Source organism: Ceratotherium simum, chromosome 36, assembly GCF_057802395.1.
Source record: "Ceratotherium simum simum isolate JZ-2026a chromosome 36, ASM5780239v1, whole genome shotgun sequence".
Lineage (NCBI taxonomy): Eukaryota > Metazoa > Chordata > Mammalia > Perissodactyla > Rhinocerotidae > Ceratotherium > Ceratotherium simum.
This window is the reverse complement of record NC_141935.1, coordinates 27,424,342-28,577,774: the sequence shown is the minus strand read 5'-3', so window position 1 is coordinate 28,577,774 and position 1,153,433 is coordinate 27,424,342. Positions and strand designations below refer to the sequence as shown.

At 39.2% G+C, this 1,153,433-nt stretch overlaps 8 protein-coding genes and 1 pseudogene across 15 annotated transcripts; 5 read left to right on the top strand and 4 right to left on the bottom strand.

Moving 5' to 3' along the window:
- Nucleotides 1-29,036: 29,036 nt before the first annotated feature.
- Nucleotides 29,037-32,812, bottom strand: LOC101401441 (microtubule-associated protein 1 light chain 3 gamma-like). The gene is made up of 4 exons (XM_004439606.1): nucleotides 32,756-32,812; nucleotides 32,590-32,646; nucleotides 32,313-32,419; nucleotides 29,037-29,265 (listed from the first exon to the last, which is right to left on the bottom strand). The coding sequence occupies exons 1-4, from the start codon at nucleotides 32,810-32,812 to the stop codon at nucleotides 29,037-29,039; spliced, it is 450 nt and encodes a 149-aa protein (XP_004439663.1).
- A 20,734-nt stretch (nucleotides 32,813-53,546) lies between these two features.
- Nucleotides 53,547-95,629, bottom strand: EXO1 (exonuclease 1). 2 transcript variants are annotated; one of them, XM_004439583.3, is made up of 15 exons: nucleotides 95,530-95,629; nucleotides 94,653-95,156; nucleotides 93,642-93,822; nucleotides 91,196-91,315; nucleotides 88,358-88,481; nucleotides 87,183-87,320; nucleotides 85,719-85,931; nucleotides 77,576-77,763; nucleotides 76,780-76,876; nucleotides 71,484-71,709; nucleotides 67,967-68,213; nucleotides 62,413-62,974; nucleotides 59,438-59,539; nucleotides 56,650-56,843; nucleotides 53,547-53,970 (listed from the first exon to the last, which is right to left on the bottom strand). In XM_004439583.3, exons 3-15 carry the CDS (start codon nucleotides 93,800-93,802, stop codon nucleotides 53,829-53,831), a joined length of 2,514 nt encoding a protein of 837 aa, XP_004439640.2. In that variant the 5' UTR covers nucleotides 93,803-93,822; nucleotides 94,653-95,156; nucleotides 95,530-95,629; the 3' UTR covers nucleotides 53,547-53,828. The 2 variants fall into 2 exon arrangements, with proteins under 2 accessions (XP_004439640.2, XP_087280596.1); XM_087424470.1 differs by having other exon boundaries at nucleotides 67,967-68,210.
- A 51,463-nt stretch (nucleotides 95,630-147,092) lies between these two features.
- On the bottom strand, nucleotides 147,093-280,037 carry WDR64 (WD repeat domain 64). Its single transcript, XM_087424246.1, has 28 exons — nucleotides 279,893-280,037; nucleotides 276,832-276,962; nucleotides 261,802-261,904; nucleotides 259,252-259,355; nucleotides 256,115-256,144; nucleotides 254,763-254,873; nucleotides 251,721-251,935; nucleotides 241,388-241,522; nucleotides 226,580-226,659; nucleotides 216,246-216,385; nucleotides 200,877-201,003; nucleotides 197,704-197,852; nucleotides 195,198-195,321; nucleotides 192,608-192,783; nucleotides 183,741-183,917; nucleotides 177,750-177,880; nucleotides 175,040-175,141; nucleotides 173,882-173,951; nucleotides 172,901-172,937; nucleotides 172,195-172,334; nucleotides 170,632-170,737; nucleotides 165,826-165,884; nucleotides 162,149-162,258; nucleotides 158,850-159,038; nucleotides 156,184-156,289; nucleotides 153,257-153,337; nucleotides 152,314-152,427; nucleotides 147,093-147,176 (listed from the first exon to the last, which is right to left on the bottom strand). The coding sequence occupies exons 1-28, from the start codon at nucleotides 280,035-280,037 to the stop codon at nucleotides 147,093-147,095; spliced, it is 3,276 nt and encodes a 1,091-aa protein (XP_087280372.1).
- Nucleotides 280,038-293,592: 13,555 nt separating this feature from the next.
- OPN3 (opsin 3) lies at nucleotides 293,593-340,705 on the top strand. 2 transcript variants are annotated; one of them, XM_004439605.3, is made up of 4 exons: nucleotides 293,593-294,015; nucleotides 329,249-329,568; nucleotides 335,880-336,131; nucleotides 339,071-340,705. In XM_004439605.3, exons 1-4 carry the CDS (start codon nucleotides 293,643-293,645, stop codon nucleotides 339,332-339,334), a joined length of 1,209 nt encoding a protein of 402 aa, XP_004439662.2. In that variant the 5' UTR covers nucleotides 293,593-293,642; the 3' UTR covers nucleotides 339,335-340,705. The 2 variants fall into 2 exon arrangements, with proteins under 2 accessions (XP_004439662.2, XP_087280595.1); XM_087424469.1 differs by lacking the exons at nucleotides 329,249-329,568; nucleotides 335,880-336,131; nucleotides 339,071-340,705 and adding an exon at nucleotides 297,949-298,086.
- CHML (CHM like Rab escort protein) lies at nucleotides 297,997-305,814 on the top strand. The gene has a single exon (XM_087424468.1). The coding sequence runs from the start codon at nucleotides 298,285-298,287 to the stop codon at nucleotides 300,241-300,243; it is 1,959 nt and encodes a 652-aa protein (XP_087280594.1). The 5' UTR covers nucleotides 297,997-298,284; the 3' UTR covers nucleotides 300,244-305,814.
- Nucleotides 340,706-341,506: 801 nt separating the features above from the next.
- Nucleotides 341,507-387,347, bottom strand: KMO (kynurenine 3-monooxygenase). Its single transcript, XM_004439604.3, has 15 exons — nucleotides 387,137-387,347; nucleotides 369,876-369,945; nucleotides 369,490-369,587; nucleotides 368,182-368,271; nucleotides 361,649-361,697; nucleotides 357,740-357,827; nucleotides 356,150-356,315; nucleotides 351,613-351,684; nucleotides 350,671-350,792; nucleotides 348,943-349,090; nucleotides 346,968-347,025; nucleotides 344,941-345,023; nucleotides 343,333-343,434; nucleotides 343,193-343,252; nucleotides 341,507-341,712 (listed from the first exon to the last, which is right to left on the bottom strand). Exons 1-15 carry the CDS (start codon nucleotides 387,188-387,190, stop codon nucleotides 341,554-341,556), a joined length of 1,419 nt encoding a protein of 472 aa, XP_004439661.1. The 5' UTR covers nucleotides 387,191-387,347; the 3' UTR covers nucleotides 341,507-341,553.
- Nucleotides 387,348-404,849: 17,502 nt separating this feature from the next.
- On the top strand, nucleotides 404,850-430,905 carry FH (fumarate hydratase). Its single transcript, XM_004439580.3, has 10 exons — nucleotides 404,850-405,000; nucleotides 410,637-410,771; nucleotides 414,991-415,101; nucleotides 416,680-416,856; nucleotides 419,767-419,949; nucleotides 422,353-422,518; nucleotides 423,639-423,842; nucleotides 425,360-425,487; nucleotides 427,410-427,563; nucleotides 430,723-430,905. The coding sequence occupies exons 1-10, from the start codon at nucleotides 404,875-404,877 to the stop codon at nucleotides 430,863-430,865; spliced, it is 1,527 nt and encodes a 508-aa protein (XP_004439637.1). The 5' UTR covers nucleotides 404,850-404,874; the 3' UTR covers nucleotides 430,866-430,905.
- Nucleotides 430,906-446,626: 15,721 nt separating this feature from the next.
- On the top strand, nucleotides 446,627-1,054,487 carry RGS7 (regulator of G protein signaling 7). 6 transcript variants are annotated; one of them, XM_087424467.1, is made up of 17 exons: nucleotides 446,627-446,783; nucleotides 539,675-539,801; nucleotides 767,179-767,275; nucleotides 883,535-883,585; nucleotides 923,247-923,353; nucleotides 928,187-928,238; nucleotides 968,344-968,408; nucleotides 969,306-969,382; nucleotides 969,507-969,588; nucleotides 1,014,118-1,014,192; nucleotides 1,021,544-1,021,642; nucleotides 1,023,995-1,024,056; nucleotides 1,025,035-1,025,145; nucleotides 1,026,406-1,026,531; nucleotides 1,031,119-1,031,305; nucleotides 1,034,293-1,034,382; nucleotides 1,036,569-1,038,018. In XM_087424467.1, exons 2-17 carry the CDS (start codon nucleotides 539,724-539,726, stop codon nucleotides 1,036,641-1,036,643), a joined length of 1,434 nt encoding a protein of 477 aa, XP_087280593.1. In that variant the 5' UTR covers nucleotides 446,627-446,783; nucleotides 539,675-539,723; the 3' UTR covers nucleotides 1,036,644-1,038,018. The 6 variants fall into 6 exon arrangements, with proteins under 6 accessions (XP_087280593.1, XP_087280589.1, XP_087280590.1 ...); XM_087424463.1 differs by lacking the exon at nucleotides 1,036,569-1,038,018 and adding an exon at nucleotides 1,053,793-1,054,487 and having other exon boundaries at nucleotides 446,629-446,783; XM_087424464.1 differs by lacking the exons at nucleotides 446,627-446,783; nucleotides 1,036,569-1,038,018 and adding exons at nucleotides 538,603-538,719; nucleotides 1,053,793-1,054,487.
- A 9,076-nt stretch (nucleotides 1,054,488-1,063,563) lies between these two features.
- On the top strand, nucleotides 1,063,564-1,064,076 carry LOC101400647 (translationally-controlled tumor protein-like; annotated as a pseudogene).
- Nucleotides 1,064,077-1,153,433: the final 89,357 nt, after the last annotated feature.

Here is a 1,153,433-nt window from a genome sequence, read left to right as displayed (position 1 = left end):
AAGACAGATTAACAGGAGAAAAACAAATTTAATTTTGTACATATGGGAGCTCCATAAAAATATGAGACCCAAGGGCAAGTCGGGCAATTGAGGCTTGTATGCCATCCTGAACTAAGGAAGGGATAGAGACCTGGGGCTTCAATGGGGAGGAGGGCAATTCACAGGAAGATGAGAAGAACACATTTGGTAATTACCTGTTTCCCCTGTCGTGGAGGTAAGTCTTGCAGATAAAAAGTTATCTCTGGTAATGGCTCTCTTTCATGGCCAGGCCCCCTATCTAATTTCTTTTAGGCAGTTAAGAGAGAGGTAAAAGTGTGTCCTGAGTCTGCTGGGTCCTGATTGCCTTCAACTTAAAATAATCCACACACCAAAGTGGCACATTTTGGAGAGACATCTTCTGCTCCCCTTCACATTCTCTTTTCCTCTTTTGGACCGGTATTCAGCTCTCCAGCCCCATTGCTACAACCACACATAATGTTTGGTTGTGTGTCTCCAGATCTTTCCAAATATTCACACAAAAAGACTTACATACATTTCTATATCTGTCTACTACAAAAATAGGAGGATTAGTAGATTCCCTTACGTAATTTTATTTCCACTTGATATATCATGAACACATTTCCAGATATGCACATGTAGATCCCCTCACATTTTGGGGCTCTGTAATATTCCAGTGTACAGATGACAACAAGAAAGGACTCTTCACTCCTTTATTGAAGGTTATTTGTTTGTTACACTGTCTTCCTGCTGAAGGGCCTCTGAAGAGCCACAGCTTTCCCTCTCTGGGCCCCTTTGTGCCCTTGCTGCCTGCGCCCCGAGGACCTTCCCATAGATGGAGCCAGCACTTCCTTCCTTCAGGTCTCTGGTTCAGCCTCACCTCTTTAGCAACACATTCCTCCTTCATGTGTAGACTATCCCTCTCCATACCTCATCACACCTTACCTCAAAAGCTGGCTTTCTTTGTCTTAATAATATTTATAATTACCTAAAATCAGATTGATTGATGGATTATTTTCTTTTTGGTGAGGAAGATCAGCCCTGAGCTAACATCTGCCAATCCTCCTCTTTTTGCTGAGGAAGACTGGCCCTGGGCTAACATCTGTGCCCATCTTCCTCCACTTTATATGGGACGCCGCCACAGCGTGACTTGCCAAGCAGTGTGTTGGTGTGCGCCCGGGATTCGAACAGGCAAACCCCGGGCCACTGCAGCGGAGCACGCGCACTTAACCGCTTGCACCACCAGGCCGTCCCCCAGTGGATTATTTTCTCTAAGGTCCATGAATCAGTGACTTCAGCTGACACCAAATAGATAGTCAACACATATATGATGAATAAATGAATGAATGAATGAATGAATATATTCTTACAACCTCTGCAAGTATTGCATCTCATTGGATTGGGATTGTTGGCATTAAATTTAGATAATCATTGCCATATTTTCTCCTAAAATGGTGAACAGATTTGTACTCTTCATCAACAATATTTGAGAGTGCCTGGTTCCCCACATTCTGGCTAACATGGAATATTGTCCTTTTAAAATTTTTTCCCCAGTGAGATGAGTGAAAAATAATCATCTCATAGTTATTTTAATTTGTATTCCTTTAGTTACGTGACATGTGAAACATACTTTCTTATCTTTTTTTGTGTGTGTGAGGAAGACAACCCCTGAGCTAATGTCTACCAATCCTCCTCTTTTTGCTGAGGAAGATTGGCCCTGGGCTAACATCTTCCTCTACTTTATATGGGACGTGGCCACAGAATGGCCTGACAAGCAGTGAGTCGGTGCGCGCCAAGGATCCGAACCTGCAAACCCTGCGCTGCCACAGTGGAGTGCGCGCACTTAACTGCTACGCCACTGGGCCGGCCCCTCAAATCTTTACTGGCCATTTGAATTTCTTTTTCAGTTAATTGTCTGTTCCTATGCTGTCATATTCTGCAACTTTCTTAACCTAAAAGATTTACAACCACTACTCTGTATTAACAGAATAATGTTTAAACTAAAACACAGCTTCAGACAAAATAGTTTTAAATATATAATAATAAGGATATGAATAGCTTGCTGTGTGCTAAGCACTTTTCTAAGAACAGTCAATATATTACCTCATTTAATTCTCTCCCAAACCCCATAAGGTAAAACCTTTATTGTCTACATCTTACAAATGATGAACCTGAGGCACCAGAAACACTGAGATTGCCCAAGGTCACACAGATGGAAAGGGCAGTCTGATCCTTCCCCTGTGGCCCGCTAATAGAAGTTACCCTCTGTCTGCGAAGTGGGATGAGATCGTGGATCTTCTCCTCGACAGATCCCAGTAAGTACTCTTTGACAACTGACCAGTCTCACTCACTTGCGTGTGGCTCTTTTCACAATAACCTGACTCTTAGACAGACGCGGCGGCATAATTTGTGGGCCCCAGTGCAAAATGAAAATATGTGGCCCCTTGTTAAAAAATTCTTAAGAGTTTCAAGATGGCAACCGCAGAGCATTAAACCAAGGGCCCTTCTAAGCACAGGGCCCTGTGTGACAGGTCACACGCCCACGAAACTGGCCCTGGACATGGTCCACAGTCCTGACAGACGAAGACAGTGATACACAGAGAGGAAGTAGGTGTGCCAAGAGTGCAGAGGCAGGCCTGGTCTTTGAACCCAGGTTTGTCTGACCACAAAACCCGTGTGGGTTCTTTGCAAGACACCACACCGTCTCCTGGTACGGCGCCTGTTCACGTCATACCTGTGGAATCGATCTTACTTGAGCTGGAAGCAGGATGGACAGAGATAAAGTATCAATAGGGCACTTTAACTAGGGATGGGAAGAAAAGCAGAGTGGTCTTACTGCCCAGGACTCTGGACGCGAGACCTCATGTGACTGGACCCATCTGCTATCAGAGACACTCAGGCCGTGTAAGCCTGGGATTTTGGGGGAAAATGGCTGAGAAGCAGGCTCCTCTTTGCTGAAAAGCATGGTCGACACACTTAGACACCTACCACACCTAACTTAGAGACCTGAATGTGGAGGGGTACCCTGACTTGGAAACCCTATGACCCCTGAAGGACCAGGTGAACGTACCAGGAAACTCTTCCAGTCAGACATGAGGCAACAGGAGATCAATGCGAGAGACTGAGGCTGTGAACACCTTTCTTTTCAGCTCTTACAGAGCGTAAACCAAATCTTTTTTTTTGCAGGGAAAGATTCTCCCTGAGCTAACATCTATTGCCAATCTTTCTCTTTTCTTTTTTCCTCCCCGAAGCCCCAGTACGTGGTTGTATATGCTAGTTGTCAGTCGTTCTAGACTTTCTATATGAGCTGCTGCCACAGCATAGCTACTGACAGATGGGTGGTGTGGTTCCACAACTGGGAAGGGAACCCAGGCCGCCGAAGCGGTGAGTGCCAGACTTTAAGCACTAGGCCACCAGGGCTGGCTCATAAACCAAATCTTTATGTTCGTGATTCCCAAGCTCCCCATAACCACCCCATTTCCCAAAGAATATCTTTTTTTGTGAGGAAGATCAGCCCTGAGCTAACATCCATGCCAATCCTCCTCTTTTTTGCTGAGGAAGACTGGCCCTGAGCTAATATCTGTGCCCATCTTCCTCCACTTTATGTGGGACACAGCCTCAGCATGGCCTGACAAGCTGTGTGTTAGTGCACACCCAGGATCTGAACCTGGGCCACCAGCAGTGGAGCACATGCACTTTTAACCGCTACGCCACGGGGCTGGCCCCCCCAGAGAAAATCTTGATGGCAGGACTGTTGTAAGCCTAGAGGCTGAGATCAGTTGAGTACCCAGGTTAATAGTGACAAAAGTGGCTGTGTTTTCGGTTCCCCACTGTGTAATTTGCTGGAATGGGGACTGAGGATGGAGAAGGGTGAGTAATGCAAGGAAGCAGGCACGGGAGAAAGCTGGTTTCCCTCCACGGTACAGTCAGTGCTAGAACATGCATCCAGACCTCAACCCAGCACAGCCATGTTCACTGGCTGAGGATTCCAGGCAAGCTCTCCAGTTTGCCATGTTGGCCTGGGAGCAGCTGTTGTGTGCTCAGCACTCCGCTAGGTGCCCTGGGGGTCAGAGAGAGTTAAACCCGCAGCTCTTGCCCTTGAAGAGTTCATTGTTGCTGTGGAGCCAGCTGCACACGGCAACCACAGCGGATCCAAGCCAGGGTCCAGGGGCCAAAGGATGACTTCTTCAATAGACTGGGATTGGAATGGTTGGTTAAGCATTTGGGAAATAGGGAAGCTGAATCCTTCCCTCTCTTATTACATTAAAATAAATTGCAGATGGATCAAAGATTTAAATGTAAAATAAATAAATAAAATCTTAACAGTATTGGAAAAAACCAAAACACTAGTGTCATATTTTATGATCATTGAGTGGAACAGTTATTCTAAGCAGGACATGAATCCTAGAAGCCACAAAGGAAAAGAGTGAAAAATTGGATCTCATAAATGTTTTAAAACTTCTATAAAAAAAGAAACGCCAACCATCAACAAAATGAAAAGAAAAGGCAACATTTTGCAGTGCTCATGGCAGACAAATTTCTCTAATACACAAAGACTCTTACAAACAATAGAAAAATGATGAATGCCCTCCCACACCTAAATATGCAGAATTCACTAAAGAGAAAGTGCAAAATTGTCGATGAACACTTGACATGGTGCTGAGAAACAAAAGAGACAGAATAAAACATTATTGGGCAATTTTCCACCTCATAGACTGGTAAATATTTTTAAAGATTTCTATTTCCATGTAATGATGATGTGGCAGGCAGACACTTCTAATGGGAGTGTAAACTAGGACAATTTTGTAGAAAGAAAGACATGAATATTTATCAAACTTTGAAATGTCCATACTCTTCACCCAAAAATTCCACTTCCAGAAACTCATTGTATAGCTATAGCAGGACAAACACAGAAAGACAGGCTCCCAAAGGTGGCATTCATATTGGACATTGTCATTATAAGAGGCAGGCCTCCTGCATGCCAGGTTCTGTGTACTGTACTTTATCATCATTCAATTCAGAACTGCTAGATCAATGAATTATTATTACAAATGATAAAACTGAGGCTTAGAAAAGAAAAACATGCCCAAGGTCATTCCACTTGTGATAAGCAAATCCTGGTCAGTGTTTGCTCCAAAACATGTACTTGTGGCCCTGTTCCACACGTCACTATTTGCAATAGCAAAAACCGTAGACAAGTCCAAGTTCATTAACAACAGGATGATGGAATAAACTATGGTTCATCCAGACAAAAAAATGCAATAGTGCCCAGCTGTTGAACAGAATGAGGTAGATTTGTACACGCTGGAAAGATCAACAAGAAACATAAAGCAAAAAAAGCAAGATTTTCAAAATGGTTGTTATAATTCTATTTGTGTTTAAAAATAAAAACCTATGGAGGGTTGTAATTAGTATTTTGGTGGTGAACATGATGTAGTCCATGCAGAAATAGAAGTACAATGATGTACACCTGAAATTTTTGCAATGTTATAAACCAATGTTACTGCAATAAAAAAAAAAAAAAAACCTATGGAATGTGATTAACTCTGAATGCCTCATCATTTTTAAAACTTTTTTTAAATTTTTTCTCCCCAAAGCCCACAGTGCATAGTTGTATATCTTAGTTGTAGGTCCTTCTATGTGGGACGCTGCCTCAGCATGGCTTGATAAGCAGTGAGTAGGTCTGCGCCCAGGATCCGAACCAGCAAACCCTGGGCTGCTGAAGCGGAACGTGTGAACTTAACCACCACACCACCGGGCCAGCCCTAAAACTTTTTATTTGGAGAAAATGTTACACTTTCAGGCAAGTGGCAAGAATGATAACAAGTCACTCCATCTCCGGCCTCAATGCTCCAACCCAGTGCCTTCCTCTACCTTCTGAGGAGGTATCTTTCCTCCTGCTCAAGATTAATCCCTTACCTTTCCGCTTAATGAGATTCCACCCTTCTCTGGTGCTGTCAGTTCATCCCCCAACCCCTGCTGTCATTTAACCTTAGCCCTCCTGTAGCAACTCTTTTCTCTGAGTCAACAACCTGCAGGTCTCTCACAGCCTTAAAGACTTATCCTGTAGCCACCTCCTTCCAGCAAGAGCCAGACCCTGAAGGCCAACCTCCACCCTCACTAGCTCCACCACCTCAACTCAACCTGCTCTCTTGCTTCCTGCTGCCACTGGGCTCCTACCCCAGCATTCCAGTGAATATTCTTTGACAAAATCACCCATGATCTCCCACTTGCCAAATTCTTCATCCCTGCTCATTCCCTTGACCTTTAGCTTTACCCTCAGTGTTAGCATGGTGATGTCCATGGCCTCTCTCCTCTGAACGCTCTTCCCTGAGTCCCCAGACACCTTGGTCCCCTCTTGCTCCCTCCAGACTCTTCGGCCAACTCACTGAGCATAACACTCATTTGCCTCCCCAGGCCCTTCTTGGCCTAGGCTGCAAGCACTGGGGCTCTGCAGTCCATATCCTCCGCTGCTTTCACTGTGATTTTGTAAAAATCTAAGTCAGAGGTTTTTCCATGGCTCTATCTACTGCCTTGTTTTGATTTATAATCAAAAACTTGCTTCCATAAATGGAAAACTTTGCAAAAATTGGTGTTTTGCAGTTTATCTAGGAATAATACAGTAAGTATTGCTATTATTTTTGATGTGGCACAATAATTTTGTATCATATATTTCAATCTAAATAGAAGGTGGGTTTTTTTTACAATCTCTTCAATAAACGATGCTGGGGAAACTGGACAGCCACATGCAAAAGGATGAGACTGGACCATTATCTTACACCATACAAAAAAATTAACTCAAAACAGATTAAAGACTTGAATTTAAGACTCAAAACCATAAAACTCCTAAAAGAAAACATGGGCAGTAAGCTCCTTGACATTGGTGTTGGAGATGATTTTTTTAATCTGACACTGAAAGCAAAGGCAACAAAAGCAAACATAAATAAGTGGGACTAGATCAAACTAACAAGCTTCTGCACAGCACAGAAAACCATCAACAAAACGAAAAGGCAACCTACTGAGTGGGAGAAAATAATTGCAAATTATATAAGGGGCTAATAGCCAAAATACACAAAGAACTGGGGCTGGCCCAGTGGCACAGCAGTTAAGTTCGCATGCTCCGCTTTGGTGGCCCAGGGTTTGTAGATTCGGATCCTGGGCGCGGACCTACTCAGCACTCATCAGGCCATGCTGAGGCAGCATCCCATATAGAAGAGCTACAATTCTACATCTATGATACACAACTATGTACTGGGGCTTGAGGTAAAAAAAGAAAAAAGAGGAAGTTGGGCAACAGACGTCAGCGCAGGGCCAATCTTCCTCAAAAAACAAAACAAAGAAAACAAAAAATCTGAGTAGTGAATGATAATTCTGCTTGGATATTAAAAAAAATACACAAACAACTTAGACAACTCAATAGCAGAAAAACAAACAATTCAATTTAAAAAAAGGGCAGAAGATCTGAATAGACAGTTCTCCACATAAAACATACAGATGGTCAAGAGGTACCAGAAAAGATGTTCAACATCACTAATCATCAGGGAAAGGCAAATCAAAAGCACAGTGAGATATCACCTCCTACCTGTTACAATGGCTATTATCAAAAAGACAAGAAATAACAAGTGTTGGCGAGGATGTGGAGTAAAGAGAACCCTTGTGCACTGTTGGTGGGAATGTAAATTGGTGCAGCCACTATGGAAAACAGTATGAAGTTTCCTCAAAAAATTAAAAATAGATCTATCATATGACCCAGTAATTCCATTTCTGGGTATTTATCTGAAGAAAATGAAAACCTTAATTTGAAAAGATATATGCACCCCCATGTTCATTGCAGCATTATTTACAATAGCCAAGATATGGAAACAACCTCAGTGTCCACCAATGGATGAATGGCTAAAGAAGATGTTGTATACACACACACACACACACACACACACAATAGAATATTATTCAGCCATAAAAAAGAATGAAATCTTGCCATTTTTGACAACTCGAGGAACTCGAGGGCATTATGCTAAGTGAAATAAGTCAGACAGAGAAGGATAAATGCTGTATGATTTCTCTTGTATGTGGAGTCTAAAAAAAACCAAGCTCATAAATACAGAGAACAGACCAGAGGTGGGGAAGTGGGGAATGGGAGAAATGGGTGAACCGTTTTTTTTTTTTTTTAGTTTAAATAAATTGAATAAAAGTTTTCAAAAAGGAAAGAAAAATATGAAACACTCTTGAAAGTAACAAAAAATTAATTAAAAAGGAATATGGATTTTTTTTAATATTCAAAATGAAAATAAAATAAAATGCAAAGCCCTGATTTGTGGTCCCTCCCCATCAATACCCACGAGTTAAGTCTAAACCCAAAGCCCCCTCCCTCCTCTCCATCTTTAGCTGTCTCTCTGCTCTCCCATTTCCACCCCAACACACAGGCCGAATCCCACGCTCGTGAAACCACCCTTTCCCTGCCGTGTCGTCCTGTTCCTTTATGCCTCTCCTTTGTCTCATTTGCTCCCTCTGTTGAGACTTCTTCTCCAGACCCTCATCATCTGCAGTCACCTCCTTGCCTTTGAAGACTCAGCTCAAGCTTCACGTTCTGCATGAAAACCCACCTGCCTCTCTACCTCAACTCCAAGGCCCAAGTAGAATGGGCTGCTCTCTCCCGTGGGTCCCCACTGGTCCATGTCAGAACCAGTCTATCATCAGACCTGGAATACTCTATTGCAGTCATCTGTTTAGAAGTATGTCTTCCCCACATGGGTGTAGGACCTAGCACAGATACCTGGTCTAGGTTTTCTGCTATCATGGCCCATAGTAGGTGCTTAAAAATATATCCTTTAATAAATGGAGGACTGGGCATCATCAGCAAGTGATCTACTACCCGCACTTTTTGGGTGCTTCCTTATATTTGCTAGCCTGCCTCCCCGTTTGTTGGTCCACCTCGCCCCACCTTCAGCCCCCACTTTGTTGCTGAGGACTGCAAGTTCAGTCACAAGCATCGGTGGATGATCAGAGACTGCCTGCCTGGCTGGCATCCCTCCCCCCACCCCTACTCATGAACTATTGGATTTTCGCATTTCACCCACCCCCGCCCCCAGGGCATTTATGACTCTCCTCCAAAATAAATTCAGGACACCGCATCTGGTTCTGTGAGCTCTTGCTCAGTTTGGTGGAAAGGGTCAGAGGCCAGGAGCTGACCAAGGTTCACAGATTCCGTGGATTAACCGGGACCAAGAGGATTGATGGTGTGGGGTTAGTGGTGAGCAGTGGTGGGGACACAGGAGTCAAAGATCCTCACACCCATCACATAGAGCTCTGTAAGAGGTGTTTGTGTCCGTGGTACCCAGCTGGATCCAAGCACCAGTGACAAAAGAATGTCTTCCTTGTTGCCCTTCCCACTCCGCATGTGCCAGCATGCACGTTTCCTCACCTGCGACATACAGTGTGCACACATGAAAATGAAAAACAGACTCCACTGGATTTCTGAGCACAACAGGGCCTCGGCCTCACATAAGTCATGAGCCACAGGTTCCCTTCCTTTGTGGTCCACGGAACATCAGAGAAGTTGCTGGTGTGCCTTAGCAAGGGTCTCGCCACTGCTTCCGTCTGATGTAGAAAGTCTGGAGCTTCCTGGAGGGACAAGAAAGGACTAATCTGAGCAGGAAGGGACCATGGGACTTTTTAGTTAGAGACACAGCATTTTCTTTGGATTGTATAGAATTGCCTGACTCAGCAGAGAGATGCATGCTGGATGTGAAGAGCAGAAATGTGAGAGGATTTCAGTCTCTGATTTTAGGAGAAAGAAGTTGACTTTATCTCCCTAAGGCTGGTTCTTCTCGAGCTAATCTCTCTCTGACCCTCTGCTTTCTCTAAAGCTCAAATAATTTCTTTGGAAAATGTGTGATGGAGTGTGATGGGAGGAGATGAGTGTATAAGAACAGTGAACTGTGTAATGTAAGGGCAGTGCTGAACTGTGTATGAAACGTAGCACAATGTGGCAGAGAGACAAAGCTGTGTATGAGGGGACTTGACCTCTGAACTGTTGCCAAGAATGGACAAGGGGATTGAAGTTTATGTATTTATAAATTTTTACAAAATCGCTGTAAAACTATTGACTTCAGCTGTGAAAAAAGCCCACTGTTTAACTTATTGGGCTCCTCTGACTGTGGATTTTGTAGGTACGGGCTCTGATCACAATGGCTTAGGTCTTTTCTCCCACCTACCCACATTATTCTATTCTGTTGTGTTTCTCTTCTTCCATTCTGGAATAAAATATTTGCTTTGATCTGTCAGAATATTAGAATGTTGCTCTCACTGAAATCTTTCAAATAACACAAAGGATTACATCAGAGCAGGGCCACCCTTGAAGTGTGTGAGCCCCAGTAACTAATTTTTGTGGAGTCCTGTCTATGTAAACAATTTGGTGAAAAAATATCACAGTATGGATGGGTAAGACCAGTTCATGGGCTGCATGGGAATTCAAGCTCAAGGCTCAGAGGAGCATGCTCAGCAGTCAAGCCCTGGACTTACCCACTACTCTGTGTCTGAATTGAGTGAGAGCCACTCAGAATCAAGGTGCCAGCACCAACTGGTGGCCCATTTCATGCAATTCCACAGAAGAAATCCCACACCAGCTAGTGGACGCTATCTGTTCTCTGGTCATGCTCCTGGAACAAGGGCACAGCCACGAGCCAGGCAGGGATCACTCACACACAAGTCCTGGAGGTCCTCGGAGCATCTGGTCAACCCTGAGAGGGGGACAGTGGCTGAGGATTGAAGAGGACCTTGGGATCTGGTCTGCCCCCGTGGCACCCTCCTGCAGTGGCACTGCCAGCTCCAGCTGGTCCCAGCCAAGAAGGGGTCTTAGAAAATTTTGAGAAAGACACTCCAAAGTACAGGGTTTCCTGAGGCACATAGCTGACCCAGGGCAGGGGCCCCACTTGCCTGGGTCTAAGAGTCGAGCTGTATCTGAGTCTTTTCTTTCCCCTTAAAAATTCTATTTCTGATTATAAAAATCAACACCTGTATATTATAGGATATTTACAAATTACAAAATATCTCCTGGAATCCCAATACTAAATAGTAGCCATTAATTTATTCATAAGCTATTAATTAAGCAGCTCCTCTATGCCAGGCATGTGCTGGGGGCTGTGAATAGAACTGCATGCAAGGTCCATCCAGTCCCGGACCTCACTCTACAGTCCCTTTCATTCCATCAGGTTGCTAATATTTTTAACTGTTAGTTAAAAATTTTTCAACTAGGTAATTCATTTACGTGGTTCAAATCCAAAAACTACAAAAGAGTATACAGTGAAAAAATTCCTTTTTGGGGCAATGAAAATACTTTGTATGAGATTATAATGATGGATACATGTCATTATACATTTTTCCAAATCCATAGGATGTACAACACCTTGGGTGAGTGATATTGATAATGGAGGAGGCTACGCTTGTGTGGGGGCAATGAACCTATGGGAAATCTTTGTACCTTCCTCTCAATTTTGTTGTAAACCTAAAACTGCTCTAAAAAAATTAAATCTTTAATGAAAATTTCCCTGTCTCCATGCATTTTTCTCTCTCTGAAGGAAACCAAAATTATATATGAGACATTAAAAAGTATGCATATTCCTTCTCCCATCTTTTATTTAAAGCAAATAGTAGCATAGAAAATACAAACAATTTAATACATATGTATCTAAGTTTTTTCCCTTAAAATATATGTTGGAGAATAGCCAGATGAGTTCATAAAGAGTTTTATCTTTCTATCTCAGAGTTGCATAATATTCAGTCAACTATCATAATTATTTAACAAGTTCTCCCTGACGGATGTTTTATTTTCAAGCTTTTACACACTATACTGCATTAGTAAGCTTGCACATATATTATCTTGCAAATATGCGAGCATATCATAAAATATCCTTAGAAATGGGATTGCTGCATCAAAAGGTATGTGAATTTGTAATTTTATAGGTATTGCCAAATTGTTTTCGATGGAGTTTGCACCAAATAAAGCTCCAGCCAGCAATGGATAAGAGCCCTGACGGCTGGTGACACTTGGACGTATTCTTTTCCAGGATTATTTTTCTTTCACAATCTTGGGATCATATGGCACACAGTTTTATTTTTTTCCTTTGTAAAACTATTTTATTCTCCAAGTAGAAAAAAGGGATCTCCTCTTTCCATCGTACTCTTTTCCGTGTTACACACATAGCTGACACCACCCAGCATTATAAAAAGCTGAGCTGTGTTATAGTTTCCTTTTATATTTTAGTTTCATGTTTTTAGAACTTGGTGAGTCCAGACATTTAATAACCATGTTTTAGCCAGGTAACCAATCACATTCACACTCAAAACCCTCAGGCCATGTCCACAGCCCGGCCTCTTATCTTTGAGTCAGACTGAGAGAAATAGCACGTGTCAGCCGCTGGGCAACACAGCAGAAGAGGGAGCAACAGCATCTATGCTTGTGCTGGATACATTGTTTCCTGTGATTATGATGACCTAGGATGGAAACTGTAAGAAAAGGGAGACGTTATTTAAAATGCAGTGATGAGCACCTTTCACTTAACTTTGCTCAAATCTATACACACACACACATTCCAGGAAAATTTATTTTATTTTTTAAATACAAAATGTTCAAGAATACCAGTTGTCCATAAATACTTCCCTGAATTTTAAAAATTGCATACTATCATTTAATGTATCAAAATCATTTCACCATGCCATTAAATAGTTTTCTCCAATGACATTTTTAATAGCTACAATATATTCCATCATAGGTTAACACATAATTTATTTAACCAATCCTCTATGTTTTGGAGGTTTCTGTTTTATCATTTTAAAAGCTGTCATCGGTGAATTACCTAGAACACAGGAGTCATTTTCCTGCTCACATTTCCTGTAACAATCACATGTGAAAATGTTTTTAGGTTTCTTATTATTTGCAAGGGACAGCTCTACATGAAATATGGGAAGCAGAGCTAAATTATCCATAAAAGAATTTGTATTCTGTTTAGAAAGACAGGGTATTTGCAAATTTAACAAGATAGTTAACACACAAGGCACTGTGGGCTCTGTCTCAATGAATGATACAGTCAATAAGAGGGAGGATTCAGAAGGAGAGAGAGCTGTGCCTCAGTGTGTCAGGAAAGGCTTAGGTAGAACGTGGTGCTCAACCTTGGCTGTACAGCAGACTCTTCTGAGCCTCATCTCCAGAGATTCTGGTTAAATTGGTCTGGGTGGGGCTCACACATCTGCAATTTTGCAGCATCATGAGGACCACTGATGTAGAAGATGTACTTGCATGAGTCTTGAAGGATAGGTAGCTTCGCATAGGAAAAAAATGATGCTGGGTATTACAAATGAGTATTAAGATTATTAACTAATAAATTGGTAATAAATGAGTATTATAAATAAATAGAGGAGGATGTGAAGATTTATGTAAACCATGGGCAGAGATGAGAAATATTCGTGCAGAAATATAGACTTTTGGAATTTTAGAACTGGGAGAAACATAAGGACAGTCAAATCACTCTGCTCACATCCCTGATAGCCTACAGGAAATTTTACCTACAGTGTCTTATTTGACTTTCATGCTGACTCTGTAGAGGAGGTAGAAATGGTTAACCTCATGTTAGAGTTGAGAAAACCCAGACAATCTCTTGGCCTATGACTAATATTGGACTGTGCAGAGACCGAAAGGAATGAGAACAAAAGTAGAGATGTAGGGGGATTTCCATTTTTGATGACAGTGGGCTGTGTTAGTTATTTGGACCACATTCCTACTGAAGACAACTTAAAATGATAAAATATGGAAAAACTTCTTTAAAGCATATTGAAAAGATAGTTCAAAATTTGGAAGTTAAGAAACAAGAGGGAGCTAGCAGGCCACAGTTCACTCTTGCAAAGGGGGCATTTGCAGATCTGGCTGGAAACGGCTGAGAAACTGAGCTGAGACTCAGAAGACTGAAACAGAGTACACCTGGCCCCCTTTTCCTCCTCTTGAGTGGGAAGAGTTTGGGGTTGGGTATGGCAAGAGGCCTGTCCTTAAGTTTGAAAAACAAATGCTGACCCTATGAGTACTTACAGTCCAAATTAACCATATCAGGCACAAGAGACAATTTACTTTTAGATGATTATGGATTCCTAGCACCCAGGCTCTTGACAGGTGCAAATGCAAAATTTCTCTGGATGAAGGCATCTTCATCCTAGGTCTCTGGAAAATCTCACAAAAAAATTCTCAAGGCAAAAAAAGTAGCACAAAATCAAAGACAAATTGGTACCCCAAGGAAATAAGAAGCAATGAACAAGAACTAACAGAAAAATCAGTGTAAACTAGCCCCCAAAGTCTTCAAATGCTAGAATTATTAGAAAGACTATTTTTATGATAATTATGTCTAAAAAATATGACAATCTTAGAAATATCTTCAGGGGACAGACAGGAAACTATAACAAGTGAAATAACAGATTTGTCAAAGAACAAAAGAAAACTTCTATACATGAAAAAATTAAATAACCCAAATTAATATCTCAGTAAAATGGGTTTTAACGCAGATTGAACACAGAAGAGAAAATGACAGACCTGAAAGATAGGTCAGAAGGTGTTATATAGAATGAGAGTGAGAGAGAAAGATGGAAAATAGGGAAGAGAGGATAAGAGAACTTCAAGGCAGAGTAAGAAGCTTCCAGAAGGGGAGGAGGGAGCATTGCAGAGGCTGTATTTGAAGGGATTATGCTTGAGAGTTCTCCAGAAAAGTGAACCATACCCATCCACAGATTCAAGAAGCCTAAGGAACTCCAAGGAAGATAAACAAAAAGAAAACCATACCTAGACATATCAAAGCAAAACTGTAGATAATGAAAGACAAACAGAATATTTTAAAAACATCGAGGGAAAGAGAGAGAGAGAAAGATAGAGAGATTACTTTAAAGTAGTTACCCTGATAGCTAACTTCTCCTTGGCAAAAATAGAAACCAAAAGAATACAGGACTTCATTAACTCATTAAAAGAAAATAATTGTAGAGGAGTGACATCAGCATCATGGCGGAGTGAGCTTCTCCCATTGAACTCTTACCCTCTAAGACACAACAAAAAGCACATTCATATTCCAATAGAAGCTATTCTGTTGGACAGACAACACAGGGGACGTCTGAGGCACCCAGGCAGCTGTACACCCGAGGACTGAGCTGCTGGAATCCTCAGAGTAAGTGGAAGGAGTTAAGAGGAGCTCCCTTCCTTCCCCAAGGACTGCAAGTCAGACACCAAGACCATGCAGCTCTGGGGGGGAGGGGCAGCTTGCTGCATGAAAACCTGTGCCCTCCAAGATGCCTCACAGCCCATGAGGATCCTCCTATGGAGGGAGGGGAACTGTTGCGAGGGTACTTTTGACAAGCTAGCCCCTCAGGAGAGCAGAGAGCCACAGTGTGGTGAGAAACTTCTGAGATCGGGGAGGCGAAAGTAAGCACCCCTCCCCCACCCAGCTTGCCTGCTTGGCGCTTCAGCACAGTGGTGCTTCAGTTCATCCCCGTCCCCAGAGGCAGGGGCCCCCAGGTGCCCAGGCCTGACCAGCAGCAAGGTGAGCCTGTGCCCCCGCACCAGAGGCAGTGGCAGCTCAGGCCCCACCACACCACAGCCCCAGCTGCTCCAGCTGAACTAAGCCACAGTCCTAGGTTCCCCAGCTCCACCACGCCATGGCCCCAGCTGCCCCAGCTCCACCATGCCACAGCCCCAGCTGCTCCAGCTGGACCAAGCCACAGCCCTAGATTCCCCAGCTCCACCACGCCACAGCCCCAGCTCCTTTGGCTTGACTGCATGCCCCCCACCCCGGCTCCAGCTGCTTCAGCTTGGCCTGTGCTCAGGCTCTATCTGACTTGGCGCCAGCAACTTTGGCCCACCGCATTCTAGTTCCAGCTTCTTCAGCCCAGCAGCACTCCAGCTCCAGGTTCCTTGGCCCAGCAGCACTCCAGCTCCTTCTTCTTCAGCCCAGCACACTCCAGTTCCAGTTTCTTTGGCCCAGCAGCACTCCAGTTCCAGGTTCTTTGGCCCAGCGGTGCTCCAGCTCCTGCTTCTTCGGCCCAGCAGCACTTCAGCTGAAGCTGCTTCAACCCATCCACACCCGAGCCCCAGCTGTCTCAACCTAGCTGCACTCCAGTCTCAGCTGTTCCCATGCTCCAACTCCAGCTGTTCCCATGCTTCACCCCCAGCAGCCTCCACTCAGCCACGCCTCAGATCAGCCAGTGGCTGACAAGAGCACCCGCGGATTGAAGCAGGCCAGAATACACAGCACTTGATCCCCACCCAGCAGCACCAAGAGGAAACTGTGACCATATATTTTCACTATGAGGAAAAGTAAGCCAACACCAACAGGGACTATGCAAAAATATATTAAATGCCCAGACCAAAAGGAAAATGACCAGCACCCAGAAGTCACCCCAGAAAACACAGAAATGTATAACTTCAATGACAGAGAATTCAAAATAGCCATCATAAAAAAGCTTAATGAAATACAAGAAAACACAGAGAGACAATTTGATGAAATCAGGAGTTTCTTCACAAAAGAGATTGAAACTATAAAAAAAAAAACAGTCAGAAATCTTAGAGATGGAAAACACAATAGAGGAGATAAAGACAAATCTGGAAAGTTTAAGCATCAGAGCTGACAATATGGAGGAAAGAATTAGCAATATTGAGGACAGCAATGCAGAAATGCTTCAGATAGAGGAGGAAAGAGAACCAAGACTAAGAAGAAATGAATAAACTCTCCAAGAAATATCTGACTCAATTAGGAAATCCAACATAAGGATTACAGGTATTCCAGAGGGAGAAGAGAGGGAAAAAGGAGCAGATAACTTCTTCAAAGAAATAATAGCTGAGAACTTCCCAAACCTGGGGAAGGAGCTGGAAATACCAGTGAATGAAAGCAATAGATCTCCTAAATATATCAACATGAAAAGACCCTCTCCAAGGCATATAGTAGTAAAGCTGGCAAAAGTCAATGACAAAGAAAAAATATTAAGGGCAGCTAGACAAAAAAAATAACATACAAAGGATTTCCTATCAGGCTGTCAGCTGATTTCTCAACAGAAACTTTACAGGGTAGGAGAGAGTGGAAGAACATATTCAAAATTCTGAAGGACAAAAACTTTCAGCCAAGCATACTCCATCCAGCAAAAATGTCCTTCAGATATGATGGAGAAATAATAACTATCCCAGATAAACAAAAGCTAAGGGAGTTAATTGCCACAAGACCCCCACTACAAGAAGTGCTCAAGAAGGCCACCATCCCTGAGAAAAAAAAGAGAAAAGGGATTCAAAATTTTGAACAAGGAGGAAAATAGTTCGACAAAACCAGAAAAATTGCAGTCTTCTATAAAAATAGATCACCAAACAATTATAAAACCGAAGATCAAGGGAAGGTAAGCACCAAGAATAAATATAACCTCATCATGTTAAACACGAACTCACAACACAAGAAGGAATAAGATGTGATAACAATAACTTAGAAGGGGAAGAGGAAAGGGATCAAATTGACTTAGTCTAAGGGAATAAGAGGCCATCAAAAAATGGACTATCACATCCACGAGATTTTTTTATTCAAACCTCATGGTAACCACTAACCAAATAATCAGAAGAGAATCACATGTGATAAAGAAAAAGAAAACTAAGAGAACCCACATACAGAACTACCAAACTGCATTGGTAGTCAGAAAGAGAGCCATAAAATAACAACAACAAGCCCCCATATATCAATAATTACCCTAAATGTAAATGGACTGAACTCTCCAATCAAACGACACAGAGTGGTGGGATGGATTAAAAAACAAGACACAACAATATGCTGCCTCCAGGAAACACATCTCAGCACTAAAGACAAACACAGGCTCAGAGTTAAAGGATGGAAGACACTACTCCAAGCTAATGGCAAACAAAAGAAAGCAGGTGTTGCCACATTTATATCAGACAAAGCTGACTTTGAGATAAAACAAGTAATGAGAGACAAAGAGGGGCAATATATAATGATAAAAGGGACACTCCACCAAGAAACCATATCACTTTTAAATATATATGCACCAAATACAGGAGCACCAAAGGACATAAAGCAACTATTAACAAACCTAAAAGGAGCTAGTAATGACAACACAATAATAGTAGGGGATCTTAACACCCCACTCTCATCAATGGACAGATCATCTAGACAGAAAATCAATAAGTAAATAATGGACTTAAACAAAAAACTTGATGATATGGACTTAATAGATATATATAGAGTACTCCATCAAAACACAGCAGACTGCACATTCTTCTCAAGCATGCATGGAACATTCTCAAGAATAGACCATATGTTGGGAAGCAAGGCATGTCTATATAAATTTAAGAAGATTGAAATCATAACAAGCATCTTTTCTGACCATAATGCCATGAAGCTAGAAATCAACTACGAGAAAAACACTGGGAAAGTGACAAAGCTGTGGAGACTCAACAACATGCTACTAAACAACCAATGGATCATTGATGAAATTAAAGGAGAAATCAAATCATATCTGGAGACAAATGAAAATGAAAATACACCGTACCAACTCATATGGGATGCAGCAGAAGCGGTCCTGAGAGGGAAACTCATAGCAATACAGGCCCACCTTAACAAACGAGAAAAAGCCCAAATAAGCAACCTCAAACTACACCTGACAGAATTAGAAAAAGAACAAACAAAGCCTAAAGTCAGCAGCAGGAGGGAAATAATAAAAATCAGAGCAGAAATAAATGAAATTGAAATAAAAAAAAAAAACAGTAGAAAGGATCAATGAAAAAAGAGCTGGTTCTTTGAAAAAATAAACAAAATTGACAAACCCTTAGCCAGACTCACCAAGAAAAAAAGAAAGAAGGCTCAAATAAACAAAATTAGAAATGAAAAAGGAGAAATTACAACAGATATCACAGAAATACAAAAGATTATAACAAAATACTATGAAAAACTATATGCCAACAAATTGGACAATCTAGAAAAAATGGATAAATTCCTAGACTCATACAACCTCCCAAAACTGAATCAAGAAGAAACAGAGAACCTGAATAGACCAATCACAAGTACAGAGATTGAAATAGTAATCAAAAACCTCCCAAAAAATAAAAGTCCAGGACCAGATGGCTTCTCTGGAGAATTTTACCAAACATTCAAAGAAGACTTAATACCCATCCTTCTCAAACTACTCCAAAAAATTGAGGAAGATGGAACACTTCCCAACACATTCTACAAGGCCAACATCACCCTGATACCAAAGCCAGACAAAGACATTACTAAGAAGGAAAACTACAGACCAATATCCCTGATGAACATAGATGCAAAAATCCTCAACAAAATATTGGCAAACCAAATACAGCAATACGTTAAAAAGATTATACTCCATGATCAAGTGGGATTTATACCAGGGACACAGGGATGGTTCAACATCTGCAAATCAATCAATGTGATACATCACATTAACAAAACGAGGAATAAAAACCATACGATCATCTCAATAGATGCAGAGAAGGCTTTTGACAAGATCCAACATCCATTTATGATAAAAACTCTCAACAAAATGAGTATAGAAGGAAAGTACCTCAACATAATAAAGGCCATATATGACAAACCCACAGCCAATGTCATACTCAACGGGGAAAAACTGAAAGACATTCCTCTGAAAACAGGAACAAGATAAGGGTGCCCACTCTCGCCACTCTTATTCAACACAGTACTGGAGGTTCTGGCCAGAGCAATTAGGCAAGAAAAAGGAATAAAAGGAATTCAAATAAGCACTGAAGAAGTGAAACTCTCGCTGTTTGCAGATGACATGATGTTATATATAGAAACCCTAAAGAATCCATTGGAAAACTATTAGAAATAATCAACAACTACACCCAAGTTGTAGGGTACAAAATCAACTTACAGAAATCAGTTGCATTTCTATATACCAACAAAGAACTAACAGAACAAGAACTCAAGAAGACAATCCCATTTACAATTGCAACAAAAAGAATAAAATATCTAGGAATGAATTTAACCAAGGAAGTGAAAGACCTATACAATGAAAACTATAAGACATTATTGAGTGAAATCAATGATGACATAAAGAAATGGAAAAATATTCCATGCACGTGGAGTGGAAGAATAAACATAGTTAAAATTTCCATACTACCTAAAGCAATCTACAGATTCAATGCAATCAGAATCAGAATCCCAAGGACATTCTTCACAGAAATACAACAAAGAATACTAACATTCATGCGGGGCAACAAAAGACCCTGAATAGCTAAAGCAATCCTGAGAAAGAAGAGCAAAGCTGGAGGCATCACAATCCCTGACTTCAAAACATACTACAAAGCTATAGTAATTAAAACAGCGTGGTACTGGTACAAAAACAGACACACAAATCAATGGAACAGAATTGAAAGTCCAGAAATAAAACCTCACATCTACAGGCAGCTAATCTTTGACAAAGGAGCTAAGGACATACAGTGGAGAAAGGAAAGTCTCTTCAATAAATGGTGCTGGGAAAACTGGACAGCCACTTGCAAAAGAACAAAAGTAGACTACCTTCTTTTGCCATATACAAAAATTAACTCAACATGGATCAAAGACCTGAAGGTGAGACCTGCAACTATAAAACTCCTGGAGGAAAATATAAGTATTACATTACTCATCATCAGCCATAAAGGGATCTTTTCTAATTCCACGTCTATCCAGACAAGGGAAACAAAAGAAAAAATAAACAAGTGGGACTTCATCGGATTAAAGAGCTTCTACAAGGCAAATGAAATGAGGATCAAAATGAATAGGGAACCCAGCAGCTGGGAAAAAATATTTGCAAACCATATATCTGCCAAGGGATTAATCTCCATAATATATAAAGAACTCACACAACTGAACAACAAAACAACAAATAACCCAATCAAAGAATGGGCAGAGGAAATGAACAGACACTTCTCCAAAGAAGATATACAGATGGCCAATTAGGCACATGGAAAGATGTTCAACATCACTAATCACCAGGGAAATGCAAATCAAACCACACTAAGATATCATCTTACACTCCTTAGAATGGCTATAATCACCAAGACAAGAAACAAATGCTGGAGAGGCTGTGGAGAAATGGGAACCCTAATCCACTGCTGATGGGAGTGCAAACTGGTGCAGCCTCTATGGAAAACAGTATGGAGATTCCTCAAAAAATTAAAAATAGAAATACCTTCTGATCCAGCTATCCCACTATGGGGTGTCTACCCAAGGAAGCTGAAATCAATAATCCAAAGGTTGCTTATGCACCCCTATGTTCATCGCAGCATTATTCACTATAGCCAAGACATGGAAGCAACCCAAGTGTCCCTCAACTGATGATTGGATAAAGAGGATGTGGCATATATACCATGGAATACTACTCACCCATAAAAAAAGGCAAAATCATCCCATTTGCAACAACATGGATGGACCTGGAGGGTATTATGTTAAATGAAACAAGCCGGAAAGAGAAAGACAAACAGTGCATAATTTCACTCATATGTGGAAGGTAAACCAACATACAGACAGATAGAAATGTTTGGTGGTTACCAGGGGCTAGGAGGTGGGGGGTGGGCACAAGGGGTAGAGGGATGCACTTATACAGTGACTCACAAACAATAATGTACAACAAAAATTTCACAGGAAAAAAAAGGAATTGTAAACCTAAAATTCTATACTGAATGAAAACATGTATAAGAATGAAGATAAAATAAAGACATTTTCAGACCAAGAAAAAGAGAGTTCACCCCAGCAAACCTCTGTAAAGGAAACGATAAAAGAAGCGGTGCACATATGGATGACTCTGAATGAACTCTGACTGCATCAGGCAGTAACATTAATGTATTTTAAGCATTTTTCTTAAAAAATACTTAAAGGGGGGCCGGCCTGGTGGCGCAAGCGGTTAAGTGTGCGCGCTCTGCTGCTGGCAGCCTGGGTTCAAATCCCAGGCGCGCACCAATGCACTGCTTGGCAAGCCATGCTGTGGCAGTGTCCCATATAAAGTGGAGGAAGATGGGCATGGATGTTAGCCCAGGGCCAGTTTCCTCTGCAAAAAAAGAAGAGGATTGGCAGATGTTAGCTCAGGGCCGCTCTTCCTCACAAAAAAAAAAAAAATACTCAAAGGGGGTTGGCCTGATGATGTAGTGGTTAAGTTCACATGCTCCAATTCGGTGGCCCAGGGTTCACGAGTTTGGATCCTGGGTGTGGATCCGCACCACTTATCAAGCCATGCTGTGGCAGCATCCCATATAAAGTAAAGGAAGATGGGCACGGATGTTAGCCCAGGGCCAATCCTCCTCAGCAAAAAGAGGAGGATTGGCAACAGATGCTGGCTCAGGGCTAATCTTCCTCACCCTAAAAAAAGATAAAATACTTAAAGAAAGTAGAATGGGGGTGGGCAGGGGCTTGGGGAGGGGAGAATGGGGAGTTGTTATTTAATGGAGACAGAGTTTCAGTCTGGGACGATGCAAAAGTTCTGGAGATGGATGGTGGTAATTGTTTCACAACACGTGAATGTACTTAATGCCACTGAACTATACATTTAAAAATGTTACACCTAAAAAGTACTTAAATACTGTACAACAACAAAAATACCAGTCAGAGGCAGCAGGCAGGTACAAGTCACTTATCTGGCTTTTTCCTCTGTGCCCTGCTCCGTACTGAAGGAGTTGGCACTGCCCTCCTCATCTCTTAGATTTCTTTGTCACCTGGCATCAATCTCCTCGGTCTCCTCTCAGCCACAGAGGGACAACGATGGGAGGTTGAGAGGCCAAGAGGAGAGAAATCCTCTCTCCTTCCTCTCGGCGTCCACGCGTCTCCAGATCTCTAAGCCCAGTGGCACGTGCTGCCTTGAGAGCTCCAGCCCTCTCTTCCACATCCTCAAGCTTTGTCTCCTCTCTTTCTCGTCTCTCGGTCCCTCTTTACCCCTTTTGTCCTCTAGAGACCTCCCTTCTCTGTTTTTCTCTTCCTGCTTTTCAACATTTACCACAAATTTCTTGCGTTAGATACCTCTCCTTGCAATGCCTGGAGTGGTTCCTGTTTTCCCCGCTGCTTCATGACCTTCTGCTGCTCCTTCACAGTGCTCCATGCGCCCACTTCCCATGCCTGCCTCGCCTCCTCCAGCTCCGGGCCCTTCAGCTCCACCCGCGGCGTGTTCCTCGCCTTCTCTCTCCTCCGCTGCCTGGTCTGCAGGACTTGCAGTTCTAGCTCTCATCTTCTGTGACAGAGAGGAGTGTCCAGTCACTCCAAACGGTCACCAGTGTGCTCCCCGCGCGGTGGGAGAGCCAGGTCCTTTTAGACTGAGAGTGTGTGAAAAATGTCCCCTGCGATCTTTAGTTTTCCCTGAAACAAGCCGCATTTGGAATAGAGCTGTTGGGACTTTGTGTGCGTATTATCCCAAATTTGGGGGAGGGGTCTGTAAGAGAGCCCATCCGGTGGCCAGACAGCACCTTGCTCCCTCTCAGGCCTCACTAAGGGTGTGATTTAAAAACATGGGAATAGGTTACTGAAAGATTTTTTAAAAAAGAGTGACAAAATTAGACATGTAATCTAGAGGTATGATGTCCCTGCAGTGGGCAGAGGAACCACCGTGTCCTGGGTGGTGCCAGAGCCCCGCATCTCCATGAGCTTGTCAATTTTAGGGTCTGGCCACCGCGCTGCCTCTCAATGAAGCACACCGGCTCCTGGTGTCCGCATCTCATCTCCATTCCAAACCTTCTCCATCTCCTCGGTTCCTCGTCTCTTTATGCCCTCTTAGAAGCTCCTTCTAGAACATCATATCTCTAGATTACATGTCTAATTTTGTCACTCTCTTTCTTCAAATCTTTTAGTGACCTATTTCCATATTTTTAAATCACTTCCTTAGTAACTTCTAGGCAGTCACCTATCTAAAAAGGAAACTGAACACTTCCAATGGCTTTCTCTCTTAGGCAGAGTGATCTTTCTAACACGGAAACTGGACCATGGCCCTCCAGACACGAGAAGCATTTACCATCCCTTCCAGGCTTCTCAGGATAAAGTTCACTCTTCCTGACTATCTGAGGCCCGTACCCGTTCTCCAGCCTTGTATCACACTGCTCCTTATTCGCTCCACTCATTTCTCAACGTTTCAGCCACACCGAAATGATTTTAGTTCTTCAAATAATCCATCCTTCTTTCTGTGGCTACAGTATTTTTCCTTCTCTTCTTGGTCTGGCTAATTCTTTCTCACCATACATTTGCTGTGCCATCACTTCCTCCAGAAATTTTTCCCACACTCCAAATTTAAGCTAGACGCCTTCGGTGACTATCTAGAACACTGTATGTCTTTTTCACACTGCTCCATAATGTGCTGACCCATTGTGAGCACACAGCAGAAATCTATTGAATGAATGAAATAAAGTTTGATACATGTAGTTACTGTGAGCCTATGGCATGACACTTTCTAAATAACATTGACATGACAGCATCAAGACTTTTTACAAGGCTAATATATTACATGTATATATATGTGTATATACATATATGTAATACATCAGCTTGGTTAAGCACTATATAGGACAGACGCTTACTCTAAAGCAGAGGCCTTCTGAGTTACGGTATTTGAGGATGCTGGGGTGGATCACAAGCAAGCAAGGACCAAATGTCTGTGAACCTCATAAGGAAGAACACAATTATGTCTGCCCAAATGCCTATACTGATTAAGTGACCACAGGAAGGGTGGAGAGTCACAGGGCCATTCTCCCTGGAATCCAGCAGAGTGAGGCTGGGAGGCTGGAGGCAGAGATGGGGAAAGGCAGGGAAGAAAGGATGAACAGTGAGGAAATATGGATTTATGAGTAGAAATAAATCACAGAAAGAATAGGATGTGGCTGGTGGAGGAATAGGCTGGGTATGTTTATTAGAAGTAGGTGGTAGATGATATATGGCCACAAATTCTTTGAAGCTTCTTCCACCAAGAGGTGCTGTGGGGGGCTGGCCCCGTGGCTTAGTGGTTAAGTGCTCGCGATCCGCTACTGGCAGCCCGAGTTCGGATCCCGGGCGCGCACCGACGTACCACTTCTCCCGCCATGCTGAGGCAGCGTCCCACATACAGCAACTAGAAGGATGTGTAACTATGACATACAACTATCTGCTGGGGCTTTGGGGAGAAAAAGGAGGAGGATTGGCAATAGATGTTAGCTCAGGGCCGGTCTTCCTTAGCAAAAAGAGGAGGATTAGCATGGATGTTAGCTCAGGGCTGATCTTCCTCACAAAAAAAAAAAAAAAAAAGAGGCGTTGTGTATGTCCCCACCCCTGAATCTGAGCTTGACTAAAGAATGTGGGAGATATGACCCTGGGCAAGTTCCAGAGCCAAGGCCACAAGAGGACTTGCATCTTCCACTTTTGCCCTCTGGGAATGCAGCCCTGAAATCACCATCCAAAGAGCTAGCCTAGAGAAGCCGGCCCGGTGGTGTGGTGGTTAAGTTCGTGCACTCTCCTTCGGCGGCCCAGGGTTCGCAGGTTCTAATCCCTGGTGCTGACCCACACACTGCTCATCAAGCCATGCTGCAGCGGCGGCCCACATACAAAAAAAACAGAGGAAGATGGGCACAGATGCTAGCTCTCGGCCAATCTTCCTCACCAAAAAATAAAATAGAGAACTGGCCTAGCTTCCTGGAGGACGAAAGGCAATGTGGGTGGTCAAACCATCCAGCCAATAGCCAGAACCCACTGCCAGCTGTGGAGAGTGGCTCTCTCAGTCCAGCTGCCCAAGTGAGCCCAGGTGAAACCAGCACAGGAACATCCAGCCATCTCACAGCATCACGAGAATGTCCATGATTTCTCCATAGGAAATAACAAAACCTTGGTTTATGTCACTAAATTTTAAGGTGGTTTGTTATGCAGCAAAAGTTAACAAAAACAGGCTTTTGCTTTGCTTTGTTTTGTTTTTTTCCTATTTTCTTCCTGGTGGTATAGGTCTAAGTGAAAAGAAAAAGGCAGAACCGAACAAGAACATCAAAGCAGGCTGAGTACAGGAGAGGAAATAGTTCCCGGGGTATCTCTTCTGGAATCGTCCCACTTCTGTGTCCGTGTTCTCACTCCTCTCTTCTAGTCATTCCTACCTCCACTCCGGCGGCCGATGAATACTTTTCACTGCTATTATTTTTATTTTAAATTGAAGTATAGTTGACATATAACATTATATTAGTTTCAGGTGTACGATGTAATGATTCAATATTTGTATATATTGCAAAATGATCACCAAAATAAGTCTAGTTAACATCTATCACCATAGTTACAGAATAATTTTTTTTTCCTGTGATGAGAATTTTTAAGATCAACTCTCTTAGCAACTTTCAAATTACACTACAGTATTATTAACTATGGTCACCATGCTGTACATTACATCCCCATGTATTTTTTATTTTATAACTGGAAGTTGGTACCTTTTGACGACCTTCACCCATTTTGTCCACCCCCTGATTCTGGCAACCATCAATCTGTTCTCTGTACCTATGAGCTTGGGTTTTGGTGGGGGGATTTTTTTAGATTCCACCTATAAGGGAGATTATGTGGTATTTTTCTCTTTCTCTGTCTGACTCATTTCACTTAGCATAATGCACTCAAGGTCCATCCATGTTGTTGCAAATGGCAAGATTTGTTTCTTTCTTATGACTGAGTAGTATCCTATTGTGTATACACACCACATCTTCTTTAACCATTCATCCTTCAACGGACCCTTAGGTTATTTCCATATCTTGGCTATTGTAAATTATGCTGCAATGATCATGGGAGTGCATATATTTTTTCAAGTTAGTGTTTTCATGTTTTATGGACCAATACTCAGAAGTGGAATTGCTGGATCATATGGTAGTTCTGTTTTTAATTTTTTGAGGAGCCTCCATACTGTTTTCCGTAGTGGCTGCACCAATTTTCATTCCCGTCAACAGTGCACAAGGGTACTCTTTTCCTCACATCCTGGCCAACCTTGTTATCTCTTGTCTTTTTGATGATAGCCATTCTGACAGGTGTGAGATGATATCTCATTGTGGTTTTGGTTTGCCTTTCCCTGATGATTAGCGTTGTTGAGCACCTTTCCATGTACCTTTGGCCATCTGTGTGTCTTCTTTGCAGAAACGTCTATTCAGATCCTCTGCTCATTTTTTAATTCGATTGTTTGTTTTTTTGCTACTCAGTTATATGAGTTCTTTACATATTTTGGATATTAACCCCTTGTCGGATATATGATTTGCAAATACTTTTTCCTATTCAGTAGGTTGTTTTTCCATTTTGTTGATGGTTTTCTTTGCTGTGCATTGTTGATGTTTTTAATGTGTAATAATTTAATTGAATGTAATGCAATCATTTAAAACAATAGTTTAATTTAATTTGGTTTAATGTAGTAGTGTTTATTGTTAAACAGAAATTGGCCCAGATTATTTTTTGGGGGAGTGGCAAGGAAATGGCCAAATAAAATCAAATGAAGAGTGGGTATAAATGGGGGAGGACTCATTAGAGACCCAGGGTCTGGAGAAAAGACTCAATGAGGGAAGACACCAATAAATATCTGCTGAGCTTTTGTCATGTGCCCATTGTAAATAGAGCACTGAAAACACCCCGCTCCAACCGGAAAAGCCAAAACATGTAGGAAAGCAGCATTGATCAAAATACCAGAAACCAAAACATCGCAGCTCACCCTCCTGCAAAATGTACGGGCTCTCCCCCAAACCCACGCAAGCCTGGATCCTTTTCCTGTGGACTCAGTGCAAATGTCACCTCCTCGGAAAGGCCTTCCCTGACCACCAAGGGAAAGTGTCCCCCATTGTCTCTCTCCCGGACCCTCTTCCATTGTCTTCAAACCACTTCTAACGCTTCTCTGTATTTTCTTTCTTCCCTCACTAGGCAGCTGCATGAGGCCGGGCCCTTATCTGTCTTGGTGGCTGCCTGGCACACAGAGATGCTTAATCAATGTTTACACACCGTAAGTGAATAAAAAACAAAATGAGAAATCCTTCCCATGAAAATGCTTCTTCCTTCTCTGAATCCAGCTCCAGCTGCACTCCCCTGCGAAGCCGTCCAGACCAGACCCTCACAGGTGAGCCCCCCTCGCTACGGGCTCTCCCAGCCTCGCCTCTAACTAGTCTTCCATGACCAAGCTCCTCTGCAATTACGTGTCTACATCCCTGGCTCCCACTCAGGCTGGCGAGTGAGTGTAACTCAGCTTCAATTCCAGCACCAGTAGGTTCTCACCAAGTGAAGATACTTCTGTCTTAGATGAGATGACTGGCAGAGGGGTGAGGAGCCTGGGTTCCACAAGGGATTGCCTGATTTCAAAACCTGGTTTTGCTGTTTGCTAGTTGTGGGAATTTAGGTGAGCTTCTGGAACATTCTCTGACTCAATTTCCTTGTCTTTAAAACAGGAATAATAATACTTAACACACGATGATTATGAGGAATTAATAGATGTAGAGTGCTTTGAATAAAGCTTGGTCTGTAATAAGGACTTAAATACAAGCTATTATTTTTAAAATTCTATTCTAAGGAAGACTAACCATTTAAATTACTTGAAACTGAGTAGTTATAACTTGAGCATAAATCTGTGCGGCAGAGACAGACAAAGGAATATAAGAGGAAAGAAGTGGGTGGAGTGACGCTGTGGAAATGCACCAGTAATCTCTCCAAGGACACAGGGGAGCTCTCACGGGCCCCACTCAGTTCCGCAGAGACCGTCCACTGGCTGAGGTTCTCCGTGACCAGTGCACACGGACTCCTGCCCACACGGCATAAAATCAGACTCCCCAGGGGCTGGCCGCCTCCTCCAGGAAGACACTTAAACACGTCTCCAGCCCACCAGACAAAACCATGGCACAACTTCACTGTTTCTTGTTCAGAAAAGACGGACTATTTACAAAATCCCTGAGAGCCACCATATTTTCTCAGTGAGAGGGAGAGAGCGCAAGAGTCTTCCCATGGTGGCTGGTGCCCATCACCGCGGGCGGCCCTGTCCTGACAGTCCACACACCCAGGAGGAGGCCGCCAGCATCAGTGCAGCCATTAGAGGACAAGGTGCTGACATGCACTAGAGAGGACGGCAGAGCCCCAGGATGGGGCTGCGGACCCCAAGCCCCCAAACACCTCCTGGGAGGCATAGGTCACATACAGGAAGCCGTCTTCTTCCCTGTAGTCCCTGTAGATCTTGGCCATGGTCACGCTCATGCTGACCATGTTCCTGTTGTTCACCAGCAGGTAAACGGCTGCAGTGGCCCCGAGGACCATGCGGCTCCTGGGATGGGGAGGAGGGGGTGGGCAGGAAGGGAAAGTTAACCTGGCAGGGAATGGGCTCCTGACCCAAAGCCTGACCTTACCAAAGTTTGGCCAATGTAAACATGGCTACTTAACATACCGCACCTCCCCGCTCTAGTGTGTCCTCCTCAAACTTGAGAATTGCCCAGGAGAGGCCTGTTGAAAATGCAGATTCCCGGGCTCCACCCCACAGATTTTGGTATAGATCTATATTTTGATATAGATCAGGAATCTGCAGGGTTATGAAGCACACCGACTTCACTTTGAGAAACACTCAAAGAAAGCACAAGAGGTCCACCTGCCACCCCTACCGCTGCCCGGGGTCTTTCAAAGCGTCATTTCTATCTATTTGCCTGCATACACCAGTCACTGCTGAAACAGTAATTTATATCTGGTCATTACTTAACTTTTTATACAAAACCTCCGCACCTGTCCCATTGGGTTCCCTAATAACAGATGAAGAAACCAAGGCACCGAAGTTAAAAGATCTGGCGGAAGCAACCCAAGTGCCCATCCACAGATGAATGGATAAACAAAATGTGGCAGATACATACAATGGAGTATATTGCAGCCTTAGAAAAGGAAAGAAATTCTGTCAATGAAATACCACAGCATGGATGAACTTGAAGGACATTATGCTAAGTGAAATAAGCTAGTCACAAAAAGACACTGTATGATCCCACTTTCATGAGGTCCCTAGAGGAGTCAAATCCACAGAGACAGAAGGTAGAACGGTGGCTGCCAGGGGATGGGGAGAGAGGGGAATGGGGAATTAGTGGTTAGTGGGTAGAGAGTTTCAGTTTGGGAAGCTGCAAAAGTCCTGGAGATGGATGGTGGTGAAGGCTGCACAACAATGTGAATGTGCTTAATGCCACTGAACTGAACACTTACAAATGGTTAAGATGGTATTTTACCACAATTAAAAATGAAATAATAAAAGAAATTAAAGGACCTGCCTAGAGCGGCTCTCTCTCTCTCTGCAGCGTCCCCGAGGCAATGAGAGAGCTATTGGGAACTGGCTGGAAGACGGTTCACTTTCCTGGAGATGTAAAATGCCCCAGGCCTCTCGGATGGGCTCGGACTGCAAGGCCATTCTATCTCTAACTAGAAAACATATTCACAGCTCAAAAACGTTCAGCAAATATGCCCCGGTTTGCTATGAACGTAAAGTTAGGAATTTCCTGTGTGGTGCAGAGAATGTGTTGCGCTGTGTGTGCTGACATGTTAATTAAGGAGCTTTGGAGCGACATCTGGAAAGGAGTTACTGTGCGAAAGGCTGAAATTCCTCGTCTCGGGTTAAAGATACAGAGCAGCAGCCGCGTGTGGCTGGACTTCCGGGAGATCTAAACCGTTTTTTGACAGCAAGCTGTCTGCGGGTCATGGCTAACCCCGTCTAACCGCCCCACCCAACATTAGGGGCGCAGCCAGTGCACTCCCAGCCCCATCCAGGAGGGTCTCCCACGTGGTGCGTGGGAGGGGAAGCAGTTTCAGAATCTGGCTAACTCTGGATAATCCAGAGCTAATTAACAAACGCCGACCATTGCACTGCTCTCCTGCAGTGAGCAAATGCCTGTTCTGCACGGGAAAGGCGGAGCCTAAGACGCGGCTGTTGCAGTCGGCTCCTGTGTCCAGACATTGCACCTCCATCCTTTCTTCTGCTACCAGGTTCTCATTTTATTGAGGTGGAGGAGTCTCCAAGAGTGAGAACTCTGTGGTCTGGAAGATGTTTAGGGCAGATATTTCTGTCTGTCTCACGCATTGTTCTATAAGCAGAGCCCAGCACAGTGCCTGACACATGATGAGCGCTTAATATCAATATGTTTAAATGCATTAATGTAGAGATTCAACTACTGCAATGGAGAATGGGGAGCATATGAAAATGAGAGCCACTCTATATGGGAAAAAGGAAGAAATGGTGTCAAAACTCACTTTTTGGTGAAGCCACTGATGCCCCACAACAGCCTGACAGGAATTGGGATCAAAGCCTGACTTGGGTTTTTCTTGAGTTGCCTCCAGTTTCCACTGGATTACCCGGCCCGGAGCAGGTCTGAGGAGAATGCAGAGTGTTCTAACAGAGCTCAAAAACATCATAAAGGTTCTGAAGAAACTGTCTACGTTGCCCAAACCTGGGAGAGGGTGTTTCCAGCACAGGGAGACCCACACACGAGCCATGTTTACGGAGCCCCCGCTCAGCTATTTTCAGTTTCACATCGTTTTTTATTGAGTCCAGCTGGCAAGTGACAACTCCAGTCCCCTAAGCTTCATGGTGAGGAAGATTGGCCCTGAGCTAACATCCATGCCAATGCTCCTCTTTTTTGCTGAGGAAGACTGGCCCTGGGCTAACATCCGTGCCCATCTTCCTCTACTTTATATGGGACACCACCACAGCATGGCTTGACAAGCGGTGCATCGGTGGACACTCGGATCCGAACCTGCGAACCCCAGGCCGCCGCAGTGGAGCGCATGCTCTTAACCGCTGCGCCACCAGGCCGGCCCCAAGCTTCATTTTTAATGTCAGCAATATTTGCTCAATTTCGCTTTCCTTGTTCTGAGCAGGAGAAGGCTGGACGCCGGGAAGGCCTGGTTGCTCTGCTCAGCGATCCCAGCAGGTGGACAGAGCATTTCCGTCCCTGCCACGAGGGGGAAAGATACTCAGAGGCAAAATGCTTTCATCCGGCTTTTGAAATACCTGAAACCATAGGATTCTCTGGACTAGTTTCTAAAGTTTTCTTTGGAAAATTCTTAGAGAAATGTGAAGTCAGACATTAAAACACAGTACCAGTAAAATGTTGAAATAAGAGAAAACAGCTGTGACGTCAATGTTGGGAGCTCTCACTGTCTTTCGAGTTGCTGGCAAAGTACTTACCACCTTTTTAAAATCGGTTATTCATGAGATCATCCTTTTAAAGGCATAATTGAAGGGAAAAGGGGAAGCACAAATTCTTCCCCTTCTCACTCTGCCAGATCCCATCATTCCAAAAATCCCGGGGCACACAGCGCACGCCCCCACGGCACTCTGTCACCTACTGGACGACACCAAGGAACTGGGTCATGGTCAGCTCCTGGGGGACCAGGAACTTGGTCTTGTCCAGCGAGGGTAAGACCTGCTCCCTGGGGTAGCGCTCCACGACCACCTGTCAAGGGAGTCAGTGTGAATCGCTTCTGAAACAGCTGCTCAGAGCGTGCCCCAGGTCTCTGTGTCTTAGGCTCTTGGGACAAAGAGAAGGAGGTCATTGGCCGGGTTTTGTTTTTTCAAAGAACAGGACATTGCAGGCCCCCCTAAGGAAGCACAGTGGAGTCTTACTGGGATCTTGCCGGGGAACTTCACTCGGATTCCAGCAACATCCTCTCTTTGGTTGCTGTGAACAGTTAAGATCAAATGAACACATGAGCATGTGATAGACGTCTGAGTCTTCTTTTCTCCCTGTCTCAAGGGCCGGAACCCAGACAACTGTGCGGAGAACCTTACCTAAGCTCTTGCTCTGCTTGAAGGGGCTGAGGCTTGCGCTTTTCTGCGGAGTCTGCATTTTCTTCAACAGCTGTGTCTGTGTCGGACTTAAAAAAAGAAAAATCCCACAACCAGGATCTAGCTCATTCCTCCAGCTGCTTCCACACCGCCTGCAGGAGCCTAAAGGAGGCTCTCATGTGGGCTGTGTGATATCAGGCCTCTCCCTCCCCATCCCTCCCCAGGCAGGAGGAGGTCGGGTCTGAGAATGGAAATGGGACAGCCACCTGTTTGCTGGTCAGAGAAAGTCACTTTGCTCACTACCAGTTAAATATGTGTGTTTGCTCAAGAAATTAAGATTCACCGTGTGGTGCATTGGTCCTCAGTATAGCATGGTCCTACACCCTACGCTGAGGAGCTCTGGATAGAAACAGCCTCCAGGGAGGACACTTTAATACTGCAGGAATCAAGCAAATTGAAGATTGATTCACCTTACCTGAAATACACTGCTGTTTTTCACAGTGACAAATAGATAATCCAGAAAGGTTGAGTAATTTGCCCACATAAGAAGATGTATAATTGGGGCCGGCCCGGTGGCACAAGTGGTTAAGTGCGTGCGCTCCACTGTGGCGGCCCAGGGTTCACTGGCTCGGATCCCGGGCACGCACCCATGCACCGCTTGTCGAGCTATGCTGTGGTGGCGTCCCATAAAAAGTGGAGGAAGATGGGCACGGATGTTAGCCCAGGGCCAGTCTTCCTCAGCAAAAAGAGGAGGATTGGCATCAGATGTTAGCTCAGGGCTGATCTTCCTCAGAAAAAAAAAAAAAAAAGAAGAAGAGGTGTAATTGGGGTTAAAATCCAGGTGTGTATCAAAGTAGAGTTTTCCTCTGCAGTTTTCCAACATATTTTGTCATATTTCCACAGTTCTAGGAATGTGGGTAGGGTAGTTATTATCATACTGAGGATCTTGCATTTAAAAGGTGATGAAAGTGGGGTCCACAGAAATTAACTCACGGGCCCAGGATCAACTAGACAGACCAGTTCTCCTTGTTCCTTGACCAGGATGCTCCACCCCATCGTGCTGCTTTTATGCATTCTTTACAGTTTTAGTGACTCAGCTTCCCCGGATGGAAAATAATATTGCTACTGATGTTGACACTCCTCACCTCGGTTCCGGGAGCACCCTGGTCCCTCCGTCTTATTCAGACCCATCCCCGTCCTGAGAGTAAATAGGACCATTTGTATCTCATCCATGGTTAGTAGAGGTACGTGACCTTCAGAGGTCGTCTCTGGTACCATTCCACGCAGAGACGTTTTACATCTGAAGAGTCTTCAGTCAATTGATGATGATGTAAAGTGACCAGACATTCTCCAGGTTTGTTGAGGGACAGAACAAAAAGTAGCAGTTAATTCCTGGTTTTTACATAACTATTAAAAAATCTTCATTTTAAGAGAAAGACAAACAGGGCATGATTTCACTCATATGTGGAAGATAAACCAACACACGCACAGATAGAACTGTTTGGTGGTTACCAGGGGCTAGGGGGGTGGGGGGTGGGCGCAGGGATGCACTTATATGGTGACTGATAAATAATAATGTACAACAAAAATTTCACAATAAAAAAAAATCTTCATTTTAAAAAAATTTGCCTTTCCTCCTGCCTAGGAACCTGGGGCAATGGTTGCTGAGTGCACCCAGAATCCTTGACTCCACAGGGAGGAGGGAACACAGCCTTACTGGTTAGAAGGGATTCTTAGTAGGCCTCCAATCCCTAGGGCTGCTCCTCCAGGGATGGTGTCCTTCCCTGACTCTTCTAGGCCCAGTGGAGTAAGTGGAGGCAGTGACCTGAGGTGCTGGAATCCAGTTAGGGCCCGGGCACATCTTCCACAAAGACACAATTGCGTTGGATCTCTTTCCTTTCTTGACCTCTTGTCTCCTCCCACCCCTTCCTCTCCCCATATCGTTTAACCAATCCCTCGAGCTCTGGGCTTTCAAAATGTGTTTCTTATGGCTTGAGAAGAAAGAATTCTACATATTCATATCAACTTTAAGATATTTTCCTTTCATGGTTACCTATATTTGAGAAAAATAATCATTACTACCATTTAATGATTCTGTAGTTAGGATAGGCTATGCTACGCTGCAGGAAGAAACACACCCCAAAATTTAATAGTGAAATATAAAAACAGCTTGATTCTCACCCACATCCAGTCCAGTGCATGCTGGGAGGCTCTATTCAAAAGAAATTCAGGTACACATGCTGCTTTTCACTTGCAAGTGCATCATCTCAAAGTCCTTTGTTTCCACAAGTTCAGATGTAAAAACAGGTGGAAAAGACACACTTACTCGTAACCTTCTCAGACTTAAGAGCTTAAAGTGATACCTGATGAGTCCACTCACCTTCCATTGATGAACAATAATCATATGATCCTACCAATAGAGAGGCCTGTATCAGTAGTGAGCACTAATTTAATCCACCACAATGATTGTTTATTTTCCAAGGAATTACTATGTTCTTTGTCGGTTTACATTTTAATATTCCACACAAAAAAGAATGTAGGCTCTGGGAGCTATACGACTTGGGTTTGAACTCTGGAACTATCTTCTACTAGCTGTGTGACCTTGGGCCAGTGGACACACTCCTCTCTCTGCCTCAGTTTCCTCCCAACATGGCAGCTGACTTCCCCCATGAACAAAATAAAAATAAAAATAATATCTACCTTGTGGGACTGTGAGCATCAAATGAATTAGTTAATACATGCAAAAAGACTTAGAATAGTGGTTGGCACATACCACTCAATAAGGGTGAGTTATTGTTTTCACCATTTTGTTGATGAATAGCCTGAGGATCAGAGAAGTAACACAGAGTCCATGGAAAAGACAAGATTGGGCTGGACAATAGACTTGGCTTATCAATAGACTTATCAACATCACAAACTCCTTCATCATCATTATTATCCTTCCTTGCAATTGGGAGGAAGCACACATTTTTTTTTTTGACAATTATTTTTTATTTATTTATTTTTTCCCCCAAAGCCCCAGTAGACAGTTGTATGTCATAGTTGCACATCCTTCTAGTTGCTGTATGTGGGACGCGGCCTCAGCATGGCTGGAGAAGCGGTGCGTTGGTGCGTGCCCGGGATCCGAACCCGGGCCGCCAGCAGCGGAGCGCACGCACTTAACCGCTAAGCCATGGGGCCGGCCCTGGAAGCACACTTATTAAGTGTGTTTGACACTGTGCTACCTATATCTTCTCAATTATTTCTTCCGAAAAAGAGAACTGAAGTTCAGAGAAACAAAAAGCATGCTCTGGATTGCACAGCTGGCGGCATTTGAACTCATGTTTATACAGCAGAAAACCCACGCTTATTCCATGATAACATAGTGTGCCCCATTCTTGAATTTTAAATACCAAACTTGGGGGTGAAAAATCTTGTGGTCTTAGGGTTCTGCCTCACAGCTCCCACAATCCACTGTTGTAATGCCCAGTCAGTTTCCTTTTCTGAAAGGAAAAAAGAAGAAAAATGAAAAAAGATGTTCTGACATCAAAGCATCCTTCAGACACGGGAAAGTAGGAAGGGAAAAATATGCCTAATATGGGTCTCAAAAAAATTTGGAAACCAGGTGGAAGAAGTTGTCAGGCTTTGATGAGATCAAACACAAAAGCCCATTTTTCTAAGATCCTAAGCAAATTCTTGCTTTCTTGCATCTCTTGCATTTATTGTAATGTACTCATGAAGACACCTGGTCATTGGCCCCCTAAGAAACCTGCATTTTTAGACTCCTTGAAGCTGGGAGGAGGATACAGCACTAGTCAGTCACCAGGACCTGACGGTCTGGCACTTTGGGAATTTTTCCAGCCTGACCCCAGACATGTGACCTTATCCAGAGAAGCTCAGTTATAGGAACTTTGGGAGCTGTGTTAGTTATCTATTGCTGCATAACACATTACCCCAAACCTTAGTGGCTTAAAACAACAACAGGCATTTATTATCTCACACAATTTATGGGGGTCAAGAACTCAGGAGCAGCTTAGCTGGGCGGTTCTGTCTTGGGGTCTCTCGTACAGGTGCAGTCAAGATGTTGGCCAGGGCTGGAGTCCTCTATAGATCTGACTGGGGCTGGAGGATCTTTTTCCAAGATGGCTCACTCACATGGCCAGAAAGTTGATGCCGGCTGTTGGCAGGAGCCTCAGTTCTTTGCCACATGAACCACTTCTTAAACCTGCTTGAATGTCCTCACAACATGGCAGCTGGATTCCCCCATGAGCAACAGATCTAGAAAGAGAACAAGGTGGAAGTCACACTGTCTGTTTTTTTCCCCAGCCTTGTTGGGACATAAACAACATACATTGTGTAAGTTTAAGGTGTACGATGTGATGATTTGATATATGTATATATTGTGAAGTGATTCCCACACTAAGGTTGGTTATCACATCCATCACCTCACATAGTTACCATTCTTGTTTGTGTGTGAGAACTTTTAAGATCTACTCTCCTGGCAACTTTCAAGTATATAATACAGTATTGTTAACTACAGTCACCATGCTGTACATTACATCCCCAGGACTTATTCATCCTACAACTGGAAATTTGTGCCCTTTGATCACCTTCACGCACTTCTCCCACCCACTTCCCCTGGCAACACCAGCCTACTCTCTGTTTCTATGAGTTCAGTTATTTTTAGATTCTACATATAAGTGAGTTCCTACTGTATTTTGTAACCTAGCCTCAGAAGACACACACTGTCGTTTCCACACCCTCCTACTGTTTGTACAAGTGAGCCCTACTCATTGTGGGAAAGAACTATGCAAGGACACAGATACCAGGAGGGAGGGATCACTGGGGGCCATCCTGAAGGCTGGCTGCCACAGCAGTTATTTTCTATGAGCTTCTGTTTCCTCTTGTAAAAATGGAGATAATTATTTTGACTTCGCAGCAATATACTTGCATTCATTCATTCACTCTGTAGGGGAGGAAGACAAGTCCTCTACTCTTTGTTTCCTTCTGGCTGGGATACAAATTAAATTGACATGAGACAGAATAACAGGAGAAAATGAAACAAAGCTTTATAATATGTATACATGGGAGAGACCCAAGAAACACTGGGTAACTTGCCAAAATGGCAGAGGGTCTCATCTTAAATACCATCTTCAGCTAAAGACAAAGGAGGGTGTTGAGGTACTGATTAGGATTTTCAAAGGGGAGGAAGATAATTCACATGGAGATGGAAAAGCAAATGTTTGGTAAACAGAACTTTGATAAGATCGGGCTTAGCAAAGACCCTCCCAGTCTATCAATACTCAGAGTTATCTATGGTGATGGCCTGTCCTAGGGACAGGCCTTCTATCTTAAATTTCTTTTAGGCAGTTAGTTGTGGGGGGAGATCAAAGTTTCTTTCAGAGTCTTTTATTCTTGAAAATAATCAAGGCAAAGAGACATATTTTGAGGTGTCCAATTCTTGTCCCCCACAACTCAAAAAAAGATTTATTAGCTACCTATCCTGTTACAGGCACTGTGGTAGGTGCTGAGGATACAATGAAGAGCAAATACCAGTCTTCATAGTTATCGCCTTTCTGTCTTCATGGAGCTTATAGCTTACTGGGGAGACAGACAATAATAAAATAACCACACAAACAAAAGTAAGATCACAGGTGTGATATGTAATGAAGATAGCGAATTGGGGCTGGGAGTAGGTGTTCTGACTGGAACTATAATTCTTGGCCTGCCCTCTTCTTCCCTTTCCTACCCACTCACACAGAATAACTGGAACTTCAGAGGTAGCAATGGAGACAGGAAGGGAAACTGGCCATTCAGAAAACCTTCACTGACTCTCAACTGCCTAGAAGAACTTTTGCAGTCTGATTTCCTACCTGAATTTCCAACCCCTGTATATCACTCCCCGAAGTGCAAGCCCTTTGATTTGGCTCAGCTGGTCTGACTTTTCTGAAAACATACTCTGTGCACCCCCTTCTCTAAGCTTTGCACACAGAATGCACCCCCCCACTGCCTTTTGTCTTTCTCCTTCTTTTACACCCCATTCAAGCCCAGGCAGGATCCAAATCCTAAAAAGCTCCCAAAGAGGGGCCCATCCTTTTCTCCAGAAATATTTGCTGTAGGTACAATGTATTTTGCATTAATATCATCAGACATGTTTATTTTTTTATTTTACTGGGAAAGATTCACCCTGAGCTAACATCAGTTGCCAATCTTCCTCTTTTCTTTTTTCCCTCTCCAAAGTCCCAGTACGTAGTTGTATATCCTAGTTGTAAGCCCTTCTAGTTCTTCTATGTGAGCCCCTGCCACAGCATGGCAACTGACAGATGGGTGGTGTGGTTCCATGACCAGGAAACGAACCTGGGCCACCAAAGTGGTGAGGGCACCGAACTTTAACCACCAGGCCATCAGGGCTGGTTCTTCAGACGTGTATATATTTAATTTTTCTTGTGTACCTGAAATATGAGTGGCTCGGGCTCATTCCCAGCAAACATACCTTAACATTGCAGAAGACACAGAAGAAACCAAGACACAGCAGCCACCCTCACTGCAGTGGCCACACTTGATCATTCCTTCCATGTTTCCATTCTCTGCATTAACTGGGCCACTTGTGGCTTAGGTCTAATCCAGGCTAAGACAAAAATATGCCCACGAAACTCCCCAACAGGAATGGGGTCCCCAAATGACCTACATCACCGGATGGAGTAAACCTCAACGCTTGCGAGGAAAGCTGTCAAGTGTCTTTCCTCTTTCTGTCCCTTTTCTGTGAGTTTACTTTATATATTTTTGTGGCTAGCAAAAATAATTAAAACATTCCTACTTTGGTTTAATAAATTAGCTTTCACATCTTAATTACCATAAAATCTCATGAGGTTCTTCAATTTTTTCAAAATGCAGTACTGAAATATTCGATGAAACATTGTTTAATACTGAAAAAATAATCTAAAGTCATTAAGAAATAATTAAGTAAATTATGACATGCATTTTATGGAGTTAAGATTAAAGATTAAAGATAAGTTAATCTACATATATTACAAGGAAAAGATGTTCAAATCATATGTGGATTTAAAAAAAGTTAGTTGCAGAAATCATGTTTTAGAAAAGAAACACAGAAAACAAAACTTTATAAAAAACAAAATACCCACCAACCTGATAACAGGGGAGGGGAGTAGGATCGGGAGTATTAATCCAGAGAGACTTGAAGTTGATCTGTAACGTTGGAATTTTTATAAGTGGGAATATATTCATGCCATACTTGCATAATTAAAAGGAATAAAAATAAAATAATATTTATAAGAAGGTGGTTTTTTTAAATAGAATTAAAGGTGCCTGGAATTTCTCTTGACACATTAAGCAATGTGGAGGAGCTGCCCTCTTGTGGAGCTTTTGAAGTAGTCTTTAAGTGGTTACCCATAAATCAAAGAATTTATTGTGTTTGGTTCACAGAATTTTAGAGCCTCAATTTCTGAGTTACAGGTCAACCCCTCGTGTTTGTCCTGCAAGAAAAAGAAGATAACAAAGGCTCAGTGCTTTACCCAAAGTCACTTAGAATTTTAGGCAAATCAGGATTACAGATCAAGTCTTCTGATTCCTAACTGCCTCCCCTAAACCATGAGTCAACAAGTGTTCAAGACCAAAATGTGTTTAGAAAGACTTCAGGTGCCAGATGATCTACGGTGCGGAGTGTCTAGAAGTCACTTAATTAGAAGAATGTGGAACGTTGACCATGTTGCCAGGATGTTGCTGGGTGTTGAGAAACAAAGGCGGATAATGCTTTTATTGTGTAGTGGATAGTAAAATTTAATATAATTGACACACCTAATAACAGCATTACCCTCAAAGCTGCCTCTAGTCATTAAACCAGCACCAAATAATAAGCAACAGCAGGCTACTGCTGGTGAGGGGCAAGGGCATGGAGAGAGACCCCTTCGGAGCCACAGGAGCACAAGGAGGCGAAAACCGAGGATAGACCAGGAACACTGAAGGAAACAACAACAACAAAACCCTGGCACCATGGCCCCCACCCAACCACAAGGTAACTCTAGAGGAATTTGAAGTTGGGGGTGCAGTTCTGATGATCGTAGCAACAGCAAACCCAACCCAGTTAAACTCCTGACTAGACTTTCCCAATGCCCCACTCTAACCACCTAGTAGCAGAAGAGGCACGCCCACTCCCAGGCCTGAATATTTACTTCAGTCACTACTGTCTACATCAACATACATGCACTAAATCAAAAACTAGATGACACACAAAAAAACAAGGAAAAACTCTGTCAAAGAAAAACAAAGAGGGCTGGCCCCGTGGTGTAGTGGTTAAGTGCACGCGCTCCGCTGCTGGTGGCCCGGGTTCGGATCCCAGGCGCGCAAGGACGCATCACTTCTCCGGCCATGCTGAGGCCGCGTCCCACATACAGCAACTAGAAGGATGTGCAACTATGACATACAACTATCTACTGGGGCATTGGAGAAAAAAAAAAAAAGGAGGAAGATTGGCAATAGATGTTAGCTGAGAGCCGGTCTTCCTCAGCAAAAAGAGGATGATTAGCACGAATGTTAGCTCAGGGCTGATCTTCCTCACAAAAAAAATAAATAAATAAAATAAAGAAAGAGAAAACTTTGTCAAAGACACAAGACACAGAACCAGACACAGAGATGACCAGGTATTGAAAATATCAGAGAAGGAATTTAAAATAACTATGGTTAATATGTTCTAGTGGACAAGGTGATTAATATGCATGAGAAAATGGGGGAATGTCAGTAGAGAGATGGGAGCTATAAGAGTAAAATAGAAATGCTAGAAACAAAAACAAAAAACATGGTAACAGAGATGAAGAGCCAAGGAAAGAACTGGTAACTTGAAAACGAGTCCACAGAAATTACCCAAACCAAAAAACAGAGGGAAAACAGAGAAAGTAAATATAACAGCAGTCAGAGCTGTGAGACAATTTTGAAAAGTCTAATGTAGTGTAATTGGAATCCCGAAAGGGGAAGAGAGAATGGGAAACAAACAGGGCAACAAGACTGGGAGGCACATGGTTCAGTTTATCTTCACTTTATCCCTTCTTTTCAGCACCGCGCCTCGCCTTCCCTCAGCTGTGCTTCACGTCTTTTAAGATCAGAGGCTGTCTGGTGCCAATCGTCCAGAGAGTGAACTTCAAGTCTTTGGGAAGTGAGGATAGTTGACTGATTTTATGCATGGAGGACAGGATCTGTGGTGTCTACTGCATTTCATCTATTCTAAGGTACACATTGTAACATTTTTACAATAATGTGCATCTTAAAGTTGGTAGAGTGTTAATGGATTTTTTCTTTCAATGGTATGTAAAACGATGCATCTTACAATCAATTACATCTCCAATTTTATGATATACTAGTACTATTTTTAAAAAAATATTGTAAAACAGAAAGTACAGAAAACCACACAAAACAGCTAAATGGCTTAATAAGTTATTAGAAGGCTAACACATTACTTTATGATATAGATAGCTTAATAAGCTATTAAGTTATTATAAGACAAACCTTGTCATAAAATACACCACCCAGGAAATAAAAAACTGCCAGCCACTTCCAGAATCCCTTCCATGTGCTTTGTCCCAATTCAATGCCTTTCCTATACCCTAGAGTAAGCACTATCCTGAATTTTACGGTTATCTCTTCCTTGTGTATTTCTATTTTTTTATCACCAAAGTGTGCATCCCTAAATTATCTAGTTTAGTTTTGTCCATTTTTTAATACAGCATTTTCCTCTCCATCTCTCTCCTTACAATGTAACTGTTGAAAATCCCAGGGCATTTAACCTGTGGTTTCTCACAGTCTGGATTTTGCTAATTGCAGTAGTGCAGAGGAATTTATGTTCCTCTGATCATCCAGAGGAATGATCAGACTCATCTCCAATCTCTTGGCAAGACTATGGAGGGTGTTGGGTTCTTTCATTAAGAGGCATAAAATGTGTGGTTGTCTTTTTGTGATATTAACAGCAGCTGATGCTCAAGGTCTAAATCCACTGGTCCACTGTGGGTTGCAAAATGGTGATATTATCTTATTTCTTCTTCACTATTAGTTAGATCTCTAAAAAGAGATTTCCCCCCTTCATCTGCTGTTTGGTTATCCAGTAGTACAGTTCAGAGGAAAGACAGGAAAAATGCTTGATATTTCTATTTTCCCATTTTCAAGATAATGAATTGATACTCTTTCACTCTCTGAAGATGACCAATTATCTTTGTTTATGATGGGTTTCAATAAATTGTAATTAGTATCCTTCAAGATCAAATTTTCCCATGTTTAGACAGTGGGTACCTCTTCAAGTTTGATCCTAAATCTTTTTGAAATTATAGAGTAGCCGATGATAGCTTCTGTTTTAACAAGATATTCCAGGCTTATGTATTACATTTCCTGCTGGACTATTTTTCCAAGAAGCTCTGATTTCTTTTAGTGAAAAATAGTATTTTAAGACTACAAGCTGAGTAATGGAGATGCTCACTGGTACTGGATTGGTTACTTTTTTCTAGGTCTCTTCAGTGTGTATATATATGTAGTACATGTTCATGTATGTACAATGTGTGTATATATACACACATAAATATTTTATATATTATTAAGTTTCTATCAGTACTTCCAATTCAAATTCATTACAGGGTTTTTTTTTTTTTTTTTAATTAACCTGTTCTGTATTGTATCTTTATCTCCTTCTCTCCACATCAAGAATCCTGGTTCTCAAGAAAACTGGAGCTGAATTAAAATATCCCATTAATATTCATTTATTTTATCCCACATTATACACTGTATATATACAATCCTAAATTAATAATACTATCAGACTACCACCAGCTAAATCAAATGTTTCTGCACATGCCCTCCCTTTTAGTTGTACTACCTCTGTCCTCTGGACACACAGCTATTGCATACCATACTCTCTCCTTCTTAATTCTAATTTTTAATAGTACAAAATACTATGTGTTTAATGTCCACCACCACTTTTTATAGTGCTATTTCTTTAGCTATTTTGGTTATCTCATGGGGATCATTTTCTGATGGATTCCTCAGGTAGAGCTTAAGGAAATAACATTTCCCAAATTCTTATATGTTAGATGGGTTTGTCTGTGCCCTTTATACTTGAAAGTCAATTTTGTCAGATATAAAATCTTTTGCTTTGATTTTTCCTTGAGTATCTTTAAAATTTTACTGCATTTCAGGGATAAAGTATGATTGTAGAACAGTCTGATGATCATCTAATTCTTTTCTTATATGTCACTTGCTGTGTTTGCCTACCCAAAGGCTTTTTATTTCATTAAAGTACAGTCACTTTATGTTAGTTACATCTTGGTGTTAGCTGTTTTGGGTCAATAATCTTAGGTACAAGTGTATTTTAAAAATATTATTTCTGACCAGTGATGTCGGCATCGTGGCAGAATGAGTTGTTCCCTTTGTCTCTCCCCTCTAAGTTACGACCAGTAGGCCATCCATAGACCAACAAAGGACTCTGCACAGCACATCAGAACACCTGAGACATCCATACATCTGAAGGTGGGTGGATTGGTGCTCCTGGAGGTGGTGGAATCAAGGGATCAGTGGCAGCAGCTCCTGAGACTGGAGGATCCAGGATCTGCAACTGCACCTGTGATCAGTGGCCCCAAGAACTGCAGTAACACCTGTGAAAGGAGGCCCCAGGAGCCCAGCCAGCCCACGCTCCTGGAGGTGTCAGGAACTGCTATAAGGCCCACAAGTGGAGGCTCTGGGAACTGCGACAATACTTGGGATCCAGCCCTTTCCCTGGCCCCTGGTGGAAGGGCCTTCAACACGGGCCCTTCCAGCAGCGGGGGCTACATACAAGACCCCAGGCCCCTAGCAATAGTGGTGGTGTCCACGACTTGAGGTTCCAGGAACCACACTGGCATCTGAGACCAGAGGCTTCGGGAGCTCTGGTGGTGCTTGTGACCTGGGTACCCCACCCCCCATGGCGGTGGTGGTGTTGCTCACAACCTTGGCCCATATGGCAGTGGCAGTGACACCACAAACCCAGCGCCCCTGGCAGCAGTGGTGCCAGCACCCCGTGAAAACCTGGAGACAGCAGTGTAGGTGGTGCACATGGCAGCAGCGCCCGGACCCATGGAGAGCCTATGGAGAGCCAGGTAAGTGACAGCTGAGCCCACGACTCTGGTCCCCCACAGCTGCAGCAGCCCACAACTTCGGCTCTCCCAGCTGCAGCAGTGGCACCTGCAGACCAAACAAACGCACACGTGGCAGAGGTGCCTGTCACCCCCGATCCAGCCCCACTCTCCCCCTTCCCTCACCATAGTGGGGCAACCCATGATGCAGGTAACTCCAGAAGCAGCAGAGGTGCTCACCAGCCCGGTCACCTGAGTGGCAACACCTATGACTATCATAAGCAGCAGATAGTGACATCATAAGCAGCAAAGCACAGCAACCTCAGCGGCACGAGCAGCATAAGGAGGGCACTGACCATGCGTCTGGCAGAGGCAGTGGAGGGTGGAAAGTGCAGGCTCTCAAATACAACAAGCAGCAGCTCAGGATCAAAGTAATCAAAGTCTTACCCAAATAAGAAAAGTGTTTGCTTCTGCAAATGTGCTGGTAAAGGAACAACTCATCAAGCACCATGAAAACTAAAAGAAAATGATGATTCTCTTGAAGCCAAACTTGAAGTCACAGAAGATTGCATCTAACTGACAGAAAATTCAGAATAACTGTCATGAAGAGACTAACTCAGTGAGTTATAAGAAAACTCAGAAAGACAATTCAATGAGCTCAGGAATAAAATTAATGAACAGAAGGAGTACTTCACCAAAGAGATTGAAACTCTAAAAAAGAACCAAACAGAAATTCTGGATTTGAAGAACACACTACATGAGATGAAGAATAAAGTAGAGAGCACTGAAAATAGACCAGTTCATATGAAAGAGAGAATTAGTGATCTTGAAGATAGAAATCTACAAATGATTCAGGTGGAAGAGGAGAAGGAGCTAAGATTTTTTTTTAAAATGGAGAAATTCTATGAGAAATATCTGACTCAGTTAGTAAAAGCAACATAAGGATAATGGGTATCCCAGAAGGAGAAGAGAAGGAGAAGGGAACAGAGACCTTATTTAAAGAAATAATAGCTGAGAACTTCCCAAACCTAGGGAAGAAAGTGGAAATACAAGTACATGAAGCTAATAGAACATCTAATTATCTCAACACAAAAAGACATTCTTCAAGGCACATTATATTAAAACTCTCAAAAGTCAATGACAAAGAAAGAATATTAAGGGTGGTCAGAGAGAAGAAAATAATAATCTATAAAGGAATCTCCATTAGGCTATGAGTGGATTTCTCAGCAGAAACTCTATAGTCCAGGAGAGAGTGGAATGATATATTCAAAATAGTGAAAGATAAAAATTGTCATCCAAGAATACTCTAGCCAGCAAAGTTATTTTTCAAATATGAGGGAAAAATAAAGGCTTTCCCAGAGAAACAAAAGCTGAGAGAGTTCATCGCCACTAGAACTGCCTTCCAAGAAATCTTGAAAAGAGCTTTCCTGCCTGACACAAAAAGGCAAAGGTATTCAAAGCCTTAAGCAAGATGATAAATAGACAGATAGAATCAGAAAACTTCAACTCTATACCAAAATAGATTAGTAAACAGTTAATTATAACAAACAGGCTAAAGGGAAAGAAAGCATTAAAAATAAGTAAAATTACTTCTATTTGGTAACAAACTCACAACACAAAAAGGGATAATTTGTGACAACAAAAAAACAGAAGGGGAAGAGGAAAAGGATATAAATCTACATAGGAAAATAGAGATAAGATGCTATCAGCAAAAAAAGGACTATGTCATCTATGAGGTCTTTTATACAAACCTCACAGTAACCACAAAACAAAAATTCAGAGCCGAGTCATGAGACATAAAAAAATAGGGAACTGAGAAACATATAAAAGAAAATCACCAAACTGAAATGGCAGACAGAAACACAAAGAAAAAGAAACAATGGAAATATAGAACAACCAGAAAACAAAAGATAAAATGGCAGTAGTAAGGTCTTATATATCAATAATTACCCTAAATGTAAATAGATTGAATTCTCCACAGGGTGGCTAGGTGGATTAAAAAACAAGACCCAACAATATGCTGCCTCCAGAGACACATTTCAGCTCTAAAGACAAACAATAGGCTCAGAGTGAAGGGATGGAATATGATACTGCAAGCAAATGGCAACCAAAAGAAAGCAGATGTAGACATACTTACATCAGACAAAAAAGACTTCCAGCTAAAAAAGATAAGATTCAAAGACTGACATTATATAATGATAAAGGGGAGAATCCACCCAAAATACACAACACTTATTAATATATAGTTACCTAACACAGCAGCACCAAAGTATAAAGCAACCATTAACAGACCTAAAAGGAGAAATTGATATAAACATAATAATAGCAGGGGACTTTAATACCCCACTAACATCAATGGATAGGATCATCCAGAGACTCAACAAGGAAACATTGGCCTTAAATGAAACACTAGACCAGATAGAATTAATATATATAATAGAACATGCCATCCAAAAGTAGCAGAATATACATTCTTCTCAAGTGCACATGGAACACTCTTAAAGATAAACCATATGTTGGGAAACAAAACAAGTCTCAATAAATTTAAGATTTAAATTGTATCAAACATCTTTTCTGACCACAATGGTATGAAACTAGAAATCAAATACAAGAAGAAAGTTGGAAAAGTCACAAATATGTGGAGACATATTTGTGTCTCCATATGCTACATAACAATATGCTACATAACAGTAGCATAAACAATATGCTACTGAACAACTACTGGATCAAGGAAGAAATCAAAAAATACCTAGAGACAAATGAAAATGAAAACACAACATAACAAAATCTATGGGATACAGCAAAAGTGGTCCTGAGAGGGAAGTTTACAGCAATCCAGGCCTACCTCAACAAACAAGAAAAATCTCAAATAAACAATCTAACACTACACCTGAAAGAACTAGAAAAAGAAGAACAAAGCCCAAAGTAAGTAAAAAAAAAAAAAAGAAAGAAAGAAAGAATAAAAATTGTAGTAGAAATAAATGAAATAGAGACTAAAAAGTAAACAGAAAAGATGACTAAAACTAAAAGCTGGTTCTTAGAAAAGATAAACAAAATTGACAAACCCTTAGCTAGACTCACTAAGAAAAAAGAGAGAATGCTCAAATAAATAAAGTCAGAAATGAATGATGAGAAATTACAATGGATACCACAGAAACCCACAGAAAAGGATTATAAGAGAATACTATGAAAATCTATATGCCAACAAATTGGATAATCTAGAAGAAATAAATTCTTAGAATCATACAACTTGCCAAAACTGAATCAAGAAACAGAATCTGAATAGACCAATTACAAGTAAAGAGATTGAAATAGTAATCAAAAACCTCACCAAAAACAAAATCCAGGACCACATGGCTTCTCTGGTGAATTCTACCAAACATTCAAAGATTTAATATCTGTCCTTCTTAAAGTCTTCCAAAAAACTGAAGAGGACAGGATGCTTCCTGACTCATTTTACAAGGCCAACATCACCCTGATATCAAAACCAGAGAAGGAAAAAACAAAAAGGAATGTTACAGGCCAATATCACCAATGAATATAGATGCAAAAATTCTCAACAAAATATTAGCAAATTGAACACAATACATTAAAAGGGTCATACACCATGATCATGTGGGATTTATTCCAGGGACACAGGGATGGTTCAACATCCACAAATCAATCAATGTGATACACTACATTAACAAAATGAAGAATAAAAATCACATGATCATCTCAATAGATGCAGAGAAAGCATTTGACAAGATCCAACATCCATTTATGATAAAAAAAAAAACTCAATAAAATGATCATAGAAGGAAAGTACCTCAACATAATAAAGGCAGCAAATGCACAGCCAACATCACACTTAATAGTGAAAAACTGAAAGCTATCCCTCTAAGAACAGGAACAAGAGAAAGATGCCCACTCTCACCACTCTTATTCAACATAGTACTGGAAGTCCTAGCCAGAGCAATTAGGCAAAAAAAAAAAGAAAAGAAAGAAATAAAATGTACCTAAATTGGAAAGGAAGAAGTAAAACTGTCACTATTTGCAGATGACATGATTTTATATATAGAGAACCCTAAAGAATCCACCAAAAAACTATTAGAAATAATTAATGAATATGGTAAAGTTGCAGGGTACAAAATCAACATACAAAAATCAATTGCATTTCTATACACTAACAACAAAGTAACAGGAAGATAAATCAAGAATACAATCGAATTTACAATCACAACAAAAAGAATAAAATACCTAGGAATAAATTTAATCAAGGAGGTGAAAGACCTGTACACTGAAAACTATAAGACATTGTTCAAAGAAATTGAAGACATAAAGAAACAGAAAGCTATTCCATGCTCATGGATTGGAAGAATTAATATAGTTAAAATGTTCATATTACCTAAAATGATCTACAGATTCAATGCAATCCCAATCAGAATCCCAACAACATTTTTCCTGGAAATAGAACAAAGAATCCTAAAATTTACATGGAACAACAAAAGACCCCAAATAGCCAAAGCAATCCTGAGAAAAAAGAACAAAGCTGGAGACATCACACTTCCTGACTTCATAATATACCACAAAACTATAGTAATCAAAGCACCATGGTACTGGCACAAAAACAGACACATAGATCAATGGAACAGAATTGAGAGCCCAGAAATAAAACCACACACCTGCACACAGCTAATCTTCAACAAAGGAGCCAAGAACATACAATGGAGAGAGGAAAGTCTCTTCAATAAATGGTGTCGGGAGAATTGGACAGCTACATGCAAAAGAATGAAAGTGGACCATTACTTTACACCATATCTAGAAATTAACTCAAATGGATTAAAGACTTGAATGTGAGACCTGAAACCATAAAACTCTTAGAAGAAAATACAGCAGTATGCTCTTTGACATCGGTCTTAGCAGTATAGTTTTGAATATGTCTCCTTAGGCAAGGGAAACAAAAGAAAAAATATACAAATGGAACTACATCAAACTAAAAAGCTTCTGCATGGCAAAGGAAACCAAGAACAAAATTAAAAAACCTACCAATTGGGAGAAAATATTTGTGAATCATATATCCAATAAGTGGTTACTACCCAATATATATAAAGAACACATACAACTGAACAACAACAACAAAAAACAACCCGGTAAAAAAATGGGCAGAGGACATAAACAGACATTTTTCCAAGGAAGATATACAGATGGCCAGCAGGCACATGAAAAGATGTCCAACATCACTAATTTTTAGGGAAATGCAAATCAAAACTGCAATGAGATATCACTTCATGCCCATCAGGATGGCTATTATCAAAAAACCAAGAAATAACAGGTGTTACAGAGAATGTGGAGAAAAGGGAACCCTCATACACTGCTGGGGGAATATAAAATTGGTGCAGGCACTATGGAAAACAGCATGGAGATTTCTCAAAAGACTAAAATTAGAAATACCATATAATTCAGCTATTCTACTTCTGGGTATTTATCCAAAGAACATGAAAACACTAATTAAGAAAGATATATGCACCCCTATGTTCATTGCAGCATTATTCACAATAGCAAAGTGTTGAAAGCAACCGAAGCTCCCATCAATGGATGAATGGATAAAGATGTGGCATATACACACAATTGGACACTACTCAGCCATGAAGAAAATGAAATCTTGCCATTTGCAACATGAATGGACCTTGAAGGTACTATGCTAAGTGAAGTCAGACAGAGAAAGACAAATGCTGTATGATTTCACTCATATGTGGAAGACAAACACATAGATATGGAGAACAGATCAGTGGTTACCAGAGGGGAAGGGAGGGTAGGGCATCAAGGGTAAAGGGGCTCATGTCTTTAGTACTATCCATCTAGTAATGGATAGCAACTAGACTTGGTGGTGGACATGATGCAGTCTACACAGAAGCTGAAATATAATGACATACACCTGAAATTTACATAATGTTATAAACCAGTTACCTCAATAAAAATAATTTAAAAAATTATTTCAATTTTTTTTAAATTAGGAGTTTTCTGGAATTATAGTTTTATTTTCCTTCAGAGATTCCTATTATCTGTGTATTGGACATTCTGTTCGTATCTTCAATATTTGTCACTTTTTTTTTTTTAAGTCTTTTTCCCATTTTGTTTTAATTTTACCTTCTATTTTTGTGTATGTGTGTGTGTGGGAGGAAGATTGGCCCTGAGCTAACATCTGTTGCTAATCCTCCTCTTTTTGCTTGAGGAAGACTGTCCCTGAGCTAACATCTGTGCCAATATTCCTCTATTTTGTATGTGGGATGCTGCCACAGCATGGCTTGATGAGGTGTGTGCAGGTCCACACCCAGGATCTGAACCTGAGAACCCTGGGCCACTGAAGCAGAGCGCATGAACTTAACCACTATGCCACCAGGTCAGCCTCTACCTTCTACTTCTTTTAAGGCATTACTTGCAGTTTGCTTCTGTTTTTTTTTTTTTTTTTTTTTAAAGATTTTATTTATTCAGTTTTTTCCCCCCAAAGCCCCAGTAGATAGTTGTATGTCATAGGTTCACATCCTTCTAGTTGCTGTACGTGGGACTCGGCCTCGCGTTGGACGGAGAAGTGGTGCCTCGGGGCGCTCCCGGGATCCGAACCCGGGTCGCCAGCATCAGAGCGCGCGCACTTAACCGCTAAGCCACAGAGCCGGCCCTGCTTCTGTTCTTTATTCTAAATTTCCTTTATATCTTGTATCATTTTCTTAAAATCTTTTAACACATTTTCAAATTGAGTAGTTTTGATCTGCTCAGGGGCTATTTTGGCAGATTTTCATTGTCTATATAGACTTTATTCTGCTCTTGATTCTTTTTTTCTTATTAAAATAACTTTGTAAACAATGGATCTAAAAACTTCTCTGTGGTTTCTTTTTTAAATAAAATTATTCTTCAACTGTGAGAAGGAAGCCTGGTTCTTGGGGCTTCTTGAACTTCACAGTTTTAAGTGCTCAGAAATAGGATGTTCTGCTGAGATTTCCTCAACTGTTCCTTTTTCCACTTGCATTTTAACTTTCTCTTTGTCTCCCACTCAATTTTGGTTTTACTCCCAAAGTAGAACCTGTCCCGGGAGGGAGGGAGCCTTGGCAAACATGCAGGCCTCTTGCACTCGCTCACCGTTGGAATGTGCAAAGCCCCTCCCAGGTTCCAAAGCTGTGTCCAGCTTGGCTTGCTATGTGTTTCAATGGCTTGAAAGTTCTGTTCTTAGGTCCATTAGATGCCCTACCGCCTTCCTCTACGTCTCCTGAATAGATGCCAATACGATCTTGCAGTCTGGCTGTTGCTGGCTTGTCTTTACCCACTTATAGCTTAGGATTTAAGGACATCATGTCACCTAAATTTGTTGGAATGTTGTTCATAGGTGTTTTGTTTTTTTGCGTGAGGATGATTGGCTCTGAGCTAACATCTGTGCCGATCTTCCTCTACTTTTTGTATATGCGATGCTCCACAGCATGGCTTGATAAGTGGTGTGTAGGCCTGCGCCAGGGATCTGAAGCCGTGAACCCTGGGCTGCCTATGTGGAGTGCGTGGACCCAACCACTACAGCACAGGGCTGGCCCCTGCTCACAGGTTTTTGATTTTGCTATCCAGTTGCTGTTATGTGGGGATTTGGAGATTGAAACACTATGGCACTGTTGCCATCTTCCCTTTCTCTTTCCCCTGCTATTTTTAAAAGTTTTTCAAACAACCCCATTTCCAGCTTCACAGGAACCTGCATGATATCTCCATTTACTGAACCCATCTAAACTCTTCCCTCTGGTTGGATTCCGCCCATGGAGAAATGATCATTTCTTTGCTAAATCACTTACCACCTACCCATCTCTTTCCTTGCCTGATGTCTCTTCTTCTTGTTAACCTTTGGGGTTTATAGTATGTTTTATTCCTTTTCTGTCATTTTAAATGAGTGAAGAGATAAACATTTGTAGACAATGTTTGATTCACATTCTTATTTGTTCTGTAACAGGAAACATTCACAGAGAATTCAAATTTGCTTTTGTTCTTTGGTTTTGGTCTTTTCCAGATTTTTATTTTTGTTTTTGTTTTTTTTACATTTTTATGCTATTTCTTACAACTTTATGTTTCTTGTTCCATTCTGACCTCTTTATGCGAGAATCCTCTACGAAGTCTCATTTAAAAATTAAAATACTCTGGGTCCCTTTCCTTTATCGTCTACATCCCAGATACTTGTATAATTCCTTCATTTCCTGTCAGATCTTCACTTGCACAGCTGGTTCCCTTTCCGGGTTTCTGCCTATTTCTTTGCAGGGTGTACATATCACAGACCCTGCAGCTTTAACATTTTACCCTGCACCTAGGACAACAGTTTTAAATATACGTTAAGGGATTTTTAGCCTACATTTCAAAAAAGACATACTAAGAAAAGCTGAGGCTATTTTGAAGTTTAAGAATATTAACGAAATAAGCAGTTCCCTTCACATGAGGCTGAAAGCAATTTTCCTTCACTGTCAAACCTGTAACCTAAGCAGACTCTTCAGGGCTCACAGAGCACTGTCCATCTGTGCAATGACCTTTAACCCTTCCAAAAACCCCTCCCATCCCAGCAGCTTTATTTTCATTTCAACCCTGAAAGACAGGCAGGAAAGGCAGGGGAAAAATTTAAAGCTTGGAAAAATACAGTGATTTCATCTAGGATAAAATGATTCCATAATTGTGGTTTTTCCTTTACCATCCTTATACTTGACAACATTACAGAAATCCTTAGAGTAGATTTTATAAATTCTAGGGGACTTGCCCAATTAACATTAAAACTTCCAAGAACTGTCAAAGATAAAATTATATCTCTAGTTAGCTTCCTATGAAAATATAAAAAGCTGAACAAAATAAACAATTACATAGTTAATACACAAAATGTACTCTATTTAAAAAATGGCATAGATCTAAGAACAAATCTTTCAGACTGGTAAATGTCTCATTCCTAAACAGGACTTCAAATTGATAGAGGTTCTCCTGAGGGCCACAGCCTCCAGCCGCCCGTGTTTATTGGAATATTGCTCTCTGAAGACGTGTACATTCAGATTTGTTATATATATCGTCTTCTGCTTCTGGTGTCAGCTGGATGTTATCTTTGACTGGAGACAGGGGATCTGGCTTCTTACAAGAAGGAAGCTTTTCAGAATCTCTGCAAAATATAATAGAACAAAACGAATTTAGCGTTTGTAGAGTACTGATTATTAGAGAATAATCTTCCTGGACAAAATAGACGTATATGAAGAGGACAAGAGCCTTTACTGTATAATCTGTCTCAATTCATTATATGACATTCAGGTTCTCCTCTGAGTACGCCCAGTAAAACGTGAGTTTTGCTTCTTAGTTCCCCTTCCTGCTTTCGAAATCACCTTTCAAAGTAGGTGCGAGGCCACTACTAAATATATACTAGCTAAGGCAGAATGATTCCAGTAAAGAAACTTTAGTTCTTTTCTCCTTAGCACCCTTCTCGAGGCTGGCTAAGCACCTGTATAAGTGAAGCATGAACAAATGTTTAAGCCCTATCTTTTACTACACCTTGCTCCCCTGCCTTTTTTTTGCTGGAAGGGAGCTCTAAGTCTATAAAAATTCATCCTATTACGACGCTAACACAGGTAGTTCTATCTCCTGTCAACAAAAATTCAACACCAGTGAAGTTTTACTTTCTAAGAGACACGTAAGAACACTGTTGCACCCTTAATTTCTCTCTAGCAGCAGTTCTCCAGGTATCGTCCCTGGGCTCCTAAAAACTCCCAAGGCCCTTGAAAGGGGTCTGTGCGAGCAAAACTATGTTCATAATAATATTTAGACTTATCTGCCTTTTCCACCGGGCTGACATTTGTACTGATGACACAAAAGAGAATTGAGAAAAGCTGCTGGCAACTTAGCGTGAATCAAGACAGCAGCACCAGACCGTACAGAAACACTAGCAGTACATGTACTCTCCAGCTCCACGTACTTGTGCTTAAAAAAAACAGTCCGTCTCACTTAAGAACGTTCTTGATGAAGTAGTAAAAATCATTAATTTTATTAAATCTTAACGTTCTCAATTTCTTAATATTCTGTGACAAAATGGGAATCACACAGAAGGCACCTTTGCTGCGTCCTCAAGTATGACGGTTATCTCAAGTAAAAGCACCGTGACAGCATGGTTATCAAATTTAGGTGTTTGGCAAAGGGCTTCTCTAAAATGAGCAGAACGTCTGCTTGTTACTTCAAAGAAAACAACTAACGGTATTTGTTGCCAATGATAAAATTCAACCTTTGTAGTGAAAATTAGAATTTTGGAAAACTTCTATCGGCCACTTGACAGCTTCCCCAATACTAATGACTTTGTTGATAAGACTGTGGTTTTTTTATATTGTATAATGAAATGTGTCAACGTGTAAAGACAAGCACAACTCAATAAATCAGTATTTTCTAAAAGACCAATGCATGAGGTTATAAAATCATGCATGAGTAAAGGCACTCACAGTGCAGGATGGACCAATGGACCACCACATAACACAGGGTATGAAAAGCCAGTCAATATGGTTTCATATTCTACATTGCAACTAACCTTTAACAAACTACTGCTTGTTGAATTTTGGTGTAGTATCAAAGAGGAAAATTTATAATTAAATATAAAGGCTATTAAAATATACATTTTCCAACTACATATATGTGTGGGGCCAGATTTTCTTCATACACTTCAATCAAACAACGTATAACAGATCAAACACAGAAGCAGATAGAAGAATCCAGCTTAGTTCTATTAAACCAGACAGTAAAGATTAGCAAATATGTAAAAAAAAGTCTCTCTTTTTATTTTTTTTTGGGGAAACATAGCTAATTTTTCTAAAAGTATAATATCAATTTTAATATGTAATGGGCTTATTATTATTTAAAAATAAATTTTTTTAAATGTCCATTCTAATTTCTAAGATGGTTAAATGTGACAGACATAGGCCACATAAACCAAAGTATTTTGGGGCCCTCAATAATTTTTAAGAGTGTAAAGAGTTCCCGAAGGGAAGAAGTTTGAGAACTGCTGCTATATGGTTTAATCCTAGACTTTACACAATGTAAAATAAAAAACAATTGGCCAGCACAAACTTATTTACAAAGTGTTTCCACTCATACTATCTCATCTGATTGTGACATTTGTGTTAGTAAGGTTTAATCCTATCACCCCACGTAACTGTTCTTTCTTTCTTTTCTTTTATTCTTAGCACATTTACTTTACTGAGAACAAGAAAATAAATTAATTACAAATTGATGCTATTCTGTAGCTCATTTTGTAGTCTAACGGAAGTACTGTGGTTCAAAAATGTAGACATAGAGTCAATTCTTTTAAAACTGTGTTTGCCACCTACATTAGAAATCGGGAAAATTCACCCTACAAACTCAATGATTCTCCTCATTTTAGATGTAATAATTTAGGGAAATAAATTGCTTTAAATCCAGAAGAACGACACAGTATTACCTTTCCACCCTCACATCTAAAACAACTTTATTCTCATTACAATCCTGAGAGATAAGAAGGAAAGACAGCTCAGACACTTATAAGGCCGGCAAAAGTCATTTGCTTAACAACAGAGAGACCCCAAAGCCAGATTACAAACTGAGGTTGTTTAGTTTGCCATCTTTTCACTGAAAGAAGGTATAGAAGTTGAAGTTAAATATACTTACAAAGAGTCAGCTAAAAGGAATAGAGGAGAGGAAAATAATTCTCTTAGGGTAAGAATAAAAGAAATTGATTTATATGAACATACAAAGAGTTGGGGGAAAGGGACTGAAATTAAAGAAAAAAATAATTCATCCTATTTTAAGAATAAGTAAGAAGGTAACTCACTTTTTAAATCCAAAATTTTTCCAGAGCTCATTGATTTTTATCTGCAACCCTGGCTGGTTCTCGGCATCATGATGATTTCTCTTCTGGATGCTTGCTGGCTTCTTGCTCAGCCCACTGACTCTGGCAGGTATAAGAGGTTTGATCTTGGTGGTAGAAAGATTGTCCACAGAACTGGATTTATACAGCCCAGGAACCTGAAGATTAAATGCCCATTTTAATACTATTCCGTTAGAGCAACTACCTTTAGTTAATTTCAAACTATTCTTTATACACTGGAAGAGAAAATAACCTAGAAGCAATGTGTAACAATGTGCTATTTATATATGTCTACTACAAAATTTATCATAATGATTTTAACAGGTGATACCTGCACCTGGCACTAAATTCAAGAGTTATAAAGAATAGAAAAGTGAGTCTCCCCTACTCCCTCACTCCTCTAGGCAGTCGCTGTCACCAGCTTCCTGTGCATCCACTGATTCATTTACACACACACATGCCTTTCTCACTTATATCTTGATTCTACTTAACGCATCTCGGAGATTTTTCCACTTCACATGTAGAACTGAATTTGTTTTTAAGAGGCTGTCTATTCTTCCACTGTATAAACCTGCCATAATTTACTTAACCAGATCCCTACTGACAGTTAGGTTGTTTCACTGATGGGTTGATTTTTATCCTGTGGGAAATATGGAGCCATTAAACTTTTGTTGTTTTTTAGGGTAGTAAGAGGGAAGCATATAAAACAAGGCTTTACAATGGATGAATCTTGCAAAGGGTGCATGAAGAATGGACAGGTTCATACATGAAAGATGAAATCTTGAACTAGGGTGTTGTGACGGGGAAAAGGGAGAGAGCAAAAAACAAGACAAAGGAAGAAACCTTACAATTTGGACAGGTATAGGTGTTTGGTGGTTTTTCTTTACCCCTTGCAGAAGAAGCATCGAGCTGGCAGTTATAAAGGAAAAGGACAACTCCAAGATTTTTAAATTCAATGACAAAGAGAATAACATAATTTTATGTAACAGATAAAAATAAAAATGTTCTGGGAAGAACTGGTTAGAGGTAAACAAGATGAGTCTGATTTTAGATATTAAAGATGGATATTGGGGACCAAGGGGGAAGGTTCATCTGAGGAGTTTTCACCAAAATAGATGCGACAGTTAAAACCCTGAAAATGCAAATCTCTAAGAGCAGGAATAACAATAAAAAGACGACGGTTTAATGTCCAGACAGAACTCCTTTTGGGAAAGTACTTTCTACATCTCTAGTCCTATCCATCACTGCAAATAATTTTGATATCTTTTCTGTCCTTTTATTATGATTATACAACATACACATGTGTGCATGAGTATTTTTATGTATTTAATCAAACAAAAACACCATGTTATACATACTGTTTAATAACATGATTTTCCTTTTCATTCAAAAATAATATGCACATCTTTGCAAGACAGTATATGATTGACAAAGACTTTCTCACTCAAAGATTTTAAAAATAATCTTATATTTACATATTTTATACCTTTAATATATTTGAGATTTATATTTATACAGTATGAGACAGGGATCTTCTTTCAAATGGATATACAGACCATTTATTGAAAAATTTTAAAAGTTTTTATGCTTTTGAAAGTAAAGAAAATAATACATGTTTACTATATAAATATAGTTCACTTATATAAGAAAAATAACATATGTTCGCTATAGAGAAAAAAAGAACAGAAAAAAATTCACCTATATTCCTACTTGCTAAGAGATAACACCAATAACGTATTTAATAATTCACTCCTTTATTTTTAGATATTTAGATTATTTCCAATTTTTCACTACTGTAACCAATGGAGGAGTATGTTTTCTTGTACTTAAACTCTCATTATTTCCTTAGGCTCAAGTTCTAGAATGCACTTAACTGGGTTAAATTACTTGAATTCTTTCAAATTTCTTTCCAGAAATGGCAGAGCGATTCATATTCTCTTAAATATGTGATTATTCACCTTGCTACACCCTCATAAAAATGCATACAATTAAAAAACACTTTTTGGAAATCTGAAGGGTAAGAAATTTTATTATTTTAATTTGCTTTATTTGATTACTAATGAGGTTGAACGTGCTTATATATATTAATTAACCATTTGCACTTTTCTTTTGTGATCTCTGTTCATGTCTCTTGCCCATTTTTAAGTTAGGAATTAGTGCTTTCATACTGATGGGCAAGAACACAATGTAGAGAATATGCTTTAGTTTATGAGCTTTCACTATGCAGTCACATAAATATTTCCATAGTTTGATTAAAAAAAAAACTGGCTTATTGGGTACACAGTCTCTAGAAGGCCTTTTGGCAATAAGCTTTCAATCACACACGTCTTCGCACCAGTAAGACTACTCCATGGAATTCATCCTTATGAAATAACCAAGAATGTGTACTCAAATATTTATCCACAAGATCATAGTGGCAGTACTGATGGCTATAGCAAAACGTTTTTAGGGTAAAGGACAAACAAAAGAGGATTAGCTGAACCCATACAACAGCATATTATACAGTCATTATAAGTAATGTTATATAAGTACACGGAAAAAGATCTTTACACCGCAAGAGAAAATAGCGGATTTCACAACTCAAACACCTACAATCAAGCACAAACATGGTCCTAGAAGGTTTAAAGGAAACATTTTTGTGTAAATAAGAACATAGGAATTTTAATTTTTAATTTTGCTTATATTTCCCATTTTCTGATAATAAGCACGAACTGCTTCTGAAATTAAAAAAGAAATTAAATAAAAGTTTTACCTTATTCCTTGGAACTGTATCTTTTTTCGAAAAACGAAACAAATGTAGCTTGGATTTCTGATTACCTTGATTATCAAGTGACTTAAAATTGCAGTCAGATTCCTAGATTCCCCCAGATCAGAAAATAAAATAGAATTAGATTTTTACTATGGAATTTTTATGACAACTAATACTCGACAAAACATGAAACAAGTAAAGCGAGAAAATCAGTGTAAATAAAATGTAACTTCTGAGAAAAGAAAGTATGAAAACCACGACACAACAAAAGAAAATGCATCAAATGTGGAAAGAATGACGATGGCCAGTTTCACTCCCAGTTTCACTGAAGATACTAGCAAGATGTTTTAGCTGGAGAAGTAAATTGTATAAAATCAAGTACGCATTGCAGGCTTTTCTGAATCGTTTCTGGAGCCTGTCAAATGCTGACTCATACAGACAAGAGTCTCCTACTGTAACATCATTGTAAGCTTGGCTAACAGTTTCCATAAATTACTAGCTACACACAGTTGATCTGGTAGAGTTCTGCATCTCCTTTTAATTGTGCAACATGCTCAACATTAAAGAATGCACAGTTACCTTTAGCAATGACTTTCAGACCTACCCTATAAACCCCAATCCCATAATGGAAGACTTTTCTATAGTCAGAATAATCTGGATTCCCAAGAAAGTCAAATAAAGGACAATGAATGGAAATTCAAAGGACCTTTCATTTCTGTATTTTTCAAGGTTTTTTTTTTTTTTTTTTTTTTTAATATTTATCTTGGAATGCTACACAGTGTTATATACTTAAAAAACAACCAAAAGTGAAAAATACTCCACTGACTTGGATTGTAACTTACAAAAACTCCAATACGCCCTGCTCATAGCTAGCACTAAGGGTGACTCTGGGCTAAATTATTTCTAAAAATGAAACTCATGAGTAAGATCCTAAGATTAATTCACCTCAGGTAGGGTCAATGAACTCAATTCACAGAGAATCTATGGCTGCTGCTTTTCAGTGAAATACCAACGGTAGTCTCCAGCAGAAAAATATTTTTTTCACAACCATACAGTAAAAACTGATATTCAAAATGATGCCCCAATGGCATTGTGACTGCCTGAAACATTTTCTGAATCAAAGAAAGATTATATAGTTTTTATGTTAACTGTTAGCGTCCTAATTCTTGGAGAATTAATAATTCATTTATTCTAATAGGAAGTCACTACATCTGATGGCAAGAGATGATTTAATGAATGATTCCTAGTTTAGTTTAGTTAGTTTGTTTTTTTGATGGGGGAGAGGATTCATGTTTCTATAACTGATTAGTATAGAAAATGGTCAGCCCAGCATGATTAGCCCAAAGCCTGTGAGCTGGTAAGGCTTCTCAGTAAACATGGCTGAAAGCTTACAAAGTCAGTCAAACAGGAAGATGCCTGGTGGAAAAAGGAAAAAGAATGCCCCAGTGGAGCTCAGCAAACTTAAAAGCATCTTCACAAATAGATGGGGATGCTCTCATAAAAGATGATCAAGAGACAGCAACTGAGGTGGTACCCAAATGGTGCCCGGAGAAAATGCAATATGAGGTGAAAAATAAAAAAGATGACATTAAAATTTAGGAGGCTTATATTAAAAGAAAGAGTCTTCTAGACCAGTATAGATGAAGTGAAGGCAAAGCAAGTAAAACGGAAAAAGAAAAACAGAAGTTTGGTGTGGCATACTCTCGAAACGTAACACTGCATGGGACAGATTTTGGATTTGAATATATTGATTGATTTCAGCTTTCTCTAAAGGAAAATAATTTGTTTCTACCTTTTAACTTGGCTTTTTTCTTCAATTTATACAACTCAAGTTTCATTGGGAATTTGAATAAAATACTTTCCTTTTGATAAATATAAGCTATACTGATTTATTAGATGCTGTTCAATATTCGGGATTACCAGACATCAAGATTCTGTCAAATATTACCAAGGCGGAAATTGTTCTTACAACTTGGTACTTATAGTTGGTAAAGATAAAACAAAGTATGTTATATTGCTAAATTTGAGATAACTCAGATTTAGAGAAAGCTATGATGCCATCATGTCATTTAAATGACATGTTATTGGGTCTTATAAGCAGTACTTGTTTGGAGTTTTGGTTTTATTTAAGTCAGAATACAAGATGTTTTATATATAAGAAAAAATGGCTAGGATGCTTTTATTAATTTAAAACAGAATAACATAAAATCACCTGTATTACTATTTTGTTTTGTTATAAAGGGGAACTTTAGCAAGAAAAAGATGAATAAGTGAAAATATATTTCTAAAGTACTGAAACTTAAGACAAACACCGCCACATTAATAGGGCCATTTCCTTATAAGTTTTCAAATGTTATCTGTTTTTTTTGTTGTTGTTTTTTTTATAACTAAAGAACATTTATTTGTTTTTCACTAGGACTTTATCTTGAGGACATAGCTAAACTGTGTCACCACCCCCCACCCCAACCTGAAGAAGAGTTAGTACAGTGAATGTTATAAAGCAGATATGAACAGTTTGAAGGACTGGACCCAACATTAACTGACAAATAACAACTTCCATCTAAATCATCATAAAAATGTTTAAAAAAAAAGGGTGGGGGGATGGGGGTTTCAGATTGAACAAGATACTCGTAAGAGTATATTAAGGATTTAAATATTAAATTTATAGTAACTTTTCATTTCATAGCTTATTCTGCTTAGGTCTTAACTGTTCCACAATTTGAGGCACATATCAATGGAACTCATAGTGATTCAAGAAAACAGTTAGACTAAATGCACAAGAGCTTAAAATATGAAAGATACAGAGACGTCCTTCAGAAGAATAAAATGTCAACTTTCTACACAGTAAGATCTAGAAGGAAAAATTAAGACAACCAATTATTTCCATAGTGTAGGTAAAATTTTCTCATTTATCTGATAAACACCCTATTTTCTCTCACACATGAATTTGAAAACAAAGGCTTCATAACGTGACTTACCTCTGAATCTGAATCCTTACTAGAAGGCTGAGAAAGTCTTGATGCATTTGGATTGTGTGGTGATAATTCCATGCTCTCCTGAGACCGTGAAGACCAATTGGCTTCAGGCAAGGGATGAGATTCATCACCCGACTCCTCACTCTTTAACTGAGATGCATCAGACATCTCATTCTTCGCAGGCAGAGAGGTGAGGGGATCACTCTTTCTGTGGAACTGCTGCAAAGCTGTGCTGGGAGAGGGGCTCGGAGTTCTTGAGAAACCTCCAAGGCTTCCAGACCAGCTAAAGCAGCTTCTTAGTGTCCCCAGAGTGGGTGGGGAAATGGTCCCTGTGAATTTGTTGGTCTCAGAAGATGGAGACTCCTCATCAGCAACCTCGGTGACACGGTCTGGAGTCAGATCACTTGAGTTATGTGCTACACTCGTATCAACCAGCCTCTTGCCATCTAGACAATCTGAGTCATCTAGACTGGTCTCTTTATCTGCAACAGCAGTTTCATCTACAGGCTGGCCACTTGCTTTCTTAGATACACAGTCAGCAGAATCCAGAGAATTGCAAAAAAACCTAACAGAAAAAACAACAGAAAGAATGCATAAGTATTTCAGAGTTTTCTCACACAGGTGACAAGATGCAAAATGGAAAAACGGAACAGTTTATTTTTTAAAAAAAAGTCTCATAATTACATAATTTCATAAATAAAGGCAAAATAGATCTTGAAAGTTTAAATTCTGATTATGCCAACATTCCCACATTTAGAACTTTATTTACACAGTGAATTTATAGTCAGCATTTTCCAAAAGCAGTCATCTATACACATGTGTATTCGGAACTTGAGTATCTTATCTATACCTAATCAACACACAGGTATGCTTCCCTCTAACCTTTTTAACTCCCAAACAAGCTCCTTGAGGAAAGGTACTGTCAGTGCCTTGGTGTCCTCCGCAGAGCCTGAGAGAGTGGCTAACACACGGCTGACAGCCAGAAATCTGAACACATATGGAAATACGCAACAGGACAGACAATTGACAACTCTTGTGTCTTATTTTGTAAAAGCAAAATGAAAGAAATTAGCCATTTACCCCTCATCTTAGCTTAATTCCTAGTAGCAAATCATCCGAGAACTTGCAGTAGCACGCTCATCTACCAGTTCTTTATATACCTTATACACTTCTACACTATCTTAAATGTTGGGGTTAAGCCTTTCAAATCAATCATTCAATTCTATATTACTAAAGAGGTATTACTTATTCTGTGCAGCTTTAAATAAATCACTTAAAAACACTCCCATACAAATGAAAGGTCAGTGTCAGTATCAGGGAAGATGTATTCAAGGAGAGTTTTTAGGTTTAAAAAGAAAACCCTAGAGTACATGATCAGATAAATATGAAACTTAAAGGGAATTTATCTCCTTAATAAGCGTTAGTTCAAATCCAAGATGATACACAGAATATTTACTAAGTGCTGGAGCAAAAATCCTCTCCATTCTTGCACCAAACGCCTAGCTGAGGTGGGTGGGTACAGGGCAGGAAGAAAGCTGAATGTGGGAGGAGAGGTCTTACTAGGTTTTTCATTGAGCAAAAACGTCGGCTCCTAGATCTGATCACATAATTCATTTTTAAGTAAACAATAAGCCCCATGCTATCCAAATATTCTCCCATGTCTTATTTCATGGCTAAGAGAAGTTACAGTGACAGTCCCGAGGCTATAAAATCAATCAGCTGGAGAACAAAATGCAAACCAGACCCCTCCCAGCTCATGCTGCTTCTTGCCAATCAGCCTACAGTGTTACGTAACTGATATGAACATTTCTAGATCTCAAAAAATAAACTGGCATGTGTCTAGGATAAGTATCCATATAATAGAGGACTTAGAGTTCCAAAAAAGCAGACAGACTGGAGACCATCTTTTGCATATTTAATACCTCCTGTTGCTTTATATTAAAAAGAACGGGGTGAGGGGCCGGCCCCGTGGCACCGCGGTTAAGTGCCCGTGCTCCGCTGCTGGCGGCCCAGCTTGGGATCCCGGGCGAGCAATGAGGCACCGCTTGTCAGGACATGCTGTGGTGGCATCCCACGTAAAGTGGAGGAAGGTGGGCACAGATGTTAGCCCAGGGCCAGTCTTCCTCAGCAAAAAGAGGAGGATTGGCATGGATGTTAGCTCAGGGCTGATCTTCCTCACCAAAAAAAAAAGAATGGGGTGGTAATGAATACTTGCATATATATTAATGACTGGGCACTGTGCCAGGTGTTTGATAGGCATAACTTCTACTAGTCTTAAGAAGAGCCTTCTGCATACAATGTTCCATATTTTATAGATAAAGGAACAGGCCCAGGGAAGTTAAGTGGGATGTGAAAGATCACTCAACTAATTAGAAGACAGACTTAGGATTCAAGTCCAGGTCTATCAGACTGTGTGTTCCCTTCAATCCACCAAATCAACTATGATGAGGAATCTTTCTCATCATCAATACTAACCATACAACCCTGGGAGAGTTTCTTAACCTCTCAGAGCCTCAATTTCCTAGCCCCAAATGAGAAAATAACATCAGCCCTGAATATCTCAAAATGTTATGAGGAATACGAGGACATATAAAAGAACTTTGAAAATTAGCTAAGAAAACTAATTTAATAATATCCAGTTATTATTAGATGCTGCTATATAAGCCAGATCAGAAAATTACACATCAAAGACTTCCTCCCAATTATTATTCCACAGGAAGCTGATGGAGAAAAAAATGATTTCTCCAAGCATTTCTTAATGCACTTTCCAAGCAATTTATCAGTGAAACATCTAACGAAACTATAGAAAGCAGCTATGTACAGCTTCAAGCAGAGATCTCATTAAGCTTCTACAGTGACTAAACAGGCAAGACCTGTAGAGACAAACATTATTCTCATTCAGAAGAGTTAAACACCAAGAGAAGAAAGAAACTCTATCTTCACCCAAATGGAAAAATGAAGCACAAGTTCCAAAAATTTCTCCAAGTGAGAGAAGTCAACTCACTAGAACTTATTAATCAGCGTATGTCACCTAGAGCCCTATTTTCCATGTTTTGCAGCAGACTTGTTCATCATTCCACTGTTAACAAGCACCTTTAATGAAGGTGACTGGCAAAGGAAGAATCAAAATGGTCATTTAATTGTACTGTGAATGCTTCTTGGAGAAGACTTGATGGGAGAAGGGTTTGAAACATCACCTAAAGAGAGGTTTAGGGATTACCAGTGATTCACTCCTTCATGCCCATCTCCCACCATCATGATTAGACAAAATTGGCTGCAGCCTGGTTTATTAAACTTGAAAAACAAAAAATATCCATCTTAAGTCTTCCAGAGGAATAGAGGGGTTGATGAATATTCTTTCTTAGAGTTCCTGTATCACGCCTAAATAACTTCCGACACTTACACTCCCTGTTTCTGGTTGTGGTGCCACCATCCAGACAACAAAATAAGAGCCATTCAGTGTGTGTGTGCGCGTGCGCGTGCGTGTGCGTGTGTGTGTGTGTGTGTGTGTGTCATCTATCAGGCACTGTTTTAGGCACTTTACTTACAGTAATAATTTAATCCTCTCAACAACCCTGAGGTTGTTACAGTTGTTAGCCCCATTTTTGTGTGTGTGTGTGAGGAAGATCAGCCCTGAGCTAACATCTGCCAATCCTCCTCTTTTTGCTGAGGAAGACTGGCCCTGGGCTAACATCCCTGCCCATCTTCCTCCACTTTATATGGGACGCTGTCACAGCATGGCTTGACAAGCAGCGCGTTGGTGCGCGCCCAGGATCTGAACCTGCCAACCGCGGGCCGCCACAGCAGAGCATGCGCACTTAACCACTATGCCATGGGGCCAGCCCCGAGTCCCATTCTTTAAAAAGAGGAAACTGAAGCCCCCAGAAGTTAACCTGCCAACTCAAACATTTCACGAGTACACAGGACAGGATTCTGATCCAGGTGGTCTGTCCCCGGGGTCCAAATTCTTATATTTGGAAGTTACACTGACTCTTCCAATTCTCAGCGTCGCTGGCAGGGTCTGGGGCAACAGCCTCGCTGACCCTTGTGCTCCACGTCTGGGATCCATTGTTGACGGTGCGCTCAGAGGGGTCCCTCCAGGCCAGGAGTCGAGTCACACCCTCCCCTGGTTAAACCCTCTCAGCACGGCCCACCACCCCAAGGGCAACAGCTCCTCAGCTTGCTCACCAGCCTTCCACGACCCGGCCTCCTGCCCGTCTGCTCCCTCTCCACCCTCTCCCGCCTCACGTCTTGGCAGTAGTGATCACAGCAGCGATCAGCAGCAGGTAGCTGCCCCGGGCCCTGCTGTTGCTCACCTCCAGGCCTCTGCCCAAGCTGCGGACTCTACCGGGACGGCACTAGGCCCCCCTCTCCGTCTGCTTCACCCCACCAGTCACTTAAACCTGGTAACGCCACCTAATCCTCGAGCCTTCCCTCTCACCCTCTCCAACCAGCGACCCAGCATTAGATGCCCCTTTACCGTCCTCAGAACTCTCAGGCATGCTTTTGTCACTGCATTTACCACTGTACAGAAAGATGTGTTTATGGACCTACTTTTCCAACTAGACTACAAGCTTCTCAAGAACAAAAACTATGGGGCTGGCCTGGTGGCGTAGTGGTTAGGTGGGCACGCTCGGCTTCGGCTGCCTGGGGTTCGGATCCGGGCACGCACCGATGCGCCACTTGTCAAGCCATGCTGTGATGGCCTCTCATATAAAGTGGAGGAAGATGGGCACGGATGTTAGCCCAGGGCCAGTCTTCCTCAGCAAAAAGAGGAGGATTGGCATCGGAGGTTAGCTCAGGGCTGATCTTTCTCTCACACACACACACACACACACACACACAAAAAAAAACCCAAAAACTATGTCTCTCATTTTTGTAACTCAGTATCTAACATGGTATGAAGTTCTCAATTAATATTAAAACTCTATAGTCACCTGTATGTAAATATATTTCTAAAAGTACTTTGCAAAATTGTATTTAGCTCTTAAAGAAACTAAAAACGTAGAAAGAAAGAAGTGAGGGACTCCCCAAATAAAATAATTTTTCTAATGCAAAATGTGATAAGGTCTATAATTCTTACTTCTGTATAGAGAGATTACAAAAGTAACAGAAGTTCAAGGGAACAGCAGAACTAAGGCAATACATGATAAAAATTTTAATTGGGGGCCGGCCTGGTGGCGTAGTGGTTAAGTTCTCACACTCCACTTCAGCGACCCGAGGTTCGCAGGTTTGGATCCTGGGCACAGACCTGCATACCGCTTATCAAGCCACATTGTGGCAGGTGTCTCACATATAAAGTAGAGGAAGATGGGCACAGATGTTAGCCCAGGGCCAATTTTCCTCAGTAAAAAGAGGAGGATTGGCAACAGATATTAGCCCAGGGCTAATCTTCCTCACCAAAAAAAAAAAAAAAAAAAAAAAAAAAAGTAATAGGATTAAGACAGGTCCTACATCTACCCCCGCTAGATTCAATGTTTATTCAAAACAATTAAAATAAATATCAATAGAATATGTAATACAATAGACAAACAACATCCTGTGGGTTTAACAATACCTGCTTCTGGTCCCTGGAACCACAACTGCACCACTTTCTTCATTTTTTCTCTGTAAAAATGTTGCAAATTTATTTCTTCTCGTTGGTGGTGCGCTTACGCTTTTTTTAGTAGGAGTTCCATCCACCAGGTCAGGCAGGAGCTTTTCGGAAGAGTTCAATGATTTATTACCTTCACAGCTATTTTTCTTGATCTTCTTTGTAAATGAAAGAGAATACTGACTCAACAGATCATCTTCTGACAGCTCTTCTAAATAAAAACAAAATCATCTGTAAATCTTTGTTTCACGCGTAGCTCGAGATCTGGACTTAACTTTGCAGTCCATGTCCCATTGTCCTAAAGATGAAGTCTTATGTTTTTTAAACTACGCATCACACTAAAGGAAATAAAAGGATGACTCAAAAAAAAAAAATTCCCTTAGCTGTGTTTTACAATTTCACAAGTTAGCTAAGATTTAATGTCAATTATTTGTACAATTTTAATGTGAAATTACACAAACCAAAATTTCAAGACATAATCAATTTTGTAAGGCTACACGCTTATTATAGTAAGGACCCAATGTTGAATGTAAAGAAAAAATTTAAGGCAATTTACATGTAAATGTATGTTAAATTTAATGCCTGATTTAAAAATATTCCAATAAAACCAGCAGCTGTTTATACACACCATCTACATCTTACAGTTTTTGAGGTATATGTGACTGTCATGTAGTCAAAAGTAGTCTGTGCTCTAGCTCTGATCCTGGTTACTAGCTATGGGCCCTAGAAGATGGCTGTGTGGCAAACGTATTCTATGGTATTAGAATAAATCCTAAGACTAAATAATACAAAGGGTTAAAGCCTGAGCTAGGCAAGGACACAGAGAGTGCACTAAGATGCTTTAAGTTGCTCTAATTCTCAGTCTGAACAGCTTCCACTCACATAGGAGTAAATGCTCACTGGTCCAAGAAGTTGGTAAAACGGCTGTGGGTACTAAAATACTAGAGACAAGACACCTCAAATTTAAAAATCCACAGATTTTTAAAAAGCTACAGATCAGTGAACTTGATTTTGATCCCTGGCAAAAGCTTGAATCTGTTTATCATGCAGGGAATTGTGAGCCCTTACAGATGAGGAAAAAATATTGTAGGATCTCCAGCAAGGCTTCACCAAGAAGCCAAGCCAGGCTAACCTCATTTTCTTTTTGTGATGAGGCTGTTAGATAGATTTAGCATATCTTGAACTGAGCAAGACACTTCGATGTCTCTCATGTTATCCTAGTGGACAACGTAGAGCAAAGCTTATTATATATTAGTCATCTGCATTTGCATCAGGTTGAACAGCCCTAAAAGACTACTAGTCTGAAGGAGGTCTGTCTCTAGTAGAGTGCTCTAGATTTCCAGACTTGCTCTGATTCAGTTAAACATTACATTTTAAGCATTAAAAGCAAACACATTTTAACCCAAACTTTAAGACAGTGGGAGCGATACTTCTCAAATTTCCAGGTGACATAGATAATATCTGTGCATTAGAAGACATTACAAAGATTCGAGAAAGAAAATATTTAATAGGCAGAACAATGGATCATAACGAATTAAGAATGTCTCAATAGGAATAATTTAATCCATATTTAAGTTTAAAAATACAACTGTACCTGGCTTAATGGAAACTGTTGGATTTTGATTATAAATTCAGTAAATGCCAGCAAAATGTCAAGAATGCTAATAAAAGCTAATGCTATCTTAGTTTGCAATAATAAGAGCAGTCTCTGGATGAAGAACTGAAATAGTGCCACGTTTCTAAATATTTACTGTGCTCTATGGTAAGCAGATCATATCTCAACAACCACTCACTGTCACAGTTAGACAATTATTAAAAGACTGTACTGTATCAGTAGCACAACCTGGATAGATAGGGAACTTCTAGCTTGGAAAAGAAGTTTAGGAGGGTCACAGTGGCTGTCACTAAATATATGAAGGGCTGTCACATAAAAGAGGGAAGAAACTTACTGTTTTTTTTTGTGCTTGTGTTTCTGTGTGTGCCCAGGGGACAAAATCCAGATAAGCGGTATTTAAGCAGACTTAGTCTGACATAAGGAACTTACTGATAATGAGCTCTCTACATAAAATGAATAGCCTATCTTGAGGTAGCAGAAGGGAAGGAACTAATATGTATAGTGTACTTGCTATGTACCAAGGGCTATCATGTTACACAACATATACAAAAAATTGTGAAATATGCAACACTGTTCTCACTTCAGAAGAGGAAACGAAGGTTCAGAGATATTACCATGAAAAAGATTTATGTTCATAAGGAATCAGGACATTTTGGCCAAATATGAATAATCTATACCTCAATTTAAAAAATAAAAGCGTGAACTAAAAGTTTGCAAAGGCTTTGTTTTGTTTTGTTGTTAGACTTGCATTCATTCGTGTAGATGTCTGAGAGAAAGAACCAAGAAGGAATAGATCACAATTATTCTTTCCACTTCTACACATGTGCTATGGTGAAAAAACCCTTTTCCCAATACGTAGTATTCCACTCTCAGCACTTATGCTCAGCATTGTAGTGGAGGTTCCAGGAGGCAAGAAAAAGAAATAAAAGGCATCCAGACTGGAAAAGGAGAAGCAAGCCTGTCTTTACTTGCAGGTGATATGATCATCTATCTAGAAAACCCTACAGGGTCTACAAAAGAGATACTAGAACTAATATGTGAATTTAGTAAGGTTGCTGAATATAAGATTAATATACAAAATCACCTATATTTCTATTTACTAGCAATGAACAACCAGAAATAAAAATTAACAATATCATTTACAATAGCATCAAAAATCTGATATATTGGGGTAAATTTGACCGTAGATGTGCAAGATCTGTACAATGAAAACTACAAAGCATTGCTGCAGACTTAAGTTGAATGCTTAAATAAACGCATCAGAAAACTCCATATTGTTGTCAGTTCTCCCCAAACTGATCCATAGATTCAACCAAATCCCAATCAAAATCTCAGCAGGATTTTTTTCTTTTAGAAACTGACAAGTTGATTCTAAAATTTGTATGCAAACGTGAAGAACACAGAATAGCCGAAACAACTTTTCAAAAGAAGAACAAACTTAGGGGACTTATACCACTTGATTTCAAGATTTACTATAAAGCTACAGTCACCAAGACAGTGTGTCTGGCATACAGACAGGAAAAGGAACCAATGGTACAGAATAATAGAGTCCAGAAACAGACCCACACATATATAGTCAACTGATCGTCAACAAATGCGCCAAGGCAATCCAATGAGGAAAGGACAATCTTTTTAACAAATAGTGCCGGAACAACTGGATTGTCACAGACAAAAAAGTGAACCTTGATCCTGACCTCACATTGTATAAAAATTAATTCAAAATGGATCAAAGGCCTAAATGTAAGAGCCAAAACTATAAAACTTCTAGAAGAAAATAAGAGAAAAATCTTAGTGACCTTGGGTTTAGCAAAGACTTCTTAAATGTGACCAATGCTCACTAGTAGTTCACAAAAACAAAATACATACCACTTCTTGGTCTTTTCACAGTGGATGACTTCCTCAGAAGATTTAACCCTTTAGTACTAATCACTTGCTCGACGCCCACAGTACTTGGATTTTCCTTCAATCTTGCAGCGTCTGAAACAACATCCAGCTCACGTCTAGGGCAATAATTCCTATGCCAAATGCTATTAACATTAGATGACTTTGGACACGTTTTATCGTTCCAGCTATGACTTCTTAACTGGGTGGGCTAAAATGGTAAAAGGAAAAAGGTTACTTGAAGAAGAAAAATAGACAAATCATTTCCTTCTGTATCAACATAAACTATTTACACCTTTGAACAGCTTTTGATGAAATATCTGTCCTCTAATAACATTTCCTACTTTGCTGGTCCTACACTTTTCCATTAAATGCTTCTTGTATTCGTAGATCTGTTTCTCTTCTAATGAGGGTCAAGTGACCTCATTAGCTCATTTCTAAGAAATAAAAAAATGAATCTTCCTAAGATGCACAGTGCAAGAAATGAAACTGCACTTGAAGAAATGTGGCCGGAAAAAATGTACTTTTAAAATCTGAGTTTTATTTCAATGCACAATATTAATTAGTTTAGTCACTGCCTGGCAATAAGCCTCTAAATAATCATTTACATACCCTTTACAAAGCACCTGAAAGTTAAAAACATAAAATCATGTATTTAGTGGCCGGTGCAGTGGTATAGTGGTAAGTTCACATGCTCCACTTCGGTGGCCGGGGGTTCGTGGGTTCAGATCCCAGGCATGGACCTACACACACTCATCAAGCCATGCTGTGGCAGCATCCCACATACAAAATGGAGGATGACTGGCACAGATGTTAGCTCAGTGACAATCTTCCTCAAGCAAAAAGAGGAAGACTGGCAACAGATGCTAGCTCAGGGCCAATATTCCTCAACAACAACAACAACAAAAAATCTTGTCTTTAAAGTAATCAACTATTCCACCTCTAGAAACTGGTTGAGTTCAAACCAAAACAATCTAATCTGCAAAACACTATAGACCTGTACTTGGTACTATCTTCAGCGGACAACACAGAGAAACAAAAAGCTACTTTGGTCTACACTGAGTCTTGCATAAAACTTTCTCTGAGAAAGGACTTACAGCCAGTTAAGTATTGGTAAGCAATCTTTTTTAATGCTAATATAAGTTATTCACAATTAATAACTAAATATATTTTATATGACAATGGTCTGCTAAGAGGATGCCAATGATACTTTAATAGAGCAGGAGAGGCAAAGGGAAAAGCTAACAAAGGTACAAAAAATGTTGGTACCTAGGGCATGAATTCCTCCTGACAAAAATCCCACCTGAACTTGGAATCTAATCTAAGTCTTTCACTTAAAGAAAGGATAAAAACAAAAATAAATAAAACAAGGTGACATTATCCAGCATACACTTTGAGAATAATTGAGGGAATGCATATAAAAAAACAGATTAGCAGTATAGTTCATGGCATTAGATTCCACTGATGATTTTAATGAAAAAAGAGAAATAGGAAAGTAGAAAATCATACTGGGAAGAATTGATTTTAGATAAATAAAAAGAACTAATTAGTTTGATGTACAGTTAATGGATCCTAGAGAAATTTCTCTATGAAAAAAAGGAAGATCTGATCAGGATTTAGGTTTATAAAGGAAGGCCATCTTAGAGAGCTATAACATTCTCATTTAGATCTGGACATATTCAATACAACCAACTATTTTTGAGTTTCTGAGACAAAGAAAAAACTTAAGAATCATTCCTGATGAAATCATAATATTAGTAATAATTCAAATGTGGAAAGAGGATAGCCGAGTAAACACTGAAGTCCCCTTCTTTCAGTAATCATCCCCCAAAACAACAAGAGCAAGAAACAAACACCAACTCCATCTGCAATAAAATTAGGATATATCTGTAACTTCTAAACCACAGTGAAGACAAGAGCATAGACAGAAGGATTGAAAGAAGTTGGCAGAAGAGAGATCAAACCCAAGTGTCTGCAGAAAAGAATACCAATGAGGAGTCAATTCCACGTATAGAAACCTGGAGAAAGGCTCAGGAATTTAAGGAACCAGGTACCATGGAGGCCGCAAACATGGGGAGGGAAGAAAAAAGGATTATTTGACCCCTGGGCCCTCATCTTCAACCTGACCATACAGTCAATTCACACCCATCTGCCTTCAGAACAAGAGCAACTAGACATTTGAAATAAACCCAGAAACAGTGACACAGAAACAGTAGGCACTGCAGAAGGTGGGAAGAGCCATCTCCCTCAAGACAGAGACCAAATGAAAGGCTAAATTCAGAATAGCAGGAAACTGCCCTACCCCTTCAGGCCCACCCCAACTCACCTTCCCTATCCTGCTCTCAAAATGCAAACAGCCACGTTATATACACTGAGTAGAAACTGGAGGATCCCTTTATGGAAAAACGGAACCGTACAGAGAAAATACGCTGACATCTGGAATTCACAAAACAAAGCCGGCTTGTTGCCAACCAGATCACCTGGGGGTAAAGCCCAAGACTGTGAGCCCCATTCATTCACACGAAGCTTCCAACGAGCTTCTCAGGGCCTCTCTCGAACAGGAACAAATAGACAAGAAGCTCCAGATGCTTGAAGAAAGACTGCACCACGAAAGAGAAAAGGCCAACACAGAAAAAAATCAATTAATTCAGAGCAAACAGAGATAATGCAGGGGGCAGAAGAAAATGTCCAAGAAATTATAATTAATATTGTGAGAGAGAGAGAGATAAGAGATTACATCTATGAAACAAAATCTTTAAAATAAGTACAATTAAAGAAAGAACCCTTAGGGGCTGGCCCGCTGGCATAGTGGTTAAGTGCACGTGCTTCACTTCAGCGGCCCGGGGTTCGCAGGTTCAGATCCTGGGTGCACACCAACCCACCGCCTGTCAAGCCGTGCTGAAGAGGCATCTCATATAAAGCAGAGGAAGATGGGCACACATGTTAGCCCAGGGCCAATCTTCCTCAGCAAAAAAAGAGGATTGGCAATGGATGTTAGCTCAGGGCTGGTCTTCCTCACAAAAAAAAAAAGAAAGAAAGAACCATTAGATACGAAAACGATAATAAAAAAAAATTCAACGGAATATCTGCAATGCTAGATATGTTCCATGCTGTCCAATATGGTAGCCACAAAGCACTCGAAAGGTGGCCAATGCAACCGAAGAACTAGAAATTACCTTTTATTTAATGTTAATTAATTTAAATAACCACATGTGGCTAGCGGCTACCATACTGGATAGTGCAAAGTTGAAAGACAAAATAAAAAAAAAAAATTTCCCAGAGAGAACAAAAGACAAAGAAAGGACTAAGGTAGAAAAGTTCCAAAATTTGAAGATCAGGAAATGCAACATCAATTAAAAGAAGTTCCAGAAACAGAGAACAGGGAAAACAGACAAGAGGAAATAGCAACCTGAGTGTAAGGTTTACATAATTCGAGTTGATGAACATCAAGTTCTTGTTTAGTGTCATTATAGATGTGGGTTCTTGTGGTAGGCTTGGTTTATTTCAGCCAACAGTACCGATTTCTTTCAGTGCCCAACTGGTCACCAGTTTGTCAGTGGCCACGTTCTCCAGGCTCACCTCTTTTTCCTTCTCAAGGCGCCCTGGTTCCTTTGTCTGGTAAACACTGAGACATTCTTGGTCTAGCCATAATAAACCACAGAGTTCCCTTAACATGTTATCCCCCTACCTATGCCTGCAATCACTCATCTTTGCAAACCTAGATGCATATCAGTTTCTCTCTAAGGAGACAGCAGAAAATCATAGCTTGGAATCATAGCTCCCCTATTTATTAAATGTGTGACCTGGGCAAATTACCTAACCTCCCTCTAATTGTTTCCTCATCTGTAAAATGGGCATAATAGTAGTCACCTCAGAGGCTTGTTGAAGAGTAAATGAGTTACTATGTATAAAGTGCTCAGAATAACACTTAAAACATAGAAAATGCTCAATAAATGTTTGCTATTATTATTACAAAGCATTCTCTCCTTAGGTGGAGTTGGGTGCATGCCCTTTGTTTCCATGGAACCTAAAATACATCTCTATTACAGCACTTACAACATTTCTATGTATATAACTAATCTCCTTCCCCTAGGCAATCAGTAATTTACAAGCAAGGATTATATTTTATTTTTCCTTATATTCCAGAACACTAGCTCATCTAACTATGTTTGTTATATTGCTTAATAAATGCTTAGTCAAGGACTGAATTAGTGAGCAAGAATTAAAGGACCTGGATTAGACTGGAAGCTAATGAGAAAGAAGAAACTATCAGCCAGAAAAACAACTAAAAGAAGCAAAAGGACTTAGCTATGAAAGAGAAGCGAAAGTTTATTTCCAAGTTTTCTAGTCTGAGAGAATGAAAGATATCATGTAACTGACATTTATTCATTCAACAAATAAACATGGTAAACATAATACAGCAGTGAAGATCATAAAAATCCTGCCTCTATGACTACATTCTATTGGGAAGAATCAGAAAATAAACAACAGAGACATAATTTATGCAGTAATAAGTGCTAAAAAGAAAAAAGGGAAATGTTATTAAGAAAAGTCGATAAGGAATGAAGAGTTCGCTCTTGACTGTGGATGGATTTAATGTTATAGGAAATCATTAATGAAGAGATCCGAGAGACATTTAGAATTACGTGGCTGGGGCACAGAACAGAGATTGGGTTAAAGATGTGCGACTTCTCTGCATAAACGAGATAATTAGAGTCATAAGAACTTATTTAAGGAATAAATAAGAACAGAGAAGAGAACAGAGTCTGAATGAAAATATGAACAGAACGGAGAGCACGGTGGGAGAGGGCCATGAGATATACAATTGTAAGAAGCAGAGGAAAACGGGAAATGGCTCCAAGATCCACAGCTCAAGAAATATTTGCTAAATCATGAATGAGTGAAAAGACAGCTTTTACTCCCAAGGGTAGTGTTTCTAGGTTTGGGTCTTCAACAAAGTCAAATGCCAGAGACTGAAAGCAGTGAGATGAGAAAAAAGGCATCAAATGCTTGGTATATTCAAACGAAACATTCAAGTCTAAAGGTTTGATAATATATAATGTGGCCACTTCTTAATTTGAGGAAATAAACCACCATACCTACCTATGTTCTAAGAGAGATAATTTCTCTAGCATCAAGTTGTTTTCAATGGACACTCTTCACAATGCCCGGATACAGAAATGCTTAAAAGACGTTTACTAAATAAAGATTTGCCTTCAGTCACAGTTCCTGAGACATAACTAAAATGTGCGCTTTCAGAAAGAAGTCATTAGAATGTTACCGTAGCAGCGTCTGGATTGTAGTTATCGATCTGTTCAAAGGTATTTATATCTTTATTTCCAAGTGCTATCTGAAGAGCTATAGAATCATCCACATACCTAGGTTGGTGAGATTAAGGAAGAATGCTTTTTTATTAACAACCGAACAAACGATACCGTATTAAGATAGAAAAGTGTTTTCTATCGTCACAGAAAATCTTCAGGTTTATGAGTTCAGTGGATCCCACTTACTCTCTACATTCAGCACTACTGAAACCACAGGCAGAGTTTACTAGTCTCTGCTCGTCACTGCAGGAGTTGGCTGTTTTCTGAAGCAAAGCCCCAAGTCACCGCTTACACCCTTTCAAGGGGGATGGAGAGAAAAGTCCCGGCCATTCCCCCAGGGGGCTCAGGGCTCTGCATCACCTGAGTGTGTGTGGCCAGTGGCGGTGGAAGGGCACTCTCAACCGGCCTACTCACACGCCCAGAATGCTCCTCCTAACAAAACGAGCTTGCCCGCCACAAGCGTTCTCTTAGGCGCTGCCCTTGGAATACGTCCCCTAAGTGACTCTGTACGTGTTTCTCTCCATCAGCCTCAGTGATGAGCAAGTTATAACAGATGAGCCTCAGGATGACAAACAAAAGGCTACTCTAAATTTTCACCAGATTGTCATCAAAATTAACACAAATAAAGATTTCACTATAAAAAAGAAAGCGAAAAAGAATTTGCAAGCTTTTTACTGAATGTCTTGCTAAAAATATCACCATAAGAATATGGAGGAATTGCAAGATTCTAGCATTCTGGTTCAGAAAGGATACCGCCCAGCGTAGCTTAGCGTTTCAGGATCAACGTCATCTTCATAGGCATTCAGAGGGATGAGTTTCCTTTGGATGGGATCAAAAACGAGCTGATAAAGGAAGGTATTGTTGGCTCGAATAAACCCTTCGATGTAATCTTCTGGTACGGTTATATTCATCTTGAGATAATGTCCCATTTTCTTGATAACCTAATAATGGATATAAAAATATTTACAAGTTTATCTGCAAAAGAAGAACAGGGAACGTATTATCCCCAAGACCAGAGGGTTTACGTTAGAGAAGGATGAGGAAGGGAAGAAAAATTAATTGCTTTTATCTACATTAAAAAACTGTACCAGCAAACACAACCATGTCATATCACTTAAAATTCTAAGTCTCCCTAACAGTATTTTCTTTGGTTTTTCTATTATTAATGGAAAGAATGAAAAATTCAGTTACAGATCAAGTTTGTATTCCTAGGCATAACTTTTAAGATACATTCTTCACCCTCAAAGTCCCTTTCATCTAGAAAGCAAAAAAAACACACACAAAACCTGAGAATTAAAAAAACCCAAATATTCTTAGATCATATTTTTAAAACAAAGTCGACATTCTTACTTTTGTTAGAGTCATGGATGATTAAGAAAGGGTTTTAAGGGGCCAGCCTGGTGGCACAGTGGTTAAGTGCCCACGCTCCGCTTTGGCGACCTGAGGGTTTGCAGGTTCAGATCCCAGGCACATACTGACGCACCGCTTGTCAAGCCATGCTGTGGTGGCATCCCATATAAAGTAGAGGAAGATGGGCAGGGATGTTAGCCCACGGCCAATCTTCCTCAGCAAAAAGAGGAGGATTAGCATGGATGTTAGCTCAGGGCTGATCCTCCTCACAAAAAAAAAAAAAAAATAAGAGGTATTAAATATCTTATATCAAACTCATAGACAAAGGAGGGAAGACCCGGAGAACTGAGGGATCCTGAGTCACAGGCTGGTTAAGGCATGTTGCTCTATCCCCAGCTCGGCCACTCTCCACCAGTCCAGAGATTTTTCCATTACACTATACCACCCCTAGTCCTGAGGGAGGGCTCACATGTTGTACTCCTGGAAACAGAAAATGAAAATTCTGTTCTGCAAATTCTAAGGGCTCTGAGAACTATCCAAGGGGGAAAAATGAGCTTCTTTAATGTACACTTGTTTGTTTAAGGTAAAGACATCAATTACAGAGCAGGGAGGTACGGTGTCCTCAGTTTTCTGGAGGATACGAGACACATGATTCTGGATCAGACTGTGTGAGAAGGCAGACACCTCTATGAAGCCACATCAAAGAGATTTCCATAAATGTGCAATTCCTCTCACAATTTTCATTTGTTGTAGAAGACATGGCTATTTTTCACAAAAATATGCTACTTATGTTAACATGCAATGAATTTATTATTGTTATTTTTAAGTGAATTAATAAGCATTTAAATTTTTGTTTAAATTTCTGATTTGGTAAATATCAACAGCTATAACCCATATAAACAAAGTTACTGCCACAAACAGCTCTGAAGAGTGTAAAGGCATCCTGAGACAAAAAAGTCTGACAACCACGACTGTAGAGAAATAAGACAGAAATCAAAAGTTTGTACATTTCAACATTAATTCTACCCTAGAATATTTTGGCCTTAAGTCTCTTTATATTGGTCTTCATTTTAAAAATTACTGCTCCTTTGAGAGAGGGGTTCAAGATGGCAGTGTAGGAAGATCCTGAACCTCCCCCCACAAAAAAACAAATCTGCAACTACGTGTGGAATAATTTCCTCTGAAAGAGACCTGAGAACTGGATGAACAAAGTCTCACAACAGAAGATAAAAGGATAGCATGGAGACAAATATGAGAGGCAGAGATATGGTCCTGCCAAAATAAAAAACAACCCACTCCAGGTGGGTGATCCACAATCAGAAGGGATCTCAAAAATACAGAACTTTTCCCAGAGGAGTCAGGGGTTTCTGCTCCACATCAGGCACGCCAACCCTTACATCATGCACTGAAGAAACGAGCCCCCAAAATGCCTGGCTTTGAAAACCAATGGGGATCACATCCAGTAAACCACAGAACTGTAGAGAATGCAGAACCTCCTCTTAAAGGGCTCGTGTGCAGACTCACTCACCCCAGGACCCAGCACAAAACACCACTTTGAAAAGCGCCTAGACCATGTGTGAAGGATGGACCCACTTACTAATCTCAAAGTGTCTGTTGGAGAGGCAGGAAACTGTTGGGACTCAATCTGGGGATGGAGACACTGGCAGGCATCTGGCTATTACTGGTGCTGGCAGGCACCATTTTGGAACTCTCCTTTTAACCTGCTAAAGCTGGTGGGAGTCACCCTCTGGGAGCCCCACCCACCTCTGCTGCAGCCACAGCCCAGCCACAGCAGGCAGGCGCATGCAACATGCAGGGGACGTTCTTTGAGCTCCTAGATATGATGGCCAGGGGGGATTGTGCTTCTGGGGCCCACATGATGTCTCCTACATAAGGCTGCTCCTTCAGGAACAGGAGAGGTAGCTGATTGGCCTAATTCATAGAAACAAACAGAGAGAGTCAGGTAATATGAGAAGACAAAGGAATATGCTCCAAACAAAAGAACAAGACAAAACCTCAGAAAAAGACATTAATGAAATGAAGATAAGCAATATAGGTGATAAAGAGGACAAAGTAATGGTCATAAAGATGCTCACTGAACATGGGAGAAAATGAATGAGAACAGTGAGATCTTCAAAAAAGAATAGAAAACATAAGAAAGTTCCAAACAGAAATTTCTGAACTAAAGAATACAAGAACTGAACTGAAAAATACACCAGAGGGGTTCAACAGCAGACTGGATGAAGCAGAACGGATCAGCGAGCTGGAAGACAAAGCAATGGAACTCACCCAGTCAGAGCAGCAAAAAGAAAAAATAATTAAAAAAAAGTAAAGATACCTTAAGAGACCTTTGGGACAACATCAAGCAGAATAACATTCACATTATAGGAGATAGTGAAGATGAAGGGAGAAAGAAAGGGTCAGAAAACTCATTGAAGAAATAATGGCTGAAAAATTCCCTAATCTGGAGAAGTAAACAGACGTCCAGATCCAGGAAGCCCAGAGTTCCAAATAAGATGAACCCAAAGAGACCCACACCAAGACACATTATAATTAAAATGATAAAAGTTAAAGGGAGAATAATAATAAAGGGAGAATCTTAAAAGCAGGAAGAGAGAAACAACTTGTTACATACAAGGGAAACTGATAAGGCTATCGGCAGATTTTTCAGCAGAAACTTTGCAGTCCAGAAGAGAGTGGCATGACATATCCAAAGTATTAAAAGGAAGAAACTTCCAGCCAAGAATGCTCTACCAGGCAAGGTTATAATTAAGAACTGAAGGACAGAGATTAAGAGTTTTTCAGATAAGCAGAAGCTAAAGGAGTTCATCACCACTAAACCAGCCCTATAAGAAATGTTAAAAGGACTCTGAATTGAAAAGAAAGGGCACTAAATAGTAAAAACAAAACATATGAAGGTATAAATCTCACTGGAAAAGGTAAATATACAGTAAAGGTAGTGGATCAATCACTTATAAAGCAAGTATGAAGGTTAAAAGATAAAAGGAGTAAAACTAACTAAAACTACAATAATTAGTTAAGGGATGCATAAAATAAGATTTAAAAGATGACACCAAAAATATAAAACGTGGACAGAGGAGTAAAATGTAAAGTTTTGGAATGTGTTCAAATTTAAGTTGGCATCAACTTAAAATAGATCATTATATACATAGATGTTATATGTGAACCTCATGGTAACCCAAAAGCAAAAATTTATAGTAAATACACACACAAAAAATGAGAAAGGAATCTAAACAAGAAAGCCATCAAACCACAAGGAAAGAAAGAACGAGAAGAAGAAAAGAACCGTGAGGAACTATGAAAACAGCCAGAAAACAATTAACAAAATAGCAATAAGTACATATCTATCAATAATTACTTTAAATGTAAATGGACTAAATTCTCCAATCAAAAGACAAAGGGTGGCTGAATGGATAAAAACATAAGACCCACCTATAACTTGCCTACAAAACACTCACTTCAGAAGTAAGGACACACACACATTCTATGCAATGGAAACCAAAAGAAAGCTGGAGTAGCTATACTTATATCAGACAAAACAGACTTTAAAACAAAGACTGTAATCAAAGACAAAGAAGGGCATTAAATAATAATAAAGGGGTCAATCCAGCAAGAAGATATAACATTTAAAAATATATATTCACCCAATATAGAAGTACCAAAATATATAAAGTAAATATTAATGGACCTAAAGGGAGAAATTGGAAGCAATACAATAATAGTAAAGGACTTTAACAGTCAACTTACATCGATTGATCATCCAGAAGGAAAATCAATAAGGAAACATAGATCTTAAACAACACATTAGATCAGATGGAATTAACAGATGTATATATAGAACATTTCAGCCAAAAGCAGCAGAACACACATTCTTCTCAAATGCACATGAAACGCTCTCTAGGATAGATCACATGTTAGGCCACAAAACAAGTCTCAGTAAATTCAGGAAGACTGAAATCATATAAAGTATCTTCTCCAACTACACTGGTATGAAACGAGAACTAAATTACAAAAAGAAAACTAGGAAAACCACAAAAATGTGGAGATTAAACAACATGCTACTGAATAACAAATGGGTCATGGAAGAAATCAAAGAAGAAATCAAAAAAATACCTAGAGCCAAATGAAAACAGAAATGTGACATACCACAATCTACGGGATGCAGCAAAAGCAGCTCCAAGAGAGAAATTCATAGCAATACAGCCCTACCTCAAGAAACAAGAATCTCAAACAATCTAGCTTAACAGCTACGAACTAGAAAAAGAAGAACAAATGAAGACCAAAGCTAGTATAAGAAAGGAAATAATAAAGATCAGAGCAGAAATAAATGAAATAGAGACTAAAAAGACAATAGAAAAGATCAACGAAACTAAGAGCTGTTCTTTGAAAAGATAAGCAAAATTGACAAACCTTTAGCTAGACTAACCAAGAAAAAAAGAGAGGATCAAATAAACAAAATCAGAAATGAAAAAGGAGAAGTTACAACTGATACCACAGAAATACAAAGGATCATAAGAGACTACTACAAACGATTATACACCAACAAATTGTACTACCTAGAAAAAATGGATAAATGCCTTGGAACACATAATCTTCCAGGACTAAATCATGAAGAAATAGAAGATCTGAATATACTAATTACTAAGTAAGGAGCTTAAATCAGTAATCAAAAATCTCCCAACAAACAAAAGCCCAGGACCAGACAGCTTCACTAGTGAATTCCACCGAATATTCAAAGAAGATTTAATACCTATCCTGCTCAAGCTCTTGCAAAAAATTGAAGAGGGAAGGCTTTTCAAAAACTCATTTTATGAGGCCAGCATTACTCTGATACCAAAACCAGACAAGGACACCACAAAAAAAGAAAATTACACACCAACATCCGTCATAAACATAGATGCAAAAATCCTCAACAAATAGTAGTAAACACAATTGAACAATACATTAAAAGGATCACACACCATGATCACGTGGGATTTATTCCAGGGAAGCAGGATGGTTCAACCACCACAAATCAATCAGTGTGATATACCACATCAACAAAATGAAGGATAAAAATCATACGATCATCTCAATACATGCAGGAAAAGGTTTTGACAAAATTCAACTTCTGTTGATCATAAAAACTCTCACCAAAGTGGTCATAGAGGGAACATACCTCAACATAATAAAGGCCATATATGACAAACCTACAGCTAATATCATACTGAACAGTGAAAAGCTGAAAGCTCTTCCTCTGAGATCAGGAGCAAAAACAAGGATGCCCACTCTCGTCAATTTTATTCAACACAGTATTGGAAGTGCTAGACACAGCTATTAGGCAAGACAAAGAAATAAAAGGTATCCATGTTGGAAAGGAAGAAGTAAAACTGTCATTATTTGCAGATGACATACTATATATAGAAAACCCTCAAGACTCCACCAAGAAACTGTTAGAACTAATAAATGAATCCTGTAAAACTGCAGGATACAAAATGAATATATAGAAATCTGTGGCACTTCTATACACTAATAACAAACTATCAGAAAAAGAAATTGATAAAATAATCCCACTTACAATTGCATCAAAAAGAATAAAATACCTATGAATAAACTTAACCAAGGAGGTGAAAGACCTCTGTACTGAAAATTAGAAAACACTGAAGAAAGAAATTGAAGATGCAAATAAATGGACAGATATACTGTCCTCACGGATTGGAAGAATATTGTTAAAATGTCCATACTACCCAAAGAAATCTACAGATTCAATGCCATCCCCATCAAAAGTCCAATGGCATTTGCCATGGAACTAAAACAAATAATTCTAAAATTTATATGGAACCACAAAAGATCCTGAACAGTCAAAGCAATCTTGAGAAAGAAGAACGAAGTTGGAGGTATCACACTCCCTGATTTCAAACTAAACTACAAAGCTACAGTAATCAAGACAGTACAGTATTGGTATAAAAACAGGCACAGAGGTCAATGGAACAGAATTAAGAGCCCAGAAATAAACTCACACATATATAATCAATTAATTTACGACAAAGGAGCCAAGAACATACAATGGAGAAAGGATAGTCTCTTCAATAAATGGTGTCGGGAAAACTGGACAGCCACATGCAAAAGAAGGAAACTAGACTGCTATCTTACACCATACACAAAAATTAACTCAAACTGGATTAAAGACATGTTAAGATCTGAAAACATAAAATTGCTGAAGGAAAACAGGCGGTGAGCTTCCTGACATGGGTCTTAGTGATGTTTTTGTGGATAAGGCTCCCAAGGCAAGGGAAACAAAAGAAAAAATAAACTAATGGGACTATATCAAACTAAAAAGCTTTTGCATAGCAAAGGAAACCATCAACAAAACAAAAAGGCAATCTACCGAATGGGAGAGGATATTTGCAAATCATATCTGACAAGGGGTTAATATCCAAAAACTATAAAGAACTCATACAACTCAACAACAAAAGAACAAACAACCTGATTAAAAAAGGGGCAGAGGATCTGAATACACATTTTCCCAAAGAAAACACACAGATGGCCAACAGACACATGAAAAGCCATGTTCAATATCACTAATTATTAGGAAAATGCAAATCAAAACCACAATGAGATATCATCTCACACCTATTAGAATGGCTATTATCAAAAAGACAAGAAATGAGAAGTGTTGGAGAGGATGTGGAGAAAAGGGAATTCTTATACACAGTTGGTGGGAGTGTGAATTGGTGCAGCCACTATGGAAAACAGTACTGAGATTTCTCAAAAAATTAAGAATAGAACTACCATATGATCCAGCAATTCCACTTCTGGGTATCTATCTGAAGAATACAAAAACAGTAATTCAAAAAGATATATGGACCCCTACGTTCACTTCAGCATTATTTACAATAGCCAAGATATGGAAACAATCAAAGTGTCCGTTGAAGGATGAATAGATAAAGGTGTGGTATAGAATGAAATCTTGCCATTTGTGACAACATATATGGACCTGTATGGAGCACAATGAGGGCATCATGCTAAGTGACACAAGTCAGAGAGAGAAAGACAAATACTGTATGATTTCACTCATGTGGAATCTAAAAGAAAAACAGAACAAATGAACACACAAAACCAAAAAACGACAAACTCATAGATACAGAGGACAGACTGGTGGTTACCAGAGGAAAATGGAGTTGGAGGGTGGGTGAAACGGTGAAGGCCTTCAATCGTCTGGTGAAAGACGGTAACTAGACTTTTGCTGCTGATCACTTTGTACTGTGCACAGATGTTGAATTATAAGGTTGTACACCTGAAACTTACATAAGGTTTTATACCAATTTTACCGGTAAGAAAAGAAAAATTACTATGACTTTTTCATCAATTTCTGAAAACACAGTTCATCAGTTGCCAAAAGCAAAGTTCGAATGTTTTAGTCATTTTTTCCTTTCAATGACACAATATAGGCTATTGACAGAATGTTTAAAATCCATATTCTGAGTGGTTTATATTAAGAAATGCTTTGTCAAACTGCACATGACACTTGGGAAATCACTCTCACCTTTACGATGTCTGGGTTATTGGCCAGTTTCAGTACCTTGCAGGCCTTCGCTAATCCAATTCCACGCAGTGAGGAGAGATAGTCACAGCCTGAAAGAATGCACATGTAACGGAACTTCTCTTCTGTGAACACATCCCCAAGCTGTTTGCACATTCCCAGCCGAGCCTGATCAATTTCTAGTCCATTTCCACAGTGGTCCATTTTTAAAATCACCTTAGAAAGGAAGGAAAATTGTTAATGCCTGTAAGTGCCATTTTTATTTTTCCTTATCTAATCCATTACAATGTTTCTAAGAAATCTTTTTCGCTCTTCATCATAACACTGAGAGAAAAGAGAGATAGGCCGGCCAGCTGATTGTGAAATGTGCAAGTAAATTAAACTGAAGCATAGGCTATGACTGGACAAGGTCATATGCCAGGACTCGATAGTCCTAACTCTGTACCTCTTCACTTTGTACCTATACTACAGGGTTGTCGTGGCAATCAAATAGCAATTCATACAAAAAGCACTTTCAGGGGCTGGCCGCATTGCCGAGTGCTTCAAGTTCCGCATGCTCCCCTTCAGCGGCCAGGATTCACGGGTTTGGATCCCAGTTGCGGACCTACTCCACTCATCAGCCATACTGTGGAGGCATCCCACATGCAAAATAGAGGAAGGCTGCCACGGATGTTAGCTCAGGGCTGCTCTTCCTCACCGAAAAAAAAAACAAGGAGGAAGATCGGCAGCAGACGTTAGCTCAGGGCTGATCTTCCTCATGGGGGTGGGGGGCATTTTCTCCTTACCTTCCACTTTTACATTTTAAAGTAACCTAGTAACACATGTTCTAAGTAGCTCTAAGGACTCTAAGTCCTAAAGTAACACATGTTCATTGCAGAAAATTTGGAAAACATAGAAACTCAGGAAGAAGAAAACAGAAGTTGCCCGAAATCTCCCATCTATCACTGTTACCTAGTATTAACATTTTGACAAAGATTCTTCTAGTCATCTATGAAATAAATAGATAATATAAATAACATAGGTATTAACAAAAATGAGATCATCCTATAGTTTTGTATCTTAATTTCCCTCCTTAATATATCATGATAAAATTTTCCATTAGTTTTATACACAATCCCCTTAGTAGATAAGTTAGTTTATTTACCTAACCTAATTGAAAAATATAAAGCATATAAGTTATCATTGTTAAACAATGAGACTACATTCTCCTAAAGAATTTGGACAAAACAACAAAACTCTCTAACCTTAAGGGCTTACTCTGAAAAAGCGTCCAGATTACACAAATGTCAAGCAGCAAAACCCTTCTTTTTATTTTAAATAAAATAATTACTAACACTGTAAGTAGATATTAATTTCAGGTATTAAATAAAATAAAATTATTATCCCTGGAGAGGAAAAAGCTTTAGCTGCCTGATTTACACTATTTCCATCCACATAGACAAGTAGTATGTAGCCGGTATAAAGTACCTTCTTACAGCCGAAAGCAAGGAGATCCGAGTCCTCGGTGATGATGGCTTGTACGATGCCAGCCTTGTTAAGATAGGCCAACTGTGCATCCGCTTCATACGGGGCCACGAGACAGTCTACGCCCAGAGACCGAGCAGCCTGTGACAGAGGGTCCCAGTCAATCTCCAGAACAGCGTCTCCAAAGCACTAAACGACTTCCTGTCTCAAACCCATTTTATTACCAGCCTCAACACGCACATGCTGATATCATTTTGGGAAATCATTTCCTTTGAAGTAAGTTTTTCTACTTTTAGTCCTAGGATATATTGAACTAATCAAATAGCAACTCAGAAATCTTTTTTAAAAAATCAATTTATAAATTTGGAGAAAAGAAATATTGCTATACATTCAGAAGGGAAAAACAAAAACCTACGATCTACAAAGCTTAATTACTTCAAATTCTAGAAAGCTTCCATCTTAAGAATAGTTACGCTTCGAAACTATACAAAACATTTGTGTGGATATAATATTTGAATATATTTTCCCCATAAAAATAACAGGTTCTCTTATCAGACTAGAAAAGTCTATCTGACACTGCATTGATAAAACTACAGAATCTAATCATTATTATTTATTTTCCCATTTGTTTACCACACAGTTTGAACACAGGCCCAGAAAAGGGGAAGTGAGGGCTGGGACTGTGGGCACGGTGACACTAAGATTTACGATGAGAAGGAAAGAAGCTTGTAAGCAGAAGCAGACTAAGGAGACTAGCAGCGTGCAGAGTTGCTGAGTCAGCGAGGTGGGCTCAACAGTCATTGCAGAGAGAAGGTTACAGTAGGCGTTGAAGACCATATGAGAGTGGGGTGAGACCGAACCTCCAGGAATTTCTCTCTCCCATCTCTAGGGAGCAACACGCTGTATGACATGATGGAGTTTATCTACCTAAGTGTCTTATCTGAAAAGGAGAGCTTCTCTTACTCCTTAGAGTGTCTCCCTTAAAAACTCTTCGCCTCCTCTCCTCTATCTAAAGACACCGCTCCCTTCTTCCTCTGACATCTGTCCCTTCCTGGAGGTTGGGCCTAGAATAATTTTCCCCCCATCATTTTCTTGCTCTCCCGTTAGTAAACAACTTATAACGAGCTTCAGTGAACTTAGCCATTTGCTACCCTGGCTGTATTTCCTATTCGGCTTACTTTAATGACTTTGTGGGCCATAGCATGCGTGATGTTGACAGAACGGGTAAAACATTCTCTGGCTTCTGAGACTTTCCCCTCGCGAAGAAGCTGCTTTCCTTTGAGAAGACTGGCTTGTCGTCTTCTGCAAGGGAAAAAAAACTTAAGAGGCTGACTCAAGAAACTGTAATAAAACTGTAATTCAAGATATTTTCCAAGAATAAAAAAAGCCCAACGCATTTGAAAGCACAGACCAGGTCCTTGAGAATGTTAACCCAGATCTTTTGGGCTCCTAGGCAAAAAGAACAAGTGATTTATAATGCACGCACATGTAAGCTTATCATCAGACTTTCCCACAGCAATGTTGTTATGTCAACAGAAAGTGGAGTAACTAAGACACTTAGGAAAACGTGAGTCAAGGCTTTCACATCATCAAAGCTAAGTATCAAGTGTAAAGGGCGGAACTTGATCAACATACAAGGAGCTTGAGAAATAGTGCTTCTGAGAGCTTTTCTGTGGAATCTACTAGAGAACAGACTTCCAAAAAACCAAAAAGACATGACAGAGACATTGACAAAAGGACTGCTAATAACCATCAAACATACAGTAATTTGTAGAATCAAGGCTAAGGTTCAACAGGGAGAGAGCAACAGCTGTGTGCTCTGAGAATCTCGTACCACTATTTTTAAAACGGGGAGAGTGCATACATGAAAGAAAGAAATTTTTTATTCGGAATCTATTGTTGAGTATAATGTGGGATAAAATAAATGAGTAATTATAAAATACTCTAAATTTTTCATGCCCTGTACCCTTGAACACCAGGATTCTCAGTATGGACGACAGCAGACACGGATGCAATACAGAAGGAGTTAAGTAAAAACCCCATAGTCCTGAATTTGAATTGGAAGTATCAGTCTGAACTCAAGAGTTTAAGTACACACGCATATACGTAGAGCCACAAATTTCCTGGTTCCACTTTTAGATGAAGAGACTCTGTAGAAAAGGATTTTAAGTGCTTTTCACTGCTACAGTGGCACAGAGAGCTGATCCTACAGAGGTAAGCCAGAAAGAGCCTCAGGTCAGAGACAGGCGGCTGAAACACTATTTAGCCGCGCACGAGATCAGCAGGAGAAAATTAATCACTACGTGTGATTAGAATTAAGAACATGGTGGGGGACCCCCAGGTGGGATATGGTTTGGACTAGTCCCTTAGCCACACTGGTTTAGGGTTGTCACCAATCCTTCTAGGACTAACCTGGAATTAACTAACTTTTTATTAAAAGAATGTTGGGTGAACTGTATATTACTCGGATTAGAATGTGGGCCCTAACGGTCTCAGTTAATCCTTTAACAAACTTTATAAAGTTCTGACTTTAAGAATCAGAGCCCTCTAAGCACAGCTAGACTGAAAAACCCGTCCCTGAACGACCCTCTCTAACCTGATTCTAGGCCCAGAGAGAGCAAAACCAGGCAAGCGGCACCCCCCACAAAATGCTCCCTCAGTGAGGTTTCTTCCATTTGGATATAACTTATAACTTACACTCCCCTTGACAACTAAGCCCAGTGGCCTTTCCTACACAACACAATGACTCCTGGACCTAAAAACCAATATAGGGGAAAAATAAGAACAGATAAATGTGGTGGAATAGCTGCTTCAACAAAATAGAGTAATTCTCTCTAAGGTCCATTGTTGTAAAATTACTAGATTCTGTTAAGTTAAATACGAATGAAAAAATTTCTAATATAACTACTAGAAGAACAGAAATAGAGTGCATCACTTTTCAACTAGAAACAATGTCAGAGTGGAAAAAACAATCAATCCAGAAGTCAAGCAGGGTAGGAGTTAACAAAAGAAAGAGCAGGACAAATACAAAATATGAAGTAGGAAATAATGGATCAAAATATATTAGTAATTAATGATCAATGTAAAAGGAATAAAACTCTCCATTTAAAAGAATTTTAAAAATGGCAAGGGCTGATAGAAGAGATAAAAAAATACAGTGATGTGTTCCTTACAAGAGACAAACCGAAAAATCAATGACATAGTAAAGGTGAAGGTAAATAGAAAAAGACATTAAGAACATACAAAAGTTGTTCCGGCTGTACTAATATCAGACAGAACAGACCTCAGAACAGAAAAGCATAACTAGAGACTAAAAGAGTTACTACATATTGTTTCAATTTACCACAAAATACAACAAATTCTAAACTTGAATGGAACCAATAATAATTTCAAAATAAACAAAGCAAAAAAATGGATAGAACCAGGGGCCGGCCCGGTGGCGCAAGCAGTTCAGTGCGCGTGCTCCCCTGCGGCGGCCCGGGGTTTGCTGGTTCGGATCCCGGGCGCGCACCAACGCACCGCTTGGTAAGCCATGCTGTGGCAGCGTCCCATATAAAGTAGAGGAAGATGGGCACGGATGTTGGCCCAGGGCCAGTCTGCCTTAGCAAAAAAGAGGAGGATTGGCATCGCATGTTAGCACAGGGCTGGTCTTCCTCACAAAAAAAAAAAGGATAGAACCACAAGGTAACTGACAAATCCACTATCATAGTGAAATTGTAACACTTTTCTCAATAATTAATGGATTTAGTAGACATACATAAAAAAACAAAAAACCAGTAAGAATATGGAAGATTTGAATACCACAATCAACAAGTTTGATTTACTGGACACACATAAAAATCACTCAAAATACACATTCCTTTCTAGCATACATGGCACATTTAAGGAAATTTATTCATGTGCTAGGCTATAACACAAGTTTTAACAAACTAAATTTTAAACAATTGGTATCACACAGACCATTGTGTCAGACCTTAATGGAATTAAGTTAGAAATTAAATAGAGAATCGACTTACTCTCTTCTGGACTTCTCTACCTCCTTTTTAGAAGGTAACATACATCCATCAAACACGAGAATAGGCTTGATCCCGTGAGTTAGTAACATATTTACAAATTTCATACAAAATCCCACATACCTGTGAAAATAAAGAAAAATGCATTTAAGTGCTCATGAGGTAATATCTTTGCTTTTTTTAAAACCAGATAAGACAAATAATGAAAAGAGAAGATTTTTATTTTGTTTTTTAAGCAAATGTTTTCATAGGAAATGAAAACTCTGATTTAGACTTGGGCTCAAGGCCTGCCTTTGATCCTAATGGGCTATGTGATATCTGATGAGTTATTTGACCCTCCAAAACCCACTTTCCTCATCTGTCGATTAAAAGATCTTGACATCCCTTCCAGTTCAGAAATTCTGGGGTTCCAAATCTTGCCTTTTCCCCCCATTTTTCTTTGCTTTGAAAAATTTCAAATCTACACAAAAGTTGAAAGATAGTACAATAAATACCTGATTCCCCCAACAATATCATTATCACACTCAAGAAATTTAACAGCAATAAAACATCATCTAATATACAGTCTATATTAAATTTTGTCCAATTGCCCCAATGTTTCTTATAACCAGTGGTGTCCTGGTAAACGTTTAACACCCAGTTCTGGGGGAAGGGGTCCCTGCTCTGTACCATTTGTCAATTTCCCTGACGTGTGAATATTCTACAGTGGTGGATACACTACCAACGTGGGGTCACTGGATGCTGAACTGGGAGGAGATGGGGTAGCAAACTCCTATGAGTCGGCTCCCGCACAGCACGGCTACAATTTTTTCCCCAGTCCAGGATCCGAACAAGCATCACAGATTGCATTTCGTCTTTCATTCTGGCAAGGCAATTAACAAAAATAGCTATGTTTACAACTTCCATCATTTCATAAAGAAAAGGTTATCTTAACTCAAAAATAGGAATGGAAAGACACCATCTTAAAAGATAACCTTTTTTTTTTTTTTTTTGCAAGGAAGATCAGCCCTGAGCTAACATCCATGCCAATCCTCTTCTTTTTACTCAGGAAGACTGACCCTGGGCTAACATCTGTGCCCATCTTCCTCTACTTTCTTTTTACATGGGACGCCACCACAGCATGGCCTGACAAGCAGTGCATCGGTACGCGCCTGGGATCCGAACTCGGGCTGCCAGCAGCGGAGCGTGCGCACTTAACCACTACACCACGGGGACAGCCCCTAAAAGATAATCTTTTAAATCAAATATATTCATCTTAAGAAAAGACTCATTACGTTGTCCTTCTTTTCCTTTTTACTGTAAACCAGTGACAATGAACCTGCATTGGTCTACAGAACAATGACTAGGACCTACTGACGAAGCATCAAGTAAAAATAGGAGAAAACAAATATAAAATTATAATAAATTTTAAAGGAAATTTTTTTTTCAACTTGACAGAATACACAGTCAGACACCTGGCGCCCTCATTTTATATACTTCACAGACATTTTTCCAGGTCAGCACATATACATCCAACTCATTCCTTATAATGATCATAAAGGTTTATTATAGGCTTATCCAAACTTTCTGACCTTTTCTGGTTAATATCCCCAACCAAATGTGGACAAGAAAAAGAAAAAAACTCTACCAAATGTGACTTTTTAGTTTCTATGGGGAAAAAAATTAAAATACACAATATTTGTTGAAAGTTTTGAAACTTTTTAGTTCACTTAACATTTGCTGAGAGCCTACTACATGGCAGGTCTTGTGGAGTTCATCTCTGACATCTCTAGCAATAAAGGATAGTCCCTGTGTTTTGCACAACTCTTCAATTAGTCAAAAATCTCAGAATCGTCAAGACTCACAAAACACTAGAGATAAAGTTCTCCCCCCATGAAGAAATATTCAAAGAAACACTGAAAGTAGCAATGAAAAACTTGTGGTCTTCATCTACAATTGTAACTGCACAAATTTAGTGGTGGAAAAGAAATTGCTTTCAATACATGATCTCAGGGGGCCAGCCCAGTGGCACAGTAGTTAAGTTCACATGCTCCACTTCAGAGGCCCGGGGTTCACGGGTTCGGATCCTGGGCGTGGACATACACACCACGCATCAAACCATGCTGTAGCGGCATCCCACATACAAAATAGAGGAAGATGGGCACAGATGTTAGCTCAGGGCTAGTCTTCCTCACAAAAAAAAAAAAAAAAGTTTATCTTAGATAAAGAATAAAGGAGACAGTCTTCGGTCTTTGTCCATCGGTGTCCTGATACCCCGGCTTATTACAAAGAATGAAAACCAGGCCTGTACCACAGACGGAAGTCATCCCTGATTTGGCAATGTTCTAAAACACGCACTCTCGCTTCTTCATAAACCTGGCATTGAATGAAAAAGATCCCCTGTCTGAAAAAAAGGCATTATAAGTCTCATTTTTAATTGGCAAGGAATTAACATAAGGTGCAAACTTACTTATCGGTAGGTTCACCTCTGGCGAGTTTTTCAGCACAAGCGATAGCTCCTTTGTGAAGCCAGCAATACGTATCCACGGCCACCACCTGCCCTTTATACTTCCTCACGTGGATGGGTTCAGAGGCTTCTTTGATAAACTGCAGTAACCCATGTATCCCCATGGTGCCAAGTTCACTACGTGCTGGGAAAGGAGAAAGGGAAAACAGCAATATTTACAGCAAAATCTATTTACCCAAAAGTTTTAGAAAAATAAAGAAAACAGCTTGGAAACTGGGATAACAACTGTTACCGTTTGGCTATTTGAGAATCACTGCTCTTTAAATTTTTACCTGAGCTCCTCCTAACAATTTTCAGTCTAGAATATTTACACTAATCACTACTACTATCTCTAATGCCACTTGATAGTTCGTTAACGCTTATTCTTTCCCAAGTGCTTTCCCACTTGGAATCATCCTGTATGCTCCAAGCCTTAACACAGTACTAGTCACACAGGAGACGCTAAAAAAAGTATGAGTCCATCTTCTCTCCAAAAAGGAATTGTTAAAATCTACCAAATTATGTATCATACTGCGTCTACACAGGCATTATCAGAGCCAACATGAAAATCAGCACAGGAGTGGAAACTGGAACACTCTGTAGGAAGGTAGGCATTTCAATTGAAAAACAATCAAACAGAATTATAGAAGTAGAGCTGTACTTTCTCAGGACTGAAATTCACTGCCATCAGAATGCACTATTCCAAGCAATGAACATTCTGTTAGTAAGCAGTGGTGGTCCCTGGGAACGACTCCATCAGACCCTCTGAAAGCTACACCAAAGAAATGTGAAACTGTGCCTGTGGTGCAAACGGGGCTTCAAGACAAATGCTTTAACCTCCCACCCCCTTCCAACCAGGTTGCAGCTCCTAAGCCCTTTCTATACAGAAATTGCGGGGCTGCCATGGTCCTTTCTGAAGCACCTGCTCCCCTCCCCGCCAAGGGAAGAAAGCAGAGGATCAGAAGTCAGCCTTACCCTGTGGACACCGTATCAACCCTCTGACGCTCTAGTCCAGCAGTTCTCAAATTTCAGCAGTTCGCAGATTCTCAACTCCACTCCTAGGGACTGTGATTCACCACTTCTGGAGGGAGGTGGGGGATTCTGAATTTTAAACACGGCAGGTCATCTGGACGCAGATGGTCCTCAACCCACAGTTTGAGAAAAACAACTACTCTCCTATCTTTCAGATAATGTCCCTAAAAAGAGTTTTCTTTCACTCAGCGGAAAACTGACATAATGTACATTTCATGAAACTTATATAAGTTTCTTCTAAGCCGGATAAACAGCCTTGAATAAATATTTCCTCTCCAGCATAGTAAGAATGACTGAGGACCACAGGGCACAGGTCATCTCAAGGAGACCACCTGGCGCACCCGAGGTCACAGGAACAGCGGCAGCTTCCCCACTTCACGCCTCTGGCCCACGGGGAGGTGCAGGGGCGGCCTGCGACCCCATTCCAGAAGACACGTGTCCTTTGGCCTGCACATTAACAACAACATGTACTTGTCAACATTTAAAAATTGGGAGATTGCACGTAAAAACGGGACTGCTAGCTTCTGCAGAAAACCTGCAGGAGCGCGACCCCCGGGCCCTGCTCCCTCTGGGCACCGTCCGCAGGGAGCCGACCCGCCGTCGGTTCGCCGAACTGCAGCCCCGGCCGGGCCGGGCACGCTCCCTCGGAACCGAGCTCCCCACCACGCCACCAACTCCGCCCCGGCAGCGCCCCGGCCCCGACGCAGGGTCGGGGACCACGGCGGACGCGCCCTTCCCTCCCTGGAAGACCCCGCACCCCGGGACCAGGGCGGGGAGACCAGCAGCACCCCCCAGGCTCCGCGCAGCCCGCTCCGCTCACTTTCCGGCGAGGGCTGTCGCTGTCAGCTCCAGGGCAGCCGGGTGGAGGCTCCCGACACCGCCCCCCGCGCCCCCCGACTCCCTCCGGCCCGACCACGCCGGGCGCCAGCCGCCGACCAAGTGCCAGACCTTTCAATTTGCGCGGGAGAGCCCGCGGCCCGCCCAGCGGAAGTGACGTCAGAGTGCACTTCCGCCACGCGCCACTGCCTCCCGCGGCCTCCCGCTTCCTGGGCCCGATCACCAACCTGGCGGGTCGCGACAGTGGCCCGCGGCCCTGCGACTCCGGCCGCTGCCGGCCGCCGGAACCCCGTACGGCCTCTTGAGGGGGCGCTGCCGGCCCACAGGCAGCGGCGCACGGCACGCTGGCAGCCGCCGCCGGGGCTGCTGGGAGTTGTAGTTCCTCCTGACCGCAGCCGCAGTTCCCGGGCTAAAGTTTAAAGAGCGCCGCCGCGCGTTTGTGTGGAGGGTTTAAAACCTGAGACAGGATGCGGGCTGGAGTTGGTCTCCTCGTGGTTGTGTAGAGCTGCTCACCCCACGGTGCAAAGACAGGGAAACAGGAGGGGCAGCTTGAGTTATAGTCTCCTTGGGGATACTGCAGACTGTAGACTTTGGGAAGGAGAGAGGGGCGCTCAGGGAATAATTAGCTAAGTGATGAAGATGCTCTCCTTGACAGAACTGGAGCCGATCTCCCCCGAGCCCTCCTCTCACCCAGGCTTGGACAGACTTGAACAAAACACTCACGTGGTTCCGAACATCTCAAGGCCGCATCCCCAGGACGACCCTGGCCCCTGACAGCGCCGGCCTGGGAAAGCTCCAGGCTGCTGGAAGAGGCCCCTGTCTGTCCCAGCCAGCACCTGGAGACAAGCTCTCTGTCTCCCCGCCTCTGTAGGGGGGTTAAGCTCGGGTTAGCGATCCCAGGGGGGTCTCGCCAACTCTCCCTTCCCACTTTCTGTAATTTTTCACTTCCCTGGCTCTGCTGAGCCCACATTGACCCCTCCCTGTTCCCTCTTTCTCTCTTTAAGCCGCCCAGTCACGTCTGCACAAGTCGGAGTTGAGTCAGTTCACAGTGGACTCTTTTCCCTATTGCGGTAGTATTACTGATTAAAATCAGTCCTCACCACTTTACCTAGTATCCAGCTTTCTTCATCTTTGACATAAGTCAGGGGAAACTTCACAGCCAATCATGAAAATGGGCCTTCTGGTGCACAGATTTTAAAGACGTTCTGGACTTTGTTGGCCACTTGGGGCTAGGCTTCTAGTCTAGTAACACTCTAGACCTGGGTGCTGTCCTCTTAGGGGTCTTGTGCTGAGAGGTCAGGGAAGAACCTTCCTTAGACCAGACCACAAAGTATGTTCTGGGGGCAGAGATGGGCAGGAATGATAATTCAGACTCAGTTGAAGGAGCTGAAGGGAAAGAAGTGGGCACATTTTAAAAAATGCTCCCTGTTTGACTACCTTCCCTACGTTTCTCTCATGCTTGTTTTAAAGTCTTTTTACAGTCGGTCTAACATCTGTCATGCCAACTTATCACCTTAAAAATTGTTGACAAAGTGCCACTTTGGAGGAATGTGCTCAGTGAGACCAGGGCTGCCTCCTCCCCAGTTCTAGTCATTCTTTATTTTTTTTTAATCACAGCTTTATTGAGGTATAATTTGTATGCAAAGAATTGCATATATTTAATGTGTACAATTTGAGGTGTTTGAACATATCTGAACACCTCTGATAACATGACCACAATCAAGGTAATAGACATATCTGATACCTCCCAGAGTTTCCTTGTATCCCTTTGGTTTTTGTGTGTTTGTTATGGTAAGAACACTTAACATGAGATCTGCCCTCTTAAGTTTTAAAGTGTACAAGACAGTATTATTAACTAGGTATAGTATTGTATAGCAGATCTCTAGAACTTATTCATCTTGCTTAATTGAAACTTTATGCCCGCTGACTAGCAACTTCCTCTTTCTCCCCCTCCCTAGCCCCTGGCAACCATCATTCTACTCTTTGATTCTATGAATTTGACTCTTTTAGGTACCTCGTATAAGAGGAATCACACGGTATTTGTTTTTCTGCGACTGGCTTGTTTAACAGCATAATGTCCTCAAGATTCATCCATGTTGTTACAGATTGCTTGCTAAGAGATACTAGACTCCCATGTTCACTGCAGCACCATTCACAATAGCAAGATGTGGGAACAACCCAGATGTCCATCAACAGATGAATGGATAACAAAAATGTCATATATACATACAATAGAATACTATTCAGCCTTAAAAGGAAGGAACTTCCATGTTCATTAATTTCGTTGTGTAAGAGTTTACCTTTATACTCTTAGGGGAAGTGTGGTGTGGTAGGTCTACCATTCTCTGAGTGACCTGTTGTCAGCTTTATATGACTACAGTAAATAAGTTTTATAATTCTCAACATCATACTTTTTCATGATTCCTGCTTCTGTCTTTACCACTTAGTTAAAACATGCCAGCTGGACACAAGGCCCAATCCCTCCAGGGTTTTCCCTCAAGTCCTTGGATCTGCTCACACCAAACATATCAGGTGTTGAGTCACATGAGGGAAGATTTGATGGGTCACAGGAGAGGCTATGGTGAGCATGGCTTCACTTCCTGCCATCTCACCAGCACCCCCTCTTCACCCTCAGCACCTTCCCCGCAGGCCACCCCCACCTCACCTCCCACCATAGGGAGCCCCTAGAATGAGTGGCCCCGTCCCTACTCAGCAAAACCCTCCTCAGAGATGGCATTCTTATAACAGCTGCAACAGAAATAACATTTCCTCTGTATCGTTATACTCATTCCCCACTTCTGGTCTTCAGAGATGAGGCTAGGAGAGGATATCAGAAAAGTTATCTTCCTTGTTCTTCCAACTCTGTTAGACCTCATTCTGGACCATTTTGGAACTAACTGTAGGGGTAGGTGGGGGACAGTTCCAAATTACAGTAGGTTAAAGAGGAGCTTAAATGTGGGTGGGATGTGTTTGTAGAGAAGTGTTCTTATAGTCATTGGACTACCCAGCTGTAGTAACTGCTTCAATATGTCAGATCCAACCAAGAATATGCCACAGCTGTGGGGGGGGGTGTCTTAGGAAGGAACCCAAACATCAGAAAGGTGCCCATTCCAGCCACACTGAATCCATCGTGAAACTAACATAGGAGGTTGCTGCATTACAAACAGCCCAGATCTTTACTACTAATCTGACTCCCCAGGTTCCAAACTGCCTTCTTAGCTACAGTGTTTGAAGACTGAAACTAAAAAAGAAAACACCAGTTAAGAATTATTTTTACTCGTTGAGAGGATAAACCCATTTGAATTAATTCACACAGTCATTTGCTACTTGCCTTAGGCATGCCTGCCGGTACTAGGTGGTAAGGGAAACACAAAGAAATGGTCCGTGTCTTTGAGCAACTTGAGCCTAGTTCTGCAGAGAAAACATGTATTCATCAAAAGTTAACAGATCAGGGGCCAGCCTGGTGTTGTAGTGGTTAAGTTCGCATGCCCAGGGTTTGCAGGTTCGGATCCCCGGGGGGCAGACCTACGTACCCCTTATCAGGCCATGCTGTGGTGGGTGTCCCACATATAAAGTAGAGGAAGATGGGCAGGGTGTTAGCCCAGGGCCAATCTTCCTCAGCAAAAAGAGGAGGATTGGCAACAGCTGGTAGCTCAGGGCTGCCCTTCCTCAAAAAAAAAAAAAGGTAACAGATCACGATGGTGTGTTATTGAACTCTGAAATAAGTGGCATAGCCCATAAATTTTCAGCTTAAGACTCAGTTGCCATGTTACCATCTCCTTGAAGTCTTCCCCAACATGCACTCAAATACCCTGTGATGACCCCTTTGCCCTGACACTTCTTATACTCTATTTTAACTGACTTTGTCCCTCACATCTAGCAAATAATAATACAGGCCCAGTTCAATTTAAATTTCAGATAAACAACATATAAATTTTTTGTATATTTTTTGTACGTGTGTCTAATGCAATATTTGGGACATAATCCTAAAAAAATTCCATGGTTATCTGAAATTCAAATTTAACTGGACGTTCTGTATTTTTATCTGGAAGCCTTACCTTGAGGGCAGGGATTATGTCTACTAATTTTCATATCCTGGTGCCTAGCACTAGTGTTGATAAAAATGTCTGAATTTGTGGACTAATAAATGAATGTCCTAGGTATGGCAACATGCATTCTGGATTTTCTGGTCAGCTCTGATTTTTGAGTATTCTATCTGGTTGAAAGACCATGCACCCTGATTTTTAATTTGGAAGGTATTGCCTCCATTGTTTTGGAGGAATGTTTTCTAAGATGTGGAACGAGGAGATGATTTGAAGTCCTAGGACTCAGTGATCCTTAGGGGCCCCTCTGGGATGCCCTCCAACCTTTTCCTGGTTTCAGGCAGGGTTACTACAGCCACAGCTGAGCAGCAGCCCCCTGCCCCACACACACTTGTACACACGCTAGCACTTTCCAAGAAGAGATGTGGGAGTGGGGGTTCTTTTCAGTTGGCAGCATGGGAGGGCTTTTTCTCAGAGGCCAGTTTCCCTCCAAGCCAGGGAGACGTGGACCTGGGGACAACCTCGAGTGCTAGGCAAGTCAGCGTCCGTTTGTCATAGAGTTGTGCGGACTGTTGAACTCAATATGAATAAGAGCTACAAATGTGATTCTTCAAGTATAGAGGTGAAGATGGTGATGGAAAAGTGAGTGGTGGTGCTGATTGCTGTATAGACGTGGAACAGAATGCTCTTTTTCTCTGACTGATGGTTAACAGGTCTAGTTTTCTGATTGAGGAACTTATTATTTTTTTTTTTGTGTGAGGAGATCAGCCCTGAGATAACATCTGCCAATCCTCCTCTTTTTTTGCTGAGGAAGACTGGCCCTGGGCTAACATCTGTGCCCATCTTCCTCCACTTTATATGGGACGCCGCCACAGCATGGCTTGCCAAGCGGTGCATCGGTGCGAGCCCGGGATCTGAACTGGCGAACCCCAGGCCGCTGGAGCAGAGTGCGCGGCACTTAACCACTTGCGCCACTGGGCCGGCCCCGAGGATCTTTTTATGTGTTCATTTTTGTAGTTCAGTTAGATTGATTTTTATTTACATTTAATTTTTTTTACATTTTTAAATTGTTTTAATTGAATGACTTGTGTTCATTGTATTTTTAGTTACCTCTATTATGGCAGATGATACAGCGTTAATATGAAATTTTCTTTTTAAATAAGTTTAAAATAAGTCAATTTAAAGAAAACCTATTAAGTAAGTAATAGGACAGATGTTTCTCTTTCATGACAAGTATGAGTAAGTGGAGTTTCCAAAACAGTCATTTCTCCCATCTTTAAAATAACCCTCTGGCTACTGTCCCATTTCTCAGCTCCCCTTATGGTAAAATTTCTTGAAAGAATTCTCTGTCCTTGTCATCTCAAATTCTTCCATTCACTCTTATATATTTTTTCTTTTTAAAAATTGATGTATAACATGTACAGAAAGGCACACAAATGCTAAGCGAATTACACAAAATGCACACAACATACTCCCTCCACTCAGCCCTCCCAGGAAACCCCTTGTAACCCCTTTCCAATGACAAATATCTCTGTCCTCCTCAAAGGTAATGATAGTCTGTCTTCTAACTGCGTGTATTAGTTTTGCCTTGTTTGTAAAGTTCATGTAAATGGACCCTGCGGTTTTTATTCTTTAGCACCCAGCCTCCTTTACCTAACATTGTGTTTGTGAGATTCATCCATATTGTTGAGAGAACCTATGGTCTTATTCTCCATTTTCATGTGCAATTCCATTATATAAATGTATTATAATTTATCCATTCTACTATTGATGGATATCCGAGTTACCACACACAAAGAGGGTTCTCTGCCCGAGGCACATTAAAAAAAGCCAATTATTATGTCACCAGTTTGTGAGAAAAGAAACGGCTTTATTGAGAGGTCAACCAGCAAGGAGATGGGAGGCATGTGCTCTCAAATGTGTCTCCCCAATCCAGGGCTTGGGGCACAATTTATGGGATGAAGGGCAGGGCAGTCTGAAGTGTGGAGATAGATGATTGGAGGTAAGGAGAAGTGAGGTAACTGATGATCTGTGCAAGCATAGCCAAGCTTCATGGCTCTTCATAGAACGCATGTCCACAAAATGGTGGTGTTAGTGTGATCTGAGGGTGGAGTTTTTGGCCCCCTGATGTCAAAGGTCACCTATCGGGCATTCGAGCAGGCCCAGTTGATGGGTTGGTGGCCTCAACCAGCCTGAACTGGATGAAGGTTCGACTCTCAGTTCCTGAAAAAGATCTCTTAATTAATCTGTTGATAAGATGGGGTCAGTTGGAACTGGTCCTAGTGGGCCCATGGTTACAAGTTGTTTCCAGGGGTGAACATTTCTGTGACTTCATGTGCATGTGACCTCAAGCCCTCTACTTTTACTCTATTTTAGCCACTCTAGCTTCCTTCCATTTCCTGAACATTCCAGGAACACGCCCACCTCTAGGCCTTTGCATATGCTGTTCCTTCTTCCTAGAACGCTCTTCCGCCAGATATCCCTCTCTTCACCTCTGTCAGGCCTTTGCTGATAGGTTCCCTCTCAGTGAGTCATTCTCTAACCGTGCGACATGAAATTGCAATTCTTATCCTTCCCCCGGGACACCCAACTTTTCTTCCCCTGATTAACTTTTCTCCATGTTACTTGCCATAATTTGGCATATTATGTATCTTAGTTATCTGTTTGTTTACTAATTGTGTCCCATCCCACTATAATGAAAGCTCTACAAAAGCAGAGATTTTTCTCTATCTTCTATGACATTGCCTGGCACACAGTAGACTCCCAGTAAATACTCATTGAGTAAATGAATGAATGAATATTGAAATTAGCTACTAGCCTGGATCCGAAATAGTCACTGACATTTTTAGAGCTTTGGATAATATAGCTATCTGCAAAGCTGTTTTACAGTCAAATTAAACAATCAAAAAGTTATCAACATGTGTATTATTTGAACAATCTCGAACATAGGACGCAGAAAGAATAAGTGGTTTTCATTCCCTACTATGGAGGGAAAATTATTTTAAACAGTCTCTGTTTTTTCCGTGGCAAAAAAAACTATGTACTGCATTTACACAAAATGACACTTCTAAAAAATACTATAGCTGGTCCCAAAATATACATTTTAGAGAAGCTGGCATAGGTGTTTGGCAAAGCTCTCTTACAGAGGATCGAAATATTAGGATAAACATTATCTCTTTATCTGTCTATCAATCTGTATAAAATATATATCAATCTCTATATAAATAGATTATCTATATAATCCAATCTATATAAATCCAGAGTCCTGGATTATGACTCTTAGGGAGCACTCGCTATATTTCAGGTTTGTTGTATATGTTTTACCTGCTTAACTTTTTAATAGTCATCACAATACTATGAGGTTGGTAAACTTATTATCCCCATTTGACAAATGAGACAACTGAACTACAAAGGGATCTGAAGCCAGTGTAGTTCAGTTCTAGACTCTGTGCTTTTGACTGCCACCTTTGGGTGGCCACTCTATGTATTTATCCACAGAGAGATATGTAGATATCATGTTAACATTTTCAAAGGTATCAATTTACTGGGCCCCTGCAGAATTATTTTAGTTTCCTTTCTGTGTTGATTTGGGAAGAAGAAAGGAAAGGAACACCTTTTATTTAGAATCTACTGTGTTACCTCATTTAATCCTCAAAATAGCTCTGGGAGAGAACTATTATTGCCCCATTTACAGAAGAGAAAACTGAAGCTCAGAGGGGTAGATAAGCTTATCATAGTTCTAAAGATACTACATGACGTGAATCAAATGGGATTCAAACCTAGGTCTGAAGTGGTGTTACCTGGTGAGCAGCCGAGGTCGAGAGAGGAGGAGCGATGCCCGGCCCCAGCTGGGAGCAGGCTGTGACCGGGCTGTGCCATCAGGAGACAGAGACACAACCTCAACTGAGAATCTCTGGGTCCACAAATGCATTTTTCTGACCCTGGCCCTTAAAGCTACATTCGCAGGTGAGCGCTCAGTAAATGGATGGGACAGGGCCCCTGCCGTCACAGCAATGCTGACTCTTCATTCTCCTATAAGATTTTTAATAAGTCACCCATCCTGGGCTGATGGTTCAGACTGAGGAGGCGCCTTTTCCTACTGTTGGAGCAGCAATCGCATCTCTAACCATTTTCAGTGTTAGCACGATTTTTCGTGGCCCAAGGTTAGTCATTCATCTCCATGCTTCAACTTTTTGCTTTTGTTTTGTTTTGAAAAAAGATTAAAAATACAAAACGTTCAGAGAATGGTACCCACTTTCCTAGTGAGCTTGGGATCAGTCATGCCATCAGCACAAAATGGATGTTGCTTCTTTGACTTTACTTGGACGATGTGACCTGCAATAGGATATCAGAATAATAGTTACAAAGTGGTCAGCGGGCGGAGGACACTCATTCACCAGATAGCTAGAAGGGACACTTCTATTGAAAAACTCAGTGAAATACAACCTGGAACAACGAAAAGGAAATCAATACATCAATGGAGTGAGAAAAACAACCAGTAACAGACTGCTTAGTGAGGAGAAATACAGGATGGACAGGCCCAGCTTGAACAATGGAGTCACATTGATTATAAGGCAAAAAGTCGTCCTTGTGCGATGAGAGCCGTCTTCTGCATGAAGCAGCTGCTCTCAGAAAGAAAGAGTAATGAGTTCCTGTCCACTTATTGGTCTTTCAGCCTCCAGGGGGCTTACTCAGCCAGCAGTTCTATTTTCAGAAGCAGAGGATAAGCACACACCTTAATCTCATCATTTAAAATCTAATAAATATTTTCACCAAACATCTGTGGCCAAGTTTCTCATTGTTCTTTCGCCTGTCTATATGCATATCTCTGAAGATGTCTTGTTATCCCGTGTATCCTACGTCAGTTGGTTAAGAGCTAAGCTCTGGACATAATTACTTGGATTCGAATCTGGGCCATATGACTTATTAGCTGTTAATTAGCTGACTTGGAAAAAATTTCTTAGTTTGTTTATTTTTCCGTTTCCTTATATGAAAACTGGGATGAATAATAGATCTAACTGAACTGCTTCATAGGATTGTGAAGATTAAGTGAAACAATGTACGTAAAGTGTACACAGTGTCTCAATATCAGTGAAGTGAAGCCCACAATACTTAATTGTGTATAGAGATCTATGGTGTGTACAGTGATGAAGAGCTTTCACACGGGTTTTTCATTTGGTCTTCACAACCACCTAGTGAGACCGTCCAGGTTTGCCCTTTTTATAAATGAGGAAGGAGGCCTCCAGCTCTGTCGAGGGCCTGACCCGATGTCATAGAGCAAGTGGTAGCGTCACAATCTTTTATCTGAAAAGATATTTTCATCCTTAGATTAATGTCCTTTTCACAACTTCATGCTACTTCCCTTTAAAATGAAACTGCTGTTCTTTTTGTAGTTGATTTGCCACCTCCATTCATAATAGCAGAATCAAAATTAAAGCCCAAGTTGGGGCTGGCCCCGTGGCCTAGTGGTTGCGTTCAGCGCGCTCCGCTTTGGAGGCCCAGGTTCGTGGGTTCAGATCCCAGGTGTGGACCTACCCCACTCATCAGCCGTGCTGTGGAGGCATCCCACATACAAAATAGAGGAAGATGGGCACAGATGTTGGCTCAGGGCCAATCTTCCTCAGCAAAAAAAAAAAAAAAAAAACCTTGATCCTCCAGTTTCTCTCAAGAACTACTAGTAGGAACTGAATTGGTTAAATAAAAATTATGCCTGTGCATATTATCACCCATTTCTGGAAACTTGCTGGGACTTAAAAGAACATTTAGTTACCTAAGAGAAGGAAGTTAAAATTTACTGAGCAGAAGTCTTTTGGTTGTATATGACAGTAACTCAACTCAAATTAGCTCTTTTAAAAAGGGAATTTGTTCTCTCTATTGTGGGTTATATTGTATTCCCTTCATAAAAGATATGTTGAAGCTCTAACCCCTAGTACCTCGGAAAGAGATCTTATTTGGAGACAGGGTTTTAACAGAGGTAATTACATTAAAGTGAGGTCATTAGGGTGGGCCCTAACCCAACGTGACTGGTGTCCTTATAAAAAGGGGAGTTTGGACACAGAGATGTGCATAGAGGGAACATGACGTGAAGAAACACTGGGAGAAGACGGCCATCTACCAGCCAAGGAGAGAGGCCTGGAACAGATCTTTCCTCAGAGCCCTCAGAAGGAACCAACCTGCCGACACCTTGATTTCTGACTTCTGTCCTCCAGAACTGTGACACAATAAATTTCTATTGTTCAAGCCACTCAGTTTGTGGTACTTTATTACAGCATCTCTAGCAAACTAATACACCTTCTAGTACCTGAAAAGTTCAAGAGTAGCTCAAGGATTCAGGCGTGGGTGAATCTAAGTGATCAAACGACATGGTTAAGAGTTGATATAGCTCTTCATCTCTCTTTCCTCTGTGTTGCTTTTACTATATTTCATCAGTTCTAAAGAACACCTTTTTCCTCTCATTTTCACATTTCTGAAATCAACATGCAACTTACAACTTCTTACATTGCTTCATTCTTAGTATGTACATAAAATAATGGTATGTCTTACAATTAACGGCATTTTAGGAAAACTTAGAAATAGAATGTTTGCAGGCAGAGTGTGCCTGTGGGCAATCTTGGCAGCTCAAAGCTTAATATCTAAGTCCCTTAGCAACCCCCATGGAACAAGAGACTCTTTTCCCACCTGTTTCAGCAGAAGGCCCGAGACGACTGTTCATTGGCTCTAATTGAGCTGGCTTTGGTTATGACCAAGCCTCGAAAGCAGGCCTGGGGGAAGGGGCAGGTAGACTCAGTGCCACTGAAACTGCATGATCTTGGACTAGTAAAGGGTGATTTCCCAAAGGTGTTGGTTTTTAAACTTGGGAGTTTCCTGGGTGAAATTCGAAACTGGTCCCTGAACAAAGAGGGCAAGTTGAGACCGAAGAGAGAAACAGGCCAATCCAGGTTGGTAATTGGCGGGTTTAGTAAGCAAGGGAGTTTACAGACGAAGCTTGTCTTGGGTGACCTCAAGAGACTAGATCTCTGTACCCATCCGCCAGAATCTTAAAAGTTGATATCAAGGCCTTAACTGGATTCGGTCATGTATACTGTCCAGATCGTCTCAAGAACACACTGCTCTCTCAAGGCTGCGTCCTTGAAACAATGGCTAGTATGGGAATAGTAGGTGAAACATGCATTCCAAGGGCAGATGAGCAGGTAAGCAGTCTCTGATTGCCCGGGTCCAGCTCAAGGGTCAACCGGTGTTCACATCCTCTGATGACCTCCTCCAAAAACAGGAAATTAAATGTGGTTACCAGGAGGAGGAGGACCCAATGTTCAGAAGGCCTGTGGCAAGCAATGTCATATCACTTTCGCTTAATTGCCCTATTTCTCTAATCAGGAAACTGAGGCTCAAAGAGTCATAGACCTGTCAGCAGAGTTGAATATTACCCGAGTTAGAGTGTTTACAATGTCTAAGACATTCTCCTAAGGGCTACGAGTACCAGGATGTGTATTGTCCTTGTGTCTAAGGTGCTTTGAGACCAAAACACTCAACAGCTTACTGTAAAATAAAAGGGTACCACAACAGAAATAGGACCATAGTACCATGAAGATAATTGTCTGCCTTGGCAGAAAGAGGGGTCCAGTATGGATTGAGAGTTGGAAAAGCTTCCTTTTCACACTCTTTAAAAAAACACCTTTCTGGGGCCGGCCCGGTGGCACAAGCGGTTAAGTGCATGTGCTCCGCTGCGGTGGCCCAGGGTTCGCCGGTTTGGATCCTGGGTGCGCACTGATGCACCGCTTGGCAAGCCATGCTGTGGTGGCATCCCATATAAAGTGGAGGAAGATGGGCACAGATGTTAGCCCAGGGCCAGTTTTCTTCAGCAAAAAAAAAAAAAAGAGGAGGATTGGCAGATGTTAGCACAGGGCTGATCTTCCTCACCAAAAAAAAAAAAAAAACCATTTTTACACTTGTCGCAAATTACAACATCTGAGTACTGAGAAACAATGATATTATTAAATCTTGCAAAGAACCTGGTATATGGAAAGTATTTATTAAATTATTTAAGTATTTAATAAATATGGAAAGTATTTATTAAAGTATTTATTATGGAATGAATGATTGAAAGAATGAGGTGGGCCTTATGTGAAGAAGCTAAATGTCATTATGACCTCATCTTGCTTTACGAGTTCTAGTCTTTAGCTCCGTGTGCATTTCCAGGGTCAGTCGTTACATCCAAGGGTGTCCATCTGATTTGCAAACAGTGGCCTCGAAGCCCTGAAATTTGCACTGTCTTTTCTTCTGAATGTTGAATAACTTTCTTGTGTTCTTTTAAGCTATTTCATTATGAATCATCTTCCATATTAATAGAAACCTCTTTTCCAAACATTTGTTTCGTTTAGCTTTCAAAAAACTCTTACCAGATCATGATATAGCCCTGCTTGATTAGTTTTCAGTGATGACTTTATAAACATGTAGGCTTCCATAAACCTTTGGGTCTCAGTCTGTAATAAGGTGATGCATATTTTTCATTTCTATTCGACGGATTTTTGATGATCACCTTTTCACAAAGGCAGGGTGACTTGTTCCCACATTGGCACCCTCCCAGCTTCTTTGCTCTTCCCTACTTTCTAGAATCACTCTTTCCCCCCTGAGGTGTTCACTACACTTGTATCTTCATAATGTCCAGTGTCCTTTTTGGTAGGACCATGTCCACCACCACTGCTGATAATCTCAGTTATCTTTCCAGAAGTAAAACCCGAGTTCATTGACTCTCAGTATTTAGGAAGTGGATTCCTTTTCTACACGCACCATCTACAGCTGGTCTACAGGCTGAGGTATTTCTGCTCACTGGAGACAAGATCCTGAGCTATCGAGGCTTGGCTGGAGAAGTGTCTCAGTCGTAGTAAACCCACCACATCCTGCCGTGAGTCTGTCTCTGTTAGGCGTGGACTTAGGTTTTCTGCATCAAAATTCCTATAAGGCAAGCGTAGCATTCGTAAATATTTTTGGCAAAAGCATTTCTTGGCTTGTATAACTCAGATATAATTACCCTAATCTCCACACCATTTTATCTTTAGAAACCTATCTTCAACAGCTCTTCAAATGATACGTTACTTTTTCTAAAATTTTGGATTTACAGGTATATCTGTAACAGATACTGGTGAAATGCGGCTATATAGCTTCCTAGAAATTATCAGACCTACCTAGAAATCCTTCTTGGGTGGAAACTGTAGTGATATAAAGCACCCGCATGTTTGGAAAGGGTACCGGCTCTGCTTGTCAAACATTCCCAGGTTGGGTGACCTTTTGATATTGAGCGTGAGTGGACCATCTATTGTTTCTGTTTTACTCCGCACATCCCAGCTCCACTACATGATCTAGATGTAGCAGTGGGAGTCCTAAAGGACCAGAAGCCCTGTCCACCTGTGTTTTCAAGGTGTATTTTGTAAAAGTCTGGCTCCTAAAGCACAGCAACTACAAAAACACTCCTGGCAATTACTTTGTTATCCTAGGTGGTATTTCTGCTTAGACCAAATGTCATGTCCTCTTCCTTGGATTACCTGTCCATCACAAGTCAAGATGTCCCCATGTCTCCTAAATCAATGCTTATTTTCTAACTATAATATAAATACATATTTTTGTAGTGACCTTAGGAAAGTACAGAAATGTATGGAGGGGAAAAGAAAAATCCCCAGTAGTATTGTAATACTACTATTCAGAGATAACTACTGTTAACATTTTATGTATTTTCTGGCACTCTATATATAATCTTGTAGTTTTCTCATATGTCAGTATTTCATGAGCATTTTCCTGTGCAGTAAATATTCTCTGAACACGTCATATTATATATTCCTTCTTTATGAATGTATCATAATAATTTAACTCTTTACCTATTTTTGGACGTTTAGTTTGTTTTTATCTTTTATTGTAAATGCTGGACATATTTACATCTTTATCCTCTTATCCAATAATCTACTTGGGATAAATTCCTTGGAGAAGAATTTCAGAATTAAAGGGTGTGGTTGTCTTCATCTTCATTTTTAATGTTCTTGATATATACTGCCAGACTGCCCTTCAGGAAAGGATTAGAATTTAAACCACCAGCTCTTTTTGAGTGCCTCTGTCAATGTTCCCTCAATAATGTAGGATATTTTCATTAAAATTTTTTTTGACTGTATGATAGGTGAAAGAATCACTCTCCTCTTTTACATTTCATTTCTTTAGAGACTAAGAGGTACAATAATGTTTCTCGTATGTTTTTTCTTATTGGTATTTGTTTTGTAGGTTCACTCTTTATGCCCGTTGCCCATTTTTTCCTACTAGGTTGTTCAAGTTTTGCTTTCTCTTTCTTTTCTTTTCTGATGTGGGACTGTAGAGAGTTGAGTTAGTAGTATTCCTCACTTCACGGACATGATCAGCATTGCTCCCTTTTATCCTGATTTCCGATTCCCATTTTACTGCGTCTCCCCCCACCCCCCCATACACAGACACGCTTCCTAGTGTTGTCAACGAATATCCTTCCATTTATGTGAGTTGTTGTAAAATGTGTATTATCGTAAGCGTACATGTTAAATTTACATACATAAAATGATATCATGTATTACATTTACTTCTGCTTCTTATTTTCCCTTAACACAATTTTAAAGACCCACCTGTTTTGCTCTGTGTATATCTGGTACTTTATTTCTAACTGCTGCAAAGTACTCCGCGGTGGGTGCTTTCACCATATTTTGCCAGGCGCGTCTCCAATGAGAGTCACCCTGATTCCTCCCAGGTTTCCTCTCTCCTTGTGCCACTGTAAACAAGGCTACAATAAACATTCTCCTACATACTCCTTTCAAGCTTGTGTAAGAATTTTTTGGGAATATATACATATATGTATATTACATATATATTCATATACATGCAGGGGTGGAATCACTAGGTCATACTTAATTTGACTGACTGCCAATTCCTTTCAGGTGGCTATTCCAATCTAAATTCCTACCAGCAGTGCATGAGATTTCCTAAATGCCTACATTTTTGTTATACTTTCTGGCCACTCCAACAGGTAAGAGTGAAGTTATTATTGTTTTAATTTGTATCTCTCTGTGGCTAATGAATTTGAGCATTGTGTTTTGGGTTTTCCCTTGTGTATATTGCCTGATCACAGACTTTATCCATTTTTCTGAGTTTCTTGTTTTTTTCCTGCAGATTTCCAAGTCTCTTGTACATTTTACTGTATTTGTATGTCAAGTTTGTTAGAAGTGTTTTCTCTAGCTTATTTTACTTTTAATTTTGTTTATGATGTTTTACATATTTATAAGTTTTAAATTTATTAGGCAGTAGATTCTACTAATATCATTATGTGATTTCATCCAATGCATTTATGATAATTGGCAAAATGAGTGGTGTTTTCCTTTGTTTTCTTCTGCACTAGCAATCCATCTGCTTTACCGCTTTTCCAAAATACGTTTTGTCCAGAATGTCAGCCAGTTGTTCAAAAAGTGTCTTGTCACTTTTGATCCACTAGGGGCCAACACTTGCTTGAAAGAAACGGATGTCCCTTCCTAAAACTCAAGGAGGAAAGGAGCTGAAATAAGCCTTACACAAACTAAATAATTTCCAGTTAAATTTAGTGACTGGAAATTATGTAGAAAAGATGAGGCGGGAAAAAAATGAAAAGGCTCTTTTTAAAGATAACAAATTGTATTAAAAGGATTTGAAGTTGTTTTTTAGTGAAAAACATGAAAGCAAAAAATACAAATAAAGCAGTTTAAAAAAATTTTAAATTAATTTAGAAGAAAGTTTTAGTTTTAAAATAAAAACAAAAATGGCAGCTTCTCCTCAAAATCCACATTAAGTATTAGTAAGTACAAGGTTGGTAACAAGAAACAGCAATAATGGCTTTTTCTCCTTTTTCCCCTTCTTTGCTCTGAAAGGCCAGGAGGTGGGGCTTACCTTGTCCCCATATTCTGTAGGGCTCCTACACAAATAACTGAGTGGAATATAGTTCTCAAACTAAAAAAAATCAGTTGTTATAATTCAAACGAGGCGATCTATACAAAAGGACCTCGCTGACCCAAAAGCAATCATTGGAAGATGCTTCCTGAGTCTCAGTCCCATTAACAATCGTTTTTTTTTTGGTGAGGAAGATTGGCCTCGAGCTAACATCTGTGCCCATCTTTCTCTATTCTGTGGGTCACCACCACAGCATGGCTTGATGAGCGGTGTGTAGGTCTGCGCCTGGGATCTGAACCTGTGAACCCAAGTGGGCCAACTTAACCACTACACCACCTACACCACCGGGCAGGCCCCCCAATAACATTCTTAAAATCGTGTTTAATACACAAAAGCAGACAAATCCACAAAGGGAAGGAAGGAGGAAGAGAAGAAGGGAAAGAGGGAAGGAAGGGCCAACTACCGAGACAGCAATTCTCTTATCCATGAAAATACAAAAGCACAGCTAGAAACAGTTCTTTACTTACAGATAGCTACTTATATTTAGACCTGGAGAAAATGATCAAGATAAAATGATAGCCCACATGCAAGACACTATAAAAAGTAAAGTACTATTGTTATTTCAAAGGTGCATATGCTAGCTTGGGACTTGGCATCTGGGGTGCCTTTCATAAATGCGGCAGCTATATCATACCAAATATGAGAGCCCTTGTTAAAAAGAAGTGATTTGTACATCAGTTGAAATAAATGCATGAAAGATTTATGTTTATATATAAGACAGGGTAAAAATTTAAAAATCAACTAAAACACATCTTAAACATGGCTATTTACATTATAAAGAACTTTCAAAGTAATATATTTGCTGCTTGCTTTCAATTTAGTACCTGTAAAAACTGAGTACGTAAACAATAAGAAAACATTTACAAGTACTGAGAAATACCATAAATTATTTCATAAAGTTTATTCATTTACCTTTTAATTAATTAGGTTCATTTTTATGTGTAAGTAATATGCACAAGGTGGAAAATGTAAATAATGCAAAAGGGGTTTCTTTGAAAAGCATGGTATTCTCTCATACCCATCCCCAACCCCTGGTCTCCCAGTTTCACCATCCAGAGGTAACTGTTATTGCCAGTTTCTTGTCGTCGATATATATGAAGATGTTTTTTGCAGAAATGGTAGTATGCTATATAACTTGTTCCACAACTTGCTTTAAAACACCCCCCCCCCATCACCACCACCACCAACAACAACAATAACCACTTAAAATAATATACTTTGGACTTCATTTCAGGTCAGATCAGAATGAGGTAGGTCTTATTCTTTTTAACAGTTACTAGGTATTCCATTGGATGAATGTACCAGAGTTGATTTGTCTAGTTTCCTACTGAAAGACATTTAGGTTGTATTCAGTCATTGGCTACCAACACAATAATTGGGTGATTTTTTTGTGGACCTGTATTTCTTTTATGGGAGTATAATTTAGGAATAGAAACCTAGAAGTGGAATTGATGGATCGAAAGGTATGAGCATTTTAATGTGTATAGATACTGCTGAAACTGCTCTTCAGAGGGATGATACCGATTTATATTCCCACTAAGCTGGTGCCTTTCCCACCATACTCTCTCCAAGATTGCTTTAAATAATTTTATTTATTTATTTATTTTTCCCCCAAAGCCCCAGTAGATAGTTGTATGTCATAGTTGCACATCCTTCTAGTTGCTGTATGTGGGACGCGGCCTCAGCATGGCCGGAGAAGCAGTGCGTCGCTGCGCGCCCGGGATCTGAACCCTGGCTGCCAGCAGCGGAGCGCGCGCTAACCACTAAGCCACAGGGCCGGCCCCAAGATTGCTTTTTATCAAAATTTTTTTCTTTTTCAATCTGTTGGGTGAAAAAAAGAACCTTATTATGGTTTTAATTTGCATTTTCTTATTATGGATAAAAGTTTAACATCTTTCTATTTTAAAACTATTTGTATTTTCAGTGAATTGATTATAGTTTTTTTGCCCATTTTCCCATTTTCCTATATTGGTTGTAAGATTTGTTTTAATGATTTGTAGATCCTTATGTAATATGGAAGTTAGCTCTTTGTCTGTTTTAGGTGTTAGAAATTATTTTCCTGAGTTTATTAGCAGACATTTAAAATATTTAAGTAGCAAAACTATAAACTTTTTATGACTTTTGAGTTTTATATCAGACTTTAAAAGGTCTTCCCAGTCAGAGACTATTTTGTAAATTCTTCCATATTTTATTCCAATATTTTCATCATTTCATATTTTACTTTTAAATCTTTAATCCAGCTAAAATTCATTTTGAGGTACGAAATGAGGTTGATATCTAGAGTTATTTTTTTCCCAGATGGCTTCCCAAAACTATCTACCTATTTATTGACAATTCATCTTTCCCCATTGATTTGAAGGGTACGTTTCTCAAAACTGGCCTTTCATATGTACTTATATGTTTCTAGAACTTTCTGTTGATTGATCTTTATATCTCTTTATGTGCATCTAGCAGACTATTTTGATTACTATTGCATTGAAATATATTTTAAAATCAAGACAAGGATGCTCACTGTCACTACTTCTATTCAACATAATACTGGACGTCCTAGCCAGAGCAATTAGGCAAGAAAAAGAAAAGACATCCAAATAGGAGAGAAAGAAGTAAAATTGTCTCCACTTGCAGATGACATGATCCTATATATAGAAAATCCTAAAGACTCTACAAAAAAACTTTTAGAACTAATAAACAAATTCAAGAAAGTAACAGAATACAAAATCAACATACAAAAATCAGTTGCATTTATATACACTAAAAACAAACTATCTGAAAAGGAAATTAAGAAGATGATCCCATTTACAATAGTGTCAAAAAGAATAAAATACTTAGGAATAAATTTCACCAAGGAAGTGAAAGATTTGTACACTAAAAACTATAAAACACTGATGAAAGAAATTAACACAGACAAATAAATGGAAAGACTTCCAATGTTTATGAATTGGAAGAATTAATATTGTTAAAATGTCCATACAACCCAAAATGATCAACAGATTCAATGCAATCCCTATCAAAATCCTAATGGCATTTTTCACAGAAATAGAAAAAACAGCTCTAAAATTCATATGGAACAACAAGACCCCAAATAACTAAAATGATTTTGAGAAAGAAGAACAAAGCTGGAGGCCTCACACTTTCTGGTTTGAAAATATATTACAAAGCCACACTAATTAAAACAGTGTGGTACTGCTATAAAGATGGACATATAGACCAGTGGAACAGAATAGAGAGCCCAGAAATAGATCCATCTATATATAGTCAACCGATCTTCGACAAAGGTGTCAAAACACACAATGGAGAAAGGATAGCCTCTCCACAAATGTTGTCAGTTAAACTGGACATTCACATGCAAAAGAATGAAATTGGACCGCTGTCTTACACCATACACAAAATCAACTTAAAAGGGATTAAAGATTTAAATGTAAGACCTGAAACTGTAAAACTCCTCAAAGAAAACATAGAGGGAAAGCTTCTTGACATTGTTCTTGGCAATGATCTGTTGGATGATGTGAAAAGCATAGGCAACAAAACCAAAAATAAACAAGTAGGACTACATAAAACTATAAAGCTTCTGCACAGTGAAAGAAACCATCAACAGAGTGAAAAGAGATCCTACGCAATGAGAGAAAATATTTGTGAATCATATATCTCATAAGGGGTTAATATCCAAAATATATAATAATTTCCTACAACTCAATAGCAAAAAACAAATCACCCAATTAAAATGTGGGCAAAGCACCTGAATAGATATTTCTCCATAAAGACATATAAATGACCACCAGGTATATGACAAGGTGATTAACATCACTAATTGTCAGAGAAATGCAGATCAAAACCACAATGAACTATCACCTCACACCTATTGAGTTATCTATTATCAAAAAAAAAAAAAAGCTAAGTGTTGGCAAGATGTAGAAAATCCTTTATATTATGGCACCTACATTAAACTGGAGGCTGAATTCTCTGTAAAATTGCAACCGATGCGGTCATTATGTGGCACATCCTTGCAGCCACTGCAGCAGCCGCTAATGAAAGGAGACGACCTTTGTCCTCCTTTCTGCCAGCAAAAGCTGCAACTAAGAGACAGTGATCACTCTGACCTGCTTCTCATTTTTCCTCAGCCAGAGAAGAAAGAATTCTCAATAACTCAATAAAAGGAAGGGGAGGAAAAGGGTATGAGAGCATCACTGATTCAACTGAATACGACTTAGTAATGGAGTGTCAGCAAAAGACGACAATCCTTGTGCTGGTATCAGGTTGGGGAATGCTGAGCATCTCTCCACCTGTGGGAAGAGTCACCTGCCTACGGACTGGGCAGTTTGTTTCATTCTTTTAGAGGCACATCCGAGCTTAGCTGGCTTACTTTAAGTTGGCGTTGCTGCATTGGCTGGCAGCCTGCTTCCTCCTGTCAAAAAATTATTTTGGATTCAGTTCACATTTTGCTTCCTAATTTATTTTTACACTTTTAAAAAATTGGATACTAAATCTGTCTATTTTTGTGCTAAGTAAATTTTATGTGCATTTAAGCATTCTTTTAGGCAGTCCAATAAATTCTCCTGACCTCTTTTTATATAGACATAGAAATAACCAATTAGATATGAAGCCGGGTACTGAGGGTTACTGTAGATATTCAACAAGAACACGATTGCCTTTCAACCTTGTTCAATTTGCTGTTTTCTTGTGTAATTTGAGGGGTGACTCGGGGGTCACGAGGATTTGTGAGCTTGTTTTGCAGAAGAAAGAGAATGCCTTTGGTGAGGTTGCCATCACCAGCTGGCTGACCCCCAGCAGCTGTTGCTGTTGCCCAGAAGTCAGATTGCCCACAGGCTTATCAGGAGTGACCCCTTTGTTTCTCTGAAGCTCCTCCTGCCAAGCCCCTTGGCTCTACAAACCCCTCCTGCTTTCTGCTCTTGTTAAGGCAGATTTGAGAGACCCTATCCTCCCACCTTCTCATTTTGGCCAATTTGAATAAACGTTTCTCCATCTCCAAACGCCGATGTCTCAGTGGTTGGCTTACTGTGCATCAGGCACGCGAACTTGAGATTAAGAGGTTCAGTATCAGATAGAGAGATAGAAGAAAGACAGACAGATGCTAGTTATGGAGTTTTAGTTACATGAATGGGCTGGTATGTTCAGACCTGCCCTTTTAACTTTAACAATCCATTTTGACTTTTAATGTCAGTACATGTAAATGTAACTCACTCTTGTAATGACTTACCATTACACTGGGTGGATGTACTATAATTTAATTGACCAATCCCTTATTGATGGAAATTTGGGTTGTTCTGGCAAAATTCATTGCATTGTATTTACCTCCCTTTAACCTATGGTAGCCCAAATGAGAGTGAGGATAGTGACACCAGAATCAGAGTTTCAGCCAGATCAGGAGTATCTTCTAGTGAAGCAGTGTCCACTCTGTGGCAGTTGGAATCAGCAGAGTTTGGATTTGACGGTGTTGGTGAGTGGGCTGGCACAAGGGAAGGCCATGAGAGTAGCCACAGTAGTTGGCTTGGTAAATTCAGGTACTCAGGCTTGGTAACCACAACACTGGAGTGAAATGGCAATATTGAACATATTTATTTTTCATAATCCTAAAATAGTGCTACTAATACTGGTATTAGAAGCAGTATTTTTCAAAAAAGTAGTGTATGGTGCCATCATCTTCTACACTTTGTCTTGAGAAAATAATGATCCTGAGAGAGCAGAGCCAAGTGTAAGTGAACATAAGTGAGGCCATCTTGTTACACTAAATGGCCCCAGCCCCTCCTCCGTGTGACTATTCGCTGCACTGCACGTACTCCAAAAAATCACATGCTCTCCTGATTTATGGCCTCTGCTTACAAATGTACTCTCCAATAACTTGATAAATTAAAAATGTTGTTCTGTGAGTTTCTCTCCAGGAACAGGCTGATCGCAGGTGGGAAACACACCTATAAGGTATCCATCACAGCTGACAGAAGAATGGAACAATGTGATGCCTGGAGCCCGTCACGCCTGGAGACCAACATCCCTGGACCCCCTCATTACTGCCCATTTTCCCTGTATAACTGCCTCAAGATTCTGTAATCTTTGAAGGTGGTTTTTGAGACATTAGTCCACCATCTTCCTGATTATGCCGGCTGATTGAATTAAAACTTCCTTTCTGGATCCCTAACTTGTTGTGATTAATTGGCTCAGATCACAGTGAGCAGAGCGAGCCCATTGCTTGGTAACGTAAGGACCCTAAAAAGGCCTAAAAAGGGTAAGCTGTGGAAGAAGTTAAAACAAATTATCCTATGGGAGAACAGTCTGTTTCTGAGAAAGTAGATATGATCCTCTCAGTAAAAAAGGGAAGAACCACTCACCTAGAAACTTCTTCATCTTTTCTGCCCCTCTTCTCCCTCCTCCTTCTGTCCTACTCCATTTTCCTTATGGTCCCTTCCTAACTCTCCACTCTCGCCCTCACCCACATTCAAATTTCATCAGAGGCTTCTGGAAATCGATTGGGCCCAAACTGGCTCTGGGGGAAATAAAAAGCTATAAGAAAAAAATGTCCAGCCTCACTACTAATTTAGGAACTTGGAATTAATACAATCAAAGGACACTTTGAACAGGTTTTAAAAGGGAAGTGATGTAGCCAGAATGTTTTCTAGTCAAGTCACCTCTATTTAAGATGAAATTTAAATGCAGTATATAAGTCTCAGGATATATCTTACGAAGAACGTAATTCAGAGTTTAGATTTTTGAAATATTGAAATAATGGTACTACGCCAAGAAAAATACCAGAAAATACTTAGTTTTTAAGAAATAGCATGATATTCTGGTATACCAGAATACTGCAAAACTGTATTTCTACCATTTATTAGGTCAGGGCTAGAAAGACTGAACAGAATGTCAACAAATATGAAGCATAAACAGCAAGAGAAGCAGCAAGTTTATTTGGGTTCTCAGGAATTGTAATTTGGGAGACAGATTCAAATAGAAATGCAAGCGTGCTCTGATTACAAGAGAGGGGCTCAGGGTTTTTATGGGAAAAAGGGAGGAAGATGAGGTCATTGCATTAAGGAAGAGTTCATTGGTGCTAGGGGAGGTAAGGCAAGGGTTGGGATCCATAGCTTGGCTTGAGATTCGGTCATCAGGCAAAAGGCTAGACTTGTCCTTCATTCATTGTTTAGCGATTCGGTCATCAGCGAAGTCCAGTTCCATCAGTCCTTACAAACAGGATATTCTTGTCTTTACTGATTTCTTGAAATGTTGGCAGATTGTTCCAGTCCGGAAGATAAAGAAAACAAGACGTGCAAGGCAGTTCCTCTCAAACGGCTGCCCCGGCTCTGTTTTAATATGGGTCCACTCACGTCATCTTTCACAAGGACAAAATACTAGCATGGAACACCAGGCTGACAATGAGAAGTAACCCATGAAATCAGGCTGAGGGACCTGGCATAGTGAAAAGGGCCTGAATTTGGAGTCAGAAGAGCTAGGCTTGGAGTCCTGACTCTTTCTTTTGCTTCTTAAGGCTGTTGGGTTTTGGACAAATTCTTCCACCAGATGGGCCTTCTTTTCTTCGTCAATACAATAAAGCATAACAGCACTGCTCTGCCTCTTCCACAGGGCTGTGTAAGATAATATAAATAAAATATTGGTAACAAAAGCTGTAAAAATAAGATCTTAGGCTCTAAGGATAGGATTGCCCTGGGGCCAGCCCCGTGGCATAGCAGCTAAGTGCACGCGCTCTGCTGCTGGCCACCCGGGTTCGGATCCCAGGCGGGCACCCATGCACTGCTCATCAGGCCTTGCTCTGGTGGCGTCCCATATAAAGTAGACGAAGATGGGCGCAGATGTTAGCCCAGGGCCAGTCTTCCTCAGGAAAAAGAGGAGGATTGGCATTGGATGTTAGCTCGGGGCTGATCTTCCTCACACAAAAAAAAGAATTGTCCTTTATTTAAAAATTTTAATTTTGGGGAGAGAAACAACATCATTTGATTTGGCTCTCAAACTCTGCAAAAAGTGGCTTCTCTACTGCACTCCTTTCTTGAATGCTCCCTTATTCTTATTTAGATGTAAAATGACAGGAAATTTTGAATTACCGGATGAGAAGTTTCCTTCCTCACTAACAATATTAGCTGGTACTTCTGAATATCATGTTTCACTTTTAGCCATGGTCATCTCCATTCAGAATGAAGTATCCTGAATGAAAAAAGAGCTTTTTATACTGTACTGTTTGGAGTTAAAGGGCCAGTTTTGTTTAATCTAGACACCATGGATCCCCCTCCTCTTATTTTGAAGCAAACCCCAGATATCATATTAATGGGCCCTTTGGATTTGATGTTTAATTTGAACTGTCTTTGATTCCTGGGTATCTGTTGGCTTTATACGCTGTGGCTGAACTAGTCTTGAAGTTTCATTGGGCGTGGGAGCCTTCGGTGGCTCATTTACTTAGAAAAGGAACTTGTCTACACCCAGGCAATCATCCTGTGCCCTCCTCGTTTGGTCCTACCTTGTTCCTTCTCTCTCATACCATCTCTGAGCTCTGCCTCCACTTGAGCTATGAGCCCCTTGTTGGTATTTGTCTTCCCAGAGCTGAGTTCTCACTCTCTCTATAATGGACAGTAGCTTGGACTTGCCCGTCTAAGCTTTCCTGCCTTTTGCTTCCTCAGGCAGGTCTCACCCTAGTTCCAGCCCTCAAATCCCATCCCTGGCAGCACTGGTTCACTGCCAGCCCTAGTAAGGAGGAGAAAAGGACACACAAAGATGTGACCACTTTCTCGCATGTTGTGGCATTGCTTCTCCTTCACCTGGTTCCTTAAAGTATCCTCTGATGGCACCCTTCCAGGCAGAATTAACCAGTCCAGATTTTCATGTTGAAGTCATAATAATTGCTGGGAAGAAGATGGTAAGTATCCTTTTTCCATTTGTGTTAAACTCTGCCATTGGGCCATCATCATTTTTTTGACCTTAATGATTCCAGTTTTCTACAGCACTTTTAGGTCAACAGCTCTTTCTCTTGACTTGTATAACTCTGATTCCAGAATTAGACTGAAAGTTCTAACCCTCTGATTATGTGGTTGGTTTTTCTAGTGACCAGCCCCCATACTTAGGTGACTTAGGAGCTTTCCAAAAGTCACCTCATTAACATAAGAAAAGACACCTTTATAGCTCTCGTTACTTAGGAAATTCCAAGGGTTTTAGGAGCTCCGTGCCAGGAATGGGGATGAAGACCAAATATGTATCTTTTATTATATCAGAATACCACAACATGCTTTTTGGGAACGCATGCGGCCTCCTTTACCTATCAACCCTAAGGAGGAACCCAGGGAGCACAACTCACTGGGGTTAGGCTGGAAGACAATTTGAGTAACAGTGGTCATGCACCTTTCACAAGGGTCCCTCACAGACACCCCGGCCTCTCTGTTTTTGGAATGCCCTGGATCCTCTTCCATCTGTGTGAGCAACTTCCTACTGTACACGACTCTGGGCGGGAAGGGAGGGTTCTTATTTCCCTAGTGTCCTAGGGAACTAGGAGGGGCCGTCTTAGCTTTGGAGCCAACAATCAGCCCCAAGACATTCAGTCCTTGTCTCATTCTTGAGGCTAGACCTATAGGCAAACAAAACGGCCAGGAGGCCACCCCCTCCTTAAAACACCGCGTTGTGGGTCCCGTCCTGCTAGGGGTCTTCAACCCCATTGGGATCTTTGGTGGTGCAGGAAATGGCTACAGTGGACGTTAGGTAGACAGAACACAAAATTAGGAGCCTGAGGTTCAGCTCCATTTCTACCTTTCCCTTTCAGCTTAGTGAAGGTTGTTCTCATTTTCTCCTCTCAGACGCAGACGTAGTGATCATTTCCCAGGAGGGTGTTAGAGTACCTGCAAGAATAAACCTTCTGTGTGTGACCTCTCCCGGCCCCTCCCTCCAATGCCAGGTTTAGATACTCTTCTAAGGAACTTTCCGTTGTATTCTATTTTGGGTTAAAGCTAGATTTGCCTTTGAACTGAATCAGTATTCATGGGAGAAAGGATTTTCTCTCCAGGCAGAAAGCTATGTGGGTTTGTTTCTGTTTTCTGAAAACACATCTGAAGCTGCTCCTACCAGATGACCGAGAGTCTCAGAGTTCTAACTGGTGATGGAAAAAGCACATTATCAGTTGCCCAAGCTGTTTTTATTTTTCTTTCTGTTGTTGCAAGCAATGGGGGAAATGACAGAAGAACTTATGTGGATAAAAAATTGACAGTTGCTAGGATGTGAGGTTTGTTTTTTCTCTCCTCCTCTGGTTAGGTTACTTGTGCTCCTTTGGCAAAGGGCAGCATAGAATGGAGAATAGAGAGGGAGGAAATGTCAGAAAATGTTTTATGTATAACATTTGCAAGATAAGAACTGTGGGGGCCTAGGGTAGGCCACCCCAAAGTATCCCACGATGGCATATTGATTATTTTTAATTAAAGTTACTTGAGAAGCAAAAAGTCATTCTGATGCTCCTCTCTCTGTTCCCCCTGAAGGCAGGAAATAAATCTCCCGTGTGGAAGGTGCTCTCCCTGCATCCTTATCACCAGAGCTGGGGAATGCAGGGCCCAGAAGCCTGCATAAACAAAGCTTGCGAATTTACTACCTCAAGCCTAAACTCTCTTTAAATTCCTCACTAATTACACATTTCAAACCTAATTTTCTCTGGCCTATCATTCCTCAGAAATGTATTGTTTCTTTACTAAAAAGATATATATACTACTCCCTGCTTTTTTCACTCTCTGAACATCACTTTCCTGATTCTTTCATGCACAGGTAATTAAACTGGGTTTTTCTCCTGTTAGTCTGGTCTTGTGTCAATTTTTCCAGCCATAAGAACACAAGAAAGGTAGATGGGGGAATTTCCCCCTCCCCAATAGAACAAAGTGGAGTGAATGTCTAGGTGAAAAGAAGCTGAAAAAATATAAATGCACACACAAACATATATATATATTTATATATACACATACATACAAAGTACACAATAAAAAAATAGATATGTATACTACATATTTTGCTAAGTTGTTTTACATGCACTATTTAATCTGCATAGTCACTCTATAAAATAGGCACTACTATAATTTTCATTTTGTAGGTGAGCAGACTTGCACAAGAGAACTTAAAGAACTTGCCCCAAACCATGTTTGTGTGGAGCCGGGATTTGAACCTAGGGAGACTAATTCCAGAACATTTGTTCGTTAGCACAAAGATAAGTCTAATTTATCTCTGTGCATTATGAAGAGTGAGAATTGAGGGAATTTCTTTGAGGATTCAGTGCCACTCAAGATAAGTGTGGGCAGCTAGTGTGATCTTCAGACTAAAGTGGATCTAGATGGTCAGTCCCCTCTAAAGAACCTATGGAAGAACCAGAGACAGTCCTGGAACCCCAGGTCTGGAACATATTCTGAGTCTGGACTGAATTGGCCTGGTGATTCGAAGAGAAGAAGTGGGATTCCATTCGTTAGAATATTTTATGAACATCACATGGTTGTCACACAATGTGGGTGAATTTGAACCATATAGTTTTTTTCTATTGATCTGACTTCTGACTCAGTTTTGAAAATAAATACATGCAATATTTCTTACCATTCTGCTATTATTTTCAGAAGTGCATAAATAGTAAAATTAAGGGAATTCCTTATTTTATTTTATTTTTATTGCAGTAACAGTGGTTTATAACATTAGATAAATTTCAGGTGTAAATCATTATGTTTCAATTTCTGTATAGATTACAACATGTTCACCACCCAAAAACTAATTACAGTCCATCACCACACACGTGTCTAAATCACCCCTTTTGCCCTCCTCCCGCCCTCCTCCCCCCTTCCCCTCTGATAACCACCAATCCAATCTGTATGTGATTGTTTGTTGTTGTTTTTATCTCCTACCTATGAGTCAGATCATACGATATCTGAGCTTCTCCCTCTGACTTATTTCTCTTAGGATAATACCCTCAATGTCCATCCATGTTGTCACAAATGGCTGGATTTCATCATTTCTTATGGCTGAGTAGTATTCCATTGTATATATGTACCACATCTTCTTTATCCATTCGTCCCTTGATGGGCACTTAGGTTGCTTCCAAGTCTTGGCTATTGTGAATAACACTGCTATGAACACAGGGGTGCACGTACCTTTACAAATTGGCGTTTTCACGTTCTTTGGATAAATACCCAGCAGTGGAATAGCTGGATAATATGGTAGTTCTATCCTTAATTTTTTGAGATGGAATCCCTTATTTTAAATACTGTTTCAACATTTAATTTTCCCCATACATTGCCAGCTCTCTGTAAGACCATTCTAATAAAAAATCATTTGTTCTATGTAGCAGAAACCTTTTATTTTTTTTTTGCTCACAATATGTTAGTCTCTTTTTATCCATGAATGATCAAGTCAATATGGCAGAAAAATATTTCCGGGCAGTGAACAGAAATGCAGAAGTTGAATTTACTAGCCAAACACCACATCTGAGTCATTATACCACAAATAAATCATGCATATGCATGAACAATACATTAACTCGTTCCATTTGTTCTGACAGCATAAGACATTTTAAGGAAATGTTAAGGACTTTTAGCTTATTTCTATTCATTGAAAAATTTTTTTTAGCCACCTGTGCTTCCATGCTTTCTCCCAGTCTATGGCCTTTTTCGTAGGAAAAAAATTCTAAAAGTAGATATGACATTTCCTTTAAAATCAAATGTCTTCTTCTAACATGTTGCCATAATAAAAATAGTAGGTAGTACAGATGGTATATAGCTGTAAATTAAAACTTATTTTGACTTAGATGCCACATGCAATCATCTACCATTTAATAATATAAAAAGGGGTATGGGCTGTATAAATATGAATCCTTTTTGTTTGTCCCTTTCATCTCTATCCATCTGTATTTCTAAATCTTGCCTACCTTTGTGTGTATTTTTTTGTCTTTCTGCTTTTAATATGATGGCATTTCCTATAAAAATTGGATAATGGCAGGGGCCAGCACAATGGCACAGTGGTTAAGTTCAGCGCATGCCACTTTGGCAGCCCGGGGTTCACAGGTTCAAATCCCAGGCACGGACCTACACCACTCGTCAAGCCATGCTGTGGCAGCATCCCACATACAAAATGGAGGAAGATGGGCACGGATGTTAGCTCAGAGCTAAGCTTCCTCAGCAAAAAAGAGGAAGATTGGCTGTTAGTGCAGGGTCAATCTTCCACATCAAAAAAAAAAAAAAAAAAAAGGAGAATGGCTTTCATTCAGCTTAAAAATAAATATTTCTTCCTTTCTGGGCCCTACAAGGATAATGCCTGCAACTGTCAAGAAGAGGTGTTCATTTGTCAGAATTGGGAAGTTTTCTATGTCCATGTGGTACCTGCACTGACTTTCATCTTAGCACCTCTAGCACTTTGGTGCTCATATCTGATTCTATCTCTGTTTCTTCTCCTAGGCGATGAGTATCTCAAGGGCAGAGATTATCTCTTATTTTCCTGGGTATCTCTAGTTTTTTACACAATATTTGTTACACAAATTAATGTCTCATTCTGTCCCTTACCTCATTACTTATACATCCATTAAAAAGCTGGTGTCTTTAAGAAAAATGTGACTGCAGGCAACTCATACATAAGTAAATTAACATTTTTGGGCACCTACAGGATAATAATATCTGAACTGGATATTTGAGGGGGGTAGAAAGGAAATACTAGACATAGTTTCTTTCTCTAAAGTACTTCTAGATTAATGGAAGGAGAGAGTACAAAAACACACACACAAAATGTATGAGCATCTATTACCAAAATGAGTATAGGCATCCTGTTCACACACAAATACAAGCCACACAAATGCAGTCCATTTAACTGGCGTTTGAGGATGCAATATTTGTGTCGTGCAGTATCCTTGAGATATTTTGAATCCTAGCTAAAATTTCCACTGCCATCTAGCATACTTCTAGCCATTTTCCCCCAGCTATCCGGCTGTTCTATATTTGGCGGTTGACAAATCTCTTCCCAGTCAGCCTAAAACATAATTCCAAAGGTATATCTGCTACAAAAGTATCATAACATGTATCTCAAAGCCAAGTAAAAATCACGTGTGGATTTTCAGATTCTCTCTACCACTACTTACCATAATAGCTTGGCTAATTGCAATCCCACCTGAGTCTCCTAGACTTGTTCTTCCTTACCCTCACTCCTGAGGGCTTATCATTGTTTTGCGCTGCTTCTCCTGTGCTTTGTTCGGCTCTTTCTTCAACACACACACATACACACACACATCTCCCACCCTCCTCTCTTACCTAACTCCACTGTGCCTTATCCTTTCTTTTCAGCTTTTTGAAGAACCAGGTCATCTGACAAACTAATCTTCATGGATGTATTCACAGGAGAGGGATGAAAGTCCTAGGTAAGGGCGCATGTCAATTTCAACATTGGGCACCCAGAAGCAATGTTTTCATTGGATGATCCAGCGGTGTACCCCTCAAATGCCACTAAATAGAAGATTGTTCTCTCAACGTGTAGGTAGGGTTGGATATCTGGATCCAGGAATGATATGCTCACTTAGATACTAGAAGACTAACAATCTGGAATAATACCGCACAGCTCTGCAAGTAGAGTTGATTTGACTGATGAGAAGTGTGCTCATTGCAGGCACCACTTACATGTAAGCTGACTGAGGCCCTCTCGTCTTGGCCTGAATAATCTGGCAGGGAATCTGAAAAATCATGTCAACAGGTGATTTTGCTGACAAAGAGAACATTCTCAATTGTCCCGAGATACCCGTCAGCATCCTTCCTTTTTTGGGTAGGGAAGACTGTCTGAGGTCCAAATTCAGACCCATAAGTCTGACGTGTCATAGAGCCTTAGGCTTGGCACTCACTTCACAGGTCATGTCATCGAATCCACAGCCCATGCAGGACTACGTCTGCAACACCTCTCCGAGGACACAATCTGCCAAGCAGAGACTGGGATATATCAGCAAAGAATATTTCATTCCAGGCAAAGTAGAGCCTAATGAATAACCTCTTCTCTACTGGGTGGGATTTGTCACTGTCAGTCAGCAGTCTGCCTCCCTGGCCAGGAAAAGCATGAACAAATTGTCTTGCACCGTCTTTGTCTGTGTACTAACATGCCATGCAGAAGTTACGGTTGCATTATTTCACTTGCTAATCAAATTTACAGTTACCTACAATACATTTCTATTGTTTTGTGTAGTTCTTTGAATATAACATTTATGTTTTCCATTATTATATTTTCAAATCTAAAATTATTGGTTTGAGTGAATTTATTGATTTGGCGTAGGCACTTATGTAAATTTCAATTGCCATGTCCATATCTATGTCAAGGTTAGTAAATACATGCTCTTATTAAATCCCTTTTGGTTTTTGCTTAGGCCAAAAGAAAGGGAGGGAAAGATCTGTAACTGGTTGGTACTGTGCTAGGCAGTCTATGTTCTTTAGGTCATTTATTCTCCCACACAAGCTCTGGAGGGAGATTCTGTTCTGAGGATACAGATGAGAAAGCCGAGTCTTGCAGAGGTTGAGTAATTTGCTCAGTCACACAGCTAGTAGAAGAGCCGGTCAGAGTTGGGAACTAGCTTTATCCGACTCTGTGCCCTCTGTACTGTCTGGTACTCCCTCTCACATGGCTTGATCCATATTCGGTCTCCCTACTGTGCCCAGAGTTTCTGGGAATCTCTGTTCAACCATTCATTCAATGAGGTGAATGATGGCTGCCGCCTTGACCCTCATTCCAAAACAAAGCAAGAAAAAAAAAGAACGCGCTCTCTCCGCCTTGTTTGCGCCTCACTCTGCAATCCCATTTCTTTCTTTCTCTTTTTGGTAAAACAGCTTGAAGGAGTTGCCCTTCCTCCATTGTCTCTACTTCCTCACCTCCCTGCTCACTCCTTAACCACTGCATCTTGCTTCTGCCCCCACCACTCCACTTTTTAAGGTCACCAAGTTTTTCTTAGGTCTCAGGACTTACAGTACTCCCTTCTGCTCTTAAATTATTTGACCTTTGAAAATGTACGGTGTTCAGCAGTGCTTCCTTCTTGAAGCCCTCTCCTTCCTCCTCCCTGTGAGCTCTTGCCTCTCCTGGTTCTCTTCCTGCTCGACACTCCCCTCCTGCCCACACTCATCCCCAGGCTGTTTCACTACCTCTTCATGTTTCACCTGCTCCTTCGGTGGGGGAGATTCCTTAGAGTTCTCTGCCATTTTTCTTTCCCCACTTCTCTTTTCTCTTTATATTCAATTTATTTTCCCTGTGAAGTCTAATCCATTGCCTTAGCCTCAATCCCCTAAATATACGTCCCTAGCTCCAGACCTTCATTTAATGTACATACTGGGCATCTCCCAATGTGTGTCTCAAGATACTACAGTCTCAACTCATTAGCTCCTCTGCCCTCTGTCTCCACTGCCTTGCTCAATACTCGCCAGCCCCTGAACAGTTGGTTGTCTGAACTTGGTCATAGGTAATATCTTTAGATTCCTCCTTTATCACTCAATGTATTATAATTCTTTATTTATGCATCTGTTCCTTCTGCGGTTGATTAGCTATTAAAGAGCTTATCTTCAATGTTTATAATAGTTTCGTCCATTTTTGGCATAGTTTCTGGCCAAAAGCAGGGGCTTAGTAAACATTTGTTGAATAAATGACTAACACTGCAGATATGTCTTTACAGACTCAATTGAATTGTTCTGCAACAAATCTGGAAGCACCAAAATGAAACCTCCTTTTATGGCTCAATTTTCTGTGATCCATACGGATAACCTGAATCACTGAGATAAAAATATGGACCACTTTGGTTGAAATAAGCATGTCACTGAAGAACACTCCCCAGTTCTTGGCAAGAGTTGGTTTTAGTATCTCATCCCACTGTAAAGAGTTATATAATCTTAACTTTGACTATGATGACTTCATACCAAAGCCCACCAGAACACAGTAGAACATTGTAACTCAGATCCATCAGTTCAGTCCCAGTGCCCAGGGTACTGACCATAAGGCTATATTGCAGAAACATCTGCTCACCATTTTGCCACCCATGCCACCTTCCTATTCTCTGGTCAACCCCTCAGTTCCTGCTTATGATTATCCCCAGTAGATTTGACTTAGTCTATATGGCATCACTCTGGTAAGTTAGAAAGCTCTTAAGGCTTTAGGGGTATATGTGAAAAGTTATATAGACTGAATATTTCTTCATAGCCTTGTTTCTCAAACAAAAATATAAGACTATTATAGAGATGTTTTTCTCAGTCCCATACAGAATAAAACTGAATTGGACAAGATATGATTGAGCAGGTATTTCTGACTGGAGTCAGTCGATAAGCATTGATTAGCTATTAGAGTGAGCAAGGCATTGTATTAAACACAGTGAGAAATAAAGTGAAAAAATGTGGTTCCTGTTTTTAAAGTCGTCTATGTGCTGACTCATTTAGAAATTGATCACAAGTATTATGTAATAACCTGAGTCAGCCTTAACAACCTAAACCTGTCTGTACATCACAATCACTTTGGTGTCTTTAAAATAGTAAGGATGCCTTGACTCCACACCAGACATGGCTGAGTGAGCATTTTTAGGAGATTGAGCCTGGGAATCTGTATTATATGAAAAACAACTTCTCCGCTGATTCTAATGCAGCCAATGGGCTAGCTTTTGGAAATCGCTGGTCCATATTTCACCAAAGTAAAACCCAAATGAGATATCTGGATATAGAAATAACTAAAAGAGCCATGTTGATTGATCTATCTATTTTTTGTGACACAATTTTTAGAAATTCAGGCAAATTTTTAGTTTTATATTTTTGTAATGTGAAAGTTCAGAGAAAAGAAAAATGTAAGCGCATTTCTTTTATTCTAAATGAAATGTCTGCATTTTTTTCTTATGTGATTTATTTATAATTTACTTGTCATGCTGGAATGGTTCATGATTCAGCTTTGCTAATGAGTGATAATAGGAACAACATCTGGCATATTGGAATAGAATTAGTTATGGCAATCATGGAATTCAAATCAAATAACAAATATTATCAAGTGCTTGCTATGTGGCAGGCATAGCATACAAATCACCAAAAACTATTTTAAAATTTGAGGAAATGAGCTATTAAGTAAAGCCAAACTATGGGAAAATAGTAAGTAACAATAATTTATAAGTAGTAGCATAATATCAGGGGGATTCTCATAATAATCTCACTGAGTCAACCAAGGGCAAATTGAATTAAATTCTGTAGTAGTAGAGTTAATGCCATTGATGTTGGTGTTATTAAGTTCATATTTTTAATATTGATCAAAAGGGACTTCAAAGATCTCATGTTGCGTACATTCAGCAGGGTATCTATTAGTTTCCAATGCTCAGGAAGGTCAATTTACTAATTTTTAAGGCAGCTAAAAGAATACAGAGGGTGGAATAGCCATGGAATTGGAGGAGAGTGTGAGAGGTATCCTGATCCATGACAATCAACCTGGAAGAAAAATTAAATTACTCCTTTGGCAGAGGATAAGGTATGGGGGAGGTGAAGAGAAAGAAAAGTAATAAATGAGGTTGGTTTGGGGAGATGTCTTTAAAGGAAGGTAGAAGAAAATGATATTTGGAATGGCATGGTATACTGATGTTCTAGAATCTAGAAAGATATGGTACTCCTCCAAGTAGATGGGCAGGAGGAGGAGGGAAAGGGAAGGCTTGATGGATGGGAAAGGGCTCAGATGAACATCTGGTGTTGGGGAAGAGGGAGAATCCCCCTCCGCCCTTTCCCTTAGGTTCTTATGGCTGGCCAAATAACTAAAAGTTTACCAGGAGAAAATAATACCAAGTTTAATAACATGTATACACGGGAGAAACCAGGGAAACTGAGTTTCTCGACAAATGGCAAAGGTTTTCACCTTAAATAGCATATTCAAGTAGATCAAGGAGGATGTTGGGAGTGGGGAAGGAGACAGCTAGGGGAGATTACCAGAAAGAACAGCAATCAAGGGTGTGTGGATTAAAGTCCTCTCCTTCCATTCTGATAAGAGTTTCTAGAGATAACGTCATCTCCCCCTCTTCCCAGTACACAGATGGAGAAACCTTTACAAATGTAAATATTTGGTAAACAGAATTTTGAAAAGAATGGGCTTAGTGAGGACCCTGCCAGTCTGTCCATACCCAGAGTTAAATTCCTTTAGGCAGTTAATGGGGGAGGTCAAATATCCATCAGAGAAAATAATCAGGGTAAAGAGATATATTTCAGGGTGGCCAATTTTGATGTCCCACATTGGTATTATAAGTGTTTGAAGGCAGGTTTAACTTCCTCTCACGTCAGTAACAAAAGACAGTTTTGAAATTTCAGTTGAGAACAATTTAGAAGTTAGATAACCCTTCCTACATTTCTAAAGGGTAAATTACCTGTATGGTTAGATTTTCAATATTGTAGCCCAAACTCCTGAAAATTCTTAGGTAATAGCAAATAAATCTAAAGGAACCCTTCACCTATGGATGTAATGAAAATATTTTTTCTAATGGTTGCGTATTTCTTATAGGCCTTCTAAATGGCTTAGTGGTAACATATTCTCCATGTTGATTACATATCCTTTAAAACTAGAGCGATTGTATGAACAAGAGAGAATGTTTCATTCTTTATGACAAATGTCTTTCATGCCCCAAGTTCTGTTTCTGTGGAGTTTTTTTTTTTTTTTGTCTTATCATGATTTTAGTAATAAAAAAAGAAAAGTTTTAAATTCTTCCTCCTTTTCTCTTTACCCTTACCCTAGATGCCTATTTATGTTGAAAGATCTAAGTTTATTCCCTACAATTCTAGAGATTTCATGAGCCCCATTTTGTGAGGGGGCACTCTTCTTATTTGTGCGAACATTTGCTACTGAAATTTGGATTTGCAAGTAGACTGCTTTATTTTGGTTGTGCTTTATGAAAAACGGGTCAGCTTTGAGATAAGGAACTTGTTACTCACCAAGGGAATATCATAGAAACAGACAAGACCAATTCGTGAAAGAGAACTGGGAACTTTGAAGAAAATTTGAAAACAAATTTTGCGCTTTTTTATTCTTTAAAGCCTGAACTACAAGATATGTGCGTATATATGTACGTAATCATCCATCCACACTAGACCTTCTCCCACAAAAGGGCTAGGTTAATTTACAAAAGTATATGCAATACAAAAGGTTAAAATAAATTACCTGGGCAATGTGGGCCAGGGGACTATTTGTGCAAGAATATAAGATGTAGTTGTCTTCTAAAACAGTTGCTAAGGGAAGGATACCAATTTGGCTCTAAACTTTCTAAGCCATCAGAGAAAAGAGGGCACATCCACTTATGGGAATTACGGTGTTCACAAGACCCAACCAGACCAGTTCTCTGGACAAAGCGCAGCCTTTCCTAACCCTGAGACCTGAGAGAGAGTTCTCTCTCGAGTCTTTGTAAAGGACCCTGTGTGATCTAGGCATGATGCTGTCATCTCTGTATCCCTGTAATAAGCACAACAGCGGCTTCTGTCTGGCTGTCTATTACAGTATCCCTCAATTTAGGTCCAACAAAGCCAAAGGACAATTCAGTAAAAGCATTCAATGAGTTACCAAAATAAGGTAGTCCAAGTATACAGCTTTCAAACAGCATTGATATAAGAGGCAAAACACGTATTGAATTGCCTTTCACATATATTGAATTGTTCTGTTAAGGAATGAAATGAAAAAAATCAAATTATAATAGGAAGCTATGCAGAAGAAGAACTGCAGAAATAAAAGAAATAACTTCTTTTATGCTGTACAAAATGGTAGCTTTGTTTTAGTCCTCCTGGTACTGGGATAGGTTATGCCTTTCTGAAAGAAAGCAGAAGTCAATGAGCAGATCATTTGTCAGGATGTTCTTCATAATAGGGAGCTAGCCATTGGCACCAAACTCCAAAGACCCAATATTTTACATTTTTTCTATGTGTTACTAATATTTGCTAATCTATTTGGCTGCTAATAGTATGGATCTTTGAAGAGGTAACTAATAGGCATATTCAGTTTCTGCTTAGCCTAAACAAGAGGAACTGAAGAGACTGGGAGTTCTGGAGACCTCGGTACTGGTGGTGGCTGTGCTGTTGAATTAAAAGATTGTCATTAGTAATTTACATTTTCTCTCTGTTCTTCAATATTCACAGCCTTTACTTACTACCAACACAGTGTGAATGGGCCAGTCAATGAGGGACAAATGATTTCTTTTTGTGTGTGTGTGTAAGGAAGATCAGCCCTGAGCTAACATCCGATGCCAATCCTCCTCTTTTTGATGAGGAAGATGGGCCCTGGACTAACATCCATGCCTATCTTCCTCTACTTTATATGGACGCCGCCACAGCATGGCTTAACAAGTGGTGCGTCGGTGCGTGCCTGGGATCCGAACCTGCGAACCCCGGGCCGCCGAAGTGGAGTGCACGAACTTAACCGCTGTGCCACCGGGCCGGCCCCTGATTTCTTTTTCAGTGTCTTCAACTGGAATGTGATGGTTATAGGAAAAATGTCATGCGAAGGTCAGCTCTTACTGGGCAGCCACACCACACCATGCACAATAAAACAACACATGGTACCTGCACATTGCTCAGTAGTTTTAAAGACACTGCGAGGTAAGGAAGAACAAGTAATACTCCCATTTTCCAGATAAGAAAATCAAGAATCAGGGAGACTAAATAACTTATCTGATGTCACACAGCTTGTGAGTTGGCACAGGCTGGACTCTTAACGGTGAGGTCCTAATTCCAAGCCCAATGCTTTTCCCACTATGTCATGTACATAAAGCTGTCATTCAGCAAATTCTTACAGAGGACCTGCTCTGGGCCTGGCACTGTTCTAGAACTTGGGGACACAGCAAAAAAACTTGTCCACACACTGGACAAGCTACTCTCAGAGAGCTTACCTTCTAGGGAGGAGTAACAGATAATAGAAAACAAGCAAATGAATATTATCAACTGGTGCTGAGTACTATAAAAAACGGGTAAGGAGGATAGAGAGTCCAAGGGTAGAGGTGGGAAGGCAGGTAGGAAGGTGCTATTTCAAATGGAGAAGGTCAGAAAAGAACTCATAAGGTGACATTTGAGCAGAGAACAAAGGAAGTGGAGAAGTATCCTGGGGGAAAATGATTTCATTTTACACCAGATGTGCTGGCTAAGGTATATAACCCTCTCTTTTGATACTTTGCTTACATTGAAAGGATGTGCTTTGGCCTACATATTTTAGACATCTTTTTTTTTTTTTGCCTCATGTGAAAATTGCCATTGGTGATTATCATCACATTGGTAATTATTATGAAGTGTTTCCAGCTTGGTGGGAGTAAAATCTGCTAGACTGGAATAAATGTAATTATGTCATCCTAAAATGTGGTAAGATATTACCCAAAATATCCTGGCCACACACAGAAGGCTGGGTGGGCTTGGCCTCAAAACTAGGCTGAATTAAATAGCAGATGGGGTTTCAGGGTGTTATGGGATAAAGATCGCCAGAATTTTATGCCCAAGATTGTATCTTCCACAATGAGTGAATCCAAGAATTCATTTCACTTAGATTTTGAAAAGTATAAAATTTCTCAACTCTGAAAAAGTTATACTTTAATTTGGCTAAAAACAAGCAAACAAAAGAACAAAGCAAACAAAATACAAGATGTATAAATGAGTTAAATAACAAAAAATGTTATATAGCTGAACTTCACTTCATTGGGAATCAGTAGACTCTTGGACACTCTGCTGCAGCACCCAAGGTCTGGAATGCTCTGGTTAACATTTCTTTCTTATTTTGCCCCAGTATCCAAGTGTTGGATCCCTTATCCTGTAACCTTGCATTTCTCTATTAGATAGAGCCACTCATTGATAACAGGCAGTTCCTTTGGTCTCAAATATTTTACCTTCTCCTCTACCCTCCTAGTTCAGTACTTCTCAACTCTGGCTGCAAGTGAGCAGAGCTCACCTGGGGAGATGAAGACAATAACAACAAAAATGTCACCTGGGCCTCACTCGGGAGGTTGAGATGTAACTGTCACCCATCCCCCCTCATTAGCTTTTTCCTGCTGCTGTAACAAACTACCACAATCTTAATGGTTTAAAACCATACAGATTTATTACCTTACAGTCCTGGAGGCCAAACGTCTGAAATTAATCTTAGAGGGCTAAAATCAAGGTGTCAGCAAGGCTATGTTCCTTCTAGGAGCTCCAGGGAGAATCTGTTTTCTGGCCTTTTCCATCTTCAGAAGCAGCCTGCATTCCTTGGCTTGTGGCCCCTTCTTCCATCTTCGAAGCACATCACTCCAATTCCTGCTTCTGTTGTCAAATCTCTTTTTATTGACTTTGACCCACTTGTCTCCTTTTTTTTTTTCGTGATGAAGATTGACCCTGAGCTAACATCCTAATATCTGTTGCCAATCTTCCTCTCTTTGCTTGAGGAAGATTGTCCCTGAGATAACATCTGTGCCAATCTTCCCCTGTTTTTTGTATGTGGGACGCTGCCACAGCATGGCTTGATGAGTTGTGTGTAGGTCCATGCCTGGGATCCAAACCCACAAACCCCAGGCCACCGAAGTAGAGTGTGCAAACTTAACCACTACACCACCGTTTTGTCTCCTTCCTATAAGGACTTTTGTGATTACTTTTTGCTCACCTAGATAACCCAGGATAAACTCATCTCAAAATCGTTAATTAATCACATCTGCAAAGTCCCTTTGGCCATGTAAGGTAACATATTCACAGATTCTGGGGATTAGGATGTGGACATATTTTGGGGGAGTGATTCTCTCTCCCCCTCCCCCTACAGTGTTATTTTGTGAAAGCTCCCCTAGTGATTTCAACGTACAGCTATTTGAGAACAATTGCCCTAGTTTGTATGTAGGATCCCCAGTTTTTACATTTTTCTGATCTATTGATACAAGATGACACAATAGTAATAATAACAAAAACAATGGTAAGAATAATGATAATAATAGAAAACACTTGAATAGTGCTTTCTATGAATGGGGCACTGAACCTTTTCCATATGTTAATGCATTTAATATTCACACACCCCTATGAACTAGGTACTGCTCAGATCCTAAAATGGATAAAATGTCACATGACTCAGAGTCAACAGGGGGAACACTGGGGGTAACTTTACCCTTAAATCATGGGCAAAGTTTGCCGTGGCAAGATGGGAGAAGGATTTCCCCTCATTCTTAGGTCAGCCTGGTTTAGAATTCTGGGCCTGGTCTGGAGCCCAATACTTTAATTCCCATGGCTGGTCATCACAAATCACTAAAATCTTAGATTGATAGATTAGTTTTTAACTTCCATTGAAAAAGTTATCTTGGGGTCCCTAAAGCCCGTAACTGCTGAAAAGCGACTTTTGGCATTGCTAGTAATCTATCCTTATGCATAGAAATTATAAAAAGCAAAATAGGAGTTCATTGTCCAGTGAAGACAGAAAGACTTCATGGAGCAGCTGGTTGTTGTCTAGGTTTAAAGGATAGCTAGGACTTGGAAAAGTGAAAAGGATAGAGTTTGCTCCAGACCCAAGGAATAGAAGAATAAGGTGAAAAATGGTCCCCGCTATCCTGATTTCTTCTGTCTAAACTTTGCAGAAACCAGAAGGCCAATAAGGGCCAAAATTTTTGCCTTGCCCCAAACTAGTCCAGCTTAGGACACCACCAAGTAACTCTGTGTTAGCTATCACCGAAATGTCCTAATATGAGTATTTCAGCCAGAATCCTGAGACTGGCCAATACATACTTTATCTCTGATTCCTGCTGTCCTTCACCATCACTCAAATCCCAGGCCCTTCTGGTCCTCTGTGCTCGCTTATCCTCCTATCCTGGTTCTGTTCTGGGCTTTCTCTCTCCTGGCTGTCCTCACACTCCTGCTCTCTTGGCTAGTCCTTTCCACATGCCTTCCAGAACCTCCATTCAATTGCAAATGACTCTGTTCTCTTAATACAATCCAAGGTCCGATGATGACAAGGTCGCATTCGAGGCTTGTTCTGCATTGTGATTTCAAAATCATTACTGCTTTACCTCATACAAAATTATCTTCTCTGAAGCTTATATTTTGTTACTGTACCATCTTTTTTCTTCCTAGTAGTGTCATTTACTGACCTTCTGGCACTTCTCCACAATAATTGTGAACTTTTGCCTCAGGGTGTTTTCATTCAGATTCAGTTCCACCATCTTCCTGAGCATCTTTAATGTCTTGTAGGAAATTCATTTAATGCATAACATTTGAGTGTCCTGGTCTCAGTTTTAACGAACTTTACCTCCACTTTCTCCCAGCAATCTTTCCTTATGACCATTAATTATACTTTGTCATCTAGAATTGTTCTACTTCTATAATCTTAAATTTCATTAACCCACTCTGACCAGACCACAACCTAATGCTAATGTGATCACTCTTACTTTTCAATACTTCTTTGACACTATTAAGTGGTCCACGGCCACTCACTTCCTCCCAGGTTATCAGTACTCTCATAAGTTCACCATCTTCTCTCTCAGCCTACATCTCACAGGTCATCATAAAATACGGCCTTGCTGTTTCACTGAATCACTTGCCCCTTGTCCTTCCATCGTGTCCATTCTGTAAAATCCCCAGTCAGACCACAGAGCTTCTCATCTTTGCAAGAACCATAGGGAAGATCCCATAACTCTGTAGATTGGAACCCTTACAAATTCATGTTTTTTAAAACTCATTTGGGACCTTAAATGCTCCCAGGCAGTCTTTGGTATGTCTAGACAGCCTTCTCTTCTATTCTTCAGGAATATCCAAGTTTCCTCATTCCTTTTCAACCATCTACTAAAGCCCCAACCCCAGTTTCACTGAAGGTTCTGAAATAAGTGGTTAATCACATAGACCCGGATTTGATTTTTATCTCCTCCACCTCCTGAAGATGTGACTTTGGGCAAATTACCTGACCTCTCTAAGCCTCTGTGTTCTCAGATGTAAATGTAGATGATAATAGCATCATTGTACTACGAAAGTTCACTGAGAAAGTCCATGTCTAGTGCTTACCATGGTCCTGATAGATGCATGTGGGTTTTTGCTATTATTCATGGAGGAAGCTGAGACAGATTGGCAGGAACTTCCTCAACTGTCTCCCGTGGCAACTACTAATTCAGCTCTGTCTGTACTGTTTCCTTTCCTTACTGTTCCTGTCACAACGGAAGATGAGTACTGCCTCTGGTCTAAGGCAACTCGTACTCCATCACATATCACAGAAAAATCCTCTATCTTCAGTTGCTCTCTTTAATGTCTTGACTCACGTCTCATAGTCTTTAAACATGTTAAAGCCCTTCTCATCTTGAAAATACCCTCCTACAATTCTATATCTAGCTACTCTCCTTTCACAGCCCAAAATTTATTGTTTTTGAAAGAGTAATATAGACTAGACATCTCAAAATTCTCAGAACCACAAGGAAGTTGAGTACAAACATCATGACCTAAAACAAAGAGCTTCCTGTCATTTTGCCTGATCTCATTGCCAAATTTCACATCGTTGATAATTTCTTTCTTGAGAGTCTTGGCTTCTGTAATACCAAACTTGCTTCTATGTTTCTTTTCTAAACAAGTCTTTCTTTCTTTGCCTCTTAATACTGATATTCCTTGCGGTTCTGTCCTTAGTTCTCTTCTTTTTTTATCTTATACACTCTCTCTGGTTGACCTTACCAACACCATTGATGTGCCGAACACTAAAGCTTATGATTCTCTATCTCTGATCCAGAACTCTACCCAATCATGAAAATCTGGAAGGACATATAAGTACCTAAAATAACTGTAATTCAAAGTAGAATGTGTTAAACACCATAAGGGAAGTTCAGGGGGAAAAAGGTGCCATAGAAGCCAAAAAAGACGGATCCCATTTCTGGTGAGATCAAGCACAGGTAAAGATTTTTGTGGAGAAGGTGAATTTACGCAAGCCTTGGAGTATGGTACTGTTTTGATAATTGGAAATATTTGGTGGCCAGGAGTAAGAGAAAAGAAAAATAAGGGAAAGTTTAGAGCCTACTGGAGAGTGGTGAATAGTCTGGTTAGCCTGAAATTTAGCCTGTGCCAGGAAATAAGACTGAATACTTAGATCGGGGCTAGACCTTACAGGACAGTATTTCTCAATTTGTTGTTAATGAATGCCCATGAGTTGTCAAGGTGCCTTGGGGAGTTTCTGTCATTAAAGTAGTAATATTTTATATTTCAACTTCCTATTTTTAAAAAGAAACAATTTAATAGTTTATATATTTCTCTTCTTTAAAATGGGACTCTTTGAGAGCTTCTGAGTATATTCAGTGTAGACACGTGTGGCAATTAGTGGAGGTCACATTAGTTTGGTAATGATCTCACTCAGCTTTTATTTTAATCACTTTCATATTTTGTTGAATTTATACTCATAATGGATTTAGGTTGAAAGCAGGAATGGTAACAAATGTTAATGTTGAAATGCCACAAGGCAATGAGGATGCAAAAATTTAATTTGACAAATGTCCTCAAGATCATAACTAAATTCATATGTCCATTTAATCAAAATTCTTCAATAGCATATCAATATAACTCTAACATTTCAAAATAGAACCAAAGAAGAAAAATATTTAGTGGTGATTATAACTGATTTGGCTTTCTTCTTGTTAGAAATAAGACTATACACACCTACAATGTGTTATTTCCAGAGAAGAACCTGTAATTAGCAGCCCAAACCCTTCTGTCATAGCTCATTATTTAGAAATAAAACACAAAAATTATTAAAAGAAACTATTTTTTTTAAGTGTAAAATGCAATAATTCTAAACATCGGGTCCTGACAGCAGTTTTGGTCTATTTTGGCCATAACAGGGATTTTGATTATTTTTAAACTCTTATTGTGAAATACAGTACACCTACAGAAAATTGGTCAAAACATAGATGGAAAACTCAATTTATCCTCACAAAGTGAACACCCTGGAAAGTACCACCATCTCAAGAAACAGAAAGTTCCCAGCACCCAAGAGGGCTCTCTTATGCCTCCTGTGGATCACTCCCATCAGAGAAAATGATGAGGATTGTTCTAGAACATGAGATCTGTTTCAAGGATTTGACCTTATGCAATTGTGGGAGCTGGTTGATCAGTTTATATATGGCTGTTGATTCTGTGTCTCTTGCTGTTTCTGAAGTCAGTAGAGCAGGCTGTCTGGCCCAGGAGTCAGAGAAGCTGAAGAAGGAGGCCTGGGGTAGTTGTAGGCACAGAGGACTGCCCTGTGTGCATTTTTGTGCACAGGAACAAGGTGAGCCAGAGATCAGTAAGAACTTGCACTAAATGCAACCACACCTGGTGTCCTGCACCGCCTTTTGTGCATAAAAATATATGATTACTTCTTCACTTATACCTTCTGTATTGTGTCCAAGTTCAGACAGCCTATGCTAACCCAGAATTATAGAAAAGAAAATTCTGGAAAAAGTAGAAACAGTTAAGCTAAGTTGACACAGTACAAGTTCACCACATCCCCTCTCCAAAACTATACTTTCTTCCAAAAAGGTAACCACTATCCTAATTCTTATAGCAGCCGCTTCCTTGCATTTCTTTTTTATTATGCAATCCATAATTCATAACTAAAACACTATAGATTAGTTTCTTTGGGATTTTTTGTTTGTTTTTTGAATTTATTTAAGTGGAATCCTATAGCTTTTGTTAATCTCTGTCTGGCTTCTGCTCAACATTATATTTGTGAGGACCATCCATGTTTTGTGTATAGCTGTAGTTTATTCATTTTTATTGTATTCTGCTAAATGATTATACCAAAATTTATTCATCCATTCTGCCATTGAAAAACATTTGTGTTGTTTCCAGTTTGGGGTTATTGTAAATAGTAGGGCTGTGAACATTCTTTTACATGTCTTTCGGTATATATGTGCACACATTTCTGTTAGGGATACAGACCTAGGAGAGGAATTGCTGAGTCATGGAACGTGCATTTGCTCAATTTTAGTAGATAATACCAAATTGTTTTCCAAAGTGATTGAACCAATTTACACTTCCACCAGAAGTATATGAGAGTTCTTGTTGTTCAACGTTTTTGCCCCTTCTGGGGTTTGTATAGAGAGGTCTGATGTGGTTTTGATTAGCATTACCCTGATTATGGGAGATTGAGCACCTTCTCATACATGCATGGGCTATTTGGATATCCTCTTTTATGAAGTGTCAGTTCATGTCTCTTGCCTATTCTACTGGATTGTCTGGATTTTTCTTATTGATTTGTTGGAGTTCTTCATATATTCAGGACATAAGTCCTTTCCTAGTTATATATGGCGCAAATCTCTGCCATTCTGTGGCTTGCTTTTTCACTTTCTTAATAGCATCTTAGGTGAACAGGAATTTTAAATTTTGATGTAATTCAGCTTGGCAATCTTTTCCTTTGTGTTCAGTGCTTTTGGTACACTATTTAAGAATTATTTCCCTGCCCCCAGCTCATGGAGAAATTCTCCTTTGTTTTATTTTAAAATTATATTTTGCCTTGCATGCTTAGAATTACAATCACGTGATACTGATTTCTATGCATAGTGTGAGGTAGAGGTCATTTTTCATATTTTTTTCAATATAGATATGTAATTCTCCCTGGACCACTTATTGAAAAGATAACCCTTTTTATACTGTGCTGACATGCTGTCTACGCCATAAACCAAACGCCTGGATATGTGCTTTCTGTGCTCTTTATTGCATTCCATTGGTCTTTTTGCCTATTCTTGTGCCAATATCACTCAGTCTTAGTTACCGTAGCTTTATAATGTCTTGATATATAGTCAATCAATTCTATCCTTCTTTGCCTTCTTCAAGAGTATCCTAGTTATTCTTGGCCCTTTATATATTCTTAAATAAAGTTTTGAATCAGCTTGTCAATTTAAATTTTTTAAACTGTGGAGATTTTGATTGAGAGGACATTGAATTTCAAGATCAATTTGGGAAGTATGGCAGATCACAAAAAAATAGCTACAGTTTTTCCCCATTTTGTATGCATGCCCCCTTGTAATATAACTATTCCTCCACCCCCTGGAATTGGGGTTTGGCTTGTGACTGAATTTGGCCAATACAACGCAGCAGAAATGACATCGTGGGAATCCTCAACCTAGGCTTCCAGAGGTCTTGTAGTTTTTGTTCTTGCCCTCTTGAAGCCCTAAGACTGTCGTGTGAAGAATTCTGGCCTGGCTTCTCTGGGGATGAGAGACCAAATAGACAGAGAGGTCCAACCAATAGCCAGCACCAAGCACAAGATATGGGAGGAAGGCCATCTTAGCCCACCCAGCCCCTCACAGCATTGACACCAGGTGAGACCAGAAGAAGTGCCCAGCCCAAATTACCCACAGAAACACGAGCCAATAAAATGATTGTTGTTTTAAACCACTCATGTTTTTTTGGTGTTTTTTTAAATGCAGCAATAGATGACTAATCTAGGGAAAATTGACATCTTTGTAAAACTGAGTCTTCAAAACCACGAACATAAATACGCTTTCGCATTTGTATAGGGTTTCTTTAATTTCTCTCTAAAATATTTTATTCATTTCCTCATTAGACTTCTTTTCCCTCCAACATTTCATTTTGGAAAAATTTTGAACATTCAAAGAATTTAAAATAATTCTACAATGAATGCACCTATATCTCTACTACCTAGATTCTACAATTAATATGTTATTTGATCTGCTTCATCACATATCCATCAGTCTATCAATTCATCTTATTTCTTAGATGCATTTCAAAGTAAGTTGAAGACATTGATAATCATATTAGCCGATCATATTAGCATGCATATTATTAATTAGAATATTTCTTTACAGCTCTTAATTTTTTGAAAGAATTTACATAGAGTTAAATGTAGAAATATTATTTAGTAGTATTTTGACAAATACATATAGCTATGTAACCCAAACCCTATCAAGATAAAGAATATTACCAACACCCCAGAAAGTTCTTTATACCCCTTCCCAATCAATCTGTGACAATCGCCACCTTTTCCCCCCAGGGCATCATTGTTTTAAATTTTTTTTTAAGCCAAAGATTAGTTTTGCCTGTTGTAGAATTTCACATAAATGGAATCATAAAGTATGTATCTTTTTCTGTAAAAATTCTAAGTTAACACGTTTTTGAGACTGATCCATGTTAATGCCTGCATTAGTATTTTATTCTTTTTAAAATTGCTGAGAGTATTCCATGGACCACTATACCACAGTTTGTTTGGCCATTCTTTTGTTGACGGATACTGGCTTTTTCCAGTTTTAAGTCATTACGAATAAAACTGTTATGAAGATTCTCGCTTACTTTATTTACTTAAATAAAGGTATTGTCTGATATTAATATAGCTACACCAGCTTTCTTTTAGTTGGTTTCGGCATTATACATCTTTTCCTAGCCTTTTATCTTCATCAACTTGGTGTCCTTACATATCAGCTGTGTTTCTCAGAAACGACATATCGTTGGGTTTCGTTTTATTTTATCCACTCTGACTATTCATCTTTTAATTTGAATACTAAATCTATTAAACGTTTCATAAGTATTGATAAATTTGGGGTTCAATCTACCATATTACTATCCATTTTCTATTATCATTCTCCTTTTTTAGGCCCCCTCCCCTTTTTATCTGCGGAGAAGTTGGCAAAGTCAGCCTAATTGTGCTCCTTTGAAGATAATTTGTCCTTTTGTCCCTTTCTGGTTGCTTCCATAATTTTTTTCTTTCAGTTCAGTTTTCAGCAATTTTACTATGAAATGCGTAGTTTTGTTTTCCTCTTTATTAATAATGATTTGTTTAACCTAACGCTAATGGCCCTTCCTGAATCTGTGGGTTAGTGGCTTTTACGAGGTTTTGAAAACTGCTTGTGGTATTGCTGTTCCCGTTCTTCCCCCTCCCCTGGTACTCCTGTCCTTCCGCAGTCATCTCGCGCTCTGCGTTTACCCTCTCTTTCTCTCATCTTCTCCTCTCTCAATGCTTCAGTATGGATAGTTCCTTCTAACCTATTTTTCAGCTCACTAATTTTCTCTTTCATTGACCTATGTTGTCATATCCTTTGAGTTTTTAATTTTGATCACTGTGTTTTTCAGTTCGAGAATTTCCATTCGGTAATTATCAACAGTTTCTAATTCTCTGCTGAAATTCGACATCTTGTGTTTTGTCTCCTCCAATATAGCGAGCACAGTTATTTTAAAGTCTATATCTGGTAAGTCCAACATCTGGCACCCCCGCGGGTTTGTTTCTCCTGCCTGCTTTTTCTGTCAGTCCTCAGTCTTGTTGTCTTGTCTCCTCATGTACCTGGTTGTTTTTCATAGTGTGTCATACATATATTTGGAACAATAAAGACACAATTTAAGGCCTAGGCTGAGGTCCTCTTCCTCCAAACTATTTGCCCTTGTTTCTGCAGGCTCCTGGGGGCTCTGGCAATTCAGGATTACCTTAGTCCAATTTCAGGCATTGAGATAGTTGGAAGCAGAACTGTAGTCCCCAGTGATCTGTCTACCTTTACGTCACCCATATTTCTAGGATGCAGATCTTTGGAGCCTCACCTCAAAGTGAGAGGGCTTGCCCCTTGATGAGGCCTGGATTTCATTCCCTGTCCCCTTAGCCTTAATTGCCACTTCAGCTTGTTGGCTTCTCAATCTTCCCTTCTGGAACCAGCACATGCTTGCAGGAGAACGTTGGCTTCAAAAGTTGGGCTCAGCCTCGGTCCTCCCCCAGAATCTGGCATGGTTATGTTTTGCCATCTTGTTCGCGCTCAGATGCCATCACAGAGATATTTTCTGTATTCTATCTACATTTCCTAGTTGTCCTCAGTGGGAGTGGTTGGGCCAAATTACGCGGTCTACCATTACGTGAAGTGGAAGTCATTATCCTCTATTTTAGTAAACATTTCAACCCCACACCAAACATGATGTAATAGAATACAGTCATGATTCACTTAACAACTAGGATACATTCTGAGCAACGCATCCTTAGGCAATTTCATCACTGTGCAAATATCATAGAGTGTATTTACACAAACGCAGATTGTATAGCCTACTACACACACAGCCTATATAGTACTAATCTCACGGGACCACCATCATATATGTGGTCCATTGTTGTCTGAAATGTTATGCGGTGCATGACTGTATTCTAAATTTATTTGGCAACAAGTCAAGTTTTTTCTTCTTCTTCTACTTTTTTTTTTTTTTTTGGTGAGGAAGAATGGCCCTGTGCTAACATCTGTGCTCATCTTCCTCTGTCTTGTATGTGGGTTGCTGCTGCAGCATGGCTTGATGAGTGGTGTAGGTTTGTGCCCAGGATTGAACACATGAACCCAGGCCACCAAAGTGGAGCATGTGAACTTAACCACTACCCCACCAAGCTGGCCCCAAGTCAAGCTTTTTCTTAAATGATTAATTTAATCAGCCTGTCTTTGATAAATGAGGGTAAAAATAAAATTTTTCTACATATTATGTATATCATTAAAATTATATTATTATAATTACATATTAGTTATACTGCCATTCTTAACGGTATACTGACTAAAATAAAATCACTTATTACATAATGTGCAAAACTGCTGAAATATTTTTTAAAATCCTAAGAAGGTCAAGAAATTGTATATTTCTGTTAAAAGAAATTTGAGAGAATTCCTCAGTCAAAAAGGGAAAAGAATACTAATTTAGGGCATTGAATGCCATATTAAAGGGATTGAGTGCATGGCAGGGCATTCAATATTGTCTTGTTTTGGGAAATCTATGCCTTGGGATGAAATGACCTACTTTTGCAACTGAGAATAAAAGGCAGGAAGTAGAATCATTTTCATAAAGTCCTTGGAAGTTTTTTTTTTACTTTTAGAATCTTTTTAAAAAGATTCTTCTGGGGCAAAATGGGTAAAGGGTACAGAAGGTCAAAAGGTACAAAATTATAAAATTATAATAGTTATAAAGTAAATGTCATGGGGATATAATGTACAGCATGGCAACTATAGTTAATAATACTGTATTTCTTACTTGAAAGTTGCTAAGAGAGTAAATCTTAAACATTCTCATCACAAGAAAAAAATTCTGTTAACTGTTTATGGGGATGGATGTTAACTAGACTTAGTGTGGGGATCATTTTACAATATATGCTAATATCGAATCATTGTGTTGTATATCTGAAACTAATATAATGTTACATGTCAATTATACCTCGACTGAAAAAAAAAGAATCTTCTGGCTTACTTAGTTATTGATAGGTACTAATTTTCCATAATTATACTATGTTTTTTCTAGAGTCTCTTCTTTGATTTGAGCAAATTATACAAATTATTTAAAAATTTTAAAAACAGGGCTTGTCAGTTCAGATCCTGGGCACGGACCTACATACCACTCATCGAGCCATGCTGAGGTGGCGTCCCACATAGAAGAGCTGCAACTCCACAACTATGATACACAACTATGTACTGGGTCTTGGGGAGAAAAAAGAAAACAGAGGAAGATTGGCAACAGATGTTAGCATAGGGCCGATCTTCCTCAAAAAAAAAAATATGTGAAGAAAAAAATTAAAAGAAAAAGAAAATTAGTAGGAGAAATGATCACATTCCAATGAGAAACAAACATTAGTACATGCCTAGAAATAAACATAAAAAGAAGTCAGTAAGTAAAGTTTATATGAATAAAACATTTCCTTAGGTTTCCAAAGCTGTCGGGATTTTAAGAAGTAAAGAACCCTTCGCAGAGTGGAAAGGCAGAATCAAATGTTAAGGGGCTGCAGTTTTTTCTTACCAAGTGGCCTGTGCTTTGGGGAAGGTAGACTAACACTGACGTGGAACGCTTTTATTACTCAGAGCTCTGAATCATTTCCCAAAGAGGCCTGGGTCAGCCAGTCTTCAGGCATCAATCCTGATACTTTCCTCATGTCTTTGACTTATTTAAAATCTCATTTATTACTGATCAAATTTAGATGCTTTCATTTTTTAAATGAGTATCCACCGGTGAAATTAATCATTTGGTCGAAATACCAAAATCAATTATAAGATGAACCCCAGAAAGTTCAGATAACCATTTAAGTTCCATTTATCTGGAGTGATTTCTAGACTAAATGTAAATCACTTCTGACTTTATCTAAGAAACTAAACATTTTCTTCCACGTGACATTTCCCTAAACATAGCGAGGGGCTTAACTGGCGCATTTTTCTTTTTAATAATTCTGTTAGTATACCACACAGCATGACACTCATGTAATTTGCCTCTCACTGTACACATTCTGACAATAATTCTGGTTATGAATTATGGTGAACAATGAGGGGAAGTGCAAAGCTAATTGATAACCACATTATTTTATATCTACTTATGCTATTGATTTTCTTTGTTTCCTTACGTGTCATCTTGCTGACAGTAAACAAGAAACATTTGCCTGATTCCTTAAGTGGATTTCGATGTATGAAAGAAGTGGGCCAACTGGCTGCTTGCTGCTTGCTTGGTGTTCAGAACTGAGGCCACCTGAGCTCCGTGAGCAATCTTCTCCATCGATAGGATGTCCTGAGGATACAGATATGGTGACAGTGGCTGGTGGACCCTCCCTTTCATCCTGAAATAAAGGCTGGAGTATCATTCAGACCTTCTCATTTTACGTGCAGCTCAGGCCACAGCAGCCACTTCTGACTTTTCTCTCTTCACTTGGGGATGGCTGGGAAGAAGGAAGAAGCCAGATTTATTTGTGGGACCAAATTTCTTTTCAGACTTCTCCTCCGTGGTGCCTGAGAAATAAAGAACATGTCAGTTAGTAACTGGCATTATATGACACATGCAATTTTCTAGACTCAAGTTGCACCACAAATTTTTGTAGAGATTTTAATCCTCCTAGAGAGAAGGTACAGTTATTTACTTAACTATCCTGTGTGCCTCCAGTAAAAACGTGTTAGAAACAGGAGATGGGGCTCCAGAAGAGTTTGGTGGAGGAACAGAAGCTTTAGAACTGCTTGACTGGGTGGTTGTCCATTCTGGGACTCAACCGCCCCATCTATAAAGGGTTGGTTAAAGCAAAACAAAGAGAGGTGCTCGCTAGGTTGTTGTAAGACACAGAGACATTGTATATTAATATCATCAGAGTCTATTGATTCACAGGAAAATAAAATCAAGTCCTGATCCCACAAATAAGAAATGAAAGTTAGTTGTGAACTGGATATTTTTGGAAGATATATATATATATAAAGTTAAATTCACTTGATTTAAAAATTCAGATTAATAAGTGTCTAATTTTGTCAGTAACATTCAGCCAATGTTTACAGTACACATCAATTTGATTTTATGGTCTATTAAGAAGAGAGAAAGAAGAAAAAGGGGAGAGAATCACAGAAAATTATAAGGTAAAGAAAGACAGGGTGACGCCCAACGTCAAAATACAACCACCTAAAGATGCCTTAGGCTTGGACTCTCGTAGGTCACGTGACTGCTCCTCCTTCTCCCTGAGACAAGGTCGGAGACTTAGTTCCCTAGAGCAATATGCTAAACACCTGAGGCAACTTCCCAAGCTGCACTGATCTTGTAACCATGGGCCCATTTAGAGCCAGTTCGAACAGACTCCATCTCTTATCAACTGAGTGATTAAGAAACTGTCTTTCAGATAATTTGCAAAGTCACATAGCCAGAACATGCGCAGAAAAAGTAATTTTGACCTGAAATGACCGAGGAACCAAAGATTCTCTTCCCCGTGGAACCAAAGGACGGGGATATGACCAGAACTTAAAAGTCAGACTCATATCAGAAGCAAAAGATCCATCCTTCAGGAAGATCCAGTGTTAAAATTCCTTCCCTACCTTACCATAAATGTTTAGAACCTCATCATAAATGTTTAGAACCTTACCATAAATGCTTGAAGCCCACCAATCATAACTTGTCCTGCCAGCATTTCCACGTGCCAGCCTGTTCTCCCTAACCTCTTAAATTTCACCCCAAACCCTGAATGAGAGAGACAGATCCAAGGGCACACACCCACTGTCTTCCTGCAGATTGATCTCGCAGAATAAAGCTGATTTCTTTTCCCAAAAGCTGATGCCTTAATAATTGTTGTTGTTTTTTTTTTTAATACGCATCAGGCAAGAGAACCTCAGTTTGTGCAGCAGCAATCTTTCTTTCTTTAATTTTCTTTTATTGTCCTCCACCTCCTCCTCCTCCTCCTACTTCTAACTCATTCATTCTTTTATTCAGCAAATGTGATTTTTTTTTTTTTTTTTTTGTGAGGAAGACCAGCCCTGAGCTAACATCTGCCAATCCCCCTCTTTTTGCTGAGGAAGACTGGCCCGGGGCTAACATCCGTGCCCATCTTCCTCCACTTTATATGGGACACCGCCACAGCATGGCTCGGCCATGTTCTTTTTTTTTTTTGCTGAGGAAGGGGTGCCTCGGTGCGCGCCCCGGATCCGAACCGGCAAACTCCAGGCCGCCGCAGCGGAGTGCACGCACTTAACCGCTTGCGCCACCAGGCCGGCCCCAGCAAATGTGTTTTGAGTGTCACTTGTGTGTCAGTCTGTTCTAAACACTGGAGTTCTGGCAGAGAGTAAGTCAAAGTTCCTGCCTTCAGGACTCTTACATTCTAGTGGGATAGAATCAATAAACATAAGTGAATTCTTATATAATGTAATGTCAGGTAGTGACAGGAGCTGAGAAGAAAAATAAACTAGAGTGAGGGGTAGAGTCACAGGAAGGGAGTTTCTTCCATGTTCTTTTTTTTTTTTGCTGAGGAAGGTTAGCCCTGGGCTAACATCTGAGCCCATCTTCCTCTACTTTATATGGGAAGTCGCCACAGCATGGCTTGACAAGCGGTGTGTAGATCCGCGCCCAGGATCCAGACCTGTGAACCCTGCGCCACCGACGCGGAGCACATGCACTTAACCGCTATACTACCAGGCCACCCCCTTCAGTGTTCCTTCTTTATAAACTCACATATGGTTATTCTGACCAGGAGAGGCCTAGCAGCTCACCTATCTCTGAATTACACTGCCTTGTATTTAAGGGTCCAGGCTCTGAAGTCAATCTCTGGGTTTAACTCTCAGCTCTATTACTTATTTCTTTGGGGATCTTAGATTTCTTTGGGGATTACGTATGTTATGTCTCAGTATTCTCAGTTATAAAATGTGGATGATAATCGTAACTACCTCAAAGTGTTGTTGTGAAGATTAAGTGAAATAGTGCCTATCAGATGTTCAGCATTGTACCTGGTGCACTAATTGTAAAATAAATTTTAACCACTATCATTAGCAATATCACTCAGTTAGAGTTTAAATACTCTTTTCACCCAAAATAAAATTGCAAGTGTTTCTCTGTTATTTAAATATTCTTTGGAAAAACTATAGAGTATGCTATCACATTATCTTTCTCTTAATCATTTCTCTATTGTTGGATATGCTTCCACAATTTTGAAAGTGGATTACACGTCATAAAGTTCACATTCTCTCCCTCTCTTCCCACCTTTAAACTGAAAAGAAACTGTAAACTTATGCTCTGATTTTTGTTTTCTTGTACCATGGTTAATATTTTGTAACTTGTTATTGAATTCTAAAGAGACTTACAAACCATTTAAAGACATTAATACTCAGAACCAGCATTTTTATTATTTAAAAATAATAAATCAGGGGCCAGCCTGGTGGTGCAGTGATTAAATTCTCTTGCTCTGCTTTGGTGGCCCGGGGTCGCAGGTTCGGATCCCGGGCGCGGACATATGCACTGCTTATCAAGCCATGCTGTGGTGGCATCCCATATAAAGTAGAGGAAGATGGGAATCGGTGTTAGCCCAGGGCCAGTCTTCCTCAGCAAAAAGAGGAGGATTGGCAACAGATATTAGCTTAGGGCTAACCCTCCTCACACACACACAAAAAAATCGAAGGGCTTGAGACACCTGTTCTTGGACTCTGCCCAGAGGACTTCCTCCCCTCTGTACTGTGAGCTCCTTGATCTATGCTGGCTTCTTGGAGCCTAGCACAGTGCAGGGCACGTGGTAGATATGTCAAGGTATTCCATAAATATTTGTTTCACAAAATTGGAATTTGAACACCAAACTTTCTGAGGTAATTTTTTGCCCACCTTCCTGGAGGTGCTTTTTTATGAAAATAGGCATTTGATGTGTATTTATTGATTTGATTTCATCTACTATTTTCCCAGTTAGGCTGTTTGGGTTCCTAAAACTGCAGATAATCAGTGTAGTGGTGCTTTAATCTATCCCAGTTTCCAGATTTTATTTACATCTTGCTAAATACATAATTTTCTGAAAAGGGCCTAATTTTATTTTGGAAACTAATTTTAACCCCCTGACCACGTTTAACTCTTTTCTTCATTAAACCAGAAAGAGAATTTTTAATCACGCTTTTGTGGCTCTTTTTCTGTAAGCAAATGGAGACATCTACTCCTTTTGCCTTCCTTGTGAGGGTAATGACCCATCAGAGCAGTTAAGAGAAAATAAAGCATCTATTAAAACAATAGATATATTAAAAATTTCTCTGTGATTGGACAAATAATTTATCATATTTCATGATCTGGAATAAAATTAATCATAGTATAATCAATTCCTGATTACCTGAGTATAGATTATTCATTATATAGATTATCCATGACTAATTTTTAACTCCATTTTTGTCTTCCCCCTGGCATTTAACACATATTTGGCTACCTTCTTTCTGTCACTTAGTTTGTACTTAAAGATTTAAAGTATATTTAATGTCAGATGGGCAAAACAAACAAGAATGCAAATACAGGGCATAAAATATATGAATTATAAAACCCAAAACAAATACTCTTGATTACCTGTTAGTTTTGGATTATTTATACCACTGTGTTTCATCCATCAGTTAAAACAATTAGAACTAAATGATATTATTTTTATAGAAAACTCTTTTGTTGCCAAAAATTCTGACTCAAATAGTTTGTAGAGTTGATGACTAACAAGGATCATTCATATTCTCATTAAGTGCACAAGCTAACAAAATTATCGTCAAATTGTCTATATTAATTACATAAAGCAGCTTTTTGTTGCTGTCGTAGTTGTGTTTGTTATCTGTCGCTCAACAAGACAGATAGACAGACAATAAGAACCATCTCCTTCTTGTTTTTAGACTGACTTCATGGAATGGGGGTTTATAAAACTTGCCATATGTTAGATCTTCCTCTTAATGTTTGATCTATTTTAATGACTAGACAAATGGCCAAAGGCCCATACAAGCTTCCTAGAACTAGTAAACAAGCAATAGGGTTTGAGTTTTTTCAGGCCACGTAGTTTAATAGAAGAGCATGAAATTTGAAGTCAGAAGTAGATCTCAGCTTATCACTTAACTCTTATGTGATCTATGGCAAGTCACTCAACCTCCCTTTAAGCTCCATTTTTTGCCAAATCTAAGATGAGTATAACATTTTCTTTGTAATTATTGTGAAAATCAAAGGAATCATTTATAAAAACACTATGTAAACTGTAAAGCATTATATATTAGTTATTCCTGTTAATATACATGGGAAAAGTTCTCCTTGACTTGGCAGGTAAGCTAGAAACTTACTGATGTCATGGCTCCATCCTGTAGGTACAGTAAGATTAAGAAGCAAGGATGGTTATACAGCCCTCAGATATGTTATGTCATATTGCCTAGCTTTTAAAACTAGTCATTGAACCTAAGTCTTAAATTAGCTCTAGAAAACTTTCATTTGTCAGACTCGGAGGTCCTGCTTGATTTTTCTATCTAGCAAATTTATGATTTCCATTTCACTGAGCTAAAACACATGCATTCTGGAATATTCATAGAAAGAGTATGAACTGGGATAATTTTAGGCCCAGAATGTTTCTGGGCACAGAAGAAGTGATTAACAATCCAAACAGAAATGGGATACACTATGGAATTCGAAGTACTAATTTACTTTTTCATGTTGAACGTGACCTCCCTTCTTTTTTCCGGGAATGCCATCTGTAGAGTCCCTTAGTGCTTCTGAGTCAATGAGTGGAAGGAATTTTAGACTAGTGGGGCTTGGTATCTAGAAACATAAATAAAGAGTTAATAAGACATACGTAGTGATTACCTCTGTAATGTGAATTCAGGGGTGGGGGATGGGGAGTGAGAAGGTCCAACTGCTTTAAAATACACCTGCCCCTTTTCAGTTGCCCACTATTGATTCTTGATGCTTCCCCCTTAGCATCATCTCTAACTTAAGTGTTTGAATCTATTCCAATGAACATGTTCTTGGGAAGGAGAAGTCACATTTTAAGAAATAATAAGATTAAGTTGAAATATTTCATCTTCGGTTTATTATTCTTGATTAATTAATTTGTTCTTTACTTTAACCAAGGTTATCTGGAGTGAAGACTTGCAAGATGAGAGAGGATTTGGAGGGAAACAAGCGTGGATGAATCCTGGGTAGAAGCAGCACCTGCAAAGTTGCAGAAGTAGAAAGAACAGAGATGCTTAAGAAACGGCAAGTAATTTGGCACAGCTGGAGCAGAGGGTACATGGAGAATGTGGTAGAAAAAGAAGTCATGCAATTCAGGCAGAGGCCAGATTGTGAAGGGTTTGTGTGCCAGGCTAAAAGCATTTGTATCTTATCCTGTAGGTGATGAAGAGCCAGGGTAAAGTTTGAAATAGTTTCCTGTAGTGTGGTTCAATGTGGAACGGCAGCGACAAGTGATCAAGGCCATTCACACACACAACCAAAGACTTCTCTGGAATGGGACACAGCGTGTTTATGGAAGCAGTCATCGTGGTTATGGGATTTTCTCCAACCTTGCTTGGTAGCCCAGTGTCAAGAATGAGATGTCAGACTCCCTATTGTTCTGTAACCACTCTAGTCCTAGAAACCTCCAACTCACCCTATATATAGGCAGAGAACCAAATACAATCCCTGCCTCTCTGTTTTCAGTCATGAAACCTTCCAAGGCATGTCTTTGAATCTGCAAAACAGAGGAGTGAATGTTTAGTGAAAAGGGCACATTCCATCCATGGCAAAATTCCTGGGTTCAAATCCCAACTCTGCTACTTACTAGCTGCATGACCTTAGGTAAGTTCTTTCCCTGTTGACTAGTTATGAGGATCAAATGAGATAACGTATATAGTAAGGTGCTACCCAAATGTAAGATTTTGTACCATTGTATTATTATTACTGATAACAATATGTCAAAAATAAATTAACAGAGAAGAAGTGAATAGATAAATATTACACAGCTGAGAATGAAAAGGAATGGGCAAAACAAGATTGCTGGTAAAAATCAGAGATTCCTAAGTGAAAGGTATTTTAACTTCACTTTAGCATTAAATCTTTGTTATTTTACCAAGCAATTGAGAAGCTAAGGTGTGGTAAGAAAAGGGCAAGTATCTGGGGTATTCAATTGTTTCAGGAGCTTTAAAACCTTTCTAAAGATATCCCCAAATTTATTTAATGTTTTGGTTAAATTACTTTTTAAAAAAATTTATTTCTTATCTTCAAACTGGAAGAGAATATTAAAAGTGAGTACCAGTCTTTATTTTTAGGTTGTGCTATTTCGATCCTATTCATCAAAATTGAGTATTTGTCACATGTTATGCATATATCTTTGCCCAAAGAACTTATGATTTAGTAGTGGGGGGGAGTAAAGGTAAATATACAAATAGTTCTCATTCAGTGGAGAACACAGTTAGTCAACATGTTAGGAGACATGAAACAGAGAGATATAGGGGCCTTTGGGGAAAGTGGAATTAACATTTATTGAGTATCTACAATGTACCTAGCAGATCCTTTCTCATTTAATTCTCACAACTCTTTGAAGGCTTTTCAGATGACGAAAGACATAAAATAAGTTATCTAAGATTAAACCTGAGTCTGTCACACCCCACATCCAGTGCCTCTCCTGCCTGTCACCCTGTCTTCTGGGAGAAGCTATCTGAGTTTCATTTTGACAGAAAGGTAGGATTTATGCAAATTGTTTCATTTGGGAAGTTAAATATTTATTAAATATAAAATTGATATTGTAAAGGAATAATGACATATGAACATTCATGGGCCCACTGCTCTGTTTTACAAATTGGAACAGTACCCCCAACTTTGAGGTTCTTGGTGTGCCTCAGTCCTTTCCACTGCCCTCAGACGTAATGACTTTCCTGAATTTTGTGCTTTGAATTCTCTTCCTTTTATTTGTATAGTTTTACCTTATATGCTTTTTGCCAAAATAATATTTAGTTTTGCCTCTTCTTGACTTTTATATAAATGAAATTATAATGTATGTATTCTTAGGCAAAACTTTTCTCCTTCAATAGTATGTTGCAAACATTCATTCTTGTAGGTGAGTGTTATTCTAGTTCATTTATTTTCACTGCTCTGTAGTATTCCAATTTATAAATATGCTGTAATTTATCTACCAATTACACTGTTGATGAGCGTTTAGGCTGCTCTCAGGTTTTTGTTATTACAAACAGTACTGCTCTGAGCATTCTCATACTTGCCTCCTAAGCACGTGTCCAAGAGTTTTCCTAGGGTGTGTATTTAGTAGGGTATGTTTATTTTCAACTTTATTGGATAATGCCACATTGGTTTCCAAAGTGGTTCTACCAATTTACACTACTTCCATCAACGTATTAGCATTCTGATTGTGCCAAACACACACTGACCCTTAATATTGTCAGACTTTTTGATATTTGCCAATCTGGTGGGTGTTAAATGGTATCTCTTAATGCGATTGATGTGAATTTCCATGTTGACTATTGAGGTTGAACATCTTTTCATGTGTTTATTGGTAAATGTTTTTGTGTGTGTGTGTGTGAGATATCTATTCAAGTGTTTGACCATTTTTTTAATTGGACTGTCTTTTCTTCTTATTGATTTATTAGGAGTTCTTTTCCTATTCTGGATACTAATTCTTTGTAAGTTATGAAGGTAGTTGCAGAGATAGGATGGACTTCGACAGATAGAGAGGGGTCATGAATACATCAAGGAGAGCCCCAGTGAACTGTAGGGGCAGAAGACTGAGAGGAATACTCAGGGAAACAACAGCTAGTCTGATTTGTAGAGGGAGGGACAACTGTAGGTTAGTAACAGGAGATAAGTTTAGAGAGGTAAGTTTGGTTTATTTTGTGGAAGATCTGGAAGAAGTCAGTTTTAATTAGTTAATGCCAGACATTAGCCTAAAGACTCACACTATATCCATTCCTTAGAAGTGTTTGAAATAGAAATAGAATGAATAGCAGTACGCTTTTCTCTCCTATTCTGGACTGAAGCAAAGTGTGTCTTCTGTGATAGGCGGAATACTAGCAACCAAAGATGTCCACCTCGTAGCCCCTACCCCCGTCCCCAACTTGTGAATATATTGCTTCACTTGGCAAAGGCGACTTTGCCGATGTGATTAAGGTTAAGAACTTTGAGATGGATTATCCAGGTGGGCCCGATCTAATCATAGAAATCCTTAAAAGCAGAGAACCTTTCCCATTGTCTTAGAGAGGCATATGGCCACAGAAGAATGGTCAGAGAGATGCAACACTCCCGGCTTTGAAGATGAAGGAAGAGGGCCACAATCGCAGGAATACGAAATTCTCCCTTGGAGCCTCCAGAAAAGGAACCCAGCTCTGGCTTTTCAACACCTTAATTTTAACCCAGTGAAAACAGGTCGGACTTTTGACCTACAGAACCGTAAGGTAATTAATTTACATAGTTTAAGCTTCCAAATTTGTAGTAATTTGTAACAGCAGCAATAGAAAACTAATACACCGTACATATCTAAATTCAGGAAAACAAAAGCAAAGTCATTGTGTTTGTTCATTTTAAAGTCACCTTGGGTGAAGAAAGAGACTTGAAAAACTTAAAATCATGTGCCACTTCAAAAGTCTTGGGAGGTGTACGTTTGAAAAGCAAAGACATTGAGCTCATTTTTTTCCATCTGCATAAAAAGATACAAGAAAAACTGTTAAGTACGTACCCACACCCTTTATTCTCTGCCTCCTAAACAAGTATCAATTACACCATTCTTTCTCTGGGTCCCCAAATTCTCTGCCTCCCATGACTTAGTCCTAATGATACTACCTCTGCACTTGACCCTTGCTCCACCTGACTTCCCACATTTCCCTCCAGGGGAACCACAGAGATTTCTACCAAGAAATCCCTAGGTAGTGAACATGCCATGTAGTTAAATCCATTAATAGCCATTGGAAAAAATGTGTCGCACGGATGAGGAAACCTTGGGTACAAAACCACCGCTTGACTTTCATGCGACTCAGGGCAGCTTCCACTGTAGTTAAAACTTGCTTATGCATATATTTAAAAAGTCATAACTGAGCATTAAAATCATTGTTTAAAGATAATAGTATGTCTTAAGATGGAGTACTTCTATAGAGGAAGGCCCATTTTGCTACAGACAAGAGAGAATTATTTACTTATAACGTGAACACATATCCTACATTTAAGCTATCATACTGTTTCATACTTCTGCATCTACCATTTACATTTGTTGCCTCTGCTTGTGATGTTCTCCATTAGTCGTTCTTTATTTGTTCCACAAATAACTTTTGAGTGCCTACTGTATGCTAACTAAGCATTGAGCTAAGATTTGGGGATATAAAGACATATAAAACACAGTCCTAGTCGTCAAGGAACTTACAGAATAGTGAAGGAGATGAACATTAACAAATTAAGATATATTGTTTTAAGTACTAAGATATATGGATGTTCAAGACTCAGCAATTACCCGAAGGAGATTGATTGACTTTTGCTTGGTGAACTTTACCACATCTTTATGAGTCTTGGCTCTACCACACCACCTTTTATATTTTAGCCAGACTTCTTCTCCAGTGCTCTTTACTGTCCAGCCAAGGCAAGCCTTGAACACTTTAATAGGGTTTTGGTAGTCACCTGGAACCCTTGTTGATTGTTTTCAAATGGCTCTTGTTTTGATCCAAATTCTATGTGGCTTCTGACTCTTAGCTTCAATTCCTATTTATAGCCATTCTACCAACCTTTGGACTAGATGATGGCATTGGATCTCCCCAGCTTTGACTCACTTAGGATTTCCCAAAAGACTTTGTCTTAGACAACCCTCTCTGATTCTTCCCACTTTGGACTCATCTAGTCAGCTCCCCCAGTTCTGGTCTGCTCGATGTTACCAGTCTAGGTAAGTTGGGTCCCTTGAGGGTTAAACATTAGGTATCCATCATCTAGAGTTGAGCTTTGCTGATGTTGAAAGCTCAGATGAGCACCAATCTCTTCCACTATGACAAAGATCAGACCACAGGCAAAACCAGGACTGAGTTTCGCAAAAGCACAAAACAGCTTTTCACCAACATTCTATTCTCTGTTGCAAAACGATCCTCCCTTTCCTAAGCCTTTAAGCCTGCTCAAGTCTCCTGCACAAACAAGCAAACCCATGAAACAAACTCTTCTTCAACCCTAGAGCTATTTGACTTTCTTAAAAATAGTGATTTCTACTACCATCACCTCACATATTCTATTTATTTCTCAACCACTGCAATGTTATTTTTACCGATCACTCCATTGAAATTACCCTCTCTAGTGTCATCAATGACTTTTCAGCTGACAAACATGCCAAATCCAATGTTTACTTTTCTGTTGTCTTCTGTGACCTCACTGCCATGTTCTAAAATGTGTCCTTTCCACCACGTTAGTTACAACTCTCTCCTCCCTTGATTTCCATCATACCGCTTATTTGTCATTTTCCTTTCAAAATCCCGGCTATTCCTTCTCAGTGTTTTTCACTTGGCTTGCTCTTTAGACGCTACTGTTTCTTGATTTCTTCTTTAGTTTTCCACTTTTCTCACTCTGTACACAGGACCTAAGTGACTTATCCGTAGTGAAAATACTACTATGTGATGACTCCAAAATCTATATCTATAGCTCTGGCCTCTTTTGGGAACTCTAGACAGGTCCATCTCAGTGCTCATTAAATACCTCCACTTGGCTGTTCCACAAGCATCTCAGAATTAAACCTGTCCAAAAACTCACTGTCCTTTTCTTCAGACTTGTTTTTCCTCTTGTGCATCGTGTCCCAGTGATATCTGTAAAGTTTAAAATCCTTATGTTGGCCCATAAAAAAAGTTCATTGTGCTTTGGCCCCTATAGACTTTTCTTGCTTTATCTCCTACCATGTCCTCCCTACTTGATCACTGGACTCCAAGCCTTGAAAGACTATATCACAGTCTTTCATTATTTAGTGCCATTGCTTAGGCAATTGCCTCCTTGGTCTTCTTTGTTTGGGTAAATCCTATTTACCCCTCTGTGATTATCTTCAGAATCAGATGTTCCTAGCAGTGCTATTATACTGAATTGTAGTTTTTTGTTTAAGTATTTCTCCTTTCCATGCATTGCAAAATTATTTCAAAGTTCTGGACTTTTCATCTTTTAGTTTTCCACATCCAGCACAGTGTCACAATATCATAATAGTCTAATTCTTGTCAGCCCATCTTAAAAAAAAAACTCAGTGTTCTTACCTTTTCTGGTCAAATACCAGAGGATATTCATATTTTTGCTTCTTCTCTATGAATTTGCTTTCTTCTTTTATTTCTATGGGATGTTCACTAACATCACAAGGCAAAATGAAATCACTTGTCTGTGATATTTCAAAGATCCTTTGCTGTCCAAAATATCCACAGTAATGACCATTGTGGGCATGCCAGAGCCTGAGGAAAGTAAAGGCGGGGAGGAGAAAGTAACTGGAATTCAGTGGAAGTTATTCTGTTCATTAGATCATTTATGTAGATTTTCACTGGTCCATCAGGGATTTTAAACTTGAGTCCAAGACTCTTCTTCTTAAATATGTGGAGCTAATCATAAACATTTTTATCAGAATTCTAATCCACAACAATTTTGAGAAATGTCCATTTGAATCTGTACTTATGATACCTATTCATTAGAGCTGGAAAATAAGGAACCAATTTTCCACTGCTCATTCAAGCTAATCAGAACCCACATCGATTGACAGTGTCTTCGTTGAATTGGGCCTTAGAATGAGCTATATCTCAGCTGTCTACTTTCTGTATCAGCATCAGTATAACTAATGGGAGGAGATAGCTAGTGATGCTTTTACTTTTACCAAAATCCTCTCAACCTCCAACCACAAATCCTATTATTGTGGAAATACCATGCTAATATCTACAACTGAATTCTGAAATAGGATGGCAAAAGAAGTGGCTCCTTATCCATATACATTATTTCACCATCAATTCATTCCAAGAGGTCCCTGTAAGTAGCCCACGTAGTTTAAAGAAATACAGAAGGTCATTAGCAGGAGTGTATCCCCAATGTCTTTTGGAAAGATAAAATAGTATTGGGAAGATCTTCCTTTTGTGTCTTGATTTCAACCTCAGAGTAGCAAATGATGGAAACGATCATCATGTGCCTGCTGCAGTGACCCACGAAGTGGACAAGCTAAATGAACTAAGAATAGATTCCACAAAGTCCAAGGAGTGTTCCAGATCAAAGAGGTAGGCACCGAGGCGGAGGCAGAGCAGAGGTGTCCAGAGGGACTCCTCACACCTGACATGTCCTAAGAACAGGAGCAGCCTACATCCCTTACATATTTTAACTCCACAACACTGCATCAATGTCATGGCCTCCTTGCCAGAGCCTTTGCCAAAGTGAAATGACCCAGCCCTTTCAACACAGAAGTCAGAGGGGTGAGAGACTAACTTCAGGACAACTCTAAATTCATTCTATCTTAGGCAAGGACTGAAGTAACATTTGAGCTCCTTGTTTTGTGGTGTTTCCTGCTCCATGTGGAGCTCTCCCAGATGCCTGATCCTACCTCTCAGCCTGCTTTCCTGGGCCTCAGCTATGGATCGTTAGCCCCGTCTATGCTCTGTCCCAGAGCTAAGCCTTTATTATGCTTTTTCCTATTACAAAATCATAATCTTTTACACAAACAATACTTAGAGTGTTAAAATTGCCTACTCCTTTAGAAAATGGCAGCCAGTCTTAGCAAAAGGACGTGGCTCAGTTATGAAGAGAACTGTATTCTGACATAGCTATTAATAGAGCTAGGTTTTTTGAACTGACTGTCTAGGGAGATCTTCACTTGAGGACTCATAAAAGTAATTTCTCCATGCCAAGGGTAACTGGTTTGAGCAGAGAATGCTCAGAACAACAGAGGTGTGTGTACATGGGACACATGGGGGGTGTGTGTGTGCCCGCGTTACAATCCCCAATTAGCACTTCTGCTGGCAGGTAGCTGAAAATAAGCTAGAGCAGAGACCCAAGGAACAAAGTTGTGAAAAACATCTATAATAATGAAATGTCATGTTCTTAATTTTTCCTACAAATAAAACAACAGATCCCCTTTCCGACAGAGGAAGCAGCTCTGTTTGCCCCCAAATAGGATCTTACCCCCACAGATTCGCCTTGAACTCAACGTTTCTAAAAGCTCTCCTTCATCCTCCTACATGCTAAATATTTTCCTCTTCTAGTGCCTCCTCTGTCAATGAATGGCCCCAACGTTCACCTAGTTGTATATGCCAGTGGTCATTCTTGACATCTGTCGCCTACCTCCCCTTTCAGCTAAAGTTCCCGTCTTCCGGAGTTTACATCCTGGATTGTCCTCAAATGCAGAGTATTTGTTTCCAGCACCGCTGCCACTCCCCTAATCCAAGCCACCACCTTCACCACACACTTCTAACTAGTCTCTTTGCTCTGCTATTGATGCTCTGAAGTCCATTTCCCACACATTATTATTATTACTTTTTTAATGTAAATCAAATCATGTTAGTCTCCCTCTTAACATCCTTTGATGGCTATTTCTTTCAAGGTGAAGATCCACGTCAGCCTCAGGCTCACCCAGCTAGCCAGGCTCTGTTGAATTTCAGCCCATGGTCTTTCCTGCAACATACAATATTCCTCCCTTTTTGTCTCCATTATGTTTAAATTATTGGATACACTTTGAAGCCTCTTTGCCTCTCTTGATCTTACCTAACTTTATTCCCTTCAGAGGATAATTCATTACCATGATTTATTTATTTATTTTTCCCCCAAAGCCCCAGTAGATAGGTGTATGTCATAGCTGCACATCCTTCTAGTTGCTGTATGTGGGATGCGGCCTCAGCATGGCCGGAGAAGTGGTGCGTCGGTGCGCGCCCGGGATCTGAACCCGGGCCGCCAGCAGCGGAGCGTGCACACTTAACTGCTAAGCCACGGGGCCGGCCCTCATTACCATGATTTTAAAACATTTTAATATGCAGCAATTTGTCTCAAGAAATGTCACGACATTTCCTTTCTCTTTATGTATATATGTGTTTTTAGTATTTTGTGTGTGTATACTTAGCATTATCTAGGCAATTAAAACAAGTAGGCTTTGCAAAATCAATCACATTGTCCATGAAACAATTAGCTCACTTTTCACTTCTCTCAGTGTTAGTTGTTCTTTTTATGACTTTTTTATGACTTCTGATCCTGTGTCTCCTGTAACCTTCCCGGGGCTTAGGTCTATCTCTCTGAGCTACCCATCTTGTTTAATTCTTTGAAATAAGTCTACAAAAAAAAAAAAAAAAAAAAAAACACCCTTTATTACAGTATTTGTTATACCTTCTAACATAGATGAGCAGGGCATCTCATTTCCTTGGGCATGGAAAAGAATTCCAAATCAGTGGCCATCTTCCCAAAGCGCTTTTGTACCACCTTTTATTTGCTGTTTATTTATTTATCTATTTTAATCATCTAATGAAGATTGCCTGAAACTTTAGCTTAGAATCTTTTACCTCTCATGCTCAAAGTGCTGAATTCACAATGTGAAGGTCCATACCTCACTGAGCCGTCGATGGAGGCAGTAAGCACCACTTGTTTGTCTTCTACGTAGATCACTTGAGTAATTTCTAGAGAATGAGCGCGCCAGGCAAGCAGCTGCTTGAATTTCTAGACAGCAACGATAAGGCATATCCCTTGGAAAAAGTATGTGCTGATGCAAATTCAACCTTGAGCAAACCCATAAATCCTTAAAGAGCCAAGCTTATGAGTGAATGGTGTGGACATCTGTGCGAAAGGGTGAAGCCCTACTCTGATCAGCTCTTCTCGCTCTTGTGGAGGTATCAGAGCTCCATTTTCAGATATTTGTTCATCTATACACATCCCTGGGGGAGGATGTATCGTATGTCTTTAGCAATTCATCCTTTAATAGAGGATTAGCAATTCATTTCGTTGAGGATTAGGAGATGACTAGATGAGAGAGAAACCTTAGGAGAAGGATTGTGGGAGGACTGAGAGTGAATATAAGCAGGAGCAGGAGGAAACAGAATTGAAAGGTGAAGACCAAAGGGGAGATTGGCAAAAAGACTCCCTATTTTCAAATTTCATCTAGAGATAGCCAGGGCTATTTTGTTCTTTTTTTCGGGAGGGGGGGAGAGGTTATATAGGATAACTATTTACCACGAGAAATTAGCCAAAGAAATGGGCCCAGCTCATTCTCTTTCAAAGATGTCATGAGGCTTGATGGGTACGCTTATCCTCAAGTTTAGAGTCCCTACACAAGCCTCAGAAGACATTTCTAGATTGTGTGAACTAGAGTTGTCAACGGGGGAGCTTGCTCTGAAGTAGCACCACCTTAGCGTATCTTCCCCTTCTATCTTTGATGAACTTAGACCTTACTTCTTCCTGGGTCGTCTACCTAGGAGCATATGTGTAGCTAGAATTCTGGCAGCTTGGAGTTCTCCTATGAGTCTCCTATTCATTTAGACTTAAAGGTTAGGCACAGTTCTCCTAAATTTCTTGGCCTTCTGACTCAATTCCCTCGAGTTGTTCTTAGAGAGCCAGGGCGAAATCTTCTGCACTCTCATGCTTCTTATTGTCGCAAAGCTGTTCAAGAACATCTGGTCAACCAACGGCTCTTTCTCTGTCTTGGCATAGGATTCTCTAAGGCAAATGTTTCTCTAATAAGGACCATATCTATAGTAAGAAATACATTTTACTTCATAACCCAGCGAACGCATACAATACCTGTACATGCATCTGAAACAAGTTTTAGTACCTTTCCCAAAAGGATACTTAACCTTCTCATGTGCAGCGCACACTGATATTGTCTATTCTAGTCTATTGCATTTCATTCCACTCCATTCTCTTCTATTTTTATGAAAATACTGGTTGCCACTCATTAAATGGATTTTATGACTCCTTAGTAGATTACAACCTGTGAGTGGAAAAATGCTACTCTTAGACTTCTTTTTTCTTGCTGTAGGCATGTGTATATAATTGTATGTATGATTTCTCTTTCTGTAGACAGGTTTTGAATATCCTATCTCTTAGAATATCTTTATTCCATGGAGTGTCTTTTTTTTTTTTTGAGGAAGATCAGCCCTGAGCTAACATCTGCCAATCCTCCTCTTTTTGCTGAGGAAGACTGGCGCTGGGCTAACATCCATGCCCATCTTTCTCTACTGTATATGGGACGCCGCCACAGCATGGCTTGCCAAGCGGTGCATCAGTAAGCGCCCAGGATCCGAACCGGCAAACCCCGGGCCGCCGCAGCGGAGCGCGCTCACTTAACTGCTTGCGCCACCGGGCCGGCCCCATGGAGTGTCTTTTTAACAGTAATGTTTCAAGAGAATCAGATTAACCTCTGATTTGCAGACTGACATATTAGGTTTTCATTGTAGTTGTAATCTATAACTGAATCTGGTTTAATGCATGGTATATGTTAGTCTATGTACGAGTGAGGCATCTTATAACCAGATTCTGTTGTATATTTATAAGTAGGCAGCCATGTACCAGCTAGAAAATCACATTGTCTAAAGGTTGAAATGAGGTTGAATATGGAAGAATTAAAATAAGTTATTAAAAGATTCTCTTCTTTTAAATTGGTGAAAATGCTTTAAAATCAATTCCATTATTATTCTAATTCAATATTATTATATAACTTTGTTTGTTTTAAAGTTTTTCCCCAAATTTTGAGAGGTCTTGGTTGCCAGTTTGTAGAAAGTCCATTTGCAAAAATGTAGGTTTTGAATCATATTTTTATCTGTTGAAATTAATAATAGAATATTGATAATCATCACAAGTAGAAGAAAACAATGAGATAAGCTTCCACATATACACAGCTCAAGCATATGATTCTTTTGTTCAGCTCACAGCATGCCTTGACAGTAGGCTGTTTATAGTTGTTGATAAATTAAATGTTGTGTTTCATAAGTTGAACCTTATTATTTTCCATTCGATAGCAGTAAGTGTTGAATATGGAAAGAGCATTGGAGTAGAGGGAAAGAACCCTGGTTCTGGCCCTGACTTCATCATTAACTGTCTACGTGATCCTGGGCAAGCCACTCTCTGAGTTCCCCTCTGCAAAGTGAAGATAATCATACTAAAGCTAAATATTTGAACTTTATAAAAACTATAATGGGTTCTTTGAAACAAAAAGAAAACTTTTTTAAAAAAAAAGAAAAAAAAAACAAGGATCAAATGAAATAATATTTGAAACAACAACCATTTTAAAACACTCTACAAGGAATACAATCCTAATCTATGCATCCATATGTTAATACCTATAATCCAAAAATAAAACATTACTATTTGAGCCAATATTTAGCTTTTGGATTTGAAATATTAACTTAAAGAGAAATAAGCCTATGCTAAAATAGCACGTCCTTGTTGTGCTCTTTAATTAGTGTTGAGTCTTTATAATATATTTAGATATATCTGTATATCCACATGCAAATAAGAAGTTATAAAATAAGGATGGTGACATTTACATTGCATTAACACTAAAAATAGAATAATATATGTGTGGATTATATGGAGGATTTAGACTAGATGCGAGGAAGAGTTTCTTGAAAATAACAATCGCTTGGGGCCGGTCCGGTGGCACAAGCAGTTAAGTGTGCGCGCTCTGCTGCGGCGGCCAGGGGTTCGCCGGTGCGGATCCTAGGCGCGCATTGATGCATCGCTTGTCAAGCCATGCTGTGGCGGCGTCCCATATAAAGTCGAGGAAGATGGGCATGGATGTTAGCCCAGGGCTAGTCTTCCTCAGCGAAAAGAGGATTGGCAGATGTTAGCTCAGGGCCAATCTTCCTCAAAAAAAAAAAAAAAGAAAGAAAGAAAGAAAATAACAATGGCTGGGCACTAGATTTGGCTTTCAAGGAAAGGTTATGGAATCTCCTTCTATGAAGATGTATAAGATATAGAAGCTGACCGTGGAGGACTAGATGATGTATGAGCTCTTTTAAGCTCCAGGATCCTATGACAATTTTCACAAATAGTCAAAACATGAAGAAGATGCAAAGTGACCAGTGGCTGGCTCACTCACTCTCATTCATCCCCTCATTTCACAGTAGACTATTGTTTTTTGTCATATAGCTTAAGTTTCAATGGTATTATGTATGACTTGAGGGTAGCGAGTCTTGTCTTGTATTTATATCTTTTGTGATGTCCAGCACAGAGAAATGCTCAATCAATTATGTGCTGATTCATGAATTAAACTAAAACTAAAGTTCTTACCTTTTCATCATGAGGTGGGTCCAGGAAGGAACTGATACTGCAAAGGATAACATGTCCTTCTGTATAAAATGTAGACATTGTAATCTTTAATTAGATATCCTGTTGTCTAAGTGAATACTATGCAGAATACCACGTTATTTTGATTTAGGCATTTATAATGGTAAATAAAATACAATCTAAGAAACTAGAAATAAAGGAAGAAATTGCATATCAATGTGTATATGTGGCAATTCTTTTTTGTTTCTGGCTTAATAAAGTCATAATAAGGTTGCCTTATACATTCATAGTCAAAGTTCTTCTAGACATCAAAGTAGCTGAAACTGAAGTGAATACACTGCTACTAAATGGAGTCCAAACTGTTATGGAGATAATCATCCTACAATCCAAATGATAGTTACAAAAACTAGATTTAAAAAAGCAACAATGACTACACCTAGGCATATTCAAACTGTGGAAAATCAGAGCTAAAGAAAACGTCTTGAAAGAAACCAGAGGAAAAAAGCTTACCTATAGAGGAGCAAAGATAAGAATGGTATCTGACTTCTCAGAAACCATGCAAGCAAGAAGAGAGTGGAGTCAAATATTTAAATTGTTGAGAGAAAAACCACCAACCTAGAATTCTGTGTCATGAGAAATTATTCTTCAAAAGTGAAGGTGAAATAAAGACTTTCTCAGACAAACAAAAATTGAGAGAATCTGTTGCTAGCACACCTGCCTTGCAAGAAATGTTAAAAGAAGTTCTTAAGAGAGAAGGAAAATGATGTATAAAGAAAGGAAGAGCGTAAGAGAAGGAGTAAGTAAAGATAAAAACTAAAGGATAACAGTTTATTCCAAATAATAATAGAGCTAATGAATTTGATAATTATAACTTATGAATACTCGAAATGAATGACTAGCAGTGACAGAAGGGTTGGGAGAAAAGAATTAGGAATACTTTGTTATTATAAGGTACTTGCACTACCTGTGAGGTGATATAGTATTATTTGAAAGTGGACGACAGATTAATTGTAAAGATATATTGTAAACTCTGGGCTAACCACTAAAAAAAGTAAAAAAAAAAAAAAGATGTACAATTGATATGCTAAGAAAGAAGAGAAAATGGTGTAATATAAAGTACTCGCTTAAAACCATAAAAGGCAAAAAAAGAGTGGAAGACAAATAGGAACAAAAAACAAGGGCAACAAATAGAAAACAGTAAGAAATATGGTAGATATTAGTTCAACTATATCAATAATCACTTTAGATGTCAAAAGTCTAAACAAACCAATTAAAAGACGGAGATTGTCAGAATGGATTAAAAAGAACATCTAACTATATGTTGTCTACAGAAAATCCACTTTGCATATAAAGACACATATAGATGAAAAGTAAAAGGATACAGAAAGATTTACCATGCTAACACTAATGGAAAGAAAGCAGGAGTAACTATGTTATTTCAAACAGAGAAGACTTCAGAGCAAGGAAACTTATCAAGGATAAAGAGGGGCATTACATAATGATAAAGGGGTCAGTTCTCCAAGAAGACATGGCAGTCTTTAACATGTATGTGCCTAACATCAGAGAATCAAAATATATGGGGCAAAAACTAATAGAACTGCAAAGAGAAATAGATGAATCCACTTTTATAGTTGGAGACTTCAACATCACTCTATCAGAAATGGATAGATCCAGTAGGCAGAAAATCAGAAAGAACATAGCTGAACTCAACAACACCATCAATCAACTAGATATAATTGATATCTATAGACTCCTGCAACCAACAACAGCAGAATATACATTCTTCTCAAGCTCTTGGGGAGCATTCATCAAGACAGACCACATTCCAGGCCATAAATCACACCTGAACCAATTTAAAAGAATATAGATCAACAATGAAATTAAATTAGAAATCAGTAACAAAAAGATAGGTGGAAAACTCCAAAATAATTGGAGACTAAACAAAGTACTTCTAAATAATAGGTCAAAGAATAAATAAGAGACATTTTAAAATATTTTGAACTAAATGAAAATTAAAATACATCAAAATTTGTAGGAAACAGTGAAAGCAGTGCTCACAGGGAAATTTATATGCATATATTTTAAAAAAAGAAACATTTAAAATCAATACTCTAAGCTTCTACCTTAGAACTAGATAAAGAAGAGCAAGTTAAATCCAAAGTAAAAAGAAGAGAAATAATAAAATTTAGAGGAGAAATCAATGGAACTAAAAATAGGAAATCAATAGAGAAAATCAATGAAACCAAAAGTTGGTTCTTTAAAAAGATCAATAAAATTGATAAACTTCTAGCCAGGCTAACTAAGAAAAAAAGAGCTCATGGGCATTAAAAGGATAATAAAGGAAAACTATGACATCTATGCCCACAAATTTAATAACCTGGATGAAATGGACCAATTCCTTGAAAGATACAACCTGCCAAAACTCACACAAGAAGAAATAGACAATCTGAATAGGTCTATATTATTAAAGAAATTAAATCGGTAATTAATAATCTTCCCAAACAGAGAGTACCAGGTCAAGATGCATTTAATGGTGAATTCTACTACATATTTAGGGAAGAAATTATACCAATTCTCTACAATCTCTTCCAGAAGATAGAAGCAGAAGGACTACTTCATAACTCATTCTATAAGGCCAGCATTGCCCTAATACCAAAACCAGACAAAGACATTACAAGAAAACTACAGACAAATATCTCTTATGAACATAGATGCAAAAATCCTCAACAAAATATTAGCAAATTAAATTCGAGGGTATAAAAAGAGTTATACATCATGACCAAATGGGATCTATCCCAGGTATGCAAGACTGGTTCAACATTTGAAAGTCAATTAATGTAACCCATCATATCAATAGGCTAAGGAAGAAAAATCACAAAGACACATCAATATACACAAAAAAAGCAGTTGACAAAATCCAGCACCCATTTATGATAAAAACTCTCAATCTAGACACAGACCTTATACCTTTCAGAAAACAAAACAACTGTAAGTGTACCACACAAAATCATAAAACTCCTAGAAGAAAATCTAGATGCCCTTGGGTTTGGTGATGACTTTTTTGGATATAACACCAAATGCACAATCCATGAAAGAAATCATTAAAATCTAGGGGAAGTCTCCTTTAATTATAATATAGATGAAGCTGGATTGGATCCCAAACCCATCCCCACTCTGTTTTTCTAGATCGCAGCAAAAAACTACAAATCTCAAGAAGTAAATGGGTTATATGAAAGTGTTCTGCGCAGAGGCAAAGAAAGAAAGAACCCAAACAGAAGTGCATTCTGAGAATTCTGTCGATAGTTTCAAATTTTAGTTTTATGTGTGTTGTTAGAAAAGGCTTACCACATAGTAGGTAAAGTTAGTGCAAAAATATGCAGACTGTTTTCAAAAAGGAACGAAATTTGCCTGATCTTAGATTTCTCTACTATTCCGCTGTAAACAGAAACAATGTTTATAGAAACTATGGAGATTGTCAGATAAATAAAAGTAAGAAGTTAAGAATAAGAATATTAGAGTATAGGGGCCGGCCCGGTGGCCCAAGCAGTTAAGTGCGTGCGCTCCGCTGCGGCGGCCCACGGTTCGCCGGTTAGGATCCCAGGCACGCACCAACAGACCGCTTGGCTTGTTAAGCCATGCTGTGGTGGCGTCCCACATAAAGTAGAGGAAGATGGGCACGGATGTTAGCCCAGGGCCAGTCTTCCTCAGCAAAAAAGAGGAGGATTGGCCTCAGATGTTAGCTCAGGGCTGGTCTTCCTCACAAAAAAAAAAAAAAAAAGAATATTAGAGTACAATAGGACTGAGGGTGAGCAATAAAACCAGATAAAATACAGATAACTTTAAGTAAATGTTAGAAATCTCCTGATAATACTATACTGATTTCAGATATAAAGAATTATTTCCTGTAATCTCCAGAAGACTCAGATAATTGATGATACAAATGGTTTGTTGTGACTTTTGTAAAATAATTTTTGAAATGAGAAAAATGTTCTTAAAAGAGAAGATGTAACATTTAAATATTAATGTAACAGCGGTATCTGTATGAAAATCTGAAGATTTACATTAGCAAATGATAAGTGAAGAGGTGGGTGTGGAAAAAGAGACAGGTAAAGTGGGCTAAGCTTTCCGTTTAACTGAAAAGATGCTGTCTCAGTCTAAATTCTAACCAATCCGTTAAATTTTTTGGAAAAATTTAAAGGTAAACACTAGTAAATTTAAAAACTATGTTTACACATGCATATGCATTTACACATACACATAATATTTGAAAGTATGGGAGAGATGAAAAGAAAGGAAATTTAGGATTAACTCAAAAGACAGAAGAAAGGAAATAGGAAGCATTAAAAAAAGAATAGCATTACATGAAAGAATTAAGAACTATATCAGTTGTAACAACAAATATAAAATAAAGTCCCCTATTGAAAACAAATATCCCTCTCCTCTCTAATTCATGCCTCTACTCCCTTTAATAAGGAAGATTAATGCAACATAACCCTTTCAAGATTAAAAATGAAAACTTTACATTCTTCCCAATGTGTAAGGTAAGGGAATTGGTAGTCATACTCAATTTAAAAAAGAAAAAAATACAATGTTTTGCTCTAAGTACAGAGCTAGGAACAAAATGGGTTCTCCCGACATTCGTTCACACTTCTAGTCATTCAGCAAGCTATCCACAACACTCTGTCTCTCATGCTTGCGCATGCCTCTTCCTTTCGTGTCAATAAATGTCACACATTTTCCTGTATCCATTTCTATATCCTGTAGGTTGTTAAGATGCCTGAGGCCGACTACACAGGAGGAGTGACTTACCCACATTCCCAGTCAGTAGTCTCGTGGTACACGAGTCCGTACACAGCGATGTCAGAGAAATGGCAGAATGCTTTGTGAAAGGTAACATATCTTTCAGCAGTTTTCCCTGAATAAAATATGACCATAACTTCTATAAAATATTAACATTGGAGTTGAGTTTCTCTATAAATAATCCATCTAAAGAATTATCTCTACCACTGAAACATGATTCTTTTCGTAATAACAATAATTGAGACTATCCATAGGGGCTTATTTTCTTGAAATTAAATATTAATAAAAATGTAGACAACTATTAATGACAAGCATCTCGACTCTGATTATTACAGATCATCTCTCTACTTGGCGGGTGTTTCTTGTAATTCTCATGATCCTTTTCATGCAATTCCCCAGACCTCTTTTCCTGGTACATACTCTCCTTTTAAACAAACACTCTTTTCAGGTTTAAGTGTATCTCACTTGTTTTAAACAGGAATATTGTATTTGCCTTTTCAGAAATATCTATTTTTGAATATTGCTGCAAGATAGATTCTAAGAGATTCACATTAGGTGGATTGCTTTTCAGTGCTTGGTATAAGTCAGCCCCGGGAAGGCCTTCCACACACATGGCCTCGCTTAGAGAATAAACATCCAAGCTTGAGAAGAAAGAATTTGAATCTGCTACTCATTTCCTGAGAATTACTTGGCTGTAATCTTTTTCCTCCTATTTCTCTCTCTTTTATTCCTCTATCAGGAAAAAAAAAGATATTGTTCCCACACCAGGATCATCTTAGGGAAAGTTATTGTTGCAATACTTTGTATTTTCAAACCAAGAGTTTCCCACAAATAAGCTAGGATCTACTGATAGACGTGGAGGTTTTATACCGACACAACCATGCTGATCTGTGTGGTTGGATCCTACTATCCGCCTGCCATGTGAAACCAGGGCTGTTTTCTGGGTTTCTCTCCAGAAAAGAGCCTCATAAGTGGGGCCACACCCCTTGGCTCTCTAAGGATTTCATTGTCAACATCACCAGTCTACTCAAAATCTTTTCTTCCATCATCTTCTGTCCTCCCACTTCAACCCTACCCACCCTCCACTCCAAATCATTTAAAACCTTTCAGTAAATGAGAGTTATTTTTTCATTCTAAAATGTTTAAGGACACTCAATACAATAAAACAACTTCTTCCAATAGTTTGGATAACTAAAGATCTATGTATACTCAACTTTTCAGTGTTCTTATACTCTTTCACTATAATGCATCATTAATATTCTCTAATATTATTTAAATATCCAATGAAATATTCAGTGGAGTGTACTCATAGCTCAATTTAAAGAAAAGATTTGAAGTAGTTAACTTAGCAGTTTTGATGATTTGACCTCGAGATACAAAACTGGCCTATTGTGAAGTTTGAGTAGCGGTTTCAGTGAGCAGGCTGCAAAACTAGCAATTTAGCTAGAAGGTTGGAACATACTAGAACTGGTTGATCTATGGGATCAGCCTATAGAAGGCTAAGGTTCATTCAATAATCCTTTTTATCTTTCCCATTCTTTGCTAGTCCAGGTAAATAAGGGGCCCCATCACCTCCATCGTCCACAAGCGGAGGTGTCCATCCTCGTGTGCAGTGACGAGAATAGGTGGTGGAGTGTCTGTTAGATTGGTGGCCCCAGGATGCTTTGTGTCCACTGGCTGTTGCTTTCCTGCTGTGACGTCTATTTGCTCACCTATTGGGAAATTAATGAGCTACCGTAGTACTTGCAATACTTGGAATTCCAATTTTTATAGAACATAAATGGAGGAGGCAGGTAGGAAAATAGCAAAAACAACACATTCTTTTCTCTAGAATATTTTTTTGGCTCTAGAGAACTTCAATCAGGGGAGAGGGCAAAAAAGCATTAGCAAATGGAATCCTGGATCACTGGAAAATCCTAAAGAGCTTATTTTTCGTCCTATTGAAGAAGCTTCTGCACTGTATGTACCAGCTAGAACCAGATATACATCCAGTATAAGTCTTACCCATACAGAACGGCTTATGAATCTAGACTAAGTTTTAGGAAAATGGGCTGGAGACTAAGAAGCTGAGTAATATCTTGGATTTTTAAAATCTAGAATTAGTAGTTAAAAAGGCATCATCGTCATGGAAATTCTGCCTCTCAGACTACCGAGTCCTATAGCACCTCAGCACTGAGTCACAAAAAGAAGATTTATTCCTTATGAGTATTCTATCACCTGAACTCCCTGTTGCAAAGGGATTGTTTGGTTATAAGGAAGAGAGGTGATCCATACTGACCTTTGACCTCACTCTCATGGATGCTCTGTTTGCTTCCCTGAATTAGGGGAGAAAAAGAGAGAGTATTTCTATGACATTTTAAGAAAATGAGATATGCTGGATGAGTAGATTCTTCAGAGAGTCAAATTTACATTTCTAAGCATTAGTTTTAAAGTTATTTTTGAATTAGTTCTTTGAAAAAGTGTATTGCAGAGATTTGCATGTTCATAAATAGAGAATCTGTAACACAATATTTTCCTAATGGCTCAGATATAGCATAATAACGAGAGAAATTAAATGCCAAATGCATGCCATGTTCTTAGTGTATATACCTCTAATTCTATTAACAATCATGCAAGTTAGGCTTTTTTATTCCCTCTTTACTGATGAAGAAACAGAAACTCAGAGATTAAGTGACATCTCTAAAGCTAATTGTCAGATAATAAATGGAGAACTTGGAGTCAAATAGAAGTCTGACTTTTATGTCCTTATAAGTTCATTCTTTCCCCCACGCTAGTGGTTTTAAAACAATTTTAACAGTGAAAACTTCCCTTCAAACGAAATCCTAACTAGAAATGCAATGTGTAAAAAAATATATAAAATTGGAACTGAGAACAGTTTGAAAACCACCGTATTAACTTATGTGTTGTGATGTAATTACATGCTGTCTCTTCCCCCTGTGAAATTGTGTAATATTTTTTAGCAAAAAAATACGGTCTAAAATTACTTTATCTTATGAACGTAAACGTAGCAGATGCAATTTGTTTTATTCATGATTATGTATTGATTATTTGCAGACATGAAAGCTTCGAGAAAATAGGAAGAAACGGTGAAAACAGTTTAGACATCGCTTTTTAGGGAAAACAAAAAAGTTTTTACGTATGGCCAGAGGATCTTTCCACCTTCACCTTCTATCAAAGGAGGGGCTCTAATGGGACATATGGCTATTTGTGAACCAACATTGGGTAACAGGAAGACATCCTTTCCCCGTTCCTTGCTTACCTTGCTGCTCTGTGGACCCCGACTAGAATCACATTGGGATGAAGAGCATATGGAATCCTGACTTGACCTCCTACAAAGAGAGGGAGAAAGCCCAGGGAGGAAAAGTTAAGAAGTTCTATCACACTCAAAGGGTGCTCTTCTCTGCTTTAATTTTAGTTGACTACTTCTTTCCTCGTCGGTGGATCCTGAGCCACTCACAAAACAAATCACACCTTACATCTTGTGTAACATGTGTTCATCTGTCTGGTGTTGGTGGAGACTGTTGGGGAGCCCCAGGAATTAAGATTTATTTCTGCCTGGGTCTGGGAAATAAAAGATCTGCCCTGTTTCACTGCTAGGGCTGGATTTAGTCCCAGAGGCTCTGACACTGAAATGGCGGGGAGTGGGGGTGGCGGTGGGCGCCTGACAAGCCTGGCTAACTTCTGCTTTTCAGTTTCCAGGTCTGGCCTGGTCCTGTCTCTGTGATGCTCTGCTGGAAGGATTGAAAAGTGACGTAGGGTGCTGGTACAGGCGTATACAGAACAAGACCTCAAAATATTCTCAGTTAAGGGAATTTCAAGTCAAGGGGTAGGAAAGGGGTTATACCTCGGCTCACCACTGAGTGACCCAAAACCAGCACAGGAACTTTTGATGTCTCTCCAGGGATGTACTTACCATTGACAATTGCCTGAAAATCGGAGCTCTCAAGCAAATATAAATAGAAAAAATACCTTTTCTTAAATATTTAAAAAACAATCCCCTACTCTCTCAGAAATGGATGAAGAGTGCTCAGTTGTACCGAATATCATTTGAAACCTACTGCCTTGCGATCTTTCATATTTGCCCTGCAAGTCCTTCCTTCTGCTTCACCTCAGTGCTCATAGAGTTAGATGTTGGCTACAAGTGTGGTCAAGCGAGCATCTTCCATCTCTGCTACTGTTGTGAAGGGAGTTGTGAGGCTGACATGGTAAGGGAATTAGATCCCCCAAGAGCAGATTAGATCCCTGGGGACCACCCACCTGCAAAAGACAGTAACAGGGAAGAGAGCTGAGGCCAAGTAATCAGCCCAACTTATGTCTTCTCTCAATTGTACCTTGTTTAATGCTGGGATGAGAACTCTTTATACATCACCCACATAGGTCTCAGACGGTATTTCTCGATCTCTAAGTACTGAGTTACCTTGCACATTCAGGGGTACGAAAGAGAAACAGTATGTCATTAATTCTAAAGCGTTCGGGATCCAAATCAGGACCCACAGCGAGACAATCTTCGGGTCTGTACCTGGAAATAAGCATACATTTACATGATGAACATTTACAAATTAGGTAGCTTACATTACTTATGTCATATATCCCATGCAGAGCTAACCAACTCCTGAAATGTTGATATCGTTGAACACAAAGAGAAAACCCAGAGGCATAGAGTTTGAACATATCTTCCTTAATATGGCTCTATATAACAGCCTGATCATTTAGTGTTAAAAATCTTTTAATTCAATTTGCTGGTCTAGTCTTCCTACCTACAGGTCAGAGAGTGGGCTCGTATAAACTCCTGGAAGTTTCACACAGTTTAAAGAATTCTCCTTGAATAATTGGAGTAACAAATTTGAATAAACTCTAGTTACTGTCCTCAAGGAACTTATACCTGAGTGGAGAAGACAAGCAGGTAATTCAGTGATTACACTACTCTTGCTGCTCAAGTCTCCCGCTGACCTGGATTCCTAAGAACCATACACCTTCCTAGCCAGTTTCCTGGGAGCAGAGCAATAGTCCCCAACTGCCTGCATTGGCACTTGATGCTTGGCTCTTAAAGCCCCACCTAACACTCCTCATAGCAAATAGACCTTGTAGCAAAATTTTCCTTTTCCGTTGGTGGAAATCGCCTCTGCTAATTTGGACTGATGTGTGATGAAGGAACCTCCTGGGACGTGAACCAAGCTCAAAAGAGGAGCCTGTGGGCTTGTGACTTGTTGAGCTCAATCTTTTTAGATATTTCTGCCCTGCAGATAAGCTGAATTGTGAAGTGGGTTATTAATTAGAAAGAACAGTTTCTAGTTTGGGCCCAGAAGAGCATGGGACTTTGAACAGGAAGAGAAGGGCTATTTCTCCTGACTGGTGAAGGGCTCTCAGGCAGAGTCTGAATCAGAGGAAGAGATGGCTTCCACCATGAATATGGAAACCATCTTCACCTTCAGAGCCTTTAAAGCTGAGCCTAAGCTACCTTAGACAGTTCTGTGCTAAATTAGGTTTTGCAAAATAGTCCAGTGATTCTAAATCAATTGTTTTTTATATAATCTTATAGGAAGGGGACACTATGGATGACCCACTATAGTCAGTTATTTTTCTCCCATTGGGTGTTAGATCTGCATGCAATCCTTGGCAGAATGCCTAGCACTTCAACAAGGAGGCTCTCCACCTGTAAGTTGGGAATATTCTCAGAGGAGCTGCCCCCTCTCTAGGCTATAGCACCAGGACTATGGTCTTTGCCTTTTTAGTCCATCTGCTTTCCCTTAGTAGTGAGTCATGCACCAGCTGACACTCACAGTGTGAGAACTGCATTAATAAGAGAGTGAGAAACTGTACAAATTGCAGTGCATATTGATAAAGATATCAAATGACAAGTGTACAGTCTGTGAGAAAAGCCTAAGGGCAAGGGTTGAAGAGAAGGAACAGAGGATGACAGGAGTTCTAGGGGCAGGTCCCAGGAGAAGGTGGGCTGAGGTACTGAGGGAGGAGTTTGCAGAAACAGCTATCTCAACTAAAGGTGCAAAGGAGAATAAATCCAGGGTCCAAAGAAGAAAGGAACATTTCCCCTCAAAAGTTGGTTAAAAGTAAAGACTCAGGGTTAGACTGGAACGGGGCATGGAGTCCAGGTAGACCAATAGTATGTAAGGTACTGTAACTAGACAGGGAGAGTTTTCTTTCACATTTTCCTCTTTTCCATTGTCCTCTTCAACTCTCTCCTCACCTCTCTTGTATCTTTTCCCTTCCCCCAAATGCTTAGATACACTTGATTTTATTTTCATTCATTGTTAAGGTTCTTGGCCATCTTGTACCTCAAAGTAAAATTTCATAAACTCCCTTGACATAGGGTGCTTACACGTGGCCCTTGCTTATAGCCCAATTACACAACTGGGGAGAGTTTATTATTTACAATGCATCTATAGCAAATAATACCAGGTTACATTGTTTCCTTTAGAACTAATGGCAAGAACATTTAAAAATGGATGGCAGGGGGAGGGTAAAGTTTTGGGCCATGGTACAGAGCAAATCTAGTTGGTGGAGATATAGAATTGCATACGCCATGCCTTTGTTGGCACTGACCTATAATGAACTGGATGTGTTGGGGTGGTGAATGAAAAGGAAAACCCATCCGGAATGCCTCTCACCATTTGATTTTGGTGACTGAGTAGATGGTGGTGTCACTGGGCGTATAGGAAGAGGAGATGTTTTGGGGAGGGGTAGGTTGGGAGGAAGTTTGGGGCATGTGGACCTTTAAGGGTCTTGATGGCAATCCAGATGGTAATTGCCAGTAGGCAGTTGGATATGTGTGTTTGAAGGGAGATTAGTGCTTGAAATTATTATGTATTTAAAGTACTTGCTGAGATTACGAATTTGGACAAGATCACATATAGAAAGCGTGTGCTAGAGTGAGAAGAGTAAGCTGAAAGCACTTGGGAATACAAATACTGCAGGTCTACCTTATTCATATCATTCTGGGATTTAGACACTTAGAACACAGTCTCCTCGTGAACATAACCTCCAGGAAAAGTGAAGAGAACTGTCACCATTTTCATTTATTGCTTTTTTTTTTTTTTTTAGCATTGAATGTTGCTTTGGCTCTTCTGCAGTGCAAGTTTTATATTGTTTAAGGAAAAGATGCAACTTACATTTCTTCGACAGTAGATGTTACAAAATTCCATAAGATGATCACACCATTTAAGGTTCCAGCGGCTATCAAATTATATCCTTCTATTTGTAATAAATCAATGCAGTTCACTTGTACACTGATGGCAGGATTCTGAAGAAAGAAGGAAACAGACTCACCAACCATCATGAACATGGTATCTAACCACAGCACAAATGCTGTGTACACTTTGTTATTCTGCCATCACCTTAAAACAAAGCATCTTATTATATATTTTTTAAATCCTAGAGTATGCAATTTAGTAAAATCTATTTCTTCTTTTTGGCATTAAAAAATTTTTACTTTGTAGAATTCATTAAAACAGCAAAAATATACTCTCCCTCTCTACTGACTCTTTCCTCTTAGCCTTGGCTTATTCTTCCCAGAGCTACCAACCATTAGATTACCTTCCCATCTTTCTCTTCCCTTCAAACTTCTTGAATATTCTACATTAGCTGTTTCTCCTTACCGACTTTCCTTTTTCTCATTGTTTGGCTTCTGCTCCATACTGCTCTATGAAAACTTTTCCTGATTATCACTAAGCACTTCTATTGTCAGTACTACTTGATACTTTTCAATTGTCTTGCCTCAAGTATTTGTTGGGCACCTACTATGTTAGGTTCTTGGAATACAAAGTCAAATAGAAAGTCTGTGACCTGGAGAAACTTGTAATATAATTAAAGTATTAAGATAAAGTGTTGACTACTGTACAATTTGAAAGCGATATATTGGAGGCAGGCACAAGACTTTATAGAAACATAGAAGAGTGACATCTAAATAAGATTAGAGGTCTGTTGTCCTTGTCACTCTCAATTGCTCTCCCCTTCCTGAAACTCCTTATTCCCTTGATATCGTGGACAACAGGCTCTCCTGGTTTTGTTTGTGTCTATACGATTCTTCCTTTTCTGTTTCCTACTTGATACCCTCTTACTCTACCAAACTTTTTAATATTAATATCCTTGGGGTTTACTTTTTCTTTTTTCCAACACTTTCTGGGTAATCGCATCCCCTTATGTTTTAATATTCATCCCAGTGTTAATGACCTAATAATCTAGTCCAGTCCCCTCCCAGTAATTATTTAATTACTTCTTAGAAATTTTACAGATATCTCAAAGTTAATATGTCTAACTCAGCACCTCCTTTAAGCACGTTCCTTTATTCTGTATCTCATTGGGTAGCATCACATCCCCATCCATCATTCAATCAGAATTGCAAATGCCATGCCCTTGTTAGGTTAGAAGTCTTGGAGCTGTCCTTGATTCCTTCCCTTCTCTCAGTACCCTCCTGTCCCTCAACTACACGACATCAATCACTAATTAATCAATCACAAGTTCTGCTATTTTCATCAGCTAAATATTTTTGGAAACCTCTCCTTCCTTACCATCCCCACTATCATGGCCTTATCTTTCAACTAAAACAGTAGCCTATTGCCTGAATCTTTTGCCTTTAGTCTTGTCCCATTTGAATCTGTCATCAATACAGCATCAAAGATGCTACCAACAACACACATCTGATCATGTCATTTCTCATTTAAAGCCGTTCAATAGTTTTCCATTTCTTATAGGATATTCAAGCTCCTTAACACTGTGAGCATGATCCAGCCCCTACCTATCTGTCCATCTCCATTTTCTACCACTCTCTGTCTTCCTTCAGCCACCCTGAGATACTTGTATTTATCCCTCGCACACCATGCAATTTCTCACCTCCATGATTTTTTCCCATCTTCTCCTCTTGGGATTCATTTTGTCTTCGCATCTCCTCCTAGAAACTCCTTATCTGGGCCAAGCTGACTCTTGAAAATTCTTTAAGACCTAATTCAGCAATTATCTTCTTCCGGAACCTCCTCTTCTCCACCACCCCACTGCCCCCCAGCCCAACCTGCCAAGTTCTCTGCTGTACTCCTATAGTACAGGAGTGCAGGTACTGTCCCTCATTCATCTTTGCATTCCCAGTGCTAAGAACAGTGTATGATACATAGTAGGTGTTCAATAAAAAGAGCTTCATAAACGAAAGAGTTTTAGGGAAAGAGAATTTCCATGCACAATCCAATTATTTTTCCTAAGCGACTTTTACAAACTTTCTATCTATAAAAATATTTAAAGTATGTTGAAAGAAGGAAGTGCCATAATTGTTAATTAGGATAAATACAAATAATAAGAGTTCAAAGTCAGAAATAATTTACATTTGCATTTAAATCCCAGAAGGCACTTCCATTGTACTTCAATAATTTATTCAATAATTTATTGCAACAGTTTTTCTATTTTTTCACAACAATCACCTTTCGTTACCCATGTGATAACTTGCCAACTGCATCAGTTCTGACTCACTCTGCATTCATCCTCTTTCTGTTTTTATTGGCTCCAAACAAGGAACATAAGATTGAACCTACAACTGTTTCCAATGGCGTGTAGAGTTGGAGGAAGTGGGCTAGAATTACTCTGTGAGGAGATACATTTTATTCTTCTATCTTTTGTGATAGTGTTATCATGACATAGTTACTCTATATCTTGATTTCAAAAATCCTTTTAGGAAACAATAAAACCTACTTATGATTTAAACTAGCAATGAATGAAATCTGAATTGCAGTGCTAAAGTGACATTTATTTCAATTTCAGGAAAAATAATAGAATATGCCTCTGTATTATAAGACAAGCTGTATTATTCTCTCTCAAATTAAATTATGGTTGTTTCATTAATGAGAGGAGTAAACAAATTAGGGCCTTCTTCAATTGCTCCCTCCACAACTTGCAGTTTTCTTGCATTCTTTAGTGTCTGACCACTTATCCCCGTAAGAGCTGAAAAGCATTAATAGTTTGAGCCAGGATTAGAGTAAGCAAATAAGTTTGACGAAGTGTCATTAAAAAAAAACAATTGGTCTAAATTTTTATAAGAGGACATCTTCCTCATTTCTCTGTCCTTCAGTCAGTAGTTATTAACCTTGTCTTGGTCACAAATGCCTTTAAGAATCTTAAAAAAAAAAAAAAAAGCCATAGTAGAGTATTACTCAGGCATAAAGAAATGAGCTACTGATATATGCAGTGACATGGACAAATCTAAAAGCATTATACTAAACTAAAGAAACTTTAAGTATATATATATATAATTCCACTTACATGACATTCTAGAACAGGGAAAAACAAATCTACGGTAAAAAAAAATTAGAACAGTGGTTGCCTTTGGGTAAGCGGCAAGTATTGACTAGGCAGGGGCATGGAGGAACTTTCTGGGGTGATGGTAATGTTCTTAATCTTGTTAGGGGTTTGGATGGTGTATGTTCCTGTCCAAATGTATTGAATAGCACACTTAAATTTTATGCATTTTATTGCATGTAGATTTCACTAAAAAATGACACCAGAAACAAACAGTGAACTCTAGTTAAAGATGCATACACTGAAGTGTTTAGGGGTGATAGGTATTGATATCTTCAATGTACTTTGAAATACATTTAAAAAATAAGACAGATTGAAGGGTGGGTAGAGGATGGATAGATGAATAGGTACATGATAAAGCAAATACTGCAAAATGTTAAGAGTAAAATTTAAGTGGAGGGATATATGGGTGTTCACTGTATAATACTGTCAAGCGCTCTATATGTTTGAAAATTTCCATAATAAAATGTTGGAAAAGAAAAAGCTATGGACCCTGCACTGCTCAAAAAAGAAGTTTTGTATATAATTTCAGAGGCTTTTTAGACCCCAGAAGTCCACCCATGGACAAAGGCCACGGATCCAAGAGAAGGGATTTTATAATTCTTTGAAGATCTGTTGTTAAGTACTCTTCAGGAGGTACTTCTCTTTTTCTGTATCGTGGAAAAAAAAAAATTGGCTCCTTTCAGTGTTATTACAATTTTGGAATTCAGAGAATATCCTGTACAAAATAGTCTAATGATATACTTTCCTTATTTAGATTTTAAAACAACAATAGAAACAGCAACGACAAAATAATTAACCAAATGATATCACCAGAGCAAGATAAGAAACTTAAAAAAAATGAAACCTGTGAAAGGAGAAAGCTGGAATTTTATTAACTGACATTGGAACACCCAGTTAAAATTGTATAATGTAAAAACAGTGAAATAATAATTGGCCAGAAAAGGTGCACAATCATTTTGTGACCTCTTGATATGGCCCCAAACTTACTCTTCTTATCAAAATTTAGGAGAAGTTAAAACATCTGGCTGTTTTTAGGTGGTTGAGAAGACGAAGTAGTAATAGAATCCTTGAGTGAAGCCTGAAGAACACATGTGATTATTTCCAAGCGTAGTCCCTGATAAACTATGGAAACCTCATCTACACCAGCTTCCCGGAAGTTGGCATTGCCACAGCAAAAATGACCACACAAAATGAAAACACAAATAAGAAACTGGGAATAAATATACGGAATTTATATCACAAAGGATTAATATCCCTAATATATATTCCTAACTATTGATACACATATACGTGTGTATATTCCTAATATATTATGAGCTTTCTAAAACATTAGAAAAAAAAGAACTTGGATAGAAAAATGGGTGAAAGATATAACAGACAAATGATCCATGTACATAAAAAGACTCTCCACTCACTCATTAGAAGAGAAATGGAAAATAAAATATACCAAGTTACAATTTTTCTTCTATCATATTTGAACAAATCCAAAATTTTGACAAGATACACTGTTGGCAAAGCTGTGGGGAAGTAGGCAGTCTCATATGTTACTAGTGGGAATGCAAAGTTGTATGACTGCTGCGGAGGAGAATTTGGCAATATCTAGGAAGATTACATTAGCATTTACTTTTTGACTCAGAAATCCCTCTTCTAGGAATCGATTCCAAAGATTGATTCAAAAATTTGAACTGTCATATGCATAAGGCTATTTGTTACAGCACTATTTATAACTGGAAAAGATTGGAAACTACCCAAATGTCCACCCACAGGGGACTAATTGAATAATCTACAATACGTCCATACAAATGAAATACTATAGAGCTTTCAAAAGCTCTGTACAACAGATGAAATGTCTGTACAACCACAATCATAGCTGCAATAGCCAAAAGTTAGAAGCAACCCAAGCGTCCATCAACGGATGAATAGATAAACAACATGTGGTACACACATACAATGGAATGTTATTCAGCCTTAAAAAAGAAGAAAATCCTGACGTATGCTACAACATAAATGAACCTTGAGGACATTACGCTAAGTGTAACAAGCCAGTCCCCAAAGGTCACTCAATGGCTATGATGTCCAAAAAAAGACAACCAGTCATTGTGTGAATCTTGTTGGAAGTACACAACACCATATACTATGGTGACCTCCATGTAGAATGGAATCTTATAAAAAAGAAATCAAAGCTGCATGCAACTAAGCCACCAGATATAACCAGCAGATTAAAGAAAGTAAAGAAGAACCTCTTAAATTACATCACAAGGGTACAGTCAGCAAAATCCAGAAACTGGGAAACTATGGCACCCAACCGTCCACCATCTTCAATAAATAAATTGCGAGGGAAAAAGAGATGGAAAGATATTTATAGATTAAAAGAGATTTAAGAGACTTATCAATCAAATGCAATAAATGGACCTTGCTTGGATCCTGGTTGAAAACTGCAAAAAAAAAAATTCTGAGGAAATCTGGGAACTTTGAACAGAGTGAATATGTAATGATATTAAGGACTTATAAGTGTATTTTAGAAAATATTTGAGAAAATAATGGTATCAGTGTCTTTTTTTTTGAGTCGTTATCATTTAGAGTTACATACTGAAATATTTAGGGATGAAATGACATGATGTCTGGGATGTGCTTCAAAATAATCCATTGTTGGTGGTAGTGGGGAAGTGGAGGAATAAAGGGGAATAAGTTTGATCACACAGGTAATTTTTGAAGCTGAGTGATAGTACATAGTTTATTGTTGAACTTCTTATTTTCTCCACTTTTGTATATGTTTGTAATTTTCCATAATAAAAAGGAAAAAAGTCAAGAAATAAAATCACCTTAACATGTTGAGAAAAGTTTTTCTCCACTATCAACTCGACATCTGGGAAAGGAATAGCCATTCTCCTATCTTTAGTAGACATCCTCAGATGCACAACACGATTCCCATCCTGTAGGACAGGCACAGCATCGGGCAGCTCCCATATCACCGTGAGACAAATATCATCCTCCTTGCCCTTTAACAGAAACCCAGTGAGTACATGGAAAATTCAATTAATTATTTCATTTTGAGCTGTTTTAAATATATAGAGAAAAATAGAACATACCGTGATGTACCCACTACGCAGCTTTATCAAATTTTAAGACCCCTCTATCTGTCCCTAATATAATTCTTCACCCTTCTCTCTCCAGAGGTAACCAGTAACCTGAATATGGTGTTAGTTATGAAAGTTATAATATTTCTACATAAACATATATTCCACATATACATATGTTATATATTATATTTTATATGTTCATACATACATGTGTATATGTACATATATATAATGATTTGCCTTCAGGCTTTTAACCTTTTTATAAATATGATAAAACTGTATGGATTCTTCTTCCAATTGCTTATGTCACTTAATATTATATTTTTGAGATTTATGCAAGTTATTACATGGAGCTCTAGTTCATTTATTTTCAACTGCTTTATAGCATTGTATGAATACACTACAATCTATTTATCCATTCTCCTACTTACGGATGTTCAGGTTGTTGCCAATTTTCCACAGCTTGTTTTTATGGACAGGTGCCATAGTCTCTAGGGCATACGCCTGGGGTTGAATTACCAAGTTGTAAGATAAGCACATTATCAGTTTTACTAGATATTGCCAAATGGACCTTCAGTACAGTGTTACCATTTCCAATCCCACCAGGAGTACAAAAGAGTTCTCTTTTCTTCACATTCTTATCAACATTTGGCTTTACTTGATTAAAAAGTGTTTTTTTTTTTTTTTGCTTATCTGATGGGTTTGAAATGGGACATTTTGAAATTAATTTTAGGATTTACTACTTATATTAATCACATTTTCCTAATTTAGTGAGTTGAGCATTTTTTCATATGTTTGTGAGCCACCTGGCTTTCCTTACCTGTCCTTTCTCCATTTTCCTCTCGGGCTGTTAGTTTTTCTTCTGGATTTGTGGATTTCTTTAGCTATCCTGGTTCCTAATCCTTTCTCAGTTACCAGGGGTACAGTGGTCTTTTCACAGTCTGTGACTTGTCTTTTCACTTTGTTTTTTAAGACAAGTGTTTATTTTTTATTTTAATGTAGTAAAGATATCTTTGTGATATCCCATCTGTGAATATGGTATATTTCTCCATATTTTCAGGTTGTTTTTTTATGCCCTTTAAAATTTTTTTTCACAAAACTCTTCCAATTTTTTGTTGAATTTATTTTAGGTACCATATATTTTTGTTGCTATTGTAATGTAATCATTTATTCTGTTTTCTAATTGGTTATTATTGATGAGCTGCTGTTAATTTTTGAATTTTGAATTCTTATATGAGAATAAAAGCCAAATTCTTAAGGTTGGTTATTTTGCTGGCAGAGCAGGGATCTTTTAGCTTGAAAGTAGCTATGGTAAAGTGGAGAGAATTTTGGTCTGGCATAAAGACAACAGGTTTCCAGTCTTAGTTTAGTGAGAGCCTGGGCAAAGTACAAATCTTCTTTTGGGCCTTATTTTCCTTATTTGTATAACGAGGACTTCAGCTAGTTGATGAATAAAAGTCCTTCCATTTTTTTAAGCTTCTGCTTCTAGGTGACATAAGGTGTCTGTTATCTAATACCTGTGTGAATTTAAAAGTATGGACCAATGGTACTCCTGTCTGCTAGTTGACTGTTTGTTTAGAGTTTGTACCCTTGTGCAAATAAAAGGAATCTCAGCAATGTGCAGTGATCAGATATTGATAGACTGAGAATAGCTTAGTTAGAGTCATATGCCCCCTGATGGTATGAGTTGGCTACAGTGGTTTGAATAGGTTTAGCGGGTTTCAATTGAACCATCTAAGACAGTGGCTCTCAGACTTGTTGAATTCACAGAGTAAAATTTAAAAAACAACTTTAGAATATTGACTTAGAGTTGCTAACATTTAATTTTACCAAGAGAGGACATGGAGGAGAAGGAAACTGGAAAATCTACTATCATTTTGTGAAAAGAAAGGCCATATTTCAATCAAAAAAGTAAGAAGGATACAATATTAAAATTTAAAAAGTAAAATTAGCTTTATGAAAAATTACCCTTATTTTCCTCATTTCACCCCTAATTGGTGTGGGGGATTAGAATTGGCCACCCCAAAATGTATCTCTTTGGCTTGATTATTTTCAAGGACAAAAGACTCTGAAAGAAACATTTGACCTTCCCCCAAACTGTCTAAAAGAATTTGAGATAGAAGGCTTGTTCCAGGAAGGAGCTAAGATAACTACAACATAATATAAAATAGGTGTTATAAACAGAAAGGCACCAGCAAGCCCATTTTTACCAAAGTTCTGTCTCTCAGGTCACATTGTCTATAGATGGCCCAGCAAACACATGTTTAACAAACACTTGCATTTCCATCTCCATGTAAATTGCTTTCCTCCCCTTTGAAGACCCAAACCACTACGGCCAACATCTTCCTTTGTCTTTAGCTAAAGATGGTATTTAAGGTGATGGCTTCTACCATTTTGGTGAGTTACTCAGTTTTCCTGGGTTTCTCCCACGTACACATGTTGTTAAACTTTGTGTGACTTTCTTCTGTTATTCTGTCTCATGTCAATTTAATTCTTAGACCAGCCAGAAGGACCTAGAGGGTAGAGGGATTGTCATCCTCCCCTAGATTCGTGAAACCTTGTATCTCAGAGTGGTATTGGCAGACAGGCCTTTAGGAATTGGTGCTTTAGGAAAACAGCAGTTCTCATAACGCCAAGAGCATGTATTATGTTAATTGCTTCGTAAAGAAAGATCTTGTGCTTTAAGGGACTCACAAACAGGGCTATATGAGTAGACCCATGAAGTAATGTGGGAAGAAGGAAGAGCAAATAAAGAGAAGTGAGTGGGCCTATTAGAATTTGAACTATTTTGGGGTTAATTAATCAAAATCTCTGAACTCCCACAGTGTTTTGTATATAATGTTAGAACAGTGATCTCTTACCAACCTATGGTTTTTACCAACCATTTGGGGGCAAATGTATCTCAAATTTATAAAAAGTTTTATGTAGGCAGAGTACAATTCTATCTCCTTAAAACCGAGATCATGAAAACATTATCATTTCCTTCTCTCACATCTATGAAGTTGTATTCACAGGCCAGTCAGTTTATAATCTGCCCTCCCTTTACATGGCTGGAAGATCATGCCCAGAAAGTCTAGTACAATGATGATTTGCGAAAAGATCAGGCAGTTGCACCAGCATTTTTCTGAGACTTGAGAAAATAAACTGAAGAATATAAGTGCAAGAGAGACATTACTTTTCAAGTTATTAAGGACTGGTTTGAAGACATTAAAAAGAAGTACATAAAACTTATGGGGGGCCGGCCCCTGTGGCTTAGCGGTTAAGTGCGCGCGCTCCGCTACTGGCGGCCCAGGTTCAGATCCCGGGCGCGCACCGATGCACCGCTTGTCCGGCCATGCTGAGGCCGTGTCCCACATACAGCAACTAGAAGGATGTGCAACTATGACATACAACTATCTACTGGGGCTTTGGTGAAAAAAAAGCAGGCGGATTGGCAATAGATGTTAACTCTGGGCTGGTCTTCCTCAGCAAAAAGAGGAGGATTGGCATGGATGTTAGCTCAGGGCTGATCTTCCTCACAAAAAACAAGTAAGTAAGTAAGTAAGTAAGTAAGTAAATAAAAAACTTATGGGGACTCTGCCTCAGCTGTAATGCATTAGCAATGTTCCCTGAATAACTGAATGTGATTACTGAAGCACTTTTTGTTTGTTTGTTTGTTTATTGCACGCAGAGTCCGGGAAGATAGAGGTTTGGTGTATCTTTCCTCCACTCCACTCCAGCTCCAACTCCAGGAAGGAATTACCTTCCTGCCCCCAACAATTTCTGGTGGCAAGTGGAGAAATGGGGTTTGGAGTTTGGGGAAAGAAAGTTATTGTGGGGCTTGTTACCCCCTGGGCTGAACAAAAGCCTGGTGACCAGGGTGGGAGAGAGTCCTAGGTTGAGATTTACACGTGGTGGTTCATCTATAAATATGCTTAAACCCCCAGAGGTGGGTGGGTGGAGGGGGCAGTGTGTGGCTTGACATGTGCCTGGTGCTCCTTGCCTCCGAGAGGAGTAGCTGAACAGGTGGACCAAGCCTTCTGTACTTTTGAAATTGGGAGAGTGGGGAGAGAATGGGCAGCAGGGAGGTTTACTGCTGGTGCCTTCACAGGGGACTGCTAAACCACCAGCCCTCAGGAAAACATGGCTATATGTCCCATCTTTTTAGGATGGCCACCTCTTGCATTTTCCTAGTAGCCAAACCCCAGTGAGCAGAAAAAGAAATATAGCTCAGGGTCCAGCCTAGCATCTAGACAGGAGAACTGACAAAACATGCAGAACTGATCCCAAACTAACTAGAACTGCTGGGAAGTGTAATAACTTGAGCAAAACTGAGCAGTACCTAGGGAAGTTCAAAACAGAGACAAAACAACAACAAGAACAACATTTAAATTTAAGAATTTGGTTCACGAGCTGAAGGAGAATCAGTTCCTGTTTGAGACTTGAACTGATTACCTAGAGGAAGAGAAAATATTTCAAAACAGTGGGCAAAACTAAAAAGAATTAGAAAACAAAGGAAAATGTAAGAGATTTGGAGGATAGATTCGGAGGACCCAATAAGCAAATAGTATGGGTTCCTGAATTAGAAAAAGAAACAGATGCAGAAGAGACACCTGATCAACAAATAATAATACAAAACATGCACTGAGCTGGAAGAAATACCTAGGACTACAGATTGAAAAGTCTCCTGTGGAATTGATGAGAAAAGATATACCCATAGGCATAGCCTTTGAACTTCTCAGACAAAGATAACATCTCATGAGTCTGCAGATAGAAAGAAAAGGTTACTTACACAGGGAAAAGAACCAGACCAGCTTTGAACCGCTCATTGGCAACATTGTCACTTCAAGACAGTAAAGTAACATATAGACTTCTGAATAAGAAGTCCTGTAACTCAAGAATGCCAAAATATTTTCCAAGAGTTGATACCAGTGTGCACCAACGTTAGTAGTGTATGAACATGCCTATTGTTCCACAGCCTTGCTAAAACCTGGTATCATCAGACTTATTTTTTGAAATCAATCTATTTTGTGTATTGTATCTGTTGTAATTCTAATTTGAATTTCTCTGATTACTAGTGAAGTTTAGCAACTCTTCATATGTTTATGGGCCATTTGGGTTTTCTGTTTTATGAAGTGCCTGTCTGTTTTCATTTTTCTATGACTGTTTACCTTATTTATTATCTAAGAACTTTTGATACTAATCCAGTTGGTTATTATGTGTTACAAACATCTTCTTTAACTCTACTCTTGTCTCATTATTAGTTTAGTGTAATCAAATATATCCATCTTTTCCTTCATAATTAGTGATTTTTGAGTCTTATTTAAGATATTTTTTGTCCTGAGTTTGTAAACAATCTCCTATATTAACCACTAAAAACTGTGTTGTTTTGTCTTTCAATTGTCTTGAAGTCATTGATCCATAAGGAATAGACAGTCCTCGATGGGAGACCAAAAGTTAGAGTTTGTTTTTTTTTTTTTCCATATGGATATCTAGTTGCTCCAAACCAATTTATTGGAAAGAATATTCTTGACACACAAATATGCTATGCCACTTCTGTTTGGACCTGTTTTTATTCCATTGCTCTCTACGCCCAAACCTGGTTGTGTTGTTTCCTTATGAGCTTAATTACTCCAAGTCTGGTCTGAGATGAAGGCGCCTTCCTCCGGAATGGATTTGTGTTTGTTTTTGCCAGGTGCCTGGTGGAACTTCCAGTTTTGGACCACCTTAAACCGAGTTCACAGTTGAGATTTCCTTGACAACCTGAGCACTGCCAATCTAGGTTGCAAGTGCATATGAGCTCCTGCCTGTGGTCACAGCTTCTCAGGGGCAGGGTTTGGTCTCATCTTGTTTTGTTTTCCTGTTCTTCTCTCTTCTTTCTTGCTTTGCTCAGTGGGAGGGCAGCCTTTCTTTCATTGCCCCTAGGAGGCTGGCTTCCTTCTTCCTGGTTCACCCTTACCGTGATAGTGGAAACTTTGGGCCCCAGAACATCGTGGACATGGTATTAAACTCCTTGCCTTAGACAGGCCCTGGGCCTTGACTTCTTAGCCTCCTCCCATCTGACAAGTCTCCAAAATTGAACCCATTTTGCTTGGAAAATGCCATCGGGGTGAAAGTAGCAGTGGTGTTTTGGTTCTCAATTTACCTCTTTCATACTTCATTTTCACTAAAATTTGGTCTGCAATTTACTTACTATATTGTCAACTCTTTAAGGCAAATTAGGAGATTAGAATACATACATATATTTATATATTTAGAATATATATATTTTTAATTCATAGAATTTATTTTTAGAATTTATATATATATTATATATATAATATTTACATTTTAGAATATATATATATACACACACACATAGCTTTTTATATGTGTGAGGAAGATTAGCCCTGAGCTAACATCTGTTGCTGGTCCTCCTCTTTTTGCTGAGGAAGATTGGCCCTGGGCTAACATCCATGCCCATCTTCCTCTACTTTATATGTGGGATGCCTGCTACAGCATGGGCTGATAAACGGCGTGTAGATCCGCACCCAAGATCCCGCAAACCCCAGGCTGCCGAAGCAGAGCACATGAACCCAACCACTACACCACTGGGTCAGCCCCTAGAAAACATTTTATCCAGAACTTTTAGTTGTTTTCAGTGAAGGGTTGCTCTGAGTAACCTAGTTCATGAATACCTTATTTTTCATTGAATCCTGAGATTTGGAAAAATACCTAGCACATGTGGAGCACACAAAATGTTCCTTGAACTGTGTTGAAATTAATTGGTCATCAGTGGAAAGAGAAATCTTCCCTGACCCCGATTAGGCTGGTCCCCACCCACCATCATGAGTTTCTGTAGCACCTTATGTAAGCTCTCACAACGCTTGTATCAGTACTGCTTATTAAGTGTGAGTCCCATGGTGAAAGAGAAGGTATCTTTCTGGTCCACGGTAAACATTTGGTAAATGCTCATTAAAAAAATGAGTGAATGAAAGTATTCTAGAAAATAAGTATGTAAGTCAAACTGTATTTTATTTTAACTAGGCAAATAATAACATTAAGTAATAAGTAAATAATAAGATGTTAATAATAATAAATAACAAGTAAGTGTGCTTTCCACATTATCCTTATTGTAAAGCTCACCCCTCTGACATAAATAAAAATTCCCTAAAACACCCCATACATTTACTGTTGTACACCTTACAGGAGGCTCCTTATATTTCCTTATTCTTTCAATGCTCAATGAGCACCTACTCTGGGCAGAGCAAGAATACAGATGCGAATAAGAGAAATTTCAGTCCTCATCAAGTTTAATGGATGGATTCTATAAAAAGAAGAACCAGAATAGTCCAAGTGAAAAATGCCACAGTAGGACTAAAAACAGTTTTGATGTGGGAACAGCACCATGCTGCTTTTTGCAGTCCTTAAAAAGGGAGTGTTTATAACAACAGAGCTGTCTGTTAGGAAGGGCATCTTGATGGTCAATTGCACTAACTTAAAGAAGCGAAATCAACGCCTTGTTGTGTTTCAGAGTATATTACTAAGAAATTCCTTTCTACAGTGCCATTTTGGATTCCTTGGACAACAAGGGAAGAGCATATTGATTCAGGGAAGGTTTTCACTCCTTTTTTCCAACAGTAGGGTCATCAGTCATCTTAATCAATGATGGTACTTTGTGATTGCTACCCTAATTCAAGACCCTTTTTCCTGATCTCAGCTTTCAAAAGAGAATTAGTAGAGGCAATGGGTCCTTGAGTTCTAGGCAGGGAGAGATCCACTCAATAGTCAGGATAAACGATCTAGCCTTCATTTTAAATATGAGGAAGGCATTAGCATTCTTAGGTGGGAATAGACTCACAGGAAAAATAAATTAGCCTACCTCAATCCTCCCAAAACAGCCCTGAGTAGATGCATCATTAACCTTAAGGTAAACAAAGCAATTTTGATGACAAACTGAGAAAGTGACTTGAGTGTCCCTGAATGCATCGTGGGTTATAAGGGACAGAGAGGAATCATTGCTCCCTTTCACAGAGCCTACTGGGGAGCAGCTCTGCCAGTTAATTATCCCCAGATGAGGGTATAAGCTATGTCAGAGGTGGCAGCTGTGCGTATATTTAAACTTTCTAACACCTACTCCAGAAGATCCTGACTAATCCTCCAGCAAACGCTAGATGGGCGGGATGCTGTGGCTGAGCAGCCATTCTTTTCTGCTCTTTGCTTGCACCTGGGCAAGGTTAATTAGGAGCACCCTGGGAAGGTTGGTCGAGAAAGACTATCCTTAGCTGGCTGGCAGGAGAGGAGTTAAATGGGGATTATCCACTGACTCAGTGGATTTTCCCAAGAGGAGCATGTAGAGTACAAATATAAAAATGGGATTGCAGGGCCAGCGTGGTGGCATAGTGGTTAAGTTTGCTGTGCTTCCCTGGCCCGGGGTTCGCAGGTTCGGATCCCGGGCGCGGACCTACGCACCGCTTGTCGGGCCATGCTGCGGCGGCATCCCATATAAAGTGGAGGAAGATGGGCATGGATGTTAGCCCAGGGCCAGTCTTCCTCAGCAAAAAGAGGAGGATTGGCATTGGCTATTAGCTCAGGGCTGATCTTCCTCACAAAAATAAATAAATAAATAAATAAATAATGGGATTGCAAACCTGGAGCATTTTGATCTTCCCATTGCGCTCCAGGGCCAGGACCAAGTGCTGGTGTTTCTCCTGAGTTTTCAGGAAAATCAGGCGTTGCAGCCAATGCTCCTCCTCCTTCCAATCCTTTCCTTCTGGCAACACTTTCATCTCTTGCCCACTGCCGAAGTCCCAGATTTTAACTGTTCCTGAACACACAGAGAAAAGACTGTCATAAAAATAATGGAAATCTTGGCTTTCATCTCAGAGAAAACTGATCTAATTGAAAGTTTGCTGCCAATATTTATCCCATATTTATTTCCTCCTGAGACTGGTGGATGAGTCTCCCTAGGCTTGCTGAGCATGTATATTTCCGTGTGCCTTGATTTGATTTGTCACAAGTGGATTAAAAACCACAAGACCAGACAATGTCTTGAATTCTGTGACAGGTTTCTCTGAAACTCGCAGACTCCTATCTGAGCTTTCGGTATTTAGTGGATCCTTTCTGCCTTTATTCTCCCAACACTTTCCAGTGCTAAATACCCCTCAATCTCTGTCTATCTATCTAATATCGTGCCACAATTATTACTAATAGTAAAAGATCATTCCAATAATGTCACATTTCCTAAGGTGCTGACATGTCTCAGGACTTGAGCCCTCACGGGGTTATAAAAGGTTTAAGAGAATCCTAGTTGGGAGGAAACCATCAAGCTTTGAGTTGTTTTGTTGATTACATGGGTGTGAAATTTCTCCTTACATTTGAAATCATACTTTCTTTACAGGTAATTTTGTTCATGTGATTTACGGGGTCTTGATGAAAGGGCCAGGAGGGATGATAATCAGGGGAGTTGCTGAATGCCTATTTCTACTTGATGTAGAGAATTATCTTTGGACATGGGTTTTTATAACGGTCACCTCAGGTTTAGAATCCAGTGGACTGCCCCTCATTGCACTTTCCTCCTTTCCCTAAACTCAACACCGCCCCCCCAACACCGCCTTCTTGTCCCCAGCTCTAATGCTGCTGGACATTCAGAATGTGTTCGCTGTGCTGTTTCCCTTCCCTTATGCCAGGTTCTCTTCATCAGCAATACTCACAACCCCCATCATTTGTTTGTTCGTTCACTAGCAACATCATTTAAAATTGATTAAGCCCTCCCTATATACCCAGCACTGTGATAGGAGCTGGGGACGGAAAGTGAACAGGGATAACTCCTGCCCTCAAGGACTTTATCATCTTGTAGGAAAATAGTCATACAAACAATTAAAAGAAACGATCATGCTCCCATTCATTCCTGGGTATGGGGACCACAGTCTCATGGCCCAGATTTCCTGCTCCCTCAGGACTTTGGCAGTCAGATATAGCGGGGCAGAGAGCAGGGAGAGGTACTGCTTGGCTCTTCCTAGGTGGTGGGTGGTTGAGAGTGAGACGGATGGCTGGCTTGTGGGTAGAGCTGCTCTAGGAGTCCTAAACTAGGACCCCTACTTTCTATGAGGTCCTAGACCCAGGATCTTTGTCAATTAACATGTATCTCTAAGGAGGACAAACTGTCAATATTTAAAAGAATTCTAGACTTTAGCACTAACAAAATAAAATATGACTTGCATGAAAATAATACTCTCTCAATTGTATATATGAATTGCTTAATGCTTATGCCTGATCATCGTTGTGTATGTTGCTCAGAATCTCGATGATAACTGATTTTCACATGTATGCAGGGTGTGCTGATAGAGCAGTCAGACTGCTTTCTCAAGAACTGTCCCACATGAAGAGCAGTTGCATTATTCACACCCCATCAACTCGGCCTTCATGGTTTTATTTCACATGTATTGTTATCTGCTCACACTTTAGAAAAATCAGACTTTCACATCAGGATGTTCACTTAATCCATCAATTGGCTTATAAGCCAGAATCTATTGGGTAAATACATCCCTGGAATAAATATATTCTGAGCAGTGCATGCAGCTGGTCGTGGTGTCTAGATAAAGCGGTTCTTACGCGGAAGGTCAAGGTGAAGTGAAAATGAGGCAGTGTGCAGCTATGTAGTTCCAGTAAGTTCTATACAGTGTCCACAGCGTGAGGAGCATCAAAGGACATAGCACAGCCTGAGCCTCTTGAGTGTGACATGGCACATGCCCTCAAGGAGCTTAGACTTATAAACAAGTCTAGCATAGAATTCTAGGTGTTATGTAACAAAGTTGGCTGGATGTTTTGTCTAGTTCCCAAATCTACTGTCAGTAAAAACATTATCAGCAAGCATTGAATCTAACGTCTATCCCTTAGCTGATGGTACCCAAAAGTAGAAGGACAGACCGAATCAGTGCAACGCAGATGAGATCCACCGAAGACGGAATGAAACGGGATGTGTGAAAGACTTTTGCAACCTGCAGAACAACTATATAAGTGTAATGTAAGGTACTGATTGTTTTGAACATCAGTATCAGGACACTAATGCCCATTAGAGAAGGGTCCATCACTGTTCGTCAGGCACTGCAATTTGACCGGCATGCTCACATACTCCAGCCTGATCCACACTCTCCCTCTAACCCAAACAACTAATGGGTTCCCAGCACAAATTCTCAGGACACTAAAGCAGGGAGGCCGTATTCTGGATATTAGTCTGACCATTATATGCTCCTGTGGCAAAAAGAAATCCACTTTCATCAATAGCCGCGGAAGTCAGTTCAACATTGAAACCATGAGGGTCTAAAATCTGGTATATTTGGAGGCCAGTCTCGAGTTCCCATACCTGTAGGAAAGAACAAAACAATCAAATAATCCATGTGCCCTTGTTTTAATAAAAATTTTACAATATTCCAAACAGCTTCAAAATTGGTACCATGCACATCCAACACCTTTCCCAACGTTCTGCGGTGAATATTGGTTTGAGCAAAGAAAGTTCTAAAAGATGCAGCACTGTCTCGTGGTTACTATTCTATCCTGGAGTGTATCTGTCGCATGAGTAGGTGGCTGAGACAAGGAGTAACTCTATTCCAGGTGACCCCTGGCTGTGAAGGAAGTTGTCAATTGCTGCTGTGAGCTTGAAGCAGGATTGGCAGCACGACAGAAATGTAACAGTTATAAGTCCAGTAGACAAAAAGTCAAGCTGGATTTATTCTCTGGGGACACTTATCCAAATTAGCCGGGGGTCATGGGACAGAATCTGTGGTTAACAGCATGGAGTGTGAGAGAACCCTGAGGAAGGAGCTCATTGAGCTTTCCGAAGAGTGTTCTGATCTGGACATAGGCCCAGCTCTTGAGAGAGAGTGAGGCTTAGACTTCAGAGAAGGCTCTGTGTGATTAGGCTGGGTGTAATCAGAAAATCCAGAAACATGTCAAGACTCGTCATCGTCTCTCTTTGGAAAACACAGGAGAGGCTTTAGACCTGGAGTCCTTGGGTCTGAATCTCTCCCCGTTCGTGGATCCACTGTGTTCACATGTGAATTAGACTGCCAGTGAGTAATAAAACTGGGCTGGCGACACCTAACGGTTGCACTCAAGGCATGCAGGGATGGGGCAGCATAAGCATAGGGCCAGAGAGGGGAAGGCGCCTTGTTCCTCCAGGGAGCTGAAAGAAAGCTATTGCAGCTGGACTGAAAGAGGGAGGGGCGAGGAGATGGAGCTGATGAAACAGTCCAGAGATCAGATAACAAAGGGCCACCGACAGGGAGGTGGGACAGCAGAGATCTGAACGAAGTCAGTCTGGCCTAGAGCCCATGCTGCTCACCTCTGTGTGCCCCTGGGTATAGATGCATCCTCAAGGGAGAAGGAGGAATGAGTGTTACTGAATGAACCGGTCTCAGAGGGCACCCATTTCCCCGCCTGAAATACCATCCCTCTCCAACCCATCAGGTATGGCAACTCACCTCTTCTCCCCACCCAGGGGAGACATTTCCCCTTAAGACGTCAGTATTGCATGAAAGCAGGACAGATTTTAGTTTTAGTTTCCCTCACTTATTCTGTAGGCATTATCAGAAATAAGAGATAATGAACTGAACTCAGGAGATTCTGGCCTGAAAAAATCTCCAGCAGATGAACACAGAAGGTCAAAGATTGAGAGGGGATTTGAAGGGTCTCCAGAGGAATGCTCTCCACTGCTCCATATGTCTCCTTTGGGAGAGCATGCATGAAATTAAAGATAAACACTTGAAGCAAACACCTCCAGCCATCGCTGCTAGATGGCTTCAGTGGTCCTAATTACAGATGCAGTTAGGATGGCCAAGTACCCTGGCCTCTAGGGACACAGCAATGACAGGGCCCAAGGAATGCAGAGGAAAGGACATGGGTAGTCACGTCAGGCAAACCTGGCTTCACATCCCAGCCCTGATGTTTAATAGTTATAAGACCTGGGGAGAGTTGCTTGACGTCTCTGAGCCCTACTTTTCTCATCTTTAAAATGGAACTCTGTCCACAGAGAACTATTGTGAGGATTAAATAAGATCATGGATTTAAGGCACTTGGCACATATCCCACACCTATAGGGGTTATAGTAAACATCTATCAGTTTTTTTCCCTTCTTTCTTAACATACCCTCTTCCTATAACTCGGTTAAAAAATATATATATATATATATACACACACATATATACACAGTCATGCACAGCACAACAATGTTTCAGTCAATGACGGACTGCATAAACAACGGTGGTCCCATAAGATTAGTACCATATAGCCCAAGAGTGTAGTAGGGTATACTGTCTAGGTTTGTGTAAATACACTCTATAATGTTCGCACAACAACGAAATCACCTAACGATACATTTCTCAGAATGTATCCCCATCATTGAGCAATGCATGACTATACATATATTTTTAAATACTGTATGTATTTTATATATATACTAGTGTTTACATATATATATACTAGTTCTCTCTTTGATATATTTCCTTTAAAATTCCTATTTTGATAGTACAAACCTGCTTTATTTAATTGCACATACGGCTCAATAGCAGGCAGTCTGAGCTGGCTTAAAATATGTTTCATGCGTTCATGAAAGCTTAAAAACAGCTCTAATGTAGGAGCTCATCATATGTGCCACTACGTTTACTTAATCACTCAAAGACTTACCTGTAAATAGAGAAAATTCTACCTGCTTTGCCTTTTTCTTTCTGAAGAACCCATATGTACTCACCTTAATTATGGATTCAGAGCAGATGGTAAGCACCTGGTGAAAATACTTGTTGTAAAGCATGACATTGATTTCTCGTTCGTGAGTGTGAGGAACCTGTTTTGTATCTTGGATCATCCTGGTCAAAGGATACATGTCTATAACACTAGAGCCTGAAACAGAAATAAGAACCTCGTAGATAATATTAGAAGTTTTGAACCACAAAGGATTTTATCCAACTAGCTGTGTTTGGAAATAACCAATCAGTGGGGTTACTAATATCAATGCCTAAGCAATCTAATGAGGTGAAAATACATTCATTTACTCTAGAGCATTTTTGATAAATAAAGCAAATGTGATTCAACCAGAAAAATGCCTTCATTTTTGGCTTCATTAATTTTCAAGCTCAGGCCATTTGGACTTCATTGATATCCTCTTTTTCAGTAACCCCTACTTTCCTGTCATTTATACTGTACTTTTTTCCTTCCTGCCTACTGCACCTCTCTCCATCTGGCACACAGTAGTAATGGTGATGGTCAGCCTTCTGCTGAAGGTAAGCTTCCATTTAGTGACTGGAATTTATTGTTAGAGAGCCCTTTTCAACCCACGGATGATAAAGCGCTCTGTAAACAGGGTCTTATTAAATGTAATAAATGAGAATAAGTGCAAGCCAGTGCTTGCAACATTGACATCAAATGAGATTAATTTCCAAGTCACCATAGTGAAGCAGACCAAGAGCAAGTATTCCTTACTTGCATTTTTCTAGGGGTTTTTGGTTTGGTTTTATAGCAATACTATAATCTCCAAGTGTGACTTAACTCTCAAAATCAACCATGTGTTGTTTTAGTGTAATGTCTAGAAATACAAATAAGAATCTCAAAGCATTCCACGGCTCAAGCAAAAAGAAACTTCTCTATTTTATTGATGTGGAGATTAAGTTACCCAAGGCTGACACTTTGCATTGAGTTTCTCAAGTCTCTTCAAGGAAATCTGAACTTTAGGAGAAGTTTCAGCAGGAGTTACTAAACACTGTCCTAAGGTGTTTAAATTTTAAGACCAAATCTACTCATGTGTAAAGAAAGACTTAAAAGGCTCTTCTGGTAATATTTCTCAATTTAAATACCTCAGTATGGAAATATGAGAGGAATATGGTAACTGGATAATCAAACGACACTTGGAGCTTCTTGGTAGATTCTTTAACATTACACTGACTGTGACTGACTTTATCCAGAACTGACATCAGCAAAGCTAGACATGCTTATGAACAAGTGGTAACCTTCTACATTTTTGCTAGTTATACTACTACTATGGAAACAATGTAGTACAGAGAAAGAATGTGGATTCAGGAGTCAGAAGCTTTGGGATGGAATCTCAGCTCTATGTTTCAACCTTGTGTCCTTCTACTAGTCAGTTGAACTGTTTAATATTCAGTTTTGTCATTTATAAAATAGGATAAATAGGGGCCGGCCCTGCGGCATATCTGTTAGGTCCTCACGCTCTGCTTGTGGGGCCCAGGGTTCGCCAGTACGGATCCTAGGCATGGACCTACGCACAGCTTATCAAGCCGTGCTGTGGTGGCGTCCCATATAAAGTAGAGGAAGAGGGGCACGGATGTTAGCCCAGGGCCAATCTTCCTCAGCAAAAAAGAGGAGGATTGACATCAGATGTTAGCTCAGGGCTAGTCTTCCTCACAAAAAAATAAATAGGGTAAATAATAATTCCTACCTCACATGGTGGTTGTGCAGATCAAATGAAATTAAATACCTGAAAGCAATTTGTAAAAGCACTATACAAATGGTAGTTGTCTTAATTGAGTGATAATAATAACTACAACAGTGGCAATGACAACAGCATATTCTACAAAGCATTTCCAGAATGTGGTTCTGCTGTCACTGGAGTTTAGATTACTATGTGTGACTGATTCATTTGAATCAAAGCATGAACTAAAATCTGAGAGATAAGTTTTATGTAATTCTAATGTCAGGATGATGGTTGCAGTCAACATATTTAATTTTAGTTTTTAGTGATTAAGCAATACGCAGAGCTCTATGTTTTTGTAAGCAAAGCACTAGCAGAGTTACATAAAATTGGGAAGAAATTTTGATTTTCTGTTCTTCTTCATCTTTTTTTTTTTTTGTCTTGACACTTGAGTCCTTAGTTATTCTGATGATAAATGGGATGGAAATGCTGAGCCCAGTAATCAAACATGCAAATTGGGGCACTAAGAGAGAACATTTGCGCGCAGTCATTGGTGTGTTATTTTTAGAGGATGTGATGTAGAGGAGGGGTGCTTACAACTAAACTAGGTTCTGTTTCACAAGGTGGAAAATTACCTATCAAGAATGAAGTGCTAGTTCACTCCTAATCCAGAAAAAAAACCCAGGAGTTAAAAAGAATTATATTCTCCCAGCAGAGATAGTACCAACCTCTTCTCTGCCCTAATTAATCCCACAGGAACTCAGAGCAGGTGGTCAATGGGAAAATGCTTAGGAAATCCTTTTTGGGTTGGTATTCCAGAAGGTGTTAATATGGTTCATTTTTCTTCTAAAGCTTGAGGGTATGCATATGAACCGTGTTCAACCTAAATGCCTAGAAGGGTCTTATGTCTTGTTAGTAAGCGTGTGTTTCTAAGAGGCATTGAGCAAAGAAGGCAACAAATCCTCTGGGATCAGCACTGGGGATCTGTCTGTCATCCAGGACTCTATCTTCTCTCTCCACTGTTCCTTGTCTAGAAGCAAAGGCAGGTGGGAGGGTCAGCACCCTTCTTACTGAGTCACCGACTCAGTACCAGAATGCATGGGGCCAAAGTGCCTCCCTGAAGAGGATGGGCATTGACTCAGCGTGCTGATGCAGCCGCTCTTAGATAGAGCGTATTCCTGCTCCGGAGAGTCAAAACAGAGCTGGATTGGCCCTCCACGTAGCAGCAGATTACATCCCACTTCTCTGCTTAACCCATGCCATGTCTTCCTAGGTTCCAGAACGTAGAGCACTGACCTGTCTTTTCAGAGAAGGGCAGTGACACCCAGCCACAGAAAGAGAGGAAGGAGGGAATTGAAGGAAATGTATATGGTGATGAATTACGGTTTATAAATTTCCCTTCTAGTTTGTTTTTCTTCTAGTTAGTGCTCAAGTGCTAGTTAAAAAAAGGTTAAAAATCAAGATATGAGTTTCGTTTGCCATTAATTGGGTACACTTACCAGTAATGAGCATGCCGTGATTGGAATCATAAATCATAGAATAAATCTGCATGTCTCCTGGTCCTCCCTGGCTGTCATGGAAGACTTGTAATAGTGAAAGAGTCTGTATATCCCACACTCTGAAAACCTGGGGAAATAAAAACACAGTTCCCACTTTTACATTTTACATTCCCTGTTCAAAGCTATTTATGGGAAGCATTTTCAGAGTCTGTAATACACTCTTAAAAACTTGCAGCGAAGTACGATTTATATGATGAGCACACATTTGCTAAACTCCAGTTTGGTTCTTGGTTCAATTATTGTTCATTAATATCAAAGGAAAATAGCAACAGTGATTAAAAATTTGCTTAAAGGGGGCTGGCCCCGTGGCTTAGCAGTTGAGTGCGTGTGCTCCACTACTGGCAGCCCAGGTTTGGATCTGGGCACACACCGATGCACCCCTTCTCTGGCCATGCTGAGGCCGGGTCCCACATACGGCAACTAGAGGGATGTGCAACTATGACATGCAACTGTCTACTGGGGCTTTGGGGGGAAAAATTTTGCTTAAAGGAACTAGATTTTTCTATCAGTACAGAAGGGAGGGGAAAGACAATATTTATTATTCTTTAAGAGTTTGGAGGAATAATAAAGACTGATCATGACTTACAGTGCAGTTGAAGCCACATTTCTCTTTACACTATGGGCTAGAAAATAGAGAGAAGACTATATTATAGGGGAAGAGTTTCAAATTGTTGTCACGGCTTATGAAGGTGAGAACATCTTACTGAATGAGGTTTCTAAGAACTTCTCCTCTTCCTGCCCAGGGACATAAGAATTACAGAAAGCAGTTTTTATGGCATAGATATGACAAGATGTGTAGATATGTAGATGATGTAGATATAGAAAGAGTACAGACAAATAGGGTATGAGAGCTCTCCTTTGAGGGGAAAAAGGGAAACTGTGTAATAATTCAAATAGAACTTAGGTTGATAGACTAGAATAGAAAAGAACAATGAAGTTCAAATTCAGCAAAACTAAGTCAAGTTTACCCTTTGTCACTTGAAATAACTAGTCTTAGTCTTCTTCATTATTCTCTTCTTTTAGTAAGTTACAGTGTGGTCCAATTTCAGAAATAAGTGTGATTTGATCAAGGATTACATTTCCTAGAATGCATCAACCTTAAATAATATTTTCATGTTATAGTAGTTATTATTATCCTATTAAATTGGAGTATTTGTTGAAAAAATGAGTGATCATTGTATGGAACTACATATATAACTCTAATAAGTAGTTTTGTTAACAGAGATACTGATTTCTAACTGGAGACACTTATAACTGAGTTAACTGAGTTCAAAACTTCACTATTGCTAAGGCAGGTTGGTCCTGCTGTGTAGGAGATCCAGATGTATAGAAGTCATGTGGTTCAGGGAACTGTAAGGAGCCTTTGCTCGGATGTATACCCTCTGTAGCCAGTATTACTCAGAACTTGTACAATTGGAAGTTACTCCCTTTGTTCTAGTAAAAATGCAAATTTGGGGGGAGTAGCTAGAACGTTGAACCTCATCAGTCTTTTGTATCATAAACACGTATAACAGATGATGAATTTAGATTCAGAGCCTAGAATGCGAGAGAAGAAGGTGAAGAACTCGAAGATGGAATCAAGGAGTGCCAAGGAAACTTGTCTCTACTCGAATTGTCTCTGATTTTATTGCCTTGATGAGATATGTTCATGGTTGGCAGTCTTTACGCATGTGTAAACACTCTGGATTGTGGTTAGTGGAAAGAACAAGGGACGAGGCAAAAGAGGATTTGAGTTTCAGCTCTAGTCCGTCCTTTAAACTCCTTGAGCTCAGTTTTCTTGTTTCTAGAACAGACCCCAGCACCCTTCACGTCATTGAATTGATGCGAATATGTTTTCAAATCTGTGATGTTCTCTATAGAGTAATTCTATTTCTTTTTCATCTCTTTTCAGTGTTCAGTTCTTTGGGTCTTTTGTGTGTTTTTAAGGAAGCGATGATTGCTGGGCCAGAAGGCATGAAGACCTTCCTTATCATACTGCCTCTCTCGTCTAGGTTTTCCCGCTGCCTTCTCCCCATGTGCCCTCTTTGTTACTGTCATACCAAACTGCTTCCCGTTTCCGAAAGCCTCTTTCTCTTTCTAGTCTCCGTGTGGTACACATCCTCTTCCCATCATCTACAATTTCCTCTCAACACCCTTCTCTGTCTAGCTAACTCCTACTCTTTCTTCAAATCTGTCATAAAGAGAATGAGAGTTAGACTTCATGTCAGAATAGTGCAACAAATTTATGCCTTGATGTGTGTTTCTTCTCCAAGCACAGAGAAATAGTAGAGAAAATATAAAAAAGAGAAAGAAAAAAGAAATAGCAAGCCTTCACAATAAGATACATATATGTCTATAGATCCAAATAAGAGACAAACAAAGCCACAGATGGGCTGCAGCAGAGGCCTGGGCACTGGATCTGGACAGGCAGTGGCAGGAGAACAGCTCCTGCAGGGAAGACAGGACCAAAAGCACACTCACTGCTCCATGGCAGAGCCCAGAGTAGGTCTCCCGATTCAGAAGAAGGAGGCTGCAAAGCAATAGGCTGTGTTTTATGTTCATCTGGGGATGTGGTTCTTTTTCATCTGTGGGACCAGTGAGAGGTGAGGACACGGCCTTCTGACCAGGAACTAAACCAAGGCAACCTCTGGCCCAGGGACTAGGCCCATCTCTAGACTGGGGCCCAAGGGGCCAGGTGGAGGAAAGTCGTCGATATGGAGAAGTGAGAACACACACACACACACACACACACACACACACAAAGTGAGAGAGAGAGGGAGACATAAATATTAAAAGGAAACTATAATTTTTAGAAAAACATGGAGAAGGATAGCTCTATAAACTTGAGTTGAAAAGGATTTCTTAAGCACAAAAGGCATGAGCCATAAAAGATGGATAAATTTAACTAAATCACAATTAAAAACCCCTGTTCAACCAAAGCAACAATCACAAAGCCACAAAGGGTAAAAACAACCCAAACGTTCACTGGGCAAGTTGGACAGATCATATGTGGTGCACATGCAACAGAATACCATGCAGCAGTTAGAATCAATGAACTAGAGCTATATGTAATAACACAGATAAATCTCAAAATATAGCACTGAGGGGAAAAAAAGGAAATTTTAGTAGCATTCATTCACTATATTCATAGAGAACATTGAAACATGCAAAATAAAACTATAATGTTTAGGGACACTTACATATCTACTAATTGTATAAAAACATGGTACTTGTTCAAAATTAACAAAAACTCAACAGAAACTAATCTCCCTTGGACAGCTTCCATTGGTCACTCCTCCAATTCAGACGTGCTTCCTCTAGCTGCCCATAATACCCGTCTGTATTAGTAGCAATTAGCAATTGTAATATGGTGGCCTACTCAGTGGCCGTCTCTACTACACTGTAGCTTGCTTGAGGGAGGAACCACGTCCTGTTTGATTCTGTTTTCCCAGTGTCTTCTGTATTCTTTAGTTTGCTGGTTAGTTGTTTTTCAGTCTGTTTGCTTACTTATTCCGTGTCTTGGTCCAATAGGAATTTACAGTGGCACAGCACTGCATAGATACCCAATACTTTTTTTTTTTTAATTTTTTGTTTATTGCAGTAACATTGGTTTATAACATTGTAAAAATTTCAGGTGTACATCATTATACTTCTATTTCTGCATAGATTACATCATGTTCACCACCCAAGTACTAACTACAACCCATCACCACACACATGTGCCGAATTATCCCTTTCGCCCTCCTCCCTCCCTCCCCCCTTCTCCTCTGGTAACCACCAATCCAATCTCTGTCCCTATGTGTTTGTTTATTGTTGTTATTATCTACTACTTAATGAAGGAAATCATACGGTATTTGACCTTCTCCCTCTGACTTATTTCACTTTGCATTATACCCTCAATGTCCATCCACGTTGTCACAAATGGCTGGATTTCATCGTTTCTTATGGCTGAGTAGTATTCCATTGTGTATATATACCACATCTTCTTTATCCATTCGTCCCTTGATGGGCACTTAGGTTGCTTCCAAGTCTTGGCTATTGTGAATAACGCTACAATGAACACAGGGGTGCATGTACCTTTACAAATTGGTGTTTTCAAGTTCTTTGGATAAATACCCAGCAGTGGAATAGCTGGATCATATGGTAGTTCTATCCTTGATTTTTTGAGGAATCTCCATACTGTTTTCCATAGTGGCTGCACCAGTTTGCACTCCCACCAGCAGTGTATGAGAGTTCCCTCCTCTCCACATCCTCTCCAACACATGTTGTTTCCTGTCTTGTTAATTATAGCCATTCTGACGGGCGTGAGGTGATATCTCATTGCCAATACTTTTTTTAATTGAATAAATCAATTAATAAATGGGACAGCTTCAGAAAATATAATTCATTTACTTTATATCTTGTTGTTAGAGCCATTGAGTCGATTCTGACTCCTAGCGCCCCTGTGGACAGCAGAGCAGGACCCTGCCCCATCTTTTTGCGCCATCCTCTCCCCTTCCGTCTGTCTTAGTCTGGAAGCTCCGCTGAACCCTGTCCACCATGGGTGACCCTGCTGGTATTTGAAATACCAGTGGCATAGCTTTCAGCGTCACAGCAACGCACAGCTGCCACAGACAACCACAGATGGGTGGTGTGGTCCCCCTGACCGGGAAACGAACCCAGGCCTCAGCAGTGAAAGCACCGAATCTTACCACTAGACCACCAGGGCTGGCTACTTTATCCTTAGGTGGTCATAATATGTTAGTTACTTTGGAAGAGAAGAGAGCAGTGATACTAATCAGGCTCTCCTGATCCTAGTCTTCCTCTCTCACTCACTCCCCCCAGGGGTTGACAGTATGCCTAGGGTCAGTATTAGTGCTTCAAAGCTGGAGAGAAGAGAAGTGGAGCCAGGTCAGCCCTGAAATGGTTTAGAAAGGGCAGAACATTTCAGAAAGAGACTGAGTTGATGTAGAGAGAAAATCTGAGAGGACAGGTGGCTTACACTCAAGAAGCCCTAGGGTGGCAGAAGGCACTATTTATAAATTATAAATTAGACGTTAAATATGTGTATATAAAACTGAAATTACAAGAAATAATCAAGTTCTAGTAGCAGTAAAAATAATAATGATTTTCAAACAAATTGGGAATGGAGTTGGATGGAAGGGTTTTTTTTTTACATTGGGAAAAATTCAACTACAGGCTGATGAGGCTTTGAGGATAAAATGGAAACTAAAGTTACTAATCCCAAAATATCAAAGAAAAAGACAATAGAAAGGCGTCTCTTGAAGCCTTTTGTGAGGAATAATTAATAAATGATGACGAAGCAGAAATATTTGAAAAAATCTGCATGTGTGCATGCCAGGAGTGAGGATTGTTCTGATTCAACCACATTTCCTGGCTTTTCTTCTCGCAAACTTGATGCCAAATGCTATTATCCAAATGTATTCATGAAGTGCCCTTTTTTTTTTCTTGATGGGTGTTTATTACAGAGTAACTACAGCAGAATATCTACTGTTTAGGAGTTGTTCTCAGATACATAAAAAAGGAGTTATAAGAAGATGCAAAACTAACATGACATACAAAATTCATTATACATCAAATAATTATGAGACTCTGGGCGAGGTGCTACAGCATCAAAAGATCACTAGAGGCACTATTACTATTCTTGAGCAGATCTTAGTCTGAGCAGGGGACTAGCTAGAAGACAAATAATGATAAGGCATTGTAAGAAATACTCAAAGGGAAGTGTGGCATTGTGCCATGATAAAAATTGCACTGGCAGAAATCTTTAGAATTGCAGTGTCAATTAGGTAGAGGGAGAGTCATGAGGAATTCACTATTTTCTGATTTATCAAGGAAAACTGGGATTTTTGCCTGTCTTCCTAATTTTACCCAGTAGCTACAGGAGGTTAATAAGATTTTAGTCCCCAAATGAATCAAATCAGGATTACATGACTTTACAATGGAAGAGCCTGAAAATATCTGAGATTATGAAATTCTTTTGAAGGGTAACATAGTGTACAGACAAATGGAATATTTGCACACCAGGGTATGGATAACACTACAGTGCAAACAGTAGACATTCAGCATTATTTGTGTAGGGAATTCAATGCAAAAATATATTTATTAAGTTCTTACAAGTAACTTAGGAAGAAGAAAGAAATTTTTTTTCTCTATATGCAACTAAAACTGTTAATTTTGTTATCTTGTTCTCACTTTTTTCCTGTGTGATAACCGACAAATGGAAAATGAAGACACCCAGCATGTCTTTTAAAGATTTTATTTATTTATTTTTCCCCCAAAGCCCCAGTACATAGTTGTCTGTCATAGCTGCACATCCTTCTAGTTGCTGTATGTGGGACGCGGCCTCAGCATGGCTGGAGGAGTGGTGCCTCGGTGCGCACCCGGGATCCGAACCCGGGCCGCCGGCAGCGAAGCGCACGCACTTAACCGCTAAGCCACGGGGCCGGCCCCAGCATATCTTTTAAAACTTAACTTTTTAATTACCGCATTATTACATGTGTCTCGTAGAAATTTCACACAGTAAAGAAACCGAAGACCCCTTCCCACCTGCCACTCCCTCTGGGTTCCCAGGTTCCACTCCTTGGGTTAATCATTGTTGGAAGATACTTCTTTAGGAGGCGGACTAGTCAGTTGAATCCTGCTTTACGACTTACTAGCTGTGTGACCTTGGGAAAATCACTTAACTTCTCTGAGCCTTAGTTTTCACACTTGTGAGGGAGACTATACCAGCACCTATCCCACAGAGTTGTCATGAATGTTAAATGAGGTGACATATAGGAAGAGCTTATATCTATATTAGGGCATATTAACTACTTAGATTTACCTCGTTCTTTCTAATGGCTGCATAGTATTCCATTGTATGAATGCCCCACATTTTATTTAATTAGTCCCCTATTGTTGGACATTAGACTTATTTCTTTTCTTTTCTTTTTTTTTTGAGGAAGATCAGCCCTGAGCTAACATCCATGCTAACCCTCCTCTTTTTTGCTGAGGAAGACCGGCTCTGAGCTAACATCTGTTGCCAATCCTCCTCCTTTTTTTTTTCTCCCCCAAAGCCCCAGTAGATAGCTGTATGCCATAGTTGCACATCCTTCTGGTTGCTGTATGTGGGACATGGCCTCAGCATGGCAGGAGAAGCCGTGCGTTGGTGCGTGCCTGGGATCCACCAACAGCGGAGCACGCGCACTTAACCGCTAAGCCACGGGGCCTGCCCACTTCTATTTTCTTTTAGTAAAACAATAGTGACGCTCTTCGTACAAGTAAGTTTGTAGAGCAGTGTGATCTTAACTGTTTGATAAATTCCTAGAAGTAGAATTTTTGTGTCAAAGGGTGTGAACATTTTAAGTTTTGTTAGATATTGCTGAATCAGCCTTGCCTTTTGAGATGATTACAGGCAGTTGATGACTTTCTGATTTCAAGTTGCAAAATGAGCTTTCATGATTAGCTCCAATTATCTAAGACAATTGAACTTAATGTTTTTGTCATTCCTAGGTTTTGTCAATGATTTTTGGCAGTTTTGCTTTATTTAGTCAACTAGATTTTTAGCTCCTTTTGGGCAGAGATTATATCGAAAGACGTATAGACACAGGGCCTGACTCAATATTAGGCACTTAGGCTCATATGTTGGTTGACTCATATTAACACAGTAGGAAGTCAGGATTCCTAGCAGTATAGCCTGGAGACACAACCAGTTTACCAGCCAAGGAACAGTGTCAGGCTTTTCTGGGAACCATATCTGCTAGGAGATGAAGGTTAACGTCAACAGAATACCCAGATAGCTACTTTAGGTAGGCTGTAGCGAGTGTGTGTGTCTCTGTGTGTGTGTGTGCAGGCGTACGAATGTGGGTTGTGGGTGTGCAAGGGGTCTGAGGGTTCTGAAAGCTGGTAGGAATGGGGGGGTGAGGAGAAAGTCTAGAGGATAAAATAGTATTATAAAGACCCTCTGAAACACAATATGAACCACAAAGGAAATAGTCCCAAAGGGCAAAAATCAGAAACAGCATCGCTCATCTTAAGCAATTGTGCACTAACAGCAAAGTGGCCCAGGTTATGTCAATAGACAGTCATGGCCACAGACAAAAGGAAGCTTCATGTAGGGACTGGTTCCCCATTGTCTTTGTAGGCACTTTAGCTCCCATGGCTCAGAACCATCAATAGGGTCTTCTTTTGAAGACAGTCAATGAGCTGTCCTGTGGGGACAGACGGAAGGAAAACAGCAAGCCCTGTACATAAGCAAAAAGCATTGCAAGTTGAGTACAGAATCCTAGAGCAAGTGCCCTCACTCCCTTTCCTTAGCCTGTATTTTTTCTTTCCAGAGGGCCACGCAGATTTTATTAGCTAAAGGTTCCCAACTTGTATGGGTCTTCCCCAGGTAATGTTCCTACAACCACTCTGAAGAACGTTTTGAGACAAGTAACTCTTACTCTTGAGAAGGTTGCAAATCAATTTACCCGAAAAGGAATGTCCCAAGCAGCAGAGAAAGGGCAGAAGATGGCACAGTGCTGGAAGGAGGGAAGCTAGGCTCTCAGTCACGGATGCTTCCAGTTTTCCAAAAAGTAGAACAAACCCACAAACTTGAAATTACATCATTGACAATAACTCCACGCGAAAAGAAAGCACAAGGAGCTAAAGCCAGGAAAGACTTCTGATTTTTACAACTAAAGATAACATATTTTAAAGGGTCAGCTTTTCTTCCCATCCCCGGGTCTATTTCAACTGCACACATTTCTTACCTGTCAAAGAGAGACAAACTCCATTTTTGTCTTAGTGAAGGCTTCGTGGAGAATGTGACATTTCACTTAGATTTAAAGGATGAATAGAATAGTTGGGTATGGGAGGAGAGTTGTTTCAGACAAAGATGGGAAAGCACACAGCCTCTGGGGGAAGAGTTTGGTAAAGCTTAGAGTGTCTGAAGGTGAATAAGTAGAAACAAAGCTGGAAAGGTGTTCTAGTTCCAGACCATAGAGAACCTTAAAAACTAAAAAAAAAGTAGATTTTACTTGTAAGGCATGAAGTGCCTTTGGAGAAATGTAAGAAGACGCTGACAAGGTTATAAGTGGGTTAGAGGATGATTAATATGACAGTATAATACTTGGATGGATTAGAGATGGAAAAGACTGGGAAGTGGGAGTACTACAGTGCCTTTTAATATGCCTCCTTCAACTGGGAGACCCTCAGTGTGTCTGCACTAAGATCATGACTGTGGGAAGAAAAATGAAGTGATTGATATGAGAAACATTTCAGAGACCTGAAGACTGGCCAGTGAGAGGGGTTAGGGAGTCAGAAGTTTCAAAATTGACATTGAAGTTGGTTAGGGTTCACCAGGAAACAAATGATACCATTAACAGCTAGAGGAAAATCAGAAGTCAGGAAAAGAAGATTTGAAGTGGAAAACAAATTCAGTGTTAGATATGCAGGAATTTTTTAAAGGATAAATAAGAACTGAATGGTTTGTAGTTGAGGAAAAGGAAGCTTGAAGATAGGGAAATTGGGTATAAGAAGAAGAGAAATCATGGTTGATGAAACAAGGTTCTTGATGGGGCAGTTTTAGATTTATTTTTTAACAATTTTTTTTGTTTTTTTGTGAGGAAGACCAGCCCTGAGCTAACATCCAATGCCAATCCTCCTCTTTTTGCTGAGGAAGACTGGCCCTGGGCTAACATCCACGCCCATCTTCCTCTACTTTATATGGGACGCCGCCACAGCATGGCTTGACAAGCAGTGCATCGGGGTGCACCCGGGATCTGAACCTGTGAACCCTGGGCCATCACAGCAGAGCTCAAGCACTTAACCACTGCGCCACCAGACCAGCCCCAGGGCAGTTTTAGATTAAGAACATAAAAGGAGGGATGTGATTTAGGTAGGAAGAGAAATGCTTGATCTTGGGCAGGAGGGAAAGAAGAAAAAGTAGGTAATAGTACAGAAACATTTTGAGGTAGAAATGAGGGAAATTAATAAAGTGACCTCAAAATTCTCAGTTTATTAGATGGTGATGTAGCTTGTGGAGAGTGAGAGCAGCCTCGTGGGCAATAGGAGAGTAGAGAAGATTTGTTTAACCATCATGGAGACTTGATGGTACTCAGAGGAGAATATAAATGACAGAGTAGCATCTAAAGTGTGGGTGTTTCAGAAAGCCTTACCCTATTCTATGCCATATACCATACCCATAATCTGCACCTGTGTGGTCACAAAAGAGGTTCAGGACAAATGTGGATGGATCAACACAAGTCCCATCCCCACTGCGGAGGGAAGCACAGGCCTTTCTGAAAATTGCTGATGTCTGTTGAGGACTGGTTACATACCAGCACTGTGTCACATGCTTGCTTGCATTGTCGTATTTAATCCCCACATCAGTCCTAGAGGGAAGTACTCTGTTATCGTCCTCAGCTATCTCAAGTGAGTCGCCCGAGATCACAACCTGTAATTGTCAGAGCCAGGACTTAAATTTAGGTTTACCCCATTTTAGAGGCCATTCTCTTAGCCTCTGTGGGAGATCAGGATTGGCCACCCCAAGATGTGTCTCTTTGCCTTGATTATTTTTAAGAACAAAAGACTCAGAAAGAAACTTTGACCTTCCCCCTCACTGCCTAAAAGAATTTAAGAAAAAAGACCTGTCCCCAGGACAGGTCATCACCATAGATAACTCTTGGTATGGATAGACTGGGAGGGTCCTTGCTAAGTCCATTCCTATCAAAGCTCTGAAAACCAAGCAAGAGTAGAAGCTACCCTTCGTAAGAGACATTTATATTTGTAAGGGAAATCTCCATTTGTAAACTGTCTCCTTCTCTGTACCAGGAAGAAGTGGGGATGACCTTATCTCTAGAAACTTGTCAATGCAGAAGGCAAGGCCTTAAATCTGCATGATAACTTTACTCTTGTTTACTGTGCTTTCTGGTCATCTCCCATAGCTGACTCCCCCCACCTCCAACATCCTCCTTCGTCTTTAGCTGAAGATAGTATTTAACATGAGATCCTCCAGCATTTGGGGAGTTACCCAGATTTTCCTGGGTCTCTCCCCTGTATCCATGTTACCAAGCTCTGTTTGATTTTCTCCTGTTATTCTGTCTCATGTCAATTTAGTTCGTACCCCTGCCAGAAGGACCCAGAGGGTAGAGGATTTCTCTTCCTTACCTACGCCATGCTGCTTGGAAGTGAGACAGTAGTGTAATCTTCACCTAGGACAATATCTTAGACAAGATCATGGGTAAGATGAAGTCCTGCCCACCCTCAGGCCAGGCTGGCAACCTGTCTGGCTTGCTCTGACCTTATCCACCTGGCGCCTAATTTCAAGACATTGCTTCTTGCTGTAAGATACACCCACAGACCAAACTTTGCCTTTTCTCGGGTTCCTTCACATCACTTCCAAAGTGAAAATTTAAGAGAAATAGCAACTCTTAAACACCCATTTGCAATCTGTCATAAATCATCAAAGCATGTATATTTCTCCTGCTCATCATAGGAAAAAAAAAAAGAAAGAACTCTAACTCTTGTCAGCTAGAGTTGTGCTTGAGATGGTTGTCAACCATTGTTCCCACTGGTTTTGTTAATGAAATGAAAGGAAGTGAAGTTTAAATTTCTCTCTGCATTTTTCAATCTTTGTCAATTCTTCAGGGGCAGTAGACATGGCATAGCTGTTCAACACTTGAGCTCTACGACTAGAAATACAATTTTTGGCAGTTGGAGGAGAAATATAATTTTAACAGTTGCAGGAGAAAATAATATCCTGGTGGGAAGGCTGCAAAACTAGGAGGAAGGATGAAAATCTGTTTTAAGAGCTTAGGAAAAGGCAAGGAGTAGGAACATGACTAGCTCGTGATTTATTAAAGCTTGATGTGATGAAAGATAATTTATATGAAGTCATTTGAAGGAATGTTAGGTATGTAAAACCTGTTACTTTTGCTGTAATTAATAATAATATTGATAATAATAGTAATAATAACAGCTTCAGCAAAGACATGTATGTGCCTAGTTTGCTATTCTTTCTGCCTAAACTGCTCTTTTCCCAGATCTTCATGGGGCAGCTCCTTCTCCCCTCATTCAGGCTTCAGGGTTTATGTCACCTCCTCAGAGGTGATTTTCAGTTACACCACGTTATTGTGTTTTCCATTCATTACAATACTTATCATACTGTTTTCTTATGTATTTGTTACTTTGCTTGTCTGTCTCTTCCCCTAGAATGTAAACTTCTTGTGAAAATACTTTATCTCCCTTGTTCAATGTTCTCTCTCTAGAACCCAGAACAGTACCTGACACATCATAGACACTCACGAAATAAATGCTTGCTGAATAAGTGAATAAATGATCTCATTTCATCTTTATAACAACTCTCTGGACTAAACACTACTACATTTTACACAGAAGAGACTGTGTGGAAAGATATTAAGTAATTTGCCCAAGTGGACCTAATGGAATGCTTGAATGAGCATCATCTTAATACACCCATTTCATTTAAAACAAATTGTAAAGGTTATCTCTTCTGTCTCTTCACCTCTGGGCATGAATGGCCTAAACTCTTGCCAGAAAGATATATGTCTATATTTTTTTAATTCTATAGAGGAGAATTCATAACATGTTTTAGTTTTAGTGTCTCCAAATCTTCTCTTTCTAGTATCATTTTTAAAATATTTTAATTAAATTTAATTAAAATAAAACATAGTTTCCTTATTATAAAAGCAATGCTTATTTACTGTAAAAAAGTGGATAAGCAAAGAAAGAAAGAAAAAGAAAATTAAAAAATACAGAAAAGAAAAAAATCTAAAAATCCATCCACAATCTTGCCACCCAGGTAATCACTAACATCTTGGTTTTAATCATCCTGATAATATATGATAGACAGAGAAATACTTTTAAATGGGTTAATCTCTTACATATTGTTTCACTATGTTTCATATAATGTATTGTTTAGATATTTTCTTATCGATATTCATCTATATAGTGTTGAAGGTCTATATGATAATCTTACTATATAAAAGGATATATCATAAGTTACTGAATCAGGGGGTGGGGGAGTTGGAGGTAGGTGGTCAAAAGATACAAACGTTCAGTTAGAAGATAAATAAGCACTCAGATGTCATGTACAACATGATGACTGTAGTTAACACTGTTACATGATATATAGGAAAGTTGTTAAGAGAGAGTAGATCCTAAGAGTTCTCATCACGAGGAGAAAAAATAGTTTTTTTCCTTTTTCTTTTTTTTTTTTGGTGTCTATATGAGGTGATAGATGTTAATTAAACTTACTTTGGTAATCATTTCACAATATATGTAATTCAAGTCATTACACTATATACCTTAAACTTACACAGTTTGCGGTATGTCAATTATATCTCAGTAAAACTGGAAAATAAATAAATAAAAAATTACTGAGTCAAAGCCTTATTTTTAGACATGGATTTTCTCACTTCCGTTCCCTTCTTCTTTCTTTCTATTTCTTTTCCTTTCTTCTTTCCTTTCTTTTTTCTTTTTTCTTTCTTAAAACAGTATAAGCAATAGTGCAAGGAACGTCCTTTTACATAGATCTTTGGGCACTTATCTGATTACTTTATTAGAATAAATGCCCAAAATGTTCTTGCCAGCTCTACCTGCAACAGCACTGCGTAAACGTGTCTGTTTTTCTGCCCGCCCCTTCTCTTCTCCCCTCCTCGTTTTGTTCACATACTGATCTGCTAAAATTGTTGGTTTAAGGATATTATTCCAGTTTCTGGCATTTTTGTTGCATTCTTGACCCCGCTGCTATCTGTCTATACTTTTTTATGTGTGTAGGGAGGCTGTCTGGGGTCGGGATATGGGAGTGGCTACACTTAGCCACTAGGTAGCTATATGACCTTGTGCAAGTTATTTAGGTCTCATTTTCCTTTATATGTGCAAAATTGGGATAATTACTTTACAGGGTTGTTATTAGCATCATATGAGTTGTGTATGTAAAATACATACCACAGTGCCTGGCACTTTGTTAGCATTTGATAAATGACAGCTATTATTATAGCTTACAGAAAGTTGGAATGTTTATGTAGTCATATTTAATTTTCCTTTAGCCATAGGTATTATACTTAGGAATTACCCTGAAGTTATATGAATATTCACCTGTATTTTCTTCTGGAAAATTCTCACACTTCTATGGTTTTTCATTTTACATTTAAAATCTTTAATACATATGGAAAGTATTTTGCTGTTTATTATTAAGTGATGATCTTATTATATAGTTTTTCCTTAGGTGGTTAATCAGTTTTCCCAACATTTAATGAACAAATCATCCTTTGCTCACTGATTTGAAATGCTACTTTTATCATATACAGAATTCCTGTACATACATGAAGTAATTCTTACATTTTCTCCTTTGTTTCTTAGATGTGTCTAACTGTTCCTGTATTGATTACTGCTTTGTTTTATTTATTGTGGCTTTATAATATGTTTTAATATCTGACAGGGAAAGTGCCATCTTATAATTATATTTTCCAAAGTTTCTAGGGTATTCTTATATATCAATATTTTTACATTAACTTTAAACTTGGCAAACTGTTATTTAAATAATCCTGAATAACATTAAACATATAGCGTAATTTGATGGAGAATATCTTTTACAGTATAATATTCCCATGCAGGAATGTAGGGTGTGCCTCTATTTATGGTCTTAAATAAAAGTACCTCAGAAAAACTTCATAGTTATCTCAATAGTATTAATAGTGAATATTGCTTGTTAAGGTTATTTCTAGGTATTTCGTAATTTTTTCGTCTTGTGAATGCTATCCCTTTGACTAATTTTTTCCTAACTGGATACTGCTCTTGCATAGAAATTTATTCTTATAAATTATTACAACGAGCCACTTTATTGAACTTATCTGTTCTAAAAATTTTAAGCTGATTTTATTGATTTTTCAAGCAATCACATTATTTGCAAATATAGTAATTCAGTCTTCTCATTTTTAATATTTATAACTCATTTTTTCTTGCTTTATTACGTTGGTTAGAACATTTAAAACACTGTTTAATAACAGCAACAATAACAGAGATCCTTGTTTTTCTGTTTTTAATGGTGATGTTCCCATCTGTCATGGGCAAGCCTCTTGTGTTTTACCATTGAGGATAATATTGGCTCTCCTCCCAACACTGTATCTGTTATTCTTGTCTTTAAACATGTTCTTTCATATGCTGTTATCAGTGGAAACAGAGAAGAATGGCTCATCATTTTCCTCTCCACATTGACAATATTCTTCTCAGTGACTACTAGCTTTTTCAGTCAAAAATTGCATGTGTTCTAAATTTTACAATAGTTAATTTTAAGGGAAAACAGTTTGTTTTGTTTCATTTTTGTTGTTTTCTTTTTGTTACCTTTGCAGAGGAAAGGCTAATGACGTGCTGCTCTTTCTCGTTCGTCACGATCTCGGTGATACTGAACATGTGGCCCACAAGTTTCCCCACGGGCTTGGTGCTGATGTTGGGATGCCACAAACGGAGCACTTTATCATCTCCTGAAAGGAAGGACAAGGAGAGATTATTTTCTCAGGGAGACAGGTGGGCAAAGGTTAGATTCTCTCTCACTCAATCGTATCCTTATCTTGCTTCTAATATCAAATCACAGTCTGTTTCTTCCAGGATGCATTCTATGATTGACTTGCTAAGAGGCTAGCCTTGTTTTGGGTCTGCTGCTTCTTGTCAAAGCTGTTTTGTAATAATTTTATTTACACATACAAATGTGAACTCTTATAAATATTTTATGAGTCCTTTCCTTGATTCAATACTTTCCCACTCATTCATGCATTGATGTGTTATTTATACTTTATTTACTTCCCCAAAGTATTTAAGGCAGCTGCTCTTTTGTTTTCACATTCTTAAATTATGCAAACATTATAATAATAAAAGAAATCAAAGGAAGAGGAAAATTGCACATAATCTCTACCATTATAACAAATCAACTGTTTTCATTTTTCCGTCTTCCCTTCTAGCACATCTCCATAAGCATGGATAATTCATATGTAGTCACTGTCATAGCACAGACACTATCTTTTTAATTGTTAAAATCAAATTAGTACATGGTAAAAGATTTAAACAATATATGGAAGAGTATAATTTTGGTAAAAAATGTCTTTTTTCCCCTCATAATCCCTACTTCCACTGCCTATAGATAATCACTGTTAACATTTTCTTCTCTTTCTTTCAAATAGACTTTTTATTTTCAGAGTTAAGAATAATGCTTTTCCATTCATATTTAAATATTTCATATTATTTTCAGGAAGTACTTAAGAAGATTTCTCAACAACAAAAAAATAACTATCACTAATTTTTATCTTTGATATACACATAAAAATATATTATAAATGTTGCCAAAATACAAAAATCACTGTTTTGGAATGTATTTCTATCAAGAAATAACAGAATGGGCTATACTGAATGCATAGAGAGACAGACCAAATTAAAATTTTGTAGAATAGATTTGTCATTTTATTATTATATGTAGATTTAAGGGAAAGTTGCTTCCTTTTTTTTCTAGCTTTATTGAGATATAATTGACACATAACATTGTGTAAGTTTAAGGTGTACATATGATGATTTGATATATGTATGTATTGCAAAATGGTTACTACAATAAGGTTAGTTAACACATCCGTCACCTCACTAGTTACCTTTTTTGTTGTGTCATGAGAACTTTTAAGATCTACTCTCTTTGCAACTTTCAAGAATACAATACAGTATTGTTAACTATAGTCACCACACTTTGTATTAGATCCCCAGAACTTATTCATCTTATAGATGGAAATTTGTACCCTTTTTATAAATAAAATATGATTAAAATGATAAAAATAAATATATTTAATGTAACTTTTAAAAAATATAAGTTAGATATATTTCCAGATACATTTTTATATCCATTTTATACTTGTTTGCTATTTTAATAGGTCTAAAATGATACTTTGTTTTAATTTAATTTATATGATGGCTAAAACTGTTGAGTATTATTTCCCATGTATATCTGCTAATTATATCTCCTTCCTCTGTGAATTGTTTGACCATATCCTTTACCTATGATCTATTAGAATTTGGATTATATTAAAAATTAAAATGTAATTAAAAATTTCATCATATGTGTATATGTATACACACATCCAGTTTTATGATAAAGACTGGCTAGCCGTTCACCAAATCTGTATTGTCTCTTACTGGGTACATAGCTAGACTACATTTCCCAGACTCCCTTGTATTTACGTGTGGTCAGGTTACTGACTTTTACCCAGTGAACTACGAGGGTTGATTTTACATGACTGAGAAGAAATACATTTCCATTGTGTTTTAGTCATTATACATTTTGGGATTTATTTGTTATAGCAGCTAGCATTACCTGAACTAATGCATAGTTATAATCTAATTGTATTTTTTTTTTTAAAAAAGTAATCTAAACCATGTATAATAGTTTACAAAATACAGAATATTTTTAAGATATTGGATTCTCTATTTCACAAATCATTAAATGTCATCCTGGAAGTTGAGTCATACAAATATCAAAGAATTTCAAGTTGGGACCCTAGCAGTTATACCCTTCAACTCTCCTATATCATAGAAGAAAGAAACTAACTCCTAAAGATTAAATGATTTTAATTAAATGGTTTAATTTAATTTAACTTAATTTAGTTTCATGATTTAAATGTGACCTGTCCAGAATCACATATCAGAAAGTGACATCACATTTAGGAATACTATGACGCGTTCTTAAGCACCTTACTTATTACCAAGGACATTTAGGGCACTAGGAAAAAAAAGATTGTATCATTGCATTATTACCTAAGTTATAATTTATATATAACCTAAGTTATAATTCACAATTTATATATAAAATATCTAAAATTCAAAATGGTCATTTTAATCCATCAGGTAGCATGTCTGTAGCCACTCGCAGGATGAATTAGCTGATATATATTGGAATTTTTTTTTTAATATATATATATTTTTTATAATTTTATTTATTTATTTATTTTTTCCCCCAAATCCCCAGTAGATGGTTGTATGTTGTTAGTTGCACATCCTTCTAGTTGCTGTATGTGGGACGCGGCCTCAGCGTGGCCGGAGAAGCGGTGCATCGGTGCGCGCCCGGAATCCGAATCTGGGCCGCCAGTAGCGGAGCGCACGCACTTAACCGCTAAGCCACGGGTCGGCCCTATATTGGATTTTTTATGTAACTACGCTTATCTATGCCGAAAGAACCAGTCAGGTAGGGAGGAGAATTAAGTGACTTGCTTGTGGGATATTTGTAAGCCAGGTAAATGTGATAGACACAGAGGCGTCCATAATCCTATGATTATTTTGCTGGGCCCCATGAAAAACGAACATAGTATTTTCTCTACCTTTTTCTTCCTCTCCTTTGAGTATCTCAATCCATCCTTCAAGTCTTAGCATAGCTCTCCCACATATTCCAGGATGTCTTCATATTCTTCAAAACTCAGTGCCCCTGCCCATGTGCCCTCTTCCCTTATCATCTTTTATAATTGATTACTCGTCTGAACCATCCAGTAGGCTCCAAGTACCCTGAGGGCAGAATTTTTCTTGTTTATTATGGCATCTCTAGTGTGATACCATAATAAAGGTATAGATTTATAGTATTTACTGAACAGCTTCAATGACTTCAGTGTTGAGATGATGACTCCTAGCTGAGAAGTTTAACTACCAAGGTGGCAAGAGCGGGAAAATATGAATCTTTGTTGAATGTTCATCTGACTCCTTTGATAAGGTCAGCTGCTCCATTCCAGAGGTTCTCACATCTTGGAGTGTTATTAGAGGCGGTACAAAAAAAACTCAGGGCACAGCTAACTCTCAGTTTCCATTTTTCAGGCAACTGCTATGGGTTGAGTTGCGTCCCCCAAAATTCATGCTGAAGCTCTAACCTCTAATGTGATGGTACTTGGAGATTGGGCCCTTGGGAGGTGATTAGATTTAGATGAGGTTGTGAGAGCAGGACCCTAATGATGAGATTAGTGCTCTTATGAAGAGAGACATCAAAGAACTTGTTCTCTCTCTCTTTTTACCTGTCATGTGAGGATATAGTGAGAAGATGGCTGTCTACAAGCTGGGAAGATTGTCCTCTCTGGAAATCGACCATGCTGGTACCTTGATCTTGGACTTCTAACCTGTAGAACTGTGAGGAAATTAATTTCTGTTGTTTAAGCCACCCAGTCTATAATATTTTGTTATGGCAATCTGAGTCTACCATGACATCAATCAAGATATTTTGAGGACTATTGTCAACGAGTAAGTGGGATATTTTCTTAAATTTAAAACTTCCATGTTACCCTAATTAACAACAAGAAGAAAAATTTCTTGAGAAAGTACTGTACACTTGGCATTTTACTAGATGTTGAGGATACAAAGAAATTCTAGATATTGACCCTGCCAAGAGTTTACTTTTTCAGAAGACCAAACCTTATCCTTTTTTAGACTTAATTCCAACGTTTCCTCCCTAATGCCTTCCCTGATCACGTTCTCCAGCCTCAGGAATTAAGACTTATTCCGTGTTCTTGGGGTGTTTTCTTCAGATTTCTTTTATAGCATGAATCTTACTCAATTATAATTTTCTGTTTTTCTATTTATACATCTGTTTACCCGTTATCTGGTGAGCCTTACATTTCTCATTTAGAGCAGTGTTTGACAACTAGAAAGTGCTTAATACACATTTGCTAAGTAAATGAGTTGGCTAGTGGAGTCACCCATGAAGTGGTTAAGAATACATATTTTGAGAAAGTCTGCCTTGATTTGAAGCCTGGCTCTATCACTCACCAGCTTTATGACTTTGAGTAAGTCATCTCACCTCTGTGTGTCTGCATTTCCTTTTCTATATAATGGGGATAAGTGGAACTTATGTCACAGTTTTATAGTGAAGATTAAATGGGATCATACATGTATAATCTGAACAATTACTGGACAGTGAGCTGACTGTTATTACTACTACTATTATTCTTCTTCTAAGTCCCCACCATGGATGATGCATTTTACAAAATGTTTCGGGGAGAGAGAGAGGAACTGATACACAGATATATGAAACATGGTTCCTGATATTGAGAGTTTATAATATGAGTGGCAATAAGGCAAGCAAGAAAGATAGAGAGGGAAAGTAAGTTTTCATGGAAAGAGTATCAAATCTGAAGATAGGACTTGATACTATAAATAATATATTATGGTTCATAAGGGGTTAATTCCTTGTTTGTTATTTTTCATTTCTTTTCTTTTTTTTTTGTCAAACCGCGATTTACAGTAAGCCCACACATAAAAGAGGGGATGTTTCTTTCCTTTAGCAAGCTCTTAACTCAGTTGGTGAGTCACCAGATCAAGTGCATCCCTCTTGATGAGATGAGCTGGCTCGGTTCATGGAGGAAAGCAAGGGAGGGTGCACCTGTAGTGAACCAGATACTGGGGTCCAGGAAGGACGGGGCTGGGAGCAAAGGGAACTGACTCAAGCTCTGTTCCCCTGGCTAACTTGTTGCTTGAGTTGTGGCAAATCATTCTCTTTTCTGGGGCCTCAGTTTCCTTATCTGTACAATTTTGATCTCCAAGATTCCTTCCAACTCTAAAGTTTTATGATTGTGTGCTCTGGAAGGAGAGATGACTACAGTGAGAGTAGAGAGGAATCTGGAATTTTTAAAAGGTAATGAGAAAAATTCCACATGATCAGTTACATGAATCAAACTGAGTAATTTCAATAATGCAGTATCTTGCCTGCATTTGCTTTTTGCTGGCAGTGGCCAAGAAGTATCATACTGCTCAGGTATGTCAGAACCTGAGCCTCAGGCCCCCAGAGAGTCGTAGATAATGTTGGCTGGTATATCCCCTGAAATGGGCATTATCACTCCCGGAGGATGAGGCCAGGCTATCCCCAGAAGAAAATGGATGACTTGTATATCACATGAAGAAGGATGCAATGGAAGACTGCCCCCTGAGAAATGCCCAGGCCCCTTAAACTAGGGATTTTGTCCATTGTGCGTTGTGAAGGAAACCTAATCTTCCAGAGGTTCTCTGTTGTCTACCACTGGGGGTCCTCTGGCTCCGCTTGCTTTTTGTTGATAGTAATGGAATCCTTCTATATCTGCGTGGTGGCTTTTTGGAGCCAGAATAAGCAAAAAGGGACATGATTCTAAGCTCTAAATGCCTACAGTATTTCATCTGTATTATTATTATTATTTATCTGTTGCTTCTTTGTATTATAGCTATTTATAAACAACATGTCTTATTTGTACTGTTAGATTTTGAGTTCTTGAAGCTTAGAACGCAACCTGATCTTTATGAGGTTCATAATGCTCAGTCCATAGCAGCTGTGCAATAAGTGTCTGTTGAACAAAATATTAACAAATGCATATAGAGCCCCCAAGATAACTTGGATGGCAGGTAATTGTTTTTATACACTAGACCTTCCAACCTAGGAGTTTAATTCTTAAAATGGCCAATAGAGACAGCTATTGGGTAAAAAAATTCTTGTTGGTCACCAAAATAATGCTCAGGAAATTTGCAATTTTTTTTGTAAATACCTTGTCCTGGTTTGGCTTTTTTTGGTTTCCCCTACAAGATCTCCTGATTTTTCAAGCTCATCAAATGTCCCCGCACATTTAACACATTCAACTATGCCTAGCAAAGCCGATGGTGTATTTTGAGTCATCAGCTGCTACATACAGTACGTTTAGCAATGTGCTTGGCTGAGTCACTAATCAACAACAGTATTCTCCTGAGAAAAACGTGTTTGCACTTATTGAGGAATTGCATTTTCTACTAATAGAGGCTCTGTAACTGTGACAATTTGGTGAGTTACACATGGTGAAAAGTGTTAGTTGCTTGTCAGTCATACTGCTAATAAACACTGAGGTTAATTCGAGTCAAATGCCTTAATCCATAAACACTAAGTGTTTAGAAGTCAAAATCTCACTTTAGCTACATCTTTAAGTATTGCTTTTTCAGAGGATGTCGTGTGCAGGACTTGAGTTGAAGTAGGCTAGAAGGCTGTTCTTTTTACCTAACTGAAGACACGCAGTGGCGGGCGCAGCATCCATTGCAATTGGACTCCTAGGCAATTTTTCAGCTTCCTCTTGCCCCACCACTACTCTCTCCTTCCCTTCCTCTTGGCGTGCCCACCACCACCCTTTGATACGTGGTCCAGGCCGGGAAACGTGCCCATTTCCATTACAACTAATACTCCAAGACAGTCATCAACTCAAGATGGGGCAAAAGGATCAAGAAATTGTGATACAAGCATTCCACTTCTTTTTTTGAAAACATCTAACTTTAGTATTTGTTCCGTTATGTGCTCTAGCCCTCAGTATGGATCACTTGGAATGATGACCTTAATTAGTACAGCTTACAGACTTGGATTCCTGTTTGTTCTTAGAATCAGCACTACCAAGCTTCAGGAAACTTCTCCTCAGTTTCCTGAAGTCCAAACCATGACTCCCACATACTACTCTGCAGACTTCTTATCCATATGCCTTTCTTTCTTTTCTTGATGTCGTTAGTTGAAATTTTAGAAGTCTGTGGCCGATTAACGCTTTTTTTTCTAAGTACACAAAGCTGTGACTATATATTGAATAACATCTAATTGGTAAACTGGGTTCTAAATTTTCCAAAGGACATTTTAGTTTATCTCCCTCGGAACAGGAATTTCTGTAATCAATGGAATCAGAGTATTTTAAGCTCAGAGGGATGTTGGAATTTACATGGTCCAAATTCCTCATTTTATCAGATAATGAAAATGAGCAACAGGGAGAGATTAAATGATTGTTGAAAATCACGTAGTTGATTAGCGGCCAGGCTATGACTAAACTCAACTCTCCTAACTTCTAGTGCATTGTTCTTGTTTTGCTTTCCGGGAGACTACTACATAATTTTTTAAGTAATATTTGAATCATAAGCTAATTTTAAGTAAGTGTTATGGATGGCCCAGAGCTGAGCACAGATTTAAATATAAACTTCAAATGCACAGTGTACTTGAAAAAAAAATTAATTTTATGCCCCCAGGGGAGATGACCCAGTCATGAAGCAAGATGCGGCTATTCTTGTACTTAATATCAGTGCGTTGTAAAGGGATTGAACTAATATTTACTGAGCACTTAGCGTGTGCCAGGCATACATTATCTCAATTAATCTTAAATATCAGCATATGATGAAGGTGTTTTTTTCTTATTGTTAGTATTATTATCAGCAAATTTGTATTGAGCACTTTATTAAGTGCAAGATACTGTGCTCAGTATGTTTTTTTTTTTTGAGGAACATTGGCCCTGAGCTAACACCTGTTGCCAATCTTCCTTCTTTTTTACCTTTTTTCTCCCCAAAGCCCCAGTGGATAGTTGTATGTCATAGTTGTACATCCTTCTAGCTGCTGTATGTGGGACGCCGCCTCAGCATAGCTTGATGAGCGGTGCATAGGTCCTGCGCTCAGCGATCTGAACCTGCGAACCAGGGGCCTCCTAGGGGGAACTTAACTGCTAGGTCACCGGGCTGGAGGACCCTCACACAGCCTGCTGAGGCAGGATACTCTTGGCAGGAAAACAAACATTGCCAGCTCTGTGTGTTCTGGAGGAAGGAATTGGAAGAACTCTTACATGGAAGGGGCTGATAGCACTTACTCATTTATTTTTTATTTTTATTTTTTGGTGAGGAAGATCGGCCCTGAACTAACATCTGCCAATCCTCCTCTTTTTGCTGAGGAAGACTGGCCCTGGGCTAACATCCGTGCCCATCTTCCTCCACTTTATATGGGACGCCACCACAGCATGGCTTGCCAAGCGGTGCGTCGGTGGGCGCCCAGGATCCGAACTGGCAAACCCCGGGCCCCCGTAGCGGAGCGCGCGCACTTAACCGCTAGCACAGCACTTACTCATTTAACATCTTGGCTCTTAAGGAATATTTTTGCTCTAAGCATTTAACAAATGGTATATTTTCAGATTTTTTTTGATGTCAGAGCTTTCTTCTTCTTTTTTAAAATCTTTTTTACTCCTCTTTTTCAAGTTCAGGTCACCAGTATAGGCCATTTTCCTGACATTTGTTTGTTTGGGTTTCTGTTTTGCTCATTTAAATTTTTCAAGTCTACATGCTCCTTATTTTCTTTAAGGTGACCCTGCTCTCCTTGAGGAACCTCTGGGAGTTCCTCTTCTCCCCCATGCAGGCAGCCTCGGGAGGCCCAACATCCCCTATCTCCAACCAGATCTCCTCCCGTCAAAGGAATATCCTCTTGGCAGACTAATCAACACTTGACATTTAATTTCAAAACAAGCTTGTGTTTTCTCTCCTTCCCATGTGAGCACCCTCTTCCTGATTTCTGCGTAACCATCAATACAACTGCTTTCTTCCATTTCTCCACCTTACAAACCTGGTGTGGTCGAGTCCTCTTATTAATGCCCAATATCATTCCGTCTCCAGGTCTTATGAATAATTTATTTTCCGTGTCTTTGAGATTGGCTCTTTCTTCTCGTTTTCCATAGCACCAACAATAATTCAGACCCTCACCATCTCACTCATGACTTCTATAACAGCCTCCTAACTGGTATCTCAGATTTCATTTTATTCTAACAAAACCTCCACACACCTGCCTGTCAAAGTGATTTTGCCTATGTGTTGCAAATAGATTGAATTTATTGTGTGCCAGGCATACATTATCTCAATTAATCTTAAACACCAGCATATGAAGTAGGTGTTTTTTTATTGTTAGTATTATTATTAGCAAATTTATATTGAGTACTTTATTAAGTGCAAGACACTGTGATCAGCACTTTTTTTGAATCTGTTTAATTTTTATAACAACCTGAGTAGGTACTATTATGAGCTCCACTTTACAGAGGAGATTGAAGCTTGGAGTGAGTCGAACTCCATGGGGTAAAAACTGGGAATGGCATTATTTTCTTCCACCTTTGTCTTGAAACACAGCCTCTTACTGTGTCACCTTGACCCAAGTCCACAAAGCCCACTAGTAAGAGAGCCAGGATTTGCATCCAGATGGTCTGACTCCAGAGCCTGGGCTCAAAGCCATCACACCAGATAAGAAGGCCAGTGTTGTAGACGAGGAGTCTGAGGCTCAGAGATTATTCCCGTCTTCCACCTTCCCTGCAAGCTTCTGAGATGGTCGTCTTTCCCCTCACTCTAGGCAGATGGCCTTGTTATCTTCGACCCTGCTTAGCTCTTAAATGTTGGCATGTTTCAAGGTTCTACCCTTGGCCCTCTTCTCTGTCAACTCTAAACCATTGGCTCTTGATCCTTTTGGTCACGGACCCCTTTGAGTATTTGATAAAATTTTGGACTTTCTTTCCAGAAAAATGCACATAGACACACATGTCATTCAGCTTCAGGGGCCTCCGGGGCTCCTTAAGGCCTACACCTGGGCCCCCGGCTAGGAACTCATGTTGTCGCACACTGAAATAAGTTCTAGATAGGTTAGAGATCTAAAATTAAAATATAAAACAAAACAATGAGAAAATATTATATAAAATACAGGAGAATTCTCACATATTTTCAGACTAGGTGCCATCAAATCCAAAGCCACAAAGAAAGAGACTGAGATTTGACTTTACGCAACTTTTTAAATTCTCTAAAAGGTTTTTCCAGCAGGAAAATTCTATAACTCTAGGAAAATGCAATAACCGTGTTAATTAAGGAGAGCACTGTTTGCAAAGTAGAAAATCTCTGTGCAACACAAACTGTCCTCTTACCTCCAGTGACAATCACATTTGCTTTTATACAGTAACAAAAGGTGTTTGCTCCTCTTGGCATGGAAAACTCTCTGACAGGCCTGGGAAACACAAATTAGATGTCAACCTTGTGTATTTTTCTTTATAAAGCTAATTCCAACTTATAAATAGATTATACTCAATAGGCTCGTTTCTAAGTTGGTGGTAAATCCATTTACCCACAGAAAATATTAAAAGTAATTTTTACTGACCCATAGAATCTACTTGCTCCTTAATGTGGTGATATTAGCCCAGCACTTCCTATTATTTCTGTTTAAGAAGAAATCCAGTCTTCCACCCTGGGGTTGTGGCTGTGCTGGTGGTAAGGATGGGCAGAGATATGGCAGGTCTTAATCCAGAAAGGATAATCAGCAGCTGACTGAGTCCATTTGGTAGCACATAATGCCAGGAACGCATTTGGACACTTCCTCGTGTCTCACCACCCACATCAACCTGCCGTCGAGTCCCGTTGATTTTTACCTCTGAAGTATACCTGGAATCTGACCACTTCTTCCCATTCCCACTGCAACATCTCGGCTCACTCCCCATCCCCTCTCACCAGAACTCCTGCAATAAACTGCAAATTTCCCAGCGTCTGCTATGGCCCATTCCTCTTTCCCCAGCCCCACCCCAAATCCTGTTGTCATGTTGCAGCCAGAGCGATCTTTGTAAAACATGAACTAGCTCACATCGCTTCTCTCCAGTGGCTCGCCAGTGCTCTAAGAGGAGCCACGTTCTTTCACCCAGCCCTGGGTGGTCCCTGTCACCTTTCCAGGCTCACCCCATGCCCTCCTCTTCCTCATGCACTATGATCCAGCCACGCTGCTCTCATGAGCCTCCTTTCTGGGCACACTGAGCTCTTGCCATCCTCAAGGGCTTCTGCACAGGCTGAAGATATTCTTCCCCATATCCTAGCCACACTAACAACCCCCCTTCTGTAGGTGTCCGCTTAAAACTTACTTTCTCAGAAAGGCCTTTCCTGGACTCCACCCTTCTGCCCCCACCAACTAAATAATGACTTTTGTGTTATTCTCTCCTGGTACCATGTTATTTTCCCTTAAGGCATATAGCATCTATCACATAATTTTAGTATTTATCTTTTGGGTGTCATTTAATGTCTCTGAGTAGTTTTGTGCTGAGCTTAAGTGAGAATGCATGAGCTCAAATCCTGGCTTCATCGCTGTGCCTCAGTTTCCTTATTGATTAGATGGGATGATAATAATAGTGACCATAGTGATAATAATAGTGATAATAACAGAGACTAGCAATAGTTGAAAGCTGTTACCGCCTCTGACCAGATGGGACAACAGGAGGAAACAGGGTTATTGTGAAGAGGGGCCGCCCGGAAGGCGCCCTAGGCAGGAGGTCAGCAGGCACTGAAGACGGGGGTGGGGGGATGTAGAAAGCACTGGACCTTTGTCTTAAATGTACACTTTCCTTTTTCTTTTCTTTTTTTTCCTGAATACATATTAGCATATACTATTCTGTTCCCTGTTTTTTCACTTAATAATATGTCTGAAGATCTTTCCAAATCAGGACATAAGAAACTTTCTTATTCCTTTTTTTATTGCCACAGAGTACTCCTTTATGTGATTAAACTATCATTTATGTAATTTCTGAGGGATACAAGCTTGTCTCAAATCTCTTGTGATTACAAATAGCACTGCAATGAACGGTCTTTCTTGTGAAAGCGCCAGTTCGTACGTATGTATTTCCGTAAGACAAGTTCCTAGAAATGTCATTACAAGTCAAAGGGGATGTATATTTGTAATTTCGAAAGATATTGCAGCTCCTTTCTAATTCTTTTTGCCCACTGGACTACACTTCTTTAAATGCAGCTCTTTAAAAAACTGGCCCTCATAAAGGCTGACTTTTATGTAGCTTATTTTTGGGGTTATCTCTGAGCTATTGAACCTAAGGGCAATACCCAGAAGCATCTTGCATTGCAATTATCATCCTGGTCTTCGAGCAAGAATGGATTTTCATGACAACTGCCTAACTGCTGGATTTGGGGTATAAAAGCAATGGATGTGAATTAAACACAAGCTGTAGAGTCGTCAGAGCACAGTCACAAAACCAACGAGAGAGCGTGGAAATGAAGTCTGGACTGCAGTCTTTGGAAGGATGCACATTTATGATTTGGCTTAAGCATATTCTTTGTTTAATGTCAGAAAAATTGTGAAGAAAAAATTTTCTCGACTAAATTCAGGCATTTGTATAAGAGTCTTTTACTAGAAACCACGGACCATATGTAGCTCTTCCAATTAAGTTACTTTATTCTTTCTTAAGTCTAAGGTAAATAGTATTCCTTAGACCCCTACATCCAACTTCATCAACCTCTTACCTTGGAGGTTAACTTCATGGACCTCTTTACTTAGGTCAGAAATTCTCAAGGCCTTAGAGCAGCGGTTCCTAAACCTGATTGTGGCATCAGAATCACTTTGGTTGTTAAAAAATAAGTTCCTGGTCCTCATCCCTCCCTAGCTTAATAGATCAGAATCTCCAAGGATGGGGCTCAGAAATGTATATTAAATTTTTCTCCCAATTTATTCTCATGTACAGTCCTATAACATTTTATAAATTATTTACATATATTACTCAATTAATATAGTATGTGTATTATAAAGCAAACAATAAAAATGAGATAAAAATTTAAAAGAAAGAGAATTTCTAGAATTTTCTACCCGCATTCTGATGGATCATCTTACATCCCCCCCCCCCCCAGAGTATATACATGCTGCCTTGGAGACCTCACAGGATATGGGCTGGCTACTGATACAGTTTCAAGAAAGAATATGAGAGCTCTTTTTGATCCTTTTTTACAGGAGCCCCAGGAAGAGGAGGAGGTGGGAAGGGCGGACTTCTGTAGGGCCCTGACGTCAGGTGAGGGGAGCTTGACAGGGCAAACTTGTGATGTAGACTTAGAATGCACCCAGTGCTTGTGGTCAGGAGGCCTAGATTCTAGTCCTGTTCTGTTGCTAAATATATGACTTTATGTAATGACTCTCTAATCTTGCTGAGCTACAGTATTCCCACTTATGAAATCAAGAATGGGATATGACCTCAATAGCTTCTTTCACTTTTAAAATCTTAAATTTTGTGCTTCTTGTGTAGTCTGGGTTGGGCCATTGCATAGCCTATATGAATGCATGGGAGAAAGAGGTCTAGATTGGTGGATTCTCTGAAGGTTGTTAGCTACAGAATTTCCATATTGGAAAGGCTTAGGGTGGTATGTTTGGAAAGTTGTTTCCGCCTTATCTAAGATTGCTAAAACATTAGATTTCCATTTTAAGAATGTCTAGTGCTGGTAAAGTTGGGGAGAGGAGTTGGGGAGAGGAGACAATGAGCTAAATGTATACCCTGAAAGGGAAATAATTAAGGGAGGGTAATTCCCCAGTGGCAGCCAGGCCTGTGAAAGAAGTTTTAGGGCACTCTCTAAATGTCTTCAGTCAGTAAAGTCAACAGCATGTGTTGAGTACCAACTGTATGTCCAGTGCTGGTCTAGGGGATACATCAATGACCTATGATAGCAGACATAAGTAAACTCAAATATCTACAGGAGCCAGGCAGGTAAACTCGATGGGTATGGTGGGCTGGGTATAAAACAATAGGGAGTGGGGAGGGCTGTGGGGAACTTGAGTGTGTGTCCTGTGGAAGAGCCAGCTGATGTTTAACAAGAGGGAAGGCAGGCTCATCACAACAAGCAAATGCAAGACCAAACAAATAAATGCCCCCTAAACACTGCCTAACAAAGCACAGTTTGCAGGTTGCATTTAGCCCATGGGCTAACAGTTAGCAACCTCTGAATGAGATTGATCCTATATTTTTAAAAATATACACTATAATAAAATATCAATAGCTTAGACAGAATTTCCAGTTGTAATAAGTGAGAATGATCACTCAGAGGAAAAAAATTAGCTTTTTTGTTTTCAAGTTCAAAAGTAACCCAAAGTAGCCAAATTCATTGCTAAGTGGGAAGTTTTACTAAATAAATAGAGGAATAGATAAGATTACTTCTATGTAAAAGAATACTTCTAAAATATTTTAAAAGTTATTTTTTTAAATAAATCTAGTTTATAGTAGTAACCTTTCTGACTAACTAATGCAAAATAAACTTCAGTCCTAATTTATTCATTTGATAAGTTATTCACAGTTCATGAAAAGAAGCCCCAATTTAGTAACATAAATCTAGAGTCAGAATTTAGAATTTTGAAAATGTTTAAATGTTCCAGATAAGAAGTAGAAAGCTCTAACTGACCACTCATTTACACTTTTGCCAATGATGCACTTTGTATCTGGTTGACTGAATGAGTCGAACTCCATGGGGTAAAAACTGGGAATGGCATTATTTTCTTCCACCTTTGTCTTGAAACACAGCCTCTTACTGTGTCACCTTGACCCAACATCAAGTCCTCTTGGGCCAGTTCCCATTAGGACAGGAAATTCCCACTAATCCACCTACTTTGGCCCATGGGAAATTCACACAGGCTCGCCAAAGGGGACAGTGTTAGTGTGAATGTAGCTCCCCCCGCCGCCCCCATTGTCCTGGGTCCCTCCAGCCAGGGAAGAATGTGTCCCACAGGCACAGCAGGCTCAGTGCCTAGAGCCCACAGTACTTTTAGGAGTCCACAAAAATGTTCTAATTGTTCTTAAAATCAGAAGGAAAAAATTTAAGTTTGGAATCATGAGAAATATTTAAATTTTTTCTCACATCACAAAAAATATGAAATGTTTAGAGCCTAAAACAGACAAAAAAAGCTGAAGTATTTAAAGTTATATCAAAAATAATGTGCAATATTGAAAGTGTTATGGTGGGAGGCACCCACAAAGGCAAAGTGCCCAGGGCCCCGAAAGTCACAATGTGGTCCGCCTGCGGCCTTCAGAACCCTCCAAGGCGAGCAGGTAGTGGTCATCATGTGCATGTGCCTCATGTCAAGCTCCCCAAGGGGAGCCTGTGAGTTTCTGGCCTCAAGTGGCCCCAAGTGGTTCCCCAAGTGGCCATTGGGGAACCTGAAACGTTTCCCCACTTTTGGCTCTCCTGCGGCGGGTTCTCCTAGGGCAGGTCCTCCTGGGACAGGCTCTCCTGGAAGAGGTTCTGGAGCAGGTCCTCCTGGATCAGGTTCTCCTGGTCCAGGCTCTCCTGGAGGAGGTTCTCCTGGAGCAGGTTCTCCTGGGGCTGGTTCTCCTGGAACAGGTTCTCCTGGGGCAGGTTCTCCTGGGGCCAGCTCTCCTCATTTGGTTTGGGGTAGCAGAAGCTCTCTCCCCAACCTTCACTCTCCCCCCAGAGAAGGTAGACAAAGGACCCTAGCATTCCCTATTCGTCCCACTGCTCTGTACTTTGATCCTTCTTTTCAATTATTTTAGAATTTCTAGTTTTCTCCTCTTTGCTGGGGATGAATGATGGAATAAGGGTTATGGACTGTCTGACCACCTTCTAATAATTCTGAGGATGGTTTAGTACATGTCTTTTAGAATGGGGCTTTAGCAAAAATTCTGACAGCAGGAAAAGAACATTTATTACCCTGTTCATAATCATACCCTGATTATGAACAGATTTTTCAATCTTCTTACTTCAAATTTTCAGCCTTTGAAATGGGGCTCATACTTTTCATTAAGAAATTTCTTTTCTCCTGTTAGATAGAAGTACACTCTTTATTTTCCTAGCCCACATAATTAAATGGATTACAAATGAGTGAATTGTGCCTTTAAATAAAACCTGTTTCAGCTAGGAAGGCTCGTATAATTGACGCCAACTTGGGAAAAAATAAGATGAACTGCTTTTCACAGATATTTCATATGCATATTCAGCTGCATATTCTCAAACAGATTGTTTTTTATTGTTACTTTAGGTATATCTTACTCTAACAGAACACACCAGTGTGTTCTAAGAAGTCAAACACTTTGTGAGAAACCTATTATAATAATCTCAACTAGGATTTCTATAGCATTCTGTAGCATACAACTACATCTGAAGAGTGAAGAGTGTTTTCACATATGTCTTACAATGCATTGAGATGTTTAGTTTGGTGCTTAGACTTGAGCCCAGGTCCTCGACACTCTGCTCCCTCCTTAGGGATGGGGTGGAACGGGTAAGGGGGACTCCTTCTTGGCCAGGGGGCCTCAATGAGCACACCCTCCCACCCCCCGGTAAACACCACCCACAGCAGGATGGTGCCAGACACGCTCGGGTACAATGTTGGTCCACATGGTCCATTCTGTAACAAAATTAAATGTCTATACCATGGGACTTTGAACATAGAAGTCTCCCAATAAATATTTGTTTGAATACCCTTAAGGGACAAAAACGTGGTTGACAATACCACTTTCCAGAGTCACACAGAATAGAAATGTATTGGTTCTGGGAAGTTCCCTCTGAATTTTTCCCTGGTACTCTTGAGATAATAGCACTTTTGAAAGAGAAACGTTTTCTAACAATTTCTTCAAAATGGAAAAAAATCCTACTCTGCTACCAAAAGACCCTGCCTGAATTACAGCATACGTCAGCTCAGTTTTCCTGCTGTTGTTATACAAATTTTCAAGCTCTGATCTGAGGAGGGAAGCGGGGTAATCAGATAGAAGGTAAAGGGGTGACTCTACGGGGGCACAGGTTACATGATTGGGTTGTTTACTGAGTGTAAGATGACGCCCAGACATTCTAGGGGGATCCTGTGATTGCTACAGGTCCATTGAGCAAGCAGTGTGACCTTCTCTTTTCTCTCCCTGGTGGTGGGGGTAGTTGGTGGGAGTGAGGGCAGGGGACCGGGAAGAAGGCATTTTAATTTTCTCCTTGATGATGTAAAGGAAGAAATTTCAGAGTGCCTCAGTTAAAAGTATTTTTTTTAATGTGGTCTTCACTCTGGATTATCGCCTGTCTTTGCTCCATATTGTGCCCATTCCCAAGGAGCAAGGGAGGGTGCAATAGAAAACTCTAGATCAAGACTTTGCAAACCTTTCCTTTAAAGAAGCATATGATAAATATTTTAGACTTTGCCCTACAGTCTCTGTTGTCACAACTACTCAACTCCACCATTGTAGCACGAAAACAACCATAAATAATACATACATGAGCAAGCATGACTATGTTCCTGTACAACTTTATGAGCAAGGAAATTTGAATTTCATATAATTTTCATGGGTCCTGAAATATTCTTCTTCTCTTGATTTCTTTCAATCATTTAAAAATGTAAGAACCATTCTTAGTTTGCAGATGTTACAAACACAGGTGGCCCGTGGATTTGGCCCACAGGGTTTTCTCACCCCTGTTCTAGATGCAGGAACATGAAGCCCAAACAGTACAAGTTTATAATAGCTCCACCTGCTCTCCTCAGTATGCAGATTCTTTTTTGATGCTTTTCAGTATCTTGATTAAGGAAACAAAAGTAGGAATAACATTTATTGAGAGCTAACTATGTGCAAGGTATTAAGCCAGGCACTTTGTATGAGTAAAGTTAGGTGATTTTTATGACTATAAGGTAGATATATTCATTCCCATTTAAAAATGGGAAAACTGAGAATAAGAAGAGCTAAAAGTAATGTGTTCCGTGGTCACAAAGCCAGTGAGTGCTAGGAGAGAAACCAGTTCTGTCTGACTCCACTGCAACCCTACCCAGTGGCACGACACACTTTCCAATATGATCATCTGCCTCCAAGTTGGGCAACTAATAAAAAGTAATGCTGAACAGTTAGTTGCTCATCTCTTGGAAACTGTCAAGCTGTTGAAGGGTTAAAGGTTCAGCTTATGTCGTGCAACAGGCCATCCATGCTTTCCACGGCATAATTAATTGCAGATGTTCCTTCTCTTGCCAGTACAAAACTCCACTTGTGAAATTACCGTACAAAATTATAACCTGAATGGTAATCATTTTTGAAATGGAAAATTTTTTGAGAGGAGTTTTTTCCTGCCTTTTTTTGGGAGCTGTGCTGGCTCCCATTTTAACAGCTGGCCAATTATGTATTAGTATAAATGCAGATTTCCTGTGGCTCAGCTTCAGTCTCGTTATAGGAAGTTGCAGAAATAGCAATATGTTGAATCTAGGGATGGAGTGGACCCAACTCTCCTTCTATTGAGATGACTCTCTAATGGCACCGGCAGTTCAGGAAAACACGATTACACTGTATCACTTGAGAAATCTCTTTAGCTTCTAGATTTAGAAGTAGAGTGGCCCAAGGAAGTAGTTGAAATCTCAGCCAGAATCTGACTGAATAGATCGATGATCACTGTCTGCTGATGCTGTATGAGAATTTTTATCTCTCAGTTTCCTGACTCCCTTGGGCTGAATGTATCATCAACCAAATTCCAGGAGACACGGTAAATACTAGAAAGCTCAGAATTGGGCTCAAAGACAAATTCATGACTATTGCAAAATAGATGCTTTTCAGAGCAAAGACCAGAAAGTTCTGGCTAGTATGAAAAAGAAAACTTTCTAGATAATCTAAGTGTTTATAACTACTAAGTACCAAATCTGTGAAACACTATAGAGAGTAGGAACTTAAATTCCCTACAATACCATTAGATAAATAAAATACATACAAACATATGTTTTGAAGGAAACATATGAACAAAAAGATATATTGAGCCCAATAGAATGCTTGCCTCTGTGTGAGTGTGTACGTGCTTGTGCACACGTGAAAATGGAATGGGATATGAGGATAAAAAGGAATAAAATAAGAGAGGGAGAGTGTGAGAGTGTGACTAACTTAATTCTGCTCTTGAGGTTACTCCACACTCAAAAACGAATTAGATTTGCCTAGAATCATGCTAGTTGAAGGGCGTATTTTCCCTGACGAAAAAGAAGGTATCCAATCTGGGTGAGATCAAAAAGACACTATCTCATTAAAACCTAACACTAGAATTTACCACTTGGTTGACAGATCCTAATGCTTGGAGAAAGGGAGTATTGGCCCCATCATAACTTATTCTCAAAGGAAAATATTAGTGCCTTTCCTTTCCTCCAGTGTTGGAGTACTTAATATTATCTTTTTTTTTTTTTTTGGTGAGGAAGATCAGCCCTGAGCTAACATCTGCCAATCCTCCTCTTTTTGCTGAGGAAGACTGGCCCTGGGCTAACATCCATGCCCATCTTCCTCCACGTTATATGGGACACCTACCACAGCATTGCCTGACAAGTGGTGCGTCCGTGTGCGCCCGGGATCCGAACCAGCCAACCCTGGGACGCCGCAGCGGAGCGCGTGCACTTAACCGCTTACGCCACCGTGCCAGCCCCTATTATAGATTTTGACAGCACATGGAAATCAAATCATTCTTTAAAAATCCATTCTTCATGAAAGAGCTTAAACATCTATAAGCAAATAACAATACTTTCAACTCTTATAGCCTTTTACAGTTTGCAAAGCACCTCCATCCATCTCAGCTTATTTGAGCAGTACAAAAATCCCATGAGGTAGAAAGTTAGTATTATTTGCATTCATAAATGAGGTTATTGAGGTTGAAAGAAGTTAGGTAACATGCCCCAGACCACTTGGCCAATAAATAAATGGCAGAAGTGACATTAGGACTCATTAGCTCCCTTGTAAACTTATTCCTCCACTTACAGTCTCCCTATCCTAGTCGATAGAACAGCCGCGCAAACAGTCCTCCAAGCAGAAGCCTGGCGGCCTCTGCTGCTCTAGCACTTTCCCCTGTATCTCGGCCTGATCTGCTCTGCCCTCAACAGATGTCCGGTCAAATGAGTCTCTCCTGACCATCCTATCGAAAATACTGCCCCCCATCACTCTCCCTCCCATAACCGTACGTCACTTCCATCACATGCTCACCTAAATTTGTATTATTTATTTGTTTATTCTATGTTTCTCCCACTAGAATATGAGCTCCAGGAGAGGTGAGAGTTAGTCTTTCTTGTATACCATTATATCACTTCTTGGAACAGTTTTTGGTCTGTAATAAGTATGCAATAAACATTGTTGAGAATGAAAAAAAATGATACTTAGATTCCTTTCTTTCCTTTATTCCTCTCATCCAGTAGGTCACCAATTCTCGTAAATTATACACGAATCTGTTCTCTCTCCATCCTTGCTTCCACTGATTAAGTTCAAGCTCTTGTCATTTCCTTTCTAAACTAATGCTATATGTTCCCAATTGGTCTCCCTCTTTTCAGCTTGCCTTTCCCCAATCCATTTTCCACCTTGCTTCTAGGGTGATCTGTCCAAAACACGTATTTCATCACTCTCCTGTCTAAAGCATTCAGTGGCTTCCTGTAGCTTTCAGGTTAAAATCCCAACTCTTTAGCATGGTATGCAGGTCTTCTCATGTTTGGTCTGTCCAGCCTCAGGCAGAGATTAAGAGTGGGGGGAAGTGAAGTTCAGTTATGAACATATGAGTTTAAGGGGCTATTAGATATCCAAGTAGAGATGGTGAGCAGGTATATGTAAGTCCAAAATTCAAGATAGCTTGCGTTTCATCAGCATATGGGTATTAGTATGTTGGAGAAGAGGAACATCACCTAAGAATTGCATAGAAAGTGAGAATTAAAGTTGACTAAGGACAGGACCCTAGAGAACACCACCATTTAAGAGCAGGCACAAAAAGAAGAATCACAAGGAAAAAGAAAAAACAGTAAAATACCAGGAGAAAACTCTGGCTTCTCAAAAGTTAAGAGAATAGAGTTTCTGGGTGGGTGGGATCAGTAATGCTGAATGCCCAGAGACTATCTGATATGTTAAGTTTCCACTGGTTTGATAATGTAGACATCATTGGCCAACGTGAGAGTCCTTTTTATAGAGTAGAAGGGGGAGAGGCTATAAGAGAGAGGGTTATAGAGGGAATGAGTAATGTCAAGGTAGTGAAGATAGCGAATGCACAGCACTCTTTCCAGAAGAAGTGTAGTATGATAGATCAAAGGAGATTGTAGATCAAGGAAAGTATTACTCAGATCAAAAGAGACTTGAGCATTATAGGTCGAAAGTGACAGAATGGGAGAAACTGAGATAGCAAGATCCTGGAGGAAAAGGAAGTAAGTGGTAGGTCACCAATGGAGGGTTTGATATCTCAATCTCTGAAACAAAAAGAGAAGACTTAAGGATGGGTGTGGATATAAAAAATTCTGAAAGATCTGGGGTGTTGGGGAATTATTCATGAGGCCTCAGGGTTTTTTGGTCTTGTAATAGAACAGGACATCCATGGAGAGTGAAAGGAGTTGAAGTTTGGAATAGTCACTGAGGGGAATGGGAGAGAGAATATATCAAAGGTGTGTAAAAGGATTGGGAGGCTGGGCCAAGGGCTCTACTGAGCAGAACGGTAGGGATTTTGCAGTTGACGCAGTAGACATATAGGGGTGTAAGGCAAAGACAAATGCTGGTGAGATATGAGTTCACATGATTAATCTGGGGTCCAGGTGGGTAGGGAGGGAAGAAAGTCAAAGAGAGGGCTGATAACATTCAACCTAATGGAGAGATGAAGGTATTTTGTAATGTTTGATTGACGGCAGGCAACTAAATATACCAATGTAAAGATACTCTTTAAGAAGGAATAAGTCACTTCATTCATCCAAAAGCTGACTAGGTATGTTTATTGTGGCTGTTGGAAACTCTCTTGTTTGATGAAATCACTACCAAATTTATTTACATAGTCCCCTACATAGGACTTCTTGTTTTTATCTTTATGGGCTTGCTAGAGGACTATCATTTATCACTCCCTTTTCCGAACTCCTATTATGCCTATAATCCTAAATCATTCAGCTGATTTTGACATGCCCTGCTTTGCAATGTAAATTATCCTATGCAGTGGCGTGCTGGTAAATGTTTCATATTCAGCTGGGGGCAGGGAAGTGGAGAGGGGAGAGTGCCATTTGTTTACGACATTTACCATTGGTTTACAATATTTCCTGTTTTCCATGGTATAAATTTTCTTATCATGGCTGATTTCAAACTAGCAATGTTACATCTCTGAATGTGGAGTCGGGAAAAGATATACAATTACACACCATTATATACTACTTCTATGTTCTTGAGGACATAAAATCCTCAAAAGCATAAATAATAGTAAAATGTAGTAAAATAAATAGGAAATGATGAGTTTTGAGTATCTATTGCCTTTATTTTTAATGTAATTGAATTGTGGGCTTATTTTTTAATGATGGCAGTGTTGAACAACAAGTTTGCCAAATTCCTGAAATCTTAGCGGTCAGCTCTCAGAAGCTGATGTGAGCTGGTTCCAGCATACCACTGATTCTATGTCTATATTTCTTGTCTTCCCACTTAGATTTTAAGCATTTAAAGGCAGGGGTCATGACTGAAACATATTTATATTGTCCACAGTGCTTAACACATAGTGACTTAGTAAACATTTGTTGAATAGTTGATGCACTTCTGGATTAAAGGCTGAACTACATGACCTGTAGAGATTTCTGGTTGCCATATTAACTGTTAGAACTACCCTGGTAAGCATATTGGATATATTTGTCCTGTTAAAATCATGGCTGTAGATTTGTGTGTCTAGGAAATGAAAACCCTTTCTCTGGATGTTGAAGTAGAAAATATGCTTTCTATAGGACCACAAGGGCATATTATATTTGCATATATCTTCACAATATTCCTTTAGGGTTATGAATGTATCATGAATTGCCAATGTAGTATGAAATCAAATTGGCATTTATCCTGCTTGGTTTTCTCTGAGCTTCTTACATCTCTGGTTTGGTGTCTGACATTAATTTGGGGAAATTCTCAGCCATTATTGCTTCAAATATTTCTTCTCTTCCTCTCTCTCTCCCCCTCTTCCTGCATTCCAATTACATGTATGTTACACCTTTTGTAGTTGTCCCACAGTTTTTGGATATTCTATTCCATTTTTTTCAATTATTTTTCTCTTTGCTTTTCCATTTTTAGAGTGTCTATTGACATATCCTCAAGCTCAGATATTCTTTCCTCACTCCTGTCAGTCTACTCTTGAGCCAATCAAAGGCATTCTTTATTTATGTTACAGTTTTTCTTTTAATCTCTAGCATTTCTTTTTGATTCTTTATTAAAATGTCCATCTCTCTGTTTACATTACTCATCTGTTTTTGCATGCTGTCTACTTTATCCGTTAGAGCCCTTAGCATATTAGTCATAGTTATTTTACATTCCCGGTCTAATAATTCCAACATCTCTGCTTTAGCTGAGTCTGGTTCTAATGCTTTTTAAACTGCATTTTTGCCATTTAGTATGCTTTGTAATTTTTTCTGGCTAGGGGGACATGATGTACTACATAAAAAGAACTGCTGTAAATAGTCCTTTAATAATGTAGTTGTAAGAGGGGAGCGGTCTATGATTAGGTCTCAGTCTTTTAGTGAACCTGTGCCTCTGCAATGTGAACCTCACAGGTGCTTCTCATTCCTCTCCCTCTTAGGGAGGACAGGAAGGCTAGAGTGGGCTGGAGTTGGGTATTTCCCTTTTCCCAGGTTGATCAGTCTCTGATAAAACCTCAATAGTTTAGGCTCTGGTAACATAGTTTCTCTCGAGGGCAGACCTTGTTAAGAAGAACAAAATGCTCTAGTGTATTTCAAAACGGTTCATTTCCCCTTCCTCTGCTAGAAGCAGAGGATTTTTGTCCAATATTCATTGTGAGAAACTCACAAAAGTGTGGGGACCCCCATGACTGGGTCTCTGGAGCTTTTAACTCTTAGACTCGTCTACCTGAGCCCCCAGCAATTTGTCAATTACAGTTTCAGTCTCCCTACCCTGGTACTGGTTTCCCATGAGGTTTCTGCTTGTGGATTTCTGCTTCTGTAAGTTGTGATTTTCAGTATTTGCCTGTCTGTCTCTACAAATTTGGGGGCCGTGACCTCACTTCTTTGAAGGATCTAAGAAGAGTTATTGATTTTTCAGTTTGTTTAGTATTTTACTTGTTGTAGGACTGAATGACTGAATGATGACTTTTAAACTCCTTACATGCCAGACTGGAAACCGGAAGTCTCCACCCATTTTTTTTTAAGACAGCTTTATTGAGGTATAATTTACACATCATAAAATTCACCCGTTTGTAAGTGTACAATTTCATTATTTTTAGTAAATTTTTAGAGTTGCATAGAATCACCACAAAAAGTTTTAGGACATTTTCATCACTCCAGAAAGTTCTCTTGTGCCCATTTGGGGTCCCTGTTCCCACCACCACGCCTAGGCATCCCATGATATACTTTCTGTCTCTATAAATTTGCCTTTTCTGGACATTTCTTGTAAATACAATCATTCAATATGCAGTCTTTTGTGTCTGGCTTCTGTCACTTAGCATCACGTTTTAAAGGTTTATCCATGTTGTAACATATAACTCAATGCATCTTTTAAAACTGAAACTTAAAATATAATAGTTGTTTTACAGTCACTATATATTAACAAATATATAACCAGATAGAAAATAAGACTACACACTATTCAAATTCACCTGTCTATAAAAAGCCATTTTGTGTATTTATTACAAATGGAACATGATGATTGTGCTACAGATACTCACAGGCTATTGGTCAGCCAGTTGACCTGTAAGAATGACTTTAAAAGTATAAAGTTTTACTAGTAGAACTCTATTTGGAAAACATAGTTATAGATACACCTGTACTGATTTATTTCAAAGATTATAGCAATAAACAACAAATAAGCAAAATTACTGCTAGGAAGACACGTCATGTTCAGATTTGCATGAGTAACTTCAACTTCCTCAATTAATCTTGTCAAAAAAATGGAATAATTAATATCTAATTTTTCTAAAAACCAGGTTGAAAGCTCCACAGCTGCTGTGGGCTTATCAGTTGTGAAAAGTCTGAAAGTCACAGAATGTTTACGTGTATAAACCATTGTACTTACAAATTATCCTCAAGTCTCTTCAAGGATTCCAAAACTAGTGAATGAACACTATCTAAGGAGCAGGATCCAAAGCAATTTAAGGCTGAGATATACCTAATTTTCATAACCCAGTCATTATGTAGCTTCCTCTTAACACTAGAATTACAAGAAAAAAAAGGGAGGTTATGTTAGACACACAAACATATCATGTGGAGTTTCTATTCGGTATTTCATTTTTACTTTAGCCAAATTGCACCTCTGAACTGTAGTAAAGCGGGCACATATAATACCACTCTGTGCATTATACTGCTCTTTTTTTTTTTTTTTTTTTTGGTGAGGGAGATTGGTCCTGAGCTAACATCTGTTGCCAATCTTCCTCTTTTTGCTTGAGGAAGATTGTCCCTGAGCTAACATCTGTGCCAGTCTTCCTCTATTTTGTATGTGGGATGCTGCCACAGCATGGCTCAATGAGTGGTGCATATGTCCATGCCCGGGATCCAAACCTGCAAACCCTGGGCTGCCGAAGCAGAGTGCACGAACTTAATCACTACACCACTGGGCCGGTGCATGCATTATACCACTCCTAACTGTTTAACTAAATTTTGATAATATAGCCTATTTAAAATGGAAAAATAAAATAGTATCATCAAATTTTGAGCTATAGATTCAGAATTAAAGGAATAATCTAGAAGAATCCCAGTCCAGTATTGGCACTATTATCCTTACTTTCCTGAAAAAATTCTGATCATATAAATGGAGGACTGTGTTTCATATTGTTTTATATCTTATATGAGTCAATTCATTTTCAGATATTCCATGAATAGTTTCAAAATGGAAGAATTGGGAAATTTATAATCCCAGATCACTGATGAATCCTTGTCACAGGCTTGCTCATCAGTACACAGGACATTTGAGTGAGAAGCTTAGTGTTAGAGGGCAAAACTTCTGTGGTATAATTCTTGGCTTAACTGGAAGAAGCCATCTTCATGGTGTTATATTTACTCATATGTTACAGTGTGTTTGTTTCCTCATTCACAAACATATATTGAGCACCTACTGTATCCCAGGTACCAAAGACTTAAAGATGATTAAGGTAAAATTCTCGTCCCCAAGATCCTTAGATTCTAGTTGAGGAACAGACATGTTTATAACTCAAGGCAGAGAAGTTCAACAATATAGTATTGAACAGAGTGGAGAGGGAGATTTCTTTTTCTATGCCAGATTGTGCTTCATTCTGAGATCTGGTTTCTGGCTACTTCATTCTTGAATTTGTACAATGTTTTGCATACCAGTGTTTGCTACTCCCACCCCTACCCATTCAATATGAATTAATCGTGTGGATGTCAGCCACAGGAAAACTTTAATGATGGCTGCAGAATTTAATATTCTCTTTGGCCTTAATACTTTTCATTCTGTTGGGTTCTAAGATCTCTTGGTGTAAGGAAATGCCTTAAGACTTAGCCTACATATATATCAGTCTCCAATAATAAATCATGTACATAATGATCATCTATGTGATTAAATCATCTACATGTAAATAGTCACCCAAAAGAACCAATGTAAATTAGCATTCATTTAACCGTACCCAGATTACTCGAATTCCTCAGATCCCACAATCTCATTTCTAACACATCTCTCTAATGGAAAGAGTGAAGGAAAACAGGCCATGGAATTTCCTGACAGGTGACACATCTCAGTAAAGAGAAGATTCATGTCTCAGCATCTATTCTAAGAGCTTATCATAATTGGAATGAAATGCGTGATCGTATGTCGAGCAGCACATCACATATTAGGAAAGTGCCCATCAGGGTCTAGGACTTGGTGGAACTAAGTAATACTGCTCATATATGAAGAATGAAAAATGGAGCCACATAGTTCTTTATTGTGTCATTCATAGGATCCCAGCAGTGGGCTAGTCATAATTCCATTGTAGTAACAGTTGTAATGAGCTTTTAATTGCATATTCTAACTCTGGGATAAAATATTTGTTACGTTAACAACAAAGTGTAATCCTGTATTTTTAAAAGTTTTTTTCTTAATCTAAATGAAAAATTTTCATTGTTCATAATTTAGAAATTAGAAAAACATAAAGAAGAAAGTAAAAATCACCTCTCTGAAGTCCCATAGATAATAATTATTAACATTTTGGGATATTTACACTCAACATTTTTCTAAATAGAAGAGTAGAAATACACAGACACACACACATACATACATACATAGATGTATTTTTTATAAAACTAGATTTATATGTACATACAAAAATAAAAATATTTTTTACTTAATATTATATCATGAATATCTTCCATATTATTATTTTTGAAAATATAATTTAATGAGGGTGCATGGCATTCCTTAATCTGGTTATACTATGATTTATTAAACATCCTTGATACCTTAAATATTTTTGAGAGTCTGACAAAAAATATATTTTACATATAAATATATTAAATATGTATGAACATATTTATAAAATATGTAAATATATTTATAGAATTTACATTATTTCATATTATACATTTATATAATATACAAATTATTTATTTACATGATTAATCATTTAAGTTAATCATTCCCCTATTGTTAGACACTACATATTTTACTGTTAGAAATAATGCTGTGATAACCATACTTATATTCTTAAACACATGGGGATCCCAGGTCCCAATGTATATATGTTTATTAAGACGCTTGATGCATCTGGCCAAATTGCTTTCCAGACAGGGATCCAGCTCATACTTCCACACCAGCAGTCTGTAAGAATGCCCGTCTTACTGCATTGTCTCCATTTTTAATCCCTTCCAATTTTATAAGTGAGAAATTATACCTGATTTTGTTTTACCTTTTTGATTAATAAAGAGGATATATTTAATACCAAATTTATCTTTCTGTTAATAAAAGTAATATATGCCTTACTCTAAAAACTTCAAAGACACTACAATTAAAAAGAAGACAATAAAAATCACCTATAATCTCACTAGTTGGAGATGATTGTCATTAGCATTTTTACCTGATGATCATTTTGAAATGTTTATTGACTATTTGTACTGTGTGTGCATGCGTGTGAATTTTCTGTTCATGGCCTTTGGCCATTCTTCTCTCGAGGAATTATTGTTTTTTAATTGAATTCTAATACCTATTAAAGAGTACACCCACTGTCTGTCATATTTGTTATTAATATTTATTCCATTCGTTACCTACTTTTAAAATATCTTTTGATGTCCAGAAGGTTTTCTTTTGTGTATAGTCAAATCTACCAAACTTTTTCTTTGAATTCTGTATCCCTTGTTTTTATGTGTAGAATCTTCTTCCATACTCAAGTGCTAGTAAATAGTCATATGTGTCTTTTATAGTTGGTTTTCATGATTTAATTTTTTATTTAACTTTTTTTTTTTTAATTTTTTGTTTATTGCAGTAACATTGGTTTACAACATTGTAAAAATTTCAGGTGTACATCACTACACCTCCACTTCTGCACAGATTACATCATGTTCACCACCAAAACACCAACTACAACCCATCACCACACACATGTACCGAACCATCCCCTTCACCCCCCTCCCTCCCCCCCTCCCGCCCGGCAACCACCAATCCAATCTCTGTCCCTATGTGTTTGTTTATTGTTGTTATTATCTACTGCTTAATGAAGGAAATCATACGGTATTTGACCTTCTCCCTCTGACTTATTTCACTTTGCATTATACCCTCAATGTCCATCCATGTTGTCACAAATGCCTGGATTTCATCGTTTCTTATGGCTGAGTAGTATTCCATTGTGTGTATATACCACAGCTTCTTTATCCATTCATCCCTTGATGGGCACTTAGGTTGCTTCCAAGTCTTGGCTATTGTGAATAACGCTGCAATGAACACAGGGGTGCATGTACCTTTGCAAATTGGTGTTTTCAAGTTCTTTGGATAAATACCCAACTGTGGAATAGCTGGATCATATGGTAGTTCTAACCTTGATTTTTTGAGGAATCTCCATACTGTTTTCCATAGTGGCTGCACCAGTTTGCACTCTCACCAGCAGTGTATGAGAGTTCCCTTCTCTCCACATCCTCTCCAACACATGTTGTTTCCTGTCTTGTTAATTATAGCCATTCTGACGGGCATGAGGTGATATGTCATTGTAGTTTTGATTTGCATTTCCCTGATAGTTAGTGATTTTGAACATCTTTTCATGTGTCTGTTGGCCATCTGTATATCTTCTTGGGAGAAATGTCTGTTCAGGTCTTTTGCCCATTTTTTAATTGGGTTGGTAGTTTTTTTGTTGTTGAGATGCATGAGTTTTTTATATATTTTGGAGATTAAGCCCTTATCAGATGTATGGTTTGCAAATATCTTCTCCCAATTATTAGGTTGTCTTTTCGTTTTGTTGATGGTTTCCTTTGCTGTGCAGAAGCTTTTTAGTTTGATGTAGTCCCATTTGTTTATTTTTTCTATTGTTTCTCTTGCCCGGTCAGACATGGTGTTTGAAAAGATGTTGCTAAGACCGATGTCGAGGAGCGTACTGCCTATGTTTTCTTCTAGAAATTTCATAGTTTCAGGTCTTACATTCAAGTCTTTAAACCATTTGGAGTTAGTTTTTGTGTATGGTGTAAGGTAAGGGTCTACGTTCATTTTTTTGCATGTGGCTATCCAGTTTTCCCAACACCATTTGTTGAAGAGACTTTCTTTTCCCCATTGTATGTTCTTGGCTCCTTTGTCAAAGATTAGCTGTCCATAGATGTGTGGGTTTATTTCTGGGCTTTCGATTCTATTCCATTGATCTGTGTGTCTGTTTTTGTGCCAGTACCATGCTGTTTTGGTTACTATAGCTTTGTAGTATATTTTGAAATCAGGGAGTGTGATACCTCCAGCTTTGTTCTCAGGATTCCTTTACCTATTCGGGGTCTTTTGTTGTTCTATTTCTGTGAAAAATGTTGTTGGAACTTTGATAGGGATTGCATTGAATCTATAGATGGCTTTAGGAAGTATGGACATCTTAACTATGTTAATTCTTCCAATCCAAGAGCACGAAATATCTTTCCATTTCTTTGTGTCTTCTTCAATTTCTTTCAGAAATGTTTTATAGATTTTGGTGTACAGATCTTTCACCTCTTTGGTTAAGTTTATTTCTAGGTATTTTATCCTTTTTGTTGCAATTGTAAATGGGATGGTATTCTTAATTTCTTTTTCTGCTACTTCATTGTTAGTGTACAGAAATGCAACTTATTTTTGCATGTTGATTTTGTATCCTGCAACTTTACCATATTCGTTTATTACTTCTAAAAGTTTTCTGGTGGATTCTTTAGGGTTTTCTATATATAAAATCATGTCATCTGCAAATAGTGACAGTTTCACTTCTTCCTTTCCAATTTGGATCCCTTTTATTTCTTTCTCTTGCCTGATTGCTCTGGCTAGGACTTCCAGTACTATGTTAAATAGGAGTGGTGACAGTGGGCATCCTTGTCTGGTTCCTGTTCTTAGAGGGATAGCTTTCAGTGTTTCACCATTGAGGATGATATTAGCTGTGGGTTTCTTATATATGGTCTTTATTATGTTGAGGTACTTTCCTTCTATACCCATTTTATTCAGAGTTTTTATCAAAAATGGATGCTGTATCTTGTCAAATGCTTTCTCTGCATCTATTGAGATGATCATGTGATTTTTATTCTTCATTTTATTAATGTGGTGTATTACGTTGATTGATTTGCGAATGTTAAACCATCCCTGCATCCCTGGAATAAATCCCACTTGATCATGGTGTATAATCTTTTTAACGTATTCTTGTTGGCGATTTGCTAGTATTTTGTTGAGGATTTTTGCATCGATGTTCATCAGTGATATTGGCCTGTAATTTTCTTTTTTTGTGTTGTCCTTGTCTGGTTTTGGTATCAGGGTAATGTCAGCTTCGTAGAATGAGTTAGGGAGCTTCCCCCCCTCTTCAATTTTTTGGAAGAGTTTGAAAAGGATAGGTATTAAGTCTTCTTTGAATGTTTGGTAGAATTCACCAGGGAAGCCGTCTGGTCCTAGACTTTTATTTTTGGGGAGGTTTGTGATTACTCTTTCGATCTCCTTACTGGTGATTGGTCTATTCAAATTCTCTACTTCTTCTTGTTCCAGTTTTGGAAGGTTGTATGATTCTAAGAATTTATCCATTTCTTCCAGATTGTCGAATTGGTTGGCATATAGCTTTTCATAGTATTCTCTTCTAATCTTTTGTATTTCTGAGGTGTCTGTTGTAACCTCTCCTCTTTCATTTCTGATTTTACTTATTTGTGCCTTCTCTCTTTTTCTTGGTGAGTCTAGCTAAAGGTTTGTCAATTTTGTTGATCTTTTCAAAGAACCAGCTCTTGGTTTTATTAATTTTTTCTATTGTTTTTTTGGTCTCTATTTCATTTATTTCTGCTCTGATTTTTATTATTTCCCTTCTTCTACTGATTTTGGGCTTTGTTTGTTCTTCTTTTTGCAGTTCCTTTAGGTGCATTGTGAGATTGTTTATTTGAGATTTTTCTTGTTTGTTGAGATAGGCCTGTATCGCTATAAACTTCCCTCTTAGAACCACTTTTGCTGTATCCCATAAATTCTGGCATGTCGTATTTTCATTTTCATTTGTCTCCAGGTATTTTTTGATTTCTTCTTTGATTTCTTCATTAACCCAGTCGTTGTTCAGTAGCATTTTGTTTAATCTCCATGTATTTGTGGTTTTTCTGATTTTCTTCCTATAGTTGATTTCTAGTTTCATACCGTTGTGGTCAGAAAAGATGCTTGGTATTATTTCAATCTTCTTAAATTTATGGAGACTTGTTTTGTGGCCTAATATGTGATCAATCCTGGAGAATGTTCCATGTGCATTTGAAAAGAACGTGTATTCTTCAGTTTTTGGATGGAATGCTCTGTATATATCTACTAGGTCCATCTGTTCTAGTGTGTCGTTTAAGGCCAATGTTTCCTTATTGATCTTCTGTTTGGATGATCTATCCATTGGTGTAAGTGGAGTGTTAAAGTCCCCTACTATTATTGTGTTACTGTCTATTTCTATGTCTGTTAATAATTGCTTTATATATTTAGGTGCACCTACATTGGGTGCGTAGATATTTACAAGTGTTATATCCTCTGTTGGATTGTTCCCTTGATCATTATGTAATGCCCTTCTTTGTCTCTTTTTACAGTTTTTGTTTTAAAGTCTATTTTGTCTGATATGAGTACTGCTACCCCAGCTTTCTTTTCATTGCCATTTGCGTGGAGTATCTTTTTCCATCCCTTCACTTTCAGTTTGTGAGTGTCTTTAGGTCTGAAGTGTGTCTCTTGTATGCAGCATATATATGGGTCTTGTTTTTTTATCTAGTCAGCCACCCTATGCCTTTTAATTGGAGCATTTAGTCCATTGACGTTCAAAGTAGCTATTGATAAGTATGTACTTACTGCCATTTTTTAACTTTTTTTTTCTCAGTATTTTAGTAGTCCTTCTCTGTTCCTTTCTTCTTCTATACAGAATTGATGGTCACTTTAGTTTGACCTCTGTCTGAAAGCTGTACTCTTTAACTCCCCTCCTCCCTCCATTTATGTTTTTGATATCATATCTAACCTCTTTTTTGTGCTTTTGTTTCCATTACCCTCTTATCATGGAAATAGATAATTTTTCCTATTTGTGGTCTTCTCTTTTCCCCTTAAATCAGTCCCTTTAACATTTCTTGTAGCACTGGTTTCTTGGTGACAAACTCCTTTAATTTTTGCTTATCTGGGAAAATTTTGATCTCTCCTTCCATTTTGAATGATAACCTTGCTGGGTAGAGTATTCTTGGCTGTAAGTTTTTTCCTTTTAGCACTTTAAATATATTGTGCCATTCTCTTCTAGCCTGTAAGGTTTCTGCTGAGAAGTCAGCTGATAGCCTTATGGGGTTTCCTTTGTATGTAACTTGACATTCTCTTGCGGCTTTTAGGATTCTCTCTTTATCTTTAATTCTGGACATTTTGATTATGATGTGTCTTGGTGTGGGCCTCTTTGGGTTTATCTTGTTTGGGGCTCTCTGTGCTTCCTGTACCTGGATGTCTGTTTCCTTCCTTAGGTTAGGGAAGTTTTCATCTATTATTTCTTGAAATAGAGTCTCTGCCCCCTTGTCTCGCTCTACTCCTTCCGGGACACCTATAACACAGATGTTAGTGCACTTGATGTTGTCCCAGAGGTCCCTTAGACTGTCCTCACTCTTTTTAATTCTTTTCTCTTTTACCTGTTCACCTTGGATAATTTCTTCTAGTCTTTTGTCCAGCTCACAGATCCGTTCTTCTGTATCCTCTACTCTGCTTTTGAGTCCCTCTAATGAATTTTTCATTTCTAGTATTGTCTTCTTCATTTCTGATTGGTTCTTTTTTATATCTTCCATTTCTTTGTTGACATTCTCACTGAGTTCATCTATTCTTCTCCAGATCTCTTCTATTCAGATCAGTGAGCATCCTTAACACTCTTTGTTTGAACTCTCTATCGGGTAGGTTGCTCATTTCTGTTTCACTTAGTTCCTTTTCTTGGGTTTTGTCCTGTTCCCTTACTTGGAATGTATTCTTTTGCCTCCTCATTTTGCCTCTTTCCCTGTGCTTGTGTCCACATATTAGGGAAGTCAGCTACGTCTCCTGCTCTTGGATAGGTGACCTTATGTAAGTGATGCCTTAGGAGGCTTCCAGTGTGCTTCCCTCAGTTCTCAATGCTCCAGGGGTGACCCCTATGTGGGCTACGTGTGTCCTTCTGTTGTGGCCTGTTTGCTCTCCCTGTAGGCACCCAGGGAGGCCAAGTTATGTTCCTGGCCAGCTGTTGTAATGCTCAGATGCTTGTAGTTGTTGTGGGCCCTTCAGTCTCTTTATCAGGTGTGGGGAGCCCCAGCACAGTTGGCTGCAAGTTCTAATACCACATTTGTGTTTCAGTATTTCTTTTAAGTTAGTAGGCCCCCAGCGTGGCAGGTTGTTAGGCTCAGGGCATTACAATTGCTGTAAGCCTCTAGCCTATTAGGTCTCTTGTCAGCTCTCTGAGGATTGCAGCTGGGTGGGGCTGGCCTCAGGCACAGGAGCACCCAATTGCTTCAGGCTTTGGAAGGTGGGGCAAACCCCGTATGTGGGTCTTTGAGAAACACAAGTCTTCTGCAGCTGACAAGCCCTGCCGCCCACAGGTCCACACACACAGTCAACACAGTCCTGCCCCGTGTGCGCGCCCTGACCTCCCCAAGCAGATCCAGTCTCTCCACGGCGGGAGCCCCACACACTCCGCCACTGCCCCACACTCTCCACCCGCTCCTTGTGCACACCCTGCCTGGCTAAAGTCGGCTCAGTTGCCAGGCTGCAGAGAATCCAGTCACCAATCTATGCAGGCCCACAAATTGCCTGAGGGCTTGTTGTTGGGTGGGGCCAGTCTCCAGGGTGGGCTGCCTGCCCTGGCTGAGCCGGATTAAATCGGTGCTCTAGCGGGTGGGGCAGACCCTGGGCTAGCAGGCCGCAGGGAGAACTCCAATGGCGTCTGTGTCAGCACGCCCACACCAGGCCACAACAATGGCCGCCGCCAATGTCCCAGTCCCTGGAGAGGTCTCACCCCTCACCGAGATGCACTCAGGGCCTATTAGGTGAGTCTCTTTTCACCCCAGCACTGTGCACCTTTCTTTCTGGTGATTTTAGGTTGCTTTCTGAAATGGGTGAGTTTGCGCATGGGCCCTTTAAGAGCTGGTTTTAGTTTCTTTGTGAACTGGGTTTTCTGGGGGTACTCCTCAATGTTTTAGTAGCAGGCACAGTCAGATATTATGCCACTCATCTGGATTGTGCTGGGTCCACAAAATGCCCACAGTGGGGGCGCTCCCCGTCTCAGGGCCCCGCGCCTCCAGGGAGGCTGCGTACCTGTGAGCTGCTCCCGGCGGCCGTGAAGCTGGCGGCTTGTGAAGGCGGCGTTTTTCCTCTCCAGAAGGGAGTTTCTGCCTCTTCTACCTCAGTTAGGATTGTCCGTTGTTGCAGGAGTTCCTCTTATCCAGTTTTCAGTTCTGTCTCAGGGGTAATTTTTCCACGAGTAGTTGTAAATTGGCTGTGTCCATGGGAGGAGGTGAGTTCAGAGTCTGCCTACGCCGCCATCTTGACTTCTCTCCTATTTAACTCTTTAATTCATTCAAGTACCTATAGATTTTAATCGTCAATTGCAATTCCTTAAACTAGGAATTTCAGTTGTTAATTTCCTGTCTGTCTTCCCTATTATATTGGAAGTTCCTTGAGGTAATAAGCATTTATTTCTCAGCTTTGTATTTTAGATCTCTACCAGGGGCTCTGCACATTGTTTTCACTATATAAATACTTGAACAATGTCTACATTAAAACAATTGGACCACCCATGTATTACCCTTACCTTTTAAAGTTCTTTGAGTCCAAGACCTGAGTTTGTAACTTTTTTTTGGATTTTGCCTGCTTCAGTCCAAAGTCATCACTATTTACTGTGAGTTTGTTCACGAAACCACCATCATCCCCCAAGAGGATGTCGTCCCGGCAGAGCTGGTCTTGCAGAGGCACTACACACACACAGAGGAGGCAGTGATCCATGGGCTTTATGACAAAATAGTTTTCCTAGAAACAGAAGAATGCTTTTATTATTTTTTAAACTTTTTTTTTTTTTTGGTGAGGAAGCTTGGCCATGAGCTAACATCCGTTGCCAATCTTCCTCTTTTTGATGAGGAAGATTGGCCCTGAGCTAACATCTGTGCCCATCTTCCTCTATTTTGTATATGGGATGCCTCCACAGCATGGCTTGATGAGTGGTGCAGCGGTCCATGCCCAGGATCCAAACCTGCGAATCCCGGGCCGCCGAAGCGGAGCATGCACACTTAACCATTATGCCACTGGGCTGGCCCCCCAGAAGAATGTTTTTAATAAGTTATTCCATTGCTCTAAATATCTTAATATTACATTTAAATATTGCCCCTATTATTTGATGAAAGTTTTACTCTCTGATGTTTCTCATTTTAGATACTTCTACAGTGTTAAAGGAACTTGGAAAAAAAAACAAAATTAACCAAGTAAAAGTGAATGAACATTCACTGCGAGCCCACCATTGTGGTTTGGGTGCTTTGTGGGGAAAGGGTGGGGTACCTACCTCTGGCTCAACAAGTAATGAGATTTTCTGGTGTATTCCTGTGAATGTCCCTCGCTTGGATTTGTAAGGCGATATTAACAGGCAGCATAAAAAGGTTCAGGTCTTCCCAGACCAATGACATAAAACTGGATGTTAAACAGGAAAATCAAGTATTAAAGTCCCCATTGTTTCACAAGGAGTTATCAGGAGAAAAATATCCTGACATCCAAGTTTATCCGGAAATACTCAGCAAGCATTTGTCAAGCTGACTCTGCACTACTGAACTGGGTTCACTAAAGCTGTATAGCCGTTCCCCTCCTGGAACCCAGTTTCTATCTAAGATAGAGGAAAAAAATATTTAAAAAACTGTTTATTTGTTTTGTTTCCTTTAAAATGAGTGAGACTTGAACATATTTAGAGGTTCATTCAGTCATTCAGCAGATATTTATTGAGCACCTATGGTGTTACCTATTCTTGGCACGGGCCATGTGGTGATGAACAAGACAAGTGTATGACTTTGTGGAATTATCATTCCAGTGGAGGAAGATGGATGAATAAAACAGATAATTTCAGATAATGAGAAGTGCTCTTAAAGAATTAATCCAGAGTCCTGTGATGAAGAGTGACTGAAGAGACCACTTGAGGTCCCATGGGCAGGGAAGGTGACCTTGGATCTGGGACCGATGGGGTGGAGAGGAAGATTCAGAGGAGGTTGAGAAGAAGGATCCTAGAAGGAGAGATTCATGTCAAAAAGATAGAGAGAGAAGGGGCTGTGGAGCCTTGTCCTGGATGAGGCAGGAGGTGATGGAGGTGCTCAAACACAAGGATATTTTGTCTTCAGAGAGAGGAAGTAAGAAAGGAAGGAAGTAGAAGTATACTCCTAGTTAAAGCTGCAGGTGAGAGGGCTGAGATTGGAAAGAGGACAAGCCTTATCGACTCAGTTTTCTCAAGAAAGTAGGGGCAAGTTCATCTGCTGAGCGGCAGAAGGCCTGAGAAGAAGAAGGGAATTTTGGAATACTTGCCAGGCATGGGAAAGTGAGGCAGCAAGTACAAGAAAGAGACTGATGGAAGCCAGTGAGCGTTCAGGTGAGTCTGCAGACCCTGAATTTGTAGTGATGCTGAATGGCGTGGCTTTGTGTCTTTCTCCAGCAGTGCTTGCCACTGCGCAGGAGCAGAGAAAAGCTATAGCATCTATACAGGCTGGAGTTTTGAAGGACAGCTATCTAAGAGAATGGAGGGTAAGGATGACTTCAGTCGAGATGATCCATCCAGGGGGTACAGGTGGGAAGTGAAAGAGAGAAGAGGGAGGGGACTGGAGAGTGCAAGGAGACACTTTCAAGGAACTGGAGGCTTCTATGGGCCTGAAAAGCAAGAGTGAAAACAGGAGAGAGCTGGAAGGAGAGGTTGCAATCAACCATACGACATGAGACAGTGACCCATTACGTAAAGTACATTTAGCAACCAGCCGCCTTCTTTAAAACCATCCTGGCATCACTAGTTGCTTACAACATTGTGGACAAGCATGAGAAATTTAGTTTTTCACTGACACTGGAGACAAGCAAGGCACAGAGGGAGGTGAATTATTTCTTAATCCTCTGTGTCCTTCAAAGTCAGCCTGCCTCCTGAGGCCATGTTTTTATAATCCCAGTGCTCAGTGATCTCATCTCTCCCTCAGCCCCTAGTGCACATGTTCTTTTTTACTGTATAATTTGCTGGACCATTATATGATATATTATGTTTATTCATGAGATCCTTCGAGACTGAGTTTTGTTTGAATGCAAGGAACATGTTCATTACTTCTGTATGTCTGCAAATAAATACGTTAATAAATAAATAAATGTCTGCAAAATGCTCAATAAATATTGTAAATTGGTTAAGTGGTCACATCTCAGCTACTGAAGAGATTAACGTTAACATCTGCCCCATTAGATTTTTTCCCAGAATTAAGCATTTGTTTTTGGTAATTTTCTTACCAAATGAAGCTGGACCGGAGAAAAAGGCTTTGAACTTGACAACATGAGCATAATCGGAAAGATAATACTTGGATTCAGAGAAGGGTATAAAAGAAGAAAGGAATTAGCCTCTCTCTCTCAAAAACAAAACAAAAAACAAATACCCCCAAATTAAACACAGGCTAAATGGAAAGAACGTCCTCTTTTAATTAGACTCACAGAATATTAATACTGGACTTCATTATTTAGTTAAACTGCCTCATTTTATATATGAGGAAACTGATGTTCAATAGAGAAAGTGGACTGCTCATATCCTACGAGTATGGAACAGACAATCTCATTTCTTTGAGTATTTCTCTTGGCACAGTACCTGGCTGCTCCCTTGAGCTTTATAATCCCAGACAATAATGGTCCTTTCTGTAGTGGCGACAATGCGTTTCAGCTGGGAGAGGTAGTCACATCCTGTAATCCAGGAGGTATCCTGATAGAAAAGCATAGAATGGGGGGCGGGGGGGCAGTAAGATTGTGTTTTGTTCTATCACACGGTGATGGTTACTAAACTGTAGCTTAGTTACGTTAAACCCCCATTTTGCCCCCTTATTTGCAGAGGAACCTTGCAATGTCTCTTCTCTGATGTTTTGAGGGGGGCTCTCATCTTTTTCCCTTTCACCCTTACCCTGAGCGTCTCAGCACCATCAGCTGGAAAACGATGCAGCCAGTGCCTGGGGCAGCTCCCTGGAAGCCCGGGGCAGCTGGCAGAGCCGTCATCTCTGTGCACTATTCACTCATGTGAGAACACTTCTTCACAGGGAAACTAGATTTAGGGCATTGATTAAGCAAGTTCTCTGACCCTATCTCCATGCATAAAATTATTAGCTAAGGAAAGATCTTAGTGATCATCGGATCAGTGATCAAGTTGAGGCCAATGAGTTTGCCTTGTGTCTTGCCTCAAGTCGCCAAGTTGGCGTGGGTAGGATCTTTCATATCAGCCATCACACACTACTGAACAAGAAGAACAGCTCCCACTTTAGCGCCTACTGTGCCAGAAACTGCTGCTTGGGTTCAGACAGCCCTTGAATCTTCTGTAAAATCCACTAGGAATTCTAATAGAGAGAAACCAGACTCATCTGCTGGGTGGCCTGGCGCCCTCCTTTGTAGTTCAGTGCATTCAGTGCGTGCAAGCTGGGTGGAAAGTCAAGCATTTCCCCATCTCTCATAAAGCCACAGTGGGATTCTGAAAGCAAGTCACCGTAGCTTTACAACATCTGTGCGAGATTACTTGTCCAATTAGTGATATGGCTTAAAAAAATTGCAGTTGCTTTTTTTATGCTGTTTTCAAGTTTAAAATAAAATGTTGTCAAGTTATTCCCTTTGGCTATTTTCTTGTTGTTCTCACAACTTGCTTTGTGTCCATGTTTTACATTCCTCAATGAGGGTGCTCGGAAAAATTTAGGTGAAGCTTTTAAATTGAAGCTTCCAAGGAGTAATCCATTTTCTGGCAATTCTCTGCAATCACTTTAACTCTGGAAGGTAACATCTGTCACCTTTGCTGTTGCTCATGTTTGTTTTGATGCTACTCAATAAACATAAGCTTACAATCTAGGAAAACATCTTATTCTCAGAGCTGATTCCAGCACTTTATTGAGATTGTGATTAGTTATGGAGGAACCATCATCATAGCCCTAAATTTGACTTAATTAGGAATTTTAAAAATGTACTTACAGTAACATTGGTGCTGGTCTGAACTCTCATCTGTAAACAAAGGAAGAGAATAACCAAACCTAGTTGGCACGATATTGAAGACGAGAACGCTGACTCTAAAACAACTCAGTATCTCCCCGTTTAATCTCACTTGTCATTTCGGCCTTCCATGCATCTCCTCCCTGGTTCTCCTTTCCCTGGAAAGCCCAGGCCCGTGGAATAATGCACTGTGTGCTGTGGGCAAGGTTTACGCTTCTGATGTTTGTCTTTAAGCCTGGGGACTGTGCTCTTAGCATCTTACACTTTCCTAATTATTATGTTCCTTCTATTTGCAAACTGCCTCACATCCTTTAGTTATTCAGAGCAACATCTGACCTCAAAAATTGGGAATGCAGGGGCCAGCCTGGTGGTATAGTGGTTAAGTTTGGCACACTCCGCTTCAGTGGCCCAGAGTTCACAGGTTCAGATCCCGGGCACAGACTTACACACCGCTCATTAAGCCATGCTGTGGTGGTGTCCCATGTGCAGAATAGAGGAGGATTGGCACAGATGTTAGTTCAGGGCCAGTCTTCCTCAAGCAAAAAGAGGAAGATTGGCAGCAGATGTTAGCTCACCAAAAAAAAAAAAAAATTGGGAATGCAAAATAATACTAACACCAATGGCAAGAGTAGTTAAAAGAATGCTAAATAAGTCCATATGAATTATAGATTGATGTAGGAAAAAAACATTGTTTTATTTGAAAGTTATCGCTCAAGTTATTAAGAGAGCTAAGAACATTCTATCCAGTGGGCTTCCTCTTTTATTCAGTAAGTATCTATTGAATGCATATCATGCCCTGGGTACTATGCAAGTTGAGAATCATAGATTTAGTCCACGCACACCTGGTATGTACATGAGCAGCCTCTTATACATAACCTTAAGACGTGTTAATTGTTCCCAAGGTAAGGGGAGGTAGTCAGGTGTACCAATAACCTGGTTTCTTCGGTATGCTCAGGTGGTCTTGGGAAAAGTCTAGGAAATACCTGCCCAGAAGGAATGCATTATGTGAAAAGGAGGAAAAGTCAATCAGAGAGATCACTCAAACTGTTAGTCGTGGTCATCGCAGACTGTCTTTCATCTGAAGAGCTCAAAAAGGCTTTTCTACCCGAGGACTTTTTTCTAGATGGGAAACAGAAAGTGCTCTGAGGAAACTGGTGAGCAGAGAGCAGAACACCTGTGGTTTCCTCTTCTAGTTCCCTACTTCCATCTTTCATGGAAGTCACATGTTTAAAGTTCTCTTATCATCTTTAAAAGTTTCATAATCCTTATAGGTATCATTTGAATTTTTGAAATCTAGCTTTTTGGGCAGGAATTTTCATTAATAACATTTACAGTCTATATCACCAAGCCCTCCAGAGAGCACCATGAAAATCCTTAACTGTGTTTATTCTACTTCAGATAGAGCCTAAATTATAGATTAACTCATTGTAAGATATGTTGCTTTATTAATGGCTACCTTTTAATAAATTATTCCTGTGACCTACCCTACCAAATTGCTTTTCTCACGGAACGTGTCATCCTATTTGGAAGGCATGCAACATTTAAAATACTGTTTATTCCTGGTGTATCAAATCTTAAAGTAATTAATTTTTAAGCAATCCTTTCTCTACCATTGGATTACCTCATAAGAAGGAGATGTGAGTGTCTGTGTGTTTGTGAGTATACACGTTTGCACCTATAAACATGTGTGAGTGAGCGCGTGTGTGTATGCGTGTGTGACGCTTCTCTGGAAGTACGATAATGCCACCTCAGGATTTTACATAATCCTGAACTATTGTATTATGAGGGTCATTATTTTCCTTCTCACATTTTTCTTTGGATATCATTTTAGTTCTATTTTTGAGGAAATCAAGGCAAAAAATGAGAAGAGAAATAATGCACCGAGAAAAAAAGAGATTGAGGAAGGTTTTCATGTTTAAATGAGGCAAACCCATTTTTGTTTTCACATCATTTGTTCATAATCATAATTGCCAACATCTGCTGAGTGCTTACAATCACACTAAGCACTTTATTTGTATTAATTTATTTAAACAGCACAACTACCTAGGGAGGGAAATTCTTTGGTCCTGGATGAGGAGGGACCAGGGCACGGAGATAAACAAGTAACAGGCACAGCTGGGCGGGGAGGCAAGGCTCTCGCTCGTACCAGGAACCTCCCACTGCACCACCTCACAGCCCACGCGGCCCTCTCCTGTGACAGAGGCTGGCTGCCTGTAATGGAGATGACCAAAGGGCTGAAATTTATTGGCGGAATTTTAATCATGTGATGATTATTTTAAATATATTTTACTTGTACAAAGCTTGCCTCTAGTTGGAAATAAACTAATAATTGGAATTATTTTTTGGTATTTAACACCAAACATTCACCTTTTATTTTCACAGTGAAATATGATGTAGACTGTATCATCATACATTCTGTTAAAATCTCTCATATTTTGGAAACGGAAGTCCAAAACGTACAAATGTAGAAAGAAATGACATTAATAACAGCAATGCCGTCCATGTATACAGGCATTTATTGTTCATAAATGCTTCTACATTCATCATCTCGTTTCACCTTCACTACGGTCTTCTGAGGGAGAGAGCACTGGTCCTGGTGCCCTCATTGTACAGATGTGAAAGAAGAGATAGGAAAAGGTACAAGCTGGCCCATTAATTCCCTATTTATCATAGCTAGTGAAACAGGAGGGCTAGAATTTGAGCCGGTTTTGTACTCTAAGTCTGCAGTTCTTATTGGGACCTTTTATTACTTGGTAGAATTATGACTAAATAACTTGACTTGTGAGTTCTTTTGATTTTATCTGAAAAGTTATCCAGGATCATCCTTTAATCGTGCTGATGCCACATGGTTTCATATGACACCCTGAGGAACGTGGCCAAATGCAGCTACCTAAATCTGAACAATTGCTCTGGGACTCAGAGATCTTCTCATTTTAGTAATATTTGGCTTTATTTGTTGGAATAACTCTGACATGGTTTATGGTTTCTGCAGCACCTGATACGTACACATAATGCATAGATAAAACAAAAGGAAGGAAGGAAGGAAGCAAGGAAGGAAGGAAGCAAGGAAGGAAGGAAGGAAGGGAAGGGAAAGGAAAGAATATAAGCTTTCAAATTACCTGGCTATTAAAGACTGTTATTAATCCTTTCTGAGAAGCTGCTATTAGTAAATCCAACTGAGGGATCTTGACAATGCACTTAATCACATCCCGTCTTCTGCTACCTGTCAACAGCGTAACATTCATTTCAATTTCCAGCAGTGAAGATCCTAAAACTCATTTGTTAGGTTTGTTTTAAAAAGAAAAGAAAAGAAAACAACTTTTTGTTGGAAAGCCCCGAGTTCCTTAAAAAATAGAGTAAAATTGTAAAAAACCAGCAACTGTTGCTTTTTAATTATCTGCAGAGATACTGATCCACACAAATTCCCAGAGAAAATATAAGATACACACCCACTCCCCCTACATATAAATACACACACACAAGCATACACACACGTGTGCACATTTCACAGAGAATGAGTTTTCCAAACATCTTTTGGAATCATTTCTATTTTGAGATTTTCACATCTCTTAGGAATCCTTTCTTTGAACTATCACCATCATGGTTTACACAGAATAAAAAGCTAATACTATCTCAGAATTTCTAGCAGAAAAGAATAAAACTATCTTAATATCTGTTATTAAGGCTTTTTTTTTTTTTAACTTTGTGCATTTTGAAAAAAACACTAGACACATTCATGTTTCCATGCCTACGTACTGAAGGATAGAGCCACATATATGGAACCTCTTCCCAGGGTTATTTAGTTTTTATAATTGTAAACTCTTAGAGAGGAAAAACAGATGTCATACAGTAGTATTATCACCTTCATCCATGCATCCTCAGCAGAGAAAATATTGCTCCCAAGGGGATACAAATTGGTTCTTGGGGGGGTTGTGAATGAGTCTACTCTTTGTGTGTATAAAGCACAGATATACATATAGTGCATAAACAGATACACAGTATATCTGAGGTATTAAAATGTCATGGAGCGAGGGTGGGGGCACAATTAAGAAAAAAATGTCTAAAAGGCTCCTTAGGGACCCCTGTAGTGAAAAAAATATAATGAAAAATAATTTTGAAAAGGTTAAGAACATTATCCTATTCCAAGCCACGCATTCTCTCTGCTTCCACGCCTTCCTCACCATAGACTATTCTCAACACAGAAGCCAGAACAAGCATTTAAAGTGTAACTCAGACCATGCTTGTCCTCTCGTGGCTCTCTGTCTCGCTCAGAAGTCTTCAGTGTGGCCACAAGGCTCCAGCCCTCTGCCCCCATGCCCACCGCTGCCCCTCTGACCTCATCTTCTACCACTCTCCCCCCACCTACTCTACTCCTGCTGGAGGCGTGTCATTTGCTCTCACATTTTCAGGTCTTTTATCACATTTTCAGCCTGGTCTTCCCTGACCAGTCTGTTTAAAATCTCAACACCATGCTCCCATCTCCAAACCAACCTCTTCTTCCCACTCTCCTGCTTTATTTTTCTCCACAGCCTGCTTACTTTATTTTTTTCTATAGCACTTATTGCTGTCTGACATATTATATATTTTACTTGTTTTATTTTTTTACTGTCTGTCTCTGTTTGTTCACCACAGTGTCCCCAGCACTTAGCAAGTTACCTGGCCCACATAGCAGATCTTAACAAATATTTGTTGAGTGAACAAATGAGTTACACAACCCAACCGCCATCTAGAAAGATGCTTTCATATTTCTAACTTAGGTTGCCAGCAACACATTCCAGCTGCTCACCGGCCCCTCCTCAGCTCAGCGATGGTGGCAGCAGGGGCAGCCCCCTTGCTCTGTTCTTTGATGACAGTTCCCATCGCCAGAGGTTGGGCTCTGGTGAGGTTTATGGTTGGGCTAAGGAAGGGTTGAAGGCAAGGGTGGGCTTTGTTCACAAAGGACTGAAGAAAGTTCAGGTTCTAAGGAACACCCGATTTGCCCTAGATTTCACACTACATCTCTGAATTTGGGATGAAATGCTGGAGGACAGGAGCAGATCAAGGTTTGCTTTTCCTCTTCCCCAACTTCTCCCTCCCTGGAGGCAAGAAAGGAAGGAAAACTAGAGGTGGAGAGGAATGGGAGTTTATGGATCCCAGGCTCAAATTTAAAAACAAATGATCTATGTAAACTGGAGACGTCCTAAACTGAGATAACACCTCCCTGAGACTGGCCCAAATTCACAGTTTTAGAGATGGAGGGTTAAACCTCCATAAGATAATTGAGGATTAGAGTGTAGGAAGGAGTTCTAATTAGTGAAAATTCAATTTTAAGAATATTTTGAAAGAAATGTGACTCCATTGGGTACTAGAGGATGCATTATTGAGGTGCCATTGCAGAGAGCTTTAACTTGAGGTCTGAATCTCTTCAGGAAAATGCAAATGTTTTCGCCCTCACGTTCCCTACTTAATGTCCTTCAGAGCAATGATAATATTTCAAACTCAACTATAGGTACAGTTTCTTCTGATATTGCATATGAAACTGTCACTCTCCCTCCCCGACCCCCATTATAAGGTATTGAGCAAGTAAATAAAATGAAAAGTGATTCTATGGAAATTGTATATTCCCAATATTTATTTTTAAGAAAATATTCAAACCCATATTAATCTGGAAGGGAAAGTTAAAATATTACCTGAAATTATAATTCGCTGTTTCCTAGAAACGAGGAAAACCAAATTTTCTTCATCCATCTGGGAAGTAAGAGAATCTTCAGAGGAGGAGAAGTATCCAAAAATCTAAAATCCCAAACGACACATATAAACACGCACAATATCTCAGAACCGGCTGTAAAGTAACAGATCTGATGTTGGTTGAATCTAAAGTCTAATTTGGATTAATGGTAAACACCTTGCTTTATAAATGTCAGAGGGTTCCCCATAGCAGAGCGCAGCTAAATGTATTTAGCACACCATGTGCCGAGGGTACATGGTTCTTGAGAAGTCACTGGTTTTTCTTTCCAGGCTGGTATCCTTGCTCAGACATAGGTCTATTAGGAGGTGGACTTATTTGGAGACCAAATCAACCTTCATTGGACAGGGTCCCAGCTCAGAACCTTCACATCGAACTTGGCCAGTCTCAAATGACTATTTCTACCTATTTTCCATAAATCTTCCTGGGCAAGATTTTTCATCCCTTTGAGGGGGATATTTGGAATTTAAAAGACTCTGTGGGGGCCAGGCCGGTGGCACAAGCAGTTAAGTGTGCGCGCTCCGCTGCGGCAGCCTGGGGTTCGCCGGCTCGGATCCCGGCGCATACCAACCCACCGCTCGTCAAGCCGTGCTGTGGCAGCGTCCCATATAAAGTGGAAGAAGATAGGCACGGATGGTAGCCCAGGGCCAGTCTTCATCAGCAAAAAAGAGGAGGATTGGCAGACGTCAGCACAGGGCTGAGCTCCTCTCACACACACAAAAAAGACTGTGTGGTTTCTCTACTTAACTATTCCAAATCCTACTCTCTAGGCGTTGCATGAAAATAAATTATTACGAAAAGAAGAAAAGTGCTCTTTGTTTGTGACTAAAGTGTCAAATTATGTAATTCCAAGGAATTTGAAAAATAAGATAGTGGCTCTTCCATTGTCTTATGAATGAGCAGAAGTAAAATTCTCATAAATGAATGACACAGTATTTCTCATAAATTTGAGACCTGTTGGAGCTTGTTAAAGAATGAATGGCGGGGTGCTTCTGAAACATTAGTGGACATAGGTCCACTGGGAGTCCTGTTAAAATGCAGATTCTGAATTAGTAGGTCTGGGGTGGGGCCTGGGAGTCCGCAATTCTATCAAGCTCCCCATGAGGAGCTGAGTTTTGAGTATAAAGGACCTAGTGACTAAATGAGCCAAATGAAAATAGTCAAACCCAGCAATGTATCAGTTTGTTTTAATAACATTTGTGTATTTTGAGGCTAGATGGTGGCTTAGCATTATATGCTAACGTATGTTCGTCCATCAGTTGCTTCACAAATGTTAACACCTCTTCCCTTACATTCCTCCACATCCAAACCTCCCAACCTATGACAACTGCCCGATCATTTCCTACAGTTAGATTTCATTCTGTGGGAAGATCAAGATCATCAAAGACATTCTTTCTTGTATTTTGACTTCCTCCCCCCAGCAAAATCAGCACTCAATAAAAGCTTAAGTAATTTTTCATCTTTTTAGAAATCACTGCTCATTTTTCCATGAGTACAAACCCTCTGGATTTAGCCTCGAGTTCCCTCTGAAGGACTGACGAAGGAGAAAGGGGAGTACTTTCAACAGATCTGTGTTGGACGGGACAGGAATCTTCTCTTGCTGCTATCTCCCCACCGTCACTCACGTGCGTTACCCAGTTAGCAGTCACGTGTCGATCTGCACCTTAGCCCTGTGGCATTTCAATCCACAATATGGAATCAGAGAGTCCAGTGTTGGAGTTCAGGCTCTACAACTCATTGGTACTCAGAACTTGGACAAATACCTTTACCTCCTTAAGTCTCAATTTCCTCAACAGTAAAATCAAACAACAAACTTCTGAGTTTTTCAAATGATGTTTAAATGAGATAATGCATATAAGGCATTTTGCACCATGTCTGGCACATAATCATTGTTTAAAACATTAGCTATAATTATCATTAGAAAGTCTAGATTGAGAAGTCCTTAGGAAGAGAGAGAGAAAAATCATAAATTATATCAAGACTCCAACCACTAATAAGAAAATTAGGCTTTCTGGAGAGAGTACTTAAAACCGTCAGTCCATTTGGGGATAGAACTGGTTCTTCTCATAAAAAGACTCATCAGGTGGGCACCGTGATAAGTTGATGGCGTGTAGAGCCTCACTGGAAAGATTTATATGACTTCCCCAGGCAATCAGAACTGAGAGGGGAATTCAGCCCCTTACACCTCCCAATCCCTCAGGTCCCCACAGCCTTCACCTCCTTTCTTACCCAGTTTCGAATCAGTGGTCTGTCATCTCAATCACACGTTTCCATAACCCACCATCCCTTTATATCACTGCAATGGCCTGGCAAGAAACCCCTTGCTGAGTAAATACAACTGCCTGCGTTCCTTGCATCCATGCTACTGTGGCTGATGAGCCACAGAGAAAATCTCCCAGCCCATGGATGCGGCCACCAATCTTCATGAGCTCCAGCCTCCTGGGGCTTCCATGCCACCTGGCCATCATCCCATGTTTCCCTAGATGACCTTGTCCATTGTCCACAGAATCAATGTCAAACTTTCCCCACTCATTTCAAACATGTGTTTCCACCTCCTCATCACTCTCAGCAGCAGACCTCACCTCCTACTTCAGATGATAGTAGAAGCCACCAGACATGAGCTTCCTCAGCTCTTCTTGCTACCCTACTCACAACCAACCACAAGGAAGATGTGTTTCTCCTTTCCAAGACTAGTCCCTCCACCTGTTCTCTGCATCCTGTCTTCTCTTGTCTCTTTCAAGCTGGTCTCCTTTTTTCCCTCATATCTTCTCTCCATTTCTCCTCTTCTACTGACTTTTCCTTTCAGCATATTCAAATCTCTCCCACCTTAGAAACAAAAATATGGGCCGACCCCATGGCCTAGTGTTTAAGTTTGGCATGTTCTGCTTCTGCAGCCCAGGTTCGGTTCCCAGGCACGGACCTACACCACTCATCAGCAGCCATGCTATGGTGGTGACCCACATACAAAATAGAGGAAGACTGGCACAGATGTTAGCTCAGGGACAATCTTCCTCAAGCCAAAAAAAAAAAAAAAAGGAATATTGGCAATAGTTGTTAGCTCAGGGCGAATCTTCCTCAGCAAAAAAAAACAAAACAAAAATACAACAACCCTTCCAATGTCGATTATAGATAATAATTCTTAGTCCTTCCAAAGTTGATTATAGATAACAATCCTTGGTCCTTTTCTTGCCTTTCTCTTCTCCAGCTTCCTCCTCCTTCCATCCCTGTTGAATCTGAACTCCGCTTACAGACTCACTTTGGCTTTTGTTGGTTGTCACAGCAGACACACTTTTTGAGCTTTGACACCTCCCCTCTGTATTAGTTTTCTATTGGTACTGAAACACATTACCAGAAACATAGTGACTTAACGCCCATTTATTAGCTCACAGTTCCATAGGTTAGAAGTCCAAAATGGGTCTCATTGGGCTAAAATCAAGCTGTCAGTAGAGATGTGGTTTTTACTGAAGACTTCAGGTTGTGGGCCTGAGGGTCCCCCTTTCCTTATGACTGTCAGCTGGGGCTTCCCATAGCTCCTAGAGGCCTCTCTGCAGTCCTAGTACGTGGGCCCCTACGTCTCAGCACCAGCAATGGTGCTTCAAACCCTCCTTCACCCTTGGAATCTCTCTTCTGCCTTCCTCTTCTGTTTTTAAGGTCTCCTGTGATACATTGGCCCACCCAGATAATCCAGGATAATCTCCCTATTTTAAGGTCAGCTGATTAGTAACCTTAATTGCATCTGCAAAGTCCCTTCACAGCACTACCTACAGCAGTGCTTGATTGAATAATCAGGGGACAGGAATCTTGGGGGTGGAGACACCTTTAGAATTCTGCCTATCATGTCCTCATTTTATAAATGCAATTCAGTACAATTTAAATTACTCGTGCAAAATACAACAAAAAATTGACAAATGTTAGCAGCCAATTTAACCTCAGATAATGGTGTGAGGTAATTTTCAGATAATAATGTGAAATGATGATGGGAATGATGATTATTTCTGTGCTAATCAATTCCAGTGTTTTTTAGCAGTGGGAGAACTCCACACCATACGTGTTGTCCTATGTGAATTTGAAATAATGTCCTATGTGTCTATGATACCTGTATTCAAAGAGCAGTCTACAGTCATTTAATTTGATTTGTAATTTTGGTGTGATTTTTATGGAGATAATGACAACATATCTGTTGAGTGTTTGAGAAGAGAGGTGGGAAGAAATCCTGGAGTGATGCCCTTTATGAGGCAGTATTGGATGCTTTAGACTCCGGCTTGGCTCCAAATCTTGATTCTACTGCCTAATACTCACATGATCTCAGGCAAGTTCCTTAGGTTCTCTGTGCCTGAGTTTTCCCCATCTGTAAAATAACGATAATCAATAATAACCCCAACCCCGTGTCTTGGTGTGAAGATTAAATGAGGAAGTGCATGGTTAGATTACTTAGTAATTAGGAAGATTGGGACGTACATAGATTGCACCAAGTTCCAGGTATGAATTCAATTAATGTCAACATCAGAGTAAATATAATTCCCAATTTTTCAAGAGCAGTACAGGAAACAGAGCTCAGATATCCTCTTTGCTAGTTCAAAACTGTCTACTAGGCACATTTGCTGCCAGCCCAGACAGCACATCAACCACACACACACATGTATCAGTCAACCGTCACTCATGAGCACATCAGCCATCAGTCATACGTGTATTTCAGAATCACATCTACATGGAAGTAGGTGCCATCACATAGAACATCTCCTCTCACGGAAATGATAAATTTTGCTGCTTTTACCTGTAATAACACAATATTACAGTGCTTACCATAAATAATTTGAAAAAGATACTTAAAATATCAAATTACTAAAATTGCTTGAGGAAAAATTTGATAGTATGCCAGATAAACTCATTCAGAAGAGACAGCTAAAGTTTTACATTTTGAAAGGAAATGTTTCAAATCAAGCAATGTTTTTAAAGAAAATGTCTCCTTTCGCAGGGTAGGCTATAGCCTCAAGGATCTCAAATTTCTTTTCAACAGTTTAAATTTCAGTCTAGTAATTATATGTGTGACATGCTTGGAGTATTTTATGACTATTAATGAAGCTTTAGAGTATTAATTTTCTTTTAACTATGTTATTTAAAGGACTTGCTCCGTACTTGAAGTGATTCATTTTTTTTAACTACATTTTTTTTTTCATGTTTCCATAAGGAACACATATTCAGTGTAGAACATTTGGAAAAAGTGAAAAGCAGGTAGAAGAAAATCGAAATCTGTATGCAACTTATTTTTTAACCCACCCTGGGACATACTTTTAATATTTTTGAAGCTAGAAAATATAGTTTTAGATTTATAATAATTCACTTTAAATTCACTTTTGGGGGAACACTGTTACAGGCATTTCGTATAGAGTTGTATGCCTCTTCTTTCACTTAGACTGTGCTTGTAAAAGAAATGTGTTTGTGAATTGGTCACTGGAAACATAGACTAACAGGCTGCTATAGGAAAGTAGATCATTCTGTACCAGAATCTTCCACTGACTAGCTTTATAAACTTAAGACATTCCCACTTCTTTGGCTCTCTTTACATCTAGTTTTTCTCATTATAAATTAAAGAGTCAGATCTAGATGATGTTTTAGTTGAGTTCTAAGGTCTCATTATTCTATAAATGTCAATTTTTCTGAGTGTATTTGTCACCGACTAATTGCCCCAGGAACTCATGGGAGGTTTCAGAAGCGTGTAACTGTTTCTCTAAATTGTTTGTTCTCTTTTTTGTTATGGTAAGAGATGCAATTACCAATTACCCTAAACTGGTCCAAACCCCACCACAAGAGTGACCTGTGCAGACCAGAATAGCGCCCAAGAGTTGACCTTTGGCTCATTTTTTTAATGCTAAGATCTCTGCCCCAGGAGGAGCTTAGGACCCGTTACCGTAACCTGCAGTGTATGTGGAAGCATGCTTTCCAGCTGAGCCTGCTCAAGGGAATACCCACCTCTCCCTTTTGAGCATTCATTCCCCATCCAAAATAAAAGGCCCCTGCTGTCCTGTGCTCGGGGAGCCACGACTTTGGAAATGATTCTGCGTGGTCTCCTATTTGCTGCAAATAAACTCTATTTTGGGTGACAATTTCTTCTGGTGGAGAGTCTGATTTTAACTCTCCAGGAAGTGAACCCACTTTGGTTTGGTAACCCATTTGCATCTAAAACCTAGCAAAAGAAAATGTGGCATTGCTACAACAAAGAGATTTATATTCAGAATCTGATTTGTATGTTTGTGCCCAAGTTTAAAAGAATAAATCTAGTTATTATCTGATAAGATTAATATTAAATGATTAAAAAACAGGTAATCTGGAGGCTGGCCCCGTGGCTTAGCGGTTAAGTGTGCGCGCTCCGCTACTGGTGGCCTGGGTTCGGATCCCCGGCACACACCAACGCACCGCTTGTCCAGCCATGCTGAGGTGGCATCCCACATACAGCAACTAGAAGGATGTGCAACTATGACATACAACTATCTACTGGGGCTTTGGGGGAAAAAAAAGGAGGAGGATTGGCAATGGATGTTAGCTCAGGGCCAGTCTTCCTTAGCAAAAAGAGGAGGATTGGCATGGATGTTAGCTCAGGGCTGATCTTCTTCACAAAAAAAAAAAAAAAAAAAAACAGGTAATCTATACTGAAATGAATTTAGTCTTCCAGCATTGAATTTCCACTTTACAGATGATGGATCTGAAGCCCAGAAAGGTTAGATCACATGGCTTGAAATAGAAATGCCTCTTAGGAGCATTGGTATAGATGGCTTGTGAGGAAAATGACAGAATAATAAAAGAAGAACCACATAGATAAGGAGAACAGATTGGTGGTTACCAGAGGAAAAGGGGGTGGGAGGGTGGGCAAAAGGGATAAAGGGGCACACGTGTACCGTGATGGATAAAAACTAGACTATTGGTGGTGAACATGAGGCAACCTATACAGAAACTGATATATAATAATGTATACCTGAAATTTACACAATGTTAAAAGCCAATATGACCTCAATAAAATAAAAAAAAATAAAAAGAAGAACCTTCTTGCATTATTTTTTTAAACTTCAAGTTACTCATCATATACGTATAGCAAGCTAGAGGCTGGTCACAAGTTTTTCTGTTAAATTTGCATATGATTTATAGGAACCCAAGAGATGTAATAGGATAATGTCATATGAAATTCTAGATAGAAAGGGAGAAAGACCACAACCAATTTTCTGTATGGCTTTAGATAAGGCAGTTAACCTTTCTGCTTTTCATTTTCCTCATCTTTACTACTGAAATAACATTAGCATCCATTATCTACATCGTGGGCCTGTTGCGAAGAGGAAAGGGAGGTATTTGCAGAAAAGAAGACATTTTACAAATGTAAGATGATTATGACATTCTAACTGGAAAGAGAATGAGAACGAGAAAAAGAAGTAGATCAGGGAGAGAATAAGGCTCGATTTCCTCATTTACACAATAAAAAAACCTGAATTTACTTCAGATTAGTATTCCATCACACTCAGTGGCCAAATGCTCAGTTAACTTAGAAATGCATGTAAATGGATTTACCACAGAGTACCGTGTCTCATTTGTTGGCATTATGCGACATCTTTAGAGCATTGATTTCCTAAATCTAAGTGTATAACATAATATAAACAGACTTCTGTAATTTCCTGAAATGCATACATTATTCGGTATTGACATGAATCATTTGTTATACACTCATTTTCATGTTTTTAGTGGTCCAAAACTATTGCATTAGAAATTCAAGCACATAAACCATTCAATGTGTGGGAAATATTCTTAAGAAAATTGAGAACAGTGAAGACGTGTGATTCTTAAAATCACATCTACTCAAAGTTTAGTGACTCAGTGTGTTAGAGCCCAGATCCCGGAAAAAACACATTCACTTTGTACACTTACGTGATTCAGGATAAAAACAGCCATTTCTGTATTCCTGCCAAATTGCTGACTGCTTCACTATTCATTTGATTTCTTAAATTCTTTTCATCTTTGAGTGGTTAAGAGCTTTTGTTAGCAAATACACGTATATTTGTCTTCTATTTTACTGAGTCAGTAGGTTAAAAAAACAAAAGAGGGACAGCCCAGTGGCACAAGCAATTGGGTGCATGCACTCCGCTTTGGTGGCCCCTGGTTTGCCGGTTCGGATCTCGGTCGTGCACTAATGCACCACTTGTCAGGCCATGCTGTGGCAGCGTCCCATATAAAGTGAAGGAAGATGGGCATGGATGTTAGCCCAGGGCCAGTCTTCCTCAGCAAAAAAGAGGAGGATTGGCAGATGTTGTCTCAGGGCCAATCTTCCTCACCCCTAAAAAAAAAGCCACCGCTCCACTTGAAGTATTGCTTTTAGATCCATGCCCTGGGCCCTATACTTTTAGAGCAGCACTGTCCAGTTGAACTTTCTGTGATGATGTAAATGTTCTGTAACCTGTCCTGTCCAATACAATAGCCAGCAGCCTCACTGAATATTGAACACTTGAAATGTGACTAGAGCCATTGAGGAGCTGAATTTTTAATTTAATTTAAGTGTAAATAACACACATGGTTAGTGGCTACTGTAGGGCAGCTTGATATTGGCTCAAGACAAGGCTGACATAAGGGAAGCCATATTGTAGAAAAGAAACCCTATTGTAACCTTGAATGACCTCTGACTAACTAACCCAGCTGGATACGCACCCTCCAGGAGATCTAACTGCTCTGTAGATTTTACGACCCCTGCTTGTGCATGTACCTCCCAGATGCGATAAGATGATAACTTTGTTCTTTTGAGTTCCTTAGGAAGATGATGACCTGGAACAGAGAGTCTATGCTGACCGCCATCATCAATGACAACTGAAAGATCTGGTGTGGCACTCCCAGTCTGTAACACCAGAGGGTCAACATTCCTAACCCCCTCTCCTATAACCCAACTGCCTATATAACTGGTGTAAGATTTTGTGCCCCCTTAAGATGGTTCTTTTGGACATTAGTCCGCCATCTTCCCTCTTGCTAGCAACCTGTAATAAAATGCCCTTTCTCTGCCACCATCTTGCCTCTTGACAATTGGCTTTCATCTCGTGGCGAGCAGATCGTGCCCTTTGTGCAGTAACAAGCTCAGTTTCAGAGGGTCCCACTCTAGTTCTTTCCATGGCCCCACTCTAGTTCAGGGGCTAAGAGGCTATTGTCCACCAGGAGTTCATGCTCATGCTTTTAAACCTAGATTCCTGAGATCCCAGAATTCCCTTCCCAAATGGCTCCAAGACCACTTCTAGGGCCCATGGTGTCTCCTACCCAGGTCGAACCTCATGAGGGTGGAGGATACACCACTGGCACGTGCACTCCTAGGCCTGCGGGGTGGCCAGGGCATAGTGTCGGTGGAGGTAGAGTATGGAAGAGCTTAGACATGTGGGCTGGGGTGTTCGTATGTGTCCATGCATGGCCATGGCCTCTCATGATGTGGGATGGAGCTGGTAGTGGGAAAAGGAGGGAGATAGGTCAGGTCCAGCTCTCTGCTTGTCTCCATGTTTTAGTGTGAAACTATAAGGGGTATGAGAATTTTAAATTCTCATCTGGACTTCCAGGACATTATTAAGGTATATCTGTCAAAATTTGGAGGATGGAACATATTTTATTTAACAATTAGCTTGATTTATAATTTTAAAATATTTAGATTTATGGTATGTGGGCTTCTATTTATACTCTTGCCCAAATTTAAAGGGCACGCCTGCACATTTGACCTGTCTGTCAAACTAATTGATGATAAAGAGTTTGACATCACATTCTTGAGATGGGCTCTTCCAATCATGGTGGCTCATTGTATCATTTTCTTTGATCTTCTGATATTTAAACACCTTATATTAACTTTTGTTCTCTTATGCTTGTGCTCTTGGAGAACAATGTCAAATGTCTTCTCCTTCCTCTTCCTGGTACTCTCCCCAAAGCATGAAGTTGAATTCTTTCTATTGAATGTGGTCAGACAAGGCCTGTCCCTCTTTCAGATGTTTGACAGCAAAGATCCATCTTTGCTGATAAGGAAGATTTCCTTCTATCTCTATTTTGACGTCTTCTTTGCTAGTCAATAAAAATATAATGTAACATAATATTTATAACTTTAAATTTTCTAGTAGCCACATTAAAAATGTAAAGAGAAACAACTGAAATTAATTTTAATAATATTACTTTATTAACCCAATATATCCAAAATATAATTTCAACATGTAATCAATATAAACATTGCTAGTGAGATATTTTACATTGTTTTTCGCACTCCATCTTTGAAATCTGATATGTATTTTACAATTACAGCACATATCAATTAAAACTAGTTGCATTTCCAGTGCTCAGTAGCCCCACATGGCTAGTGGCAATGGTTTGGAACAGTGCAGATCTAGAGTTTCTAAAGGTTCAACCTCAAGGATTATGGTCTTTTCTATGAAAGATTTTCTGAGATTTTGTGATATAGTAGCTCACTAAGGATAAATCCAAAATTTCTCAGTCATTCTTTGAATGTCTTGTTTATTTGAATGTCTGATTTTACCTGAACTATCTAAGCAGGGGGGCATATCCAAATCCTGGCCCAACCTGTGCTCAGGTTTCCTATCCTTGGTCGTATCCAGCAGTGATGGACTTTGAAGTTTCATTAGTGTTTCATTAGTGTATCCTGAGAAGAACTCATTCTACTTTTAGTAACAAAAAATAATTCCAGAAAAACAGATCACCACTGTATAAAATTCAGGTCACCAAGCTAACAATCTCCTAGACATCTGCAACTAAAAATCCAAAACATCTTGGAAAATTGACCATGAATATAGGACTCATCAAAAAAAAGAGAAGGAAAGAAAGAGAGAGAGAAAGAGAAAGAGAGGGAGGAAGGAAGGAAAGAAGGAAGGAAGGAAGGAAGGAGGGAAGGAAGGAAGGAAGGAAGGAAGGAGGGAAGGAAGGAAGAAAGGAGGGAAGGAAGGAAGGAAAGAAGGAGGGAAGGGAGGGTGGGAGGGAGGGAGGAAGGAAAAGAAAAGAAAAAGTGGTAATCTTGGCATTAGGAATTCATTATCTTTGATAGATGAACCTTGTACTCCAGGAACCCCTTCCCACCTCTGTCTTCATCTAGATTATATATATACTGTGCTTTCATATTTCCACTTTTGATGTCATCATCAAGTAAGGATCTAAGCGAAAATCATACGTTTACTTTTCATTTCTTGCAAACACGAAATGCCTTGGAAATAGGCTCCACAGTAGAATCTTTACACAAACCTGTAGGAGTCCAGGGCTTTGCTAGCACTCACAGAAGTTTGTGAGAATGGTTCCCAATTTCTACAAGCAACCTAAAATATTTACAGGAACCATCGAGAAGACACAGGATGTACTGAAATTCAATTACTGATGAATTGAGGTATCTATTAGTTACAACTGCAGTAATTCAAAAAATCTGTTTTATTGAAATTCTATTAAATTTATAATTTAATTTGAGGACAATTGGGAGCTTTACGAATTGAGTCTCTCAATTATTTTCCATATCTTTTCTCACTCCTTCAGTCAAGTGTCATAGTCTAGTACATTCCTTAAGATTTATCTCATGACGTGTTCTGCTATTTGTTGCTCTTGTGAATGGAAACTTTTTTTTTTCTGGTTAGTTTTGTGTATGCGTGTAGGGGAGAGTTATTGCTGGTGTTTCCATGTTTATCTTCTTTGAATTCTCTAGAATTCTCTTCTTAGTTCTAATAGTTTGCCATGTGATTCTCTTGTATATTCTTAGTAAACAACTAAATCGTCTACAAATAATGACAATTTTGTATTTTTAATAGAATAATAGATTTAATAATTTTAAAGATTTTAATAATTTCAATAAAACTTTACCACTTAAGAAATCATAATTAATTTAACCAATGATTTACATTATAATTTAATATATAAATTAAATGTATTAAATCTAAACTTATTAAATTTATAATCTAATTCATAATTAAATAATAATTAATGCATTATAAGTAAATTATAGTTAATTAAGTAAAATTAATAAATTTATTAAAATTTAATGATTTTAATCATTTTGAAGATTTTAATAATTTTATAGATTTTTATTGCATATTACTTCTTTTTTTTTTTTGGCATTGCTTACAACTTCCAATAAAATATTGAAGAGTAGTGGTAATAATAGACATCCTTTTCTTGTTCTTGACTTCAATGGGAAAGTTTCTAGTGAATTTTACCATTCAATGTGATCTTTGCTTTAAATGTGTTTCTAGTAAGTCCCTATGGTAGACACATTCCCAAGTAACACCCCCCACACACAAAATGAGTTACATTTTTGTATAACCTACTTCCCTTGAATGTGACTTGCTTCTAACCAATGTAATATAGAAATGTGATGGGCTGTTTCTCCCATGATTGTGTTACATTATACAAAACACTGTCTTAGTGGACTATGGAGAAAGAGATTCTCTTGCCAGCCTGGAAGAAGCAAAGTTGTGAACTGCCTATGTAGAGAGCCACATGTCAGAGAACTGCAGACAGCCTCTGGTACATGAGGGCAGCTTCCATCTCCAGCTTCCAGCCAATAAATGGCTGAGGCCCTCTGTCATACAACAGCAAGGAAATGAATTCTGCCAACAACTTGATTGAGCTTGGAAGCAGATTCTTCACAAGCCAAGCCTCCAAATGAGAACACCTTGATTGCAGCCTTGGGAGACCCTGACCTGAGCGGAGGACCCAGTGAAGCTGTGTCCAGACTCCTGATCCTTGGAAACTATGAGACAATAACGTGTGTTTTCTTCAGTTGCTAAGTTTAGAAAGGAGGAAATCCTGCCGTTTGCAACAACGTGAATGGACCTTTTGGGCGTCATGCTGAGTGAAATAAGGCAGACACAGAAAGACATACTGTCTGATATCACCTATATGTGGAATCTAAAAAAGTCAAACCCATAGAAGTGGAGAGTAGAATGGTGGTAACCAGGGGCTGGGGCGGAGGCGGGGAGGGGAGCTGTTGGTCAAACTTCCAATTATAAGATGAGTACCTTCTGGGGATCTAATGTGCAGCATGGTGATTATAGTTAATAATACTGTACTATATACTTCAAAGTTGCCAAGAGAGTAAATCTTTAATGTTCTCACCACAAAATTAATGGTAATTATGTGACATGATGGAGATGTTAGCTAACCCTATGGTGGCAATCATTTTGACGTATGTAAGTGTAGCAAATCACTGCACTGTACACCTTAAACTTATATAATGTTATATGTCAATTATATCTCAATAAACCTGGGAAGAAAAGTTGCTAAATTTGTGGTCATTTGTTATAGCAGCTGCAGAAAACTAACAGTCCTCTTTATCAAGTTAAGGAAATTTCTATTATTCCTATTCTGCTAAGATTTTTTTTCTTTTTAAAAACAGGAATGACTATTGAATTTTTATCGAATATCTTTTTTATTTGTATTTTATTTTAAGATCAGGAGTCAGCAAACTTTTTCTAAAAAGGGCCAGATAGTAAATCTCTTTGGCTTGCAGGCCATTCAGTCTCTGCTACGACTATTCAATTTACTGTAGTAACTCGGATGCCAACCATAGACAAGACAGAAATGAGTGAGCATTGCGGTGTTCCGATAAACTTTGTTTACAAAACACGTGGCTGCCCACATTTAGCCCATGGCCTCCAGTTTGCTGACCTCTGATTAAGGTTATCATAGTATTTTTTCTCCCTTAACTTGTTAAAGGAAATATGTTACTAGATTTTCTAATATTGAATCATCTTTACTTTTCTTGGGTAAATTCTACTTGGAAATGATTTTTTAAGGTATGGCTGAACTCATGAAAATTTTATTTAGGACTTGAGCATTTCTATTTCTAAATAGTATTGGCCTGTAGTTCCCTGACATTTTATCTTTGCTCAAGTCAGTGTTGTTTTAACCTCGTAAAATGATTTGGATAGCTTTTCAGCTTTTTCTAAGTTGTAGAAAAATTTATATAATGTGTGAATTATGTGTTCTTTAAATGCTTAAAAGAAACTTTTTTGTTTGCAATTTTTTCCCAAAACTAATTGATTAATTTTTTATTTGGTTGATGTTGGGAATTTACGCTTTTAAAATCGGTTTCTAATTTTATTATATTGGAAGTTATTGAAATATTCTTTTTAACCTTACATATGGTCAATTTTGTGATGGCCTTATATATACTTGAAATGTACTTTTCCTATATCTTGGATTCAAAGTTCTATTTATATATATCTACGAGCTTGTTGAACGTGATAGTCAAATCCTTTAAATACTTGCTTTTTCTTTTGTCTGCTGTGTCTACTGATTTTTAAGAGAGAGACAGATAATTTTTTAATCATTTTAATTAGTCTGTATGCAGGGGTGCAAGTTTTTAAATTGTAAGCTACCACAAATCCTTTTAGAATAGGAAGACTACGGTTTACAGATAAATCTACAGAGTGTGGTCTTCTGTGAGATTAAACAAATATCAGAGGCCTCCCTCTCTCCTTTACCATTGTCCATAAATCACTTAACAACCAAACATGCTTCTATGTGTTCTTCCGAGAACACCAGAATGATATCTAAGGAGTCAATACTGTGCCAATCAGAAAATGACTCAGGAAATGTAAGAGGTAGTCAACTGTAGCCTTTTTCTTCTCTTATGGTAAGAATTTGGATCCACCCAAATTCGTATGTATTGACACTATTGAAAAGGAATATATCATTTAGAATGTAATGAAGGCCATTAAAATCTTAGTTGTTGTTAATGGTGTGCATAGTTCTTCCACCTGGTGGCTTGGTCTAAAAGTATTTAAGAGTTACTCATTAATAATACAGTTAAACATCTGTCTGGTTTACCCACTTTCACTTATGGGCAATGGCCATGTCTTCATGGGTGTAGGCATTTAAACATGCCACCATATTGTGGATTTAGCCTCTGTAGGAGTAACACTTTAATTATTTATTCTGAACAAAGAAAAATAATACTTGGATTCATATTATAAACATGAAAAATGACTACCTCACACCAGTCTATAGATGCATCAGGGTTGTTGCAGAGTTTCCTGTAAAAGCATTTCACATCTTGATTCTTCACTTCTGCACCAAAGAGTTCCTGTACTGTCGCATAAAACTTGTCACAATCAATTGTATCTGCGTTGTAACAAAGTACAAGAACATTGTCATAAAATTCCAAGAACTATATTGTCTTTTTCAGCTGCTTTTTCTATTTGCTAATCTACCTTACGGTTCCAACTTATAAAAACTGGATTCTTTTGCATTTTAAAGATCTTTTCATTGGAAAAATAACTAGGTCCTTGGCTAAAATATTACTTAGTCAAAAGAAAATATTTTACTTTGGTGTTTAGTACCTCCTCCGTAGCCTTTGTTTCAGGAGTTATTTTAGGAGTTTTGTTCAGGAATCCAAAGATAAGAAAGTGAATTACTTCTTTCCTATTTGTGAAAAGTTTTATTGATCAGGAATATCTGCTAGAGTTCATCTTGAGTGGAAGTTTAAAAGTCACAAAGAGCAATTCTTGATTGGTTCTTTGACATTATGTAAACACACACCCACACATACACAAACACACCATTGTTTTTAGATTTGAATATTGCTTTTGCCAAATTTGGTGATTCACTGGAGTTATGACGAAGCAAAAGAAGGAGTTAAACACAAACGTATTGAGCATCTGTTATGTGTCAGAATGGAGCTAGACACTGGACTTAGAATGGAAAACTAGATAGACAAGATCTCTCCTTCAGGGAATTTACATTCTAGTGGGAGAAACGGAAAATTAGAACGTGAGCGAACAAATGAAATATTTGCAGATTGTGACAGGCAAGACTAATTACTGGAGATAGGCATTAAGTGAGAAGGGCTTGAGGGGACTTTCTGGGATGCTAGAAATGTTCTCTGTCTTAATCTGGTTGGTAGCTACAAGTATGTTTACCAAGGTCCAAATTTATTAAGGTATATACTTAAGATTAGTGTATTTTGTGGTCTTTACTGTGTGTATATGATACCTTATTACCAAAGAAAAAATCATTAAATCTAGAGTGAGATAAGTGCTAGGAAGAAAACCAACAGGGAGCTGTGATAGAATTATCTTGTGGTGGGGGCGGGGGATGGACCTCAGGGAGGCTCTCTCTAAGGACAAGGATACAAAAATTATGCTGAGATCTGGTAAGCAAAAAGGAGTCAGCTATGTGAAAAGCTAGACAAGAGTGTTTTAGACAGAGGCTGACAAACAAGAAGACGCTGAGGTGGGAAAGAGCTTGGAGTGTTCTGGAAGGTCACTGAGTATGGAATGTAGCAAGGACTGGGGAGAGTCCTGTGAGGTGAGATCAAAGAAGGAGGCAGAGCTGGAGTCAGAAGTTGTATTTTATTCTAAGCATGATGGTAAGCTATCCTGGAGGATTTTATGCGGGGAAATGACATGAGTTGACTTAAAATTTTTTGAAAGCACATTGGCTGCGGTGAGGAGATCTAAGAACAAAAGCTATAAAGTCAGCAAGGGGCTAGTGTGTTAGTCCGGGTTTCAGATGATGGAAGCTTGGGCCAGAGTGATACAGAGGGTGATGGTACATCCTGGGCTGCCGTGGAAAGTCTCATTTATGCCTATTTTCTCAGCTTAATTATTAATAACAACCCATTTCACTCTTGAAAGTGTCCTCAATTGGGTGACAAGTGATATGGCACCTGAGAGAGAGTACTTGAGATGCTGAGATATGGTTGTAAGTAGAATTACAAAGACTTGCTAGTGAATTGGAAGTTGTTGGGGCAGAAGCAGTGAGTGAAGGACAGGCAGGATTCTAGAGCAGTGGTTCTCATCCCTCTCCCACAGGGACATTGGGTAATGTCTGTAGACATTTCCGATGGTTACCACCAGGGATGGGGGTGCTACGGACATCTGGCCGATAGAGGCCAGAAATGCTGTTAAGCATCCTATAGTGCACAGGACAGCCCTACACACACATATACAGAACAAAGAATTATTCAGCCCCAAATGTCAATAGTGCCAAAGTTGAGAAACCTTGTTCTAGAATGACATTCAGGTTTCTGGTCTTAAAACTCAGCAAATGTTGGTACTATTTACCGAAACAAGGGCAAACGAGGAAGAGCCATGTTTCTTGGGGAAAATAAAGTATTTCATCTTAGTCATATTAAGTTTGAAATTTCTGTGACATCTCCGAATAGCTTAGCTGTGTTAAATTCACACCAGCTAGTATAAAATATGTGTCTCATTGTAAGCCACTGGATGAGGATGATGAGACTTTCCTTTCCTGAGAGGATTTTAATTCCATCATTGACAAAAGATGTAAGAGCAATATTGCATGGATGAATCCTGTGGTGTACTTAACATCATTTTTGAGGTAAACAACTGTCTCATTAAAAACATTCTCTCTAGGGCTTAGCTTCTTGCCTATGGTGAGAAGTAGACCCTGTTTTCCAGTATGTATGAATGAATATGAATGTATGCAAGTATTAGCAGTCTGTTGAAAGTTAAGATTACATTTTTCCCTTCTCAGTCTTTCAGGCCAGTCCCTCTGTCATAGAAGGTAATTTATCTAGCAGTACTTAGTTTTTATCAAATATATTATATATATAGAGAGAGAGAGAGTATATATATTTTATAGATATATATTTTATAGTATGTTATACTGTGGTATAGCATATATGTGTGTATACATATATTGCTCTGCTTATGAAAGTCTTCATGGTCTCGTGACACCCTTAAGTAAAGAGATGGCAGGTGGCTCACACGGCTTGCTAATGATCATTGTGCACTACTGAGCATCCCAGGTCAACCAGTGAGCTACCACATGGTACATCCCACAGAAGAACCCTTAGATATCACTTAATCCAACCCCCTAGCTTTACCTTTGAGACAACTATGGTTCAGAGAAGTGAAAAGAGCTTCCCCAATTCCACTTAGCTATTTAGAGACAGAGTCAGAATGAGGACTCAGGCCCCCGTTCAATGTCACTGCTATTAAGTTCTGTTGCTTCTCTCTTACAGCTGAAAACATTTCCCAGTTCTAACCATCAGACCCACTGGACTGCCCTGTCATCACCGATCTTACCTTCCTTTTGGATAAACAAGCCTGCTCTTTCGTCCCTTTTTTGGGCCGCTGTACGTTCAACCAGTTTTTCAAACTCCTTCAACGCTGTCTTGAAATTGCTAACCTGAAGCGCAGCGTTGATATGCTTTTCCTCCTTGATATCCATAGGGACATAGGGAAGCTTCTATTTCCGTATAGAAATAATAGTGCAAATATGCCAACTTCGAAAACCTTCCGGTTGTTACAGTGCCTCCTTACTGTCTCAGTTTTTGCCCTAGGTCTCATTCCTTTCATCTTAAAATCCCATCCTGTGGACAGGAGTAAGAGCGGCCACGAGGAGGGTAGCAGGGAGCAACGCTGACTTAGGTCTGGTGCATTTCATGTGGGCAAACATTTCAGTAAAAATCCTGACCTCATAATGTGACCAGTGTCCTTCATGTGGTCCCCGTCGCATCATAATATCTCTGTAACATCCTCCTTCCTTCATAAGGTGGAGACTGAGATTACCTTCCCTACAAATGTGTGTGTGTGTATATACACTGCCTGAGAAGGAAGAAGAATGGGTAAATACCGAGTAAGAAAACTGGGCAGGGGTTGGCTCCGTGGCTTAGCGGTTAAGTTCACGCGCTCCAGTACTGGAGGCCCGGGTTCGGATCCTGGGTGCGCACCGAGGCACCGCTTGTCCCGCCATGCTGAGGCAGCGTCCCACGTACAGCAACTAGAGGGATGTGCAACTATGACGTACAACTATCTACTGGGGCTTTGGGGAGAAAAGGGGAAAAAAAAAAACGAGGAGGATTGGCAATAGATGTTAGCTCAGGGCGGGTCTTTCTCAGCAAAAAGAGGAGGATTGGCATGGATGTTAGCTCAGGGCTGATTTTGCTCACAAAAAAAAAAAAAAGAAAGAAAGAAAAAAGAAAACTGGGCATTACTTTCTCCCTCCTGTATCTCCTCTCACCTCAAACCTTTCGCCTTCCTCAGGATGCTGGGGAGAGTAAAATTCACGTTCATTCTTGCAGCTCTACTGGGTATGGAAACGTGAACTTCTAAAGATGAAAATGTATTTGAGCATGTCCTTTCTATCACAAATGAAGACGTTTTTAGAGGTCTTAGAGGATAAAAATGCCTCTTCCTTTATGCATTATCGTTCAATTAAAATAATAAAGTGAGCCAGGGATGGGGAGGGGGTAGTTCCTGATTGAGAGGAAAGTTCTCCAAGGTGTTATGAGTTGAATGAGAAGAGGTTTTTCTGCACATCTCCTTTCCTCTCATCACAAACTCCAGTGCTCCAAACCCTTTTAGTCCAATTGCTGTTGAATCACGTTTTCCAATATTCAACTCTTTATGGGAAGGAGAGATAGTCAAATGTTTTATCAACAATTAACTGCCTATGGTTTAGGTGAGTTAGATGGCGTCCATCTTTAAAAACATCTGCAAGCTCTTGCATTCAGAGGTGAAGCAGATGGCACAGCTGGGCACCTCCAGTTCCGGTACTGTCTCCTTGGTGTCCACCTCTGGTGACTATCAGGAGAGCAAAGCACGGTTTTCATATAGAAAAAAAATCTCCTAACTCCTTCTCTTTTCCATTTAAACTTTCAAAGTACTGAGTAGTGACAGTACAACAAAGTACTGAGTAGGAAAGACCACCTTTCCTACTATTCTAATGCATGCATTCTTATATTCATCCATCCATCCATTCAGCAAATGTTTATTGAACGCCTGCTTCATGCTAGGTGCTGTTCCAGGCATTGAGGATACAGCAATGAACAAAATAGCTTCTTGAGCTTAAAATCTGAGGAGGAAGACAAACAAACAAGCAAATAATATGTCAGAAGTTGATAAGTGCAGTGAAGAAAAAGAGAAAAGGTGTGTGCTGGGGATAAATCAAAGTAAAGGGATTAGGGAGCTCAGAGAAGGCCTCATTAATAAAAAGACATTTGGGCACAAACCAGAGGGAAGTGAGGTAGCAAGCCATGTGGATAAATGAGGGAAGGGTGTTCCAGGGACCAGCAGGCGTGAAATCTCGAGATCAAAGTGTGCTTGACATATCTGAGACACAACAGGAGGCCGTGTGCCTGGGGTGATGTGAGACAGGGGAAAGAGGTAGGGAGATAGGGTCAGAGAGTCAGGGAGTGGCACCAGATCCTGTGAGACCTTATAGGCTGTTGTAAGGACTTTAGCTTTTACCCTGAGTGAAGTGGGAAGTTTTTTTTTTTGTTTTGTTTTTTATTGATGTTTTAATGGTTTCTAACATTGTGAAATTTGGGGTTGTACATTTTTGTTTGTCCATCACCACATATATGACTCCCTTCACCCCTTGTGCCCACCCCCCACCCCCACTGCCCTGGTAACCACAGTCCAGTTTTCTCTGTCCATGTGTTGGTTTATATTCCACATATGAGTGAGATCATGCAGTGTTTGTCTTTCTCTTTCTGGCTTATTTCACTTAACATAATACACTCCAGGCCCATCCATGTTGTTGCAAATGGGACGATTTTGTCTTTTTTTATGGCTGAGTAGTATTCCATTGTATATATATACCACATTTTCTTAATCCAATCGTCAGTCGAGGGACACTTAGGTTGCTTCCACTTCTTGGCTATGGTGAATAATGCTGCAATGAACATAGGGGTGCATAAGCCTCTTTGGATTGTTGATTTCAGGTGCGTTGGATAGATTCCCAGTAGTGGGATGGCTGGATCATAGGGCATCTCTATTTTTAATTCTTTGAGGACTCTCCATACCGTTTTCCATAGAGGCTGCACCAATTTGCATTCCCACCAGCTGTGTATGAGGGTTCCTGTTTCTCCACATCCTCTCCAACATTTGCTGTTTTTTGTCTTGGTGATTATAGCCATTCTAACGGGCGTGAGGTGGTATCTTAGTGTTGTTTTGATTTGCATTTCCCTGATGATTAGTGATGTTGAGCATCTTTTCATGTGCCTATTGGCCATCTGTATATCTTCCTTGGAGAAGTGTCTGTTCATTTCCTCTGCCCATTTTTTCATCGGGTTGTTTGTTTTTTTGTTGTTCAATTGTGTGAGTTCTTTATATATTATGGAGATCAACCCCTTGTCAGATGTATGTTTTGCAAATATTCTCTCCCAGCTGGTTGGTTGTTTGTTCATCTTGATTCTGGTTTCATTTGTCTTATAAAAGCTCTTTAATCTGATAAAGTCCCACTTGCTTATTTTTTCTTTAGTTTCCCTAGTCTGGGTAGGCATGTCATCCGAAAAGATTCCTTTAAAACCAATGTCAAATAGTGTGTTGCCTATATTTTCTTCTATGAGTTTTATAGTTTCAGGTCTCACCTTCAGGTCTTTGATCCATTTTGAGTTAATTTTTGTGAATGGCAATAGCACATGGTCCACTTTCATTCTTTTGCATGTGGCTGTCCAGTTTTCCCAACACCATTTATTGAAGAGACTTTCCTTTCTCCATTGCATGTTCTTAGCACCTTTGTCGAAAATTAGCTGTCCGTATATGTGTGGTTTTATTTCTGGGCTTTCAATTCTGTTCCATTGATCTGTGTGTCTGTTTTTGTACCAGTACCATGCTGTTTTGATTACTATTGCTTTGTAGTATGTTTTGAAGTCAGGAATTGTGATGCCTCCTGCTTTGTTCTTCTTCTTTAGGATTTCTTTAGCTATTCGGGTCTTTTGTTGCCCCATATAAATTTTAGTATTCTTTTTCTATTTCTGTGAAGAATGTCATTGGGATTCTGATTGGGATTGCATTGAATCTGTAGATTGCTTTAGGTAATATAGACATTTTAACTATGTTTATTCTTCCAATCCACGTGCATGGGATATCTTTCCATTTCTTTATGTCATCGTGGATTTCTTTCAATAATGTCTTGTAGTTCTCATTGTATAGGTCCTTCACCTCCTTGGTAAGATTTATTCCTAGGTATTTTATTCTTTTGGATGCAATTGTAAATGGTATTATCTTTTTGAGCTCTCTTTCTGTTAGTTCATTATTAGCATATAGAAATGCAACTGATTTTTGTAGATTGATTTTGTACCCTGCAACTTTGCTGTAGTTGTTGATTGTTTCTAACAGTTTTCCAACAGATTCTTTAGGGTTTTCTATATATACAATCATGTCATCTGCAAATAGTGAGAGTTTCACTTCTTCCTTACCTATTTGGATTCCTTTTATTCCTTTTTCTTGCCTAATTGCTCTGGCCAAAACCTCCAGTACTATGTTGAACAGGAGTGGTGAGAGTGGGCAGCCCTGCCTCGTTCCTGTTCTCAGAGGAATGGCTTTCAGTCTTTCCCCATTGAGTATGATGTTAGCTGTGGGTTTGTCATATATGGCCTTTATTATGTTGAGGTACTTTCCTTCTATTCCCATTTTATTGAGAGTTTTTATCATAAATGGATGTTGTATCTTGTCAAATGCCTTCTCTGCGTCTATTGAGACGATCATGTGGTTTTTATTCTTTGTTTTGTTGATGTGATGTATCACGTTGATTGATTTGCGGATGTTGAACCATCCCTGCGTCTCTGGTATAAATCCCACTTGATCATGGTGTATGATCTTTTTAATATATTGTTGTATTCGGTTTGGAAGTGGGAAGTTTTTGAGTAGAACAGTGATACGCTCTGACTTATATTTGAAAGGGATTGCTCCAGCTGCTTTGTGGAGAGAGACTGAGGGAGAGAAAGGGTAGAAACAGGGAGACTAATTGGCTGGCAATCTCAACAATCCATGTAAGAGATGAGAGTGGCTTAGATTAGGGTATCAGTGATGCAGGTAGGGCTAAGTGTTCAGATTGGGGAAGGTAGATGTGACAGGATTTGCTAACAGATTAGATGGAGTAGGAGAGCAAGAGAAGGATTGAGGACAACTCCAGGGATTCTGGCCCCGAGAACCTGAAAGGGTAGAGTTGTTCTTTACTTTTGGGGAGGAAGTCAGTGGGAGGAGCAGATTTTGGAGGGAGAATTAAGAGTTCAATTTGGGGCATGCAGAGATGTCTATCAGGTAAGCAATTGCGGATGTTGAATAAGCAGATGTGCGAGTCCAGGATTCAGGGGTGAGCTTGAGAATCATCCGCATTAGGTGGTGTTTAAAGCCATTGGACTGGACGAGACCATCTGGGATCAACGTAGATGGAGAAGAAAGAAAGCTGAGGCCCGACTCCTGAGCATGCCAGTTTCAGAGGTCAGAGTGATCTGGAAGAATCACTGAGGAGACTAAGAAGGAGTGGCCAGTGATGGAGGAAGAGAGCCAAGAAAAAGAAGTGTCTCAGAAGTCAAGGAAACAAAGTGTTTTGAAAAGGAAGGAGGCCTTGGGGGGGACAATCAGGTTTATTCAATAAAGAAATTTCATAGAAAGAAAAAAGGAGGGGACACCTATAGGTTAAAAGGAACTTTAAAGATGCCTCAACCAATCATAGAGTGTGTACTGTATTTAGATCCTGACTCAACAGCCAAACTGAAAAGTAATTACTACATTTATGAGATAATTGGGAATTGGAACCTAGACATTTGAAGATATTGAGAAATTACTGTTCATTACTTTAGATATGATAATTATATTTTATGTTGTATTGTTATTTATGTGATGCTATATTTTAGAGCTACATACCGAAATATTTATAGATAAGCATTAAAACACAAAGGAGTGGTAAAGTGTGCCAAATACTGCTGATAGGCTACATAAGGTGAGGATGGTGAAGATTAACCATTGGAATGTGGATTATGGTGACTTGGAGAAAAGCTACCTCAGTGGAACGGTGGAAGTGGGAGGAAGGGATGTGGAGACAGTAAGTATAAACACATATTATGGCGGCGGCTTTTGAGAACATCTTAGAAGTGCGTGCCGAAGCAATTCACAGCTATTATGGCCATTTGTAGAGCTACAGGATGCATTTGTACTTGTATTTGCTCAATTGCAAAAATGATATAACCACCAACTTAAAGAACTTTAAAAGAAATCACTCGTGTTTCTGCCACTCTTACAAAACTATTGATTTTAGAATATTGCCTTCTAGGCCCAGGCCATATACTTTGATAATTTTACACAGTTTCAATAGAACATGGCACCTTATTTAAATATTAATGTATTATTTCATAAACCTGTCCCTACGTTTTTAACATCCTTCATAAGTGTAATTTTTCTTTTTTCTTTTCCATCTCTTTTTCTCAACTAAATATTTTATTATTTTAGCAATTACTTTTTGCATATAAACGATTGCAAAAGGCAATTGATAAATAAATTCAGAATCAAACACACTCCTAGCTGTGTGAGGAAAGAAATGATATTACCACTGATAGAGAAAGGCTCTGGGAAAAAAATATGTGAAATGGTTTCCTTGAGCTAGTTTGGCTTCAGCTCCTGTGAGTCTTATGAGAGCCAGTGTGTGGAAGTCATTGGCCAAGGCCATGACACAAGGCCCGTGGTTTGGTCCTTAGCAGGTCCGTGATGTGGCCCAGGCCCTGGCCATCTGGTAGAAAACCTGTCAGGAGCAACAGGTTGCTCTGCATTTTCTGCTTCTGAGTTCACCGTGGCCAGCTCTAGGTCTCAAGATGAGTCAGTGAAGAACTCTTCTGCAGTGAAATGAGAGTTCTCAGCAGATGCATGTGGCAGGGCACAGAGAGAAGGGCAGGAGCTTCAAAGGCATGATGCTGGCCAACCAGCTACTGATAAGAATCTGGGCCCTGCTCACCCAGGCATTTTAAGGGAAAAAGATGATACCAGAGCAGAAGGCATCTTGATAACACTCCTCACGTTGTGTCACATCCCTGCAGCCTGCACTGATGCCTTATGTATATCAGGGCATAGCTGTCATCCTGCTATCTCCCTTTTCCACCATTTTGGGAATTCCCTCATCCTCTCTCCTCTATCCTATGTCTTTCTTTCCTATGGTTTATTCTTTCATTTTGGTGGCTCACATCCAGAAACAGTACCTGGAAGACAAATTTTTGGTACCTTGCCTGTCTGATAAAATTCTTAATCTTCTCTTGCATTTGATTGATATTTAGTTGGGTATAGAATTCTAGGTTGGAAATTGCTTTCTTTCAATATTTTGAAGGTATTATTGCATGGTATTTTTGCCTCTAGTGTTGCTGTTATAAGAAGGCCTATATCTTTGGTTTTCTTTTTTTTGGTGTTGAGGAAGATTGGCCCTTAGCTAAAATCTGTTGCCAAACTTCCTCTTTTTGCTGAGGAAGATTGGCCCTGAGCTAACTAACACCTGTGCCCATCTTCCTCTGTTTTTTATGTGGGATGCTACAACAGCATGGCTCGATGAGCAGTGCATAGGTCCGCACCTGGGATTCAAACCTGCGTACACTGGGCCACTGAAGCAGAGTGTGTGAACTTAACCACTATGCCACTGGGCCAGCCCAGAGAAGTCTATTTTGATCAGCTTCTGCTGCTGATTATAAGCTATTCTGATTCCTGATCCTTGGGACATAACTTGTTTTTATTTTGCCCCCTTCTGGAAGTCTATAAATGCTCTCTTTGTCCTTGGTATACCAAAATTTCAGTATAATGGATATCGATGTGGATATTTTATATATATATACACATACAACAATCATAACTTCACTAACCAGTTCCTTTAAGAAATTGAATGTTTAATCTTCCCTAACTCCTTGGTCACCCAAACTCTTCTTTTAAGAGAAGGTTATAAGTGAGATTTCATTTTTAAATGCAGGGATACATTTGGGGAGAGGAGAATGTGGACAGCTACACAATTTATACGTTAAACTCATTCCTACATCTCCCACATCATCTGAGGACCTGTACGCACAAGGAGAATTGACAACCTGAACCTGAAGGCATTCCAGATTCTCTTTTCTTAAAAGGTTCAATTGTATTCACTAAATTACATTTCCTGAAGCAGGAAAAGATGCAGATATGTTTGGACAGATTTTTTGCAAGGGCTCTTCTGTTTCTCGCCGGGGACCAAGGTTAGAGAGGCTGCGGAAGCATGCACTCCAGCTCTTGGAAGGAGACTGAGTAGGGGTTGAAATTCCCTCTCTGCTGACAATACAAGGTGCAGAAGGCTAGTGGTAAGGCTAGTGGTTATCAGTGATTCCAGGCAAGAATGGCAGGTAAAATCGTTTCCATTCCCCCTCATCATCCCCTTATACTTTACAAAAGATTTTTTTTTTTTTTTTGCAATATAGGGATAGTGATGTTTTAATGCTCCAGTGCAGGAGATATTAAAATGGACTTCTTTCTGTCTTGGGAGAAGCTCCACAATATGAGAGACTTGAAGAATTTCCCCATTTTAAAGGGCAGTACTGCACAGCCAATGCAGGAGGATGTGTGGAGACATGGGGAGACCAGTTTTGCATGCATTAGCCCATTCTCACTTTCAAACTACTTGAGAGAAGGCAGGTTCATTAGGACATTGAGGAGATCCTTAGTAAGCACTTCCTTAAAAAGAATTTTCAGAGTAGTCAAGGGGCCATGACTTTTCCCCACTTCTTTCCACTCAACGGGGACTGAAGGGACGAGACTGACACTGGCCAGTTCTCCACAGCAGACCACGTCTAGAATTTGGCAGGGCAAGGGTGCATACATATTTCCAGAGGGCCAGATGCTGGACTCTGAGTAGAGGAGCCAAACCGGGTCATCTTGGGAGGGACCTACTGGAGAAGACTGCGTGTAGGATCTAGAGGACCCTAACCACGGTCTGAGAGGGACACCAAAGTAGCCACCTGACAAAGGCATTGCCCTGCCAAGGGAGTAGTAAGAGAAAGATTCCCAGTGACCTCAGGTTCTCTACAGAAACCACAAATCACCCTAGAAGAGAAAAACACAACTTTTAAAATCTGCTACAATCAGAGAGCACCAACATCAGATGACAACTTTACCAATCAAGGAAGATTTTTCCTCAAAATCCCAAAGGGGCCCAGAGCAGCATCTAAAGGTAGTGGATCAAGGACATGGGAGAAGCTAAACTTGTCCCCTCCACTCCTACCCCCATGGAAGTTCTGCAGGCCTGAGGCAGCCTCTATTTTAGGGGGTGGACACATGAGTTTTAGCATTTCAATATTACAGTGCTCTGGAGCTTATATTAATTGAAAGTGACCAGAAAGGCTTTGGGACCTGATAAAATGTCATTCAGGGACAGTAAAGAACAGGTGGAAAGAAGACATTTGAAATGAGTAGGGGCAGAGAGAGTAAAGTTACTTTTTGCTCGCACCATGCTGAGTCCAGCTTGCTCAATAAACTGGTAACATCTATTTAATTCTACTCTGAGAGAGAGAGAGACAGGCACAATTTGCATATGCTTTTTTATTGTGGTAAAATATACATAACATAAAATTTACCTTCTTAACCATTTTTAAGGGTACAATTCAGTGGCATTAAGGACATTTACAACGTTGTGCATCCATCACCACTATCCATTTCCAAAACTTTTGCATCATCCTAAACTGAAGCTCTGTACCCATTAACCACAAATTCCCCATTCTTCCCTCCCCTCAGCCCCTGATAACTACTATTCCACTTTCTGTCTCCATGAATTTGCCTATTGTAGGTCCCTCATATAAGTGGAGTCATATAATATTTGTCCTTTTGTGTCTGGCTTATTTCACTCAGCATAATGTTTTCCAGGTTCACCCATGTTGCAGCATGTATCAATACTTCATTCCTTTCCATGACTGAATAATATCCCATTGTATGTATATACCACATTTTGTTTATCCATATATCTGATGATGGACATTTGGGCTATTTCCAGCTTTTGGCTATTATAAATAATGCTGCTACGAACATTGGTGTACAAATCTGTTCAAGTTCCTGTTTTCAGTTACTTTGGGTATATATCTAAGAGCAGAATTGCTGGATCAAACGATAATTCTATGTTTAACTTTTCGAGGAACTGCCAAACTGTTTCCATAGTGGCTGCACAATTGTATATTCCTGCCAGCAGTACACTAGGGTTCTAGTTTCTCCACATTCTTGCCAACATTTGTTATTTTTCATTTTTGTTTTTATTTTTTGATAATCCTAGTAGGTGTGAAGTGGTATCTCACTGTGGTTTGGATTTGCATTTCCCTAATGATTGAACTTGTCGAGCATCTTTTCATGTGCTTATTGGCCATTTGTATATCTTTGTAGAAATGTCTATTCAAGTCCTTTGCTCATTTTTGAATTGGGTTGTTTGTTTTTTTTTGTTATTGTTGAATTGTAGGACTTCTTTATATATTCCAGATATTAGTCCTTTATCAGATATATGATTTGCAAATATTTTCACTTATTCTATGTATTATATTTAACTTTTCACTCTCTTGAGAGTGTCCTTTGATGCATGAAAAATTTTAATTTTGATGAAGTCCAATTTGTCCATTTTTTCTTTTGTTGCCTATGCCTTTGGTGTCATATCCAAGAAATCATTGCCAAATCCAATGTCGTGAAGATTTTCCCCTACGTTTTCTTCTAAGAGTTCTATGGTTTTAGTGCTTAATTTTAGCTCTTTGATCTTTTTTTTTTTTTTTGTGAGGAGGATTGGCCCTGAGCTACCATCTGTGCCCATCTTCCCCCATTTTGTATGTGGGATGCCACCACAGCATGGCTTGATGAGTGGTGTGTTGGTCCGCGTCTGGGGGTTCAAGCCTGCGAACCCTGGGTCACCGAAGTGAAGCACATGAACTTAACCACTATGTCACTGGGCCAGCCCCTCTTTGATCTTTTTTGAGTTAATTTTTCTATATGGTATAAAATAAGAGTCCAATTTCATTCTTTTGCATGTGGAAATCCAGTTTTCCCAGCATCATTTGTTGAAAAGACTGTCCTTTCCCCATTGAATGGTCTTGGCATCCTTGTTAAAAATCAACTGACCATCTATATGAAGGTTTGTATCTTGACTCTATTCTATTCCATTGGTCTGTATGTCTATCCTTATGCCAGTAATGCACTTGCTTTCTAAGCTGTAATATTTTGCCCTCATCCTATCATTACATAATTCTGAAAATGAATAGAAACAGATATCATTATTGACAAAATAAATCATATTTGTGGCATCATTGCCTGTTTCTGTCAAGTATAATAAATATCTTTAACAGTTCACAGTATTGTAAAAATAACTCTATCAAAATTCTTAAAAATTTGCCAGAAGCCTCAGACTCCTTTTTTTCCTTCACTATGATTCCTCTCACATAGGCACTGCCCTGGACTTTACTCTGATAGAGTAAAAGCCAAAGTCCTTTTACTAAAATGACCAAGGCCCTGTATGATCTGGTGGGTCACTGCTCACCCATGTCTCTGCCCTCACTTCTTAATTCTCATTCTGCTCCAGCAACATTGGTATACCCACCCCAGGACATGTGCCCTGTGCCTCAGTACTCAGTCAGGCTCTCCGTGACCACCCTATACAAAATAACCACCTCTTCCCTCCCTCCTCCATACCCTTTCTCTGCCTTATGTCTCTTTATGGCACTTATCAGCATCTGACATCCTACACGTGTACTTATTTGATTATCATCTGCTCTCCCAACACCAACAGAATTTAAGCTTTATGAGGGCAGGGACTCACCACCAAAGAATAAATGAATGAATGAATGCTTTAGAGAAAAATATAGTGATTCCTTCTTTATTCGTTCATTCGACTAATATTTATTGAGAATTTACTGTAGACCAGGCACTAAGCTGAAAACACAGTGGACATTAAACATGCAGAACTTGTTAAATGGATGCATAAATCTAAAATATGAAATTAAATGAGTTTTTTAAAGGGGTGGGTGGGTTAGATAGTCTCATAGACGGCAAGTCCAGACTGGAAGCCTGAAAGACATACCAAGGTTCTGAGGTCAGAGCACACTGCCCTTCAGCTATTGCTCAATGCACCAAGGTGGAGGGCTGGCCCCGCCCTAACTCCTAGATTCTATCTCCAGGGAATCTGGGATGCGGATTCATTGCAGCTAGTCATTCTTTACCGGTCTTGTGAACAGAAGTGGCAGGGGCAAATTGTCCTTCCACAAACACCAGTCACTGGTGCCCAGGACAGCCTGCAGGTCAGGCTCATGTCCTCCTGGGGAGCCTTGTTAGGGACTGTGCAGGGACAGAGGAACAGAGCCCTCGAAGAGTGTGATCATGTTCACAATCTATATTTGACTTGTACTATATTTTCATTGCTGCTGGGGAACAGGCCAAGTGGAAAATGTGTGCTGTTCTAAATAAAGCACCTACCTCTCTATACCTCCTAGATTTAGGTTGAAGCTGAAGGCGTAGCCTGGGCAGCCAGCGAAGGGCTGTGGCAGGCCTCAGTAACAGGATACGTGTACCACTTAGAGCAGGACAGGAAGGGCAATATTGGCAGGCGTTGGGGTCCGGCCTGGGCTTACATTAACTGAGTGGAGAGTGGTGTTGTAGCCTAGCAGGGGGTTATTACAGCTTCCTGGTAAGGGGTGAAGCCTAGGGTGGGCGTTCCTCACCCAACCCTCCTCCTAGCACTTGGCAGGCGCAGGCGCTCATAAGTGATTATAAGTGACTGAAGGCTTAAGTGAGCCCTATCCTCCCGGGTCGTCCAGACGCGCGTCCACGCTTGAGGGTACACGCCGGGTCGGGGGGAGGGGGCCTGGCGAGTGGGGGGGGCAACGAGGACGCGCTGGGAGGGCGGGGCTGCGAGGGGGCGCCTGGGGGCGAGGGAGGGGTGGGGCTGCGAGGGCGCGCCGGGGGCGGGGGAGCGGCGGGAGCGCGCCAGCGGGCAGGGAGGGCTGGGGCAGCGAGGTGGCACCGGGGGCGGGGCTGCGAGGGGGCGCCGGGGGCCGAGGAGCGGCGGGGGAGAGAGGCGGTGCCGGGGGCGGGGCAGAGAGGCGGTGCCGGGGGCGGGGCAGCGAGGTGGCACCGGGGGGCGGAGGGGGGGCTGGGCGGCGGGGCGGGGCCGGGCGCGGGGGAGCGGCGGGCGCGCCCGCGGGGAGGGCGGGCGGGGGCAGCGAGGTGGCACCGGGGCGGGGCAGCGAGGCGGTGCCGGGGCGGGGCAGCGGGGTGGCACCGGGGGGCGGAGGAGGGGCTGGGCAGCGAGGCGGCGCCGGGCGCGGGGGAGCGGCGGGGGCGCGCCCGCGGGGAGGGCGGGGCGGGGCAGCGAGGTGGCACCGGGGGCGGGGCAGCGAGGCGGTGCCGGGGCGGGGCAGCGAGGGGCGCCGGGGCGGGGCAGCGAGGGGGCACCGGGGCGGAGGAGCGGCTGGGCAGCGAGGCGGCGCCGGGCGCGGGGAGCGGCGGGCGCGCCCGCGGGGAGGGCGGGGCGGGGCAGCGAGGCGGTGCCGGGGCGGGGCAGCGAGGCGGTGCCGGGGGCGGGGGCGCGGCGGGGGCTCGGCCGGGGCGGGGCTGCGAGGCGGCGCCGGGGGCGGGGCAGCGAGGCGGTGCCGGGGGCGGGGGCGCGGCGGGGCTCGGCCGGGGCGGGGCTGCGAGGCGGCGCCGGGGCGGGGCAGCGAGGCGGTGCCGGGGGCCGAGGAGCGGCGGGGCAGCGAGGCGGCGCCGGGGGCGGGGTAGCGAGGCGGTGCCGGGGGGCAGCGAGGCGGTGCCGGGGGCGGGGTAGCGAGGCGGTGCCGGGGGGGCCGAGGAGCGGCGGGGCAGCGAGGCGGCGCCGGGGGGCGGGGGCGCGGCGGGGGCTCGGCCGGGGCGGGGCTGCGAGGCGGTGCGGGGGCGGGGCAGCGAGGCGGCGCCGGCGCGGAAGGGGCGGGGAGGCGGCCCGCGCGCACCGTGGCCCGCGCCGTTGGCGGCGCCCGCGCCCCACCCAGTGCGGAGCCCGCCGCGGGCCGCGCGGGAGGCTGAGCGCGGCGCCCGCCGAGCGTGCCGGCGCCGGGCCATGTACGCGGGGAACGGGAGCGGCGGCCAGGGCTCCTGGGAGGGCGGCGCGGCGGCGGGCGCCGAGGGGCCGGGCCCGGCGGGGACGCTGAGCCCCGCGCCGCTCTTCAGCCCGGGCGCCTACGAGCGCCTGGCGCTGCTGCTCGGCGCCCTCGGGCTGCTGGGCGTCGGCAACAACCTGCTGGTGCTCGTCCTCTACGCCAAGTTCCCGCGGCTCCGCACGCCCACCCACCTCCTGCTGGTCAACATCAGCCTCAGCGACCTGCTGCTGTCCCTCTTCGGGGTCGCCTTTCCCTTCGTGTCCTGCCTGAGGAACGGCTGGGTCTGGGACGCCGTGGGCTGCGCGTGGGACGGGTTTAGCAGCAGCCTCTTCGGTGAGTTGGGCTGGGGGGAGAGAGCGTCCTGCTGTCCTCTGCAAACTTCCACTCGCTGCATCGCCCCCGTCTCTGCGTCCTCTGCCACCCGGCCGCCCTCCGCTCCTCCCCGCCCGGCCTCACCGCTCCAGCTCCCCTGCACCAGCCTCGCCTCCCTCCGCTGCTTCCTCCTCCTGCAGCTCTTCCCGCCCCGCGCTCCCTCGTCTCCATCCCTGGGGCCGCTCATCCCCGCCCCCCCGCCGACCCTGAACCCCTCCAGCCTGCAGCCCCAGCTCCCGTTGTAGCTCCAGGTCCTCCATAACTCTGTCCCGCTCATCCATTTCTCTGTTCACCTCCTCATATGATCCAACAGGGCACGAAACAACGGCTTGTACACTTGGAGGAAAGAAACGAGGGACTCTAGAGTCAAGAGATTCAAGACAAAGTGATTAACTCGTGAAAGGTGGAGAGGGTGATGAGAAGAGATTTAATTCATACAGTTTCTTTCCTAAAAATGAGAGGTAGAAACCTAACAGAGTAGCAATGTGTAATTTTTTTTTTTAAACGTTGTTCATTAGCAGTTGTAAACCTTTGAATGCTTCCTAGGAAGTGAGATCTTTTCATTCACGTTCTCAGAATGCAAATTGGCATGTCCCCTATAAGCTATTTTTACTACATTTTCCACCTTGTGGGTTCCAGCACACAAAAATCGAAGGTGAGATTACAAATGGCTCAGAGAATAACAACTCAGATGAACAAATAATTAGTTGTGCAGCCAGTAGATTTCACTAAATTAGAACTTGATTGTTAATTTAAGAGTTATTGAAACAATACTGTTAATCCTTATGGGAAATTTAAGTCTCACAGAAACTTGACATTTTGAAGGATGATCCATCCACCCAGTGAATCATTGCAGATGTGATTTTCTCAGCTTGGAGAAGAAATTATCTTTTTGTGTGTGCTCCAGAAATTTCATTTATACAAATATTTGAAATGGAAATGTGTATTTCTCAGGTTTTAAAATTCTTTTTTTAAAAAAATCATGAAATCCGTTGATAATTTATTACTGGTTTTATCTTGGCAGGCTTCTGAGAACAAAATCTTTGTAGCATTATCAAAAATGTTCTTACCAACTTCCTATGTTGTGACAAACTGAAATATTATATTCATTATGGTTCATTTTTTGATATTTTGAAGGAAACAAAAAAATGTCTTAGCAATCATGATTTTATTTATTGGATTGCCTCAATGATTCTAACATTCTAGTATTACCTCCCCCTCTCCAATAAGCATTAATTTGAGAATTTCATTTGTACAAAGATTTGAAACTGGGGAGGAGGCTGTATGTATATGTGGTGGTAATGTAAGATGGCTCTGTGATTACACTCTTTATATTAATTTAAAATACCTATCAGGCCATTTTTTAGGCAGGGCTAAGCTTTAAAGAGGGTGATTCAAGCTTAAGCCTAAAGTGTCATCAGTAATGCTTCCTAACATGGGCCTTAGGTGTTGTTCACAGACATGAAAGTTCTTATTTCCAAGAAGTGCTTTTTCTGTGCTGGGTAATTCTATTTCTGTCCCAACCCTGTGCCTGGGAGTTTGAAAACAAGGGTATATTGAGTTCTTTAGTAGTGCCAGCGTTCACCCTCTTCCTCATCTCTTCCCTTTGCGACCCCACCCTGCTGTGTCTCCTGTCTCTTCCATCCTTTTTCTCTCCTTCATCATCCCAGCTCGGATCCTGTCCCCATCAGAGGGATTTTCTAAGACTGCTAGAAACGTTCACTGCAGGGTATTTTGCCTGATGACTGCTCTACTTCTCTGGGCGTTTAGTTAGTGCTGTCAACCATGACTTTATCCCTGCTTTTGAAATTAGGGGTGGAAGCTCTGGGGTAAGCGATTAGGAGACTTGTTTAAGCCCTGGGGGCAAGTCAATAGGGGGTTATGATGGAGCTTAAACATTCTTAGCAAAGGTTAAGAATTTCTTTGCTTGGAGTAAATTCCAAGGATTGTGCTTCTAGGTGAGAGTTGGAGATGAAGAAAGGGAGGGTGCTTTCCCCTTTGTTATCCCAGAGCAAGAACTAACCAACCATGGAGTATTGAAGGGGAAGAAATAAACAGATGTCAAAAGTGGCTGCTTGCTCCAGCGGCTTCTGGATAGGCTGCCCCATCAAATGGAAAGACCACTGGCCTGATGGCACGAGGGTGGGTCCCAATCTTGATCCTGTGGCTAACCCATTGTGTGGACTTTCTCAGTCACTTAATCTCTCCAGCCGTCAGTTTTCTTATCTCTATTATGGGGTAGTTGAGCTAAATGTTCTTTCAAGTTGTCTTGTCCTACCTGCTATGTATTTTGAGGACTCTGATATCTGTAGGTTAGAAGGTGCCTGGTTTTAGCACTTACGGCTTGTATCCTTTCCTCTTACTCCCACCCTCATCTCTATTCCCTTCTAAGCCAAGAATAAGCACATACTATGGTTACGCTTCTTCATGTACCCGCATGGGTTCCGTCTTCTGCATCCCTACTGTAAGAAGGCAGAATAAGCAGTTCAAACATACTGACATACATGTATGAGTAGGCTAGGCAACCCCTTCATTCTGTGCTCAATTCTTGATTTCTCAGGGAATGCTGAACAAGTAGAATTCCTCATATTCTTGAGGCAGAGGCTCTGACTAGACAGGACTGTTAAGATTGTCATTTCACTTAAACTGACCAGTCAGTTCAGTGAACTAGTCAATTGAATGGCTTGTTTTACAAATGTCCAAGATGATTAGTCATCTTAGCCTAGGTGGGCCCGATTTATACTGATCTAGATTTCAGTAAGTTTAATGGTAGGGAAAATCAGAGCTCAGAGTGCTCTCGCCCTTCCTGGGCAGTGATGAGTGATAGGAAGGCCCCCCAGCATGTGGTGTGCGGAGTGCGTTAACCTAAAGACTTCCAGGTGAGTATGCCTTTCACCCCCTGGGCCCTTCCCTCTCTGGCTGCACCTAGCACCACACCAATGTTCTGCACATGGAATATAACCAGTGTTAGGCTTGAAGTTAACAGGAGAGACTTTCTTCACTACCACCTCCTACCCCTTCATAAACAGGAACGACAAACAACACGTTAATCTTGGCAGACGATGTTTAGACAGACTTTTATCTTGGGAGACAGAGATTCAGGGACATAGAGCCAGAGTCCGACAAAATGCAAGCCATGTGATTCAAATGTTAGAAGTAGGTATTATTTATATTAAGATATTTTAACGTATGAACCCAGGAATTTTCCTTTTTAACTTACACCTAAAAAACATACATGTGCCTATGAACATTCATGTAAAGATTTGTTATAAATACATTTATTTTCCCTTCAGTAGACCTATTCTTTCATGCACTTAAATATTTTTAAATGCCAGTTGTTTTACAGAATTAATCCTTTTGTAATGATCTGACTAATAAATTCAGTTGAAATGGTCTCAGGTTGCTACCACGAGATCCTAAGGGTAGGTGGGGCATGGAAAAATCAGCTGTCCTGGAATCACCCACAGACTGTAGTGGCCACAGAAATATTCCTAATCATGACAATGTGCACATAGTATGTAATCTGTTTCCATAAACACTGTGGAGCCACACATATAGGATAAGCTCACAGCTCTGTATAGTTTTATTCAAATGTTGGTTTTCTTAAAAACAAAAGTTATAGAATTGTATTATGTTCATTCTTCCTTATTTTTGTGGGACATTGTTATGTCCATTCTTCATTATTGAATTGGCTGATTTGGAGGGGTGTATCTCTATTGTTCATTTTCAAGAAATTAGGAAATAGGTGAGAAAGCGCTGAATGACTTGCTTTGGTAGACGCTTGTGTCCTGCTAACAAGCCAGGCTTCAGTGGATTGTGATTGCTGTTGCATGAAATTACTTTTCTCCTAATATCGTTTACAATTGTATCCTTTCTTGAATTTTCTTCTTTCAGAGAAGAGTTCCAGTCACAAATGCATATGTATTGCATTTTGACATTTACTGCTAAGATGAAATGCAGAAATGAAAACCACACATCCGTTTTAGTGTTCTCAGATGTGATTAGATGTACTTTATCGTGTTTTTATGCTACTGACCTATAAGAAAAAAATATTAACAAAGGGTAACAGTTAAACAGCTAGGACCTGCAATCTCGATGCTTCTGGGATGAACTGGAAAATCACAAGGAGAGCTTTCAGTACAGCTTGTTCACACCTCATCTGAGCCCTCAGCCGAGACTCATACACATATCCTTCATTGGTAGCTGTCACCAGGCGCTGTACCTCCCAGGATGGCGGACAGTCTCCCGACAGAGTTTGATGTGGTCATAATAGGGACGGGTTTGCCTGAATCTATCCTTGCAGCCGCATGTTCAAGAAGTGGTCAGAGGGTTCTGCATCTTGATTCGAGAAGTTATTATGGAGGAAACTGGGCTAGTTTCAGCTTTTCAGGGTTGCTCTCCTGGTTGAAGGAGTGTCAGCAAAACAGTGACTTTGAGGAAGAAAGTGCTGCTGTGTGGCAGGACCTGATCCGTGAAACAGAAGCAGCCATCACTCTTTGCAGGAAGGATGAAACCATTCAACACACGGAAGTGTTTTGTTATGCCAGTCAGGATGTGGATGACAATATGGAAGAGACTGATGCTCTACAGAGAACTCCTTCCTCGGAAGCGTCCAGTACCCTCACTAAACCTCCGGATTCGGCATGCTTGGCTGAAGAAACACACCATGTTACAAGCTATGAAATGCCTGCCAAAGACACTGCAAAAAATGTTGGAAAGATTTCACTAGAAATCACTGATGTAGAGGAAACCCTAGTGAAAGAAAGTAATTGTGGAGATAAAACTTGTATACACACAGTTTCAGATGGAGATAAAGATGAAAACAAACCTGTAGTGAAAGACAACACTGATCAACCAAAGAGAAATAGCATTACTTACTCTCAAATAGTTAAAGAAGGCAGGAGATTTAATATTGATTTGGTGTCAAAGCTGCTATATTCTCAAGGATTGCTAATTGATCTTTTGATTAAATCAAATGTTAGTCGTTATGCAGAATTTAAAAATGTCACTAGGATTCTTACATTTCGAGAAGGAAAAGTAGAACAGGTGCCTTGTTCCAGAGCAGATGTCTTTAATAGCAAAGCACTCACTATGGTTGAAAAGAGGATGCTAATGAAATTTCTTACATTTTGTGTAGACTATGAACAACACCCTGATGAATACCAAGCTTTCATGCAATGCTCATTTTCAGAGTACTTAAAAACTAAAAAATTAACCCCCAGCCTCCAACATTTTGTACTACACTCAATTGCAATGACAGAGTCATCTTGCACTACAATAGATGGCCTTAAAGCAACAAAAAACTTCCTTCAGTGTCTTGGACGATTCGGAAACACCCCTTTCTTATTCCCCTTGTATGGCCAAGGAGAAATTCCCCAGTGTTTCTGCAGGATGTGTGCAGTTTTTGGTGGAATCTATTGTCTTCGCCATAAAGTACAATGCTTTGTAGTTGACAAAGAATCTGGAAGATGTAAAGCAATCATAGATCACTTTGGCCAAAGAATAAATGCTAAATATTTTATTGTGGAGGACAGTTACCTTTCAGAGGACACGTGCTCAAATGTGCGTTATAAGCAGATCTCCAGGGCAGTGCTCATTACAGATCAGTCTATACTAAAGACAGATTCAGATCAACAGATTTCCATTTTGATAGTGCCTCCAGCAGAACCAGGAACTTGTGCTGTTCGGGTCATTGAGTTATGTTCTTCAACCATGACATGCATGAAAGACACTTATCTGGTACACCTGACCTGTTCATCTTCTAAAACAGCAAGAGAGGACTTAGAATCAGTGGTGAAGAAATTATTCATTCCATATGGTGAAACAGAAATAGACAAGGAAGAAGTTACAAAGCCAAGACTCTTGTGGGCTCTGTATTTTAACATGAGAGATTCCTCAGGAATCAGCAGAAGCTCCTATAATGGCTTACCTTCCAACATTTATGTCTGCTCTGGGCCTGACTGTGGACTGGGAAATGAGCATGCAGTCAGGCAAGCTCAGACACTTTTCCAGGAGATCTTTCCAAGTGAAGAATTCTGCCCCCCACCTCCAAATCCAGACGACATTATCTTTGATGGTGATGACAAGCAACCAGAGGCTCCTGAAACCAAAAATATAATAATTGCCAAGCTAGAATCCTCTGAGGAATGCAAAAACCTAGAAAGCCCGGGAAAGCACCTTCAAAATTAGAAAAGAGCAAACTGGAAAGGCTACTTTGGGCCTTCATTTTGACATCAGAATATGAATTATTAGAAGTGGTTATATGATGAATGCTATGCAGACGTTGTCTTTAATTCTCTTTGAGACATTCAGTCATTGGACGCTTTGTAACGCTTTTTGCTATCAGTAACTGATTTATTGGTTATTGGACTTCTGTTTGTTTCAGAATGGGCTCCATGATTCAGCATCTTAAACAGGGTTAGCTTTATTTTAGTATTGGGTATATATGTGAGGGTTCCGTATTAGGAGCTGTGCTTAAAGGAAGGTAATATTGTATCTGCTAATGATCTTCAGATTTTATTGTCTACAATAACAACAATATCTAAGGAATATTTTAATTACTTTGTAGCTATTACAGTTGCTACCACCTCTGAATAGTGAAACACAGTAAATTTTGTGGATCTTTCATGTATAATATAAACATACAGACAAGGTGGTAGCAATAGCAACTAATGCAAGTGCCAGTATGATAAAATACATTTGTCTGTAACTGTTAAAAGATTAGCTTTGCATGATCCTTTATTTGTGAAGGTCTGACGTTTACAGTACATCTTGCAGCTTAATTCACTTACTTGATGCTTGTAACCAATGAGGCAGTGACGCCACCACAGTCTTCTGCATTACGGAGTTGGAGAGTTCAGTTGGTAGTTGAAGAGCTCATTCTTGGGAAGCTCATTCCAAAGAAGATCTAGGGGATAAGATTAGTTCTGGTTTAACACTTCAGAAAATTTCTGCAGAGCCCTGCTTTGGCACCTAAAAGAAAAGAACTTCCAACAGGTAGCTCAGGCTGAAAGAAAAATTAAATTGCCCCAGGAAAAGATGCTTCAGAACAGCTGTTCTGAAATTCCTAAGGAGAAAGTGAGGGAGGCATTTCTGACCTGGGATGGATTTCCCAAGGTTTCTCATGAGGGTGAACAAGTCCACCTTGTTGGCTATACCACTTCAATCAGCAACACTCACTACAGCTGATAGGAGAGAATCAAAGGAGGCTTTACCATGTCCCTTTGGTTGTGTCCCACACATAGTGAGGTAACCGCCTTCATTGCTTCTGCCTCTTGGCTGTAATCTAGAGAATGGAAACATTTTTTTCCCCAGAACCACCAGAAGTCATAAAACTGGTTGTACTGCAGTGGTGAAAGCCTGTGGAGTTGTCGGTTCCCTTTAGACCACTATTTCCATTCTTCAGACAGAGAATGATAATCCTATAGGAAGAGAGCCCTTCAATGACAATTTTTGTTCTGGAATAGAGCATTTACTGTGTAAATAACTCATTACAGTTTTTCTCAACAACCCCGTGAGGCAGATGTTATTGAGTACATTTTCAAAGAGGAGATAATAATGTACTCAGAGTCTGGTATGTGGAATAGCCAAGACTAGAATCCAGGCTTTCATGATTTCAAGCTCTTTCCACTAACGCTGTTAAAAGAGAGCAAGTTCTGTAGGACAGGGAAAGGTGCTCAGGAAAATCAGTCCAGCGTTGCTGGTGAAGCAAAGTGGACAGACGCTGGTGTCTCTGCTTATTGAATCAGAGAAATGTGAAGATTAAGATTACTTAAAAATATAGTTTAGAGCTGTGGATCTCATTGAAGCAGAATTTGGCTAAATTTTAACAAAATAATGCTTTTTAATGTACCTTTTGATCTGAACATCTCATTAAAAAATACAGATGTTACTAGGCCAAAATATACTCTGAATAGTCTTTTGTGCTCTTCTATATGTCAGGAAAATGAAACAAGAAAGACTTAAGTAATTTACAGCTTACTGAAAGTAGAGAAGTCTCGTATTAATTTGTATTAATATTTATATATATATTTTTTGCATATAGCAAAGTGGTATTATTGGGTGGATCCTAAGATTTAACCTATAAAAACAACTGAAATGCCTGAAATAGGCCTAAGAAATGGTCATTAAAATGAAAAAAAAAATTTAAGATGATAAATAAAATGGAGGTTAAGGTAATCCGGACGTATTGAAAAAAATTTCAATTTCAGTATCATGAATATTCTTATTCATAAAAATTAGAGAAAAGAAACAGTGAGAAGTTGCAAAAGATGGTAGAGCCAAACAGGAAAAAGGTGTTAGAGCAGTCCAAAATAAGGATTGTTTTAAAAACTAACAAAATGAATATATTGCTTTCTTTGTGTGTGTGTGTGAGGAAGATCAGCCCTGTGCTAACATCTGCCAATCCTCCTCTTTTTTTGCTGAGAAAGACTGGCCCGGGGCTAACCTCCATGCCCATCTTCCTCCACTTTTTTTACATGGGATGCCGCCACAGCATGGCTTGCCAAGCGGTGCGTTGGTGCGCACCCAGGATCCGAACCAGCAAACCTCGGGCCGCTTCAGCGGAGCGCGTGCACTTAACTGCTTGCGCCACCGGGCTGGCCCCTATATTGCTTTCTTGATTGAATGCAAAACAAATTGGAAATGAGAAAGGTTAGAATCAATAAAAAGCATTTAAAAAATTAAGGAATATTATAACCTAGTATAATTTTCTGACAAGTTGGAATTTTACCCTTATTGGTGAACTTTTTCAGATGTTCAAAGAATAATATCTATTTATATATTATGAAGGATGATGAGCTAATATTTGCATTTTGAGGCAAATAGGGCCTCAGTACTAGAAGTCAAACGTTTTGAAAAGGGTCTCATTCTGAACAGATGCAAAATGCAAAATAAAATATTGACAAATACACAACAAATAAAAATAATTATTTCCTGTGCCAGCCCCATGGCTTAGCGGTTAAGTGCTCACACTCCGCTGCTGCCCGGGTTCGGATCCGAACGCGCACTGACGCACTGCTTCTCCAGCCATGCTGAGGCCGCATCCCACGTACAGCAACTAGAAGGATGTGCAGCTATGACATACAACTATCTACTGGGGCTTTGGGGAAAAAAAGGAGGAGGATTGGCAATGGATGTTAGCTCAGAGCTGGTCTTCCTCAGCAAAAAGAGGAGGATTAGCATGGATGTTAGCTCAGGGCTGATCTTCCTCACAAAAAAAAAAATAAATAAAAATTAAATAAAAATTAAAAATAATATTAATTATTATTTCCTATGACTTTGGATTATAAGGCTGGTGTTCAATATAATAACCATTAAATCAACATCAACAGAACAAAATAGTAAAAATCCAAAGTATTAACTAAAGATAACTTAATCTCAGTAAAATTCATCATACATCTATGATTTAATTATCTCTGTGATGATTTTGTTGGTTTCTCATAGTGTGATAAGTAATTGCTTAAAACCAAGAACTAACATCATTCTTATTGGGAAAACACATAGGACACGTTTCTGAAGCAGAAATTAAACAATCTTGGCACCATTTTTATTTATATATGGTTGAAGAAGTTTGTCATTGTAATAAAACCTTAATGAACATTCACAAAAAGAGAAAGATAAGGAAAGAAAGTAGCACAAATATTTTCCATTAACATGGCTTTGTAACTAGTGAAACCTATGGTATATAAACTTACAATAAAAGACTAATTTAGAAAGTTGCTGGATATAAAATTTTTAAAAATTAATCTCATTTTCAGATTCCAGAAGTGACAAACTGCAATTTAAAAAGCATTTGGGTATTGGGGCTGGCCCGGTGGCGTAGCGGTTAAATTTGCTTGCTCTGCTTCAGTGGCCCAGGGTTCACAGGCTCAGATCCCGGGCGTGACCCGACACACCGCTTCTCAAGCCATGCTGTGGCGGCATCCCATATAAAGTAGAGGAAGATGGGCACGGATGTTAGCCCAGGGCCAGTCTTCCTCAGCAAAAAGAGGGGGATTGGCAACAGATGTTAGCTCAGGGCTGATCTTCCTCAGAAAAAAAAGCATTTGGGTATTAATATATATGAGCCAATTAAAAAAAATTATACAACTATATAGGGATAAGTTAAGAAAGATGCTTATGTAGAAGCATGTTGAAGGAACTACAACCTACTGTAATAGAAAAGAAGTAAATAGAGAGTCTGCAAACCAAAATTATAGTCCTCACTTCATTGCTTACCAGTTTTATAATCTTGGGAAAACCACTCCTGGCTTCCGTTTCCCCATCTATACAATACCAACGGGCCGGCCTGGTGGCATAGCAGTTAAGTTCGAGCGTTCTGCTTCGGCAGCCCGGGGTTCATGGGTTTGGATCCTGTGCGTGGACCTACTCACTGCTCATAAAGCCATGCTGAGGTGGCGTCCCACATAGAAGAACTAGAAGGACCTACAACTAGGATATACAACTATGTACTGGGGCTTTGGGGAGAAAAAAAAATAATACTTTGCAGAATTAATGTATACGATATCGTGTCCAAGGGAATGGCAGTAGATGACATTAGAATGTAGATTTACTGCACTTCGCTTAACATTCCAGCTGATGCTTTATATAATTTGACAGAATTGTGATAAATTTATAAATATAAATAAGCAAGCAAAGGTATGTCTTTTTAACTTAGGGAAAAAATGGGAATCTCACATCTTAAATCCTTAAAACATGCTATTAAGCAACCTTTCTAAATATACTATGGTACTGAGTAGGAAGTTTAAGACTAATAAACCAATTGGAAAGAAAGAAATATGTAATAACTGGTGGAAAGACTGGCCGGATATCAGTATGAAAGAAGGAATTAGATCCACTTTACGTATGCTAAGAAATTCATTCCAGATGAATTAAAATGTTAAGCATAAAGATAAAAAGACTACAGTTCTCATCCCAGTAATGCTACAAAGGAAACTTTATGGCAATGAAAAACATTATTGACAAGGTAGATGAGATCAACTAAAAGAAAAATGTGTACTAAATAGGAAGACAAAAGAAGAAATGGGATATAAAAAAGCTACTTGCAGTACACATGGATAAAGTGCTTAGTGTTTTTTAAAAAGTAAATGCTAATCCATAAGGCTTTCTTCTCTTTACCAGGAAAGTTTATAAAAGGATTGAGTACAAATGAGAAGATACAAATAAAAGTTAATTCTTAGAATGATATTCAGATTTCCTAATATTAAAAATGCAAATTGAACAACTTTGACCTGGTTCATGCTATTATATTAGCAAAAAAGTTTTAAATGACATGTGTCCTCATAGTAACATTGTTATATTAGTAGTTTTGTAAGGAACTATTTAGAAAAATATAATAAGAACTCTCTAACCAATCTATCTTTTAATAGATGTAACTCACTTTGAACACCATATGCCCAGGAAAATATTTAAGAGAAAAAAATAGCTACTTGTACAAAGATATTTCTAGCAATTCCTTTCATTCGAGTTGAAAAAAAGAGCCTGATAATTGGAAAATGGATAAGTACATTTTCGTGTGTTACTATTGCTGTCATAGACTTATATACTCATTAAATAATGATATATGTAAAATTGTATGGAAAAAAATGTTTAAACGAGACTCAGAAGTGTTAGAACATAAATTATTGTATTTACTGATTATATTTGTGTAAAAATTTAGGTCTCTACATTGAAGAGAATCAGAAGAAAACGTAATTAATTGGAATTTAAGGGGTTCTTTAATTTTTTCTGTAAAATACTGATGTGTGCAATAAAAAATAAAAGATTAATTGGTAAAAGTGGTTTACTAAATTGATGAGAAAATTATTGATTTCTTGGAAACTTCTAAAATTCGCCTTTAAATTGAAAAATTTATATATTTTTAAATGTTAAAGTCAAAAGATAATCCCCAGAAACATGGACAGAAAGTTTTATAACTGTTGGTGGGAAAGAGTTCTTGGTCAAGATGGACTTTGTATCTTTTGTATCTTTTCTCAGTTGCCCAGTATTAAGAAATAAGAAGGTAGGTTGTAACAACAGTTTTTTTGTTTTTTTTTAAGGGAAACCTCAGAGCCAGAGGTGGAAATGTTAGAAATAATACTAATGCATTCCATACATCAGCATGAAAACATTACATACTAATTAAAGTATGGCACCAAATCCAAGAACACATTTCATTTGGGAGTCTTGGAGGCCAGGGAAATAAAGGTTGGATTTGGATTTGTAGAAGCGGCCAAACTTGGGTCTGAAGAGTGTTTTAGGTGAGACCTGTGCTAAGCACAGATCTCGGGGGTCTGAGGATGCTGGCAGACTGTTTCTGCTTGTCAGTCTGAGAAATCCAAGTCAAGGTGATTTAATTCAACCAACATCAGTTGAACGTCAACTGTGGGTTATGAATTGGCTTTATTCTAGGGATTAGAAACAGAAGAATAAATAAGACAGGTCCTCTGTACCTGAGAACCATTCTGTTGGAGGACATACCCTTTTCCTTAACGAGAATTGAGGATGTTTTCTATCCAACACACTCCCCCTTAAAACTACCACCAACTCCTCCCCACAAAGAAAAGAAAAACAAAAGAGAAATCTGATATGTGATGCGTGGCATCCCTTTAAAGGGATGACAAAAGCTTTTATCACACAGTGGGAACAAGTAGCTTAGAAGTTAAAAGCTGAGTCAGTTAATCCTTTCTGAAATCTATTTCAGCTGGCATTCAGTTCATCAAGAAGTCTCTGATCTTAACCAGAAGCTCTGTATGTCGCCTGGGGAGGAGTGAAGAGAAGGGACAAGAGATCGGGCCCCAGAAGCCCAGGCGTCCAGAGCCCAGAGAGTAGAAAGTGTAAAGAAATCAGGAGACAAGCAGATCATAAGGTGTCAAGACCAAAACATTCTGACGAGGTTTAGTTTTATTTACCTTCCTCTCGGCAAGACAAAAGGAAGTCATGCTCTTATTGCACAGAGGTAGTTGTTTCCTCTTTGAAGATTTTTAGGTGTTTATTTCAGTATTTTTACCTGCGTTATAAAGCAGCATTGTTTCCAGTAGAGTTCTTATCCTTGTAACCAACAACCACATGTACTCACGTTTCAACAGCAGGGCACAGAGCACCTCCACCTTTCTGTAAGGCATGAACAAGAAGCTGAGTGCTTCCACTGAGAATCTGACTCTAATCTGAATGTTACGACGTTAAGTTCTGTACAGCATTGGTAGGAATACTTGCTTTTTCTCCTGACAACTCCATGTGCTTTTGTGACCTCAGGACAACTGTGTAAGGTAAGAAAGGGCAGGTGTTGATAAGATAAGACTTGGAAGACTTAAGTGACTTGCCTGCACTCTCCTAGTAAGTATTCAGATCCATTAATTAGAATTGAGATGTAACTGTTCTGCTTTGCCTCAATCTCAAGAGAGTTATTCATTGCACATAAGAGCACATAACACGTAAATCACTATTTAACAAGTGGTGGCTTCTAGAATTTTAGAGTACATTTATTTTTCAACAAGTAAACAAATCATCCCATAAATTAAAATTTGCGTAACTAAAGTGGGCCAACGGGTTGGAAGAGGGAGAAGGCAGTTGATTATTTAAGCTCACACCTGAAATCAAAGCAAAATGTCTCTTGATCCTAGTTTTTATGTCAAGAGCTTAATTTATTTATAGATAGTATCTTTATGAGTTCTGCTGATGTCCTATAATTTTGGCATTTGCTTGTTGCTAAAAATATATTTAATCGGTAATACACTCTGTGAACAACTAATATGAATGGAGGGATACATGTTATCAGGGGAAGAGGAGTGACTTGGGATTTAGGGGTGCAAGGTTGACAAAGTACCTGTTTTTAGTTCAGTCAGAAGGAAATACATCTTTAGGCATTTTATACTTTTAAAGAAATAGGAATCCTTGGGGATTGTGCGGTAAAGTTTATGCCAGTTCTTTTTATTACGGGTCATATAATTAGAGCCCCTGGGCACCTGATTTCTGTTTATTTGAGACTTTTATTTGTTCCTTTATTTATTCATCCCTTACATCTAAAAGGAACAGAAACATTACTAATCCAGTATGGGGAAGTATTATTTTTACATCACTATATGTAAATATAATTATATGTCTAAGTTCAATTTATAAAGTTTTTGTGTATTTTTTGTGTTTTCTGGCACAAAAACTGAAAAAAATAAAATAAATACTGAATAAATTACTGAATAAATAAAATATTGAAAAAATTCAGTATTTTTATTGTCCGTTATAAAGAAGAAATTGGGGGGAATGTACTGCTGAGGCAGAGCAGGAAATCTTGGTTTTAGGCAATTAATGTGGTTGTGAATTTCCTAAGATGATTTCAGTGAGGCATTATAGAGAAATGAGCAGCATGTCCTTCTGTTCCTCTAACAGTCCCATTTTATGGCTGCATAACATTATTTGTAATGCCCTCTGTTGTCAAAACATAAATACCAACCAGGTGTTTATTAAAAAGAAAAAGCAAAAGATGAGAACTGCGCTGGAAATAATTTGTCATGAGACTGTAATCTTTAAAACAGTCTCTGCGTGCCGTCCCTTTGCGCTCCCTGCAGGGTCTTGCACTTCACAGGCATCCAAAAAAAGACCTGCTGTTTGAAAGACCAGCCAGCAGTTTCCATGCCTCTCTTCCTCCATGTCCTGCCTCTACCTTCATCACCCCCTTCTAGGTTCCAGCCTGAGGAGCAGAGAACCACTGGAGCCACTCTCTAGGAAATTGTATTGGAACCATAGTCCTGGGTCCTTATATTATTAGTACAGATAATTAGTTTTAGGATAAGCCTATTCGAGTCAATAAAACTACTTAAAAATAGGGAACATCTAAATAATCTATGAGATGTTTCATCTAATAATTTTACTAGTTTTCTCCCATCAAGGCAGTGGTTCTCAAACCACGGTGATTTTGCCCTTCAGGGGACATTTGACTTTGTCTGGAGACATTTTTGGTTGTCAAAACTGGGAAGTGGGTGCTACTGGCATCCAGTGGGTAGAGGGCAGGAGTTCTGCTAAACATCCTACAACGCACAAGACAGCCTCCCCACGAGAAAGAATTATCCAGCCCCAAATGTCAATAGTGCCAAATTTGAGAATGTGCATTAGAGTAATAAAAGTTTTGAATATTTATGATGAATCTGCTTTCCTTTTTTTTTTGTGCTCCCCACTTTCACCTTTTTTCCTCAATATCTTCTGACTCCCTAAGTGCTTCTTCAACAGGGTCATTGTGGTAGAAACTGCCATCTCCTTATAAACCCCCCACTGCCCCATCTCCCTCTCCTCACTAATCAGCAGTGGCTTCCCTCTGAAGGTTTATGATAAGCTCCAAGACAAAATTCAGAGAATTAGGGAATATTTCTCATCCTGCCCCAACTGTCAGATATAGATTAGAGATTTTGTGGTTTTTTTTTAATCCTTCATCTCATCCAGAAGTAGAATAACTCTGCAAAGCAAGCATAGAAATGAAAGGATGATACATTTTGTTTTTTGTAGTATTCCCTTATTATGTTTTTAGACGATATCTTTCTGTATATTGCAAACAACTACCTCAAAATTAATGTAAAAATATTTTAACATACTCTTTTTTTGGAGGGGTGCTATTCACTTGACAGGCTATGGGCAAATTTATCCAATTGCATGTATATAATAATATCTTGTGAGTTTCAGTGAAGCCAATACAAGACTAAATAAACCGCCCATAGTGGAACTGTACCACATGTACACTCACTGATGGGTCACCAAGCGATGAGATGGTGCAGCAGTTTGATGTTTTATAGACAGGGTTAACTATAGACAATACCCAATTGTGATGGAATGAGTCATATTCTTAATGCAGAGAAGAGCCTTAGCTAGGTTACACTGCGATGTGAAATATAGGGTTCAATGCAGGGCAACATTTACTGAGCACTGTGCCCGGTTTCTGTGCTAGAGTCGGGGTATACAGAGAATAGTCGTAACTAACACTAACTGAGAGCTTACTGTATGCCAAGCTCTACTCTAAGTGCTTGTTGTGTTTATCTTATGTAATTCTCACAGCAGCCCAATTGGGTAGATGCGCTTATCATCCCCATTTTGCAGATGGGGAAACAGAGCCTGCAAAGACAAAGAACTTGACCAAGATCACAGAGCTGGTAAGTGGTAGAAGCAGGCTTCAAACCCAGGCAGTCTGACCACATAATTAACCCACATGCTAGAGTTGCAATGTGATGTGGTGTCTTCAGAGAGGTGTCAGATTAAGTCCAGGAACTGTTCTGATTTCTTTATATATATTTTCTCAATTTTTAAAATAACCCTGTGAGGGAGGTATTAATGTTTCCATGTGTAGATGAGAAATATGGCTCAGTAAATTACCAAAGTTATAGAATTGGTAGGTAGTGGAACTCCCAATCCATTGGGGCCGACATTGATGCACAATTTACCACTCTATTGATCAGGCTGTCATCATTTCTATGATCTAGGTATAGAGAAACTTTAATGGATGCAGTGATAAGTTATTTTAAGTCTGACGAGGGAAATCTGGAAGTCTTCACGAAAGAAAAGGCCTGGGTTCTGAAGCTTGAGAAGGATTTCTATAGGCTGATATGAAGAACAACGTTCCACGTAGAGAGGGCAGGAGAAACAAAGGCTTGGGGGCATTGAGGACATCGTCTGCAAAGCTAGAGCATGGAGTGCACTGGACTGGTGTGGAGAGCTGGGGCATGTGTGATTGGTCCATGGCATCGACGGTCTTGAATACTGTGCTGACTCTCAGTGGTCTTGAATACCAGGGGGCTTTTATTCAGTGGATAATGAGGATCTGTTGAAGGTTTGTGTTTAAAAAATTTAGCCCAGTGGCAGTGTGGAGGGAGGCTAGAAAGAAGGTGCGGAGACTGGATGCTGATGACTGGTGAGGAGGAAAAATATGATAAGGCCTGGGTAGGGCAGGGCAATGGGAATGAAACAGGCAGAGACAATTTGGGGGATAGAAACATAGGACCTGGAAATGACTATGTTATGGATAAGGTAGAGAGAGCAAAGAAGTGAAAATGACTAAAATCTCAGCTTTAGTGCTTGAATGAGGGTAATACATTTCACCAAGACTGGGAAGAGGTTTTGAGGAAAAGCAAATGGGTTTGGTTTTGGTCATACAAGGTGATCAGGAGATGGTTCTGGAAGGTCTTGGAGAGCTTTGTATGCCAAGGAGCTTTGATTTTGTCTTAGTGGAGCAACAGGTAATGTTATTAAACAAGGAAATGGGTTGCATTTGGATATATAACTGGTGTCTGTACGGAGGATGAATCCAAGGGAGGCAAGGATGTAGAAAGGAGACCAGACAGAAGGCTATTAAAATAGTTTGGCGAGAGATGATGAGAGTCTGAACTGGGGCATTAGTAGGACAGATTTGAGAACTCCTGAGGAGACTGAATCAGCATGACTCAGTGACTGATTGGGTGTGAGTGCTGCAAGAAAGGAAGAGACATCAGAAGACAGTTGAGAAAGAGCTGGTAGCTGTGGACCTGTTGGGAACGCAGACATGCCCTGCCGGGTTTGACGTAGTAGCTCCTGCCCTTGGATTATTCCTGGACTAGGAAAATTCCTTTTCTAGGATTCCTTGGTATATACTCTTTTTTTCCTCCTGGACTTGTTAAGCCTCAAGGATGTGAATCAGAGGCTGCCAGTACCTTGATTACCAGTCTGTCTGTGGCTTAGGCCAAACAGAGAGCCACCAAGCCAATGATGGGGGGAGGGGGTCAGAACCCTGATGCCACTATTTCAGACCCCTAGCTTATGTGGCTCACATTATTTTTGTATTGGACACTGTGCCTGAAGCCAGTGCTACTTTGGACTTCCCAGTTATATAAAATATCCATTTCCTTTTTCCTTAAGAAAAAGAAAAGCTGACAGAGAAATAGGAGACGAGGTAGGAGAGAGCTTATAGATCCAAGGGGAATTTCAAGAAGAGCCTGGTCTAAAGTGTTGATATTGCAGAGGTTCTGTAAACCTAACGTTTTAGCAATTGATTGATTTATCGATTGATGAAGTTGTAAAGCAATAGTTTTAAACGGAAGAGTACTTATGAATCAAATGGAAATCATCTTTAAAGTATAGATTACAGTTACAATTCCTGCATTCTGGGTCAGTGAGTATACAGAGGGCAACTGTAACTGATTGCTAGGTGGGTAGTGGGTTGTCATGCATTGTGACATAAATAAGAGGGAATAAAAGAAATATCTGATTATATGGGAGTGGGGATTTAATTTATTTTCTGGTGGGTATTTTGGCAAGTTGTATTGAAAGCATTAAAATTTTGTACAACCTTCTTATCTGACAATTATATTGCCAAGAATTTATCCTAAGGAAGTAACCGTGGAGGTATGTGAATACATAGCTAACGGATTATAATATCCATGGCTAACACTTGCCAAGTGTGTACCATATGCCAGGTGCTAAGTGCCTCGTGCATATTAATTAACTCTTCGTCTTCATCCCCACCCTGTGGGGTAGTTAGATACTACTGTTACCCCATTTTACACTTAAAGAAATCAAAGCACCAGGGGATTAAGTTGTTCAAGGTCACGTAAAAAGTGAAGGATATGGAACTGAACCTGGTGCCTTGATGGCTATGTCATACAGTCTCTGCTCACAGCACTGTTAGAATGGTGAGAAATTGACAATAATCCACAGGTCTGCAGTGGGACATGGGAGAGCACATGATCCAGAAATCAGCATTACACCAAGCAAACCCTCAGAACCCACACCCTGGACAAACTCTTTACCTCCTCTGGCCCCCACGAAAGATGACCAGAACAAGTCCCATCACACCTCACATCCCTGCTGGATGGGTCGTTGCCAAGAGGGAAATCCTTGCCGGTCAGCCATGGAGGACCCACATTTCTTTATGATTCAGTGCATTTCTTGATCTGGTCCAATCCTGAGCTCCCCCAGTGTGTGCTCAGAACCTCCCCTCCCCTCTATCTTCAACTTCTTCTCTGAACATTTGCTCTACCTTCTTACTTTTCCTTACCCCTGGCTGCCCCCAAGAACCCTGATTTCCCACCTCCAAGCAGAAGCTGATTTCTCCCTAACACCCTGTTCTGGTTTTGTTAAATTAACATTTGTTACGTGGAGCACAGGGTGCTGGCTGGTGAGTCAAGGTTACTCAACAGATCACAAAAGAAATGGAAATCAAATTTATTACTCAGGTCCTGGAGGAAGTACGTGGCATGCCTAAAGGGGTCACATGGGGAGGTCAAGGCAGAGTGTAGAGAGAGAGGGGGAGGATCTCGGACACATGCCTTTATTAGGTCTGTGTGGAGTGCTTTGGAGTTCCTGGGCTAAGGACGGATTGGTCAATTCAAACCAAAAGAGCGGGATTTTGATAAGCCTTGCAAGGGTCTTATCTAAGGGGCGCACAGGGAGGAGGCCCTGGGAGGCAGGGGAGACAGTTGATCACAAGGGCTGTTGGGGAAGTCAGATCAGGAACTTACATTTGCTGTGACTCTGCGGGCTGCTGTCTAGGACATGTGCTTGCATGGGGGGACTAGTGTCAGTTTAAGGTCCCTGCAGGCCACTTGAGCAAACAAATTGGATGCCAAGGCAGCAATAGCATGGAGTAGCTTAGCCAAACTCTGAACACACCCCATACACCCCGGCCAGGTAGTCGAGTAGGTGACCCATCACTGCTGCTTCCAAAGCGTTCCTCCTTCATTCCACTAGGAAACCCTTGGCTCCGTCAACGCTCGCCTGTAGTGAGGTTGCAAAATTGAACTCGCACTATCACACAGCTGTGCGGGGAATCGAGCGCTTCCTTGGCTGTTGTCTCTCTCATTCAGTCTTCTCTCTCCCTCCTGGATAATTCCTATCAGTTTACAGTCTAGCCACACCCTCCGCTTACCCTTAACTTGTGACCACTCCTTTCTAGTCCTTGTATAAAGAGCCAATCTTCTGTTGTCTGCTACTTGCTACCTCCATAGCCTCAATGGCACTTTTTTCATTTTGTGAATTATTTAAGTTTTTAAATACAGAAAAGTGCAAAGGGTAACACAATAAGTGCTCATGTGTCTACCACCCAAAGCAAACAGAGATTAATATTTCTATAGTTTAATCTGTCTTTAAAGAATTGAATATTACAGAGCCAGCCCTGATGGCCTAGTGGTTAAAGTTCAGCACTCTCACCACTTCAATGGCCCAGGTTCTGTTCCTGGTCCTGGAACCACACCACCTATCTGTCAGGAGCCATGCTGTGGCAGTGGCTCACAAAGAAGAACTAGAAGGACTTACAACTAGGATATACAACCATGCACTGGGGCTTTGGGGAGAAAAAAGAGAGGAAGATTGGCAACAGATGTTAGCTCGGGGTGAATCTTCCTCAGCAAAAAAATTTTACAGGTAAAATTCACATCTACGTATTTCCTCTCTTCAGTCCGTTCCCTTTCCTTCCTCCGGAGGTCACTGCAGACATGAATTTAACATGAATCCAAGCAATGCCTTGATCCTTTTGCTCACACTTTATTTACCCATTTCCCCCTTTTTATGGACATTGAGTTATTTCCTGTTTTTCACTATAATATAATAAACAATGCTTCAGTGGATATCCTTGTATACATGTCTTTCCACCAACATGCAAGAGTGTCTCTAGGGCTGTGCTGTCCGATACAGTAACCACTAGTCATGTGCCTCCTGAGCACTTGAAATGCAGCTAGTCTACATTGAGAAGTGAGTGTGAGATGCACACCGTTTTCTGAAGATTTAGTATGAGAAAAAGAATGTAAAATATCTCATTAGTAATTTTATGTTTATTACAAACTGAAATGATAATATTTTAAATATGTGGGGTTAAAATATATCGTTAAAATTAATTTTATCTGTTTCTTTTTACTTTTTAACGTGTGGCTACTAGAAAAATTGAACTAACACCTATGGGTCACATCATATTTCTTCTGGCCAGCACTGCCCTAGGGTATATAAGTAAATCTGGAATTGATGGGCGTGTGTACGCTGGGTGAATTTTCAGATTGATTTTTTTTTCAGTATCCTCCATCCCTCCCCTTTATAAAAAGCCCTCCCAGTTCCCCAGTCCTTGGTCATCTTTCCTCTCTCGGAGCTGCTATGGCTCTTAGGTCCGTATGTCTCATTTGTCATTTCAAGTATGAATTTTGCATTTTGCTTTGTCTTTCTATGTTGCCTTTTCCCCTTTCCATCAAGGACCATATCTTACAACTTTGCCTCCTCAGCACTAAGCTCAGAGCCCTACGTGTCAGAGCCACTTGAACACGTAGGGAAGATTTAGACACTCCTGGCATGGTGATTGCCTGCTCTTAAGCAGTGATTTGTCCTGGAACAATTTTATCTTATTTACCTGGAATATGCCTTCAGTTTCCTCTGCATCCAGGCTTCACTCTGCTCTCCATAATGCAAAACATTCCCAAGGAAGTATCATTAGTCTTCACTCTGCCTCCCTTTTCATGATGAAACTGCTGAGGTCTCCCCAACAGGCTTCTCACTTACTAATGGGTTCTGGAGTCCAAGGACTGGGCAGACCAGGGAGAGCTTCACACATACAAGGCCATTTCATTAGGTTTATAAAAGCTCCTTTTCAAATGATATCACCTTCAGCCATCTTCTGATATGTTGCATCTGGCATTATGATAGCTTATTGGAATACAAGAAGCAGCAGAATTGCAAAATACAAGGGAATAGGTAGAGAAGAATAAAAGCTAGAGATGAGTAAAATGTTATGAAAGTTAGACCCATCCTTATAAACTAGATGAGGTCCCCCTTCCTCAGAGCTGGAGCTTGGTGCCTGACACAGCCTTAGGTGTCCCTGAGGAATACTGTTTTGTGAAGTGTGAACTCGAATGGTTCTGTCCAGTTCCTCTCATGTGGGGACAATTTACACACCCTAATATGCAGCCCCCGAGCCGCAGCTAGGGAGAAAAGCAAGCAAGTTTAGAGCCCAGAATGATGCTACTGGGAAGTTTTCCTGAATATTTTCAAATGCCAAGGGATGTGGGAGTGTTGATATAGAAAGAAGATCTCTAAAGATCACAAACATACACAAACAGTAGCCCCGACTTGTTGGGTGTGTGCTATTTCCCTGCCTGGGGTGAGCCCCAGTTATATCTGAAAAAACATCCATGAACTGGTCTCTGCTGAGGGCTTGAGGCCTGTCTCTTTCTTCTCTTTCTTAAGGATGTAGAGGAATTCTTGGATAGGATGAAAGGTACCGAATAGTAATAATAAATGAATCAAAAGGCAGGTAAGCAAAATAATATAACATAAGAAAAGAAGAAAACCTTAAACCCTGAAACTCTAAGATATACATGAAAATCTTCTCATGACAGAGAATCCTTCCGTAAAATACAAAGGTCTGTAAGTGTATGTCCGATCCTGTGCTCCTGCCTGGACACAGGGACGCAGAGGGTGATGCTGGTGCTCTGCAGCAAGGGACGGAGGTCGTGATGGAAAGGCTTCAGGGGCTGGAGCAGAAATGGGCAGCCTGCGGGGTCCATGTCAGAGGGATGAGAGGGCCCCCTCTCCACCCTGACTGATGTGGGTGCAGGTGACACAATCAGAAGAGCTCTGCACTGCGTCTCCTGCTGTAGAACTGAACCTGAAGGATTCAGAGACAGCCTAGTGGTTTCTTCTGTTCCTCCACTGGTGACTGAGTCTGTGGAGGGAAACCTGGGAAATACAAACAGTCATAGAGAGATTATATGAAAGGAGATTTGATTTTAATCCAGACAAACCGTTCCGAAAGTCATCAGAGGAATCTCTTAAACATACAGATTCTCAGGTTCCATCCCAGGCCCACTAAAGCAACATCTGCAAGGGCAAAGCCTGGGAATCAGCATTTGAAACCATCCCCCCTGGAGATTCATTTGTGGCTGTTTCAAGAGCTGGCATTTGGTATCACTGTTCCCACCAAGGGAGAGAGACATGCTGCTCAGATCCAGAGGGTTTTAAATTGAACATCAAGGGGGAGAGTTAAATCCACATGAAGCCCAATTTGACAATGTGGGAGAGAAGTTTCAGGCAGTGGAATACGAGCAGGTCTGGGGATCCATCAGCCCTGCTCTAACACCTGCTAGCTTTGCTTTGTGGCCTTGGGCAAAATGCTTGGTATTTGTAAAGCTTTCCTCCCCAACTCCAGTCTTTCTTTAGCTGTCTCCATTTGACGTTCTCAGCTCAGGATGACTAAGACGCTCAAGGAAATGATATTTTCTTGCCTATCCAAACTGTCCCACACTAGTCACCAGGATGGGCTTTACTTTATGTGCCACCACCCCACAAATGTGTGTGTTAAACTTGAAGCATTTTGTCCCAGTATTGCACTGCCCAGGATATAGCAAGTGTGTTTTTCCTTAACACATTCTGACGAGCTTCGTGTCTTCTTTCCTTGTTCTCTTTTTATGGTCCTGAGGTATCTCATTTCACATTTTTTAATTGACTAGTTACTTACACACAGAATTACAGCTGAGTGCGTTGTATTCCTTCTGGAGAGAAAAGTGACGCTGGTCTGCTAGCTGTACGTCAGTGCTCTCCACTGAGTCAGCAGCGTGGTAATAGAAAGTGACTTAAAATGGAACCAGTGTGTTACCAGCTGCCAAAAAACCTAAACTCGAGCTCCTTGGAGAGTTTTGTGAATTATAAATAACTAAATTAAAATTTAATTTGGTACCTCTGAGATTCCCTTGTATTTTTAATTTGCTCATCTGGGCTAGCTGAGATTTTCTTCACTTCCTTCTAGGAAGGAACACTTAGAAACTAGAATTGCCGTTGCAGGCGTGGGCTCACGTGGCTATCCCATAATTTATTCATGTGTTGAATTTTTTCATAGAATTAAAAAGTCCTCAAGCTTCTTCGCTGATCACAACCAACTCGCTTCATCAAATCTTTCCAGGAAGAGTCCAGATGGAGCTCTGGACTAGCAGTCAGAAGATCCCGGTTCCCCGCCAAGCAGAATCCTCTAACCTGTGACCATAGGCTGGTCATGAATCTCAACCCCTTTCCCCACACTCTTATTAAATGGGGACAATGAGCCTCTCCAGCCTCACATGTGTGTGAAGAGATGATGAGAAAAATGTATGGGACAGTACTTTGAAAATTATAAAAAACCACTTGAAATAAGGTATTCTAACTTATTATGGTGACTGGAGAACAAGAGGTGACAAATCTAATAGGAATACCACTTACTTCCTATCATCCATAAAAATGAATGTTTTATAGGGTTTTTTAATAGTCAAAAATTAGCATGTGATGACTGTCTAATAGTGTTTTGAGTTGAAAAAAGGGATCTTAGGAAAAAGTTCAGGAAATTGGCTTCTTTTATGTTCTCCTAGCCTATATATATTGCTACTTTCCATTAGGAACATTTTTCCTTTTCATTAAAATCAGACTGTGACTATTTCTAAGCATCATTTCACCTTAGTGTTTGGTTAGTTACAAGGGTGACCAAGTTTACTCCAGGATTTTTATTCTTTGAGAAGAACTATGGTCAGGTGTGCATAACTTTTATCATCAGTAAATATATAATAATCCCTTGTTAACTATTTCAGGTGCCAAGGAGGATGCCAAGATGCAAAAGACATGGTCCCTATCTCTTAGGTGTTTAATAATTTAATTGGGGACATAAGACATGAGTACATAGAATTGTGCCAAAATATAGGATGTAGTGAACAGTAGCTGTGAAGGTATAGTCTGTGTTGTGTATGCGCAGAGTGTGGCATGCGCTAAGGAAGTTGGAAATGGTGAAAGAGAAGGTCACCTAGATAGTGGAAGCAATATGCAGAGTTCCTTGAAAGCAGACATGTTAAGCAAAGAGAGTGTTGCAGGCCATTATGCTAGAGAGGACCTTGTGAAAGTAATAAGATGATTATCTTAGCACAAGTTCCTGCAAAATAATGCCTAAGGCAAAGTGTATGGACTAAAGGTTTATTGGGAAGTGTATTCCCAGAGAATCAGGAGTGAGCGAGTAGAGGAAGAGGCAGGGAAGAAAGGAAGTCAGATATGAGGATGCACCACCCAGCTGGCCGCAGCTTCACAAAAACAGACGATCGCTCCATCCTGCAGGGCGTCTTCAGAGAGGCTGTGTGAAGCTGTGCATCATGAAACACCCCATGGAGAGGGAGGGGAGTGTAAGCAGTTTAGTCTCTGGCTCCTTCCTGTCTCTTGACTCATATTGAGACAAGTCTGCTCCATGAGATGTTAACATCCCCTTGCTTCTGGGTTGGTCAGCCGGGTCCAGGCAGCAGCTGGGGAAGCCGGAGCCTCCATGGGTCCAGTCCAGTGAGGGCGAAGGTGCAGGTTGGTGCTGTGGGAAGGTCTGTGGTGGTTACAGCGGCAGAAGCTTTGTGACTGCAGTCATGGAACCACCATTGCTGGAAGCAAGGCAAATGGTCAAGGCCCGCGGTTGGGAGGGGAGGCTTGTGAGCTGGGCCGAGGAGATCTAGGAAGGCACATAAACTGAGTCCAGTCTCAGACTGGTATTTGGTGCACAAGAGGATGATAGAGGCGGGACAAAGAAAAAAAAAATCAGTGAGGAGTAGGTCAGAGCAGTCATCTGTGGGATGTGAGACCGCACTAGAATAATGGGAGTGGTGTGAGCCACAGAGATGCATTTAGAAATGTTTCAAAAGAGAAGCCTTCTGTTGGTTTTAGATGAAAATACATAATGGAGAGAGAGGAGAGGGAAAATTAAGCAAGTAAACATGTTCCTAAAGTGGATCAGAGTCAAGAAAAGCATTCTTTTGTGCAGTTTTCTTGAGTATACTGTGGTGGATTATCATAAGATCTAGATTGCTGTGTTCAAGAAATAGTTTTGATTAAGTGGTGAAAACAAAGTATATGCCTCCCATTTTTCCTGGTACAACTGCCATTCTATGAGCACGGCTGAATGAGGATTAGAATTTACAATATCTCGGTTCATGATAAGTGCTTCCATATGACTGTTTTCCAGAATTTGCTCCCACCGTGCTTATGTTTGTCACTCTTCGATCCTTAAGTAATACCACAGAGAAGTTACTTTATATCCATACTGTCCTTTCACACTGGACCTGTAGACTCTGGTCCCAGTGGATATTTCCTGGGTCCCTTAGTGTAAAAATTATCGACTTTTTCCCCATTGTGAGCTAGCTTGTTCAATATCTTTCCCTGACAAGCAGGGACATAAGTATGGAGCGAGTTCTAAAGAGACCCTATCCCAAGATATGGCACTCCTTTCCCTGGGTTATGGTACATGGAGTTACGCAATTAACAGGAGGAAAATAAAAACAAACCCTGAATCAGAGGGAAGGCAACAGTCTAAAATTGGGTTATCTGTCCAAATGGGGCTGTAAGAAAACAAGGAGCCAAGTCTGAAGCCAGAGGAGTCCGAGACGGAGGGACGCTGATATTCAAAGAATCAAAGGTGACAGAAGGCAGATGAGCCTTCCCAGCTACTGCGCAGATGCCCAAGGTCACCTAGGAGGCGGGGCTACGCATGGCAGACTGAGTCCCCTGTGTTTTACCAACAGCATCAACAATGATTTGCCCCTGCCTCCACTATAAAAAAAATCACTGGATTTAATGGGGAAAAAAATACACTCCCCTTTTCAACGTAGAGGAAATATCATGAGTAAAAACAACTGAGACAACGGTGCAGACGTCTTAAACTGTGAGAAGCTAGCCTGCAGACCACATCATGAGGGCTGCCTCCTTGAATGACTCTCCCCTGGGGAGTCATTGGCCCTTTTGTTAAGGGAGCTCCCAGTTCTTAACGTACAACAAGCATCTGACGGCTACATTTCCACGTGGCCGTCAAAAATCAGTCTCTGTGTAAGCTGTTTACCTGAAATCATAATTTTTTAATCCATGGAAAGAGTTTTAACTTTCATGCTGTGCTGGGTTTCCTGTGGAACCGAGTCTTTGTATACTAAACATGATGAATATTGAAGTTGTTTTTGGAACAAAGAATTAAAAAATGATATTTGATAAAGGGAGAGAAGCAGATATGAAAGAAGGGATCATTAGCTAGAACTAATTTTCTGCTTAATAAACATCTGGTAAATGCCTAAAATACAAAAACTAAAAACCAACCATCCTTGTGGTGTTTGAGAGAACTGCTCTTACTGATCAAATGGAAATTGCTCATTCCAACAGCTGGGAATATTATTCAAATGAAGATGGTCATCTCTAATTTCCTTTGAAAGTCTTCAGCTTAAAAAAAAGTTGAGTTTAAAAATGACCTCTTCTGATATGTGGACATGGTTACAGAACATATGCAGGAGGTAACAGATGGATGAAATATGCTTTCCATAGATCCCACTTCACTTATATAAATTTTTTGATAGTTTCTAAAGGAGAATTAGAAAATGAGTATAGCATAGCGTGGACTTTGGAAGCAGACTGTTTGATTTGAATCTTGGCTCTGTTATTTACTAGCCTGTGACCTTGGCAAGCGACTTAACCATTTTTGCCTCAGTTTCTTCATCTGCAAAATGGGGATGATAATAATTACTCTATGTCTCATAGAGTTGTGAGGATTAAATAAGATAGCACGGGTAAACTGTTTGGAAGAGTGCAGTACACAGAGTACTCTCTCTGTGTTAGTGGGCTGAAATTACCATTCTTAATTTAATAAAAGGGATAAGAAAGCTAACTCAACAAATAAGCAGTATAAACAAGATTTCAAATGGGTTACTGGCCTAAAAGAACAAAATTCTTCAAGCATATTAAACATAGTCTTTTCCTTTGATGTTCAAATATAAGTAAAGGCCATTAATTAATAAAGAAGTATCTTTATTAAGCAACTTCAAGTAGTTTTGTTTCCATTGCTATATATGGAACAAAATAATCAAACTGCATCTTTAGAAATTTTCTATAAGTCAACACATGTTTTTGAATGAACAAAACTGGAATTTGCATTGTTTGGAGGAAATGTATACCCACTTAGTTTGGAGATTTTACCATATGATCTGTAAGGTTTTACCTGCCACGGGCAGGTTTGTTCAATCGCCCCATTTTATAGGTAGAGAATTTGAAACACAGACCATTGAGTGATTTGCTCAACATCACCCAGAGAATCCACAATGAAGCGCATTATCCCCTATCATCTTCCCTGTCAAATCTATTTCTCTCCCATTTCTTTTCCAGGTCAATGCAACACCATCCATTCATTCCCCAAGCCAATAGCCCAAGACTTCCTTTGATTCTTCTTCATTCATTCCTGCATCCAACAAAGATTCACGCCCCCGAAATTTACTGGACCCTCCTCGTCTCCCTCTCCTCACTGTCACTGCATTAGTTCTGTTCCCCATCACCCAATTGTATTTCTCCAGCAAGTTTCTCAATTACCAGACTTGTCCCTTCCCACAATCCTTTTTCCATAATGCAGCCAGAGGGAACTTTCCATAAGAAAAATCTGCAAAAGCAAAACCAAAAGAAAATAAAACAAAATTCTCTAGAATCGTACCTCGAAAAAAGAGAACAAAAACATGTTTATGGCTCCTCAGAGCTCTCAGGATACATTCCAAACTCCTCACCTGGCGTTTGAGGGTCTTCCTGGGAGAGTCCCTAGTCTCCTCTCTTATTAGAACTCTGCTTCTACCATATTGAATTATTTGCAAAAACCCAAACAGTGCAAGCTCTGTCGGGTCTCCATGTGTTTACGTAAGCTGTTCCTTCTTCCTGGACTAGCATTGACAGTCTTTTCCCCCCACCCCTCCTTATTGCCTGGTTAAAATGTACTTAATATTCAAGACTCACTCAGGTGGTGCCTGCTTTCTAGAGAAAGTCTCCTGAATTGGATCTTCTTCCTCCTCCTATCAGACTTGGAGTTTCTCCTTACACCCTCTTCTCTGGGGTTGAGCTCCTTGAAGGTGTGGACCATGTCATATTAAGTGTTTTATCAGACACATAGGGATCAACAGATCTGGGGCATGAGCCAAGCAAATACCTGTTGTAAGCACTTATTCTAGGTAGAGTGAACTTGCTTACCCAGAGTCTATACCACTGAATTGTAAACAAGCTATTCAATGTGGACATCTAGTGGCCACGGGGGAAAACGACTTTCTTCTCCAGTATTTGTACATGTTATTAATAGACTCCCATATTTAAGATCCAGAGCTCTACCCATCATGTGCTTTCTGCAAGCTTTCTACCCCTTAAAGCAGTTTTATTTCCAGAAATTCAACTATTCAATAATAACAATGCCTTATATATTACCACTTTACTAAATACATTCATATTCTCATTTAATACCTTCCCCCCCCACACACACACACAAGGAGACAGCATTTTGGTACAATTATTCCTATTTTGTTGGTGAGGAGATGTTAATTTTCCCAGAGTCATGGTAATTATGTACAGAAATTGAAATTGAATCCAGGACTTTGGCCTCAAAAACATTCTTCTATTATAGAATTTATCACATTGTTTCATAATTGTTCATTTTTCTTTTTATTATAGTTCATCTTTGTTTTTCAGTGCCTGATATATTGTGTGTGCATGACATATGCTTGTTGATAAACGTTGTAAATGAATGCATAATCATCAGGTTATATCACAGACAACTTGACTTGACTCAGACTGAGGCGCGGAGTTAACGCTAGAATACCTCTTTTCATTTCCATGCTTTTGTCTACACTGTGTCCTTAGCCTTGAAATACCCTCACCTTTGTCAGCTTGATGACCTCTCTCTCATTCTTCAGTTCAAATATTGCTGTCTCTTAAAAGCGTCCCCAGTATTCCCCTGGGCAGAGATAAGTACTTCCTCTATTGCTTTCTCCAGCTCCCTAGACTCGGCTCTGTTTCAGCAGAACAGAGCCGAGTTCTCTCCTGTAATTATTTGTTTACATGCCCGTCTTCTCCTCCAGACTGTGAGGTCTTAGCCAGCACTTCAGGCAGAGGGAACAGCAGTATGAAAGCAGCCAGCTGTGAATGCGGCTGGCAGTTTGAGGTGTGGTGTACAATCCTGATGTAGGCAGTGCAGCAAGGTTAAGCAGAGTCTCCATAATATGCCCATGAGCTTAGATTCTATAGACTGCTGTCTTCACATTGGAGTATGCAGACTGCTGGGGAACATAGACTCTTTCTACTGGCTATGCGAGGACAGTTTTATGAGAATCAACTTTTAAATGCTCGACTTCCGTTTGTATTCTTTCCTGGAAACCAGCTACCTGCTATCCAGGCAATTCCTTCCTCAATCACCCTTCTCCCACCTTACACAGAAAGGCAAACTCCTCACCTTCCCAAATAAAATCTTACTGTGGAGAATTACCAGTGGGAGGATGTGGGGGGAAATTCCAGGATGGCCAACCAAGGGGCTATTTAAAATATCGATGAAGATCTTGAGGAAGTGAGTGACCACTCAGGTGGTTTCCAATATTTGCTTTTAATGAAATTGAGTTGTTAGTTGGTAGATCATTAAAAATGAATTTTGGCAATAAACACTCCATGAGTTTTGGCATATAAATTCAGAGGAGTTCAAGTAATTGAATATAGAAGGAATTGCTCTTAAAATCAATAACAATTGAATATAACAAAACTCTTTCCACTGCCCTCTGGGTACATATGTGATCAAGAAATCTCGCTTTAACTTTATAAACAGGAGGAGAATTGATCCTACATCATTCTAGCATTGGTAAAAGGATCCTATGGATAGATATGTTCTTTGCAGTGAAGGAAAGCTACAATGATCAATTTAAGAGATTTATTTCTAATTAAATTTTTTACTTTTAATATTTAACAAAATATTTTGATCAATTGTGTACTAATAGAAATTGTATTGATAAGTTAATCCAAAAGTCAATTTTTTAACACTTAGAGCCTTCCTGTCCAGGAAATTTAAAAATTTGAATTTCTAAATACATTTTTATTGCAGAAAATAATAAGGCAAATAATTTAAAATCTTTCAGCCATACCAATATATTATACTGGTATGAAATTTTTAGGAGAAAAGTGGACCGGAAATGTAAGTTTAAGTGACTGGTCATTACTATCTCTCTCTCTATGTATATATATATATCCGTGTTTGTGCATATATACACAAAGATATAGATACAGATATGTATATGGAATCACTAACATATTTATGAATCATTGGATGTATTTAAAAGAGTAAGGTAATAGTTTTATTTTAAAATGTTTATATGTTACGAAACTCTTTAAACTGAAAGTGAAAAAAATTTAGATATAGCTTTAAATACATGAGAGTGTACATAGTTTTTCAAAATTCTAGTAGGGAAAACACTGCAAAGAAAAAATTGAAGATCCCCGCTGTGAACCCTCCATGGCACCAGAAGGTGTGGTCAGATTCGCACCAGACCTGGTGGTGACTGCCCTTTCTACCTCTCTGCACATCTGGAGTCTAAGACACTCTCGCAAGACTTCAAGGAGGATCGCTTTACCTTTGCAGAAGTTCTTCCAGCCAGAAATGCCCGATGCTGATCCTTTCTGTTCTTTGACGCATATTCCATCTTTTAAGACCCAACTTAAGTTTTACCTCTTCACGGAGCCATCCTCCAACACGATCTACTGGGATTTTATTTTTTCTGGTTTTTTATTGCACCATAAACTTAACATATGATTTCGTATCTTCTAACGTTGCCCTTGAATGTTGTGTATAGTTAGTCTTGGCTTTATAAGGATATGCGGTATTGTAGTCCCTCCAGGGTAGGGACCCCGTGTCTCTGGTTTCTCCTATAAGACCTACTCAGCACAGTGAGAGGCACTTAATACACACGTGATCAGCCTGCAGCTTTGCAGGGAGAGTGGGGACATCACACTAGCCCCAGCAGAATTTGTGGGGAAGGAGAAGTCGCCCTTCTGTAGTGGCAACAGGTGGTGTGAGGCAAAATCATGGGTTTTGGAGTCAGACAGTCTTGGGTTCTCAAAACTGTCTCCACTACCTACTGGTTCCTTAACCCTTCCGAGCCACAGACCTCTTTTTCCAAAAAGAGGGACACCATCTGTGGGGTGCTTATCATGGGGCCTGACACATAGTCAGTTAAAATGTACGTGTAGAGTAGTTGTAAGACAGTCCATTCATTCTCATCTTCCTGGGGTTTGTCCTGGGAATCAATCAGAACACAGCAAATAATTTTGACTCAGGATCAAAATTCATTAGTAAATAGTGTTGTTGAGGAAAATAAAAAGGCTCATATATAGTTTGTAAGGCAAGGATGTGGTTTAGATCGGTTCAGATGTGTCACCCTGGAAGACCAAGTCCGTCTGAGTGAGCCTGCTCTTCATGTCCCCATGCGGTCCGAGGGGGCCTGAGAAATGCAGTTTGCTGTCCCTGGGTCTGTTCTAACTGGTCGTGGTACTGAATCTGACAGCTGAATTCAGGTGCCGGGGGCTCCTTGTGCTTGCTAAGACACTGGCATGGTCAAAAACTGTATTAGACTTTCAAAATCTCTTATCTCTTTGACCTAAATAATAAGAAAGAAAAATTCACTGAGCTCCTACCCTCTGACTTATCATGAAGCTGGGGTTTTCATAGTTCGGCTCTGAGTGCGGGGAGGTTTCTCCTGACCCCCTGTCAATCCTGCTGTGTCCCTTCCCGCCCTCCTCACCTGGCCCCCATTCCTCTCCTCTCTGCATGGTCTCTCTCCCTCACAGCACATCCCTAACTTCCTTGCCTGATGCTTTTATTACTGTCTTTCCCATCTGCTGGACCGTGAGTTCCACAAGGGACTTGTTTGCCTCACCCCTTTGTACCAGTTTTCTAGCACACAAATGACATGGGTAGGTAAGCAGTAAATAGTTCACGAAGAATGAATGGGTGAATATATGAATGAAGGTTGAAGTTAACCAGCTTAGTGCTTTAACCATAAGAACTCATTTAGTCATCTGTCAAGTATGCTGAGATTTGCTGATTGACAACATAGTGCAATTATTTGCAGCAAGTTTTCTTGCCTGTGAAGAACTAAATCAGATTCAAGGTAAATTAACTAAAAGTTGAAGGCCAAACTACGTTTTGACATTTAAAGGCAACTGTATAATTAAATACCATTATATTTAGTAAGAAAGTTTGTAAACTAAATATAATGAACAGTATTTTATTAGAGTCAACTTATTATGTCACTATCTTTAGGTTTTTAGATTTCCTTCTAGGAATATAATCAGTTAAAGAAAAGATAATATCACTGTTCAGGTAAAAATTTAATAAAGTGAAAATAGATTCTTAGTTCTGAAGATAGCACGCCTAACTTGATATTTTCCTTGTCTCCAGAATTACCTAGTATAATCTGAATTTAAGTCCATTGTTTGCTATTCTATCACTACTTTCTGAAATAGTTCCTGCTACCATATTCCACAACCCACTCTTCCTCTTCCAGTCGCTTACATATTTACTAAACATTCACTCCTTTATTCAACAAACATTTATCGAATGCCATGTGATCAGACACCAAGTATAGCACCCCCCTAAAAATCCTGCTGTGGTATCAATGAATTTAACTGTGTCCTGCTGCTTGCTTTCTGCACCTAGGACCTCTTCATTTCACACTTTTATAATTACAGTCACAAAATTTTATAGTGTGAAGGGATTTTCAATTTTATGAAAAGAAAACCAAAGCTAAAGTCTAAAGAGATTATATGAATTGCCGAAGTTACGGAGCTATTTAGTGGGGACCTGGGACTCACTCCAGGCCTCTTGAAAATCTACCCTCCACACCCCCACCCTCCTTCTCAGTCTTATTTCCATTCTCCACTGAGCCACTTTCTCTACAATCTCTCCCGAGCCACTCATTCAACAGATATTCATGCCAATGTGTTCTTGAGAGCTCACAATTTCATTGTCTCCCTCATAACTGCTCATACACCTTGTGGGTTTTGCCTTTGTTAATGTGATCACTCTCTACTCATCACTCAGATTGGAAATCTCCGAGTTACTCTTGACTCCTCTCTCTCCCTCCCTCTTCATATTCAATAAGCTGACAAATTCTATATTGATATTAATTGCTAAATGTCTCTGGAATCCAGACTTTGCTGTTGATACCTTTAAAGGTAGCCTAATTCAGGCCCCATCCTATCTTGCCTGGACGATTGCAATAGCCTGCAAGTTGGTTTCACGCACTGGACTGTGTTTCGAGTTCTATACTGCTGCTAGAATGAGTGTCCTTTCAGAGGAAAAGGAGAACTTAACCGTTGTCATTTTAATGCTTAAAAAGCATGACAGTAACAGATTTATAATTTACTATTTTATACAGGAAAAGGTTTTTAAAAAAAAGACACAAACAAAAAAACCTTAGCAAGAAATTAAAAGCCTTTCTCAGGATGGCCTCATCTGCCCTTTCACACCTTGTCTCTCCTTCGTATCCTCTGAGCACTGGCGTCTCTGAATCCTCTCATCATTTTTAGAGCCTTTAATGGCCTCCATGCTCTGGTATATAATTCTTCATGCTTCCTGGAACGTGCTTCTCCTGCCTGTTCACAGAGGCCCCCAATTCTGTGACTTCCACAGCACATTGTAGCAGAACTGTAGCCGTTACACCTTGTACTGTCTTACGGCAGTTTGCATCTGCAGTCCCTCCAGACACCTAGGGCTCTGCGTCCCGGTCATTGAAGCTCCAGTGTTGGCACAGTGCCCACCACACAGTAGGTGCTCACAGGAGCTTGTTGAGTGAATGAATCACCCTCTGGGGAGAGGCAGAGAAATAAACGAGTAGTGTTGTTCAAGTGTATTTGTTGCAACATAGAGGTGTCAGTGAAGACCTCGGGCACACGGAGGACTTCACCCCCTCGTCAGCAGTCCCCGCACGTGAATGGCTCCCAGGCTGCCATCTGCTGGCAGGTAGGGTAGGGCAGGCCCTCCATAACTTGACTAACTTTGGTCAGTTCACACTGGTGGAACCCACTCTGACTTCGTCTCTGGCAGCTGAGTCAGGCACAGCTGGGAGAAGGCAAAACCAAAAGAGACACTGGCATGGCAACTCCCCACCTTGCTCCACAGTGTCTCTTAGCAGAAAATTTAAGACAATAGCTGCATCAGTGGGGCGGGGCTGCTTTTAGGGCTGTTATTTCTGGCCCACTACAGCTCACAGGCTATTTTCTAGTCCACGTTTTCTTGTATGGGTAAATATATTTCCAGTCCATATCCTGGGGAGGTGAGGCGTTATTCCTCTTAGGTGTTTCAGCTCTTAGAGCCCCTCGGTGGTGCAGACGCTGTGTGAGTATCTCCAGTGGAGGATGTGCGGCCTCTGTGGTGTCTGTCTGCCCTGGTCATGCTGTACTGTCTCCTTTCCTCTTCCTGCAGGGATCGTTTCCATCTCCACCCTGACTGTGCTGGCCTATGAACGTTACATTCGCGTGGTCCACGCCAGAGTGATCAATTTCTCCTGGGCCTGGAGGGCCATTACCTACATCTGGCTGTACTCGCTGGCATGGTCAGGAGCGCCTCTCCTGGGCTGGAACAGGTACATCCTGGACATACACGGACTGGGCTGTGCCGTGGACTGGAAATCCAAGGACGCCAACGATGCCTCCTTTGTGCTTTTCCTATTTCTTGGCTGCCTGGTGGTGCCCGTGGGCGTCATAGCCCATTGCTATGGCCATATTCTGTATTCAGTTCGAATGGTGAGTTGAAGACTAAAACACCCCACTCCAAACCATGTCCAGGGTAGAAAATTTTGTGTGGAAGAGAATCAAACCCTTCCTCCGTGATCAGTGGTTCCCCACAGCGGGAGCAGCTCTAGGGACTTCCCATTTGAGAGAATTTTGTACTATCAGTCACTCTCTGAAGTGATCAATGAGGAAACACATTGATTCTCTCTATGCCACTCACCAAACCAGAAAAAGGAAATCAAGGAGTTCTGGACAGACAAAGTCAACAACAACCGAAAAACCCTACTTTCTCCAGCGCTCTTAGAATGAAAGAACTCTAACAAGGGAATTCCACACTTCCTATAATTTTATTCATTCAAAGGTCATGTAAACCACTAGAGAGTAGTACAGATATTTGGTCTGGAAATCACTTTGGAGTCACAAAGGACAAGAGGTGACCACAGGCAGGTTTCCTGTCGGATGCTAGCGAGGACGTCTGTAGTAATGGAGTGTGGGGCACATCCCCATCCCAGTCTCTAACTTCACTCCTTCCTCACTCGCTGCTTCTCCCTCCTCCGTTGTCTTCTTCATCGAAACTCTCCAGTCTCGTGCTCACTCTGCCAAACCCCTCTCTAGCTTTCACCTCTTTTTTTCTTAATCAAACTTAGCCACGTGCATCACTTTAAATCATGACTCATTGCCCTCAACTTCCGTGTTCCAACTTTCTTCATACACAACTATTTTGTAAAAAAAAGAAAAAGAAAAGATTCCCATGTCAGTCCAGCCGTCTGTCTTCTCCATGCCGATAGTCTACCCACAAAGAGGAGCTGGAGAAAAACCACACCGGGTTCCCAGTGTCCATACTCAGATGTCCTCTCAGCCGTGTCTAGCAATCCTTGGATCCCTAGAAGTTCCACTGTTTCTACACCATTGCTGCTACAGATCCCCAACTCTCATTTTAATCTCTTGCCCTACTATCCCTCCCTCCTTCTTATCAAATAATCATGCTTATTTATTGGGCAAAATAAAGCCACTATCAAGCAATTCCTCAACACCTTGCCTCTGTTTGTACAAACCTGTATGTTCACCCTCATTCTTTGACCCCTTTCTTCAGTTACGGGGTAATGGGAAACGTCTCTCAAGACCAAGCTGATCCTAGATTCTGGTTTTCCCCCCAACTCCATTCTCTGCCCCAGCGACCTCTCTCAAATAATAATTTTCTCTTTCACTTATATCTTAAATCCCTCCCTTACTACTCACTCTTTCCTTTTAATATATAACCATGCTAATTTAATTCAAAAGCAAAATCTACTCTCAGCTCCCTCGAGTTATCACTTTATTTCTCTCATCACTGCTAACTCAGAGATTCGTTGGTGGCTTTTGGTGCTGCATCATCACTCATTAAGCATTCATTTCACCAATATTTATTGAGTATCTAGAATGTACCAATTACTTACTGTTAATGGACTGAATGTTTTTGTACTCCCAAAATTCATATGTGGAAGCCTTAACCCCCAGTTGATGGAATTGGAGATAGCCCTTTAGGTGATAATTTGGGTTATATGATGTCGTGAGAGTGGGGCCCTCATGATGGGATTAGTGCCCTTATGGGAAAAGGAAGAGAGACCAGAGTGCACTCTTTCAATTTCTCTCTCTCTCAGTCTACCATATGAGAACACAGAGAGAGGACAGCCATCTCCAAGCCAAGAAAAGATGCCTCAGAATCAAACCTACCTTGCTGGCACCTTGACTTTAGACTTCCCAGCCTCTAGATCTGTGAGAAGTAAATTTCTGTTGTTTAAGCCACTAAGTCTATGGTATTTTATTATGGAAGCCCAAGCTGACTAAGACGTTTACTGGGCTCTGAGGATACAACAATGTATAAAATATAGCCCCTGCCTCAAAGAGTTTGTAGTCTAGTAAATTCACCTAACATTTATTCCTCAACCCATTGCAAATTGGCACCTCCTTCCTCTACCGCACTCTCACAGAAACAGCCCTCATTAGGGTCGTTGATGATCTCCCAAATGTTAGATCCAATGATACATTTCTGTTTCTTTTTTTTTTTATGGCATCTGTGGCATCTGAGACTTGTCGCATTGTTGACACCTTCCACTTAACCGGGGATTTTCTCCTTCCATTGTTTTTAGGACTCCATTCTCTCCTATCTTTATTGCTGACTCTCTGGCCCCATCTTCTTAAGTCTTTCAAGGGCTTTTCCTTGGGCCTCCCCAGCAATCTGTGTTTAGCCTTCATCTCACACTGCACACTAGCCTTGGGCGATCTCACATAACTGCCAGGATTTCCCCTTCTAACAATAGCTTGGTGACTCTGACATCTCAATTTCTCATCAGGTTGTTCTTCTGACCTCTGCCACATCCTCACAGTCAGTTGCCTATTGAACACCTCCACTTAGATGGTCCACAGATTTGTCAAATTCAACATGTGTGAAGATGAATTGGTCATCTTTTCTCCCAAATCTGCTACTCCTCCATTCCTTTCTCAGTGAATGGTCATCATTCCTAGCTACCTAAGCCAGAAACTGGGGAGTAATCTTCCACTATTCCTCATTCATATCTCCCCCCACACCCAACTAATTATCAATTTTTATCTATTCAGCCTCAAATATTTTTCCATATATCCTTTTTCTCCCCCCTCCGTCTTCCAGACTCTATTCAAAAGGATCTTAGTTTTTCTTCCTTTATTCTTGCTTTTCTCTAATCCATTTTTTCCACACTGCCATCAGAATAATTGTTCTCAAATGCAAATTTTCTCATGTCCTTACCCAGCTTAAAATCCTTTAGGAGTTCCACTGCCTTCATGATTAAAAATAAAGCCCCTGAGGCCGGCCCGGTGGCACAAGGAGTTAAGTGAGCACGCTCCACTTTGGCGGCCCGGGGTTCGCAGGTTCGGATCCGCGCGCACACCAACGCACCGCTTGTCAAGCCATGCTGTGGCAGCGTCCCATATAAAGTAAAGGGGCACAGAAGAGGAAGACGGGCACGGATGTTAGCTCAGGGCCAATCTTCTTCAAGAAAAAAGGGGAGGATTGGCATCGGATGTTAGCTCAGGGCTAGTCCTCCTCACAAAATAAAAAATAAAAAAATAAAGCCCTTGAGTGTGACTACCAGGTCCTTCATGGCCATCTCTTGTCTGCCTCTCCACCCTCATTTCTTGACATGCCCTCCCTCTTGCTACCTGAGGCTCCAGCCAACTGCAATATTTCTTGTTCCCAGAACTTGACATGTGTTCCTTACCTCTTTGCCTTAGCACACTTCCTTTGGAACATTCTGTCTCTCATCCTTACTTGGCTACTTCTACTCACCCCAGAAGGCTGAGATCAGGATATTCCTGCTCTTACCCACCTCTGAATCAGTTACCCATCCTGTGTATTCCCATGGCCCTCCCTAGTCACCTCACTCACTGCATGTATCACCTATGGAAGCAGAATGTTTGTGTGCCTGTCACCCTCACCAAATAGTGAATTCCACAGGAGCTGAGACCCAGTCTTATTTATTTCTTCACTTATAGCTGGAATGGTACCTGCATGCTATGGGTGATCAGAGACTGTTTTTGGTGAGTTACAGGCAGAGGGCATGAGAAGGGGAAGTGGAGGAAGTACAAAGAGATTTGACTTTAGACGGTGCGGAAACCTCAACACAGAACTTGGTGCAAGGCTTTGCCTCTGTTTTCTTCTCCGGTGGGGTGACTCAGAGCAGCAATGGACACGTAGCTACTCACTCGAGAATGAGAACTGACAGTGAAGTCTTTGAAAATCTGCAGGTGTCTGGATCAATAAGCACTAGGCATCTACCATTTACATGGGCAGAGGACACTTAGAGAAAATTCCAGGGAATTTGTCTTAGGTGGTTTAAGACCTTTAAGACGAACTCAACTGTGATGAGCTTTTGCTTCATCCACAGCAATTTTGAAAAATATCTTCAATTATTGAACAAAGAGGGCGAAACATGAAGTAGAGCTCTTTATTTGGAAAACATTGAATGAGCTAAGTGAAGGACTAGAGAATGATAAAACAGAGAGGCCAAAGAGAGATAAACGAAAACTAACCATGGAAACTTCACATATACAAGCCCCAAAAATCTGAAACATTAGTCAGGATCTTCTCCTTATACTAAAGAGGAGCTGGGAAAACATAGACCAGTATTTTCGTAAATTAACTTGTCTAGCATTCATGTAATCCTAAGATGCTAAATGAGTGCTCTGCTTTGATAAATGGCAAGAGAGGTTGGGAATTGACTGGCCAAGAAAAAGGTACAGATAAAACTAGTGGGGACCTGGGGAACAGATCATTGATATGTGGTTCTATTACTAGTTAATTGAAACTCTGATGAGTCAAAAATCATGATTCCGAATATCTTATAGTTTCATAAAAGTATATATGCATGTAAGTATGTTAGTTTCAAATATAATTCAAATATAAACAAATGTTTAATCTTGAAAACAATTCCACAAAGTCATATGGGTGGAACTGGGACCCAACTCCTGTTAATTATAGGAGGTTATCTGTTTTAACCTCTTTTGCTCTCTACTTTGACAGAAGGTAGCTGAGTTGCTGAACACCACACAGGGAGCAAAAGTGGTGACTCTGGGATATGAACCCAGATCTCCTAATTCTAAATCTGGAACCTTTACTAGAACTCCCCAGCCTCCTGAAAAACTCTAGGGAAAAACTTCCACCCCCTAAAAAATGCTGTTCTGAAAATAGACTGTCACATTAAATAAAATAATTTCTTGTAAAATAGAATTGCACACACAGATAGTAATAGTACCAGATATTTAACACCCACTCCCACACCCACATAGTCTCTCTACTCTAAAAAAAAATCAACCATTTTAAATATCCATGTTTTCTTCTATTCTTTGTTAATACGAATACATGATTCTAAAAAGAATATAGTTTCTTAAATATAATTTTAGATGATATCAATAATTCAGATGTACCAATTCAAATATATTTTTAAAAACTATAAGCCCATGTTCTAACTGATTTATTTGGAAATTTTTTTCCTTAATTTTTATGCTAATGCTAGAAATAAAAGGAACACTTAGAGTTTGTTGAAATGCAATAAATTTCCCAGTTTAAAATTATATACTAAGTATAAACAGTATTCCAGATACTTTTTTTAATCAATATATAAAACATTCGTGTTTTTGTGGCAAAATTAGCTTCTTAGGATGGTCAGAAATAACCATTTTATTTTATTTATTATTTTATTTTTATTTTTTTGTGTGAGGAAGATCAGCCCTGAGCTAACATCCGTGCTAATCCTCCTCTTTTTGCTGAGGAAGACCGGCTCTGCGGTAACATCTATTGCCAATCCTCCTCCTTTTTCCCCCCAAAGCCCCAGTAGATAGTTGTATGTCATAGTTGCACATCCTTCTAGTTGCTGTATGTGGGACGTGGAGTGCGCGCACTTAACTGCTAAGCCCCGGGGCCAGCCCCAATCATTTTATTTAAGAAATATTTATTTATTTATTTGTTTGTTTATTTATTTATTCCTGTATTCCTTTGGTATACAGGAATATGCTCTCCCTAACCTTAATATCACGTTTATAATAATAATAGGAGGAGCTTCTAAAGAACCTTTTATCTGAGAAACTCAAAGAACTTTTAGACTGTGGGCCATTACTCCTCAATACCTTTACTGGGAACAAACTAGGAGTAGATAGATTGATTTTAGAGGAATGGGGCTACCCGGATTTTACCAAGAGCTCTCTTCTGCAACTGAGCCCCTGAGGAAACCAACCACGAACAAATCCCTCATCAAATCCCACTGGATAGTTATTAGCTGTGAATTGGAAGTCATAGTCGTTTCCAGGAAGAATTCCTTTGGGAATTAAGTTCTCATCAAGACCAGCTGTAGGCAGAACCATGCAGAACTCCTGACATCATGTGTTTACTGGCTGGTTTGAGAAGGTGAGGATGATGCTCTACATAAAAGGGTTTCCAGGATCATGGAGAAATTGTTTCCAATTTATCATGATGATTTCAGGCAGTCTTTTAGCAGCTTGAAGATCGAGGCAAAATAAGTCATTGTATTCTTCTTTAAGTCAATTAGAAAACATTAAAAACTATTAGAGGATCTAAGAGGCTGTGTGGTTCCATGTACTATGTGAGAGGTGAGGAGACTGAGGCCCAGAGGGATTGAGGTCTGGACTCAGCTGCAGGTCCCGGATCAGAAGTCAGCCCCCCAAGGTCCCTTTCAGTTCTCCTTCTGTTAAGGCGGGGCCAAGAGTGTGTTGTCTGAATATCTGTCAGAAAAACATCAAAAGACAGTGAGGCTTTCATTTTCAACCCTTTCCTTTCCTTCTCCTTTCTGTAGCTTCGTTGTGTTGAAGATCTTCAGACAATTCAAGTGATGAAGATTTTAAGATATGAAAAGAAAGTGGCCAAAATGTGCTTTTTAATGATATTCACCTTCCTGATCCTTTGGATGCCTTACATCGTGATCTGTTTCTTGGTGGTTAATGGCTATGGACACCTGGTCACTCCAACAGTATCTATTGTCTCATACCTCTTTGCTAAATCAAGCACTGTATATAATCCGATTATTTATGTCTTCATGATCAGAAAGGTAAGCTTTGTAATTAACTGATTGTTTTCACCACATGTGTGGGATTGTTGGAAAATATAATACTTTTATAGAGATTATTCAGAGCAGCTTCAATGATAAAAACCTAAATCAAGAATTTTATAGGAAAGTAAATGCATCGGGAAGAAATGTAGCATATTCCAAAAGAAAATAATAACAATTCTAAGCTTTAGATGGAGGAGGTTCACACTTGTTAGGTATAATTCTGTTAAAATTAATATTTAATTCATCAGAAAACATTTTATGTCTAGTAATACTAACAGCCAAAATCAAAGTTAATAATTCATTTAAAATTCTGACTATAACATGAAGATTACATCATTTATCTTTACAAAACACGGTGAAATAGGCACAAATATTATTCCTTATTTTATTTACAGATTATGAAACAGGTTCAGAGAAGTTAAATAACTTGCCTGATCCAGGAATTGTTCGTCCTGGATTTGAAACTGGTTTGCTTAAATCTCAAGACTCCATGCTCGTACATCCTCACTTGGGTTATAGGTACCGTTAGCAGTTGGTTGGGGTATTTTTCGCGTGCCATGACCAGTGTGTAGGTAAAATTAATGTGGCTCAAGAACTTCCCCTAGATCTGCTGGGAAGCTTATTATCTGTTTCTGTAGTAGAAAGGTTTTGACTTGATGGTTGTCAGCCATGACTATAAGAGCGCTCATTATGACTGATATGAAGCCGAGCTTCTGAGATACAAAGTTTAAAGATCAGAGAATTTAAAAGTTATGAATAATGGTTAATTACAGTATTGGAATTTTAAAATAACAGGTCATATTAATAACAGGCAAAATAACTACTCTGCTCAAGATTTTGGAAAAAGAGGGCACTTTTTAACCCTATAACGTTCAGTGCTAAATTTCTTCTTTCTTCTTATGCTCTTCATCTATCTTGAATGTTGTTGGTTTACCTTCTCCGTGAGCTTACTCTCACATGGCTTCAATCTCCTTTCACGGATGGCCTTTCTCTCTCTTTCATGTTTCCTTGCATTTGTCTATTTCCTTGAAGACAGAGATTTTTAACTTGGAGTCCTTAGAATCTGAGAATTACTTGAATTGTCCTCAGGAGAGCCATTGGAACCCCTGAAATTGTTTATAAAACTTTCTGAGAATACGCACGTGTGAATTTTTCTAGTGAGATGGATTATAACTTTAATTTTCTGAAGGAGAATAAGACCTGCATATTTTAAGGATTGCCACCTCAACAGGCAAAGTACATTTTAAATACAATAACTAACAATTATTTTTTTGTCCTTTCTCTGGGCCAATGGGCTGTAAACCAGTGCTTTTAAAATTTTAATGTGTATACATCACACCTGGAGATCTTGTAAAATAATTGTGCATATTCTGATTCAGTTTGGTCTGGGTGCCCAAGATTCTGCATTTCTGACAAGCTCCCACATGGTCCTGATGTTTCTGTTTCCCAGGAGCGCACTTTAAACAGAAAATCTAAAAGACACAATAAACAAATAAAATGATGGTCCTTATCCTCAAGGAGCTTACCATTTATATGAGAAAACATTTTTTGACATACATACAATATTTAATCCTTATGATAATTTATCTTTGGCGCTCAAGCTGATATACCAAACGATAGTTTGGTGACTAAATAAAGTCTCAAACAAATATTTTTTGTGTGTGTGTGTGTGTGAGGAGGACCAGCCCTGAGCTAACATCCAATGCCAATCCTCCTCTTTTTTGCTGAGGAAGACTGGCCCTGGGCTAACATCCATGCCCATCTTCCTCTACTTTATATGGGACGCCGCCACAGCATGGCCTAACAAGCGGTGCGTCGGTGCTCACCCGGGATCCGAACCGGCGAACCCCGGGCCGCCACAGCGGAACGTGCGCACTTAACCGCTTGCGCCACCGGGCTGGCCCCTCAAACAAATATTTTTAAATGTGAGTATAAATTAAGTGCTGACCTATATAAATGGGTTCAAAGAAGACAGAAATCAATGTAGCTATTTATTATACTTTTCATTGACATTTCCTGATCTGGAAAAGCCCACGTATTACATTTTATTTTGCTCTAATCAAAGGGGATAAAAATTAAATTAAGTAACCTTGTATTTATATGTTTTCTTGGTCATGGTAGACTGACTATTGTAACAAACAACCCAGCATTTCAGAGGACCAACAGGAGAGAGTTTATTCCTCATTCAGATCAGAGTCCACAGCCCAGTGGAGGAGATGGGATCTGCTCCATATGGTCATTTAGGAATCTAGGTTCCTTCCATGTTGTGATGTTACCATCTTCAGACCTTGACCTCCAAGGTTCTTGTAGAAGGAAAGAGCAGGAAGGAGCCTCTGAAAGGAGGCAGAGAAATATGGTTCAGAGTTGTACCCAGGACAGAGAGAAGAATCATGTGTGCTGGTGAACACTGACAGTCTCTGCTGTAGTATTTTTTCTCCAACTGATTCGTAATCTTGACAGAAAAAAAAAATTCTTCACCTAATTAAAGGAACATCAGTGAGTACACCAGGCTGTAAACTCTACCAGGGAGGGCCTTGTCTGTCTTTGCTGCCCACAGTACCCCAGATTGTAGCACAGTGGCTGTCACCCATAGGTGCTCACTGAGTGTTTGTGGACTGAATTAATGTTCAAAATCCCCTAGAGAAATAGATCTAGCTGCCCTTGTAAAAGGTGTACACAACTTGAATCTGTGGAGATTATAAAGTACTGAAATAGTCCTACATGGTCTGGTTAAGAAGAATTATAATAAATAAAAGGCATGAAAGAACCAGGGTTACTTAGCTAGATCTGAGCATTACCACCTAACCCCACACCCACATCAGCTAACACATAAAAAAGAACAACCCAAATGAAACTTAACTAATTTTCTTCAATGTTAATCCAAATTAAGGGCTGAACTTTTACTTAATATTCAACTTTATTCTCTCTCTGCCCAGTTCCGAAGATCCCTTTTACAGCTCGTCTGTTTCCGACTGCTGAGATGCCAGCGGCCTGCGAAAGACCAACCGGCGGTTGGAGGTGAGATGCAGATCAGACCCATTGTGATGTCACAGAAAGACGGGGACAGGCCAAAGAAAAAAGTGACTTTCAACTCTTCTTCCATCATTTTTATCATCACCAGTGATGAATCACTATCAGTCCACGACAGTGACAAAGTCAATGGGTCAAAGGTTGATGTGATCCAAGTTCGTCCTTTATAGGAGTGAATAATGATAATAAAAGATGGGACCTTACGTCTGACACCACTTTTAGATTTCCATTATAAGGACTATTTGGGAGCCAATCCCCATTCTGTGTAATATCAACAGAACTTTGGTGGCCCAGCAGGAGATCTGAACCTCCCATATGCTCTCTGGTCTCCAGAAGCAATCAAGCAAGACAAATTCTTTTAATTTAATGGGTGCTTTACATAATGAAAAACCAATTGTGGCACAAGATGGGTGTCTGGCACCATCAACTTCCAACACGTTGGAAATTTTCATTTCAAATATATTTTTAAATGACTATATTTTCCAAGGCACATAATACATTTTTCTCAAATACGTAGCTGTGAGAATAACTTTGTCTCACACACAGGTGTGAAATAGCTAGAAAATCTTGAATGTTCTGTAGTGTTGGGTCCTATTCAGTCTCACGTCAAATGTTTGACCAAATTTATGAAAGAGACGATTCTAGGATGAAAAAGAAAATCAATCCCCTAACGTTATCTGAAACAAAAGACTGTTGCTGTATGTGTAGTGTGATAAAGTGGAGCTTCAGATGAATGTGCTGCTGAGCAAGCTTTAGAAGACACTACTAAAAAGCATCACAGCAAAGAAAATAGGATGATGAATTTCAAGGTATCCTGCTATATAGGTAATCATACATCAGTAGAGGATGTGCATGGAGAAGATGGTGTTGATGGCAGATGGGTGTCTCCATCTATTTCGTTTCAAACCCGACCATGGCAGTATTACTCTGTCCTTTTAATAATTGCCCACAATTTTGCCAAGAGTTCTGCATTTAGAAAAGAAGTTCCAAGCAAAAAAACCAAACAAACCTACATTTGAAAGGAGAAGAAAGTAAGTGTAGAATGTAGTCATAAAATGTATCATTTAATCTGTATTGCTCTTCAGTCAGTTCACTGGATAATTAGTGGTCGGTGTTAGTGAAGAGGCCATTTTTCCATGTCATTGTTTAGACTACACATAGATTATTAGAATTCAAGGATTTCTTTGACAATATAGAAAATAAACACTGAATCATTTTATTTTATTGCCTAATTTTTATTCTTAGATGACTATCCTACTGGTGTTGAATCTTCATAGTTAATTGTGTTTGAAGGCCTTCTAAATGATTTAGTCAGCCCATTGAGGAAGGAAGAACCAAAGAAAACGTTTTTCCTACGTGAACTTTTGAAAATCAAGCTTATTGCTGGTTCTGCCACAGCCTGTAGCTCAAGAATAAGTCAGTAAATTGCTTCTGAGAGTCTGAAATGGAATAAAATATGGCATCATAGCTCTACAAAGACTGTCTCCCCTGTTTCCTCTCCGCTCTCTTGTATATGTAGATATTTAATTTATAAATAAAACCCTTCCTATCTTTCACTTAGTATGGCATCAGTAGCCTGTTTTGTTTTTTTTTTTAAAGATTTTATTTATTTATTTTTACCCCCCAAAGCCCCAGTAGATTGTTGTACGTCATAGCTGCACATCCTTGTAGTTGCTGTATGTGGGACGTGGCCTCAGCATGGCCGGAGAAGCGGTACGTCGGTGTGTGCCCGGGGATCTGAACCCAGGCCACCAACAGCGGAGCGTACGCACTTAACCACTAAGCCACGGGGCCGGCCGGAGTAGCCTGTTTTTAATATTCAGAAGATAATACTGGCATTTGAAGACGGGGAAATAAAATCAATTCATTTTGTAACTCTCTAGAGCGCCCCGAATTCCTCATTTACATTTCTAGTTTTATCAGGTGAATCTGACCCCTGTGCTTAGGTCAGTTCCATCCAGGTGATGAAAGTGTGGTTTACATATTAGGCAAATTGTAATTTTTAGTCCAGGGTGTTGAGTCAATCCTTTTGTGACCTCTATTGTGTCCTTTAAAGAAAACGTGTGATCAGTGTCTTCCTCGAGGCCTCTGAGGCCTTACTTTTTGAGAAGTGAAAGAAACCTTAGTCATTGCACTGTTATTATTTTTAGAATGACCCAGCCTCAGCGTAGTGATGTGGGGAAGTTGTGTGCTGCACCTTGAAACGGTGGGTGTTTTTTTTTTCAATAATTGCAATGAACACACAGAGAAATTCTACATTGAATTTAATTATGTTAACAAATATCTTCCATTAGTGAATTAAATATGATGATGGAAACGTGATTTTGATCCTTAGTTTTGATTACAGATAAATCAAGTATTTGCTACTTCAAGACTTTTATATCATCTGCTAGTGACTCTGTAGGGTTTGCAGTCCTTCATTTTGGAAGTAAGTGACCCAGTCCCATGGTCTTCTCAAGTAGCCCAGGCGTGACACGGAGTGCATAAGTAGGTAGGTACTGCCGATGGCTATCAGTGTTCCAAAGAAAAAGAGTCCTTTGTTTACAACCTGCAAAAACAGCAAGAACTCTCATTTTATTTGTCCAGAGATTAAAATCTTGAAATAGACTTCATTCTTCAAAGACGTTGTATACAATTTCCTCTTTGTTCTCTAACCTGAGACAGCATGACCACTAGGTCAAGTCCTGCAATGCTAGTAAGGTCGAGAACTCAGAGCTTCGCTCGTCCCTCTCCCCTTCTCTCTCTCTTCCCAGAAGCACCTCATTCTGTGTACTGTATAAGGAATTCTTCGCAGTCAGCCTTTGTACAGTTAACAAAAAACTCCCCACAGTTTAGAAAAAAGAGCTGTGAACTCTTAGAAGAGTCCTGTGATGAAGCCACAAACGATTCAGTCACTGCTCAGACCCTGCAGAAAGTCCCCATGAGAAGAGAGATGGGCCTGGTGGCCTCTGTGACTCAGAAGAGTCTTTACCACCTGCAGTATATCAACAACACAAGGCGAGGCTCATTCTAGCCTGGGTCAGGCGCCCTGCTGTACCATCCTGACCTTTCTCTCACTGCACTTACTGTCCTGCATTCCAACTGCCTGTCACTGTCTCTTTCCCCTACTAGGTTGCAGCTCCTTGAGGGCCAGGATCCTATTTTATTCATCTTTGTATGAATAAGTCTAGATTCCTTCCAATCCATTGTCTGCACAGCAAAGTAGTCTTTCTAAAACCCACACCTGAGTCCGATAGCCTCCTTCGGTCTCCCTGATTCCCTCAAAATAATATTCTTGATGTTTAAGGCCCTGCTCACCATTCCAGCTCCACCTCTGGCCCTCGTCACATGGACGTGCTGCCTTCCAGCGCCGCCGAAATACTTGCCATTCCCTCTCCGGACATGGGAGAGGTTGCTTCAGTCTCCCCGGACCTGGCCCACCCCCGTTCCCTCCAGGGGCAGTGTGTGCCTCTCCCCTGCAACTGTCCGTCTCCCTCCCTAAGTTGTGTGAAGGGCAGGGACTGCTTCTTATTTATCTCCGTGCCCAGCTCAGTGTCTACACACTAAATAAAACTCTGTTGAATGAACCAAGTTGTACAATTTCCAAAGTGGAAAATCAGGAATCTGAGTGTCCACTTGGTGTCATCAACGGGTCAGCAGCCTAAAATGACTGTGGCATAGCATTACATTGGAATTAGATTGTGTTTTGTAAGTGTCCAAATTAAACCCATAAGAGTATTGCATGAAGTAAAAGTCAATGGCTAAATAAAAGTAAAAAGTCACATTGCTAAAATAAAGTAAAAAGTTTAGAAATATTAGCATCAATTTCTTTTTTTGAATTTCTTCCCTTCAAAAGCTCTCTCTCTGCCTCTTCTTTGTAATTTTGTTCATCAGGCACTCTGCCCTCTATCCACCCAAGACATTTTTTATTTTCAGGCAAACCTTTGGTGTCTGTCACATCATGTCTGTATTTGCCTGAGGGAAACATGACCATAATACTATAAACTTCAACATATCAGATTAAAAATAAAAGTGTAATCTGTTCCAACCTTTCTTTGCCAATGCCAGCGCAGCACTGCCTCATGGTATCTTATTCTGGAAAAGGTGACCTGTAAGGAAGTTTACAAAGTATTCTTTAATGGCTAACCAGATGATTAAAATGAGGAAAAGTCTTAAATCCAGGTCTTACCATGGTATAGAGAGGGATAAAGGTGGATGGCATAATGGTGTGAAGAAGTCTCTCGATGTTCTTTCGGAAGATGAACCACCTTGAGTTGACATGTGCTCGCATCTGGAAAAATGTAAGAGTCTTATAGAATACCATGAACTAAGTACCGTTATTTCTTGACTACACTTATTATTGCTTTTCATTCCCATTCATCACAAAGCCAGACACAAAGTGGTTAAATAAACTCATCCCCAGTCCTTTTTAGTAAATGTCGATGGTATAGGACATTGCCCTGAGAAGGAGGAGCACTTGAACAAAACCTGTTAGGGAACTCTGTCTTGCTAAGGTGTCGATATGAGAACTCTATTTCAGCAAAGGGTTTGTTTAACCGGATCTGTGGATAGTCCGTAAGCCCAAAGTTTTGACTAATTTGCGTTGCTTCCTGGTTGGTTTCGAATATTATTTACGGCAAGAATGGTCTGTTTAAAGCTATATTTGTCTTTTTTTTTTTTTTTGTGAGGAAGATCAGGCCTGAGCTAACATCCATGCCAATCCTCCTCTTTTTGCTGAGGAAGACCGGCTCTGAGCTAACATCTATTGCCAATCCTCCTCCTTTTTTTCCCCCAAAGCCCCAGTAGATGGTTGTATGTCATAGTTGCACATCCTTCTAGTTGCTGTATGTGGGATGCGGCCTCAGCATGGCTGGAGAAGCGGTGCGTCGGTGCGCGCCCGGGGTCTGAACCCAGGCCGCCAGCATCGGAGCGTGCACACTTAACCGCTAAGACACGGGGCCGGCCCCGCTATGTTTGTCTTGACCTAGTCCATATTCAGGGCAAATATTGTGTTGTAGCTGTCTTGTTTTTTAGGACACAGGCAAGATACATCAGTGAAGACTTGAAGTATCTTATAGAACTTCGTTCACCACCTATGAAACAATTCTGCTCAAGTTGAAGTCCACTTTCTTTCTTTCTGTCTTTGGGAGATGTAGAAAACAGCTACACTCTTTTCTTTAAATTTATCTTGTAAATTTTTTCGTTTGATTATTTAAAAACTATAACCATAACCATTTATCATGAGCTTTTCATCTGACTGGCTCAAAATGGAATTGTGTTCTTCTTCTGAGCATTAATCTTCTGACCATGAATTTCTTTGGTATTACGTATTTTTTTCAGTGCTTAAGGCCACGAAGATAGCTGACAGTACTCTAAGTTTGTAGCTTATAATGTTAAGAGTGGAAAGGTCATTTAACATTTCTTAGATTTTCTAAATATGTTAACAAATATCAAAGTTATATTTTCATTAAAATAGCATATTACCAACTCTACTAAATATCCAAGGTTTGAACCTGTGAATTATAGGAGACCAAAACCACATATTTTGTCATCTTTCTTCCCGCCTAATTGTCCCTGAAATGTAGAGAGATATGATGTATGTGGGTCATTGTCACCGTCTCCGTAGTCACAATCCACCCACGTGTAAGGAATGTTGTCTGTGTGTGTGTGTTCTTTTCATACCTATTCTTATGCGGCGTGCATGAGATGGGGCTGGAGCAAAGAAAAATTAAAGAAAAGAACGTTTGTTAGAATATTAGTGATTGATCTCGTGGAATAAGCCAAACTCCTCACTCACCTCTATGTAATTGTACATGGATAGGTCTGAAATTGCATGGTCATCTGGAATTCTAATTCTTGAGAATTCAGGAAGACACATACCTAGAAACCAAGTTAAATAATACATCATTTCCAGAACAGTTTACAAAAATGTGCTGGACTCTACAGGGGCCAAATTAAATGGTATATTCTCTACTAATGTTCTCTACCTTTTAAAACTATGGGTAACCAGGCTGGATGACTAGCAGTCTACAAACACTGAGCAATAACACACAGGCGTTTCCTATGGTGATTAAATAAAAATTATGATAAAGTTAATATTATACACACTTGTTGACTAGTAAATCATTATTTTCCTTATTTCACAAATGGAAAGCAGTTCCTATAAATGACTATAAATGACCCCCAGTCCTGCTTAGAATTTGCTACTCTCCTTTTATTCCCCTTCCCACCCCATGCACATTTGTTTCATTGTACCTAAGACATCTTATTAGCTTAAACATCAGCTCCCCCGTTATTCTGTGAGCTCCCACAGGCAGGGACCATGTTTTAGTCATGTTTGAAATCCTAACCTGGTATATATAAATACAGAAGAAATATTTGATAGATTAATGACTAACTAACGTCACTTTCACATGGCCAAACAACTCTAGTCACTAAGGATGCCATTTCTAAAGTCAGAGGATCTGGCTGCAAGTCCCAGCATCAACACTTCCTTGCTACATGACTCAGGGCAAGTTATTTAACCATCCTAAGCTTAAATTTCCTCTGCTGTAAAACAGGGACCAAAAATATTAGGTATGCCCCATGTTTTTTGATGAGGACCAAATGAAAAAGTGCATTAAAAAATAGCAAGATACCCAACACATGAAATGATCAATGGTGTTAGTTATTTATGTCTTAATTATTATTGTTTTAGCTTTGTTCTCTAGTAACCAAAACTAATGTTGACAGTATGTTCTGATATATGAACCCTCCATCCACCTCCATCATCCTTATCACATGCAAACCACTCACACGAAGGCGAAGAAAGGAGGAGACAAAACGCCTCTGGATCTAAGCATCTGAGCGAGATGACTGAGAAGGAAAGGAAGAAAACCAGAATAAACTGGCCCTGGAACCTAGAATCTCATCAGATGCAGACACCACAGTGTCCAATGACTCCCGTACACCACAGCAAACAGTCCCTGTGAACTTCGCACCAGGCTTTTTTTAAAAAAGCTTTCCACAAATCACTTTATTTAATCTTCACCACAACTCTCTGAAGTTCGTACTCTTTATCCCCACTTTATAGATGGGGAAAAAAAGAAAACCTGAGACTTTAAAAACAGGAAGTGACCTGCTCAAGGTCACAGAGCTAATCAGTTGGCCGGTCAGGACTAGAATCTGTGGGTTGAAAGCCAGTTCACTGAGTCTATCCTTCCCCTGAAATGGGTTTAAATTCAGGGGTAGGCTTTGAGAGCAGGTGGTGCTGAGAAGCGGTAAAAGTGATCCAGTTCTCAGGCTACGTTTGCAATTGATTTTACAGATGAAAATTGTGGACGTTTAATTTAATTTCAGAATTACATCGAAAAATTTAAAACTTCAGTATTTGTAAAATTAAAATATTGGTGGAATCAATTTTAATCAAAAGGCAAAAAATGGAAGTATCAGAGGCAACTTTTGACAAGGCAAAAAGCAAAAAAGCACTGGGGTTTCTAGAAGTGTTTCTGAGGACACGCTGGAGGGGATGCAGGCAGGGGTGCTACCTGGGTTGAAAGGGAGAGAAAGGAGCACATCTTGGCTAAACTTTGGTCCTCGGGACTTTTATCTTTGTGTGGATCATTGCGTAGACCTTCGCATACAAAACTTGAAAGAAAGTATGTTTCCCTGTCTGGGAGTAACTTGTCTGATACGGGCAACAACAGAGACATAGGCTGTTAACAGAAAAATTTATAATCCCAAACAGGAACTACATGTCATGGGTTTGCAATCATCCAGGATCAGACATAGGCCCACAATTAATCAGCAGGGCTAGTTCACATTCATTTGAGAAGTTTTACTTACTAAGGTCATTATTGAATTTATCCATTAACTCATCAAATATCAAGCAGTCTTCAAAGCCCTGAAATTTAAAAGAAATGGGAAAAAATAAACTGCAAATAATAAAATCTTCCTAGCAATTTTGAACAGATCTTCCACTGGTGAGTATAATTTATAAGATAGTTACCTCAACCAGCACACACCAGTCCAGTAGTCACACTTGGTGTTGAATTATGATTATAAAGGACCATCAACTGTGTGCTTGGTGATTTTATCTTTGCCCAATTCATATATATATATATATTGATTATAATGATTTAGAATTTGATCAAAATTTTAAATTATGGTTGTAATTTTGAGGGATTCCATTGCTTCTTCAAGAAGCCAGGATAATTATATTGTTCCACCAGGAGTTTTAGAATCATATTTAAACTATTCAGGTCTTTAAGATTCACATTTAGAGCAATCTAATGACAAGATTGGATTCTCATATTGATTTAGTTCCCATAAGCCAAGATTAAAGCAAATTCCAGTATCAAGAAGTCTACACAATGAGTAAGGTACTACGCAGTGGGGGAGAAGAAAATCAAAGCTGGGCTTTCCTGCTTTCTAGGAATTCAAACTATAGTTTTAGAGACAGTATAAAAATATGCAAAAGTGGGGCCGGCCCCATGGCACAAGTGGTTAAGTGCACGCACTCTGCTTCGGTGGCCCGGGGTTCGCTGGTTCGGATCCCGGGTGCACACTGATGCACCGCTTGTTAAGCCGTGCTGTGGCGGTGTCCCATATAAAGTAGAGGAAGATGGGCACGGATGTTAGCCCAGGGCCAGTTTTCCTCACCAAAAAGAGGAGGATTGGCATTAGACGTTAGCTCAGGGCTGGTCTTCCTCACAAAAAAAAAAATATGTAAAAGTTGAAAGATTAGATATTTTTCACATCAATTATAGAGATTACATCTGAAGCAAATAAATTTACTTGTCAATTATACAAACTGCTAATGCTGTAGGAATTTAGAGATGAGAAATACTATATAGGGCTGAGATAATAACACTTTTAAATTCTTTATTTAAAGAATTCATTTACTCCCTGAGAATCTCTATGAAGTAGGAACTATTAGAATCCCAATTTTAAAGATAAGGAAGTAAAAACAAGTTAGTTGTGCAAGAACATATTTTGATAAATCCTGTACCCAGGGTTTAAACCTAGGCCTTCTAATGCCATAGCTTGGGCACTTATCCACTACGCTAAAATTGATGTGTTCTTATGTTTTTATAAAACAAAATGTTTACCACTACTTTGTAGAAAAGATAATTGATTAGATTCACAGGCCATTTATACTTGGAATATATCCCAGTCACCAAAACAACATATGACTAATGACTATAAGTTAGTCATCATTAAGCTGTTAGTTATCAAACATATACATATGAAATAATTGTCTGCCTAGACAACTATTTTAGGATTCCTTGAAATTAATGTTTAATATTTGAACACTATTTCTTTTCTGAAATATTTTTTCTAGCTAGAATGGTAAAACTTCCATGAAAACAGTAGGATTCAATGTCTAATCTGTTTTATAGTTTTAGTTAACCCTGTCATTTGTGTTTTCCTTCCTTTTGGAAAAGAAAAGTGTAGAAAAAAACATAATTTGGGATCTTTTTCTTCCTTTGAGCCTAATATATATACTCACGCATAATCTCTAGAAAAAAATCTATTTTAAAAATTAAGTCTGGAATTGCTGATAGCCAAGTTTCCGAATTTCAAGCTATCACTACATTTTCCAACCGAACAGAATGCTATCTTATACTTTCTGCTTTTTTCTATGTTACATTACTGGATCAAGTAATCTAAGACTTGACTAGTTAGCTGGTATGATCGTTAAATACATTGTTTTCTCAGAGATTATATGGGGATAGCCTCAGACATGTTTTCTATTTAAGACTTTTTATTTGAGACTGATCCAGAAAACTTTCAGGCACTTACCTGATAAAGAACTTACCGCATTCATTCCCTGCCCAAAAAAGGGCACTATGGCGTGAGCCGCATCTCCCATCAGCACACAGTGAGATTTCAAGTGAAAAGAAGAGCATTTTACAGATATCATGGGCTGGGCGGGCAACAGAAAGAAATCTTGTGCCAGGGCTTGCCTTCAGAGGAAAATAACCAGAATGTAAAGATGTTAAATTGGATATTAACTACTGTACAATTATTTTGGATTTACTGACTTTATGACCGTAGGATTTTATTGAAAAATATATAAGAACACCAGGAAGAAAACCGGAAAGGGAGAAACTGAAGTTTCTTCTAGTCCCCAAACTCCGTTGTTCTAATTACCTTCTTGGTTTGCAACAATGCTAATTACATCTGAAAAAGAACAAGTTTGGCTACCTTTGAATAACTTGCACTATGTCTGTGTTGTATGTCATAAAAATTCCATTATCATGGACGTGGGTGGTGCAATTTTCAAATACATTGGTGTGTTTTGGGTTTTCATGGAAAAATTGAGATGCTGTTGTACATTTGATTATACTGCAACAAACCAAAATTAAAATTAACGTGAATGTATATGTTTTTGGAAATGGACAATTGTATTCAAGCTAGCATTTGTCAAGCATCTACAGAGGTTTTAAGGAAGCTATAAGTAGAGAAACAGTACCTACATTCAAGGATATTAAATCTTCTTGGAGAGGCAAGAAATAGCCACAGAACAAGTTTAAAAAGTAAATAAAGGCTAAATTTTGGTATGCAGAGATTTCCCTTCCGGGTTGGAAAAGGAGAGATCAGTACAGACGATTGAATTAGTCTGCAGGAAAGGACGAGAATTGATAATTTTCCGAGAAATGCTACGGGCTGGCAGTGGGCCATACCTTTTACATAATTAGCTCATTTAATTTTCACAACAGCCCTAAAATGTAAGCATCCTGATGCCCATCTTAAAGATGAAAAATCTGAGACTCAAGGAAACAAGGGGCAGAAGCAGTATTAAAATTTTCCTCCTTCTGCAGCATTGTGCTACCTCCATGAAGACATCATTGGAGGTAGGAAAGGAGCTGGATTCCAGGAGGGAGGGACAGGGTGAGCAGAGGCACTGAATGAGACCAAGTGACAGGGCCCATATGGAGGGCGATGTTGGCCAGATGGGCCAGAGGAGCCATGGGTCGTAAACCAGACAACTAATACAATTAGCTATCAGTTTGGGGGAAACTTACATGTGCCACGCCCTGTGCTGAATGATTTATAGGCATGATCCCCCTTAGTCCTCACAACAACCCTTTGGGGCAGGTACTATTATCTATTGCCATTTTACTACGAGGTGTCTGAGACGTAGGAAAGCTTACACAGCTAGGAAGTGGTGGACCTGAGCCTTGAGGCTGCCGCTGTACGTGCTGTGCCAAGGATTTGTGTGTCCAGCAGCGGAAGGAAGCTTAGCCACGTTCTGTGGCACACGCAGCCCCCAGCGGCCTGAGAGCCTGCACAGAACACATAAAGGCCTGGAGACGGTGGTGACCTGTCTTTCTCAGGGCAACTGGCCACGGCCTGGGGATTTCCTGGTTCCTGGTTGCAGCATAACATCCACTTAGACTTGACTAATATGGGCTTCCCATCCCCATCACTGCAGGACCCGCCATTTTCCCCAAGACTGAAGTAAGGTGCATAATCTTGATCTGAATTTTGAATAATTCAAACCAATGGAGCAAAAGGTCCGACTGCACATCTTGAAACTTACTCTCCAATCAGAGGGATGGAATCCGGAAAGTACTTCTGGAAGAAAGCCAGCACGTCACTGCTAGTTAGAAGCTTTTCAAACTCTTCAAAGGGCATGAACAAAGTGCACGTGAAAGATTTGTTCTGTGGGAAGAAGAGGGACGGCGTGAGAGAACAGGCGATGGCAGCGCCAAAGTGGATCCCCAAATCGCGGGGTTCTTGCTGTGGCCGAGGTGCCCCCAGGAGGAAGGTCCAAGCAGACGGGAAAGGCACTCTCGCTTTCTTCCCTCAACTCCCAAAGAGAAGTTCTGCCAAGTCCCACGGATACTCTCCAGCTTCTCGGTGATTAAGAGAATTTCTACACCGTAAACTTCAGCCATTTTCACCCACCAAACGCTACGCTCCTTAGATTACTAATAGGTTGGTTGGATTGAATTTCTTCTCCCTTTCTTTCTCTAATGTTCATTTTAAGATAGTATTAGGAGGCATTGGACCCCAGGACTGCTGGCAGGAGAAAGAAAAAGACCAACTAGCGAAATAGATAGCTATGTGTCTATAGCACAAAGGTCGCTGGGTCTCCTGCAAGCACGGCCATGCTCTCTTTGGATGATATGGATCTCAATGTCCCACAGACCTCAAGGACTGGATGCGCTGCCTAGTATAGAGCCTAAATCTCGTTGGCTTTATTTGGAGGCCAGTTCCTCCTACACTGCCACAGGAGAGATGATGGTCAGGCACCACCAGCCATAAACTCCTGTTGGTCATTCCAGTATGTTAAGTCTCCACAAGGTAAAGCATCGGCATTCCTTCAGGCTTTGCCTCAGTAATCCCAAAGTTTCAAAGTTACCATTACTAAAAAGACTAAACAATGATGTTAGGTATACACATACTATGTACAAAATTAAGTAAAGAAAAACATTAATTATAGATGCAAAATTACGGTTGATGAGAAATTCTATACTACCGTGTTAGGAAGTGCAATCATCATAAAGGTATTTCTAGGCCAAATATGCAGATAATTAGGTTCCATGGCATACTGCAGAGAAAAAAATGTATATATGTTTGATTAGTGTATTAATACAGCACATGTATAAAACAAACTCTGCTTATGTTATAATTGTTTCCACAGCAATTGAAATCAGTGTCATATGCACAACGACATGCACGTCTATTGCTGCATAAAGTAGAAGACGTCTTAGAAAAGACTGTGCTCTGCCTGTATAAACTCAACCGTAGGTACGTTTTTGATACCAGGTATAATTCAAGATTTGAGAACTTGCTATAAGAAGACGTTCTTTCTCTCTCCTCCCTTTAGTTCCATACACACACACACACACACACACACACATATATGTATGTACATATATAGAATATATACACACACATAAAAACTATGTATGTGTGTGCATGTATATATATGTGTGTATAATATTTTTATACTTTATTTTTCACCTTGTTTGGGGACTTATTTGTGTGAACAGAAAGGTCCTACATTTAAATTTCATGGCAAAGCAAAATTTTACAAACAAGCTTCTTATCATTTGTTTCCTACCACATAAATAGTGGAGAAAATTCTACAATGAAATAGCAGTCTGAGGAAGTATTGATTGCTTGAGCAGATCAATTGACCCAAAGACTCAGTTGACCCAAGCCCTTGAGGTTCCCAAGGGTTTTATATACATAAGAATACGCAGGGGGCCGGCCCTACGGCTTAGCGGTTAAGTGCACATGCTCCGCTACTGGCGGCCCGGGTTCGGATGCCGGGCGCGCACCGACACACCGCTTCTCCGGCCATGCTGAGGCCACGTCCCACATACAGCAACTAGAAGGATGTGCAACTATGACATACAACTATCTACTGGGGCTTTGGGGAGAAAAAGGGGAAAAAAAGGAGGAGGATTGGCAATAGATGTTAGCTCAGAGCCGGTCTTCCTCAGCAAAAAGAGGAGGATTGGCATGGATGTTAGCTCAGGGCTGATCTTCCTCACCAAAAAAAAAAAAAAAAAAGAATATGCAATTGATTTTCCAATTATTCAACTATTAGTTGAAACTAAATAGTTTTCCAACTATTTGTATTACCTTTTACGAATGGTTAGAGAACACTGACCACGTGTATATCTTACATGGTAAGAGGCACACAGAAAGCACAGCACAGTCTCCTCTCTCACATTTTCACCCTGTTATAGTTATTTGTGTCTTAGGAGAAGAGCCTGTTCCTTCCTGGCTTTTCTATCCCCAGACCCTCAATGAAAGCCCAATACAGAGACATAGAAATGAATAAGTGCCTAACTCTCTGACCTCAAAGATCTTACAATGCAGTTGAATAGGCAGGATGTATACCGACGAAAAGCCAATAACTTCTCTTTGGCAACAATTCAAAAGGTAGAGAGACAACAAGTGATTTGGTGCCAAAGGAGAAGTATAGGAAACAAAAGCTGAGCAGGTAAGTAATTTGTGGGGCTGAAGTGGTTAAAACAAGAGACTAGTAGATTAGATGACAAGTGAAGGACATTGGCTTCAGGGTGGGGTGAACTTGCTGACAAAGTGGGGGCGGCATGAATGAGCACCGCGTTTTAGGTGGGTGGTAAGGAGACCAGCCTGGGTGAGGCCAATGTCCTTGCTTTTCCCTCTTGCTGTCTTTTGACCACTTCTATAATCTTTTTGAACTCCAAAAGATAAGGAAAGCAGAGAAGTGACAGCTGACCAATTTATCATTTCCTGTAATGGCAAAGGTTGAAACTGTTGATTAAAAACAGATCAGAAGAGGGGCCGGCCCCGTGGCGTAGCGGTTAAGTGCACACGCTCTGCTGCTGGCCACCCAGGTTTGGATCCCAGGCGCGGACCAACACAACGCTTGTCAAGCCATGCTGTGGCGGCGTCCCACATAAAGTGGAGGAAGATGGGCATGGATGTTAGCTCAGGGCCAATCTTCCCCAGCAAAAAGAGGAGAATCGGTATGGATGTTAGCTCAGAGGTGATCTTCCTCACAAAAAAAATAAATAAATAAATAAAAGAAATTTAAAAAAAAACAGGTTAGAAGATAATATATGCCTCCTATCTTCACCATTGGCATAAGTAATGGTTTACACATTGTCTTGCTATAGCAAGTGTGATACCAAAAACATTTTGATGTTCGTGCATACTCTATGACCCTAAGAAACAACCCTTTTATTTTCAGCTTCTTTATTACCAAGTCGTGCTCTCAATAGATCTCCTTACTCAACAGCTGTCCCTGGTCAGGGTCATTGTAATCCCCATTGGTCCTCTCACTGTAAGTCCCTCCACATGTAAAGTCTAAGCACAAACAGTTTACTTGCTGTGCAAAAGCAGCTTTATGATGAGCCTCCCATGCAATTCCCAAAAGCACTTGTCTAATATCCACCCAATCCTTTCGCTCACCTCATCTCTCACCTGCACTCCAGGCATCAGAGATGGAGTGAAAGCCTCTGTTACATTAAAGAGAAGGAAGGAAGGAAGCAAAGAAGAAAGGAAGGAAGGAAGGAAGGAAAGAAGAAAGGAAGGAAGGGAGGGAGGGAGGAAGGAAGAGAGGGAGGAAGGAAGCAAAGAAGAAAGGAAGGAAGGGAGGGAGGGAGGGAGGGAAGGAGGGAGGGAGGAGGGAGGGAGGAAGGAAGAGAGGGAGGGAGGAAGGAAAGGAGAAAGGAAGGAAGAGAGGGAGGGAGGAAGGAAGGGAGGGAGGAAGGAAGCAAAGAAGAAAGGAAGGAAGGGAGGGAGGGAGGAAGGAAGAGAGGGAGGAAGGAAGCAAAGAAGAAAGGAAGGAAGGGAAGGGAAGGGGAGGGGAGGGAAGGAGGGAGGGAGGGAGGGAGGGAGGGAGGGAGGGAGGAAGGAAGGAAGGAAGGAAGGAAGAGAGGGAGGGAGGAAGGAAGGGAGGGAGGAAGGAAGCAAAGAAGAAAGGAAGGAAGGAGGAGGGAGGGAGGGAGGAAGGGAGGGAGGGAAGGAAGGAAGGAAGGAAAGAAGAAAGGAAGGAAGGGAGGGAGGGAGGAAGGAAGAGAGGGAGGAAGGAAGCAAAGAAGAAAGGAAGGAAGGGAGGGAGGGAGGGAAGGAGGGAGGGAGGGAGGGAGGAAGGAAGAGAGGGAGGGAGGAAGGAAAGGAGAAAGGAAGGAAGAGAGGGAGGGAGGAAGGAAGGGAGGGAGGAAGGAAGCAAAGAAGAAAGGAAGGAAGGGAGGGAGGGAGGGAGGAAGGGAGGGAAATTTTCATAGGATTGTTTTTAGGCCATGTCAAAATATTCCCATGTCTGGGTCACATTGCTTTGTCAAGATAGTGTTTCTTTAAAAAGGTGAAAGGAGTGATTAAGCACATGTGTGTGGTGATGGATTGTAATTAGTCTTTGATAATTACACACAGAATTAGTAATCCACACAGAAATTGAAATATAATGATGTACGCCCGAAATTTATATAATGTTATAAATCAATGTTACCACAATAAAAATTAATAAATAAGAAATAACAAATAAAAGTGAAGACTTTTCATAAACCACTGATCATTACTATTAAATATGAATACCTAGAAAATAACTGGCTATCTTAAATCTGCATTAGAAGGCATGATTCCACTCAAGTCTGGGACAATTTTTCGACAGAATCCTATTATCCTATAATCCAGAATTATCAGAACCTGAGCAAAGAGACTAGAACCCAGCTGAAAACATAAAATCAGCATGGAAGAATTAGTAAATACGTTTCTGACCAGGAAGAAGAAATAGAAAGACAGTGGAGGGTTAAAATATGGATTTAACTGGCTGATACAGTTTGGTATATACCTGGTGTATAGTACCACTATCCCAAATTGACTAGCTATTTTATAGAGATCTGAATTTCAGTTAGATAGATTAAATCAGTATTTTAAAAACGGATATTTGATATCATCAAGTATTTAACTAATGCTGTTTACTTATCCTTACTTATAAGCCAAGATCCTTATTCCTTCTGTTGGTATTTGAATTTTCCTTAATAAGTTCCTGCATTTATTTGCTTAAGACAATATAAAATATATGTACCACGTATTTGCCTCAGGCCTCATTTGGCTTAACATGGGAACCAGGGAATGAGAAAAACTCAATGGAAATTTCTTTGCAACAACTTACTCTTCACTTTATTTAATAATTATTATTTGATTTAATCACAAGAACTCGAGATTGTCAGTCCCAGGACTGATTCTTAATCCATTTTTTACACCCAAGAGAAAATAGAAAAATGACATTATCATGTAAGACAAATCCCCCGGGTGTTTCCAGTAGGGCAGTTGGAATTCCTGTTTTTCTTTCCTACTCAGGAATGCATATCAAAAGGTAAGGGAGTGAGAGCAATATTATTAATGGATACTTGTACCCCAATTTATTACTAATTACCAAGTACTTGTGGCAGACCTCACAACTGACCAAGACATGCTATAGAGAACAAGTGCTCTAGACTACACTTCTGCACTAGAATATTGGGGAGGGGAGGGCTATGGAAAGAAGATGAGAAAGTGGAAGGACTTACATCCCCATCCTTAGGTGGAATGGTCAATTCCATGTACCCATGAGGAATGTATTGCTGGCTGTAATCAAAGCGGGGTTTCTTCATGAGGTGAGTTCTGACAGTTGAATAGGCTCCATCACATCCTACAATGAGGTCACAAGTGACATCTTTGGGAACTTTGTCAGATCTGAAAAATAAAATGAACCATCAAAAAAAAAAGTCTAGTGGTGAAAATAATGATATACCTCCACTTGGGTATAAAAAGTAGAGACTCAATGGGGCCACTACTCACTTTTGCATATGTGACTTAGAGCTTTGAGTCGAAGCTATAAAATGAAGATGGTAACACTCATCCCAATCGTGGGTTTGCTTATGAGAATGAGAGTAACACACAACCACACTGATTAATGAAGACATGCCAGGCCATGGAAGTGTGATTAAGAGTTGACTTCCCTGCCAGAAGGAAGAGAATCTTGAAAAGAAGACAGTGTTCCAAGCAGAGGGAATGTATGATCAAGCGCAGGGATGTGACCAGGATTTTCTAGGAGCAATGTGGTTGGCTTGAGCAGAGGGGATTAGGAGACAAGCTTAAGGAAAGAAAATACAATGTGGGGAGGGAAAGGCAGGAGGAGAAGAAGAGGGTTTTGAATTTTAAGACAAAGGTTTAAATACATTATTCTGGCAAAAGAGAGAAAATCATTTTTTTTTCCACTGGGGAGATGATGTATGAAGAGCGGTAATTTAAGAAAATTCATTTGGCAGTGGACGAACTGAAGAGGAGGCAGAATGCAGAAGGGAGGGGGAACAAGGTGACTGCATAGCTTACATGTGCAGGGGTGAGAGCCCGGGGACTGTGGTGCTCAGGAAGGAGATATGGGCTCTGAGGCCTACAAGGAGTAAGAAGGACTGGGGATGCTCATAGGTTCAATGGGAGAAAATAGGGAAAAGATCTCATCAAGAATGATTCTATTTGGGTAACAGTCCTAGGGAGGTCAGGAGAGGGACATGCTTGGAGAGAAATAGATGATCAAGGTTTTAGATGTGATTGAGATCATGGGAAGACATACTCATGAAAGTGCTTAATGGGAAATGAACATTGATTGGGACTGAAATGAGGGTTGAGAATGAAGATACGTCAAGGCCTGGGCTAACTAAAGAGGTTCATTTTAAAGATGTGAATTTACAAGTGGCGGCTGAATGGAGTGAAAATCCATGACATACCCAGAGACTGGAACATGAGGGTTGGAACTTCAGAGGAAATAGAGTCAGCCACAGAGAGGCAGACAAATAGCATCTAGAAAGAGGAGAAGCAAGGCCGTGGAGGGTCCTCTGTTTCAAGGGAGGAGAGGGTTTGAAACAGACCATGGTGGCTGGTGTCTAATAGTGTAGGAGGGTGAGCGAGCATGAGAATCAAGAAGAATCCCGGGTGTTGGTATTCAGAAGGCATCTAGGGCCTTTTTTCAATCTAAAATTCTTTGAATCTAGAAACTATTTGAATGACCCTTTTAGTAATCATTTAACTCTTTCAAAAGAGCCAAAGAACAAAGTTTACAGATAAAACTCTCCACTCCCACCCTTCACCCTGAAGTCAAAAGGCTGACGGGCAGTTACCCAAGCACTGTGAGCCTTCCTTCCTCGGGATTACATTTCAACAGCCGGTGACCAAAGTGCACCTTTGCATTGGGGTATTTCTCAACAGCTGAGGAAACAAAGGAAGAAAACAAATGGACATGAAATTCCAATCTTTATTTCACTTAATCAAATCGAAGTATTAATCGTTTTCTGAGAACAGTATGATAGAGCAATTTATTCTTAACATTGTAAAAATGAACTAGTGAAAATGGTAATTTGACAACTCTTCAGCAAATGTTCCAAGATAATTTGGTAGTAAAACAGTTGAATGAAAATCAGCTATTCTTATCTAAAAACAAAAAGAAAAAAATCCAACTAATTCCATTATGCAAATTCTTACGTAATTGTTAGCACATGAGAAAGAAGCAGAAATATTTCAATCACATATTTTAAAAGTTGCCTCCAATTTAAAGCTTTATTTGTGATTGGAAATATTTAGCCAAACTTCTTTTCTCATACTATACTTGACTATCTCTTTTTAGCAAGTCTTCTAGACTTCTGACTCAAGTGGTCACAGATATTGATTATTATTAATTCTTTTTATAATCAAACACTGAAACACTTAGGGGAAAAAGTAAGAAGATTTGAAACTTTTCAATAAATAGAATCAGATTATTTTAGTGCTTTTTTGTTCTGCCTGCTAGCAATCTATAGAATTTAGTGAATTGCATTTTCTGAATTATTATTCATGTTCTTGTCAGAAAAGTAAAATATGATTCTTATTCCTATTAATTCTCGTGCATAGGTCTATAATTACTGGCTATTAGTTGTTTTTAAAGTTACAAATCAGAATGTAGGTGTTAGACCTGGAATAGACTGCACAGATTATTTAGTTCAAAACCCCTTCATCTTATGAAGGGAGTAACATGATCCTGGAAGAGAAAGTAAAAATGCCTGGAATCACAAAAAGTGAAAAATTGGGGAAAAATAAGCCAGATATTCTGACTTCCAACTCAATATTTCTGTCTGTACTTCTCTCTCCTTTTCGTCTGGGGTTTCGTCATCTTTTGTTCTGTTTTGCTTGAATTTGACTTGGGGTTTGAAGATTTTAAGATTCTTGGATATGAGATTGGAAATTTTAGAACGTTGAAATCCAAGAGACCCCAAACCTAAGACTTATCTATGTATAGGAAATCTTTTGGCAAATAACTTTGGAGAAATTGGAGTTTACCTGAACAACTAAGGGTATCTTTTACAAACACAAAATGTGTTTGCGGATTCAATTTTATTATTTTATTTTTTATTTTCTTCTTAAATGTATACTAGTGAATCCCCAAGAATTTTCCACAGAGTGCTAGTCCTGGGATATGCTCCCTAAAAAAACTGTTCTGTGGTCAAAGCCATTAAAGAAATGTGAATACTCTGACCCTCCTGGCTGTGCTGTCTTGGTCACCAGGCACAAGAGGCTCTTGCTTGAGTGCTTGAAATGTGACAAGTCTGAATGGAGATGTATTGCATGCATCGGATGTTGACAACTTATTAAGAAAAAAATATATATGTATAAAAGAATGAAAATGTCTCATGAATAACTGTCATATTGATTCCACGTTGAAATGATAATATTTTGGATATATTAGGTTAAAACATACTACTAAAATTAATTTCACCTGTTTCTTTCTAGGTTTTTGAGTGTGGTTGATATAAAATTTAAAATTACACATGTGGGGGCCGGCCCCATGGTGTAGCAGTTAAGTGTGCGCACTCCGCTGCTGGCGGCCCGGGTTTGGATCCCTGGTGCGCACCGATGCACCACTTGTCAAGCCATGCTGTGGCGCGTCCCATATAAAGTGGAGGAAGATGGGCATGGATGTTAGCCCAGGGCCAGTCTTCTTCAGCAAAAAGAGGAGGATTGGCATGGATGTTAGCTCAGGGCTGATCTTCCTCACAAAAGAAAAAAAAAAGTCACATGTGGCTGGCGTTTGTGGCTCCATCGTGGACAGTGCTGCTCTAGATCTGCAATGCAGACTAGTGGAATAAAGGCCCTGAGAAGTACTGTAAGAAAAGACTTTTAGAACTTGTTCGATGCAGGACTTACCGAACTCACTTGACCTCATGTCCTTTTTCTGTTTTGCTTAACAATTATTAACATCCCACAGAATTGTGAACCATGAAACAATACTACATGAAATGCTGATGCAGGGAAGTGATTTAGTTACAATGTTGCAGAGGGGAGGCTTATTCAGTCAGGAGGAATGAGCATGTATAATTGATCAAGTATGTGGAATGGGCAGCTCACACATTTGGCGCTGTGCAAAGGAATAAAGAATGTTACACTGCCAAACAAAGTTTAGGAGTCAAGAGATCTAGCATTCATTTTATTGACCTACTTATAGCATTTATGAAGTTGTATGCTGTGCAGCACATTCCTAATGAAAAATAGTTATGGGAGCTTGTGATCTGTACACCAAGATTGGATCTTCCTCATGTTTTAGCTCCTTTGTATTAGCAGATGTTTCATATATAATACTGGAGGCAGTGACTGTAGTACTTAAAGGCATGGACTTTAGAGTAAACAGACTCAAGTTCCAATCCAGATTCTCCCACTTATTAACAGTGTGACCTATTACACAGTGGAGCTCCCTAAGCCTCCTCCACCATCTGTACAACTGAGATGAAAATAATTCCCACTTCACATAGTTGCTGGGAGGGTTATATAAATTGATGCCTATAAAGGACTTAACATAGTGCCTGGTGCCTCGCTGAATGTTTGCTCCTATTTTTGTCTTGATAAATTCAGAGGATGCTAAAAAGAGATTGTCTTAGGTCAGCTATACTACTTTTTTCAAAAGTTGTTTTGTGGTTTATTTATTTTCTTAAGATCATGAATATATCTAGCAACGTAGCCACACCCCACCCGTCTACCCATCCAAAAGACAGTTTTACAAATATAAGCAAAGAAATGGAACTAAGAAGAATACTAAGCCCTATTTCCTAAGTCTCTGGTGAATCAACTAGAGTGACTTTCCCCAGGAACCCCTTTCCCAGTCAATTCAATTCCATGCAATTCATCACACATATTGCAAACTCCCTCTGGGTAGAGGACAGTGGAGGAACACAGAGAAATCACATGGAACCTCTGCTCTCCAAAGATGAGAGACTGCTGGACGGCATCAAGAGGGATTGAGTCAAATGATAGTAGAAATACTCAAGTGGCATGTTCTGCAGGGAATGAATCTGTTTAGTACAAATGCAGAAGGGGAGAAAAAACTATTGTGATCTAGGCCTACCTGGGATATGATTGGATTTGTTATCCAAGCTACAAGTTTAATTAGCAATCCAGTGGCTTTTCCATTAATGAGTAGGCCCTTTTAGCAACTCAAATTAGAAATATCAGTGTTATATTTTACACCTTCCTCTTTTTCAACGCCCTACACCCTCTGTCTGTTTGGTATCCTACAAACATCATGAATCTACACCCTCTCCTCCAACCACAGCTTGAGTCCAGGGCCTCGTTTTACACCCAGGGCTTATTGCAATACTCTGAAGACTGCAGCCCTCTGTCAGCCTCCACACTACTGCTTTTCATCTTTCTGAAATGCAAATCTAATCGTGCATCACTTTGCACATCATTCGTATATATCTGTTGTTCCACCAGACTTGAGTTCTTCACTGGGAAGTGAGCACTCATTCATTCCAGTGCCTAGAAGACAATAGGAATTCAATACATGTTGAACAAATGATTTTTATTTAGATCATTGATAAGATGAGAGAGAGACACTGGAGGATGTATCACTACTAATTTTCAAGAAGGACTTTGTATTGTATGTTGTCTTACTCTTAATAACCCATAAAAAGGAATAGGAAACAAATCTCAAGAAGTCAGGTGACAAGATTAGTCTCATGTACTTTACTCAAAATGACAACTGGGGAATAAAGCAGTGGACTTACCAGTCAACAGATCCTTGTTTAGATTTTCTCTGCTTATAGAAAGAATATACTGCAAGAAAAATATGGTAGACACTGTTTGTTTCCAGAGAATGGACAAATATGATTCGATGTTATTCACTCAGCAAGAGGAAATACTTATTATTTAGCAGAAGGTGGCAACCTTAGTTTTGTAAGCATTTAGCTAAGTAGCCTTTTTTAAATAAACACTTTAACCAAATACATATAATATAATGCTTAAGTTTAACCTAGGTTTTATCAAAGTTTGATACTATAAAAATCAAACCCTCTTTTGTAGCAAAAATATTATTTTCCCTGAGAGAGTTTTGTTTTAACAAGTCATAGATCTCATATTTTCATCTGAGATCTCCAAATTGAGCTGAAGTTTAAAAAACTTCATAAATGACAGCGTTGCTGGAATAAATGTGCTATTTCCCATAAAGACTACTTGGAAGGCCTTCATCTAAATGTGAAAGGGTGTGTGTGTGTGTGTGTGTGTGTGTGTGTGGTGGTCGTGGTGGGGAGGAGGTTGGTAGGAGTAGGATCAGTCCTTGCTGGGACACGTGTTGGTTGTTTCTGACTTTACAGGACAAGTCAGCAGGACCAACTGTTCCATGAGGCATGGCCGGCACAGTTCCTTTGGCCCACAATACTTTTAGGGGTCAGTGAAAATATTAATTTTAGTTAATTTTAAAACCAGAGGAAAAAGAATGAATACAGCCTGGATTATATTAATCTTTATACCAAGGCACTCATAAAATCTAATGTTTAATATTGTTACATTGTTACATAGAGAGAGGGGCCCACAAAGGCAAAAGTGCCTACCCAGGGCCCATGAAAGTCCTAATGCAGCCTTGCAATTCAAGGTGAGTTCATTGCTTTAAAAATTCAAAGCATATAATTTTCCAAATTATATAACATCACAACATTTAACACAAATATGCTAATTTATGAATCTTCAGCTCATCCAAATGCAGATGTTTAAAATTAATAGCTAAATCCGTACTTGGTGTGAAAATAATTCGGTCATGCTACAGAAGCAACGACTGAGGAGGAGCTTCCTGTGTCTTTTTTATAAATTAAAACGAACAGGGACCTCTTAATTGTCTGCTTCCGAGTTCTGTTTTCCGGTGGTCTTCTATGTCATTAATCACTGCACTTTAAAGGAAACCACGCTTGTCATTCAAAGGACATTAGGAAACATGCAAATTATGAAGGCTCGTTTACTTGGGGAAAGTTTTCTTTCTATATCAGTTATCAGGCTTGGTTGACATCTGTATCACCTGGGAGCTGAGAAATACGTCAGTCCCACGGGAAGTCCAGAGAGCATCCCTGCCTGGTCTACCCCACGTCTTTGGGTGGTATTGTATCACAACCGAAATTTAGAGTCACTCCCATTAAGTCTTACTTCTCCAATACCTATCCTAAGGTTGATCTTATGAAGAACAAATACGAATGAGAATAAATAAGTCAAGAGCTATAAAGTGGCTCTCGTAACCAAAAAAATACTAATAGAACCTCAGAGAAGTTGGATAATCTCCTTTGGAGATTTATAAGACAACAGTTGAAGTGCTGACTTTTTCAAATGTATTAGAAAAAAGTGTTTATATTCTGTATCCCGAATGCCTTCAAATGAGAATGTTTCCCAGTAAGGGGGCGCCATTTCTCTATTTGGGGCATAGGAGGTTAGGAGTAAAAATTGGGGAGCTCTGATCTGCTCTGTATATTAGAGACTATTTTGATAGTTCCCAGGGCAATTTGAGAGGGAGATGGAAGGAACTAGCAAGACAGGAAGCGTCTGGACACTGCAAGGGAGAAAGGGCAGAGAAACAACAACTGGAGGAGAGAGGCTCAGAGAAGGGCTTCAGAAAGGATTTTAGAGGTCAAATCGTGCACGTGAGGGCTTTCTAAGTTGTTTGCTGTGCTGTGCTCAATGTGGGCCCACCATGACCCCCAGGTCTTCAGCATATGTGTCTTGATGTGTCTTTTGAGTGAGTATTGTTTGTGGAAATTGGTGAAAGGGGTGAACTTCATGTCTGGACCATCATGGTAACAGCCAGTAGGAGGTGAGAGGGAGTGGACACCAAGAGGCAGTGGAGGCCAAGAGAGGTAGGCTTCCTGGGGACTGGCAGAAATCCTGGGGTCATGGGGAGGGCTTTGGACTTCCAGAGGCTGTGGAATTGAGCGATTCAAAGCAATTTTATGTGGTTCTTAAAGGACACGGAGGCCCCCATGTTCAACTCAGATATAAAAGTAATCATGCAAACCAAAGAAAGAGAGGTGGATGTAATTTTAGCATTAACTCAGTTCTTAAGAAGTGAGAAATGGCAGGATTGGTAGGGGAGGGATCATTTCCTCCCTCTTCTAACACCCCGAATGGGAACTCCCACCAACACTTTCACCCTCTTGGGGAATCACTGATGAAGAAGCTGCTTCTCTCTCTGGTGGTGAGCTTAAGGAAGACAATTTTAGTCTCATGTCCAAGTCACCCTCCTTCTCTAGCTCTTCTGGTATTTTAAACCATATCTTACTCCTTGGTCTATTTATACTTTATTGGTTCAATCTCTGTGGAGGACATGGGTTTGATGAATTGGCCTTCCTGGGTACATTCCATGTTAACTCAAGAGAAAGATGGAGTGATTATTATGAGTCACTCTCGATTGAGTAAAAGATATAGTGTAACTGAGCAGCACTGCCCAGCGCTCTTGTGAAAGCCTCCTACACCACACTCCACTCGCCGTTGTCTATGAGGAAGCCTGCCTTGTTTCTCCTGTGATGTTGCCCTCATATCATCATGCAACATGTTTCTTCATCTGTAAAGCAAGATGGCTGGATTCAATGAATCTAAGGTTGTTCACGGCTGTGAGATTCTGTTATGTGAATGTGCCTTCACAAGTTGTCTCATCCAATATATACTCGTTCTTTGAAAATTTACATTTTTTTAGAAGTCTGGGCTAACCTAATTTTCCTCCATAGACAGACCCTCGTTTGATTAGGACAGTGCTATTTCACTGCCAGTTTAAGAATTACACAACATGTCCATCTCACATCTCTCTGTCTCTGTGAAGTCTTCTCTGAAAACTAAAGCTTTCCTCTGTCTCTGAACCACACAGCTGAGGGCTCCTGCCACCACTAAGCTGAGTTCTTTCCGCGATGAACTCGATTACCGTCTGCCTTTACTGGATTGCAAGCTCCTCTCCGTACACTCAGCAACTGGCTAGGGCGTGGCACACAGGAGGACAATTATTATTTATAGAAAGGTTACATTTAGTATGCACAGCTTATACTTGACTTGCATGTGTTAATCTCACTTGCCTATTAAGAAGGGGCGATTCTTTTCTTTCCTATAGCACCAAGCTCAGTTTGGGGCTAATTAAACAGGACATATTAATTATCTGAAAATATTTTTCTGACTACACATGGTCAGTGGACTTTCTTCCCCCTCACTCCTCTGCCGGGCTTATGCATTAAGACTCTGTACCTATGTTTTTATAATGCCAAAATAAGCAGGTTATTATTTCTAAAAAGTCATTAAATAGGAAATTTTGATCCTTCCCCACCATCCTCCCCCAAGCACTTCTTTGTTGGAATGGTTTACTTTTCAGGTCCTTTTTACACAAATTTTAATTCTAGTAAAATACACATAATATAAAATTGACCATTTTGACCTTTTTATTTCTTTCCTTCTTTCTTTCTTTGTGAGGAAGATTGGCCCTGGGCTAACATCTATTGCCAATCCTCCTCTTTTTGCTGAGGAAGATTGGCCCTGGACTAACATTCGTGCCCATCTTCCTCTACTTTATATGTGGGACACCACCACAGCATGGCTTGATAAGTGGTGCCTATGTCTGTGCCCGGGACCTGAACCTGCGAACCCCAGGCCTCTGAAGCAGAGAGCACAAACTTAACCACTACACCACCCGGCTGGCCCCGACTGTTTTTAAATATACAGTTTGGTGGCATTGAGTATATTCCCAATGTTGTGCTGCCATCACTACCATCCATCCACAGAACTCTTCATTTTATAAAACTGAAACTCTGTACCCATTAAACAGCAACTCCTCATCCTCCATGTCCTCCATCTCCCGGCAACAACCATTCTACTTTCTGTCTCTATAAGTTTGACTACTCTAGGTACCTCACATAAGTGGAATCATACAGTATTCATCCTTTTGTGACTGTCTTATTTCACTTAGTATGAAGTCCTGAAGGTTCATCCACGTTGCAGCCTGTATCAGAATTCTCTTCCTTCTGAAGGCTGAGTAGTATTCCGTTTTACGTCGTGTAGAAAACCTACACTTCTCCTTCTGTATGTCTCTTTTACTCTCACACTACTACCACACTTACAGTTCTGACACCAAATATGTGGGGGTTTTCCCCCACCAAGCAATTCTCTGCAACATCAGCTGGGTGCCCTACAATTCAACTCAATTCTGACACCATCTATCTGGAGATAGCAACAGATCCCACAGGTTAAGGGCTCAGTCTCACAAGACTGCCCCACCCCACCACTTCAGATGCCAGTTACAAGTCCAGTTTGTCACTGTGCTTCTGACTGATCGGCTATAAACCAGACTCCCTCTTCGGGTTTGATTAGTTTGCTAGAGGGGCCCACAGAACTCAGGAAGACAGTTTACTTTTATCAGTTTATTATAAAAGGGTATGATAAAAGGTACAGACGAACATCCAGATGGAGGAGATGCATAGGGCAGGTACGTGGGAAGGGGCGTAGAGCTCCCATGCTCTCCCCGGGGCGCCACTCTCCCCGCACCTGCACATGATCAGCTACCTGGAAGCTCTCTGAATCCCGTACTTTTGAGATTTTTACGGAGGCTTCCTCACAGAGGAGTGCTTGATCATTAACTCCATTTCCAGCCCCTGTCTCCTCTCTGGGGAATGGGAGGCGGAGCTGAAAATTCCAAGCTTCTAATCATAGCTTGGTCTTTCTGGTCACCAGCCCCCATTCAAGAGACCATCAAGAGTCACCTCATTAGAACAAAAGACACTGCCATCACCCAGGAAATTACAAAGGATTTAGGAGCTCTGTGTCAGAAACCAGGCTCAAAGACCACATTTCAGAACAAAAGATGCTCCTAGTACTCTTATCACTCAGGAAATTACAAGGGTTTTAGCAGCTCGGTGCCAGGAACCGGGAGCAGAGACAAATATATATATTTTCTATTATCTCACATACGTGTACACCACATTTTGTTTATCCATCCATCCATCCATCCATCCATCCACGGACACTTGTGTTGCTTTCATCTTTTAACTATTGAGAATAATGCTGCTACGAACATGGGTGTTCAAATACCTCTTCGAGACCCTGTTTTCAGATCTTTCGGATATATGCCCAGAAGGGGAAATGCTGGATCATAAGGTAATTCTATTTTTAAGTTTTTGAGGAACCGCCACATTCTTTTCTGCAGCGGCTGCGCCATATTCCCACCATATTCCCACCACTGCACAAGTGTTCCAATTTCTCTACATCCTCTCCAACACTTATTATGTTCTGTTTTTGTTGTTGTTTCTGATAGTGGCCATCCTAATGGATGTGAGGTGCTTTATCATCACAAGATCCACAAAGACCTTTTTCCCAGGAGCACATGGGATTTATCTCTTGTTACCCAAAGTGTGGTCCGTGGATCAGCAGCATGGACACCACCCAGGTGTGTTTGATGCAGAACCTCAGCCTCCACCCCAGCCCTTCAGAGTCAGACTGTGCATTTTAATAAGATGCCAGGTGAGTCTGACCAGCACTGTTCTATCTGCAGTGGGAGCCCTGCGGAGGGTCAGCTACTCAGAAGAATGTGAGCCTCACTTGAGCTCTGCACTTAACAAAATGAGGCATTGCTGGGTAAAGCATGCTGGAGTTTTTCTCTCGTTGATGGATGTTTGGCACATTCATTGTCTCCCACAGAAACAAACTTAGCTGGTGTAACCAGATAAAAATGCACAATTTACCCAACTCTGTCCATTACTATGTAAAAGATAAGAAGAAAAACACAAAGCAAAATAGCGGATTTTCTTTTGTAAACTCCACATCACCATCTGACCTCTGTTGTTTTAGAAATTATACCATACTGAAAGCATTTCTGGTTCATTCTATAAATTCCATTACAATTAAATTTGGGGGAAGAGAGTCAGGGGAAGGCAACAACACTGGGAAACCCTCTAGAGTTGTACTTGCATGTTCTGCTTGACAATGAATACATGGTAACCTTCTCTATGTGATTGAAAGGAGATGGTAGAGAAAGGACATCCCAGGTCAGCATGAGCAAGGCGTAGAGGCAAAAACAGCCTAATGGTGATGGCAAAAATGGTGAACTCTTATCAAACGTTTATCAGGGACTGGGCCCTATTTTCAGCATCTCCTATGAATTAACTTGTTGACTAGTATGTGTTCCGAATTCTAGACTGAGGGAGGCAATGTCAAAGACAAGGCTGGAGAGGAAAGGAAGCACCAACAAGCAAGTGGCAAGTTCCAGACATCAGACTTATCTGTAACCAAACCAGAACCTCCAGGGTAAACCCACCTGTGACTTTGTCCCATAGGAGATGGCTGACTTTTTTCCCGAAAGAGAGTGAAGCATTCTTGCTCTCATGGGGATGCCTCGGGACATAATCTGAAATAAAGCAGAAATATCGACTTCAATTTCTATAACACGGCATCGTGCAAATAAGATAGGTATTGATTTTAAAGTGTGATTTTTCAACTATTTTCAAAAAATTGAAAAATAATGTTAAGGACACGGAAGCACAGTATGGCGGAAAGTTTCTTCATGCAAACTGTGTTCTTGCAAATTTTAGTTTTTGCTTTTTTCTTTAGCCTTTAGATTTTGGAATTGACTGTAAGTGTACCTGGTCTAAATCAAATATTACAACTGAGGAAAGTGGGTCACTGTCAGACAGGTGAAGTGATTTTTCTCATGATCACAAAAAAGAGTGATGCATGAAGAGTGAACCACAGGGCTCCTGAAACCCAGTGCAAAGTGTTTTCCTCCACACACACCCGAAGGAGAGCTATGGAAATGCAGTGGCACTTAGATTGACTTATATTCTCATTTCAAAGACACATTGTCAGCAAAAGTGCTATCAAGAAAAATGCATTATTTCTGTTCACATTTCCAAGCTACATGATAGACAGTGATAAGTTCAGCGACATTGACCCCATATGAGGAAAATCTACTCCAGGCCCACAATCCTTACCCAAACCCTTGGGGCCTGTTGGTTTTAGAATTCAGAAGTTTTCAAAATTTAGATGGGTGATGTAGTGTATTTGTGGATATCACATAGCACCCAGTGGAGTCTGGGGCACCACCCCATAGTCAAACACAATATTTCTGTAGCAAAACATATTCATGCCAGAAAAGACTTTTTAAAAAGTTCATAAAAAGTCTCACATCAGGTCAAGTTTGCTGCTGAGTGGGTGATGAAAAATCTTTCTATTTCCAGAGCTTTTTGGAGTACAGTATTGTGGATGAGAGATTATGGACCTGTATAGTCAAAGGAAGGGCGTTTGTCTGCTTCCCCTCATCCTGATGCCATCCCGGATCACACGCCCTATAGGCAGAGATCTACCATCCTGTTGAGAGCCCACTGTCAGAAGCAGTCATCTGGTGGGGTCACAGCATCCCTGCCCTGTGTCATGGGTCATGTTCCCCCAGGGGCCCCAAGTGTCAAGTGTTCACCCTTTTGCCAAATTTAGAAGCTCGGAAACCTTTGTAGAATGAGTTTTCATGCAGAGGTTCTTGGCATTACATAGTGCCAGGGTGAAAGCAAGACCATGCAATTGTTGACAAACAGCAGGCATTATCTTCCATAAGGAAAATGCATTAAGGTACCTGATCTTCTAAGCCGATGGCTTTCAAGGCTTGTCGTCCTCTGTAGGAAAGGGCCAAGTTAATGCTTCTTCCACGTGCAAATTCAGCCAGTCGGATATCTAAGACATTGGAAGGAGACTCCACATCACACACACCTCCTTATATCCTAGGACGGGGTGAGCATGTAGCACCTAACAGCTGGCACAATCAGGCCCAAATTAAAAGGCCTTTTTAACTTTTATAAAGAAAACATTAAGAGTAGTAAATTTGTATTAAATTAAATTTAGATAATTAAATATTTTAGAAAATCTAACAATTCCTCTATTTAAAAAAATTTCTTTTAAAATCTAAAGAGAAAGAGGTCAAAGAATGAGAACCATATCTCACAATTTTCAGTGTTGTCTTACCTTCCCTAGCTTCATATACATCAACTTGGAAATTCCTCTTTGCAAGGAAGCATGCATTTAATGATCCAACCTAAAAATCAAAGCAATTTTTTTCATATTTTTATCTGATTCCACAAGCTAGTGAATTTTTACTGGCGAAATGCTACATCGTGTGTGGCTGTACTATTCCTAGCCTCCGTTATAACGTTGATTGATCCAGTCACTACAGGAAAGCACCATTTGCAAAAATAATGGGATTAATTCAAGATTAAGTGGTATAATTTTAAAGGAAGATTGGGTTTTTTTCTTTTTTTACTTTATAATTTTGTAGTAGGATAAAACTTTCACACAGAAAGATCATAAAACATGTGTGCAGTTTACAGCAAAGTTAGACAGCAAACACTCACATAACCACCACTCGGGTCTAAAAGTAGAATATTGCCAACCCCCCAGAACATTTGACACCCCATCGGGTCAAAAAATAGAGGTCTCCCCACCTCCTCCTCAATTTCAATGCCCAACTATTCACCTAGAGGTAAACATTATTCTAACTTTGGGGATAACTCATCCTTGCTTCCTTACAGTTTTACCACTTAGGTATACATCCCTGGGCAATATCGTTTCATTTTGCCTGCTTTTAAATCATGTAATTAGAATCACACTTGCGTATTTTTCTGCATCTTGCTTCTTTAACTCAATATTATGCTTGTGATATTCATCCATATGGTTGCACAAAAACTCCAGGTCATCCGTTTTCATTACTGCGTCATTCTTCATTCTATGAAATCCCACAGATTATTCAGCCATTCTACTGTTGAAGGACATTTGAGTTGTTTCTTGTCTGAGAACATTATTTTTTTTTCCAGTTTTATTGAGGTATAATTTACATATAACATTGTATAAATTTAAGTTATATAACACAATGATTTTATATATGTACATATTGTGAAATGATGGTCGGGGATATTATTAACAATGCTGCAAAGCACATTTTTGTACATGTATCCCAGTATATATGTATGTGCATGATTGTTCTCTAGGGTTTTATACTTGGAAGTGGAACCCCTGGTCAAAGGTTATGGGTCTTCACCTTTAGTATGCCAAACTGTTTCAAAATTTTGTACTAACGTGTTTTCCCACCAGCAGCTTCTGGGAGGTCACCTTTGTCCACACTTGGTATTCTCAAACTTTTAAACATGGTGGCAGGAGGGTAAGGTGGGAGGAGTGTGGTTTTAATTTGCATATGACTCGTTGCTAAAGAGGTTGAACACTCTCCATGTATTGATTGGCTATTTGAATCTCCTCTTTTGTAAAGTGCCTCTTTAAGTCTCTTGCCCATTTTCCATTGGGTTGTCTGTCTTTTTTTCCACTGGTCATTTGAGTTATTCATAGATCTGGTTACAGAGTCTTTGTCATTTTTAAATGTTGTAAATACCTTCTTCCATTCTGTGGCTTGCTTTTTAAACTCTATAGTATCTTTCAAGGATGAGAAGCTCTTTAATTTAATGTAGTCAAATTTATCAATATTTTACATTGTTGCTAATGCCTTTGGTAGCTTGTTTAAGAAATCTTCCCGTACTCTGAGATTATGAAGAATTTTTTGTTATTGTCTTCTCAAAGCTTTATAGTGCGGCCCTCCTAATAGCTTTATATAGGTTTCAGGGATTTACTTACTGTCTGATCAAAAGCAACTTAAATTTGGTAAGATCATCTATATTCAATTATTACACTTGAATTTTCAGGAGCATTCAATACTGTTCACTAACTTTTCTTCTTGAAACACTAACCTTCCTTCAAATTCTAGTTTTATTCATACATCTCTGGCCATTCTCACTTTCTCTCTTTCATCCTTGCAAAGCAAGACAATCAAATGTTGGAGTTTCTCAAACCTCCATCCTAGTCCATTTTCCACATCTATGGTGATGCGAAAACTTACATTTCCTACCCAGATCTCTTTTTTTGAGCTCATGCATACAAATGTTTAATTGATATAGCTTCTTAAATGTCTCAAAGCACCTCACAATCAACAGATCTAAATTGAAACTTGTTATCCTTGCCGCCCATTGTGTCAATTCTCTTCACATGTTCCCTATGTCAATGGATGATAGCCCACCCATACTGACGCTCAAACTAGAAACCTTGGCACCTCCCTCTCCCTCATTCTCCACATCCAATCCTTTCCAAGTTCCACCCATTCTATCTTATAATGTTTCTCCATCTACTCATCTCTTTTCATTTTCCCCATTCTGCTTCTAGTTCTCATAATCATTATGCTTGACTAAGGTCAAGTTTTCTGTCTCTTCTCCCAACATTCATCTGGCCTCTTGCCAATCCATTCTCCACAAGCAGCCATTTGGTGTAATGGTGAAATAGGTCGTTTAAACTAACTCTTCTGCTAAGAGGAAAAGGAAACACGGAGAGGTGAATCTGGCATTTGGAGCCATGCCTAGGTGTATCTACCGGTTGGAGGACAGGCTAAGAACTTCAGCAGAATTTTTGACAGACTCATGAGGCTAGAAGGACAAAATCTGGAGTTCAGGACACCCATCCCGGTGCCTGCTCAGGAGAGCTTAATAAACCTCCAGGCTTTGGGTCAGGACCCTAAACAGGTGTATAATACATTTAACCACAAAACATTTACATATACTTCAAAAATAATTATATGTTTAAGTCATATAATTTTATTCCATTTACCCAAATTTTTGTGTGCATATAGATTGAGATGCCTTTCCTTGCAAAATAATTCTGGGCCCAGAGGTGGAAATCAAAGTAAAAAAAAAAAAAGAATAAATGAAGTCATAGAGAACATGCAAGAAGGAGATTAATTTTGCCTTGAAGGATGTGACAGACTGTATTTTTCAAAGATAGCCATGACAATCTCTTCCATTCTAGATGCTCTTCTGCGATGTGACCTTGACACTCTTTCATCCAGAGATGGAGTTTATTTCTCCACTTCCTTGAATCAAGGAGGGCCTGTGACAGCCTTCATCAATAAAATGCCATAGAAGTGACACTTGAGCCATTTCCAGCCGTAGTCCTTAGCTAGCTGGCCTGAAACCTTCTGCTTCCTGCCTTTTGGAAGCCAGTAATCTCGTAAGAAGAGTAACTATCTTGAGGCTGCCGTGTGTAAGAAGCCCAAGCCACATGGACAGGCCACATGCAATTATTTCAATCAAGAGCCTCAGCTGAGCTCTTTACTCACCAACAGCCAGCACCAACCACCAGCTGTGGGAGTGTGCCATCTTGGACATCCAGCCTGGTCAAGCCTTCAGATGACTGCAGCCCCAGCCACATGACAGTCTGTCACCCATAGAACTGTGACGCACACTCACGGATTGTTGTTTTAGGCCATTATGTTCTGGGGCAATTTGTTACACAGCAACAGATAACCAGAACAAAGGGATTGATAAAAACTTCCTGGAGAAGATGACTGGTGACTTGAGCTTTGAAGGATGAGACTATTTTGACATGTACAGAAGAAGCAAGTTGATAAAGAGCATGAATCCTTTTGGAAATTTAAAAACAACTTTCAAGAAACACAGAAAAATTATTATTCAAAAAATATTTATTGATTTCTAAGTATTATAAGAGTCCTTGCTAGGCATTAAGGTTGATCCAAAGATAATCAACAATGGCTGCCCTCAGGGAGTTCAAGTCTTGTCTAGGGCTTCATTTTATCAAATATTTTTCATATATTTATTTAACACATATATATCAATTTTTTTCTATGTGCCAGCTCTGTGCTAGGTGCTAGGGATATAAGAGAGAGCAAGATATTCCCAGAGGCCCCACTCCGTGCTAACTGCATGGGCAGCCAGGCCCCAGAACTTTGGGTTTGCCACCTCAGAGCATTTTAGGATGTTTAGGGGCCTTGTGTCCCAGCTTCTCTCTGTGAGGAGCTCAGAGGAATTTGGGGGGCCTTCACCAGCCCCACTGAGGAAACAGTGGCCACCCTGCCCTATCCAGCCCACTCATCTGGGAGCTTGTTGACCCCCTGGGGATGGTAGACTTCCTGCAGACCAAGAGTCAGCCTTCCAGGAGCCCCACAGTGGGAGTGAGGGGTAGATCCCACTCCAAGGAAAAAAGTCCCTCAGGTCCCAGTGCTAGTTTGAATTGTTTTATTATAATGTTACTGAAGAACATACAAACTTACAACTAGGTATAAGCTTCTTATGTCTGTAGTTCTTACACAACCATGATGCTAACACAGATGAACAGGTTAACTATAACCAAAAAAAAAATATGTGTGTGTGTGTATATATATATATTTATATATATACCCAGACCTCTCAAAGGGATTACAGCCCATTCTAACACAGGGTGATAAATAGTATGATGGGGAAGTACAGCTGTGATAGTGTGGGGGAAGAACGCTTAACCCAAATGTTGGGTGTACAGTGGGATAGGGTATGACTTCTTGGAAAAAAACGAAATCTAAGCTGAGACTGAAACAATGAGTGGGAGTCAGCCAAACAACGGTGGGGGGTCAGGAGGAAGAGGGTTCTAAGGAGAAGGAGCACATGATAAAGGTTAAAAATAACTACTAGAAAGAATGAAACAGAGAAATCTGACTAAAGAGACAATAATGACAATGTACAATCCCCGTGAAGTGGTTTCCATGTGCCATTCACTGCTCTAACTCATTTAATCTTCACTGCAGCCCCATGCAGTAGGTACTGTCATTATCCTGTTTTACAGGTATGGAAATTGAGGGAACAGAGAAGTTAAGTGGCTCATCTACGATAACACAGCTCATGAGTGCTGGAGTTGGTGTTGAGATTCAAATGTTTCAATCTGGTTCCTGAAAGTGAGCTCTCAATCATTAAACTAGAAGTGTGGCTGAATAACATTGAAGACAGAGTTGAGGATGGAGACCCTGAATTTACAGAGGTACAAGGATGTGAAGTTTATTGTATTTTTTCTTGCAGCACCGAACAGCCTGGATTTCTATGCAGAGGAATCTGTTGGAATAAAGCAGAGTGGGTTTTGGCCACGTGGATGGGATGGAAAGCAAAGGAGTTGAAGATATTAGTTGAATGAATTGATAGACAGTAACAACTAAGTTGGATAGGATGGAAGGAAGACAGAGGGGGCCTGATGAACAGGGACAAGTAGGAGGTCCCTGAGAAGAACAAATTTTGCAGAAACAACTGAATGAGAGAGCTAGAAGATTAGGAGGTTTGTAATCAGAGTCCTAGGTCTGACACTATTATCTGAGATGGCACAGTCCTCTGGGATGACAAGGTCCAGGTCCAGGATGTGGTCGTGGAACTTGGAGGCTGAAGTACAGTGGAGATGGAAGAGATTGGAAGCATGGAGTTCAAGGAAGTGAGGGGCTAGTGAACTGGTGGGGCCAAGAATGAGAACTTTGATAGTCACACAAGGTGAGGGCAGGGCTGGGGTATAGAAAAAAGTTCATGTGTAAGTGCTAAAATCTTCTATATTGGAGGGAAGTGGCCCAGAGGTTGATTGATAACAATAGTGAGGAGGACAAAAGGTGGTATAAGTAGGTGACACAAGCCTCAGAGGGTTTGCACAGAAAAATGGAGACTTACAGGGCTGGGAGCTGCAGTGTAGAGCAAGAATACCACAGCAGCTCCCAGTCTTGAGATACTTGAGCTGAGGGAGGAGGCTGCAAGGTGGTTATTGTCCTCAGGGTTAAGCGAAGGCCAGGAGTTTGACAGGAGATTCAATGAATAAAGTGAAAACTTTGGAAATTATGCTTACTATAAAACTGGGATCCAAAGGACCCTCTGGAGGGCTTTGGAAGGGAAGGCGGGAATGACAAGTGGAGTTGGGAGAGAGGAATCACAGAGCCGGATGAGGATACATCTGGGAGAGGATGCTTGGCCTCTGAGATGAGGCCCCTGGTGGATGTGGGGGTTAAGGAGAGGGCCTTACATGTGGTCACTGTTTAAGGGCCTGTGAGTCAGGCCAGGTGCAGGCCTGGCGGGGCCCCAGTCCTCTTCTACTATTTACTCCGCATGAGTTTTCACTCTTCTGCCCCAATGCACCTTAGCATCTAGGTACTTAAGTATTCTGTTTTTAAATAATCCGGTAGATCCGGGCTTGCATCTCCTCTCACCATTCACCTAACTTTCCTCATATTACTCAATTTCTGTAGACCAGTGATGGTTATTTTAAAACCTTGGTCCATATTTAAACCATTAAGTGTGTGGGAAGTTTTCAAATTTAATTTTTGCCAAGCAATCCACACATTTAATATTCTGGAAGGCCAACCAAGAAATCCACATTCAATTATTTTGTTAAAATAAATATACCAGGGTTGTGGGGGAGGGATGAATAGGTGGAGCACAGGGTATTTTTAGGGCAGTGAAAATACTCTGTGATGCCATAATGGTGGATACATGTCTTTATACATTTGCCCAAACCCATAGATTGTACAACACCAAGAGTGAACCCTAATATGAGCTATGGACTTTGAGTGATGATGTGTCAATGTAGGTTCATCAATGGTAACAAATGTACCAGCTGGTGGGGGAGGTTGATAACAGGGCAAGGGGTGTATGGGAAATCTCTGTACCTTCCCCTCAATTTTGCTGTGAACCTTAAACTGCCCTAAAAAAAGGAAAGTTATAATAAATAAATAAACAAACAAACCATTTTTTCCTATGGAGCCACTACTGAAATTATGAACACACCACTTGTTTTCATTTGGTGTGTCTGAAGAGATCATTACAAACTGCTTCCCTCCTAATCCCTCAGTCTGAGGGTGCTTCACCTTCTACTACTGTCAGCATTTTCTCAACAGCAACAGTTGTCTCAGCTAACAGTACGACCTGGTGCCTGGCAGAGAAAACCGTGTCTTGGCATCTTTGTCATACTTCCTTCACTCTTTTCCTGCGGGGCCCTGGACTCTTCTATGTTTCACTAGTCACAGCTCCTTTGATTTCACCACAGGTGATTTCCCTCTGTTAAACGCAAACATCCTCTTAGATCTCTTTCTTCCTGCCCTGCTTTCTTCCAACTTATGAAAAGTTGCGTGTCTATCTTCCTTTCACTCGTGTGTTAGAGAATATCTACTAAGGGCAGTGGAAGTGACAAGTTCGTGTCAAGAAAAAGAAAATCCGTAAGCTTCCAGTGAAGTTCATACAATAAAATAAATTTCTTCCAAAGGCTAAATTGATCTATAGGATTTAGAAGAAAAAAAAACTACAAGGGGTTAAAGGTTAAATAGAGTAAGTCGCACTGCAGGGAAAGAGAAAGGTTTGCGACACTCCTCTTTCTTACACAGTGTTACAATACAACACTGTGGTTGTTTGTATCGTGGTGGAAAGCAGGACGGGGAAAGGATCTCGACCAGGGCTCCAACAGGGTTGGGGAAGTTGGAACGAGGCGGGGGCAAGTAATTCAGAAATGAGTCTTTCTTATTGGGAGAATAGGCCAGGCAGAAAGACAAGTAGGACGCACAAGCCGCAATCTAAACCACAAATGATCAGTAAAAACCTGACGGTGGGAAATGACCTAAGACTAGAGAGACTGGGATTCAGAAGCAAGAAACCCATTCACCCATTTCCTGGGAATTCAGCTATAGCGAGTAAAGGAACTGTCACAAACCATGAACAAACAAGGGTCTCAGTGACGGTGTTCAGAGCAGGCTCAGTTCCCAGCCAAGGGTGGGCCAGTGGGCTACTTTCAGGGGTTTGTTATGTTCCTTTTCTTTGACCAAAATCGATTCCAGGCTCTGGGGAGAGGAGGCTGGCTCCAGTGGAGATTCTGCTTCAGGTCTTTCTAAGGTTGGCAGGTGTTGATCCCCACCTCTCCAGCACTTGTGTGTTAGCCAAACAAGTGTGCATAAATGTTCCTCATGGGGGAGGGGGAAAAGAGGGAACCTCAGGTGGACGAACACAACAGGATTAAATGTCATCTTGGTTCATGAAAATATCAAGTGCTAGAGAGGATGAAGGCATTGCTTGCAATTATCTTGTCAAGTTGAATATGCGTTCACATATCTGACCAAACTCTTCAAGGCATATACCCAAGAAATATAGCAGGAAACATGTGCCAGAATGTTCAGAGCAGTACTTTTCATAACTAAAACAGATAAACAAAAATACTGGAAACGGCCCAATTAGCCTTCACAGAGGAATGGACAAATAAATTATGGTATATTCAAACAGTGAAATGCAACAATATGAATATATTAGTAATACTATAAGTGAAAAGAATAAATCTCAGATGATTTCATACTGCATGATACTCATAAAATAAAGACAATTAAAATGAAACCACAGATATATGTACATAATTTTTAGATACATAATTTTTAGAAGTGTATATGTATTATGTATGTATAGATATGATAAATTTATATATATATATATACAAAAGCAAGAGAAGGATAAACACAAGATTCAGGGCAATGCTTGATTGGGTGGGAGAGAAGCACAGAGGTTGATATAAGTCATTGGCAAATTTATATATATATATATACAAAAGCAAGAGAAGGATAAACACAAGATTCAGGGCAATGCTTGATTGGGTGGGAGAGAAGCACAGAGGTTGATATAAGTCATTGGCAATGTATTAATTCTCGTGTTGAGCGGTGAGTTCAACACGATACGGCTGTTGCTTGTTATTATTAATAAACAAACAAGCAAAAAAGTAAATAAAAATGTCTTCTCCAACACCAGTCATAGTGGTGTGTCCTGAAACAAAGATTATGATAATTCCAATTCTGTGTGTTTGAGGTTCAAATAAAACTAAAAGAAAAACACAGATTGGTAGATGTTACAGAAGTTCAGCTAGAAGGACTAGTAATGTGGCTAATAAAGTACGTTTTAGACTCGAATTTTATTTCCCCTTCTCATTTCTGTAAAACGTGCTTAACTGGGAATAACCGTCAGTGCCTTCTTTAGTTGTTACACTGGCAAAAAGGCCACTAAGACATAGAGATATAAACGGAAAGGAAGCCGTATGTACACCATTCTGAGCCCACCACAAAGTCTCTATTGAGGCACAGCTGGTTCCTGAGCATAAAGAAAGAAAGAAGGTGGTGAGAGGAGAGAAGAAGTTGGGCAGGTGAGACACCCGGGAGCAGTCCATAGTTTTCGTGATGCCAACTCTTGGAGTTAAGCCTTGAGGATAGGACAGTTTTATTAAGGACATAAACAATTATGAAAAATCTTTCGGTATATTTGTTTCGAAGCATGGATGGAAAGTCCACAACAGTACTGTTCTGTTCATAGAGTAATTTGTAAATTAAATGTTTTGTTAACAACTGGTCTAGCCTGTTTCTGTGTAAGCAGGGTTCTGAGGAGATGCCTCGATTATGTAATTATGGGTTTACCCGATTTATTGTGCCATTTCCCTCTTTGTTTTTGTCTCCTTTTACTTCCTTCTTTAGAGGTCGTGTGCCTTGACCCCACCCTGGCCCATTATATTGATGCCTAACTTACCAATTAAAAAGATTATTTGAAAATTTCTCTTATGTAAATACCGAGGTATGCTTCTCAGGTGTTCAGTTGGCACGGTGTTATGCAATAGGATTAACTAAGTTTCTGGTAATTCCCATGTGAACTCTTCAGCAATGATTGTTCAAATATCCAACAATTATGAGGCACCATAGCTTTTTATTTATAAACGCTGACCCTAATAGGAAGGGGCATCATGATTATAAAAATTTCATGCATTTTATGCCTCTTTACTGTAATGTGTTTGACATGAATCAGACAATGTAACGTTAAGCATGTGTCAACTACTTTAGACTTAATGAAGCACATAAAACTCTCCCTAAGAATGATAGGTGTTTCTGAGTTTGTCACCAAACACACTTTTAAAAAGCCTGTTTGTACCTCCTGCCCATGGAACTATGGTTTGGTGTCTCAAGACTTTGATCTGTGAATATATCAATGCAATGAGAAGAACCAGATTGTTAACTGCACTTACTATGAAATAAGCACATAAAAATGTCTTTCTACTTTGCAATTATTACATCTGCTAGAATTTTGCATATGTTATGCCAAATATTGTTTTATTATTTAAACCTTAACCCTGACTCTCTGACATATATCATCTGGATTTGGCCTCCAAGGCCAAGCAGTATTCTTGATTTTCCCTCCCATGATGATAAGGTGAATGTCCCACATGCTTTCACTTTCTGTGGGGGCTCTTAGAAAAGTTGGTGCATGACTTTTTCTCCAGCCTAGATCCTTCTCCTGAGCGCCAGCTCTGACTACTGAATCTCTCTACCTGTGCCTTACAGGCATTTCCATCTTAACATGCCTCAGATTCAACTTATTCCCAACCCCCAACCTTCAGAACGTTCTCCTCTTTCTGTATTCCACACCTTAGAGAATCGCAACTCTGCCCCTAGTTCACCCAACCAGGATACTTCAGAGAACGTTTAATGCCCTCTCTACCTACCAATATACATTTAATTAGGCAACAAGTCCTACTGATGACTTCTTTGGAATCTCTCCCAACATAGATCTCCTACTCACACCCCTCTCCTCCCTATATGGGGCCCTCATTACCCTCCACCTGGCCTACTGCAAGTTTTCCAGTAGCCCTCCCCTCCCCCAGTCTCTACTCCTCACACAGCTAGGTATCCTCTAAAATAGAAATTGGATGATGCATTTTCTGTCTGAAAGTCCTTTATTAGCTCCTCATAAGTCTTCAGGAAAAAGTTTCAAATTTTCAACATGACATAAAAGATTATTACAGGTGACCCCAGCCTCTCTCTCTAGCTCATTTTTTGCTATTCCCACACACTAACTGTAAGAGGCATACCAAAGTTTCTGTATATTTCCTGAAAGTACCATGCATTTTTACACTTACATGTCTTTGAACATAATGTTCCTTTTGCCCAAACTATCCTTTCCCGCCTTAAATAGCTGGAAAAAGCTTAGCCTTCCTTTAAGACTCATGTATTCAGTACAATTCTTCCTGGATACCTCTGCTCCTCTGAAAGACTTATTTACCTTTTTTTCTATAATTCCATGGATGTATATATGCATATAAGTATTTTAACTGTCTCTCGCAATAAATTGAATTATTTATTTACATTCCTTTCTCACTTCCCCACCAGGCTGCAAGTGCCCAGAGAGTAATGATATTTATCTGGCTTGTATTTTATAAATCTTTCTATTTCTGATATTTAGCGAGAACTCCATGATTTTAATTAAAAAATTAGAAAATACAGATAAACACGAAGAAAAAAAGTAAACACCCACAATTTTACCAGCAGGGAAAACCAGTGTTAACATTTTCTATGCATATAAAACACACAACATTTCTCTTAAAAATGGTAGCAGGCTATACATTTTATTTTATGATTTCCTTTAAAAAATGAATAGTATATTGTGAATGTATTTCTATGTCAGAAAATATTTTAAATCAAAATATTTAATAATTGCATTACATTTTATTGTCTGCAATGCCCTTATATTTGGATATTCAAATTATTTTAATTTTTTAGGATTATAAACAATCATATCCATACACTCATTTCTTTTGATTAAAGCCCAGTAATGAAATGGTTCACCAAAGGGCAAGTTTTAGTGAAAAGGATGAAACCTGCAGAAACTTCTGAGATCCCCACCCTCTTTCTACCTGCCCCCTTGGCTCTGGGCCTTAGTGTCAGGGACTAATGGGGGTAAAGACGACAGGAGAGTGAGAAAGGAGAGAGAAGACAGAAGGGAGAAAGGAGAGTCTGAAATGACTTGGGGAGGGGATTTTGACAGCACAGAGCGTAGGAAGAGTTTGTTTGATCTTCTTTCGTCTTGTTTTTGGACTAGCTGCAAAGCACATGAAAGAGATTGAGAGTGAGTAGGGCAAGATTATTTTTAGAAGGTTTTGTTGCAGGTTTTGAATATACTCCAGATTGGGTGTTTTTGAGAAACCACATTAAAGATTCTAATTGCTTTTAATTTCTCTTAGGTTGAAGGACAATTGTTTCTCTAAACTCAATGACTTGCTCAGGCTGACTTCAAGAGAGAGAGAGCTGAAGCTGCCTTCTGCAATTCTCCTATATTTTTAAGACTACCAATATATATTTTTTCAAACCATCTTCCAGAAAAAAGTACCAATTCAGATTGTCATCAACAGTGTAGGAGTGCGCTCTTTTCTCTTTGAGTGGACAGATAGATCAATAGGTGGGTGGATGGATGTGTACAGACAGATGGACAAACAGTCTGAGAGTATTTTGGGACAAATGAAAAGGAAAGAAAAACAAATTCTTTGCAGGCAGTTAACAGAGCTTTGAGCTGTTTAAAGTTAATAATAATAAAGGTAAACAATAGTAATTAAGTTCTTTACATGGTTGATCTCATTAATATTCACATAAAATAAAAAGTATGCACTTGAACCAAGCTATATACAGACCTTGACCCAAGACTATTAAACATTTGACGGTTTATATGTGTCTGGGATATTGACTTTGGGGAAAGTGAAAATTCTGGGTAACATTTGGTGTCTACTTTTATAAAGACTAGATTGAGAACAAAGCCATAGATCTGTGAGTAAGGAAGTACTATAAAGAAACAGTAGAATTTTAAGACTATCAATCTAGTTTTAGCCCAAGATGAAGAAACTGAGATGCAGAGAGAGTAAGATTTCCTGGGCTTCTAGCTGACGGCAGACCCTCTGACACTCAGTCTCCTCACTGTCTAATGCTGTTTCCATCCCAATGAGCTGAGTGCAGAGTGAGTGGTAAGGTGGAAAGATCCCAAGGAGACAGGGCAGAAACACCATCCAGGACCAACTTGACATCAAGACCATTTGGGGCTTATAAATCCGAGCTTATAAAACAGAGTCTAAAATGTATAGCTGTGAGACATAAACTCTCATACAGTCAAGGCCAAGCTGCCGCAAAGGTAATTTCATCAGCAGAGCCACCACCTAGACTTGAATATCAGGGAGCAGAGCACGATTATTGACAAGTCAGAAAATGCACAAGTCGCCTCACCCTGATGTTTTCAAAGACTTGACCCTCTAAATACCTATTAATGGAGAATTTTGCTGGGTCAAACATAGGGACAACGGGTCACAAAACACTCTGTAGTGGAGCTGCTTGTCAGCAGGGGAGACAGAAGAAACGCTTCAATGATACCCTAAATACGTCTTGAGAGTGTGTGCTGGAACAGTGGACGTGCACTGCAGCAGCAGGAGATAGCTAGGCCTGGAATGCTGCATACTCCTTTCAGCCAAAGCTCTAGGCTACAACTGAAAAATGAGGGCTCAAGTAGCTATAGCTGTCACCCAAAGAGCGCCCCTTGGCTCTGATCATTTCCATTATACCTATAAACACTGAAAAGAGCCATGAGAAGCAGCATTTCTGAATACCAAGGTCCTGAACACGTAGCTGAAGGATACAGCAACAGGTTAGAGAGCCTTTCTTTTGACTTCTCTGGCCTGTCACTTTGTAAAGAAAAGAAATATGTCACTCTCACACAAAGGTAGGCAGCTTTTGTGGGCGGCAGTTTTTTCCCCTAGGTTAATTTGTTAGAATTGGAAAGCTATACCTGTAGAAATCCTTCCAGCCTGAAAAGTAAAGATTGCTTTTCAAATCCTTTTTCAAGTTAGTCCATCAAAGGATTACGTTCATTATGACACCATTCTAGTGAAAAATATTGTCGTCGTTTTAATTGCCCGTAACTTCTAAGAGCACGATTCCACCCACTTTGTTCTGAAAGCAAACTCACGTACACAAAATATTTTAGTGTGTTTGACAGTAGAAGGCACTGGGATAACCTTTATAAAAGACAAGGGAGCAGGAACCCAAAGGTAAGACAGTCTTTAGATTCATGACGCTAAAAATTTTCTATGGGGAATAAACTATGCATATCAATCACTTTAATAGAATGCAGCCTATCGTAAAGGCAAACAAAACCGTGTGGGCATTTACAGGAGGGAAGAGGTCTTTCCAGGCAGATCCTCCAGCTTCTAGGAGGTAATCCCATTGGCAGAGGAGGGGTCTGAGAATAGTGTTTCACACAAGAAGGAAACAGCAAACTCAATACAGTGATTTTTCTAAATATTCAGATTAATGTTTTTGAAATACTGTTTGAACATCGTTTTCCACTTTTCAATGGTTAAACTTTCGCCAGTTTATGATCATGGTTTAGCATGTCTTTCACCTTTAGTTTCTCGGTAAGAGTTCCTTCACTGATCTCTTGATTCCTTCTAATCCCTTTGACTTGACACATTTTCAAAGAACAGAAACCAATTGGTTTATCACAGGATCACAGCATTAGAGGAAGGACAAACTCTTAGGGTGACTTTTCACTGGGCAAGGCTATTACTGGAAAAAAATAAAGGAAGTTTACTGTATTCTTTGGACTTCCAAGTAAAGGTTCTTAACTGTTGCAATATTTTTTCCTAGGAGAAGAGGCTTTAATGTGTTAGACAGTGTCAGGTATAGGGTATGGCCCACAGGGAGGAAGAGAATGGGAAAGGTGAAAAAAAAAACACAAGAAAGATGAAGGGCATGAAAATAATTTTGTCCTTTATATATTGAATTTATCCTTCCTGAATTTATTTAATCCATACTTTTTTTTAATAACATCCTCAATATTTAAGCTTTCTTCTGTTATGAAACTTCCTTCACCTTCATATGCTTAAGAAGAGTTTTTTCATTCCTCTCATTTACTCATTCATCAAATACTAACTAATAACATCAAGTAATGTCAGGCATAGTTCCAGTCACTGGAATACATTGGTAAATATGAGTTTATATCCTGGTTAGAGTAGACATTTAATGAACATATAAAAAACCAAAACCAAGTAAAGCGTGTAATTTCAGATACTCTTAAATAATACATAAAACATGAAACAGGGAAAAGGTGAGGCCAGATGGGTGGACAGGCTCGGTTCACGTAGAGCCTTTGGTAAAGAGTTTGGATTTTATTTTATTTGCAATGGGAAACCATTGGACGGTTTTAAGCAAAGAGTGACAATTATCAAATGTATGTTTTAAAAGGATGATTCTGGCTGCTGCATAGAGAATGGACCGTCTGTGGACAGGAGTAGAAGCTGGGAGACCACTTGGGAGGTGGATGCAGGAGTATGGATGAGGGATGATGGTGGCCTGGACTAGGATGGTGGCAATGGCCAAAACTGAAACCTATTTTGGATCTAGAGCCACCAAGCCTAACTGGTGGAGTAAAAGAGGAATGGAGGTTTGTATAAAATGAAACAAGGAATCAAACATGATGCCTAGGCATGGACCTGAGCAATAAGGTGGAGAGAATTCCTTTGCAGAGGAATTTTAGTTGCTTCTTGATACATGTGTACTAATTTATGTCTTTTACTTTACAGCATGTGCGTGTGCCCGATAGTGAAATGGTTACATGATGAAGAGTTCAAGTGTTACTTAGGGAGAAATCCATGGACGACATCATATTTTTATGCCTTCCCAAATCATGCATCCAGTCACATATTTGTTATCTCCCCTTGGATTTCTAAGAGGCGTCGCTGCTGCCACCCTCATCCAAGTCTTGGACAAACACAGCAGCCTCCTAAATGGTCTGTCTTGTCTTCTTACAACTTCCCAGTCCCTCCCCACATAATAGCCCGAGGAATCTTTTAAAATCACAACTTAACTTTCCTGCCTAAAACTTTCCTGCCTCCAGTGGTTTTCCATTGCACTTAGAGTAACATCCAATCTTCTTGCCTTGCCCTCTAAGATCCTAGGAGACCTGGCTATCTCAGTCCCTCCAGCCTCATCAGCTATCCTTCTCCAGCCTCATTCTTTCTGCCTCTCTGTCTGCTCCTTGAACGTGTCCAGCTCATCACGGCCTCAGGGTTTCTCTTCATGCCGTTCCCTCTGCCTGAGATGCTCCCTGTAGCTCTTCACACGGTTGCTTCCTACTTATTATTCAGGTCTCTGGTCATAGATCTCCTCCTCTGAGAGGCTTCCCCTGACCTCACTCTAAACAGATACCCCTAAGACACTCTCTACAGCATTCTCTTGTCTGCCTTTCTTTCTACCACTTACGTCTCACTGAAATTATTATTTGTTTTTTCCTCCATTGTCTTTCTCTTCCCTGGCCTGCTCACCACTGTATCCCTAATACCCAAAACAATGTCGACACATAGCAGGCACTCAATAAGATTTTGTTGAATATGTGAATTCCCATTTTATGCAAAATTTTGATAGCAAGGAATGGGACGGAAGCCCAGTATGAAGAAATGACGATATATGTCACATGCATTGACCAACATGGCACGTGATAGGGATCCTCAGCATTTTGAAATTTAGGATCAGAAATGTTAGAGGAACTGTCATAGTACTTTGGGGAAAAGACAATAAGGAAGGCAGAACAAAAGACAAAATTAGCATATACTACATAAGTATATATGTGTGGTGTAAAATGTACTAATCTAGACACAGCTTACAACAGTGGCCCATACTAGGCCCTCAATAAATTTTTGTTGAGTAAATGAATGAATGACTAGGAGCTAAAAGCCTGCAAATGATTAGACCAAAGGTGAAAACAAAATGATTAAACTTTAACTAAGGGGGATTTTTATATTTTAAAATAGGAGTTTTGTGGAGGGGGGAAACAAATAGAGTTGACTCAAGGCAGCCCCACATTAAACAGAACTAGCTTTGGTAGGATAACAATGAAAGCAAGGCGAAGCCCCCTCCTACAACTTGCTAGGTATGCGCCAAGTTCTGGCATCTTCCTCTCACCTGCTCAGGGAGAGGGGAGCAGCTCACTCCACCGCCTTAAGTGCTCCACAGGGTCAGCCAAATAAATCAGGCGATCAACAAGGTGTTATTCCCAATTATTCAAATAACTAGCGAACATCAACACGGTAATTTTGCATTAGCTTCGTGTTTCTTGACCCTTTTATTCTTATTAGACAGTATAAACAGTTATCAACCAATGTGGGGCATATGTTTTGATTAAAATGACTGTTTACACTAATATCTGTTTTTAAAAACGTAGCCAATTCGGGAATAAATCAAATTCAATTTTCTTTATGTTCTGTTTTTAAGAAATGCTAAACCTGAAATTTATACAATGTTATAAACCAATGCTACTGCAATAAACAAAAATTAAAATAAAAAAAAAAAGAAATGCTAAACCAGAATGACAGGGGAAAACAGACACCTTTGTGTTTAATGGAAATAAAATACCTTTCCTAGAAAAGAGGAAATTAAAACTAATATCATACTGAATAGACATATTTATATATCAGAAAAGTTTTCACAAGAAAATGAACAAGCTGTCCAAGTGATTAATAATAATCAAGAGTAATGATAATTAATATAATACAACCAGCAGGAATAATATACCCAAATAGATTCTTACCAAGCCACCACCAATGACAGCTATTTTTTTCCTTTGAATGTCAGATGAATCCATAACTGCCGACTAGATTTTCCCAATGTTGTAGCTTCCGCCACTGGGAGCCCTGTGTTCCACACCCGATCTCCCTCAGTCTTTATATTGCCCAAGGCCCTGCATGGTGAGCCAGCACCTGTGTTTGTCAGGGCTAATTTCCCTTGAACTTAAGGGATAGCATTTAACTCATTCGTAGCCCAAAGTACAATCAGCTCAGCTTTACGAAGAAAGGGAATTTGTTGCAATAACCAAATTTGGAAAGACCCAGCCAAGTGAAGACACTCACCCTCTAATGCGTAAGCCACGAAATTTTTTAAAGCACGGTCTTAGGTCTTTCCTTCTTTTTTTACCGTATGTATTCTTAGTTTCATTTTCATTCATGATTAACCGTGAATGAAATCTCCCTTGTCTGGAGTCCCAAAACATCTCATACTTCTCTTAGAGAGTAAGATGGCGTGATTTCACAGTTGATCCATGGATTTGCTTGTTATTAGGTCCAGTCAGGAATTCCATCTAAAAGGTCCTCATAGATGGTCTTTAACAGACTACCAGGGAAAATTTTTTGCCCAGTCTTCATGTTCTCTTGAATAAGATTTTGAATTGTGTAACCGACGACCTTCCTTTTTGTTTTTGTTTTTTTTTTTGCATTCGCGGCTAGAAACCTTAGAATCTAATTTGTGCATTACCACTACGAAGACTGTGAATACTATGCTTCTTGTAAACTCATTCTTGGATTCATATTCTAATCTCCACTTCGTCTTCTTTCATCTCATTTTAAATGCATATTATTTATATTTTGTGCATATTCGTGAATGGAAAACTTTTTCTGGGACATGATGTGGTGTAAAATTAAGTAAGAAAGTAAATGATGACCTTCTTCACTTCCTAGTGAGAGCAGGAAGAATTCAGAACGGTTTTTCCCTTGTTAGGGGCTAGAGTGAATCATCACTCAGTAGTGACCCCTTGTGGATAAGTGTGGTTAGAGTTGCTAGAAAATTTTTTCGTTGTTATTTTTATTTATTTTGAATAGGTAATACATTCACACGGTATGAAATTCAAAAGACTTAAAAGTGGATGAGTGACTAGCCATTCTTCTTCTAACCCTGTCCCTTGGCCATCTACTTCTCCTGCCCAGAGACAAGAAGTATCTTGGTGTCTGGGTTACCCTATTCTTCAAGCATCTCTCTCTTTCTCTCTTTATCTCTCCCTCCTTCCCTTCCTTTCCATAAATAATAGCAAATTTTACACACTTTTCCGCATACTATTATTTTATTTTACAACATACTGCTCAAGAATTCTTTAATATCAATATATGGAGAACTCTCTTGTTTTTTAAAATTATGGACTATAGCACACAAAAAACCAAAATACATAAGACGCAAGTGTACGACACAATAACTTATTGTAAAGCAAGCACCCATGTAACTACCACTCAGGCCCAGAAAAAGAACATTGCCAGAACCCCAGAAGTCTACATATGTCCCTTGCCAATCACCCCTCCTTTGTAGAGGTAACCGCCATCCTGACTTTATCACTTCCTTGTTTTTATTGGTAATTTTACTGCCATACACGCATCCCTAGAATTGTTTGGTTTTGCCTCTTTTTGAACTTTTACTATAAATGAATTCATATATATTTTTTCTTTACAGCTTGCTTCTTTTTCTCAATATTATGTTTCTTAAGATCCATCTGTGTCATTGCATGTAGTTCCGGTTCATTCATTTCCGTTGTAGTGTATTATTTCTCCATTCTACTGTTGATGGCCATTTGGGTGTTTCCAATTTTTTAACATTGCAAACAATGCTGCTGCCATGAACAATCTTGTGTATACAATGTGCACGTATGTATGAGCATCTCTAGGATTTACATGCTGTTTATGCATATTTTTAACCTTCTTAAATACACCAAAGTTATATTCCAAAGTATTGCACTTTTACTTGACACAGTGTGTAGAAGTTTCTCTTCTGCCACATCCTCGTCAACACGTGCATTGCTGGAATTTCTAGATTTAGCAGGTCTGATGGGTGTGTACTATATCTCATTGTCATTTTAATTTGCATTCTTTGATTATTAATGAAGTTGAGCACCTTTTCACCTGTTCATTTGCAATTTGCTTTTCTTTTGTACGATGCTCATTCTTCTTTTGGATAGTCTTTTTTTTTTTTTTAACTGACATTGGATATGAGTTTTATTCTTTACACATGTTGCAAACAACTTCTTCCACTCTGTGGCTTGCCTTTTTGCTTTTGTTACCACCCAGAAAGGGGGTTCGTCTGCCCGCCGCAAGACATGCCAGTAGTCAAGAGGCAAGGATATAAGAGAGAAAGGGTTTTATTACAGCTTGCTAGCAAGAGTGAAGATGGCTGACTAATGTCCAAAAGACCCATCTTCCAGAACAAAGACTACAGGCCAGTTATATAGGGGCTGGTCTCTGGGTGGAGGAGGCATCTGTTCTCTGGGTGGGGCATCCATCTGACCTCCAGGTGCAGGCAGACATCTGGTCTTAGTTCCTGATAGTCTTTGGTTTTACTGGTTTTTCATCAGAGACAGGAGCAATGCCCTACACCCTGATCTTTCAGTTATCCTTGATGATAGCTATCAGCGTCGACTCTCTGCCCAGGGTCATCATATTCCTAAGGAAGTCGAGAACAAAGTTATCGACTTATAGCAGCTGGGAGGGGCCATAAAATCCACAAAGCATGTCTGGGCTAATTAACTAGGGGTCATTCAAAGTTACAATAGGGTTTGTTTTCTACAATATGGCTTCCCTTATGTCAACCTTGTGTTCAGCTGGTATCACTCTCTTAGTGGTGTCTTTTGATGAAAAGATATTCTTAATTTTAACATATTCGAATTTATCAACATTTTCCTTCATGATCAGCACTTTTCATGTCACGTTTTATAAATTTTTTTCATAATCTTGAAGTCATGAAGATAGGCTCTATGTTGTATTCTAAAAAATTTATAATTCACCTTTCATTTTTTGGTCTATAATCACCATGGAGTTAATTTTTATGCTTGTTGTGGTATAGGAGCCCAAATTTCATTTGCTTTTCCAAATGAATACCCAATTTTCCCCAGTACTACTAAATGAAAAGACTTTCCTTTTCCCACTACTCCCGCCTGTGTCATGGGTCCAGTGTTCATATATGTGTGGGTCTGGTTCTAGGTTTCTATTCTATCTCATTCTGCCTATTCTACACTCGCCTATACCAGTGCCAATTCCACAGCTAAATCCCTATAGCTTTAAAATAAACCTGATATCTTGAGCAATTCCATCTGCCTCATCGTCCTTCTTCAATAATTTTCTTGACTATTCTTAGTGCTTTGCATTTCCATCTAAGTTTTAGAATGAGTATGTTAATTCTTTCAGGAAAAATCCCAAAAACCTTGTTGGGATTTTTTACTGAGATTGTTTTGAAAGCAAAACATATTTAAAATATTGAGTTTTTCCCTTATAAATATGGTTCATCTCTCCATTTGTTTAGGTCTTCTCCAAGGTCTCTCAAAGCTTTATATTTGCCCTCATAGAAGTTTGCCCTTCTTTTGTTAGATTTAGTTCTAGACAAGTAATATTATTTATTTTATTGTAAATGATATCTTTAATTTTATTTTCTGCTCTTGATGATACGTAGAAATATAATTAATTTTTGTCTGTTTAGTTTGTATCCAGCAACATTGCAAAACTCTCATTAATTCTAATAATTTGTCTGTAAATTCTTTTGGCTTTTTCACCACAATCTTAACGATAGTTTGTTTCTTTCTTTCCTATTGATTGATTGAATGATTACCTTACTGCACTGGCTAGTAGTCCAGTACAGTGTGGAAGAGAAATATATTTCTTAAGTTCCAAATAGATGGAATTTCCTATTTTTCTTATTGGTATTGATTTCTAGCAAAATTTCATTGTGGTCAGAGAAAATGCTCTATAGAGCTTCAGACATTTGAAATTGGTTGAGACCTGCTTTATGGCCAGCAAAAGGTAAATTTGCATAAATGCTGTGCGTGTGTCTGAAAAAATGCATATTTGCAGCTATCCTATGCATTTTCCTATACATATCCATTAGGTCACATATATTAATCATGTGTTCCAAACTTTTGTATTCTTACTGATTTTTGGTCTGCTTGTTTGTCAGTTGCTGAAAGAGGAGTGTTTCAAAATTTCCTGCTGTGATTAGTGTTTGTCTATTTCCTCAGAGTTTGTCTCTATATGGAGCAATGCACATTTAAAATTGCTGTAGTTACTGATGAAATAAAGCTCTTGTTATGAAGGCAACCCCTTCATCTCAAGGAATGATTTTTGCCTTACAGTTTAATTGTCTGGTATTAATATTTGCTTTCTGTATATGGTTAGCATTTACGTATTATATCTTTTCCAACCTTTTTTTTTTGGGAGGAAGATCAGCCCTGAGCTAACATCCATGCCAATCCTCCTCTTTTTGCTGAGGAAAACTGGCCCTGGGCTAACATCCATGCCCATCTTCCTCTATTTTATATGGGTCACCGCCACAGCATGGCCTGACAAGCGGTGCATCAGTGCGCGCCCGGGATCTGAACCCAGGCTGCCAGCAGTGGAACACGAGCACTTAACCGCTACGCCACGGGGCCAGCCCCCCAACCTTTTGATTTCAAATGTCTTGTATCTTTATGTTTTAAATGTGCTCTTTGTAAACAGCATTCAGTTGAATATTTTTAAAATTGATTCCACAATCTTTATCTTTTAACTTGAGTCTTTGGTTTTCTGTAGTTTCACTAAGTTACCTAGGTAAAAATTTACATATCCTAGCAGGGAATCACTGAGTTTCTTAAGTATATGGATTGGTTTCTTTCATCAGTTCTAGAATATTCTCAGCCACTACCTCTCCAACTATTGTTTAGTTCTTCCATGTCTCTTATCTTTTCATCTGTATTTTCATCTTTTGCCTTTTTGTGCTTCATTATGGATAATTTCTTTCAATATTACCCAGTTTACCAATTCTCTTTTCTGCTGTGTCTAATTAGGTGATAAATCCATCCATTGATGTCTTAATTTTGACTGTTAGTTCTGGAATTTTTATTTGGATCTCTTTCCTATTTATTACATTATTTTTGGTTTCTAGTGTCCTTGCCAAAATTCTCAAGCTTGTCTTTTAGAACTTAACATAATAAACATGATTGCTTTGTGGTCTGTGTCTGATAATTCCTATTGTGGGTTTGTTTTGATGGTTATTTATTTATTTACTTTTGGGATAGGTACTCATGTTATCTAATTTCCATGTGAGCATTTTAAACTGAGTGCTCAAAATTGTATTGGAAAATAAAAAACTGTAGGAGTACTTTGAAGCTTAAGCTATCAATATACTGCTTTAGAGAGGACTTATTTTTTGCTTCTACCATGTGCCTGTGGGTAATTCAGCATTCACTTGGTGTGCAAAACTAGTGAGGTCTGCCTGTCTCTGGAATAGTTGTTCCTTTGGTGTCTATACAGCCCATATGAGACTAAAGTAGTGATCTTCATGCTATTTGCTCTTTCAGCCTAGGAATTCAAAATTTTTTTTTTCACAACACATGATGTGACCATTTTGAACGTTATTCACGTGAAAGATAAAATCTTATAGAAGCACTCATATTGACAGTTTGGGTGCAGATAAGATAGCCTAAAGTTTACATACAATTCTCTGCTTAATCTTCTACTCAAAGAAGCACATCTGGTAGTATATTATTATTTGAGTAACAATGCATCTTGTTTAATTATTTAAAAACTAATTTTTAAATTTTGATACTTTAACTCCTATGTAGGCCATTGGTGACCCAACTCACAAGTGATGTAGTTAAAATAATGTTTTATGACATTGAAATTGACTATGAGGGTGCTGATAACTGCTAGATCATTTATGAGGTGAGTGAAATAACTTTCCAGTTATAGGCTACAAAAACATGTATCAAGCAAGTAGAAGACATAAAAGAGATTAAAAATGAATCATGTGGTTTTATGCAGCCTGTAAACAACATACTAAAGGACTGATAGGTATTGATTATTATTACTTCGGCAGTAAGTCCCAGCTCTTTTCTCATTTCACTCTTGGTAGAATAGATAAAATTATTTTATACTGTTATCTCCCAGGAATTTCCACAGTCCCTGTAACAGGGAGGGTCAGTATTACATGACTGTTTCTCCAGTTAGGTGACAATTTTCAAGTCTCATCTTGCCTTTTCCTTTGACAATCCAAATCTAAATGAAATTCAAATTTATAAAGCAGCTACATTTTATAACACCACCTGAATGATGTGGATTTGATGTTCTTTGGGTTATAAGAGGAAGAGAGAGATAATTAACTTTTCGTATGAGGTTGGGCAGGACAGAACAGATCCATGTAGAATGACATAGTTGATGGCTTTCAGAAATTGAAAGATCGCACGGGGGCCCTGGGTGCCTGATAAGAGAAAGGGCACCAAAAACTTGAACAAAGTTTAGTGATTATAAAGCTATAATTTTGACCATAGCTTTTATCCCTCTATTCCTAAAAGTCAGATATAAAGAGTCTTCTTGGAGGGGGCCTCAGGAAAGCTCAAGATCACCACATCTTCTTTCCCTGGAGGACTTTCTTGAGGGAGAGAAGAAATTAATAAATCAGTTTTTCCCATCCTCTGAGCTTGAAGAACTTGAAGCTGTGGGACAAGTTCGTGATCCAGGGGGTAACTGTGGTGTCAGGGGCGCAGCAATCCATCCCTACTGGGATGCAGTTACTCGCTAATCCCTAAAACAGGTCCTTTTCCAACAGAATAACTCCAAGAGGAGCACACTACAGGAGACACTGAATATTTCCACTTTTCTCTACATATATTTATAAATTTAACAAGTCAGCCTTATTGGGAATAATAAAAGTTTATAAAAAATTAAAATTTTGAGGAGATTAAAACCATATTTGCTCTGTTGTTTTCATCATTCTCATACTGTTGAAGTTGACAGAATATCGTCTCACTTTCTTTGACGAACTCAGCTTGCTCAATACTTGTTTAATCATTTCACCAGGCTCTTTGAACTTGCAGCTCCATATCTGGAATGCTCTCCTCCTACCTTTGCATGGCTACCTCTCAGTGTTTAGATCTCAGCTCAAATACAATACCCTGAGTTTAATCACTCTATCTCAAAGATGTACCCACTCCATCATTCTCTATCATCTTCCTGTTTATTTCTTTTATTGCATTTACTATTATATGAAATTTGCTATTATATGAACCTTGGTTTCTTTATCTACTTATTTGATTAGGAAACAAATATTAGTGGAAGTGAAGAGGGAGGAAAGTAGATGGATTCAAGATATAATTTTGAGGTAAAATGGCCAGGATCTGTTGGCAAATGAACATAATGTATGCACGTGTTGGAGAACAGGGGTGGAGTTCAGGAATCCAGGAAGACTTTCAGGTTTTCAGCTTGAATAACTGGTGGTACCATTTACTGAGTATGACAGAATGGGGTGGGGGTGGTAATTTCAACTTACCCTATGGGGTATATTAAGTGTGAGATGTGAGTGCTGAGTTAGATAATTAAATAGAGATATTAAGTATACGCTTGGACATATGAATCTGGAACACATAGGAGGAGTAAAGTCTAGAAAAATAAGTTTGGAGTCATCAGTACATGAGCATAAAGATGATATTGAAAGCTATATGCATGGATAACTCACCTAGTGAGAGAGGATTGATCGAGAAGATGGCTATGAAAGAGAAGAGCATGTGTATTTCAATACCATTTACACAAAATTTTAAAAACGCACAAAACAACTCTACATATTTTATAAGAACACATATGGACAACATGATGCAAAATAAAACACATTATAATAGTTTCCTAAGGGTCTGAAAGGAGAAAAAGGGTTTCTTGGAGAATGGAGAGTTGCTTTGCTTTCTTCTTGTTAATTTTAGTGTTTTTCAAAGTTATTGTACATGCACATAGTTTTAAGAATCAAAAAGTTCTATAACACATTCAACATAAACAGTAAGTGTCCTCTCCACCTCTCTGTCATCTGTCCCTGCACTGAACCATCACTTCATATACATCCAGGGTATATATGTCCATAATCTCTAAACAACATGCCAATATTATTACTTGTTTTTTTGTGTGATTTTAAGTCATGACTTCCCACCATTGAAGATGAGGATTAATGTTTTTTCATCTCCCCATTTTTTTAATACCATTACATCATAATTTTAGTTAGATCAAAATTCAATATTTGATTTATTATGACTATGGCCATTCAAATTTACTAATGATTCTTTTTTCTTTCCTGTAAAACACAATTATTTTTATTTCTCAATTTAATAATTATCTTGTTTTTTTCATTGCTGAATTTTCTAAGACTTCAAAAATTCAATTCCCAAACTCTTCTCCAATCATCTAAATCTCTTATGAATACATTCCAGGATTTAGATATTTTATATTGTTGAATAAATATCTCCCAGAACCTCTGATTTCCTTCAATCTGGGATGGTTGCTATCTATGCTAAGTGCAAGCTGTCATATCCTCTCTTGGTGAATTCTCCACGTCTAGCGCCTGTGTTGGAAACCCTATTTTCTGAAGTCCATGTCTTTCTCTGTTTTGGTTTACTCCCTAGTTTTGATACAGCACTTTCTCTAGGGGCTTTTTGAAAAAGAGTAGATGGAAAGTAAATTTTTTGAGACCTTGCTCATGTGAAAATATTTTTATTCTATGCTCGCAATAGATTTGGCTGAGTGTCAGTGAAATCAAGTGTGAGGACAGAATAAATATAGACTATTAAATAATAAATATAGATATATAATAATAAATATAGAATAAGCTGGAAATATCTTCCTTCCACAATTTGAAGACATCAATCAACTGTCCTCTAGCTTCCAATGCTGCTGTTGAGAAGTCATAAAGATTCCCAATCTTTTGTATGCGACTGATTTATTTTTTTATGAGGAAGCTCTTCTCTTTGCTCCCAAAGTTTTAACAATTTTTTTTTATTTTTGCTTGAGGAAGATTAGCCCTGGGCTAACATCCGTGCCAATCTTCCTCTATTTTTCTTTATGTGGGACACTGCCACAGTGCTGCTGGTGAGCGGAGTAGGTCCACCCTGGGATCTGTGAACCCGGGCCATCGAGGCGGAGCACTCGAAACTTGAATCACTCGGCCACAGGGCCAGGCCCTAACATGTCTTGATGATATGAGTTGTTCTGGCCTGTGTGCCCCATTTTCCTGGCACTTTGTGGGCTTTGTTAAATTAATTAAACAGGAAGGCCATTTGACTGTGGGCTCTAATGCTTTCCTGGCCTGGTAAGCAAACCAAAACCTAAGCCTGTCAATGCCTCAAGGTTAAGAAAGTGAAACCTAAGGAGAACCAATAACTATCAGCCAATGAAGCTTTAAGCTACAGTCAATCAAGTAATTTTCTTTCTTAGCTTCTGTGCCTTCTCTATTTAAGTCTTTCTTCTACTCCTGTCTGTGGAGCCCTCTTAACCACTTCTGGTTTGGCATTGCCTGATTCGAACTGATTTTTGCTCAAATAAACTTAAAATTTTTAAGATGTCTTAGTTTATCTAACAGCTTTTACTCTGAAAATTCATATGTGTTAGTTCTAAGATATTTTCTTGAATTTATTTGTTTAGTGGTTTTTTTTCCACTTTGTTTTCCGACATTGTTCAGATATTGGACATAGTGGACTGTTTCTCTAATTTTACTAACTTATCTCTCCTATTTTCCTTCTCTTTGAATATCTTCTCTACTTTCTGAGAGATTTTTTACAGACTTATCTTCCAAACATTCTACTAAGTTTCCTCTAAGAAATCCCCTGGTAATCTCCCAGGCTGGGAGGTATCCTAAATCAGATTCTTCGAAGTCTTTATTTAGAATAATGAGAATATTTTGACTGATAAGAATTGAAACTTGCTATCAATTTTATCCACAAGGCGTTGGGGTTTAGAACAGGGGAAAGAGAAAACCATCGCATTGTTCATTGGGCCCTCATGGCAGGACATCGAGTCCCATAACTTGAACAGAAAGCAAAGGAAAAGGAAAACACGAACAAACCACACAAATATGAACAAGAAGAAAGCAGGTCAATACTGTTATCAGACAAAGTTCAAGGTAAAAAAAACCCACAAACCTCTAAGCAAAATAAAAACATTATTTCACATACATAAAAGGTTTCATCCTAAAATGAAGATGGATAGTGTCAACCATTAATTTAAAAGCATTTACACTGCATTTTCATTATTAAATAATGTTAAAAAATGATTAAAGAAAACAATTCATGTGATACAAACAAACTTTATCTAACACTTCATGAAGTGCATAGTCTGCTTTCAGAGAAATGCAAAATGGGGCAGAAGGCAGGAAGCTTTTATAGGATAGAGAATAAAGAACAAAAAAAGAGAAACATAGAAAATATCTGATTGGCTGGGGCCACAGAGTCACCTTGTTTGGGGTGAGAAGGCCCAGAGTTGGCTTGGTGTTTGGAGTCTGGCTGACTGGGTGGATATACCACTTTTCTGGTCAAGCAGAGCATTTACAGGGACACAAAAGTGATCTAAGTTTCCATTTGCTGATGCAGCAGCCAGGACACGAGCTGCTCCATCTTGGCCCTGCAAATTAATTTCAACAGTAGTTACTTCATTATTAAGGTATTTACATTACATTTTCATTATTAAGTAATGAAACTAAATTAAGCAAATGTTTCCCAAATTTCAATCATTTGTATAGCACCCTCTCAATATACTTAATGTTTTGATTCAAATTGATGTACATTTTATATAAATAAAAATGGAACATTATATTGCTGTTGGAGATGGAAAATTCAGTTTCATTGATAAATAGAAGGGAACCATACAAATAAATACTAAATTGTAGGTGAATTCTACACCTGTAGATGAACTTTAGCCAAAGGCTTTCCCTCTCTTTTTGCAAGAGGAGATTAGCAAGTGTTAGAGAGGTGTAAAATACACACGTGTACCAAAAAAGACTCTCTCTTACTAAATGGGAAGGACTGGAAGAGAGTTGAAAATGGGATAATGGTCAATGTCATTTAATGTTGCATTCCAGGGCCACCTACAATCATCCGGGTGCCAATATTGGTTTACATTGGTTACAATATCCTGATTTCAAGTCATCAGGAATTTGGGAGGGAAAAAAAAAAGAAATACAAAATAAGCCAAAAGAAAATAGGAAGAAATTAATGATCAAAAAAGCACATTCAAAAAAACAGAAAAAAAGAGTTGATCTATGGAGCCATAATTTGGTTTCTACAAAATACAAACTGTCATGGAAAGATGTGAAATGAACTGGGCTCCTCCCCTAAGAAACTCCTGGTAATGGTTGCCTTTTCTCTACTTTGAGAAATAGGCTCACCAAAAGTCAGAGGAAGAATTAAAAAGGTGAGAAAGGTGAGTCCGAGAGGGCTAGAGCAACCAGTTGTAACTTTTTTTTTTTTTATTGATGTTTTAATGGTTTCTAACATTGTGAAATTTTGGGTTGTACATTTTTGTTTGTCCATATATGACTCCCTTCACCCCTTGTGCCCACCCCCCACCCCCGCTGCCCTGGTAACCACAGTCCAGTTTTCTCTGTCCATGTGTTGGTTTATATTCCACATATGAGTGAGATCATGCAGTGTTTGTCTTTCTCTTTCTGGCTTATTTCACTTAACATAATACGCTCCAGGCCCATCCATGTTGTTGCAAATGGGACGATTTTGTCTTTTTTTATGGCTGAGTAGTATTCCATTGTATATATATACCACATTTTCTTAATCCAATCGTCAGTCAAGGGACACTTAGGTTGCTTCCACTTCTTGGCTATGGTGAATAATGCTGCAATGAACATAGGGGTGCATAAGCCTCTTTGGATTGTTGATTTCAGGTGCATTGGATAGATTCCCAGTAGTGGGATGGCTGGATCATAGGGCATCTCTATTTTTAATTCTTTGAGGAATCTCCATACCCTTTTCCATAGAGGCTGCACCAATTTGCATTCCCACCAGCTGTGTATGAGGGTTCCTGTTTCTCCACATCCTCTCCAACATTTGCTGTTTTTTGTCTTGGTGATTATAGCCATTCTAACGGGCGTGAGGTGGTATCTTAGTGTTGTTTTGATTTGCATTTCCCTGATGATTAGTGATGTTGAGCATCTTTTCATGTGCCTATTGGCCATCCGTATATCTTCCTTGGAGAAGTGTCTGTTCATTTCCTCTGCCCATTTTTTCATCGGGTTGTTTGTTTTTTTGTTGTTCAATTGTGTGAGTTTTTTATATATTATGGAGATCAACCCCTTGTCAGATGTATGTTTTGCAAATATTCTCTCCCAGCTGGTTGGTTGTTTGTTCATCTTGATTCTGGTTTCATTTGTCTTATAAAAGCTCTTTAATCTGATAAAGTCCCACTTGCTTATTTTTTCTTTAGTTTCCCTAGTCTGGGTAGGCATGTCATCCGAAAAGATTCCTTTAAAACCAATGTCAAATAGTGTGTTGCCTATATTTTCTTCTATGAGTTTTATAGTTTCAGGTCTCACCTTCAGGTCTTTGATCCATTTTGAGTTAATTTTTGTGAATGGCAATAGCACATGGTCCACTTTCATTCTTTTGCATGTGGCTGTCCAGTTTTCCCAACACCATTTATTGAAGAGACTTTCCTTTCTCCATTGCATGTTCTTAGCACCTTTGTTGAAAATTAGCTGTCCGTATATGTGTGGTTTTATTTCTGGGCTTTCAATTCTGTTCCATTGATCTGTGTGTCTGTTTTTGTACCAGTACCATGCTGTTTTGATTACTATTGCTTTGTAGTATGTTTTGAAGTCAGGAATTGTGATGCCTCCTGCTTTGTTCTTTTTCTTTAGGATTTCTTTAGCTATTCGGGTCTTTTGTTGCCCCATATAAATTTTAGTATTCTTTTTTCTATTTCTGTGAAGAATGTCATTGGGATTCTGATTGGGATTGCATTGAATCTGTAGATTGCTTTAGGTAATATAGACATTTTAACTATGTTTATTCTTCCAATCCACGTGCATGGGATATCTTTCCATTTCTTTATGTCATCGTGGATTTCCCTCAATAATGTCTTGTAGTTCTCATTGTATAGGTCCTTCACCTCCTTGGTAAGATTTATTCCTAGGTATTTTATTCTTTTTGATGCAATTGTAAATGGTATTATCTTTTTGAGCTCTCTTTCTGTTAGTTCATTATTAGCATATAGAAATGCAACTGATTTTTGTAGATTGATTTTGTACCCTGCAACTTTGCTGTAGTTGTTGATTGTTTCTAACAGTTTTCCAACAGATTCTTTAGGGTTTTCTATATATACAATCATGTCATCTGTGAATAGTGAGAGTTTCACTTCTTCGTTACCTATTTGGATTCCTTTTATTCCTTTTTCTTGCCTAATTGCTCTGGCCAAAACCTCCAGTACTATGTTGAACAGGAGTGGGGAGAGTCCGAGAGGGCTAGAGCAACCAGTTGTAACTTTTTAAAAATTAATGTTACAAGTTCTATAAAGCCAGCATGCAACACACCCAGGGGTTAAGAGGAACAGCAAATGAGACAGAGATGGCTCATTGGGTGGAGACACAGAAAGAGGTGAGCTAGATGGGTAGCCAACCACCTAAGCGGCAACCAAATACCCCTGGACAGAACTATCAACGAGGTGCCAGTAAACAGGGATTTACACACACGACTCCTTACATAAAGAGTGGATGTCACTTGCTCTTGATCTTCCTGAAGTAGGCAGAGACTCTGAATGGAAAGGAAAATGAAGAATAAAATGTAGAATGCTCGTCTCTCAGGGACACAGTGCAGCCATAGCCACATCAGCAACCTGGAGTCCAGCCTGACACTAAATCTAAGAAAGTCCTTGAGAGAAGCACCCGAAGTAAGCTGAAATTCTGAAAATGCGGCATAATGTTATGCATGTTGAGGAAAAGATTTAATTTATAAGTTTTACACCATTTACTATTTCTGTTGCAGAAAGCTAAAAAGAATACTGCAGAAAAGAAAAAGAGCTATAAAAATGTGAGAAAGCAAGAACTTTTAAACATATTTTGAATAAGTATTTGTAACTATGTTCATATAAGTTCTCTCTACTCTTTACAAGTTTCAGTGAGCAATGCTGTCCAGTTAGGAGCAAATGAAAACTTTTTATACAAAAGACAATTTTAAAAAAGTTATATTACTATGTTATGTTTAGTACATGAATCTAATTTTTGAAAGTAATTTTTGCATGGAGAAAATATTTTAAAATAATTAATATTTTAAATATAATTAATAGTACATGGCATTTTAATATTTTATCTGGTCAAGCAGAGCATTTAGTCAAGCACCTAGTCCCCTTTGCTAGTGATTGGTTTGGAGGGGTCATATGACCTGATTTGGATCAATGAGATTTGAAGAGAGGTTTGCTAAGGGCTTCTGGGAAAGTTCTTCCTCATTTTTCTGGAAGAGTTTCTGGAAAGAACCCTCTTTCTCTTTCACTGAAAGTTATTACGTGCAGATGTGAGGTCTGGCATTGCTGCAGCCATCTTGTCACACCTGAATATGAACCCTACACACAAAAAAGGCAGAACCAAGAGAACAGAAGAGAAAGAAAACCACAAGAATGAGATTGTCTAGTTTGGAACCTGACCCATCTGTTGGTTTCCAGTTATGTGGGTCTATCCGGGCTAGATATCCAAGACAGCTCACTCCCATGGCTGAGAATTGATGCTGGGTGTTAGCTGGAAGCTCAGGTAGGGCTGTTGACTGGAATGGTTACATGCGGCCTCTCCAGCATGACTGTCTCAGGGTGGTTGAACTTTTTACATGGCTGGCTTATCACAGAGCAGGGGCCCAAGAGAACCATAGGGAAGCAGCATGGCCTTTTCTGACCTAGCTTCAGCAGTCATTTTTCTCAGAGTCTATTGATTATTGGCGAGGCACAAGCTCAGCCCAAATTAAAGGGGAAGACATTTAGATTCACCTGTGGGAAAGTCACACCAGAGAAGAGCATATGGGATGGGAGATATTGCTGTGACCCTATTGGAAAATAAATTTTGCCACAACCCATTTATTTATTTTTTAAAAATTATTTTTTTACTGTATGATCTCACTTATATGTGCAATCTAAAAAAAAAACAAACTCATAGAAAAAGAGATCAGACATGATTACTAGAGGCAGAGGAGGGTGGGGGGAGGGGGAATTGGAGGAAGGCCGTCAAAAGGCACAAATCTCCAGTCATAAGATAAACATGTCCTAGGGATGTAATGGACAACATGATGACTATAGTTAACACTGCTGCATGATAGACAGGAAATTTGTTAAGAGAGTAGATCCTAAGAGTTCTCCTCACAAGGAGAAATTTTTTTTTTCTTTTCTTCATATTATATCTATATGAGATGATGAATGTTAGCGGAACCTATTGTGATAATCATTTCAGATATATGTAAATCAAACCATCATGCTGTATGCCTTAAATTTATACACGGATGTATATCAATTCTTTCTCAATAAAACTGGAAAAAATATTTTTAATCACTCCACAGTGCCAGGCACCATTTCCTGGGAAATATTAATAATGATACAGAAAATGAATCCCACAATTGCCTTCAAAGTAGTTAAGATCCTGGGCTAGCTGGATGCCCTTGGGCATCAATTTATAAACAAGAATAAGAATAAGACCTACTTTCTGGATTGTTGTGAGTATTAAAAGAATTAATACATGTAAAGTGCTTAGAAAAATTTCTGGATCATAACATGTATCGATAGGTGATGTTAAAAGAGATGAACATAGACCATGTATAAAAAATCTATCAATTTGGATTTTAAAAAGCTAAACTGTGTGGTGGAAACAGGAGATATACTCGAAATAAAAATGAAACAAAATTGTCTAAAATAAAATGAGAAACATACATCAGGCAAAACAACCAATATAAATATTGGCATAGAAAAAGAGTTTAAAATAACAAGCAAAAATAGGAGTGAAAAGGGCTGTTACCCAATGAAGAGAGAGAAATAATCTATGAAGAAATCACAAACTTATAAAACATTGTATGTAATAGCAAAAAATACCCTTCATTAAGAAACTGGATAAATAAAATGTTTTATATTCATATGATGGAATACTGTTAAATTAAAAAGATTATGGCTAGACCTCAAAAACATAGTTATGGAAGAGTAAAACTTTAAAATTTTAAAACCATTGTTTGCACATGAATATGCAAAGCAAAAAATACACAGGTGAACTGAAAGGATACATACCAAAATAATGATAGTTGCTGGGAATATGGAAAAGAAAATGCCACTCTATTACTAGTAATTGGTTATTTCTTCTGTTTTATAAAGGGTATGAAGGAAATACATCAAAATGTTAGCATTTCCCAGGAAATGATTGTAATTGTTAGTCAATTGTTGTTTCTGTAGTTTTTCTGTCAAACCAATGACAACACTAACAATACTATCTTCACATTAAACTTTAAATTTTATGTTAGCGTTGTTTGCCTTTTGATGGTGGAAAGAGTAAACATGGGATAGGTGGTTCATTGTTTTCTAAAACCACTGCATTATCTTATTCTGAATTGTTTTCATTTATTCTGACCTAATTTCTAAATAATTCTTGGTTTCACTTGTTCATCAAATATTTTAGTAATTTATGTATCATCAGTTGACAGAGGGAGGAGATATTGAGATATAAAGAATTCGGGTGAGTTTTCTGAAGTGTTTGCATTGTAGTTCCACTACTATGCTCTCATTTAAATTTTCATATTTTAAATATATATGTCACATTCACAAGCCACAAAATAACAGAAACAGTGTTACCAAAAGGTTTGACAGAGACCAACTCTTAAACACTTGGCTTTGCAGGTTATGGACATTTGACTGGACATCATCCAGTGGTTCTCTTTCTTTATTAAGTGTTGTCTGGTTCCAAGCAATAGAAAGGAGAAGAGACGAGAAGCGATAAAATTGTGGTTCAGATGCAATTTTATCAGGTCCTGCTTTTCTGTCATTACATTAAAACAATATACTTTTAATTTGAAAATGTATATGTTATCAATGCAAAAAACTTGGAAAACCTAAATGCAAATAGTAAAACTTCCAAGATCACTTATAATTATGGACATCTTCCACACTACATTTTAAAAGAGAGTTCTGAGAGTACACATTAACAAGAGCAAGGAAATTGTAGAGACCTCAAAATGAAGTTAAAAGAAACGAGTAATTATCTTTAAGTATCGACATTATGGATAATTATTACATTCTCTATACTTTGCTGTGCTTTTCAAAATTTCTATACTGAAGATGGAATGTGGAAGAAATGAAATAAAATCCCAATAGAAAGAACATGCAAGGAGTGATTACATGATAAATAAATGGACAAATAAATATTTCTAGGCTATTCCACCAAGCAAACACTAACGGACATTCATTAGCTCATACTCTCGCTCTCCAGCAGCCACACACAGCAACACAACCCGGTTCACACATTAACCTGAACCTCCTTTCCCATAATTCCCTTCTCACTAGTTTCCCATGAATCCGAGGGCTTCAAACAGCTCCTCTAGAACGAGGCAGTTAAGCCCGCCCCCTCGCTCTTTACTGGCCAGTCACGATTGGTCCCGCCCCGCCCGCTCGGTTTAAGGCCGTTGATTGGATAAGAGCGGAGCCGGTGGGCGGGACGCGTTCTGACAGCGGGCGCGGAGGCGTGGCCACGGCCGCGGGAGACTGCCCAGGCTCTCGCGGCACCATGTACCGCTCACTGCGGCTCTTCGCGCGCCCGCGCCGCCTCGCGCGGGCTCCTGCCTCAGCCTCGGTTCCGGGTTTCGGGGGCGCGGCCGCCGGCCCCCTGCGGCCCCCGAACGCCGCTCGAATGGTGAGCGCGGGCCCCGTCCCCGGCCGCCGCGCCGTGACCTTCAGCCCTCCGGCTGCCGCCGGGCGCCCGGGGCTGGCGGGAGGGGTTCCTCGGGCGCCCGGCCGAGCCCGCGCGGGCTGCACCTCCGGCGCCGCCTCCAGCGCGGGAGGCGCCTGCGCCCCGGGCCGCTCGGCGGGCGGCGGTGGCGGCCGGGGTCCTGCGGCCGCTGCCGGCCCCTCCCGGACGCCCCTGGCCCCGGCCGAGCCTCGTGCCCGTGAGGCCCCGCCGGCGCTGCGGCCCTCGGGACGGTGCGGCTGGGAGGGGAGCGGGGAGACGGGCAGCCCCCGCGCCTGCCCTCGGGGGTCTCGTGGCCCGCACTGGCCGCTGCTGGTCCGGTGAATGCGGCTCCTCGGGGTCCGGGGGGTGGTGATCTGCCCTCTGGTCCAGGTGGGGCCGAAGGTTCTTATGGACGAAAGGGACTTGACTGCTCGTGAAACTGCCTATTTAGTTTGTTAGGGTGAATGTGATTTACCCCACTGAACTTGGCAAAACCCTGAAGTTTGTAAAGGCGGGCACGGTCCTGACGCATGCTGGAGGAGGCTCGGTGGGACGCAGCTGTAGCTGAATGAGCACTTTTTATTCAGCAAGACCGCCAAGGAACTCAAAGGTCCAGGTTCAGGTTCTCACACCCTGGCTTAAATAAGCCCTTTGGCTCCTTAGAATGTCACCGTCGGCAGTTCCGGCTTGAACAAGCATTAAATACCAATGTACACGTGAATATATGTTAGGAAAAGTTTGGGAAGTAAATGACGGTTTCAGAAGAGTGACAGTTCTGCACTGTGCCCTGTGCTGTAGAATGAGCTTTGCAATCAGAGATGTGATTTCAGATCCTCTCCTGGTACTCGAAGTTGAGAGTTGGGCAAGTTGTTTTTGTGTCTCAGTTTCTGCATGTAAAGTGAAAATAATTACAGCTTCTCAGCAAGATTGTCCATGTGAAAGTACTTGGACCGAGTGGGAATGCACTGAGTGCTTGTTAAAGAAAATGCTTCTATCTAGGATGTTTCAAAGGCCCAAGACATTTTCTGGACTAGAAACTTGAAGATAATTTGATGGCATTGCCATACCTGAATCTACAAAATCAGGGGTGCTCTACATTCCTGGAACTCCTTGCTCTAATAATTTTAGTGCATTTTAGAGCCTTTCAAAGTTTTGTTTATTTTTTTTTTTACTTATTTAGTGATTTGTAAAAGGGAATAGGAGACTGGAGAACTGAATGTGTTGGCTGTAGATGTCAAGAAACAGCACTGCCTTTCTTTTTGTATGTGAGCTGCTGCCACAGCATGGCCACTGACAGATGAGTGGTGTAGGTCCTCACCTGGGAAGCAAACCCTGGGTGGTGGAAGCAAAGTGCACTGAACTTAAGCACTAGGCCACCAGGGCTGGCCCCCACTGCCTTGCTTTTAGTGTTGTAATGTTGGCTAACATCCGATGAGGATAGTTTTTTTTTTTTTTCCCCTGTAATTCTAAAAACACCTTTTGCTCTCTAATCTTCTCAACTCTAAAGTCTCTGTTGATTTTATTAAGAGATTTTCTTGTTGCTAGTGTTGAGAAATGCACATAACCCAAATGCCCTGAGTTAACCTTTTTTTCTGAAAGAACACATAAATTTCATCCAGTGGGAAGATAACATTTATTGAATGCATACTGTGTATCGGCCCTATCACTAAGACAGTCGCTGTGGGCGTCGAGTTTAGAGACTCCTGGGGGAGATTAAACGAGCAGAGAAATCATGCACAGTTGATTACAATGGAATAAACACTCCCCAGGAGGAAAAGTACAGTGAGATTGGGACTGTATATGGAGACCAGCTATGATACTGCCTGGGTAGCATGCTGGATAGGGAAGCACTACATTTTTTTAAAGTCTCTTTTATTTCCTTAATGATCTTTAGAATGGCCATAAAGTCTGGAAACATAGATAATATCTTGTTCTGTATTGCAATGTAGTATCAATAATTTGCCAATATTTCAAGACTTGGTGGCCACCTTATATTTTAAGACCAGACAGACTTTTTCAGAAAGAAACTGAAAACACAAACACAATGAAGTCAAATTTTGGATTTTTAGCTCTTGAGGTAGTCTTTTTGTATGAGAAATAATTTGGATTTTCTTGACCACTGAAACATTCTTTTAAACCACCTTCGACTGAGAATCTGAACCTATTTTTTAGGAGATGCCGTGGTTTAGTTAGTGATTATCTTACTCATGCACATGCATGGGGACATCTTAAAGGCCTGAGGCCCATATTTTTTGGCTGACCTTTAGACTGGCATGCAAATTTTGAGACCACCTCATCAATTTCTGATGTTCCTGGGGTTAGTTGTTACTAACAGTACTTGGTATTTCTAGAGCCTCGTAGCAGTCATATGCAGTAAACACTGGACACGTTACCCATTCATCCTTCTCCAGAAGGGGAAGTGATCGTGAATGAACAGGCATCTCCCAGGAACCATTGGGAAATCGCATCTTTGTTCCTGCCCCATGCTGGCTGGTTAAACTCTTCAAACCATGGTGTTAATCCCTGAGGTGACAAACCACCTTCTCCCAGAAATTCTGTTCTCTGAATTATGAGATATGAAGACATGGTTTTCAAAAAAACTTTTTTTGTAACAATGGATATGTTATATGAATTAAAAACTTATTTATATTTAAGAGATACCAGTCATCACTTCATTTTTCATCAAAAGCACTGATAATTTTCTCATTAATTTAAGTGAGCTCCCCTCCTCTTCCTCCTCAAGCCACTGGGAAGAGGTAATGTACATGATAATGTGGGAAGGTTTTGGAAACCACAGAAGTATTTTTCAAATCTCAGGTGGATTCATTCGTGGATGGTGAAATCAATGTAGTGGGTAGTTACCAGCATTATTATCATTATTTTTTGACAGAATAGAATAGCATAGAATAGAAAATATGAGTGGATGATGTATTGTTTCATGAAATTTTTGTTTCAGGCCTGTGTGCATATGCATGTGTGTTACATATGTACCAAATCATGATGTAAAAGTTTTTTCTTCTGTGAGTCATTGTACAGAACGTTTGAAGAGATTTAGCGATGTTACCTGGTTCATTGTTCTGCATCCATATAATATATGTGCTTATCTAACAGATGCCACCCTTCATAGGCATAGCCTCCTCTGACAGATAGTCTTGCTTAAATTCCTGGTGCCTTGCAGAGTGTTTTACAGGATTGCTTCAGTTTCTGTTCTACAGATTTGTACGAGGCATATATTTCTTGGGATTAAATAGAGAGATAAGTTTTTGGCTTTTTGCAATAGTTTGCTATTAGCTAGGTAAGCTGTTGCAAACAATGTTTGCTGTTGGAAATTTGGAACGTTTATTACTATTATAAGGACAAGAAGTATATTTCTTTGAAGCGTTTGCTGAGATTGTGATTTTGGCCACAATTCATTTCTGCACTTTTTTAACGATCCTTGTCAAATCCTAGAATTTGATTGAGGCTGTTGTTTCTTGATTTGGAATTAAAAAGTTTTTAAGTTTTAAGCAGAAGAACATAGCTAAATTTATTCATCTAGATCTTTCCAAGAAACTTTGAATGGATCTGAGTTTTATCTTAGCAACCTATTATTTGGGAGACAAAGTTATTGCTGTTTAATGATGAAAATTTAATAATTTTGAACGCGGAAAGTGAGGATGTAAATTTAAGGAATTGAACGTGATTTCACAAATGACCAGTGGAAACCATTCTCCCTTCTCTGGGGCCAGCATCTTGTTGCTGTCTCATAACAAGGTGATGGAGAGGAAGAAGAACCTAGCTCTGTGTCCAGTGCCACTGCTGTCATTGCTGATGTTATTGGACCAAAATATATTTTAACAAGCAAGGATATTTACTTAGGATATCCAAAACAAAGATCATAATACACAGTATTTTTGTTTGTGCGTTTGAGATATAGAACCCCAGCTACTTTTGATTTACAGAGTAGGAGGCTAGTTGCTATACGGTGGTGTCAGTGTAACCAAGCTCTGTTAGAGAACAATCGGACTATATGTCTTCAGCTCTTTTTATTCTACAGGGTAGGGGTACAGGGCTACCCACTTAAGGGCTTGTAGTAGGCCAGTCTGGAGTCCTTCCCTCCCTTTCTTGGCTTATAGAAGTAAATAAAAAACGGGAATCCAAACAACTTTTGGAATCAGACAGTCTGGGGTTTGAGACTTTTGGGCCCTCCGCTTTGCTGTGTGGGTGATCTGCTGAGATGATTTAATCTCTCCAAGCCTCAATGTCTCCTTCTTTAAGGTGGGGATACTAATAGTAAAATCTCGTGGGGTGGTTGTGAAAATCTAATAAGGTAATACTTGAAAAGTGTTGGCTACACAACACAGTGAACACTAGGGTGTGATTATTTTTATTAGCTTCTTATTGGCTGAGGCCAGTCCTCTGAAGACTTTCAGGCACAGGAAAAAAAAATGGACCTCATTGGTTATACTCCTGTATTTGTACCTAGACACAATGATATTTTTCTTTTCTTGCAGTCTGAAAGGCTTTATAACCTATAAAAAGGTTTTGTAAATCTTTCTAGTCCCAGGGGATGACTATAAATTAAATTTTTCCTTGTCAGGACTATTTACTAAGATGAAATTACTTGGCTAGGGATTTTTAAATTTTTTGAGTGATCTCACCGTGTTTATTTTATCATTAATGCAAGATGAACATTAATTAAAGCTCTGAGTATCTCTCTAAAGTCTCCTTAGTATAAAGTATCATGTAAATTCCATATTCCTAGTGTTTTACTATAAATTTTTTACAGTGTTATAAAATATTTGTTGAGCAGTTATTAATTTTTTTTATTCGTGTAAGTTGATGTACTTGGTAGAATCCTAGGTTCTCCATAAAAGGGACTGTGGGTCACGGGTTCTTATTCTGGGTGGCGGATTGGCTTCAAGATAAAAACTCCCTGAAATCATACATAGGATTTTGCATGTATTTATAGAGAGAGGATCCCTAGCTATCCTTGTATTCTCAAAGGCTCCGTCACCCTGAAAAGGGTAGGAACTGACCAGCCCCTGTCTGCACATTTACTTTACTGGTGTAGGTGAGAAAAGCTGACTTGCAGGGCGTGAGCCAGGTCCTACATGGTGGACTGTTGGACTGCAAAGCCTGGACCATTTGTGTTGCACTCAACTCTCTCTCATACATAGTATTTGTAGACCACGTGAAGCTGTGTTTAAATATATAATATTTACAAATTTTAAAGTATCATTCTTAGACCGTTTTCTGAAGTTCCCGAAAATAAGCGTTAACCTAAGTATATTGAATTGACCAAAGCTTGACCAATATTAGGCATACTCCTGAATTGGAAAGGGTTACTATTTTTACTTCAAAGGCTTTCTTTGTATTTATCGTCTGCCTAGTGTGTGAATTCTACAGTCTCTCTTTAACATCTGTCTTAATATATTTGTGTGACAAAAATTTCTCAAGAAAGGAGCTGGAGTGGGGGAGTAGAATGAGAATCAAAACGGGACTTTTTGTCTTTGTGGTTCTTATTAAGATTTCTTTTTGCTTACAGCTGATAGGATTTTATTGCTTTTGATACTTGGTTTCATTTCAAGCTGTAACAGTGTCTTATCTTTTATCTTCAGGCATCTCAAAATTCTTTTCGGATAGAATATGATACCTTTGGTGAACTAAAGGTCCCGAATGATAAGTATTATGGCGCCCAGACTGTGAGATCGACAATGAACTTTAAGATTGGAGGTGTGACAGAACGCATGCCAGTAAGTGGCTTTTGTGGAAATATTGACTTGCTTTGGGTGAAGTAGGCTTTATTCAAATAAGTCACTTTACTTTATAGATAAATATTTTACAGAGTTAAAATGTAAAGTTATTAGAGAATTGGCTTTGTGAGTAATAAGACGTTTCTCTTTTGTTAAAATGTCAAAGAACTTTTTGAAGCTTAGTATACTGTTATTTTGAGTTGTGGCTTTGAATATTTTGGATTTTTATTTGATAGAACTAAGTGATTTGTCTTTTCATTCTTGCTGGGGTTTTTCAGATTTTTGCTAGGATTTTACAGTTTGTAAACATTTAAAAGTTTCAATACTTAAATTTTTTCATTGATTTTTTTTAAAAAACTAAAAGAAAACAGATTTTTAATATACTTTCTATCTATCTTGGTTTCAGTTTCAGAAAAGTATACACAATTACATAAAAATATTCTTCACCATGTCTGGCATATAATATATAAGTATTTGTTCCATGCCACGTGAATGATTTAATGATTAGAAAACTTTCTACGATATTTCATTAACTCTAAGATGGCATCAATTAGAAGACGCACCAATATGTACCACTAAGAAAGGAAAAGACTACCAATTAAAGTTGTGACATGTCATTGATTGTAAGATGCATCTGATTTCAGAGATGTTAAAGTGTGAAAAGAGTTGATGAGACCCTACAGGAGCCCAACTGGAGTATGAAAAATAGTCAGTGCGGGGGTGCAGGACAGGCTAGTGAGCCTGGAAGTAGCCAGGCTTCATCCGGTGAGATATTAACAGTTACCTTCTTAGTATACTTTGTATCTTACAATAATTTGAGCTCATTCCTAAGCCTTCAAAACTGAATCTTGACAGGTTCATACAGTTTTATAACAGGCAGCTGAATCTTCTTGAAGAAAATCCCTCTGTTATTGCCACCTACAGCCAGCTTGGTGGGGAGGTAAACACACATAGGTCAGACTACATGGTTGGGAGACAAAGGGTAGCGACTGATCCTAAACTGTTCTCATCTCGTTCCACTCTTGGGATTAGAGAGGTCTATCCTGACCAGTATTGACAGGAGTAAGCATGGCTTATGTTTTGATTGTCCTTCAGCAGCAGGGTGTGTGGTCCTGGGGGTGTGTGATTGTGGCCTCTGCTGCTCCAGAGACAGGGCAGCTGTTTGGATCACACGTCTGTGAACAATGGACACGTGGGCTATCAATTTTGTCACATGTGGCTTCATCTGGATCAATTTCCTGAACTTTGTTACATATGAGGCAGATCCTCCTTGCCTTGAACTGAGTAGTGTGATTAACCCCACCCTTTGTACCTGAGGCCCAAAGGAAAACAAGGCCAGAACAGATTATGAATTTGTAAATGGTGTAAATTCAGGGTAATGAGACCCGTCTTTCCTCCCCAGTGACACATTTTACCATTTTATTTTAGTAGTGTTCAGTGAACCTCTGCTGTGACCCTTTTTCATGTGTTTGAGTCTACAAACACTGGGGTCAGTCACTCCTTCCGATGGCCCGTGTTGATGGGCCTTCAGTGTTGACTTGGGCAGTGGTTTAACCCATACCGCAGTGTTCCTGTAGTCATGTAAATTCCCATTTGTTTTCATGTTTAAAGTTTTTAAGAGTCTAATCCTACGTGCCATTTGTCTCCATTTCATTTGGGTAAAACACTTATAAATGTTTTCATTTTAGTTTCTTAAAATTCAAAAAAAAAATGTTCTGTTTTTATTTCCCTTTCTGTGTGCCGGTCAGTTTGTCCTCTTTGGCCCGGGTTTAATGTGTCTGAATCCTTACTGCTCTGTGTTTTTCCACTTCCATTCCCTCTGAGGCCTGTAGCTGCTCTTTTATAGATGCAGCACTCTCTTCCTCAGCCTTCCTTTCCCCCTCCTGCCCTTCCCCATTCAAGCTGGGAATGGGCTCTGTACCACCATCTGTATTATTAATTTTGACAAGAGCACATAATTCACTTATCTCACGAAAACCAGGTATCATTTCATCGAAACCTCATCAAAAATCACTCAATTTATCCCTGTAAATTTGGTGAGGCTATTTGGAGTAGAAAGTGAAAAGATCTGCAAACTAAAAGGGTTTGAAATATTGTTATATATATCAGAAGCAATCATCTTTAAGTCTGTAGAACTCTGGGTTTAAAAAAGAATTCTTCTGAGAGAAATTTCCAGTGACTTATTGAGTGTCAAGGCTTCACTGACTAACTAGAATATCTTGTTTTTTGTCTTTGGGATGAAATATACCTATTCAGTAACTAGTTATTTTATACTAATTGGCAGTTAAATATGTTATTTTTATTTTATTTCTTTATTTATTGAGGTATAATTGACAGATAACATTATCTTAGTTTCAGGTGTACAACATAATAATTCAATATTTGTATATACCGTGGAGTGATCACCACAATAAGTCTGGTTACCATCTGTCACCATACACAGTTACAAAAATTTTTTTCTTATGATGTGGATTTTTATGATCTATTCTCTTAGCAACTTTTAAATATGCAATATAGTGTTATTAACTATAGTCACCATACTGTACATGACATCCCCATGACTTATTTATTTTATAACTGGGATTTTGTACCTTTTGACTCCACACATTTTGCCCACCCCCTGCCCTGGCCAGCACCAGTCTGTTCTCTGTATCTATGAGCTTGATTGTTTGTTTGTTTGGTTTTTTTGTTATTTAGATTCCATATATAAGTGAAATCATATAGTATTTGTCTTTCTCTGTCTCTGACTTATTTCACTGAGCACAGTACCCTTATGTGATCCATCCATATTGTTGCACATGGCAAGATTTCATTCTTTTTTATGGTTGAGTAGTATTCCATTGTATGTGTTTGTGTGTGTATATAAATATACCACATCTTCTTTATCCATTCATCCATCTAGAGACACTTTGGTTATTTCCATATCTTGGCTATTATAAGTAATGCTGCAGTTAATATAGAGGTGCATATATCTATTTGAATTAGTGTTTTCATTTTTTTCGGACAAATACCTAGAAGTGGAATTGCTGGATCCTATAGTAGTTTGATTTTTAATTTTTCGAGGAACTTTCATACTGTTTTCCATAGTGACTGCACCAATTTACTTTCCCACCAGCAGTGCACAAGGGTTCCCTTTTTTCCACATCCTCGTGAACACTTGTATTCTTGTCTTTTTGATAGTAGCCATTCTAACTCTTGTGAGGTGATATCTCATTGTGGTTTTGATTTGCATTTCCCTGATGATTAGTGGTGTTGAGCACCTTTTCATGTGCTTCTGGTCATTTGTATGTCTTCTCTGGAAAAATGTCTATGCATATCCTTTGCCCATTTTTTAATTGGATTGTATTTTTTTTTTATTTTGTTGTTATTGAGTTGTATGAGTTCTGTGTATATTTCAGATATTAACCCCTTATCAGATATATGATTTGCAAATATTTTTCCTATTCTATAGGTTGCCTTCTCATTTTGTTGATGGTTTCCTTTGCTGTGCAGAAGCTTTTTAGTTTGATGTAGTCCCACTTGTTGATTTGTGCTTTTGTTGCCTTTGCTTTTGGAGTCAGAACCAAAAACTCATTGCCAAGACCAATGTCAAGAAGCTTACCACCTATGTTTTCTTTTAGGAGTTTTATGGTTTCAAGTCTTACAGTCAAGTCTTTAATCCATTTTGAATTAATTTTTGTGTAAGATAGTAGTTTAATTTCATTCTTTTGCATGTGGCTGTCCAGTTTTCCCAACAGGATTTTGCTATCTTTGTATTATTTTATTTTTTTTTTTAAAGAGAAGAAAGAAAACTTATAATGTAGCATGGGATCCAGTGAGGGAAAATAATGGTGCTTGCTGGTGAAATGATTGAGTACCATTTGTTTTTACATATATGACATAAACATATACACTATAATGTATTATAAAAAAATAAGATGAATGGTAGATTGTATATTTGTGAATATGGGTGTGTATGTGTGTGTGAGGCATACACACATCTATATAAATAGTCAACGTATTTGCTTTTATTTGGTTCCCTAAACAAATAGATACATGATGATTCTTGGTTTATTATATACCTAACTATAATATTTTTCTATATCCTAAACATTTTAGTCATTGTGTTACTTAAGTTATTGATTTATGTACAGTTTTTGCACCTGCATAAAATAGTAGTCTTAAACTTTCATGCTTAACTAAAATTGCAAGTTTGAGATATTTTTTTGATCAATTTTAGATTCCAGTTATTAAAGCTTTTGGCATCTTGAAGCGAGCGGCTGCTGAAGTAAACCAGGATTATGGTCTTGATCCAAAGATTGCTAATGCAATAATGAAGGCAGCAGATGAGGTAGGAGGTGATAAGTGTGTTTACTTAATGGCGTCAGACCCATATCATCCACTGGATGATGATAAGCTTTGGCAGGAGGAAAAGGGCACTGTGAATTCTTGAGTTAATGAATTTCAAGGTAGTGTGGTAGCATTATTGTCTGGTGAGGATGTTAGTATGGTGCTTAAAATATTATCTTGTGGCAACATTTCTGGATGATCTTATACCTTTTATTTTTAATTCTCTTGACTTTTCCTCTTAATTTATATAGTTAAGAAAACTTTTTGAAGACACACTGTTTAAACATATGTATTTGATTTCTTATTTTATGTATAAATGATTCCTTTTTAAAACTAATTATTTGATAATATGTATGGAGAATGTAATGTCGCTAATCTAATAACATAACCTTAGGGAGGCAGTCAGGGATAACAGTTTAAAAATTCTGTACGTAATGTTGTTCATTGCAGTATTATTTATAATAATAACAAATTAGACAGTATTCAACCATAACAGCTGCTTATATAAGTTATATTGTAAAGTCACAGAAAATCAGTTTCTTAAAGAATGTCACAGAACAAAGCCTACCGTATAAGAAGTAGGGGGGAAAGGTAGCAAAATGTATGTATTTTATGATCCTAATTTTATTTAGAAAAAATGGACAGAAAACTTGTGTTTTTCTGTACATACATATACACTCCCATTGCTTGGAGTCAAGACTGGAGGGAGATGCCAAAATGCTGGTAGTCGTTATTTCTGAGGGATAGAATTATCTATGGATAAAATTATCTAGTAGTAGGGATGACTACTGTACTTTTCTTAGTGCTCAAGATTTTCTACACTGATCACCTGTTATTTTTATGTAACTAGGAAAAAAGTTTTACTTTAAAGTGAACCAGTTGTTTAAGGTATTAAATTTCTAAAGTGCATGCTGATATTTTTAAGCTAAAATCATTCCAGAAGATGAAGTTAAGCACCTACTCTCTTAGAAAGCTTACAATTCGAAAACGAACACATTAACTGAAAGGATAAAAAGATGACAAAAATAGGACCGATCTGGACTGTGTTTGTGTCTACGCTTAGCAGTTGCTACTCATTGACATCTGTGCGGTGGAGGAGCTCTTAGTGAACTCACACTCTCGGGTCACAGGTTCATCATCATGCTGACTTCAGCTGTAACATGTGCTGGATGTTCCTGCTGGGCACCAACAGTAGATGCATCTGAAATCTTAACACATTTGCCAGTCTCAACAGGTGGCCCTATCTGGATATTATTATCGGAGGCAGTTGGAGAAATAGTGGAGAGATGGTTTCAATTCAGGTTTCATTAATCAGTGAAATTGTTATACCATTCACAGTAGATAATCTCTCTTTAAGGTAGCAGTGGTTGGAGCAAGTGATGCTGCATGAGTTTAGGCTTGATAGACAACAGGAACTCAGTGTCACCATTGGTGAATCATTTAGCATATGAAAAGAGTGAACATCTTTAAAATGGTACTGTAAGTGATGCCAACTTAATCATAGTTGATTGAAATAGCTGAGTGAATATTGAATATTTCTTCTTTTCAAAAATTCATTTTTTATCATTTTGTCCTGCAGGTAGCTGAAGGTAAATTAAATGATCATTTCCCCCTTGTGGTATGGCAGACTGGGTCCGGGACCCAGACAAATATGAATGTGAATGAAGTCATTAGCAATAGAGCAATTGAAATCCTAGGGGGTGAACTTGGCAGCAAGAAGCCTGTGCACCCCAATGATCATGTTAATAAAAGCCAGGTCAGTATGTGATCTCTTCTCTGTTATAAATTGAAAAGAATACCTGATATTTTTCTTGTAAAACAAACATTAGCTTTTTGACAAGGAGGGTTCATTCTGCCTATATTCTTTTTTTTTTTTTTTTATTGATGTTTTAATGGTTTCTAACATTGTGAAATTTTGGGTTGTACATTTTTGTTTGTCCATCACCATACATATGACTCCCTTCACCCCTTGTGCCCACCCCCCACCGCCCCTGGTAACCACGGTCCAGTTTTCTCTGTCCATGTGTTGGTTTATATTCCACATATGAGTGAGATCATACAGTGTTTGTCTTTCTCTTTCTGGCTTATTTCACTTAACATAATACGCTCCAGACCCATCCATGTTGTTGCGAATGGGACGATTTTGTCTTTTTTTATTCTGCCTATGTTCTTTAATGAAACGGCTTCTTATATCTTCTTATTTCTTTTAGGAATCTTGGGTCTGTGTCTTAAACTTCATAAAAATCACTTTTAGGGAAAAAATCAATTTTAGGACACCTAAATTTAGTATATATTATAATTTTATTGTTTGGTTTATTTTTTAAAACTATTTTGAAATGATTTTAGATTTATAAAAGAATTGCAAAGATACTTCAAAGAATTCCTGTATACCCTTCACCCAGCTTCCCTTAATGTTAGACATTTTACAGACCCTGGTATGTTCGTCACGCTAAGAAGTTAACATTGGTGCAATACTCTGAACTAAACAGACTTTATTAGGATTTCCCTAGTTTTCTGCCAGTGTCCTTTCCTCTTCGGATCCAGTCCAGGCCACACTTTGCGTTTAGTGATCGTGTCCCCCTAGTCTCCTCCCACCTGTAGCAGTTCGTCTGTTGTCACTGGTGAAAAGTAGTGGTGAGGTATTTTGTGGAACGGCCCTCTGTTTGGGTTTGTCTGGGGTTTTCTCATGATTAGACTGAGACTGGATTTTGGGGAAGGCTGTCACAGAAGTGAAGGGCTCTTCTTGTTGCACCATTTGGGGGTCATGACAGCAGTGTGCCCTGGTGCTGGTAGTGTTAGCCTGAATCGCTCGGTGTAGATGGTGTCTGCCGGCTGTCTCCCCCGTCCGTTCTCTGTTAGAGTGAGTCGCTGAGTCGGGCCTGTGCTCCACGCACTACACTTAGGCTTCACCTCCTAAAGCGGGGAGGAGTGTCAGGAAATTTTGGACGTGTGTTAAAATCACCATGGAATTAATAGAGAACTCGGAGGCTGTGCAAGTATCCTCTTTCTCCTTAAACCCTGGCCCGCTAATTTTAGCGCCCTCAGGGGATCTTGCCTGCAGCTGTTACTGCTGTGGGGGTTTAGTGGTGGTTTTCTATGCCCCGCCTTCCTCTGCGTTCATTAATTGACATTTTTCTGTAAAGATTTGTCTTCTTCTCTCTCCCTCCATATATTTATTTATTTATTCAATCGCTTATGTATATCAGTATGGATTTGTGGACATTTATTTTATTCTTAGGGTTATAATCCAACACTTCTGTTATTTTTATTGTTGCTCAGCTTGTTCTGGCTTTGGGAGCCCTCTCCGTTGGCTCCTGTGTCCTTTGGACCTGCTGCTATCCTTTTTTTTTAAAGCACTTATTTACTTTCTTACACTACGAGATGCTCCAGGCCCATCATCTTCTGTTTTTCCTGCCCTAGCCCCCATAAGCACCCATTTTTCCAAGGAACTTTTGGAGGACCTTCCATTTTATTGGAAAATGACATTTAGAAACCACGATCTGGGTATTGAGTGTAATTTAATATATTTTAAGCATTAAGGGGGAGGTTTTTTTCACATAAATTCATTGTATAAAGGATTTTTTAAACCCAATGCTTGCCTTTAAATATGAATTTATCTTTTGTATATACTGAAGCCTGAACTCTGCTTCAGAATAATCTGGTGTGTATGGTCAGGTAAAGAAGTGAGGTGGAATTATGGATGAGAGAAGATTGACTATATGCTGATAATTATTTGAATTTAGGTGATAGGTACATGAGTGTTCTCACACCATTCATCCTAATTTGGTAAGTAGTTTGATATTTGCCATAAAAAGTTAAAAAAAATAAATAATGAATATATCTTTTTAAATAGTATCATAATTTAAAAGTATAGCATTATAGTTGAGGAAAGAACAGAGTTTAGACTACCTGGTCAGATCCCAGTTCTGCCAGTCCTGAATATTTTGGCAAGTCCCATAATTTCTTTGACAACTTGGCTTTCCCTATGTTTTTTTTGTGAGGAATATCAGCCCTGAGCTAACATCCAATGCCAATCTTCCTCTTTTTTGCTGAGGAAGACTGGCCCTGGGCTAACATCTGTGCCCATCTTGCTCTACTTTCTTTTTATGTGGGACGCTGCCACAGTGTGGCATGACAAGCGGTGCGTCGGTGCGTGCCTGGGATCCGAACCTGCACACCCCAGGCCACCGAAGCGGAGGGCATGCACCTAACTGCTGCGCCACTGGGCAGGCCCTTGGCTTTCCTATTTTTAAAGTGGTAACCTACCTCACAGAATTTTCCTCAAGTGTAATAAATGACGAAATGTTTATGAGAGACAGTATGCACTGTAGAACTATAAGGTATTTTATTATTGCTATCCTTGCATGTACTTGCTAACTGTACTTCTTTATGTCTTGCTGTCATTTGTTAGCAGGCAGATATAATAATAATTTATGATACATTCATTGTAGGTAATACAGTCTGAAGTATATTCCATAAAGGAAACCAGGTTGCTTCTTGTTTGATCCTAAGTGACCTGTGACTTGCCACACGTAAAAGTAATTGAGTACTAAATACACTGAGTTTTGGGTAGTCGTTTAGTGAGATTTTTTAATTGAGACATTGAAGTTTGTTTTTTGTTGCCTCTGATTTAACGTTTTACATTTCTTTGAAAATTTTCCGACAGAGCTCAAACGACACTTTCCCCACAGCAATGCACATTGCTGCTGCGACAGAAGTTCATGAAGTGCTGCTTCCAGGACTGCAGAAGCTGCACGATGCTCTCGATGCAAAATCCAAGGAGTTCGCCCAGATCATCAAAATTGGGCGTACTCACACACAGGATGCCGTTCCGCTTACTCTTGGGCAGGTACAGGAATGTGGCTGGATTTGATCCAATTTAGGGGTTGGTACAAATGGCCAACATATTCCCATCTAAATCACACTGGTTTAAAAGGCCAAGTTTATAACAATTCAGTGCAGTGACAGAGATTGTTGTGCATTAACCAGTCAGTAGTTTTTTGTTTTTTGGTTTTTTTCCTGAGGAAGATTGGCCCTGGGCTAACATCCATGCCCATCTTCCTCTACTTTATATGGGACGCCGCCATAGCATGGTTTGACAAGCAGTGTGTAGGTCCACACCCAGGATCTGGACCCAAGAACCCTGGGCCACTGAAGGGGAGTGCACGAACTTAACCACTACACCACTGGGCCGGTCCCAATCAGTCAGTAGTTTTTACTGACATCCACTTAGGGAAAGAGCAAAACATACTGGCTGTGAGCCAGACTCCAAGTCAGTCTGCTCAGGTTCAAATCTGAGCTTTGCTGTGTACAAGCTGTTGGACCTTAGGCAGATTATTTAGCCTTTCCGTGCCTCAGTTTTCTGAGCTGTAAAATGAGGAAAGTACTATCTCTTTCATAGGATAGTTGTGAGGTTCAAATAAGCTGATTCATGTAGAGTGCTTAGAACCGTGTCTGATGCATAGAGGCACATATTGGTGTTAGCTATTGTCACCAGTATATTATCTTAATCTCTTCCTTCGTCTCACTCTAAATTAATAGGTGTTTTAAAAATTAATTTTGAAGTGATTAAATGAGGCATATTTACTCTTTAAAATTGTGTTGGTCACACGTGAAAGAGATATTACTCTCTTCTCCAAAATACAAGAAGTATTTTTATGTTTCTTTATCAATACCTTAACATCTAATGGTATGCAAAGGAAGTGTAAGGAAATACAAGGAACAGATTTTGTCTTAGGAAGCTCACTCCAGTTTGGAAGGTAGGACATACACAAGTTATATATCAAGAGATGGTTCTATAAACCGGTATCAAATGGTGGTTATCAAATAATAGTTTTGTAGAAGTTGAGGTGAGGGTGAGAGTTTGGCTGCTGCTTACTTGGAAAGAGTCCACTTGTAGTTTTGTTTAGATGATAGCAGACACTGAAAAAAGCTTGTTCATTTAGCTTAATTTCATCACGGAAGGGATGAGGTAAACTCGAAATGATTAATTAAATTACAAATGAGATGACTAAATTGAGCTCACTAAATTCAGTTGCCTCCAAAGTCTATGTCTTGTTTCTCTTTACATCATCAATTCTTAGTACCCTGTGTAAGTACTACGGAGCATATGTCTTTGAAACTTTTGAGTATCCCCCTGGTTTCTAATTTTTTCCTTTTCTGTGTGTGTCACTTGTTGGAAAACCACTATGCTAAAGTCCATTTGGGCCATGACTCAGCCTCCTATGCAAAATCATCATTTTACCTATTATGACAGAAAGTTATGTTTTTCTGTTTGCCTTTATGTTATCAGAAGCATTTATACTTGCTTTTATTGGAATTGTCTTCTGAGTTTGTGCAGTTTTTTTACCCCAATAAAAATGTATTTCTTAAGATAATCCAGCCTGGTGTATATATGAGTGATGGTAGATCAGATGGGTCAGATCTGCTTGAAAGGACTTACATCTTTTAAAATGTTTTCTCTAGAGCAATAGAGAAATCCTAATACTAATCAACAGTATTCATGGTTTTCCAGTGTGTTTAGTGTAACCATATATCCTGGCTTGCTCAGTTGTGTTCCAATTTATGCCTTTTGTCTCTGCATAGTTCTTAATAGGGCCCTTGCTGTGTTCAAAACACGATACATTCTGTGGTTAGCTTATTTAAAGTTTGTCATGTGTTGGGAACCAGTGTGACATTAACAGCAGAATTATAATGTATCTTGAAGCTGTGGTTTTGCTCTTCTCTGTTACCTTTTGTGCTGTCCAGTGAGTCAGTTAGCTTCTTGAGTCCCTGTAAAATGTCCTCAGGTTCCCTATCAAGTTTTTAAACTGAAATTGTATGGAGAATATTTCTATGTTCACATTTTTCTTGAGAAGATTTGTTTTTTTTCCTTTCTCTAAGTTGTATGGAATACACCAAAAAATAAGAAATCACTTGCAAATAAACCAATAATTTAATGTGGTAAAGTCATTCTTTTTTAAAGTCTATTTCCTATGTTGTTTTTCTTGGTTTTCTATTAAAAGACTAGATTATAAACAGGCTGCATGTTATCATCAGTGGCATTGTCCTGACTTATAGGCTTGTAAATCCTCGTTCTTCCCTTTGCTCATTCTACTTTGCTCATCATATGAATTAAAATAGTATCAATACCACTTGAATAGCTTATAATTTAGTACCTGAAACATTTAAAAAAACTCTTTAATGCGTTTAGAGTAACCTGTGAGCCATTAGGAAATTATGTGTTCTCACCTTAATCTCCTTCTCTTTTTAGGAGTTTAGTGGTTATGTTCAGCAAGTGAAATATGCAACGACGAGAATACAAGCTGCCATGCCCAGGATCTATGAGCTTGCGGCTGGGGGCACTGCTGTCGGCACGGGTTTAAATACCAGAATTGGCTTCGCAGAAAAGGTTGCTGCAAAAGTGTCTGCTCTCACAGGTCAGTGATAATATGAATTACTACCCTTTTTTATTACACTAGTCTTTATAGTTTCTGGGTGTTTCTGCTTTGAATTCTCATGACTTTAAAGTTAGAAATAATATTTTTCCCATCAAACGTGTTTTATGTCTATTTCAGAAGTTGTAGTGTTAATCCTTTTGTTTTTTAGAAGTTTTCCATCTATGAGTTCATGCAGTATGCAATTAAAATCTGTCAGTGCTAGTTTTGTTTACTGTCTGGTGGTGTTCAATTATTTTCTCTTTTTCTCTTGAGTACTCATGTTCAAAGCAGGCAGAATCAACTGATGGTTGAGAAAACATTTGAATGATAAATACGTTGTAGATATTGACAGGCTTAATTTCTTTTTCCTGTGGCATGCTGTGATATTTCTTTGAGTTAACGGTCTTTTTGAATCCTGTCTTTCCTTTAGTAGAGTACTGTGCTCTCAATAATGATAACTGTTATCAGAGCCAAGTTATCATCTCCAGAAAAGTCCCATTAAGATTCAGATGTTAGCAGAGGGTGAAGGGAGAGATAATTACACAATGCTCTTTATTGCTTACTAGCAGGGATTTGTTTTTTAATCAAATTTTAATTGAGAATTACTGTATTATGGGGTTAGAATATGTATATCTTTAAAATTTTGAACATGGGAGAGATTGACTGAATGTCTAACTCATTTTGGCTCCCTACTCTCTCAGGGGATCTTGTGAGGCCCTGGCTAGAGGAGAGACTAGAACAGCCTAAGATGGGGGAAATTGTCCTAGGAAAGGAGTGTGGGATAAAGCCGAGTGAATTGTACCTGCTCTTCATCTCTACTGACGAGTAGTCAGACGTCGTACACGTGTTTGCTGTAGGCTAGTGTTTTTTTCTTTCGATATATTTATGGTACCTGTTTTTTGTCCTTTAAATGTGTAGTATCACCAGATTCTGTCTGTTTCTTCAAGACTTCTTAAAGAAATTAGACAAAGCTTGAGTCTTAGCAGTTTTTTTGAAGTAGAATTTTTATTCTGTTCTGGTTTTGCTTTTCATATACTGGAACTTTCTGTTTAACTTGCTGATATTAGAAAAACATTTACTTTTAGTTATTAACTCCTGTAAGTTTTTGTTTTTTTTTCAGGCTTGCCTTTTGTCACAGCTCCAAATAAATTTGAGGCTCTGGCTGCTCACGATGCTTTGGTTGAACTCAGTGGAGCCATGAACACTACGGCGTGCAGTCTGATGAAGATAGCAAATGATATTCGGTTTCTGGGTTCTGGTCCTCGCTCAGGTCTGGGAGAGCTCATCTTGCCTGAAAATGAACCGGGAAGCAGTATTATGCCAGGTAGTCACATGGCTGGTATATGTGAGAGTGGGAACCTGACTAGAACCCAGGCGTACCCATCTACAGAGCTTGTCTCCTTTTGTTTAACATGGTCCCGAAGGTGGAAGGGGACGTGTGCAGCACACTGGTTCTAGAACGTCTCTGTGGGCCACCTTTGATTAGGACTTCTGGATCATCACCCAACAATATAGGAGGAAAGAATTTTAGTTAGCAGCATGTATTTTGATTCCCACGTTAGAAAATGTATAATAGTTCTGTCTTTTCTCACAAAGCCAAGAGAGTTCTAGAATAGGCTGTTAAAGTGATCAGCATGGGTTGAATAAAAATGAGTTATACCAGACGCCTCTTATTTTAGTTTTTGCTTTGGGTTTTGGCCTCTTACGTAAGGAAAGTGACACGGACATTGGATGTCTGGCTTCCAGCAAGTCAAGTGACAGACTCACAAGATGTTCACTGAATCTAGTGGTGGAACATGGGCAGTACTGTCAGATGAATGTAGTCGGGTGAACAGTGACATTCAAGGCGTGACCAGGGAGCTGACTTCAGGCTGGAAGAGTACCTAGTATAAGCTGAAGGGCTCTGCCCCTTCACTCCGTTACTGGTGACTGAGGGTGAAGGCAGAGAACACGTGCCAATCATATTGGCAGATAATGAAGTTGAGATAGCATACATCCGATGACGGAATCGAGACTCAGAGGGGCCTCTCTAGGTTGGACTAAAACCAACAAGGTGACTTTTAATAGTGAAAGAGAAAGATCTGACTGTAGATTCTTTTAAATCTGTGTGTAGAATAAGAAGAGATCTGATTTGAAAGTACTTCATGTTGAAAAATGACATGAATTTAAATTGATTGCAAATTCAAGGTGATTGCCTAAAAAAAGAGAAATGCAGTCATAGATAAGGAAACGGTGTTCCCAATGTGTGTTGCCTTGTACTGGTCAGAGAATCTGGGATGTTTGATTCAAACTTGAGCTTGTCAGAGGAGTGTTCCAGGGTGGTGGGGTTCTGGAGCCTCATATGGTGGATAGGAAAATTCCAGCTTCACGGCAGCTTCTCTGAGAAGCCTCCCAGGTGTGGGTGAGGTCTCTGCAGCAGCCTGCAGCTCTCTGTATTTACCCCTTATCTATCATAATTGCCAGCAGGCTCTCCCTAGCTTCCAGGTTCTGCGAGGGCAGGGGCTGCATCTTTCTCACTGTTGTTTTCGTCAGTGCTTGGCTCCGTAAATATTTCTAGAATGAGTAAAAGCTATGAAGGTGGAGAAAAGTGTATTTAATGTGTTGCTGTACTCATTACTCATTAGCGGTTGAACGATTCACAGTTTGTGGCTCCCCATCCCCCTTTCTTTGGTTGGCTGGTTTCATTAAATCAACACTGATGGTTGGGGCCTTGCTTTATTATATGTCTTACTTCATTTAATGAAGTTAGATTTCCTTCTTTTCTTGATTACTTGACATAAATCCTAATCTTAGCTGATCCTTGAAGCCACGAGTGTGTTTGATGTGGTGGTTTTCTTGCAGGCAAGGTGAACCCCACCCAGTGTGAAGCCATGACCATGGTTGCCGCCCAGGTCATGGGGAATCACGTTGCCGTCACCGTTGGAGGCAGCAATGGACATTTTGAGTTGAATGTTTTCAAGCCAATGATGGTAAGCTTTAAATTTGATTTGGAATGTTTTTGACTGAAGGCTAATTGTCTTGGTTTTTGTCTGTCATTGAGGTTTCTAGAGATTCCACATTAGGTACTTGGGTGATATGAGTAGCAATTGGAAGTCTAGCATATATTAATGTTAGAGGATTATCCTGGTTATTTCCATAGGTGACTTGTAGCTCAAGTAATTTGGTGGTTTGCTTTTTGTATTAGGAAGAAAAATTCTGGAAGTAGAGTATAGGTTCCTTCCTCGTGCCTCACCACTGGGGATGCCAGTGGCTAGAAAGAAGTTCAAGTCTCTTCAGTTTAAAAAAAAATAAGCCCTCCCTCAACCCTGTCTCCTCACACGGCTGCTTTCTTCTTCCCTCCAGTTTCAGTCTTGAAAGAAAGAGCCACACTCACTGTCGTTCACGCAGCAGCACTGCAGACCCGCTTCAGCCCCTCCGCCTGTGCTGAGCTGTTCTCGCAGTCACTGTGACCTCCTCCGTCCAGCAGACCTGCCCGGCTCGTACTAACATCTGACCTTGACTCCCCCTCCAGACACACTCTTCCTCCTTGGTTTCTTCAGCTCTTTCTCTCCAGTTCTCTTCCCTCTCCCTCTCAGGCTTCTTACCTCGACCACGTACCTTGAAAATATTACTGTGTCCACTAACACTGGTCTTTTTCCTTCATCTTTGTGAAGATGGAACGAGATGGCATCATCTTTCTTACAGTTTCCCCAGCTTCAGATGACGGAGCTGTCAGCATTGGGAGTCCTATATTTGTGTAAAGTGTTGTATCTGAAATATGCTGGAGGCTTACTTCCCATTTGTATCTGGTGTAAAGTCTGATTTTAATTCGATAAGAACACCAATGACAAATGTTAAGTATATTCATCCAGTGTATTTGTCAGATATTTATGGAGTACCAGTCTGTATCAGGCATTGTGCTGGGTGCTAGTGAGAGAACAATAAACAAGGCAGACATTTTTTGCCCCCATGGAATGTACATTCTAGTGGAAAACAGAAGACAGACCAGACCAGGGCTCAGACCTATGGGCTTTCGCTTTCAGTCAGATTCCAAACAGTTAACAGCGGCTGCCTGGCAAATAAAGGTGTGTAACAAATGTCTTCTTAATCTTTTTATTTTTAAAAACAAAAATCTATTTTTTTGTCCTTAATAGAAAATGCATCAAGATAATCAACACTTGCCTTATAGTAAAATCATTAGCATCAAATTAAACCTTGAAGTTCTGTGCCGCGTGCTAGAGTCTATTGTTGGGAGTGTAGTTTTCAGACCCTGGAGTTTTAGACCAAAAGGGATTAGGGTGTGGGTGTATCTTTATATGTATTGGAAATGTTACTAAAAAGAAAAAAACACTAGAACAAACTAATTGATTTTATACTTGTTTTAAATATTGTGTGAAAGGTTATTTTAAAGTGACTGTGGAATATTTGTGCTGTTAAGCATGAAAACGTGTTGATCATTAAGAACTGGGGAGCCCTGACTTCACTGATTGCCTCCACACTGCTGGACTTTCTAACCTCGGCTTCTTTGCTTCCCTTCCTTCTGCGTGGAAGACTCTTCTCCCATCTCTGGCTGTCTGAGTCCTCTCCATCAAGTAGGACTTCACCAATTCCTACGAGTGGGATTAATTTCTCTTTCTCTGTGCTCACTAACATTTCAGACCTGAGTTTTATAGCACCACAGGATATCTTGTGTTTTAGTTATTTGTATTTATGGCTTTTCACCTCTTAGATTTCTATGTCCTCAAATATTTATAATTTCTTTCGTATTTATTTTCTTGGTATGGTACCTAACAAATTGTGGGAGCTCTGTATGTTTATTGAATTATACATTCATTATGAACCAGCAAATAATACATGTCATTGGACCAAAAAAAAAAGCTAGGCTTAATAAGTCTCTCTCTCTCTCTCACAGATTAAAAATGTGTTACACTCAGCCAGGCTGCTGGGGGACGCAGCAGTTTCCTTCACAGAGAACTGTGTGGTGGGAATCCAGGCCAACACAGAAAGGATCAACAAGCTCATGAACGAATCTCTCATGTTGGTGACAGCTCTTAACCCTCATATAGGTAAGGGTGTAAGGAATAATAGTGTTATTGGAATACAAAATAAAAAAGCTGAAAAAAATTAAGAGACTACTGGATCATTGTTTGTGAGTAGCAAATTCCTTTTGGACATTGTTTCAGTAAAATCTCTTAAAATATTTGAAATTGTGTTAAAAGATACTATATATGTATTTATAACTTTTATGGTCTCGTAATTCTTTCAAGAAATTGATCGACTATGCTTCATTTTATTTGAAATGTGGTTAATTCAGAAGTCGTAGTTCAAATTTATTTTAATCTTAATGGAATTCAGATGCTTAATATTCTGTGAGACACTTGGGGAAGGTCCTCCAGTTGGTAGTATCACTAGGGGGCACTGGGGGATTAGCAGCGTGGAAGGAATTCATTTTTCTGCCTTCTCTAGAGGCTCTACTGCACTTGGATTTTGCTGTTGCATTCAATTCAGAAATGGAAAGTTACCAATTAAAACAAAAGAAAAAGGGTTAAATAGTCATTGCTTATAGGGAAAACACAAATATTTTATCTAAAACCATGGGTTTGTATTGCAAGCCTTTTCCAGAATTGTAAATATTTTATTATGTAATTTCAAACACATCGACTTGGATTGTGGACTGACCCTAGTGCTCCCCATTAAATACGCTGTTTGGAGGCATCCGCTGCATGTGATGTACTAAAAGCGTTTTCCCACCGTCTCCTTACTGCTGAGCTGAGACTGTGAACACACTCTTTGATTTTCTGTTTTAGAACAAGTTATGACACAGTCATTTGCATGATATGGTTACTGCTTTAAAACATTCTTTCTGCTATAATCCTGGACTTGCAAGGCAGACTTTGTGTTCTTGGCTTCACATCAGGCTGTAATTTCAGTTTTATGAAGTTGAGTTCATTGGACTGCTTCAGGGACCTCTGAGCCCCATGTGGTGTCTATATACTGAGATTGGTCATGAGGTTTTGATCCCTTTAAAGTTATTGTACATCAGCGTTCAGCTGGAGAGACACCCGGGGGACCCCGAAGGCTCGTGTGAGGGGTGTTCCATCATGTCTGTACTTGAGGACTGGTTGCCAAAACGTTTAAATTAGATCCCTCCTGAAGCTGAGCGATCGATAAGTCTTTCCTGGAGTCCATTTAATGTGCAGCAAAGGCCGTATGGGGACAGGTGGGCAAACCGCACCTTCCAGTGACGGAGCAGGAGCCTCGCCACGGCACGTCCGGGTCCTCTGTGTGCTGGTCGTGCAGCAGGCCACGTGGTGACTGAAGAAGAGAATTGAAGGTGGTTAGCAGAGTACTCAGGCTTTCGTGTCATTGTTAACACATAAAGGACAGAATATCTGATACCGACCCCAAAGGTTTAACATGAGCATTCTTTCTCAAAGTTACTTTGATCAGTAAATGCCCTTTTCAGCATGTTTAGAATTCACAAATTCCATTAAGTAATGAAATTGACGTGCCCATAATTCGTTTTAGTGGTGGTTGGTAACGGCACAGTGACACATGGCGTCTTGCTTGGTGACGATCACGTGCCCTCAGCAGGCTCCTTCCCTGTGATCATAGTCCTCTGATCTTAGGGGGGGTTTTGTCTTTTCTCCTTCATTGGTTTCATCTTCATTTTTTCTGTTCTTTCTTGCTTTTGCCTTCTGACATACATTGTTTTGATTGCTGAAGTATAGTTGGCGTACAGTATTGTATGAGTTTCAAGTGTACCACATAGTGATTCAACATTTATATGCGTTACAGGGTGATCACCTTGATAAAACCAGTCACCATCTTTCATCATACAAAGTGATTAAAATATTGTTGACTATATTCCCTATGCTATGCATTATATCCCCGTGACTAACTTATTTGATGGTTGCAAGTTTGTACCTCTTAATCCCCTTCAACTGTTTCACCCTTCCCCACAACCCCCTCCCCTCTGGCAACCACCAATTTATTCTCTGTATCTATGAGCTATTTCTGTTTTGTTTTGTTTATTTATTAGATTTCACATATAAGTGAAATCATACAATATTCTTCTTTCTCTGTCTGACTTATTTCACTTAGCATGATGCCCTCGAGATCCATCCATGTTGCCACAAATGGCAAGATTTCATTCTTTTTTATGGCTGAGCAATATTCCATTGTGTATATATACCACATCTTCTTTATCCATTCGTCTATCGATGGACACTTAGGTTGCAACATCGCTATCATCAAGAAATGCAAATCCAAACCACAATGGGCTATCACCCCGTACCCGTTAGAATGGCTGTTATCAAAAAGACGAGAAATAACAAGTGTTGGCGAGGATGTGGAGAAAAGAATGCAATGTTGTGGGAATGTAAATTGGCACAGCCACTATGGAAAACAGTATGGAGGTTCCTCAAGAAATTAAAACTAGAACTACCGTATGATCCAGTGATTCCACTCTGACTTTTTTTTTTTAGTTACGTTAAGTCAAGACAACTTGCAGAGCTGCCCTGCCCCTACCCTTATTAATTCTAAAAGCAGGTAACTCTGCAGTAAATAGTACAGCTGTGACCTTGTGTACAAGTATGTGTTTATGCTAAACCTTCCCTGCCTGTGTCTCTGTGTGTCTGGGAGAGGCAGGGTGTGGAGGGCTGAGTCGAGAGGAGCAGTGGGAAGCAGCTCTGGAGCCGTCTCTCCGCAGAGCCCTGCCTGCTCCTCCCTCCCTGTGAGGGGCCTCTCTTCCCTCCTCGCTCTGGGCCAGTCTCCGCAGGTCCTCATCAGGAAGTACCGATTTTCTGTAGTCCTGCAGCGTTTAGCTTGTTAATGCTTTGTTAGAAAGAGAATTATTTCTGGTTATACATGTTGTTTGAAATGATGTATTTATACTACTAGATGTACATTTTTATGTCTTGGTGCTATAGTGTTTTCGTTTCTTTCCCCCTGCGAAAATATCTGAGTGAGGGGGAGATTTCAATTTAGGAACAGATCTGTTGTGGAGTATGAGGTATGTTTAAGTCTGTATTACTTAAGAAAAGTAAAGGATTTATCCTGTATAAGAAATGACAACTATCAAGATAATCACTGTTAAATATTTTTAAGATTAAAAAATGTTACTTAAAAGTATCAATATCAAGTAAATAATAATGATTACCTTTTGCTTTAAAAAACCACATTTCACTACTAACTCCTACGTTGCCTCTTTATTTTTTCTTCAGGGTATGACAAGGCAGCAAAGATTGCTAAGACAGCACACAAAAATGGATCGACCTTAAAGGCAACCGCTGTTGAACTCGGCTATCTGACAGCGGAGCAGTTTGATGAGTGGGTAAAACCTAAGGACATGCTGGGTCCAAAGTGATGTAAATGAATTTCTAATAAAAATGATGTGTAAAACAAAACAGACTCCTTATATTTCTTAAACAAAAATGGATTAATTTGAAAGGAAACTGCTGTTGAACCTGACTATCTCTAGCAGAGCAGTTTGGTCAGTGTATAAAACCCCAGGATGGGCTAGGTCCAAAGTGAATTTAAAAAGTGTAAAATAAAATAATTAAATTGTAGAAAATCAAAAAGAAAATAGACTCATTTTTCTTTATGTCAATTGGCTTGTATTATAGTCGACTCTCTGGTTTTTATGTGCGTGTGTTTGTCACTTCCTATGTTTTATTTTAAAAGAGCCAGGTAAATTTTTAAAGAGTTTTAACTGTTTTGGTTGGTAGTGTTTTAAAAAATTGCCCTATGGTGAAAAAGTACTTATCTCATTCCCAAATCTTGTCCTCAGATGTGTTTATTTTCCTGTCATTTGGGAGCCTAAGCTGAGCAAGCCCTCGCCATTCTGAGTGGGGAGGTCAGTGTGTGTGTGTGTGTGTGCGCGTGCATATGTGTACATATACATATAGTAGGAAATAGGATACATTAAAAAAACTAGGACACATATATCCTCTGTGCTAATTACACACCCACCTCCTGACCATATTTGAATTATCGTAGAAAGACTGGAACGACTGTGAGTCGAGAATATTAGGACATGGATTGGAAAGGCCAGGGGGAGCGTGAAGCTTGGAAAAAAAGGAGGGGTGTCCTGAGAGTGAGTCTTGGCCGTCATCTCTCTGTACGCAGTGCCAGAAGTTGTCAGCAGGAGTTCATTCAAAACAACCGCAGGGGATGTTGAATTAGCAGTTCCAGGGGTTTTCTGGGCTAGGTTGACCTAAACAAAGCTAAAGACTTTATTTAAAATAGAACCAACCTCAGTTATGGAGGGAGGTGGGACAATTTGGTTTGTTCTTTTTTCTCGTTCCACATATACAATAACAACATCATGAAGAGAGGGATTCCCACTACTGAACCATCTCCCCTATAAGTTAGTGCTGTCAAGTATGTTTAGATACTTACCCCTGGTATTTATTCATGAAAGAGTCATCACAACACCAACTCCCTGTGGTATCTGAAAGGTAGCATATATAGCATTTAAAAGCATAATTAAACAAAAGTTCTAAAACATTGTGATGCAAGATGAAATTACATTCTTACAACAAATCTCTTAAGCTTAAAAGGGCACTCTTATTTTAAAAAGGATTTCAAATGTTTTTTGTGGGATTGTAGAGCCTGTAGGATCTCATCTGTAGCCCTCAAAATAGTGTTTTTGCCAGTGTTTTTCCCGTGGTGGTGATGTGATGCTTGTGCAATTTGTTTGCAAAGAAAGCATGCTTTCCCTTAGTCTATTTTGTTTAAAAAAAGGTATTTATTGGAAAAAATCATAAAATCAGATTGCTCAGCAGTGCCTAGAACACAACCACCGACCTGGCGTCTGTTCTGTAGTTGTGGAAGTTGATGCTGCTGGACGTTCTGCCTGAGCAGGCCTCCTCGACCCAAACAGGCTGTCACTGAGGGCTCGACTGGAGACACAGCCACTTACGTAGTAAAGGCAGCAGCAGATCAGCTTCCAGCAGTCTCTGCGCAGCTGTCTACCCTGTCCTGGCGTGGTACAAGCTGTCAGTGAGTCCCGGAGCTGACCATCACCGGATGTTGGTGAAGGAAAACTGCTTTATGATGTCATCCTAAATAAGGGTTTGAGAATTTCCTGTTGAAGGTTGTTCTGAAAGTCAACTTCCGTGTTTTCACACTGGGGGCAATTTTGTCTCCCAGGGGACATTCAGCAATATCTAGAGACATTTTTGATTATGGCAACCGGGGAAGGGGTGCTATTGGCATCTAGTGGGTGGAGGCTAGAGATGTTGCTAAGCTTGCACGGGGCATCCCCCACAACAAGAACTTTCCAGCCCAAAGTGTCAATGGTATCGAGATTGAGAAACTTAAACCCCAAAATTATTATCTCTGGAGATGCTTGCCATTTAGTTAGGCTTCACTACCTGCATGTGTGTGTGTGTCCTGGAGTTACAGTGACTTTATTGATCGAAACCATGAGGTTCTCAGATGTGAGCATGGACAGAGAAGGGCTAATGAAATATTAACCGATCACAGTGCTCACGCCTTGGAATGACCTGTTCCCAGCAATGTGTCCAAATATTCGTGCCGGATAAACACGGGGGTTAAGGAATTGCAAAAATGTCAGGTAAATATGTTTAAGATGGACCCAGAAACAGTCCGTTGCTCTCTGTGAGCAAACAGAACAAGAGGCTTTCTTGAGCCAACAAATTTCAGAGGAAGCAAGTCCCAGGACTTATGAACTGATAAGTCTGAAACTACCCTCAACTTGACACACAGAAGCGGCAGGAAATTCGTAGAAAACCACGGGTCAAGTTTACTCATTTAACTGTTTAGTTTGGTTGATGGAAAAAAATACATTTACAAAAATTTATGAGACTATTTCATACTCAAACATTTTAAAGATCGTGCTCTTGAATATGGCTGTTATACCTTTCTCTTCCTTTTCAACTGTACTTGTGGTCTATTCCTGCAGCAGCAAGAAATCTGGAAGAGAAAAATTTAATAGTTTCCAAAAAAAGATACTATAAAGATAAGATTAAAACTGGTAAACTAAAATGAATTACAGCATATGTCACTTAATGATAGGGATATGTTCTGAGAAATTCATTATTAGGCGATTGTGTTGTTTTGCGAACATCATAGAGTGCACTTACACAAACATAGCCTACTACACACCTAGGCTCTATGGTACTAATCTTATGGGACCACTGCCATATATGCCGTTGTTGGGTTTGTTGTTGAAGAAAAGGGTATGCAGTTCATGACTGTGGCTTTTTTTTTTTTAGAGCAAATTCATTTAAATTGGCCGTTCAGCAACTGGCTTTTGAGCTGCTGACCTAGAGCTGCTTCTGCCTGCAATCTGGGTGAGGAGACAGAAGCTGCTGCTTACTGTCCACCATTTGTGATGTCAAGAAGCAGAGCACTGAGATCATAAAACACCTGTGTGAAGCCAGGCAGACGAGGCCATCATGCCGGTATCTTCTGATCATCCTGGAGACACCCGCTGACGCTTCACTCTGCTCTTCAGGGCTTTCCCCAGAAGATTATGGGCACCCAGCTGCAGGCCAGGATGCTGAGATGAACACCAAAAGAGCTCATTTGCTTCACCTGCTGTATTAGCATCAAACATATCCACTCATAAGCCTATGAAACCTGAGAATGAGGAGGCCTCTGTCCCTAGGATTAAGAGGTAGGAGAGAATGAAATAGATTTCTATATCAAACACTACGTTGTCATAGATGACCCTCCTCTTTAAGACCCTGTCTTCAAGGGTGCTTCATTTTGCCTCAATCAGATAAGAAAAGAATTGAGTTCTTGATGAGAGCTACATGTTTTCATCAGTAACTCAGGGCTATTCATCATATCAAGACATTTAAACAGAGGTGAGATTTGAAGCTGTGAAAGAGAATAGCCAAGGAAGAGGCAGGAGGAAAATGTGAGGTGACCACTGAAGGAGACAGATGTGGTCATGGAGGTGACATTGGAGTGGCTCATACCCTAGACACTAAGGGAAGAGAAGGAGAAGCTGGCAGATCCAGTGGAGTTCAATTCTACTGCTGCTGCCTACTGGTTACGTTTCTGGCCACTACTTTACGTCTATAAGCCCAATTCCTTATCCTCAAAATGGAGCTATTGACACATATTTCATACTTATATTCCTAAATTCATGTGTGTGTATAACGTACCCAGTGCAATGCTTGCCTCAGTTTTTTTTTTTGAAATGTTTATTGACCAAGAAATTGATTTTACTATGTTGGTGGACCTACAACTAGTGCTACTCAAAAGCTAATTTCAAAAATAGAATTTTCTCCACAATAATAAAAACGTATAATTATGTGTGTGTATGTTAAAAAGGAAAATTTTTAAAAATTTCTACTTATTGAACATAAAAATTAACAGAAGCAGAATAATTATTCTTGGTACATATTCAGATAATTTGATCAGTTTCTTATTCTTATGTGTCTCTAGTAAAGTGTCACTTGTATTTTTCTAAAGAATGTATTTTTTTCCAATAGGATCTTATTATTTTCGATTTTACTGTAGAATTGCCTGTAATAATCTTTAAAATTGCATTTATGGTTAATAAATGTGAAATTTTGACATTTGCAATTGACTTTTCTTTGTAGACTGCAGTCGTGTGTTGCTTAATGAGGAGGATACGTTCTGAGAAATTCGTGTTTAGGCAATTTCATTGTTGTGCAAACATCATAGAGTGCACTTACACAAACCTAGATGGTATAGCCTACTACACACCTGGGCTATATGGTACTAATCTTATGGGACCACAGTCATATATACCGTCCATAGTTGACTAAAATGTGGTTATGAGGTGCATGACTATATAATAGTTTTAATTGAGCGATTAGTCTCTTGATAGCTGCTGATGTACCTGATAAGCTTAGAGCAAATTCTGCTAAATGGAAGGTACTTGCAATACTATTCTTTTGTATCGGTGTGTAAATATTTTAATCCAATATTCTCTCTCTTTTTACCTCCATTCAGACTAACTTTATTTGACAAATATTTTTAAAAAACAAAACTTGTCAAATAAGTTGTTTTTATTCATGATTTGCTTTCCGTATTTAGATACCGCAAAATAATAGGATTTCTCAATTCATTCTCTTCCAATACAGACTTTAAATTTGCTAAAATTTAAGTAGGAATTTCATCAAAAGATTTTTCTCAAAAGTTGACATGTTCCAAGTTAAATCGTGCATAATTTGAACTGTCATTTAATTTGCTTAGGTCTTCTCTTGTTTTTGTTGGGATAAATTTCAACGTTTCTAAGCTTTGTTTTCAATCCTTGCAATTCTGATGAAAAATCTAAAAATCCTGAAGATATTGGTGCTCCATTCATCAAATACCTTGATCAAAGATTTCCAACTATATTAGTTTCCTGTGGCTACTGTCACAAATTACTGCACATTTGGTGGCTTAAAACACAGACATTTATTCTCTCACAGTTCTAGAGGCCAAAAGTTTGAAATCTGTTTCACTGGGCCAAAAAGTGTCAACACGGCCCTGCCGGCTCTGAAGACTCTAGGGGGCATAGCCCTGCCTCTTTCAGCTTCTGGTGGCTGCCAGCAATCCTCTGCCTATGGCTGCATCACTCCAGTCTCTGATCCCATGGTCACAATGACTGTTCCTCAACTGCCTGTGTCAAATTTCCCTCTGCCTCCCTTGTGAGAGTAAAGATGGCTGTGACAGCATTTAGGAACCACTTAGATAAAGACAAGCTGACCATCTCAAATCCTTAACTTAAGCACATCTGCAAAGTCCTTTTTTGCCATGTAAAGTAACATTCACAGGTTCTGGGATTAGGACCTCGATACCTTTGGCAGCGGTTATTTAGCCCACTACATAAAATAACATTGAACAAAATACAATTAAAATTTAGAAGATGCATTCACAAAAATGTCAATTCCACTATAGGACACGTAGGCTGAGTCATGAAGTCATTCTTTAAAAGCTTGAGGAAATGTGTGTACCAACTTATTTTGTTTTCAACATGATTTTCATCACAAAATTTCTTGATTCTGTTACTCTGATGTTGTATATAAAAATATACATTTTGACAAAAGGACATCTATTTCAATTGGGAAAATATCCCGGGCTTGTTTGAATTGTGTCTAGATGACAACCAGTTCCATAGTACACTTTTCCTTCACAGGCTTCTTAATTTAGTGAAAATATTGTTTTTACCACAACACTGTGCTCCACCAAAATAGGTATCCATATTACTTCAAGATCAAACAATTTTATCTTCAGTGTTGAACCTTTTAATAGCATTTACAATAATATTCATATGCTCTTTTATCTCCAACACCTCAACAAAAAGAACTTCCAATTATTGTTGGAAATAACTGATTTTCTATTTGAAACATCTTGAAGACTGATATAAAGGTGGTGTCATTTAACTCTTCTTCTGTTAACGAATCCAATATTGTGGCTTCACTTTTTTTTGAAGACTTCATTTTTTTAGAGCAGTTTTAGGGTCACAGCAAAACTGAGTGGAAGTTATAGAAATTTCCCGTATAGCCCCTGCACCCCCCTACAGTCTCCCCCATTATCAACATCCCCCACCAAGGTGTTACATTTGTTACAATCGATGAACCTACGTTGACACATCATTATCACACAAAGTCCATAGTTGACATTAGGGTTCACTCTTGGTGGTGTACATTCTATGGGTTTAGAACAATGTATAATGACACCTATTGTCGCTTCACTTTTTGTATGCACTCAAGAAAACTCGCAAGCAGGAACAAATGAAGTTCATTTAGTAGAATAGTCATTGAACCTGAATAAAAAAGTGGTGCTTCACAGAGGGATACGTAAATGCAAAAGCACTTTCCGTAGCTGCACATTTTAAATTGTCGTCTTCAAGCACCGTTTCTTAAAGTAGGTGTTAGCTTTGAAATAGACGCTGAAACTTCTTCAGCAGATTTGTGCCTTCTGGTTTTCACACAGTCAGTGACAGCCCCAGAGTGGATGTTAGATGTGAACAAATATTTTGAGCAAGTTGCATGTTCATCCTTAACTTCCTGGATAAATGAAAGTCAGTGCTTAATTTTTTTACTAAAAATGCACTTTTTTGAGTTTACTACGTCTGAAGAGGCTTATTAAGAACTTTTTTAAAAAAATTTACCAAATAATAAAATAAATAAACAGTTGTAGATGGATGCTATACAATAAACATCAAAACCATTGTGGCAGGAGCACTCAAACCATTCACCACGTGCTCTATGGCAAGACCGCTCAATCTCTGTTTCTTACCCCTTTAATACACACCTGGATTAGTTTCCAATGGCCGCTGCAACAAATTAGCACAAATTTAGTGGCTTAAAACCACACAAAGCTATTCTACTCTAGGTTTGGAGGTCAGAAGTCTAAAACCAGTCTCACCAGTCAGCAGGGCCAGTTCCTTCTGGAGGCTCGAGGAGACAATCCTACAAGGTGAGGACCCTGCAAGACCCTGGACAACATATTTTCATCAACTGACCAGTACGTAACCTTGTTTTTTGTGCACTTCTGTTTAAAGACATCTTATTTAATATATAGTGTTGATTCATTGACTTTGAACTCATGGCCAACAGCACTCTAACTCATACCTGAACAAAGCTTATCTGACACATGTACTTTCTCCATCTAAGCTTTCTCGCGCTCAGGAACAGTAGACAGCACTGCAGCCCTGTATTCAGGGACCATTTTAAACAGCAAAGTCACCAACGACAGGCACAAAAATGAGAAAAATGTGGCACTTACTATACCATGAAAAGGACACTTGTTTTTAGAACGAGAGCAGAAACAAGAAAGCAGAGCTCACCTTCTTTGACCTCAGTTGGGAACGAGCGTCGAATGACCCAAATTTTTCACCACTCTGCACCATGTCCACAAATGGCAGGAAAAGCACTGTGAACATTGATTTTTGGGGATTACAAATACATTTTAGCAAGTAGGTGAATTAGCAAATATGGAATCCGCAAATAATAAAGACTGGCTGTACTACGAAACACTTTTCCAGAAAAGTTGTACAAATTAATGCAGCTAGTAGCAATTGCGTGAGGATACTCTTTCAGCTAACAATGAGCATTATTTCAAAAAATTGTTGCACTAACAGGTTGTTTTTTTGAAAAGTTACCTCATTGTTTTAGTTTGAATTGCTTTGATTACTACTGTAGTCAATTTTTTTGTGCATTCATTACTCATTAGTTTTTCTATACATTTTTTGTTTCTGAATTTTGTTCATTTTTCTATTGGGGTTTTAGTGTTTTCATATCAATTTGAATGAGCTTTGTATATATCAAGTTTATTTACCCTCTGACATATTTTATGTCAAATATTTTTTTCCCCGGATTTTGTTTACGTTGTAGCTGAGTTGTAGCAGAATGTAGGAATTTTGCATTTTTTATGGAGTTCTCAAATCTGGCAACTTTTTCCTTAGGCTCTTTCAAGATATGGAAACAAAGGAAAAAGACAGGGCTATGGTTTCAGAGACAAAGAGAGTCCAGGGAAGTTTTATGCCTGTTTATTTTCACTTCTTCCTTCTCTCCTCTCCTTCTTCCCTCTCTCTCTTTTTCCCTCCCTACCCCTCCTTCCTTCCTCCTTCCTTCCTTCCTTCCTTTCTCTCTTCCTTCCTTCCTCCCTCTCTCCCTCCTTCCTTCCCTTTTTTTCCCAAGATGCTAAAACTTGATCTTTTTATTGACAGAGAGATAGATTTGAAAAGAGACCAAAGATACAAGAGAAAGGGTGTTGGAGGCAGTTACGTCCCAGAAGAGACAAGAATGAATGTCATGGATAGTTTAGATTTGGCAAGAAATAGGACACAGTTTATATTTTAAGCTGGGGGTGCTGAAGTAAGGAGCAATTAGGTGACTTAAGGAGAGAGATCTTATTCTTTTCCGGAGATTCTGTTCCTCAGAGAGCCTGGAGCATGGTTGGTGGGTGCTCAACAAATTCTTCAGGAGTTGGAGTTTGCAGGCATAGCATGTTATCAAGGACTCTCTTATTAGACCACATTTTTTTGTTTTTTAATTTCAGTTTTATTGAGGTATAACACATTTTTTTTGGTGCTACAATGAGCTTTTTTTTCTTTGAGTACCATGCCTTCCCAAGTACATATTTGAACGAGTATTTTGCCGATTGAAACAACACAACGGATACCACATCTTTAGCTCACTGCAGTGAATGAGTCTTGATCTCAATTGTTATCCTCTAAAATTTTCTTTAGAAACCAAGAATGAAAGGAAAGGCTGTTATGTACAAATAGCAGAAAGTTACCTGCCTTTGCAGTCAAAGAGACTTGCTTACAGGACTTTAATTCTGTATTGCAGATTGAATTGCTGAGAAAACCACCACCAGAATTCTGTGGATCAAGCCAGATTCATTTATCACGTCAACCAGGTCCTATACAGTGTAAGGAGAGGATGACAAAGGCTTCTTTAAATAAAATGTGTATGTTCTTGCGATCACCAAACCACCCAGCAAGGGTGATGGAAACAGTCACCTTCTCACAACAGCAGCTAAAGATGTGTTGATTTTAATTACAGCCATTCCAAATACATTTCACAGTTTTTACAAAGTGAGAAGTGCTTTGCCAGCAAGTAACTCAGTAGAGAACCTGTTTCCTTGTTTTTTTAAATCATTGATGCATTAATCTAGAAAATTACCAATATAATTTATGAATTCTTGATTTTGGATTATGTAACTATATATGGTTCTATTTTATATATGGGTAGACACAGAAAACAAAAATATGGGTTTAGATTTACACTCTGTAGTCATCTTTTTTTGGGAGGGAGCATTTAAACTGACCACATTTCTTGTACCAAAATAATCTTAAATGAAGTAGAGTGAAATTTCATTCTCCTGGGATCAGATGGTGATAAACTAAATTCTGATTTTCATCATCTTTTGGTCATGTTTATACTTATAATTATTTAGATTCAATTTATTTAGCATATTTTCTGGCATCCTTTTTTATTTAAGTCCAAGAATACTGCTTCAAGGACTGAATTACAGTACATCTTGCCAAAATGTAATTTTTGATTACATTATTTATCTTGTATATCAAATTACAGATATATTTGGGTTTTTTTGTTTTTTTAATTTTTTGTTTATTGCAGTAACATTGGTTTATAACATTGTAAAAATTTCAGGTGTACATCATTGTACTTCTATTTCTGCATAGATTACATCATGTTCACCACCAAAATACTAATTACAACCCATCACCACACACATTTACCGAATTATCCCTTTCACCCTCCTCCCTCCCCCCTTGCCCTCTGGTAACCACCAATCCAATCTCTGTCCCTATGTGTTTGTTTATTGTTGTTATTATCTACTACTTAATGAAGGAAATCATACGGTATTTGACCTTCTCCCTCTGACTTATTTCACTTTGCATTATACCCTCAATGTCCATCCACGTTGTCACAAATGGCTGGATTTCATCGTTTCTTATGGCTGAGTAGTATTCCATTGTGTATATATACCACAGCTTCTTTATCCATTCGTCCCTTGATGGGCACTTAGGTTGCTTCCAAGTCTTGGCTATTGTGAATAAGGCTGCAATGAACACAGGGGTGCATGTACCTTTGCAAATTGGTGTTTTCAAGTTCTTTGGATAAATACCCAACGGTGGAATAGCTGGATCATATGGTAGTTCTATCCTTGCTTTTTTGAGGAATCTCCATACTGTTTTCCATAATGGCTGCGCCAGTTTGCACTCCCACCAGCAGTGTATGAGAGTTCCCTTCTCTCCACATCCTCTCCAACACATGTTGTTTCCTGTCTTGTTAATTATAGCCATTCTGACGGGCGTGAGGTGATATCTCATTGTAGTTTTGATTTGCATTTCCCTTATAGTTAGTGATTTTGAACATCTTTTCATGTGTCTGTGGGCCATCTGTATATCTTCTTTGGAGAAATGTCGGTTCAGGTCTTTTGCCCATTTTTTAATTGGGTTGGTAGTTTTTTTGTTGTTGAGATGCATGAGTTCTTTATATATTTTGGAGATTAAGCCCTTATCAGATGTATGGTTTGCAAATATCTTCTCCCAGTTGTTAGGTTGTCTTTTCGTTTTGTTGATGGTTTCCTTTGCTGTGCAGAAGCTTTTTAGTTTGATGTAGTCCCATTTGTTTATTTTTTCTATTGTTTCTCTTGCCCGGTCAGATGTGGTGTTTGAAAAGATGTTGCTAAGACCGATGTGGAAGAGCGTACTGCCTATGTTTTCTTCTAGAAGTTTCATAGTTTCAGGTCTTACATTCAAGTCTTTAATCCATTTGGAGTTAATTTTTGTGTATGGTGTAAGGTAAGGGTCTACTTTCATTTTTTTGCATGTGGCTATCCAGTTTTCCCAACACCATTTGTTGAAGAGACTTTCTTTTCCCCATTGTATGTTCTTGGCACTTTTGTCAAAGATTAGCTGTCCATAGATGTGTGGGTTTATTTCTGGGCTTTCGATTCTATTCCATTGATCTGTGTGTCTGTTTTTGTGCCAGTACCATGCTGTTTTGGTTACTATAGCTTTGTAGTATATTTTGAAATCGGGGAGTGTGATACCTCCAGCTTTGTTCTTTTTTCTCAGGATTCCTTTAGCTATTCGGGGTCTTTTGTTGTTCCATATAAATTTTAGGATTCTTTGCTCTATTTCTGTGAAAAATGCTGTTGGAACTTTGATAGGGATTGCATTGAATCTATAGATGGCTTTAGGAAATATGGACGTCTTAACTATGTTAATTCTTCCAATCCAAGAGCATGGAATATCTTTCCATTTCTTTGTGTCTTCTTGAATTTCTTTCAGAAATGTTTTATAGTTTTCGGTGTACAGATCTTTCACCTCTTTGCTTAAGTTTATTCCTAAGTATTTCATTCTTTTTGTTGCAATTGTAAATGGGATGGTATTCTTAATTTCTCTTTCTGCTACTTCGTTGTTAGTGTACAGAAATGCAACTGATTTTTGTATGTTGATTTTGTATCCTGCAACTTTACCATATTCGTTTATTACTTCTAAAAGTTTTCTGGTGGATTCTTTAGGGCTTTCTATATATAAAATCATGTCATCTGCAAATAGTGACATTTTCACTTCTTCCTTTCCAATTTGGATCCCTTTTATTTCTTTCTCTTGCCTGATTGCTCTGGCTAGGACTTCCAATACTATGTTAAATAGGAGTGGTGACAGTGGGCATCCTTGTCTGGTTCCTGTTCTTAGAGGGATAGCTTTCAGTTTTTCACCATTGAGGATGATATTAGCTGTGGGTTTCTCATATATGGTCTTTATTATGTTGAGGTACTTTCCTTCTATACCCATTTTATTCAGAGTTTTTATCATAAATGGATGCTGTATCTTGTCAAATGCTTTCTCTGCATCTATTGAGATGATCATGTGATTTTTCTTCATTTTATTAATGTGGTGTATTACGTTGATTGATTTGCGAATGTTAAACCATCCCTGCATACCTGGAATAAATCCCACTTGATCATGGTGTATAATCTTTTTAATGTATTGTTGTATGCGATTTGCTAGTATTTTGTTGAGGATTTTTGCATCGATGTTCATCAGTGATATTGGCCTGTAATTTTCTTTTTTTGTGTTGTCCTTGTCTGGTTTTGGTATCAGGGTAATGTCACCTTCGTAGAATGAGTTAGGGAGCTTCCCCCCCTCCTCAATTTTTTGGAAGAGTTTGAGAAGGATAGGTATTAAGTCTTCTTTGAATGTTTGGTAGAATTCTCCAGGGAAGCCGTCTGGTCCTGGACTTTTATTTTTGGGGAGGTTATTGATTACTGTTTCAATCTCCTTACTGGTGATTGGTCTATTCAAATTCTCTACTTCTTCTTGATCCAGTTTTGGAAGGTTGTATGTTTCTAAGAATTTATCCATTTCTTCCAGATTGTCGAATTGGTTGGCATATAGCTTTTCATAGTATTGTCTTATAATCTTTTGTATTTCTGAGGTGTCTGTTGTAACCTCTCCTCTTTCATTTCTGATTTTACTTATTTGTGCCTTCTCTCTTTTTTTCTTGGTGAGTCTAGCTAAAGGTTTGTCAATTTTGTTGATCTTTTCAAAGAACCAGCTCTTGGTTTTATTAATTTTTTCTATTGTTTTTTTGGTCTCTATTTCATTTATTTCTGCTCTGATTTTTATTATTTCCCTTCTTCTACTGATTTTGGGCTTTGTTTGTTCTTCTTTTTGCAGTTCCTTTAGGTGCATTGTGAGATTGTTTATTTGAGATTTTTCTTGTTTGTTGAGATAGGCCTGTATCGCTATAAACTTCCCTCTTAGAACCGCTTTTGCTGTATCCCATAGATTCTGGCATGTCGTATTTTTATTTTCATTTGTCTCCAGGTATTTTTTGATTTCTTCTTTGATTTCTTCATTAACCCAGTCGTTGTTCAGTAGCATTTTGTTTAATCTCCATGTTTTTGTGGCTTTTCTGATTTTCTTCCTATAGTTGATTTCTAGTTTCATACCGTTGTGGTCAGAAAAGATGCTTGGTATTATTTCAATCTTCTTAAATTTATGGAGACTTGTTTTGTGGCCTAATATGTGATCAATCCTGGAGAATGTTCCATGTGCATTTGAAAAGAACGTGTATTCTTCGGTTTTTGGATGGAATGCTCTGTATATATCTACTAGGTCCATCTGTTCTAGTGTGTCGTTTAAGGCCAATGTTTCCTTATTGATCTTCTGTTTGGATGATCTATCCGTTGGTGTAAGTGGAGTGTTAAACTCCCCTACTATTATTGTGTTACTGTCTATTTCTGTTTTTATGTCTGTTAATAATTGCTTTATATATTTAGGTGCACCTACATTGGGTGCGTAGATATTTACAAGTGTTATATCCTCTTGTTGGATTGTTCCCTTGATCATTATGTAATGCCCTTCTTTGTCTCTTTCTACAGTTTTTGTTTTAAAGTGTATTTTGTCTGATATGAGTACTGCTACCCCAGCTTTCTTTTCATTGCCATTTGCGTGGAGTATCTTTTTCCATCCCTTCACTTTCAGTTTGTGAGTGTCTTTAGGTCTGAAGTGTGTCTCTTGTATGCAGCATATATATGGGTCTTGTTTTTTTATCCAGTCAGCCACCCTATGCCTTTTAATTGGAGCATTTAGTCCATTGACGTTTAAAGTAGCTATTGATAGGTATGTACTTACTGTCATTTTTTAACTTTTTTTTTTTTGCCTCAGTGTTGTAGTAGTCCTTCTCTGTTCCTTTCTTCTTCTATACAGAATTGATGGTCACTTTAGTTTGACCTCTGTCTGAAAGCTGTACTCTTTAACTCCCCTCCTCCCTCCTTTTATGTTTTTGATATCATATCTAACCTCTTTTTTGTGCATTTGTATTCATTACGTTCTAATCATGGAAATAGATAATTATTCCTATTTGTGGTCTTCTCTTTTCCCCTTAAATCAGTCCCTTTAACATGTCTTGTAGCACTGGTTTCTTGGTGACAAACTCCTTTAATTTTTGCTTATCTGGGAAAATTTTGATCTCTCCTTCCATTTTGAATGATAACCTTGCTGGGTAGAGTATTCTTGGCTGTAAGTTTTTTTCTTTTAGCACTTTAAATATATCGTGCCATTCTCTTCTAGCCTGTAAGGTTTCTGCTGAGAAGTCAGCTGATAGCCTTATGGGGTTTCCTTTGTATGTAACTTGACATTCTCTTGCGGCTTTTAGGATTCTCTCTTTATCTTTAATTCTGGACATTTTGATTATGATGTGTCTTGGTGTGAGCCTCTTTGGGTTTATCTTGTTTGGGGCTCTCTGTGATTCCTGTACCTGGATGTCTGTTTCCTTCCTTAGGTTAGGGAAGTTTTCATCTATTATTTCTTGAAATAGATTCTCTGCCCCCTTGTCTCGCTCTTCTCCTTCCGGGACACCTATAACATGGATGTTAGTGCGCTTGATGTTGTCCCAGAGGTCCCTTAGACTGTCCTCACTCTTTTTAATTCTTTTCTCTTTTACCTGTTCACCTTGGGTAATTTCTTCTAGTCTTTCTTCCAGCTCACAGATCCATTCTTCTGTATCCTCTACTCTGCTTTTGAGTCCCTCTAATGAATTTTTCATTTCCAGTATTGTATTCTTCATTTCTGATTGGTTCTTTTTTATATCTTCCATTTCTTTGTTGACATTCTCACTGAGTTCATCTATTCTTCTCCCCAGATCAGTGAGCATCCTTAACACTCTTAGTTTGAACTCTCTGTTGGGTAGGTTGCTCATTTCTGTTTCACTTAGTTCCTTTTCTGGGGTTTTGTCCTGTTCCCTTACTTGGAATGTATTCTTTTGCCTCCTCATTTTGCCTCTTTCCCTGTGCTTGTGTCTACATATTAGGTAGGTCAGCTACGTCTCCTGCTCTTGGATAGGTGACCTTATGTAAGTGATGGCTTAGGAGGTTTCCAGTGTGCTTCCCTCAGTTCTCAATGTTCCAGGGGTGACCCCTATGTGGGCTATGTGTGTCCTTCTATTGTGGCCTGTTAGCTCTCCCTATAGGCGCCCAGGGAGGCTGAGTTATGCTCCTGGCCAGCTGTTGTAATGCTCAGCTGTTTGTAGTTGTTGTGGGCCCTTCAGTCTCTTTATCAGGTGTGGGGAGCCCCAGCACAGTTGGCTGTAAGTTCTAATACCATATTTGTGTTGCAGTATTTCTTTTAACTGAGTAGTCCCCCAGCGTGGCAGGTTGTTAGGCTCAGGGCCTTACAGTTGCTGTAAGCCTCTAGCCTATTAGGTCTCTTGTCAGCTCTCTGAGGATTGCAGCTGGGTGGGGCTGGCCTCAGGCACAGGAGCACCCAATTGTTTCAGGCTTTGGAAGGTGGGGCAAACCTCCTATGTGGGTCTTTGAGAAGCACAAGTCTTCTGCAGCTAACAAGCCCTGTTGCCCACAGGTCCACACCCACAGTCAACACAGTCCTGCCCCGTGTGAGTGCCCCGACCCCCAAGCGGACCCAGTTTCTCCACGGCGGGAGCCCCACACACTCCGCCACCACCCCACACTCCCACCCGCTCCTTGTGCACACCCTGCCGCACTCAAGTCAGCTCAGTTGCTAGGATGCAGAGAATCCAGTCACCAATCTATGCAGGCCCACACGTTGCCTGAGGGCTTGTTGTTGGGTGGGGCCAGTCTCTAGGGTGGGCTGCCTGCCCTGGCTGAGCTGGATTAAATCAGTGCTCTAGCGGGTGGGGCAGTCCCTGGGCTAGCAGGCCTCAGGGAGAACTCCAATGGCGTCTGTGTCAGCACGCTCACACCAGGCCACAACAATGGCGGCCGCCAATGTCCCAGTCCCTGGAGAGGTCTCACCCCTCACCAAGATGCACTCAGGGCCTATTAGGTGAGTCTCTTTTCACCCCAGCACTGTGCACCTTTCTTTCTGGTGATTTTAGGATGCTTTCTGGAACGGGTGGGTTTGCGCTCGGGCCCTTTAAGAGCCAGTTTTAGTTTCTTTGTGAACCGGGTTTTCTGGGGGTGCTACCCAATGCTTTAGTAGCAGGCACAGTCAGATATTATGCCGCTGGTGTCGATTGTGCTGGGTCCACAATATGCCCACAGCGGGGGCGCTCCCCGGCTCAGGGCCCCGCGCCTCCAGGGAGGCTGCGCACCTGTGCGCTGCTCCCGGTGGCCGTGAAGCTGGCGGCTTGTGAAGGCGGCGTTTCTCCTCTCCGGAAGGGAGTCTCTGCCTCTTCCACCTCAGTGAGGATTGTCCGTTGCTGCAGGAGTTCCTCTTATCCAATTTTCAGTTCTGTCTCAGGGGTAATTTTTCCACTAGTAGTTGTAAATTGGCTGTGTCCACGGGAGGAGGTGAGTTCAGAGTCTGCCTACGCCGCCATCTTGACTCCCTCTCAAATTACAGATATATTTGAACAAAAAGCAACTGTAATAGCGATTCTCACCCCGGCTGGTGGGGGGAGGGGCAGCACGTTAGAGTCTCTTTGGAAACTTTTAAAAAATATCAATATCTTGCTCCATCCCTCATGAATTAAATCAGAATTTCTGAGGAAAGGACCAAGGCATTGGCATTTTTTATAAAAAGCTTCCCAGGTGATTTTTATGTGTACCCAGGACTGGGGACAACCTGTCTATATAGGCAATTTTTCGATACATAACTAAGTAAATCACTACATTCCAGACAAAATGATGATCATTTTTAATATGTCTAAATTTCCAGTACATTGTGTTATTTTGTTAGGAAACTGTTTAGATCATCTGGACAGGATTTCATATTATCAATCACTTCTGTTCTTTTAAATTCTCTAGTTATTTCTTTATTTCCTTGAAGTCTTAAGTGACTTTGATGATTAAGGGAGAAAATTTTGTTGCAGTTTTCTCTTCTTAGTGATCAAACATTTTTCAAAAGCAATTTTTCTCTATTGCTAACAACCTTTGATGAGAATAGTAAGATCATACTTTCTTGGAATTTTGTGATATTTTCCCAAAATAAAAAGCCCACCCCTACATACACTTAGCACATATTGCCTATAGGTATTCTGATTTTTTTTTTTTTTTTTTTGTGAGGAGATCAGCCCTGTGCTAACATCCGCCAATCTTCCTCTTTTTTTGCTGAGGAAGACGGCCCTGGGCTAACATCTGTGCCCATCTTCCTCCACTTTATATGGGACGCCGCCACAGCATGGGTTGCCAAGCAGTGCGTTGGTGCGCGCCCGGGATCCGAACCAGCGAACCCCGGGCCGCCGTAGCGGAGCGCGCGCACTTAACCGCTTGCGCCACCGGGCCAGCCCCTAGATATTCTGATTTTAACTTGAGTAATATTTGGCTCCATACTTTCATAATTGTTAGATGTAATTTTATTGATATTCCTCACTATCCCTTTCAACACTTCCCAATCATAAATGTATTCCATAAAATCATCCTAATTTTATAGGCACAAAAACTAAAACGCAGTAAATACACCACATAATATTTCCTCTTTTTGGCTAACTCTTCTTGTCATAGGATCGTAATGGTCAAAACTGAGCTGAAAACCAGGGCATTTGTGTCTAAGTTGCTTTGGTTAAATCATGGAACTTTTCTATTTCTCAATATTTTGAACTTAAAAATTGGATCAAAATCTTCCTGTCATCTAACTTCAGTCAGTTTTTCCCAGCTGTTTGGCTAGCATCCGAGTGTTTGCGTCACTGACTATCACTATTTTTATTTTCCTTTTTTTATTAAGTTTTTTATTTTGAACTATTTTAGACTTTCAGAAAAGTTGGAAAAATAGTACAAAAGTTTCTTTAAATCTCTCACCCTTCTTCCCCTAATGTTAACATCTTACATAACCACAGTACAATGATCAAGAACAGGAAGGTGACATTGGTTTAATATTATTAAGTAAACTATAGTCTTTTCCTCAAATCTCACCATTTTTTCCACTAGTTCCAGGATCCTATCTGATGTCCCAAATTGCATTTAGTTGTCAATTCTTCTTAGTCTCTTCTAGTCTGTAACAGTTTCTCAGTCCTTCCTTATCTTTTCTGACCTTGATATTTTTAAAGTGTATAGACCAGTTATTTTACAGAATGTTCCTCAGTTTGGATTCTTCAATATTTTTTCACGATTGGAATGAAGTTATGCATTTTGGGCACGAATAGCACAGAGATGATGTGATGTTCTTTTTGGTGTATCATGATAGTTCACGATGTCTTTACCTTATTACCAATGATGTTTACCTTGATCATTTGTTAAGCTGGTGCCTGCGAGTTTTCTCTACTATAAAGTTACTCTCTTTCCCTTTGTAGTTAATAAGTATCTCGGGGAGATATGTTGAAACTATGCAAATCTTATTTCTTCTCAAACTTTCACCCACTAATTTTTGCATCCATGGTGGACCTTCTCTGCAACAGTTATTGTTGTGGTATTTGCTTAACAGTGATTCTCTATTTTTTTCTTTCCTTATACATTAATATACATAGATTTCCTTATACATACATATATTAATTGGAATTCTACTGTAACAAAGAGCTGTTTCTTTTCCCCATTTATTTGCTTATTTTGTTATTTATTTATAACAGTATGGAATTATGAATATTTATTTTATTCTATGTGTTAAAATCTCTACTATCATTATTTATTTTGTGACTCAGTTTGTTCTAAATTTGGCCATTCTGGTTGGCTCTTGCGTTTTTGTGAGAAGCTGTCATTTTTTTTTGAGTATTTCCTTACATTTCTGGCACTGCAAGATGTTCTTTATTTTGTATCTGCATTATCTTCAAAGATTTCTACAATGAACTAAGACTGATCCTGTGAGGGCAAAGTGTTAACCCTGAAGTAGAAAATTAATGACTTAATGTGACTAGAAAATATTTTCTCCGTGAATTAGTTCACTTCTATGTTGTAACCAACACAATTGTAAATGAGAATTGTCTGCACCTCGGTGATGCCAGAGTCACATAATACTGGTGGGCAAACAAATATTGTCAACTGCACCCATACATGAAAAATAATAAACTGAAATCACATCTAAGTTATGGAATTGTGTGTATGGCGTATGTGCTTCCAAATGAACCTAAGAATACTTCAGATTGTTGTAGGGGTTTCAGGGAATTGGTGGGGTTGGTCAAGGAAAGACGTGACCACAGGTGGCAGTAGTACTTTATTGGGTGACGCTGACAGATTTGCAGGAGGGAGAAATCCCTCTCCGTGTGAGACCTTCCAGAGTCCAAGGTTCAGGGGGCCACCATTAAGAAGAGGATGAAGACAAAGGAACTCCCAGGAGAGAGGGGAATCAGAGAGGGAGCTTGTGTGTCTATGTGTCTCAGCAGTGCAGCAGGAGTCTTTGAGTCAGAGGCTCCAAAGGCAGCAGCAGCTTCAGGACTTTATCTTATGTATTGTCAGCAGATGTTGGGCACAGTTTTACAGGAAACACAAAACAGGCAAGCTCTAAATGGCTAAAAATCTGCTGTTTTGGACTATGTTTAAAGCAATTTGATGTGTGAAAATTTGAGTATGGTGCCGGCAGGCTTTTGAACTAATAGGGTCTTTGCCTGCAGTGAAGAAATAAACAACCCAGAGGCCAATACCCAGAAGCCATCTTTGGTTCATTTATATAACGAACGTGAAGTAGTACCATGTTCTTCTCCTGCTACATCAACTCTCAGGGCCACTAATGTAATGAACGATTATTGAGGGTGAGCTGGAGGCCTAAGCAACTTGTCAATAAGCTGACATAGGAGGAGGCTGAGTAATGGATGACAGATATGTGCCTAGAGATAAAGTACCAGACAGAAGAAGACCAACTGGGATCAACCCCCAGTGCCATACTGACACTTTAGGGGAAGACAGAAATAGAGTGAGTTAATACATCTAAAAAATTAATGAGATGACGGATAAAGAGGGTGCCGTGTGGATGACTCTAGCCAGCATATTTTATGCAACAAGAATGATGTGTTATTAGCATGGGGCTATTGCAATAGTCATAGTTTAAACTGGGAGAGAATGGTGTATATCCAATGAGAAGCTGAAGATGGCGTGCAATTTGTGTACATATCCCCGGGAGCCTTGGGGAGAATCTGAAATGAAACTTGTGGTGGAGCGGACAGTGCTGGACTTGGAGTCCAAAGTCTTCTCCAGATCCCAACACTTTTGCTTGCTTGTCCTGTGACCCCAAGTAGAGGACTTAACTTTGTAAAGCCGCTTTCCTTTGCAAGACGGGAGTAGAGCTTTCTAACTCACAAGGTTATTGTTTGTGCTGAACTAAGTCCCAGAATGTAAATACTACCAAGGACGACCTTCTAAAAATTGTCTGTGGTTCATGTGGTGACAGAGTAGGTGGTCACCCTACCTGATGTGATTCAAAATGTATGGAAATAGTCGCTCTACAATGCTGACTTGAAGACCTACTACGTTATAGTGCTCCATGAAGATAGGGACCTCTGAGTATCCAACATCTTACACGGTACCTGGCACATAGTAAGTAATTCATAAATATTTGTTGATCAAATAAAGACCTTATTCGAGCCACTTTTTTGAGAAAATCTTGATTCTAGGCAACAATCCCTGATAAATGCAAACTTCGTCTATTAAATCATTAGTGTGTTGGCTTATAGTAATCAATCAAATTAGCTTCAGTCACATAGCAGTATCCTCTGGGAATTTATGGGACATAGTTTTGATGAGAAGAGGTCAAGAGCATGGGATATTGTTGAGTAGGGGAGGCACGGCTAAGGCGTTGGGGCAGACAGTTGCTGAGCAGCCAGTAGGGAGCTAGAGGAGGTTAAATGCTTTGGAAGAGGAACACTTTGAAGGTTTATGAAAACAGCTGCTTAAAGCAAATATGGACAATTTCCCAGGAATGAGTTCTGTGCCCACACAACTTTTAATGTGTTTGAGTCTCTATCTTACTAGGGACAAGATATTACAGAATTAATCATATCTTGAGCATGGTTAGTATTTCTTAGAGGGGCAATCGGAAAGGAACCGACATCCATTTTTGCAGATCCCATAACCCAGCTTATCTCTGAAGTGTAGACCTGAGAAGGCCAATATGCGCAGAGAGAAGCACAGGAAAAGGAGGACAGAAGAAAGGGAGTAGGGGGAGAGAAGTGACAGACACGTGGATTGAGTGAAGGAAGGGAGAAGCTGGAAAAAACAAGAGAGAGAAAGAAAAAAATGGGATGATCCAATGCTGAGAACTGCGTGCTGTTAGTTACCTGAGCTGCGTTTCAGAGCCCCCGCACCTCTCCATTTCTTGGCACAGACCAGAGTCCTCAGATAGCTTTTTTTTTCCTATCATTCCCAGCCACAATCTCAATTACAATTGCCTTTGAAAGGTACTCATCTGCTTCTCAAATGTTGTTTCTACAGAAAGAAGTATCTAGAATCTGAATCCTATTGTGTGTCTTTGTCACAAAAAAGGACATTTATGAAGAGTAATTGGGCAAATTGAGGGTATGAACCCCAGAAGAAACAATGTATTTTGACAAGAAAATTTAGTTGGCAAATGTTAAAGTTTTTATGAGTCATCATGATGATTCTTTAAGTAATTATAACTTATTCTGTACCCTGTCAACTGTTGTGTGGATTTGTGGCTTTTATCAGTGAATAAAGTTATTTAGTTGTCCTTAGGAAGAGACTCACAGTATTGAAATATTTCCAACGCCAATGATGTTAAATTTCTTGAATATTTTCCCTTTTTTAGTGTCTGATGAGTCATGGGACTATCATTCTGTCCCAAGAACATTACGGTGACATCAGTCTTAGTCACCAAACCATTACTGTGGCAGGGAGTGGGGGTAGGATATGGGAAGAAACCTAGACAATGAGAAGAATCAGGTTGAATCTTAAAGTTGGAATTATTAGCTACATTTTTAGAGCAAATTTATTTTAAAGTAGATTTCCAAATCTACAATTGCTCAGCTGCCCTATTATCATTCTACGCCCAGATGCACGAAGTCTTGGGATTCAGGGATATGCAGTTAGGAGGCTATAGCTTCATAACTCAATTTTCTTTTGAATCACCAGCATGATGAGTGGGGTTTCAGAGGATTATCCTACAGGAAGACTCTGTGCAGTCATTGAATGTGAGCTCCGTATCACCACAGAAACACAAAGCTGGAGCGCATCTAAAGGTGATCTGCTTCAGATTCTTACTGAAATACAAAACTCATAGGAACCAGGCTCTTATAAACTTGCACACGGAGGAGACAGACACCAAATGTTGGTTGATTAGTGAAGCATTTGTGTCAGTAGAACATCACACACTATCGGAAAACCTAAACAGAAGAGCTGTTTTCAAACACGATAAATAGATCAAATAGTTCTTCTGTAAGAATTAAGATAGACAGCTTCCCTAGTTTTGTTATAACACATCAAAATATAACGCAATATTGTGACTTTAGTTTTTCCATGGGGAAATGAATTACAAGTGGAACATCTAGCAGCATTTACTTCGTTTTTCACTACACGTCAGAGCTGGGTGGTCCAGCATTTGGTAAAGCCCCAGGAAGGTGACCTGAATGGTGAATGCTGTAAACTTGTCTCCTCTATTGATAAACAAGTTAGGACTCAAAGAAACTGGTGAGGAATATCTATGCTATTTAACAAACACTCTTTCAACAATAAGTATTTAACACTTACTATATCTTTTGTTCTTCTTTAGGCCTAAGGTTTAAGAGATAAGACGGTCTTAATCTAAAGGGTAGAGGATTGCTCAGGGCATCATGGGAGACAAACAGAGTGATGGGAACACATCCCTAGTGAACAGCCTGGCAGGTGTGGAGCATGAGGGCAGAGGGGAGTAGAGAGACAATGGCCATAGGCTGAGGGCCAGGGCCTTCCATCATCTTTTTGAATTTCACTTAAAAAAAGATCAACGGGGGCGGGCCCGGTGGTGCAGCGGTTAAGTGCGTGCACTCAGCTTCGGCAGCTCGGGGTTCGCAGGTTCGGATCCTGGGCATGCACCGATGCACTACATGTCAGGCCATGCTGTGGTGGCACCCCATATAAAGTAGAGGAGGATGGGCATGGATGTTGGCCCAGGGCCAGTCTTCCTCATCAAAAAAGGAGGAGGATTGGCATCAGATGTTACCTCAGGGCAGATCTTCCTGCCAAAAAAAAAAGAAAAAAAGATGGGTGAACTGTAATGTAAACCATGGACTTTCAGTGATAATTGTGTGTTAATTCACATAATTATATGTGTAGATTCACCATTATAACAAATGTCCCACGCTGGTGGGGGATGTTGATAATGAGGAAGGCTATGCCTGTGTGGAGGCAGGAGATATATGGGAAATCTCTGATTCTCAAAAATCTCAATTTTGCTATGAACCTAAAACTACTCTAAAAAATAAAGTCTATTAAAAAAAAGATTAAATAGTAAAATATCTACTGTAATTTTGGTTCTTTTACTTCCTCTCATATACCTAAATTACATTTAATTAATTAAAAACTATTACTATTATCTCAAACAGAATTACTAACATACACATATATTTGACACACAATATTTTGATTGGACACTTGAAGCAGCCTGAGAAATAAATCCTATGCCTTTAGTTTTATTTTATAACCAAGAAATATTTGTAAAACTAAACCTCATCTCACCCTGACCTCCATCTGCATCCACAGGTGTGGTGGCGGGAAGGAGAAGTTGCATGTCCCTTATGGCTTCACTTTTCTCCGTCACATAGACAGTCCTCCTTCCCATCCCCATTTCTATAGATTGGTTAGGTTAGATGTCTAGGTGAACGTTACTTTTAGCTTTGAAATAATCTTATTTTTGGTATTATTTTGTTGTAACATTTTAGTTTTAAATGGATTAAGAAGTATGGCCTCTGCTGAGGCCGCCTCCCACATACAGCAACTAGAAGGATGTGCAAATATGACATACAACTATCTATGGGGGCTTTGGGGGGAGAAAAAAAAGGAGGAGGATTGGCAATAGATGTTAGCTCAGAGCCGGTCTTCCTCAGCAAAAAGAGGAGGATTAGCATGGATGTTAGCTCAGGGCTGATCTTCCTCACAAAATAAAAAAAAGGAAGTATGGCCTCTGTTCTTCTGGAATTGACTTACTTAGGTTTTCCTATTTCATCATAATGAACTAACACTTTGAATTACTAAAGAGCTTTAGAAACAAAGTAAGTTCTCATAGAAGCTCTATAGAAAATACTGTTAGTCTTATTCTACATAAATTTCATATAGAGAGATTGAAAAATACCCCAAAACGAGGATATCTGCAAGAAACTGGCCATTCAATCCAGTTAAACAATTAGTTCTGGCAATCAGTTTTAACTGTTTTTCAAGAAATCGAGTGCACCTGCCAATTGCTTTGGCCTTTTTATGGCTATAATATGATGATATATAAAGTGAGGTTTTCTACCTGATTATCTGTATGCATTTCTCTAAATTCTTTCCTTCTTTTGTCTGTAAATTGATTATTTAATGAGCAAATATTATTTTACTTGGTTCTGACTATTAATCAATTAATAGTCAATTTTTTACTACTAATCAAAGTTGGAAGGAGGAAAATTATTTACCTGACTGGTTAGTGATTTAACACTGTAAGAAGTTTTTTGGTGCTAGAAAAAATCTTATCTAAACCAACATATTTTACAGTGGAGAAAACTGAAATTCATTTTCTTACTCAGTGGTTACTTTTATTTTTATTGCTGATGAAAATTTCTGATTCTGATGAAAATTATTTACACTTTTTTGTCAATTATTTAAACTATTTTATTTGTGAATTGTTTAAATTTTTATTTTGAAAAATTATAAAAGTAAAATATACAAAGAACTCTTAAAATTTAACCATAAACAAACAACCCAATTAAAAAGTGGGCAAAAGGTATGAGCAGACACCCCAACAAAGAAGATATACAAATGGCAAATAAGTGTATGAGAAGATGCTCAGCATCATACATCATCAACATTAGGGAACTGCAATTAAAACAACAATGGGATTCCATTACCATCTATTAGAATGGAGGAAATCCAAAACAGTGACAACACCTAATGCTGGTGAGGGTGTGGAGCAGCAGGAACTCTCATTCACTGCTCATGGGGATGCAAAATGGTACACCCACTTTGGAAGACAGTTTGGCAGTTTCTTACAAAGCTATACATACTCTTATCATAAGATTCAGCAACTTTACTCTTGGGTATTTACACAAATGAGTTGAAAACTATGTCCACATAAAAACCTACACACAAAGTTTATAGCAGTCTTACTCATAATTTCCAAAAATGAGAAACAATCAAGATGTCCTTCAGTAGGTGACTAGATAAACAAACTGTGGTAAATCCAGACACTGGAACATTACGCAACGATAAATATGAATTCTTAAGCCATGAAAAGACATGGAAGAAACTTAAATGCACATTGAGTGAAAGATGCTATGTGAAAGTGAAAGAAGCTAGTCTGAAAAGGCCACATACTATATGAATTCAACTCTATGACATTCTGGAAAAGACAAAACTATGGAGACAGTAAAAAAATTAGTGGTTACCAGTGATTTGGGGAGAGGGAGGGAGGGGTGAGTAGGTGGAGCACAGAGGCATTGTTAGATCAGTGAAATTCTTCTGTATGATACTGTATTGGTGCATACGTGACATTATGAATTTGTCAAGACCCACAGAGCTGTAGAACACAAAGAATGAGCCCTCATGCAAACTACAGACTTTTGTTAATAATAATGTATCAGTATTGGTTCCTCGGTTATAACAAATGTATTTGTTCATCAATTATTCAACAGTAATAATGTATTGGTTCATCAGTTGTAACAAAAGGACTACACCAATGCACTGTGTTAGTAATAGGGGAAACTGTGGACAGAGGAGAGGGGGTATATGGGAACCTTTTGTACTTTTAGCTCAATCTTTTCTTTTCTTTTTTTGTGAGGAAGATTTGCCTCTGAGTGAACATCTGTTACCAAACTTTCTCTTTTTTTTTACTTGAGGAAGATTAGCCCTGAACTAACATCTGTGCCAATCTCCCTCTATTTTGTATGTGGGTCACAGCCTCAGCATGGCTAACGAGTGCTATAGGTCCACACCCAGGATCTGAACCCGTGAACCCAGACCGCTGAAGCAGAGTGCAGAGCTTAACCACTATGCCACGGGGCTGGCCCCTCAATCTTTTCTGTAAACCTAAAACTGCTCTAAAGAAGTCTATTAATTAAAAAAATTAAAAACATGCAATAGTGGGGGCAGGCCTGGTGACACAGTGGGTAAGTTCACAGGTTCTGCTTCGGCGGCCCAGCGTTTGCAGGTTTGGATGCCAGGCATGGACCTATGCATCACTTATCGAGCCATGCTGTGGTGGTGTCCCACATATAAAGTAGAGGAAGATGGGCACAGATGTTAGCCCAGGGCCAATCTTCCTCAGCAAAAAGAGGAGGATTGGCAACAGATGTTAGCTAAGGGCTAATCTTCCTCACACACACACAAAAAAACATGCAAAAGTGTACAGAATATAAACGGATTATGTGAATGGATTTTCACAAGGCAAATACTATAGAATCGCCAATTATAGAATAAGCTTACCATAAAAAACTTGCTATAGAATAAACAACTAACTAAAGCAGATGGTGGAAGTCATTGGGCGTGGCACTGTGCTTGGTTTTGGCCTGGGAGTAAGAATGGGATACCCTGCCTGGGTGAGCTTCCAATTTATTTGGGAACACTGGGGATTTCCATTATCATATTTTATCAATCCTAAGATGCTTTTCAAAATATGTATTAGCATCTCTAAAATTGGATGCCTCTTACAATTAATGGCATTTTATGATTGGCAACCTTTCTTTTTCTTAGTGGTACATAAAATTTATGCTACCTTGAAATTCAATAAAATATGGTAGCTGCTTCTTTGTAGTCTCTTACAAGAGGACTTTCTCTCCCAACTTAAAGAGAGCTATTCAAGGGTCTAGGAGACCATGGTCCTGGTCTTGGCTCTGTCATTAATTAAGTGTCCATTTTGGCCACATCCATTAATTTTTCTGATCCCTGCTTTCATCATCTGTAAAATGGTAGAAGTTAAAACATCGTTAAGGTTCCAGCTAGCTCAACAGTTGAATCCAGGCCACCTGGTAGAATAGGGCAGTGAAGGTGTCAGGGTAACACAAGTGAAATTGAATTGCTCTCTCTTTTCTCCCTGTGGAGCACCCGGGCTATTTCCAAACAGAAAATGCAGCTCAGAAATTGTAAGCAAGAAGTGTCCTAGCCAAGTTCAGTGAGGAAATAGTAGCAGAACTGCAGGCCTCGGGTCTGCGATCACACATTTTATATATTTGGCACCACCTTGGACTTTCATAGGAATAGAAATGAAAGCCTTTTTACTCTTCAAAAATAAAATGTTTCAGATTTGCCTCTGAATTATACTTAGAGGTAAGGGGAAATTAGCTAAATCTCCAAGACACCCTCCAACACTCCATCTGCCCGCTCAGCCCCGTGCCTTCCCAACGCCTTCTGCACTCCCACCTCAGCACTAGGCCGTGTACTGTTCCCATGGCTCCTTCTCCAGGCATCTCCACAGGCTCTAGTCTCTGCACACAGCCTACAGGCTGCAGACTACCTTCGCCACCTAAAGCCACTTCAGAGTGTGAGCTCCATCCTTCCAACTCTCCCCAGCAAGCCTGTGAATAATACTCCAAATGTTTTAGCTAATACCACAAGCCAGGGAGCCTCAGATTTTATGTCTTCTATCATTGTGATTTGTGAGCAAATTAGCAAACGGGAAAGGCTGCTAATCTTTGCTACCTGCCCATTTGAGCACACTGTTAATAACGTAATTGTTTTATTTGTTAATGGTAATCATGTGTTTTGTTATGGTAATGAACTATTGTTCTTTCAAATTCACCCCACAAGGGCATTAGTCTGGTCTTGAGTCTTGCCTACATCTGCTAATTAAATGACCGGAAATATCTACGTACATCAACCCCTTCAACCACCATTGAAACCTAACAGCTGTCCACACGGCACAGAACTATTGATGACTTCATTGAGAATCTGTCTCCTGGCAGCTCTGGCCAGAAATGAAGACTAGTAATATAATGAACAGGCTTCAGAAGGGGAAATTTAGGGCAATTTAAATTTCTGTTTTGCTGAGTTGTCCATGTATAGTGGATAGAAAAATTAAAACATGCTTTTTTTTTAACTTTATCTTTATTTATTTATTTTTTTTGTGAGGAAGATCAGCCCTGAGCTAACATCCATGCTAATCCTCCTCTTTTTGCTGAGGAAGACTGGCTCTGAGCTAACATCTATTGCCAATCCTCCTCCTTTTTTTTTTTTTTTCCTTCCCCAAAGCCCCAGTAGATAGTTGTATGTCATAGTTGCACACCCTTCTAGTTGCTGTATGTGGGATGCGGCCTCAGCCTGGCCGGAGAAGCGGTGCGTCGGTGCACGCCTAGGATCCGAACCCGGGCCGCCAGCAGCGGACCACGCGCACTTAACTGCTAAGCCACGGAGCCGGCCCTAAAACATGATTTTAAATACTAGGGACATGAAAGATTGCCATTGGTTTTCTTATCAGAACTTGAGAATAGATATAGAGATTTGCCTTCTTCTTCAGCTTATTATTATTTATTATTTTTATGAATTTCATGCTTCTTGGTGTCTTGGTTTTTGAAGGATAATAAATATTGAGGAAAGCCATTATTTCTACATTCGGATCCCCCACACTCCCGGCCCTTCCCAGTTAAAGCTGAATAAAAAAATGATCACTCCCTTCTCCCTAATTTCCCTTCCTTCTTCTCCATCTCCTGGTCCGTATCAATAATTACTCCCTTAGATTTGAATAATTGTAGAGATTGTAATACACATGTCATGATATTTATGAGTTCACAACCAAAATTGATTCAATAACAGCATTCAATAAAAAAGTTGAGCACCAACTAGTAAGCTGGCTGCCAGAACTGTTTCTTCAGATTTTTATCTAATATGCTTGCTATTGAGTAAAATACAAAGAAATTACTTTTGAGCAAGATGGTGGCATGAAGAAAAGGCATTTTTATTCCAGCTCCCAAATTCATATTTAAATGATTAGTAAAAATACAAATATATTTTTTAAATAGCTAAAAACTAGAGATGAATATCACCCACACACTATAAATTTTGGTTTGGAGGAAAGCTATTATGATTGTCTATTTTTGAAATATCAGAGTTCAGGGAAGTGAATACAAAACCCCAGAAGAGTTGCTCTGACAAGCTATAAAGTTCAAGAACTGAAGCAAAAATAGGGTCTGGGACTTTAACTCTTTCTTGCCTTCTCTGATCAGTAAGATTTGGATTCCACTAGTAAACTCATAGGTCCCCACAGTCATTCTTGTTTCAGTCTAGAAAGTAGAGAACTAGATACAGCTAAAGTTTGCTCCTCACACTTGGGAGACTATGAGGAGAAAAATGGCGGGGGGCTTCTGTCTAGTGAGCTGACAATACTGGTGGCATATGCAAATGTTCATTATGTGAAAAAATCTATAATTTGTGTTCCCTTTCCATGCCCCAGGCTGTTAGATCATGAAAATGGTTTGTATCTGCAGACTTTTGTTTAAAAAGTGTGGACTGGGACCGAAAATATTCATCCCAGTTCTTGACTCAAAACTTCACCGTGAGATGAATGCGTTGAAACACTGTAGAATCTATGAAAATATACTGCAGTTCACGTAAAATGGATCACTCAAAAATAGTTGTCTATTGTCTTCTTCCGAAATAGATTTTCTTCCTGATTGATAAGGAAATTCTAACTCCTAAAAAAATCGTGAGTCCATTGCATATGTGATTTTATGATAAGTATTTACGAAGTCAAGACAATTTTAGGACGGGAAGGATTATACAAAGACGAAAAATATAAATATTAAAAACCAAAAGATGTTTAGGTGAAGACATAGAGAAACTAAAAGTTACTAACTAATAATTGTAAATAATGGGGGGAGGAGGAGAAATCAAGGCAGTCTTTCATCCCTGATGTGAGAATTAGAGAAGACTACAGAAGACTGAGGGAAAGTAGCTTTCCAAACACAGTTCACATAGCAGAATAGGAAAATGCAAGAAGAATGTGGATATCTTAAAAAAAAAAGAAAAGAAAAAAAGGTATAATAATTGACATGTTAAATATATCTGTTTGACAATGTAAATGGATTAAATTCATTGGTTAAAGTGAAAAACTTTCAGATGGGTTAAAAAAAAAAAAGACTCCAAATCCCATAATATGTTGTTTACAAGGAATGTACCTAAAATAAGGAAAATGAACTGTTAAAGGTAAGGAAGTGCCAAGATTTATTAGATGCATACAAAATGAAGGAAAGCAGGGGCAACAATACCAATAAGCACGTGTTCGTTCATCGTATTCCTACTCATTCGTTTTCTTTTTTACGCACCTTGTCTGTGCCAGGCAGTTTCCTAGGTACTGGTGATATAACTGAGTAAATCACACCCTGAGCTTGCTTTGTAAGGGGGAGTCAAACTAAACAAATAACTGCATAACATGAAGTCAAATAATGATAAATGCCACACAGGAAACTAAAGCAGTAAAAGGAGAGAGGGATGGAAGCAGCCAAATAGAAGGAACAGCTTCTCTGAGGAAGTGACTTTGTTCAGGGGCCTGAATGAAATGAAGAAGAGCCATGTAGTTATCTGAGGATGCTTCAGTGGCCTAGAACAGTGCTACTCCAAGTGTGGTCCCTGAAATATTTTTTTCCAGTTAGCGATAATGTAAGGAGATGGCCCCAGAATATAAACCAACCCCATCATTGAGCACACTGTTTGGTCCAGCCAACATTTTTCTTTCTTGGTGCAAGACTTTCTTGATGAAGGAAGCAGGGTGTCAATTTACACTCTGGCTCATCATCTCTGGCTTTCTCTCTTATTGCACTTTGACTAACCCTTCTGGACAGATGGAACGAAGGACAAAGGCGTGAGGCAAGACCATAATTAGCACATTAGTAGACAGATTGAGTAGACAAAGCTAAATGAGTATATCTAGCTTAAATACACTAAATAATTAATTAAGTCTTAATTACTTATATATTATCTATAAGTATGTGTATATCAATATATAGCATATATATTATAAATATATATATTGATATATATACACATATGTATACACCGATATATATATATTGATATATACATATTTGTTTAATAGATGAACATAAGGAAAAACACACTTAAGAGAAAAGACTAGGAGTAGAATACAAAGCAGTGTGGCTTTCCCTAGTCAAATAGAAAACAAATCTGGACTTAGGTGAGGAGAAGCTGTATTCATAAGGACCATCGCAATGGGGATCAGGAGCTATTGCGAGGGAGTGAGTGCTCCCACCATCACATCTGCAAGTGTCTCAAAGTTCAGGCAGCAAAGAGCTTTTCTTTTACAGGCAGGAGTAATGAAGTCTAGAGAATGCTGGGTGTGCGGCGGTGGGATGAGCGGAGAGTGTGAATGGGCAGTTGGAACAGGAAGGGCCATTAAGGGGAGGATGCTCTGCATTTCAGTGCTCGCTTAAGCTTGCTTAAGCTTAGGGGTGAGCCAAAGTTCAGCGGCCGGGGGAAAGGAGAGAAGCCTGATACAGTTTAATCAAGTTAAGTTAGCGGGCAATTTTCCAGATTGGTCATGGGCAGCAATGGCTCAGCTAATTGTTCATGAGACAACAATGGGAATTTGGACAGTCTGTGAATGGCCTTGTCATAGGTAGACCAGGAGGTCACCCACGAGTCCTCTCTGGGTCATATGGGGCAGGGGAGTTCTCTGCAGCCAGCCATATCCCAGAACACACTAGGGTGGGGGATTTCTTGCCTGTTACTATTTTCCAGGAGCTCGGGGCTCAGGCAAAGTTCCACATTGTTGGCCCACAGGAGTTTGGTCACAGGGAGGCTGTACACCAACTTCCTGACTGGAACGACAGCTGCAGGTCCATCACTTAGCTGGCTGCGTCTTCCACAATGTGGTTAGCCATTAACGGATTGAAGGAGAGGACATTCCCTAACATCCTGCTCACGTCTCCTCCTCGTCAATGTCAACGTTTAAGTCGCAGAGTGTCTCCCTCTACCCTCCGGCTCACAGACTCTTCAATCTCACTTTGCCGCCTTTCCTCTGAGCCACTGAAAGAGAGATTAAAGGTAATTCAATGGGGGAAATCAGAATATGTATATTTCTTATTTTATTCATTGCTCTGCTCGCCAGTGTGATGAGATATTACTAGGGCTAAAACAAGGAAGATTTCAGTTATAAATCATTTACTACCCCAAAAGAAAGTTGGAATTAAGTTGATTATGTTTTCTTCTGTTTAAATAGCTTGCTGAGGGAGCCAGCCCTGTTTCCTAAACCTAGTTTGGCACCAACTTCCAGGATTCTGTACATCTTATTAAATACATAAATCTTGTGTTTTCTAAAGCACTGCTTTACATGAACAAACCACCTCAAGTTCTTGCCCTAAACTTTAAAGGATAAGAACTTTGGGGAATACTAGGAGTATATTAGTCTTAGGTAGAAACTGCTCATGTTCGAAGCATGGATATAGGGGAATGGCCTTAGAGGAAGCACACCCAGCCATCCAGATAACGTCCAGTTTCTCTGTTTATGGAGAACAATATCAGGGTACTAGCATCTGAGCATCTTCTCCAGGTCTCCCTATGATAACTACAGGATATGAAGGAAAGCCAGGTGGTCTCATCCTCTAGTGATTGAAAAGAACTACGTCGTTCAACAAGCAGTAAAAAATAGAGCTTTACACTTGTCTGAAATTTACACTTTGCAAGGTGCTTTTAAATATACCATGTCATTAAATTTCACAACAATTTAGCAAGAAAGAAATGATCATCTCCCTTTTGTTGATGAGTAAGAAGAGCTATTCTCTATTTCACACTTATTTCTTGCCAGGCACCCTGCTGATCTATCACTTAATCCTCACAACAATCTTATGACGTGTGTGCTATTATTGCCCCACCACATGCATTAAAAAAGTGTATACAAAAATAGAAATTTAAAGAGAATACGCTAAAAATAAATGCAAATGGAAGTTCCAATAGTTTCTCCTCACGTCCTAATAGAAGACCTTGTACACATGAACTTAATCTTGATGAGTCCACTCTTTGAGGTGATTACCCCGTACGGAGTGTGGGGATGGGGAAACCAAGCCCATTGTGTCTTGGTAACTTGCCCACGATCACACAATCAGTACAAGGCTCAGTGGAGTCTCCAGCTCTCGGCTTCCAACACCAGGTCCTTTTCCATTCCATCCCTCTGCCTCTTGGTCTGCCTCTGACCATGGCATTCTCATTGTGCACTTGGCTGGAAGCCTGCAGTCCCCAGCCTGGACACAAAGACCTGCCCATCTCAGAGTAGCATCCTCTTCAGACTCTGTTAAGAGTGAGAGACGTTAGTACTCTAGCTATTGTAACTATTTGAATGAATTAGGCCAACATCCTCTCGAAGCCCAGTTTCTCTTGACAGAGAACATCTCCTGCTTTCACTGGATGATCTTTAACGTCTCTCCACCATTGATGCCACAGAGGGCTGGCTGTTTAGCAAGGTTCTACATAGACTCATTTATTTTGGGAGTAGAGTTTGTATTTGACTGTACTCTTAGTCGGGGGCTGAGCACTGTCAAATTTGGTATTCATCACTTTCTTGAGTTTTTCCAGTGATTCTGTGAGTTTACTTTAATGGGAGCAATACAGACTCTTGCTCTAGGCATTTATAAGTTCAAAACAAGGTAATTGTGCTTAACCCTGCAGGTGTCTTCAGCACTTCAGCCATGGAATTCACGTAGCCGGAGCCCTCAGGGCGAGGTGGCTGGAGTGGAGAAGTCCCCAGGCGTGGGATGAGATGGTGTTGGAAGCTTGGTGCTGTTTCTTTCCCAGAAGGGAGTATGTGCCTGAACAAGCTATGTCTTCTCACCAAGTGTCCTCGACAAGAGTCCACTAGGGGCTGCTGCACTAACACACGAGCAGAAACAGGAATCCTGAAGGTCAGGACTCTGGAAAGCCACCGAGGGGGGTGACCGCTTTATGGAGCTTCTCATTCCGAGGACTCCAGACCTTTACCTTTAAGAGTCATTTAAAAACTTCCCACTCTAGACATTTACTTTTTTAAAACAGTTCACTCTCACCAAATATAACACAAGGCAGATAAAAACAGAAATAATAACAGCATTTCTTACTTTTCATTTGCTTCAAAGAGTAGTTTATCAAGGACGAGGAGGTCGGTGCCGCTGCAAATTAGACGTGATTTGGTCTCACTTATTCAACAGACCTGTGTTAAGTTCCCACCATAGGCCACACACGATGCTGTGTGCTGGAGGGTAAAATAGACAACAGGCAAGGTCCCTGTCTTTCAGAAACTCATAGCCTGGGAAAGGAGAGAGGCAGGCCCACGGTCAGGTCATTACATTGTCATTTGTGCTGTGTCCCAGGAGTGGCTGGGTGATAACTGTGTGGAAGTTCATACAAAGCACAGCATTTGTTCAACTCCTTTATCTCACCCATTTCTACGACACTGAGACTTCAGGGGGCTAGACACTTCATACTAGGGTAAGAATAAAGTCAGTAATCCCCAAAGAATTTTCCATGAAACATTAGTTCCTCAGGATGTTAATAATTTTTCCTTGGGGGAAAAAATTGTGGTCAAATAAGTTTAGGAAATGCTGAGATGAGACTCTAGGATGAGACTGGGGTCTCTGGGTAACTGGGTGGGTGCCCTCTCCACGTGGCAGCACTGCTCTCCTGCAGGGCTCTATGACTGCATCACTGATGAGCGGTGTGTCGGGTTCTTCAGTGATGGGCCCTTTAGTGTAATAGCAATGGCCATGACTGAATCCCTCACGTGGCTCCTTCAAGTGCTCTCTCAGGGGAGCTAGAGAGGAGATCTAAAGAGCTGGCCCACCTCCGTAGCCCAGAGGGGAATTCTCATATTTATTCCTGTAGAGCATCCAACCCCAGTCATCTACAGTGCTTTCTTCCTCATGACCCTTGGGAAATGCGATTTACCACGTTTTAGCCCATCCTGTAGGCCTAACTCTCACCAGAACGGCAGTAAACACAAAAGATGTGTGATCTCCTGACCCTCTATCTAAACCAGCACCCACCCTCCCGTGCTTTGCTTTTCCTTCAACCATGCCCCTGACATATGGTGTCTTTATAGGCTTCTATGTCTGGCTGGCTTGTTGACTCTTGTGTCCCCAGTTCACAGAACCCTTCCTGATCCAATAACTGTTGGCTGGTTGAATGATTGAGCAAAGGAATGAACAAATGATAAATACATTGCACAGAGGCTAATTCTATTAGATTCTCATGAAGGAGGAGCTGTGACATTTAAGGAAGCAAAGACCGCCTTTCACAAACCGGAGCACCTATGTCTGTGATATTTCATTCACTTGAGGACATTAATTTCCATGTCCACAAAACCGTGTAGACCCTTTGCTAGAGTTGTCGGAGTGACTCTGAATTCATAGAATGACCTTTACAAGTCCTAGATGTCGAGGCTTCTCATGGGGAGGCAATCTTATCCGGGTGACAGGGTGTCCCACACACTAGGGTCCCAGGTTTCTCTGACAGCCCCTCAGGAAATTGTCTTTCCATCGCATTTTAAGCAAGCATTTTTTTTAGCCAAGAAGCAAAGACTCTTTCATGCTACTTCAAGTAATGGTGTGTGTATGGAGGAGGAAGTGGTGGTGGTTGTAAAAACATACATACGAGGAATTCAGAAAAATCTGGACAGCCAGTCCTTAGGAAAATGGCGGTTCTGGATGGAAGGCGACTACAACAGCAAACAGTGGTGGATTTGCTCAGGTAGTCTAGCTTCATGCCTCAGTCTGTTTCTTTCTCTTCTCTCTACTAACTCTCAATCAAAGGCACCGATAGAAATACGGATATTGAGATGGATGTCTTCTGTCTACCCCACAGCATCTGCTTACTCATTGTTTCTGGTAGCGCATCACTTCAGCTCACACTGGTCCATCATGGCCCCCCAGCCTCTCTCTACATTAGGATCTTTGTAAGGACGCATACAAATTGAAATAAGAGGCTTAATTCCTCCTGTTGAAAATAAGGAAAGAGATTTCCCTGCCCTCCTTCTTTTTTTTTTTTTTTGGTAAGGAAGATCAGCCCTGAGCTAACATCTGATGCCAATCCTCCTCTTTTTGCTGAGGAAGGTTGGCCCTGGGCTAACATCTGTGCCCATCTTTCTCTATTTTATATGGGATGTTGTCACAGTTACTTAACCATTATGCCACCAGGCCAGAACCCTTCCTTTTTCTTTGAGCGTTTACTTGAGAAAACTTCTAAGTGTAAGTACTTTCTCTTCTCTGGAATGTATATAAATCCTTTGGCTGACTAAATAGGCCTTGTGTCAGCTTTATGACCAGGAGTATCTTTCTCAAGGACCCGAGAAGCATCTCTTTGGCATGTAAATATCAGAGGAGCTAGTCTCTCCCAGTTTCTGCAGGGGAGAAGCTTAACTTCAGTGTGTTCCTTGCTCCAAGTTGCACAACTACCTCCTGGCATAAAGCTATGAGAAGCTTGTTTTTTCTTTGGATTAAGCCAATTAGCTAACACAGATGGTCACCCCAATTGCCAGGTAAAGTTAGGATGAACCATGGGTGGCAAATGGTGCTGTCAATGCTTCACATTGAGGACTAGTTATTGCTTATCTTGAGAACGTATATGTAACAGGTGGTATCTACTTGGCCATATGAAACTGTGAGATTTCTTTCTGTCTTGGCAATCTCTGAGTGGATTGCCTGTGGTGCGTATCACATTCTGGTTTAATGCTTATTCAGTAACAAAAGTGTCTTCTTTCTCTACTACCTTTGTGAAGGGGATTTCTAGGTTGGGAGAAGATTTTGTTTTTACTTATATTTCCCCAACACCTTTCATTTTTATCTCCTATAGCTATCTGCCTGATTTTCCTTTTCCTCATTCAAATTTGTTGGAGAAAGACTATCATTGGTCAGCTCTCCTTTTGGAGCAGGGTGGTCAACCTACAAACTGGCTGCCAGTGGGTGAAGTGCCTGCCCTGGTTCCATCTGTGAACCAGGATGAAGCTGGATCTTCTGTCCTATGCATTGTGCTGAGGTCTGCTCCGTGGTGGGGACTGTGTTTATGGTGGCTTCTCTGAGTGGCTGCAGGCCAGCAAATATTTTTGATATGTACACATGCCTACTGGCTTATCATAAACCTGAGACTCTCAAATTGGCAATAAGAATTTCAACCTCAGACAAGCCACCTAGTTCCTCACAGAGATAGAAATCCAGTTCAGGGGTCTGAAGACAAGTCCATTTGAGAAAATTATTCAGGGAGCACATTGCTCTGGAGGCAACAGTGGCAATTTTACAGGAAAGGGGAACGTTCAATCTAATATTCACAGGGAAAGAAGAGATGTAGATAGAGGTAGAGAAAAGAATGAAAAGTGGGAGGAAGCACCAAGTACAAGATGGAGACAAAACAGGGGGACATGAGACCCAGAAAAGAAATGAGCAAAAGCAGAAGAAAGTGAGGTTCTTAAATTTTAGATGATGCGATGGGAGCAAGGAGCCATTGCCTGCTTCAGTCACCTGCAGGGATCTTAAGGACTATGGGCACTCAGTACGTACATATTTTAAGAGTTTAAAGAGGATCACGTTTCTTAGCAGGAAATCTTGTGATACTTTCCTTTAATGGCACCTATTCGGGGTTGTTCAGCTCCAGTGCACAGCTACGACCATTGGGTTCTGTGAAATCTCCTTCTCTGGAGAAACCTCACACAGTTTCATAAAATTACTTTTGTCTTCAGGAAGGATGTTTATTGGTTCTCTGCACAGCCAGGAAATCATCCCTTTTGGACTATGGAGAGTCTCGATTACCCCTTTCCAAATTAGCTTTTTCTTCCTCTGCTGGAACTTTTAATCAGTCCAGTTTGCCAGGCGTGAGGCAGGAGATCCAGAGAGTGGAATGCCTCCAGGCTTTGCAGACAGCCATTTCCCAGAGGGCACATCATTTCCTACTTCATCCTCATAAAGGAAAACGGTGGAGAAAGGACAGACATATTGAGACTGACTGCTCCTGGCCCCATGTGAGGTGCTTCCTATGAAATACTTCATTGTATACTGACAACGCACTCATGATGTAAATTTCATTTTACAAAGGTTACCTGACCCCCAAAGAGACTGAGTAATTTGCCCAAAGGCTACACTGTGTGACATGCTGAGATGTGGATTTGAATCCAGCTCTGACTCCAAATGTTTGCTCTTTGTATTACAGCTGGTTAGTACTCATTAGCCTCCGATTAGGCCTGGGCTCAAAACAAGGCTGAAATGATGCTAAATTCATGAGATTAAAGAGGTTGAACCACCCTTTGCCAAGTACACAGGGTGATAAAAATCTTACAAAGCCTTATGTAGAGTATGAACCCCTCAGCTCTAACTTTGCTCCTGTATTGGAGACACAAGAAATGAAACTCCTATGGATGTGTTTTCTCCCTCATTAATGCAATATTTGCCCCTTTCTTTCTCTCTCTCTTTTTCCCTCTGTAGCCTTTTCTACCGTTAAAGCACATTAGTGAGATTTATTGCCCTAGTGAAAGGAGTTAAGTGTAGCCCGAGGCCGCAGGGTAGGAGCGAAGAGAGTGACTGGGGATGTTCCTTGTAGAAGGGAGAAGAAGGAGTAGCTCTTCCTTCCTATAGAGCGGGAGAAAAGGAGATTCAGAGGAGATGATCCAAGGGTTAGGATGTTACCTGCATTCCTCAGCAACCCAGAACCGCCAGCCCTCGGGAATTATACCCCAAACTGAGGACAGCAGGAGCCAGAGGGAAGGAACAGAGGCTCCTCTGTCAACGCTGAGGGTTTTTCATCAACGCCCATGTGCTTTCACTCCTAGGGGGAAAGATGGGGGGGAGAAGACATTTTGGAAGAAAGAAACCTCATGGATAGGGAATTGAACTTCAAGTTGTTAGATATGAAATAGTTTTTACCATAAAAATTAAAGTTACCTTATCCTGGCAAGTTCCAGGCTTCCTCACCATCTGCCATCTGTGGGGACAGGGCCACCAGATTAGGATGAGAGGAATTATAGACAGGGAAAAAGTCTGCGTTTGTAGCACATCCCTTGTTTGTATTGTATTCATTTTGGACAATGCTACACTTCCGTAACTCATTCTTTGGGATGTTAGTAATGGCTCCTCTCAAAACACAAAGAGATTATCTGGAAGGCCCTACATGTTGAGCATCAACACCATGGCATGAATTGGGTTATTGTGGCTCCTCCCAAGGACTTGAAGGGACCTACAAAGACCCGGAAGAGACTGATGTGTTGGGACCATGATCTGCGGGGTAGGTCTCTGATGAGAGGGCAGGCCCAGGAAAGACCCTATTGGGCGGAAGCCTAATTCAGAGGCTAAAAAATGAACACCTGGGTGCTTGAGTAAGGCTGGATAGTGGACATGGAAAGTTGGACCAGGGAGTGGAGTTGGGGGCATTGGCAGGACTATCTATCTTCTCCTTGGCTCAGCACGGTATAGTGAAAGAGCGCGAGCCTTGGGCTCAGACAGATCTGAGATTGGATCCTCCTGGCCACTTACTCCCTGGTGCCCTTGGACAAACTCATCTACATAAAGCCAGAGCATCAATTTAGGAGATTTAGGGTGTTGTGAGGATTAAATGAGAGAATGTGTGTCAAATGCCCAACACTGTGCCTGTCACAGTTGGTAGCTGTCAATTTTAAAGTCTGAAAGCAAGGGCCACACTAATTTGTTCTGGAAGTTCCCCAGGAAGATGGCCAATAAGAAGTGACAGGGAATGAATACTGTGCTCTGTGACATGGATGGCCCAGGAGCATGTGGCTCCTTTGGGCAGTTTGTAGATCTCTCTATGAGGGTTCTGAGTACAAAATGACAGCCCTGTGTAAGCAGCTCCAGTCAGCTGACTGAGTGGTCTAGAAAACCGAACAAAAACACCACCACCTGCCCCTGTAAAATAATTCCATAAACCTCATTTTCTTTTCTACCAGTTGGCTTTGTACCTTTCTATGAGGATGGTTTCATTTGTGGCTCTTCTCTCCCAGCTGACTGACCTCTGGCTTTGTGAGTCTATCCTGCCCACTGAGTTACAATGAAAAGCTCTTCAGGTGTCAGCCCAGGAAGTCTGTCCTGGGGTTCAGGAGGTGCAGGCAGCAGTAATTAGGAGTTATTTATGTATTTTGGATATTAGCCACTCATCAGATATATGATATGCAAATATCTTCTCCCAATTGGTAGGTTGTCTTTTCATTTTGTTCATGGTTTCTTTTGCCATGCAGAAGCTTTTTAGTCTGATGTAGTCACATTTGTTTATTTTTTCTTTTGTTTCTCTTCCCTGAGGAGACATATTCAGAAAGAAGCTGGAGGTATCACACTCCTTGAATTAAAAATATACTACAAAGCTGTAGGAATCAAAACAGCATGGTACTGGCACAAAAACAGACACACAGATCGATTGAACAGAATTGAGAGCCCGGAAATAAACTCACATCCAGGGACACCTAATTTTCAACAAAGGAATCAAGAACATACAATGGAGAAAGGAAAGTCTCTTCAATAAATTGTGTTGGGAAAACTGGACAGCCACATGCAAAAGAACGAAAGTAGACCACTATCTTACACCATATGCAAAAATTAACTCAAAATGGAATAAACATGTGAATGTAAGACCTGAAACCATAAAACACCCAGAAGAAAATATAGGCAGTAAACTCTTTGACATCATTCCACACACTTTTTTTCTCTCTTCTACTTTATATTCCCCACCCGACTGGTGTTTCCATATACGAAAGAACACCTCTAGCATGCCTCGGTTTACGCTATCAAGTGTGCTTTCTAATTTGTGTTTATAACATTAATCTAAACTAAACTTTTTTTGTAATAAACCATAATTAAGTTTAAAAGGAGAAAATAGGCAGCTATGAGAAAAATCCAAACCAGTATAAAAGACTGGAAAAGTCTATTGTCCAGATTAGAAAGATACTTGCAAAAATAAAAGCTGTTCTGAGTGGCCAATGCAGTTCTGTAAAGGGACTACTTCTCAGGGAGGGATCAGAGTTGTAGGTTTCTAGGGCTGGGTCTTGGGATGAAAATATCCAAGTGGAGAAGCCAGCCCTTAAGGCCGAGGCATGCACACATTGTAACTTCCAGGAGTGTCTTAGTCAGCTCGGGCTGCTATAACAAAATATCATAAATTGGGTTCCCTATAAACAACAGAAATTTATTTCTCGCACTTCTGGAAGTCTGACAGCAGCATGCCAGCATGGTCAGGTTCTGATGAGAGCCCTCTTCTGGGCTGCAGACTCCTGACTTCTCCTGGTGTTCTCACATGGCAGAGAGTGAAAAGAGGAAGCAAGCTCTCTGGTGATTCTTATAAGGGCAATAATCCCATTCATGAGGGCTCTATCCTCATGACCTCATCTAATCATAATTATCTCCCAAAGGCCCCTTGTCCTAATGCCATCACATGGTGGGGGAGGGTTTCAACATATGAATTTTGGGGTACACAAACATTCAGTCCATAACAAGTAGGAATGAGATGCTAACAGGTCACATTTGCACGTTTTTACAGAGCATCATCTTCAACCTACAAGAGCTGCCAAGCTTGGAGACGGCAGCCTCACCTGGAGATGCCTAAGAGTTTTATCTGCTCCTTGAATCCCAATTGGCCATGGGACTTGTTTTGTTTCATGGAATATTAGCAAACATGACACAAAGCCTTGAAAAGTACATGCACATTGGGCTAGTTTGCTATTCTTGGATCCCAGGGTTTCTATGTGGGTGAGTCCAGGCTAACCCACTGGGTGATGAGAGGCATAGGCCCCAGACTCCCATTGTCCCCAGAAGCAAAGCTGTCTAGCTAATCAGAATGTACCTTAGATACCCGAGTGACCCCAGCCCAGACCAACAGAAGAACCAGGAAGCCCAAATTGCTGACCCACAGAATCATGAGCTGAATAACCATTTATTGTTTCAAACCACTAGATTTTTTTGTTACATGGCAAATGTTAACTGATAGAGCATCATAAATCGTGAGGGCTCATATTCATTCACACATTTTTGCTGTTTTAGCAAGAATAGCTGTTTTAGGCTCAAATTGCTGCCATACAAATGGATACAGCATGATGTATGCATATAAAAATACAAGTTCAGGTGCTGGCCCAGTGGCGCAAGTGGTCAAGTGCGCACGCTCCGCTGCGGTGGCCGGGGGTTCGCCGGTTCGGATCCTGGGCGTGCACCGTGGCACCGCTTGGCAAGCCATGCTGTGGCGGCATCCCATATAAAGTAGAGGAAGGTGGGCATGGATGTTAGCCCAGGGCCAGTCTTCCTCAGCAAAAAGAGGAAGATGGGCAGATGTTAGCTTGGGGCTGATCTTCCTCACACACACAAAAAATATATAAGTACATAAATATACATATATATTACAAAAATGTCGTTTTTAATCAATGTGCTTTCTTGAAATTTAGACAAGTAAATGTTGCAATTATCACTAACTTACATTCTGGGTAAGAAATTTAAACGGTAGAATGAAGGCAATGAATCTTACGTTTATTGAGTGTCGGGAGCTTTCACATATGCCATCTCATTGATCCTCACAATTACATGGTTAGTTGCATCCATTTTTACAAGAGAAAAAACTAATACTTGGAGGGAATGCAACTTCCCCAAGGTGATCTTGTTAGTAGGTGGATTTGAAGATTAGTTTTCCTGATTTCAAAGATAATCAACTGGATAACTCCTGCAAGCTTGGGAATTTCCTGTAAGTGGTTATATGGAAAGGCAGGGCTTCTTGTTGCAATATGTATCTTTCATAACAGTAAAGTACAACTGGATGAATATGGGGCTCTTGTTTGACACCCTTTCAATCTCGGCCTCCAAGGCCTACATGGAGATTCAGATCTGCAAGAAGTTTTCAAGCCATTATTATTTCCATGTTTCAGTTTAGAACAGCATTTCCCAGTTTTCAGGGTAGAAGACACACCTCTAAACTTTTGAATAAACCCCTTCAGTCTCCTGTCATCTAAAATATCTCTTCAAGCATAATATATATTTTATATTCAATGCCAATATTTATTTTGCACCTTTTTTTGTGCCGGTGTTTGACCTAGGTCCTGGAGAGGCAGAGGGTAAAACCTAATCCATTAGGGTAATCCAATTAGGTAAACCTCATCCAAAGGGTAAAACTTAATCCATTCTCTCAAGAAGCTCACATTTCAGTGAAGGAAAAAATATACACAGAATTACAAAACAATTTAGTAAATGAAATACGGGAGTGTTAAATGGAACATTTAAATTATTCTGGTAAGTGGACCAGTGGAGTGGTCAGGAAAGTTTCTTGGAGGAGGTGATACCTAATCTCAGGCTCAGAGGAGCTCACCTGGTGTGTGGGGGTGGGTGGGTGACATCAGTTAAGCGGACAGTAACTGCTGTAATGAGTAAACCCCTAAATTTCAGTGGCCTAACATTAAAAAAGTTTATTTCTTGTTCACATTACAGTCCAATGCAAGTATTCTGATGGGTGGACAGGGGGTGGGGCTCAGTGTCTGAAGTCATTCGGGGATCAAGGCTGACAGAGGCTCTGACATCTTCAACATGCAACCTCTGAGGTCTTGTGGACGTCCAGAAGGGAAGAAAGACAGGGTGAGAACGCACATCTGAGTCTTAACCACCTTAACATGCATCTCTTCTAGAAATACTGCCTGAGACTAGTCACAGCCTGACCACGAGGACAAAGGTTTTCTTTTGTTAACTGCTGTGTTCCCCACACCAGTTGCAGTCTCTAACGCATATAAGTGCACAAATGCTTGTTGGATTTATTTGTGATTGAATGAATCTTTGTATTATTAGCACAGCCACACAGTGCCATTCCATACGTATTTGCAGAAATAAGATGTAGTTTTCCATCATCTCCTTTCCCTACATTAAACAGAGTGAAAATGTAGTGAAAAACACAGGACATCAGCATATATGGACTTAGTTATGAGCCCAAGAGCTATGACAGGTGGGAAACATTCTGTAAAATATTTGTTGGGAACCAAAGAGGAACCATAGTTCTGCCATCAGATGCTCTACCAGCTGGAGATTCCTTTCCTCCATTTCTACAGGCATGAGTGTAATCCATAGTGCTGCTGTCCTATATGTTTGGGAATACAGAGGTTGATTTGACACACTTTTGCTCTGCAAAAGGAGTCCAGACACATCACCAAGAACAAGATACAAGGCAAACAGTGGCAAGCACCACATTAGAGCCAAAGACAGAACCACTCCCTTGCCTGTTCTGTGGAGCTCATGAGGGGCTGGATCTAGAACACTTTCCAAATCAGCTTTACCTGTTCTCCATCTGGAGTCTCTGGTACACCTGACATTCAGGTGCCACCTCCCGCTTGCCAGTTCTAGAGAGAGGAAAGTGGCAGAAAAGACGTCTGGGTGAAAGTCTTCTACTGGTAAAGCCATGATTTTCATGTTAAACAACTCACACCTCCCAAGAGACCTTTCTTGTCATCCATATGTGCCTGAAAGTGGTTCTTCCCATGCAGGTGAATTTGAAGAACACCCTAACCAGCAGGAAGTAGTGATGTTTCTATGCAATCAGGAGAACAGGCTTAAACAAACACTACTTCCCAGTGTGGCATTCTTCCGTCAGTGCATCAAGTCAAAACGCTCCAGGTTCTCAAGAATCTTGTATTAAATGGATCACGAAGTTCTTCAGTAGCTTGAGAAATATGACAAACTTGTAGCCATAGGGAGTCATACTCTATTATAATTGTCACAGGACCCACTGATTGTTCCCAAGGGCAGCAAGGTTAATGTCAAGCTAAGGTCATTAGAGGAAGAACCAAAAGATTCTCGCCACATTTCTTTTTTATGAAGGCAATTCCAGCAATAAGGCAATAAGGACATAAAGCATTGTGTCTTACTGGGATATCAGTTGAATGGTTGTCTGTGTTTTCAATTTTAGAGAAAGTCAGGAAGAATATGGAATGTCCTCAGTTCTGGTCGTATTAACAAGATCCACATTGTGAGCATTTCAACAGAGATTTTCTATTTTCCAACTGATTACCCAACCATCTCTAGCTCCTTTCTATTTTTTCAACTGGGTGTTTGACTTCTGTTTTTATGATTTTGTCTTATTAACTATGTGAGCCAAATTATTGGTGTCAATCATGAAAAGTCATCTAAATGGAATTTATTTTATTTGATGTGTAGAAGGAAGAAAAATAGTACTCTGGGTGGAAAGAAATGTATCTAGTTCCCTGAAAACTGATGCCTAATAACATAAAATGGTCAGTTTGGAGATAATGGGCAAACTGCAATCACTCTGTCAAGGAAACCAACCTGCCATCTACAGGCCTATCAGGCAAAAGCTGTAACGGCTGTTCATGCCTTGAATCTTTGACTCCCATTACTCCTAGATCATTCTTCCTTGAACTTGTTTTTAGGTCATCATCAAACCCAGGATTCTGTTGAGGGACCCTGAAAGGTCCTTAATGAACAGTCTAAAAAGTATATATTCCATTAGGATTAGAAAGTGAACCTATATTTTAGGAACCAACGTGAATAATGGCAAACATCCAAAATCATATTGTTCATTTACTGGAATAACAACTTTCAGAGTTACGTGATGATTCAGAGACCTGAATCTGGATTTCCATCCTGCCGCTTACTAGCTATCTGACCTTGGGCGCTTGGTTAACTGTCCCGAGTTTCATTCAGTTGTTCATCTTTAAAATGAAGATAATAATGCTTTCTCTTCTGACTTCAAAGATTTTTTAATAAGAAATAAAGAAAAGAATGTAAAAATGCCACTTAAGCTATAAAAAGCTATAAACTACTATTAATATAATGCAACAAATAGGCCTCACATATTATTGCTTACATGTGTATCTGTATGGATAAGTCCTATCTGCTCTACATTAAAAAAATACCTAAGGCCAGATAAAATGAACCCAAATACCTTTTTTTCTTATTATTTTTAGCTCTAAAGGTGTGTAGAGTTGGAGGAAAACCACCTTAAAGCTTATTGGATTTCAACAACTGCTTGCTGTGTTAAGGGGGCTTGGGATAAAACTCGAGTTAATAATATTGCTATGTATTGGATTTTTTTTTTCTTTTAGATTCCACATGTAAGTATTCGTCTTTCTCTGCCTGGTTTATTTCATTTAGCATAATGCTTTCCAGATTCATCTATGTTGTTGCAGATTATAGGATTACCTTCTTTTTTATGGCTGAATAATATTCCATTGTATGTATATACACCACATTTTCTTTATCCATTCATCCATGGAAAGACATTTAGGTTGCTTCTATATCTTAGCTATTATGAATAATACTGCATTGAATATGGGTGTGCAGATATCTCTTCCAGACTCTGATTTGGGATTGCTGGATCACATGGTAGTTCAATTTTTAATTTTTGGTGGAATCCCTGTACTGTTTTCCATAACAGTGATGCAGGTCAAAGGGTACACGTTTTCAGTTTTAAGAAGAATAAGCACTGAGGGTCTAATGTAGAGCATGATGACTCTAGTTAATAATATGGTATCGTATACTTGAAAGTTGCTGAGAGTAGATCTTAAACATTCTGACCACAATAAAAATAAAGAGTTAACTATGTGAGGTGATGGATGTATTAATTAACTTGATCTTGGTAAACATTCTACAATGTATATCAAATCATCCTGTTGTACACTTTAAATATATACAATTATGTTTGTCAATTATTCCTCAATACTGTTATTAAAAAAATAGTACTAGACAGAGAAAGTGATAATCCCCCAATACTAGAGATTTGGAGAAAATGTCCTGCCTATTCATTAAAAGCCCAGGCAAAATTTTCATAAACTTTTAGAGTCTATGAAATACAAGAAATACAGATCCTTGGCTCTACCTATCTTTACAGTTACGAGGGCAAATGAATGTCTTTCACTAAAGAGAGTCTTTAGCTTTCCTCAATAAATTGTTGCAGTATTTTAAAGTTAACATCCAGATCTCTACACAAGACCAATACAACTGACTTTGTAAAAGAAGAGTAGACTTTGGTATACAGTATTCTAAATGATGGATTCCACTAACTCTTAGTCACTGTGGTGACTGATTTTTGGGGCATCAGTCAGAATATGAATTTGGTTGATCAAAGACCAGGTTGTTGATAAGATAAGATAAACAAAAGATAAAAGCCCTTTAAAAGAAAGTGTTTAATTCCAGTGCAATTCTACAACTGCACATTTCCTCTGATGTGAGAGGGAGAGGTGAGAGACTATAGAAACAAATGCTAAAATGGGAAGACTCTTTGGTGTATTTTAAGTTCCGAGTAGTGTTGAGTTATATTTTAACACTCTGGGGAGGGTGTGATAGTGAGCCTCTCCAGTGGGTTCTCTCATTTTGGAGCCAAGCACCTCACTGGTTACTGCTAATGTATGAATGACAGTTGATGACTAGTTTTCCATATAGCAGACATGTCTGGATTGATACTGGAAGAAAATATTCTCTAAACATTTTGGGAACTAGCTGATGCATTGTATACAGTTTTAACCTATGTCAAATCATCAATGAGCAACAATGCAATGTCATGAAACAGACATTTGCATGGCAGTTCTTTCTTTTACGCAACAAAAACTTTTATTAGAATGTTGAAAATATTTCATTTAGGCCTTGTAAAAACTCTATGAAGTTGGACTTTTATTAGCTCCCAACTCTCATTGAAAGATGAGAAAACTGAGCCACAGAAATTACAAAGGAAGAGTCAAAGCATTTGTTGTTGTATGTTTGTGAGAGGAAGTTAACACAGGTACTGAAATACATGCAAATAGTGAGCCAGCTCTGTCTGGATTCATGTACAAGTATAAGCTTCAAAAGTCAGCTTGGCAAATGTCGTGGGTTGAACGGTAACCCCCCAAAATTCATGTCCACTCAGAACCCAAGAATATGACCTTATTTGGAAATAAGGTCTTTGAGATGTAGTTAGTGAAGGATCTTGAGATGAAACCATTCTGGATTTAGAGTGTTCCCCAAATCCAATGACTGGTGTTCTTATGAGGAGAGGAGAGGACACGGAGAGAGACACATAGAGAAGAAGGCCGTGTGAAGATAGAGGCAGAGATTGGAGTTATGCTTCTACAAGCCAAGGAAACTTGTAGCCACCAAAAGATGGAAGAAGCAAGAAACAATTCTTCTCTAGAGGCTTTAGAGGGAATGTAGGCCTGCCATCATCTTGATTTCAGATTTCTAGCCTCCAGAAGTATGCAAGAACAAATTTCTGTGATTTTAAGCCACTATGTTTATGCTGATTTGTTATGGCAGACCTAGGAGACTAATCCAGGAACATAGATGCAGGACTTATAGTATAATAGAGTCAAAAATTTGGTAATCTTCTTCTCAAAAAGCAATGACTAAAAAAACCATTTTGTGTCTCTGGAAATTGATAAAATCATAAACTTTGAGAAGCAGTTATTCACAAAAAACTACTCAACTTGGGTAAGAATAATCTAAGCCATTCTTGCCTGGAAGTGCTCCCATCCTCTCTCTAGCTTGAGGCTCGACAGTCAATTTGAGATGATAGAAGAAAGAATCAGTGAATTTGAAAATGGATCAATAGACATCACCAATCTGAAAAATCACAGGAAGAAAGGAATGATGAAAGATTTGAATAGATATTCAGAGGCTTGTGGGACAACATCAGGGGTACCATTATAAACGTAATGGGAGTTTCAGAAGGAAGTGAGAGAGAGGAAGGGGCAGATAAAAAACATTTGAAGGAAGAGTGGCTGAAAAATTCCCACATTTGGTTAAGAAACATTGATCTACAGATCCAAGAAGTTTGACAGACTCCAAATAGGATAAACACAGAGAGCTGCATCAGGAAATTCATACTCAAACTGTTGAAAGACAAAGACAAACAGAGAATCTTGAAACAGCAAGACGAAACTGATGCATCATAGACAGGGGAACAGCAGTGTGGTTAGCAGCTACTTGGCTTGTCATTTCAAAAAGAGGAGGCCAGAAAACAAATGTCAATCAAGAATTCTCCATCTAACAAAACTATCCTTCAAAATAAAGGTGGAATAAGGAAATTTGGAGATAAACAAAGACTAAGAAAATTTGTTGCTTTCAGACAAACCTTACAAGAAATACTAAAGTAAGTCATCTAGGCAAAGAAAAGGAAATGACAACAAATGGTAACTTAAATCACACCAAAAAGGGAAGAGCCCTGGAAAAAGTAAACATGTGGGTAAATATAAAATACTGTATGAATATATGTTTTTTCTTTTTTGCTATTAACTTCTTCAAAAAACATGAGATTGCATAAAGCACTAACAGTGTATTGTTGGATTTGTAATATAGGTAGATATATATGACAATAGTAGTACAGAGAAGAGAAGGAATGGAGCTATACTGGAGAAAAGATTTTAAATTTTGCCAAAATTGTTAGTATTAATCTGAGATAGACTAATAATTTAAGAAGCATATTATAATAGTAAAATAACTAAAAGAGGATTTAAATAGTATACTAAAAATATTTATTTAACAAAAAATGTAGGCAGTAAAAGAGGAATAGAGGAACAAAAAAGACATGGGCCATATAGAAAGCAAGTAGTAAAATGGCAGTGCAAATCCCACTATATTGCATTGTATTAAATGTTATTACATTGAACGTATGGTTACATTAAATGTGAACTAACTAAACACTCCAAGCAAAAGGCATTAAATGCCTTAGATTAAATTACACTAAGCGTGAATGAGCTAAACACTCCACTTAAAAGGCAGATATTGTCAGACTGGATATAAAAAATAAAAAGAACGGGGGCCATCCTGGTGGCATAGTGGTTAAGTTCACACGCTCGGCTTTGGTGGCCTGGGGTTCACAGTTTCAGATCCTGGGTGTGGACCTATGCACTGCTTATCAAGCCATGCTGTGGTGGCGTCCCATATAAAGTAGAGGAAGTTGGGCATGGATGTTAGCCCAGGGGCGATCTTTCTCAGCAAAAAGAGGATTGGCAATGGATGTTAGCTCAGGGCCAATCTTCCTCACAAAAAAATAAAAATAAAAACAAGATCCAACTATATGTTGTCTACATAAATTCAGACACAAATAAGATGAAAGTTAAAGGAAAAAAGATATGCAAATAGTAACCATAACAGAGTTGGAGTGGCTATATTAATATAGACTCGATTAATACAGATATCAATGACTTCAAGAGAAAACATTTTACTAGTGACAAAGAGGGACATCTCATAATGATAAAGGGATCAATTCATCACGAAGATATAAAAACTAAAAATATATATGTCACTAACAAAAGAATTACAAAATCCATGAAGCAAAAATTTACAGAATTAAAAGGGGTAGTAGACAATTGAACAATAATAGTTAGAGACTTCAATATCTCACTCTCAATAATGAATAAAACAGGGGCCGGCCTGGTGGTGTAGGGGTTAAGTTCGTGTGCTCCACTTTGGCAGCCCAGGGTTTGTGGGTTCAGATTCCTGGTGCAGACCTATGCACTGCCTATAAAGCCATGCTGTGGCAGACGTTCCACATATAAAGTAGTGGGGAAGCTGGGTACTAATGTTAGCCCAGGGCCAGTCTTCCTCAGCAAAAAGAGGAGGATTGACAACAGATGTTAGCTCAGGGCTAATCTTCCTCACCAAAAAAAAATAATCGATAGAACAATATAGAAAATTAGCAAGTATTTATAAGACTTGATCAAAACTATCAATCAACTTGTACTAATCAATATTTATAGAATCCTCTACCAATGACAGAAAAATACACAATTGTTTCAGGAGCCCATGCAACATTCTTCAAGTTAGATCATATGCCAGGTCATAAAACAATTTTCAATAGATTTAAAAGGATTGGAATCATAGAAATTCTAAGTAAATTAGAAATTAACAGTGGAATGAAATTTGAGAAATCCTCAAATGTTTGGATATTTTAAAAAACTCTTAAATAACCCATTGGTCAAAGAAGAATTCACAAGGGGAATTAGAAAATATTTAAACTGAAGGTAAACAAAAACACTATGACATTTTATGAGTGGCTGTAAAATGATATAACTACTCTAAAAAACAGTTTGGCCATTTCTTAAAAAGTTGAATGTAATCTTACCATATGACTCAGTAATTCACTTTTAGGTGTCTAGACGAGAAACAAAAGCATATGCCCACAAAAAGACTTGCACATGAATGTTTATAGCAACCACTATTCATAAGAGCCCCAAAGTGGAAACAAATCAAACATACGTTAATGAGTAAATGGATGAACGAAATGTAGTATATCCCTACAATGGAAGACTATTTGCCAATGAAAAGAACAAACTGCAGATACATGCTATAAAATGGATGAACCCCCCAAAATTATTCTAAGTGAAAGAAATCAGATGCAAAATACTACATAGTCTATGATTCCATTTATATAAAATGTCCAGAAAATGCAGATGTATAGAGACTGAAAGCAGATCAATGGTTTCCTAGGTCTGGGGTTGGAAAGGAGATTGACTCCAAATGAACACAAGGAAACTTTTGGGAGGTGATAGAAATGTTCTAAAACTAGATTTGTGTGATGGTACACAACTTTGTAAATTTATTAAAAACCATTGTATTGTGCAGTACGATGGGTGAGTTTTATGCTGTGTAAAGTATACCTGGATAAAGCTGTCAAAAATAATAAGAAGCAAGAGGTGGTGTGCGGGGAGGTATAGATGAAGCAAGATTGTTAATGTATTTATAATTGCTGAAGCTGGCTGATTCATCATGGTGGTTCATTATACTGCTTCTACTTTTATGTATGTTTGAATATTTTCATAATAAAAAAGTATTTTGAAAGTCAATATTAAAACAAAAGTCAATATTCAAGCAAAACTCAATATTAAATCAAAATTCATAAAACGTAAGCTTGGTTTTCTACACTTTTGGTGTCTAAAGTACATCCACCTCTTTTAAACAGGGTGTCAGTCCTCAGGTGTCTCATCAGATAATTCAACCATGAATTAACTCACGTCGATTCGACTTAACAAATTTTGGTTGAACATCAACAATGTGCAGGGTTTGTCTACTACGTTCTTTCTTTCCTTCCTCCAGTTCCTGATTGGTTGAAGCAGGTAGCCATGTCATTGTTTTTAAATGTGGTGTTTTTTTTGTTCCTTTTCATTGAACTTTTATTCTTGTCAAGGGTATAAAATTAAAAACACCCTGTTCTAGGTCTCTCTCTAGATCATCTTCCTTTCCCATGGTTTATCTATAGATAACAGAGATTTCTTATAGATAAAGGAGATTTTACTCCCACAATTCAAAACATCCAATTGCTAAAGTAAACGACTCTGCAGTGTGGGAAGATAATTGAGTTTTGGAAAAAGTAATTAGCCCCTTCTGGTGATGTCCAGCAGAGACAGTAATTCAATGCCACGCTCTGAGTGGCAACAAGGTCTCACTCTGTAAAACTGATTTACTTTATTTAGAGATGACGTGGGAGAATTCCTCCCATCCAAGGGTAACGCACTCAGTTGAAGTAGCCAGTCATAATTCTAGCTTCGCCTATTTGAAAATCTCACAAATATTTTGCATTCCCTGCTTCCCACGAAAATAGAATCACTGATAAGAGGACATTTGAGATACTACATTCACAGACCTTATTAAGATATTTATTTAGGGGCAGTGATTAGAGCCAAAGGAAGATTGATTTCTTCCTCTTGATAGTCCCTAGGGATCAACGGGCCCCAAATAGTCTCAACTTCTAGAATTTGGGTACAATGTCAGGAAAGTCAACATAAATTAAACAGATTAACTCTCTGTAGTGGTAACCAAATACAGAGATAAGATTATGAAAGCTTTCAAAAGTTCATCAGAGGCATGGGAAAATCTCTGAAACATTTACCAAAGGAACCCCAACAGAACTCAGGTGTTTCTGAAATCTCCACTCCTCTTACAGTGCATGACAAAGAGTTCAGTAAAAATGCATTGAACCGAATGTTGAATTTATCAGCGTCTATAATGACTAATGTAAGAAAACTGCTAATCTATTAATAATGTTATGCTTTAAGCAATAGCAATATATAAGTATTGTGGTATGTATAATCAAGAACAAAGAAAATGAAAGAATATATATATACACACATGTACTCTTTATATATGTTTTTAAATTTTCTTTAATTATAATATACATATATTCTGACCAAGGAAAAAAGACATCATCTCTAAGAGATATGAGAATTTATGTCACTAAAAAAGTAGACTACAGGGTAAAATAGGAAAAAAATATCTGGGTTACACCACCACCTAAATGAAACATCTGCTCTGTTTCATCAAACAACCATCTGATTATTTAATCTATATGAAGAATCTTCCAACTTTAAAAGTACCAGGCAACAGATACAAGTAGATGGTGGTTGGAAAGATAGCTTCCATTGAAAATTAAAATAGAAATTCTGTTTTGTAAATCAGTGTTTAGTCTTAAATTAGCTAGTATAAATTGTGTGACCTTGAGAATATCAGTTCACTTTTCTGGGTTTCAATTTCTTGACTTGTACAATTGCAACATGAGATCAGGTCAGCATTTCCCCAGTTGTCTCCCACAGTCCTAGAAAAGCGCTCCATCTGCTAGAACAACTGGACATCCACATGCAAAAAAAATCTAGAAGCCGACCTTACACCTATCACAAAAGCTAGCTCAAAATGGATCATAGACTTAAATATAAAACAACACACATAAAAACAATAAAACATCTAGAAGATAACATAGGAGAAAATCTAGGTGAACTTAGGTTTGGTAATGACTTTTTAGAAAAAACACCAAAAGCACAATCCATTAAAAATGATTTGTAAGTTGGATTTAATTGAAATTAAAAACTTCTGCCCTGCAAAACACTCTGTTCAGAGAATGAAACAAGCCACATATAGGGAGAAAATATTTGCAAAACACTTATCTTATAAAGCATAAGTATTCAAGATATACAAATAATTCTTAAAACTCAACAATAAGGAAACAAACAAACCAACCAACTAAAAAATGAGCAAAAGATCTGGATAGCTCATCAAATAAGATATAGAGATGGCAAATAAGCATATGAAAAGATGCTTATTTGATCTTATTGCTTATTCTACATCATATGTCATTAGGGAATTACAAATTAAAACAACAATGAGACAATACTACACACCTATTAGAATGGCTAAAATCTAAAACTTTGACAACACCAAGTGCCGGCGAGGATGTGGAGCAATGGAAACTATCATTCGTTGCTGGTGGGAATGCAAGATGGTACAGCCACTTTTGGAGAACAATTTGGTAGTGTCTTTAAAAACCAGGACTATTCTTACCATATGATCCAACAGTTGCTCTTCTAGGTATTTATGTAAATGAATTGAAAACTTATGTTCAGGCATATCAATGTTCATGGCAGCTTTATTCATAATTGTCAAAACTTGGAAGCAACCAAGATGTCTTTTAATAGCTGAATGGATAAACAAACTGGCACATCCAGACGATGGAATATTATTCAGCAATGAAAAGAAATGAGCTATTGAGTCATGAAAAGACTTAAAGGAATCTTAAATGCATATTTCTAAGTGTAAGAAGCCAATCTGAAAAGGATACATACTGTATGATTCCAACTATATGACATTCTGGAAAAAGCAAAACTATGGAGACAGTAAAAATATCAGTGGTTGCCAGGGGTTTGGGGAGGAGGGAGGGATGGATGGGTGGAGCACAGGAGAGTTTTAGGGCAATGAAATTATTCTGTATGATACTTCAGTGGTGAATACATGTCATTATACATTTGTCAAAACTCATAGAATGTACAACCCAAAGAGTGAACCCTAGTGTAAACTATGGACTTCTTTAGTTAAAAATAACGTATCAGTTTGACCCATCAAATTTAACAAATATACTACACCAATGTATGATGTTAATAATAGGGGAAACTAGGGTGGGGGGTGTTAAGAGGGTATATGGGAACTTCATACTCTTTGAGATTCTCTTAGTGATTCACACAGAATTTTATGTATGAAAGACTGGGAAGTCCTATGGTAAAGAAGTGTGTTTAACATTACTTATCTCAGCATTTCCTAAACTTATTTGACCACAGTTTTTTCCCCCAAGGAAAAATTATTAACATCCTGAGGAACTAATGTTTCATGGAACATTCTTTGGGGATTACTGACTTTGATGATCATTAAGATTCTTTCTCAATATGAAAATCAGAATTTGCCTGCTTTGTGAATTTCTTTAGCAGAAATCACTCACCCCCAGATGATTCTATAAAGTCAGGTTTCTGACCCTGCTAAGTGAGAGCCAGACTCTAGGGCCCAGTAGCTCCAAGAGAGGATGTTGGTGCCCATGAGTCCACCTTTTCAGCTCTCTGACGGGCACCTGGTTTTACTACCTCTAATAGCAGCAAGTTCATTATTTTGTTAGTGAATTTTGTAGAATTTAATAGGTCAGCTACTTCTTAAATATGAAAGATGTCATTCATATTCGTATCTAAGATCAAGACCGTCAGTAGCAACCCACATATTGCACTGATTTTATTGACAAGATCTCTCCATCAAAACCACTCCTAATGTGGAAGTTGACTGAGAGATAGACGCTGGAAGTGGTGTTTGCATGAGAGGTGCGGAGCATGGCTGTATATCGTGAAGGCATTTACTCAACAGATAGTCATTTATTCGTTGTTGATTGTCCATTGTGTTCATGAGCATTGGTTAAAATTTACCTTATTTTTTTTTAAAACGATTTCACGTTCATTTTCTTTCTGGCTTCAGAGTATCAAGTAATACTCCCTCTGATTTGAGGGAGAGAAGCAACATTCTCCAGTCCTGCCTCTTTTTCCCATTTCCCTAAGTTGAAAGACATCGTTAGAAATGTCAGAACAGTATCAGTGAAGAAAAAGTCCCCAGACTGTCAGAGAAGGGCTTGGCATGGCCCTGGGGCTTGCTGTTCATTATGGGTGGGATTTTCTAATGGACTTGGGCTGCCCCACTTCCAGAAGTACCTTACTCATTCAGTCCTCTCGATCCAGCTGCAGGACACGGCCATTGTACTGACCATCACTGAGTCCATTTTCCTCGTAGCCACTTTCAACCTTCTTATTCTTGACCCCTTTGTCCTTTTAATCATTTGACTTAGCACTTGGCCTCCGACTCTGGGTTCAGGCTGTTTTTGCTTTGGTGATACATTTGGTCAGGTTTCTATGGCTCTGACCAGCCAGCACTTTCCACCACCACCTTCCTTGTCCATGCTCGCCTCTAACTCTTTCCACCACAGTCAGGGGTAAAATGTGCTCTTGTTGTCTACCCTCATCCTCAGTATCCCCAGTGGCCAGGCCCTCCAGTGAAGAAGGGCTGGAAAAGATTCAACCCCTGCCTCTTCAACTTTCCCCCTATCTCCGGCACAATTTCCGGTGTAGAGAGGTTTGGGGACACACTGTGGGTCTCTGCAAGGGCGTTCGACGTTCTTTTTTGCCTCTTACCACGTGGGAACTTCTGAGTGACTAGAGGAAGAGAAAATGGAGAGACTCATATTTATCATGTGTCTATTGCACCAGGAACTGTGCTAGTTGCTCATTGAGTATCTACTTTGTTGCCCTTTTACGAAGGAGATAAACTAAAGCTCACGGAAATTTACTTAACTTTCCCATAGCTAGTAAGGAGCAGAAGTCTGACTTGAACATATAGGTGATTCTTAAGTCTGTTTCTTTCCCTGGTGATTCACTTGAACATCTATTTATGGACATATGGCCCCAAGTCTAGAGAATCAGATATAATTAAATTTGAGTTTTACGTTATTTTTCCTATCCCACTTAATAAATGATAATGAATATTGAACATATTCTTTCGTTCACTCATTCAATAAATATTTATTGAATAACTTCTAACTATATGTCAGGCACTGTTCTAAGCATCTGAGATACATCAATGAAAAAAAAAATGCAAAAATCCCTGCTCTCGTACAGTTTACATTCTAGTGGGTGAGGGATAGAAAATAAACAATAAACACAATAATAAGTAAGTAAATTGTGTAGTATATTCAAAGGTGATAAACTGGAGAAAAGGAACAGAGCAAGATAAGGGGGTGGGCACTGGATCTTGGCTGGGGAGTTGGTTACATTTTAAAATGGAGTGGTGATTAAGATGATGTTTGAGCAAAGACTTGAAGGAGTCAAGAGAACAGCTGGCTGGTGGGAGACCTTCCAAATATACTGGTGTGATTAGAGCAGAGTGAGCAGTGTAGGGGAGAGGGAGGGAGGGAGGGAAAGGGAGAAATACAGAGAGCCAGGCACACGAAGGCATTTTTCTGAAGTAGGGAGCCATTGAGAATGTATGAGCAAGAGTGACTGACTTAAGTTTAAAAGAGTTCTATGTTGAGAATACATTGAGGTAGTTTAAATATCTAATTTGTCATTGTGCATCCACTATATCTCTTGTAGGTTAAGATTAGATCTGATTTAACAAAATCAAAATCATGGCAAAAGTTCGTTATACCAAGATGGGCCACTGAGAAGACCTGACTATAAGTTAAGCATAGAATTGACATAGTAATGGGACGTAGGAGAGATGGAGCAGAGAAGTAATCAGAAAAGGAAAGTGTAGCCTTTGATTTAGGAATCTCAATTTATAACCTCAGCCTTATTCCCAATTTTTTTCCTTTGATATGCATCTTTCTTTTCTCCATTTTGTGGCAAGATTTCTATTTAAGAAATTGAATTTTCCCTAAAAGATTCCATTTTCAGTGACACATAAAACTTTAAATTTCAATGTAAGTGAAAAAAAGGACTTTGGGCCTAATTCAGATCCTTTTCCTATTTTTTGAACATCTGCCAGTAGTTACATGAAATTCTTTTAACACCTGCTGATTGATTCTCTTATATTCACTATTTTCTTTCCGTTTCTGCCTGTCTCGTTTCATTTAATGAGTCCAAGACACAATGTATAGAACGGCTTTCCAAATAAATGCGACAACCTTCTCTCTTGTCCGCTTTCGTTTGTTCCAGTTCTCTCTCCCCCAACTTAGAATTTAGAATGTGAAACCAGAGATGTTCTTAGTCTCAAACAGCCATATGTATTGCTTTGATACTCCTTTCCCTCTCATCTAAAACATGAATCATATTTATATATATTACATATAAGTTAAAAATACACTTACTGAGCACCCTTTAAATTCAAAGCACCAGGCTGGGAATTGAAGTGTGAATATGAGCGGATATACCCTCTGAGCTCAAAAGCTAGCAGCTGTCACTCCAGTGGGAACTTTGGTATGTGACCATTGATTAAAAGCATTCTCTAAAATTTTAGTTCTGCACGGCCACGCAGAATTAATTGATTATGACTCGAGCATTAAATTACTCCCCTACCTGCACTGGTATTATGGAATAGGTCAGGCAAGATATTAGAAAAGCTCACTAGCGACGTTATAGCCCGGCGTCACCTTACGCTCTTGGTGACTTGCTCTGCTCATTCTGACCTTGTAAAATCCCCGTTGGGATTCAGACTTGCAGGAGTGTCATATATATTTGAAAGGTTTATAAATAAACTCAGTACCTACAGATCTAGATTTAAACAATAATAAGTAAATTACTGATTATTCATTTTACCAAAAGATTCATAATTGATTCTTTAAAAGGCAAGATCCTCTTATGCATTTAAAAATATAATCCCATTCCTTAAATATTTATAATCGACATACTACTCTTTAGCGACCGAGTACTATATATAGAGAGAGGTATAGTTGTAGCTGGACTGCAGTAATAACTCCTATTAGTCTGTGAAGTGAAAAGATAACGGTGTTGGAACTGGGGATTCCGCAAAGATAAAATCTGTATCACAGAAACTGAAGGCAGTTCATTACACCAAAGGGAGGGAGGGAGGGAGGGAGGGGACAATTCATTCTGTCATTTCCTCAAGGGCACATCGAGGAGAAGGAAAAGGAGCTGTACTTTTCCACTTCCCTCCTACCAAAGGGACAGCTTTTAAATGATACTGTATTTTTGAAGTGTCTTTTCTATTTTCTATGATTGTGCTCATGTTTGTGTGCGTACGTATGTATATACGTATATGTGTGTATATATGTATATATAACATACTTTTGGTAAATATGACTATCTAATATATATTATCTTCTATCTATCTATCTATCTATCTATCTATCTATCTATCTATCATCTATCTATCTATCATCTATCTATCTATCTATCTATCTATCTATCTATCTATCTACCTACCTATCTATCTATCATCTATCTATCTATCTACCTATCTATGTAGCTATCCACCATAAAAACTCTGTTCAAGATAGCTACATTTACATGAAAATCTCTCCATTTCTAATTCTATCCCGCTCTGGAATCTAGAGTCATGATGCATAAAATCACTTCAAGAGCCAGCCCTGATGGCCTAATGGTTCAAGTTTCGCAGGCTCAGCTTCAGCGGCCCAGGTTCAGTTCCCTGGCGCAGAAGCACACCACCCATATGTCAGCAGTCACTGTGGCGATGGCTCACGTAGAAGAATCAGAAGAACTTACAACTATACACAGTACACAGTTATGTACTGGGGCTTTGGGGTGGGGGGGTGGAGGAAAAAAGGAGGAAGATTGGCAACAGATGTTAGCTTATGGCGAATCTTCCCCTGCAAAAAACAAAAACAAAACAAAACAAAACACATCTGTATAATTAAAAAAAAAATCACTTCAAAAATGAAAGATGGGGGCTGGCCCTGTGGCACAGTGGTTAAGTGCATACACTCTGCTTCAGTGGCCCGGGGTTTGCGGGTTCGGATTCTGGGTGCTGACCATCACACAGCTTATCAAGCCATGCTGTGGCAGGCATCCCATATAAAGTAGAGGAAGATGGGCACCAATGTTAGCCCAGGGCCAGTCTTCCTCTGCAAAAAGAGGAGGATTGGCATCGGATGTTAGCTCAGGGCTAATCTTCCTTTCGAAAAAAAAAGGTGAAAGACGATTATGAGTCTTTTCCTCTTTTCAATATATCACATTCTAGGACACTTCAACATATCAAAGGGCAAAGCAGCCATTGCTGCTTTAGAGGCAGTGGGGAATAACCACCTCCCCACATACACATGCACACACACACGAACACACACACACACCTCCCATGCCCTTGCCTTCTTAGAGTGTATCATCTACTGAAGAGAGAACCCCAGCGTTTGCTCCAATCACATACCACGGCTGGGTCAGGTAAACCAGCTTCTGCCGAGGGCCACAGAGGACCCAGGGCAGGCAGGCGTGTATGTGCCTAGAAGCCTTGGCGACTCCTTTCCACACAAGCTGGGCAGCACGCTCCCAAACTAATTTAACCAGTAGTGTCAAGATATGGACATTTCCCTCTCATTTCGTGGTTTCACTTCATTTTAAGGACAACAACCCAGCTTAGCTCTCCTCTGAAAGGGCTGTGGGCAGGCCCAGGTGTCTCAGGCCAATGACGCTGGGGTCTGGCTCTTCAGCACACTGGGCTCCAGGCCACAGCTGAATGTCCTTCCCCGAGGACCACTAACCCCACTGCCAGGATGCCCAGGTTGTGGGAGGCCATGAAATGCCCACAATATATCAATTTAATTGATCCAGTATGTGCCATGCACCACCTTTGATACAAGAGAGTTGTGAGAGAGAAGCAGTCACAAATATTCAAACCAAGAGAGAGCATCCCATTTCCAAAGGGAGCAGGCACCACTGTGAGAGGAGCCTGTCTCCCAGGCCCCCACAGAGGGCATCGCCAGCAGGGTCCCCAAGGGCATGGAGGGTGAAAAAACCCACAGCATTTATCTGCAAGATTTCTCTCAACAGCATCAGGCAGGCATCTCTTTCAGGGGCTCAGGCACCACTCAAGGCCCTGAAGCCATGGTCTCACAGTGGCGACTTAGTGGCCTGACAGAGCGGTTGGCAGTGATTACCCACTTGGCTCAGGGAGGAAGCATATGGTGGGAGAGCCTGACTCATTCTCTTCTGATAACGTTTACATCCTGAGCTGTCTACTCAGATCAAAAATACCGTGTGTTCTGCGAGGGTGTCTGCAGGTGACGGTGGCGCGGCGCTGGTGTGCTGGCTCCATTCGGGGATGCGATGGACTCACCTGTGTCCCACAATGTAACTGCTACTTCATGGCCCTAATGAGGCTACAGGCACACTGACTTGCATTGTAGTTCTCTTTTTGGTTTCCTGTGGTACGGTTTTACCCTAAACACAGAGTAAAGTATTAAAATGATTAGATAATGATCACCTTACACCCGTTAGAATGGCTATAATCACCAAGACAAAAAATGACAAATGCTGGAGAGGTTGTGGAGAAAAGGGAACCCTCATTCACTGCCGGTGGGAATGCAAACTGGTGCAGCCTTTATGGAAGACAGTATGGAGATTCCTGAAAAAATTAAAAATAGAAATACCTTATGATCCAGCTATCCCAGTGCTGGGTATTTACCCAAAGAACTTGAAATCAATGATGCAAAGAGGCATATGCACCCCTGTGTTCATTGCAGCATTATTCACTATAGCCAAGACATGGAAGCAACCCAAGTGTCCCTCAACTGATGATTGGATAAAGAAGATGTGGTATATATAGTCCATGGAATACTACTCAGTCATAAAAAAAGACAAAATAGTCCCATTTGCAACAACATGGATGGACCTGGAGGGTATTATGTTAAGCAAAATAAGCCAGAGAGAGAAAGACAAACACTGTGTGACTTCACGCGTATGTGAAATATAAACTAACACACGGACAGAGAGAACAGTTTGGTGGTTACCAGGGGCAAGGAGTTTAGGTGGTGGGCACAAGGGATGAAAGGGGCGCATTCATATGGTGACTGACAAACAATAATGTACAACTGAAATTTCACAATGTTATAAACTATTATGACATCAATAAAAAAATGATTAGATGATAAAAAGTGCCAGCTTTTGCATCACTCCATTGGGATTCAAATTTCAGCTTTAGTCCTTAGCAAATGGGTGTACTTAAGCAAGTCATCTAGACTCTGAGCCTCAGTTTACTCATCTGTAAAATGGGGATAATAACATACCCCCTATGCCATAGGGTTATTGTGAGGAATAAATTAGATCATGAACCTAAGCTGCTCTTCAAGGAGATTGGCATGACGAGACTGTAAGAAATACTAATTATTATTATTGGTAAATCTGTCTCTGAAGCTCTTTTCTGTGAGCTGGGTGGGAGGCGACCGTGTTGTTGCTGAGTTATTCAGTAGCTGCAGCTGAATTCATTCCACCTGACGTGGAATTTTCTAACTGGAAAGGATGCTGCAAGTAAGATTCTAAAATGTGGACTTGGCTGAAGGAGGGAGGGGACTCAGACACTCTAGGCTGCAAATCTGGTGACCCTTATCACATGGTGGCAAAACATTTGGTCAGATTGTCACCTGCTGTTCTTTGGGATATAGACCATGTGCCATGGCAGCTTTGATATTAGAATAAGAAGTATGAGAAATTCAGATCCCTGGCGTGTGGGTATAGATTTTTTTTCCCTGAAGGAGAGGTCTGTGCTCAGACTAGAGTTAGCCAATCTGTAAGCAGAAATGGGAGATGTATTCTTTACCTGTTGTGGCCTGCATTCCAAATTGACTGAGAATTCTACATTTTGGATACATGCAGAATTCTAAAAATAAATGTATTCTTACCAAACTGAGACAGGCAAGAAGCATGGCTGCAGATTTAGGAGATCAGTTTGTTAGTGTCGTCCGGTGGATTCTGACTCCTAGCATCCCTGTGTACAGCAGACAGGAACCCTGTCTGGTTTTTTGGCACCATCCTCTCCCCTTCCAGGGCTCTATCAGACAATGCTCCACTGCTGTTCACTGGGTTTTTATGGCCAGTTTTTTCAGAAGTGGGTGGCCAGGTCCTTCTTCCTACTCTGTCTTTGTCTGGAAGCTCCACTGAAACCTGTCCACCATGAGTGACCCTGCTGGTATTTGAAATCCCACTGTCACAGCTCTCAGCATCACAGCAACACTCAGCTGCCGCAGTGTGACAACTGACAGACGGGTGGGGTGGGTCCCTGACTGGGACTCAAACATGAGCGAGGCCATGAGGGCCAAATCTTAACCACAAGACCACCAAGTATATCGGTACCTTAGGACTTTCTCATACACAGGCTCTTGAGAGATCTTCAGACAAAGGCCATCAGCTAAGAGCATATTACACTTGACGTCTCCACATTAATGCCTATTATTTTAAATGACCTTAAGGCATTGGCCATTTAGCTATGGAATAGAGGGCTAGAAAAAGCCCACAAATCAGTAGGTAAAGAAAAGAAATCTTCTGGCTAAACACCATGTCTAGATGAAATATTTACCTGCGGTTATTCACACATGAAATTAACTGACCGAGGGCAAATAGATTGGAAGTCTAAATTTTTGAGGGAACTATATTGCCAAAGGCTAATAAGAGGCTATAATTGTTAAATCTTTGAGTCCATTCCTGTACCCAAAATTCAAACCAATAGAAGTGGGCCAAAAAAAATCTGTGGCTCTAAAGGGATGTCATTCTCCACAACGCCCACTTTACAGGTGGTCTTGGATGACGATGGGCAGGAAAGGGTCTCCCAGGGAGCAGAACTAAGGATGCTGGATTGGATAACCCAGGAAGGAGCAATAATGATAGAATCAGAAGTTCTGGGCTTTCCTGCCTGGCAACGTTTGGTATTTACTCTGGTTCTATCTCTGCTGTGTGTTTTCCATTGTTCTCTTTTCCAAATAGGAGTTAATACTGCCCTTAACTTGCTCCTTTTTTTGCCATTAAATATTGAGTGTGTTGGGGAAAGACACCTCATCTTTCAGTTTACAGGTAACTCGACTATGTGAAGGCCCATCTAGATCTGATGGAAGATCTAGACTGTTGCACCTAGAGACTCTGAAGAGCTGAATTAAGCAAATAAATTAAGCTTTGGGGTTGTGCCTTTGGGGAGCAGAGCTAAGCATGTTCTACCTTGGAAAGAAGGATATGTGAGAATGTTGGGCAGCCAAAGGAGTTGACTGTGACAGAGATAGCTAATTGCCTCCCCAGTAGCCATTCTCCCCTTTTTACTTACTAAAGGAAATCTAATTTTGTTTGAAGTGGCAAATCAACAATCCCACTTACCAATCACCCACTTGCCAACCAACTCCCACTTTGTCCATCACCTCCCCAGACTTCCTTGCAGCTAGGAATGGTCGTGTGACCCACTCTGACCAATGACATACAAGCAGAAATGTATGGGCTAGCCTCCAGAGGTTTTGTTTTCCTGATTAAAAAGGATAGAGCCATTTAGCATTTGCTATTTGCCCCTCATCGTTCCTCTCTTTTTTTAGTTTTGGCTACAATTAAGACTCAACGTGGGGGTCGACCCCGTGGCTTAGCGGTTAGGTGTACGCGCTCTGCTACTGGAATCGCGGGTTCGGATCCAGGGCCCGCACTGACGCTTGTCCGGCCATGTTGAGGCAGCGTCCCACATACAGCAACTAGCAGGATGTGCAACTACGACGTACAACTATCTACTGGGGCTTTGCGGAGAAAAAGGAGGAGGATTGGCAATAGATGTTAGCTCAGAGCCGGTCTTCCTCAGCAAAAAGAGGAGGATTGGTGTGGATGTTAGCTCAGGGCTGATCTTCCTCACAAAAAAAATTAAATTAAATTAAATTAAAAGACTCAACGCCTGGAGGTGGAGTCATCATCTTGAGATTGTTAAGGCAGAAACCAGATGCTAAGGATGGTGGAGAAAGCAGCTAGAAGGAATCTGGTTCCTGATGACTTCCTTGAGCAGTTGCACCAGCTCTGAACTGGCCGTCAACTTCTAGATTCCTTCTTATGTAAAAAAAAAAAAATCCCTTACTTGTTGAATCCCCTGAAGTTGAGTTTTTGAGTAAATACATGTATGACTACATTTTAATAAATTGTGGCGTGGTTGCCAAGAGAAATCAGAGGTCGTGGAAGAGAGAAGAAGGTCAAACGTTCTTGGTTTCGGGAAGTCAGTAGAAGCGGTCAGGGAACTGATGGAAATGGCAGTGGGGTAGTCCGGGAGGCAAGGGTGAGGTTTAGATGGTGGAGGTGACAGTGCCTAAGCAAGTTGGGGAGACAGAAGAACGTGACTGTGCCAGGGACCAAAAGGCCAGAAAAGGCCAAGGAGAGGGCAACAGCACTATATTAGGTGAGAGACCCTCGGGGCAGACGACCTGTGTCAAGCAAGATATTCTCTACCTTGGCTCGGATGCACTCTAGCAAGCTTCGCTTAGTACAGGTTGGAGCTCAGGGGTGGAAGAGTCAGCAGGCTGATGTCCCCATCTTCTTGACATTCTGTGTAGAGGCGTGTTTGGGGTGATGTGCATGGGTCTTCTGCGCTTCTGTTTTTATGGGACCAGCATGAGAAGAGTCATTCAGGGGTTAGGTTTTTTGCAGGCTGTTCAGGGGAGCTGTCTAGGCGTGCCGCTTTCTAGTATCTGGTAAACCTGAGGGAAGCTGGAGGTTGAGAGGCGGGGGGAGCCTCCGTTCAGGCCTCCCAAATTACTCTCAGTTAATCCCACTTGACTCGCACAGTTTGAGAAGACATTTATGTGCCTTTAATACATATTTTTTATCTGTTAATTGCATAAGCTGTGATGTTAGGAATAGAGTTTCCTTGTCTAATGAAGACGTGACTGAATTCTAGTCAGCAATTACATCTGAATTCTAGAGAAGGGATTACATTTTAGTTACCTGTATAAACATCTGAATCATTTCATTGGTCTCTCTGATTTTTCCTGAGTTCTGTTCTTTCATGTTAAGAAATTACAAAGGAAAAAACCCTCTAAGCTACAGCAGTCTTCCAAGCTCCGAGTAGAACCAATTTTGGAAGGCCTGAAACGGAAAGCACTGATAATGGATGTGCTCAAATCTAGCAGAATGAAGTCCTCCCTCTTGGCATGAATAAAAACGATCACAGTCTTTAAGTAGCATGTGCTAGATTTTGTGACTCTCCATCCCCCTTTAATCTACTGATAATGAAATCAAAAAATGGTGTAAAGACAAAAAAAGGGAAAATCTGCCCATTCCTACTACATCTCCCTTTGCCTCCCTTGCTGCTAGCTTTAACAGAGATTATAAGGTGGTGGTTTGCAGGCTAGACCTGGCTCATAGGCCAGCTCTGTTAGCCCAGTGTTTTAAAAGATTTTCTAAATACTTGTTGTTAAGCCAATGGGTCAAAGACTGTTAGGAACACATCTGTAGCTAAAGATATTAGGTTTCTTTATATTTTTGCAGCAAGAATAATCTCACTCTGGGGAAACCTCAGGAGTATCTTGGTGAAGGGTTGCTGAGTGGGTCTTCTTTTAGAGGTTGGGCTTGTGTTAGGTGATTTTGAGGAGGAATCTGGAAGCAGAGACCAGTTCTGGACTTCAGACTACCAAGAAGCTAGGACAATTCAGACACTGGGTATCTTAATAATTTGTATCCAGGAGGTGGGAGCATTATAGAGACTCTGGAGGTCTAATTGTTAAAGAAGCAGTATCCACTCAGAGATGGGTGATGTTAGTCAGAAGAGGGGGCAAGGTTAGTCATTTTTGTGTCGTGGAGTGGCCTTATCTATATCTTGTTTTAAGCATTAAGATTTTTTGGGAACATTGTGGTCTGGTTGTCAACAGGACCATTTTTTACTTTCTCATTATCAACATTTAAAAATCAGGAGATTTTCACCTAAATCTGGGGTTGTCTTCTTTCAAAAATATTTGAAGTATTGGGCAATGCTGGTCTTTTACTGATTGGCTATCTCATCTCCAGTTTGCCACAGGCCCCACCCACTTATTATTATTTTTTTTCCAAAAGTTGTTTTTATTGAGGTAACATTGGTTTGTAACATTACATAAATTTCAGGTGCACATCATTCTATTTTGATTTCTGTGTAGACTGCATCATGTTCACCACCCAAAGACTAATTATTCTTTGATTCCAGTCATACTTTATTCTTTTACGTTATCTTCCTGGACTTTATAGACATATGCTTTTTAAATCTCTGGTCTGGATAATTAGCTAAACAGAGTTTTGCAATGGCCTAGGTCTTTCAAATTACTGAAAATGTTTAGTTCTTAAAATTCCTGCATAGTTATTGAAACAAAAGTATTGACCATCATTTAAATCACCGTGCATTAAATTTTGGTCTATCTTACTTTTAGGAAAACAAAGTAAAAACCTTAAAGCATCATATATCATATTTCAACTGATTGATCAGTCTTTAAATGGCTCAGCTAATTTACATTGAATTTAAAAGATAGTAAACTGGAACACTCCTTGTTTCTTTCTAGCTAAACCGCACAGGATGCCTATAACTTGTCTATTGGTAGGACTCTTGAGTACAAGTGACAGAATAATCTCATTCAAACTGGCTTAAACAAAAAGAATTTATTTACTCACATTGCTAAAAAGCCAGGGGGAAGATTTGTCTGTACAGCTTGATCCAGGAATATAAATTCAGCCATCTCTGGTTACAGTCTTTTCCATTTCTCATCTGGGCTCCTTTATGTTGGTTTCATTCTCAAGCTCTGCATGGAGGTGGCAAATATATATTCAACTATGCAAATACAGTTTAATGTTTGAGCGTCTCTTCTCTTTTTGAAAGCTGCACATTCATTTTTTTAAAGTTCTCAATTCAATTCATCCATTTCACCCCTTCTGTGAATGAATTAATAAACTTAATAAAAAATCAGCAATGTCTGCTATGTGTCAGACACCGCTGAGTGATAGGAAGGCAAAAGCAAACACAACACATTCTCTTCCTTCAAACAGCTCATAGTTCACTAGGGGATTCAGACAAATAAACAAATAATTACAATCTAATGAGATGAATGCTACTATGGCTGTTATGTGCATGGTGCTAAGAGACCATAGCTATTAGAGCTAATTCTGCCTGAACTGGTGGGTGGGTAGGCAGGTAAGGTTGCATCCAACAAATACTCATTGAGCACCGACCATGTTCCAGATGCTATGCTGAGGGATGGGTTACAATGGAAGTAAGAGAGCTCTCTAAGACCTGTCCATCCTTAAAAGATGAAGAGGAGTTTTCCAGATGGAAGGTTGTTAGTGACATTCCTAGCAATAGAATAATAATAATATATGCTAAGATATGGGAGCATAACTTGTTCAGAGAACTCCAAGAAGTTCTGTGTGCCTGGGAGAGGGGCAGAGGTGAAAATAAAGAGATGGGAAGAAATCAAATCACAAAAAGTCCTGAATGAATGAATTGTATAAGAGATGAGGAGCATTTGAAGTGTTTTAATTAGGGGAGTAATGTAACCAAATCCTATCTTTGGAAGATAATTCTAGCATTGGTGTGGAAATGGATTAGAGAAAGCCGAGATAGGAGAAAGGAGACCAATTAGAGACCACTATCTACATTAACTTTTGAGTTGAGAGTTTGGACTAAGGCATGAGCAGTGGAGGGAAATTTCAAGAGATATTCTAGAAGTAGAATTAATGAGATTTTGTGTCCAAATATGGGAGGAGTCCACCAGTGAAGGCTGAAGGTAATTCTTGGGCTTTGGCCTTGGGTGTCTGGGTGATTAGTGGTGCCATTAATCAAGGCAAGGGCAAACAGGAGCAGAAGGAGACTGGTGGATGGTGTGAGGGGAGGAAAGTAATTAATTTCATTTTGGAGATATCAAATTTGAGGTAGTGGCCAGATATTGTACAGGCCAGAAAACAGTTGGATGCATGGGTCTGGAATGCAGGAAACTGGAACTAGGATTTATAGATTTATTTATACTATCAACAAGGGGATTGAAGACAGGAGGAAGTTAGGATTACTCAGGGAGAGTGTTTAGAAATTTTAGAGGGAGACTAGGATGATGCCTGGGGTACACCAACATTTTGAATGTAGTTGGGCAAAGAGAATCCATGGAGGAGTGTGAGAGATAAAAAGAGTGCGCTTTTTTAAAGACAAGAGAAGGAAGGGTTTCAGAAAGAAGAGTGTGGATAATAATGCCAAATGTTGCAGAGAAGTGACGTAAAATCAAAACGAGAAGTAGTTTTTAGATTTGGCACCATGGTGACTGTAATAGTTGTGGGCATAGGTGAGGGGGTAAGTGTAAAAAGCCAGGAGGGTTGAGAAATGAATGAGAGATGAAGAGATAGTGGGTGTAGGTTGCTTTTTCCAGAAGCTTGGCTATTAAGGAAAAAAGACAGGGTAATAGCTAGAAGAACTCTCAGGGCAGAAGGCTAACTATTTGTTTGTTTGTTTATTTGCTTTGTTGTTTATTTTATTCCAGGTGGGGAAGAACTGAGTATGTTTCTGCACAGACAAGGTACAGCCATGGAGAGTAAGTTCCTAACGGGTTGTGAGAGGATTCGTGGAGCAAGAACAGACTGGAGACAGGAGACAACAAAATTTAAAGAACAGTCAGAGAGAATAGCTCACTGGTTCTCAAGCCTATCTGTGCCTTAGGTTCGTCTGGGGAACTTGAACAAAACGCCAGTGCCAGGATTCTGTTCTGACCAATTAAACCAGAATTTAATGGGGCAAACACAGGGGTATTTTTTAAAAGCTTTCCAGATAACTTCAACATACAGTCATCTCTCCCTAAAACAAATAAGATGCATCCAACCTTGTCAGAGATGTTAAAGGGTGAGGAATATTTCTAAGGCTAGAACATCGTGAGGAGAGCTTCAGATGACCCTCCCCCAATCCTGGGCATCCGTCAGAACTTCATTGTTATATTTCTTTCTGTCCTCTGACAAGTTATAGATGTAAGACATGGAGGACACGAAGGGGGTCCAGAGGAGCACAAAAGGATGAGAAAAGTTGACATGTTTGTCCTCTAGTGCCTGGGTTTTCAAGGAATTGCATTAATTTTGCCAGAAGAGAAGGCTGAAGAGGTGCTTAATTACAATCATTGAGGAGACTTTGTTCAAGGAGGTGGGACATCTGCTCATCTTCTTCACTGAGGTCGGGACAAAGGGCAAGTGACTTATAACTCAACAAGATGCCAATTAAATACTAAGAAAAACCCTCTGGTCATATACATGGGTTTTGAGATGATGGAAAACATGTTTGAAGAAGATATTTTCTTTAGAAAATGTAGACAATATAGACACAGATATGGAGTAAATGAATTCTAGGGATCGTTTTGATTCTTGGGAAAACTTTTATATTGAAGATATCTCATGAGTTTCCTATTATTTCTGTGAGGAAAAAATAAGACAGAGCTCTAAGTCTTCAACAACATTCCCACAACACACGCATACACACACACACACGCCCCAACATGGAGAAAGGAAGCTAAACCTAACACCAAAAGACCAATATTTAGGATTTTTATCAGTTATGAATATATTTATCTATAGGCAGCAGAAAATGTGACTTTAATGACTTAACAAATTGGAGTTTTTCACATGATAAGACCATGGAAGTAGCTGTTAGTGTTGGTTCAATGACTTGACAGTGACAAGGTGACGGTGACAAGGACAGAGACCTCATGATTCATTGGACTGTGCCCTTTGTCTTTTCACCCTGCTCATCACCTGTGTCACAAGATGGGCATTCTACTTCTTGGCACCAACAGGCATTTCAGGCTGGGAGAAGAGAGAAGGGCAGGTGCCTATGCAGGCTGCAACTTCTCTATTTTATCAGGAAAGCGAAAACTCTCCTGGAATCTCCCTCAGAGACTTCTGCTAGGGGCTCCCTGGCAGAGATGGCTAGCTGCTCATCCAACATTCGTTCTCCTGTATTCGTCAATGGCAGAACCCAATTTCATTTGGGGTGTCACTGTGCTTAGCTAAAATACCACATCTCCCAGCTTTCCTTACAGCTAGGAGTTGTCAATGAGAGGACAGGGACACTGGGTCCTTAAGAGCTGGTTGGCACATGGCTTTCTTGGGTCCCCTTTTCTCCCCCTCCCCAACCCCCCGAGTCCTGCCTATGATGGGACATCGTGGCTGGGGTCCCAGAGGACTTCCTCACTCAGTCACAGGCAGTGGTGAGCCACTGGAGTGGTCCCCTTCACCTTCTGACAGAGAAGAAGGAATGGTTCTTGCTGGCAGCCACATCCACATTGCTCAAAAATCCACCGTTCTGCTTCATACCTACCAAATTTAGAAACAGATTCCCCAGCTTTGAGAAGAGTTAATCCAGGCAAAGTTATTTTCTGACAACCTCATTCTCAGTTTTGCAAAAGACCAGGGGAAAAAACTCAATGGTTTCTCAGGGAAGGAAGGTACATGGAGGAAATAATTTTGGATTTACCCTTTTTTAGAGATATCAGTTTATTAGAGTCCAAAACTTGTGAGTTTGAACTCAGTAGAGAGAAATTAAGTGGTTAATTTTAGCACAATATAGATACTGTGATTGGGGTTGGGGCATAACCATTCTTTGCTCTCAGACATAATACATTGATGCAAAGTTGAGCAATTTGCCAAGGTGGCCGCCAAGTGACCAGGTCTTATCTGAGGTGCTTTTATTCACTGTGCAGCGTGCTCCATACGTCTTCACTTCAATTTCCTTTTGGAAGCCCCTTCCCCGGACAGAGTGCTCACCTGAGAGTGAGCTCTGCCCGGTGGCCTCCATCATCTCTTTCCAGGGTGTTTTATCACATGTCATGTGACTGCGGCCACTCCTCTTTCTATGGAATTGTTAAACCTGTGAGACCCATCTCCTGTGGAACAGTTTCTCCTCATCCCCACTTTTGTCTCAGCCGGAGAACCGCTCAGCACCTTCTGTGGCTGTTTTGCAGGTTTGGAGCCTAAGGAGGATCAAATTTTCCACTGTGTTGCCTCAATATCCCAGGCTCTAAGCACATTTCCGTCTGCTCCACCCTTCTCTGCGGGACTGGGATACAGCTCTGCTGCCGCTCTTTTTAGAACTGCTCAGCTGTGTTTACGTGGCTGCGTTTACCCATCCCTTTCTTTCTCTAAAACTTGCAGGCCTCTCTTAGCACAGGCAAGACCTGTGTGCCACTGAGATGACTGTGCCTGAGGTTCATTCAGTTATCCTTGAAGTATTTAAAAAACTTTTAGCCTTTGGACAAACTATATACATTCACCATTTGCTCCTTGACCCTGAAAGCAGCATGAAATTTGGGCAGTGGATCTAACACTTTCCACCCAGACTTGGCATTAATAATTTAAAGATAAATCCTCCCTAGCGTCTTTAGAGTACCCCCAGTGATGGATCTCAGAGCAGGCTGCCCCAAAATATGACAAAGTGGCAAATTTATTATTTTGAATTAAAGTTACTTGAGAAATAACCAAGGCAAGAAGGACATTCCGACCTTCCTCTCTGTTCCCCTGAAAGCAAGAAATACATCTCCCCTGTGAAAGGCACCCTCCTGGCATCAGGAAGTAGAGAGACATTGTCACTGGAGATAGAGATAGGGCCCAGAAGGCTGTGTAAACCACCTCTGCTTAATTTGTTCGCCAATCAGGACCCAAGCCTAAGTTTGCCTAGTCAGTTCTTCACAAATTTACTGTTTCTTTGTCTAAAAGGTATAAAAGCTCCCTGCTATGGTCACTTCTTTAGGTCTCATCTCTATGGGACCTTCGTACATATGAAATTAAAATTTGTTTTCCTCCTGTTAATCTGTTTTACGTTAATTTGATTATTAGACCAACCAAAGAACCTGGAAGAGGAGAAGGACAATTTTTCTACTTCAACAGCAGCTGCCTTGAAATTTAAAAGCAAAAATTATTTTTTTTTTTTTTTGCCCAACAATGCTTAAAAGGCGTGCATATGGAGAGATTCACTTTGTCCTAAAGTTGAATCCTTACCTCAGCTACAACTGCTTAGAGCAATTAGATTTCTAGTTCAAGGTCAAGCTGTGGATACTGGCACCCCACCGCACACTGTCTCTTTGCTGAGGCTGTTGCACTGTTTTCCAAAACTCTAGTGCCTGCAGCTTCGTCTCTATAGAAACAGCAGCTCACTGTGGGCAAAGCTGCCGTAAGCTCATGTGAACCACTAAGGTGAAAAATCCCATATGGCTGTGCCTCAAGCCTAAAGCTGCATACCTCAGTAACAACAGCTAAAAGCTAGATAAACGTACGGTTGTAAGAAACAGCTATGTGGCTCAGGATGGCTTCTCTACATCGCCAGGGTCAAAGCTGTGTGCTTACTGAAGTCCACACCTAAATTCCCTTCCCTGGAGTCAGCTAAAGGCTCAACACATGTTATTTTAGTTTGGTTCTTAGATTGCTCCCCCAACACAATAGATGTTATATACAGTGGTTTGTTTCCCCTGTCCAAATATTGAACCAGTTGAGAAAAAAGCAAAAATATAAGGCATGCTATAGACTGAATGTTTTTGTCTCCCCAAAATTCTTATGCAGAAACCTAATCCCCAGTATGAGGGTATTTGAAAACAGGGTCTTGGAAGGTGATTAGGTCATAAGGGTAGAGCCCCCATGAGTGGGATTAGTGTCCTTATAAAGGAGACCCCAGAGAGCTCCCCACCCATTTCGCCATGTGAGGACACACAGAGAAGACAGCTGTCTATGAACAAGGAAGCAGCTATCAGCAGACATTGAATTCTGCCGATATCTTGATCTTGGACTTCCCAGCCTCTAGAACTATGAGAAATAAATTTCTGTTGTTTATAAGCCACCTAGTCTATAGTGTTCTGTTATAGTAACCGAAACTGACTAAAACGGGGCTGTGGGAAACACATAGCTGTTTTGTTATGGATAAATCTATCATTTAGAATATAGCATACATCTGTGGCACGTGTTTTCTAATACATGTAGGCCATGCTAGTTCACTGCCATCCCCACCCTTGAACCTGAAGGGGCAGACCTCCACCACCAGATAACAGAGAAAAGAGCATATTCCTGGGGTCTGCAGGCAGCCAGAACCAAAGAAAAAAGAAAGAATAAGGGGCTGTCACACACAACAGCTTTATGGCCCAAACTCACCAATTAAATTAAGTTACTTCTCCTTTTCTGGGGAGGAATGAATGTTACAGCGAGGGAACCCCTTCCATAGGGAAGGAAACAATAGGCTCAGAGAGGTTAAGTAATGTGTCCAAGATCACAGCATTAAGTGGTATTAATACCGGATCGACCTGGATGCCCAACTCCATAGCGACTGCCTCCTGATGCTCCAGGAAATAGCCAACCACTTCCTTGTTGGTGCACCTCTGCTCCTTGTACGTACCGCTCTTACTACATCTATTATTGCACTTTGCTGTAGTTGTTCACAATCTAGTTGACTCCCCTACTTGGCACAGACTATGACTTTACGATCTTGGAGTCTCCAGTTCCTGATAGAGTGCGCGACACGTAGTGGAAATTCAGTACACGCTTGTTGAGCTGAACTGAATGGATTTGCTCTCTTTAGAAGGAACCCATGATTGTTCCTGTTCTGATTACAATTACTGCAAAACAAATTATCCTTCAAAGTAGGCACTTAACACAACCATTTTATTTTCCTTATGATCTTGTCGGTCAATCATTCTGGAAGAGTTTGACTGGGCTATTCTTGGTTGGGGTCTCTTGTGCAGTTATAGTGAGATGTTGGCCACAGTCATCTAGGGGCTGGGCTGGGCTGGCCATCCAAGATGGCTCTGTCAGGTGACTGGCAGTTGATGCTGGCTGTTAGATGCATGGGAGATCAGCTGGGACTGTCACCTGGACTGCCTCCTCTCCAGCCTGGTGCTCTCAGAGTAGTCAGACTTCATCCATGGTGGCTGACTTCTTCCCAGCAAGCATCCCAGGAGAACCAGGTGGAAACTGTATGGCCTTTTCTGACCTAGCCCTGGAAGTCACACAGCCTGGGAATTCACTTCTGCTGCTTTTAACTGGTACAAGTTAGTTACTAAGGCCAGCCCAGATTCATGGTGAGGAGAGCTAGACCTCACCTCCTGATGGGAGGAATGTCAATGAACTTGTGGACAAGTTTTGAAATTGCTACATAACCTTTTGCATTCAATTTCATGCTCTCCTCTCCCCCTTACCTCCTCATAGGCAATCCATACTTTATCTCCTTTGTGCTCCATTTCTTGTTTAACTCTGGACAGTTCATTGAACTCTGACAAATAAATTTATTGTTTCTCTAGAAAAAATATTTTCATTTTAAAGAAGGCTTTCAGAACTGAGAATAATAGCTTGAATAGAATGATTTTCAATAACCACGCTTTGTGAAGAATATGTTTTTGAGAAGAAAAAGTTTCTCTGCAGGTCTGAAATCACACAGCACCTGTAACTAACCACATATAGGTGGATCAAAATATGGGGATTATGTCTTAAGCAAACAGATTTATATAAAGTCCTAGACTATCAAGTGCGATTCATCCATTGCCAGACTTAACGGAGATAGAATTTATCGGTTATTTTAGTGTAGTGACTGTCAACCTAGGAAGGTGGTAATTATCTGAAAGAGTGTGTGAAATTCTCAAAAACACATTTTAACTTGAAAAATGTGCACTGTGTAGTACTCTTTGGAAGAAAAAACTATAGGGTGGGGCCTCTGTAATCGAATGCCATGATGCTCTAAATCCCTGTATGTAATGGTTCATTTAGGCTGTCTGGTGATCAGGAACAGAGGAGCCTAGGGTTGAGATCATATTCAGCGAAAGAGGCAGATGCTATTTTGGAGAGTGGGAAAAGCAATTTATATTTCAATTTAAAAAAGTGTCTGTAGGTTTTCCATGAGGCAATGTAACAGACTAAATATCTTTTTAGAAAAATCTCCTGATAGAAAACCAATGAAAACATATAAAACTTCTGTTTGGGGGATACATTTTTTATTGAAATATAATATACATACATAAAAGTACACAGATCATAAATCTATAGCACTGAAACTTTTACAATTGGTACATTAAATATAAAATCAATGAGGTCAAGAAATCGCCAGCATCTCAGAAGCCAGTCTTGTGCCTCTTTCAAGCTATTATTCCTTCCAAAGTTCACCGCTATTCTGATTTCTAGAATCATAGGTTTGTCTTATCTGTGTTTGAACTTCATATACAGAGAATGTTATGGTATGAGCCCCATTGTGTCTGGTTTCCTTGGTCCACCATTCTTTGTGCTATTTATCCATGTTGCTAAGTATAACAGTAGTTTATTTTCACTATTGTAATGAATGAATATGCTTCCAATTATTTACTCATACTACTGTTGATGGGTATTTGGATTGTTTTCATTTTAGGACAGTGGCTTTCAACAGGGGGTAATTTTGCTCCCCAGGGGACATTTGACAATGTCTGTAAACATTTTTGGTTGTTATGATGGGGATAGAGGGGTTGCTACTGGGATGTAGTGTATAGGGTCCAGGCATGCTGCTAACCATCCCACAAAGCACAGAAAAGTACCCCACAACAAAGAATTACCCAATCCAATATGTCAATAGCACTGAGGTCGAGAACCCCTGGGTTAGGATGATCACAGCAGAGCAACTATGAGCTCTGTTGCGTGTCTCTTTTGGTGAATTTACATGCACATTTCTCTTGGGTAAATACTTAGAAATGGAATTCCTGGATAATAGAGCAAGCACATGTTCAGCTTTAGAATATGTGGCCAAACACTTTTCCAAAGGATGTTAGCGCGTTCCATTCCTACCACCAGTACAGGAGAGCCCCTGCTGCTCCACGTCCACTCCAAGGTGGTTTTTTCAGTCTTTTCAATTTTGGTCATTCTGAGGGTTGTGTAGTCATCTCTCTTTGTGCTTTGAATTTCCATTTCTATGATGACTAAAGATTATGAGCACTGTCATATGTTTATTGGCCCTTTAAATATCCCCTTTGGTGAAATACTTGTTCAAGCATCTTGCCCAGTGTTCTATAGGGTTGTTTGATGTTTGCTTATTCATTTGTATGAGTTCTTGATACATTCTGTGTGTGCACCCAGACCCAGCACTTCTATCTTGATGCCACAAAGTGTCTGTACATATGCAGCCTGGAAAGGCAGGGGGTTACCACATTTTAGGGTAAAATTTTGGCCCCTGGGGACAGGAGTTGATGGATTAATGTTTTTCCTTTTTATCTCACACTGGACAAACAGCCTGAAAGCATGCTATATGTTTACTCAGCCAGTCCCACGGAATTGAGCAACCAGCTCCCCAGATCAGAGGCCAGCTCGATAATTTATCCTTAAACTCCAAAATCAAAAGCTCTCTTCCCAGACTTCCTTAGAGTTGTTTTCCCCAAGAACTCAGCTTATCCCTTTTTTGAATTGCTCTAAATATCATACAGTATTTTTTTATGACCAGCCCAAATTTATTCACCTCTAACTCCCACGTATCAATAGGTAAATTTGAGTGTGCATTTGCTATATTGACACCACTGCTAAGCCCTTTATATGTATATCAGCAAATCCTCACACATCCACAAAACAATTACCATTATTAGCTCCATTTTACAGATGAAAAGATTGCACACAGCAGTTTAGCAACTTACTCAAGATTATAGTAGTACGTGATGAAACAGAAAATCAAACCCAGATCTTTTTGGTTCAAAAATCCTGTTTGGTGAATTGCAATGTTCCACTGCTTCACACTGATTGTGGTTCTAAATCCAAACGTGATAAATCTGCTGCTGATATCACGTGACATAATTTCAAGTGCACGGAGATGGCCACTGTGTTGTCCCCGAAGGCTTCTTCTCAATGTTCTCATACTGATGATGAGGAGGAGGAGAAAGGGGAGGATAAAGACGAGGATGATGACAATGAATCATCTAATCTGGCTTTGCTTATAAAATAAAAAGTAGGGAAATCTCTGGGGAAAAATGTCATTCACCTCGAGAGGAACAGATGGTTCAAGCTTATAAGGCGCTAGGCAAACACAACTAGGAAACCAGGGCCTGCTCCTAAGCATACAGTGGGCTAATAAATGAAAACAAACATTTAGTAACCAACGTCGAATGAGATAACAAGAAAAAGAACCACAGCCACAGTAATAGGGCTTTGGGCAAGCCAGGGAGAGCATGAAGGGAATCTTACCCACATAACCGTGTGGGTAGCGTCCCATTGGCCCATCCTGAGAAGGTTTAATCTCCATTTTATTACTGGTGACTCACTGAAGGCAGAGATTGGAGTGAAAGGACCATAGGCTTTGGGGCTGCATGTAGTTGGGTTTAATACCAGACTTTGCCACTTACCAGCTGTCTGTCTTTGGAGAAGTTGCTTGATCTCTCAGGCTCAATTTTCTCATCTGTAAAATGAGACTGATACAAGCCTGCCTGTCTGGGATTTGGGGAAGGTAGGTGTCTGGGATTGGTCCTTGGCAAACATGATGAAATGACAATTTGCATGCAAGAGTTTTATTGGGCTCTTCTCAGGGTCACCACCTGAGGGAGAGGGAAGGAAGCAAGTTTGGGCTGAGTGAGAAGTTGACCTGCTGTGCGGGTGCAACAGAAACCACAGCTGATCCTGTAGGGGCTCTGCAGCCAGGATGATCCTCCAGAGTTGTCCTGCCTGAGGCAAACGGCCAGGACTTTATACCCCTTCCCCATGGGTGAGACATTGGATGTGGGTTGTTTCCAGGGATGGTATGTGACCTTGGGCTAGGTGGCTCTCTTTAGCTTAAACAGTTTCCCCTAGAGCTGATACTTTCCAGGGCTGGGAGAATGAGTGCTTCCGTTGTGAAGGGTGTTTGGGGTAGTGCTCCCTAGTATCCACTAGAGTAGGTACAGCCCCAATCTCATGATGAAGTAGATGCCTCCTCACCTTAAGTCACCTTCCCAGAGTCTCACTGTGATTTCCCTTAAGACATTGTAATTGGACACTGAGCTGACATCGTTGAGGTTCACCCCAGGCTTCATCTATCTTCCTGGTGCCCATCCCAGTTTCTTTTCCTGATAGTCATTTCCTGAGGTTATAACATGCTTTTCAGGCAAAACGCAGCCACTCAATTCAGAGAACATCTTTGAGAGTTTCCTGAGAGCTCCAGCTTTTCAAGCCCAGGTCGTGGAACTCTTTACCTTGAAGGTCTTTGCACACGTCTGCTCATCAATGCTTTAGTCCAGACACTAGACCTCAATCTCCAAATGTGAATCTGGCACCAGTGAGACAGCACAAAAAACTGCCAATAATCAGACAGATCAGGTAGGGTCAACAAAATAAGTCCCACTGAAGGTATGTGCCTTTTTCCATAACCGAGTCAGAAGAATGAGTGACCTGGTTGGAAATAACTAGCTAGCTGCCAGATGGCACTCCTCATACAGACTTGGGGATGACTGAGTTTTATTCTGTATATTGTGTGAACCCTCCCAAAGCATCAATGCTGGCTTTGATTAACGGCAGCTAATATTTATTGAGCCCTAGGTATGGGTCACATACTGGGCTAAGTGCTCCATGTAGATTATCTCAGTTTATCCTCGCTGCTACCCTGTGAGGTTCCCACTAAGAGGGGAGAATTATTTTCTCCAGTTACTGAGGAAACTGAGGCTTAGAAAGAATTTACTTGTCTAGGGTTAATGTGATTTGAATCTAGACAGTCTGTCTCTTAATATCTATGTGAGAATTATGGCCTAAGGCACTGGTAGAGGTGCAGGATCCACTATCTGCTCCCTAAGATCCATAAATGACCTCTTTGTGTCAAAGAGGAGATGTGGTATGTAGTGGGCTGAATACTGTCCCCAGCAAAATTCATGTCTGCCCAAAACTGCAGAAGGTGAAATGGAATGATATCCAGGTGATCTGGAAATAGGGTCTTTGTAGATATAATTAGTTAAGGATCTCAAGATAAAATAGTCCTGAATTTAAGGTGGCGCCAACTCCAGTGAGTAGTATCAATAGAAATGAGTAGAGGACACAGAGAGACACACAGAAGGAAAATCCACGTGAAGACAGAGGCAGAGATTGGATTGATGTCCAATCACAAGCCAAGGAATGCCTGGGGCCACCAAAAGCTGTAAGAGGCAAGAAAGGATTCTTACCTAAAGTCTTCAGAGAAAGTGTGGCTCTGCTGACACTTTAATTTCAGATTTCTTTGCTCCAGAACTGTATAAGAATAAATTTCTATGGTCTTAAGCCAGTAAATTTGTCATGGCAGCCCTAGGAAACTGATACACTGTGTAATAGAAACAGAGCAGAACTGGGAACTATTGGCCCCAGGGTCTTGTTCTTCTATAAAATGAGGAGTTTGGTCTAAATGACCTCTAGGATCCCCTCCATCTTTGTCAATGTGTGATCCTAATCATGCCCTTCCCCTACATAATCCCTGTGTCAGTCATTTTATGTCCCATTTGTTAGGTCCAGCACCCAGGCACAGTTACTCACCTCCTTCAATATGCCTTTTAAAACAACTTTTCTCCTACAAATATATTAAATAAAATGCAATCTAAAATGACTTCAATTTGAAAAATAGTCTTCATTTGTTCTTGCCATCTCTTCACCTGCTAAGCCAGGCACTTACAGCACAAAAGTTAGTGCAAGCATTTGGATTTGCCTGAATTTGTCACTTTTCAATGGGCTACGTCAGTAATCTCAAAGCCCGAGACAGAACCTGACTCTCAGAAATAAACAATCACGTCAACAACCTAAAAAAGGCTGAAGGCTATGAAATGCAGCACTTTTTACAGTACAGATGATGCTCACTTGAACGGTCTTCGCTAAGCTTTTGCAAGACAAGACTGTGACCAACAGCTCCTCATTATGGAGGCAGCAAAACTAAAACAATATAAAAGTAGATTTCTAGCCCTAAAACACTTTGCTCCTCAGTGATCCCACAAGTAGATCTAGACATGGATCATACATCATCAGTTTAGAGTTCTGTTTTTATGCCCGTGGCTAAATACAAAAACAAAAGGAAACGGAAGTGAAGGTTAATTAATTTGCCCAAGATCACCCAACCAACAAGTAAAGGAGTTCGATTCAAACTTTCCTCGGTCTGACTCCAGAGTGTGTACTCTTAATCTCCACTCTTCTTCCACCACTTCCCCGTACTACGATTGGGAGAATGGATTAGATGGAAGCAAGAATGAAGACGATGAGACCAGTTAAGAGACTGTTGTAATTTTCCAGGAAAGAAACAATGTACACTTGAATTAGGTAGGAGTTGTAATACCGTAGAGAGATTGGATTGCAATATTAATGAGGTAGAAGATCAATAGATATGGGGGTTGATTTGCAGGAGAGAGAGGGTCGAAGTCTATGAGGTTTGCGTCTTGGTAAGTGAGTAAATGCTGGTGTTATTCACTTGGGTAGGGAGCACAGGAGGAGAAGAGATAAGCTTGAGTACAGATAATGATCTCAGTTTTGGACACTCCAATTGCCTCTCCATTCCTGTGGAGATGTTAAGTAGACAGTTATTCTAGATGGTGTATATATATTAGTTCCAATTTTTACATCTTGCCAGATTTACTTGGCCTCTCCTGCTTCCCAAGCACTTGGCTGCTTGCTTAATGGAAAACCCAGACCGCTGCCACCTTGATTGTCAGCACTGCTGTTAGTCTCAATCACCCTTGAGGACCAGGCTTGGACAGCCTCCATTGTCCCCAGCACGATGGGAGTCACTACCAGTCTGGCCTCCAAACCTGGCCCGCCAGGATCCAGAGGTGCTAGCTTCTCTCACTTCTGGACTCAGATGAAGTGTTACCCTGGGAAGTTGGCTTCCCCAACAGCCTCTCATAACCTGGAAGTACAGGGGAGTAAACGTTCCATATGGCAAAATTTGACTAACAAGAGACAAAAGATGGAGAGAACTAGCAGGTACATTATTTTTCCTTCTTCCACGTGACTGACTGTTCCTCAGCACGACAGTTCCAACATCTTATCTGGAGATATCCCACATGAACAAGCAAAAGAGCAGTGCTTTCACAGAGGCTGCAGCAACTTGGCCATGCACCTCGCTGGATTTCTTTCCCCCTCCTTCTTGATTTCCTGGACTGCGCCTCCTACCTGAATAAAGCATTAGCTTGTAAGCTTTACCTTTGCTTCTGTTTTCCAGGGAGCTTGGATTGTAACCGTTGGTACAAGGAGTGGCTCTGGAAAGCAGACAGTCAGCATGGGGTTTTGACATGGTTTTCCCACCTGTCTGAAGTCAATAAAAAGCCTGTTGTTAGAATAAGTGTGATGGCAAAACTCTTCTGGCAGTTAGAACATAAATACTAAAACTCTTACATGCATCTAATTGGGACCAGGTGCAGGTAGAAGGGAAGGAGACAAGAGATCAAGTAGATGCTGTGCTAGATTGAGATGGGGCAAGAATAATTAGAAGAGTTGTGATATGTGGTATTTTTGAGAGCACTGAAGATCTTGCAAAAAATATAAACAATAAGTCCAGAGGGTTAATTGCCAACTTAAGAAACACTGTGAATATTAGGGATCCTTTCTGGCAGCTTAAAAAGAGAATATTGTTATCTACAGCCTCAGAGCATGCTCTGCTGAAATATCAGATCTAAGATCTGATTATAAGTGTGGCTGAGTTGCAGAGGAGGCTGACTGCACAGCCTTGACAAGTTTCCTACATCAAAGTCAGGACCCTCATAGGGAAACAGTAGACCTCGAGACCTGGATAGAGACACTGGGTGGACCAACCTGAGCATCTTATACCTATAAATTCCCCTTAACCCTTCTGGCAGGCAGAGAAGCCTTCTTTCTCTTGCCAAAGACGAGTCAATTTTCCGTGTTTGGAAACTGTACAAATCTCAACTGAATGAGGTAACTAGCAAGACAAGGTCAGGTCCCAAGTTCCACCCTCTCAACTCCTAATTGGCTTCAGGCCAATAAACAAGATCAGACCTCAGCACAGCCTGAGCAGGGAAGCACAACCTCTGTTTCAAGAAAAACAGCCAAAACATGTCAAAGGAATTGTAGGGCATGACTAGTATGTACCAGTAGAAAATGGGAGAATATTTGTGAAGGGGAATAATAGACTGGGGCGGTGAGCCAGCTGGAGCAGGGTGAATAGGGAAGAATTTGTCAACATGGGGGGAACTCACTCATGACTTGGGATTTAATGTTCTGCCCTGGAAAGACACATGTCTGCCAAGTGTGGGATATACACCCCATGAAAATTCAGGAGGCTGGCATATTAGTAAAATTTTGAAGCAAGAACACCTGCCTGAGCTGGTTCTTATATTTTGTTGGGATGACTCCTTGAAGCCTAGACATGAGAATGGCCTGAGACAAATGAAATAGAGATGCCAGAATCCCCTTGGCCTAAGATTGAGGAAGGTGTGAGAAAGCTCAGGGATGTAGAGTGTGAGGATGAATTTCTTTGTAAAATCTAAAACCCATGACTTAGCAATGTTCCAAGAGGTAGTCAGAGGATGTTCATTTCACTAAGACCATCAAGACTGCGTTTGTGAAGGAGGGGAGGGACCAGAATCTTTGAGAAGCTTGGTGGCATTGTCTTCTGTAGGCCGGGGTTGACAGTGGGAGATGCTGCCGTGGAGCCGGGCTCCCTTTTATCAATGAGTATGAGGGAGCTCTGGAAAGTCAGAGACCAGGTACAGCATTTAACTCTCAGAAGCCAAGCAGACATATGTGTTAGTTATATATTTGTAAGTGCATTTATTAATCCTAACAGTTTGCCTGCAGATTCTTTTGTATTTTTATGTATATAATCACATTGTCTGTGCATAACGAGAGTACTGTTCCTTCCTTTCCAGTTCTTATTATCTTTTATTTCCTTTTGTTGCCTATTGCTTCAGCTTGAATCTTTCTTACAATGCTATCATCTTTGTTTCATTCCCTATCTCAGGGGAAAATATTTCAATGTTTCATAATTAAATATGATGTTTGCTGTTGATTTTTTCGTAGGGATCTTTGTCTGGGTTAAGAAAGTTCCCTTATCTTCCTAGTTTGCTAAGAGTTTTCCTTATTATCATCATTATTAATGGGTGTAAATTTTTAGTCATTTTTCCGAATTTATCAAAATGATTTTTCTTCTTTCTGTTAATGTGGTGAATTCTCTTGATTGTTGTTTAAATGTTAAAACACCCTTACATTCCTGGAATAAACTCAACATTTTTGTGATGTATTTTTGTTGTTTTATCACTGGGCTTTATTTGATTTTTAGTTTAAGATTTGACATCTATCCATGAAAAACATTGATTTTAACTTTCCTTTATAGTAATGTCTTTGTCAGATTTTGGTATTGCATTAATGCTGTCCTCAAAACAAATTGGGCAATGCTTCCTCTTTTTCTAATCTCTGAACGAGTTTGTGTGAGATTGACATAATTTCTTCTCTAAGTATTTGAAACAATTCATCAATGAGATCATTTAGATCTAGATGTTTCTTCATGACAAAAATTTTAACAATGAGTTCAATTTTGGTAATAGTTTTATGGCTAAGTTGTTTTTCCAAGAGATATTTCTAATTCATTTTCAAATGTTTTAGCCTTAAGTTGTTAATAATATATTATTGATTATTTTTTATTGTCTGTGGGGTCTGTAGTGACATCTCCTTTTTTATCCCTGATGTTGGTAATTTATGCTTTCTCTCTTTCTCTTTCTTCATCGTCTTGCTAGAGGCTCTTCAGTTTCATTATTCATTTTGTAGACCCTGATTTTGAATTTTTAACTTTCTATGTTGTAGATTTGATTTCATTTAATTGATTTTGGCTTTTATATTTATTTTCTCTGATTTGTTATTTTTCTATTTATTGTGATAAAATGTTAGGTTATTTATTTTCTGCATTCCTTCTTTACTGATATATGCATTTAAAACTATACATTATTCCTTCCTAGGCACTGTTTCTGCTTTATCTCACATTTTGGCATGATATATTTTCATTGAAATTAAATTAAAAATATTTTATAATATTCATTTAAATTTCTTTTGTGAATTATATGCTATTTAGAAGCTTATTGATTAATATTCTTAATATTTGGAAATTTTCTGTTTTTTTTTATTTTGGTGAGGAAGATTAGCCCTGAACTAACATCTACGTCAATCCTCCTCAACTTTGTATGTGGGTCACTGCCTCAGCAAGCCTGATGAGTAGTGTATGTCTGCACCTGGGATCTGAACCCAGGAACCTGGGCCACCAAAGAGGAGCATGCTGAATTTAACCACTACACCATGGGGCTGGCCCCTCTGGTTATCTTTTTGTTGATGACTTTCAGCATAATTGCACTACACTTAAAGAATGTACTCTCAATTATTTCAATTCTTTGAAATGTATTGAGGCTCGCTTTCTGATGCAGCATATGAAGAGTTTTGGTAAATGCTCATGTGCATTCTGTAATCTTTGAACATAGTATTATCTGTATGTGTACATGTCAGCAACCCACATTTTACTGGGCTGCTGGTATATACTTTTCCACTGCTCTGTTTTCAACCTTTTATGTCTTGACATTTAAAGTACACCTCTTATAAGTAGCATATAGTTAAGCTATTTTCTTTTAAACTCAGTTAGACAGTCATAGTCTTGTATTCAATCTATGTTTTTTTATACTATTTTTTCCTTTTTGTCATACCTTGTCTTTGTTTTTACTCCTTTCTTGTCTCTTTTATTAATTATTAATTAATTAAAACATTAATATCTACATAAAGTATTTTTCTTATTCCATTCGCCCCCCTATTAGCTTGATATAAATCCATTCCTTTGCTATTTTTTTAGTGGTTACCACAGAGATTGCAACAGGCACCTTTGACTTATTATAATTCAATAAAAATGATTATTTTTACCACTTGCCCAACAATGTTAGAACTTTAGAACAATTTAACTCCATTTAATTCCCTCTCAACATTTTATTAATCTTGCCGCATACTTTAATTCTACATTTATTTTAAATCTCACGAAATTTTTTTTTTAAGCCAATACTTATTTATTTTTTACAAACATATTTGCTCTGTCCAGTGCTCCTCATTTCTTCATTTATTTCCATCTTTCCTGGCAATAAAGTTTTTAGTGGGTTTTTGTGTATGAGTGTAAGTGTCTTTTAATGGATGCTTTCACTGGTTATAGAATTCTAAGTTGGCAGTTATTTTCTCTTAGCAACTTAAAAATATCATTCTGTTATCTTCTAGCTTCCGTCTTTTCTGTTGAGAATTCTGCTGTCATTTTAAAGTCATGTGTCATTTTTCTTTTGCTGATTTTAAAGTTTTTCCTTTACCTTTGGCACTCAAAAGCTTTACTATTGTGCACTTACATCTTACTTGATTTATTTAACTTAGTCTATGGTTTGCAGTGCTTCTTTTTTTTTTTTTTGTGAGGAAGATCAGCCCTGAGCTAACATCCATGCTAATCCTCCTCTTTTTGCTGAGGAAGACCGGCTCTGAGCTAACATCTGTTGCCAATCCTCCTCCTTTTTTTTGCCCCCAAAGCCCCAGTAGATAGTTGTATGTCATAGCTGCACATCCTTCTAGTTGCTCTATGTGGGACGCAGCCTCAGCATGGCCGGAGAAGTGGTGCGTCGGTGAGCATCCGAGATCCGAACCCGGGCCCCCAGCAGCAGAGTGCGTGCACTTAATGGCTAAGCCACGGGGCCGGCCCTGCAGTGCTTCTTCTATATCATTTTCCTTCTCTCTGGGTAACTTCTGTTAGCATTTCTTGCAAGGCAGGTCTACTGGTGTGAAATTTCCCCAATTATTGCTTATCTGAGAAAGTTTTTATTTCCCCTTCACTTTTGAAGGATAATTTTGCTGGATCAGAATCCTAGGTTGGTGGTTGACCTGTGGGTTGATGTTTTTGATTAGTTTTGGAAAATTCTCAAGCCTTTATTTCTCCAAATATTGCTTCTACTCCTTCCCTTCTTTTATCCGTACATTACAACTCTGCACTTTACCCCACAACAGTCTACTTTTTCTGTATTTCCTACTCATTTTTAATCTCAATGGTTCTGTTTGATTATTTTCTATTCACATGTCCTCCAGTTCACTAATCCTGTCTAATGCTGTTAAAACTGCTGCTAATACACCAATTTGATTCTTAATTTCACTTGTTATATTTTTCTGTTATAGAATTCCAATTTTTTTTTTTTTTTTTTTTTGCTGAGGAAGATGGTCCCTGAGATAACATCTGTGTCAATATTCCTCTACTTTGTATATGGGGCATTGCCACAGCATGGCTTGATGAGTGGTGTGTAGGCCCACACCCAGGATCCAAACCTCCGAACCTTGGGCTGCCGGCGCGGAGTGCGTGAACTTAACCACTATGCCACCAGGACAGCCCCTACAATTTCAATTTTTAAATAAATTACAACTCTCTGGCAAAGGTCTTCATCTTTTAATCTATTTTCTCCACCTTTGACTCTATACTCTTGAGCATGCTAATCATAGTTACTTTGAAATCCTTAATTGCCAACTTACTATCTTGATCTCTTTTGGGTCTGTTTATTGTCTTTTCCCCCCCTTGCCTTACAATTATATGTTCTTGTGTCTTGGCATGCTTAGTAATTTTTTAATTGAAAAGTAGACATGGTATATAAAAAATTATAGAGGCTCCAGTTCATATTTCTCCAGGAAGGCTTTAACTTTTCTTCTGCTGGGCATGTAGAGAAGGAACAGATAACTTCACTCCAGAGACTGTGCTGAGTCAAGGCTATGTTTTATTTTGGAAAGGCTCTGTCTACCTCCGGTTCATGCCAAACCCTAGGATGTAGATTTTCAATGCTTTCTTCTGATATCCCTATATGTTCACTGGGGGCTTTCTCCCTAGCAAATCCTGAACTCTCATTCTTACATCAGCATCGCAGTGAGGCTGCAAGAAGTGCTGCTCTGAATTTCAGGGGATTTCTGCTCAGGTTTATAGCCTCCCAAGACATTCAGCTTCAGAAATAGGCAAATTCCTGGAGGGGAAAATGGCTCTCCACCAGATTCAGTTTCCACTGCTCCCTACTCACTGAAATCTTGCCTCCTCAAGTTTCCAAAGCCATCTCTCTAGTCCTGTGAGACGTATACAGTCTCTTCTGGTTTTTGTTCTCCAGCTGCGGCCCCCTGCCTGGGAAAAGTTCAAATTATCAGCCCCTTGGCTTATAATAGAATTGACAAATGCCCTCACTTACAAAGTAGCTGCCAAACATCAGATTACCTTTCTGCAGTTTTTCAGTCTCCAGAATCTTGGCTCCTTTAATCTTTTTTCCTATGACAACCGTAAAATGCTGTTAAACAAATATTTTAAAATTTTTATTGGATTTTTCTAGTCATTCTCATAGGTATTACAGTTCTGTTGCAAGCTACTATATCCTACCTGGCAACACAAAACTGAGTTACTCTTACCTCAAGTGGAAAATGTTGATCTGGGATGTCTTCACGAAAGTCTCTGCTTTTCCTAAGGCTCTAGAAAGCAACGAGATATTTCAACTCTGCATGAATGTTGACTTAAAAAGAAAGAAAAGCGATCCCAGATTCTGAGCTCAGGGAAAACTGTCAGGTGTGAAAAGAAAAGAAAATAGGTAGCATGGGGTAGATATTAAAATAATTCAAAATTTTATCACACTAAATGAATGGCATTAGACTGCAGGAGGTATAAGACTTCATTCTTTTTGTTGTTTTATGAACTACCCTTGAAATGTAGAAATAATTGTTGTTTGAATATCTATATAACTGCTTTGGCCTGGATCTAGGATGTGTATCACAAGATAATGTGTAAAGGGTCAAGTAGTATACCCTAATAACCCGACCTTATTGAATTCTTTGGGACTTTGGAGATAGCGGTAGACATTACTTCAGAGAAGTGACAAGAACCAAACTGAAGAACCCTTCTATTGGAGGGCTCACTAGGTTCCCTGTTTCTCCATAGGTACCTCCTCCTAGGGATATTTATATTATAAAGACATTTTATCATGAGCAATGCAAAGAAAATCTCTGTAATGGTGGAATTTCTAGTAGTTTGTAGTTCTTCAAATTTCTCTAAGTATATGTATAGCTGGCTGTGCTCGTTGATCTTGAAAATTTGTGCTTGTGGTTACACATGGTGGGGTATGGGTCTAGTTCATTGCCTGGCATGTCTCCCAATTTCACTTCCCCTGGGTGGAAAGAAGAGAATTTATTGTCCCTTGCTTCTTTTCCATTCCCCTTCCAGCCATTTAGCCAAGGGAAACACTCTTGCTTGGCTTATTTTATAAGGAGAAAGTGTAGTTTGAAGGAGCTGAAACAGCTCTTGGCTTGAGGTTAATGTCTGATTGTGATACTATTGCCTTGAGAAAAAGAATTTGCAGAATTTGAGTTATCGGAGTCTATGAGTAAGTGAGAGAGCCACCGGAGAGCGAAGAAAAACAGCATGATTGAGGGCCGTTTGTGGATTTTAACCTTTTTTGTTGTTGCTGAATGTCTAAAGCTAAAAGTTACTTAGAAACAGTCTGTATGTATAGAATTCACCATCAGATGTTACATAGTGTATCAAGTACATAATTTCCATTGGTTTTGTTGATGATCTTGTGGTAATTAGTTTCTAAGAAATTAGAAGGAAAAAAAATGTGACACAACCCATTCCTACTCTAAGGAAAATACCTGGACATTCTCATCCTGTCAAAGTAGGTTAGTGAAATTATCTTCCTACAACTCGACAACAGGATACATATTTAAAAATTTTTGCAGGTTGGCTTAAGCTCTACATACCTTAGCAAAAGTGGATTTTATGGTAATTTTTTTTTCAGTTATTTAGTCATCAGTAGAATAAAAAAAAACACAAATAACCTGGCTGATTACTGTCTTAGAGGTCCTTTAAAACTCCTTTTCATTTAACGAATGAAGATACTAGTCCCAAAGCACTTAAATGGCTTACCAAAAGATACACAGCTGGCTTGCGATTGGTGGAGAGGTCAGAAATAAAAGGGAGAGCTGTCTCAGGAGATTCCTACCCCATCGCATGGCCTGTGCCACCAGCCTCACAAAGCTGCACAGGTCTCCACCTCTTATTGTAGCCACCTGTTTTTCCTTATCTTATGTCAGCTTCTTAGAATAATTCTGCTGTATACTGTGGGTGACTCAAATTGATAACATCTATTTTATCCAGAAGAATTCCTGAAAATGCTTTTTAATGCAATGTTCTGAATATAAAATTCACTCTCACAGTTGACAATTAAAAATGGGTACACCGCTATACTGCGGAAATCCTCCATGCCAGTCAGCCACCCAATTCACCTCCCCATGGTCAACCTGTGTTATTAGATTCTTGTGTAGATTTGCAAATATATTTTATGTATATGCAAGGAAATACACTTTATATATATATATATAAACTTTTTTGTTAGCAGTTTTTGCTGTGACAATAAATAACTCCAAAATGTCAATGGCTTATAGCAAGGAAGTTTTGCTCATAGGTCTATGGGTCCACTGTGGCTTGTCTGAGTTTGAGCCAGGTCTGCTCCATGTGTACTTCATTCTAGCCCCCAAGCTGAGGGATAGCAGCTATTTGGGCTTGCTCTCCTTCTGACAGATGGCAGGAGCTCCAGAGAGTCTAGCGAACACATGTGATACCTCTAAATCATTTGCTTGCAAATGCCCTCTTTCATTCCTATCCATATGCCATTGGTTAAAGCAAGTCACATGTCCCAGCCCAGAATCAACAGGGTGGGGACGCATAGTCTTCCCACAGGGTGGTAGGCGGAGTGAATATATAACGATTAATAATGCTGATTATTAACCTAGTATGGGCTTACATACATACATATTTTTAGTTAATAGATCTAGGAGAGATTTGCATATCAGTACATAAACAGTTTTTCCCCCATTTTTTTAATACCTATACAGTATTCCATTTTATGGGCATCCATAATTTAATTAAGCAGTTCTCTATTGAGGGACTTTTTGATTATTTCCATCATTTTGCTATTACAAACATTACTGCAATGAGTAATCTCATAGACACATCATTTTGCATATGTGCAAGTTCTGTCGGTAAGATAAATTCCTTGAAGTTGAATTATTGGGTCCAAAGACAGATATTTAATTTGATAAATATTGTAAATTTCCCTCATAGAGATTGTATCCAGATACATCCCCACCAGCAATATGTGGAGAGAAAATCTGTTTCACCACATTTTTACCATCTCACTGTGTTACCAAGCTTTTGAATCTTTTTCAATCTGGTGGAAAATAACAACTCAGTGGTTTTGTTGTTTTTGTGTTTTGTTCTAATAACAGCTATATTGGGATATAATTCACTTACCGTAAAATTCATCCTTTTACGGTATACAATTCAGGGGGTTTCAGTATATTCACAGAGTTGTGCAAACATCTCTACAATGTAATTTTAGACCATTTTCATCATCCCAAAAAGAAACCCTGTACCCATCCATATCAGTCATTCCCTATTCCCCCTACCCCTAGGCCTTGGCAGTCACTAAACTACTTTTTGTCTCTATGGATTTGCCTATTCTGGACATTTCATATAAATGGAATCAGATAATATATGCCCTCTTGTGACTAGGTTTTTGCACTTAGCATACTGCTTTCAAGGTTCATCCAAAAAACCTTGTTGTAGCATATATCAGTACCTCATTCCATTTTATTACTGAATAATTTTCTATTATATGGATATACCACATTTTGCTTATCCATTGATCAGTTGATGGAAATTTGGGTTGTTTTTACTTTGTCACCACTATGAACAATGCTGCTATGTAAATTTGTATACAAGTTTTTTTTTTTTTTTTTGTGAGGAAGATTAGCCCTAAGCTAACATCCAGGCCTATCGTCCTCTTTTTGCTGAGGAAGACTGGCCCTGAGCTAACATCTGTGCCCATCTTCCTGCACTTTATATGGGACACCACTACAGCATGGCTTGACAAGTGGTGCATTGGTGCGCGCCTGGGATCCGAACCTGGGCCGCCAGCAGCAGAGCATGTGCACTTAACCGCTACACCATGGGGCTGGCCCCTGTATACAAGTTTTTTATGGACATATGCTTTCATTTTTCTTGGGTAAATATCTAGGTGTGGAATTTCTGAGTCATACGGTAATTCTATGTTTAAGAATTCAAAGAACTGCCAAACTGTTTTCCAAAATGGAAACACAATTTTACAATCCCTCAACAATATATGAAGGTTCTCATTTCTCCACGTCTTCACCAGCACTTGTTATTATCTGACTTTTTTATTTCAGGCATCCTAGTGGATGTGAAGTTGTATCTCATTGTGGTTTTGATTTGCATTTCCCTAATGCTAATGATGTTGAGCATCTTTCCATGTGCTTATTGGCCACTGGTGTATCTTTTTTGGCAAAAATCTTTTGCCCACTTTTTAATCGGGTTATTTTTTTTATCGTTAAACTGTAAGAATTGTTTATATATCCTGGATCGCAGACACATAATATCAAAATATTTTCTTCCATTCTGTGGATTATCCTGTCACTTTCTTGATGGTGTCCTTTGGAGCACAAAAGTTTTTATATTCATGAAGCCTAATATATCTTTTATTTTTTGTGCTTTTGCAGTCATATCTGAAATTGTTCCCTAACCCAAGGTCATGAAGATTTACTCTTATATTTTTTCTTAGAGTTTTAGAGTTCTTATGTTTAAGTCTATGATCCATTTGAGTTACTTTTTGCAAATGGTGTGAGTAGAGATCCAACTTCATTCTTCTGTGTGTGGGTTCTGGTTGTCCCAGCACCATTTGTTGAAGAAGCTAGTCTTTCCCCACTGAATGGTCTTGGCATCCTTGTTAAAAAGCAATTGGCCATAGATGTACCGGTTTTATTTCGGACTCTCGAAATAAAACTATCTATCCCAATGCTAGTGACACACTGTCTTAATTTCCATAGCTTTGTAGTAATTTTGAGATAGAGAAATGTGAGTCCTACAACTTTGTTATCCTTTTTCAAGATTGTTTTGAATATTCTGGGCCCCTTGAATTTCAATATGAATTTTAGCATCAGCTTATGAATTTCCCCAAAAAGGTGGATGAGATTTTGATAGAGATTGCATTGACTCCATCATCATTGTAGTTTTAGCTTGCATTTATCTCATGAATTAGGAGGGCATATTTTTCACATTCTTCAGTCCATTTGTATTTCTTTTTCTGAACTGAGAGCTCATATCTTTGACTCTTTCCTTGCTGGGTATTAGTTTCAGTTCTGTTCTTTTAACACTCAAATTACGTTTGAAAACAAGACATGGGCATGTTTCATATCTACACTGGAATATAGACTCATATATACTCTTCTCCACGCTCCCCTCAAAGAGATTAGGTGAACTGGTATTGTGGTATAGGATACTTCTGATTAAAACAACTAGACTCATCTTTAAATTAACAAGAAAAAACCTGTTCTTTTTTCCCTGTCCTCAGAAAACAAAATGTTATTTATTATAATATTCATGGATAGAAAAATGTTCCAAAATAACTTTCATCAAAGCAGCCAGACAGGTCATCCTTGGAAGAAAGTCATTCCACAAGGCACATCAATTTATTCTTCACGTGTATTTTTCTATCAGTTTCTTTTTCTTCAGGTGCTTTATTTCCCTGTTCTCCATGCAGATAATTTGTATAATTCTTGCCCTCTCTCTGTTTTGAAGGAATCTTCCCTTAGTTTTGGGTATGTTACTTGTCTCTTTCCCTTTCCTTACCTGGTATGGACTAACAATTATTTATGCCTCTCTTGTGTTTTCCAGTTTTCTAACTACAATTTATAGGTCTTAAAATTAGCCCAGTCATGCTCCCTGGAAGAAAAAGGCTTAGGTATATAACTACATCTTGGTTAGAGAAACAGATAGCTCCCAGATGTGTCAGGATCAGATAATCAAGTGTTACCGTGAGGCACACAATGATGGAGGAGAGAGAACATCACCCTCCACACTGATCCAGGTCAGTGGTCGGCAGTTTTGCTGTTCTCTCCGCTATGCTAGAAACAAGAGTATAAATACAGGTCTTTGAGAGCTTTTGTTTCAAATAGAAAGACCTCTTGTTCTATTCCCCCAGAGTGCTGAAAGGGTGCATTTTCATACACCCCAAACCAGCTCTCAATGCCAATGGGCGTTAATCAATTCTAGATCACTAAAGGGCTCTGTAGATTACTAAACGGCTCTGACCCTCTTTAATAACATATTAGAGAAATGAATAAGGCAGTGGCATTATAATGTAATTAAATTCAGCTCCTGAGCAAGGTAAGAGGACCGTGCATTTTAAGCAAGTTTTCTCTAAGAGCCCGCTGATGTCTCCCTTCAAATCTGTTCCTGGGAGCAGCTCATGGTCTCCATCTGTCCACTCTCTCTCACCTCTCTTTTGCAAATTGTCCTGTATGGTATCCTATCATTCTTTTTGGTGACAGACACAGCTTTTCTAAATACTGACCCAGCGGCCCCTGGAGACGTGGCATAGAAAGAAAAATAAGAGGGGGCCAGCCTGGTGGTAGAGCAGTTAAGTTCTCGGGCTCTGCTTCGGTGAAGGTTCACCAATTTGGATCCTGGGCACTGACCTACACACAGCTCATCAAGCCAGACTGAGGCGGCATCCCACATAGAGCAGCTAGAAGGATGTACAACTATGATATACAACAATCTACTGGGGCTTTGGGGAGAAAAAGGGAAAAAAAGAGGATTGGCAACAGATGTTAGCTCGGGGCCAATCTTCCTAAAAAAAAAAACCAAAAACAAAAAACAAAAAACATACTGATGGCAATCCTTTAAAAAACAAGAAAAGAATATGTTACAGAGTTTGAATGTGATTAAGCTAGTCTTTCCACCGATGAATGATATGAATAGGATTCTGCTTGTATTTATTTAACATCTTTCTCCTAAGAAGGTCAAAGAACTTTGTAAGTGTGGCTGTGAATCATCTTTGCATCACTTGGAAGTGGTACCAGATTCCGAAGACTTTTCACGGCACGAGTATTAGCAGAAAGCATTGATATTTGCCGTGTCTGGTTAACCTTGTTCTGCAGGCCTTTTCAAGTTAGTCATTTCAAAAGACAAGATTTTCTTCAGGTATGGCTGAAGCTATTTTACCAAGAAATTGAGGCAAGAAAGGGACTAACCTCTATCTAGGTCCTCCTCTGTGCCAGACGCCATGCTGAATGACCACAAGGTTGTCACATTTGATCCCATGGCAGTCTTATGACGTAGGTTTTATTTTCTCCACCTATTTTGGGTGAGGAAACTGAGGATTCTAACACACGTGGAAGAGGGTTCTGCATCCTGGTCTAACTCCAAAGCCTGAACTTCTTCTGTCTGACTCACTGCCCCTCCCACGTGGAGGCTGCCTGAGGGACCTGCGCTCAGGGTACAAAGGAAGTGGACTCAGGTTTCCCCGGTCTAAGAGACGCTAGGTCCCTCCTGCTCCACATAATCCCATGTCTGTTATATTCCAAAGTGTGTGCTTCTCTATAAGGTTTTAGAAAATGTTTTTGAATGCCTTTACCTTTTCTAGGACAGGGACTGTTTCTCACCCTCCTAGCCAAGTTCGCTAAAAATGGGCCTTTTGTCATAAGAGGCTAAACATGACAGAAGCCCTCCTCACAACTCAGCTTTTTCAAGGATGGTTTATGGAGAGCATTTCTGGGCCATGTCACTCTTCATAAATAGATTGAAGACGAGACTGTTCTCTTGTGGACAGGCTGTGCTTTCTGCTGCTATGGACGCATGGCCAGAAAATGGGAGGGAGAGGAAGATGGAAGTAGCTTAGACCAAAATAGAAAACATAAAAGAGCTAAGTGTGCCTGGAAATTGATGGCCATATCATGTCAGGTCCATTCACGGTGCTAAGGTTGAACCATCAGAGCTGGCAGAGCTGGAAGGAAGCAAAAAGATCATTCAGTCTAATCCAGCCATTTTTCAGATGGAAAAATGGAACCCTGTGGAGATAAAGCGATTTGCCCAAAGTTATACAATTCAAGTCTCCTAACTCCTAGTCCGACACCCTTTCCATGACACCACAATTAAGTTAAGGCTGTGAAATAATAGGCAGCTTACATTTTTTCTATATTCAATCTGATATATGAGGCATTTTATATACACTACATTTGATTTAATAACTTGAACTTCACTTGAGTAAGAAATAAACCTTTCTTATTTCAAGCCACTGAGATTTTGGGGTTTGTCTGTTATCGCAGTGTAGCCTGTCTGTCCTGAATAATGTATTCCTCTATTGAGATGATCATATATTTTTTTTCTCATTTAATGTATTTATTGGTATGTTACATTAAAAGATTTTCTGATATTGAGTGATCCTTGCATTCTTGAGATAGCCCCTAAATTATGATGTAGATATATAGACATGATGTATTTGATATATACTTCATTTAATAAGCGATTATGTTATCTATTTTTCGACTCTAGAATCACGAGTGAGATTGGTCCATCGTGTGCTTTCCTTGTCTTGTCTGTGTCCAGTTTTGATATTAGGTTACACTAGATTCATACATAAACTGACTTTTCCTCTCTTTCTAGCCCCTGAAACAGCTTTTATAAGATAGAGATGATCATTCTTTATGTTTAGAGCACAGGAGAATGTAGTATAAGATGAACTTGGAGAAGTGATGAGGGGCCAGATGATTCAATGTCTTATAGGCCACAGTAAGAAGTTTGGACTTTATTTTAAGGGAATTGGGAAGTTATTGAAAGATTTAAGCTGCTAAACATCATCATATTAAATAAATTAAATATTATAAATTAAAATATATAACTCTGCCTGTTATCTGGAGAATATATTAAGGTGGTTAAGAATGGAAGCAGAAAGATTAGTTAGTAGGCTACTTAAGTAGTCTGGGCAGGAGATGATGGTGGCTGGCTAGGAGGTGGCAGACGAGGTGAGAGAATTGAATTAGCTTAATATTATATTTATTTTGATATATATTGTTAATAGATTGTATAAAGGAATGAGGAAAAGGGAGGGATTATAGCTTACTCCAATGATTCCTAGATTTTTGCTTGTATAATGGGGAAAAGAATGTCCTACTTACTCATATGGGGAATTCTGGGAAAAGAATAATTTGGGATATAGGTTGGGAAACTAGGAGTTCTGTCTTGGACCTGTTTAAATAGAAATGGCTATTAAGTGTCCCAGTGAAGATGAAAATTAAACATTGGAAATGTGAGTTTGGAACTCTGGGGGACAAATCAGGACTGGCTATATATATTGGGGTGTCATCAACATAGCAATGGTGTTTAAAGCCATTGGACTGGATGAGATCACCAGAGGACAGAGAGAGTATCTGGGGCAGGCCACGAAGAGCTGGGAAGAGGAATCCTGGGGCCTCTCTAGGGTTCTCATTTTGAGTCTGGGTGATTCTCCATCTGCATGGGCTGTGGCACTCACTCAGAAACTTGTCAGACACAGTGTAGGTGCCTAATGAATAAAGGATTGAATGATTCAGAAAAAATACTGTTATTTCTGGCATAGATGCTTGGGAATCCACAGGAGTTCTTGTGGGTGGCTTCTGGGCCTCCCTCTATCTTCAGGGGCTCAGTGGGAAACACTGGGTCCTCTCTCCAGGATCTCCTGGCATATGTGTTCTGCTTTCGGTCAGGGTAGAATTGTGTCAGCCGGGTTTGGAGGTCCATCGTATGCTTCTCTGGAATGGGGAATTGGGTATTTCGATGGTTGAATTGAATCCGGCACATATTGCATATGGGACCCAGGAGGGAGGGAGAGCCTTAAGCCAGGATCAGTCTGAAGGCCTGGAATGTCACTTCCCTCACCCAGGGCAGGGGCTGCTCTTCAGTCACAGAATTCTTTCTGCTGATTCCTCAAGTGTTTTCATCTCTTTCTCAACACAGAGAGCTCAAGGCATCTGAACAGAAACAAAAGTTTATTTGCCAGTCAAGGAATAGATGGATGCTGGATTTAAGAGCTATGGTGTTTGGGCAGCTCATTGACATGTATTTAGCCGCCCAAAAGGACCAAATGAGATGGCCCCAGTGCCCTGCTCTGATGCTCAGGGTGGGGTGTTGGCTCTTAATGGCCATGGGCTATACTGAGAAACTTGAAAAAAACCTTGTTTTCCAAATATCTAGTTAATGGGTTCTATTAGTCAAAGGTAAGTAACATTGATTTCCATACCTTGAAAAATTACATCTGGAATAACCCATGATACGAAAAAAAATAATTATTTCTAAGGCTCTAATATTTAAGGAGAATTATAAAACATCACCCTGTGTCAGGTAGACAGAAAGCATCAGAGAAGGTGGTTAAAGTACCATAAGAGAAAAACCTACACAGCACAGACAGGAATTTCATTCATCTCTTTACTCTAGATTGCTTTACAGTCTTTAAATTTCAGGTTATTCCCTTATAATATTCACAGTTGTGGACATAGCTCACTAATTTGGGGTCAAGTTCCTAAATATTTTCTATAAATTACAGCAGTGTATTAAGTAATTTAAGTAAACCTTTCGGTTTCTTCATCTTTTTTTCCCCTTTTGCTATTTCTTCTTCTTCAAAGCAAGTTAGGTCTGCAGAACTTCAGTAGAGCTAATGCTTGGTTAGTTGGAAGAACTAGGAAATACTTATAAGTAGAGGTGAGGGAGAAACAAAGTAAAGGAGAGTCAGAGAATTACAAGTGAGGTCTTGACATGGGCTGAGCAGGTGCCCTTTTATCCCACACGTGATAAAATTAGCATCTTCTGCGGAACTACAAGCTGCTGATTGGCAGATTCATTTAAGACAACTGTGCGGTAAAGACCAATCCCGTGATATAGATAACAAATTTTTCCGGGGTGCAGCTTCTCTCATAGGCACACTTCACCAACAACCACCTCACCCTCTTTCTATCCACCCAATGTGCAAAGCTGACTACGTCCCCTCTCCTGCATGAGGTCTTCCCAGGCACCACCAAAGCCCAACATGTACTCAATGAGATAGCTAATCATTGGTATCACTCATCTGTCATTTTTAATATTTCACATCAATCTTGTCTTAATTTAGATTAAAATCATTTGATGTCCTCATAGGAAAATGGTAGGCTTCAGTTTTCAAATCACTTCCTCCTATGCCATTTTGTAGTCAGACCATGTGGATTAGAAGTAACTTCTATGGTCACCTGGACCAGCATACTCAATGTAACAACAATCTCTTTAACAACGTTTGAGACTGGGGTCATTCACCATGCCCTCAGACACCTCCAGGGATATGCGACTCACCTCCTCATGAAGCCCTAATTGTTAGAAAGTATCTCCTTGTATTGAAATGAAATCTATCTGCCTAGAACGTCTACCTATTAAATTTAAATTTGTCCTCTGGGGCTTGAAAGATTATGTTTGATTCTTTTTCCACATGAGAATCCTTTAATGTTTTGAGATAACTAGCACAAATCACCCAAGACTTTTTTTTCATGGACAAAATATCTCTATTTCTCCCAGTCATTGGAGTGGCTTTGAGCACCTTCACCATCCTTAACTGCTTTCTTCCGGAATCATTTAGTCCCTCCTTCAGAGAATACCTATTGTCCTCAGGCTAAGTGCCTGGTGCTATCCTAGGCACTGGGTGTACAATAGGGTGCAATGAGTAGTGAAAACAGGACAAAATCTCTGGGCTCATGGATCTTAAATCGCAGAGATGGAGGCAGAGCATAAAAGAAGGATTGACTCTGGAGGTCTATGTCCTTGGTATGTGGCTTCCAGAACATTCTAGATGTTTCTGCACAGAGCAGTGTTGTGATGGACCTGGTTTCTAACACCTCCGTTCATTTGGTCTGTACTTCTCCATCACTATATTTCTATCAATGTGGTTTGAGCTTACATTATCTTTTTTTTTTTTGGCAGAGTTGTGCTCTTTTTGAACAATATTGAGTTTATTTTCAACTACAAACAAAAGAAATCAAGTTTCTTTTTTCATTTGAACTGCTGCTCAGTCATATCTTGTGCATCCTGTACGTAGTGTTAATGCAACTCTCTCCCATCTAGGTATGAGGCTTAACATTTATTCTTGCTGAATTTCATCTTACTTTGTTTAGTCCATCTTTTCAGCCTGTCTTGATCTCCTTGGGTCCCACTGCCACTATTCAGTGCATTGCTATGCCTCATATCTTTGTGCCATTTATAAATTTGATAAGTGGACTATTTACGTCATTACTTGAGTCACTGTGCAAAAGCCCAGTAAGAAGAGGGAAGTTCTAAGGTCAGAACTTTGAGTCTTCCCCGTGAAGTCCTTTTTTCTGGTGCATCCTGGTCAATTAATCGGTGCTCTTTGTGCCAACCTTATTCAGCCTGTTATAAATCCAATGACCTGTTCTTCAAGCTCCCACTTTACCGTCAGGTTTACAAAGCTATCACAAAAGAAACTGTCAAATGCCTTGCTGCAAAATACATTGTCTTTATATAGCCCTCCTTTGCCGGTCTAGAGACATACTTACAGAGGAAATGAGGCTAGTCTGCATGACGTGTGATTGTTGCACCCTCATTGGCTTTTTGTGACCACCTCTTTTCTCTTTAAGTGTTCAAAACTCATCCACTTTCTGATTGCTTAAAGCCCAATCTTCCCAGCATGGGCTGTAGGTTCTTCACAATCTGGCCCCAAGATACACACCAGCTTCATCTCCATCCAAGTCACTCCCTCTCTTAACCAGCCATACTAATTTTTTTGCTGTTCATCAAACATTTGTCTTTACTGATACTTCTGTCATTCAGCACATGTTATTCCACCCACCGGAAATGCTCCTGTGCTATTCCTCTTCTTTGCCCACCTGGAAGATTCCTGATCAATTTTAAAGACCTTGATAAAACGTCCTTGACTCTCTGTGCTCTTCTTACACTACGTATGCACGTGCACTGAACACGACGCACTAGAGTGATTTACCCGTCTGTCTCTTCTTCTGGACTCTGTCTTGGGAAGTTTCTATTTATCATCAGAGACTAGTATGATGCATGGTATGTTGTAAGAACTTAATAAACATTTGCTGAATTCTATCACAGAACTTTCCTATGGATAGGCTCTGGGTACCAATCCAGTTTGTGCATGCATCTTCTCTCTTATTTCACACAAATTGGCTCTATGTTGCTATCTTCTTTTCTCTGCCATGCTTTAAAAGTTCCTGAGAGTTTCATTTCCAAATTCTCTCTGCCAATGGCTGGAACTGCTCTGACTCTGGAGAGAAACTCTGAAACAATCGAGTGCCCTTTTATTATTTCTTCCCTTATCTTGAGTCTCAGTTGCCCCTTACCAACTGGGTTTAAGTCCTGGCTCTAACTCTGCTGAGCTATGTGACCTTGAGAAAGTATGTTCACTTCATTGAAGCCCAGTTTCTTCATTCCTTATTTGGGGGTTATCCCTTCCATTTTTATTATTTTATTATTCTATTCATGTCTTTTATCATTTCCAATTTGAAGAATTTTCCTGGCTAAGAACTTGGAAACCAAATAGCGGATGAGTTGCTCCGTGTTTTCCCGCCTTCTGGAATCAGGACCCATTGATCCGCATCAGCAGCTGGAGCTCTGCTCCCGTGCACCCGGACGCCAGTCCTGCTGAGAGCTCGAGATACGGCCTGTTCTTGCCACGCACAGCCCTCCCGCAAGGGCACTACCTTTTATCTCTCGTCATGCCATTCTGATCCTCTCACCTGGCTTTTGCTACATTTTAGACACGATACACTGCCTGTTGGGTGGACTGTTTTCAATTACGGAAGCTACGGACGCCCCTGGTGTCCACCCAGCAGACGTGACGCTCTATTTCTAGGCCATGGCTTCTCTTGATACTGTGAATATGACTGCTACCAGACTGTCTTTCCAAATACTTCATCTGCCTTGGAATAAAAGGATTTTCACAGCAGAGCAATACAAAGCAGGTAACATGAGTTTTCTTTTATAGTTAAGGAAACTGAGGCTTGGAACCCTCAAGTCACTCGCCCAATGTTACTTAGATTTTAAGCGCTGGAGTCAGGGCTAAAATTCAGATGTTCTGATGCCCTCTCTTGACCTGCAAAATGGCAGGGACACAGTCTCAAGACTTTCTTTATTCCTTCCCAGACATTATGCAGCTTCTCACTCATAATATGTGCTCAACTAATTCGCCAATTAAATGAAAAGTGTATAACATTTAAAAATTGTGTCATTTTGGAAGTAATCAAAAGCAGAATTTAAACATTTCAACAGGAAGGAGAGAGGAAGAAACTCCTGATAAGGACAAATTTTAGTTTTTACTTATTTTTCTTTGCCAGCCCTCTGACATTGGTCTGGGAGTTCTAATTAGGAAAATGGCCATAACATGGACAAAAGGATGGTAAAAGTGGGGAATAATTCATTAACGGGGGTATTGTGCTATAAATAATTTAAGGTTGACTACAAAGAAGAAGGTATTTCTTAAAAACCTGTCATTTGGTGTAAGATTTCTTAAACCACTTTGCCATTTTCACCCTGCTTATATCAATCTCAAATCAATTATCCCATAAAACGCCAATGAAGTATGGTGAACAGTATAATCCCTTTAATGTGTTCTCGCCTTTGTACTTGCCCCTGTGTCACAATTCTTTTGCACAATAAAAGCCTCAAATTAATAAAGTTCTTTCTCCTAGCAATTCAGAATGCTTTCTCCACATTACCATTTAATTAATTCTCAAAGCATGCCTCTGTGAAGTGGGCGTGTGATGGGAAAAGGAATTGTTCTTCCTCTTCATGACACATAGGAAACAGGTTTGAAGAGCAGATCTTTTCCATTCATGGTGGAACTTGATAATAATTCAGTTTCATTCAATTGTTGACTGGGTTTTTCTAGTCCATCCAGTCTTTCACATAGAGTCACATTCATGGATTTATTCATTGAATAAGTCAGCAAATAATTATTGGGTGCCAACTGTGTGTCAGATCCTGTTCTAGACCTTGGGGATAGAGCAGTGAACGGGACAGGGAAAATCACTGACCTTGTAGAACTTCAATTCTTCTTGGGGGAGACAGACAACAAACAGAGTCAATAAGTAATTGTACAGTATGTTAGGAGGTGATAAATGCTCTGAAAAGCCGAATAAGTCAGTGTAAGAAGAAAGGGGAGTGCTGGGGGGGTACATAATTTTAAGTAAGGTAGAGAGAGTAGGCTTCACTGCGAGGGTGCCACTTGAGTGAAAAACTGAAGAAAGAAAGGGAGGAATATCTGAGGGAAGAGGATTCAAAGCAGAACAGCCAGTGCAAATATACTGGGGTGGGCAGCCCACCTGGAGGGTTTAAAGAATCAAAACAGGCAGTGTAGCTAGAACAGAGTGAGAAGGGAGAGTAGCCCAAATTGATTCGAAGAGGTAACATGGTGTCAGATCAAATGGTGCCAGAATGAGGTCATTGGGATAGGCCCAAATGGTGTCCTTACACAAAGGGGAAATTTGGACACAGAGAAACACAGAAGATGATGGGAAGAAACAAAGGAACTATCTACAAGCCAAGGAGAGAGGCCTGGAACAGCTCCTTCCTTCCGAGCCCTCAGAAGGAACCAACCCTGCCTACACCTTGATTTTGGACTCCTAGCCTCCAGAACTGTGAGAAAATAAATTTCTATTGTTTCAGCCACTCAGTTTGTGATACTTTGTTATAAACGTCAGCAAACTAATACAACAACTTCCAATATTTCAAAAGTATAAATCAAAGTCTATTTTTCCAAGATAAGACTGAAGCTAAAAACAAAACAACAGCAAGAAAAACCTTAAATATCATTATTCGAGGTGGAATGATATTTCTTTGGTGAAGTAACAGGGCTTCTACCTGCTACTCAGAATCCTATCTGACATGGAAAATAGCTGCATTATTACATTTTACAATTTAATTTGTTTGACAAAAATATCATAAAATATAGGGTCCATAAGGAAAATGATAAAAAGTGATTTCAAATGATGATAGCTGAGGGTCACATATTTACATGGTCTGGGAAAGAAAGAAACAGAAAAACATCCTACAATATCCATGTTGTTTTGCTGCTTATAACACAAAGGGCCATTATGTAGGTGGAAGGTACAAAAGTGAACATATTAAAATCTTATGTTCTAAGATCCAGATGGATTTTGCAGATGACCTAGTTTAATTGCCTCAGTTTATATATGAAAAGCGTGAGTCCCAGAAATGTTAAGGTGATGCACAGAATTTTGTTTCCAATATACAATAACACAAATTATGAGTTGTCTAATGAGGCTTTAAACAACAACCAGAAATAGTGAAAGATGCTCTTCCTTGAAACTTCCTCCTGGAGATCTGCCTGGCAGCAATAACTATCTATAAGCCATCTTGGGTCATAACTGCCCAGAGAGAAAGGTGTGAGTTAGGTGTGTGGAGGAATGACAGGTGGGATGAGAGAGGATAGAATGGGAGGCATCTTGGTGAGAGACCTCTGGAATTTTTTTAAATTTGTAGTGTTGTTACCAGGCATATTTGCACATTTAAGACTTTGGAGTCACACAGAGGCGTGTTTGAATCCAGGCTCCGAGAGCTAGAATGTATGTGATCGTGGTCAAGTTTCCTAACTTGAACATTGGTTTCGTTACACAACTTGTAAATTTTGTCAGGAATGGTGAGATTATTTTTAATGTGTTTAGAGGTAGCAGGAATCCAATAAATGGTGGTCTTATTACTAGTAATATTTCTAATGGGTTTTGGAATTTCTTGCCTTTGTGCTTGACTAGAAACCTTTTCCTTCATCAACTCTGCAATAGAGATGTACTTGAAGAGTCGTTGAGGAGCCCAGCTTGAGTGTCAACCCCTTCCCTTCAGTCAGCTCACACACTTTCTATCACTCAGTTCTGCATTTTCATGCAGTTTTTGGTTTCAAGCTTTGATCTCCTGAACTTGGATTTTTTGAGGAATAGCGAAAAGCACCAGGAAGACTTGGATTTGATCTCTGCCGGCCACTTTATTACGGAAGTAGAACCACTATGAGCACCACTACAGGAACAAGAGCTCACACAATGGTCCGGGAAGCTGGGGAAGTTATTTTCCAGAAGGGAGAATTGAAAGGTCTGAGAAAAGTCACTACCAGACGCCCTGAGGCCCTTGTGTGGGTGAGCAAGTAGAAGCTTACAAGGGATTCTGGGAAGGCAGGCACAGCTAGGCGCCGGAGGGGACCACGGCGGGGAGCTGGTAGAAAGGCAAGGGTAAGCTGAGGTCTTTGCATGGCCACTGCCTCTTTAGGTCCACATTCAGGCTCTTGTGATGAGTGTGGGGTACTGTTGCTCAGCAGGGCTGGGAATTTGCAAGACGATCTAGACGAGAAGTTGGGGAGAGCAATGATATGCTAGAACCCTCCAGGACTCTGCGTGTGTCACCACATCAAACTACAAAGACCTTCAGAGGGGAGTAGGTGCTGTCCCATTCTGTTTTCCCAATCTTGCTCAAATTCTTCCTTTGGCCAACTCTACTCACACACACACAGGGACGGGGATCCAGGGAAATGTAGTTCCAGCTGATCATGTTGACACAGAACAATGTGCCGCAGCCACTTATTGGTTATGTGGGTTATATCAGGCAGTTTACTTAACCTTTTTGATCCCCTCCTTCCCTATTGATGTATCAACATAAAAGAGATAACAATTATTACTACTTCTGCAGAGTTTTCGTAAGAATTAAATAAGATAATAATGTAAACAATGTATTACTAAATATAAAAATTACTTTGGTGTTATTAGATATATCTGTTCATTTAGTTAATGCATCTACTGTGGGCAGAACAGTACTATGCCTGGGATACACAGCAGCGAGCTAAACAGCCAGTATCCCTGTTCTGGTAAGCTGAATCAGACACCAATGAGATGTTCAAGTAGAGATGTTAAAGAGGCAGTTGACAGACTGGATTTCAGGGGATGGGTCTAGGTTAAAGGTATACATGTGGGAGTTATTAGTATGTAGATAGCCTTTAAAGGTATGAGTCTGAATTAGCTCACGCAGGGAGTGCACATAAACTGAGAGCAGAAGAGGCCCAAAGATTGAGAGCTGAGGAATTCTAAACTTTAGGGGTGAAAAAGAGGAAAAAGCAATGAGGCTGAGAAACAGTAATCAGTAATGTAGAGGAGAAATAATAGTGGGGTCCTGATAGCCAAACGTAGAAAGTTTTTGAGGTGACAGGGATCAACTTTAACTTGTTTAGAAAAGTCAGTTCATATGATAATCGAGAACTGAGCATTGGTTTAGCAACACTGAGGTCATTGCCAGAGTGGAACAGGTGCAAGACAGAATGAGAGGAGAGGAGGTGTTTGATGTAAAAGGAAGCAGAAAAGCAGGACAGTAATAAGTGGAAAGTGTGTCAAGGGAAATTTTATATACATATATATCTATATATAGGTACTATATCTATATGATGGACGGATGGATGGGACCCCATGCAGTTGGGGTATATTTTATACCCCATGCATAAAGTACATAAAATTGACTCTATTCCATCTGTTAGTTTGCTTATTGAGAGGAATGATCCATCAGTGTTGAGTGTGGGTAGGGGCCCCTACAGGGACAGAACCATTATCTAGAGATGCAAAGGAGAAAGCTTGCTCCCTTTAGGCAGTTAAGAAGAAGATGGTCAAACTGAGTGAGCATGCCCAGTTATTCTTTCCAAATTTATTAGTCCAGTGTCAGCTTCCCAGGAGTAGACTGAGCAAACAGGAAGACAGAGGGGCTGAAGGGGAAGAGGTAGGTTTCAGCTAGAGCAAGAATGTTAAGGAAATAAAGAAAAAATTAAAAAACGCCAATTTTGCTGAAAAAGACCATAATTTCTAGAGCGCACAATGGAAAGATTTCGGGAACTGGGGAAGAGTGGGAGACTAGGTGTATGTAAAGTCGTTTGGGATAGTAATCTTTGCCCTGTAGCATTTAGAACTACTTGGTTGGATAAGTTGGATAAATATTTGTTCCTTGATCAAAACCTGACAGTGCCTGGGTGGGGCTGGGGAAATGCATTGGCCCACACCACCTCGTGTTGGCTGGAAGAGCTGTCCTGACCAGGAGAAGGTTCTACTCTGTTTAGACTCAGGGAGGTAAGAAGGGGCTGGCTTGTTTATCTTCTAGCTCTCTCTTCCCCACACCTGGCCCAGATGAGGAAGGAAAACTACTTGAGGTATTGATAGCTTCCCAGCTCTGCTCCCCCAAGCCAGAGACACAAGTTTCTTTACTATAATTGGGGCAAAAGTGATTTATCCCCTTCATGTCGTTCTAATCCTTACAGAAGAATTAGTGACACCAACCTGAAGAATAATTCTGGGGGATCAGCACCCCAGGCCGTCTTTGAAAATTGCTAGAGGATGAGGGTGGTGGGTGAGAGGAAAGTTCCTCTGAGCACCTTCTGTCAAAGGGAGAAACCAGGCATTGGGGACGGTCCTTCAATTTCACAGGTGACAAGATTTTCTCCTCGAGTTGGCGGCCTCCAAATTGTTTCCCATTTCTCCAACTTAGGAGGAAGCTGTGAAAGTCGCAGGCAAATGGGCTGAATGACTCATTTGGTCCCGGCCATTTCCTTCACTCCTAGGATCTCTGGTTGTTCTTCAGGCATAACAATAATCACCTGCTTCCCTGGTACTGTCAGCGGAGTCCTCAGGCACGTGCCAGCTGCACGGGGCTCCATCCATGCACCCACCCACCCACCCACCCCTCCATCCATCCCTCCACTCATCCATCCATCGCCCTTCCTGCCTTCCCGGCTTACACTTGGCATTAAGCTGGGATCTCCAGGCCTTCCCCGGCGCGTACACCCGGGAGGCGGGCGGGCGGGGTGTGCGAGAGCGCGGGCTGGCCGCGCCGGGGCAGGGCTGTCGCCTCCCCAGGGGCGAGAGGGTGGGGAGGCCGGGGAGGCCCGGGCAGTGTGGCCGCGCCGAGCCGAGCCCATCCGAGCCGGCACCTTTGGATGCCCGGGCCCCACGTGACCGTCCTCTCCTCCCTCCTCCCTCCTCCCTGCTCCCAGTCGCGCGCACGGGCCGGGCGCCTGGGCTCCCGCGCGCGCTCGGCCGGTCCCAGCGCCCGGGAGGGGACGCGGGGGAGGGAGCGCGCGCGAGCGGCGGGCCGCCGGAGCCGCCCGTGCACGGCGGCGGCGAGGGTGGCGGTCGCCCGAGCGGCGGGAGCCGGGGCGGCGCGGATTCCGCACCGCCGAGTGTGATGAAGCTGCCCTGCCTCGCTGCTCCGCTTGCCGCCAGCTGACACCGCCTGCACCCAGCCCGCCCGCCCGGGGAGACGCCGGGGGCCGTGACCTTGGCCGAGGAGGTAAGCAGGCGAGGTGGAAGGGCCGGAGGCGGCGCCAGCCCGAGCCCCCGGCCCCCGCCCCGCGCCCGCCCCGGGAGCCCCGCGCGCACGCCGCGGTCCACGGTGCTGAAAGTGCTGCCCGGCCCCGGGCGCAGCTCGCCTGCCATTTGCTGCTGCCGCGAGAGCCAAGCCAGGGGAGCTGGGGCTTGCTTGTTTTCTCCTCTTTGGCTGCTTGCTCCGAGGCTTCTGCAGTTAGGCTGCTACGCGTGGTGACCCAGCTAGTTGCCCGAGGGTTGACCTGGCACCCGTTCTCGTGGCCGGGACCTGTTCTGGTGCCTCCTTGCAAAGACTGGGCAGGATGACATCCTGACTTCCGAAGCGGAGTGGGGTGAGAGGAGAGGAGCCAGTGGCTGGCAGCGCAGGCAGGTGAAAGTAGGCGAAGCTACCCTGGCTGTGTGTGGGAGACCCCGAGGATAGAGAAGAGACACACGTGCTGGAGGAGGCGCCGGAGTGGGCCTCTCTGATGCGCCTGCATCGGGGGCAGCTAGACGGATACCTGGGGGAAAGTGTGCCGCCACAGGGAGCTGTCTTTCTGCCCTTCTGGGAACACATCATCAAGTAGAGATGCAGGTATTGGAGAGAGAACTCTGTAGTGTGGAAATGACAACCGTGCGGTTTTTAGGTGAGCATCAAACTCTTTTAAAAATGAGTGTCCAGAAAATCAAGTCGGTTAAAACCATAGCCAAATGACCATTTTAACTAAATATTGTCATTTCTTACAATTCCCTGGGGGCACAGTAAGTGTAAATTCAGCTGTTTTGTAAAAAAATCGATTCCAGTGCCACTTCAGCCAGCCAGCCCAGCCTGTAAGTGTGCTCCATATGGGGTGGGTGTGTGGATGGTGAAGAGAAATCCAGAGAGTCAACCCCTTCAGCACGACCCTTAGGAGCTCACTGAAGTCTCTAACCCTTTGCAGGGTAGACTGATCATTCCTGCATCTAGGAGCGGACGGAGTGGGGGGTGACATGGCCCAGGGGAATAATTATGGGCAGACCAGCAACGGCGTGGCAGATGAATCACCGAACATGCTGGTGTACAGAAAGGTAAGAATTTCTTCACTTTCTTGGAAAAAGGGCAACTTCTGGCTGCCTTGATGTTTTTTCCCCCAGATCAGAGTATATATCAACTCTGTGGCCTTGTGGATTTCCCGAATCACTGGTGACCGCACACTATACTTGAAGACCACCTGACGTTCTCAAGTGGGGTGTATGTATAGAGACACCACGTAGTCAGTGAGGCTGATCATACTCTGTCCTCACACTTTCTCTGCTGATTTTACGTAGATTAATCTTCAGGCAGCAGTAACAGCAAGTTTGGGCAGCCCACATATTTTGTTTGTGACACACATAATTTTATAGCATCTATAATAATTTTTAGAAGCGTTTTCTTATATTCCCCCTAAGCATTTAGGTTATAATGATTATATAACTATATACCATTTTAGAAATGAAAATAAACCGCTTCGTAGTTCTGCAGCAAGAATGGATGTGTCTGTGAATGTACGGGTGGTTTAATGATTTTACTCCCAACTAAACAATTCTAGTTTTTGTTTTTGTCTAAGCCTCAGTTATTTTTTACTTTTGTTATTTTTATGATTTTGCTCTTGGGTATTTATGTTCTAGTGCCATATGCTCATTAAATAAATGTTTATATTCCAGAGGATTTTTTTTTTTTTTTGCTACAAACCAATCTGACAGCTTTGTGCATTGTATGATAACGCTGTCAGCAACAAACTTCTAGACATTGAACCCTCATAATAAAGATGCATTTGAATGTTATGTGTGCTGCAGAGTGGTAGCTTAGGTGACTACGCTCTGGTTATAATCAATGATCTTACCACATTTAAGGAAGCAGTATTCTTTATTTAACTTCTGTACCAATAGTTTCTACTGCATTTTATGCTAGGATTATTTTTCTTTGGCTTATTATCTGTAGTGCGTATTGAGCAAAATTTCTTTAGTTCTCACTAGAAATAGTAAAAAGGAAATCATACCTTGAACCCAGGAAAATTGTTAAAGGTTTTGATTAGCGTCAGTTCAGTGAAGAGTCCAGGATGAGTTTGCATTTGTTCGTTCAGCTAGAGGACCAGAACCAGTTATGAATAAAGATGAAAAGCTATGTGCTACCTTGACCTGTACTAAATCAAAACTTTCCTTCTCTGTGGCCCAGGATCATTAAAAAGTGATGAATATGTCTATGAGGGAATATGGTTATTGCTTTAATGTGAAGATGCATGGATCTCCTGACTCAATGCCAGCTGTTTTTTTCTGTAGCCTTACAGACAGTGCTATATCATATACCTGTGAATGCAGTTTTACTGTCTGGGACAACACAGTATGATAGGAAGGAAAAATTGAAGAGTAGTTGCCTATTTTAGTCTTAAAGCATCCCAACTGGGTGAATGAGGAAAATAATCCACTTTAACCTAAATTATTACTATTGTATTCCTACATTGATTGAAATAACTGGATATTTGCCCATTCTATATAGAGTTGGTTTTGAGAATAACTATTTTGGGGGCAGTATGTGTTTTTAAATAAGGTATAATATTTTTTATTATTTGATATGACTCTGAATATCGTAATATGCAAGATGTGAGAATTGTAAATTCTATCTTATGGTGTATGCAATGTGGAGAGTTGTACTTTTGGATGTAAAATTACGGTAGTTAGCTATTTTTGTTAGGTCAAACACTGTATTCTCTGTTTCCCTAAAAGATGTTAAGGGCTGAACTGATTGAACACCTAACAATTATCTTGATTAGAAATCAACTTAATATAACATCAATCCGTGAGTCTCGTTTAGTCAATTATTATGAGAATAAATGAAAAATGAGGCGAGGAGTTTTAGAAATAGTTACTGGATAATTTAGTGTACCTGAGCTTCATATTGCTAATTTTGAATTTGCTCTGTAACTTATTGTATAGCATCAAATTACTATTAGTGCTACTTGTAAATTAACAGATTATGATGACTTCAAGAAGAGAATAAAATGCCTCACTCTTCTAAGCATTATTATTTTGTTGCTTAAGCTGAAACTGCTAGTGCCACTTATTCTGCTCTCCTTTTTTAGCTCTTTGTTTAGGGTTAATGACACTTTATTTCTGGAAAAGATTTCCCTGATAAGTTGCTATTGGAAAAAATAACTCAGTTCAGTAAATTTTACTCATAATGCTTAACTGTGGATTGCCTGTCTATCTTTTTATTTTCTAAGCATATATATTTTTGCTTTTGTTTGTGGTATAATTAATAAGGTATAAATAAATACCAGATAATTTATATAAAGAAGCACAGTGTCCTTGGTTATCATTTGCTAGTTACCAAGTCAAATGGTCCATGTCCGTGCAGACAGACAGTGTAACATCATGGATTTCATGTGACTATTTTACTTCTGTTCCTTGTATCTTATATGGGCTTTACATTTCATATCGTCCCAGTAGAGGCCAAATTTTAATGTGCAGAACAGCAAAGTAGTTGGAGAGGAGTATAGGTCAAATAGATGTACATATTAGGATATTTCAACTGCTTCACCTGCATAAAAGAATAAGCACGATGCTACAAATGCTTAGGAATCATGAAGTCAATCAAAGGTTTAGAAAAGAACTTCAGTCCTACAGTGCCTTGCTCAATAATGGCAGAGAGAATGGATAGAGAAATTGCTGTTTTATCAATTCTTGCCAATTTTCCACTTGTCCTTCACTGTTGAAACATCGTTCTTGAGAACGGGTTCTGAACTAGACATGTTGATGGTGTGGTCACCATCTCCCCTCCCCCACCAAGTTGCCTCTCTTTTACTGTGGGAATCTGATGACTTACACACACTGAAGTATGGATGTGCTGGGTCCGTTGTCTCTTGGTAGGCTGTGAATGATACCTGGGAACTTTCCTGTGAGGGATAGGAAGCAGTGAGTGGTTACCAAAGTGGAATACACAGAAGAGAGCTGGGATGTGTGAATTTCTTGTGTTTGTCAGATGTCTCTCTCCATAATGATTGTCCTCATGTGAATTATAGGAGTTCTTCCAAATAATGGGAAAATTTCAGGGTTCTTTTTTCCATGAGAATTCCATAGTGATATTATGGAAAAATGTACAATGAGTGAAACTATGATCCTCCAGGCAGAGTGAGTGCCCCCATAGTGAAGGCTACAGGTGTAGTAACACTGCCTCATCATCAGGGTTGGTACTTGCAAGTCAGGCATGGGTGTTTGTTTGCCAGTAGCTTCTTGGCTTAATATGAAGAATCTCTATAGGTTTAATTTGATGTCAGAGGTATGAACAAAATATTTGCCTTACCAAACTTTTGATTTATAATGCCACTTTTTTCATAAGCAAGTGATTAAGTTAGGGTGATAATGTCATTTTCTGTATTTGAGAACATCTTATTTCAAAGCTCATAAAATGTGAGGTTTGACCACTTTTATTCCTGGGGCCTTCTAGGCTCCCTTCAGACAGGCCATAACTAGAATGGAATTAGAAGTATTCAACTTCCTTCAGAAGAGGCCCACCTGGCTCCAATTTGCCTTGGATTTGGACTAGCTTCTTGAAACATTTGTAGAAGTGACAACTTAGAACTCAGTTTTGTTTCTGGTTGATGGGGCTCAAGCATTACTCCAGTTCTTGGTCTGCTTTGAGCAGAACCCTCATTCCTGTGGGCAGCACTTGCTGTAAAGAACGGCTGAGCTAGAACCCAGGGTACAGGGAGACACATTCCAAATTTGGTGTCTGGCCAGCACACTGCCCACTGGACAGCATACATCACTTTTTGTCCAGTAGCTGACATTTCTGCATTTGAAAAACAAAATATCTGGGGCACCTTGGGGCCAATATTTCAAATTGGCTGGAATGCTGGCTTCTCACTAGCAAAAATGCTCAAAATGACGAATAATTCCTGATATTTTTTTGTGTGTGTATGAGGAAGATCAGCCCTGAGCTAACATCCATGCCAATCCTCCTCTTTTTGCTGAGGAAGACTGGCCCTGAGCTAACATCTATTGACAATCCTCCTCCTTTTTTTTTTTTTCCTCTTTTTTTTGCTTTTTTTTTTTTTCCCCAAAGCCCCAGTAGATAGTTGTATGTCATAGTTGCACATCCTTCTAGTTGCTGTGTGTGGGATGCCGCCTCAGCATGGCCGGACAAGCGGTGCGTCGGTGTGCACCCAGATCCGAACCCGGGCCGCCAGTAGCGGAGCCCGCACACTTAACCGCTAAGCCACGGGGCCAGCCCCTTGATATTTTTGCAGCAACCGTTTATGCTCCAGCTGTCAGAAAAGAAAATGAAAATGTTTTCCTCATTTTCTATGTTGGTGGAATGAACATGTTTTTGGAAATAGCAAACCTGTGAAGTTCACCATGCCTCCCTGCCCCCTTCCCCTCACCCATTCTCTCTTCATCTTCCATCTAGTCACTCTCCTTCCATTTGTTTCTTTCTTTTTATTTTTTCTTTTCAAAACAGACCTAAGGGTAAAGATATAATTTTCCCTAGGATGCTGCTCGTTTTAGTTGTAGAAGAGAAAATGACGTCTTCTGTAGAAGAGAGCAGATGCCAGCCTTGTTTGAGTATCTGTCATGTATGGACATTCGGGTAGGTGCTTTTATTTATTTATTTTTTTTATTTTTATTTTTTTGTGAGGAAGATCAGCCCTGAGCTAACATCCTTGCTAATCGTCCTCATTTGGCTGAGGAAGACTGGCTCTGAGCTAAGATCTATTGCCAATCCTCCTCCTTTTTTTTCCCCCCAAAACCCCAGTACATAGTTGTATGTCATAGTTGCACATCCTTCTAGCTGCTCCATGTGGGATGCGGCCCCAGCATGGCCGGAGAAGCGGTGCATCGGTGCGCGCCCGAATCCGAACCCAGGCCGCCAGTAGCGGAGCACACGCACTTAACCGCTAAGCCGCCAGGCCAGCCCCTTGATATTTTTGCAGCAACCGTTTATGCTCCAGCTGTCAGAAATGAAAATGAAAATGTTTTCCTCATTTTCTGTCTTGGTGGAATGAACATGTTTTTGGAAATAGCAAACTTGTGAAGTTCACCATGCCTCCTCGCCCCCTTCCCCTCACCCATTCTCTCTTCATCTTCCATCTAGTCACTCTCCTTCCATTTGTTTCTTTCTTTTTATTTTTTCTTTTCAAAACAGACCTAAGGGTAAAGATATAATTTTCCCTAAGATGCTGCTCGTTTTAGTTGTAGAAGAGAAAATGATGTCTTCTGTAGAAGAGAGCAGATGCCAGCCTTGTTTGAGTATCTGTCATGTATGGACACTCGGGTAGGTGCCTTTAAACTTGGTACGTATGTGCCGTGGAGTCCAATATGTTGCTATATATGCGGTGGTGGCAAAAAAGTTAGTCTTTAAGGATAAAACTGCTCTGTTCTTGAAGAGCAAGATGGACCACTGGCCTTTCTTTCATGAAGGCACCATGGGAGCTGTCATCCCAGTAGAAAGTCACCTATCTGATTGGCTTGACCTCAGTGTTGCCTTTTAAACCCATTTTTGAAGTCAGTCTGTCCTATGAGGGTTCATAAGCCTGCAAGAAAGGGGAGTGACTTGTTTCTTCTTTGGCAGAAACCAAGCCACAGGCGTTACTAGTCTCTTAGTGGTGAGTGAGCTGACCTTAACTCAGTGCATTTGTGTCTTCAGGATTGTCCAATCGAGTCAAGCTTGAGGGTGCCAATATTCCCCCCTCCTCAAACTTCATTATAAAAAATAACCTTTGACCCTTTTGAACCTTAGTTATCTTGATCTCTCTGGGTTTAGGGTGCTACTATCTGTTAGTAGAGTGGAGATTGAGGTGACAACAAAAGAAGGGCCCAAGAGAAAAGGAAAGAATGTTTGCAAATAGATAACCACAAAAGGCAGAGCCTTTCAGCCCCCAGATTTCTAAATTAGAGGCTCAGATGGGAGGCAGGTATCAGGAGAAATGTCTTACCATTTCTGGAAAATTCCAAAATAGAGTGTCTTCTATAAATTAGATTACTTGAAAGTACTATCTGGACTAAGGGGTGTTGTCTACTATAAATATGAATTTAATCTGTCTGAATCAAATGCAGACCTGTTTGCAGTGACACAAATTCTGACATGTGTCCTGAGATAGGATAGGACCATCATCTATGGTATTTCCACTGAGAAGTAGACAGAGACATTTTATGAGTAATAATTTAATGATGAGTTTTGGATAATAATTAACTTGAGTTCAGAGTAGGAAAGCCTTCCACGGTTGAGCTTTTTCCTCATCACTTGTTGCTTGTCAGTGCTATTTGTAGGATTAAGATAAGGATTGGTGGCCTGACTTCTATTTCCTTCATTTCCCACCTCCAAGCTCCTCGAATCTAATGGATCAGAGGAAAGTGCAGATGTGGAAAAGAGAAGCTATCTAGGGATTTAATGCCTTGTGATAGCCTTTGTGGTTCTCCTGGGTGATGGAAAGCAGGATATTTTTAGGTGGTGTGGGTGATGGAATGTGATCACTGCAGAGAAAATGGAAATATTTTGGATTTGGATGTTTAGTGACTTAAAAAATGTTAAGTCTCCTTGAAAACAGAATCGTGGAAAACAAGCACACAAGTACATGGCCTTTGCTTTCCCTTTCATAGCAGTGGAAAGGGGACATTTGAATGTCAGGGTTACAGAGACTTTTATCTTACAAAATATCAATCTAATTATAAAATAATTGTAAATGATAAAGTGAGTATCCAGTTCCTTAGGAAAAAAATACCCGCTTCTCTCTGCCATTTGCTTAAGGCAATATAAAAATTTAACTTGCCCTCTTTTTAATTCCCTTTGTCTTGTGTCTAATTCAGTTAACACAGGTCTCAAGACATTGGAACTCTAATAGATAATCATGCCTTTGATTCCAGTTCCATTAAAATTGCCACCTGTTCTAGGCTGGGAAATATTTTGGCTGAGGGGCCCATGGACAGAGATAAGCTGTTGTTCTGTCTTCTGGAAAAATATATAGGAAAATGGCAGCTGTGTGACATTAGCTGGGTTCTTAAGAGTAAGTCTTGGAGCCTTCTTATTTTAAGTCCTTTCTGGTGATTAGTAAGTGAGTCAACGTGCTGAAGTGGAAGAGGCATGTGCCCTGCAGTTGGGCAGTCTTGGTTTTAAATCTTGGCCCTGCCACTGTTTAGCTGTGTGGTTGTGGGTTAGTGACTTGACCCCTTTCACTTCAGTTTCCTTATCTATAAAATGATGAAAAATAAAAATGTTTCCTTCACAGAGCTGTTTGATGATAAAATGAGGTAGCCTAGGGAAAGTGTCTTTATAGAACCTAATATATATTAGATCTTCAATAAATGCTATAATAATAATTATTGTTACTATTTTCCTATTACTATTTATTTAATGAAAATTATTAAACACCTCGTATGTGCCATGGAGTCCAATAGATTGCTGTTTTTGATAAAGGGAAAAAAGGTGAACATTTTCACCACCTTCAGTCATATCTTCCTGGGAGTTAAGAAGGCAGAGTCTGCAGGATGCTTTAGTAATATCATCTTTATATCTTGCATTATTTAGTCCTATATAGCTAGCTAACTTCTTCTTTTTAATAAGCTCTTTGAAGTATTATCTTATATATCTTTGAAGTCTGCACAGTTCCTTGGATATTATGTAAACTAAATAAAGCCTTTGAATCCAAGAATTTCAGAGGTAAAAAGGAAGTCAGAATTTATCTACTTTTTCATTTTGCAGATTATGAAACAGGATCTATGAAACTTGGGATCAGAGAAATAACACAATTTGTCTATGGTCACACAGCTTGAATTCAGGTCTTTATTTGTCTTTCTCTGGCATCTCTCTGTTTTAAAATAAATGCAATAAGTCTTTGTGTTTGTAGTTTAGTGTCAGTAAGGAATCGGCTTCCTGGTTACTCCGTGGTATCCATTGATTATCCTAGGATGTCTACTCACCCAGTATAGATTACTAGATTCCGTTTTCCCTTCAACTATAGTTTAGCTTTTGGAGCCCCAGGAATGGTGATTGGGAACTTAGTCTGACCTACTATGATAGTAATTCTGTTCTTGATTTTATCCTGGCTGGAAGTTCTAGGCTGATGAAAATCTAGAATTTGATGCACTGTGACAGCACTGTCCAAAAGAACTTTCAGGATGGAAATATTCTATTGGTGTACTCTCCAATATGGTAGCCACTAGCCACATGGAGCAACTGAACACTTGAAATGTGGCTACTGTTACCAAGGACTTGAATTTTAAATTATATTTGATTTTAATTAATTTAAATCTAAATAGTCCCCTGTGGCTAGTGGCTGTTGTATTTGACAGCACAGTGATTATGGAACAAAGACCTTTGGAAAGAGATAAAAGAGATGAAAGAATGTGCTGTACTTAGCTTGACCCTTGACACAGTGCTCGCAACAAAGTAGGACAACAGATCAACAAAGTTGCGCCATATCAACAAATGATTTTTTAAGAGAATAAAACAGAGTAAGGTTTTGAAGGAAGAACGTGACCTGATGAGGAAATGGTAGATATTGTGATAAATAACGTCAACTGTCTACTCAGTTTATGTTCTTTTTGTTTTTAATTCTGTGGAAACTATCAGTAGTCTGATGAGGGTAGCCCTCCTAAGGCCAGAAGACAGAGGTTGTCTTTCAGGAAGATTAAAGCCTGAATGTACTGTGAATACACCAGGAAGGGCACTTGCAAGGCCTCAGATGATTTGCTGATGTTGAAAGTATTTCAACAAATCTCTATTTTGTGCCATCCCAGAGATGCATCACAGCCATTCCAATTCCTACAAGCCTAAGAAAACCCAGACGCTTCTGAGTAAAAGTGTTTTAAAGTGATTGGAATCCTTGTTGAGAATTAAAGCTGGGATATAAAGGAATCCAATTTTTTTTTATTGATGTTTTAATGGTTTCTAACATTGTGAAATTTTGGGTTGTACATTTTTGTTTGTCCATCACCATATATATGACTCCCTTCACCCCTTGTGCCCACCCTCACGCCCCTCCCCCCACCCTCACTGCCCCTGGTAACCACAGTCCAGTTTTCTCTGTCCATGTGTTGGTTTATATTCCACATATGAGTGAGATCATACAGTGTTTGTCTTTCTCTTTCTGGCTTATTTCACTTAACATAATACGCTCCAGGCCCATCCATGTTGTTGCAAATGGGACAATTTTGTCTTTTTTTATGGCTGAGTAGTATTCCATTGTATATATATACCACATTTTCTTAATCCAATTGTCAGTCGAGGGACACTTAGGTTGCTTCCACTTCTTGGCTATGGTGAATAATGCTGCAATGAACATAGGGGTGCATAAGCCTCTTTGGATTGTTGATTTCAGGTGCGTTGGATAGATTCCCAGTAGTGGGATGGCTGGATCATAGGGCATCTCTATTTTTAATTCTTTGAGGAATCTCCATACCGTTTTCCATAGAGGCTGCACCAGTTTGCATTCCCACCAGCTGTGTATAAGGGTTCCTGTTTCTCCACATCCTCTCCAACATTTGTTGTTTTTTGTCTTGGTGATTATAGCCATTCTAACGGGCGTGAGGTGGTATCTTAGTGTTGTTTTGATTTGCGTTTCCCTGATGATTAGTGATGTTGAGCATCTTTTCATGTGCCTATTGGCCATCTGTATATCTTCCTTGGAGAATTGTCTGTTCAAGGGAATCCAATTTTTTTTAGCTCACTTCTCTCTAATGTCTCAGAATGTTGAAAGGAAGGCAGAAATCTCATGGGGAAGTCATAGTGATGGAGACGCAGTCAGTGTTGGAGTCTCCAAGTCGGAAGGCTGGTGTGGATTCCTTCTCCACCCCTGACTAGCTATGTGAGCTTGGGCAAGTGTCTTAACTTCTCTCAGTTTCATTTTCCTCATAAAATTAACAGAGACTACTTTAAAGAGTTATTGAGAAGATGAAATGAAATATAAGTGAAAATGTCTGACTCAGAGCCATTGGCAAATAATACTATGGACTCTTTTAGGGAATTGTGGAAATTATCGGGACTTCCTCCAAGAACAAACTTTGCAAAGGGCTTCCTGACAAGTCTTCCTCTGCTTGCTGAGTGTCCCCATGACTGTAGGTCATTCAGAATCCCAAGTGACATGATTTTCCCTGTTTGGTCATTGCTGGAAGATGTGAGGAACAATATAAATCTACACGTCCTTCTTTGGCCATGCAAAGCTTTTGAATCAGGCAAACTGGTTCATTAGAAAGTTTTTCTCTAATACCGAAATGCATGGAAATTTTTCACCGTTAATATTTAAGATGATGTATGCCAAAGCATTTTGAAGAAAATTAAGTACCACACAGAGAGAACACATTATTACTAAAATTTTTCTTGCTGAACTTTCCTACTTGCATTTCCTCTGGAAATTAATGCCATTTGTCACTTGCTCTAAGTTTTATACTTGGTATTTTGTGTTTTGACTTTTGGTTTATTGTTAATGAGAATAGTTGCCATTTAATAAGTGCTTATCTTGTGTCATGTCCTTTATGTATGTTACCTGTTTTCCTTAAAATAATGTTGCATGTTGGTTATTAGTATCATATTATCATAATAAGAAAGCTGAAACCCACGACTTGCAGACTGAGTGACTGCCCAAGATCACTCAAGGATTAGTGGCAGAGTTGGTGAGCTCCATGATGGCAGAGACACCTATCTTTCACTGCTGTGTACCCAGCACCTAGGAAAATGGCAAATAATAGGTGTCCCTGAATAGTGATTGCATAAAGGCACAAATAAATGAGTGAACAAATGAATGAATGCTTGGTCTAAAGACCCTACTCTTGCCTCTTCCCTGTGATGCTTCCAGTTAAATTAGTCAATGGTCAGGACATTCAGAATTCAGTTCTGCTCACTGTATATACATTGAGCCTTGGCTACGATCGAGCCCTGTAGTAGGCACTGGGAACAGAGTTGTAGACAAGACAGACAGGATCCGAGCACTCACTGAAATTATTTACAGTGGTGAAGATGGATGTCAGGCAACTTATCATAGAACGATTAATGCCATGAAAAGGGAAGACTTGAGTGATATGAAAATTTATTTATTTTTGTGTCATCTGGTTTCTATAATTATGTTGACTTGTATCTTCGATCTACAGTTCTGAGTGCCTAGCATGGTGCCCAAGGTCTTACTGTCTCTGACACTTAGTAAATGCTCAATAAATGAACAACATTGAGCTAGGCTAATGTTGAAAATCCTCAGGGCTTTGCTGAGACAGATGAGGCAAAGCTGTTGATCTTATCCCTTAGAAAACCAAACGTCTCCTTCCATAGGCTCTCACTCAGGCATCCCCGCTTCTGACAACTCAGGAGGGATGAGGCCATCCTTAGCTAGCAAGAAAGGGGAAAGAGATACTCTTGTAATTAGAGAAATGTACTGGTTAAGCTTAAGGCTTTGCAGTCAGACTCCTGGGTTAAAATTGACCTAGTACTTGTGAACTTGAAACAAATCACTTTGCCTCTTTGAGTCTCAGTTTCCTCTTCTGTAAAATGGGGATGAAAATAATAGTAGGTTATTATGAGGATTACATGGATAGTGCATGTAAAGCCTGGATAAGTAGGAAACATTCAGTATATGTTAACTATTATTTATAAAAGCCCAGAAAAAGGAAGTGAATTTTCCTATAAATGGAAGTAATGACATCTAAGGAGTACTTCCCTTTAAAAATTTTCTTTCTTACACATATTTTAGAATTTGCTGCTTTTCATTGGCTCTTGATAATTTTGTTTAAAACTGTTTAATATAGCAAATGTACAATAAGTAGTATTTAAAAATGTTTAATTATGGCACAGTTCAAATACAAGAGTAGAGAAAATAATATAAAGGACTTTCATGTTCCCATCACGTAGTGTCAACAATTATTAATTTTTTGTTATTTAAATTATGTAAATTATTAATTTACCCATTTTTTGTGCGTAAATCTCGTTTCATTTGTGCTTCCCCTATTCCACGATCCCTCAGTTGATTATTTGGAATATGTCATTTAAGATATAAATTCTTTAGTGTGTATATAGGGTACTTTTAAGGAAGATAAAGGTAAATGAAATGATAATGACTCTAACATTTGTCTTGGGTCCTTAAAATGATGGCATATCCATGAGCTTTTAATTTTTTTCGTATTTGCTCAAATGGGTCTATCATTCTTTCTTTTTCTTTTTTTGTTGTGATAAAATACACATAACATAAAATTTACCTTTTTAACCATACAGTTCAGTGGCATAAAGTACATTTACATTGTTGTAGAACTACCATCCCTATCATTTCCAGAACTTTTTCATCTTCCCAAACTGAAACTTTATCCATTAAACAACAACCCCCTATAGCCCTCAGCAACCACCCTTCTGCTTTCTGTCTCTATGAATGTCACTACTCTTGTTAACTCATATAAGTGGAATCACACAGTATTTGTCTTTTTGTGGCTGGCTTATTTCACTTAGCATGATATCCTTGTGGCTCATTCATCTTATAGCGTGTATCAGAATTTCCTTTCCTTTTAAGGCTGAATAATACTCCATTATGCATATATGCTGCATTTTGTTTATCCATTCATTCATTACTGGGCACTTGGGTTACTTCCACTTTTGGCTATTGTGAATAATGCTGCTATGAACATGGTTGTACAAATATCTGTTTGAGTCCCTGCTTTCAATTTCCAGAATTGGAATTGCTGGATCATATGGTAATTGTATTTTTAATTTTTTGAGGAACCTCCATACCATTTTCCATAGTGGCTGTACCATTTTACATTCCCACTAGCAGTGTACAATGGTAACAATTTCTCCACATCCTCACCAACACTTGTTGTTTTTGATAATAGTCATCCTAATGAAGTAGTATCTCATTGTAGTTTAATTTGCATTTCCCTAATGATTGAGCATCTTTTCATGTGCTTATTTGCATATCTTCTTTGGAGAACCCATGAGCTTTTAAAGACAGATTAGATTGTCCTCAGCTAGGAATGGTTTTGACCTGTGGACCATGTGACAACTTAGATTTCTGTCTAACCAAAATTCTGTTATTTTTGGATTTCTGAGCTAGCTTTTTAATACTGGGAGATCCTTAAAGTCCTTTCTATCCTTAGCATCCAGGTTTTTAGTTAGAATGAAATCTTAATAATTGACTCTTTTGGGTGATGGTAGTGATGAAGCTGAATTAATAAAAAAATATAAGATAGTAGCACATTTAAAAAGAAATTCAGTTTTATTTGTTTTGGGTCTATGAAATAACTGCTTTTGGGGGTGTTCAGATGGGGCAGGTGACCCCTCATCTCTTAAAAATTCTTGTAAGTGATTTAAAGAATATCCTAAACTCTCTCAAAATTAGAACATTCGTTGTCTCTATTTGACTTTTACTTAGTCTCTCTACCTTTTTATTCCCAGTGTGTTTAACTTTGGACAGTATTAGTGAATATAGAGCGTTCACTCTATTCTGAAGGTAAGAAGCGAGATGTATTTGCTTATAACCAGAAAAGCCACTATTCATTTACATTAGTGTTGAAAGATAATTTCAAATGAATCTCTCCTTTCACTTTAAATTTTGGTTTTATGCAGTTATTTATTCTTTTCATACCATTTTTTAAAACTGATTTGAAGATGCCTTAGTATTAAGTCTAAGCACAGGCCGTTTGAGATGGGAGTTTTAATGGCTTCAATCAAAAGCAGTTGATCTATGAGAAATGGGTTCCAACCCCCCGCCCCATGAACTAGATTGTATTACAGCCTTAGAACTCGTGTGATCTTCTTACTCTGAAAGGTTACTAGAAATGAAGTAATTTACTTGTGCCGTATTGATTTGTTTGACTCGGAGCTCACTGTCACTTTATAAAGCCATGGTAAACCTCTCTGTCCTTGGTATTTCTTTTCCTCTTCTTCTGTAGTAATAGCGCTGCACATTTTCATCCAGGCACGTGGCCGCCAGAATAAAGATCACATCCCAGGCTCCCAAGCAGCTAAGCATGGCCACGTGATATATTCTGGCCAATGAGATGTAAACAGAAGAGGTGTGTATAGTATCTGGGAAGTGGTCTTAAAGAAAGGGAATATACTTTTCTTTTTTCCTGTTCTCATTCTTGCTGGCTGGAATGCAGTCATCTTGGCCAGGAGGTGGGAGCTGGGAGGGTTGTGGATGGCAGCAACAAAAGGGAGTGAACCTGGGTCCCTGGTGATTGCAGAGTCAGCATACTGACCCAACGTGCCTACATAAACTTTTATGTTAGAGAAAAATTAACTTATGTCTACTTTCTCTATTTTTTTAAGATTTTATTTTTTTAGAGAAGATTTAGGTTTACGACAAAATTGAGAGGAAGGTACAGAGATTTCCCATGGAGTACCCCCTACTCCTACATAGCTTCTCTCATTATCAACATTATTCACCAGAGAGGTACGTTTTTTATCAAGGATGAACCTACATTGACCCATCATTATTACCCAAAGTTCATAGTTTACCTTAGGGTTCACTGTTGATGTGCATTCTATACATTTGTACAAGTGTATAATTACATGTATCCACCATTATAGGATCATATACAGTATTTTTACTGCCCTACTTATGTCTTCTTTAAAATATTGTAATTTGGGTTTTTTGTCACAACCCAACTGAATTCTAACCAATTCAACAACTATATCCAATGCCTTTTATTTTTCATCTTTGAGAGAGTAAAAGGACTCTTTTATTTGAAATATAAGTTTCTTGTTTTATTTTAAAAACAATCTATTCACTCTCTAGGAATACATCTAGTTTCTTTTGAACAACTTAATTGAGAAATTATGACAGATTAATTATGCTTCTGGTTCCATTTAATTTAGCAAATGTTTATTGAACAATTATTATGTGCAAGGTAATTTACTAGAAGTGTCAGGGGATAAAGAATCAGTGAGGATAACAATATGTTCTTTAACAGAGCACTTTACAATCCCAAGATTGGAGGATCAACAGATTTACACACACAATCTCATAAAACTGATGGTGCACTTATTCAATTTTTAAAAATTCCTGTTTCCCTATAAGGAAAAGTTATTTGCCCGTGTTAAAAAATAAATGCAAATAAAAACCATCTGACTCATTTTAATGCCAATGAAATATGCTAGAGGTAAGAGGAAAAACTTTTAAAAATATTTGAACTTATTTTTTTTCCCCAGAAATTGGTTACTCATGTGATAGGTTCTATAGCTTAGGATGCTTTTCTTGCAGTCTGTTCGCTTGCTAGGAAGTCGAGCTGATTTAAAAATGGAATCATTTTACATAATAAAACAAGAGCTGCTTAAAGCTGTGGAGATAGACCAGTACTGCATAGATTTATTTGAACACTATATTTGAGCCTTATTTTATGTTTAGAAGCATTATGTTGATTGTATTTATGAAAAGTAGTAGAACTGCTCCCGTTGGTAGCATCTTTAGTGGAAATTGTAGATTCTTAACCATGGAGATGAAGTGCTGAGCTGAATTGTAACAAAGGGAGTGAGATAAGTGCCATGAAAACAATTTATTTACACCATTTCTTCCATCAGTCTGTGATGCCTCAGTAGATCAAAAATATCCACACAACAAAGCAAACTATGGGCGTTTCGGCTGTAGCATAATACATTCCTTTAAAAAAATCCCACGTTCCGCAAAATCACACACTAAAAATAACTGGCATTTTGAGGGAAATGGAATTGGAATTCATCACTCAAAACGTTTTAACCACTCAAAACATTTAATGTTATAATTAAGCATTAACCAAAACAATAGCGATCTTATTAAAAATATTAGCACAACTGTAAAAACGTGCTAACATCCCTATAAATAAAGAAATAACACAATAATACAAGACTTTATCTTTAAAAAGTAAAGGAGAAAGCTTGATGGAAGAGTATATATAAGGAAGTATTGGGTCTACCGAATTGTGAAAGAAGAATAGAGGGACGTTAGCCCCAGAATTTCCAGGTAGAGAAACAGTGACAGGCTTAGCGTGAAATGGTTCTGGCTCCTTCTCTAGTGTTTGCTTGTTTGTTTTCTACAAGTATCTGAGAGAAAGGTGCAATAAACCCTTTTGAAGCCTAGGATTTAGCCAGATTCAGCCAAGAGGGAGAACGGGCCTCCTGAACAACGCTACATTCCTCCATGGCTTGCTGCCCCCACTGCGTGTGTCTACTTCCTGTTTGGCTGCTGTATTGTGGTGGCACAAATTATAATGTGCTAAGAAGAGTTGTGCATGAACCAACAGAGCTTCCGTGTTGGACTGGCATAATTCCCTGATCTACCAATGGTATATGGGCTAATTCTTGTTGCAGAGGTACACTCTGTGTAAAACATACTGTACACCAAATGACCGTGAAACTTCTCGCTGTTGAACTGGTTAGCCTGTTGAGTCAGAGTGAGAAGCAAAATGACTATGTTTGAAATATGGATGGTATGAGGAAAATAGGCAGAGAAAATGAACAATGGAGAAGAGGAAGGTAGAAAAGGGCAGGTGGGTGTTTTGAGAACCCAGCATATGCAAAGCTTGATTTTGTTTGATTTTCATAGCAGTCCTATGAGATGAATACAGTTCCTCCATTCTCCAGATGAGGCAGATGAGGCCCAGAGAGGGTGAGGATTTTGCCCAAGATCACACAGGAGGAAAATGGTGGTGTCAGGATTTGAAATCAGGTCTGTGTAACTCCAATCCTCTGTTTTCCAAACCGTACCAGGCGACTTCCCTGCTGGATTGGAATATAGAATCTGAAGCCCATGTGTTGAAGGCAGTGGGCTGCCGTTCTGTGGCTTTGTGAGCTTGAGGGAATCTTTCAACCTCCCTGAGCCTCTTTTTCCTCACATATAGAGGTGCTGGAATAGCCACTTCAGAGGATTATTGTGACAATTATATATGGTAACACATGTGGAAGTGCTTTGCAAATGTGCAAATGTTATACAAGCAATAAGGCGTTTTATTTTCCTTCCACAAAACTTCCAGCTCTTTACATTAAAAACAATTATGAATATGAATGGTTTTTCAGATTACAGGCTTAATAGTTTATATGGTCACAAGTGAAAAAAGAGAAAGAGGAGAGTTTCTGGGAGGAGGCAAAGCTGTTTGGTTCCAAAGCAAAATGCATCGTGTGTTAAGAAAGCTGAAGGAGAAACCATTGATTCCAGCTGCAAACACTGTTGAAAATTATCCAGGAAACCAAACAGGTGGCACGTCATTGAATCCTGTCTAGGGGGTTTGGCAGAAGCAATAATATTCTTGCTTGGATTCCTGTACTTTGGAGATTATCTTTCCTCTTGTTCCCACTTCTCTCCCCGTCCTCCACGTGGAGACATTGTATGATTGAAATGATTGAGAATGTGTAGTGGGAGCATGCTCTGTCATTATATTTCATAGGACATAGAGAGTCATATGGTTCTAAATGTGGGGCTCAGGAAGGCGTAGTGCTCAATGAAGTCTTATGATCCTCTAAGACTCTCTGTAGAGCATTTCCTTTCTTAGTTCTACTAGGACAAGTGTCTCTAAAGCTAATCTGATGGCTTTCAAAATATTTTGGTCTCTCTACTCCTCAGATCATTCTAGTAATGCCAGCACAACCCTAGAGAAAGTGGTCTGAGATAAGGATCTTGGTACTAGTACTGATCTAAAAAATATTCTTCTTAAAAATTTTGGATCTGGGGCTGGCCCCGTGGGATAGTGGTTAAGTGTGCGTGCTCTGCTTTGGCAGCCCAGGGTTTGGATCCTGGGCGCAGACCTACATACTGCTCATCAAGCCGTGCTGTGGCAGTGACCCACATACAAAATAGAGGAGATTGACACAGATGTTAGCTCAGGGACAATCTTCCTCACCAAAAAAAAAAAAAAAAAAAAAAAATTAAAGAAAAAATATTGAGTGCTAAAAAAAGTGTAAAGAAGAAATAAAATCAACCATAATCCCACTGCTCTAAGATAACAACTGTAAAATATTTGAGTAGTTGTTTTATATATATATGTGTGTGTGTGTGTAAATTTATATAAATATGAATGTAGTGGTGGTGCACTGGAGCCAGCTTAGACAGGCTTTCCCATCTCTCCCCAAGTCCATGTTCAGTGAGGACATGCTGGTGGATTGAAATCAGCCAAGATAGGAGTATTTACACCATGGGAATTGGAAAATGTTATAAAACAGGGCTCCTTCACCCTCTTCCACCTCCTTAAATGTTGTTAAACGTTTACCAGCATATCACTCTGTGTGTGTATGTGTGTGTCTGCTTATTTTTTTTTCATCTTTTGGGTTTTTTTTTTCTTTTTCTTTTTTGGTGAGGAAGATTGGCCCTAAGTTAATATCCGTTGCCCATCTTCCTCTTTTTGCTGAGAAAGATTGGCCCTGAGCTTATATCCATGCCCATCTTCCTCTATTTTGTATATGGGATGCTGGCACAGCATGGCTTGATGAGTGATGCGTACGTCCGCACCCGGGATCCGAACCTGCAAACACCAGGCTGCCAAAGCAGAGTGGGGGAACTTAACCACTATGACACTAGGTCGGCACCTTATCTTTTGAGCTTTTCAAGAACAAGATCTGTGTCCAATTTCCCTTTGTGTCTCTACAGAAACTAACACATCACTTGGCAAATTTAGTGGATATTTAGTAAATGTCTGACAGATTAAGGACTGTAGGAAGGAAGGAAGGGTCAGAATTGTGGTTATAATTTTTACAACAGATTCAGTACATTTGTTGACTAATATTTTATTAATAAGTAGTTCTGCAATTCAAGGCAAAAATGGCGGTTTTGCAGTTTGCTGTGTAACTTGTTGCATTCATAGCAATGGCGTTTGCTCTAGTTCCAGGAGTGTTGAATGGCCGTGTAAGCCCCTACAGGGTAGAAAGTACATTGGGCTAATGTGAAGTCCCTGGTCCCCACTTTGCTCGTCATTACTAGCTGGTTGGCTTGGACAATCTGTCTGGGTCTTAATTCCTTTATTTGTGAAATGTGTCTGTGCGTGTGGGAGGGGTACAGTTGACAGTTGACGTAAAGATGAATTCCAAGCAGTGCTAAGTTTTCAAGATATGATTCAGGGTACCAGGATAACTTCCCGCTCACCTCCCAAGGTTACAGACCCCACCCCCAGACCCCCTCCCCACCCCACCTCCACCTTACAAGTGGGCTCAGTGTTTAGTTTCTTGCTGTGCTGTTTAATTTGATTTGGTTAGCCCTACTTATTAGTGTGGAGCTTGGAATAATCCTTGTGCAGGAAATTAATTGCCCCATGGATATTATTTTTGATTGTTTGAAACATTAGACTGGCAGAGCCCAGCGCCCCTGCCTGCTGATTTTTAATAACTCCTAATATGTCATCATTTAATAGTTCTTGTGGAAATAAACGTTTGCTTTCTTTTGTCTTTGCGTATATTAAAGAGTCTTTGCGTAACTCAACTGATGATTCTTGAAGTGATTTTGTAACCAGATCTACTGATAGTGCTTTTTGCCAAGACATATCCTTTTTACTGCAATTTCCTCTTTTATAAAAATACAGAATAGTCGTAGTATTCAAAGGAAACTGAAAAATCTGTGGACTTTCTTATGCTACTTTTTAAAACGTACAGTATGGAAGGAGAATTTTGTCAATTGAGTGAGTCCTGCTGTCTGGGAGGAGTGCTCAGCTTGCCCCTTCCCCACCCTATTGCCCTGCTGCATATAAACGAGCTTTCTAGCTGTAGCAGCCATTCAACTGTAAGAGGAGTCCCTCCAGGATAAGAGGCTTCCTCTGCCGAGAGGTTCACTGGTTCAGTGTGACTGCCCATTTGGGTGGGGTGGGGGCGTTATTGAGATAATTAAAGCATTACGTGGTCTAGAACGATCTTTATGACCCAGCCAACCTCATGACTGAGGATGAATCCTGCTGTTTCAACCACTGCCCTTGTGATTCATGGAAAATTGAACTACTCTTTAAAGGGCAAAGATTTTTAACTCCTCAATTAACCATCATCTTTATCATGTCAGTCTAGAAGCTGAGAATTCTGAAAGGCTTTTACTTTTCTCCTCTATCATCTGCTTATTCTAGATAGAGATTTGATCTCTGGTTTACTTTTTTTTATTTTTGGATGGAAGTAAAACTCTTTCAGGAGTATATATATATATATATACGCACACACATATATGTATGTATTTCACTGACTTATTCCACTGATATCAGATTTCTGAGCAAGTTCCTTTGTGGTTGTGGCTTCTGTTTTGCTTAAAAATTGTAGAACCAAACGATTTTCATAAAAGTATAATATTCTAACTGCTATTTATGTAGAACTTTCACAGAAACGTTAAAACAGAGAGATACCAAGGACTATTTTTCTACTGAAGAGATGAGAAAACTAAGATGCAAAATAAATGGAAAATTTTTTTACTAGTAAAGAAATCTAAAATTCAAAAGGGCCTTTTAATAATCTTGCTAAGAGATCATACTACCTATGCAAATAGTTTTGATATTCTTACAAAAAATAAGAAAATAGAGTGTCTTCCTTTAAATCATTGTTAAATTATTGAGATTTAAGAAGTCAAATCATGACTGTTAGCCATAGTAAAAGATTACCATAGCCTAATGTTTAAGCAGGATTTTGAACTTACAAAGTGCTTTTACAGATATTATCTTTTTAGTCCTCACAGTTATCCTGTGGGAGTTATTTTCCTTATTGTGTATGGTAGATGAGAAACCTTAGTCTCAGAGCTAGCCAAGATGATAGATATGGGAACACGAATCCAGGTTTTCTAACTCACAAAGTACTTCTCATTCTCCCAACCCAAGTCTCTTCTTATCCCTCACGCACCTGGATGTCATTTTGAATACATCTGTTGTCATGGACTCAAAGTAAAGATCAGAATGATCTAGATGAGACACATCCAGTCACTGCTAGATTACCCATGGCATATTTTCACATGTGAAGAAACAGACTCTGTGAGGTTGCTGTCACCTCAATAACTTCATCTCACTGACTGAGTGTTTTTCTATCAAAACCAGTATCCTAGCAGGCCTTGAGAGGTGAGTGGTAGAGAAAGCCAAGGGACACAGATGACAATATTGTCGTGGTCGATGTGCCTGTGTCTGCCTCTCTATTGATCTGCTTTGGAGATTCTTTCTAAACTCTAGCTACTGAATTTCCTCTCTGTGAAAGACTCTTCAAAACAAACTAAAACCTTGTATTTGTTACCCTCTTCTCCCCAGGTGGGGGGTGAATTGAGACAGACTGAAGACATCACTGTTCCCCATTTTGGAATAAAACCCTCCATCCCTTGCAGGAGGCAGTGAAAACATAGGATGGTGGGGAAACAGGGCTGTCGACTGCATTCCTATAATGTCAGACACCCTGCTATATGGATTAGAAGTTGAAATTTTAATTCTTTTCCTTACTCCTGTTATTGTCAGTTTGTGGGGAGATTTCAGAGGCTTTATTGGCATTCCAACCAAACTCTCCAAGGAAGGTCAAGCTGCCAATAAATTTCTGCTTCTGGTTTGCTTACAGATATGCAAATAGGAGATATACACCACAATCAAGTTTTCAAAACAGCTTGCCCCATTAATTAGGTTTTCTTTAAAAGGGAAATGTTTCATTGTTTCAGATATTCCCTAGGCAGAGTGTGAAGGGGCTGTGGAAGTTGTCTAATTCACTGCTGCCTCCCCAGCCAGTGCCAGAATTTTCTCCCCTTGTGTGACCTCTCTTAGTAGAAAGGAGTCCACGTCCTCAGGAGGAGGTTATGGTCAGGCACCTCAAGCCATCAAAATTAGTTCCTTTCATTAACATAAAATCTATGTTTCTGGTATTCTTTTTCATAGTTCTAATTTACATTTCTGGATTTACATAGTTATCTAAACTCTGTTTCACCCAAGAGCACTTCATTTATACAAAAGCATCCATCATGGCGTCCCTAAGCCTTCTGTTTTCCAGAATGAATGTGTCTGTGCATTTAACCAGGTCTCACATGATGTGGTTTGCAGATCCATTCCCTCCTTGTTGGCCTCCTCTGGACAGACTCTAAGTGGCTGACGCCTAGCTTAACTCCAGTCCCGTGCTTACAGTTTCCATTATTATGCCTCGTATGGTTACTCTTTAAAACTACGTGGTGCTCTTTGGAGTAAATATTTAAAAGTCAACTCCATAAAAATGTAAGGACTGGGGCCGGCCCTGTGGCTTAGCGGTTGAGTGTGCGTGCTCCGCTACTGGTGGCCCGGGTTCGGATCCCGGGCGCGCACTGACGCACCGCTTCTCTGGCCATGCTGAGGCCGCGTCCCACATACAGCAACTAGACGGATGTGCAGCTATGACATACAACTCTCCACTGGGGCTTTGGGGGAAAAAACGGAGGAGGATTGGCAATAGATGTTAGCTCAGAGCCGGTCTTCCTCAGTGAAACGAGGAGGATTAGCATGGATGTTAGCTCAGGGCTGATCTTCCTCACACACGCACACAAAAAATGTGTGGACTGGAGTGGAGGCTGAGGGTAGAGTGGGTGGGAGATTCAGCATGAAAGTAACCCAAAAACAATTTTAGAAGCTAGACTGTTCCCTCAGTCCATTACGATTTTAACATTCCTGGGCCAACAAAATTCCTCCTCCATCTGCCGAACTCCCCCAGCATTTTATTGATGTCTCTCTATGACGCTGATCATTTTTCATCTCTGCATTACCATAACTCTTTGTGCTGTGAATGAATGAATAATCACCAGGACTCCCTAACTTGGGTTGTCTGAATATAAGCTATATTGCTCATTTTGCTTCTCTGTAAAATACTGCTGGTCAAGCTTCTAGCTGGCTAATAAAACTGCCCCGAGCCCTACCAGGAGTAGTTGTTTATTTACATCTCTCCTGTTAGGGAGGTTATAGATTAGGTGAAACTAGTAAGTAAATGCAGAAATAAAATAACAAAAACAATTGCTAGATCCCAGTCTAAAACTTAGTCTCATAGTATGTAAAAGTAATAGTAATAATAATGACACTAGTAAGAATATCAGTAACAACATAATAGTTAAAATGTGTTGTTCCTTTACCATATGCAAGGCATTGTGCTAAGCACTTCACATATGCTATGTAACTTAATCCTTAAACTGGTTACAGATTTGAAGTTAAAGAGCATGCCAAAGCTAAGAGGCATACAGCAGAGCCAGATTCAAAGCTGAATTTTTTTTAAGCTTGTTCTTTCACCCATTATATTATAATGCAATAAATTCAATAGATTCTAAATAAAGTTTCAATAGAATTCTTTCTCCCTCTAAATGAAGCGAAGAGGTCTTGCAACCTTAGTGATGACTTTCAGTTCAGTAAACAAAAGCACAATGGATGAGTGAATATTCCACCTAGGATAATACCCTCTTTCTTAAACAATCAGACCCTTTTTCTCATTATTGATAGAGAGGATCTGAAGTTGGCAACAAAATAGTATGCATGTGTGAAATGCATCTTTAGTTGGTTTTTGGCATCTGCTGGAACAAACAGTTTAAAAAAAATAGAAGGAAAAATTCACCAAAGAAGAACACACATTTAATATAGGAATTATGAAAAAGCCAAACTAAATAGTTGGAGATGAACTGATGCACTAATAAAAAAGTCTATTGCATGCAAATAGAAACAGGGTTTTATTTTGCTTTGTCGTGTGGAAGAATCTACCTTTCAATTCTGAAATAGTTTCCATAAGCAAATTCAACCACGAAAGTGGCTTGACTAGTACAGAGCACAGTGGAGTTCTTGCCACCCATTTTCTGGACATTATAATTCGTTATTGCGTGAATGTTTTCAACAGATTTTTGTCTTATCAGTCCCTTACATTGTAGGTCATACTGAGCTTGCAATCAAAGGAAGATGCCAGATATTTTTCAGCGAAGCTACTGTATAGCTGGTCCTTCTTCAAGTTCAACTGTGGTGATTGATTATTTAAACCCAAATGCTGGCTTTATGTTTAAATCTGTTTACTTACATTTTATTAAGTTCAATTCAGCTTTCCGCCACGTTGATTTTTTTCATCTGACATTATATGATATATGTGCTTTCACTCTCAGATGTGTGATATGTGCCACTTAAAGCTGCTCACATCAGAAGACAGAGCCCTGAGCCCTGACTTTGATTAGAAACTTGCCCCAAGTTTTCATTAACTTACTAACCAGCATTTTCTGGTGTGTGGCTGTAAAATCTAATTTTCACATATCATGTATCTTTTTTATCTACATCTCATCCATGAGGAGCACACAAGAAACTTTGTCAAATGTCTTCCAGTTCACTTAAGTTCCTAGAGCTAAAGAACCTCGTCCTTTTATGTAGTACCAAGGACAGCACCACATTGTCCGGCAATTAAGGACCCATGAGACCTACTTCTTAAGTGGTTATTGATGAGTTTTAGCTACCGTATGCTCATTATGGAACACCATTAAACAGAACATATGGTATTCTGACGTCACCAAGGCCTGTGTGGAAGATGAGCTCTTCATTGCATTATCACAGCCATTAAGTCACCCATGAACCAGGCTGTATAGGATGATGCTGGAAGAGGATAGGTCTTTCACCATTAGTGATGGGCATCCCGCCTGTGAAGACCTCCAAGCAGTTGTAACTGTATTCTCAAGCATTTGGATATTTAAAACCCCTTAGGCAACTGAGGGCACTTTGCACACCTTCTGATCTTCATTGACAGAATGCTTTTCTTCTCTCTCAAACATGCTTTTCTCTCTTTTTTTTAATGATATCTTTGCATCCTGTCAAGGTAAATTTGGAAATGATTCTTTAAGTCCCTTGGTATCTATTGATTACATTTGTAACTCACTAGTAGACCTTGGATATGGAAGGTTTGATGTGGATGTGCAGTCAGACCCCTGAGAACATTAGGGGATAAATGACAGCCCCAAAGTTGGCCAAAGAGAAAGGATAGCCTGGTTGCTAGTGGCATTTTACAGACAGGCTTTTTATGAAAGGGAAACCTACCAAATACATAACGAAAATGGTTCCTTTCATCTCTTTATGCTGTCCATGTGGCAAATGAGAGAAAGCATTGAAGGTAAATGGTAATGACTTCCATTTCACATTTGTTGTTGATTTTTAGATGCAAGTCTGCACCTGCATTTTCTGGAAGAAGAAAAGAAAATCTTTATGTCCCTGGTAAACCAGTTGCCTGAGTATCAACTTTGTTTCCAAGGTTTTTCCACAAAGAAATTACTCCACTGTAGATGTATTTTTGGATAGTTAACAAAAGATAAGATAGCCTTTTCTGAAATGTTCATATAGAGACCAAAGATTTAATAAACTGAATGTTACAAGAAGATAGCATAAGATATTAAAGTAAGCATCTCAGGCATTTGCCAAGCCTAGGAGATGAACAAGGTTACTGGAGTGCTTAGCTATCAGAGATCAGAACAGATAGCCATGATACAAGTTGGTTATGGGGCATATGAAAATTAGAGGTGAGAACAGGTGAGAAGTTTAAAATTCAGACAGATTAAATTAATCTGTGTTAAAAATTAAGTTATATTAAACTGCTACCCATCAGTGTATGGTCGTATGAGCTCACACCGGCCCAGGAACTTGATTTAAAACCTGCCAGGACAGATATTAATACCAGGTTAGATGTGGATCTGGGCCTGTAGTTTCTTGTAGTTAAGCAACTTCACCCTGGCTTTGAGTTGCTGAGTGAGTAGTGGCCTTTTCCAAACCCTACAGAGTCAAAAAATGTTGGTGATCAATGGACCAGGTAGTTAAAAACTTTTGCTTTACATATTAGGACATAAAACTTTCTAGAAGCAATATGTCCAAGGTTGCTAGCTTGATGCAAAGCTGACTCTGAATACAGCCACACACCATGTATCAAAATACGTTAACATGAATAGATTGCTGTGAAAAACTAGGGTGGGCTGTTTTTTTTAATAGCTCATAAGTGGATCCACCTTTCGCCAAACGTAAATTTCAGATTTTTCTGTGATAGTCTTGACTTCATAAAAATTTTCAAAAAAGCCTGTAAATGCAATATCAAATTTAATTTAATATGTACACAAATTGTCATCTTTTATACAAATACACTTCCAAATTCAAATATAATTTTTCAAGCCATATGTCCTTATTTCTGCTTTGAAAAATATAATAGCTTTAGTTTTCCAGCACTATAATGTGATAGTTATACCCTAAGAAAACTCTTTATATCAAAAACCTGAGTTATGAAAATAATTATTTCTTTGGGAAAAATGACATTAAAGGGCTTCATTCAGATCCCTAATTACAGAGTCCTTTTTTCTTGAGGAATTTCAATAATAAGAGCTGTAAAAATACCTGTAAATGTATAGCCATAAAAGTGAAGCACATCTAAGCAGATTTATTCTTGATTAGTTCTAACTTTTGCTTAAGAGTAATGGCCTTTCTTTTCTTTCCACCATCAGCACAGCATTCTTTCACATTCTTGTCACATTTACCACTGAAGGACACAGCCTCTCAGACAGACGTAATGTGAGGATCTAGTTCTTGATTCTGCTGATTCCGTCAGTACAATAACGGCTCAAATAATGGAACTCATGTAACAGTTGATGTCCATCTACTGGCTCAATTATGAAAACTTATGCTATAGTGCTTTCTTCTTGCTCATCATGTATTATTTCATAAGGAATCCCATAGAAATATGTTTTTACTAGTCAGGCTGTTTTGTTCATCTCCTCTACCACTGTAATCCCAAAATACCCATACCAAGCAAAGTAAGTCTTATGAAACTTATTTATGATACCTTATGTGCTGTAATCAATTGCCTTTTCCTTCAACACTAGGATGTTCAGAGGTCATATCTGTGCCTTTCCTTGAACAGAATGTAAGGGATGACAAACAGGTATTATAATTACCTAACTGTACCTATGGCTGGACCTACTTTTTCTACTGTTATTTTTGCTTCCCTGGGATTTTTGTGTGTGTGTGTGAGGAAGATTAGCCCTGAGCTAATGTCTGTTGCCAATCCTCCTCTTTTTGCTGAGGAAGATTGGCCCTGGGCTAACAACCATGCCCATCCTCCTCCACTTTTATATGTGGGAGACCTGCCACAGCATGGCTTGATAAGCAGTGCATATGTCCATGCCTGGGATCCGAATCCACGAACCCCGGGCCGCCAAAGCGGAGCGCACGAACTTAACCGCTGTGTTACTGGGCCGGCCCTATTCCCTGGGATTTTGAAATCATCGAAATTTAATGTATCTTTGTTATTGACCTTATATGTATTTTAAAAATAAAACATGATATAATAATAATTTAGATAAACTTCAAATACGCATTTAAAGAACAGAAAAAGTACAAACAATAAATATATGCAAAATTTGGTAGAGCTGTGTGGGCAGACCTATTCATTCTATTGGTTTGCAACCTCAGTAGTTCCCCGGGTGAAATCTGAAACTGGCCCACCATACACAGAGAGCAAACAGAGACTGAAGAAAAAGGCAGACCACTCTAGATTGGTAGGTGGCAATTTTACTAAGCAAGGGAACTTACTTATGAGAGTTGTCTTGGGTGGCTGCAATATGAGATTTCCACGCCTGCCTACCAGAATATTAAAAGTTTATGTAGAGGCTTTAACTGGGTTCAGTCATGTATACTGTCCAGATGGTCTCAATAACGTACAGTCAGCAGCATACAGAACTCTGTATCTGCAGGTTCCACATTCACAGATCCAACCAATTGGGGATTGAAAGGGCTATAATGGTTCCATCTGTACTGAACGTGCACAGACTATTTTTCTTGTCATTATTCCCTAAATGATACAGTATAACAACTATTTACATAACATTTACATTGTATTAGGTATTATAAGTAATCTAGAGATGATTTAAAGTGTATGGGAGGATGTGCCTAGTTTATATGCAAAGAGTATGCCATTTTATATAGAGACTTGAGCATCTGTGGATTTTGGTATCTGCAGGGGGGTCCAGGACCCAATCCTCCTGGAGATACTAAGGGACAACCATATTGCTCTCTCAAGGCTGCTTCCTTGAAAATGGCTCCCACTGTGGGAACAGTGGGCAGAAGTATATTCCAAGGATGCGAGCAAGGATAAGGAGACTCTGATCGCCCGGGTCCAGCTCGAGGGTCACCTGGCAGTCACCTCCTCTCAGTGACTTTCCCCAACAGATACATGAAGAAACACTGTAATAGAGAAATGAAGAAAGGGAGGTGATACCTGGAGGATTCTGATCATTTAGTAAGCTGATGTGCAAATCAGGAAGAGGCCAGATATGCCCAGAAGACAGTCAGTGGCTTACCCAGTACTTTCTGGTGGGTCCTGAGAGGAAGCCAGACTAAGAGTGGTGTTTCTTTGCTCCCCACTCAGGCGTTGATGTAATAACACAACTGGGGTCCCAGGAGGAGGGGGTTGAGGGATTTCTTCTTTCCCTCAGTCTTTTCCAATTAGCAGTGAAACTGGAAAATGAGGCTCCTGGAGACATCTCTGTCTAGGTAGGAATCCTGAGGGAGAAAACTGAAGTGACCAGTGCTTTGAACAGTTTTATGATTTTCCCGAGGAAACTAATAGCCCTTGGGGAGGCTGACTTTTGGTGACAGAGGTGGCTCAGGGATGACTTTGTTTTATCAGTACACCTTTTTACCCTTTACTATAGTTTATTTATCAATGTAGCCTCTAGAGTAGATGGTACTTGGGACATAGTAAAAAAAGAATAAAAAAGTAATGGTTGTTCCAGGTCATCCTGTTTGCCTGGAGAAGTGAGACAAATTACATTTTCCTCTAGTCAGCTTACAGATATTCTGTGTGTGTCTCAATACTTGGTGCTGACTTAAGAAAAAAAACGATAATAGCTTGTCAGCAGAATCTTGTCCTACGACACAGGAGACACACAAAATATCAGATCTAAAATCCGTGCATGATGCCTTGGGGTCTGCCAAATGGTCTCTGCAGAGAGGTTGCCAGTGACCCAAATGGAGTGAGAGCCTCTTGCCAACGAGCATATGTTGTTATTTTCCTATAGTAGTGAAGTGAATGTCAAAAAAGATTGGTTTGGAAGCAAGTTCAAGTGTGTGTACTTGTGTCTAGCAGTGGGCCATGCAAACCTGAAAGATGCCTTGAAACTCTTCAGATCCTCTAATTTTTTCCTGCTTCCAACTCTCATATTAACAATATAAATACCCTTTTTACTATCCTGTGGTTGTTTCATAATTTTGTGTTTACGACTTTGTGTGAGTGACTGTGGAGAATCATACTGTGGACTTTCATCAGCAAAGCAGTACTTATTATATGACCTTTTTTTCCCCTCTTATTTTTTCCCAGTTTTATTGAGATATAATTGACATATAACATTGTATGAGTTTAAGGTGTACAGCATGATGATCTGATATGTATATATTGTGAAATGATTACCACAATAAATTTAATTAATACAATAAATTTAAATTCATCACCTTACAAATTTTTTTCCTGGTGATGAGAACTTTTAAGATCTACTTTGTTAGTAACTTTCAAATCCAGTATTGTTGACTATAATCATCATTTTGTACACTATATCCCCAGAACTTATTTATCTTATAACTAAAAGTTTATACCTTTTGACTACCTTCATCCAATTCTCCTACCCCCTACCCCTGCCCCTGACAACCACAAATCTGTTCTGTTTCTATGAGTTTGCTTTTTAGATTCCACGTATAAGTGAGATCGTGCAGTATTTGTCTTTCTCTGTCTGATTCACTTCACCTAGCGCAGTGCCTTCAAGGTCCATCCACGTCATCACAAATGGCAAGACTTTCCTCCCTGTGTGACTGGACAGTATTCCACCACATCCTCTCCATCCATCCATCTGCCATTGGATGCCCAGGCTGCCTCCATGTCCTGTCCACCCCACAATGAACGTAGGGGTGCAGACATCCCCTCAGGATAGTGACCCTGTTTCTTTCAGACACATATTCAGAAATGGAACCACTGGCCCACATGGCAGCTGCATCCCTAAGTCTCTCAGGAGCCTCCATACTGTTTTCCATAGTGGCTGCACCAACCCACATTCACACCAACAGTGCACAAGAACCCCCTCCATTCCTGCCAGCATCCACTATCTCCCATCCCCCTGATGGCAGCCATTCCAACAGATGTGAAATGGCACCTCTCTGTAGCCCCGATCTGCACCTCACAAATATGCAGCAGAGAACCTTTCTGTGCACCTGCGGGCCACCTGAATATCTTCTCTGGAAAAATGTCCATCCCATATTGTATGACTTCTGTGTAACTAGTAGGTACAAGGATCCCCTGCTAGTTTGGATCACAGTAACCACTCACTGAGAATTAATTGAAAATGGCTACATTGCCCCCTCACATCTGGTTTCAGCTTGTTGTGCTCAAGGGCACCAGGAAGGCCTGGCATTATAGTGAGAAGAAATGACAGACTCGTTAGGAAAGTTTGTTATGTCGAAATAGAGAAAATCTTTCTCGTATAAAGGATATACGTGAAAAAATGATTTTTATTAGTTACTAGAATCCTTTTAATCTCCTTAGAATCAGTTTGTTGATGGGGACATGTGGACGTTAAAATATATGATATAGAATAGTTTCAAATATGTTTACCAATATTTTTTCCATATCAGAGTTACCTTGTTTAGGAATTTTATGATCAGTTTTTCATTCCTCTTCATTTAAAATGTAGCTACAGCTTGTTTATAAAGGATGTAACCGTATCTTTACAGTAGAATGTGATGTGTTATAGTAAAAATACAGATTGCTCCGTTACCACTGAAGATTATTAATTCTGAATATAAGGATAAGATATATTTCATAAAGAAAGAGTAATGAGCTGAGCCTCATTAAATAGGTCAGATTTGACCTAGAAGTATAAGTTAGAGGAGGCTAGGTAGAGAAAAATAGCCAGAGAAAATGAACAGATATGGGAAAGGACCATGGAAAGTTGCTGGGCAACTGTAGGGGAGGATTGTGGAGGGTTGTAATGATCATTATAACAGAATTTAGCGTTTACTCAGCAGACCATGGTGCTCTATAGAAGAGTTTTTAATTGGGGATGACTGAATGAGGAGGGTCTTCTGAAGCAAAGCAAAGGGTGCATATATGAGAAGGCAGGAGCTTCAATGACGAAGCCCTCATAAAATCCCCTGAGGGTAATGAGTGCATGTGTTACACCATTTTCCGAGAAAAATGGAACAAAGGGCATGGGTTATAGATGAGATCTAAAATCAATGGGTGGTCATAGAAAGACAAAGAGTCTAAATTACAAGGAAAAAATGTTCTGGGTTTCTGTTTCTGTGTCTATTCTTTTCCATCCCAAATTGTCTCCAAGACAATATATCCTATGTTTAAGATATTAGCCATAATAGTTGACCTGTTTTAAGTGGACAAGCTAGTGATAAATAGCTAGAGAGTTTACATTTAAAGCTCGTTTATTCCTCTCTGGAGCCATTGTGCCATTGTGGAAAAGAAAATCATCATCATTGTCATCATCATCACAATCATGGTCATCACCACAGCATTGAAGGCTATCTGTGCCAACCATTGTGCATTCATCTTCTCCCTTATTGCTCACAATAACCTCTTGAGGCACGGTTACTATACCCATTTTACACATGAGATCGATGAGGCTTAGAGAGATTGAATAGCTTGCCTAAGGCCACCTAGGTAGTAAACAGCAGAGCTGGGCTTTGGGCTCAAGCAGCCTGGAATTTTGAAAATTACACTGTTTGCCTATGCCTCTTTGGTACAGGGGTCTGTCAAAAGTAGGTTAAATTCTATTGTAGTGAACTTCCGAAATCCACCCAAGTGATTTGGGCATATTATGACTCTGTTGTGTTGGAGTTTGGGTATATCTCAGGACAGCTGCAACCCAACAGGCTGACTGGAATGAGCATCTCCGGGAATTAGGACCTTGGACAGCACTCAGATCTGCTTTGTGTTGGTAACTGCTTCTCCCTGGTGTCTTCATTTGCCTTTTGTCCTGGCAATTGGCTTTCACCCTGTACTTCAGCTTTTGCCCTCCCTCGTAACATTAAATTACACTGGCTCACTCTCCTGATTTTCTAATTCCAGATTTTTGAGATTGGAATCTGGTTGCCTAGTTTATCTTTTAATACTTGGGCATAGGTTTGTCGCCACCTAGTCTGCACTGGAGGTCCTTGAGGGAGGGCCCATTTTTTATTCCTACAACTGGACCTAGAGGGAAGGAGAAGACGGGCATTCAACCTGCTCCCCCAGGTCTGCCCCTTGAGCAAGAGTGGTGGGCGATGCAGGCTCTGACAGGTGCCTCTTTGGTTTAGAGGAGGTAGATGGAATGTCTTGCAAAGGCATAACTATCTAAGTGAAAGAAATTGTCACAACATCTACTAGTGTTTAAAACATTGTGGGGCTGGCCCCGTAGCGGTTAAGTGCTCGCACTCTGCTACTGGCAGCCTGGGTTCGGATCCCGGGCGCTCACCGATGCACCGCTTCTTCGGCCATGCTGAAACTGCGTCCCACATACAGCAACTAGAAGGATGTGTAACTATGACATACAACTATCTACTGGGGCTTTTGGGAAAAAAAGGAGGAGGATTGGCAGTGGATGTTAGCTCAGAGCCGGTCTTCCTCAGCAAAAAGAGGAGGATTAGCATGGATGTTAGCTCAGGGCTGATCTTCCTCACACACACACAAAAAAAGATTTAAAACATTGTGTATTAGCCAGAACTTAATGTATTCATTGGCACTTACTATAGCCACAGCAACATATTATCAAGAAATTTTATATTATCACAGAATCAGATGCTTCACTTTTTGTCTCTTTTTATTTCCAAATGAAGATATCAGAGTAGTTTGGGGAGTTTGTAGTGTCTGAGGGTAAATATAGTATTTAAGTGATTAAATCAAATAATCAACATCCCTTGGTTTTTGTTTTCAACCTTGATAAGATTTACATATCAGTTTCTTGCTGTCAGAAGAATTTAGAAATCATTTTATTTCCCTGCTTACCAAATTGATTTCTGTCCTTCAGAGTATTCTAAGACTGCAGCATAAAAATTCAAGGTTTGAGCAGTATTTGTGATTCTATTTTTATTTGTCCTTCCTGTGGGAATTCATGAATTGGAATACCTTTATTTTACATTTTATATAATATTTTGCTAGGAAAAGGTAAGGCTATTGACAGTATGACCATTTAGCACTGATACCTAACTATTCTACCATCTAATAGCCTAGCATCTTTTATTTATTTATTTTTTGTGAGGAAGATCAGCCCTGAGCTAACATCCATGCCAGTCCTCCTCTTTTTGCTGAGGAAGACCGGCTCTGAGCTAACATCTATTGACAATCCGCCTCCTTTTTTTCCCCCAAAGCCCCAGTAGATAGTTGTATGTCATAGTTGCACATCCTTCTAGTTGCTGTATGTGGAACGTGGCCTCAGCATGGCCGGACAAGCGGTGTGTCGGTGCGCGCCGTGGATCCGAACCCGGGCCGCCAGCAGCGGAGCTCGCGCACTTAACCAGCAAGCCACGGGCCCGGCCCACGCCTAGCATCTTTAATAGTAGTCATGTCGGTATTTATCATTTAATGTCATAAGAGTCTTAAGGTTTTCTGAGGTTGGAACTTAAAGAATGTCTGAGGGGTTGCTTAGCATCGAGGCTCAGCTCACCTATAAAGGGCAATGCATGCAGCTGATAAGTAAATTCAGGATGGCAGATAATAGGAAACTGTTTAACTTAAATTCATACAAGTAGGATATTCAAACATCAGATTTTTTTTTATCTTTCTTTATGTGGGAAATAAACAAGTGGCAGGTAAGCTGCTATCCGTATTCACTAAAACAACTTCTGAGTCAGTTATAGGTGAGTATAGAGCCAATAAAAGTCTTATAATGTCTGAACCTATCAAATAATGGTAGTGGATGTGTGTGATTATGAGGAGAAATGGAATAATCCTGGAATGTCTTCTGAATAATTATTTTAAAAGATCCAGTCACTTACTTGTAGTTCTGTAATTTTACACCTACTATGTGCTAACTGCTGTGTGAGGCTATAAAATCGAGTAAGATATGGTAGAGGTGGCAAGAGCAATATAAACCAGAAGAGTGAGAATGTAGAGGAGAGAGACATTACCCTCAGATGGTGTAATCTGGGCAGGCTCCATAGAGGAGGGTTTTGCATAGGTGAAATGGAAGGAAGGTTAGTCCAGTTGAAGAAACAGTGAGAGAACAGACATGGAGGAGAGTTCTATAAATGCTCAGAGAACTCCATCTTTCAGAGATGGAGTATAGATTTTGCAAGTGACATGTGGCTAATCAGTGAAAGAGGTAGATTGGGGCCAGCGTGTGAAGAGCTTGAATTCCAGACTGAGGCTTGGACTTCATTCCACAAATAATGAGCAAGAATCATACACTTTCAGTCAGGGAAACATTTTTGAGCTATGTTTTAAGAAGTCTAATTTGGCTACTATGTGTGGAATATATTAGAGAAGATTACTTAGGATTATGGTTATTAGTTCTAGATACACTTTATTCTTTAAGGTTGGTAGTAAGTGTGTGATATATGTGGTAATTCATAGACAGAATTGAAGCAACCACAACCTTCTAACTTCATGTTGTACTGTACAAGTGAAATATTCTACGTTTTGAAGTAACAACTTTAGGAAGAAAAGTTAGAAGGAGTCAGAAGTTGCGGTAGTTAAAAATCGAGCTCATGTTCTGATTTAAGATGAAGACTTTTCCTTATGCCTTTGGAAAGTGAATCTGATGTGTTCACCCAACTTCGTATCTGTGGAATGGCATGAGAGCAGGGTAGTTAGCTAAGGTAAAAGGGAGATTGGTTTCAAATCCACCTGGGCACTCTGAATTACTTGGAAGCAGAAAGATATGGAGACAAAATGACTACTCATGCTTACTGGTTTTTAACATAAAGACAACTTCATTTCTTTGGGAGAGAGGAAGGGCAATAATGTTCAAAGTTGAGATGGCAAAAAGTGACTGTATTATTCTGCAACAATTTGATCCAAAAGAATACCTCTCTGTGGTGGTACAATTTAAGGACAAATTTATTATCTACCACCACCCCCCACTGCCCTCCAGTTTTGGACCTATGAATTGGATTTGGGAAATAATAAGTTGACACCAGGTTTAAATGTTTATAAAATATTCATAAAATTCCCTTATCCAGATCTAGACTTTCTGCAGTGAGTAACAGTCAGCATGTCTCCCAATCCTCCACTGCAAGCCAGTGCTAATAACAGTGGGTTTTGCTGTTTCCTCTGTCTATTCAAGTTATATAACATTGGGTGTTTACATTGATTATATTACTCAGGTCATTGTCCGGTCCAATCTCTATTTACTTCGTATTATAGAAACAGCTGCATTTTCATTTTATACGTTGTTGGAACAGAGAAGGCTCATCCCCACACTCCACACCACCCCTTCTTGCTACTGCAACAGGAAGCACGTGCCTCAATACAGCATCGTCACCCTGTACTGTAATGGTAGAGTTACCCTCTACCTCAACTAGTCTCTAAGTTTGTGGGCAGAAGAGGTGCTGTCTCTCCTTTCTATACTCCATTGCCTAACACAGAACCTGGCACGTACAATGCCATCAGTGAATGTTTATTGACTAAATATGATTAATTAAATTAATGGGTTGAGTTTACATAAGTAACTGTAACCCTTTTTAAGGTGTCAAAACACCTGGTTGGTTTCATCATTCTAGTCAAAGAGCCAATCACTTAAGTAAGAGAAAGAACAAAGGTCAACCATTTGTTTGTATTATGAAAATGTCAAAGTTGCTTGTCCATACCTTCATCTCCTTGTAAAGTACATGCTATGCTAAGTCACTGGGGAATAACACACTCTCTGCAGTTATTACAGTGTGATAAGTGCTCACTGTTGATGAATGCAGAGAGGGCTCTGTTCAAAGGATGAACATTTATATTGCACTGGGGAGCCTGGAAGGGCTTCCTGGAGAAAGTGCTGCTGAGTTTTGAAGGAAAGCTAGGAGTTAGTTACTTGAAGAACACGGGGAAGGGTATTTAAGATATCAGGAACAGCATCTACAAGGACACAGAGTTGGAGTCAGCATGATGCTTTGGTGAACTACAAGTAGGTCAACATGGCTGGGAGAAGGCTGGGAGAGTAGTTAGCTTCTTTTGGACATTTAAAAACTTTTTAAAATAGAAGTTAAATTATAACATATTTTCTTAAAGATATTTAATAAGTGAGGTGAGATATTATGTTCTCTCTCTTTCTTTTCATTTATCCTTATTAAAAATAAAACTTTCTTTCTCCAACTCAATAGTAATATATGATCATTATGGAAACTTGGACAACATAGAAAAAATAAAATAAAACACTACCTAAAATCCCTCCAATCAGAGCCACACTACTGCCATAAGTATTTTGGTGTATTTTCTTACAGATTTTTTTACTATCAAGATTTAATGGATACCATTAAGAGTACTATTTTGATGTGTTCTTGTATTTTTTTCTATTATATCAGTATATCTACATCATGGATGTACAACATGGAAAAAATCAAAGTCAAGTCATGTTTTTGTAATAAATCATCATTAAATAGCTATTTTAGAAAGGGAGAAGAAAGTTAACATTTATTGACAACCTGCTAGGTTTTTCATATTAAATATTATCAGCCAACCAAGTTAAAGTTGCCAGAGGGGTCCAGACTACAACCTCTAGAAGATGAGAAGTGTCTGTGGGGCACCATCATGTCTACATGGATTTCCCGTTGCATCTCAGGTCATTCACTTAGTCATTTGAACAATCTGATGAATCATTTGAAAAATTAAAGATGACCCAAATGTCTTACTTGAGTCATTTATGGATCACTGCCCTTCATTTGCTCATCTCTTTCTACCTTCTGTGTTAGAAAAGAAGTTAAATGCCATGCACTTTTAAGGGGTTAAGCCTATGTAGCCTTTTGTAAATGAAGCAGAGAACTGAATAACTGAATACTTGTTAGTTTATAATGATTAAAAAATAGTACAAATGTTGATTATTTCCGTACAAATGAGTTTGTAAAACAAACTCATACATTTAAAGTCCTCATGATAGAAGCACTTAAATGCTGGCAAGTGCATACAGATATCTAGAGTATTTAAAAATGCTGTCAAATATAAGAACTGATTTTTTAAAGTGGAAAGCTCTTTCATGCCATCCACTTGGTACATTTCAACCAAGTCTTATTTTATACTTAATGTGAAATGTTATAGATGCGTACAATTTTACCATTATTTTATTATTAAAACTGAGATCGTTCCATTAGCATTTGATGTTTGGATTCCAATAACCTATTGTCTATATATATGTCTTTATTGTCCCTTTTGTATCAGAATGATTCCTTTTTGATTATAAACTCCTGGGTGGCAGAGGATATGTCTGTAATACATAGACAAATGTATTATATAAGGAATAAGCATTGTGCTCAAATTCTCAATGGAGAAAGTGAAGTGGGTCAGAAACATCAAGATGGCAGGAGATGGTTTTCGTGTGGAATACACAAGACAGTATTTAGTTCACATAGGGAAGCCAAGGCCTTGAAAAGGAATCTCAGGAGAATTGGGGTGGAATATGATTCAGTGTTTACTGCCAAATGTTATCTTCTGCTTTGGCAAAGGAGATGATGATATTATGGTGCTTGTAAGATATATTCAGAACCTAAAATATATTCAGAACCTAAAAGTATAGCCAACAACAGCAACTGACGAGTGGCCAAGAAGCAGAAGTCTGAAACCTTGATAATCCAAGGAGATAAATCTATAATGTCAACAATCGAGATGTTTATTCCATGATGTTTTTAAAGGGTACCTACTCTGGTACGCAGATAGCCACCAATGGTCTCTCCTCAAATCCATCATTAGACTTCTGGGTGGCTGGGCGTGTGGTCCTTAGTGTGCTGGGTGTCTGGGTAAGGTCTTAAGAAGCCTGGCTCAGGGTGCAGAGTTTGATTCGGCCAAAGGATGGATAGCAGCTTCCCTCAGGCACATTGAGACCCAAGAAAAGACAAATGCAGAAAGTGAGAGGCATGGCGTTTCCCCACATTTGGCTCCAGGTCATCCTAACAAATTGCTTACTGGAGACCAAGCTGCAGTGTGTTCTGTAGCTGACCTGGGCTGTTTCACAAGATCGAATTTTTAACTTCTCAGGAAGTCTCTGTGTTGGTTGTTGAACACAACCATTACTAAGTATTAAATAATGTAAACTTACAATTCAATGAATTTTATTAAAAGGAGGTAATAAATACACAAAACTCACCACTTCCTAATTATGTTACTACATTTTACTATTATCTGTGCTCTTAGGGTTACTTACATCTTGTAAACAAACTGCTCATCTCTTCCCAACCCTGGGTTCCATGTCATACATTGGAAGCTCAGAATCAGCCACGCTGGGGGTATTTACATGACAGAAATCAGCAAACAGTACAAATCAGTGCTTGCTTGATTGTTTTATAGACTCTCTAGACTTCAGAAAGAGATGGAGAAAATATTAACAATGCAGATATAAACTTAAAAGCACATTGTGTCTGTAGATGTTACGTTGTGAACAGCGAAAAGAAAAAAAAGGAGGAAATGTTCTCCTGATATTTGAAAATTGTCACCTGAGTCAACAGAAGAGAATTGCTCACATTATCGATAAACAAGTAAAGTTTTGATGTTCATCTTCGTTGTTTTACTTTGTCTTACTTGTTAACGTAAAAATATCAACCAGCATTCATGCCACATATAAAATTATAACAAAAGCATTATTGGGAAAGGAGTGATGGATCGGGATGCAATTGCATTTGTCAGATCGTAGTGGAATTGCAAACATAGTTGGCTATGGATGCAAGAGTTGGGCAGAGGGCCGGCCCCGTGGCTTGGTGGTTAAGTGAGCGCGCTCCACTGCTGGCGACCCGAGTTCGGATCCCGGGCTCCCACCGGCGCGCTGCTTCTCCGGCCATGCTGAGGCCGCGTCCCACATACAGCAACTAGAAGGATGCGCAGCTGTGACACACAACTATCTACTGGGGCTTTGGGGGGGAAAAATAAATAAATAAAATCTCAAAAAAAAAAAAAAGAGTTGGGCAGAAACAGTGTAAGCATTCAGTGAGAGTCAATTGGCTATATGGAATTTACAATAAGAAGTGCTGTATATTTTATTCTTGGTAAATTGCATGCTACACTTTCTTTATATCAGTATAATTTATAATAAACTTATGTTTATTGAACATAATTTTTATGTTTATACACACATACATTTTTTTTAGAGGGCCAGTTAATCTTTTGTAGCATACCACTGCCAAACTGGGAGCTGACAGTAACGTCACCTACCTTTTAAAATGTTTGGGGCTGTTTATGGTACTGTGATTATAAGGCTGTGGAAAAGCCCCCTCTTCTCCTTCCTTTTGATGACTAGAAATTTAGTTCTTGGACTTAAGGTTTCCTGCCTGTCTAAAATGTTAACATTCCCAAGGGAAGTGACACATTATTCCTTATTAGTCATTTTCATCATAATATGCTTAAATTTGTTATATTGCTTCATTGATTAGAGAGCCAGGGACATTATGGATGGTGAAAAAGCTCAGAATGGGGAGTCAGAGATCAAAGATGAATTTTATCCACTTCATTATTTTGTCCAAGGCCTCAAGGAATTCAGAATTAGAATTATTCATGAATACTGGTCATGGGAGAGTTTCATATCCCTTGTGAGATAGTGGTCTTAAACAGCTTGTCTGCTTTTTTTTATCAGGGTCTTTTTTGATCAACTAGTTCTGTGTGATATTCCACAGCTCAGGAGCAGGAAAGTCAAAAAGGCAGAAATTATTGGTATTGTTGGAAATGTATCTTAGCTGAAATTATCAAAAAGAAATCATATAAGAAAATACATTTAAATCTTTGGTACCACAAGAAAGTGACTCATTGTTGGTTATTGATATGTTTTTTTTTAACTATTAAGTTTTTGAAATTTATTTTTCTCCTATTCTGAAATTTCAAGGCAATAAGTCATGGATGTTTTCAGACATCAGGCAGTTAACATGAGAACTTTGTGGAAGAAATACAGGACTCGAGAGGACCACTTTAAGTTAATTATTTTTAAAAAATGTACATCAAGTCAAAACATTAATATTCTTGTGGTAACTATAGAGGTTGACTGTGGGATTGACCACAATTCAATGTAAAATAATTCAATGTGAGGCTTCTCTTTTTATTCTTAGGTTGAACTTTGGCTACTATTAAGTAGATCTTGATTTCTGGCACCCCTCCACTCTTGAGCCCCAAAGTTATTCCTCCTATCATCTGCATCTCAAAAAATGGTACCACCATTCATTCCATTGTTTAAATCAAAAATATCAAAGCTATTCTTCATTCTATCCTTTGTCTCACCCTATATTCAATCCATCGACAAGTTCCCCTGGCTCTACCTTTGAAATATATCATAACTCCATGCACATTAAACCATTCCCATGGCTACCACTATCATCTCTTGCACAGACTGTTGCTACCTACTGTCTATTTGTTTTCCATCGTACAGCCAAACTGAGATGTTAAATGTTTCAATGAGCTTATGCCACAGCGTCCTGAAAACCCTCAGTGTGCTGTAGGTCTTTGCTGGCCTACAAAGCCCTTATGGGTCCTGGGCCTGGACATTGCTCTGACCGCTTCTCTTACCAAACCTCCTATAGGGGTCTCTCTCTGGCCCTTTGCTACAACTGTTCTTGACTCTGAATGGGTTGAGAATGCACCAAGCTCATCCTGTCTCAAATGATTTGCACCTACTGTTCTTCTGTCTGAAAGTGTCTTTCCCCAGATAGTCACACGACTCACGATTCTTCTCAGCTTGAGTATCAACTTTCCTGAGCCTTCTGTTTAAGACAGCCAGCCCCTCCACTCCCTGCGTTACTCTCTCTTATTTCACCCTACTTTCTTCTTCTTAGCATTAATCATTACTTGGTATGATGTTACATAGGATTTTGAGTGTTTATTGTCTGCTTTTCAATGAGGACTTCCCTGACCAACCAATTTAATAATGCTTCACCTTTTCCCTTCCCTGATACTCCTAATTCCCGTTACAGTCTACTCCACTCTTATTCAGAGCATTCATCACCTTCTAACGTTATGTGTAATTTATATGTTATGCTGTTGTTTCTTGTCAGTTTCCCTCACCAGCCTGTAAGCTCCTTGAGGACAGGTACCTTTGCCTGTTTTGTTCACTGGTGCATCCCCATGCCTAGAATAGTGCCTGACACACAGTAGGTGCTCAATAAATTATTATTGCATGAATCAGGATCAGGACTGAAAATTTGTTGCATGATTGGAGAAAGAAAGGAAAAGCTCCCTATGGTAGTAATCCAGTAATCTTAATTCTCCAATCAAACATCCTTTGTGAGGCTCAAAGTTAACAATATGTTAAGAAGTCTTGATTGTGGTGAAGTTTACTCTGGAAATCTTTAGCTTTTCACAGTGTCAGATGTTCATCTGTTTGCTGTTGAGGAGAGAGAGGCTCAGATCACCATCCTGTTGCTGCTGCTGTGTGTGTACTCCTGTTAAGTATTGGGGCACAGAGAATCAGCTTGGTTTCTGCTCATTTTGGGGGTTTTATTTTCCATTTTGGGGACACATTCCATGATGCAGTCCGTTCTGCTATAACGCTCATTTGAAATCACAAATTTGTTCCAACACAATTGGTATATCAGGGAGCCATTTGCAGATAATGCAGATTTCACATTAGTTTATGCTTAATTTCATTTGTGAACGAATGAATAAAACTGCACCCAGCTGAACTGAGCCATATAGAAATCCATAAAATGCACATTTCTCAAGCTTCTGCCAACTTCCTCACAGTTCAGGCCTGTGCTGTGAGCCACACCCACCTCCATCTGGTGTCACGACTTTCCAATTTCAGACGACCCCTTTCCTCCACTTCGCAATAACTCAGAAGTCTTTCCATGCCCACTTCCATTGCCAATGTCAGCTCTTTTTCAAGATGGGGTGTGAAAAACTGTGCCACCATTTTTATTAGGTTCGTATCTTTGTTTTCCATGTGTCACAGATGACGTTTTTGAGCGTTGTGTCCCTAACTACGTTTCCCCCCATAAGCTCTGTGACATTTATTGCACAATTTTGTGTAGTGCATGATTTTTAGGAAGACCTAAGTTGTGTTATAGCAGAAATAGCTGTGTTCTCCAAAGGAGCAGAAATAGCTGTGTTCTCCAAAGGAGCCAGCAACATGTGTATTAATAATAATACCTTATAATTGTGTTATGCTTCACAATCTATAGATTCCATTTTTGTCATCTCATTTTTAACTTTCATGACGATTCTTCGAGGAAGATATTTTATAAGTGAAGAATCAACACCTGAGAGAGGGTGAGAACCTTGTCAAGGGTCAAAAATTAGCCAATGTCAGAACTATAGTCAAACCCAAGCCTCTGTCTCCAGGTGAGTTGTTCTGGTCCCCCCAACTCCAAGGATGGAGAGGAGAAGATGCTGGCTCATTTCTGTGGTTTCTGTCTTGCAGATATACATTCTCAAAAATCTCATATTTCTGAGAGCCAAATGAACACCCTCGAGCAGTGAATTTATAAAAGCAACACAAGAACATTAAACTAAGGATTTTAAAATTGCAGGTAACAACAGATTGAATAGGAAAGAGAGCAATTCTGAACTGGTGAGGGAAGCATTTAAAGATCAGGGGAGGATGATTCACTCATCAGTCACTCCTAGAAGCTCCTTTTCATGGACCGTCATTTTGGCCCCGTGGGAATTTTGTGGTGCCTCGATTTTGTCCTGGATTTTGGTAACCTTCTTGACTGTAGTGGAAGGTATATGGGTAAAAAGGACATATTCTTGTCTTCCTGTGTTGTATGTCTCTTTCTCTCTTTCATCATACACACACACACACACACACACACACACACACGTTGCTTCTGCATCCAGGTCTTAATTTACACTGTTCCCTAAGATAAATACATTTAATGGAAAATGGTTGACTTGATGCAATTTGAAGATGGATTTGCCGCCAGGAGTCAATTTCTCAAGTTCTTGACTTTTTTCATAAAGAGAAGAATGACTGCAGGCATTGATTTCTTATTCTCCTTAAAATGAAAGTTAATCCTTTGACTGAAAAAAAAAATCTACCTTTTCAGACATCAAGAAGAAGCAAACACGTCATCTGCTTTGGAAATATGCCTTATTAACTTGTAATGGAATTACTCACAGGACAGCGTTAATGACATTTTTGGGCTGACACATCTCGTATTTTGCTCTGAATGCTTAACATATTTTTGGAAGTAGCATTGACCATCGTGTTACAACCCCACTCCCTACAGTTATTAAGGACATTTATGCCAGTGTGACAAATGGGTTCTTTTAAATTAAGTTAATAAGAATCTGTGTGGTGAGCTGTTAAACTGAGGCAGTCATGGTGATCGTGATTCTGTGCTATTCCAGTCCCCACGTTAAGTGCAATGTTGTAACTTGAAATTAATTCTAACATTTGCATTTTACTTTGCCTCCTATGCCAGAGAATCAAATGTCACAATCTGTATTCTTTTCCTAAAGTTTCAGTGAACCAAGACTCCTTTATGGAAGAGGCACTGTTGAATATAACATTATAGCACAATGTTCCTCAGATCTTTGGTATTATACTGACTTCACTACCTATAACATTCTAGTAATGCTTTAAAGGATGAGTTTATTGTCTAAATCTTTCATTTCCAGTGGCAAATGACAGATGCCTACAATTTTAATATCAGATGCCATGGCACTTAAATAATTTCTTTTGCTAATGAATGTTTTTTACAGCAGCCTACAACATGACCAAGGTGATCGTTCCTTATTTCTTTTCCTTATGGACTCCTTGGGTTGTTCATTTTTGTCATTTTCTATTGAGTGCTTGCATACTTTGAGTATTACAGGAGAGGTTATTGAAAGATAAGCAAATGAAATAAAATGAGCGGTTTTGGGGCTCCTCGTTTGTCCATGGACTCACTCATTAGTGATGGCTATCCTCAGTTTAGAGAGGATGATGGAGAGTGAAATGAATAAAGGAGACTGGACATAGAAGAACCAGTCCATGCAATTTAAATAACTCTAAATATTTTTTAGCTTAAAAATCTGTGTTAGCTAGCTTTCCCTTAATAAATCCTCCTTTATTTCCCTTGCTGACTATTTTTCTGTGTGCATTAAGCTCAGAGGACCCACCCCCAGTGGAGTCACTGTAAGTATTTGTGGTGTGAACCAATGAACAGGCCTGGAGAGCATGCTGTAAAAGGCAGCCTAGAGTCATGGTCAAATCTACTAGATTAGGAATACTTATATCCAGGCCATGCTAGAAACCTTAAAGAACACTTAGCAACTGTCTAGCCCAAGCCCTCAGAGGTACTTATGCAGCTGAGCCAAAGCCTCTCTGGATCTCTCAGGAAATAGAGCAGCTGAGGAAAGGCAATTTGCTCTGTCCCTCTACCAAGCTTGTTGCTGTCGTCTCGCAGGGCAGATGTCTAAGCGTGATACTTTACTCAAGTGCTTAATCCACATCAGTGTAAAAACATAAAGTTGCTTTGTTTTTGCCGCCATAATAGAATCTAGCTGAGTTTTAAGCTGATGTTTCGGCGGTTCTATTTTAAATAGCCAAATGGGATCACAGCTACTTCCCTCCTCCACGGACTGTAGGGATTTGATTGGGAGGCCGGGCTGGCCTTCCTGCTCCATTCTGGTCACTGTGTCCTGGGCTGCGGGCTAAAGAAAGCACTCAATGCCTCCCCACCCATTCTCCTCATCTCCCTAGCAACTGCAGTGGCACTGTTTCTAAGTGGCACCATTGCCTGAAACAGCCCTTGAAAAAGAAGGAAGATCATTGTGTCTAAAGTTATTCCTATTTTCCCCTAGGTAAGGATGTGGGCATCCATACGCACATTTTAAGCATAAAATCATCAGAGTGAAATCAATTGTTGGAATGATGCAAAAAGCTGAGTATCAACATACAGCTGAGGTACTCATTGGATATATTTTCTTTTTGCCTCCGATATCTGTACCCTGAGGCCAAGGGAAGATATGACTCTCATCAAGGACATCCAGGGAATGCTGTAGAGCGTTAGGTCAGCCACTCCCCTGGGAAGACATCCCATTCATTCAGTCATTTATTCAAGAATATTGACTGAGCACCTGTGTGTGTCAGACACTGCAGGTGCTGGGAGACCCAAAACAAATTGGGCTCCTGCTCTTATGGGATTTCTATTCCTGTGTAGAGACGTTCGTGTCTTGATATAACTCATGAATAGGGCCTCGCAAAAGGCCTGCCATGTAATGGGTGATCAATGACTACCATCCTCTTCTTATCTTCTTCTTACTTAGATTTTAATTTCCTAAAAGACACCTATGTTTTTTAGTTGATTTGAGTGAATAACTAAAGCTCTCTTATCAGTTTGTTGAGATCTGCTAGTGAGTTGATAGAAATACATTTGAAAGGCCTATTCATTGCCTTTGCTCAGTGGGAAGTACCAAGATAATTGAAGCACTCAAAACAGTCTGAAGTTTATTTTTATATAATATGCATTTGTTATTTATCTCCCTTGGCAGTTGGTTACACTGAATTTCCATTAGAATCTTCTTCAGTGTGGCGTTATTAATAGGTCAATGAATTTAGTAAGTTTTCCTCTAACCACTTTTAAATTCATTAGGATGGAGCACTTTCAGGTCCCACTAATAGTATTTTGGGTGTTCTCAGGATCCTCTCCATAAATGACTTATTCAGTAAATTGCAAATAGAGATTGGACAGTAACGAGAGCATTTTCTACTTTCACATTTATAACAAAGCTGAAAAAATAACATCTAAACCACGAGAAACACAATAGAATCTTTCAATAAAAATTTATTCAAGCAAAACACACTCAACAGGTGAACAAATAGTGATTTGCCTGCCAAGAGCTTTGATTTAATTGTTACAGCCTTTGTCCCTTACAAACCATCTCATTACCTTGTTGTTAGTGTGCTGTGAGAGGAAGCACTGGGACAACCAGTCATATAACATCTATTATGCCTGTTAACCTCTTCTGTTCCAAGCTAAGTGTCTAGATGTGTGTGTGTGTGTGTGTGTGTGTGTGTGTGTGTGTGTGAGAAAGAGAGAGAGAGAAAGAGAATAGGATCTCTTTTTGTAGTTAGGACCTCTTCTTGTAGTTACTTGGAGAATATACTAATCTGTCTTTTCTTCATTGTGGTCTGAATTTCATGCTCCACGACCCATCAGCCATTTCCAACCTCATTGCCACTGGTTAGTTACAGTGACCTTAGAGGAAGTCACCTCACCTCTCTACATCTTTCCCCTTCTACAAAAAAGAGGATGGGGAGAGTGAAGTTTGTCAGAAGGCCTTTGAAGCCCATCCAGTCATAAGATTATTTTATTCTTTTTATTAACGTCTCAGGGGAAAATGTCTATCCTAGGTTCTCCGCACACATCCTCTAATATCCCGGCAACTGCATTAACAACAGTGGCCGTGTCTGAGCCTGTGAGAGCATGATGATTGCTGAGGTAGAGCTTGATCTAGAAACTCGAGACTGAAAATGATGTGGGGTGAGCATCAGTATTATGTTAATGCCTGTTTCTCCAGTTACATTTTTTTAGATTAATAAATTAGAGAAAAACTAATCCGTGGGGTTAGAAATGCTGGAAAGAATATATACATTTGTAAATTATTTTATTAAAACTTGGAAAAGGAAATTATCCAGTGAAAATAGTTAAAAACTCCCTGAGGAATCTACCAGAGAAGACATGAAATATCTTCAGAGAAATTAGGCAATTGTAACACTCATAAACAGAAATTCTGAAAAATTTAAATCTTTTAAATAATATACCAGATGAGGTTTATTGTAAAATTTGTTTATTGTAAAATTTGTTATTGGGTAATGAAACAACATTTTTTTGTGACACATCAGGAGCATTACAACAGCCTATAATTACTGCAATTATTCATTGTGTTTTAATTCATGCCATATCTAAATATGGGTAATAATAAAAGAGTGTTGATAATAGTGTGCAGTTAAGTAAGTAAATCTTTGACACCACATTCCCAAGACCTCCTCAAACCTCATATTTGCAAATACATGATTTTCTTAGACTTCACTTTTTCTTTATTTCAAGCTGGCATCATAACTATCTTTAATGTTGGCTACCATCTTTCAAAAGTGAATAACTGCATTTTTAAGCTCACCGCATATTTAGCGGTAAGTATACAATGCCGAGCATTGTTACAATAGGAAACCTGGATGCTCAGTTCTTCTCTGTCTCCACACACTCCTCTCTCGCCCCACCTCACCCTCCTGCTGAGTAATTTGCTTTTATACTCAACTTGAAGCACCCAGAGTTCAATTCCTGACTCAGGCATGTTACAAACTTTTAACCATCAGGCGCCTCCTGGACCACTTTTAAATAGCAAACACCACAACTCCAATCCATGGAGGACTCTTCTTGGATGTGCTTCAAGGATCTGATGTCCCTCACCACTTCCAGGGTTACACCCTTGTCTTCGCCATGGCTGTGGCTCTCCTGGGTGGGCGAAACACCTAGCTCATCTGTTTGCTTTCGCCCTTGCCTCTGCAGTCATTTCTCTCCACAGCAATCAGTGACCCCGTTAAAATGTAAATTTGCCAAATGGTTGACGAATGGAAATTTCTCTTATGGATGTATTCCAAATAATAAATGAAGGATAAGTGATAGAGTGCAAAACGTTATGATTTTGAAATGATCATGGTGGCTTTTACCAACTCAAAATAAAACTTAACCTGCATTACTGTTCCTCCTGATGAAAGTACTCTTCCTCCATCTATGAAGGAGTTTTGTGCAAAAAATGGACCCTGAATCTGAGCAAGCCACTTGATCTAGGAGACAGAGGAACATGTTAAGCGAAACCGCAGGCCTGCAATCAGCAAAATTCAGATTGCGGAGAACTCTACAGGACAAACAACCCAGTTTCTTCGATAAAAACAAAAACAAATGCAAGGGAAAAAAAGAGAGATATTGGAGACCCTATGAATTGAAAGAGATTTAAGAGATATCAACAATCACAGAGTGTAGATCTTATTTTGATACCTATTCAAACATGCAAGCTAAAAAAACTATAAATTTATGAAGGAACTATGACCACTGACTAGACATCTGATATTAATAAAGCATTGTTAATTTCTCAAGTATGAGTCAGAGGTGTGATGCTAAATATTTAACAATTTCTTTTCCAGAAAGAAAAACCCTGCTTTTAGTGTTCGTTGATTTCCATGGCGTATGTAGCCTCCCAACCCATGGCCAATTTCAAGTATTGACTTGACATCAGGGATCTGAGTGGGAAGAGATGCACACACCTGTGCTTGCAGGTCAAGCCAACATGAGCTACTCCAGTCCACCCTGGGTGCTAATTATATTGCAGTGGTGTTAAAAAAAAATGGTGCCTATATTTTGGAGATCCTACTAAAATACTTATGGTTGAAATGACACGATGTCTGAGATTTTCTTCAAAATGATCTGGGGTGAGAGTGGGGCACGGATCATGAATGAAACAGTATTTTAGACTGAATCATAGACATACTGGGGTTTCTTATACATTTTTCTCTACTTCACCTATGTTTTAAATTTCCTAAAATAGAAAAGATTTTAAAAGTAAGTCAATTCTTCTACTGAAAACCCTCCAGGGGCTTCCTATCTGAGTAGCAGCCCAAGTCCTGACTCTGACTTACAAGCCTATACCTGACCCTCTCCCTTTGCTCTGCTCCACTCCACTGGCCCACTTGCTGGTCTTTCGGTGTGCTAGGCCTGCTCCCTCCCTGGGGCCTTTGTACTGGCTGCTGTCTCTGCTTAGAATACTTTCCCCCAGATACCCACAGAGCTCACTCCCTCACTTCCTTCAAGCCTTTGCTTAGATGCCATCTTCCTAATAAGGGACCCCACTTAATGTTCCATTCCACCCACAGCCCCAGCCCAGCACTCCTGATTTCTAGCACTTATCATCTTCTAACATATCATATTATTTACATATTTAAATCAATGTGAACTTTACATATTTAAGTACTTACAACAGTGCCTGGAATGCAGTGGTTACTCAAAACAATTTTTTATTGAATGAATGAGTGGATGGAGGTGACATCTGTGAATGTCACAGAATTTTTCTTCTCCTTGGCTTGACACTTCTGATATATTACTCGCACTGATTACGACATTCAAAGTATATTTTTGGAAGATTGAGCTGGAAACACTTTTTTGATATTGATAAGAATAGTGAAAATTGTGTTAGAATCTCTCCAAAAGGTCAATATAAGCTTGTTTCTACACCAAAAATGCAGTGGTAGAAACCTTATAAGAGACTATAATATAATATCATCAGTATCTTAAAAATTAAATCAATAAGATTCAAGAGGAAAAAGAATGACAGTTTGGTTAGTGTACTTCCAAAGCATCTTGGTTATTATTTTAAGGAGTTCACAGTTTTTAGTTAGGGTGCTGGTTCTTTTGGATTCTAGCATATTTGCTTAAATGAGAAAGGCCCTCTGATTCCCCCATTATCCTGCAGCATATACTTAGATAGCTTAACATGCTTTTTTCTCTATGAGTGCATCTGGGTAGGTTAACCTTCCCACTCCCTAACCATCATCCCTAAATATTCATGGGAACACCTCATGAAAACTTCAAGGAAGAACAAATCTCCTTACTTTTTGGACTTGCAAGCAAACATTGATAATTCTAAATGAACTCCCTAATGCCTATGCAGAGAATTAGAGAACTTGTTTGATGTTTTATTCATATATGTAATTAGGGTGCATGAGCCTAAATCCTGTATTAAATTGTCCAGTCTTTGATTGCTTTTCATTTTGGCACAGCTTTCTCTGCTCCAGCAAACAGACTTAGCTATTTCAGCGACCTAGGATTAGGAGGGCTCCAGTGTAGAGGGTGAGAACGATAGTTGGTTCTTTGCTTAAATCACAGCCAACTGATCACTGAAGGGCTTGTTCTCATTCTGTTGCACAGCATTCTATGGGATACTCAGCCCTGGCATATGAAATGACTAAAAGGAAAGGCGTAGAAAATGAGCATGTGAAAAGATGCTCAACGTCATACGTCATTAGGGAGTTGCAAATTAAAACAACAGTGAGGTACCCCTACATGCCTATTGGAATGACCAAAATCCAAAACACCGACAGCACCAAATGGTGGTGAGGATGTGGAGCAGCAAAGAGTCTCACTCAGTGATGGTGGGAATGCAAAATGGTGCAGCCACTTTGGAAGACAGTTTGGCAGTTTCCTACTAAACTAAACATACTCTTACCATACAATTGAGCAATCACTTTCCTTGTTTTTACCCAAATGAGTTGAAAACTTCTGTCCACACGGAAACTTGTGTACAGATATTTATAGCAGCTTTATTCATAATTGCCAAAACTTGGAGGCAACCATGGTGTCCTTCAGTAGGTGAATGGATAAATAAATCTGTGGTACATCCAGACAATGGAATATTATTCAGCACTAAAAGGAAATGAGCTATCAAGCCATGAAAAGATATGGAAGAACCTTAAATGCATATAGCTAAGTGAAAGAAGCCAATCTGAAAAGGCTACATACTGTGTGATTCCAACTATGTGACATTCCAGAAAAGGAAAAACTGTGGAGACAGTAAAATGATAAGTGGTTGCTGGGGTTTAGCAGGGAGGGAGAGATGAATAGGTGGAATACAGGGAATTCTTAGGGCAGTGGAACTACTCTATGTGAAACTATTATTGTGGGTATATGTCATTATACATTTGTCCAAACCCATAGAACGTACAACACCAAAAGTGAACCCTAATATAAACTATGGACTTTGGGTGATAATGATGTGTCAACATAGCTTCATCAGTTGTAACAAATGTCCCACTCTGGTGGGGGATAGATAATGGGGAAGACTGTGTGTGTGTGTGGGAGGGGGGTCAGAGGGATATGGGAACTCTGTATTTTCAGCTCAATTTTGCTATGAACCTAAAACTGCTGTGAAAAATAAAGTCTGTTAAAAAGAAAAAGAAAGAGAAGCCTAATAAAACTGGGAAGAGAGTACCTAGGTGGTGCCTTAATGTTAAGTTAAGGAATAAAATGAAAGTCTCCATTGTGCTAATATGTCATTGGACCACTTTGATATCTATTGGTTTGCAAATATGAGCATAAATAGATTTCAGGAATGAAAACTGAAGCTGTATTTTAAAATTTAGAGTGGATTAGATCTCATCGTCTTTTCTGTTTCCTGCAAAAGATGCTGGCTGTGTAGTGATACTCGCTTCAAATAATTTCTGAAATATTCCAGTTGCCATAGCAGCCGAAGCTGATGATGGAATTTATATACAAAGCTCTCAGAAAAGAGATTTGCCAAAATAGTCTTTGGTGTTTCTCAAGATAGCTGGCTTTTTCATAGCTCACCTTCAAAACATTTCTTTGCTTATAAGTCCTCTGCATTTATCCCAGCAACTAAGATAGTATTTTTTGAGCTAAAAATATGTACCTATCATCTAAGTGACACACTTGACATGGTCAATGTGGTAACTGGGCAGAATAATTGAAACACTGACTTTCCTGAAAAACATGGAGACTATTAACAAGCCTAGGAGTATCAGCGGTTAGTAAGGGAAGGTCAAGAATCTTCAGAACTGCATTAGCTCAGGTTAGTTAGCCCTTCTGTCTCTTTAACTATATTATTATTTCTTGGGGACTGATCCTATATTTAAGCTTGTACACAATAGAATTAAAGTGAAGTGGGAAGTTCTCTTCATGTCTGCAGAGATCACTGCACCAGCTCTGGGCTCCCCAGAGATGCAATTTTGCAGCCTCTTGTTCTTTATCTGCTGAGTTTTGTGATGGCAAATATGCCCCCCAGACTTGGGCACAGCTCAGTTGACCTTACTACATTTGTTTTTGTATTTCTATCCTAGGAGATGATCCTAAGGTGGCCACTAAACTCTTTCTCCATGACTATGTGACCTCCTTGGAAGATTAGGTGATGAGAGTCCTGGAGACTTTGAACGAGCTTGACCTTTATTCATATAGCTACTGCCAATTAACATGGTTTCCCTGTTGGCTGGTGCTGCCCAAGTGTTTGCTTAATGTTTACCGTACGTAGAAAGGAATAAGCCCTATTTGGGGAGAATTCTTTGTGAGATGCTTCTTCTGGTTTACTCTCTGTAGGCTCCAGAATTCCCTCTAAAGTTGCGTCTTGATTTCCACTTAGGCTAAACATCTCTAACAATACACGAGGGTATAGATGACTGTGTTGAGTGCTATGAAGGAACAGTAGAAGGTGCCATCAAGGAATGTATGGAAAAACCTGATTTAGTTGGAGAGTTGGGATAGAAAAGGTCTCCTTGAAGTGGTGACATTTAAGCTGGAACCAAAAGAATGAGTAAGTGTCAATCAGGCAAACTCTACTTGAATTAACTGACCTTAGTTTAACTTTTCAAACATAGTGCAAGCTCCCTCATCAAGGTCTTCACACAGGCTACTTCACGTTGGCTTGGAGTGCTGGTCCTCTCCTAGTTTGTAATTAATACTTTTTATGTTTATCTATTTAATGTCAGTCTTTCCTAGTAATCCACAATCAGGTGGATAATTTTTTTTTTCTTTATCATTTGGATTTAAGTAATTTTGAATTATTTTGTGATTTGTCTTCTATATTCCGTTGGTCGCTGTCCAACCAACTTCTTTGAGGAGAGGGAATTAATGTACCAGTAGTAGATCCAATGGGAAATGAATGAGTCTTGGCTTGAAAATTTTTTTATGCTGCTTGAATTTCCTTTAATAAATGATTTTGGTGGTTTTCTGATTGACCTTTTTCAAAAAGTATTAGTATATTGCTTTGCCATTTATAGTGATATCACACCTGTGTTTCAATGTTTAGTTCAGGTCTAGTAATTAAAATTTGCAATGTATTAGAGTTTTTCCTTCACCATTTCATTGGACACCTCCAGACTGAAGTAGGTGCCGCTTAGAGGCACTTTGATTTTACTTTCTTTGGCATTGTTCCTTAGGGAAGGATTCCCATTACCTTGTGCACTTACCTCTCAGGAGTAGGACACTTTTAAAATGCCATAACTCTTTAAATCAGCCAGTTATTGAAGCCCAGATTGATGGGGGATTTGAGGATTTATGAAGTCAAAAGGTAGTCTCTGGTTCAGTACTGTAGCTGTTTCCGTATCAAGAATTCAGCCATGCCTTTTATAGACCTCACAGCAGCTCAAGCTTTATCGTAGGTCTTCCTAGTATTGGCCAATTGTACTGCTGGATTTTTACCTGGTGGAGGTGCCTCTGGCAAAAGAGTCACTCTTATTTGTTAATGAATTCCTAAATTCCTGAAATCAGATTTTTAGGAATACAGGGTTTGTTATTGATTTTTCTCCCAGTAGTGCTGAACAATCAAAGCCACATTCAAGCTAGATATGAAGAAAGCTGATTGATTGTATATTCCTATACCTCATTACAACAATTCATGTCTTCTCTCTACATTGGTAGGGTATTCTTGTTGTATCCTCTCTGAATTTAAACTACTCACCTTAATCTAGTTCTGAAATGGTGCTCTATCCTTCTCAGGATTCATTCGCATAATTTATCTGTCCTTTCCATCCCTCCTTCTACAAGTTAATTCCATAAGCATCTGTTGAGCATGTTCTATGTGCCAGACACTGATCTAGGTTCTGGAGATACAGCAGTCAATTAAAGACACAAAAATCACTTTCTTGATGGAGTTCACATTCTAAAGGGATGAGACAATGAATAAGAGAAATAAGACTCCAGCATGTTAGTTGGTGATGAGTGCCACAGAGGAAAATAAAGGGGAGAAATACAGTGTTGGTGAGCAAATTGAAATTTTAAATCAAGTGGCAAGAAGAAGCTGAGAAACTAACCTTTGAGTAAAGATGTAAAGGAAGTGAGAAGGCTCTGTCAGGGGGAAGAGGCCACACAGAAAGAGCAGCAAGAGGCAAAAGCCTAGAGGAGAAAGGATGCTTAGTATGGTCAGGGCACAACAAGGAGGCCAGAGGGGCTGGAGTAGAACAATCAACCGGGAGAGGAAAAAGAGGATAAGGTCAAATATGTAACAGGGGCACAGGCCATGTAGGGCTGTGTGGGCTACCTCAAGGACATTTTGGCTTTCACCGTGAGGGAGATGGAAAGCCCCTGGAGTTTTCAGGAGATCAGTTACGTGATCTGATTGACACACAAACAGATTTAGTCTGGCTGTTGTGTGGAAAATAGACTGAAAGGGATATAGTTGTAAACAGGGAGACCAGTTAGGTGGTTGTTGCAATAATCCATGCAGGAGATGATGGTGGTTTGGTTCAGAGGGGTGGCCATGGAGGTGGTGAGAAGGAGAAGGATACTGGGTATATTTGTAAGGTAGATCTAGTGGAATTTGTTGATAAATTGGATGTGGGATGTGAAAGAAAGCAGCAAGTCAAGGATGACCCACAGTATTTTGGCCCAAGGATCTAGAAGTGTAAAGTTCCTATTAAGAGAGATGGGGAAGACTGGAGGAGTGCAGGCTGGGTAGAAGATTGGAGGGTTGAGACAAGGCTTCCTTCTTCCTCCCTTTGTCAATAGGCAAGGCTATTCTCAGGCGTTCCTCAGTCCTGACACACACACACACACACACACACACACACACACACACACACACACACTCACATTCCCCACTGAAGGAAGCTGGCAGGTTCCCAGTAGCTGGAGTCTCATTCCGTCCTGAACGAAAGGGCTGGAGGAGGGGAGAGGATACGTGTAGAGACAGAGTTGTCTTCTTAACATTTGAATCTTGGACAGAATTCTAGAGGGCTGGGGACTTGAAGAAAAATATAAATTATATCACAATTCACATTTACTTTTAAAATAATATAATCTCATAAGGAATGAAATAAAGAACTTTGGTTGCAGCTGTTCTGATGTGTTGGTATGTATTTTCCTTTTTAACGTCAGTGTTAAGTTCTCGAGCTGGAAGCCATTCCTCTGGGGTTTCATATTTCTTAATTCACTTATGCCATCCCTAACCTCCCGGGCCCCTCCTGCCTGGTTGTATGTCTGGCTCCCAGGCCTGTTGGGTAGGGACCCTATTTCCTAGTTCACTCTTGCACCCCTAGTACCATGGAGAGTTCCTGCTGAATTTGTTGAATGAATGGCGCCCAGATTCTGAAATATGACTTGTGCTTATGGTTGTAACACCTCCCTGGTTATAACAGATCACCTGCCATTTGTAATTGGGTTTCCTTTATATAATGATTTCATATTGAGATTGGGCTTCATTAGGAAGGAGTTCATTGAGATATGGGCTCATAAGCTGTTTAAATGATAGTAGAGAAATAATGTGCTACAAAATTTTCAAACTGTAAATGGAATAAATCTTTAAGACTCAGAACTTTCAATGGTATCAGCATGTTAATGGTTTAGTAAACTCTATTTTATCTAGTGATGTTTACTTGTTTTATACTATAAGGTCAGTTTTGTTATTACTTTGAAAGAGGCTCAGCTAAAAAATGTTGATTTAAGGAAAAACTAAGTAAATTAAATAGCACAAGTGGGTCACAGTTATAGCAAAAATTGTGAAGGTTGGGATGTAAATATAAGTTTGAGAAACACAGTTCTCATCTAAATGTCCAGTTGATACCTGGAAATATTCTTTCGCACTTCTGCTCAATGGTCGCCCAGTCTATCATTGTGTATGTTGAGGACTGGAAATTTTGCATGCTTCAGGGTCATATTCAGAAAATTGGGATTTATGAAAGTTCTCCACTGCAGTAATGGCACATTTCCACTGAATCTGTCTAATAATTGGAAGAAACATAATAACATGGATCTTCAACTCTCAGTTACCCTGGACTGCTTCTCAAGGAGGTTTTTTCTGTAGTTTACTATTATTATTAACATTAATTAGATATGTAGCATAGACTCAATTTTTAAGTATTATCTAGTTAAGCTCATAGAAGTGAATAATTTATGTGAAAGAGACACTAGACCAAACAGCTGATTCTTGTCCTCATCCCAAGCTGGCTCTTGGGGACAAGGCGAGGCAGGAGCAAGACCCAGAGGTTTGCTTCTGCAGGGATATTTTAGGTGTAAAATATTTCTTCTTTAATAGTAACAAAAAGTCAGTTTAATGAAGGAATTGCTAAAACTGTGACTTTAAAAAACAACTAATTAAAACAAATCCAATTGGACTTGATAAATATGTATTTTTAGTTCAGGCAGCTAGGAATTAATTTGTCTCTTGCCTGCTACCTAACCACATGACAGATTTCATCATTCCAGTAATTATAGAAAATACCCTAAATCAGGCAGTGTTCATAGATACCTGCAAGCAGGCTTAGTCCCACACTGCAGTGTCTGAAAGAACAGCTTCATTCCCATGCATGCCACAGACTGGGGTGTAGTTAGTGATGGGCAGAGTTAAAATACAACGGTTGTTCTGTTGGTTGCTGTGGTGATGGCCTCAATCTGGTGGCACTCCAGAGATGAACATCTCCAGCCCATTTGGATGAGGCAGAAACAAAGGGATGCTTAGGGTATGGGACTCCAGGTGTGTTTTTAACCTGGCAGCTCCTGCAGAGAAATGCCTATTCTAATCACCTAAGCTGCTTTTATTTTTTACTTTAAAGAGTATTTATATCACTTGACCTCCTCATCACCATTTTCAGCAGCCATTTCTCAGTGCTCAGCCTCTTTCAGCTTTGCACAGCATTCACCACTGAGGGTGACTCGCTCACTGGCATTCACAACTCCTCTTCTGCGGTGCTGAAATGCATGCTCACCTTTCTGGTTGCTTCTTCTGGCTCCGAGTGCTTGCTTTTCTACTTATCTTCTGAAGTGTGGTCCTCCGATATTGTTGCATATCTTCCCTTTGTGACTCCTCTGCATCTCTTCTTCCTCGCCCTCCTCCCTCTCCACCTACTCTTCATCTCCCTTATCTCCTCTGTTATCTGACCACTCTCATGTCTACACAGATGATTCCTGTGTCCACACCACTAGCCCAGGCTTCTCTCTTAAGTTGCAAATTCACATTTCTGTCTCCCAGTTAGAATCTTCTCAAGATACTCCATGGAAGCTGTAAACGCAACACGTTCAAAATAAACTCATACTTCTCCCTCAGTGTTTGTGAATAATATAGATCTCTGACTAGTCACCCAGAATCGAGTCTTGGAGGCCATCTTCACTCCTCCAACCTCCCTAGCTGTTTGTATCCAACCAGTGGTTGAGTCTTGTACCCGTCACTCGCATCAACCACATCTTCACCTTTGTCACTGAGGCCACTCGGTCCAGCTGTTACTGCCTGACCCTTAGATGATTAGAATAGCCTCTCACCTCTAATTGATTCAAGACACTACTTGCTGTAGTAGTCTTCAAAAACACAGCTCCAACACAGCCCTTCCCGACATTCAAAACATGCACTGGAGACAGAAGCAAATCTCTGCCCCTCTGTGGTCCCACTCCAGCTCCCATTTCCGGCCTCACTGCTCCTGTTGGCTCTCACACACAGTGCTCCGGCCACTCCCAGGACATGGGTTGTGTCTTCTTACTGACCTGTCCCTGCTGACGTTTCCTCTTTGCTTTGAAGACTCTTTCCCTCAACCTCTGTTATCTTTACGTTTGGAAGAGTATCTTTTTCTTAACATAGAACAACTTTTAAATCATGAAAGGAACCTCACAGAAATTTTGGGAGACAATAGAAAAATATTAAGAAGGAACTAAAATTCTTGCATGATCACATCACTGGGATGTAAGAAGTATTGTATCATTTAAGTTTATTTTCATTGGTATATATGTACTGCACATGCAAAGTTTTGTAATGTTGATAAACATTGTATGCACAGGTTTTACCTCAGCTCTTCATTTAATATTACATTGTAAGCATTTCTGATGCATTAAATGTGATTTGAGAACAAGTGCGCTAAGGTCTGCACAATATTGTATCATATGGATGTATTGTAACTTATTCAAAATCACACTAGGTCACGTGCACGATACTTTGCGCCCTTTTATGCTGCCCGTTATATTCTGGTTAACTGCATGCGTGCAGATCTCGTTTTAAGTTCTAATGCCACATTAAAAAGTAGCGTTTGCATCTACAGGCGTTTGTAAATGACAAGTTCATAATCCATCTAGCCAATCCTTGAAGTGTCTACTGTCATCCCCCTTGACAGCTGAGAAACTGAGCTTTGGAGAGTTTATGTAATTTATCCAGACTCACACAGCTAGAAGGTGACACAACTGGTATCTAAATCCAGATCAAGCCATTGTAAAGCCTCTTTGCCACCCTCTCACACTCTCTCCTTTTTATAAATTTTTGTTGAGGTGTTTAATTAATATGTGGTTGAGTACAGTGTTTGTTATTCTAGGAGAGTTAATTCCCTTTTAGTTAACCAAGCAGCCTAACTTGGAATGAGAATAGGCCAAAATTCTCTTCCTACTTAGAACAAATTAAAATGAAACAAATGATTTTTACTTTGCACTGTGATATAGCAGGATGGTGAGAGACGTATTTGGATCTCATGTCACCATGCTAATTTCCTATGTCAGTGCCATACTTTGCTAAGCTTTTGTCAGAGAAGTTATTCATATATCTTAAAAATTCAATCTGTTGGCTGGTGAACCACATTTGAGGGAAATTTACACACGTTCTTCGGAATGCCACTTAATTCCCATATCATCTGAATCACACATTTGGCATCAACTGCTACTATTTTTCCTCTTGATCATCTTGCCGAAAGCGGTGCTGGGTGAGACATTATTACATATGCACTCCCTAAAACACAAACTTCTCATTTACAAACACCTGTACATATGAACCTTACTTTTCTAATCCGGCGTTCAAGTTTAAAGGGAAATTTGCACGTGTCTGCAACTAACTAGAATATAAAAATACTGAGATAGAAAACGCAGTGCTGCTTCAGCCTTTGCGTGGATTCTAATGATGTCTCCCCTGGTGAAGTCAGATGTTCCACAACAGAGGATTCCCACTGAGCTACAATAAGTGATGGCCCCAAGACCTTCCTCTTCCAACGTGAGTGCACTGGGCAGTGCTGTGCAGAGTGCCCCTCTGTCCCATCTCCCCTCCATCACTTCTCACCTGACTTAGGTAGCAGCAGGCACAGTCACGCCCTGCCCCCCCAGCCCTCCTCCTGCTGTTCCCCACCTCCCCCAAGCAGATTGTTTGAGAGTCTGATCTCTCATGGACCTGAGAGAGTGAGCTGATGAAAGCTTCCTCAATGCTCAGGAATCCAGGTGCTTCCTAAATATACTTTGTGGTTACTCCACAAATATTTGTTCAATAAATGAGTGAGGCAGGTGCACCCTTTCATTAAGCACTTATTTAACAACTACTGTGTTATAGAATCCAGAACTATAAAATTGAGTGAGAAAACTTCCTCAAGTTACATAGACTATAATTGCTGGGGAGGGCTGGTGAATTCATTAGTTGCTACTATACAACATGGTGAGTATTAGGATAGAAGCATGGGTGGGCTGTTAGGGAGCATAGAAGGAGGACAACTAAATCAAGCTCATCGATCACAAAGTGTTTCCTGATATTGGACAATTGGACTAAATTTTGAAGTACGAGTGGGCATTTGCAAGATGGAGAAGGTCCACAGGGCAGAAAGAGGGAAAAAATTATGCTAAGAAAAGTGCAGAGTTCAGGAAAAGATGATGTGTTTAGGGACATAGAGTTAGTTTGAATTGACTGGAGAAGACGGAGAGTTAGATGCTGAGGCTTGAAAGGGAGGCAGGAGCCAGACCACGAAGGACTTGTGTGCTAAGCATCCATGGAAAGGAGGTATGGGGGCTGCTCTGAGACCAGCACCCCTCACTGGAGAGAATAATGGGTGTCATGACCTATTTTGTTTAAGCCTTGTACAACCAAAACAATGGCAAAGAATGGCCTGGGCACTTGCAGAAGCTGAATGGATTTATATAGTCAGTAAGCAGGGAGGTTGCTTTGGTTTTGGCTGGCATCTAGTGTCAGAAGAATGTGGTCACTGGGTGGCATCCTCGTGGTATTTGTGCTTATTTCCTGCTGAATAGGTGGAGGGTAGGGATCAGAGGATCCTAGGACCAGAACCTCTAATCAAATGTGAAACATATATTCCACAGGTTGGGGAGGAGTCTTAACTTGCAAGTTCTCAACTACTTGACCAGAGGCTTTGGGCAGGACACAATGAAGAGAATTTTCAGGACTTTCAAAAATGGATTCATTATTCTTTTCCAAGATTTTGCAGTTCTGAGGAGCCCTCAGTTTGAGAATGGAGAGAGACCTTTTGATTTCTCTTACTTTTTGCTTGCTGACAGATAACCTTGAGCTCTGCAGCAAAGCATCTTCTCCTCTGAGGTGTCTGGAGATCAGAGAGAAGGTTCCCTTCCTTTACATCACTGCCCCACATGCACTTCAGCACATTCGTAACAGATTCAGATAGAGCTGGAGGAGGATCCACTGAACACTTCATAATGCTCACGTCTTCCAGAAAGCCTTCTCTGAGGACACATAGCAGGCATGCTGGTCTCCTTACCTGCTCAGAGATGAGGGAGCCTGAACTAGATACATGAGAGAGAACTGGAGCTTTGGAGCAGAGCAAACCTGGAGTCAAATCCTGAATCTTCTCATCTCTAGCCGTGTGATCTCAGGCAACTTGCTTTACCTCTCTCAGTCCAGTTTTCACACGTGTAAAATGGAGATACTACCTACTTCATGGGTAATGAAATATCAAGGGCTTGGCCACATAAAATGTATGCTCTTCAATGTTCATTTTTTCTCATTTCAAAGCTTCACAACTTCTGTGTTGTGGAAATTTTCATTATTTCTCATAAGGTTCTACGCAAAATAAAATGTTAATTGATCTGGAACTAGGTGCCCTCAATTTCCTAGAAGAGTTCCACTTTCAAATAATTTGTCCTGTGTCAGATATCTTGATTTTTTCAATCAGGTAATATGGCCACCACAGATGTCCAAGCCCAACAGTTATTTCCTTTAAAACAGGCAGGAACCTCATTCCTGACAATGCATGTGATGTTTATACAGGAGAAGTCTATCTGTCACGTGTATGCAGTAGGCATCTATAGAAATATGGATAACCAGAAGGATCTTTCTTTGCCTACAATCATCATATGAGGCAGAACATTTCTTGGGTTACAGAAAAATAAAATTGGGAAAACTAGAGCCAGGGACTTGCAGGTCATACGCTGTACTGGTCACCTCATTGCCGCCTATCCTTTGTGCCCTGAGAGATCCTTTATGTTGATGGGCAGAGACCACTCCTTTGGTGCTAAGACCCCTGGACACATCATGATTTTTCCCAGAATTGATCAGTTTAGAATAGTTTTGTGATGTCTACATGTGCAGTGTCCAGTGGCTTTTTAAAAATATTGTAGTCAGCTGTACTTTGAGCTTTGAGACCAGCTTCCTTCATCGTGACGTACCAAAATCTATACTGTGCAGGCTTTCACGAAAGTGTGTTCAGATGGTTCGAGTCTTTGTAGGGATTCGGCATTGAAATCAAGATGCCCCTTGCTGATTGTCATGGGTGCTGTAGGTAACCACACAAAATAAGAGGGCTGCAAGCGGCATGTTTATGGGGCTGTGAAGTCACTTTAATGATATTGCTCTTCCTTGAGCAATGTGGCACAGCTGGAGACTTCTGGAAAACTACAACAGTCAGGCTGGCAGCAGCAAGTAACAGGGGGCTGGCTCTTATTCAGGAAGCTACAAAGACTTGAGAGAAAGACCCCAGTTTGGGCTAGATGGAGAGAAGGAGAAGAAGCTCAGAGGTTGAATCAGACCGATCCCTGGCGAGGCAGATTTGATAGCATCTCTTTGTGACTCAGCAAGCAGCTAGTCTGTGCACTAGGGCTTACTGATAGGGTGACCCCAGTATCCACCTGTCCCCCTTTTCCTATTTCAAGGAGTCTTCTTCCTGGTGGTGTTTCTGAATTAGGCTTGGATGGAAGGAAAGGAAGCGACTCATGTATGAAGTAATAAGAAACAATTTCACTCTTCTTTGTTAGAGCTGAAGGAGGGAGTCAGTGTGATGTCGTAGAAAGTGGACTGAACGGAGAGTCTGGGTTCTAGTCTTAGTTTCACCACTAAGAAGCAATATAATACTGTCTAAGTCACTTAGTTACCTTGTCACCTGGGAAATGATCCCTAAGGCTCTTCCAGCTCAATGCTGCCATGACTTTAGGTGTGAGAGAAGGTAGCAGAATTGGAGAAGTTTTGTTGGAAGTTTGGGGTAACTGGGGATGGAGGCAGAGAGAATGGAAGTGACCTAAAGAGTGATTACCTTGAAGACAATGCAGTGAGACATTGGCAGGAAACATAAAATTTTGAATTCAAAAGGATGTGATCAATAAACAAAAGGATTATGATTACATGTGCAGTTACTTTCAGGTTATTATTAACTCTCACAATCGACCTTCAGAAATAAGGGATGTAACTGATAATTTTTGTGCTTATAGACCTGAATCTTTCAAATTTGGTATATGTTTGTGGGTAAGGCATGGGGAAAGGGTGGGGCATATGACCTGGAGGTCCATAGAGGGCACTCCCAGCTACTGTAAAATAGTCAGGAGTCCTGTCCTGCAGGGAGAGGCCAACCAAGACCAATAAGGAGCTTCCTCATGAAAGTGTGTTACTTGAGAGGAGTTCTAGTATACTGTTTGAAAGCACTGACTCTGGAGCCAAACTTCTTGGGTTTGAAACCTGGCTCTGCCACTATTAGCTGTGTGACCTTAGACAGGCTACTTAACCTCTGTGACTCACTTTCCTCATATGTAAAATGGAAATGATGATAATAATTCTACTTCAGGCCATGAATATTGTGATTAATTAATTAATTAATAATCTTCAGATTGTGGAGATTAATTAATAATCTTCACGATTAATATTGTGAAGATTAAATGAGTAGATGTGAAATACTTAGGATAGACTTCTTTTCCAAGAAGATGAAGTAGACATACTTTTTCCTTTTGGATCCTCTAAGTAAAATTAAAAACCCTGGACACTGTATATAAACAAACATAGGAAGACTATGAAAAGAGGAGAGAAGAAGGCAGACTGGCTAAGGACTTTGGGACTTGAGGAACGACAGAGTGATGAGTTCTCTGGGTTCTCTTTTTGCCCTATATCCTAGACTGGGAGTAGAAGAAGCCAGCAAACCAGAAAAGCCAATGGATACAGGCAATAAAAGGCCTTGACAAAAGCTTGGTCTCTATGTCTATGTAGGAAATCTCAAGGAATCTATAAAAAAACCTCCTAGAACTATTAAATGAGTTCAGCAAGGTCACAGGATACATGATACACATCCAAAAGTGAACTGTGTTTCAATATCATAGCAGTGAGAATGTGGACACCGAAATTAAAAATGCAATACCATTTACAATTGTTAAAGGTAAAAATGAAATACTAGGTGTAAATCTAACAAAACATATGGAAGACTTGTATGCTGAAAACTATACAATGCTGATCAGATAAATCAAAGAAGATTTAAATAAATGGAGAGACATACTATGTTCATGGACTGGAAGACTCAACATAGTAATGTCAATTCTCCCCAAATTGGTACATAGGTTTAAAACAATTCCTATCAAAATCCCAGCAAGATTTTTTGTAGATATAAACAAGAATACTCTAAAATTTATAATGAAAGGCAGAGGATCTGGGAGAGCTAAAATAGTTTCAGAAAAGAAGAAGAAAGTTGGAAGAATCAGTCTTTTCAATTTTAAGACTTATTATGTAGCTACAATAATCGAGACTGTGTGGTATTGGCAGAGAGATGTATGCATAGATGAATGGAACAGAATACAGTAACCAGAAATGGATCGCACAAATGTGACCAACTGATTTTTGACAAAAGTGCACAAGCAATTCGATAGAGGAAAGATAACATTTTCAACAAATCATAATCATGCAGTTGGACACTTACAGGGTAAAATGAACCCCAAGCTCTTTTAAGTCTCACATCTTATACAAAAATTAACTGAAAGTGGATCATGAACTTAAATGTAAAATGTAAAACTATAAAACTTTTAGGAAAAACATAGGAGAAAACGTTTGAGATATATAGTTAGGGAAAGAGTTTCAATATTTGATATCAAAAGCACAATCCATAAAAGGAAAAATCAATAAAATGGCTTCATCAAAATTGAAAACTTTTGCTGTCTGAAATACCGTGTTAAGCGGATGTAAAGACAAGTTTGGGACTGGGAAAGAATAATTACAAACCGTATATTCAACAAAGGACTAGTATCTAGAATATATAAAGAGCTTTTAAGACTCAACTGTGAAAAAACAAACAATCCAATTTAAAAAATAGCAAAAGAATGAAGAGACATTTCACCAAAGAAGACAGATGACAAAGAAGTATGTGACAATATGTTCAAGATCATTAGCCACTAGGAAAATGAAATTTAAAACCAACAATAAGAAATAACCACACAGCTATCAGAATGGCTAAAATAAAAAAGAGCAACAACAGTAAATACTGGGGAAAGTGCAAAGAAACTGGATCTCTCCTACATCGCTGGTGGGAATGTAAAGTGGTGTCGACCCTCTGGAAAATAGTTTGGCAGTTTCTTGAAAAGGAAACCTGCAACTATCATTCTCCTTTCCCAGCATTTGCACTCCTGGGCATTTATCCCAGAGAATTGAAGACTTATGTTCACACAAAAACTCGTACACAAATGGCTGCAGCAGCTTAATTGGCAATAGCCCTGTATTCATTTCCTAGGGCTGTCATAACAAAGTACTGGAAACTGGGTGGCTTAAACAACAGATAATGATTGTCTCACAGTTCCGAAGACTAGAAGTCTGAGATCAAGGTATTGGCAGGGCTGGTTCTTCCTGAGGGCTCTGATGGAGAATTTGATCCATGCCCCTCTCCTCACCTCTGGTGGTTTTCTGGAAATCATTGGTGTTCCTTGGCTTGTCGATGCATCACCCTGATCTCTGCCTTCATGTTCTCATAGAGTTCTCCCTGTGTTTGTGTCTGTGTACAAATTTCTCCTTTTTATATGGTCACAAGTCACGTTGGATTAGGGGCCCACCCTACTCCACTGTGGCCTCATCTTAACGGATTATATCTGCAGCAACCCTATTTCCAAATAAGATCACATTCTGAGGTCCTGGGGGTTAGGACCTCAGCATATGCATTTTGGGAACACAATTCAATCGATAACAAACCGCAAACGGGAAACAACCTGGATGTCCTTCAACAGGCGAATAGTTAAACTGTGATATATCATACCATAAAATACAACTCAGTAATAAAAATGGAACAAACTAGTGATACATGCAACAACCTGGATGAATGTCTAGGAAATTATGCTGAGTGAAGAAAGCCCATCCCCAAAGTTTACCTATGGTATAATTCCATTCATATAATATTCCTGAAGTGACAAAATGAGAGAAATGGATACTGATTAGTGGTTGCAGAAGTGATGAAGGAGGTGGGTAGAGGGAAGTGGGTGTGACTTCAAAAGGGCAGCATGAGAGAGCCCTGTAGTAGGGAAGGGTTCTGTGCTTTGACTGTACCCATGTCCATATCCTGGTTGTGATATTGTACTATATTTTTGCAAAATGTTACCACTGAGAGAGATTGTCTACAGCGTTCAAAAGGTCTTTCTGATTATTTCTTACAACTGCACGTCAGTCTACAATTATCTCAAAATAAAATTGTAATACCAAAAATACCTAAGACATAAGTACACGGTACATAGCTAAGTGCTCAGTAAATGAGCATTTACTCTATAAACGAGTAAATTAGCACTAAGTGCTCAGTTAGTTATTATTATCAATGACAAAAAACCATTTTTTTCCCTATAACTTCAGCACTGAATGTGTCTACACATAATCCATTTGGCTTTTACCTTCCCTCAAAGAACAGATATAGAAATAGTAAGATAATCAATAGGAATCAGCACTCATTCTTTGTGGTAAGTGGGCTCTCCATTCCTCTTGAGCCCCTAAATGGAGCTCTCTGAGCTTTCTGGGATACTGAAGGAAGCAACATGTTCGTCCTAATTCTCTTTCATGTTCGCCAGTGTATTTCTTTTTTTTAATTAATTTTTTTTTTATTGTGAGGAAGATCAGACCTGAGCTAACATCCATGCTAATCCTCCTCTTTTTGCTGAGGAAGACTGGCTCTGAGCTAACATCCATTGCCAATCCTCCTCCGTTTTTTTTTTCCCCAAAGCCCCCCAGTAGATAGTTGTACGTCATAGTTGCACATCCTTCTAGTTGCTGTATGTGGGACACGGCGTCAGCATGGCCAGAGAAGCGGTGCATTGGTGCGCGCCAGGGATCCGAACCCCAGGCCGCCAGCAGCGGAGCGCGCGCACTCAACCGCTAAGCCACGGGGCCGGCCCTCGCCAGTGTATTTCTGTGCTCAGTTATATTATAGAGAAGTTCTGAGATCTCATTGTCTTCCGTGATGTCCCATGGTCTTCACTGGGGAAGGACCCACCTAGAGTGGGCACTAATTGTGTTCCACTATGGGGAAGATGTGTATGTTGGTGGAGGTCCCCAGGTGAATAGTTGTGGGTGTGTTCCTTTTATGGTGTAATAAAGAGAGTGCTGCTCCCACTTTTTCTCAGGAAATAAGGAGATTGGAAACAGGAAACATAGGATCCATTTTCAGTGAAACTAGAAGGCTTCTTCCACTCCAAACCACAACGTATGAGGAAAGATGGACAAGTGCATTAAAAATCAAGGAGAGGTGTGCAGAGACATTTGAGTCAGGATGCTCGAAATGACAGTTTACAGAAAAAGCCAACAGAGCACCATTCTTCAAAGTAGGTGGCACAACGTGAGGGGTAAAACAACCATCCACTGTTGGGAATAGTGGTAATGAGGTGCATGGGCTGCTGGGGGAAGATGAGTGGTGGGTGTGGGGCAATGAGAAATGACACAGATGTGCTATAGCTGTGAACTGGGTGGTGAGGGAAGGTCTGCATGGCAGACAGCCTGCAACTGCTGGAAGAACCCTCACCCAGCACTGTGTCAGAGAGAACCTCTGCGACAACTTGCAAATATCTGCTCCAGGGAGAATTCACACTATTCAAAGACAAGTGATAAATTATGGGCAGGGGGTGGGGGTAAGGATAAGAACCAAGAATGAGTTCTGTACAAAAGTGATGTAGAAAAGATTAGAAAAACCAAATACGAATGGCAGATGGAGAATGTGCACCTAAAAAGTGTTCCCTAAACAGAATGATATTTGTATTAAAAATAATTTTTAAGGAAAGCGATAACTTCCATAAAATAAAAACTTAAACCTTGTATATAAAGGGTCATGGAAGATGTGGCGAGGCAATGGAAGAAGGTGAAACATGAGCTAGTCAAGGTCAGGAAAAAAGTGAAAGGAAAATAAAATCATCACGTATGTAGTGATGCTTGGAAGCAACACAAAGGAAATTAGAGATTATAGAAAATATGGTAGGAGAAATGGGGAGGTATTAGTCAAAGGATACAAAGTTTTAGTTATACAAGAAGAATAAGGCCTAGAGATCTCCTGTACAACATAGCGCCTGTCGTTAACAATACTGTATTGTATACTTAAAATTTTGCTAAGGTGGTATCTCTTAAGTGTTTTTATCATAGAAAATAATACTAAATAAAGAGAGCAGTAGGAAACTTTTGGAGGTGATGGATATGTTTATGGCATAGGCTGTGGTGGTGGCTTCATGGGTGTATACTTATCTCTAAATTCACAGGTTGTATACATTAAATTTGTACAGCTTTTGGTATGTCAATCATACTTCAATAAACTGGCTTAAAAAATATGAACAGCTAATCTTTGACAAGGAGCCAAGAACATACAATGAAGAAAATAAAGTCTCTTCAATAAGTGGTGCTGGGAAAACTGGACAGCCATGTGCAAAAGATTGAAAGTAGACCATTATCTTACACCATATACAAAAATTAACTCTAAGTAGATTAAAGACTTGAATATAAGACCTGAAACAATAAAACTCCTAGAAGAAAATATAGGAAGTATGCTCTTTGACATCAATCTTAGCAACATCTTTTCAAATACAATGTCTACTCAGGCAAGGGAAACAAAAGAAAAAGTAAACAAATGGGACTATACAGATTAAAAATCTTCTGCCCAACAAAGGAAACCATGAACAAAATGAAAAGACAACCCACAAAGTGGGAGAAAATATTTGCAAATCATATATCCGACAAGGGGTTAATTTCCAAAATATATAAAGAACTCATACAACTCAACAACAAAAAATGAACAACCAGATCAAAAAATGGGCAGAGGAATGAATGGACATTTTTCCAAAGGAGATATACAGATGGCCAACAGACACATGAAAAGAAGTTTAACATCACTAATTATTAGGGAAATTCAAATTGAAACTATGATGAGATATCACCTCACACCTGTCAAAATGGCTATAATTAACAGAACAAGAAATAACGAGTGTTGGAGAGGATGTGGAGAAAAGAGAACCCTCATACACTGCTGGTGGGAATGCAAACGAGTGCAGCCACTACGGAAAACAGTATGGAGATTTCTCAAAAAATTAAAAATAGAAATATCATATGGTCCAGCCATCCCACTACTGGGTATTTATCCAAAGAACATGAAATCAACCATTCAAAGAGAATTATGCATCCCCATGTTCATCACAGCATTATTCACAATAGCTAAGATATGGAAGCAACCCAAGTGTCCATCAATGGATGAATAGATAAAGAAGATGTGGTATATATATCCAGAGGAATACTACTCAGCCATAAAAATGACAAAATTGTGTCACTTGCAACAACATGGATGGACCTCGAGGGTATTATGTTAAGTGAAATAAGCCAGACAGAGAAAGACAAACACCATATGATTTCACTCATATGTGGAAGATAAACAAATGCATAGATAAGGTGGACATATTAGTGGTTACCAGAGGGGAAGGGGGAGAGGGGACAGCAAAAGGGGTAAAGGAGCGTGTATGTGTAGTGAGGGACAAAAACTAGACTATTGGTGGTGAACACGATGCGGTCTATACAGAAATTGATATATAATAATGTACACCTGAAATTACACAATGTTATAAGCCAATATGATCTCAATAAAAAAACCCCCATAAATCAAATCAATCACTTCTCAGCATTAAAAAAAATATGTTTATAGAGGCCAGCCTTGTGGTGTACTGGTTAAGATCAGCACATTCTGCTTCAGCGGCCCGGGTTCACGGGTTTGGATCCCAGGCGCGGACCTACACCACTTGTCAGCCATGCTGTGGCATGTGGAAGCATGGCTTCCTCTACACATATAGAGTAGAAGAAGAGTGGCACAGATATTAGCTCAATGCTTATCTTCCTCAAGGAAAAGATGAGGAAGATTGGCAACACATGTTAGCTCAGGGCTAATCTTCCTCAGCAAAAAAAAAATATAGATGTATATATATATATATGGTTAGAAATATGAGTGATGACAGCATTGAGAAAAGCAAGCAAAATGAAGACAACATAGCAAAGGGATAAAATGATTTAAAAAAAATGATAAATATGGAAGACAGACAAAGTGAATCAAAATACACATATTTACTATTTCCAAAGAAGAGAATCAACTAAGGAAGTGGAAAAGCAAAGCTATAGATGCAACTGATGAAACCTTTTCATAACCACAAGAAGCCTTGAACCCAGGATTCAAGTGCCGAGAAGTGTTGACACATAATAATCAAAATAAATATATAGCCTCGTAAATTTACTAGACCTCCAAGTTGAAAAAAATAAATCTTTGGCGTAAGAAGATGAAAAAGCTGAGCTCGGCCGTAGACCTTTCCACAAAATTACCTAGAGCAGAAATAGAAGAAATTAGAGTAATACCCTGCACTGTTCCCCTCCTCGCCACTTGCAGCAGTGTTTTTAATAGCAAAAGAGTCAATAGAACCTAAATGTCTATCAATAGAGAACCATTTAAATGTTATAATATTAAATTATAGTATATGCATACAGTGGAAGATTATACAGCTGTTAAAAGAATACAACAGTTTTGACAGTAATACTATGGAATGATTTCCAAGATATATTTTAAGGAAAAAAAAAAAAACAACCAGTGAGATGCTACATTGTACGTGTATTTTAGGATATATTTTTAAAAACTGGTAATAGAGATTGTCACTGGGCAGAGGTAAGAGGATTGCCTCTCTCTTTTACTCTCTCTTCTTACTGTATGCACATACTGACTATTAAGATAAGGAACTGAAAAGAAATAGAATATTAGAATATTTTTAAATAAATATAATATGAATTAAAAAATTTAAACAAAAAATAGAATATTTTTAATCAAAATATCTTTTCTACTAGAGCCTGAAAATTTACCATTAGCCACTCTTCAGTTCTATTCACTGCCTTCCATTTTAGGATGCAAATATCCATAGGCCAGACGCAAATTGTGAGTCCCTTTGGAGAAAGGGACCATTGCAATTCTTTTGTTTTTATTCAAAATACATTTTGAATCAGAGAAGATGCTCAATAACCACTGTCTGGACATTCACTAAACTAAAATGAAGCAACAGAAGAGGATGCTTAAGATGATTTGTTTGTTGCTTGAGTATGCGGATCTTACCCGATTGTCAGCATTGCTCCTTAAACCTGTTTCGCCAAATGAAACAGGGAATTGAGAACTGGAAATAAAACTATCACTTCCAAGCCATATCTTACTCTGCTTTAAGAACTGTACTTTCCGTTTTTGGCCAGAAAGAGATATCTGTGCCTGTGAATAGAATCATATTAACCTTTCAGGCTTTATCAAGCGCTAAATGTACTAATGGCAAGAGTTGCCCCAAGTTAATTGTGTTTAGGCTGAACTATTTATAGAATATTTTTGAGGTCCCAAGAGTCTTCTGTGCTCTGATCCATTCTGAGCTGATCTTAAAGTCACTTAATCATTTCCAAGTTCTTGAGAACAAATCTCACTGTAACCTCTGTGTTCCCACTACCAACACAAGAATTATGACAGAAAAAAGGCTTTAAATGGGGGTGGGTGATAAATATAATTGGGTCCCCTCAGTATCTCACATACAACCACATCACTGTTTCTCAGCCGTTAGATCATGATTTAACTCACATGAGCCTGTATAAGGCACCTGCCTCAATTCATTAAAAGCTTCAAATGACTAGGGCTCCATTTGGACCATTGGTACCTCTGCTAAATAAATAGGTCTTCCTTTTACTGATTTGTTTCCTGTTGTAACTCTGAGAAATGTGCGTATAAGTGACAGTTAGAACTGAGTGAATAATAGCAGCTAAAATGCCACCTGGAATGGCAGTGCTTGGGCCGTGGCTGGCTACAAGTGTGAATGCTTGATTCTGGCCCAGTTGTTGTCAAGTAGGGCTCTGTGAGATCATTGGAAGAGGAGCTTCCCTGTCAAGCTTTTATGGATAAATACCCCGCCTGCTCTTAACTCTGTTTTCCCATCTGAGCTCATTAGTAAAGATCTACCAGCTGATCTTAATTGCTACAAGGGAGAGAAAGGTGCTCTCAAGGTTGTTCAACGTTTCCTACCACAGAGGGTTTTAGAGAATCAAGTCAACATGTTAGACTACCATAGGATGCAAATAGGAAGCCAGCATACCCCCAAAGTGACCAAGCCTAAGAATGTCTAAACAAATATCCTATTAAGAGTGTGTTATAACATGTATTTTTACAGAAGCAAATGATTCATTGCACAAACTGTTCCTACTAAATATTACCTTTTCTCAGATTGAGAAAATAGACAGCTTTCTTGGCTTATAATCAGAATTACTAGACGCTGAGCAATGACCTGTTGGTCCTGGGTCAAAGCATTGTTGCTGGACTGTGGCTATTAAGGTGTAGCTGTGGCCACATCTGAAGTGTCTCCCTAATAATCCACTCTGTTGCCCTCACTAAAGCCGAATGGATGTCAGCTATATTCAGTCTCTATGGTGAGGAACATCTGAAAAATTGTTCTGCTGAGCCAGCCCTGGCTTGCCAAGGGTATTTGATGCCATAACTTATAGTTCACTGACTGTTTCTGACCCTGCTTCTCATTTCCATCAGTAAAACCAAATAGCTATCCACATAATGTAGGAGCATGTCCACTCTGCCAAAGTTAATTTGATTAATCAATCCATCATGTGTAAGGCAATGTCTTCTTAGTGCTGTTTGTGATATAATCTGAAAGCAGGTATTTAGAAGGGGAATGATATAGATAATTCAGTATAATTTCTCAGCCTAATAAGAACCAGGAGAAACCCAGGCTTGCAGTTTTCCATAGTCAATCATGAGACTGGGAGGAAATACTGAGTGTAACCACTGGGCATTTCCGTGGACAGGGCAGTAATGAAGTTTTACTATTAATATAATTGTATTAATTTTAAACTTGGAAAAACCATGAGTAATAAACCAGTTCAAACCTTCCATTAAAAAAAATTCTAACTTAATTTCTATATTTTCCACTTAAATCATTAGAATTTACTTTTCCTTTCTCAGTAAATGTCATGATAATATCTGTAGATTACATTGATTTTTTCTTCATTTGCAAAATCTATGCAGATATCCATATTACAAAATCATAATAAATAATACTTCTGAGTCCAAAGTTGCCTTAAAATGGCAGCATTACTGAAAATGATTTAACTAGTTCTGTATGTGGTCTTTGCCTCTTCAACAAATCCAGGGCAAGTTTAGTTTAATTAATCTTTGTCCAGTTAGGTGTCTGGTTAATACAACCAATTTAGCATCTAATACCACTCTTCTCTTTTTACACATTCAACAAAAAGTTGATTTAGCAGCTACCGAATGCCAGCACCAGTCCGGATGCTGAAAATATAAAGATGAATGAGACATGATGGGTGCCTCCTCTTCTGGATAGTTGTGGGAAGTTATAAGAGACCATCACTCCCGTTCTAATCTTGACATCAAGCCAGATACTCTACAATGTTATAGCCTTTCAAACCCATCAGAGCTGAGTATGCAAAGAAAGCCAAATTAATTAAATTCCAGAAAGTGATGAGCCATTTCCATGAGAGAAGAGACCCACCATTGTTTTTGTTCCGAGTAATCAGTAGGAGAGGAAAACTCTACCATAGACAAGATAAAGAGAAACCAATTCAACTTTTGACAGTTGCATGTGAGATGGCATGAAGGGTTAGAATTGCAACGAGCTCCAGACACAGCGAATCTGCATCCATCTGCCAACTCTTTTCAGGGACCTTCACCAAATGCACAGAGGTACAATGCCAAATGATGGAATCAGAATAGTTTAGCTGAACTAATTTACCCCTGAGGTATGAGAGGCCTTTCTTAAATACAAGGCAGAAGGGCACTGAAGGCTTGGGGTAGGGCTGGAGAAATGAGACAAATCTCTCTCTGTTTTTTAGACCTTCATCAAGTATACTATACAGACCTCCAGAGGCTGGGAGTGAGGCAGGAAAGCTGAGAGTAATCCCACTAGAGTAATCAGGAACTTCACAGAATGTACTGTACATGCCTTTCAAAGGCTGAGAGTTAGGCAGTAGTGCTAAGAGATACCTTGTGGAACATAAAGCCAGGAGTGTGAAGAAAAAAAAAAAAACTCCCTAGAGATAGAAAAAAAGCTTGGAGATGGGCTGAAAAGTAGAGATTTCTCAGACCTTGGAAATTTGGTGGCTGGTCTATAAAGCAGAACAGTATTTCCAAAGACTTGCCAAGGGTCAGATACCCAGCCTTCCTGAAGGGAAAGTCCTGATCATGTTTTTAAACTTTTGAAGTCAGTAGTTAACTGAATCCAACTAAAGCTAGACTAAGCTCAGACTCATCTCAACTGCAGATTGGCCTAACTCAGCCCTGATAGAAAAGGGAGTGTATCCTTTTCTGGGAATTACTATTATTTACTTTATTCTCTAATATTATTTTACCTACAATGTCTGAACCACAATATAAATTAATGAAAGTATGCAAAGAAACAAGGAATATGACTCAAAGTCAAGAGAGGAAATAGCCAATAAAAGTAGACCAAGGTATGGACTAGATGATAGATTTATCAGACATACTTTAAAAAGCCTATGAAATATGTGTTAAAGGATCAGTGGAAAAGTGGACAATATATATAAACATATGGGAAATCTCAGTAGAGAGAAACAATAAAAAAAGAACCAAAGGGCTATGCTTGAAATGAAAACCACAAAATCAAAAATAAAGAATTTATTTGACCAACTTAATAGCAGACAGGACACAGCAGAGGAAAGGATCAGTAAACTTAGTGAACCTGTGAATGAATGACCCAAACTATAAAGTAAGGAGAAAAAGAGTGAAAAAATGAAACAGGCTACTTGAAACCTGGGGAAAATGTCAAGTGGTCTAATCATAGGGAAGGAGAGGAGAGAGAAAAGAAATATTTGAAGAGAGAGTGGCTGGGAATTTTTCAAGATTGATTCAAGTCCTCAACCTTGGAAAAAGAGCTAGAGAAAGACTGGATATGGATGTGGTTAAGAACTTCTTTTCAGATTGAGTGTTCAAGGAATGCTTCTATGAGATACCATAATTTGAACGGAAATCATAGTAAAATATAGTGGAGAGCGTTCTAGGGTGAAGAAAAAAGGACAAAAGCCCTAACTTGGTAATAATCCTGGTGTGTTTGAGGACAGCAGAGGCCAGTGAAGGGGAAGCTGTAGGAAATAACTTGTAGAGGTCAGCAGGAGTGAGATGATGTGTGACCTTGCCATGGGGCAGGCCATTGCAAGAAGTGTTGGGAAAATCCTGCTATGGGACGACATTTGAGAGTCTTAATGCATTTAATGGGAGAAGTTTGGACCATGGGAACACCCAGACAGATTTTCACATCTGATTGCCTTTTTTTTTTTTCCCTTCTGAGACCTGAAAATGTTAACTCAGGAAAGATTCTTTACTGGTCTCTCTAGTCAAGTACATCGGGAAGCTCTGAGGTCATCCTTGGGTGATGGTCATAATACTTTTAAAGGTCATAAAATCTGTTGACAATTTTGGATTTTTATAGTCATTATAAAAGAGACATTTTAGCCAGGTAATTTCCTTCCAGTATAAAATATGCAGGTTGACTTTTCACATAGGTCAGAGGTGAGAGGATGAATGTTTCAGCCGCTGCGATGATATTTAAAACAGGAGGCATGTGGTAGTCAAGAGGGATGTCGTACGTCAGGGCAGGGAGTTTTATTTCTATGAACGTCACTTCATAGTCATTCTGAATGTCAGATCCTCTGTATTTCTTATGGCCCAGGGCGATAACCTGCCCTAAAGAGAAAAAAGCAGAGTCATGAGAGCTCCAGTTGGTGCTTGTTTTCTTTAAACTAAGACAGGTACCTTCTCTCTGTGTATTTATAAAAGGCCATCAGGATGGAGGAAATTGTCCAGTTTTTGTGTAAGCCATGGGAGTATGGCTTAAATTTTGTCTGGTAAAAAAGAAGTTTAAATAGGTTTAGGATGAAGTTTTATCCTTGTAGGATTTGCAATGCACAAACCAAAATGACTCCAAGATTGTTAAAAGAGGAGTATTTCTGTACCCTGAGATGAAGGGAAGGAATGCATTTCTGTTGTTCTATGTGTCTAATTTGAAATATGGTGCTAGTCAGGCCAAGGGCATGGGCTTGCACCATAGATGCTTGGTTCTTAGCTCCACTCAACCCTGCCCACTGAAGTGGAGGAGTTCGTGGGAATTGGCCCCATGGGAGAGGGAATGCCATTGTAAGGTTAGGATTGATGGGAGTCGTCAGGGAGGCAGGGGCAGGCCTTCATCAATGGAGCCAATGGAATCAGGCAGAGTTGGCACAGCCTGCCTCCCAGAGGGGGTGAGGCTTAAGCCAGTTTTGAAGGAAGTGAGATGAGTTAACTAAGATTTTATAATACTCAGGGTTCCTGAGTTTATTTTTAAAAAATATATGTTTGCTCCTGTGTGCTATCCAACTCATTTCACTTGCTGATAAATGCACTGCCAAAAGTAATGATGTTCAGAGAGAATGAGCTATATTTAACTCAACTTCATACTGCCCTAAGTTTGTCAACCAGTCTCGAGTCCACGGCCCTAAATGGCTGGGATGATGTACAACACAGGATTCACTCTTGTATTGTTCAGGCAGTAGTGTAAAATTCTGCTGGAAAATCTGTAGATTAGGTTTTGAAAACCTGACAGGTCTAATTTGGGATAACTATGATACATTTAGGTAGAGGAAATGTATTCATGGTTCAAAGAGTAGCAGCTCTCCCGCTTGTCATCAGAATCACTTTTCTTTTTCAATTTCTTTCCCTTTCAATTTTTCTCTTTCTTTTTCGATTTTTCTGACTCAATCTTTTCTCTTCCCTTTTCCTTGCTTCCTAAATCTGACCAGTGGCATATGGACAGTCAAGCTGAATGCACATTCCTGGCAATTATTCTTGGGAAAAGCTTTGGAAAATTATGTGATGATTGTATTTCCACTCTTACCACCCAGTAGAATCTATCATGATAAAAATACGTGATTTGACAGGAGGCCTTGCTTGAGGGTGCTTTGGAATGGAACATCCTCTTTCAGGTTCATTTTTACTTGCTAAACATCCTCAGACATGTTGTACATGTCCACCAGGAGCTGTCTACCCACGTTTACACAAAATGCAGCACTGGACGAGGGCGTCACCTCCATGGTCCTCCTCCTGTGTTCAGTTAAGGCTTTTAGGCTGATTACAGAAGTGATTTTTTAAAAAGAGGCCCAAGATTTTGTCAACTCTTCCATTTTCCTTAAACCATTAAAACTAACTTGATGGGAACATGAGATAGTTGATTTGAGTTAGGAAAAAAAATGTCAGGCTGGGGCCAGTCTGGTGGCGTAGTGGTTAAGTTTGTGTGCTCCGCTTCAGCAGCCGAGGGTTTGCAGGTTCAGTTCCCAGGTGTGGACCTATGCACCACTTATCAAGCCATGCCATAGCAGGTGTCCCACATATAAAGTAGGGGAAGATTGGCAACAGATGTTAGCTCAGGGCTAATCTTCCTCACCAAAAAAAAAAAAAAAAAAGTCAGGGATGATCAGTATCCCTCTATATAATTAGAATCTCTAGAATAACTACTCAAGAAATTCCTTGTATATTTGTCTAGACAAATAAACAAAGAATCAAATTTGTAAAATAATGATACAGGTTTCTAGTTGAACATGGAGCATTAAACATGTGGTTCATCTCAGCTCCCTGCTAAATATCCACGTAAATGCCAGTAAAAGGCATAAAAAGCAAGGTCAACAGGGAAGAGGAGAGGAGTCAGGGGTGGGCTGGAGGTGCCCACACATGTTTGGAATATGTAAAGATGCTGGGGGAGTGGAGAGGATGTAACAGAGAGAGAGAGAGCTGTAACTTAGGCCTGCAGATATCACTGAGCAACAATCCACAGATTTCCAGAAAGGCACACAACTAGAGGCTCCAGGTACCGCAGACAGAAGGATAAAGCATGAGGCAAGATTACCGGAAAATCTACACAGCTAGCATTTAGACCTCCATTTTTCCTCCCATACCCCATAGTGCCAGGCAGCCACCCCTACCCTTGCTTCTACAGGAGCCTAGAACTCTATGGAGAAATAGAACTGGAGAAACTCTGGCCTCAGGGAGCCCAGGCACACTGTAAGGCCATGGACTACATGGACTTCAAGCATGGGCTATTTTAGCCACCCCACTAACGCCAGCCCTTGTGGTTTAGTGCTTAAGACTCAGTGCCCTCACTGCCCTGCTGGGTTCTTTTCCCGGCCAGGGAACCACACCACCCTCTGTCAGTTGTCATACTGTGGTGGCTGCATGTTGCTGTGATGTTGAAAGCTGTGCCAATGAGAGTTCAAATACCAGCAGGGTCGCCCATGGTGGACAGGTTCCAGCGGAATTTCCAGACTAAGACAGGCTAGGAAGAAGGACCTGGCCAGCTACTTCCAAAAAAATTTGGCCACGAAAATCCTATGAATAGCAGTGAAGCATTGTCTGATAGAGTGCCAGAAGGTGAGAGGATGGCACAAAAAGACGGGGAAGGGTTCTGCTCTGCTGTCCACAGGGTCACTAGGAGTTGGAATCCACTTGATAGGACTAACAACAACCCCAGAGGATATCTGTCAATATGTGGAGACGTTGTTAGTTGTCACAACTTGGGGATGCTTCTGTAATCTAGTGGTTAGAGGCCAGGGATCTGCTAAACATCCTACAATGAGCAGGGCGGCCTCCCGTAGCAAACGATTATCTAGCTCTAGAGCTAGATGTCACTAGGGCCGAGGTTGAGACACCCTGCTCTGGGGTGAGGAGAGGCACAGGGCTGGATGCGGGGAATTAAACGGGAGTCTGCGTATTGAACAGTGGGAGCACCAGCTCCCTTCCCCACTCTGCCCCTAGAATGCCAAATGGCAGGCAGGAGCTCAGATGATTCTTTTCCACAAGAGAGGAGAGGCCTCCAGACTGAGTTTGGGGGTATCCAGTAAAAACACCTCTCACTGCCCTATCATCCAACACCGAGGCCCACCAGCTGGCAACACCACCAATGTACACGAAGGTCCAATCAGCTTGTTAACGTCTTAGTTTTAAATATGAGTGACAACAAAGAATTTTAGAAGTGTTTCAGAATCAGACATTTTAGAACAACCTCTAAAAAGAAAGGCATACATTTAAACTGAAATTAAAATTTTTTAAAGTGTAAAGAGAGGAAACTAAAAAAGTATAGAAAAAATAACACTTCAAAAAAACTCATAATATCTTCAGAGAGATAATAGAAGATACAATGTATTCTACACTAAAAAGAGAAATCAGAGAACAAGAAAGAGCTTTTTGAAATTAAAAGTATGTGGTGCTAAAAGAAAAATAAAAGAGTTAAATGATAAAGTTGCGAAGAACTGTCTAGAAAGTAAAATAAGAGATGAAGAAATTGATAATAGGGGAGAAAAGATACGGAAACTGGGGGCTCTAACATGTGACTCCTGGAAGTTCTATAGAGAGAGAGCAAAGAAAATAAAGGCAAAGAAAGGAGTGAAAACAGTAATGTGAGAATAATTCCAAACCGAGGAATATGAGTCTCCAGACGGAAAGACCTACCAAGTTGCCAGCATCAAAAATTGAAAGAGAAAAATCAAGGCAAGTCATTGTGAATTTCTAGAACACCAAAGAGAAAAAATAGTTCAAACAAAGGATTGGGAATAGGCACAGGATCAGGCTTCTTAGCAGCAACCTGATCCACTAGAAGTGAATGGCACAATCCCTTCAGAGTCCTAAGAACAATGGCGTGACCTGGTCACAGTCATCTAACTAGAATTCTAGACCCAGTCAGACCCTTCATGAATGGTGAGGAAAGAATAAAGACATTTTCAGACAGGCAAGAGCCTGTCATCAGGCATCAAGAACCTGATGCCCAGTGAGAAGCCTCCCTTCTATGCGTCCTTTTTTTTTTTTGAGGAAGATACTGGAAAAAGGGAGAAACAGAGAGAGATAGACCTGGGATCCTGGAAGCGAAGTCCCAACCTCAGGGAGTGTCTGCTGTGCAAATGGCCTGGTGAGCACCCAGTCCAGCCTGGAGACAAAAGCAGAGGCTCCGAGGCAGAGGTCTCCAGGGAGATAAAAATGAAACAGAATGATTTCCTGATTTGCTGGATTAGTGGAGCACAGGTTTTAACTCGGGCTGGCTCAGACTTGACTCATGTAACCATGGCACGTACAGCGAGAAGGCTCTGAGTTATAGGACTGTTCTCAGAAGTACAATCCCAGATGCAAGATCTGAGGAGGTTTTAGGGAAAACGAGGAAGAGAATTTGTCTGGGTTTTGTTGTCACATTTTATATCCAAAAGGTATGCTTCCGCTCTTTAAAATAAAACTGCATTCCTTTCTATGTCCCTGAAGTTTCTATCCAATGCTTAGAAAACATTAGGTGTGCCACAAATAAATATTAGTTGAATGAATGAATGAATGTTTCAAATATGGACTTTTGTCCTACAAAGCGTGGAAGAATACAGAAGACCGCACAGAAGCCCTTAATAAATATATTGAGGGAAGATAACACGCAGGAGAGATAAGCCTGATGCCCAGTGAGAAAGCTCAAGAAACGAAGGAGTGTTCAACAGTGACTAAGAACTGGATACAGTTTTTAAATGAAAGGAAAAGAAATGGAGAGATTTAGCCAATTATGGAGCCAAGATAATCCTGATGAAAGCCACTTTCAAAAGTCAGATAATGGAGTCAGCTTGTGATCTTGACAACACCCAACTCCCCAGTCCTAGGGGTTTAGCTAACAGATTTAATGAGGCACTTCCAATTATTCTGAAAATCATGGAGACCTGGCGTGAAACCAGAGCTATGCATAGAACCTGCAAAATAGTTTTTAAAATAGGTGAATAGCAGTCTTGAAAATTTGGTGTTAATCCTCAGAACAATAACCTGCTTAAAACGAGATAAGGGCAGAAGAATGGCAAATGGCTCTGAGGATCTAGAATCCCAAAGAGAGAATTCTGATTTTGACATGGCGCATAATTCCCCTTGAGCTCTCCACAAACTCCCTCTACAGATCAACAGTGTTCCAGCCCCTGGAAACCAGGCTGTCTTGCGCATTGACAGGCAGGGAGGAAGCAGAGGGAAGTGAATATAAATTGTTCTAGTCTACTGTTCAGATAACTCGGGACCAAGATGACCTGGATGGTAATCTTTTCGCTCACCATTCAATCTGAGTAATCAAGGTTCTGGTTTTTTTCCTGAGACTGTGTCCATCCCACTGACTCACTTACATTTGTTCCCACCTACCTCTGTCCTGGTTTTGTACATGGTCCACGTTCTTTCCTTCTTTTGCTTGTTCAACCCATACAAACCCATCTGAGAGCCCTGTCCCCGACTCCTGCCCTCTTATCCTGACTCTGCAGGAAGCGTACCCATTCTAAGATGTTGATATTTTAAATAAATGAGATAAATATTGTGATACATTGGTTTTCTTCATGAAATGTGAGTGGAAACAACAAAAGCAGAGGTGGTCTGTGATCACGACTCTCTTGAAGAAGTGCAGTATCTCTGTTTAAAAATTAGAAATGAAGACTCAGAGAGGTATCATTTGGGAATAACTGACCCACAAATTTTGAGCCCTATGATTTTATAATTATGTAGTTACTAACCATAGTAACAATGTAAAATATGGCCACAATTCTGAACTATTGATTCGGAGGTTACGCTCATTTTCTGTTCTGCTTAGAGCTATTTTTCTTCAAATCTCATACAGGAATCTCTGTTCCCACAGGGCTGTGCATTAAGGACTGGTAAAACAACCTCTCTCATGAGGTTTATTGAGATTATTGATAGTGCCCGTGAACTTCTGGCAGCTCTTTTGTTGAAAGGTATTGCTGCCCTGAGTATGACATTATTAAGATAAAATACTCATTTATTTGATTGACAGTGAGATACTTTGCAATTTTCATCCAAGAGCCATAGAATGGCCGAGTCATCACCAGCTGAAAAGGGACCCTAAGTATTTTAAGAATCATAGCAATGGGACATTAGCCATAGACACACATATCTCTCCTGTCACCTCTGCAGTACTTGGGACCCATCCAGAGAGGTCTCCTTCCCTCTCTCTTGGCAGGCACAGTGTGAATTACCAAGACATTGCAAGGGGGAATGAGGAATGGGGTAGGGTGGAGGGCTCCAACCTTGTAGATGAGCATCTGAAATTCAGACTTTGAGGATATATAAAATGTGCTCTAATGTTGATACATAATTTTATTTCACTTGAAAAATCCCTTTTTCCACCTGTCCTTTGAAAATAACTGCTATTTTCCCTGACCAATCCACATAGCATATATGTAATACATCTTTATTATTTTCATTTCAATCAGAAAATTACTCTCATTCATCCACCTGCAAATACGCCATAAAGAATCAGGGCAAATAGCATTTTTGATTTCTTGCTTTCCTAACCATCATAATTTTCTACAGACTTTGTATCACTAAGTGGGTATTTTTCTCTCTCTGGTTACAATTAACATCATGGCTGCTGGTCCTTCTTTAGCATCTGTCTTCCAGGTACAAAGAGGTGGAATAGAATTCTAGAGCTGGAAAGGATTTTAGTGACTATCTCAGTTATTGCCCTCATTTTTGAGAGGAGTAACTTGAAACTCAGGCAGAATCGACACTAGAACATAAGGTTTCTAGTTCCAGTTTTATGCACTTCCAAGACACTTTGAGGCTGCTGCTGATGTGGCGTGACTTGAGGACTGCCAGGAGGGCATCCTTCCCCCAAGACCTACTCCACTGCCTGTAGTCATCCATGAGAGCATCAATCTTTTGAGGCTTGAAGATGTTTTACATTAGAAGTCGTCTGGTGAAACACAAATGTCTGAGGGAGGATTTCCATCTTAAGCCTGTTTTAGCCAACTCCTTAGATATTTGTTAGAACCGTACAAGAAATCAGCAGAATGAGACATAGGGTAGATCTGAGTTTAGAGGACAGGGAGCAGTGGGATGGAAGAAATGGGCATTAGAGTGGTGTGTTATTGACTTTCACAATTGTCTTTAATCTTCATGATAATATTGTCTACCTATGAAGTAGACATTATTATCTTCACCTTAGAGATGAGGAGCCCAAGATTCAGAGAGGTTAAGTGCTTTATCCAAGGTCTACATAGATGGAACAAAACCCACAAATCCCCCCCAAATAAACTGCATCACACTCTACTCTTTTGCCTTATAGAAACCTGAGTTGACTATCTTGAAATTCGATGCACAGATGCTTGGATTGGCTGCCCTGTGATAAAGCAGGTGTACCACTTTGAAAAGAGGTATGGCCTTTTCAGGTAATAGCAGGTCATTGATATCTCCAGCCTAGGTGGACAGAAACAGTTAGGTTACATTTAATGATGACTCAACCACTGAGGAGGTATTTAGAGCCGCCTTGTCCGTGCCCAACAGAAGCCCGGAGCAGAGGAGCAGTACCAAATAATCAGTCTCCACCCTCCAGGCACCTGCAGTGTACTTGGAAGAGTTTCCTACGAGAAACAGTAGAATGTGTGATAGGGCAGCTATGTGGCTTAGCCTGTGAGTGTTGTGGGAGCTCAAAGAAGAGTGAGACCCATACAGTCACAGTGGTTATTGAGCTCCACCGTGAACGTGGACTGAGCAGTGAGGATTTGAGTGGGGATAGGACAAATCCCATATGAATGGGAGACAGTGCGGTGTAGCTGAAAGAGCTTAGGGAGTCAGATGACTTGCATTCATTCTGGGCTTCACTCGTCAACAAATTGATTATGGGATTAATAACCAATATTTTAATCTTTAGATGAAGTCCTAAAAGGAGGGTATTAAAAGTACGTGATCTCTAAGGTCCCTTCCAGTGCTGATATTTTACAGATATCAGTTGATATCAGTTGGGGCTGGGGCGCTGTGTCATGAGGTGCAATGATGCAGACATATGGGGATGGCAGAAGGACCCAGTGTCCTGTCATCTTGTCCTGGACCCTTTCACTCTTGGGCATCAGAAACAATTGTTGCTATTAGCTTAGTAATTTAGTGGCATGTAATTTGTTCCTGACTTGATTCTTCGTGGTTTCTTTTTGGTCCTTATACTTCTCATACCTTTATGTGTCAGCCCAGCAAGTCCCTTAACTGGTGAGCTCCTTAACAACAAGGCCACGCCTAATGAATGCTTCCCTGGTACGGTGTCTGCCACATGGTTGCTACTCAATAAATATGTGCCAGCTAGAATTAAATAGAATATTTAAAGTGCTTTTCAACTTCTTATAACATGAGAGAAATTGCTGTAGTCCATAGAATTGATGCTAGAAATTGAGAGAAGGGGGAATGGGTAAAGAAGGGTTCTGTGGGGCAAAAAAAAAAAAGGAATTGGGCTCATTCCTCTATCTCTATAATTTCCTGCTGTGTGACTTGGTCCCTGGCTGCAATTGACATTGGCTACAATATTGGAGAATCGCTATTCCTATTTAGATGTAGAAATAAAAGAATGATGGTGTAGATTTAGAGTAGTTGTCTGTTTTCTTTGAGGTCCTATAAGAGAACACTATGGAAATGTGAATTATCATGTTGCTAGGCAAAGTTCACTGGTGTAGAAAATTTTCCTTCTATCTTGCCTCTTGTAGATCATTTGAGTGGTACGCCTCCTGAATTTTTGCTTGTTAAAATTCAGGCTTCAGTGATGTTCACAGAGTTTCTAGCTCAAATCAGTTCAGTTAGAACCTCCCGAGGGTTGTCTGTTCCTTGTTAGCACTGTAAGTGGTCTGACTTGTGTGACGTTGGTCTTTGCTTACGTAGGCGTGGGTTAAGAAGAAGCTGTGGCTCCCTGAAAAAGAGGGTTACATTTCACGATTTCCTCATCTTATCTGCTTAATTCTGTTTCTTGAAAGACATGGCATGCATGCCTGAGTACTGAAAGCCTGCTATAGCTCTTTCTAAATGTTTAAATAAATTAATTGCCTTAGAAAAGGTCACCAAAAGCTTTAAACATTATAAATTATGTGATTCAATGAAACTAGATTCTGCCACTAAAATTCTTCCATTACTTCTTGTGTCTGAAGCACAGAAGTCTATAATAGTTTATTCATTTCCCTTCCACCCACCTTCCCTGTCAATTTGTTTTATCTACTTTGTGTCTAAGGCTTTTGCTTCATTTTTGAAGGGGAAATGGGATTACTGAGATTATTAAAGTACTGCAATTAATTCCACTTCCACTTTTCAGCTTCCGTAAGTCAAAACGAATGAGATGAAATGAAAAAAAGAAATAAACCTCTTGCTAACCCAGTATATGAGAATTATCAGAGAGAGTCTCATCAGAGAGTCAATAGACTTTTCTTTAATTGTATCTCAGGTTTTCAGGAGATCTAAATTTTTAGGAGGTTGGGATCTATAATGTCTTTAATATACTGCTAAAGTCCTTCTACCTGCACGGTGTTATAGATTGTTAATTTTCAATGACAGTAAAGGAACTGGGTTCTCTCTACTTATTTAATGGTTGGTCTAGTAGAATAACAGCTAATTATAATTCTAACAAACACTTTCTGCATGAAATCTGGCAAGGCATTTCAATTCTCTATGCCTCTCGTTCTTTATCTGTGAGCCAAGGCACAAGAGCTTTCTTTCCTTTCCTTTGTGTGTGCCTGCAAGGGGCGTAAGAGATGAGGTGTGGGGAGAAATAGGAAGAAGAAAGAGTCCCCTTTCTGTTGGCCTACTGAATTAAAAATTGGTTTACTCACACTTGGGACAGAATTTAATTCCCCAGAGAGAAATGGGTTGTTTCCCTTAGATTAGATTATACGCATTTTGAAAACAGCAATTTGTATCTTCCCCATGTTACCTAAGACTGTACAGGACAGCCTCAAAAATCGCAAATTTTTATTTCATAGATTTGTGCATTTTGGCATGCTCTCACTGGGTTGTTTTAATCTTTTTGGAAAGTGTTCCCAAGTTTTCATCAGGATGCCGTAGTTTTAGAACGGTAATGTACACATATCTTATTCTAGTAGCAGTTTAAAAATAATTGAGGTCTTGGCCTATGGGAGAAGTTTGAGAAAGTCCTTGCTATGATCTGAATGTTTGTATCCCCGCTACAATTCGTATGTTGAATTCCTAACCCACAACGTGATGGTATTAGGAGATGGGGCTTTGGGGAAGTAATTAGGTCATGAGGGTGGACCCTTCATGATTGGGATTAGCACCTTTATAAGAAGACGAGAGAGCTTGCTCTCACTCTCTCTGCTCTTCACCATGTGAAGATACAATAAGAAGACGCCTGTTGCAAACCAGGAAGCATGCTCTCACTAGATGCTGGATCTGCCAGCACCTTGATCTTGGGCTTTGATCTTCCATAACTGTAAGAAATGAGTTTCTGTTATTTAAGCCACCCAGTCTATGGTATTTTTGTTAGAGCAGCCCGAACGGACTAAGACTGTCCTTTGAGAGCATATAAGGCAAATTATAAATAAGCAAGAGTATCTCACAGTTACAGTGGATCCTTGTCCTCAACAACTGGCTGTTATGTGTTTCAGCAGATACCAATCGTTTGATAAACTTCTCTGAGCAGGATGACTTTTTGAAATCATATCAGGTGTTGGACAGACATTTTTTTCAGAGCATAAAAGCATTTTTAATAATTTTTATCTTTTGGTGAATGAATGTAAAGTTTTACAAGCACCAAGACTCACTCTAGAGACATATAAATTTTAAAATCTTGACACGTTGATTTCCTAAATCATCTTACATGAACCACATGGTTTGATGATCCAGACTTACTGCAATGACTTTGTTTGTTTTCTGGGGCTATAGGGTTACAAAACGGGGGTTCCCAGCTGGTGAAGATCTTCGAAGATCTTTCAACTTTACCTGATCTGTGTCTACTTGTATTGTTGTTTCTGACCTCTTCTCTTTTTACTTTCTATTGTTGTTCAGGGACTTCTAAGTCTATACCTTTCTCCACTGCTGTTATCTTAAAATTTCAAGAGATATAAGGTAGATTATTTCCATAAAAATACTTTGGAGTCCCAATCAGAATTCCTGGTTTCTCTCACTAATGGAATTACTCAAGTCCTGTTTTGCAATGTGTGTTTACGTCGTCAACACCCACTTGAGAGTTTTAGTGAAGGTAGTGGGCACCTTTCTTCCAGTCGAACTCAAATTCAGAGCCCTTCCCATCCATATCTATCTGAAGAAGAAAGTACATTGCAAATCCTTCAGGAATCGAGCCCCATCTGCTTATGTTTGGACAATGGCTGTTGGCAATTTCTTTTTACTTCTTTCACTCAGTTTAAATATAGGGCTTATTGTCATTTTTGTTGTTCCCTCATGTTCAGTGCCTGTTCATTTTTCTGTCTGCCCTTAGAATGCCTGGGTTAGTGTTTCCTGTCGTAGACAGTTACTTCCTGGAATTCTGTTTGGTTCATGTTGAATGACACCACGTACAAGGCATAGGCATTACTGACTACACCTGTCCATGACATAGTGGAAGGTTTTTAGGTGGTGATTAATATCAGTTTCTCTCTTCAAAATCTGGTTTCAAGAGTGAAACAGTAGAGATATATTCTCATTCCCAGGAGAAGCTCCAAATACATTCATTTATACCTCATGAAATTGGACACTACTGATTCAGAACCAGTGATACTCTGCTTGCTGTATTTCACTTTTATCACCAAGTGAATTGAAAAACAATAGTTGCTGACTAATAATTACATAAACAGGATCAGAGGAAGATATTGTTCACTTATTTAGAAGAATAGTGAGAACTTTGGGAAAGTAGTTCCTAAGATTATGTATCCTCAGGGCTAGAAAAGATCTCAACAGTCACCTTCTGTCCTCCATGAAGCCTACTTTCTTTGTCTTGAAAAGGAATGAAGACGAGAGAGTTGGACAGGATGATCTACCAGCTCTGAAATTCTTTGATGCTATGGTGTGGGTGTTCAGCACAGAATTGGTGAGTGTTAAGACCACTCTCAGGAATAATTGAATATTTCTTGGGGAGTATCAGAAATGTTGGCTTCTAGCACTTTCTAGGTGGTAAAATGCCAGACAATATAGTTTTTAGTATATCATTAGTGGTTTGCAATTTATTCAGTTATTATTCTGAGAATATTCTGAGATTAGTCAATACTATTGTGAGAATAGTCGGCATCTTGTAACTAATTTGTAAGAGTTATACAACTAAATCCTCAAAAACCAGCTTCCTACAAACTGAATGTTTGTGTTCCCCAAATTCATATGTTGAAGCTCTAATCCCCAGAGTAATAGTATTTCAAGGTGGAGCCTTTCAGAGGTAATTGGGTTTGGATGAGATCATGAGAGTGGAAGCCTCATGGCGGAATTGGTGCCCTTGTAAGGGAATGAACAGACCAGAGCTCACTGTCTCTATCCACCATATGAGGGCACAGCAAGACGGCTCTCTGCAAACTAGGAAGAAGGCCTTCACCAGAACCCGACCATGCTGGCACCTTGATCTCAGATTTCCCAGCCTCCAGAACTGTGAGAAATAACTTTTTGTTATTTAAGCCACCCAGTCTATGATATTCTGTTAATAGCAGCCCAAAGGGACTAAGGCACATCTCAAGAAAATCTTTCCCTGTCTTTGGATTCCATTTTCTACAAAGATGATCTTATTACCATCTCCTTGAACTACTCCCATGTCCTTACCCTTTACAGCACGACTTTAACACTCATTTCTTAACAGTATCCATCAACCATCAAAACCGATGGCCTCGGGTTAGTTCTCTTCTTCTCAGTTTCTTAACCACAAGGTACGTTGTTATCTTTGTTGCTGGAATTGTGGTTTCTTAGGTCTATCTCTGACTGCTTCTTTTCTGCCTCTTTGACATAAAGAAGAGGTACCTTCCCTACTTCTAGCCTCTAAATCATTAGTTTTTTTTACTGGGGAAGAGGGATGACCATGGAATCAGAGACCCTAGGAGAGCTTTTCAAGATCCATATGCTCCTCATTGTTCTCAACCTCATGCGCCATGAATCAGAATTGTAGGGGGAGAGAAACATGTGCTTTGGCCTATGTATTCGACTGGCACAATGGTGGGCTAAGGTCATCAAATAGTCATTCTATTGCCAGGTGCTATTATCTGGAGCGTCACAGGAAGTGGCATTTCATCTTTGCCTCTTGCAGAATTAGGAATCCGTCTTGGTTTCCACCCCAAGCAGAAAGTGATTCTTTTGGTCAAATGGGGTTTAAACCCTCTCTCCTGTCATCAGAATGGCCAAAAGTATGCTTATGTCATAGAGATCTATAGTCACCAGGGAGCCCTCAACAAGCAAGAAGTGAACATGATGCATCAAGCTGTAGAGAACAAAACCCCACAACGTGGAGATCCCAGCCAGACCAAAACCACTCTCCTAGCCCCTCTGACCTTCAGTTCTCACCTGTTTCCTAGTGAGAAGAAATTTAAAGAGACAGACAGCAGAATCTACTGTTTATTTCTAATAGTGTCTTCTGTGTACATATGCCTAGTAAATGGTAATAGTTCTCATCTGAGTTATTATCAACAATATTGTTTGTCTTCATAAATTCTGGAGTTAAGACTGCATAAAATAGAGATGAGAATAGATAGACACCAATTTGATGCTCAGACTAGGAAGAAAATAAGTAACTGCCGTAGAATTCTGTCTCAAGGCTTATTTCTGACTTGGATACTAAACACAACATAGGCTTTCCTCAAGATTCCAGAAAGTCTAGAATTTCCGGGTATGAGTGCTGCTGATTTCTCACCAAGATAAGATGGGCAGTGTGCTTTGGAGGTGGCACAGCAGACTCGATCCTCTGCCTCAAAGCCCATGCAGAATACCCTCTATCTAACTTAAGAATGTGCCATGCCGGACTCCGGCCTAGAGAAAGTGAAAATGCCGCAATACCTACCCTTGAAGGATTTACAGTTTATTTATTTGTAGAAATAATGGTGAATGGGTTGGGAGAGTGGCGAGGCTTAGCAAAACCCACCCAAGTGTGGTCTCAAGGCCTCCTCTCCTTCTGAATTCTGTGATCCTCATGGAAAAGGGGCATCACATCACAGAATTTCTCTACCAGGTTTCTTGAGAAATATCTTGTAAATGAACTGAGAATACATGGACTGTGTGTAACATGTTGCCCAAGTACTGAAACATCGCAAAGTGATGTTTCTCAAAGAGAAAAAAACGCAATTTGTGGTTTGTTGTTCAGGGTAGTGTCGGCTCCAGGGGCATGATGGGTTATTGAGAACTCGGGTCTCTGCCTCCTGGTAAGAGGCTCAGCTTTCATCATCTGTTCCAGTTGCTCTCACAGTCGTCAAGAAAGAAGACCAAGAGCTGGCCTCTTCTTGACTTATGCTCATGAAGGACCATGCCATGCCTGCAGTGTCATGTTCTGTAGCCCCACAATGCCAATTTGAGTGTGGCTGGTGAGGGTTCTTTTGCTCTTAACAGAGTCCCCAAATAATTTGCCTCTTCAGGCAGCAAAAACCTTGCCTCCTATGGTGGCCAGCCCGGTGGCATGGTGGTTAAGTTTGTGCACTCCTCTTCGGTGGCCCGGGGTTTACTGGTTTGGATCCTGGGCTCGGACCTACTCATGGCTCATCAAGCCATGCTGAGGCGGCATCCCATATAGAAGAGCTACAACTCTATAACTATGATACACAGCTGTGTACTGGGGCTTTGGGGAGAAAAAAGAAAAAGAGGAAGACTGGCAACAGATGTTAGCTCAGGGTCAATCTTCCTCAAAAAAAAAGATTGCCTCCTATGATCTAAATATTTGGCTTACTGCTGGCTTAGTATTTGGAACTTGAGTATACATTCTTGAAAACTGCAGGGCCTCCTGCTAACTGGAGAGCCCCTTTACTGGGAAGACCTCCTTCTTTCCAAACTTCATGTGCTTACCCCTAAAACTATTTCCTTACTTCCTCACAGTTATATGTTCTCTGCAGTGAGGGCATAATAGTACAACATTTGAGCAGAGGTTCTTGTCTTGCTGAACTACAATGATAAAGTTAAGACATCTGAGTAATAAAAAGTGTCTTTGGAGCCCAAGGCACTTGTTGAAGGCTTCAAGTACCTTTTCATTAGCACCAAACTCAAAAATTAATTGAAAGCAGCCAGGGATTAATTTTCATCTGTGCCACTGGTATTATCTTCTCAGTATCAAATAGTTATTTGAATAATGTCTCCAAAACGTTAAGTCATAGAAATTTTCAAAGGATTTATGATCGGGTGCAAAAACAAGGTTTGAAAATATACCATGCCACGTGGCTTTAACATGTCATTATTTTAAAAAGAGATTGATAGATCGATGTCAGAGTATCGATCAAAGACACTTATTGAGAGCTGATACAAAATGTTAGGGATTCGAAGATGGGCAAGGCTTAGACCTGCCTTTGAGGTGAGCAGAGGAGGCAGACATGAGAATAACAAATACAGCAGAACCACTCATTATTCAAAGGGCCTTTCAAAAGGCCACTGGGCCCAGCTTCCTCATTTGTTGAACTTCCTGATGCTACCAGTATTTCTTGATGTGAACGGGTTATTTTTTTCTTCTTGAGTTATAGAATTTTCTATTTGTTATTTGACAAATGACAGGCACTGTCTGACAGATGTGCAAACACTCCTGGAACAGCCATTTATCAAGATGACTGGTGCTATAAAGGCACAGTGCTTACCCCTGAGAACAGACGATTCATGCAGGAGAGAGGCCTAGAACACAATGGAGAGGCAGAAGAGGAAGGCACCGCCTGCTTTGCCTTCTGTTGTGTATTTCTCCAAACGACGACGTTTATTCTCACATTTTAAAGTGTTTTAGTTACTTTGTAGGAGGTGAGTGTGAAAAAAGACCATATTAAAATATTTACATTGGTGACTCCCAGTATTATTTAGGACATCATTTTGCAGTTCATCAGTCAAAAGTAGAAAGGTATAAGTAATCAATTATAAAATTGTAAAAGAAAAAGAACTCAGTGTTTGTTATGGACTGAATGTTTGTGTCCCCCCAAAATTCATATGTTGAAATCCTAACCCCCAATGTGATGCATTAGGAATTGGAGCCTTTAGGAGGTGATTAGGTCATGAGGGTGGAGCCCTCATGAATGGAATTAGTGCCCATATAAAGGAGACCACAGAGAGCTCCCTTGTTGGATGCAGGGTGAACACAGGCATCTATAAACCAGGAAGGGGGCTCTCATGAGACATTGAATATGTCAGTGCCTTGATCTTGGACTTCCAGACTCCAGAACTGTGAGAAACAAATTTCCATTGTTTATAAGTTACCTAGCCTGTGGTATTCCATCACAGTACCCCTTGGACTAAGGCTGCTTTTGGCCTGCTTCACTAGTGTAAGATTTAAGTTACCCTTATTTAACAAGACAGGAAACAACATGTGTCGGAGAGGATGTGGAGAGAAGGGAATTCTCATACACTGCTGGTGGGAGTGCAAACTGGTGCAGCCACTATGGAAAACAGTATGGAGATTCCTCAAAAAATCAAAGATAGAACTACCATATGATCCAGCTATTCCACTGCTGGGTATTTATCCAAAGAACTTGAAAACACCAATGCATAAAGATACATGCACCCCTGTGTTCATTGCAGCGTTGTTCACAATAGCCAAGACTTGGAAGCAACCTAAGTGCCCATCAAGGGACGAATGGATAAAGAAGATGTGGTATATATACACAATGGAATACTACTCAGCCGTAAGAAACAATGAAATCCAGCCATTTGTGACAACATGGATGGACATTGAGGGGATTATGCAAAGTGAAATAAGTTAGAGGGAGAAGGTCAAATACCGTATGATTTCCTTCATTAAGTAGTAGATAACAACAACAATAAACAAACACATAGAGACAGAGATTGGATTGGTGGTTACCAGAGGGGAAGGGGGGAGGGAGGAGGGAGAAAGGGATAATTCGGCACATGTGTGTGGTGATGGGTTGTAATTAGTATTTGGGTGGTGAACATGATGTAATCTATGCAGAAGTAGAAGTATGATGATATACACCTGAAATTTATACAATGTTATAAACCAGTGTTACTGCAATAAACAAAAAAATATAAAAATAAAAAAAACCAACAAATAATGTTACCCTTATTCCCCCTCAAACAAAATTGTTTGCTTTTTCCTTTAAAAAATGAATTTTTATTAAATAGAAAAGGATAGTGTAAAATATATGCATGCTGTGTAGAATAACACTTCGATAAACACCTGTGTACTTGCAGTCAAAATTAAGAAAAAAGACTTTGGAGCCCTCCCAAGCTTATCACTTTCCCCCTCCACCGAGAAGTTACCCTTAGCTTGAATTTTATATTTATCATTCTCTAGCACTTCTTTACAGTTTTACCATATGTATTTGCATTCTGAAACAATATGTCATTGGCTTTGCATATCTCCTAATGTAATATTAATAGAATCATACTGTATATATTCTTTTTAAAAAAATTAACCAGTATGTTTATGAGTGAATTTATTGTTAACTGCCATATAATATCCCATAATTTATTGTACAAAGACACCACCATATATTTATTCTCTCAACTGATGAGGAAAATTTTCCAATATCTTCCTACTACAAGCAGTGGTACTAAGAGCATCCTCGCATATGTCTTCTGGTGCACTTGTCTAAGAGTTTCTAAGATATATTCCTAGGAAGATATTGCTAGGTCATAAGGTATACATATGTTCAGAAGACACAATATTATTACTAGTCAATTCTCCCCCAAATGATCTATAATTTAATGTAATCTCAATCCAAATTTCAGTAAGCTTTTAGGCAGAAACTAACAAATTGATTCTAAATTTAAATGGAAATGCAAAAGGCCTAAAATTGCCAAAACAACTGGGAAAAAGAGGGCAAAGTTGAAGAATTTACACTACTGATGTCAAGACTTATAAAGTAAGGAAAACAGTGTGCTGTTGGGGTAAAGATAGACAATTAGATCAATAGAACAGAATAGGAATCTAGAAATAGACTATACACATATAGTCAATGATTTTTGACAAAAATACTAGAAGAATTCAATGGAGAAAGAATAAGCTTTTCGACAAATTGTGCTATAACAATTAGGTAGACATATTCAAAAATGACTCTTACCTTGAAACATGTACAAAAATTGACTTGAAATGAATGATATACTGAAAAATCAAAATCTAAAACTTCTTTAAGAAAATCTCAGTGTTCTCAGATTGGGCAAAGTTTTCTTATGTGCAACATAAAAAGCACAAAGCATAAAAGAAAAAAGGTCAACAAGTTGAACTTCGTGAAAGTTAAAAATGTTTTCTCTGTGAAAGATCCTGTGAAAAGGAAGAAAAGACAAGCTACAGACTGGAGAAAATCTTTTTAAAATACATGTCCAACAAATTATTTGTACCTAGACTATATAAAGAACTCTTACAACTCAACACAATCCAATTAAAATTGGGCAAAATGTTTGCCCTGCTTTAACAGGCCAATTTTAATATCCCTGAAAAAAAGAGTGCTTATAAGTCAATAAGAAAAAAGATTACCATGATAGAAAAATGTGGATAGTATGTCAATAGGCAGTTAACAGCAACAAAAAAAATAGAAATGCACAATAAGTTAACACATTTAACCACATTAATAATAAAAGACGCAAGTAAAAGCAACTCAATATTTTTCATCCACCATGTTTTCAAAAATCAAAAAATCTCAGCAAGTCCCATATAAAGGATAGCAGGCAATCTCAAGTACTTCTGATCGTGTATATTCATAGGACCTTGGTGGAGGGCCGTCTGCTAAATGTGTGTGAATATCCCAACTGCATTCTTTTGGACCTGGCAATCTCACTTTGAAAATAATTGCATGTCTTTTAATATAGATTTACCGTAACATTGTTTATATCAGTAAAATTTTAGAAACAACCTCAATGTCCGTTAACAGAGGAGTAGTTAAGTAAATTATGATATATGCATAGTATGGAATATGTAGTCATAAAAACATTATGATTGACTAGTTTCTCCCATTTTCATCCATCCATTTATTCATCCATCCATCTATCCATTTATCTGTATGTGTGTGTGTATGTAACTAGATGAAGTTACTCCTGACTTAAATGCTACATAATCTGAGGCAGGAAATGAGAATTTTTGATGAAGAGAGAAAGTACTTCCTCTACTTGAGCTGGTAGGAGGGTTAGGAGAGAGGGATGGGTCTAGGAAAAGCGGAGAAAATGCTCCTGGCCAAGTGAGAATGATGAGATGGTGGCTCTAAGTCATGACAGAACGTTTGGTAGGGCCCAAGGAAGACTATACTCCCTGTGGTAATGTCTGCATCTACTCTGTGGACTGAGTGAGCCTCCCTCCAATGACATTACCATCTCCGAAGAAAGAACCTAGAGAGAGAACAAAGCCTTTTAAGAAAGGTGAGATTCAGATTCAGAGTTAATAGCTAATTTGAATATTAAAAGAAATGCAATGTCATTTCCTTCCCTAAACTGCTGAAGAAAAACCTACCTATTACATCAGTGTTTGCATATATGAAGAGATGACTTGAGTACAGTAACCTGAAGGTCCGTGGTGGTCATCTCTGGGTAGTGAGATTTCTAGTGACTTTAATTTTCTTCTTTTAATTGTTTTATATTGTTTGATCTTTTCCAACAACCAAGTAGTATGTTTACAAAGTCCAAAAGATTATTTTAATACAGTGCCATTAAATTTTGCATGTGATCATTTCATTAGGGAAATGAAGCTGACTAATTTTAAATATGTTTAATTAGTTCTTGAACATTGAAAATGTTCAAGTATCTATGGATACTCTTGTGCAAACTTCTTGGAATAATCTAAAAAATTGAACTCTATAAAAGAAATTCTTGTTTCTTTGACTTAGGAATGTTAATTTGAAGATAACCTGTGGATTTTCAAGAGGCTCTCTTTTGCTTTGATGCATTTTCTATTCAATTTTCACCTCCCTATGAATTGTCATAAATAAATTCAGCAAAGTTACCAGGATTTCTGAAAATGGTGTGTGTTTTATAAAAATTTGTCTTACGAGTTTGGAGAGTAGAGCAGAGGTGACCAAGTAATGGTTTCTAATCTACTTAGAAATTGTCTTGAAATAACTTTTGTAGTAGAATCCGTTTAATAACACAGACTCTAACAAACAATTTCAAGTTCTTCCCAGATAATATAAATTTGACAACATTGCTTTGATAAATTTCTGTCTTGGTCTAACATACAGTAAGGGCTTCCCTGTTATGAGTGGAGGGAAATCAAAGGGAAACAGGATAAACTTTTTAGCCTCAAGGAGCGTAGGCTGTGACATGTAGGGCTCTATTTGGGGGAACACAATCTGGACATTAAGTTGACTTAAGTTTTCATAGTATTATGATCAGTTATTGTGAAATGTCCTTGTAAGTGTTTGTCATCTGACACAGAAGAAATCAGAATAGGTTTCTTAAACTCTTCAGAGCATAACAATCCTGAAATGGGGTCATTTGTTCCAGATCCCAACTCCTAATTTTCTAAAACTCATTGTATGTTCTTAAACTCGTCATTTAAATACCCCTATTTCCAATCTCTCCATCTTTAAAATACAAATTGTACTTGCCTTTTTGACCTCATGGGTAAGTATAAATAAGATAAGTGAAATAAAAATGTTCTAAAAATTATAAATAGGGAACATTAGAATAAAATTTACTTATACAGAGCTCACAAGGAATTAGTAATTATTAATTGCTGAGGATTTGAGGGTAGTAGGTATAGATTGGATGCTAGAGCTCTTTAATTGCTTCATATTGAAAATTAAATATGATATGGTATATCAGACCTGATTAAATTTATAGTTCAGGGCCGGCCCCGTGGCTTAGTGGTTAAGTGAGCGCGCTCCACTGCTGGCGGCCCGGGTTCGGATCCCGGGCTCGCACTGACGCGCTGCTTCTCCGGCCATGCTGAGGCCGCGTCCCACATACAGCAACTAGAAGGATGTGCAGCTATGACACACAACTATCTCCTGGGGCTTTGGGGGGAAAAAATAAATAAATAAAATCTTTAAAAAAAAAAAAAAATTTATAGTTCATCATTGTCCTTTAATATTGGAACAACCATAGGTAAGCCACACACTCCCTGGACCTTGAAGTTTTCATTTATTAAAAGGATATAAGAGCAGGACTTGCTCTATTTAATAGGATTATTATGAGTGCCACATGAAGTAATATATGAGAAAGCTTTATAAAGTGTAGTGGCCTATGTATATAGACTACTAATATATCGGATATTTCTATAATGTAAATAGAATATGCTAGTTTGTAATTTAGCTTTTAAAATACATACGTATAATTTAGGGAAGTTGTTATGAATATTCTTGTATGTCCTATGCTAAAATAGCTATAAATATAAATGCATTTGTAGTAGGTGGGCATATTAACTCTACCACTCTATGAAGCAAATGCACACGTCTCACCCTACCCACATCCTGAGATGGACTTTGGACATGTAAGACTTGTAGCATCAAGCATTGATACACCAGGGGACTACTGGATTGCTGGTAGCTTTTGGCCACAGTTTCCTGCAGAAATTATTACCCCTCTCACAATACATGTATGTAGCAAGTTTTTTTAGTTCATTTTCTTCAAACAGTGCAAAACAGAAGTGCAGGTTGATTTTTAGCCTCCACGTATATCTTTCCCTCCAGGCTTCAGAAATATTCTTTGTTCTGTTATTTTTTTCTTTATGTTTTTAATTTTTTCTTCTACCACTTTCTGTGTGATAACCTTTGGCCTATTATAGGAATTTTTGGCCAACCAGGAACTTCGTTTCTTCCAGACTAACAAATTACTCTATTATCTAGGCCAGTCAGAGTGTCTTACCTGTACTCACTTTTTGCTAGCAGCCCAGAGCCGTCATCTTTGATGTGAAAGTGAATGTGTGATCAAACACCACAAGCCACAGATCTATAAATCTAAGCAAATCCTAAGCCAGATTAATAATGAGGAAAACCACACCTATGAGCATCATTATAAAACTTCTGGAAAACAGAAATCTCAAAAGCACCCACTGAAAAAAGATGCGTTAAATACATGCATTAAATATATATTCTTATATTGATAGGAATGACAGCTGACTTCTCTCCTAGGAAAAATGGAAGACAAAAATCAATGAAACATCTTTTAGTGCTAAAGGAAAAAACCCTGTCAATCTAGAATTCTGTTTAGTGAATATATATTTCATAAATGAAGGTATTTTGAGATAAGGAAAAGCTAAGACAATTTATCATTAGAAGATCTGCACTTAAAGAAATACTAAAGGATGTTCTTTAGGCTGAAGAGAAATGACAGTAGAGGAAATTCATATGTAAAAGAAGAAATGAAGAGAACTGAAAATAGCAAATATGTCAATAAACATAAAAGATTATTTTTACTCTTTCTATTAAATTTTTTAAAAGTCAATGGATTATTTAAAGCAAAAACAATAACAAAGAATTATGAGATAAGATATATAAAATTAAAATTTGACAACAGTTGTAACATTAAAATATATGACAACAAAGTGTGTAAATAAAATTATACTGCTTTAGGATTCTTACAGTATTCATGATATAGTATAGTATTAATTCAAGGTAGACTATGACAAGCTAAGAGCGTGTATTTTTATTCCTGGAGCAACTAAAAAATGCAAAGAGGTGTAGCTTAAAAGGCAATAGAGGAGACATCAGCAAGATGGCCAAATAAGATGTCCTTCACTTGTAGCTCACCCAAGAAAAACAATTTGGCATCCATCTACAAACAAAAGTTCATTTGTGGCAACTGTGGGATCTAGGTAGCAGACTGTGAAACTCTGGTACAGCCCAAGAGTGAGGAGAGCCATTTTGAGAAGACAGGCCCACACCCAGGTGGCTAACTCACCAACCATTTTCTTGGTTACAGACCTGGAAGCAGCTAGGTCCCCCTGAAGGCTCAGCGATGGCTGTTTGGCTTTGGTTTTGTCACCAGTGTGTCAGGTAATAGGCATACAGACCTCAGTCGCAGCTGTGAACCCTGCAGTGGCCTATTAACTGGCTCCAGGTCCTCTTGGCTGCAGTCCAGGAGCCTCTGGAGAACATTGATTAAGATGGTTACCCACAGATGAAACAGACCTTGCGGAAGTCTAAGTGTCCAGCAGAGAACTTCTAGCACATTACTGGATACATTAGAGAAGATGAGAAGAACAGTTTGACTTTTACCCCTGTCATCCCTCCCCCAGCTGCCAAAGGAGCTCATCTTGGCCTGTGATTTCTCCCACAGGGAAAAGTGAGACTAAATGAGTGAGCTTCCCAGCTGGGCTGGATGCTGTCAAAGAGGCCCATTTCTCTCTCGCCCCATCCAGCTTACTGATTCGTGAGCTGCATGACTTGGGGGGTGGTGAGAAGCTGGGAGAACAGCAACCAGAGCTCAGAACAGAATGTATCAGAGGGGTGTGGATCCTACTAACCATGTCAAGGACTCCCTTAGGAGGCCCACCCATGAGGTACCAGGGATGCCTTGCCTGAAGATCACTCCAACTGACCCACAGGCACCTCTAGTGCTCCATGTGCCTCATCCACACATCCTCCACTCTGTGACCAGCTCAGGTATGCTCTCCCAGTGGTGACGAGAGTGAGCTTTTGCAGATGGCTAGTGAGCACATGCAGAAAGCAGCCTGAATCAGCAGGCCTGGGAGAGACCACAATCTTGAGCATTTAGCACTGCCCTTGGGAAAGCAAAAGGGAGGTTGTCAGCACTTGGCCTGGCTTGGCAGGGTGGTGAGAAGGCATACAAGCTTAAGAATTCTGCCACAGAGGGAGCAAAAACTGTGGAGCAAGTGAATCCATAGAAGGTCTGAGGAAGCCACAGAATCCCTAGCATGGCTGACAGAAGGTACTTCTTCCCTAAATCAGTCATTAAAGATTGGTGGAGGTGACTGCTACTTCAAATGTGAAGATAGCAATGTGAAACTTCAAGGAACATGAAAAATCAAGGAAACATGATACCACCAAAGGAACACAATAATTTTCCAGTAATGGATCCCAAATACATGGAGATCTACTATTTGCCCATTAAAGAATTCAAAATAATTGCTTTAAGGAAGCTCAATGAGCCACAAGAAAACACAGAAAGAGAATTCAATGAAATCAGGAAAACAATACATGAACAAAATGAAAATTTTAACAAAGAGATAGGAATAATAATAAAGGACCAAACAGAAATTCTGGAGCTGAAGAATACAGTGAATGAAATGAAAAATGCAACAGAGAGCATCAATAACAGAATGGATCAAGCAGAGGAAAGGATGTGTGAAGTAGAAACAGGACCTTTGAAATTATCCAATCAGAGGAGAACAAAGATAAAAGAATGAAAAAGAGTGAAGAAAGCCTATGTCAACTATGGTGTGCCCATCAAGAGAAACAATCTATGAATTATTGGATACCAGAAGGAGAAGAGAGAGAGAAGGGTGCAGAAAGCTTATTTAGAGAAATAATAACTGAAAAGTTCCCAAATCTGGGGAGAAATTTGGGCATCCAACTTCATGAAACTCATAGAAGTTCAAATTCCATAGAAGTTCAACTCAAAGAGATCTTCTCCAAGACATATTACAATAAAACTGTCAAAAATCTAAGATAGAAAGAATCTTAAAAGCAGCAAGAGAGAATAATCTTTTCACTTACAAGGGAACCTCAGTAAGGTGATTGGTGGATTTCTCAGCAGAAACCTTACAGGCCAGGAGACAGTGGGATGATATACTCAAAGTGCTGAAAGAAAAAAAATGCCAACCAAAAGTACTGTATCCTACCAAGCTGTCCTTCAGAAATTAAGGAGGAATGTAAAGGACACGCATAGGCTGAAAGTGAAGGGATGGAAAAAGATACTCCATGCAAGTGGAAACCAAAAGAGAGCAGGTTTAGCTCTGCTTAGACAAAGTAGACTTTAACTCAAAAGCTGTAAGAAGAGACAAAGAAGGTCATTGTATAAGGATAAAGGGGTCAACTCACCAAGAAGATTTAACAATCATAATTATATATGCACCCAACATCAGAGTGCCTAAATATATTAAGCAAATACTAACAGAACTGAAGGGAGAAATAGACAACAATACAATAATAATAGGAGAGTTCAATACCTCACATTCAACAATGGATAGATTATCCAGACAGAAAATCAATAAGGGAATGTTGGACATGAACTATACTTTAGATGAAATGGACCTAAACTGACATAAACAAAACATTCCATCTGACTGCAGCAGAATACACATTCTTCTCAAGCATACATGGCACATTCTCCAGGATAGATCACATGAGAGGTCAAAAAACATCTTAGCAAATTTAAGATTGAAATCATACCAAGTGTGTTTTATGACCACAAGGGTATGAAACTAGAAATCAAGAATAAGAGGAAAATTGGAAAATTCACAAATATGTGAAAATTAAAGAATATACTCCTGAACAACCAATGTGTCAAAGATAAATCAAAATGAAATAGAGATGAGAAAAATAATAGAAAAGATCAACAAAACTAAGAGCTGGTTTTTTAAAAAGATAAAAAAAATTGACAAACCTTTAACTAGACTAACTGAGAAAAAAAGATAAAAAGCTCAAGTAAAATCAAGAATGAAAAAGGAGACAAAACAACTGATATTGCACAAATACAAAGGATCATAAGAGACTATTGTGAACAATTATATGCCAACAAATTGTACAACCTAGAAGAGATCAATAAATTCCTAGAAACATACAACCTATCAAGACTGAACCAGGAAGAAATAGCAAGTATAAACAGACCAATAATGAGTAAGGATATTGAATCAGTAGTAAAAAAGATCTTCCAACCAAGAAAACCCCAGGACCAGATCGTTTCTCTGGTGAACTCAACATTTAAAGAAGAATTAACACCAATCCTTCTCAAATTCTTCCAAAAAATTGATGAGAAGGGAACACACCTAAATCCATTTCATGAGGCCAGCATTACCCTACTAAAGTGAAAACACTACAAGAAAAGTGAGAATACTGCAAGAAAAGAAAACTACAGACCAAATTCCTGATAAATATAGATGCAAAAATTCTCAACAAAATATTAGCAAACCAAATTCAACAGCACACTAAAAGGGTCATACACTATGATGAATTGGGATTTATCCCTGGAATGCAAGGATGATTCAACATACGCAAATCAATATATGTGATACACCACATCAATAGAATAAAAGATAATCATATGATCATCTCAATGCGTACATTAAAAGCATTTGACAAAATACGACATCTTTTCTCGATAAAATTTGTCAACAAGTGAGGTATAGAAGAAACGTACTTCGACATAATGAGGGCCGTATCCGACAAGCCCACAGGTAACTTCATACTCAGTGGTGACAGCTTGAAAGCTTTTCTCTAAGATCAGGCACAAGACAAGAGTACCCACTCTCACCACTCCTGTTCAACATAGTACTGGAAGTCTCAGCCAGAGCAATCAGGCAAGAAACAGAAATAGAAGGCATCCAAATCAGAAAGGAAAACGTAAAATTGTCTCTGTTTGCAGATGATATGATCTTATATTTAGAAAACCTTAAAGAGTCCACCAAAAAACTATTAAAATTAATAAACAAAGTAAAGTTGTAAGATAAAAAAATCAACACCCCAAAATCATTTGCACTTCTATACACTAATAACAAACTACTTGTAAAAGAAATAAAGAAATCCGTTTACAGTAGCATCAAAAAAATAAAATCTTTAGGAATAAATTTAATCAAGGAAGTGAAAGATCTGTAACTGAAAATTATACAATGTTGATTAAAGAAATTGAAAAAGACACAAACAAATAGAAAGCTATCCTGTGTTCATGGATCAGAAGAACAAATATTGTTAAGATATCTGTACTATCCAAAGCCATCAATAGATTGAACACGATCTCTCTCAAGATTCCAATGGCATTTTTCACAGAATTATAAAAACAATCATAAAATTTGTATGAACCACAAAAGACCCCAAACGGCCAAAGAAATCTTGAGAAAGAATAGAGCTGGAGGTATTGCATTTCCTGATTTCAAACTATACTACAAAGCTATAGTAATCAAAACAATATGGAACTGGCATAAAAATAGACACATGGACCCATAGAACAGAATTAAGATCTCAGAAATAAACTTATGCATATACAGTCAACTATTGTTCAAGGGAGCCAAGAATATTCAATTGGAAGACAGTCTCTTCAATAAATGGTGCTGGGAAAACTGATTAGTCACATGCAAAAGAGTTAATCTAGACTCTTGTCTTACACTACTCACATAAATAACTCAAAATGGATTAAAAACTTAATGTAAGACTGGAAACTATAAAACTCCTACAAGAAAACATAGGGATAAAACTCTTTGACATTGGTCTTGGGAATGATTTTTTTGGATACGACACCAAAAGCAAAGGCAAGAAAAGTAAAAATAAACAAATGGGACCACATGAAACTAAAAAGCCTCTGCACAGCAAAGGAAACCATGAACAAAATGAAAAGTCAACCTACAGAATGGGAGAAAATATTTGGAAACCATATATCTGATAAGGGGTTAATATTCAAAATATATAACTCATACAACTCAATAGCAAAACAACACACAATCCAATTTAAAAATGAGCAGAGGAACTGAATAAGCATTTTTTCAGGGAAGACATACAAACGGGCAACAGATACATGAAGAGATGCTCAACATCACTGATCATTAAAGAAATGTAAATCAAACCACAATGAGATATCGCCTCACACCTTTTAGAATGGCTGTTATAAAAAAGACAAGAGATAAGTGTGGGTGAGGCTATGGAGAAAAGGGAACTCTTATGCACTGTTGGTGGGGATGTAAAGTGATGCAGCCACTATGGAAAAAAGTATGGAGATTTCTCATAAAATTAAAAATAAAACTACCATATGATCCAGCAATTCCACTTCTGGGTATATATCCAAAGGAAGAAAGATCAGGATCTTGAAGAGATATCTGCACTCTCATGTTCATTGCTGCATTAGTCATACTAGCCAAGACGTTGAAACAACCTAAGTGTCCATATACAGATGAATGGATAAAGAAGATGTGGTATATATTTGTACAATGAAATATTATTCAGCCATGGGAAGGAAGGAAATCCTACCATTTATGACAACAAGGATGAGCCTGGAGGGCATTATGCTAGGTGAAAGAAGAGAGACAGAGAAAGACAAATCACTGTATGATCTCACTTATGTGTGAAATTTAAAAAAGCTGAACTCATAGAAACAGAGTAGAATGGTGGTTGCCAGGGGGTGAGGCATGTGAGAAATGTTGGTCAAAAGGGTGAAAACTTCCATTTTTAAAGTGAATAAGTTCCAGGGAATCTGATGTACAGCATGGTTACTATAGTTAACAATACTTTATTATGTACTCAAAAGTTGCTAAGAGAATAGATCTTAAATGTTCTCATCACAAATTGTGTGTCGACCAGGAGGGTATTTTATAGGTTCTCAGATATAATATTTATTGTAACTATTTCCCAACAGGCTGTAACCACTGATTGTTTCCCAAAAGAAAAGAAAAGAAAAAAAAAGATGATGCCCCCCCCCCAAAAAAAGAGAAGTAATTATGTGAGGTGATGGAGGTGTTAACTAACCCTATTGTGGTATCATTTCACAATATATATGTGTGTCAAATTATCACACTGTACACCTTAAAATTACACAATGTTATATGTCAATTATATCTTAAAAAGCTAAAAAAAACGGCAATAGAAGAGATAGGAATACATTTTTAAAAACAGCACTTAACCCAAAAGAATAGAAATGAGGGGCAAAGCAATAAAGGTCAGAGGGAACAAATTGAAAAAAACAACAAGATGGTAAACTGAAACACAATCATATCATTATTTACATTAAATGTAAATGGACTAAATACTTTATCTAAAAGGCAGAGATTGTTTGACTATTAAAAAAAATCAGAACCCAATCATATGATTTCTACAGATATATACTTTAAATATAAAGACACACTTGAAAGTAAATGGGTAGAAAAATATATATCATTTTAAACACTACGTATAAGAAAGCTTGGTTCGCTATATAAACATCAAAGTAGATTTTAAGACAAGGAGTATTACCATAGATAAACAAGGTAAAATAGTGATAAAAAGGTCAATTCATAAAGTATTCATAACAATTCTAAATTTTTATGCACCTAATAACATAACTTCAATTTACATAAATTAAAAATTGTCAGGAATAAAAGCAGAAACATATTTGGACATTTTAACATACCTCTCTCAGTAATTGATAGAACAAGTAGATAGAAAATCAGTGAGGATACAGAAGACTTGATCAATACCACTTATCAAGTTGACCATATTGACAGTTATACAATAATAATCCAATTAATGCAGAATACACATTCATTTCAAGTGTACATGGAACATTTATCAAAAAACCTATATATTGGGCATAAAACGACTCTATTGATACAAGACATTATTTTTTTTTATTTCATCCCAAAGGCAAAGGTTTTAGAATTATTTTTCTTGTTAATCTTTCTAAGAGTAATTAGAGATCTAGCGTCACTATCCCTATTTTTTTTCCTTGGGAAAAGGAACCTCAGTTAGTCCCTGGGTTAATCTAGTTAAATCTAGTTTGATTCTCATTCTTGGTGGCCACATACACCACCTACATGACTGCATTGTATTAAGAAAGCTATGGCAAAGCCTTACCCTCTGGGCCTCCTTGGCCAGCTCTTCCTGGCACTCTTGGTAAAGCACAACAGCACGTGGCTATCTCTTTCAACTAAATGATTTAAGCACATAGAACCCCTTTCTTCCTATTATTACAACTCTGTATAAAAATAGTTACCTCATCATATTAATAGCAATAGAATTCAGGATATACAACTTCAAGACGTATGATTTGGGGGTGCTTTAAAATAAACTGAGCTGTTTGAATTAAAAGCTTTAATTCAAGGATATCTTTAGCCTTTCATTCAGAAATAATTATTGAATCTTTCTTGAGATGGCAGGTCCTTGTTTTGAAAGAGCTTACAACCTGGAAGAGGATACAGTCAAATGTTCCAAGTGTGTCTCATTTTGCAGACAAAACGAGGACATATTCTCTTTTAAAGACCAAACGTACGATGGCTCGAGCCTTACTCCTGCTTCAGTGCAGTAATTCTAGACTTTTGTCAAGTTCTCTTCCCATGTTTCTGGGAGTCCTGAGGAGATGGTTACTCTTAAATGAATTCCTTCTGGTTGCTGCTGTGTTCCTCAGCCAGCCAGCCATCTCAGTTCTGCCCAAGGGCCACTGCTCTCTTCCTTCTATGTCCCCACTTCCTGGAAATGGCTGCCTTTGGGCCACTGCTGCTCTCCCCCAAGAGGGTTCACACAAGCAGGGGCACTTATTTTTACAAGATTTACAATATGTTTAGGAATAACAGAAGACAACAACCACAAAGAGAACAATTTCTGATGGCTACTTGATAAGGCCATTATTAACGCAGACATACCCAGACCCCTCAGATTCTAGCCTATACCATGTTGCAGAAGCCAGTTTACCTACCCCTAACAGACTACTCACATGCGGATATTACCCACTCACAATCCAGAGCCGTGCCTGTTCCAAGTCTCTGAGCAAGAGAAATATTTATTTTTCTCATTTCCATTCCTTCTAGTTTAAGACATGCCTTCCTAAATCTTGTACAGGTATTGGAATGAATCTCTCCATTGGAGCATGGACAGTGAAAATATCTACTTCATTCAGAAGAAATTTCACCTTCTACCTCCAAAGGGACACAGTCTGGTCCTAGGGTTAAAATCACATAGTCATGCTAGACCACAATGGTTAAGCATCAGTATATTGCTCCAAGTCTGAGTTATTGTCTAGACATACAGAAGTGGAAAAATACACGTAAATTTAATCGAGCCAGATTTCATTCCTTTTTACATTCATGTCTAACTTTTCAAGCAGATGCTGTGGCCGTCATATCCTCCCTGCTAATTTTGGGGATCTCCTCTGAGATAGCCCACCAATCTTCATCCACACTCCATCACCAAAGACACTCACACATTTTTAAAGAAAATAATAATATACAATTGTATAGGTCAGTCTAAATCCATATTTGGGAAAGGAATTTTGCTCTAAAGGAAATAATCTGCAGTCATTCAACTCTGCCCACCACAAAGGAGATCTTTAACATCATTATGCTTTATTATTTTTAGCTTCTAACACCTCTGCATCCAGAAAAATCTTGCTGTATATTTGCATGTCTCATAGTTCTTCTGCAAAAGTGTTCTCTGAGTAATGAGATAGGCTGCCTCCAAGGCAAGATCAAGTGTTTACTTCTTGTAATAGAAAATGTCTCTGCTGGAGGCTCCAATATCAAGGTGTTTTCAGGTTCTTGCCTTCCCACTAAAAAGAGGTGACTGTCTTCGTTCATTTCTATTTGCATGTTTGTTAGACGTCTGGAACATAAGATGGCCAAAACAGAACTCTTGAATTCCTTCCCTCCTCCAAATTTCTCCTATCCCTCTATACCCCTTCTCATTAAAGGGCAACCCCAACAATTTGGTTGCTCAAGTAGAAACCCAGGTATCTGTATTGATTCACCCCTTTTTCTCACCACCCCCAGTCTCTTCCTTCCAAGCCGTTAACTGTAGTCTTATTGGCACCACACAAAATATATCCCAAATCTGTCCATTTCTCTCCCCTCCAGCCAAGTGACCCTGAGATTATTGTAGTAACTGTCTAACTGGTCTCTCTGCTTCCATTCTTGTACCTCCTAGAAGCCCGAGTGATCTTTTTAAAGTGAAAAACAAATCATGTCACTTCCCTGCTCAATACCGAACTACGGTTTCCTGCTGCACTTAGAATAACATTCAGACTCCTTTCGATGGCCTGTAAAATCCTGTGATGAAGTGAGAATCCTTGGTTCTTGGTGACTTATTGGCTGTGAAGGGAGAGGGAGTGTCAAGACGAAGCTATATTTAGTGAAATGTCCAACATAATTCACGTGACACTCATCAACTCTGCTCCTTCAGTTCACATGCTAGATATAGCTTTCTGCTTAAATCACTTGCTCTAGGATAAAGAGAGGAATCAAGACTGGGCTGGGAAATGGGAGTGAAAGAAGAGCAAAGAAAAGACACAAAGGGGAATGAAACAGTAGCAAAAGGTATTACAAATGTTTAAAAAAGAAATTTCAAAAACATATCACTACTTGTGAGAAAACAAAACAGATTAGATTCACCCTAGGTTGCTGCTTCTCCAGTAGTAACTTGTAAAAGAATGGGCTTCATAGAAACATAGACAATAGGGGTCTGTTAACATGCATGGACACGTGTACACCGTAGGTCCAGGATCTGAGCTGTTGTTAGTAGAGTTGGGAGTGTGGGCATCTTCTATGGCTCATGCACGCCTGAAAGGTCAAGAGAGTTCTTTAAGATCACCAAACTCCCAAAGGTATCTTTCCACGTGTGGCTCAGCTCTGGTTGCTGTTCCATGAGGTTGCAAAGCACTCCCAGGAGGCAGAGGGGGGAAGGTCAGAGACCTCCCCTTGAAAGGACCTGTGCTGTCCCTACTCTGTGCTGTTTAAGTTTGTGGAATGTTGAAATAAAAATAGAAAACAGGGGGCCGGCCCGGTGGTGTAGTGGTTGAGTTTGCACACTCGCTTCGGCGATGTGGGGTTCGCGGGTTCGGATCCTGGGCATGGACCTACACACTGCTCATCAAGCCATGCTGTGATGGCATCCCACATATAAAATGGGGAAGATTGGCACAGATGTTAGCTCAGGGCCAATCTTCCTCACCAAAAAAAAAAAAAAAATGTTAACAAAAGTAGGAAACAGCTCTGAACAATTCATGCCTCGAGAAATATTGAGCCAAATTTATTTGCTAAGGCATTGCTAATCGTGTTTATAGAAAAATAAAACAACTCATACTTAGAATAAGAAGGCCAGATATGGAGCAAGGTGTAAGGGCAGAACTGTTTCCTGTACTTGAATTGTCAAGTGGAAAGTGTCTTCTCTGTTGGGCAAATAAGTCTGTTCTGAGGCCCCAAGACTCTGGCTTACTCCCTGACTGGAGAGAAGCAGAAGGTCTTCCTGCAGAGGATCTGGAGGGAAGCAAACAGACCATTCTGGCTGATGAGGAGTGCTGGAGGGTGAGATGAGTCTGTGCTCTTAATTAGCTCTGACCTCCTGAGGAGGGCAAGGGGACTACCTGTGATGAAGATGAAGAAATGATGGCATCTGTCGGAAGGAACCCAAAGGCATTTTGATGTCAGGTTTTCTTGAAGCCCAGGTGGCCAGAGTCCTTGGAAGAGTGCTTCATATGAGCAGAAATGGCTCAGGGAGCGAGCAGTGGTTTGTTTACCTTATTACTGCCCCCAAATAATACCATTTATCTCTATTTTTCATGTTATAATTTATAATTATATAATTTCTTGTTACAATTTATAAAGTTATAATTAATATTCTGTTATAATTTCACTATATTTTAATGTCATAATTAATTTCTAATTATATATATAAAATTCCTAACTATATATATAACCGGAATATATATAAAACATGTATGTTATATATATAACTAAATATATATAATTCCTAACTATTAATATGTAACTATATATTATACATATTTATATTTATATGTATTTACTTATATATTCTTATTATATATATTTATTTTTATATATATAAATAAAACACACATTTCGCACCCCCATGTTTCTATGAGATCTATTCTTTTACATGGTTACTGCCTTAGAAGCAGCAACCTCATTTGAATCTAATAGGTTTCATTCTCTTACAAGTAATGTTTACACACACACACACACACACTTAGAGGTCTAATATCTGTGACCATGTTTAAAGAAGAAACTCTCCAGCCCCATCACTTGTTTATTACTTGAAAGCAATAATCTGATACTGATGGGAATCACATAAGCCTGACCCAGGCATCACGTCTACCTGGTGGCAGGTGTCTAACCTGCAGAGTCAGTTCACTGAATTATTAAGAACAGCACAGGTCATGCTTCTCCTTCCACCCGGGTGTCCACCCTGGCACTTGCTGGTGTCAGTGGCCATTAGATGACTCAACCGTTTTGCCATGCAGCCTTTTCCTCCCACAGCATTTCCGTTTCAGTTTTCCCCTGACCATCTGTTCGGCCCTGAGTAAGCCATGTCACCTCTCCGGGCCTCGTGCTCATCCTCTGTGAAATGATGAGATTGGACAATTTGACCTCCTAGAACCCTTAAGATGCTGTGAGTCTTGGTTTCTATAATGTTTATCTTATTCCTCAAGCCGTGGGGCCCCCGCTCATTATCTGTTTACTTTCTTTGAGCCACTTCTGTTTTGACTTGAACAAGCAACCCGATGGTCTTCACTTCTGCCACATGTGTGCTAAAGTGCAGACAATGCAGTAATTGATGACATGCTAGTTCTTTGTGCACTTTCACACTTTCCGTCTTCTCTGATACACACACAACAGATGGAGGTATAAGATACGCAGAACTTATTTACAGATTGCTGGCCCCACTCCCAGAATTTCTGATTCAGAAATACTGTGATATTCCAAAATATCACAAGCATTATATTTTGCATTTCTTACAAGTTCTTACAAGTTGTTGATACAGTTGATAACCCCTGAGAATGACCACTCTACTAAGAAAAGGGGCAGTTCATCTCTGGCAAAAGGAGTGGCCAGTAGAAGGTGATTGAGAAGCACAAGACCATGGCATATTTGGGGTATTACAGAGAGTGCATTTGTCGGGAGCATGAGTCAAAAGATGAGCAAGTAACAAGGAAAGAGTCAGGTAATGGAGGGCCATAAAAAAGGGACTAAAAAGTTTGGACTTTATCTTGAAAGGCTGTTTGGAGAAGATATTGAAGGGTTTTAGATGGAGGAGGGACATGATTAGATTTGTAATTTACAAAGATCATTCTGCCTGCTGGGTGGAGAACATCCTGGATGGAGTCCACAGCAGAAGGAAGGAGGCCAGTCAGCAGATGCCCATGGTCCAGATTAGAACAAGAGAGGTTAATGGCTTGAAACCAATACAGTGGCAATGAGGATTACGAATGAGAGATCCAGGAGCTATCTGGGGACTTAGTGGCCGATTAAATATGGAAGGCAGGTTAAAAAATGTTTCATAACAAATCTCAAAAACTCATCAGGCTCTTTAGTGTCTCATTATCTCTTTATCTTTCCACCTTTTGTATTTCTAGACATTATACATCTATTCACTTCGTGAAATTCTTAATTTTCTTTTCTCGTACTGTTTCTACATTCAATGGATTTAGTGGCATGGGTTAAAGAGAGGGTTAGTAAAGTTGCTGTAAGGGAAATAGTATTTATTAAAGTTTTTGGGGCAACGTATATGTGGTAAAGCTGTTGTTGAGGTTTGAATTGATGGCACAAAATAGCTGGTCCCAAAGTTGCTCGTCCCAAATGGTGTGTTGAAAGCAAAGCCATGGGATAGCCATAAACCCTGTACAAGTGCATAGCATCTTCAGGCAGAAGTTGTAGCCACTATGGCTTCCTTTTCCTCCTTCTCCCCAGATCTCTAAATGCACACACACACAAACAGTGGAAAAGATTGTTTAGGTTGGCCAGCCCCACGTCGCTCCGTCTCCTGACTCCCATCCCCCCTGCCCTACATTTCTGTCACAACACTTTCCATACTGCTTTTCTCCGTGTGCATGTGAGGATCTCAAGGGAAGGAACTGTTAATGAGAGAGGAGCAGAGGCAGTGAATGATCACTCAGCCACCAGTCCTCGTCCCAGGGATTATCTTGGTGGGTGGAGTTTGAGGCTCACACAGAGAGACTATTTATTTCAGGATATCTGCAAAGCCCTTGATACATCTGGTCTTGCCCAAGCTGGTCGGAATTCTCAGAGGAGCCCAAGAAAAAACTTTCTTTCCCAGGGGATTCTAGAACACAGTAAAAGGCTACATTGACATCTTTCCTGGCTCAAATTATACTGAAACACTGATGTCTGTGGGCTGTGTCCTGTACTATTCTTTCCTCAGAGCAAATATTTAGAAACATTACGTAAACCAAATACAGGAGGAGCTGCTCTGGTTAACTGGCCATACCCCCTTTGCTTCTCCTGGGGGAACCTCCATTGAATAGGGAAGAGATCACTTCTTAATATTTAAAAAAATGTTTTAAGTCACTCAGTAAAGCTTTCTTTATCTTCTGTATATTCACTCCTGCAAAGAAGGCTTGGTGGAATCTCAGTTTCTCTGATTTATATTAGAAAAATATAAGTATATAAAATATGCTTCTGATAATAGAGATTCTGACGGGGGCTTCTAAGGGAACACCATCCCTGTGGGTGGAGTTGGAAATGTACTGACACAGGATCAGTGCGCCAGGCCCTCAGCCAGGCAGAGCTGGGTACCATTTGCCTGCCTTGTGTCATTTTTACGATCATCTGGGCAAGGCTGGGTGTGAGCTGAGACTCTAAATTTTATTTTTTTCCCCTAAATTATACACTCTGAATACAAATGACTTTTAAATTAAATATTCTGTCCTGGGATTAAGAATTCTGTGGTCCAAAAGTAAAGCTAATTCTTGAATGTTTTAGGAATATAGAAAAGATCTCTATGTTTCAATTTTGTTGTCCTCAGTTGGGTTATTGGCTAACTTTTTTCCATATTTTCTTTCCTTTCCTTTCTGGTTTGCACAATCAGCTTTGAGCCAGCACTTTTCTGTGTACCTAAATCACTTTCTCAAAAGACTGTGAACAAGTGCTTGCTGTACATTTTTCTTGGCCTGCTCTCCACGGGAACTGCTACGTAATGAACTAAAATGGGCAAGGCAGACCTTTTGAGAAGAAAGAAGAGAATTTTTCTTTGTAATATTTGCACGACATAGATTTTGCTCCTGAAATTTATATACATTGACGTTCAGGTAGTTTGTTTTTGTTTTTTAGATCCTAGAATTGTGTTGAGCCCTTGATCTATGGAAAGTTTTCTTCCTGTAGGTTGTCTGCTCAGCCTGCTGTTCAAGTTTTAACCTGTGCAGCTGCAAATTCAAATCAAACTCATATTGCTTCTTTAGTGAATGCAGCTTGGGTGTAAATAATAATGCTAGAAGCTTGCACTTAAGTCTGTGCAGTCCTAGATTCTTCATATTCTGTCAAATCAAACCATGCTCCACACGAGCTTGACTTTGTTTGTGGCTTAGTGACAGATAATGTACATAGTTTAATAAGACAGGAGGCTTTCCTTGTCTGTAACCGTGTGTTTATAAACTAGAAATATAAAATCAAAAGATAAACACCATACTACATGTACGATGGGTGTGCAGAAGTCCTTACTTAGGACTTCATTTGACCCTTACTTAGGGCTCAAATGATGACGTGCAGAAATTAGGATCTGTGGGAGGTTTAACTGGGTCACTTGATAGCTATAAATTTGCTTCATGGCTGACTCTACACACTGAGGAAAAATAAAAACCTTGAATTATGAAATTGCATATTATATAACATAATTTTTCTGAATGCATTTCACTTTTTATTAGTTTCCAGATGAAAAGACAAGGTAACTGGGTCTTTTATCCATATTTAAATGTGTACATTCATGCTCTAACTAATTTGCTTTATGGGAGTCATGCATTCAGTTATTCAACTATGTTTCTAAAATGTCAGCAATATATAACATGTATGTATTAGGGACATTTGTTGTTTTGGGGTGCCCTGCCTCCTTCTCCCCTCTCTCACAGCATCTCAGTGGGAAGGCAAATCAAGGTGCTTGGCTGCATGCTAATAAAGCTAGAGGGTCCCAGAGGCTCCTTCCACTGGGTTTCTTCCTCTACTTGCCCCACTTCTACTCAGAGGCAGGCACAAAATCCAAAGTTGGCCAATCAGACCCTTTGTCCATGGACTTAAAATCCTCTGATGTATCAGTTGGGATGTTTTGTAGCTGAAAGCAAGAGATTAGCCACCTTATTGTGGTTTAAGCAATAAATATGTGACCTCACATAACAAGAGATCTAGAGGGAGATAGTCCAACGGAGAGAGGGCTCATGGGCTCAGTAATACCATAGAGGACTCAAGCACTTTACAGCTGTCCCTTCAACTATCCTCAGAGGGTTGGCTTTTCATTCTCTACTTTGTCATCTCATGGTCCCTAACTGCAGACTGTCTATATTCACATAAGCACATGGAAACATAAAAACAGAAAGTGAGGGGGAGCCAGGAAGCCAGAAAACTCTCTCCCTCTCTTTCTTTCAGAAAACAAACACTTCCCAGAGCACCTTCAAGAGACTTCGCCGTTATGTCTCATTTTCCTACCCTAAGTTAAGGGAAATGGGGGAAATGGATACCTGGCATTCTCAGTCACTATCCTGGGAAGCAGATTCAGTAAACAAGGAAGAAAGTGGGAGAGGAATGGCCTTTAAGGGCAAAAAAAATATCTTTCACAATCAGAATGCCAAAAGAGCAGTAAACCATGCTAGAGTGTATTCATTCCATTGGCCGTGTCGACATGAGCCCTGTAGCTGATATTGCCATGGAAACTGTATAGAGCTGCCTGGTTCCTGTCTGTTCCAAGGCTTTGATTTTGCAAATTCCCAGATTTAAAAAATATTTCCCTTTTGACTTAAGTTAGCCAGTTTGTTCTTTGCAACCTAAGGAACCCTAACTGATTCAAAGTTGGAAGTCAGATTATCTGGATTCTGACATCGGCTCTGCCATTCGATGTTTATGTGAGCTGGAATTAGTCAAGCTATCTCTGTGAACCTCAGTTTTTCATCTATGGAATCAAATTGTTTAAAGGCTCGCACGCTATTGTCACTAACAGTTCTGATTTTTTGAGATCTATTATATTAAATTACAGGCCTTCTGTCTCAAATATCCATGGAATCATTGAATAAATTTGCTTTTTTCCTGCTACATCACAAAAAAAAAAAGCTTATTAGTATCATGATACATAAATTAGAGTAGAAATTACATTTAAAAATCTGAGAGACTTCTGAAGGCCAAATTGTATACCCAAAATATAATGATTTTATGGATTTTTTGGGTTGTGGTTGGCAATGAGTAACAGAGACCTAGAGAAACAACACCTTAAATCAGGAAGAATTGTATGTCTTTCTCATGGAATGTGCAGGGTGGTGTATGGAGACCCAGGCTCTTGCCATATTGTTTCTTTGCTATTTGTGGGCCTCCATTCCCAAGGTAATATCATGGTCAGGATGACCGCTCCAGGGTAGCCTCAGCTATCAGATCTGATTCTAGGTAGCAAGAAAGAGAAAGAGATAAAGAAGGGAAAGACTGGAAGGAAAAGAGAAATGATGCACACCGCCTGTGTTTTAGGGAAGATCTCTGGAAGCTGCCTCTGTGAACTTCTGCTCACTGGCCACAATATAGTTACACTGCTACACCTAACTGCAGGGGAGGCTGGGAGATAACAGTCTTTTGTTTATTGCTACATGCCTGGTAGAAACTGAGGGATTCTGTTACTTTGGAAGGAGATGATAAATATTTGTGAACAACTAGCAGACTTTGCTATACATGGTGACTCAAGTTTCTCAAGATGCACATGTAAGTATTTAGTTAAAATGTAATATAGAAAAAACAGTAATAGACCTCTATTTTTAGAATTTTGGGAGCACATAAAAGGAACTCTGTGTGTGTGTGTGTGTGTGTACATGCATTTCACAGTGGAAGGTGAGTGGTAGGGCAGGTAGAGAGAAATCAGGAAAGGTTTCTAGGATAAGATAATGTATAAAGTAGGCTTGAGATATTAGTTAAATTGCAGCAAGAAACGTCATAGGGTTGCAAGACGCTACCAAAAGTGCGGTGCTAAGGGAACAAACACTCTGAGTTATGGATGACGGGAAATGATGTTAAAGAAGCAGTTAAAGATTGTGTCATGGAAATCTTTTCATATCATCATATGAATTCTCTGAAAAGATGATAAGATTTTATTTTATAAAAACCAGCGGTCTATAAAACTAATTGTATTTCTGTATATTAGCAATGAACAATTCAACAATGAAAATAAGAACATGATTTCATTCACAGTAGTGTCTAAAAGCCCAAAAAACTTCAGAATATATGTAACAAAAGAAGTGCAAAATATGTACATTGAAAACTACAAAACAGGGGTGAGAGAAATTAAAGAAGATCTAAACAAATGGAGAGAAATTACATATTTATGTAATTAGTCAAATATAGTCAAAATGGTAATTCTCCAATTGATCTATAGATTCAATGCAACCTTCATCTAAGTCCCTACAGGATTTTTTTTTTTTCTTTTAGAAATTGGCAAGGTAAGCCTAAAATTTATATAGAAATGTAAAGGCCCAAGAATATCCAAAGCAATTTTGAAAAAAAAGTTGGAGGACTTACATTACTCAATTCAAAACTTATTATGAGTTTACAATAATTAGACAGTGTGGTATTGGCTTAAGAATAGACATATAGATCAATGGAACAGAATTAAGAGATCCAAAAATAAACTCTTATATTTATGGTTAACCGATTTTTCAACAAAAGTGTCAAGGCGATTAAATGGGGATAAGACAGTTGTTTTCAACAAATAGTACTGAGACCATTAGATAACCACACTAATTCACACTAGGGAATTAGATATTCACTAAAGCAGTGAATTTAGGTCCTTACCTTGCACCATACACAAAATTAATGTAAAATGGATCATAGACCTAAATGTAAGAGCTAAAGTGATAAAACTTCTAAAAGGAAACATAGTAGAAAATCTTGGTGATTGTGGGGTAGACAATGAGTTCTTAGATATGCCATCAAAAGCACAATTTATAAAATAAAAATTGATAATTGAATTTTGTCAAAATTAAAAACTCGTTCTTCAAAAGACATCAAGAAACTGAAAAGACAGGTCACAGCCTGAGAGAAAATATTTGCAAATAATTAAGCTGATAGAGACATGTATTTAGAATGTATAGAGAAATCTTACAACTCAGTAATAAGACAATTTGTTTAAAAAATGGGAAAGGAGCTGAAAAGATAATTCACCAAAGAAGATACATCATATGAATAGCCATTAAACACAAGAAAAGATGCTCAATGTTATTTGTTGTTAGGGAAATACCAACTAAAACCACGATGGGGTACCACTTCTCACCCGCTAGAATGGCTATTATCAAAAAGACAGATAATTACCAGTATTGATGAGGATGTAGAGAAATGAAACCCTCATGCATTGCTGCTGGGAATGTCAAATAATTCAACCACTTTGGAAAACAGTTTGGTATTTTCTTGAAAAGTTAAACATGAACTTACAATGCAACTCAACAGTTTTACACTTAGGTATTTACCCAAGCCAATGGAAAATACATATCCACACAAAAATTTGTACCCACATGCTATAGCAGAATTATTTGTAGTAGCCAAGGATACAAATGATCCAAATATCCATCAAATGGTGAATGACTGAAGAAAATGGAATATAGGCATGCAGTGGAATATTTTTCAGCAATAAGAAGGAACAAACTACTGATACAAGTTACAACACGTAAGAACCTTAGAACCATTGTGCTAAGTGAAAGAAGTCAGACTTAGTAGATTACATCGATGTGAAATGGCCAGAACAGGCAAATCTGTAGACACAGAGAGCCGATAGTAGTTTCCTGGGCCTGGGGGTTGGAAGTAGGCTTTCACTGCAAATGGATACAAAGAATCCTTTAAGGGTTATAGAAATGTTCCAAAACTGGGTTCTGATTATGATTGCCCAGCTTTGTAAATTTACTACAAATCATTGAACTGTACACTTAAAATGGGTGAATACTATGATATGTATATTATACCTCAGTAACGCCCTCAAAACAAAACAGAATGATCTGAATTAGAGTGATCTATGGTCTGAATTAGAGACAACTCAGAAATCCCAGAAAGACTTCTGAATATCTACATGTTCAGACTGATTCTCTAGGTTTGGAGGGGGCTTAGGCATTTATTTTATGAAAATGCTCCCAGGTGATTTTAATGTGCATCTTTAGATGATAGTACAGGAGGGAGACACTGGAGGCTTGCCATCAGGAAAGGGCCAGGGTTGCATTTATCTTTTAGATCTAGAACAATGGCAATTTGGTGGAGGGTGGATTCGAAGATGATTTGACTGCACGGCAGAGACATGTTAGGAGCTGATTGCTCGTGTTCGGGGAGAAAATGATAAGGTTCCAAACTGGAGGAAGCTGAAGTGCCTGTTTCCTTATCTGTAAAATGGAGATAATAGACTCATTTTATTAGACCTTACTTCCTAGAGTTGTTAAGATTAAATAAGTTTGCATCTAAAACGTGCTTAGCACAGCTCCTGGCACATAGTATCGTATAAGTATCTGTAATTATTATGATGATTATTATTAGCAATAGCTTGGGAAATGCGTAAGGATCAGAAAGGTCGAGTTGGATGATCAGGTGAGAGTGGTGGTGCTGGCTGTATGAGATAGAAAGGGTCTTCCGTGGGACAAGGAATCAAGATGGCAGGAGAGAAGCGGACAGGCAGAAGGGTGGGACTGGGCCCCCCTCACCCTCTGTGACAGAAGCTATGCTAGTGTGGATGGTAAGTGTGCTTGTAGGTGGGAAGGAGGTGGGGATCTGAGGATGGCAACAGGCACTTTAGCTGTCCCCACGTTGGGCCTGGTCACCTCGCTCTGCTCTAGGAAGAGAAAACAAGTTTGTCTGCTGAGACGGGCGCAGTAGTACACATGGAGAAGCAACTTAGTGCTGAATAAATTCTTATTTCTTCATCTTTTCAAATTTTACCTCTGCTCTTTCATACTTTTACTTATTCTGAGTCAGTCCCTTCTCCTGTTTCCCTTAATGACTAGTCTAGAAGTCACAACTCCTTAAATTCTCTACACCTTTGTCTTTTTCCTTGGGTCAAACTTTCTCAAGTTGTCTTTGATGAAACTAGACCGGAAATGGCTTCCTTTTATTCATTTTTTCATGAAATAAACTGTATGACTGAGCAAGAGGATGACCTAAGTGCCCCTTGAGGCCAGCCAGGGAAGGCTCTGCCAGGATTTTCACATTTTACAAAGCAAAAGAGCATCTATTTGTTTATCCCTTTCAAGGACATAAAGCATAACAGGCTATTTGATGAAAATTAATAGTACCTCCTTTAGTTGTAATAAAAAATTCATTTATTACCATAATATCTTTATAGATATGAAGTGTCTTCCTCTAAATGATTTTCTAGAACTCCAGTGGTAGGATCACATCTTGCTTCATACTGACTCTGGGAGCTCGTTGGGGCCAAGAACAAAGCATCTTAATGGCTTCTCGGAGTTATCTGATGTCTTAGGGAGATACTAAGATGTGATATAATTTCATAAATAACAAAGCGAGTGAGGGAAGAAAGATACAAGAGAGAGAAATAATTTCTCCCAGAATATAAACAAGTGAAAATGAGTAAGAATAGATAATGTTTGTATAATGAACTGCTTTACTTTATCTAGCATGGTTGGAGAACGGTGAATTCTACTTATGTATGATTCTGAGGGGAGATTTCCATATAAACCCAAGATCAACTAATTTTCAAGGAATCAGACTGAAACAAACCATATTTGACCCTATGGCTTTTTTAAACATAATTTAATTTTACTTAGTGATTCAGAAAATGCTCAGGCATTGTATAGGCCTTGGGGTCAATATCATTGCTCATTCAGAAAACAGAGCTCTGAGAGTCAAAGTTTATATGTTTTTAGAAAAAATGAGTTTGTGTGCCCCCAAATTAGATGTATTTTCTCACTACATGGACTCATATCAAGTAGGAATTTCCAAGACTGATAAGGCCAAGACTTCGGGTAGAAAGTCAGCCTACTATTAGAGAGACAGTATAGTACGGTAAAAAGAACCTTAAATATGGATGGATGGTGGGTTACTAGTTTTGTGAACTGAAGAAAAAACTGATGGTCTTGTAGCCAAAATTCTGACTATTGAGCAACACCCCTTCATGTGGAACTGTAGAGGCTGTCTATTTCCTGTTATGATCCACAGGAATATATTTTAAAACAATATCCATGGTTTTGAGGTAGGAGGCCAAGCCCATTGCTCTTCTGTTTGTTCTGTATTTTTATATTCATAGATAAGTTTTATGAGTGTTCCTAGGATTGGAAGATTTGCATTCGCAAAATTATTTTAAAATCATTCTGATGAGTTCCCAGAAGTTTTTCCTTTCCTCTCCCCATGATGATATGGTAGGATTTCTAGCCCAGTGAGGTTCAATTCTGATGATAAACTGATAGGATGCGTGTTTCCCTGAGGAGGAGGAAGCAGAAGGAGGAAGATCCACTACACCGTTAGAAAAAAGCTCTTTAAATATTTTATTAAACCATCCTTGGTGCAACCCCACTTCTGTCTCTTCAAATATTTAGAGCAGTTCAATTAGCTTAGGAAGGCAGTTCCGAGAGCTTCCAGCTAGCTCACGGCCACAGATGGCCTTGGATGACTGTAGTGCGGAGGGTGTCTAACCTCTAAATGAGGGTGAGTAGATGTGGAAGGTGCATGTATGAGCACTCTTGGCTAGAACAGAGCTTGCGGCTGCCGAGAATTCAGAGGTCAGAGAAGAGGTTTAGCAATTTCACTACTGTAGGAAGTTTCCCATCGTCTGCTTCCTAAGTTAATTTTCTCAGAAATGTCCTGGCTGCCGTGTGCTTCGCTATAGCTCCGGTATGTGAGGACACTGCCTTGGAGAGCAGCGTCTGAACTAGGAGTCAGTAGACCATCTGCTCTGGCTTCATCAGCAAGTTGAGATGTGGGTAACAGAGGGGAATTGTATTTGGATGCTTTCTAATTACCAAGCACGGCATTTTCCAAACACTGTCTTAAAAACCTTACCAAGTAGGTATTGGTTTTCCTTCTATTTTTTTAAACTTTTTATTTAGATTCAATTTTAGACTTACAAAAAATTGCAAAAATAGTACAGAAAGTTCCCATTTACTCCTCACACAGCTTCCCTTAATATCAGTATCTTATATAATCATAGCTGAATGATCAAAACCAGGAAATTAACATTATGGCAATTCTATTAAACTACAGACCTCATTCAAATCACAATGTTTTTTCCACTATTGTCCTTTCTCTGTATTCTTCCTATTTTAAATGGAAGGATGCTGAGGCATTAAGTAAACTTACGCTGGGATATAATCAGCCTCAGTTTGACTCCAAGACATGTGATCTTTTTACTATATTATGCTTGGTCTAATATTTTGGAAAGAGCTCTGGATTCCAGGAATCTTCAGGAAATCTAAATTCTTTTCCTGGATCTGCCTTTAGCTATGTATCTTGATCCAAGTCATTTTTCTCTGGGTCTCAGTGTCCTCAAATGAACTTGAGATGATCATTTGATTGCTATAATTGTATAATTGTATTTATGGTTCTGTGATCTAATTGGCTTAATCTCTTAGCACCTTCGGTTTCTCATCTGTGCAATAGGCTCAATGCCCATAAAAACCCTTACAGGAAAAAAAAAAAAAAAAACATTTGTTCCAGTAATTTATTTCTGTGTAACAAACCCCTCTAAACCTAGTGGCTTTTATTTATATTTTACACTACTTTATTATGCTCATGGTTTTGTGAGTCAGGAATTTAGACAAGGCACAGTGGGGTGGTTTGTTTTTTCCTGCTCCATGATGTCTGGGTAGTTAGGTGGAAAGACTGAAATGGTTCCTTCATTCTCATTTTTTGGCATCCTGGCAGGGATGGATGGAAGGCTAGGCTCACCTGGGAGGGTAGTCAGACTGCTTCCATGGTGGATGGCTTCTCCAGAGCATGTGTCCCAAGAGAACCAGGCAGGAACTCCATGGCCTTTCTGACATAGCCTGAGAAGTTACTCAGTGTCACTTCCACCACATTCTGTTGGCTACTAGCAAGTCAAAAGGCAGCCCAGATTCAAGGGGAGGCAAATTAGACTTCACATCTTGATGGAGGAGTGGCAAGGTCACATTGTAGAAGAGCATGTGGAATGGGAGACATTGTGGGGGACATCTCAGAAAACACGCTCTGCCATCATATTAAATAAAATAAAGATAAAAAAAGAGTTCTGAGTCAAGTAGAAGATCCCCTCAGGGTACCTGGTTAATCAAATCACTTTTTGTTAGTGCTGTCAAGTGGATTCTGACTCCTAGCGACCCTGTGGACAGCAGAGCGGAACCCTACCCGGTCTTTTTGCTCCATTCTCTCCTCTTCCAGCCCTATATCGGACACTGCTCTGCTGCTCTTCGCTGGGTTTGCATGGCCAAATTTTATAGAAGTGGGTGGCCAGGTCCTTCTTCCTAGTCTGGAAGCTCTGCTGAAGCCTGTCCACCACGGGTGACCCTGCTGGTATTTGAAATCCCATTGGCACAGCTTTCAACATCACAGCAACACACAGTTACCACAGTATGACAGCTGACAGACGGGTGGTGTGGATCTCTGACAGGGAAATGAACTCGGGCCATGGTGGTAAGAGCGCCGGATCTTAACCAACCTTAACCAACCTTAACCAGGCTGGCTACTAATCAAATCACTATTGCTTGTTAAAGCACTAAGAGTTGCCTGTATCTTTAATTTGACATAGGTCTTTTATTGACCCTGAAATCACCCTTTTGCATAATGAAGTTAAGTAAAACTCTGTCCTGGGCTTTCAGGCTCCATATCAATTACCTGCTGCCTAACAGATCTCACCTTCTCCCTCGACAGACAATTTTTGCCACAAACTTTATTTTACCCTCAGATGGCTTTCATCACCTTCCAATGTGTAGCACCCTCAGCCATTGTCACTTGCTGGCTGGGCAACCTGAGTGTCTCTTTCATCTCTGTGAGCCCCTCATCTGAGATGTGAGGAGTTCAGGGTAGATGGTTCTGACGGTCCCCTTCAGCTCTCCTATTCTCTCATTGCACGTGTCTGCATGGATGGCTCCCTCTGTAAGGGTTTTATTTTGCTATGGTAGATCCCTCCTTAGAACGCTTTTCCCCGTAAGTGACACAAGTGAATTTTAACATCCTTGGAATTCCTCACCAGGGCTGACCTTAATATTGTCCGTTCACAGTCATTGCTGTGCTCAGATCCCAGTCTGCCTTCTGAAAGCAAAAGCCACACACGTTCTTATGCATTTGAAGGTCCACATAAGTAACATAAAAAGATCGTGACAATATTTGATGAAGTCACCGGGCAAATGAAACCTATTTTCCATTGCAGTGTGATTTCTAAAACTTTCCAAACCTCAGAATTTAAAAAAGCAAAACAAAAGAAAACAAAAACAACATGCAGAATAAATTGTTAATGTAAAGAGTTTTGAAAAATAGTCATTTGTGATTCCTATCAAGGGCAATGAGGGCTTTCTGTCATCGATTACTGCTTATCCTTCAGTGTTCAGCTCAAACGTCACCTCTTCATGGTCAAATTTCCCTGTTGTGTAAATTCCTACTAGTACCTTACTCTTCTCCTTGATAACACTTTTCACAATTGTAATAGAATAATTCATTATTGATTTCCTTTTACCTCTGCTTTTGTGTAAGATCCATGGTGGCCTGACTAACTCATTATATCCCCCACGCCTAGTACATAGCCTGGCCACCACTACATGCTCAGCAAAGGTTCACCGTATGAATAAAGAATGGGAAGCACTCTCAATCCTGTAGACTGACAGACAGAGACCGTGTAATCGTCTTAACCACCAGACTCTGAGAGACTTGCCCTCTCCTGACTGTGGACAAGGACACTAGCCTTCCTCCAGCCTCCTCTCAAGGGGACTTGCATACTGTGGCAGTAGGAAGCTTATTGTTTCATGTATTTTGGAGGAGCATTTAATATTCCTGCAAAACATTTTATTTGCATTTCTCACCTGGAGGATAAAATTGATTTCCTTGTTCTCTCTCTTCCTTTTTCTGAGGGAACTTCTTCATTTGGCTAATGCTCCTTTACAAATGAGTATGTTAGGGAATTTCAAAGGTCTTGGGGTGCTCTCGCTTCTCGCCTCCATGAATCTCGGTTTGAAATCTAGCCATTGGACTATGCTTATGGATGAAACAGTGGTGTCTTGATCATGTGCAAACTTTCTACTGGCTCCCAGCCCAATCTTTGAGTGATGTTGTGAATGCCAGCACCCTTGAGGAGGTTTCAAATGTTTAGTACCAATGGATCAACTTTTCCTTACTATCACCACTGCTAAATGGCACTCTTTTCTCAGTGGCAGCAAAACAGAGACAACTTAACATGGAAACTGCAATTGGGAAGTTGGCATACAACTCCTGTTTGTATCTAGCTCAGGCTGGACTGTTATCACTGTTGAGAGCTGTACCTAACAAGTCAGAAATAACTGAGCTCAAGAAAGTATTCATACTTTCACCCTCTCTGTCAACATGAACTTTAAGATGCTAAATAAGAGAAGCTTGGTAGAAATATCATAGTCACTCAAAGGCCTGTAATCTCTCTCCAAAAGGCATATTTACATCGAAGCCCTGCCCATTCATTTATTCATTCATTCATTCACTCATCCAGCTAATATTTGTGGGGCAGATGCTGTGTGCTGCAGATACAGCAGTGAACGTGAGACACATCCTCCCTGCCCTCAGGTGTCCTGACCTGTTTTATGAGAGAGGAAGCTGAGCATAGAATTTGACGATTTGTTCAAGTTTTTGTGATACCAGCAATGAAGTCAGGTATGTTATACCTTGAGAAGTTGTTATATTTTCTACATGCGTCTTTTTTGGAGAATTACATGAAATATTAGGTAATTTAAGCCCAATTCTTTTACCTTTCCCTGAATTATAGAGACCTATCTAAAATGTATTTTTCCCAAATTGCACATTTTCCTCAGTTCTCCACTATGCTCTGAGTGCAGGACCACGAACAACGTTTTTTGGCCTAGGTCATTTCCAAATCAAACTTTGGTTGACACGTACTACACTGCAGTCACTCTGCTGTCACTGTGAGCGGTCCAAAGGGGCTTGTTTGGAAAAGCTTGTCATGGAGAAGATGAGACAAGGCACAGACTCAAGAAACTGAATGGACTGATTGACCATGGTGGATACTAAAGAGGAGAAACATGGGCCTCCATTCTATCTCAGGAAGCATTTTATCCCCTGCATGTATTTTATGGTATTTATATTAAAATAAGGTGAATATTTCAGAGTTAGCCTTATACTAAGTCTTCAGCAAGCTACAACTGACCAAATTATTGCTGTGAATTCTCTCTAACTTTAGTGATGGGAAGAAAGAGACTGTATATCCTTATAAATGGCTTTGGAAACCATATACTATGCAAATATAGAGTGTGTTTTGTTCACCAGACATTAGACAAAGCATTTCACAAAACATCTTTTCTTGGGAACCTACGATATGTAAAGATAGAATCTTAGGATTGGAATGGGCATTAGTTACCTCCTATCTCATTCCCATCTGATGCAGAGGCCTAATTCTAGTATCTACTTGAACATTTCAATGGATGGGTCCTCACAAATGTGGTAATAGAAACAAAAATACCCATCATTTTATGTGCTTTTACAAAACATATTTTCTCATTAAGTTCTCCCAGCAACCCTACTTGTTCTTTTTAAAATAGCTCTAATTATTGAAAGGTCTTTTTTATATCGACCAGAACTTTCTTTTGTGCAACATCTAATTTCTGATCCTGATTTCCTCTGTGGAGATAAGCAGAATAAGCTTATCTTATTTGGTGATAAGCAGAATAACCTCTTTCACGTGACAGCTTTTATAATATTTGAAGGTACTATCATGATCTCTTTCTCCCATCATTTTTTCTCTCCACTCATCCACCTAAATTTGCCTTTTTTTAGCCCAAGTCTTCCATACTCTTTTCACCTATTCCTTGTAGGATCTGCTTTCCAGACTCCACCAACCTGGTCGCTTCTCTCTGAACACAGTTTTACTATCATCTTTAAACTGGGGTACTGGATAGAATGCAATATTCTGGGTATCTGACATAGTGTGTTACACAGTGAGAGTCTTACTTATCTTGATCAGGACATTTTCTTTAGGTTAATAGGATGTATTATGGGTTATAGTTCAGAGCAAGGACTATGAAGTCAGCCAGACCCGTGGTCAAATTGTAGCTCTGTCCCTTAACTGTATGCCCTCGAGCCATTTACCTAGCCTTTCAGTTTGAGCTTTGGTTTTCTCATCTAAAACATGGAAATCATAATGTTTACGATGTAGCTTTTGTTGCGAGATAATCTTCTTGGTACTATTAATAACATCTTCTTGTTTAATCTTCTTAGTACTATTAATAACAAACAGTAATAATATAGCTCAAGAACATTGATTTGGGGCAAGCAAAATCACACTGTTCATTTATGTTAAGCTTTTCACCAAGAGAACCCTCTTGGTTTCTCTAACACATTAACTTTTTAGTCTGGTCTCTGTCGTCCTATAGATCAGTGGTTCTTCAACTTACCTGCATAATAGAATCATCACCTGGGAGCATTTGGAAATTCCAGTGCCCAGGCTGTACTTCAGAAACCAGTTAAATAATACTTTCTGGGAGTGAAGACCTAGTATTTTTTAAAGCTTTAAGATTATTTCACATACAGCTAACTTTGAGAACCACTGCTGTAGAATGTTAGAGAATAAAGGAAGCTTGAATACTATCTAATTCAACATCTGCTATGTTAGATAGATCAAGTCATGCTAACAGCTAAAACAAAAAAACTTACAAATATCAGTAGCTTAGCACCATGGAAGTTAATTTCTCACTTACATCATGTCCAGTGTGGATGTTTCTAGTTGGCAGGAGGACTTCCAACACAGGAACCCAAATTCCTTCTCTTTTGTGTCTCTACTCTCCTCTAATTCTTAGAGTTCTTCCTAAAAAGTCATTGTATTAGAGCTTTCCAGAGAAACAGAACCAATAGGATGTACACACACCCACACACATGTCACGTACATATGTATACATAAATACATGTGTATATTTATAAAGAGATTTATTTTAAGGAATTGACTCACATAATTATGAAGGCTGTCAAGTCTAAAATCATCAGGATGGGCCAGCAAGCTGGAGACCCAGAGAAGAGCCAATATTACAGTTCAAGTCTGAAGGCCGCCTGCTACGGAGTTCTCTCTTGCTCAGGGGAGGTCACTCTTTTGTTCTATTCCAGCCTCCAACTGATTGGATGAGGCCTATCCACGTTATGGAGGGTAATCTGCTTCACTCAGAATGCACCAATTTAAATTTAAATTTCTTCCAAAACACTCTCACAGAAACATCCAGAATAACGTTTGACCAAATATCTGGGCACCACGGCCCAGCCAAGTCGACGCATAAGATTGACCATCACAGTCATGCATGAATAGTTTTCATTAACCAGGCCTGGATGTGGCATTTATTACACCTGCTCATATTGCTCTTAGAACTCTGTCACATCACTAAAGCCCAGGACAAAGGGAGCTGGGAAATATGGTTCAGGTGCATGCTCAGGAAGAGAGGAAATAGGTGAGCAACTAGCCAGTCTATGCCACATCTGCATTTAAGAAATAGAGAAATCAATATTAGCTCTTGTTAACTAACAGAGGGTCGTTTTCTTCTTTCTTCTTTAACTGAAGTGCAGAACCTTATCTTTGTCTCTATAAATTTTTTTAGCTTTGCTCTGTTTCTCCTTTTTATTTCAATAGAACCTCAATCCTTAATATACTTGTAAAGAGAATTAACAATGCTCCAAACATTAACAGTCACTCTGCCCCTACAGGAAGAGTCCACCCGCCCCAAGGTTAGAACAGTTCTTCTGACACCCAGTAGGGTTCATAAGAAACTGTAAACTCCACCTAATTAGAACATCTCTCTCCCAGCATTTTCTTTTCTTTGGACTTAATCAGAGAGACATTTGCCCTCTTTCCTACTTAAAAAAAAAGGAGGAGGAAGGGAGGATGAGACGAAAGAAAAATAATTTTCTCTCAGGAGTAGACTTGACTTTTAAAGATTCTTAACCCTTGCTACACATTAGAAATACCTGGGGAGTTTTAGCAGTGTTCTATATCTGTACCCTATCTGCAAACATTTTAATTTAATTGGTCTGCAATATGGCTCAGGCATTGGTATTTTTAAAAAGATCCCTAGGTGAATGTAACCAGGGGCAAGAATTACATCTTTAGGCCAAGAGTTATTTGTTTTCAAAATTCCTTTTATTGGCAGGGTTAAAATCTGAAATTGCAAATTTGGATATTTATTTAAATACTAAATACTATAAAGTTATATGTATATTTATTTATATAACTTTATATTATATATATATTACTATATATACTATATACTATATATAATGTATACTATATAATATATAAATTTATAGTATTATATACATTACTATATATAATAATAACTATTTTATATACATAATAGTCTTTTCAAGTAGGAAACATCACAAAATGAAGCAGACCATATAGTAGTCAGGTGCAAAAAGAATTAGATGACAGAAGCTCTGAAGTAGAAATTTGCTTCTTCTTTACTAATCAGGTTAGAGATTAGCAGGTATTCTTGGTATGGAATTTAAAGGCTTCCTACGATATCACATACAACAGTTAAAAAATATTCATTGTCCTGTTATCCTGTTAATGGTGATTTAGAGTCAAGGTGATTTTTACGAGGAAGCACAAAGCAAGCCACCTCCTTCCTTTATTGGCATCATCATTCCAACCAGTGGTTTTGAGATTCAACTCAGCCAAGAAGGAAAAATTCAGGAATTTTTGGATATAATTCAATTTTTATTTTTATTCAGCTTGGAAAATAGGAGTATAATATGAATAAAGATATGTATGTAGTAGGCAAAGTGTGAACAAAACAACCCTTTCCCTTTTGGCATGAAAACTTGGCCTTCACTTGTCTTCATAGCTCTGTTTCCCTGGAAACATATAAAGATGGTTTGGGTCAAGTTTGTCACTAGGCAACATTGTAAAATTGACCCCTGATTAGTACTCCACCTGGACTGGGAGACCTATAAATGCTGAAAGGAAGCCATAATTTTGGTCCCAGACTGTGACTCGAGTAAACAACATGTCCCTTTTGGGGCTCCTGGAAGCTACGTCTATGAAGTTATTTAAAAAGATGTGAGGTATGTGGTTTCTAAGTCAAGATGCGTCTCACGTCTGCCTGATGTGAGTCTTGCAGCTCCTGACAACTGGGTGAACAAGGACTCCCCAGGAAGAGGAACACTCGATGCTTTCCTGCTGGAAAGCTTTATCTCCTGTTGTATAGATTCTTAGTGGTTCTCAAAGTGTGGTTCCCCAGTCCAGCAGCATCATCATCCCCAGGAAACTGTTAAAAATTCAAATTCTGGGGCCTCACCTCAGGACTACTGAATCAGAAACCCAGGTGGAAGGGGAGGGATGGAGAGCAGCAATCTGGGTCTTAACAATCCCTCCAAGTGATTCTGACGCACACTCAAGTTTGAGAACCATCGTTCCCAGTGAATCCAACGCCAACTGTAGCCTATGATATAGTCCTATGGGTCTGAGTGTTTGGTTGAACCTACAATGGTGATCTTCTACTGATGGGCATTGTGCATTAACTAGACTCAAAGGTGTGTCAGGGAAATGCACTTGTCTTCCTAGTGGGTTAGAAATGGTGTCAGCATTTACTGAGGGCTTAGTTTGGCCTGTATTTTATGGATCATAATATGAGATAAAATTCCTATTCGTGGTGAAACTCATTGAGAGTCAATTTGACCTATGAAATTCCATTTCCCCTAAAGCAAAGGTTGTCATCTGGACAAGATATAGGGAGGGAGGGTGAAAAAAGATATTTGAGACTCTTTTGCAAGAAACACATTTGTCCCCGTCCTTGTTAGAGTCCATCAGAATTTGAGGGTGAGGAAGAGCATCATTCAAGGACACACACACACATACAAATGTATTTATTTATTTGCTTATTTACTTAACCAAGTATTTAATTCTCATATCAATCTTTCCTTTCATTAATACCTCAGAAGATAGAAAGGAATATACCAGCTAAATGGTTACCTTTGCTCTTTTGAGTTTTAGAATTTGCATGATTGAATGCAAACCATCCGAAAGCTTACTCTGCAGTAGAAAATTCTTTATTACCATTTTCAGTATTATGCTCTTGTGTCAAGCTGAAATAATCTTGAATGACTGGTCTGATCTGAAATGGCTCTGGTTTAAGAGGAATGTAATTAGCCCAGGCTTAACACATACGTAGTTAAATGAGTAATTGGTGCCAGTTGTGTGATTGGAAAGTCCTTTAAGTTTAATTGGAACCTTGTATTTTGCCAGTAAGCCACTTGGAAAGATAAAAGGAAAGTTTTAAAAGTGCATTTAAGAGGTTTTTATTGGCACAGTGGATTTTCAGTCCCAGTGGGGTCTCTTGCTGATCCCATTATGGATTATTTGAAATCATTTGGCTTTTAATTGACGGGAAGTTTTGTCAATGGAGTGAATTGGCATGACAGGGTTGCAACACAAATCTGCCTTTGGACGCTTATTTCCCATATTACACAGAACTCAGTTTTAAGTGACTCCAACTGTATTAGTCTACTCTGGTTGCTGTAACAAAATACCACAGACTTGGTGGCTTAAACAAAAGACATTTGTTTTATCACAGTTCTGGAGGCTAGAAGTCCATGATCAAGGTCCCAGAAAATTCGATTTCTGGTGAGGACTCCCTTCCTGGTTTGTAGATGGCCACCTTGTCACTGTGTCTTCACATGGCCTTTCCTCGGCAATGTGCTCATGGGGTTGGAGGGGGATGGGGGAGAGAGAGCTTTCTGATGTCTTTTCTTTTAAGGATGCCAATCCTATCAAATCAGAGTCCCACCCTTATTACCTCATTTAACCTTCATTAGTGGCTTAGAGACCCCATTTCCAAATATAGTCACAGTGGGGGCTAGGACTTCAATATATGAATTTTGGAGGGACACAAACATTCAGTATATAACAACAACTCAACTGAAAATGTCTTAAGGGAAATTAAAATGTTCAAATAACTGAAATTTTGGATACATCTATCACTTATTTATCAACTGATATGGAAGATATACCAATGGCTATGACCGTACTGATGTATATTGGTGAATAGAAGCCATACATAAGGGATCCCCATGAAGGTGTTTACAATCCAATCTAGGAGACAGTCCACTTAACAGAAATTCAAAGCCATGTCAATTTTCTGGAAAAAAAGAAGCTAGTGCCAAAATCATGAACCCTAAAGTAACTGTTAATTATTAGCTCTGTGAATTTACACAAGTTACCTAAAATTTGTGGGCCTTAGTTTCCTCATTTGTAAAATAAAAATAATAGAATCTAGGGGCTGGCCCTGTGGCCTAGTGGTTAAGTTCATCATGCTCCACTTGGGCAGCTCAGGTTTGGTTCCTGGGCATGGACCTATACCACTCGTCTGCGGCCGTGCTGTGGCAGCGACCCACATGCGAAATAGAGAAAGGTTGGCACAGATGTTAGCTCAGGGCTAATCTTCCTCAGCAAAAAATATAGAATCTACTTCCTAGGGCTGTTATCAGAATTAAAGTTAATATATGTTAAAAATTTATAAAAGAAACTGAGTACAGAGTAAATACTGGTTATTATTATTTGGAAAGAGGGACAGATGGCCTGTTTTTATCTATTTGTTTTAAAATAATTTTGTTCAACATAACATAACGCATGGTTAAAAATTCAACTGATGGAGACACTCTGGTCTTGGTAACGGCAGAAGAGCTTGTGTAAAATGAACACTTATGCTCATAACAATTGTAAACTCTGGGGAAAATAAATTTTTAACTTCTCAAGCCACTGGAAAGCAGACAGAAGTTAGAGAGCGTCCAACCCTTAAAACAAGAGAACTACGCTGGTTAAGATTCATGTTTGTAAGTCTTTTCCCCCAAGAGTGCTTCCCAAATCATATCTCATGGGTGGCCAGAACTGAGGTAGAAAGTTGAAGTCCTATTAGCTGGAGGAGTCATAAAAATAAAAAGAATTTGGAATAGCCAGAGTAGCTGGAAATGGAGGGAAGAAATACTAGAAGAGAGACTCTGAAGGAGGAGCTGCAAAATTTGATGTGAACTCTCCCCACATTCTTGCTTGACCCTGAGCTGCACATGTGCTGCCCATGTGCTGGGAAGGTCTCCAAAGAGCCCAAGGAGAAAACAGCAGCTTGAGGCTGAATGAGCTTAGCAGAGGTTTCAGCTGCTTCCTGTTGCAAAGAGATACAGTTTGAAATTTGAGTCCCATCAAGTCAGAGACTATTGATACCTGTTGGACTTTTCATTGAAAACCTATAAGGGCCACCCCTTAGGAATAAGTACCCTGCATCCAGACTGAGATATTTGCCCTAAGACTAAGAGGCCCTAAGCAAAATAGGCGTATCCTCATGAAACACAAAATCAAATCTCAACTTGGCCAAGGTGATTCACCAGTAATTCAACTGCCTACTAGTACAAAACTCAATTGTCTTCAAAGGAAGACAACAGATTCTAAAATTTTGCAAGGAAAGACCCACATTATCATTATACAATAAAAAAATTACTAGACATAGACAATAAAAAATAATTTAATAAAAATAGAGCCAGAAATAATACTGATATTGGAATTAGCAGACAAGTACTTTGAGTTAACTATCAAAAATAAAGAGTCTACAGGAAAACATAGATATAATCATAAAGAAATGGGAAATTTGAGTTAAAGTAAGAAAAGTGCATAAGAAAACAAATAGAAATCCAAGAACTAAAAAATATGAAAGCTAAATAAAAAAAAATTCATTGGATGAAATTAACAGCAGAGAAGACACAACAGAAGAAGCAATGTATTTGGTGATGAATCAAAATTATCTAAAATGAGGCACAAAGAGATAAATGATTTTAAAAATGAACAAATTCTCAATGATCTGAGAGACAATATCAAGTGATCTAACTCACTTTTAATCGTAGCCCATGACAGAGAGAAGAGAGAAAATGAAGAAAAAATAGTTGAAGAAACTTTGGCAGAAAATTTTTTGAATTTAGTCAAAAAACAGTAATCCAAAAATCCAAGAATCTCAGTCAAAGAATATGAAGAAAACCACACCTAGGCACATCTGCTGAAGTCCAAAGTTTAAACCAAAATCTTAAAGCTAGCCAGAGTAAAAAGAAACATATACAGGATAAAAATGATAAGAATTTTTAAAGGTAGTTGACATGTCATTGGAAACAATTGAGGCCAGACAGAAATGGAGTAATATCTTTGAAGTGCTGGAAAAAAATCTTGTCAGTCTAGAATTCTATATTCAACAAAATCATATTTTTAAAAATGAAGGCACAATAAAGACAATTTCAGATAAATAAAAACTGAGAGAATTTGTTGCTGGCAGGTCTACAGTACTAGATATGCTGAAACAGATTTGTTCAGGCTGAAGGGAAATGGTGCCAAGTGGAAACTTAGATCCACAGGAAAGAAAGAAAAGAAAAGGACATTGTTGATATGTAGATAAATATAAAGACTATTTTAGTTTCTTTTTTAAATTAGGGTCAACTGAGTGTTTATACCTAAATTAATGACAGTGTACTGTGGAGTTTATAAGATGGGTAAATATACCTTAAACAATAGCAAAGGGATTGGGAGGTCTCTAAATGGAATTATATTGTTGAGAGGTTCTTACATTATATATCAAGTGGTTATATTAATATATTAATATACATTATATAATATATATATTATATGATATTAATTCAGGGTAAACTGGCATCAGTTAAGAATACATATCCCAATCAGTATGGCAACAACTGAACACTATTACAGAGAGGAGTACCAAAAAATGCAGCAGTGATGTTGAGTGTGACCATGAGAAGGGAGGTGGGTGTTGACTCATTCTTATACAGACTTCAACTGAATTTCCCTGTTTCTGATCCTATGGCTGACTCTCACCTCCTGTCATATATGGTTCATCCTCATGTGAGTTTCAGCAGCCTGAATCAGATAACTTGATCTGCATTGAGGATTCATTCTGATTTGTATGCGATGAACCTAGAGTAATGATTGGAGCAGAAGGCATTTCAGTGCTTTGCCACAGCAAGTGAGATTTACAGTCGGTAATGAAACCACAGCATCTGATGCCCAAGGACACGCTTGTAAACAAGACATTATCTACCAGCCAGTCCTCATCCTTCCTTTTTCATAGATAAATAACACCACACCTCAAATGTGTTCCAAATCGGCAACAGCAGTGCAGAGCCGCAGCATTTCTCATTGGTTACTCTCAGGAATGTTTCACCAGCAGGCTGGCAATAATTGAAGATAAATAGAAAAAAACAAAAAAGAGTATCACTCAGATTAATATAAGGATCAGCCCATTTTCTCAGTGGCTGATTTTAGGAGCTTTGGGAAAAAGCAAAGGAGTTACCACATAAATGGAGCTGTGACCCACGGAGCAGTAGGAGGAGGTGTTGGTTATGAAAGAGACATCTGTGGTCTGGGACACAAAGCCAGTCCTGCAACAACATCTGCTGATGTTCCAGGGCAAGTCATTCGTTGGACAGAATGTAGAGAACACACTGCTGATGAGCTGTGGACCTTGGGCAAGTTCCCGAAACTCTGGAGGCCTCGGTTTCTTCAATTGAAATGAGAGGCTGGGTCTGAATGATATCCCAGGTTCCCAAGATTCAGACTCAGTGCTGCAGTCAGATGCAACCAGGAGCTTCCTGCACTAAGCTCCCCTTTTCCTGCATAGACAACCAGGAGCTTCCTCCACTAAGCCCACCTTTTCCTCAAATTCCTCCATCTCAGTGGCTTCAGAGTCAGCTTCTATCCTTACTGGCAGGCCTGGTTACATAATTAATGAGGTCTAGTGGGAAATAAAAATGTAAGGCCCCTTGTTCAAATACTAATTAGAATTTCAAGACGGAGACAGCAGAGCATTAAACCAAGCACAACGCCCTTCTAAGCACAGAGCCCTGTGTGACTGCCCAGGTCACATGCCATGAAGCCATCTCTGCTCCCTGGCTTTAGATATGAACACCTGAGTGATACAGATTGTCCCAAATGACAAATATTACATATTTGATATTGAAATATTTATAAACTGTAATTGTATATACTTGCCTCCTCATAGTACAAATTTGATATCTGATGTCTTAGAGAAATGATGATAATGATTAACCATAATTTTTATTGACTGAGTTAACTTTATTACTAGTAATGATATTGATTTTTTTAATAGATTTTATTTTTCAGAGCAGTTTTAGATACATAGCAAAATTAAGTGGAAGTACAGAGAGTTCTCGTATACTCCCACCCCACTCATGCACAGCCTTCCCCATTATCAACATCTTCCACCAGAGCGGGACATTTGTTACAACTGATAAGCCTACATTGACACATAATTATCACCCAAAGTCCATGGTTTACATTAGGGTTCACTCTTGGTGTTGTGTATTCTATGGGTTTAGACAAATTTATATGACATATATCCCCCATTACAGTAGCCACCATTACAAAAACCCTCTGTGCTTCACTTATGTGGCCCTCCCTTCCCCCTAATCCCTGGAAACCACTGATCTTTTTACTGTCTCCATAGTTTTGCCTTTTCCAGAATGTCCCGTAGTTGGAATCATACAATATGTAGCCTTTTCAGATTGACTTCCTTCACTTAGAAATATGCATTTAAGTTTCCTCCATATCATGGCTTGGTAGCTCATTTCTTTTTAGCACTGAATAATATTCCATTGTCTGGATGTACCACAGTTTATTTAGCCATTCACCTATTGAAGGACATCTTGGTTGCTTCCAAGTTTTGGCAATTATGAATAAAGCTGCTATACACATCGGTGTGTAGGTTTTTGTGTGGACATAAGTTTTCAACTCCTTTGAATAAATACCAAGGAGCATGATTGCTGGATTATATGGTAAGAGTATGTTTAAGAAACCACCAAACTGTCTACTAAAGTGGCTGTACCATTTTTCATTCCCATCAGCAATGAATGAGAGTCCCTATTGCTCCATATCCTTGCCAGCATTTGGCTAGGACTTCCAATATTATGTTGAGTAAAAGTGGAGAGAATGGGCGTCGTTGTCTTTTTCCTGATATTAGAGAAAAAATTTCAGCTTTTCACCGTTGAGTATGATGTTAGATGTGGGCTTTTCATATATGGCCTTTATTATGTTGAAGTACGTTCCCTCTACACCCACTTTGTTGAGAGTTTTTATCATAAGTGGATGTTGAATTTTGTCAAATGCTTTGTCCAGTCTGTGGCTTGTCTTTTTGTTCTCTCAACAGTGTCTTTTGCAGAGCAGAAATTTGTAATTTTAATGAAGTCCAGCTTATCAAGTCTTTCTTTCATGGACTCTGCCTTTGATGTTGTATCTAAAATGTCATTGCCAGACCAAAGGTCATCTAGATTTTCTCCTATGTTATCTTCTAGGACTTTTATAGTGATATTAACTTTTCCATACTTGTATAACTTGTCACCAGACACAGAATGCTTTTCACCTAACACATTATATTGGATTCTTAGAATCTTGTGAAAAATATAATTATTTTCCAGATTAAAAAACTGAGGCGCTGAGACAGAACAATGATTTGAATGCATTTTTTCTTTTTACTCTTGGTACAGTACGCTTTCTATGAGACTACTCTACCCCATTACATCACTTCCCTGAACTAAAGCTAAAGTGGAACATAAAGACACTTTCATTTAGAAATTTCAAACTGCTCTAGATGCAATTCCTAGTGGAAGATTGATTTGACTGTTTTGTATAAATAGGGCTGGTACAACAGCTAGAAACTAACCTCCAACCAACAAACCTTTATGAGTACCAACCATATACTAGACTAGCCTTGGCTGCAAGGCCTTTTGTGATTTCTTCTTTTGTTGAGTACAGAGGAGACCTGCCCATTAACAGCTTTGGTCCCCACTGCTTTGTATTTCGTGGAAATTAATAAAAGAAATCTTATCTAAGTTGGAGTTGGGAAGGCCTGTAGGGGGAGCTCTGACGCCCTATCATACATCATCAATTACACCAAACAGGAAGAGATGGATGCTTGTATCTTGGACAGGAAGTAAAACTACTTTATACTAAAGGAAGATTTCTCTCCCCACCCACCAACAGCCCAGCCAATGGGAAATGCTGCAGCTCAGCCAATGAGAAATGCTGCAGCCCAGCCAATGAGAAATGCCACAGCTCAGGCAATGAGAAATGCCACAGCTCAGTCAATGAGAAGCTGTTGCCCCTCTGAACTGCTACTTTCCCTCAATGAATTTTCCTTGAGAGCAGCCCTCCCTACTCCCCCTTTTTCTCTATAAAAGCAGTGCCCCTCCTTTCTAGTTCAGATTAGGCTATCGTTTACCATAGCGTGCACATCCTGAATTGCAATTCTTTTGGCTATTCCTGAATAAATTCATTTTGAGACAAATTTGCTTTTTAAGTAGACATATTCTTGCTACTTGAGCTAGAGTGATGGGGTCTTGAGTTATTATGAAATTTATGGGTTTTTAAACCTCATAATGAAGTTGCTATTTCAAGAATGAGACAGCATGGTTCCCAAGTAATATTGAAACTGTTATCTGCCTGACACTATACTCTGCCTGTCTTTCGTTTCATGGTGGGGTTAGGTGAGTAGAGGAGGATAGCCTGGTGAATTAATACACAGGGTCCAGGGTTCAAATTCTAGTTCCATCACTTACTAACTGTGTGACATTGGGCAAGTTACTTAACCACTCTGTGACTCTAAAATGTTGAGAAATATTTGTACCAACGAAAAAGGATTATTGTGCTGACTAACAGAAATATCAACCACATAGTTTGCTCCCTAAAAATTAGGTAATAATAGTTTTTTTAAGAAGTAAAGTGAAGAGTTAATAGAAAAATGTTCTAAGAGTGATTTTGTTAGCAACATGATGACACACCCCAGGAAGGGGGAATGAACTAAGGCAAACAGTATTCAAAGTGGGGAGACAGTGAGATGGAAAAGAAGGAAAGAAAATGATGAAAACAGAATTTAGGGAAAAATGACAATAAAAAGATAACTAACAACAAACAATAAACAAACAAAAGCAAAAAGCCAAATCAAAACAAAAAATACCTGAACTGAGTTTCAGAAAGGTAAAACTAGCCAAATCAGTTTATACCAGAAAATGAAAAGTACCATCTTTAATTCAATTTGTTTATTCACCCAGAACGTGCATTACACTGAAAGTCAATTTAAAACAAATACAAAATGGATTTAGAAATTGTTGAAAACAAATAAGGTTAATGTAATTTGTGGCAAAGTTCAAATTCAGATGGGTATAGTTTTGCTTTATGTCAATGCACTCTTGAAATTCTGTTTGTAGCCTATTCCAAAGTAATAGGTGATAATTATTTTAAAACAGTTATTTCTCATCAGGGGAAAATAAGCTGTAATCTTATAAATAAGGCACAAACCCTGCCTCTGGGTAGTTTGGCGTATAAGAGTCAATAACTATTTGATGAATTTAATTGAAATACATGGAGGTACAGGTAGAGACCTTCTCAGAGGACTTTTAATTTGGTTACCAGAATTTACCTTTAGCTTTGAATTTATTTATGTTGATCTGTTACCAAAATAGTGTCTACAGTTTATTCCTTCTAGAATCACAGAGTAAACATACTTGGCAATTGCTTGGTCCCTTGTCATCTGGTGTCCACTGCTTGTACATCCTCAGGGAGGCGTGATTCCCATCTCACAAAGCAGTCCCACTAGAAAGCTTTCTGTTGAGCCCATATTTATTCTCTTTTACAGCTAAGCCTTGCTCTTTATAATCTGAGAAACTTGGAGTAAATATTCTACGGAATGTGCTTGCCATCATTCCCATGACCAACCTCTGAAGCAGCATGGCAAAAGTCTTGGGGACAGCCCCAAGGGTTTGAGGACTCCCTGCAGCTATGTTCCTCATTTCTTTCTATGATTAGGTGTAAATTCAGCGGTATGTTCTATTTAGTATTCCTCTTTTAAAATGGTAGCATTACTCATCCTTGTAGCCTCTATCCTGGAGGCTCCATTTTGCTCAGAACAGAATACGGTAATTTAAGTGCAGTCTGATGTGGCCAAACCACAGAAACGTTATTAATTCTCTTGTTCTGGGCACTATAACACCTAAGATCAGATTAGTATTTTTGACAATCACATTATATTATTGATTCAATTTAAGTTACTTTATATCTTTGTGCCTCAGCTTCTTTATTTATACAATAGGGATGCCAATAATTTACTTCAAGGGTTTTACAGATTGAACGAGTTAATGCATTTAAAATAATGAGTACTGCCTAGTACATGGTAAACCCTCCATATATGTTAGCTGCTATTATTATAATTATCATTATTACTCTTATTAATGGTCGATTAAAACTTCTAAGTCTTAATTTTATTGATGTTCAGTCACATTCTCCCCATCCATTTTTGTGAGGTTTTTGTTTTCATTTTTAGGGTAAGTTTTGGGTTTACTAAGTATCATCTTGTTAAAATTCCATTATGTCACATTATCTGGTTCGAGATGCTCTCATCGAATTCATGCTGTGTTCCTCTAGGCTGTGTGTGATTTCACATAGGGTAAGTGTGTCATCTGTGTGCCCAGGGCTATCAAATCACTGTTAAAAGTGTCAGATTGGACAGGTCCTCTCACAGCGCCCTGCAGCGGACCACTAGAGAAATCATTGAGGACTGACGCTGATTTAATGAGTGTTCTTTGAGGATAGATGCTCAACCAGTAAAAAGCCCACCAGAATTTATTTTCATTCAGTGTATATTCCATGAGAAATAGACTCTGCACCAGGGATGCAGCGCTGATGAATACAGAGTCCCTGCCTTTAAAGGAAGCCTGAATCCAACTGAGTGCTCGCAGATTCCCAACTGTCGCTCTGGGATCTCTTTGGCAAGTTCTTTCAGTACCTGATAATGTAGTTGAAACAATCGAGAGTCATCTTCCTTTGCCTGAATCTCTCTCTGTTAATTGTGTTTTTTAATCTCTCAAGGCTTCTTCCCCTTGTTTGCCAGACCACAGGGGTAGATTGGAAAGAACAAGAGTATTGGTTGAACACACAGCTTCTGCAGTGTTGTGAGGATGCTTGGGATCTTGTTTCTGATTCTGGCATGGGGCTGGGAAAGGACAGATGGGTGGAATAGGGAAGGTACAATATACTTTTCACCTGGGAATTTCCTCTTCCTCATGGCAGAGGAAACTGCACAGGGACAGGGCCACATGGGAAGAGCTGAGGATTAAAATTAGACCAGCTCATCAAGGTGCTCATTGTCACCGAGGCGGCAAATCTGAGGCAGGTGTTGGGAGGAAATTCAATCTGCCAGGACACACACACACACACACAGCATAGTAGACAGAACCGGTGTTCTTCTTCCATCTTCTGCCAGTCAAGTCCTGGTGTGGGTCTGGAAATGCCTCCTGGTCTGTGGACATCACTCGGCCTGTCATAGTAACCCCATTCTGATGATCAGTGATTGGCTCCGACACAGCCATGAGATACATGGTGTGGGGCGAAGGCCAAATCAGAAAAACTATGTCCTAAGCTAAATGCAGGAATTACTACTATTTTCATTTTAGAAAAAATCTATAAAGCAAAGATACCAGGATTTCTACTCAAAACCCCAGAACAAGTAAAGCAGAAGGAATCAGTCTGCCCTTTAATCTGGAGCATTGAGCCGTTATTTTTTTTCCAGTGGCAGCAATTCAGGGAACCTTCCATTTGAGTGTAGTTTATGGACAATTAACTGCTTCTGTTTGTGTTGAGGATCTAAGAGAATGAGATCTAAAAACATTGTAAAACATTATTTCCTTGAGCATCACACTTGATTATTTTGGTGGGTTTGGTTAATGAACTCTTTTGAACAAGTCTCTCATAAATTGCTATTTGCTATTACCTTTATAATTTCATTCCGAGCAGTTATCACAGACTGAAATTTTCTTGCTTGTTCATTTGCTTGTTTGTTCTCTGTTTTCTCCAGCTAAATGTGGGCTGCATGAAGACAGTGGCCTTGTCTGTCTCATATCCCAAAGCTTGGAATATGTAGGTGCTTAATAAATATTCATTGCATGAACAATCAGATTTTGTAGTCATCTCTATGACATCAACATGTAAACTATACCCATATATTTTTAAGTGCATACTTTGTCCCCAGCACAGTGGTGAAAAATAATATGTGTTTCTTAATCTTTAGAAAGGAAAAGCAAAAAAGAAAAGAAGAAAGAAAGAGGGAGGGAGGAAAGGACAGAGGGAGGAAGGGAGGAAGGAAGGAAGGAGTGAACAAATGAACGAAGGAAGGAAAGAGAAAGGAGGAAGGAGCAGTCTTACTTAGCTCCGGCTGCTATAACAGAATACCATAGGCAGAGTGGCCAAAACAGTAGAAATTTATTTCTCACCATTCTGGAGGCTGAGAAGTCCAAGATAAAATTTCCAGCCAATTTGTTTCCTGGTGAGGCCTCTCTTCCTGGCTTGCAAATGGCTGCCTTCTCACTGTGTTCTCATTGCCTTTCCTTGGTGTGTGTGTATGGAGAGAGATGTGTCTCTCTCTCTCTTCCTTTTCTTCTAAGGCACTCATCCTATCGTGGGGCCTCATCCTCATGACTTCATCTAACCTTAATTACCTCTCAAAGGTCTCATCTCCAAGGACTGTCACATTAGAGGTTACGGCTTCAACATATGGATTTGGGGCGGAGGGCACACAAACATTCAGTCCATAACAGAAAGAAAGGAAGGAAGGAAGGAAGAGAGGAAGGAAGGAAGCAAGGAAAGAAGGAAGGAAGGAAGGAAGAAGGAAGGAAGGAAGGAAGATGGTAATTTGAGAAAGCATTAAGTGCAATGGAGAGAATTAGGATTGAGCCATGTAATGTGACTCAAGAATTATGTTAAATGGGTGACATTTAAGTAAAGATTGACACATAGAGGTGAACAAGAAGAGAGTTCCAAGCGGGTGGTCCAAAGGTCCTGAGAGGAAATGGCTCAATGTATTTGAAGAACTGAAGACCAATGGGATGAGCATGGTAGTTGGAAAAGATGGTGATGAGGAATAAGGTTGGGCACGTAGATGGAGTTCCACGGAGCATAGATTTGTAAGTCAAGGTAAGAAGTTTCTAATTTATGCTCAGAGTATGGGAAGCCAATGAGAAGCTTTTGGAAGAGGAGTGAAATCATCAGTTTAAGTTTTTAAAAGTTCACTCTTTGGGTTGTAACTGGGTCATAGTGGCAGTGGGAGACCAGTTAAGAAGCTGTTGCATTAGTTCATGCCAAGGTAATGGTGCGTGGGACCAGGGCGGTTGTAGTGAAGATGGCAAGAAATAGGTGTATTCCAGGTGTGTTTTGGAGAGTGAGTCAACTGAATTTGCTAATGGATTAGACATGGGGGCTTAAATGTAAAAAAGGAACATTACTGTCTAGAGTCTTGGCTTGAGTAACCAGCTTCAAAGCTGTGAGAAGAAGTCCACTGTCTTGATACATCCTCTACAGTTCCATTCATCTAGGCTGCGAATTATCAAGACTCTTTATCTCTTGTTTTCATTACTGGTACCTTATAAAGCTTTTTCCTAAGGAGCTTCTTCAAAGTAAGAGTCAGGAAAATATTCAAGATAGGAGATTCGATAAATACTAATTGTTTTTTCTTCATTAGCTAATTAGTTCATGAATTAGCAAAAATGTTCAAAAATAATGACTGAAATGAATTTAGGGGCCTATCCATGGATTCTATTGTTGATTCTTGTATTTCATGACCATCGGTAAAAAGAGATGAATCTATTAATAAATAATTTTACTTTTGTGTACCTATGTGCATATATACTATATATACATTATTTTAAACTCAGCAGTTCTGATAGCAAGATGTTCAAATATGAATTTTTAGTGTAAGGCATTTTAAAGCCCTCAAATGGAGTATTTTATTATTAATACTGTTTAACTATACTATCTATTTTATAACTCATGTAATTGTTGCTCTATAAAAAGCCAACTTAAAACATTAGTGAAAACTCCAGAGTTTTCCACCATTAGCATTTCTTTTAATATACTCATTCTTTTTTTGTAGGGGATGGGAGGAAGAAAAACAAAACAAAACAAAAAGACAGTTGAGACAATAGTCTCTTCTCTTTTGTTGATAAATCTAGCTGACTTTTAAAGAGAGCTCTCTAAATTGGATTCTTTTGTTTTTAAACATTTCTATTCTAAATTGGCAGACACCACAATTATTAGCTTTTCAGAGAGAAAGAAAAGGAATGCTATAGTTACCTTAATTTTACTTTTCTGCCAAATGAATTTCTCCTTTATTCACTAAGAAAATTGTATGATACCCACCTCAAATTTTGATACGTGCTATATATTTTAAGAACTTGCACAGCACATTCCACCCTTCTAACCCCTCCCTGTGGCCTAGAGGATGGAAGAATACTCCAGAGCTTGGCAGGCAAACGCAACGGTTTCACCTTTTGTTCTCCAACTTTCTCTTCCTCTGGGATCCTGTTCATTTCAACCAATTATCCTCTTCATTGTGTATTGACTAATTCTTGAGCTCCCTTCTTTGTGTTGTTTCTAAGAGTATCTCACCATATATGGTTCCATTCCTCCCCCTCTACGCATATCTAAGTTCTTTCCCTCATTTCAAGCTTATTCTTTCTGAGGTTTTTCTTGAACTCTGGTCTACTGAACTTTCCCCCTTAACTGCTATAGTATTTACTTTTGGTAAATTTATACCCCCTTCACCCAATTTTACCACCCCCATTTATTAAAAAAATAAAATAAATTGTAACAAGCCTCAGTAAGTAAAGAAGTAGTAACTTAATGGGAATACAGCAAAGTGGCAATTTTTTCCCTAAAAAAAATTTGCTTTTGGTCATATTTGACAGTTAGTCTTTCTGTCTAGATTATTGGCCATTTGAAAGGGCAACAGTAGTTCCTATTAGGTTTGACCCTCAGGTTATTTAGGAAGATAAATTTTGTTTTCAAGTAATGTCCTCATCTGAACCGCCTGTGTTATATCCTTCAGTTGCCAACAACAAGAATATCAGAGGAACTGTAGATTCTGTGAGGGTTAGGACTGTTTTTATCCTGCCACTACCGTATCTTTATTATTTAGAAATGTACCTGCTGTGAATGAGTAAATAAATAAAAACAAAGGGAATTTATTATATTTTAACAGAAAAAAATAGAGTCGTGAGAGTTAGTGCACTTGTTCAGTGATTGTTCTGTGTGTGCCAATCAAGAGATTGGGATTATATCAAGATTTCAAGCCATAGAACCTTCCTTTGATTGGTTTAAGCAGAAGGAAATATGTTGAAAAGATATTGTTTGGGCCTCCAGTGCTCACAGAATCGCTGGGAGACTGGAGGACCCTGCATGTAAAGAGGCAGAAACCACGGTACCTCTGGATGGTCATGGCAGCTAAAGATGCAGATGCCTTCTGGAGAGGAAGCTAGCGCAGAATGGAAACTTTGAGTCTGAATGAGAAAAATCAACGGTAAAAGATAAAGGATCTGCTGAGCAGCAAAATTACTTACTAAGTGTTCAGAATAAGGCCTTTCAGGATGGACCCCTCTCTTGGCTAGATTCCCTCTATTTTTGGTGCTGCAGCTCCAATGAGTTGTCCTTATTATTCTTATAGAGAGACCTATTTTCTTATTAGGGGAAAGGGGAACTATATTAAAAGTATGTTTGTCCCATAAGTGAGCTACTTCTAGACTAATAAACCATGCCAACTGATGTTATTTTATTGTCGTTGTTTTCTGGGTGTCTGAGTTCTACAGGGACAGATGTACTTCTTTTATCATTAATACCTATTGTAAGAACTGAGTACTAGATATTTATGAATGAATCTTGATAATGTATCCATTCACCTATGCAACATTTATGAGTCAAATTATTGTGGAAAAAACCCAACTAGGTAGTATGAGTGTGTTTGCAGAGTCGAGGGAGTGGATCAAAATGAATAATTCACATTCTCAGCTCTCTAAGAGCTTGCAGACTTTTCAGGGAAATATGTACAAACAACCAGTTGTAGACGTTTTTTCTGCAAAGTATAAAGAAAATTGAGTTTGGAGTCACAAAGTCCTGAATTCTCATTCGGACTCCATTTGTTCTGTCTGTTACAGTGAGATCTGGGGTGAATCATTCAATCCTAATGAGCCCAAGTTTCTTCCCTCTAAAATATAGGATTGCTGAGAGGATGAAATGAATTATTGTGTGTAAAGTGCCTGTTAGAATGCTGGTACAAAGTAGACACTAAGTAGTTTTACTTTTTGAGTTCTAATGTATGTATTTTTTTAAAGCTGTGGGTTCTGAAATGAAGGAATGATTTATTCTGACTACGAGGATCAGGGAAGGAATTTCAGCTTGCCCTGAAGGATACACACTGTTTTAGTGAGTAGAGAAGAGGCAGAAAATTAGAAACAAAAGGTGGTATTATTATAGTGCAGAACAGTGAATACTCTAGGCTCAAAGGCAGTTTGTATGAAGCTATTTCTTGGTGGACAGTTCTGGAAAAGACTCAAGTTTCCAGGCTAAGGAGTTTGGTCTTTATTCTGCCTCTTACATAAGATGACTGAAGCAAGAGTCTGTCACGATCTGACATACATTTAGGAAAATAAGTCCAATGGAGAATGAGAGATGGATTATGGAAGTGAAATTGATGACTAGCAAACCAGTCAGGAAGCTCTTGGAATACTGTGGGCAGAAGATGAAGAACTGAATTAAAGAGATGAGGGAGGAATGGAGGGAAACGGATATTTCAAAGGATATTCTGGTGGTAGGATGAACAAGAGTTGGCAAGTAAGCCAGGGAAAATGGATCATTCCAAGATTTCTTACCTGAGTTACGAAGTGGTAATCCAAACAAAGAATATAAAAAAGGGAGAAGGTTTTGAGAGGGAAGATGAGTTCCTTTTTTGATAGATTAAGTTTGATTTATCAACTGACCTTGAAATGGAAATATCCCACAGGCAGCTGAAAATCTTGGACTAGAACTGGGGAGAAAAGTCAGGTTGAGATGTACACTTGAGAGTCATGGCATTAAAATGAGCAGATAAAATTGACCAGGGAAGGAGAATTGAAGAATATAGTGCAAAGTGAGGAGAGTTGAGGTCAGGATGGAATCGTGGGCGATGCCTGGATTGGAAGTGTGGGCAGAAACTGAGCAATGATCCGGGGTGATTTAAAATTCGTGTAGGTTCAGAGTCATGGAAACCAAGGGAGAGGGAGAGTTAGGAAGAGGGGTTTGGTTGTCACCAGTGTAGCCCTAGAACTGCACTGTGACACAGTGGGGGATATGTTGCTCTTAGTCTCCAGATGAGGAGAATGATGACAGAAAGGATGTAAGCAAGGGCCTCAAGTCAAACAGTGCATTCCTATTACAGCCAAGGTTAGAATCTGGTTGCTTGATTCCAATCCAGTTTGTCAACCTGAAAGATTTTCCAAATGGTGACGTCATGGAAAGAACTCGATCTGGATGTTGCTCACATGGATGTATTTAGTTTGTGAAAACCCATTGAGCTGTACGTTTAAACTATATGTATGTTTCTGCTCATGTGCATCAATATAAAGCTTTTTTTAATCATGGGAAGAATTAAAAAAAGAACACCTTGTGGAAGGGGCAATATTTGAGTAACTTGTTAACGTGAGCCTCCTTAAGTTTTTGTTACTATTTTCAGTCTGCCATTATGGTGGTAGAATGAATAAGACTTGGCAAGAAAGCCAGGGAAAATGGATCATTCCAAGATTTCTTACCTGAGTCATGGAGTGGTAATCAAAAAAAAATATATATCAAAAAGGGAGAAGGTTTTGGGAGAAAGTTTCTTGAAACTGTTCACTTTAGTTTTGGGGTGTACTTTATCCACACAGGAGATTGACTTCAGTGGTTCCTTTAACTGAAGGAACCAAGACTTCAAAGTTGTTGCTATTAATCTCAAAAAAACCCACCTAACATTTATTTAATGCTTATATGCTAAGGATTTTTACATTGTATAGTTTTATTCAGTCTTCATAAAGAGGAGGAGACACCTTTCTCTCACCACGTTTTGCAGATGAAAGAACTGAATGCTACACGAGCCGCCTAAGGTCACACAGCTAGAGCTTGACTTCTGACCTCTTCTGTGTGATAGCAATGCTTTTCCTCAACTGAGGTCAAAACCCAAGTCTGACACTGACTAGTTGTCAGTGAAAGACAGCATAGCTTTGTTTATTGTTGATACTTCAGAGCTGGGAATCATCAAGAGAAATACAGCAGCCGTCTGCTGTTGTTTTCGTCTGCAGCATCCTTTCTTTTTTCTCCTGGAAACAACACCCTATTTTCTTTAGGGCGACTAGCCTCTACCATTCCATTTGGTTCTTGTGGGGTTGTCCATTATCCCCACTCCACTCCTCGCCCCAACTCTAGGAGTAGGGTGTGACTTGTGCAGTTTTAACACCTCTCCCCCTGGGGTTTCATATTCTGATGCCAGAAGAGACAAGTTCTCTCATTTTGGGAGCCTCAGTGGCTGAGATGATGTAAGCGTGGAGTCTCGGTAGCCATGCCCAGCCCTCAGCTCCCTCACCTGAAGAAAGCACATCTACAAGAAAAGAGAACTAGGCGAAGGCATTGAAAAACAGAAAGGAGAGAGAGAGACTATTTAAGTCATAGGTGTAGGATTATTCACATTTTTATGTTTTCTTGTGTCAGGTTGGATAGCTTGTATTTTTCTAGAGATTTGCCCACTTTATCTAAATTCTCAAATACGTTGGCACACAGCTGTTCAAAACAGCCTCTTCTTATCTTTCTAATGTCTATAGGATTTGTAATACCATCTTTCATTGTTGATTATATCGATTTTTGCCTTTTATTTTTGTGATCAATATTGCTAAGTATCAGTTATATTAGTTTTTTCAAAGAACCTCCTTTTTTTGTTATCTTTATTGTGTGTTCGTTTCAGTTATATTGATTTATACTCTTATTGTATATTGTTTCCTTTTAATACTTTCTTGCATTAAATTTGTTCTTTTTTAATTACTTGATATTGATATTTAGTCATTGATATTCAACCTTTATTCCATCTAATATATTTCTTAAACGATATAAATTTCTTTATAAGCATGGTTTTGTAAGAAACCTCTGACTTATTGAGATATAGTATTTTCATTATTATTTCATTCCAACTATTTCCTAATTTCCTTGTGATTTCTTGTTTGGCTTATGAGTTATTAAAAAGTACAATCTATTTTCCAAATCCAAATCTAGTTATTTTTCTTACCCATTTCTAGCTTAATTCTACTAGGGTCAGAAAATATACTCCATACTTTCAAATGTTTGAAATGATATATGGCCCATTATATGTTTAATTTTAGTAAATTATGTACTTGGAAAGAATATTATTATATAGTTTTTGACTGCAATGTTATATAAACGTCAACTAGATCAAATTTGTGATCATATAATTTGTTATCTTTTATCTCTTTACTAATTGTTTTTGTCTGCCTGGTCGATCAGTTACTGAGACATAGATATTGAAATCTCCCACTATAATTGTGAATTTGTATATATCTCCTTTTACTTTTGACAATTTTTTAATATATTCTGAGGCTGTCTATTAACTTTGTACGCATCTTAAAATATTTTATCTTCCTTGTGGATTGACTCTTTTATTATTGTGAAAAGCCATCTTTTTCTCTAGTGGCGCTTCTTGCTTATAGTCTACTTTGAGATTAATATACTTACTTAGATGAGTGTGTATATACATATATAGATATATATATATATTTATTTATTTCCTATTACTTTCAATCTTTGTATAGTCTTATATCTAAGTTGGGTCTTTTGTAAGCAGCATATGATTTTTTTTAATCCAGCCTGAAAGTTTTTGTTACTTAACTGAGTATTTAGTCCATTTACATTTGATGTTATTATTGATATATTTAGTTTAAAATCATTTGTTTTCAAGTTAGCCCACCCAGTGCTATATTTTTCCTCTCTTCTCTTATATTCCTTAAGATGGATTCAGTATTATTTATTTTTCCATTTCTCCCCTATATTAGCTGTTAGACACACATTCTTTTACCACTGAATTATTAGTTACCCTAATTTATAAAATACTTCCTTGAATTATTCAAGTCTAATATAAATTACTGTTTTTACCAGTATCAACTCAAAGCAAGAGCTATGGTACACTTAATTCCCTTTGCCCACATTTTAATTTATGTTCCCGTGTATTATAATTTTCTACATATTTAACATTCCACAAGATGTTATTGGCCTAATAACACAAGTATAATTGTTAAAACAAGTATTATTGTTTTATATAGTCAGTATTCAGTTAGATTTATCTGCATATTTATCTTATTCATTACTTATCATTCTTTTCTGCGTATCCAAGCTGTCGTCTGATATAATTTTTCTTCTTGAAGAACACCCTTTAGTATTTTCTCCAGTGCTCATCTGTTGATGGTGCACTCAGTTTTTTATTTGTGTGAAAATGTCTTTATTTTGTCACCTTTTCGAAATATTTTTCCAGTGGACACCTTATTACAGGTTAGCAGCGTTTTCCCCACCTAGACCCCAGTCTTTCAAAGATATCTTTCTATTGTCTTCGGACTTCCATTGTTTCAGTCGAGAAGTGTGCTCTCAGCTGTCAGTCTCATTGTCCCACCTGACCCCCCCAACTGTTGCAGTTAATATACTTTTTTTCATCTATTTTCTTTTAACTTTGTTCTTCAGCAGTTTTACTATAATATACCTAGCTGTGCGGTTTTCCTTGTATTGATTCTTCTTCAAGTTGACAGCATTTCTTGAATTAGTGGCTTATAGTATTTGATTGATTTTGGAAAATTCTTAGTTATTATCTTTTCAAATATTGCTTGTGCCCCATTTTCCTTTCCATTCTCCTATTGGGATTTCAGTTGCATGTATGTCAGTCTTTTCATTGTGCATGTCTCATAAATTTTGCATGCTCTTTTATTTGATTTCTTTCATTTTTTTTCTCCTTCTTTTGGTCTGAATAGTTACTTTTGACTCATCTTCCAATTCATTGATTTTTTTCCTTCAGTTATGTATGTCCTACTGTTATTCCATCCAAAAACTTCTTAATTTCAGTTCTAGGATTTACGTTGTCTTTGTTTTCATAGTTTTTAGCTATGGGGTCCTGCACTTGCCTTGAGAGTGAGGCAGGGGTGAAGTGAGGAGTGGGGTACAGAAACTCTTCCTCATTTTCTCTTCTTTTCTATTTTTATCCTTTCCTCACCTGAGCTCTCTTCTGAAGGGCCATAGCAGATTGGTCCACCAAGGGGGAAAGAGTTAGTTTCATAGGTAAAGATGGATATTTTCATCAGTCTATTTAAAGCACCATATGTTTTTCTCTATCAATTTATTTAAAACCAAGCCCTGGATGACTTCTGTTTCCGGCAGGTGGAGTAGGTGTGCTTTTCCCTATTCTTCCTACTAAGTACAACTAAAACATCTGAACATTACATATAAAACGTACATAAGAAGACTGTGAAAGGTGAGGAAGAGAAACAGACTGGCTGGGGTCTTTGGGACCTGAAACACAGAATGGCGGTGAGTCCTTAGGGCTGAAGAGCTGGCATCCTGGAAATGCCCACAGACACAGACAACAACACAAAACAAAAAACCCCCAAAACCAAAACAAACAAACAAAACATAAGAAAAGCCTGCTTTCTCTAGACAAAGGACCAGGAAAGGGCAGTCTCACAAGACAGAAAACTTGTAGACAATAAGCTCTCTCTTCCAGCCAAACACCACAGAAAACTGTGGCCCCACTTCTACCCGTGTCAGCAAAGGCTGAGTGGGGAACCTAGACTTTCACGTTCATGAGGCTGTAATGAGGTGACCAAACACCCTCACCGGGGTGGTGACAGAGAAGGCAAGTTGGGAGCCTGAATTTATATCCCTGTTCTGGCTGGTAATGAAGCACCCCTCCCCCCCCACATGAACAACTCTACACACATAAATTCAGCAACTTAGATGAAATGGTCCAATTCCTCACAAAAACTACCACAACTAACCCAATATGAAATAGGTACTTTGAATAGCACTGTAACTATTAAAGAACTTAAATTTATAATTAAAAACTCCCAATAAAGAAATCTCTGGGCACAGATGATTTCACTGGAGAATTCCACCCAACATTTAAGAAGAATTAACACCAATTCTATACAGTCTCTTCCAGAAAACAGAATAGGAAACATTTCCCAATCATTTTATAAAGCTAATATTACCTTGATACCAAAACCAGACAAAGACAATACAAGAAAAAAAAAAAAAAGAAACAACAACAACAAACTACAGACCAATATACTGCATGAATATAGATGAAAATATTCTTAATAAAGTATTAGCAAATAGAATTCAGCAATACATGTAAAAAATTGTACACCATGACCAAGTGGAATTTATTCCAAGAATGCGAGGTTGAAATGAAATGACTGAATGAAAATCAGTCAATATATTCCATCGTATTAACAGGCTAAAGAAGAGAAAAATCACATGATCATACCAATTGACTCAGAAAAAGATATTTAAAAAATTTAATACGCATTCATGATAAAAATTCTCATAAAAATAGCAATAGAGGGGAATTTCCTCAACCTAATAAAAAACATCTACCAAAAAACTAAACCAACCAAACAAAATCCTGCAGTTAAAGTTATACTTAATGGTTAAAGACTGAATGTTTTTTCCTTACAATTAGAAAAAAGGTGAGGATGACTGCTCTAATCACCTTCATTAACATAGTGCTGGAAGTTCTTACAAATGCAATAAGTCAACAAAAGGAAATAAAAGGTATACATACCAAGAAGGAAGAAATAAAAGTGCCACTGTATTCAGATAGAATGACTATCTACATAGAAAATCCTGATGAATCTACAAAAATATTCCTAGAACAATTAGTGAGTTCAACAAGGTCACAAGTTATAAGATAAACATACAAAACCCTATTGTATTTCTGTATCGTAGTAATGAACACAAAATTAAAAAGATAATACCATTTACAATCATTCAGAATAAAAAAAGGAAATACTTAGGTGTAAATATAAAAAAAAGTACAAGACTTATATGCTAAAAGCTACACAATGCTGATCCAAGAAATCAAAGAAAATCTAAAAATTAAACAAACACAAAATTAAAAAGATAATAATTTACAATCATTCAAAATAAAAAAAAGGAAATACTTAGGTGTAAATATAAAAAAATGTACAAGACTTATATGCTAAAAGCTACACAATGCAGATCCAAGAAATCAAAGAAAATCTAAAAAATGGAGAGAAATAACTTTTCTTTTTTTTTTTTTTTTTTACTTAAAACAACAGAAATTTATTCTCTCACAGTTCTGGAGGCTAGAATCTGAAATCAAGGTGTCAATAGGATTGATTCCTTTTTGGAGGTTCTGAGGGAGAATCTGTTCCTTGCCCTCTTCCTAACTTCTGGTCCTTACCAGTAGCCCTTGGCATTTGTTGGCTTGTAGACTCATCACTTCAATCTATGCCTCTGCTGTCATATGGAATTCTCCTTGTGTGTCTCTGTTTTCACATGGTGTTCCCTTATCTGTGTGTCTGTATCCAAATTTTTTCTATTTTATGAAGACACCCTACTAGGCATTGTATTAGGACCCACCCTCCCTAATCCAGTGTGACCTCATCTTCACTTGATTACCTCTGCAAAGACCCTGTTTCCAAGAAAGTCACATTCACGAGTTCCAAGGTGAGGACTTCAACACATCTTTTTGAGGGACACAATTCAGCCCATGACACTATGCCTTATTTTTAATTATATGTTCATGGATTGAAGACTCAACATAATAAAGATGTCAATTCCCTCCCAACTGACATGCAGATTTAACACAATTCCTAGCAAAATTCCAAAAAGATTTTTGTACATATAGAGAAGATTATTCTGAAATTCATATGGGATTCAAAGGAACTAGAATAGCTAAAACAATTTGAAAAAGAAAAATAAAGTGGGAAGACTCAGTCTACCGGATTTTAATACTTAATATATTTTTACAGTATCAAGACTGTGTGGAATTAACAGTGTGATACATACACAGGTCAGTGGAACAGAACGGAGAATTGAAAATATACCCACACATATATGACCAATTGATTTTTGACAAAGCTTCAAAAGCAAGTCAACAGAGAAAAGATAGTCTTTTCAGTAAGTGGTACTGGAGCAATTGATTTCCATATGCCAAAAAAATGAACCTCAACCAAAGTCTCACAGCTTATACAAAATTCGAATATATTAACTCAAAATGGATCATGAACTTAAATATAAAATTAAAACTATAAAATTTTGTTGAAAGAGGAGAAAGTCTTCAGTATCTTGGCCAAAACAAAGAGCTATAAGACTTGATACAAAAAGCATGGCTTATACAATAAAAAAATTGATAAATTGGCCTTCGTCAAAATTAAAAACTTTGTTCTATGAAAGACCCTGTGAAGAGGAGGAAAAGACAAGCTACACACTGGGAGAAAATAATTGCAAATCACATATCTGACAAAAACATAGTATCTAGAATATATATAAGGAACTTTCAAAATTCAACAGTAAAAAAAAGCAAACAATACAATTAGAATATAGCAAAGATATGAAGAGACATTTACCAAAGATATACAGAGGGCAAATAAGCACATGAAAATATATCCAACATTATCATCCAGTAGGGAAATACAAATTAAAACCACAATGTTATGTCACTACATACGTATTAGAATGGTAAAATAAAAAATAGTGACAACACCAGATGCTGGTGAGAGTGTGGAAGAACTGAAACACTCGTGTATTGCTTGTGGTAATGTAAAATGGTTTAGCCATGTTGGAAAGCAGTTGGCAGTTTCTTAAAAACTAAACATGCAACTACCATATCACCCAATACTGGTGCTCCTGAGCATTTTATCCCAGAGAAATGATAACTTATGTTCACACAAAAACCTATGCATGAATATTATAGAAGCTTTATTCGTAACAGCCCCCAATGGGAAACAATCCAGATGTCCTTCAGTGGATGGTTGGTTAAGCGAACCGTGGTTCATCCACACCATGGAATACTATTCAGCAATAAAATGCAACAAATGATTGATACATACAACAACCTATATGACTCTTCAGAGAGTTATGCCAAGTGAAAAAAGCCAATTCCAAAAGGTTATATACTGTTTGATTGCATTTACATTATATTCTTGAAATGACAAAATTATAGAGATGAAGAACAGCTCAGCGGTTTCCGGGAGTTAAGGAGGGGATGTGGTGCGAGGGGAAGTGAGTGTGGCTGTAAAAAGACAACATGAAGGATCCTTATGGTGTTGGAAATCCTCTTTCTCTTGACTGCATCAATGTCGATATCCTGATTATGAGATTATACTGTAGTTTTGCAAGATGTTACCCTTGGGGGAAACTGAGTAAAGAGGACATAGGATCTTTCTGTATCATTTATTACAGCTGCATATGAATCTACAATTATCATGAAATAAAAATTCTAATTAAAATGTAACAATTAAGTAATTGTAGGAGGAAAGAATTAAACCCATGAATATCTTGACTGAGACAACCACTTGGTGACCAGTTCCCTTGATTTCATATGATTTCTGCTTCATTATCACAGACCATTTCTTGTTCTTCATGCCTGTTATCTTAGCCTCCTCAGCTAGACTGAGGACCACTTGAGCATGGAGAGCACATCTTTTATACGCCTTTTTTCCATATCCTCCACAACTCCTAGCATTATACTGAGCGTATGGAAGTGGGCCTCACCTAACGTTTTTGGTGGCTGGATAAATAACTGAAACAGAGGGCATAATCACAAAATCCTGTTACTTCATTGAATTGGAAATGTAAAATGAAGAATAAGAAGGTATTTGTTTTGTTTCTTCATCCTGGAGAAGATGTTAAGAGGTAGACAAGGATTAGAATTTGTCTCACAGGTACATTTTGTATTTTTTTGGTTGATAGTTTGAATTTCTGCTGAATTTCTAAACATTTTAAGTACTTTTTAATTTTCTCATATACATTATAACATTTCTTTGAGATAGTAATAGGAAGGGATTTTATTACTTTTCTTTCTAAATATGTAAATAAATTTATGGAGGGGTTAATTTCCTACCCAAGGTCACACAATAATGTTGTCAGAGAACATAGAAGTGGTTCAATATCAGTCCTAGGGCTTCTCCTGTTTTTCAAGACTGCCACCAAGGTGATTCTGATTGTTTCTGTCACTGCTTTATAATCTTAAATATAGTCTCTTTGAAAAAAATGATCATAGTTTAATAAACTTGTGATCATTAGATTCCTTAAATGAAATTTCCATGAATTAAAACCTGAAAATCATATTTTTTATTACTTTGTTGTAATGCTTTGCTATAAAGAAAAATATCATTATACTTGAGGTTCCCTTTTAATTTGTGTCCATATTTCATGTTTATTAAAATTAAATACTTTTTTCTGGAAACCTATTCAACTATTACAAAGTAGATTGGTTATATAAATAATTGACATATTCACTTGTGAATACCTTCCTGCGTAATTGTTTAAGGCCTGACTGTGTTTTTGTGAGCTTGAAATCAAAGGACTATAAATGAAAGTCTAATAAAAATCTGACTCTACTTTTATTTTCAGATAATGTTGTAATACAGTCAATGCAGTAGATCTTTGTTAGTTCATATCCTGGGGTCTAACACCAAATTCAGTAATGGAATTAAACTAAACAGTCCCTTTGCCAGATGCAGGGAATCAAATACTTAAAGGTGAAGATAGCCATTAGAGAGTAACTCTTAACTTTCCCTTTTTCAGAAATGAGGCAAGATAGATAAATGGCAGTTGATGTTAATTTCTTTATAAAGGCATTCTCCATCCCTGAAATGGGGTAACCACTACGAAAGATTTGATCTTTGGCTTTCCACCTTTATTGTGCTGTACCACATCTAGAACCGAGGCTGAAAAGAGCCTTCAATTATTCAAAACAGTTGAAATCCTTTGTTTAAAGACTCCTCTTGCCTGAAATGATAATTTTTTTTCAGTATTTAGTGATTTTTCCTCCTGAAACTGACACTTGAGAAAAAGTATTGTCTCTAAGTTTGAGTTCAAATCTTAGCTCCATCATTTATTAGCAATATAGCTTTGGACAACTCATTTATCACTCCAAACTTAGCTATTTTCTACCTCACAGGATTGTCAGGAGGATGAAATGAGATGACAGTACTGTGCCTGATTTCCAGTAGGATCTCAGTAGCTGTGGAACCTAGATCGAGATCTTATGTAATACTACAAACTCCCCTATTTATTCTTTATTTATTTTTTCCTTCTTCACTCCTTCATAACATCTACTCTTCCTTGTTTTCTTCATTAAAAAAATAATAATAATCACAGAGATTTATACTGAGTACTTTCCTCTGAATTATAACATTCCTATATTTGAAAGACAACTTTGTCACCATTTTCTCATCTCTAAACTAAGTAATCTATTCTCCTTCGGCATTCTGGAGAAGTCTGTGGGATTTGGTATTAAAGGAGCTTAAATTTCTGTGAGGATAATATGAGTGAATCATGACACTTGGCAAACTGCGTTGACACAAAACATCAAAAGATCCATCATCTGTCTACATTTCTGTTTCATTCAGCATGGAGCTCATTGTCACAGTCATATGCTAACGTTAGATAGGAAGCATGATCAGGAAACAGAATCTGAGGGAAAAGAAGTTTAAGAAGAGCCAGACCCATTAGGTAAAAATGCTAGGGAAAACCGTCTTAGATGATGGATCTTGTGGTTTTTGTATCGGTTGATGAATTGGACTTAATCAAAATTAAATCTTTTCCATTTCAAAAGAAATCATTGAGAAAATCAAAAGATAAGCTGCAGACTGGGAAAAAATGCATGCAAAACATTTATATCTGATAAAGGACTTATGTCTAGAATATATTTAAAAACTCATACAACTTAATAAATAAAAGGAAAAACAACCCAACAAAATGGGCAAAAGTTTTGAATAGAAATTTCCACAAAGAAGATATACGAGTAGCAAATAAGCCCCTGAAAAGATGTTTAACATTACTAGTCATTAGGGAGATGCTATTAAAGGTACAGTGAGATACCATGATATGCACACTAGAATGGCTATAATCAAAAACAACGACAATAGGAAATGCTGATGAGAATGTGGAGAAACTGTAACCTTTGTTCTGTGCTGGTGGGAATGTAAAATATATGGACACTTTGGAAAACAGGTTGGCAGCTTCTTCAAAGGTTTATCATAACTAACCACATGGTTCAGCAATTCTACTCAGAGAGCTACCAAAGAGAAAAGAAATGAAGAAAATATATCCACACCAAAATTATACATGGATATTCATAGGAGCATTATTCATAAGAACCAAAATTTGGAAACAATTCGAATATTCATCACCTGCTGAATGGATTAACAAAATGTAGTGTGTTGATGCAATAAAATACTATGTGAAAAAAAGAGAGAGAAAGAAAGAAAGAAAAAGGATTCAATCTACTGAAACATATTACAATGTGGGTGAACTTCAGAAAAATTATGCAAAATGAAGGCAGGCAGACATAGCAGATCATATATTGTATGGTTTCATCTGTATGAAACATCTAGAAAAGGCAAATTTATAGACACAAAAAGCACACCAGAAGTTGCCTTGGACTGGGTGGGGCTGGAGAGTGGTGATTGCTTACAAACAAGTACAAGAGAGTCTTTGGGGATAATGGGAATGCCCTAAAACTGGATTGTGGTGATGGTTGCAAACTCTACATATTTTCCTAAAATAATTGAATTATACAGTATGCTTACATGGGGTGAATTTTAAATTACACCTCAATAAAACAAAACTTTTTTTAAATGTGCTGTCAAGTTTTTTTTTTATTTAACAATTTTTAATGGAATCTGTCTGAAACACATGCAGTTATTCTTCGTTGATTATCTTTCCTTTTCCTTACATAGTCATTGCGTAAAATCTATATTTAACTTATGACTGACTTTGGAACCTGGCCCTGCTAAGATGCAAATCCACCATTTTATTTAATCTCAAAGCAACAGACAAATCACAAAACATGTATAAAGGTCATAGAGATTGTTTTATTCATTTTTTTTTTTTTACAAAAAGTGAAATTCACTTTTTTGCATTACAGTTTTATGCATTTTGTCAAACATATACCGTTATGTAACCATCACCACTATCAAGACATAGAACTGTTCCATCACCCCCAAAATTCTCTCTGCTATTTGTCATCGTCAGTACTTGTCCCTGCTTCCAGTGCCTTGAAACATTTTATCTGTTTTCTGTCCCGATATTTTTGCCTTTTCCAGAATGTCTTATATGTGGAATCCCGTAGTATGAAGTCTTTTGAATCTGGCTTCTTACACTTAGTTTAACACATCTGAAACTCATCCATGGTGTTGCATGATCAGTATGCTATCCATTTTTATCGCTGAGTCATATTCTATTTTGTGGATGTACCACTATTTGTTTATCTACTCACCAGACGAAGGGTATTTGGGTTATTTCCAGACTTTTGAAGTTGTGAATAAATCCTCTATAAACTTTCATGAACAGGTTTTGGGGTGAGCATAAATTTTTTTTTGAGTAGGTAAGAGTTGTTTACTATCTAGTTCATAAAATTTGCTTATTATCCTTTCAGTATTTGTAGGCTCTGTAGTGATGTTCCCTTTTTTATCCCTGATGTTGGTAATTTGCATCTTCTCTCTTTTTCCCTTGATCAACTGGCTACAGCTTTATCAATTTTATTGATTTCTTTTTCAAGAACCAGCCTTTGATTTTCCGTATTGGTTTTCTGCTTTCAATTTCATTGATTTCTTCTCTTAATTGTCATTTCCTTCCTTCTTTTGGTTTTGGGTTTAATTTACTCTTCTTTCCCTAATTTTTTGAGATGTAAACTTAGATGTTCTTTTTTGTGTGTATATAAGGAAAATTGTCACTGAGCTAACATCTGTGCCAATCTTCCTCTGTTTTGTATGTGGGACACCACCACAGCATGGCTTGATGAGTGCTGTGTAGGTCCACACCCAGGATCTGAACCCATGAACCCTGGACTGCTGAAACAAAGCATGCGAACTTAACCACTACGCCACCGGGCCGGCCCCTTAAGTTTTCTTTTTTAATTTAGGTGTTTACTGCTATGAATTTTCCTCTAAGCAGTGTCTTGGATGCATCCCACAATGTTTGATATGTTGTGTTTTCATTTTAATTTAATTCAAAATATTTTCTAATTTACTTTGTGACTTTTTTTTTTTGGTTCATGGTTATCTGGAAGCATGTTTTTAAATTTCAAAACATTTGGGAATTTTCCAGCTATCTTTCTGTCATTGAGATCTCATTTAATTCTGTCATGGCCAGAGATTTGTATTATTTTAATTTTTATTATTTCTTAAGCTTTGTTTTATGACTCAGAATATGGTCCAGCTTGGTGAATGTCCCAAATGCACTTTAAAAAAATGTGTATTCTGCTGTTATTGGGTAGAATGTTCTATAATATCAGTTAGGTCATGTTGATTGGTACTGTTGGTACTGTTGCTTGATATCTTTACTTATTTTCTATTTGTTCTATAGAGTACAAAGAGATAAGTGTTGAAATCTCTAACTATAATTGTAGGTTTTTCTATTACTCCTTTCAGTTCTATCAGTTTTTACTTAATGAATTCTGAAGCTCTGTTTTTAACTGATCATACAAATTTCCTATTAAAATAGAATAGACTAAATCCTACAGACAGATAGAAACAATAGAATTCTCTACTTATTATTCAAGAAGTTACTTTAAAAGCAGAATTATCTTCATGTGTAGACCATGTAGGTATAGTTTCGTTTTTCCTGTCCTTTAGCTAACTTGGTGGTTCTCAGGCTTAAAAGTTTTTAGACTCACATCCATGTATACTTCATGGATGATTTCAAGAATATACAAGGATAAATTTAACTCTATCTGATTTTTTTCTTATTTACTTACTTTAGAGCCCAACCTCCTACAAAAATGTACCTCCACAATATTTTCTTTCTCTTTTATTCTACATGGGAATATCCAAATCAGAGGTTACTGTCTCAGCCTAACTTCTGTGAACTGCCTTTTTCTTAGTAGATTTATCTGAGTTTCCATATCTCTTCAATCACGTCTCTCTCTATCATGGCATCTGAAATTCGATTATATTTGATATATTTATGAGCTGCCCTCCAAGAATAACTTAACCATCTGTTTCCCCATTGCTCGTCATAGCAACCTGACATATGGTTAGGTCCTGAGGGGTTGTTTTAAAATAAATATATGAATAAATGAGTATAATTTTTTTGCTATCTTCAACAAAGTGGCTAGGTAATTTATGTTGTTCTTGGCTCTTGGCCTCACTTAATAATTGTGGAGTCATGATCCCTAGCAGAATACTTCACTCAATATATTTTTTGCTGATTAATTAACCAGAGTTGTTTATGATCTCTGAGTGCACAAATAATCCAGTCAGCTACCAAGTGACATCCATTGTTTCTTCACTTTGCCTAATATAACCCCCTTTCTCTGTTGATTGATGCAAAGTTGCATGGAGGTGCCTCACCCTTACTTGCAGTACCCACAGGTGAGCTGCTCTCAGTGGGGAGCTCTCCACTCCCATCATCTTGTGCTCTGTCCATCTGCTTCTACCAGGTGACACACTATCACCTTTTTTAGCTACTGCTGTCTCTTTCCTGACAATGATGCCACCAAGGTGCTTTGGTCTGAAGATGCCTAAGGAATGTCAAGTTCTCTAATGTCCTTTGTGTGCGAAGGCTATATAAAAGTAGGGAGAATGCTCCTCTCTCATTAGTGGTCCACTTTTCCAAATGGTTCCCATGTGGTTCTCCATTGTTTTTCTACATATAACTTCTCCTTCCTACTCCCTTAGTGAATTCAGATAGGAATATATAGGAAGACTGGATTGGAGGACAGATTTGAACACATAGAATCATTCCTCTTCTCCAGGTTTTAAGCTTTGACTTGACCCAGTTGACTCTTTCCTCTTTGAGAGTGATTTTTTTCCCCAGGAGACTTTTCAATACCATATTTAGACAGACTTCTTGTAGGCCTGCCCCACCTATCTACCCGACATACCCAGACTGCTGAAGTCCACGGGTCATCACAGCTGTGATAAATGGAGCATGATTTATTGTACTTTGGGTATCTACAGGGCCTATTTAGTTATGCTGTGTTCATAAAGAAGCTTGTTCATAAGACCTGGAAAGACTAAGGCTCAAGAATGAGATGCAAACTCAGTTGTCAGAACAGAGGCACAATACCAAGGTCAAAAGAGCAGCAAGTGTAGCTCTATGCTGACACCCGAGAGTGTGAGCTATCATTTAGAAAGCATTCATATCCATACTAACACTGATGTAGCACCTATTATATGCTGTGAGTTGTGTGTGCTAAATACTTCATATGCATCATTTCATCCAATTCTCTCAACTGACTTGTGAGATGCATATGGTTTCCATTTTTAGGGTTGAAGGAACTGCTCATCAATCACAGCTGTGACAAATGGAATTGATTTAATGTTCTTTGGGTTTCTGTGGGAACCAGTGAGTTATTTACAACAGGATGGGCCAGGCCAGGAAGGTCCTAATCCTGCCTGCTGAGATGCAGCAGACAGTAGCTGAGCTGAGCCTGTTGCAGGTGCTGATGGCAGGGACCCAGTTCTGGAAAATGAAGTGACTTAGTCAAGGTCCCAAAATCATAGGGCTGAAGGACGGTGAAAATTTCCAACCCTGCTTTTCTTATATCACAATGCCATTGGTTGTGATGCTGTAATAGACGGATCCTTTCTGGTCTCTTACAATATAAAGCATTATTTGTTCCCCCACTGTATAGTTTCAGAACAAAACTCTTTCAGGATTGTTATGCTCTCTTCCTATCATTTTTCTGTATTCTCCTGTGGCATCTTGCCACCATCAGTATGGCTTCTTCTAGCAGTTCTGACCTCTCATTCTAGTCAGCAGCTTTTGATCTGCTCTGGGCTAAGAAACAAGACCATAGTAATAGTTGGCATTTATTGAACATCAACTCTCTGGCAGGCTCTGTGCTAAGTCCTTTACATGTTTTATCCCATTTAAGTCTTACTGCTCTATGGTAGAGGTACTATTCTTTGTTTTAAGCAGACTTTATTTTTAGAGCAGTTTTAGATTCACAGCAAAATTTAGAGGAAGGTACAGAGATTTCCCATATACCTCCTGCCCCCACACATGCATAGCCTCCCCCATTATCAACATCCCCCACCAGAGTGAGACATTTGTTACAGTTGATAAACCTACATTGACACATTATTATCACCCAAAGACCATAGTTTACATTAGAGTTCACTCTTGGTGTTGTACATTCTGTGGGTTTGGACAAATGTATAATGACATGTATCCACCATTATAGTGTCATATAGAATAGTTTCACTGCCCTAAAAAATCCTCTGTGCTCTGCCTGTTCATCTCTTTCCCTGCTAGCTCCTGAAAACCACTGATCTTTTTACCTGTATCCATAGTTTTGCCTATTCCAGAATGTCATAGAGGTGAAATCACACAGTATGTAGACTTTTCAGATTGGCTTCTTTCACTTGGTGACATGTATTTAAGTTTCCAGAGGTACCGTTCTTCCCAATTTATAGATGAAAACATAGAGTCTGAGAAAGCTGAATGGCTTGCCTAGGATCACACAAACAGAAAGTGGCTGGTGTATCTGCCTCCAGAGCTGGAGGGAGCTCTTGACTCCCCCTCTTGCTGTGGCCCCTTGGAATGACAACTGTGGAAAGGACACACATCAAGTTGGTAGCAGAGTCAAGAACCTCCAAGCCCTTTGACTCCTGATCTACTTGCCCCTTCTACAAGGCCGTTCTGCTTCTCAAATGAGGTGTTACTGTAATAGAAAAGTAATTATGGGGGGTAGAAACCTTATTCCCTGCTTAGAAACATTGTGCCACATGCCAGCTGTTCCCTAGAGATCTGTTTCTCAGCATTACATTTCCTTGTGGTTGCCATGCAACAAGAAATGGGTGTCAAGGTGGGTTTCTAATATATGATGCTCTGGGACTGGTAATATTTATTTTAAGAGAGAACAAAACACACACACACACTTTATGCTACTGGCTTATCTTTCACTTTCTATGTTTACCAAGAATTCCAGTAAAGATTCTTATCCACCTTGTCTCTGAACCACACCAATGGATGGATGACTGTTAATTATATAGGACCTCATAACATTTTATTATTTTCCTATAATTGCAATGTTCAATTGTCATTTAACATTTCGTATTATGAAAGGAATCTACCCAACTAGAGTTTAGGAATCCTGAAGGGCAGGGAATGCATCTTATATTCCTTTGTATTTCCTCTAGTGCCTATCAGTGTGTCTCATGTGAGTGTGATCTAATATATATTTTCCAATTAACCTATCACTAAGACTGAATTGTACTAATAACACACCGTATTGGCAGAAACTCTTGGCAAATTACTTCTTGGGAGTCAACAGACCGTGATGTCATATTTTTTTTTTTTTTTGAAATTGATGGAGAATTGGACTGACATACTTTTTAGATTGACTGCAAATCATTAGACTTTCTCTAATTACTGTGTTGAAGGAAACTCTAGGTCACATGTCCATCTGAATCTGTGTGGCAATGAGTCAAGTGCTTGTGGATATTTAATATGCAGTAAACATTATGAATAATGAAAGGCCTTTGGAGCTAGACTGAGATCTACCTGCCTATGAGACTTCACTAAGTTGTGGCTGCCTTGTTCCAGAATGTCAGATGGGAGTGCTAATCGCCCTTTACTTGCCCTCAATTGGTGCTGCAATGACTCACAACATTGATTGATTGATGATTAAGTGACCCCATCAACCAAGGTTTTTGAGAATCTAAAAAGCACTAGACATTTGGTAGATTCTAGGACTTTGTGAACATATCAGGCGTGTTCCCACCCTTCTAGAACTTTCAGTTCAGTGGGAATGTAGCCAGTGAGGCACCATGTTGGAAGGTAATTAGCTTGTGTCTTTAGGCTGAGCTACAATAGAGTAGGTACCTTTAGAATGCTACCCAGTGAGCACTGAGGGTATATAGCCCAGTTTGGCTGTATATCAACCTTACAGTACAATCTGTAGCTGATATACCAGTTATAAATGGAAATGGTAATTAATAAAAAGTTTCTTTCTGTGACTCCAAACATTTAGTGTGAATAAATGGATTAAATTTTAACTGGATCCTTTACATATCAGTAAAACCTGAGATGTAGTCTTTAGAAACTATATCAAAACAAAGGAATATGATGTAATGGGGGAGTCTAAACTCTTTTTATCTTATGCAACATATCAGCCACATTATACACTGTTGACTACACCCTCCTTCTTGAAACACTTTCTTTTCTTGGCTTCTGTTCCTTTTCCTCTTTTGGTTTTCCTCCTACTTCACTGGCCGTTGCTGGCCCTTCACCTTCTATGAGCCTCTAAGTGCTGGACTCCCAGGGTTTGGTCTTGGGCTCTTCTTCTCTCTTCTCTTGTCTATGCTTAGTCTGTCCTTAAGTGATCACAGCTACTCCCACGGCTTTAAATGCATGCAAATGCTGATGCTTCCAAATGTACATCTCTTAACTCTCAACTGTCTCCTAGACTCTTGACTTACATATCCAACTACCTGTTTCACATCTCCATCTTATTACCAGTAGGCATCCTGAATGTAATGCAACTAAATTGAGCCTCTGGATTTCCCCCCACCCTTCACTTCCTCCTCAGTCTCCCCAGTCTCAGAAAATGACGCTTCCATGCACTCAGTTGCTTAGGCTTAAGAATAAGACCTAGGAATTAGCTTTGCTTACTCTCTCTTCTTCCATCCCTGCCCTCTTTCCAGGCATGCAGGAAGTCTTGTTGGCTCTATCTCCAAAAGATGTTTTGAATCTCTTCACCCCTCGACCTTCCCATTGCCACCCTCAGTCCAAGCCATCTTTATTTTTCGCCTGAATTTTTGCAGTAGCCTCTTAACTATTCTTTCTGTCTCTACGTTTGCTTTCCTGCAATCCATTCTGCACTCAGCATTCAGAGTGCTATTTTAGTAACTTTAATACCTTTCGTCACATCAGGACATTCTCCTATTTAAAACTCTCCATTGGCTTCCTATTTTTATGATAAAACCCAAATTCATGAATAGGGCCACCAATGATCTGGCCAGAGTAAACCTCTCCAACCCCATTTTCTATTGTATTCCTCGTCTCTTTCTATGCTCCAGGCTAACTGGCATTCTTTGTTTCCCTGGAACATGCCAAACACGTTTATATCTGTGCTTGCTTCTGCATTGGATGTCCTCACTTGGCCCTTTGACTTCTTGTCACCTCAGTGTCTGCTTACAGACAGACCTCTTTTGACAAGCTCTTTGAAGTGGCTTTCCACTCACTTTGTGACATGATCTGATTTTCTTTCTTTCACAGCCCGTTTCATTATCTCTTCATTGACTGTTACAGGAGTCTTTCTTCCTGCACTAGAATGGAAGCCCCTTGAGGCCATGCACTTGTCCATATTGTTCACTGTTCTCCTCCCAGTCCATCAGAGCACACATCAAGCAGGCAGGAAACACTCCTTGCATAAACCACTTAGCTCCAGGCATGGCCTCGGCAGTCCTTCTCAGTTTGGTGAAATGGTGACATGTCAACTGTACTCATCACTATTTTAAAACTTGAAAGGCAGAGGCACATAGAGTCCTTTTGCTGGAGAATACCTCACGCTCAATCTCAGTATTTCTTAGAGGAGGGAATCAGCACAGTAGGCTAACAGAGGAGCCTGCCATGGGACTTCCCTCTTCTGGTTTTCACTCAAGTCCTAAGGCTTCAAAGTAGAGTCTCTTTTTCTTCATAAAGTTAATATTATAGTTAGCCATATTCAAGGCCCACAATACCCTACAGTAGGGAGACCACACAATATGTGAGCTTTGCCCCCCCCAAAATGCAGCTCCTTTGTGTCTTTATATAAAATATAAGCCCCAGTTCTCTCTTTCCTGTCCCATTGGGTGAGCACAAATCTCAGACCCTCACTTACTACTCCCGGGTTTGGGATCCTCAGCCAATCAGCAAAGTTCCTCTGACTCTTCTAGGTGACTAATGTCAGCCTGGAGGTGGTGGAGGGTGAAATGAGCACTTGAAAGATACTGACTCAGAAATAACTAAGCACTTCTCCCTCCATCCTTGAGATGAGTTTGTAAACAAGTAAACAAACTAATAACCCAAGTTTTGAAGCAGTGTCCTGGGCAGCTTTAGTTCCTGAAAACTCAGCTCTGATACCATCTATCCCTGATGAAAACTTCCAAGGCTCTCTATTACTTATGTATTCTGTCTTAGGATAATGTTCAAGGGCTCCTGATTTCAGCCCAGGGCTCCCCTTTACAATCTTATCTTCCATATCTTTACTTCAAAGGGAGGCAGAATAACAAAGGGGAGCTGGGGTCAGGCTGCCTGGGTATCTGCCTCAGCTCTGTCGCTTTCTAGCCACCTTGGCCAACTTCAGTGAGTCTAAGGTCCTATCTGTAAAGTGGCTATAGTGAGACTTCTTGCCACATACTGATAGCACCTACTTAATTGTACAGACTAAATAAGACACTGCTGGTACATCACTTAGGGTCATTCCTGGTAAAGAATCACTGCTCTTTAAATGTTAGTTGTTTTTATTCATCCGCTATTCTTCTTAGCTAAATGGGTCTCTGAACTTGACCCATACATTCCCGTTTCAATGTGGTTGTTTAGGGTTGTTCTTTTCCCTGCAATGTCTTCTTTTCTCTCCTCCTCAACTATAGCCCCCATCACTAAACAAAATTCAGCCTTCTTAGGCATCTGATCTTTCCATATTTAAATTTACTGGCAGCTTAAGCCCCTCCTCCGTCCTCTGTCCTGGAGTCCTGCCACCACACGCCTTGGCACACTTTTTTCTTTGGATTCTCCTATTTCTCTACCGCCGTCTTATGGCGTTGACCACATTCTGGCCAGCGTTCTAGTATTGATGCAGACAATCACTTTCTTTCCTAGTCAGCAAGCACCAGGAGGTCTGTGAAAACTCTTAAAACTTGGACCAAAGCCTGGTCCTCCCTCTGGAGAGGTTGACCTCTTCCACCCCTGTGAAGTCCTGGTCAGCCATGCATGGAGCAGTGACCAAGGAAGCTGACACACACTCAGAGAGCCAGGTGAGTTCCCACCAAACTAGTGATGACCAATGTGACTCTGCTGTAACCACTGACTAATCTCCCCCTCCTCTTTTCTACAGTTTGCTTTAGTGGTGGTATAAAAATGCTAGAGAATCTGACAAGCTACTAATGTGTAATAGGAGGCAAGAATGCCGTCTTTTCTCGTGTATCTTCCTCTGATATTTTCTGTGAATTGGAGTCTAGAAACACATGAGAGACATTTTCCATTTCAAATATACTAAAGAAGACTCCAGAATTTCCTTTTCTGTGTTCACAGGACCACAGAGCCCCCTCTAATAGGAGCCCTCTTCGTACTGACCACAAAGGGTTGGAGGAGACGGAAGGAGTTGCCCCGGTCTAACTACTTTCTTGCTTACTTTTTGAAAATAGCTCAAGATTGTGATGTGTTCTAGCTTTGGATCCATCACTAATTAGCTTTTTTCCTGATATGTAAAATGGGAATTAGTAATAACTCCACCTAGCAGAGTTTTAAGGATTAATTAAAATACTTCATACAAAGCTCTCAGCCCAGTGCCTGGCAAAGAGGATGGTTGAGTTGAGATCTTAAAAATAAAAGTATCCCTTGGGTGTGCCATGCAATACATTGAGTTCTCATCAGTATTAATGGCTCATTCTAATTCTGTGGATCTGAAAAAATCAATTTCTTTCCTGACATTGGGGACATTAGAATCAGTCTCTGACAAATTTGCACTTTGGGGGAAGCAAAGATTTGCTATCCTAAAGTTGCCTCTTGCTTTCTGACTCTGATTTTAACACATAGAAGCTGCTTTTGTGGAGTGTAATTAAAGTGGTAGAATGCTTTTATATCAGATTTTCAATTTTCTCAACATGGTACCTCAAGCAATGCCCCAAGAACACCATTTTATCTAAAAATTGGATCCTGTATTCTTAATTTCTTAGGATCGTTAAAAATGTTGGGCAAGTTTTCAACATATTCATGAAAAAGAGTTGTGAGCTCCTATTTTTCTTTGGTTTCCCTTCAGCAGACCTCAAGGTGGGTAGCAAGTGCTATAAATCCTATTGAATATTTGAAGTCAATGCACTTGGGAATAATTTGCACCCTTAAATTGTCAAACTGCCTGTGTACCGTGGGTGTTAGGTTAAAACTGACTCAGAAACATGAACAATATTTTCTCACTCATCCTTCCTCCAGGATAAATATGAGTAGTTGTTGTGGCTGAGTATGTTCTGGAAGGAGGGGAATGTGGACCCTTGTGGCCCAGTACTGCCTAGCAGCTGTATGTCTTACTATAAAACTACAGTATTCTCTAGCTTGACTGGTGGGAGAGCAGTGGTGTCGGTGGTGGTGGGGAAGGGGTGTTTTGGAGACAAAAATTGGTAATTTTCAGATTTCCATCAAAGTAGCTAATCTAAAGCCAAATAACCACTTTTCTCTCAGACCAATCAACCATACTTTCTGTATGCTTTGAAGTAAATACTTTTGGCTATTAAATTCCTAAAATATGTTTATATACATTATGATATATGATCTTCATAACAACCCTGTAACCTAGGTAAGGAAGGCATCTTTATTTATTTGAACAGAAAAGGAAAGGAAGAGTCAGGCAATCAAAGTATCAATTCACTGGAAGAAGACTCTGACTCCACAGCAGAGGCCTGAGTGTGGAGTCCACAGACTTCGGTTCAAATCCTACACTTGCCCCATATGAATGGTGACTTTGCCAAGGGATAGAAAACCTCTGAGCCTCAGCTTACGCATCTGGAGAATGAAGATAATAATAGTCATCATGTATGGTTTCCTACGAAGAACATAAATTGGACGCTGTATTTAAGATACTTAGATGGTCTAATAATCTCTAAGGAAAAAATTTGCAACGGCCTATCTATGCTTTCCTTTCTACCACCAAATAGTCATGCCAAGCAAATTCCTTGGCTCCCTTTTATTGCAAAAATTTGACAGAAAGAAGGCCTGATTGCTACACGTATCCTTAAAATTGCTTGTCTTTTGTGTTCTTTAAAGGAGTATTGCGAATTCTGAAAAAGAAAAAAAACAATAGCTCAGTTACTGGTAGATAATCTCCGCTTTTTATTGCATTCTCTCTGAACTTTGGAAATAAAATTTCTTTCCCTGCTGGTTCTGTCATTTTCCGCTTGACTGAAACAGATGACTCATTTCTCCAGGTCTGAAGATGGCAATGATTTAAAGTTTTCAACGTCACCAGCAAATTAACTGACATCAAAATCAAGGCTGAGTTTAGACACACAACCAGATTTGTTGTGTCCTTGGGTTGTCAGTTCAAACCTGGCTAATTCTGTCTAACGTGAGTCCACCTTGCTGTCCACGTAGCATTAAACTCTGGGTGGTACCTTACTCTTAGTCAGTGAGTTAAAAAAGGTACAAATTTCAATAACCATGTCTTATTCTTTGCCCTGCTCTTCTTGTTAAGTATTGGATTTTAAGATACTATTTTTTCTGTGAATGAATGTAATTATTTCAAATCCTGAATATAATACCTATCTTTTTATTTCACCATTTTAGTCCTTTTGTTTTGTATTGTCCTTATCAAAGTCAGTGTGTTCATTTATCCAGAAGCGTAACAGCAATGCCAGGAAAGACCCTGGAATCTGGACTGCTTTGTAAGCTGTGCTTTTTTTAATATGTATAACTTGGCAGAATCAGAGAACAGAACACAAAACCAAGTATCCTGACAGCACAGAAGTGATTGTATAAACAATGGAACAATGGGAAAGCAGCTTCTAGAGCCCGCTGAGTCCTGATGGGGAAACCCTAGTTTGCTGAGGGCTCATCTAACATAATTAGTTCAGTTAACCTTTCTCTCCCACAATTTTCCATTTGTTAAATTGTGAAGGTAGTACACTTTTTCCTGGGTTGTTAAGAAGAGCACCGACACTAAATCACATAATATCAAAAGAAAGGCATTGAAAAAGAAACATGGTCAATCCATTTGTCTACAGATTCATTAAGTTTGACTGATTTTTTTTTCCCTTACTGAACTTAGGGATTAATAAACATTACAAAGTTGTTTAAATTAACTACTTATCTGATGAACATATAGAGAAAGCCGGAATCCTTTCCATTTCATGTACCTTTGTCACTCATGGATTAGGTAGATAAATAATCCATTTCTCAAAATACTCAAGGTATTACCACATGTAACTCAATGACAGCTACTATAAACTGATTTAAAAACCTCTATAACTCTCTTACTACCGTAAAACCCAACTCCAGAGGATTTCTGAATCATATTAGACTATGATTGTAGATTTACATTCATGTTTAAACATTCTGACATTTTGTTTCGTGGAACTATGGCTCATATTAATGTTCAATAAATATTTGTTGAATGAATGAATAGATGGATAAATGAAAGAACAATTATAGGAGTTAAAAGAACTGAGCCATTGACATTACTAAGATCATGTGGCTATGTCTCAGTTGAGTTGTTGAACAATGAGAATAATGTCTGACTTGGGGATTATGGTGAGAAATGAGGAAAAAACTTTGGAAACCACTAATAACTATTCAATTGTAATGTGATGCTTTATTTAGTATGGTAAGATTTGATTTTTCCAACATTATGAGAAAATGACATGTTTGATGAATGAAATTTCAAGGCTTTCACCTATTTAGGTAGCATTAAAAATAACTAATTTGACAGAAATGTTTCTGAAATATGGTACATGTTTCTTTCCTTTATTAAATAGAACATAATGAACATAATTTAACCTTGCTTTAGTGACTCATGGTTATTATTACAAAGTGGGCTGCACAGCAATAATTTTTCCTTGGTTATTAAAGTTTGTAGAACTGATGGCTCTTACATTCAATGGCCCCAGAGTGTGTTGCTTGTCTAATTGTGTTATTCCTGTCCCCTGTCACTTCTCACTATCCTAAACAGATGATATAATTGCTTCTGATCTTTAGTTCTCTGTATTTTGGGATGAGATCAGATCTACAGGAGAAAACTGGAATCTAAGCCTGTTAGGGGTAATATTTCTTTACCTAAAATGCAAGGTAAATAATTTTCACCCTGGAACTGGAGTGATTCTCTGTGCTCAATAGGAGAGTGAAACTTTCTTTATCGCACGGGCAAAGTCACTTTCTGCTGTCCACTCTATCTTCATCTGCCAGGTCACAGTGGCCCATATTTGTGATTGCATAATCTCTCTGCCAGCCTGCCTTTTCCTTGACAGCATGGCAAACTTGGGCAGAAATCATAACCATTATTCGTTCCACCATGGTGCCTCACATACATAGAAAGTTCACGATAAATCTTGGCGGAAATAAATGCATAAGAGATTCTCAGGCTCTCTGTCTCTGTCTCTCGCTCTCCAAATGGGGCTATGTGTATCTTTTCAGGTTGGTTGCAGAGTTGTCTGGAATCAACACATATGAAAGGATAATTGTTTCTGCTTATGATACTCAGGGATGATTCACTCAGGTTTCACTTCTAAAATGACATTTTTAAAAGAGACTTATCCATTTGATAAATGAAAGGAGGGAGGCAAGAGAGAAAGGCATATAAATGAAAATTAAGTTTATTCATTATTTCAAATCTTTGGAAATTAATTCAAAACGAAAGCCTGAGTGGTTACTTAGTGGAATGCCTTGTGCAGAAAATCTAAATGGTGCCCTGACACACTTTGTGATGAATAATTGGCATGTCAAAGGAATTCTAGTATACAGGTACATAAGAATGCTGCTATTGTCTGTATTCATCAGCTGCCATAGTGAGTCCTCCCATGCTGAGGAGCCTTTCTGGAAGGAGACCCACAGGGTAGCTGTCTAACAGAGTTGTTGTAGGATTTCATTAAGAATGTCACCAAGACACCACCCGAGATTTGGGTATATTCTTTCTTCTGCAGCTATCTATTCTCAGCTGAGGTAATGTGAGAAATGAGCTCATTGAGAACCATCCTAACCCCTGAGGATGCTGTCAATTATAAACACACACAAACATATGAACACACATAAGAAGAAACCAAACCAATTTCTTATAGAAACTTCATATATACACCACACCCAAATTTGCTTCTGTTTAATAAGTAAGTAAATTCCTCATTTACTAAGAAGTGATCAAGTCTTCTTGTGTTAGCCATCAGTAAAGTACATATACTGGGCTCAAAGTCACAATATGCTGTATTTAGTCAATGCCGAAAGAAACACACAAACATACACACGGATATACATTGTCACGTTCACATACACATTCAGATGAAAAAACTCTTGATTTTCTTAAGGAGGGTAAACTTAAGGAGCCTGTATATATATACGCATATATGGTTTTCTATATATATTTATATATGAACATGTATATTGTATGTATGTATAGTTTCCTATAACTGCAGAATAAATTACCACAAACTTCCTAATGACTTAACATCCATTTATTGCCTCACAGTTTCAGTGGCTTCAAAGGTCAGGAGTCTGGGGACAGTTTAACTGGGTCCTCTGCTCAGGGGCTCGCAAGGCTGAGATCAAGATGTAAGCCGGGCTGCAGTCTTATCTGGAGGCTCGACGAGGGCAGGATCCACTTCCAAGCTCCCTCAGTTACTGGCACAATCCACTTCCTTTCCAGTTGTAGAACTCCTCGTGGCTTTCTTCTTCCAAGCCAGCAATAGAGAGAGAGCAGTTGCCGCTTCAAGTCTCTGATCGCTAGATGCTTTTAAAAGGGTCTGATTAGGTCAGAGCCATAGTGGACATCTCCCCTTTTGTTAGCTTCATTAACTACGCTGCATAATCCCTTAACCTTTGTTACATAACACAATCATGGAAGGGATTCCCCATCACATCTGCCATATTCTCTCAATTAGAAGTAGGTCACAGTTCTAGCCCTCATTCAAGGGGAGGGGATTGTACAAACATGTTGATGCTAGGGGTGGGAATCATGGAGGCCACCCCAGGGTGTGTTTGCCATATGTGTATTGCCATGAGAAATTGTAGTCTTTCAATGAATTTTATGGAAATAAGTATCATTTGTATTATCCGTAAGTCATAGGCAATATTTTATTTTCCCTTTCCTTTAGTCTCCTCATCCAATTCATCAAAAGGTACTGGATTTTATCTCTAAAACATATCATAAATGTGTCCCCTCCACTCCACCTCCAACCCCACCCTCTTTGTGCAGGCTGCCATCTCCCACGTGGACTGTGCTCCCATCTCATTTTCCATCATTCCTCCCAGAGTTGAACATATAATGTAAAGCAGATCTTGTTGTAATCCATGGTTGAATCCCTCTCATGGGTTGCTAGTGCATTTAGAGTAAAATCTAAACTTCTAATAAAATGGTTAAAAGTTTATATTGGCTGGTATTAGCTAATCTGCAAATAATAGAAACTCCGAATTGACTCCCAGCACAAGCGTCTTCTTGTAGTTCCTCAGATATACGGACCTCTTTCCCTGCTCAGGGTCATTGCCATAGCTGCTTCTCCTTGAAATGTTTTCCCCGCTCATCCTCTTGTTCTTCCCCGTCTCCTTCAGTGACTAACTCCATCTCATCCTTCAGTTCCTAAGTTCAAATGTCACCTACTAAGAGAGGCGTTTCTGGCCACTCTATTTAAGTCCCCCATTTTTATTCTTTATTTCGGCTTCCTATTTCCTTCATAATGTTTACCCAATGGATGACTTTAAAATTTGCTTTCTGTAGTGGGTTGAGTCCCCCCCAAATTCATGTCTACCCAGAACCTCAGAATATAACCTTATTTGGAAATAGGGTCTTTGCAGATGTAATTACAGTCATGGGCCACGTAAGGACGTTTTGGTTAATGACGGACATCCTATACCACATGGTCCCATAAGATTAGCACAACATAGCCTAGGTGTGTAGTAGACTACACCATCTAGGTTTGTGTAAGTATACTCTATGATGTTCACACAACAACAAAATTGCCTAATGACGCATTTCTCAGAACATATCTGTGTCCTTAAGTGAATCATGAGGACATGCAGCTAAGGATCTTGAGAGGGAATCATCCTGAATTTAGGTCAGTCCCCAAATCTAATGACTGGTGTCCCTACAAGAAGAAGAGAGGACACAAAGAGACACATAGAGAAGAACACCATTTGAAGATGGAAGCAGAAATGGGAGTTATGTTGCCACGAGCCGAGGAATGCCGGAAGCCACCAAGAGCTGGAATACCCCAAGAAGAATTTTCCGCTAGAGCATTTGAAGGCAGCATGGCCCTGCCAACACCTTGACTTCAGACTTCTGGACTCTGCAACTGTGAAAGAATAAATCTTTGTTGTTTTAAGCTATGGAGTTTGTGGTGCTTTGTTTCAACAGCCCTAGGAAACTAATACATTTTCCTTTTTATTTTATTTTATTTTATTTTTTTCTGACCGTTCTCTAGAATGTTGCTTCTCAGACATGAACCTGCATCCGAGTCACCATGAAGCCCTGTTAAAACAAATTGCTGGGCTCAAACCTCAGGGTGTCAGAATCAGTAAGTCTGAGGATCTAAGATGGGGCCTAAGAATTTACATTCCTAACAGTTTCTCAGCTGATGCTGATGCTTCTGGACTGGGGAGTCCAACTTTGAGAACCTGCTCTCAGGTATAAGTGTTTGAGGGTTGGGACTAGATTCATCTTTTTCAACATTGTGTGCTCCACCCCTGGCGTGGAGTCTGACACATGGTGTACCATCATTAAATATTTGTTAAGTGAATTATTAAATTGGTAGGTTAAGAAAATCATATTGGTGTATGTTACTCATCCAACATATTCTACTCCCAGCATGAGTGCTGGTTAAAAATATAAACTGCTGTGCCCAAGAATCAAGTTGTATACACATTGAGTACCTACCTCCAACTGTGGTGTTAATAGCTAGGTCTCCTAGCTCCTTACCAACATAAGTCCATCAAATGATGAGAATCCATAGACAGAAGGAGGGAACCCTTTACGCAGAGGTAGCTGAGGATTGGAATGGAATGGAGTGCAAATTTGATGATATGACCGCACATGAATGGCATATTCAGTACCATGGTTATGGTCATTTGAGCTAGATGTTTTCCAGCGATGTTCAGATTATGTAAGACTTTACTGGCAACTCTGGGAATAGTTTCTTACATTTAGACTACTAAGAAAAAAAGTTTTCTCAATATTAGAATTTACTGATCCCAAGTATATATTAGCATATGCCCCTTGTGAACTGGTGGCCCATGGGCAAACTCTGCCCAGTGAATCTGTTTTGTTTGGCTTGTACAGTATTTTTTAAATGTGAAAATCTTCACATACATATGCAGATATCTGGCTTCTTGAGAAAGGCCCTTAGCAGCAATCTGGCAGATCTGATTAGCAGCTGCCCCCTCTAGATGGGTCAAGGCCTCCTCAGAGTAACAGTCCCCCCACCGCTCATCTCATACCTGGCTTTCATTCATTTATGTTACTTGCTTGGCCCTCCTGTACACAACAGAGTTTTCAACCTGTTGTTGTGTTGTGTAACGAACGTTAGTGAACGTGTGCTGTGTATTAGGAACTGGAATTGGAGATGAAGAGATGATTAAGACAGCCCCAGCCCTCCAAGCACACAGGGTCTTTTGGGAGAGACAGGCACTGAAGCAAATAATTATAATGCTAAAAGCTCTATCATGGAGGTTTGCATAAAGTATTATAAGAGTTACCGCTAATTATTGCAAAGAATTAGAAAAGAAACAAAAAGATCCAAAGATTTTTCTGTCCTACCTCAGATGAAATGCCATAAATGTGGGGAAGATAAAAAAAATAAAAACAATGGAGAATGATTCTCAGCAAAGTACATGATTTCCATTGGGCTTATCCTTTGCTTTTTTCTCTTTTTATATGAAACTGTTTTGTTCATTGAAAACATTTAGTCTGTGCTCCTCTTATCTTTGCCACTGATGAGAGCAATCTGATAACAAAGCTATTGATTTTGTTTTTTTCTTTCTTCACGGTGTCAAGCACATGATAAAGTATTTCATTTCAGATTACTGCTTTTTCAGAGTCACCAGAAACCAATGATAATAAAAGTAATGAAATAAACAAAGCAGTGCAGCCGCCGCCACCAATATGTTTTCTATTTGGGCAACAATGACTCTGGCCTACAAGTCTCTCTTCATCAACAACTTGTTTTACTTTTCATCAGAATCACCATTTTTAACCTGAATGTATGAAGCATGATAATTGCCTGGGTAATTATACAGAAGTACTATTTCATGTAGGATTTGGCAGAGGAACACTTAGAGAAATGCCTCTCTCTAATCTGTGATGGCATTCATGCTCTTTTGGCCTCTGCCCAAAGGAATTTTCTTGACCTCGCAGGAATATGCACCTGATTATCTGTGTTGATTACTGATGGAAAAAGAACAAAACATCAGAACCATCACCTAGAGAGGAGAGGTTCTCAGGCTTAAAGTCTATGGATTTTTGTACATGATGCTATCCTGAACAATAGTGGGGTCCACCAACAAAGAATTTTCAGCAAAATGAGACTAAGATAGTAAGTGTAATTACTAGGTCCAGGAATTTCAAGATCTTCTTAAAGTGACTATCAGTGCCAACCATCTGACTTTGTGGGAGTCTCATTTCTTGACTACATGTGCCCCATACCTTCTACTCTAATGCCTCTTTCTACTCTCTCTTACCTCCTGCAGTCCTGCTCAGTATTTCTACTTTCTTCCAGTGTATTCTCTTGGTCAAGGATGGTTAAGTTATCCTTGCCTTATGTCTTTTTTTTCTCTATAAAAACAAATATTTTTGCCTCTTATGTGAGAAGGTAGTGATAAGAATTAATCTGATACAGTCCAGGAAAGAATTAAATGTATATTATTGGGTTGTTGCAACCAAATAAAGACCATCCTTAAAATTTCATGGAAGTATGGCAAATATTTCTTAAAAGTCAAGCTTTTGAAACATGAAGGGCACCAAGCATTATTTTGTGCTTAACATGTTCAGAGCAGGGCTGGCCCCATGGCTTAGCGGTTAAGTGCGTGCGCTCCGCTGCTGGTGGCCCGGGTTCAGATCCCGGGCACACACTGACACACTGCTTCTCTGGCCATGCTGAGGCCGTGTCCCACATACAGCAACTAGAAGGATGTGCAACTATGACATACAGCTATCTACTGGGGCTTTGGGGAAAAAAAAAAAAAGGAGGAGGATTGGCAATAGATGTTAGCTCAGAGCCCGTCTTCCTCAGCAAAAAGAAGAGGATTAGCATGGATGTTAGCTCAGGGCTGATCTTCCTCACAAAAAGTAAATAAATAAACATGTTCAGAGCAGCGTGCATTTATTTGGTGTGAAATATTTCTTTAAAAGTTAGCATCATCTGGTGTGTCTGGCTATGCTGGGAACTTGGAGTGTGTTAATCTGGTAAGGAGATCCCATGGAGGGTGTTGTTAAAAGCCCTGCTGTGGTTTTTATTCTTCTACCTTTCCTGGTCCTGGCCTCCTGGGTTAGCACATTGGAAGGACTGTATGACCAGAATTGACCACTGTGTTTAAGTTTCCAACACAGCCAGTGTTCTTTGATTTTATGCTGGCCAATCCATGTGTTACTTGTACCTGACCAAAATGATCTTTCATTTAAAGAGTGGTAAGCCTCAGGCAAAAACTCTAGAAATATGATAGGAAAGTAATTGTTAAAAATCATTGACCTTCAGGATAACTATTCTAGTGTGTTGGAATAAAAGTTCCAACTTGATTTGATTTGGCTTTAGGAGTTTTGAATAGGAGACACAAGGGAAGCTCTTGGGGTTACCAGGCCTGCCTTTATTCCATTCTGAAGAAGTCCCCAAGCATGAATTTGAGGAGGTCGACTCACTGTGTTCCGGGGGCTGGCCTGGCCCTATAGCCTCAGAGACCTGATTTGGTTAGTACAACGGAGAGTCAACTCATCCCTCAGTGTGCAAATACATATGATCCCAGCTCATAAAGCAAAGCAGAATTTGTCAATTTGTGATAGAAATTGGCAAGAGCACACAAACTTGTGTCCAATCCAGTACTCTCTACAGACAAAATACGTTAAGAAGCCACATTACAAATAGAAAGCTGGTTGGTGGCCAAGTATTTGCAAAGAGAGGTGTTATGCAGTTACCTCCACAAGGACACATTTAGCCCTTGGACTGAATGGGTTGAAGAGTTGGGAGGTCACTACTAAGGCTTGCTTTAGGCCCCTTCTTTGTCTGGCTTCCTCTGACTAAGCCCCTAGCTCTCCCATCAGCTGTGTTAAGCCACCAGTGGTTATGCTTTCCTGGCCAGGGAGCTGGTCTCTCTTTAAGGAGACATTGCACACATCTGTTCCAATCATATAGTTTTCACAGTGATAAATCCCAAGACAACCTAACTCCCATCTTTTACGAGTTTTTGGAATGTAACACTATTTCCAACGTGCTAAGTCTAGGTATGCCTTCTAAACAAAAGACAGGCTTTAATGAAGGTAACAATTATCAAAGGATTGGAAACTGGTTTAAAAGCAAGTTTCAGATTGCCTTAATTCAAATAACCGCTCTGCTATTTACTGGCTGTGTAAACTCGGCAAAGAAGTTTACAAGTCTGGTTCTCAGTTTTCCCATCTGTAAAATAGAGTAATAATACTTCGTGCTTAAGAGGATAGTTATGATTAAATGAGACGATATATACACAATGTTTAGCAAATTTCTTGGCACTTATTGAAGTAAGCATTAAGTTGAATATTAGTTATTATTTTTAATAGTAGTATAGTCCATGCCATTTATGTAAACATTTTTAATCATGTCTTAAAAACACCATTCAGGTGAGGTAGGCTGGCCAGATCTGAATGGAGATTTTAGTTCTGTCAGGGCAATGAGCTCCCTGTGTCAGTAGCAGAATGTTCAGGATCCTTCTCACTGCTACTTCTGGATACATGGATAGCTATGGTCACTTCTCATGGCTAAGTCCTATCAAAAATTATATTTCAGTTATTCTGATACATCTGCATATGCAGAGACAACAGAACATCTCCTGAAAGAGGGTGTTTTATTTTATGAAGATTTCCTAATCATTTCTACAGATTGTTTGGATATCATTAATTCATGTCTAACCAAATTCAAAATGCATCATCCACCATATTCCTTCTGATTTCAAGTCAGCAAAATGTGGCAAACCATATGAGTCCACTTTGAAAAGTCCTGCTATAGATAGAAAGGCCTGGATGGTTTGATACAGTCAGGAAAAGAGAAATCAAATTTCAATTAAAAGATTTAATAAGCTGGAATGGTGCAACAAAATATACAACTCTGCCATAATTTCAGGACAGTTTAGATATCAAAGTAACTAATTACCATTTTCATTCTGAATTGATGCATTACTATTATGAAATAGCTCTTATTTTATAGATATACTTGATAACACATTTAAAGAGTCAATATATTGAATTTAGTGAGCATGAAAGTTATAACAACACTCTGTTTTAAATTCAAACACACATTCCCCATCCCCATTCTTGATTGCTACCCATTTCACCTGTGCCACGTACCATTCAGATGATGAGTCACTCACTCTGCTTCACTTGGAAGAGGAACAGAGTAACGTCTATCGTTTAGTGTCTGAATGAATTTTATAAAGAGGGTGAGATCTTACCCAGAGCTCTTTGGACTGTTCAGAAGGAAAGTATTTTGTTGCTCTCGAGGGCTGAGTTATGGTCTGTATCACAAGATGATAAGGCAAGAATGATGGAACATTGCTTTTCCAAAGTCCTTTCCAGGACAATGCCTAGCCCCAGATGTTTCCAGATTGAAATCATACATCTGACAGGTTATAAAAGGAAGAGCTAAAATAGAAATCTCAGGTCCATATTACTTAATGATAACCTGAAGTTCTAAGTACTCTATTGACAGTATGACAAAATGGCCCTAGGAAAAGGTTGCTTAATGCCATATTGACTTAACCTTTTGCAGAGGTGCCCATTTCTCACCTGCTGTGCCTTTGGCCCAGAGCACCCTCTCCCCTTCCCATCCTTCGTCCAGATGGCTGCATGCTGCTTATCTTCCATGGACCTAACTCCGCATCACCTTCTCTTAAAGATGCTTTCTACACTGGCCTACTTCTCATCTGACTTAGGTGTCGTTCTTCTATGTTTTTCTTCTTTGATCCATAACACTTTGCTCATACCTCAATGCTCTTATTAACCAAGCAGAAATATCTCATTTTCTTGTCTATTTTTGAGTGAATAGTAGATGTCTAATATTTGTTCAATAAAGAATAAATGAATAGATGGAAAGAAGGAATGTTTCTTTCTGCCTAGGGCAGTTGGCAAGTTCCCACCTTTGGATTGTTCTAGAAGGATGAGTAGGTGTTTGTCAATAAAGGAAGAAAGAAAAGGGGATTCTGGGTAGGAAGAACAGTGCATGCAAAGAACATGGAGTTAATGAAAACAGGTTGTGGGTAGGGGGAAGAGTTAATGTTTTGGTGTATAGTGAGGGAAGAGGGTGAGAAAAATGCAACCAAGTGGGTGATAGAACATAATGCTGGACAGGTTAGGTGACATTACAGTGTGAAAGGCTTTTAGGCTGGAATAAGCGGAAAAGAAGGCATTGTAACTTCTCGGATAAGCAACTGATGGAATAAAAACGGATTATGTGTTCACAAATGATATAAAAAATAAAAAATATTTATCATTCCTTTGTGCACTCTGACTCCATAAAGTTCAATATGCTTTGAAAAATAAGAAGAAACGTAAGCCCCTGGGTGGTCTTTTGAGAAATGCTACATAAATAAATTAGTTGTTGGAGAGACAGATAGGTGGCTTCCTGGATATGTTGTAACAAAATTGATTTTTATGATTTTCAGTGCCTATGGGAACCCTAGACATTTTTGTATTTAATTGACCTTTAAAGTGGCCTTTGGGATTGAAAATCTCATTTCTAATCTTCTGATATTTTGGCCCATAGGATTTCAGGCCTCTGAAGAATAAGTGTTATTGTGTCAAAGCCACTGACTCCCAAGGATGAATTATAATTCTGGAACTGTTAGGGAAAACATCTTCCACCTTAGTTTGGAGGCAGATCTAAAATACTCTTTACACTAAAACAGGTATCATCGTTGCTGGCACACTTCCCTATTGCTTGCATGTTAGAAGGTGTGTCCTTTCATAAGTCTATTCAACATTAGAACATTAGAATGGCTCCTATTTATTTGACAAATATGATTTTTCCATATTTTAATGCAGATATTTTGACCTAAAAAGTGTGAAGAAAGACAGTTCAGGTTTGAGTCTGAATTTTGGTCTATAAATCCTTGCGCACTTCCAGGAAAGGTGCTTAGAGTTCTGTGAGAGGCTAGATACTTATAGACATGAGTATATGTAGCAAGTCTGTCTATGTGAATACCCAAATTGGGGCATTCACCAGTAAGCAGATGTGTGATACTTTGCCCATGGATATCAGTCAATAGAATGTATAGTAGATGCCTATAAATCATATAGCTAAATCATATAGCTCAGGAGTCAGTAAATTTTTTCTGTAACGGACTGGAGAGTATACACGTTTGGCTTTGTGGGCCATACCGTATCTGTCACTACTCTTTGCCTCTGCCATTGTAGGGCAGAAGCGGCCATAGACAATATGTAAATGAATGAGCATGGCTGTGTTCCAATAAAACTATTTCTGGATACTGAAATTTAAATTTCATATAATTTTCACATATCATGAAATATTATGCTTTTTATTCTTTTCAACCAGTGAAAAACCTAAAACACATTCTTAGCTCATAAGCAACAAAAAAAAACAGATGACAGGCCAGATGTGGTCCATGGGCCAATGTTTGCTGACCCCAGACAGAGATGATCGTCTCTGCATCTAGAATGTCCATCTGGATCTGCCAAATAGATCTACCTCCAAGCTGCGTGGGTAAGAAGCATCCCTTCCTCAGAAACCAGTTTTTACTTCAGTATTGATGAGAATGATTCTTACACCAGCTACTAACCACTTTTTACAGTTGGTGGTTTACCACATGGAGCCAACCAGGGAACACGCCGTGAGTCAGGGAGGAAAGGCAGTGTGGGAAGTCCCCTTGCCTACTTCCAAAGCTTTCCTAACCTCAACTCCTCTCCCCCTCCACTGAGTCATGTTAGAGCATGAGACTTTTCAGGAGCTGCTGCCAGCCAGGGCTCCTGGAGATAGGCAGAAGCAATAGAAAGGGACATTCAGCAGGAGCAGAGTGGCACTGGTTTCCTGGTTCCATTTTGGCTGTCTTTCCCTTTTCTTCCAAGAGCTTCCAGTGGCATAGGGATGCAAGTTGCACTGATGGAAGTGCCAGTCCTAACAGCTGAGTGACTGATAGCATGCTTACCCTTGGGAGGGATTTTTAAAATATATAGGTACACTCACACATATGTATGTATATACGTATATATGTCTGCATGTACAGGAAGCGGACTGTAGTCAGAGTTTGAGATATGAGATGCTAATTAAGAAGTATCCTTGGGACCAATATCTGGAAGTGAGGAGAAGGAAGCAGGAGGGAGGAGAGGGAGAATTTGGGCTGCAACACAGGCCCAAAGACAGAGACCTAATGCGGAGCTCTGGGATTAGAATGGCCTTCAGAGTTGTCCCAAGTTGGGCTATGTTGGGCAGGTCTTTGTGCCCTCACATTGATTGTGTCATTAGACGGTGAACCACCCAGGAAGGGGTATGACTTTGAGTGGGGAAGTTCTCTGCTGCTGGGGACATCCATGAAGTGACTGACAGCTGAAGGCTGTGTACTGACTGCTCTCTCAGACCTAGGCCACAAGTCCTCAATGAAGGGATCTATCTATCCATTCATCTATCTATCTGTCTATCCATCCATTCATCCATCCATCCATGCATCCGTCCATCCATGCATCCATCCATCCATCCATCCATCCATCCACCCATCCACCCATCCATCTATGTACCAATCAATCTAGAGTGTTTGTGTGTGTGTGTGTGTGTGTGTGTGTGTAAATTTAGGAATTCTAATATTATAGATCCTAGCATAGAGCCTAGGACTTGAAATAATTTGCTAGAAGGATTAGCTGTGATTGATGCCTGACGAGGCGTCATAATCCCTATGATAGTTACTTTAATTTTATTTAGTCATATAGGAAGGACTAAGAAGTAATTGAGGCTTAGAGCAAAGAGGAGGGAACTCAAAAGAAGGATTTCTGATTCTCAGCCTGTAATCCATTTGGCTTTTTTAAAAACCAGACAATACCTAAATATTAAATGTGAAGAATCATTCTACATGCAACACAATGGGCAGCTGTAAGATTAAGTTTCTTCGTTTGTGGTTTTTTAATATTTTTTAAAATAGAAGGCTACTGGAAATCTCATTTTGAGACTGAGGAAATAATTTTACTTTAACTATACTTATTTTAAGCAATCTTACTTTAAAGGCGCTTGATTTGGGATTGGCTTTCTTAGTTGACTGAACAGCACAAGCCATTTGTAATTTTTTTCTTCAAGCGAGCATTAATTTTGGACAATGTGCTTCTCTGGGCTTTCTGACAGTTCTCAAATTTCTTGGCCTCTCATGGGGCCCTGAAAAAGACAAAAGATGCCATATTTCTTCTTTCTAACAAATTAATCTATGTGAATCTCCATTTTCATTGTTTGAAGGCACATAATCAAAATGATTGTATTGCAATATCAGCTCGTTAAAAGTATTTATTTTGTTTTCATTACTAAGCATGAAATTCGTCTTTTGGCAGTTTATCTTGAGATTAGTGACTTTGTGATAAAGTTATTTTTTATTGCCTTTATTTTGATTTTTCCCCATATCTAGACTACACTCTTTTCTTTAAAAAAACATAACTATTTGGACAATTTATATTTATTTATTTATTTATTTTTGCTAGTTACTGTCATTGCTGACTGCATCTCCTGTAGGAGTGATCATTATTAGATGCTCTCATGTCCCACGGGTCTCAAACGCCATCGCTGACAGTGAAATCAGTTCAGTGACCCCGAATCGTCTGTCATTTCTCTCTCTTTGTCGTCTAATATGTCTCCAGGCTCTGCCAACTTGACCTCAGTATGATGAGTTTTCAGATTTTGGCACCTGCAGTAACTGCCTAAGGCTAGGTTCTAATTATCTGGCACCTGAGATGTTTTAATGGCCTCTGGCCAGTTTTCCCGGCGTTGGTGGTGACACTGTACACCCAGCAGCAGATTCATTTTCAAGATGTTCTCGTCACTCACTTTCTCTGGGCGCTGCCCTGGCTCTCGCTGGCCTTTTCTTAAGGCCCCCCTCCTGCGGCTGCTGCCTAGTATCACTTCTGTCCGAGCTCCCCGCTCCTCTTCCTCTGGGCCGCGCTGGCCTCCTAGGAAGCCAGACTGGTTTTTCCCGGGGGTCTGTACACCTGCTGCTCCCCTCTGTCTGAAATGCTGCTCTTCTCCTGCCCCCCCGTCTCCTCGGGGCTCTTTCCCCCCCTGCACTTAGGACCCTGCTCCAATACCCTCTTCACAGACCAGGGTTCCCTTGGCATCTGTCCAAAAGAGCCAGCCCGAATCTTCTCCATCCCCTTACCCTCCTTCATGTTTATTCATGGTACTCACTAGTATCTAAAAATATTTTATATACTCATCACTTGCCTTTTGTCCTTCTTCCCCATTACAGGGCCTGTGTCTGTCTCCTTCACTGGTTCTCCCGTGTCCCTAGGAGAGGGCAACTGTCCTTACACTGACCCTCTGAGAAATTATACATGTTAATGAAATTACACATTTTATCATGTATGTGAAAGCACGTTAGAGGATTTAAGATATATACAGATAAGAATATCGGTCCCTGATTTTGTGCAGCAGTGCTGCACCCTGGAGCGCTTCCCACCGTCCTCACTTCCAAACCGTGTTTCTTCCTTCCTTCCAAGCGCAGCGTAAGACTGGGCTTCTCCATTAGACGGTTCTCTGGCTGTATTTGAGGAGGCCAGTCCACAGTGCCCATTCCCTGCCTCGATTCTGGAGTAATGGAGACACAGACTGAGAGGTAAGGCCGAGGAGATCAAATTATCAACATTTTACTGATAAAGGCTACACTGGGGGACGGGGTTTAGATCTGCAGGCAAATGTGCCACCCAGTGCTGAGCACCCGAAGCAGACACACTCACCTGGGGGCCTCAGGCAGCACTAGACTGAGCCCTGCCCCTTCTCTGCTGGGAAAAGCTTCCCCTGGAGGCACAGTGGAGATATCCTTGAATGCATTTTTCCCTTTAAGCCCTTTGTGAATCTAACCACTTTTTTTTTCAAATCATCTTATGGGATATGTGTGACTTGTATAACTCTCTTCTTCACCATATTGTACAGTCCTTCATTATGCATGTTGTAATGTGTTGCTCATAGTAAACATTCAGTGATTATTTTTCAAGTAGATTGAGCTGAATTGCATAGAGCTTGAAGGCAGTGAGCTGGGTCTCCCAGTACCTGCGGGAATGCTATGCCCTTGTGGCTGTCAACACTTCTGACACTCGTCTACAATACATGCTACCACCCTCAATTATCAGCCTGACAAAATGCATTAACCAGTTAATTGGTTACACTTCCCACTATTCATTTTCAACTGGTAATGAATAGTCATTGTGGATTTACACAAAAACCCGAAGGTGGATTTTGTTCATATATAAGATGCTTGGCGGAAGTGGCACATCTCTCCCACTCACAACTTGTTGACCGGAACATCATACAATGTGTATTATTTAAAATGGAGACACATGGCTCCATTCAACACAGGGGTCCAACTCACGTCCTCCTAACATTTCCCCAGAGAGTGGAGAGCCAGAAATCCTTAGTGAGGAGCATGGGCGACTATGTCAACATTCCTGGCTACACTGAGTCAGCGAGACTAAAGCACATTATACTGTGGCTAAAAGCATCTGGAGTATTCAACAGGCTTCATGAAAGAGTTGCATTCAAAGACAAAAAATAGCAATTGCTATTGGTGAAGTTCTCAGTATTTCTGAATAACTGGAAAGAGCCTTTACTGGAGTACCACTGCTCTATCTTCAGTGAATAATAACCTTTTCAATAGTGATACAAAAAGACAGTACCTTGAACCTGTATTTTCCTGTTTTTGAATAATACAAATTGTATAATATTATGACAGGGTGTTTGATATTTTTAAACTAGGAGTTTTTCTTTTCCAGAGTTAGAGTTAAAATTATCAAGAAAAATATCAAATATGCATGGCACTGGTAGCCAGCTCTTCATTTCTCTCTCTCTTCAGGAATTTGGCCTGTCCTAAAATCCCCTTTTCTTGACTCTCAGTGAATTAGAGATGGTAGTACCTTCCTTCCTCATTTTCCATTAAGTCTCTTACTAGATTTCTCATTGGAACCAATGAGAGTGCTACTTATAGGGCCAAACATTAGGTTATAAAGACAAATAAGAATAATGGAGTAAATGGAATGTTCTGGAATAGCTTTCTTGATGAAGTGAATGTACCATTGGCATAGTGTACAAAGGTGGCTCAGTCCACAGCCCAAGGTGGAGGAAAAGTTTTTAGAGACAACCACATGGCATCAAGAGTTGGTATTCCATTCGCAATTCCTACAGATGTCAACATCAAAATGTATCTCTCCCTCTGAGATAAAGGTCCTTAATATTAATTTAAGAGGAATTCTACTTGATATTTTTCTCGTTCTTCTAATGAAGGCACTGTATTTTAGTGCATCTTCTCATTAACTATAATAGTAAGCCAATGGAAATGGACTCATCCCATTGGATGTAACCCAAGTGTTTTGGCAGCCTGGAGTCCATCCTAAATGAGTTCGTAGTCCACCATCCCTCTGTTCACTCGACATCTCCCATCTGCAGTGCCATTGACTTTGCTCACATATATTGATATGTATGTAATTCAAGGAGAAGGGAGGACACCCTCCCTTTAACACATGAGCATTGTACCCTTGGTCTGTGTATTCCCTCTGTACATGAGGAGCAAAGTGGTTTGGAAGAGATGCCCATTATTTCCCCACCCACTGTCAATCTCTATTGAACATGAAGCAGATGTCCCTACCAGCCTCATCCCAAAAAACTTTTATTGCCTTTACACTATGGGTATGGGTATGGGTATGGATATGAGTATGAGTATGGGTATGATTAACTGAGAGTTAACAGCTACTGCTGGTTAATAGGATATGGTCTGGCCATTCTGTACAGAACTTAGTCTGGAGAACAGGGCCACGTCAGTGTAGTACAGGTGCAATGACATGACAAAACAGCAAGTCATGTCAGTAGTTTTAGTAAAAAAAGAAAATGCTAACATTACCTACTTATGAACTTAATTGGTTACATTTTCCACTTTTCGCTTGGTTGTTTGCTGTGTCTATAGCTGAAGTAAGCACTTGAGGAATACTTTCTGCTTTTTGTCCAATTAGAACCACAGATATCTGTGCTAGATGGAACCTTAAAGATCCTCTAATCCAGGGATGCCCTGTTGGAGCAGGAAGGTCTTTTAAAGTGTCAGAATTGTAATTGTATTTTTTGTATGTGCATCAAAAGCAAAAATAAATAAGTGGAATTATATCAAACTAAAAACCTTCTGCACAGTAAAGGAAACAATCAACAGAATGAAAAGGCAGCCTACAGAATAGGAGAAAATATTTGCAAACAATATATCTGACAAAGGGTTAATATCCAATATATATAAGAAACACCTACAACTCAATAGCATCAAAAAAATTTGGTTAAAAAATGGGCAGAGGAAGTGAATGAACATTTTTCTAAAGAATGGCACCAAAGGATGGCTATTTAAGGAAAAAAAGATAAAAATTTTTGGTGAGGATGTGGAGAAAAGAGAACCCTTGTACACTTGTGGTGGGACTGTAAATTGGTATAGCCACTATGGAAAATAGGGTGGAGATTTCTCAAAAAAAACTAAAAATAGAATTAGTATATGATCCAGCAATCCCACTTCTGGGTATATGTCCAGAGGAACTGAAATCAGCATCTCAATTCTGAATCAAGAGATATCTGCACTCCCATGTTTATTACAGCAATATTCACAATAGCCAAGACATGGAAGCAATCTAAATGTCCACCCATACATGAATGGATAAAGAAAATGTGGTATATACATGCAATGGAATATTATTCAGCCTTAAAAAAAGAAGGAAATCCTGCCATTTGTGACAACATGGATGAACCTAGAGGACATTATGCTAAATGAAATAAGCCAGCCACAGAAGGACAAATACCACCTGATACCACTTATATGATGAATATAAAATAGTCAAACTCAGAGAAGCAGAGAGTAGAATGGTGGTTGCCAGGGGTAGGGGGGAGGTGGAAGTGGGGGGGTATTAGTCAAACGGTACAAAGTTTCAGTTATACAAGATGAGTGAGTCCTAGAGACATCTGTGGAGCAGCACAGAGCCTATAGTTAACAAAACTTCATTATATACTTAAAAATTGGCTGAGAGGGTAGATCTTATGTTAAGTGTTCTTATCATACACACAAAAACAATCATCTTAAAAGAGTAAAATAAATTTAGGACAACCTTATACAAAAGGAATAAAGATAAAGTAAAATATTTTTTAAAAAGAAAATATATAATGACTAAAAGCTATTACGAATTCAATAGTGCTTTTAAATGATACTGGTTTTCTTAGGCACAAAAATCTACATACATGTGAAACCGTTATTATACGTGTGTGTGTGTGTGCATGTGTGACAAATAATGTATTCAGTCTTTCCATAAGGCTTAGAATATATAGAGATTTTCAGATCTTTACAATAACTTCAGTGTTGACCCAACTGGTTGGGAACCACCAACCTTGTCTCTCTGTATCATTTTATGAATGACGAAAACATCAGGTCAAATGACTTGCTTCAGGCCACACATAGCAGAAAGATGGTTGTCATTTAGCATTATGGTTATTATTTATATTTCAGCTAATACTTATGTGAGTCTATTTTGCATCAGGCACTGGGCTAAATGCTAGGAATAAAGTAATGAGACATAATGCATGAGAAGTTAAGAGATACACAGGGAAACAAAAGGGTTTCTAACTTATACTGAAAGTAATTATCAGTAGAATCTATTCATTACCACCTGGCTAAATAGAAGCGAAGTCAATAGAAAATTTGAAATAACCACATAGTCCAAGTAAAGTTGTCCTGTCGCCGGGCACATGGATATAGTTACAGGATGTGAGGCCTAACATACTTACTGGGAAACGGTAGTCACTCAATAAATATTTTTTTAAATGAACAAATGAATGGATGAGAAGACGGTAAAGAAGGAGCAAGAAAATAGCATGTGTTTTGAGTCCCTATATGGCATTGTGTTGATTCCTTACGTATATAACACTTATTCTAGATGAGATATTTAATCTGCCCAAAAAAGAAAAAAAATAAAAATCCTATTACTTTGTGGACTGAAAGTCAAAATGATTTAAAAATATATTTTACTGGTATCCTGCATAGAAATTACATGTCACACTGTGGGATTTACTGGTAGTACTGGCACTATTGTCTGAATCATTTATGTCTATCATTATCAAATCTTTTGTTATTTTTCCTTAATCATAAAATATGGAGAAGGGAAAATTTATTATATTTTACAGATGGTAGAAGATCAAAGCAGAGAAAGGTAAATGACTTACCCAAGATCATATAACAAGCATGTTCATCCAGAACTGAGAAAATAATCCTACGTCTAGGTTAAGGTTTGCTAACCTTGGCAAACAGTAATGGTGGTCCAACCTTACCACAGATGGAGGTTAGCTTAGATTACACAGTTTTGGCGTATAAGGAATGACCACACTGGATACAAATGAGTGGGGAGGAAAAGAACCGGGGGCATAGAATTCCTTTGCATTATTCATTGCCTCTCCTGATTCTTCTGATAATCTCTGGACCTTTCTTTGACTAGCTAGAGAGCAATTCCTTTCTGGAGGATGCCCTTGGTGAAAAATGGAGTCTTGTGTGTATGTGTTCTTAGTTCCATGTGGCAGGCTGGAGGGGGTGATTGTCAACACCAGGGATGCTTTGGATGAAATAAATGTGCAAGCAGCATGGCAAAACTTAACCATCAAGGAAGCAAAAGAAAACAAGCATTATCTTCTTGAGAAAGGCAATGAGTGACCTCTGGGGAGAAAGAAGAGAATTTCTTATTTTCTTGCTTTGGCTTATAGTGTATGGTTGGGAATCTTGTCCCTAAATTATTTATGGTCAGAGGTCAGCTATTGTGACAGGATCTGGTTTTCCAGATGTTTCTTTGGATTATGACATTTTACCAAGTAAGGATAAGGGAGCAATTGTGTGGTTATTCTGCTCCCATATCAGCAGCTTCAGCCCAGAACGTTCTTGCCTCCCTTCCTTGACTTTCTCAGCTGCCCCCCCCCCCCCACAGCAGATCTGTGGTCACCTCTTTATCTTCGGCCAACAGATAAAAACGGTTTATCCTTTCCAAACTGGGACTGTTCCCTTTAAAGGAGAACTTAAGTGAGAAACGTCTTATAACTTGTATCTTCCTCAACACAGAGAGGAATATCAGGAAATTTTCAAAGTGGGAAAACACTCAAGGAAAATGCAAATTTCACTCTATTATCACCTAATTAAACTGGGAATAAGACTATGGAATCACAGAATTTTAAAATAGCAGAGAACCTGGAAGGCTGTCTAATCCAACCTTGAACATGAAGTGGAAATCCCTTGTCAAAAATCCTGCTTGAGGGGCTGGCCCGCTGGCATAGTGGTTAAGTTCGTGTGCTCTGCTTCAGCGGCCTGGGGTCCGCAGGTTCGGATCCCCGGCAGGGACCTATGCACCATTTATCAAGCCATGCTGTGGCGGCGTCCAATATAAAGTAGAGGAGGAAAGGCATGGATATTAGCCCAGGGCCAATCTTCCTCACCAAAAAAATTTTTTAAAATCCTGCTGGAAGCCTTCCAGCGGTGGTAGGGATACTTTCTCTCAGGTCAGCGCACTCCCCTTTTATGGAGCTCTAATTGGTATGAGCTTCTGCCTTCAAACTCTGCCTGGAGCGCGTCGGTATATAAAACATTTTATAAATGGCGCCAAAGCCTGAGGTGGGAGAGCAGGAGGGAAGGAGGAATGCAAATACCCCTCCATCCCCTGTGCTGCCAAGCCCTCCTGACTCACTTCACCTGGCCCCCGAGAAGGTTAAGATTTCGGAGGAGAAGAGGAGGCAGGAGAGCGAGGGGACAAGGAGAAATGATCAAGATCCTGCTTGCGCTCTCCCCCAGCCTCCCCTAGTTCAAGAGTTCCTCGCCTCACAGGCAGATTTGGGGTGGGCTGGCTGGGTGTCAGCACTGCGCTGCAGGCTCATTGCTGCCACGGGGGACGGCAGATTTCAAGTATCAGATTTAGCATCCCTCCGCTGGGATCTTGCAAATACAGCCAGATAAATGGCACTTATCTAGGTAGGCCCAGGACAGCACAATGGCAGAGATATTAGGCTTCTGCTGAGGGGTGCCAGTTCTATGAAAGCGGTCGCCCCACAGGTTAATACCTGCCTCTGTGCGGTTCAGTGAAACATTGCCTTTGTGGCTGTTCAGAAAAGGTGGCGTTTTGTGTAGGTTCACAAAGCTGCCTCCTTGATTAATCCTCTGTGTCTCAGTAAGTCATAATAGTGTCTAGAAGTTCTTACCAATAGGCCTTTGGCCAAACATCGCTGTGAGATTGATAAGAGGGTATTGTGTGGTCTGCGCCCGTGCTCGTGTGCATATGCGTGTGGTGGATGCATTCGCAGGAAAGGGTTGGTATAAAGACTAGAGAAATTGCGTCTGCACCAGCACATGGAAGTCAGTTTGAATGAGAATTTGAATCTTTTAACAGCAAACGTTGTATTCTGTCTTCCAGAAGCAGTCCTTTTGAAAAATGCTTTCATTTTTCTGTACATTGTGAGAACAAACTTGGAAAGTCAATAAAATCTGAACACACAGTATTTCAGCTATATAAGTGGTCTGATTCTATGGAAGATGCATGCCTCCCTTCCTTGCCTGCAAGATTCCATTCAGAACTGCCCGTGTGTGGGCTGTGGTTCTTAGCTCTAGAGGGCAGAGCCATCTCCTTGAGGGCTGGCAAAAATGCAGATTTCCAGTCCTGCCCCCAGAGATTCCACTTCAGTGGGTCTAGGGAGGCCGGGGACCTGCATTTGCATAGGGCATTTGAGGTGGTCACTGCGCTGGAGATCCTCAGCCGCTGGTCCAGGGCTCAGCTAGCAGGCAGGTTTGTACGCCCTCATGGCTTCTTCTTCCTGGGCTGTCCCTCCTGGCGGCTTTGGTTGGGGCTCTGCTCCTCTCTCGCCATCACTCTCCATCGGTAGAGAATTTCCACAATCAACAATCCATCCTTCCAGTTTGGGTAGAGCACATCTGTTGTAGAAGCACACTGGCTCTTAAAGAAATTACGCTCCTTTGGGTTGGAGAGAGCTGCTCAGGTGACTTGAGGGAAACTGAAGAAGTGTAGCTTTCCCATTTTTATGCTGTTTAGGGTGGAGGTGGTGAGATTATCTTCTACTGCGAGTAACTTCAAAGCAAGGTAGGGAGTGACAAGTCCTCAAGAAAAGCCCCAAATGCTGTGAGACCAGAGGGGAGTGGAAACTGATGGGTAACTTCTGTCAAATATGCCTGAATCACCTATTTTAAGATAATTATTAGTATTATCCTTTTGTTTATATGCATATAAGTACTGGTCTTGGATTTTAAAGAGAAGGTTTGCTTATCTTCTATATCAGTCCTGTGCCAAAGGAAGGAAAATACACACTCGAAAGGGGGTATTTGAAGAGAGTGAAAACTGCTCCGTCCAGCGGGTGGGCAAAGTTAAGGAAACCATCAGGGAATGGAGAAAAATAAGGGGCCAGTCACTGCAAGAAGCCCTTACCATCTGTGGGGCTGAAGGTACGAGAGGAGGGAGATCTTGGTGGGAGCTGTCAAGAGTGTCCAGCCACAGGAAAGGGCCTGCCTAGCAGGACTGTTCACTAGGAAGGGAAAGGCAGCAGGCACTGCCAAGCTGAGGCCGCCAGGGAGAGGGCAGAGGGAGAATGTTCTGCTTAGCCATACACAAGGAGCCTGGTGGGAGGCCAGCCTCTGGAGCGCAGATCAGGGCAGACGTGGAGGCCCAGAATGTCTGGCAGGGTCTCTCTCTGCAGGGTTGTTCACATAAGGAGCAGCACTGAGAAACACGATGGTTGTTGGGTACGATTCTCTGAAAGAATCTACTCAGGCTAGCACCGGGATCATGACTGGGTCATGATCATCAGTTCAGGCGAAGCTGTTAAGATAAGGAGAGTTTCTTCTAAGTTGGGGATTTATAATAACGAGAAAAGATTAGTTGAGAATGGTCAAATGAACATATTTTGAAACGAGCACTTTACTAGAAAGCATGGCACAAGCACATGAAAAGGTGCTGAACATCAGCAGTCATTAGGGAAATGCAAATGGAAACCACAACAATATACAACTATACGCCTGGTACAGTGGCTATCATCAAAAAGACAGACGATAACAAATGCTGGCCATGATGTGGAGAAATGGGAGCCTTCACACTTGCTGATGAGAATGTAAAATGATGCAGCCACTTTGGGAAACAGTTGGGCAATCTCTTAAAAAGCTAAATGTAAGCTTACCATCTGACCCAGCAATTCTGCTCCTACCATCTACCCAAGAGAAACAAAATAGCCAGCATCTACCCAAGAGAAACAAAAACATATGTCCATCCAAAGAATTGTGCATTAATGTTGATTGCAGCATTATTCATAATAGCCCCAAAGTGGAAACAACGCAAATATCTATCACGACTGGTGAATGGATAAACAAAATGTGGTACATTCACACAATGGAATGCTATCTTGAAAAAAGAAAGGAGAAGGAAGGATGGATGGAAGGAAGGAAGGAAAGAAGGAGGGAAGGAATGAAACAAGGTGCTACGTGAAGCAACATGGATGAACCTAAACAACATTATGCTAAGTAAAAGTCAGACACATATAATATAATTCCATTTATATGAAATGTTTAGAAAAGGCAAATCCATAGAGACAGAATTTTGGAACATTTTTAATCTTCGATGGTATTTTACTTCTCTTTGGTGCTGAAGTCGAGTGTCATTGATGATTTTGGATCATGTGTTACAGGACAAGGCCTGGAGTTGGTACTTTTCTTCATGTCAGGGGCATTTAGCCCTACACTGGATTATGGAGACTTGTGATTTTTGTAAAAAGCATATTATGGGTGAAAAACTCCACAAAGCTGTTTTAGAGAAATGGAAATAACACCCAAAACTTTTAAAGAAATATAAAAGAAATATTTATGAAGAGGACTTCAAGCAGTTAAATAGAAAGGGTGAATATGACTTTTTTGGGGGAGATGACTTTTTAAAATGGGGGATATAGACAATAAGCAAAGTAAATAAAATAAATAAACAGCCTATGATATCAGATTCTAAGCATCTGTGACTCTGCTGTCGCTGGATCAAGACAATAGATGGGTCCTTTTAATAACCAAATTCTACGGAAGCCAGGCGTGTTTGACTTGGGGCTCCCCCTCTGGTGGCACACTGTGTTCGTGTCGGCCTCATATACATCTGTGGGGTGTTTAGTTCCATTTGCCCAGTTGTGCTCAACCTGTTCCATGTTCTTAAATCTCTCCTGTCCCTCTCTCCCTCCTACTCGGTCTCCACCTCTTTTCTAACGCCTCCCCATACTTTTGGTTGACTATGACACCTCCCTTTCTGGACACCTGTATCATTTATTGTCTGTGTTATAACTTTTGGCTCTTGATTATATCAAATTTAGGGCTTGGTTATATTTTATTTTGTTAGTCTGTAGTTGCTTTGTGTTGATTTGTAATCATCTTCTCATATGGTAGCATGCAAGTTCCTCTTGGGTAGTGGACAAACCCACTTCTTTGTGACCCCATAGAAACAGTGCTGGTGAACCAGCTCTCTGGAGAAAAAGGCCCTGATTTGTAGCACTTGCCAATTTGTGTGTTATAAATACTCCTGTCATGGCCAATTTCAGGCTATCAATTATTTAGCAACCCCTCACACAATTCCTGAAAATTTAACCATCGGCTCCCGCAAGCAGGTGTGGGCCGACTCCAGCTCACGCTTCAACCAGCGTGGAGGCTAATGATGTCCAGCAGCCTGCCTGGACAGTCTGAGTTGGCCTGCGATGGACATTAAAGGCAGCTGAAGGTCTAGAATCTTATAATGAATATAAAACTTGGGAGCTCAAAGTCATAAAAGACTCCTTTGTAAGCCCTTGTATATTTGTATTCCTTGAAACAACAATAAAGGAAACATGATAAATAAAGATACCAATAACATTCTACATATATTAAATAGGCTTCAGTGTTTTAATTCAGCTATAATTCATTAAAGTTATTCATTTATTGCAGACTCTGTGCTACATTCTGCTTAGAAATATGAAGATAAGGAAACATTACTCCCCTCGAGGAGCTCACAGTAGAAAAGAGAGAGAAGTAAAAAGAAATGGCAATAAAATGCAGTCTCTGCTGGTGGAACATCTGTCCCAGACTTGGGAGGAGGAGGGCCTAGGATAAGGAAAAGCTTCCTGAGGGAATGATGCCCGATCAGAGCCCACAGGGACCATCTATCCTTTAGAAACTCTCTTCCCCAGCTAAACTGGCTGAGCAATTAAATATGATAGATACTGTTTTAAGAATTAAGTTTATAATAGAATTTTACATTTGTTTTAATGGACATCAGGATGGTCCAGGCAACCAACAATTAACAGAAGCTCATCTTCATGGCTGCTTTGGGGCTCTCCTAGCTCCAACATATGAAAATCACGCATTTTTTATGCAAAAAGAAGAGAAAGGAGTATAAATGCCAGAGCATTGTGAAAACTCAGTAAGAGTGGCATGATTCCCATTTGTAATGTTTTAACAAGTGCATTTACAGATGCGCTAGAGCTGGGACTGCACACAGTCCCCAAACCAATTAAAAATGAAAACAAAGTAGAAAAAAAAAAGATATAATTTTTTTCTTCTTTAAAAATAGAGAGTAGAGCCATTTTCAGGTAATCGGGTGGTTTTGTTCCTTCTTCATCCCAGCCTTTCCAGTTGCTCCCTAACGGGCTTTGTGACCAGAGCTTGTTCCCAGATGTCCGGTGCGCCACACGGCCACCCACTGTGAAGTCAAGTGGTGGCTGTGAGACAGGATGGTGCTCGGGGGTGACACGCATCTTTACACTCTGATCATCTCCACTGGCCTCTAAACCACCGGGACGGGCGTCACAAGGGGCTATCCAAGGAAAATATGACCACGTGTGGAGATGGTGGGATCCATGTTTAAACAGGAGAATACCTGGATCCCACCCCAAACTTGCTAAATCAGAATCTCAGGGAGTTGAGCCTTGACATCTGTATTTTTATCAAGTTCCCGTAGTCATTGTTATTCACGCCATTTAGAGCTTGGCACGGTGTCTGACCCTGCAAACTCTCAAATATTTTTTTCTTTTTTGGTGAGGAAGATTAGCCCTGAGCTAACATCTGTTGCCAATCCTCCTCTTTTTACTGAGGAAGATTGGCCCTGGGCTAACATCTGTGCCCGTCTTCCTCTACTTTATATGTGGGATGCCTATCGCAGCATGGCTTGATAAGCGGTGTGTAGGTCCACACTCAGGATCCAAACCTGCAAACCTCAGGGTGCCGAAGTGGAGCAGGTGAACTCAACCACTATGCCACCGGGCCAGCCCCTCAATATTTTTTTTAATCGAACAAAACTGCTTTATCCTTCCTGCACCATCAACCCTCACCCACTCGAGACTGCCCGACTAGTGAAGGGATCTGGGGGACCCGATACATCTTGTGTGGCAGATTTTATTTCTCGTCAAGGAGACTCATATATTATGTTCATAACACTCTCTATTCCTTTGTCTTTTGTTGTCCACAGTCAGTAAATTTTCTCATCTTTCAAATGCAACTTTTTAAAAAAATTCATTTTCAACATTATCATGAGAAGACCAATGCGTGAATGTAATTTTGTTAAAAAGCCAGCAGAAACAGAATGACACGTGTGCATGATTACCACTGTGCAGTCTCCTCCGGTGGTAATGACTGACTCCCCCCATCCTCTTACTGGTTTTCTAGGACCTTACTTTTGTCTAGGGATGGTGCTTATGAATTCTGTAGACTATTATGTGGAAGGGGATGTTCACACAGGGCATTGCGCGTGGACATTCTTGTGCTGGACCATGCTTCTGAGACCCGGAATCCCCGTTTAAACTGCAGATGTCAGTCAGCAGGTGTCAGCTTAGCTTCCAGGCAGCTCCCACAGTGGCTCCTGGGAACTGGTCAGTGGGATTGTGTGAGCACCTCCCAATAATTGCTCAGCTCCTCTCCACAGGAGTCTTGGCCAAACTTGGAAGTCCTGGGGCTTAGGTTGGTTCCTTCCTCCCTTGGTAAACACAAGGCCATTATCTCTCAAAGGAATGTTGCAAAAAATGGGGAGAGACATCCCAGAAATGGTGGCAATAGACTAAACCTCCTTCCCTTTTCCAGTGCTGGTGAATCTCTCCCTCCTCTAGGCAGTCTGCTTCAACTCTCTCCCATTCCTTTCCTGCCAGCCCCTCCCCGCTCTGGGAAAATTTAGGACACTCTCCCCTCTGGGCCTTTATAAACACAAGGATGACTTCTGCTCCTAAGGAGTAGGTGTGGGGATGGAGTGAGGGTGGGAGGAGAGGGAGAGGCCACCATCTGTAACTTCTAAACTGCTCTGTTAATCTATCTCTCTGCCCTTATTCCAGAACATCTGTGGAGATACCTTTAATTTCCTTCTTTCCAACTCTGGTGAATTCCTCTTAGGAAATAAATAACCCTTTTGTTTTTCCCTAACACACCTCCACCTCCCCACTAAACACATACACACACACACACACACATACTCCATCCTTTCGAAACTTTATTTTCTATTAATAAGAAAATAAAAGGAAGAGATCATTATCAGGGCCCCCATGTAGATTCTATTGGTGAATCTAGAGACAGGAAATGAACTTTTGTCTTGAAACTAATAGTAAAAGCACGATTTGTGTAGAAGACCCTTGAATTAGCCACAAGTTCCCTTTAGAGTCCCACCCTCTAATTCAATCTCCATTTTCTCAGATTTTTGCTCAGACAAAAAAGTGCACATTTTTCTAACCTTTTATTTTGAAAATTTCCAACGTTCAGAAAAGTTGAAGGAATAATATAACGAATATCCATGTGCTATCTAGATTCAACATTTGTTAGCATCTGTGTATTAATTTCCTACGGCTCCGTAACAAATCACCACAGTCTTAGCAGCTGAAAACAACACACCTTTATTAACGCATAGCTCTGTAAGTCAGAGGTCCAGGAGGGCTCAGCTGGTTCTTTGCTCCGAGTCTCTCAAGGCTGATCAAGGTGTTGATGAGCTGTGCTCTCATCTGGAGAATATTGGGAAGAATTTGCTTCCAAGCTCCTTCAGGTTGCAGGCCGAATTCAGGTCCTTATGACTGGAGGGCTGAGGTCCCTGCATCCTGGCCCTCAGGGGTGTCGGCTCTCAGCTCTTAGGCTGTGTGTATAGTTCCTTGACCAAGGCCCTCACGCAATGTCACTGCTGGTAGCGGGATCCTCAAGTTAAATCCCTCTCACCTTCAGATTTCTGACTTCCTTTTCTGTAACCAGTGGAAGAAAACTCTGCTTTTAATGGCTCAAGTGATTAGACAGATAACTTCCTCTGTTGAGGTCACTGATGCTTGGTCTTCATTACATCTGCAAAACTCCATTTGTCCTGTCATTACACAGTCAAGGGGGAGGAGATTGTGGGAGTTATCTCAGGATGATTGAGGAACAGAATTTTTAATTTATGTAACTTAAATTATTTTAAATTTACTCTAAATGGTTACTTGTGGTTGGTGCTATAGTATTGGATAGTGCTAGCTGAGATGCTTGATTTGATTCAAGATAACCATTTTTGGCAAGGATACTTCATAGATGATGTTGGAACCTCTTACTGCTTCCCTTTCCTTGTCTGCTTCTCATTCATCTTCTCTCTCTCTCTTACTGTGAACTGATGGAAGCTTTTTCAAGGTAGTTTGAGTCCTTTGATAGAGTTTGATTTAAATTAGTTTTGGCACAACAAATTGTTCCAAGTTCACCTTGTCCAGACCTGGACTTGGAGTGTATTTAGAAACCAGGACCAGGGAACTAAATGTGCTCATTGCTACTGTGTCAAGTGTTTCTAGTCCCTTTCAGTAGAAAGAACCATGGAGGGAAAATTTGTATATATTCTTTAGATTCACACTAATTTTTTTTCTAATTCAAATTTAATATTACAAAACAATTGAATGGGAGAAAATTAATATCATGAGTGTTCTCTTCTTGCTTTCTTTTCTTTTTTTTTATGTGTATCCCCTTCCCCTTGGAGCAAACATCATGGCTGCTAATGTCAACACGTCTACTTAGTTTCTCTATTGTACAGTGTGTGCCAAACAGTCTCAAAATTAGAATGCCAATATTACTATGAACAATAAACTCACTAATAAAATGTAGGATATGTTTTCAGACTTGTTTTTTTGCCTTTAGACTTGTGTATCACTAAAACTGGACAAATAACTATATTCAAAGCTTATTTGAAATAATTCTTTGTTCTATGTGGTTATCAATTTGAAATATAGTCCCTCATTTATTTCTGTTTATATTCGATTTTATGTAAAAACAAAGGGTTCTCTTTTTCTTTTTTATTTAATTGGTGCTATCATAACCATCATTTTTACTCTTTACCAATGTAAATAAACAATATTTCAGTTTGTATTACAACTTTTTACAATGTATTACATTCCTACAATGTATTACAATATAATTACAGTATTTCAGTACGTTTTTCAGAGCCTTTTCTGTAGAAAATCCATTCTTATAAGTTGAATTACTGATAAATTCTAACAATAAAACTGATTTTTAACTTTGAGATTGCTTATATTTTGTAGAAGTTTGGGCTAAGGTAACCCCCTCAAAAAATGTAAGTATCTCTTCTCACAAATTTGTTCCATGGACTCCTGTGGTGTCCTGCACTCATGACAATTATATTAATTATTTAGTTGTGTGATTATTTGTTCCTTTGATTAAAAAACATTGACTGAAACTTTGCTCTTTGCCAGGTGTTGTGGTTTTTGTTAGTAGCTGATAGGCTATAAACTCCATGAGGACAGGGATCTTTTCCCACCCAAAGCACAGACCTGGCCCAGTGCAGGTGCCCCAGAAGTGATTACTGAGCAGATGCATGAAGGAACATTCCTCTGGGCTCCGCTCTACGTGTGGTGATGGGGGAACCATTCAATCAAGTCCATGTGGCAGTCTAACGAAATTACTACGCATTTAAAATAGCAGTCCCCCCAAATTCTCCTACTTTTTAATTATCTCTTGCTCTTTGGTGTCAAACACAAAAGAGCAAGTAGAATACTCTACTATTTTCAGGGTTTCAAGAAAGTTTCAACTGTGTTCATGGGAGTTTCTTATTAATGAAAAAAGGGAGCAGAATCCCTGGCTTGTGAACGGCGACGGTCCTTGGAGAGGTATACATCACGAACAGACTGCCACTCCTTCCTTTCCTCTGATTACATCCAATCCATCACATTTTTCAAATATGATGGATGAGGATGACATTCAGTTTGCTGTATTTTTAAGCATCATCTATTCTTAACAGGATATGTAATGTGATTCAAACTGATGTAATGAGCCAGACCATTAACAAAATGTCTTTCTTTCTCTGCTTAGTTAATAAATATTTCTTCTGCCTTTCATTAGGGGGCAGCAAGCAAAGGGAGCCAAAGTTTTTAGTTTCTTTAAAAAAAAATCAGTGAAGTAACATTGGATGTCAGGCATAATCAGCTCCCGCTTGTACATTTGTGCTGCTTAGATTTGGAATAGTAAAAAAAAAAAAGAGAAAAGCGAGGCCCGCAACGTTATGAGAGAAAATTCTGGTAGATCCATAATAGTTTAGGTGTCTTTTTATTTTTTCTTTTTAAATGTTTTTCTAGTCTGCCCCCCATTTCCACACATATATCTAAAAAGACTTCCTCACTCTCACCAGCTTTTACCCATCTTCTAGAACAGTAGTTCTGAAGGAGTGGTTCCCAGACCAGCAACATCAGCCAGCATAGCCTGGGAAATTGTTAGAAATGCAAATTCTCAGGCCATGCTCCTGAGCTCCTGTCTGGAAACTCTGGGGGTGGACCCAGCCATCTCTGCTGTAACATATCTTCCAAGAGATTCTGCTGCAGGATCAAGTTTGAGAACTACTGTTCTTGAAAGAGTGAAATAACACCCTCATTTTGGTGATTATATTCAAGTGAATGAGCAGAGATGCAGATTCCCTTACATTTCCACATAACCATTTGGCTTCTTTCCCTGTGTGCTGTGAGCATTTAGTTTAATTCGAGAATCCGTATGACTCACGCATGACTCTGCAAAGGTGTTTTTATTTTTAAGGTCCAGAGAGTGAAGTCTAAAGGAGAAAAACATATTTTGCTCAGTTTTTTAAAAAAATGAATCATGCCATTGGCCTAAAGGTGTCATTCTTCAAACTGGCATTAAATAAATCTCTGTAATATAGTTAATGTTGCTTTCTAAAGTGCTGCCATCGCTGTCATGTTACAGCCAACTCTCCTTTCAGAGCAGAATTGTGTCCTGGCCTCTTGTTTCCTTTCACTTTGTAATTAAATCTTTTTTTCTTATTATTTCACATTTAACTGCTATTAACACTCATCTCCGAAGGTAGATGGATGGAGAAAGGAGTTGTCACCTTTAGATTATATCTGTGTCAACGCAAATAATCCATAATCAATCTGTAAATCAAAATAGGGGTGAGTTTATTATGAGCCAGATCAGAGAACTAGCCCAGGGCCTTGCTTCTCCAAGGAAGGAAGGGCACCAGAGAAGTGGGGTGTACAGAGTGGTTATATACTGTCTCAGAACAAAGAGCATCCGTCACATATGATAGGAATGTCCCATTTACAATTGTCAATGCTTAGCTGGCACAGTAGGTTGGTTGTCAGCAGGTCAGTGGTCATAAGGTGAGCACAGCAGGTCAGTAGTTAATCTTTAGTTTCCAGGAAGTGGTGCTTATCCTTAAAGAAATGTCGATAATGGGAGGGAAGTTGCATCCCTATGTTTAAGGGCATCATTCTTGTCTTGGGACATAGTAAATATTTAAAGCGGATGTACAATGCATGCTCAACAGGCCACGTCAGGCCCTTTTGGAAAAACAAGGTCAGGCCAAATTAGCTTTAACCCAAATGGCTTCTTCATATACTCCAATATACCCTATTGATTGTCATTTATTTATCATCTGGAAGGAATATTAAAAAACAAAAACACCCAATCCAAACCCTTAATGATTCAGGTAAGGAAACAGTGATCAAGGAACTTAAGTGACTTACAAAATTCAGATCTTTTGTGGTTTAGCTGAGTGTGTTTTCCACAATTTGTTGTTAGCAATTCTTTTACATAGTTGGAAAATGATTTTAGAGTTACTGACTAAGAAATATATATTTTTTGGCAGGAAGTCATTACTGAAATTCATCTTTGCATCTTTCTTATCATCTCCCTTCTTATTAACAGACATGAACAATTGGCAGCTTCCTGCAGGATTTGTAGAAATAATTACTTGCTCAAATGTTGCCAAGCAGAATAGCAGATTTCATTCCAGATCTTTTCTTTTTGCGTGTCAAAATGACTCTAGCTCTTAAAAATGGAAATGAACAATGGTCCATTGTACAATTAAAAGCATCAATACAGAGCCTAGTGCTTTTTTTTTCTTTGTGGTTGTTGATCATTTAAAATGGATAATTAACTCTCAAATTAATCCCTGGCAAATTCAAGGAACATCTGGTGAAGTGCATGATTTTGGACTTTTTATATAAAATTGGTTACCAAGTGGGTACTTGTGGGCTAGAAAATTTTTAACAGCCACCTCGTTTTTTCCTCCTTTTTAAAGTCAGCCAAACAATATTCGTTCTACAATGACACTGACTGTAATTGCTGAACAGTGATGGCAACTTTCTGACTATATTCTTGCCCTAGATTCAGAGAGATGGATCAGTCATGATACAAATTAAAAACTTGTGATTCTAAAATACCCAGGAGAAACTCAGTTACAACATTAATGGGATATAATAGTAATTTTTGAAAAGCAGTTTTAAAATAATATTAAGAGATCTAGGATGAACTTTAATTACCTGAGTCATTCCCCCGCCCCTTTGCTAACATACCCCCAATTTTATGTAGGCATTCATGCTCCTACATGCCTTAGGGCAGTGCAAGCCATGCTTAGAAGGACGAGCATCACCCGGGAACTTGTTGGAAAGGCAAAGTCATGGGCCCCACCCTAGACCTACTGATTTCTGGGTGGGGACCAGAAATCTGCGTTTTAGTAAGCTCTCCAAGTAAGTCTGGTGCATACTCAGGTTTGAGAACCACTTCTTGTTGTGGGGTTGATTGTGTCTATTGCATTCTCTTCGCCAGTGATTGGCTTACAAAGCACACATAACCCAATGCTGACTGATTTGACCTAAAAGGATTTCTTCTGTGGGGCTGCTAGGAACACTTTTTTTGCTATTTGAAGGAAGCAAAAGTTAGAGATATACCCCTTTTTTTTGTCTTTGGACATTGGTATGTGACATGTGAGGCCTGGGGCTGCTGTAGCCGTCTTGTGACCATGAAAAGCCCAAACTGATAATGGAGAATAGAAATACGGAAAGAATCTGGTTTAACCAAGTCTGAAGTCACCCTTCCTCAGAACTTCCCATTTTGTGGGATTTTAAACCAAACCCATTACTGCTTAAAGCATTTTGAGTTCAGTTTTTTGTTCATTTATTTGCTTTTTTGTTTCTAGTGGCCAATAGCCTCTAAGGTACAGTGGAATACACAAGGTCATTAATGGCATTTTACAAGTAAAGCTTATGATTATTGGAGTGTTAAATTTAAGGGTGGCGACTGGGGGTAAAAAACTCACCTTTTTTATATCACTTCTATTTTGAAAATTCTTTTTCAAAATATTAGAAAAGTATAATTTTGAGAAATTCTGTAAAGTTATGTTTACCCATTCTCTAAATAGTTATGTTTACCCCAGTGCTAGTTGGCATATAAATAGTAGCTGTCCTTCTGTTAATATTTCTGGGGAGGAACATCAGTATAATTATTTACTTGTTTAACTGTTATAAAACTTGCCTTCTTTCTGGCCCCCAAAAGAGCTTATGCATATGGGAGGAAAATGTGAACTATACACAAGGCTGAAAAATCTTGGAAGAGTTATCACCTCTTTGTATGAAATTCCCTACTTACTCCTCTGAAGAGCTGCTTTTTGCTAGTATTCTGCATGTTCAAATAGCGTGTAAGTAATCAGTTCCTGAGAAATTTATTTACAAAGTAATTTTGAAATATTTCATAGCGGTATAAAGCATTCATATATACATGTACTCCATAGTTTATATTTTTTGACGTTGTGAAATCTTTTCTGAACTTTTCTGGTAACACGTTCCTCTATATTTCCCCTTCAAATCTATTCAGCTATAGTTTTAAAGCTGTCTTGTTATTTTCAGCTGAAATTTGCCATCCTTATATATTTATGAAGGATCTTAAATCATTTGCAGAGAGCAATCTCTAAAACTATGTTTTTACATCTAAGTATATACACCTGGATACACATTGGTACTATGGTTTGTAGTTGACACTATTTAAGTATTTACCTTTATCCATTTTTATTTTCATTGATAAAATAAAATGGAAATTTGTTATTGTCTAAATGGCCATCTAATGTGGATTAACTGTTTGAATAGTTGATTTCTAACCTAATGGAATTGTACTTTCTGTATGCTTTCAATCCTTGAAGTGTGTTGAGATATGCTTTATGTTCTAGTATATGGTCATTTTTGATAACTTTTGCATGTGTGCTTAAGAATATATATATATATTCTGGGAAGAAAAATCTCCAAATATTGCAAATATTGTTTATTTGGCAAACCGCTCTTTACCCTTCAAGATTCAGCTGTGGTGTCACCTCCTCAGGGAAGGCTCTCCTGGTAGCTTCAGGCAGAATTAGATGCTCCTTCATCTGGGTTCTCCTATAATATTACTTTAATGTTGAATTGAAATTTATACATTTATATGAGTATCTTCCTTAGACCAGAAGATCCTAAGGTCAAAATTACCTTCTAATTTATTTTACTTCTGTACCTAATCTAATATTGTACCATGTCACATAGTAGGCACTCTGGAAGTATTTCTGGAAGGAAGGAAGGAGGGAGGGAGGGAGGGAGGTATGGAGGGAGGGAAGGAAGGGAGGAAGGAAGGAAGGAAGGAAGGATGGAAGGAAGGAAGAAGGGAAGTGAACAATAGAATAGCAATATGTTGTATTTAATCATATGCTTAGGATTCTGCAAGGTTGGTTTCTATACTTAGAAAATGCTGTCACCAAGACAAAAATATCAACTCTGGGTTGCTAAATAAAGAATGCACAATCTGCAAAGAAGAAATAATTATAGCTAACACTTACTTGGTGTTTCTCTGTACCGGGCACTTTCCTAAGCTCTATGGTGGCTGTATGGGGGGCTGGGGGTAGGCTGGTGTAAACTCATTTAATCCTCATGATAACTTGTGAGGTGGATACTATTATTTATCATTCCTATTTTTCGGATGCTGAGATTGAGGCGCTAAAATATTGACTAACTTCCCCCAGATAAGAAGCTGGAGAGGCATAGAGCTGCAATTTTTTCCCAAGCAGTGTTGCTCTGGAGGCTGTGGTTGGAACCCCATGCTCACTCCCTCAACAAGTCCAAACGGGAAAAGCTCAATTTTTAGCATTTTGGAGAGCAGAAGGAGCAAAAATCGAAAACTCTTTGTGGGCAACATTGTCTCCTAGCCCGAGAATGGGGTTTCGCAGACTCCAGGTCCCGCTGTGGTTCTGCCTGGTGCTCCCTGCGGACGAGCTTGGGAGTCATTTCACCCGCGTGAAAAGGCTATTAAAATATCTGTTGCTTTTTAAAGTATTTTCTGTGTGAGACCAGATTTTCTTCAACCAAAAAACATGGCAACAGATTGAACACAGAGTCAGTGTGAGAATCCATCTGTCTTCTCCTAAACCAAACATTGCAGAGATATGCAAAAATGTAAAACAATGCCACTCCTCTCACTAAATATGTTTTGGGAAATATATTTTTGTGATAAACCTTTATGTTAACATGTAATGGATGTATTATTATAATTTTAATGAAATAAACATATATACACACATATACATTTTAGATTGCCCAATTTTAATTTCAAAAATGGTAAATATTAACAGGTATAACCCATTTGATCAAAAACTCTTTAGGGTTCTCAATAATTTTTAGAAGTGTGAGAGGGCCCTGAGATCAGAAAGTTTGAGGACTGCTGGGTTAGGTAGTTCTTTCTAGAAGGCAAGAGGTTTGGCTTTAAACGAAATGAGATAAAATCATGGCCGGAGGAGGACCAGGGGTTTGTTTAATTGTTTGATTGGGTGGATCTTAAAGATGGAAACTACTTGCTTATGTTTATTTCCTCACGGAATGTACCCAGTTGAGTAGTATTTTACACACTACGGGTTGAATTGTGTTCCATTAGTAGGTTGTGAAAGCAATTGAGAAGGTTGTAACTAGTATTTTTATTTTAACGTAATAGAATAGAATGGAAAATTCCAGGCTTCGCTAATCATAGTAAGGGTAAGTGTTGTTTCATAAAACTTTTGTTTCAATTAAGTCTATGTATGTAGGAATATGCATGTTTGTAATGAGCCACAATGAAAAATGTTTATCTTGCTGTAGGTTGCTGCACACAGTTTGAAAGCCTTTGCAGGACAGGATCTGACACCACTCTCCAAGGGGTGTATGAGTCCAGCCTCTGCTTGGACTTGACCTCCTGCTGTCTTGATTCTCTACTGCACTGTGTTGTTCCCAAAGCCATTCCCTGCTTTCTTACCCAAGGTCTGTTTTGTCTTTGTTGGCTTCTCCATAACAACCTTAGATTAATCTGACTTGAATTATATAGCAGCTTTTTTTTCCTATAGCTGTTTCCTCTTTGTTACCCTGGTCCTAGCTCCACTCAAGCCTGTGCATAACACTCTTCACTTTATCCTACAAATGCCGCTCCACAAGCCATCAGTTCTGGTCCAATTAACCCGAAGCTCTCTCACTGCTGTGGTTTGCTTGCATCTCTCCATCAGTTTCTCTGATCTGAACTCAGTGTTCAGAGCACAGTTCAAGGATCTCTCCTCTAGGAAGTCATCCCTCGCCTCCTTTCCTATCACATGCCACAGACCACAACAGGCATTTAATATTCTGACGTGGTAGATTCACAAGAAGTACTAGCTACTTTAGTGAAGGATTTAGAGAGAATTATTAAACATTTGTTTCCACAACTGACATATGGATTCAATGACGTAGGTTCTGTATAGTTTCAAAAATGATATAAATCCTAGCAGCAATTTCCAGGGAATGCATGAAGACAAGCAGAATTGGAAGTGAGAGCATTTCAAAGTCTTAGTTGAAATGTAAAGGATTGTTATCATTGTATGCAACCCAATGGAGAATTTTCGGGGTGGTACAAGTCTTTTCCCCAAATTTCCCCTAAGAGGAGACTATGTTCTAGGGACATTTATATTTTATTTGAAGAGAAAATGGATGTTCATTTTTTTGCAGTATACATTTTTTGAAATATCATTCTCCATTGCCATGATCTGCAAGTGAGCTCACTAGAGGGCTTACTTCTTACCAACCGTGTGACCTTGAGTCTCTCATTTTAATTTTCAGACCCTTAATTCTGTCATCTGAATAAAGGAGTTAACGATAATTACATTATCTATATTACATGGTTGTTAGGAGCAAATTAAAGAATGTATACAAAAATAGAGTACAAATTTTACTTTATTAGTATGTGAACTATTCTCTCTTGCTCATTAAATAAGGTCAAATTTGGTGCCAGAGCATCCACAGTGGTAGGAGGGAAGCAGCCAAGTCTGCTAGATGAGCCCAGTCACTTTTTATGTGAGAAATTCACACTAATTGAAAAATCAGTATACATTTTCCTAAATAATATCTTTTGTAGAGGAAGTTCATATCCCTTTTAAAAGTTAAGTTGGCATAATAAATTGATGATTTCTACAGCTGAGGATGAGTACATGGGGGCCCACTGTATTTTGTCTATTTGTGTGTCTATTAAAATTTTTCTACAATAAAAGTTTAAAAAATTCCATCATGCAAATTTTAGAGTAGTCTTACATCACATAAGATGTGGTTTCATGTGACTCCAGATCTAAGAGCACAGATCTCCCAGCCAGGACACCTTCATTGTCTCCTTGTCAGTTGATACCTAACACCAATTGCAAACAAACAGGACGGCTCTTGGGAGAGCAGAGTGAAGAATGCTCATACTCTCCAAGGGAAACTGACGCCAAACAGTGACCAGGGCTGACAAGAAGAAAACAAGAAGTCAGTCTAAGTCACACAATACAAAGACAAGGTGGGGAGACCAGCATTTTTCCCCCACTGGGACCTGAATCCGTTCTCAGTGGCCCTGCTGATGACTGTCTGAGAATTCTTAGTATTCAGGGCCCTCAAGAGTAGGTAAGTGGATTTTTGAAAAAGTGAGTTGATATTTATTTAATGGAAGGATAAATGTCCCCTGGAAGAAATCATGTAACTTTATACCCATGAATCTCAACTGAGCAGTACAGCATTGCTGGGTTTGGAGTGGTTAGAGTTTAACTGAGTCCTTTAGAACTTCTAAGGTATAAAAATTTAAACCAACAACTTGTCCTGGGATTCAAAGAAAATTACTGTTTTACATAAGAATAACGCACTTTGGATCAGTTGCTCAACTACCTACCAAATCAGTGTTTTATTTGACCCCAACCCCTCTCTATTAGTCATAGATGTTAACACTGGAAAGGGACTTTGGTTCTATAAAGGGCATTGTTTGAGACAAAGATTTACTCCAAATCCTTCTTTGGAATTCTGTGATATAGACAGATAGATGGATAGATAGATATGTTTGTGTGTGTGTAGGGGGGTAGGAATAAATGAAGACCACCCAAAAGAGAACACACAAAGGATATTTATTCGGAGCTTGCATAGCAAGGGAATCAGCCACCATCACTCACATTTGGCAGAGACTCAAAGTCAGGCAGGGAGTGGGAAGGCTTTATAGTGACAAAGGGAGGCTTCAGATATGCCCTGATTGGAGGCTGTTGGCCTGGGTACGTTGGAGATGGGCATCTTATCTGATTGGTTTGGGGAGCCTATTTAGCTATCTTCTAGTTGGTCCCAAGTTAGAAGCAGGGACAAACATTAGGGAAGTGGTGGTCCTTGCCCAGGTCCTGACTGTTCTGGGCTCCTGGCCACAGAGCTTGTGATTTGGCTTCCTGGGTTGGTGGCAGAGGTTGTGGGTGAGAGGTCCATTGTCATGTATGGTGTGGCTGTTGTCTCTTTGTGTATTCAGTCTCTCAAAAGGTACTGTTCAGGATACTGATACGGATGTAATTAAATCAGTATTTATCCTCAAAAAGCTTCCAGTAAAAGAGAGCAGAAGAAATAAGAGATATCCACAGACGACTATAATGTAATACAGAGTGCGTCATAAGAAGGGGAACAAAGAAAGCCGTCATAGCCACTCAGAATCTAGGACAGTCTCTCTTCAGAGTGGAACACTTCAGGAAGAGTGTCGTCTCAGAGTCTGTGCAGGAAGAGGGACAAAGGTTGACAAGCACATGTTCCATCAAGGAAGTAGCATTCTCATTTTACAGCGAAGGAGACTAAGGTTCACAGAGATTAAATTACTTTCCTAAAATCATTCAGCAAGTGACAGAGCTGACATTTCCACTTGGTTCTGCTGGACAACAAAGGTCACACACTTCCCGCTCCTAGTTCCCAAAGTTGTATACCCATGAGGGTATCAGCATGAGCAGGCGCCATTTTAAAAATGTATTTAATACTTTAATTTTTTCTCTAAGACAATAAAAATCAAAGATATTGTTTTCAGTGTTTCAGCTACAGAAAGTAGACTTCCACCAGTTTCTCTTGACTGGTAGAGACCTGCAGAAATGGAGAACTCTCAGTGGAGGGGGGTTTCAAAATATCCAGGAGTCTTTGGGGGACTTACATTTGTCAAAAGAGGAAATAGTTTTCAGTGATTCAACATCACTGCAGTTTGGTATAATTAGGCAAGACTAAATTTGCAGATTGATTCCCGACCGTGTAACGTTGGGCAAGTCCCAGCCTGCTCAGCCTCTCTTTTCTCATCGTTAGCATCAAGACAATACTACGTAGGGCAAGTTTTGATTAGGGCTGTTTTTTTCCCCACATCTGTCCTCTAATGAATATTAACACTGTCAAAAAAGTTACCCCTTAGTGTATTTGTTAAAAATACACTCTTTCAAAATTTGCTTACAAGAATATCCGATGTTAGAAATAGTGAGTAATTATTAAATGTGCGTTAAGTGTATTTGCCTCTTTGTAAAACGAATTCCATTACATAACCTTTAGAAGTATCGGAAAGTATCACTGATTGAGCTGGGTTCAAGGTAACAACATTTTGTGGTGGACGTGTTACCTCCACGTTATCAGGAACTTGATAAGGGGACCCCATCTTTTCTGATAGACAACTACAGGGTAAAATCTCATCTTATAGTCAAGCATATTCAATAACACCTAATTTGCAGAGTTGTTATGAAGACTGAATGAAATAACGTGTGTGGAGTACCTGGCTCGTATTTAGTGCACAATAAATATTACTTTTCCCCTTCCCTTTTTTCAAGCTTGGTTAAAAGTTCTCGAGCCTCCTGAGACTTGAGATTAATCCAATAAGCATTATAGGTTCCACAAACAGGGTGTTTTTGAGTATACTTTATAAGTGTTTCTTGTTGGAGCGCCCTTAGCTGTAATTCCCGTTAAGGATCTTACTGTTCATTCAATGGACATTTGATTAGCCAAACAATGAAACACTGAAAAGACTAAACAGAAATAGTGTGAGACACACCACATATATACACATATAGATGCATATATATGTTTGTATGTATATATATATACTATGTGTGTGTGTGTGTACACACACGCACGTACACAGTGTACCAAATACCAAACACTGGGAGGTAAGAAACATAATAGAAATTTTAGATCATGCTTAATTCAGTAAGCAATGGGGAGCCATCAAAGGATTTTAAGTGTTTGTGTGAGGTGGGGTTGGGGTCCATATAATGAACCCGCTGACATGCTTTGAGCTGTGCTTTAGGAAGGTTGATCTGGCGGGATTATCCAGAAAAGAATGATTGGAGAAAGCAGTGGCTGGAAGTGGAGAGTAATCAGGAAGCTGTAGCTACATACGGGCAGAGTAGTAATGTCCAGGGTGGCAGCAGCAGCGAGAGAAAAGGCATCAGATGCAAAAAAGTGTGTATGTTGAGCTGGGAGGGGGTTGTCACAAATTAAAGACATGACTGAAATTCCAGCATGGGTGACTTAGAAAATGGCGACACTCACAAAAGTAGGAACGTTAGCAAGAAGAGATCATGGTGAGACAAAGAGATAAATTGGGGTTTTCAAAATCTTCAAGGCTTTATCTGAATACTTGTTCCAGTATATGAACAGATACAGCTCTCTCCTCACAAAAAGTGAAATTCTCGGCCCTTCATATATCATTCCTAAATCCAGCTCCATACAAAAGAAGTGTGTAACCACTCGCACCAAATTTCTAACCAACTGCCCCACTGAAGAAGGAATAGAAGCCAGCCTCTTCAATTTTCACACTAACGTGTCATATTTTCTGTCTATTCAGGTGGGTGAATAATATCATTACGGTCATCACAACGTTACAGAAATCTAAGTTTGAATCACACTTCTGTCACTTACCAGCTGTGTGGTTCTTGCTTCCTGTGTGTTTCTTCATCTATAAAATACCAATACTTACACCATAGCTTTAATCATGAGAGTCTATCTAACTAATATATGTGTAGGCTTATATCATATTAAGTTATGATATTGCTATTCAAAAACAGCAGCCCTACTATCAAATGGACTTGGTAGATTCTCAGAATAAATGACTGTAGGACTTTCTACTAACAAAAGATACAAAGAGTGTGGGTGGGATGATAGTACTGCTTTGTGAGTTTACAAACTGCTTTCATGTGCATTATCCCATCGGATATTTACAAAATCACCTAGATAGATAAGCTGGCAATTATTGTTTGTTCTATTTTGTAGATGAATGATTTTTTCTCCCACGATCACATAGCTTGATTCCAGGTCTTCTGGTTCTAAATGCCTTGTTCTTCCATTCCTTATCTTGCACCCCCTCTTCAGCCATTGCCTTCTACTCAATAGAGAATCAGCACGTCTAATGACTTTGGTACATATCCAATAAAAGCTTTTCAGATGTGATTATATATATATACAGATGCATATATATGTATATGTGTTTATATATTCATGTGTGTGTAGATATACCTGCATGCATGCGTGTGTGTGTGTGTTACACGGCACATTTTTAAGTCATCACTGAAATGTAGAGTTGCCTATTGTAAAGAAAATGTACACTCCTCCCCTGTGTCTCTCCTTTATTCTGACACTACCACCACACTCACAACACTTCGGGCACCAGATGTGTAGGGTTTTTTTCCCACACCAAGTAATTCTCTGTGACAACAGCTCAGTGTCCTACAATTCAACTCAATTCTGACACTTTCAACCGGGGGATAGCATCAGATCCCACAGGTTAAGGGCTCAGTCCTACAAGACTGCCCCCACTTTAGATGCCAGTCTCAAGTAGTAGGTCCCCAGGTCACCCATAACTTCTGCCTCACTTGGCTACAAATCGGAGGTTCCCATGACCCTGCCCCACCTTGGATTCCATTACTTGCTAAAACAGCTCACAGAACTCAGGGAAACACTTACTTATGTTTACTGATTTATTATATAATAAGGATATGATATGATAAAGGATATAGGTGAACAGCCAGAGGAAGAGATACACAGGTGAGGTCTGGGAGGGTCCTAAGAGCAGGAGCTTCTGTCCCCATGGAGTTGGGTTGTGCCACCCTCCAGGCACGTAGATCTGTTCACCAATCCAAAAGCTCCCTGAAACCCATGCTATTGGGATTTTTATGGAGGCTTCACTACATGGGCATGATCGATTATTAACTCCATTTCCAGCCCCTCTCCCCAAATTCCAAGCTTCTCATCATGCTTGCTCTTTCTGCTGACCATCCCCCATCCAGGAGCCCATCAAGAGTCAGCATTAGAACAAAAGACACTCCTATCATCCAGGAAATTAGAAAAGATTCAGGAGCTCTGTGTCAGGAACCAGGGTCAAAGACAAAATATTAGAACAAGAGATGCTACTGGTGCTCTTATCACTTAGGAAATTACAAGGGTTTTAGGAGCTCTGTGCCAGGAACTGAAATCAGAGACCAAAATATATATTTTCTATTATTTCACACGTATGCTTTAAAAACATGCTGAACATTCCATTAACAGCCATGCCCCCGAAAAGATCCATACAAATTCCTATACATACAAAATGTGGAGTAAGATTTTTTTCTCCTCTGTAGCCATATTTCCCAGTCCATCCCAGCCATCTCTTTCTCCCCTTAATGACATCTCCTCTATGAGTCCCTTCACCTGGATTCTTTTTGCCATTCAGACAACTCTGTGTTACATAAGTTATGCTCTGTCACATTTTACCTTCCTTCTTTGTAATGCTAGGTAATTGTCCAAGGTTAATTTCTATTTTCCCTGCTTGACATATATCTCTATTGTTGCCTTGGCAACATACGCATTACACAGCATGTGATACCGTACTTTGCAATAAGGAATATTGGCTTACAGGAGAAAAGTGCTATGTGGTGGAAGATGTATCCTGGCAAGTGTTTAAATATGCATGAAAGACACTGAGATCTTTCCCAGCCTTTTAGGTGAATGGATGCTTTTAGCATTTATGTCTGTTTCCTCAGTATTTTATGTCTACACTTAGTCACATTCATTGGAAGAAATGGAATGCATTTAGGAAATGAATGGAACACGATTAGGAATTGAACTACTAATGAGTTAATAGACATGAATGGAAAAAGGAATAATTTAATTACAAATTTTCTATATGCATTCAACCCATCCTGTCACGTTTCCCAAGGGATACAACTTTGTTTTTAGCATCCAGTGGTGTTAGACATGTGCATAACATTCACAGAAACACTTTATGGCTTATAAAAAATTGTTTTTGCCTGTGAGACACTATGATAATATGACACCTTTTTGCACATAAGTGCATATATTGCAGAGCAGATTAGATTCCTCAGACCTAACAGTTGTCAACTTCACATGCTTTATACAGTCTGGAGGGGAAATATAGTTGATGTAAGGACTATTCCTTCAAACCAGTATTAAAAAGTGGTTGCATCCCATAATTATGTTAGACACATATAAATAATATAATAATATATTGTTATAACACTACTGTATTTTGAACTATTTTTAGGGCAGAGTGTGTGTTTCGAACAACAAGCAGAACACAACTAGGATTTCAGATGAGAATTTCTGGCTAGTGCAGTGGAACAGCCTGGAGTCAGCCACAGATTATGGTGCTGAGTCTGCCATGACCTCCTGCCGTCCACGTTCTAACTATAAGATAATAGACACAGGCTATCTAGCAATAAGCAAGCAAGCTCCTTATTTTTCTTTCATTTTTTTCATGAAATTCTTGAGAATTGTCAGGAAGAAGGTATCCAGGAGTTCTGATTTCCTTGGCACTCATGGGGAAAACAAAATCACGGGGGCTGGAAAAGAATCAATTATTGGATTAGAAGTTATACATGTGCGTTTCTAGGCTAGGACCTCCTTTGCTTAGGGATTTTCTATAGACTAGTCTACTGTGCATCCTCACTTCTCTCTTGAGAGTAGAGTAGAATGGATGAATAGTTGCACTAAGCCCTGTGCAGAGAGCTTTCTTTCATAGATGGATCAGCAAGAAGGAGGAGATTTTGTGAAATCCCCATCCCCAGCCTTCCATATGCAAAGGGTAGATCAGAAAAGTCACACTGACTTTTTTCTTCTTCAGAGCTAACTGTTCAGTGGGTTGGAAAGATCAATATGGCTGTTCAAATGCTTCTGAAAAATAAAATCCATTTTAACTGTAGTGCCATAAATTGGCAGCACTCACAAAAGTACAGTTAAAGGGGAAATTCTTGTCCGTCTGCTTTTCTACAATTTACTCATCGATCTCAAAAGAATTCTAGGAAATTGAAATTTAAAAATCAATCTATGAAATAAGTAAACCAAGGAATATCACACAGAGCAAAAGATCAGGCTCAGCAGCAGCAAAAACCAATTTAAAACTTTGAAAAGCATGAAACATAAGGCAAATAGCCAAATCACCATACATATATTTATTTTTAATGGGTGCCTCTGAAGTAGATAAGCCTTCATTGTTGGCCTGATTATGCTTTTGCCCTTTTAAAGTGCTTTTGTCTTACCTTCGGGTTATAATCCTTTTTAAAAATATTCTTTTAAATGAGAGTCATAGACAGGGTATTAATTCTTAGACTAAGCAGTCTGGATGAACCTCAGCTAAACACTACTCATATATATGGTGGCCGTGACTACAGGTCATCCTTTTGATCCCTCCCAGTTAAACCATACTAAAATCATCCCAGAGACATCTCTGAGCCTCCATTTTACAAGAGAAGTTGTCACAAAATCAAATTACTTAAGTAATAAGTCTTGATATCATATCATTAAACATGTGTATTCTTAGCCCTTCTGCCTACACTTAATCCAGAGCCCTCATGTTTCCTGTCAGTGTAAGCAGAGCACAACTATTGCTTGTGGCTCCAAAGATAGCACTGCGTGCCCTGCCAGTCAGGTCCTGTCCAACACAGCTCTCTCAGCCAAGATTTTCTGAGAATATTGAGCCCTACTTGCCTGAGGGATCCATTGTAGGTGATACATTGACTTCTCTCTTACGCATTTGGAATGTCTTTAGTCCTCTACCAACCTTGAGGGAATTGAGAAGATAATCACTAACATCATATTCTGAAGGGCTTAATTCTCCCCCGGAATCCCTGTTGTGAAAGGAGGCTGGGCAGGGTGTGCCTTCATTGCATTGTCCTTTGCACTTTTACAAAAGAAGAGCCCAACCCAGGTGAACCTGCACATGGAATGAAACCACTGGACAAGCCTCTTTTCCTAGTCCTTGGGAAGGACCTCATACCTCTGTCTCCAGGGCCCTGGCAAGAAAGTTCAGATTCAAAATCTTCAAGGAGGCAGATGGGTGAAGAGCTGCCTGGTGTTTGCAGGTTGAAAGCCAGCATATCACAGGGTGAACGCAGACATCTTATCTCCCTGACTCAGAAAGTTTGCCCTGTTTCCCTACTTGATCAGTGCCGTGAGGACACGCGTCTCTGTCTCTTGCATTTCTTTACTCAAGGCCCCTTCCCTTCTGGTCTTGAGTCTCCTGACTGTTTTCTGTGTCTGAAGCCTCCCTGATAGTGGTTGACCTCAGAGAACTTAACTTCACATTTATGGCTCTAACAAGGCTAAGGGGACAGAAAGGACAAAGTAAGTGTGTATGAGATCAAAAGGACCAGCTCCTTATTCTCTTAACCACTTGTTACTTAACAACTCAATGCTCGATCTTCTGACATCAAGCTTCAGTTCCACTTAAGAAGACCCTGGGACACATGCTCAGTGACTTAAGGGTAATATTCATGTTAATGCTTGATCGTTTTTGGAACACTGTCATGTACATATATATCATTTGATCTTCATTGAACATGAGCTGTAAGTAACATTATCTCCATTTAATGAATAAAGACACAGAGGCTTAAAATGGGAGACTTCCCCAAGATCATTGAACTAGTATGCCCCCTAGCTGAGTCTTAAAGTTAGCCTCATTTCATTGTTTCACATTTGGACTGGGCTGCATAGCATCCTATATCATGTCTGGACATTTTACTAACTTTGGAGCTTTCTGTGTTCAAATTAATTGTGATAGGTAGTTTTGCCTGACTCTTTCTCCCTTGTTCTCTTCCACTGTTCCCGACATTGTTTCCACATTATGCCAAGTGTTGTTGTGAAAATATCGTAATGAGGAGAGACCTTGTAAGAAAAACTTTTAGATCATTTGCTAAGACTCTCTTCAGATTCTTACAGTAGAAATAATGGATGCATGATGATATCTTTCACTGAGTGATAAAACATGGCATCCATATTACTGAGTTTACTTTTAGGTTGATTTCTATACTGCTACCCACCTTATTCCCTAGCCAAAAATATGACTTATGTAGGCTTGATGATATGATATCTTTTTAATTAGGCTGAGAAGAAGAAAAGAGCGAGTAAAATAAATTCAGATTTTTATTGTCTTTCTTGCTACTTAAGCCTGAATGTTCAACTTCAGTACAATATATTAATGACATTCTTGGTCACAAATGTGGGTGTTTATGAATATGTGGAAGGGTAGACTTAAGTGCATTTTATAGTTTATAGGTAACTCCATGATGAAACGAAATTATAAGTTAAATAACTTTTATATTTTAATGTAACACCTGAAATGAATGTAATGTCTCCTGATTTAAATTCCTTCTTTCCTTTGTAGCCATTTATTCTTAAATTCATCCAAATCTTTTTGAAGCCATTCAGATTTTCTGTAATCAAGTGATGACTTTAATGACTGGTAATTTTGACATAATTTTTTTTTCTAGAGCTCAAAAATATTTCACAGGTGACACCCTTTTGAGCAGCAGATATGGATGTTCTTAAACTATAATAGAAGATTTAAAAATATAATGATCCCTGAGAGTGTAGATACCTAGGAAACAAAGCTGACCAGATTCCTCCTGAAGGATTATCTGAGGAGACATGAGAATCACTAGCTGAAAGGAAAAGAATGAAGGACAAAGTCATGGAATGCTGATAGAAGCACCCTTTGTTTTAGAAGTTCCCAGGAATGAAATTTGCAACTTTGTAAGGTGTTTGCAGAATCACGTGAGTATTCTAGGCCTTCAGCAAATGTGGCATTTTCTGAATCACAAAACACCAAGATGAGAGAGTTTTCTTTCTGCCAACGGTTAAGTCTGTTGATCTCAATTAATTTACGTGGATGACAGAGATGCTGTAAGTCCGTTGCACAAGTTTGTTCTTAGTTTCTGGTTTTCAGTGCAGGGGGAAGAAGGAAGGAAGCATGGATTCCTGTTCTGCCAAGTGTGAATCTGTTGGAGCTAGGGAGAGAGTTTATTTCACAGGTATCTAGAAATGGATCTGTGGTGCCCAGTGTTCAGCAATCGACCAGGTTTTCTTTGTCAATGTCAGGCAGGGTAGGCAATGCAGAGGGAAGTACTCTACACAGAACTATGCAAAAGGGTGGGCCTACTTATGGAAAGAGAGATGAGACAGTCAGGATCAGAATTTATAGATTTATATAAACAAGGTGTTAGTCACTAAATTCTGAAACTCTACGATGATGGGGCTTCTTTTAAACTTGAATGAGGCAAATATTAAATCGTAGAAACCATGACTTCAGGTAGCAGGTAATTTGCACACAGAGTTTATTACCCAAGGAGCTGGGAAACTGAAATGACTTCAAAAAGATTTGGATAAATTTACGAACAACAAAGATATAAATGGCTATGAAGAGAAGCTGAGATTTAAATCAAAGAACTGAAACACTAGAGTAATTCTCTCATTCCAAAGCTGTTGTTAAGCCACTGTACTTTGGACAGTATTGTGATCTTCCTTCAGTGAGACTGTGTTAAAGTGGTTTGCTCAGTAGAGAGCCGCTTAGCGTCTCTTGTTGGTCCTTCCTGCTAAATCTCAGAGAATTATTATCCAGGGCATATTCTGCATTGTCTGCCTTTTTCTCTCACCCAAATCAATGGCTGTTGTTTTCTAAGTATTCATTGAGGATGTTATTTTAAGAGAATGACTGGTCTATCTTTGCTAAGCCCTGGAGGTTGCTGAATTTCAAGTTAATTCAAGAAGCTAAAATAGGAGAAGAGCTCATTCAAAATCACACACCCGCATCAATGAGAAACTTCACAAGAAAAACTTTTCACTTATCAAGAATTCAGTCTCTCCTGAGAGAGGGCTGATGATGAGATTATTGATTCTGTCTACCAGGGTTATAATGCGGTGTGGCTAATTTAAAAAGAATATAAAAATATAATTTAAAAAATATAAAATATTTAATCCATCAGCTCTGAATTTAAAAGGTGAAGAAGAAAGGTAATTTCTAGACCCGTTTAGTTGCTGAAGACCACTGGCAATTGTACAGAATGTTTACATACAGATAACAGGCAGTTGGGGATATTTGACCCCAAAATGTGTGACAACAGATGTTTGAATAAAGGACTTAAAGTGTAAGATTTTAATTCTATTAAAGTGAGAATTCTCAAATAATCCAGATTTTAACAAAAAAAATTAATTATAAAGGTAATACATGCTCATGGTAAAAAAAAATATATATATATATAAACAGCATAGAAATTTATAGCATGAAAATAGAGGACCTCCACTCTCAATTCCTCATGGTCCATGCCCCAGATAGCAAACTAGCAAAACATTTATAATCTAAAGGGAATGATAAATAGGTATAGAATTAACTTAGACATGAGTCATATAAAGTGGGAGTAAATATCAAAAAAGAATTACAAATTAAGTTATCTACGAGTTCAAAAGGAGCTATGATTATATTCAGTTGGGATCAGAAAAGTAGGGAAAGGGATTAGGAGAGACTTCAGTGAGAAAGGAAACTTTGAAGTGATCCTAGGAGTATAATTGGATTTCCCCAGTCTGAGAGGGAAAAGGAAGGAGGACACAACTGGCAGAAGGAACAGGATGTGAAAAAGTGAAGCTGAGAGTGTTTGGAGCATGAGATACGAGTGAGGAGAGTGAGAAGTTATAAGACTAGAATGAGCGTTTGGGATCTTACTATGGACTACGGAGGAATCTGAATGGTCATTTAGCTTGTAGAGAATTCATGGGGTTGTCAGCTTCATTAAAATTTTTAACAAGAGATGAAATATTCAGACTTTCCTGAGTTAATTTTGGGATTTTTCAACTGAGCGGACTGAAGTGAGTGCAAATAGGAGTCCATTACAGGAGGATGTCAAGCAGGCGATGCACGAACTCAGTTGATGACAAAGGTGGAAATGGGTTTGAGAATCACTTAAGAGGCACCTTTCGGAGAGGTTAAAATAGTTGGATGGAGGGGCAGAAGGAGAAGAAGGATTCCAATACCGCTCATCATTCTAAGCAAGAGTCTTGATCATTCCCACCTTGAAGCCAAGGATGAAACAATTGATTAAGGTATTCTCATGTTCTCCATCCTCCTTCACTTTTCGTCTCTTTATCCTGCTTCCCCTCTAGGCTCAGCTTAGTCTTATCTTTCCTGTGAAGCCTTTCTTCAATATTTCCGGAGACATTGACAACTGTGCCACTTGAACTCTGACTGCAGTAGAGATTAGCCATCAGGCTCCTTTTGAAAGTTAAACAAGTGACACCTCACAGGAACAAACAAATTCTGAAAACCTAAGTTACTCTGCCATATATATTTAACACACTTGGCATTTTCTGCTTCATGGATGAATACTACCATGGCTGAAGACTCCATGTCGATTAGCCAAGTAGCTTATTAGGTCACCTTATTCTCTTCTTTCACCTTTATAGCTGTGAAAACTCCTCCAGCTCATTTGCTTGTCTTTCCCATGGTCCTTCTCCACACCAAGGTGTGTCTTTTTTTGGCTCTCTGTTGTTATTCAACAGCCTCTCTCTCTCTCTCTCCCCCCCTCTATTTTTACCCCTAGACTGCTTCTCATCCATTTTTTTCCTACTGTACAACTCTATCCTTCTGCCTTTCAATAGATTTTCCATATTGAATAAAGCTGGAGTGAACACCATTGTTTTGTCTGCCAGGCACCCCTTCCAGCTCCAGCCTTCACACTCCAGCAGCATTGTAAAGCAGAGTTTTGGACCAAACTTTGGGTGTGGGAAAGAGAAGGAGAAGCAGTTTCTCCCTGGGTTCCCGGGCGGTAAATGATAAAGCTCAGAAGGTAGGGGTAGCCATGTTTCCTGCTCTGGCAGTTGGAGAACTAGGAGAAGCTTCTGGGCTGAGGAGAAAAGTGAGGCAGACACAAGGAGAGGAGCCAAGACGAAGTGCAGAGAGAATGTCTTGCCCCAGCTCTGCCTGAGACCCACTCATATTCTGGTCTTTGAGTTACACAAACATCCCACGATGCTTACAACACAGTTCCTCGTTTGTGACAATTTAAGTTGGGCTTCTGTTACATGTAACCCAAGTAATCCTAACAAATACAATGAGCATAGTTTTTTATTTATCTATTTATTTATTTAGAGTAGAGGTCATATTCCTTGAGATGGATGAGACAAATGCTTTATTTAAAAACAAAGGAAAAACAACATCCATGAATCAGAAAAAATATCTTCTTCTACTGTACTTCTGTAAAATCACAAAAGCGTAAAATCTCAAAGTTTTTGAGTTAGCTATTGCCTTTGAAAAAATAAATCTATATTCAAGATGAACGAGGGCAGATTTACATGTAACTAGAGTTTACAAGTTTATAGTTTGTAGTCATAATTATTCATGAAAATGGTAGCTTTTTCATATGAAAAGAGTAATTAATTCTCGTGAAGATACTGACATTCATCATCTAGAACATGGGGAAAAATCATATCAATTAGAAACAGCTTTAATTAAATTATTGAAGCAGAAAACAGTTTGGGTTGCAAATTTTAATCTCATTATTCTTCTTTAACCTTCATTAGAGGCCGACTCTGTTTTCTCTGCTCTCACACTGAATTCAGAAGTGCAAATCATGTTCTCCCTTAGAAAGGCTTCCTGAAGGAAGAGGAATTATAGGCAGATGTAAATTATGCAATACCTGCCGCCACCTAATTGCCTAAGAAATCCAAGAAGCACTTTAATGATCATTTCTCCCATTTTCATAGCTAGCACTTAAAATGATGGTTGCATACAATAATTTGAAAGTATGTGTACATAGGAAAAAATCCACTCAATATGCCCGTTCAGTCTCTCATTTATATTTCCAAATGCCTGTGCTTAATGGTGGATTACAATAAGAAGTTGGAAAACTTCCTTTGAAATTTTGATTGATTCATTTCTCTTTGAGAATTACAGAGTACAAAATGTTTTAGCTCTACTTTATACGAATGCTTCGCCTACAATCAGGGTGTCCCTGCCAGGCTATGGGCTTAATGAAATCAATAATACTGATATTATGATCAAGTTCTGGCAAATACAGATACAAATACATTTAATTAAACTTCCATCACTGTTTAGAACATTAGGGAAATAGAAAGGTTTCAAGGCAGTGATTTTGGTCTCATCAGTATGTGGGAGTCCCCTGTCTGGGGGGGCCCCTCTTGAGTAATTAGTAACTCTCCTCAAATGTGTACCTGCATAATAGGCTCTCTCTTTCATTCCACTGAGTGTGCGGGCAGGGACTGTTTAACCTGAGCAGTATTTGAAATACATCGCAAGCATTGAAGTGACATCTGAACTATTCCAAAGGAAAGGCTAATTATGAATTCCTGAGAAAAGAGCCATGTGTTGGAGTTCAATAGCCCATCAGTTTCATCTTAAGAGCTTACAGATGACAGTGAACTTGAGTGTCATATCTACAAGTGGAAAGACAGCCTCATAAGCAACCACTGATTTACGCTCATGTTTTGAAAAAAGAAATTGCTCTAATAAACAAGCTGAAGACTCCCTAGATTAAATGGTACAGAAAGAATAAGAATGTGTGGCTTCCAGTAGACATTGAGACTGTCTGTTCCACTATTTCTGACTCAGACTATTTTTTCACAAAATGTTAGATAAAAAGAAAAAAAGCATTTCAAACAACTCAAGATGAAATCTTAAATCAATTTAACTGGCACTTTTGCTTTTGGTCTCTCAGAAAAATTAAATATGGGCCATAAACAAAAATTCAACACCCCCCCCACACACACACTTTTTTCTCGAGCCTCCCATATGGGCCAGACACTTTATATATTAGCAATACAAAAACGGGTAAGGTGAGATTTCTTTCCTCCAGAAGTTCACATCCAAGGGAACTATAAGATAGTAACCGTAACTAAAATATGAAGGGTTCCATAATAGAGGTATAAAAAAGTTTTGAACAAATTGAACCATAGATATTCTCAAAACTACTTTGCAAGAGATGATTGTTTTACTTTTATCACACAGAGAATTAGTTTTCATAGAAAAAAGATTACTTTTGCAAAGAGTACTCAATCTCAATTCAATTCAGTTTTTTGATCCTCTAAAGAACTTCAAGAGGCAAATTCATCAAGAAACTATGAGAGCAGAGACACTTTCATCTTGCCAAAAATGGATGCAATCTCATTTCCCCCTTTCTTCTAAATATTATTTTTGCTTAGTTTACATATATTATATGTACATACATACAAATATTAGTTTTGCTTATTTTTGCTTCTATGCAAAAATATTCTTCTTGACATTTCTTCTAATCAAATCCCCTATATTTCAGGGGATAACACAAATCCAGTCTACAAGAAATCTGAGAGAGCTTACTACCCTAGGTATCTCTGACTACTTTGTGATTGACAATTTGTAGCTTCTAATAAATATTTGACACTTGACCACAGTTGTCTGCCAGCTGGACTGTAAAAGAAAGATAGGATCTGTGGCTTCCTAGTACAGTGATGATAGAAGAAACTTATGTTGATTACGATAATGGTGATGATGACGATGATGAGATGATGATGATGGTGGCTTTATGGTAAACATTTAATTAGCATTGTTTCATTAATCTTCAGCCATAATAAGATGTATACTATTATTATTATCTTCATCTTACAGATGAGAAAAATGTGTCTTTGATAAAGTAACTTATCTGTTCATACAGCTTGTAAGTTGTAAGTAGCGCAGTCAGGATTCAAACTCAGATCTGACTGGTCTAAATGCATGCTCTTAATCACTTGACTCTTTGCATTGAAATTATAATGTGCTGACAGCTGGAAGCAGATACATTTGTAAAAGTCTTGTTCAGTTTAATAGGTTCATCTATTTGTCTCTGACAGGGAACTGGCTCTTTGGTTTAAGTGAGGAAACTTACCCAGTTCTGAACACTGGTGATTATGTCCAGACTTCAATAATTTTGTAGCTACAAGAAATCTTACAGATCATCTGCTTCTAACCTCTTATCTTAGGGTGAAGAAAATAAGACTCAGAGAGAGCCTCGGAGACCCAAGTCACGCCCACCTGTCCTGCCCATAGTCCTATGTTCTGTTATCCCATGCTCAAAGTTTCCTGACCCTCGGAAACTGGCTTATGAGAATGAAAACACGCTCTAACTCTTTACAGCCCAATGCCATCCTTATGAAGATAGATATATAATTGATAGATAGATAGATAGATAGATAGATAGATAGATAGATAGGTAGACAGATGGATGTGTGTGTGTACATATATCATCTTTAGGGATGCTGGAGATATCTGAGTCTTTTGACCTTAAATTAAATTGTCCCAAAGAGTTTTACAATTTATTGGATTTGCTTTTTATAGTCTCTCATCCCTCTTGGTGTCTGGCTCGCTCTATTAGTTTGTCTGCTTTTAGCATTCTCCGTCTCATCCCCTTTGCTATTGCTAATAGAGGGAAAGCAGATAATCCAGCATGTTAAAACCATGCTTAATATAAAAATAAATAGACTCTGAATGCTTAAGGGAATGTCGGTAAATAAAATGGATGTGTTTTTATATGTAGCCTTTGTGACTGATTTTAGCTTTTAGAAACCAGATTGGTTTTTGTCTTGGCTTTTGTTTTTGTTTTATTTTGTTGTTTGGTTTGTTTTTTTGCTCCTTCTAGGCCATGGTAAGGTTCATGGATAAATCACATCTGAATAAAGATAAAAACAACTGAATACATTTCTGTGATCACATTTTCAGTCTAGAACACAAATCCTGTTTTTACATGGAGTTTAAAGTTTTTTTTATTGTGGCAATTATGGCTCTGAAAAATTGAAGATTTCAAAAACAACTCCAGAGGTCACTTTCACTTCTCAGATTCCTAATCTCGCTCCTTCTGGATTCGGTGAACTGAGGGGTGGTGTGCCTTTGCAGAGAAAACACCTCTATGCATAGCGATGCACCTTAATTCAGCCCCCAAACAGAGGTGATTGTTGCCACATCCTGGGGTGCTCAGGTGATTAAAGTGGGAGTCAGAGAGGTTTCCATGTCTGTCTAATCCAGCCGGGTTTAAACCATTAAGCTGATAATACAAGGGCTTACAGGCTGATACTAGGCAAGGCAAAGGAGCTTACTCTTCATTTCTGAACACTGTATCGGGTGAATGAAGGGCAAACAGTGGCAAAATGAAAAGTCATAAAAATGTATCTATTTCCATGTTTCTATGCTTAGATGAGATATCTTTATTACATGAAAAGAAGTAGGGTATTTGGTTATTGTTGGGGCTTTAGGGGAGAGTGATAAAGGAAAAAAAAAACTTCCTTTTCTACCTGAATTTGAAACCAACTGAGAATCACAACCAAAGAGTAAGGCAGAGGGGTCGCAGTGTCTCCTTGATTGCTGATAAAGCTGTTAATGAAGAGAGTTTGGGCACGTGTCAGCTTTAATCCTGAATCCCAGTCCTGAACAGACCTACTCCAGATCAGCAGAGTTGGAAGTGGGCTTCCCTTAGAAAAGGGATAGGCTAATTATTAGGGAAATGCAAATCAAAACTACAGTGAGATATCACCTCACACCCATCAGAATGGCTATAATTAACAAGACAAGAAATAACAAGTGTTGGAGAGGATGCGGTGAAAACGGAACTCTCATACACTGCTGGTGGGAATGCAAACTGGTGCAGCCACTATGGAAAACAGCATGGAGATTCCTCAAAAAATTAAAAATAGAACTACCATACAATCCAGCTATCCTACTACTGGGTATTTGTCCAAAGAACATGAAATCAATAATTCACAAAGATATATGCACCCTTATGTTCACTGCAGCATTATTCACAATAGTCAAGATATGGAAGCAACCCAACTACCCACCAATGGATGAATGGATAAAGAAGATGTGGTATATATATACAATGGAATACTACTTAGACATGAAAAAGACAAAATTGTGCCATTTGTAGCAACATGGATAGATCTTGAGGGTATTATGCTGAGTGAAATAAGTCAGGCAGAGAAAGACAAATACCATATAATTTCACTCATATGTGGAAGATAAACAAATACATAGATAAGGAGAACAGATTAGTGGTTACCAGGGGGAAGGGGGTCAGGGGAGGGTGAAAGGGGTAAAGGGATACACATATATGGTGATGGGTAAAAACTGGACTGTAAGTGGTGAGCATGATGCAGTCTATACAGAAACTGAAATATAGTGATGTATACCTGAAATTTACACAATGTTATAAGCCAATATGACCTCAAAAAATTAATTAAAAGAAAATAAAAGAAATGAGATCAACCCTGCAAGCCAGTTTTTCTACATAATCAGTCAGTCTCACTCCTCTGGAGTGGAGTGAGTTGGTAGGGGCAGAAACAGGCAGGAGAATTAGGCTAATGATGCTCCCCCCACATGAAAAAGAAACGTGAAGGATGGAGAACAAGCGTCCCCAACTATCAAGGGTGTGCGTGGGCATTTAAAGTCCAGCGTTGATTGTCCATCTATGTTCTATGCTTTGTGTATGTTGTATCATTTAACCTTAAAATACTTGACCCCACCTCAGCCCCAACCCACCCCTACGAACACTGTGAAAGAGTTACTATAAATAGTATTATCGCTGTTTTACGGATGAGGAAACTAAGGCTTCGAGAGGTCATTTAACTTGCTCCAAGTAACAGGATGATAATGAGAAGAGCTGACAGTCAGATGCGGATCTGTCTTACCTCAAACTCATTCTCCCCACATCCTAGTTATTTCTCATGCTAATAAATTTGCCTTATCCAGGCAAATATGTTTCTGGGTTGAAAACCGTTCTGAAGCGTTGATGAGAATTTGATAATTCATTAATATAAAGTTTCGACTGTGATTTTTTTAACTTTTTATTTTGAGGTAATTTGAGACTTATAGAAAAGCTGCAAAAATAGTACAGAGAATTCCCATATGCCTTAATATTAACCTCTTATATAATTCTAGCATAATTATCAAAAACAGGATATTGACATTGGTACAACACTATTAACTAAACCACAAACCTTACTCAAATTTCACCATTGTTTTCAATATTAACTGTGAATTGTTTGAGGGCAGGAACTGTGTTATATTCATTTTCATATCATAGTGCCCAGGGGTGAGTCTGGTCTGGAGTCAGGATCAGTAACTGTTTGTGGAATGAGGAAACGAAGGAATGGATGTTGAGTTCTGTACTACAAACGTGCATGTGTTTGTGCATATACATGTGCCACAGGATTAGAAGCACACAAGGAAAGTCTGAGGCTATGGTTTCAATGAATGTTATTCAGAACTAAATTCCACATTAGACTTGGTAAAGCACAGCCCTTTAAAACTGTGAAAATTTTTCAAAAGCAAAGGCACATGTAGTAACCAGATTGAAAGAAAGTTAGATACTTTCTTTAGCGGTGGAATCCGCTAAATGGGCGGAAGGCTATGGTGTTACATTCATTGTATTACGTGTGTGTGTGCATGCGTGATTTCCTACCGCACCTCAGTAAATGCCTGGGGAAGAGAAGTAGGAGTTGCTGGCAGTCAGTTTTGTATTCCTCGGCAAGTTTTTGAAGTTTACCCTAAACCAAAACATGGAAACTCTCTTGCTTGAGGAGGAAATCCAAGCAGAAGCTTTTAAGGTTTCTATTTTCTTTCTCACCGAGTTCAGTAGGGATAATATTAATGAAGTGTGGATTTTGCTATGACAGTGGTTTCTGACGGCTTGAAAAATAAGCACTCGTCGATTTCAACCTTTGTAACCAAAGAATGTGAAATCAGGAGAAAGGTAATATTCAAAGCACAAAATTCCCCTTAGGAGCTTAATGGACTCTGAAATGGGGCCACTTTTCTTGCTGTCTTCTCCGTTATCTTTTAACCAAAGTGAAGGTATTAATGTGACAAAGTCTAGAAAGGCAAGAATATGGCATTAATCTTAGTTGGGCAAAACTGGTGTACAAAATTGTTGTGAGAACTGATTTTTATCAAAAAGTTCAACTTACAAAAGGTTTTAATTGTTTTATTATTGTTATTTAGATGGAAGACGTCATCGCCCGCATGCAAGATGAAAAAAATGGAATTCCTATTCGTACAGTCAAAAGCTTTCTTTCCAAGATACCTAGTGTCTTCTCTGGTAAGTTTGCATTGTAGCTGTTTGGTCCAGCACCTTTCACATAACTATTTAAATCTATTCTAGCTGTTCACTATTGAAACTCTTTCTCTAACTCATTATTCAATAACCACTTATGAAATTCCCATGCCATACTCAACATCACGTTGGACTCTTCAAATGATAGTAAAACAAAACAAAAAATCAAAAATCATGAACCTACTCTAAGTTAATTGCAAAGACATAATGAACAAATGTGAAATAACAGAAATCAGTATTAAAATAAAGATGTATGAAACAATGTGATATAGATTGTATATAGAAGTTAGGAGGGTGAAAAAAATCAATGAGGAGTCAGGAGAAGGTTCCTGAGGAACAGTGATGAACTGAGTTTGAAAAAGGAGGAGTCATTTCAGCTTCAAGAACACTAGCACCACCAGCCGTGCGTGCAGAACTGGGAGTGGGCACACTGCTGAGAACAGGATGGAGAGACAGGAACAAGTCGAGTTGAGTCAGATTGTGAGGGTCTTTGAAAGCCAACCAAAAGAATCTAATTTTGATCTATGGGGAAATACGGAGACATTTAGCATTTTTGCAGGGAATGTTATGATGAAGGTGCTCAGGATGAATTGGCACTGAGTAAGGGCCATTGTCACTGTGGTAAGTATAAGGCTCTTGTGGGAATAGTTTGGGTGCCAAGGTTCTGATATCCAGAGAGTCGGGGAATAGACAGGAAAAAGCATGAGGATTTGGTGAATAACTGGGCGTGCAGGATAAAAGAGGACATGACCCAATGGTTTTTGTTTTTTTTTCAGTTGGGTGACTGTGAGATAAAGGAATCATTATCAGAAATAGGAAAATCCCACAGGTTTGATTGGAAGTGACTAGAGAAAATGGATAGTAGTAAGTCAGAGATCGGTGCCCCGGGTCCACGAGACAGTGAACGCCCACGCTGTGGGGACCTGGGCGTGCTGGGGCCTGGGCTGGCGCAGCTTAGAGAAGAGGCAGAGTCAGACAGACCAAAGCCTGAGCAGCGAGGGAAGAGAGTAAGGAGGCTGGTGCAGAGCATGTGGAGGGGAGGGTGCTTGGTGGGTTTCATGAACAAGAGTTCTGTGATGCTTCCTCGGGAATGAGGATCAAAAGAAGACCAGTGATCAGGAGGCCTTCAGCCTGGGTGAGAGGCTAATAATTAGGACCAGAATACAAATAAGCAGGTTCAGATGTTGGTGTCTAATAGCTGCACTGCTCTCAGGTGAAAGAGACAGAGAGCATGGAGCCGGTGAGAGCTGCAACAGAACGACATTTTGCTCTAAGAAAATGTGTCCTGTTTTCCCCTCTTACTGTTCTTCGTGCCCACGTTGCTACACTTGCTTGCTCTTCCTTGATGATGCCCTGGATTTTCCCACATCTGGGACTTTACTCCGTCTCTTCCCTCCTCGCCATACCACTTCCAGACTTCCAGGTCATTCTGATTGATTGTTAAATTCTGTCCCTTCTTCAACGGTTAGCTCAGAGAACTCTTTGGAGACTGGACTTTCTTCCTCTGTGCTCTCAAAAACCTTATTTCTTGCCTGAGAGCAGTTATTATGCTCCACTTTATCTTATGGTTATTTTTGTATATGTCCTATATCCCTTTGTAAATATTAAGCTCCTTGCAGTCAACCACTCAGAGAGTTAACTTTACATCTAAACACAAATATCAAAATTACTTATGTTTTGATGACCAATGGAAAGGAGAACTTATCTCCTTAAAATACTCAATACGGGGGTTGCAAACTGAAATACATTCAGAATCCAGGCAGGTAAATGCACTAAGTTGCCCATCTGAGCTGGGAACTGTAGTCAGTTCAACAGCGCACAGCCTATCTAAAGGCATGCCAATGCAGGAATTTTTATGACAACATATATAAACAAAAAAGGTTTGCCCATCAGATTAAGCTGGGCTGTAAGTTTGAGTTATCTGCTCTAATGGTAAATCTAAAATTTTTGGTTGAGTTCTTCAAGTAGCAACACCTCATACAATTCCGGTACAATTGCATCGAATTCCAATATAGAAACCTATTGGAAGAACTCTTGATTGACAACATTAAAGTCTTCATTGAAAAGTAATATTGGATATATAGATTGAGAATGAACCATGAAATGCCTAATAATTGTAATGTTCATTAACATAAAACAACAATGGCAGCTATTAAATAAAGAGAATATCAGTGGCATTTTTCCTATTAATATAATTAGTTTTTAATTATCATTCTGTGTTTCCTATTAATTTTTCTGGAGCTCTCTGGCTCACAGGTTTAATTAGATGCCTTGCTGTAGATTTAATTTTATGTCTCATATTTACGAACCTCTTTGTATTAATAGCCCCAAATTATAATGGCCTCAAACCCCATTCATTTTATCGGCAGTTTTTGGTCTTTTTTGGTAATTTTCCTCTCCTGATATTTCTTATGGTGACTTGAGATTGTTAATTCCTCTGTTCTTTTGTGACCCAACTTGCTGCCTGCTGCTTGCGCTCCTATATCTCTTTCTGCTTCTTCCCTCTCTCTCCGGGCCTGCCTCATGTTCTACTGCAGAACTTCTAATAAAACAAGCAGTCTACTAACTTCATTGCCCTTAGTAGAACCAGAGACTGCTGTGATAAATGAGTGATGTGATGGGTGAGAGGAGGTTGGTGCCATTGTTGGGGAAAGGAGTCTATCTTGTTATGGTCTGTTCCACACGGGAAAAGAGTCTCAAATATTAACTGAGCTCTTTCAGTTACCCATTTATGTTCCCTAAAGACTTGATGCTCAAAGCATGGCCCATGGGTCAATAGTATCAGCATCACCTGCAAATGTATTAGAAATACGGTATCTGGGCCCAGCCCGGACCTACTAAATCAGAACCTCAGTTTTAGCACTGGGGTTCTGGAAGTACTGCGTTAAGCAGGGGGCAGGGCTGGACTGGACTCCGGCCCTGGGTGCACTGGCCAACTTGCTTGTGCAGATCTTTCTACTCCCTTTCAAGGGCTCTGATCATTTGTTTCCCTGCAATCTGGCCTCAGTCAAGCCCACCCCGGTCCATCTAATGGTTTTCTGTTGTTGTTTTGTTTGTTTCACTTGTGGGAGGGAGAAGGAATTAGGAAGAAGAATCCAGTTCCTTCTGGTTCCTTTACTCCCAAGCCAAGTGCCTCCTCAACCCCTAAGACTGAAGGATGTTAACAGCTGTGTGGAGAGATGGGTGCCATCCAACTCCACCGGGCGGCATCCATGCGGAATATATATGTCACGGTGGCCAAGTAACGCCCACATCCACCTCAGATGAAAAGAGCCGTGTTGAGAAAGTGATGATGTAACCCCATCCTCTGACAACATCTGAGGTCCAGACCCAGAACCACATCGAAGAATCCCATTACACAGATAATATAACTGACAATGGTTTGGACTTTGGGGTTTTTTGATTGTCTTTCCCCCCTCCTAATAGTGCTTTTCCTCCAGTTAAACCTCCAAGACTTTTCTAATTATTTTGGTTTTGGAATTGTACGTTTCAGCCTCCTGATATCCTTGGTCCCAAGATCAGAAGAAAGATCTTTGGAAGAACTCTCTGTGTTGGTCCCTTGAACTATGGGATAAGAGATGTCCTTGGGTAGATCCAATCACAGCATTGTTTTTTCCCCAGAATTGCCTTCTCAACTGCAGAGGTATCTCAGGCAGTTCTGTTGGTGGTATATGACCGGACCTCCTCTAGTTCAGGGAATGAGATCAGTGGTGGACGCTGACCAGAGCCTGGCCCGTCTGCTCTCTCTCTCCTGGGCTTCTGTTGAGTTTCCTGAACTTCAGCTAAGTGTGTGTGTGTCTGGCACTGACCTGATGTAAACCTGGGGGCTAGACAATGACCATGTGCAGAGAGAAGCAAGAGAAGCCTGTCTACAGGTTGAGAAAAATAAAACACATGTGGAAAGAGAAGCCGAGATGGTGAGGCAGAGAGTGCTGGCTTCCTGGTGGCTGTGCAGCTCTCGTCCTAGGCTTCGGGGGCTCGTGCTGCAACCTGCACAGACTCCCTTGGGGTCTCTCATCTCCTCCAGGCCTCCTCCAGAAAATATCTACCTTTGGTTTTTCCATCTTCTCCACTTCCCTTTTCTATTTCAAACTTTTCCTACATCTACAACATATTTGGCGGGGAGGTTCATATGAATGCAAATTTCCAAACCCTGACTGCAGATATTTTAATTCATTAGGACTGGGATACAACCAGGGAATTAGTATTTTTAAGCTGATAAAAAAAAAATGTATAGGATTGGCATCTGCTAGTCTTAGAGGCATGCTGACTATATTTTCCTTTAGGTTTTTTAACTCAGTTCAATGAACACTGATCAAATATCTGCTATGTTCCAATTACTATCCTGGGTTTTGAGGGCTAGTACTTTCATTTTAGTGGAGAAATAGACAGATTACATATATGTTGGCACTAAATGTTTAACTGGGATGATCAACTAGGTGATTTCTATTTGCAGAGGTTAAACAAGTCAGTTGTGGGAGCAGAGCTATTTAAACACTTCCACTTTATTTTATTTTATTTTTTATTGAAGTATAATTGACATACAATATTATATTAGTAACAGGTGTACAACGTAGTGATTTGATATTTTTATACATTATGAAATGATCTAGTTATCTTCTGTCATCATATAACATTATTACAATATTGTTGACTATATTCCCTATGCTGTGCACGACATCCCTATGAGTCATTTATTTGATAACTGGAAATCTTTGCCTCTTGATCCTCTTCACCTATTTCATCCATTCTCTCACCCTCCCTCCCCTCTGGAAGCACTAGTTTGTTCTCTGTATCTATGAGTTTGTTTGTCTTTTGCTTTGTTTGTTCATTTGTTTTGTTTTTTAGATTCCACATATAGGTGAAATCACATGGTATTTGTATTTTTCTGTCTGACTTATTTCACTTAGAATAATACCCTCTAGACCCATACATGGCAAGATTCCATTCTTTTTTATGGCTGAATAATATTCCACTGTATCTATATACCACATCTTCTTTGTTCATTCATCTTCAGGGGACACTTAGGTTGCTTTTATTTCTTGGCTGTTGTACCTAATGCTGCAATGAATGTGAGGGTGCTTATATCTCTTTGAATTGGTGTTTTTGTTTTCTTCAGATCGATACTCAGAAGTGGAATTGCTGGATCATATGGTATTTCTATATTTAATATCCTGAGGAACTTCCATACTGTTTTCCATAGTGGCTGCACCAATTTACATTCCCCCCAACAGTGCACGAGGATTCTCTTTTCTTCACATCCCTGCCAATACTTGTTATTTCTTGTCTTTTTGATTATAGCCATTCTGACCGGGTGAGGTGGTATCTCATTGTGGTTTTGATTTGCATTTCCCTGATGATTAGTGATGTTGAGCATCTTTTCATGTTCCTGTTGGCCATTTGTATGTATTCTTTGGAAAAATGTCTATTCAGGTTCCTCTGCCATTTTTTTTAAAGTGGATTGTTTATTTTTTCAATATTGAGTTGTATGAGTTCTTTACATACTTTAGATATCAACCCCCTATCAGATATATCATTTGCAAATATCTTCTCCCATTTGGTAGGTTGCTTTTTCATTTTGTTGTTGGTTTCCTTTGATGTGCAAAAGCTTTTTAGTTTGATGTAGTCCCATTTGTTTGTTTTTTGTTTTGTTGCCCTTGCCTGAGGAGCTATCTAAAAAAATATCACTAAGACTGATGTCAAAGAGTTTACTGCCTATGTTTGCTTCTAGGAGTTTTATGGTTTCAGGTCTTAGCTTTAAGTCTTTAATCCATTTTGAGTTTATTTTTGTATATGGTATAATATAGTGGTCCAGTTTCATTGTTTTGCATGTAGCTGTCTAGTTTTCCCAGCACCATTTATTGAAGAGACTGTCTTTTCCCCATTGTATATTCTTGCCTCCTCTATCATAGATTAATTGACCATATAAGTGTGGGTTTATTTCTAGACTCTCTGTTCTGCTCCATTGATAAATGCTTTCACTTTATAATTGAATCTTCAACCAAGAACCTGAATTACATGTCCTTAACTCCCAAAAGAAATACCTTTACGAGGTTTGAGTATAATGATATAGAAGCCTTTAGAGTAGGCAGAGACATGATCATTTACATATTATTTTAACTTTTGCAAAGTTATCATCAAAGATATTTACTTCCTGTTCTCTAAATTGCTCATGAAAGATCCATGAAATACATTTATTCTATAATAAAATACCAAGAAAATTTTGTCTTTGAAGATAAACTTGACTTTTTCCTTTTTTTGAAACAATAAGAAATGTATAACCTGTATTTTCCTTTTCTTGTTTTCTCTGGTTTCTAGAAAGTTCCTTTCTTTTTTTGTTTTGCTGAGGAAGATCCGCTCTAAGCTAACATCTGTGGCCTATCTTCCTCTATTTTGTATGTGGGTAGCCACCACAGCATGACTGACAAGTGGTGTAGGTCCTCACTGAGGAACTGAACCCACGAACCCAGGCCGCCAAAGTGGAGCACGCCGAACTTAACCACTAGGCCACCAGGCCGGCCTGGAAGTGCATTCCTAAATCTAACATTTCATTTGTATTTTCTCATCTGACTCATCACTGACATATCTACTTTCCTTTTTCTTCTAACTGGTTCTTTGCCTGTCTTTTATTGCTGCTGTTTTAATTTAGCGTGTGGATGTGTGGGTGTGTCGGGGGGTGTGTGTGTGTGAGAGAGAGAGAAGGTGGTGGAGGGAAGATTAGAATTGTAAATTGCTTCAAGTCGTGCTTGGAGGTAGATAGGAATAAATTCGGAAGAAGTATCTGAGAGGTGTCTGCAGTGTGCTAAGGAGTTTGTTTTGCCCACAATCCTTAGCGTTCAAGTGGGGCTACGTCTTGCCCCTGAACTGAAACTCTCCATCACATTATAAAATGAAAGATGAAGTTCCAATATTACCGCATGAGAGCTTCAGAAAAGGGCTCATGCAATTTCGATACAATTGTATCTTCAAATTGGAAAAAATAACTATAAAGCCAAAAATACAATATTTGCAGATTTTTCTGAGGATTTTCTCTGAATGAATCCCACAAGTCTTATTCCTACATAATAGCTATTGCCCTAGAATTCATATCCTGTAACTTATAATGCTTATTCACCTCTCATCGGAAAAGCTTTGGTAAAGCAAACTATGACACTCTTATCAGCTGAAAATCCTTTGTATTTAAAATTTGAATAGAAGTTGAATAGAGATCCAAGTCCAGATGGAGCACAAAAGTTTGTGAATAAAAGAGGAAATGATTAATGTTACATTTTTCACGGCACTTGGTCCGTCTTTGATAGCATTTTACAACTATACCATTTATCTTGGCTACTTGCATATTTGAGTGAATTAAAACTGACTGCATAGGTTTTCAGTTGTTAACAACAAGATATTGAAATAGGGGTTTTTTGGGTGCTTTATTTCTAGAAAATATACAACATTATAATAATATTGAATTTTATTTGATGTAGATTTTTTGTTGATTCACAATCATGGGTGCTTTATAGAGTTTAAGCGTATTATAACATAAAATAAATAGGTTTTAAGTCCTGATGAGAGAAAAAATTGCTTCTTCAATATTTTATGTTCTAAGAGTTTGAATCAGCCATTGGGATTTTCTTTTTAATAATAAGGATTGTTTTAAAATAAAGGTTTTTAATTTTGATTTTATATTTTAAAATAGCACTTATATATTATATATAACAATTACAATAACAATTAAAATAACAATTACTTTTATGTTATATATAAGATATATATGTTTTGTCCTACTTTGGAGGAAGATATTAGCAATTTGGGAGCCTGCTATGTGGCTAGTGGCTTTCAATATATTGGTTTTATTCCTTACAACACTTCACGGTAATTATCGTTGATCTCTATTTCATAGAGAAGGAAATGGAGGGTCAGAGAGCTCAAGTTTTGGGCCCAATTTTGCACAGCTTACTAATATTCAAACCAAGATCAGTCCAATCCAAGATCCTGTTCCCTTTTCACCACCACCGTGGGCTGCCCCCATAAGTGTAGTCTTTTGCACGTGCCCATGTTGTTTCATGATGACCAATGAACACATTTCAGCATCTATAGGATTCTAAGTACTGGGGACCCTTACATGGTCTCCCAACATGTCCCCCCTCCAGATGGAAAGTCTTGGAGTACTTGTCAAAAAGACCTGAGCTTTTTCTCCATTTTACCTCTGAGGACTTGTGTGACCTTGAGAAAACAGCTGCACTTTCTTCATCTGTAAAATTGAGAGGTTAGACCTGACGATCTCTAAGTCTCCTTTCCACATAAGTTCTATAATTAAGAGAACCCAGTGAAGGGGAAAGTGTGGGAAAAACATTACTGGAAGCGAACACAATAGACCAGACTATTCACGAGACAGCTGGAGTGATAATGCATCAGTGGAAATCTTATTGTCTTTTCCTTCCCTGGCCAATGCCGTCCACGCCTGCAGCTTTAATTACAAGCTTTATGCACCCTTCCAAATGCATACCTCTAGTCCAGATCATTTCTCTGAACTCTAAAATATTCAACTCCTTATGCAGCATTTCCACTTGGATGTCCCAAAGGAACCTCAAACTCAACATGTCCAAAATTAAATTCATAGTCTTTTCCTCAGCCTCTTGCCTGTTTTCTGTCTCAGGAAAGATGGCACAGCTGGAAATGCTGAATCACATTGACCTCTCTTTCTATAGCCCTCTCTTCTCATGCCTGTTTCATCAACAAGTCTTGTCAGTTTTTCCTTCTAAGCAGCCATCAAATCCATTGGCTTTTGACCATCTACTCTTGCATTGTTCTAGTCATGCTGTCATCTCCACTCACCTGAATTAAAGCATCAACCCCTTACCAATCTCCAGACCCACTCTGCCCTTCATCCTCTCTTTCTCCATGGGGCAGCCACACTGCTGTTTTCAAGTTGCAAATCTGATCTGTTGAAATCCTTCTCTCATTGTAGGATTAAGACTAAAAATCTTTAACAAGACTCCTAAGCAGCAACATAGTTCAGTCCCTCCCTGGCTGTCAGACCTGTCTCAGCACGTTCCTTCTTGCTCTCTCGGCTCTAGCCACAGAGGCCTCTTTTCATTTCCTAGGCTTCACCATGTTCCCTCTTGCCCTGCGTGCTTTCCACCCCTGTGCTGTTTCCTCTGTTTGGAATGCTCCCTTCCTTTTTCCCGTTTGCTCAGCTTAGACCTACTCGTCTCAGGTCTACCCTAGTTTGCTTTCTTAAATGCACTCAGAAAACTATATTCTTTACTTTCAGAGTACTTTATTCCGTTTTGTAGTTATAAACTCATTAGTGGTGGTATTTGATTAATGTCTGTCTTGCAGACAATACTGTAAACTACAGGAAGGTTCCATATGCTCACTTTTGAAACCCCAGCGTCGAAAACAATGTCTAACATAGGAGGGGTTCATTAAATATTTGTTAAATGGGTGAATAGTAATTGCAACTTTTAAAGGAAATATTTGCATTCACATGGATTGTGAAAGTGGTTACATATTGTGATTGCGAGGCTTTGTCAATATATGTTAAGTATTTGGATTTTTAAAAACCTTTTGTCCAAATTTTTTTTGCCCTTTAAATTGTGTTCAAGTGAAAAAAAAATTATGAAATTATTTTTATTCATAGTATAAATCACATGAGGAAGAATATATGCATTAATTCCTTGGTTTCTTTGAGGTGGGCGCCTGGAGCTGGCTGTGTCCCAAGCGCTGTAGATCCCTATTTGTTAATAATAAATTAAACATGCCTCAGGAGCCTGCTGTGTTGTGAGCATTTTGCCAGGCCTGGAGATGCAGAGAAGTAAGACCTGGTCTCTGTCCTTGAGGAGACAGATCTGTCTAGTGAGGAGATAGACAAATGGATAAGGTGAGATAATTTCCATGATGGAGGTGAACCCAGAGTGCTGCAGGAGTGTGTGCAATCTAACCCACGTTCCTGGGGTCAGAGACATTTCTTGGAGAAGGTGACATCTGAGATTCACAGTAAACGATGAGTCAGAGTTAGCCAGACAAAAGGGAAGCACTTGTGCAAAAATTCAAAGGTTTGAAAGGGCATGATAAGCTCAGGGCACTTCAAAAACCGCAGAGTGACCTTAACCCGAGGATGAGGTGTTTGGAGAGTGTGGAGAGATAAGTTTAGAGAGCAAAGCAGAAGATGGGAATTAGAATTGAAGGCAGTAGTTAGAATTTTGAGGAGTTAGAATTTTATCCTCAAAAGAGTAAGTAATAATTGACAAATTTTAAGCAAGGAAATGGCATTATCAATTTTTTAATGGAGATCTCTTTGGAATATAGAGAATAAATATCAATTTGTAGAGAAAGGAGACGTGGATGGAAGCTGTGGCTGCAATCTAGAGCAGAGATTATGAAATCCTGACACAAGATAGGTCCAGTGGGATTTAAGAAAAAATAGGATGTATAAGAGACTTTAAGGACTTAGAAAGGACTTCATTACCAATTTGATTACAAGATTAGTGATATAAAGGTAGTGAGAGAGCAGATGAGTTAAGGGAGAAGGGACTGCCAACAACAGCACCTATATTTATGATCTTGAGAATGAATGCACAGTGAAGCCTTTCACAAATGAACTGGGAAACACAGGAGATCTTCTCTCTCTCTGTGTGTGTGTCTCTCGTCTGTGTTTTCATGGAGATGATGTAGAAAAGAGATGACAAATTTTAAACATGTTGAATTTTAGATACTCATAGAACAACCAGGTGAAATGTCCAGCTGTTGGATATACAGATCTGGAATTCATGAGTATCAAGCAATACAACAAGTAGATGAACTCTATCTACTCTTGGTAGATTGTTGGTTAGAAGCCAAGTAGATGAGCTCTCTCTTGGAGTTGTGTGTGGATTGAGAAAATCAGAGGACCAAAGACGGACCTCTGTGGAACAGAAGCACTTAGGGATGAGCGGAATATATGGTTCGTGCATGCTTGCTCTTAGGTCCTGGCCAGCAGGATAGTTTGGCACAGTTCGCTTGGAGCGTCAAGGGAGACAGACTCAAGATGAACCATAAAGACCTCGTGTAAGTGACCGGGAATCACACTGTTCTGTGTCTGGAGACCTAGCACTCAGTGAATAAAGACCCCAGTGGTTTTCTCTGAGTCTTAACAAAGAGAACTAGTCAGCACATGAAGTTCAAACTCTTCACTAATCCTCTTTGTTGAAAAAGGATCATGACCTGCGCATTGTAGAAGAGTGTGAGGGAGAAGCCATCGCTGTGTTCATGATGTATAAGCTTGAAACCAATGCTTGGCCAAACCACAGATAATATCTCTAGAAATATCCACCACCACCCCACTCCCTGCAAATTAAGCTAGCTGCGAATGGAACATGCTTGCAGGCACAATGCTCCATGATTCTTCAGGGTATGTGGATGTTCTCATATTCTGGATGCTCAATATTTCAGTTATTCTAGATCCTGGTGAAATAAGGCTTTACCTACTGGATGGGTTTTATTTCTTTCAGTAGAGTGACTGGGAAATTGTTTTGTTTCCAATGTCAGCCACAGCAGGAAACAAACCAGAATTCTCTTCTCAGTTCTTTGTAAATGGTGTAGTTTTTCATTATACTTGAATTGGACCATGCTTGTGGAGCAGCCCTCTGAGATCAGAAAAGTCTGCAGGGCTGCCTGTCGGCAGCTGTCGAATAAAAAGGTCCCTAGTAAATCAGGTTATTTAAGGTGTTTGAAGATTGAACTTACTGAACTGATTCTCAGGAGCCAAAAAGACGGGTGCCTGCTGTGAATCACCAAGCACAGTAAATAGGGAAGAAAATGGTCAGAAATTAATAGGGAGTTCTAGTCAACCGTACCTGTGTTTCATATATTTCTCTTTTGTCTTTTATTAGCTTGAGAAGGTTCTCCATCACAAGTATGTTAATAATTAAGGAGTTGAACGTCTTTGCTGCTGTTCCATCGCTTAATTTTGCAGCTTAATTCCCTCACTGTCATCTGAATTGGTCACTTCTAACATGTTCTCATACAAATGGCTTACCACCAATTGACAAGAGCAAAATTTGTGGTCAGAAGAGTTTTCTAACAGTCCTTATATTGTGTGAGGTTGGCTGGCCTCAAGTCTTTTTTTTTTTTTTTTTAAACTGCCTTGTTGAGGTATGATTAACATAAAAAAAAGCTGTACATATTTAATGTATACAACTTGATCAGTTTGGAGATAAGTCTAAACCAATGAAACCATCACCACTATCTATGCTGTAAACATATTCATCACCTCGTCAAGTTTCCTCCCCCTCTGTTTATTTATTTATTTCTCGTGGAGGATAAGAACATTTAACATTTAAGCTACCGTTTTAGCAAATTTTAAAGTATACAATGTAACATTGTTAACTTTAGGCACCATGCTGTACAGGAGATTGCTAAGACTTATTCATCTCCTGTAACTGAAACTTTGTACTCTTTGACTGAGACCTCCCCAATTCCCATCTCTCTAGCCCCTGGCAACCACCATTCTACTCTCTGCTTCTGTGAGTTTGACTGTTTTAGATTCCTCATATAGGTGGTATCATATAATATTTGTCCTGTGCCTGGCTTATTTCACTAGGCATCATGTCCTCCAGGTTCATCTATGTTGTTGCAAGAGACAAGATTTCCTGCTTGTTCAAGGTTGAATAATATTCTATTAGCCTCAAGTCTTAAGCTCACAAAAGCATCTTTAATTCTCTACAATCCATTCTGACCATTTTTTCCTCTCTGTTCTATTCTACCTCCCAGCAAGTTTGATTAACAAAGGAAGCCCTAACCAGTGACATGTTGAGTTACTCCAATTACAGAGAAATAGGAATTGTTATATTTCATATTACTGAATATGGAATAATTATTTATATTTTATGATTATTTTGGTCCTCTAACAGTGTACACAGTTGTCAGTGATGCCTGTGGTTTTCAGCCATGTATATGAAAACTGAGCTGTATATATGAGCTTAAAAATCAAGTTGCCTTTAAATGTAATAATTTGAATATCTCCTGCCTCTTGTCTTTTATTCCTCTAAGGGTTGTATGAATATTTATTAGTGTCATGGAGGGATTATATATGTAGGCTTAAACTTATCCTGTGGGTAGCTGCAGAGGGAAGAAGAAAAAGGAGCCAGCATGGTGATGTGCACTGGGCCAATGCAAGTTTTAATAAGTACGTATTTTGTGTCTAAATGCTTTTGAGAACAGCTTTCAAGATGCCTTGTATGTCTTAAACCTGATCATATTTGGAGTCAATTTAAAGACAAGAAGAAGAAGTAATATGGAATATTTTTGTGTAGAGACTGAAAAACTAGGTAATTCTAAGATGCTTCTAAGATTCTAAGATGCTTCTTTCTGAAACTAACATCTTAGTGTGAAATATTTTTCATCTGCTGTTGGAATGGCTACCATGGGTTCTACAGAAATTTGGAGAGAAATAGATTGCTTTTGAAAACAATTCTGAAATACGTTGGCAGAAATAATGCTTGTAATATTTTACTTTTATTATATCCCAAAGAACATTCAAGAATGCAAGGGTGAAATTTATGAGCAGTAAATAAGAAAGAAAAAAGCATTCTAAAAATATTGGCAGTTCTTGAAGTTCAATTCCGAAAAAATAATTCTTGGAGAAAACAAGACATCTACAACAGACATGAAGGTTTGCAAAAAGCCAGTCCTTTCTTTGTCATCTTCCTGACACAACTCTCTGACAAAGTGACAAAGCAATTGCCACTTAGTAAGTACACAGTCAGCCAAGCTAGGGGGCAAGAGGAGAAGCTAAGGTGTCACATAATCAAATAGATATTTAAATCATCTTTGCTGTGAAACATTCTTCACCTCCTCTTGATCGTCACTCTTTCCTTATCGAAGTGATTAGAAATAGTAAAGAATTCTAATCTCAGCCACTTTGGACTCTCTGGCGTATGTTCTAGATAATTCTCTCTCTAATAACTAAATACGACTGGGAAGTGACAAGATTAACTATTTATTAGGCTTTCACTGTATTTGTAGAGAAATGATTTATTTTAAAATGTGATTGAATCAATTTGATATGACTGAGATGAAAAGCAAGCTCTTGCTTATTTTCAGCACAGTGCTAGACGAAACAGTACAAATTCAGGAACATGAAAATGCTTTGATTTCAGCTCTAGCTTTCTTTCTAGCTGTAAAGGCCCAGGAGCTGTTTTCTTTTTCAGGGTAACTGTATAGATGGTGTCATTTCCCTGTAATACTTTCTGAACGTCTGAATTTGCTATTTCATATTTTATGTGAATATTATTGGGAGTGGACTTGATTTTATTCTTCAAATAACCCCATTCCAAAGAGGAAAAATTCTGTCCAAATACATAAATATATTTATCAAAGTCTACAAGTAAGAGCGCTCTCTGACTACTACCTGTGCTGGTTTTCTGGAAGAGTTCTATTCCCCTATCTTTTACTCAGGACATCATGGATTCTCCCTATGATGTCCTTGCTAGAGGAAAGACTCTTCCCAAAACGATTGAGTCATTTTGTTGCTGTATGAACGACAGCTGTAAATAAATCTCTGAAGATAGATTGTTCTACTTAAGACTATGAACAGAATTCAAGAGTAAATCATTAACAGTGGGCCAAAATACATAATTTACTGTGACAAATATCACTGTGCCTATAAAATACTGGTTTTCTATCCTTAGTAAGCTCTCTGGAAAATACTCCAAGAACCATGTGGATGGACTTCTAGTTCTCTCATTGCTACCTGGGAATCTGCCAGGATCCATAGTTAAATGCAGAGTGAATGTGCAAACACATAGCCAAGATTCTGTAAAGAAATATCAAGCCTCACTAATATTGTAACTTCTTTTTTGGACTTTGGGAAAAGGGGCAATTGATGTACTTTATTTCGAATTTCCAAAGACCATTACTACATTTCTACTAAAAAGGACTGTACATGGCAGTGTTGGGACTATTTTGCCATGGTTAAGGAGCAATAGAAAAGGCGGAAAATGTAGGGCAGTCATAAATGAACAACTTTCTGGAAGTCCGGAGAGTGCCAATTGGTGTTGAATTTTACCTTAGCCTTTAAATGTTATCTTTGTAAGTATCTGGACTTTTCAGATTTACAGATGATGCCTAATTGTACTAAAAAGTACAAGCCAAGCCAAGAAGAAAGACATCAAAGATGAGAACACCAGGATATGGGAAAGTCCAGAAATTTATCAAGAAAGATAAAATTTAGCCATGTAGAAAGCAATACATTTACAAAAAATAACTCAAAGTCAAGTTTTGGGAGGATAGGTTCAGCACTAAGTGTTAAGACCCTTGAAAGGAACCAGAGGGCCACCAAGAGTGTGGTCCCTAAAGTGACTGCCCTATTGTCTTCCTTTGATCAACAAAACCACGTAAGGTTTCTAGCAAGGTGCTGAGTATAACATGGGAGGAAATTGAATAGCAATACAAAACTGTCCTACCCACATTCAAAACCAGATGAATAGGAGCTCCTCAGAATTAGCGCCATATCATGCCATTTTTTATCCAACCTCAAGGCCAACTTAACAGAGTTTGAAAAGATTCAAAAAAGGGACACCCCTTGAAAAGGCAGCTTTTGGACATAAAAGAGATATTTGTAATCTATATAGCTTAAGTAATTAAAAGGTAGAACTTGTTACCTGTCATGTGTTAAAAATATAAATAGTTCCAAAAGGGTTAGATCCCTATACATAATACATGGACAAGAGATGAAGAACAAAATGGAATATTTGGGCTTTAGCCTCTTTTTTTTTTTTTTTTTTTTTTGGTGAGGAAGATTAGCCCCAAGCTAACATCTGTTGCAAATCCTCCTCCTTTTGCTGAGGAAGATTGGCCCCGGGCTAACATCCATGCCCATCTTCCTCTACTTTAATTATTTATTGATTGATTGATTGATTGATTGATTGATTGATTGATTTTGTGAGAAAGATCAGCCCTATGCTAACATCTGCCAATCCTCTTCTTTTTTTGATGAGGAAGACTGGCCCTGGGCTAACATCCGTGCCCATCTTCCTCCACTTTATATGGGATGCCGCCACAGCATGGCTTGCCAAGTGGTGCGTCGGTGTGCACCCGGGATCTGAACCCGTGAACCCCGGCCCGCCACAGTGGAGCGCGCACACTTAATCACTTGCGCCACTGGGCCGGCCCCTTCCTCTACTTTATATGTGGGACGCCTGCCACAGTATGGCTTGATAAGCTGTGCGTTGGTTCACGCCAGGGATCAGAACCTGAGAACCCTGGGTCACCGAAGTGGAGTGTGCGAACTTAATCAATACGCCGCCAGGCTGGCCCCAATCCTCATTTTTTGGTGTTGATGTTACTGGGAAATTCAATATTTCTGTGTGTGACACATAGAAAATGAGCAATAAATGGAAACATTATTATAGTTATTACCACCAATATTATGACTTTTATTACCACCCCTGGGGGCTTGGATAAGGCTCAGATCTGGATATTCTCTTCCCTACTGTATAGTTAACCTGTTGTAAGACCAAGGGGTTCCTATGTTGGATGCCCTGTAGCATTTACCACAAGGTTTTCTTAGTAGGTACTTAAAAGATACCTGTTGAATTCCTGTCACTTTCATTAAATAATAATCATTCCCCACATTCTCAAGGTACTTATAGCCTTTAACACTCTTTAATGTGACTTATCTCTTATTCCTTACAACAAATAACTATACATATCAAATTGAAATCTTCTAGAGAGACAAAGACTTGTTAATTGCTCTTTTCATATCTTATCATTTGAACTTAAGACCATTTTCTATTGATATTGATTTTTTTCCTTAAATAAATCACATTTTGACCTTCTTAACTAATTTCCTTATTATTATAATGTCAATACTCAGTGGGTTGTGCCATCTGGACAATTACTGAAAGAACAAAACAGTGAAAGTCAGAGGCAGTCTTGCAAATTTCTCCTGGGAGATTTAACTGATGCAGACCTATTAAATTTTCATTTTGTAGTAACCTATTCTGGAAATTGTTCCTCAGAAATGTCAACTTTTCCTTAAAGCAACAGACCTGAAAAGCTTAATTTTGTTCATTGGTGAGTTCTTTTCTAAAATCCTCAGAAATGATAGGTTGCTAAAGAAAAGCCTATTAAAGGGGAGTTTTACTGCTTTGAATTAATACGTTAACATTGCTTTCTTTTGAGACGAGATCAAAATTAACTCTAGGGGTAGACATTTAGTTAGGATGACACTAAAGTCTTCATTATCTGCAAGAATGAATAAACCTTGATGACTCAATTACTAGTCTGGATGTGTTTTTGTGAAATAATGAATTAGTGCACAACACGTTCAAGTTGCATTTATGATCTGACATTTTATACTGCCTTTTTCTTCTGATGACACCGTCTGGGTTTCTCTTCATACCTCTGTCTCTCGGAACATATGTAGAAGGGCTGCAAATTTTCACCTCCCAGTGGTTCTAGAATAGAGAACCGTCCTGTCTTTACTCCCATCTTATCTCCATCCCCCTGCCAGCCTGCATTAATCTTCCTATCTTTGGATTTTCCTAGCACTGTGTTCTTCTTCGTGGAATTTATTTTACCGGACATTTTGTCCTCGATGGGCATGTAATATGATTCTTACCAGACGCTGTCAGCACCTGGAGAACTAGAACAATCTCTCATTTCAATTTGTATCCTCTGTAGCACTCGGTGTCTGACACATAGTAGCCACTCAGCAAATGTTAATGACTTCTCATGGGACAGCTGATGTCTCAGGCATTCAGGCACATCCACAATTTCACTTCTCCATTCCTTGGCAGCGGAAAGAGCACTCAGTCTAAATACGTGCCCTGTTGGCATCCAGCGCTGTACGATGCTTTTATCTCAGCAGGGAGCACTAGAAAGATGGTGGTGACTCTGCTTTGCTGTCTATTACTAGCTGAGATGGGTTTCGGGTTGGAGAATCAGGAAATTGAACACAATTTTCAAATTCCTCCAGAGTCCAAAAACACTTTCAATTTAAATTTTATTATTTGATTTAAAGTGAATTTTTAGAACATTGGACATTCCCATATTGAAATGTAAATATTCTTCAAAGCCTGTCTGGAATAGTGGAAAGAGGATATACTGGCAGTAAAGAGACTTGGATTTAAGTCCTATTTTTCATGTTGCAGAGGAGAACATTTTCTGTTAAAGGATGGCTCTGGTTCGGATGCATATATGAATATGAATGTGTTTTGGTCATAACAGGTATCACAGCAGCCGCTGGCATTTAGTGAGTGCTTACAATGTACTTGGCACTCAGTGAATATTAACTTTTTTTATTACTGTTATTTTTTATTTTTATTTTTTGGTGAGGAAGATTGTCCCTGAGCTAACATCTGTTGCCAATCCTCCTCTTTTTGCTGAGGAAGACTGGCCCTGGGCTAACATCCGTGCCCATCTTCCTCTGCTTTATACGTGGGACGCCTGACACAGTATGGTTTGTTGAGCAGTGCATAGGTCCACACCCGGGATCTGAACCCATGAACCCCGGGCTGCTGAAGCAGAGCACGCAAACTTAACCACTATGCCACTGGGCCAGCGCCTGTAAATATTAACTTTTTAGTTGTATTATTATAAAATATAAATATTAGTGTCCTTACAAAGATAAGTGAAGTTCAGAGAACTTGCCCCAGGTAATACTGTTAGTAAGCAATAGAGCTGACATTTGAATCTAGGTTAATCTAATGTGTATATATTTATACACATTATGATAATACATATCATAATTATGTTAGATAATATTTCATATTATCTAACATATAGATAAATATTATATATAATATATATCATCATCTGATTCCATAAAATAATTTGAGTTGTTTATCCTTCCATGTCTCATTCTGCATTTGGCTCAGAAAATGTTCCTTTCTTTACAGAGAAATCAGTCCAGAAAAGAATTCTCAGCGTAAAGTGACATGGGTAGTAATGAAGTGGCTTTTTTTTTTGGGGGGGCTTGGTTACTTTATAAGCCTCAATCCATTCGTCTTAATGCATTGGTGCCTTACCCAGTTAGAGAGGAGGTTGTTTAGGAGATGCAAACAGTCAACGAAGGAGAAGAAAAACAGCACGCTGAGCTGTGCTGAAGAACAGAACGGGGTCGTGGAAGGAAACAGAACAAAACAGAACAAAAATAAACAGAGAACAATGGCTAGAGGGCTAAAGAAGGGACTGTGCTTGTGCAGACATCCCTGGGGACCCATCACTGCCCCAAACGCCCTGGACCCTCTCCCTTTCCCCTCCTCCTCCTCCCCTTCCCCTGACTCTGACCTGCAGACACAGGGACGAACGTTCCCAGAACCTGGGCCCGATCCTGGCACGTCCAGAATTCCACAGCAGCAAGTCCATCGCTCCTCTCCCAATATCGGGATGATCACATTACACAGTTTTCAACTCTGTTCTTATACTGATCACAGCACAACATATTTGTATCCCTGTTAGCCAGTTTCGTCTCTCGCGTTTATTCTTTGGGTCAGATTTCTACTAACTTGTATCATTTGCTGTAACTGCTCGGATCTGTTTCCAGGGAAACAGTTGCATTTTCTGTGTAAATATAAGATTTGGTCTTAACTCCCCTTTGTCACATTTTATTACAAAGAAATATGTGGGGTAGTTGTTTATTTTTAAATTTCTTCTTTGAAACATTTTCTTATGGAAATCATGAACAAAATTATTCTTCTGAGCCAATCCCATTTTTCTTTTCCCTGTACACAGGACTTTATTGAGAAAGGAGAATAGTTGATTTAAGAGGGTTTGTTTGGACCAGAGAGAGTCAGAAAAAGAAAGTTATGAAGTTGGTTTCTAGTTTTCTCTCTAGCCTGTGACGTGGAACGAACTGAGACCATGACCTCTTTCTTTAGCTGGAGATTTGGAGAATTATTTACAAAAGATCAGATCTTATCATGTAAACAAAAATGACAATTTTGAAAACTACACCCCCCTTTTTTTTTTGCAGCATTGTACCTTGTCACTGAGCAAACTTTTCCGTAATGTATATTGCAGAGTGCTTAATTTTCATATGAAAGAACCTAGCTCTTCCTTTAAACAGAAGCCATACACTCAGACTGGATCTAAATGAAGAGACACTACAGTAAGTCCAAAGATCAATTTAATGTGATTTTAGGTCTAATCATTATTGGTATAAGTGACAAATTTTTGCCTCATAATAGTACTAGGAATTTAAACTTTACTACTCATTCAAACCTAAATATCTATTAAGAATGCTTATATATGGAGCTTCAAATTTGCTGTTCAGAGATTGCTCAGGGAGGCATTAAACCAAAAAGTATTTATCCTAGCCCCACTAAAATTCCAAGATTTTGTGAGACCAAAATTTCGCATTTGAAATAACTGGGGAGGAATGGAAGACAGTTTATTGTTAAATGCTGAGTTGTTCGTGTCTGTGGGGATTCACAGTGGAGGGAGGCCATCAAGGAGAGGTGGAATGGTCAGGCAAGGACTTCATCGGGGAAAAGGGGAGAGATGTGGAGGCAAATGAAGGTCATCCTAGAAGAGGCTCAATCTGAGAAACTAACACCTGAATCAAATAGAGTCATCTGTTCCAGACGTCAGAGCAGGTACAGATCACTCCCTGTGGGGTCCTCAGGTGGGCTCCCCCATGCTCAGGATAATCTTAGGGTGGCTTTGAGTGTTAAGACATTGCAAGTTGAAACCTACAAATTGCCACTTCAAATGAATTTGGAGCAGAGTTTGTTGATGTATGTTTCATTCCAAGAGTCAACCTAGAAGATGCCTTCAAAGGAGTTGCACCAATGATTTAAAATGTTTGGAAAGAAAAGTTGGATGTAAACTTGATATAAAGAATCAACGGCCACTTGGTCACTGTCACCGCAGATAGTGGTAGCTTAAGGTGACAAGCTAATTTGGTAGCTCTTTTTAGAAGGACAGTTTTCATGGTCCACACATCTGCGTGAGATCGTGTGTTTTTAGTGACCTGTCTCCCCCAGAACAAATTCCATCTTGGAAATCTTCCAGGGCCCATCAGTGGAAGATAGGAAGAGTATTGAGGCCTGGGCTGCATGTGGAAGGTCTGTCTTCTCTCTTTCTCCCCCTTATCGAAGACTTGTTAATAAAGGGTTAATGAGTTCTAGCTATAAAATCTTTGGGTTTGAAAGCTTTTTGCTACCAGACCTGTTTCTCCTCTTAGCCTAAGCCTTAGAGAACCCAAAAGGGGAGATAAAAACAGAACTAACATTTTCTTTAAAAATTTAAAAAAATCTTCCTCTTTTGGATGAGAGCGAGGAGGTTTCCTTTAATATATGACTTTTTCCCCCCTTCTCTCTTTGGCAGCCTTGAGATGAACAAATCTCATTGAAGTCATTCCAGGCTGAAAGCATTTATGATCAAATACCAGAAGGCTAAAAATAAGTATTCCACCCTTTCTCTAGAGGTTATTGAATATTTCTCTTAACCTTCTGGTCAGGTGGCCTTTTAACAAGAGATGGATGTGAATGGTTGCTGGGGGCAAATGCCGTGGAAGATCAGTAAATAATTAAAAAATAGCTACACTCAAAACCACCCCTTGGTGCTAGGCAGTCTGACTTGTTTCAGAACTTAAACGGGTTTTGAAAATGGTGATGCGGCCACAATGCTAAGGCCAGCGTTATCTTACACCAATTAGTCGCGATTGTACTTGCTGGCTTAAAAGCCATCCCCCCTTTTACTGGCACCATCTCCTGGGATTTTGGGGAATAACTACCTCACCCTACTCTCAGGCCATGTGGTTTTCGTGGGGCAATTCAATCTCTAGATCAAGGATGAGGGGAGGGAATGTGACTCAGACTTGGCAAATCAGAGACTCATGACCAGTACTTTTGCTAGAACCACTGGGGAAAGATTTTCTTTTCCTGCATATTGTTAAGCTGGTAGGTGTAAAACTGAAGGTAAAATTTGTCTGAAAGTGACGCCAATGGGGAAGAGAGCAGAGCCACAGAGTAGAGTGAAATTTGGTCTTAACAACAACTTTTGAGCACCTGGATCCAGCTGTACCTGAAGCTTTTCAGCTACTGAGCCAATAAATTCCCACTTTCCTTAAGTTAGCTTATCCTGGGCTTCTGGCAATGAGTTCTGAATTATACATTCTTCTTAATTATCCTCAATCTTTATCTGCATCCAAGGGATTCTTTGATCTGAAACCAAACTTGGTTATTTTGATCTTTTTTCTTTGAATGAAAATTTCCTTTTATTTCTTTGGGTTGCAAAACCAAAAAAAAGTACCATTTTTTTCATCTTAAAATTAAAACAAGCTAAGATACAGAGGCAGTTAATCATCTATTTTTATCACCGAGGTCTGTGGCCTAGACTTGACTTGCCAGAGTTGCAGAGATTCAAAGAAGGAAGATGGCATTTATAAAGGATGTTAAAGGGTAAATTAATTCCACAGGATATTGTCCACTAACTTCTTAATTATCTGACTGTAATCAGGTTTCTGTGGCTTTTTCTTCCTCCCAGATGCTAGAAACACTACCTGGGCCATACATTCTGTTGTTCCCACTTCAATTTTGCAGATTCATCTCTTTCTGAGGGAGTTTCGCCACAATGTGGACCACAAGAAGTAAGAGTTGTGTTTTATTTGCCCTCACATCCAGTCAATGGTCCTGATGTGCTACATGTGCCCAGAAAATATTTCCCGAACCAAACTAGCTTATCTAACTTTGTAGTCAAAGTGGACGTATGTCCTACATGGCGACCTCTTTGGTGATGATTTCCCATTGAGGGCCTTCTACAGGTTCTGTGAAATGCAGTGATGGCCCAAAAATGAGGAGGCATATTCTGGAATTTCTTATTATCCATGAAAGACTGAATAATAGAGTTTATCTCCTGTTCTCTCCCAAACCCACTGAAGTGTCAATAAAGGAAAGTTTTAAAGGTGTTAACCTACAAGGACGAGGAGAACAGGCAGAGAAGAAGGAAGTGTCCACACTTAGAAGAGTGGACAGAGCTATACCCCAACTTCCAACAGGGGACACCAGCGAGAAAGGAGCCAGTCTTCCCCACAGAGCTCGGTACTGTGGAAGACTTGGCTGAGGAACAGGGCTGGAAAGAGATGGGTTGATTGAAACAATGGACGCAGAGAAGCTGGATCCCCAGGTCCCTTCTCCATTCCTGGCAACCTCCCAGTGAAGTTATAGAGTTTCATTCGCTGGAAATATTGGGAAGCTCCCTGATTTGAGAATCCCAGGTAGAGTAGGGACACCTGGGATGCAAAAAGCAATAAGTTCAAGTCAATATTATTGAACTCGGGACTTTGTTCCTCTTTCCTCAGCCTGCCCCCAGGGTGCTCACAGTCATGCGCACACCTCTTAGCTGGGAGCTTAGGGAATTCCCCTCTGGGGAAAGTTGCTGACCCAAGAGCAATGGCCTTCCAATACTGGTATCTGTTTCCATCCTAAAGGATTTGGAAATATAAAGGAATAACATTATACAGGAAGACGTGTTCACATATACGCTCACCTGGGAGGAAGCATTGTTTGAGCTTCCATAATTCAGCAAATATTTCTCCAGAGTTGACAACAGCCCAGGCCCTGTGGAATTAGGGGCACCTTCAGGTAAGAGAGTTTCCAAGGCTGCCTTGGGAGAGAGGTACACTCTCTTCCTGAATTGAGAGAGCAAATGATGGATCTTAAAGTCTGTTTACCTGTATATTCCCAATAATTTTAAACTTTGTTGTTCTGGGCTTTTCAGTTACAGATAGTAAAGTTTTTACTGGGAAAAAAATGGTTCTGGATTTACATAGTTCAAAGTTAGCTTAAACGTTTCCTGTCTCTAAAATATTTTTATGCATTACATTTTTCTTAATATTTTTTAAAATCACTGTCAGCTTCTTACATTTGTGATCATCTGATCATCCTCTTCTAAGATTTTTTTCTTTTTGGTCCAGCATCCCATTCTTATTTCTTTACTTTTGGTCTGAGAGCTCCTTGAGATTGGGAGTAGTTCTCACCCACTTCTGCATCCCCACACACAGAGATGCCAAATCGATGCTCGTTGTCCTTTTTGTATATCTATCGTTGAGCAGCCGAGCAGTCCCTAATCATCAGCACAGTGTCAGCTCCTCACGTGGTGTATTCATCATAGTTTTATTTTGCTGTGTTTTCTGATGCTTTGACATCTTGGGGCCTTGCTGACCTAGGAGACACCGCCATTCCCAAGGCTGGCTGATTTCTAGAGATGGTAAAAGACTCGTCTGCAAGTGCACCTTTCATAGGCAAACCAACCAGTCCAAAGCCCGTCTCCCTAACCGCCTCCTCTACCTGGCTGTCACAGAGCACTTACACTCCTAGGCCAGTATCCCCATCTTAATTGCTAAAGGGCCAAGTACCAGATGACTCAGGAGAGCCCCTATTCCTCAGAGCGCCCTGAAATTATTCAGACAAGGCAATCCTAATTCTGCAAACGCAGTCATGCCTTGCCTTTCCCATGAGACCCACCAGGAGGCTCTTGCCCATGCTTTCCCAGCACTTTCTCTGCCTCCTGACTGACCCTGGTGCTTCACCCTGTGGCCCCACATGGCCATTCCTCCTGCGGTAGGGAACTGTGACTAAAAATTTCTTCCTCATGGCCATCACTTCTGTGACTGCATGTCTTATCGTACCTGATTAAAACAAATCCCAGGTACATTTTAAAACACTTGTCTTGCCCGATGTCCAAGATTTGGCTGATAAGGAGACAACAAGCTCAAATGAATTCAGAGTCTTCACTTACACAGAGAGCAAAAGCAAGATCAGCATGGAATCAGCTCCCTGTGTCCCCATTCCCAGAGGGCACCACCAAACCAGAGGAACCAGATGACATACGACACAGGTGATGGGTCCCTCTGTAGCTGAGAAGTCAATTCCACACAGAAGCTAAGTGGTTTTATAGTCTGCAGCTGTGCCCAAAGAAGGAGGAAGTGGAAAATTCCATGCCTCACTGGAACCAGGGAAGTGGATGGGAAACAGCTTCATGGCAGCCTTCTGCAGGATGGAAAGTCTCCTGCAAGATGGGCTATGTGACAGCTCCTTGCAGCCCACCCATCTCACCACGTGCCAGGAACGATCACAGAGGGCACTCTGCCCAGTCATTGTTCAGACTGCGGTGGACTGAGCCTTGCCTGCAGGGTCTGTGTGGGGACCTGCAGGGTCACAGTGCACCCTGGCAGAGCCCTCTCCTACATTTATCACTTCGCAAGGCCTTCTGGGGATTTCTAGCACTGCGATATTTTAAGGAAAGCTTTAATTTTACCTCTACCCAGGTTAACTCAGCAGATGTGCTGTGTGTTTATCAGATGTCTTTCCAAATGCATTTACCTCTTAGATTCCTGGATTTTGGATTTATACTGAGTGATGTCATAAGTACTACCTCCTAGTTCTATCCATTTCTCAAACTAATAATTTCATTTTACTCTTTTTGTGTAATTTGGAAGTGATAAGAAATTCTTTGGTAAAAGGAAAATACTAATTAAGAATACATATCACAGAGCACTTTTTTTTCAAAATGAAGACCTTCCTTCCTCCCTTTCTTCTCCTTTTCTCTTTCTTTCCATCCTTACCTCCCTTTTCCTTCTTGCCTTCATTTAGTGGGTGGTGTAGTCCCATGTTCATCCGTGGATGGAGGTTCTTGGAAATCTGATTTCATTAACATTCAAGAGTGAGTGAGCATCAGGATGAGGCTTGAATGTTCATCCTAGAATTCTTGATTGGACCTTTGATTGTTAATTGTTCTTTGATTTATCTGGTGAGTTTAATCAGATAAGGGAATTAAGGAGTGTATAGAAATTTAAGTAGCACAGCATGCTTTCATCACTCAAAATATAGTATTCTTAGTAAAAGTGTACCTAAAATGAATTAACAAAGTAAGCATAGCTGATTGAATGCTATTCTATAGCCAAGTGACTGAAGATCAGAGAGCAGAAATGTCTTAACCACCATCACACTGTTAAGGAATGTGGAAATTAGACTTGAACACAGGCCTGGCATATTTTTACTTAGCTATAATTATCTTTAATCTCATACATGTTCTCTAAGGCAGTGTTAGGGCCTGAAATGTGTCCCGTCTAAATTCTCATGTTGAAGTCTTAACCCTCAGTACCTCAGAATGTGACTGGATTTGAGGATAGGGCTTTTAAAGCAGTGATTAAGTTAAATTAGGCTATTAGGGTGGACCCTAATGCAATCTGACCAATATTCTTATAAAAAGAGGAGATTAGGACATACAGAGAGACACCGGGGATGGGTGCATACAGACAAAAGGCCCTGTGAGGACAGAGCTAGAAGGCAGCCATCTACAAGCCAAGGAGAGAGACCTCAGGAGAAACAAAATGTTCCAATGCCTTAAGCTTGGATTTCCAGCCTCCACAACTGTGAGAAAATAAATTTCTGTTAAGCCACCCAGTCTGTAGTATTTTGTTATGACAGTCCTAGCAAACTAATACAGGCACAGAACAGAAACTGAGGAATTCATTAATTAAACCAAGTTCTCTCTTTTTCTTAGACCAAATCAGCCTTCCATTCAGGAGCAATTCCTAACAGAAACCATAGATTGTCTACTAAATAAACGCTATGAAAGGTGAATGGATATCTTTTTATATTTGTGATGAGTTTCAAAATATCTGTCAAGGCATGCTGGCTCTGAGAAATACTCTGTGACCTAAGATGTAATCAGTCCAGTCCCAAACCACCTCCTTAGAAGGGGAGACAGAAAAATAAAATTGCACAGTATGTTGCTCCAGCTATAAATTAAGGTGAAATTCCTACAGAGATAGGAAAAAATTTAGAGTAGTCAAGAATGCCGGGTTTTTATGCAAAATGCCACCGGCCACCAGCATAGCTAGAGAATATACATGTTTAGTAAATATCAGTAAAAGGGGGACAGTCAAGTTTTTTTATTTCAGTTTTCACAAAAAGAGCACGTAATGGTAACCCAATGCTCTTGGCAAACTTTTTGAGAAGCAATGGGCATTTTTTTCATCCCTGTTATTCATCTCTCTGAGTCATGTGAATACAGTAGGTTTTCTCCCATTTTCTTGTCTAAACCCTGAGCATCCCACATTGTATTCGATGGCTAGTTACCCAAATGTGGCCTCCTGTTGGGCTCTTCTGATAACATTTTCATGTAGTGGCTTGCCAAATCCCACACCAAATATAAATATCACCCATTCTCAGCGACCCCCGCACATCTTCTGGGTTTGCTCTTCTGCCTGCTTCCCAGCAGGGCAGCTCAGCCCACAGGGTGGTCATCCTCCTTTGCAGGCTCGACTCAGCCCTAATCAAGGCCTGAGGAGGCATCTTCTTATGGCACGCACAGCTGTGTGGAAACCAACGTTTTTCTCAGCGCAGTAAAGCATTTTGTGAGGCCATCTTTAGGTTAAGGCGAACTTAAAAAGTAGTTTTGCAAAAACACTCGAAAACCGTTGCTTGACTTACACTGGAAAACCGCTCATTCCTCTCAGTGTACAAATGTGCCAGATCATAAGTGAATTGATCTTGTTTGGCCTACTGTAATGACTTCTTGGCTGAAGCCTTTTTTACATTTCTCGCGCGATGCAGAGAATCCCACAGGTTTATTTGGATTCCTGGGCTGTCTGGAACAGAACTGCACAACATCAACGAGCAACTGATCAATTTATCTTTCAGAAAAGTGCCAGTTCAGCTGCTCCTGGTGACCTTTCTTCTGCTGCTCACATTTCTGGGTCACAGTCTCTCCTCATGTGCCCCCCACCAGCTCTGTCCACTGCTCCCCTCATCTTGGGGTCTGGGAGCAGATGTGCTGGTCATGCCCTGTGAGCAGAGAGAGCCCTGCCCTTCTTTAGATGGCCCTGTAATATCGTAGACACAGGTTTTGTCGTCTGAGCCTCTTTGAAACCTGCCTAACGTGTGCACCGCTGGACAAAGTGCTTAGAGTGTCTGAGACTCCATTTTCTCATCAGTAAAGTGAGGATAATAATACCATTTTCATAAAGTTGTAAACATTAAATGACTAAATTTATATATATGTGATATATATAATATGATATAAAATGTTATAAGTATATATTGTATATATAAATATATATGTATATACCCAGTAAACAAAGGGTATTCATCATACATAAATTCCTCCTAATAAAGATTCTGTTTGATTTTTTTTTTCTACCATTTACTTTTGTTTCAATGTAATTTTCCAATATCCTGTTCCTATCTAGGGCACTTTATTTTTCCAAAGCTTTATTTTTATTGAGTTAACCATATGGCTGACATTCTATAGCACTTTGCCCACTTCTGGATTCAACTTATTTTGCCCAAGTTTACCTTGGAATGATGCAGTGAATTCATTTCACTTATGATGATGTCTGTGGCCTGATCTCAAAATCATTTTTTTTGTGTGTTTGTAAGGAAGATTAGCCCTGAGCCAACATCTGTTGCCAATCCTCCTCTTTTTGCAGAGGAAGATTGGCCCTGGGCTAACATCTGTGCCCACCTTCCTCTACTTTATATGGGATGCCACCACAGCATGGCTTGATAAGCAGTGCGTAGGTCCATCCCTGGGATCCAAACCTGTGAACCCCTGGCTGCTGAAGTGGAGCGTGCGAACTTAACTGCTACGCCACCGGGCTCAGAATCATTTTTTGTTAATTCTTGCCAAACCTGTCACCACATCATTTACATGTCACACGTCATTACATGATGTGGTTACATTTTCGCTGATTGCCCATAAATTTTTTTAAAGAAGTTATTTACTCTTGAGAATACATTTTTATTGTTTACATCCAGGGGGTGATATTCAAAGTATTTAAAAACTGGTGTTGCATGGACATCTAACAGTCACTCCAGAAGCTGGCCTTCTCTGAGGTTCGGCTGCTGGACGTGGAGTGGCCTGGGTGGTGGACATAGAACAGGCTCCCTGCCTGGCAGCTATTCAGCGACCTGAATGGAAGTATTTCGATGTGTTGACAGCTCCAATAGCTATACTCGTATCAAGCGCACTTTTGATGAGCAGGTTTTCAGATGTCTCAGAAGCAGGTCAGCAAGAAACTAGAGTGTGTTTCCCTTGCATTTTTATATGTCCCCCAACATCCTCTTTGGCCATGTCCTCATGGATGGTTTACCATCTCAGGAGTACAAAGAGCCACATATGAAAAATGGAATAAATGGGAAAGGTGTTATGCTATCCCTTCACCCCAAAGAGGTCTGATCCCATTGTATAATTTCTTCTCTTCATTAGGATTTTCATTCATGCAATGCTTTTATTTTTCTCTTATTGACTTATATAGGGAAATTTTATCAAGATGTAAACGGTTCCACTGATTTGATTAGCACATTTTCACCTGTTACTCTTTATTGATCTGAGGTATTAAAGTATCTCTGGGGTATCTGGCAGTATTTCAAGGCACCCACTACTAGATGCTAATGCTTTTATTTATTTATTTTTAATTTTATTTATTTATTTTCCCCCAAAGCCCCAGTAGACAGTTGTATGTCATAGCTGCACATCTTTCTAGTTGCTGCATGTGGGACGCGGCCTCAGCATGGGTGGAGAAGCGGTGCGTCAGTGCGCGCCCGGGATCCGAACCTGGGCCGCCAGCAGTGGCGCGCGTGCACTTAACCACTAAGCCAAGGGGCTGGCCCTCTAATGCTTTTAAATTAGTCAGAGGTCAACACCGCGTCTCTGCAAAAATGGAGCATGGGGGAACCAGAGTTATCAATGCATTACCCATACGACAAGCACACTACTACTTTGAAAACATCTATATATCTCTGATAATATAAAGAACATGATATTGACCAAAGTTGAAAAAATATCTACACCTAATGTGCTCCTGGTCTTTTAAACATCTTTCTCCCCCTTCCCAAGACTGTACTGCTTTCCTCCACTTTCCGTTTCTAGCTTCCTCCAGAGGAGAGGCACAGGGAGGTGGTGACTACGAGTGCAGATTCTGAAGCCACACTCCCTGGTTAAAACCCAGCTCTTGCATTCGTGAACTTTGTGATCTGGGACAGGTTGTCCAACTCTATCATGCTTAACCTTCTTGGTCTGCAAAAAGAGAGAGAGAGTTGTTGTAATAATTCCATGAGTTAATATGTATATATTATTCCAGTGTCTGGCTGATGGTAAATGCTCAGAAAGTTTTAGCTATTGTTGTTAGCTATCATACAACAGAAAAAGGAAGAAAAGCTAAAGGAAATCCACAGTGTCCATATTTCTTTAGCTTTGGTAATAATATGGGTCTTTAAAAAATTATTAGATTTACAAATTTAGTATTTAATTAATATATATATATATAATATATGGATAGAACCCCAAAATTCAAAGTAAATTTTACTTTCTCAGGTCAAAATACTGATGTACCTACTGAATTAATGCAGTGAATACTGTGTTAACTTCTTTATTAGCTTCATCCCACTGTTGGCTGCTGGAGAGCTTGTAGTTAGCAACAACAAAACTCATGAGTTGCTCTCAAGTCTGCCACATTCTAGAGTGTTGCTTTTTCAAAAACCTCAGGGTAGGGCTTTCCTTTTATGAGTCCATCTTTTTAGACTCAGCCCATCAATTCTACTCTCTGTCCAGATCATTTAGATGGGAGCAATTACTTACGCATCTTAGCTACTAGGTGAGAAACTAGTTATAGAAAACATAAAAATTTATTGTTCTGATTATAATGATCTCTGTAATTATTAACCTATTTGCAGCTTTTGTTCTTAAAAAAAAGTTCTCATTTCTCAGTAGGTTGGTTCTTCATAAACGTTCACTAATTGGGTATATATTCAAAGCCCTGGAAAATCGTTCTCAGTGGTCCTCACATGACCCTGCTTATTTAACAAACATTGTCTACTAAGTGTCAAGCTGGGATCATGAAATACAGAGCTAAATCAGGTACAGTCCTTATACTTAAGGAGTTTCCAGTCTCCTGGGGAGAGAGAGATACACAGTGATCTTGATAACACTGTGTCGTAAATGTTATAATAGAAACAGGAAGGAAGACACAGCTAAGTCAAGCGCCAACACATAACAGAGATCATTTCTTTAGCTTCATTTAACTATTGCAGTATTTCACCAGCAATGGAAACATTAAGGCTTACCAACACTCAACTGGCAACTTCACACAGCTAATTAGCAGTTAAGCTCTTTGGAAAATATGAAACCCCTGATGCTAAACTGTGCAAAGTAGGACACACAGTATTTCAGTCCAGGAAGGAAACATTTCTTCTCTTTCCACCAGGAATGGAAATCTTGTGTAAGACTGATTATTTGTTTCAGTGATCCCAGAAGCTCCTTAACAACCAAGTTTGTCTGAAAATTCTGTCTTATTTCCTCCCACAACAAGGTAAGGGGCAAACAGTTCTGTTTCACATTAACATCCAGGAATAACATCCAGCAGTAATGATCTACACAATACTCCTAAATAGGTTTCAGTTTTGGTGCTCTTGTTCCTAAGTCAATCACGTACTTTAATATAAACGCTTCAGTGAATGTCTTTAAGTGGATCTCAGATGTGGTGGTGATTATTACTTGAGGAGCGAGAAAGAGAGGTAGACAGTTGGGCTCATCTAAGGAGATGAGGGTCCTTAGGAAAAAAGAAAGAAGGCTATGAGAACTATGTGTTGAGGGCACAGTGTTACTAATTGTAAGTATCAAATTGAGGAGATCTCATAGTTTGATTTTTAATGGTAATGAACCTACAGTATAGGTAGCGAGAAGGAAACAGAAGGGAGCTGTTCAACTAACCCCTTAACCACGAGAGTCCTGTGTCTCCATTTGCATTGCTTATGCTAGGGAGACCAGGGCAAACCAGTGCTGAAAGTGTCTGCTTTTCCTCAGTGTGATCCATTTGAGTAGGGACAACCCTAGAATGGACTATAAGCTTCAGAGGTCTCCTCTAGCATGTGTCAATGCATATATATTTCTGGTTACTCGTCGTTTACTCATATAGACACTCTCAAGAAAGGTAAATGAGGAATGCCTTCACGGGTGATGGGTTAGAGTTAGGAGCAATATCAAGATCAAAACTGCAAAAAGGTGGTAGCTGAGTTTTCTTGCATACAGTGAAATAAATGAGAATATCATTTATTACATTATTCGCTTATAAATATATACTGCACTCACTTCCATGTACGATTTGAGGTAGTTTACATGACCTTTTTACCATGTAGCTTCAGTAACTATTCTCTGAATGGTAAATAATACTAAATAGCATCATTAGAATGCATACCAAATGCCGGATATTGCTTGAAGGGCTCTATATGAATTATCTTATTTAATCTCCACAACGAGGCCATGAGAGAGGTACTATTTTTAGCCTAATTTGATACTTGAGGAGTTTGAGGCTAAGAAGTAGTTCATCCAACATCACTCAGCATGTAAATAAAGTTTATTCACACCCAGGTAGTCAGAGTCTACCTCTTCCACTTCAATTTACCCTCTTGATAAATCTATTGGACAGCTAAGATAGGTTTGTTGAATAAATAAATGAATGATAGAGTTTTTAAAAAAATGAATATAAGCAATCTGGAGAGAGTGAGGAATGTTTTCTGCTATTGAGCATTAATTATGTATCCAAACTTTCTGGTAACTTAAGGTAAAAAAAAAAAATGGTGGTTTAACTAATTCCCATTGATATTAAATGGAAACATAATGTTTTAACCAAAACAATGGACTTGATCCTGGTACTATATTCTAAAGGAAATTTAACATTTGGCATTTTTTACAACCTAAAGGCCGGTGTCTTCAAGAACAGTATTTTAGGAATTACTAACAAAGAGTTTTTATGTGGCTACTCTGTAAAAGCTGGCAAAATTGGGGAGGGGTAAGGAGTAAAAGTTGGAAATAGTCCAGCGTAAGCCAACTCCTTTGCCAGGCGTTTATCTATAAGTATTTTAATCGGAACCACCACCTTGTCATTATTCCCTGCTATTGCCCCAATTGTATAGATGAGAAAACCAAGACCCACAGAGATTAATTACCTTGTCAAGCTTACACAACTTATGAGTGGTGGGTGTATATCTTTCTAATTCCAAAATCCAGGATTTCTCTGCTCTGCCATGTTTAAAATATAAGGATGGGTCAAGCTAGAGTCTCATAGATATGACTTTCTAGTGATGGTACATTGAAAAGAAGTGCTTTTCAAACAAACTGTAGCACTGGAATTCATTTTTTTTTCTGAAGACATCATATAGGAACCCCAATAAGTAATAAAAAACCCCAAAAAAGACTTAAAAGTGGAGGTAGTCTTGTTGAATGGAGAGTGTGCAGAGCTCCAGCCACCAGGCCCCTTTTCTCCTCCCTCATGGGTAGGATTCCTATGGCACTTTAGGGGCACAGGGAACAACCAGAGTACTGGTTTAAAATGCAGATTCTTGGGCCTTGACCCCCCAGGTAGTCTGATTTGGGCCTATGAATCTGCATTTTAAGTAAGCACTTCCAGTGATTCTGAGACAGATGTCTTGTGAAAAACACTGATCTGCAAAATGCACAGCTGCCCCTTATCTGATTTCCCTCAAGTAGTGGTTGCCTCGGCTTTTTGATAAGATCTCCTAAATTCTTCAATACTGGTAAATTTTGCTTGGACTGCAAAAGCAAATGCTAATTTCATTTATTATAACAACACCGTGATTTGTAAATGTAATAAAAAGCCAGAGCAGTGCCTGGTACTTAATGGGCTGTCAATAATATTTGCCAAATGAATGGATGAATGAATGAATGACTAGTGGAATGTAAGCAATTGCTCCATGTTGGAAAATAGGAAGACACACCGTACATGGGTCCGGTGCAAAAGAATATGAAACTGAGTTGGGGTGCTAAGACATTGTTATGAAAACTGAAGGGTGTCATGGATCAACATCTGAGTTTTTACGCCTATGATGTTGGTGATTGTTATTTTATTTTGCATATTTGCAATAATTTACAATGAGATTGATTAACCACCTTCACTGAAACTCAGTAGAGCACTAATGTGGAAATCCTGTAAGTTCTCTACCCATTTGTTATTTCAAGGCAGCTTCTGGAAATAGAGGATGGCATCGAAAGAAAAGAAAGTCAGATGAAGGTGGAAATTTTTAAATGGCTATCAAATAAATAAATCCTGTACCTTTAAAAGAGAACAAGTCCTAGGTTTCAAATAGCTACTTTGGGGCCTATTGACTAAATCACCTGCCTCCTGGTATTTCCATGCCAAGAAGCTATAGTTCTGCTCTGAATCTCTGTGTGGAGGCCTGCAGTTCTCCTGGCAGTTGGTCAGGCCCTAATCCAAGCCGGAAACAAGACCCCTACTGCCTTTTTTTAGAGGAAAATATTGAGTGAGTATGTGGTGATTGAACCCCCATTTTGTAGTCACCATCGAGCCAGTAATGGAAAGTCTGCTTAGACGGCAGCATTATGGTTCAATGCTAATGCTCCCTTCCTTAGAATTTCTATTTTTATTTTTGCTTCTTTTGCATCCCAGTATGAACTGCCATAATTTTAAAAGTTGGGATAAACCACACTAGGTTTATACAAGGAAAGATCTAGAGTTGGAAACCTGTCTGCCCTGTGCTCATTTACTGCAATTAAACACAACAAACATCAAAAAGATTTGCTACTTTAAATTTCTATGTAAGGTCGAAATAAATGCCTCAGACTACTCAGCACTCCTCTGTGAGTTCAATGTAGGGGAGAATGCAGCATTTCCCAATCTGATGTGCCATGCAGTGGTGTTGATAAGGATGTTGTGGGGAAGATGATCTGTTCTGTGCTCAAACACACTTGTGAAATGAAGGGTTTAACAAAGTCGGACTAGGATATTTACTGAGATGCTACAGTCTTTAATATGCTAGTGTTCATTGTGAACAAACCAGGGCTATACACTGCAGTGTTTCCCAGTTATTTCCAAAAGAAGCCTTTTTTCTAGCGCACCTCGCAAGCAGCGGTCTAAGGGATGCGCTTTATGAACTATTGCCTTTGTATTCATAGGGGAGCAAAGAGTAATTGAGGAAAAACTGGACTGCATTTGTTTATTTTTCTTTTCAGAAAGAACTGAAAAAATATTAGCAGTCTCAAGAGACAATTCAGTACCTGCGGATTCTGGGGAAAATAACTTTAGTTTTAGGTCATCTATTTTGATATTGCTCCCATAGGAAATGCACTAATTCTTCAAAACTGTTAAATTCCATCAAGATATTTAAGTAATTTGTGGCTTTCCTACCTCACTCACTCTGATGAAATTTTCACCAGTCGTCTAATGTTGGTGAGAAACTGTGAGAGAATAAGGGTAAATAAAAACTAGGTGAGGATTCGATGAACCCTGTATCTATATAGTGTGGGTGTTGTTCTACCAGGAATCTGAGATGATGTTAGGACAGTGGGAAGCAATGAGAGATCGGATGCATTCAGCTGAGCAGTTTACCGTCTTGCTTAAATACATTACTTAGAATTAGCCATACAGATATCTATTTTCTTTGGATTTATATTTATGAATACACAATTCTAAACAATGTGCATTGGTCACTTTTCATTAGAAGGAAGGAAACCTTTTACCTACATTCATTGTGAAATGCAGAAGATACAAGATAACTTCGAAGAAGGTTTTGGAAGATGGTGATGATGCAAGCTGACATTTGTTTAATGACTAAGAGAAATGCAGGGGATCATTGAAGGAATAGCAAAAATAGAAACTGTGGGCAAACTAACCTTACTGGGATGGAACAAATGGTCTGTGATTCTTGAATGCTGGGATATAGCCAAGCATGGGGCTTGGAGCCAGACGTACCTCGTAGGTGGCACAGACTCAGCATTAGGCAGAGAGTAAAGGTTCAGTGTGGCAGATTTAATAGATAACAGAGAGACAACAGATAATGGTCTACGCCAACAGGGAGTATTGAAGATGTAATTCAGGATGATGAAAGGATCCCACCAAAGGGATGGCTTGTCTCCCCAGCTTCCCAAGGCTTCACCTGGTTAATTTGTCCCTTAACACTTAGCTCAAGCGTCACTTCCTCTAAAATGCCTTCTCTGTTTTCACGTATGCTCCTGTAGAATCCTATTTATGTCTCTATATCTTAGCACTTATTAGGGATGGATTAAGACTTTTAGAGCCCTTTGTGTTGGGAGGACAAAACTATGTATAACTCTACATGTAATAAAAATAATATTAAATGATAGCATAAGGTAAAGGAAGTCCACGAGCTCTGAATTTGTCCAATGGTGTTTGTTTTCTTTCTTTTTTATATCAAACCCTTCTAAATTTTTTCTCAACATTCTTAGTGCCCTGCTCTGCTGATTCCATATATATAAGTTTAGTCTTCCTGTTAGATGAGGCTTTTTTACTTAAATGACTCAGTTGCTTATTTGTTTTCACCAATATATAGTGAGCCCTTACAGGGAAAGAGAGCGTGACTCATTCGTTATTGTATTCTAAGAGTTGGTCAATAAATATTTGTTGAACTGGATGTAACTGAACCTTGTTAGACAATAGAGAATTCGGTTACACTAAGTCCAGGATATCAGTCAACAGGATTTAGGGAGACTTCTTAATTTCTAGATTTGGATGCCTCAAGTCTTAAGACGGAAACTGGGGGGTGTAGGTGGGGTAGGAGGGCAGGAAATTGAATCACTCCCTTTCCTAAAGAGACAAGAGAATGAGATGGATAGTAAGATGTGCATATGAGGTTCAATATCAGGGCTAGAAAAACAGCAAGCGTGATTCAGTGCTGACGTTAAAAGTGTTAGATCACTATTCCTTAAATTCACACTACTCCCCATCCCTAACTTAAGTCAAAAATTGGTTCTAGAAACCAGGATGCTAGAAACCGGGTTGAAAATATTGGCTTATTGAATGATTTATTGAATTCTTTTCTCATTCATATTTTTTCATTTGTTCAATAACAGCCTACTATAAGTCACGCTAAGTGCTGAGGTTATGAAGGTTAGCACTGATATTCCTGATCTACAACATAACAGAGTTTACAGACTAGTACATTACGGATATAATCGCACAAATAACCCAGCTTGTTCAAAGTGGTATTTACAACAGTTTCTTATTGTAAATGGGGTGACATTTGCTCTGACTGGTTGGTGCTTATACTATTAGCACTTGTTATATATTTTGAATGTCACCCTTTCTTTACAATAAGTAGATACAATATACTTAGAATACAGATTTCCATTTTATTAGAGTCACTCTGGCTAATGTGTAGAGACTGAAGTAGAAGGTCAAGACTGGGGACAGAAAAACCATTTAGAAATATCATTGTAGTAACAAAGGAGAGAGAGGAGCTGGTGGCCTAGATCTGGGAAGTGCCAGTGGAGATGGGGAGAAGTGGATGGATTTGAGAATTATTTAGGTGATGGGGTTGATGGAGCTTAGCAATTGATTGAATGTGGGAAATGAGGGAATGGGAGTAGTTAAAGTAATGTCCAGATTTCTGGCTTAGACTGTTGAGTGAATGTGGATCCATTCACTGAATACATAAAAGAACCTTAAAAGGAGAAGCAAGTTTGTGCAAAGATGATCAGTTCAGTTTTGGATATGTTGAACTTATGATACAAAGTGCTATCCAGTAGGTGTTCAAGATATATGAGACCTATCTTAAACTTTGTGTCTGGTAGTGTCGGTCAACTATAGGGTCGAGTCAGATGACGGAGTTCTTTGTGAAGTGGGAAGACACAGGTCCATCAGGCTAACCCTTGAGTGATGCTTCAAACGTATGGGCTGCTTGTCTTGCTGGATCTTTACACTTCCTCTGTATAGCCAGCGTAGAGTTTGTGCATCACTCATTTCAGAAACGAAAATTTATTGCTAACATTGCTATCTAATGAAGCTCTCTGGGAGACACGGAGATAATATAATACGCAACAGTTATGAAGCCACCTCTGGAATATAGATCCCTGACTATCTCCAAATGTTAACTATCCAACCCTGGAGTGTGGATTCCTTATCTGAGCGCTTCAAATGCTAACTAACCCACTCCACCCATACATTGCACTATTTATATTGAAGTATTTTTAAAGTAAGTTATACTTTTCACCATTATACCAGGTCTGAAGCTCGTGAGCGAGATCTGGGCTGGAGGGAGAGATTTAAAAATCGTTAGTGTGAAGATGGCAGAACAAAGCCAAGGGAGCAAATACAATGTTCAGAGGATAGTGTGTAAAGCAGAAGAGAAGGGCCCATGACAGAGCCTTGGGAGATACCAGTATCATAGGTATAGGTAGGGAAAGCGAACCTTGGAATGAAGACCAAGCATAGCACCCTGAGAGGTGGGAGAGAAACAAGGAAAGTGCTGAGTCACCCGATCTGAGAGAGGTGAGTCCTTTAAGAAAGAGGGGCGTAGTCAATGGGGTGCAAACCAGATAGCAGTGCATTAAGGAGTAAATCAGAGGTGAATTCATGCAGACACAGCCAACTCCTTCAAGAAGAGTATTCAGTACCTAAATCATAGCCTCTCAGAAAAGACCTTCGATTCTATCTAGTTTATCTCAAAATTGTCTCATGAACCCATCTCCACTCCTGCCAACTTTCAAGGTAACTATTGAATACCTACTACACGCAAGGCACTAAGTTAATTGGCTCCAATTATTCAAAGACGGGCATAGTCTCTACGCTTAGAGTTGACGATCTGCTGGAAGAATGAGATAAGTATAGAGAGAAGCTAACACAAGATGCAAGGATTCAAAACTTGTAAATTTAGCTCTTAGAGATGGACAAGAGCATAAACTTATAGTAAGATGGGTGTGAGTTTTGGGGTCAGACTACCTGGGTTCAGACCAGCTCCACCACTTAACTGCCTGTGTTATTTATTCTCTCTCTGCCTCCTTCTCTTCATGTGTAAAATGAGAGAAATAATACAACCTACTTCAGAAGGTTTTTGTGAGGATTAACTGAGGATTAATTTAAAATTGCTCTTAGAGTATAATGAGTCCCAATAAACAGTAGGAATTTTTACCTAAACTGGCTCCATTAGTGTACAAATGAGAAAACTGAAGCTTGAGGAACTGAAGTGACTTATCCAAATACTTCAGCTAGTTAAGATAAGAGCTAGGACCAGGACATCAAATAAATGACTTCTCGCCCCATGTTTCCATCTATTTTCAATGAACCATGTTCCATCTACTTTCAATGAAAATTCAGAGAAGACAATACTTATACAGTACATGTTATACAAAATGATCAATTTGGCTAATTCTCCACAATGAGCTAAAAAAAATTACTTAGTGTCTAAAATAATGTTAACCAAATCAGTAATGCCAGAAAAAAATCACTCTCTTGGGAGTAAATTACTATAAATAGATTAAAGAGTTCTTTTGATCATAGCAATGGTGTGCATGTTGGCATGAGCTAGGAAATCAACTGAGAAGAAGAGCAAAGAAGGACTCACCTTATTCTAAGCAGGTGGTACACGTGATAGTGAATAAAAGAGAAATGAAATCTACTAAGTCAGCCTGTCCTAATTTTAAATAAATGGCTTTGTTTATGCATGTGTTTGTGCAATTTTAAAATGATTGTCCTGAAAGAAATCACTGCCTGTTAAATGACCATTTAATAATAACTATTTATCCTTCCCGCATAAAGAAAGGAGAAGCCAGACTTCATAATTAACAATTTAACGTGCTGACATGAATGGCCTCTTGGACTGAATACAAAGCCAGAGGGAGGAGTTTTGAATACTAATCCCACTGCTTCATCTTCCCTAAATGGAGCCCTGAGAAGCCTAGGAGAGAGCACAGATCTACCCAGCTGTGCCTCCACACTGGAGAATTATGTCTTGGATTTGCTTTATTCATTCAACAAATACTTACTGAGCACCTATTGTGTGAAAAATGCAATTTTTTACACCGAAGATCACATCTGTAAATCAGACAGATGTGACCCCTGAACTCATGGATATTTACATTCTAATGTAGAGGTGCAGAAAATAAAGACACAAACAAATAAGTAAATGAATGAGATGCAATGGCTATAGTGCTAAGAGGAAGCTTAAACAGGGCGAGGGGAGAGCCATAGGAGGCAGTGCAGGAAGGAAGGCACTACTGTCCATAGGATGCCTGTTAGGAAGTGACACCTGAATTGAGATCAATAATAAGAAAGAACCAGCCACGTAAAAATCTAAAGATAAATCATTCCAAGCAGATAGAACAGTATGTGCAAAGGTTCTGAGACAGGAATGAACTTGCCTGATTGAGGGCTGGAATGAAGGTCAGTGAGGCTGCAGCACAGTGAACAGGGCAGAGTGTGGAGTGAGAAAAGATCAGAGAGGTGGGCATAAGCCAGATCATGTAGGTCAGGGGCTTGCAAACATGGTTTTTTAAACAGAACTCATATTAATAAATATTTTTTATGTTGCAAAGAAATACACACATAGCCTACGTGTATAAAACTAAAAGCTATTGCCAAAAAAAAAAAAAAAAAAACTTACCCATGTGGTACACTACCGTATTTTTCATTCCACTCTATTTTTTTTATGTAGGTTATAATGTACCGAACTAATATGATTAATGGTTCATGATTTACTAGAGTGGGGTCCTATAGAGCATAGTAAGAAAGTTTAGATTTTATTTCATTAGTAATGGAAAAACACTGGAGTATTTCAATAGAGTACTGATTTAAGTTTTTGAAAAGATAACCCTGATTGTTGGACAGTAGACATACAAAAGTGGAAGCAAGGAGACCAGTTAAAAGAAAGAAGATGGTGGCTTGGACAAAGGTAAGGATAGTGGAGTGGGTGAGAAGTGATTGGACGAATTTGATATGGATGCTGATGAATTGGACAATAAAGAAAAGAGAAGAGCCAACAATGACTCCTAGATATTGGTCCAATCAACTGGCTGGATGTTGGCATCCTTAATGAATATGTAGGATATTGGGGAAGTAGCAGGTCACGGAGTGGAGTTTATAAGTTTTGTTTTGGACACATTATACATTTGAACTGCCTGTTAGACTTGGAAGTGGAGCTGTCAAGTAGATGGTTGACCCTTCAAGTCAGGTGCTCAGAGGGGAGGCTGGCGTCGGAGACATTAACTGGGAATCGTTGGTCTACGCTCCATGGAACTGGATGCTTTCACCTAGAGACAGTGCACATGGAGATGAGAAGGGGGATGGAGACTAAACCCAGGGAAACTACTGCATTTAAAGTCGGACAGAAGGAAGGAGCTGCCAGGAGTTTGGCCACATTGTGCGTTAGAGGCTTTGCATTTGAGACCAAGTTACCCCTTAATGTAGCTCCCACTGCACCCTGGTCTCCCCCTTTGCTGAACTGTCATAACCAAATCACGGTTTAGCACTTAGTTGCATTTGATGTTGTTCTGGAATCGTTTATGAATCTTCGGTTTTATATATTCTCTTCCTAACTTTATTGTGAGTCTAATGAGATCAAGGCCTCTCTTCTACCTTTTTTGTTTCTGTCATACCTATTAATTCAACACATATTTATTGAGCATGACAGTCACAGGTCAGAGAACATCTCTGAGCACAGAGGAGTAGCTGCTTAATATACACTGCGTGCATCACAAACCTCATGATGACAATAGTGAGCAGTGAGCAGCTTATTGCTATATAGGATCCCTGAAGGTAGAATTATTTAAATATATTCATGGTCAATTTGGAAATAACAGGCAGCCAAAGGGTACATTGTAGTATAATTGGAATTTGGTATATTCTTTGTTGACAAATAGTGATGGAAATTTTATTTTAAAGTTGCCAAAATTAACTTTATAACTTTCCTACTCCCCAGGGGAAACCCTAGGAAAAGTTTCCAACTTCTAGGGTCAATATGGGCAATAGTCATCAGAGCAAATTAAATGGAGATCTAGAAGGCCACAATGGGGAGTATTCTGCAGGTAACTAAGCAGGGGTCTGCTTGTCCTATAGGTGAGTGTCTGTCCAGAATAACCTTCCTACAGATATTTGAGTTAACAGTTGAGATTTTGTTTTGTGTGGCCAAGAAATGAGGAGGGATGTTTAAGAACAAGAAGGATGGGATACTCTTGTTGGATGGAAAGTTTACTTGGCCTCAATTTTTATTGAATTCTAGTGAACCACTTGATGGTATGACATCAATCTTCATTTTGTTCCTGAAAGTCTAGGTCAAGAGATGTTCTCAGTGTTATTGCTTTATGATAATGGATTTCTCTTCCAAATTCATCTGCCTTTCGGAAGAAACAGTATACATTTTTGAAACACTTGGAGTTTAGTCAAATATGTGTAGGTGTCTTTCAAATCAAGCAGAGGGTGGTGAGAATTAGGGTGAAAAAATTGTCTTGTTCTGGCAGACTGATGACATGATTAGGCGGTGTTTAAGTCAGCTTACAGCTGCTTTCTACTCATTTTCAGAAATTAGCGTTGTGTCAAAGAAAAAATGCATCCACGCTGTGCAGTAAAATTCAAGTTTTTAGGACCAATTCTCCTGAGACAATTGCTTTGCATCGGGACAGAGCTATTAATTTAATACTTTTTCTTGGGAATTGCTAAGAATTATATCAGGTTTATTGTGGGATCCCTAAGGCTAAATCAACTTGGCCAATTTTGAAATAAAGTAGATGGCTTTCCAACCTTGACATGAAGCATCAGAGGGAAGAGAGATTTCATTATTTATCTAAATGCAGAAGGTCAAGTTGAGACATGTGGCTTTCCAGAGTGTGTACGGCGAAGGATTGGGAGTAGGGTGGAATGAGTAACATGTAGCCCCACATGTGGGCCATGCTTCCCATGTCGTTGGGCCTCTATGTTGCTGTTATCTCTGACTAGAAACACCTCCCCTGCCCTCTTCACCTGCTAATTTGTATTCATCCATTAAGATCCATCTCATTGAGATTCCATTCACCTGGAAACTTAAATCCTCTTCCCCCACCTTAAATCCTTTTCTCCTTCTCAGCAACCTTGGTTGAGTGCCCTTCCATTGGGTTCTGTAATGCACCACACATACTTCTATCCTAGCATCTAACATGCTGTATTAACGTTTCGTAGTATTTCCACTTTCCCTAAGAAACTGTAAGATTTTCAAGGGCATGGATATTTTCTTATCATATTTTTATCCCCAGCATCTAATTCAGGGCCTGGTACATGTTAGGCTCTTAGGAAATGTTGAACTGACTTGGCTGGTCACGCCTGCTGTGTACTGTATGTTTATGGAGGGTGTTCACGTCCCTGGGGAAGCTTAGTGAGGATTCACAGCTAAGGTCATAATGAAGCCACGCAGTGTGGACTCAGAGAGTGGCCATGAGGGGCTCAGTGTGGGACTCTAAAGCTGCGTTCGAGGACTGGCTTCTCCACGTAATACGTGTGTGGTTGCAGACAAGTTATTTAACCTCCCCAAGCTTCCTCATCTGTGAAATGAGCTGGAAGTAATAGTAGTACCTACTGAATAAGGAAATTATAAGGAATGAAAAAGATAACGCATGCACAGTGCTTGTATGGTGTCAGACTAAACACTCAATATCTTAGCTGTTATCTGTTATTCGACAAGCAAGAGCATGCGTTTGTTCTCTGGTTTTTTGTGTAACTTGGAAAATCTATTTAGCTTTTGTATTTTAAATTCTCTCCTTCTACAGAAGCTATTTAAACAGTTTGAATGGGTTGTCTAGTCAAGCGAGAGAGGGAGAGGGAGTGGAGGGGAGAAAGAAAGGAAGAGGAAGGGAGAGAGAAAGAGAGAGAGAGAGATACTTTATTTGATCAAGGAAGGAAGCAAAGGGCAAAGACCTGGACATGAAGTCTTTGCTTCACCGCCATCTGCTTGGCGTCTTCCATCTCCCTCTCTTTCTCCACGGGTTCCTTTCAGCGTAACTACAGGGTCTAATTCATTCCAGTGCTGCCTGGTGAAGCATCTACAGGAGCACTGATAACTACACTGCAGGGGGGCACAGCCTGTAGTAGGAAGGATAATAGCTCCTGAAAATGTCTATTTCCTGATCCCTGGAACCTGTGAATATGTCAGGTTACATGGCGAGGGGGAATTAAGGTTGCTAATTGGCTGTCCTGGTGATGGGGAGATTATCCTGGATTATTCAGGAGGGCCCAATGTCATAACAAGTGTCCTTATAAGAGGAAGGCATGAGGGTCAGAGAAGTCCATGTGACAGTGAAGCAGAGGGACAGACGGGAATATGATGATAGAAGCAGAAGTCAGAGTTGTGCAGCCACGAGCCAAGGAATGTAGGCAGCCTGAAAAAGCTGGAAAAGCCAAGGAAACGTTCTTTTCTGGATCTTCCAGGAGGAAAGCTGCCCTGTCAACACCTTGATTTCAGTCTCATAAGACCCATTTCAGATTTCTGACCTCCAGGTCTGTAAGAGAATAAACTTGAGTTGTTCCAGCCACTGAGCTTGTGGTCACCTGTTAAAGCAGCGATGGGAAACTGATACACAGCCTCAGCCAGGGCGCCCGCACCTTGAGGCATTTCCGTCTATTGAGCAGAGGCAAAGCTTTGCAATCAGGAGATCTGGGTTTGAATAGACTCTGTCACTGTCTAGTCTTTTTAACTGGGGTAGATTTTTAATCTTTCTGGATCTCAGTTTCCACAGCTCTGAAATGAAGACAACAATATGTAACTTACTGGGAGGATTAAACAGTATGCAAATCACCAGACACGTAGAGGATACATTTTTTTCCTTCTCTCTCACTATAGTGGCTGATTTGTCAATACCAGGCCTTTTAGCAGAGGGGCCACATTTCCTAATGAATAATAATAATTTAAAAATATTGGTTTTTGAGGACTGGAAGCTTTACTTAACCATGAATTAGCCAACTTAATTCCAAAACTCTTTTGTAAAACATACCCAAGTTTCTGGTAATAGAGAAAGAAGATTCAATATCTGAATATAAGCATCTTTCTTAGGCTTACTGTATTTTCCCAATGTTTCAGTCGAACAGTGGTTCTTGGACTCTAAATTAAAAGTAATTTTCTAAATTTCTACATTTTTTGTTAATGCCAAATTTGTCCAAATTTTAGTGAATGTTGGCTGGGGATATTTAGATCATCTCATCATAAAAGGGCATCATGCTAGTCAAGATGAATTTGGATCTTATTAATAACATTTAATCTTTTGATCTTAATGTGTTACCACTACAAAAAAAAAAAAAAAGTCAACCTATGTATCGTCAAAATGAAAAATAAGAAAAAAAAATAAAGGATTTCAGTGAAAATAACCTGATAAGACAAGTAATAAAACCAAGTCTTGTCTTTCTTAAAATGCCTGTTTTCTTCAAGATCCCAACCATTTCAAATTCAAAGCAAAAACTCCAACAAAAACAGTAGCTAGAAGGAGCTCATGTCGCTATGAGTGTGTCCAGCTGCTCTGGGGCAGTTCTTGTCTCATGGCGCCGGGGGTGGGAGGTGTCTCTGAATGGTCCTGACAGATCTTCCCAAAAAATTCAGAACAGGGTGAATGAGAAGGAGAATAGCTGGAACTCTATGGTGATTTGATTGATTTGTGTGAATTACTAGAATCTGGTTAAGCTGAAAGGAAGTGAAAATCATCCTTCCAAAGTATCTTAATAACACTCACTACAGGAGGGATGTTGGATAGAGATGTGAACATGATTGACAGCAGTGATTTTCTAATATACATGATGACTGAAGTACCATGTGGATGAAGAAACACCATGAACACAGTGAAGAGAAAGAATCCCCAGTAATTCCAGATTTCATAAAATGAAGAAACATTGTGGAATGGAGTAAAATAGCTGCGGGTTTGAATCCTATCTGTATACTTTACTGGGTATGTGACATTGGACACATGACCTAACTTCATTGAGCTTCTATTTTCTCATCTTGGCTGCTTTTCTGCTGTTCTCTGGTCTTCCTTGGACCTGTAATTGCTGCCTCCCTCGCACTTGGTCTCTGAGAGTACATTCTGATGGAGGGGCACCTAGACCCACCCCTAACATTTGCAGGGCAAGAGCACAAATAGACACTCACATAACCTAGGCATAAATATTTAAAAGTTATAAACCAAGCTAGAAAATGTTCAATAATATATGTTATACCCTCCCATCTTGACAAGTCTATTTTCATAATGACCAGGAAGACCAGATTCATATTTACAACTCTTGGACTCCTTAGAGTTCCATGACGGATAGACTGGGCACTGGGAGAACCAGCCCCCAGTCGCTGCTCCCTGCCTGCAGCCTACTCCTGTTTCTCTTCCCACATCTGTTTTTTTCCTACAAGTCAAGCAGCCTCATGGATAAATGTGTGGACACTCCAGTCTGCCTGTCCAAGCTCTATCCACACCACCGCCATTAATAGTCACCCCCGGCCACCCCTCAAGCCTGGTGTATGCATACTGGCTGAATAATCTGCCATCATGATGAAAAACTTGGGGAAGGGACCTGGGAAAGCCGTGGAAGTGGGATCAGGTCTGTTTGGGCAGAGAATTTCTGAGATCCAAGAGCATAGCCTAGAATTGGGGACACAGGCACTAGATGGACCCATCCCCTTAGCTGTGTGGAACCTTCACCCCATGGGGGTTGGAGGAGGTTGACTGCAGCTTGATGAAACCAGAGAGGGTCCTCCAAAGTATAGAGCCTGGTTCTGGGCCCCTCTTGCCCAGGTCTGAGGGAATTACTAGATGTACCCGAGTAACAATTATTTTCTATGTCTCAGCGTCTTATAGAGAATCTCTTGATGTTCACAATAATAGCTCTTTCAATTCATGATAAGTGACCCACCTCCATTACCACAGATCTCAGACTTCAGATCTGGAGACAAACCAGAAGCATTGAACCTATGGAGATGTTCAACAGCTCTCCAGCTTTCACATAACCAAAGCTTTCTTTCTGCATAAGTTCGTTGGGCCAAACTTCACCTTTCCCCCAGAATTTCTTACAGGAAGATTGCCTGGCTCCTGATGGGTCTGCCCAACAGTTTGCCAGATGTACCCAGAGGGATCATCATCTTACTTCTGGTCAAGCTAAGACTCCTACAACACTGGGAAATAACCTGTTACAAAAATTGTCCACAGAAAACTGTGAGTAAAGGGAAGAAAAAAGCCTCTTTTCCTGACCACCATTATAGCAAGATATTTGAGACAATTTAAAAAAACGATGAGGACTAAACTCTCTTTTGAGATTTCAGCTGACTGGATAATCCATTTATCTTCAAATGTAGTACAAAGATAAATAAATTTGCAACTGAATAAATATTTCCTTGCTTCTAATGCATCTATGTTGTCAATGAGAAGTTACACAGCTTGGAATTCTGGGAAGATGTGTGTGGGACACCATCAGTAATGCCCAATTCGCTGTAAAAGGCACAAGAATCAGATTTTGAGAAACACATTCAAGTATATTTAAGTCAATAATGTCGGTTTTCCCATCTTAGTGAATATTGTGAGTCGAGTTGTGTCCTCAAAAAGATACGTTAAAGAGCGAACTCCCAGTACTTGTGAATGTGCCCTATTTGGAAAAAGAGTCTTGCAGGTGTAATCAAGGTATGACGGGATCGTTGGGGTGGGCCATAATGCAATGTGACTGGGGTCCTTATATGAAGAGGAGAAGAGACACAGGCTCAGACACAGGAGGGCACGCCATGTGATGACGAAGGCAGAGCCTGAAGTGTCCCAGCGGCAAGCCAAGGAATGCCAAGGATAGTCAGCAAAGCACTAGAAGCTAGGAGGAGGCCAGGAGGGATTCCTATACAGGCTTCAGAGGGAGCATGGCCTCACTGACACCTTGCTTTTAGACGTCTAGCCTGCAGAACTGTGAGAGAATACATTTCTCTTGGCTTAAGCTGCCTAGTTTGGGGCACTTTGTTATGGCAGCCCTAGAAAGCTGATACAGCACCTAAGAATGGGATGAAAGGACCAGAGAAACAGAAGATTTTGCACAAGCCATCCTCTTAGAGGCATAGTTACCGCAGAGGGAGAGTAATGTTTTCCCTAAACTTCTTAACTGATGGGTGAGGACACTGTAGCCCCGAGGGAGTAGGTGACTCACCAGGCGGTGAGCTCGCGGTGGTGCTTCAGGCAGAACCCTGGAGTTCAGGACTCTGACCTTCAGCTGTTGTGTACTCTTTCCGCTTGAGCAGGCGGTATCTCCACTGAGTAAATGTTATTAAGTAATCCTGAGCGACAGATATGGAGTTACGCAGGTGCAGAGATTTGATAAATGTTACTTGCTATGGATGTGGTTTTTTCCCCAATAAAATGAGACATAAATTTGGTAGCAGACTTTCCAGCTGCATCCAAGACGTTATAGACAATTTGGCATTATCTGAAAAAATTTAGGAAATAAATTTGCAGCAGATTCATGTAATATCTTCCAGAGAGTTTGAATAGAAAGAGGACCCCACATAGTATTGTTAATAATAATACTGTCACAGTGACACCGTGATCTGTGAATGAGAGGCTGGGAGGCCATGCCCTCCTGCTGGGTTCGTCTCCTCAGATTTATGCAAGCATCAGCTGGAATGGGGGAGGTATGAGGAAAGCAGATTCATTTGCTCCTTAAGAGAATTCTCTAAAAGGTTTTCTTAATCCTTAATAATTCTTATGAGAGTATAAGAGTTGGTATTGAACTTACTTTTATATTTTTTTTTCTATGCTTCATTAAGTTCACATGTGAAGGAGGCCGTTGTCTAGATTAGTGACTCTGTCCTGGGCTTATGAACATAGAAACCAAAAGCAGAGGCATGGTAACACTGTGGGAATCCTTTGTCCTGAGTCAATGGAATGTCCTCTAGACTCTCTCCCGCACATTTGGCAGTGACCCCACACCACACACACAACATACTGCCGTGATGATTTATAGAGGTCATTCGCAGGCCACTGAGAACTGTAAACAATTATTTGACAGAGAAGATTTGAATGGTGCATAGTTTTTAATGGCTTAAACATTCAAGTGTAATGAGTTAATTTACTCATATGAGAGTACTTCTCTGATTAAGTGGTAAGTACTAATAGTGACATCTGAGTGTAGAGTTCCCTGTTTGAACTACATTAGAGAGTGTAGTAAAGGATATAATTTAAACATTGGAAGTATTTGAATTGTATTGTTGTGAAAGCGTGTTTGTCAGACTATGATGTGGGTCTGACCCCAAATGAAAGAGGTAGAAAAGGAAGGAAGGAGGGAAGAAAGGTGGGAAGGAGAGAAGGAACGGAGGGAGGAAGGAAGGTTGAATGAAAGTGTCTCAGACTCCAGTACAGTTCTAGGAAACCTCCAGCAATGCCATTTGAAAGTTCTCAAGCTAAAATCATAATCAGAGTACCCTGTGTCTCTCAGGAATGGCCCATTTTCATAACCCCATTGTTCTCAATCATTAGTTGGTAGCAACCCGGGGAAGGTGTGGCCTCAGTGCAAACCTCAAAGTGACTGGTTCTCTCTATAACATCTCCCTTTGCCCTGACCAAAAGGTAACCGAGATCATAAATACAGACTCAAGTTCCTGCAGCCCTCTGCAACTAGGCGGATCTGAGACTGACCCTCAGACCTGGGGCCCATTGGCTGCTCAGAAAATTTGCTGCTGCTGGAAGGACAAGCTGTTGGAAGAACACTAGCATTTCCCTTCATCCTGTTCCTTCTGAGCTCATCTGGGGACCTAGGGCTAGCAAAATTTAAACTCGTGTGAATTGCAACCACACTACCGACTACTGCACGTCCCTTTCATAGGGAATTACCAGACTGAAAAGGAGGACAAAGAGGAAGAGAAAAGCCTAGAGAAACAATAGCATAACACACACGAGTGCCCAATTATGAATAGATTTTATTTCAAAAGTTATTTTGTCATTCTGTTGGATATAATGCATTTTCCCATAATCACAGTGTTATTAATAGAATTTCATTTTTTAGGCCAGCCCACAAAATGATATAAGGCAGCTTAAATGTAGCACTAATAATCCTTATCAGTAGTTATTCCAGAATCCTCAGGTGCTGACTGTGAGTCTGTGAATTTGGGTGCTTAATGGGGGCATGGAGGAGTTAGGGTCAGGAAGACCTGTAGGAAGCACTGTGGGTTTTAGACTACTCATCTGTAGGAATGGCACTAAGTTTATAAAAAGATCTACTGGCATGGACAATTGAGGTCAGAGGAAACAATTCAGGAGAGGAAAGGCAGTAATCCATCAGACGCTGGGAGCTGGGGAGAGAATCTGCTAGAATTAGTTCAGCTTCTTCCACAACTCTGAGAGCCACTCTTCTTAAAAGCTTTAGGCTTCAGTGAAGCTTATCCTCATCTGATCTATCCAGTTCCCTCCCTCTCATTTGTAAAACTTTTCTGATTATTAAGAAACCTCAGGAAAACAAACATAATTTTATACCTAAGCTCATGGTGCCCCTCTCTTGCTATGCTATAAGAGAATAGAACGAGGTAATACATTTTTTTTAAATGCACAGTCATTGTAAAGAAAATTCTCAATAACATACCACACACTTTCAATATCACTAAGCTATAGAACAATTTGTATCAAACTACAAGAAAGACATGAGCATTTGAGAGGTAGTCCCATTTGGAGAGATCACTGTAGTGACAGGGAAGTTTCAGGAAAGAATTCTGAAAACAGCGTCACTGATATTCTCAAATTTTGAGGGATCAAGATTGAGGGTGTAGACAGTTCAAGGAAGATATGGAACACTCCACTGGAAGTTCTTTCTCGCCACTAAAGATAAGTGGATTTCAAGGCCTTTGTTTGAATGATACCACAAAGTTGACTACTTCTTCCCTTTGGCCAGCTAAAGAAAGAGACAAATCTTTAAGAATCAAATGACTCTGTTGAAAATTTCAAAAGAAAATGAAATGGTTGGGGAGAATATGAAAAATTCTGAACTCATGAACCACGAGGATCTCACAAAAAGTTTGGCCACCCCACCCCAAGTAGTGGAAGAAGACAAAATCCCGAAGGTAGCTTCTGCAGACCAGGGCATACCCTCGATTTTGTGGAGCTGGCCCATGATGGAGGAGAGAGAAGATATGGAATCCCTTGACTTTAACTACCAAGGGCCCCTTTTCCTTCTTTGACAAGCTCCCTTTGAAAGAGTTTTAAAAGAGTAGAAAACACTGAACTCGTGTTCTAAAGAGATTTTTCAAACAATATACAGGAAAATAAGGATGGGTTTTAAGGAGAATCCATCCATTCTAGTTTTGGGCAAAAAACAGGCCTGCGTGGAATAGCCCTTACTATTCAAAGATATACACATAACATAATTTACCTGCATTAAATTTATGCAAAGTGTACCCCAAAAGTAAAAAAAGGAGCCCAGTATGCAAAGGATTGGTTTAAGAACACATTTTGAAAGAAAGTACATCCAAGGAATTAGAAGAAAATTTTGGACAAATATTTTACAGTATGAAGGAATTTAGTAAAACTTGAAGCATATCATCTGATGTTCTGAATGAAAAAATTAAAGATGAGATGAAAATACAAGAGAATTAGACATAAAGGGAGCTATGCACATTAAGGAAAGAAATTGAAGAGAAAGCAATTGCCATTGCAGAAATTAACAATTCATTAGAAACTCAAAGTGAATAATCAACACTGTAGAGCTGAGTCAGTGTTACGGAGACCAAGACTGAAAAATCAGCTGAATTTAGGGAAAAAGGAGAGGTTAAAGCAATTAATGACACTAACAATTAATATTTTGAGCATTTATTCTGTGTAAGGGACTGCTCTAAATTCTTTTTTTTTTTTTTAATTTTTTGTTTATTGCTGTAACATTGGTTTATAACATTGTAAAAATTTCAGGTGTACATCATTGTACTTCTATTTCTGCATGGACTACATCACGTTCACCACCAAAATACTAATTACAACCCATCACCACACACATGTACCGAATTATCCCTTTCACCCTCCTCCCTCCCCCCTTCCCCTCTGGTAACCACGAATCCAATCTCTGTCCCTATGTGTTTGTTTATTGTTGTTATTATCTACTACTTAATGAAGGAAATCATAGGGTATTTGACCTTCTCCCTCTGACTTATTTCACTTTGCATTATGCCTCAATGTCCATCCATGTTGTCACAAATGGCTGGATTTCATCGTTTCTTATGGCTGAGTAGTATTCCATTGTGTATATATACCACAGCTTCTTTATCCATTCGTCCCTTGATGGGCACTTAGGTTGCTTCCAAGTTTTGGCTATTGTGAATAAGGCTGCAATGAACACAGGGGTGCATGTACCTTTGCAAATTGGTGTTTTCAAGTTCTTTGGATAAATACCCAACAGTGGAATAGCTGGATCATATGGTAGTTCTATCCTTGATTTTTTGAGGAATCTCCATACTGTTTTCCATAGTGGCTGCACCAGTTTGCACTCCCACCAGCAGTGTATGAGAGTTCCCTTTTCTCCACATCCTCTCCAACACATATTGTTTCCTGTCTTGTTAATTATAGCCATTCTGTTGGGCGTGAGGTGATATCTCATTGTAGTTTTGATTTGCATTTCCCTGATAGTTAGTGATTTTGAACATCTTTTCATGTGTATGTTGGCCATCTGTATATCTTCTTTGGAGAAATGTCTGTTCAGGTCTTTTGCCCATTTTTTAATTGGGTTGGTAGTTTTTTTGTTGTTGAAATGCATGAGTTCTTTATATATTTTGGAGATTAAGCCCTTATCAGATGTATGGTTTGCAAATATCTTCTCCCAATTGTTAGGTTGTCTTCTCGTTTTGTTGATGGTTTCGTTTGCTGTGCAGAAGCTTTTTAGTTTGATGTAGTCCCATTTGTTTTTTTTTTCTATTGTTTCTCTTGCCCGGTCAGACGTGGTGTTTGAAAAGATGTTGCTAAGACTGATGTCGAAGAGCGTACTGCCTATGTTTTCTTCTAGAAGTTTCATAGTTTCAGGTCTTACATTCAAGTCTTTAATCCATTTGGAGTTAATTTTTGTGCATGGTGTAAGGTAAGGGTCTACTTTCTTTTTTTTTGCATGTGGCTGTCCAGTTTTCCCAACACCATTTGTTGAAGAGACTTTCTTTTCCCCATTGTATGTTCTTGGCTCCTTTGTCAAAGATTAGCTGTCCATAGATGTGTGGGTTTATTTCTGGGCTTTTGATTCTATTCCATTGATCTGTGTGTCTGTTTTTGTGCCAGTACCATGCTGTTTTGGTTACTATAGCTTTGTAGTATATTTTGAAATCAGGAGTGTGATACCTCCAGCTTTGTTCTTTTTCTCAGGATTCCTTTAGCTATTCGGGGTCTTTTGTTGTTCCATATAAATTTTAGGATTCTTTGTTCTATTTCTGTGAAAAATGTTGTTGGAACTTTGATAGGGATTGCATTGAATCTATAGATGGCTTTAGGAAGTATGGACATCTTAACTATGTTAATTCTTCCAATCCAAGAGCACGGAATATCTTTCCATTTCTTTGTGTCTTCTTCAATTTCTTTCAGAAATGTTTTATAGTTTTTGGTGTACAGATCTTTCACCTTTTTGGTTAAGTTTATTCCTAGGTATTTTATTCTTTTTGTTGCAATTGTAAATGGGATGGTATTCTTAATTTCTCTTTCTGCTACTTCATTGTTAGTGTACAGAAATGCAACTGATTTTTGTATGTTGATTTTGTATCCTGCAACTTTACCATATTCGTTTATTACTTCTAAAAGTTTTCTGGTGGATTCTTTAGGGTTTTCTATATATAAAATCATGTCATCTGCAAATAGTGACAGTTTCACTTCTTCCTTTCCAATTTGGATCCCTTTTATTTCTTTCTCTTGCCTGATTGCTCTGGCTAGGACTTCCAATACTATGTTAAATAGGAGTGGTGACAGTGGGCATCCTTGTCTGGTTCCTGTTCTTAGAGGGATAGCTTTCAGTTTTTCACCATTGAGGATGATATTAGCTGTGGGTTTCTCATATATGGTCTTTATTATGTTGAGGTACTTTCCTTCTATACCCATTTTATTCAGAGTTTTTATCATAAATGGATGCTGTATCTTGTCAAATGCTTTCTCTGCATCTATTGAGATGATCATGTGATTTTTGTTCTTCATTTTATTAATGTGGTGTATTACGTTGATTGATTTGCGAATGTTAAACCAGCCCTGCATCCCTGGAATAAATCCCACTTGATCATGGTGTATAATCTTTTTAATATATTGTTGTATGCGATTTGCTAGTATTTTGTTGAGGATTTTCGCATCGATGTTCATCAGTGATATTGGCCTGTAATTTTCTTTTTTTGTGTTGTCCTTGTCTGGTTTTGGTATCAGGGTAATGTCAGCTTCGTAGAATGAGTTAGGGAGCTTCCCCCGCTCCTCAATTTTTTGGAAGAGTTTGAGAAGGATAGGTATTAAGTCTTCTTTGAACGTTTGGTAGAATTCACCAGGGAAGCCGTCTGGTCCTGGACTTTTATTTTTGGGGAAGTTTTTGATTACTGTTTCGATCTCCTTACTGGTGATTGGTTTATTCAAATTCTCTACTTCTTCTTGATCCAGTTTTGGAAGGTTGTATGATTCTAAGAATTTATCCATTTCTTCCAGATTGTCGAATTGGTTGGCATATAGCTTTTCATAGTATTCTCTTATAATCTTTTGTATTTCTGAGGTGTCTGTTGTAACCTCTCCTCTTTCATTTCTGATTTTACTTATTTGTGCCTTCTCTCTTTTTTTCTTGGTAAGTCTAGCTAAAGGTTTGTCTATTTTGTTGATCTTTTCAAAGAACCAGCTCTTGGTTTTATTAATTTTTTCTATTGTTTTTTTAGTCTCTATTTCATTTATTTCTGCTCTGATTTTTATTATTTCCCTTCTTCTACTGATTTTGGGCTTTGTTTGTTCTTCTTTTTCCAGTTCCTTTAGGTGCATTGTTAGATTGTTTATTTGAGATTTTTCTTGTTTGTTGAGATAGGACTGTATCGCTATAAACTTCCCTCTTAGAACCACTTTTGTTGTATCCCATAAATTCTGGCATGTCGTATTTTCATTTTCATTTGTCTCCAGGTATTTTTTGATTTCTTCTTTGATTTCATCATTAACCCAGTCGTTGTTCAGTAGCATTTTGTTTAATCTCCATGTATTTGTGGCTTTTCTGATTTTCTTCCTATAGTTGATTTCTAGTTTCATACCATTGTGGTCAGAAAAGATGCTTGGTATTATTTCAATCTTCTTAAATTTATGGAGACTTGTTTTGTGGCCTAATATGTGATCAATCCTGGAGAATGTTCCATGTGCATTTGAAAAGAACGTGTATTCTTCGGTTTTTGGATGGAATGCTCTGTATATATCTACTAGGTCCATCTGTTCTAGTGTGTCGTTTAAGGCCAATGTTTCCTTATTGATCTTCTGTTTGGATGATCTATCCGTTGGTGTAAGTGGAGTGTTCAAGTCCCCTACTATTATTGTGTTACTGTCTATTTCTGTTTTTATGTCTGTTAATAATTGCTTTATATATTTAGGTGCACCTACATTGGGTGCGTAGATATTTACAAGTGTTATATCCTCTTGTTGGATTGTTCCCTTGATCGTTATGTAATGCCCTTGTCTCTTTTTACAGTTTTTGTTTTAAAGTCTATTTTGTCTGATATGAGTACTGCTACCCCAGCTTTCTTTTCATTGCCATTTGCGTGGAGTATCTTTTTCCATCCCTTCACTTTCAGTTTGTGAGTGTCTTTAGGTCTGAAGTGTGTCTCTTGTATGCAGCATATATATGGGTCTTGTTTTTTTATCCAGTCAGCCACCCTATGCCTTTTAATTGGAGCATTTAGTCCATTGACGTTTAAAGTAGCTATTAAGTATGTACTTACTGCCATTTTTTAACTTTTTTTTTTTTCTCAGTGTTTTAGTAGTTCTTCTCTGTTCCTTACTTCTTCTATACAGAATTGATGGTCACTTTAGTTTGACCTCTGTCTGAAAGCTGTACTCTTTAACTCCCCTCCTCCCTCCTTTTATGTTTTTGATATCATATCTAACCTCTTTTTTGTACATTTGTATCCATTACGTTCTAATCATGGAAATAAATAATTTTTCCTATTTATGGTCTTCTCTTTTCCCCTTAAATCAGTCCCTTTAACATTTCTTGTAGCACTGGTTTCTTGGTGACAAACTCCTTTAATTTTTGCTTATCTGGGAAAATTTTGATCTCTCCTTCCATTTTGAATGATAACCTTGCTGGGTAGAGTATTCTTGGCTGTAAGTTTTTTCCTTTTAGCACTTTAAATATATTGTGCCATTCTCTTCTAGCCTGTAAGGTTTCTGCTGAGAAGTCAGCTGATAGCCTTATGGGGTTTCCTTTGTATGTACCTTGACATTCTCTTGCGGCTTTTAGGATTCTCTCTTTATCTTTAATTCTGGACATTTTGATTATGATGTGTCTCGGTGTGGGCCTCTTTGGGTTTATCTTGTTTGGGGCTCTCTGTGATTCCTGTACCTGGATGTCTGTTTCCTTCCTTAGGTTAGGGAAGTTTTCATCTATTATTTCTTGAAATAGATTCTCTGCCCCCTTGTGTTGCTCTTCTCCTTCCGGGACACCTATAACACGGATGTTAGTGCGCTTGATGTTGTCCCAGAGGTCCCTTAGACTGTCCTCACTCTTTTTAATTCTTTTCTCTTTTACCTGTTCACCTTGGGTAATTTCTTCTAGTCTTTCTTCCAGCTCACAGATCCGTTCTTCTGTATCCTCTACTCTGCTTTTGAGTCCCTCTAATGAATTTTTCATTTCCAGTATTGTATTCTTCATTTCTGATTGGTTCTTTTTTATATCTTCCATTTCTTTGTTGACATTCTCACTGAGTTCATCTATTCTTCTCCCCAGATCAGTGAGCATCCTTAACACTCTTAGTTTGAACTCTCTGTCAGGTAGGTTGCTCATTTCTGTTTCACTTAGTTCCTTTTCTGGGGTTTTGTCCTGTTCCCTTACTTGGAATGTATTCTTTTGCCTCCTCAGTTTGCCTCTTTCCCTGTGCTTGTTTCTACGTATTAGGTAGGTCAGCTACGTCTCCTGCTCTTGGATAGGTGACCTTATGTAAGTGATGGCTTAGGAGGCTTCCAGTGTGCTTCCCTCAGTTCTCAATGTTCCAGGGGTGGCCCCTATGTGGGCTACGTGTGTCCTTCTATTGTGGCCTGTTAGCTCTCCCTATAGGCGCCCAGGGAGGCTGAGTTATGCTCCTGGCCAGCTGTTGTTATGCTCAGCTGCTTGTAGTTGTTGTGGGCCCTTCCGTCTCTTTATCAGGTGTGGGGAGCCCCAGCAGGGTTGGCTGTAAGTTCTAATACCACATTTGTGTTGCAGTATTTCTTTTAAGTGTGTAGGCCCCCAGCGTGGCAGGTTGTTAGGCTCAGGGCCTTACAATTGCTGTAAGCCTCTAGCCTATTAGGTCTCTTGTCAGCTCTCTGAGGATTGCAGCTGGGTGGGGCTGGCCTCAGGCACAGGAGTACCCAATTGTTTCAGGCTTTGGAAGGTGGGGCAAACCTCCTATCTGGGTCTTTGAGAAGCACAAGTCTTCTGCAGCTGACAAGCCCTGTTGCCCACAGGTCCACACCACTGCCAACACAGTCCTGCCCCGTGTGAGCGCCCCGACCTCCCCAAGTGGACCCAGTCTCACCACGGCGGGAGCCCCACACACTCTGCCACTGCCCCACACTCTCCACCCGCTCCTTGTGCACACCCTGCCCGCTCAAGTCGGCTCAGTTGCCAGGCTGCAGAGAATCCAGTCACCAATCTATGCAGGCCCACACGTTGCCTGAGGGCTTATTGTTGGGTGGGGCCAGTCTCTAGGGTGGGCTGCCTGCCCTGGCTGAGCTGGATTAAATCGGTGCTCTAGCGGGTGGAGCAGACCCTGGGCTAGCAGGTCTCAGGGAGAACTCCAATGGCGTCTGTGTCAGCACGCTCCCACCAGGCCACAACAATGGCCGCCGCCAATGTCCCAGTCCCTGGAGAGGTCTCACCCCTCACCGAGATGCACTCAGGGCCTATTAGGTGAGTCTCTTGTCACCAAAGCACTGTGCACCTTTCTTTCTGGTGATTTTAGGATGCTTTCTGGAACGGGTGAGTTTGTGCACGGGCCCTTTAAGAGCCAGTTTTAGTTTCTTTGTGAACCGGGTTTTCTGGGGGTCCTCCCCACTGCTTTAGTAGCAGGCACAGTCAGATATTATGCCACTGGTCTCGATTGTGCTGGGTCCACAAAATGCCCACAGCGGGGGCGCTCCCCGGCTCAGGGCCCCGCGCCTCCAGGGAGGGTGCGTGCCTGTGAGCTGCTCCCGGCGGCCGTGAAGCTGACGGCTTGTGAAGGCGGCGTCCTTCCTCTCCGGAAGGGGGTTTCTGCCTCTTCTACCTCAGTTAGGATTGTCCGTTGTTGCAGGAGTTCCTCTTATCCAGTTTTCAGTTCTGTCTCAGGGGTAATTTTTCCACGAGTAGTTGTAAATTGGCTGTGTCCACGGGAGGAGGTGAGTTCAGAGTCTGCCTACGCCGCCATCTTGACTCCGCCTCCCCTGCTCTAAATTCTTTACTTATTTAGAGAGAGGATTATATATATGGAGGCAAGAAATGAATATCAAGCCTATGGACAATTGTTGTATCTGAGATAATATCAGAACAGAAAAACAAAAATCATTTTTGAGAAATGAATTCAGACTCTAATCTGTAGTTCAAAATGAGTAAAGATATTCCAGGTGTGTTTATTACAAAGCAATGTGTTTGTTACAAAACACCAAAATAACAAGTAAAAAAATTGAATCAGTAATCAAAAATCTGCCGAAAAAGAAAGCCCATGGCCAGAAGTGGCCAGAAGGCTTCATCACTGTGACAGCTACCAAACATTTAAAGAAGAATTAAGACCAATCCTTCTGAAACTCTTCCAAAATATGGAAGAGGAGGGAACACTTTTGAACTCTTTTTATGAAGCCGGCATTATCCTGATATCAAAGCCAGATAAGGACACTACAAGAAAAGAAAATTACAGACCATTATCCTTGATGAACATAGATGCATAAAAATGCTAAATGCATCTGATGAACATAGATGCATAGATGCAACAAAATACAAGCAAACTGAATTCATCAACATGGTAAAAGGATAACATATGATACTCAAGTGGGATTTATTCTTGGGTTACAAGGATGGTTTGACATACACAAATCAATAAATGTGATACACCACATTAACGGAATGAAAGATGAAAATCACATGATCATCTCAATAGATGTAGAAAAAGCATTTGACAAAATTCAATATCCTTTCATGACAAAATTTCTCCACAGACTAGGTATAGAGGGAATGTACCTCAAGATAATAAAAGCCATATATGACAAGGCCAGAGCTAAGATCATAGTCAACAGTAAAAACCTGAAAGGTTTTCCTGTGAGGTTAGGAACAAGACAAGGATGCCTACTGTTGCCACTTCTATTTAACACAGTACTGGAAGTCCTAGCCAGGGCAATTAGGCAAGAAAAAGAAAAGACATTCAAATCGGAAGGGAGCAAGTAAAATTCTCTGTTTGCAAATGACATAATATTATTCATAGAAAACCCTAATAACTACCAAAAAACTGTTAGTAATAATAAAGTAATTCAGTAAAGTTGTAGGATACAAAATCAACATAAAAAATCAGTTGCATTTCTATATACTAACAATGAATTATCTGAAAGAGAAATTAAGAAAATGATCCCATTTACTATAGCATCAAATACAATAAAATATTTAAGAATAAATTTAACCCGGGAGATGGAAAAGATCTCTACTCTGAAAACCAGAAGACACTGATGAAAAAAATTGAAGACACAAATAAATGGAAAGATATTCTGTCTTCATGGACGGGAGGAATTAATGTTGTTAAAATATCCATACTACCCAAAGCAATCTACAGATTCAGTGCAATCCCTATCAAAATTCCAATGGCATTTTTCACAGAAATAGGAAAAACAATCCTAAAATTTGTATGGGACTGCAAAGACCCTAATTAGCCAAAGCAGTCCTATGAAAGAAGAAGAGAGCTGGAGGCATCACACTTCCTGATTTCAAACCATATTATAAAGTTATGATAATCAAAACAGTATGGGACTAGCATAAAAACACACATACAGACCAATGTAACAGAATAGAGAGCCCAGAAGTAAATCAACATATATAAGTTGACTAATCTTTGACAGGATTGCCAAGAACACACAATGGGGAAAGGATAGTCTCTTCAATAAATGGTGCTAGGAAAACTGGATATCCAAATGCAAAAGAATGAAATTGGACCTCTATCTTACACCACATAAAAAATAACTTGAAATGGACTTAAGACTTAAATGTAAGACCTGAAACTGTCAAACTCCTAGAAGAAAACATAGGGGAAAAGCTCCTTGACTTGGTCCTGGCAATGATTTTTTTGATACGTCACCAAAAGCACAAGCAACAAAAGCAAAAATAAATAAGTGGGACTACATCAAACTAAAAAGTTTCCACACAACAAAAGAAACAATCAACAAAATGAAAAGTCAGCCTATGGAATTGGAGAAAATATTTGCAAACTGTATATCTGATAAGGAGCTAATATGCAGAATATGTAAAGAACTCATACAACCCAATAGCAAAAAAAACAAACAAAAAAATCCAATTAAAAAACTGGCAGAGAGGGGCTGGCACCACGTTGTAGCAGTTAAGTGCACGCGCTCTGCTGCTGGCAGCCCAGGTTCGAATCCCGGGCATTCACGGACGCACCGCTTGTCAGGCCATGCTGTGGCAGTGTCCCATATAAAGTGGAGGAAGATGGGCACAGATGTTAGCCCAGGGTCAATTTTCCTCAGCAAAAAGAGGAGGATTGGCATCAGATGTTAGCTCAGGGCTGATCTTCCTCACAAAAAATAAATAAATAATAAATGAAATAAATAAAAAACTGGCAAAGGACTTGAATAGACATTTTTTTCAAAAAAGATGTACAAATAGCCCACAGATACATGAAAAGATGCTCAATATCACTAATCTTCAAGGAAATGCAAATCAAAACCACAATAAACTATCCCCTCACACCTGTTAGAATAGCTATTATCAAAATGACAAGAGATAGCAAGAGTTGGTGAAGATGTGGAGAAAAGGGAGCCTTCGCGCGCTATTAATGGGAATGAAAATTGGTGCAGCCACTATGGAAAACAGTATGGAGGTTCCTCAAAAAATTAAAAATAGAACTACCATATGATCCAGCAATCCCCCTTCTGAGTATATATCCAAAGGAAATGAAATCAGTATCTTAGAGAGGGATCTGTACACCCATGCTCATTGCAGAATTATTCACAGTAGCCAAGATATGGAAAACTGTTTCCATTGACGGATGAATAAAGAAAATATGATGGAATGGAATTTACACACACAAGCAATGGAATATTCTTCAGCCATAAGAAGGAAGGGAATCCTGTCATTTGCGACAACGTGGATGAACCTGGAGGACATTATGCTAAGTGAAATAAGCCAGAGAAAGACAAATACTATATGATCTCACTTATATGTGGAATCTTAAAAAAAAAAAGTCAAACTCATAGAAACAGAGAGTGGAATGGTGGTTGCCACGGGCTGGGGATGGGAGAAATGGGAAGATGATCAAAGGGTACAAACTTTCAGTTATAAGATGAGTAAGTTCTGGGGATCTAATGTAGAGCATGGCAACTGTAGTTAATAATACTGTATTATATTCTTTTTTGTGTGTATGAGGAAGATCAGCCCTGAGCTAACATCCATGCCAATCCTCCTCTTTTTGCTGAGGAAGACCGGCCCTGAGCTAACATCTATTGCCAATCCTCCTCCTTTTTTGTTTTTCCTTTTTTCTCCCCAAAGCCCCAATAGATAGTTGTGTGTCACAGTTGCACGTCCTTCTAGTTGCTGTATGTGGGACGCAGCCTCAGCATGGCCAGAGAAGCGGTGCGTCGGTGCGCACCCGGGATCCAAACCCAAGCCACCAGTACTGGAGCCTGTGCACTTAACCGCTAAGCCACGGGGCCGACCCCCTGTTTTATAGTCTTGACATATGCTAAGAGAGTAGATCTTAAGTGTCTCACCACACGCACAAAAATGCAACTATGTGAAGTAATGGATGTGTTAAATAACTTGGTTGTGGTAATCCTTTCACAAGGTACACATGTATCAAATCATCGCATTGTACACTTGAAATATATAAAATTTTATTTGTCACTTATACCTCAGTACAGCTGAGAAAAGAAAATAAAGACAATTGTGGTAGGTCACTGAGATGCAAGGATCTACAAATATTTCTACAAGCATACCTGGAAAAGAAATTATGCAGAAAAAAACTAGCCCGAATTCATACTTTTTCCTTTGCAGTACTGTATCCCAAAAGACAAGGCAGCAACATCTACAAAATTTGAGGCAAAATAAGGTAATTAAAGTATTTTATAACCAGTTCTGTTGTTGTTCACATAAAAAGAAATAGAAATACATGAATTCAAAGAATCAGAACATTTCAAAGACTCAGGAAATATGCTAGAAGGTATAATCTAATGAACTGAAAATGGATAATAATTTTTAAAACTCATTTGTGGAATGAATGGACTAGTAACGAGTGTTAAAATCATTTGAACATATAATTTTTCACAATGTCTATTGGAAATACTAGCTACAGAAAAGAACACAACATTATACTACATAAAATAATAATGATAATTTCTCTAGGATAAAGGCGGGATATAAATCTTTGAGCATTCTACAATAAAACAGAGATGAGAGGAAATATAAGTAAACTACTCTTAGTCTTTTATATTTTTTTCAATGTGTTGTTTTGTATTTGAACTTAATAAATTAAAAACTTTGTTAAAATGTGCTCTATTTAAAGTTCTAAAAGTGACCACTACTCAAATAAAAAAGGGACGTATCCCCTTAATTTCATGAGAGGGAGAGAAGTACAAACCATACAGCAAAACAAAATATAAATATATTAGAGGAAGCATAGACACAGACCAACCTAAAAAGACCTACCTGGGAAGATGCTTACACAAATGTTGGTGGGAGTTTTTGTTCTGAGTGGTGAACTTTTCGAGATTTTTGCTTCTTCATAATCCATTTTTGTATTACTTGACTTTTCTACAGCAAGCGTGAAATTTCTTTGTTAAACAAACTAAATGCATAGATTGTAGTTAGTAGATGTACACTTACAGGCCTCACAGGCATATGGCAGGATTCACTTGGAAGAAACTGCAGCCATCATCCTTTTCTTCCTAAGAGTTTTCTGTCTCTGCATCATAATAGAGATTCATATCTTCTCAGTCAACTTAAGAATAGCAGGAATTCCGTTGCAGTATCTTAGTGACGATGGTTGATCAAGGATGGTTTGACTTCTTCCTTATTTACTAAGTTATCCCACAGACATTTACGGCAGCCCGCCATGCTCCAGGACTTGATAGATTCTAGAGATACAAGAAATAAGATATGCATCCAATCCTCGAGAAGTTCAAAGTCTAGCAGGACAATTAGTTCTTAAGGGATATCATCTCTCCTTCACCAAAGGTGAGTTGGTTCAAAGCCAGGGTCCTGAGCTTTTGAATCCTAAGTCTGAGTGTTCAGAGCCCCTGAATCTTAAGTGTAGTAAGTAAGTTGAACCTTAAGTCCCTCATTGCTCTGCTTGTGATAGAGAATTTGTAGATGTGACATTGGCCTGGTTTGGGATCTGATGCCTATGGCTTCATTTCTGCAAATGACATCTGCTTTGGGGGATTGGAGAAAGTGGGAGTTTTGGAGTCGAGGAATGGGGGGCACCTTTGCCACAAGACAGGAAGAACTCTGACTGCAGAAAATGTCAGCATTTGGGCCTTAATCTCAAGATAGGGGGCAGGGCTACAACATTTGTATGGGTATTCGTAAGAGAGATTGACTGTACATCTGCCCAGGGACATAGAGCCAGCATATCAAGTTAATAATATAAGAAATAACGTGGTGCCGCCCCGTGGTACAAGCGGTTAAGTGCATGCGCGCTCCGCTGCGGCGGCCCGGGGTTCACCAGTTCGGATCCCAGGCACGCACCCATGCACTGCTTGGCAAGCCATGCTGTGGCGGTGTCCCATATAAAGTGGAGGAAGATGGGCATGGATGTTAGCCCAGGGCCAGTCTTCCTCAGCAAAAAAAAAAAAAAAAAAAAGAGGAGGGTTGGCAGATGTTAGCACAGGGCTGATCTCCTCACACAAAAAAATATATATGTATAAGAAATAAGGTGATGAGAAAGCAGAAAGTATGTACTAGCAAACTCTGAATTTTGAAATGATTCGAATTAATTTGACCTTAGTGATAGTTCATTATAGTAAAACCTAGTTCCCAGTAGTGTTTTACAGATCAGAGGAATTCATAAAACTAATAACTTGAGACAATAAAAGTAATAAACTCCTTGTCAATATTTCGAAAGTGTCTATATTTCCTAAATTCTTTTTTCTTTTAGGTCACTTTCAAAAGGTAATAATCAGAATAAAAATATGCCTTTAAATGCATGTTATATTTTCTGAGAGTCTCACAATTTGAACTGTGAATCCATGAACCCTAGCACAGTCTTATATCTACTTTTTCCTCTGAAATACATAGTTAATTGGATTATGCATACACACACACACACACACACACACACACCTGTTGGATAAATATGGCAACTTTACTTAAAAGAGAGTTGCGGAGACATGTTCCTACGGAGGAGTAATATATTCTGTTGGTTATTTAGAACCAAGATTTATGTTAGCCAGGGAAGAAGATTTCTGAGAATAGGAAAAGTTAAAAAAAAAAAAAGGTAAAAATGTGAATCTACATATTTTTCCATAATTATCTACACATGTCAAGCTTCTTGTAAGAAAACCTTGGGGAAAGGACATTCAGTAGAAAAAGCTGTTCTTTAACCACCCCGTGCCTATGCATGTCAAATATATTAGAAGCACATTTGTCAAAATCAATACAACTCTTTGGAAAAGGACCTTAGTCTAGTGGTTTGGGCATAAATGATTCCTCTGTATTTCTGATGACTCTGTCTCTGTCTCACCAAGAATTAGTTGGAAGTTTTCTCAAGAATGGATTCTGTCTACAGCAAACACTGAATGGCCAAGAGTGGCCTAGAGGGGATGTGGCCACCTTGGCTTATTCTTCCTAGTTTTCCTGCAGGTAAAGTTGTCTTAAAGAGTCAGTGACTAATTTCTGTCCTTCCTTGTGTCTCATCATAGTGAGATCTAGCATAGCATATTAGGAGAAGCAGCAGTTGGACAGTTGAAATTGTTTTACGTTCAATTTTCTATTGACACAGGTATGAATATATTGTTAGGGTAGTGCTGTCGGCTGTAACAGCAATGATACAAAATTTCAGTGTCTTATCACAGTAGAAGTTTGTGTATTGCATATATGTACTCTAAACTAGGTGTTCCTGAGCAGCCGTCAGCTCTCCTCCAAGTGGGGATTCATGGATCCAGCATTCTTCCATCTTATGGCTCTGCTCTTGTCACTAGGTAGCTTTCAGGGTCTCTGGCTTGTTTGCATCAAGCTAAAAAAGGAAAGAACATGGGGTATCATTTGCAAGAGATTTTGTTGGCCAGGCTTTGAGAGCAGCACAAATCACTTCACCCATTTCCAATGGTCGGAACTCAGTTATACACCACAACTAATTGCAAAGGATCATGAGAAATCTAGTCTCGCTGCGGGCTAAGGAAAAAGAAGAAATGAGTTCAGTGATCAGCTAACCAGTCTCTTCCACAGTCTGTCTTTTGATTTCCAGATGCCTGTTTCATTTTTCTTCTCACATGTGGAATACACTATGACACATCCGCTTGGCAAAGATAACCCCAAATCCCATCTGCCACCATGTCTAACTCAAAGAATAGGATTCCTCCAGTGATGTGCACCCATCTGTCAGAACTAGATGCAGCTCTTTCTGGTCTATCTATGAACAGAGACCAGTGAGTTTTCCCCTCCTCATAGCCCACCACCTCACCCCCAGTGTTCAATTCTGCAGCAGAGAAAGGATGAGCACACTGCAAACTTCCATTTGGAGAAGTGAAGAGTAGGAGGTACACAATAGTTCCTGCACCAGAGCACATCCTATTCTTGCTGGGAGGTATTGGCACAGCCCCAGCCTTAGAAGGTGGGGAAGCTTGTTGATTAGATCCTAATCTTCAGGTGTACTCCTTTGTCTCTTATCCTCTATGGTCACATCAGAAGTGGACATTGTGGAATATTCTTTCCTGAGAAGCTGCCTGTCTTTCATTGCCCACTTCTTCCTGGTGCAGATTTGAGGAACCAGGCATTGTCTTAGGGTTCAAGCAGTCAGATGCTTTAAGATTCAGGTTCAAGATTTTTCTGGCAACATAATCCCCTCAAGAACTTGGGGGTTTCTGATGTTTGTTCTTCTAGTCAGTTCCACATGCCAGCAATCATACCCAAACTTTTTACTAAATGTACATGTTAAATCTGCTTGTTTGCTTTTTTTTTTTTTTTGCCTAGTGCCTCTCTTTTTCAACTTAACTGTGAATATGCTGTGGCTTTGGGAAAGTGCAAGCTTGAGTGGGAAGGGAACATCTTTAAACTGGGCTTGGATGCAGGGCTGAATCATGTCTTTCAACTGAAATGTCTTTTTACTCAAAGATATTTTTCCATCTTTTCTTTTGCTATTTGGTATACATAAACGGTCTGCATTATCCAACCCTCCAAGACAGTTGATCTCTAGTTCCGTCTAACTCTGCTTGAGAACTAGCCAATTCTTGCCTGAGATCACTTTTTTTTTTTTTTTTTTGGTGATAACTTGCCAATGGCAGCCAATAACAGTAAACATACACTAAGATTTGAGCTTTTCCCTTCCATGTCCTCAGAGCTACAGGCTAATTGAGTGTTTAGTTGGTCTTCCAAGTTATTGCAGATGACACACTTACCAAATATCTTGTCCCCAAACAACACAGATCTCCATCTTTCCCACCTCTGATACATATTTCCTAGCCAGGTACCTCATGACTACTCACCAATTTAAGGATTCTATTATCGCCACATCCCACTTGAAAATAGCAATTTCTGTGTGAGTTAAGGTCACCTTGGCTGCTCAAATAGAAAAACCCTCAAATCTTAGTTCATTAATTGATTCATTATAATAGAATTATTTTTCTTAGCCATATAAAGTCCATATAAACTGTCCCTAGTCAGTTTTCCTCCAGGTAGTGACTCAGGGACTCAGGCTTCTTCCACTCCATGGTTTTCTTCAACTTGAGGATATGGCTCCCATGGTCACCATGCTCGTCTGTGGATTGAAACAGGAAAATGTCTGGAGGTTCGTACTTTGGAGATTTTTATGTGCCAGGCCTGGAACTCTCTGCTCATTTATGGTGGCTAGTACTCAGTCACACAGCCACAGCTGAGAGGGGAGCTGGGCCTACGCGGCCTGTGTCCAGGATGATTTGCTTAGCTATTCTCTACAGTGTACTTATGCAAATTATGTGATCCTGTTCCCAATTATCCATAATTGTAAAATGGAGCAGTAAATCACTTCTCAAGTAACTTAAACTTCCCAAGGAAACTCTGTTGGGTGCTCAGATTGCACTGGGCAAAGGCATTTTTGGAATGAAAAGTATACTAACTTTGTTAGCATGGGTTTTAGAGTTAGTACTTTGGTATAATAAATGTCACTAAAGGCAACAAACACCACCACAGCAGGCACCCAACAACTATAGCAAGGCTGTTCTCTAGATGACACTTATTTGCCCTTTACATTTTCAGTGGCATGACTTATGAATAAAAATCTGTTGCAAATCAAGAATATATTCTATAAATGTCTAATAGCACAATTATGCTGTGTTTCTTGCAATGTGCTCACTTCTCCATACTTGTTCTTTCAAAGTGCCAATGATCAACTCCTACTTTGGTATTACAGCTAACATAAGATTTATATGTAACTTGTCCTCTATTTTCTGGGAATTTTAAAGACACATGGTTTGACACAGATGGATGAAAGTAATTGATTGACTTCTTTGAATGATATATCCAAAGACATGTTTGTAGCCCAAAATGAGAGTCAATCTTAAAAATATTATACCTTAAGCATTATTGTCTTATTCATTCATTTACCAAAAAAGAAAGTTGATTGTGCAATTACTTAGTAAGACAATGGGCTGTGTACTTTGAGAGGCAGAAAGTGGACTCAGGCACAATATGTCCTTCAAGAAGGTCTATAGGTAACCTACATCTATATTACAATGCAGCATAATGTTCTTTTCCATTAAAGAACTGAGTTTACAGAGGAAGAGAAAATCTCATTGAAGGGAGGGAGAGCAGAACAGTCAGGGTCATATTCAGGAGGAAATGGCATTTCAGCTGGAATTTTAAAGAAAGTTTACAATTAAAGAGTTAATTCAGGGGCCGGCCCGGTGGCGCAGGTGGTTAAGTGCGTACGCTCTGCTGAGGCGGCCCGGGGTTCGCAGGTTCGGATCCCGGGCGGGCACCGACGCACTGCTTGGCAAGCCATGCTGTGGCGGCATCCCATATAAAGTGGAGGAAGATGGGCACGGATATTAGCCCAGGACCAGTCTTCCTCAACAAAAAAAAAAAGCGGAGGGTTGGCAGATGTTAGCACAGGGCTGATCTTCTTCACACACACACAAAAAAGAGTTAATTCATATAAAGGGTTTAGGATATTAATGATAGGCACACAGTAAGTATTCAATAAACGTTAGCTATAATGATGATGATGATGATGATGCTGATGGCAGTGGTGGTACTGATGCTGCTGGTGGTAGTGGTGGTAATGAGAGTGGAAGTGCTGGTCGTGCTAGTGTAATGGTGGTGTTGGTGATTGAATGATTTGATTCAGCCATAGCTTTTAGTAAAAAATTTTAGTGCATCCTTGAAACTCTCAGTCACTGAGAGATGTCATTGAGAAAGCAGACTACATAATTGAGAATATTTTGAGTGATACCCTAGTTCTGAAGTTTCCATAATTATCCCAACCAGAAATAATGTTCCTCTCTCTGAATTCCTTTGGATCATTCTTTGAAGTGATCTTAGAGTGCTTTTTTTTTTTCTTTTTAATGTCCTCTATCTGATCCCTGTGCTCGAGTGCTAAAAATAAATACACCGTGTGCATACCTGGAGAAATTCTGCATCCCTGCTTTCTTCTGTATTTTAGTGAACTATCTGGCTTGGAAATTCTAGGGGTGAATTTAGACAATCATTTTACAGCACCCCACTCGATTTCAGAGCAAGTACTGTGTGCACACTAGCTGATTCCTATTTGCTGCAACCTAGCCTTGCTATTCTAAATCCCTGCCACCAAATGCTACCCCCAAAAGAAATGATGCCTTTCCTCATTGTATCCTAAGATCTACAGCCACTCTACCATCCTTGGTCCACAGCATAACCACCCCACACACAGAGAATCCCTCCTGTTCAGTGTGGGATTTCTGTCCTAAAACAGGGCCCATTCTACCCTGAGTATCTATTAATATTAAGCATGAGAAGAGCTAGAGCGTTAGAAGAGAATAGGATGGATGTCCCTAACTTCCTTAGTATTGCTCCCTGCTCTCTAAATCATTTTCTATAAATAATACAGATGTTTATTAACTGATCTATCATTGTGCTGGTTTTAATTCTCTGCCCCTTGTTCAGTCTATTTACCATTAGTATATTGGCTCCCTCACTTCTCCATGTGGCCTCAATAAATTCTATCTGAATGAATAAATCAGAACCCCTTTTGCCACTCCATGCATGATGCAGAAGAAGACATCTATAAACAAGTCCTAATTATAACACTGTTTGCATTCAGTTATATAATCAGCATAATTTTACAGCGAGAAACACAATGTTACTTGGTGTTTTTTCAAGTATATATTGTTTCCTTTTGGAGAGGAGCTGTGTAACTGTCTCATGACTCTTTGTCATCAAATGGACCTTGTTAGCTCTAATTTACAGGTATAGGAACAATAGCTCTGTAACATCCTGTTCCATCACACGTTTCCAAGCCTCTTGCTTTATTCAATCCTTGATACCTGAAGAGATCTTTTTCTGTCTTCCCTGCCTGGTGATATTGATAGTTTCTCTGGCAACAGCGATACCACTTCAGTAAAGGTCTAAAGACGCTGTTTCAAGTCCATACAATCACTTGATAGTTCAAAGTCATTTGGGAAAATATGAGCATTTGAATGGGGATTATTTTTCACAAATGTGCAGACTAAGCTGAGAAAAGAATATTTTGAAAATACTAAGGTCGTAGTCAAGAGTGATGTGCCCAACGATTTACATCTTAACTTCGTTTGTGTCCCGTGGTTTCCTCTCTATAAAAATTGTAATGATGCATTTATATTTATCAGCAAACATCAAACATGTGGCAAAGTGTTTCATGAGTCTCTAGATCAACAGTTTCCAGGACAAGTCTCTCAAGATGATTCTTCATGAGAGAACACCTTGGTCAAATAACTGTGGCATATACTGTATACTGTATCTTCTTTTTGGAGATTCACGATGTACATGAGCATTTTTAAGGTTCTGAGAAGTCCAGTAGTAAGGATACTTTTTAAAATATTCCTTAACCCTGCACTTCTGAGCATATTCGACAATGAACTTCCCTCATGCTTTCTTTGCAGGCAACCTCAGTTGAAGTTTAGAATGCATTTTGGAAATATGTGCTCTAAATTAAGGATTCCCAAAGGTTTGGGTATTATGAACAAGTAAAATTAGACAATGTGTTAGAGGACTGTCATAGAATTGCCAACGTTATTTTGCCAAGTAAAGACATAAAAAGAAAACTGTAATCTGTTTTCACTATAATTTATTAAAAGGAAGGGCATTTTATCACCAAAGTAAATTGAGGGCAGTAAAAAAATAAACTTTTAAAAATTAAATATATTTAGCTTCATAAAAATGTCAATATATCATTTTTATTTTTCTCATTTCATTTTGAACCAATAAGAATTTAGCATGAGCATATAATACATATCCATTTTTTTTTTCCTATGGAGCATTCTTTCCTCTTTCTTTTGATATCAGAACCCCCACTTTTCTATAAGGAGAATTCACTCAATGTGGTTTGTTTAGGGGTGATGTTTGGGGGTTCACTGTGCTCCTTGGTCAAAGGAGTGGGGTGTAACTTGGGTTGGCCCACCTGAGCTACCATCCCTGATCACAACCTTGGGCTGTTGGCTTCCATATTTGGTACTACGTGGAGAGGATTTTCTAAACAGGAGCATGTTTTTAAAGATAACTTTGGCTGCTATGTGAAGAATGGCTTTAGGAAAAGGATTGAAAGCCAGGAGACCCATTAAGAGGCTTGTGGTATAGTCTCAGAGAGTGATGTTAGCGGCTTAGACTAGAGTGTTGACAGGAGATGAGAATGAGTCAGCTTTTGAAATTCTTCTACTGACAGAGCCAGTAGGACTTGTTGATGCTGGGGGCAGTGAGGAAAGGAGAGATAGATCAAGGAGACAAGAGGTTTGAATTCGCACAACTAGATGGGAGGTGGAGCCATCTACTGAGAAGTATGTGTGTGTGTGTGTGAGTGCATTTTTTTTAAATTACGTAAGTTGTGGTAAAACCAGACCAACTTAAAATAAATTTATTCCAGTGCTCTGGGGGAGAAGAGAAATCCATATCTATTCATCAGTATTGGGCACTCCTGTTGTCTCAACAGACCAAAGCTGATGTAAAAGAAAAAAGAAACCACCTCTAAGCCTCACTGTCAATCCAGTCTAGCCTTGATAGAGCAGGAGGTAAAACACTCCATCTAGCTTATTTCTTTAAATAAATTGCCAAACATCAGGGAGAAAGTGGCAACCTAGGAAGAGTAATCTTTACACTCAGAGTAATGGTTTCATCAAATGCTCTTGGACAAACACAGAAGCTGTAATGTGTGCTGTGCGTCATTCAAGGAAGCCTTCGGGAGAAAGCTGCAGAACCATCATCACTGTAATGGAGTGTCTGTTATTGTGCCTCTCCGTTTCACATATTGCCACAATCAACTATATTTAAAAAGGTGAATATCACCAAAGAGAAATGAGATAAGATTAGGCTATTGCAGACTTCTTGGCAGCTGCAGTTTACATGGGAACTGATGCACATAAGCAACTGTTTCTATATAGTATATTTGTGTATCGATGCTGTGAAATCAGGGAGTTAGGGGACAAGCTGTCAGTAAGAGTATATTATCCCCTTTAGGGGGAATTATTCAATTTAGTGGTAAATAGATCAGTATGCTGGGAAAACTGATGGTAAATAAGACCCAGGGATGCAAGGTAATTGAGTAATCATAGTGTTTATTCTTGTTCAGATGTTGTAACACTCATCTTGAAGGCTTGAAATATTAAATTTCTTACTTTGCACATGCCACTGCACTCGGAATATTCCACTCAAATGGCAACAACAGGCTATACAGCAGATGCGTGGAAACTCATTTCCGAAATGTTTGACTTGCTACCAAAGTCGTCGTAAACCACAATTCCAAGACCCATGTCAACCTTTTTTTTAATTATTAAAAAGATAGATTGAGGGAAGGAGTTATGTTTAAAATGAATGGATGCAATTACATGAGGTTTTTACATTGCATAAAAGAGCACTAAAAATAAGTATTAGTGTCTGTCTGAAGCTAAGAGAAATTGGGTGCAATCTTCTTTGCTGGGTTGTTACTCTTTTCTTCACGGTAATTTTCGTGTCAGTGAGAAAACGGTTGGATTTGCGCCACTTTGTAGAACATCTTTCTCTAGTTTCTGCTTTTTTTTCACTTCATAAACCTCACCCTATAACCCTACTGAGCTACCTCAAAAGTCTTCTTACCCCCAACCTCTGCCTCTTCAGTCTAATCCTCCATTACTCTGAGGAAAAATCTTCTGTTGCAGCCCAATGGATCAACTGATTTCGCCCACTTGCCCACGTTGTTCAAACCCCTTGCCTAGGTCGTCCTTTCTCCCTCTCTCCAGTCATCTAATTCCTAATTTCTTTAAAATACAGATCAAGTCTTGTATCCTTTGAAGCTCTCCCTGGCTGTCCCAGCTCATCCATCCCTTTGGCTCTTCTGGTTCATAGATGGCACTTGACTGTAACTGCCATGTCTTTTACGATGTATCTCGTCGTGAGCCCCTCAAAGACAAGAATATGGTTGTTGACTCTTTTGTGTCTATTTTGTGTCTTTTTACTTGTTCTCTGCTTTTCTACCTTTCTGAGGGTCTCTGTACCCTACAAAACTAATCAAGCCTGTCCAGGTTCTTGCTGGTCTCGACCTTCTTTGCTTTCATCTTGCTTGACTCTTAAGCAGCATCTCTTAGCTGAAACACTTTCTTTGGTTGGCTTTTGTGGTATAATACCCTCCTGGCTCTCCTCCGTCTCATCCTCAGTCTCCATTTCTGGCTAAAAATCTAATATTGAAGTGAATCTGGTGGCACAGGCCTGTGTACTATGCTATCCTTTTCTATTCTGTAACTACACATCATCTCTAGCTGTATAACAAGTATAATATTGCAACATTAAAGCTTTGGGTATGCACACGCTGTAATTGTGTTTATTTCTACAAACTCAATATGAGTTTCAAACTTTCTCCTAGCAGAAAACTTAATGTAGACACTTTCAATGCAATAAGATGATTTCTTGGTCAAATGGAAGATTATTAACATATTCCCCTCGCCTAGTACTCCCTCTCATTCACAGTATCTTTTTGATTTTCTTCACAGTACTTAATATCTCAAATAATTTCATTTATGTAAGATTACAATTGTCTGTCTCCTTCACTATAATGTAAGTACCGCCAAATCACGACCTCACCTGTGTGGTTCACTGTTAGAAATGTGGTTGCTGCCCATCCAGAGCTTAACATTCAAATGGTGGAAACAGACACTAAACAAATAATTGATCAGTTAATTATTTACAAATTGTTGAGTGCTTCAAAGAAGTTAAAAAATATATTACGTTAAAGAGACAACCTGCCAATACCCATCTAGCACTGCTACATTTAGGACACATGCCCACATCACCATATGCTACTCATTCTATGTGCTGATAAACAGCATAAAGAATTTAGACCATTTCACCTGAGGGACTTGTCATCCCATTGTGATGCAGTTTTAACACCAGCCTGTCCTCACTCCCAGAAAGTTAGTGCACTATCAATTATATTTATAGTATTGATTTTGTTAATTATTCAGTAGACGTCTGGGCATTTGGGTCTGAATTCCCCTCCAGTAGCTCCATCAGGTAATTGAACTCATTGGAAATGACCCATCCCTGTGGTAGCTATGGTCTTGATATGGACTGTAGTATTCTCCACTCAAGGAAAAGCTTTTACATTTTCCCCTCTGAGTACATGCTTCATCTCTCTGGTTTTCGAGGCACAGATAAGGGAAAAATACAATCTTCCCTCCCACAAATTTGGTTTTAGTGATTTTCAGCGGTACAGAATATGAAAAGCTCCCTGCGGCAGCCCCCAGAGCTCTAGGCGCTCCAAGTGGTTAAGAGTATGAACCTGGTGTGAGACTGTGGGTTCAAATATCAGCTTCCTAGCTGTGTGACCTTGGACAAATGACTGAACTTCTCTGTTTTACTTTTCTTGGCTATAAACTGTAGACAATGATACCATCTAAAGGATTGTTGTAAGGATTAAAATGCCTAACACACGTGAAGCCTTTGAATCAGTCCTAGACACTTAGTAAACATTCAATAAAGCTTAGATACCACTATCTAGTTACTACTACTGCCTACTAACCACTGGCCTATCTTCTTCAACTCTCGAAAGCTGGCATCTTCAACTCTTTGTGTGCATTTGGGGGCACATTACATGACCTAAAATACTTTGCTTTTCATAAGTTGAAATATGTTTTCTCCACCAAGGGATAGCGTTCACTCTTCTGGAGAGCATTTTAGACTTCTTCATAATAAAGCCTGAAGCTTATTGGCCTCTGAGGCAAATTCCTGGGACTCAATAGAGTGAAAGCTATTGTAGCTCTTGAAAGTTTCTAAAATCAGTAGCTCTCAATAGGAATTTATCAAAAATTAAAATGAGTGGAAATTAGCATTTTAATTTGCAATCAGCAGTCGCTTTGACTTACTCTAGTTCTTGAGAAAGGGATGGGAGCATCACATTTGCTTTTCTGATGTGGGCACAAGACAAAGCTGGCCTAAAGTATCCACAATTGAAATTAATACATAAGCATTCCAAATCAGTGAGCTGTAAGGTCTTTTTGAACATAAATACACATTTTTCTCCACAATTTTCTTTGTTCTCTGTGTCCATATGTTAGTTTCTTGATTAAACTTGACTTTGCACTCCATAATTTAGCCTTCCATTTGGCATCCTTAAACCTATCAAATGGCATTTGGATTCTATTTGATTGTCTTTAAAGTGGTCAATTCACATTTTTCTCTTGACCTTAATAGTAATATAGTGAGATGTCACTCAAAAATGTCACAGACACACCAACACATCATTCCTCAGTGGTGTTTGTGCTTCCTGTTGGATGATCAGAAGTGGTGTTAAAACCAGTCCAGGCAGTGAGAGCACTTGTGCTTCCATCCAGCCCCAAGGAAACAGAGTAAACACAGCCTCAGGAACTGTTACTGTGATCACCCCTGTCTGCAAGGTTACTGAGAGGTACCGCCTGGATCCAGACCAGACCTGGTTGATTTGAGTCGTATTTTCCTTCTTGCTCTTCATAAGCACAGCTTTCAGCTTTCGAGCACTTACTATGTGAAAGTTCTGGTCTTCACCTGCCTCCGCATAGCACTGTGACTATCCTGTTTCCCTCCAGCGTATAACAGTTCAGACGTGACTTCTAAGACTAGACTGCCTAGGTTCTAATCCTGGCTCTACTCCTTGTGTAATCTTGGGTAAATTATTTCATCTTTGTGCTTCAGTGTTCTCATCTTTAAAATGGTAATAAAAAGCACTATCAAGGCAAAAATTGTGCTGGACAAATTGAAACAGGCAAGGAAGACTTTATTCAAGGCTCTTGCAATAGGGAGAGAAACCAGCAAGCCCTCTGAACTCACTCCACTGGAACAAAGGATGGGAGAGTTTTTAAGAACTGGCAGGGGGCCTCATAGGCCATTCGTATTTGCCAATTTTCCTTGCTCCAAGAGAAAGCAATCTTTCTTTTGTCTTGGTGACAGGAGGTAGTTTTAGAGCTCGGAGCAAGGTGCCCACCAAGGTGAAGCTCCTAGCCTCCCACAGAGTCTCGATTTAGGGGCTCCATCTTCCTTGATGGTGGCATTTCAAGGGGATGGCTCCCAGGTCCTTGAGACAGTCATAGCTTCTAAAACAGGCAAGAGATGTTTAGAAAGATTTATATCTCCGAAAGGCAGAGAAAGAATTTACAAATACAAGTCTTCTGCAGTAAATGCTCTAAGAAAATGGAGGCCAGGGGCCAAGAGTCAGGAGAAAGCCTGTCTAAGGTTTAGTCAAGCCAAGGAGAATGTTATGGCCATCTTGATCAGCACCATAGTTGTTATAATTATCAAATGGGTAAAACCATGTGAAGTAGTAAAAACAATGTCATAAGTGCTAAAAATAGTATTACTAATCATTCACAATAAGTATTACATCCATGGTTTATAGCGTGGTGGTTGGAGTCAAACAGATCTGCCCATAAATGCCTGCTTAGTGAGCCCATGGGCAAGTTATGTGATTTTTTAAGCTTCATTTTTATCATATATGATATGAGACTGAAAACATCTACCTGATTGGGCTGTGGTGAAGATTAACAAATTCTTAAATATTAAAAACCTTGCATATCATTGGTTCTTACAAAATGGCAGCTAATATTGTTCTCTTAGGTCCCTGTTCTGCACGTAAAACTCCTGCCTTAAACAGCACAGCAGAACATGTAGTGATTGGAGAGAACTTACAAGGCCATTGGCTGTCATCCTTATCACTGTCCCTCACACCCACCTTAGGCGGGCCAGGTGCTCAGTTACCTATCCTCCACCATCATTTTTCTCAGGTTGGACAAAACTGGGATGTTACCATATCCATTAGGAATGTTTCCATGCAGATTTGTAATAATAAAGACAAAGACATTAGATCCCAGTTAAAGGTCTACCCTCCACCTCCTTTTTCTCCATGTAGGTTTAGCAGTTATGAATAGAGAATCTAAAACTGTCCATATGTCACTGAGTCAGCTAATACCTAGTTCTTATTCCGAAATTGGGTAAATGTTCTTGTGCATCCGTGTCTCCAATTTGGCATTGCTCTGCACCAATCAGAGCTGTGCTTGCTGTCCAAATGCCATGTATATGCTCAGAAATGAAGCCAAAGCATTATATCCAAGAGAATATCTAAACATTTTGAAAGTGAAGTACAGACCTTGGGAATTGACAGAAAGCCGGATTTTGAAACAACATTTTTTGTTTATTTAGAAATGGAATGGTATCGTCTCCTTGCTCTCCTGTTTACCCAGCCCTCCACCCACCCCTGGCATGTGCGCTGAACCAGTGAGGAATAAAACAGAAAACCTGCTTATCGCGGTAGAATAGGGCCTCCCAAACAGCTGCTGTAGTGTTACAGAGGAGGAGAGCTAAGTGTAAATTGCTCATTGTTGCTGATGCATGCAAAATAGAACTTCTTTGGTTCTGGAGCCCAGAAATTCGAGAAAGAAAATAAGAAGATGAGGCGGTGCAGTTATGTTGACAGCACTAATAAGGAGCTCTACCAACACTGCAAGTCTTTCTGTCAGCATTTCTAATTAAACTGTAAACATTAACTGGATTACCCTTCTGTCTTAATTTCCCATTTACAACATAAGAACCATATTATTTGCTTCCTCTCTATTCAAAGGAATGATCCAAAATTGCCTCTGGAGATAAAATATTGTGATCCCCTCTGGGGAAAAACAGCAAGTTGATAGAACTGATCATGTTTCCTTGAGGATCTAGCTCTGATGATTGTTTCATGGTTCATTAAATTGGACTATGAAATAAAAACACCCCTCTCTGTTCTTCTAGGGCAATCTAGAACTTCACACAGAGCTTTAAGATTAATCCTTTGACCAAGCTGATAGGTTGGTTCAGTGCAACAGCTAATTTAGCTAATGCATTTTAGTGAGTTGAATGGTGGCATCCCCCAAATATGTCCACACCCTAACCCCCAGACCCTGTGAAAGTGGATTTATTGGAAAAAAGGTCTTTGCAGATGTAATGAGGTTAAGAATCTTGAGATGAGATCATCCTGGATTATCTGGGTGAGCCATAAATCCAATGACTAGCATCCTTATAAGACACAAGAGAGGAGAAGACAGAGAGGAGAAGGCCAGGGGAAGATGGAGTCAGAGACTGGAGAGCTGCAGCCACAAGGAATGCCTGGGACCACCAGAAGCTTGGTGAGATGAGGAGGGATTTTCCCTGAGAGCCTTCAGAGAAAGCATGGCCTCCAGAACTGTGAGAGAATAAATTCCTGTTTATTTAAGCCACCAAGTTTGTGGTAATTTCTACAGCAGCCCTAGGAGAATATGTGTGCATATTTTATTGACTAGACAGACCATGTCACTGGAATGAGCAATTCATTGGGTTATTCTTTTTTGTTTAGAAACAACTTGTGAGACAACTAGCTGATACATTGTTATAAAACAAAATCCACTTAGCTATGAAAATATGCCATGTTTTTATAACTCTAAATCAAGTGGGAAAATCAATAATTCATTCCTTTTAATTGAGTCAAACTGGTTACTTGACATTATGGGGGATGGGAATAGCATTGATTGAGCCCCTACTTCAGGCCAGGTTTTGTCACAGATGCTTTTTATAGGTTATCCCTTCATAGCAACTTCATGAGGGAAGTCACTTTATACTCATTTTTTCGGATGAAAAACACTGATACAAAAAGAGTTATAGTCACTTGCCAAGATTCTCAAAGATAAGAAGAGGTGCAACTTCCCCTTTCATCTCCAATATGTAAAGAGCTGGGGATTCCTCACTCCTATCCTTACAATAGGAAAAACCTGGACAAATTGAAAATCAATGACTTTTCTTAGACCAGTTAGAGAACTGAGGTCATAGGCCAACGTGCCAACCCTCCAACCCTGAAACCAGTAGAGATAGGTTCACCCAGGGAAATATGGCATGGGGAAGGGGGGAGGCAGAACTGCTTAGCTGGGGCAGAAGATGCTTGACACCATAACCTGGTAGGAACACTTAAATACTAGCTGTGATGAATTGCTGGTGGCCGAGGGCAGACCAGCATGACACTGAGAAACTCCTGGGGTCACAGTACGGCCCTCACACATTCTGAGCTTTTCCTACAGGACTCACACCAGGTTCGCATGGCTAGGCTCTGAGAAAGATCCCCCCGTGGCCTGGCAGGGGGAAGGGAAAGGAAACTGTTCCAGACTTTTCTCCAACAAAGGCCTATATCTCCAGGGGATGGAATTTTCCAGAGGGTAATTCTGGAACCTTATCCTAGCCAGGGGAAAGGAATTCTGCCCCACTCTAGCACTATCTAACTTGAGGGGAAAAAAAAAGAAAACCTGTAGTTATCAAGGAGCAAGACTTCAAGGAAATAGATTGGAAACACTGAAGCCAGGGAACGGAGCAGGGGCAGTGGGCAAAAAAACCTATACACCTTGAGGAAGAAGGGACAGAAACACATGTGAAGGCTGCAGTCCAAGGAACAGCTCCACTAAGTGGCTGAGACTTAATCAGAAGGTTATAGAATGCTCCCGTCTGCTACACCCCTACCACCACACCAATAAGCCTCCGGGATAGTCACAGTGTGTTACAGCTGAGACACCCACAAGACCTACGAGGCACAGACCTTCTTGAATAACAGTAGCAAGAGCAGCCCTCAAACCAAGAGAGAAGACAAAATAGAAAAAACAGAAAAAAACGGACGTTGGAGGAATTTGAAGCTTCTGGTCCTATAGCTGCAACAAACAGTAAACCCAGCTGGACTCTGGGCCATATTAATATAAATCCTTATTACCTCAGTCCGTATTACCTGATACAGCATGTCTAGCTTTCAACAAAAAATTACAAGGCATGCAAAAAGGCGAGGAAAACACAGTCTAAAGAGACTAATGATCAGAACCAGACTAAAATATAGCAAAGACATGGGAATTATCAGAAGGAAATTTAACATAACTATGATTAATATGTTAAGGGCTCTGAGAGAAAAAATAGACAACATAGAAGAACAGAAGGGGAAGTAGGAGTTTTTGTAAGCAAAAAGAGAAAACAAAACAATATCTAGGCATATTATATTCCAACTGCAGTCAGCCAAAGACAAAGAACAAATCTTGAAGGAAGGCAGAGAGGGAATAAAAACCAACGTATCTATAAGAAAATACCTGAGAATTACAGCAGATTTCTTATCAGAAACTATGCAATCAAGAAATACTGAAAGAAAATTCTGTCATCCTAGAATTCTATGTCTAGCTAACTTGTGCTTCAAATGTGACAGAGAAATAAAGACTTTCTCAGAAAAACAAAAACAGAAGGAATTCACCACCAGCAGACTTTCCCTGCAAGAAATGCTAAAAGAAGTTCTCCAAGCAGAAGGAAAATGACATGGGTCAGAAATGTACATGTACACAGTGGAAGAGGGAGCGTCAGAGAAGAAATAAATGAAGGTAAAATAAAATCTTTTAAATTTCTCATTTTTAATTGATCAAACATATAACTTTTTAAAAGCAATAATAGCAACAATATATTGGGTGATTATAGCATATGGATACATGAATTAAACGACACCTATGTCACAAGGATGGGAGAAATTAGGAAGCCTCTGTTATAAGGTACCTGCACTTCTAAAGAACTGGTGTAGTGTTATTTGAAAGTGGATTCAGAATATTTAAAAATGTCTATTATCTATCAGAGGGCAGCCACTAAAAAAATTATAAAAAATAAGCATAAATTATACACATCAAGAGAGGAAGCAAAATAGAATCACATATAATGCTCAGGTGAAACAAAAGAAGGCAGTAAAAGAGGGGAAAAAGAAACAAAGAACAAATGCAATGAATAGATAATGGGTACAAAGACGGTAGATGTTAATATAAATATATCAATAATCACTTTAAATGTGAATAGTGTAAGAATACCAGGTAAAGACAGGGATTGTCTAATTGGATTAAAAAATTAGGCCCAACAATATGCTATATATAAAAAACCCACTTTGAAGATAAAGACTCAGATAAATGCTATATAGCAGGAAATAGCAAAAAATTCTAGTCTCGATTCTCTCCCTAAATTGATATGCATTACAAAGTCACTGAAACTTTCTGGACCTTATTTCCTTATCTGTATCTGTTTTCATGTAAAATTTTTGCAAAGAAATTTAAACCTGATTTGGTATGGCGTAAGTTCCAACTCCTCATCATTTTCCATACTCCATGTTACCCCGTCCTGCCTCATACCCTACAAGTGATTTCTGTCATAGTCATATGAGGTAGGTCTGCCAAATTCAAGGCTAATCATTTGTAGGTGAGCATTTTTCTAGTAACTTTACAAATTAAATAATAAATTCAAACCCAGTTATGGACTGAACAAATGGCTTGACTAAATTACATAATGGTCTTAAAATTCTGTGAATTTGTTTATATGGGGGTTATCTTGGTATAGTACAAGACACAGAACTTGGTTATTTTTCAACTTGAAGGGACAACTAAAATATGGAGAATCAGAACAAATCAATATCTTATTCTGATCTGACTGAATTCTTGTAACGATATTATCCTAGTATTGGTCACTGGAAAGAAAGAACATACTTGTTCTTAAAAGGATAAACTAGCTAAATGAAATTATCTCAAGTATATATTTGCCATTTCTTCAATTAAATTAATTTAAATAAATTCAGTTGATGGTGATGGTAAAGTAATGTACCAGAATTTTGAGGAAACTAACACAGAAAGAATGGAGGTTGACGTTTATTCAGTACTGCCAACCAGTATAAGATCAATCATTTAATCTACAATTTACAATAACCTTCTGGGAAGCAAACTCAGCTCAAAGCACGTGCTTTGGTTCTAAGTGTCTCTATGAAATCAGGCCATAATGGTCAATGGGTTAAAGTCTTGTATATTAGATTTTTAAATTGTGCAAGTTAATATTAGGCATTTTACCTCTTTGCAACCAAGAAAAAGTGGTGAAAACCCTAACTCTGAGACTGAGAAGTTCCATTGAGTGGTTTTTGCATTATATTTTATCTTCTAAGCTGTAGCAGAACGGTGAGCCTAGAAAGTGTGGAGCAGATGAACATAGTGACACTCAGAATTTTGGGTAAAATGAAAAAGAATCATTAAAAGTCATGGTTTTTTCTCAGTTCCCAAGAGATTTGTTTAGAAGATCTTGCACTTTCTGCGAGAGCCTGGAGATGAAAAATGCAAAGCCTTCTGAAACTGTGGATCTTTATATTTAGAGGTATCTATAATCACGAATTATGAACATGGGAGAATTTTTCAACTCAAGATCCAGTGCTCATAAACATACAGGAGAATGAGGGGATCTTCTAAAATCTGGCAAGTTTTTCGTTTTGTCTCACACTTTTACCTATAATGACGGGGTGTCATTTCCATTAAAAATCTTGCCTTTCGTGCAAGCTATGGAGCCTGCTTTTCTCCATGTGGGGAATCTCATCTCCAGTCTGGTGAAAACCTGCCCATTCTTCAAGGCCAGCTGAAATGCCCTTTCTAATCACCAGAGCCAGGAATGGTTTATTTCTTCTCAAGATTTTCATGGCTATTTCTACCACACATATGGAAACTTTCATATGTAGTTCTTTACGGGAATGTTTGCTTCATATGATTGTAGCTATCTTAGTATCATGGTGCTTCCTGGAACATAATAAATATTCAAAGAATATTAATAAATAAGTGAATGAGTTGAGCAGCTTTCATGTTTGGGAAATGACTGTACAGTTACATGGTTGGTCCATTCATTTCTGCTGTCTTAGTTCTGTGACATCATTTGAGCCACAGCCAAAATGACTGGAGAGAGCTCCCAAAAGTTTAATTCTGTGGATACCTGTAGACAAGTAATATACAATGCATCTGTCCAGAGGATTTAAAGTTTATTAAATGCTGTGTGACCCATTAATGTTAAAATTTGATCTTTAGATGACATTGCATAAAAGGCTAATATCATAAATACGTATAGATACTGTCTAGACAATGCTATCTGATTTTTGGACAGACTCAAGTTTTATATATTGAGGGGTGATCCATAAACACAGAGCATGCACTGAAGGAAATAATTTTGGTTTTCTATGTAAGGTACTGTTGTGCCCTCTAGACTTTGCATTTTAAGACTCAAGATTCGATACATGTAGAAATGGAAGATTGTGAAAGAAAAGAGAAATTATTTCACAAAGAAAAGAAGCAAGGAGAAAATGTAGGCTTAGTGATGTGAATCTGATATTTGACAGCTAAAACCTTTTTAGAAACAATGTTCTAAAGGCCACCATTTCTCAAGTCAGTTCGCTGATGCTAGTGAGGTTGCCCCAGCAGATCATCCTCTTTTTAGCTCTCACCCCTTAGAATTTTACTGAGAGTGGGATTTAGCAAGGTTAGTTACATTACCAGGCTGAAAGTTCCCATTAATATGCTGACTCTCAGAAGTGACATTACCTTGCTTTGTCCCCTCCTGCCATTATGTCTTTTACTAATATGATATGGCAGAGACATGTTAATTATGTAGAGTAACGCTGAGGAACTGGATGTAGGTAATGTCTCTATTGTTCCATTTTAAGGTAACAGCTTCTTAAATCCATTGACAAGGGTCATTTCCTTTTGAGTGGGAAGAGGCTCATTTATTGGGCTGGTGATTTTCTCACCAGCAGGGAAGAGGCAATATCAAGCCTTCTGAGCTATGAAGTGGAAAGGAATTTCCTTTCAGATGCCTACTACAGCTTTTTAAAATTCACCACCACAGCACAACGACGATGAGCCGAGTCTACATCTTTTTATTTCTGTACAACTGACCTAAACTTCCTCACGAACCTTATTTCTATTCATGGATGAAGGGTCAGGAAGAAGGATAGAGAGAGACTGGAAATGTGGCTTAATCTTGCCTATTACATATAACTTGAATCACTTCCTGTTTATCCTGCCACTTCTTGGAGACTTACTGTCGTTTGGGTAAAGACTCTTGCCAATTCCCCTTCCCTTCTCCTTTCCTTTTCTTGGATGGCATTCCAGCGCAGGGGGGTAGGTTACACAACATCACGCCTTTGTAGGAGCCGCCTTAGGCTTCTTGCTGGATTCTGGTCCTTGTTTGCTCCTTGGGCTCTCCTGGCCTTCACTGAGGTGTCTTGTCCTTCTGCATCTTTGGGTCTTGCCCTCTGCCCTGGCTGCTTCCACAATTTTCCAGTATTGGTGCAGCCCGTGGTCTGTTCTCTGGGCATGGTCAACGTAAGGCATCCCCACTCCCCTCACCCCCTCCACCACCACCACCATCACTGTTGTCTTTACCTGGCCACCCTCATCTACAGGACCTTCATTCCGCACTGTAGAGGGCCCCAGTAGACAACATAGTTCTTAATTCTCTTCTGGCTTCCATGCCCAGTATGCAAGGGCCTCAGGGACTTTTTAGATCTCTTCCATCTCTCACAGGTCCTCCTCGAGCAAACATGGCTGGATTTCATTGTTTCTCTCCTAAGGCTGCTCCACTTTGCTGTTGGCTATTCCGTGAGACTGGCCCCTTCCCTGGTATTAGGAAGGAAATGGCACATGCATCCTTCTCCCTTTGGATCCCCAAACCTAACAGGATCATTCTGGAGTGATGAGTTCTGTCCTTTTTTGGCAGTCAACCACTACTTTCTGCTGAATGTTGTAATCCAAAAACTCAAAAAATAAAAATTTTGAAAAGATTCTTTTATGTTTCCTAGACTAACCCAAAAGGATTAGTTCTCCCAGGGAGCATACTCCCTCAGCTCTCTTTTACCAGCTTTTCTCTGCTTGAAACAAAACAAACTTTCCTTTTATATCGCTAGAGTTATGTATTCAGTTTTAGTTGAAATAAAACGTATATAGTTCTGGTCAGTGGCCAAAACAATCCATGTGCTGATTACACATGATTTATGAAAGCCGTCTCATTATACAGATTTAGCAGGCATAGGGGCCACACCACAGAAGGGAAACCAATGTGGGAAGAAAAGTGGTGGCAGCATTTCTGATGAGAGGATCCAGACTCTGATGGAGTTTGTCACCTCTTCCTCGGGAGCCAGCCTGCACACTTTCCTTGTTATGACATCTTAGATCCTGAGATTCCCAGATGAGACCCATTGATAGGATCAGCAGGAAATTGGAGCTTTGGCCGAGAGAGACATTAACTTGAAATCACAAAACCGCAAAGGGGCCGGTCATATGAATGTTAACTAATGTGCGGATGCATTTCTAGAAGACAAGTTAAGCTTTTGATCTATGGGTTTTAATTTAATTTCTGCCTCTTGCCCTTCTTCTCTAGGGAGCAGAGAGAATAAAATATCCTAAAATGGCAGTTTTATTCTTGGCAGATTACAAATGATCCACTGTTCCTTTCTGGGGTTGAACGTGCCAGAGAGCGATCATTACAGGCAGAGTTCTAATCCATATGGGACTTTCTCCTGGTGTGTTTGTGTTAGGAACGCAAAAGCATGTGTTGCTAAATGTTCTTGCCTTAAATGCTCACATCTATGTAAACATTTGTATTTTGTTGCGAATATAATCCATAGAGGGGTCCCAGTTCTTTGGCTCTTTAACAAGCACACGGACTGCACTGCTGCCATCATCAGATATCCATTCACAGCACCAGTGGGTAATACCCTCTGAGCAAAGTCCCCTTCAGATACTCAAGCCCAGATTGTCACACCAAGCTTCTTATCCTTTTAATCTAGGCACTATTCAAATGCCATCTCATTACTCTATTAGTTTGCTAGGGCTGCCATAACAAAGTACCACAGGCTGGCTGGCTTAAACATTAGGAATATATTGTCTCACAGTTCTGGAGGCTGGTTGTCTGAAATCAAGGTGTCGGCAGGGTTGGTTTCATGTGAGGCCTCTCTTTGGCTTATTGATGGCCATCTTCTCCCCATCTTCACATGGTCTTCCCTCTGTGCATGTGTCCTAATTTCCTCTTCTGATAAAGACACCAGTCGTATTGGATTAGAGCCCACCCTAATGACCTTATTTAACCTTAATTACTCTTTAAATACCCTATCTCCAGTCACATTCTGAGATACTGGTGGTTAGGACTTCCACATAGGAATTTGAGGGGACACAATTTAGCCCATAACATTTACTTAATTCTTCAATTTTGAACTTTCATCCGACCCAATCCTTTGCTCTCCAGTTCATGCTTCATCACTGGATCTCCATCCAACCATTTACAGTACGCCTTCCAACAAGCCTATTCAATTATAAAGGTGACAGAGGTGTTCACTTCCCATCCCCGGGTGTACTGTCATATGTCAGTCCATCCCTGGAGTACCAGCTGATGCTGCCAGTTGTTCTCAACTCAATAATGACTGGGAAAATTTGTGAATGGCACCTCCTATTGGAACTATAATCTCCAAAGCTATTGAGCAGTCTTGGAATTCAGATCAGTGTAAACTCATTTACCGTAGAGACCCAGGGGACCTTCTGCTTCCTTTTGCTCTTTCTCTGAGATCTGGCAGCTTCTCTTCCTAGATTCTCAAACCCAAACGCCCCATTACGTCACTCAGAATTGATTTAAACCCCTCAGATGATCCAGTTCCTTGCTACTCAAGGGCTAGCAGCAGCCACATCACCTGGGGGCTTGTTAAAAATGCAGACTCTCAGGCCCCAGCACAGGTTTATTGAATCAGAATCTGCATTTTCACACAATTTTAACAATGTGATTCATATGCACATGACAATTTGAGATGTGCTGGTCTAGGTAACGTTCTGGCATCTCTGTCGTTCAAGAGGAGACCAACTAAAGAGCTTTTTCTCAGTTACTGAATCTCACTTATATGTAGAAACTGCATCACAGGTTCAGTCTCTTTTGTAGAAAATTCACTTAGATTCCTGGCCTTGACGGAAAGTTGGTCTTTCCTGAAAGGTGCTGCATGCTTTGCAGCCATATACAGCAGAGGTTGACCATTCGCCGTATGTCACATATTTGTGTGTTTGATGTGGGGCAGGAGGAGAGAGAGAATTTTACTAACTTGATGATCACTTCAAGACATTTGAATGTCCTCTTATTCTTTAAACGATTTTTTCTCAACCCTCTAGACCATTGAATGGCCTCCAGGGCTGTCCTTGTGCCACACACACCTTGAAAACCTCCTACTTTCCCTGTGAGCTTGTGCCTACACAGCCGAGAGATGCTGGTGGAGGCGTCAGAGCCCAGTCACCCGCTTCCTGACCTCACCTGGGCCCTCAGGGCCACTCAGCCAACCTCCTACTAATGCTCCGGCAGCAGCCTCTCCCTCATCTCAAAGCAGCACTTCCAATTCCTTGTTTCTTTTTTCAAATTCCAAACTGCCTCAAAAAACTGAGAAGGGAACTCTCATACACTGCTGGTGGGAGTGCAAACTGGTGCAGCCACTATGGAAAACAGTACAGAGATTCCTCAAAAAATTAAGAATAGAACTACCATATGATCCAGCTATTCCACTTCTGGGTGTTTATCCAAAGAACTTGAAAACACCAATGCGTAAAGATACATGCACCCCTGTGTTCATTGCAGCGTTATTCTCAATAGCCAAGACTTGGAAGCAACCTAAGTGCCCATCAAGGGATGAATGGATGAAGAAGATGTGGTATATATACACAATGGAATACTACTCAGACATAAGAAACGATGAAATCCAGCCATTTCTGACAACATGGATGGACCGTGAGGGTATTATGCAAAGTGAAATAAGTCAGAGGGAGAAGGTCAAATACCATATGATGTCACTCATAAGTAGAAGATAAAAACAACAACAGACACCACATAGAGACGGAGATTGGATTGGTGGTCACCAGAAGGGAAGGGGAAAGGGAGGAGGGCGAAAGGGATGATTAGGCACATGTGTGTGGTGATGGATTGTAATCAGTATTTGGATGGTGAACATGATGTAATCTATGCATAAATAGAAGTATAATGATGTATGCCTGAAATTTAATAAACCAATGTTATCGCATTAAAAAAAAAAGAAATTTTAACCTAAAAAACAAATTGCCATGCCTCCTGGTTCATAGGAAAAATTGAGACACAAACATACCAGTTTCCACACTTTTAAAACACTTTCACTTTCTAGTCACACTCTTTCTGTCCATCTCAGAAAAAAAGATTTTGACTCATTTCCTGCTGAAACCAAATCCCTTGTACTTTAATTCTAATTCTGCCCTGTCTCTTCGAGGACCTTCCTTATCTATCGTTCTCTCCTGTACTTAGCTCCATCATTTTCCGTCCAACTGTTCAGAGAAGGCTCCCAAGCTTCCAGACTAAACCAAGATCCTTTTTTTTTAATCTTTCATTGTCCCCTTCCATTTCCATTCACATTATTTGTCACTTTAGTTATGTATTTAATTGTACAGTATTTGTACAATGTCTTCCCACCTGCTAGAGTGTGAGTTCCTTTCTGTTGTATATGAAGCTTCATTTTTCTTTAATATAAAAAAGACTTGAAGGTAAAGTACAGCCAAGCCCTTGAGGAGTTGGAAGAAAATAAGGTAAAGAAGGATTCACCTCAGATGGGAAAGTGGAACCCTCTTCCTCAGAGACTGGAAGAAAATAGAAGAGGGGAGATACAAAGACAGACAAACTTATACACATGGAGGCAGTAAGTCCATGGAGTTACAACTTGTTAAACTCCATTTTTTAATTGAAATGAGAAGCAAGGGAAGGTTATAATTCAGGTCATTTAAATATCAGATTGAGATTTATTGACCCAATGATAACCCTGGGGTTTTTATTCTCACCTTCTAACTTTAAGGTTCAGAAGTACCACGTTCTGTGTTTGTCAAAAGCAGGTGGAAGGTATTTACAAAAAAAAAGAAAAGAAATGAAAACATTTGTCCATAATAAGATATGTACATAATTGTTCATAGCAGTTTTATTTACAATGACCATAAACACGAAACAACCCAAAGGTCTATAAACAAATTGTTGTGTATTCATACAGTGGAAACAACTCAGCAGTTAGAAGGAACAGTGATATATGCAATTATATGAAGGACCATCAAAAACAGTATGTTGAACAAAAGAAGCCAGGCACAAGCAAGTACATACTGTGAGATTTTGTTTTCTAAAGTTCTGGGACAGGCAAAACGAAAACATGGTGGTAGAAATGAGAATCCCACTTTTCTCTGTCAGGACATGGGATCATCTTGAGTAGAAGGGACCATTTAAGTTACTACGATGGTGGAGATGTTCTGTATCTTAATTGAGGTGGTGTGTACATTTGTCAGAACTTACCAGATCTTATACTTAAAATCTGTGTTTTGGTGTGTATAACCTGTACCTCAGTAGAAGTAGGGCTATCAATTTTTAGCTAACTTCAACTTCTGTGTTTTGCCTTTATTTTGAGCAAGCTCACAGAAGTAGTGGAGAAATTTGAGCCAGAAGTGCATGATTGGAACAGGCACCGTAAAGAATGGATGAGGAGCTGCCCGTGAACATGAGTTCTTGATGTTTCCTTTGCTTCCTTCTCTCTCAATCTGTGTTAGGTATCCTTGCCCCACAGAGAGCTGGTCTTAGGTCTATCAAAACATTTACCACATTGTAATATATCCGTCTGTTTCCTTGCTTCAACTGCCATTCAATGAGTTCTTCGAGAGAGAGCATCATATTCTTTTTATCTTTTTTTTTTTTTTGTCTGGTGAGGAATATTAGCCCTGAGCTGACATCTGTTGCCAATCCTCCTCTTTTTGCTGAGGAAGATTGGCCCTGGGCTAACATCTGTGCCCATCCTCCTCCACTTTATATGTGGGACACTGCCACAGCATAGCTTGACAAGCAGTGTGTAGGTCCACGCCTGTGATCCGAAACTGCGAACCCTGGACCGCCAAAGCGGAGCACGTGAACTTAACCACTACACCACGGGGCTGGCCCCAGCATCATATTCTTTTCACCTTTTCTCTCCAGAGTGCCAGTGTCCCCATTATGACATAGTCTGTACTCATAACTGTGGAGTGAACAAATAAATGAATGATTGAATGGGTGGAAAGTGAATTACTGAGTATCAGGAATAAAGGCTGAGGTGGAAGACTGTAAGTTTATAATGGAAGTCTGTGAGTTGTGTGGATTCTTTAGGATTTCCAGCCCTGTATTGGAGTAAAGGCACATGGTCAGAATGGTGCAGTGTTCTCCTCTTTATACGACTACCTGCCTTACAAGGCAGTGAGCTTATTCCAGGTAGAAATGATGCTTTTTTTATGTTATTCTCTCACAGTGCCTAGGAGACGGCTAAATGAATTTGGTTTAATGATTAGGTGAGTGGAGTCCCATAACACTTTGCTGGAGGAAAGTGCAGGAGTGAGAGGGAGAGCTCCTTCGTGAGGGGTTAGAACTGGGTCATGTTTTTAGTAGTAATTATGTTTTAATGCAAAATCGGAATCTCCAGTTAGGACTAAACACTTATCAATTCTATTGTCCTTTCCACTGAAGTCCTTTTCTAAGAGAAGGTTGGCACTCAGGAAAGTACAGTCACTTGCTCAGAACACGAGAATATCAGGTTATATTGGCACTTTTTTTTTTGGTTATTATGAACAATGCTGAAATAAGTATATTTGTGTGTGTGCATGAATGTGTATCTTTATGCACATGTATGAGTATTTCAATAGGGCAAATTTGTAAATAGTGGATTTACTGAACTATAAGGTAAGTGATAGCTATAATTTATAGATAATACAAAATTATCCTGTCAAGAGACTGAACTAACAAGTATATGAAAGGTATGATTCTCTATTCCTTCCACAAAATGGTATATTATGAATTTTTTTTTTCATTTTGCCACTGTTTTGAGTGGGAATATTTATTCATATGTTGTTTTAATTAGAATTTAAGTATGAGTGAGATAGTGCATTATTAATATGGACCATTTGCATTTAATTTTTAGTGAATATCTTGTTCATATTTCTGCCTGCTTTGCTCTTGGGCGGCTGGTCTTTGTTATTTTCTCAAAGTTTTAAATTTATATTCATCTATTTATTGAATTCTTATCATATGACAGACACTACTTTAGACACTAAAGATTCAACCATGAACAAGGCACAGAAAATCCTTGCCTTCATGAACCTTACATGGGGATGTAAGTGGGAATGAAAAGAAACACCTGAAAAATCTAGAGTCAATAAATATAAAATGTAACATCCGGATGATAAGTGCTGAGAACAGAGAGGAAATACCTCCTTCTTTCTAATTGATTGCAAAAACTTCACAGTTATTCTTTATATTTTTACTTTGTTGCTATGCTTTTTCTCTTCTCTGTGTAGAAATTATTTTCTAAATTTTTTTCATTGAAGTATAATTGACATACAATTTTATATTAGTTTCAGGTGTGCAACATAATGATTCAGTCTTTGTATACAATGCTAAATGATCACCACAATAAGTCTAGTTAACGTCTGTCACCTTACATAGTTACAGAATTTTTTTTTTCTTGTGCTGAAAACTTTTAAGATCTACTCTCTGAGCAACTTTCAAATATGCAATACAGAATTATTAACTATAGTCACCATGCTGTACATTACACTCCCATGACTTATTATTTTAGAACTAGAAGTTTGTACCTTTTGATCCCCTTCACCCATTTAAACCCACCCCCAACCTCCCACCTCTGGCAAGCACCAATCTGTTCTCTGTATCTCTGAGCTTGGTTTTTTGTGAGTTTTTTTTTTTTCAGATTCCACATATGAGAGAGATCATATGGCATTTGTCTTTCTCTGTCTGAAATATTTCACTTAACATAACGCCCTTAAAGTCCATCCATGTTGTCACAAATAGAAAGATTTCATTCTTTTTTATGGCTGAATATATACCACATTTTCTTTATCCATTCATGGACACTTAGATTGTTTCGATACCTGTCTATTATAAGCAATGCTGCAATGAACATGGGGGTGCATATACGTTTTTGAATTATTATGTTCGTGTTCTTTGGATAAATACTCAGAAGTGGAATTACTGGATCATATGGTAGTTCTAGTTTAATTTTTTGAGGAACCTCCATACTGTTTTCCATAGTAGCTGCTCCAATTTACATTCCCAGCAACAGTGCACAAGGGTTCTCTTTTCTCCACATCCTCACCAATACCTGTTATTTTTTGTTTTTTTAATAACAGCCATTCTCACAGGTGTGAGGTGAGATCTCGTTGTGGTTTAGATTTGCATTTCCCTGATGATTAGTGATGTTGAGCATCTTTTCATGTATCTGTTGGTCATCTGTATGTCTTCTTTGAAAAAATATCAATTCAGATGCTCTGCCCATTTTTTAATCAGATTTTTTGTGTTTTCGCTATTGAGTTACATAAGTTTTTGTATAGTTTAGATATTAACACCTGATGTGATTTGAAAATGTTTTCTCCAATTCAATTAAGTTGTCTTTTCATTTTGTTGATGGTTTCCTTTGCTGTGCAGAAGCTTTTTAGTTTTATGTAGTCTCACTTGTTTATTTTTAATTTTGTTGCCTTTGCTTTTGCTGTCAAATCCAAAAAATCATTGCCAAGATCAATATCAAGAAGCTTACCACCTATGTTTACTTCTATGTGTTTTGTGGTTTCGGGTCTTACATTTATGTCTTTAATTCATTTTGAGTTAATTTTTGTGTATGGTGTAAGATAGCAGTACAGTTTTATTTTTTTGTCTGTGACTGTCTGGTTTTCCCAACGCCATTTATTGAAAGTATTGTCCTTTCCCCACTGTATATTCTTGGCTCCTTTGTCTAAAATTAATTGACCATATATGCATGCATTTGTTTCTGGGTTATCTTCTGTTTCATTGATCTATGTGTCTGTTTTTATCCCCATACCATGCTGTTTTGATTATGATAGCTTTGTAATATAGTTTGAAATCAGAGAGAGTGGTGCCTCTAGCTTTGTTCTTCTTTCTCAAGATTGCTTTGGCTGTTCAGATTTTTGGGGGGTTCCATCCAAATTTTAGGATTGTTTGTTCTATTTCTGTGAAAAATGCCCTTGGAATTTTGATAGAGATTGCATTAAATCCGTAGATTGCTTTGGGTAGTATGGACATTTTAACAATATTAATTCTTCCAATCCATGAGCACAGAATATCTTTCCATTTACTTGTGTCTTCTTCAATTTCTTTCATCAATGCCTTATAGTTTTCAGTGTACAGGTCTTTTACCTCCTTGGTTAAATTTATTCAAAGATATTTTATTCTTTTTGATGAATTGTAAATGGGATTGTTTTCTTAATTTCTCTTTCTGAGAATTTGTTATTAGTGTACAGAAACACAACAGATTTCTGTCCATTGGTTTTGTATCCTGCAACTTTATTGAATTCTTTTATTAATTGTAACAGTTTTTTGGTAGGGTCTTCAGGGTTTTCTGTATATAACATCATGACATTTATAAATAGTGACAGTTTTACTTCTTCCTTTCCAATCTGGATGGCTTTTATTTCTTCTTCTTGCCTAATTGCTCTGGCTAGGACTTCCAATACTATGTTGAATAAAGGTGATGAGAGTAGGCGTCCTTGTCTTCTTCCTGATCTTAGAGGAAAAACTTCCAGATTTTCACCATTGAGTATGATGTTAGCTGTAGGCTTATCATATATGGCCTTTATTTTTTTGAGGTATGTCCCTTCTATACCCACTTTGTTGAGAGCTTTTATCATAAGTGGATGTTGAACTTTGTCAAATGCTTTTTGTGCATCTGTTGAGATGATCACATGATTTTTATCTGACGTATCACATTGATGTGATTTGTGGATGTTGAACCATCCTTGCATTCCTGAAATAAATCCCACTTGATCATAGTGTATGATCCTTTTAATGTATTGTTAAATTTGGTTTGCTAATATTTTATTGAGGATTTTTGTATCTATGTTCATCAGGGATGTTGGCCTGTAATTTTCTTTTCTGGTGGTGTCTCTGTCTTATTTTGATATCAGGGTAATGCTAGCGTTGTAAGATGAGTTTGGAAATGATCTCATCTACTTTTTTGGAAGAGTTTAAGAAGGATTGGTATTAATTCTTGTTGAGTGTTTGGTAGAGTTTACCAGTGAAGCTGTTTGGCCCTGAACTTTTGTTTGTTGGGAGGTTTTTGATTACTGATTCAATATCCTTACTAGTAATTGGTCTGTTCATATTTTCTATTTTTTCATGATTCATTTTTGCAAGGTATGTTTCTAGAAATTTTTTAATTTATATTCATATTTATTAGTCATTTATTTTATAGCTTTGAGGTTTTGTATCTTGTTTAGAAAGCTTTTATCCTTACTATTCTACTTTTTAAATTGTCTAATTTTCGTCTTTACTCTGAGGCTAATTTAAACTTCTATGTCTTGTTTTTGATTTGGGGCACTTTATTGAATCCCCTCAATTTACTTGTTACTCTTACCTCACAGAAATGATCTTCCCAACTGGAATGGAAGAAATACTAACAAATATTTGTTGTTGTTGTATGGCTGTGTTATGTTAGGTCCTGTACTATTTATTTTCACATGCATAACCACATTTTGAAAAAGCAAGGATCATCCTGTGAAAACACACACACATGCACACACACATACACACAGAAGCATATCCAGAAAATTATTCCCGTAATACTGTAATACCTGGACCAGTGCTGGCCAATAGACTTTCTGCAATGATGTAAAAGTTCTATATTTGCACTGTTTGATACAGTAGCCCCTAACCACATGAAAGTATTGAGTGCTTGAAGTGTGGCTAGTGTGACTAAGGGATTGAAATTTTAATTTACTTTAATTTAACTTAATTTTAATAGCTACATGTGCCTAGTAGCTAACCCTATCAGACAGCAGAGTTCTGGACCATTGGATGGTGAAAAAAAATGTTTTCATCTTGCCATTTGATTCACATTGAAGACATGAGTAGGGCAGTTTAGAATTTTCTGTCTTCCTTTCTCTTTCTTTCTTTCTTTCCTTCCTTCCTCCCTCCCTCCCTGCCTCCCTCCCTCCCTCCCTTCCTTCTTTCTTTCCAGCTTTATTGAGTTTTATACCTACTGAGATATAATTAATGTATAGTAATGTTTTAAAGCATAAAACTTCATGGATTTTAACATACGAATACATGCCTAAAACCATCACCACAATCAAGATAGAAAACATTTGCATCACCTCCAAAAGTTTCTTTGTACCCCTTTGAAATTCATCCTCTTTGTTCCTTTCAGCTCACCCCAGCCCCAGTCACCACTGATCTGCTTCTTGTCAATCTAGATTAATTTGCATTTTACACAATTTTATGTAAATAGAATATTATAGTGTGTACTCTTATTTGCCTTCTTTTATTCAGCACAATTATTTTATAAATTAAAATGCTTGTCTTCTATCAAATTAAAATATAAAGTATAATTAAAATAAAATTTTCAGTTTTTTTCTCTATTTTTCCCTTACAAAAAACAAAATAAATTTTCTAAAACTGACCTTAACATCTTGTGAACCAAATTAATGAAACGGTTCTCAAAAATAGAGCAAAGTAGGAGCCTATTTGAATTATGATCACGTGGTTGATTCAATTGAAAATAGTCTACCAGATGAGTTATTTGAAGTCAGGCCGCCTTTGTCCCCTTATCAGTAAAAACAAAAGCTTCTATGAGGCCATTTAATCAAAGTTATCAAATATATTTGCATTAGAACATTGGTTTTCAAACCTAACAACACCTGGGAAGATTTTTCAAAATACCTCTGTGCAGTCCCTGCTCCTGAAATATTGAAAGAGAATTTTTGTGGGCCAGCTCCTTGGCATAGCAGTTAAGTGCCCGCTCTCTGCTGCTGGCGGCCCGGGTGCGCACCGGTGCATCTCTTGTCAGGCCATGCTGTGGTGGCGTCCCATATAAAGTGGAGGAAGATGGGCACAGATGTTAGCCCAGGGCCAGTCTTCCTCAGCAAAAAGAGGAGGATTGGTATGGATGTTAGCTCAGAGCTGATCTTCCCCACAAAAAAAAAAAAAAAAGAATTTTTGTGAGTGGTGCCTAGGCATCTATAGTTTTAAAATTTCCCCAAATGATTATAAAGAGGAATAAGGGTTGAGAACCACCGTGATTAGGCCATTCAACAGAGCAAGTACCATATTCTACATTTTACCTTCACTAGTATAATAAGTGCGCCAGCATAAGAAGGAAAATCTGTTTATTTCTTACAGTATATCTGCTAATTAAAACTATTAATATATATATAGAAAAATGCAGTAGAGAGAGCCTTAATAAAAAGAGCAAAGACACATCACATAAAGAATGTCTTTATTTTAAAAGGGAAGAGATTGGGTTTGAGGGGAAAACAATTTAAAACGGAGCTAGGACTTCATGTACCAGGTAATTGCATAATTCAACCTCAGATACCCAAACTTCTGAGTGATCAAAATACCAGATATAAAAGTAAACTAAAATATTTTAAAAATTGTGTAGCACTATGCTTAGGAGAAGCATTCTGTTAATCATTCATTTAAGAAATATTTATCAAATGTTTATGCAATAGTCATGTTCTGGTGTTGGTTTCAAGGAGCATTTTGTATCAGATTCCAAATCTGTTAATCCTGCTGCAGAATCAAGTTTCCTTGGGATGCAATTGCCAAGGCACAGGAACACTCTATTACTTGCTAGGTTTTGGCATCTAACCCTACCCAATCTTCTACAGCAGTCAACTTGACTGGCTTCCTTTTCTTCCTCTAGCTGAGGGCTCTTCATTTCCCAGACCATATCCTAGCTCCTGCTTGGGCCTCTCAAGAAGGAAGAGAGATGCTTCTCAGCCAGAGGAGGCCTGGGCCTGGGCCTGGGCCCCTACCCCAGGCATGATTCACACAGGTAAAGCCATGCAAAGAGGAAAAGGCCCACTGTCTAGGGAAGACAGAGATTTATGCTTTTTATTCCACCCTTTAGAACTTCGCCTCCTATACCGTATCTCCTGGTGACTTTAAGCACCCTAAATTTACACCAAAAGTTAACTTATACCATTAACATTCTTCATAATTTGTTTTCTTCTATAAACACAATGGGCTTAATAGGAAGACTTATGATCATCCAGAGAGGAGACGAGTTTGGGGAAAAAAGGAGGAGACAGTGAAGGGGAGAGGTGTAATGGGCTAGAAATTCCAAACCTTTTTTTATTAATTCTCTATCATATTATTATTATTATTATTATTATTATTATTATTATTATTATTTTCATATTCTCTATCACCCTTGGCACCCATAATCTATCTTTGACCCAGCAGTCAGATTGAGCGGCAAAGGCTGCCTCTTTGCGCACTTGGAGCAAAACCCCAAATCCTTAACTGGCCCTCAACACTCTATGTGATCTGATCTCATGACCTATTGTCTTTATCTCCTCTCACCTTCAACTTCATTGACTCTGTTCCAGCTGCACTTACCTCCTTGCTGCTTCTCTTATGTGCCAAGTAAGACTCTGTCTTTGGGCCTTGGAATTTGTTTTTTCTCCCTGGAATATTCTGCCCTAGACATCCACATTGTTTATCCCATTGGTTCCTTCTGATCAATGCTAACATCTTACCTTACCAGGGATGTCTTCACCGACCACTATAAAAAATTGTAACATGCCATCCACCCCCAATTCCAGGCTCCTACCCCACTACTCTTATTTTTTCCACAGCAATTATCACCATCTGACATATTATATATTTGCATGTTTATGTGCTTATTGTCTGTCTATCCCCATCAGAATAACAAAAATACAGTAACAGAATAATAAAGTCCCAAATCAGGGACTTTGTTCACTGCTGCCTTCTCAGCTCCCAGGACAGGACCTGGGCCACTGTGGGCATTGCATTCTTCAGAAACTTCCATTTATGGAAGGGCTGTCCTGACTGGGCATTCTGCAATGTTCTGAAAATGCATTACGCTGAAACTCTGAGAGACAACTGCCATTATCCAACAAATAAGTAAACGATTGGACTTTAAGCAACTTGTACGTGAATTTGGCAACTTAGTATTTGAAAAATATGCAACTAAATTTTAAACAGCAAGAGAAGAGATAGAATTGACTTATTAAGAAAGGTGAAATAGGAACTTCTAAAGGAGTGAATCAAAGATAAATTTATTAAATGGATTGTAGAAAATTTGATATGGCACAGTTGATAAAAGAGGTATCAGTGAAAAATTGAAATAGAAAGAGTGGAGAAGGAATTATCTGCCAGTTAGGTGTCACCTCCCTTTCCATTGGTTTGTTTCATAATATGAATTTATGTGAAAGAAATGAAGCAAAACAAAAATTGATAACACTCTCATCTTCTGGTCTTATAATAGAAACTCTAACTTAAACAAAAATCTCCAAGATGAGTAGTAATTATAATATATCTACGAACAAATTTCCCATTGAAATATAAGAACTTGCCAAAGTAAGTTAAATGATTATATGTCTTTTTTTTTAAATCTGAATGTAGCCTATGTCACACCTTATTAGCCTATATCATAAGTTGTGAAATGAGATAGTAGCTATAATAAAACCAGCGATAGCACCTATGTTTCCAGGATTCAAATACACAATATCAAGTTCAAAAATAAGAATAATTGCAAATTACTTATTTTCATAACTACTTCATGGGGTGGATAAAGTGCTTTAATATTATTGCATAAATTTAAATGAGCACTAAACTAGAGAATGTCATATAGTAAAAGGTGGAGAGCTGAAGTTCAACGGCAGATTTTTTTCTTTAAGAAGGTGTTTTGGTGAGAACAGTTAAATTAAGAGTGCCTACATTCTAGGAAGGTGCCATTCCTAATGTAACTGTTTAGCACATACACCTATTAAAAGGTAGATGGTGGAGGGGCTGGCCTGGTGGCATAGTGGTTAAGTTCTCATGCTCCACTTCAGTAGTCCGGGGTTCGCAGGTTCAAATCCTGGGCGTGGACTGACGCACCGCTCATCAAACCACGCTGTGACAGTGTCCCACATACACAATGGAGGATGATGGGCATGGGTTTTAGCTCAGGGCTACTCTTCCTCAGCAAAACAAAAAAAAGTAGATGGTGGAGCATTTTACTTTCAGCAATATGGAGTCCATGTATTTTTCCCTATTCTTCCTGGTAAGCACAACTAAAAACCCTGGTCACTATATATGAAAAAAATATAAGAAGTCTCTGAAAGACAGAAAGAAAAAGTCAGACTAGATGGGGACCTCAGAAACTAAAGAATCACATAGCTGCAAGTTCTCTAGATTTTATGGTTGTTTCATATATCCAAGACTTAAAGCTAAAGAGGCCAGTGATCCAGAAATGCCAATGGGTGCAGACAAAAAAAAAAGAAAAGCCCTAATGAAACCCATTCTCTCTAGCCAAAGGATCAGGAAATGGACAGCCTACCAAGATAGACAACTTTTAGATAATAATTGCTGTGCTCCAGCCAAATACCACACACAAAAAAAGGCTATAGTCTTAATCCCAACCACACCAGCAAAGGCCAAATGGGGGGCCTAGATTTCCGAGCACCTGCGGCTGTAGTGAAGTACCCAATACTGATGCTGGACTGGTGTCAGAGAAGGCCAAGTGAGGAGCCAGGATTTTCCTCCCCACTGGCGGGTGAGGCCGTTCCTCCACCTGCAATGTCAGTGAATATCCACACCCACCTGGTAGTAACAAGGTCCCCCAGCTCACCCAGTGGGGTGGTGTCAGAGGAAGCCTAGTGGAGAGTCAGTGCTTTCACCATCACCCACTGGTAACCAGCACCCCCACCCTGTTGTCATATTTCTACCTCCACCTGGCAGCAATAAAACAGCAACCCCTCTTCCTTTGCAGGAGCAGTGTCCTAGAAAGCCAAAAGAAAGTTTAAATAAAATCTGGAGTCTCATAACAGAATATAAAAAGTTTCAGATGTCAATCAAGAATCATTCGTCATACCCAGAACCAGGAATGTCTCAAACTTAATGGAAAAACAATTGATAAGGCCAACTCTGCAATGACAGAGATGTTAGATTATCTTACAAAGATTTGGAAGCAGCTATGATTAAAATTCTTCAGTGAGCAATTGTAAGCATGCTTTAAACAAATAAAAAAACTAGAAAGCCTCAGAAAAGGAATAGAAATTTTCCGCAAAGAGATATGAAACTTAAAGAACCACCAAGTGGAAATTTTAAAACTGGAAAATAAATAACCAAATGAAAAAGCTCCGAGTGGACTGGCTCAACAACAAAATGGATAAGGCAGGGGACAGAATCAATGAGGTGGAAGGTAGAATAGAGATTACCTAATCTGAACAACACAGAGAAAGCAGACCGACAAAAATGAATACAGCCTCTGAGACTTGTGAGACTATCACAAAAAATCTAACATTCTTGTCTTCAGAGTCCTGAAAGGAGAGGAAAAACCAGGTTAGGGCAAAAAAATACTCAAAGAAATAATGGCTGAAAACTTGCCAAACATAGCACAAGACATAAACCTACAGATTCAAGAAGATGAGAGAACTCCACACAGGCTGCGTAAACCCAATGAAATCCACACCAAGACACGTCATTATTAAACTTCTGAAAACTACAGACAACAACAATGAAAAACTTGTGAAAGCTGTCAGAGAGAAATTCACCTTAACTGGAAGGGAAAAACAACTTGAATGATCACAGGTTTCTTATCAGAAACTATGCAAGATGGAAATAAATGGCATAAAACTTTTCAAATGCTGAAAGAAAATAATTGACAGCCCAGGATCCTATGCCCACCAAACATTTCATTCATAAATAAGGGGGAAATAAAAATATTCTCAGATGAAGGAAAAGTAAGAATTTATCACCAGCTGATCTACTCTAAAATAGTGGCTACAGGAAGTTTTCTAAATTGAAAGGAAACAATAAAAGAAGGAACCTCGAAACATCAGAAAAGAAGAAAAATATGGTAAGCAAATATATAGACGAATACTATAGATTTTCCTTCTCTTTAGTTTTCTAAATTGTTTGATTGTTGAAGAAAAAATATAACAATGTCTGATATGGTTCTAAATGTATGTAGAACAATTACTTAAGAAATATTACAAACTGGAGATTAAAGGGACATGAAGGAATATCAGATTTCTATCCTTCTCTCAAACTGGTAAGATAATGACACCAGTAGGCTGTGCTAAGTTACATATATATTATGTAATTTTAGCATCAACTACAAAAAGCTATACAAAATGATATCCTCAAAAACACTTAAATAAGTCAACATGGAATGCTAAAAAAATATTAATACAACCCACAGGAAGGCAAAAAAAGAACACAGAAACACGAAAGCCACATAGAAAAAGCCAAAAACAGAAAATAAAATGTCAGACTTAAGCCTTAACATGTCAATAATTACATTAGATGTAAATTGCCTAATACACCAATTAAAATAGGTTGGCACAGTAGATAAAAAGCATGACCCAGTTACGTGCTTTCTACAAGAAATTCACTTCAAATATAACAATATAGGCAGGTTGAAAGTGAAAGGATAGAAAAAGATACATCCTGCAAAGTTTAATCAAAGGAAATCTGGAGTAGATATATTAATTTCCCACAAAGCAGACTTCACTACAAGGAAAAGTGTAGGGGATAAAGAGGAGTATTGAATAAAGATCTTAATTCTCCAAGAAGACATAACAAACTTAAGTGTGTTACATACCTAACAAGTTGTTAGTGCAATCAAGTCGATTTCAACTCCTAGTGACCCTGTGTACACAGAGTGGAACCCCACCCGGTGTTCTGGTTTTTTTTTGGTGAGGAAGATTGGCCCTGAGCTAACATCTGTTGCCAATCTTCCCCTTGTTGCTTGAGGAAATTGGCCTGAGCTAACATCTGTGCCAGTCTTCCTCTAGTTTGTATATGGGTCGCCACCACAGCATGGCTGATGAGTACTGTAGGTCCACTCCCGGGATCCAAACCCATGAACTCTGGGCCACAGAAGTGGAGTGCATGAACTTAACTACTACCTCACCCTGCACCTGGGCTTTCTGTGCCATCCTCTCACCTTCCGGCGCTATCAGACAATGCTCTGCTGCTATTCACAGAGTTTTCACTGCCAAATTTTTTGGCAGTGGGTGGCCAAGTCCTTCTTCTTAGTCTGTCTTCGTCTGGAAGCTCTGCTGAAATCTGCGTACTATGGGTGACCCTGCTGGTATTTGGAATCCTGGTGGCATAGCTTTCAGCATCACAGCAACACGCAGCCACCACAGTATGACAACCAACCAAGAAATGAATCCGGGCCACGGTGGTGAGAGTGGAATCTTAACCACTAGACCAGCTTCTAAATATACACATTACAAAAGAGGAAAAGTTTCAGCTCAATAATCTGAACTGCCAACTCAAGAACCTAGAAAAAAGAAGAGTAAAATAAACCCAAAGCAAGTAGAAGGAAGGAAATAATAAAGATAAGAGCATAAATCTATGCAATTGAAAAAAACAGGCTAACACTAAGAAAATCAATGAAACAAAGACGTGGTGTTTTTAAAAAGATCAATAAAATTGACAAATCTGTAGCAAGACTGACAAAGAAAAAAGAAAGAAGACACAAATTACTATTTTCAGGAATTAAACGGTAAATCAGTACAAACCCTGCAGACATCAAAGCGATGAAAGAATACTGCAAACCATTCTACACATGTAATTTGAAAACTTAAATGCAAAATGGATCAATTCCTTTAAAAACGCAAACTACCTTCACTCACCTGATATGAAATGGATAATTTGAATACCCTGATAACTATTAAGGAAGTTAAATTCATAATTTAAAAATCCCTAAATGAGAAATCTCCAGGTCAATATGGCTTCACTGGAGCATTCCACCAAATGTTTTAAAAAAGAATTAATACCAATTAATCTAATTCTACACAATCTCTTCAAAAATAGAAGAGGAGGAAACACCTCCCCATTAATTTTATGAAGATAATACTACTCTTATATGAAAACCACAAAAAGGAAGTACAAAAAAGAACACTACAGACCAATATCCCTCATGAAATAGATGTAAAACTCCTTAGCAAAATTTTAGCAAATAAAATTCAGCAATATATAAAAGGAATTATACGCCATGACAAACTGGGTTTATTTCAGTTATGCAGGCTGATTAAATATTCAAAAATTAATCAATGTAGTCCATCATTATAATAGGCTAAAAAAAATAATCACATGATCATATCAATCAATACAGTAAAATCTTTAAAAAAAATTCAGCACTCATTCGTAGCAAGAAATAAACTCAAAAAATAGGAATAGAAGAGAATTCTCTCAACTTGATAAAGAGTATTTACAAATAACTACAGCTTACATTTTACGTAATAGTAAAAGACTATGTGCTTTCTTCTGAAGATTGGGAATAAGGCAAGGATTTACTCAACATAATGCTGTAAGTTCTATCTGGGATGATAAAGCAAGAAAAGGAAATAAAAGACATACATATCAGAAAGGAAAAAATAAAAAAACTTCCCCTATTTGCAGATGATATGATTTTCTACATAGAAAATCCCAAGGAATCAACAGAAAAACTTCGAGAGCTAAGAATTGAGTGCAGCAAGTTTATGGGATATACAAAATGTATGCCAAAGTCAATCGTATTTCTATATACTGCTAATGAGCATGTAGATGCCAAAATTAAAAATATAATACCATTTACAAGCACTCAAAAATTAAATACTTAGGTATAAATCTAATAAAATATATACAAGACTAAAATGCAAAATAGTACAGCCACTTTGGAAGACAGTTTGGTGGTTTCTTACAAAACTACACGTACTCTTACCATACGATCAAGCAGTTGCACTCCTTGGTATTTATTCAAGGGGTTGAAAACGTGTCCACACAAAAATCTGCACATAGATGTCTGTAGTAGCTTTATTCATAATTGCCAAAACCTGGAAGCAACTAAGATGTCCTTCATCTTAGTCAGTTTGGGCTTAGTCACCATAACCTGGGTGGCTTATAAACAACAGAAATTTGTTTCTCATAGTTCTGGAGGCTGGCAGTCTGAGATCAGAGTGCCAGTAGGGTAGGTTCTGGTAAGCGCCCTCTTCCGGGCTGCAGCTGTTGAGTTCTTGTTGCATCCTCTCACGGAGGAAAGAGGGCTAGGGAGTTCTCTGGCCTCTTAAATATTTTTTCCCCTAAGCTTTATTGAGGTATCATTGACAAATAAAAATTGTATATATTTACGGTGTACAACGTGGTCTTTTGATATGCATTGTGAAATGATCACCACAATCAAGCTAATTAACATATCTATCACCTCACATATTGGCCGTTATTTGTTCATGGTGACAACTTAAGCTCTACTCTCTTAGCAAATTTCAAGTATACAGTACAGTTTTATTAACTGTAGTCACCATGCTGTGCACTAGATCTCCAGAACTTGTTCATCCTGCATAACTGAAACTTTGTACTCTTTGACCAACATCTCCCCTTTTCCCCCACCCTCTAGTGCCTAGCAACACCGTTCTATTCTCTGCTTTTGTGTGTTTGACTTTTTTAGATTCCAAATATAAGTGAGATCATGCAGCATTTATCTTTTTGTGCCTGGCTTATTTCACTTAGCATAATGTCCTCCATGTTCATCCATGTTGTCACAAATGCCAGGATTTCTTTCTTTTTTAAAGCTGAATAATATTACATTGTGTATATATGTATATATATGTGTCACATTCTCTTTATCCATTTGTCCGTCAATGGACACTTAGGTTGTTTCCATGTCTTGACTATTGTGAATGATGCTGCAATGAACATGGGAGTGTAGATATTTCTCTGAGATACTGATTTCATTTTCTTTGGGTGTATACTCAGAAAAGGGATATAGCTGGATCATATGGTAGTTCTATTAAATTTCTGAGGAATCGCCATACTGTTTTCCATAATGGCTATACCAATTTACATTCCCAGAAGTGTACAGGAGTTCCCTTTTCTCCACATGCTGGCAAACAATTATTATCTTTATTTTTTTGATAATAACCATCCTAACAGGTGTGAGGTGATAATCTCATTGTGGTTTTGATTTGCATCTCCCTGATGACTAGTGACGTTGAGAACTTTTCATATACTTGATAGCCATTTGTATGTCTTCTTTAGAAAAATGTCTATTCAGGTCCTTGCCCCTTTTTTAATCAGGTTGTTCATTTGTTTGTTGTTGAATTATATGAGTTCCTTATATATTTTGAATATTAACCCCTTATTGGATATATGGTTTGCAAATACTTTCTCCCAGTCCTTGTCTTTCCATTTTGTTATTGTTTACTCTATTGTACAGAAAATTTTTAGTTTAATATAGTCCTACTTATTTGTTTTTGCCTTTGTTGCCTGAGCTTTTGATATCAGAACCAAAAAATTATTACCAAGGTCAATGTCAAGTAGATTTTTCACTATGTTTTCTTCTAGGAATTTTATGGTTTCAGGTCTTACATTTAAGTCTTTAATCCATTTTGAGTTGCCTTTTGTGAACGGTGTCAGATAGGAATATAATTTCATTCTTTTGCACATGACTATCCAGTTTTCCCAGCAACATTTATTGAAGAGACTGTCTTTTTCCCCATTGTGTGTTCTTGGTACCCTTAAACAATGGAATAATATTCGGTGCTAAGAAAGAAGTGAGCTATCAAGCCATGAAAGAAACTTAACTGCATAGTACTAAGTGAATAAAGTCAATCTGAAAAGGCTACATAGTGTGTGATTCCCACTATGCAACATTCTTAAAAAGGCAAAACTATGGTGACAGTAAAAGGATCAGTGGGTGCCAGGGATTGGAGGGGAGGGTGGGATAGATAGGTGGAGCACAGGGGATTTTTAGGGCATGAAACTACTCTGTATGATACTATAATGGTGGATACATGTCATTATAAATTTGTCCAAACCCATAGAATGTACAACAGCAAGAGTGAACCCTAATTAAACTAGAGACTCTGGATGATAATGATGTGTCAGTGTAGGTTTATCAATTGTAACAAATGTACAACTCTGGTGGGAGATGTTGATAATGGGGAAAGGCTAAGCATGTTTGAGGACAGGAGATATGTGGGAAATCTCTGAACCTTCTGCTCAAAATTATGTGAACCTAAAACTTTCTAAAAAAGAAAATCTGTTAAAAAAAAGAGTTTAATTAAAAAATAAAATTACCAAAAACATAATTGTAGGCCACATGTAATTACTTTTCAACTCTGAATATATTAACTTTATTGACCAAATATGGTAAAATAGAAGTGCATAACTATAAATATCATGTACAACAGGACACTTGTATTTATTTATATAATGCTATTCTTGTTTATCAAAATGGATAATTTGTAGTTTAAAAGATACCATTCAAAATTTCCTCTATTTTTAATTATATTCAATAATTACTATTAAAGTTTTTTTGATTATTTTATAAAATGTCCTTAATCCAAAGAAATCAAATAATTCTCAATTTTATAGCATTAAAAGTATAAAGTTTGTTAAATAGCAATGGCAGCTAAAGAATCCCAATACTAAGTCAAAATACAGGAAGACTCCAAGTATTAAGAACTACTATATTCTAAGCTTGGTCTTTGAGAAATTCAATTCAAATCCTGACTAGTAGTTCTTGAGTCTCTACCAGGAACTGTGCTCTAGTCCTTGAGGATTTTACAGTCTATTGATACAGGTATGGGTAATATCTATTCAGCATTGCAGGTTGTAATGGAAGAATGAACATGGTGCTACGAGATCCCAGGGAGGAGTCTTTAATTCAATATGGAACAGGAGGTGAGGGAGGTAATAAGCAAAACAGATTCCAGGAGAGAGTGATACTTGGGCTGTATCTTAAATGGAGGAAGTTATTCCAACCAGAATCAACGGTATTTGTAAAAGCACAGTGTATGAAGGGTCATGCTCTGTATGGTTAAAGAACTTCAAGTTGATGCTTTTAAGTTATAAAATCCAGGAGAGGGAAGGATAGGACCCGAGGCTGAGAGGTAGAAAGGAGGCAAGCCGTGAAAGACCTCGGACGCCGGGCAAGTCCTTCAGACTCTACCCAGGCGCCAAGGAGAAGGTCATTGGAAACTTTTCATTAAGGGAGAGGCATATTTAACTATGCATTTTGGATGACTCATTCTTGTTTTGGTTCTGGACATTTTCATTTGTTGCATATCTGAGAATTCAATATTGAAAGCCAAAGTAGAGATTTTAGTGAAAACTTCTGTGAAATACTTAGTATTTCATGCAACAAAAATTCAATGTGTTAGTTTACTCTTCCTTCCTATTGCAGCTGTAGACTGCACTAGAGGAAATTTTTATTTATCAATAAATATTTTCTTCGTCTCATATGCCCGTCATAGAGACAATTAGACATGGCCTATGTCTGGCTTTTGAGGACAAGAATCGTCTCCTAGTCTTTCCTTTATGCCTAACAGCTAGCATATGGAATTGATTAATTGATTAATTGCTTAATCATTTATTGTTAATAATTTCCAATATATTAGTTAACTCATAATTCATAGTTATATTTGCACATTTTACACTTTTATTTATTACTTATTTCATTTCTTGTGAGTCTAAAGAACTGTAGAACAAGAAAACTAAATAAAATGGTCCTCTAAAGGGATCCTATACCCCATCCTGAGGAAATACTGCACACTTCTTCTCTTGATTTTTTGCAGTGCTCTTTATCGCCATAACGGCTCCATCAAGGAACCATTTTTTCCCTTCCTTCCCCTCATTCTGCGGAATTTCCCACACTTACTCTCATCATCCAATTTCAGAGACACAAGTGACGTTTCTCAGAACACGATTTGGAAGAAGCTGCTCTGGTTGATCAGTAACCATCTTGAGCTCTGGGAGAGGGTGGGAACCAATCCTTCGAGTCATCTCAACATCCTTTTATCCCCTCATTATTGTCGTCTTTGTTGCTTTGCTGTTTTTGCTGGCCATCTTTAAAGCTTCTTAGGCTTGGAAGCACAAAATCCTTGCTTCGTGTCTGAAGAAATCTTTTTATGGTTTATGGAACTTACACAACAAAGTTTAAAAATCCAGATAAATTCCCCTGATCTTGATTAAATATCTGCTCAAACAACCAGGGAGCTCTACCCCATAACTCTAACTTGTTTTCACTGTGCTTGGCCAGAGGGTAGAAAAATAATTCTTCAGAGCACACTAGTAGTAATTGCTGTGAATATTTGGGCTTTCATTCCTTTGATTTGCAGATTCAAGTTATATTTATAAAGGCCAACATTTTCTGTGATTCTGCTTTGAGGATGAGGCCATAAAACTCTGAAGAGTGAGAACCTGGAAAGAAAATGTAATCAGCCCGATGATTTGTTTTTTTGCTATCATAACTACAAATGCATTTAAATATCCTCTTTTCTCCATTTTTAAAGTGTTGTAGACAAGGCTTAAAATGTGTCTCAGATTTACCAAAAGGAATATTCTCTGTTTGATTATTACTTTCCCATTGGTCTCTGGATTTCAGGGGCATTATTGGCTATGGAAGATTAGAAGATGTGCTTTTATATTATAAGTTTGATCCAGTTTCAAAGTGTGATTAGGAGTTAATTTTAATTCTATGAAAACTGAGTCATTTTCTCTAAATATAGCTGATATATAAAAATCCATACATAGCAATATTCAACTGTATGTTATTCATTTTAGAAAATAAGTTCTTTACTAGAAAAGACACATACTCTTATAAAACTTACAATCGCATACACACCATGAGATTCTTTTGATTCTTTCACTGCACATAAAGTGTGGCTTTATTCACACGCAAACAAATATGTATATTTACACTCTACTTTTCAGGAATATAATAATTTCATAGAACAAAACACATTTATATTCATAACAGAGCAGAATAACACATTCATTTCATTCAAAATTTGACATGCTTTTGAGATCCACCTCCCGTCTCTTTTCTGCTTTTTTTCCTGATGGAAATATAAAAGCAGAAGAACTGGAAAGAAGGTGTAATTTACACCTATTGTTTTGTCTGCCAAGCACCCATTCTTTTTGGAAACGGCTTCCATCTTGCCTCCCACCAGCATGGCCGTGTTTTTGCACTCGGATCCCACTTTTCTTGCCACAGTTGGTTGATAGAGGAATGGGTATCTTCCCCAAGCTGAGACCCTCCATCAGTAATTAGGAATTATACTACGAGATTTCAGCCTCAAACTGCCTGCTGCCTTCAGTGGAGGAGATGTAAACCCAGAAGCTATGCCATGATGACCCGCTTTGTGGATGGGAAACAGCAAAGGCTGTATTTTAGAGAGAAATAAGTCCAGAAAGGAACAAACATGAGAGCAGGAGAGAAGTTTCTGACATCATCAGAGTCCTGCTTCCATTTGTCTTTGATCCGCAAATGCATCCCTTCCCTTTGGTTCAAGGTACCTTTCAGCAAATTCTGTTATTTATTTTTTTATTTTTTTATACTTCCCTCAAAGATTGTTCTTTATAATCAAAAGTGCCCTAGTGAAAGAATTCAATTTTTTTTTTTTTTTTTGGTGAGAAAGATTGTCCCTGAGCTAACATCCATGCCCATCTTCCTAAACTTTATATGTGGGATGCCACCACAGCACGGCTTGATAGGTGGTGCATAGGTCCACGCCCGGGATCCGAACCTGCGAACCCCAGGCCACTGAAGCAGAGAGCATGAACTTAACCACTATGCCACCAGGCCGGCCCCTGAAGAATTCAATTTTTTTTTTGTTATTGTTGTATTAATCTTAGATATTCTTCATTTCTTATTTGAACACGTCAACGGAGTTTCCTCAAAAAATTAAACATATGATCCACATGATCTAGCAATTTCACATCTGGATATTTATCTAAAGGAAATGAAAACACTAACTCAAAAAGATATCTGCATCCCCATGTTCATTGCAGCATTATTTACAATAGCCAAGACATGGAACAACCTAAGTGTCCACAGATGGATGAATGAATAGAGATGTGTTATATATGTATATACAATAGAATATTATTCAGCCTTAAAAGAGAATGAAATCTTGCCATTTGCAACAACATGGATGGACCTTTAGGGCATTACACTAAGGGAAATAAGTCAAACAGAGAACGACAAATACTGTGTGATCTCACTTATATGTGGAATATAAAAAACAAAAACGAATTCATAGATACAGAGAACAGATTGGCAATTGCCAGAGCAAGAGGTCGGGGTGGGCAAAATGAGTGAAGGGGGTCAAAAGGTACAAATTTCCAGTTATAAAACAAATAAGTCCTGGAGATGTAATTTACAGCAGGCAACTATAGTTAATAATACTGTATTGTATATTTCAAAGTTGCCAAGAGAGTAAATTTTAAAGGTTCTCATCACAAGAAAAAAATTTTGTAACTATGTATGGTGACAGATGTTAGACTTATTGTAGTGATCATTTTGCAATATATAAAAATATCAAATCATCATGTTGTACACCTGAAACTAATATAATATGTCAATTATATCTCAAAAAAAAATGAAAGTGCTGGGGCCGGCCCAGTGGCACAAGTGGTTAAGTGCACATGCTCCGCTGTGGCGGCCATGGGTTCACCGGTTCGGATCCTGGGCACGCACCGACACACCGCTTGTCAAGCCATGCTGTGGCAGCCTCCCATATAAAGTGGAGGAAGATGGGCTTGGTTGTTAGCCCAGGGCCAGTCTTCCTCAGCAAAAGAAAATAAATAAATAAAAAATGAAAGTGTCAATGCCCTTCAGCCAAAGAACAGGAGCACAGCTATGGTTAAGTCAAGTTTATTGCTCATTGCAGGGAGGGAGAACGCACACCATGGGGGACCATGGGGTGTCTCAGTTACAAAGTGTTACAAAGACTGTATTATAGCATTTGAACTTTGGGTGAATCATTGAATCCTCAGACCTGACAATGGTTGTGCAGTTGATTTAAGACTAGACAGGATGTATTGGAAGCAGGAACACAAGTAATCATCAGAAAAAAATATTTTTCTTAGATATTAGCAATTAGTTATTTGAAAGATGAAGGAGAAATTGGGTTCATTCTTTCAGCTTTACAGAAGGATAATATGCTAGCTTTAAAAAAAATCCCCTTTTTTAAACCTTAAAGAAATTCTGCAGTTTTTAAAATTAAACTGTTAAAACTTGTTTTTGCATGACGAATTTTTAAAATTATGACATTTAGACATACACTGAGGTGTCATAAAATGCTGGATGGGAATCACTGTTAGAGCTGATTTTTAAGCATTTTGAGTCCTTTGTACATAAAGTGTATGTCTATAAACGTCAAGCCATGCCTTCAATGAACGTTTACTGGTGATCTGTGTTAAAGCGCTACAAAGAGAATGGGGAAAATGTGATGAGTAAGACATTTTTTCTTTCCTCAGGGGAATCACAGATGAGTGAATCTGCTTCACTACACATTCTTTCCTTCTTGTTCCTAAAACTGCAGGTCCACAGCCAGACTTCCATTGAAACTCAGTCAATGTTCATTATATACCATGATGATGATAAACATTTATTGTGCCTATTTCAAGGAACTAAGAATAATGTTGCAAAACTATTTTCCAGATATATGGAATGTCTTATATTGAGCAAGAGATCTTGAGAACAGTTATCCCATCAAAAACGTGGATTATTTATGGTAGTCATTAAATATAATGTATTCATCTTGCCAGCATTGTGTCTGTGTGGTTCTGAGGATTGAGCAACGGGACTTAGGCAATGCAAAAAGCCTGTTCACTTTCCCGAAAGAGAAATATTGTAAAGGTCAACGTCTTTGCCTCAGGAATATTTGGGCCCCTTCCACTGTGATTAAGAGCTCAAGTTTTCATTACTGGCTTTAGCAGAAATTACAAAAAGAGATTATTTTGGTAAAGGATACAAATAAAAATTGTAACATTTTGGTAGCTTGCAATATCCTCATGTATTATATTTGTAAAAGTTTCACAATTTTTTTCCTTTTCATGAACTTTTAATTCAGGTTCAGGGTGGGGAGAGCTGTAGTTGATTGACACTTGTAGCTGAAGGTGTGCTGTAATCAGTAGAGGGAACTAGGACTGTTAGGGAATTAACAGGGCTCAGGACGGAGCCTGTTCCAGGCCTGTCTCTGCAGTGGGGTGGAGTTGAAGAAGCTCCTTTATCTCTCAGGTCTACAGCAATGGGGGAGTGTTTTGAGAGGTTCGGTGGATTCGATCAGAGACGTAAAAAGAAACTTTCCAACCCAAACGAATGGACTGAATGTATATTTTATTATATAGAGGAGAGTAAAGGTGATAGTCGGCAAATAGACCCGAATAGGTCAAATAACCAGAGGGAAATGATACAAATCGATCGGAAAGGGAAACACCAGATCGACCGAGATAGAAGCAGATTGGAATAGGTCAAATGATAAGAGGAAAAAACATCAGATCCATCGGAAAGGGAAACACCAGACTGGCCGAAGGGAAATAACATAAATTGACCGGAAAGAGAAACACCAGGGCGACCGAGAGAGAAACATCAGATCAGTTACTCACAACATCCACACCCCTGTGCCGGGGAGAGTCCCTTCAATTGACACGGCTAGGCGGGAGTCCGATCATCAGAGGTCCTGGGCAAGGCGTCCCCTCCAGAGGGGAGACTCTCACCTGGCTTCAGTTTCCAGCAGTTTATGTAGCATCAGTAATCTCCAGAGTAAGCATTTGCAGAGTTTGTAGAGTAAGCATTTGGTGTTCTCATGCACAAATGGTTATCAGTTGCGTAGGTGCATTGAGCCCCCTGGCTATTGTCCCAGCCCTGCACAGATGGCCAGTCCATCCCAAGCTACGTCGCCCAAAGAGTCTTGTAATCTTACAAATTGCAACTATCTCTGTGGGAGAAGGGCCAGTCTCCGGGAAAAGGGCAGTTCCCACCACACAGAAAGCAGCTTTATATTTCTTTGTGTGCTGGTGGCTGGGTCCATGGAACGGCCAAACATGGCTGTACTCATGTCAAGACAGGGAGGAAGTAATGTTGACGTCTCAATGTCTTTGATTTCTTTGCTTTAATTATGGATGGAGTGGTAACTTTTAAAATGGAGAATTATCACTGTGAAGATAGCTGCAAATCATATGCCAGTCAAATAGTCTTTGTGTGACGGATGCCATCCTTTTGTCAACTTCCTTGGATTAGGATATGGAGAGGCGAATCTTGCTGTTTGTTCATCCACTTTTTTAACATTTACTGATCACCTTTTACATCTCAGGCCTGGTCTGGGTATTTGGGATCCAAAGATGAATAACACACACCCCTGCCTTCAAGGAACTCATGATGCAAAGGGGAAGACAGACGAAAATTAAGAGAGGATGATAAAACCATTGACAAGTGTAATGAAGGATGAGGATGTTAATAGGACATACAGGAGAAACACTTTCCCTAGTACGGTGAGGTGGGGATCAGCAGAGTAGGCTTCCTGGCGTGGCTAATGTGTGAACTGAGCTTTGTGGAGGCACTTGGGATTAGCCGAAGGAAAGAGCAATGGAGATGGCATAGCATTAGCAAAGTCATGGAGTAAGAAACAGTACTCTTGTATGTTAGACGATGGGCCCTGGAAAGCTTAGTATGGGTCTAAGCTTTCCAGAGGCTGTAATCACAGAGGTGTTTCTTTTATCTCTTAGGGTGTAAGATACTGTTGCATCTCATAACTAGTTTCACATTGTAGCTAATCAATAGCTCTCTTGCCAAAATTTTTTTAAAAAGAAAACAAAAAAACAAAACAAAATATCCTACATGTTACTCGGAGTTCCTCAGAATAAAAATAAATGGAACTTCAAAATATTCTGGACACATACATTTGTACATGAAAATTTTAGCAGATCTGCTCATTTATTCGTTAAACATAAGGCTGAAAAATTGCTAGAAAGATGCCATTCCTTCCTACACCCCTCCTGGCTGTAATGCTCCCTTTTAAATTTGAATCACCACTTCTCAACGTGACTATGATTTCTCTTTCAATCTTCTGGTTCCATTAAGATGCTGGAATTTTCTTCTCTCTTTCTCTCTCTCTATCTCTCTCAACTGGGAGTTAAGGTCTTGGTGTCGTAGATGCAGAATAGGTGAATATGGCAACTTTGGGTGTGCATTTAACAATAAAATAATAATTCATAATGTTCCAACTTAAAACCATAAATGTATTAGGGTGATCAGACAACAATAAAACCAGTACAGCATCTGCTAAGTGATATTGACAAGTGGTCAAGTGACTCTTTTGAAGCTGAACTGAAAATATGACTGTGACAGAAATACCCAAAATTAAGCTAGGAGAGAAAGTTTCCTGTCTCCTGAATTAAACGTAATTTCAAATTAGGCTTCTTTGTATTTCTTTCTGCTCAGAAAAAAAAAGGGGGACAGAGAGAGAGAGAAGAAAATATTTCTTAAACATTCTCTAAAAGCATTTTTAAATCATTTTTCACACTAAGAAAAAATTACAGTCCTGGAACCAATATTTGACGCTCTTCAAAAGAACGGAAAATTTTCAGTGGCTGCTCACATATGTTCCCCAAATAGATGCTCAAATGTGAAAAATGAGCAAGGTGTTCAGAGGCAGTGCATAAGATTTGGGTGCCTGGAATTCTACGTTGGTCAAGTATCACTATATACATATTTGAAAATCTGAGTTTGCTTTTTCTTTTCTAAAGGGAAGACCATGCCCCTAGATAGCTTAGGCTATAAGGCTGAACACAACACTCTGAAATGCCTGTGCTCTTATGAGAGCTTTCCTTCCTTCCTTCTCTCAGATCTTCCTTTAGGATTTAGGTGAATCCATCTTCTCACATACATTTAAATCAATGCCAGCTGTGAAAGGAACAGTTATAAAAGAATGCAAGTTAGATTCAACACTTGAAGTTATTTTAAAAATGCATGCATATTGAAATCGATATTGGGTGTGAGTGTTTTCATAACTTTTAGGACGTTATTGTCAAGTTTGATAATCAAGTTTATTTTGAAATTAGTTTTGAACTATTTTGCTTGAAGCAGCTGTTATCTAGCCTTTGTTAATGGAACTTATTTGCCAGATCACACGTGGGTAGCCTAATGGAATCTCAGTTCACACAAAATTTCATTCGTGCAGCCCTGATTCAGCTTACTATGTATACATAACTATTTTCACACATATTTTTTGCTATCTTATGTAGAAATGAATTATGCTGAAAACAGGTACATCAACTCCTCTTCCTGAATCTCCCATTTCTGCTCATATTTTCATCATTCTATTTGTTCACAATGCTCCTGGAAACCTTGAGTTCTCTTGTAATTCTCCCGCTGGCCATCCCCATACCTAAATAGTCACAAAGTCCTGAAACAAGTCTCTGATTTTGCTTTAATTCACTTGGACACTAAACTAATTCAGGGTTTTATCCTTTCAATCCTAGATCACAACCAATAGAAATGTTGGCTGCCTTGCTTTCTTTCTGACGTGTCTAGGGCACTTCATATACATTGCCAGTCAAATTCCCTAAACCTGCTTTGATAATGCCATTCTTCTGCTCAAAAAATATTGCATATCTCTTTCACTGCCTGACATATAGAAAAAAAATCCAGATTCTTTAGCCTGGAATTCAAGACCTACTGAATGCATTGTGAATACTCCTATTAGTTTCAAGTTCCTATTATTCTCACCACCTAGTATATAGAAAGTATGCAATAGTTTTTATTGACTTTTCTCCACTTTTTAACTTTGATATAGGCCCCTTCAGCAATTAAGTTTCTATCTTTTTCATATATCAAAATCGAATTCAATTACATTTTTTTTGCAGATTCTCTCTCATTTCTTCTGTATGAAGTGAAACCATATATTCACTCATGTTTTTTATTCATCGCATATTATTAAACTCCTGTTATGCTCCATATATGCAAAGATGAATATGATACCCTGGGTCAAAGTACTTGCTCTAGTGGGCTAACCAAGTAAACAGCTGTGACATTGTGTGATGAACACTACAATATAAGACTACACAGATTCCAGTGAGGTTCCATGGAAGGTGTTATAAACTCAGTGGGTGAAGGTTGGGGTCAAGGGAAGTTCTACTGTGTAAATGAATCTTGGGTGTCTTGAAAATAGTGGAAAGACATTTGGGTCAAAGAGAATAGTACTATAAAGACACAGAGGCTTGAAACACACAGGAGTGTTCAAAAACTGACAATAAATTTAGCTTGGCTTGACAGTAGATACAAGGATGCGATGGGGACAACCAGAAATGAGACAGGGACCATCATAAAGTATTGGTTGTGCCATGCTAAGAATCAGTCTTGAAACACAGTGGGCACTCAATAAACATTTATTCAACGAACAGATGAATGAATCACTTTATCCGCTACTAGTATATTAAATCTTTATGTTTGAATATTTCATTTTTAATAATTTACTAGTTTGTACCTGGGCTCATTGAAGAAAAAGTATGTATTCCCCCTCTGTTTTCAGTTCTCCGTGTGTGGCTGATTTTTAACCTGTTACCGTAACAATTAGAAACATTCCTACTAATATGAATATGAATGTCAAAAGTTGAGTTCTTCAAGTTAATAAAAATAAACAAATGTTCACATATATTTGTGTTTTTCTTTTTTCTTTTTCTAGGGTCAGACATTGTTCAATGGTTAATAAAGAACTTAACTATAGAAGATCCAGGTAAATAAATCATTTTCCCATTGATAGAATTATTTTCTTTGTGGTTTTAAGAAATATATTTTTTCAGGTCTAATGTGACGAGTGAGCAAACCTGAAAAATTATGATTACAGTTAGCTATGCTTTTAGCATTTATACAAATTGTATGGCAGTCAACATATATTTAAATAAATTTATTTAGTGTACTTTTACAATTTTTTGCATATTTAACGTCCTGTTTGGTAACATTTGATACAGGTAACTAGCAGTTGTTAGAAGGGATGAGCTGTATAGGTGTCCATAAATAAGTGTACATATAATTTGTAGTAAGCGATTATGCAGTAATGAAATTTCTCTTCATAAAATACATAAAAGCAAATCTCATTAACTTATAATTTTCCCTAACTCCATTTTTGCATGAGGTTTGAAAACAATGTTATTCATAATTCCAATTTTCTATCATCCCTACATGATTTTCGTTGATACTCTTATTTAAGTCATGGACTCATTCACTGTGGTGGACATTATGTCTATTCTGCAGCACTAAAGTAATTTCCAGAGTTTGGGAAGAGGTTCTACCAGTGCACATTTTGCATTGCTTAGAACATGTTTCTACATTTGTAAAGCATTTGACGACTTAAAAAATTATATCATGTAAGTTCCTTCACATCTGGCAAACAAGTCACATCATTGAAATGAAACTAAAATGTGTATTGTTTAAAGAATATGCTGAGATAAAAAATAACATAAAAAATTGGGATTATGGTGACTGAGAATGACATGGTAGAGAAAGATGGCAATACACTAACTATACAACACACCATCCCTTTGATGACAGAAGAATTTGGCATGGCTTTTGCCCTTGTGTCTGGTGATTACCACCTTAGAATGGTTTAGACATATGAGCACATGGAGATGCAAAGTTTTTATCTTTCCTCATTTTGAGCTAACTTTATAAAGCCATGCCATCAGAAAGTGTAGCTCTAATTTTGTACATAAATGCCTATGAACATCCCTTGCTCGGTTGGTACCTGAGCTCTTAAAATACTTATCCTAGCAGGTTAAATGGAATTACAACAGTAAGTAAAGATGAAGTGGCCGTTGCCAGCATCCTATTGTTACTTGGAATTACAACAGTAAGTAAAGATGAAGTGGCCGTTGCCAGCATCCTATTGTTACTAAGTGAAAAGAGGAGATAAATCTTGGGAAAGGAAACCACAGTCTCATCAAGTTTACATTTCAGCTTCACCTCAGTGGCGTGCCTGACTTTATAAACTATAGCACCAGACAAAAGACCTCAGTGCTAACAACATATTGGCACAGTCATTGATGACCAGGGAACTACTGATTTGCAAAGAATGTTACTGCTCAAAGGGTGAAGTGAATTCAAAAGAGTATTTTTCTTTTGTAAGTTGACTGAAAGTGTACTTCAAATGGTCTGAGAACCAGGCAAAATGAACAGATATGATAAGCTAGTAAGAAAGAATCATTGTTTATAATTTACACATGAGGTATCATTTTAGATATAATGTGTAGGAAAAACTGATTTTATTTGCTTGCTCAACAGTGTAAGGAAGTTATAAAGCTTCATTAGAAGGTATATGAAAAGATAAAACCAATCATATCCAGGAAGGAACATATATGTTCTTTAGTCATATTTATGACAGGCTGAAAAATTCATTTTTGGTTGGTTGCTTTGTATTTTTGAATGAACTAACTCACCCTCTACAGAGTGAAAGGCGCTGTGCTAGATTTTAAGAAGAGTAAGAAGCATTGACGATCATTCTGAAGATATAACAGATTTTACATACAGAAATGAATAAATCTGGCAGCGTGATTCTACCTAATTATGGCCAAGAACATAGCTGACATCATGAAAATGACTTTGATGGCTGCACGTATGAAGTTGATTATACCATTTTAGAACTGCTCATAAGGAAAGACTAAGTAGTCATTATAATGCCAGGTCTAATTTTAACCCTATACATTCTCTGGAGATATTTACAAATAAGAGAGAAACCCATACCAAGCTTCTATCTTGTCTTCTGTCTGGTGATCAAGTGGTTGTTTGAAGACATCTGAGAAATCATTTGAAGTTGTAGATGTCAATAATTTGTTGAAAGGGGATTTTGTGGCAAGTTCAAAGAAGAGACTAATGCCTAGGTATGGGAGCAGGTTCTGATGGCCCATTTGGAGATGGGGGGAGAGGGTTGCATGATCTTTAGGGTCTTATCCAAGACCAAGGAGTCCATATTATTTGTACACTTAGTGTTCAATATTTTATTAATGAATACTTAATACCTTCCCATTTCTATTATAGCAATTCAGTGCACATTCGTCTGAATATTTTACTAGAGATTTTGGTTCTATTAGATACTTGGTCATATTGTATTATTCTTTTAAAACAAAGCTGGATTTGACCTTTAATTAGAATTTAGGATTACTTTTAGTTACCCTTACATACACATATATACATTGACATATCCACATGCACACAGGATTAGTCTGAAATTTTTGTTTTCTTCTACCTCTTGAGTCCGTTACCGCAATTTATATTTTTCTAGGAAAAATTTATTTCTTCGCTGACTTATTCATACTTTCATTCATTTAACACATATTTTCTGAATTCTGACTCTGGGCCAGGCACTGGGAACACAGGATGAATGTTCCTTTCTTGAATGACTTGGTTGTCTTTGGCTTCCAGTGTATCACACGCGTGGCTTTTCTCCTTTTTCACTGACCACGCAGTTTGGCCTCAGTCTTCTCTGATGGCTCTCCACTCCCCAGCTAATCTGTAAATGTTGGAATGTCCAGGTTTCTGTCCTAGGTACCCTTCCTTTCTCCATATACACACTGTTGCTAAGTGACATGCCGAGACTCCCAAGCTCGTAGCTCTCGTGCTGACCTCTCCATGGTGCTCCACACTGATCTACCTGATGCCTATGTGACCTCTGTCCTGAAGGGCCAAACTCAACATGACCAAAGCAGAGCCCTGATTTCTTTACCCGCTCTCAAACCTGCTCCTTCCTCTCTTTCCCAGACCAGTTACGAAGTTAAGTCTTCTATCCAAGAACGTGCTGTGTCTTTCCATTTGTTCACGTTTGCTTTGTGGTCTTCCAGGGGTGCCTTAAAGTTTCCTCATATAGGCTCTGCATGTTTCTTCTTAAGCATATTCTTAGTTATTTTATTTTGTGTTACTATTATATGTGGATTTTTTCTTCTATGTACTAACTGGTTATTGTTTGTGCATATGAAAATTATTGATTTATATATGCTAATTTTACATATCACTACTCTACTAAATTTTATTTTTGTTAGTATTTTAACTAATTTATTATATTTATATTTCATCTAGCAGTTTTTCAGGATCGTATGTCGTTGTTCAATTCCTGAGCCCTTGCGTATCTGACAGTAACTTTTGTTGCCTGTGTGTAGGTTGACAACTTGGCTAGATATTGAGTAGATGAGATAAACTTTCCTCTTTAAAACATTGTAAATATTGATTCATTGCTCTCATGCAGTCAATATAGTAGTAAAATCTGAAGAAAACTAACTTTTCATATATATATGATATTTTTCATATATATATATATATATTTTATTCCTATAGTGTCTTTCCTCTCTTTAAATTCAAAATGTAAGTACACAATTGCTAGGTGTTTATACTTTTCATTTTTTTGGTGTATTTGTATTATCTGCTGAATCGTTTAAATCTGTTGATTTAGGTTTTCTTACGTTGAAAAAAAAATTTCTTCCTATTCTATTATTTAAGCCTCATTTTCTTCATTTCTAAAATGGGTATAATAATTGTGCCTACCACTTGGTTATTTCCTGAAAATTAAAGAATTAATATATATAAAGCTGTTATTATTGCATCTGTTACATAATAATTGCTCAGAAAATGTTAACAATTATAGTTATTTTTGTATTCATTTTTGTTGTTATATATAATTATTTTCCTATTTACTTGTTCTGACTTATTCTTTTAAAATAATATTTAGAAGTATGTTTTACTCCATTCTACACCCCAGTTATCATTTTCTTCTTTTTTATTCTTTTCTTAGTTTTTTCCCTTCCTTCTTCATCTAGGTAAACTTATTAAGTTTGTACATTATATAGCATTCATTCTGATTTTCTTCACTGGCAATTCAACTTTTTTATTGCTGCTAATAAAGACTAAATCTATTATTACATTTTTAATTTTCATCATTTTCCTTATCTTCTCCAGCTCTCTATTTATTTCTACCTGCCCTTTAGCAAGTTCCTTTCTAATTATACCCCATTGTCTTATAAGTCATCTTTCATCTTTTATTACATCAATGTCATTCACTTTTAATATTTTAATTGCACATGGAAGATATTGTCATAAGTTTACACCATGTCATTTTATGTCTTAGAAGTGTTAGCGGGTTTGTTTTGTGAATTGTTTTCCCATGTATTCTCTCAGACATAAAGGATCCTACATAGGACCGATGTTTCGCTATTGACAGGGTGGATGGATTGCCCTTAGATAACTCAATGCCATAATTTCTCTTTTTTGCAGCTGAAGCCGCAGTGCTGGTAATATTAATTGGCATTAATAGGTTAGTTTCCAGACAGAGTATAGTGGAGAATGAGCTGGAACTGTGAGCAATCCCAGCCTCAGGACTTCATCATGGTACCGTACTGTCTGAAGTGATGAACCCATTTCACTGGGCCACATTTTCACCCAAACTCTGCTTTGTCGATTGCCCAGCTGCCTGCGAGCTGTGGCCATGCCAGACTTCTGTGGGGTTTGCTCTCACTGTGGTAGAGAGAAGCTGTCCACACCTGTAGTCTTACTGTTGATATAGCCCCCACTTCACCTGCTTTTGGGTGCTGTTAATATACTTCAGTGAACAGGATGCAAAATGGGGTGCTCCCCTATATCCTATGTTTTGACCTTCCCCCTGCAGATTTGGGGGTTCTCAGAAGACCCCCAAGGTCTTCTCTACACAGTATTGTGTTGCTTTCTTAAAAGGGTTCAATACATAGTACATTATTAGACTTTGGGAGCATGCACTTTGGCACCTTTCTCTAATTTTTGAAGCTGATGCAGGTTTCTAGTTGTGTGATTATTTGTTGTTGTTCAGTTGATAGTTATAAACTTTGCTTATGTTGCCATGGTGCCAGAATTTAATAGTTTTATTAGTATCTTTCAACTATATCACTAAGAATATAGAATATATATATATATATGTAAACATGCAAGTGCAAAACACAGAATCAATTGCATTAGTCTTAGAGTTAGAGCCTAGCTGATGGATTAAAAAAAAAAAAGTACTTCAATTTCATAGAGAGAAAAATTGGTGAACCTCATTTGTTGGATAGGGGCAGGGGGGTGAGAGGAAGAATTTAGCCCTTGATGAACATCTATCCACATTGACATCCATTGGGAAACACATTCACCGCCAATGTCTTCAGTTGGTGGTCCACTCAGTTGCTTCTGTGTTGTTTCTTGTTCCCATTGACAAAGCCTCTTCCTGTCTGTTGACAACCTTTGCTTTGACCAGCCTCAGGTTGGGGGCACAGCAAGTGATCCTGCCTCAAACTAGGAAAGTGTGCTGTGCTTCCTAAGACCCTATAGTGTTTTTCTATTTTACTCTCGGTTGCATGAGAATAGTTCTGCTGCTTTCCTACCATTCTGAAGTGTGGGGTTCTTTGAGACGGTCCAAGGCCCTTTCTGCCTGGGTACACCACCCAGTCCTTGCAGTGTGATCCTTCTAGGTCCCCAGGTCTCTATTTGGGAAACAAGGAACAGATACTCTCTGCTCTTGAATATAATAACTTTTGCTTGTTTTTCTCATTGCTTGAAATAGTGTTCTATTGTATCAATTAGCTTTTGCTGTGTAACAAACCACCCCAAAATTTGCTTAAAGCAAACAACCATTTTATTTAGTCATGATTCTGGGGATCCGATGGTCACCTCTTCTGGCCAGAGTCTGCTTGGTTGATTTCTGCTGGGCTTTCTGATGGACTCTAGCCAGTTGGAGGGTGAACGATCTAGGATTTTTGGCATATTTGGTACGTGGTGGGCTGTCAGCTAGGTGCATCTCATTCCCTCATCCTTCAGCCTGCTAGCGCTGGCTTCTTAACCATGGTGTCTTCAGGGTTCCAAGCACAATACAAGCTTCTGCTTGTGTCATATTTACTATTGTTTCATCTGCCAAGGCAAGTACCATGGCCAAGTCCAGAGCCAGTGGAGGGAGGGACTGTCCTAGAGCATGGATGCAGAGGGGTAAGAACAAATTGGGGCCGTTACTGCAACAATCTTCCACATCTGTATATCCTCTGCCTTTCAAGTCTGCCCTTCCATGATATGTCCTACTGTCTTTTGGCTTGGGTTTGCAAAATTCATCCTCTAGAACCTGTTTATTTTTTCTTAGTAAACATGCTGTATGTCAAATATCATATATTAATTATGGATGATATTTTGGGCAAATTTCACAAAATGATTGACAGAAATCAATAACTTTTTGACATCACCCTGCTCATTTGTGATCCTTGCTGCCTTCCACTGGAAGGGTCACCCTTCCCAAGATCTTGAAGTGATGCTGACCAAAGTGAGGAGCACCTTAAGATCCTCAGCCTAATGAGTAGCTAGGATTTGAAACGAGTCTCACTGTGACCCCTGATCTCAAAGAACATTAGATATTTCTGTGTTCCCTGAGTAGCACCCTGCTTGATCCACCTTTCTCTTTCTTTCCATCAATCTATGCTTCTTAAGATCCCAGTATTCCTTGAGAGGCATCCTGGAATTGAAGACGGATCATGGGCTTGGCAGACAGACTTGAGCTCAGATCCTGATTCAAGTACTCACTGGCTATGGGGCATTGGGCAAGTTACATAAGGTCTCTGCTTTTTTTTTCCCTTCATCAGTAAAATGCTTTTAATGCTGTGTTTTGTGAAGCTTAAATGCATCAACATTCAAGTGCACCAAAGTCTTAATTTTATTTTGAAATAGGCCAGATTCTTTTTAAACATTGAATATTTGCAAGCACATTTAACTAAACTGAATTCTTTGAAAATGCGTGTGATTTTTATACCAGCCTTCAAACACAACCTATTCTGTGAAGCCTTCTCTCCGTAATTCAGCTCCGATAGCTCTTCTTTACCATGAATATTTGCCAAGAATATTTACATTTGATACTACTCAATTTGTTGCTTAATTTTATTATCTTTTATTTTTTATTTCACATATATTGGTTGTATCACTTCTGTCAAATCTAAACATAATAGCAGAGGTCACACATCCTCTCCAGCTGTAGAACAAAGTGCCAAGATCAGTCAGTTCTCAATAATCACTTGATTATTTTACCAATGGGAACCCACTCATGTGACATTAAGTTTAAGGTAACCAATGATTCAGTTTGTGCTCTCCTAAATAGATGGGATAGAGTGAGGAGAAAGAAATTGAAAATGAATTGTTCTTCATCTAAACCAAACCCAGCGTAAAATAAATGGCTTAAAATGTAGATATAATAATAAGGTTAGGGGTAAATATGGATTTATCCAGGATAAAAACTTAATTTTGAATAATTGCAAAATTTCTTCCTCTAGAAGTATTATCTGTTGTGAAATACCTGTGATAATGAAGATTCAGACAAGTCAACCAGATGTTTTGCTTACACATCATCAGATTGGATTGAATATCTTAATTGTCACTGAATTAATTAAATCAACCCATTATACTGACCATTAGACAGAGAGTCTGTCATCTGCCTCCCAATGCTGCCACAAGTCCTCTTGAGAAAGTGATCTAAATTCTGTTAGTGAATATAATAAGATTCTGCTATAAATGGCCTTTGTAGTCCATGGATTTTGTTAGCCTGCCAGTGAAATCATAGGCTCAGGAACTTGAGGATATATCAGAATTGAGAAAGTATAGAAAGTCTTGTAATCCTTGATAATGTCTTGTAGTTACAAAGCATTTTATGCTTTTCTAAATCATTTTTAAATAGACTATTTCATTTGATCACCACAACAGTATTATGAAGTAGCCAGCAGGCATTTCATTCACTTTATAATTGTAAAGTCAGCTGAGAGAAACTTATGAACGCCCAAAGTCACACCAACACCTGTTCAAAGAAATAGAATCTTAATCTCCCAATCTCTGTGTGTCTGCTCCTTTTTGTACAATTATTTCAGACCTAGATTTTGCTTTTCCATAAATGGTTGGCAACCATGAGAAGAGCCTGGAGCCACCGGACCAGATGTTCCATTACATAGTGTCTTTTGGAATAAAGTAATTGATTTTCTTGTATTTGGTGTTTCCTGGGCATATCTTTTTTGGTAGAGCTATTTCCTACATATTTCAACTCACATGTGTTACAGGTAAAATAAAAAGAGATCTTTACTGTATGCTCTTCAGATTCTTTCAAACAATACTCTTACTTGGGTGAAGGGAGGATAGAAACATTTAAAACATTCTTGCAAATAATCAAGACCTTTCTGAGCCTTTAAAAATACACAATTTATTGTCCATTCTGCAAGCTATCGTGTCAATATGCAATAAAAGAGATTCCTTTATTATTTATTGTTCCAATGCTGGTCAACCATTATATTAAAACCTTCTTGGTTTCTAAGGCATCAGTTAATATTATGATGATAATATACAAGAAATCATAGCTTGAAACCATCGCATGCACATTTAACAGGATTGATTAATTCGACTTAGTTTAAGATAATAGACATTACCCACGCATGCATCTTGCAGATGTGCATTTTCTGTTATAAATAATGCTAAAGGAAAAATAAGACTAATAAATTCCTCATATCCTTGGACACCTGCTCCCCATCCGTGTCCCTGCTGCTGCAGCCAGAGCTTCACAGGGAATACTATATGTTGTTCTAATTATTTTATGAGCAAGAGCCATCGTCTCCTTTACGTATTCATTTCAGTGTGTTATTAGCTTCTCCTCAGAAGACAGAAGTAATTCCTTTTTGCATATATTCCATTAGTACCCCATTTTTTAAAAAAAATCATGGTGTCTTGTACATTTAATATTATCAGGAACCTCGCGTTTGGTGGCCTTTGCCCCTGGGGAATACTCCAGCAAAGCAGAGAGGGAAAAGTCTGCAAATGTTTACTCCATGATATCTCCATTCAAAGTGGTCGGCCCAAAGGTGCTGCCTGATCACATCCAGCCTGTTGGGATCACCTGCCGCATTTGACTTACTATCTGGCCACTCTTCTTTCTCTCTCCCTCTATTTATTTATTTATTTGTGTTTTGCATTTGCATGTAAATACCATATTTCATAATGAAACAAGTGACTGCTGTTGTCATTTGACTAATGTAATTATGCAGTTGCTCTACACAATTAAAACCCCAAACCCAGAATGCACTGGAAAGTCTTCATGAAGTCCATAAATCAAAGTTTTCATTGCCAGAGTAGGAGTTATTACTCTCAGCATGTCTGCCATGTTTTCAGCCACTGGCAGGTCATCTTTCCTGTTGATAGAGGCTTTTTCGGTTTGGGTTTCTGGCTGCCTTCATCTCCCACCTCCGTTCCCAGAGTTCAGTAACAGTAGGAGCGAACTACAATACACTAACGTTAATTAATTGGGTGCCCCCAGGTACCCTACTGGATGTCTTCTTCCTGCTTAACTCTTATACATAAGAAGGAGGCAAGAGAGCTCACGTGTAGCCAACACCAACTCTGTGCCAAGTACCATGTTGAGAACTTGATACATGTTATTGAGTCTTAAAGAAAAAACAGAGAAACTTCACGAAGTAGGTGGTAGATCAGAAAACTAGCTCGCAGATCAGGAAGCCACCAAGAGATGGAACCGGTATTCACACCCAGATACATCTGATATCAAAACATGAAGACTTGAATCTTTTCGGATCACATGCCTACCCAGACTAGGGAAACTAAAGAAAAAATAAACAAGTGGGACTTTATCAGATTAAAGAGCTTTTATAAGACAAATGAAACCAGAATCAAGATGAACAAGCAACCAACCAGCTGAGAGAGAATATTTGCAAAACATACATCTGACAAGGGGTTGATCTCCATAATATATAAAGAACTCACACAATTGAACAACAAAAAAACAAACAACCCGATCAAAAAATGGGCAGAGGAAATGAACAGACACTTCTCCAAGGAAGATATACAGATGGCCAATAGGCACATGAAAAAATGCTCAACATCACTAATCATCAGGGAAATGCAAATCAAAACAACACTAAGATACCACCTCACACCTGTTAGAATGGCTATAATCACCAAGACAAAAAACAACAAATGTTGGAGAGGATGTGGAGAAACAGGAACCCTCATACACAGCTGGTGGGAATGCAAATTGGTGCAGCCTCTATGGAAAACGGTATGGAGATTCCTCAAAGAATTAAAAATAGAGATGCCCTATGATCCAGCCATCCCACTACTGGGAATCTATCCAACGCACCTGAAATCAACAATCCAAAGAGGCTTATGCACCCCTATGTTCATTGCAGCATTATTCACCATAGCCAAGAAGTGGAAGCAACCTAAGTGTCCCTCGACTGACGATTGGATTAAGAAAATGTGGTATATATATACAATGGAATACTACTCAGCCATAAAAAAAGACAAAATCGTCCCACGTGCAACAACATGGATGGGCCTGGAGCGTGTTATGTTAAGTGAAATAAGCCAGAAAGAGAAAGACAAACACTGTATGGTCTCACTCATATGTGGAATATAAACCAACACATGGACAGAGAAAACTGGACTGTGGTTACCAGGACAGTGGGGGTGCGGGGTGCGCACAAGGGGTGAAGGGAGTCATATATGTGGTGATGGACAAACAAAAATGTACAACCCAAAATTTCACAATGTTAGAAACCATTAAAACATCAATTAAAAAAAAAAAAAGATTACACGAACAGTACTTCATAAAAAAAAAAAAAAACATGAAGACTTGCAAATCCATTCAAGGAGTATCCATTTCACTTTACAAATGAGGTCCCTGAGACTCAGAGCAGAGCTGAGATTCGTACCTGATGTGTCAGACATGATGTCAACTGAACGCATTTGCTAGAGGCTCAGCAGGTGCCCTCTGGCTGTGCCGGTTCCCTCGTTTGGTTTGTACTGACCCGCACGTGCATCTGTAAATGCCAGGCCCAGGGTTGTGGGCCCTCTCTCATTCTTATCTGGTTGGCTGAGTTTCTATATGTTACTTATTAGACTTGCCAGCTATTATGGAAAATACTAAAAGCAGCTGGGAATCTAATTAGAATTGCTGTCTTTTCTCTTGTACAACTTCAACAAGCGTAACGATGCCTGTTTCAAAATACTTTCAAATAGTTGTTTAACTCCACTTGGGACAATTCCTATCACAGCAGAGCTTAATACTTCTATCCCATCCACTAGAAAAACCAAAAATAAAGATTACTCCACAGACTGAATGGAAAAGCACAATTGCCCTGTGGCATTGTCTAATTCTTCTAGGAGCTGGTTGACCTATTTGCCTTTTTCTTCTTTTTAGGTCTTCATTTTCTATTTTATTAAACTTTTTGTGTATGCATGTTCCTTTTATAAGCCAATTTGAATTTTTTGTTAGTTTGTTTTGGGAAAGAAATAGGGCATATGCAACATTTAAAAAAAGGAAGGAAGGAAGGAAAGAAAGAAAAGTAGAAAGGATTTGGTAAAGCTAATAAGGCCTAGAGCATAGGATATCATCTGAAAAGATGCCTACTTATCAGGATCAGCCACTCAGAAATGGAGGGGAAATGTCAGTGATTATATCTGTTATTCAGAGGGAGCCATAGACAGTTGTGTAAGAGCTGTCTAAAAATTCAGGCCCTTTATCTTTTATAAAAGATAACATAGTATGTTTTTATTTCTTCGCTGAAGAATGAGTTAGGTTTTTACCCCACTACATTTGAGTTGAGAACAATGCTACTTGTTCTATTTCTAGGTCACATTTCATGAAGCTTTTTCTTTTATTACAACTAAGAATGGTAGGAAATGCTAGCTACAACAGCACAGAGAACATGGTAAGCGTGCTGGTAGAAGCTTTGTAATCTAAAGATGATCCTACCACGACACGAACATACCCATCTCTTCACTTTTCATTTGGTTGCAAACTACACATAAAGATTACTGCTTTTACAGTAAAAAGATCATTTTTTAAAAAATAATGAGTCTAAGAAACTCAATGTAACGTATAATACTATTTTTTAATTTTGAAAATCCCCCTGTAGGCGAGGAAGTCTTCATGTCTAGTAAAACTAAAATGCTTTTTAAATTTTGCAGTTATATTATTATTCAAGTCATTGAGCCTCATGACTTACCCAGAATTCCTCCTTCCTGCTGTGTTCACTAATACTTGGTTGAGGCCCGTTGGAGTACATTGTGTACACCGTGTAGATTTCTGATGAACTACATGTAACATGAGGCACGTGCTCAGATGGTAGTTTGTGTCATTTTCTGTAAATAACTGCTCTTTTGGTTTAAACCAAATTTTTGGAAGAGGATCTGCTGGGTGTCACCAGCACTTTGATCCTACTGAATGCCCATGGAACGAGCGAGCCAGGTTCAGACTGTCGAGGGTTACTTGTCTATTTCAATAAACCTGATATTTGATCCTGCCTCTGCTGGGGTTCATCCATGGAAACATCTGTGGTCTGGGAAGTTGTGGGCTTCTGTGTGACCAGTGAGGGACACACTACTTCTTTTTTCTGTTTCTGGCAGCTTCACCAATGAAGCCATGGCCTTCACTAAATGATCTGCCAGGTCTTCCTTGGGCGTTTTCTCAGGTGCTCTCTAATAACTCCTTGGTAGGTGGTTCAATAGACCTTGCTTGGGGATAGATGTCAGATGTCACCTGGAGTACCTTATAATGTATGCATTTTTTCTTAAAACATTTTGAATTATAAAAAAAATCAATATAAATCCACCATAGGTAATTTTGGAAACATGGGAAAGATAAGGAGGAGAATAAAAGCACTAATATAAAGCACTGGGCTAGCCAAGGCTAAAATTCTGGCACATTTGTTCAGTCTTCTTTGAAGATGTGAGCTCTCGCTGGCTGTATTATTATTCACAGTCCAGCTCTGTTCTTGAGTCCTTTAGAAGCTCATTCTCTGTTGCCCTCCCCATATCTAGGGACAGTGGCCAACATCTCCAACACTGAAAGCTTTCCAGGCATATTCAGGCCCAGAGTCTGGACTAACTTGACTCCTAGTCAGTGAGGAAAGGGTAAGATTTTCGTTCATCCTACTCTTAGCCAGTTTCCAACGCTAGGATTGACCTCTTCCAAAGACATCTTGGGATTGACCTCTTCTAAGGATATTTTTAGGGTTGACCTCTTCCAAAGACATGTTGACATACGATCACCCTTGTTGACAGGGGGGTACACTGTCCCTCTATTGTCACATGGGGTCTGACTTCAGGATATTTCTCAAAGTCAGGGGCTCATATTCACTAGAATGTGAGCTTTGTAAGTAGAAGGACTTTGTGGTGTCCTTTGCTGTGTCTCTGGCGTCTTTAATGTGCCTGGCACATGCTGGGTACTCAATAAATATTATTGAACTGAATATACTTAACAAAGAATATTAACGCAAAAAATAGGCTGTTTTTATCTTTCGTATTTCATTTAACATTATATAAGTTACATTTCCGCATTCATGGTTCAAGCTGTAGTTCGAGATTTACTTCAAAGTGAAAAACTCTGGGTTCCCGTGACACAGAAAGTGTTTAGTTATAGAACAGAAAATGAAACTTCCCGAGTTTACCAATCCATAGGTTTCAAATAACCTATTTTTCTCTAAATAAAGACAAGGAGAGATGCTATCCAACCACAGGAAAATATTCTAAATGTTGTGAGACAACCTAAGGAATTTGCTTTAATTCCATGGAAAAATGAGTTTTATGAGCAGCTAGAAGCTCCAGTTAGAAACAAAACATGATATTGGTTGAGATTTGCAGCACTCTGGAAAACCCAAGCAAAGTCTTAGCAAGGACATAATGAGAGTCTCGTAAATACCTTAAAAAGACAAATTCATCGGTTGGAAATTTATCTCTAGGCCTAAAATATCATATTAAGTGAAATAACTGCTTTAGGTTATGCTTTGATTTTTTTTCTGAGAGTTTTTCAAAAATTTTAAAGCCGTTGGAAAGTCCTGACTCCCAGCAGCTATTCTCTCTTTTTTAACAAGATTCAAGGTCAGACCTCTTGCTTCCAGCTTAGAAAAGCAGCAACTGTAGCATTTCTTTTCCTACAGTTCAGAGAGAGTGCGCAGGTCAGCTTTTCTGGAATAACAGGCTTACGCTGGTGACGAGTAGGAGGTAAGATGAAGATGTTGGATGTTCGAGTCATGCCAAGCCCTGAATTGCTCGTCTGAGATATTTCTACTCAGTCTGGTGTGCAATGAACAGCCATTAAGGAAGGAGAACGTCTTGTCCCCTCTAGAATAGGTAAATTTCCGTGGCCTTGCCTTTTTATAAACATGGACCCTAAGTGTTATTAATGCTTTCCAGCTCCCAACTGGGCCCCCAAATTTGATAAATATGCCTAATTTACTAACAGATGTGCAATGGCAGCCTAATAAATTTTTGGTCACTGATACAGTACCATAAACAGGAACAAATTATTGAAAGTATAAAAGACCTTTTCATCCAATGCCTTAACTTACCTTTACTCATACCCCCACTACTCCACCAAGCCCATTACGTGAGAAGTAGGGGCAAACATTTGACCATAAGTGCCTGGCAGCCAGGGGCCCCTCCTCACTAGTCTTGCTGGGAAGGCTCACAGCAGCTGCTCCTCACGCCTATGCTCCTTGTCCACCTGTACCTCCTGCCAAGTCTGTCAAACGTTCATTCACTTTTCATGTTTATTCACTCTGAGAAAATCCTGGGAACAGGGTTTGCAGGGGCTGCCACTAAAAGTTAACTACGGCTGTGTGGTTGGGAACACCTCTGAAGCTGGTAACTGAGTCATCTTAGCAAACAATCGATTCTAGGATGTCATGTCACGGGGAAAGGTGCAAGCAAATTGACAGTGATGTGAACAGTTTAAAAATAAAGAATGGGACAGAAATGTAGCTGTTGCTTAGATTATATCATACAAACGATGCAAAATTCTCTCCTCATCTTAAACACGACCTCTGTGGAATGTTATATTCTGTGAGTAATGAGGATGGTGTAAGCCTGGGAGAGAGTTCATTGAGAAGTACAGAGGTTGTTAAAGAGTTAGAGAATAATTATATGAGAATAATAAAATAGGGATAAAATATTTTATTAGGAGGTACGAAGGAAAATAGGACAATGTAGTGCATTGATCTTTTCAATTCTGAAGAGTTTTATCTGATGGTGACCAACGAGTTGTTCCACGAAGAGGGTACAGCCAGGTTTTAGACCACACATGAGACACAGGGCAACAGAGTAAGTGTGTGAAAGGGGAAATTATTTAAAGTCAGTGGGGTGTCAGGGAAGGCAAAGGGATGTTCTTTTCAAGAACTCTTTAGAAACAGACTTAATATCTCTCCATCTCTGATAGTCAAAAGATAAACTATGTGATAGTTTGTCTCAAGGTAGAGTAAAATACTCTCTTTGGTCTGTCATAGCATAAACAATTTGAAAACTGTCCCTTTGATGTGATGAGGTGATAAAATAGTCAGAAACAAGAAAACCAAGTTTACAAATAGGACATTCATGAGTTTAATAAATTTTTGATGCACACACAAAATGTGCCCATTCCTGCATCGGAGGTGCAGTGGTCAGTAGAGTCATGGCTGCCTCTCTCACGGGCAAGACAGACATTGGAGAAATCATTACACCAACAGCGAGACAATCAGCCGCTTCAATACACAAATACTCTCAATTTCCCCTAAACTTGTCTTTTCAATGGATCCACCGAAAGAGTGTCTAATCTTGGGTCAGTCTCACTATATTCCTGTCTCTATTTGAAATTGTGCACGCAGTATTGAAAAAATCACTCAATGCTATAAATTATTGCTACCAAGAGGTCATGGTTTCCAACCCCAATCAGGCCTTCAGGATTTCCTGACAATATTTTTCTCTTATTCATAGTCATATCTCTTATTCAGCAGGAGTGATTATTTGAAGCTTTCTTCATTTTATTTAAATCTCCTGTCACGCTCATTCCCTATCATCCTCAGCATCAGACCATAACTTTTCAAAGAAAATATAAATCAAAGAGGAAACGTCTCAACTTTTAACTCCTTCTCTCTCACAAAAAATGACTCTATCTACACCCATTCTTGCCCCCTTTCCCATCTGCACTACGTTTCCCTGTGCTCTCCTATCCTCTCACTCCATCTCAGGGTTCTTGCTGCAGCCTTAGTATTTCTCTTTTCTATCCTAAACTACTATATATGTATGGGTTTATTCTCCACAGCTCTCCCAGCATAAAACATTCCTATATCAATCCATGGTATCCTCTGACTACTCTCCTATATCTCTCCTATTTTTACAAATTCAGTTGCACGTACTGTCTCTAATTCTTCTCTCTAATTTACTTCTCAATTCAGCAGAATCTTGCTTGTATCCTGCACTTACAAACTGAAACTTTATTCACTATAGTCAGTAATATTCTTCTTATTGCTAAATTCAATGATCACGTCTCAGACTTTAGTTTGACCTCATTGTAGCGTTTTTTACTCCTTGTTGTCTTTCATTACTCCATTCTCTGGTTTGCAACATAACTTTCTCACCCTCCAACTTAACATCCTTCACAGCTTCCTCCACTTGCCTGTTACCTCTTTTTGAAACACAAACATGGGCTTTCATATTTATTGACCTTATAGAATCCATGTACTTCTTTATTTTATTCACCATTGGTGTGATAACTGCTTACAAATACACATCCAGAATCCCTCCTGAGCTCCTGACCTATAAATCCAACTGTCTAGTAGAGATCCCCACCTAGCATATCCCCACCTAATATACTCTCCATCTAGTAGAGATGCATTTTTTAAGAGGCATCTCATATATTCAACAAATCTAAAATTGTCCTCATCATTTTATGCCCAAATCTGTGAAGACGTTTCCTCCTAAATGTCCACAGATCCGTCCACTTATCTCCCTCTCTCATCATTCCAGCCACAGTAACCTGTCTCTGACAACTACCAGAATCTTCCAGCTCATGTCCTTCTTCCTTGTCCCACAACCGCATATCCATTTCACTGCTTCTAAAATGATCTTTCCAAAGCTCAGGTCTAACCATGTATCTTCTAAGTTTCAACAACTCTAATAGATCCCCCATTGCCCTCGGGATAAAGTCCAAACTTTTTAGCTTGACTATAAAATCCTTTTTGATGTAGCCGTATTTATCATTGCCTCTGCTCAGATCACAACTCTGCCCCACACTGTACCTTCCAGCCACTGAATTACTGGCTGTTTGCTAAATGACGTTATGCTCTTGATCACAGGCATCTGCATGTGCTGCTTTCTTTACTAGGGACCTCCTCTTTGCTTTATAGCTCCTGTGTTTTATTTTGGACTTGAATTAAATACCAACTGATACTTAAGAGGGGTTTCTGAGTTCCCAAGATTAGATCGGATGTCCTTTTATTGTGTTCTCAGAACACACTGCACTTACCCCATTGAACTTCTTAATATACCGTGCTGTTGAGTGACCATTTATTTGCCTGTTTTGCCTATTAAATAGACCATACACTTTCTAAGGACAGGGCTGGCACCTCGTTTAGTACTTTTCTCAATGTATTGAATAATTTAATGAATGAGCTATACATTTGGTAATTAAAGCTTTGAAATTATATGAGCTCACCAAAGTAGAAAGAATATAGAAAGAGTAAAGGAAAATGAGAGTCATAGCAAGGACAGATTCCAAGAGACTTCACAGTAGAGAGTGCGAGGAGAAAGGCAGGGAAGCCAGAGGGAAAGACAGTCATGTTGATAAAGTGTGGTGGAGGCAAACAGGGAGATCCAGGAAGAGAAACTCATGGGTAGCTTGTTAAGGAGAGAGGACTGAGGGAGTGGGGCAAAGCTGTAGGACTTTTTTATGAAGTTATTGGTGACCCTTTTGAGAGAGCATATCCAGCAGAGTTTTGGGTGCAAGAGACAGAGCTCAGGGAGCTAAAGAAGGGGTTGGGAGTAGGAAGTGGGGGACACACCTGAGTAACACTCTTTCATGAAGAGTGACCTCAAACGGAAGGGGAACAAATTGTAAGTGTAGTGCTTGGGAAAGTAGCAAAAAAACTGTGTTAGCACCTCAATAGTTGGAACAGTCTTCATTTAAAGCAAGTGAAAATAAACTTAGGAAATTGTAAATTTCTAAAGACCCCGCTTAACGATAAAACGAACTCTCGATTTATAATAGATTCTTTTTATTAGAAGGAAGATATAAAATGATGCCATTTGTCCATACATACAACCTGGCACCCAAGTATTGATACCACTGTTGTATTATCTAAAAGAAAGGAGGAGATGGCGGAGAAGATTAAAAGGGGAAGCAAAATATTGCTGTGAAACTTTCATTTCTGATATAGTATGTTTCTCTACCATTGCATAACTGTTAACTCAAAGGGTGGTGTCTCAATTTCCTTGATACCATTCTTTTTCTAGCAATTCTGTCCCTTTATGTTCAAGTTGGCTACATCTACATGCACTCCCCTACAGATCATTTTTATTACTACTACCATTTTAATCAATAAAAACTAAAGGATTCAAATAATTCGTTGTGTTATTAATTATTTGAATAAAAATTCCTGGAATCAACCATTTGTTATTTATAGCTTTTGTCTTTTTTATCTCAATTTCAAAATTTCTCTTAACATTCAAATTCAAATTCTGAATATGCTCAGGTATTAATATAATTAAAATGAATTCTACCATCCAATGTATCTTATTCATAACTGCACTTCATATGCCATTCCAGTCAGACATTTTTACAATTAAACTCAAGTTTATTAATAACATTTTTTATGTGAATAAAGGATATTTGCATTTTTTTCAGTATCATTAGGTCTCAAGCTGTGTTGCTTTCATGGATAAAGTTTTCACATTCAGAATTTGTTTCAGTTAGTTTCTTCTAAAACTGTGTAGCAGCTTATTGTTAGGAAATGCAGCATCACTTCCCATGGGCAAATTAAGGGACTGTGCATAGGTTAATTTATGTCATCTGTGGAAGGACAGGCAACGTCTCAAGTTCCATGAGCCTCATCTCAAGTACAGTTAGTCTGTTGAGCTTTTTACTTGATTTTTTTAAGTTGGGTTGAAAGACTTCTGGAAGAAAAATAAATTGATTTTTTAGCCATTTTCCATTCTAAATATATCTAAGCGTGTACTTGAATTTTAAACTATGGACTGGCAAGTTGAAATAATTTTTGAGCTCACGCTAGGTGTTAATTAAAAACAGAAAGGATGACGTTTGAAGTTTTTTTATCCTCTATTGTTTCAGAAATTTAAAAAATTCCCAAGGCTTTTTATGGTCAACGGTGTGACTTTTAGATACAAAATAACAGATTTAAAATCTTTACATACAAATTACATATTTTCTTCTTGTTTATTCTTAGACCAACTCTTGGATGTGGGGTTTCGATCAAGATACTGACTTTTAATTCTGTCTGTCGAAAGTAATGAATCAGCCCCAAAAATGCAAGCTTTAATCATATCTAGTATCAAAGCAAAGCGGGCATTTATTATAGGTATCAAAGAAACACTCAAAAGCAAATATTTTCTTTTTTCAAGTTAAATTCACTTTCCCTTACTTTATTTTCAATACAAATGATGTGTTCCACATGTACCAGGTGTAAAGTTCATGGTTAGGAAGACAAAAAAAGTTTAAGCAGAGTTCCCATCTTTCAGGATCTTTATGAAATAGTAGGAAAGACTAACACCAGAACACAATTGGTTACGGTAAAAGACCTCGGGCGGGCTCACTGGAAGGAGAGCTGTCTCCTGTGGGAATCAGAAAAGACTTCATGAGGGAGGGTTGTATTTGAGTGGACCTAGAGGATTGCATAGAATTTCATCTGGGGAAGATAAGCAAGAAGGCGACTTTTCTGGTTACAAATGAATGCTGAATTAAAGGCACAGAGTAGAGAACCAGCCTGTTCCAGATCACTAGGTGATCCACTTTGACCAGAAGAATGAATGAGTAAAGGTAATGTAAAAGGCAGGGCTTGGGCTGGATGAATTCTAGAAGCAAACTTCTTTGAAGAGAAGGGATGAAAGTTGTCCTGTAGGACATCCTTAGGGAGTGAATTGGGTGATAAGAAGGTAGAACCTTTGAATAGATTTAACTTGGAAAGTAACAAAATGATACCCACATTTGTTTGTTTCTACTATGTTCCACTTTCTACTATATTCGACTTTAGCTGTATTATCTTTGATCCTTACAACAAACACAAGGTTAGAGTTTATTCTTTAAAAGATCAAACAACAGTATTGTGGAGAAAAGATTAGAAGGCAGCCAGGCTGGAAGCCCTTTGGGGAGGCGACCGATGCGTCTTTCATCTCTCCTTTTCTATTGGCTTTATTCTGTGCGCTTGAAAACAGTTTCAGCTCTCTCATGTTATTCAATAAGATTCATGTCGATTGCTGTCTTCACTTTCTCCCACTCTCAGTTTCCCTTGTTATTTTGCATTAGTATGATACATTTGCCACATCTAATGAACCAATACTGATCCATTACTAACTGAAGTTCATACTTTATTCAGATATTCTTTGTTTTTACCTAATGTCATTTTTCTGACCCAGAGTCCCATCAAAGACACCACATTACATTTATCTCTCATATCTCAGTAACTTCCTCTAGACTGTGAGAGTTGCTCAGACTTTCCTTGTTTTGGTGACCTTGACAGTTTTGAGAAGTACAGGTTAGATATTTTGTAAAATGTCCCTGAATTGGGGTTTGATATTTTTTCTCATGATTAGACTGGGATTATGGGTTTGGGGAAAACCACAGAGATAAAATGTCATTTTCATTACATCAGACAACCGTTGATCTGTTTATCATCTCTATTGTTTGCCTTTTCCAGAATGTCGTATAAATGGCGTCATATGGTCTATAGCCTTTTTAGACTGGGCTCTTTCAGTTACTGATACGAATGTAAGGGTATACACTATAGGCTTATCACTGATGATGTAAAGCTCACTGTAAAGTGGACTCTTTTTTTCTCTCTTTTTCATACTGTACTCTTTGGAAAGAAGTACTAAACATAGACCAAACATAAGGAGTGGAGAGTTATACTCCACCTCATTCGGGGTGAAGTATATACGTAAATTACTTGGAATTTTTTGGCAGAGGACATTTTTCTATTCTCCCCCATTTATTTATTTACTGAATCATTCATTTATATCAGCATGAACCTATGAATATATATTTTTATATTTTGTCATATGATCCAATACTACTTAATTTATTTTATTGAAAAAATTGTTCCATCTTTGACATTGGGAATTCTTTCTGTTGACTTCTGTGTCCATTTGGCATGCCTCCAGCATTGTGGGAGTTTGGGGTACGTTGTGGTGTTCGTTTTTTTAGTTTTTAATTTTTGTTTCATTTTTAGCTTTTCTTTACTTTCTGGTACTACAAGATGCTCTAGGCTCATCTTGTATATTTCCTCCCCCAGTCCTAGATTCCAGCCATTTCTCCAAGAAGCCTTAGTTCCTTTGATTGGAGAATGGTACCAGAAACCAAGATCTAGGTATGCTTATTGTTAGTGGATGTAGTTTTTTTCTAGACCCTCTCTGCTGACAGAGCTAGGAAATATATGTGTGTGTACTAACTTGTGTACCTATAAAAATTTCTACATGCAAGCATCTGTATCTATATTGAAGTAAAGATGGTAAATGCTGATGTCTCCAACTCTAATCCATTATCACATGGATTATTCTAGCCTTTTCCTCTCGCTTGTCTATAACCTCCCATACCTCGGACCCCTCAATCCCTTAATTTTTTTTAATTGCATACATGAAGGTCTACTTTTTGTGCTGTAATGCTCTATGGCTTTTGACATATACATAGTGTCATGTATGCACTATTACAGTATCATACAGAGTAGTTTCACCACCCTAAAAAATTCCCTGTGCTTCACCTGTTCAACTCTCCCCCAATAAATCTTTGGCAACACTGATCTATTTATCATCTCTATAGTTTTGTCTTTTCCAGAATGTCATATAAATGGAATAACATAGTATATAGCGTTTTCAGGCTAGTTTATTTCAGTTAGCAAAATGCATTTAAGATTCATCTATTTCTTTGGGTGACTTGATAACTCATAATTTCGTATTGCTAAATTGTATTCCATTGTATGGTTGTACTAGTTTGTTTATCCATTCACCTACTGAAGGGAATCTTGGTCACTTCCAGTTTTTGGTGATTATGAATAAAACTACTATAAATTTTCATGTGCTGGGGTTTTTTTCGTTTTTTGTGTGTGTGTGTGAGGAAGATTAGCCGTGAGCTAACATCTGTTGCCAGTCCTCCTCTTTTTGCTGAGGAAGATTGGCCCTGAGCTAACATCTGTGCCCATCTTCCTCTACTTTATATGTGGGACGCTGCCACAGCATGGCTTGACAAGCGGTGCCTAGGTCCAAGCCTGGGATTTGAACCTGCAAACCTCGGGCCGCCAAAGTGGAGTGTGCGAACTAAACCACTACACCACCATGCTGGCCCCATGTGCTGGTTTTTGTGTGGACATAAGTTTTCCAATCAGTTGGGTAAATATCTAGGAGTAGGATCGATGGATCAGCTTACTGTTTTTACCTTTATAAAAAAACTAATAAATTGTCTTCCAAAGTGGCTATACCATTTTGCATTCCCACTAGCAATGAAGGAGAATTTCTGATGCTCTGTAACCTCACCATCGATAAATATTGATAGACTTTTTGGATTTTAGTCATTCTAACAGGTATGCAGTGGTGAGTGTCTCGTTGTTTAGTTTGCATTTCCCTAGTGACTAATGGCTTTGAGTATCTTTTTATATGTCTGTCATCTGTATATCTTCTTTAGTGTATCTGCTCAGATTTTATGGCCCATTTTTTAATTACTTTTTTTTTTGATGGTTAAGTTTTAAGAGTTCTTTGCATATTTTAGATACAAGTCTATTGTGTGTGTTTTGCAAATATTTTCAGAGTCTGTGGCCTTTTTATTCCCTTAACAGTGTCTTTCACAGAGCAGAAGTTTTTGATTTGAATAAAATCCAACTAATCAAGTCTCTTTTTCATGCATTGTGCTTCTAGTGTTGTATCTAAAAACTTATCATAGAATACAAGGTTCTATAGATGTTCTCCTATGTTTTCTACTAGTAGTTTTTTAGTTTTACATTTTACATTTAGGTCTATGATCCATTTAGTTAACTTTTGTGAAAGGTGTAAGGACTATGTCTAGGTTCATTGTTATTTTACAGAAGAATTGGTTATGTAAACCAATAAATAATGCTGGAAAAGACTATCCTTTTTCTGTTGAATAGCCTTCACTCCTTTGACTAAGAGCAGTTGACTATATTTGTGGGGTTCTATTTCTCAGCTCTCTATTCTGTTCCATTCGTCTATTTGTCTATTCTTTCTCCAATACTACACTGTCTTGCTATAGCTGTAAAGTAAGTCTTGAAATCATACAGTGTGAATCCTCCAACTCCGTTTTTATCCTTAAGTATTATGTTGATTATTCTGGGTCTTGTACCTTTCCATATGAAATCTAGAATCACTCTGTCAGTATCTACAAAATAGCTTGCTGGGATTTTGATTGGTATTGCAATGAATTTATAGATGAAGTTGGAATGAAATGACATCTTAAAAACATTGAGTGTTCTGATCCCTGAACACAAAATACATCTCCATTTTTAAATATTCTTTGATTTCTTTCATCAGTGTTTCATAGTTTTTTCCGTACAGATCCTGTATATGTTCTGTTAGGTTTGGCACTAAGTATTTCAATTTTTGGTGCTATTGTAAATGGTATATTTAAATTAGAATTCAAATTATTAATTTCTGGTGTTAAGGAAAGCAATTAACTTTTGTATATTCATCTTGTATCCTGTCACCTTGCTGTATTGGTCTTTTAATTTCAAGAGTGTTTTTGTAGACTCTTTAGGATTTTCTACATAGACAATTATATCATCTGTAAACAAAGTTAGTTTCATTTATTTCTTTCCAATGTGTATACCTTCTATTCTTTTCCTTATCTTAAAGCACTAGCTAGGACTTCCAGTACAATGTTGAATTAGAATGTGAGAGAGGACAGCCTTGCCTTATGCCTAGTGTTAGAGAGAAAGAATCCATTTTTCTACCACTAGCAGTGATGTTAATTACAGTGTTTTTGCAAATGATTTTCCATCAAGTTGAGAAAATTCTCTTTTCTTAGTTTGCTAAGAATATTTTTTCTTTCATCACGAATGGGTGCTGGGTTGGTCTAGTGATTTTTTGGCAGCAATTGGTATGATCATATGATTTTTCATTTTTAGCCTATTGATATAGTGGATTACATTAGTTGCTTTTCAAATGTTGAATCAGGCTTGCATATCTCGAATAAATCCACTTGATTGTTGTGTATAATCCTTTTTATTAATTGCTAATTCTGTTTGATAAAATTTGGTTGAGGATTTTTGTTTCTATGTTAATAAGACAAAATGGTCTATCATTTTCCTTTCTTGTAATGTCAGTATCTGGTTTTAGTATTAAGGTAATTCTGGCCTTAGAGAATGATTTAGGAAGTGTTTCCACTGCTTCTATTTTCTAGAAGAGATTGTAGAGAAATGATATCATTCCTTCCTTAAATATTTGGTAGAATTCACCAGGAAAACTATCTGGACCCATTGCTTTCTTTTTATTAGAAGTTTATTAATTATTAATTCAATCACTGTATTAGAGATAGGGCTATTCAGTTTATCCATCTCTCCTTGTGTGAGTTTTGGTAGTTTGTGTCTTTCAAGTAATTGATCTATTTTATCCAAGTTATCAAATTTGTTGTCATAGTGTTGTTTATAGTGTCCCTTTTTAATTTTTTAATGTCCATGCGTCGGTAATGATGACCTCTCTCTAGTTTCTAATATTGATAATTTGTGTCTTGTTTCCTTTTTTCTTGGTTAGCCTGGCTAGAGATTTATCAATTTTATTGATCTTTTCAAATAACCAGATTTTGGTTTTATTGATTTTTTTCTGTTGTTTTCCTGTTTTCAATTGCATTGATTTTTGTGGCAATTTTATGATTTCTTCTTTTCTGCTTGCTGTAGGTTTAAATTTCTGTTTGTTCTCTAGTTTGCCTTGATGCTAAGTGTGATATTAGGTTATTGATCTTATATCTTTCTCTTTTCTCATATGCACTTTTAGTGCTATCAATTTCCCTCTAAGTACTGTCTTTGTTGTAGCCCATATGTTTTGATAAATTATATTTACATATATAACATATTCCTTTAGTTTAAAATAATTTTTAATTTCTCTTCAGACTTTTCTTTGACTGGTGGGTTATTAAGAAGTGTGTTGTTTAATTTCAAGATATTAGAGTATTTTGCAACTATCCTTCTTTTATTGATTTATAGTTTAATTCCATTATAGTCTAAGAATATACATTGTATGATTTCTATTCTTTTAAATTTCTTAATTTGCATTTTGTGGCCCAGAACGTGGTCAGTCTTGGTGAATAGTCCATGTGTGCTGTAGGATAATGTGTATTCTACTCTTGTTGGATAGAGTATTATATAAATGTGAATTCGGTCAAGCGATTGGCAGTGTTCTTCAAGTCACTTTTATTCTTATTGATTTTCTGCCTGCTTAATCTGTCAGTTACTGAAAGAGTTGTGTTGAAGTTTTCAACTATAATAACAGGTTTGTCTTTTTCTCCTTTCATTTCTATCGGTGTTTTCCTTATGTATTTTGACACTGTGTTGTTAGGTACGTACACATCTAGGATGGTTACATCTTCTTGAAGAATTGTCGTCATTATGATTATGCAGTGCCCTCCGTTATCCCCAATAACCTTGCTTGTTATGATATTTACCTTGCCAGAAATTAATATAGCTACTATATTAGCTACTATATCAAAAGATTTTGATTGGTATGAACATGTTATTTCTTTCTCCTTTTCTCTGTTTTTAACATATTTGAGTCTGTATATTTAAAGCGGGTTTCCTGTAGACAGTGCATAGCTGGGTCTTGTTTTTCTTAAAGTACTCTAGCAATCTCTTTCTTTTAAGTGCTGTATTTAGGCCATTACTATTTAAAGTGATTATTGATATATATGGATTAGTATACACCCTGGTTATATCTGTTTTGTATCAATTGCATTTGTTCTTTGTTTCTTCTTCCCTCTCTTTTTTCTACCATCTCTGGTTTTAAATGAGCATTTTATGTGATTCCATTTTATCTCTTGTCTTATATCCACTGTACTTATTTTTAGATTTTTGGTAGTGGTTAACCTAGACTTTACAATATACATTTCGACTAATCTAATTCCATCTTAAAATAATACGTACTGATGCACATGTCATGCAGGTACCTTATAACAGAGTGTTCCCAATTCATCTCTTCCTTCCCTTATGACATAGCTGTCATTCATTTCACTTGTTCATATAGTATAATCACCTAAAACGTAGCAGTTATTAATTTTAACAGTTATATTTTAGATAAATTAAGAATAAGAAAAATAAAGATTTATTTCACCTTCGTTTATTTTTTCCCTGGTGCTCTTCCTTTTTTTGTATCCAAGTTTCTGACGTATATTATTTTATTTCTCCCTGAAGAACTTTTTTTTAACATATTTTTCTGGGCAAGTCCACTGGCGATATATTCTCTCGGTTTTTGTTTGTCTAGGAAAGTGTATATTTCTATTTTACTTTTAAAAGATAATTCTACTGGATGTAGAATTCTAAATTGGTGGGTTTTTTATTTCAACACTTTAAATATTTCACTCCGTTCTCTTTTTGCCTGCATGGTTTCTGATGAGAAGCCCGCTATAATTCATAGCCTTGTTTCTCCATAGGTAAGTGGGATTTTTTTTTTTTTTGTCTTTCTTTTAGTTTTCTGGCTTCTTTCAAGATTTTTTTCTTTTTCTTTGGTCTTCTGCAATTAAAGTATGATATGCATTAAGTTTAGATTTTTTTGGTATTTGTCCTTGGTTTGCTTTGAGCTTTTTGGATTTTGATTTCATGTCTCTCATTAATTTTGGAAAGTTCTTGGCCATTATTATTTCAATATTCTTCTGCTATCCTCTGTCCTCTCCTCCTGGTATTCCAGTTATGCGTATGCTAAACCTTTTGATATTGTCCCACAGCTTGAGGATCTTCTGTTTTGCTCTTCTTCTTCCCCTTCCTCCTCTTCTTCTTCCTCTTCTTCTTATTCCTCTTCTTCTTGCTCTTCCTCTTCTTCTTCCTCTTCCTCTTCTTCCTCTTCCTCTTCTTCCTCTTCCTCTTCTTCCTCGTCTTCTTCTTCTTCCTCTTCCTCCTCTTCCTCTTCTTCTTCGTCTTCTTCTTCTTCTTCCTCTTCTTCTTCCTCCTCTTCTTCTTCCTCCTCTTCTTCCTCTTCTTCTTCTTCTTTCTCTTCCTCTTCTTCCTCTTCCTCCTCTTCCTCTTCTTCTTCTCCTTCTTCCTCTTTCTTCCTCCTTTTTCTTCTTCTTTTTCATTGTTTCTCTCTTTAGTGTCCAGTTGGGGAGGTTTCTGTTGACCTGTCTTCAAGCTCATTGATTCTCTCCTCAGCCTGGTGCAGTCTGCTAATGAGCCCACTAAGGCGTTCTTCACTTCTGTTACAATGTTTTTGATGTCTAACATTTCCTTTTGATTCTTTCTTAGAATCTCTCTGCATATATTACCCGTGTATTCTTGCATGTTTTCCACTTTTTCTGTTAGAGAACTTAACGTAATAATCATCATTCAATTCCTCATCTCATAATTCCATCTTATGTGTCATATCTGAGTGTGGTTCTGATGATTATTTTGTCTCTTCACACTGTGTTCTTTCTTGCCTTTTTACATGTCTTGTAATTTTTCATTGAAAGCTGGGCATCCTGTATCAGCTCATGGGAACTGAGGTCTTGAGTGTGCTGATTTATAATAATCTGGCAAGTAGTTGGGCTGTGTTTAGTGTTTGCTGTGTTATCAATGACAGAGGCTTCAAATTCCTCTAGCGCTTTTATTTTTGTCCCTTCTCTTGCCTCCTTGACTTTGGACCTCTCTCAATACGCCACCTCAAAGAGTGTCTGTGTATGATAGCCCTTTGAGGTGTAATCTATTGTTACTATCCTGGAGCCTGTGGGTGTGGTGGTATAGTGTAAGGGGTTGGGGACTGGGAGAATTCTGTAATCTTCCAACTGCATCTCAGTGTGTTAGTAGGCCTGTCTCTTGGAGCTGTGATCTTCACAAACATTCTCCAGTGATATAAATCTCTTGACTTCCCACCACTACCTTCCTTACCTGGCTGTAGCTTCCCCAAACTGCTTTGCTGAAGCTCTTCCCCTGTTAACTATGTTTTTGTTTTTCCCTCGGCTAGGTGAGATAGGAAGTATAGAGGGGGCTGGAGTGTGAGGAATGTCCTTTCCCCGGTGGGGAGATGGTCTGGCAAAGTCTTTTCCTCTGGAGTATAGGCCTGTGTTATGGAGAAGGCTCTGGGCATATTTTGCAATGATTACTCTTCCCCTCCTCCTTCCAGAGCCATGAGGGGTCTTTCTTGGGTCTCCACCATAGGAATCTGGTGGGATTCCTGGAAGCATAGACCACAAAAGTATGGGGCTCCCCTATGACTAAGAGCCCCTGGTGTTCCTCACTCTCATGCTAGTCCACACTTAGCCTCAGGCTGTCAAAATTGCTATTTTAGTGTTCCTATAAGTTTATGGATCCAACGGCTCTGCTCCAAGTAAGTAGATCTTGAGTATATCTCTGGATGAGCCTGTCTCTGCAGATTTCAGGGTGGAAGTTTGTCCTACAACCTCAGTTCTATGCTTAGTCCAGGAAAAGTAGTTGATTTTCAGCTTTTCTTTGCTGTAAGGATGGGAGTGACACTTCTAAGCTCTTTACATGTCTCAGTTGAAATCAGAGTCATTGTTTGCTTTTTTTAAAGCATAGTACATTCCACATAATATATTCCTCCATATACCTCTGTCCTTGATAGAGGTAGAGAGAATATCATATTCACTTTTGTATCCATGGGTTGCAGTTTAGTATGTGAAACCAAGCAGGCAGTGAATAATTATCTGTTAGATGGATAGCAGGATGGATGGATGGATCAATGGATGGATGGATGGAGAAATGAAGATTGATAAAATAAATTGTAAAAGCCTGGTATGAATCAATAATGGAACAAAGAACTTAGGGTAAATAAGAAGGGAATGTAATTTTATTAATTAATTATATAAGATAATCCTAGGAAAGAAATCACAAATGAAGGATGAGAAGAATTAGAATGGAGAGCCTTGTTTAGGAGAATTGCAGAGAAATTGAAGGACCTCACTCTTCACCACCAGTCTAACAATTTTTTATGCCTATTCTAAACCTACCCTTTCTCAAAGCCTTCATTGGCAACTCTGGATATCTTTTTCTTTCTCTCATGCTATATATAAAAAGACTATTCATTTTGGCTAAAATTCAATATAATGTAGCACAACTCAAATTCACTCAAATTAAAGCAATACACCATTTTTTCCAGCAAGTAAAGAATGAAGAAATAAATCATAGTATCAAGCGGTTAACAAGTTTACAGGGGTACTAACACATTTATAACCTCCTGGTGATCATTTAAATTATGCACATTTCTAGAAATTAATTTTGCAATATACAGCAACGCTTTAAAAATGTGTGTAACTTTTGACTCCATTATTTTATTTCCAATAATTTGTCCTATGAAATAATGTAGGATTAATTTATCCATTTTTGCTAATGTATTTTTTAGTTCTTTGTAATATCCCATAAAGTTAGGGCACTGATAAGAGAGCAGACAAAAAAAATAAATGAACAAAAAAATTTCCGACTCACGTAGAGCTTAAATGTTCATTGGAAAAGATTAATAATAAATAAGAAATAGATAAATGTGTGACATATTAAGGGATGATAGGTGCTACGAAGAGAACTAATGCAAAATAAAAGGGTATGTAGAGAATGAATTCTATTTTACATTGAGTAGGCAGGTATGGCATCTCTGATGTGGTGGCTTTGATCAGAGATACCTAAAGGAAAGAAGTGGGATGTTCAGGTCTCTGGAGGGAGAGCACTGAGCATTCCAGGCAGAGAGAACAGCAAGTGCAGAACCTCAAGGCATGCACATGCTCGGTATGTTTGAGAAACAGCAAGGATGTCTGTGTGCTAGAGCAGGAGTGTGAAGGGGAGGATCATAGGGGAGGAAGAGAGAGAAGTAACTGGGGGCCATGTCACGTAGGATCTTTTAAGACCAAAGCAGGGAATGTGAATTCTCTTCTGAGACATATGAAAAATTATTGGAGAATTTTAATGAGTGGCAGGATCTGATTTACATTTTAAAATAACCACTGTGGCAAAGAGTAGGGCATGAATGGAAACTAGTTTAAATGTTGTTGCAGCTTCAGCCAAGAGTTGATACAAACTTGGATTGGGGTTGTGGTGGTGGAAGTGGGTGTTAAGTAGGCGGATTCTGGGTTCACAAGATAGGATTGTCAGAATGTGCTCCTGGACTGGGTGGGATAAATGGGAGAAAGTCGAAAATCCAAGTTTTTTGGCCTGAGAAGCTGAATGAAAATCACTGACATTAACTGCGATGGGAAAGACTGCAAGAACAGTGGGTTTGAGATGAAAGTCAACAGCTCAATTTTGACATGACAAATTTGAGATGCTTATTCGATATTCAAGTGGAGATGTCCCATATGCTGTTGGAAATACAATATAGGAATTAAACGGAGAAGTCAAGCTGGAGATATGTGCAATGACTGTGTTAACAGAATGTTTATCACATTGGTGTTTAAGAAAGTGAAAATTTTAAAAGTTCAAATATCCCGAACTAGAGGATTGCTAATACACAGCAGAGCCAGGCAATCTGGCTCAAAGTCCGTGCTCATAACCATTGCCCCATATAGTGTTGTGCTCTCTCCAACAGGTGCAAGTATGCAAATGTTGTCCACAAAGATTACAAACCCATCGAGGGTCAAGTCATTTCTTATCATTCATATCCTACACAGCGTCTAGAATTTCTGGATTTGAATTCTGGCGATAGAGCTGTCTACTCTACACACTTTATCAGAAGGATCCATCAAACCATATATTTTAGTGACTAATTGATTTTAATCCCTTAAAAACATCTGGTGTTTAAATTCTGGCTTATTGCACATGTCGAGAAATTTTTTTGTAGGGATGTTAATCCTTTTATAGGTCATCCGCATTTCTCCATTATGGTTTCTGAACCTGCCTTATTGCTATTATTATGCAATAGTCATAATTTTAATTTTAGTATTTAAAATTAAAATCAAATTGCTGATGAAATATTGTACTGCTTTTAACACAGCAAAAAGAAAAAAAATTAATATGTCTCATTTAATAAATTTGCCCCGTCTAGTTTCCAAACTTTGTTCCTGGCAAAAGATCATCTCTATTGATTAGATTAATAGAAGATATTATGGATTAGAATCCATGTATTCCTAGAAGTCACTTATTTCCAGATAAGTTTGGTTTCCATCACACGAAAAAACAACATAGAAACACAGAGACAAGAAAAGAAAACTGATAAGCACATGTGCTTATGCAAATGGAGATTTTCTTTTTAAGGGCAGCATGCTGTAAAGGTGATTTAAACAGTTTCAGCATCAGTCCTGATGTCCCACACTCCTCCCCCAGTTAAAGCATTGATTTCTGCAAAGTATAGATAAAAGGAAATTTCATCAGGCTGTATTTAGAAATTTAATGATAACTGTTTCCATAATCAAGTCTATGGCTTTGAAATTGCCTTATACTTGATCATGGTTTAAGTATCATTAAGGAATAGTGATTTTAGAAAAAGGTGCCATTAGCAGGTATGATCAGAAGACTAAGTTGCTTATTCTTTCGGAGTGACATTTGATGTTCAAACCAAATGCATTCAGGGCATTTTGTCAAATGGAATGAGTTACTGGCTAGTCTCAAATCATGTGTGCATTTTTATAATTAGCTTTTGAAAGTATATAAATAGAACACACACATCCATCCAGTTCCTATCTATTTGGAATAAGCATTACATTTGCTCTATGCACACAAAACTCTTTACCATAGCAACCCTCGATCATCATGAGGATTGAGTTTTAGGCAACTGGAAGTCAAGTCTGCTATCATATCTCATATTGTACAGTTTTCTTTATTGTTGGAGTATTGGGGCAGGGACCACAACAAGAGTATCTGATGAAACCAGAAAAAGTCAATTTCCCTTTGACAGGAAGAGGCAAAATAAAGATGGCAGCCTCTCTGCCACAACTTCCAGCTCAAGTGTTGATTGCACACCATGCTGTGGAAGTGGAGTTGGAAAGAGTTTGGTGATCCACCTCTGCATTTACAGATGCCGACTCTGAGCTCCACGGAAACGAGATGACTTATTCAAGATATGCAGTTACAGAACTAAACTAGGATTAGAATTCAGATTCCATGACTTGCAGTTAAGCATGTTTTCCCATGATGCACACGTATGCTTGTTCAGTTGCATGTGTGGTCTGATTGGAAGCAACACATTCTGCAGAAATTCTCAGGCTATTAAAGTGAACTCGATGCCCCACTTTCCTTCCAGCACATTCAGCCAGACTAACTGGTGGAAATTTTGCAGAATGTCTGCTGAATTTTAGAAGGAATGCTTCTTTCCACTATAATTTATTATTGCCTCAGCTCTGTGATTGTTATAGTTTCCTTACACTGTTCTTGGAGGAACTCAGTGTGATTTTTTCTCTCATCTGAATACTGTTCTATGCCCCTATCACACATAAAAATATAATAGAATCTTGCTAAAGTGCAGCTCATTTTGTACAATAATGGAACTACCAGTTATACAGAGGGATACACTATATCTATGAAATGAATATCCTGCTTTCACATAGTTGTTACATAACACAGATCTTAAACCAGTTCACACCAGTGTAACATAGGTCTCTTTTGTCTTAAGTTCAGCATTGTTCTTCATATTCAAATAATATCTTAAGGTGTCATACCTGCTGATATTAGGCAACTAGACTATTCTACCCTGTGTATGCAATTAGGGTCACTGATTTATGATCATGTTATTCTCAATGCCAATTTTTTAATGGGTTTTTTTTTTTTTTTTGAGGCCTGGGCAGATATTATGCTTCCCTAAGAATTCATCTCCATTCTGACTGCTGTCATTGTGCTTTCTCTGTTGCTACTATTTCTTAGCATTGTCAGGGTCACTGTGTGCTCAAATCTGTCCCCCCCAGCCCTCTCCTGAACTAGCAGGGTTTCTCATTGATATCTGGCATGTTCAGGTTTTGGATTGTAAACCCGGTGTGCAAACTATGTTACCTTTGGAAATCTTTCTCTGTAACTATGATACCAGATCTTTGGGATTTGGGTAATGTTCTTTATCATCTAGGAAAAACTGGAGGTATATTCTAGAGCAGGTTCATCATCTGCACCCAAAAGACCCCAGTTTGGTCACCTGGAGGACTTTAAATAACTTTGAATTGGAAGTGTTTACCATGGCCTGGAAGCCTGGATCAACACCAGCTACTAGTTTCCCCATTGCTTTCTGTACTGGACCAAGTGCTACTGGACGGGTCCTTCCATCTGTATCAACTCACTGGTAATAACTCACGTTTTTGGAGCACTTGTATGTGGCAGGCCTTATGTTAGGCACATTGCACATATTACCTCAACTGATCCTCACCACAAACCTTTGACATCAGGATTTTATTATCCTCGTTTTACAGATGTGACACTGAGGTTCAGAGGATGCAAGTCTCCTGCCCAAGTCACACAGCTAGCAAACGAGGGAGTCAGGATTTGAACCCGGGCAGTGAGCTTGCACAACCTGGCTGCTTCACCTCTGTCCTCTGCTCCTTTGTTTGGAAAGATTATTTACTTGTATTAATTACCTAGTGCATTCCTCAAAGTTGCTTCAGATTATGCTTCTGTTTTTATTTCTCCCAAATAGAATCTATTTTATCTTATCTATTCTGTATCACCGTATTACTCACTTCTATATCCTGGTTTGATTTTTAATTACTAAAAAGCAAGTGGCACTTGATTTTGTGGAAATGATGTTAGAAAAAAAGATGAAAGCCCAAATAATTACTTCTTTCACTAACTCCTGCTATTGAGAAAATAGACTTACCTCAGAAGTTCCTAAATAGAGTAATAGTTCACTTTTATTTGGCCTTGTCGGAGAATAAAATGTTCTGCATCTGTGATTTTTCCACATGACTAATCTTACCTTTTCAAATGCCAATTCTAAAAAAAAGTATATTTTCAAGTATTTCTAAAATGACCACTTCCCTGTCGTCTTAAACAGAGAATAACAAGTTCGACAAAATCTTTCCTTTATGACTCAGAATCATCACAATGAATGCCTATTATTTTACTATTTAGTAACTTACCTCTGTCTGCTTTTTAGCTTTTCTCTTTCCTTGATACCACATCATCAGCTGTCATTTTTTAAATTTTGAATGAATTTCCTTTTAAAATACTTCTGCTCATAAACTAATCATTTTTGCTATATCAAGTATCCTGTGTGCTGGTAATGAAACAATCGCATTTGCTAATACATATACATAAAATAAAAATAAATAATGCATGCCAGGAATAAAAATATAGGATTTAGTGAGATTTTTTAATTACTATTTTTTTGACTCAGAGGCATTTTTCCACCACTTCAAAATTATGGACTGTATTTGGGAGGGCCTGAAACAGCCAGGAGTGGGACATCTGGATAAAGAAAATATTACTGAGTTTTGAAAATATGTTGTAAATATAGAACTGAGTATAGAAATATATATTTCTGTGTAGAGAAGTATAGAACTGAAGACACAGGCCTAAATTTATATAACGTGCTTTTATATAACAAGCTTTTCATCCTGTTAACTTTCTGAGGTAGTTGTAGTTCAAAAGCAAATGATGCTGTGTAGAATTCCTTCTGCTTTTGAAGGATTTGGATAATTCTATTACTTCAGGGCTTGGGGTAAAATAATGCGATGAATGCATCAGGCTTAACAAAGCTACACAGGGCTGTTCACATAGTAACGGTGATTTGGAGACGGATTTTTATTTCTTAGCTTGTTCATGGCTTGAACATCCAAGTGAAAAATAAACTGGAATCTTATGGTAGGTTTGTTGTTGAACTTTATTTAGCTGTGTGGGTGACGCGAATAACACACGTACAAGAAGATTAATTAGTGATTATTTTGCCGAGAAGCATAATTTTGCAGAGCCATCTGGTGTGCCATTATTGGGAGGGCGAGCTTGATGGATTACTCATTAAACTCTCTCAACACTTTGTTCCAAGACTGTCAGCGGTCCTCCAGATTCTTATTAGATTAAGGCTGTGCGAGATGCAGGAGCAGTGGGACCAAGGGAAGTGTAGCTCCATGTTTATCACTAACAGTAAACAATTCAACCTTGAGAACGCTACCCCAAGCCCACTCTAAGATCCCTTAATGGCTTTTATGCCATATATATCACTATTATCTTTTCCCATAATAGAATACCAACAAAAGCCCGACCTCAAAAGCTTATGAAAATATTTTGAAAAGGGATTATGAACATCTACATTACCTTGGAAGAGCTGAACGACCTGCTCATCATCACGACACAAAATAACTAGTTTAGTAATTTTTCATGCAATACTATGTTTTTCATATTCTTTATGTGTCATTTATTCATAAAGGTACTTATTCACTCATTCAGCACATATTGATTCAATGGCTACTTTTGCTATGGCTCTTTTTTTTGTTTTGTTTTGTTTTGTTTTTTTGTGAGGAAGATCAGCCCTGAGCTAACATCCGTGCCAATCCTCCTCTTTTTGCTGAGGAAGACCAGCTCTGAGCCAACATCTATTGCCAATCCTCCTCCTTTTTTCCACCCCCGCAAAGCCCCAGTAGATAGTTGTCTGTCATAGCTGCACATCCTTCTAGTTGCTGTATGTGGGACGTGGCCTCAGCATGGCCGGAGAAGCGGTGAGTCGGTGCGCGCCCGGGATCCGAACCCAGGCCACCAGTAGCAGAGTGCGCGCACTTAACCGCTAAGCCACGGGGCCAGCCCTGCTATTGCTCTTCTAAGTGCCAAGCTTGCAGTCTTAAATGAAGCAGAGAATTCCCCCCAGCTTCCTGAGTTTTCATCTAAGCATTTATCCTGTCCTGGAGCCGTGTTCTCTGGAGATCCTGTGACAGAGCGTGTAACTTCTATCATCGAAATCTCTCAGGGTGACTATTTAACCAGTGACCTTGAAATTATTTTATAAGCTTTGTTAGAAGTTCAGTTCTCTTAAAAATGAAGTTAAATGGTTTGATTTGACCTCTGCATCTGAAGTATGTGTGAGCCATGTAGAAACTAAATTTTTATTTTCTTGATACCCCCACAAATATATATCTACTGAATTCAAGGCACTTTGAAAATGTATCAAAACCAATTTTTCTTATTAATAAAGTTATGGAGCATGAGTATCTCTTGGAAGGGTAGTGAAATGAGAATATATATCATCAATTCAAACAAAAATAGATTATTATACCTCAAAAAATGAAGTAGAGATTACTAGCTAATTCACTCTGTATTATTCTCATGAGCAAGCATTTCTGCAGGCTTAATTATGATACTGCGACATGAAGAAAACCTGCAGACATGCGCCTTGCCCTCTAGAAATGTATGATCTATCACAGAGTTAGTATCTAATGGATGCAGGAAGGTAAGAACATCCTTATGTTCATTTGCTTTTGATTTTCTTCTCTAGAGCTTTGATATAGTTAGCCCTCCGGATCCATGGGTTCTGCATCTCCAGATTCAACTAATCGCGGATCAAGAGGCCAACAATGGTTACATCTGTACTGAACATGTACAGACTTTCTTTCTTGTCATTATTCCCTAAAGAGTACAACAACTATTTATATAGTGTTTACATTGTATTAGGTATTATAAGTAACCTAGAGATGATTTAAAGTATAGAGAAGGAAGTGTGTAGGTTACATGCAAATACTGCACCATTTTATGTAAGAGACTTGAGCATCGTGATTTTGGTATCCATGGAGGTCCTGGATCCAATCCCCTGTGGATACCAAGGGACAAATGTATTTAGTTTCACTGCATTTTTCTAATCTTCATTAACACTTTAGCACCGAACTATTTTTTGTTGTTTCTTTGGTTTGGTTTAGTCACACTCTTTCCTATGTTTAGGGTTCAGAAGCTCTTTGCTATTTATCTTTCTGGGCATCTCAGTTTTCCTCTCTTGTATCTATACTCTGCAAACTTCCTCATGTGCCGTAGCTCAATTTCTCTTTCTGGAAAGTCATGTTAATATTATTTTGCTGGGCCAGAGACCGCTGGGAATAAAATGAATACAGATGGCTATAATAAGATAGGTGGGCCACCTCATCTTGAAATCCCAAAATGGATGTAATACATTGCTCTGCCCGCAGCCATCTGACGGGAGCATTCAGGGACTCGGAACATGATCAAGGCTGCAAGCACCTGCTCATTGTTATGGGCCAGCAATCCTCATGGATCCTCTTCCCAGTTTAATTTTATAAACAATGCACCAAAATGAGGAGATGTAAATGGTGATGCTATTTAGGACTGCTAGCTTTTCTCACTCAGCCTAGTTGAAGGCAAATTTATAGAAGTGGATCTCCTGAAAGTACTTTGGAGAAAAGTAAAAATCATTCAGTGTGAACATAATGAAGCACAATAGCTACATCTGTTGAGTATCTACACTATTCCAACTTCTTTACACGTGATTCTCACACCAACCCTGCAAGGTGGATTTATTACCTTCATTAATAAATGGGGGAGGCACAGAGAGTTAAGTAACAAACACTAGGGGGTGTCTCCAAAGGTTTTGTTCTTTCCACATCACACTAGCTCCCAAGTTCTAACAGTAATCACAGAATATGTGGGTGTATAGTGTAAGCAGTACAGGCTTTGAGAAGATCTTGACTCTGAAGTAAAAGGATGTGGAAATGATGAAAAAATATATATATAATTGATGAAAAAATTGATCCTTTGTAGGAAAAGAACATTCTATGCAGGGAGGGACTTGATTGGGAGTGTGGAGAAGATGACTGTGACACTTAATAACAGTCTTTCAAGGACATGGCAAAGAGGATGATTGGCAGTCATTCTTTCTTATTGACAAAAGCAATGCAGTGAGTGGCCAGAATTAGAAGAAGTTGCCAATTAAAATGTTTGCAAGATGCTAAATAACAATTAAAAGGGGCATCATAGTACCCCATGACAGATTAAATTTAACAATTATTTTATTTTTAACCAATATAGGTGTTGTGGGGAGGGCAGAGAGGGCCTTTTATGCTTAGCCGTGCCATAGCTAGTAGCTTAGTGACTCAGTACTGGCTGGAGTGTCAAAGCTCCCCATGATTGATGGCTGGAAATATAGATAGATCCACATGGACCTGGAACTTCTGTAAGAATCCTATAGTTAAAGAACCATTATAGCTACTTGTCTAAGAACCAGAAATAAATCTATAAATAAATTGCATATAGAGATACACAGACATAAATCAATCTGACTTTTTTCTATTTTCTATACACATATATGTTTATGTTGGACTAAAAACTATCTTGCATAGTTCCATATTTTCTAGACTTCAAGTTAGCAAATTTAGGTTGTCTTTGTGCAAATGCAGTAATCTCTATTAACCAAATTGTATTAATCCTTTTGTTGGAAGAAATTGTTGGCTGCTGTAGAAGAGTATGACTATTACACTATTATGTTCCAATGTTCCAATATTACTTCCCAGCCTATTGGGAAAATATAATGTCTTCATTGTCAAATATACCTCTTCATAGACCATATCTAGAATACTGTATATAAAATGGTAAATGCTAGAGCAGTCTGGATGATCACAAAACTGGAGGCTCACATAGTGTAGCATAAATGGTTCTAGATGCCTTAACATTCTCTTAGTAACATATCGTAATGACCATGTCATTAGAAAAATTGCTGATAGCATTAGATATCAAGGATACAGGCCAGGGGTGATCCAAGTAAGAACACTCTAAAAAGTTTCACATGCTATATAAATGCCAAATAGAATCATTTGTGGAAGAACATTAACATATAGCAAAATAAGTCTCATCTATAAAATGAAGGGGCCAGATTCTGTGATTTCAGAGTAATCTACCAGTTTCAATGTGCCATCACATGATGTCCTCGTGGGCTGGTCATCACGGGGGGAGGTTGGTCATTGCACAATCACTGCCAGGAACCAGAGCCATCTTAGTACCTGGGGTGAAAGAGCTGAAAGAGGAAGAAGAAGGACAAAGCCAGGATTTTCAGGATGCTGAGAATGCGGACGCAAGAGTGTGATCGAGGGGCCGGCCCCGTGGCGTAGCGGTTAAGTGCGCGCGCTCCGCTGCTGGCGGCCTGGGTTCAGATCCCGGGAGCGCAGTGATGCACCGCTTGTCAGGCCCTGCTGTGGTGGCGTCCCATATAAAATAGAGGAAGATGGGCACAGATATTAGCCCAGGGCGTGTCTTCCTCAGCCAAAAAAAAAAAAAAAGAATGTGATCGAAAGGGAACAAGACAAAATTCTACACTCCTGTAAATCCACAATTTAACAAAAAGCTTTCCTATTTTGTGTGTCTGTTTTCCTGGAACAGTGGAGGCGCTCCATTTGGGAACGTTAATGGCTGCCCATGGCTACTTCTTTCCGATCTCAGATCACGTGCTCACACTCAAGGATGATGGCACTTTTTACCGGTTTCAAGTAAGTTTAATGAAAATATTCTTTAACAGTAAAATAGAAGTCTGTATTTTGATTGTTAATTGTTTTTACAGAAATTTTGAAAATTATGACATTTTACTTTAACTAGGCTAGTTAGAAACTAATTAATGTTAAATTTCAGACATAAAAAGCAATAAACAAAGATAGAGTATGCTTAGTTAAGATGATTTGTGAAAGCTAAATTGTGCAATGATTGAAGTTATATTTTACATAAAAAGCTTGAGAAAAAATCAGAGAAGGACTTAATGGAATTCAGAAAGATGGAGAGGTCTTCACCTGTAAGTTACATTTAGCTACTAGGAAGGAAGTTGAGAGATGCAACTAAATTTATTATACTCTGTACCCCACTGGTGATCCAGAACCATCTTCAGTCCAAGCAAGTTGTCATGGGAATACTTGAAGCTCCAGGGTAGAACTTAACTAATCTTACAAGCCGACCACATGTCGGTATCTGAGGCCCTTCTACAAGTCTGTGAAGACTGACATGCATGATGTTTTGTGTGTGTATACTCGTCTGAAACAGGAGGACACCTGAGATCACTTGCAAGCTGACAAGAGTCATTCTAGGTCATTCTCAAATGAGACAGATGCTATTATTCTTTCAGGAAATGACTGTGAACTCTAATATCAGTCGTTGAGTGTGCAGTTGACACTTGAGTTCACAATGATTTACGTGAAGTGTATTCTACACAGCATTGGACATTATGGTTCGTTTATAACTGACTGATGGATTCTAGCCTATAAACTTAGGGCACATATAATCCCAGAGTTCAACCTCTGGCTTAATTCCTACAGATATTTTCAGAGAATTCTTCCCCTTGTCCAACTTTCAGACATTGGAGCATTCTTCTCACTTGTTCTGAGTATTGTTAGATGTTCTATATCTAAATAAATGACTAAATAGTAATTTGGGTGCCTAAGAACTTGCTTGGGAAAACTGAGAGCAAAGAGAGAATATGGTTTAAAAAATTGTCCTCAAGATCATTCTCCTTCTAGAATACTCTCACTGCCACTTCTTCAGGTCCCTTTTATCCAAGGCAAATAATCCTAGGACTTTTTGCACTGAATAGTTAGGAGATAATGCAATATCCCGAAATTGTGATACTGACCTAAGTATTCAAGCAATTTAAATGAGTCAAATACTTAATTTTAAAGGGCTTTAAAATAATGGAGCTTTGGGCCGGCCGCGTGGCTTAGCGGTTGGGTGGGCACGCTCCACTGCTGGCGGCCCGGGTTCGGATCCCAGGTGCGCACCGACGCACCACTTCTCCAGCCATGCTGAGGCCGCGTCCCACATGCAGCAACTAGAAGGATGTGCAGCTATGACATACAACTATCTACTGGGGCTTTGGGGAAAAAACAATAAATAAATAAAATTATAAAATAATGGAGCTTTATCCTTTATACAGTTAAATTGAAAATAATGGTAGCTTAAGACAGCGTTATTATTAAGTTAGAGTAACTCATGGTCCTAAGGTTAGCATTTTAATAAATAAAACTTATTGGTGACTAGCAAACAAAGTGATTGTGTGTTACTAACACTTTTTTGATTTTTAAAGGAGATACTTTTCTATTGCAAGGTTATATTTCCCATGTGATTTTATTTTCTTATAAAAAATTTTCACATAGAGACTATAAGTATACTCTAGGCCTAATAAAATTCTCACAAATTCTGAATGAAATGATTTTTTTTAACAAAAATATCAACCTGTATCTATTTTCACAATCAATATTACAAGTAAAATCATCTGTGTATCAAAGAACACATCTATAAGGGAAGCATCAATTATAATCTATTTATCTCTTGAGAATTATCTAATTCAGAAATTTTCCTTAAAACAAACTAGCTCAGACATGGCCCAAAGCTGGTGATGATGCACTGAATTAGCATGATTCGCAAACTTTACCTCCGCTTTTGTCATTCTCAGACTGAAATTAGCAGGCAGACAAGGTTAAATGCCATAAATCACGCTCATGGGTCAAAGATGAGCAAAGCTGGGAATGAACCACCCTATATTCTGCAGAAAAGGAGACACTGTTTTTAAAAAACTATAAAACAAAGCAAGGGAATGGGTGCAAATGATGAATTACACCACTACTCGGTATATAGGCAGAAGGTTATTAAGTTCAATGTGCCTAGATAGATGATGAGAGATAGATGAAAGATAGATAGATAGAAAATCTTTTAAATTGCATTAATTAATGTTAAATCTTAAATATTTTGATGACACATCCACATTTGAAATAAGACCTAAATGTGACATATTTGTAAATGTAATAATTATAGTACCTTAAAATGAAGATTTAAAAAACAAACAAAAAACTAGAAAAGTGGGGGATAATTGAATTCCTGCTATAATGTCTACTAAGGCATTAATCAGTTAATATTTGAACAGCACGAATAATAGCAAACACATTATTGTTCAAGGCGTTCACTTGCATTTTTGTGTTGGTTCCAAGCAACAGAAAGTTCTTTATTTCATTGAACAGAAATTCAACTCCTTGGAAGGATTTTAAACATCATGAATTAAAATGGGAAACTTGCAATATCATGTTTATAATTCCTCCAGTAAGTGATTGAGATTCTAACCATCATTAGGAATCTGGAGAAGCTTCAGGGCATGAGTTTGAGACAAACAGAACTGGTAATTTAATTTCATTGGCATGCGACAGCGTGTAAATTTGTCTCAATTTTTCAGTACATTTTTAATCATATGATTTTTGTATTTACCATAAACTCACAATTGTCTAATTACCTTCTCTTAGCTAATTGGAGTTGAGGTCTGACATGATTCCCCAAGTCCGTTTCACGACTTTCATCACATTAGCATATGTACCAAAGATTATTGAGCAATGGCCGGACAGTCTGGGATCAGTTTTATCATAGCCAAAGAAGCCAACACTGAAAAGCAGAGAAACTCGTACATCAAAATGTCCTCAAGTCTAGTGGAAGTGTAAAAGGAGATTTTTAAATTCCAACAAACTATACGGGTTCGTTATTCTTTAAATTGTCTTTTACTATAAGTCAAAATATTTTTCCTAGGAAAAATCTTGTAATATTGGTGAAGGATGTTGGTTTTATGGCATTTCCACAGGCTATCACAGGATAAATAGCTTCATTCTTTTATTTTTACAGTCAGGAAATTCTCACTAAAGTAAATGACAAAAGAATAAAGAAAAATTGTAAGAATGCAGCTGTGGACATTCCCTGTGGTTTTGAGAAAAAAAGTATGCCTCTGACAAAATCTAACTAGAATAGATATTTTAAAAGTTAGATAAATAGATATGTGCACGTGCACGTGCACACACACACACACACACCCCTCCCCAAATAAAGAAGCAGCCCAAAGGAAATAATGCACTTTATGAGAAGTATCTCAAAAACTAGCAGCCCACATGAAAGCAAGATTTTAAATACTTTGTCCTCCGATGATTCCCCTAGAATCTTGACCCCATTTTATTTCTAGGAAACCAAATCTCCAAAGCTCCATCTCCCGGAGTCAAGTGGGACTTAGGTGAGGAGGCGAGCCCATATAAAGCCTTGCTATACCCCTTTGTCTAGTATTTCAGCCTTTTTCCCCCTAAATTCCTGCTGTCATTTTGTTCAAATGTGTGCAAAACTAATATTAGTAGCCTTCTTTATTATAATGCACCAATTCTCAAGAAAGAATGGAGGGTACCTCAGAATCCCCCAGGCATCTCAGACAGTCTAGAAAGCCTCTGCCCAAAGATTCAAACAGTTCTCCCCAATTCTCCTTTCCCCTTCCTTGTGAATCCTTCTTCTGGAGGGTAGAATTATCAAACACATAATCAGTTATTACCCCCAAATATGCTTGCTACATACGGACAGTTAATGTAACTGACTAGTAAGGATAATAAGTATAATTAAGCCACAAGGCTGGTGTCTGCAGTCACTGTCCCTTTGAATCCAAGCGTCATCAGCATCTGAGGAAATAGTCTGATAGAGTAGACAGGTGGTCACCGAGCTTCCTCAAGGTCCAGAACCAAGCATGTCCCACTAGCAGGGCTAGAAGAGTCCCTTTAGAAATTATAAAATGTGGATGAAAATAATAGGGATTTTCCAAATAAGACATTTTCTTGTTAGTTTCGTCAATCAGTTTCTAGAATTTCACAGAGTCAGATTTTTGTCTATTGTTAATCACCTTAATGAAGTAAGACATTATTAATTTAAAAAAATGATCTCTGGTTTGCAAGTTCAAAGATTTAGAGCAACAAGTTTCTTTATGAAGAAATGTTTTTAGAAGTGAGGAGAAAAAGTTGTGTAAATCTAATTGGATAATGTTGAGAGCCACATTATATAATTAATGGAGCCAGGCAAATGATTGCCAGATCTTAGGGAAAGATTTTGAGGGTGGAGTTTTTGAATCTTCTGAAGCCAATGATGAGATACATGAATCATAGAAAACAATTTGTTATATTTAAATATATTTCATCTTGAGTCTTGCTGAATATATAATACTCTGCTTTCCATCTTTGTAGATTAACACATTTTGTTTGAATAATGCAATCAGACATTTGACCTTTAGGTCAGATGACATAAAATTGCAGCAAACGTATGATATTTTACATGCCTGCTGGTGCTGCATGTATTTGGAGGCTGAACAATTGCTCAGCAAAGTAAATGTAGAAGAAAAACCTTTCAGTGCCTCTCTGGATACTTTTTCTGGATTATAAAACATACGTGATTAGCTAACTATTCTAGATAATTGCTGAAGATAAACACACCCCATAAGCCAGAAACTCTACTAATTCTTTATGTTTCTAACCTGGGTTCCAATTCTCTTCATTCCACAGACACCCTATTTTTGGCCATCAAATTGTTGGGAGCCGGAAAACACAGACTACGGTCAGTGCAATATCTCCTCATTTCATTATTGGCAGCCAGTATGTCTGGATGAACATGTGCTTGCATTTTATTGCCCTGTCATTGAGAAAAGAAAACCACAATTCTTAGTATGGGACCAATATTTCTAACATGGAATTCATGAAGGGCCTTGTTTGGAAAGTCACCAAACCTGGTGGCAACTTTTTCCATGGTATAGTGACTGTGACTATTGAAGAAAAATAAGTTTTCTTCTGAATAGGTTGAAGAGCCATAAACAAGCTTAAAAAAGGTTATTATTATTTTTCCATAGCACCTTTGTCTACTAGAGAGTAACAAAGGGGCTCAGAGAACCCGAGTTCTAGTTTATGTCTCCCACTTAGCTGTGTGACTTGGATAAATCCCTTACTTTCCAAGCCTCCATTTTTCTTCCTATTAGATGAGGTGTCCTATGCTTCTACAAGCAGAAGGTTGTGTTAAACTTGGAGAGGCCAATTGCAAGCTAAAGAAAGGATACAATAGGAAACTTAATATTAAAGAATCAAGTTCAGTGAACTTAAACTCGGTTCAACAGCAGAGTTCAGTTAAGCTCTTCAATGAGAAAATAGGCCCCTAGTAAGTGTTCATCTTCTTACATCTTCCTGAAGCCTGCAGTTTTCAAAGATAAGATTGTCTGGTTTTTAAAGTCATTTCTACAAGTACTGAGGATTTCTTCCTGTGCCATGTGCTTTAGTGGGTGGCAGGATAACAAGGTGACTCTGACTTCATCTACGCTGTTGGGTAGCTCATAGGCTAGATGAGAAAAGAGAAATATGCAGAAGGAATTACTATAGATTGCCAAGTGAATATAACAGTGGTGTGTGCAAAATTATACAGAAGTTTAAAAGAATGAGAGATTGACTTTGTTGGGAGATTCCCAAGTGATTTCACAAAAGAACTGAGAGCATTTGAGTTGGATTTTAGAGGAGGAGGGGGCATTTTTTAGAGGAGAAGGCATTTGAGGTGGAGCGTCAACATATGCAACGGCAGCAAGAAACTTCACAGCAGTCTGGCTTTCTTTGGTATTGCTCCTAGAAAGATGTGTTTTTAAGAAAATTATGGGAAAATCCATAGAAAACCAATGGAGCTGTCCCTCAAGTTTGTCATTTTAGAAACTTGAATTTAGTAGTTCATCCGAGAGTTGTCAGGTGCTGGTCAGAGTCAAACTAACAAAACTCATGGAAAATTATCTAAAAATCAGAATACTGGTAAATTAATAGAGAGTATAGATTATTCCTTTCCAGTGTTAGGAATGATGATTTCCTCATCCAGGGTGCATTTTCCTCAAAACTGAGGCACTTGGAGAAAGAAATTATTTAAAAAAACAACTGCTGGGGCTGGCCCTGTGGGCTGGTGGCTGGGTTTGGCATGTTCTGCTTCAGTGGCCCAGGTTTGCAGGTTCAGATCCCAGACATGGACCTACACCACTCATCAGCCATGCTGTGGTGATGACCCACATACAAAATAGAGGAAGATTGGCACAGATGTTAGCTCACAGCTAATCTTCCTCAAGCAAAAAGAGGAAGACCGGCAACAGATGTTAGCTCAGGGTGAATCTTCCTCACCAAAAAAAAAAAATAAAACAAAAAAAAAGCAACTGCTGATTTGTGGATCCAAGTTGGAGAACTTTGTGGAGCATTTGTCCAACCTGGGATGATGCCTGGGGATTGTCTCACTAAATAATATGAAATCCTAATGGGGGAAACACTTGGACAGCTGAGAAGGAGCTCATGGAGAAAGAGCCAGGTGTTGGAGTTAGGCAGACCTAACCTCAAATACTGTCACAACCACATACCAACTGTGTGACTTTCGTCAAGGCATGTAAAGTCTCTGAGCCTCAGTCTGCTCACTTTTCAAAGAAATAATAACATTGACTTTCTAAAGTTGTTGAAATAATCCAAATTAATATGCCTAAGGAAACTGGTATTGCTTCTCTCATACTCAATAAATTGAAATTGTTTTGTGCTCCTCATCATTATGGCCTGACAGATACACTGCCTCTGCTCCTTTTAGAAAAGCAAATTCCTATTCTCAGTGTTTTGTCTATCCATCTTTTGTGTTTTTCATAAATATGCTAGTGTTCACAATTACAGCTCATGTTACATCACCTCCCAGTAGGCTGAGGTTTCAATGGTAAGCCAGAGGAAACGGCATGGCCTACACAGCAAATCATTTACAGAACATCCCCCAAAGTCAGTCATCTCAAAATGACTAATGTCATTCACTTTCACAGTATTGGTGTCCATTTTAGAGGGAATCATCTTCTAGGCTTTCTCTCCAAAACTGGAGAGTCTGCAATTTGTTAACTGACTATAGATATAGTCTTTATTATTACTATATTTGTTTTTCCCTCCCTAAATAAGCATGTACCTGTTTTGCTCTAGCTTATTTGGATTATATACAGGTGAAGAATAAAATAATTATTCAATAAGAGGTTATGAAAAAAATGAGAGGAAGTGAATTGATAGTGATCAGACACTGTACCACTCCTGTAGGCAATGATGTTTCATCTTCCATGATTGTTTTCTTTTTAGGTGCAAATAAATCATAACAGCAATCTGAATTATCCAACGTTGAATTTCCTACCGCCATTTTTTTTAAGAACACTGTTATAAAACATGGACCCCTGCTTATAAAGAGGATATTGATGGCATGATGGGGTTGGGCTGTGAGGCCCAAGCACAGTGGTTATTTAGGCTGTCTTTTCTAAGACAACTTTGGGGTGGTTTATTGCTTAAAGCAGGCTTAAAGAATGTTTCTTTCACTCCATTAGCGTCCCAACCTCTGTTTCCACCACCAATTTGAACTTACTAGGTAGGTTGTGCAGAAAATAAACCTCCACAGGTTAGTTTATATGGAGAAGCACTTTTTCATGGTTACCTTGGTCTCGTAGAAAAATAGAAAATGTTGGTCACGTTTAACGACTAAGACAAGCCAATATAAACTACAGGGGTACATCTCTAAGAACACCATTTTGAAAATCAACTTCGGTGAGATTTCTGATATATTTCACTCAAGTACAAAACACGTTCCAATCCAAACCAATTAAAGTGGAGTGAAGAATGGATGTCCCCAGGTGTATTTGCATCAAGAGTGATCTAGCACAAAGGGCTTGCAGCGAGGGCTGGAGGCCAAGGCACGAGGAAGCTTTGGGAACTGTGGTAAGAAGTAGAGCCAGTAGCAGTGGTACCAAACTGAAACAGAAGCCAGCGGCAGGATGTTTACCGATATCTCTAGGCACACACATTGCACCCTGAGGTTCCTACAAATGAGCACACATGACCAACGACTTTAGGCTGGCTCCTTTTGAGGGTCGAATCTCCAATGTCCAAATAGGACGTCACCCCCAAGAAATGGAAATTTCCAGTAAAGACAGGAGCTGACCCTGTCCTTGTATGTCTCACCGCCCTCCTCCCACCCAAATCCTTGCCTGGGTGGAGGCTGTCTTTAATATTTTGATATTTTGTTCATCATAGACTTTTTGCATTAATTTTACTTTTTTCAAATATTACATTAAAATATTATTTTTCTTGATTACTGACTTTTGTGGTGCTCTCTTAACTTTTGCCCACTGGGCAAATGCCTTGCTCACCTCATCCTAGTGATAATGCAACTGAAACCAACATATGACAGATGTAGAAAGACAGACGTGTTCTCAACCTAAAGACCTTTGAACAATGAAAACTGTCCAGACCTTTGCTTTTTCTTGTAGGTGATGATTTATGTCTCATAAAATATTCAACCAAACGCCTGTCCTCTCTCCAGGATGTTATGAAGGCTTTCAGAAAGATGGAGAGAGATTGCACTTAGTAACCACTAAGGAACTAGACAACACTAAGTTCCACTTGTCAACACCATGCTAAAGTAATAGTAAAAGGATATAGAGAATTAATATATATTTTGTAGATGATAATAAGAGGCCAGCAAAGAGAAAATATTTCAGTTGGCCAGTCACAGCAATCGTATGCTGACATAAAATAATTACAGCAGCTTCAAGATAAATAGTGATTTTTCCTTCAGGGACAGATTTTTAAGTTGGGCAGTTAACATTGGTAGAAAGATTGCTGTATCTGAAAGTCTGTGTTTGGGGATGGAGGGATGACAAGCAATTTATGATTAATTAGAAAGATCAAATACACCATGAACCAATTTAAAAGAACCTTGAAATAAACACATAAACAAAACCAAATTAATAGCACATATAGCCTCAGAACTGTGTCGTAAGTCTTGAATAGCTGACGAAATAACAGTGCCTAAATCTTAATATATTGATACATTGATAATTCTATGATATGTACTATAGGAAAACTGAGAAATTGAGATGCTGGGGAAAATGGAAGAACTTTACTTTTCTAAAAGTAGACATTATTTATTTCATGACCTAAAACATTACGATGCTTTCCAATAAATTCATCCCATTAATAAAATTGTTGGGGGGGAGTTCCAGATTCATTCTCTTTGGCACTTAATGTTTAAGTTATTTCGCAAGAGCTTTAGTAGAGCGTCTACCATTCTATTTAATATCCTCCACAGAACTTCCAAAGCCTTTGTCATTCACTTTTGACAAGTGACTCACATCTTCACTATGTTCAGTTTCCAGGTGTTAGTGGCTCCTAAAACCATGTTTTAATGAAGAAATTTTTTTTTAATTTCTGTTTTTTGGTGAAGTTTTAGGTGTACAAAAAGATTGAACAGAATGTACAGAGTGTTCTCATAAACCACCTCCATCCTACCCACACTCTCCCTATTATTAATATCTTACATTAGTGTGGTACATTTGTTACAATTGATGAGCTAATATTGATACGTTATTAATAATTAAGATCCATAGTTTGTATTAGAATTTACTCTTCATATTGTACATTCTGTGGGTTTTGACAAATGTATAATGACATGTATCCACCATTACTGTATCCTACAGAATAGTTTCACTGCCCTAAAAATTCCCTGTGCTCTACCCATTCATCCCTTCCTTCCTCCTTCTGAACTCCCTGGCAACCACTGCTCTTTTTATTGTTTATGGGAAAACTCCATAGTTTTCCCTTTTCCAGAATGTCATATGTTGGAATCATACAGTAAGAGCCTTTTTCAGAATGGTTTCTTTCACTTAACAAGATGCGTTTAAGTTCCTCTGTGTGTGTGATAGCATAGTTCATTGCCTTTTTATCATGCAATAATATTTCATTGTATGAGTATACCGCAGTTTGTTTATCCATTTACCAATTGAAGAACATCTTGGTTGCTTCCACGATTGGCAATTATGTATAAAGCTGCTATAAACATTAGTGTGCAGGTTTTTGTGTGGACATTAGCTTTCAACTCCTTTTGATAAATTCTCAGGACAGTGCTTACTGGATTGCATGGTAAGATGATGCTTAACTTTGTGAGAAATAACCAAATGATTTTCCAAAGTGGTTGTACCATTTTGCATTCCCACTAGCAATGAATGTGAGTTCTCGTTGCTCCACATCCTTGTCAGCGTTTGGTGCTACTAGTGTTTTGAATTTTAGCCATTCCAATAGATGTGGTATCTTCTTGATTTAATTTGCAATGCCCTAATAACATACAACATTGAATATTTTTTCACATTCATATTTTCCAAGTATATATCTTCTTTGTTGAGATGTCTGTTCAGATCTTTGCTCATCTTTTAATTGGGTTGTTGTTTCCTTATTATTGAATTTTAAGCTTGCTTGGTATATTGTGGATACTAGTCCATTATTAGATGTGTTTGGCAGAGACTTTCTCCCAGTCTGTGGCTTCTGTTTTCATTCTGTTAGCAGTGTCTTTCATAAATAAGAGTTTTAAATCGTAACAAAGTCCAACTTTTCAATATTTTCTTTCATAGATTGTGCTTTTGGTCTTGTATCTAAAAAATCATCACCAAACCCCGAGTCACCTAGAATTTCTCCTATGTTATCTTTAAGGAGTTTTCTGGTTTTGTGTTTTATGTTTAGGTTTTTGACTCATTTTGAGTTAATATTTGTGAAAGTTGTAAGGTCTGAATCTAGATTCTTTTTTTTTTTTGCATGTGGATGTCTAGTTGTTCCAGCACCATTTGTTGAAAAGACTATCCTTTCTCCATTGAATTACCTTTGCTCCTTTGTTGAATATCAGTTGACTATATTTATGTGGGTCTATTTCTGGGCTCTCTATTCCATTCCATTGATATATTTGTCTACTCTTTCGCCAATACCATACTGTCTTGATTACTGTAGCTTTATAATGAGTCTTGAAATCAGGTAATGTCAATTCTCCAAATCTCTATTTCTCCATCAGTATTGAGTCTTTTATTTTCCATATAAACTTTAGAATGAATTGTTTGATATCCACAAATTAACCTGCTGGGATTTGACTGGGATTGCAGATCAAGTTGGGAAGAACTGACATCTTGACAGTATTGAGTCTTCCTATCCGTGAACATGGACTATCTCTCCATTTATTTAGTTCTTCTTTGATATATTTCCTCAGAGCTTTGTATTGAGGTATAATTGACAACTAGGAATTGTGTAGCCAGCCCTGGTGGTCTAGTGAGTAAGATTGGCCCTCTCACCACCGCAACTGGGTTCATTTCCTGGTCAGGGAACCACACCACCCATCTGTCATTGTCATACTGTGGTGGCTGCATGTTGCTGCTATGACACAGGTATTTCAAGTACCAGCAGAGTCGCAGGTTTCAGCAGTTTCCAGACTAAGACAGACTAGGAAGAAGGAACTGGCCACCCACTTCTGAAAAAATTGGCCATGAAAACCCTATGACTAGCAGCAGAGCATTATCAGAAAGACCAGGCATGGTTCCGCTCTACTGTACACAGGGTCACTAGGAATTGGAATCGACTCAATAGCACTAACAACAAAAAACTCATTTTCTTAAATTCATACCTAAGTAATTTTTCTTTTTTTTAGCACACTATTTACATTTGTGTGCTGATGTAAATGGTATTGTATTTTTAATTTCAAATTCCAATTGTTCATTACTGGTATATAGAAAAAGCAAATTTGTATCATGCAAACTTGATATAATCACTTATTAGTTCTAAAAGTTCTTTTGTTTCTTAGGATTTTCTACATAAACAAACATTCGTCTCTGAACAGTTTTCTTTCTTCCTTTCCAAACTGTATACTTTTAATTTTTTTTCTTGTCTTACTGCATTAGCTAGGACTTCTAGTAAGATGTTGCATAGGAGTGGTGCAAGGGGGTATCCTTGCTTTGTTACTGATTTTAACAGGAAAGCATCTAGTTTCTAACCATTTAGTATGATGTTAGCTGTAAGTTTTTTGTAGATGTTCTTTGTCAAGATGAGGAAATTGCCCTCTATTCCTAGTTTGCTGAGAGTTTTAATTTTTTTTTAATGAATGGATGCTAGATTTTGTCAAATGCTTTCTCTACATTTGTTGATATGATCATATGGTTTTTCTTTTTTAGTCTGGGTTACATTAATTGACTTTCAAATGCTCAGCCAGGCTTGCATAACAAGAATAAATCTCACTTGGCCATGGTGTATAATTTTTTTATACATTGTTGGATGTGATTTGCTAATGTTTTATCGGGGATCTTTGCATTTATGTTGATGAGAATACTGATGTGTAGTTTTCCATGCTTGTAATGTCTCTTTATGGGTTTGGTAGTAAGATAATACTGGTCTCATAGGATAAGTTAGGAAGTATTCCTTCTGCATCTATTTTCTGGAAGAGATTGTGGAGAATCGGTATCATTTCTTCCTTAAATATTAGGTACACTACACCAGTGAAATCATCTTAGCTTGGTGATTTCTGTTTTGGTAGGTTATCAATTATTGATTCAATTTCTTTAATAGATATAAGCCTATTCAGATTATCTTTTTCTCTTAGTGTGAGTATTGGTAGCTTGTGTCTTTCAAAAAGTTGGTCTATTTTCTCTTGGCTATCAAATCTGTGGGCTACCATTGGTTATAATATTCCTTTACTATCTTTTTAAAGTCAATAGAATCAGTAGGGACAGCCTCTCTTTCATTTCTTATATTAATAATTCATGTCTTCTCTTGCTTTCTTAGCTTGGCTAGAGGTTTATTAATATTAATATCTTTGAAGAACCAGCTTTTGGTTTTGTTGAATTTCTTTATTATTTTTGTTTCCTGTTTTCAAGTTCATTGATTTCTGCTCTAATTTTTTGAGTATTTCTGTTCTTCTGTTTACTTTGGATTTAATTTGCTCTTCTTTTTCTTGCTTTCTGTGTTGGAAGCTTAGTTTATTGATTTTAGATCTTTATTCTTTTCCAATATATGTATTCAATGCTATAAATATCCCTCTAAGCACAGTTTTCACTGCATCGTAGATTTTTAAGTTGTATTTTTATTATCATTTAGTAAAAAATATTTTTTAGTTTCCCTTGAGATTTCTTCCTTAACCATATGTTATTTCTAAATATGTTGCTTAATTACAAGCATTTGATGCTTTCTGGCTATCTTTCTGTTATTGATTTCTGATTTAATTCTATCGTTGTCTGAGAGTATTCTTTGTATAATTTCTATTTTTTAAAATTTGTTAGAGTGTGTTTTATGGCCTAGAATGTGGTCTATTTTGGTCCATGTTCCATGGGAACTCAAGAATATTGTATATTCTGCTGTTGTTGGGTGAAGTATTGTATAAATGTCAATTAGATTCAGTTGATTGATGGTGCTGTTTTGTTCAACTGTGTCTTGACTGATTTTTCTGCCCATTGGATCTGTCAACTACAGATAGATGTGTGATGAAGTCTCCAATTACAATAGTTATTTGTCTATTTCTCCTTGAAGTCTCTCAGTTTTTGCCTAAAGTATTTTCATGCTCTGTTGTTAGGATCATAAACATTAAGGATTTTTATGTCTTCACGAAGAATTAACCCCTTTATCATTATGTCATGCCCTTGTTTATTCCTAATAATTTCTCTTTTTTCTGAAGTCTGCTTTGTCTGAAATTAATTTAGCTACTCCAGTTCTCTTTTTATTAGTGTTAGCATGGCATGCCTTTCTCCTCCCCTTTGTTTGTAATCTATCTGTGTCTTTACATTTAAAGTAGGTTTCCTGTAGACGGCATATAGTTAGGTCATGTTTTTTGTCCACTCTGACAGTTTTTGTCTTTTAGTTGGTATATTTAGACAATTCACATTTAAAGTGACTATTAATATAGTTGGATTTATATCTATCATATCTGTAACTATCATCTATTCATTTCCTCTTTTCTTTTTTCTCTCTCTTTATTTTTATGTTTTTGCTTTCACCCTTTTTTCTGCCTTCTCTGGTTTTAATTGAGCATTTTATATGATTCCATTTTCTCTCCTCTCCTAGTATATCAGTTATACTTCTTTTTAAATTTTTTAAGGTTGCCCTAGAGCTTTAAATATACATTTACAACTAATCCAACTCCTCTTTTAGATAACACTATACACTTTACAAGTAATACAAGTACTTCCTGAGAGCATATTCCCACTTTTTACCTCCCATCCTTTGTAACACTGCTATCATTCCTTTCACTTAACTATAAACTTTACCACTGAATATATTGTTGTTATTACTATTTTGAACAAACACTTATGTTATATCAATTAAGAATAAGAAAAATAAAAGATTTTATTTGACCTTCATTTTTTCCTTCTCTAAAAGTCTTTCTTTCTTTATGCAGATCTGAGTTTCAACCTATATCACTTTCCTTTTTTCTGAGGAACTTCTTTATAACATTTCTTGCGAGGCAGGTCTGCTGACAAGAAATTCCCTCAATTTTTGTTTGTCTGAGAAAGTCTTTATTTCTCCTTCACTTTTGAAAGATAATTTTGCACAATACAGAATTAAGTTGGTGGCTTTTCTTTATACACTTCAAGTATTTCACTCCATTCTCTTCTTGCTTGCATGGTTTCTGATGAGAATTTCAATATAATTCTTATCCTTTGTCCTCTATATATGAAGTGTTCCCTCCTACCCTCCCTTCCCCCAGCTTTTTTCAAGATTTTCTCTTTGTCTTTGGTTTTCTGCGTTTAGAATACGGTATATCTTTGTTATATCAAGTTGCCATCTTTGCCATCAAGTTGATTCTGACTCCTAACAAGCCTATGTAATGCAGAGCGGAACACTGCCCTGTCTTTTCACGCCATCATCTCACCTTCCAGCACTATCAGACCATGCTCTGCTGCTATTCATAGGTTTCTCATGGCCAATTTTTTCAGAAGTGGGTGGCCAGGTCCTTCTTCCTAGTCTGTCTTAGTCTGGAAGCTCCACTGAAACCTCTCCACCATGAGTGACCTTGCTCGCATTTGAAATCCTGGTGGCATAGCTTTCAGCATCACAGCAACACTCAGCCACCACAGTATGACAACCGACAGATGGGTGGTTTGGTTTCCTCACCAGGAAACAAACCTGGGCTGTGGTGGTGAGCATGCCAAATCTTAACCACTGGACCACCAGGGCTGGCATAATATATCTAGGTATAGATTTTTTTTGTATTAATCATGGTTTGTGTTCTCTGAGCTCCCTACATCAGTGGTTTAGTATCTGTATTGGTTTGCTAGGGTTTCCATAACAAAATACCACAGACTGGGTCTCTTAAACAACAGAAATTTATTTTTCACAGTTCTGGAGACTGGAAGTCCATGATCAAGGGACTGGTGGGGTTGGTTTCTCCTGAGGCCTCTCTTCTTGACTTTCAGACGGCCACCTTCTCCACGTGTCCTCATATGGCCTTTCTTCTGTGCTTGCTCTCTTCTTCTCATAAAGACACCAGTCATATTGGATTAAGACTTCACTCTTATGATCATTTAACTTTAATTATCTCTTAATACAGTCACATCTATCTCCAAATACAGTCACATTCTGAAGTTACTGGGAATAGGGCTTCAACATGTGAATTTTGAGGGGACACAATTCAATCCATGACACTGTCTATCATTAATTTGGGTAAATTCTCAGTACTTATTACTTCAAATATTTCTCCTGTTCTTTTCTCTCTTTGTTCTCTTTCTGGTATTCCCATTTCATGTACGTTACACCTTTTGCAGTTGTCCCACAGTTCTTGAATATTCGGTTCTCTCTTTTTGATTCTTCTCTTTTTGCGTTTCAGTTTTAGAAGTTTCTATTGACATATCTTCAAGCTCACTGATTCTTTCCTCAACCGTGTCCAGTCTATTGAACTCATCAAACACATTCCTCATTTCTGTTATAGTGTTTTGATTTCTCCCATTTCCTTTTGATTTTTTCTTAGAGTTTTGATCTCTGCTTACATTACTCATCTGTTTTTGCCTGTTGTCCAGTTTTCCATTAGAGCCCTGAGTATTTTAATCATAGTTGTTTTTAATTCCATGTCTGATAATTCCCAAATCTCTTCCATATCTGAGTCAGATTCTTGTGCTTGCTATGTCTTTTCAAACTGTGTTTTTTATCTTTTAGTATGCCTTTTAATCTTTTGTTGAAAGCCGGAAATACTGCACTAGATAAAAGAACCTGAGATGTATAGACCTTTCATGTGGGGTTTTATGTTTATCTGGCTAGGAGTTAGAGGAGTTAGGATGTGTTTACTGTTTGCTGTAACTATAGGTTTTAGAGGCTAAAACTTCCCCTGGTGTCCCTGTTTTGTCTCCTCTGTTGTGTTGGGTTTCCCTAGATACTTCTTCCAACATAAGGTCTGAGACATGCAGTTTTTTCAGCTGCTTCTTCTATTATTATAAAGGAACCCTATTATAAAGGAACCTGTGCTGGTGAGTTTTGTGTATGTAGGGGAAGCATTATATAGTCTTATGATTAGGTCTCAGTCTTTTAGTGAGCCTGTGCCCTTGCTGTGATCTTCACTAGTGCTTCTTGGGAGCACTAGATGCGATGGGAAGGACAGATGAGGCTTGAATGGGTTATTCTCCAGGTGGAAGACTAAACTGGACTGGAGTTGGGTATTTCCCTTCCTCCAGGTAGTTTAGACTCTGAAACAACCCCCGTTTATTAGACGTTGGTGATATCATTTCCCCTGAGGCAAACTTGTTAAAAAGAACGGAATGCTCTGGATGTATTTCAAAATGGTTGCTCTTCCCCTCCTCTTGTTGGAAGCATGAAGGACTCTTTCCCAGATCCTCACTGTGAGAACCTGGTAGGGCTCCTAGAGGTAAAACTCACAGACACATTGTAGTCACCTAAGGCTGCCCCCCATCCCTGGGGTTTTAATGCTCTAACTTGTTCACACTGAGCTTCCAACGACTAGCCAGTTACAGTTTAAGTTTTCCTGCCCAGCGCTGGTTTCCATGGAGGTGTTTGCTCCTGGGATCCCACTCCACTGGATCATGGTTCTCTGTATATGCCCACCCGTCTCTCCAGTTTTGGGGGGCTGTGAGTCACCCTCTGACCTCAATTCTCTGATGGATTTAAGAATTAGCTCGTTTTTACTTTGTTCAGTGTTTTTTTTTTTTAGTTTTTTGAGGATGGATGGGAGCTTGGGACTTCCAAGCTCCTTCCATGCCCGACAAGAAACCGGAGAGCAGATTCAGGGTAAAGAAGGATGAACAAATCACCAGTAACCATGTTTGTTTCTGCTTTTATTTCATTTGTTTTCTTCAGTATTTCATCATAGGAGAGTCTCTGAATCAACATCTGCGAGAAATGGGAAATTTAAAGTTGATTGTTTTTCCTTCATGTGTTCTCCTTTCCCACTGGGCTTTGGAGAGTGTCTGAAATCCAACAATTAGTGTCAGGGAAAATGTCTCTTTTGAGGTCATTATTTTCTCCTTGATGTCCCTGTAGCTTTAGAGCTGACCTAGAATGGAAACAGAGAGGAACCTGGCACTCCCAATTGGCAAAGCTTGATCCGAGGGCAGAGAAACAAAATAAGAGTGTGTTTAAGCAGAATTCTAATAAGCCTGTTTTGCATGTTTTTAAACCCTACATATACTCTATCATAACCTGTAAAGAACATGGTTATCATGTTAATGTTCCAGCATTTTTACCCCAAAGCTATCATGATCAGTGGTCATTTTTAAATTGATGTGCCCTGGAACAAGATCAGAGGTGGATCCAGGAAGAAAGCATTACATCTTACCAGGAATGTCTCATCATCATTCAGAATTACAGATGTTCTGGGACAAGTAAAATTTTAAAACACAAAATAAACAAAAATCTTCCCTGGTTCAGCCAAATTGCAGTAGCATAATCTCCTAATTTGTGGAAATGATAGACCCCCATACACCTCTCTTAATAAAAAAGAAAAGCTATATTTATTATGTTTTTATTGCTGTAGTTATAAAGGGTAGTATTGATATTATAATTTATTTTGTAAATTAAATATTCAGCATGAACTAGATTTAGCAAAAACAAACAAACTATGTCCTTAAAAACAAAACAAAGTGGGAACTAACTCGTATAACAGTGGGAACTAACTCGTTGTCTGAGACTATTCATTAAAAGGAGCTAAAGCATTTATGACATCTTAAGAATACAAATTATGGCAAAAGCATTCTCCTTTATAAAATGTCCTAAATTTTGTCATTTCAAGACACAAAACTTCCTGATAAAAGGAGTAAGCCATTAAAAGTTCTGGCTTTTACTCAACTTACGCAAAGTTTAAATACTTGATTTACTCTCTTACCCAAATACTGACATGTAGTTATATACATATGTATATGAATATGGTATATGCATATAAATGTATTGTTTGTATACTTACATCATACCTACATACAATACACATATGATTATCCACATTGAAAATTTAAATACTTTTAAATGTGATATTTATGAAATAAAATTGACTATATTAATATTTTTGAAATGTGTTCCTAGTTCACAATCTCAATCTCTAAAAAGGCTCTCTGTTGTATTGAAAATAACTTCACATATTAACTGAGCCACCAGCTTGTAAGTATCTTGCTGCTTGTCCCTCCAAGTGGTGAAACAAACCTGTTGAGATGATTACTACCTAATGACCTGTGCTACTTACTGGTTTCTGGTTTGGCTCCCTCTGTACATTTCCCTATGAATCTGCGGACTTGTAGTCTTTTCTTTCTGTCACCTACCAGCAAAGATATGGAAAGAGAAAGAGAAAAGTATTTGATATTTTATAGTAGTGGATATTCAACTCTTAACTGCCTATTTAACGTCTGCATTATTTTGTGTCTTTACGTTATTTATTCATATATTAAGCGGAAAAATTATTCCATTAATTGAGCCACGATATACATATGTAAATATATAGTATGTATGTTTGTGTGTGTATATTGGGGATGGGTGAGGGATTATTGCTTCATGTAGATAGCCCAAATTTGGAAGCACTGAAATCCATTACAATTTGAAATGAGCAAAAAGCAACATGCTGTCCAGCAAGGAACTAGTTCTGATGCCTTTGCAAGTCACTAGAGTGTAGTTTTTTAGGACTAGCCATGTCTCAAGTGCCTTATATTTCACTCTTCTCAAAGTGGGGCCCTGATTTGCCTGTATCAACGGGGATGATTTTAAAATGCAGATTCCTAGCCTCTTTCCCAGCCAATTGAATCTGAGACTCCAGTCCAAGAATTGGCATTATTACTGGCATTATGAATAAGCTCTACACTAAAGTTTGAAAACCAGGCAGTCATTATTTATTTAGTTTACCAAACCACATTAACTTGATATTTGTATTCCTGGTGGTTTTACATTTTGTCTTCTCTTGAATGGTTATTCCTGTTTGTCCAGCTACATTTTAAAAATAGCACATCAGAAATGTGAATAATGCCTAACAGCTTACATCACATCTTTATATATTATCTGATTTAATCTCTCACAGAAAATCTTCAAAGTGTTATTAGCCACACGCTACAGATGTAAAAAACAAAGATCCAGAGAGGTGAAGGACCTACCCTGCTACTAAAAACAACAGAACCAGGATTGGAGCGCAAGATTTCTGACTGAGTTTTATGCTTTTTCCATTCCAGCAGACTTGCCTTTCATTCGTGGTCCAATGGGCATAAGTGTTTCTCAGTTAGATTTGCATACATGGTGCTGTTTATAAGATGTATAGCTAGCTGGATGACTAGTATGCAGCAGGCTATGCAATTCTGGAGTAGAGGAGAGAGTTTGGTGCTGGGCAGGAAGATTTTTGAGTCATTAGTGTCTTATGTTGTAGTTAAAGGCATGGTTGTGGATGAGATCATTCAGGTAGGACATGTAGAGCGAGACAAAGAGAGGACCCAGGTTGGAACCTAGAGAATATCAATATTTAAGGAGAAATTATCAGAAAAGGTACCAGCAAAAGAGAATGAGAAAGAGATGTGGGAGATCAGATTTCAGTGAGGGCATGAGAAATGAGGAAGCAAAGGCAGCAATAAGCTTGGACTGCAGTCCCAAATTCTTCACAATGAAGTGGGAAAGAGATGGATGGGTGGGTGAATGGATGGATGGATGGATGGATGGATGAATAGATGGATGGGTGGATGGGTGGATGGATGGATGGATGGATGGATGGATGGATGGATGGATGGATGAATAGATGGATGGGTGGATGGGTGGATGGATGGATGGGGAAGAGAGAGAAAAAGGGAAAGAACGAGCCTGCTCACTAGATGGAAATGATGCTGAATCAGTGGTGTGGTGTTCAATATGGAAGATAGTTGGATTTATTTGGAAAATAAAGGGAAGCTTTAATGAAGGAAGAGAGATGAGAGAGAGTAGAAAGACCAATGCATATATCACAGATGTTTAGCTTCTTGCCCAAGATAGAGTAGGAATGAACAGAGGATTCCCAACTCAGTCCAGAATCCAACACTTCTCCCTCTACAGTATGCTGATTCTTAACAGGCAATACTGTTTGGAATAAGATTTTCCCATCCATCCATGCTGTCATTTAGAGCTGAATTTCAAGCACTCTGATTATGGCACATTGAGGTAGGGTAAAAACTCTATGGCTCCGTTATCTTGCCCTAAGTAAGGTCTAGGTAGAAAAAATAACAATAAAGTGGCACTGTAAAGGAAAAATTGTGGAATAAGGATGGGAATATAAGGGAGAAATGGATATATCTGTTTCAGAAAAAAAGGAGTATGGATAACTCATATGTGAACTGTAACGTATGCATGTTGTTTACTTGTGAATTTACTGGAAGCTTGTAGACTAAGATTGCCATTGATGCAAATATGCATCATGAGACACCATGAGACTAACTAAGCAATTCATAACAAACTAAATTGATGACGATGACGTAAAATAAACATTAATTTTCATTTTAAAGCCATGAACATCAGTCACTGAAAATCATGACCAACTCATTGCAACACTGAGGATGTAGTAATAAATAAGATCCTCCTGGAAGATGACTCAAATCCCAATTATCCATGGATATGAGTTCAAAACTTTGCAACATTGCCAAGTGTCATGTGACCGTCAGACTTCTTCACAAAGTCTGAACTAGAGGCCTGAGTACATTCTATTAACAGTTAATTTTAGTTTTGCATTCCAAATTTTAGGGTGACCTTTGTGCCTGCCATTTTCCTGTGCAAACTGAAGGAAACACTTGCAGTGTTGGGTCATTTTACAGCCCTGCAGGGGACCCTTGGGGCAGTGGCCCACAGGCCTTGCTTTGAGAATCGTAGATTTAGGCAGTTGTTTGGATTCTCAGACTCTCCCAATCCCAATTCCTTGGGTAAACCACGTACACCTTCTAGCTTCCTTGTGAATTAATTGAATCACATAATCGGGTGCCTTTCTTCTGGTGACAACACCATGGAAGCACTTACAACATTGTAATTGTGGAAATTCACTGATGAGGGAGAAGTGATTGGGGACCTGGGTCAGGATGGAAACATCCTGGCGTAGGTGGAGCTTTTACATGGTGGCCATGGAGTAGAAAGCAGGTGGAGGGCTTTGACTGTGTACAAACAAAACTCCCCCTTATGTTCAGGCTTAATAACTACAGGAGGGACATTCATTTCATTTAAAGTTTTACGACAGAAAAATAGCTAATCATGGTGGCCATGACACAAACAAAAACTGTTCTGACTCCTTATGGAGACTTTTTGAAGATCAAAGAATGAAAGGGGAAATTAAAATATAAAAAAGACCATTAGAGAGATTATTTATCACTTAAATAAACACTAATTGGAATGCATTTTATGAATTAGTGATATTATTTCATGAAGATTCAATCTTCTCAAGTCTAGCCATTAAAGTTGACAAAACAGTCTTGGTTAAAAAACATATCAACAAAATAGGTGCTATTTTTTCATTGTTTTAACACTGAGTGGCAGGAGAAAACAGACTATTGCTCATTTATTAAAGGATAGATTTAGTGTTTGGTCTTACTTTGAAACTTTCTCAAACTGGGAAGTTAGAGACAGGGCCTTTACACTCTGAGTGGTAGATATTCCACATCGTTTGATTCTCTTGTCGGTAACAGAAGCTTTTTGCGCTCAAACAAAACTTCTAAGCCCAAGGGATTTGCCAAAAAAAAAAAAAAAAATTATTTTAATTAAACCTACTTAAAGGGCGATTTGCATGTCTATTGCGTATTTTCCTTCAGCAAAGAAGAGGTGGGGGGACTTTAGTGTTCTGTTTCTACATTCTCTTAACAGAAGGGAGATTTATCTTGCTTTAAATTCCACTACACAAAGGCCCCCCCAAAGGAAAGTGAAACAAGAGAGTAAAGCTGAGGACCGCGGTCAGGTTTTGAATTTTCTGTAGACATAGAAATTGCACGCACTAAAACTCTCCCTTGCCCCAGAATGTCAATGTCAGAGTTAAACCATGACTTCCTACAGTCATAGGACGTCAGAGCTGGAGGGAACCTGAAAAATCATCCAATCCAACCATCTCAGCTAAAGATGCGGCACCCGAGTTCCAGAGAGTGATAGGACCCACCAAGCCAAGGTCGTACCTCTCATTATTGGCCAAGTTTAGAACACACTAAAAAGTTAGATAAATAGGAAGACGCTTGAATCCCTACTTAGCAGAATATTCAATAAAGATTTTCAATAACTTATTCTTAAAAGGTTGCAACATTTCTCAGGCTATTAGCATACCAAACATGCTATGCCATTGTGTTTTTATCACTGTTATGGAACCAATTCTGGCAAGCTGCATTTTCTGTGATTGACCTGGGCTATGCTTTCGTGCTAAACTTGAGGTGTCGGGTTCTTGTTAAAGAAGTTCCTCTTTAAGCCAAGAAATATTTTTATAAGGCTGCCCAATCTCCTGCTGTTGCTTTCTGGTTTCTTTGTAAAGCTTTGGCCAGCTTCCAGCTGTTATAATAAAAGTAACAATGATAACACATCATACTCCCGGATTACTGTGCTATTTGTCAATTCCAGGGCTATACCTCTGGCTGATTCCCTGGAGGGGGAAGCAAAGTGCAAGGCTTGCAGAGCCTTCTTAAACATATGTCTGTTTTAGACATATTTTGCCATCTGGGAAGAACAATGTCCCTGCTTAGGTTATAGGAGGACCTAGAATTCCTCTGCCCAGCTGACTATTCCAATTCTCAGTTCAAATCACCAGATGATACACCCTGGAATTAAAATATGCCTAGAGTGACTTCCAGAAGTGGAACCACCGGAACACTACTTAGCAATTGCTGAGTATACTCTGGAGATTAAATCCTGTCCAAAGGCTGGTGCAAGACCCCAAGAGGGCATTTAATGAGATACCTAGCAGCCCATCCACACCACAGATATGCGGATACAGGAGGAGTTATCAAAGTGAATAGTTCCCCACCCCCTTTCCAAAGTGACCAGCATAGCCTTGGGGTGAACTTTATAGACATTTGCTTAGAGATCCTGGTCCCCATCTCGAACTTCTATGCCTCAGGCCACTGTAGTGAACATGGACACAGAGGACGCCCCTGCTGAAATCTGTGTCACAATATGAGTAGCAGGACCGTGCCAGGTGTTGGATGGACACTGGGAGAAATTAGTAGCTCAAGATTCAAAGCCCCGACTGTTCCCACTGATTAATTTTATTCCATACCTGACATGACCAATTCTGTCAGTGTGCTTCAACAGTATTTACCGAGCATCTAAGTATGCAGGCGTCGTGCTCTTGTAATGGCAAGAGCAAAGGTAAGCGAGATGGTCCCTGGTCCACGTCACTTGCAGTCAAGAAGAGGGAACAGGCAGGGTCCAAAAACCAACTTTACACTTGAAGATACCTCCAGCATGACCTTCCCCTGACCTCCAGCTCTTTGACTAGGACATACATCAGCTCAGGACTTGAACTCCACACCTCATCTCTTCCACCGGGTACCCTGCACGCGTTGCCTTTTACTTGCCATTCTCTCTGCATGATGCACTGGTAAGAGTATGAGTTTTGGAATCAGACAAACCGCTTCATATCCTGACTCAGCATTTAATAGCTGGGACCTGGTGTCAAGGACTTCACTTTTTTGAGCTTCAGTTTCCTGTTCAGTAAAATGGGATTTCAAAATCAAATCCCATTTTATACCCAGCAGAGCATCAATCATAAATGGTTACCAAGCAATAGTTCCCTTCCTTCCTCTTTCTGCCCACTCCCATAGATTTCTGATTCTTTTTGCTGCTCTTATTATTTTTTTTTTTAAAGATTTTGCAAAATCTTAGTCTGTAACAAAGGACTCTTTTGCACATTCTTCATTATGTTTGACATATTCATGTTAACGGAGCAGACAGAGAAGAAAATGAGGGTTGCTGGCTCAGTTATGGGTAGATTCGTGAACATAAAATTTTTTTCTGGCTTTCTAAGGAAACCAATTAAAACATAATGCTGTGGCAACGGTCTTACATGGATTTTGATTTGCAAATCACATTATTCTTGTCTTGAAATATCTTCATCGGTTTCCTTGGAAACATTAAATCGATTTTAAGATGTACATCCTAAGTTTCAAGGTTCATAACCAGAGTGACATGGATCATTTCAGCACCTCATGGTCTGTAATTCTTTTGTCCTCTGAACCAGCAAAAGTATTAACTACTGGTAATCTTTAATAGTAGGCACGCTGCAATAATTTAGCATCATTTATGACGTTTCTGTATTTAGCAATGTGTGAAACATTTCAAATAATATGCATTATGCACTGAAATTGGAAAGAATCTGAATTGTATTTTATTCCATGTTTTTAAAAAGTCTGTTTATATCCATGTGCCTATTTTTTTTAGACTGAGGCTAATATCCCATATTACCAGCTTCATTGACTAATGATCAATATTCAGTGTTAGGCAATGCACATCAACTTTTCCAGACCATCTTTGTCCAACCCCCAGAGAAAGAAGGATTTCATTTACCCAACTAACCCATAAAAGAGAAGTATTCTCTTTCAAAGCAGGTTTTCTAAAATTTAAATTTCTACTGCTTCATCTCTCTGGGTGATTTGAAAAAGACAGAGATTTAGAGAGAGACAGAGATAGGAAGAAAGAGAGAGAAAAAATGTTATCCTTTTGTAAAATTGCAGGTGACAAGCATATATTTCGATAAAAATACTCAAGTTGTAATTGTAAATAATTAGACTTGCTTTAAAATTACAGAAGAAAATAAGTTTATTTTACAGTCACTCCTCACATATAGATGAATGTCTGTGTATTGAAAAGCATCTGTTACTCATGGGCCACACGAAAAATGCAGCAAATCATGCTTTAAGGAATGTCAAAGGTTTGTACCATTAACAGGCCTGATCTTTTCTGGGAGAAGGTTGAAAATTGCTTACTTTTAGTTCCTGCACTAATTATTTTGCCAACAAAAATTCAATGGATTCTATTCTCTTCTCCAACCTGACCTACCCCTCCCAAAAAGAGGGCATGACCCCCGTTTATAGCTAGGAAATTAGACCAAGAAAGAAAGAAGGAAATCAAGAAACAATGATGAGAAAAGAAATTGATAAATGTCTAAATAAGCACTGATTGTTTTAAAAATGATTAATTTTGAAGTTTAAATCAAACTGGAATTAAAATGGCAAACAACAGGGGCCAGCCTGGTGGAGCAGTAGTTAAGTTTGTATGCTCTGCTTTGGCAGCCCAGGGTTCTCAGGTTTGAATCTCGGGCACGGACCAACACATTGCATTTCAAGCCATGCTGTGGCGGCGTCCCATATACAAAATAGAGGAAGATGGGCACAGATGTTAGCTCAGAGCCAACTTCCTCAGGAAAAGGAGGAGGATTGGTAACAGATGTTGCTCAGGGCCAATCTCCCTCACCAAAAAAAGAAAATGGCAGACAACAATACTATGCCAGTTATGAAAAACTCCCATATCTCATATGTTTGATAATTTAAAAACATACTTCAAAGTAATATGCTCAGGGAGGAATCACAATGGAAATTAGAAAACAGTTAGAACTGAGTTACATTTTCCCCTGGAGATATTTGAAGACTTTTCAAGGGTCTGCAAATATTTCAAGGTGTTGAATATTTCAAGGTGTTGAGGGGAATTGTAGCTATAAGGAACAATATTTCCTCAAGTTTTTTTTTTTTTAATGTAGTCTTTCTAAGCATCATGAAAGTTTGCCTATTAAGAAAAAGCTTTTGTATTAAGAGAAAATTTTGCAATAAGATTTCACTTTTTTTTTTTTGGTGAGGAAGACCAGCCCTGAGCTAACATCTGCCAATCCTCCTCTTGTTGCTGAGGAAGACTGGCCCTGGGCTAACACCCATGCCTCTCTTCCTCCACTTTGCCAAGCAGTGCGTCGGTGCATGCCCAGGATCCGAACCAGCGAACCCCGGGCCACCGCAGCAGAGTGTGCGCACTTAACCGCTTGTGACACCAGGCCAGCCCCTAGATTTCACTTTTTAAAAATAATTATTTAGAAAATTTTGCAAGATATTTATGTTATTTTCATAAACTATAGATTAATAATCATTGTAAAGGTAACTGAAGCCAGAAGGAATTTTTCATAGGAGCCTTATGATCTTTGGAAATTTTAAAATTTAAATTAATTTATAAATATATTGTTGTTACAGGGAAGACTAATGAGTGATCCTTAGGATAAATTCTGTAGTGTAGTGACAGTGTAATTAATACAGGAGTTGAAGAAGAATAAAGAAAATTGCAAATATCTCCCACAGAGGAGCTTGTTCACGTACTTTCTTAGATATTTAGAGCCCATTGGATACATTTAAAAGAGAGGTTTAATAGTTCTATTTTTAAATGTGGATATTTATAACACCCCAGAATTGCATAATTTGCAAATATTTAAATTTATGTTGAAAAATTTTAAAGTCAAATTAAAAATATTCTTTTTAATTTTTTTTTCTGAGGTGGGTGCATGAGCAAAAGCATTTAAAGATCACTCTTCTATAGACAGCATCCTTGGAGCAAGGCTGTACATAACACATTTCAGATAGAAGGATATTAAGACCTATTTCAAAATAATCTCCAGAGGAGTGTGGTTAAATATTTGTTTTCAAGTACAATGGGAGAAATATGCGTGATTTTAGCATAAGCTAAATAAATAAGGGAAGAGAAAGGAAATTGATTCCTACTAAGCTCCTATATATAAAAATCCATCTGCTCTTTTACCTAGAAGCTAGAATTTTTTTTCTTAGGGATTTCTTTATGTGTAACTATTTATCATAATGGATTTATGCCCATAGTGCAAAGAATAAGAGAATCAAAGAAAAACTGAATCATGTAAAAAGTTCATGGCTAGATTAACAGTACCTACCCGTCCTTTAAGACTCGGCAAACATACCCCCAGTGGGAGAAAGCCTTCCTGGACCTCCACTCCACTCAGATTAGAGTTGGTCCTGCTGTCTGGTCTGTCAGTCCTCGAAAGTTCTAGGACTAAATCTTATTTAACTTTGTATTTCCTGTGCCTAGGGCAATATCTGGAACTTCAGTAGGTGTTCAATAAAGATTTACTGAGTGAATGAATGAATAAATGAAGAGTCTTGATTCCTAGAATTTATTGTGTGGTCCGATTACCTTATACTTAGCTCTAAAGACGCGAACTATCTGCGCTCAAATTGGTAGTAAGACAACAATGCAGGTTTGAGAGCAGCAACATTTGAAATGACCATCTCTGAATTTCAAGGAGGAGCCTTATGCTTGTACTACAGGGCTCTTGGCTTTGCAGAATAACACTGATCACTTACTTCTATAATTTGAAATTACATTCAAACAGACATACAAAAATAGTCCTTGTCCCAGAACCTCCAGAGAGATTTTAAGGGACATAATTATAAGATGTCATAAATGTATCAAAATTTGTCAGATGATGAAGGCAGTTTAGACTATTTGGTTTTAATTTCATATTCCAAATGGACAGCCTCAAAAGAGAATGGAAGCCAAGTGTATGAGAGAAAGAGAGAACCATAAGATCTGCTAAGGGAACCATTTACATACAATTGTATGATGCATTATATATACTTTGACTTAATTAACTTACATGAATACTAAATGAGGAAGCAGTGTGAGAAATTTTTATCACAAACCACCCCCTCCAGGGGCAAACTTGCTGAATGACAATAAGATTCTTCCATCCTCTCAGAGTCGCTGGGTTACTCCAGGAACTTCTTGTCCTAAAGCCTCTGGTTGAGTCCCAGCTCTTCCAATGGCTGACTCTGAGAACTTGAGCCAAACTGTTTTCCATTCTGAGCCTTATATTTCACATATAATTAAAAAAATAATAAATTTATGTTTTTTTGACATACCATTACTGTCAGGGTTAAAGGAGATAACATAGATGAAAATGACTTGTACACTAAATTGGCATGGAAAGTAATGGTGGTTATCCACTTATCTATGAAATGTATAGCAGAATATTAAAAATAATTATTGTTTACCTATGTATTTGTCTCCTCCCAGTTTAACATAAAGAACTAGGAGACTAGGAACATTGATTGAATTGTTTATCTCTGTATTTAATGCCTAAATGTTACTTGGCACATTGAATGAATTAATGAACAAATGAATACATTTAAGTTAATATAAAATCACAACACACATTTGAAAAACATGCCTCCATTTTAATCTCTTAATATATTTTGGTTAACCATAGCTTAAAGAAATGCATGCATTACAAAGAGATTCTGAACATAAATATACTGTTGATTGTTATAAAAAATGAAGTTATTGGGGTCAACCCTGTGGTGTAGTGGTTAAGTTCAGTGCACTTGGGCAGCCTGGGCTCGTGGGTTCGGATCTGGAGTGCGAACCTACTCCACTCGTCAGCCATGCTGTGGCGGCGACCCACATATAAAGTGGAGGAAGACTGGCATAGATTTTAGCTCAGGGCTAATCTTCCTTAAGCAAAAAAAGGAGGAGGATTGGCAACAGATGTTAGCTCAGGGCTAATCTTCCTCAGAAAAAAAGAAAAAAGTTATTGCTAAGGTCATGAAGCCAAATTCCAATTTATTTCTAAAAATTATATGTTTTTTTGAATCTGAAGTGACACTTAGAATCATAATCAGTCTTGACCAAAGCTGATAATCAGTTCCACTGTAGATACTGTCCATCTTACATTTGCTTAATACATTATAAGTTGTCAAAAGGCTTTTACATTGATCATGTCCTTCAATTTTTACAACCACCCTGTGAAGTCAGAAAAAAAATATATTAAAATTCCCATTTCTCAGGAATCTGGCTCAGAGAGGACAGATGACTTTCTTAAGTCACCCAACTAGGAACAGGCATGGATTTACTGACTTTTGAAAAAGATTCCTCATCCATTCATCTGTGAAAGCTCTAACTTTTACCCATTGTATGTTTTTCTTGGGTTTGTGGAAAAATGTGGTTCACTTTTATAATCTTAACCAGAATAATTCTAAGCCCATTTACAGACCTGAAATGCTGCTCTGGTCACAAATCACTCCCTAATATCCTTGAAGCAATCACGAAATCACGCTTGGAACCTCTGGAGAAGTTCCAATGGAAAGAACCTATTAGAGGTTCCAAAGAAAAGGAAAGGAATACAAAAATCGGGTATAAAGTTTAAGGGTAAAAATTAAAGTTCAACTTCTTAGAAGTTAACAAAACAGGTCCTTAAATATCTTTAGCAAAGTTCTGTCTCATCCTAATCCCTTTCTTCTGCATCGATCAGGCTATTTTAACATTCTTTCCTTGTACCGTCCTGAGTCCTGAGTATCCTCGGCCTCTCATTTCTGCAGGAAAATGTATGAAACTGCTCTCCGAGTTACTTTATGCTGTAGGATACAGCCTTGACTCAGAGTCCGTTCTGAATATTTCTCCAGTGAGAATGGTTCTTTATTACTGGGTTCAAATTCCAACTCAGCGGCATATTAGCTGTGTCCTTGAACAAGTTATATAAACTCTCTGTGCCTCGATGTCCTCATCCATAAAACAGAGATAACAATAATACACCCACCCCATAGGGTTGTTTGGAACATTATCTGGTTAATTTACAAAGGTTAAAACAGTGCCTGCCCCATAGCAAGTGCTAGATAAGCGTTAACTGTTAGATAATTATCGGTTTCATTATCCTTATTATTATCTTCAAGCTATTATTGGGATTATCATTCTCTTCTGAAAAGAGCTCAGAGGTCATCATAGTTCTGTCAGCCGGGAAACAGACTGGTCCGTTTTATTAAGGATACTTCATGCAGAACTGAGGGAAGGAGTGCAGAGGGGGCGGGGGAGCCGAGAGTCTGCAAACCAGTTTTTGTTTTGGCAAATAGGAGTGAAGAAAGAAGAGATGGAAACTTTGAGAGGGAATTGCACAGAGGTTAGCCATGTTGCTTTTAAAATCAGCTTTTTCTACCCTGTTGGCTGCTTCCCTGGGCCGCCATCAGCCTCCAGTGCAGTGGGAGGGGTCACCATAAAGCCGCCCCCGGGGATCTTTTCAGATTTGCCATCATCTAGGGATGTGCTGTGCTCAAGTTTCAAAATCGCCACATGAGTCATATCAGATTGCTCTCTATTTAGATAAATGACAGAAACCAGGTGGGTTATGTTGGAACAAAACAAGAAGGTATTTCAACCATCATTAAGATGGCAGCTATGTTGTGTTGTTCTTCTGCTGCATCATTATTATTATTATTAAAAATGGTGCTCCCCACTGACTCTTTTACAATCCGTTTGCTTCATATAAGCTTGAGTAATTTTTTAAATGTGAGTCATATCACGTCATCCTCCCACGTACCACCCCCAGTGGTTCCCATTACACTGGGAACCACACCTCAGCCCCCAGCCAGAGTTCCCGGGCCCCTGGGACCAGCCCGGCCCTCCACCATTGCCCACCTTCCTCTCCAGGCTCCCGCGCCCTGCTGGCCTCCGATCTTGGCCTCTTCCTTGCGCACACCCTGCGTATGTCCTGCCCCGGGCAGCCCTCCTTGCTGTACTCTGACGGGTGCTCTCTGCCCCCAGGTCTTTCTAGAACTGGTTCCTTCTCCCAATTTAGGTCTCAACTCAAACGTGCCCTCTCAGAGAAGCCTTTGGGGATCCTACTATCTAAAGTAGCTCTGCCTCGTCCAAACCTCTCTGCCTCCCCCACCTCCCTCTCACCCCATTGATACTCTCTACCACGCCTGGTGATGAACCGTGTGGGTTCTGGCGTCTAATGCCTGGCTTGGACTCTTGGCCTCAACCAGAAATTACTTCATCTCATCCTACCTACATGGCCTCATCTACAAAATGGGAAAATTAATAGCATCTGTTTGTTAGTGCTGCTGTGAGCCTTAAACAAGATCGCGTATATGAAATGCTTGGCTAATTCCTGGCACACCTAAAGCATTCAATAAACACTGGGCGTTGTTATGACATTATTTATAGTACTGTGTATTGTCTGTCACACTCTGGACAGACTACTAAACTAAGAGGAGTGAGGGTCCACTGGGTCCATCCCGTGTCCCCAGAGCATGGAAAAAGCCCAGCCCATGGGCGGGACTCAATGAACATTTGCTGAGCGAAGGAACGGATGCATCCCATATCCATACACCTGTCTCACATTTCCTTGTTCTTCTATTTTTCTCCTCTTAAAGGCAGAGATTCTGTTCTTCTCCAAGAACTGAAGATAATTCGGAGCTTCATGCAATTATGCCGCATAGACCCTCTCATCCTAAAACCCTTGTAAAACCACCATCTTTTAGTTTCACCAGACAAGACCAAAAGAGTAATTGGTACGATGGCGCCCTGTACAGGTAGAGGACAGGATTACGACCCCTCAGCTCCGGGCTCCGCCCCCATCACCCTGTGCAGGGGCGATTGGAAGCGTTGTCTTCTCTGCCCTCTCCAAGCCACCTTTGCTTTAAATTTCTCTAGACTGTAACCTCATGGAGGACAGGGCCCTTGTCTGTTTTGTTCACAGCTGTACCTCCATCATGTAGATCAGAGCCTGGCACATAGTAGGCATTTAGTAAATATTTGTTGAATGAATAAATAAATGAATAAAAAAGAAAGGCCATCTCTTTTTCCCCCCATGGCCCAGACAGCTGGGGGCAGCTATCAATCGAAAATATTGATCGCTTGCTTAGTTATATACAGGGTTTTAGTATTGAGATGATAAGAGATAATAAGAATAAAAAGAATGAGAGAATAAAAAGAATGGAAAACAAAATTGAGAATAAAAAATACAATGTAATGTCACCAAGTTGCCTGTCAAAACTAGTCATATGTTTAAAATGGAAATATATTTTTAGATAAAATTTGAAAAAGACTACAAATTCATTGGGTAGTGTACTCCAGATGCAACGAGACATATGTGCTTAATTTTTATTATTTAAAATTCTTGGCGGGCTAATTCATGGTAGTTCTACAAGAAGAGACACCTGACAAATGAGACACTAAAGAAACTCGAACAAGGGCCTTCTTTGTAATGTCTCACTTGAAAAAAAAACAATAATTTTATATACCCAATAAGGCTTTTGAAAGGATATTTCACTTGTAAAATTACTCGCTATAATTTTCTTTTAAGTAGAAGCTTCTCCAGTGAACTTAAAGGACGCTATATCTAATAATTCCATATGTTATTTTCCCTCTGTAGTTAACACAGTACTCTCTAATATATCATCTCCTGCAATCCTAACCTCTGGAATAGAGGTGGAATAGATGTGCCAGGTATTTTTATTGTCATTACATAGGTGAGCAACTGGGGTCTCAGAGAGGTTAAGCCACTTGTGCAAAATCACAGTTAATGAGGGCTGCCAGCCCCAGATCTCAAAACTCCTGAACCATTGCTTTTCCTACTGCACCCCCTGGTCTCTCCTGGGACATCAGTGAATTGGTCTTTCCACATCCATCATCAGGGGATCAGACAATAGGCAGAATATGAGTCTAATGTCCTGAGAGATTCAGCCAGTAATTTAGGATGTCAATCTCATCCTTCTGGCTATATGATTATTTTATAATGTTCTGCCTGTATATCTCTCCTTTTATCTGAGGAACCAAGAAAATGGAGTGGGGAGGAATTGAGTTCAGATATCCAAAAGTACCATTCATGACTATTTTAGTCCAGATTCACTGGACACAGATAAGTCATTCATTTGAAAGTTTCATAGCCCTTTGGAATTACAGTTAGGTTTCATGTTCCTACTGGATGATTTATTGAGGTACTCTTGGAAAAGGGGCTGACTCTCAGAACCTATTGCTTTGTTTGATAAATTTATATAGGAGAAAGAGAAATTAAGAAAGCTTGACCTACTATTATGGGAAATTTACTTGAAAGTCAGTATTTTAATTAAAACAGTGGTTCAGAAATGTCATGATAAAAGTTAAATTATAGAGCCAGCCCTGATGGCCTGGTGGTTAAAGTTTGGCACGCTCCACTCCGGCAGCCTGGGGTGAGTTTGCTTCCCAGGAGCCAAACCACACCACTCATCTGTCAGTTGCCATGCTGTGGCAGCAGCTCACATAGAAGAACTAGAAGGACTTAGAACTAGAATATACAACCATGTACTGGGGCTTTGGGGAGGAAAAATAATAAAGAGGAAAATTGACAAGTGTTAGCTCAGGGCGAATCTTTCCCAGAAAAAAAAAGTTAAATTATGATATTTCTTGTTATGCTACAATTTGAATAATAGATATAGTATTGGTTTAAATATCTACTAAATGCTATAAGCAAAAGATGTAATAATGCTACATATGAAAGAATGAAAAGTTAGGAGATACCATAGATAACTAACAGAGCCTCTGCAAGTTTTGTAGAGATCTTAGTTATTGTAGAAAATATTCATTTTAATCACTGCTTTCCAACAGAGGGAGTAGGACACAATCACATACTGTCAATTTTTGTTATTCATAGTGGGTATGTTCTATAACGTTGACACAAATACTGAATTTGTGAATACTGAACCCTTACTCCTAGGGAAAATACAGGGTTAGGTTTTTCCCAGCCTCTGGTCAGAACATTTTTGCCAATTGATTGAAACATTCCTTGTTTTATGTGTGTTTCTGTTGAAAGACATCTTATTTCATATATATTTTTGATTAACACTGATCTCACAACCATAGCTCATGCATGAATGAAGTTTATCTAACACACACATCTTCTCCAAAAGGCACATCACAGCCTTCTTGCACTTAGGAACTCTAGACAGCACTTAAGCACTGTGCCCGGGGGCCATTTTAAACACAAAAATGTGGTAATAAATAGATGACATAAAGGGCATTGTTTACAGTATGTGGTCGAAATAAGAAGGCAGAGCGTTGCCTCGTTCTCCTTGGCTGTGAACGATCGCATCAAGCCACTCAAATTTTTACCGCTCGTCACTAGTTGTGAATGACCATGAAAGCATTGTGAGTATTGATGTCGGGGCTACAAATAAATGTTAGCAATAGGCAGATTTGCAAATATGGACTCAACAAATAATGAGGATTAACCACATAATTTTTTTTTTTTTTTTTTTTTGTGAGGAGATCAGCCCTGTGCTAACATCCGCCAATCCTCCTCTTTTTTTGCTGAGGAAGACGGCCCTGGGCTAACATCTGTGCCCATCTTCCTCCACTTTACATGGGACGCCGCCACAGCATGGCTTGCCAAGCAGTGCGTCGGTGCGCGCCCGGGATCCGAACCAGCGAACCCCGGGCCGCCGCAGCGGAGCGCGTGCACTTAACCGCTTGCGCCACCGGGCCAGCCCCCTAACCACATAATTTTTAAGGGAGACAAAGTAAATTTGGGAAGAAGAAAGAATCTACAGCAACATAAGAAATTACAAATTGCCAAAACTCACGAGCCTTAGGAAAGCTTCTAGGAGCTATATGCTATATCTACAAAGGAAGATGAATTAAATGGCTCTGTTTCATCTCCTTAGCAATTGAAGTGGTTGGGGAAGGGTAACAGACATACAGTCTGCAATGTAATTTATGGATAAATGCACAGAGAGCCCAATTTAAAGTAAGTAAAGATTCACAACGACTATATAGTGCTTACATTTAGGAGCGACATTCTCAGAATTTAAGAAAATGGATCCGTGTAGGAAACAAGACTCAAAGAACAAAAGCTTCGTCCCCCCGGAGTTGTCAGCCCTCTCTGAGGGCCAGTGTGGGGTTTCTCCTTCATGGCTGCTGCCTTCACATTGTGTGTGTGGTAATTATCTGCTGTGTGAACCCTCTGATCGCCTACTTGGGAGTGGACTCAGGCTCTCCGGGTTTCACTGTTACCATCGATTAAATAAAGATAACAATACCTTCTTTCTGAGATAATTGATTTAAGAGTCTGGAGAACATAATACATGTAAACACCTTAAGATGGAACAGGGCTCATGGTAGAATCATTAGGTGACATTTCGTTTTCCTGAAGGAGGAGACAAAAGTCCACAGCTCTAATTTTTTCATATTTAGAGTTCTTGGCTATTATTCCAGAGATGTCCTGGAATTTTTTCTCCTTAAGACTAGACCTTCAAGGCAGACATGTGAAGATTTTCACAGTCCAAGTGTTCAGTTACCATAGTAGATCTCTCTTACCTTTATAAATCTTCTCTCATCAAGGTATTTGATCCCATACGGTAATGAATACCTGCTTCTACTTTATAGTAACACAGTCTTCATTACTAACATATATCAGAAAATTAAATAACAAAAATAATTTTTAATGTATTCTCTACTTACTTTTCTGCTAAGATTTAATTTCTCGCAGTTAGTGTTTGAGTTGCTATTGAGTCATAAATCAAAAAAAATAATTTCCTAACTTATTGTTATTCCTCACTTTTTCATTTCTATAAAATGCATTCCTAATGGTTAAATTGTTAAATGAATATTAGATTTTATAGTACTGTATTAACATTAAATTTAAAATATCCTCAAGGAATTATTTTGGAAATTCGGTTTTTAAAGAAGATAATTACGTCTTTTCTTTAGAGTGAAATTAAGGATAATTTCAGTTTATGTTTTTAAAAAATCCAAAAATCAGTATGGTCCTCAATATATGTCCATTTAGCATAGATATAGTTACAAGATATATTTGCATCTTGGGGTAGATGTAAGAAATAACAAACACATAGGGACAGAGATTGGATTGGTGGTTACCAGAGGGGAAGGGGGGAGGGAGGAGGGTGAAAGGGATAATTCGGTACATGTGTGTGGTGATGGGTTGTAATTAGTATTTTGGTGGTGAACATGATGTAATCTATGCAGAAATAGAAGTACAATGATGTACACCTGAAATTTTTACAATGTTATAAACCAATGTTACTGCAATAAACAAAAAATTAAAAAAAAAAAGAAATAAGAACTGGTTTACACACCACACTTCCCAAAAATTTTCCAAAATTGCTTCCCCTGTCCGTACATGGAATAAAAAGAAAAGAAAGCAAAACTAGAATAGAATGAATCCTTAGGATAGTGTGGAAATTAGAGAATGATGGCACACACCACTCACTTGAAAGATGCATTTTTTCTGGAATCCATAGAATTCAGCAAATGAAAGGAAGATGGTGATATCAGACTTATAATTTCTTTTCTCAAGAAGTTAGGACAGCTTTCCAGAATTGGATGAAATTCTGACTAATCCCATTAATGATTCCCAATATCAATACATGAGGGCTGGAGACATGAGTAAATCTTGGGAGGGCAGAGAAAGGTTTGCCCCATCTGGGATCTAGGTTTCTTGGGCTTAAACACCCCACCGGAAAAGACAGTCCTAGCCTCTCCTGAAGTTTGGTACCTGACCTAGAGTCCGTAAGGCAGCACAGGCTCTCTCAGATATTTGGGGAGCAAGCCTAAGAGCAGAGGAGAGGAAGTGGGAGAAGAGCAACATAGTCTCCTTGAAGGATTGTTGGTCCTGCCAGCCAACATCCGGAACAGAAAACCCAGGATTATCAGCATCTTTTTCTAGCTCAACTTCACCAGTGAGTGGTCTCCCTCCAAAACAAGTGACCAAATGCCAGAGGAAACCAGAAATAATAAGGGCAGCCACCATGGGTGATATCTTTCCTTTTTGGAGGATCTGGGCTGTGATAGAAAAGTTTCAGCAAATTCAGATTTTAAAAAATTATGCAAAGAGAAAATTTCCTCACTTTAATTTTCCAAGACAACAGCTCTCTCTACATGCCCTCCAGGATCTAAATTATGATAAAAATAGTTTCCAAATGGAATGCGAATACTATAATTAATTTTTAAAAGCTATAACAGAGCATACAATAAATTCTAGCCACTAAAAAAAATTAGAAGACAGGAAGGAAGGAAGATATGTTCATTTCTTCATCATTTATGGAGGAAAGCATTGGGTAATGTTTAATTTCTGAGATTAAAATTCAAGAAATATATATTTAAGCATTTATTTAAACATATAGAATGGTCACTAATGGAAAAATAACAAGTTTTATTGTTTCTAAATTATTGAAGGAGGAATTTAAAAAAACATGTAACAAAAAGTAGAAAACAAAGGAATTACAATCAGAGAGAGAGAGGGAGGGAGAGATGAAGATACAAGGAAAGGAATAACAAACACAACTGTTATAAGAATGAATGTAATATTTAAGTTCATCTATTCGAAGAACAAGTATCTAGGGGCCAGCCAGGTGGCGTAGCAGTTAAGTTCTCAAGCTCTGCTTCGGCGGCCCAGAGTCCGTGGGTTCGGATCCCGGGTGCGGACCTACGCACCACTTATCAAGCCATGCTGTGGTGGTGTCCCATATAAAGTGGAGGAAGATGAGCATGAATGTTAGCCCAGGGCCAGTCTTCCTCAGCAAAAAAGAAGAGGATTGGCAACAGATGTTAGCTTAGGGCTAATCTTCCTCAAAAAAAAAGAACAAGAATCTTTAGGTTAGGTCATAAATAAAACCCAATAATATCTGTCTGCAAGAAAGATAAGTAAAACAAACTGACTCTTCCAGTTAAAATAAAAGGTTAGGCAAAGATATACCAGGTCAAACAAGTAGAAAATGACACTAGAAGTTGCAATACAGATCCAGTGAAAAATAATCCACGGTTCACAGGATTAAATAATGGAGCCAAAATAGTAAAGGAGACATTCCATAGAAATATTTTACATTCAAATCTGTGATATGAACACTAATGGAAATATAAGAAAACAGATACAGAAACAGAATGGAAGTGCGGGACATTAACACACCTCCCTCAGCCAGACCGGCAGAAGATCCAGTTTGGCATTAGGGTGAGGATATTTGTGCATCGCTGGGTAGAAATTTGGCAGTGTCTTATAAAATTCAAACTGTACCTGTCACACAAACTCCCAAAACCAATTCCAGGAATATATGTTAATCGAAACCTTTACTGAATCATTATTTGTAATAGCTCAAAAAAAAAAAAAGAAAGTATGATCGCACTTATATGTGGAGACTTAAAAAAAAAAAAAGCCAAACTCATAGAAAAAGAGATCAGAGGCGGAGGTAGGGTGGGGGAATTGGAGGAAGGTGATCAAAAGGTACAAACTTCCAGTTATGAGAGCAACAAGTCCTAGGGATGTAATGTACAATATGATGACTATAATTAACAGTACTGTGTGGTATGTTTGAAAATTACTAAGAGAGTAAACCCTAAAAGTCCTCATCACATGGAAAAAAACTTTTTTTTTTTCTTTTTTGTTTGTATCTATAGGAGATGATGGATGTTAATTAAACTTATTGTGGTAATTGTTTCACAATATATATAAGTCAAGTCATTATGCTGTACACCTTAAACTTATACAGAGCTGTATGTCAATTGTATCTCGATACAACTAGGAAGAAAATAACAGAAAACAACCTAAGTATTTAATAATAGGTGTTTGGCTAAACAATATGCACTACATTCATAAGATAGACTACGGCAGTCAAGAGAAACAAACTATGGAAAATTGCCTAGTTACATCTCAAAATGTTATGTTGAGTAAAAAAAAGCAGGTTGCAGAACATGTACCGCGGATGCCGTGTATATATATACACACATATGGAAATAATTTGAAACTGTAACTACATGTATAAAATTTAAAACTAAATCAGTGCTTGCTGAAGTATACTCAATGTTATCTGTATTATTTGTTAAGCTTTTTCCAAAAAGCCTGGGAAAAATGTATCTCCTACATATATACCTAATATTAGTTTTTATCTCTGATATATAAATGAGCCTTTAGTCTTAATAAGAAAAAGTCAAATCCCCCAATAGAAAAATTAGCAAAGTCACGAATAGCTAATTAACAGAGGAAAAAATTATTCAAATGATCAATAAACATGTATCAATGTTTTCCCTCAACAAACATGTTTTGAGCATCTACTGTGTATCAAGTACTCTTCTAGGCAGGAGGCTACGAGGGTGAACGAAACAGGGAAACGTCTCTGTCCTCACGGAGCTGAAGTTCTAGCGGAGACGGCAGGGGAAGAAAAGAAGCTAATCGGCTAATCACATAAATGGACACGTAAATTACACGCTAGTAGCTAAAAAGTTGTGTGGAGGAAGAAAGTGGGAAAGGGACTGGGGAGGCAGGAGGGAGACATCACTGAGAGAAGGTTAGTTCAGCCCTGAGGGCAGAGCTAGAGCTTTCCAGAAAGAGGGAAAGGGGCAGAGGTCTGGGGGCACCTCTGGTGTGTGACGGAGAGTCAGAGGATAACGTTATCTCATCTCATCAGGAGACAAGGTCTTCGGCTTTTACCTAGAATGAGATGAGATGGGAAGCAGTTGGAAAAAATGGAGAGTTTGAACGCAGTGACAATCTGGTTTAAGTTTTAACAGAGTAACTCATGGCTTTGCTGAAAATAGACTCTCCAGAGTGGCAGAGGGTATGAGACACACTTGTATCTAAACTTTATGGAATTTGGTTATAAGGATCAAAAGGCTTGGAAGGTGCATACTCCCTGACTCAGCAATAACACTTTGCAGAAATAGAAAATTTCTAAAAAATGAAGACATACACACATGCATACTTTCATGCATACACACATACCTGCACCTATGTTTGCAGAAGTATTAGTATATATTAGCAAAATGATGGACGTAACCCAAGTGTCCAACAGTAAGGGTTCATTTAAATAAATTGCTGTACATCTTGACACTACGTTATCATGAAATAATTTTTAAGAATATTACAGAACAGCACTGATTTATATGAAAAGTTAGCCACAATATAATATTAAAGAAAAAAGTTTATAAGACAGCATATATAGTACAGTTTGAGCATATTTGAAATAAATGTATGAAAATAAATTTTTGATATAATTACAAATATTCATGTGTATATTTGTGGATTTATAAGAAAGGAAAAATTCAGAATATAGACCAAAATAATGACAGAAATACAATTATACTAATTTTTTACTTTAATCTTTATATTTTTTCTGTATTGTCTGAACTTTTATAATGAAGGATTAAGGGTTTTAAAAATTAAATTATTTCAACTTTGAGGTAAAACAATTTGTATTCATCATTTTGAATGATGATATAATATCTCATTGAACAAATATTCATGATTTCCTTGCCCCTTTCCCATGGGGTTCCTATACTCCATGTCATGGATGCTTAAGTCTCTTTGTTTTTCTCGTTATTTCCTTGGATTATAGTCTCAGAGAAACAAGTATGGAACCATGGCCTATTAAGGCTTTATTACTCATTGTCAAACCCTTTCCAAGATTTCCCCTGTTTACATGCCCACCAGCAGTGTTGTTTTACTCTTCTGTTGCCAGAATAGGTTATTCTTACTCTGTAACATCCTTGCTGTTTTGATGAGTGGAAAGTGATTTTTGTAACCAGATGTTAAAATGGAAGTCCAGCCAAAACATTAAGTGGATCAAGACCAGATGTGAAACTACTGTGCTAGATGGACACACTTGTTCACAGTAGTTGCCATCAGCTCACATTGAGGGTATTAAAGGGTAGACGTTGGCTTGAAGACTGATTTTGTAGCTGTTAGGATGTTGGGAGTCATTACCTCCACCAGCCCTGAGTGGAAGGAGGGAGCAGAGGAGGGGCGCCCCTCACCTCGAGCCCAGTGAGAGAGACCTCAAGGGGCTTCTGAGAGTGCTTGACAGGAGTCACCCACCCCTGGGGACACAATGGACCATGAACTTCCAGGCTTCGGAATTACAAAGGACAAGAGAGGCTGTCTAGGTATGGATGGAGGAGTTGAAAGGGAGGTGGCTGTGTTCTGTGGCCTTCTTTCAGGGCAAAGAACGCGTGAATGTTTCTGTTAGTAGTGATTTAAGCCATGTGCCAGACAGTCTTGCCCTAGAAGGCAGCCTGGAGGGGCAAGCAGCATTGTAGAGAGAGGCTAGAGGTATAGCCCAAGAGCTGTGGCATTGATCAGCCCCAACAAGGGCACTGCAGGTGAAAGATCTCCAGCAATGGCGGGGAGAGGTTCTCCAAAGCATCCACAAAAGGATGGTGAGAAATACAATAAGCTTTAAACGTCTGCCAGGTCCAGAGAATGGTGATGCTAGATCACCATGGTAGGATCAGCCAAGGAAGAACCTCAGCAATCCCCTTTCCTCTCCTTCGTTCCCATCCTCCAACCCCTGAAGGACTAGAAGCCTTGGTTAGCAATACTTGGTGGGGGGCACAGAAGAACAAGGTGGAGAAAGAAGCCACTCACACTTCTTTCATCCAAAGGAGCTGGGGACAGGCGAAAACCTCAAGACTTTAAACCAAGCTTGGAGTTTCAACAATTACTTGGGATGGACGTTCTCATTAATAAATTGGGACTCTTTGAACTACCCGAGAGTGACAAGCAAGGCTGTGGAAGCTGCTTGAGCTCTTACTCAGGGACAGGGGAAGAATTGGCCCACAAAGCAAACTTTGGAAGAGAAAAAATAGAGTTGCATTATGACAGTATGTGTGACATTTGTATTCCTTTGGTTGTACGTAAATATTTTTCAAATATTTATTTGGCAATTGTATTCCTAGTCTTTATGAATTATATTTGTGTCCTGTCTGTATTTAGATATCGGGATCTTGGTGATTTTCTCACTGACCTCTGTGATACGTCTCCATGAACTCTTGTCATGGACATCGGTGTTTGCTCAACAGACTACTCCACCTTATAGAGCTTAATGAAATAAAATGGAAAAAACTAACACCAGCATTCACTTTCTATTCAGTTAGACGCGTGAACCAGGAGCTTTAACTTTTCCATCTAAATTCTAAGTTGTAGTCAGGCCAAATTCTATGCCTTTACTACACAGCTATTTTAGCCAGAGTAGCACTTAGGCTTTCTCAAACTTTCTTCCACTTAGTGGCATAGCATCCTATTAAATTACTTGTGTGTTTGACCCTCTAAGCCCTTAAAATTATCTCATTATGGTCTCCCAGAAAACTACTGCAGAGAGATATATTTAAAATTGAAATTAAAACCTCGATAATGGAAAATATCCTAAGTAGAACTCCAGAAATGGCTTTTTTAGTTGATCTTTTCAATATCTGGGCAGTGCAGAAAAAAATTCAAGGTCTATGTTAAAAACAGTTCACACTTTATATCTGGGCCTAGGTCCGTAGGCAACATCCTCTACAGCACTTTTGATGCCTAAATAATTAGAGATTGGCAGAAAAACACTTGGGCTGAGCCATAGTTTTGACTATGCCTAACTACTCTCATTTAGTTTCAATCTTTGATAAATTGGGAAATTTCTCAGAATTGAAACCTTCTTTCATCTACTTGGACCTCCTTCCTCATCCACGTGCAGCCCAATGCTGATACTTTGTGCTGATAAAGAATAGAAGTATCATCTGCACCTGTCGACATACTGTACTCTCTAGACTGGATTGGTGAGGGTTGGGCCCTTCCAGGCACGACCATATTTGCTCTGCTTTCAGCAGTATCCAGAGTACTCCCTACTCTGCTAACCCAGCCTTTTCTCTTCTTTCTTTTTACCAAAGAGACTGGGAGAAATCGCTTAAGTTGATTTGACTTCTAAATAGTTTCTTTTGAAAAGGTCCTACTCATTTATTCATTCATTCATTCAATAAATGCATGTGAAACAACTCTCTACTTGGTGCTGCCTGTCCACACCTTCATTGTGTTTCCTAGACAATTAAAGAAAAATTGCATTCTAGGACACCTATATTAAAGGATGCATAACTTCCTAGTGAAGAGTCATCTAAAAAATAATCACCCTGCTCCTGCTTTTATTCATTAGTTTACCTAATGAGGTTAGAAATATGTTTCCCAAAAGGGGTCTGATTTTGAAAAGAACAAAGATTAGATGACCAGAATCAATAATGCAAGTAAAGGCTAATCCAGGAGGAGACATGGAGGAGGAACAACTGATGGGCCCCTTAGCTGGGGCTTGAAATTTGATTAAAGGTAACTCTACAAGAAAGCTGAAGTTATTTAATTAGATATTTAAAAAGATTCAATCTTTCCCTCGTGAAGAGACACCCTCAGGGGTATTGCACATACGCTATGATCTCTTTTACCAACTGCCAAGAACATTTTAGGTATTTTGTGAAAATTACAGTGGCCTCTACAGTAAGAGTTTCTTCAGGAGTGAGCGCAAACTGTGGCCAATTAGGAAATTAACACATCATGTCATTTTTGTTTTTGATGTTTGACTTTTACTAATTTTGAAAATGAGTCATTTTGAAAATTACTAATTTTATTAAAAAAATAAAATTACCATGGTAGGTTGTAGAAAGCTGTGTTCTGAAATCGCATCCTGGGTTCTTACAGTTTGTAGTAATGTTAGCATCATTCCACGGTTGGCGCCCTCCTTTGCCCTTGATCTTCATATGGGAAACCTTAGAAGGCAGAAATTGGATAAATAGCATCAATGTTTGCAGTGGTCTCAGATTTTCTGTGTAAGGTATTTCCTCAGTGATTCCAGCTAGACTTCATTATCACAAACTGAGGGTGGTACAGCTTAGTGCAAAAGCGGTATTTATAAGGTGTCCCCCAGAGCCTGCCTTACGAAAAGTAATATTTGAGAGTCCTCATCTGGTGGATTTATTCAGCATCTAGAATATATAGTTTATCTTGAATTTTATGAGACTCAAATATTATATATTATGGAAAAATAACAAAAAATATTCTGGAAATCGAGAGTGTACCAGAGGGCTCTGAATGTCTTGTTATTGTCGTAAGAGTCACTAATATTCCTGAAATAACTGAAGAAATTTGACTGCTCGATGGCAATGCTGCTGTCACCATCCTCCCTCCCTCTGTCACCTATCCCATAAATCTGCTGCCCAGATGGACTCTCCCTGGCAGCCGAGGAGACTAAGTCCTCAGGAAAATGGAATTAAAAGGTAGTCCCATTGTAGTTAGGTAAGATGTCGTACTCTTGTCTCTCCTTGTGACAAAACGATCGATCGATGATGGTTCCTTGTGAAACGACACAAAGGAGATGCCAAGGAGCCTTCAGTTTACATTAATAGAATCTTCCTATTGATAGAAGAATAATTGAATGTGCCAGTAATGATTCCCTCTTCATGCAATTCCCTTCTACAAAATGGTGTTCTCTGTGTATAGAACACCATTCTCTGTGTATAGAACACCATTTTGTAGAAGGGAATTGCATGAACTGTGTATCTAGATGTTTAAGTTCATTTGATGTCTTATTTAAAAGGTTTTTTCCCCCCTTTATTTTTTGAGGAAGCTAAGATCGTGACAACCATTTAATAAAAATAAAGAAATGGCTAGCAAGTTTCTAAACATGCCTATTATCTTATAACACCATAAATACGACTACGTTTGAATTTCAGTAATAACGTTACAAATTATTTATTTTTGTCAAAAAAAAAATAAAAATAGAAAATTACAACTGGGAAAAAAGTGGCAAAAACCAATATGTCTTGATTGGTAATAACATATTTTTATTTTTAGTGTGTCGGGGTTGATAAGCATGTGAGAAATGATTGATTTTTCCCCGCAGCGGTTTACCTCTGCAAGAGGACAATGCAGAACAAGGCGAGGCTCGAGCTAGCAGACTACGAAGCTGTAAGTACCAAGGCCTTCCTGGCAAAGACAGTCATAAAATGAATAGGAATAAGGCCTGTGGTCATTTCTGGGGACTCTGTTAACTTTCTACCTTCATAGATTTTAAGGGTCAGATTTCCAGGGATCAGGCAGCATAATAAAAATAAATCCCTGACTTTCTTCCTTCCTCAAATCATTCACATTGAGGACGGTGAAATTCTAAATACACAAACTTGGAGTAGAAGGGGGAAGCATACCTTATTTGCTAAAATTGACTTAAGTATAAAATCTTTAGATACATTCTACATATAGTGGAGATATCCAAACTTAGAGAATTAAAGAGCATTTACACCGGGAAAATGGTTTTTGCAAAACCTTCAAGTTGGTCACCATCAGCAGATAAAATCAATCTGATGTAATTTGTTCAGATGGCTGCTCTGTTGTGAATGACTGAATTTGAAGCACTTTCTAGAAATGGGTAATAGGCTGCCAAGGGTTTACATTATTGTCAAGAACTGGATAGACATTGGATCAATAGTAGAAACGTATCCCTTTCCTGTGCCTCAGTAAAATGGCCACAGAAAATGGATTAGTCTTGAGCACTTTTTTTATACAAGGTCATCTTAGTATTTTAGATTTTTAGTTGTGTTCTCTAGAGTCAATTATTGTAATTGACTTTATAATTATAAATTATATTATAATTTATTATAATTATAGTAGGTTTTTCTGTTTCCTCTGTGATTGTTAATATGAGGATTAGTTGCATTCAGTGAGCATGACTTCTCGTTCAGAACCAGAGTACACTTACTACTTTAGAAATTCTACACCTGTTTTCTTGACAAATACGTGCGGTAGATAAACTAGAAGGGAGTGGTGAGGATGAGAACCAGAGTATCTTCACCTGTGGTGTATTTTCAGGAGAGCCTGGCCAGGCTGCAGAGGGCGTTTGCCCGGAAATGGGAGTTCATTTTCATGCAAGCAGAAGCACAAGCAAAGTGAGTCCTTGTGAGTCTTTTGGAAGATTTGCTCAAGTTGGGACCTTTTGTCCAGAGAGGCACTACAATTATTATCTGTATCACAAGAGGCACTACTTATGATTCATTGTTACGATGTTGACAGAGTGGACAGGAAGAGAGACAAGATCGAGAGGAAGATCCTCGACAGCCAGGAGAGAGCGTTCTGGGACGTGCACAGACCTGTGGTAAGCACACCAGCGTTGTCTCCAGTTCATAACCTCAGCCTTTGGAAGGCGAGGAATGCCCTGAGAAAGTGAGAGAAGAACCCCATGGCTTTTCCCGAAGTCTCGGTGAATTAGTTAGAAAAGATTGCTGCTTTTGTGTGAGATGACCAGAGTTCAGTAGTGTAATATCTAATTTATAAAACTATGCATTTTTCCACCATGACGTCACTTGCTCACTCTCGACATTTGAGGTGCTTAATGCTTTTATACCATTGAAAGCAGGAAGACTGTGACGAAGCCGTTTTGCATGGCTTACTGTTTACGTTTTTCTGGATTTATAGTAAAAGAGTAAGTCAAAATGTTGTTCCTCCCCTAATTTTTTTTTAAAACCTATTAATAACCTGCTTTGGATATCAGCTTTCACAGATGAACATTTTATTTTTTTATTTTTTATTTTTTTGATTTTAATTTTTGTTTATTGCAGTAACATCGGTTTATAACATTGTATAAATTTCAGGTGTACATCATTATACTTCTATTTCTGCATAGATTACATCATGTTCACCAGCCAAATACTAATTACAACCCATCACCACACACATGTGCCGAATTATCCCTTTCGCCCTCCTCCCTCCCCCTTCCCCTCTGGTAACCACCAATCCAATCTCTGTCTCTATCACAGATGAACATTTTAAATGGCTCAGATTCAAATCAGCTCATACTTTTAATGATGTAACTTGTCGTTGGATCCACATACAATAACTTAGCTGGTTTTCTTACATAATGTTAATCATGTGACTCAGAGTAACGAATAACGAATGTCCTTGATTAATACCAGAAAAATTTCAGTAAGAAATTAAACAATGATTATGAGCATTTATAAGGAAGGATGTCTAATCCCATATATTTCTTTCTATTTTGATGCTATATCTTTGTCTTCTATGTATTTCTTTAAATACAGACAAGGCATTAGGGAATAATATTTACATAACTATTATTAGAATAAATAACAGGTTCACAACATGAGACAAATCAAAATTGATGAGAATACCTTAAAATTTTCCTCTCAGCTGCCTTCAGGGTCAGACTAAAGTAGGTCTGTTTTCCAAAGGTTTGTTTATCTATATGTATTTCAGTTTCAGATAGCAATGCAATTGTTAAATTCTTCATTGAATTTTTCTCTCTTTTGAATTCACAACAGATTAGAATTGAGTCTTAACTGGCTTTCTTATTCAAAGTTCAGCTTGAGTTTTCTTGCTCATGGTGAAAAAGGATTGTGAGGTCACGTGCATAAGTATTGTAAGGATATGAAGTAGGATTTTTGCTTGTTGCTTGTTTGTGTTTAGCAATCTCTAGAAATTGGTCAATACATTATGTTTCCATGGTTATCCACTTTATGTCCATGGACATCTGGTGGCCCATCTCTAGCCTCATTCAACTTTGATGGTCCGCGTACTCTTGGCAACCCGAAAAGACACCCTCCACACCAGCTCCCCTGCACTGCCCACATCCGTTCCATGGCAAAGGCTCATGCTCTCAGAGTGTGTACATTGATCCCACCTCAACATGCTCCCTGTCTCCATCACCTGAGTGTTACTCAGCCGGTCCCCTGTCCTCTGTGTGCTCTGTTGGAGGCAGAACCTGTTTTTAGTTGTTTTTTGCACTATCTAGTGTGAGTCAGGCTCTGGTCCTCTGTGTCCCCCCAACAGCAAGGAGCACACATGCGTGCTCTCCAAGGGGTCCCCCACTGCGCCTCTCACTAGGCTTCTGATTAGAAATTCATCCCAAGGAGCATCTGGAGGCAGAAACCACCCTGAAGCTATTGGCTCCACCTCCCATATTCAACTTGTAGATGCTTATGAGGGGCTTGAAATGAGCACGTTGTGCAATACTTGGTCATTGCTTGTTTCCTAAAGGAAAAAAAAATAGGCTTCAGGTTGTCTGTGTGCCTCTGAAAATGGCACTGCCTTAATCCAACTCTTCCTCTAACTATTCGTTTTTCTTACGTTACAACTTCATGTCTCATTGGCTTTTTCTAAAAAAATTTAAACGTGTTGAAGTGGTCTCAGGTGCATATGAAGTGCTGACATATCTGGAGGCCATGTCAGCCACACAGGTGCGCCTTGTATCTTGTTTTTAGAGTTCTGGGTCCTTAGTGAGGGTTAATTGATAAAGATGATGCTGGCAGGGACATTAGCACCAAGACACTCCCACAGGAGCTTTTAATGGCTGTTTCCTCAGCAAAATACATAAGCTATATCTCTATTCATTGGCCATAGTGTTAACTAAGCAATGACAAAGAGAGCTTTCTAAGATAACTATCCCTTTAAAAAAACATGATATAGAGAAAAACAGCAATATTGTGATAGTTTCTGAGGATGGCTATGCTTCTGTGCTTATCCCTAGAAATTAATTCTGCAGCTGTCATAATGAACTCTAAATCAATATATTTAGAGCTGAAGTCTTGTATCTCATGCTTAAAGTTTAATAGCTATTTCTATAGCTGAGAGTCTGCTTTATAGTCTGTTCTGACTGTGGTGGTAATGGAAGACTCTTTCTACCCTGTGGTGGTCATCTTATAAAATTTATATGTCTTCCAAACAGAATCAATGAAGCCAAGTTTCCCATACCGACACCAAATTTTTTTCACCCAAGCAACCTAGAATCCTACAGTATGTACAGGAAAATATCAGACAAGATCTCTAACAGTCCAGAGGTTTATCTGGGATATGTGGGGTCTACCATTGTACATCATACCTCACAAGCAGATATCTCAGTATCCACGAGACTGTCCAGTTATGTGCTGGACATAGTTTAAGTCATGTCAGCCAGTGACCAGTGGCCAAAGTGAATGGGGAGACCAGTGGCAGAGTGGGAAGCACGTGGACTTTGGAGTTTGGCAGACCAGGGTCCATCATTTACTAGGCTCACCTTGGACAATTATTTACCCTTTCTGAGACTTAGAAGCCTCATTTATAAAGTGGAAATATACCGACCTGGCAGTGTTGATGTGAACATTGAATGAGGTCATATGTGTAAAGACAGCTGGCATGTTACCAGGCATGTGGAAGACAATCATTGTTCAACTTCCTTTGTGAAGAGATGCAGAGAGGAACAGGAAAAAGGATAACAGGCAAAACTGAAGGTAACAGCAGGTCATGTGAAGGAGATACCTACACATTGTCGGTTTCACCAATGTCTACCCATCCAGTGGAATGCAATCAAGGAGAATCAGAGCCTTCCTTTTTAGTTCCAAGGTCCAACCAGAATAATTTCTGAGACCACTCCCTCGGTAGTCTCCCTATCGCTTCAGCCTCATGATTCATTTGCATATACCTTGCATCAGATGGGCTGATCTTAACGGAATGCTGGGGTTGTTATCTTGGTGTTGACTAATTCTCACCTTCTTCAGTGGGCGCGTTTTCCTCACCACTGGTCCAAATGTGGCTGCTGCTGTTCATTGACAGTAATTGCTGATGTCGAGGCAGCTAATCTGTGGGATCTGGCTCTTAGTATCTCTCTTTTGTTTTCGGACTCTTTGTTTTCCGTACACTTTCCTTTTTTGTTTAGGCCTTTATTCTGTAACTTGGACTCTGTCTTCTAGGTTTAGGCAATATGAGAATTACAACAACGTGACCTTCCTTGGTGTTTATCGGCCAGTGTACTTGGAATGAGTCTGATAGTCTCGACTCTCCTCTTCAAAGGGATTATTCCCTACCCACCTGTGGAACTTTTTGAACTGTCTGGGGAGTAGCCTTTGTCCCCAGTGTTTTTACTTAAGTGTGTCTGTCCTGGATCCATCTGCCAATGCAATGACCTAATCACTGTTTCCTTCAAAAGCCATATCTGAACCTCATGGAACAAAGCATACCTCAACATGTCACCCTTTCTAAAACATGCAACATCATGTAATAAGACCATTTGTTCTATATCAGTATGTGCCAGACATTGTGCTAAGGCCAAGCATAAAAAGTTGATTAAAACATCGTCCTTAATTCCTAAAACTCACATCCAGTGGAAGCATTTTATGACCATAGTCACTGACCCAACAAGGTAGGTGTGGCTGCACCATTTGTTTTCTGGGGGAAAATACAGATGGCCATGGTATTTACATGGCTTGCCGTGTACACACAGCTAGTAGTGGCACAGCCAGGCCTGGAACCAATGTATCTCTGACTCTGTAGTCTGATTCACAAAGGAAGGGAGCAAAGGGGGAGTAGGTGGCTCCAGTCCAAGGAAACAGTTGTAGCAAGAGTGAGAGCCTCATTGTATGCATCCATCCTGCACAAAGAAAGGATAAATAGTTAGGTAGCAATATTCAATGTATGGCATATACATGTTTATAGAGGTCTTGTTAGAGGTATATTTTACTTGTATATTTTACTCTGGGTTTTTGAATATTCTTTTTTCATTCCTTTTGCTGTTTTCAACAGCCCAGAGTTCAGGGCATCTTTCAGACATTGTAAGCTACACATCCCTGATCTAGGGGAACCCAAATCCCATATAGAAAACCCCTCTCAGGATAGTTAGCCATCACTTCTGAGCCTTTTGGCTAAGATCAAGTGTAGGATAGTTAGCCAACATGCATCCTAAAAGGCTACTTCCAACAGTGTTGCCCCAATTAGTACTATCTCCTATATTTAGGTAAAATAATCTTGTGCAACCTATAGACTACATTATTTCAAGAATGATCTAAAATTTTTATAAAGATACAAATATATCTAGTTTACATAAATTATTAGTATGTGAAAGAGATTACAAAGAATGCCCTTATTTTTATTTGGGTTTTGAAAAAGACTAATTATAAAAATATGGACTAACCACTGCCAGTTTTAAAAGTCTAGAAATGGATATTCCCATTAAAATAAAAAGCTCTCTACTCAAATGTCACAGATTTATAACACAATTTCATTGAAGGACTTTTGAGTTATGTAATTCTATTTTCCTGGATTGATTTAACTTCATCAATATATAAAATATCTTTGTTTTCAAGATCCTGAAATGGAGTTATCCTAACAATATTATTTGCAGAATTTTTTTTTTTCATTTTGTTTTCTCTTGTGCAATCCCGTTGTTAAAGCTTTCAATATCACAGAGAACAGTTAATCCTTATAAAGCTTCTATTAATTCGAGGAAAGGTGATCTGCTGCATTGCATTTTGTTTGGTTTGCTTTGATTTGATCTGGTTTGACTCTGGCATTTACTTAATCAAAAATGGGTTGGAAGCCGTTAGCCGGAAGTGTTGTGGGGAAAGGGAGAGCTCGAAAGGCAGCTCAGAATCTTTAAAGTATATTTTTACAAAATTAATGTAAAATATTATAACTTGTTACATGAATTTATACTTAGAGATGTAGAAAATAGATGTAATATGATTTTACGTTTTTAAAAACTATGAGGTCACTTAACACACTATAATCATTCAATTGCACTTCATACCTTTACGAAAGAAATTTAGTTTCTCTAAGCATGTCCATGTTTACTCCAGAAAAAAAGAAAAAATGTTATAACATTGAGAAGGACTCTTTAGTCATCAAGGAATCCAGATGGGATTGCCAAAAACTAACTACTCAAGAAGATAGTGGGAGAAATACTGTAAATGGTAGTAAATGTCAAAATTAATTTGGGATTTGAGTTGATTTGTGTATTTAATGTTTCAGTATTCTTATGAAGCCCTTCAAGGGCTAATGCATTCTTAGTTGTTATTAATAGAATTTTAGCAACTAGTTAAATTGAAGTAAAAATTCTGCTTGTCACAGTGCTGAAGGGACTCCATTTCGGAGTTTGTGCCCAGTTCTAGAAACCATACTTTCTAAAAAACATGGCTGAACTTGAGTGAAGAGGTAAATGGTAAAGGGAGAAAGTCAAAAATAAGAACAACAGCAACAATTTGTGAAATTGTTAAGGATATTAGTGACTCTGAGGATGAAAGCACCCACGGAAGGTGGCCTTATATTTTGGAAATGTTATTAGGTAGAGTGGGAATGAGGCTTAAATTCTTCTTCCCCATGTTGGATTCTGCATGACCAATGTGAAAATGACTGGAAAGTCAGATCTCAATATAAAAACTACCCAGCACCATTCTAGCACTTTTCTAGCACCATTTATGGAAAAGACTGTCTTTTCTCCATTGAGTATTCTTGGCTCCCTTTTCAAGTACTATTTGACCATATATGCATGGGTTTATTTCTGGGGTCTTGAATCTGTTCCATTGGTGTATGTCTCTGTTTTTGTGCTGGTACCATATTGTTTGTTTGCTGTTTTTTTGTGTGTGGGAAAGATCAGCCCTGAGCTAACATCCAGCCAATCCTCCTCTTTTTGCTGAGGAAGATTGGCCCTAAGCTAACATCCATTGCCAATCCTCCTCCTTTATTTCCCTTTTTCTCCCCAAAGCCCCAGTAGATAGTTGTATGTCCTAGGTGCACATCCTTCTAGTTGCTGTATGTGGGAGGCCGCCTCAGCATGACTGGACAAGCGGTGTGTCGGTGTGTGCCCGGCATCTGAACCCAGGCTGCCAGTAGCAGAGCATGTGCACTTAACAGCTAAGCCACGGGGCTGGCCCCCTGTGCTGGTACTATACTGTTTTGATCGCTACAGCTTTGTAATATAGTATGAAATCAGGAATGTGATGCTTCCAGCTTTGTTTTTTCTCAGGATTGCTTTGGCTATTCGGGGTCTTTTGTGATTCCATGCAAATTTTAGGATTGTTTTTCTCTGTTTCTGTAAAAACTGACATTGGACTCTCAATAGGGATTGTGTCGAATCTATAGATGGCCTTGGGTAGAATGTACAATTAACAATATTAATTCTTCCAGTCCACGAACATAAGATATCTTTCCATTTATTTGTCTCTTCCTCAATTTCTTTCATCAATATCTTATAGTTTTCAATGTACATATCTTTTACCTCCCTGATTAAATTTATTCCTAAATATTTTGTTTTTTGATGCTATTGTAAATGAAATTGTTTTCATTTCTTTTTCAGATAATTTGTTGTTAGTGTTTAGAAACACTACCCATTTTTGTTTGTTGATTTTGTATCCTGCAACTTTATTGAATTTGTTGATTAGATCTAACAGATTTTGGTGGAGCCTTTAGGATTTTCTATATATAAAATTGTGTCATCTGCAAACAAAGACAATTTTACTTCTTCCTTTCTGATTTGGATGCCTTATATTTCTTTTTTCTACCTGATTTCTCTGGCTATGACTTCAAGTTATATATTAGCATTTTATAGTAGTTTTATTGACACTAACTTCCGAGTACTTGTTTTAATATTTATCAGACTGTGGTCTTTTGAAGAGCAGAGAGTCTGTCTTAAATTCCCTATCCTAAATGTAGCATTTTGTGGGATACAACTTAAAGGAAAATTTTGAGTCTGAGCAATTGAAAAATTCTGGAAATATGGAATTTGCAAAGGTTTTTGCTAAACACTGGTTGCAGATTTGGAACAGCGAGTTTGTTTTAGGGCATGCTGAGTATGATGACATGACATCCAGATAGAGAGATTGTGTCGATAGTTGTAGTTACGGGACCAAAGTTTGAGGGGTGTTTTGGGGCAGTAGAATTTTTAATTTTGAAATTCATTAAGTTAAGGATGACAATTGAAGCCATGAGGCAGGATCAGTTTGTCAGAGGAAAGTATAGGAATCAAAGAGGATTGGTTTTCCATTTGGAAGATCTCTTATATTTCTTCTTCCTTGCATATAATCCATAACTCTAAACTTGTTTAAACTCCCTATACATCTTTTTTTTTTCTTTAAATAAATCAGGATGGAACAGTCTGATGAAGTAAGTGGTTGTATGTGTAGGTATATAAAAATCCATTAAAATGTTGAGCTTAAAGGTGTCTGGGGAAGAGCTGGTAGATTTGCATAAGAAGTTTAAGAAGCTCCATAAGATTCAAAGTTGCTAAGACCTGTTGGGTTAGATCTGAGTGATTCTTACTAAGGCCCAATAATAGAAAGGAGCAATGAGGGTCTTGAAATAAAATCATCATGGAGCAAAAAGAAGTCCAGTGGATGGCTTTTCAAAATAGAAAGGTGCTTGTGTTCTGGGTCCACGGGGTGAAAGTCAGCCAAACTTGTCCCCCACTGCCCAACTGTGGAGCCAACTTACATCCTTCGCACTGACTTTGTCTTTGTTGGGTTTTGTTTTGTTTGTTTGTTTTTTACATTTTTTCAGCTTTATTGAGGTATAATTGACAAAAAAAATTGTAAGATATTTAAAGTGTACAACATGATGATTTGATATACGTATTCATTACGAAAGGATTCCCCACCCCACCCCCCCGAGTTAATTAACACTGACTTTGAAAGTTAACCCAAAGAACTGTAATGTAGGGAACTTAGGCCAATTTAATTCTGGGAACATTCAGATGTGTGCTCTGAGACAGGGTTGGCCATATACAATGAGTCACCTTCCACTCACCTTGACAATCCACAGTGACCTAGTGGGAGCTCTAAGGTTATGCTTTGAGACAGTTGTAGGAAAACATTATTTGTACCACAAACTATAAAGCACAAGACCACAATTACAAATATTCCTGCAGATATGCTATCAGAGACACCAACTTAGCAAATTGTCGTTGGGGAAGAGGTGCGGGGACTTGGCATAAAGTTGAGGCACAGGAATTTTTTAAACTTTTGTTGAAGTATACATGCATACAGAAAATTGCATAAAGCATAAGTGCTCAATGAATTTTCACAAAGTAAACACAGCCATGTAACAAGCATCCAGATTAAAAAAAAAAAAAAAAACAGAACATTACAGGATCCAAGAACTCTACTAGTGACTGTTCCAGTCACTACTCCCTCTGCCAATGGTAACTTTTCATACTATAAATAACTTTGCCTACTTATAATCTTTGTGCAAATCGAGTTATCAATATGCACTCTTTTCTATTCGACATTTTTTTAGGATTTCTTTTGTATTATTGCATATAGTTATAGTTTGTTTATCCTCATTACCATATAGTGTTCCATCACATGAGAGTAGGGGACTTCGTTTATATACTGATGTTAAATTACCTTCCACATTGTTAATACTCCATTATTTCATCCATAATTTTGACATTCAATTTATTACTTTCACTAACTTGTCATATTTATTATTCAACTTAAGTTATTCCAGACTTTTATTTATCACACAAAACCATCAACTCAATCTCTTTAATGTTTAGGTTCAAAAGCAATGCAGACCACAAATAAAATAGAAAAACAAGGTAAATTATATTGTTTATATGGTATTATATATGGCAAAGGAGTAACTTTTTAATACATACAGAACTTACAAAGCAATGAGAAAAAGTCAAAGAAATAAAAAATGTAATGGAAACATTTACACTTTTACCTATCAAGTTTGCAAAGGTTTTTTAAAAGGTAATACCATAACCATATATTTATACAGAAGCTTACCATCTTAGGTCCAAAGGTTAGTTCTTTGGTTGTTGGGGTAGGAGTAAGTAAATAGATAGGTAGGTATTTGGATAGATGGATGGATAGATAGATGGATAAATAAGACAGAGGGATAGACAGACAGACGTGCATATAAAAAAGACTTAAAGAATACAAACACAAATATCAACAATAGTTTTCTCTGAGTATTGAAATTCTGTTGATCTTATCTTCCCTTTCCTCTTCTGTATTAAAATTAGAAATTAATGAATGTTTACATACACAGTAAGACAAATCAATAATAGTTTTAAAAAGTGAATCAAGACTTCCAGTCTAGCATATAAAGAGCTTGGAAGTTGTTACTCCCATTCTCACAACAAGAAAAGGCTGAAAAACCTTGAAAATCAGCAGCTATTCTTAGATCCATCAAAGAATGATGTCTCAGGGCAAACCAGCGTCACTCCCCAAAACTGGAGAGACAGACAGGTCGATACAGGGAAACACAACTTACCAGAGCAGAAACCCAGGAGCAGAAACCTCCATGGGAAGCAGTTCTGGGGGAAGAAAACCTAAACTGTAATTGACAAACTGCTGGAGGCTCAGTGTCGACAAACTTGGGACTTAAAGCTTCAGGGGAGCACAGTCTTAGGGAGAGGCCCCACACTTTTGTGAGTTTTACCTCCAGGAGCTCTACTAGATTCACACAATGAAGATCTGAGAAAAATCCCCTCTTGCTTTTTGCAAGGGAAGGGGAAAAGAAACTATTTTGAAATGTGGCCAGGACATTCTCTTCTTCATGACAAGGTTTGCCTTCAAGAGAAACTATTTCAACAGAGCAAAACCAACTGCAGTTGTACACAAGCCTAACCAATATGAGGGAAGGGAAATACCCAACTCCAGCCCCTGTCTAGCCTTCCTGTCTCACCCAAGAGAGGGAAAATAACTGAGAAAAACTTGTAAAGGTCACAGCACAGGGGACACGGACTCATTATACTGAGACCTAATCATAGGACTATAGGATGCTTCCCCTCCCCCTACACCTCACTGCCAAATCAATAGGCCTCCTAAATAACTATAGGGGATTACAATGGAAAGAATTGCACATCTCAGGCCTTATTCAAGAATCCTCAGGGAAACCCAAAGACAACTGGGGAGATAAAAACAAAGACACTAGAGAAAGCTTTAGCCTTTGGTAACTACAGCAACAGAAAACAGTAAACACAGTCTAATCCCTATTCAAATAAACATAAAACCACACATTAAATGCCTATTTACCTCAGTTCCTTTCATCCAGTACATCATGTCTGGCTTTCAACAGAAATTGCAGATATGGTAAAATATTAAAAAAAAAAAAAAAAAAAAGTTTGAAGAGATAGATCAAGCATCAGAATTAGACTCAAATATGGCAGAGGTGTTGAAATTATCAGACTAGGGATTTGAAACAAGTATGATGAAGATGCTAAGCCTTCTAATGGAAAAAGTGGACAACATAAAAGAAAAACAGAGCTCTAATATAAGCAGAGATATGAAAACTTTAAGAAAGAATCAAAAGAAGTACTTGATATAAAAAATATTGTAACAGAAATGAAGAATGCCTTTGATAGGCTCATCAATAGACTGGATGTGGCCAAGGAAAAGTTAGTTAGCTTGAAGAAATATCAATAAAAACCTCCAAAACTGAAGTGCAAAGAGAAAAAAGAAAAAGAACAGAATATCCAAGACTGTGGAATAATTATTAAAAGTGTAATACACATGTAATGGGATTACCAGAAAGAGAAGGAAGAGAGAAAAGAAGAGAAGAAATGTTTGAAGCAATAATAACTGATAATTTCTAAAAATTGATACCAAAGCACAGAACGAGGAAGTTCAGAAAACATCAAACAGAGTAAATACCAAAAAATCAAAACATAGGTGTATCACATTCAAACTGCAGAACATCAAGACAAAGAGAAAATCTTGAAATAAGCCAGAGGAAAAAAACACCTTATCCATAGAAGAGCAAGGACAACAATTACTTCAGACTTTTCTTCAGAAATTATGCAAGCAAGAGAGTGGAGTGAAACAATCTTCCAAAGAAAAAACTCATCAACCTAGAATTCCATATCCAGCAAAATTATCCTTTATAAGTGAAGGAAAAATAAAGATTTTTCTCAAATAAATGGAACCATATAATATTCTCAATTGAAATCAGAGAGAGCAGAAAAAGCATGGAAGACAGAAAAAGAAAGAAACAAAGAACAATGGCAACAAATAGAAAACAGTAAAAGAAAATACAGTAGATATTAATTCAACTATATCAATAATCATTTTAAACATCAATGGTCTAAATACACCTAATAAAAGACAGACTGTCATAGTGGATTAAAAACAAGACCCTACTGTATTAAGAAACTCACCTTAAGTATAAAGACAGAGACAGACTAAAAGTAAAGGGATGGAGAAAGTAAGGAGATGCTAACAGTAGTCAAAAGACAGGTGGAATAGCTGTATTAATTTCAGATAAAGCCAACTTCAGAGCGAGGAAAATTGTCAGAAGTAAAGAGCAACATTACATTATGATAAAGGAGTCAATTATTCATGAAGACATTACGATCCTTAATGTGTATGCACAACAGAGCATCAAAGTATGAGACAAAAACTGATAGAATTGCAAGGAGAAATAGATGAATACACTATTGTAGTTGGAGATTCCAACCCTCCTCTATCAGTAATTGACAGATCCAGCAGGTGGAAAATCAGTAAGGACATAGTTAAGCTAAACAGCACCATCAGTCAACTGGATGTAATTGACATCATAGACTACTTCTTCTAATAACAGCAGAGTACACATTCCTCTCAAGTTCCGTGGAACACCCACCAAGAGAGACCTTATTCTGGGCCATAAAAAACACCTTAATAAATTTAAAAGAATTTTCATAGAAATCATACAAAGTATGTTTCCAGACCACAATGCAATTAAACTAGAAATCGATAACAGAAAAATAAATGTAAAACTGCAAAATACTTAGTTAAGCAACACACGTCTAAATCACATGTGGATAAAGAAGTCTCAAGAGTAGGGCCGGCCCTGTGGCTTGGTGGTTAAGTGCGCGCGCTGCAATGCTGGTGGCCCGGGTTCGGATCCCGGGTGCACATCGAGGCACCACTTCTCCGTCCATCCTGAGGCCGAGTCCCACATACAGCAACTAGAAGGATGTGCAGCTGTGACATACAACTATCTACTGGGGCTTTGGGGGGAATAAATAAAAAAAAAAATCTTTAAAAAAAAAAAAGAAGTCTCAAGAGTAATTTAAAAATATTTCAAACTAAATGAAAATACACATTATCAAAATTTGTGGATGCAGTCAAAGCTGTGCTTAGAGGGAAATTTATAGCATTGAATGCATATATTAAAAAAAAAGATCTAACATCAATGATACAAACTTTCACATTAGGAAACTGGAAAAAGAAGAGCAAATTAAATCCAAAGTAAGCAGGAGAGAAATAATAAAAGTTAGAGCAGAAATCAATGAAATTGAAAGCAGAACACCAATAAAGAAATGCAATGGCACCAAAAGCTAGTTATTTGAAAAAATCAATAAAGTTGATAAACCTCTAGCCGGGTTAACTAAGAAAAAAGAGAGAAGATACAAATCACTACTATCAGAAATAAAAGAGGGATCATCACTATTGATCCCATGAACATTAAAAAGATAAGAAAGGAATATTCTAAACAACTCTATGCCCACAAATATGAAAACCTACATGAAATGGACCAATTTTTTGAAAGGCACGACCTACCAAAACTCACCAATAAAATAGATAATTTGAATAGACCTACGTGTATTAATGAGTAGACCTATATCTGTTATTAAAGATTAAATAATCTATGCAATTAAAGAAATGGAATGTATAAGTAATAACCCCACAAAATAGAAAACAACAGCCCAGATGGATTCACTGGTGATTTTCTAGTCAACATTTGAAGGAGAAATTATACCAATTCTTTACTGTATTTTCCAGGAAACAGCAGAGACTACTTCTTAACTCAATCTGTGAGGCCAGCATTAGCCTAATACTCAAACCAGACAAAGCCATTGCAAGAAAAGAAAACTACAGACAAATGTCTCTAATGAACATAGATGCAAAAATTCTCAATAAAGTATTAGTGTATCACAATTAAAAATGTATAAAAAGAATTAAACACCACGACCAAGTGGGATGTGTTCCAGGTATGCAAGGCTAGTTCAACATTCCAAAATCAACAGGCTAAAAAAAAAAAAAAATCAAATGCTCATCTCAATAGATGCAGAAAAAGCATTTGACAAAACCCAACACTTGTTCAAAGATTAAAAACTCTCGGCAAGCTAGGAATAGAGAGCTTCCTCAACTTGAAAAAGAACAATTACAGAAACTTACATCTAACATCATACTTAATGGTGAAAGGCTAGATGCTTTCCCACTAAGATCAGGAGCAAAGCAAGATGTTCCCTCTCCTCACTCTTATTCAATATCTTACTGAAAGTCTTAGCTAATGCAATAAGACAAGAAAAGGAAGTTAAACATAGACAGATATGGAAGCAGGAAATAAAACTGTCTTTGTCTGCAGATGACATGATTGTCTATGTAGAAAATCCCAAAGAATCAACAACAACAACAAAACTCCTGGAACTGATAAGCAACTAGAACAATGTTGCAGGATACAAGGTTAATACACAAAAGTCAACTGATTTCTTATATGTCAGCAATAATGAACAGTTAGAATTTGAAATTAAAAACACAATACTATTTACATTAGCACAAAAAAATAAATACTTTGTTCGATTTAGGTATAAATCTAACAAAATATGTATAAGATTCATATGGGAAAAATACAAAACTCTGCTGAAAGAAATCAAAAAAGATCTAAATAGAGAGATATTCCTTGTATATTGATATGAAGACTAAATATTGTCAAGATGTTAGTTCTTCAATACTTGATCTATAGATTTAGTACAATCTTAATCAAAGTCAGAGCAAATTATTCAGTGGATATTGACAAACTGATTCTAAAGTTTATGTAGAAAAGCAAAAGACACAGAATAACCAAAACAATATTGAAAGGAAACAAAGTCAGAGGACTAACACGACCTGATTTTAAGTCTTACTATAAAACTGCAGTAATCAAGACAGTATAGTACTGCTGAGAGAATAGACAAATACATCAATGGAATAAGAGTCCAGAAATAGACCCACACAAATATAGTCAACTGAACTTTGACAAAGGAGCAAAGGCCATTCAATGGTGAAAGGATAGTCTTTCCAACAAGTGATGCTGGAACAACTGGACATCCATATGCCAAAAAAAAAAAAAAATGAATCTAGACACAGACCTTACACCTTTTTAATTACCTCAGGAGGCTGGGCTGGTGGTGTAATGGTTGAGTTCAGCACATTCCACTTCAGCAGCCCCAGTTCATGGGTTCAGATCCCAGGCATGGAGCTACACCACTCATCAAGCCATGCTGTGGCAGGGACCCACATACAAAATAGAGGAAGATGGGCACAGATGTTAGCTCAGGGCCACTTTTCCTCAAGCAAAAAGAGGAAGATTGGCAACAGGTGTTAGCTCAGGGCCAGTCTTCCTCACACACACAAAAACAAACCTCAAAATGGATCATTGACCTAAGTTTAAAATGCAAAACTATAAAACTCCTAGAAGATAATGTAGGAGAATATCTAGATGACCTTAGGTTTGGTGATAACTCTTTAGATACAACACCAAAAGCATGATCCATGAAAGAAAAAATTTGTTAGTTTATTAAAATTAAAAAACCTTTTACTCTGTTAAAGGCACTGTTAAGAGAATAAGAAGACAAACCACAGGCTGGGAGAATAATATCAAAACAAGTAACTGATAACGGACTGGTATCCAAAATATACAAAGAACTCGTAAAACTCAACAAGGAGAAACCACCAACCAATTAGGAATGGACAAAGAATCTGAACAGACACCTCACCAAAGAAGATGATGAGTTTACACAGATGGCAAATAAGTTATTTGAAAAGATGCTCAGCATCATATGTCATTGGGACATTTCAAAGTAAAACAATTAGATACCACAACACGCCTATTAGAATGGCCAAAATCCAAAACACTGACAATATAAAATGCTGGTGAGGATGTGGGGTAACAGGAACTCTCACTCATTGCTGGTGAGAATACAAAATGGTACAGCCACTTTGGAAGACAGTTAAGCAGTTTCCTACTAAACTAAACATACTCTTACCATATGATCCAGCAACCACGCTCCTTGGTATTTACCAAAATGAGTTGGAAAGTTATGCCCACACAAAAACCTGCACATGAATGCTTATAGAATCTTGATTCGTAATTGTCAAAACTTGGAAGCAATCAAGATGTTTTTCAATAGGAAAGTGTGGTACATTTCTTACATTGGAATGTTTTTTGGCAATAAAAAGAAATGAGCTGTCAAGCCACGAAAAGACATGGAGGAATCTTAAATGCATAGTGCTAAGGGAAAGAAGCCAATCTGGAAAGGTGATGTACTGTATGATTCCAACTCTGTGACATTCTGGAAAAGGTAAAACTGTAGATATAGGAAAAATATCAGTGGTTTTTAGAGGTTGAGGGAGAAGCAGGCAGTGATGAATAGATGGAGCACAGGAAATTTGGGAAGCAGTGAAACTATTCCGTGGGATACCCTACTGGTTGATACATGTCATTATACATTTGTCAAAACTCAAAGAAATTACAGGACAAGGAGTGAACCCTCATATTATCTATGGACTTTAGTTAATAATTTATCAATATTGGCTCATCAGTTGTAACAAATGTACCGCACTAACGCAAGATGTTAATAATAGGGAAAACTAGTGGTGGGGCAAGAGAGCATATGGGAATTCTCTGTACTTTCTGCTGAATTTTTCTATAAACCTAAAACTGCTCAAAAAGTAAAGTCTGCAATTTTTTAAAAAAAAGCTTAGATGAAATTTTTTTTAAAAGTGAAACATAGGGCGTGTCATAGGAGTAATGAGTCCGACAAAATCTCTGATCACAGGGACACACCAGTATCATATGATGACATCATAGATAAAAATGAATTTTATCTGCATCATGTCATGTCCATCCTTGTGGAAAATGTGCTGGTTCTTTGATTGTGTGTCTTTGTTCACTGTATAGTCATGACCTTGAAATAGCATACAATGAAGCCTATTTATTGGTTTTTCTGTTTTATTCAGCATGTTTGGTTTTATTTGCCTTAGATGGTGGATGCATTTTTTGACATACAAGCAGAGAGATACAAAGCAGAGTCTCACAGAAATGATTTGCAGACTTTTTTTTCTTATCTCTTTGAAGTATAAAGCCAATGCTCTGCAGGAGAAATATTTTTCTCGCTGAGAATATTGTGTTGGGAAATCCTGCCAGTGGTTTCTCTTGGATGGGAATAAATACATTCAAAATGCCTCTTCAGAGAATGAGAAATATTCAAAATTCTGTTTTTTAAAGATCAGTTGTACAACTGTAATGTGTACACCTCACTTGACATTTTGAGGCATGATCATATATTAAGTGTGCACTGTAAATAAACAAGTACATCATAAGACTTCATTGCCCCTGTGGAATATATTTTTCTAAATAAACTATTAATAGGAGAATTGCTTGCCAGGAAAAAAATGGAGTAAAGTAAAGGCATTAAATTTCTTTCATTTTCTTTTTTTTTTTTTAATTTTTTGTTTATTGCAGTAACATTGGTTTACAACATTGTAAAAATTTCAGGTGTACATCACTACACCTCCACTTCTGCACAGATTACATCATGTTCACCACCAAAACACCAACTACAACCCATCACCACACACATGTACCAAACCATCCCCTTCACTCCCCTCCCTCCTCCCCTCCCCCCACCCCCGGCAACCACCAATCCAATCTCTGTCCCTATGTGTTTGTTTATTGTTGTTATTATCTACTACTGAATGAAGGAAATCATACAGTATTTGACCTTCTCCCTCTGACTTATTTCACTTTGCATTATACCCTCAATGTCCATCCATGTTGTCACAAATGGCTGGATTTCATCGTTTCTTATGGCTGAGTAGTATTCCATTGTGTATATCTTTCATTTTCATTGAAAAAAAATTTGTGTTCATTTATTGACTCATTCATTCAGTTTATCTTTCAACGAACATTTATAGAAGCTTGCTGTACTACAGTCTAAAGACACAAAGATGAATAAGACACTGTCCCTGTGATTGGGGAATACTAGCCCCAGAATGAGTGGGATGGAGCCTTAAATGGATAGTTATCACGCAAATACTGTGATGAGATCTAGAATAGAGCTGTGACTATAGTGCTCTGAGAAGTACAGGAATGACTGAAGTAACTGGTTATTTATGATTATCCCAAGAAAAAAGACTTAAGGGAACAGAGACTTCTTTCTTATATATGAAAGGCTATCAAATATAGAAAGGATGTGACTCAAACATGCTGAATGAAAATGATGTACTGTATGCCAGTGATTGTAAAGTCACTTTATTTTAGGCTCCCATTTTCCCCTTTAAATCCACTCTGTGATGTTAGTTCTTCTCCTGGACCCGATCAAAAACTTGGGTGGGCCCCATGATTTCTCTGGTCACTCTGGTGAAATGTTTTATAATTACAGTAAGTCCCAAATGTAGTATTAATTAAATATACAGTTGCAAGACGTAATTAAACTAGACACCTAATTTAAAATTGAGGCTTCTTTTCCCTGGGTCCTATAGGTGAGGAAGGGCCCAGTTGTTGGTTTCTTCTGTCTTTTCTCATCTAGCATCTCTACTCCTTATTCCCATCTCACTAACGTGGTTTCTGATATATCCGGGGATGGAGTGGAAGGGGCTGGAGAAGTTGGGAGCAGCAGGCTTCTTAACTGACCTGACTACTACAATGATTTAGCTTTGGTATTCCCTGGGCTTGGCAGATGTACGAAGCCACCTTTATCTTGTGGGTGGTTTTGCAGGCTCTTTGCTGACCACCCCCTGTCTCTAGGAATTTCTCTCTTCTAGCTGTCCTTAATTAGAGAGAATGGATCTCTAAATTGGCTAGTTACTTGATTCTTCCTCAGCCCCTAGGGATCCAGCAATATCTACTGCTTTTCTTTGCTGTCTCTTCAGTCCTCCAGGAAGCCGTCTTGGACAGGAACCTGAGAAGACCCGCACCAGCTCTCTCTCATCTGGACTACAACTGGCCCTCTGGAAGCCATATTCTCTGTCCCAGTGAACCCTAAGAGTGCACTCATTTCCCAAACTTCAACCCTCTATTTGCTGCTGCAGGCAGATTCAGCAGGCTCTTGGCTAGTTGTCCCAATATGGTGCCATCACCAATCTACCGTGACCCTCACTCTACAGGAGACACGTGTTAAAGTCTCACAGGAGTCTACCTGAAGCCCTTCTCTCCTGGTTTGGGCAGAGACGAGGCCAGACTCACAGAAGAGCTCTTTCCTACAATCCCCTCCTAATCTCCGACTCCTGATGGATTCATTCTGCCTACTCAACCCCAATGTTAGTAGGGATTTAAGAATTGTCTATTGCGCCACTTAGTACCTGCACTCCAGTGTTGATAGAACTGGTGAGAACAGACGTTCTTGCCTTATTCACATTTTTAAGGGAAAGGGTTTAATGTTCCACCATTAAGTATGATGTTGGCTGACGGGTATTCATAGTGAGAGGGTTAAGGATTGTCTGGCTCTTGGCCTTCTATTTGAAATTTTCTACCACTTTGCCTAAAATGTGCCTTCGATGAGACTTCCATTTTCAAAATCCTGCTACATTTGGAAGTTACTGGGAGCATACCTATCCATTCATATCAAATTAAAATTTTGCTTTCGTTAGTTCTGTAAATTAAGAAAAAATAAACTATAGCTATATTCTATAAATGCAAAAAAAAGTACTCTATATTATGTACACTATCCAGGTAGGAAAAAAATGGTTAGCTACATGCAAACAAAATTTAATCTATGCCACAAGACAATGAAACGTATATAATTTATAGGAATAAAAATTATACTTAGGCAACTTGTCTTTCATGTACAATGGGAATATAGAAATTCTCAGGTATAAATGAAACTATATTAGTATATTACCCAAGTAACTTTCTTGGGGGAAAAAAACACCTTACTTGAAAAGTTAGTCCAACTGACCAAAGGTAAATGCAATTAATAATTAAAATATGGGAAAGTCATGATCCAAAAGATTAGTGGTACACATGGAAATGCTTTAAATATTTATTTTAAATATGCAGTAAATAGAACCTTATGATAGTGGTAGAATAGGTACCTCTGAAATGAACATAAGTATATATAAGCTCTTGGAATGTAATAAATAAAACCACACATTAATGAAGATAAGATAGATTATTCAATAAATTCTCTCAAAAGAAGTTATTTGAAAGAAAAAAATAATTTCTTGCCTTATTCTCTACATCAAAACACATTGAAAATTGGTTAAAAAGGCGAATCATTTTAAGAAAGGAAACAAAAAGAAACAAAGAAAAGAAGGAAGAAAAAGAAAGAAGAGATCTAAAGAAAAAAGGAGCAAAAATTCCATTCAAAAATCGAGATTTACATTTAACTAATGTTGTTACGATAGAGGAAGCTTTTAGTGCATAAAGACAGCAGAAGAAATCACAAAGAGAAGTGGCAAATAAATTTAACATAAAAATTAGTTATGTTTAAAAATATAATTAAAAGGAAAGTAGACAATCCTTGAAAAATATTTGAAGCATGTATGATAAATAAATATAAGTATTCTTAATGTATAAAATAACTATACGATTCAGAAAGAAAAATATTGTGATTATATTAAGAAGTAGAAAAAAGGCTTAAACTGATTATTTATAGAAGAAAATATATAATTAGCTATTAAAAATTAGAATAAATAGTTAACCTTTCTAGTCATAAAAAAACAAATTCAAACAAAGAGATGCTAATTTTCTTCAATCCATTTCATTTTAAAAATTTTAAATAAATCTTAAGCAATCCTGGCGAAGGTAGTAGAAGATAGCGCTCCTAAATGCTAGGGTAGATGTGTGCGTTGGTATCACCTTTCTGAAAAATAATTCAACAATATGAATACAAAGTTAAAATCTTTTACATGAGTAAGTTGACTTATCCAAAGCTATGCAAAGACAGTAGAGTGGTTAATAACATGTAAGCATAGTTAAAAATCTGAACTAGCATAAATATTCAACAATAACGTGGTTAAATAAGATATACCCACAAGACAAGGTATTATATAACTATTCAAAACGAGAATTTCAAAGAATTTTAAAGATGTGGAGAAAACCTGTGGTGAAATATGAAATGAAATTCTCTGCATATAAAGTTATATGTATAATATGATCCCAATTTTGTAAAAAAAAAAAAAAAAAGAAACCCAGATAAATAATTAAGAGAGAATATGCCAAATGTTGATTGTAGTTATTCTGGGGTATTTGATATCATAGGTAATTTTAATTTTCTACAAGGAGCATGTGTCACATTTGTACTCTGAAAAATTACATGTGATAAAATATTCTTAGACATATTTCACTGAGCCATAACATCCAGGCCAAGGGAAGGCAGGTTGCTGCCATGCTCTGAAATGGTCAGAACGCCCCTGGAGTGTGGCATCCCACCCCAGGCACTGCATTCTCAGGGGGTGACGTGTAGAAAGGCTGGCCGTCTTTCTAGCAGGGTGAGAGGAATAGTGAGGGTAGTGGGGTGGGGAGGAGGGATGGATGTATGAGAATAAGTGAGAGGATCTGAGAAATTAAGCTAAAACAATGAAGCTAGATGCTATTACTCATCTGTTTTCAACTATTTGAGCAGCTGGCATTGTAAAAAGGAGTAGAATTATCTTTCTTTGGTTTGGATGGAAGGAGGCAGATTTTGTCTGAATGAAGAATGTTTTCATCCTTTTAATTGTCCAGTGGTTGGCATCACAGAACAGGGAGATCTCTGTCTTCTGAAAAGTCCAAGGTTGCAACCCAAGGGTCGCCTCTCTGGGGTCATTGCTAGGACCTCTCTCTATGGCTAAGATTCAGTGTTTCTCATTAGGAGAAGGTGCAATTAGAGAGTTATTGACTAAAGGACTTCAGACTGAAATTTGACAGCATTGGATTCCAACCAACTTAATGAAAAGAGATGGCACATAATGCTTTTTTATCAATTCAAATATTAAATTCAGTATATTACAGATCATATATGATAGTAAGCTCACTAGCAATAAAGGAGCAAGAGAGAGAAAAAAAGAGCTTGAAGTTTAAATTCTTGTTATGTTGTCAACAGTGAAAGTTGCTCCCTAATGGCACATTTTTCTCATGACCAAAGTCTATTATTTTGCATGTGAAATTAATATCTGCTTCTCCTTCAGCCAATGATGTGGTATTTCGTAAGACTAGGATGCGATTTTCACACATGTGAAAGCAATCATCTAAATTGTCTCTGTCCCATTCATCCTCAGAGACAGAGACGTGACATTTCTCTGAAGTAACTCCAGAACGAAGGTTCGATGCATTTCCACAGAGAACATGACTGAATTTTTTTAATATGTTTCATGATGAGCACAGATTTTCACATATTTTCCAATTCTAAAATAAATAACATGCTTTGAAATTTGGTGTGCATTATGACTGCTCCCTTTTCTTATCAGTTCAAAAATGGAATCAATTTTTGCAAGTTGTACTGTCCGTTTTTAAAACTGGCTGTTGTTATTGTGAGGAGTGGTGTTCAATTTTCCAATAATTCCCATCATTGGCTTCATTAACTCAAATATTGGGAATGTTGATCATTTTTGTGTTAATCTGGACCAAGGAGTTGAATCTTATGTTTGAGACAGTGTTAGCATCGTAAAAATAATACAATTTTTGTTATAATTATTTCATGTTGGTAACATGTTTGGTTATCTTGAGGAAACACATTCCTCTAAAAATATCTCTATTCTACCACAGTAATTTCCTTTTTTTTTTTTTTTTGTGAGGAAGATCAGCCCTGAGCTAATATCTGTGTTAATCCTCCTCTTTTTGCTGAGGAAGACCGGCTTTGAGCTAACATCTATTGCCCATCCTCCTCCTTTTTTTCCCTTTTTCTCCCCAAAGCCCCAGTAGATAGTTGTATGTCATAGTTGCACATCCTTCTAGTTGCTGTATGTGGGACACAGCCTCAGCATGGCCAGAGAAGCGGTGCGTTGGTGCGCGCCCAGGATCCGAACCTGGGCTGCTAGTAGTGGAGTACGCGCATTTAACCGCTAAGCCACGGGGCCGGCCCTACCACAGTAATTTCTGATGACTGTTCTTTACTACTTCAAGAAAGTGATCGCAACTTGGATACATTCTCCAAGGCAGATAGTATTTTCCTCAGGAGAAAATATATTTAGTATTTTTGTCTGAGAAAACCATGTCTAGAAACCTCTTAAAACATGCACGTAGCTGTATTATCTTATTTATTCCTATAATGTCCTACCTTTTATCTCTTCATTTTAAAATACTCAAAAATGCACTAGAAAAGACTTACGTGATTGTGTGGTTACCCTTAGCAACCTTCATTAATGCTTGATATTTCAATACGCTGACAAAGAGTAATTACAGAAAATACTACTTGTAATCCAGATGACCTAACATTGGCCTTTTCCTTCCTCAAATCTCAAGTTTCTGAAAAGTGGGACTTAACAAAACCCCGCAGGAATCCCTGAGCCTGAATGGCTGTTCATGCATCTTAGAGACAGGGAAAGGTGGCGTTTGTATTGATGACTTCCTTTTTGTCTTGGCTGGTTCTTTAGTTTCTTTGATTGTGAGGGAGGAGAGTGAGGTCCTGCATTCCTGGGTCCCTGCAGCTGCCTCCCTCCAGAGCAGATGCAGCATTGGGAGAACCAATACCTCCGTCTTCCCAACGTTGGGGAGGAAGATGGGCGGTAGATCATAACTGCTCCCAGAGAGCGTTCACCAGGTGCCAGGCACTGTTCTTAGCGCTTTCTATAAATTAGCTCATTCAGTCCTCACAACAAACCTGGGAAGTATGGTTATCTTCTCCTTTTTACAGATGAGAAATCTCAGGCACAGGACACTTAATTTGCACAAGGTCCCCCAAGTGGTAAGTGGGGAGCTAGTATTTAACACAGGTGGTCTGGCCCCAGGGCCCATGCTCTTCACAACCTTCAGGCCTCTCTATAAAGCTGGTATTGGCATGGAATGGGATGGCTCAAAAATTTTCTTTTTAGGGGCTGGCCCTGTGGCCTAGTGGTTACGTTCAGCACGCTCCACACTTCAATAGCCCAGGTTCACAGGTTCAGATCCTGGGTGTGGACCTATACCACTCGTCTGTGGCCATGCTGTGGAGGTGACCCACATACAAAATAGAGGAAGATTGGCACAGACGTTAGCTCAAAGCAAATCTTCCTCAGAAAACAAAATTTTTTCTTTGTAATTTTCACATTACTCTTGTAGGGGGGGAAATAATTTTCCCTCTACTGTTCTGAGTTCTTAGCTGAGACCTCTGTAATAAAAGACAGATTAAGAAGAGGAAAACAAACAGAAGTCTAGTGACATTATACTTCATGTATACATGAGAGGTACCCAGGGAAAAATGAGGAACTCATCGAAGTAGCTGAGAATTCAGAACTAAATACCATCTTACTAGGGAAGGGGGAGAGGGATGTAGGCCTCTTAGGAGAAAGTAAATTATTTTTAGGAAATATGAATGGGACTTTGGAAGAAAAGATGGGAGATATGATAGCTTGTGACAGTCTGTCTGGGTGTGGTGCCTTCTAGTCTCCTCTCCTGTGATGAGTCAATCTTCCCTGGTTGAGGAAACTCTCAGGGAAGGAATTTATGACAAGTGAGTTTCTTTCGGAGGATCTGTCTTTAGACTGATAAGGGGAGTTCAGAAAACACTGTTTTTTACGTGCCTACAGCTCAAAATTATCAACATGCCAAAGCGACATATTTTGGCATAGATGTTTTACTACCCTTCGCTCTGTTGGGTTGGCATTCATGTTAGCCCCATTTCACAGATAAGGAGACTGAAGTTCAGAGATATTGAGTTTGGTTCTGTTTTCCTCTAGGACATTCTCCTTTAGGAGCCAAGAATGAGCCCGGCTCTTCTGAACTGTAGCCTTGTGCTCCTTTCCCTAATCCAGCTGCCAGTCAAAGCCAGGCCCTGAGGTTAGCGTGACAGTTCTTGAAAGAAAGCAATTGAGATGAGTGAGTTAGGACATATAATAAACCAAGGAAAAGGAAAGATATAACTTGTTCAATGAAACAAACTTAATTAAAGGTAAAATATAAAATAGGTCTTTTTGAGGGTTATGCCATCTAGAAATTTCATACCACAGAGTAGAATTATACTGGAAAAATTTAAGATGAAGGAAAAGGTAGAAAACGAGCAGTATTATCATTGGATACTAGAGAATCCCAGCACAGTGAGGAAATGGATGATGAGATAACACAGGTAACAATGGATGATGAGATAACACAGGTAACAATAGATGATGAGATAATGCAGGTAACAGAATGGGAGAAAGACATCATCTGTCATCTGGGTTGGAGAGCTCAACTTCTGCACCACAATGTTTGATTTTAGTATGTTTTTATGTCTGCGAAGGCTACTTTCCCTCACCCCTACTCCACTTCTCACTCATGGTTCTTCATTTTAGATTTTTCTTAGTTATTTTACCATATGAATTTTGGAACCAATTGTCCAGCATCAGAAAAAAAACTTTTTGGTATTTTAATTGGCTTTGTTAAATTTATATAAAACTTGAGAAAGTTAACTTCTCTATGAAGTTGAATCATCCCATCCATTTGTTCATATATACTTTTGTGTCTTTCAGGAGTATCTTAAATTTTCCTCATGCAGCTTTTACATACCTCTTGTTAGGTTTGTTTTTGTTTTTTTTTAAAGCTTGTTATTGTTGTTATAAATGGGTTTTTCTCTTCTATTTTATCTTTTTTTAAAAAACTGTGTATATAATTAAGAAAGTGGACATGACTGGTGTCTTAGACAGGTGCAATTTTCAAACATTTTTGTTTTAGTACTCCTTTTTAGTCCTAAAAATTATCCAATTAGTGTACCCCAAATAATTTTTGTTTATTTAAGTTTTATCTATTGTTGTTTACCCTATTAAAAATTAAAACTGAGAAATTTTTTAAATATTTATTTGTTGATTTATTTAAAATAACAAGAAGCCAATTACATAATGAACGAATTAGTACAATTTTAACGAAAAATGCACATATTTTAAACGCCAAAGGAAAATTAGTGAGGAGAGTGGCACTATTTTACACTTTTGCAAATCACTTTAATCTTTAGCCTGATGGAAGATGTCTGCATTCTCAGGTCTGCTTCTCCCATCAATCCATTGCTGTATCATATGTCATATAACCTCTGGGAAACTCTGCTGTACACTTTTGAGAGAATGACAGTGAAAAGACAAATAATGTCGTAGTATTTAATAAAAATAATTTTGATCTTGCAGAACCCTTGAAAGAGAACTGCTGGTGTAGAGTGTTGTTGGTTTTTGTTTCACTTTTTTGAGTAGGAATGATTGATGCATTTTTTCTAAAGCTTTTTACACTTTTTCTCCTTACATCTATTAATCATATGTGAATTCTATTAATGGATTTCCTAATGATGGATGATGCTTGAAATCCCAGAATAAACGTCACTTGGTCCTGTGTTGTTTCCTTAATGTGATATTGCATTTTGTTTGTTTTTATTTATTGAGGATCTTGGCATTGTCATTCGAATGTGAGATTGGCTAATATTAGATTTGCTTTTGATTTCTGTAACAAAATCTTTATTGTAAAGAATAGCAATGGTATTAACTTAAGGTGTTCTTTTCTGTGATTCAGAAAAGCCTCATGCAGAGTCGCGTTATTTCTCTAATGCATGGTGAGAGGTTAGGGTAGAGCGAAATTTATCATGATCTAAATGCCCAAATGATGGATTTCATAAAGCTCGACAGAGGAAAACATTGTGTTTCTCACTCCTATTCCCACTCCTCCCACCATGCATAAGCTCTTCACACTGCGGCTTCTCTCCATTTATATTTTCCTCTCTCAAATGCTGAGGGCTTGTGGGGAACAGTTGGATGTGGTGCATCAGGAGAGCAACTTAAGCTAATAAAAAGACTTTGCTCAAATACCAACTTACTGCCAAGGTGTGTGATTTTACTAAATGTCTTCAAGTCTCAAGCCCCTGCTTTGTTAACCATGCGTAATAATATCTACCTTGTAGGTCCATTGAGATAAGATATGTAAATCACTTATATGTACCTGTCACATAGTCATTGTTTATTAATTGGTAAAATTATTTCAGCAATCATGTTTTCAAAGGGAGACAAGAATGCAGGCACAAGGGAGTGCAGAAAGGTTGGCAGACAGATTTGACCTGGTATAATCAAGAGAGACATTTGGGAATCAGAAAAGCCAGTTTTGAAGTTTGAAGCTTGAGTAAATGTATCTATTGCTTCATAACAAATTACCCCCAAACTTAGCAGCATAAGACAACAAACATTTGTTATTTGACACAGCTTCTGAGGGTCAGGAATTTGGGAGTTGCTTTTTTTGGGTAGTTCTGGCTCAAGATTTCTCATGAGATTTCAGTCAAGGTGTTAGCCCGGGATGCAGTCATCCAAAGGGGCTGGAGAATCTGTTCACTCACATAGTGGTTGGGAGGAAGCCTCAGTTCCTGACCGTGTAGACCTCTACATAAGGGTACTCAAGACATGGCTTCCTCCATGACACTGCAAGATAAAAAAAAAGAGCCCCAAGTCAGAGACTGCCATCCTTTATAACCTAAGCATCATACCATCACTTCTGCCATAGTCTGTTGTTCACACAGACCAACTCTGCTACACAGGGGTGTGACTACCACGAGGAGATCATCAGGGACCATCTTGAAGGGTGACTACCACAGTAGAATTGGGGCAATGGAAAGAATTTGGAAACTGGGTGGAAAAGAAGAAACTAGGTCAGACCCTAGCATGAATAAAATTTCTGTCATTGCCGCGGGTGACAATGCAAATGCTGATGGAACGGTATACCTGACAGTAACCTCTCTGCAGGAGGCAGAGACAGAGAGCTCCAGGTCAGTGGAGGAGGGCTGACCCTACACTCTTCTCACAACTGTGCCAGGTGGTTTCCTTGCCAAAAACCCAGAGAAAGAACATGCAGAACTAATTCCCAAACTAAAGAATGCCTCTCATTACCCATATTAACATTCAGGCAAGTTATTTAAATTTTCTCAACTTTAACTTCCACGTTTTTATAACAGAGCTAATGATCTCTCTCACAACATTGAGCAAAGCAAAATTTTAAAGATGAATATGAAAGCCCCTTATATAAATGATTTTTATTACTGCCAATGAAATGACAGGCATAAGGTAGTAACTGTCCCCTATAAGAGGACAGAAACCTGGCCTCACTTCCCCCCGACTGTATTCAACCCCATGCCAGGCACAGAGTGGACACTCAGTGGATATATTTAGAATTCATGAGTGAATTAATAATACCTGCTCTCCCTCTCCCCTGCATACAGTCCTTTTGGATGACACTAAACACATTGGCTTAGTTTAGAAAGCACAGAAGTTCTTCTGTCACAGAGCTCTGATATTTGAACCAACCAAGGCATTAGTGACCAGGTCCGAGCCAACAGAACTTTGTCAGCTGTCAAGAAGCTCATTGATTTCTGGCATTATCCATGCACTCTGGGGACCCAGCTGTTCCAGCTGAGCCTCTGTTCAGATGCACATTATTCCACTGAAACACAGGTGGAATGGGTGTGTGTTTCCTCATGCATTCCTCTCTACACAATGTAGGAGAGCAACAATACATGTGGATTACTGTCATTGACAATAAGCACATTGGTTAGAATCTTTATAGTCCTTTCTAGTTACAAAAGTTTTTTTTTTTTTTCTGTGAGGAGGACTAGCCCTGAGCTAACATCTGATGCCAGTCCTCCCCTTTTTTTCTTGAGGAAGATTGGCCCTGGGCTAACATCCATGCCCATTTTCCTCTACTTTATGTGGGACGCCGCCACAGCATGGCTTACCAAGCGGTGAGTCGGTGCGTGCCCAGGATCCGAACCTGCGAAGCCCGGGCCGCCGCAGCGGAGCGCAGGCACTTAACCGCTTGCGCCACCGGGCCAGCCCCCAAAAGTTTTTTACAGTCTTTAGGTTACTCATTCTTTACAGAGCCCTTGTAGGGTGAGTAATGATTGTCCTTAATTTACCAACAAGAGAACGTAAGACGGAGGAGTTGAGTTTTGTTGACTATTATATAGCTAAGACTCAAATCCTTACTTTTGTCTAAAAGTCAAAACTATTTGCTCCACAATCCCGTGCAATCTCTATTAAATAGTATGCCAGCTTTCTTTGTCAATTCATAATGCACATCAGGATATTTTCATTGCATCAGGGCTGGATTCATGCATTGGATTTTTATTTTATGTTAGTGACATGATTATGTAAGGGCAGAAAACTTTGCCCTTCTTCCCATCTAGGTTCTTTGGCTGGTCTAATAATTACATTGTCATAAGACAGATTAACAGGAGAAAAATTTCATTCATACAGGAGCCCCATATGAATATGAGACTTCATGGCAGTCAGGTAATTGATGTTTATATATCGTCCTGAGCTAAGGAGAAGGGGGAAGGGGATAAAGGGTCTGGGGTCTCATAGAGGAGGAAGACAATTCACAGGGAGCTGAGAAGACCAGATGTTTGGTAAAAAAATGTTTGCCGTGCCATAAAGATAAGTCTTTTGGATATAAAAGTTATTTTGGGTAATAACTCTCTTCCTGGTACAGGCCCTCCATCTACATTCTTTTAGGCAGTTAAAGGGGAGGTAAAAAGCTCTGTCTGAGTCTGTTGGTCCCTGAGTGTCTTCAGCTCAAAATAATGCACCTGCCAAAGTGGCACATTCTGCGGTGGCGTATTCAGCTCCCCTTCAATTAATTGAATTTGTATTTGTTAGATGGTCTACAGTGCCTTGCACATCCGCTTGATCTCTGAGGCAGACAAAAGGCAGTATATGTGCATTGTCACAGCACCTCGGAGAGGTGGCAAATAATACCAGCCATGCTAGGCTGCTGAGAAAGAGCCACAACGTGGAATGTGCTGTGTAAGTGCAACGAGTATAAAACCTAGAAATACCTGTGTCTGATTCTGGGCTTGAACCAGCAGCTATAGGGTTCTACTGAAGAGGGAGAGGGGGCTTTTAATTTTGTACTGTGTGTATAATTTGCATGCATAATTTTATGTGTTCATTTGAACTTAAACAGGAGCAGAACTTTAATATATTTTCTAATATCTCCCTTGAAAGGTCTTAGTGATATTCCTAGTGTAACTTTTGGCCTTGTCAGTTTTGTGATGTCCACAAGAAACAGATTATGTTGAAGTCAATAGGCTTGATGCCGATTTCTGTCCTTAACTGTCAAATTGGCCGGTACTCATGATGCTGCCTTCTCTGTCAACAGTCCACGATCTCATTACTGATTCCTTTAACTGTTTTAGAAAATCCAAAATGTGTTAATCTAAATTTAAATCTTTCTTTTGTGTTATGAAAAAAGAACAGCATTTCTGTCTATTATTCTGATCTGTTCCTTTAGATTGAAAAATATTTTGACAATGTGGCTATCATGAGCCTCTCTGAGTAAACTTGTTCTTTTTTGCTCCCTGGCTACATCTTTTATCCTCTGTCTGCTCTTTCTAGCTTTAAATAGATTTAGAGATTCAGTGTCCTGTTATTATGTAATATCTGATGCTATTTATGTGAGCCACGGGTAGGGTGAGAATAAAAACTCTGTCTTCTCTGTTATTAAGTTGGCGCTTCTATGGCCTATGGGTTGGCAACTTTTCAAAATGATGCACCCAGATTTCTGTCCTGTTTCTATTAAAATGGTGAGGATGTGGATAGTGTTTGGGGTGATGCTGAGAGTGAGGCCCTGAGGGCCAACAGCCAACTCTCAGGGAGGCAGATAGAATATTGGTCTCAAGTACTGATGGTATCTTGCAACCACTCGGGGGCCTGGGCAAGCGTCGAGGAGGAAAGGAAGGCTTCTAGCTCCGACGTGCTGCTGAGAAGCCAGCCTCATAGACCATTCCTACTAAAGCTGGAGTAAAGTTCTATTTGCCAGTAGAAAGGGTCAATAGTTAATCTCTTAAATGCAGACAGAGAAAGAGAGTAAATGATGCCAAATGTTGACCATTGAAGAATCTGGAAAAAGAGACTATGGAGTCATTTGAACCATTCTTGCAATTCTTTCTTTAGGTTTGAAATCACATCAAAGTAAAAAGTTAAAAACATGTACACACACACACATACACACACACACACACACACGTGAACATAGCCTGTAAGGGGGTGGCTAGGCAAACAAAAGTGGGCTCAATCTGCCAATCTTCTGACAAGACCAGCGTGAACTCTAATTGCATAGGAAGCAGTTATTATTTGGGCTTTGTTTTGTTTTTTTTTTTTGGTTCGTTTGTTTATCTCCAGATACACAAATTGTATTGAAAAAAAGAAAAAGGCTGTGTTCTCTTATCTGTTTCAAATGAACTTTCTCCTTCTTGAGAAAAATAATTAAATCAAAATTTAAAACGATCAAAATTCATAAGAGCAAAAGTAAATCTCTCAAATCCAGAAAGCTCTAGAAAATTTCTCCTCCACTCTGCTGTTTCCCTCTCAAAAATTTTATGTATGTCCTCCCAATCAAAAATTGGATTTGTCCAAACCAATCACATTTCATTATCAGAAACTCCCTCATAAAGACGTTTGTCATTGTATATTTTCAAATGTTAGCAGTTAGCCCTTTGGGAAGTGAAACACTGCAGCTGCCCTTAAGGACTGACCCTCAAATGCATTCGTCTGGTGCCTGCCTTGACCTATCTGAAGAATTTTGAACTGAACTGAGTTCTGCACCCTTACCCCAACCTCCATCCTCTAACTAGTTTCACAAACGTACTTACTCGCTTGTTTATTCAATATGATATCTGGCCTTAAGTTGCTAATATTTCTTTGTTTTTTGCTTTTCTTCTATTCAATGTAATTCAACCTGTTTTTAATTAGCAACTTCCTCAAATCTTGATAATGTGAGAGCATGGAGGAAAGACCCAACCCTTCTTTACCTCAAGTTATACTGCTAATAATAATAGCAGCTGACATGCGCTTCATGTCCTCTGTGCCTCAGGAATGATGCTAATCCCTTACACACGTTCCTTCTTACAACGATGAGTTTGGTACTATCACTCTTACCTTCACTATGTAAGAGGAGACACCACGGCTTAGAGAGGTTGCTTCAGTCTTCCAAGAATATGCAGCCCAAGATCTTAACTATTTTGTAGTCATGACATTTTGTTCTTTTTATATTTGAGTAACATTTTTAAAAAGTGGCATAACCCTTTAAACACGTGACTTTTTCAAAGATTCCCTACATTCTAAATGCACCACAGATGGGACTATTTTAGGGGAAAGCATGCTGCCCATTGCAACATGCATTGAAGCTAAGGTTAAACGACTTGCCATACAAGCTGTCAGAAGAAATCATGAATTGGGAGCTAGGTTTGACCATACTATTGATGCCTTCTTTCAGTGTGCAAGTCTTGGATATTATGCTTCAGTAAAAATTAGGTTCATAGTGACTGACCTGTGTAGTTTATAAAATATTTATGAAAATCAAATTAGGTAATGGCTATGGTTGGAAAATGATAAAGAACTCCATGATATAAGAGCTATTATTACTATCTTTATTTTTTTATGGCTTTACATCTTGAATGCAGATTTTTTTTCATAGGGGGTTTTAATCTTAAATTCCATAATACAGAGCAATGGAGAACAGTGACATCACAATGAGTCCTTTGGCAATTAAGCTTTTTTATTTTATATCTACAACTCACATTTTATTTTAATTTAATTTTTTTGAGGTAATGTTGGTTTATAACATTATATAAAGTTCAAGCATACATCATTATATTTCGGTTTCTGTGTAGACTACATCATGTTCACTACCCAAAGACTAATTACCATCCGTCACCATACACAAGTGCCCTTTTACCCCTTTTGCCCTCTTCCCTCCCCCCTCCCCTCTGGTAACCATCAGTCTAATCTCTGTCTCTATGTGTTGGTTTGTTGTGGTGGTGCTAAGAATACTTAACGTGAGATCAGATCTAGAGCTTATTCATCTTCCTTAACTCAAATGTTATGTCTCTGATTAGCAGCTCCCTATTTCCCCTTCCTCCCAGCCCCTGGCAACCACCATTCCACTCTTTGATCCTGTGAATTATCCTATATTAGATACCTCATAATAATGGAATCATATAGTATTTGTCTTTCTGTGACTGGCTTATTTCACTTAGCATAATGTCCTCAATGTTCATCCATGTTGTTACGTATTGTAAAATTTCATCCTTTTTTAAGCCTGAATAGTATTCTATTATATGTATTTACCACAACTTTTTTATCCATTCTTTTGTCAATGGACATTTAGGTTGTTTCCACATCTTGATAATGATGAATAGTGCTGCAGTGAACACAGGAGTGCTAATATCTCTTCGAGATTCTGATTTCAGTTCTTTTAGGTAAATACCCAGAAGTGGGATTCCTAAGTCATATGCTTGTTCTGTTTTTAATGTTTTGAGGAACCTTCATACTGTTTTCCATAATGGCCGCACTCTTTTGCATTCCCACTAACAGTGTGCAAGGGTTCCAATCTCTAACAACGAACTATCTGAAGAGGGAATTAGGAAAACAATCCCATTTAAAATCAGCACAAATAAAGAATAAAATACTTAGGAATGAACTTAACTAAGAAGGTGAATGACTTGTATATTAAAAACTACAAAACGTTGATGAAAGAAATTAAACGAGACACAAACAAATGGAAAGACATCGCGTATTCATGAATTGGATGACTTAGTAGTGTTAAAACACACGTTTTTTGAAAACCCAAAACTGATTCATGAGATGTGCTGTTGTGTCATATGTTGTTTTATCTTAACTCTGCTGTGCCCTTGCACATCCAGGTGAGGAAAATGCACAGGGGCACAGCTTTTGTTTGTCCTCAGATGTTTGTAGGTCAAAATGGAGACAACTTGAAACAAAATTACAAATGCAGGCACAGAGGAGCTTGCTCTGTCCTCATCTTGCCTTCTCTGAAGCTGAGCATTTGTAAATTCCCAGTCTCCTCCTGTTTTTTAAGCACCCAACCCCCATAAAATCTGGAAGCAATGTGCTATCAGCGATTTATACTTATCAACCGATGAACTAATTATATTGCAAGGGGGAAAATGTTTGAGCTAAATTTTCCTGTACCAAAAATGTGTCTTTTAAGCCTAACTGAAGAATTAAATCATATATTTCCTGTTTAATACATGTATGATAATAATGATAGATGATAACCAATTGGCTTGGAGGTTAAGTTATAGGTACCGATATTCTCAAGCACACACACACATACACCAAAGAGCAGTAAACACTCATTTTGTATCTTTAACATGAGCAATGTTCAGAAAAAAACAATAATTTTGTAAAATCTATGATTTGTCTCATTCATTCACTTATTCATTCAGTAAACATTCATTAAGCACCTACCAAGTACCAGGAAATTTCGGTCTCTGGCGACAGATATTAAACAAGACAGACAAAGTTCCTGTATTTGAGGAACTTGTCTTTCAGTGAAGAAAGACAGAGTAAACAAACAAATATGATATACAAGAACATTCCGGGTGGAGATAAGTGCTCTGATAAATATGCAAACAAGGCGATGTGATTGGGAGGGATGGGGGCTATTTTAGGCCAAGCAGTCAAGTAAGGCCTCTCTGAGACCCAAATGGCAAGCGTCAACTGTACCATACCTGGGGAAGGGGTGGAAGCTAATACAAAGGAAAGAAGCTGGCACATTCGAGGAACAGAAAGAGGGCAATGAGGTTGGAGTGAAGTGACTAAGGGCAAAGAGGTAACAAGTGGGGCTGGAAAGGCAGACAGAGGCTGTTGACACAGCACCTTGTAGAAGATGGCAAAGGGTTTGCCTCTTATCCCAAGAGTGATGAGAAGTGTTCGGAGGTTTGAAGGGGAGAGTAACGATATAGCTGTGGTTTTAAAAGGTCACTCTGGCTGCTCTGCAGAGAATACCTTGGGGATAGAGTGGAGAAAGCAAGACAGGAATGATGAAGACAAATCAGATCCAGGTGGGAGATAATGGCAGCAGGGACAAGAGGGGTAGCAGTGAGGATGGGGAGAAGCAGATAAATTTAGGATGTGTTTGGAGGTGAAGTTCCCAAGACTTGCTGATGAATCAGATGTGGGAAGTAAGGGAACGAGAGGAGTCAGTGACGACTCCCAGCTCGTGGCTTGAATATCTTGATGGATGGTGATGGCATTTACTGAAAGGGGGAGAGCTGAGCAAGGAGTAGGTTGGAGACGAGAGAAATTAAGAGTTCTGGTTTGGACATTGTTTGCTCTTTTTGCGAAACTGGACTAAAACTGGTGCTGGGTCTGGAAGGCTTTTCCCACAAGAGTCTGGGTGTAGAGCAGAGCACATCATTATTCACTTTCAGGAGTTGAAGGAGATACTGCCTTGGAATGCTGCCCAGTCACTCACTTCACTTAGCCTTTCTTCCCACCCACAGAGCACAGAATGAATTTCCAGCTCCCATTCTTCATGTCACTCCCATCTTAGAACTCCAGATAAATGTTTGATGTCGTCTACTCTGATCCACTTAATTAGCTTGTATAATATTTATGTCCTCATAAGTTTTCCAAAAGATAGTATGACAACTTGTCTACATTTCATGTGTCACAGTTTTTATACTTCCTACCTCCCATAGCTGAAAATCTAATTCTATCCAAAACTCAGCCAAGAAATAAACTCCAAAAGTCTTAACCAAAGAAACTGTTAAAACCCCCACACTCTAACTCGCATTCTTTGATTGGTTCATTTGCTAAAATGTAAGACACTGTGTGAAACTAACATTTGTATGGTTTCCTGACCACTGACAGAACCCAAGTAACAAATTAGAGGATGATGGGGTGGTGCTGGAGGCAAGGATGCAGAGAGCAGCAAAAGTGATAACTGACAGGGAGAAGGCAGAGGCACTCTAAAAGTGGCATAGAATGGTATAAAAGCTCAAAAAATATTAAGAGTTAGGGCCATCTAGCCACAGAGGCATTACTGTCTTAATAACAGCAAAATAAGTGTTGTTCCCTATAATGACCTTGAATCAACAAGATTGCATTCCTTTGTATATAACTGTGTGAGAATGCAGGGATGTGTGGGAATTATTTTAGGTCTCTTTCCTAATGGTGAAAATAAAATAGTTTTGACTCTAACTGATAAATAGGTAATCTGGAAGATAACTTTATGTGAGTCTCTCTTTTTTGACACCACTGGATAAATAAAATACTTAACTTTCTCTACTTTTGGAAATTAAGTTTAATGCAACAGAGCGTGTCTTTGAAATTGAGCTTCTTTATAGCAGTCTTGCTAAGCCGAGGTGTGTGTTACAGGCAGCCTTTCTCTGTCTGGCCTGTAAGGGGGAGTACACATCTTTTCCATTCAGGAACATATGACTTAGGAGCCTCCCAGATCTGTTGTAATACAAGGCTGTTGAATTCAAGGCTGTGATGGTAATTCAAGGCCAATTCCAATATACGATGATTTTCATGAACTTACCTGTCATTTTGTAGTTGTCCCATTGTTATCCATTATAACAATCATCATAAACCTTTTGAACTTACTGTGAGTTATTTATACTATTAGGAATTTTATTTGGTTCTCTTCACCTGTTACAGCACATCATTAAATCACCACTACTAACAATAGTAATATCTACAAAATTAAAAATTATTTTCATCAATTCAGTAACTGATCCATTCTCCTACTTTTTGGCTCTTAACTTTCATCCTGGGGAATTTGCATTGCCATCAGAGATCTAGTCTAGGTTTTATTCCTTCATTCCTACATTTGAAAAATACCTTAAGAGTTATAGTCAAAATTTTAAAGTGCCCCAAATCCCGGGACTCCCCAGTGTATGGCAAGTTGGAGCGTGTGTGTTAAATCTAAGAGGGGTCTTTTTGAAAAGGGGGTTTTTTTGAAAATCTTTGCATGTCCTCAAATTGCAACCAGCATTTTGTAAGTAAAAAAAAAAATCATAGAAAGAGAGGGAGATCAGTCACTCATGTGCGTGGCAGGCAAGTGTAATAGAAAAGAAATGTCCATACCCCTCTGCCTCAGGCCTCTATCTCTTCCTCAAGGAGCTCATATTTTATTCAAGGTAGGTATGACAACTCAGCCTCTACTCAGCGATTTTTTTTATTCCAAAGCAGTTCTAGCTGGGAATATTTTAAGTATTTTGAAGCTGAACATGAAACATGAGCGGTGCCAGTGATCACAAAGAAGCTATAGGCAAAATTACTCGTTAAAGTCCTCTCAGTAGCTTCCTGAGAACTGTGACAGTCTGTTCATACTGTGCCTGCATGAAAAGGGAATATCATGGAAGGATGAACAGACAGCTCCTAGATGTTAAGTGGAACTGGTCTAATTTCAACCAGAGCAGATTAGGAGAATGTGGTAGGACTCACTGGAGAAGAACTTGTGGAAGTGTAGCAGAGGCTCTGAGTAATGGGAGGCTACTCCACCGGGCTCTCGGTAATTGACCGTCAGATGTTAATGTTGCACCTTCAGTGAGATGTTCATATTGCCAATGACAATGCAAAAGGGCAAAGACACAAAAGGACGGGCCAGTGACAGATTATTGTACAAGGATTTATGTTGGAAATATTCTGGGTCATGAATCTGGATAGCCACTGCATAAGAGCTCCCTCCAGTTGGAGAATTCAGCACATACTAAAATTGAATGTAAATACTGTCCAGGAGCCATCCTTGATTCCTCTCTTTGTTTGCATTTGTTTCTCTCCCAGGCTTCCTTGTCTCGGTAAATGACACACCTCACCCTGTCGCCATAACTAGAAGTCATCGTTGACTATTCTCTTCCCTCCGCATGCTCCTTGACCCAATCCATCAGCAAGTTTTATTGATTCTAGCTTCAAAATATATTCCAAATCCAACACTTCTCACCACCTCTGATGCTGAGGTACAGATTCCATCACCATCATCTCTTGCCTAGATTATTGCAATAACCTTCTAACTGGTCTCCTTGCTCCCCCTTTTGCCCTGACCCCACTGTGATAATTCACTCCTAAGGTACTCACTACTCCTGAGTGAGCTTTCTGTTAATAGACTTTATTTTTTAGAGCACTTTGAGGTTCACAGCAAAAATGAGCAGAAAGTACAGGTAGTTCCCATATACCCCCTGCCTCCATACACACACAGACTCCCCCACTATCAACATTATTCACCAGAGTGGTACCTTTGTTGCAATGGATGAACCTACATTGACACATCATTGTCACCCTGAGTCCATAGTTTAATTAGGGTTCATTCTTGGTGTATGTTCTGTGGGTTTGAACAGATGTATAATGAAATCTATCCACAATTATAGTATCGTACTGAAGAGTTACACTGCCCTAAAAATCCTCTGTGCTCCACCTGTTCATCCCTCCCTCTCCCCAACCCCTGGCAACCACTGATCTTTTTACTGTCTGCATAGTTTTGCCTTTTCCAGAGTGTCAGATAGCTGGAATCCTACAATGTGTAGCCTTTTCAGATTGGCTTCTTTCACTTATTAATATGCATTCAAGTCTCCTCCTTGTCTTTTCATGGCTTAATAGCTCATTTCTTTTTAGCACTGAATAATATTCCATTGTCTGGATGTAGAACAGTTTATTTATCCATTTACCTACTGAAGAACATCAAGTTTTGGCTGTTATGATACAGCTGCAATAAACATCCATGTGCAGGTTTTTTTGAGGACATAATTTTCAACTCTTTTGGATAAATACTAAGAAGTACAATTGCTGGATCACATGGTAAGAGTATGTTTAGTTTTGTAAGAAGCTGCCAAACTGTCTTCCAAAGTGGCTGCACCATTCTGCATTCCCACCAACAACGAATGAGAGTTCTTGTTGCTCCAAATGCTCTCTAGCATATGGTGGTGTCAATGTTGCAGATTTGGGCTGTTCTAATAGATGTGTAGTGGTATTTCATTATTGTTTTAATTTGAAATTCTCTAATGACATATGATGTAGAACCTCTCTTCATATACTCATTTGCCATATGTATATCTTCTTCGGTGAGGTGTGTATTCAGATCTTTTACCCATTTTTTTAATTGGGTTGTTCATTTCCTTATTACTGAGTTTTAAGAGTTCTTCGTATATTTTGGATAACACTCCTTTATGAGGTATGTCATTTGCAAATATTTTTTCCCAGTCTGTAGCTTGTCTTCTCAACCTCTTGACAGTATCGTTCATAGAGCAGAAGTTTTTAATTTTAATGAAGTCCAACTTATCCATGATCTCTTTCATGGATTATGCCTTTCATGTTGTATCTAAAAAGTCGTGACCAAGCTCAAAGTCACCTAGATTTTCTCCTATGTTGTCTTCCAGGAGTTTTATAGTTTAGCATTTTACATTTAGGTCTATGATCCATTTTGAGTTAGTTTTGGTGAAGGGCTTAGTGAGTTTTTAAAATATAAATCATACCACGTCGCTTGCCTGTTTAAAACCTTCCAGTGATTTCCACTTATGTTTAGGATTAAACCAAAGAACTTACCATGGTCTACAATTTCTACCTAACCTAACCACCTTCCACAGCTCCAAGCTGTCATGGTGCATTTCCCTCCCCTCTGCTACAGTATCTTCCCTTCTGCCTCTTGGTATTCGGAATTCATTCATGGCATACATTGAAGCAGGATTACATAACCAAGAATCTGTAGCCAGCAAATAAGATTGAGTAGGATCAAATGAATAAATATTATAGAAGAGGGTGAATGGGAAGAATTCCAGGGTAATTGCCTCAAACAACTTCCTTAGTTTGTATGTAGCACTTAGTAAGTGGATAGGTCAGCAGGGCTGAAAAGATCAGAGGCTAAATCAATTGGCAAGTGCCCAAGAACAGAAAGAAAAGCTTTAATTGGACCTTAAAAAAATATATCCTGAGATTGAACACTTTAAAATCTGTAATCACTTTACAGAAGGGTAAGGAATCATTCTAATTGAGGTACAATACATTGCAAATTAAATTTTTAAAGCTTGTACTGTGTTACAAAAGGACAGGTCTTTTTCAATAATTTAATTGTATTTGAACCAATAATTATATATATTCAAAACTGCCATTTTCCTAGAATCGTCTTTTTTAAAAATTTCCAGGAGTATGCATCTCTCTGTCATCTCTGTGTGTCACCTCATTCTTATATCTCCGTTCATTCGTCATCTAGGAGATGGTTTTGCCTGGTTACACATCAGCTGTGGTGATTGAATGTAAAGAGACTGTTTCCCATTACTGTCTCCTAGTGCTGCTCTCACTGAAGAGTCCTTAAACGTTCTCCCAAGTGGTCCTGAACACAAGTGTGCATTCTGCTACGACTAGTAAAAATGCATTATGCCATGCGAGGAACTAAATGGTATTTAAATTCTTGTAAATAAAATATCCAATAATGAAACCAAGAATTCCACCTCCTGCTTCACAACTCATTAAGACACTTATGTGAACACTATGGCAGTAATATTTCTCAATAATATGTTTCTTTTGCTCCTTCAGGAATGGATTCCAAGGCATTCATTTCTAGTTTAATAAGTAGTATTATAGTAATGTTACAACACAGCTTAGTTCTGCTGAACATAGATTCAATTTTGAATCGCTAGAAATAACTTATGATTCTTTTCTAGGCCAATGTAAATACCACTTAATTATTCCTTAAATCCAATAATACTATGTACTTATTGTATCTGGCGAATAGCACGTACTTGAACATTTTTATTGAATGCTGACTTGGTAATGGTAATGTTATTTATATCTTATTGGGAAAATATGTTCAGTAGTGCAGAAAACCAATTTATGCACATTTCCCGTGAATCTGGTGCCAGCTAGTGGTACATATTATATGTGCTTCAAAAACATAACTGCCTTCTTTAAATAACCAAGGACAGCATGGTCTTTTGGGGATCAAAATTGCTTAAAAACAAAATTTTTAAAAATATTGATCTGCCATGCTGGTGAAAACCAACAGAACCTACATAAGAATGGATGTATGAAATGTTTTCTTGTTGTGTAACACCCTGGGCCAACTTCTCAGCTCTGTGTTCCCACCTTGTGATGATTCACATGTCTGTCATCCTTATTATATTAGGAGATCACTGAGGTGTGGATCATGCCTTCATTTCTGTATCTCGCCGTTGATCACAAGATCTGACAATTAGATGCAGAAATAAATATTTCTTGAATAAATAAAAAAAAAATTCCACAAAGTATTGCCATATGACTTTCCCCACAGTGCCTGATTTCTGGGTTATTTCATGAGTTATTGAAACTAGGTCATGACCTTAATTATTCAGAAATACAGTAGACAACTTTGGGCTTCTAAGCTTTTCCAGTCTTCAAGAATCCCCTATTTAAGGTAGATATCAGAGATCTGTTTAACCATTAGCCACACCAAGAGGCTGTTTAGAAATAAAAGGAAGCTGGAGAGCCACTGAGACACGCATCCTAGGTCCAGTTTATTATTTTAACCATTTAGCCATTAGGAACAAATTTTGAACTGGCAGATTTTATTTGCCTGGGATTAGAGCAGAGTTATGGAACACTATCTTAGGGTGCAGACTCTAATAATCTTTACTGTTAGGATTATTGCCTTCTTATTAATTTGCTGATTAATGGTGTTAATAATTGGTTTAAATAGAACTTTAGACGTCTGCTAATGACTCATTGATTAAATTTAAAAGGCCATAGGGGCCAGCCCCGTGGCTTAGCGGTTAGGTGCTCGCACTCCGCTGCTGGCGGCCCGCGTTCGGATCCCGGGTGCGCACCGACGCACCGCTTCTCCAGCCATGCTGAGGCTGCGTCCCACGTACAGCAACTAGAAGGATGTGCAACTATGACATACAACTATCTACTGGGGCTTTGGGGGAAAAATAAATAAATAAAATTGTAAAACAAACAAACAAAAATTTAAAAGGCCATAATCTTTTAACTTTGAGGATGAAAATTCTAATTCTCATTGGGACTGCAGTCAGATATGTCCCTAAGAGAGGGGAAAAAAAATCTTTCCAACTTCGTGCCTTCAGTGGTTGACACAATTTCTGGGGCCATTTGTCAATGATACCTTGTATAAAGTAAGATCGATTTAGAATTTCAGCTTATTATGGAAGGAGCTTTCAAGTTCAATTAGTTCAGACTCCTCAGATGTGTAAAGAAAATACATTTTCTGTATTTTCCATAATTGGTCTATTTTCCTCTGAAACCCACTTGAAGGATAGGTTTCAATGTGTGTGCTTGGCAGGATGCAATCATTTAAATCACCCGTTAGATAACTCAGTCACTTTTGGATAAATGATCACCCTTTCGCTTTTCTTCCACCACTTTCCTCCTGCTATGGGTAACAGTTTGGGATATACAGGTTTTGTTGTTACGTGATCTCCTGCAGTGGCAGATAAGGGCCAAGCGTCAACACGGCTGCTTCTGGCTCCTTGCTGATTTCTGCTTTAGACACGTTGGTGGGGTCTGTTCCCAGGACTGCTACCATGAGGGTACCATCTCATTTCCTGGCACTCACTACTGGCGTTTGTGTTCCAGACATTTGCTCCCAGCATAAAATCCCTGCACACTGTGGCCTTTGTCCCAGCCTCAGGCTCCCATGCACCTGCTAATCCTTTCAGAACCTCTGTGCCGTTTACTACCGGGGCGTGCAACAAAGTCTGCCTCCCTTGCCTGCTGCATACGAGCCTTGGGAAGCATAATTTAAGGCTCATCTTTCCTGCCAGCTCCTGTCCTACTATAAGGAATCATGTTGGCTATGATCACACGTGGGGCTTCTTCTAGGTGAATGGGGCCACCAACCCACCCCCACAGTCACAGGCTCCCTCATACTTGCTTGGGCCTTTCTATCACTCCATCCACCCCCCTTGGGGTTTCTACCCAGAGGAGAAAAATGGGACACTTGCTGAGCTCTGCATCTTACCTTTATTTCTCTTTTTCTCCAGGTCATGGAAGGACATGCCTTCCCTTTCCTGTATATCAGATCCTCCTTATCCCCACCCCTTAATATATAGAAGAAGGTCTCTATGATCTATCTTGCCATCCTTGGCTCTTGATATGTCAGTAAGAATTTCAGTGCCTCCCCTTCTCTAATGGACTCAGGCTTGGGGGTGGAAGGCTGCAAGGAAATGGAAATTTAATAGGAAATGAGAACACATTGGTTTAATGTTTTCATAACATTATCTTTGCTACCTCTAGATCAATAGTTGTGAATCTTGGATACATGTTAAAATCACTTGGGTCTTTTAAAAAATACTGATGCCTAGATCAGCCACAAAAAAATTAAATCAGAATATCAGATATTGATCAATCTAATGCTGGGAGAGTTTAAGTGAATTACTCAGTGTCGGTAACTAAATATGTCCCACCCAGGTGGGTGTTCTTCCTTCCTCCTATACTGCCAATCAAACCGTGGTGCTAAACCAGCTACTCCTATTTCTAAATAGATGTGCACACCAAATTTATAATTTGTTTAATGTTTTAATACAGTGTGTGTGTGTGATTGATATATGTATATATATATATATTTTTTTTTTCACATGTAACCCATGGAGAAAAAAAATCAAGAAAACATGCTTTCCTCATTGACTTCTTTATCCCTTACAATATTATGGTGAAGTTTTGTCACAATGGCTGTGCTACCAGGAGAGGGCTCTTTAAGGAAATACCAAGAGAGAATCCCCTTGTTTGCCAGCGGTTGTGGAGAACAGCTTATTTCTTGAATCACACCAGTGCTGCCTTTTGCCCTTCCCCCCAACCCAATCCCAACTCCTCGAGAGCCTTTGTCCACCTTCATAGTTTCTCTGGAGCCACTGTCAAGGCTATCTCATGTTTTAATGATCTTGCAATCCGAGGGGGTAATACAAAGAGAAATTGAGCAGAGATGTACAACGTAGTACTTTTTCCTAGTACCAGAGATCCCTACAGCCTGTACCAAAACTTGAAAGGACAGGAAACACCATCTATGTAACTGCTAATTTTCAGTCACTCTTAAAGGGTAAGTGATATCTAAGGACCTTTCCAGAAATAAGATCCCATGTACATTTGAATCTCCTTTCTTCTATTTCCTGATTCATATTCTCTCTCCCCCACCTCCTCTCTCTCTTCCCTCTCCTTTCTTGTCTTCCCTTTCTCCCTCCCTCCTTCTTCCTTCTTCTCTCTCTCTCTCTTTTCTTCCTCCCTACCTCCTCCACTCTCCTCCTCTAAATACAAAAGAAGCTTTAGAGCTCTCTGTTTCTGTGCAACAGAACAATAAATCAGGCAAAATGATACTCCTGTGGTTGTCAGAGAGCCAGGAGCTCACGCTTTTCCTTCAACTGCCTCTGTTTTAAAGGGGTTCACCTGCCTGAGGGAAAGGAAAAAAGAAAAGTCAGGAATTTCTGGGGAGAAGCATGGCATATTGATTACCAGTTCCTTTCTTCATCTTCCTCATTTGAACCACAACCTCCATTGCACATTGTGTCTATGGAAAGCAAATATTCCCAGTCACAAGATTTCATGAATCATTGCAAGAAAAATTCACTCTCAGATTTGAGCTAGCTCCAATGATTGTAGTTGGGGACTTGGGAAGTTCCCAAGTTGAGAAGAAGCAACCGTCTAATAGCAGTGTCCCCTCATATAGAGAGGGTACACTCTGAGTGAGGCAGTGTGCAGGTATCAGCTGGGGCTAACACCCCATTTGGTCTCTGGATACCATTACTCTAAGTCAATGTTAAGTTAGCAACTACTAATATCAACAGCCACTTTCACATGCAAAGCCCAAGCGTTTCTTTCTCCGTTTTTCCTAGAAGTTATTAGAGAATGGTATGTGAAGTCCTTCATATGCAAAGAATAAGAGAGTGCAATATGTTTTATTACTGGCTACTGCTGACAGAAGTGGGTGTGGCCATTTGGAAAGAGCTGTCAGTGACTCATATCATCACAACATTTGCTCAGGTTCTGGAGAGCAAGTCCTTAACGCACTGATCCAAAACTTCACACCCAAAGACTCCTTTGTCTCTCTGTTTTTCCATTTCCAGCCTGGATGTGTAAATACCACCGAAGTGGACATTAAGAAGTCATCCAGAATGAGAAACCCACACAAAACACGGAAGGTAAAATCGACATTTGTTGTGCTGATCTTGGTAATGACTTGCACTATTTAGAGGATGTCAGTCATAAAAAACTTTTCTCCCACTTCATGGAGTATCTTCTAGTATCTTCCCTGTTTTTCCTTGTCACTTGACTAGAAGAAAATCTGGGAGTTCAAGCCCTGGTCTTCTGTCAGTCCCTCTCTCCTGAGGAAATAGTCCCATCCTGATTCTCCATGCCCAGGTCCCAAGGCACGCAGGGGGCTGTGACAGGACCGGTTCCAACAGGAGGGGAGTGAGGATGCTGAGGACCCCTCCTCTCTCCATCAGAGAAGAGTCATCAGCAGAGAAAGGCATCTCTTTCAGATCCCAGAGGATGAGGAACAGTAGATGGAGATTATCTGAGAAGAAGTGATACTGATGAGAGAAGGGCATTTTTAGAGAAAATTCTAAGGAAAAATGGGCATCCTAAAGATGTTTAACTACAGGTATGAGGACCCCCTTGTAACCTCAGAATTTTGTGACACAGCCGTGAGATAAGAGGTGTATTTTTGGTGTCTGTTATGTGAGAGAATACATAACAAAAAAAAGCTACCCAGAATTCAGAGACATTTTAAATAGTCTTTTGAAAACCTATAGCGGGGTAGTACCTACATATTTTTTAAAGTAACGTGTACACATAAAAGGCATTTTTATTCATTCCATAAAAGATGCTTGATACACATAAGAATTTCCATCCCGTAGCATCACTCTGAGGACACAGCCTAAGATTGGCACCACTGGATTAAAGCATTCCGCAGAGTTCAAGACCTTCTTTCCTATGGCTTTCTCCTTATGTAGCGATAGCGTTTTCCAGGGTATGTGACCCTGTAGTAGGCACTGAACATTTTTTCGTAGTCTTATTTCTTGTCGTCTTTGTCTTCCATCCCTAATAACATAAGCATCATGTTCAAAGGCCCCAATATGGTCCAGGTACCTTTTCTTTCTTTTAAGGCAGTTTACCTTGATGTTAGGAAAAGTGCCAGAAAACCCATTCAGATGCGGGGCTCAAAAGCTTTTGCCCCCAAGAACTCTGTGAGAGAAAAAGGCAAAGCCAGACCAAAGCAAGCCTGTCTCTGGCGACAGACCCTACTCAGTTCCTTTCATCCTCTGCTCACGGCACATCCTGAGCACACCGGGGACTAGCTTTCTGGAACAAGCTTCAAAAATGCAATCAGCTCTCCAAAAAGGGCATTAAGGCATCTCTCATACTTTGAATTTTGAAGAGTTACTCTTCATAATACCTTAATTTGTGTCAATTTTCCCCAGCAGACACCAACTGAGATATGCTCAGATTCGGAAGAGAAAGTGTAGGGATTATGGAGAGAGAACTCAAGATAGTAGAGTGATCATTTACACTCTCTTTTTGACCCTGTGCTCGGGGTTGATATCTCACCCGAGCTTCACATGGCATCATTCTTTCTGAAAGTTTGAAGAGCGTTAGTTGACACTGTTGCTGTCCACGTACCATTAGCCCTCATTTAACGATGGAAGAACATGAGGCGTAGCAAGGTGAAGTGCTGTGAAGAAGTGGAATCGTTGAGCTCTATTTGTCCAGGTTGCAGCCTAATTTCCTGGGAATCAATAGTGGTAGAAGTACAGGGCTAACTGCAGAGCTATTTAGCACTAAAATCACCAGAGAAAAACAAAAGTTCTGAAGAACACTGTGGCAAGTAGTCTGCGTGTGCTTGTCTCCAACAATTGGAGAATACTGATTTTCTCACGTTTTGATAAATATAGCTTCTCATAGTCAGAAGTGTTGAATTGGCTAGAATCTTCACGAATAATGTTCTTTTACATACAAGATTACAGGACTCTAAGCCACATACTGGTTTATTTTTGGAATTATTCCCACTGCTACTTGGGCTCCTACTTGGTTAGGAACTGGAATGATCCATTCAATCGGTGGATTTGACAAGTCTGCTTTATGCCAGGCATGTCTTGGTCTCTAGGTATAAGTGGTAAATGGGAGAGCCATGAACTTGCTCCCACAACTCTAATGAGAATGGGCACATTGAACAAGCAGACAAACAAACGTCTATACATATATATAATTACATAATTTTGTTAAGTGTTATATATTAGTCTGCTTGGGCTACCATAACAAAAGACCACAGACTGGGTGGCTTACACAGTAGGAATTTATTTTCTCATAGATCTGGATACCAGAAGTCTAAAATCAAAGTGCTGGCAAATTCAGTTCCCAGTGAAAGCTCCCTTCCTGGCTTGTAGACAGCCACCTTCTTGCCGTGTCCTCACGTGGCAGAGAGAGAGAGAGCTCTGGTGTCTCTTCCAGCTCCGTAGGACTAGAGTCCCACCCTCTGACCTCACTTAACCTTGATTCCCTCTTTAAAGACCCCATCTCCAAACGCAGTCACAATTGGTGGTTAGGGCTTCAACATCTGAATTTTGGAGGAACGCAACTCAGCAACATGCTATTAAGGGAATTTAAGTGGTTTGTGGTTTGTGGTTCTAAATTGCCCCATCATTTATCAATGAATTACTTGACAACAAGGAGTAAACTGTTCCATCCTCCTCTGAGGGTGTCACAGCTCTGTCCCCGTGGAGTAGGCACTTTTGTGGGATGGCAAGCCCTACACAGAAGTGGCGAGGCCAGCCTACCGCCTCTGGAAACTGCCTTTGCCTTCTGCTGTTAGCTGGGCTGCGTCCTTTGCTCCTTCTCTTAGCTGTGTGATCACCTTCTGTCTTATATTGCAGCTGGTAAGGAAGTGGAATCCCTGGACCCTACTTCATCATTGAAAACAGATACTGCCCTTAGAAAGAGAACTGCTGTTCATTTTTGGGGCGTTCAGTTGTAATAATATTTCTTGTGACTATATGTCATAACAAGAATAAAGGACCCAGTAAACCCTAACACAATAATCTAGCTTATGTACCTAAAGAATATCAGGGTTTGGAATGTTATATATTTATATATTCAACTATTCATATTCAACTATGTTAATAGTTGAATTACAAACGTGTTTATCAAATATGTGAAGAGAAGGCTTAAATGTCTATCTAATTTGAGATATTTTTAAGTATTTGGGATTAGTCAATTTTTAAATCTTTTTAAATCTGTCTTTACTAAAGTACAAAAAAACAATAGGTCATATGTATTTCCTGAAGTCTCTATGAAGGAATGATAATGTGGCAGAGCCAGAAAGAAATCAGCATAATTTAGGCAAATTTTAAGGGGCACTGTGTGCCTTATTTTCTTCAGTCTGTTTCTAAAATTTTAACTATAATAGGTCAGGCTGTGTATTATCCAAGGTTCTCCAGAGAAACAGAACCAACAGGATGGAGAGATAGAGGGAGAGATAAAGAGAGAGGTTTATTTTAAGGAATTGGCTCACATGATTGTAGAGGCTTGGCGAGACCAAAGTCTGATGGGGTAGGCCAGCAGACTAGAGTCCCAGGGATTAACTGCTCTCTACTGACAGAATTCCCTCTTGCTTGGAAGAAGTCTATCTTTTGTTCTATTCAGGCCCTCAACTGATTGCATAAGGCCCACCCACATTATGGAGGGCAATCTGCTTTACTCAAAGTCCACTGATTTAAATGTTAATCTTATCAAAAAACATCCTCACAGAAACACCCAGAATAATGTTTGATCAAATATCTAAGCACTGTGGCCCAACCAAGTGGACACATAAAATTAACCATCACAGGTTGGACCCTTCTGTATGATAATAACTAGAGGGATCCAAGAAAAACACAAAACCTGAGGAAAATGACAAAAGCATTTGTGCATATGTGACTGAACCCACACTATGGATTGCTTCCTGTAACTTCAGAACTCATATTTCAAAACAACAGTAAACTGTTTCCTGTCTCACTACCTTTCTTTCCTCTGTCACCTTCATTTGGATATTATGGGACTTAATATTTTAAACAGCTGATGTGCACATCCTGGAAGAAGAGTTAGCAAATTCATGATTAGATGTCTCATTTTCCTGCTATTAGTGCAGTGGTTATACCTGTTTATACATAAAAAGATTGGCCTGTCTTCATTTCCAAATGCAAAATGTGTAAATTTAAATTTTAATTGTGTTACATAACAGGATAAACTACTCATATCTTAGAATAACACAAAAGTGTTTTAAGTAAGGAGTACAGTCAAGTTGCAGGCAACAGAAACTCTGCTCAAACCAGACTGAATGAAGAAGGGAATATTCTAAAACTTTGGGAATAGGCAGGGGCAGAGCTGGCCCCGGGTATGACTACAGCAGGGACTTGAACACCATCAGAGCTCTCTCCCAGTCTCTCTCCACTCTCTTTCCTTGGCTCTCTCTCTGTACTGGCTTCCTCCACACAGCCTCAGACATGGTCACAATCCATTCTCTAGCTGAGCTGAGCAATCCAGAGGAAAGAGAAATATTCCCCACCATCACCAGTTAGAGAAATCCCAGAGATAGAAAGGCATAAAAGCTTCCTTCACTCTTTAGTTTCTACTTTAAAGCCTCTCCACCTGCTGAAAAATGTAGGAGAGAATTTTTCATAGATCACGTCAGATAGTAACAGATTTATGTAGAAAGTCAAGCCTATTTCATTTAAAGAATAACCTATCCAGGATTTGTTTGGATGGCACTATATATGAAAAGTGCTGCTCTAGGCACCACGGGGAATAAAAGGATGTGTTAATCAAGTCAAAGCATCTTGATTTAGTAATGAGTTTTGCTATTAAAACTCAAAATGGATCCCCATTAGTTAATTTGATTTTTCCGCCAGCTGCAAATCTTAAGACATTCAGACGATATCATTCCTCTTCCTCTCTAGCCCTACCTGTTGCTAGCTCTGTTCCGCCTACCTTGTGCCAATATTTTAATACATTTCCTTGTTCTAAAGAATGCAAAGCCTTTTACATTGCAAATCATCCTCAAACCTTGTCTGCCAAAATTGGTTTGATTTCCTTACCTCCTTTGTCCATAAAATAAGCTCTGGACATAAAATTGCACTATTCATGGCTATTATCACTGTAGCTAAGAATCAAAGTGAAAAGCTATCATTGGTCCCCAGGAAATGAACGGCATTCTGGTTGATGAAAGAGAGAGCTCCTCATGTTTGTTTGAATGTAAGACCAAAAATGGGAACTCCACAGTGACCTCAGAGCCAGTAGACAGACTGCTGAGAGAAAACTTTATAGGACACCCCCAGTGGTGTGGGTCTTACACAGCACTTCATGAAGCCCGTGTGAATACACGCATATTGAAATAATTGTAGAAATGTAGAGATGGAAGATAAGTTATGGATCATTTTACTTCTATGACACCATAAATTGTGGTATTTTTTTAGCAATCTTGTTAATTATTTTTAATCTTAAGCAAAAGACTTACTGTTAAAGCTGTCATCTATCTTGTCTTATAAGCATTTTTTATTTGAACCATAGATTCTTATTAAAGAACATTAAGTACTTAAAGCAAGGTAAACAAAAATGGAAAGTTCAAGCCTTAGAGTCTTCTTAATCTTCCTTATCAAAAACTAATATGCTACAACTGAAAAAATAGCAGACATTGAAAAGTACAATTATGGCATAACCAGTGATCTTTCACGCGCCTAATTTTTAAAAAGCAACCTCAACTGATATTTCCGAGTTCAAAAGGTTGCTTTATTTAATGAAGTTCAAATATGATGAGTAGTAGTTCATGTAGGCCTTTTCTGTTTCTTCAATGGAAATTAAGTCTCCTTAATTTATATACTCTAGGCCCTATGCTCTTGCTATTCTTTTCTTTCCTAATCTTTATCAGTTTTAATCGTATATTTATTTGTGTGATTGTGTAACTTGTTTCCCTTCCACTAGGTTGTGAGTTCCAGTGGAGGGGGAAGCATGTCTGTCTTTGTTTACTTTTGTATCCCTAATGCTTAGCACTATACCCAGCATATTGTAGGTGTTCAATAAATGTCCAATCTATGAATGAATGAAAGAAAAGAGAAAGCCACTCAGTTCAGTCCTGTTAATAATTAATTCACAGCATAAGTGCCACTCGTTGGGATAGATGGAAGCCTAGTGACAGGAATTGAGTTCCAAGGGCTTGGAGCTAGGGAAAGTGAGGGGAGATTGAAGGACCTACCAAAGATAGTCTGAACTGGGTGGTTCAGATAGGATAAACCCAAGTCAAAATCTGTTAAGAAAAGGCTAAGAACAAAACAATGGGGAGACACAAGGAAAAAAAACCGAGTTCAAAGGGCCCAGGTGTAGAGCCAAGAGGTTAACATTAGGAAGAGATAGGGTCCAAGTGAAAGTAGGTCAGAAACAAAACACGTTTGAATTTAGAGATACTGCTAAGGTTGGTGATGGGCCTGAAAATTGGCTCAGGTAAGAATCAGGATCTACACTCTTCTGATTTCATGAGTTTCTTTCCAAATCTACCTGGTAACTTTAATTTTGTGAGTTCATGCAATTTTATTTTGTCCTCATCCTTCATCCTCATGTCCAAAGAAAAATTGCTCAATAGCACACATTAAAATCTTTATTTTAAAGTAATAATACTTTGATACTAAAGGAAAAGTAATTTGTCCTCCCCTCTGAATTGACATGTGAAGTGTCTCAGCCTCAGTTGGGTATGATTTTTTTATCCCATTAAGTCCCCAGATCTTTATTTATACTTACTAAGCAGTGAGTCTTTCTCAAAAAAGAGTGTTCCTAAATAGTAGGTTAAGATAGTAATAGTAGGTTCTTTGCTAAGAAGCTTTGGGGCATCAAGAATTCCAAAGATGTGTGAAACCTTGGGGGTCACTAATGTTTGCAAATGGCACCCAATGGCAAGGCCAGTATTGTGAGGTAAACAATCCAATATTGAGAAGGGAAGTAGGAGCGCTCTGAGGTGTCTTCGGTCACACCATCAGAGACCAAATCACCAATGGGATTCTTAACCTAATCTCTCTCCTCAGGACTCCATTTCTTTCCTATGTAAAGACCAGGTTATTTTTATTTTCTTTCAGTTTATTAAATTTTTATTCTATTCTATATCATCCTCTATTTTATTCTGAAATCAGTACTCATTAAGTGTTACGTGGTGTTGTCATTCCCCAACTTCACACTCTCAACCCACCTCCAGATTTTATCACACTTAATGATGTTCTCTCCATATAACCAATTATTCTACCAAAGTTAATAATCTAACCACATATTTTTTCAAAGAGCTGTGCTTCTATTTTACATTCATATGATATTTAAGATAGCAATGCCTTCTGAATTTTGGTAAGAAGCTTAGTCAAATACGCAGCAAAGCTTCGAGTTACCTTACTGACTGTATAACACAAAATTACCTTTTAGAAAGTCTGTGACTATACACGGCATTTTGTCCTAACATATTCCTTTTTCCTTCTTGTATAGTCTGTCTATGGTTTACAAAATGATATTAGAAGTCACAGTCCTACCCACACACCCACACCAGAAACTAAACCTCCAACAGAAGATGAGTTACAACAACAGGTAGGTCAACCTATAAAATGAGCTGTTAACAGTTTACAGAGTAGCAGCTATGAAGACCAGATGGTGAATGTTAATAGCAGGTATTTTTAAAAGTTATTTGTATGGTTGACTGTCTCATATACAAGATTTACAGTTAAAAGGTAATGAAATTGTCTAATTTTAAGATATGTAGTCACTTGAAAATGTATCAGTATATGGGGATGGTTTTCAAAACTCTGCATTCTTTAACTCCTCCAATCTTTTTTCCCCTAATCAATTTTTAAAAATCACATAGACTAATTTATAAGTGCCTCCATTATCAAGAGTTATGTTTTACTCCAGTACTCTGTCTTAAAGAGTGAGAAGACAAGAGGTTGGTGACATTGAGTCACATGTTTTCCATATCCAATGACGTAACATGATCTTCACAAGAGTTCTTATTCTTGTTTCTACAGTATATATGTGCCACATAATGACATTTTGGTTCACGAAGGACCACATATACGATGGTGGTCCCATAAGATTAGTACCATATAGCCTAGGTGTGTAGTAGGCCGCACCATCTAGGTTTGTATAAGTACTGTAGGGGAGGAAGAAATTTTCCTCTACCTTTCTGGGTTCTTCTGGCTGGTCTAAGAATTAAATTGACATGAGATGTTAACAAGAGAAAAACAAACAAAAGATGAATAACATGTATACATGGGAAAACCCAGGAAAACCACATAACTTGCCAAAATGGCTGAAGCCCTCACCTTAAATACCATCTTTAGCCAAAGATGAAAGATGCTAGGGGTTGGGGAGAGTCAGAGACTTCAAAGGGAAGGAAGGCAATTCACAGGTGCATAAAAAAGAGCAAATGTTTGGGAAACAGGTGTGTGTTTGGCCACATAGAAACAGAAGAACACAGAGGGGAGCCCAGCAAACTGGCTTTTCCAGGTTCCTCCCTGTCTACCCCCTAGTTCATGTCATGCTAGGGTGACAGCTCACTTCCTGAGACAGGTTTTCTTAACTGAATTCTTTTAGGCAGTTAAGGGGGAGGTAACAAGAAAAACTTTCTGGGTCTTTTGTTTCTTAAAAATAATCAGCCTAGGGGCGGGCCCCGTGGCTTAGTGGTTAAGTGCGCGCGCTCCACTGCTGGCAGCCGGGGTTCGGAACCCCGGGCGCGCACCAACGCACCGCTTCTCTGGCCATGCTGAGGCCGCGTCCCACATACAGCAACTAGAAGGATGTGCAACTATGACATACAACTATCTACTGGGGCTTTGGGGAAGAAAAATAAGGGGGAGGATTGGCAATAGATGTTAGCTCAGAGCCGGCCTTCCTCAGCAAAAAGAGGAGGATTAGCATGGATGTTAGCTCAGGGCTGATCTTCCTCACAAAAAAAAAAAAAAAAAAAGATGATCTTTAAAAATAAATAAATAAATAAATAATCAGCCTAAAATAATTCTCATGTTAAAGAGACACATTCTTGGGTGGCAAATTTTGTTCCACTTCAGTGCACTATGTGATGTTCACACTAAAATCACCTAATGACACATTTCTCAGAACGTATCCCCATCATTAAGCAGCATATGACTGTATGGATCTCTAAAAGCCTCTGGAAGTTTTCCCTTATCAATCCTGGTGTACAGCCATAGTATATATTGCTTTTTTTTCACCAATTGATCAATAGTTTTGGCTCCAGGTAATATTTCAAAGCAAACACTACTCTCTCTTGTATCCAATAATAGTTAAATCTCTTGGTTGGTTCAGTCATGAGTCTTTTCCCATTCTTTTCCTCTAATATTTTATTGTAATATAGTTTATCAATAGTATAATACATACTTTTCTAGTATATTTATAATCACACAAGGAAAAGTAATTGAGTTTTAAAGTTTTCCATTTGTGATTATGTCCATGTGAGCATTTGTCCTGAAATGTTGATAAAATTATTCTCAAAACACATTTCATTGATGCTTTGTTGGGATGGTATTGGAAAGTAGGGTTTATTTTGAAATTATAGTAACAAATAACAAATAAATTTATTTTCTAAATTCAATATCTGAGGGGCAAATGTGATTCTGATTTGGTTATTCACCATCAATAAATGTTTAAAATCTCTATAATACTTTAAAGTTATATTTTATTAAAGCAGGCAGAAGGTTCAAGTTCACTGCTGTTCTAAAGTGATATTGGTTGTGTTTATACTCAAACAGATTTTAATTTTTTGTTAACTCTTTCAGATCCTTCTGGTTTTATTTTTTTTACAAACTTTGAAATTTTATTGACTTAGAATATATTCTTGCTTAGAATTGCACAGTTTTTCAGAATTTAGAGTTGAGAATTGTGAGAATGTCATTACTTATGTAACTACTTCTTTAACTCTCTTTTCAGATAAAATATTGGCAAATACAGTTAGATAGACATCGGTTAAAAATGTCAAAAGTTGCTGATAGGTAGGTATTTCAAGATGTCCATATAAATGAAAAAATTCTTATGACAATTAAATGTGTTAAAAATGGTAAGAGAACTGTTGGGAGGGGAGCTAAGATAAATAATTGGAACCCTATAAGAAATATTTTGCTTTTCCTTTTTGCACATAGAAAACTTTCAGAGAGCTCTTTTATTGTAGTTTAAATGACAGAATGATCATTATTGTCTTAAATCTCTAGAGGTCCCATCCTTGTGCAGCCAGAATTGGAGACAGAAGATAATTACGGAGTTGAATCTTTTCACTCCTGCTGGGAGAAATAAAACTTTCAATTTACCACATTACCTTTTGGCAACTTAGAGCCTCTGCAAATTCATCTTAACATTCACATTACTCAGTTATTGCATGACTTCAGAATTTGAATTAAAATCAGATTTTAGATATTTTCCTTTTCTTCATTCAAATCTGTTCTTCACTTTGGGGCGCTGCCAAATCCTAACTCTCAACTTCTTTTTCTCCACTCTCTTTAAAAAAAAAAAATACAGATTTAAAAAAAAAAAAAAATATTGTTGTCAGTGATTCCTCTTTTACCTAATTTCTGTAAATACTTTTGACAAGAATTCCCTTTTAATCCCTTCTCCAAGTTGGCTAAAATCAGTTCAGCTGTGGGTGGACTGGTCGACCAAGGATTGGAACTGACGCTTACCTAGCACTGCCCTTCACACATTGACCTCTTAACGTTTTGCATCATTTTAATGGAGGGATATTGACTCATATAGCTTAGGCCTGGGGAGAGATGGAATCCTCAGCCACATTTGTCTGCCAAGAAGCACAATAAGGTGATGCATGTAAGTTATTGAAACACACAGCCTGCCACTGGATTTCATTCTGTAAATGAGCAAGCATTCTTTAGCCAGACATTTTTATATTCTGTCCCCTACCTTGGACTGGGTATAACCTCAGCCAGAAAACTAAGGAAGATGAAAATGTTCTTTCTCTCTAGTCTGCTAAGTTACACGGAACAGTATTTAGAATATGACCCATTTCTTGTGCCACCTGACCCTTCTAACCCATGGCTGTCTGACGATACTACCTTCTGGGAACTGGAAGCAAGGTAAGAGGCCTTTTCTCTTCCTTCCACATATTTCACTTTTTTCAGGGTTTGGGTGAAAAAGGAAGAATCCTATAGGTGATTAATTGTAATTTTAAAGGTAATTTTACTCTGTGCCTACATTAGCCCATGATATAAAGTTCTTGTTCAAAGTAATGGTTTTTGAACCTTAGATATTAGCGTTTGTATTAAGATTTGAATTTCCAGAAGGACTGGCACAAAATTAGAGACGAAAGTGTTTCCAGGTGAACTAATCAGAGTTAGGATCTTCAGTTCTTGAAATTTAGCTCATTGTTTTTACCTTCCTTGAAAATCCGCATAGCCACAAAGACCTGTGTATTCAAGTAAAATGAATGCTAAATTCATACTTACTTAAGCCCCATATAGGTATGCCTTTATAAATTCAATTTTAAAACAAAATGAACTTATCATAAACACTGTAAGAGAAATTGACAAGAGACTGACTTAGAAAAACCAAAGCACAATTTAAGCCCCCCTGGTTTCTCTCATGAGCTATATCAGTGAAGAATTACATCATCCATCTTGTCAGAGTCGTAAAAATATCACTGTATCGCTTTACAGAGTGAGGATTTAGTATTCTTTAGCACGTCTCTAGATTACATTTTTGGACTTTTCCTTTTTTTATGTCCATCCAGTGGTTCTTAAATGCTTAACAAGTGCAGAACTCTTCATCCATAAGTTCTAGATTGTATAGATGAGGAAGCTGGAACCCCAAAATGTTGTGATTCGGCCAGGATTGGGTCACACATTTAATCAACAGCAGAGTCATGAACTAGGATTTAGGCCTTTTGGTTCCCAATGCATTTTCCCCCAGTACAACATGCCACCATGAGATTGCATTATGTAGTGATTGGGCTCTGGGGTCAGAATGTCTGGAATATTGCCCCTGGTAACCTGCCTGACATTGGCAAGTTATAACCTTCTTTGTGCCTCAATTTCTTCATCCATAAAATGAGAATTATAATAGTACCTATCTCACACAGTTGCAGAAAAAACTAAAAGAGAGAATCCATCTAGAGCACTTAGCACCTAATGTTCAATAAACATTAGAGTTTATTATTAATACCTAACTTATACCTCACTATAATTTCATGTAGAGCCATTAATCAGAGATTTTTTTTTTCCTGAAAGATAAGTTAAAGATGAGAACTTCAAGGCGTATATGATTTTGAGAGGAAATGTAACAGCAGAAAATAGGATGTAATGAGAGGAATGTAGCTGACTTTGTTTTATCTCTTATAGCAAAGAACCAAGCCAGCAGAGGGTAAAACGATGGGGTTTTGGCATGGATGAAGCATTGAAAGACCCAGTTGGGAGAGAACAGTTCCTTAAATTTCTAGAGTCAGAATTCAGCTCAGAAAACTTAAGGTAAGACATGTTGTTTAGATCTTATACTATAAGCCAGGAGACCTACCTGTGGTGTGTCTGGTTGTTTTGGACTTAATAGACCAATTACTCTCCCACCAACATTATGATGATGATGTGAACCCATTGAATTTCTGCCACTTGATGGAGGAAAAAAGATAACCGAGGCAAAGCCTGTCCAACATTATTAATTCCTTATAATGGTTTATTTTTACACTATCTCTTGATCTTTTAACCAAATAAATTTGGTGCATTTCAAATGGACTCCATAAAGAAGTGTAATACTTAGACTAATGTTTAGCAAAGTGGAGAATGGCCAATAATATTTATGCAGTTAAATTAAAATATCACCTATTTACCAATATCAGTCTTCTTTGCGTATCGCTTCTCACTTACGTAAGTTCTAGAAAAAGAGATTGGATGCTTATATCAAATAATTTCAGACAAAACTATGGGAGCAGCTCATTGACCTTGCACATTTAAATACAGCCTCAGGGCAGCTGAGAACAGCACCACATTAAGCTGTTGGTGAGGGAGGGGTGCACATTCCGCCCATCTGTTGTAGACATCATCGTTACATATTTTTGAAATTTTTCTAGCTTAAGAGGCACCTGGAAATTGAATTTTTAAATGTGAGACACTGGAATAGATTTTGATGGCTCTGTTTAAGATCATTGAAGTGAGTGATAACTTTCCACTACACAAAACTGTTTTTCCATGAGCTCTTTCATTCATTATTCTTTTGAAACATGGTACCCTAATTTACTTTCCCATGACTTCTGCAGTCCTGTGAAATTCATCTACGGAAAGGTCTCGGCATTCATTTATTTTCCTTGGAACTAAGCAGCGCCAGGTATTGTCATATCCCAAACCATTTGGAAATATGTAGAACTTTGACAGATGTCCCATGGATTAAGCAAGATGACCACAGAGAGGACCTGGAGGAATTGAATTATCTGTGCGTGCCTCTGAAGGATTGTTGGGTGCTGCTTCCTACTCTCCTTCAAGTTTATGTGAACCCTTCTTGACAAGGCTTTCACAAGATCTACAGTGGCTAAGGATTTTTATTGGGCCTACTGAATAACATTGTCTGTATCGAGGACACATCATCAGTTATTGAGTACAAGAATGCATAAAACAAAAATAAAGCAGAGATAAAGGATATGTTTAGCCTTTTAGAGGACGGGGAGGTGGAGTTACATCTAATTCTCTAAGTTTTTGAAAAAATGCTGACCTCATGGGTATCATGATGAAGAAATAAACAAGTAATGAGCCTCACCAGTATCACCTAAGCAAATAAAAACGATTCCAATCTCATTAAAATTACAGCCTAGTGGTAGATACAGAGAGGAAAGCAGATCACAACATAAAATGATGGGTGTTCACCTTGGAGAAGTACAGAGGGATAGCCAACCTGGAGCTAGAGATCAGCAAAGGCAGCCTGGGGGAAATGGCTTCTGGGCTGAGACCTGGATGACAAGGAGATAACAGGCAGAAAAGGAGGAGGGAAGAAGCTTTAGGGCAAAGGGAATAGCCTGTGCAAACTCTGTTCATGGTTGAATTGAATCACTGCTGATTCCCTAGTTCAAGTCTTAACCAGTTCTTATCTCAATAATTCTGTGCCACACTGGTTTCCCTGCTAAGTAATGACTGATAAGAAATATTACATATTTCATATATATACACATATACATATTTCTTGAGTATCTACCATATACTATTATATGTTTCCCTACTAAGGATAGATAGATAGGTAGGTAGATAGATAGATAGGTGACAGAAGGATATAGATATAATTCTTGAACACCTACTATATGCCATAATATGCCTTATATCCAACACTTTTATAAGTGTGCCATGCTATATTTTGTATTCGTTTTTCTGATTATCATCTAATCATCGCAACGAAAATGAAGTGTAAATATTCTTGCCCCATTTTACAGAGAAGCAAAATATGTTGGGGGGCTAGAGTTAAGCATCTTGTCCAAGTCAGATTGTTAATAATCGGCATCCTAGGCTTTCTATAAGCCAATACCAAGCTACTGTCCACTGCTGCCCAAATCTGAGGCCCCTGCTAGTGTCACAGACTGAGGGAGACAAGACAGTCCAGTCAGCCGACAGGGCTAATTGTGCTTAAATAAGTCTCCGTGCCTCTAGTCTAAGCAGCAGCCCTCTAAGCACCTGCTATTTATGGAAGTGGGGCGCTTGTGTGAGCATTTTCCTCAAGTATTAAGACAGGAAAAAAAGTCAAGAAATACTGCTTATTCCTCAAATACAACCCCCACTCTCCATTGCTGCGTTTTTGCTCACTCCTTTTTCAGGTAAAGCACGTAGTACAATGTCAGTACTAAGTAAATGCAGTAATATGATTTTTATTGTTGAGGGTCTAAAAATATGTCAGGCACTTCAAAAGTGCCCTTTACACAATTTATCTCGTTTAATCTAAAGGAAACCCAGTGAGATAGGCCTTATCATCCCATTTTACTGATGAAGAAATCGAGGCTTAGAAAACGAGACGCTTCCTCCAATTCCAGCTACCATATAAGAGGGGGTGGGATTTTAACCTGTGCCTTTTCCATTCTACTAAGTTATAACAAGGATTATAATAATTCTGAGGATGAGAAAGGCACCGATGCTCTGAGGGAGGCACTCGAGGGAGTGGTTATGGGCATGTCGTCTACTGCAAATTATCTGGGAGCAAACCCCAGCTATGACAAGCATAGTGGGCAATCTTAAGTAAGTGACTTAATCTTCATATCCTCAGTCTCCTCTTCTCCAAAATGGGGGAAATAATAGCACATACTCTGTAGAGTTGTAGGGATTGCATGAGTTAATACAACCAAATCAATTAGAATAGTGTCTGTACTTACATGTCAGTGTAGGTGTTATTATTACCTCCTCAACCCTTTGATATTGTATCTGTATTTCCAAGTCCACTTAAGACATCACTGCATCTATAACAGCTTTCCTAGAACTCCCTTTTCTGACCCAGTGCTTGCCCCAGCAGAAGGGCTCTTTCCTGCTCTGCATTCCCAGACTGTCCAGTTGGTGCTATTCCTTGAGTGTCCCTCCTGTGCTTCCTTGTATTATGGCCACTTGAATGGTGTATCATTTTCTCTACTAGTTCTTTGAAGACAGAGAATCCTTTTGATTGATGTGTCCAAAGCGTGCTGGAATGAACTTGAATGAGCGCTAATTACAACACTTATGTTCCCTCAGATTGCACATAGCATTTCTATTAGATTGCACAGTGTCGAAATCTGTATTTTAGGAGGAAATGATCTTGAGCCTTCCCTTCTGACAGCAATAATGGTAGTTTCATGCTTAAAGCATTGTTCAAATTGGATTATCTACTGTTACATATATCTACAGGAAAATGATATCTAGAAACTGGAAAATCACTAGACTGAGTAGTATTTGATATTCTAATTCTAGCTCAATTGCTTTATTACTTATTTCTGGCCTTTCATTAATACCTAAGCTAAAACTTAATAGTTATGAAGGTATTATTTATCACCTTATACCTCTCTTAAGACTGTGGCCTGTAGTGACCTTCGTCTCTGTGGTCATCTTGTCCATTTCTTGATCACGTCTACCAGAAAGTGATGACATCCCCGGTGGGGATAACATAGACCTAGTATGACCTTTTTCAAGTATTTTTTTTATTTTAATGAGTTATTATGATATACATATTCATCTTTTCCACGTTATTTCTAGGTCTAACCAAAAAGATATAACATAGAGCAAAATTGAAAGAAATGAAACCCATTAATACAATGTGGCCCCTTATGATTGGACTTTGCTATTTGCTCTTATCAACCAAAACATGTTTTGGTGTTCCTTCCTTTTAGCATATATTTTCTATACAGAAGTATATAAAATATCTTTATATATTTAGAAGTAAGTCAGTATATATTTATTTTTTCCAGAGCTTCTGAATTGCTATCATGCCTGTGCAAATCTAAGCCTTTCAAACAATTGCATGTGAAAGCTTGCTGCTTCTGTCATTCCGTAACTCTCTGAATTAAATTGCCTAAAATTAGTTACCTGCCCTGATTTCTCCAGCTAGGGCCTTTTCTGATCTTGTGTCCGGGTCTCTTTAATTCCAGTAAAGCTTTGCTGTAATTCCCTTGACAGGTAGAGCAGAAAATCCTCTCCATACTAACCCTCATTGCTCAAATGGACAAAAGATCCAAAGAGTACAATACAATGCACTACTTTATCCCCCCGATCAGATGCTCTATATCTCTCACCCTCATTCCCTTCAAACTTCTCTTCCTTTCTAAGAAATGCTCCTTCAGCAGTGCTGCTTGGCTTCAGTAAAAATTAGGGTTGTATAGAATCAGGGTTCTGGCAGATCTGCTTTTAACAGCAACCACTTAAAAGAGATTGTTTTTGATATTACCTTCTGAAAAATTTTATATCTTTGAATGTAACCAATGAAAAAAATCAGTAAAGGCCTGATATTGGAAGCCCTCAGAGAAAGTGTTTGTTATTATGCATCATCGTGAATAGTATGATCAGTCAATGTGATAAGAATTTTCAGATTATGAGGCATCAGAGTAAATGCATGTGTCACGTTTTGCTTAGATTCTGGCTGGCAGTGGAGGACCTGAAGAAAAGGCCCATCAGAGAAGTCCCCTCCCGAGTTCAGGAAATATGGCAAGAATTTCTGGCTCCAGGTGCCCCCAGTGCCATTAACTTGGATTCTAAGAGCTATGACAAAACGACACAGAATGTGAAGGAGCCCGGACGATACACATTTGAAGATGCTCAGGTTGGTACATGGGTGGGCCTCACTTTGTGTCACAAATGTCCTCCCGAGAAGTTGACTTTTGAGATTCTTTCATTTTATTTTCATTGTAATTGTCAGCTATGCCTAGTATTTTCAGTTTAAGTAACTGTATGTAAAATAACTCTAGTAGATCTAGAAAAGGATAAAGACACTTTAAAGTGAACAGTGTTCAAAGCCTAGGAATGTTGTGTAAATTTGAATGTTTTTACATATAAATTTCTTGAAGGGTAATATTTGAAATATTTGAAAACTTTTACTTCATTTTCTACTGTTTGTCACCCAATATGTGAGCAAACACTTAGCTAATGGTGGCCTCACCTCGGTAACACATATTTGAAATCTTTAAATTGTCTTCCAATGTGGATATTCTAAGATTCTGACGTTCCGAAATTATTCACTATTACAAATAGTCAGAACTAAACTAAATTAGGTTAAAGTAATGTCAAACTCAAACTAGTTTTGTCTCAGATGATAAAATGAAATAGCAGATTCAGACATTTATTAATTTTCCAAGTTAATTTTTTAGTCTACGAAAAGGAAAAAAAAGGAAATTGATATTAAGGTATTAATGTCCTAAGACAAATTTTTAAGTGTTTTTTTCCTCAAAGTGGACGTAATTGCCTCCTTAGAAACAATTTGAATTTCCACTTTCTCTAAAAACATATTGTGCTCAAGAAGAAAAATAAACTTGTAATGAGAGGATATTATTTCCTAATGATGCGTTGAAACTGGCTTTTAAATCAGAACATGCATACTTCATAATTTCTTAAACCTCTTTTAGAGAAAATATTAGCTCTAAAAAGTTATGTTTTTTTCTTAAATAACATTACTAAAATAAAGCATAGAAGAGGAAGAATGAGATACACAAATATCCTTCCCTGTTTTCACTCTTCATAGAAAACACATTTCTCCTTGTTTCTTCAAAACAAAGCCACTGTGTGGAAAACTAACACAGTTTGGAGCAGCTAACAGACAGCCATTCTCCTTGGCTCCCCCACGGTCTTCCGTGTGGAAATACTTACAGTCTACAGAGACATGTGAGAGAGACAAGGATGACAATTCCGGCCCTATTGCTTACTTGTCTGCTGATTTATCTTTCTTTCTGCTGAAGATAAAATTTCAAGCATTTTCTAGAGCAAGCAACGTGTAAAATGTTTGCAGTGACCTTCCTGAAGTCGTAAAAAGAACATTTCTTTGTCGTCTGTGTCATTGAAAAATATTCTATAGAAAACATTGCCACCTGACCCTAGGCTTTTTTTTTCAATTAAGCTCAGATATTTAACTCCAGTTTTTTGTGGATTTTTTAACCCTGTCTTCAGAATGCAAGAATAGAAATTCCTGCCACTGTTTGGGAATAGACGCAGTGGGGGCCGGTTAAGTTCACACACTTCGGCAGCCCGGCGTTCGCCGGTTGAGATCCCAGGCGCAGACCTACGCACCGCTCATCAAGCCATGCTGTGGCAGGCATCCCACATATAAAATAGAAGAAGATAGTCACGGATATTAGCCCAGGGCTAATCTTCCTCAGCAAAAGAATGTTAGCTCAGGGCTAATCTTCCTCACACACAAAAAAACAGATTCTGGAGCCAAATTGCCTGGGTTCTAGACTGAGCTCTGCTCTGTGACCTCTTGCAAGTACTTCACTTCTTCATACCTCAGTTTCTTCATATTTAAAATGGATATAATAGTGGTTACCAACCTCATTGAGGTTTGGGGAGGATTAAATTAACTAATATAGGCAAGCACTTCAAAGGGTACCTGGCATATACTCAAGTGTATTTGAGCACCTACTATGCACACCTCTGTACTTTGCTGAACATTTATCATTCCTTTAATCCTCCCAACAACCCTATTTTATATATGAGAAAATTAAGACTAGGAGAGATGAATAAATTGGTCTAAATTTACATGTGTGTAAGTGGTACATCTTGAGCGAGATTGGACCTGAATTCCCAAAATGCTTGACTCCAAAACAAGACATTGCACCACTTTTCCAACCACAAATTCTCATACAGTTCCAGATGTACCATACGCTTGGAGATGAACCAAGGTGAACTCTTGGAGTGTCAGGGAAACTGAGTCATTTCTTAAAATAAATGTTTTCTCCAAACAAGAAGAGATTGGGACATCCAGGATACTCTCAAATAGTTCAAAACTCTACATATAACTTTATATTTCACTAACCTAGAAACACCAAGGAACATTTACGCTCCCTTAAGCTGCAATAGGCCAGAGCAGAATGTCCCTGGATTGGGTCAACACCACTGAATTGGATGAATAGTTTTTTTTCTTTGACTTCTTTGTCTACCAATATTCATCACCAAAATAGAACATCACAGACTGATTCGGATTAAATTATCAAATATTTACCTATCCTGTCTCCAAATGAGTAAAAAAAGCACACAAATTGGGAGATTTAGCCATTAAATATCACGAAATTTATTTGTGGACTTGAGCTCTGGCCCCAAGTGGACGTGAATGACAGTTTTCCGTAAAATTTGCACCAAAGAGATGATTCATCTGGGCAGTCTACACCCTCCAAGTACATGTAAATGCCAAAGATATCTGGATGATTGCTCAATCTTGACTTCACATGATTCGATTTTGGCCTGGAGAAATTTTAAGAGATAGCAGATTTATTTATATTCTCAAATGATCTATGTAAATCAACAACTTGATTTAAAATCACTTCATGACCTGCTGTTGACCAAATTCCTGTTTTTTTTAAAGGACTGGATGTGATTTACATCCTCCATAGCTCCCAAACCAGTATAAACGTGGATCCATGAATAACGGAAATTTGAAGGTCTAAATGTTCCGTAAACATAAGGCATCCTCATTAGCATTAGCATTATTATTTGTAGCTGCTTCCAGATTTGTTTTTGAATCATGTGTTGTATTCTTATCATAGTATTTGACTTTTTCCTGAGAAATAATAAAGAAGCACTTCAATCATTATTTCTTTTTAGGAGCACATTTACAAATTGATGAAAAGTGACTCATACCCACGTTTTATAAGATCCAGTGCCTACCAGGAGCTTCTACAGGCAAAGAAAAAGGTATTGTTTCTTTGTACCTTTTTTGACCTAGTTCTCAGTTGTATTTAGTTGGAATAGTTTCCTCTGCCGGGCCCAGGGTATTGGACAAACGGTAAGTGAACGCACTCCACGACCCTCCCCCAAACCTTCACATTTTATAAGGGCCATTTAAGTTGTTTTTGTTTCTGTTTGTTGATTGCTTATTTCCTTTGTTTGTTTGTTTCTGCAGATGTTCATGCTTTACAAAGTTTTTTAGAAGCTGTTTTCATGTTTCATGTTAGTCTTCTGTATGCCTAGTTTAAGGAAATCCAAAATTATAATAAAGGAGAAGAAAATATCATTAGGTCAAAAACTTGAAGAGGATTTGCTTTGTCCAGGAAGCTAGAATATATGTTTTGCACCATATACCCCGTAACTAAAAATAGACTCATTTGTTTAATGATAAGTTGCCAAAATGTAGCAATGTTTGCTTCTGAATATTTTCCTTTGGCATTTATCCTGCATCACATAGTATCCCTACTATAAATTTCGCAGACCCAAGATGGTAGCCAAGCACATTTTGGAAGACTTGCAGTAGACCTCATTATTCGATTAATATTTATAATCAAAGTCTCACCATCGATAACACCTGTGTAATCAATGTAACAGTATAGAAATCTGAATATAAACATCAACCTCACTCATTATTTTTTAATGTTAAAATAGTCTATAACTACTTGAAATTCTGAGATGAAATTGTAATTTTATGTAACTCATGTTCATCATTTAGGCTAAGGGAATTTTTCAAAATTCGTTGCCTTTGCAACTGAAAATGGATACTCTGTAGTTGAACCATCTGATACAGTGGCTGCTGGCTACAAGGAGTTGTTTAAACTTTAAATTAATTAAGATTACATAAAATTCTAGCCAAATTTCGATTGCTCAATGGCCACAGCTAAAGGCCTCTGAAAGACTGGACAGCATGGAATGAAATTTCCATTCTTTCAGAAAGTTCTATTGGACAGCAATGATCTATACAATTAATGATGTTATCAACAGAAATCCAGTCCTGATACAAAATTATGAGGAAATTCTGAAGATATGCCACTAGATTTTCAAATATTTAGGCTTTGCAAATATCAGCATAAAACCTTCACATATCTACTTCATTTTAGCATAATTAGATTTTGCTTGAAATCATACCATTTTGTTTGCACAAGAGGAGTTTTTAGTGTTCAAAAGAAAAGCACCAGTGAAAACAGAGCCCATGTCCTGTGTCAACAGCCTTCCGTGGCTGTTCTCCTACCTTCCTGGTCCCCATGATGTAGAACGTGGATTTGTGTTGCATCATTTCATCATCCTGTCTTTTTCTTTTTCTGCTCTGTTTTCCTTGCTTGCTTTTTTTTTTTTTTTCAATGTTCCCTATTTCCCTTTGTCCCACACCACCCCATACATGTAAGTCGGAACACTCAATGGACCGCAGAACATCTTTTGAGAAATTTGCACAGAATGTGGTAAGTTTTACTTTCTGAGGAATTACAAATCATTAAGTCCAACTGGGAAATTGTCCCAATTTCTATCCCCATTGCCCACTTTGCATCCTCTGATATAATGGCGAAGGTACTGCCTTTATTTAAATTCAGAACTTCGTGCTTCCTACTTTTTGTCCCAGCCTTTTCTAGAGTAGATAAAGATGTCATACATGAAAACCTACGTGTATCAAACTAAGGTTTGGAAAGAAGTGTATATTATGACATATAAAATGAAGAAATTATTTTTTATATTTTTATTTTTATTCTATGTATCCTTTTCTTTATTAAAGACAGTGCATGCCTTCTATGCTCTTTCCTTTAGCTCTTCCTAAGGCTTAGAAGATCCGGAACAATGAGGGTTCTGTTCTTTCTCCTTCTGCAAGGAGAAAATGACCTATTGAGCAGTTTAAAGTCAAAGACTTGGTATAAGTGGTGGTCGGTGAGAAGATATGTGCCACCACAGACCCACTAGCATGCCTCTCTTATTCTTTATTTTTCAGGAAGGTGTTGAAAAACTGTTCCCATCTGGGAAACCAGTAGTTTTCTACCACTGTTTTCTTAGTATCTTGCCATGTGTTTTGGTGATATATTTGTTTGTGGGATTCTTTTATATTTTTTGTATTGTGGCAGTGCCTTTGGAACTTTCTGACATTGTATAAGCTCCAACTAAAGCCTTCAACACATTTATTTTTATAGGGCAGAAACATCCCTATTTTCCCATGCCATAAAAACTGTACACCAACACTGAGGGCCAGCACTAACCTGTTATGAAAAGAGGTAGAAAAATCTTGGTTTATACTCAAGTTTGTCTGCATTGTCTATTGAGTTGTGTGGTTAGCTCCATGCTCCTGTGTGTGTGTGTGTGTTGTGGCTTTTGCTGTGATGGCCAGTTAAGTGGAGTTATGTGTGTTGAAATGTAAGCAAATTGGATTCAACAAAGATACAGTTTTTGGTTTTAATTTCCTTCAAAGATGCTTGTGGTGGGGAATGTTAATCAGTTCTGTTTATGAATTGCCAGTTGTGACTGCACAGAGTATGTGAAAGACTTTAAAAAGCAATATATACTTTGAACGTTCAATGTGATTGCACAAATTAAAGAGCTGGAAAATGAAGGACTCTAGGAATTAATCACACTATAAACTTCAAAAATTTTGGCTGGCTTTATTGGAATCTCTGACCTTTAATATAAAATTTTCCTAAACATGCCTCATAGTTACCATGGTCATGACAATGTCAAAGAAATGCTCCAAGATTTTGCTGGAGAAAATGGCCGTAGGATATTGCACAGTGCTTTGTGTATTGTTTAAGAATCATTTGGAATTCATCCCTTTCTACCATAATGTTGACCGAATATTATTCATGAGATTGGAGTGGAAATTTCTGTGATATAATTAAAAATAATAATACAACTTAAGGAAGATGGAAAGGGGAAGCCAAATGATTGTCTTTCCTCCAACACCATCCCCAAATCTGACCAACTTCCCCAACTCTTAAAACAGCACCACGTTGTCACACACTGTAAACTTTAAGAAAAGATCAATAGGAAATAAGGGGAAGAGAGAATTAATCATCTAGACCTTCAAGCAAAATTCATACCTCAAGTATCAACTATATTCCAGATACCTTGCTATGTCTTAGAAACATGTAGAATGTGTATAATTGCTAAGGTACCTAATGGTATAAACAAAATGTTATGATGTACAGGAGAAAAATAAACTATTTCTACTTGGTGTTAGAGTGGGGAGGGAGGCCCACAGGTAATGTGAGAATTCCCGGAGGAAGTTACATTTGATTGGATGAATAGGATTATACTAGGCCAAGGAGGGCAACCATCATTTTAAGGAGTGTGGGGGAAAGGCTGGAATTGCTGAATGAGGAAAAGTTGAGTAACATTCATACACACACACATATATACACACAACATACCAATATATTTCAGATAATCTTCAGACACAATCACTTAGGGTTAAGTGATCACGTTCCCATCCAGGAAAATAAAAAGTAATATTTTTCATCGAGTATTTTGTTTTGTTAGTACCGTAAAGAAATGGAGTAAAGAAATTAGAAAGCTGTCTGATTTCCACAACAGATTACAAGTGATTAAATTTATTTTACTTGTCATGAGAAGTAAATTTCTACCCTGAAAATTATTTATGTACAAAAATAATCATTAATATACTATACATTATTAAATCTTATGATGATTTGTTTCTATTCAAACTTCCCTTTAACTTTCTATTCTGTTTCTTTTCTATTTCCCCTTGGTTCAGCGTTTCTCCATGTTATGATTACTTTTAGGGTCAGCAGTTGTGTTGGGCATTCTAAGTCCTTACATAATAAATTTTATGGGATACCTTTATAGGATCAATAAAATAATTTTAACACAAGCTAAAGAATGGGTGATTTTATTATAAGCAGATAGACAGAATGGAGGAAGGATGGAGTTTAAATAAAGATTTTGAAGGAATCCTGTGTGCAGGTTGCTCTGGTGGATACAGGGAGGCTACAAGATAGACAGTATCCAAGAAAAAAATAGAATAGGAAAAATATAAGTAAACAGGTATTTATACTAAGGAATTAGGAAAAGTGATATGATAAGAAGAAGAACTCACACTCATTGAGTGCCTGCCATGTACAGGCTCTGCACTGGGCACTGTATATTAGCTAAGTTAATTTAATCCAACCATGCAAGGTAGTATTATTATACTCCTTATTTTACCCATTTTACAGGTGAGAAAACTGAAGGGTCCAAGAAGGTACATAGTTTTCCCAGAGTCACACAGTTAGTTAAGGAGCTGGCACTGACCCAAAATGTATTTTGTTCCCCAAAAATTCTCTGTCTCACCACTGATCACCTTGCTCCTGGATATTCTTCTAACTGGTGGAAGACAAATAGATCCTGCCACCTGATGCTGTCCTCCTCCGGGGTCTGAGTCTATTTCCAATCAATGTCTATTTGGGGAAGTCTATTTACACGTTCCAGGAAAGTTATTTTTACAGCCTGGCTTATAAAAATGGCATTGCTGTTTTGTTTCACCCAAGAGTCAAACATTTTTGGCTAGACAGCTTCTCCCAATAGTGTTGGAACTCCCGTTGGTTACTGGGACTAGTAAACACTTTCGGACACTTTAGAAAATACTTATAATAAACAGCTAACAGTTGCACAGCATTTTACAATGTTCCAAGGACACCCATTCCTTTATGTTTATTTTGTTTTGTTGTTGTTTTACATACACAACAATCTTGGGAGGTGATCAGGCAGGTGTTACCTCTCTTTCACAGATGAGCAAATTGAGGAGTAGTGAGGTGAGGTCATTTCACCAATATCATCAGTCGTTGAGTGTTAGAGCCAGGACTGGAAGCAAAGTCGTCTGAATTTGAATCTGTTACTCTATAGATTACTCATTTTCTTTCCGTTACACCCGACCCTGGAAGGATAAAAATAACTCACATGTGTGTCATACCTTCACCTTGGCTTGTTGTCTCAAGAAATCTCATTTCTTACGATTTCCTTCTTGTTACTATATTTTTCTTGCCATCAGAGAAGTCTCCTAAGGTCTTTCAAGGGTTGCTATGTCCTCTCATGCCTTTAAGTGTTATTCTGATTGACTTCATTCTTGTCTGACAAAGTTCATATGCTGTACTAATTGAGACAGCTGTTTTCTTCCTCTACCACCATTATCAAATCTGACACCATTTCTCCAACCATTAAATTATCATAGCGTCTGCCTGCCACACAAACCTTCAGGAAGAACAGATAGGACGTAAGGGGAAAAACAGGGTAGGAAGATGGATCATCCAAGCCTTCCATCAAAATTTATAAATCAAGTGCCAACTGCATTACTCACCTCCTCTCCTTACTTTCTGTGACGTGGAAATTAAATCAGCCTGGCTCTGGGCTAGAAGAACAAAAATAAAATTAGAGAATGTTAATGTTGAACTCCCAGGAACTCATCTAATCTAGCCTTTTCGGAGAAGATTTTACCTGATTTCAGCGAAGACAATTCTCTGCAGAGCTTTAACAGAATCAACAGAAAAGATATGATGAGCTCCTCGGCTGTCCCATCCCCTCTGCTCTGGTGTACTTATGTTTGTGCGTTGGGCTTGTGAGGAAGCTCTGAAGACTGCAACAAATAACCAGAAGTCTTGAAAACTCTGTGAGAAAATTTGAACAGAAGGACTGGGTTGGCTCTGAAATCAGTTGACCAAGCTTGTAGTTAACTTCATAACTTATTAGTATAAATATTGATAAGAACAAAGGTAAATATAAATCCTATAACTTGTTTGGAATGTTAAAAATGAGAAAGATACAATAATTCTTTTAGAATGTTCTTTTGGGTTATATCTAATTAAATTCTTGATCTAAGCCCATTAAGGAGTTGCCAGCCAATATATCTTATGCAGATTTTGTATAAGCAGCAAAATGTGGTAAAAAGAGGCCTGGCCTGGGAGCTTAGAGTGTTAATATTTAGATTTGAAATCTAATCCCACACTTTCTTGCCATCCGAATTTTTAGAAATTAGTTAAACCACTGAACATCAGTTTCTTCATCTATAATCTCTCTAACTAGAAATGGCTTCAGTTAGCACTTTGCACAAATACATACAAATATTTAAAAAATGATATTATATCTTAAATATGCTTTTGAAACGTGCTTTATTGACTTAAATTGCATCATAAATGTCTTCCAGGTCATTTCATATTCTTCTACATGCGTGATTCTAGTTACTGACTACACAAAATTCCTCTCAATGGATATACCTGTAATGTATTTTTCCAATCCTCTATTGATGGACATTTAGGTTGTCCCTTATTTATTTATTTCTTTATTCATTGCCATTATAGATCAAAGTGTGCTAAACATCCTTCAAATTAAATCTTGATTTTTCTCTCATTATATATTCATAAAAAATTTAGGGGCCGGCCCAGTGGTGTAGCGGTTGTGTGTGCGTGCTCCACTCCGGGGGCGCAGGGTTTGCAGGTTCAGATCCTGGGCGCGCACCTACATACCACTTGTCAAGCCATGCTGTGGCAGCGTCCCATATAAAGTAGAGGAAGATGGGCACGGATGTTAGCCCAGGACCAGTCTTCCTCAGCAAAAAGAGGAGGATTGGCAAAAGATGTTAGCTCAGGGCTGATCTTCCTCACAAAAAAATTTAAAAAACTTTTTTTTTAATTTAATTGCCTGGTTACATAGAATGCAATACTAGAAGGAAAAGGCTTATCGTAGAGGGTGGGAATCAAACTTTCTATTCCTGATTTCTAAAACCACTTGTGTTACAAATGAATGACAAGCCTCGTCTACCAAATGCTCCTCAATCTATGAAGAACTGTAGTTACTTTCTGGGAGGCTTACACTGTTTTTTAAGACATTGTGAAAGACTCTATGGATTGTTTCTAATCCTGGTCAAGTGATTTTTTAGCTTGGTTTTTATTAAATGTGAAATCTAACATGAAATTTCCTCTACATACCCTAATGACCACCAAGATTATACACTGAGGCCACCTCTCCACCCAGTGTAACCCTATGAATAATACAGATTCCAGGTTTGAGAAATACAGCCCAGACCAGCTATGGAGCAAGGCTAGGAGCAGGGCAGTGCAGCGTCAAGTCTACTCATGCAGATCCCTCGACTGCCCATTTGGGCTGGACATCGGTTCTCCTTAGGACTGAGCCATGGCCCTCCTGGGTGAGTGCTCTAGACTTTGCTATTTGGGCTTACAGGCACATTAGCATAGATAAGCTATGTTGGAAAGGAGCCTGGAGCACCTAAAAGGAAAATTTACAAACCTGTCACTGAGTTTGCTCACCATGAATAATACCAATAGAGAAAATTGAGCTGGTGGTCTAGGAGCCACTCATATGCTACATTTCTATCATTGTTTTTATACACCTTTATACTAGTTCCTAAATTGTTCATTCATTCAACATAAATCAAGTTTTGACTATATGACAGGTTATGTGCTACTCCTATGTGGTTAAAAAGACAGCCTGTCCTTACTTTCATTTCCATTGATATCAATTTCTACCACAATGAAGTAGAGACAAACCTCAGAGTATTCAGAAAGGTCATTTTCTACATTGTATTTACACTGATGAAGTTGCAGTATGGTAAGATCTCCATGGAGCTAGTCAGATACTTGATTTACATAAAGATTCGTCACAATGAACATCTATCATACTGTACCAGCAGGTTAGGAACTGTGAGAGGGAAGGTTTTGAATTTGTATCCATGCACCTGTGAATTTACCTTAAGGAGAACTCTGTGCATGTTCTTTTCTGGCTGAGTGCTGTAGATTTTATTGCTTGAGATTACAGGTATATTTCTGTAGATAAACTATGTTAGAAAAGGCTGTAGGTTTTCCTCACCATGGATAGTACCAGTAAACACATAGAGTGAGTCTGGTCAAAGATGAACTGTTTTCTCCTCTTTCTTCTCTCTTGGACCTGAAACTCATCTCATTTATCATTTTGTTGTTGGCATATGTGGCTATCCTTCTTGTTTTATTGAAACTGCTTGTGGTGATAGCTTGCCTGGGAAAGCAATTTTAGGTTCCCTGCAGCATGATGTAAATCGATTGGTGTGAAATGTAGCAGACCATGTAGTCTATTTAGTTTGGACAATATATCTTTATTTTCGCCTAGGAGTATCATTAGTTCTTAAGTCTCCACTCAAATTCTATACGCTGTGAATTGTATAGTGGTTGTTGGTCAGAGAACATCCGATACAACCCTGGGGGTTCCTAAGGAATGTTCTGAGGCTGCTGAGTAGACACCCCCACCCCTCAGTGGGAAAGTTCTGCCTTGTTGCTACATATGCCAGAGGCAGTTGTTTCAATAGCATTTTCCAAAGTACTGTTCCGATGTACCCAAGGCCTTGGGTTTACACCAGTGGCTATGAGGCCCTGGCAGCCTGTGTAGCTGGAGACCATCCTGGGGGTCCTGTGTAACAAGTTTATAACCCAATAGTATCCCTGTACCCAAGCATTACCGGATTCTTTTGTTCAAGAAAAAACAGTTATTGAGTGCCTGCTATGGGTCAGGCCCTTTGCTCCCTATCTGAGAGTACATAGATAATAAGACATATCCACTACTCTTAGGAAGCTTATAGTTTGTAAGAGGACAGATGTGAACAGAAATAACTACTTTTGGGATGCCACTAACGTGTGCACCTAAGTAGGTTCATTCTTCTCATGAAAGTTACTTGTTCAATGAACAGAACTCACTTCCAGCTGGCTTCCCACTAGCTTGCTTCAAGTAAGTCATGACAGTTCTTCTTAAAGCAACACAGAGTAGGCAGGGAAAAGAAATAAGGTCTACTAGATAGCTGGGGCAGCTGTCCCTGAAGGAGAGAGAACAAAGATGGAACCAGAAAGAGAGTCCAAGGATTTGACAGATTCAGTTGTGTTCCAGCCAAGGACTACCAGGGAGGTTTCCAGTTAGAGGAGTGTAGTACAGAAGAAGGTAATCAAGGGGATAGCTTGCCTTCTAGATTTACACAACGAGCTCTTGTCATCTATGCCTAAGATGAGGGTGGAGGGCAGGTTAGGAGAACCTGGAGATGGGACGTGTTGGCTGGATCAGCAGCTACTGTATTTATCCACATTAGATGACAAGTGCAAGAACTTGGGCAGTGAAACAGAGGACGTGAGGGACGAAGAGTAAGACTTTTACACCAATAAATTCATATATGGGCTAGAGCCACATTTGAGCCAAGTTTACTGGAAGAGTTGATAGAAAAATAAACCTCAAACTGCCTCAATTGGTAATCGTAGGAGTTATTAATAGTTAATTCGTTATTTTACATTACCACTTTTATTTTACTTGAAGATATATGAATTGAAATATTACTCAAGTATGATCTGAATCTTCTGTCAAGCTATAAAATTGTAGCTGAGTAACACAAGAAGATGGGAATGTGTGTGTGGGCTGATGTATTTTGCATTCCAATGTTTGGCAAAGTACCTTGCACATAATTCTCAATCTTTCTCAGTATCAGTGGCAGTCACCTCATTGAGTTAAACAAAATTAAATAGAATTAAATAGAGTTAATCAATAGTCTAAGGGCAATACATTTGCATAATCTTTTTATAAACTTGTTTTACATAGCTAGGAAAAATGTGAATGGAGCTTAAATTGATAAAGATTGGGCTTCTTGTGATGTGCAAATTTAATTTTCGTTAAAAGTAGATTCGTATGTTATTTATTTCTAGATATGAGGTCACTTACTAGGCAGCCCTATATTATCACCAAGCCATCTATTTCTCATTTTCTCTTACCCATTCTAAAGCCACACATACCATTGTATGTGTTCATCAGCATTCCTTTATGAAACAGTTTTCAGAAAAGAAAGCCATTTTGATACTGATGACCAGCCATGGGTGCCATTTTGCTTTTCCGTAATTTACACGAGTAGTTAGAGGCAATAATACTAAAACAGGCGATTTAAAATAGCTAGGCAATAGACATCCTCATCTAAATTGCATACATGTTTATAGACTTGGAGGTACTACGTGTATATCTACAGACACTGTGCCGCATTCTCTTAGGCGTTTGGCAGGTGTTGTGTGGCAAGCTCAGATTGGGCAAAATCCCACATCCTCTGCATTGTGCACCACATTTTGATGGCTGTTTTTGTCATTGTTTTCCAACGGCCAGGATCTAAGAGTAATAGGAACAAACACTGGACAATTCTAAATACAATAATTATACCTGTCATTTCAACTAGCAGAGACCACTATTAAAATAGGCTGGTGGCAGTTATTAGAAATTTCAGACACCATCTCTAAACTGCACTAAGGATTGTTTCTGGAGAAGAAAAACTCAGCTGTCGTTTTTTTTTTTTGGTTTCTCAAGTCATTCTGATTTACTTACATTGGTATTAATGTCTATTCTATTTGTCCCATCTATTTCATCAGCAATAGAAAAATTACCCAATAGACATGGCTGAGTTACCAAGGGGAGTAACAAGCACCCATTATCAAGACTGTTCACATGAACTATATATAGTAATATCTAGGAGGAACATAGTTCTAATACCAGAAAGAAAAGACTGTTGGGAAGTCTTTATCTCTTCTCATTTTAAAAGTAAAGTCCTCAAGGCACTTTTGGGTGACATTGAGAATGATGAATTTTTTGGAGCCTCAGAATTGAAAAGGAACTCAGAGGCCTCAATTCCCCCAGTCCAATCTCCACCCCATTGCATGAATCTCTCCTGTAGACTCAATGACGAGTGGGCATCCAGGATTTGCTGGCTGATAAGTTTCAGAGATGTGGTACCCTCAGACAGCAGAGGCAGTCCATTCTATCTTTTAGAAATCTGTTCCTTATTTTCAGCATAATCCACTTCTCTGTGACTTCCCAGTATCAATCCTAGTTCTGCCTCCTGGAGCCAGGCAGAATAATACAAACATTCCTCTAGGTCCAGGCAAGGTCGAATTACTTGAAGGTGTGATTACATCAATTCCTCTCAAGGTTTCTTTTTATTTCCTTTAGTCAGATCTCTAGTTCACTGTTTTTCTGTGCATTTCAACTACCCATATCTCATATCTCAAAACCACCAGGGGCTTGGGAAATGCAGATTCCAAGACCTCATCCCAGATGAACTGAGTTAAGAATCATTCTCCCCTTCTTCTCTCCCATCACTTGCGTTGGTTACAAGCACCTCAGAACAATAAAGTTTAAGAACCGTGATCCAGGTAGAAGCATTCCTACCTGAGCCTCCTGTGAAAGATCAGTAGTTCTCACCTTAGCTGCAAGAGAATCACTGGAGGGCTCCTTATAACAGATTGCTGGACCTCACCTCTCAGAAAGTCTAATTAATTTTCTGGTAAGATCCAAGAATTTTTATTTTTAACCAATTTTCAGATAATGCTGATGCTGCTGGTTTTGAGACCACAATTTGAAAACCGCTGCCCTAGACTAACCAATTCTCCCCACTCTGTCCCCTGATGGATGCCAAGGGCACATTGAATGGCGTAGCTGAAGGCTACTCTCCAGTTATGCCCACACATTTTGCAAACACCAGCTGACTTTCATGGTTAAGAGTCAATTGTGTTTGCTCCCATAGCTGTTTATTGTAACTGAATTGATAGCAATTACATAATTTATTTAAATATTATATAAGCTGCTGAAATTTGAATGTGAAAAGAAAAAGAGATGTTTCTGTGAAAACTAAGCTGAACGCTTAAAAAAGACTCGAAAAAGTAAAGAGGTCTTAAAAATTGCTATCGAATTAAATCTGAGTGAGATATGTGTTGGGAAAGTGGGCGTCGAATGATTTCTCATTAAATAATCTCATCTTCTTTCACGTCTTAGCTGCTCACTGCCTATATTTGCTCCGGTTCATCAATAGTCCTCCAAAATGGTAACTGAACACAACACTTGAGATGTGACCCAACCAGCATAGATTGAAAATATCTTCCCAACAGAAAAGAAAGAACATATCATATAACTTGTACAATCCAGCCTGAAAATTGCATCAGCTTCCCCACCCCAGTTCCCAGCACAGCAGCCACATCAAAATGTAGAGTCATTTGTGGCTTAAAGTTTTAAAAAAATAGTAAAACTTAGAATTTTTTTTCTCATGAGCTCAGATTACATCTCCCCAATCTTGTCTTTTGCTGCCAGATTTTTGGTTTATTGTTTGTTTATTCATTTTAGTATAAGTTTAGATCTTTATCCTTCTTTCTATTAAATTTTATCTTGTAAGTTATAGATTTTCTTAATTTTTTTGGAATATCTATTTGTTGCCCAGTCTTTTAACCAAGATAACCAAGTTTGCATCATGCATGCATTTTACCACAATTCCATCAGTTGAATCATGCAAATTACAGATTAAAATGCTGTAAAGAACAGGGAGGAAGACAGAGTTCCAATACTCTCATAGTTAGCACACCTTGAAGATAGTTAGCCGTTTATTTAGTTAGGAACCTCACCTTTCTCTGTCTCGTCCACAGAGCTACCATGAAAGATTGCCACATGCCTTACTTAGTCCAAGAACCTATGTTTAAAGCCGCCTGCTGTCCTCAAATCTGGTAAACTCTTTTTAAAAATGAGTAAATGAGCATGCACATGACAAAGATCTAATATAGCTTATGGGGGGGTCCTTTGCAAACAAATAATCAGAAGAGCAATAAGCTATTAGAAAAATGAGCCAAGTCTTAACTTTAAAAATTTTTAAATGAGCTTGAAGAGTTTTAACAGAAGAAATACAAATAGTCGATAAATATATGAGAACACAAAAAGAAAATCTATCTTTATTAATAACCAAGTGTAATTCAAAAAACAAGAAAATAACTTTTTCTTCCAAATAGGGTAATTTTTAATATGATAATATCTAGTGTTAGAAAGGGGATAAAATTGGTGGTTTTATACAGGATTAATAGGAGTATGAATGGGGAATCACTTTTCTCAAATAGAACTTTACAGAATGTGTCAAGAGCTTTAAAACTCTTCTCTCAGGCTGGCCCAGTGGCATATTGGTTAAGTTCATGTGCTCCACTTCATCGGTGGCCCAGGGTTTGCAGGTTCGGATCCCGGTCACGGGCCTACACACTGCTTATCAAGCCATGCTGTGGCGGCATCCCATGTATAAAGTAGAGGAAGATGAGCACAGATGTTAGCCCAGGACCAATCTTCCTCAGCAAAAAGAGAAGGATTGGCAACAGATGTTAACTCAGGGCTAATCTTCCTCACCAAAAAAAAAAAAATCTCTCACTTTCAATCTGTAATCCAACTTCTAATAATTTAATCGTAAGAAAATCCAGATGTTCACACACACAAGAATACCTATTGCAGCATATAACAGCCAAATATAAGACAATCTGAGTGTACAACCATTGTGAATTTCTTAAATACCTCAATGTATATCTACCTGATGGAATATTATGCAGCTATTAAAAATTAGATTTTAGAGTAGTGGTTTTCATCTTTCTTTTTATTGCCACCTACATTTGACATAGTAATACATGTCTGTTTGTGTGTTTTTGTGTATGTGTGTGTATATATTGTGTTCCTCTATAAACTATAAACTGTTTATATGTGTATTTTTATTTTATATATAAAATAACGTTTCAGAAACAAGACATTTCCTTATTGTGTGCAATGCACTCTGATATATTTTGCTCTATTCTATAATATTTAATTTTTTTCTTAATGTTAGTAGCATCTTTCTAAATCAATAACAGATGAACTTGAACAAAACATTACTTTAGAAGAAGCATATGTAATATGGGTAATTGATCAAAATATAATCATTGTAATACGCATGTTACTCACAATAAGCCATACTACTATGCACAGAAAAATTTCAGTTTTGTAAAAAAATAAAATTTTAAAAGGTTTATTTTTGTATTAAAAAGGAGAAGGATATATTAGTATGTAAACAGTTGTATTTCAGGTAATGTTTATTTCTTTATATTTTTCTATGTTATCCTCATTTTTTCTAATGGACATACACTACTTTTATTTTAGAAAAATATTTTTAACTAAGAAAATGAAAGTGCTTGGCTTTGCTTGTTCTTTCTCAATCCATACAGGAAGCTAGTAATCAGTACTTAAATGTAAATGTGTTCATAAACCATCTCTTTTTAGTACCTAATAATAGAATTTTTTCAGTGTTCAACGTTAAATACACCATCCCCCAAACTAGCTACAGAATCCTTTCTTTCTTTCTTTTTCTTGCTTCCTTCCTTTCCTCCCTCCTTCCCTCCCTTTTTTCCTTCCTTTCTTCCTTCCTTCCTTCATTTTATCCTTTCTTTCTTAAATCTCAACAATTTGAGCTTATCTTTAGCTTTCTAGGAACTCACACTCTCCACAGTTTTGCTAAAATTATTCTCTGGATTTCAATAAAGTCGCCTGCAAGTTTACCTAGAGAATTGGTTTCATTTAAAGCAGAGAAGAGCTTTCCAAACCCAGCCTGGTTCAATTCCTTCTTAGCACCTTCCCAGTTAGTTTTCTTGACATTAACAACCAGGGCAAAATGAGAGCTGGAAAAATCCCAGATTCCATCAGTTAATTCATTAACATTTAGGGTGTGAACAATGTCCCCATTCCTAACCCTACTGTGCCTCCCTACTCCAAGTTAAAAGTTACTTATCTCAAGACATTTGAAACTCGTTATCATGGGTTTCTAGAAATTTATTCTTCAAATGTGATTTCCAGCCAAGAAATTCAACTCATGCAAAAAATCAAGTATGTATTTGGGGACTTCTATAATATTAAGTTGTTTATCAACGGCTTCATCAAGCCAGGTGATGTAGAGAGTAATACAAGACGGCATGTCAATGTACTAGTGCTGATTCTATGGGCAAGAAGAATCCGGAGAGGGAAACGGCAGAGGAGTTGAGGGGGCAGTTAGAAAGCTTCAGCAAGCACAGGGGTAGGAGGTTTATCTGTGAAGAGTGGGGATGACCTAACAGGTAGATGCACAGTTAGGCGATCTGAGCTGAGAGAGAGCAGGTGCAAAGACCAGCCAAAGAGCCACTTTGTGGAGGGACGGTGGGCACCTTGAAATGCCAGGGAAGCCAGGTTATGAAGGATTTTGAAGTCCAGGCAAAGATATTTTTATTTATAAATGAAACCCGGGCATTTTAGCATTCAGCCTCTCCTAAGAGCATATCCTTTCTCCGGTCCAACAGCACATCACCACTGAGCAGTCTGCTCTTTTCGGTACATAGCTGTGGGGCTGGACATCTGGTCTGACAGTTGGGTCACACACACCAGTGGAAAGGCGATGACAATATTTGCTCTTTCTTCTCAGTCCCTCACCATGGCCTCTGGAGCCTATGAGGCATTTTAGAATGTACCTATGAGTCTACAGCAACATACAGGGCAGATTGGAAGGGAACAACAGGAAACAAACAAGTAGGAAGTGTAAGGGAATTGCAAGAGTTAAGAGGTTGACGTTTTCTTTTAAGTCTAAAAGTGTGGATAGTCCTCTGCTCTTCTCTTTAAGCTCTTTCCTGGCTGTCTTCTAAAATTCTACCCCTTCGTTTCTCCTTGGTCTGTTTAGTGTCCTATGGAATGGGAAAGACTGCTGCGTGTTTTTACAACAGTAATAAAACAAGTGGGCTTAGTCAGCCGAGCGAATGTAGCGTCTCTCTTCCCTTATGGATTAGTGTCTGCAGGAGTGTGGAAAGTCGCCCCCTCTCCCTGATGCCCCGGGTCTCAGACTGGATCCAAGAGCCCAGACTTCATGTCCATTTCCACTGACTCACAGCTCCTTATGGTCAACTTTCTGTTCCTACTTTAAGACCAAGAGTGATTTTAAAAATCAGACAAAATTCATAACTATCGATAATTAACTTGGAAAATGTAAGAACAAGCACATAGGTTGTTTGTTTCATTTGGGGGGGTTTTGTTTTCCTAATTATAACAAAATCTCTTTGCAGCATTTAGGATAGGAAGGAACTGGTTTGTGGAGGTGACGTTTTATTGTGAGACACTGGAAAACTCTGTTTATATGATAACTGCATTGTATTCAATACAGCTCTGTATTCACTTAGGTGCCAGTCTAAAGTCTGAGGTTTATTTTGTCTTGAAATTGATTATGTGCTTCTTTTTCCAGCATATTGTCCATTAACTAGATATTACAAAATCTCTTAGGATGTTGAGTTTGTTTTATTTTCTTCTGAATTTCTGTCTTTGTCTTTCTCTATGAATTTCTGTTTCCAATGTAATCTATTTCCTTTAGAATCTGACAAGAAAGGATATAAATCACATAACACATATGTATTCATTCAGTTAAAAATACATATTATTCATACAGAATTCAGTTGTAAGCAATTTGCTAAAAATTGCTATTGGTAAGAGTTTTTTTAGCCCTTTTTGTTTCCAGAATTAAGATTTTACAACTTAGCTATAAAAAGATCTCAGATTCTTCAACTTGGAAAAATTATGAAAAGATAATTGGCAGGGGCTGATTCCATACGGTCCCTGAGGAGCTGCCCTGAGAATGATTGTTACACGATGGCTGACATGCATGTCTGTCCTTTCCTATGATAAGAAAGGATCAATGTTCTTTTTAATTTAAGGTTTTCCAATAGAGTGAGCAACCAATATTTCTTTGTGCACTAGAATAGATCCTATGTATTTTTCTTTCCAGTATATGAACAAAGCAGGATTTGTGCAGGATTTACAGATAGAGCCAAGTGAATAGATCCTCAAATATGGATGACACATTGGGCATCCATGCTATTTACTTTGACCCCAGAGTGGGACACTTAAGTTCTTTTTACTATTAGTTGCATCCAAATTTGCCTTTTAATTGTCTCAATACGCAGAATAAATATTCCTGTTACGTATTTGGTAAGTCCGTATCACACCAAGTGTTTCATTGTGTGACTATATTAAGACGTATACATATATTTTCCTATTTCTGTTCATCTGTTTTTATATTATCACAAACCCACAGGTTTGCCATAGGCTTGTATTTTTCTAAGGATTTCCATGAATGAGTATTTTTTAATTATCTCCTGGGACAACAGCCTGTCACGCTAAACTGGTACCACACCTCCATTTTTTTGTGTGTGTGAGGAAGACTGGCCCTGGGCTAACATCCGTACCCATCTTCCTCTACTTTATATGGGACACTGCCACAGCATGGCTTGACAAGCGGTGCGTCGGTGCGCACCCGGGATCCAAACCTGCGAACCCTGGGCCGCTGCAGCAGAGCGCGCACTTAGCCGCTGTGCCACCAGCTGGCCCCCCTTACCCGGTTTTTAACGAAGCCCATACCGGGCCAAGCACTAATAGCTCCCAGGATATTTGCAAAAAAAAATAATAATAATAAGTAGAAAGAGAACTGTGTTACTATTTATTACATTTATAGTAGTTACGACAGTCCAAATAAACAACGATTATATCTGTTTCAAATGGCTTCCTATTTCAAGGTAACTATTTCATTCTCCTTCCCAATAGTTTGTATCAAATCACATTAATCTGTAGTTCTAAAAAGAAATAGTTTTATATTAGCATCTTTCCCCTCATTCCCCACTATATAAGAATTCACTCTTATGCCTCAACCAATAGGTAGTTCTCTCCATCCCACAAATGACATTAAAACCGGTAAGCACTTTTTTAAAATACATTATTCAGCCTCAGAATAAATATATATGCACACATGTATACATTTATATTAACAGCACGGGAGACAACAGTAGTAAATATAGGAAACTGTATAGTCTTCAAGCATAGAAAACTAGTTTTTTATTCCAACACTATTTGATTAACCTATTGCCCAGGTTTGGGGTGGAAAAGCAGTATAATTTCAGTTTCCAAGTCATCAGCAGTTTTCTACCCTTCTTGGAATCGGCATAGTGAATTTGAATCTTAGAGTCCTGATGAGAAAGCATATAATAGTAATAATAATAATAGTAATAGGGTAGTAAGGTAATAGATAACATAAAATGAGTACATAGAGTGTTCCAAGGGTAGGTTTAAGAATTGTACTTGTATTATTCTTCAGAAAACCTTTTAAAGCAGGCACTATTATTATCCCCATTTTATGGATGAGGAGAGAGGCACAGAAATGATGGCAACAAGAAACAAAACATATTTTGTTTATAATGTAAAGTAGGGTGTCTTGTTAACAAACTGCTTTTTCTTTCATTACTTTTCCTCCCATAAAGGGACCAAAGCATAGCCAAGTGAGCAAGACCTTTGCTAAACTTTGGCGTCTTCTACTATCAGTTGCTGAAAACTAAGTTTTGAATGCTTTTCCCCAGTTAAAAGAAAATGGTGCTTGGTTTTCGAGGCTGTTGTTCACATCAGCAAGGGAGCCCTGGTCGGTTATTGTACAGAGTGGAAAGAAAGCTTGATTCTGAAATTATCAATCATATCTTAAACACATTGTTCTTTTCCCAAAACGTGGCCATGAATGATGATTTGGACACCGTACCACCCCTTTATCAAACTCTGAGTTGCATTAGATAGTAAACCAAGGCTATTGCTATGACTAATTTATTACTAAAACATTATGTTTCTCACAGATCTTTTGATTTTCCCTTATTATTTTATCCTCTGAGAAATACAAATTTCATTCAATAAGTGGACCATCTTATTTTTATACTAAAGCATATAAAATGAGAGCTGAAACAGAAACCACCAATTGACAATCTGCTATTCTATCAGAAATTTAAAATTTCTCATCTCTCTAGGGTGCTTGTATTACAGGAACATTGTTGGATTTCAAGATTTCCAAAAAATGAATATGAACACAATACGTGGAATCAGAAAATCTGAATTTTTTCTGGGGCTGAGGTTGGAGGAAATCAGATGGAAAAGGACAGAGAGATGTCTACGGTTTGAAATGGGGAGCAAAGAGGCTTTTATCTCTAGATGTAAAATTGGCACGTTTTTCTCCATTATTACATGGGATATGAAAACTCAATCTTGAGTTTCCACCAATCACACCCTCAAAAATGAATTTTATTTAATTAAATCATATCCCCTGCATACCTAGATATTTATAAATGCAACTCTAATGCCAGCAATTGAACGAGAATGCATTCACATTGCTACCTTTCAGAGCAGTTTACTAAGGTTTGTTGTTAACGTGTTTATAACCAGTTGAGAGCCTAGATGTTGCATCATTGCTAAGCCTCAATGGAACGTTTATGGACATGTTTTATGATTTGCTGATCTGTGCTGTGAACCCATCAGTCTGTTTGCAGTGGGAGGAAGTGGGTGGGAGGGGTGGGAGGGTGGAAGGAGGGAGGATCATTTTGTTTGATGTGCTGGTGGAGGGAGGGAGGGAATTTGGTCATGAAGTTGGAAGTAAGATGTACCTAGAGGGTGTTGACCCTTGCACGAAAATCGACTGTAATAAGTGGATGCTCCTCAGAAGCAGGTCTTCAGTGATCATACTCTGTTTTCTTTCTTTCTTTTTTTTTTTCCTTGTCTTATATTTTTTCTCAGGGGAAATCTCTCACGTCAAAGAGGTTAACGAGCCTCGTCCAGTCTTACTAAAAGGATCACCTTGTAGCACGGAAGCAGACTGGAGTCGTTGCATATACTTTGTAGCTCTTTGTTGTCACCTGGAGCAGAGGCCACTAGACCAAGATGTTGCATGAGCAAAGGACCTGAATTGTTCTTTCTTTGTGTGCATTAAGGGATTGTCATCTCCAAGGAACTCTACCATCTCAATGCCTCCATTTCAATATGATGTCTGCTTACTTCCTCCTTGTACTAAGCTGGATCAATGTCTTTTCCTTTTTAACAAGTTCAAGTGAAGTAAACCATTTTTTCCCCCTTTCTCTCTCCTTCTCTTAAAGCTTCTGCTAGACACGCAGTTCACTGAAAACTCAGTCAGTCACAAACTGGAAGAAGTGTAAAAGAAAAAAAGCATATATCAATAAGTATACATATGGCTTCACATTTATTAAATGATAAATTAGCACAGAAAGTTTCATTTCACCGATGTATTCACAGTCAGAAACAATCTCATGTCTTTGTTGTCTGTACACTCTCAGTTAATGTTTCTTGCATTTATTTTTATACCATATTTAAACGAGAAACACCTTTTACTCCAAATGTATTAAAGTTGATCCCTTCTCTGTAAATTTGTGTATGTTTATATTGTTGTTTTATCTTTCATTAAAAGATATGCAGAATCTCCATGCTTTTGTAACTTTGACTTCCATACTGATTGAAAAAGACAATGCTGAGAGAGCATCCATAAATGCAGAGTTGCAATTGAAGCTATTGCCTTGAAAGGTTATTTCAGGGTTTCAAGACAAGCTTGGATGGTACAGCAGCCGGGAGCAGACTGGAAGTGTTTCATTTGGGAGTAACCCAGGACCAGGTAGATCGTTTTTCTCCCGTGGAAGAACACCACAAATTGGCCTTCCACATTTTCAGAGCCATTTACTAAGCCTTCCTGCCTCATTATGAATATGCAGCTCTATGTTTTGCTATGGGTATTTCTGTTAGAATTAGGTTTGATTGTGACTTTCCACGTAAAAACTGATTTTTTTTTTCTTTAAAGCATAATTCTAAAAATACCTTAGGTCAGTGGCTTTTTTAACTTTTTGGTGGTTACAAATTCCTTTGAGAACATGAGGGTAATTACTAACGTTTAGCAAGTGTTTATACTAAGTGCCTGCCACTGTATTATGGGCCTCACAGGCCCGTAAAACCCTCACATTTAATCTTCACAGCAGCCCTGTAAGATCATTTCTGCAATTATGAGAATATTGAAGAAGAGAGGTTAAGTAATTTGTTCAAAGTCACACAGCCAAGTGGTGAATTGGGATACAAATTCAGGCAGTCTGCCTGCAGAGCCCACAATACCACATCTATCCACTATACCACGCAACTTCTTCTGGTGAAAGTTAAGTGAAAATCCATATACACTCTCACACAGGAAACATTTGCACTGAATTTTAGGACATTCACAGAATACCCTCTGGAACTCATCCAAGGAGCCCAGGTAAGAAGCCTGACTCCCTTTAAGGGTTGGATCAGCAACACAAAATGTTGCCCAACCAGCCCATGGGCCTGACCTCTCTGCTTTTGCATCCGCCAAGACATTGCAGGCTCTGGTTATTTAAAAGATGAGATAGTTGTTAATGCCTATTGATTACTGTAGGTGAATTTAAACTCTGAAAAAGTTTGCCAGTATTGGTGGGAAATCAGTAGTGGAGTCTTGGGTAGTTTGAATAACTACCACCAAATGGAAGAGACTTGATACGAGAAAATTTGTATATAGGCTATAATCCAAACACTGTGACTAGCTTAACAAAGATTAATTATATGCCCATATGGTTTTTTAAAAAGAATACATAAAATGCAAATAGCTCTAAGTTTATAGATGTTCTTCCTTAAAACACTTAATTCAGGACAACGTTGGGCAGCTGACACTGAAGCTAGATTAAAACCCTAGTTAATAGAAACATTATTTGAAAGAAAACAATAACTCTTAGAAGAATAAGATACATAAACAATGAGCCTTGCACAAATACGATTGGTTATTTTGAAGACTCACAAATCGTCAGTCCTTAGATGCTCATCCTTACTGACAATTCCAAATCATGGACTTATACAGAAATGAAAGGCATAAGAATGGCGATGGAGAGCAGAGAAGAGACTGCTAAGGCAAGTATCCCCAAGTCAGGAGCTCCTAGCAAGAATGTTAGTTAGTTTCTGGGTTCAAGTACATAAAAGTTTTGAATGGCCTAATGACTCCACTTAATATAGTTTAAACAAGACTCAGGATGCAAATCAGGAGAAGCACATAGAAAAGTTTTGGAGTTTCTTGCAGTTAATTCAAATAAGCATGCGGCAACTCTCTCCCACCCCACCTTGGGACAATTTGATCTGTAAGGCATAGAATAAAAACCTTTCATATTTCTGATGGATAAAATGGTTTTTAAGAAGTCTCTTTCTACCTTAAAACAATTTAAAAGTTATCCACCAAAGTCATAGCTCAGAGTCTCTACACTCACATTGCAAAACTATTTAATTTATCCTCTAAATTGTGTTGACCCAATTCTTCCCTTTGGGAAGTTACAGTAATGTTTTCTGTGGATCTACAAAGGATTTTCTGCTTGAATCAGAATAACAGAAATGTAGTCAGCAGCCTCACCTAAACTGTCACCTGTCAGATGTCAGGAAAATAAATGAAGGCAGAAACCCTCCCTCTTCATTATGACAAGAGTGTGAATTGATCTTGCTACTCAAGACTTACAGATGCATCCTCCATTCTCCTGTTGAGTGCTCACTTCTCTTTATAGATATATGATGGTTTATGAATAATTTTGGTCGATGGGGAAAGGCATATCTTGGCTACTAGCATGAATTTAGTCCAGCTACATGCACTGATTATCTCTAACATAGGATTTTTGTGCCCTTAAATACATACTTGAAGGATCACATTGAAATATCCAATGGTATTACTGTTGCCCATGGCTATCTCTGCATATTCTAACACCATCTAAATCATCAACAGGACATAACCAAAAGTACCAATCCATCTTCTAAGCCATTTTAAGAAATAGTGGGGGATAGTGAAGAATTAGATGAACGTAAAGGATGGAGAGAGAATTAAACTCATGTATCACACACAGGTATCTCATATATTTTCTTGTATGACCATGTATTTGTATCTTTTTATTGAGAATTATGTACTCCAAATAAATCTTTAAAAAGACACCAAATGATGTATCAAACATAAGATGTCGTCATTTAAAAATCAGGTTGAAACAAAAACTGTTGTATATGCCTTTGGAGACCTGGGGAAGTTTCCCTGGAAATCGAAATGTAGTGCATTTGTAAATTCATTTTCAAAAAGGTCGTTAGATGCTGGGTAGACATGAGTACCTCTTGGTTAATAAATTGATTCATAAATCTTGATGTCTTTATTAGGTTATAGGACCTTAATCACTTCCACTTGTTTGGAAATCAAATAAATTGGAGTGTGTTTGATATCTTTTTAAAGGTTAACAACATCTGACTCCGGTGTTGGTTGAAAGGATTAGAGCAATGTATCTAAATTATCAAGCACAGTACTTGGTACATAACTGGTAGTCAAGAAAGAATATTTACCCGACCCTCTTCCCTTTCTTTTCTTCCAAACTATTATCTTTCTCAAAAAGTAAAAGACATGACCAAGACCCCTCCTAGCTGGGGTGGAATCAGGAATGAAGTTCAGGAGGCCACAGCAGAGTGAGGAATCAGGACCCCAGAGACCAAGGGAAAGACATGGAGAGCAGTCAGTTGGGTTGGGAACCAAACAGAGTCAGCAAAGCATTGGAACCAAAAGTGAGACCAAAAAGTGACAGTGGGCTAAGTCAAGGAGCCTGTGTCCTGAACAAGTGGATTCTACAAACTGCGGCTCTGGAAAATAGAAATAGGGCTTTTTAGACAGCACCTGTGGCCTCACCTGTGTGTACATCAGAAACTCTTGTGGGAACATATCCAATATAAGCTAGAGGTGAAGGAGAGAGTAGATGCTGGTAATAATGTAGCAGGTGAAATCACCCATCTTTCCTAGTTCAGAGTGTCCAAAGGTGTCTTTGTCTGGCCCCAAATTACAAGTATGGGAATTTCTCCTTCCCGCACACACTAAATTTCCAGAGGTCTCCTGGACTAACACAGGGAACTTGGTACTGGGTGGGTGTAGGACTACTGAATCATTTGTCATGGGAGGTCTTGAAGACTGTAACCTCTTGATTCCAGGATACAATGGCTGGGGTGTCTGCCAGATGAGCTCTCAAGTCCAGGCTGAGTGACAGTCCCCCTCAAGTAGTTGCTGGGCATTTGGCAGGTGAGATTGCAATACACAGGCTGAGGGAGGTTCAATTTATACAGAAAGTGTACCCATAATAGTTGCCTCCAGGCCACACAGTTTGAATTGGCTCTGTGGGGTGACATAGCAACAAGGTACATAAATACGTTCCTCGTAGCAGGTCTGATCCTAGTCTTTATGCCCTCACAATTTCTGGACAGCAGACATATTATGGGACCAACTTTAGGATGGTACAGACTGCAACATGCAGTGCTCGTTCACCATCCCTTCCCCCAAACTTCTTCCAGCCTCTGTCCTTCCCAACCTTCTTCAAGTGTTCAGGCACAGAAGCCCTCTTCCTACTTCTTTTTCGTAGTAAGCCTTAACAGCCCAAGCATGAGACTGACTGGAAAGAGTCTCGGCTTCCTCTAGGCCAAGGAAGATCTAATATTTATGAAAGTGGCTTAAACACATTCTGAAATCTCCACTCCCTCCAAATGGAAATGGTTTTAAAAGTTTCAGAATTAATAAACACATAGCTACTTATGAAAATAAGAAAGGGAGCCATTTACTACAAGAAAATAACCAAAGGGAATATCTGGTAATTGTCAGAGACTAAAATCACTTAGTGCCACTTGGTGCCAGAGAGCTAGGCGTGGATCTAAGCAGAAAGCGCAGAGGCAGCGGCCAGGCTCTCCCAGATCTCCACAGCTAAAGACCAAATTAACACCACCCCCAGGAGCTGAGTGTGAAACACAACTCTCTCCCATGAATAGAGATTGGGACAGCCTTGCACACTTCTCAAGGTTGCTAGAGAAATCAGCCATTTCCAGTAGCCGTGGTTTCTAGTATCATCCCTCATACGTGAAGGGTGAGTGGTGTCCTGCCATCAGCATGCACCGGGCAGGAAATGCATCACTCATGCAGGAGCATCTCTGAGCACAAAATGCATCCTGGCCTCGAGCTCTGAAACAGACTGTGGTTTTCTGTGAGAGAAAAACATGGGAGAAATGTGTGGAGTGTGAGCTTACAAACGAGAGACATAAAATGCTTAAGAAGATAAACATTGTAAATGACACCGCAAATGGAAGAGGTTACACCAAAGGAAATAGACAACACCAATCTGAAAAGTATCTCAAGATAAGTATTTTTAAATCCTTAAAACGATAAGCTATGTAAACACAAAACAAGAGGCAGGATAGTGTTTTTTCAATTCACGCCTCCAGGTACGTAATGAAACTTCAGAACATTAATGATAAGAGAGAGAATATCCCAAAAGTTACCAGGAGGAAAGAAACATAAGTCTGCTTGACATTATGTTTGTTTTTGGAAATGTGGAATGCCAGAAGTCAACAGAGGGAAACTCTGATTTTAGAATTCTCTATCCAACTGAAGAATCATCCAAGTGTAAAGGTCCATTACCAATAACTTCAGACAGGCCATATTTTAGACAGTTTGCCTCAGATTTTCATTGACAGAACCAGCAAAGAATAGACTCTATTGAGAGAAAAAAAAGAAGTCTAAAGACTATGTGGAATAAAAAATTAAGGGTAAGCAAAGAAATTAGTAAAAAAAAATAATAATAATTGGTAAATCTAAATGTGTATTTTCTATAAAAAATAATTACAAAACAGAATGTTTTGGGTTATAAGCCAAGAAATAAAATTGGAAGTTGGAAGGTAGGAGACAGGAGAAGGAAATAAAATATTTCAACTCTTTTGTTTTATCTGTGGAGAATTGAAGTACAGATTTTGTTGTTGTTAATGCCATCGAGTGGATTCCAACTCCTAGCAGCCCTATGTACAGCAGAGAGGAACCCTCCTGGTCTTTTTACACCATCCTCTCCCCTTCGGGCACTATATCAGACAATGCTCCACTGTTATTCACAGAGTTTTCATGGCCAATTTTTTCAGAAGTGGGTAGCCAGGTCCTTCTTCCTACTCTGTCTTAGTCTAGAAGCTCTGCTGAAGCCTGTCCACCATGGGTGACCCTGCTGGTATTTGAAATCCCAGTGGCACAGCTTTCAGCATCATAGCAACACAGAGCTGACACAGTATGGCAACCGATAGATGGGTGGTGTGCTTCCCTGACTTGGACATGAACCCGGGCCATGGTGGTGAGAGCTCCAAATCTTAACCACTAGACCACCAGGGCTGGCGGAAGTACAGATTACCTTTCTATTTAGCTAGGAAAAAATACATTTTAAATTTTCATTAACTATATATTTATACAATATAGAATACAAATACTGAAATAAGAAAGGAGAGGGAAACAAACCTTGTATTAAATGGTAAATACTAAATAATATGGAAGAAATAAATTCAAATATATTAGTAATGAAAATACAGGTATTGATTTTAAATCATCTCTTAAAAAGTTCTCGGATTAGACTAAAAATGCATCTGGATATAGTTTATAAGGGACACCTAAAATAATACTACCCCAAAAAAATGGAACATAAAAAATTTAGGAAAAGATATAACAGACAAATACTGACCAAAATAAAGTTTGTATATATATCCAAAAAAAACAATTCAATATGAAAAGAATTAACTGAAGTCAATAGGGACATTCATGTGGCTAAAATGACCAAAAATCCATCAAGAATTTAAAACGATCATAAATCTATATTCACCTAATAATACAGCCTCAAAATATAAGGAAAGCTGCCAAATTTGACAAGTTTTCCTTCCCTTCTCCAACAATTCAAAGCACATGCGTTAGATGGAGCTGAGCACGATGGGTGTCTATGCAGTGTGGGTGTTGGAGGAGAATCATGGAGGCTCAGCATGAAATGTCAGAGACCAAGCAGAGTGGGGAGGATGTCCCCGCAAGGAGGGAAGCCTGATATGGCCTTGGCAGTCTGGGCAGGGTGATGAGGGTGTCCACAAGAAAGGCACCAAGAGCAATAGTCTGGGCACAGCCACTGTGTCAGAAATCAGGTAGAGCGAGGAGGGCATCACCAGGGCCTTAAGGTACAGGTTTTTGGAGTCTGAGCAGAGGGAAGAGGGCCTCTATACAGGGGGGCATCTTGGAAGAGAGTCCATAGGATGTCAGAGGGCATCCACCTGGGGGTGGAGGGAAGTAGACCCAGAGGCATGGGATATTAGAGCCCCGTGAGCTTAGGAGGGATTCTTGTCAGCAGCAAGCCAAGAGCAGGATACTGGAGCCTGAGCAGAGTACACCTGAGGGTGTCCACAGGAGGCCAACACAGGATGTCAGAGCCAGAGAAAATCGAGGAGGGTGTCTATCTAGGAGGAAGGCCCAGCATGAGATCTAGAGGGCTGAGCATGTTAAAGACAGTGTCCACACAGCGAGGGGATTGGTATGGAATGTCGGAGCCCAAGAGGGGAGAAGAGGGCTACCATGCGAGGAATGACTCGGTCCAAGGTGGGTAAGTAGGGCATCCATGTGAATAGGGGAGCAGTAGATGGGGTGTTGGAGCCCAAAAGAAGAAAGGAAGGCATCCTTCCACAGCACTAGGTCAGGGGGAAGGAGAAGAGGGGAAAGGAGCAACGGCAGTGAAGAGAGCTACATACAGGATTAAATAAATATGTTAAGGATAATGGCAGCTAGCTGTCTCATTATTGGAAAAGGGGTTTAAAATATGGAAAGAGGGAAAATTAGAAAGAACATTGGGATGTTTGATTAGAATTGCAGATATCATGGGGCTGGTCGAGTGGCGTAGCAGTTAAGTTCTCGAATTCTGCTTTGGCAGCCTGGCGTTTGCCAGTTCAGGTCCTGGGCACGGACTTACTCACCACTCATCAAGCTACGCTGAGGTGGCATCCTACACAGATAGAGCTACAACTCTACAACTATGATACACAACTACGTACTGGAGCTTTGGGGAGAAAAAAGAAAAAAAAGAGGAAGATTGGCAACAGATGTTATCACAGGGTGAATCTTCCTCAGCAAAAAAAAAAAAAATAGTAAAGAAACAGATTACCTCATGAATAAATAATAATCTAGTGAATAAAATATTGCATCTCACTTGATACAAAGGAAGAAATAAATGAATGGAAAGTGTGATATGGATGGAATATTTACATAGTTTCAGAGTAACTTCCCATAAAATCATGTTAATTACAAAGGGGAAATGGGTAACTTTACAGCAGAGAAGCCTGGCAGACACCACTTTAATCAAGTCCCAATAACGTGACAAATCGAGATCAAACTCCCACCTTCTAGGATGCAATGAGAAGAATACAGCATCATTTCAGTGATATTCCTGCCAAAGATGCATAACCTGAATCTAATCATGTGGAATCATCAAACTCAAATTGAGAGACATTCTACAAATTACTAACTTGTAATGCTCAAAATTGTCAGGGTCAAATAAATCAAGGGAAGACCGAGGAACTGTTCCAAATTGAAGGAGACTGAAGCAACACAGCATAATGCAATGCATGGTGCTGGACTGGATCCTTCTGCTATGAAGCACATTTATGGGCGACTGGCAAAGCTCGAACTGGCTTTGTGGAACAGATTGCAGTAATGAGTCAGTGATCATTTCCTAATGTTGATGAATGGACTTTTGGTCTGCAGAAAAATGATCTTGTTTGTAGGAAGTACACACTAAAGTATTTGGGGGTGATGGGACAACATGTCAGCAACTTACTCTCAAATGATTCTTGGGGGAAAAAATTTTTTTGTACTTACTTGCAACAGTTTGAAATTGTTTCAAAAGTAAAAATTTAAAATATATATAAAATATATATAACTGTTTCAAATAGAGATAAATAAATTTGTCTTTTTGGTTTGGGGTTTGTGTTCGTTTTTTTTTTTTTTTTTAATAATGGAAGTCCCTGAATAACTTTACTCCAATACCTGGACGAAATGGGTAAATTTCTAAAATATAATTTACAGTGTTCAGGTAGAGCATATAACTCCAAACTCTCCTATAGGTGGAACACCTAGAAATGCTGGATAACATTTTTAAAAACTGTTTTAAATGCATAAATGAGTTCACAAGAGGGTAGACTATTCTCAGAGTTAAGAAATGTGGAAATATAAAATAGGGAGGGACTGTAAGCATAAGAAAATTCAAAAATGTCAATGAACAAACTATTAGAACTCATAAGAGGTTGCAGCAAGTATCTCATATACATCTCAGACACATAGCTGATGGGAGGAGCCACACATAAAACTCAAATTCAACTCTAAATTAAATAACATCAATGTTCAATAAGAAAAAATCAGGTAAAATATTTCATTCAAAACAGTTTTAAAATTACAAAGTAATTAAAAATAATATTAGCAAAAGTGAATGAGCCTCACTAAGAAAATAACAGGGAGGCACAGCGGGCGATGACGCAGGTGGAAGTTCCCTCTATGAGAGGTTGGGGAGTGGCTGAGTGGGCCTTTTCTGCCCACTTCCCCTACCCCCAGGGCGCTTGCTCCGAGCTCCAGGCTCCTGTTAAGTTGCACCGCCGTTGTCTCCCTCTGGCTGTCAGCGTGATCATCTACCGGGACCTCATCAGCCATGATGAGATGTTCTCCAACATCTACAAGATCCGGGAGATTGCGGAAGGGCTGTGCCTGGAGGTGGAGGGGAAGATGGTGAGTAGGAGAGAGGGTAACATTGATGACTCACTCATTGGTGGAAATGCCTCTGCTGAAGGCTCCGAGGGCGAAGGTCCCGAAGGCACGGTCATCACTGGTGTTGATATTGTCATGAACCATCACTTGGCGGGAAACCAGCTTCACCAAAGAAGCCTGCAAGATTACATCAAAGATTACATGAAATCCATCAAAGGCAAACTTGAAGAACAGCGATCAGAAAGAGTAAAACCTTTTATGACAGGGGCTGCAGGACAAATCAAGCACATCCTTGCTCATTTCAAAAACTACCAGTTCTTTATGGGTGAAAACGTGAATCCAGATGGCATGGTTGCTCTGCTGGACTGCTTGAGGATGGTGTGACGCCATAGATGATTTTCTTTAAAGATGGTTTAGGAATGGAAAAATGTTAGCAAATTTGGCTGTTACTTTGGATCTACACCCGTCATAACTGGCTGCGGCTTTTTGTCCACACAACACCAGGACTTAGACCAATGGGACTGACGTTATCTTCAGCTCCTCATTTATTTTGACTTAGATTTATCTGGAGCGGAGGCATTGTTTTTGAGGAAAAAACGTGTCCTATAGGTTGTCTAAAAATAAAATGCCTCGTAACTCATTTGAGAGAATGCCTCTTAGATTAATACATGTTTAAATCTATCTTGTATAGTGTTCCTGGAGAAGCTAGAGCCCGGTTGGGTGTAGACCACTACTAGAAAGCATAAGACTGTCTTTAGATAACTTCTACAGTGAAAACTACTTCTAGGACTGGAATATAGAAACAAAGAATCACAAGTCTTAATTTTGAGTTGAAGTAAAGGGAAAGACTGTGCTCACAGCAGTGCCAACATGTGAAGTGTATTCCTTACACATTTCAGCACCTACAAATAGAAGGAGATAACTCTGGAAGAGATTATCAAAAGCATAAAAAGAGACTAATACAGTTGGAAGCCAAAAAAAAAAGAAAAGAAAATAATAAAATGAAGGACATGAAACACCTAAATAAATGGTACATGGAAAATTTCAATATTATATCAATTCTTTGAAAACTAATTTATAAATTTAATGCAATCTCAATCAAAATCTAAATGAAATTATTTGTGGAAGTTTTTTAATGGATTCTAAATTTATATGGAAGCATAAATGTGCAAGAATAAATTGGACAAAAAATAAAATAAACAAGATAAGGCCACGTAATCTACTATTCAGCAAGAAGCTTTATAAAGCTATAGTCATTTTAGAGTAGCAAAATTGGCTCAGGAATAGATGAATAGGTAAGTGCAACAGAAAAGAGCCGACTTATAGACAAAAGTATGTATGCGTGATAGGGAAGCATTACAAGTCAGTAGGGGGAGAATTTGGATGATTAAACACATGTTGTTGAAACAATTACCTATCTCTATGGAAAAAATTAAATGGTGAAACAAAAAATAAAGTCCAGATGCAACAAAAACATAAATATGAAAAAAAATGAACTGAGTCAAAAAAAGACTAACTTTATGAACTTAGGTTAGAAATATATTGATTAAATTAGCCCAAAATAAAAAAAATAAAAGAGAAAAACATTAACAAACGTGGCTATATCAGAGTTTAAAAATTCTACTTAACCAGAAATATGCGTGTGCAAAGATAAGACAATCTATAGCTAGAAGAACACAAATAACGAAAAATTATTTTTAAAGATATGATACCAAGAGAACTCCCACAATTCAAGACAAAGACAAACAACAGGAAACCTGTGCAAAATGTACCACTTCTGTATTCACAGCATCTAACAAGCCAAAGAACACATGAAAAGAACATGAAAGTCACCCATAATCAGGAAAATGTAAATTAAAATAATGAGATACTGTTTTTTATCCATCAGATAGGCCAACATTTTAAGATCTAGCAGTATTAAATATTGATGAGGGAATAAAAAAATCAAGTTCTCAGACACATCACTGGCGGGAATAAAAATCATTACAACCATTCTAGAAGACAATTTGGTCATATCTATTAAATGTGAAAATGTACATACCCGATTTCTCAGCAATTCTACTTTCAAGTCTCTGAGTTTAAAAAAATACATATGGATAAGGAGACAGACACAAAGGTGAGTATTACACATGCTTTGTTGTAGAAAAGAAAATGAAAGAAAGTAACCACACAATGCAATAAGAGAATAATGAAGCGAAATGAAATACGGTGGATTATTATTCAGTTGTTATAAGAATGAATATATGTCTATTTGTCAATATAGATCTCAAAAATGTTAAATAAAAAAGTAAGCTGTTGGGGCCAGCCTGGTGGCATAGTGGTTAAGTTCACACACTCTGCTTCAGTGGCACAGGATTCATGGGTTCAGATCCCAGGCGTGGACCTACGCATTGCTTATCAAGCCATGCTGTGGCAGGCATCCCACGTATAAAGTAGAGGAAGATGGGCATGGATATTAGCCCAGGGCCAATCTTCTCCAGCAAAAAGAGGATTGGCAACAGATGTTAGCTCAGGGCTAATCTTCTTCACCAAAAAAAAAAAGAAAGAAAGAAAAGTAAGCTGTTAAAGTGTACAACTATTTTATGTTAAAAAATCAGAAAAATAATATTTTCGGTGTGTGTACGTCTGTGTAAACGTACATAAAAGAACTCTGATAATGATGATTGTATCTGCTTGGAGTTTGAGTCGATATGGATCATGAGGTCAAGATCAAGATGAGATTTTATTTCTAAATGTAATATTCTAATTTTTAAAGAAATGATCATATGTTCATATATAACTTGTGTACTTTTTTAAAACCTGAGAAAAAAAAACAGAAGCAAATGTGCCAAAAAGTTAACACTGGCTAATTCCAACTGGTGGGCACGTGAATGAGTTTTCTTGTCTGACTTCAACGTGTATTCTCTTTTTTCTATTCCAGTAAAAGTGAAGTTGCTCAGATTGAAAACACGTAATTACAACTATTCATTGGTTTCAAATAACTTTATAAATTCTTTCATGCCCTGAGAGATTAACACTTCTCTAAGTCCTGCCCCAAATAGAAAGTCTGAATTACCAAGAGGTTCCATTTACCTTGAGCCTTTCTTCCCTGGCATGTTTCCACCAAAGGTCAATTAAGCGTGCATGTCAAAGTATTCAAATATGTGACATTTCAGATGAGTTATAAGAATAAAAGACAGAATTCTTTATTATTACTAATAAATATAATTCATCATCTGTTGCAAGAAGAAAGCATGGTATTTCCAAGCGGACTGGGGTGGGGGGAGACAGAGGCAATTATCTATTTAATGTACTCTCTATAGTGGAGCAAATTAAATGGGTAGAGATAAGGGCAGATTGTGGCCTGAAGTTTCTTTACTCCATTTACAGCATGTGCCTGGCACTTGAGTTCTTAATATACTGAATTTGTGCAATCTAATTTTTTTGCTCTTGGCTTCTGGCTCTGAAAGAACCGTGGCAAGCTAATTGTGTAAGAGCTTCTTACAGGCTTCAGTAGGCTTGGTGCAGCCAAACGCAGACTGGTCTCCAGGGCATCATGTCAGTTGCGAGTAATCTACAGCCCTTTCAGACTCTTGTATGAGATTTGAAGCCTAAAGCCCTGAATTCTGAGCTCCCTGATTACTGAGTGAGGAAACGATAGCCCAAAGATGTAAAGCCCCACATTGTGTGTAGATTTGGGCTCCAAGGACTGAAAACACTATATGTGGCCAGTGTGTCTGAGTAGTGTTTATGTCATGACAACAAACCAGCCATGAACTGAAGGTTCTGATCAGCAAGGAAGAGGAGGAAGTTACTTGACACTTTTACCTGCTTTTACTGTGATGTGTGATATTCAGGCAACCAAATAAATTGAGCAGACTAGAAGATGCGAATCTCGTTGGGAGAATATGTGCTGGCAAGTATTGATCTTATGGCCTTCTTAGACAGGTCTTATTAATATGAAATCTATAGGGTAGAAAAATATGTCTTTCTGTATTGTATTTAGACAGACTTCATTCTCCCCCTCTATCTGTCATCAATACCTGCCACCTATTTGAAGAACAAGTTTCTAATCTTGTCGGAAAATCAGGACCATTAAATGACCTGATGCACATAAATTGCTGCAAGTTCTGAGCATAAACAGATTCAACTTCACCAGTTTGCTGCTTTTAAAATGACTTGAAGATTCAAAGCCCTATCCATCGTCTCCTCTGTCAAAGAGGCCTCAAGGAGAGAGAAAAGCAGCACCATCCATAAAGACGAGTCATGAGCTTGTGGCTCACTTTGTCTTCTCTGTCCTCGGAGACACTTATTCCCAACTCAAGTTCACTGACAGGTCTCATCACATAGGTGCTTTTGAGGTTTTGAAGTGAAGCAAGCACAACTGGAAAGGCTCTAGGATTTAACGGCGAAGTGAAAATTCTGTCTTTAACTGCTGGGTCCAAAGTTTTCTTCTGTGACCACACGTGAGGGTGTCATATGTTCAAAACTTGACCACATGCCTCTCTAACATTCAGGCCATTGTAGGATTAAAATTACACTGTTGAGTCAAAGAAATTTTTAGTAACTGGATTGTTTTTCAGCTTGGGAAAGCTCCCACAGCAGTCTCATCACAAGATTCCTTCATTCTCCCCTCCAGAGAGATCAGAAAAAAAAGTAGATAAATGCAAAGAATGGATATATGCAAATGGAAAGTAAATCCTTTATATTAAAAATCAATGACTAATAAATGGATCAGAAAGAGCCCCTATCAATCTTCTAGAATCAGGACTTTCAGAGGAACAATAGAATGGAGAAAATGGCTAAGTCTTAGGCTAGTGTCTGGGCATTCTAAGTCCAAAACAAGCCATTGGACTTACATGATTCACATGTCAATAGAGAGAGTTGGGTCTGCATAGCAGATGCTGAGTTTTCTTTTCAATTTCTTTGTTTTTTTTTTTGGTGAGGAAGATCAGCCCTGAGCTAACATCCTCCTCTTTTTGGTGAGGAAGACACGCCCTGAGCTAAGATCTATTGCCAATCTTCCTCCTTTTTTTTTCCCTTTTCTCCCCAAAGCCCCAGTAGATAGTTGTACGTCATAGTTGCACATCCCTCTAGTTGCTGTGTGTGGGACACGGCCTCAGCATGGCCAGACAAGCGGTGCGTTGGTGCGCACCTGGGATCCAAACCCGGACTGCCAGCAGCCAAGCACACGCACTTAACCACTAAACCACAGGGCCGGCCCCTGAGTTTTCTTTTCTAGCCAGGCTTTCAGAGCTCAGACTGCTTCCCATGACCACTTGCAGATAAAACAGAAACGATGGAGCTCTTGCTCCCTGAGAGGAGGCTTGCCCATGTGAGTTTATCACAGGTGGATAGTAGGCAGAGGAGGAGCCCTGCTCCTTGCTTTTGAGCCAAAGTAATGTCTGCCAAGACTTCTAGTCTCTCTGTTTACCCTGACTCTTTTCTTCCCAGAGGATGAGGACAGGCTAACAAGACCCATCAGAGGCTGAAATTCATTGGTCCACATTTTGGACCAAGTGAATCTGTAAAGAAGGTACTGGTACCCTAAGTGAGTTTAGTGAGGTTATATGATGAAAGAGCTATATATAAAAACCAATTGTGTTGGAAGCACTTTCAGAATGGCAAAGCCCTCTAAAAGTCTGATCCTCCATGAAAGCAATCCTCCATGACAACTCTAGTAAAAATTATCAAAATCAATTTTTTCAAATCTCTGGAAATTGACCAAAGGCTTGCAACAATTGGAAGGGCATTTATTGAAGAAAGCCAGTTGAATTTTGGTAAGAACCATGAGCTTTTGGTGTTCTAACTTGTCCTATTTCCATCTCCTTTTCCCCAGCTCCATGCTAACCTTGTAAACCAAAAGCCTCACAAGTACAGTGAAAACCAGCAGCTTCACAGTCAGTGGATGGGCAAGAATGGGTTTGGATCTCCTTAATGGCCTTACCCCAAAAGATTTGTCACACTTTGACCTGTCAGGCAGCTCCCTGAAATGCTCTATTTTCAGGGCTTCTCTTTGTTTGACCTGACTCAGAGCTTGCTCTATGAGAACAGCCCTATCATTAGGGTGTTGGCTAAAAACAATCAGTGGTAGTTGTTTAACATCACAGCTGCCTGAGGCAATGATGCTGGTTGGGCTTAGAGGAGGCTAACCTAAAAACATAAAAGGAAAAACTAAGGAATGAGATGTCCATAGGGAAATTTGAAAAGCTCTGACATATTGGTAGGAATCTAGAAGATTGCACACAAGTGCAGAGCTCAGTGCACGACCAGGAAAAACTTAAGAAGGCCCTAATCTCTCACCTCTGACTAAGCTTGAGCCTCTGTGAAAGCAGGAGTTGAAGGTTAAGGCAGAATTGTAAACCACCTATTGGAGCTTTGAAAACATGCCCAATACAAACACAGAACCTCTCCAGCAAATGCTTGGAAATTTATTGACTCAAGGCATTTAAGGAGATCTTTGTCCAATTTTTAGCTGACCATTAAGCTAGCTGAGCAGAGACTTAGGTGGCTGCACATGACAAAGAATGCAGATTTAACAGAATTAGTTCAGGAAAGTCACAAAACAAACAGCAAAATAATGACAAGAACAAACAACAACAAACCCTGGGCAGCAGGTAGGGAGGGTGGGGGGGGGCGGAAATCTGATTGTCAAAATTGTGACATTATCTAAAATGTCCAATTTTCACCAAAAATTATAAGACGTGCACACAGACAGGAAAGTATGGCCCATACACAGAGGGAAAAAAAGCAATCGATAGAAATTGTCCCTTAAGAAGCCCAGCTGTTGAACTTACAAAACAAGACTTTAAATGAGCTATAATCAATATGGCCAACAACTAAAGGAAACCATGTCTAGAGAATAAAAGGAAAATATGAGAATAATATCTCACCAGATACAGGATGAAACATGCAGAACAGGCAAATAAATAGAGGCAGAAATTAGATTACTGGTTGTCAGGGGCTAGGGAAGGAGGGACTATTGAGTGACTGGGGATGAGTTTCTTTTCAGATGATAAAATATTTTTATTTTTTGGTGAGGAAGATTGGCCCTGAGCTAACATCCATTGCCAATCCTCCTCTTTTTGCTTGAGGAAGATTGTCCCTGAGCTAACATCTATGCCAGTCTTCCTCTATTTTGTATGTGGGATGCCACAACAGCATAGCTTGATGAGCAGTACACAGGTCCATGCCCAGGATTCGAACTGGTAAAGCCTGGGCCGCCAAAGTGGAGAGCGTGAACTTAACCACTATGCCACCGGGCTGGCCTCAAAAATATTTTAAAATTAGATAGTGGTGATGGTTGTACAACTCTGTGAATAAACTAAAAAACCACTAAATTATGCAATTTAAAAGGATAAATGTTATGATGTATGAATTATATCTCAATAAATTTGTAATAAAAAATCAATTGTATTTCTATATAGTAGCAACAAACAACCAGAAATTGAAACTTAAAAAAATACTACTTGCAATGGCATCAAAAATATGAAATACTTAGGAATAAATTTAATAAAATATGTGAAATATTTGTAGGTAGAAAACTTCAGACACTAGTGAGGGAGATTAAGGAAGACCTAATTTAATGGTAAGATACACTCTGTTCATAGGGTGGAAAAAAATAGACTCACATATATTGACAATTGATGTTTTAAAGGTGCAGAGGTAATTCAATGGAGAAAGGACGGTCTTTTCAATAAATGATGCTGAAAAAATTAGATATCCATATGCAAAAAAATTGAACTTCAATCCATACACAAAAATTAACTGAAAATGGATCATAGACCTAAATACAAAGCTAACAAAATAAATCTTCTATAACTAAACATAGGGTAAATATTTTGTGATGTTGGGTTAGTCAACGATTTCTTATAAATGACACCAAAAGCATGATCCATAAAAGGACAAGTTAATAAATTGAATTTTTATCAAAATTAAAACTTCTGCTTTTCAAGAGAGACTGTTAATAAAATGAAAAGATAAGTCACAGAGTGGGAGAAAATATTATTAGTTTTGTTAGCTACTTGGTAAATCCACCTTCACAGCTAGCAAACGGTAGAAGTTGGGATTCAAAGGCAAGTTTGTCTGAGTCTGAAGCCCATGTTCTTCACCATATTCAGACAGGTCCCCTCATATAGCACTTAACACTGTACCTGGCCCATGGTACATGCTGAATAGGTCATTGTTGCACGAATGATAGCAAATTAAGCAGGACAGAACTCAATTGTATGCATATGATTAAAGCAGCACCACTAGAAACCATACAGATAATTAAATGATAAATATTGAGAGAAAATAAAGGCAGATGGTAATTTTTACTTGATGGTCCAGAAAGAAAAATGTATAAGATGCAATAAATTAAGAGGCATTCCGGGAGTAAGTTCTCTAGGGGGGGCAAACTTTTACCCTTATCCTCTTAGGGTTCTTTTTAATTGGGCATGAGAATTAAATTGACATAAGACAAATCAACAGGAGAAAAGCAGGCGCATTTATTTAATACAAGTTTTATGTGACACAGGAGCCTTCATAAGGAATGAAACCCAAAGAAATGGCAAACCTAGTTGCTTTTATATTGGGTTGAACAAAGAGAGGCAATTGTGGAAAAGTGACTGAACTCTGTTGGGAGGCTAAAGGAAGAGAAGAATTGTTTTAACAAGGTTTGTTTGTGTAGAATTCTCTCTGTCTCAACCTCTCCTACTTGATGATGAGAATGTTAATTTCCTTATGGTATAGGGAAGACACCTTTCACATGGGAATTTTATCTCCCGCTTCTAAGAAAAAGAAGTAAAGTCATAGTGTTTTTCTTGTATTTGCTGTTTTTCAAGTGTCTTAAGCTCAAAATAGCCAATATGCCAGAGTAGCATATTTTGAGATGGTATGTTCTGAACTCCTTCAGATCCCAGAGGGCAGATCAGGCTTAGAGAATTATCACTTTTTTTTAATGTTGTAGACTTACACTTCCTGGAAAACCCAAAATTTCAAGAACTGCTTCAAATAGAAAAGAAAGCATTGTCTAGGCATTTGACTTCACAGAGATCAACAGCATCTTCACGTTTATTAGATTGAGCTTTTGGTTGACATCTGGAGAACAATTAACTTCATAAATTGGCCTCAGCTTACATTTAATGGAAAAATATACTTGCGTGCTATTGGATAAATATTCAAGATTATATATCAGTTAGTACCCCATGTTAGATGAAACTGATTTTTCAGATCTTACATTTCACATTAGGGCATCCAGCCTTTAATCCAGCCAGTATACAATATATGCTTCCACATGGAAGTCACTCTTACCAGAGTCTAAAGTTTGACTTAGACAACTTAACATTCAGCTTCAGCAACTGAAGAATACAGGAAAACTTACAAAGGTGAAATTTTTCTTCCTGGTGAAAAGAGTAACTTCCCTTTGGTTTTCCCATACATCACTATTTAGCACATATTTTTGGCCTCTGGGATCCTCCACCATGAGCCCTGTGCATCTGTTCATCTTAGCACCAGAGATAAATCATATCAATGTGATTTATTTTGAGTGCCTGTCTCTCCATTTGAACTGCTTATAACCTGCTCTTCTCCATCCAGCAGTAACAACAGTGCTGGGAATACAGTGAATGTTGGATGGAAGTTTTTTAAACTACTGACCTGCTGTGGAAGTCTTGTAAACCTTTAAATGAAACGCCCAGGGTTGAGAGTATGTTTGTGCTCCCTGCTTTCTAGGATCTGAAGTGAACTGTAGCTTCAAGTACACAGGCTTCTTTAGGTCAGTGAAAAGAATTCCTATGTGCTCACGTCTGTCAGACTCAGTGGCTTGCTGAAACCTGGCCCTGGATAATAAGTAAAAAAACTCTAAGTAATCTTGATCAGGATTTAAATGTCTAAGATTACTTGTTCATAGGTTCATAATATATACTCAAATAGTCATTTGCTTGACACAGTAATCTGGATCTTGTACTCTGATCCCTGGCTTTCTTGTAAGGCAAAGAAAATATAAAAGAAAAAATATATATACATAAAATACAAAAACAGGGTCCAGCAGCTCTGTATGGTGAAAAGTATGTTGATTTGTTGGAACACTACTATATTTTATCATTTCACAGATGCATCAACTGTAGGATGAACAATTATATTATGTACTGCTATAAAAGGGAAAATACCCCACAAACCACTGTCAATTAAACCAACTCTATGCTTTTGTATCAGTAAGAAATTTTATTTTAAACTCATTGAAAGAGCTTAGAACTTATTCAGACAAATACTCAGTCATATATCACTCTTGTGTACACAAAAAAAAGGAATATAGGAGAGAAATAAATTGTTAAAGGATTCCAAAAGTTTCTTCTCATTCAGCATCTGGTTCTTCAGAATCACTTTGCAACCCAGAGTCATTGATGTCCTCATCATTCCACCAAGTCATTGACGTCCTCATTGTTCCACAAAGGCATTGACGTCCTCATGGTTCCACAAAGGAATTGACATCCTCATGGTTCCACAAAGTCATTGACATCCTCATGGTTCCACAAAGGCATTGACGTCTAAGGCATTGACGTCCTCATCGTTCCACAAAGGCATTGACGTTCTCGTGGTTCCACAAAGGCATTGATGTCCTCCTGTTTCCACAAAGGCATTGACGTCCTCGTGGTTCCACAAAGGCATTGAGGTCCTCATGGTTCCACAAAGTCAGTGATGTCCTCATCGTTCCACAAAGCATTTTCATCTATGTTATTGAGGGCATGGTGGTGCAGCACTTCTTAGGAGATGGCAACGTTACTGTCACTGGGCACTGACAGCCATGCTGGTCTTTTCCTGATCTAACCAGAGGATGTCAGGGGAAGGTTTTTCAGACAACAACCAAGTCTTTTACTCCTTCCTCAAGTGGTCCTTAAACGGTCTGTTGGCCAAAGCCTTGAAGGCTGCAGTTGTCCAGTGCTCACCAGGAATAGCAACCAAGGGCTGCATACACAGGCAGGACAGGTAAGACATGAGACAGTGATTGCAGGATGCTGTTGATGAAAAGATGCATCCCGATATCAGAGAAGTAAAATGTGCGAGAAAACGTGTGTCTTAGGGTCCTTGGGCCTGCCACTTGCTGTTAGCGTCATCTTGCACAACAGACGAAAAATATTGAGAGCCCAGGGTTTGGAGTGAGAAGCGAGCCACACTGGGATCCTGATCCCATGGCTTATTAGCTGTGGGACCTCAGGCAAGGTATTTTATCTTCTACAGATTCAATTTCCCCATCTGTCAAATGAGCATATGGAAATACATAGTTATTGAAGATATTATTGTGATAAATTAATTCTAGACACCTAGAGGTAGCTCAGCACATATTAGGTATAATTATTATTAATATCTTTGAATCTGAGCTTCCTCATTTGTATTACAGGGAGAATAATGATAACATTTATCTTACTCTATTCACAGAGTTATTCAATGAGTATTGAGTGAATGTTTTTGAAATCACCATAATAGGCAAATATATAATATTTCAAAGAATTACTATGCCTTTATGTTGATCTCCATTGCTTTACTCATTATTACAAAGATTGTCTGTGTGACTCACAGGCATGAGAGATGAACTTGCTTAGTGAGATGAGACCCACCTCATCACCCTTCCAACCAAAAAGAGCTAAGAACTCAAAAGTATCTCAGCAGAACATTGCACTAGAACAAACAGTTCCATCTTTAAAAGTGCATCCTAATCTCATCCACTTGAATGTTAGAATACAGCCCATTATAGAATATTAAAATTTAGAATATAGGAATGCTTTCTGTCCCTCTTTACACCATACTAGTGTCAGCCCTGGCGGTCTAGAGGTTAAGATCTGGCCCTCTTGCTCCTGTGGGTTCATTTCCTGGTCAGTGAACCACAGCACCCATCTGCTGGTTGTCATACCATGGAAGCTGCGTGTTGCTGTGATGCTGAAAGCTATGCCACCAGAATTTCAAATACCAGCAGGGACACCCATGGTGGACAGGTTTCGGTGGAGCTTCCAGACTAGAAAAACTAGGAAGGAGGACCTGGCCATCCAGTTCTGAAAAAAATGGGCCATAAAAACCCTATGAATAGCTGTGGAGCGTTGTCTGATATAGCTCCAGAAGGGGAGAGGATGGCACAAAAAGACCGGGCGGGGTTCCGCTCTGCTGTCCACAGGGTCGCTAGGAGTTGGAATTGACTCAATGGCACTAACAAAAACTAGTGTCAGAATATCAGGATAGTGTGATTAAAATGTTGTAGGGAATGGGTAATTATATTATTATCATTACCTGTCCATGTTAATGGTATATCTCTTCACAAGATGATACAGACTTTTTAGATTTTTACTTTCTAACCTGATGGAGGAAACACAATTTAAATATACTTTGACAATGAAGTCTAATTTTTGTCCATTTTGGTAGACAGGAATTTTGGAACATTGGGAAGTATTGAGAGGGAACATATCCTCCATTATGCCAGCTGAAAGTCAAAGTTGATATTAAGAATAATTTCTGTCTAAAGCAGAGAAAAAAATAGCAATATAGATGAAGAACTTAGTCACTTGTATAAAAAGAACATGAAATAATATGTTGTGTCGTATTTAAACAATACTCTAAAATTGTAAACAACTTACAACATCAGTTTGGATTCTTCATTTGCAAACAACAGTAACTCATTCCAGTTAATGAGCAGAAAAAGGAATGTTTGGAACCCTGTTGGGATTCACATAAGCTGAAGAGAAGCTAGAGCATCAGGCTTGGAAATGAAGAGAGCTGGCAGCCTCAGCAGCAGGAACGCTGGCCACACCACCTGGACTCACAGGGCAATGAGTGAGCTCCAGCCATTTTCCCACTTTCTGTCCCTCTGCACCATGGTCCTGGTGGAAAGTTTCCAGTGGCTTAAGTGGAAGGCAGAAGATTTCTGGGTAGTAATTTGGGGACTAGTGAGCGGAGGCACTTCTCTGGGGTGATAGGCTTGAATAAGTGTTTTTGGAAATAAAGGAGTAAATCCCCCACTGTGAGTGGCCAGATGAAGCCCTGGTCCAAACAGTTGAGGCTCCACCAACTCGTCCCCAGCTAGACTCCCCGTACTGCTTCTGGGCCCCATCTTCCAGTCAACATAGCCAGATAAGTGTGGGTGGGAGATTTCACAAAACACCTAATCTGACTATCTGACTTTGCTAAGAAAAACCTCTTAACGGCTTCCAGTTGACTTCTGGGTAAAAATCCAAGCTGTTTATCTGGCTCTTCATAGTCTCTGGAATCAAAGTTTATGGTTCAATTTTCGGCTCCACTGGTTACCATCTCACTATCTGTGCCTCACTTTCATTGTCTGTAAAATGGGCATAATAGTTGCTATGTGATTAAAAGAGTTAATACACATAATACTATTAGAGCAGTGCCTGGCACAGAGTAAAGGCTTTGTAGGAATGATTATTAATCTTGTCAGTGCTTTATCTTAATAATAACTTGTGATAAAAGCATCCAGCTTAGTCTTGGTAGTAGGATTGCGGGCACCTGAAGTCCCACTGTAAAAGATTGTGTATGTAATGTATATGCATTGTTAGTGAAGTAATTTCCAAAAAAGACACGGGGATGCTGTTAGCAAGGAAAAATAGATGTTGGATGGTATATTAGCCAGGGTTCTCCAGAGAAACAGAACCAGTAGGAGATGATAGATAGATAGATAGATAGATAGATAGATAGATAGATAGATAGATAGATAGATGAGATATATATGCATATGTAGATAGATAGATATAGACATATATATATGTATATACATAGAGAGAGAGAGAGAGACTGATTTATTGTAACAAATTGGCTCGTGTAATTATGGAGGCTGGCAAGCCCCAAGATCTGCAGGGTGAATCAGCAAGCTGACCCAGAAGAGCTGAAAGTTTAGTTCCAGTCTGAAAACCAGCAGGCTCAAGACCCAAGAAGAACTGATGTCTCAGTTCGAGTTCAAATGCAGGAAAAAATCCAATGTCCCATTTGGAAGGCATTTAGACAGAACAGAATTCTCTTACTTGGGGGAAGGTCAATCTTTTTGTTCTATTGAGGACTTTAATGGATTGGATGAGGCCACATTAGGGAATGGTGATCTGATTTACTCAGTCTACTAACTTAAATAGGAATCTCATCCAAAAACACCCTTATGGAAACACTCAGAATGATGTTTGACCAAATATCTAGGCACCCCATGGTCCAACCAAGTTGACACATAAAATTAACCATCACAGATGACAAATAAGTAAATAAATAGCAACAAAGTTCCACATACAGTAATTTGATTACAGCTACTCTGACAGAATATTGCAATTTATTCAAATAGTTCAAATTATAGACAACACATCTGCCTTCAAAGGTGATTATTTTACAACTGAAACCACAGAAATACAAAGGATCATAAGAGATTACTATAAACAATTATACGCCAACAAATTAGGCAACCTAGAAGAAATAGATAAATTCCTAGGAACATACAATCTTCCAAGACTGAATCAGGAAGAAATAGAAAATCTGAACAGACAAATTACTAGTAATAGAATTGAATAGTAATCAAAGAACTACCAACAAACAAAAATCCAGGACCAGAGAGCTTCACAGGTGAATTCTACCAAATATTTAAAGAAGAGATAACACCTATCTTTCTCAAACTCTTCCAAAAAATTGAACAGTAAGGAATGCTTCAAAACTCATTCTACGAGGCCAGCATTACTCTGATATCAAAACCAAAGACAGTAAAAAAAAAGAAAATTACACGCCAATATCCCTGATGAACATAGATGCAAAACTTCTCAACAAAATATTAGCAAACTGAATTCAACAACACATTAAAAGAATCATACACCATGATCAAGTGGGATTTATTCCAGGGATGCAAGGATGGTTCAATATCTGCAAATCAATCAACTTGATATACCACATTAACAAAACAAAGAATAAATATCAGATGATTATCTCAATACATGCAGAAAAAGTTTTGGACAAAATTCAACACCCATTTGTAATAAAAACTCTCAATAAAGTGGATATAGAGGGAACATACCTCAACATCATATGTAACAAACTGACACCTAACATCATACTCAAGGGTGAAAAGCTGAAAGCATTTCCTCTAAGATGAGGAACAAGACAAGGATGCCCACTCTCACCACTTTTATTTGACATAATGTTGGAAGTCCTAGCCACAGCAATCAGACAGAAAGAAAGAAAGAGAGAGAGAGAAAGGAAGGAAGGAAGGAAGGAAGGAAGGAAGGAAGAAAGAAAGAAAAGACATCCAAATTGGAAAGGAAGAAGTAAAACTGTCATTGTTTGCAGACGACATAATACTATATATAGAAAACCCTTAGGATGCCACCAAAAAACTATTAGAACTAATAAATGAATTCAGTAAAGTTGCAGGATACAAAATTAATATACAGAAATGTTGTTTTTCTATACACTAATAATGATTCATCAGAATGATAAATTAAGAAAACAATCCCATTTACAATTGCATGAAAAAGAATAAAATACTTAGGAATAAATTTAATCAAGGAGATGAAAGACCAGTACTCTGACAAATAAGACATTGATGCGAGAAATTAAAGATGACACAAATAAATGGAGAGATATACTGTGCTCATGGATTGGATGAATTAATATTGTTAAAATGTCCATACTACCCAAAGCAATCTACAGATTCAGTGCAGTCTCTACCAAAATACCAACGGCATTTTTCACACAGCTAGTACAAATAATTCTAAAATTTGTATGGAACCCCAGAAGACCCCAAATAGCCAAAGCAATCTTGAGAAAGAAGAACAAATGTGGAGGAATCATGCTCCTTGATTTCAAATTATACTACAAAGCTACAATAATTAAAACAGTATGGTGCTGGCTCAAAAACAGACATATAGATCAATGGAAGAGAATAGAGAGCCCTGAAGTAAACCCCCAATTATATGGTCGATTAATCTATGACAAAGGAGGCAAGAATATAAAATGGAGAAGAGACAATCTCTTCAATAAATGGTGCTGGGAAAACTGGCAGCTACATGCAAAAGAATGAAACTGGATCACTTTCTTACACCATATACAAAAATAAACTCAAAATGGATTAAAGACTTAAATATAGGACTTGAAACCAAAAAACTCCTAGAAGAAAACATAGGCAGTAAACTCTTTGACATCTCTCTTAGTGATATTTTTTTGGATCTGTCTTCTCAGGCAAGGGCAACAGAAGCAAAAATAAACAAATGAGATCACATCAAACTAAAAAGCTTTTGCACAGCAAAGGAAACCATCAACAAAATGGAAAGGCAACCTACTAACAGGAAAAGATATTTGCAAATAATACATCCAATAAGAGGTTTATATCCAAAATATATAAAGCACTCATACAACTCAATATCAAAAAAACAAACAATTCAATATAAAAAATGAGCAGAGAACTTGAATAGACATTTTCCCAAAGACATGTAAATGGCAACAGACACATGAAAAGATATCAACATCACTAATCATCAGGGAAATCCGAATCAAAACCACAATGAGATATTACTTCACACCTGTCAGAATGGTTATCATCTGAAAGACAAGATATAACAAGTGTTGGTGAGGATGTGGAGAAAAGGGAATCCCAGTGCACTGTTGGTGGGAATGTAAATTGGCACAGCTGCTATGGAAAACAGCATGGAAGTTCCTCAAAAAATTAAAAATAGAACTACCATATGATCCAGCAATTCCACCTCTGGGTATTTACCTGAAGAAAATAAAAACATTAATTCGAACAGATGTATATGCACCCCTACGTTCACTGCAGCATTATTGACAATAACCAAGATACGGAAGCAACCTAAGTGTCCACTGATACATGAATGGATAAAGAAGATGTGATATATATATATATATCACACAGAATATAGAATAATACTCACCCATGAAAAGAATGAAATCTTGCAATTTGCGACAATGTGGATGGATCTAGAAGGTATTATGTGAAATATAAGTGAAATTTATAGCTAAGCGAAATAAGTCAGAAAAAGACAAATACTGTATAATTTCACTTATATGTGGAATCTAAGAAACAAAAGAAACAAACAAACAAAATAAAACAGAAATAGACTCATAGATACAGAGAACAAACTGGTGGTCACCCGGGGCAGGGAGTGGGGGTAGGAGTGGATGCAGTTGGGGAAAATAGGTGAAGGTGATTAAGAGGTATAAACTTCCAGTTACAAAATAAGTGTCATGGGGATGTAAAGTACGGCATATGGAATATAGTCAATAATATTGTAATAACTTTGTATGGAGACAGGTGGTTAATAGACTTAGCATGCTGATCACTTTGTAATGTATATAAATGTCAAATCACTGTCGTACACCCGAAACTAATATAATATTGTATGTCAACTATACTTCAGAAAAAAAAAAGATTATCGTTTAAACAAATGGGGGGTGGGGTGGAGTTCTCAACAGACTAGTATTTGGGTATATTATGGATAGTTTCTTTTTGAATTGCAATGTATACCAGTTTAAAGTTTATTTATTAGACGATTAGGGGCCAGAAATATTATAGTTCTAAATGTGCATGATTATGCATAGAGTTAACAAAAAAAATTCTAAACTAAATTAATTAATGATGAAATTAACAATTTAAATTATAAAATTTTAAAGCATTAATAAAAAGCCAAAACTGTCTGGGACACTGATAATGGTATCTCTGTCCTGAACATTCTAGGGATCGCCTAGGAAATGGTGCACGGTGAGGTGGAGGTTTGCAACATTGCCAGGCGATACGTGTCAACAAAACCTTCAACTCGTAGCAATATGATTATCTAAAGCTAGTGGATTTTGAATCACTAGTGCTTAGTGTACAAAAAATAAAAATCTGTGTAACCTCATGCCATTTCCAACAAGAACCAAGAAGAAGACTTGCGTTTTGGCATTAATTTGAAGCATATCGGAGATGAACTTTTTACCCACCAATGGGCAAAACAGATCTTCCGCGGGCCTTTTACAGAGATGAGGGAAGAGGATGTGAGTGGATGAGCTGAACCCACTTTATATTTCAATATATCACCAGGTTGACTAGTTCAAGAAGTGATGGCCAATTAGTTTGAGGACTTTTGATACATTTATCCTTTCCCCATTGGTCATAAGCAAATCAAATTTCAAAAGAGAAAGAAAAGAAAAAAATTGAAAAGGAAATGAGAAAAGGGAAGGGAAGAGCAGGGGGGGAGAGGGAAGGGGTGAGGAGGAGAGGAGAGAGAGGTGAGGGTAGGGGAGGGAAGGGAGGGGAGGGAGGGGAGGGAGAGGACTATGTCAGCATTTCCATCACTGACATCAGGAAGACGCGGTGTAGGAATCCTAACATTGCTGCTTGCCCAAGGAAGAATCCAGCAGGAGCAGCACCAGTTACGATGGCATCCACAGCGGGGCAGCTCCCAGACCTTCTCCATAGGGAGCCATCCAGGGGTTGGGAGGTGGCCCACAGGTGTTTACTGGGAGGCCCCTAGCTTCCCTGAAAGCCCCACCCACTTACATCCTGTACTCCATGCCCAGCTCTGCTGGCTCCATCAAGCCCTTCTCATTTCCTTCCCTGAAATAATCACTTCCTCCTCAGAGCTTTCAAGCGCATTTTTGCTCCTCTACCATTAGACATATAATGAGGATATTTTTGGAAATAAAAAGTCATCAAGGAGTTTTTCCAGCATTTGAATGTGTTTATATGCAAATACACGCTGACAGTTAATTTTATTTTGCTTGTAGTTATGTGTTTCTATAAACCATTTTCAATCCCTTCGGAAATAAGGCTCATACGAATAAAAAATAATCCACATACAGAAGAAATCTTACAGAGGTGTAATAATACTTTACACATAGCTACACATTTGATACATTTTGTTACATGAAATTTGAGACTGTTCTGGAAAATCCAGATGATTCCCCAAATTATCTATGTTGCCACATTTTGCATCGCATGAGCTGTATTCATGCCTATTTCCTCTTCCATATTCTCTCAACACTACCTCTAATTCTTATAATAGGCTAAATGGGCAGTTTTGACCTTAACAATTGATTTTCCTGACACTCAGAGAATTAGCTCAAGGCTAATTAGCAAGTCACATAGTACCTTTAACCCAGGCCATCTACCCCAAAACCTATGTTCACTCCACTTATCTACAAAGTTTCGCTTAAGTCACTTTGAAAAGGTTCTCCAACTACAAAACTTAGATCCCCCATGTTACCAGTAAAGGAATTAACTGTTAGTGAGAGCATGGTCTTGGGGAATTGAGTCTGCCAACTATTCCCATATTCTGAGGATTCATAGTAGGGGGTCCCAGTAGAGATGGTCATTAAGATACATTGTGCTACATCATACCAGGGAAGCCTCTCTCCTGTTTCCTCTGCAAAACATTGAAGAATGCTTGTCTTGTATGACTAATCAAATTGTTTATAAGACATAAAGGAATCCCCAAAATTATCTTGGGCAGACTAGATGTAGGATCTTGAATAGTTAATTTATTAACTCCAGGTATATAGTTCCTTCTCCTTAAAATGTAGGTAATTGGGGGCTGGCCCCGTGGCTTGGTGGTTGGGTGTGCGCGCTCCGCTGCTGGCGACCCGGGTTCGGATCCCGGGCGCGCACCGACGCGCTGCTTCTCCGGCCATGCTGAGGCCGCGTCCCACGTGCAGCAACTAGAAGGATGTGCAGCTATGACACACAACTATCTACTGGGGCTTTGGGGGGAAAAGTAAATAAATAAAATCTTTAAAAAAAAAAATGTAGGTAATTGGAGCAGATACTCTCTAAGATTCCTTCACTAGAACATCAGAAACACCAGAAAAGTGTTTCCTGGGGTTACTTTCTGGAGTTTTGAGAACTAGGATGAAATACGAAGATAGAATCATCAGGATAATATTGCTTTTTAAGGGACAATGTTATGGCTGCATTGAAATGAGCTGTGTGGGGTCTCACAGTGTGATGGTTAGCTCTGGACTCTGAAATGCACTCTAAGTCTGGGCATGACTGTCCAAAAATAAGAGTAAGTTATGTTTTTTATTCACAGCTTACAAACATATATAGGCAAGAAAAATGAATAATTTTCTCATCAAATTTATTTCCTTTCTAGGTATACGCAGTTTTAGACCCTAAGAACCTACATAATTCATAAAACATAATTTTCTTCCTCTTGTGTGCCTTGGCAAGTTTATTCTTGCCCCAGAGGTCTGTCTTCTGTCATTCTTTCTTCTTCTTTGACTCTTTCCCCGATCCTGTTTTAGCTTAATTCCATCATTATGTTCAGACAACATTTAGATGACTTTTTAAACTAGACACTAAAGTTGCTAAGCAAAGTCACGTATGTAGGCTCTCCTAGAGAGTTCTTTAACCAGCCCCTTCATAATTCCGAACTCACATGCCCACTGCCCAGCATCAGGGACCCAGTGCAATTAAAAGAAAAGAAGATACTTGGTATTCCAAGAGCCTTGCTGTCTAAGACATAGAGTTTGGTGACTTTTTTCTTTTTTGTCATAATAGATGTTTTCTTTTAGATGGAGCCTCTGATTGTCACTGTCATAGACCACTCCCTGAGCCTGATCTTTCATCACTATTTGATTTCCTTAGAGTTTTGCAGATGTCTTTATTTCTCAATATAACTTGGGTCCATGGATGGGTGTTTGTCAGCTGCTCCATCACATGGGCTGCAAAGACAGCAGAATCTGTCCTTAAAGTTTCATCTTTGAACAAAGCAAATTATACCGGCATGAATCATAAGACTCACACACTCAAATAAAATTAGTCCACATATTGGAACATTCTAAAACAAGTAGAAACATCACCCTGCTGAAACAGTGGTCAAAGTCACTGAAAACTGCTTTTTTTTTTTTTTAAATTTTTTTATTTATTGCAGTAACATTGGTTTATAACATTGTATAAATTTCAGGTGTACATCATTATCCTTCTATTTCTGCATAGATTACATCACGTTCACCACCCAAATACTAATTACAACCCATCACCACACACATGTGCTGAATTATCCCTTTCACCCTCCTTCCTCCCCGCTTACCCTCTGGTAACCACCAATCCAAGAGACAGAGATTGAAAACTTCTTAAAAAGGAGAAAAAATAAATGTTTCTGAATCCTAGGGGTGAAAAATGTAGTACTATTTAACAAGCCTGACATCTAGCGGTCGACTGGTATTTCTAAGGTAGCTAAAAGAGACAGATCTGTTCTGGTTCATCGTGATGGAAGCATTGTATGGACGTTGTGAGCATGGCTCTAATTGATGGAGTCAGTGTGATTGGTTAAAAGGCGAAGACTGGAAAATTATGGAAAGATATTTATCATACCTGTCTATGATCAGATCACTTAAGTGGCAGGGGACTCAAAGACATGAGTTCCAGGCGGTGGCTTCACAAGGAAAAGAGGGGCAGAGAAGGGAGACTGTGCACGGAGTAACGGGTGTTTGCTAATAATCACCACACTAATAACTACTTTACATCATACTAATGACAGGTCCTTTCCTAAATGCTTCAAACATCACCTTGAAAAATAAGTATTACAATACTTACAGCTGATGAAATCGAGAGGCTGTGACTTGCTGAGTTGCCTAAACTCATAACAAAATTTAGTGGAGCGAAATTGCTATCCTAAATCCTGTACTTTCTAGCTGGGCGATACAAGCCCAGTGTACCCCAACAGGCAGAGGGAGAGAGTAGAGAAATTGCCTGTCTCTGAATTGGTAAGTTATTATGGGGTCATCTATCTATAAATTGAAGACAGCTAACAGGAAAAAAAAACCTCTGGCTTAATATAGAGTTCTTGTTGTATGTGCTGTTCAATTGACATACGTGAGAGAATTATATTAGACTCTCTCTGTGATCCTGTTAGCTTTTTTTTTAGTACATCATAATTTCCAGCTGGAGACTATACTAGAATAGAAAGGACAATCAAAAAAACCCTTACCCCTGCCACATCCCCCTTTTTCTGACCAGAGAGCAAATTCCAACAAAACACAGACTGCTTGTCATTTGAAGCATTGTCGACCTGTCACTCCTGTAGAGCCTTTGGGTGGCTCATGCTGGATGGTTGCCATGTAGGACAGTGCTCCAGGCATTCTTCTAACCTAAGCCCAGCCCCCAGGAAGCTCAATGTCCTTGTCTAAGAGTTTAAGTTGAAAGATTACAGGGCTCAGGCAGTAAGCACTCTGGGCCTTAAATTGCTTTGCAGGCTGAGTTTTGAGTCCCTCTAAGAGACCTATGACATTATTCAGTTTGCAGCTCATAATTTCTGGGAGAACTGCTCTGAATCCCCACAATGGCTAAGAACCTCCCAGAGGGTTCTCTCAGATCTCTTGTCATAACTGAGCCAGCATGAGGCTTCTAGGGGCAACGTGATCCAGAAAGATCTAGAACATTTTCATAAGTGTGATACAAGGGAGGGGTGGATGGTGATGTGCAAGAGGGTCCTAGGGGTGGGCACCCAGAAACTCATTAAGCTCAAGTCAATGGTTGTCTAAGGATGGGTTGCTTGCCCCAGAAAGAAAGGTCAGGGCGGGAAGTCAGCAGACCTGGGATCAGGACAAGGAGAAACTTACTCTCTCGTCTCGGGCCGGGATGTTGCTTCACGAAAGAGGCTGACTCTGGGCTCTGGCCAACTGCCTGACTCTTTTTTTTTTGTTTTTTCTTAATCACTGCTTTATTTATTGTTTTTTTTTAGTTGAATTATAGTTGACATGCAATATTATATTAGTTTCAGATGTATAACCTAGTGATTCAACATTTCTATACATTACAAAGTGATCATCCCTATGAGACTAGTTACCATCTGTCATCATACAAAGTTATTATGATGTTATTGACTATCTATCCATCCCCATAACTTAGTTATTTTATAATTGGAAGTTTGTACCTCTTAATCCCCTCCCCTGTTTCGCCCATGCGCCTACCCCCTCCCTCTGGCGACCACCAGTTTGTTGTCTGTATCCATGAGTTTATTTCTGTTTTGTTTTGTTTGTACTTTTGTTTTTTAGATTCCACACATAAGTGAAATCATACAGTATTTCTCTTTCTCTGTCTGACGTACTTCACTTAGCATAATACCCTCTAGATCCATCCATGTTGTTGGAAACGGCAAGGTTTCATTCTTTTTATGGCTGAGTAATATTATATATATTATTATATATATATACACCACATCTTCTTTATCCATTAATCTATTGATGGACACTAAGGTTGCTTCCATATCTTGGCTATTGTAAATAATTCTGTAATGAACACAGGGGTGCATATGTCTTTTCAAATTAGTGCTTTCTTTTTCTTTGGATAAATACCCTGAAGTAGAATTGCTGAATTGAATGGTTGTTCTACTTTTAATTTTTTGAGGAACTTCCATACTGTTTGCATATTGACTGCACCAATTTATACATTCCACATAGATCAATGGAACAGAATAGAGAACCCAGAAATAAACTCCACTTATATGGTTAATTAATCTATGAGAAAGGAGACAAGACTATACAATGAGGAAAAGACAGTCTCTTCAATAAATGGCACTGGGAAAACTGGACAGCTGCATGCAAAAGAATGAAACCAGACCACTTTCTTACACCATATACAAAATAAACTCAAAACGGATTAAAGACTTAACCGTAAAACCTGAAACTATAGAACTCCTAGAAGAAAACATAGGCAGTAAATGCATTGACATCAATCAGCAATATATTTTTGGATCTGTCTCCTCAGATCCAACAAAAAGCAAAAATAAACAAGTGGGTCTACAGCGAACTAAAAAGCTTTTGCACAGTGAAGGAAACCATCAACAAAACAAAAAGGCAATCTACTGAATGGGAGAAGATATTTGCTAATGATATATCCGGTAAGGTGTTAATACCCAAAATACATAAAGAACGCATATAACTTAACATCAAAGAAACAAACAGTCCAATTTAAAAAAAAAATTACTCACCACCTCAACTTACTCTTGACTTGGTGCCTTGTGGACAATGGGTGTGAAGCCTGTGTGCTCAAAGAGCTGTGTAACTAGAAGCTCAGGATGGACGCCCAACCTGTGGTCAGGGAGCAATATTGGCTAAGTTTAACACGAATAGGGCAGGGCTTCTTGATCCCCCTACACGCTGAGAAATGATTACTGACCATCAGTTGTGGTCCAGACCCACTGCTTCCAGCTGTAGTTGGATCTCTGCACCACTGGGATGCCAAATTTTGGTGGCATTATGGTTAAGTCACCTGCAGGCTATCTGGAGGGACAATGATTCCACCTGGCTGCCAGAGATAGTTTCAACAGCAAGACCATGTGGCAGCAACAGCTGCAAAGTAAAAAATACTGGCCTTGTTCTGATGAAATGGGGATTATCTAGGACAGACCCCTCTATCTGAGAAATATCCATGAGGCTTTTGTACAGATGATCACAGCAAGGTGGGTCCCTTAAGAGGAAGAAAGCCATTCTCACAACAGGATAACCACTGAGATACATTTAATTTGAATATATAAATAGATGCAGCTTCACGTTATGCCTCAAGTAGGTGAAGCAGGATTATAGTTAGAACTGCCCTAGGTGCTCGTTAACAATCATCACTTAGATGTTCCGTGTATCTGAACTTGCTAGGGTCACGGGCTCACTCAAGAGAGCTACAGCTGAGAAGATGCCTTGAGTTCTAATTACCATTTAAATTCCAACTACAGGGGGCAGCAGGAATCAAACCCTAGGGCCTGCAGGACTCTAATAACATAAATTTTAAGGGTAGAAATATAAAATATATTTCTCTAGCTGTATTTGTCTTTCTTTGTGTTATTTTTAAAAATGGTTTTATTCTTGCAAAGTCCCAGGGATATATCTTTATTCTTGAAGTAGGCACCTCTGACCCTGGCCCGTGCCCTACGTGTTGAAAAAAGATACTTTGAAGAAAGAAGATAAAGTGAAAAATTCCTCTGCCCTGTAATAAGGTTTTTTTACTTAGAGTGACAATATGCTATAAATGAGATCGTCTGGACCTTCGCAGAGAGTTGTCTGCTATTCTTCTGCTCTTACCCAGCTTTCTTTCCTTTCAACAAAGGGCCTTAAGACTTATTTCTTCACTTCCCGTCTCCTTCTCTGTGGTTCCTTTGATAAATTCTAAATTCTTTCAATTTCTTGTTTTTGCTATCTAATATTTAAAACATGGAGAATTGAGGTAGTATGAATTTTAATTCTAAGTGTTTTATATGCTTTGATAAGAAAAATAAATACATAATTGAATCCATGCAATCTAGTGAGTAAGCTTATACCAAACATAGACTTCACCTCATCTCTTCTTTTCATTTCTAGGTGATCTCATCAAGTTTCTCGGTTTTCATTCATTTCGTTGTATATGCCAACACCACCCGAATATATAAATTTCTGGACAAACTCTAGCCCCCAGCCTCGTCCCGCACCCAAATCCCAGTCTCAAACATCCATGTGAATGTCAAACATTTCCAAAACCCAAACTCTTGATTCCCTTAGGACAAGGGCTGTACCATGCCTCCGTGGCGACCTTGCATATATCCAAATAGGCCATGTAGGCAAAGGCTTGAACCACAGCTAATCTGAGTCTTAGCAGAGTGCCTTGTGATTCCCCCAGAACACAAGAGGGTGGGAGGCCTGTAAGTTGTGGCTAGAAGGCCAGTCCTCACTCGCGTCTCCCATCTCCCCTGGGAGGCTGTCATGAGACACTTTCTCATTGCCTCCAGGGTTCTGATGAGATGTGGAGTCTTCTGCCCAGCCACCCTGAGAATAGAGCTGCAGACTCTAAAGCCACTTTGTGTCAGTCAAGATTTGGCTCCTCAGCAATGAGCTGTCCCACACTTATGCTGCCATCCTCCAGCCCCTTTGGTTTTGAGTCATCATTTGGTGCGTGGAACAAGGGTCACAGGGAACTGACACTTTGACCGCTATTCTGTTCACTATCTATGTTACTAATAAAATGTCAAATCTAAAAGTGTATCTTTACCAGTAGGATCAGTTGAGTCAGGGCCTTGGCCTTGGCTTGGTTTGTGTGTGTCACCTTGACAAGTCTCACCCCACCCCAACCTGCTTCTTTCCTCTGCAATCTTCCCCACCTCAGTAAATTGCAGCACTAGCATTCAAGTTTACCAAGCTCAAGAGCTTGGAGTCATCTTTGTTTCCTCCTGTTCTCTTGTGGTCCACATTCCTAATATCTTACATCTTATTGGCTCAAATTGCAAAACATACCTGGCATCTGACCATTTCTCACCGTTTCCAATACCACCAGTGCAGGTCATCTGCTCCTCTCACCAGGATTATGGCGTTAGCCTCTTGTGTGGTCTCCCCATTTACTCCCTGTTCCTCTTCAGTCTCTTCTCCACACACCATCGAGGATGTTTCTCTTAAAGTGTAAGTCAGAACCATTTTTTCCCTGTTGAGAACCCTCCACCTTCCCATCCCATCACCTAGAAGTCTCTCTTGGCTCGGTCTCCTTTGATCTCCTCTCCAACCATGGCCCCTACCCAGTGGTCTCTGTCTCCTCTGCCCTCCCTCCCGCTCCACAGAAGCAGTGTTTCCACCTCAGGACTAATACACTTTAATTCCTTCTACGTGGAACATTTGCCCTTGTATATTAGCATGGCCAACCCCTCCACCCAGTTGATGCTTCTGCTCAAATATCTCCTTGCCAGTGAGGTCTTCTTTGTTCACTCTATAGCAAGCCACTGGCCTCCACCCTTTGCACTGCTTTTCCTTCTAACACTGTCCTACTTTTCTCCATAGGATCTATATAACCCGATAGAGGATTTACTTATTGTTTAATTATTTATTGTCTGACTCTTTCAATAGAATTTAAGAACCCTGAGGCCAAAGAATTTTTCTGCTCTGTTCTCTACTGTAACTCTAGGACCTAAAACAACGCCTGGAACATAGTACGTACTCAACTAATATTTACTGGATGAATGATTGAGCCACAAAATATGTGAATAAATTCTTCAATGAAACAACAATGGGCTGGATGTTTGTAAAATTTATACTGTAGATGTGTGAAGTTGAACCAATCTGTCCTGGTCTTGGCTAAATTTTTCCACTTTGAAAGGATAATATCTCAAAGGTCCATTGCTGTAAATTTTATACTGATATTTAACTCAATTAACATTTAGTAGGTAAACAGACTCAGACACAAATAATTCTACTTTTAATTTATTCAACAAACATGTAGTGTTTGCCCCTTAGAGAGTGAATATTAACCTTATCAGCTACATAAAGAGCTGGCACATGCCAAGCACTCCGTACATGGTCGCTGGTGTTATAAGTGTTTAGGATCAGAAAACAAGCGAACTGTTCTGGAAGGTCAGAAAAGAACATGTCATGTGACCTTTCGAACCAGTCTTCATGGGCTAAGCAGAGACTTGCTGGTGGAAAAGGAGGGAAAGGCTTTGCAGTTTCAGGATGCTCAACCACACTGCCCAGAGACATGAGGTGTACAGAAATAGGGAAAATAACTCCCAGGTGGAGTGAAAGTGGGATATCAGAAAAAGTTTGAATGTTTTGAATTTTTTATTGTCTTAGCTTTAAGAAAAGTAAGATTTCTGAAGTGCTATGGTTAAAAAAATTCACACATACACAAAATAAAGGTCGAATTATGTCAATGAAGAATCTGTCTTGTTCACATGACACAAGTTTCTACTGAGTGAGAAAATATCTTTCTTTAACTCCATTTCCCTTGAAAATAGTGGTTTCAATTAAGTGAGGAAAACAAACTTGAAGAACTTAAGCTTAGGAAATAGGAATTTTTTTAGAAAATAAAAATATACAAAGTAGTTTGGTGAAATCAAACCATTACCAGATTCTTATTTTTTTTTCCCAAAACAGACTTGATAGTTAATTTAATTGGCTATTAAATGTATTCCCTTTATAAAACCCATTATGTGGTACTCTGTTTCAAAGCTTTGGAAGAGAAATATAAATAGTATTTAATCCTAAGCAAAATTAAACAAGCATGATTTCATTTGGAAGTAAATACTTAGGAAAACTTACATTCAAAAAAGTAAAATCTTTTAACAGTCTGACAAAATTGTCCATCATAAAATGGCAGCTTCAGAAGGAAGAAGAGCTACCTGCTGTCAAACTAGAAAAATACAATTAAACAATAGACGCTTCCCTGAGAAGAGAAAAACATTAGTTGTGAAGAAGTGAGGAAAAACAAATGATGTCACGTTAACAAAGGGAAAGACAGATCCCTTTGTAAAAGATGCTGTCACCAGTCACAGATGTGTTTTTGCGAATAGCCTGTTTGCTAATAGCCAGTGTAGATTTGCAAAACATGACAATTGAGCTCATCAAATCTCTAGAGGTCAACTTGGGAAAAGAAATGGAGGTTACTCCCCAACCTGGCAAACCAGCTAAGCCCTCTTCTGCCTCCTTAACTACCACCCCAAATTTCCATCTACCATATAGGAGAATAGGGCTTGTTAAAAATATGTATCAGATGAGGGTTTCACAGGCCTTCAGAGGTCCTGGGATTCTTCTCACTGCTTTGAGCCATATTGTTGGGTGGCCTCACATATTTCACTCCTCTTAAGAATACATTCTAATAGTCTCTAACTCTTATTATCAGGAACTCTTCTGAAATGTTTGCTGTGATCTGGGGCTGCAAGTACATCCTTCATGCTCAGGCCTTGGGAAGATAAACACAAAACCTTAGCCCAGCCTCCCCAAGTTCTACACCTTCGTGTAGGTTACTTGGCTTTCTTCATCCCCAGTCTCCATGGAGGTGCTCATGTCCACCTTTCCCTAATCTTCATCATCATCACTGATTGCCTCTGAACTTATGGTAAGCCACTTTTTAAAAATCAGTGCAATTTTTTATTGTATATTGCACTGAAGGAACACAGGACAGTCTAAGCTGTCTAGCATCAGCTCCTTAAAGGAGCAGCTCATCCAGAGCCAGGATAAGCACCGAGGGACTCCTGAAATTTTTCATTCCAAATACACTCAGAAGAATACAAAGTAAATCTATCTGTTTCCTAAAACTCAGTTAAATGCCCATGATTTACCCAGACAAAGCTATTTGGATGTGGGTTCAGGAAGAGACAATGACTCTTGAGTCTAAGCAACCAAGTGTATGTGTTTGGGTACTCTTGTGATCCCATGTGTGTGTGAGAGTGCATATTTGTGTGCTGTTAAGAGGGCGCCTAAATCCTGTCGAGGGCCAAATGACTCTTACAAAACAATATTTTGATGAGTTAAGTGTAAATGAATCAGAAACATACGGATTAAATTTCCCTTAATACACATGGATTTAAAAATTAAGAGAAAAATGCTTGGCAAAGCCAATTTTGGCTTTTGCCAACCCCAAAGCTTTGGAAAAATTGTTGGAGATGTTCAATGATCCAACTCAGGAAAATGCAGCCCACTTCCTCTCTCCTTTTTATAAAATCTTTATTTGTTCACACACATGGTATCAGAAAAGTCCATGGAGACATTTCTATTGGAGACGACGCCTGGTTCTAAACAAGATTTTGTGAGAAAATCCCTTGTTTATTCGTGAACTTGCCATGCATTTGCATTTACAGTGCATAATTAATTTGGGAATCTTCTGAAGAAGTAGTGCTCTTCCTTAACCCTCAGGAGAGAAAAGGCAGCCTCCGCTTCCGCCTGTGTGCTAGTGTCTGTCTCTCTCCACATCATAAATATATTTCCAAAGGATTCTCAATGGAAAATATCTTCTGTTAATTTTCTCCAGATGTTGTTCTTAGTAGGGATGATTTTTCTGACTGAGTGTCTCCTAAATCCTGCTGGGTAATTCTGCACGTGGTCATGGTTAACACAAGCGTGTGACGAAACCCAGATGTGGAAGTCATCAAAGTGATCTACAGATCTAAACTATCCTCTGGAGAACGAATGAGGGCTGTTGTGAGGTCAGAACAATTAATGAGGGTCACACTGAAGGGTTTGCCAGTCGTGGGGTGGGAGGAGAGCATGCGGGGGAGCAAAGAACGTGAATCCCTCATATTCGAGAGTCACCATTCTTGTCTTGGAGAAGAGGAATAGGTAAAGGAGAAGAAATATGAAAAACGTTTATAAAGTAGTTATTATTATGTGGGTACATATCCTTCTCTATGTGTTCTGAAGGCAAGATGACTAATTCTCAGTCCCCTATCTATAAAGTAGTGCTCGACTCGATTGTTTGGTTGAGAACCACTAGACCACTATGTAGAGATATATAGAATAGGAAGACCCAAAATGGACATAAAAAGTTGAAAAAAAAAAAATCTGGCTTACACATGGCAGAGAGAAACCCCTGGCAGAAACATCTAGGTGGTGTGGGATGGCAGAAATGGGATTTGGAATGGGAAAAACCTGGACGCAAATGCCAGCAACAACACCTATTTGTGGACACATAGGGCACAATTCATCTTTTTCACTTGTAAAATGAAGATAATACCACGTATCTCGGAAGTTTGGATGAAAGGAAAAGAAGTTCTATTTCAAATGTTTACTTGGTAAGAAGTGTCGGAATATAACGGATTTGGGGGACTTGAGTGGGGAGAAATGAAGTGGTCATAAGTATTTGATTTGATGTTATCCTTCTTAAAGAAATATATTGTGCTCTTTTATTACATAAGGAGTACAAAATGTCACATATTCATTTCAATGCAAACCATATAGAAGGATACAAAGTACCCCGAAGAGACTCTCCTTTCTACTTTCTAATTCTTCTCTCTTCCCCCTCAGCTAAACAAAACTAGAGGTTTGATATGCATCCTTCCACATTTTTTCCATATTTATGCAAATATGTTCATGAATAGGGTCATAATATATATATATAATGCTGCAACTTGTTTTCCTTTCACTTAATATAGTAGGAGCAAAAGACATTTTAACTTTATTCCAATTTTCAAGAATTATACATTATTTATGAACATAGATGCAAACATTTGAATTAAATACTACAATAAAAGAATAGGGCAAGTATAATTTAATAAAAAATGCAATGATGGTTCAATATTAGTTCATGTATTACTATTTTTCATCACATCAATAGATCAAAGCAAACAAACCATATGCTCACTTGGAAAGATGGCAAAAACTCTTTTGATAAAATTCAACATCACCTTATAATTTAAAAATATGTCTCCATAAACTATGAACAGAAGGATATTTTCTTAACATGATAAAGCATACCTGTATCCAATAATAGGCAACCTCATATTAAATGTGAAAACAATAGAACCAATATAAATATATAAGAAAGAATATAATAATTTTTGCTATTACCACTTTAACATTTTTGTGAAAGCACTCTACAACACAGTACGATGAGAAAAAAATGAAAATATTCATATATAAAAGGAGATGAAATGTCACAGAACACCCAAGAAAATCAGTTGGAAAACTATTGAAACAAACAATAGAGAGTTCAGTAAGCTGGCTAATTACAAAAAATATACGAAAATCTCAATGTTTTTCTTTATATCTGCTACACTTTAAAAAATAGAATATATGAGAAAAAGTAATGCAATTCACAACAGTATGAAAACATACAAAATTCTTTTGAATACATTTAATAAAAAATACATATGACTTTTAGAAATAAAATACAAAACATTACCAAGGGACTAAAAGATGATTCTAATAAATAAAAACACACTATGTACTAGATGGGATGAATTAATACTGGAAATGTGTTGATTCTTCCCAAATCAATCTATAAATTAATACAATTACTATAAAATTCTGATTAGCTTTTTAAACTTAATTTTCCCAAAGCTCTAGAAGAATAAAATACTGAAGATAATGAAGACAATTTTAAAAAAGGAAAACTGATGTGTATTAAGAGACATAATAAAGCCATAATTTCCCAAACAGTATTCAATATTACACTGATCCAGAGGTAGGCAGAAATGAATGGAATAGCATGGATATCTCAGAAACAAACCCACGTATATTTAATATTGTCTGAAATGACAAAGATGACATTTCTAATCAGTATAAGAATTATGAATTATTCAATATTTAGTGTGTAATTACTGGCTAGTTATTGGAAAGAAGGAAGGAAGGAAAGAAACAGAGAGAGAGGGAGGGAGGTGGGGAGAGAGAGAAGGAAAGAAAGAAAGAGAGAAAGAGAGGGGGGGAGAGAGAGAGAAACAAAGAGAAAGAAAGCATGAGAGAAAGAAAGAGAGAGAGAGAAAGAGAGGGAGGGAGGGAAGAAGGAAGGAAAGAAGGAAGGAAGGAAGGAAGGAAGGAAGGAAGGAAGGGAAGGGAAGGGAAGGAGGGAGGGAGGGAGAAAGAAAGAAAGAAGGAAAGAGAAAGAAAGAAAGAAAACATTCAGTGCAATATTGAAAGAAAGATGGAAAGAACAAAAGAAAGGGAGAACGAAGAGGGAAGGGAGAAAGAAAGAAGAAAGAGAGCGAGGAAGAAAGAAAAAGGTTGGCTTTAACACCAACCACAAGGTAAATTGCAGATGCATTGTTTTCAATATAAAATGAAAATTAAAGAATATTTGAGGAAATATAAGAGAATGTTTTTTACTGAGGGCTGAAAAACTTTCTTAACAATAATCAATGAAGGAAAAGACTGATGAATTTAGCTAAACAAAATTTTCAATCTTCCTGTGTAGACAAAAACACCACAAATAAACATTTGCAGCAAAAATGACAGCTGGTGAATTTCGTGGACACTTCCCTTCTTGAACTCTAGGATCTAGTCATAGTAAACCTTTCTGCTTGACAGTGCTCCACACTGTCACTCTTGGGCATCCACACAGCTTGTTCTCTCTTCCAATAGGAAATTGTCATAATCTTTCTGAAGGGTGCTCTATCAGTATGTATCACGAGCGTTTTTACACAGCGCTTGTCCAAAAATCTCTTTCTAAGGAAAGAATCATATGGATACACAAAAAGATTTATTTACAAAAATGTGCATTACCACTATGCTGAAAATGTTCAGTGCTCAACAATAGGCAGTTATGCATTTTCTTTTTATTTGAGTACATCCACAGAATAAATGATGTTCTGGTAGAGGGCTTCAAACCCAGCCAGATGCCTATGTTTGTAAATAAAGTTTTATTGGAACACAGCCATGTTCACTCATTTGCATATTGTCTGTGATTGTTTTCTGTCAACAACATCAACTTGAGTAGTCATGGCAGAGACCTTGTGGCTCAAACAGTCAAAAATATTTACTCTGTGTGCCTTTACAGAAAAAGTTTGCTGACCGTGTTACAGTAGAATATTTGGTGGCCAGATAAATGTTCATAATTTATTATTAAATTTGTTAAGGCAGAATACAAAGTAGAAAAGAATGTAATGTAAGTTTAAATATGTATTAGATGTACACATTCTATTTAACTACTATTTAACTATATTCTGAAATATGTGTATATATTATATCAGAAGTTCATCAACGAAAAATGTTATTTTGAGATGTGGGGTTACCCAGTGTCTTCTTTTTTTTCTCTATTTTATCCAAAGTTTCTATAATGAATATATATTAGTATTTAAAGCAGTTAAATATATTAATAACCCTTATTTAAAAGTAAACTGTGTGGGGGCTAGCCTGGTGGCGTAGTGGTTCAGTTCGTGTGCTCCATTTGGGTGGCCCCGGGGTTTGCAGGTTTGGATCCCGGTGCAGACCTACGCACCGCTCATCAAGCTATGCTGTGGCAGCATCCGTATACAAAATAGAGGAAGATGGGCACAAATGTTAGCTCAGGGCTAATCTTCCTCAGCAAAAAAAAAAAAAAAAAGAGGAAGATTGGCAACAGATGTTAGCTCAGGACCAATCTTCCTCACCAAAAAAAAAAAAAAAAAGTAAACTCTCTGTGTTACATGAGAACACCAATCCCTGATTACCAGTTCCTCCAAGGTACATTTTTATTTGGACCCAATTTTCAGAGTTTATGCAAACCTCCCCCATATTCCCCTATATACATACACACACACACACACACACACACTGGGTCCAGCTGCATGCATTGGTGGCGAGCATCAATCTTTTGGAGTGTGTCTCAGAGAGCACAAGAAATTTCATATTTTCTCTCAGTTTAATTTTTGCCCCATTCCTCCTCTCTACCTCAAGGAAAAAATTGGTTTTCTTCAGGCTTATGGACTCTGTGTTTACCTACCTTTGGGAAGGCAAATTGCTACAACATTTCTGGGGGTTAGTTTGGTAACATAAATCAAAAAGCTATTCCATAGTGTTGATGGGAAAGAAGAAAAGAAGATGATATATAGTTGCCATGGTAACAGGTGGGACCACAGATCTTAGGGGCCTCATCGTCCACATTTCATAATTAGTTTTACCTTGGGGCCATTAAATGGAAGCCCACTCCTCATAACTAGGTAGTAGAAAAGCCAATTCCATCCTCATTCACCCCTACAATCTCAAGAAGACTGTTTCAGAGTTGGTACCTACCTTCCTCCTTTCACATAGAAAGGGAGGTGTTAAGGAATTCTCCTCATAGCTGTTAAATACTTATTAAGTAAGCACTGAATTGAGCATCTAAAAATAAGCTCCTTTCTCTCTTGGAGACTGAAGTGCTCTAAGTTTTGAAATGTATTAGTGTTTTAAATTTGCATAAAAATCTCACATCCCAAAGCAGTCTGCATTTCTGAAACTCTCTTTTGAAATGCCAAGTTGAATTTGGCATCTATTTAATAACATACAGAGACAGCAAAGAATAATAATAAAACATGCCTGGTCACACAATAGAATGTGAAATTAGGAAAGATTCTAGCCTTTTCTTCCTCTCAGGAAAACAGAACTATCTCCTCATCAGAGTCAAGTAGTGAGCGGAAGTATGAAGCTTTCCAATTAATTTCCCAGTACCTCCATCTACACCTGACTGGAGGGGAGAACTCCAGGGAACGTGACATCAACTTGAAGAATCCCAGAACAATGGAGCTGAAAAGGACACTAGCGTGTGGTCTAATCCCAATTTTCAGAAGGGGAAAGTGACATGCAGGGAGGTGATGTCAATTGTCAAGAGCATCCAATGAACTGGTGGCCGATTGAGCTCTCGAACCCGGGTCTTCTCTATTTACCGTATCTTCAACTGGCCTTCTCCTCTCCCCTCTGGTTCACCCCTGGGCTGTGTTAACTGCCAGAGTAATCAGAGCATGGCAGGCAGTGTGCCACCCTGGCAGCCTTCCTCTCGTTTAAATTCTCACCACAGCCCTATGAGGTACTGTTATTTCTTCTTTCACAGGTGGGGAAACTGAGCCTCGGGAAGTGACATAACTTGGACACAATTTGGAAGCCAGTTCTGTTTAATTTCCAAGCTGAGGATCCCACCTCTTCCAGTTGGCTGCAAGCAATTTTATAATGCCTGCTAATCAATTTGTCTATTATCTACCCATTGGGTTATCCAGAATAAGGTTTTTTTTAAGGTACTTAAGATCACACACACCATGCTTTCGAAGGAAAACTTATTTCCTAGCCTTTATTCCTTTTTCTACTTTCACATTTTGCAGGACATGTGGCAATGTTTCCACCCCTACGTAGAGAGGGAATAAGCCCAGTTGACATATATGTACTATTCAGATTCTCAAAGCTCTCTCTTACTGAGTGCCTGCTTCATATTATGAAATTTAAATATGCTATCTCTGATCTAAGTTAGAGATGACATCATTTGCTTCTTTTGTCTTCTCTCCCCCAAAATACCTAGCTCAGTTACAAGTGCCCAACAGAGTATCACGTAATGGCTTTCATTGAATCGGCACCAGTTTCCCTGGAGACCGTAGAGCACTCGCACAACTTTCAAATCCCTGGGGCCCACCATTAATCATCGACTTCGGTGTCTACAGAAGGGGAGAACCAAAGTCCAGCCAAGATGTGCAAAGGGCCCTCTCCAAGCAGCGGGGTGCGAGCTCCACCCGGCTCCGTCTTGTTTAGCAGCCTGTGGAATCTCGTCATCCGTCACAGTGGAGCCAGCCCTCTTCCCCCTCCGGGTCTGAAATATGTGGCTTCCCCTTGAGCACTGCTCTCCTACACAGAGGCAGCCTGGCTTCTGACAGCCTCCCCTTGGAAATAGACAGGCTTGGAGCCTGCCTGCTGTGTCTGGAATTGATGCGACTCCAACCGTAAACCAAGATGCAAAGTCTTTTATGGCCAACTTTAGAGAGAGGAATGAATAGGATAGTGGGGGAGGAGGAAGAGGCAAAGGGAAGAAAGACACATTGAAAGGTGAAAAAGGCATAAATAGCTCTGTTTAGAAAGGCTCTGGGGGGAAGTCTTTTCTGTTAACCTTGAAACACACAGGCAGAGGGCTCTCAGGGTATCCAGCCCCGTGGAGTTGAGGCAACTCGCCCTGTTCATTCTCCCTCCAATCTTTCCCTCAAGGCAGTGAGGAGTCCAGAACAAGGTGAGGGCTCAGGGCTGCTGTCAGCTTTATTGTGTCACAAGGAAACCATGTGCCCTGGGGACATTCATAGACCTAAGTGACCTAAAAGGATTTTTCTTTTTCTCTGGGAAGACGCTTTCTCCATTCTGGGATGCACGATGTTTCCAGAGAGGTGATTTCATCTGTTCCGTGTTTTGGCTGCTGTTGTCAGTAGTTTTGCTTTAATAAACTACTGTATCATCTTCCCAACTACATCATCCTTTTTCTCCTCCACACAGCTGTCCATGGTGATTTACTGGACATTGTACAGTGTAAAGAGAAATGAATAGAGGCCCATTCAATGGAGACCGAGGTAATAATGCCAGTAAAAGCAGCTCGCACAATGCCTGGCACTTAGTTTTTCAAGATATGTTACACCATCCCTTCCCGCCATGGAGCCAGCGATAACTTAAGGCAAGGCACTGATATTGAAACTGAGGAGATTGCTGTAAGCTCTACGAACAGATCACTGAGCAAAATAAATAAATGCTGCACTTAAATTATATCAAAGCAAAAGAACATTTTATGGAAAGGAAAAAAGAGGAAAGGCTAACACATATTGACACAGGGTAAGATTGTGTCTTAGCCCATTTGGGTTGCTATAACAGAATAGGGCTTAAACAACAGAAATTTCTTTCTCACAGTTCTGGAGGCTGGGAAGTCCAAGAACAAGACACTGGCAGATTCAGTGTCTGGTGAGGATCTGCTTCCTGGCTCATAGACGGCTGTCTTTTCCCTGTGTCCTCACATGGCAGAAGGGACAAGGGAGCTTACTGGAGTTTCTTTTGTAAGGGCACTAATCCCACTCATGAGGGCTCAGCCCTCATGACCTAATCACCTCCCAAAGGCCCCCCCTCCAAATACCATCATATTGGGGATTGGGTTTCAACATATGTATCTGGAGGGAACCCAAGTATTCAGTCTATACCAGATTGCATGAGAGTAAGTAAGCACTTATCCTTATTAAACCTGCAAATTTCCTGGAAAAGGTTTGGATTCAGAAGCTGTTTGGGAGATCAAAGGAAGTGAGAAAGCCAGCTTGGAATGGGAGAAGTATGGTTAAATAGCAGCTTGTACAGAGGTCCATTAGTGTGTGTTTCTGGAAGATTAGGGAGAGCATGTGAGAGAGAATTTTTCTCAGAGAAGATGCTGTCTCTTTCTTTAGTTCTCCAGAAGAATTAAGAACCTAGTGGGAAGGGTGGGAAATCATGATGACTTCAAGATGGTACTGGTACATAGATTAAGTAGTATAGACTGCAAATGGATTGAAGCATTGATGTGATTCGGATATGGGCAGTGAGATTTGCTACTAGACTGGAATCTCTCTGTATACGAGATAATGCTGTGACTTCAGCCAAAGTCAAACTGATGCTTACACAATTTTCTCAAGTCATCCAAGTTATGCAAAGATAGGTTGGAAAATCTGGATCTAATAGATTCTCTTTTCTCAAAATTATCAAAGTTGGCTGTGTAGAGATACTTAGCACAGTGTCCATTGGCACCAGGCTTGACTTTCTTTCAATCCTACAGTGAAAACAAACTCTCAAAAGCCCCTGTGCCCACCCCTTGTGTGAGGAGGCATTTCTGTGATTCCTCAAAAGCCCCGAGGGCTGAGAGAATGCAGAGCCCCTGAACAAGCAACCAAGAGTGCCACGTGTGGCAGAAGTCTACAGATCAAGGATCAGGATGGAGGGGCGCAGGGTGGAAAGCAAGAGAAAGGAACATGGCAGGGAGGGAGAGTGGAGTGAGGGTGTGTAATCAGAGACACCACCTCAGAGCTGTTGGAGGTGGGATCTCAACTCCAAAAGATGACAACATGGAAAATGTACTAAGGACTAAGATCTGCTGCTATATCTCAACATTCATGAATTAATTTCTCCTAGGACATTGAAGGTAGAGTTCATCTCTTCACTATTCCTATTGTGCACTTTGTGCCTTCTTTTCAGCTGATTTGTCTTTTTAAGACTTGTTTTAGAGAATGACAGGGAAAAGGAGGTGAGAAAAATTAGATTAGTCTGTCTTGTTATCTGCTGTTGCTCAGTGAAGTTTGAGAATAGTGGAAAATAAGGGCTTTGGAGATCTCAGCTTAACCAGAGTCCATCAACCAACTGCCATTTACACTGTAGACTATATATTTAGTACTGGAGGGAAAAAAACTATTTTCAAATCAATAGGCCTCTTAAAACCTAAGGATGACAAACACGTAAGCATAAAATGACTGCAAGAGAGAAAAAAATATTGACAATGAGTAAAATATAAGAGAAAAGGATAAATAACAATTGCAAGATATGTAAGAGACAGAGGCCATCAGAACCAGCTCTGTGTCTTATGGAAGGCTCCTGGGCAAAGGCAGAGCTGAGCTGAGCCTTACAGCATTTGTGGTTCAGGGAAAGGCCTGAGCAGGAATGTGCAGGGGGGTGTGCCCTGGATATGTGAAGACATGGTATAGGGACTGGAGGGCACGGGTGAAGGTGCCCAATCACGTAGGAGTTGAGTGTGGAGAATCTTGACAACCAGACTTGATGCCGTTGTTCAGCGTTATCAATCCAGGTAAGACTGGAAGTGAAGACAGGTTGGAGGCAAGACTCCAGAATGGAATGAAAAGGCAGTAATCTAGGCACAAAATGAAGACGGCCTGATCCTGCACAGATATGCAGTAATAGCTGTAGAGAAACCTTCAGTTGCTGAAGATAACAGCTAGCGCACTGGATTTACTTTACAAAATGGAAATTCTAATAGCATCTAAATATTATTTCTTTTAAATCTGGGATTTGGCTGCGCCTGTATTTTAATCATGCAAAACATTTGAATGGTTGGCCACGCTGTGAGACTGTTATTGTTATTTTTGTATCCAGTCATTCATTTTAAAACTGTCAGTAAAATTTCTGTGTTATGTTGCTTCTGGTTTAGTGGGAAAGAATGTGCTATTTAACTCTCCTCCGTAGGAAGGGTAAAAAGAGAGACAGAGAGGAGACTGAGAATTGTTTATTTGAAGTTTAGAAAACTTAGGCCGGTGCCTTCGTGATCAATGTTTTTAGTAAAAGCCTGTCCGGAAAGAAGTGGGATGGAAATTTTGCTTTTAAAAGTTATCTCTGCTTTTTTGTTTTTTTTATTCAAGGCACCATCAAGGAAAACTTTTCTTGAATGTGTGTTCTAGGGATAGAAAATCTTCCAAAAAAAGAAGAAACACCTTCTCCCAGATAACTTCTTCCTTCTGGAAATTGCTAGTTCACTTAGAGGATTTTCTAATCCCGTGAACATAACTCATTTTAGCCTTGGCGATGGGGAATCTGCTGCTCAATAGATGACAACAGTCCAAGCCAGATGTCAACCTCTCTCAGTCAAGCCTTCACCAAAGACTTTCAGCCCACAGGACTGACCTTGAATGGGGCTCCCGAATCCCCAAAGGAGATAAAAGAGGATTTTTGTGCGACTGGCCAGGCAGAGGGGAGGAGGCTGTGTAGGTATCACTCATCTGTTCTTGGAAGTTGTTGCTCTGTATTTCTAAGGGGTGATCTAGCATTTTTAGATTTAAATCCAGAAATTTGTATGTGCTTGGTGATTCAGTATTATTAGTAATTAGCTCCATTGTAGAAAGTTGCAGTTGACTTTCCAGGGAATAAGGGCATGGTTTTCTTCACTGAAAGTCCATCAGCTCTGGTGCCGTCAGGTCCCTCAGGACTTTACTAACTAACATTCAGTGTGCCCAGAAAGGTCTACATTTAGGGTATGCCATTCCCTGGTGGGTCTATTCTTTTACATTTTGTCTGTTAAGAAGTCTGGCTACTAAACCAAAATGCCTCTTCAGTTGATCATTCCGTCAACTGCTACCCCCTGCTACAGTCTCTCTCCTTTTCCTTCTCAGTACTTATTGATTCTTGTCTCATTGCTTTACTGATTATCCCTCTGAAGTGCCTTCTCTTCTCTCAGACAATGTGTCACATCCTTTATCTTAAAGGATGAATAAGAGTTTCTCTGGAGAACAATGTTATGACTGAATCACATCCCCCCCAAATTCATATGTTGAAGCCCTAACCCTCAATGTGACTGTATTTGGGGATAAGGTCTTTAGGGAGGTAATTAAGGTTAAATGAGATCAAATGGTGGGGACCTAATGTGATAGGACTGGCATCCTCACAAGAAGAGGAAGAGATACTAGAGATCTCTGTCTCTTTGCACGCACACAGAGAAAAAATCATGTGAAGACAGAGAGAGAAGGTGCCTTCTGCAAGCTGAGAAGAGAGATCTCACCAGAAACCAACCTTGATAGCACCTTGATCTTAGACTTCTAGCCTCTGAAACTATGAGAAAATAAATTTCTGTTTTTCAAGCCACCCAATCTGTGATATTCTGTATGGCAGTCTGAGCAAACTAATAAAAACAGTGTTACAGGAAGAAACTTCTAGGAAGAATGAAAAGCTCTTGCGAAGATCCAGAATGGAGAAGTGCATGTTATCTTGATCTGGTGTAATCAGAGTGCAGGATGCTTGGAAGGGAAGGGCTGATTATGAGAATGGGAAGGTGAGTTCTAGGGAGGCTGGGAAAGATCTTGTACACAGTGCTAAGAAATTTGTTCTGCAGGCAGTGAGGGAGCCATTAGATGACTTCAACCAGATATTCAGGGTTTTTTGTGACTGAAAATTCCAGCATGTGCCAAGATTTATAGGCAATACAATGGGCTGCCTGGTTTGGCTGTTAACAATGGCTGTTGCCAATCCCTTCAACTTTCTTCACCATTCATGTTCAAATGAGCTTCGTTAAATAAACTCTGGTTTTATCCAAGTCTCTTACAACTCGGCCTTTTGTGTCAACGTGAAATTTCCTCAGAATTCTTCAGCATTTCTGAAAGTCTGGCCTTCTCTTCTTTACTGTGCTGGTTGGAAGGCAACATACCAGACCTGACCTCAAACTAAATTTAGAAAGTGATAAACCAGTTATGAGGAGCTGATAAGAAATTTGCTTAGCTTGGAAGTCAAATATAACTGCATGTAGGTAGCTTCACAGTCATAATATGTCCAGATGAACTCACATGAATTCTGTGAGATGAACATTTTCCTTGTCACAGAGGTAGGAAGTCTGTGATCACATAAAAATGGTGTGATTTAACCACATCCCTACGTGTAAGATGGACATAATATCTCCTACCTCATCAGCCTCACAGCTAGACACATCCAATGACTAAAGAACATGGAAAATTTATCTTGTGATTCATACCACTGTCAAATTTTTCTTCAGATTCTATTTGTTTATTTACTCATTCATTTACTAATTCATACAACAAACTGGTGCTTCTTAAGGGCTGATCATCTTCCAAGCTGTTGAATGAGATGCTGGCGTTTCAGCATTGAACAAGTTCTAGACTCTTATAATTGGGCTGGGAAGTTCTACACTGTGTAAGTCACTATAAGAATGATATGTAATACTAAGAAATAAGGGTACCAAGGAAGCATAAAACAGGTGGTCTTAACTTATGACCGTCTTGGATAAAGTGATATTTAAACTTAGACTTGAAAGGTGCATGGGAATAAGGTAAAGAGCTATCAAGAGTCCAGAATGAATGTCCTCCTAAGAATCTACCATTAGTCAATGAGCTTTCTGCCATCATATAAGAAACAGTTTCAAAGAATAGCCCTTCGGAGCAGCCATCTAGCTCTGCATCTTGGCCACAATAAGTTTGTCTAGTAATTTAACTAAGTCCAGTGATTAAATATTGCATGGAGAGAGTGAAGGAATGCAAATATCTGACATACTTGACTCCATCCCAGCTTTACGTCTACAAAGAGGAACAAATTCAGGAAAGGCCAAACCAGGGAAAATGTGCTGGCATCTCACCTTGGCAGTCAAGGACTTTTGAAATCGTTGGCAACTATGTTTAATAAGAGCATGCAAACTTTGTCTAAACTAATTCACCGGACCCTAGCTACATCCAAATTATCAAACTAAAATTTAAAAATTAATGAAACTCTGACCTCAAGAGAGTCAAACATCAAATTGTGACAGTGTTTGTTGATGACAAGACTATGCCCAACTTTTCATCTGGGAACATTCAGGTGAAATGTCTACATTAGAGGCTCTACATAATTTCTAAAAAAAGAGAGAGCACTTGACAATTGAAGTTTTTAAAAATCTTTTAATTTCCACTTTTAAGGCAGTTTATTATGATAATAACCAATGTTTAAAAAATTGTTTTTACCTCTAATCCTTGTTCTGAACTGGCTTTCACTGCTTTTTGTATTCCTACCCAAATTTTTGTATTCTATTCCAGTAGGTTTTTTTCATGAGTCCCGTTTTCACTGGCTTTATTCCATTTTTCTTAGACTTGCTTCCTTCTCTCAAAGGGCCAAGCTGCTTTGTGGTCTTGTCTTTCTGCAGTATGCATTTCCTCCCTTCTTTCTTTTGCCATAAATATTCTGGGTTTTATTCATGAATTTTCCCAGGATTCTGATTTTTCTCTCTTTCTTTATTTTCTGGGTTTTTACATCTCCATTTACATCTCTTTCGTACTAACTTCTTTGTTTGTTTTTACCTTTTTGGCACATATAAATACTTTCCTATTTTTTATCCCTGCCCTATACATTTTATCCCTGCCCTATACTTTATATATTCAAATAAGTTGAAAGCTGTACGACCAGAAGAGAAAATACCAACTCTGACATCATTCAAGGCGGCCTAGAAATCATTGAACCTCGGTGACCAGTGATTACCAATTCATTTTCACGTTCAACAATATATGTTTCAATATTATATGTATTCATACACCTATATATGTATGCATAAATAATAAACTTTCTCAAACACCTAGGAAATTTATAGATTTCCTCTTATCCATTATCTCTGTTAATATTTACAACAGGCTTCAAGGTATATAGTCATTCCCCCCACAGAAACTAGAATGCATAGGGGTTAAAGAACATTCCCAAGAACAACCATTTCCTAAATGGCCAAGCCAGATTGAAACTATGAGATTCTGCCTTTAAGTCCAAGTATCTTTCTGCCTCTGTTGCTGTTACTTCTACTGTTATCAGCATCATGCATAATGCTCATCCAGGTAATACATGAGGAAATGTTTTGTACAAGTGAAAAAATGTTAAATAAATATTAGCAGTAATATCAATAACTTCCTGAAGGAAAATTATTTCTTCTTCGACTTATAATTGATGATATGAACATAAAGCATGCATGCGTGGGAGAGGAACAAGGGTACAGGAGCCTGAGGGTCCCCTTCCATACCAGCTTATGCCTGTATCTCCTCCATGCTCGTCAAAGGGAACATGCAGAGGAAAGACCGAAGTAACTCAGAGTGTCATTCATCCTTTCCGGGCTGTACATCTCTGGGTGGCTCTTTCCTAACATCTCTGTAGATGAGGGCTTCAGCATCATGTGCCAGAAGTCACGTGTTGGTGCACGTGCATTCTTCTGTCTCTCTGATACTGCTCCCTCTGATTCTGGACTAAGGTCTTTCTTAGATCTGTTTGTTTGGTTCCCTGCCCCTTAGAACGGCCATATTACCTTCTCACATGAACTTTATTTTCTATTCCTGCTCTGCTACTGCTTAACTCAACTGTACTTCTCCCCCTGAAACATCTTCTAAGGCTGCCACACCTCCAATTCTTAACTCAGTGCAGTTCCACAAAGTTGGATACAACAGTAAGAAATGTGGTAGAAAATAAGTAGACGTTGAAGACTGAGAGTATGATGTCGTAAATCACATCATCATTGTCGTTATCATCATTATCATTACGGTCACAGTTAATTCTTTTGGGGCATCTAACCTGTGCTGGTCACTTTATATATATTCTCTCATTCTTACTACCCATGTGAAATATGGGTATTATTGAACAGTTTAGAAATGAGAAAACTGAATTTAAATATCATGCCCAAAGTCAATCACCCGGTCCATGGTAGAATTGAGAGTCCAGCTCAGGATGTAACCCATGAGCAAGATCCATCCCTTTGTCTCCATCCAAGTGACTCAGTCCATCCCCATCACACCTGCCATCCCCCTTCTCCTCTGTCACATCAGAAGTCCAAGCCTCAGGTCATGTATCATTACACGGACACAACACCGGTCCACACATATCTGTAGTTCCCAATCTGACCCCATCTTCCACCCTCTCCAGCTTCCTAAAGCTTTCCTTGGGGCCCTATGAAACTGCCAATATCCTCAAACTCTTCTATAAACTCAAACTCTTCTCTTTACTCTCTTACACTAACAGAAACTTTACTGTCCCCTGAGGTCCCTGCTTCCTCCATGGCCTTTTCAAGAGGAAACTGTTTTGCTCGTACACTGTTTTAAAATGTAGGGTTTATTATTATTCAAGTATAGTGAGGCCAACAGATCACGATATGACTGCTGTTGAAAAGTTAGTTTATTACTCACAGTTCACAAGAGAAGGAGGCACACCATGCCCGGGGGTCGGGGAGACACTGAGAAGTGCCAGGGTCAGTCAGGCGGCGGAGGGAAGTGGGAGGAAAACATGGCAAGAGGCTTTATTGTGGTTTCTATGTAAAAGAACAGGCAAGGCAGGGTAAGCAGGCTTAGGGTTGGCTAGCTGGAATAATTACAGCAGGCCCTGGGGTGTAGGAACTGTCCCGAGTTGTCTGGTACCTGGTGCTGGGTGACTAGGGCAGGGGAATATTGGCCTGGAGTATAAGAGTCAGACTAGGGGTGGGGGGACTCTAGATTTGTTAGTCTGCATATGAAAGGCACACTCCTGGGCAAGTTGTTTGCTATCTGCAGGAATTGGCTAGCCCTGGGAGGAGCAGCCTCTCCCCAGTCAGTGAGGCCCCAGATGCCAGACCATCAAGAATAGAGAAAATAGGGGTGCATATACCCCTATGTTCGTTAAAGCATTATTCACAATAGCCAAGACTTGGAAACAACCTAAGTGCCCATTGACAGATGAATGGATAAAGAAGATGTGGGATATATATGCAAGGGAACACGACTCAGTCATAAAAAAGACAAAATCTTTCCATTTACAACAACTTGGACAGACCTTGAGGGTATTATGCTAAGTGAAATAAGTCAGACAGGGAAAGCCAAACACCATATGATTTCACTCGTATGTGGCAGATAAAACAACAACAACAACAACAAACAAACACATAGATACAGGGAATAGATTGGTGGTTACCAGGCGGGAAGGGGGCGAAAGGGGTAAAGGGGGACATCTGTACGGTGACGGATGGCAGCTAGACTTTTGGTGGTGAACATGATGTAGTATATACAGAAGTCAAAATATAATGACGTACACACGACATCTATATAATGTTGTAAACCGATATTACTTCAAAAAAAAAAAAGAATACAGAAAATAAGAAAATATAGTTAATACAGACACTCCAAATACTTCAGGCCCTGCAGGTGGCCAGGCTTTCCTTTCTCCTCATTGCTGCTGCTAAACCTTCTCTCCTTCATTCTACAAAGCCTCCAGACACCTAGAAACACCCGTGATGAGAAGTTTCTTCCCATTGCTCCTCTCAGTGCTATCATTTGTCAACCTCTTGGTTAATTGCCCTCAACACTGATGAATTTTAGTTCATAGCTATCTTCCTTTCCACCACTACTGTCGCTTTCATAATTCTTGTTGTCCTTAAAGTCCATACAGATGATTTATCTTCTACCCTGGTTTTTCTGTCCACATCCTCCTCCACGCCAATAATCTTTCTCTCACTGCACCCTAGCCACCCCCTCACATTGTCACACCCTAGACGTGGCTCTCATTTTGTAATGTGACCCAGCCACTTTCTACCCATGTGTCTTGAAAAAGTTACTTAATGTTCTGTAGTGCAGTTTCTTCTGTAAAATTGGTATATCTGTGATTTCTCACTCAGACAACTGTTGCACAATTTGAATGAGTTCATGGCTATAAATCTCCTAGTATTTTGCCTGGCACGTTGTAAGCAAACAATAACAACTACTATTATTGTTATTGTTATTATGATTGTTACGACTATAATATCTCCTCTTGAAATACCTTGTATATGAACATCACTCTCCACTCATTTGAGCCACTTACTCCAGTTCTCACCCTGTAACAAATCGCCACCCACGCTGAGCTCTCCAGTTCATTCACTCTGCCATCTTCCACTATTTATCACCCTGTGCATATCCTTCCTCCCCTCCTTACTAAGCCTAGCTTCCTTGGTCCAGCTCAATAGCCACTACCTCACAAACATCGTTTTTTCTGTTCTTCCTCTTTCCCACAATCACACTTGCCTGGAATTTCCAAACATCTATTTACTCCATATCACCCCTCCGCAGTACAGCTGAAATAGTCTAAAGAAACACACACAACCACGATAACTGGATACATCTCAAATTTGAGACCACAAGTATGAAACAGGCATTCAACCAAGTCATATGATCCTTCCATGCCGCCCTAGTCCCTTCTCTTTCTCTCGCTTCTCAAATCGCCAGTACTTCAACTCCTCTCTCTCTCAGATGTTGACTGCACCTCGAGGTTCATCCAGAACCCTTTTCTGTTACACCACCCAGGGTCAGTGTCCACACCTGCCTTTCCTCCCATTTCAGTGGAGTAAGCATCCCCGCTCCTGCCTAAGGCGACTCTCCCCTCTGTGCACTGGATCCCTCGTCACCGACCTGAGACCTGTATGCCTCCACATCTCTCCTCCTCGACTGCCTGAGAAGTGCTTTTCCCAGATGTGCCCACAACCGTATTTTTCTCATCATTTGGCTAAAAATTCAAATGTTAGCTACTCAAAGAGGTCTTTCTTGCTACCCTAAAATCTCCCTCCATCACCCTCCATCGCATTGTCTTATGTTCTTCACAGGACTTGTCAGGACTGGAAATGATCTTAGCCATTTTTACACTCTTTTTGTCTCTCTCATTTGAATGAAGGTAAACACCATAAGAACAAGGGATACGTCTCACTCGGCTGTAACTCCAGCACCTTGAATAGTGCAGTTACACTGAGGGCACGCAGTGAATATTCTTTCAATAACTGACTCAAGAGCCTGTGTTATTTCTGCTGCACCAGACTATCTCCTCACTGCAGACAATCTTAAGAGAGAAGATGTGGGTGAGCGTTTTCTGGAGAAACACAGGCTGCTCTTGACTGTGATAGAGCCCGTCTGAGGGAGCACGGAAGCAAGGAATGGTCCCAGAGGTGCCACAATGAGGGAAAGAAGAAAGGGTTCCATGAAATTGAAACTAGCTGGAGAAGGAGCTCAGACCCCACAGGATTTTCCTAGTAGATAGGCAGAGCTTGTGTAGAAATACTGTTTACAAGCAGTGTGTACACAAAGATGGTTTTAACTAACAAGAAAAATGCCCTCGGATATTTGGTTTCTAAAGAGAGCATCACAATGCTACAAGCTGGTCTTTGGATATAACCAACTGAAATGTGGAGAGTGGCCATGGTCAACTATGTGCCTTAAGAGTAGCCATTGGGATTTTCCTTAATGGCGCTCATTTCAGAGGGTTATAATAGGACAATTAAACAGAAAGATTCTTTTGGATTTGAACTTGGCAGCAAAAAGCTTTGCCAGAAGATCAGCTCACCCAATATTTGAGTTGCGTAAGTGTCAAAATATGTCATTTGGAAGACGATATTTTCAGTTCATACAAAAATACTTTTTGGAGGTAATTTTTATAGAATATAGAATATGTAGTTAATTAGCTTTATTCCCAAGTTAGAAAAATAAGGCACATATGTGTCTTCTTCTGTGATGGCTAAACAATCTAATTTTACAATATAATTCAGTTCCACAATTCTAAATATTCTCACTTTTAAAGATAGTTATAATAAATATTGTAGCCATCAAAGAGGTAAAAAAAATTTTTAATTACTCACTTTATGAAACATGGAGCATCTCATTATTTTTAGGAGTTTTGAAACCTGGCCATTCATTTTGGTCTGGTTCTAAGGAGAGGCATACTTCTAGTTTTTCTTCTTATTCTCAGGATTTTAATGAAGGTAACTTACTTTAACTTAGCAATAAATCCCAATCAGGTGGATAGGACAGAAATGGATAGATAGAAATGTGAGAAAGCGAATATGTTAAAATGTTTAGTGTAGAGTATAGGTGGTGGATATATGAGTGTTTCTTGTACAATTATTTGAACAAGTCTATCTAAATTTTTTGTAATAAAATATCAAAAATCAACTTCCAGTCAAGGTAATCAACATGATATGCTCAATTATCAGCAGTAGTTTTCAGTTCTCTGCTGATTATGTCTGGTTCAGATGTCATGAAATTGTTTAACCAAAAGTTATGGATGACTAAACCTTGAGAATGAGTTTTCTAGTCAATGGAAATAAAACTTTCTGGTATTGACTCTTGGTTGATATAGCTCTTTACTTGGCTAGATTTTTAAGAGGAATAACCTGTCCTAGAGCTTATGGGAAAGGAAAAATCATCATTTATTTGGAATTGATTGTATGTCAGATCCTGTGTTAATGGCTTTGTGTACATTTTCTTATTTAATATACACAGCATTAGAGTTGGGTAAGGGATTTACTCTATTTTATAGATTAAGAATTTGTGGCTCAGAAATTTTAAGTAAGTTACCCAAGATCACATGTTAGGAAGTGATAGAGTGGGGCTTAAACTCAGACTCATTTGACTCAAAGTTGTACTCTTGGAAAGTACTTTTACACCTTAAGAATCTTGTTAACTACTCCATGTCATTTAAGACAGAATCTGAGAACTAATAGAATCCTCAGAAATTATCTATTACCAACCTCCTTGGTTGACAGAAAAGGCAATAATGTACAATCAGGTTAAGTAATGTATTCAAAGTCATATAGCCTCTTAGTGGCAGAGCTAGGAAAGACTTAAATGGCCATTTCATCGTATCATAATATTGTTTTAATATAAAATTCAAAATTAGAGGTGTAAATTTAAATTCATCTGATTGTTTGGTTAAGTGCCACGTTGAGTTTAAAATCAGCAAAGTCTGTCTGCTATGAGATACTTTGATTTCTTATATCCATTTCAGCTGTTGGTTTAGCTTATTAACCTAGAATACATTTAGCCCAAGTTCTGCAAACCCAGTGCCCTTACCCCAACCATATTACTGGCGCTGTTCCACTCAGGGATGGATAGAGAACAGCAGAAAAAGCAAGTAAATAATGCTTTTTCCCATATTATGGCTCTGCTATACACAGATAAAGTTAGGTCATGCAAAATAGTGTCAACAATATATTTTAAGATTTCCTGGGAATTATCATTTCCAATGGGCAGATTTAAATGAAGGAGAAATTGACATCACCTGATGGGAGAATTTAGGAACATATATCAAAGCAACCTCATGGTAAATGGGTTACCAGGACCTCAAAGATATTACAGAGCAATTCCGACTTGTGTTTGAATACATCAGCACGGATGATAAACCCACTCAACACTAAATCAAAATCGTATAAATATCGATTGATTGATCCTCTGCCAAGAAGATCTGTTAATAGACATGATATGTTGGCAGTTTTGAAAAGGGCAGGATGAGGGATAAAGAAACTCATAAATAGAGACATCCAGAGAGAAGTGGAACTACTCAAATTTCTTCTTACTTGTTTCCAAGTGCTAGAGTTCCTCAACCAGCGCACATGATTCTGTATGATGGAGGGTTGGTAAAAGGCATACTCCAGACATGTGTAACATCTCCCTCAGGATCCAGCGACATGTTTATTCAACACCAAGGCTGGTGAAATGGAAGAGGATATGGAGGAAGATAGAGCGGGCTTCCGGTAGGAGGGGTCAAGTGACAGGTCCCATCACCCTAAGAGGTTTATGCATGGCAAGGTATTGGTAGCTCCATTCTGGTTGACGGCCACCTTTAAAAGCCTAATGAATATTGTCTAATTATTCCTTCTTCTGGATTCCCAAATATCTAAATTTTAGGGCTTGTTGCCTTGTGCTATGCTCATGTATTTACGTACCTATTTTTTTCCCCCAAAGCCTCAGTGGATAGTTGTACGTCATAGTTGCACATCCTTCTACTTGCTGTATGTGGGACGCCACCTTAGCATGGCCCGACAAGCAGTGCGTCGGTTCATGGCCAGGATCCGAACCCGGGCCGCCAGCAGCGGAGCGCACGCACTTAACAACTAAGCCACGGGGCCAGCCCTACGTACCTATTTTGGTGGCGAGGACCATGTCTGATTTGAGGGAGAGTATATCCTAGAGGTCAATTGCTTGGGTTCTAGGACAAGACTGGGTTCAGATCCTTCTCTGCCATTTACTAGATTGCGATATTAGCCAATGCATGTAACTGCTCTGTTCCTCTTTCCTCATCTTGATATACCTGAGTGGTTGTTAAGAGGATTAATAAATTAATATATGTATAACACTTAAAAGAATGCTTGGCACATGGTGATACATAAGCCTTCAATAAAGATAAGTTGTTATTATTATTAATTTTATGTTTTCACAGATGACAACGAATGACATAGTAATGTTTTATTTTTAATTTAATTTGATTCAATTAAAACTACAATTTTTAATGAATGATCACATGTATTCGCACTTCTCACAAATGCATACTTAAAGGATAAACAAAGACAGAGCTATAATAAATATCACATTGCAAACACACAATTAGCAGCATGAAAAATACATCGAATTTTTGGGCATGAGGAGACTTTAGTGCTATTTCTAAACAGATAAAGCATCTGTTTATCTCAGATAAGTCTTTTAACCTTTATAAGTCTTCCTTCCCATCTCTGCAAAATAAAGATATTAGACTACATTATCTCTTCTTACTTAAAGATTCTATGACTCTAAAACAAAAGATAAAAATACAGTAGTAATTGCAGTCGGTTTCCAGTCAACACATGCCATCTACACGAGGATTTGGCACACACCTTTGTGGTCCTCTTTTGCAATTCATGTGTTTGAATCTTTTCTGCCCATCTAGTTTGAGATCAGAAACTGTTCACTCATTTATTCAGTGAATATTTATTAAACATCTGCTATGTGCAAGGCAATAGAACCTGGAAATTCATAGTAATTGAGGCACAGTCTTTCTTGTCCGTAATATTACAGTATAATATGTGAGAGACACATATAAACAAAAAGTTCTGATCCACAATAGAAGTCTGTATGTAGTGCAATCAAAGTACAAAAGAATAAGACTATTTGTACTATGAGATGGCGGTGGTAAGTAAAAGTTTCACAAAGGAGGTAAACACTGCTTTTATTTTATCTTTCTGTTCCACCCTCAGTGCCTATTACAGTGTTTGACTCCTGTTGTATGCAGCTTTATTGAGATATAATTGACATATAACATTGTATAAGTTTAAGGTATGCAGTGTGTTGATTTGATACAATTATATATCACAAAATGATTGGCACCATAGCTAACACCTCCACCACATCACACAATTACTATTTCTCTTTTATGGTGAGAACATGTAATGACACTTTTAATATAAGTGAAAACTCAATAGATGCTTCCAAAAGATTGTCTTTAAACATATACATTATTGGATACATTTGGATATGCGGTGCACTGTACTTGCCCAAGCCTTCTCATCAGTAGATGCACACATCACAGGAGCCTGCCGATCACAGCACTGTTTCTCATTTCCACTCCATAGCACTGTATATTAGATTTCACAAAGGGATCAATTGCTCATCAAATCTCTGGTATCGTGTCCTCAATTTGCATAATATTGACAAGCTACCAAATAAACTTTCAGAGGATATAGATCTGTGTTAGCAACATGCAGTGAAGGAAATATTTTATGCCACCCTATGCATGAGAATGAAAAAATGTCTTCCTCACTATCAATGAAGCACATAAAGATGGTGTGATTCTATAAATAATGAAGACACTTCAGGAAGGTATGCCACTGAATACGGGCTAGGTAACCAGAAGATATTAACCCAACAATAAAAATCATATAAATCATAATATGCCAAAGGCCAAATGTTACCACTATGTGGTTACTCTCTTCAATTTACTCTGTAGTCTCTGTTACAGAATTTGATGGTTTGTGCTATAAACTTTATGAGACAAAACTATTCTTTATCTCCTGAAACAGTGTTAGGAAGTGAAAAACCCAACACCAAGGAGGGCAAAATTGAGATTTTATATATATGTCATTAGCAAACTCATCATTATTGAAACTTAATAAATGGATGGAAAAAAGAAAATAAGTTCAGAGTTGGAAAAGCAACCTCTTCAGGCCCAAGCTCACACTCATTCTTATTGCCTACAGTTAGAATAAACAAAATCAAGTCTTCCCTTTGAATTTCCAAAATTAGTAGACTGTGGAAAAAAAAGAAGTGAAGAGGGCATTACAAGAAATAAGGGAGAAGCAAGAGTTTTCTAAAGACCAGCCGCAGACCACGTTGAGGAAACTGGATTTGGAATAAGCCAAGAAGGGCAATTTCCACATCAAGAACTAAAGAGACCACCAGTGACTTCAGACAAAACTTCATTTTATGTGTTTCTCTTGGGAATTGGTACATAATAGTGGGCATCTGGAATTTGGGTCACCGGAAGGAAATGGGATTATTTAAGGAGTCTGATTTGGAGAGAAACTCAAGGGATTGGGCTGTTGGAAGGGAGGGAGAATGATGTAAAGACTTGTTTTGGAACAAAAGTTTTGATCATCCTTAGATATGTATCTTCTAGATTTAATCCTAGAATCTTACCCATCAGTAATTCTTTTCCCTATATTTTAATTCAATGTCTATTGAGAAGAAGTTCAAATGGGCAGCCTTTTAATAATGATCAATGGATTCTATTATCAACAGTATAAGACATTTTAAATTCCATTGGGCCTAATCTATGTTTATTTGCACATACACTTTCCTTCTCCTTCCATAGTCATAATATGGAAGAAAACCACATTTTAGTGTAAAGGAAAAGATAATCTAAGTCCGGAAAAATCACTCTGGCTCATTTGCAATGGAAACGCTGGCTGCTTTTGTGACGTGAACCCATAGCTACATGATTGGGGGGATTTCCTGGGTGGTGAGGATGCTCCCCATCACTTGCTTCCCCACTTTTTCCATTCTTTCCACAGTCGGGTGCTTGCTAGCACCAGTAAGTACAGCAGATGGCAGCAGGTAGCTGCTACACTTTCCAAACCCTAGGCAGCAATTCGTTTCCAAGCCGGCACAAGCCTGATTGAATGGTGGTGTTGATCTGTCAGAGTCCTGTGTTCACCAACTCCTGTTCTGCCTCCACCTTTCTGCCTGTCTCAGCGATGAAGAAACACCTTGTTTCACAGGAGCACAGCAAACTGGAAATAAGAGGATGAGAGAAAAGCCTGGGCTTGGCTGTACAGACTGAACTGGACTTGAGCCTGAGGTGACCTCGCAAGGCGTGGCACTGATGTCGTGGCAGATCTTCCTTGGCCTCCACGGACTGTTGAGCAATTCCTTGGACCCACGTCTGTGAACGCTCATTCCATACCAAACAATACTGCAGCGTGATTCCATCAACTTTGCAACTACCAGCTTTACAGGGGTTCACTGAAGCTGCAGGTAGCAGGAAAGCCTGAAAGCCCACTGCACTCAGTCCAGAAGCCAAGAGATAAGCCTGGATTTTACTAATTCAGCCTTGGCAGACCACAGCAGAGCTGTCAAAGGGCTATGAACTGCTCTAAGCTCTTGCCTTTAAACTTGCCCTGTTTGGTTCAGCTCAGAAGCCTGGAATTTGTGAAGGTAAACATCTATTATCCCGTGGATAAACTGGATAATGCAATTTAAAATACAGATGTATATTCTTCAGACAGACCAACAAAACTGCCCTGACATTAACAGGGCCATTTATCTACGTTGGAGTCAGCTGTAAGCACTGTCAGAGATGTAGGATTTGGAGACTTGCTCAGGTCTGGGTCTCAAAGGACCAACAGGAACACAGGGTGCAAGAGGAGACAGTTGCTCTTATCTTTTGGGATTATTAGATAACTTGTGTCCTTTCTTCTTTGTACTAAAATCAGGAAGGTAAATTAGTACTTTTGTGCTTTCCACAATTTAACAGACTAATAGCCTGGTTTATTTTTCATAACCAACAAGTACGTACTTATCCTGATTATTCAGTTTTGTGATCAGGTATACAGAGCTGGGTTCTCTAAGGTTAAATGTTTTCATGAGATCAGCCCTGTAAGAAATTAGGATTATGAGTCCAACGCTTTAACTTCCCGAGTTCAAGATTAATAAGTAACTTCATTACTGAACCGCATTTGTAACCCGTGCATGCTTCTAGCTGGGTCATTGGCTTGGAGTTCAGAATTTTGAATGCGATTAGCCTTGACTATCCTTGGCTATCCCTTCTCAGAAACAGGGCAACCATTTTATCGAAAACCCAGTTTATGATTTCCAAATATTGTGTTCCCAGGACAAACACTGAATAGAGAAAAAGTACTTTTGAGGAAAGCACTGTCAAATATATTTTCAAGTAAAGCAAAGTTAAGGTGTTCACAGTCACTTGAAGTTTTAACAAAAGTTGGAGTGAGAGAGAAGTTTCTCTTAAGCAACTTTTCTGCCTGCCTCATTAGCAGGATGAGCCATTTGGCTAAGTCTCTCTCTGGTTTCCCTCCAATAAACATTAACTGATTAGGAAGGCGAAGAGTCTCAGCCAAATGATCGATTTCCATCTACCCTAACACACAAATTATGAAATAAAACACATTATATCAACTTTTGCCAGTTCAAAAATTTGAATCTATTAACAAAAAAGAAAAAAAATTTTCAAGTCAACAAGAGATGCTCCCTAATAGTCTTTCAAAATGTTTTAAAAGTACTTTGAAATCTCTAACTTTCAAACTTTGAATTTTATCCCAGTCCATCATCCTCTGGCCCAACTACTGACAAATCATCTTCCCCAGGGGATCTGGTGGGAAAGCCCTAGGCTGGTATCTTTGTCTGAATCAAGTATGAACTTGATGAATATTGCCAGGCTGTAGGCTGCCCTGCTGGCTTTGTGCTCTGTGATCCAAGCAAAGTTGAGGGATAGATGAAAGGGATCACATCTTTCTTTAGTAAATAGAATATAGCAATTCCACTTTCTGACATCCTAAACACCTCTCAGGAGCTGGAGAGCAAATCCTCCATATTTTGTAAGTTTCATTGAAGTGAATTATGGAAGCAAAATATCCCAAGATAAGCCTGAAACTATCATTGTGTGTGAGAATGGAAGGATAAAAGCAGAGAAGAACTTTCTAGAATCTACCAGCACAAAATCCCCAGAGAACACACAATTTATATGAGTTACTCTGAGCTAGGGAAGCTAGGATATCTGAGAGAAAAGGGAAAAAAAAAATGAATATTTTAAAAGCTTCCCAGAAACAGATAAGAGTTAACAATAACAACAACAAAAAATCCTGTAACAACCATGGTGGGCAGTCACTGTTCTGCCAGCCCTAAAAGAGTAAGATGAGAAGCCAAACACGGACTCTGCTTTTCTGAAAGTCGTCAAGACGTAGACAAGAATAAAAGAAAAAGCATAAAATGTAGAACAAAATGATCCCTTTACTCTGAATAATTTAGGGGAAAAAAAAATGATGGTAACTTAGGCAAGCAGGAGAGGCCCAACGCTTCAATACTTTATACAAAATCCAAAGACTGGGTGTGTTTGAGGACAGAAGCAATTCCAACTGCAGTGAGTCTTAATGTTTTGGGAGCGCAGGATTGCTTTGAGAATATGAAGAGGGTGATGCGTCCTCTTTCGGGAGTACCAACATAGGCATCTATACATGATTCTGCATTCAGCTCGTGAAATTTCACTGACGATATAATTCTTTTGCATGTGCAGGAGGTTAATAACTCCTGCAGAGCAGAGTCTTTCTTTTTCTTTTTGTAATGAGTTTTGCGAATCCTTGAGAAGTTAGAGTGAGGCAAGAATATCAGTGAGGCACAATCATTAGCTAAAATATTAGTGGTGGATAATTCCCTCCTACCCTGACTCAAAGAAAAACTCAATAAATAAAATAGGAGAAACCAATGGCATACCAAGAAGTGGTGAATTCCAAATACTCTTCAGTGTGAACTGGCACTTAAGCATATGGACATTTTTCTTCTGTCTCTACTTATTGGGAGTATTTGCTGGAATCTTTAAGATCTTGGAAAGGCAATACATGATTGTATCATTCTTGTGTCTTTTACCTAAGACAGTCACCCACCATGGCATGAAACAGCGTCTCCCAGACTCTAAAATATTATTTTCTCAATCGTAGTTTGCAGCTGGAGTGGTCTAATTGTCTGGTCCCATTCCAGAAGCAGGAGGAAAAAAAGAACAGAGCCCTTCTGAAGCCAGTGAGTTCCAGCCATTTGAAGATGGTAATCTGAAGGGAAGGAGCACAATGACTCACTACTCTCGTTCAGAGAAAAAGGAAGAAATGCACATCACAGACGGGAAATTGGTGAACAGGAAACAAAGGTGCCGAAACTTGATTTGGCAAATATGAACCGTATGTGGTGCCTAGAGCACAAACCCAGTTTTTCCTAGATGCAGATTTCATGGCAAAGCAGTAAAAACCCAAGAACCACTTAGCTTGTAACTGACTTCATACTCGGCATCAGCACTTCTGGTTTTCTGCAGGGACGGGCCCTCGTCTAATGCCAGAATACATACCTCAGTCATGACCTCAGAACAAAAAGGTAGTGGCCTGGCCTGGGAGCTCCAGGGAATAAAGTACCTGGGCTCACATGAGCCTCCAAAGCCTTGAGAACATAAAAAGTTGAAGCCTCATCTCTCTTATTAAGTGAGTTCCTCTTGGCATATTCGGTTTCTCAGTGAAGAGCAGAGGGAAACCCTCCAAGATGAGCTGCTTCGCCAGTTTAACATCAGCAGTCCATTCTCCAGGTTTCTTGACCCTAAATGGCTACATAACAAGGTCAAGTGTAGACGTGGCTGAAGGATCCCATCCACAGTCCTGAATGGGGGCTGTTTGACACAAGAGAGGAAACTAGGTCTGAAGGTTTACCATTTGTAGATGGGTGAATAGATTCAGAACAGCTAACATGACAGAAATTTAAGTGAGAATGGCATTTTGGGGGCACAGATTTCACGTTAAAACTAAGACCAAAAGAGTTATGTCTGTTTCCTTGACACTTGGTCAAATTAAAACCAAGGACAAAAGCTAATTACAGGATAGCATGGTAGGTCTGGATGCTATTTGTTTTTTTTTTTGTTTTTGTTTTTGTTTTTCAGTTTTTTGAGGAAGATTGGCTAACATCTGTTGCTAATCTTCCTCCTTTTTTCCCTTTTTCTCCCCAAAGCCCCAGTAGATAGTTGTATGTCATAGTTGTACATGCTTCTGGCTGCTCTATGTGGGACACCACCTCAGCATGGCTTGATGAGTGGTGTGTAGGTCCACGTCCAGGATCCAAACCCGCAAACCTCAGGCCGCCGAAGTGGAGCCCGCGAACTTAAGCACTACGCCACCCGGCCAGCCCATCTGGATGATATTTAATGTGACTTGCAAAAAAAAAAAAAAAACACAAAAATCTCTCTTTTGTTTGGCTGGAAATTAAAGAAAGCGTGGCCTTCAGATCAAGTCAGATACCTGTTCTGCCTGCCATCGGAGGTATTTCCCAGTTTTTACTCCTCATACCAGCTAAAAATTATAAAACATTTGAGGTTGTGAACAATTCAATCTATTGTAAGAGGTATAAATAGCCCAAGGGCAAGGCACTTGATCTGAGTTCCAAGTGTCTATACCACCAGAATGGAGACTTTCTTCCATCCTGTTTGATTCCAACGTACAACAAGGGCATCATTTTAGCTCTGAAGGTCCTTCATGTGTTAAAGAGACCTCCTTGCCCTGCCTTAGAGAGCACAGAGTTCTCTTAGGAAACTTGATGTCCCTCAGTTGCTTGTCAAAACTACAATGAAAAAGTGACCTGCTTTTTTTAAAGGTGAATGACCTATTCAGGTATCAACCTATAATGCCCTTGATTTCAAGGGGGAGTGATGTGTTTAATAACAGAAGACAATTTCCGTAATTCTTTTGCTTCGAGTGCAGCTGTAAGCATGAACATCTTGTTTTTCAGTACAATCCCATACATTAATTTTACTGGCACTTATCTTAGAGGTCTTTCCACACATAGTCATTACCAACACCTGAGCTGATCTGCGTGTGGGGATAGATTATGTGGGAGAGTGAATGAGCATTCATCACTGATTTCAATTATCTCTAGGAACATAGGATGAAATTGTCGTGTTCAGACTATAGTTAAGAAATATTTCTAGAGAATACTCTGTCACTATAAAGGTATGGTGCTAATCATGTTATATAATGACTGAAGGAAGAATTGTGCTTTTTAATTAAGGCATTGGCCTTTAATTAGCAGTGCTGTCATATTAAGGAATAAAAATCACACCATTTGAAGTGGCGTAAGAGAGAAAATGTCACTTGTTATTCCTTTTAAGAATAGTTTTATACATATAATTATATCACATATAATTTTATCACCACACTCCTCATATTTTGATGAAAGTTTTCGTAGAAATATAACACAAAGTGCACAAAGATTAAGTAAAGTGTACAGCTCAATTAATTTTACAAAGTGAATACACTTGAGAAACTACCACTCAGATCAAGAAAGAATATTAACAGCAACCCAGAAACTTTCCTCAGGACCGTCCACCATTATTACCTGATGGAAAGCGAGAACACCTGTTTTATTTCTATCTTCATAGATCAGTTTTGCCTCTTTTAAAACTCCATATAAATGGATTCATTCTTTCACTTAATATTATGTTTGTGAATCTGATGATCTTGTGTATGAAAGTAATATATTATTTTTCATTACTGTATTCCACTGTATGAATATAACACAATTTATTTAGCTTTTTTTTTTTTCCTTGGCCGAGGAAGATTTGCCCTGAGCTAACATCTGTTGCCAATCTTCCTCATTTTGCTTGAGGAAGATTCACCCTGAACTAACATCTGTGTCAATCTTCCTCTATTTTGTATGTGGGTCACTGCCACAACATGGCTGCCGACGAGTGGTGTAGGTCTACACCCAGGACCCGAACACAGGCCACTGAAGTGGAGTGCACCAAACTTAACCACTAGGCCACGGGGCCAGCCCTATTTAGCTGTTTTACTAGGTTTTTTGTTTTCATTCTAGTTTTGAACAATTCAAAATAAAGTTACAATGAACATTTTTGCACCTAGGTGTTCAATTACTGTGTCATAGCATATACGTATATCCAACTTTAGTAGATACTGTCAAAACATTTTCCAAAGAGATCATACCAATTTATATTCTCTCCAGCAGATGTGATATTTCCAGTTGCTCCCCATCCCTGCCAATGCTTGGTGTCAGTCTTTTTATTTTAACCATTGTTGTGGGTTTATAGTAGAATTGTTTTGCAGTTTCCATTTGCTTTTCCCTGATGGGTAGTAACATAGAGAACTTTTTCAAAATGGTCTGTGTGGATATCCTCTTTTGTGAAGTGGCTGTTTAAATCTTTTCCCCATTTTTCAATTAGGTTGTCTGTCTTTTTCTTATTTCTTTGTAAAAGTCCATTATATATTCTGTATACAAATCCTCATGTATTCTAAATGTTTTCTCCTGTACTGTGGCTTGCTATTTTATTTTATTTTTTTTTATTGTGATAATGTTGGTTTATAACGTTATGTAAATTTCAAGTGTACATCATATTTCGATTTCTGTGTAGATTACATCATGTTCACCACCCAAAGACTAATTGCAATCCATCACCACACCCATGTGCCTAATCACCCCTTTCGCCCTCTTCCCTCCCCCTTCCCCTCTGGTAACCACCAATCCAATCTCTGTCTCTAAGTGATTGCTTATTGTTGTTTTTATCTTCTATTTATGAGTGAGATCATATGGTATTTGACTTTCTTCCTCTGACTTATTTCGCTTAACATAATACCCCTCAAGGTCCATCCAAGTTGTCACAAATGGCCAGATTTCATTGTTTTTTTATGGCTAAGTAGTATTCCATTGTGTATCTATACCACATCTTCTTTATCTCTTCATCCATTGATGGGCACCTAAATTGCTTCCAAGTCTTGGCTATTGTGAACAATGCTGCAATGAACACAGGGGTGCATGTATCTTAATGCATTCGTGTTTTCATGTTCTTTGGATAAATAGCCAGCAATGGAATAGCTGGATCATATGGCAGTTCTATTCTTAATTTTTTGAAGAATCTCCATACTATTTTCCATAGTGGCTGGATCATACGGCAGTTCTAGTCTTAATTTTTTGAAGAATCTCCTTACTAGTTTCCATAGAGGTTCTCATAGTGGTAGAGCAGTGTATGAGAGTTCCCTTTTCTCAACACTTGCTATTTCCTGTCTTGTTAATTATAGTGTGGCTTGCCTTTAAACTTTCTCAATGATATCTGTTGATGAGCAGAAGTTTTTAATTTTAACAAAGTCCAATCTACTAATCTTTTTTCATAGTTATTGATATGCAAGAAATCTTTGTCTGTTACCAAAGTTTATGTCTTTTATCCACTTGGATTTGATTTTTATATTGTGCGAGATGGGGTAAAATAGATATCTGATTTATCCAGCAGCATGTATTAAAAAGACTATTCTTTCCCTATTGCAGTGCAGTAGCCCTTTTTGTAAATTAGCTGACTTTACGTGAGTACACCTGTTTCTGGACCCTCTATGCTATGACATCTGTCTCCTTATGTCTACTTCTACCAATACCACACTGTTTTAGTTACTCCAGCTTTAAAATAATTCCTGATGTCTGTTGGTACAAGTCTTTTGATTGTGGGTTTTTCCTTCACAATTGGCTTAACTATCCTTGCCCTTTTCATTCAATATGAACTTTAAAGTCAGTTTGTCATTCTTCATAAATGCAAAAAAAATGTGCAGGAATCTTGCATAGATTGCATTCAGTCTATAAACCAATTTGGGACCAATTTATAACTTTACAATATGGACATGCTTTATCCCTCCATTTACTTAGGTCTTTTAAAATTCCTGTAAGTAATGTTTTATAATTTTACATGGAGAAGACTCATTCATCTTCAATTTTATTTCTAGTTTGCCAGGGGATGTTAAATTTACCAAACGCTTTATTGAATCTGTAGAGATGATGTTATTTTTTCTCCTTTATTCTATTAATGAAGTGAATTACATTATTTTCTGAATATTTAGAAACCTTACACTCCTAAAATCAACCCAACTTGGTCATGATCTATTATTCAGGTGAATGTTGGTTGCTGGAATCGACTTACTACTACTTCATTGAGGATGTTTTCATCTCATGAAAACATCACTTCCTTTTGTTGAAATAGTCCTTTCAGGTTTTGGTAGTAAGGTTGTGCTGGTCTCTGAAAATGAGTTTGGAAATGTTGCCACATTTTCGATGCTCTGAAAGAGTTTCTGAAGCACTGGCGTTATTTCTTCCTCAAATGTTTGAAGAATTTACCAATGAACACATCTGGGCCTGGAATATTTTGGGTTTTGCTTTTTGTGTGTAGAAAGATTTATAATTATAGATTCAATCTTTTTAATAGGTAATAGACTATTCAGAATTTCTGTTTCTTCTTATTTTTGTTTTCATAAATTGTCCTCTTTGTTTGAAGAGTTTTGTCCATTGTCCATAACTCTCCAAATTTTGGCGTAACTCGATCACTATATCCTTTTATTAATCTCTTTAATATCTGTGAGATCTACAGTTATGCTGGCAATCTGTGTTTTTCTCTTTTTATGATCTCAATCTTCTCGTAGTTTGTCTATCTTATTAGGTTTTTCAAAGAACTAACTTTTGGCTTTACTGATTTTCTGTATATTGAGTTTGCTGTTTCACTGATATCTGCCAATAGATTTATTATTTCATTTCTTCCTCTTTCTTTGGATTTAATTTGCTATCCTTTTCCTCCCTTATTTGATGAATACTTAGATTAATTCTTTTTAGCATTTCTTCTGTTCTAACATATGCATTTATATTTCCCTCCAGGCCCTGTCTTAGCAGCATTCCCCAAGTTATATATTATTTTTCATTAGCATTCATTTCAAAATATTTTCCTATTTACTGATGTTCTAATTCCTATTTTGTTGTCATTTTCAGCTCATGGGTCATTTAGAAATGTGTTGCCTAATTTCCAGGCATTTACAGATTTTCTAGTTGTCTATCAGAGGACTCAACTCAAGACTTCGAGTATTTACTGAAGCTCCTCCTCCCTGGCTACCCGAAACGCCTACCTCTGTCTTTCCACTCTGCAGGACAGCCAACATCTCCACCTAGCCCTTTAATCCAGCCCTTTAACCCACAGGAGTTTCTCGCTCATCTATGCATATCTTAGGCACCAACCAAAAACCTGAGGGAAAATTTCACACAGAATTTTAGGCTCAAGACTCTGAGTTTCCATTTCCTTCTCTCTGGGATCTGATTTCATAAGAAGTGGATGCCTTGAAGTATTGATCTCTGATCTCTATCGCTCCAGCGCAGACAGGCTGCTGCAAGCCCCATACACGGCTCTACATTTGGCCTCCAGTTCATGTGCTGCAAATGGACATGTGCGCCAACAGACAAAGGAAAAGCAAACATGGTGCTCAACTCAACGTGCTTGTCTTGTGTCTGGGATTTTGACCTCTCGGGTCCTGGCCACCTTAGTTGCTTTCTGTTGTCTTTAAGCAGTTGTTTTTTTTGCATCTTATCCAGCTTTTATAGTAGTGCCCAGCGAAAGAATTAACCTGATAGAATCTACTTCATCATGGCCAGAAGTAGGTTTCTTCAACCAGCATTTTAACTTACCAAAGTGTGATAGATTCAATTATTGTTCAGAAGTTCCACTCTCCCTCCTTACCACTTCAGGAGAAGGATACTTCCCTCCCACTTGGCCTGGTGACTTTCTCTGGCTATTGGGATATTCAGACATGATGCAGAGGATTTAGATGCATTTGCTTGGCTCAGCAAGCCCTCCCAGCCCTCTGCCACGCCATCAGAAGAACTTGCCTGGTTGGCCTGCTGCTCCGAGGAGGATGAGAAACACGTGGAGCTGGGCTTCCACAGACCTGCAGCTAAAAGCAGGGCTGCCCAGCTGTGCCTCAGCTAGATCAAGAAATCCAAGCCACCCCACTGAGTCACGAATGAGCTCAGCTACAAACAGCAGAGCCGCCCTAGCCAACTAGCACATCCTTGAGAATAGATTATTGTGGTTGTTAAGATATTGACTTGGGGGATGTGTGTTACGTAGCATTATTTTGACAACACCAAAATACGAACTGATACATAGTGACTTCCCTTTAAGGAGTGTATAATTTCCTTCCTTCCCACCACCTGCAGCTTCCTGTGAACATGTTGTCACATTTGAAAGTGGGACAGAGGGACCAAGGTACACACAAATGTAATAACTCCGTACATAGTTGAATATTTTCTCTCTGTCTCTCTCTTTCTCCCTCAGCACTGGAAAGCATTAGTTATTCTTTGGCAGCACGGATTCCAAAGATACAAATACTAACACAGATGTATTTTTTTAATCTAGAAGTACTTGACATATAACATCGTGTAAGTTTAAGGTGTACAACGTGTTGGTTTGGTACATTTATATATTACAATATGATTACTATAGTAACGTTAGCTAACACCTTTACCATGTCACATATTTATCATTTCCTTTTGTGTTGAGGACAGTTAAAGTTTAGTCTCTTGGCGGCTTTGAAGTTTATAATACAGTACCGTTGACTATAATTACTATATTGAGCATTAGACCTCTGGAACTTATTTATCTACCAGTTATAAGTTTGTACCCTTAAATAACATGTCCCCAATTCCCCCACCCCCCAGTCCCTGGTAACCACCATTCTACTCTCTGTTTTTACAAGTTCAGTTTTTTTAGATTCTCCATATAAGCTAACACAGATGTTTTTATCACTTTTTTCTCGATAACAGGAGGGAGTTGGATTCCATGTACAAGATTTGTTAGTTCTAAACAACAGTTAGAAGATAAGTGAGTTAGACAAGTCAGCAAGACAATCTGTAGTGTTGCTGACCTTTAAATCCGATGAGAAGAGTTATTGTTCTAAAATGGTATGAAAATTGTTATTCCACACGCATAGAGATTACTTATGTTAACACAAGTTTCCCAGATCCGGGAAAATGCAAACCAAAAATAGGATATACTCTCATGGCTTATATTGTGTCTGAGAATTGCCTGACTTATCTTGAAACATCCAATTGTTTCTAATAAGTGCAAATACAAAACTGCCTATGAGCCAATGAAACCACAGTGCAACATTGGCATGGATCTGTTAACGTGAGAAAAAGTCACATTATCACTAGTAGATTCTTTGAATTGGAAGACTGAAAGGTACCGCAAATACAACAACAATCTCCATTTGAAGGCTAAGTGTGCCGATCAAGGAGTCTCTGAGAAAGATTATTGCTGACAATAGCCTCAATATTCCTCAAAGGAATCTAATGCTTTTGCCAAAGCACGGCATTTCAAATGCAAAACAGAGGCCCACAGGAATCCTAAAGCAGTGGTTCTAACAAAAAAAAAATTCAAACAATAAAATACAGGCCTACATAGTATTGTTTGTTTGTTGAGAACAACTAAACACATTTAAGGAATATCAATTTGTTAAAAATTTTTTGTTATAAAATAATGAATAATAATTTGAAAGTGAATTTTTAACCAGTTATTACTAAGAACCCAGAAGAAATAAACCATTAATGTATTCACTCTGTGGTCCAAACACACTGCAATAAAGGATAAAACGTCCACTACTATAAGATGAAGCCTCCTGCCCTTGTCTTTAGACTGAAGAGCTGAAACAAGGCTGGAGATGATGTTTCTTCACCTCAATCAATTCCGTAATATGTCTTCTTATCAATTTTCTAAAAACTTTTTTCTGTTTTCTGGATATGAAAACAATACATGTTTATTTCTGAAAAATATATAGAAAACTATAATGAAACTAAAAATAATACATAATTTCACCACCTAGCTATCTGAGTATATATTTGGGTATATAGGTATGTACATAATTTTAAAATAAAATTGAAGTCATCATGTGTATAAAGATTTGTGCCCAGCTTTTTACACCTAATATCACATCATGAACACATTAATATGTGATTCAACATTTTCTGTTTTTCCTGTTTTCTGGCTGTTTCCTTTATCTGTGTGTCTTTTGTAACAAAGACTATTTTTTTTGTTTTGTTTTGTCTTGTCCACAGGTTCTATTCATAACAATCCTGAGGGCATTGAGGGCAGATTATTTTTAAAATTATTATTTTAACAAGGTACTTTCTTTCAAAAGTACTTATGCTATAATTCTGATTTGTAACTAAATATACAATAATCATTTAGACTTAATTGTTTTCAAAACATACTTCAAAATCTTTCAAACCATGATATTTCTATGTTGTGGCTTCTTCATCATTTTCAAGTATTCTTCAAATATATTGGTAGTGTATTTGAGAACGTATTTCTGGTTTCCTCCCACATAAAAGTCAATTTGGTTTGCAAGGAAATTCTAAGTCATAGCATTTTTTAATCAAACTTTGTAAGTCCCTTCACTGCATGGAGAAGTTTTAGGTCAGTCTGACACATGTACTTTTCGAGGTAAACATTTTATTCTCTCTACCTAAGTACTCAGAAATTTTTTCTTTATCATTATTATTTTCAAACAATTTGTCTCAATTTGTCTAGGGCATTTCTCTTATCATTTATTTTTTTTCCTAGAAATGTTATCACCATTTCAGTCTCCATATTTTCAATCAGCTCAGATGTTTTCCTCAAATATGTTTTTACATATTGCTTACAATTTTTTTGACATTTTCCTCAGGGATATGCAAAATCCCAGATTATCTCCTTGTTCTCTGCTTCACAACTCTTCTCTCTCATCATTTTCATATGTTTTATTTTTCTCTGCCTCCTGGAAGGAGAAAAGTTTGTCCTCCACGTCACTGATTTTTGTGGAGTCTCATTTTGATCTTTGTACCTCCCAGGTGAGTTTTTTTTTGTTTTTTGTTTTTTTTTGTGAGGAAGATCTGCCCTGAGCTAACATCCATGCTAATCCTCCTGTTCTTGCTGAGGATGACCAGCCCTGAGCTAACATCTATTGCCAATCCTCCTCCTTTTTTTTCCCTTTTTCTCCCCAAAGCCCCAGTAGACAGTTGTATGTCATAGTTGCACATCCTTCTAGTTGCTGTATGTGGGACGCGGCCTCAGCATGGCTGGACAAGCGGTGCGTCGGTGTGCGCCCGGGATCTGAACCCAGGCTGCCAGTAGCAGAGCGTGCGCACTTAACCGCTAAGCCACGGGGCTGGCCCCCAGGTGAGTTTTAATCTAGTGTTGGATCTTTAGTGTATTGCCTCCCTTCTCTCACCTGGTCTACTTTTTAATCTTATCCAACATCTGTTCATTTACAATCATTTTCTCCTTATGGTTTTCTTCTGTTACACACAGGCTGTGCCTTCTTGCCTCTTGTCAAACTGTTCAGCTATTTTCCAAAAACGTTTCCTGGACCTGAAGTAAGTCAAATTCAGAAGTCAGCTCTTATTGGAATTCTTTAAGATGCTGGTAGTTCCATTGCCTTGCCCTGCAGTATTTTATCACAGTCATCTTTTTATTCTTCATCCTAGAATGACAGAAGATCTCACCACTTCACACTCAACAGCCAACCTGAATTGCTCTTGGCTCATTGTATTCATGTGGACTCTGGCTGAATCCATTTTCCTACTTATGGAGGGAAGGTGGGTTGATGTGCAAAGCCCGTCAACCAACTGCGAAAGTCTGGAAGGCTTTCTTTCCTCCAGCGTCACTCAGGTGGCGTGAGGCTGGATCCTCCATCTCACCGCCTGGTGACTTGAGAGTAAACTGAGTTCTTGACGACCATAATTCTCAGCAAGTACACCCATCACTCAGCCTTTTCTTCCATCCACATTTTGTGATGCATTTCCCCTCTAAGGCCACAATACAGCACTGCCTCCTCTCTCTTCACCTTCCAGCCACTGCATTCATAGAGTTAGTCTCTAATCGGGTGCAGGAAAAGAAACGAGAGAAGAGGCACTGGGGAGTAAGACCCTGCCTTCAAGAATAGTACCTTTGCAAAATACAGGCAGTTGTCTAGTTTACCTGAATCAGGGAGTAAACAGTTGAGGAAAGTGTTTCCTCACCTAATTTGAGGCAAGCAATCTTGCTGTGTTTAGTGGAATAACACTGGCATCTACTCTTTTTTTGCTGAAGAAGATTCACCCTGAGCTAACATCCGTTGCCAATCTTCCTCTTTGTTTTTCTGCTTGAGGAAGATCAGCCCTGAGCTAACATCTGTGCCAATCTTCCTCTGTTTTGCATGTGGGACGCCTCCATGGCATGGCTGATGAGTGGAGTAGGTCCGCGCCCGGGATCTGAACCTGCGAACCTGGATGACCAAAGCAGAGCACGTGGAGCTTTATCAACTCGGCCACAGGGTTGGCTCCTGCAGTGTTTTTAATTAGGCCTTTTTTAATTAATTGAATTTAGTTGACATCTCAGGTGGCGAAATTCCATCCAGATTTATATATTTTAGTTTGCCAATTTTACGGTCTGCGTTGGTATCTCGGTGGGATGTTCGTTAGGAGAGGTTGGATTAGAAGCTGCTAACAGGGTGTCCTTTTAACCTAAGGCCTCTTCATGTCTGTAAGTGTGAATCTCTTCCCTCATAGCCATGACAATGCCGTGGCTGAGGTCTTAAGAGTGAATCTTCAAGCAATGCAAAATTGGAGATGATGTAACCAGCCTCGCCATGAATGATTCAGGCCAGCCTCCCACCCCAAAAGAAGTCTCTTCACCATCTGGCCATTGAATATCAGATAGCACATACTGCTATGAGGTACAGTCCCTGTCCTATTCCTAAATGTGGATCAACAGCTTTTGCTATTGATATCTCTTAGATATATGTTAGGAAATCTCTAGAATCTTTATTCTGTGTTATCATAAAGCATCTCATCATGTCGAACAAAACCCGTTTACGCGAGTGAATTGAAATTGATAGGAAATAGTTGCATTATTTATGACACTGTGATCACATGAATCAAAAACAATTTTTGCTGAGTGTGTTAACTTTGCTCTTAATAGTAACGATAACTATCCCTTAATGAATAACCACCACATTACTTCAGATAGCATTTAATATCTAAATTGATTCAAATATAGAAATATAATTAGGCCCCCATTGTTCTGATAAATATTTGTTAATAAATAAGTCAATGAATCTAGAATTAAGGTTTCAGGAGACTATGGATTCCATGAAATGGGATGCGAATTTCTATGTGGATGTGAGTTTTTCTGTCAAGAGGGCCCAGAGTTTTCAACAGATTCTCAAAGGAACTTATGACCAAAAGAAGGTTAAAAACCATCTTTAGGGATTTTTAAAAAAAATATTTTGATAACAAGGATTTTTGGTGTTTTGTGGGTTTTTTCCCTCTTTTGAAATGATGAACACGGTCCTCATGAAATAAATTAAAATGTTATCAGGAGAGCTAGGAGGCTTATCCTGGAAAACATACCATATTATCACTAACAATCTCTGGGTCCTAGGGTGTGTCCCTTAATAACCTCCCAGGACTTCAGTTGCCTTATTTGTAAAATGAGGAGTTTGGACTACATGGGTGAATTCTAAGATCACTCCCAGCTGTAAAATTCTAAGACTAGTCACGAAGATTCACATATAAACTTTTTTAAAAAAAATAAACATACAAGTCACATGGTTAGAAAATCTTTGCAATAGATGTGATTTTATTAACATAATCAATGAAATATTTAAACAGGAAATTAAACTCTGCAAGTTCTCAGAATCTCATAAACTCAGTTGTTTCTCAACTTCGAGTCTCCTGAAAGTTAGCCATTAGATTTCAGACGAAATTACTTGATCAGTTTATATACTCTCCTATTTAAATACTTGTCTGTGGAAATACTTTGCGTGATGTTCAAAAAGCTTAAAGAGCAAAAGCAAATATTGTGGTCGCCTTTTGAGATGGAATAAGCCAACTAAGGAGTAAAACATGGAATAAACACAATGGCTCATATAATCTAAACATGTGGTCAAAAGAAAAGGAAAACAATGCTTGTCCTTTCTAAAATACTTGTTACAACTTAGCGGCAGGACCATCCAAATGTGGTTGGACAGAAGTGGTATATAATCACTGCGAAGAGGAAAGAGAAGCTGGCTGAGAAAGGCTGGACAAGTTGAAATACTGTAGAGATTCTTGTTTATTTGCTCTCAGCGGCAGTCCAGGCACTGTTAGCCAGCACCCTGGGATAAGTCTATAAATATTTACTATCTTCTTGGCTCAACCACTGGACAAGTGATTGAGAATTACTCCCTTCATTTGACCGGAGCTGGGACCACACATCTGACATTTTCAGGCCATTCTGGATAATCGATCACATCGTGAAGAGTTATTTTTAAAAATCAAGTGGATTTTTCAGTTTGCAGATCAAACCATTGCTCCGTGTGCAACTGATGGGCTTGGAATGGATTCCACTTGACATAAGAACAGAAGTATTGACTGCTTTTTATATATACACATCTAATACTTCAACAATTTGCTTTAAAACTAGAGTAATCATGCTAAAGAGTATTGCCAGAGACAAAGTTTGAGAGGAAAAACTCAAACCAGATAACTATTATGTCTTTAGGCAAGAAATCAACATACATAAAATGGAATTATTTCTTGAGCCACATAAATTGGCTAAGTTCTGGTTGTTAGGAAAATTATTAGAAAATAATCATTTATTTTCCTATTTTGAAATTCTCCTATTTATTCATTATTAGGAAAATAATATTTAATGAAATAAATTACTGTTCATCAGGCAATAAACAAGATGCCCTTTCTTATACAAGCCTAACAGAGGAGAAAGAAACTATGGTTGAAAATGGACAGGCTATTTTCTTGGGCTCAAATTTGTCTATTGTAGAGCCACAAGTTAAAACCACTTTAGACAAGTGCTCAAACCAAAACTCTTTCTACTACATTATTTTACGGATCCACTAACCATGCTGTTGTTTAGATTTGGACCTTGTGATAACCAAAATAACAAAAGAATGCCTTTTTTGTGTAGACACTTTTTGTGGGTGGGATATATATGGTCAGTGATTATAATACTCATGGAATTCTGAAAAAGAGAGACTGGAAATGACAACATACTCCTTTTAGAAGAAAATAAGGATGAGTGGCTTGACAACTTTATAAAAAAGTTATTGCCCAAAAAAAAGTACGGTATCACATAAACATGTCTATTATTTGTACATGCATTATCATTTGTTGCTTTAATTATATGTGGATAGTATGAATCACTATGGTAATCTATCCTAAAATATCATAATTTCAATTACATATATTTAATGTACTAGTTTCCTGGAAGAAATAAAAGCTAAGTGTTTTCCATAATCCAATGTTCTATCTATTGATTCAATAAAAATAATAAGCACTATAATGTGTAACATTTTGTGAGAAGTAGTGTTATACAGGAGTACCATCACTGCCCTCAAAAGTCTTACAAACCATGAAGGAGTGAGTATAAGCCACACTTTGAACCAAATTCAACAATCCACTTTATTTATCAATCATCTTCTATTTTCAATACTGTGCAGGCACAGAGGAGTTGAAATATTTAGTGAAAACAAAATTTCAACGTTTCAATATAATAGTATTCATGATATATGTTATTAATCTACTGAGCAAAACTTTATGACGAGCCTACCCTTCAACATTCACGATCTAGTGGAGGAAGACAGATGATTAATAGGCCAAGAATTACAGCTGTAATTACATCTTGGAATAAGTGTCAGATAGGTAAAAGGGAGAATAAAGAGGGACATCCACTCATACGAGCTTTATTAAGGAAGGCCTATAGGAGGGACGTCCAAACAGCTCAGCTGTGTGAGGAATCAATGTCCGCACATCCCTGCAGACAGGTGAGCGTGCACAAAGGCAGGAGAGAGCATGCGGTCCTGGAGGCTGAAGGGAAGCCAGTGTTGCTGGATCACAGGGGGCCTGGAGAGGCTGCTTGAAATGAGGCAGAAAGGTAAACCGGGGCCAGGTCACGCCCTGGAGAGGGGCAGACCACGTGAGAATGCGGAGAACAAAGGATGAAGCATGATCTAGGAGACATCATGGAGGAGCTGGTATTTGAAATGAGGTTTGAAGAAGTGATACATTTTCTGTAGGCCTGATGGTGTATGTGAGAGGCCGCGAATAAGACTGCAATTTCCAAAGAACTCTCAACAATGGCATATAGTCACGTATAGATGTTACATATCATCATTTAGATGATTCAAACATCTGCACAGGGAGATGTGATAGGTCAGTTTGTAATGGTGAGTTCATGAGAGGTCTTAAATACTAAGATGAGAGTTGAGTTCTAGTATCCGAGCCATGGGGAAACCAGTCAAGCTTTCTAAACAGGGAGAGGTGTGATCAGAGGCAAGCTTTGAAAGATTAGTCTGGAGGAGTATGTGAGATAGGCTGTTGGCAGAGACACCCACAAGAAAGCCAGTGCAATCGAATAGGTGTGAAGTGGTGGGTCTGAACTGGGGTGGGGGGAAGGAAAGTGCTCATGGAGAGAGAGGAATACAGAGACCCCTCATCATCACTTGTCACTAGCTACTGCATCACCGATCTCAGCTCATTGCCACCCAAGATCCGGAACATAGAGAGAGACAATGTGCAGGACAGATGGATGGCTTTAAGACGATACACTCAATCGTTTCTCTGGTTGCTCTAAAATTCACCCCTTTATGGAGGCAGACCAGCCAGAAGATGTCATTCTGACCTGTATCACCTTGACCTCCTGTCAAATCCTCCTGGGTTTCATTGTTGTGTGATACCACTGAGGAGAGTGGGGTGTGTCATAAAAGACAGCCCTGTGGCCCGCAGTATTGGGTTGATGTTAAAAGAATGTTGTGGAAGGTGTGATTCACAATATCACACTGGACAATTTTTATGATAATTCTGGGCAGATGGTTCATTCTAGTCTCTTAAGAACGTTGGTAACGGTTGTGCTTCTTCAGAATATTTGGTTTGTTTTATTCCGACAGATAATTATGAAGATTGTGACTTACCAGGCTTCCCTTTCGGGACTTGCCACTGAGAACTTTAGAGGCAATTTGTGGCCCTCATGGTAAGTCCATAGGTCTTGACTGATTATCCTTTTGTCTGAGCTTCCAGGATATGCCCTTGCCAATTTACTTTTTCCTCTTTTTACTCTATTTATTGCAAGAAATCTTCCTGACCTTTATAAGGCTTTGTAAACTACCTTAAATATTTTCTAGAACAAATAACAGTATGATTAAGAGATGGAATAAAATGCTGAATAAGTGCTTCTCCCCTCAGTGGAGAGGAGTTTTAAAAGAAAACTGACAGAAGCAAAATCTATCCTTAAAAAAAAAGTATAAATTGTTCTTGTTCATTTATTTTGTGTCTGCCATTTTGAAAACACCCTCACAAAAGGCCAAAAATTGTAAAATCAAAGATCTACGATTTCCGACAACTCTTTCCATTTATAGAAGGCAGAAGAGATGGAAGAGACTGTATGACGTAAGACTAAGAGAAAATAAATTTTAAAAGAAATTAGAACAAGATAGGGCAGCAATAAGGGAAAAACACCGAGTCGAAATATTTCTGATTTTTACCACTAGATGGAGTAAAGCCAAAAATATATGCTTGGTATTGAAATAGTAAGACTATCTCATTACCTACACAGTAAAGTGCTCTCACTGACATGGTGAAATTCATTCTGATAAGAATTCTGGATGTGTTCTCTGTCATGTTCATAATTTCCTAGATTGACAGGACATACACGTAAGAAGGATGTGATGTTGTATGTTTTACAGGTGACAGAAAGGACCGATTCAAGATGCCATAGGGATTTAGTGACAGAGTTGATGATGGAAGCCATTATTCTATGCAACAGTTGACAATTGATTCAGACCTGTGTTATATATTCTACTGGATTCATGAAAAGTATAAAATGGCATTACAATGTCAGTCACTTGTCAGTCCCTCATCTCTAATGAGTGGATGTGGGAAATAGCTACAATGCCTTCCCTCCTCTCGTGTGGTGTCTGCCTCATTTGCTTGTGACCCAGAATGAAAAGCCAAAGACGTGAGCGTAGTTCTGTGATTCTAGAACCTAGAGAACACATATGCTATGATAGAGATTGCTAATGTTTTAGTCAGGCTTCAAGGTCATTTAGTCAACAAATATTTATGTCTTACTATGTGCAAAGCCCTGGGGAGCAGTGATCAACAAGACAGATCTGGTCCCTGTCTTCATGCCCTTTATTGTAAATTTACTATATTCCAGGCTCTGTTCCAATCACTGTCTATCCCGTTACTCATTTAAACCTCACATCAGAGCGGCCCGGTGGCGTAGTGGTTGAGTTCGGCACTCTCCACTTTGGCGGCCCAGGTTCACGGGTTTGGATCCCTGGCACAGACCTGCACCACTTGTCAAGCGATGCTGTGGCAGCATCCCACATACAAAAAATAGAGGAAGATTGGCACAGATGTTAGCTCAGGGCCAATCTTCCTCAAGCAAAAAAAGAGGAAGATTGGCAACAGAAGTTTGCTCAGGGCCAATCTTCCTCACCAAAAAAAAAAAAAATATATATATATATATATATATATAAACCTCACATCAATCCTATGAGATAGACATTATTATCCTCATATTATAGATGGAGAAAGTAAAGCACAAAAAAGTTAAGCAATTTGGAGTTCCAGTTTCTGTCCCAAATGTAAGGAGCTTGGAAGTCATCACTCCCATCCTCCTAACAAGAAAAAAAAGCTGAAAAAACCAAAATCAACAACTCTTCTTAGATCTATCAGGTAATTGAGGCAAGAGAGCAAACTGCTGCCCTGAAAACAAGAGAGAGAGGCAGATAGACACAGAGCCCAGGAGCAAAACTCCACACCTGGATCCAGTATGGGCAGGAACACTAAAATTGTAATTGATGACTTGCTGGCTACTCGGTATAGACTAGCTTGAGGGGTAAAACATCAGGGGGCCCAGTCTTGGGGGCCCCCACACTTTTGTGGGCTTTACCTCCAGGAGCCTCACCAAGTTCTCACTGTGAAGATCTGAGAAAAATCCTCTTCTATATCCAGCACTGGAAGAGGAAAAGTAGCCATTTTGAAATATGACCAGAGTCCTCTGTTCTCCTTAACAAGAGGCTGCCCTCTAGGGAAACTAAGGAGCCTAAGTAATTGGGGTTCTTACCAAAGCCTAAACAACCTGGAAAAATGGAAATATCCAACTGTGTTGCCCTCTAGTCTTCCCTTTGGGGGAGGGGAAATAGCCAGTTCAGACTCACTAACAGATTGAAACTTAACTCTAGGACTATAGAATCTTTTTCCTCCTCCACGTCTTATCTCCACTTCAGTAGGGCTCTGGTATAATAACAGAGGATTACAGCTAAAATAACTGCAACCCTCGGACCCTAGTCAAAGGATCTGTAGGAATACCCAAAGCCAACGGGAGAGACAAAAACAATGACGCTAGAAGAAATTTTAGCCTCTGACACTAGAGCTATAGCGAACAATGAACACAGACTAACTCCTAGCCAGAAAAACATAACACTTCACACTAAAGGCCTTTCTACCTCTGTTCCTTTTACCAGATATATTACATCCAGCTTTCAACAAAAAATTACAAGGCGTGCTAAAAGGCAAAAAAACACAGCCTTTAGAGGCAAAGCAGGCATCAGAACCAGACCCAGATATGGCATAGATTTTGGAATTATCAGGCTAGAAATTTAAAGTAACTATGATTAATATGCTAAAGGCTCTAATAGAAAAGGTATATAACATGCAAGAACAGATGTGTAACCAGAGAGACAGAAAATCTATCAAAGAATCAAAAGAATGTGCTAGAAATAAAAAACCTGTATTAGAGATGAAGAATGCATTTCCTGACTCATCAATAGACTAGACACAGCTGAGAAAAAATTAGTGAGCTTAAAAAGACGTCAATAGAAACTTCGAAAAATGAAATGCAAAAAAATGCAAAGACAAAAAAAAAAAAAAAAGAACAGAATATCCAAGAACCCTGGGACAACTACAAAAGATACAACATGCACATGATGGGAGTATCAGAAAGAGAAGAAAAAGAGAAAGGAACAGAGGAAATAGAAGAAAACATAGGGGGTAAGCTCCTTGACATTGGTCTTAGTGATGATTTTTTGGATTTGACACCAATAGCAAAGGCGACAAAAGCAAAAATAAACAAGTAGGACTACATCAAACTAAAAAGCTTTGGCACAGCAAAAGAAACCATCAACAAAATGAAAAGCAACCTATAGAATAGGAGAAAATATTTGCAAATCATATGTCTGATATCCAAAATATATAACGAACTCATACAACTCAATAACAACAACAACAACAAAAATCACACAATCCAATTAAAAATGAGCAGAGGATCTGAATAGACATTTTTCCAAAGAAAACATATAAATGGCCAAAGGCACATGGAAAGGTGCTCAACATCACTAATCATCAGGGAAACACAAATCAAAACCACAGTGAGATACCACCTCACACCTGTTAGAATGGCTATTATCAAAAAGACAGGAAATAGCAAGTGTTGGCAAGAATGCAGAGAAAAGAGAATGCTTGTGCACTGTTGGTGGGAATGTAAATTGGTGCAGTCACTATGGAAAACAGTATGAAAACTCCTCAAAAAATTAAACATAGAATTGCCATATAATCCAGCAATTCTATTTCTGGCTATTTATTTGAAGGAAATGAAATCACTAACTCAAAAAGATATATGCACCCTCATGCTCATTGCAGCATTATTTACAATAGCCAAGACATGGAAGCAACCTATGTGTCCATTGATATATGAATGGATAAAGAAGATGTGGTATATATATACAATGAAATATTATTCAGCCATAAAAAAGAAGGAAATCCTGCCACTTGTGACAACATGGATGAACCTTGAGGGCATTATGCTAAGTGAAATAAGTCAGACAGAGAAAGACAAATACTGTATGATGACATATGTGAAGTCTAAAAAAAAAATCAAACTCATAGATACAGAGAACAGATCTGTGGTTGCCAGGGGCAGGAGGAGGAGGCTGGGTGAAATGGGTGAAGGGAGTCAAAGGGTACAAACTTCCAATTATAAGAGAAATAAGTCCTGGGGATGTAATGTAAAAAAAAGAAAATTAATTTTAAAAATGGAACAGAATATCCAAGAAGTATAGGACAATTACAAAAGATACAACATGCACATAATGGGAATACCAGGAGAAGAAAACAAGAAAGGAACAAAGGAAATAGCTGAAGTAATAATGGCTGAAAATTTTCCAAAATTAACAACAGACATCAATTCACAGATTCAGCTAGCTCAAAGAACACCAAGAAAGTGAAGTACCTAAAAATCTACACAAACGTATATCATATTCAAATGGCAGTAAATCAAGAAAAATTAAAATCTTGAAAGAAGCCAGAGGGAAATAAACATCTTACTTACAGAGATATAAGTATAAGTACATCAGATTTCTCTTCAGAAACCATGCAATCAAGAATAGAGTGGAGTGAAATATTTAAAATATTGGGGGAGGGGGAAATCACCAACCTAGAATTCTGTATCCAGCAAAATTATCCCGCAAAAATGAAGCAAAAATAAACACTTAGACAAATAAAAATTGAGGAAATGTGTCACCAGTAGACTCACCTTGCAATAAATGTTAAAAGTTCTTCAGAGAGAAGGAAAATGATATAGGTCAGACATGGATCTACAGAATGAAAGAAAGAAGAATAGAGAAGGAATAAATGAAGGTAAAATCAAAACTTTTATTTTTCTTGTTCTTATTTGATCTCATGGCGTGGGAAGGGCAGGAGGGACGAATAGGTTGAGCACAGGGGATTTTTAAGGCAATGCAACTATTCTATATGATACTATAATGGTGGATACATGACATGATGTACTTGACAAAACCCTGAGAAATGCACAACACAAAGAGTGAACCCTAAATTAAACTATGGATGTTAGTTAATAAAAAGGTATCAATATTGAATCATCATTATATAAAGATGTACCACACCCATGCAAGATGTTAGGAATAGGGGAAACTGCGTTGAGAGAGACAAGGAGTATATCGGAACTCTCAGTATTTACAGCTCAATTTTTCTGTAAACCAATTTTTTTTTAAGGTTAAGTAACTTGCCCAAGTTCATATAGGTAGTAAATGGCACAGCTGAAATTTAATCCCAGAAGATCTGTCTCCCATGCTCATACTCTCAACTGCTATGGTGTACTGCCTGTCTGTCTGAAGAGGGAGAGAGACATAGCAAAAGAATGACCAGTGTGGGGAGTGCCATGAAGAATTAGGGTGCGACGAGAGTGGATAAGTGAGAAATCTAACCAAACTTGGGCTTCTCTAAAGTGTTGGAACCTACGGAGGGACAGACGCAGAAATCAGACAGGTTCCAACATATCAGCTCCATTGCTAGTTAAACTGGTTCAGCGACAGTGGCAAAACCCAAAGGCAAAATGGACTCCCAACTGCTGCTCATCACAAATTGCATTTACCCACTCAGTCGCAACAGAGATGCTGAATAATTAGAGCTCCCTGTGCTGGGCTTGTTGCCTAAAGAAAGAAGAAATTGAGAACAGGTGTGGTCCACGGGTGGTCAGAAACACAAAAGAAAGCCAAAGAGACGTAGAGCTGCACATTCAGTCACCCTTTCCCAAGAGTTTCCAGCCAGGTAAGTTACTCCTCCAGGGGAGGGAAGCTAGTAATGAATATGGAAGACAACTGAATGGAAAATATCATTCCCTCCTATGAGGGGAGAGCTCATGTGAGACATGGGAACTGAGCGTCCAGCCAGGGAGGAAGCACCCTGACCCCTGGAAGATATATAGGAATTAACCTGGTGGGAGGCAGAGGGAGGATTGTGGCTATTCCAGGCATCAGAAACAGGCTAGATTTTAAAACTAATTATCTCAAACGATATTTGTTCTGGTACTTTTTTTTTCAGATAGGCCTTATGAGCAAATGATGAGAAATGTGTATTTAAATAGGTCATGGAAAAAGAAAGAAAAGGAAAAAGGTATTCCATAATTAAAAACAAAAATCACACCTCATTTATCTCTGTTTTCCTAGGGATCTGAAACAGTGTCCTCGTAGATACCTTATTTGTAAATTAATGTGTGGCCGAAAAGAACAAGGCACATATAAAGCAATTATGTATATCTACTAAAAAGAATCATCCATTATCAAATATTCTTCAAAATTTTTCTTGAGTTATTTCTTATCAGATGATACTGATTAAAAAACTGGGTCACTGAGTATGTCAATTAATTAGACAAATAAATGAATTCCATTTTATCCCAAGTAACCAGAGTTTTTTGAGTTCAGGGGGAAACTACTTGACAACATGAACTGAGATTTTTCTTCCAAATCTAGATTGTTTGGAAAAATAAGACAATTTGGGACACACAAACTTGGGGATATGGGAAGGTCCACCCATATCTAATTGAAGGCATTTATTATCTTCCTACAACATTGCATGGAGGAGCTGGGTTGAGTGATGAGATTAAGACCTATTAAGGAAGTAACTGGAAAGATAAAGATATGCCTGAAAGGGAAAGTGAGACTAGAGAAAGTGACAGTGTAGGGGAGGAAGGAAGGGTTAGGCTATGACCTGAAACAGGAAGCCACACTCTCCAGGGCAGGGCTCAATGCCACTTTGCCTTTTCAAAAAAAAGTTGTCCAAGAGTGAGTGTGTCTTTCTTTAGGGAACCACTTCTGCCTTCTGCCTTATTGTTATATATGAGTTAGGTAAATTTATATTTTAAACAAGCAAACAAAACTCCAAAAGATCTTGGCTAGCCATTGTCTGCAGAGCACGTTACAAACTGCATCCAATGGCCGTGTTCTCAGTTGAACTCCCTGTATCCCTGAGCTGAGCATCATTTATTTAGGAACCCACTGGACTATTTTTGTCGTTATTTCCACTGCTTGTCCTGCCTCCTGCCTGTAATAGTCAACCCAATTTCAGTACATCATTCCTTAAACGTTCATCCTTGGATTTTATGTCTCATGAGTATAAACTGGGCGAAAATGCATAAATATCAAGTGTGAGCATGTAGAACCAGTAATAATAAATACCTTATTGTTGGGCTAATGAACTTGGCCAGGGCTGCTGAATTGATAATATCAATAGAAATTTGTCTCTCTCCCAAAACAATCTCTCTCTCGAATTAATTACAAAATAAACAGTTTCCAGAGATTACAGAGGCTTTACCCAGACCCGGTATGATTCACTCTTTGAATGATTTCTATATCCAGAAATGGTCTTATAAGTAGGCAAAAGAGACAATATCTTCTTAGGAGGATTTTAGGATCATGGCAAATCTTGCTGCCTGTGGTAGCCAGCCTCCAAGATGACCCGATAACCCCTGCCTCCTGATATTCACACCCTTCCACATGGTACTAGGTTGGTCTGTGTGTCCAACAGAATACAGCAGAAGTAATTGTATGGCACTTCAGAAATTAAGTTATAAAAGACACTGTGACTTCATCTCAAGTGTACCCTCTCTTTCTGTCTCAGATCACTCACTCTAGGGGAGACCAGATGCCATGTCATGAGGACCCCTATGGAGAGGCCCATGTGGAGAGGAACTAAGGCCTCCTGCCAACAGCCACATGAGTGACCTTGAAAGTGGATGCTTCAGCCCCAGCCAAGCCCTCAGTTTACCACAGCCCCAACTAACAGCTTGACTGCAACTTCATGACAATACTGGCCTGGGACAAGGTTGACATGAGGGAAGCCATATTGTAACTCAGAATGACCTCTGAGTAACTCACCCACACTGTATATGTTTTACCTTGCATGTAGCCTGGGAGATAAATAGCTACCCTCCGGGAAACATGCATGCTCTGTAGATTTTATAATCCTAGTTGGTGCGTCTACCACCCTATAGCGATAAATGATAACTTTGTTCTTTTGAGTTTCTTAGGAATATGATGACCTCCTCAGAGAAAAACATCTATGCTGGAATCCATTATTGATGACAAGTGAAAGACCTGGTGAGGCCTCTCCAGTCACCAATGCCAGAAGGTCAACATCCCTGAGCCCCTCCTTCAGAGCCCACTAGTCCCCATATAACTGCCCCAATGCTTGTTTAAGATGGTCTTTGGGACTCATTGAGTCCACCATCTTCAGATTTTGCTAGCTAATCAAATAAATCCCTTTCTCAACCACTGACTCATCTAGAAATTGCTTGGCTTCAAGTTTGCAGCCAGTGAAATGAGCACTTTGCTCAGTTACAACGAGGCCCTAAACCAGAACCATCCAGCTAGGCCACTCCTGGATTCCTGCCTCTCAGAAACTATAGGAGGTAATAAATGTTTGTAGTTTTAAGCCTCTGAGTTTTGAGGTAATTCATTATGAAGCAACAGATAACTAATACACTACCTGTGAATTAATTCATTTATTCAACTGGTATCTGTAGACGTCTACAGTCTTTCAATCTCTATGATATGCACTTCAGAGACATAATAAAATGGGGTATCTGCCCTCAAGGAGATAATAGAACCATTTGGAATGTAGATACACAAATAGTTTTAAATCAAGTCAATGAGCGCAATGATAAAGTTACATAAGAACACGCACAAAAAGAGGGACTTAATTATCCAGGAGAGTTTGGTAAAGCTTCATAGAATTTTTATACTTGAATTATGTCTTTTTTTTTCCCCCAAAGTCCCAGTAGATAGTTGTATGTCATAGCTGCACATCCTTCTTAGTTGCTGTATGTGGGACGCGGCCCCAGCATGGCCGGAGAAGCCGTGCGTCGGTGCGCCCCTGGGATCTGAACCCGGGCCGCCAGCAGCGGAGCATGCACTTAACTGCTAAGCTACAGGGCCGGCCCTGAATTATATCTTAAAGAACAAGTAGAAAGTAGCCAATATGGAAAGAAAAATGCATTCCAAGCAAGGAGCAGACATGAGCCAAAAGTGGAATTCATGAGATAGCATGGTGTATACAGGGACTTGGAATCAGTTTTATGCCACTGGAATGGAACATTGGCAGAAAATGGCAAGAGATGTATCTAGCAAGGGATTACACAGAGTCCTGAAGGCCGTACTAGAAAACGTGGAGTTTATCCCATTGGTCTTGAGGACCAAAGAGTATTTGTAAACAAAAAATGTCACCATCAAATTTACATTTGGTAACAGTATAGATGGATGATGGAATGGACCACAAAAGGGCTGGGAGCAAGTACGCTAGCTGAGAAGCTGGTCTTGCAGTTGTCAGATAAGAGATGACAGGGGCCTGCATTCAGCACTGGTGGCAGGGATGGAGAGGAGGACTGGATGATTGTTGGGAAAAAAGCAAAGGAGGAAAAAAGGTGATGTGATGAAATGTGACACCACCACAAGAGGAAATATATGCAAGAAGAGAAGATTGTAGGAAAAATTTATGAGTTCAGCTTGGAACATGTTGAGGTTGAAACTGCTTCCCCTTTATATGAAAAATATATAATCAGTCTTAATACCTTTGTCTACAATTAAAATCCCAACATGCCCAATAACGAGGTGTGACACGCTGGTCCACACCACGAGGCAGTGATGTGTGGAGCACTGAAAATCAGGAAATATGCACACACTGGAATGACAGTCTCCCATTAACAGGAAGAATTGGACCTAATGTACATCCTGGTGGTCTTTTGGGCAGAGGGAGGCAGGGCCAGGGAATGGAGATTTGGTGAGGAACTGGGGAATAACGGGGACATGACATTACATGCAGGAAGCCAAGACTCTGGTTTAGAATAAAACCTGCCTGAATCAAGTTTGTTTTTCAAAGATGATATTATCAAGAGTAATTGGATTATTTCAAATGTTGTTTCTAGAGTTTCGTTTTTAAATAAAATTATATTGGCCATTCAAAGCACAGACTGGATTGCCATCTGTTTCCTCCTCCAGTATTTTCTTGCCGTCTGGGTATTTGCCGTCTCAGAGAGAGAGAGAAAACAAATGGTGTGGGATTTGGGGGAGAACATGCAGCGGGACTTATTAAAGATGGCAGTATAACCCAGTTCTTTCTCTTCTCATTTGGGAAAGCTGTGGCTGGAGGAGAGAGAAAACAGGAGAAAGGGAAAGAAGTATATATTTTGTTTTTAGCACTTAGCGCATGTCAGGCTCTGCTAGGTGTTTTCCATATATTGTCATTTAATCCTCATACACTTGTAAGGGGCGTGTTATTAATCCTCTCATAGAAATGAAGAAGCAGGGTTTTGGAGAAGTTAAGTAATTTGCCTAACATGGTAAAGGACACTGCTTTCAAAATCTTTTTTTTTTCCTTAATATGGCGAGTCAGCTGTTGACCCATAGAAAACGTTAATTGCAAGGACAAGGTTATCCTTTCACTTGATAGAACACATTCTTGCACCATGATTGCAAGCAGCTGTGCTCCAACGACCACGTGGAAAAGGCGAAGAAGACCTGGCAGGGGAAATAAAAGTAAGGTTTTCTCCTCCCCAGTCTCAATACAGGAATAATCCCTGCTTTTAGAACGGAAGTCATGACTACTCAACTTTTCAAAAATATTCTAAATTGGAATATCTCATTGCCATTTTGAATTATAAGTCGAATGCTTGCTTGTGTAAAGGAAGAGAAAGAGACAGAGATACAGACAGAGACAGAGAGAGAGAGAAAAAGACAGAAAGAGACAGACGTGGATAAGGAGAAAGTATGGTACCTTTGTATTCCCATGCTGCTGAGAAATGATCACTGTCTAAAATTGGTACATATTTGTACGAACTTTTTTCTAGGCGTGTGTGTGTCTATGTACGTATACACACACACACACACACACACAAAACGTGAGGTTTTCCTACAAGGACGTCGCCTCAATCTGCTTTTCTCTCATATAACAATCTGTTGAGTAAACATGTCAATGTGCACATATCTACCAAATTCTTTGTAACAGCTTCTCTGTATTCTATTATTCAGAAATGGTTGCCAAACTTAAATAGCATTTCAAGAGCAAAGGAAAACTAATACAGAGTGGAACATGCAGATCTGCGACTACTCCACAGCTAGTTGGCTCAAGAACCAGACACTTTCAGATGAAATTTTACTGGAGGAGAAAAAAAACTAAAAACCTTAATTGGGCTGCCAATCGCTGGAGCTGACTAGTCCCTGAGGTGCGCCTCAACCTGGCTTTTGGTGCCCTCTTTCTTTGCACTCCCACCCTGATGGCCTGTGTTCCTCACATCGCCCCTCATTCCCCAACTCCCCTTGTGGGAGTGTGCCCCTCCTAGGCATGCCCACTAGCAAGGCCTGCCCCCCTCCCAACATCCCAACTTCTCTGTCCTGGGGCTCCTTCCGTGGTACGCTGTCCCCTTAGACACCAGGAGCATCCTATGGAGAGTGGCCTACATAAGAAGCAGCAGCCTGATTCTGATAAAAATCCAGTCGGAGTTCGTAGTAAAATCGTGCCATTTACAACAACATGGATGGACCTTGAGGGTATTATGCTAAGCAAAATAAGTCAAACAGAGAAAGACAAATACTGTATGATTTCACTCATATATGGAAGATAAAAAAACACATAGATAAGGAGAACAGATTGGTGGTTACCTGAGGAGGAGGGCGTGGGGGAGGGCGAAAGGGGTAAAGGAGACATAGTATGGTGATGAATAAAAACTAGACTATTGGTGGAGAGCATGATGCAGTCTATACAGAAACTGATATATAATAACGTATACCTAAAATTTACACAATGTTATAAGCTGATACGGGCTCAATAATTTTTTAAAAAAAGAAAAAATTGTTTATTTGTAGTCACTACTTTAGAAAATGATCTCTTATCTCTTGAGCATAACTCTAGGGCCACCAAAAGAGAATTTTTCACAAAGTACAAAGTCAATTTATTGTGTCTGACCATACTAAATAAATCTTCCAAATTTGTTGAAAATTTCATGTAGCCATTTTCAAGTTAAATGGTAACCAAAAAAAGAAAGAAAGAAAAGAAAAAATATAGCTAAATGTGATGTTATTTATATAGAGGAGTCTGCCAACTGAGGACAATGGTTCAAATCCAGCCCACTGCCTGTTTTTATAAATAAAGTTTTATTGGAATGCAGCCACACACATTTGTTTATGTATTGTTTATGGCTGCCTTCACTCTATGATGGCAAAATTGAATAGTTGTAGCCTAAAAGCCTGAAATATTTACTACCTAAAAGTTGGCCAATCCCTGACACAGATTAATATTCCATAATGACTAATAATTTGATGTGTTTATCTCCTAAAATTCTAATTTTTTTTGTGGAGACACAGTGCCTTAGTTCAATGAAACACTCCCATTGGTAAGAATTCTTAGAAGAGTAGCTGTGTAGTGACATAGGTCTTTCTCTTTGGGGACAGTGAAATGTTTCCCTGTCCCCTTCAATGACTTCACTCTGAGGGTCCTGTGAATGCCTTCTCACTTTCATTCATCCTTAACCCCACAGCTAACCTGGAAAAGAGCCACACCATACTATGTACTCAGCAAGTTCTCTCTCTCTCTGTCTACCAGAGAGGAAGAACAAAATTAAAACAAATTAAAAAGAAAATGTGGGTGGAGAGCAGATGACTTACTGGTATCTCCTCCACCCTTCCTGCCTGTGTCCCTTCTCTGATCACCAGTGAGAAGCCTGAGGTGTGGGAGGGGCTGGCGACAAAAGCGTGAGCGTCTGCAGATGTGGCTGTGTGCTTATGAGAGCAAAACAGTTGTAGAAACGCTGCCATGTGCTCAAAGGAGAGAGAATGTGTCTCCAGGGACAGAGAGCATCTGTAGGAAATTACAGACTTGAGATCACGTGTATTTAAGAGCGAGAAACTCAGTGTGTAAGAGACTTCGACAGAATGAGTGATAGGGACGTGTATGTGCCCGGGACAGTGAGCGTGTGAGAGAGTGAATAAGGCAAGGATGAATACGTGTCACAGAGAGGCACCATATGTGTGACTAAGAGTCTGAGTGAAAGAACAGAGAAGGAAAATAAATGAAAGAAATGAGAGGAGAGAAAAAATATGGATGAGATTGAGATTCTTTCTGGCAAGAGGGGATTGTATATATATGATGTCACTAACTACATTGGATGTCAATTCCATGCCTCTAACAAGAAAGTCATTCTTAATGCAACATAAATCCTCTGGGCTGTGAAGGGTAATAGAACTGGATGACAAGAGGGTTAACTAAATCCCTGTGTTTCAATGAATTGAAGTAATTTAAATAATGTAGATAGAAATAGAATGTTAAGGACAGAAATAAGAACCACCTCGCAAAGTATGTGATATTTAACGTTTTGTTGACGTTTCTATTCATCAACTATCATGTTGTATTGTAATTATCAATTCATCACTTATTTCACTTGTCTATTTCCTGGCCCGTACTGGGTCTCCCGTAGAATGTATAGGACTTGCCCATAGTTATAATTATTAGGTATTGGCTGAATTATTGAATCAATAATTAGATGGAGTAGGTTAGTTCTAGGCTGAAAATTACAACTCCAGCCTCCAATTTGCAGGTGATCAAAAGAGGGCTTCTCCTAGGTTCCTTTGACTCAAGTGCTTCCTCCAATGATGAGCACACGAGAGCAAGAACCATGGTTATCATCACCACAAATGAAAGACTGTGATATAGGCACACAGTCTTCACTGCAATGGTTTTTAACATCACTCTCAGAACAACAAAGTGTTAGAACTGGCTCACGGTGATCCAGATCTCAGGTTATAAGAAAAAAACATTTTCTCTTGGGAGCTGGATACCGCCCCACATGGGAGAAGAGTATGTCTGGAGTTGGGGTTTGCTCAGATAAGACATAACAGCTGACTGCTCTCCAGCTGCCACCCAAGTTTGAGCATTTACTTCTGCTGTACCAAAGAGATACATGAACATCTCCATTAAGTTGAACTATTCTCCAAAGCAGAATGGACATAGCCTGCTCAGAGGGAAGTTTATAGCATAAAGACCATCCCAGAGATTAGATTTGGGTGCAAACAGTAAACCTGAGAATCATACAGTTACAGAGCTTCAAAACTCCTTAAAGAGGGATGACCACATGTCCTAGGTTCCCCAGGATAATCCCAGATTATACCTGTTGTCCTGGTATAATTATCCGCCTTCTACTCTGGAAAGTAAATTATACCATCAACCTGCCCAGAAATTATCTAGTGCTCATTTTACAGATGAGGCACTTGTGACCTGGAGAGTGAAGTGACTTGCCCAAAATCACGCAGCTAATAATATTCAAGGGCACTTTAACTGAAATTTCCTAAATAAGAAGAATGCTTTTCATTCCAAATGGTAGCAAAACCTTTCCTTTCTGCAGAAAACTCAGGAGAAAGCTTTCACTTTCCTATCATGCCATTCTCAAACTACTTGAGCAAAAACTGAAGAAAAACTCTTCAGAGGGAGAGTATCCAGTTTCCTAAGGCTTGACCTATAGAAGAATTTCTTCATTCATAAAGGAAATGCATTTATCTGAGAGGAAACATTCTGACTTGACCATCACATTGGCCTCATCTCAAGTCAAACCCCTAATGGTGGTCACCCTGAGGGTGGTGAATTTCAGTTTGGTGCCAGGCAGGACTGAGGCTGTTCCTGGCACGGGGAGCTGGGAGGGGTGTTCTGCTAACAGGTCTGATGTTTGATACATCTGTGTTAGTGCAATGGACCTTTACAGACATATTTTTTAAATGATTTGTTATAAAACACTGTCTATTCCTTGCGACATAATATTTTGGATCCTAAAACAACTTAGTACAGAGGTCAAATTTTTGAAGTCAGGGAAAGTCTCCAGTAACTTAAGCAATACATTGGATCTTCACTGACCAAAAAGCTATTGGGCCATTTCCTGAACACACAGAGGTTAGTGAAAATACGTGCGGCCTGTATGTCAGACAACTAGTTCTTTATGCAGCTGACAGATTCTCTTAGCTCAAGCTTCTCACAAAAATATGGGCTAATCTCTCCACTGGATGGTCCAGTTAGCTACATCAATTCACTAGTTTTTTGTTTTTTTTTTTTGAGGAAGATTTGCCCTGAGCTAACACCTGTGCCAGTCTTCCTATATTTTTTGGGTGTGGGACGCCGCCACAGCGTGGCTGATGAGTGGTGTAGGTCTGCACCTGGGATCCGAACCCGCGCACCTGGGCTGCTGGAGTGGAGCACACCGAACTCAATCACTACACCAGGGGGCCAGCCCCAATTCCCTAGTTTTTAAACATGGAGAACTCATGGGCCTAAAGGAAATTTCAAAATAATAATAAAATTTAGTAAATATGTGTCTTGCAAAGGCCCAGACAGAGCCTCTCGTTTCAGATGTCTTCCCTCCCCTGATTCTGCTTGTGATATTATCCTGTAGTATTCATGGCTCTAGAGATAGGACACCAAGAGATTCTCCTCAATTAGGCCTTTGCTTCCATTTACAATTTAATGGCCTCTGAATGCATAGCAGTGCCATGATGTTTCCTACCAACTTGAAGACTTCTTCTCTCTTCTGAATCTCCCCACTGCCTCAGCTGTAGAAGAGTCTGCCGCACAGACTCTGTTCTTAGAGCGAATGAAAACTCACTCCTGAACTTGGGGGTTCCAATCACTCAACAACAGGGTCTGTGTGGCCCTTTTTCAAAACTTAGAGAGGGGCTGGGAAAGTACCCGGCTTAGTCCCCAGTTGACTTGCATTTGGTACCAGGTGAAAGCAGTTAATGAAACTGCTGCTGGTAGCCATGCCCATCTTAGGCAAATGGACCTTCAAGTCTATGTATCATGGGGACGTCATGCATTAGCAACAAAGTGACACAATTTATGATACTACGCAGATACAAAACATCTCCAGAACAAACAGGTTGTTCTCAGAAACTCCATATCTGAGTCTGGAAGGAAAAGGGCAACAGAAAGGGCTTCTTTCACCTTTAAACTTTGTGTAGGAAAATAGAAACATCCAGAGATCCGGACTCCTAGGCTGTTATCAGCATTTACAGCCCCAAGAACCGATTGCTTATTGCTGGCAAGAAGTCGACTCAAGGAGCAGGGTTTGCTCTCTGGAGATAGTTCTTTCTCTTCCTCCTCCTACCTCCCTGAAGAATGGGAAGAACTTTGAAAGGTTGAGATAAAGAGGGTAACATTCTATGAAACAGATTGTATATTTTCCCAGGGCTGCCATAACAAATTCCACAAACTAGGTGGCTTAAAACAGGAATCTATGGGCTGGCCTGGTGGCATAGTGGTTAAGTTTGTGCACTCTACTTTGACGACTCGAGATTTGCAGGTTCGGATCCTGGGCATGGACCTACGCACTGCTCATCAAGCCATGCTGTGGCGGCGTCCCATATAAAGTGCAGGAAGATGGGCACAGATGTTAGCCCAGGGCCAATCTTCCTCAGCAAAAAAAGAGGAGGATTCACAGCAGATGTTAGCTCAGGGCTAGTCTTCCTCACCAAAAAAAAAAAAAAAAACCCAGAAATTCCTTCTTTCACAGTTCTGGAGTCCACAAGCCTGAAATCCAGGTGCCAGCAGGGCCGTGCTCCCTTGGAAGCTTCTCTGGGAGATCTTTCCTTGTCTATTCCAGATTCTGGTGGTCCCAGGCATTTTCTGGCTTGTGGCAGAACTTCGGTCTCTGACTTTATCTTCACATAGCTGTATTCCCTCTGTGTCAATGTCTGCGTCCAAATTTCCCTCTTTTTATAAGGACACCAGTCATATTGGATTAAGGGTCCACCCTAATGACCTCATCTTAATTTGATTTCGTCTGCAAGGACCCTATTTCTAAATAAGGTCACATTCATAGGTACCCAGGGTTAGAACTTCAAAATATCTTTTTAGGGGGACGTGATTCAACTCATAACAAGGGTCATCATTGGTTAAATATTTCTTCCTTCTGCCCCATCGTCTCATGTTCTTCCCTGCTTTTTCTCTTTTGATATCCTTTCCCATGGAATTTTGGTCCCCTCCCATAACTTCAGCCTGAATCTTTATTCAGACGATCCCAGTGTGAATTCTCAGCTTAACTTCCCTCATAGCATTTTGAAACTCCCTGTAAGAAATATCACCTAGATGACTTACTGTCGCTTCAAACCCATCGTTTCCAGAATATTGTTATTCTGGAATATTATTTTCTCAGCCATTTAATTTTCATTCTGACTTTCCAATTTCAATTAATATTGCCTTAATCATCCCCTTACTCTGGCCAGTAAACACAGTCATCTTTGACTTCTATATTCTTCACATTTTCCGTCTCAGTCTTCTTTTCCCTTCTGTGATGATCTACCTCTTAACTCCCCAATTTGTGGCTTCTTTTCTCTTCATTCACATGAGCCCACCTTGGTGCAGGCTCTGTCACTTTTTGTATGATAGTCACACAGCTGTCTCTTCTCCATTCCAGTCCATCCTGGAGATCCCTACAATCTCTGCTTTCGTAGAGTTACTTACTATATAAAAAACCTTTAATGATTCTCCTTGTCTGTATGATGAAAATCAGAAAGATGAATACATGAATGAGAGAATTAATTCATGAAAGAATAAGACTCTTAGCCTGGTGTGATAAA

Excerpts from the sequence above, each read along its gene's own strand:
- LOC101401441 (XM_004439606.1), bottom strand. The coding sequence starts at position 32,812 with ATGCAGACTCCGCAGAAAAGCGCAAGCCTCAGCCCCTTCAAGCAGAGC. Across the intron at positions 32,420-32,589 it reads AGTTCCCCGGCAAGATCCCA|GTGGTCGTGGAGCGCTACCC; the intron begins GTAAGACTCCAC and ends CTCCCTTGACAG. Across the intron at positions 29,266-32,312 it reads CAGTTCCTTGGTGTCGTCCA|GAGCCGCATGGTCCTCGGGG; the intron begins GTAGGTGACAGA and ends TCCCCATCCCAG.
- EXO1 (XM_004439583.3), bottom strand. The coding sequence starts at position 93,802 with ATGGGGATACATGGGTTACTGCAGTTTATCAAAGAAGCCTCTGAACCC. Across the intron at positions 62,975-67,966 it reads GTTCCAGGGACCAGAAGCAG|GTTTTTTTGCAATTCTCTGG; the intron begins GTATTGTTAAAC and ends TTTTTCTGTTAG. Across the intron at positions 53,971-56,649 it reads AAAAATTTTGGATTTAAAAA|AGATTCTGAAAAGCTTCCTT; the intron begins GTGAGTTACCTT and ends TATATTTTGCAG.
- WDR64 (XM_087424246.1), bottom strand. The coding sequence starts at position 280,037 with ATGGATATCAAGGAGGAAAAGCATATCAACGCTGCGCTTCAGGTTAGC. Across the intron at positions 256,145-259,251 it reads TAACAGTCTTTAATAGCCAG|ATGAGAGTTCAGACCAGCAC; the intron begins GTAATTTGAAAG and ends CTTTGTTTACAG. Across the intron at positions 216,386-226,579 it reads AAATGTGATTGTCACTGGAG|GAGATGATAAAGTGCTCCGT; the intron begins GTAAGAGGACAG and ends CCTTCCTTTCAG.
- OPN3 (XM_004439605.3), top strand. The coding sequence starts at position 293,643 with ATGTACGCGGGGAACGGGAGCGGCGGCCAGGGCTCCTGGGAGGGCGGC. Across the intron at positions 294,016-329,248 it reads GTTTAGCAGCAGCCTCTTCG|GGATCGTTTCCATCTCCACC; the intron begins GTGAGTTGGGCT and ends CTCTTCCTGCAG. Across the intron at positions 329,569-335,879 it reads TTCTGTATTCAGTTCGAATG|CTTCGTTGTGTTGAAGATCT; the intron begins GTGAGTTGAAGA and ends TCCTTTCTGTAG.
- CHML (XM_087424468.1), top strand. The coding sequence starts at position 298,285 with ATGGCGGACAGTCTCCCGACAGAGTTTGATGTGGTCATAATAGGGACG.
- KMO (XM_004439604.3), bottom strand. The coding sequence starts at position 387,190 with ATGGATTCATCTGACATTCAAAGGAAAAAAATAGCTGTCATTGGTGGT. Across the intron at positions 357,828-361,648 it reads AAACAAGGATCTGTTGACTG|CTGTTGAGAAATACCCCAAT; the intron begins GTAAGTCCACTG and ends TTGTTTCCTCAG. Across the intron at positions 356,316-357,739 it reads GGAAGGCTCACAGTGCTTGG|ATCTGACAAAGTTCCCAAAG; the intron begins GTAACTGCCCGT and ends TTTATTTTTCAG.
- FH (XM_004439580.3), top strand. The coding sequence starts at position 404,875 with ATGTACCGCTCACTGCGGCTCTTCGCGCGCCCGCGCCGCCTCGCGCGG. Across the intron at positions 419,950-422,352 it reads TTCCGCTTACTCTTGGGCAG|GAGTTTAGTGGTTATGTTCA; the intron begins GTACAGGAATGT and ends TTCTCTTTTTAG. Across the intron at positions 423,843-425,359 it reads GGGAAGCAGTATTATGCCAG|GCAAGGTGAACCCCACCCAG; the intron begins GTAGTCACATGG and ends GTTTTCTTGCAG.
- RGS7 (XM_087424467.1), top strand. The coding sequence starts at position 539,724 with ATGGCCCAGGGGAATAATTATGGGCAGACCAGCAACGGCGTGGCAGAT. Across the intron at positions 1,026,532-1,031,118 it reads TTCAGCTCAGAAAACTTAAG|ATTCTGGCTGGCAGTGGAGG; the intron begins GTAAGACATGTT and ends CGTTTTGCTTAG. Across the intron at positions 1,031,306-1,034,292 it reads ACACATTTGAAGATGCTCAG|GAGCACATTTACAAATTGAT; the intron begins GTTGGTACATGG and ends ATTTCTTTTTAG.